The following is a 1,153,433-nucleotide window of genomic DNA, read 5'->3' as shown; positions in this document are numbered from 1 at the left end:
ACTAGGCTTCCAACATGGGAAAATGTATGTAGCACAACCTTTAAACAGGGGCACACCACGACATTTAATAAAGGGTTTGATTAACAATATCCATGAGGTCTTACACTGACAGGTTAAAATTCTCAGTGCTATCACAAGTCAGTTTATGAACACTCATAAAAAAATAGCACAGGAAATGTACAAATTTTTAAGATACACAGTCTCATTTTCTGTCTTCTTCTATAAGATTCATTATTTTGGAAGATGGGGTTCTTACAGCTTGAAACATAATGTTGAATGACAGCTTGAAACACGAATTCATAATGTGCTGTATCTCAGATGACTCTTATAGATCTTAAGTGATGTGCTCTGGAAAAGGGTACGAGCTACGTCAGGAAGTTTCTCAGGTGGATTGGAGCATGTTAATTCATGGACACTGGATAGAGAGTTATGAAATTCAGCGGTGGTATAAGGCAATGATTCTGAATTATTTTTCAGTTAATGTGTGTGGGTGTGTGCCAGAACATATATATATTTCACTAAATATATATATATATATATACATATATATGTATATTTCACCAAAAATAGTAAAGCATAATTTACCAAGAAGAAAACATTTCTTGGCATATATGTGTGAGAAAGTGGAGGCTAATCTTAACCGCTGACATATATTCAGGAGGAAAGGCTGTGTCTTGCCTGCCTGAAAATTCTCCAGTGAATTCTCATCACTGACAGGACGAAGTTCATATCTCTTATGAAAACATGCAAGACTTCTAGAATCCGGCTTTTATATAACTCCTGAATTTTTGCATTTTACTTTTGCTTAAAGTTCAGTGATTCGGAACTATCTGAGGCTCTCTTGCAGGAGGGCCAGTCGGCTTCTTTCTCCTTTTCTTCACCCTGTCTTATCTTCTAACTCGCACTTCAAAGTTGTGGTTCCTGTCATGTCTCTTTGAAAAATTCCCTGAACAGAACGGCTCACCACCTCCTCCTTTTCTTGCAAAGCATCCTTTTCATATCTTTTGCATGGTATTGTGTTATAACTTTCTCTGAAAGTCTAATATGGGCAGGAATGGTGGACATATTTCTTTAGCGTCAAACAGGAAGAAACTAAAACCTAAACTGCGCCACTTAACAGTTGCATGCCCTTAGGGAATTTGCTTACGGTTTTGGATTGTTTATTTGGGTAATAATATGTTCTTCTGAGTTGTGGGAATATTAAAAAGAGGTCTCAGTCAATAATGGGTGAATATTATTTTTGCCATTTTAGTTGGTATCTATAGGATCTTTGGTGTAATCTGATTTTTGAAATGATTATTTGCTACCCATGAATAACCTTGGATCTTTTCAACTAAATTCAGAGCGTATTTTTTACAGAAACATGAATTAGATGGCACTGTAACTCATAATGTAGTAACTAGCAATACCACACAGGTCACTGGCTTTTTGTGTGTGTATCAAGACTTATATACAGCTTTTTACAGAATCAGGATAGAAGGGTCTAAATACTGCATTGAAAGGGACTATTGGTAACTGGACAATTTCAAAACATATAATTTTGGAGAATAAAATATTAGCCAATATTTCCATGAATAAATGAGTCAAATGAAAGCTGAGCAAGAGGCAAGACAGTAATCTCCTCAATATGGACTATCAATATGAGCAACGACTACATCCCAACTGCCAAGGAGACCACGGGGAATAGGAGTGCCCTTGGAGACCGAGAACTCTGAGGTCACCCACTCCCATCTGAAGCTTCCACAGGGGATGGAAGAAGTCCAAACTCTGCCGTGCAGGAACCAGCCTCATTGGAATGACAACCAGGCGCCCTGAGCAGTCTGCACAAACAGAGCAACAATAAACTTCCTTCCGGACTAGGGAGGGGAGCTTTCTCTGCTCCTTGCCTGGTTCCGGCTCTGGGTCCCTGCCCTCTCTCGCAATGACCATCAGGATCGCTCCAGAAACCCCTCAAAACAAACAAACATACAAATAAACAAAAAAACCTAGAATAGATAGACAACAACAAGGAAACCACAGAATCAGACAGGAAATGGTCAGCGTGGATTCACTCATACCTCACTAGGTGGGACACAAAGATTAGTTACTCCTCACTGGGGTATTGAGAACTTCTCTGCACACCCCTCCTAAAGATGTTCTGCACCTAAACTGTTGACACATGTCTTGTTAGAGGTATAACGCAGTTCAGACCATCCGAAAAACAACCAGGTTCAGCAAAATCATGCTTCAATGCTATAAACAGCTAAATACTAAAATGAAAACAGACACGAGACAGCTGGATAGTAATCTATAGCCATTTTAAGGTGTATAGAACCCAGTAGTATATAAACCAAAATGGAAATGTCTATGAAGAAGTCACAGGATGTGGTTAAGAACTTTCATTTTCTTTTTAACATATTGGTTAATCAATACCATGTCAATTAATACCATAACATTGTAAATTGTTGCTGATGTTATGTTGGGGCTTTGAATTGATTGGGATAGCACTCTGCTGGCTCTACCTTCAGACCAGAGATGGTCTCTCCAAGAAACCGTTGAACTCACCAGGACAATAAGATGCTGGACTTTATGCTTGGTAAATACTTCTAATGAAAAAATCTCAACTGAATTTGAACTGTGGCAATGCAACAGGGTGGACGAATCCACCATGGGGGGAGGGTTTGGAGAGGAGTGGGGGGAATCCCAGTGCCTATAACACTGTGTCACATAATGCAATGTAATTAATAAAAGAAAAGGAATTTTAAAAAAAGAAATATGGGCAATCATGCAAATATTTCTCTATTTTTCTTTTTTTTTAAATTTAATATGTTTCAACAATATTCAGGTTGCTGATCATGACAAACAGGCTAAACATGTTCTGAGACTCTAAATTCTTCCTCTTAAGTAGCCAAATTGTTGAACAGCGTGGTTAATTCTGGTAAACATTTTCCCATTAAGGATTGCTAATATTCCCTGTGGACAAAGTGGGGAAACCCCTGAAGGGCAGCAAGATAGTCTCCTGTGAAAAAATTGGCAGTGCCTTTTACAGCCAGTCTCTGGGGAGTTTAAGCAGCACTGAATGCACAGAGCCTCTGAGTCCTTGCAGAGCACATGGAATTGGATATCAATATAGATAAGACTGGGGAGTCCTGAAGTAGACACACAAACATCATAACCATCTCTACAGCCAACATTCTCTCCCCTTTTTCAGCTTAAATCCCACACAGCATTTTTGTTCTCATGTCACTTTGTTTTTAATAAACACAGTACCGTTCCTAATTGAACTATCATGCTGTTGACTCCCAATGCCATGTTCTCATAACAGAACATCTGTTTGGCACAGTAGACAGGTATAGCAGCACTAAAGCCTGGGTGCTTAAGAAAACATATGAAAATAGAAGTAGCAAAGAATATTACAGGATAACATGGAACATCCGCATATAATCTTCCCTATGAAATGTATCTAATATCCCGCCACACAATTTCCGACACTCAAAGGAAGACACAGAAGATTTTTTTTTTGTGAGTGTTGCAATCTTTTTCAATTTGTCTCAAATTCTGCCCAGAGTAAAACAATGAAAGCTTATTATGTTTTCCTTAGGCCAATCACTTTAGATTTGAATCTGTGAGTTCTTCATCAGTATTTGTTATGAGTTCTCAGTAATACCAACTGCCCATATTACCCCTGGGGGGAGGCATCATTGTAATTACTTTCATAACAGCACCATAACATGGAAAGATTTCCAAATATTTCTGAAATTCATTTCACTTTATTTTCATTTTTAAAAAGTTATAATTTAAATTTTTAAATCAAGCAAATTTCCCAAATAAGTAACTTCGAGATAAAGTCACTAGCAAATTATATTCACAAAAATGCTGTGTAATGCCTCACCCACTCTCATCAGAGCAACCTTTTACCTGAACTAGGAATCCGATAATCAGAACTGACTAGTGACTTTAAGGGATGGCATATGAAATCTGATTAACCATCTCTTACGGTCTCAGTCTTGCGTGTGAATAGCCAAAAGGCTTCATCTTAGGGCTGTGCAACCCTTCCTCTGGCTCATGTGGTCGCACAGTCCTGTCAGCCCTCCCGCAGCAATGTCCTGGAGAAGCTAATGTGCCTAAAATGCAGTTTCATGTCAAATTAGCATATGGTGCGTCATATGGACTGACAGCTAGCAGACTGTTTTCTCAGACCTGCACAGTTACCAGAAAAAGATTTTCAGAAGGGACACATCTTTCATAGAAGAGGCAGCTGCCCAACATACAATTGTCTCCCAGTAGACCAAGCCTGGCAACAGGACTGTCTTAACAGAAAAGAACACTGCCAAGAAACCGACCTTAGAGGGAATGGGAGAGAACAGGGCATGCTATTTACATTTCTTTGAAGTCTCTTTCAAGTTTCGAAAACCATACCTAAAAATATACCTGACTATGACAAGAAATATTCTTTCTGTTTCCTTTGAATGGATTCAAGGTAAGAATGATGAAAAAGGGTTTTCATTCACTCTTGTTTATTCCTACATTTTCTGATATGTCCCACAACCTGATTCCAAGAATGCTATCTGATTAGTAAAACTAAATATATGCCTTTCCTTATCTCTTTTCTCTGTTTCATAGTTAATGATCCTTCAGAAAACTATGCTAAATCTTGTGTGTGCAGCATATTGCACAGAATCTGAAAGCAGCACACAAGGACTATCTGACCCTTGGTGAAATTTGCAAGCAACTCCAACTGTTTCAGCACCACACTGAGCAGTGTCGGTCAAGAATAATTGAAAGATGTCATGCAATTCTTGTTTTTAAAGGTTTATCTATTTTTATTGTAAAGGCAAATCTGGAGAGAGGACAGACAAAGAAAGATGTTCCATTCACTGGTTCACTCTTCAATTGGTGGAGAGCTAAGCCAATCCAAAGCCAGGAGCTTTTTCCAATTATATGGCATGGGTGCAGCATTCTAAGAATTTGGGTTATCCTCTACTGCTTTTCCAGGCCACAAACAGGGAATTGGATTGGAAGTGGATCACTTAGGACCCAAACTGGTACAAATAAGGTATCCTGGCACATGTGAGGTGAGAATTTAGCCACTGAGCCATCATGCCAGCCACATAGGCAGGGAGCTAGACTAGAAGTGGAGTAGCCAGAAAACAAGCAAGTGACAAGATAAGTCAAGTTATGTGAAGTCATATGAATTTATATTAAATGATATTTAACTTATTCCATATGAAACACATTGAGGAGAACCACATAAACGGGATGAGTGATATCAACAGTCATTCTACTAGTAGGCTTCCACCTCAAAGTAAGCATTAGGAACAGATGTAATTCTGTTTATCTCTTCATCAAAGACTTTTTTTTTTTATGCAGTATATACTAAAATACAACTTTCCTGGCTGGCATTGTGGCATAGCAGGAAAAGCCATGGGATATAATGTCTGGTCTCCCATATAGGTGCTGATTCAAGTCCCAGATTCTCCACTTCCAATCCAGCTTCCTGCTAAAGTGTCTGCCAAGGCCATGGACTTGGGCATCCACACACATGTGGGAAACCTGGAAGAATTTGTTTCTGTCTGGCATCAGACAGGCCCAGCTCAGGTCATCGTGAACATGTGGGGAGTGAATCAGCCAATGAACCACCTCTCTCGCCTCTCTTTCAATAAATAAATGAACCATTTGCAAATCTGTTTCCAATTTTAAAAACTTGTAATATCTGTCAGTATTGATGGAATTTCTGACTGCATTAGGTTTAATGAGACGTAGCAATCCCTGTTCTTCCTCAGAAGTTTTCAAAGAGCATACTGATGCCCATAGGACATCCTCCCGACCAACACAGAGCATGATGCTTGTGAATAATACAATCTTGTTTTATTTTACAATGGTGTCTGTTAATTACATTTTTGCATTACCTTTTACAAACTGGTGGTTTTTAATTGCATTATGTGGTCAGTATTCATTGTCTTTAACAAAATAAAATCACATTTATTAAGTTTATTCAGGGTTTTCCATGTTCCTTATAGTGATGTTTTTAAAAACCTTTTATTTGATAGGCAGAAATGCAGTGAGAGAAGGTGAGATAAAGAAAGAGAGGAGTAGAGAGAGGCGGGGGGAGATACATAGAGAGATTTTCTGCCTGCTGGATCACTTCACAGGTGGCCAGTAGGCCTTTGCTAAGCCAGACAGAAGACAGATGTCAAGAGACTTTTCCCATCTCCTGTGTGGATGGCAAGGGCTCAAGCACTTAGATCATCTTCCACTGCTTTGCCAAGGATGGCAGGGAGCTGAGTCAAAAGTGGAGTAACCTGGGCAGGCTTCAGAGACCATGTGGGATGTCAGCTTTTCAGGCAATGGCTTTATCAATTTTACCCCGTTCCATTCCAGCCCCATGCATTGATTTATTTATTTTTTTCAAATTGTCCACATTTCTCAAATATCCTGTTTATTTTTCTCTCTTCATTTGTAGCAGGTAATTTCCATGATCACTTCTTAAGACAAGCTTACAGAATGTAAATAATCTATTAGCACATTTTTCTTGAAGAAATTGCAAACTGGTCTTTAACTGTTGCCATCCCATCATACACCTAAGGGAGAGCGTCTGGCCAAGAAATTGCCTAGGCAAATATTGCCAGCATATAAACCATACCTCTTGGTGACATTTACTAAAATGTTTTTAGAAATATAGATATCTTTTGTCTAGATTAGTTATTCTACTCTGCTATGCAAGCATTTGCCTGTCAGCTCTACAATTACCTGAGGATGAACAAGGCTATGCATGCACAGATGCATCACATATTAAATCTGGGGTAGAATGTATTTTGGTTCAGGAAATACAAACCTAGAAAGCAGTATTGTGGGATTTCTGATTTCCTCCTTTTTTTTCCCTCAGTGATTAGTGCTTATCTGGATTCCTAAATCAGAGGTCAGCAATAATAGTCCATAAATGAAAGCCATTCAGAAATATAATGAGGACAAATCTGTGACGCAAGCCAAGTGTGGCCTATTCAAAGTCTAAAATATTTACTATCTAGCTATTTATAGAAAAGTTTTGCCTGTCTCTATGTAATTAGTCAAGTTTGGTTCATGGGCAAGATCTGTAAATTAGGTGAGTCTGATTTAGCAATTGACCTTTTGTACTACGGCACCTGCTATCCTCATTAAACTTCATTAAAGCAGCAGCAAGAGTCGGCGCCGTGAGTACTATGTGCCCATAAACAAAACAATTATTTCATTCACCCTGAAATCTATGCATTCTTACATAGTCATTTGACTTTTAACAAAGAAGTTAAAGCTTCCAATAGAAAGGGGAATTCATTTCCACACCGAAGATGAAATACTTGGGCTAATGGCTAATTGTACAATCTTAACAAAGCTATGGGTTACCCAGACACTTGGTCAAACACTGTTCTGGGTTGTACTTGAGTTTGTTTGCTTATTTGTTTGTTTTCTGGATGATGATAATATTTGAATCAGTAAACTAGTAAAAAAAAATGCCCTTGATAATGTTGATATGCCTTAGCCAATCAGATGAAGACCTAAATACATCAAAGAGATGAAGCACGAAGTACAGCTGTCTGATTTTTGGAGTTAGACCATCGCTTTCCTCCTGCCCTGAGACTAGAGCTCCACCATTGGCTCCTGGGTTTCTGTCCTTCTGGCTCAAACTGGAACAGCACTTGGAGACCTCCCTGACCTACCTGCTGACTGGGTAGCTTGGGACTTCGCCACTGTTATGATCATGTGACCGAATCCTTCTTTCTCTATCGCTCTCAAGTAGGACAATAAAATGTATATCATTTGAAGACATAGTGTACTTCAACCTCCAAACAGTACATTAAAAATTCTATCAACATGGTTCAAAACCTAAGCATAAAAGTGTAAGGAGAAAACAAAACTAAGTAAGTTAATGTCTTAGCGAAGGCAGAAGTTTCTTGGAGAACTTGCAGAAAGCCATAAGTATAACTAATAGATAAATTAGATTTCATAAAAAACATCAAATTTTCTCATCAAAGATACCGTAAAGGAGAAAAAAGCAAATTATAAGCAGAAAGAGAAAATTACATGAGAAATACCAAAAAAGTTACTGATGTCTAGGATATGTAAAGGATTATTTCAGCTTGTGATATAATTTTCAACTAAAATTTTTGGGAGCCCTTTTTATTGAATGCCTCATTAAAGAAGCTATACCAATAGCCAATATCCATATAAGAATATATTCAATATAATCATCATCAGGGAAGTAAATCTTCAAGAAATACTGCTATGTTTTTATGAGGGCGTCTGAAACTCTAAACACTGATAACAAAATTGGACTAAGAATAAAAAAAAAAAAACTAATAGCATCATATAGTGTCAAGGAAAATACAAAATCTTACAAATAGCCGAGACTAGAGTCACATCCCGACACGTCTTGCCCTGGTGTGCTAGAGTTCTCAGAGAGAATCTGCTGGTCTTGATTCACTGGCGGAGGCCTGCAGAGAGCCCCTTAGTGCCCAGATCAGAGACATGCCTGAGACGGTGGGTTAGGGGTCTCCTCTCTCCGCCCTTCAGGACTTGGTGGCTGCCTGCTGGGGCGTTCTCCAAAATTTCTTCTTTGTTCTTCCAGGTCTACTGCAAAGTTCTGGGGAAAAGGAAAGCTCCCAAAGCTCCCAGTCATTGTCAAAGCCAAATTCTTCAATAGAAAAGCTGAGGATAAGATTAAGGGCATTGGGGGAGCTTGTGTCCTGGTGGCTTGAGGCCACCATTCATTAAAGTTCTTCTCTGCTGGAAAAAAAAAATATTACAAAAACTTTGAAAAACATGTGGCATTGTCCATAACTAAATAGATAGTAACTTATGATCTAGCAATTCTCATGCTACCTAATTACCTAGAAGAAGAAAATGCATCTTACCTCAAAACACTTTGCAAAACTGTTTATAACACTGCTATTAAAAATAGCCAACAATTATTGAAGGCCATTCTCTAAACAGGATACTTTGCAAATAATCTGCAATATGTTAACCCAATGGCATGCTATTTCATGTTAAAAAAATCAAACTACTGATAATCCCAACAACATGGATAAGTCTCAGAAACACTCAGTGAAATAATCAGTATATAAAGAAGTTTGTTTGCTTTGGGTCATTTATATGTAAAATTATGATTAATGATAGAGAAGTATCAATGAGCAATGGCTTTGAGTGGCCAGAGAACAGAGCAGGTATTGATTAATGTGCAATAGCATGACTGTCATTTCTCGGATGATAGCAATGTTCATCTTGAATGGGTGTTTGCACTTACTGCTATTCTTTGAATTGGACATATATTTGTTTTACATGATTTTTTACATGAATTTTACATAAAAAGTAACAAATTTTGAAGATTAATTTGTGTTATTCATTATAAACATAAGTGAAACATTTATGATTATTGATAAGTCACCTGTAAATGAATCTACAATAAGATGATCAGATAAACATAAGAATGATAAGCAAATATAGTAAAATATGAGTGTAAAAGCTAAGTGGTAAATAAAATACTACAGAGTTTATCACAAAGTCAGATATACAGAGAGGAGGAGAGACAGAGAGGAAGATCTTCGTCTGATGATTCACTCCTCAAGTGACCGCAATAGCTGGTGTTATGCTGATATGGAGCCAGGATCCAGGAACTTCCTCCAGGTCTCCCACATGGGTGCAGGGTCCCAAGGCTTTGGGACATCCTCTACTGCTATCCCGGGTCACAAGCAGGGAGCTGGATGGGAAGTGAGGATGCCAAGATTAGAACCAGCACCCATATGGGATCCTGGCGCGTTCAAGGTGAGGACTTCAGCCACTAGGCCACTGTGCCAGGCCAAATGTCAAGCTTTTGTACAGGCACTCATTCTGTTTCGTGTTTGTTGTGGCAATTCCAGAAGATTAATGCAACTGGTGTTCATTGTAGAATTATTGCAGTTCTTTCTAATATGTGTAATTTTTCATGTGAATAAGGCAAAAAAAAAAACACATTAACAATCAAGTGAGACTACTGATCACGGTATTACCTTTTGAGTCATAAAGGGTTGTACTCTAAAGTTATGTATCTTTTCCAGTAAATGAAAAAGCAAATGCATAACTTGACAGTATTGGTCTCCTCTTCTTACTTGAAGCCTAGGGGTGAAAGTAAAATAGATGTGTCATGACTAGCTCTTGGCATGAAATGTAGTACTAGATGGCCTAAGATTTTACACATTATTTATAATATATTATCACTTGCCCAATTAACATCTGCTCCTAGTACTTGTTCAACTACTGCCTTATAGATTTTTAATCTTAACCTTGCAGAAATTCAATATTACCTTGAAGTAAATGAGAACAGGTATGCAAAGCTTTCATCTCAGCTTCCTGTCATGGATTAAACCCAAGTTGTTTCAATATTAGGTACATTCAATTACTTAAAACATCCCCACAAAAATATCAGTTTGAAAAACTGATTATTGGGGCCCGGCGCGGTGGCGCAAGTGGTTAAAGGTCCTCGCCTTGCACGCCCGGGATCCCATATGGGCGCCGGTTCTAATCCCGGCAGCCCCGCTTCCCTTCCAGCTCCCTGCCTGTGGCCTGGGAAAGCAGTCGAGGATGGCCCAAAGCTTTGGGACCCTGCACCCACGTGGGAGACCCGGAAGAGGCTCCTGGCTTCGGACCGGCATAGTATCGGCCCGTTGCGCTCACTTGGGGAGTGAATCATCGGACGGAAGATCTTCCTCTCTGTCTCTCCTCTCTGTATATCCGCCTTTCCAATGAAAAAATAATAAAAATAAATCTTAAAAAAAAAAAAAACTGATTATTGAAACCAAAGGAACCATATATTTTATCTATTTTTTTAAATTACTAAGATATTTGTATTTCAGAAAATTAAATACATTTTTCTACAGCACAGTGATTTGGTTAATTCTGCTGAGAATTGTCACTCAGCTCTTTTTTAATTGGTAAAATACAGCCATGTAAATAATAGATTTTTTTTTTGTAAAATTCCGTATCTTAAGCCCTTTTGTTTTCTTACAAATAAGTACCTGATGTTGTTCCCGTCGTGCAGAAAAGAAACTCATTCTACCCATCATATGTTTTCATGTCTAAGGGAAAATTACAGGCATAAGCTAAATTCTGATAAGGTCCCGATGTTAGATGACATAACAGCAATGTTATCACTTGGAGAAGACTAGGTTAAGGAAAGTGTCAGAGACCAAACAACAGCACATCATTGGTGGAACTAACCTAGTTTCACAAAACCAGTAATTCATTCCTTTTGAGAGCAGAGCCTTTGCGACTTCATTACTTTCTTTGGATGTCACCTCTTAAAGGTGCACCAGCTCAACACCACCACATTGGATCTCACATCTCAAACATGTCAACCTTCAGCATGCAAAAATAAACCACAGCTCTCTGTATATGAAGTCTGTACTTAAAGAAAAATAGCAACATCGCTGAAAGCAAGCATTATCATTACTTTGAGGCTTTAAATTTTCCCCAGTAAACTGAGCGGTCTCTTCCAAGAGGTAAACACTACAGTGAATGATCCTCGCTAGAAATGTGATGAGCCGAAGCTGGTGTTGTTCAAGTCCTAGACTTTCACTTTTTAAATGCGTAACTTTGGAGCAGCAAATTAATCTTTTCGTCTACTGTGTCCCATTTTTAAATGTGAATAATTGTGACAATATTTTTTGGCTATTGACACAATGTACTTTCTAGGATTACATCATTTGCCTATTTTGTTTATATGAATCTATATAAAATTTATTCAAAATTTGGGTTGGTTTTAACATATAGTAATAGAATTTTATTTTTTATTAACTTGTAACTTACTTTTATCTTTCAATATAAATACTTGAGCGTCTTCCAATATAATATGTCATTGACAGGTTTATTTTTTTGCTAACATCTATTGTTGCACTGATTAAATCCATGAACAATTGATTATTATATTATCCTATAGATAGTTGCTTGGAGTAATTCTATTGTGTGTCTATGTCTATGTCTGTGTAATCCTCTGCTAATTTCAAGCTAATGGCTTGATTGTAAGTGCACATGTTGGGTGGTGGGCATCAAGTATCAAAGTGTTAATTAATGTGCAACAGTAGTAAATTGATGAGTCAGTTCTTTCATTTTTGAATCCTTCTGTATTGGCCATTCATTTTGAAATATATCTCCATATAAACTAATATTTAAAGGAAAAAGTTACATCATTTTGAGAGTTAATTGTTTTTTAAATTTATTTTTAAAATCAAATCCTATTTTATTTCCAGGAATATAAGGAAACACTAACAATTAGGTGCTATTATTGAGCTAACCAATTACAAAATTTGCATGGAACATATTGATCAACTTTAATCTTCACAAAGAATAATACTTTCGCCAATGCTAGAGTCGTCCCCCCCACACACATTTCTCTCCTTACATGACTAAAACTTAGTGAGAGACCACTGTGCTTAATTACTAAATCCATTAAAACTTTGCCAATAACATAGGAACTTTTAAAATTTATTTTACTGACACTTTAAGAAGAAAAAGCTTTCAATATCTTTGACTAAATCCATGGAATAGTATTTGATACATGAACAGGAAATGTTGTGATCAGTAAAGTTGACAATTTGGAGTTTAGAGTCATAGATTTATGCTTGGTATTTTGTCTCTACCCATATCATTAGCATGCAATGATTACTCTGATTGGTTAATCATTTCATTAGGAAACTTGTTCATTATTAAACTTGTTAAAGAGATCGTTTTCAAACTCCAAGGAAAAATTACCAGCCCTGATTCAGGCTACAATATCCTTGAGGTTCAATGTTAGCTTGATATGAACATTACTTAAAAAAATTAATTCCATTAAAAACAATCAAGGAAATGCAAATATTTTCACATAATTTTTTATTAGTGAAATAAAATATCTGACCTGAAAACAGTCAAGTAAACTTATCATTTATGGTGCATATTGAGTATCTCAGCCCTTTATTAAACTATGTCAATATAGTAAAAGTCTGTTTTCCAGAATTATCTTAAGAAGATAAATGAGTGCAGATAACAGGTGTAAAGAAGTTGTTTTGAGGCACAATGGAAAAGGCCTTAAGCTGCATTGGCTCACAGAACAAATAAACTATCCTATATATCCCTACAAATCTTCCTCTACTGCAAATAGCACCAACACGGAGGAGGGCTTAATATTCTGGTTAAACAATGATGCATGCTTGAAAATGCAATGCTATAAAGGTATGAGTATGACATGGGGAAGTTGTTTCCATTCACGCTTTGATTCCAGCCCAGGGGCCCTTCCATTTCCAGTGAGCTCAATTAGCCCCTTTGCTCCATGACATCACTAAGTAACTGGTTTAAACTGTGTTTCAAGGGCCTTTTATACACAAAAATTAAATGAGGCTGTCTCATTTAATTTCAGCTAATGTAAGTGAGCTTCTGAAACTGAATTGCTCAGTTCTAACACCAAGCTGGAAGCCAGGCTGCCTGATTAATTCCTAGCTGTTTGAAGTGCTTTCTTCTCTTATCTTGAGCTGTGCAGGCTTCACCACAGCCCGAGGAGAGCTGAACCTAAGACTGGGGGAGATTTTTGTCTCCTCTCCATAGAGAAGAATGGAGACCCGATAAGCACTGTGGCACAAAACTGAAAACAAACCCGAAACTTGTTGCCAGACTTGGGAAATGTGTGGGGTTGTAAGGCTGATTAGAAAACCGAAGCGTCCATAACACAGCATCCTTGTCACTGACATTCAATTCACTGGTACACTGTGCAATTTTAATTGAAAATTACTATTGCCTAGAAACTTACATTAGCTTGAAGATGTCCTAGTTAGTTCCAGTTGAGGTTTTTACATAAAATGAGCATTAACAGCACTGAGAAAAGAAGGGAGCGGCTGAACACAGTGAGTCATTAGGGCAACAATTAGGACACTTTCCCAGATTTTATTGTATAACCTTTTGAAACCCTCATACTCTGCTTCGCAGCTCCCAGGAGGCTTCTTAAATGAGCTCCAAAGCAAAAATATGCCTTGGCATGAACTTTTCCTATGAACACATAAGTATATAGCTTCCAGTTAGGGATGAAAAATGATTGATTTGAGGGGTTCAACTGCCCCTGCTTCAGTTTTCCCAGAGACAGAAACACTCAAACACACAGGTCATGCACACCCCTTGACAACCATCCCCCCCTCCACGACACACACACACATTAAAAATCCATAGTGCATTATAGTTGCGAATGCCTAGTGAGATAAAGACAGGTTGAGCAGGCAAGTTCAGCCACGTAATCAACTTTTCCTACCGACTTCATGTTGTTACAAGGCCACAGAAAACCAATTCAGCCACACAACTCCTGTTATTGGGCCACCTTGGTGCACCAGATCCAAGCAGGAAAGTAAAACCTTGCCAATGTATTTTGACTTTCAGAGCCATTCCACTCGCTTTAGCCCCAGAGAGCACAAAACTATTAAAATTAAGCTGGGTCAAAGTGTGTTCCTCCCCATATCCTATCATGTGAAACATGGTAAGAACTAAGAAAACAAAACACCCAAGGCTATCATACTAACAGAAGGGCTGTTATTGCAAGGGCTGTCCCTCTGCAGAGAACTGGAAAGTGCAATGAAACCAGAGAATCACAGAACAAAACGCTGAAGCTATGTTTACCATAGCTTTCTGGATGCCCAGTCATCAGTGCACAAGCCAGTTCTGGAAAAATTTCCTAATTCTGATGAGAGGCTATGTGATCTTATCTCATATTTCCCATGAAAGTACTTCTAGAGTGTTGCTCACCATAGCAACTGAGCACTCCAATTATGTTGTTATCTGACTACGGGCTATATGGGGAAGAGAACATTTCCCGCATGTCTATTTCAGGATTGCATAACATTAAGATAGTAATGCGTCAAAAATCATGTATTTGGAAATTCAATATGAATATAAGGAAAATTATTGATTTGGGTAGTACATTCATGGCTTGAGAAGCCATGGTTTGTAAAGAAGTCATGCTCAAGAAATGTGGATAGAAATGTGTATAGATTCTGATAGATCTGGCTGAAGTGGTAAACATCTAAATAATACGAAATCAAATAATTCTTGAATTGTTACCAATAGTGTCATAACATGAAACTACATCCGTAATTAAAAGTTCAAAATCATGAAGCTTTTTGTCTCTATGTCATTAACACAAAGATCATAGCCGTGAGTTGTAATTATAAATTAATGAGGCATTTCTCTTAGGGCTCATTAGCTAGTAATAAAGTTAACATTTAAAAATGTAGACATTATATTGAACATTGGAAAAAAATATATATATATACCACATTCACCATGTATTGGGCACCTAGTGTGTACAGCCATTCTGCTCAAAGGATTTAGTTATTTATTTATCTATCTATTTTTTTGATGCTGATGAAATACATAATGCATCCAAAGTCCCATACGGAACTAGTGCTAAAGCCACATCTCTTTTGTATACCGCCTTTTATATTTAGCCTTTTTTTTCCGCTCTTGCAGTCTAATTCCCTCCCTATTTTCTCCATTCTTTTGCTCTACTAATTATTTCGGTGTTATTATTACGGTATAATTATTATTACGGTATTATTGGCAGTGAACTAAGAAATTAAATTTGTTTTTGTTTTGTTATTTTGTTGTTTTTTTTCCACATCAACGTTTTGCAGATAATGCCATCTCCAACATAATATATCACATTTTCTGGGGTATTTAGAGTTAGTTTACTTCTAAATTACAAGGGAAAAACCCATAGCAACCTCGTGCCTTAAGCATCATCTCCATGCACACGCTCCTTGGCTAACACTCATCAAATGCAGTTTTCCAACATGGCTTTGTTCTGGTTATTGCAGGTTTTCCAACATGGCTTTGTTCTGGTTATTGCAGGTAATGTTGTGATTTTAAAATGATTCACAAGGTTTTAAAAAGGTAAAAGTAATACACTTATAATTTTCAGTTTTCATTTATTTTGAAATCAGGAATAAAATGCCTCTGGTAAAACATCAAGGTGGTTTTACAAGCCTATACAGAAAATGCAGCATAATATTTACATGTGACCGAAATTTAATTATCACTGGACATTGAATACAGTTATGGTAATGTCCATACATTTATTTTACTGCAAAATCTTCACAGTCAAGGTTTTTCTTTAACTTTAGAAAGATGCCTTCTGGACCCAATGTGCTAGTGTAGTGGTTAAAGTCCTCGTTTTGCACACACTGGGATCCCATATGGGCACCGGTTCTAATCCCGGTGGCCCTGCTTCCCATCCAGCTCACTGCTTGTGGCCTGGGAAAGCAGTCCAGGATGGCCTAAGGTCTTGGGACCCTGCACCTGCGTGGGAGACCTGGAAGAGGTTCCTGGCTCCTGGCTTCAGATTGACTCAGCTCCAGCTATTACAGCAGTTTGGGGAGTGAACCGTTGGATGGAAGATGTTCCTCTCTGTCTCTCCTCCTCCTCTCTGTATATCTGCCTTTGCAATAAAAATAAATAAGTCTTAAAGAAAAAAAAAGAAAGAAGCTTTCCGTGAGTAAATAAAATTTGACATCATTGAAGAATCCAGGTCAATATTCTTCCTTTTCACTTTGCATTAGTCCCTTCATGGAATAAAGTTACCTCAAGGCAAAAGGAACCAAAAAAAATTATTTTTGTAGAAATTTCTGGAGCACATCACAAAGAATCACTTGAATACACTACAGGTTTCAGTAGTTTTTTTCTCACTCAGAAACAGTACTTAATGTATAAAGAATTATGAGAGTTGATAAAACTACTGATGAATATACCCATATTTATCCAAATACATCTTTTGATTTGATTTTTCTTTTCCTAACTCATTAACTTTTTCCTGAAAATATAGGTTTCAAAAATAATAGGGTTGGAATAGCATGGTATATTTGTGAATTTGTTTCATCATTCAGTCCACAAATACTTTTAGTTTTCCAATCTTCCTGACATTTTTATTTTACCTTTATCTTTTTTCTGATTTGTTAAATGCTAGAAATAGTACACAGTTTTGTGCAATTTGAGCCTTAAAGTCTGGATTTAAAATTGGGTCATTCCTATACTTTGATTTAAAATGCACTTGCATAATCCCATTAAAGATTTCTCAGAAAGCTGGAAAGAATATGGGATGGCCAGAATTCAAACTTCGAATTAACATAGAAAGGTTCACAAACTTCAAAAGCCAAATATAAAACATTAAATTATTTTTAGAGTGTAATTATGTAATTATTCATGATTATTTATCAAAGTCATTTCGAAGGCATAATTTATGAACTACTGAAATCTTCACTGTCTCAAAATGATTTATGATAGTATTTAGTTTACATATACTATATGCATTTGATAAATTCAAATATATACATTTAACTAATACATAATTATACCTAAAAATGGAATCGATTTTTGCAAAAGAGCATCTCAAAAACATTATCGTATGCATCATAATACAGAAAATGAGGGCAAATGATGTACTGAACTTCTCTATATCTATTTAAAAAACGCCAAGCCTTGGCCAATCTTGTGTCATCTATACCACATTTCATGTAGTTCCTTCCGTCCTCATGCAGGTTCAAAAAATACATGTTTGTCTATTTTCACATATGAAAAAAGGTACAAAATAGAAAGAGAAAGAGACAGAAAGAGACAGAGAGGGAGTGAGAGAAAGAGATCTTACATCTGCTCATATATTCCCCAAATGTCTACAACAGCCAGGGTTTGGCCCGGCTAAAGCCAAGAGTCAGGAACTCACACCAGATTTCCCACATGCTGTGGTGTTCTGCATTTCCAAGGTCATTAGCTCTGGCTAGGACTTCAACCAACCTTCCAAAGTGAGATGCTGGTGTAACAAGCAGGGGTTTAACACTCTGTGCAACAGTAACAAATGGGAAATAAAAGCACCTTTTCATTCTATTTTCCTGTAGACACTGATGAAGTTTATATGTTTATTCTTGATTTTTCTGAGGTGTTTAGCTTCTGTATTTCTAACACGGCTAATCGCATCCTAAACTTTTCACGGCAAATTGCAGCAGATAAGTCAATGCCAGTGAAACATTTTTCATAAGATATATTATCTTGATCTAATTGCACATCAATGACATGTTTAAGAAAAAGGAATTCTCTGTTCAGGTTAGCGTCCATTAGTGATCATTATTTAAAACGAAACTTTGTCACCTTAATAAAAAACACCAACTATAATTTTCCTTATGGAACATTATTGTGCTTCTGAAAATTTCAAAAGGTGTAATGATTTCTCATGCTTGGCAATTAATGTGGTCTTTCCTATCATTATTACATGCCAGCTATTAGTTCTGTTTCACTTATGTTCAGGTTGGGGCAAGGCAACGTAACATATGTCACTGTGTTCAGAATTTCAAACCGAAGAGTCATGGGTTGAAAAGCTGATCATCAAGACGATGCCGCCAAGGGAGAGCACTTAACATAAGTGGATTTCTCACTCATGGTGAGCATCTTCCCACGAATGACACACAGGCCCCAACAAGCAGAAGGAACAGCTGAAGCTGCAGTAAAACCAGACTTTGGCTCTGCAGGATTTGGGCACTGTAAACCACAGTGGCTTACAAGAGCATCTAGTGGGAATTTTTAGACAAAAGGCCCAAACAGCTTGTAATGTCCTCATTATCTCCAAAACAAAGCATGCTGTTAAGTATACTAAAGGACTTACTGCTTTCCAAAGATTTTGTGGCACAGAATTTCCATCTTTCAATCATACAATCAGCATGAATCCCCAATCTTAATAAGGAAAGGAGCATGAAAGGGTGTTACTCAAACCTTGTGATTATGTAGCCATTTCTTAAGAACAGCTAATTCTCTAGATGATTGCATTAGCCTGATTGAAAGACATGAATGAATTCTTGGATGATAGTATTATAAGCAGACCTCTCTAAGAAATATCTTAGAATATTTGTCCAGCTTGATCCTTTGTGTTGCAAGCACCAACACGCAGGTTTTCTTTTTCCTTTTTTTTTTTTTTTTGTCTTGTTTCTTTTTCGGCTGCCATTATTTTGCTGTGACTGCACTGAAAGGATATTAAGAACAGTTTCAATTTTATAATGACTTTCCTTATGATGTAAATGTGCAATGCATTAGTATATTCATCTTTAGGAAAGCAGGAAGCTTTAATAGTAGGACTTTATGGTACATGCAATATAGACAGATATTTCATTATTTTCTGGAGAATTTTATATTTGTCCAATGCACTGTCTATGAGATATGTAGTTCAGAGATCCATCATTTTTTTAACGTTTATTTAGAACTTGATCTAGTACCAAGAATTGTTTGCCAATATTGCTTTCTACTTAAGGTAACTAAAATATTTTTTTTTTCTGTGTGAATTAATCACACTGAGTTTGCACTATATTGATTTCTGACTTACAAAATTTAACCTTAGTCTTATCAACTTTAAAGGGCATGTTGTAGAATGACAGTAAAAGAATATAAGAATGAAAACCATTGTCTAAAGTATATTCAGTATATAGACCAGTGTCTAATATCTTTAAAATTATTGATGTAATTGTATTCATTTCTTACCTCAGACATGGAATATCATCAGCTGCTTGATCTATAGAGAGTAAGTGTTAAGAATTTGTAGAAGTTATATTCAGAGTCTTGTTTCATCCATTTACACATTCTAAGTAAAATAAGATGAATCACTTACCTAATGTCTCCTAAATATACTATATTAGTATGGAAGTGTAAACACGCTTCTCCATAGGCATTTGTTAAAAAGAATATTAGCTTTTATTTCAGAAATACTCTAAATTTTTGAATTATTCTAAAATATCTATTATATTATTAATTGTTACTAAAATGGTAATCATTTCTAATGGGAACAATAGTTCAGCACTTATTCAATTCAATTGATTCTCATTTTTGCCTGAACATTTGCATCATACAGTCAGCACTTCCCACATACACAAGTTCCACAACTGCAGGGTAGACCAGCAGCATAGGAGACATTATCAGAAGAAAAAAAAAATCCTGAACTGTGTATTTTTCACCTTGTCATTATGCCCTAATAGAATATTCAACTCCTTTCACAATATTTCTATTCTATGGTGGAAGAAGACTCTGGACATGACTTATAGTATTTTGGAGGATGTTCATTCATTATATGGAAATATTGCATCTTTTTAAGTGAAAAAAAATGTGAGCATTCTAGGATGTTGGCATAGAGCAGGAGCTCTGGACAAGAACAGATTCCTCTACACTCATATTTATTTTATATGCACTAAATGGCTACATACTTTTATGAATTATAGATTCAGGCAGGCTAAATAAAGAGAAATGCAACAGGTTTTGTTTGATAAGAGACTTTTCAATATACTAGGTCAATGTCTCAGCGACTGAGCTGGGCCCTGGGTTTACTGTGCTGAGTAAAGTAGATTACCAGATTGAGAGAAGACAGTAAAGAGAATAGAATGTTCTTTGTGAAGGGAAAATGAAGCCAAAGATGCAATAAAAGAAAATGAAATTGGGAAATACAGAGAAGAAAAGAAACTAAAGAAGAAGAGGTGAGCTATATATTTTTTTTCAGTGTTAGGTGACTCAAAGAAAGAACAACTGTAGACAGAGCAAAATCCTGTCAATATAAAAAAAATTTCAAGCCACAAAAGATCTTTGTAAATTTAAGGAACTGTGAGAAAGCCAGGATAGAAAAGAATAAAAAGAAATAAGCAGAAAATCAGGTTGGAGAATCAAGTGCATGGTAAGTCTTCGAGAATATTCATTGTTGCTTTTTGTGTAGCTCTTTAAAGGTGTATTTAATTATTTTATTTATATATTTATATATACATGTAAAGTAAATGAGAGAGACAGACAGAGAGAGAGAGAGAGAGAGAGAGAGAATGAGAGAATGAGAGAATGAGAGATGTTCCATCTTTTGGTTCACTCTCCAAATGTTCACAATAGTCAGGGATGGGCCATGCCAAGCCAGTTACTGCAGCTTCCCAGCATTCTCCAGTGTGAATGTGAATGGCAGAGGACCCGTTGCACAGACCATTTCCCATTATTTTCCAAGCACACATTAGCAGGGAACTGGATGGGAAGCTAAGGGCACCATAATCTCACTCATACTTTGCTTTCTGGCATCGCCTTAACTCAGACACAGTTGTTATCTTATTAAACAGAGGTATCTATCGCCATTACGTTTTTTAAATATATTTTTATTTTGAATTTTGAATTATGTGGCACAATATCATATAGGCTTGGATTCCCCTCAAACTCCCAGCACCCAACACATTTTCCTCATTTTACTACAATGGTGTAATCCTCCATAGGGAATCATAATTCCATCAGTCTCTTATTTAAGTGTACCCCGACATTGCTGGTACAATATCAGACAGTCCAGCATCCCTTCGTCTACACATGTCCAACAGTTTCATTGGGAATTCAATTTTCCTCTGGAAGCAGGGATGCATGTTCCATTATATCCCCACATCTGTGTATGATAGACCCCAGTACTCCATCACTATACATTTCCATAATTGAGAAGCCACGAAACAATTATGCTCAGTGAAATGAGTCAATCAAAAAGAACAAATACCATATGTTCTCTCTTATTGAAGGAAGCCGGCATGGAAAGTGTAACTTCAATCATCTGATCCATACTGTTTTTTGTTTGTTTGCTTGTTTGTTTTGGCTGTATCCCAGGTGTTTTGATGTTTTTCATTTCGGTTTTATTTGTTCCAAATAATTTATTTTCTCTTGTCGAATTCACCATTGGCTCATAGATGACATTGTGGCAAGAGACATTTACATTTCCTTTTTGTCACCCATGCATTGGTTACTCAGTGATATATTTTTTCATGGTACCATAATTTGTTGTTGTTGTTGTTGTTGTGGCTGTTCTAACTCATACTAGTTGTTGACCTTGCTTCATGGCTCCTCAATTGTGGAAATGTATCTCCATTAAAATTTTACAATTTTTATAAGCAAATTATGACATTTTTAATTGTTCTAGGTTTCTAATTGTTTCTAATTTATAATTTCATGGTTCAGAATGATTTTTGTGCAACTAGTTCTTTTTGAATAAAGATGTGGGTTTCTTGGATGACTGGGCTTAGGAAGATATCATCAAGAATCTGGGCGATTGCCTAAAACCTGTGTAAAGCAATGTCATCATCATGTGCTAAAAACATGTTTCTCTGAAAGCTTTCAATATTACTTCTTAGATGGTTATTGCTCATCGCTTTATCCTTTAGCTTGTAGCACTTTGATTTTTTCATTACTTTTCCCACACTAAAAATCACTGTGTTTTTTAAATTTGTTTATATATTTGTGTTTGATTGAGACAAACTGCTAAGGATTTATGGTGTACTGTTTTCCTTCTGGAAATCAGACAGAATGACTGTGCATAGTCAATTGCTGCTTTTTATTTAATTGTTTCTTTCTATAAATTGATTTTGGGAGCTGACCCTTCTGATGTCAGGGGATATAGACTCATCATAAGAGGTGCTGAAGGGACATTGTGATTATCTGCTTAATATTTCAGCATCTGTACTCTGTTAGGATGATAGTCCAACTGATTTCTGTTAACTTTTTAGAGATGAATTTGAGAAATGGACCAATGACAACAGCTTCTTTCTGCTGATTTACTCACCAAATACCACTATTAGCTAGTAATGAGCCAGGACCAAAGCTATCGCCAAAAATACAGTCCAGGTCTCCTGTAGGGACAGCAAGAACCCGACCACCCGAGTCATTACCTACATCTTTCATTGCTCTTCTAGAAGGAACCTTGAGTTAGGAGCCAGAGCCAGGAATAAGTGGGTGCCTCAAAGGTTGCTGGGATAAACAGTAAATTTTCTTTATTAACTCTTACATTTCTTAACAGAAAATGCAGTACTTCATGTTATGATCTGAAAGCAAACTTTTCACAGCCTCAAATGCCACCAGTTCTTGCACATGTATACATATATACGTATATAAGTATACGCATACAAATACAAATATACACATGCATATGTTTATATGCACACATATACAGGTTCAACAGTTCTTACATATGTGTACAGACACACACATATATGCATATTTCATTGAATAGGCCAGTTGCTTGATATTTTAAAGGATAAACTTTCAAGATCCCTTTAACTCAGAAATCCAGGAGAAGAAGCTGAGAGGTATATTGGGTAGTGTCTAAGACTCATTTCTTGTGGAAAAATTTTCTGAGAAGCTGTTTTCTGAAAGGGTTGGAGTCAGTAGGTCGATATTAGTTACTTCAGAATAACTTGTTAACAAATCATAAACACAATCTTCTTGACAGCACTAATTCTCCAGACCACACAGGTAAGGTGATTTCACAAAACCTGCTAACCAAGATTTTTATCTTCCCACATTTTTTTTTTCTGTGCTCTCCTCAGTGTATAAAATAGACTTGGTGGCTCAAGAGAGCTACTTGTGTGTTGAGCATCAGAGCCACATTCCAGTTACCAGAAGATTCAATAAAGAAAAAAAGGTTATCATCCTCCTTTTAAGAAAGTAAACAATGAACAATATTTTAGCTGCTATATTGTTCATCAAAATGTAATCACATGACAGTATTTTGAACAAGAAACTGAAATATATCATTCTCCCTTTTAGGCTAGTCTTAAACTAAGTTATAATATAATTAGAGAAGAGAGGTAATCAACATTGGGTTTCATAGTTTAGCACAATCTAGGACAGAATACATTCATTGAGTTGATACTCTGTTGAGTTTGTATGTTAGACAAACTTTGTGTTATTTCATTAAATATTCTCATGTTTACAGCTACCCTATGCATCTTTTGTTCTTCCAACTTGTATTTTAGAGAAAACGTAAGTGCAGAAAGCATTAGAGGCTTACCTTCAACCAAGCATTACAGCAGTTGAGGTCTACCCAGACTTGAACATTTGACTCATTCTATGTGTCCCGAGGGTAATGATGCACTATGTTGATTCCTAGGAAATCTGACATGGAAACTGTCTCTGTGGAAGACTGAAAAGACAGCAGTGCTTAAATTTTAGTTGTTATGGTGCTGTGTTCTCTGTATGTGACTCTCTGATTCAAAGCTTTATTCAATAAAATAGACTAGAATTTATCTGTGATCTTTATGTCATAGAGAAATATTAGACTTGAAACCCTTACCTTGCAAAAGCCAGGGAACCTAAGATCATCCTCTGTGATCTGAGGTTATATTGAAGAGAATTGAAGCAGGAAACTTGAATCTCTGACATTCCATTCTGTCACTTAGTTCAATGAGCCATCTGGCTGCTTTAATTTCCACCCACTACTTGAAATGTGTTTACAGAAATAAATATGAAACTGTAACTAAAGTAATAGGAAAACTGCAAATGTAAAAACCTGGTACTAACAAATATAGACTTCTGTGGTCTGGGAGTCACTACTTTCTTTGCATTAATTTAAATTGGTATAATTCATAATCTCCGTGAAAACAATTACATGTTTATGGGTCTATCATTTTTATAAAGTTCATTAATTTTAAATGTCTTATGTAAGAATGCATATATTGTGATACATTGAGTTTTGAGATAATTAAAATATGCATTTTGTGATTATTTTATTAAATTACAGCAGTTTAGAAAACTCCATTTTACATAAGATTTCTTTTTCTTTCATAGAAAAGATTCTTGGTGTCCCTTCTCCTTTTCTATTTAGAATTTACAGCTGAAATTCTAAATAATTCTGGAACAAAACAAATCTGCTTTTGCCTATGAATTGGAGAAATTAGACCTAAAACCGCATGACATTGGATTACTTCCATTTCTACCAGCACACTTTGGTAGCAGAGAGTTATACACCAAGTGCACTGGTTTCAATGACAGTATCCTCCATACCTTTATGGGAAGCCATAGTAGCATTGCTAGTTGTAGTAATGATGATTCTAATAGCCACCTTTGTTTGACCAGTATGTTGAGGCCCACACCAAGATAGAAAAAACACACATATACATCAAACATCATACACATGCAAGCTCACATGCATAGAGACACAAATGCTGTCATTTGGAATGATTAACTAAGGTGCCATTTTGGATGCTGCTGCTCTTCTCACACAGAGTTGCGTGCCTTAGTGATTGCATCTACCTGCCAGTCTCTCAGTGCACTGAAGAAAGAAATGAAAGCTCCTGGACAACTTTCCTTGTGAAAATTAAGCAGAATGGCTTGTAGATAACAACGTGTAGAAACAGTTGTGACTATTACTCTACCACACGTTTCCTTAGATTTATTGTGATTTAGATAAAGGGGAACAAATGATGACTCCATCTCTGAAAAAATGCCATGATCTATTGAGAAAAAAGAAAAAAGGATACATAAAAGACAAAACAGTAAGTGACATGGTTATTGCTTTTGTATATCATGGAAGAATCACTAGGGACATGGATTAAGTATTCTGTAATTCCATAGCATGACAAAGAGCAAAGCTTTCTACAGGAAACGATACAAGAAGAATGATACAAAGTATATTTTTAAAAAGATTTAACCAATTTTAATGTGAGTCATAAAATTCATCCCACCTGTTAAAATTTTCTGAGAGCAGTATGCCGTGATCATTAATAATGAAAAATGTTGGGTGTTTATACAAGCTTTTGCCTTTAGAAATATATGCCCCAATTTCATATCCAAAGTTACGGATATTTTAAATCCATAATAAACCAAATAATACAAATTTAAAACACATTATCTTTTGTTACAGCTAACAGTAGAAAGTGAAAAATGGACAGATACAGCATTTTTTAAAAAAAAATCATAGCTAATAGAATCCAAGTTACACCATGTGTTTTACTTTGCCTTAAAAACCTTCTTTAAAACAAAAAGATATTTATTGATTTTTATTTTAATAACAGATTTGCAGAAAGAGAGAAAAAACTGCCTATAAATGGCTGCAATGGCCAGAACTAAGGCAATCCTCTGTTCTTTTTCCAGACTATAAGTCGGCAAGCTGGATGTGATATAAAACAGCCAGGACATGCCCATATGTGATGTCAAGAATTTATATCTCTTACTTTTATTAATTTAAGGAGAACAGATATCATGTATTCATATGTAGAGTTCTTTGGTCGTTTCCTAGATTGGACTGTTTTTGTTTTACTTTTACTTTTGAAGAAACTTCGTACAGTCTTGTAGTAATCATTCATTGGAAACGCTTTTCCTTGCTCTATGGCTTGTCTGCTCATCTGATACACATTTCCAGACATGTTTTGGTTGTTTGTTTGGATGGGGCCTAATTTATCCATCTAATCAGTTGTGCTTTTCATATTAAGTCCAAGAATGTCCTGTGTTTGCAGATATTCAGAATATATTTCCTTTTTCCACAATCATATTTAGTTTTATACTTTATGGATTTAATTTTAATAGGGCAGGTAAAGTTGCCTTTCCCTGGGGGAAATGCATTGCTTTTTTCCTGTTTATGGATATTTTTCTTGATCTTTACTCTTTGAGACTTGATGATGTTGCATTTCAGCACAGATTTTTTGTTTGTTTCCTGAAATACACATATCACATTGACTTATTGACTTGGCTTATTTCCATCTTTCATCAAATTTGAGAAAAGATCAGCACTCTGTCTTCTAATAAGCTAACTCCACTTCATTTTACTTTCTTTTAGTTTGCTGCTGGAATATTGTTTCATATTTTGTTATTGTTTTGTAGATCTATGGCCATGTTCTTCTTTGACTTTTTTCCATGTTCTATTTTTTTTTTAAATATCTGTTACTGTACAGATAATTCAAGTATGGCCAAAAAAAAAAAAAAGCCAATATGTTCTTTGTTTAAGTAAAATAGTGGAAGTTCTTAATCAGGAAAGAGGAAAAAAATGTAGGGTGAGGGTGGTAAGAATGAATCATCTACAGTTTCTGTGAATATTTAAAAACTAAATTTTGAATATTTTTTCTGTCATATTTCCAACAGGAAAAACTAGCCACAATGCTTCAGTGGTTTGTTAACATAGGAAAGGTATTAAATATATGTATGCCATTGGAGATAAACTTGGTAATGTGGTAATATTAAATTCCTGGTTCTTTTGCTGGTGCCTCCACATCTCTCTGCCTCCATAGTAATTGGTGTCTTGGAAATCAACAGGTCTATGTGCATTTCTATCTGACTGCCAAATGTATTATGCCACATTTTGGCTCTAGCCATTTTCGTGTGTAAGCCCAAATAAGGTACCATGGGAGAGGAGCATGGGAAAGAATATCTGTCAGTGGAAGGACATGGACCCATATGTGACTGCTTGTCAACACGTGAATGTGTGGCTATACTCGTACATTCGACACATGGATATGTGGGTGTATACGGCTATGCATAGGTGTGTGTGTGTGTGTGTGTGTGTGTGTGTGTGTGTGTGTGTGTGTGTGTGAGACCACTGCTGCACACACGAAGGAAGATTTCTCCTGGATCCCTACCACTATTACGGCCAAGTGGCTGTTCCTTTCATGTCTCTCCTCACCAATGTAAGTAAAGGTTATATAACTCCACAAATGACTCTAAGTTGTTCTCTGACTTGTTGGAATTTAAATCTACCTGTGCTTGGCTCTCAGCTTCAGGTACACAACTGACTATTGGAAAAAAAGAAGAAGAAGAAAACAGGATGTTTAGAATTTGATACTAGCTATGTCTCCAGGCATGCACTGGTGGTGTGAGAATCTGTTCTCTGTGAACAAGGGGGGGCATTCTGATTATTATTTTAGCTAGACAAAATACATTTCTTGTTACCAGTTTCTTTCTAACTCCTGGCCATTCAGCATCGATATGGCCTTGGCTTACTCACTGATCAGCGCATTTTCTATATGTCCTTTAGAGAGCAATACTACTTTCAGATAATCTTGATTTCTAACAGATCACCTTACATATAGTGCATGTATCATATCTACAGCTCAGAATCTGATAGGAAAATACTAATTAGCATTACAGAAATGTAAGGAACATGTATTCATGTGGTTTATTCCTTTTTGACTCCACTTGAACCCCTATGCTCATTGGCGTAAAACATTATCCCTTCTAATTTATTACCAGATGAAACAAATCGCTAAAATGTTTTGCATGTTTAATGACTCACAATAAAAATGTAAACCTGCAGTGTCTAGCTTGTGTGCATTTCATATGTAGCTTAATTTATCCTTAATGATTAAATGACTTCTAGAATTTATAACATAAAATATAATAAACAAAAATTACCAGCAAATTCAGGTTTCCTATAAAGAGAATGTTAAATGATTTTAATAAACCTTTTATCCTCACAGTAGAAAGTAGGTCTTTTTCATAAAATCAAAGCTTCCCTCTGCTAAACTACACTGCTTTTTACTCCCTGAATCAAGATTTTCACTCTGAATTATATAAGTAAGAAGGCTATGTGAACATCTGTTATCACTCTTGAAACTACCCAATCATTCAATAGGTTGCATTACAAACTTAAAATATTATCCCTTATTTGTGTATTTTTTATCTATCCAAATTGAGCCTACCAATGTGTGTGATATGTTTCACAATACACACAGTTAATAATATCTATCATGGGATGCTTTAGCAAACCCATTAGACTCTAATTATATTTAATTGTACTCAGTAGAAGGTAAAGTGTGCTTCTCATCGTTGCATAGCAAGAACTACATTAAAATCTTGCTGAAAAGGCACTCTCTTTGCATTTAACTTGTGTTTTAATAAAAATGTTGACTAGACATAACAAATAAATTGCTTAATGGTAGAAATATTTTCAACTAGCAGGATCTGAAAGAGACTGAATTGAATAAGTGCTACATATGTAACATAATGAAGCCTTATACATGATCTTTCCTATCGGTTTATGTTGGTTCTAGCACTCACTAATCAGTTTTCGCCATTTAGTGAAAACAGTTCTGTTCTGATTGCTGGTGTTAAACTTTGAGCCCATCTATTGTTTCGCCAGATGTTGTAGATGGGCAAGTGTCTCTATAAAGACCTTGCCCTTACAAATGGATACCTACTCTGAAAATGGCTCCAGATAACAGAAGATTCTTTTATTATTTGCAGTTCTATTTTATTTTTAATCTTGTTTGCATGGTTGAGAGGGATGCATACCCATGTGGGTCTCCAATGAAGGTGGGGTGCGTTGCGGTATGGAGGAAGGTGGGTAGGACAAATATTTGTTTTTTATTTTCCACCTATGCATTCAGTGAGAAAGGGGAGGAGGCCATTTCTTGTCATCTAAGTACATCAGCACCCAGGAATTGGAGGCACTCTTTTGTTGATGCCTAAGATACCCCAATAGGGGCAGAGTGTTCCAAAGGTATTACTTGAATAGTTTTGAGAGTTCTGACACATTATTGCCTTCATGGATTCAGGGTTGTGAATTCTTCCCAAGGTCTATTGACTGATGAAGTCCACCTTAGTGTATCCACAAGCCACGGACATGCTGCTACCTGGCCTGGGGAGTGATCCAACCTATTATGCTTCCCATCCTCTGATAAGCCACTTGACATACTCTGCTACCCTAGATGAGCTGCCTGTCATGTCCCCTACATGCATCTGGGCATGCTGTCCACTGTACAGGTATCAGCTACTGGTCCCAAGGCAGGTATTCTGAGATCAGACCACAAATATTGTGATATTCCCTATGGTTGGGGTTCGGGTCCAATCATCTAGTTGGGTAGTTCCTCAAGAAACTTTACATGGTGATCTCAGACTTGACTCTTTTGTTCATCAGCCAGTACAGTGTCCCATCTGGTCATCTGAACCATCCGAAGCACATATATTTGGATGTACTTGCCTAGTAAGTTCAGCCCACAAACCGATTTCTCACATGAACTGATGGGTGCTGTGGCCTAGCACAGCCCAGCCCAGCCCAATATAGTTCTGGTATTCAATACATATACACACACCAGTAAGTGTCATAGCTTAGTCAGGACATCCCCCAATATCTTCTACAAGACCTGCTTCCTACCTGGGTTTCGGGTTATGTCAGCATGTGCCTCAGCCTGGTCCAGTTTCCCTGTATCCCATCTGGCTCATGTGCACATCCATGAGTACAGCAGCCTAGCCCAAACTGGCCTGCCCCCCAGTTTTCATGTGAACTGGAAAGTGTTGTGGTCCAACTTGGCTTGGCCTGTACCCATCTTGGCTGTAAGCTATGCCAGTGTGCTATGGACTGACCTAGCCAGGATCACCTCCAGACCCGGCTGACTCATATGCCAATGGTGATGCAGCCCACCCTGCCCTGGCTTGTCCCCAGCCACAACAATCATGCTCACCAGCAGGAGCTATAACCTCAAAAGGGAAATTTCCCAAGTTTCTATACCAGGCCTACTCCCAGTTGCAGATCTTGCATGTGCCCATGAGTGCTGTTGTAACCTGACATGGTTAGACATTAGTCCTGGCACTTATCAGTGGGTGCCGTGTCCTAGTCTGACTGGCCTGCAACCATTGCAGCTCTCATCTGCAGATGCTACAGGCTAGCTCATCATGGTCCACCCCCAAACCAGTCTCTTATGTGAACCAGTGTGTGTTGTAGTCTATCCCATCCTGTCCAACACCCATTCTTGATTTACCAAACATCAAAAGGTTCTAGAGTCTAGTTCAGTCTGGCTTAGTCCACACACATGCCAACCCCAACCCAGTACTCTCCCAGCCCCAGCTCTTGCATTCTCTAGTGGCAGATACAATCCAGAGGGTTAGTCCCGAAAATTCCTCTACCAGGCCTCTTTCCAGCCCTGGATCCTGTACATGCTCGTAGGTGCTTCAACCCTATGTGGCATAATCATTCCACTACATCCTCAGCTCCCAGTGCACAGTTGGGTGATACTTACACCTTGTCCTGGCTCTCCAGCCTGCCAGCAGGTGTTACAGCCTGGCCCAGGCTGCTTGCCCCAATACTCACCCCTCACAAATGCTGAGGAATGCTGCAACCTTTTCTGGCCTGGCCCATCATTAGCTATTGTGCTCCCCAGCAGGATGTGCAACCTAATAGGCCAGGCCTCCAAGCTATCCTACCAGGCCCACTCCCAAATCTGGCTCCCATAAATGTCAGGTCAGTACCATGATCCAGTCTGGCTCTGACCATCACCATGCCCTAAATCTATAAGCAAATCATCTAATGCCGCTGTCCCACGGATGTTATCCTACAGGTCCTCTGAAAAATATCTGCCCAGTTCCAGTTCTCTAGCAGTCTAGTGGGTGTTGTAGCCCTCCTTGACATGCCCACTTACTGTCTCAGTTTCCCAAGCTTTTGGGTGTTCCAACAGGTGACAGGCAATGCTAGAGTTTTCCACATGGGTGGGTGACCTCAGCCCAATCCTTGGACAAATCCAGACATGCCCTTTGCTTTCCAATCTCTAAGCCATTCTGTCTGAGTCCTCTCTTCTTCCTGGGTACAGTGGCATGGTTCATGCACGACCCCAGAAATCAGTTTCCCCCTGTCAAACATTCTCTCAGGCACTCCCAATGCAGTACATCTACAGTTTGCCTTCCCTGGTAATCTGAAATCACCCCCAACTGGGGTGGTGTATCCTGGCCCAATGTCTCCTGGTTTCCACACCTAACAACAATAGAAAAAAGAACAGGTATGCTGGCAAACTGGCATACTTAACACAGATTTGGCATTAACTAGGCCCCCAATGGCTGCGTTTCTCTGAGGAATATAACACTTGCGTAGGTACAAGGCAACCTAAGCAATTGCCCACAGCTTGGGGGACAGTCCATATCTGGAAATCTACATTCCCACGCACAAAAGCTTTTAATACACAAATGTGACAAACAACATTTTATCTTTTAAGTTGTGATATGTATTTCTTTTGTCTTCATAACCACGGGCATACCTACCTGGACTAAAGAATACATAATCAAAAGATATTGCACATAATTTATTCCAGACTCTGTACTTTGAAATTACCAAACAATTGAAGTCCTTGGAGGTAATCTTTAGCAATATCTAAAGAGTTTCCATTTACTCTGAAGTTTCATACAGACATGCATAAAACACATTTAAAAATGCTCCAAAATGTGGGGTCTCAGGACGGGGCATCTCATGCCTGGATCCCACATGCCAGCCACCACGTGCATATGGTGAGCTGTCCCCGAACCTACCTGGGCTCCAGGGGCTGCTCCCTTCTGGGTGAGTACACCAAGGGGGGAAGTCAGATTGGGTTGAAGGCCAGTCAGGAAAAGCCACTGCTCCTGCTAGGATAGGAGGTTAACTGAGTAGGTCTGGCTCGTGGACCCACTGGTATGCGTGCAATCTGGCATTGGGAGGGGTTCTGATGGAGGAGCCTGGGCAACTCCTCTGACAGGACACAGTACCTGCAGGTAAGCACAAGAAGCATGGAAGGAAACAGCCCACTGGCACACATTTGGCATGGGTCAGGGGCAGACCAGGCTGAATCTGTTCACATAGTCCACTGGCAAATCCGAGCACCAAAACAGAGTATGGGTCGAGCCAGGTTCTGTCACAACAAAAACCAGTGCACAATATGGAATGCCAAGGTGAGGTTGCCTGTACCAAATCTCTATCCTTTTTGTAATGCTTTCTCAAATTTTGTTATTGAGAAAATATGTTTCGTTGCTTCACTGAAACATTACTGTAATGTTATGTTGTAGACTTAAATAAGAGATAAGGGTTGTTTAAGTGGAGTCTGACATTTGGAGAAAAGCAGTTCAGCTTCTTGAGTTAGTATAATGTAAATGCTACCCCACACTCACTACGCAGATGTGTAACATTTTCAACTACTGCTCCCTGTCCTCTCTGTTAACTATTCAGTTGCATCATGTACTTCCTTTCTTTTCCTCTTTATTCATCTAACCACAACAACCACTCTGCTATTTCCCTGCCTCAGAGCCTTTGTGCCAGATGAACATTGGGCTTGTGCTGCTCTTCCCTTAGATTCTAAACAGACTCCATCCCTTTCTAGTTTCTGCTCACATGGCTCAAATGGAACTATCCAGAGAATCCACTGTAAATGATACACAGACCTCAATCTCACAGCAGCACTCGTCACCGACCATGGCCTTATTTCCATTGGGTAATAGCTTCCAATATGCTTTGCAATTCACTCAGATGATCATTTATTGTAAACCATCCACAAAGCTCAACAAAGTCTAAAGAATCTGTCTGCTTTGTTTACTAGTATGTTTCTTATAGTGGGGAAGCACCAGAACATAACAGATGGTCAGTAAGTATAAAAATAATGAAATTTCAGATGAAAGTTGAGATTCAGATTTATAAATTTTTTTTATTTTAACGAAGTGACGTGTGATAGATAACCCCCCCAAAAAACAAGTACACCCATTAAATCATCCACACTGTCAGAATACCTCCAAAGGAGGAGGAATTTCAATAAGGTGAATAACAACTTCTGAAAAATATTGTTGAAATTTATTTTTATAATCAAGTATTCACACCAAAAGTTCATATTAATATGTTGCAATGTGCACCTCTGCTCCCCAATAAAAAGAAGCTTCCCAACAAAACTGTTACATATACTTTGAAAATATGATACTAGATTCTCTACCATTGCCAATACCTACAATACCACGGCACACTTCAATAGCAGAATGTTGGACACGTGACTGTTGCTGAAGGACTAGTAAAAATACGGAAGAAAATAGGGAGCAGTGGGAGAGCAGGGAGGGAGGAGAGAAAGGTGGAGAGGGAGAATAATATACCTATAAAACTCTATCCTGGAGAATAGTAATAAATATAAAAAATAAACATCTAACAGATTTTCACCACTCATGTTAACTTTCAAATGATAGTTATAACTTAGAGATGAATAATCAGAAGGGGATAGAGATTTCGGTTTTTTGGAATATGCTTTTTGGAGGAAAATTGTCCATCTGATGTTATGAAAATTTCAATATCCATGAAAACACCCCTCCTTTCTTTACTATTCCAGTATGATAATGACCTCCAGGTAGTAATTGGATTTCATATAAGATGTGGTTTGGCTACATTTCAAATCATCGGTTTATATGCCCTTTGTTGTTTCCTTTTAACAGGTTTCAGCTCTTTAATAAATTGAACTTAGAACTTCTTTTCTCATAATTCTAATCAGTTTTGCTACGTTGCACAATATTTTCAATTTTCTTAACTTTATGAGGGAATTTCAGAACTATTTTGGGGAATCTTGAATGAAAATGAATTCATTACAGTATAAAATTTTTGCAATCGACGCATAGCTTTTCACCATAGGTATTTACATGAACTTCTTGGAAAAATGTTAAGATGCATGAATTCCAAATGTTTTTGCAATAGGACCCTTATCTTTTAAAGCCATATTCTATGAACATTTTGATTTTTTTTATTTTTTAACTATTTATTTTATTTTTATTGCAAAGCCAGATACACACAGAGGAGAGACAGAGAGGAAGATCTTCCATCCAATGATTCACTCCCCAGGTGGCCGCGATGGCCAGAGCTGAGCCAATCTGAAGCTAGGAGGCAGGGGACTCTCCTGGGTCTCCCACATGGGTACAGGGTCCCAAGTGCTTGGGCCATCTTCTACTGCTATTCCAGGCCACAAGCAGGGAGCTGGATGTGAAGCAGGGATGCTGGGATTAGAGCTGGCACCCATATGGGATCCCAGTGTGTGCAAGGCAAGGACTTTAGCATGCTTAGTTTACCATGTGGGGTCCTCTATGAACATTTTAAAATAAACACTGTCACAAGATCTTGTTCATGGTTAAGCATCAGGAAGTAAACACCTTCCAGGAAATTCACATATGACGATTTGATAATAATGGCGCTGTGGGTTAGATTGTGTCCCTCCCCAACATAATAAATTTGATATCATTTCCTCTGCATTTGATAATGTGGCCTCTTTCAGAGATAAGATCCTGGTAATGGTTACTTCAAAATGAGAACACTGTAGAGGGGTACACAGGCAGAATGCCTGAACATATAGACAGTCATCAACCAGCGGAGTGGGGAGGCTTGAAAATGGATCTCACCCTCACAGCACTAGCAGGAATCAACCTTGCTAGGTTTTAAACTCAAAACTGCCAGACTGGTAAGACAAACAATTTTGGTTGCTTAAGAATCCTGATTTGTGCAACTTTTATGTAATCCTGTAGACGATTTTTAAAAGTATGCTTCTATGTAAAAATAAATATTTCATTTCAATACTACAAATTCAGCTCAAAGTCAAATGGGATCTGAAAGATAAAGGGGTTTAGGATTGCCTAAAAATAAATGGCCAAAAAGAGATAAGACAAAATTATTTTTCTCTGCTTAATAAATCAGGAAAAAAATTTGAAGTCAGTGTTAATATTAATATGCATGACCACCAAATGTGAAAGCTGCAGTCATTTTAGAAAATTAGCAATGCCAGAATATAACTTGTTTCAGGAAGGGTTGCAACATTAGTGAATTCTCCAAAGAAATATCTAAATATCTGCCTGCTCTTAGTTTCCAGATATCAGTGGTAGGATCTGCCTTCATTAGCATCTCAGAATATGAAAGGGGCTCCTCTGTACCAACATGGCCACACTTGGCACCATGACCATTAGGAAGCTGCTGCTGCTGCAATGAAGACACTTGAGAGAAGCTGGAAAAGCAGGGACATGCAGACATTATTCAATTCATCCCTTCCTTTGAATTCTCCTGTTCATGTGATGACTGTTCATGTCCTTCACCCTCACAGATTAGGCTGGCCATCAATGTTCTCTTCTTCCTCAGTGCCAAGGCAAAGTCTGACATGGAAAGATAAGCAGGAAGCAGAAACATGGACAAAAAGAAAAGTTGTGATTTCTCCCCAATTTATTTTCTGGAATTCAAGATTTCTGGGTAGATGGCGTACTCCTACTTTCTAAAGTGTGCAACAGATTTTGTAGAGGGAGGATTCTGATATCCAGATAGTGTTGGGCAGTTTCTTATACTCGGTGGATTTATTTCTGCATTTGTTTTATGTATTTACTTCTTTCACTTGTTTGTGGTGACAGCAAGGAACTCAGACAAAAGACCTATAATTAAACAAAAAGATGTATTATCTATCTGTGCCTTTTACTTAAAAAAATTTATTATTTATATTCAATGTACTAGAAATTAGAGTGACAATTCATTCTAACTGAATTAATGTTCTTTGGGCATATCTTAGTTGTTTGTGGTCTGGGATTATTTGAGACACACATATCATCCAATAGACACAGTCAGAGGAATTTGATGCACACAGGAAAAAAACTTCCAAGTCTCCATGCAGACAGATTGGAGTCATGTAACCAAGGGACAAGGAATACAACCAAGCACCAGAAGTTGGAAGGGCAAAGATTCTGGCTTGGAGATTGTCTGACACCCAGTCGCATGAACGGCATATTCAGCTCATTGAGTATGACATCAGCTTTCTGCATTCTATTAATGTGAGAGAATGTGTTTCTGTTGTGTTAAGATACCATGTTTAAGGTGATCTGCTCAAGTGGCCGGGGAGACTAATACAGATGACCAATACGTTCTATCAAGGGTAATTACTTTGAATAGTTGGTCTTGGACAATTTGTCTCCTGGGTTAGAAACCTTTTGGTTTCTCAAGACAAGAAAACATAAATTATGAGTGCCTTTTATTGCTCATGAACAATTTTGATAAATTAAAATTTAAAGTTGAGTGAGGAGAGTAGAAAAGTAGGCCTGTGACTTGTCATTCACCATGACCTAAATTAGTGAAATATTGGTAAAAAAAAAAAAAATCCATCAGTCACATTTCTTTCCCTGTTAAAGAGTAGCTTCCTAAGATTACTAAAGAAATTATGAACAAATTCACACAAGAACAAAAATACAAACAAACCTCCAAGGCTCCCTGGGAGACACAACCCCATAACTCTGCTTTCATTGTTTACATCTCACTGCTTCATCTCAATGTCTTCTACTAACTCATTCTCATATTCTCAACACACACACACACACACACACACACACACACACACAAATGTTTGCAGTTTGGATATTCAGCTTGATTTAGTTCTGTGTAATACTTATATAAATAATCTCAACTTGTTTTCTCTCAGGACCACTCATTCTGTTTCCCAATTGCTGCGATTCTCAAAATCACTAGACTGTTTCTCAAGGTTCATGAATTACCTGTATTGGAATACAGCCCATGCATCTTTTAACTGATTTTAAAAAGTTTCATATCTTAAAAGAAATCCCTGCCCTTTGACTTTCATTTTCTTCTTCCCTATTCTTGTTCGCAGCCCTTAAAGCACTAATCTGCTTTTTTCCATCTGTAGACGTTATTTTTCTTAACATTTCATGTGTGCAGTCTTTTGTAACCAACTTCTTCTGCCCGTTACATTAAACCCAAGTGGTATTTCCTTGCTGGATATGCTATGCCTTGCTTCTCTGTGTCACTTCCTGAATGCTTAGATTGTTCTCATTTTGGGGTTATTATGAATGGTGCAGCCATCAGTGTTGCTGAACACGGATCTGTGTCCGGGCACCTGTTTTCATTTCCTCTAGGTGTTTCCCTCAGTATGGGATTGCTTGATTACATATCACACTACTTTTAAAATCATGTGAAGAGCTGCCGAACTATTTCCCAAACTACCTGTATCAATTTATCCTGCCACCAGCATTGATGAGGGTTTTGTGATTTCTCTGATTCCCTACCAACCCTTGTTGTCATCTGACATTGTCTTTACTCTATCCTTATGGTGAATGTAAAGCAATCCTTCAAACGTATCAGACCTAAATCTGAACAATTTTTCCTTCCGTAAACGTTCTCTCTTTAAAGGATCTGATTCTCACTCAACGATGTACATTTTTAGGCTAGAAAACTAGAAAAAAAGAAACAGTTGCTCTTGTCCGTCACATTAATTTTTTTTTAACCAAAGAGTCCTGCACATTTCATGTCTTAAAAAGTTAGTTTATTCTTATAATGGAATAAAACACAAGAATGAAACATCTAGACCACCAGAGTGCAATTACAGACAAACCCTCCAAACCTAATGTCATACACTATTACACAACATTATTTACATTTTAAAATTGAAAACATATACTTCAAAAATTCATACATATTTGATAAAAGTATAAAACTAAGAATGGAAATGATATTCAGAAATTATAAAAAAAAAAGGGATTTTTTTCCCAGAATAAAGGGGACAGGGTGGAGTAGGATTTCCGGGTTTATAAGATTTTGTTACTTAGGGCCTGGCATGGTAGCTCAGCAGCTAAAGTCCTCACCTTGGTCATGCTGGCATCCAATATGGGCACCAGTTCTAATCCCAGTGTCCCCACTTCCCATGCAGCTCCTTGCTTATGGCCTTGGAAAGCAGTTGAGGATGGCGTCAAACCTTGAGACATTGCACCCATGTGGGGCACCTGAAAGAGTTTCCGGTCTCCTGGCTTCAGATTGGTGCAGCACCAGCCGTTGGACAGACAGAAGATCTTCATCTATGTCTTTCATTCTCTCTGTATATATGACTTTTCAATAAAAATAAGTAAATCTTTAAAAATAAATAAATCTTGGAAAAGGAGGATAAGAAGAGGTCTGTATTCTAGTCCCGGACACTCCCAGAGCCCTCCCAAGTGCTTTTGCCACAGAAGCAAATTGGATACTTCATCGAGAATTGTCAGTATGGACACCGAGGACCATATCCCGACTGCCTAGGAGATCACAGGGAATATGAATGCCCTCGGAGGCTGAGAACTCTGAGGTCAGTCATTTCCTGTTGGATTTCCCAGACGGTATGGTAACAGTCCCAAACCCTCTCATACAGTCTGGTGACTTAAGAATACAGCCAGGAGCCCTGGGTGGTACTCAGAGATAAAAGGGTTGTAAATGTCCTTCTGGACTCAGGAGAGGAGCACTGATCAGGGTTGCTTGTGAGCCCCCAAAATTAGTTCAGATAGACAGAGACTAATAAAGGTCTGCTAGTTGATAATCATGCAGCTTGTACCTTACTGATAAGGCTTCCCATTTGGCTTTTCAGATAGACAGAGAGAGTCATAGATATAGATATAGAAAGTCTGTAACAGCCAGAGAAAAGGCCAACTAGCCTATAATCACTCAGCCTGTACTTACTGATCAGGCTGCCTATTTGCTTCCCTTGGACTTTACTAGGTAGGATGTGCAGTTAAATTCTTCCTCACTGTCTGGGTTGTTGGCGATTTCCCTGCTCATCTGCCTAAAACTTTTCTATCCTTCAATTGTCAAAATGCAAAGTTCTGTAAAACCATGGTTAATCACTATATACTATAAAGTTTAAATTGTGGCTTAATTTTCTCCCCCCAAAAACTTTATCAATTTATGACTGTTAATGCTAAACAAAATGTAACTGCATAGAAACTTCGATGTTAAGTTTGTACTTAGCTGTTTTATATTTATGTGTATGTATCTATATCTATATATAGATATGTATATATATATGAGATGGATGTTAATGTTGATCCTTCCACTCTTCCTGTGCCACACTGATTTAGGTTAAACTGAAAAACATGTTAGCTTGGGAGAAACATAAGTAAATAAATAAATGAATAAATAAATAAAGGTTTTTGAAAAGATTTTGTTACTTTTAAAAGATCTTGAAATAAGTGTTACAAAAAATGTTCCATTTGTTGAATGTGGGAAACTGCTTCATTAGAATCATGTTACATTGCTTACTAGTGTTTGAAATTGATCATAATTCACTTTAAAGCTCATTAGTTACCTGGATCTTAGCCTTTCAAACTTTTATGTTCAATGGGACTGATGCGATAGCTCAGCTGGACAGTCCACCAACTTAAAGTGCTAACATTCCATATGGCACTGTTTCGGGCCCCAACTATTCCATCTCTGATTCAGCTCTCTGTCCATGGCCTGGGAAAGCAACAGAGGATGGCCTAAAACCCTGGAACCCTGCACCTTTGTGGGAGACCTGAAAGAAGCTTCTGGCTGCTAGCCTTTTTGGCTATCTGTTGAGCAAACCAGCAATGGAAAATCTCTGTCTCTCCCTTTATCTGTAAATCTGTCTTTCTAATAGTAATCAATAAATCTTATGAACATAATAATAATTTCCAAATTCCTCTTCCACAACTTTCTAAAGTACTCTTATATGTGTATGTACCCTGTCTGTTTTTCAGATTAAAGGTAGATTAATGTTCACCCATCTAATTTTGCTTGAAAAAACATAAGAAATGCAATTTTCATTTGTTGATTTGTTGCTTTGACAGTTAAATTATTTGTTTGGTTAAGATTATAAATATTTCACCTATCCTTATTATGTGTAATTTGAATGCTTCACTGATAATAAGTGATGAAACTACTGGGGCTGGTACTGTGCTATAGTGCGTGATCCCACTGCCAATGGCATTGATTCTTGTCACTATTATTATTATTTTAAATTTATCCATTTTTATTACAAAGGCAGATGCAAATGGAGAAGGAGAGACACAGTTAAAAATCTTGTATCTACTGTTCCACAGTCCAAAATGGTCCAATGGCTACATCTGATCCTCATGAGTGCCCGATGAAGGTGCAGCATCCCAACGATTTGGGCTTTTTTTTTTTTTAAGATTTATTTTTATTATTTTTTATTGGAAAGACGGATATACAGAGAGGAGATACAGAGAGGAAGATCTTCCGTCCGATAATTCACTCCCCAAGTGAGCCGCAACGGCCGATACTATGCCGGTCCGAAGCCAGGAGCCTCCTCCGGGTCTCCCACGCGGGTGCAGGGTCCCAAAGCCCTTGGGCCATCCTCGACTGCTTTCCGGGGCCACAGGCAGGGAGCTGGAAGGGAAGCGGGGCTGCCGGGATTAGAACCGGCGCCCATATGGGATCCCGGGGCGTGCAAGGCGAGGACTTAACCACTTGCGCCACCGCGCTGGGCCCATGATTTGGGCTTTTTAAATACCTGCTGAACTCACTTTTTTCCTCTCCCATACTGTGTGTTAGTAACCACCACGGGTCTCCTGAATTTAGAAAGAATCTTCTCTCTGGTCTCTTGGGTAATAATATTGTCCTCCTTTAATTCCTTTTCTGCTAAAACCGACTTTTTTTTGAGAAAATATGAGTTTTCTACTCAGCTGCTTAAAAGTTGAAATCTTCTTTGCATCTCCATTATTACCTAAACAATGAGCTCTTTAATTAAAGCTGCACATTTCAGCATGTTCTGAACAAATCAATATTGCTTTCTTCTATGTACTTCCCACAATGGTTCACTAACCTCCTAACCCTAGAACCGCCTTGAACCTGGCCATTTTAGGACTCCTAAAACTTTCAGGCATTCATCTCTATGGAGTGATTCTCCATCCTCCATTAAAAGACCAAGTCGCTATTCCTTGAAGAACAGAATCCCGTTATCTATCATATAATAATACTTCATTATTTTATTCAGCACTATGGAAACTAAAAATAAATTGCTAATTGTATAATAACTAATCATTTATTTTAACAATAAAGTGCAAATTTTGTGGAGAACTCATGGGAGAGATGCTTGTCTGATCCTCTGCTTGAGTTCTTAATTTAGAAGGTGTGTATGTGTGGTGGTGGGGGCTGTGCCCTTTTATTTAATGACTCAAAAAACAATAAATGAAATTTCCAGAGCAGAGATAGAATAAATAGATACAATTTTGGAAGTTTGTAAACTTTTCTTGATTTTTTTTTTAACATTTAAAAGCTTGATTTCAGAAATTTATAAAGTAACTTATTCAGATCATTAATTATATCTGTGACCAGAAAGGATTACAGATCCTACATCTGGCCTTAAAACAACTTGCCCCATCTATCCTCCTCCATCCTTTTCTCCCTCTTTTAATATTTGCAGTATATTTCTTTTATACATTTTATGTTCTCAGGCTTAACACTTCATTAGGTAAAGATTTCAACATGGAACAAGTAGCAGGAAAAAAAAAAAAACACTAAAAAAAACTATTCCTCTAGAGAATAGGATAGGCTGTACAAAGCAACCATATCTCAAAATGCCAGTCTCACTTGTATGGTTTAGACGTTGTACTCTGTATTAGTTTATTTCACTATACAAAAAGACAACACTTCACTATAGTTTATGACTAAGTCGCAATCTATAGTGTATATTTATCACAATTTTTAAAGATTTATTAATTTTCATTGGAAAGTCAGAACCACAGAGAGAAGGAAGGACAGAAAGACCTTCTATCTGCTGGTTCACTCTCCAGTTGGCCAAAATGGCCTTAATCGATCCAATCCAGGAGCCAGGAGCCAGGAGCCAGGAGCCAGGAGCTTCTTCTGGGCTTTCCATACAGGTACAGGGTCCCAAGGCTTTCAGCCATCCTCAACTGCTTTCCCAGGGCACCAGCAGGTAGCTAAATGGGAAGTGGAGCATCAGGGGCACCAACCAGCCCCCATATGGGATCCTGACATGTGCAAAGCAAGGACTTTAACCACTAGGCTACCACACTGGGCCACATGTATCACCTTTTAAACAAGGATAAGCATTATGGAGGACATTTGGAGAATCCTCAACAATTTGGAAATAGATCTACCATATGACCCAGCCATCCCATTACTGAGCATTTACTCACATGACATAAAACCAGCATATGAGATCTAGTTTTACAGCATATTTATTGAAGTTCAATTTACAATAGCTAAGTTATGGCATCAACCATGACGTCTACCACCAGATGACTGTACAGGGGAAAAAGTGCTATATATACACCATGAAATACTACTCAGCCATTAAAAATTGGATTAAAAAATGTGTTTATAATATTGTTGGTTTTCTGATTTTTTTTTCTTCCAGAACATGGAGTGTTTACCATTCTCTCTTAGCCTATAAAATGTCTACTTAAAAATCTACTGTTGATTTAACTGGGGTTGCTTGAAAGGTAGTCTGGTATGTTTTGAAAGTTATTAGCATTTTTTCCCTGTATTTCATTTATTGTTTAACTTGTATTAGTTCTCTCATACTAAAATATCATGTGACTACCTTTCAGTATACCAGTTTTCACATTCCACTTTTCTATATTCTAATTATTTTAAATATAAACATTTATATTGTTAGGCAGCTTTTTAAGTCACATTTATTTTATATTTTATTCATGTAATTTTATATTATAGCATTAATTCCATATAATGCTATGTATCCCATGCCTCCAAATATATGGCACTATTAACAGCAATATTCTGAATGACTCTCACTAAATGGACTCGATGCTAATTCACTTAGCTCAGTGAGGTCATCAGCCCAATTCTTGATTAATACTTCACACAAGAGTGAGTCAATGTGTATCTAAAGTCAAAATAAATTTCTTAAGTGCTGATTTACTGCCCCATTATTCTGTCAACAGAATGATACACCCTTTTATAGAATCTGGTCTTCATAAAACCCTGTGTTCTTCCTACTCCATCATACCAGTGAAGGTGTGTGAAAATGAGTTTTGACCTCTTTAATCCATGCTGAACCAGATCTATATTTTCAATGATTATACATTTTTACTTTTTAAGAAAACTGGATCTAGTGTACCTTAGAAAATTATTAAAAAAAAAAAAACCAAAACTTATATATGAGATTTTTCTGTCCATTCCTACTTCTGTCTTTAACTTTTTGATTTAGTGAATTCCACAAATCCTCCTTTTACTTTACATTTTCCCTTATTTGCTTACAAGTGCCAGTCTACCTCTCCTTGTCCAGTTAACCCATGGGGCGATATTAGGACTGGAAAGATTGCGAGGTGAACTCCCTGAGATCAAAGGTGAGTTAGGCTTAAAATACATTTCTCTCCCTGGCATAACAATACTCTTGCTCCCCATTAACAGATGAAGCTCAGATATTTATCTGACCTTTGTCTATAAAATTGAGGCTCCTAGAAGTTTAGGCTTATGATGGTAGATCTTGAATATCAGTGCATGGCTTCTTTCTGGTGGATCACTTACTGTCTGTACAGGATGACTATGGCTCTCAAGAAACTGTGGCTCCTTGGAAGCAACTGATCTAGGTGCTGATGTTTCTTTTAGGAAATCCATCTTGGGGGCCCAGCACAATTGTTCAATTGGCTAATCATCCAATTCCAAATTCCAGGATTCCATATGTGCGCTGATTCCTGTCCTGGCTGCTCCACTTCCCATCCAGCTCCTTGCTTGTGGCTTGGGAATGCAACAGAGAAATGACCCAAAGCTTTGGAACCCTGCACCCACATGGGAGACCAAGAAGGTCCTGGTTTTGGATTAGTTTAGCTCCTGGCATTTGGGGACAAAATCTGTCTATCTCTCTCAATCTCTCTCTTGTTCGCTCTCCTTTTTCTGCAACAGGTCCATTGTAATAAAAAATAAATAAACATTAACAAAGATCATCTTCTGCTTTATCCAACAATGTCCAGGAACAAGGATAGAGGAGAATGTTAGGATGCTGGGCTTTCTCTAGCCAGGTGCCATGTGGGCAGTTTGTTAAGATATCAGAATATCTGAATTAGCTGGATCATGGTGATAACTCAAGGCTTGAGGCCAGCCTCATGCATCTTTCAGTCTAGATAGGCCTGCAAATGTTCCTATGCTTTCCACTGATAATGCTGATCAGGGATTAATCAATTGGATTTCACCACCACTTAAACCTGGATACATTGTATTACCTCTCCTTTTTTTTTTTTTTTTAGTTTTTAAACTTTAAAGTGATGATAGGCTAACATAAAAGTAAGCACAATGAAAATTAGCTATTATTCTTTTTCACTTGCAACTATGTCTGTTGGCTTGGACAGAATGATTTTTTCATAAACCATGGCAATATGTAGAAGCTGTTTTGTACACTGTTTAAGGTAGTGTGATAAGCTAACCACATTAGATTAGTTACCTAACCTGGGATGGATTGAGCTTGGAAATCCTGGTTTTCTATAACTTCCTGTACTGCAGGGGCTGGAAATCCCAAAATGTAATTTCTTGGATACTTTCCGCCTGTGGTACTAGATTTTTTTTTTTTTTTTGATGCTCCCTGGGGCAGGGCGGTGGGTATCTGATGAGACTGATATGTTATGTTATGTTATGTTATGTTATGTTATGTTATGTTATGTTATGTTATGTTATGTTATATCACATTTTGGTAGTCAAAAATGCTAACAAGTTAAATCAAGTTGCATGTTTGTCCGAGAGGAATTGGATGTTTATTTGCACTTACAGTTAGGCATTGTCATGCTTTTCTCAGCATGAAAATATTTACTTTTCTCATGGTTAATGGCATTACAAAAATGAGCCTTCCAACACATTTCTATTTGTATACATTTATGTTTATTAACCCATATGCTAGTATATATTTTGATTTAACTTATGCTTTCTATTGTGTTTCCATGTTAGCCCTTGTTTACTATGTAGGTTCATATTTTCTGTGCCATCCTTTTTTGGCAAATATTCTTTCACTACATTCATCTGATTTTTAATATCACAAAATTATGAAGTGATAGTTGTTAGCAGTACATAATAGGAAATGATCTATCAATTTTGTTTGTAAAATGATCTTTTGTACACTGACATTCTGTGCAGCTAATACAGAGAAGAGCAGTCAATTATAAGTTACAAAAATACGTATTAGTTCTTCATGACAGTGTTGCTGTTAAATTGCAATCTGGCAGAAATTTCCATTGTGCAATGTTAATACCAATGTCTGTCCTCTGACACTGTTCAAGTAAAAAATGTAATGGATGAATGAATGAATAAATGAGTGAATTATTCCCTACATTCTTTTTAATGTAACTCTTACAATAAATGTATCCGAGCGTTTTCACTATTTCCTATGAGAGACTTCAACATGAGCTAATGCCGTCATTCTGAATACTTCTTAAGAGCAATGCAATAATTATCCCAGAAGGATTCATCCTTTGTAGTGTCTTTCAAAGTGATAAAGGTTAGAACAGCAGCTAATACAATCAATCTGAAGTCTGTTCAAGAGCAACTCCATGGTGATACCAGGAGGATTAGTTCTTTCTAGTGTGTTTCCAAAGGATGAAGATTAGAACAGAGAAAAAAAAGGCAGACATGTGCTTCTTTAATACCCACACAACTTGAGGTGATGAGTTAAAGTTGCTGCATGCCTGCCCCACCTCCCCTTTTTATAAGCCACGTGATAAACAGCCCGGTAACAGGTAAGTAGGGAAAAATGCTCTCCCTTCTGGGAAAAAAAAAATCCAAGGACTTTGCAACAAACATGACTTGAAAGCAAGATCACTTTATTAAAAATGGTAGTGACCTTTGTCTTCAGTTGTTCATGATACCATATTAAAACACTACAGTTTGCTTTGCTTACACAATAAATCTTCTTGTTCACAGCCCGGGCCCTGGGAAGCCTTGGCTCTGGGTGCTGGCTCTCGGTGAACAGCACTCTCTTTTGCGTTAAAGACAGTCATTTTCATGATACATGCACACATTGGAGGAAAAGAGCAAGCTCTGGCCTTTTTCCTTACCCCAATAAGGACATAAATCTATTTCCATGACCTCAGCTAAGTGCAATTAGCAGGAAAGGCCTTATTTCCCAAAGCCTTGCCTTGGTGACAGGTTTTGGTTTATGAATTTGGGTGTGGGAAGGAGATGCAAGCATTCAATCTTCATATTAGAGAAAATTTTGTCTTTCTCTACCAAATGTGACTAATAATTGAACAGCATTTCCACTATTTAAGCATCATTGATTGTACATTTTTCTCTACATAAGCCAATTCATAAATTATCAATCTGAAGTTTCCTATAAACTTCATCATGAAAAGCATAGGCATTTGGTGGAATGCAATGTTGAAATACTTACATTTTACTGTGAAAAGTACAAGAATCCCATTAGTGCTGCTCACAGGACACGCTATAAGGACATTCTCTGTTCTGTGCTATGAGAAACCAGTGCCTAGGTTTCCATAATTCACAGTGAAAAGATAAGCAGGAGGTTAACATATGATGTGGGTAGTCCAAATTTCTCAAGTAGAGATTTCAATATACAATTACTATTATCCTTTTATAATTAAAGGTTATGATAGATATATTATGTAATAAATAAAGAACACAAAATCATGCCCAGCAACAGCATCACCATTCTCCTTTTCGTCATCACCTCATCAACAGAATCATCGTGGATTATGTATCTTAAAATCTTTACTTTGTGAGTGATCTTATCTTTTTTAAAAAAAAAAGATGTATTTGTTTTTATTGGAAAAGCAGATATACAGAGAGAAGAAAAGACAGAGAGAAGATCTTCTTTCCGATGATTCATTCCTCAAGTGGGTGCAATAGCTGGAGCTGAGCTAATCCAAAGCCAAAAAACTATTTCACATCTCCCGCATTGGTGCAGGGTCCCAAGGCTTTGGGCCATCCTCAACTGCTTTCCCAGGCCACAAGCAGGGAGCTGGATGGGAACTGGTCACCTGGGATTAGAACCGGTGCCCATATGGGATTCCAGGCACATTCAAGGCGAGGACTTCAGCTGTTACGTTATTGTGCCCAGCCCAGGAGTGATCTTATCTTTATTTTCATATTTATATATTTAATCAACTTTCTGCCAAAGTGCAAGGAATTTTTTAAGAGATTATGTCCATTTTACACATAGAGAAACAGTAATATGGATATTAACTATTTGCTAATATGTAATACAGTTCGGGTTCGAATTTATATTTTTCAAAAAGAGATTCTTTACAAGTAGAGAAACAGTAACACAGACATTATTTGTTAATATGCAATAGAGTTTGGGTTAAGATCTAAATTTTTCATAGAGATGAGATTTTTTACCTATTATCTTCAATAGATGTCAAATAAGACACAAACAAAAAAAGAGATAATCTATTCCTGTCCTTTTCTTAGTTCTTAATGAAAACAACTGTAATTCATTTTCTAAAAGTCTGAAAAAAAGATAATTTTTTTAAAGATTTATTTTGTGTATTTGGAAGGCAGAATTAGAGAGAGGTTGTTCCTCTGATTGCTTCAAATACCTGGGCTAGGCCAGATCAAAGCAAGAGCCACTTGCTCCTTCTGGGTTGCTTACATGTTTGGCAGGAGCCCAAGAATTTGAATCATCTGTTGTTTTCCAAGGCACAGTAGCAGGGCGCTGGATCACAGTGAAGCAGTCAGGGTTCAAATCAGTGCATACATGAGACATCAGCTCTACAGGTAGTAGCTTAATTCTCTGTACTACAACAGCAACCATTCTGCCAAAAATTTTTAACTTTGATTTAGTTCGAACAACTGAGAAATGGACTGAACAGTTGAATGGCATATCTTGACATGAAATATCCATTGTACATATTTATGTAAATTGATAAATTCAGAAAACCCATTAGATGGCAAATTTTGGAATAAATAACAGTGTCATATGGTGAAATTCCAGAAAATAGTTTATTGGTGTCAAGTGCTAGGTGATATTGCCAGAGTTATATTATTTTGGGGTATAACTCAGTGATTCAAACACTAACACATAAATCTGGTCACTCATGTGTACTGTAAATTCACCTAAAGTATAATTTTATTGAAAAAAAAATTGAGCTGATGGTACCTTGACAGTAAATACAACAGCTTTATCTTAAAAGAGGACGTATTGATAACACCCACTGAAAATGTCTGTCCTAAAGATAGCCATCAATTTTAGAAAATTTCCAGAGATTGCAATGGAGACCCAAGAATGGTATTTTGTGGCATTCACATTTTTCATGATAATAACTTTTAACCTGAATAGCAACATTTTTATGACCATTATAAATCTCTGACTTGCTGTTTATCTGGTTAAGATTTTAATCTTGTCAGCTTCCCATGATTCAGACACAGAGAAAGATTTTGCTTTTGAGTATGTTTGAATTATAAATGTATTGGGCCAAATGTTGACACAGAGAAGAAGGCTGCCATGGCCTCTTCCTGAATTGAGCACAACTTATTCAGTCAACACACAGCAGTATTTATTGAGTAGTTAAACCTTCAATTCCTTTAACATCTCTGTGAATGATAAGAAAACATGTGGTTGCATTGCATTGCTTGCTTCTCTTTGTACTGATGGTTCATTTCCTCCATGTCAATTTCATCAACATGGGTTCATTGATGACTTAGAAATCAAGCAAATTGTAGTTTTCTACAACCCAATTTCTCTCTCCCTTTATTATAAAACAAATTGATGGCAGGTGACTTAATCTAGTGACTTTATTTGTGAAGAAATAAAATGTTACTGTTAAAATTATTTACTAAATTTGCAGAAATCAGAGAAAGCAAAAGAAAAGAACATTACTCAAATAAAAACTGGCAGTCAGCTTCAGATAATGTATTGATTAAAGTATTCTGTGTTCATGGAACATCTCCAGAATTACACATTAAAAATAAATTTGGAAGAATAGCTTTTTCTTTGAAAGGACATGTTCGGGTATAATTCAAAAGTATGAGGGAAATAATTTTGTGCTGGATGAAGTTTTTATTCTGGATTTTAACACTACAAGCAAGAATTAATTTGTCTTCTAATTATATTATCTGCTTCAACAAAATAATCAGTTCTTGATAATTCAAATGCAAACTCACATACATTCCAGAAATCTGTGGTAAGAATAAGACAATGCATATTTTATGAATTCAATTCAATTTTATGAATCAGAAAGATTCATTAAAATGTCATTTTTAACTACAGGTAATGAATATTTCACATATTAATTGGATTTTATAACTTTGATATTATTTTTATTTTAGAAAAAAGTACCATAATTCTATATTTGTGATAAAGGGAGTGAAATTTCAGATACATCCTGTACTACTTGACAACAAGCAAAGTTGATGTTGTTGCATAGAACTCTGAAAAGGAACACAGATTTTCCAACTTATGTCAAATGTTTGTGCTATGTTCAGTGAGTAAATGCTCTGAGGATAACAAAATAATGTTTATCTTTTTTATAGTCAAAAATAAACTAATATAAATGATAAATTTTTTCACAAAGAAGTAGACATTGTGTATCTAATTTATGTATCAGTTATTAATTAAGTTCTATTAAAATGCATTGTATTTGATTTGTCAATTTTAGCTGTGGGCCTCTAAATATAAGAATTGTATGTAGAATCCAAATAACATAACAACAGTTATTTGCCAACCAGCAACTTGCTCTCCAAAGAAGAGACAGATGGTTACTATGTTTCAAGTGCAAAATATGTAGTAATATGTAGTATCACTAATTTTTTGTCAAATAACATAAAATATTTGCATTTATATTAATAATATTTACTATTTGAGCTGTAGTCACCAGATCATACCTAATATATATAGACTTTGAGCATGGATAGTTCTTCTGAACAGTGAAAGCTCTCTCTCATGAACATGTTCCTCACCTCTTACATATTCTGTGGAAACGGATAGAGTCTTCTCACTATTACCCCGTCATAAAGCTTTTAAAGTAGCACACAGCAAATTTCTCCTTAGTGAATAGTTACTATATTGTATCTTCTTCATTTCTATTACAAAATATATGCTTTGCTTTAGCCTCTTTCTGCCAAAATGTTCTTCAAATCTTCTGGGTTTTGTTTGCTCTGTCATGGTAATTGGGAAGACACTACTGACACCAAGTTAGTCCATTTTTGCTACTACCACAGAATACTGGATAGTAAGTGATTTAAAAAAAAGGAAGTGGGGGGGTGTTAGGACAGGTCGTCTCATGCCTGGTTCACACACGCCAGTCACCACGTGCACGTGGTGAGCTGCTCCTGGGCGCACCAGAGCCCCAGGAGTTGACCTCTCTGGGGTAAATCTCCGGGCTTTGTTAGGCAGGCCCAGCCCCACCCACAGCTCACCTTGTGCCTGAGCTGGGGAGGGAATGAGAAGTGGTCCTTGAGTCTGGGGATTTAAACCCCCAGGACGGGTCCTGTGATGCCTGATTCACACAGCTAGCCACCACATGCACATGGTGAGCTGCTCTCAGGCGGCCAGTGTGCCATTTGGCGCTAGGCTCCACCTGCTGGTCGCCTGGCCAGGGAGCTCTGGGATTTTGGTTCTTTGATTCGCAGCTTAGGTAGCTCCATGCTGAACCCGCAGTGCTTTCGGGCCGTGAATCAATCCTAAAGATTCTCAATAACAGTAAATCTTCCTCTGAAAAACCTGTAATTACTTAATAATGCTGAGCATCAAACACTAGTTCATTCAAAAGCTAAGACTCCGGGCATGTCCAGCAGGATGTCTCATTACCTGACATGATGATGGATCAGCAGAGGGGTCACAGTAGGCAGGGCTATGACATTAACTAGCATTCGAGCACCATATCCAGGGGTAGACTGGGGGTTGGGGGTGTGGGCCACACCCTGTGGAAATTCTAACCCCACTGGATGGCTTAGGAGTGGGGATGGTGATGGACTAAGCTGGGTGAGACAAAGGAGCTTACCATCAACCACAAATAAAGTAACTTTCAACAGTTTGGATGTCTGGACAGGTCAAGGCAGCGACACCCGAATGTCCATCTTGAATAGGGTGCAGGGTGGGCCAGGCTGCCACGTTCACAAACTCATGCAAGGCCAAAATGAAGGCTAGTCTGCACTGGGCACTGGCCTAAAACCCAACGGCATGTGTGAGAATTCAGTCTGGGAGGAGATAAAGGGGAGAAACTCGGGAAATTCCCCTGGTGAGCCATAGCTCCCACTGATGAACAGGAGCTCCAGACCTGGGGGTTGGACAAGCTGGGCCATAGCTCCAATAGCTCATCAGCGTATTGAAAGGTGATGGATCGGGCACCCTGGGTAGTACTATGCAAACCTTAGCCCATAAGTTAAAATAGAAACCAGGATGGACCATAAGACATGCCCAGCTAGATTCTTATACCAATTGGTCTGTGTGAGCCAAGGAAGATGAGCCACAGTGTCTAAGGCAGGGGTTGCGACAGGCGATGGGCTGTGCCGAGCTGAGCCAGAGCAACCACTGGCACGCTTAACACAGGCTGGGAACAGGCCCGGTTGGGGAGCTTCGGTGAGACCCTTCCTGGGTGGAGGTTCCCACCAAGGGGCGCACAGGCTGGAATGGGGCTGTGTTCTGATTAGGTTACAGTTGTAGCCTCCCTTGGCACAAGTGTGGACTGGGACTGGACGCACCGGGCCGGGTCAGACTACAACACCTTCTGGTGTCCTGGAGGACCAGGGTAGATGTGGGACAGACTAGGCTGGGTTTCAACCCCCAACTGAGCCATGTATGTGTTATATGTGGGTATGGATGAGCCGTGGCTGGGCTGAAACATCCAACAGTAAGAACCAGAAAGGGTTGAAGGCCAGTTAAGGATGGCCACTGTTCCTGCTAGGATGGGAGGTGAACTGAGTAGCGCTGGCCTATGGACCCACTGGTAAGTGCAAAACCTGTCTTCGGGGGGGTTCTGATGGAGGAGCCTGAGCGAATCCTCTGACAGGACACGGATCCTACCAATAAGCGCAAGAAGCATGGAAGGAAACAGCCCAGAAGAGGTTATGGAAAGTTTCCCACTGGCATACATTTGGCATGGGTTAGAGGTGGACCAGGCTGAATCAGTTTATGTCATCCATTGGCAAATCTGAACACTGGAGCAGAGTGTGGGTCGAGCCAGGTTCGGTCGCGACAAAAGCAGTACACAATACAGAATGCCAAGGTGAGGCTGCCTGTGCCAGCTGTGACCGTAGCACCCAACCAGCACGCGTGAGAACCAGGAAGGGAGGGGGCAGAACCGGCAGGGGAATAAGGGGCAGTTCCCTTGCTGGATAGCTACTCCCACTGGAGAGCATAAACTGGGTTAGACCAGACTAGGCAGGGTTGCAACACCTGTGTGCCTCGTGTGGACCAGATCAGGGAAGAGCCAGGATGGGCAGACTATTCCTACTGGTTCTAACAAAACTAGAGTGGGTGAGAGCTGTTGGGGCTTAACCAGCAGAAGATGGCACTAGGGGCTAATACTGTCAAGTCCAAGCACAGGGCCACCTGGAGAAAGCATAATCCGGGAGTGAGAGAGACCTGGGAAGGAAATAGTGGGCTCCTCTCTCTTGGGTTACCACTCCCATGGGAGGACACAAAATAACTAAGACAGGGGCTGGGATTGCTAGACAAAGAGGCACTCAACAAAATCTGTGAGGGCTGGATAGTTGAGCTGGTTGGATGGAAGTAAGCTCCAATATCCTTCAACATTTACGAGAGCCAAATGGGATATGGGGCAGACTGAACTAGTCTATTGCACATACTGGCAAACCAGGGTAGGGGCGGGCCTGGTGGAGGTTGTTGGTGGTCGCTCTGACTAGGCTGCTGCTCCCACTGGTTTGTGTGATGGCCAGAACCAGGATGGACTGCAGCACGCATTGGTTCCAGTGGAAGTCAGGGCTGAAGACAAAACCAACCCAGCAATTGCAACCACCAGCTGATCGGGGGATGAACTGTGCCAGGTCCTGGACTGGCTAGTACATATAGGACTCTGGTCTGGGAAAACCTCAAAGTTACTATGGGGATCCCCTCAATCAAAATGGTGGATTCAGAATCTTAACCAAGAAAAGACGGAAGACAGAACAGGTCAATCAACCAATACAGCTATATGTTGGCAGCAAAACACTGAACAAAGGGAAACTCTATGATGAACTATGTCAATCAGTAGATTCTTGAACAGCCTCATCGTTCCTGGAGTGACGAGATTGGCAGCAATGCATAACTGGTGAACTACCGGGACCACTTGAGCAAGGATCTCAGAGCATGCCCTACATCTGGGACCTGGGGTGGGTAGGAGACTGGGTGGGGCTTCTCCTCAATATTTCCTTTAGCCCTTGTAACTTTTTACCCTAATCAACAATGTAAAGATTGCCAAAATATAATTAAAAAATAAAAAGGGAGCTTCTATTGGTTCATGATTCTAGATTTCAACTGGCATTTCCTGCACTTGCTGTGTGAGATCCTATACTGGGAGAATGCATGGAAGAACACAGAAGGGAACTGGGCAAGGATTAAATGATTTATTTATTTATTTGTTTGTTTATTTTTATTGGAAAGGCAGATTTACAGAGAGAAGGATAAACAGGTCAGTAAACTGTCTTTTCTTAAAGGGAAGAAGGGCACTGAGCCTGATGGAGTTCATATCGTTAGACTTTGAAGTGAAGACTATCTTCAGTACCGAATATGAATTTCTATCTTCTAAAGTACTCAGTAGGACTTTTTTTTCACTTCAAAAACTTCTGCTTATTACCAATTATCAATGGGGAGAAGTGATGTACAATGCAAAAAGTGATGTAGTTGCCCATACAGAATGTGCTATTTATAATAAAATACATATTTTTTAAATCTCAAAATCAAAAGACAGCCGTGACTGTCACTACTTTTCCTCAGCATTTCAGAATGTGATGACAGACAATGACTCCAGAACATATGAGAGTGGGAAAAAAGCTATAAGCCATACAAATTTTAAAGAACCCTTCACCCATTCCATCCCACACAAATAATGGAGTCACAGGGTGATCAACACAGTTCATTAATGAGGAACCACAGGAATTGTGCAGTTAGAGGGAAAACAGAAAGGGACAAGAGTTTCTTACACTGTAAATTGTTAGGACAGGCAGTATTGTTCCTCCACCAAAAGGTATATGTCCCTTCAGGGAATTTGCTGGACGAAGACAGCCTTATACTCAACAAGTGCAGTGAGCTTCTACACGAATTGTGGGTGACAGGTAAAGCCAACGCAATGAGAGGTGATTCATGGTCGTATCATTTGGAAAGTGGCCAATCTCGTCAGACCTCGGAAGAGAGAGGTGATGCAAATAAATCATTACTTGAAGATATTTCTCATTACCTCCCTTCAGTCAGCATAGGGGGGTAAGGTCCAAACAGTTACCAGTGTTTCAAGTATCAGAGTTTTTCATCAGAAGTAAGAGAGAGTAAAACAGGTAGACCTTTAACCTTTACCCTGCTGCCAAAACACTGGCAGTAGGACAGACCATCATTCTTTCCTTCAGCATCCTCTTAGATGTCTACAAAAATCTGATGATAAATATAATCTAACATCATTCTAGCTCCTGTTAAAATTTGACTTCTTCCATGGGCCCAGCACTGTGACCTAGCAGCTAAAGTCATCGCCTTGAACACACCTGGATCCCATAGGAACATAGATTCTAATCCCGGCAGCCCTGCTTCCCATCCAGCTCCCTGCTTGAGGCCTGGGAAAACAGTTGAGGACGGCCCAAAGCCTTGGGACTCCACAGCTGTGCCAAGACCTGTAGAAAGTTCCTGGCTCCTAGATTTGGATTGGCACAGCACAGGCAGCTGTGGTCACTTAGGGAGTGAATCATCGGACGGAAGATCTTCCTCTCTATCTCTCCTCCTCTCTGTATATCTGATTTTGCAACAGAAAGAAATAAATCTTTAAGAAAAAAAAAAAAAACGATTTGACTTCTCATAAAGTTATCACAATTCTGGAATTTAAGTCCAGTCTGAAAGTGGGCCCAAATATAACTAATAACTCTAGCAGAAGGCGGCAAAATGGACAACTTCAAGGTTCACCTCAATTGTTTTGTTAACCTTCTAGAGTAACCAACTCAAATTAGCCTGTACACTCTCCTTCTTTCTGGCACAAGTGTTACATAGTCACAGCAAGAGTTAGAGAGCATATCACAAAAAACTCCACTACTGCATGCGTCAATCAACTCTCCTACTTTGGTTAGAAGAGGAGGAGACAGCGTTGAAGTGTAGGTATGAACATACAGTTCCTCCTGAAGCCACAGAAGGAGAGCAAAGTAGCAAATACTGTGTGATTCTACAAAGGACAGGCTTAGGCATAACGCTACTTTCAAATATAAAAACTTGTTATCATCTCATTTTGAGTGAAAAAGAGGAAGCCATTCCAAATCTATTCCTCTAAGCCTTTCACAAAAACAGGAAAACAAGCAAAGAGCAAACAAAAACCTTACAGCAAATTGTGCAGGTTTCCTAAGTAGGACTGACACAAATGTTCAAACACGCCAGTGTTCCTCCATGAGACAGCTAATGAATTTTTAAGATACACAAAGTAGTAGACTAATGAGCAACTGAACCCAAACGCTTGGAAAAGTGAAACACCAGGAGGACCCACAAAGTTTCAGAAAAAAAAGGGGGGGGGCAGAAATGGTGAATGAAATTCCAAACCCTGAGCACAAGTGGATCGTCTTTATGGGACACAGGGACACTTTGAAGTAAAAACAGTTATGAGAGAGAGGAATGTATGCTTCTGTCATCCTGTTATCTTTCCTCTGAAGATTTTTGTCTTGCTACTTCTTTCTTCCCATTTCCTTCATCTTTTTCCTTCTCTCACACATGTTACCTACAGTGAAAAGATATTTTCATTATGCTTGGAAAAGACAAAAAGAGATACATTGTCATGCTTTTTTTCTGTCTCCTGGCCATATTAAAGGCATTGTAATTGTGGAGACTACACCTCCGAACATCGTGGAGGGTGCTGTTGTTACTTTGGTCACTGTGTGAGTGAGGACTGAGGGATGGAGACGTGGATTGTGCCGAGTTCCCACCTTCCACAGTAGAGTGGAGTGAATTTAGTCCTCAGTTAACCGACCACACTTTATGAAGTTCTAAAACAAGGGAGTTCAAAGCCTTCAAATACAAATAAATTATGAGAAAACAGAAAGGTTAACTATCCTGATTTGATCAGCATGTGCTGTACACATTTACTGAAATATCACACTGTACCTTTAAAATATATACAGCAATCGCATGCTAATGAGGAACATAAAACTCATTTCCAATGGAAAAAAATACAAAAGCATATTACTAGCAGCAAAATTGGGATTCAAGCTAGGAAATCACTCTCATGTGTTCATGCTGCTTGCTCATTGTCAGAAACCTAAACAGAGATGCAAGGCAGGGCAAGAACGTCATATGCACAAGTGAGGACAGAATATAAAGCATCTCTCTGTGACTAGTTCAGGATATCCATTCAGTGTATATGTAAAATTAAGATCTTCACTCCACACACTCTAAATTGACTTTATTAAAAAAGATCAATGCATCAATTTTCCTTTTAAGCCAGAATTTATGCTACACATTTAATCAGTAGTTTTCAAATCAAATATACATGCTTTTAAAGGCACTTGACTCAGACATACTCCACCTGAAACTGCTATTTTTCTTTTTATTTGTATCTGCGATATTTTACAAACTAATCTCTTTTGCTTCTCTATACAAGGAGAAAAATCATATCCTATCTAATAGATTTGTTGTGGGGATGTGATGAATTTATATAAAAGATTCAGCACAATGATAAAAGTATATTTTTTAATATTAAATAGTGGTGTTTCTTTTTTTTGTGAAATGGGCCAGGGGTGGTGGTAGGGAGGATTTTTTCTGGGTTGTAAGTTGTTTTTATGCCCCCCCTTTTTCCTCCCGTCCGTTATAGAACAAAGATCAGAAAAACTCATCCACCAACACCTTACAAAACACACACCCCAAACCCACCCCCCACACACACTCCACCCACACACCCAACACCCCAACCACACCACCAAACACAAACCCCCCACAAACCCCCACACCACACCAAAACACCACCCCCACCCCCAACCCCACCACCCCACCCCAAAACAACATCCCATACCCCAAACCTAACACAACCCTCATCAATTCAAAACCCACCAACCCCAACAAAACCCCAAACACAAAAACATCCACACTCTCCTTCACCAATCCACAAACACCTACATACCATCTTCCCATCACCTATACCAACCATAACCATACAAAACATACTATCAAAACAATTATCAAATTAAATAAAAAACATATTCACTCCAATCCTCATTCCTCAAACACATATAATTCTAATGATCCCTATTTAATATACTAATCATCATAAAATCAAAATAAATAAAATCTCTCAAAATATTATCACAACATTCAACATCACCACCCTCATTCAAACCAATAAATAAAATATGATAAAACCATCTGTGGGTAAAGTAGGAAGAGAACAGACAGGTGGCTTCTGTCTCAAGTGTTCTGAAGAACAGGCATGGTGGTCACCATGCAAGAATCAGCAAAAGCAAGGCAACCGGTGGGAAGACCAGCATTTATTTTCAACTCTTCCCAATTAAGATAGCTTGAAGAGCTATTAAACCTGAATACATACATATTCAATATCATGAGAGTGAGGTAAAAAAGGTTTCCAGCTTTTCACTCTGGGAAGAAGAGATCTCAAGAAGTTAGCAATGACCTGCTTTCACCCATGTGCAGTATGGTAAGTATTCGTCAAAACAGATGTATATGTTTGTAACTCTATAATTTTTGATATGTATAAAAGGATAGGCCTGTGCTCAAGATATCCTAAAAAATATAACCAGTTCCTGCTTCCATATTGCATGTTTGCTGTTTAGCAAACATACATGAATACAATAAATAGGATACAAAAACAATGTTATTTCTCTTGGACTTTGGTAAGTGTAACCACTAGATGTACATTATAGACTTCAGCATACAGAATATTAAATGTGCCATATTCCAGATCATGGTATAGACAACATGAAATGCAGATGGCAGATATTCAGAATACAGATCTCTGGTCTACCAGCTAAACTATCAAACGTAGAGAAAAAACAGGAAAGCTTGTGGGATTTAAAGTGCAGAGAAACTTTTCTGCATTGTGAAGCAACAGTGTGTGCATGACATTGTGTACCCAGCAAACACTCAGAAAACCTCAACTTAAATTTTAAACTTTAATTAATAGAATTTTTTAGTGTTAGTCCATCAATTGTGAGAAATAACATATACCAGTAAGATGATAAAATATGGAAACTGAGGTTGATGGAAGGAGAATGAAATTATACTTTATATTCAATTTTCACGCAAACCTAAAACTTGTCTGAGTAAAAAACTATGTTAAACGTAAAAATAATAGGCTAGGGAATCCTTTCCTAAGAAAATGCCCATGAATGATGAATATCCAAAACAAAAATTAAATAAATTCAATGATTAAATGTTCAAAGACACCAAAGACATAAAATAATTGATATTAACCTGATGAAAACTATTAATATGATTGATAATAAAAATAAACATTTTACTTATGTAAAAAATTAATAAAGATGATTATATAACTTATAATTTTATTAATGTGAGCATAAGACATTCAATCTAATTAATGCAGAATGTAACGAAGCCTTTTCAAGTGCTTAGGGACCTGTACATTTTGTTTCAAAGAATTTAGAAATCCTTTGGTAACATAAATCAAGAACATTTCATTCACTGTTCCTTACATCTATTCCCTCACTCATCCATCCAGCAACTGTTATTAAATATTCAATGAGTTTATTGACTAGAAATGTAGTGGTGAACATAGCAAACACTATTCCCCGACAGTGAGAACCTTAGATTAAGTTTCAGAAGACAGGCATTTTAAAAATGAAAAATCAACAGTTGTTTTGAAAGCAAACAGAGAGATTAACTTTTACTTTTCAACGAAACAAAGTTAAGCTAAAACTGAGCCTAAGAAGCAGTCGTTCATCTTGGCAGTTGAGACACTGGTTAGGGAGCTCATGTAGAGCGCTGAGGTGTCCTGGTCCATCTCCTGCCTCCGTCCTCCTGCCAATGCAGACCCTGGGAAATATTTGAGATAGCTCAAGAAATTCAGAGCCTGTCACCCAATGTGAAAGACCTGGATTGAGTCCTGGATCTTGGCTCCAGTCTGGTTCAACCCTTCTGACTTCTGATGAAGGAGATTTGCGGACTTGGAGTTCCCTGGTGGTCCATCTCAAGAAGCAGGTGCATAACTGAGATTATAGAGTGCAGAGGAGCACGATAAACACAGCACAGTGACATTAGAGGAAGGAAGATGATTTGGCCACAGGGAAGGGCTGTGTTTCATGGCAAGGGAAGAATGTGGAGATTTGAGGGCACGTAAGTATGAAAATCTGTGCTCTGTCAACGAAGAGGCTCCGATGATTTGTGAAGCTAAAAGGCACTGATGCAAGATCTGAGAACAGTAGCCTCAGCAGCACAGATTCCAGTAGACACCAGACTTCACCCATTAGACAGATGTAAAATTTCCTATGAAGTGTAGCCATAGTGTCAGTAGTTTATGTAAGTTGTTTGTCAAGAAGATAAATTTATTTCTACAGAACATTGGCCCTGGACAGTCCGAGTCATGCAACCTCGTGGTTATAAAGAAAGAACTTAAGCGTATCCAGTCTCCAGGATGTTGCTTTTTTGGCAAATAATGCTTTTTTGTTTTGGTTTGGTTTTTGCTTTTTTGTCATGCCAGGAAACTCACAATGTAATCACCACAGCATAAACCTGGGTCATAAAATGAAGCAATTTGTGTCAGTTATCCTTCATAACTTTTCTATGTGTAGGTTCAGTGTGTCTTTTGTGATACTCTGTGGGCCACTGTGTGCCATGGATGGAAGAGAAAGCAGCTGATACTGCAAACAAGGGTGAAGAGCATAGTTCCACGGAGAACTTGTGTCACAGAAAGTTTTAAATAACGATCTTTGGATTAAAAATGCCCTTGACTTAGAATTTCCTGTATGTAACTTTATAGTGAACACATGAGTCAAGGACTATCTGTAAGTATTAATAAAAGGGGCTTTTCCTGCTGTAGAGAATTAGAGGTTACTGGAAATGAGTGTAAGAGCCAGGAAGAAATGATGCTACGTCACAGGCAAATTCTGTTGGGGCATTTATTTTGCGTTTTCCTATACTGAGTCTGAATCTAATATCTTTAAGTGATATGGTAGATAAACTTTATTGCAAAACATATTTGCCATCTGTAATTGACAGTTGAAATTTAACGGGGAAAATGTCTTCAAAAAAATGGAAAATGGGAAGCAGAGCTAATATTTTTATGCTGACAAGAATTATATCTTAGGACTTGCATATTGTGCTTTCCCCTAATAAATTGTCTTTAAAGTAAGATACCTTGAACCAGTTTGTATGTCCATGTTCCCGATGTCCTTTATATGGTATGTGTTAACCGCAAGCAATGACTGACTGACAAATTGACTATTTATGATCTGTTATAACAGGATTTGCTGAATGTTTTCCAGCAAAGAAAGATAGATTATGGACATAGGTATAGAGAGGAAGTCACTGTAGCACAGCTGCTTCCGTTCTATGTATTTCATACAAGAATCCCTGAATTGCAGGGCTGACTCCACTTCCAATCCTCCTGCCTGCTAATGCATACCCTGGGATATGGCTTCATACCAATCACAAATATTTAGGAGTTTGCTCTCAAATCATCTTTAGAAAAGTGAGTCATACATTTTTTTTCAATGCAGCTCAATTTGTAGTATGAGCAAGTTCTAGAAATATTTCTCTGATCAGCATCAGATATGAACATTTTTCTATTCATTTCTGATGATTACCTAATACATTTGGTTTGAAGTAATGCTTCTTTTTTCCCCTGTCTGAGCATCACTATGTGCAAGAGAGTATTTTGTCAATACATGTGCATATATATAATTATACCTGTAAATAAATCTATAATTGAGAGAGTCTAATGACTAATAGAAATCTAGCATTTTTTGTTAGGCAAGTTCAGTGTCAAATGTCACAGAGCAGTTGACTCGTTCCGCACACATTTGCCTCCTTCCAGAGTTGCTATGGCCCATCGGCCTTCTCCACAGAGAAACGCCAGGATGGCCATGAGGCAATTACTCCTTTCAAGCAAAGTCAACCCTCAGACCTTTCTGAACGAAATTCACAAAGAACATTTTAGATTCCCAGACCCATTCCCCATTGTTTTGCTTAAGTGACACAGCTGAGTTCCCCTAATCCATTGTGTCCAGGATTTCAGTTTGCATTCAAACCGAGAAAACCGGAGATATGATGGAATGGCAATTTATTCATTTGAGCCATGGTCCTGAAAGTCACATTTTCAATGAAGTATTCAGATGAGGCCTTAAGAAATTGTTGAAAGGGCAAAACACTAGGGGTTTTAAGGTTTAACGGTGCCATCTCAATAGAAGTTGGTTGTGAATATGAAAGCTGTGACTTGAAAGCAATGGATGGCTCAGAAATATGATCTGCATGCAGCCCAAGTGACAACTTAAACAAAGAAAGCTGTGATGCTTAATTTGAATGGATTCCATGAATATGTTGTGGTATTATGAACTTGTTTACAGTAATAACACTAATGCATCTGCTCTATCTTTATGCAGTTACCTAGGCTACATTACTTGACATCACCATTCCACATTAACCTCCATCTGCCAGGCGGGTCTGTCATTTTTTTTTTTAATGTAACATAATGTGACAGAAGCTTCATTTGCCTAAACTTATCTTGGCAACTTGTACTTCATTAAAGTGAATCCTGCAAGCATCAGTTAAAGCTTTCTTATCTGGCCATGCATAACCAAGCTTCATAAATCATCCTTTCACTTTCCATTTTGCAGGTAACATTATTGAATTCAGATCGCTGAAAAAGAGCAGTACTAAAATGTTTATTGACCAGCTTTTAGACATTGTGCCCTGAATTGAATATAGACAGTAAAATCAACCAATGCTTTTCAATTAAAAGCAAGTCACTGCTATAACTTAAACAGGGCTGTAGCAGTGACGTTTGCATTTTGGTATCAATGTAGTCAAGTTAGAAATACTTTTGGCAGTTAGTTTTCCATCTCTTGCTAACAAACCCTTTTACTGTGGGCTAATTTAAGGAGGTATTTTTCCATCACATAGCTGTCACCACTCACTCTGAGCACTAGTGTGGATGTGATAAAATTGTGTTCATTCTTACTCACTTTACACTCCAGTCTCTCAAAATTTGTGCATCCAGTATGTTCAACTAAGAACCAACATCTAAAGCTTCCTTAACAGCACATTATGAGAAAATTGGTCTTTTGCTAAAAGATACCAAGATGAATCTCTTATCACACAGATTTTCACATGTATTCCTGAAAGCGTTATCATTTTATACATGTAAAGTTATGAATTTTGAGAGCATTGATGATTTGGCATTATAAAAAAGGGAAAGTCCTTGAAAACCACTAATTGGATGAGGCTTGTTCTTGTGGGGAAAATGAATATTTTAATGTATGTAATGGATTATTCTGAGCAAACAGCAAGTTCTTCATTGTATCCTTCACCTTCTGCCATAAATATCTTGGTAGCAAGTTTTTTTGATAAGCACGTGGCAAGTAATTACAGGTTATTTATTTTGGGTCATTTGGGTAAATGTCTACTTTCCATTGCATGTGCCAATTCATTTAAAATAGTTCTGCATTTTCATTGACAAAATGAATGGAAATATGAATTTTTACTGTGTTCATTTTTGTGAAGTACAGCTACTACAGGATGGCAAGTGAAATCTCTTAACTGGTATATTATAATTAGAAGTGAACTTATGGAAGTACTGATTCCATGAGATCATTTTAACTACCAAAAATCAATATTTTCATTTTAAATTATTTGTCCAATTGTCACAGAGTGAATGATAAGGATGTCCCTCTTAAGATTCCAATAACAATCACATACCAATTATTTGCAAGCCCTAAAAGACCAATATAGAATGGTTGCCTTCCTGTACAATGAAACTGATAGCAATTTCATACATGTGTATTTGAAAAATACTGTTCATAGTCCATTGATGAATTAGCATAACCAAAGGAAGTCATAATTGCATGTAGAATATGACTTTCTACCCCATGTCAATAGACTTCTTTTTACCATGTTGCAGATAACATGAATTCTTATGTTGCTTAGAACTATAATCAAAAAATTGGGAAAAATAAATATAGCCAAAGGTCATGTTAAATTGATTTCTTTGTATGCTTTTTGACGGTAAAAGCACACTCATTTTGTCTACATATGCATGTGAAAATCTGTGAGATAAGAGATTTATCTTGGTATCTTTTAGCAAAAGACCAATTTACTCGTAATGTGCTGTTAAGGAAGCTTTAGATGTTGGTTCTTAGTTGAACATACTGGATGCACAAATTTTGAGAGACTGGAGTGTAAAGTGAGTAAGAATGAACACAATTTTATCACATCCACACTAGTGCTCAGTGAGTGGTGACAGCTATGTGATGGAAAAATACCTCCTTAAATTAGCCCACAGTAAAAGGATTTGTTAGCAAAATTACAAGCTACCTAGCCCAAGTCCTCAATTTACAGAAGTGAAAGCAAAAGTCCACGTAAAGTACTCACGTGATGATATACTCTTCCCATTATCACACAATAAGCTGGCAATCTGTACAAGTGCCACAGACTTATGTTTCACTCCCTAACCACAGTCAGTGTGAGCAGCAATTGCAAAGTTCTCAGTTACATTCTTCGAGGCACTTAACAATACAATTGGGGGGAAAAAATCGAATAGTGAGCAATAATGCCACTGTTTTCTAAAAAATTCAAACCAGAAGAAAAACAGAATGAGAGCAACAGAGTCTTGCATAAATTCAGAGAATGAAGAAACAGAAGAATGGAGATTCAGAAGGCAGACACTGGGAAGTTTCTGCAAGAGTCTTCAGTCAACGCCATTGAAGGCAGAACCCTGAGAGAGTCACACCACCAGCAATGGTCCCCAAGAAACTCCAGACTGCCAGCTCACTGTCCTCAAAGATCATAAATACAAAAGACTACCATGTGCTTAGCTTCAAATTCTTTTGTTGCTTTCAATGTATTAAGTTGATGGGCATATTTTTCACATGGCAGATTAGGAAATAAAAATAGAATAAGGCAGCTCAAAAATTAAATGTCTGTTCTGATAAATTTAATTAAGCTTCAATCCTTCATTCCTCTTATTACTTCATTCCTAGAATAATTCGTGCCTAGGGCCTCAAAACATAACATCTACAACCAATACATTATTATGACATTTTAATGTACAATTAGAAATTTTCAATTTACTTATTTGAAAATCAGAGATACCTGGAGAAAAAGAGTGGCTACCATTCTCTTAGTCACTTCCAAAATGGCACGATTGGTTCAGGCTAAAGTCAGGAGCCCAGAACTCATTCTAGGCCTCCCTTGTTGCAGACAGGTTCCCAAGGCCACGAGTCATTACTTCCATCTTTGAGGATGTGCCGCAGGAAGAACCCAAACTCAGGATCAAACTGGGATTCAGATCAGGCACTGTGAAAAGGGCAAGGACATCTTATATGGTCTCCTAACCAGAACACACAAATGCTTAATCCCCAAACATGCTATTTTTATTTTTTTTTTTTTAGATTTATTTTTGTTATTTTTTTTTTTATTGGAAAGGCGGATATACAGAGAGGAGAGACAGAGAGGAAGATCTTCCGTCCGATGATTCACTCCCCAAGTGAGCGCAACGGGCCGATACTATGCCGATCCGAAGCCAGGAGCCTCTTCCGGGTCTCCCACACGGGTGCAGGGTCCCAAAGCCTTGGGCCGTCCTCGACTGCTTTCCCGGGCCACAGGCAGGGAGCTGGAAGGGAAGCGGGGCTGCCGGGATTAGAACCGGCGCCCATATGGGATCCCGGGCGTGCAAGGCGAGGACTTAACCACTTGCGCCACCGCGCCGGGCCCAAACATGCTATTTTTAATAAACCAATACTCCAGATTCAAGAACACCTGTCTATTCCAAAAGTCCAGATTCATGGAAGGAACTCTTTTTCCATGTCTTGCCAAATAATGACTACACAATGGATAAGCATCAACAAATACTCTGAATATCTCAGATAAAACCTCTAAGTAATGGTTATGTAAATTCTAAGTAATATATTTATCCCATTTCATTTTACAATCAAAACACAATTACTAGTGTTTCTAATTATAGGTGTCAGGATCCATGGAACTAAAATTATGGAAGGAACTTATTCCATATCCATTGTAGTCAAATGCAGATATGGGTAAGATGATTTTTCCAAAGGGAGCTATGCACAATATCAAATGTTAATTTGGACCCTCAGTGCACAGCAGTTCACAAGAAGGCCCTTGAATTTCATTATAAGCTTTCCTGAAAAAATTTTTAAACATTTATTTATTTTTATTGTAAAGTCAGATAAATATAGAGAGAGAGAAAGAGAGAGAGGAGAGACAGAGAGAAATATCTTCCGTCCAATGATTCACTTTCCAAGTGACCACAACGGCCGGTGCTGTGCCAATCCAAAGCCAGGAGCTCTTCTGGGTCTCCCATGTGGGTACAGGGTCCCAAGGCTTTGGGCCATCCTCAACTGCTCTCCCAGGCCACAAGCATGGAGCTGGATGGGGAGCAGGGCTGCCAGGATTAGAACCGGTACCCATATGGGATCCTGGCATGTTCAAGGTGAGGACTTTAGCTGCTAGGCCATGGCCCCAGGCCCGCTTTCCTGAATTTTTACTAGCAACCTCAAGATACATTTGAATGTACTCAGTGAAAACCAAAATCTTGTCCATTGTGTAACAAAGTCTGGTATAAACAAAAGATAGCAAATACTGGAGAATATCCGTTTCTACTCACACCCCCCTCAGAAAGATGGTTCTCACACTGCCTTTGAGACTAGGCCAAGTTTGCCAAATGGTATTATTCAAGTAGCATTTATTCTATGAGGTGATCCCATTTTCTGTTGCCCGTTACATAGAAATTAAAAAAAAAAATTGTTCCTGCTTTGCTGAGATTATAAGTCATGAAAAGTCTTTAAAAAGACGGCCTTCCTACTCATCTGGATCCAGGCCCTCTGCAAAAAGCAAGTGAATATTAATTTATCCTTTTAATTTATATTCTATCCCTGAGTCTAAAGACCCTTTGGAGTAGACAATGAGTTTTACTTAACATAAAAATGGAATTACTTAATAGATAAAGGAAAGGTACTTCCTTACTTACTTAGATTCCTGGAAGAATCACACACACACACACACACACACACACACACACGCGCGCGCGCGCGCGCGAATGGAGAGTGAAAGGAGAGTCTTTCTCTGGGAAATCAAAATCGACATGCTGATAATTCCCCTTTGCTAATTCATTTGCAACTCTTAAGCAGAGTTTTGAGAATCTTTGCTGATTTTCCTTGAGTGAATAAACAATGACTCCTGCATCTCTATTAAAGGGATTTTCTCTGCAGGTGCTTGGAATAGTGGTTAGGACACCCACATCCCATATGGAAGTACCTGGTGTGAATCCTGGCTCAGGTCCTGATTTCAACTTCTTGTTTATGTGAGCTCCGGAGGGCAAAAGTCGATGTTACAAATTATTAGACCTTTGTCATCTGTGTATGACGTCACATGGGTTCCAGGCTCCTGAGTTTAACTTTGATCAACCCTGGTTTAGGGGTATTTTGAGACATGAACCAGTGAATGAAAAAACCTGTCTCCTCTTTCCCCCCAGTGTGTTGTGTGTGTTGTGTGTGTGTGTGTGTGTGTGTGTATCTGATTTTTCAGTAAAATGAAAATAAGCAAAAATGAAAAGGACTATCTCAGAAATTACAGGTAAATGATACTTAGATGTTTTATTTAGAGTCTTGGAGTCTATCCAGACTGCCAAAGGGTTACCAAAAAATCTGTGCATGTTTTCTTCCTGTGCACATGATTCGAGAAATGTCCCAGCATCTTCACTTAGGTATAGCTTCAGGACTGCAATTTGGCCAACAATAAGTGAATGGCAAAGTGTCACCAGAAGAGATATTACTACTTCCAGACCTGGTTCATAAGAGTTTAGTGTGACAACCCTTACATTTTCTTTCAATCCAACACTAGAGGGAAAAATAGACTAGGATGGAGCCACAAAAAAATGCAAGAAATTACAAGTTAGGGGAGATTATTAAATCTGTTGTAATCTGTATTTTAGGTTCCTTATATGTTCATACTATAATATTCACAAATCCTGAGTTTGGGAAGAGAATTAATTTAAAGCGAGAATTGGCAGGTATCTTTAACTCTTAGACACAACCTTTCACGCTATCCATTGAACATTGTGAAGTCACTCATTTTTCTTTCCCAGGATAAGGCTTTTTGTTTATGTTAATTTCTGCCTTGTTCTTCACTTATTTGACTTTTTAGTCTTTGGGCTGGCACAAGATTCTGTTTATATCACAGAGAAGAAAATGCAGCGCTCTGGCCACTCAGCAAGCCCATGTCTACGGAGAAATGCCATCCATATAAAAAATAACACACAAATTATGGTTTGCTATAGGTTTGCAAAACCTGTAATGCCTCTAGGAATCAAGATATATTGAAAAATCCATTCTGCCAGCTGCTTAAAAACACTTAAAAGCATCATGATTCTTTGAGCCAAGTGAAGAAATTGCAAGGAAAGGTGAAAGACTATTACTGTGAACTAAGATATTTGCCTCTAACAGGTTCTCCTGTATTTTAATAAGCGACTATAGATCCAGCACAGTGATTTTGCTTTGTATAAGAGCCTAATATATCACAAAATTAGATATATCAAATCATTATTAGATTTTGAGAAAAAAATCTAATGTTGCTGCACTTTTACCTTTTCATCAAATGGTCACAAATAAATCAGAATAGATCATTACATTAAAGTGTAACTCATGGTTGCTCCTAGATTTACATGTGATCAGTAATAAGCTCGAAAGCATTCACAATATATTTCTCAGTAGTATAAGGACCCTTTGCTTTCTTCCATGCAGACTATGAGGAAATAGTGGCACTGTGATATTGCATATACAAAACACTCCTATTTCCTTGTCAAAACTGCAAGTGGAATCACGGATCCCTACATCTGTGTAGTTTGTTTTTAGACAGGAATTCATAAACATACCATGGATTATTTAGTAAGCTAGAAGAATGCTCATTTTAAGAGAGTTCTTTAACAAAGTTAATCATGTAACTAAACTAGATTGGAATTTATTGACAACAAGGAGAACTCTGAGTCTAAGATGAAGGGGTGTATGCAAAATCTGCTGCTGAGTTCTTACTTGCAACTAGAGTGGCATCAAATCATCGAGCAATGCGTCTGCTTGAGCGTAAAACAAAACAAACAAAACCTTAATTTTGAGAACCTAAGTGAATAGTAACCACATTAAGCTGCCTTAAGCTTGGTCAGTCAGATTGTGGAGTGGCAACAGGCAATGACAATGATAAGCTAATGAGCAACAGGTTTTCTCAGTAACAAGAGTGGAGACTAATACTGTTAACCATTGGTTATACTGTTTAAGTGTTCATCATCCCAAGAGGCCAGAACTATTCCTTTTAATGAGAAGAACAAATAATTAAGCAGAAATATAGAGAAGATACAAGTACATTTGTAGCTTGAATCAGTGCAGTCTGCAAATATATATCATATATATGTATATATATATATATATAAGCAACGCACACACATATATACATGGAACTGTTTTTTCTATGATATAGCACTTTTGCTTAGCTACACAATAACTCAGACCTTGAAGTAATAAATATTTCAAATCTACACAATAATTAGAAACATTAACAATACAATTAACATCAGATGGCAGAACCCAATCTGAAGGATGAGAGAAGATGCCCAATATTAGCAGAATATTCTCTGCTTGCACTGTAGTCTGAGAGACAGGTGGATATTTTGAGCTCTGTTAAGCAGTAAAGTTTTTATGTGTCTCCCTGGAAATGAATTTGGATTGATGACTGGTCTGTCATCAGCTATTTGGAAATACTGAGCCATTTGGTAAATAATGTGGACAGATTCCCATCAACCTTCTCCTCTACACTGCAGCCTTTGTTGCTTATCTAACACAAAGATTTGTTTCTAACTAAGCCAGAATTTTGAAAGCAGACAAGTTGAGGGATAGAAATAAATTAATTTGATCATGGAGTGCAAATACTAGATCAATTGAAAAGCTTCCAATGTTAGGAGCCAAAGTGCATGAACAATCACAGGAAGGATTACCCCGTGGTGTGCTGTTGGGTATTCAGGAGGCAGAAGAGAAAGCTGTATTCTTTGGCCATTGCAGAACAAAGTGGAAGATAGCCTAGTGCTTAGAAGAGGTTTCGGTGTCTTTTGTGCAGTCCAATTTAGCAAATCCAGATGGGATCATTTGAGGTTGAAGTGGCCAAATAGTTACAATTAAGTTAAGAATTGCTTTTAGCAAAATTTCAACATTTTGCAAGCTAAGGAGTTGGACGGACTCACTAGAGTAATGTGCTGTCTTTAAAGCACTGACCTTGAAATAAAGGGCTTGCCTTGGTGAAGGGAGCTCTCCAAGGAAACAAAAATATATTGATACTGGTTACAGGCTGATTTATTTTAGTGGACAAAGGCAGAGAGTAGAAACAGACTATTAAAAAATTCAACTAGAGGCAATGCAGCTTCTCCATTCTAACCAAATACCTGAGGACTCCATCTAAATAGATATTTCAAAAACTGTATGTGCCCATACTTATACAAGTATAAATAATAATAAGAGATGGGCCATTTTAAATTATGAATTCAATAATTTTAAAATAATAATTCTAAAGCAATTTTAAAACAATTACTTGTCTTATATTTCATTATCTGAAAAGTAATAAGCTAGAGATAAAGGCAGACAGATGGAGAAAGGAAGCTTCATCCACGGATACAATCCTCCATGATTATAACCATAAGCGCTGGGCCTGCTGAAGCCAGGAGTTCAGAACTCAGAGCAGGTCTCCCAGCCAGGTGACAGGGACCAGGGCTTGTGCCATTACTTAAGATACATGGTAGCAGGAGTCACAATTGGGAACAGAGCTCGGTACGCTTGGGGGCACTGTGCTTGCATACCAGACAGCACTGTGGTTTGTGTGCTGCCTTCTTCATCTCTAACAAGAGTGGTTTATTTTTCACTCTGCCTTCCTCACTCTCATTAATTCAGTCTCCCTCTTATCTCTCCAAGACTCAGACTCTTAAGTAGATGAAAAAAAAAAAAGTGTATGATATGGGCTATAGATATCCCAACCGATGTTCTCATCACCGTGAAGACACCCATCTATGTTGTAGCTGTTCTCTTAGAATCCATTCACTGTTACAATTCATAATGATGCAATATTCCGTAAAAATCAGTATGCATTTAAAAGATGTGGATTTTATTAGTATCCATGCATCCATATTCATTATTCATACTGCATATTTTATTAGAACTAAATTAAGACCAAATTGAAAGTGTTTTGTGCACACATGAAAGGCTGGTTACCTTTCTTTTCTCCAAGGCTATCCAACAGCGATTATGAACCCACTCCTTTTGTAGTAAGATTTCTTTTCTCTCAGATTTATTTTAACCACTCATCCTGTTTTCTGCAGATCATGTCTCTTCTCAGGATGAGTGTCCTGTTAAACCTAAATGTTGGAACTCTTCGTTTCACAGCCCTCCAGTGCATGCCATTCAGCATAGAGGCCATTTGCCTTACCATATGACATCGGATTACCTGAGGATCTGGTTGCAACCCTTTGGCATCATCTCTCAGTTCTGTCTCCTTTCTCAGTACTAGATTGCTGCTCTCAATGTTGTTGACTTTACTACTGAGTCCAGAAAACTCCATTTAAGTGATAATGGACTTGGTTTCTTCTTTCCTTGTAATAATTTTCCCCCCAAATCTGATGTAATATAAAGTTAATCTTTCTGTAGTTTATTGTCTGATTTCCCCCATTTTAACTAAGGCTTACAAGGCAGGGAGTCATGTCCATGTGTTTGCATACATTGAGTTTTCCCTGGGTCAGTCTGGTACAGGGTACTATGCAATAACTTTTGTGAAAATGCAAATCAGTCTGCAAATGTGGATGAGCTCTTTGAAAGAACCTGAAAATATTCAAGAATGTAAAGATATGTCTCTAAAACTTTTCCTATGGTGCAACCTTAACCACAAGATTTATTTTGATATGTTTTCTCCAAATGGGAGAGAAAAGATGTTTCATCTTTAATAATAATGATATTTAATATTTTTGTGGAATTTATTTTGTGTCAAATGTTGTAGTGATTATTTTGATAGATCAGTCCACTCTAATCCTTATACAATCCTATGAATTGTGAGTTCTTCATTTCATCTGAATTTTCAGAGGATGAAACTCAGACAGATGCAACATGATGTTCTCTGAGTAACAAGTCTAATAGGACTGAAATGGGCTCTCCATACGGTAACTATGTCACATGATTGTGAGGTCTCCCACTGGGGCAGAGGGACCCAAGAGCCTGAGTCATTGCCTGCTGCTCTCCAGGCTGCGCATTAACAGGGGGAAACTGATGTAGATTAACTGGGATCCAAACTAGGTGTTGAGAAATGGGATGTGGGTATCTATGGGCCTTCACCACCATGTCAAACACCTAGTTTCAATTCCAAATCATTCGCAGGTTGAATTTCAAGATTAAGATAGAGGAAGAACAAAGAATTAAAAACCTACTAAAAGCAAATATTGTTACTTAATTACATCTAAATAAGTTTAACATTAAGCCAAATCTGCCATTTTTAAAGCCAACCAAAAATACACCTAGAAAAAATAAGAATTCAACGTGAAATAATATGAAGATGAAAAGAAAAACCATTATTACATTTCAGGAAAGGGGATGGAATACTGAAATGCCTAATACACTAAGAGGTCATATAAATTAGGAAGCAATTGTCACATTCATCTACCTTAGAAAATCTTGACAAGACAATTAGCAATGGCCCTTTTTTATGCTGAGCTGTATAGGAAGTTACAGTAGGGTTTAAAAAAGAAAGGAATTCACTTAACTAACAGCAAAAAGCAGATGAGGCTTCTAAATATTTACAACTCACAAAATGATTATAACACAAGAATGACAGCTGAATTTTCAAAATCTTATTCTACTGCGCCCTCCACTATTGTTATATTTTCTAAATTGTGACACTGTCATCCTTTACTTATCAATGTACTAACGTGCATATTTCTACCACACACACAAAGCTTTTAGTGTGGCTTTTCCTATTGATTCTGCCACAGACTTTTTTCTTTTATTGGAAAGTTTAAAGAATGTCGGCACAGCTATTTGGAGCAGGGTTAAGACACCATTTCAAAAATAGCAGATGCCAAATCAGAGTGCCAGGATCTGCATCCCAGATCCCCATCCAATTCAACTTCCTTCTAATAAGTACTTTGAGTAATGACAAATTGTGGCTGAATCCAAGCAGAAACCATTGTGCTTAGTGAAATAAACCACTCTCAAAAAGACACATATATGTTTTCCCTGATCTATGGTAACTAGTACAGAGAGAACAGATCAATCTATGTGAGTAAATTAATATCAGATCTGATTACTTATAATTTTTGTCTGTACTGTTGAGGAAAAAGAGCTTTCTTTTTCTACTTGATATCTTTTGAATCCTTTACCTGATGAAATGCTAAGCCTGAGACCATGATTTGAACTGAAAGTGTGCCATAGTAAAAATCTAGGAAAAAAGAAAAAGAAAAAATAAAATAAGGACGGATGAGAATGGATGAAGAATGAAGGCTAGGGTAGAAAGTATCCAAATAAAATAATGTAAAAGAAAAAATTCCCACAAATTTAACCAACGGAATATACTGCTGTTTTTCCAGAACTCACAACATGGTTGGAAGGCTTTGTGGATGTTTGTGTTTACAGTGTTTACAGTGCAGAAGCATGCACACGTAGTCATGTTTCTGAAAGGTAGATACAGGGAGTGTGAAGATTCGTACGGGAGGTGATGGCAGTCAAGTGTTTCTAGACAGTGCAATACTGAAATTCTTCTGTGAATATAAATTACATCTGCTTAAGTATGGAGAGAAGAATTCAGGAGAGAGACAAGAAATACTTTAAAAATCTAAAAAAGAGATAAACAGGAAAATAACATGTAGGGAACCTGAAAAATTATGATTTTCTGAAAAAGAGGAAAGTTGTAACACTGGGATATGGAAAATGGTTTTGAGGTAAACAAGTTAAACATTGCAATCTGCAGATATCAACGCCTCCTCAGTCAATAGATAGGTAAAAACCACACTTGGCTTGTAAAAAGGGCTCCTTTGGCAGCAGGATGAATTGTGGAGGATTTCTCGGTAAGACAGTGACAGCAGGAATGTGAAGTAACAGCAGGAATTGAAAGCAACAGACATTTGCTGAACAGTTAGTTGTGTCTTAGCATGAACTTACAGAAAGCAATACAGTTTTACTGCGGTGAACTAAGATACACCGAAAGCTATACAAAGGGAGAGATTATAGGATAATAAACATTTGGAAACAAACATGTTAATTCCTATTGAGACATTTTGATTCTTTAAGATATCCATGCCAATGAATATGTGATCCAGTTTTTGGTAATTTGCAATTAAAAAATTTAAAAATAATTTTAGAGCCTATGGAACTGTAACATCAAATAATAAAATAAATAAGCAAAACTACACCAACATAAAAAGACTAAGTCAGGTTAGGTTATATTTGTTAAAGACAATGTTACTCATGAAGAAAGAATGTTACACACTAATGGTTTCTTCATTTTCTCAAGAATTGTTATTGTTGGGTTATTCTAGGTAGGTAGCTATACGAGGTTAGTCTCTTCCACCTTGGCAAACTCATGGTCTTCATTGACCTATGTGTTTATACTGAATACACCAAGTCTTTGGCTTTTCTTCTTTGTTCTTAATCATCACGATTAACAAAATATTTCAAACAACTCAGCTGAATGTCAACATGAAAAGATCTTTATTTTTAGAAGTACTGGTTACTAATGTTTTTAACCATATTATAAAATGTGAAGTGATTGCTGACTTTACAAGGAAAACGAATGTGTCCATGTGAATGAACACATAACAGAAAGCCTGGAAGGAAAGTGTATATTTGGCAACTAGATATTAAAGAAGATTCGGCTTCTAATAAATGTTTGTAGGCAATAGCAATTCTTGAATTAACCAAAGGCAAATCAGGAAGACAAAAAGCAGCAAAGTGATGAAAAGAGGCTAGAATAATAAAATGCTGCTATCATTACAAGTTTCTTAAATGCAGTGATTTTTTAAAACTGCAGTGAGGACAAAAAAAAAAAAAAGGCCACTGTGAATGTCTATGAGTGTTATGACTCTCAGAATTGTCTATGGATAAAATACGAACCTTGCATGTTTGTATTGAACTTTTTTGTGAAATCTGCTATTCTTGTATAAGTTTGGGTTCAGCATTCTTTTGTATTTTAATATCCCTTTTCCCTGTGGATGTGTGATTCTGATTTTGATATGTTGGAGGCAGAACCATGCAGATGCCTGGAATTCTTATCTCTTCTCCCAGTAGGTTTGTTTTTAATTCACTCGCCCACACTTGTACCTCTAACCTCCTTAATAAAAATGAAATCCCTTTTTACTCATTAGCATTTTAATAGAAAAAGAAGACTACAACAGTACTATATGCTATGTCCATATGCTATATTAATAGGACAGAGCATTCTGGAATTCCCAGAAGAAAAGTGTGACGATACCTAAGGAGAACATTTGATCATGTCACTATCTGAATACTGTACTATTTTATTTCCACATAAGCATTTATATTTCAGAGTGCCTAAGTGCCTGAAAATAACTTTTAATAATTTTGTACTTATTTGCGTATATTAGAGTTTCAAAATTCTGAAATACTATGAGACACAATAGAAATAAAATATTTTAGATCTAATAAAATCCTTAACTGCAACAAAATATTCCAGCTCTCTCTCAGACCACCTCTGAGTGAACTATCCACACAAGAGTCCAAGGTTAGCATCTTGGAGGTGTTCATTTGTAACATGTTTCACAATCAGTCTTGGTTTCCAAAATGTACTTATTGGAAGCATCCAGTGAAAACACATTACAATTTATAATGGTTATCATAAGTGAAAGAAATCTGCGCGATTCTCTAAGTACGAACCTGTAACACCTACATTTGGTCGGCTGTGGGTGGGATGGATGGATTATTAAGGGAAGAAGAGATCAAGAACTAGTGAATAATCTGCCATAACACGTAGTCTTTAATATAAAAGAGACAAGTTACAAGAGCAGCACTTCGTCTATTAGGCTAGTTTTATAAAAAATGATACAAGGGTTCATCTGGAAACACACACACACACACACACACACCATGAATAGCTAGAACCATCCTGAAGAATAGGAAATTTTTAATTTACTCTTTAAAGTCATGCTTGGATTACAACAATTTTCATTTGATAGTCTATTGGATTACTACATAATAATTAATATTTGAAACAGCTAGGCACATATTCCCATTTAGAAAGATAGCAACTTCTCTAGCTTTATCGCCATGTTCATTTATCTTCATAGCTAAGTTTCAAAACATTGTCAGGCTCCTAAATGCATGACAAAAAAACACATCCTTTTACCTCAGACCTTTTTTTTTCAAGATATTTTTATCCGGCTACTTTATGGCCACCCACTACAATAATAATAATAATAATAATAATAATAATAATAATAATAATAATAATAATAAATCAATAATACTCTTTACAATCAAATATTTAACGTTAATAATGCTCCATATAATTCTCTCATTGAATTTCTGTAATGGACATGGCACAGGATTCAGCATTAACACACTAAACTCTGTCTACATTGACTCAGAATTTCAAGGCAAAGGTCCAACATGTATCCAGATTGTCATTTTCTGAGTTCATACTGCTTTGTGTTTGTAAAGCATCCACAGTTATGGATACTTAAAATTAATAAATTCAAGGATTAATTTTTGAAGTAATTGCTAGCACATACAATTTCTACCTCTGTTCTTTTCGCTCTCTCTAGGACTATGATTATAGTCTGCCATGCGGTTCTTCCAGGTATCTGAGTTAAGGCTGTGGAAGGATTTGCCACAATAAGATGTAATGACATGATTGTCTTAAGAGCCCTGAAAGCCTGAACCATTCTATATTCTCCATTTTATTTTTTAAGCAAGAAAAATGGGGAATTGCCTGGAACAACCACTCCATGTTGAGAAAGTTATCAATCAATGGTTGGAGCCCTCATTTAGATCCTGGTTATGTAAGAGACCAATTCAAATGATGAAATGTAGTCTTGCTCGGTACGAGGACTCTCACAGGGTACAGGGTACAGTGTAAATAACCTGTCCTTGTGCTTCCTACTCTTGGACTTGAGAATCTATTATTTCTCTTCCATCAACAAGAAGGTCATGGACATTGAGACCAGCCTTAGTATTTGTTAACATCATGACAAATGACTTAAACATAGGAGAAATTAACTTGAATGCATGGATCAAGTCTCTGAAAAGAGTAAAGCCTAGAGGAGCTGTTATAGCAAAACTGCTGTACAAGCCCAGAAATGTGACCAAAAGCTGTTAGGTTTCTCAAAGAAACCAGCAAACAGTGTGCCAGACAAGGTTTGAAAGCAGCAGATAACAGCATGAGACCTCAGACAACTGCGAACAGAGGGCAATGGGACTGTGGAGTTATGCAGACTTGCACCTATATTTCCACGGATGCTTCTAACTGGGTACACAGACAAAATGTAGTCATGGGGCTAAGTTTCCGAAAACAATTTTAACTTGCATGATTCCTCTGGAAATTCTGTGTTGGAGCTGCTACACTGAGTGTCCACCAGGAAAATGCCTAAATGGAGATGCAGAGATATGACTCTAATCTGTAATAAGTGCAGAAAATGTTGCCAAAACTGCTGGTGTCTCTGCTCAACACAGTGAACCTAGGATTCATCATATTAAGCTGTACAGTGTAATGCTTATTTTGCTGGATTTCAACCTTGCCCTGATCCAATAAATATTTTCTGTTTCCATTTATCCCCTCTTGAGGAAGGAAATGTATATCCTACTTATTAGGAATATGTAACTTTTTTTATTGTACAGAGTTTCAAAGTTAAGGAAATATGCCTTGAGTTTCAGGATTTGAAATGAGGACGTTTTTAGTTAATGTTAGGTGGTGTTGAGTCCTAATAATGTTGGCAATATGATTGTATGTTCTGAAAATGACATGAGTCTTGAGTCATGAGCCATAGATAAAATGTTCTGGTTTGAACAGTATTTTGTCCCTAACCTTATGCAGATATTGAAATATAAAAACGTTACATTAACAGCTGAGGAATTTGTGATTGCATATTAAATGCTGTGGCTTGATTCAGTCATACTGTCTGTAGGTGGAGCCTTTAGTAATAACTGGATGAATAATTATTGCTGGAGTAGAGTCCCACGCTATAGCCGTGATGGCTTTGGAAGGAGAGGCACATGGACATGGAGTAAGTGCCTACAGACTGTGCCCTTTCGCTTCCTGGGTTGCCTTGATGTCTGTCATTGTCAAACCTCCCCAGAAATCTAACACAATAAGGCCACTCTCCTTATTCACTGCAAACCTCTACAGCATAAACCAGAATAAACTTTCCCATCTAGGTAGTTATCAGCTATCGTAACTAAAGTAGTGGAAGTCAGACTAACATAATCGCTATAGATTATCTTCTCTAAAATTTTATAAAAATGAAATGAACGTGTTCTCTTTGCCATCTGGATATACTCAAACAGCATAATTCACCCATAGTATTGTGTGTATCCATAATTCATTCTTCCTTTTCATAAGTTCTCAATATGCTTATCCTTTCTTCTGTTAAACAGTGTTTGGGTGGTTTCCAGTTTTGTTTTTGTTTGTTTTGCCTTGGTATACTGTAGATAAATCTGTTAGGAACATTTGTGACCAAATCTTTTTATGGATAAATGCTTTTATTTATCATGTGCAAATATCAAGAACTGAAACACGTTTAACTTTTCAAAGAAGTTGTCAAATACTTTTTAAAGTTTTTGGGTATTAAAGGCTTCCACCACAAGTGGATCAACATTTTTTAGTAACGTTTTCATGTCAAAACATAACATGGCTTGATGTTTTCATTTTTCATTTATTTTTATTTGAAAGGCAGATTTAAAAAGAGAAGGAGAAACAAAGATCCTCCATCACTGGTTCACTCCCCAAGTGGCCACAACAGCCAGAACTGAACCAACCTGAAGCTAGAAGCTTCTTCCGGGTCTCCCACATGGGTGCAGCGTTCCAAAGAGTTGGGTTATCTTCTATTGCTTTCCCAGACCACAAGCAGAGAGCTGGATGAGAAGTGGGGCAGCTAGGACATCAACTGGTACCCACATAGGACCTTGGCACTTCTAAGGTGGGGACTTAGTCACTGAACCATAGGACTAAGCCCTAATGTTTTCATTTTAGATGTTCTAATACATGTATAGGGCCATCTTAAAATGGATAGTTTGGGGCCAGCATGATGACTACACCAGCTAATCCTCTCCCTCTAATGCTATCATCCCATAAAAATGTCAGTTCTATTCCCAATGTTCCAATTTTAATGCAGCTCCCTGGTTAAGGACTGGAAAACCAGAGGAAAATGGCTGAAATCCATATTCCCCCATGCCCAAGTGAGAGACCCAAGGAATCTCCTGGCTACTGGCTACTGGCTACAGATTGGCTCAGCCTTAGCCATTGTTGCCATTTGGGCTGTGAATTAGACGATGGAAGATTTTCTCTTTCTTTGGCTCTCCTCTCTGTAAATATACCTTTTAAATAAAAGTGAATCAATCTTTTAAAAAAGGTTTTACTTTGCATTTCCTTAATGACTTATGATATAGTACATAATTACATCATCTCTGGTGAAAGTTGTGCTAAAATATAGTCTATTTTACATTATATCACTTAAAAATCTTTACATGCATAAAAAAGGTCCTTAGTGGTTAGCAAATATTCTATCCCAACATGATTTTTTCTTTCCTTTCCTTAACAATGTTTTTCAAAGAGAGAATTTTGATTTTTTTAATGTTTAACATTGTTTACATAGTTGAAAGGGATGCATGCCCATGTGGGTCTCTGATAAGAGTGTCTGCAGTAGGGGAGAGGCAGGGACTATATCTTGCTGTCAAACTACAATAGCACACGGGGACACAGTATGGTCATGTGATGACACCTTAGAGACCTTGATGTGGGGAAGATATAATTTGAATGATTTTGATAGCCCTGAGAAGTTGTTGGTTTCATTGTTCCAGGGTTGAGAACATCTCCCCAAGGTCTATTAGTTGACAAAGTCTACCTTAGTGCATTCAAAGACCCAGGTACTTGCAAAACTTAACTAGAATTGTCCAAACTGTTCTGCTCTCCATCCTAGGATAAAGCAATCAGTGTCCCCTCTTAGCCTGCATGATCTTGCTCGCATGCCCCTCCATATGCCTCTGGACATGCTGTTCACTGCACAGGCATTAGCCACTGAGGAGTCCCAGTCTAGATACTTGCACTGCAAGGTCTGATCACACAACCTGTGAAATTTCCTGTGACTGGGATTTGAGTGAGTCTAGTTGGGGAGTTCCCCGAGAAACCTCACCTGGGGTGACCTAAGATTTTACTCTTGTATGCACCTGCCAGTGAAGTTTAGGTTCAGTCTGTCACATGCAGCACCCAGTACACATACAGTTAGATGCACCTACATGGTCAGTTCCAACCCATCCCCATATTTCACATGAACTCACAGATACTGTGATCAAGCCTACCATCCCACCACAGACCCAGTCCTCATTCATACAGTGGTATCATGGCTCATTCACAGCAATCCCCAATAACTCCCACCAGGCCGGTACTCCACCCCTGATTCTTCAGGGCGCTACCCTATACTGGCCTAGTTCAGTCCAGTCTCCATCCCATGCAATTTTTGTGTACACCCAGGGGTACTGCAGCTTGGTACAGCCAGTCCCACCATTAGACCTGGCCCTCATATATGTCAACAGTTAACACTGCCTTGCCCAGCCTTGCCAACCCCTTACTCCTGGTTCGCTTGCTTACCAGCAGCAGGTACAACTCAGCAGGGGAGCGCCTATAGTTCCCTTGTCAGGCAGCTCCCAACCCTGCATATTGAGCTTGCCAATGTGGTCCATACTGACATGATTTGCACCCAATCCTGACACCTGCCAACTGATAAGCAGCCTAGCTCACCCCCAGTCCTAACTTTCACACTCACTGTGGAAACAATAGCCCAAATAGCCCAGCAATGGAGTCCGAGAAATTCCAATTCTAGTGCCTATGAGGTGCTATGGCCCAGTATGAGATGGCCCTTCATGGTCTCAGCATTCACCATCAGGCACTATAACCTAGATCAAACCAGCCCGTGACCACTCCCAGCTGTCACTGGCAGGTGCAGCAGCCTAGCCCAGTCTGGCCAATTCTCATCCCTCACGTGAACTGGCAGAGGTGTTGCAATCCAACCAAGGCCCAGACTCTGTGTAGTGCCAATGTGTGTACAGGATGAACCTGATTGTACATATGCTGATGGATATTGTAGCCCACCCAGGTCGGGCCCTACTCACAGCCTTGGTTCTTACATTCACCAGCTGGAGCTGTGACCCAGCAGAGGTGTTCAAAGAGAACACTTTAATTTTTTTTGATAAAATAAAATGTATCATTTCTTTGTTCAATGTATTACATTTTATTGTTTTATGTAAGAAATCTTTTCTTGGACCAAAGTCACAAAAATTCTTTCATATTTTCAATTAAAAGGCATGCAACTTTAACTTTTATCTTTATAACCAAAATCAATTTTGAGCTTTCCTGTCTTTCTTTATGCTGTTGGAGGCAGGTTAACACTTGATTTTTTGGTTACTGTTTCTGCTGTTTTTTCTTTCAAGTGGCCTTCCAATTATTTTAGCAATGATTGTTGAATAAATGCTCTTTCATTTGCTTAGATCTTTTTTCCCTCTCATCAATATTCATAGTCCTCAATGTACAGCTCTCAATTAAATTTTGTCCATAAAATTCTTAAGCGTTTCACACATTTTGATGGTATTTTAAATATTATTCTTTTTATAAATTATATTCTCTAATTGTCCTTCCTAGCATATAAAACCCAACTGACTTTGTAAATTGGTTTTGTATTTCATGATCTTGTTGAATTCACACACTGATTCTAGTACCTATTTTGTTGATTCCCTAGAATGCTTCATATAGGTGATTATGCCTTTCTCTTAACCTAAAATAAAAACATTACATCTCTTAACATTACATCAAACTTTTTATTCTCCTTTTGAGAAAAGTATTTAAATAAAGAAATTAGCATGTGAACAATCTGACACAAGAAGGCAGGTTGGCATGAAAAAGTGTTGGATTCTGTTTTTGGAGGATTATTCCTTTGGAAGCAGTACATAGATTAGCCTTGACAAGGGCGTATTCTGCCCTCTTTGCCCCATCTCATAGTTGCCTTTCGGATAGATGATCATGGGGGAAACACCACACAAACATTTTCATCATGTGCCTATTCAGAGAGATGTACCCACAAGCTTCTGTGCCATACTTTATTTTCACCAGTCCTGTAATAATGTTATTTCTTATCCATAAACATCTTAATAAACTATTTGATCAACTATGGTTATAGATCCTTCTTATCAACCATGCTTAACACTCATTCACAGTGGAAATGAATTTTGACTGCTCAAACTTTTCTTCAGTAGGAAGGCTTTCCATGAATCATCTGGAATGGAAATAGTGCTGTAACATTATGAAATTCTAGGGGAATACTATGTCATTTATGTCTGCCTTAGGCTTTACTGTATTCTTATGTCATTTGACCAAAGATTTTGATGGGGACAGAGAACGCAATGCAACATGAGTTGCCAAAGCAGTCAGCTGCTTTGCTTGCTCATCAGAGACAACAAAACAGTGGTGTTGGGCCCGGCACGGTGGCGCAAGTGGTTAAGGTCCTCGGCTTGCACGCCTGGGATCCCATTTGGGCGCCGGTTCTATCCCGGCAGCCCCGCTTCCCTTCCAGCTCCCTGCCTGTGGCCCGGGAAAGCAGTCGAGGACGGCCCAAAGCCTTGGGACCCTGCACCCGCGTGGGAGACCCGGAAGAGGCTCCTGGCTTCGGATCGGCCGTTGTGCTCACTTGGGGAGTGAACCATCGGACGGAAGATCTTCCTCTCTGTCTCTCCTCTCTGTATATCCGCCTTTCCAATAAAAAAATAAAAATAAATCTTTAAAAAAAAAATAACAGTGGTGTCAAACAGCATGGCTGTAGGAAATCACCCCTGGCTTGCTACCTGGTGGGCGTGGGCCTGACCTAGAGCCTATCTGCCCTAAGGCATAACTTCCAACCCCTTATGTGCAACATGACCTCTGACATGATTGGAAGTTCACCAGGTGAAGGGATTACCTGAAAACACCCTCTTACCCTCTTTTTCCATAAACCTTTATAAACCTTGAACTTGTGCCAAATAAATGGACATCCCTCACCAGCTTGTGTCCTGATGTTCTTATGGTCAAAGAACATCTTTGCCTCCCCCTTGGTGACCTCAGCGCTTGCTGGAGGACTTACATCCCAAGACATGGTGGGCCAGTGAAATGGTTTGTAGCTATCTATATGATGAAGATCTCTAAAGACAATATAATGGCAGATAGCAAGATTAAAAATGCTTCCCTGAGACAAAACTATAAATGTACAGTTTTAGTGTTTACAAGTGAAAACAAATTATTTTTAGTGATGCTTAATAGTTGCAATGGGGTTGGTATTGTGACTCTGGAGTTTGGGTCACTGCATGCCATATCAGTCCCCCATGTAGGTATCAGTTCGACACCCGGCAAAATGCAGAAAATGATGTAATGGCTTGGATTTTGGTCACCCATGTTGTGGACCCACATACAGGCTCCTGACATTAGCCTGGCTCAACTCCAAGCATTAAAACAATTTAGACATTGAACCATTGGTTGGAAGGTCCCTTCTTCTCTGTGTTTTTCAGATTCTTGGTTTGTAACACTGTATTTTAAATAAATAAGCAAATCTTTAAAACCTATTGCTATGGAGAAAAACACATAAGTCTGGTGAATAACAGCAAATGGAACATCCAGGGGCTACTTCTATTTGTTCCAGTAAAAGCATTTCATGTATGCAAACTTTAAAATTAGATTAAGCACTTAATTAAGCTTTGAAATGAGAATTAAATATCTATCTGATTTTGCACAGGTCAACCTGGTGAAGTAAATTAGAGTATGACAAGTATTACCCTCTTTGCCTCTTTTTCTTTCTTTCTTCATGTGACATTGATGTTTCAGTTCTGCAAGGGAGCAGTACGGCTTCTAATTTACTGACCTTTACCATATGGAAAGCAATATCAAAAGCATACATTTAGCTCTTCACCGCATAATGGCCCTTATCACATGTGTCAAACAGCAGAATGGGTATTGGTGTTGTGTTTCTCTACCATATTTATGTGCACAGGGGATGGGAAACTTAACAAATAGATCATCTGAGCATTTATTGGACCAGTGTGATATGATATCAGACAGTAAGCCGGTTGACCAACATAAGCCTCTATTTTGAATAGAAGGTCACACATTTAGGGTAGTGCATAGCATGAGCCTATAGCAATAGATCAGTGTCCTCTCCTAAGCAGACTATCACTCCTCTGTATGTAATGAGCTCTTAGTCTGAGAATGGACTTAAATGTAGATACTGAGTGAAAGTCTACAGCTGTCCACTTTGGTAATTCAGACTATGTTTCTGGTTTTTATATTCTTAAATGATTTTTATGTTTATATTTGGAAGACGAACGGAGGAAAGGAAATAGAGAAGGAGAGAAGGAGAGAGAAGGAAAGAGAAGGGGAGAGAGAGGAGACAATGAGAGAAGGAGAGAGAGGAGAGAATGCGAGGAGAGAAGGAGAGAAGAAAAGAGAGAGAGAAAGCTTGAGTTCAACTAATACTGTCTTGCTATTAATCATATGATTAAAAATCATGTTTTATTTTCACCAAGACCAGTCTTCTGTCTCCCATAAATGGCAGATGCATTTATTCATTCATTTCCTACCATGGATGGATTCTGATCATCACAGCAACCTTCTAGGTGATATAACAAGATTCCAGTAAGATTCATTTATTATTGATATTATCTTCCACTCATTGGGAACACTTCACTAAATATATTTGATATTTAATGAATGTTGGTGAATTCCATAAAATTTTGTACATATTCAATTGTCTTTATTTCTTTTTCATTATTATGAAAGATATTTTCTCTGGTTATGGATGAATATATTGTCAGATTGTTTAGTTTTATTTTATTTTTGCATTTAAAATGCCTCATGTTTGTTGGATTTTATCCTTTCTAAACTGCAATCCTTACCTTCGTGCTTACGTATGCAATATAAACTTTTTCTCTAAATCATTTTTGGTTATTCTTTTTAACATCAACTTCAAAGCATTTCAATTATAATGTCCCTTGATGTCATTTTATTCATGATTTATATACTAAGGGATTTGTTGAGATTACTCTTTCCGTAGGTAAACAATTTTAATAAAATTTGAGAAGTGTCCATGTGCTCCCTGAAATCATTCATTCTTCCTTAAAGAAATCCAATCTATTCACATCACTCACTCGAAGTTTCCTTCAGGTTTCATGTCTCTCTGTGATTTGGGATAGTTTCTACATTTGAGTCTGAAAATTGGCTAAAACTTGTTTTCAGGAATGTTTTGCCTGTTATTAATTCCATGTTGTGCATTTTCATATGAGACATCTTGGCTTTCTCACCTAAAGCTTTAATCCGCATTCTGCATCTTCCCGTTTCTCTAGTTATCTTGTTCTACACTCCCTGTACTTCAACTCCTATGCAGAAACTTAGCAATATTTTCTTGTCCTATCCATTACTGCATCATCTACCATCACTTTCCTTTAGTCATTTGGGAAATACTTAAGCTGAAATCAAAACTAAACTAAATATCCTATATTTTATCTGACATTCTTAACACCAAATCTTGTCTGATTCATGCATCTAACTCTGATGATCAACTGGTTCCTTTCTAAAATTTCATTTTCATTTTTAAAATAATCTATTAATGCAAGTCTCAGGGTCACTGCTAAAGCATGATAATTGGTATAACATGATTCTTATCAATTTGAATGTTAATGTGGGTTTTAATACAAGGAGAAGTAATTCAGTATAAATTATTCCTGTAATCCTAAGAACATAATGAAAGTCTGTGTTTCTCTTCACTTTTTGAGGTAATACTTTTAAGTTACCTTAAATTCAATGACTTAATGCTTCATTAAATATTTCATCAAATAAAACTAAAAAGATCTTAGTTTCATAGTAGGAAAGAGCTGTAAACACTAATCAATGATAATATGATCATTTTTCCCAAATGTGTTTAAAGGGTAGCCTCTGTATCGTGGAGATTCTCATTGCATTGACCCACTGCTATATTATAATATGTATACCATGTATCTTCTGATTGAGCTATTGGATGAACAAATAAACATTTTACTAACTGATTGATTAAATGAACATGGAGAAAGATTCTTTATGTCCATAAAATGGAATATGAGAGAAATCCAGAGAAAGAGACTATTGTTTAATTATTGTGCTTTGTTTTCATCATCTACTTTCCTGATTACATTTCTGATATTGTGATTTAGAAGCAGGCAGTGTCACATTTTGTGGTTTACTGACCTCGGAGTTTTAACCTGAATGTATTACCAAAAACAGTCACCCAGTGAAACAAAGCATTTGCTCCACATCCAGTTCATTTTGGTTCACTGAGGCTCATTTTAGCAGACTGCATTTGTAAGCAAGTTTCCCTGCTCCTATCAGAAGGATTCTAAATCCCTTGACTTCATTGCCCTCTGCTTCACATTGAGGGCAGCTGGAAGGACAGTTTTGCACACCAATGGCGAGGGTGATGTTCAATTTCTTTTTGTTGTTCCTGTGAAAGTCAGCTCTGTAAATCTTTCTACCCTACTTAGCAAAATGAGACTTCTAAAATTAGATTGCTCTTAAGGATTCCACAAAAACAATATTATATTACAGTTTCATTCTCTTGTGTTTCAATGGCAACATTGATATTACCAGACAGCATAAAGATATCAATCATCAGGATTCTTATTGACTGCTCAAAATAGTTCTGTCAATATCTACTATGTGTCTATTCTAATACACATTCAGGCAGTACAATGCCAACTCACTGAACATTTCAGGATATGCTTTTTTTCCTCCTTGACACAAGGAAAAGCTTTCTCTTCATCTTTGGATACCCCCTCAGACAGACATAGTTATTACTGGCTAGATTATGAAATGTTAAATTTTAATAATATATTTTCCATCTGGTTTCTCCACTATCCAGAGCTTAGAGTTGAAAAGAATATTTTGTATCTGCCACAAGTTTTATATTCTTAAACAGTACATCTTCTTCCACATCTTATAAAATGTTGTCCTGGAAAACTTATCTTACGGTCACACTTATTAGGAAATGTGCTCATTTGCAACCACGTAGGTAACAACTCCAAGAGCAGTAATTCAACATGAAATGGCTCCTCAAAGCAAATTTGAGAGTAGCTTATGTTATAAACCATGGCGTTGCTGGTCTCCATCATTGTGTAAATATAAATGGGAAACCCCAGAAATGAAGAGTTCATAAGCTTTAAATCATGCATTGTTCTAAACAGTGTGAGGGAATATTACACTGTCTTTACTCTGTATAACCCATGAAATTAACCAACATCTGATCTAGTGCTTTGGATCTGTATTTGCTACCCACTCACTATTCACTTAGTAGCTCATTCAGTTTTCAAACAGACTGTAGTGTTACACATCTTTTATCTTCAAACAACACTTACGTTTTTCAGTAATGAGTCAAAAGTCACAGGATTTGAGGTTCTGAAAATTCAAATGCACCAAAGAGAAACCATAAAGAGTGTGTGTGTGTATTATAATATTATAAGATTGAGTATTATCTACAGATTCTGGCAGTGGTTAGTGATCTACAAAGAAATAATAAAGAGACTGTGAAATCCTCTGGGTTCATATTTGACTTCAAACTCTTCTCTCCTATGATATGTCCCATGCATACAGTCACATTCTTTTACCTCATTGTTGAAGAAGGAACCTTGGATGAAAATACATTGAATGGGACCTCAAATCTGGTAGAAATATGTGTTCTTTGCATACACGAACCATGCTACCTAAAGGTTACTCAGCATTCATTGTCTCTAATTCACTAAGTGCATATTGATCGCTGATGTACGTTAGTCACTGTGCGTACAAACACACATACATCTCCAACTCTCTTCATAGAATTTGGGATCTAGTAAGAGAGAGTTGTAGACATAATTAGAGTTCATCTCTTTGCTTTATTCAGTGTTCTCTAATTTTCATATGTATAGTTTAAAAGTTATTCCTTATATAAAATTAAAGGATCATGCCTTAAGTATAGAAAAAAAAGATAACATCAAAACCTCATAGTGAACCTGGATTTATCACATTCATTACATATTCCATTTCCAATAACTAAATAAGTACATGTATAAATGCATAGTTTATATATATATATATGCATACATCTATATACACTAGTATACACTACAAATATTGTCAAATATAAAATAAAATATAAATATGCGTGAATATATGTCAAATACTACATATACTGTACATGTATTAGTATATACGTCATAAAATTATAAAATGCTAGATTTATTAGAACATGTACTGTAAAATTTTCATATTTTATATATGCTTACTGATTTAAGAAATCCTACTTAGAACATATGAAAGCAACAAAATATTAAAATCAAATTTCATTTTAATAAGTGCCTTCAGGTTAAAATATCCCATTCTCCTTTTGCAAATTACTTGTCTAAGTAGAATATCGGCATTACAGATGCACTTGAGAATTGATGGTCAAAACCCTGTCCTAGCAGCGTTTGTCAAAAGCATCTTATAGTTGATTGCTGATTAAACAAAGGAACAGAAATAAACGAACAAAACAAAGGAATATACACAGCTGGTAAAAAGCATTTCTTTCTTCTATGGCTAAGTAGAAATTTCTCTTGCATAAAATGCTCCTCATTCCTTGGGCTTATTTATTGATTGTGAAAACATTTGCTCCTCAGTTGGCATCATTTATTTTCATAATTTTTATTAGAAAGCATATTTATAACATAGACATCTGGGATATCAGCAGAGTATATAATACAGCAGATATGATGTTTCAGTGATGATTTAAATAACATATTTTCTGCCAAAACAGAGAAAATATAGACTTGAGATTCTCAGGGTATGTTGAAAGGCCTTTATATTTAATAAAAGCCTGGCTATTCTAAAGTAAAATGAAATGAGAAAACACTGAAGACCAACAGAACAGAGTGAACACGGTCGCTCAGAAGAACAGAACACAGAATTTAACTCAAATACTATGTGTATGTAAAAACGAAGCACACACACACATCAATAAGTACTCAAAGAGAAGAGAATATCAGTTAATTGTTTCTGAAAGTGTTCAGTTCAAAATGGCTTTGAAAAATAGCAATTTTTAAGACACAAGTGAGAGTACAATCCCATCACAGGACATTGAACATATTGCTTCTCTGTATTGTTTTTAAAATGCAAAATGTAAATCTTTGTCTGTTAATGTCAGTCATAAGCACGTGTGTGCCATTTAGAGAATTGTTTGACCAAGACATAAAGAATCAACCCCAAAATTGTATTTATTCTCTATGTGTCTTTGTGTGAGTCAGCTGTTCTTTCAAATCTTTTTTTTCCCTCTATTCTTAATATGAAGAAATGAAATGAGTGGCTTCTAAAATCACTTAATTGCTCCCTCGTTGCATATTTCTAAGATTTGCTCTTCAGTTAGCCATTCTACAGTCTGACACACATTGAGGGATAATTCTCTATGGCATTTCCACACATTCTGTATCCAAGTTTATGTTTTAAGGATGTTTGTATAGCAAATAGCCTTAGAGGACAGAAATAAAGTCACCCTTTCTCACAGAAATAGATTTACTTCCTGAATAGAATCACAAAAATAATGTCTCCCTCTGGGACACAATTGAGCAATTTTCTAGGAGCTCCCGTTAGAAGTGTGGGGATACACCAGGCTTGGCACAAACTCTACACTTGGGCAGGATTAATTTGAGTCTACACCATTTACAGGGTCTTGTGGACAAGGGAGATTGAATGTGGTACGACCTGCTATGAAGTGAGCAGAGAGAATTTTTCTTGTGATTCTGGACTTCTGTGTCATTTATCAACATCTGTGACATTGTGGAAAGCTAAGTTGATAGTAGCATGGACATCTCAGACCTTTTCTGACCCACAACAAATGCTCTATACAGCGCAAGAACTTATAAAGAAGAAACATCATCTTTGTTTAGAGTTGTCCAAGTCTGGGTAGTGTTGCTCCCATGGCAGAATCCCTCAAGGCATCTAACAATCTGTTTTATCACCTGAGCTCAGCTGTATTTTTTATGTTATCTCTCAAATCACATGCATCCTAAAATCTCAGTGGTTAATAAGCAGATCTTTAATTCTTGCATTTTAAAATTTCCAAATGAAGCGGCTTAATCTGTGTGAGATGGAGTAATCACTCCTGGAGCCCCACAGGCATCACAGTCTTTTGCATTCTGTGATAATATAAAATTATCAAGAAACACACAAGTTAAGATTTTGTTATTAGCTAGGTCGACAAATTCTAAATTCCATTTCCTCTTACCTTCCATTGACCAAAAGCCAGACTTGTGATCATAGTCAATGTAGATCAGCAAATGTGGTTCAGATATGTAGCAACAAAAACACAGAAAATGTCACTGAGACTGGAAAATCAGTTTCTTACAGAGCTAATTAAAGCCAACCACCCTTTTTCTGAAGTTGAGATCAGCTAGGATGCAATAGTTTTCTAGTTCTTGATTCATAAACCAAATGGCTTAATTCACCTGCCTCCAATGGAAGAAAGGATTCTTACAACTTTCAGTACATCACGCTGGATTTACAGTAGCCCAACAAGTGAATTGTCTTGTCTCATTTTCAGATGTTATTGAAGTTTGTTCTAACCCAAGTTAAAAAAAAAAAAAGAAGAAGAAGAAGTAAAAATTTGTCTAGACCCACCAACATAAGCTACATGTGAGCACAGCCTTGTGTCAACACTTCTGCCCATAGAGGCTGGAAGGCTGACTGCTCAGGAATCAACAAAATGGAGCACGAGTTGTATTCATGTCCAGAAACTACCAGCGCCTCCTGGGTTTCACGTGGCCGCCCACCTGTCAGGGACCCTCTGTGGCTGCTAATCCACTGAGAAAGGGGATACGCTGGAGAGGGGGAGTGTTGTCTTGTTAGACAAGAAAGGTGGCTTTGTGTTCTGAGAAGTTCCTTGTCCTGAAATATTTTAATGATTCAAATGAAGAACAATTTCTCCAAAGATTTTCAAGAATGATCCTAGGAACCCTTCAGGCCTGAGTTCATATTTACCCAGTTACTGACAAGTAAATCACATTTATGTTTGCATAGGAACTATAGGATTAATCTGAACTCTTTTCCCTACCTTTTTTTTTGTGCATGAGTATAATTTCATGCCTCATAATTTTAGCAAACTGATTAAGTAATGTTGTTTAGAAATGGAAATATTATCTCATTGCATTTTTCACTTAAAGTGATTAATTCTGTCTAGGATAGAGGTTGCACTGCTTAGGTAAATAAAAGGCCTTTAGAATAGAACCCCTTCTTAGATTTTACCTCATCACTTGCCACTCTATAGCTAGTGCACTCTACTCTCAGCACGTTTCACCACCTGTAGCTTTCAAAACATCTTGTTAACTCAAATGCTGTGCTTTGTGCTCGGTTTCCCCACCTTCCTGGCAGTCATGTCTCCATCAGCAACTAGTTATTCCTAGTCATCTTCTATATTTTAGTTTAAAAATAATCCTCATAGGAAAAATGTTATCATACAAACCCATTAATAAATTATGTTTGAGATGCTGTAAGTCAATGTGAAAAAATACAGTACCACTTACCAGTGATGTTACTGATGATTTCCATTTTGTTCATTCTGTGAGCTGCCAATCTCCTTGAAAACGCATCATGTCTGACTTTATGTAAAGTGGAGATACATGTAGTTTCTAAATTAGCAATGATTTCTCGTTCAAGATTGTATTAATCACTCATTGTTTCACAGTCACAACTTATTCCCCATAGCATCAATTTTACATACTTCAAAGATGTTCTTTATAAAAGATACTTCCTTAGCTAGATTAAATACTTTAAGGAAGATTTTTTTTCCCCAAGCAAAGCACATCTTTAAATAAAAACACCAGGTTTTGGTAGTTGAACAGTGCTCTCTTTGAATGTGACATTGAACAGAAGTTGAGTCATAATGAGAACACATGATTTTTTTTTATAGTCATATCTGAGAGACTTGCAAATTACAGCTGTACCATAGGTAGAAATTAGAACTTTACCACAGATTAAACTTCTCCGTTTAGCCCCGAATTATGGGATATCTTCATCACAACTTCTTAACTATGGGGTTTATGGTATTATATCACATTTGTTCCTAAAACTGAATTATTGTGCTCATAGGATTTAGCGAAAGACTCAAGAAATATCCTAGCACAGATGTTAAATTCAGAGCAGCAGTCTTGGGGGAAAGTGAGCACTCTGAGACTCAGGAAACACATTTTGATGCCATTAAATATACTATGTAGTGTTGCACATTGAAAAGTTATTTTTACTAAGGTTATTGCCTATAGTCTTTTTTAGATGGAAAATGAGATACATCTCATTTTGTTTGTTCACAGACTGCCTAGATTAGATAGCTGACTTGAAATACCTAAGGATTTTGCTGATGCTATGGAAGATGCAATCAAACAGGCTTTGGAATTGCGGTAGTGAAAGTGATTGTGGGGAGTTACAATAGGGACCAATGACACCAACTAATGAAACAAACATTGAAATGTTGTTAGAAGAGACCACTGCGGAGGTCTCAGGAAAGCTGATTTGGCAAAAGATAAAAGCTAACATTCAGAATGTTTTACCACTAGGGTGTTTCATGGATGTCGAACTCTGAATTCTGTCAGATTTACACTCTCCAACTGATGTGTGCGTGTGTGTGAGCGTGTGTGAGTGTGTGTGTGCGTGTGTGTGTGTGTGTGTGTGTGTGTGTGTGTGTGTGTTGGGGTGGAATGCAGAATGAGGTCTCTTTTCACCATGGCACTTAAGCCCATTTTATGACTATGCATTACAGCGGAGAAAGGAAGTACTATGAAATTACATGGGAGTAAGGATGACTACTCTTTGATGATATAGAACATGACATAAAATATTGGAATTTCCATAGTAAGTGCATAAAGACTAATACATTGTAATATAGAAAGCTGACACCAAACTGCACGTTCAAAATAGCAGAAAGAATACAAATCCTGGGCCCGGCACGGTGGCACAGTGGTTAAGGTCCTCGCCTTGCACACCCGGGGTCTCATATGGGCGCCGGTTCTATCCCGGCAGCCCCGCTTCCCTTGCAGCTCCCTGCCTGTGGCCCGGGAAAGCAGTGGAGGATGGCCCAAAGCTTTGGGACCCTGCACCCGTGTGGGAGACCCGGAAGAGGCTCCTGGCTTTGGATCGGCATAGTGTCGGCTGTTGCACTCACTTGGGGAGTGTATTGGCTGTTGCGCTCACTTGGGGAGTGAATCATCGGACGGAAGATCTTCCTATCTGTCTCTCCTCCCTGTATATCTGCCTTTCCAATAAAAAAATAATAATAAAAATAAATCTTTAAAAAAATAGAAATCCTACATAGATGACCATAATTATGCTAATAGATTTCTCAACACCAAATTGGGAGTTGTCAAGGAATAAAACACTTACAGTTTTTTACAGAAAATAAACCAGTGAAGCACATAAGGAACAGCTGGTGTGTGGATTTAGCAGCCTCCCAGGATTTCCTTCACCACATTGTCTCCCGTTCCTCCCCTGGGCCAGGGATTTTCCATGCAGGTCCATGAAGCCTTTCTACAGAATTGACCTGACTCCACGCAGTCAGTCTAACCAGCCATTTATTCTGTTTCCTGCTCCTTTATTATGTACTTGAAGCAAGCACCATAACCACATAGTACAAGTAATCGAAATTCCCAAACTTCTAGGGAAGGGGATAAGTAATACAATCTAATGTGTGTGTGTGTGTGTGTGTGTGTGTGTGTGTGTGTGTGTGTGTGTGTGTCCATGTGTGTGAGTTGGGGTTGCAAAATTAAGTAACTTGCTGTGCATGAAGTTTTGATGGTGGAGACACAGGATCCCTCTTTTTTTCTCCTGGTGGTATCAACAAAATGCAATTTCTAACTAGTATTTGACAGATGAACCACGGTGAAAGGCTAAGCAGAGGAAGTTGCCAAGTTAAACTTTGAAGAGGTAATAATGAAGCAATAGTCAGCACAGTAATCCATCCTTTACATGATTTAACTTCAGCCATGTAAGGGAATTTTTATTTTCCTTTGCTTATCACTGTCCTAAAGCTGTACTTATCAAATAAAGATGAACTCCAGTCTTCAACTTCAGCTAAGCCATGGTTTCCTGGAGTCCAAGATATGTTAGTTGCCAACAAATAATTTAAATATTGTTATCATTAATCAATTTAATTAATTCATTTTTGAAGAACTGAAGCTAAAATATATTCAAGAAGTTTCCTCTGTAAAAATATTTAATTGGAGTATTTTATTTCATTTAAATAAGCCATCAGAATCTGTTTTTTATTCATTTTGAATAATATACCTTTCCTTTGTGAAAGGATTATATACTAATTGTTGAAAATGTTAAACTTCCCTTGAGCAGATATGAGAAAACGAGTGTGTAAATGCTGGTTTATTTTTTTTATTTGTGTAGGAAGCATACTTTGCATACCTGAGATGTATCACACACTGTGTGATATTTGAATATTTTCCTGTGCTGGAATATGGACATTTCATATTAAAGTATGCATAAATCTGGTGTTGATTGCCAGGTAATATACTTAAATATTTCCTAATCTTATTATCAAGTTTCACAAGTACAATGCTTGCTACATTTTTACCCATAAATTCATTTGAGTCATTGCTTAGACTCTACCATTGCAATGAGTCTTCATAAATTGAATCACATTCCAAATATTTGTCCCAACTGCTGTCTCAGTATCAATATAAGAAAATACCTCTTTATCATGGCATTCTCTGTATTTGATGTTTTCCTTTATAAATGAGTAACTTATTTTTAATGTAGCTGTTCAAAAGTTTCCAGAGGGAGTATGTAGAATTGGCCAGTACAAACAGAATCTGTTGATCTCTTTAAACTTTAATATTTTACTCTTTGTAATCATTTAATATCACCGATACATTGAGTGTTTCCTAATGATAAAACTGTGGTCTATATGCCTACAATATTTACTTTACTGTATTAAAAATGATTGTCTATCTTATTTTGGCATGGATTTTTAGTATGCCATTATGAAGTTCCCTAGAGGGACTGTGTACTCCAGAAGTATGCCACACTAGGAATAATTGTCCCTGTGACAACCAGGGTAGATACTTTTCTCCTATGTTTTTAGAATTGACGTTTAATTCTATAAGTGCTTAAGCCCATATGGTTTGGCATATGACCTAAGTTTATTTAAAGTAAATCATTCTAATTGTTTTCATTAGAAATCTATGGATTGGGCCCGGCATGGTGGCCTAGTGGCTAAATTCGTTTCCTTGAACGGGCCAGGATCCCATATGGGTGCTGGTTCTAATCCCGGCAGCTCCACTTCTCATCCAGCTCCCTGCTTGTGGCCTGGGAAAGCAGTCGAAGATAGCCCAATGCCTGGGACCCTGCACCCATATGGGAGACCTGGAAGAAATTCCTGGCTCCTGGCTTCGGATTGGCACAGAACTGGCCGTTGTGGTCACTTTTGGAATGAATCATTGGACAGAAGATCTTCCTCTTTGTATGTCCTCCTCTATATATATATCTGACTTTGCAATTTAAAAAAAAAATCTACAGATTGATGATTTCCTTTTAATAAGTTTAAACTTAAATTTAATTTCAGTTTGTTATCTCATTTTATATTTATTCTGTTCCTTCTTAGAGCTAACCTTAGCTAAACCTTTTAATCTAAATCATATTATTTTACCAATTTTTAAACTATTTCTCCTAAAATTAATAAATAATCATTAATCAATATGACTCTAAAATTTTTCTCAATAAAAAACACATTAATTTTAGAAAAACAAATCTCTCTGTAGTATAATGACTTTCTATTCAGGAATAGACTCTGAAGTATTTTTGTTTGAGAAAAATTAAACTTAGGTTTTACAAGGTATATGTTTTACCTTTAGATTATGTGCATTTTTGTAATTAGTAGCTTGTGATTCAAATATAATTGTAAAGCTAACAGAATGAATTTTTGACTTCAGATAATGTTACCCAGAATAATATAAAAAATGCAATGATCACAAAATATAAAGACATGGTAATGCACCAATAAAAGATTAATTTGAAAATTTATACTCAAAATCCTAGTAGAATTGCATGAGAAATCATCATGGTCATTTCTGAATGACAAAAATGCCAGTATCTGTTTTTGTATTTAACTTGCTTTGCTTTTATTCCATTTGGGTTTTGTTGTTGTTGTTGTTTTTGCTGTCATTGTTTTATTCAAAAACAAGCATCATTTTGAGGAAACTAGTGCACCCTGGAAGGATTATAGCTTTATAAGCTATATGTTTGATGCCCTTCATGAGTCTGTCACTGTGAATTCATAATGGTCTGCTTTCATCAGATCTGACATCTGAAAGGAATAAATAGTTCAATTTAAATGGAACAACATCCTTTGAAATTTAAATCTTCCACCACAGGTAAATTAGCCATGACTGAGTTTTACAGGAGACAAACAGGATACAGTGTGCTCCTGATGCTGCCAGCATTCCTGCAAGATTTAACATTTAGCAGCTGAAGTGGGGATGATGAATTACATCATCATTCCTGACCAATCAAGCAAAGGAAAGGAGCAAGGCAGTAAAGGATGCTTTATTTATTTATTTATTTATTTATTTATTTATTTATTTATTTATTTATTTATTCAGACACATCACACTTATTTTTGCAAAACATCACAGAGCTCCTTTTAGGTTCAAAATGTTGTCCTTTAGGGACAACCTTTTTCTGGGTGTTTTATCAAATTTATTGATAAGTTACCTAGGAAAATAAAATACGTGATAAGTAAAAAAAATTATTTCCTATATTGTCAATAATGTGAAAATATTCTAAAGTTCCAAAAAAGCACAGGGATTTTGATTTTTATCTTGCCTAGCTTTCCAAGAGCCAATATAGAAAAGAAAAAATCACCATCTTAACATTACCAACATTAGAACAACCGTATAGAAAAAGATGTTATGTAAAGGAATTTTTATATTCAATAATGGTCATTTTGTCCAAGGGAAAAATGCTTTTTGATAAAAAAAAAATGTTTAACCAAGTTTCAAATCTTAATCCATAAATATTGACAGTATTAATGATCTTACAAACGCAATATGGCTTGATAAACACAAAGTGATTTCTCTCTCATGCAAGTGAAAAGCATCTGGGGAAATCAAGTTCCTTGGGGAAATAATGAGAGCTCCGTGGATGGTAAGCTGAGCCTGAGCACAAAGGGCCTCCTTGAGAGCTCAAGGAACAAATCCTAGCAATACGAAAAAAGTTAGCTTTGGTGGGAGTAGAGAATACCTTTAGCATGTTCTCATATTACAATAAGTCTGATATTGACAGCATGGATTATTAAGCAAGACTGCAAGGAACGGAACGAGTAAGGAGCCTACCAAAAGAATGGGAATCAGCTTCACTTCATTTGCAAAACCCAGAGAAACGTGTGACACATGTAAGTACTGAATAACTGTTTGGTATCTGGGTGGCCACATGCATCCTTTCCATTAGAAACAGTTGAGTAGCAAGTATATAAAATAAATAAATACATAAACGTGTACAAGTGCTCTGCTTTCTGCTAGTAGAGAACCCATGCTGAACTCATCCCAGAGCAGATGTGGATGGACATCTACATACAGCTTTTGAATTATATATATATATTTGAATTATATATTATATATTTGCCAGCAATCATAATATTCAACAAATAAAAATATATATATATAATTCAAATATATATATATATATAATTCAAATATATAACATTTTAGGCATGCAGTAAAAGTGTTCTTTACCTGGGCCCCTGGCTGCTCCGTTTCTTTTCCATATCCCTCCTAATGGCCTGGCAAAGCTGCAGAACAGGGCCCAATTCTATGGATCCTTGTCATAGAATCCCTAGTTTTGCCTGACCCATTCCTACTTGTTGTAACCTTACGCAGAGTGCCGCAATGGATGGAAAATCTCCATTTCTGCATGTGTTTTGAGTGTGTGTGTATTCTCTCTCCTATAAATCTGCCCTTTGCATAAATAAATAAATCTTTAAAATGTTCACTTAACAAAGATAAATATTTACACTCTATACATTTTTAAGTTCAAAAATCTTTAGCAGTTACATTGAATAATGTAACAAATGAACTAAATGTCAATAGATTGTTTTCACCATTGCTGGGTGTCTTTGCTTCTTTTGAATATACGACTTAAGCACAGGAATATGTATCACCTTACTGTAAGAGTAAAGACTTGGGCTGTGCCTGAAATAATCTCAAACATTTTAAATATTTTAACATGTATATCTGAATGTTTGTGTGTATGTATCATAGATCAAAATTACAATTGAAAAGTAATTTATAATGTAAAACAATCTGTTTCACAGTGTATGACATACTAATTTAGATCATTTAAATGAAACTTTAGAGGAGAGTGGGGGGAGGGAATAGGAATTACTATAATTGTTACAAGATGGAAGTAAAAATAAAATTAGAAAACACTAGCACATTTTATAAAATGTATTCTATTCTATGCATTCTATGAGTTTCCAAGTTCCATTTAAATTCTCTACATACAATGTATTCTTTCCTTTAATATGTTGATGACACACTGCCTTATCATTGTAATCTACCTTCATTTTTATTCTAGATACAACTTTCCTTCCTACAACTTGGGAGATCTTGGCATTGCCATCCTCCATTCCATATCCCCATGACGTGAAATGAGCTCAACAACTACCTGTGGATATCTACGTAACATGTTCTTGATGTGATATTATAGGAAATAACACAGGATGGAAGCAGACTTAGGTGTCTTCATTTCTTTTGCAAGCAATTGATTATGCAGTAATTATGTTTTAACTCACCCTAAAACTAAAATTATATAAAGGACTCTGTACAAAGTTGAGTTAGCTTTTATGTGTGTAAAAATCACATGGATGGACTATTATTTTTTACTGGCACTTTTTTAAAGATTTATTGATTTTTATTGGAAAGGTAAATATACAGAGAGGACGAGAGACAGAAGATCTTCTATTCATTGATTGACTCCCCAAGTGGCCACAATGAGCAAAGCTGAGCTGATTTGAAGCCAGGAGCCAGGATCCAGGAGCCTCTTCAAAGTTTTCCATGCAGGTGCAGGGTCCCAAGGCCTTGGGCCCTCCTCAACTGCTTTCCCAGGTCATAAGCAGGGAGCTGGATGGGAAGCAGGACTGCCAGGATTAGAAACCATGCCCATGTGGGATCCCGGTGCATTCAAGGCGAGGACTTCAGCTGCTAGGCCACCACACTCGGCCCTTTACTAGCAGTTTTATTGATACATCTTCACAACTGTCTTAGATGACTGTGTCTAGTTAGCATTAGTTTAAAAAAAATACGGAAAAATCTATAACATGTACCCAGAAGTGGTTAACCAGTACTTACCAAACAAAAGAAATATTGAAGATTTTCATATATAAAGCTTGGATATAGAAGTCTAAATTTCTGAACTGCATCAGACGCAAATAATAATCCTCAGATGCTGAAAACATGAATAGGTGTTACCTTAAAATATTAATAGTTTCTAAGCTGAATTCTAAATCTGTAATTGCTTGCTTCGAACTGACATCAATATTCATCTTATTTTTAGCTAATGATCATGTTAGGTTTATAAATATGTATTATTTCCACATAAGCATACAATTTTGCTTTTCTGTTGAGTCTTATTAGCATATTATAGCTAAATCTATTCTTGATGATGCTTTTAAATGGTAATATCAGAACTTTATGGTACTCATTTTTTCTTTTATTATATTTAATAATATAAAGAGAAGATTTTTTTGGTACTCCATAGGTACAGGTACAATACCAAGAAGGTAATTTCACTTACCTCACTTCCCTGCTCCCTGCCCCCATATCCCTGCTTCTTTTTCCTCTCTGACAGCATTTGCACAGACATAATTGTGATCTGTTCTATATTTGCAGGCTTAATTTGCCAGCAATCATAATATTCAACAAATAAAAATATCCCAGGACCACATTTCCAGTGGAGTATAAACATGTGACTAAAAATAACAATCATATCCCAAAATGACCATTTCATTCTTTCATTTTTGTGAATTCTATATTAGCTCCCATATTATCAGAGAAAATGTGTTATATGTATCTCTTTGGCACTGGTTGATTTGGCTTAATAAAATGGTTTCCAGTTGCATCCATTTGATGGAGAAAAAAGGAGTATATAAATACATTATTATAATATTGTCCCATTTTTAATATCCAACTTTTATGTATAAAAGTGTATGTTAACTATCATTGCCTTCCATTGATGTTATTCAAAATGAGAATACCTTTAAGTAATAAATTATTAAAATATGTATTTTGAGAGGATTTGACTACTTACTCAATCTATTTTTAAGATTTATTTATTTTTATTGGGTAGATTTCCAGAGGGAAAGAGATGCAGAAATATCATCTGTCTGCTGGTTTACTTCCCAAGTGGCTGCAAAGGCTGGAGCTGATCAAACTGAAGCCAGGAACCAGAACCGAAGAAGGTTCCAGGTCTTCAGTGAGTTACACGTCAAACACCCAGTGAGACATGACCACATATCTATCACCCTAACATGATAGTACAATCAACAACAGATGATTGTATACTGAAACCGTGGTAAGTGAGCGCAGTGCAAGACCACCCACTCTTAACAAAGTTGGGATTTCAGCATTTCAGAAGCGTGGGATTATGCACACTCTGATCCTGAGATGATATTGGGTGACCATTCCCCTTCTCTGGCTCCTGGGACACTTGGGGTGCTGGGTACGTTTCCCCTTTATCTTCCCCTTCCCTCCAGAAACAGGAAGAAGAGTAGAAAAAGAAAATTTGGAACCAATCAAAGCTACTTTTCCTTAACCCTCTATCCTTCCCACCCTGATCAACTTTGTTAGCATCAATTAAAAAACAAAAATAACTTTTAAAGGTTAGGACTATTTCCAATAGTCCTATAAGCATTGTAAAGATCATTTTACATTTCCTAAAACTTTCCATGTAGTCAAGACATGATATAAGCAGAGTTTCTCTTCAAATTCATTATGTTACCAATTTAAGCACATGAGATAAGCCCTAAATAACATAATTTGAACAGCAGTGAGATTAATTCATGATGAAAGATTGTATTTTGTCCTTTTTAGGTATAATTTCCTTTCAGAATTCCTTATGAAATTATAGAAAATTCTTTTCAAGCTAGAAATGCAAATCCTGATTTTAAACACTTCAGAATTAGTGTGGCTCTCGACTTTAAGGAATTTCCTACGTTGAAATTAGAGCTTAGATGCTGAAACTATTTCTATTCAGAAGCAATGTGTTCAACCTTACAAATTTCTTCTATTTTGTAGCTCTAATGAGCAATGATCTTGATCAAGATAAACAACAATGACCAGTTTGTAAATAATATAAACATGGAAAATTATAATATTTTCAGTAATTCGATAAACTTCTGTTAACTGATTTATTTTGTAAATCTATGTCAGCTATAGCTTTGTTCAAAACTGCAACTAGTGTAAAAGATTAAAATCAATACAGAATATTTCCAGTTCATAGGCAACATAAATATTCTAGCACAGTATTTACTGTTTTTTTAGGTTTCTAAGCATCAAGTTCTAGTTTGCAATCTTTGGTACTCACTAACTGCATTCCCAGTGACACCCGATCAGATCAGTGTAAAATGGCCTAGTGTCCTGAGTCAGGATTGCTGGTAAATGCAGCACTGGAGAAGACTTGGGTCCAGTTATTTTATATAAAAACTGATTGTAGGAAACAGGAATAAGAGACAGAATCAGAGGCCAGAAAAGAAGACAAGATCAGGGCACATTAAGACGTTTGGCTGAATTCCGCTAGGATTACCAGTATACTGGAAACCCTTTGCTGGTGCCTCCCTCTCTGTTTGAGCTATCTCCCTGAGGTTACAAATCCTGTGGCACAACTAAGTCAGCTGATGTTCAGGATTATTGGGCATACTCCCCTCTGCAGGAGGTCCTGGGTACAAAATACAGATACAGTGAGCATGAATTTGAAATGACACATTTTAAGCTTTTGGTTGCATAACCTCTCCCAGAACAAAGTGCACAAAACTAAATGAGCCAGATTATATGTGGGTCAGCAGCCCAGTTATTCCAGATATATCAACTCAAAAAGACAGGGGGTAAACATCCTGCATTTCCTTATTGAACAGCTAACTACCTTATGTGGAACTATTTTCTCTTTCAGCTCTCCCGCATGTATGTGTTGTCACAAAGACAGAGCTTAGTTTACTATGCTGGTTGAATAGAAAATATCCCATGAATCTGTGAGCGTGTGGAAGAGGTATTTAACTTGCCAGCGTGTCTACTATACATTTCCTTAGTGTAAGGTTCACTCCATATTGAACTTCTAAGGACATACACACATTTTTCCTTCTTATTCAAAAGTGATGCTGCTAATGGGAATTGTTTTTTCAGTGCCTGAAAAGATGGATGTGCGGCTAATGGTCCTTTCCACCCTACATAAATGCATACATTGTCCTTCAGCCTGGGCTTATTCGTTCAGAGGCCATTTAGAACTGAGTCTCTTACATTCAGGGTCTTTCTAACACCTCCACTGAAACAGAAACAGGCCATTTTGAATTGCATTGTGTGGTGCTAAATGGATTTTGTATTAAAAAGCAAAAAAAAAAAATGCATATGTATCTCGAAAGACAACTCTTCGACTTATATTCTACTGCCTAGAAACGTTAGCCTGCACATACAAGCCAGAGATAAAGGGAAGGGGGCTCAGTCCCTTCTCACATAAAATCTGCAGAAAGAGACTCATATTTCAACTGGACAGCTGCTTTATACATTGCTGTTTATTTGGCTCTATGTCTTTTTTTTTTCATTACACATTGTGTTCATAGTTTGAAAGAAAAAAAAAAGTTTATTTGGCATAGAATGATTTTGTGGGGAAGTGGAAAAAAACAGACAGTTTATGCCATGTTTCTCTCTTACTTGAACCCTTTTCACAAATATTGATCATTGTTTTATATGTAACTATTGCCAAACATCTCAGGGTTTTAATCACAAATCTCTGATTTTCACCTTCACTTTTTTTTTCCCATGGCCACCATCAAACCATGTTGTCTGAAAGTGTTTGTTCATTTCATTCTAATGGGCTCAGCGTTGTGGTGGGTACCTATGTTACTGCATATTTCTAGGAATGAATGCCTCTTACCCCCTCACCTAAATATTTAAAGTCTGAATTAACAGGAGATTATCCATGAGATCTAAAACTAATACAGATAAACCACTGGATAGAGACGTATCTCAGTTGATCCAGGAGCAGTAAAATAGATTAAAGGAGGGACCAGAAATTCATCAGGGGCTTGAGCCAGTACCACTTTCTCTCATGAGTGTCTCCAAGCTTTGCTCCTCTCTGTGCATGTAATTTGAAATTACTTCATCAGTTTTCTTGTTTTTAACTGTTGCTATTCAAAACCATTTGCTCCTCTGTCAGCTAGCACACAGAACTTAAAAGTCCTTATGATAATAATTAGCAAATTAATCTTAACTCTCAAATCTACCTATTGAGAATTAGGAGTCCTTTATCTCAACCATTCTGAGACTTACTGTGGAAACTAGCTAAGAATGTTCATTTGAGTTGGTGTCCAGTGGAAAACTGCAACACATAAAGTTGCAGTATGTTCCTCCACCCTGGGGTGCTAGTGAAGAATACAGTAATAATTTTGTGAATATAAAATTGTGGTATTTGTTGTCTCATTTAAGGAATTGATTGCCATCTTGAGATTTCACATTCAATGAAACAAGCAGGCAAGTGCATTTGTCTACAGTAAAAACATTCTTGGACAGGGAAAGTCGGTCAACCAACCATCTCAGCTATGATGGACTATGTCAATCAGTGGATTTTTCAAGGACCTCATAGTGCTTGGAGTGGCAAGATAGGCACCGATTCATAACTGTTGAAATATCAAAACCACTTGAGCAAGAACCTCAGAGCATACCCTACATCCAGGACCTGGGGAGGGTGGGAAATTAGGTGGGCCTTCTCCCTTAATACCCCGCTTTAAACATGAAGGAAACAATATGGAAAAAAATACTAGTCTTACCCACTTTCCTGTAGCCCTTGAACCTTTTTACCCTAATTAACTATGTAAAGATTGTCAAAATATTAAAAAATAAATCAATTAATTAAAAAAAAGAAAGTCTCACAATATTTTTTAGATCGCCTAATATCAATGTCAGTACACATTTGGCGTAACATATTAAGTGCCAATGAATAAAAGTTGAATCAATTTGCATCATCCCACCCTAAGATGTTGGAGATGCCAGGATCAATGATTTCAAATCTCATTGTTATTAGAGAAAAACCTTGTCAGATAATCATATGGTACCCAGATCCTGGACGTTTGCATTGTTAAAGAAGTCTGTTCTGTACACGTGCGCAGTGAGCTCTCCAGCTAAAAGAGCGCTACTGGTGGACTCTATATGCATTCCACACAAGAATGGAGAAATGCATTAGTGAAACTTGTGCAGCATCATATGTGGGTGGCCCCATTGTAATGATCTTTCTTTAAAAGTATATGTATTTAGTTAGTTAGTTAATTAGTTACTATTGTTATTATTTTTTACTGGAAAGGTAGATTTACAGAGAAAAGGAGACACAGAGAGGAAGATCTTCCCTCCACTGATTCACTCCTTAAGTGACCACAGTGTCCAGGGCTGAGCTGATGTGAAACCAGGAACCAGGAGCTTCTTCTAGATGTGTCATGAGGGTGCAGGGTCCCAAGGCTTTGGGCCATCCTCTGCTGCTTTCCCAGGCCACAAGCTGGATGGGAAACGGAACAGCTGAAACATGAACCCACACCCATATGGGATAAGATTTAGTCAACAAGCCATCATTGCACCAGACCCCATTGTAATGATCTTTTTTTAAAATAGATTTTATTATATTTAATAATGCTTATGTGGATGATCAGATGGGAATGATCAAAGTTTTAGCAAAATTGGGTGAATTCATTGCTTCCAAATTTGTTATTTCTTGTTTTTCCTGGGGGAAGGGTAGAAAAAAAGAAAATTCTCGTGATTTTCCACACATCCCAGTACCCGGGTGAGGAACCGTGACCTCAGATCAACCCCGAGTCTCAATGTGTGCGTATCCCAAGGGTTCTGTGCAAGTGGTTTGGAGGGTTCTGAAATGTAGTGATCCTTTTTTTTTTTAAAGATTTCTTTATTTTTATTGGACAGTCAGATATACAGAGAGGAGGAGAAACAGAGAGGAAGATCTTTTGTGCAATGATTCACTCCCTAAGGGGCACAACAGTCGGAGCTGAGCCGATCCAAAGCCAGGAGCCAGGAGCTTCCTCAAGGACCCCCGCATGGGTACAGGGTCCCAAGGCCTTGGGACAACCTCTTTTACCCTCCCAGGCCACAAGCAGGGAGCTGGATGAGGAGCAGGATCATTGAGACTAGAACCGGCATCCATATGGGATCCCAGCTCATTCAAAGTGAAGACTTTAGCTGCCAGGCTATTGTGTTGGGCCCAAATGTAACGATCTTTGTAAAATCATAAGGTGTGAGGACTTTCTAAGCTTTCTCTTTCTCTTTCTTTCTTTCTCTCTCTTTCCCATTCCCCAAAAATGTTCACACAAAAACACAAACACAAACGCGCGCGCACACACACACACACATACACACACACAACTTCTGAACCTTTCATGTATTTAAAAGTTTGCATATTTACAATAACTACTTAAGAAAGGATTGTTGAGTCTATCATTATTATGGGAAACAGCAGGGATTTGGAATAAACTGGCCCTATTTTTGCGACAAGCCTCTCGGAGTCACTGTAGCGGATAGAGACCTGGAGAGTTGCAGCCACCTGGCACCTGGGCCCAGTGGACCGTATTTCCTCAGAGTGCAGCATTCTTTTCAAAACTGACAGCCTGTAGGCGTTGCTTGCAATTCTAAAGATTCTGCATCTGTGCAAGAATGACTGCCCTCAGGCTCTGATCTTCCTGAGACTCACTGTATGAACTTTGTTCTTTGAAGTAACAAGTGCACCCCGACTGCCCTGGGCCAGACACACATTGAAGACAATCATAAAGTCCATCCGTGCCTTGCTCTCAGCAGTGTGTTCTGAAACAGCCACTGCATTTTCGGACTTAAAAGCTGGACTTGAATGAAGGGAAACGCAATGACTGAAGTTTTTTAAATAGTAAGCATAAAGAATGATTAATGTATGGTATGCTCAATGAAAGATAAAGTGATATCTATCCACATTATAGAATAGACAGGAAAATTAAAATGTCGTGAAGTCAAAAACACACACACAGCCTACCAAAATACTGCAGGTGAACTATACAGCCAAGCAGCATGGCAGTGTGAGTTGACCCCACGTAGGTCTGCTGGGAGCTCTGGCTTCCCAGCAAAGAAAGAGAAGATGAGATCACACATGTCTACCCTGAGGAAAAAAAAATCAAATCTCTAAATTTGAATTAAGGTCTTTATAATGAATCTTTTGAATTATTCTAGAGTTGAAAAACTAAATGTCAAAATGTTTATGATTTGAGTTCTGTGTATATGCTTGTGTTTTCTTCCTCTTCACTGTAGTCATCAACTTACATGAAAGTTGCTTGCCACTGAAATAATTTGCTCCAGCCAAAAGCTATGGCTCTTGGGCCATGGTTAAATATTTCTTGTAATGATTTGCAAATTAACTTAGCATATTTCTGATTTTCATTACATAAAGCAAGCCTTCTCTAAATGCCTTTCTAATGTCTTCTGTACGAACTTCGGAACCTCCCTCCCAAGCAGCGTGATCCCTCATGTAAATAACATAAGCAAGAATTATCCACTCTTCTCCGAGTAATGAGGTCACTTTTACACGCTACCCTACATGGCAGGAGTTCATTAACGAACAGAATTTCTGTCTTTTCCAAAGGTTAGCACTTCCTGAGAGCTGCGAAGCTCCCCAGCGAGTGCTTCTCAGAGTCTTGCCTTCTTTTTCAGGCTCCAAATTCACTCATGTCAACTCCAAGGCACCTATCAAAATCAAACTCAGAATTTGCTAGTCCTCTTCATTTAACCCACACTTGCTCACCACAAACCCTGTTGCACTTCAATGCAACTGCATGGAAAAAACTGCTCTGAACTGAAACTGAAGGAATGAGGTCCGGTGTAGCAAGGCACCACCCAATGAAGCAGCAAACCCAATACCAGCCTTTTCCTATGGTTGCTAGAACCTCCAACCACTCCCTAGTCCAGGTTGATAATTGTAACAGAAATACTTCCACCTTCAAATCAGTATTTGGTCATTAACCATTTCATTAACTATCCAGATTTTTAATGGATAAATATATAGGCAGTATAAACATATGCAAACCTAAATAATTTCAGGAATGAGGTGAAGGAATAGCCATTGCAAGTCTTCTGTTGCCTCTCTCGTCCGCTTACACGAGGTCCTGTAAGCCATGGCTAGACACACCCCTTATCATGACTTTCAAACTCAATGGGGAAGGGAGACAAAGTGGGAAAAACAGCTTCCAGGGGACTCACCTGTCTTGGTCAATATTAGGAGTTTGGGTGCTAAAGTAGTTCTCGCTAATTACCCATTGCTCTAAACAATTTCTCCCCCATGAGAATATGAATCTATTTTCAATTCTTTTATTTTCATGAAACCCCCTAAAGGAACCAAGCTGGCTTAGCAACTTGTGTCAATCACTGCCTCGAAAACTATGGATACGTGTTTCTTCTTACAATGAAATGTCCTCTCTTCCATTTCTCCTAATTGAAAATCTCATCTCTCTCTTTTCTAATCATGATTACACTCTTCCTTAAAGCTTTGTATCTTAATCTTGTCCCTCCCTTTTTAAAGACTTATTTTTTATTAGAATTACAGATTTTACAAAGAAGAAAGGGGAGATAAGAAAGATCTTCTTCACACTGGTCCATTCCCCAAATTGCCACAGTGGCCAGAGCTGAGCTCACCAGAACCTGGGAGCCACGAGTGTCTTCTAAGCCTTCCTCATTTGTGCAGGTTTACAAGGACATAAATTGATTCTAGAAATCAATGGGAAACATACACTGGAGACTCAGAAGAAAAGTACAAGATTCTTCCAAGAGCACCAGGGGGAGAGAAGGAGCGTTTTCCAGGAATACCAAATGCTAAATGATAGTATTTTATTGATAATTTTGGAAAATGAGCTAAAATATTTTTCTTAATTTGATTGTACTGCAAGTACTTAATTTACACTCTGCTGTGCTCTGATTCTGTGATTAATCCATAATGTTGACTGATATGTGGCATGTAACAGGGAGAAAATTCTCCAGCTTAACTAAGGTAATTTCCTTTTTGACAAAATTTTCCCCATAAATCAAAACACATATATTATATTGTATCTGCAGCTATACATGGATCTTTTATGAGCATGGTCAACCAGATTAAAATCCCAGAAACTGAATCCACTCTAAGATACAGATGAGTTATGCTATTGAGTCTGAAATGCTGAGACCCAAATTTGAAAGATGTTAAAATCCGAATTTTGTGGGTTCAGAATAAAAGGAACTTCTTTTCCTACTATGAGATGCCAATCTGCTTTGCAACTACAGTGATTTATTGTACAAAATCATCGAAATGCATCTGGTTATTCCTATGGAAACAAGAAAGAAAGTGTGGTCTCAATGTTGAATCCTAGGGCAGGAAGTTTTGCAACAGGATCACATATTTATAGCTTTTCCAATCTCTCTAATCTGGTTTAAAAAAGCTGGAAATACATTTTTAAAAACTGCAATAACATTGTGTCTGACACTGATGTGAGCAAAATCATTAATCCTGTTGCTAGTAAGCAACAAAGGAAGCTGGTTTGATTGATCACAAAAAGCCAAACCATTGACTGTACCCCACTATCTGACATATCAATCTGTAAAGTAGCATCAGAATCAAAAGTAAAGGAGTGCTGACTGGGAGGAAAACGGGAGAGACAGGAACACCGTTTAGCATGTCCTCAGGTTACAAGCAGTGAGAAATGCAAAGTGTGAAAAATATTGTGTAACTTCTGGAACAGTTGCAGAGTCTGTTCTTGAATATGCAAGTTTTAGTAGATAGTCTGATAGTAAGCTAAATCAAGACAAAATCAAACCGTTTCAAGGAAAATGGAGGAATTTGTTTTTTAAAAGTTGAACACTAGGAACAGTAGTGTTTCATTAAAAAACAACAGCAACAACAAAAAGCCTAAAGCTAAGCCTTCTTCCATTAGTAACTACGGCATCTTAACATGTAAACTCATTTGGCTCAAGAGTAGATAGTTATTTTAAAACTACATTTACTTGTCCATGGGCATTGAAGCCTAGTTCAACCCAACCAACCTACTATCTAGCCCACACACATACTGGCAGATGCCTTTCTGTCTAAACACCCTGCCCCTGTCCTGGTTTTCGTGCTCTCCAGTGGGAGTGGTTACCCATGAAGGAGTGCCCACTATCTCCGTACTAGGCCACTCCAACTTCCAGATTATGCACTCTCCATGTGGTTCTGGCATTTGACTTAACAGAATTGGCCTCCCAGTGCTAGCCTCTGCCATCTGATATTGTGGCAAAACCCAACCAACCCTCACCTACTCTAATTTTTGCTTGCACCGTTGGAACAGTAAGCCTAACCTGGCCCTGCCCCAATCTAGCTCACATGAGGCCCACAGGTGTTGGGCCTGCCTGGTCTTGTCAGCCCCCATCCCAACTCCTGCTCTCCAACGGGAGTGGTTGTCCAGCAGGGGAGCCCACATTCCCCTGCCGGCATTGCCTCTTCTCCCTGCCCCATCCCCACCAGTTCTCACGTGTGCTGTGTGGGTTTAGCATTCCTTAATGTGCACTGATATATGTTGCAACCAAAACTGGCCTGACCCACACTATATGCTGGCACTCAGATTCACCAGCAGTTGATGTGAATGGGTTCAGCCTGGTCTGCCTCCCACCTATGCCATATGTATGATGGTGGGTATGGTCTGGGTTGCTCCATATTGTGGTTCTTGTGCTCACCTATAGGGACTGAGTTCCAACAGAGGAGTTTCCCAAGCTCCTCCATCAGAACTTCTCTCTATGCCAGGTCTTGCACGTATTGGTGGCTCCATGGGTCAGCCCTCATTACTCGCCTTCAATTCATTCCAGTCCTTGGTGTTAGCTGTTTCACTCCAGCCAAGACTTGTCCATACCCAGACACTGCTCACACATGGCTCAGGAAGGGCATAGATCCAGCCTAGTCCGTCCTACATCTACCCAGGTTCTCCAGAGTACCACATGGTGCTGGCATCTAGCCCAGTTTGGTGCGCCCAGCCCCAGTCCACAATTGTGCCTAGAGAGATTGCAGCCATATCCAGACCACACAGACTGAACAAGTCTGCGGTATATACTGGCATGCATGGAACCAGGGTAAGGAGCAGGCCTCATGGGGTTATGGGAAGTTGCCCCAATTAAGCCTCAGTTCCCACTGGTTTGCATGAGCACCAAGTATGAAGTGGTAGAATCGAGCTGGACTACAACACCCATTGGTTCAAGTGGATGACAGGGCTGGAAACAGAACTGACCCAGCAATTGCAACAACCATCATGTGCATAGGCTAATTGGAGCGACGGACTGTGCCGGACTCTGTACTGGCAAATTCACACAAGAATCAGGTTTGGGATCATCTCAGATGAGGTTTCTTTGGAGATCCCTCCGACTGAACTGCTGGTCTCAGAGCCCCAACCATGAAGAGACTATGTCAGCCAAGGGATTCTGAATAGGTTTCTTCATGATTGGAATGGCAGGATTGACAGCAATTCAGACCTGTTGAAATATGAAAACTGCTTGAGCAGGACCCTCAGAGCATGTCTCACATCGAGGACCTGGGATGGGTGGGAGGCTGGGTGGGCCTTTCCCTTTGTTTCTCCCCTGATCCCAGACACAGGGAAAAAATGATATTAGTGTGGAAACAATGGTATTTCCCACTTTCCTGTAGCCATCGACCCTTTGTATCCTAATCAATTAAGTAAGGTAATTTTAAAAATGAATTAATTAATATAAATGAATAAATTAAAATAAAACTACATTTAAATATTTACCCTTATCACTTTGGCATTTTCTACCAGACAGAAAGTGGTAGGCAATTAAAAAATAATAAACTCTGGCCTTTGTTATCATTTTTAAAAATTTTCTAAAATTTGTCATAATCATCGTTTTCCTTACACAGTGTTGTAGGTATAAGAATGCTCCCATCCCCACTCTTCTTTCTCCTTCACCATTTTTCCCTCTCACCATTTTCCACATATCATCACAGTTGTATAATCTTTTAGTAACAGTTACATATTTAACATTCTGCTAATTAAATGTTTCATGGCATTGCAGTTATAGGCAAAGGTAAAAAATCTAATATTATCAAGGTGTATCTTACATTTTCATTGGGAATCCTCCTTTTATTTGGAACTAGAGAAGCTTGCTGCAACACATTTTCATTTCTGGTATGCTAGTTTACAATAAATAGCTCAACTAAGAGAAGACATATATATACTTGTTTACCTAAATATCTATTGGCTTTTTTATTTTGCATAAAAATTGCCTTCGAGCAGAGAGAACAGATGCTATTTCTCCTTTTGCTATTGGCTTATTTTACTGAGCATAATTGTCTCTACATGAGATTACTTTATTGCAAATGATAAAAATGCATTCTTTTTAATGGCTGTGTAGTATTCTGTAGAGTAGATATACCATAGCTTTCTTATCCACTCCTCTTTTGATGGACACCTGAGCTGTTTCCATGTCTTCACAATTGTGGATTGTGCTGCTGTCAGTATAGCCTTGCAGGTGGTGTTCTCATATGTAGATTTCACTTCATTTGGATAGTTATAAGAGCAGGATAGCTGGGTCATCAGGTAGCTCAATTTTCAGTAGCTGAGCACTGATCGTACTGACATCCACAGTGGCTTGTCAGTTTTAATTATCAATACCTTTCTTTTATTTCAAGTTAATGAAAATTTCCAGAGTTCCTCTATATAAATTTAGTGGACACAAGCAAAACAAAACAAAACAAACAAACAGAAAAACACAAAGCAAATAACACAAGAAATATAACTCTAATGTTGACTTGCTTTTTCATATAATTGACCACAGAGTATATATCATTAGACAAAAGTATAGATACATACACACCTGTAAATGTATATGTATATTTATATTCTTTAATTTACATAAAGGTGGAAAATACGAAACTAAAAATTCCATGGTCTCTTTAGCTAGATATTTCCATTACCAGAATGGAAAGTGTCCGAATTACCATTCTTAAGAATCACAATTTTTTCAGAGTCACCAAAGGCAAGTTTTGCACTCATGCCCAGAACAGCCCAATCCAAAGGCTGGCCAGCACAGGGATAAGGAAGCTGGGCTCTTTGCATAGATTTGTGATATTTCTGTAATGAGGGCCTGGACGCAAAGCCATCTGCTGGTTTGGTTCCTCCCACCTTTGTTATGAATGCACCACAATCTACTCACTCCACTCACAACAATCTTCCCTGGAAGATGTGGATCCTGAAATGATGATCAAGTATTTTGTCTTGGTGATGTTTATTTCTAATTTGGTTTCCCATGTAACCTGACCTGGAGCAGCTCTTACCAACAGACAGACTACTTAGGTAGCTATCACATATTGTCAATATGAAGCATGTCAAAGATTCGAAATCTGATAACAAAGCTGGGATGTAGTTTTGTATTGATTGGATTTATTTTTCATTTATTGTAATGAACTTTTCTTTATTATTAATGAATAAACAAGGACAAATTGCATTCATTGCTATTTTTTAAGATTTAGTTATTTATTGGAATGCTTGAGAGAGAGTGTGATTTTCAACTTCTGGCTCACTCCCCAAATTGCTGAAAATCAGGAGTTAAATTTCCCACATTGGTGACAGGGTCCCAAATACATTACCTGTGTTCCGTTTGCTTTCCTAGGTTCAGTAGTAGGCAGCTGAATCATAAGCAGAACAAGCAAGAGTTAAATTTCTATTCCAGCACTGATAGCTTAAAACACTGTGCCAAAGTGTCAGCCTAACTTTTATATTCAAGAGCAATTTTGATCTTCAGGATTGCACAAAGCTTGTTGTCACTGATGGATCATCCTTGCATCTCTATTTGATAAAATTATAGAGCACATATGCTGTAAAGAATGGCACATTAAGACAATCATTTCTCAGAATCGATTTTCTGGAACATTTCAAAGGTCTATATGACCCCCTTTTGACACAGATGAAAGATGCCAAATGCAAGCCAATTATGAATATTCATATAGCTCTCACATTATTTATTCCAGATACCTACATAGAACGGTTGCTATTAGAGAGACAGAACTATGCAGCTGCCAAAACAGCGGTATGCTTTCTCTTCCCCATGACTGCTTCTTCTGTAAAATATTTATAAATTTCATCCAATCAGTGTCAATTCTTATACGTATACTATGAAGCTTTGCACCTACATTAGGATGTCACAGTTGGAAAAAAATCATAGAGATTCAAGAAACTTTCTATCCACAGCAATGGAAATAAGATAAAGTCAGTAAATATAATTTGTAATCTTCCAAATTATTTTCTTGTTATAAAGAACGAATGAGTCATAATCATTACCAGGTCAATTTAAAAGTTTTTACTGAGTGCATATTATATACAAACTATTAGATTGTGTGCTCTCTGCCTTGGAAAGGAGCAAACATTCTCATTCGGGAGCATGTAACTGTAGTCTTATCCAGATTGAAAAAATATCTAGGGGTTTTCCAAGGGGTCTCTTTCAGTGTCATGTTGCAGAAAGATGTATGATGATAATGTGGTCTAAAAAAAGATGAGAGAAATGGAATCAGCCAAAAAGGAGGAGAGAAAGTATTCATTTTAAACCGGATAAGAGCATTAATAAAAGGTCATGGAGTGGAATGGAGGAAATATGCAAGGAAAACAAAAATAGCCAGTATTACATTTCTAGTTTCTTTCTGAAACCTTTGATTAGGCCTTATATTACTTTTAATTCAGCCTATATGGATAATCAGATGAGCTAACATAATTAATTCTACCAATGACAGTATCTTCAAATGAAAAATATAAAATTTGCTTATTAGACATTTCAAGTAAAAGCAAAGTGAGATCTGAAGTGCTAAATCAGATCTACTTTATTGGAATTGTAAGATACTGAACACAAAGGAATTTCTATCTATATCGAAAGGATTTAATCCAGATAACACTAGTGAAAATTACTAAGATTTTCCTCCAGAGTTTTTGCTGAGTACTTGATAATTATATCCCATATGGTTTTTAATTAACATAGGAACTTTCTTATTCTAGCACAAAGTTAGTAACAGCTTATTTAAGCCCTTGTGTAGAATGCTCCTATCCAAAAGAGTGTTGCTCTCATAGTACTTTTCATTAGTTTTAACTCTTAAATATGCCATACAATCACCCTCTTATTTATATCCTTGTGCAAGTTATTAATAATTAGAATAATACCATCATTTCTTTCTGAAATATTAAAATAACTGTGCTTATTGAAGTGACACAGTTTGTAGCATATTTTAGGATTTAGGTTTGTGGTCTTTAGATAGAATTAAATTATAACTTTGGAGTATAGCAAAAATTTTAAGGTTTCTGCTGTATACATCTGGTATCATGTTACTACTAATAGAATGACAGCAACTTTGAGGAAAGCTGAACATGTTCAAACTGTAGCTCTTCTCATGGGGTTCAGGATGTTTGGCTTCCCATGAGCAGCCGTCCGCATGCTAGCAGTCCTTGTCTTTCTTTAATTAATCAGTTGATACATATTTATGAAACAAAAGCATTCAACCTGCTCTACTGCTCCCCACATGCCAATAGCAATTTTGAGGAGGTGAAACCAGGCACTCCAGGAGCCCGGAATTCAAAGCAGGTGTCCCACATATGTGGCAAAGAACCTCCTGCTGACAGTTGCCTAGCCAGGAAATAAAAATTGGAAATTGTCTCAAGAAGAGAACTCAAGGTCTCTGATAGGTGATGCAAGCGTTCCAGGTGCAATTAGGCCTCTGTGTCAAATGTACCGGCTTTTAAGTCCCCGATTAACAAGGTCAGAATTCTGTTTCATGCAGGCTCCAAAGGATGTTAAACATAGGAACAATCATCTGCAAACTACAAAGACCTATGGCTCCCAATTCGCTACACAGAATCTCAGTTAGTGTTCTACTAGGTGTGTTACAAAATGCAAAGGAATTGAATTATGATTTCTGTTTGGATTTCTAGAAAACAAAATCAGATTTCTCCCAAGTGATTGTACTGTTTCACCTGTAGAACCAGAAGTAGGTAATTGGCACTTAGGAGATGCCAGTGTGACTGTAGCCCTGCATGGTCACTTAAACCTGAATCCACAGTGAACTCAGAATCCAGTTGATAGATATACAGGCTAGGAGAAAACATAGAATTAAGACACATAAATGGTAGATAAATTTATTAAATTAATTATTGGTGTGTATGTGTAGGTGTGTGTGTGTGTTTGTATTTAGTGAGGAAAGAGAGAAGAATATTGCAGTGAGGTTTGTGAAAGACATGAAAAGTTAAATGATTTAGGACCAGCTACATGAAAACAAACTGAAAAACTTTTCAATTAGTGCAAACATCTGTAGATGACTTTCAATGAGAAAGCTTAACAGTTTCCAAGCTGTACAAGAATGATGTTCCCTGGGAAGTACAGAATCCGAGAGTGAGCTGTGGGAGCCAGCCCAGACAGTTGTAGCAACAGCATGCCAGAAAAACACAAGTGCCACTGTTACTGATACAGGAAGCCATGTACAAAGATCCCAGTATGTGTGATGTTCCAAAATTCATGTTGCGATTTAATCTCCAAAGTGATAGTATGAATGACGGAGTCTTTGGAAGGTGAATAGTTCAATAATAAATCCAGTGTCCAACATGGATCATATAGCTTTGTTAGCAAATGCTTTTCAATGAAGAAACAGACTCTCACCAATTACTAGTTCTATCAGAACTTTAATCTTGGACTATTAGGCTATGAACTGTGACAAATAAAACACCATTTTTTTACAAATCACAAGTCCATGGCGTTTTGTTTTACCATCTTGAGCAAACGATGACACTACCTTAAGGTTCTCACAAAAAAAAAAAATAGATATATAAAGTGACTATTTTTAAATGGTTATTTTCCTCTTAAAAGAATAGTAACCCTTTTTTTTTCTTAGAAATGATTTAAATAAATGTTCCTCAATGATTAAATAGCAATGATTTAAACAGATGTTTCTCAAAAAAGTATAAACCAATGGCCAACAAGTACATAAATTACAAATCAAAACAAAATTAGATAAATTTTAATACCTATTAGAATGGCTGTCACAAAAAAAATAAAATAGAAAATGTGTTAGCTAGAACATAACACGTTGGATTAATTGTGTTGGTTGGTGATAATGTCAAATGACAGTCACAGTGGAGCACAATGTAGTGGTTACTCAAAAAGCTAACCTTAGAATTAGCATATGATTCAACATCTTTACTTCTCTTTAGATACAGAAGAAAAAGAAAATAATGAACCTAAACAGGTATTTGCCTCTCAGTGATGACAGTACATAAGGTTCTAATAGCCAAAACATGAAAGCAACTCCAATGGGTCAGCAACACATGAAAGTTTGAAGATAATATGGTATTTATGTAAAATGGAATATTGTTCTCTTAAAAAAGAAAGAAAACTTCCTTTGGATATGTTCCCAAGAGTGGAATTGCTCAGTCATCCAGCAGATAAATTTCCATTTTTTCAGCACTCATCCCTACTTATTTCCAAGGGCTGCACTAGCTTACACTCCCACCAACAGCAAAAGAGGATGTCTTTTTTCCCACATCCATGCCAGCAAGTAGTGTTAGTGTATTTCTGAATGTAGACTGCTCTCACTGGAGTTATTTCCCTGACAGCTGGGGAACCTGAGCTTTTTAGTTGCTATTGTTTTGTTGTTGCTGTTGTTGTTTGTTTTGTTTTGTTTTTATGTCCATTAGCCATTTGCATTTGTAGTTTTAGAAAATATCTCCTCACTTCTTAAGCCATTTCTATACAGGGTTGTTGGTTGTGCTGTCACTAAGTTTCTGAAGCTCCTTGTAAATCCTGGATAACAGTCCCCCATCAGGTTGTGTACTGTTTAAAGATTTTTCTCCTATTTGTTTGGTTTCTTCTTCATTTTGTTGATTGTCTCATTTGCTATACAAAAGTCTCTCAGCTTGATGTAGTATCGTTTTTTTTTTTTTTTTGGCTTTGACTCGGTGCTTTTGGTAACTTTTCTAAGAAATCTTTTCAATTCGTATATCTTGTAGTGTGGTTCCTGAGTTTTCCTCCAATAATCTGATGGTCTCTTAGTGCAGATTTAGGTCCTTGATCCATTTAGAGCTGATTTTTGTATAATGTTTCAATGGGAGGGAGGAAGATCTTGCTTCTTGCCTGTGCAGGCTGTCATTTAATTGTTCCAAAGCATTTGTTGAGACTAGACTTTTTCCCTGGATTATTTTCAGGTATATTATTATTATTATTATTATTATTATTAATTACATTGCATTATGTGACACAGTTTCATAGGCTCTGGGATTTCCCCAACCTCTCCACGTGCCCTCCCCTCATGGTGGATTCCTCCACCTTGTTGCATTATTACAGTTCAAATTCAGTCAAAATTCTTTCTTTGCAAATATATACCAAGCATAGAGTCCAGCATCTTATTGTCCAAATAAGTTCAACAGTTTCTTAGGGAGACCATCTCTGGTCTGAAGGCAGAGCTTGCAAAATATCATCCTGATCAATTAACAGCCCTAACATAGCATCAACAACAATTTAAAACATTATGAAATTAATTGACATACTATTGAGTAACCAATGTAATGAAAATAAGTTGGCTGCACATGTGTGGGTTCACTTCTAGAGTTTCTATTCTGTTCCATTGATCTTCTTCTCTGTCTGTACCAGTACCGGACTGTTCTGATGTTCTGTAATATGTCTTGAGATCTGGAATTGTGATTCCTCCAGTTTAATTTTTATTTTACAGAATCACTTTGGCTATTTGTGGTCTCTTTTGTTCCTAAGTGAACAATTGTATCATCTTTTCTGTTTCTGAGAAAAAACAAAATGTTTTTTGGGATTTTGATTGGGATCACATTGACTTTGCACATTACTTTTGGTAATGTGAACATTTTGATGATGTTGATCCTGCCAATCCAGCAGCATGGTAAGTTTCTCCACCGTTTAATGTCTTCTCCTATTTCTTTCCTTAATGTTTTGTAATTTTCATTTTAGATGTCTTCCACATCTTCGGTTAGGTTAATTACAAAGTGTTTACGACTTCTCGCCATTATTGTATAGGAAGCTGTACCTAAAATTTCTTTCACAATCATGGAGTTATTCGTGTATACTAACACTTTCAATTTATGTTCATTTATTTAGTATCCTGCTATACTGCCAGATTCTCTTATGAGTTCCAATGCTCTCTGGAGGGTGTGTCACAAGTGGTTTTAAATGAAGACCTAGTTACCTAATGCAATCAGTAAGGTCAATCTGTGGACCATGGTGTAACACAGCTTATAAACTGGCCCTAAAGAAAGAAATCTGCTAACCAGAACAGCAATGCCGAAGAGCAAAAGAAGAGACAGAGAACTAAGGAATATCACTGATGTCTCCCCCAACAAAGGAACAAAAGTCCTTTTCAACCTCAGAATTAACTGAGGAAAACAAAGTGAAAATGAAGGATAAAGAACATTTAAAACCTGTTATAAGATTTTATCAACAATGATACTCACATACAGCATGCTCTTGATTCATTCTCCACCCATAAATGTGGGCCAGTGTTACCTTGTCAACCCAGAAGCCTCCTTTAAAATTTAAGTGTAACACTTAGGCATTCTGTAACGCCCAAAGATTTTCTTCACAAATCCTAAACAAACAAAAAAGCAAGCATTTACAAAATGCATTATACACAAGAGAGCCCAAGTTGCAATTGCAAGCCCAACCCTAAACAGAAAAACAAAACCAAAGGCAACATATCACCAGATTTGAGTACTTGCTCTAATGTGGTTGTTGCCAAAACAGGCAGGCACTGACACAAAAATGTAGCTGCTTAGATCAGCGTGACAGAATAGAAACCACAGAAATGAATCTGGCCATTTACAATGAGCTCATCATTTATGAACTATCTAAAAAAGCATTTCCTGAAGAAAAGATTTGACCTTCACCAGGTGATGTTGGAATAATTGGATCCCTGCATGCAGACATATTAAACAAGTTCATCACACTTTGCTCTACAAAAAAAAAAAAAAAAAAAAAAAAAAACTCTAAGGCGATCAAGGATATAATCCAAATACCCACTATGAAATTATTAGAAATTTACATAGGGGAAATGCTACAAGACATTTTCCTAGACAAAGAATTCTTGGACAATAGGAGGGAATAAAAGCACAAATCCAACGTTAAGGAGCTTCTTAACCGTGAAGGAAGTCCTGGACAACCAGCAAAATGAGCAAACAGCCTTGCAACATAAGCATCTGATGAAGGATTTATATCCAGAACACAACAAAGCTCAAGAAACTCAACAAGAAAACAAACAATTCAGTTAAGAAATGCTTGAAGGATGGCTAATATTGCTAGGGTTTGATTACTTCTCCCATGAATTCAAGAATTTAATGTTCAAATTTTAAGGAAAATGGCAATGTTTTTAAGCACGTAAAATACTGGTAGAAAAAGCTCTCATAAGCTTACCAAACTGGATCCATTGGTTTGAAGTGCAGCGAGTCAGTTACAGGACTGGGATACGAGAATACTGAGGCAGCTGTTATTTAATTCTTGGCCTCCCCAACAGGTGAAAGGTAAAGTGTCTTTTTTTTTTTAATAGAACGGATTTGGCGTTAAAATTCTGCTTTCAAATCCTATCCAAATTAATTAGTAATGCTTATGACCTAGCTTCATTTGGTTTGCAATAGCATATCGTTTGAGAATTTTGATTAGGACAAGCTGGAAGCTATCTAATCAGTCTTGGGGCATCGTGAGGTTTGCAGATAACTTTTTGCTCAGGTGTTTCAGGCAAAGAATTTTATCAAAGTATCACAATGTTCACTTCAGGGGAGACAAATGATTTGAAGAGTCTTATGTCCCTTTAGGCTGGCTGCAGTGCTCCCTCAACTCAATGAATTAGTTTTAGTAAAAGCTTGATCCACAATAATAAAATCAGTGAAGGGAATTTATATCAACAACGGAGACTAGGAGATTATTGAGCAACATTTGCAGCCAACGCATTGTACATGGGCTCAATTTCAGTATTAAAATGACAGATACTTTATCTAATTATGGTACAGAAAAGTGTGGTCTTTGGAAACTGGTCAGATTGAATCAGTTTGTCAGGGTTCCGTTCCTACAGCTGAAGTTTGGTGGTTTTGTAACAATCACACAGAGACATGCACACTCTATATTACCAATGTGACACTGTGCTGCATTAGAACTCAGCCAGCGAAATAGACACTCCTAGCCAAGTTCCTTAGAATATCAAGCAACTTCAGTAAAAGTTGCACCTTTCCTTTTTAAGTCGTTAAGCTCACACGTTTCGTTACGATGATGAAATGCTAATGATCATACTAATGATTATAGAAAATCTAGGCAAAACCTGAAAACTATAAATAGTACCTATCCTTGGGTATAATATCCACACTAATTTGTATGTTTTGCATTTACTAACCTCTACCTGCAAGTGGTTTGGGGAGAAAGAAGCGGAGAGGCTGCGGCTATTTGTATCTCCCAACTTTGTCCAGTTTTACAGATGCTAGAGACAACAGCAGTTGAGAAACTCTTCTTAGGTCATTCATGCTTGAAAGACAACAATGGGGTCAGTCAGATAATCATTCTGTTTTTGATATTTGTTTTTGTAAGCTTCCTGTCAAAATATGGGGATTACTTTAAATGAAGTAAGGCATGAGATAACCAGAAAATATTTAAACAAGGACACACAAACTACGAATAGCTAGCTGTGATATCATGAGCTATGTACAAGGATTTGGTCTTTGTTCCCAGTCTCTGGTATGCAGTTATTAATATCCCTGGACTCTCTCAAGTGATAAAGATGTCTTTGAATGTTAACGAGATGACAGTGGCTGACAGCCCAATCAGGGCTTCAGTGTGAAGGCAGGTCATTCAAAAGACCAAAGCTTAATTAGAACATAGGGACTTTCAGCCCTGCCCCCAACCTCCAGGGAAGATAGGATGTCAAAGGTTTACATGGTTTTTAATGATGGAATATTTCATTAATCATGTCTATATCAAAATTCTTCTATAAAAATCCAGAAGGGCTGTGGTTGGGGAGCTTTTGGCCATGTGAACATGTGGAGAGGTACTAAGAGTTGTCTCTCACCAAGAGGAAATGGGAGTGCTATGCCCCTCTCCACATTCCTTGTGCTTTGCATCCCTTCCTTGCAGCCATTGGCATTTATCCTTCATTATATCCCTTTTAATAAACTGTAGAACTAAGTAATATGCTCCCAGAGCACTGAGAGCTATTTTAAGCAATTAATAGACTCAAAAAGAGCATAGAGGGAAGCTCTGGTTTTTAGCCAGTTGGTTGGTAATAAAGGTGATATTTGAGCCACACATCACAAGGGAAAGCTGTCTGATAGGACGGAGTTTTATCTTATGGAATCTGAAGCTATATCCAGGTACAAATGGTAAGATTTACAGTGATTCACAGGACACCAAGCAACTATCCAATACAGAATTTCTTGGTGCTGATATTGGAATGTTTCTACACATTTTGGTTACCGGAGGTGAAGAATTCTGTCTTATGACAACTGTTACAGATAAAATGAGAGAGTAAATCAGTTTTCCCACAAACACAGTCACACCACACGGCGTGAGATTTGCTTACTTAAAGGATCTCACATTGGATTTCAAGATTTGAAGATTGGATTTGAAGATTTGAAGATTGGATTTGAAGATTGGACAGAGGGAAGAGAGAACAGAAGATCCCAATCGCACCTCAGAGAAGCTATCACTGAGGGCGTTTTCCAATAGGATCAAAGCTACAGAATTATTTAAATGAAGCATCATGGTCATTTGGAAAAGAATAAGGACAATATAAAGGAGAATTGGTCAGTTTTAGAACTACCTGGATTATAAAAACATTAGATCAGATGATGGCTCTGCAGTAATGGAAGAGAACAAATCACCAATGGAAAAAAAAAATCGCCACCTAATATCTGGAACTGTTTTGGAGGAGAGATAGGTGAGTGCAGACACTTATTTTTAAATTTAAGCTCTTATAAAAATATGTTCTATGGAATAAGACTTGAATGGAGATGCTTAAATTTTTTAGGGAGAGTTCTGTGATAAACTGAGAAAATACATCATTACTTATCAATAGAAATGATTTTTTTTAACTAAAGGAAACCGATTAGTTTATTTTTAAAATTTTAATTAGTTTTTAGCAAGTTCAATGTAGTATATAGATGCTCTTGTAAGAATATCATGATATTTCTTCTCTTCCTCACTTCCTCCCTCATTCCCATCTTCCTTTCTTCTCCCATTCTGCATTTTTTATTTTTTGAAACAACACATTTTAAATTTATATGAAGTAAAAAAAAACATAACATTTAAACACATAATAAGTTAACTTAGCAAAAAAGCAAATGAATTTAGTTTACATGACTATAAAAAATGGCTGTAAATAATATTGAACATAAAATGTTTCATTCATATACAATCAATTTTAAAATAATTTCAGATCATTAAAGCTAAAATGAAATGAGTCTAAAGACATTGTTAAATAGTATATAGAGAGCAATCCTTTAATTTAAAAATTCTACAAATTGTTTAAATAGTTGTGCATTTCCCTATGAAAAAGAAAAAGAAGGACATCAAAGCAGTTCATGTGTTGTCCCCCCCCAAAATTGTAAAAATTCAGCTGGGAAATGTCACACAGCACCTTTCAAGCTCTCAATGCTGAATGACCTTGTTTGTAATTAACATTACCGTGGCGTGTTCTCACTTCAGGCATTCCAACCTTTTCCTCACTCCTTCTTGATTAGCTGTCCACATTATCTCTGGGATAAAGAAAAAGCAAATAGACAAAATTCTAAGAATACGTGTGCCTTTCTTTACAGATAACAGATCTAACAAAGTACACTTCAATTTGCCTAAATATAAAATATACTTTTTAACTGCAGGAAATATAGGAAATAATTCCATGTTAATCCCTCAAGAACTAATCGGTTCCTCATTTTATTTATTAAAGGGATCAACTTGGAAATCCTTGGGGCAAGCAAAAATATTTCACAAGAGATATACATAGTTATTTACTGCCCCTATTTATTGTTAAGTTCTCTATCATAACAGCTCCAACTTTTGTAAAGTCCAATTCATGTATCATGTTCGTTGTTATCTGAAATACATTATTGGAATTGATTGTGACGTAAGCAGTTAAACCTGTGCACATCTTCTTACAGGTTACAGAGGTGACAAATAAACCTCAGCATCACAATTATAACAAATACAGTTTATTCTCAATTGCTTATATTTCAGTTTGTTGTGGGACAAGTACTTAAACTCATGCCTCCTGACAGGTTGGCTAGTTCTTGTTCAGGGTGTTCTGGTTCGGTTTGGCTAGTCTGGTCAGTTGTGTATGGTGTCAAGGTGTCATTCAGTTCAACTCATTACCATATGGCCTTGCCCAGGAGATTAATATGAAGGAAAAGGGCTCCCTGGGCCAGCCCATTTCTCTTTCTTCCTCCCTCCCTTTCTTTCTCTCTCTTTCTTTCTTTCTCTCTCTCTCTCTCTCTCTTTCTTTCTTTCCTTCTTTCTTTCTTTCTCTTTCTTTCTTTTTCTTTTCTTTTTTCTTTTCTTTTCTTCTCTTTTCTTTTCTTTCTCCTCCTTTCCTAAGATCCATTTGCTTTTCTAGGAAAGATCTGTCTTTTGATTCCTGCCCGTCCCAAGTGGCCACTGCTGGCAGGAGCTGAGCCAATCCAAAGCCAGGAACCAGGTCTCCCATGAGACTGCAGGGTACCACAGTTTTGGGCCATTCTCCATCGCTCTCCCAGACCGTAAGCAAGGAGCTGGATGGGAAGTGGAGCAGCCAGGACATGAACTCATGGTCATATGGGATCCTGGCATATGCAAGGTAAGGATTTTAGCCATTAGGCTATCATGTCACACCGGGACAGCCATTTTCCTGGCATATAATTGTTTACTAGCACAAAGCACTAGATCAGAACACTGGGGAAGAGTGAATATGGATGTCTCACTATCACGCAGAAGAAAAAATCGTATGGTCAAGGCCAAATTCAATGAAGCAAGGATTTTCACTCAACGATTATAGAGGGGAGAACTGAGTATATTTCACACACAGAAAATATCATCTTGTCAGAGTTATAAAAATGTCACCTGTATTTTGTGAAAGTGGTAACTCTTGTAATTGTGTTGATCCGTCAATTACAAAATGAGTCTTAATGGAGTGTATCTACCGTGTCCCTATTTTGAAACCTAAGGCAGCCTCTTCTGAGTCTATAGATAATAAATTCATTCTCATATTAAAAGTGATACCATTTGATAATATTTTCTATTCCATCAGGACTGGATACCCAGAAAACCATCGGCTGTTAGACTTTTGTACATATTGTCCTATAATATACATGAAATCAATGATATATTAATAAAGAGAAAATAAGGAAAGCCTTTTATTACATGGCATGCAGTTAGCCTGTTGAGTTCTTTGTCACAGGAGGTCACTAAATCAAATATTGTGGCTAGAGTTTTTAAAGCTCTTGGATAATTTTATCAAGACTAATAGCATTCATAATTATTCGTGTTAGGCTTCAGGTAATGAACTTTCCAACTTGAGGTTCTGACTGATCATCCCAGGTGTTCAATGCACTGTCCCCTTTGAGAAGCTAAGCAATACATTATTCCTTTGGGAGCATCCATACATTTGGAAAGCATAAAAACTAATATTAAACATCCCCAAATTATTGTATGATGCAACATTTCTTCGTGGTATGAGCAATCTTATAAATCACTACTAAAATCGCCTTTACTTTTAATATATTTTGCTCAATTGGTTTTGAGCACTCTGAAGTGAGAAAAACTGAAATTTAAGATTTTTATTATTCATTTGTAATAAAATCTTTGCTTTCAAGAGTCTCTGATACTCAGAGACAAAAATAACTTTGCTTTTCCTTAAAGATTCATATTTATATCAATCTAATTAGTATTAATTTGCATCCCAGAAGGAACAAAATGAAAAGATTTAGAGACAACTATCTCATTTTCCCCTCTTAGCGCACTTGTAAATATTCCATGTCCCAAGTAAAATATGGAAAATGTAAATGATCATGTTGGTCTCCAGGTGAAAAATACAACATCCTCACTTCATCTGCATGCCAGTGGAAAGATGTTAACCAATCAAGCAGGAAATGTGAATGATAGTGGAAGTTTAAGTGACAGGTGTCCTTTGCTGCAAAATGGCTGCTGACAGAGCTGAGTGAATGAAAGGTCCATTCTCCAGATCCCTGCCCTTGGGCTGCAGGTCGTTGCTCCCCTGTCAGGATCTCACAGAAAGTCACCTGAGAAAGGAACCCAGGACAAACATCTTCCAGAGTTCCGGTTCACTACGACACAAAACCCCAGTGGGTTTGTACATGGCGGAGAAATCACCACAGTCGAATCCTTGTTCTTTGGTGGAGTGAAAATTGTCTCTTACTAGTAAGTTCTATAGATGGAGAAGTTGAACATATGCAAAAATATGATAGAACTCAAAAGTATGTGCAGGTATTTATTTTAACAGGGCTATAGTGCATGCAACTTAAATTTTGATTACTTTAAAGTGCATTTGCAGATCCACATCACTGGCTGTATCACATCAAGCATGCTAGGAAATCATGGCTATGAAATTAAAACATTGAAGACATGAAATCAACTCTTTGTCCCAAACTAAAAACACAATATCGAGTGTCACTTTCATTTTTGTAAAATCATCATTATATTATATCATTCAAGATATTATGTAATTTAGTAGAATATAAAGCAATTTGTAAGTAATCAGAAAAACAGACATTCTAACATATACTAGCAATATTGATTCGTTTTTTTCTCCCATTACATTTAATAATTGATCATTGCTACAACAGAGAAAATTCACTAAGTTCAGAAAACTTGTATCTAACCACTTCACTGAACTATTTTGATAACTCCCTTTCTTGTATTTCCAAGTGGAGAAACCATACTATGTCCATGTGAACAGAATTCTGCTTTGTTTAACAAGCTTATACCACTGTATCCGATTCACATTTTATTTGATTTGTCAGAATGTCAACAACAGTTCTATTTTTCCTTATTAATCAGAGAATGATCTTTAAACTTACTTTCTCATCACATTTATTTTTATTATCCTAGCATCAATATGGTCAGATTCTGATTGCTGCAGTATGTACAAATAGGATGGTACTATTTGCAAGGAAATTGTATTTCTCTCATAAAACTTAATTTTTGAAATTTGCAACATGAAACACACTCATTGCATAATCTTTAAACTTCTGCTGTCGGTAATTAAAATGTATCAAGTATTTTAATAGAAGCTATGAGGAAAAAATATACTCACTAGCATCAATGCGTTACTTCTTTTCAGTAGTTTCTATTATATTTGGTTAAGTGTTGAGAGTTGTCAGAAGGGCTGTAAGTATATTATTACTAAATTGACGACTAATGTTGTGGTAGGCCTTATAATTAAATAGGTTATATTTTGGAGATCCAAAGGTAGAATTACTTGCTTGGATTATTGAGAGAATCCCTAGAAGAGCTTGGCACAGAGAGAATATAGCCAGTCAGCTGCAGAATCTTCTCAGATATTATGATTTTTCCTATGAGAATACAGGAGTGGCAAAACCCAAAAATTATTATTGGTCATGATCATTATATGAGCTTTCAAGGCAGATGTGAATTTTGAAAATGGAGAGTGGTCATTCAATTGTTTCTGAAATGGGTCAGTTATACTATGAGGTCATGTTTGGGAGACTAAAAAAAAAATCTACATACGCAACTGAGTTTATTAAGGTGAATCATGGAATTAGACAAAGGTTTGAAAAAATCAATAATAGCTTTGTCTTGTTTTATTACTTTTTAAAATAAGAGAGAACACCAGCAGGACTATGACACAGTAATCTGTATACATCAGTCTAGATACAGTTCAGTGAAAGGTTTAAAATGGACATTGAGGGTCTGGCATGGTAGCCTAGTGGCTGAAGTCCTCATCTTGCAACTGTCAGGATCCAAAATGACTGCTGGTTCATATTCCAGCTGCTCCACTTCCCATCCAGCTCCCTGCTTGTGGCCTCATAAAACAGTAGAGGATGGCCTAAAGCCTTCGGAACCTGCACCCGCATTGAAGACCTGGAAGAAGCTCCTGTCTCCAAGCTTCAGGTCGACTCAGCTCTTGGCCATTGTGGCCACTTGGGGAGGGAATAAGCAGATAGAATTTTTATTTTTTCTCTGACTCTCCTTCTCTCTGCAAATCTGCCTTTCCAATCAAAATAAATAAACATTTAAAAATGGAGGGGGCAGGAGAATTAAGCTATTTCCATCATAAAAGCATGGAAAAGAGACTCCAAGAAGTTATAACCAACAAAAATTTAGGTTAAAAAATAAGATGAAATAAACAGCAACAGGGGATTTTCACATCCTAAATACTGTTACTTTTGCGTATCACAGTCTCAGCAGGAGAAGTCAGAGAGAACAAAGTCTTGGGTTAAAACTTCTAAAGCCACTTCCATCTTCAGAATTCTGTCAAACTGAGCTGGAAATATTTTTATCCAAATCCTCCTATGATTTCAGGTTGCCTCCAGCTATGCCAAGCCACTTTTCACACCAGTTCAAATCTGTGTTTCTTCCTGAAATTTGGTTTGCATTACCTTAAAAATGCACATACATACATGCTTACAGACAAAATACCCATGAGAAAGAAAATATACAAAATATACAAAAAATCTGTAAGAATATCAGGAAGCATTAGTTCCATGTCCTGGTGTGAGACCCACATTCACATTTTATCACACTAATGTATTGTTCCATAAAAATGACCTCTGAACAGGATCATTGTATAAAGCTTTATGCAAGAGCCCATCTTCATTGACCAAATTTAGGATGCTGTGCATTGAAATTTTGTTGGATTTTTTTCATGTACACCTTCAAATCATTGAAAGTGTAATGTTTTCTCTGCTGTTAAGCTTCATAGTCAGAAATTCTATCCATTCTTATCTAACTAGTCAGATGTGTGATGACTGCTTATAAGTCTACTTATAACTGCAATTTAACAAAAGACTTCCTACTTCTAACAACATTTTTAGCTGCCTCAATCCACAGACGTATGGGAGAAAGAACATTTGCATGATAAAATCTGAGAAGCATATTTCAGTGATTTTACAAATGTTCACCAAGAGTAATTTAAATGTGTGTGCTAAATGCAAAATATTTTTAGTTGATAGTGTCAAAAATATAGTGAGTGACTAATGCTAGAAAAAAAGTGTAACTTTATACAAAATCAAATTTTCCACATATCTCAATCTGCTTCAAATTTCGTTTCAGTTATATTGTTTGAGGCATCATTGAAAACTAGATATAAATTTATCATGTTCAATAGAACTTCAATACGGAAATGCTTTGTGGTTCTTCTGTTCGATACAATAGATAAGAGTTATTTCCGTATGACTAATGAGTCTGTGGAGCTGCATTTCAAATTCTCTTTGTACAGGGACTAAGGTTGTGATGCAGAGGTGTCAGGCACTGCTAAAGATGTCCACACTCCCTATCGGTTTGCTTGATTTGAGTTCTTGTTGCACCTTGTTCCCTGTTGAGCTTCCCGTTGATGTTCCTAAGAGACAGCAGAAAACTGACCAAATTATGAGTTCTGGCCACGCATCAACACACCTTCACTGAGTTCCAGCTCTCTGGTTTTAGTCTGTCCTAGCCATGGCTGCTGTGCAAATATTTGTGATCAAGGTATTAGATCAAACTTTCTCTCTCTCCCTCTCTCTCTCCCTCGCTCCTCTTTCAGATGAATAAACCAAGCATTTATTAAATACTAAATGAATAAGTCCTGCTTATTTAGAAATTATAACTAAATTACAATGAATGTACTGGCTACTGTGCCAAACAGAACAATCTAGAGTTAGCAAGCAGTTGAATTGTTTCAGTGTAGCTCAATCATTTTCACAAGTGTAGTTACTTGTATATTTTTGCATGATCCATGGATCAAGAAATGTAAAAATAGGGCCCGGCATGGTGGCCTAGTGGCACAAGTCCTCACCTTGAACGCATCAGGATCCCATGTGGATGCCGGTTCTAATCCCAGCAGCTCCACTTCTCATCCAGCTCCCTGCTTGTGGCCTAGGAAAGTAGTTGAAGATGGCCCAAAGCCTTGGGAACCTGCACCCACATGGGAGACCTGGGGGAAGTTTCTGGCTCCTGGCTTCACTCTGGAGCAGCCCCGGCTATTGAGGTCACTTGGGGAGTGAATCATCGGACAGATCATCGGACAGATCTTGCTCTCTGTCTCTCCTCCTCTTTGTATATCTGACTTTGCAATAAAAATAAATAGATCTAAAAAAATGTAAAACTAAAAGGAAAGATTGTATTGTAAATATACTATTTTGATATTTAAAGCAAAGAACGTAAAGAAGCGTCAAAAATGTATGGGAAACTGCAACTATCCCTTAATTCCATTTTCATTAGCTGTTGGAAGCCTTTCACTGGATAAAAATCCAGTGCAATGCTGTAATGAGAAAACTTGAAGTGACCACTTTCTAACAGAATAATTTCCCAAATATTTGGAAATCTACGAATGGGGGAGGGTTGGATAGTAATCCCTACTTATGTATTAGCATGCATTTTATATATTTCCTATTAGCGAGGATGATTACATTTATTAAAAGTGAACCATTCTCTGCTTTTCTGGCCAAAGTGGTTGAAAAAATTCTCAACATGTTGATTTTAGATGAGTATATCATTCAAATACCCTAGCTTTTTGCATTGCTGAGGTGTTTTAAGAATATCCCCAAACCTATTTCATTTAGTAACCCTACATAATATACACTTACAGCTCTTATTGGTTTATGTACTGCACACAAAACAGAATGAAAAATAGTAGCTGTCACACTAATTATTTACTCTTTTCCCAAGAAGACTGGCTTTTGTGGTGCTATTACTGAAAAATGCTTTATTGTTTATATTTTTCCAAACTTCCATTGATTTCACATGTTTTTAGTCTTCCTTCTCTAATGTATCCTCTATTTTATTGGAATATGTAGGTAGTGCAGTTTTAAGTGTATCAGTAATGAAGTAGTTTAGACCACAATCCTCATCACCGTCTATATTCTATTAGTATTAGACTCCCAAGGGCCAGCTGTGCACTGAACCATGGTATTGAGGTTGATAGTTCATACAGGGGCTGATGTGACAAACTGCCAACCTGCTGCAGGGACAGCCTCCATAACCCTCCAGAAGGCCAATGTTATTCTAATCTACATCCTGTTTCACTCTCATTCTAAGTGTGCTGATGCTCACACCATGTTGAAATAATTTAAATAGATACAATTGTCCTTCTTCCCTGGAAAAAGAGAACATCCACTGACATGTAGAGTTCTAAAACTATTTGAAACTCGACATGCTCTATGGGTGAATTTAATCAGCACTTGTCATATATCTTAAAGTACAATCGCGCTTCCATTTTTATGACTTATTTTGGAAGTAATGGTAAAAATGTGCATCCTTATTCATTAATGAGGTCATATGAAGGCATCTTCTGATGCATTTCTTCTCTACCTGAGCTTTTAAGGGAAACTAAACTCTATTTTTTTAAACTTATCTTCTTTAATTTCTTTTTAACCACTTAATCTCCTTTTATTATTTTTTTCTTTTGCATAGATGTTATTGCTGACACTTGGACACTGAGAATGAGTGATCTCTTGCCTTTAGAGAGAATATGCAGCCAAAGAAGTTAAGGCTTTTATAGCATATTCACAAATTGTTAAGGAAGTTGACACTTTAGAGTCAACCTGTACTGGTAAGAAGCAGCTGGACATCATGTATTCAACTTCTTATACTGAGAGTTAAGAGGTTTGAGAGGAGGACATACTAATATAAAGTAATCCCTGAGCTGCTTCTAAATTTCCTTTTGCTTTAATTCTCTCCCAAGTTTAAGAAAACCTTATCAGTTGAATTTTAAAACTTGAAAACTTACTTCTATAATATTTATGTTCACATTGCTGCGAATGTATACAACATAGCATTTTGCTTTACAAATCTCTCTGGGTTGAGTTTTGCAATCGTTACATCTCTTCCAGAACTGGGGCAGAACTTATGCTGTTTAATCTTATATTTAAGTCCAATAATCTACAATTATTCTCTTTTTTGATAAGTATGTGTTTTATCATTTTGCATAAACTCTGTAAGGCTAAGGCAAATGGGGTACCTTGTGTCTGACCTTGCCTGTGTATTTTCAGCAATTTTTAAACTGTATTCTTGTTAACTACTTTGGGATTTTCATCATCTTGTATTTTACATCACAAGGGATTTTTTTCTCACCAGTACTGAATTTAATTGCTAAACTTGTTTTAGTTGGTGAGCAAAGTGTTACTGAAAAGCTGCAGAATAGACACTTGTAAGTAAGATGTGGGATTTTCACCTGAAGTCATCCTCTTTGTCCCCTGAATATTTATAATGCGGATTTGTGTGATCTGTTTAGTGGGAGAACACAGTTGAACTTGAGATCCCCATGTTCTTTCATTGCCTTGTATTTCATTGCCTTAATTCAGTGCGTATTTCTACCTAACATTACTATAGAACAGACAATATTCCAGGAACAGTAACGGAACTGACACAATTCCTGTTCCTCATGGAGTTTATGCTCTAGGAGGCTGAAAGGGTCAGTATAATTTTTAGAATTGGAGAATTGTCTTGTTTTAGTGCATTGATGCTGTTTTTCTTTTTAATTTCTTTAAACATTCATTTATTTTTTTATTTGAAAGATTCACAGAGAGAAAAAAGAGAGAAAAAGAGGGAGAGAGAGGATAAGATAGATATCTTCTATCCACTTGTTCACTCGTCAAATGACTGAAATTACTAGAGCTGGGCTGGTAGGTAGCTTGGATCCAGGTGCTTCTTCTAGGTTATCTTCATGGATACAGGGCCCAGGACCTTGAGCTAGCCTGTGATGCCCTCCCAGGCCTCTGGCAAGGAGCTGAATCTGAATCTAAACACCCAAGACTAGAGCCAGTGTTCATAAGGATGCCAGTACCCCAGCCAGATGATTAGAGTGCTATACCAACATGCCAGCTCCTCCGCTGCCGATTTTTAAGATTGTTAACTTCCACAATGCCCAGAAATGTTAACCTTATCATGGATGAGTTTAGAAAAGCAGGCTTGATATCATGTTGGCAGGAATTTTGGATCTCACTGATTGAAACCATTTGCCTGAGAAAGAACCATTGGGTTACAAGAAGATGAATTCCAGTGGGACAGAAGGATGTCAAATTATGCCTGTTTCTAGATGAAATAACACAATACCTTGAGAAACTAAAAGAATCCAGCAAGAAATCTTAGAACTCCTGAGAGAATTTGATAAGTTCCAAAGTATGCAGTCAACACACAAAAGACAATATTTCTGTATAAATCAGTGCCATGTCTAAGAAATAACTTGTTCATGTCATTTTCCTTTAAAATGGCCAAGAAAATTGAGATATCTTAGGACAAACTTATTAGAGATATGATCCATCTCAACAAGGAAAATTATAAATTGTTAAACAGGAAATTAGAAAACAAAAAAAAAATTGGAAAATTCTTCCATGCGCATGGATTAGGAGCATTGGTATCAAGATATCCATGCTATATAAAATACTTCACAGCTACCATAATATCCTAAACAAAATGTCAAAGCAAGAATGCTCATTTCTTAAAGCAACAACAAAAAATGATGCTATAATTGATAGAGAATTAGGACAGACACAGTATTGCTAAAGTAATATTAAATACCAAAAATTAAGTGAAGTATCACAATACCAGATTTCAGTTCATATTACAGTGTAGTTATAATAAGCATGAGCCTGGTACTGATATTGAATAGATATACAGATCAATAAAAAAATCAATTAAACTCTATAATCTATGCAAGCAGAACCAACTAATCTTTGGCAATTGTTTTAAACCCACTCCCTGGAGAACAGAAGTTTCTTCAGAAAATTGGATTTTTACATGTAGAAGTATGAAACAAGAATCCCCCCTTATGCACTATATAAAAGTTAACTCACAGCAAATCAAGGAGATCAACTTAAGATCTGAAATATCAGATGAATAGTGGTAAACATAGAATAAACTCTGTAAGGCATTGGCCTAAACAAAGACATCAGATAAAACCTCAGCTGCACATGTCCTAAAGCAAAAACAGATAAGTAGAATCACATAAAGCTAAGAAACTTCTTCACATCCAAGGAAACAATTGAGTGAACAGCAGAATGGGATAAAATACTTGCAAAATATCTTTAACATCTGATAGAGGTTAACAATGAGAATATGTAAGGCAGTCATAACCATGAAAAACAATCAAAATAATCCCACCAAGGAATACCCTATGTGAACAGCGATTTTTTGAAGTGTAAAGTACAAATGGCCAACATACACATGAGAACATGCATAGCATTGTTAACTAGCCATCAGGAAAACACAAATGAGAAATATACCTCTCATCTTAATTCAAGTCTGTAGAAATCATAGAAATCATGGAGAACAACTGTAACGTGCACTGCATTTGAAGCCATATCATGGTTACTATGGTAGATTTGTTCCTGGTGTAAATAAAACAATAAATCCATTCAACTTCACCCCAAATAGAGAAGAACACAAATAATTTCTATTCACACATATAGACAAAAACATTATTTTCTTACACAACACAGAGATCTGGAAAAACCTAACATGGCACAGATTTCATTCCAGTAGTAACATCATCTGGACATGTCAAAGAAGACACAGTTGGCATACTGGAAACTTTTCTGACACATATGGCGATTTCAAGGTTATCCTACAGAGTTTCTGTGACTGGTCAACCTAATGCTATTTTGAAGTAATAGATATATTGAAATTTTCCCTCCATGGTAATATAGTATTGAATCTTGATTCTTGCAGCACTAAGAGGGGTAGCATGTTGTTTGGTTGACCACTGTGAGTTCATGAGTCAATGCTTTTCATACTGTATACTAGATGGCATAGAACGTTACCAACCTTGAGTCAAGTATGTAGCAGAAAGGTAAACTACACTGGTCTAACATAGAACAATGCTTTCACAAGCCTGCAAAATTTCCATCCTAACATTCCTGCCTTTGGAGAACAGAATGGCATAGAGAAAAGTTCTCCTATACTTCATTCTACATGCTTTTTAGTAATATTGTGATTATTCTTCTGAATTTCCTTTCAAATATTTTGCCAATCTGCTAATTTCCAAGTTAATATCGAAATTTTGTTTTGTTCCTATTGGGGATTGCATTGTCTTCCTTGCTTTTTTTTTTCTTTTTTTTGGATTTCTATGTCTGTTTTCACATCTGAGTTAACATTGACTTGTAACTCCTCTGGAGGCTTTGTTCTTTGTTATGTGCCTCAGTGGCTCAGCAGACAGCCTGCTCCTTTTGCAGCTAGTCAAAGGTGTTTTCTGAGTTTACCAGGGAATAAATTTCCTGCCAGAGTTTGAAGGTAGAGAGAAATTCAGAGTGGGACAATGTCAGACCTTAGATCTCCTCTCTTGCTTGTGTGTGAGGAGGGAGGGAATTGATCATTCTGCATGGCGTGTTGATAACCACCACACCTCTCAAGCAAGCTATGCAAGCTCCTAGGACGGCTAGTGTACTTACATACCCAATTCACTCAGGTTCATGAACCACAAAAGATCTGCATCTTTCTAGCATGAGTAAAGAACCATCAGAAATGACCTTTCCCACAACTCAGGTAGCTCTCTGCTTCTGGAATCAGAACAAATAATTGCCCAGAGACACAGCCACATTCATAGCCTTCACTATCCCCTGGTCTACCCTCCATTCACAGGATTGTCACAAACGGTCTGCGGGGAGAGAGGGGGAGTCCATTTCCTGCCCCGTGTGCCTACATGTCTGCCCAGCAGAGGTTCTTTGGTGAGAGGAGCGGAACAACATGCCCTCTTCTGAAAAAAGCTAGATATGCACCCTGCCTACACCGTAGCTGCAGCCCCACTAATTTCTCAAGCAAGAGTCAAGGTCAGTGCAGACTATAAATTTCTCCATCAGACATAATCCACCAAGGGCACAAGACCTCATTAGCCTTATTCTGGAAAAGAAAATGACTCTCCCTCCCTTGGGTCCCTCAGCATTTTGGTGATGTGCCCTCCTTTCTCAGAGTTGATGGACACCGTGATCCTCTCCACATCTTCAGGCTGGATTTGAAGTATGTGAGGAACACAGGGTTTTCCTTGGATCTATACCTACAATGTCTCGGTGAGTTTGAGTAGCAGAATATTCTGTTTTTGGAGGGTTATACTGCTGTCATAACATGGGGTGGGGGCAGAGGGAAGGAAGGGAAGGAGGGAATAAGGTGTAAGTTCAAGTCTTAGATACTCTCTGGGATACTCTGTTTATGATGTTACTACCTGCTAATGCATTTGGAAAGTGACAGACAATGCAACATCATAAAAGATACAGCAGTTGTAAGTTGGATTATGATATTTCATAAATCTTTATCATATTTTGACATAATTGCTTTTATAGCAATTTAAATGTTCAAATCTAAGATCCAGTAGGACTGCCTTAACTATATCCAATTGAAATGTCTAGGATAGTCTTTCTAAAAATAAGGGATATCTCTATACTATGAAGCTTTCACTTTTTCCAATGTAAATTTATACTATCTGCTATTTTTCAGGTAATATCCTCACTACTTTGACAAAGAATTGTAAATGGTTACTTTTCTGTTTTTAAGTGATCAATCACTCATCTTTGTCCATGTGATTTTTGTTTAGGAAACATTGCTATCTTTCTAGTCTTAAAATATTTCAGTATAGTCTCTTTTGGCAGAGTTAAATGAAATTATATAACTTGAAGGTAAAATCAGATTTTTTTAAAGTTTATTTATTTGGAAGGAATGTTAGAGAGACAAAGAGGCATTAAGAGACAGAAAAGCATCTTCCATCCACTGGCTCGCTCCCCAGGGGAGTACTTTGGGCAGAGCTGGGCTACACTGAAGCCAGTAGTCGGGAGCTTCATCTGTGTCTACTGCATGGGTGAAGTTATCCTCCACTGATCTCCTAACTGCTTTAGCCAAGAGCTAGTTAAGCACTGGAGCAGTCAGGGTTAAAACCAGGTTCCATGTGGCCTGCTGACATCACAAGTGGCAACTCCATTTGCTATACCACAATGTCCGCCACCAAAATCATATTTTTGTTTATGCAATACTTATACCATTTATTCAATTTACCTTACTGTTAGTAATTCAACCCTATACTGTAGTGTATAAAAATATCAATCATATGCTATTACTTTTATACTTTTAATATTAATAGAATGTGTTTGAAGCTTCCAAAATGTAGTATATTTCTTTATTTTTTTGTTCACATAAGTCTTCAACATTGTCCTTACCTGATGTAGTTCTCTTATTTGAAATGATTGGTGAGGATTGGGACTTGTGGCAGCGTAGATTTAACCACTTCTTGTGATAGCAACATTCCTTAGCAGAAAGCCGATTCAACTCCTTTCTACTCCAATGCTGACCCACTGTGTGCTAATGCAACCTGAGAGTCAGTGGAATACAGTTGAAATTCTTGGGTTCCTGAACCCATAAAAGAGATTAACAGAGTTCCTGGCTACAGGTTTCAGTTTTGCCCAGTCCTGGCTTTGTAGGTAGTTGGAGAGTGAAGCTGCAGAATGAAGAACCTTTTCTCTCTCACTTCCTGCTTCTCTCTCCATTTTCCATCTCACTCTCTCTTTCATTAGATAAAACAAATACATATTTTATGTATTTTTATTTATTTACTGAACTTTATCAATGTCTTCCATATAATGTTTTTCTGCCTTACCATATTGAGAGCATGAGTTATTCTTTCAACACAGCAAAGAGCCACCTCTAGTTTTGTACTTGATTGTTCTGTGTTGGAATCATTGTCACACGTCTGAATTTGCTTTGCTATTAAGTTGTAAATAATACTTGCTCTTCAATGAGGTATTTGCACAATATTTATGCAACTTGGTATCTAGCCAAGTTGTATTTTACATTTTTATATAACCTGGACTAGTTAAACAACAGGAGTACAACTAATATTTAAGCCTAATTTAGTAGTAACATCCTCTGAATCTTTATTTTATAATACATTGCATAGATAATATTGTCTAAAAATCACCTTTTGAATCATATGTTTTGTCAGATATATCATTTTTTCTTCAAATATATCCCACAGACATTTTTTCAGTCTTATGACTTCCATAATTTTACTACTAAATGCATATTGATCATTTTAAGTGTTTCATGAACAAAAGCAAATCCTTTAACTACAATGTATGTCATGGATATTTATTAAAATAAAACTATTACAGGTACTGTTCTTCTCAGTTTAATCTGTCACATGTCACATTCCTAAATACCCACCGTATTGTCAACCATCATAATTTTTGTTTGTTTTTCAGTCCTCTCTGTTCCTACGTGTCTAAGGATTGGTCTGGTACATTGTATTGTTTGGTGCATAGTTTTATGTCTATAGACTATCCTCAGCTTTCACATTCCATCATTATATAATAGAAATCTTTGTCCCATGTAACAATTTTATTCTTTAATTCTGTTGTCTCACCAATACTGCTATTTTTGCTTTTGTTGATATTTTTCAGGGATGTCATTATCCACACCTTTATAATCAAAATTTCTTCTTCTCCTTTTTTACACTGGGAGTTGGCAGTCTTAGTACTGAGCCTCATCTTCTCTTCCCAGTTTCTTAATTCCTCTTGAATAAGTTATTCATTTATACTTCTTTTCAAAAGATGTGAAACCTGAACAAAACCCAGGCTTAAATGCATTACGAGAGATATGTTGAACTACAGAACATAGAAAAGCTCTGCCTTGTGTTTCTAAGCAATGACACAAAATAAACATTGGTGTTTCTCAAACTTGGGGGAATTTGTGAGAAATGGGATATCAGTTAGACAAAAAGTCATCTATTTTAATCTGAGTTATAGAAATTTAAACAAAATTCATGGACCCAATTCTCTGGTTACCACAGAATTAAGGAATTACATTTTTCTAGAGAAGCTGTATTATTAACTCCTCAGGCATATAATTTCTTGCCTGAGAACCATGTACCTTCTTGTTAGACCCACTGGTTCCATAGCCAATGCATTTACGTATTCCTGAGAGTCATCTTTCTGTTTAGTACAAAAACAGAGGCATAATGTTCAGATTCTTCTGGATATTATCTGGTTTCATATATATTGGATTCTTTATTTTTACTTTCTACTCTGGTGGAGAAAAACCATCAGAAAATGATTCAACCCAGAAATTACAACATCAATCTACTACTTCTCCTGAGGAAAGTTTGTGAGAGGACATAAACTTGTGAAACCAATTGGTTCTTGTCTATTTCCTGTAGAATGCAGCAGGAACAAGAACACACACATTATAGAAAAAAAAAAGTCAGGAAACACACATTTTGTTGTCTGTCTTTGTATTTTGTATCCCAAAGGCATCTCAAAGTGTAAGATCCAGAAAAAGTGAATATGTAGATTAGTTCATTTGTAGAAAATGAAGGACTACGATACACAAGATTAAAAGTTGATGTGTTGAGGTGGATTATGTAGAACATATGGCACTAAAAAATATACTGGAAAATTGGTGGCTTAGAGCAGTCTATATTGTTCACTGTGGGCGAATTTTGAAGTTGACACTTAGCTCTATGCTCAAGATTTTCAGTGCCAGATCATCTGCTATATTTTTATGGAAAAAATGTCTGGCTTGAGCTGTTGCCAATTACTGCATCTCAGAAATGTCACTTTATGTCTTAGGTATTTTGGAGTTGTTTTCAATGATGAAATTGTGAATTAGTCTATTGGCTAGTAGTTTGTTGGAATAAATTAGCTAGCCTTATATGAAAATATGTAGATTTGGCAAATTTGGTAGTTTTCAGAGAGCTGAAAAAAATAATAAAAAAAAATAACCACAACTGGCTCCATTAGGATTGCGTGCGCAGATAGATCCAAATCAACAAAAGGCTGATGCTACAGGCGCTACAGGCAAAGAAGAAACTCCTGCAGTTTTCCTTTGATCTATGTTGACCTGATATTTGCTAAGCAAGTATAGGATAACATTTAATTAAATAACAGTGTCTTATTTTGTGTACCTCTTACAAATTAGTAGGCAAGGGCCAAGTTTTGTTGTAGGAATTTAAATGGCACTTGGGATACTCAAATCCTCAACTGAAAAGCTAAGATTGAGCCCCAGCTCTACTTATGTTGCCAGCTTCCCTCTTATGTGCTACCAGGAGAAGCAGCAGATAACAGTGCAAGTCCTCGGGTCCACTCACCCACATATGAGGACTGGATTAAATTCTGGGCCATGATCTTTAGTCCTACCCAGCCCTGATTGCTCTAGACATTAAGAGAATAATCAGAGGATGACAGATATTTGTTGGTCTGTCTCTTTCTGCCTCTAAAAATAAAATAAAATAAAATAAAATAAAATAAGATACCTGATAAATAATCTTTAAGAAACTAATTAAGAGTCCAAACACAAATCCGTTTTTCTTGAATTTTTTCTCCAAGAATTCAGGTGACATCCAACTAGCAAGTAACAGGCATGCCTTTTGAAATGAACTAATCCGAACATATGTAGGCTTCCCTATTCAACCTTTTTTTTTGTATTATTTAAACTGTTTTCTCTTCTAAGGGAGAAAACTGAAGACAGGCAAATGTTTAGGACTTACTTTCATAATGGTATAGATTCTGTTTGCCTACATGTGCTTCACTTGGCTAACTATCTCACATTATATACACACACACATATATTCTATGGGGTTTAAGTGATTCACTCATAAGGGAGAAAATTATGGAGCTAATATGTAACTACAGGACACATGATCTCCTCAGAAAGAGACCACTAACAAGTTAAATTATTCAGACACAAAGACCAAAAAAGGCCATTCAAAAAGTCTGCATAGAGCACTATCCACTAATCAAGTTTGCACATAATATTTAAAAAGTGGAGGCTACGTTACACAGCGAGAAACCACAGAACAACTTTACTTTCAAGTCAAGCACAGTAGAAAGAAGGAAACAAGGGCCCGGGTGACAGCACAGTGGCTAAATCCTCACCTTGTTCATGCCGGAACCACATTTGGATGCTGATTCATGTCCCAGCTGTTCCACTTTCCATCCATCCCCCTGCTTGTGGCCTATGAAACCAGTAGAGGATGTCCCAAAGCTTTTTGGGCCTGGTTCCTGGCTTCAGATATGCTCAGTTCCAGCCATTGTGGATACAAACCAGCAAATTTAAGATCTTTATCTCTCTTTCTGTAAATCTGCCTTTCCAATATCAATAAGTAAATCTTTTGGAAAAAACAAAGAAGAAAACAAAACAAAGAAAAAAATTAAAGCCATGGTTAAGACAGACTTCCTTAGGAAAAAAAAAAAAACTTGCTTATTAAAGGAAAATTATCTTTACATACTGTAATCCCTATATATCTATACTTACATATATATAGACATCTATCTAGACACACATAGATTTACTGTCCTAAAGGAAATTAGAAATATATATAAATATATAAATATATAGCTATAACTTGTGGTAAAATTTGAAAAATAACTCTTACTGCATTAATAGCAAAATTAAGTGATTTATGTAATCCATATAGCTAGTTCAGTTGGTATTAACGCATTAAGAATTACTTCTCAAATTGTTTTTTCCCCTGTTGGATAAGAAAAACACAATAGAACAGAACCAAAATCTGTTATAGTTTTCAATTCTATCAAGAGAAAGGTGCTCATGAGAAATGTGCTTCTTGTAGATGCAATAATAAATTAATTTGTAGTAGCAAATTTAGAGAATGATGTAAGCTGAAATTACTCTCCAACATGGTTTCAGAAAGCCAGGCACGAAGGGATAGTTCAACATTTGCAAATCAGTAAATGTGATATAGCATATCAACAATTTGAAAAATAAAGATTGTATATCATCTCGATAAATACAGAGAAGGCATTTGACAAAATCCAACATTACTTCATGATAAAAACCTTAAGCAAGACAGACATAGAAGCAACATCTAAAACACAATCAAAGCAATTTACAAAAAAAAAAAAAAAAACAATGCCAGCATCATACTAAATGGGGAAAGATTGGAAGCCTTTCCACTGAAATATGGAAATACACAGGAAAGTCCACGCTAACCACTACTCCTCAATAGAGTATTGGAAGACCTTGTAAGAGCTGTTAGGCAAGAGAAAGGGATTAAGAAAAAAGAAAGGGATTAAAAGAATACAAATTAGAAATGAGGAACTGAGATTATCTCTGTTTGCAGATGACAGAATTTTCTACAGAGGAGAACCAAAAGACTCTGTCAAGATACTATTGGAACTCATAGGATCTTTTGGCAGGGTAGTAGAACACAAAATTAATAAACACATATCAAAGACACTAATGTACACAAATAATTCCATAGCTGAGAAAGAAATTATAAGTACAATTGCCTTTAAAATAGCAGAGAGGAATTGTATAAATCTCTAGGAATTAAACTAACCAAATATGTGGAAGACCTCTATGATGAAAACTACAAAACTTTGAAAAAAGAAATATAAGAAAAAATTGGAAATGTTGGAGAAATTTGCCATATGCCTGAATTGGAAGGATCAACGTCATCAAAATGACCATATTAGCAAAAGTAATTTTCAGATTCAACACAATTCCAGTCAAAATCCCAGCAACATTTTTCTCAGAAATAGAAAAGATACAAAAGATCATCTGGAAACAAAAGAGACCATTAATAGCCAAAGCTATCCTAAAGAATAAAATTCAAGATGGAGGAATCACAATTTCAGACCTCTAGACATACTAGCCGAGCAGTGAACATCAAAACAGTGTGGTGCTGATACAGATACTGGTAAAGAAGATCAATGAAACATAATAGAAACCCCAGTAGAGAGTCCACACATGTATAGCCAACTAATCTTTGACAAGAAAACTGAAAACAATCCAGGAAAATCCTGGTCTCTTCAAGAAATATTGTTGGCGTAATTGGATATCAGCTTGTAAAATTAAGAAGCAAGACCTGTACTTTCTCCTTATGCAAAAGTCAGCTCTAAATGGGTCAAAGATCTAAATCTGCACCAAGCAACTATGGAGCTATCAAAGGAAAATAGAAACCACTCTCCAAGACACAGGAATAGGGAAAGTCTCCTTGGAAAAAAAAGTCACAAAAGAACAGGCGGTCAAAAACAATATTAACGAATGGGACTACAGAAAATTTAAAAGTTTCTGTACAGCAAAGGGAAATGATTAACAAAGTAAAGAAACAGCCAACAGAATGGGAGAAAATCTTTGCACCCTACAGAACCAATAGGAAACTAAAATCCAAGGTTTAGAAAGTGCTTCAGAAACCCAGGGACAACGGTAAAAAATAAATAAATAAATAAATAAATAAATAAAACCTCTGAAGAAATGGGCAAAGGAAATGAAAGTAAGTGAGCAGACATTTTTCAAAAGAAATGGAAAAGATGCTCAGGTTCCCTAGCCATCAGGGAGATACAAATGAAAACCACATTGACATTCTACCCCCCTCCAGTGAGACTAGCCTAGATTCAGAATTCAACACCTGCTGGTGTGGATGTTGTTAGAAAGGTACCCTCCTTCACTGCTGGTGGGAGTGTAGGCTAGTATATCCTCTATGGAAACCAGTATGGAGAGTGCTTGGAGAATTGCAGATAAACCTGTGATATGACCCAGCTATCCTGCCCCTAGGAATATATTCAAAGGAAATGAAAACTGCATATGAGGAGGGGATTTGTAATCCTATGTTACAGCAGAACAAAGACATGGAAACAACCAAGATGCCTGTCCAAAGAGGAGTGATCAAAGAAACTGTGGAACATTTGCTCCATGGTATATTACTGAACCATTAAAAATAATTAAATTATAACATTTGCAACTAGATGGTCCCAACTAGAGATCATTATGCTCAGTGAAATAAGTCAATGCCAAAAGGGCCATATGTTTTCTCTAATATTAAGGAGCCTTTATGTAAATTGTAAGATCAGTAACCCTTTCCTCACTGTTTTTACTGTGTTGGTTATTCAGTGTCAAACTTTTCAACTCCATCATGCTGTAATTTGTTTTTTGTTTTATTTTCATAACTATTGTTGACCTTGTTTTGTGGCTTCTCATTTAAGGGAATGTATAATAATGACATAATAGATACTATCATATTCAGATGTGAAGATACAATGCAATATGCATCCCTACTTCCAAATCAAAGATGGATTCCCAATGAAACTGTTGGACATATCTAGACAAAGGGATGCTGAACTCTCTGACATTGCTGGTACAGAAGGGCTGTAGCATTATAATAATATGGAAAAAATTAGTCAGAGGTGGGGATTTTGTACAGAGTGAATCAAAGACCCTATGGAATTTTACCATAAAATTCAAAATTAAAAAAAAAAGAGAAAGTGTGAGAAGACTTTAATTGGTAATATTGAGATCAGAGCGGAAAAAATGTGAAGAACAAAAAACAGCCAAGCACTATGATTTGCATTTCAGAATGATGTAACCATGATAAAATGAAGGTACATGTTTAAATAGGGCCTTCCAAAATATCTGGAACGAAGACTTTAAGGCACGGTATGAGAAATTGAAACATGGGACAGAACAGGCAAGATAACAACAGCTGATTTGCAAGCCTGAGTTGAGAATTTCTGTTGGCAGAATATTTCCTGGTCAAGTTATTGAATTCAACAGGAAGGCATATGGGATATGATTGAATCAGAGTTGCTCTTTTACACCATAAACTTTTTAGTATCCGCTTTCTAACAAAGAAGAATACAAAGCAAAATTTAAAGAAGCATATTAGAACATTAGATATCTAGGCCATAAATCCCAGGGGTGGAGGAGGGATAGAAGCAAAGAAAGCTATGTTCAGATTTGAATGCTGCAAAGTGAGCTCTCACAGCCTCAGCTGCTGCCAACTTTATCATAACAGGAGACAGAAACCCTGTGGGATGAAGAGGATGCACGAGATGAGGTGCTCACAGGCACTTGATGGAAAGCTTTTGCATCACATGCCATTCTTTTCTTTGAGGATGTGGCGAGGAGGTTGTCAGCTGGCATGCACCTTCAACTTGGACTTTACAGCCTCATGCACTGTAAGAAATAACTTTATGTTCTGTTAACTGGTAATTTACACATCCAGCTTCAAGTATTACATTATAACAGCACACTGGTGTGAAGACATCTGGCAAAACTGCTGCTGGCTCTGTATGTAAGAAGGAAGAATTAAGAAGCAGGTTATCAGAAACAAACTGCTCCTGAAAGTAGTGAAGTCTGTAGCTGGCATTGTGGTATATTACATAAAGTCCCTGACCATCATTCCTGTGTCTCATAAGGACACTGGTTTCTGTCCCAGCTGCTCCACTTTTATCCATGCTAATGACCTAGGCAGGGAGTAAAAACCAATAGATTGTGCAAGTACTATGATCTCAGCTGGCCATCGTGGAAACCTGGAAGAAGTTTCTGATACCTTCTTGGTTCAGTAGCCATTTGGGGGATGAACCAATATGCCTAAAGTCAGTCTCTCTCTCTCTCTCTCTCTCTCTCTCTCTCCATTTTTTTTTTTATCTCTCCCCCTCCCCATATGTGTGTATATATGTGTAAATCTTTGAAATGTTTTTTAAAAGTAATTCAGAAACAAAACAGAAGTAAATGGAACAATTTCTTACAGCTTCAGGAAAAGAAAGAGGAAAAATGCTAATGTTCAAAACCCATGGAAGGCTGCTGTGTTGAGGAGTAAACTGCCGTCTGTCTACACACGGTTGTGAATTTAGAGCAGGTCATTCTACAGATGAAACAAATGAGTGGGGGAAGGCTAATTCTGTTCAAAGAATTTCCAGATTTTATACAGTGTAGTCAGCTGGGGACATTTTTAACCCTACTGAAATCACAGATGTACCTCTGGAGACATCTGATTTCCTTGATTTGAAGTGAACTAGTCATCGGTGTGTTTCAGAACTCCCCAGGTGATTGTTCGTGAGAACCAGGGTTTTATAAGCATGACAATAATTCTCAATCCTGGAATATTTTAGAATCCACCAGAAAGCTTGTAAAATGCATCCAAAGCTCCCACCCCAAGTGAGGTCAGCTCAGCACTATTTTTGCACACTTTCCACAATGATTTGATTTGGGCCGACATGAGTAACAAAAGCTTGAGAACTTGTCAAGAGCTTTGACACAAGACTGCTCACAGGCAGAGGGAAAAAAAGAGAGAGAGAGAGAGAAAAGTGCCTGCTCGCAAAACATCATGGAGATTTACCCCACGCATGAAGGGCAAAATGCCAAGAACAAAGGCTTAAGACATTCCAATTAAGAATCATATGACTGGGTATGCCAAGATTCAGAATTCCGATCCTTTAAAGAATCTGCAATATCCAAATTAGATTCTTAGAGAGAACACAGTTCAGAGACTTTTCTCCATGACCATGGTAAAGGTTTGGTAACGCTGAAGACGTTATAAAATGATATCTTTAATTTCCAAAGCATTTGCTATTTTATAGATGTATATGCTTAGCTTAATCTAAGCACTAAATTTTTTTAATAAGCATCCCAAATACATGCATTAATTTTAATGACTTATTCTATGTTCAAATGAGATGCTCCTAGCTAGAACTTTGTCACTTGGGACAACTGACTCCCGGATCAGAGCTCCTGGATGTGCCTTACATTCTACTCCATGCTAACACACTCCATGAGAGGCAGCAGGTAATTGTGTGGGTAACTGAATTCTTGCTGCCCATGTGGGAGTCAGTGGTTGAGTTCTCAGCTCCAGGCTTTATCCGGACTCACCACTGATTGTTATGGGTATTTGGGGATCAAACCAGTGAGAAACAGACTTGCCTGTCTCCATCTCTCTTGCTTGCAAATGAGTATTTCTTAACATTAACAGACACTTTACACTTCATTCCTTTTCTATCTTTTTTTAAAGGTCTATTTATTTATTTTTGTTGGAAATTCAGAGAGGAGAAGAGACGGAGAGAAAGATCTTCCATCTGCTGATTCACTCCAAGTAACCACAACAGCCAGAGCTGAGCTAATCCGAAGCCAGGAGCCAGAAGCCTCTTCCAAGTCTCCCATGCGGGTGCAGGGTCCCAAGGCTTTGGGCCATCCTGACTGCTTTCCCCAGTCACAGGCAGGAAGCTGAATGGGAAGTGGAGCAGCCGGAAACAGAACCAGAGCCTATTTGGGATCCTGACTCACAAAGAAAGGACTTTAACCACTTAGGCAACTGCACCAGGCCCCCTTTTCTATCTTTACCTTGCTTCATTGTACTTGTTCAGACCCCAATCAAAGATATTTATCTTAATTTTTAAAATTCATTTTCCTTTTATTTTGAAACAGTGAACAGGCAGATGGACAAACTCTGTTACTCTCTACATACATTCAATGCTCAGGGCAGAGCTACATCAAAGGCAGGAGCTCCATGTAAGTCTCCCAGTGGTGGTAGGGCCCCAACTATTTAGCCATCCATCACCTGTTGCCACTTGGGGTATATTTCAATGGAAAGTTAGGTTCTAAGCAGATGTGCCAAAAATCTCATCATACATTCTTATATCAGATGCAAGACATCCCAAACTACATCTTAGCAGTTATATCAAGCACCTGCACCCCTTCCTGAGTTTCCCAGTCCCAGCAAAATTGATTAATTAGTGGTGGAGTTTACACTTCTGTAGGTCAAAGACCAAAACACACTTATAGGGTTTCCTGCTAATGACTTTACTGACAAGATTCAGAAGGTAGACCAGATCTTGTGTCACCAGCACATGGGGAGCCGCGCTTTAAGGCTCATTCGGCCGACTAGCAGATTTCTGTATAATATAAAGATTGTCAAATTTCTTTTGTCTTGCTCTGTTTCTTTCATACGTCTTAGCAAAGATGTCTTTGAGTTTCCTGGTCTTTCTTTCTGCTGCTCTTTGGGTTTTTTGTTTTTGTTTTTGTTGGTTTGATTGTTTTTCAGTGTCATAGTCTTCCTTTCTGTTTGGTGGAGAAAACCCTGACCCTACTCTTTGAAGTTTTTTTTTTAATTCAAATAATAGAGGGCTACATATGGGTTAGGGTCATTTAGTGCCATCCGTAAAGTTCTGTCTTTCACACTTTGAAAGCTTCTTTATCATTCAATTTTGCCTTAGTTTTAATCATGAATCCTTTCATATATATCTTTCTAAATCTATTCAGATAAATATATGTGTTTTTCAACTTAAGAAGTGAATTACACTTTTTTTTAAATTCTAAGTACATATTTATAGAAAGAATATAATTTGATCCTATATTTTCTTTGGATAAAGTTTATTGAATATGTATGACTTTACATTTTTCATCTGTTGTAGAAGTTTCTTGTTTTTGTAGAAATTTGCTCATTGTTTATAAAAATATGTTAAAATTTAATGTAAGTTTGTTTTTAATATCCCATACTTGCTTTAATATCTGTAAGAACTGTAATTATATCCTTTTCTTATATAAAGCAGTTTTCCATATTCTCTTCACTATTCTATACCCCCTTACATCACCAAGTATGTATTAATTGCATTAGGATTATTTTGTTTTGTATTTCCTTTGCATTTGAATAAGTATTATTTTACTTATTTCTTCTTTTTACAGTGGGTCTTCAAAAGGTTTATGAAAATAAAGGGATAGAGCAAAAAATGAAGAATGAGTTTTCAAAAAATGTATCCGCTGAAACAAACATCTTTGGATTGATTTTCCATGAACGTCAAGATAAGAGTATTTTTGGTTCAACAGTCCCTTTCAATTCTGTCTCATAGTGTGACTATGCCACCGTAATGTGCTCATCCATTTACCCAGTAACCAGCCTGTGATTGCTTCCCATTACCAATTGTGAGAAACTATCTAAAAATATTTATGTATTGGTTTTGTGAAGACACGAAGTCTTTAAGCTAGTTGAGTAAATATGTAGGAACACATTGACAAAGTGGTTAGCATTAAATTACAAAACCATCTCCTAAGATTATTAATACCATTTTTGCTCTTATCATCCATAAGTGAAAGCCATCTTTATTCCTGTGCTTCTCAAGCATCCAATTTCCTTTAAGCTCAACAACAACAAAAATTCACTGTGAGACAAATGATACACTGGTATCTTAATGTTAATGTTGTTGACAATAGATCTGAAAATTTTGTGATGTATTCTTTGTTTTCTGTAATCATATCTCCATATTAATATGCATGTTCAAATATTTCCAACATTATAAAAATAAAGCTGTTTTTGTAATATGGAATTTGGGGAATTGCATGTTTTAGATTTGAGTGCTTTATTAATATAAGCTTTAGAAATATTATTCAGTCTTGCTTGTCTTTGCATTCCCTTTTAAAACACCTTTTACAGAAAAAAAGTTAATAGTAAGTATCAATTTTTTCATGGATTTCTTTTACAGTAAACTTGATGTCAATTTTCATTTTCAAAGTTAACTAGAATTGTTTTTTCTCTAGGTTTCCTAGATTTTTAAATTCTACTGTTTTCTACTTAGACTTAAGCTCCAATTTGACTTAATTTTTGCATAATATTTAAAGGTTGTAAGTAGGATTACATTCTGCATACAGGATATCCAACTACCCCTGCATAATTTGCTAAACAGTCATCCTTTCTACATTGCACTTTTTCTTCTCTATCAATGACCAGTTGCCTGTTTTTGTGAGGATATATGGTTGGCCTCCACATTCTATCTACGTCTATCTGCCAAAAATCATTCTGCTGGGTCAATGTGGGTTATATAGGAAACTCAATGTAGGTTAGTTCTTAACCCATTTCTTCTTCAGAGTTGTACAATATGGCAGGTTATTTTTATTTCCAAATAAATTTTAGTTCATTCTGTCACTATCTACATAGCAGATTCTGAAATTTTTCTAGAGATTATTTGAAACCTTTGGTAAGAGTATATATATTTTTTTTCCTTTTTTTTAAAAATTCTATTAGTGATGCTGTTTATATAGATGATCAGGGAGGGAAGGGTCAAGGATCAAGGGATAGTAGGTGAGGCCATTGTTTACACATTTTCTCTTTCTCCTTCCCTTATATGGAGGAGAGAGGATACAAAAGGGGAGCCATATTTTGTCTCCAAACTGCCGTATTACTCAGGGGTTGGGGAACGGCCACCTGATGTCATCCCAGGTTGCCCATTATGGAGCATTTCTGAGGGCTCTGCACGCATGTTTTCAATAGTTCTGAGCTGCTTCTGTTAGTGCTGCTCCAAGAATGAGGAAATCCTTCTGATGTTGATTGGCTGTCATATTCTACCTCTGAGTCTCCATTGACCCAGAAATTAACTGTCAAGTTTCTCTGGGGTAGTTGATCTATTATTCCACCCTCCATCTTCAACAAACCAATAGGCAGTGTGGTTCGGTCCAGCCCTGCCCTGCCCTGCCCAACACAAGCTCAGCCTTCCCGCGCGGGGAACTGCAGCTCAGTCAGAGTAACTCCCAATAACCTATGCTGGAGACCCCACAGCTCTGGTCCTGTGCCTGCCAGCATGTATCGTGGACTGGAGCTTTCTGCCCCAAATCCCATTGGGATTGTGTATACATCATTCATTAGGCACTGAAGTCTAACTCAACACAACTGACTCCACCCTCCAGCATACACTCATGCCAATGTGTGCCTGCCCCAGTCCTGGTTCTCATGCTTACCATTGGGAGTTGCAGCCTATCAGAGAGAAGCCCACAACCTCCCCATTGTACCTACTCCTTGCCCTGGATCTCACACTTTCCAGATGGTTCTGCAGTGTAGCTTGCCTGGACTTAGCCCAGCTACAGCGCTGGCCAACTATTGCTACAGCAAAGCCCAACCCACTTGCCTTATACCTGCACCTGCATTCACAATCAGCTCCCCCAGCTTGGGTCTCACCCTAACCCAGTTCACATGCAGGACAACAGGTGTTTTGACCCTGCCCAGCCTGGTCTGCTCCCAGATCTTGTGCTCACCAACGGGAACCACAACCTAGCTGGTTCATCACCTTAGCTCTCCAAATAGGCCTGTTTCCATGGCAGCTCTTGTGCATGCCAGTGGTTCCCCTGACACAGCTCTGCATAGCCCATCCTCTGTCTCTACCTTTGTCATCAAATGCTGTGGCCTGGCCTGTCCTGGCCAGCCAGGACTCTGGCTGGTGAGTGCTAGAGATGCCCTGCCTAGTCCACTCAGATTCCTGACTCAGGCAAACCAACAAGAGAGATAGCCTAACCTGAAATGTCCCACAGTCCAGCCTGGTCCTTGCACTTGCCAGAGAGCTAAGGTTGGCCTGGTAGGCCAAAACCACATCCTGCCAATGACATGTGAAGCTACCCTGCCAGTATGACCAAAACCTATGCCTGAATCACATGTTCATGAGCTGGGGCAATGGCCTGTCAAGAGATGCTCCCTAGTTTCCCCACCAGAATCACTCCCAGATCCAGATCTCACATCTATCAGGGATGCTAGACCCTTACCAGTCATTGGCTATCCCCTCTGTTCTGCATATAAATGAGCAGTGGATGCTGTACCCAGTCCACCCCACACCGTATTCTAGGGTGTGTCTACAGGTGCTACAGCATGCACCAACCTGACCTCTACCCAGCCCCAGTACTAATGAGTGCACAGGTTTCCATGGTCATGCCTAACTCAGTCTGTCTGCACCCCTAGCTCCAAGCAAATCAGATGCAATTGAAGATTACAAGTGTTGGCCCACACATCCCCCACAGAATCTGCCACCAGATTGTTACCCTGCATGTTAGTTGGTGTCATGGCCCAGACTAGTGTTATCCACTCATTGTTAAAACTCAAGTTGGCAAGAACTATGATCTAGCCCTGCTTGGTAGGCCCCTTGCCCCAACTTTAGTGCGAATCAATTAATTGTGTTTGACATTGGTCAATTAAAATTACCCCAGCTCTACTGTCCCACAAGGGCTGGTGCTTCGGCCTGAATCTTAAAGGACCTCGCATTCTTCCCTTAACTTTCCCTCACTAGGTGCCCCTAGGCACCAAAGACACTACGCAAAGCCCATGGGACAGTCATCCCAAGTTCTGCCACCTGGGTGCTGAGAACTGGGGCTAGCTCACACGCCAAGCTCCCTCCCCAAGGCTGAATCAGCTCAGGCCTTCAGACCCAAGCCCCACCCCGGGATAGACCAACCCACCGGGCTCTGAGCACATGGTAAGCCAATAGATCAGAATCTCCAGACCGGAGCCCTGGCAAGAGACGAACTGACCCACCTGTTTCCAGGCCACCCAGCCCAAACCCTGCCACCTGGGGGCATACTCCCAGGGCTAGCAGGACCCCTCTGACCAGAATAAGTTATATTTTAACAATATTATAATCTATGAAAATGAAAAATCTCTACATATTTAGATCATCTTTGTTATTTTACAGGCTATGCAAGTTTCTATATATAGATGCTGTACATTCTTTATTTGTTTAAACCAAGGGGTTTGAGAGGGAAATATTAATTTTATTCCTTGTTAATAGACACAGTAATTATTTCCTATTCCTTCCTTATTTTCTGAAATGGCTTACTATGTTGAGTAGGAAAAATCAAGAGGAGATATTTGTCTTGTCCTTACCATAGAAGAATGTTTCTAATATCTCAATGCTATCAATTTTATCAATTTTAGGCAAGTTCTCTTTGCTAGTTTTCTCATTGTTTATCATGGATGGTATATGATTCTGTCCAGCATTTGTTTCTGCATCAATTCAAATGATTGTATTTTTCTTCTTTATCTTGTTGATATGATGGATTACATCATTTTCATTTTCAAATGTCGAACCAGCCTTGCATACCTGGAATAAACATTTCTTGTTCATGGTGTACAATTCCAGTTATGCATTGTGGATTCAATCTGCTGACACTAAAACTTTCTATGATCATGAAATGTTGGTCTGAAGTTTTGTTGTCACACAATATCTTTGGATGTTGATATTGAAATGTAACAATAAATTAAAAAGTCTTCTATTGTATTTTTAAAATTATTTATTCATATTTCTTCCTTATATTTCAAGGTAATTCACTATGATACCTAGGGTTGGTGCTTCCTATTTTGAAAGTTTACTAATTATTGGTACCATTTCTGAAACATCTGTTCAGACCATTGGAGTGCTTCACAGTTTGAATTCTTTAAATTGATGCATTACATTTAAGTTTTAAAATTTGATCGTGTTGGGCCCGGCGTGGTGGCGCAAGTGGTTAAAGGTCCTCGCCTTGCACTCCCGGGATCCCATATGGGCGCCGGTTCTAATCCCGGCAACCCCGCTTCCCTTCCAGCTCCCTGCCTGTGGCCTGGGAAAGCAGTCGAGGATGGCCCAAAGCTTTGGGAACCTGCACCCGCGTGGGAGACCCGGAAGAGGCTCCTGGCTTCAGATCGGCATAGTATCGGCCCGTTGCGCTCACTTGGGGAGTGAATCATCGGACGGAAGATCTTCCTCTCTGTCTCTCCTCTCTGTATATCCGCCTTTCCAATGAAAAAATAATAAAAATAAATCTTTAAAATTTGATCGTGTAGTATTTCTATAGTTATTAATAATATCCATTATATTTTATTTATATTATATTATAAATTAATATCAATTGTATTGTATTAATTATATATTAATATTAATTAATTATAATATTTTATATTCTATTATATAATTATATTATATATAAATTATAAATATATTTTATGGTACAGTTAGAGTAGGCACATGTTTTCAATGTTTTCACCTGTGAAGAATATGAGGAAAGTTATAACAGTTTAGAAAAAGTAGAATAAGACATTAAAAACAGGGAGAAATCTACCATGTTCCTGGATCTACAGAATAAATATCATCAAATGTACAAAAATAACTTACAGATTCAATATGACCCCAATGAAAATCTCAACAAACACTCTTAACAAACCTAGAAGTTACATAAAAATTCATCTGAAATATAATAGTCGACATTTTCCTGAAGAATAAAAATGCTGCTGGCTCTTCAAATTTAGGGCAATTTCGTTGACGTAACTTCTAGGTGGATCTTCATGGTTCTTTCTGCTCATTCTGGTAATCTCTGCTAATTATCATATATAATCATTTTATGATCATTAATTATTGATATTGCAGGATTAACATATGCTACTTGTAGATGTTTTCTAGTTGATACTCATTTTTTTAAAAGTTCTTCATTCTAAAGAAATGATTACCATTTTTAAATTTTTTTGATTTTGTTAAATACAATTAGAACTAATCTACATCACTTTGAAACACACTTCATGTATGATGTAGGTAATTTACAACCAAATGTTATAAATTAAATTTTGCTGCCCAAAAGGTTTTTTTGCTGAAATTCTAACCCTTCTTCTTTTTTTATTTTTTCTTTGGTGCATGTCCCATTGGGAAATGTCTATTGGCATGCTTTCAGACTCGTTAATTCTTTTCCTTGTCTGTACTCCATCTACTGATGTACTCATCGAGTGTATTGTACATTCCTCTTTGATTCTTAGAGTCCTATGTGTTTATATTGTTCATCTGTTTTTGCATGTTAGTTGAGATTTCCATTAATGTTGTTAACATAATTGGTTAGCTTGAATTTCCCTTTGGTAATAGCGAAATCTATATTTCTGAGTCTTTTTCTGATGCTTGCCTTGCTCCTTCTGACCTTTGTGTTGTCTTATTTTGTCAGCAGTGGTGTTTTTTTAAAAAAAATACTTTAAATTAAAAGCAGGTTGTACTGTATCAGGCAAATGGAATTTGGGTGAAAGGCTTTTGGTGTTGATTTAATATTAATACACCTTTTAGTTAGATTGTTTTTAATATTTCCTGAAGCTATAGAAATCCTGGAAATCTCATACTGATTTTTTTTGTTCCCCCTCTGGCCTTCTTTTCTACTATTTCTTAAACAGGTCCTGAACCTTGCACTTTTTCCAACTATAACTAGCTGCTGTATATTGGTGTCTACCGATCTAGTGGTAAATAAGTGTGGAAGATTATTTTCTAATTTTAGGGTTAAACCTTTCTTTTAGTATACCTGTGTCCTTGAGGTGTGACACATGAAACTCAGCCTTTCCCTGACCACAAACCCATTCACATGATGCAGAAAGGATGGAGAGCCTGAAATTGATAAATGTCTTCAATGCAGGGAAGCTGGGACCTGGTGAAGTCTGTTTCCCTGGCTCATTGCCCTTTGTCATGGAGGGTACTTGGGGTATATTTCAAGATGGTTACATTTTCCTTTTTTGTACTAAGTCAGTAGGGCTATTTTCTTGACCTCTTACCATGACATCTTACAAAATTCCTATGACTAAAGCTCTGAAATGGCTGGGTACCTAAGTCCCAGAAACCCCAGACGTAATTTCCCACTGTCATGCTTGTCTACGCTTCAGCACCAGCCATCTATCAAAATTACCATTTAAATATTTCTCAGTTTATGGTTTCCATCAGCAGCTCCTCCAGATCTCACAAAGCAGGTTTTGACATGAAGAACATAAAGTTGTGTCTTTGATACAGACATCATGATCTGTTGTGTTCTCTCTCTCCAAATTTGAACACAGTGGTTTTCTTACTACCTTAGTTCTGACATTCCTTAAAATAAAGACAATAGTTTTATTTTATTCAGCTTTTTGTTCTTGTTGTTAGGATAACCGACAACCTACCATCCTTTTGCATATCAGCCTTGAAACTGGAAATCTGTAATCATATATTTCAAATAGCTAAATTATTTTTGCTTCAGAACCAGGAACATATCCCCTGATATAACCAGAAGGGAACTGTATACAAAGTCAAAGATATCATGGTCCTCATTTAGTTGAAAAGGTTGGCATTCCCAACTATAATGCTAGGGTTATTTCCGAAACACTTTTATGCACTTCTCTTCCCCTTTTTATTCTTCTGTGTTTTTGCTTGGTAAACTCTTACTGCCTGGTTGCAGACCATCTTTTGTTGACAATTTCTCAGTTCACGTCAGACAAGTTCTCACCCTTGGGCCTTGTATTACTTTTGTATAAGCCAAGCCTTACAGAAAATCCTGATAAATCAGTACTTTACTGACTCAAGTCCCTCATCTCCTACATTTCTTGGAGGCCTGACTTTGGCAGGAATCTTGTTAAGTTACTTTAACAAGAATACCACCACGTTTGAATCCTTTTGGTATGTCCCTCATCCTGATCCTCTCAATCCTCTAATAAAAATCTCAAAAAAAATTATTTAACACTGACAACTTTCTACCATAGTCACATAGATCATTTTAGAAAAATAAAGTTTTCTTTTACATATTAATGAATGTGGGGGGAGAGGTTTAAGAAGGAGATGTATGCTTTGAAGGCATGTGAGCCACAGTAAACAACAGACTTAGTTTGCTAGATAAACTATCCCCTTATAAAACAATTCTGAAAGAATATCATACATGGCTTACAGAGAAGTGGAAGATTAAAACCTTTATGCAATCTTATGTCTGTGTGAAAGTTAGCAAATCGAAAACAGTTCATCCACACATTGTCACAGATTTTATGAAATGTGCATCAATGATTTAGGACATTCTGTCTACAACGAATCATGATATAGCATTTCCCTTGTCAATGGTTAGTATCACTGCAATGTTTCCATTTATTTTTCCTCTATAGATTTTTCTTAACAATTCATATTCAAATCATGTGTGCAGAGCACAGATTGAAGCACAGATTGAAACACCTTAAAATATGAAATGTTGATTCTTGCAATATTTTGGAGTAAATCCTTTCTACCTATAAGAAAATAGAACATAACAGGACTAGATAATACTAGAAAGACCACCCTTCTCTGTGAAGCAGCCAGCTGAAATATTAAGAATTTTCTCTTGTAGTTCATGCACTTACCATATCTTCTTTCGTAAGAACACCATTGACCTTATTTTCACAAATTAATGAGATAGTAATGCTTTCTCCACTTTTAAATTTGTTTATGTTCATGTCTTTCCTCAGTGAATATTATTTTATAATAAATGCCATTATTTTATAATTATTGTTGATCTATTTACCCATAAAATAAGAAGTAATAAATGTATTTCATTTAATTGCATATTTTATGCTAAAAATGCCCAGAAAGCTCTATTTCTGTATTCAGTGACACTCTTCCTCCCACTTACACTTTCAAGTTTAATCATGCGGCCTTCCTTCTTAGACATGTCATTATTGATATGTCTTGTTCTATTGACAGCTATCATCGTATTGTAGAGAATCCTAAGAGAATAGCATGCATTCTAGTCTGACTACATTTCTTATTCTGCTTGTGCATTGAGGTTGACATATTTTCTAACAATCATGTTTTAAAAATATTGTCGAGGGAGCTAATATCCAAGAATTATTTTATTTATATTTCCAATGTTTATTATAGCAGGTACTTAGTCATGCTGCAACCACATGGAAAATGTTAATGAGACCATAAACTCTCCTCTTCTGCACTTATTTTCTTTCAGTGTAAGTCATTTCCTCCGATTGCCTATCTTCGTGCAGGTAGTGAGTTTCACTTAATTGTTCACAATTACAAATGAAGATGCATTGTGAAGTCCTCCCTCAGTTTGTATCTAATACCCCCAAAATAAAGCAGTAGAGCAGCATCTAAGGATATTCACAACTGTGAAAGGAAATGGTAAACTACCCAGCTGGGATAGGTAATCAAAACAGTAATGATTTCTCAGTTCTAGTCTATAGAAGACTAGGGATTGCAATTAAGGAAAATATCCAACTGCTGACATTGTAATTTGTTTATAGAAGGAATAGTGATATGTTTAATCAATGCAGTTATAGAACATATCTAAATGTTCATTCTGGATCACGGCAAGATGAAAAGTGAACGGACAACAGAGAAAATAGAACAGCTAATAGCATACCTTGTTGAGTTCACTACATAGTCTCCAACAAAAGCTTTTTAGATAATGTTTCTGTGACCCTCTGGGCAAAAAGTCACAAATATAAGCATTTTCTTGTTCGATGGAGAACATCTCACAATGGCCACTGTGCTTGTGGGTTTAGAATATTCTTCATATGAAACAGAAAATTATCTCATTGTCAATTCTATGATTTTCCCTCCTTTATGTATATAAAAACTTTTTAAATACTTATTTTGATGCAAGAATTTTATTTAGTTTGTTTCATGGTACATATAGTATAGATTTGGATAACTGATTTTTGAAGAGTGGAAATTGATGAATATTTCCCACAAATTTGGAGGTCGGGGAATCCAAGAGCGAGAGATCTGTCTACAGCTTTCTTGCCCTGGCAACCTAGGTGTGGGAGGAAGACAGAAGGGCAGGATACCCTAGAGCAAGAACAGACAAAATTCAATTTTACAACCATCTGGCTTCCACAATAATGGCTTTAATACATTCCTGGGGACAAAATCTTCCTGATGACCTCACTACAGCTTGGAGGTCCCTATCTCTCTATACTGTTGAGTTGGGAATGAAGTTTTCCATAAGTGAGATTTGGGAATCATATTCAAATCATACAAGCACATTCTTGCACTTATGATTTTTTTTATAACTTCTGGTAGCATTCCATTCTGCTTGGGCATAAGGCTGAAAGTGAATATCTATAACTACTAGTGACTATTCTATACTCCTTGTCAAGTCCACATTTTTTGTCATTTTTACAACTGACCATGTGAGCTGCTGTATTATCACTGCCCCCTCCCACAAATGTACATCAGGTACACACTGGAAGAACACAATCAAATGCTAAGGATACTGAAGTCGTAGCATCAAGGGTCACCGCATAGAGTGAGTTTTCATTTCTGCAAAATAAATCATGTTCTAAAAAAAATTACAGTATGGACTGTAGGAAATGGCTCAGGGAAAAAGAGAAATATGGGACTCTGAAGGCTTGTCCACATTTACCATGACAGAAAAACCCTAGAAACTGCAGTAGCACATCTAGATTGAGAAAAATCTTGGAATCTATTCTCAATATGACAAAGCACTGAATATGTAATTTCCAAGTCAATGGTTAAACAACATTCAGAGGGAAAAATAGAAATAAATGTCAGGAAGTTCGTTTGTTCTAATGAGCAAATCATTTGGCTAAGAGATTTTTTTTTACTTTAAAAATATTATTAAAGTAGCCTTTTTCCCCTCTTAAAGATTATATTTCATGCACCTTTATTTTGTCTCTCCTCAGACATTTTTTGTTGTTAGTATAACATTGAAAATTGAATAGATTTAATGTATTTGGTATAATTGTAAGAATATGATTTATACAATTTTAAATATATTACATTCTTTATTCCTACCATGCCATCTTTCCATCTTCTTTTCATCTTTTTAAGTTTTTGAAATAATACGTTTTTAACTGACACTTAAAGATTTAATACTGTTCTAGTGTTCAAGCAGAAGAATGTCATTCAACAGGAATATAGGCCTTTTATATAAACAACAACCGATTGAGAGGACACCAATTTAACTCATTTATGGCATGGTTGGATCATTAGGATATGAAACAAGGTCTGGTTTCCCTGCATCTGCTTGCTCCGAGCTCTCTGGCATTAATCACTGAACCTGTATTTTCTAAGCAGTGTCAGACACAATGCACACTTACTTATCCATGTCTTACCCTCTTCATCTTTTCCCTAAACTGGCTGTTCCCTTTTCTGTCCATAGCTTTTGTGGACTTGTGCGTAATGCCTGATGTAATCTTGCATTCATAAGGCCACTTTGTCAGGCAACCTTGTCTTACTCACTGAGATCTCTGTTAGCATATTTGTGTTATTTTATAGTTCTCATTCATAAGAATTGTGCTTTAGCATAGTTGAATAATTTTGAGATTGTGTTCCATCATGAAGAATTCAGGATTATCATTATTAATCACCATTGGAAACCCAGGCTTGCTCACTAATACATTTATAAACAAGAAAGGCATCCTTCTGTCTTACAGGGAAGAACTCTCCATGTGTGAGAACAAGCCCTTACATAGGCTGTATCTATGAATTATGTTGTCTGCCTCATTTAAAAGACACTCTAGCAAGCTCATTGGAGCAGACAGTAATAGAATCGCACCTCTTTTATGACTTTAGCAAACTATTTATCCATTCATTTGAGGAACTGCAAAGAGACAGGAAGAGATAATCTTTCATCTTTTACTTCCCAGCAGTCACATAAACCAGGATTGGGTTAGGCCAAATACAACAGGAAGAAACTTCATCTGGGTCTTCCCCATGGGTGCAGGATCTGAAGCACTTTGGCCGTCCTCAGCCTTCCCAGATACAACATCACGGTGGCAGATGTAAATGGAGCAGTGGAACTTGAACTAGTAATAAATATATGATAACATGTTCAACATGTTATTTTAACCCACTGTACCACAATGCCAACCTGATTTGGACCTCTTGCAGAGTGATACCATGATAAGAAAAATCTTTAAAATTATCCTAGCTGCTAAAGCCCTTGTCTTGCATGGGCCAGGATCTCTTACAGGCACCAGTTCTAACCCTAGCAGCCCTGTTTCCCATCCAGCTCCCAGCTTGTGGTCTGGGAAGGCAGTTGAGGACAGCTGAAAGCCTTGGGACCCTGATCTGCATGAGACCCAGAAGAAATTCTTGGTTTCTGACTTCAGATCGGCTCAGTTCCAGCCATTGTAGCCACTTGGGGAGTGAATCAGTGGAGTGAAGATCTTCCTCTCTGCCTCTCCTGCTTTCTTTGTATATCTGACTTTACAAAAAAGATAAAATAAGTCTCAAAAAATTATCTCTAGAAAACAATGAGGTTCTTTGGTTTATGTATTTAATTGTGAAGTCTTGCAATTTCAGAATCTCCTACCTTGTATTACAGGATTGTGATCATGTTGAGCATATTTATATATTTCTTTTTAACTTATTGAATGTTCATTAACCATCATGGTGGCCTTCATGTTAAAACGAAGCTACATCATAATGAATTTGTTGAATTAAAGTTTATTAAGTTCTTATATTTTAAATCTGGAATTCATGTTCAATTTAAAAATAGATTTTCCACTAAACTTTCTATGAATAGCAAGACACTTTCCTATTTGAAGAACAAGAACAGATTCTGATGAGGCTGAAAATGGTAAAAACTCTGATAATGTGAAATGATAAGTGGAGGTAGGAATTCCATGATGCTACTCATAGATGTCTGCATAATCCTTCTATCCACAGTTAATCTTATTGGTTGATAGTGTTGATAATCTTATTGATTGATATTTAACAGAAGTTTTCTTGGTATAGTCTAGAGAACAAAGTGCAGCCACATTCTTTTCCCTTTAATAATTTCCAAATTCTCTTACCAGATACCATGGGCTACATCCTTTAATGCTAATGTTAAGCTTTTCTTTGTTCTCTACTTCACCAACATATAAAATATACACATGTTTGACCACACAAAAAAAGAAATCTAATCATTTATAATGAAAAAACACGGGACATAGGAATTGTGCTTCACTTTGTTCTTCTGGTCTTTGTTGGCTCATCCAAAGTCTATCCTAGGGAAGAAGTGATCTGGCCAATGTCTTCAGTTCCAGGTGGCAGCACACTTATAAGTCACCAGCCTCCTAGGCAGAGCAACTTCTCTGTCACAGAGCTGGTATAAAATTGTGTTTTGGCAAGACTTCTACTACTCTGCCCCTCTCTCAGCTGGAAACTCTGCCAGTGTGACATAATTTAGTGGGAAAGGGAGAGAAATAAATTATACATCATTGTAATTAAATGTGAGAGTGTCACTCATAAGATGGTCATACCATTCATAAAGACCTTCCCAGATTATTACATTGAACTTCTTAATTTGGTTCTTGTGAAATACCTAATTTTATATGTAATTGAATGAATATCCATGGCAAATAATTTTAAGGAGCAAGTGAACATGAAGACTTGTTCAGCTGGTCAGTAAGTATTAAACTCCATTCTTTTCTTAATTCATATTGATATCTTCATGTCCTCTGAATTTGTAACTCGAATATGGAAAAGGTCATGCATTCAAAAAGTGTCCTGCAGTTTGCCTGCAATCAGTCTTCCCACTGTCCATTTTTTTAAGCTGTCATATCAGGTGCTCACATAAGAAAATTAACCCAAGGTAACCTTAGGTTGATGAAACTGAGAGCTAGTTAAGTGGGCTGTGGACTAGGCAGTAGAGTAAAGCACCTCTGTGTAAAGAAAATATAAGCTCTTGGAATGCTAAAATAATGCCTAAAGCAAACTATGTTATATTTCCTCTATGGGGAATGACTGTGATTAGATTTATAATACAACAGAAAGAATGTTCTTTGATACTTTCTGAGGCTATTGAAAACAATGACTCTCAGTTGGCACAGGAAATCTATCATTTCAAAGTTTCAGCAAGCATTTTAATCACTACATATTAGTGTTAAATCTTTACAGTTAAAATTCAGTGTCCTTCAAATAATTACAAGTCTCCTAATATAATGGCTCATTTGACTATTACCTTTAATTTGCATAGCACCTCTCCTAGGAACAAATGTGATTTGTAGAATTTTCTCATTAATTCTTCTAAAAGCATAGCCAGGAGAAAAAGCCAAGAGAAATTAGAAAAGGCGTTCTTTCTAAATTAAAGGATGTCTTCTATAGCTTTAAGAAAAATCATCTACATATAGAATAACTGTTATGTGATGATCGCTTATGTTTTATTTTAAGATTTATTTTTTTAATTTTTATGTGAGGTCAGATATACAGAGAGGAGGAAGGATAAAGAGGAAGATGTTCTGTCTGCTGATTTACTCCCAAAAGCCAAACCTCTGGAGCTGAGCCAATCCAAAGCCAGGAGCCCAGAGCCTCTTCTGGATCTGCCACATGGGTACAGGATCCCAAGGCTTTGAACAGTCTTTGCTTGCTTTCCCAGACAACAAGCAGGGAGCTGGATGGGAAGCAAGGATGCTGGGATTAGAACCAGTGCTCATATGGGATTCAGGAACATGCAAAATAAGGACTTTAGCTACTAAGCTACCGCACTTAGCCCGAATAGCTTATGTTGATAAAAGCCAGAAATTCCCCAAAGATATTTATAAAGATGATCTTTATAACAATTTAAATTAAAAAGGTAGACTTTTTTTGTGACAGCATTGAGAAAAAAAAAATCCTTGCTTATACTCAGTAATTTATATAATGCTTGATGCAATCTTGAAGATAATATAAGAAGCCTTTGCCAACTAAAGTCTATAATGCTAATGCAGCAGGGGAATGGCCCAGGCTTAGCACTGGATCCACAGCAAGGAGGTGAGAACATTGCTGCTGTATAAGTTGAGTCATGCAATCTTTTTAAATCTTTGCCTTAATCTTTTCAAAAAATGTTTTCTTTGAATAATCAGCCATTTTCATTGCGTGGCTTTCCCACAACTTGAAATATGTGAAAGTTTTGGATCTCACTGGGAGTGGAATGAGGTACAGAGGCAGCCAAGGCTTGCTTTTCCATTGAATTGGAAGCAATTCAATACGATGCAGACATTGGCTTTGTTGGTGAACTGCCAGAAGCTATGCTGCAGCTTGAGAATCCTGGGTGTTGGTTAGACCAGGCAAGGTAGCTCCACCCACCGGCAAATGGGCAGGAATGGGCCATATCTTAACACACTGGCATGTGCAGAAGTCAGGCTGAAGTGTGGGTAATGCCAGAGTAGTCTATCATATCTACCAATTTGCATGAGCCAGGGATGGAGTAGACTGGCCAGGACTAGGCTGTAGTACCTGCCAGTAAGAGTTCGGACTCAGGTCAGGACAGGACAGGCTAAAACATTCAGTTGAAAAGGCTGAAACAGGAGATGAGCAATGCAGAACTGTGTCAGAGCAACCACTGGCACACACAAGATTGGTGGCTGGGAATAGGTTTGGATTGGGTAGCTAAGGGGTGGCACAGTTGGGTTTTGGTTCCTACTGGTGAGAACAAGAGGCAGAAAGGGGTAATGATCTGGGTTGTATATGGCTGCAGTGTCCCTCAGCATGATTATGGGCTGGATCTGAGGTGTGCCAGACTGGGTTAGACTCCAGCACCCACTGGTGTTTGTGCAAACCAGGATGGATGTAAGATGGGCTATGCTAGCTCTTGGCACCCACTGAACCACTCAAGAGCTGGGCCTGGGTATGAACGATGTGGCTGGACTATAGCATCTAAAATAAGAGCCAGAATGGGTGTGAGCTGGTCAGGCAAAGCTGCTATATCTACCAGGACAGGAAGTGGACTAAGTCAGTCTGCACCAAAGACCCACATGTGTGCACAAGATCTGGCATTGAGAGGAAACCTGATACAGGAGCATAGAGAACTACTTCGTTAAAATGCAGTCCCTGTAAGTTAGCACAAGAACCTAAACTGGGAGCAGCCCAGGCCTGCCAGGTTAGATACCTGCTGGCATATATGTGGGTCAGATCTAGGGGCAGACCTGGCTTGGCCAGTTCATAACAGACACTGGCAAATCTGAGAACCAGGTTGGGGAGAAGGACAGACCAGGTCCTACTGAAGCATCAGCCAGTTTACATTAAGCAGGGACTGGGGGCTGGTTGGACCAGGCTAGGCTACAACACCCACAGCATGAACTGGAACTGAGCTCAGACAGGCCGGGCCATAGTACAGCACCTGGCAGAAAATGCTAAGAGGTGGGCTATATCAGATTGGTCTGTTACACCTACCAGACACCTGAGACCCAGGGGAAGGGATGCCAAGCCTGGTGTGGGGCACTGCATGCTACCCTGCTGGGCCACTGATGAATATTAGAACTGAGTCAGGAGGTAGACCATGCCGGGCAGGGCTCCAAAATCTGTTGGCCTGTTAGTGGGAGAACCAGGTTGGGCTAATAGTCTCTATCCACTAGTGCTTGCATGAACCAGAATAAGTGCAGGCTGGTTGGGCTTTGCTGCAACATTGGCTGGCAACTGCGGGGACTGGGGTAAACCCTATCAAGTCAGATTGAGGAAACACCTGAAGATTGCAAAATCCAGGACTGCAAGTGAGCCCAGTAGGTAAACTGTGGGCACCTCTCCGATGGGCTGCAAATGCCATTGGTTAGCATGAGAACCAGGGCTGGGGAAGGACCTGAATAAACAGACAGTGATATCTGCAGGCATGAGTGTGGGCTGGATAGTGCAGTCAGTTGGGTTGAGCTAGGATCCAACATCCATTGATGTGTATGACCGATGCTGCACATATAGGCATGCACAGGACCCAGGAATGGAGTGGTTGTGGTCGGGATTACTGGGGAGTGAATTGACTAGGCTGCAGTTCCCACTGGTGTGCATGAGAGCTGAGTGTGTAATGGGCTGGACTAGGCTGGGCCACAGCATACATTGGTTTGTGTAAGGCTTGGAACTGGAGACAAAACTAAAGAGCAATTGCAACCACCAGTGTGTGCATAGGCTAATGTGGATAATAGACTAAGCCAGACAACCTATTGGCAAGCACACACAAGAGTTAGGTCTGGGGTCACCTCAGATAAGGTTTGTTTGTGAATACCCCCAACTGAATGGCTGGACTCAGAACTCCAACCATAGGGAGAATTACAGAATTAGTAGACTGATGATGGAATGCATGTGTCAGAACTGGGCCTCTTTAGTGGCTTAAATGGACTAGTCCATGGCAGACCCAGACGCACAGGAAGAACATGGCTGTATATCTGGGACCACAGCACAAGAAAAAAGACAAAACAGATTGGTCATCTACCTCAGCCAAGAATTGACAGCAAATATCTGAGTGAATGGAGACTCTAAGATGGACTATTTCAGTCAATGAACCTTGGAAGGATTTCCTAATCCTTAAATTGGCAAGATCCACAATATTTCAGAACTACGGAAACCACATAAACAGAACTCTTTGAGCATGTTCTACATCAGGGACCTTGGGAGGCTTTCGGGTGACTGTTCCCCATCCCCGGGAACTAGGGAAATTGGGAGGCTGAATATAGCTTCTCCCTGTTTATCTCTGTTTCCCCTAACCCTCGACCTTTCCCACCTTGATCAACTATGAACACCATCAAATATTGAAAATTAAATACCATATATTCTCTCTTATATAAGGAAACTAACATGGAAAATGTAACTTCAATAGTTCAATCCATACTGGGGTTTTTTGTTTGTTTGTTTGTTTGCTTGCTTGCTTTTTTGGCTATATCCTATGTGTTTTGATGTTTTTTATTTCAGTTTGGTTCATTCCAAATAATCTCTTATCTCCAGTCGAGTTCATCACTGCCTCATGAATTATACGATGACCTCATTCTTCCCAAGAGACTTCTGTGTTTCCTTTTTGTCACTCGTGTGTTGGTTACTCAGTGACATGCTTTTTTTTTACTCATGGTACTGTAATTTTTTTGTTGATCTTGTTATTGTTGTGGCTGTTCTAACTCATACCAGTTGTTGACCTTGTTTCATGGCTTCTCACATATGGTAATGTTTAGTGATAGAGTACTGGGGTCTATCATATACAGATGTTGGGGTATAATGAAACATGCATCACTGCATCCAAATGAAAGAAGGATTCCCAATGAAACTGTTGGACATGTGTAGACGATGGGATGCTGGACTGTCTGACATTGTCTGTACCAACAATGTCGGGGTACACTTAAATAAGAGACTTGTGGAATTATGATTCTTTATGAAGGACTACACTATGGTAACATAATGGAAAAAATCTGATGGGGTGGGAGTGGTGCGGGGGGGGTGGAATTCCAACCTATACAAAATTGTACTACACAATTCAAAATTCAAAATTAAAATAAAAAAAAAAAAACAGAAAAAACTGGAGAGGCAGTTGCTGGTGGCTGCTTGAATTACATTAGGCCCTGCTAACCATGCAAAATACTAGGATGTATTTCCTGTTTCTTGGTCCAGTCCAATTGTTACAATCTTTAAAGAAATGAATCAGCAGATTGAAGATCTTTTATTAATTGTCTTTCAAAAGAGTAAATATGAATATTTTTATGTATATACCTTAAGAACTATGGGGGGAATAAAACTCTCCTAGCCTTTTCTCTTGGCTTTGCTTTTAGGCTTGTTTTAAACCAGCATATATTTAAATTAGTAAATTTATAAACTAGTATATAAATCCATAGAATTTAAAACTCTAATATGAGGAGTTGGGCAATAGAATCTCTTTAAAGAAGTAGTCAATTCACTTGGAATGGTGGTGATTTACATGAGTGAGAGAAAAAATTGTAGACTGGCCATGGAGGCCCCAAACTCAAAGGTCTTTGCCACAGTCACTATACAGTTCTTGAAAATACAAGATAGAGAATCTGATCAGGGGACTTCTACAACATAGCAGACAATCTGATGTCATCAAAGGCCTTGCTTTTCCATGTCTCAAGGAAGTGTAGGCTGATGGAGTACATATCCACATTGCCATCGATCAACTTTGAAGTTGCCTAAATGAATATGCAGCCAACAACTTAAGCAAAATCCCATGGGCAAATTGAACAGGGTGACAATTTTTCCTAGGGAGCCAGCATCAAGCACAGGGTACCATGAGGTTGGTTCAGAGAAAAGGTATAATTGATAGCCAGCTGGAGGAGCAAAGGAGCTCCTAGGAGTATGCTCCCTGGTTGACCAGCAGCTGCAGAGAGGTACCTTGCTTAGCACCATTGAAGTTCTAGGCCAGTGGTGCTGATTGGATAAACACTGATTCCCAGGTATAAGGTCCAGGTTTGTACAAGCAGGTTAATTGGTGGCATCTGGTGCATGCATGAGGCCACTCATCCCACACTCACTTGAGTGAGGCTGCTTTTTTGCTGGGACATGTGGTTCTGCACTTCTGAGATTGTCTAATTTAAAGCCATTATCTTTGCTGTACATTAATGGGACAGATGGGTCCAAAGACCTTTAGGTATTATAATAAGAACAAATTTCTTGTAAGTAGATTGTGTCGGAAATATTACAGGTGAGTTTTTAGTGTTAAAGACACAAGAGGGTTTTCAATCAATTTATGAAAAGGCCTATAAAGCAATAAAGAGGGCTAAAAATATCAGATAGATATTGTGGTATATACTGAAAGGATAATAATGCTGTTTAAAAGAATCCTTCCCAGCCCCATTAAAAAGAATAAAATGCAAGCAACTGTGTTCCTTATGGAACAGCCATAGCAGTCCAAAAAAAACCCAGGGAATGATTCTGGACCACAGGAGCACCACTGAGTTCAGTGGATCAAGAAATAGGCATTGACAGAACAACATAGTAAGAGTAAAGTCAGTAAGAATTCCAGACTCGGTATGGTTGACTAAATGATGAATCAGGACTTTATAACGGTTTGAAATATTCACTAAAATAGCCAGAAGCAATCTAGGAGAAGCAGCAAGGTCCTTATGTAGGGAGTCCCTGTGATTATTTCCTAAAACTAGGCCTGGAAAGTGAAGACAAATGCTTCAGTTAACCTGAGGAGCAGCATTTAATGGTGGCAGTGGCAGTAACAGTTCAGGAAGACAACCCAGGGGTAGTTATTCCAGGGGACCCACTGGAAAGAACAGTCTCCCTTCCCTTTCCTTCATATTAGCACTGACAGCATTGTAGCAGAGAACAAATGGGAATAGACTATTCTGAAGAGGCATTTCAGTAGCATCTTCAGTAGGAAGACCATGGGACCAATTGATCCCCACAGGAGGCACAGTTCTTCTGACACTTGAACAAATGCTCCACTGCCTCAGCAAAGCCAGAGAGATCCTATGCAGAAAACGAAATGTCTTCTGTCAGGATTATTCATGGACCAGTGCCCTCAGGGAACCACAAATTAAAACAATAACTCAAATGTCATGGATATGGAGAGAACACAGAATCACAAAATAGAATCCATTTCTGAAAAAGAACTTCAAGCTTCTCATATGTGTGACTCCATATCTGATGAAATGAGTCAAGAGAGATTTGCCACAAGCTTAGATGGAAAGAGTAGTATAATTAAATGCTACTCTCATTCGATTCCTTATTAAAAATGTAACCTTCTGATATAAATGAGGCGTGTGACAGTGCTTCCTTTGCTCATATAGGCTTTCTTTCTTATTAAAAGTTCAAATGATACTATGTATTTTAATATTTTAATATTGGATCATGCTTACTTGTTTTTCTTGGATTCAAAATCATCCCTAAAAACATTTTGTTCATTTCCATCCCTATATTGCTACTAGTATTTAATAGTTACATTTTATATTCATGTTTACCTTGGACCTGTAATATGATTATAATGTAAATAATCATAGCTTTATACCTATCATCTCAAACACCCTCATTAATTCAGCCTGTGAAATTCATTATAGGTCAGGTTGTGATTGGGCTTAGATGAGTAAGGGAAGTCTTGCCTCCTTGGAATTCACTATCCATTTGGGGAGAGAAAGAGACTAAAACAGAATACAAAAGCAACAAAGTAATATACCATGCTGCAATATATTTTTGGAAACGGTAGAGTAACAGATGTGATTCAGGGACTCCCCATCTTTTGCCATGGGATACTGGACACCACCTGAGAAACCTTCTAGTAAAGGCGCCACAGACAGAGGCAAGCCAATAGGGCCCACCTCTCCATTCTTTGAGGTTCTGCAGAACCATAAACCAAAATAAGTCTTTCAATAACTTAGTTAACCTGCCTCATTAAAGTACTAGACAGCTGAATGTTATAAATATTTATGGATTTTGTGGTACTTGTACTTTCTAGCCTATGAGTATTTTCAGAATCAATAGTTTATATTCACATTGACAGTTATTATGAAAAGTGACACTCAGAGATGTCAAATGAATAACTAACAGGATAAATACATAATAAAGACAAGACCAAGCTCAGATGCTTTACATCTTCAACTTGCTTCACCGTTGTGACAGTAGAACCTACTGATGAAAGGTGGTTGTGCCAAACTGAAGGTAACAGTAAGGGCAGTTTCGAACAATGTGAGTTCAAATCTTCTCTAGTGTGAGGAAAGAGAGACATGGGCATGGGTTCTTCCCCTCTGCATTAGAGATGCTATTTCCTAATATGACGTTAATGATGAAATGCAATGATATGATGTGGTGGAGCAGAGCAGAGCCACAAAAACAGGCAGAGCTCCTGGTCTTGCTTATTTGCCTGAGATGGAAGGCTTCAGTAAATCTGGAAGATTTAAGTCTTAAAAACTGATTGATTTCGATATTCTGAGGCTAACTTAACATTCTATCTGTATTAATTTCCAGTTCCTGAAAATAGCTCCAATTATCATGTAATTATCCATGCTGCAGCCAATGGGTCTTGCCTATACTTTATTTCAAAAATCACATTCCAACCTCCGAGTTCCTGAGCCTCCTGCCTCTCACGCACACAACCCCGGACCTCTCCACCGAAACAGCATCCGGCCGAGCCACCTGAATGGCTGTGCCAAAAGGCTGGCTATGCCCCGAAGGGACCCAGCCTTCCCTTTCAACCCTGGTAGCCCGTTGGGGCACCTCCAATAGTCCCTGTACCTCCTATGCTTGCCCCCCAGGTGCCAGTGTTTCTCTGGAGCCACTAGTCTGCAGAGAGGAGGCCGGAATGTGCTTTTGCACCTCTCTCAGTAGCAGAACTGAAGACTAAAGGTTTCTGTATCCCAGCAATCATCAGAGCCATGACATGCCTCTTTTCCTCTCCTTGTCCTGCAACAGATTTCTCATACACTGACCCATCCCCCACCCCACATCTACCTGCTGGAAGCTGAGCTGGTACAAAACCTCCTCTGACAAATTCCCACTGAGGAAGGTGCCTTTGCAGTAAACACCTTTGTCCACTTGGATGGAAAGATGGCCCATTTTTTCTGTTCTGCGTCAATGGATCTAAAATCCAAATTCAGTATATGAGCCTGCTTGCCACCATCCTTCAGCCTTGTGACGTTACGTAGAAAAATAAATATAGGGCCCGGCGCGGTGGCGCAAGTGGTTAAAGGTCCTCGCCTTGCACGCCCGGGATCCCATATGGGCGCCGGTTCTAATCCTGGCAGCCCCGCTTCCCTTCCAGCTCCCTGCCTGTGGCCTGGGAAGGCAGTCGAGGACAGCCCAAGGCTTTGGGAACCTGCACCCGTGTGGGAGACCCAGAAGAGGCTCCTGGCTTCGGATCGGCATAGTATCGGCCCGTTGCGCTCACTTGGGGAGTGAATCATCGGACGGAAGACCTTCCTCTCTGTCTCTCCTCTCTGTATATCCGCCTTTCCAATGAAAAAATAATAAAAATAAATCTTTAAAAAAAAATAAAAAAAAAAAAGAAAAATAAATATAAAGCATGACAGAACAGAAACTTAAAAATTGTAAGTTAGATTAAGCTAGCTGATAGATAACACGAAAAAACATTGGTGCTAGTACTTTCCCACTGCAAACATGTTGAAAGTGAAGAACGCATAATACGTGAACAGATAGCAATTATACCTTCCCTAGAGTAGCCTGGTTTATTGAAAATTCTGGAGTATTTAGCATGACCTCATTGATATCGCACCCTGACTTCAGAAATGCTGCTAGGGGGCGGGGTGTGAGTAGACTCATCTCCAACATCATATTAACATGGAATTCTTCCCCTCCCTCTAATATTTATTAAGATGTACTTAATTGATAGACAGAGGTATCACTACTCTATCCACTTGTTCACTCCCTGAATGACCCAGCAGCTGCAACAGTGCCTTGCCAGATTCAGGAATCTAGAATTCCATCTAGTCCTTTCCTACAGAGGTAGTGCATCCCTGAATAGTCAGGTCTACCATTGCTTTCCCAGGAAAAATTGGGAGCTGGTGTGTAAGCTAAATAGTCAAAACTCATACTAGCTCTCCAATAATAGTGACATAAAAATGGCAGCTGCAATACTGCCCACCCCAGCCATAGTATTTTAATCATGTTATTTGTTATTTTGGTAATGTGGCATGAGTCAAGTATATCCCCAGGTGGGTATCTCGTTGTAAATCAAATGACATTATTTCTAATTAGGGAAAAAAACAAATGTGATTAGAAAAGCTTAGGATAAAATTGCAAAATTTCAAGGTGGAGAAATAGCAATCAGTATATCATAATACGATGTATTTTCAAATTTGTGTCCTTTTGGAAAGCAGTATGGATAGAGGCCTCACATTTGGGAGTACGTGGGATCAAGGCCCACCAGTGCTACTAATACAGGTACTGGCTAATGTGAACCTGCAGAGGCATGCTATGATGACTCAAGTGCTTGAACCCCTGCCAGCCCTGTGGAAGACTTAGCTGGAGTTATGGCTTCACATGCCTGGGCAGTAGTTATTGTGGGCATTTGGGTATGGAACCAGAAAATGGAACAAATCTCACTCTCTACAATCTCGCCTTTCAAATAAATAAAAATGAATTTTAGAATTCCATAATATATTAATCTCTGCATGAATATTCTTATAAAGCTAAAGTTTTCCTTTTAGTAAAGTATACTGTCTTCATGATTTTACTAAACAAGCTTATTATCTGCTTAAATTTGAAATTGTCAAATATATGTTGCCGTATATAAATCATGTTGTATTTTATAAACCTAGTTACAAAAACTTTGATTTTGATGAGCCACTTTTTTAATTAAAGAAATGAAATTTAGGAGTAAATATATACCTCAATATATATATGCATGCAGTTTGAAGCGTACTAAAGAATTATACTAAAAAATACTCTATTATTTTACAATTCATCATAAGTGTATGAGAGTTTTACTTCTTCACAATATTTCTATTTTATCCCTTTATATCTTTTCCAATAACCCATGAAAAATGATACTGAATTTGATTATTTTAGGATAAAATATGATTTGCCTATCTGCTGACCCTTGTAATTGAAAAATATGTACTTTTTAAAATTATTGGATTATTCACACTTTTTCTTCATAAAACCATATCCATACAAATTAGGCATTTTGTGTATCATAAGCGTTATGGTTTTGGCATGTATTCTTTCCATTTTGATTTGCTTTAATATACCCATTCTATCACGATTTTCCTGTAAGTTTTCTGCCTATGAGAACAGAGGTAATGAATCGTTAAAGAGGGAGAAGAGCAAGCAGTGCGATGAGCAGAAGGTGTGGCTACTGCGTGTAAACAGGAAATTCAAAGGATTGGATGTTATTTGCTTTCACTTATCATTTTCAAAACTCTTTGCTGAAAACCATATTAAGATGATGCTCATAGGTTCGAGCTTGTTCAAACCATTTCCTAACTCAGCGGATGGGCTTATAAGTTCTTCTAATGAATCATTGAATTATGTTTATTGTCTTTGGATACTGAAAGTAAATGTTATTTTGATTACTTCACATTGCAAATTGGTATCACTTTAAAGGGAATAATTTAAGAGATAATTTAAAGTTTAGATGCTTTTATTTATAGAAAGACGTTGTATAATCAGGTGAAAAGATATTTTCATTTTAGTGGATAAGAAATGTTTTCACACTTAAACTTGAGATGTGCCAGTACATATTATTAAGAAACAGTGATAATCCTGTATTGTTCATTCCTTCATTGCCAAGGAATGTTTTAGAATGCAGATTTTGATAAAACATATCCCAGATGGACCCTTAGACTCTGTCTACCAAGCTTCCATGAAGAGCTGTTGTTGCATAGAGATCATCTGTAATATAAGCTTATGGCTGAATTAGATCTATTTCTTGCATAATTTCTATTTTCTGCAGAGCATAAGCAGACTTTGTTTTACTTTCTTGATTGCTCTAATTACCACAGGTTTTTGGCAGATTAAAGTGAACTGTTGACTGTAGCCAAAGGTCTGGCAGTGGTAGACATTATATAACCTGCATAATTTGTGTTATCAAAAAATAGAAACAAAAAATAAAATGCCTAAATATAACTAGGCATAAGAGTCAACAGCTTAGGTAAAAGGGTATAATGTCCTTTTTCTCTTATTTACAAAAGATTTTCAAAACCATGGGATACTTCCACAAGCTAAGTGATGTTAGGATGTTGACATTTGATTTTACGCTCCATATTTGGCAATGACACTGACTTGGGGATAAGAATAAGTCTTACCAGGTGTAAAGCTCTTCTTTAGAAGCCCTCCCCTCCTCCTTGGCTAGAGTATCAACAATAGCAAACTATGTAGTAAGGAGACTTCTAACTAAAATATACAATACACAGCAAGAGATACAATGTGGAGAAACAAAGTAACAAAAGTCTTTCTGATGAGCCCCACTGTCCTTAAAAAACTGCCAACTATTTCAGGAAAAAAATATATATTCGCTTGTGCTGACAAAGCTTCAAACAAGCAACTAATTATTTAGATGGATATCTGAGCTATACTTCTGAACTTTTGGAAGTTTACCTGTCATCCCTGACTGATTAATCTGATAATCTCTTTATCTGTACTCCCCAGCAACATCTCCATCATTAACTTATGCCACCTTCTCATACTCCAGTGGTTTTCCGTGCTGTAAGTGGGTCAGTCATAAACCAATGATCAGGGACATGTAACAGCATATCTTATATTCTTAAAATCAAATAGGCTACTATCCTTCTCTTTCCCTCTTCCTCCTAAAAATAAAGCAGTTCTGCAATTCTTGTGAAAGGAAAGATGAGCTTGGCGGACAGCTTCTTGTCCCAGCTGTTAATGTGTTATTTTCTTCACCCTACAAGGTTGTTAGGCACTCTATTATGAGAGCACAGAAATAATTCAGATTTTCTCTTATGCCAATGACCCTCAAATTTCCTTTGCTACATGTGAGAAAATAAGCATTTGTAAAGGAGGTTTGCTTACTTATTTTTTTTTTCATTTCTTATATTTTTATTCATTTCCATTAATGACAGATAATGCCACCTTGAACAATTCTACTTTGGGGTATTTGCTGATGGTTTCATAAGCTCGACGTTGTTGGCTTAGTTCTAGATTTAGATCTAGAACTTCATGGACAGATTCTCTGAGAAAATTCCTCTAGGCTTTTCCCCACCTACTGGTGATACATTTCACAGTCACACAGAGCTGGGCAACCTGATTTTTATCTATGGACTTGGAAATCTGTAAAACTCCTACTTTATTTCTTTGCTAATTGTTCTGTGATGACACAGTGAGAGAAAGGAAATGGGTTGAAAAATAGGTTTCAAATATGGATTACCAAATTCATAACTGTCTACTTGAAGACATAAGCATGCAACTTGTAAACATGTTACAGAAAAGAGCAATTGATAATGATACACGCAAGCTGTACTACTTTAATTGCCTTGCAACATGCTTTGCAAACTTTTCCTGAAGACTTCAAAACAAAGTCTTATTTATCAGTGCATCTCAGGACTTGTTCTAGCATGTGTATATGTGAATATATAGTCATCATAAAATTACATTTCCAATAAAATAATTACATAGGAATATCGTAAAACCCAGAAAAATGAATTTGCAGTAAGATAGAAAAGTAGGAGGCAGTTAGCAAAGTTGATCCTTGAGATACATAAAGGGTATGAAACATGAACTTCCTAAGGGGGCAAAATCAGGAAGAGGGAGATGTAAATACATTTTCCTTCAGTAACTTCAGAAGGAGACCCGTGATTGTTACCTTTGATTGGTATCGATTGATGACCTTCAGTCACATGTTCCTGGCCAGGAAGAAAAGTATACTCCGATTCCATCAAGGTTATTAGCAATGATTAGGAGAATGGAGTCTTCTAAAATTCACATGAATAAGAAGGAGTAATACAATCACCAATCTCTTTCAGTGATATTACTGGATATGGGATGATCATTTACTTGGATACCTACAAGATACACTGAAATGTCCTATGTTTAGCCTCATATTATGCCCAACAACTAAGTCTGAGAGAAGACTTGAGAAAGCTGTCAGCAAAAAGAGAACCTCAAGTGCCTACCAGCTTCTGGCTTTGTCTGAATGGTGACTAAATGGCGAATGCTTGATCTGTGACATATGTATCTCGTCTAAGTGGGACTGTTCAATTTTATTTTTAAAAGGATATAAATATTTAAGAACCAAAGTTCTATAGATTTGTACGTTTTTGCTTTGACTTCTTGGGCAGCATTCTCTCAGGTACATAAAATATAAACTACTAAGTGTTATTCTCAATTCTGTACAGGGCATAATACAAATCAATCTTAAAAAGAACTTCATAACAGTGTATATTTATTAGAATATGTTAGCTGAAAATAATTTTTAAAATGTATCACCTAAAATGCCTATCACTGAGTTTACTGAGTGCCTTGGAAAAAAATCACATATTGATGAGATAAAGCATAGCATGGCTTCCTCAGTCACAAGATGAGACATACATACAATGGTAGATGGAGCTAAAGGCTGGCAAAGCCATACACAAAAATAAATGAAACCCGTGATACTTCACAGCCCACCTCAGCTTAGAGATCAAATCAGAAGTGAAATATTTCTTTTAGCTATTTGCAAAAGTGGAGTATCTCATACCTCCTATGGACTGTGATAAATTATGAAATCCACATGTATATTTCTAGGCTGTCTCCCTAAAGTGCTTCTGTCATTAATGTTGTCAAAATCAAATTTTAGTTTCCTTTGAACTGTTGTTCTCAAATCTGTGCCTGTCGAACATACACTACTTCCTAGATACAATAGCAGCTTCCCTGTTGATGATAGATTTATAAACATTTCAGTACATTTTGAATTCTACCCTAAGCCTGAAAACAGTTATTGGAAAACACTTAAAATCATAACAAGTAATTCTCAACGCATTATGTTTCTTCGATTGGCTCTTTTTCACAAGCTGTTGAACACACTTGTAATGAATAGCTCTTCGCACTGCTGTACCTTAGATGGAGCATAAATGATACAGTGTAAAAGGGAACGTCCTTCTTGAAAGCATTCCATAGAACAGTGTCAACAAGATGAAAGAAGCCTCTATTTTCGAAGCAACTGCCTTCAAAGCAGTTACCCATGAATGTTATTAGCGTAAAACTCTGGAGCCTTATCTAGAACAAGAATTTTGTAGACATTTTTGTGTGGCTACACTGACATAACTGATGTGCTCATGATAGGAAGGAAGGGAGAGAGGAAGCCAACACTCTAGATGTTGAAGAATGAAGTTTGTGCCTACCACACTCTAGAATGCCATGATTTTCACCTGCATCTCCACATCATGTCTAACGTGGCTCCTTTTCAGACTGCCATCCTATGTTAATGCACGAGGACTTCAAAAAGTTAGTAGAAATGAACATTTAAAAAAACTAAATATGAATTTCCAAATTTTTCCACCAAATAATCTTTCTATAACTCCCATTTCCTTTCCCACCACAAATATTTTAAATACTCTCATAGTTCTAGGTTTGAATCAGATCTCTAACTTTTCAATTCTGTTGAGATGTTCCCATTGAACTTGCACTCCTCCATATAAGACACATAGCTGAAAAAGTCTTGGCTTACCTTTATTACTTTGAAACCACAAGCTAAATGTTCTTCATCTGCATGGTCCCAGTTTTGGTCTTAGGTAGTGAATGGTAAATACGTTCCCAATGAGTAACATCTAGACATAAAAGAGAGTCATACGCAGAATGTATTTGGAAACGGCTAAGATGGGTGGCCAGCACAGTGGTTCAACAGGGTAATCCTCCACCTACAAGCACTGCTATCCCATGGGCATAGGTTTGTGTCCCAGCTACTCCACTTCTGATTCAGCTCCCTGTCTATGGTTTGTGAACGCCTTCGAGGACGGCTCATGTCCTTGGGACCTTGTACCCACCTGGGAGACATGGAAGAAACTCCTAGATCCCAGCTTCGGATTAGCTCAGCTCTAGTCATTGTGACCATTTGAGGAATGAACCAACAGATGAAAGATCTCTATCTCTCTGTCTTTCTTATCTGTGATTCTGCCTCCCCAATAAAAATAAATACATCCTTTTAAAAATTGACAAATATAAAGAAAGCAAATTCAGAGGTCACAATGATTATTATATACATATGCAATCTGTACATGTGTGAAAAATAAAATTAAGAAATAGAATAGCAGATAGAACTTACAGAGATGAAAATAAAAATAAAATGATAGCATCACTGCATGAGAAAATTTACAATTTATGTCATATTGACTGGGGAAAGGGGACATATCACAACATAAATTAGAATGAAAAAATTACCCAAATTATCACACAGATAAAGAATAAATGAAAATATCATTAGCAAGCTGAATTGATCTAATGTAGATAAAATGGAATGCCAAGGTGGGAATTGTGAAGAACATTTTGAAATAATAATGGCTAAGTAATTTCATCATTTAAGGAAAAAAAACAGATCCAAGTAATTCAAAGACCCCTGTGTATAATATTAACACATAGAAAACTACTTCAAGCTACATCTTGACCATGCTGATGTTAATGACAGAGAAAGCTTTAAATGTGTCGAGATAAAAAATACTATTAGATATAGAAAGCACAAAGAATTACTACATAATGTAAAACAATGGAATGACATCTTTACATTGAAAAACAACTAGAATTGCATACCTGGAGAAAAATATTTTCTGAAATCTTAGCAAAGCAGACATTTCCAGACAAGCATGAACAAAGAGAAATAATCTCTAGTAGACTTGTACAACACACACCCCACACATTCTCAATGCTAAAGGAGATTTTTTCAGACTAAAGTAGAATGACACTTGTTAAAATTGTTAATCTGCAAAGGGATAAAGTATGATCAGAATGAGACAGGTACAGTGTACATGTTCTTCAAAACGGATGGTAAAGGACGAAGACCTAGAATGTGAGATATTCTAGAATTAAAGAACTAGTGTTTGAGATAGGCTATTGTGTTCAACCAAATGAATCAATTGCAACTGGTATTATACTGAGACACTTTTTAACTCTGTTCTCCAATTGTAAAATGAAAATCTTACAAAACACACATCATATCTGTTGTATGACATATGGTATGTGTTCAGTAAAGGTAAATTTATAAAAATTAAAATAATTTGTCAGCACAATAAAATATTAAAATGTTTTGGTGTAAAACAAATAAGATTGACTTCAGGATTCCTTAATGCTGCATTGTGTGCTGTAGAACATTGAAGCTATATCTTTAAAATTCCTAACAAAAATGATTCATGTTTTATTTCCAGCCCTTCAAATATTAGACAATGCTAATTGTAAGTATACAATAACTCAGTTCCCATGACTCTTCTGGAAGAAACTATTAGGGAATAACTATCCAAATAAGAAATGAGAGATAAAGTATTAAAGAACTGAAAAATTTTGGTGCTAGAACTGAAGCAAATGGGCAATATTATGGCTAAAAATATTTATCATTTAGCATTCACATAACTAGCAAAAACTTGAGAATCTATAGTTGACTTCATTTATTTAGTTTTTTATAATTAAGGAGGTACACCTCTCTTCTTACAAATATAAAAGATCAATTTAAGAGGAAGATCTTCCATCTGGTGGTTCACTCTCCCAATGACAGAACAGCCAAAAGTGGACCAGGCTGGACACAGAAGCCAGAATTACATAAGATCTTCCAGAGGATTGATTTGAGCCCAGCTGCCTGAGCCACCATCTCTCTACTGTCCGCCAGATGCAAGATCAGAAGCCTCTGAAATGGGATATGGGTTTCCCAAGAAGCAGCTTCACACATTGCACCAAAATATCTACCCCATCAAAAGGTATTTAAAGCAAACTAAAGCCAGAATAACACATACACACACGCACATGAACACACACATCCACACATGCACACATATATAAAGTATCTAAATAAGTATAATAAAGTTCAGTGAAGGGAAGACAGGGATAACAGATAAAAATAAGGCCACAAGGAAACTGTAAATTACCTTTATAGACAGATTTGAATGTTTTTTAATTAAACATACTGTCTCTGCCATAATTGTTAGTACAGTTAGTCCCCCATGTGCCCTGCTGTGGGAGTATTAGTTAAAAGTCATGAAATATGCATAAGCAACACATATTAAAGTAATGATGATCAAACTTTGTGCAGGACAGGGATTCAGTTCAGATGGAAAGTAGCAGTTTTGAATTTCTAGCAAGGTGTCAGTCAGTAGCCATCTGCAGTTGTATTGATCTGTTCCCAGAGTAGTTCAGCCACATGGTTGGCAGGCTGGTGCTGGCAAGTGGATTTCTCTCCACAACGAACTCTCCATGAACTCGTCTCAGCACCCTTGCAGTATGCATCCTGATCTTCCCATGGCAGTATTTCAAGGGAGACATGTCTTTATGACCGTTTGGGTTCAGAGATAAGACAATGTTACTATAGTGCATATCTCCTGAATATGCAAACCAACTCCATTTCAGTGTGCAAGGGACTAATTAAGAACTCCCCAAATATTGTGAGACAAAAGTTACTGGGACTTTGAGAGAGCTGCAGGAAAAGCCCGCCAATCCTATTGAAGTCTATTTGAACTTGTGTACAGTCAATTCCTGTGAGTTTATTTGCCTAAACCAAATTCCCAAGCCAGACTAGATAGCATTTCCGTGGGAGTAGCACAAAAATCTTGTTGTAAGGAACACGTTTGATCATTTTTGCTGAAAATGTACCTCAGTTTCCTACAAATCCCTAATTCAAGAAAATGTAGCATAAATAATTCTAAAAATCAGTTATAAATTTAAAATGAAAAGTTATGTTTTTTTCTTTGTGTAGTTTCCTTCTTCAACCTACAAGTTTCATAGTAAAATCTTGCTCTAATTGCTTCCTAAAAGTGCTGAAGTAGTTTATAATTTAATTTTTAAGTGAAATGTTAGTTCTCAGACAGTTTTGAAAGTCTTTCACTAAATTGGAAATAAATAAAATTCATCACTTTTCAGTGACCACGTAATAGACACACCTTTCATTTCAATGCTCTGAAAGTCACAAAAAATTGAACTACTTGTTAAATATCAATCCAACAAAATGGCACCCATCTTCTAAAACATATGATGAATTTCAAGCTTTCATTGTTGAGACTTCTAACAATCTACATCCACAACCCCACACCCTCTAACCCTTTATCTTTATGTATTGATATTGTTTCCTATGAGTTTCTGCATTTTAACCATATGCTTTGCTTCTATATCTTTCACTTGATAGCTGATATATTTGCAAATACAGCCTATGTTTTAAACTCCCCAATAACAACCAAATGGGTATTTGAAACGGTTTTTAAATAAATATAAATTAATTTAGGATTAGGCTACATCTCTTTGATTAAATTTCCAAGGTTGAAATATTGACAAAAATAGACAAATAATAAAATATGACTACTGGATTTATCATTCTGTCTTGTGTAATAGGCTATAACTTCAAAGAATTCTATTAGCATGGACCAGGTTGCTTTTATAATTTGAATTAAAAGTAAAGATTCTAGGGATGGACATTTACCTAGGTAAACTTCTCACATCTGGTAGACAGATTGTATGCTTCATCTTATGTGAAAATCTTGATACATAGTCATATGTACAGAGGACTCTACTGATCAAAATTTTTCATAAAGGAATAGATAGTAAATACATGGGCTTCCGGGCAAGAAAATCGCTATCCAATCTTCTAAATTCTGAAGATGCTGAGTTATTGTTCACCATCAAAAACGTGTAACAAAACACGCCCATGTTCCAGGAAAACATGTGTCTAGGAGTCCAATTCTCAAATGAGGAAGTCACGGAACAGCGAAACAATTGTCTACTATTACATCATAGTTACAAAATGATTAAAACAGTTCTGGGAGTCTGCCAGATGTCTACACAATACAGATAGCAAAACCAAATTTCAAATTCTGTGGCTTAAGAAAGAAAGTATGAAGGGTATACATAACAGTGGTGGAATGTGTGTGTATGTGTGTGCACCCTGAATTAGAAACAATGTTGGTAGATGGTGTTGAATAAAAGCAGATATTAACACAAGCCACCCGAAAGGCACTGTCCTTGCATGACAACGTGTTTGGAGGGATATTATAACTTGTCTCTTGAGATTATTATAGATGCTAACTTTTTATGTTGGCTTAATTGGTATTATTTTGGGAAGTACTAATTTGTTCTGCACACTAAGCTGAGAGAATGACTCCTTAAGGGCTTCCACAACTGCCAGTAGACTAATCCTAGGCAATTGGAAAAGTAAATTAGGTTTTCTCAGAATAAATGTACAGATTAAAATCCTTTTAGCTCTATATAGCATACGGGGTAAAAACAAGAAAATCTGCTCAGCAGACTAAATATATCAGAGTCGGTGGTAAGGAGATTTTGGATTAAATGTCTACTGATGGTGAGTGACAGCAGAGAGTGGTAATGACAAATGATCAAGGATTGATGAGTAATGAAATTATCTCATCATCATGTGACTTGATCAAAAATTCATACTAACCAATTCATGCTTCAACTATTCAGTGACTGTTCATGAAAAAAAAAGGACATTTATTGGTAAGTTCCCACTTTTTCCATAATTTGTTACTTGAATATATGCCATATAAATAAAACTAACTTTCCATTGAAAGTTATTATTAGCTAGTGACTTACTAACTATGTTTCAGTATGAAATATATCATATATATGAAAGCAGTGCCATAACACCAAAGTAATTAGTGTTATAGATTTTAAATAATTTAGTTAGCAAACTTATATAGCAAATATATTAAAATGGGCATGGGTTCATTGTTGTCCTGATGTTCAGTTGTGAAATAAATCAATGCATGGCTTCATTGCACTGATAATTCCATATTGTTAAACTTCTTAAAATAACCTCTAACATTTATTTACCAAATTTATTTGCTATTATCGAACTCAGAAAATGTCTATGAACATTTTTTCTTAGTATAATTTATTTAAAAAAAAATTGGCATTTTCTTTGTTCTTAACCTGAATCTAGGAAAACAGTGTTCCCAATATTTTCAGCCATGGAGTGAGGACTTTCATCATTTTTTTATAAAGATTTATTTTTATTATTTTTTTATTGGAAAGGCAGATATACAGAGAGGAGAGTCAGAGAGGAAGATCTTCCGTCCGATGATTCACTCCCCAAGTGAGCGCAACGGGCCGATACTATGCCGATCCGAAGCCAGGAGCCTCTTCTGGGTCTCCCACGCGGGTGCAGGTTCCCAAAGCTTTGGGCCTTCCTCGACTGCTTTCCCGGGCGCCACAGGCAGGGAGCTGGAAGGGAAGCAGGGCTGCCGGGATTAGAACCAGTGCCCATATGGGATCCAGGGCGTACAAGGGCGTACAAGGCGAGGACCTTAACCACTGCACCACTGCGCCGGGCCCAGACTTTCATCATTTTTGTTATGAATAATATACATATACATATTCTATTTGTTTATTCACAAATTACTCACCTCTGCATCTATTTATTTGAAAGCATGTGTTCATACATATCTCCATGTCTCTACTTTTTCATCCTCAGTGTCAGCTAGCATCTGGGATGCTCTGTCTCTCTGACACTTACCAACCACTCTTCTCCCACTGGCTCCCTGGTGACCTGTGCAGAGGCAGACAGCAGCTGCCCTTCAGCCCTCAGTTCTCCAATTCCTTATAGCAATTTCAGTATTAAGAGTAAAGTAGCAGTTTTAGTAATAAAGAGCCTTTTCACTTTTTTTTTAACCTAGGACTCCCTTCCAGGAGCCATCAAAATTCCCAATCTTTGGACTGCTTTCTAATATTATGCACTCATTGTCCTATGAATTTGACTATTTTATATTACCAATCTTCCTTCTAGCAAAAAGAAAATTTTCTTCCATGAACCTCAAGATATCTAATCATTTGTTAAAACCCAAAATGCACAAAAATGTTTACAATTGACCCTGCCACCATAGCAAAAAAGAAAGAAAGAAAGAAAAACGGAAAATTGCAGCTCTCAACTAGGTTATATTGAAACTATTATATTAAGAATATGTGTGTGGGCCCAGTAAAGTAGCCTAGCAGCTTAAATGCTTGCCTGGCATACGTGGGGATTCCATATGGGTACCAGTTAATGTCCTGGTGGCCCCGCTTCCCATCCAGCTCACTGCTTGTGACCTGGGAAAATAGTCTTGGTACCCTGCACCCACATGGGAAACCTGGAAGAGGCTCCAGGCTCTTAAGTTTGGATTGGCTCAGCTCCAGCCATTGCAACCACTTGGGGAATGAATCAACAGAAAGAAGATCTTCCTCTCTGTCTCTCCTGCTTTTTGTACATCTACTTTACAATAAAGGAATAAATAAGGGAAATCCCAGTGTCTATGACCCTGCATCATAAAATAAATTAATTAATTTAAAAATAAAAAAGAAGTGTATTACTCATAAGTCGAAGTAAAAACATCAACTTGTATATTATCTGTACTCAATTAAGATTTAAAAGGTTATCTTTAGCTGGATGAATGCCCATCAACGCTTTCTAACTCTACTTGGAGTCCCCCGAAAAAGCACAGTCTAATATTTTGAAAAGTCGGTGAAATACATGTGATATAGATAAACTTCATTGCTTTGCTCTTCCATGTTTGCATTTTAGTTTGGCATAAGGTTTCAGAGATCTGATAATTTCCTAAGTGTTCCTTTTATTTTTACCGGTTTGCTTGAAGTTTTGTCTGGATATACAATGTTTTTAAACACCCATGTGTTAGTGGATACCTGGATTATTTTTAAGTAGCATGAATATAGTTACTATACTCAAGATATTTCCTTTCACGGTGCAAACATATAGAAATGATAAAAATTCAGTCAAAAGTTTGCTCAGGGCTTATGCTAAATATGACTCTTATTTTCTGAGCAACAACACAGAAGCATTTTGAAAACTCTAACACTCACATTTAAAGATTTAAAAAAGCTCAAGAGAACATTTGTTAAGCAGTAGTTCCTTGGTCACAAACCTACTCTTGACTCAGTCCATTCTTTCCAATACTGTTTTGAATACCATAACATAATCCAGCACTAGCAACCACTCCACTCTGACAGTAACGATTAAAGATAGCTGGAAAATTATTCTAGAGCCAACAAAGATGAGAAATGGATGATAGTTATTCCCTTTTAATGCACAGGCACCACCCCCAATCCCTTTTTCTTTCCGATCAAAATAATGTCTCAGGAAACATCAATATAAAAATTTTGCCACTTTTCAGCTGCAATGAATTTTGTCCCTTCTAAAAATTGTTTATCTTCTTGAAAACATTGTCTCTCCCAATACTTAGAACTACAATCAAAATTTACAGTCATGTACTACATAAACGTATATGTATATAACACATGAACAAATCTATTGCATAATGCAGTTTCATTTAACTTTTCTTCTGACTGCTTTATGACAGTGACCTACATGGTCTGAAAATATAATGTGACAAAGAATATATCTGCTTTCCATCCCAAGGACATTCTTGAAAATGAGTTGCAATATTTCAAGAGTTTTATCCTTGTGAGTAAAATGTTAATAAATAGATAAATCTTTAACACTTGCCAAGTCATCAGCTAGTATTCAGTAGATCTACAGGAAGAACATGATGTCTGAAGCAGCAAAATAGAATAGAAAATGTTTTAATATTACCACTATGGAATTTAACTCAATCTGGAAAGTTGTTGACAGAATGCCAAAGAACATGAAAATTGGAATAAACAATTGATCTGGTTCCATTTGAATGAGTAAGACTGGTAAGTATTCATACCATTGATGTAATATGAAATACATATTGAGATTCTCTCTATGATTACTTGGAGTGTGAAATAACTCTCTGAGAGGTGGATAGGAAATGGAATAGCCATAACATGGATGAGCCATGACATGGATGAGCCATGACATGCCCATATGGATGCCTCTTCTTGAAGATGAATGAGTGGCCTGTTGAACCACTTCTTCGTTGCTTGTTTTGACTTTGACTCTTGTAGTCTTTAAATTTTGGCAGAGGTGGAGGGACTTTTTTTTTTCTCTTAAGTTAGTAATGCTATACAATGCTACAGGAAGTAACCCGGTGCCCATATGGGATACCAGAGTTTGCAAGGTGAGGATTTAGCCATCGAGCCATTGTGCCAGGTCCTCTGTGACACATCCTTCCCTGTACACACATATATATTCTAAGAACATATAATAGCATCTAGACTGAAAGGTAATATTATAGCTGTGGTAGAAATGGTCTTCAGTAGTGTTACTGGTATAAAAATAACTGGACAAACTAATAAATGTGATTTGTTTTTAGATTAGCGTTTCTAAAAATGTTCATGTTTCACGTGATTTTAAAATGTTTTGGTAGCATTTGATTGCACAAGTACAGTGTGTGCTTTACGATGTTTGCTTTAGATATTGATAGGTGTAAAAGGCAACTTGCTTAGGTTTGGTCTGCCACACAGTCTTCTGAATCAGCTACCGCTATCATAACTACAATAAGAGCTTTGCTTATGTGAAATCACCCCAAACCATGATACATTCTTTGTAAAAAGATTATAAAACCGAGCTTACAACAAATGTTCTATGTTTATTTACAGTAAATAGTGGTTTAAAACACCAGTTTATTATTTTAGAACTCTTGCTATAAACCATGAAGTTCTCCCCCAACTTGACCTGTACTATTTAGTGAAATCTTCAGGAAATATTTTCTTCAAAAGAAAACTGTGGTAGTGTGTTTTCACTGCTTTATTCAGACAAAGTACTGCTTATTACCTGCTCTATATTTTTTGTTGGATAATATCATCTTTGCTCTCAGTTGGAACCACCAATATAATTCAGTTATTTCTTGAATGATAGTCTCATAAACCAAGTTATTTCTAGTTAAATCCTTGTTTTCCATACTCACAAATTATATGCTAATGTTGCAGTATTGGAAATCCATTTTGAAGTATGAAGCATAATTTAAACACCCTTCTAAAATCAGCACCATGTATTAATATCTACCTTTAAAAACATTTTAAATCATTTACTATAATTGCTATAACAATATATTTATGTGTAGATTGGAATCATTCTGGCTGCTTTAAAAAGGATCCCTTTGGCATTCATTTTGAAGGCCTGAATGCTAGTGTTCATTATTTCAGGAACAGGCACATTTGGTTTAAACCAACATCTCAAACCTCATATTTATTTTGTTACACATTATGTGTTAGTGTATTGATGTCAGAATACTTTTGTAGCAGATAACAAAACACAAATTGCCTCTATTAAGATGTACTCATTGACAGTCATTATTTGATGATGGGCTTATATTAATTCTTTATTATTAGCAACAACTTGGCCCATTTCTCTGTTCTTCCATGCTATAACCCATTCAGTGAACTTCCCCTACATGAGAGTACTGGAATATTCTTTTTTATAAAAAATTATTCATTTATTTTTATTGGAAAGAATAAGAGAGACGAAGATCTTTCATCTGTTGATTCACTCCCTCAGTGGTCACAAAATCCAGAGCTAAGCCCATCTGAATCCAGGATCCAGAAACCTCTCCTGGGTCTCCCTCATCGGTGCAGGGTCCCAAGGCTTTGGGCCATTCTGTACTGCTTTCCCAGGCCACCCTCAGGCCTGGATGGGATGCAGGGTCACCAGGATTAGAACCAGCACTGATGTGGGATCCTGGTATGTGTAAGGGGAAAACTTTAGCCGCTAGGCTATAATGCCAGGCCTGACACGGGAATATTCTTAAAGTCTTTACTTCACGATGTTTTTTTTTTTTTTAAACCTAGGGCAAATTTAGCATATCATCATTTAAGAAGCACACTAAATTTTCAAACAAATAGTGCAACCGGAAACTGTGCATGGTGGTATGTGGAATACAGAAATAAGAAATCTGTTAGTCTGCTACAACATTACTCTCTGAAAAAAATAACTATTTGAAAATTTGCTTTGAAAACAATGTGTTTTTTCTTTGAGCCATCTAACCAAATCAAGTTATTTAGTTCTGTTTTATAAAATCAGTAATCACACAAAGCATCTTCATGTGACAGTTGTAGGTAATAAAGGCAAAATATGTATCTTCATCAGCAAGAATTATCAGAATAAAAATTAATTGCTACAATAATTAGTCAAGTTGATAATGAATGGCCATAGCCTACCTACTACAGCATTAAAGAAAGTAATTATATTACTCATTGCTACATCTAATCTCTATCATGTAGCAAATTACAATTGTAAATGATAATATGTATTGAGGATTATATTGCTGCATAATTAATTGATGTGCTGTCAAGCCATGATTTACTAATGTTATGCAAAGGTATAATGTAAATAAAGAACGTAATTTAAACTTATTGCCATACATTTACTGCAGTAAAATTGAATCATCCTATATTATGTTAAAGAATTTATGTAAATATATTTGTTAAATTTAATAGATGTAGCTCTTATTCCATCTGGAATTCAGAATTTTAAAGACTTGCAAGGGAATGATTCCATTGAACTTTTTCATTAACCAAATATAGAAGTAACATTTAACAGATAAGAATACTGAGAAAATCAATACTTATGAAATATTTATATAGTAAAACTTGCATGAATTTCTTACCAAATATGCCAAAATCAGGCACACAAAGTAAAATACTGTATAATACAACTTAAATCTCTTAAACCTTGAAACATATCTACTAGGTAGAGGGAGATAATATTAATAGCCTTTAAAATGAAAGAAAAAGTAAAAATATAAATTTTACTAGAATGGCAGTTAACGAGGAAAAGAGATACAAACAGAAATGAAGCAGTAAAGATCACAATGTCTCTTTCTAAAATCAAATGAATTGTGTGCTAATAGGCTTTTGAAATTATGCAATAAGAGCCTTTGTAAACATCATCTCTTACTAACAATATGAAATTTATGGAAAACCAATTAAAATCAAGAGTGTCAGAACTCAGGATGCTAACCAAAGCCACAAACAAATTTAACATTATCTATCCAAGAGAAGATATTGAAGCTCTCTAAGGCATCATGATCTATTTTGTTTGTGCTTGGTTTATATGAGGACTGAATGTGTGCTGGGCAGAACCAGGCTGAACTACAATACCCATTGGTTCCAGTGGAAGTCGGGGCTGAAATCAGAACCAACCCAGTAATTGCAACCACCAGCTGATCAAGGCGATGGACTGTGCCAGGCCCTGTGCTGGCTAGTACATACAAGAATCTGGACTGGGAGCACCTCAGACAAAGTTTCTTTTGTGATCTCCCCAATCGAAATCCTGGACTCCCCAATCAAAATGAAGGACTCTGTCAATCAGTGGATTCTTCAATGTCCTCATTGTGTTTGGAGTGGCGAGACTGGCAGCAATTCACAACTGGTGAACTATCAAAATCACTTGAGCAAGTACCTACTCCAGCATCCTAGCCTATATGAAGAGACCAAAAAGGCAGAGTAACTACATCAAAAGAAGAAAAAGGATGCAATGGTAAAAACTAGAATAAAATACATAAAGCATCAAAGATCCATAGAGAAAATTAGTTATGACAAATTTAGATTTACAAAATATAAAAATCAGAAACATTTACTAGGTTATATTAGAAACAAGTTAAACATATTACACGCAGACTGCGCATTCTTAGTTGCATAACCATGGGGGCTTTGCTCTTTTCTCTTGTGTCCGCAGCATATCCACAGTCTTCACCCAGCTGACCCTGGTCCCCACAATGGCCTGAACCTGTCCTCTCAAAACTGTTGTGTTCTGCAGAGACTTTACGAGATTTTTGAAGCTCCACAGCCAGCCACGGTGCTTGTGCAGCTCTTGGTAAATCTCCATGTTATGAAAGAGCTGGGCTTACAACAGCTTGGAATAAGTGGAAATGTCCATGGCCATGGAAGATGAATCTGGACTTGAGATTCATGATGTAGACATTGAAAACTTAATATGTCCACAAGAAAGTGTAGATCACATTGCAGATAATTAGGATGTTTGTGAGTTAAATTTGTAGGCAGCTTTTCTCATCAAGGGAGAATCTGGAAGATTCTGACAGATATCTGCAATTCAGAAGGCATACTGGCATCTTGCTGGCTTTAACAAAGTGATTCTGTCTGACTTGTACTTAAAATTAAGCGTTTTGCCCTGTGAAAATAAATTATAAAGCCACCAAAATAAATAAATGCATAAGTAAAAGTTTTAAAATATTACAAGCAGAAATGAAAGAGGAGACATTATAACCAGCCATAGACAAACAAAATTTATTTTTTAAATATTTTATTTGTTTTAAAGGCAGTTACACATAAACAGAGAGAGAGAGAGAGAAAGAGAATTCTTTCACCTGCTGATTCACTCCCCAAGTGACCACAACAGCCAGGACTGGACCAGTGCAAAGTAAAGACTCTGGTACTTCATACAGGTATCTGATTTGCCCATGAGAACCTCAAGTACTTGGGCCACTTTGCATTGTTTCCATAGCAGGAAAACAGGAGCTGAATTGGCAATGCAGCAGCTGGAGCGCAAACACATATTATAAAAGTGCACATGAAATGAACAAGTGCCTAGAAGACATAGCAAAAATTAACACAGAGACCCTGTTTACAAAATAAGGGGTTGAATTAGTAAAATTAAAAATTTGACACTTGAAGCTACAGCCTACCAACTCCACTGATTAATCCCATAAACTCTCGTGCAAATCCTTCACAAAATCTTACAAAATACATAATAGGAAGAAAACTTTCTAATTTAGTCGTGTGACAATATTATCCTGATTAATAAAAAAAAAGTCTGTAGAGAACCACGGATTATTGTCTAATAAAATATAAGCATCTTCAAAAGAAATAAAAAGCGTAATATACCATAACTGATTAAGGTTTATTAGCCAGACATGTGAAAATCAATATGCTATATGATGTTTTCATAACAAATGGCAAGAAATATACTTGTATCAATATAGAAATTTCTTCAGTTTTATACAGTGAGTAAAAGGAACATTACATGGAACATTATAATGTTTAAATATTTGAATATTTGAATATTTGCTCAATAACAACAAAAAACATGCATACTCTGTTTCCTTTTGTTTAGTATTAGAGTTTCTGATCACTACAGTTAGTAAAGAAAAAACACTAGATTGAAGAAATAATTAGAGATGATATAACATTGCACTTGGATAATCCTGGTTCCAATAAAATCTATATAATACACATAAACAATAATGGAAATAACATGAGCTCATGCCAAATCCAGTGTATTTCAGTCACAGCAAAAACTACAGAATGTGATTTATAATGCATGAAAAAGAATAAATGTAACAAAACAATATATCTGAAAAAGTACAAACATCTGTATCAGTAACTTAAAAATCCAATTTTAAAAATAAAAGAATGATCCAGTGCTGGGGCATAATAAATAAGTGGAGAATAGTCTGAAGATCAACTACCCCATTTTCAATTCAACTTCCTTCTAATGTCCCTGGGAAAGCAGCAGGAATGGATCAATTACTCAAGCCCCTATCCTGATTTCTGCTTTAAATCAGCCAAGCTCCGGACATTGCAGCCATTCAAGGGATGAATCAGTTGATGGAAGATTCTCTCACGATCTGTCTACTAATAAATAACCATTAACAAATTTAAAAATACACATGAAAAGGCACTACATATTCATGAACATGAAGGGTTAATACTATTAACATTCTTCTTACTCAATGTAATCCATATTCAACACTGATTTGCTTTTTTGGATGCTTTTGGAAATAGGCAAGCTAGACATAAAATCACACTGTAGGGTGGGAGTATTAGGATGGCGGATTAAGGTAAGGACACGTTTAAACGGACAGAGAAATATTTAATCAGGAGGAAGCAGAGAGGACACATTCCATGACATAGCAGAGGACAGAACAACATCAGAGGGGTATCTGGAGACTGACAGACACAGGAAAGCAGTGAATACAATGGTATGGTGTTGCAGGGACCCCAGCATCGTTCAGCTAAAGGCGATCTGAACTCCATCTGCAGCTGGAACTCCACCAGCAACCAGGTGAGAAGGGACTTTCACTGGGAGCTTGGGAGGTGAACCCAGACAAAGAATCATCCGTCCTGCTGGCCCATTTGATTTGACCAGGAGCAGAGACAGAGTAGAGGATCAATCACATACCAGCAGTGTGAAAACAGAGTGGATTTCACAGCCCAGTCAGCACCCTAGAGCTGAACTGGGCGCCATTTTGTGTAAGGAGGCAAAGGCAAGGGAAAGGACTGAGCATACACTGAGCTGGGAGTGAACTCATTTCTGACTCAGTGAACTGCAGCAACGTGGCATTCTACAGGTTCCACCCAAGACAGGTCTGGATAGCCCTCAGTCCTAATGGCCAGCAGGTCAAGAACTCCAGTAGTGGTGCGTCAGGTACCATTTTGTACACAGTGGCAATAGCATTAGGACTGCAGGGGACAACAGTGAACTGCGAATATGCTGAGCTCAGGAGAACTCACTGAGTTCCGTGTACTGGTCCTGCAAGAAAATAATACCGACTGTGGCATTGTACGGGTCAAAACAGGTCTGTGTTGCACTCAGTGCTAATGTCCAATAGGTTTCAACAACATCAGCGCCACCAACAACCTAACTATATAGGACACCTGGTGACTCTAATCCTGGGACCTGCTCCAACCAAAAGTGGGAGAAAGGTTGCAGAGACAACGGTGCAGCCTCAGCACAGTATCACAGGAGGTGGAAAGTGGTGAGCCAGGAACTGGGGCTGTGGAAATCCAACGTAAGAACCTAACCTGGAACTTGCTGAATGTTGTGGCACAAGTGGCTGCAAGCAAAATTTGTGTACCAACTGCAATAAGTAAAATTGAATTGTAGACCTGTGGGTGACACAGCTTAGAAACCCACCCAAAGGAGAAGACTCTGCTAACCAGAAGTACAATGACCAAGAGCAAAAGAAGAGCAAAAAGCACAATGAATATTACCGAAGACTCCCCTGCAAAGGAGCAAAACCCTATGCCAATCTCGGAGTTAACTGAGGAAGACATCGAGAAAATGGGGGACACAGAATCCGGAAGACTCATTTTAAAGCTTCTGATCAAAAATGAGAAGCACATACAAAGTTTAAAGAATTTAAGGAAGCAATAAAGCAAACTAAGGCTGGTATAGCAGAATTAAGAACACAGTAGAGCAAATTAAAAGTACAGTGGAGAGTCTCCAAAATAGAATGAAGCAAGCAGAAGAAAGAATCTCAGAATTGGAAGATATCTCCTGTCATCAGGGGGAAGCAAACAAAAAGCTGGAAGCAGAGCTGAATCAGGCAAAAAAAAAAAAAAAGTATTCAAGAATTGAAAGACACTATTAAGAGGCCAAATATAAGAGTTATGGGAGTCCCAGAAGGTGTAGAAAGAGAAGATGAGTTTGCAAATGTATTTAGTAAAATAATCAAGGAAAAGTTCCCTGATCTGGAGAAAGAATTGGGAAACAAGATCCAGGAGGGGCACAGAATTCCCAACAGGCTTGCTCAAAAGCAGTTCTCACCAAGACACATGATCATCAAGTTCTCTTCAATTGAACATAAGAAAAAGATCCTTAAATATGCACATGAAAAAAATCAGTTGATATATAAAGGAATGCCAATTAAACTCACAGGAGATCTCTCACAGGAAACTCTACAGGCAAGAAGAGAATGGGGTGACATATTCCAGATTCTAAAATAAAACAAAAAATTGTAGGCCTAGCATAATATATCCAGCAAAGCTTTCTTCTGTCTTTCAAAATGAAATAAAATTCTTCCACGGCAAAGAAAAGCTAAACGAATTTGCCTCTTTCAAATCTGCCCTGCAAATGATACTTCAAGATGTTCTCTTGACAGAGAAGAGGAATAGCACCTACCAAAACCATAGGCAAATGGAAAGAACACCCCAGCAAATTGACAACAGAAGACTAAATCAATGAACAACCCATTCCTAAAATGACAAGACCAGTACCATCCACACATATTAAACTCTGAATGTAAATGGCTTAAGCTCAATCAAATGTCATAGATTAGTAGTCTGGATTAAAAGACAAAACCCATCTGTTTATTGTCTAGAAGAGACAACAACTTCATCAACAAAAATCAGCAGAAGCTATATCGCATGGGTTTTGTTGTTTTCTGTTAGTTTCATCTCTTCAAAATACTTTCTTCTGGTTAAATTCTTCAGTGACTCATTTATCATACAGTAGAATCATTTTCTTCAAGAAGGCTCTTGATTTTCATTTCTTCAGCTACACATTAGTCATTCAGTAGCATGTTATTTAACTTCATGATGTTGTTAATTTCTTTTTTCTCCCTGATGTTGATTTTGTTTTGTGGCTTTTCATTAAAGGGATATATAGTAGCTGTGTAATGGAGACTGTCACATCTAGTAACATGTCATTTAACTTCATGGCATTGTAAATTTCTATTTTTCTTTCTGTTGTTGATTTTGCACTGTGACTTTTTATTTAAGGGGATGTAAAATGGAGACTAACATCCAGATGTGAGGATACAATGTAGTACACATTTCTACTTCCAGACAAAGATGAACTTACAATGAAACTGTTCACCATATCTTGACAATAGGATGCTGGACTCTCTGCCATTGTCCATGCTTGCAATGATGGAAATATGACTGTGTATGAGAACTATATTTTAGTAATGATATAGAGGAACTAGGTGGGAAGGAGGGAATTGGGGAGGGGATAAGGAAAATGTCAGGAGCCTATGGAATTGTATCATAAAATGATAATAATAATAATAATATGTTAAAAAAAAAACACCAAATGGTGGCACAATGATCCTAAGGATAGCCAAAATAATCTTTGGGAAAAACATCAGCAGAAATAGGAAATGTAAACATTCTGCTTTTAAACAAGCATCAATAGGGTGTGGTTTTTTTTAAGATAGATTAAAAAAAATCTAGGGATGGACTCTCACTCTTTTTTTTTGAAAGGCAGAGAGAAGAAGGGAGAGACATATTCTATTCAGTTGTCCACTCCCCACATATCCACATTCACTGAGGCATTTTTACTCAGTTTCCTCTTCGTGAGTTGGGATTTGGAAGAATGAATGGAAATGAGAGCTTTCTTATTAACATGAAAAAATATTATGATATCAAATATGAAATATATGATTCTGTGACTATACTAATAGTGAATTATATCCCTTAAATTAGCCAATTGTCTGGTCCACATATAAGGTCTCAGTAATACTATTTTTCAAAGAAGGATAAGCATTAGTTAGCTTGTAAAAGGTTAGCTGAAAGGTAGGAGGTTTAGCTACCATGCTTGAATCTCTGGGATCAGTTTCTGTTTCTTGCTCCAGATTCAGCTTCATGCTAACACAGACCTTGGGAAGCAGCCACACTTAGAGTCCCCAGCTCTCAGCTTTTGACATTGCCCATTATTCGTCATGCCAAGCGTTTGGGGTAGCAAAACAACAATGGGTCTGTGGATTAGTTTCTCTATTCTCTCATCTCCCCCACTTTTTCCCCCTCCTCTGTCCCGCACAGTGTCTGTGTGTGTGTGTGTGTGTGTGTGTGTGTGTGTGTGTGTGCTGTTAGACTGTACTTCTCAAATCTCAAAAACCACAAACCCCACAGATATTATATAAAACTTCAAGACAGCAATTTCCAAATATTAAAGATTGCTTAAGAACTGGAATAATAAGTGATGAACATGCTTCAGCATAAAAAATTCTGCAATGTCCATGAGTCTGATATAAGTTCTGCTATAATTTACAGTTTATATTTTACAGTTTATAATTTTACAGTTTACAGGAGCAGAGAAAGTTTGCCACACAGAGAGCCAATGATGGTAAATAGTTTGGCCAAAGAACTTTTTTTTATATTTATTTTAGAGAAAAATTTCACACAAGCAAACTTAATTGCTGCAGTGTATTGCCCTTAGCTTAAATGCTGGATAATGGAGTCTTCATAGCAATAGCTCCTTCTCTTTGGAAATAAATAGACCATTTTCCCAATTTCATCATCCTTGTGGTGGGAGGTAGCTCTGTGACAATTTGATTGAGTTCAGGACCGTAAAGGACAAAGGAAAGATCACTTGAAAAGTGAAAGCCTTTTTAGCTTCTAAGAATCATTTTCTAAGGTCAGCATTGAGTTTCTTCGAAATTGCCTAAGCCATCAGTGATCCATTCAGAATTGGCAGACATTGGCCTAGGTATGCACAGATGATTTCCAGTTCAATTTAGTTTCCAGGGCACATTAGAATGCTGCATATCTACCCTTTTGATAAATCCCTTAATCTTTTGTTCCACAAGTTTTCAAAGGAGGAAGAAAAGCAAGGTCAAGTTGAAAGTAGTACCACCCCATGATGAGAAGTATAAGTAGGACCAATGGGAAGACCTGTAGATATAATTTGAATATGCGATCAGCTGATATGTATCCACTGATTGTATCATTTTTCATTTCACCTCACTGTTACATCAACTTTCAAGTACATTGCAAATTCCTCTTCAATAGAGGATTAAATCATAAATCTATTCAGTTTCCAATAACATAAATGACCCTAAATTGTTTGTCTATCCTTATCCTGGCAATACACACCTGTGATTCATCTACAATGTCATTTGATACACTGTGGAAATAATTGAATTACAGACTTTGTGAAGAAATCAATGCTGTATTAGGGGAATATCTGTGGAGCTGTAGTGCCCAATGAGGTGCATTTTCAATCTATTACACAGTGCACAGAGAGGAGACTCTTACTTATCACCAGAAGGTCCACAATTTATAACAGTATTTTTTTTTTCAGAGAGATTGCTTGCTACTGCTTTTCATGCTTTATCCTAAATTCTTCATACAAACGAGGCAATCCTTGAAATCACCTTATGTACATGCCTTATAAATTTGAAAGTGGATGCATACATAGTTTTCATAAATTCATCAGATTAATCAGAAAGTTATAAAGGCAGGATTCCAAATAGAGCAGTTGGGTATGAAAGATTCAGTTTTTAAAAACTATGTCTACTCCTTTATATTCAGAACAGATGGTGCCAATTTCAATAGAATAATGTTAATCTATTTTTAAAAACATATGTATTGCAAACAGCTAAAGGTCAACCTATTCCTTTTGCATTTCTGTACCCACAGAGTAGCTTAGGTACATAAACATAAGGAGTGATGTTGGCATATATTCAAATGCAATTGAAAAGAAATCAGATATCAGTAACTTAGTTATTTAATATGAGTAATCCATAGTGATCAAAACACTTGAAGAAATATAAATAGATAAATTTTACATGTGCTTCATTTAATTCACTAGAGAGATATGGAAGATTCAATTTCAAAATGCTATTAATACAAAAGCTATTAAATCAGTTTAACAGTCTATTAAATTTCCTATATTGATATTCTTTGTTTTTCTAAGAGGCTGTATATTTCCTTGCATAGCATATTCAAGCTGCATATAATGTATTTAAAGAAATTACTTTTTTATTGTGTTCAGTGTTATATGTGCTTATTTCCTATTTTATGTTCATATGTATTAGCATTTTCTGCAAATTTAGAATTAAATAATTATAGGTATTCATGTTTTTAAATTTTAAGTCTTCTCATTTTCCTATAATATTTTATTAGCTATTAATATCACAAAATACTATAATACTGTCTTAGTTGTACATTCAATTATTAAATGCTTTATAATTTACATAGTCAAGATTTTTGATATAAAATATGGATTACTTACAGGCCTATCTATTCCTCAAAGATCTAGCCAATGTATTAAGTTTTTATCTCCTTCTTCATGAGTTAGCAAAACTATATTATAAATTATGTTTCCAAAAGAATTTAGATCATTTTATGAAACCTTCATCTTTTCCCATGAAATTATGTATTTATATATGCAATAGTATCACACTGATAATATCTGAGTGAAAGGAAAATAAATTAAGATAACAATAAGCTTTTCAAAATCTACCAAATAGACTAAGGTTTATGCATTTAATAAGACCAGTGTTAGAATTTCAAAACAAGTTACATCAAAAACTTTGATTGAAGTAAAAATTGTATGACAGAAAGCATGTATAAATATTTTAAATGTTAATATTCTTTAATATCATAATGATTCAAGACTCCTGGAGTGTCCACAAGACCCTTTCAACAGATTTCTGAGCTCAAAATGCTTGTTATCTAAATCCTAAGGCATCATTTGCTTTTCCACTATGTTAGCATTTACATTGATGGTTCAAAGGCAATGATGGTAAAATGACTGTCACCTCAGTGGGAATAAGGGCGGTGACAACCAAACAATTACACTAATCTTCATTTTCCTCCTTGCATTTGTCACTATGTATACACACATATACACATGCAGTTTCTCTCCTCAGTCGTTGGCAAAGCACCAAAAATAACTTAAAATTTGCCTCTGCCTTATATTTGTCCCGCTATTTCATGTGATAGTAAGATAGTAAGAACCACATTAATTACTTCTGTTGCTCAACGGAATGAATTGGTTTCTTTGAAGGAAAAAACACTTGCTCCTTATTTTATTGGATGTAATTTTTGTTAGAATGAATAAATAAATAAAGAATGATGCTTATGCCAATATAAATGCTGGGGAGATATGCTTTTATATAATTTTTATTAATGTAGAGAACTTTTAGTCTATTTCATGGGTAAAATTCTAAAAATGCAATGGCACTTGCCTCTCGCCCTCTGTTGCTCCCACCCTCGCACCTACTCCCTTCTTTCTGTTTATTCTTTTTAAAGTTTTGTATTAATACATTTATAAACAAAATCTTTTTGATCCAATGAAGAGTTTCAAATAAAAGAAACTCCACTGTTCCCCAGGAATACACACAATTGCTACAAACAATAATTAAATCCCAAGATTTTACTTTTAGTCAAATAAATTCAGTATGTTTTGTGCTGTATAACTTACCCACAATAAATCAAATCAAACATATTTTGAGAGGAGGGGGAATTTTATTTCATTAGGCGTAATAGTCTCCAGCAGCACCTATTTTGTTGTCCCCCCCCCAAAAAAAATTATTCTTTGGGGGCTTACTGGAGCATGTGTGCTTGTACAAGCTTGTGTGTGTGTGTGTGTAACATTATGCAGTCATCACTTGCTGGACATCTAGATGTATTCCATATCATAGCTATTGTGAATTGTGATATAAAAATGGGGCACAGATAAATCTTTCCCATGCTGATTTCATTTCATTTTGGTATATTCACATAGTGAGAGGCTGAGTTTTTGAATGTTTGAGGAACTTCCAAGCAGTGTTCCGTAATGGTCAGTCCAGCTGACATTACATCATAAGCATACTAAGTTACCTTGTTTGGTTTTCAATACCTTGCTGGAATTTGTTATTTTTTGAATTTTGAATGAAAACCTTTCTAACTGGGATTAGATGAACTCCCAGTGCAGTTGGCATTAATACTCTGATGGCTACAAATCAAAAGTATTTTGTGAGTGTTTGCCATTGGTATTTTATCCTTTGAAAAGTAAAATGCCTGTTACAGTCCTATTCCTGCCTGTTTCTTAACTGGATTTGTTGTTATTTATTTGCTGAGTTTCTTGAGTCTCTAATATATCTTAGATAGCAGTCCTTTATTACATGCATGATTTGTAAATATGTTCTTCCATTTGCCATCTCATCGTTTTGTTGAAGATTTCTTTTGCAGTGCAGAGGTATTAGCTTGATGCAATCTCCTTTTTCTATTTTTTTAATTATTATTATTATTTTATTATTTGCTTCTAAGTACTTACGCTGAAGCCTCTGGCTTCTCCAATGTCCTGCAGTACGTCCTCTGTTTTCTTCTAGTAATCTGACAGATATTTGGCCAGGGAGAATGAGAGACAGTGAAAGAAAAATCTTTTATCTAACAGTTTGCTTTCCAAAAAACCAGAGAATCAAAGTCTGTGTGAGACTAAGCCAGAACATTGGAATTCCATTCTGATCTGGTATGTTAGTGACAAACAGTCCAAGTATTATGCCAACATGCCCTGTTTTCTCAGGTGCCTTGAAAGGGACAAGACAAATCAAACTAATGCTCTAATTTAGTTGACAACTTTCCATCAGTGGCTTAATACTCTGTGCTTCAATGCTAGTCCCAAAAAAATTTTTTTTTTTCTAAAATGAACATTGAACACATAACTTTACAAAAACAACCAACAGTTTATTATCAGTGATAAAATGAAATGTTAGCTTTCAATAAACAATTAGAATTTTGTTGGGGCCAATAAAGTGCATTAGGCTAGGCTAATCCTCAGCCTTGCAGTGCCAGCATCCCATATAGGCACTCATTCTAGTTCTGGCTATTCCGTTCTTAATTCAGCTCCCTGTTTATGGTCTGAGAAAGCAGCAGAGGATGTCTCAAGTCCTTGGGATCATGCACCCACGTGGGAGACCAGGAGGAAGTTTCCGGCTCCTGGCTTCAGGTTGGCACAGCACCGGCCATTGTGGTCACTTGGGGAGTGAATCGTCGGAAGGAAGATGTTCCTCTCTGTCTCTCCTCCTCTCTGTATATCTGACTTTGCCATAAAAATAAATAAATATTTAAAAATACTATGCATAAAAATTAGAAATTTGGAAAATTATATTCTCTTCCCTACATTTAAATATTTTTAGTCTACACTTTTGTTTTTAAAAAATTAAGTCTTGTGATGACATAAGTTAAAATTTTGTGCTGATGGCATATCTCTTCAATCCCAGTCCCTCCAAAAGCACCGTTACTGCAGACAAATGTACAGCAGCTGCTCACGTTTAGGTTTCCAAGTAGCTGCTTCTGGACAATCCTGCATTCTAACTTAGCCTAAAATAGTGAAGCATTCACTTGTCACTCAGTTTGGTCATGCTACCTTTCCAATTACCTGATCTTAAAGATCATCTATCAAATATGAAAAGTTGTACTTCTTTAACTGATATACAATAACCACAGTAAGATGACTTTCAGTAAAGCAGCAATTGAGATACAGAAATTTCTTATTAAACAGACATAGATAAAACCAGAAATAGAAAGCAGATGTTTTTAACCTACCCTCAGCTCTTGCTTTTAGCAGGTAAAGAGTATACAAACCAGGATGCAAGAGTCGAGCCTTAATTGGTTCTGAGAGTTTTTCAAACCATTTAAATATAAATCCAACCTCCCAATAGGTTTTGAGATGGCATTTACCATGTTCACAAAATGTTGAAATAATAATTTTTGTTAGTCTTTTAAATGTGAATATTTTCCATATTGTATAATTAAGTAAATAAACTTCTTGTTAACTTTACCAACCCTGAGACCCATTGTCTTCCAGCTAATCCTGGAGAGGTTAAACGACCATTCAAAATGGTGAAGGCAAATTATAATGCAAATTAGTATAAAAAGACAATTTTACTACAGAATCTACGCTGCAACTCAAAAAATCCTGTTTGCCAAAGGAAACAGGAAAGTGGCTACAGACCTTCAATGAGGTCCAGTTAATGTAATGTATGCGATTTGGGTGAGGATAGTACAAGATAAGGCAGAGACCACTTGTTAAAAATTGTAGGACTTAGGAAAAGCTTGGATTCCTGATGCTATGGACCCACTGTACTTGTGATCATCTGGGATAAAAGGTTTGAACAAAGTAAAACTATCAGTTTCATTCTGTAATGAACAATTCATTGAGTGGGCAGCACTCAGAACCAAAGGGGGCTCAGAGAGTTGAGCACAACATAAACAGATAGCAATGAAGCAAGGTTCAGAAAGAAATGAGTATTTATAGGGTATATGAGTATTAAGTGTTGGCCTTACTTGAATGTTGAGGCGCTGTATTGCTATCATAATGGATTATTTTCCATCTTACATGAAATCCACAAATAATGACATCACTTGAGTAATTCTTGATTTTCAGTCTGCTCAAAGACACACCATTCAATATTCAATAGGGAACTGTGTAAAATCATTCACAATCATTTAAGACTTTTATATGATATGATGTACCAGGGAAACTTAAAAAAAAAAAAAAACTACCAAAAGAATAATTATCGTTAAATACTGAAATGTGCCTCCTGACAAGAGCATTAGTCATAGAAGCATCAAGTTCAAAGTTCAGTTCATAATATCAGAAATTATTTCATCATTCTAGACATTCTAATGTGATTTTGAGGGTGATAGTTGATCCTAAAATGGTCTGAAAGATATCCAACACAGGCATTGTAACCTAGAGACCCTCTAAAACAAAAATTTGAAAGTATTGGCAAGTTAGGTTTCCTATCAACCAGTTAATGTTCTGTAAATCCACACTTATCTGCTCCAGTTAGCACATGATACCTGCGTTTCCCTTGAGACGTTATATTAAGCAGCAATGTCTAAACAAACTGTAAGAACAGCCCCGCTTTTACCTACTTTTGCTGTAGTAACTTTCAGTTCTGCTCAATACTTTGTGACACTATCCCCTATGTAAGTAAAAAAGATGTAAAGCTGGGCCATATTACTTTTTTGTTGTTGTTAAATATTTTCCATTACCCACAACCTTTTGAAAGAGGACTGCTGACCCTCAGAACTACTGGGAGGGGAATATTTCTATGACTTCAACTTATTTTTAAGTTATACAGGTTAGTAGCAAACCACAACTAAGAATATGAAATTGCACTTTGTAAAACAAGAGGAAATTGCATTTATTTTCTATTTAATGCAAACATAGTTCTTTGATCTTTCCTTAATACTAACATTAAAAAAAAATCTTGCTTTACTGCTGACTCTAGGTATCTACAGAACTGTTTGAGATCTATTTTGTCTAATCTTACTAAATGATGTCTAAGAGATTGCTCCACAAAAAAGTCATCTTATGCACATAAACCTTTTTGTATATGGCAGTTATATTTTAATTCTCTGTATCTCTGCCCACTGCATTGATCTTTTGTCTATTTCTGAGCATGTTAACTGAATTTGACTTTTTGTATCATGAATCTCTATAGGAATTTAATTAAACTGATATATTAACTGTGCTGTAATTGCCACTGAAGTACAATAAATGTCAGAGCATTGCACTCTCATTCCAGATCACGACTGGAAGTAAGATGCTGTAGCTTGTAGTATTTTCTTTATCAAGAAAAATGCATCAATATGTATACAAAAATAAAATAAATGACACAGAGATACTCATTTTGACCCAAGAGCTGGAATAACCTTTCTTAGAAGATAAATGGCAAGTGTTTTTACAGAAAAAGAGTTGACTAAAAACTTACAATTATGTATTCAATTTTTTACAAATGTCCAAGCTCTCCTATGTGCTGGCATGGGCATTGATCACTCACCTATCAATATCAATGTGTCTCATTTTTTGACTCTAATTTTTTAATGTTACATTTATTTTCTGTGAGATTATTCTCAAACTATGCCCGTAATTCTAATAGTATGAAAACTTACAGAAAACAACCAATTCAACAATATTTGCATCAAAACACAGAATAGATCTGTCGGTTCACCTGGAGCTATGTATCAGTGCTGTAGCACAGATGTGATGATGAAACTCTATTTGAGTGAATGCAATTAGCATTTTTAAACTTACATTTATTTAGGAAAAATACAGTTATTGACCACCACTGTTTGGACTGAAGCAATGATACATTTTTTTGATCAGCATCAGTTTAAATAGTTTAAATGTTTAATGTTTTGTTTATTTTAAATTATTACTGCAGGTTGAGCATCACTAATCCAGAAATCCATACGTCAGAATGCCACACAATCTAAAATTCTCTAAGGGAAAGTGTCTGCCATATGTGGAAAATTGTGCATCTGGTTGACCACGTGTGATTTTTTTTTTTATCATAATCGAAAGGCATGTCCACCAAGAATATTATGGTATTATAAGTACTATTTTTGATTATAACTAAATATTAAAAACAAATATATTAGGGTTTAAATTCTATGAGAAAAATATTTCAAATGAAAATCTGTTTCGTAAAATTTTGAAATTATTTTGGTAACTTTGAACAGGGTTTGTAGTATAGAATAATTTTAGATACATAGAAGAACTGGAAAACAGTGCGTTCTTATATAATATTCAGCTTCTCTGTTAACTTTTTAAATAGTAAGGAGAAAATTAATCAAGCCATTTCAACTAATTGAAATATTAGTAGTTACAATTTACTCAGTTTTGTCTGAGTAAATAATTTCCCTAGTTTTGCCTAATATTCTTTTTTCTGTTCCTTGATTGCCTGCAGGACACAATCACCCTAGTCCCCCTCTCTCCGTAAGCTCCTCACGGCAGTTTCCTAGACCTTCCTTGAGTGGCAGGACTCTAATCAAAGTGGCAGGACTCTTAGCAAAGTAGCCATCACAGATTTTGTATCATGTTCCTCTTTAGAATATTTTGTGCTGTGTTTCTCTTGATTAAACGATGGCTGTAAGGAAGAAGAATGCAGAGGTTTAAAAGTTATTTCAGCTTCAACAAAAGAGGAATAGTTATTTACCAATACGGCTTATTGTTGATAGCGATCCTAATGACTTGATTGAACTTGGCGGTTCTATATTAAGTTCCTATATTTCTCAATTTCATTATTTTTTGCCTTTGAAAGAAAACCATCAATGAATTTCCCACCTGCACGAAGGCAGAATATCGATAAAACACTACAGAATTTTCCACAGGGAAGATTTTACTTTCATTAGTTTAATAAACTTTTGATAAGAGGGTTTAGCTTTATATGTTACATCTAGACTGAAAATCATTAATAATAGATTTATCAATCAAAGCTTCTTGCCTGAAAGGGCAATATGGTTTTCTCATTCTAGCATAAAATTTGCTAAGCAGCTTGTAGTGTGGCTACACACTGATGTTGGCCTTAAAAGTACATGGGCTCCGTTTTTTCTTTCATTTTCAAAGGAAATTCATCTCTCGCACTCAAGAAAGATAAGAATATTATGTCCACAGTTCCTCTTTGAAATTGTTAGAGAGAAAGAGACAAATGGAAAAATGGAAAAATCCAGTTTTACCTGCAAGTATTTTTTCATTTTGTTTTCCTGACCATTGTATTTGTTTTTATCATCCTTTCAATAAATTAATGGCATTCTTAAAATTTACTCTTGGAGAACCCTCCATGAGTTCAATACCAAAGATATTAAGCAAGTATACAAATGTTTGCTTCTCACATAATACTGAAATTCACTTTGATTCACTTGTACTTAGACTGAGGAAATCAGAAAAGAATGTGTGGTAAAGGATGTTTTTCTGTGTGTTAGATCCCTTTAATTTTTTTTCTTGCCTAATGACTCTGAGTAAAATCTGCAGTATTATATTAAATAATAAAATAACAAAAAACAAAAACAAATACACAGCATCTTTTTTAACCATGTGGCCATAGGCAACTCTTCATGTTCCTTACTCACTTTTATGTTGTTACAGATAATCTGGTTCAACTGTTACAATCCTGCAAGAGACCATGGGATTTTTCATTCATGTATCTAAAAGATAAAAATTCATAAGTAGCTGGTGCCATGACAAAAGGTAAGAGCATTTTATGGTGAAATTCAGTATTACATATGGCTCATTGCATTCAAGTAGCACTTACTAAGACTTACAAAGCATTGCTTATTGCTCATGAGAAATACTAAATTTTGCACAATGTAAAATTGTGCATTTCTGAAGCTTGTATACTTTTGCTACTCTCATAAAAATGAAAAACTCAGCAACTTGTTATCCTAAACAGGAATTGAGCTCAAAGATGTAAAACAATGACTTGTCTAATTTTAAGATTTGTTTATATGAATGTAGAATTACAGAAATGAGAAAGTGAGAGCAAGAGAGAGTCTTCATTTGTTGATTCACTCTGAAACAGCTATAAAGCCAAAGCTGAACCAGGTGCAAGCTTGGATCTTTTCACATGCTTTCCATGTGGGCACAGGGGCCATTTTCCATTTCTTTCTCAGTAATATTAAGAGTGAACTGAATTAAAACTAAAACCAGTGCCCACAGGGGGTGCAGGCATTGTAGGCAACAACTTTCCCATCTATACCAAAATGCCACCTGCACCAATTTGTTTTTGCCTGATCACAGCATAAGAAACTGAGCTTGCATTAAAAATTTTAACTGTACAATCACTTAACTGGATTTACAGCACCTTAGTGTGACATGTGGTTGTTAATATGGGTTTATCATTATCAAGCTTTGGTATATAAGAATTTTTATAAAGATGAACAAATGCAATGAATCTTACCTGTGCTTAAGTATTATTCAAAACTTATAAACTCTATGATGAAGCAATTTAAACCAAATTCAAAGAACAGAAAAAACTGAAATATAATAAGCTCTGGCAGAATAGTCTAGCACACTAATCCTCTGTCTGCAGTGCCAGCTGTCAATACGGTGCCAATTCATATCCTGGAGACTCCACTTCTGATCCATCTTTCTGCTTATGGCCTTGAAAAGCAGTAGAGGGTGACTCAAGTTCCTCGACTCCTGTACACATGTGAGCGATATGGAGAGATATGGAGGATCTTTATTTAGATCTGATCATCTTCGGCCACTCTGGCCCTCTGGAGGCTACACCAGAAGCTGGTGCATTCCTTCCTTCCTTCCTCTCTCTCTCTCTCTCTGTTCCTCTCTCCTCTACTCTCATTCCTTCTGTAAAATCTGCCTTTCAAATACAAATGGAAAAAAAGTGAATCTTTAGAAAATAAACAAATATAATGAAATTCCCCAAAGATACCCTTTGAAGAAATGTGTGCGAATGAAATTGTGCTCCACTTTGTGCAAGTCCAATTATTTTGCTGTTTAAAATGTTATCTTGGGTGAATATCTTGATCAGAGTGTTTACCCCAGTTCTGCGTGTTCTTTAAAGTTGAATTGTATTATCATGCATAATCTTTATAATTTGAGCATAAATACTTCTTTATGCTTTGTGCAGTTGTCTTGTATATAACTTATTTCTGAAAAACAACTTTGGAGCATCAGTATAGAAAACGGCAAGACAATTAATAGTAGTAAAAATACATGGTATTTGAAGGATTGAGCTAAATCGCATGGACTACCAAATGAAGATGAAAACCTTTACCTAAATACCCATAAGAACATTAACATATTGTGAGTGGGTACAAAACATAATTTCCATGTTTCTTACAAAGTTCTGGTAACTAAATGATGATGTACTCCCCACTTACAGTAGTATGACTTTAGAGATATAATAAATCAAGTGATGATAACAACTATTTACATATTCTCCAGCAAGCATGCTTAAGATTTCAAAATACACATAATGTTCTGGAAGAATGCATGTAAGTTAATTTGTAAAAGAAGAGGCAGACTTGAATTTGCATATGATGAACTGAAAAATATATCTGTCTAAATGCTCATAGTTGTTTATCAGTTTTTATAAAATGTATCCTTAATCACAGCTGTAAAGAGAGAACAATTCACTCAGCAAACAAAGACTGTAATTCTGTAAGACAGAATATAGCAAGCAAGTTGACATCTGTGAATTATGCAAATAGAGATGTAGAAAACAACTAGGTCTTAATAAGCAGCCCCTATTCAGATGAACAGGGGGAGTGGGAGAAAGCCACATCCCACATAATTATTAAAGTTGGGAGGGCACTTACTCCCAGGGGGCTCTGGGAAAGGACTGGTTTGTTTTGGCTTGCCTCCTCAACTGGAAATTTAAGTGTGAATTAAAAAATGGCATGCTCAGTTTGAGGAGCAGCTTCTTCTCTGTTTGCCAAAGAGCAAAATTGAGTAGAGGGCAACATGTCATTGATTTTAAAGCTCCAATGCACTTTCATATGCTTATAGCCAATGATAAGTAGTTTTAATGGCTGTTTATGATGGAAAATTGTTGAAAACATTAATGAACACAGCCACAGTTCCTTTCACTAGAAAGAATTTTTGATACCTGCTCATTAATATTTTTTCATCTTCATGAAAATGAAAAGTTTATTAAGAAATAGAATTAGGAGATTTCGTCTTGAGTGTAACACTCACACATGTAAAGCGTGCTGAGCATATGCCTAAGCTAGTTAACATATAATTCATAGTATTCAGAGATATTAAATATTTCATAACATAATCATTATGACAAGTGCTATGTTCCATGTTAACATTTTACAAAATCAGATTCAATAAAATCATTAGAAAATCGAACTCAACAAAGTACATAATTCTCCCTAGTAAGAACTAAGCACAATCCCAGCAATTCACACTTGCATGACATGACACTAAACTCAATTTAAACACCAAGTGACATTTACATTTTCCATTAATGACATGCATAATGTAATAACAGCAATGCTTAATGTTTGGAATCACTGAAGGGGGGAGGATCATGACTAAGCTTTGGGAGTGACTGACTCAAGATCTAAATGACATTTGTGAATGGTAGGAGGCAAATGGGATTTGTTTTTTGTAAGGATAGATCAGAAAAATCAAACCTCTAACACAGCATATGAGATGACAGGAAAGAAGAAGGGGAGGAGAAGGGGAAAATGTGACTACTATTTGAGGTACTTGGTGCGCATCAAGCAGGAAGAACTTTTAAAATGTTTTTTCTAGTGCTCACAACTGCATGAGCAGACTGCATGTAATAGTTACTGCTTTGCTTTTTCAAAGTGGCAATGAATCCAAGACAGGATAACAGCCCAACTTGCTTGATCATGGATGCAAGTGTATCTGAGAGTTTAGGTGATTGGCTTAAATCCGATTCCTGATCCTTTTCCTCAGTGAGCATAATTCAATGAAGGTCAAAATATCAAATCTCCTGTTTTTCTACTATCTTTTGTTTCAATTATAGAACTCTCTTCTGTAATCAGAATAATTCAGAAAGATTTAGGAAGATACACAAATGTTTAAGAATATCAAAAAAATGAGAATAACAATGATTTCTTTCTTTCTCTTTCTTTTTTTTTTTTTTTTTTTTAGAAATTAAAACCACACAGTGTCAGTTCCCCAAGAAGATTCTGAATTCACAAAGTAACTGCTATAGTACATTTGACATTTACAGCCTTGAAGTTAGGAGAGATTTACATGGCTTTACAAGGGCTTTACATACTATGTAAAGGAAAAACACAAGCACGACGAGCTGCTTCCTGGGTAACCGTGTGGACCATGCGCAGACCAGCCGAGTGTGAGTGTGAGCACTTCCTGGGTAACCGTGTGGACCATGCGCAGACCAGCCGAGTGTGAGTGTGAGCACTTCCTGGGTAACCGTGTGGACCATGCGCAGACCAGCCGAGTGTGAGTGTGAGCACTTCCTGGGTAACCGTGTGGACCATGCGCAGACCAGCCGAGTGTGAGTGTGAGCACTTCCTGGGTAACCGTGTGGACCATGCGCAGACCAGCCGAGTGTGAGTGTGAGCACTTCCTGGGTAACCGTGTGGACCATGCGCAGACCAGCCGAGTGTGAGTGTGAGCACTTCCTGGGTAACCGTGTGGACCATGCGCAGACCAGCCGAGTGTGAGTGTGAGCACTTCCTGGGTAACCGTGTGGACCATGCGCAAACCAGCCGAGTGTGAGTGTGAGCACTTCCTGGGTAACCGTGTGGACCATGCGCAGACCAGCCGAGTGTGAGCACTGTTGGTGTTGTATTCCTCATCTAATAGAAGCAAAATACGTACTTTCAAAAGTGACGGCATCACTCTAGTAACATTCCATAAAATGGTCCAGTGACAGCAAATAGCTCATACTCATTAGCAACATTATAAAAAAATAATTGCTTCCTTTTTTCCATCATCTGTCAATTTTTAGAAAAGAAACTGACAAACTATAGCTGGACACAAAAACTACAAGAGTGGTGCTCTTCCTTTGTAATAATTCTTTTATAATAATTCTAACGCCTTACTGCTGAAATAACAGTGCAGACTAGAAAGCTGACTTTTAAATAGAACATTGTGGATAATTGAAGTCCTGCTCATTGTTCCAAAGGTCATAAGGTTTGAGCAGGCTCTTTTTCTTTTGGTAAATTATTCAGCTTGAGTATTTATTGGCCTGTCAAAAGGGAAGCATTGTACGAACTGTCTTTCTTGCTCTTCAGTTTTTCCTAATTTGATTGTGTTCTTTTCTGCACATAACCTCAGTGCATAATTTCCATCTCCTTTTCTCAGTTCCAGGGTAAGGACTTCTCATCTTTAGTCTTTGCTGTCTACATCAGCTTCATGAATCAAACAGACATGAATTTAGTCAATGGCGAGGAATTAGAATGCGCATTGAGCGGAGAGTTTTGATTTTTCTTTCAAGACTGATCAGATTAGTGTTTGTATTAATATCATTTGAGAGCATTCCTCAAAATGAATCCACAATAGGAATAGCCAGGCTCATTATGAAGTAATTGCTGGGATTGTATTATATATGGTCATCTATATTATAATAAAATCACAAACTAGGTTTGTCCTGTGACTAAAACTGCCAAACTAGTACCCACACAGTAACTACAGCTTTTATTATTGGCAAAAAATCCTAACACGGTACTTGTTGCACCTTGTACACTATTCTCTATCTTCAATATACAATGAAGGAAATAGCTGGATTTAGGAGTGGATTGGCTGTGAGAAATGAACATTGAATGAATTTCATGAAAGATAAAAGGTCATTTCAAAAGTCCATGAAAAAATGAAAATAAATGTTTTTTGTGTGCCAAAAATAATTGGATCCATGTAGTTTGCTATTGTATGAGGTTTTCCATTAACTTCCTTAATAGTCTTCATATCCTTCATATTGTTCTCATTTTCTTTGACTATTAAAATATTTATATGTAACTACTTACATAAAACCTAAGAGTTTTTCCTTTAGAAAAATTACTATCTAAACATTTTCAATTTTTTCTCAATAAATTCCTTCATCTACTATAAACCAAATATCTAAATATATTAATCAGATTGGTTATATTTTGGTTAAATTAGATGTTGCCTATTTTGATTTTTAGAAATGTAAACTTTTAACAGATGTGAGAGTAGAAATACAGTGACATCATTTGGCTTTATTCTCTGATTCTCTCCTTGCCTGGTGGGTATGGATATGGCTCAGTACCCTACTTCATCCCAGGTTTGTTTCACAGGTTCTATTAATTTCCTTGCCCTTGGTTGTATCATTTCCTCCTCGCTACTCAGCTAGTAACAAACAAATGTGAATGCCCAACAGATTGCTCATGCATTGCCATTTCCAGTGTCAGCTTTGACACATTAAGGTCTAATGCCAGTCATTGAGAACAACAAAATCTGACTCTAAGGATAAAGCTGGAGTCATTGAAATTGCAAATGCAACCGGTAATGGTGCTCTAGACCTCTTGTAGATAGCATTTTATTATGAAAGCTTCCAAACTCGATGTTGTAAGCATCGCAAGTTATCTGAAACCAGCCACAGATAAAACACACGTGTTAAAAGTTATCATTTTTCCTTAGCTTCCTTTTTCTTCCTGTGCATTTTTCCCCCTTACTAATTTTAAATTCTGAACATGCAGAGTCCTTTGGGCTTTTTGAATCGGAATTAGCTTACTGATCTTCAGCCAGGCTCTTGGGATCTCTGGCTATGAATAAGGAATATTTTGATTTCTACTGAGTTGACTTGTTTTGCTGGTTCTTTATTGATATAATGAATGTATCTCAAGTTACAGGGATAAAGCAGTGTGTGTGTGTGTGTTTGATTTTCAACATTGTAAATGTGGGTAGTTTGACAAGGTTTTCTAGTGTTTGGCATGTCATGTCTGAGGCACTTCTTGGCTTTCAGCTGGCACGTAGGCTTTCCAGAGAGTTCATGATGGCATTTTTAATGTATCAATCTTCTTGTCTGGGTTGGAAGGAAGTCAGATAATGTAGGGCTAGTGGCCAGAGTACCTGTTCAGGCCCTTTCTTCTGAGAGATTCTGTTTGTAATTAAGCTTCTAAAATGCAGAATCACAGCTTCCCGAGAGAATCCTCCCCAATGATATCAACAAGAAGCTGCTATCTTACAAAATTACCCAGCAACCTTTTTTTTTTCTATTTGTCATGAAGCCATAAATCTACCTAGATTCGACCCTGGTAAAGTGGCCTAGCAGCTAAAGTCATCACCTTGGGAGCACCAGGATCCCATATGGGCACTGGTTCTAATCCTGACAGCACCGCTTCCCATCCAGCTCCCTGCTTGTGGCCTGCAGTTAAGGACGGCCCAAAGCCTTGGACACCGCACCCATGTGGGAGACCCAGAAGAGGCTTCTGGCTCCTGGCTTTGAATCGGTGTAGCTTCAGCTTTTGCAGCCACTTGGTCACTTGGGAGTGAATCTTCAGACAAAGGATCTTCCTCTCTATCTCCCCTCTCTGTATATCTGACTTTACAACAAAAAGAAATAAATCTTAAAAAAAAAAAAATAAAAACTACCCAAATCCAAGGAAAAAGAATAGATGCATTTATATATAGATGTCACTTCCCTCTGAATTTTAGTTTTTTTTGGGGGGGATCTGCTCGAAAAGCCTGAAATCTGCTCTCAAGATAGTCAATACAATATATTCATCCTAGCTCATCCATTAATTGATGATGTGCTATTTATCATATGAATTTGAGAGAAGAAATTATTTTAAAAATGCAGAAATGCAGATTTCAAAGTCTTTTTTTTTTTGGATCCTTTATCCACTACATTTTAAAATGCTGTTCATTATTATTATTACTACTACTATTTAGGAAAGGCAGATGTGCAGAGAGGAGAGACACAGAGAGATAAAGATCTTCCATCTTGGTTCACTCCCCATGTGGTCGCAAAAGCCAGAGCTGAGCAGATCCGAAGCCAGGAATCAGGAATTTCTTCCACGTTTCCTAATACTTCCCAGTCAACAAGCAGGGAGAAGTATGGGAAGAGGAACAGCCAGGACACAAACTGGTGCCCGTAAGGTATCCTCGTGCCCAGAGGTGAAGGATTTGGCAATAGAGCAGCTGGCCCAGGCACTGTTCCCATTACTTTTAAATTGAGACATTTTGAGTGTTTTGAGTCAAAATTTTCTCTTTGTAAGCAAACATTTTATCCTCTGTACTGTGTTTTTATTGTAAATACCAAGTATTATTACATAAAACATAAGCAAAGTATTTCATTCTCCAAAATAGTTTACTAAGGTGGAACGTTATGTATAACTTGGAGCTGTTACTGTCACTGAATGAGCATTGCCTAACCATTTATTATCTTTGTACATTCTCATCTTCAATTTTTCTCTATGAGAAATTAAATTGACTTTTATATGTATATAATATATATGTATATATCATACAACATATTACGCTGAAAGTTTATACCTCATTATTAGTACAGGGGAAAAAATGAAGTCCGGAAAGACCCTGCCCTAGTGTCTAAGACCCATTAATGGAGTAACATGGGGACACATTATTAAAATAAACTTCTGTCTTCACACTGCACAGCATTGAAAAGACCTCAGGCTTCCAAAAACTTGCTTAGCAGGCAGACATCAGGGTTACCTATAGGAATATGAAGGAAGGCTTTTCCTCAGGAAACGTACGACTTACTGAGTTAATCATTTCTTCCCATATTCTAAAATAAGATGGCAATAATGACGAAAGAAACTGCAGGGCAAATAATACCTCTGTACAGTTTTGTTTGCAAATCTAAAACTTTTATGAGATATGATGAATTTTATGCCATTCAATTAAAAATAAAATTCAATTAAAACAATAGAACAAAACCAGAACAAAGTTAAGAATATTTAAAATATCGTAACAATTCAAATTGTCTCAATAGAAAGCGATTGTATCATGAAATAGTGTCGCATCGCCTCGGCTGGTACCTTTAGCATCTCTGTTGTCATGTTTAAATGACAGGATTAAACTGTCTCCCCAGCAACACTGGCTGTCGTTTTTCATATGAGCCAACAAAAGTGGAAATTTCCTCTTGCTTTATTTGAAAGGCAGAATTAACAGGGAGACGCGGATCTTCCACCTGCTGGTTCACTCCCCAAATGCCTGCAAAGGCTGCATCTGAGCCAATCTGAAGCCAGGAGCTTCTCCCCCAAGTCCCTGTTATAGATGAGGGGTTCAAGGACTGCCTCTTTACCAGGCCATAAGCAGGGAGCTGGAATGAAACTGGGGTAGCCAGGACTCAAACTGGCACTCATGTGGGATACTGGTGCTGCAGTTAGAAGTTTAGCCTATTATGCTATGGTACCAGCCAGCATAAGAAAAATTTCCAAATCTCTATCAGCTTATGAGTAGGTAAATAAAGTGGAATATTATCTAGCTATTAGAACAAAATCCAAATTTGTGTTGAAGCAGAAATGCAATCTAGAAATTTCATCCTAATGGACAGCAATGGGTCAGGGTCACATAGCATCATGAATTTTATGATTTGTGTGAAATGCCCAGAACAGGTAGTTCCACAGATAGAAGTGGTTTTCATGGAAAAGTAGAGTAATTGCTGATAACACTGAGTTTTCTCTATGCAGTAATGGAAACTGTTGTTGTGATACTGTGTTACTCTAAGAATACACAAAACACTATATTTTTCAATAGTAAATTACATGATATGTGAAGATATGTGAATTACGTTTCAATTATCAGAGGTTAGCTATCTCAGATAGTTAAATTTCTTAGTACTATTTCTAGACACTAGATAAGGCTTAGTTATTACAGTAAATGTGATTATATATTTCTACATATATTTCTTAGCCTTTCTCATTCCAATTGAAATATAATGAACATAGTCCTCTGTCATTATAGAGTGCCATAAAGATCATGACTTCAGAACTCTTCTTTCAGATGTTGGAAATTGTTGGAGCAATCAAATTTGTATGACTATCTTGGCTTCTAGCATATGGAGAAAAAATACCTGACTTATAACTGAATGAATCGCTGCTATCAGTCAAGCAAAAAAAAAAGTGCCCTAACTGAAAACAGGTTTGGCATCTGTGTGCATAACTATAATATTGTGCACAAATCGTTGTAGTTCCTGAATGTACACATAGAGGTCTGAATTTTTTTTTTGAAAACTAGGGCCCGGCGGCATAGCCTAGTGGCTAAAGTCCTCGCCTTGAATGCCCGGGATCCCATATGGGCGCCAGATCTAAACCCAGCAGCTCCACTTCCCATCCAGCTCCCTGCTTGTGGTCTGGGAAAGCAGTTGAGGATGACCCAAAGCGTTGGGACCCTGCACCCACGTGGGAGACCTAGAGGAAGTTCCTGGATCCTGGCTCCTGGATCGGCACAGCACCAGCCTTTGTGGTCACTTGGGGAGTGAATCATTGGATGGAAGATCTTCCTCTCTGTATCTCCTCCTTTCTTTATATCTGACTTTGTAACAAAAATAAATCTTATAAGACTATTACTTGAATTTGATTATGTATATTATGAAACTATTTCCAATAACATAATTTTCATTTCTTAAATATATGTGTATCTTGATTCAATGATGGGTTCACTTCTATTAATAGTTTATTTTTGCTGGCATCAAAGGAACCTGTTCTATAAAAATACTTGTACAGATTTTATATATTATACATGAAAAACAACTTAGAACAGCTTATATTCCACCTAGAGATAAATGGAAATATTGGTCCAGCGCAGTAGCCTATTGGTTAAAGTCCTCACCTTGTCTGCTCCAGGATACCATGTGTGCACCAGTTGTAAAATCCCAGCAACCCCACTTCCTGTCCAGCTCTGTGCTTATGGCCTGAGATGGCAGTCAAGGACAGCCTAGGACCTTGGGATGCTACACCGACTTGGGAGACCCGCAGAAGTTTCCAGGCTCAAGGCTTCAGATAGGCAGGGCTCCGGCCATTTCTGCCCCTTGGGGAGTGAATCATCAGACAGAAGATCTTCCTCTCTGTCTTTCCTCCTCTCTGTATATCTGACTTTCCAATGATAATAAAATAAATCCCAAAATAAAAAAAATATCAAAATGTAACAAAATGTTTTGGTCACCAAAATGTTTTGGTATTCATTATCTTGATTGTCTTACAAAAAATGTTGTCATTGGCAGATATTCAATTGAGGTACTTCTATATTTGAGCTACAATATTTTTGAAGGGCAGAGAAACAGACCAGTGAAGTGGGAAAACCCCTTTCCACTAATTAATTTCTCTAAGGTCCACAGTATTTGGGTTGGGCTGAATCCAGATGCTGCAAATCCAGTCATTTTCCTAACTTCAGGAGCCAATCACATGGGCCATCACTGCTGCGTGCAGTCCTGATTGGCAAACAGCATGAGTCAAGAAGACAACGCAGGTCCACAGATCGGGGTTGTGGGCCCCTTCCCTCTGCTAAACGAACACTCACAGCTGGAGAATCCTAACCCAAACATCTTATCTGATATTATTTGAATATTTTGAGTTCTGCTTTGTGAATTTAGAATGCTGAGGTTATCTTATTCTGTTTGGAAGATACAAAATGAAGCTTGCCTATGGGAGTACATTGTTCATACATTCCAAGGCTACTGAGCTCGTGGAATTCTGCCAAAATTCTCAAATTGTTTGTAGAAGTAAAAATTAAAGTGTTAGGTTTACTCTTTATGCTCTCTAAACTCTTCTAAAAATCGAGGGCAAATTGTTATTATTCATTCCTATGAAGTTTATCTCAGTAAAGAAAGATGCTGAGCATCAAGCTCAGTGGGTGTCCCTGTTTCACTAAGGCATGTGTTGCTGCTTGGTGAGGCATTACACTACTCAGAAGCCCCGGTTTGGGAAGTTATGTGAATGGACATTTGATCATACAATATTACTGTATTGCTAGAAACTATAAATAGAGGCAAGACAAACTTTGCTTTCATTTTCCCTGCTGTCATTGAAAACCATCTCAGGTTTTCAAATTTACCAAGAAGCTCTATGAAATCTAGGCATGCACTAGAATCGATGGTTTATAAAAGTAACATGAACTTGAATGCAACCTCCCATCTCTAGATTTTTAATTTTATTGGCATTTACCGGAAATTATTACCGTAAAAATATCACAACAAATAAGACGAAACACTGTTTTTCCTGTCCTCTCTTCCCCAGCTCTGTCATTATTACACACCAGAGGAAAAACAGCAGTAACATGTTTTCATATCAGTTTTGTAATGCACACCTATATGTGCCTGCACAGTTTTACTGAACTTGGTTGCAAACAACAGTAGGACAAGGAACTTAAATTCCTCCTTACCGCAGGAGAGGGAGTCCACACCCAAGCCTATGGCGGTGGAAGCAAGAACCAAACTGCTAGTTTTCTCGCAGTGGGAATATTTATTTAAACAAGAAAAAATTCAACCAAATCTTGGTATTATTGCAACTACATTAAGGATGTCAGATAATTTTCCTATTTTAGCTTTTTGTGTATATAAACTTATGATAACCTTTAAGACATTCACATCAAACTATGACATGGTATTTTAAAATTAAAAAATGTACAGTACAATATTAAACTATATATTTTAGTATATTCAATAATCTTAGTATTTTGAAATACAAGTCCTTCATTTTCCAAGTTTTATCCCTCCTGAACAAAGCTATGAACATACATTCTTAATAGTGACCATGGATGCCCAGACATAGGATTATATAGTCTCTCTTTAACTAACAGACTTAAACTTGATCCACTGATTTGCACCACGAACTTCAAAGGGAGGATGGCTGTGGTAAATGTGATGGCCTAATTCTTCTACAGGCGGTTCAGGCTCGCTTGTAGCAAACTGGGCTGCATCATCAATGTCTTTCCTCACTTCGGCATCGATCTCCTTGAGCTCTTCAATGCTGGCGAGCTTGCTGTTCACCATCCTCTCTTGGAGAAGCATAATGGGATCACTCTTCTTTCTTACTTTCTGGATTTCTTCTCGTGTACGGTAACTAATACCAGGGTCGCTCATGCTGTGCCCGTGATAACGGTAAGTCTGCAGCTCCATCAGGATGGGCCCCTTTCCGGACCGGCAATACTCAGCTGCAAACCTCGTGGCCTCCCGAACGCACAGGATGTCCATCCCATCCACCCTCAGCCCGGGAATAAAATGGCCTCTCCTGTAATAATCAACGCTGGCTGCTGCTCTCTCAACGGATGTTCCCATTCCATAGAGGTTATTCTCACAGATAAAAATACAAGGTAATTTCCACAAAGCCGCCATATTGTAAGCCTCGGCTATCTGACCCTGGTTAGCCGCACCATCCCCATATAAAGCCAGGCAAATTTCTTTGTTTCCCCTGTATTTGCAAGCCAGCGCGATGCCGGCTCCTAGCGGTACCTGGGCACCCACAATGCCGTTGCCCCCGTAGAAATTCTTGGCATACATATGCATCGATCCTCCTTTTCCTTTAGCGCAGCCTCCTCTTCGGCCCGTCAGCTCGGCGAGAATTGAGCGCACGGACAGGCCACGGGTGTAGCAGACGCCGTGAGCTCGGTAAGACGTGATGACATGATCCGAGGCATTTATACCTGCCTCGAGCCCCACACAACAGGCTTCCTGGCCGTCACACAAGTGGCAGAAGCCACGGATAAACTTCTGTTTGTACAGCTGATCGGCCTTCAGTTCCATGCGGCGAACCACCTGCATCATCCTGTAGTACCTGAGCCCCTCTTCCCGGGTGAGGACGGCGGTGAGCGGAGGTCCCTCATCCAACAGATACAGGTCGCACTTCTTAATTTCAAACATAGCATCGCTGGAGTAGTTACAGGAGGCCACCAGCACTCTGCCAGCTGCCTTCCGAGTAACCCCTGACAGCACACGGGAGACCATGGCAGCCAGCATCTTCCTCATGTGGTACGCTGATGAAAATGGCGGCTGCTCCCAACCACCACCCAACCGCCAGGCAGGGACGATCTCCTTCCGGGCTCTCAGGTCTCCTTCCGGTGTGCCTAGCTGACGTGCGTCACAGTGAGAGACGCGTCACTAACGAGCCAAATGTAAAATGGCGGCTAAATGTCACTCCTTTTCCGGAAGGACTGAGCTGCTGCACGGCCCTCTCGTTTCCCTGAGCCGGGATTGCCGTGTTTCTCAGGTCCCCTTCATTCTCCCCAGCCCAGCACATGGAATGAAAGCAAAAAGTACCATGGACTGCTAAACGCTCAAGAATCCACAGGAAAGGTGCTCCTTTCCACCAATACTGCTTTAAACTCCGGGTTTTCTTCCTTAAAATACATCTAAGTGCTTTATTCCACAATATGCTGTGGGGGAGGGAGGGTGAGAAGGAAATCCCAGACTCTATGGAACTGTATCATAAAATTCAAAATTCAAAATAAAAATAAAAAAGGGAAAAAAACGTAAGTGATAGTTAAAATAGATAATTTTACAAATGCTTAAGAAGAACTGGACTGGGCCCGGCAGCATAGCCTAGCAGCTAAAGTCCTTGCCTTGAACGTGCCAGGGATCCCATATGGGTGCCGGTTCTAATCCCAGCAGCTCCACTTCCCATCCAGCTCCCTGCTTGTGGTCTGGGAAAGAAGTTGAGGATGGCCCAAAGCCTTGGGACCCTGCACCTGCGTGGGAAACTAGGAAGAGGATCTGGGACCTGGCTTCGGTTCGGCACAGCACCAGCCGTTGCAGTCACTTAGGGAGTGACTCATTGGCCAGAAGATCTACTCTCTGTCTCTCCTCTTCTCTGTATATCTGCCTATCTAATCAATATAAATACATCCTAAAAAATAAGATTTAAAAAAAAGAACTGGACTTCAGAATATGCCACATTCCTGGCTCCTGGCTTCAGATGAGAGCAGCTTGGACCGACCGATCATTGTGGCCACTTGGGGAGTGAATCAACAGACGAAAAATCTTCCTCTGTCTCTCCTCTTTGTATATCTGACTTTCTGATAAAAATTATTGTTTTAATTTAAAAGTGGAGCAGGGAGGCAACTTGGTAGCCTAGTGGCAAAAGTCCTTGCCTTACAACCTCCAGGATTCCATATGGGTGTTGGGGTTCTGATCCTGACAGCCTGTTTCCTATCCAGCTCCCTGCTTGTGGCCTGGGAAATCTGTCAAGGACAGCCCAAAACCTTGGAACCCTGCACCCATGTGGGAGACCCAGAAGAGGCTCCTGGCTCCTGGCTTCAGATCGGCTCAGCTCCGGCTATTGCAGCCACTTGGGGAGTGAAATCAACAGAGGGAAGATCTTCCTCTCTGTTTCTCCTTCTCTCCATTTCTGAATTTCTGATAAAAATGAAATAACTCTTTTTAAAAAATATGCTGCATTTATGCTATGGCATCTGGGTCGCTTGAAGTGGGCAGAAGCCAGATGCACAAACCAGAACCTGAGCAAAAACAGAACCACAATGACAACTTTTGCATAGTGTGAAAAGGATGGAGACAGGGTTGGACTCAGAGGGAATAAAGCTGTGACTACAGGCCTTAGCTTTTAATAATTCTGACAACTTTATATTTTTAGTCCTTTTTTTTAAAAAAAAATTCACTTCAATAATAGTATTTGAAAGAGTTTCCATCTTCTGGTTCACACGCCAAATAAAATGGTGAGAGCTCTGCCAGTCTGAAAGCAAGAGTATTAAATTCCAGCTGCGTCTCCCACTATTGTCTTAGGCAGCTAGTTCAGGGTCACCAACTTGAAAGCTACCCCTCCCCCACCTAGGTGGTGCTTTCTGCCCACCTGTGGTGCCCCCTGCCATCACCTGGAACCTGAGATGGGTGCATTCCCTTAACAAAGGCCCATGATAGGGAGGAACTCACTCTATAGGTCGTGTGTTTCTTCACTCTTGCATTCAGACTCTGGCACCCCAGTATCTGCTCACTTTCTGGCTTCCTGCAGGCAGACTGCCAGGACAGGTAGCCCCTGAACATGGACCCTGTATGGCTGTATTCCTCACCCACTCTACATGGCTCAGTCGGAATAGTAAAGATGGTAATTGTGAGATACTATGTATTTCTTATTTGTGTACTTTCAAGAGTTCCAGCAGAGGGTAGGCCTAGCAGTGGTATAATATGAACAGAGCCCAGGAAAAGGTGAATGTTTGCAGCTTTTTAAGTGTGTCCAGTTTGTTCACGGCATGTCTCCTGGGATAACTTTTATATTGCTGGGAAAGCTGGGATTTAGGTCTTCAGGTTAATGGACCAACTGTTTTATTTCAGACTGAGTAGCCATTGGACTTGTCATCTGCTAATTTCTAGTGGGCCCTGTTATCACCACGCGTGCTTAATAAAGGCTTCTTATTGTAGCCTAGATTTGTCTGGTTTGATCTCTCACCTGGCAATATCACATGAGAGGCAAGGGCCCAGTGCTTGGGCCATCTTACACTGCTTTTCCATGTGAAAACAGGGAGCCAGGTCAGAAGTGGAACAACCTGAACTCGAATTTGTGTTCATACGTGATCAAAGATGGCAGTTGAGCCAGTGACCAAATATGCCAGTATCCAAATTCACCTTATAATGTTTAAAGATGTCTTCAATGGATCTCAATATTTTTTTTATTGTAGCTATTGAAATTGAATTAGTATTAGGGTAGTTCAGAAACATGTTCTTAAAATACTTCTATTATCTGTAGCATCACAACTTACCAAGTGTGCCATCATACAATGAACTCTTACAGAGTGGATTTCATGGCAGCAGTCCTGAGCTTTAAGCCCTCAGCAACAGTTCAAATCAGAATAATCAAATACCATCATCCTCTTTCTGTGCTTTTGGTATCCAGTAAGACAAACCTGACCAGGAATCCTGTTATTTTTGGAATATTAAACATTCCAGTTCTGCTTAATAACAACTCCATTTGACATCCCTTGATTACTTGTAAATGATAGATTTTCATCCAGATTTTCCTATCACTTGCTCAAATTATTTGCCTTTTACATGTCTAGCTTCACGTCTTATTTTGGATACTGCTTCTGATATGTAGCAGGAAGAATAAAAGAGCTTGTTAAAAAGTTAGGATACCTCTTAAAATTAGATCTTCTCCCTATCTCCCCAACCTTCAGTCATCATAATGGGCCTCATCTTTTCATTCAATTTAAAATTCCACTGTTGGAATTCATGGGCTTGCTGTGCTCTCTGCTCCCTCTCTGATAGTTAGCCTGTATCTGCTGTTCTCTTTCATTCCTGCAGGTATAGGAGATCTCCAGGGGGCATTATCTCCATAAGAATGAGAAAAAAAATGACACTGCAGGATGGACTGTAGTGTTAATGGGTCACTGAGTGACAGCTGAGCTTCTCTCAGAGGTATCAGTCAGTCTCACACTGCCAGGAACAAGAGAGCTACACAGGAAAGCATGCCAATTTAATCTTGTCACATGTAGTCTGGACTGCAAAGATAGAGCTCTCTGCTGAAAAGCCCAGAGTGACATGGCTAAACCTGACTCACGTCATAGGAAAATATGCAAAGATGGTAACTGAAAAAGATCTGTACTGCAGCGAGTCTCAGAAGTTAGCCACCCTACACACACACACACACACACACACACACACACACACACACACAAACATACCTTTTTATTTTTTCCTCCCAGCAGGTCTGATTAAAAATGAAATAGGAAATGTCTTGGTCATCAGTTGTCCTCTGCAACATAAATTTAACCTAATGGTAGAAAGCTGGAATCCTATTTGCCAAATGTGGTGATTTTTTGAATGAACTGGATAATTCCAATACTGATGTTTTGGATTTTTAATGCTATCTTCCTAAACTCCTCCGTATTTTCAAAGTCAAAATGAAATTTCCAGACATCAGTGTAGAAGGTTGAAACTCCCAGAGATCCTGAGCTGTTGACCCCCTCCTTGCACATGGCACAGCTATTGGATGAGACGTGTGGACAACAAATCAAATAGTGATGCTGTTTTCTTCAAATTATTTTTGTGCTATCATCACTGAAATGTTTGCAATTAAAATCTTCATCAATTCAAAGTTTTTATTTAATACTGAATCTCACTTTTAATCTGCTTATAATTACAGGAAGACACATGAATTCTTTCATAGGGTCAATGACAGATTTTTATACCTAATTTGTTAGAAAAAAAAATGCTTCATACAAGGACACAGTAATTACAGTAGTCGTTCATGCCAGTGTGACAGCTTCACATTGTGTGACGGTTGATCCTAGAGGGACACTCTGAAGTTATCTTAAAAAGTGTCACTAGCATTTCATCAATAGTACGTATAACATCTTTCATTAAGAGGCAAAGAAATATGAAAAAGAGCAGTTAGCGTGTTTGAACGACATTTACATTTCTCCAGCAACAATTGCACTTTTAACCAAATGGTAAAGAAAGAAAGCTGTTAAAAAGTGAATATGTTCTAGATAAATAATATCAGATCACATTTTCTGACTAGCAGCAATGTTGTTTCATAGCTCTAAGATTTGGCAATTAGGAGTGATGAGTAAGAACTTGGTACAAAAATTTACGAGTTACATATGATTTATTTGATTACTGAGTTATCTCCTTTTGAAGAAAAAAAAAAACGAAAAAGTCAGTACCTTGTATTTTGCAAAGTAATGAATATCAGACAAGATCGCAATAAGGCTATTGTAGAACAGGTCAGATCCCTGGGCATTCTTTTTCCCTTTCTCCCACCAAATTAATGAAATATGCTTAAATAAAAACTTAGGCTATTACACTGCACAGAGGAGTCTTGATTTGAAAAAGAGGTCATGTGGATGTGTTCCTTGCCTTACCTAGTCAGGTGACTGCGTTTATAAAGGACTGATAATTTTGGGTTGTAACTGATGGAGATGGTTTTCCTCCTGTCGTATAACCAGGGTCCTCTGAGTCACTGTTGTCATGGTACCCGGTCCTGTATTCCTAGAGTATGGAACCAGAATCCAGGACATGCAACTAAAAAGATAATACAAAACTATAAGAGAAAGCTTTGCAAATATTTTAATAAGTTCCCAGTGATAAAAGCTGTGATTGCATGTTCTAAAATGTGATGAGATACAAATTTTCATGTATACAATCTTACTGTCAAGATTTACCAGGGTCTAGTATTTTGACCAGTAGAGGGCTAGTTAGGAGGAAAATGTGTTGAAATGATTTATGTATTTTACATTCTTTGTAAAATCCTGACTCTGCAAAATGATCAATTCAATACATTTTCATGACAAAAGCAAAATCAAGAAATCCAAATAAAAATTAAACCTGTTTGCTCCAGAAACTTTTACACTTCTTTCAAGAATATGTCCTGCAACATATTTGAATCTCACATATTTAAATCCACTTTGAGGTTTTATATTGTAAATAGTCATGCATTTATCCCCAGTATGTTTGATGTTGATAGCAATAAAAAATTAAATATGTTGTAAAGAGGAACCCTAGTTTCTATAATGAAATGAGTCCTCTTTCTGGGCAACCAGTGTTTTATAGTATGTTTTGTTTTTAATAACCCCCAACAACCCTTCTTCTAACATTTTCGGTAAAATATTACCTCTATTATATCAGAAAGCTCAGAATAACATCCACATTGCTGCTTGAAAGCAAAAAAAAAAAAATTTGCTTCTGGAAGTTAAATAATCTTATGGAGGAAGGAACGTTGGCAAAACTTCAAGGCAGTGCTCAGTGCTGCCCCTTAGAAGGAAAGTTGAGGAGCATCTTTGACCAGCACCAGACGATTTTAAGGTGGAAAAGCTGAGGGAGACTGAAAGTCTTGCACTCATTTTTACAGCTTATACTTGCCGTATCTTTCACTCTTAAACTGTGTCTAAGCTTGAAATTACCTATCACAAATTAAACATAGGCCCTGACAGGATTGCAGCAGACCCTTGTGAATATGTTCAGACATAAGCATCAATGCATCTTGACCAAAGGATGTAGGCATAAGAGCAGGCATTATGGTACAGCAGCTTAACCTACACTTTGGAACACACACAACCCATACTGGAGTCCTGGCTCATTTCTTGGCTGCTTTGCTACTAATGCAGTACCCTGTTAATAATCCTGAGTGACAAGAACATAACTCAAGTGCTGCTCTCCTTGCTGGATATTCCTGACTTCAGAACAGCTCTAACTGGTTAGGGCACTTGCCCCAAGAGGGAGTACGTAGTCTCTCTCTCTTTCTCTCTCTCTCTCTCTCTCAAATATGAAAATGAGTAAATGTCTGTTTAAATAGTAAAGATGGAATTTTAGGTTATTTTGTACACTAATTTGACACTTAAGCCGCCGCTTTCAGTATTGCTCCAGTGTATGACAGGTTTGTATGTATTTGCTGAAGATATTAAATTAACAAATTTTGATCAGAAAATACAGAAAATCCAAGAACTGAAGTTCTAGATCAGGAATCTGAGTCCACAGTGTTTATGTGATGAGAAAAGTTACAAAGCCAGTAAAAATGAGAACCACTTTTATCACATACACATGAAATGTTTTTCTTCTCTAAATGTCCTTACTATATTAAGAGAAGTACAGTGATGGCAAACACTTAAATTGCCTTCCACCAAATCTCTCTCATATGAAACAGGTGATCTGTGAGCAGCTCTCCCCAAACCCCTATTTTCTGACACTTCCTAACAAAGAGGACACATTATCATCATTGAATGATGGGGAAGCAACACATGAGCAGCTGCCACAGAAGCAATAAAGCTAATGTATTGCATTCCCAGCAATGGTGACAATGACAATTTGTCTTTATTAGGATCAATGATGAACAAATTAAAAATAGGATTCTGTCAAACTACAACCTACAAAACAGAACGCTCTAATTTTGCAGAATTGTGTTGTCTCCTTTAATTTGGTAATACAGCAGAGCTGAAATGGCACACTGGGAAATATGAAAATCTGGATGTCATAATTATGCAATATATTATGAATATGAATGCAGTCTCACCAAGCAACCTGAGAAATGCTGTAGACATTTTATGGAGCTTGCCTTGCGTGAGAATCTTTCTGTTCCCACGGACTCACTATGCTTCTAGATTCTGAGATATTTCCATAGTACCCAACACTGTAAATCTAAAAGACCACCATGGGGAGCTTCAGAAATGATTTTCAATGAAAGACCCAAGAATTATCTTCCCCAGCAGTAGATGGAGGTAATGTGCAGGCAGGGTTTTAAAGCTCCTTTGTGTTAAATATTCATTAAAAGCCTCACCTTTCAGACACATTGTCACTGGAATGAACAGGATACAGTTAGGGCTACCAGCTGGCTATGTTGCTTACATTCTCCTGGGCCCTAAAAATTGCATGGAAATATTTGGTGTTTTCCTCCAAAAGCTCCTGATCTTCCTCCACACTCCCCTCACTCTTCTACCACTGGATTTCATGACAAGAATTATCACCTACAAGAATACAATGGAGCTTTTCCAAGGAGTTTTCCCATATTACGAGGAATTTTTCCATAGTGGACAAGATGTATATTATGGCCATTGATCTGAAGAGAAACAGGGGCAGTAAGATCAGTTACTCTCTTTACAAGGGACACGTCATTAGGTCATACATATAATTCTTGAAGTTTCAGAATCGTCTCATCTGATATTTCTTGCCTACATGATAGTATAGCTTTCTCCACCCCCCAGATGTTTGTCTCAAGATGGATTTTTACATCATTCAGGACATCATTCTCACTAATCTCAACAGAAGAGGAATCCTCCTCTTACATGGAAATCTAACCCCTCAACCTCTGCTACAGAACATGCTATGACCTCACAACGAGATACGATTTTCACTCATATGCTGCCTAAGGCTGCACCCAGCATCAAGGAGTCATCCATTCTACCTTCTGCTTTGGCTTCGTTTCATGCTCAGATTTCCTCAGCAATGAAAGAAGATACCAGAGCCCGTGTTTCCTCTTTTAGTTCTCATACTATATTATTCCTTTTATCTAGTCAAGCTCTGCAAACATCCAGCCTGTACCCACGGTCTCCATTTACTCTGCTCTAATTGCTTCCATATGCTTCTGCAATCTGTGTCATCGACAATGATCTGAAATTTCTCACATCAAGGACTTGGCTAAATTTAATAACAACTTCAGTTTTATCATTCCCTGGAAATCTCCACTGCAGATGAGAAGTGCTTCTCCACGGAGATTCCGTTACCCACACTTTCAAAGGAAATGTGTGTTCTTCTGCCTATAAAATGTCTTCATTTCTGATATATCAATCACTGCCCCAACGCAACTGTGATCTAAGTTTAGATAAATGTGCTGCAGTCTTGCCTGTTTAAAGCATTACCCAGAGGCACTCACATGATTCATTGGTAAATTCTAACAAATAGGGAGATGCCAAATCTACTTTCCACTTGATCTTTCCTCAAATCTATCTTTCTGTAAGCAGAAAACATGCATTTTAAAATCCTTTGGCTCTTTAAATTTGAAAAAAATAAAAGATCCCCCACTTGTTCACTATTTCAATAATAGTGAATGGCTTAGACATTACATATATAATTTGACTATAATTTATTTTAAAACACCAAACTATAGATGAATATAAACAAAAAATTCAAGAAGAGAGACAACCGATGGCTGCTACTCAAGTTATTTCATTTTGTTTTATTTCTGATGTCATTGGTAACATTTTGGGTATTTTTATAATTTGATTTTTCGTGTTTTCTCTCTCTTTCATCATCTTACAATTATTGCTCACATCACCAAAATACTTTTAAAAGATAACTGCAAAGGATGCAAAATGTTCCCATTATGTGGATAGACTAAAAGACTGAACACTGGTGTTATTACTAAGTTTCTGTGTGCTAGACATGAGGCATTAATGTACTGATTTTATAATTTTCTTGCAATGTTTTAATAGAAAAATGTCACATGTTGAACATGTCTGTCTTATTTATACTTCTGTTTTTATTTGTACATAATTTTCATTTACACCACACTCTAAATAGTTATTTACAGTTTCGTCATTCCAGTCTGAGATATTGGATACTGCTGTCACATGGAAATGACACTACAACAATTTCATCTTGTTGCTCAGTTCTTTCTATTGTTATGTATTGAGTGGTACACACCTGCTTTGTTCTCAATGATCTGCTTTGAATCTTGATCAGTCACTTAATCAGGTAATTTTGTGTTTCTAGAATTTATTTTTAAACCATAACTGAATTCTGATGTGACTGCTCTTTAGTTTTGTTATATCATTTTACGTAATTCACAAAATCACAGTGCAAGCGCTTTGTCATCAGGTTCCCGTGTGTAAGACTCTAAGATTTTACTACCTTATATTACCATATAAAGACTAGAATAATATGAAGTTTACAAATCATTTGAATTTTGTGTTCAAATATTATTAATCATATAAAATTGAGTTAACTTATACTAATTGGTTTCACCATCTACAAATACACATGCTTTAAATAATGTATTTTATTTTTATTGGAAAGTCAGATATATATAGAAAGGAGGAGAGACAGAGAGGAAGATCTTCCATCAGATGATTCACTCACTAAGCAGCCACATGGGCCAGAGCTGAGCTAATCTGAAGCCAGGATCCAGAAGCCTCTTCTGGGTTTCCCACTGTCCCAAGGCTTTGGGCCATCCCCAATTGCTTTCCCAGGCCACAAGCAGGGAGCTGGACTGGAAGCAGGGTTGCCAGGATTAGAACCAGCACCCATATGCGATCTCGGAGGGTGCAAGGCAAAGATTTTAGCCACTAGGCTACCACACTGGGCCCCAAATATATAACTCATAAACATTTTTATACATTGATATTGCATGATTTCAATTATGGAACTCTCACACTTTATTTTTTTCTCAGCTTGGGAGATGATAATTTTAGTAGACAATTATTTTTAGACTCTTTCTGTGTTCCAGGCACACTAGCTAAGCTAAGCACATTTCAAGAACTATTTTATTTAGCTGTCACAAAAAACCTAGGGTATAAATAAAGCTACTTTAAGTAATGCCTATATGTGTTAGAAAATGAGCTTCAGATTGAACTCCAAAGCTTCTAATGTTTATTATTATTATTATTATTTTAAAGTTAGATATACAGAGAGGAATAGAGACAGAGAGGAAGATCTTCTGTTGATTGATTCACTACTCAGGTGGCCCCAATGATTGAGAGGTGAGTCCATCTGGAGCCAGGAACCTGGTGCTTATTCCAGGTTTCACAGGGGTGCAGGGTCCAAGGGTTTGGTCCATGATCTATTGCTTTTCCAGACTGCAAGCAGGGAAGTGGAAGGGAGGTGGAGCAGCCAGGAATAGAACCAGTGCCCATATGGGATCCAGGCAAGTACAAGGTGAGGACTTTTGCAACTAGGCTATTGCACCAGGCCCTCTAGTGTTTCTTTAGTAATGATAATAAAGTTAGCTCCAAGAATGAGACAGATAGTTTGCTAGTGACATATGCCATTTTTTTTCTTTTTTTAATTTAGAAGTTATTTTATAATTTATCAAATATTTAGCTATCAAGAGAGTCATTTTACCTCTTTTTATTTGGCTTACTGCTCTGTAGTACTCAAGAATATTCCTAATGTATATGGGATCTCATACATGTTTGTGAAAGCTCTAAATTGCTTTAGAAGTAGCCCTGAGTGAAAAACTGTAAGTCTGTGGCATATAGTGATTTCCAAATGATGGTTTAAGATAATGGATAGATACAATATTTTACATTCGTTTAATGTCCAGCCAGGGCTTATGAGGATTCTTGTTCATGTTATATAGAAAAAAAAAAAAAAACTGCTCTTGCTCACCCACAAAATCCAATTATTCCTATTCTTTACTGCCAATTATAAACTTGGTAGTCTCATATCTGTTTCTGTTTCTAGATGACAGAGATAGTACCTGTTATGCTTGTATTGTAAAACTATAGACCTCCTTGACTCTGCAGCTCTCTAATATCATTTAATCTGGCTGCATAAGTTCCCAGTACGTGGCGTGCACATCCCACCACCCACGGACACCAGGCTCTGAAAGGCCGTTATTGTGCTGTGTCAGTGATAACCACAAATGCAAGTCTTACCCAAAGAAGAAAGAAAAAGTAAATAACAGTTCAGCTCCTGGTCATGCTATTTTGCCTTTTGGAATTTTTATAGTATACTCATAGAAAAACACATCCTCCTATGAAATTCTCTAGGATAGTTTGGGCTGAATTACAACACACCTGAATGTGACTTGTCCTCATATGAATCGCTCTCCTGTTTTGCATTGATGCTGTGGTATGGAAATGGTTTATCCCAATCAACATTCATGCTTAAATTTGATTGCCAAAGCTAGCATTAGGAGGTAGGTGTTTCAAAACAGATCAGTGTCTTTCTTGCAATACAGGGATTAGCTCTGATGCAAATTGATTTCTCTGTCCAAGAGTGGTTGGTAAAAAGTAGGTCAGTTCTTTTGTGCATTGATGAGCATATGCTCTAGAACCATTGTCAAAATCTAGTCTTTTTATTTGAAATGCTAAGGGATGGCAAATACTCCAAAGGGGGGAAAAAGTACACATCTACACTCACACATGAAAACATCTTTTTTAAATTTCTCTATTCCACATAAAGCAGTGAAAGTGTTAGTTTATTTACATACTTTATGAAGAAATTATGTCACCTAGCTTTCACAAAAAATTCTTCTCTGGCTCTTACAGAATTCTGCTTAGCAAATTTGTTTTTACTAGCAAAAACTCTAGGTTCCAAAACTGAAAACTAGTTCACTGACATTTTCTATACTTTAAATTCATTTAAGGTTACATTTTTTTAACCTCTTATGAGTCATGTTACAAATTGCTAAATTTAAAAAAAGCAAATTGCTACATTGAATGGTGCCTAATATATAATACTATACATAACTTGGTTGTCACAGGCATGCTTTTATATATATGCTATTAAACACACTTTCTCATGGTTAAAGTGAGGCTTGTAAGAATATGCCTTTTATCCTACATGATAGGACCTATAAACACTGCAGACAGATGGTCAACTACCTTAACCAAAGCCTGAAATCTAATTCTAGAATTCATTCTAGAGAGTTAATATTAAGAAGGACAAAATTTCTAATTTGGTATCTGAAACTCTGGTGCCGATCTTTGAAAGTCCCAATCCAATTCCATTTTTAGCTTGTCTGGGTTCTAAGCAATTTGATATAAATGATACAAATAGAGAATAACATGTCATTCTGGTTGCTGTGAAGGTACCATTGAAAACAGCCTAGTGTGTTGGGCCCGGCGCGGTGGCGCAAGTGGTTAAAGGTCCTCGCCTTGCACGCCCGGGATCCCATATGGGCGCCGGTTCTAATCCCAGCAGCCCCGCTTCCCTTCCAGCTCCCTGCCTGTGGCCTGGGAAAGCAGTCGAGGACGGCCCAAAGCTTTGGGAACCTGCACCCGCGTGGGAGACCCAGAAGAGGCTCCTGGCTTTGGATCGGCATAGTATCGGCCCGTTGCGCTCACTTGGGGAGTGAATCATCGGACGGAAGATCTTCCTCTCTGTCTCTCCTCTCTGTATATCCGCCTTTCCAATGAAAAAAATAATAAAAATAAATCTTTAAAAAAAAAAAAAAGAAAGAAAACAGCCTAGTGTGGAAACAAACGTGTTATGGGGTAAGGGTACTACACTGTTACTGGGAAGCTATGCTATTACAAGGATCATGAGCCAGTATGGGAGATTCCCCAGAAATATGATGAAAGACCCATCGTGTGATCCATCCATACCACTCTTCAGAATTCTCCTAAACAAAATGAAATCGTATATGAAAGAGTAGCAGTTGAATAAGGCACTTGATATTTTGAAAAATTTGCTAGAAGTCAATCATTTCATTGCGAGATTGTCAATTGTAATACGCACATTTCAATTAATGTTCACTATTTGCATTAAACTTGAACACCTTTCTGATTCACATTTTTCTCTATGACTGGGATTTTTTTATTCTGGGGTTCTGTGCCCCTCAAATAAAATGACAATCTTTCACACACAATGAAAACAAAGAACCATTTAATTATTCATGTTTTCATTCCTCATTGGCACCTACAATATTTAAAGTAATTAAGATGAAAATGTAGGCAATTGTTGCAGACCACATATTCCGCATGCTCACATTGCTTCATATGTAAAATGTCAGGAAAGAAAACTGGATAAATCTGCTGATAGAGGTCTTTTAGTTAATCAACAAGCAGTAAAATATGAAAAGACTTCATATGAAAATATGTTCACTTTCATACTCTGTTCCTCATAGGATTTTTTCATAAAAAAATATAGTTGCTGACTAATAAACCTGAAAAGTGAATGTATTTATTCCAAAAGAAACATAAAGAAATATCGTGGAGATTATGCTTTTTTTTCATTAAACATGTAATGGTACTAGAAAATCCATTTCATGGTGAAGAGAGCGATTAAACGGGTAACAATGCATTTCTTTATACTGCTGGTACAGAAAAACATCCTAGTGAATGCTACTTTTAGGTTGTAGTCATGCTCTAAATAGGTAACTGTAATTTCCATAAATCTATCGAATAGCAAGCTCAAGATTAATTTTCTTTTCTCAACATAATGAAATTTAATCATTTATATGATCCCGCTCAGTATTTCAGAACCCATCATTTTATTAAGTGATTACTTATGACAGAAAAATTCCCCAAGCATGTAAAGTTATTTTGAAATAATACCTAACTTAGGAATTTGGTATTTACTCTATCAGTTCTAGGAAGTCCAATACATACTTACATAGTAAATTTTAGGTCTAAGTAAAAAAATATAATAATTCACATCTCATTGCTTTTCCACAGTGATTATAAAGTGTACAGAAACTTTATAAGCCATGTGTTTTGGAATCTTATTTGTGAGGTGGTTTCTGCCTCGCAAAGGCAATGCCTAAGACAGTTCATGCTGAAGAGATGCCTGGAACCATCACCAAATGAGGTCCTTGGAGGACATGAGCCACTACTTCACCAGATAAGCTCTCCAATGCAACTGCCCCCATGCTTTTCTGAGAATGCTGAAAATATAACCATTCAACCATTTATTTACTCAATAACATTTGTTATATAACACTGTTTAACAGTATTTATTCAAGGTTTTCATGTGGAAGGAGATAGAGTCAACGGGGAACTAAGTTGCTTTGACATTGTGAACTTCAAAGACTTTAGATTTTATTTTGAATAAACTAGAATTAGTAGGAAGTTTTGGGGGGATAAAGTGACCAATTAGAATGTGAAGACATGTATTTAAACTATGGTATCCAATGAAGATTAGCAAGATTTGAAAAGAACTGAAAGAACTATGGTCATTAGAGTTATGCTGAATGCATGTTCGGGAGCTATGCCTTATTTCTTTTTGAATTTCAAGCAAAACAAATTATTCATGATAAAATTTCTTCAATAATTAATAATCAGCGACAAAGACTTGATATTTGACATTTAATTTTAAAACTGTGAGTTTTCTTTATCTTTCTCATACTAGTGTAGAATTAAAGCCACCAATTTGAACTCTGTGAATTAGAAAAATGATTCTGTGAGGAGCTTGACAATGTAGAGATTGATAGAGTAAAAGAAGAACTTCTTCAATGTGCATCATAATGACTAAAGGAGATAGGCAGCTGGTTATGGGAATGCTTTGAACATCGATCAAGATAACTTGCGTGATTTGAACACTAAAATTTTATTTAAGACTTTGAGTTGATTTTGTGCAAAACAACAGCATGTTGGTACTTCAAACGTACATGGAAAATGAAATATTAAAGTGATGTTGGAGCATTCAAAAAAATCATGTATAGAGAGGTTCAAGGAATAAGTTCAAGAAGTTTGCTTATTATTAAAAAAGAAACATTTTAATGAACATTTTGAAGGCTTTGTGCATATGACTTTACATTTTGTATGATCTTTATATCTGGAAAAAACAGCATTTATATATTAAACACACATATATAACATATCTTAGTGTTTTTACACACATTTTTAAAGGCAAGTAAGAAAAGCTGCATTTATTTCAGTAATAAGAAAAAAACTATCCTGTTTATCATAATTCTTCTTGGTGTATTAAACCAAGTTGGGCATATTTACTCTTTAAATTCAGAAATAGTTGCATTTTCTATTTTGTGGCACAAATATTATAATTTTAGAAACAGGATACAGTCTTTTTATCAAATGAAAACCAACTCCACACTATTTGTGGTTTGGTCAGTTTTTCATGCATATAAGTAGAAGTTATGATTCAATCAATTCACTTATAATAATTTAAAATGTCAACTAGAATGGCAGCAAAATATACAGCAAAACTATTTTATCACTATTGCTAGATCACGTCCTTACATTATTGCCTTAATTCAACACTTAAATTTGTATGACTTGTTTCTACAAATGAATAATTACCATCAAGAGCGAAAGTGACAAAATTGTTTATTTCTGTGGTTCTCAGTACTTTTGATTTAGTTGAAGGAAAAACAAAAGACATGTTAAAATGAAGTTATAATCAGCGTTCAAAATCTCCAACACTCAAAGGGACCAGTTATGAGAATAAAGCAGAGTGGGTTTTACAACAGGTTAAGGTTTCAAGGGAAAATCTACAATGCGAGTGCAGGCAACATTTGTTTCCCCAGTTATGTTTTCAAAATGGCATATATGAAACACAGCCACTAATGGCTACCACGGAGAGTTGGAGTATTTCCGTATGGTATAATTCATGTTTATACATAATGTCAAGTATTGGGTATGTGTGTTTATTCTTTAATATCATCTTCAGTCTTCTATATTCATAGAATGCTTGGTTTTTCCACATGGAGTTTAATATTTTAGTTAAATAGTGCCTTCATTCTATTCTAACATGAGAACTTAGACTATTTAATTGTAGGGTACCAATTTATTTTCATTGTTTATATTACCAATTTATTTTAATTGTATATCTTGTAGAAAGAATCACAGGAGTAAGTTTTAGTTGGTTACAATTATATAGACATTAAGTTAAAGAGTGCAGGACGTATTTTCCATATTTAAAAGCACAGAGTTCTCATGGGACAGACATGCTGGACTGAGAAGGAGGTTGCGTTATTTAATTTGTATTTCTGCTGAACACTCTTAAAAAAGGATTGAGTAAGCTATATTGCTGAGGGAGAATTTTTGAAAACATAAATTCTAAAAAAAAAAAAGAAACAAAGAAAGAAATCTTAATATGCACAGCCAGAGTTTGGAAGCCAGTTAGCATCCAGGACACCCCTGGCTGGGTGTGGCCCTCAGCTCCTTGATGAAGGGGGTGTTCTTTCTTTTTGTTGTTGTTGTTTTCCTTCTCTTTCTCTCCCACTCTCTCTCTCTTGCGTTTCAGTCCATCATTTTCTGAATTTAACTGGAGAGAGAAAGGAGGGAAGGATCTGCCCTTTAGCGCCGATGGCAGAACTGTGGAATTGTTCACCAGGAATTTTAAATGAGCTAAGAAGAGTTCTTGCCCTCCCATTGTGCCCATTCACATGACTTTAGCTGAAAACTGAACAGCTGAGTTTCGTTAGAAAAGATTACAGTTAAAGATGTCTCTCCTAGTTCACTGCAAAGGTAAATATTTGGATTTGACTGTGGAGAAGTATGGGCTAAGGTTTGTTTCTCCCTGCTTTTCCTAGATATACTGAACTCCGGTATTAAACCATCTTATTCATGCGCTTCCTTTCAGACTTAAGTGCCTCTGCCTCTCAGCTTTGATATATAATCATATTCTAACTTGGTACTTCACAGAGTGAATGGTTTGGGGAATTACTCCTATAAAGCCAAGTTACTCCAAACACAGTTTTTTAAAAACATACCCTGCTTTTGTCCTCCCAGCCATGAGACTTTGACAGTGAGGTTTTCTTGCAGAGAAGTGATTTGGGTTTTCCTGTGGGAAGGCCTCCCTGTGCTATAGGGCAGAACTTTTCCAACCTAACTCCAAGTCTCACTGTTTTGTGTAGCAACTGCCTGTTGTACCCATTTTCAGTGACTCTGGGTCACTGCTCCAAATTGACAGAATGCTTGGAAGAAAAAAATGAAAGTAGTTGCTACCTGACACTTAACACTAAGATACAGTTATTAGGAGATTTGTGTCACAAAAACCTGTCTTCTAGACTGGATGCAACGGTTTATAGCCTCAGCCTGCTAAGTTCAAATCTACCCTGCACTAGCAGACCTTGTCTAAATTGCCAGTACTCTCTGACCTAGACCCTCCTTCACTGACCCAGGGACTTTTCTGGTTACTTTTCTGCATACCCTCTGTTAAAAGCACGCTAGACCATTCAGTGGATAAGATACTGGTAGTCATCTGTGTATAAGAAGAGATGAGCAAATATTGGTAAAACCTGCTACATTATGAGCTTATAGTACACAAAAATGTGTCACCAAAAGGCTGCATCTAGTGCAACAGTTCCAATTCGTAATTGAGGATGTCATCAAGATAGTCTAAGTTGGTACCTTAATATCTTCCTTGCAAATCTAACATAGATTTCCTTCCTTTCAGCCCTGGAAAAATCTTTACAATTTTCCTTTCAGTTAATTCCAAACTAATTTTACTCCTTGACATACTAACAAAATGTGTGCTGATACTACTCTTGTTCTATCATAGACCACTACTGCAAATACACCTTTTATGCTGATTTTCAAGTCATCACTTGCTTTGAGTTGTCCTTTTTAGAGCAGAGGTCGCCTTTTAGTGACAGGCATAGGTCTTCGCAAACTAATTGTCCAACTCACCTGATAGGGACCCAACCTAACTGAATTCTGCTTTTATGTGCTCATATTTCCAATGGCAGCCTTATTTGCGAACTTACCAATGAGCAGAACTGAAAAGAATACTGCTTTCCATGATGGAGAAAGTATAAATCAAACTAATGTTAAAAAACGCTTACAAATATTTATGCCTATATATTTATAATTTGATGAATACATATATTTCTAAATATCTACATCTATTTATTTGATATAATTATATCTGTATCAGGAACTCCTAGAAAATATATATTTATTGTGTATGATAAAAGCTAATGATTTTGACAGTAAATTATTACAACCAAACTCATTATCTAAAGGATGGTGCAAAGAAATTAGTTACTGATCCTGATGGGCTAGATGAGTTTAGAATCTGGACTAAGTTCAACTTGAATGAGCATCTAGAATCAATTTCTCCCTTGGTCTTTATTCCCTTTACTTCAGTTGCTCCTTTGCTCTGACCTCTGTGTCACAATTCCATTCTGCTGCAATCCCTTGAAATCAAGGCAGGGATGGTAAGTTTACAGTTACAATGTAATATAAGAACAGTGGATTCTTGCATTGTTTAGATCAGGGTCAATAAAAGGAAATGAATATATCAAAATCAACAAACAATAAAGCACCACTAAAAAAATTAAAAAGCTCCATTGCTGCTCATATTGATTACCTTTCTTCAATGGCATTACATTAACTTGATAACAACTTCTTCTAAATGATCCCCTTGGCATAGTGATGGAGAAGGAGGTAGATTGACTGAATAGAAGGAACTATTCTGTGTGACTCAATCTCTCTCTCTTTCTCTCTCTCTCTCTTGCTCTCTCTCTCTCTCATACACACACATTCACCTTTTTTCTTTCTCATAGATATATCTTCCTCTGTGTGTTTACAGATAAATAATAGAGTAAAAAAATACAAGAGTATCTTACTTGTGAGTTTCATTATCCTTATAGATTATATTGAATGGTGATATTCATCTTCTTCCTAGCAAGCGACTACCCTAACAGTTCAAATGATGTTTTGACTCTCTTACAGATGAGACTAAAGTCAATATCAGTCATTGAACAGAGTCTGTTTAGAAATTATAGTTTCTACTTCATTCTATTCACTTAAAAATTGAACTTAACTTACATGTAATCTTCATTTTTTCAGGGACTTTCCTGGCCATGAAATTTTGGGAAAATAAGGGAAAAGTTGCCATTTTCCCTGAGCATGCAAGAATCCACTGCCATGGAAGAGGGCTTGATCAGTGGGATATTGGCAGAATTTCAGCCCGTTTGCCTACTAAGATAATTCCCAGAACATGATAGCAGAAACTGAGAACATATCTTGCATACTGCCATATCACATCTCTCTTCTTCTCCCTTTTCACAGTCAGAAAGTAGAGACATACTCCCTTTGCCATACTCTATTCCTGATCATCACTTCCTTCAGCAGGTAGCAGTTGTTTAACACAACAAGGCCAAGAGTGTAGGATAAGAAAATAAATTAGGGCAAATGACATATCATTTTATTGAGCAACATCAAGGATATTTTATTGAGCAACCTCATGGATATTGAGCCTCTGGGATAATTATAAATTGACTCTTCATTTGTGGGCAAACTTCAAATGATAGTAATAGCTACTTCATTTATTTTTTCTTGAATTTTCCTCATGCTGGATGGATGCATGTCTAAGTGTCCACCTGAATTCCAGGATGCCCCATCTGTATATTCCATTATCCTGTTATCTCCTTATTCCTCTACAAGGCCCTCTATTGAACACACGTTATGTCCCCCTCACACTTATTTCTCTCTAATGCCTCTGTTAGTAACCAGAAGTAGAAATGCATCTCTTTACCAGACAACCTGTGGGGCTTCAGATCAACCGGCCACAATGTGGTAGCACTCTTTCCACTCAGCCACCAAGAAATTAGTGTTTTCATTATTTTTTCATTGTCTTAAGCAAAATCAGATCCAAGTCAACCATTGATAGGCATGATTCTGACACCAGTCCTGGATGCTTTTCAACTTCAGGGAATATATTCTTAAAATTTTCAAAAACATGCTTTATGGCTCTTTTACTAGAAGATGGCTCTACCTTCACCCACTCCCTCACCCCCAAATTTACCTGAAGATGTATTACATTACAGTCTGGCATCTACTGCAATAAAATAAATCCCTTCATTGATAACTTAATGAAATCTCCCTTCTACCAAAAAGAGCTTTTATATTTTCCCTGTGGCCATGAATATAAAATCATGAAGTTGCCTCTGGCTATTTCTTTTGAAATGTTTCACAAATCACTTTGTCTCTTTCAGTTTGTTTCTCCCACTGACTTTACAGCTCTAAAAGAGCCAGACCAAAGTTCTCTTCTTAAATATGTTAGAAACACTTGACATTTGCATCCATCAAATACAGAACAAATAACCCCACAGTCTCAGCAGTTTAAGGAAGCTGAGGTTTGTATCTTACCCCTGCTTCATGATCATTATCTGGGCACTCAACTCTCATTTTCATTATTCTTGTTCCATGACCCAGACAGACAGTTCAAGCACCATGTGGAACAGTGAGAGAGCTTCAGTGACAGGGGGTAAAAGGATGGCCACAGCACCTGCTGGATTTCTATTTTTCTGGACAAAGTGACAATGAACTCTCAAATTCAACCAAGGAAGTGGTATCATGCTCCTGCAAAGAGACTATCAGGTATCGATGAATAATTACATTCTTTGACAGAGATTGTTAGCTAGCCCAATTTTGGAGGAAAATTGCAATGAGACTTCAGTCAAGTAGTCATAGATTATAAGGCAAAATAATAGATCATCAGATATCAACCGAGGAAGAATCCTTCACTCACTGACAGGACCCTCGGGCTTCTACAGCTGATAGAATAACTGAGTTATTATGTTGGTAAAAATATTCCTTGCTTTCATATATTGCTTTTTATTTGAATGGGTTTTTTTTCTTTTGTTTATATCACTTAAGATACAGAGACTCCTTACAAAGACAGGCCTGTGCACATTACAATGGATTTTTAGTACTAAAGATGACACATTTACATTGCAAAAATATCCCTCTGGGCTGGGATGATACTTCATCTCTCTCTCTCTCACACACACACACACACACACACACACACACACACACACACACACACACGAGGTACAGAAGAGCCCAGTAAAGAAGGTTTCAGCTCTTTTTCCTCTAACAGCTCCATGAAAGATACTGTCTGTGATCTTGAAACATCTGGAAATGATGTGCTGTGGTTGCAGCATATCTCAGATGTCTTTACATAAAATATCACTGAGTCGTGAGCTAATCAAGTGTCAGGTGCTTGGACCACTTCCCAAAAGAGAATGCAGTATCGGGTCACAGATTATGCATTACAGTTGCTTGAAATATTTTGCAGATGAAGACTTAATGACTTTTGTCTTTAAATTGAAAAAAATACATATACTATTAAGATATTAGTGGATTAGAATATACTTACTGTACAGAGCACAATTGTAAGCAGCTATACCTTATGGAATGACTAGATTCTCCTAATTAATGGACACATTACCTCAAATACTGGTTTGTTTAGCTCAGATAACTTGAAATCTACTCTTTGGCAACATTCAAATGTGCAATACATTGTGATTAATATAGTCACCATCTTGTACAACAGCTCTCTTGAACTTACAGTTCTCTGTAGCTGAAATTTTGCATATTCATTCTTGTTTACAACCATCCTCAGACATAGCCCTTGGTAACAACCATTCAACGACCTGTTCCAATGACTTCAACTACTTTTTTTAGATATTACATATAGATGAGATACTATGATTTTTTGTGCCTGTCTAATTTTATTTAATATAATGATGTCCGGTTTTACATAATGTCATGACAGCTTTATTAATGTGGAATAGAATATTACTGTGTATATAAGAGTTTCATATTTTGTTCATTTTTTTTTAGCAGACACAATGATTCAACATCTTTCTTGTATTTGAGAAATGCTATAACGAACTTGAAAGTACAGATGTCTCCTTGGCATACTGTTTCAATTCCTTTGCACACACTACCAAAGTGGGATTGTTTTATCATGTGTTATGTTAGTCCTATTTTTAATATTTTAGGGGAACATCCATGCTGTTTTCTGTAATGGATATACTAATTTATATCCTCAATAACAGCATGCAAGTGTCCCTTTCTCCACAACCTTGCTGTCTTTCATCTTCTTTACAATAACCATAACAGGTGTGAAATGCTATTTTAGTGTGCTTTAATTGCATTTTCCTAATGATTAGTGTAACCTGACAATTTTTTTTTCATCATTTTGGCCACTTATATATTATCCCTTGAAAAATATCTATTCAGGACCATTGCCCATTTTCAGATCTGATTTTTTTCCCTTGAAACTGAGCTTGAGTTTTTTTTACATAAATAATGTATTAGCCACATAGCAGATGTGTGCTTTCATATACTGTAAATACAATTATATTAACAGTTATAAAACTAGGTTACTTGGTGTATAAAGGAATAACAAAAACCAGGGATAAGCAACTACATTATGGTAGGCGTGGCATCGGCCCCTTCACATGGCAAACATCCTGTGACCTAGTGACATTTCTGTTTGTATCTGAAGCTCATAGGATTTACATGAGACCGTTGAAGATTAGCTAGGTTAAGACAAAGCCAAATTTCAAACGCAGTTCTTAATCCAAAGTCATTATTAATTCTCTCAGATTACCATTACTTTTTGACATGCTTTCCTTTTTAATGTTTAATATTGCTTCTGGAAGAGTCGTCAAGCGCCGCTCCCTAATCACAGGATTTGGGAAGCAAGCTTAAATACAGCAGGAGAGTTTTTGTTTTTGGTGAGAAAGCTTATCTTATTTTGAATCCCCATCTATTTTATGAACAAGTTGATGATCCTGTTGATATTCAAAAAGCTATTCACTGCATGTCAGAACATGCAGAGCAATTGTAATCTCTCTAAAAAAGAAACAGCGAACAGGAAAGAAATTGGTAGGAGGCCGAGGAAAAGGAGATTCTTGCTGACTGTAATTCTTCTTCTTCATATGCTCCTTTTGAGAGCTCCATCTGTCCAGCGAACAAAATCATAGAATTTTACATTTAACAGGGAACTTGTGATCACAAAATAATATTTCCATATCTGAAAATCAAAAATACTAAGCAGTAAAAATTCCAAAGCTTGGGGGCTTTGGACATCATCCTTCAAGATGATGCACATGAGCCTCAGCTCCTGATATTGTCTTACGTCATCCCATCTTACCTCTTACCTTCATCAGGACCAATCTGTGCAATCCGTAGACAGCAGTATCTATGAGTGTGTGTGTGACACACAGCAAGGGTTGTGAAAACAATTGATGCATTCTTCATGTTTTCTAAGATGATGAACCTCAAGTGACTCCAACCACCACGTTATTAGGACGTTCAGTTCCATGGAGAAGCAAACATGGGAAGAGAATTTGCTTTCCTGCTTCTAACTAACTGCTCCTGTCATCTGTTCCATTTCGGATCCGTAAGTTTCAATCAAGCCTTTAGATGAATACAGATCCTATTCATATCTGACTATAATGAATTAAAAATTCTGAGCCAGTTACTCAACTCTGCTGTTTTCAAATTGTTGCTTACAAATCTTAAATTTATGAAACAGAAACTGGCTTATATTTTTATGGCACTTTATGTTATTAAGTATTATGCCCTTTGTTATGCAGTGATAGATCACTAAAGTTTATTCTTAAGACCGAGGTCATTAGAAAACAGAAAAATAGACCTCTGGTGATATGATCTTTAAAATATAGACTACGGTGAATTCGCTGTTGGCAATGCCATCACGCTCACCACTTACAAATCGATTCACTTCAAATAATATTTTTAGTCCTCCTCAAATATTTATTTTAGCATAAAGCTATCCCATCACTTTTTCACTTAAAAAAATACATTTATTTATTTGATAAGCAGTTAGGGAAAGAAACGGTAAGACAAAAACAGAATTCTCATCAGCTCCCCAAATGGCTGCAATTGGCAGGACTTTGGCAAGCCAAACCTGTGAACTCAGGCTATGAATCGCATATGAGGGATTGGGTCCCACGTACTTAAACCATCCTCAACCTCTCTTCCACATACATCAGCATGATTCCGAATCAGAGTGGAGCTAGTGAAGTGGATGGACTCTTCCTGCTGTCCCTATTGGATGTCAGCCCAGCAGGAGCTGGCCTCAATCACTGGGCTAAGCTCCAGCCCCACATTTCCAAAAAGAAAGACTTTGGGGCCCAGCGTGGTAGTATAGTGGTTAAAGTCCTCACATTGCCGGGATCCCACATGGTCTCTGGTTCTAATCCCAGCGGTCCCACTTCCCATCCAGTTCCCTGCTTGTGGCCTGGGAAAGCAGTTGAGGATGACCCAAAGCCTTGGAACCCTGCACCCACGTGAGAGACCCAGAAGGGGATCTGGGCTCCTGGCTTTGTATTGGCACAGCACCAGCCACTGCAGTCACTTGGGGAGTGAACCATCGGATGGAAGATCTTCCTCTCTGTCTCTCCTCCTCTCGGTATATCTACCTTTCCAATAATAATAATAAATAAATCGTTTTAAAAAACAAGACATACTTTTTCTATGTACCCAGTGTTTTCCAATTGACAACTCATTTCCATCATCCTCTTTACAAAAATCTTCATCAGAGTATTGGGAATCACGCTCTCTTTGCATCCTCAATCTCAATTATCTCCTAATTTCGCTCTACTCACTGTGTTTTCTATATGTGTATGGATATTATAGTAAAATTACCTGTGAACTCCGTGTTACCAATACCAAAAGAGAATTCTCAAGACATATTTTATTCCACTTGTTCAAGCATGAGAAGTATTTGATCACTAACACCTCCTTGAAATACTTTATTGTGTACAGATCGAACACATTGCTAAGCCTGTACCTAATTCATGATCTCTATTTATGCTATATATTATTCTACCCCTTGCTACTCAGAATTCAGTCTGGATTCATGTGCTTTTATTAAACATCCACTTTCTTAGTGATTTCAATCAGGCCTATAAATCAAACTCGTATTTCTCCACTTTATGTACCCCAGAGCTCAACAGAGCCAAAAGATTCTGCACTCAAGACCTACTAGGTCTCATAAATTCAAAGAGTACAAACCCAGGCTCTTGGTTTCTCACCCGAAGCCTGCTCCTCTTCAAAAGTTTGCACTTCAAGTAAGGAAATCTACTCTACGCAGTCTCTTCCACTTACCTGAACGAGAACCCTGGAGAACAGTGGTACTCTGTTGGTCTCCCAGGATCCTTCTCCTAAACCGTCAGCTGGTTATATAAAAATCTACATTTGAAATATATACTAAGATCTCCCGAAACTGTTACCATCACTGCCACAGCTATGGCATCCTCATATCTTCCTCAAATTGCTTAGCATATGGGCTCCTGTTGGTCCCATTGCATTCTCACCATGTACCTTCAACAGTCTATTTCTCACACAACATTTAAAAGAATCCTGAAAACTCTACAGTGGCTTTCCACTCTCATTAAAATAAAATTAAAACCATAGCCTCAAAGGTCACAAATGAGCTTTTTTTCAATCTAATTTCGTTTCTTTCTTCACACTCCTCCAGGCTAACTAGCGTATTTGATGTGAAACTCAGGAAAGCAAAAATTTTTCTCAAGACTTCACATTCTGTATTCATTTTCTGTGCTACACATGACTTTCCCAATACAGGCTTTATTCTCCTTCTTTCTTCAAATGGTTTCAAAAAGCACCTTTTTTAAAACAGGAATTCCCTAACTATGCTATTAAAAAAAACAGCATTCCCGCACGTAGAGGATTTGTGGCCTAGAATGAGGACATGCTACACTGGATAGGGAAAGATTAGCAAAGGAGACGCAGAGAGGACGCAATCCTGGAATACAGGAGTGGGCAGGCCAACAACACGGAGACACCTGGAGACCTGAGGACACGAAGAAGCATCAGAGACAATGCAGTTACACTGCAATAAGCAGATATCCCCACGGCAGTCAGAAGTCCACTAGTGCTCAGGCAAAGAGGGAAATCCCTGAGAATACAGGAGCTGAATTAAGCCACAGAATTGAAATTTCTGATGATTTTTTAAAAATCCTATCATGAGCAGAAGCAATTATAAGCATCCTTATAGAAGTGTGGGCATGGGGTGGATTTCAGGATGCAGAGGCCCACCAGTGCCACACAGTGAGGCCAGTCTGAGCCCTGCAGCAACGTCCCTCTGACAACAGCAGCGGGCGTGTATGTGCTAAGCCAGGAGAGAACTCGCTTCTGGCTCAACACATCGCACTGGTCCCACCAGGGAAATAGTATCAGCTTGGTGTTCAATGGGTTCCATTCAAAGTAGGTTCAGATTTCCTCCAGGCCTAACTGCCAGCAGGTTCTGGCAAGAAGAAAAAAGAAAGAAAAAAAAAAAAAAGAAATTCTTGTGTTGGGCATTACTGGAAGCACTGTAATGTAGGTTAAAGTCACAGCAGGTGTCTTCCTGATCCCAGATAGTGCTGGAAGCATGAGCAAGAGAAAGGCTGGGCAGACGCAGACAACGGTTCAGCCACAGCATGGGACCACAGGGCCAGAGATTACCAACTCCAGAGCCCTGGCTGCGGAGGCCAGAACTGACATATAGCATGAAGTCCAGGATTGAAACTTGCTGGACTAAAGCAGATGAAAGAAACAGTATTGTTGACCTGTAGACCTGTGAACAACACAGGTTAAATTAGTCCCCTGGAGAGGAATCCACAATCTGTGTTGCAATGGCCAGCAGCAAAAGAAGAAGTACAGGTTCAACAAAGGAGGTTACCAAGGCATCTTCCAAAAAGTAGTAAAAGGTTATTTCAATCTCACAATTAGCTGATGAATGTCTCAAGGAACTAATGGATGAAGATTTAAAAAAAAAAAAAAAAAACATTGTAATGCTCCTTAAACACACCCAAAAGTAGATGAAGGAATTCATGAAATGCATTACAAAGGAAATAGCAGGATAGAATCAGAATCAAGCTGAAATGAAGAGTTTAATAGAGAAAATTAAAAACCCAGTGGAAAGCTTTACTAATAGAAGCCAAAGAATGAATTTCAAAGTTGGAAGATGCTACATGCAAAAATGTTCGATCAAAATGTGAAAGAATAGCTGAGTAAAGCTTAGAAAACTCATACAACAAAATTATGTGGCATTATTTAACACAATCAAAAGGCCAAAAGTAAGGGTTGTAGGAATTTCTGAAGGTGAGGAAAAAGATATGGTATTGAAAGATGTATTCACAGAAATGATAAATGTGAATATCTGCAACAGGTAGAAGGGAAGGAGTATCCAAATACAGGAAGGGCAGTGAACTACAAAATGATTGCCTGGAAGTGATGATCCTCAGCAAGGAAATCATAACTAAATTCTTTTCAGTTGAATATAAGAAAAAGATACTGAAACAGGCACATGAAAGACATAAGATAATTTATACAGGAATACCACCCAGACACTGACATCTCAGAGGAAACCCTACAGGCCAGAAGAGGAGAGAGTGACATATTCCAGATACAAAAGTAAAATAATAATAATAATAATCCAAAGGCGTAAGTGGAGAAAATGTCAATAAAACCTCGAATGAAACCTAAATCAAATGATGAGAAACCCAGTGCTAAATCACTACCTGTTGCTATTAACCCTGAACATATAGTTTAAACTTATCAATCAGAAGACAGATTAGAATAGATCGATAAAATAGGACCCAGCTATGTGTTGCCTATGGAAAATGCATCTCACCAACAAATATACACAGAAACTGTAAGTGAAACAGGATGAAAAAGGATATTCCAGGCTAATGGAAAGGAAACCTAAGCTGTTGTAATCATTCTAATATCAAATAATAAACACTTTGACATGAAAAGCATTAAAAGATATGAGCAAGGACACCAAACAATGACCAAAGATCCACTCAGCGAGAAGCAATGCATAGATTCATGAGAAGGAAACAACATAGATTGTCTAGGCATTGGGACAAATAAACTTAATTCATATCCACAGAACCTTTCATAATACAAGCACAGAGTACATTTTCCTTTATTTTTACCTGTGCATGGAACCTTTCCCAGCATCGATCCTATTATAAGTCACAAAGAAAGCCTCAGCAAATTTAAGAAAAATTAAAATACTACATTGCATTTTCTCAGAGCATCATGGGGTGAAACTGGAGACCAACAAATCAAAATATCCCAGAAGATATGTAAATATTTGGAAACTGAACAACATGCTGGCTGCTGAATGGAAAATAAGTTATAGAATAAATCAAAGAAGAAACCAAGAGTTGAGTGATGGGTCAGAACCAGAATAATTGGCAGTTGCTTAAAAGGGTGGTCATGTGGAATGCCTGTGACACGCGCAGCAGCTTCAGCCACTGAGGACGATGCCAACTCCATGTCTGTACTTTGAGCCCTGAGTCCCGTTGCATATAATACATGGAAAAGATGATGACAAACACAGACATGCAAATGAAGCACTGGCAAGCGTGTGGTCCTTTACTGCAGCCTTCGAGAGCTGTTTCTAAATCATGGAATGAGGACCTTTGTATGATGAAAAACAAATCCATAGACGTTGAATGTTTGAACCAAAATAGACCTACATTTTCATTTACCCATGAATTTTCAAATCAGCTTTGTAGCACAACAAAAATGAAGAGTTATCTACCAACCCTGAATACAACCGAGCAAAGATAAGAAAGAGACTTGGATTTTTGTCATTAGGAAACCCTGAAAGATTGCCTTTAGAAAACATTAAATGTTCAGTGCAGAATCTAATGCACGTAAAAGTAAATGTATTAATATAGGTAATTGTATTAAAATCAGAAAACAAAAATCACAGGAGGTTAGCAGAAAATGAAGAGTAAAATGAGAGTAACTTGAGTGGGCTGAAGAGTCATTAAACTTTATCACAGAATCAGGAATAGTAACTCCTAAGCATGTTTTCCTGTACAGCTGATACCAATGCATTTGAAATGCAGGTTTGTTTTTGTTTTTGATGTGTGTTGTGGTAGGTACATGCCATCCCTGGGTCAGATAGGGTATCCTGTATATAGAGAGTGTCGTTAACTATTTCCAACTATTTTCATATTAAAAACCGCCTTTAAAACAATCCTTCCTGGGAGGGGAGTGTAGATTAAAATCATCCCCCAAAAAGGTCACAGTCTCTGCTAGACACTTTAATAAAGAATTCATTCTATGCAATCATGAAAATAACGTGGCCAGGCAAATTCTGTGCTGCATTCCACATAACACATGGAGACTTTAATTAACCTGTCTTGTGAGTCACTGAGTCTGTATGAATTTCATTTATGTTACATTGCGGGAATATGACATTTACTTTTTCACACCATTTTGGCTTTTTTCAATTACTGCTGTAAAAATTATTGAGGAAATGTCACTGCGAGGGAAGCAGAGGCATAGTAACGGTCATTCCTTTAGGTGGCTTGTATTGACTGTTAAAAACAACAATACAAAGAAAATATCTGAAGTTTCTAAATGTGATTTTTAACACCCAGAAATAGAACGGATAACATCATGAACTTTTAATTAGGCCACTCGGGAAATGTATATATGAAGCAAATTCAAAGGCTGTGTATATAGATTCACACACACACACACACACACACACACACATCTATCTGCTTGTTCGATCGTTTGTAAAATTCTGAGAACTATTCTTTATTTTCTAATTCTTCAAAGTTAGTCTTACAGCTGTTTGCATCTATGATTGACCAAATTCCATTAGTACTTGATTTTGATATTCATAGAACAATGGATGTGGCCCTTAGGTTTGGTCTTTCTTGGATGCAGTAGTACATGTTCGTGACAGTGAAGCTGCCACATCAGAGTCACTTGCACAATTCAGTTCCCTCAGCACTTAGCACAGAGAATGACATTCTTTGTATATCCTGAGCCTGATCATTTTTTTCTGAAATTACAGTGACTTTTCACTGGTTTGTGGTTGCTGAGTATAGGAAGCTATTTTGCATTTTTAATAAACTGTACCATGACCTTCCATCAAGATAATATTTTCTTCATTTTAGAAAGGTAGAGCAAGTGCAGAATTCAACTCTGTGTATAAATATCAGGTGAAATACAGAAGTCCAGAAGAATTGGGTGTGCCACTTGATTGCTCTGCTGAAAAAGATCAAAGAACCAGGGGGGGTGCGCTGTTTCTCCCTGCACGCAGAAGCAGGGCTGAGGAACAGTACGCTGACATCTGCACGGTGCCCACGGCGTGCTGAACTGACCGTTCTCATGTAGTAACTCTGCACCTACTGAGCGCCATTCCGTGGGTCTTATCGGTCTCCACTTGGTCAGACAATTTAAATAAGAAGGAAATGCAGTCAATGGATGAGAAGGAAGATCAGAGGTTAAGAAGTGACTATGAAAACATGAAATGCTTTACCACAGACTTCATGTGAAAATATTAAGTGGATTACTCCACCATGAGTTAAATAATGAAATAAACCGTTGCCCATCCTCATGTGATAGCCACTTCATCAGAGATTTGGGCCCAGTATACACACAGATAGTGTTCCTCTTGACCTCGTATATTTTATTCTCTTTAATTCCAGAAAAAGTATCTACATGGCATTAACATTGTTTTAAGTACTAGAAGTAGTGTATAGATTGTTCTAAGTATAGAGGAGGATATATACATATATTTGTGTTTATATAAACACACATATAGATATATACACACATATACAATATATACATGTATGTGTATATACATATACAATCTATAAAAAAATACTGTGCCATTTTTTGTAAGGCACTTGAATGGAAGGGAATAAATCTTGTGAGAGACACTTATACGTCACTATTGAGCCAAGTGTTTTGAGGCACCAGAGGGCGGTCTTCTTGAGTAACCGCTCTTTTCTAACTTTCTTGAATACAGGTCCAAATTCCAAATTACAGAATTTGCCATTGATTAGATTCTACACATGATACATTAATCAGCATTTTAAAGACATTTGAAAAAAATAAAACAAAACCAAAAAGGTTTCTCTGACCTTTTCCTGCAATTCACACTTGAAGATGGTCAGAAAATGTGTTCTCTAATCTTCCTATAAAATGGCAGCAGCTCTCACTCTAGAAGGGAAATGACAACCCATGGACCAGAGAAGATGCTGAAACGAGACAAAGCAGTCCTTGCCAAGAAGGCCCACCACCACCCCAGTACTGTTATATCGCATAGCTCACTCCCTTTGTTCATGTATTTACATGACTCTCCAGTCTATGTTAAACTGAAGCATCAACGCTTGTGATTTTCACAGTTTCCTTGTGTTTTCATTCCTGAAGTCTCCCAACTTATGTGCAACTGATATAAGCTGTTGTATACTCCTCCCTCCTTTATTAATCTGTCTTTTGTTTTATGTCTCATGGCTATTGAGAACAAATTCCTAACATGTAAACACAGGGCCCAGTGACCTGTCTGTCTCCTTTAGCCTAAGATGGCCTTGCCTGTCTTTCATCATAAGGAATTTACTAAGCTGAGGGGTGATGCAGCTGGCCCTATAAGGTTCTAATCATCAGACTTAACAAGTTATTTGGTTTTCCAGCAGGCAAAGCCATGCAATCCAGTCCAGGGGATTTGGTAATAGGGACTTCAGGTCCAAGCAAGGAAATTACAGTCTTGGGGAGCAAACAGCTATCTCTTAGATGTAACACTCTCTATCAGCACCACCACTGTCACCAGGCAAGACCACCTGGCCATCATCAAAATTTACTACAGGGCGCAGCATCACCAACTAATCAAAGGGCAATCACACATACCACTCACAAATCAGGAACTTGGACACAGTTTGAAAATATACTTCTCAGTCCCAATTTCTATCTGTATCAACCTTCACCACCCTAACTCCTTGCAGCACTAACAAACTGAGCAATAGATGTTCAGCTCCTTGCTCTGCATACTGCAATAAATGCCTATATTCTTTCACCATACTGATTTCAGTGATTGACTTTCTGTGTCAGCAGAGCCAAGTTTAGGGTACTATAGCAATGCATCAAACTAGTTTGGGGATTGTTTAACAACACTACAAACTTTGCTATGAGTGAGGAAGATAACACATCTTTTTTCCTACATAATTCTTAAGGACATTCCTGGTCATCAAAAGGAAAACAAAACAATACGAAACCTTACTGATTGTCTTTATTTATTGATAAATTCTTCAGAAGCACTTCCCAACACTTGCCTTCACATACTGTGGATAAAATTTCTTGTTCTATCCAATACTCAGAGATTGTTGCTGGTGGTGTTTTTAACCCTGAACATGCACAATAGGCAGCTCTTACTATTTCCTACTGGTCATATGCAAAGAAATGTCCAGAAATGGGATCATTCTGACGAGAGAAAATGACCATGGATACGTCACAACTCTAACCTGCTGAAAATTGCATTTTAAGAAGTGTCTTTGATATTTAGTGAAATAATACTGTGAGCCTTATTAGGAAACATGAAACATTATGCTTCACAATCTACAGTAATGAAAGTCTGACTTAAATAAAGAAGACAGATTCTTCAGCTAGAATTCCACCTGCACATCAGGCTAAAGAAAAAAGTAAAGGAAAGTGACCACTTACATTCAGTCATTCAAGTAAGCTAGCAATGTTATTCAGAAGTGGATTGTGGGACTAACTTCAGTCCTGGGGATTTGAATTCGTTAAATGCTAAAATAAATGCCTATTCATGGCAACCCCGATGGGAGGGAAACAGTGGGGAAATCCCTCAAGGCTCAGCACTCGCACAGGATGTTCAGCGTGGGAGAGAGCAATTCACACCCCCGGAAACGCATCTGCTCACAGCCCAAAAACAGAACAGCACCTACCACTTCTGTCCATCTGGCATTCCCAAGACTTAATTTATTTCCAAATGAAACATACAGTCACTTTATAGAAACAATAACTGCAGAAAAACAAACCTCTTGAAGATTACACATTTCTGAGAGATATTTGGAGGCTAAGACATAGATGTCAAACTAAAAGATAATATAATCAGTGAAAATCAACAATTAAACTTAGACGATATCTTATTTTAAAATATTGCATTTAACATCTTAGCCAAAAATGTTGTTGGATGATTTAAATTTCAAAATCATTTCATGCTGAGTAACTTTTACCGGTGTTATGAGTAACTTAAGGAAATTTAATAGTTTCATAGATTTTTTTTTTGGCTTTTAGTGTTTTTCTTTAAAAAAAAAAAAAAAAGATTGGGCCTGGCGCGGTGGCGCAGTGGTTAACATCCTCGCCTTGCACGCCTGGGATCCCATATGGGTGCCCGTTCTATCCCGGCAGCCCCGCTTCCCTTCCAGCTCCCTGCCTGTGGCCCGGGAAAGCAGTCGAGGACAGCCCAAGGCTTTGGGAACCTGCACCCGCGTGGGAGACCTGGAAGAGGCTCCTGGCTTCAGATGGGCATAGCATCGACCATTGCACTCACTTAGGGAGTGAATCATCGGACGGAAGATCTTCCTCTCTGTCTTTCCAATAAAAAAATAATAATAAAAATAAATCTTTTTAAAAAAAAGATTCAATACAAGTAAGGTAGTTACCATCACACTGAAAGCTGCAGATAAAGCAAAGTGTTCTTATAATCTGATGGTAGCTGTAATTGATATTCACAAATGCTGAACTACTATTTATCAGTTATTTGCATTCACCAAATTGTCCCTAAATTTAGATGTCTGAAACAACAAAAAAATAGCTATTATCTCCTTTGTAGCCATTTTGGTCAGGAGTTTACAAAGTTATCAATTTGTATTACCTGAAAGACTCCAAGTCTAGGCAATAGAATCATTTAAGTTTATTTACTCAATTTTCCATGCTGGTGGCTCTCAGCACACATCTGTCTGTTGGGACACCTAAATGGAACCTGCAATTCCTCTTAACAGAACCTCCCTGAATATTTTCAGAATAATTCTTTGCAATATTTCCTGAGACTGAAAAGAGCCAGATGGGAATTGCACTAAATTTTAGGATCTACCCTAGAAGTCATGCAGATTCTTCATGCTGCCTTCCATTAACTGAAGAAATTGCCAAAGTCCATCCCAGGTTTGAGTAGTGAAACATTTGGTTTGCAAATGGATTCACCTGACTACAGTGAAGGAGGAGAAAAAAAGCAAGACATGTATCGATGTACTCATTTTGAAAAGTGAAATTTGCTGCCCCATAACATGAATTCTATTGACTCTGTAACAGAAGAAAGTCTGTCCTATAGCCAGACTATGACCAGCATGTAAACTATAATAATATATGATACTATAAGACTGTTTAAAGTAAATTGGGGAAACATTGTGGTGTAATCACTGGAAATGATATATTCCAACCATCAGAAGGCAAAAGGAAATAAGAACAAAAGGAGTAGCGGTAGCTTATGTATTTGTTTTAAGAAAACTATTTGTTAGTATGTTGTAAGGTAGAATTATGAAAGAGAGTGAGCATGCTATTCCATCTGTTGTCACTCCAGGAATGGCTGCAGTCACTGATGCTATGACTTGCTAGAGACAGGAGCCTTGGATACCGTCTTGGTCTCTCACATGGGAGGCAAAGACCCCATGTGTGGGCCGTTCTCAGCTGCTGGTACACGCACATTAGCTGGCTACTGGACCAGAACTGAAGCATCCCTGATGCTACTTGTCCTCAGGTGGGATGCCAGTGCTACACCACAGCTTAACTTGCTGTACCACGATACCAGCTCCTGAATATAGTCATTTAAATTAATTTCTGCATTCTATTATATTTCTACCCATGCTGCCAGAGTATTTCCAATTACATCATCATTGCTTTAGAATTATTATCAGCCCTATTGAAAGTTGCCATGTTTCAAATACGATTCAATTCACACGGAATCAGCATAACCAATCTTAGTAGAAGCCACTGATATATAGATTTCATTGTCTGCTTTCCCAGTAATGGAAAAAATCCTTAATCTAAGATTTCCCAATTGACTCGTATTTCTTCAGTATAATTGGTAGTCTAATATGAGAAGTTCATCCCTTCTTCCTGTAAAGGACTTACTTCTCATTCCACAGAACAATTTCAAGAAGTTCCACAATTTACACGGTAACTCTGTGTGTGATTTGTTTGTGAATTTACGATGCTGGGTCAGATCCCTGTGGGTCTGGAAAGTAATCTAGATTACAGCTCACGATATTTTATACTTTGCATCAAATATAGATGAATTAGTTTCCCAATTTTTCAAAATGAGTATCCCCCAAATAAAATAATTTTTTTTAGCAATTTATTTATTTTTCTTGGAAAGTCAGATATACAGAGAGGAGGAGAGACAGAGGAAGATCTTCTGTCCAATGATTCACTCCCCATGTGGCCGGAATGGGTAAGAGCTGATTTTATTTGAAGCCAGGAACCAGGATCCTCCTCCGGGTCTCCTATGCAGGTGCAGGGTCCCAAGGCTTTGGTCTGTCCTTTCAACTACATTCCCAGGCCACAAGCAGGGAGCTGGATGAGAAGCAGGCAGGACACTAACTGGTGCCAATATGGGATCCTGTTGCATGCATAGTGAGGACTTTAGCCACTAGGCTAATGTACTGGGCCTCAAAATATAAAAATTTAAATGCAAGATAGTTTCATTTCGAAGAAGAGAAAATTCCGAATGCTAAAGAGTGAGTTTCCATCATGTTTAGAATATTGTTAAAAAGAAAAAACCAGAATTGGAGGTAGGCAGAGATCTTTCATTTACTGGTTCACTCTCCAAGTCGAGCTTCTTCCGGGTCTCTCACTTGGGTGCAAGATTCCAAGGGACTTGGACCATTTCCCATTGCTCTTCAGGGGCAATAGTACTGAGCTGCCTGGAAACAAAGCAGCCTGGATTCATACGAGCACCCATATGGGACAGGAACCCCAGTAATAAACTTCATAATCAATTGAAAGCAAATAGTTAAGGAAATTAACGATCAGCATATCCATTGAAATTATTATACCTAAATTAAATACTAATAAACTATACCTGTCATAGACATGGAAAATAGGTTATATGGAAAAATTTTCCAGGTATTTCTTAGCTATTCCTATATTTGCATTCTGATTATTCCTAATTAATTTTGTTTTGCTAATCAGATTATGTCTGGCCTCCTCACACTTTTCACCCTTAATCCCTGAACAAGAAGAAACTTGTATATTTCATACTCATTCTTGAACATTATTTATCAAAACTGAAATTCCTAAATCATTTGAACAACCTTTGCTTTTAATAAGTATGGAAATCTCCAACCTAGGTTCCTTTTGTCCATTTGTTTCCTCTCATGACATGAAATCATCAATATAAATACAAATCATTTCTGTGATTCCCCTCATGGTCACACCAAAAGTTTTTATTTCATGGTGTTTGTTTTCTTACTTTCTAATTAATTAACCTGTGGAATATCGTCCTTCATGGGGTAAGTGTTAAACTTCTCTAATAAGGCAATAATCACATACTCCAAAATCTGGATCACTCCTCTGGCAGTTTCATTTTACTAATGACCTAGAATTCTTTTGACTTACTGGTGTTACATTATGCACACGAATTTGAGCTTGAGGTCAAACTGGGCTGTGGTAAGGAAAAAACAGAGGACAGCGCTATCTCTTTGTGGCCTCAATGCAGAGGTTGTGTCACTCTACTCAACAGAGCCTAGTCACATTCCTTGCAGTAAAGAACAAAGTGAGGATTGTTTCTCATATGAAACTTCGTAGTTAGAGATAAGGGAATACAGATATTGGGGAGCAATAGATTGTCTATGATGCAACTTTAGTTACAAAATGGATTTGATCATTAATTCCGTCCCTGCAATATCCTACAAGTTTTATTATCCTCATTTTATTTGTCTTAGTTCAAAGATATATTGAAAATATTGTACACATTTATGAGTACAACATATTTAACCTTGTGTTTGGAATATAATACATGCTCAATAAATGAAATCTAGATAAGACAGAAAAAGAAAAGTTAGAATTGAATGTATTGTGGATTCTTGGTGAAGTAAGGTTTATACTCTTTGTTTACCTTTAAGGAGGAAGTGTGGTTGGAAGATTAGATTACAAATCTAAAGACATATAGGAAAACGTCTGATTACTTAGAGTGTAAATGAATATACCAGGAGTATATAAAAAGAGAAAAACAGATAAATCAAATATTGGGAATGAATTCAGTGTTGAAATATTTCCTTAATTTCTTTATTGATTTTTGTTTTCTTCTAGTCATTTGTAACCAGTCAACAGAGGTCAACAACTTTTCCACTTATGTATATTACATGCAACTGTGTGCATTAATCATGCCTTTCTAGAAATACTGATTGAATGGAGCATTGGATGGAGCAGTTGCCAGGCAAGCTCAGCAAGTTCAGAGAGGAGCTCCAATTTACACTAGTCGGTTATTCTCTTTCTGTCATTCCTATCAGCATCTGTGGAAACTGACTACCATTAAGTCCAAATGAAGGTCATTTTCTGTTGGAGTTTTATTGCTCTTAAACTGAAACAGTGGCACAAAATAAGATTTCAATGACAGAAATTCCATGTACCGCCTTGTGCTAGTATAAGCATGGGATAATTGTTATACCCTTGGTACATTTTATTTTATGCTTATTTGTGTGAAACGGTTACGTAAACACCTGGATACATGAACATCGAGTCAATAATGTTACTTGAAGTGTGGGAAAAATTATACTTCAAGGTACTGTTCAGAATGAGGTAAGCTGGCCTTGGCCTCTAAACATAGGACTATGTATTCTTTCTGTCTTCCCATGGTGTTTTCATAAGAACACCATTGTGACATCAGTATAGAGAGCAAGAATTTCTTTGATATTGAGAAGTCCAATATTTTAAGGAAAAATAAAGTTATCTAGTGTTTCTAAGCTAAAATTTCTAGTGTTACAATTAAATCATTAGTGTAAAAATAAATTCCACTAATATTTCACTCAGACTCTGTTTATTTGGTGAACAAATCTAACTCAATTCTCCATTGCAACATTTGAATGTTGTATCTCTCCACCATTGCAATGGGACTTACTGTGCAGTTTTTGTCATTCTAATGTGTGGATTCAAGGACCTGACTACTAAATACTCATAATCTTGATCAGACTGCTTACATTCAAAACTTGTTTCTCCTTACCTGTGAAGTGGTAATTATCACACCTGTGCAATGGTATTTTAGCAAAGATTATGCAAAATGTCAGTAAACAAATATTGCACAGCAAAATATCGATTACACTTATGTTCTATAATAACAAGAACCAAAAAAAAGCCACATGGCAATGTTATAGTAACAAAAAAATGAGTCCCCAAAATCATTTTGATTACGTTTATCAGAAATCTGTGCCACAATAACCTGGTTTACAATTTGTGCCCGTAAGTCAATTAGATGAAATATAAATGATCTTAATGCAAATGCTGTTACCAAGAGAAATCTTTAATATTTGTGATGAGTATCATAAAAGCATGTTGTGCTTTACTTTAATTGGCATGGAGGAGTCATGCTGAATTTGTCACTTCATTTCTCTTTAAAATATTTACTTTCAGAAGTCATCATTGCAACTACTAAACATTACAGGACACAAAAAATGATTGCAACTACTAAGCATAATTTCAGATGGTGGAGTAAAAGTAAAGTGTCTTGAATTAATGTGCATTTTGTATATTCAGAGTCACACAGCCACTGCACATAAAAATAAATGCAATACATAACAATTTGATACTCAAGATGATTTTTATCTGTTAAGCCCTCTTGATCCCTAGCAAATTTAAGGAACTGATTGCTAATTTTTTAGTTTCTCTCCTCTGATTTATTATTAATTAACTTATCAGTTTATAATCCCTTAATCACATACTAACATGGCTTCTCAGAAGTTCTGGAAAAGTCATTCTGGTTTTGCAGAGAATTGTTTGTATCTCATAACAGTATATTCTTCTCCCAAGATTTAGAATAATTTCTTCCATGACAAAAACATGTCTTTTAGCTTATATCTTCATGAGTCAAATTACCTTGGAGAATGCAGGGACATCTGCTTTTGAAGGGAAGGCATTCTAGGATGAGGATTTTACTCCTTCCTCATGATGAGAGTCACATACAGGCTGTACTCATATCTATACACGTCTTTGATACCAGTCTGAATCTCAGCCCGTGTCTCTAAGTTTAGCTGAGATACACTTTGCATGCCCTTTTATAAATATGCGAGTAGATTTGGATGGAAGAATCAGTAAGTTTGTACAGCAAAGATCTGTGTGTTTAAAATAAATATTCTTATAAAGGCTCTCTCGCTCTCTCTGTAAAGATTCTGTCTTTTGGAGTGACTGGATCAAAATAAAATACATAGACTTATATATCAGCATATTTGGTAGCAATTCCTTACTTAAGGCTGAATCAATGGTCAGAGATAACACAAACATAAGATGTCCTGCCTTTATAGGCAAAATAAAATGATTGTGTCCGCATGGAAAAGAAATTATCATTTGAAGATGTCACTTATTAAGAGGTAGAGTTGAGTTTGTTACTGGAAGACGGTTCTTTGTTGACTTTTAGAGCCTCTTTTTTATTTGTACCATGTTAAATTTACTTCTCACTATAGGCCAAAGGTGCATCAGGTTTTCATAAAACATAAGTGTAAATAATTATTTGCAATAGCAGGTGGAAAATCTCTCTCTGTATATGTTTGTATTAATGTGTGTATTTGTGTGTCTGAGTATTTGTATGTGTTTGTGTGTGCCTGAGTGTATATGTGTGCACTCTTTTATCTCTGCATGTCAGTTTAAAACATTGTGAAAATAAACCAAAAAAGTAAATTGATATTATGAAACAAACCAACAACAAAGGGAGACACATATTAAAATCATATACTTATAAATATACTGATTGGAAGCCACAATTCTAATAATGGATAATTAGCAGTCTCAGCAGGTAGTCTGTGGTCTCATTTTTCAACATGTGAACCAGTATACAAATATTAAATAATAAATTCTTAACATGCCTTTTAAGAAGAAGCAAGCTGTATTTTTTTCAAGAAGAAACTACATATATTTCTTAAAACACATAGTTTGATTATATGTGTATACAATGCTTTAGTAAATATATAAGATCATGTTCACAGCTTAAAGTTCCTTAGAAAATTACTGATAGAATGAAGAATTGATGGGGTGTCAACAACGACTTCTGAAGTTTTATTTTCCTCACAAGGTTCAAAGCCAAAAAAAATGACAGACTAAGATGGTGCTTAATTGAATCATCCCTTTTTGCTCTGCATTTTGATCAGTAAATGACATCAACACGTATTTATCAAGTACCTACCACTGAATTTGTTAGACTATATAAAGAATAGAACAAATAATGTCATTCATTGGAAATTTATGTCATGCCAGTGCTCATTGTTCTGTTTCTAAGATGAACAGTTTATAGAAAACAGAAACATACGTGTCCACGACGGGATCAACGGAAGCAGGCTCACATTTTATGTTCTCATTGTGCTGCCTGGCTTTAGACCTCCAAGATAACCCTCCAGGCCTCATCAGTCAGAGAATTCTATTTTGTTTCAACAAACTGCAAACATATATAACCTATGTTACATCATAAATATAACAGTTTCCAATGTTTAGACCTTTAAGTGTAGCTGTTGCACCCCTGACTTCTAAACCTTGCCTACTTTTTTTTTTTCATCCCACTCCAACACAGCAGTCTCCTTCTTTTGCAACTATCCTGATTTGTGAAATGCAACATAGCGTCAATTTCAGACCCTCCTGTTCCCAGGCTTTCTTTGTCCTAATCCCCAAGATTCTAGACATATGGGACACAATTTCTTAACCCAGGATTCTTACTATTTTAGTTCCTGAAGAAAACTTTCACTGCCTTGTAAGAATTAATTTTTCCTTTCGACTCAGTTCCGGAGATACACGTTGGGATAACTACCCAGATGAGGAATAGCCCTTGCTGAAGGAACATAACGAAAAATTGAAAGCTGAGAAAATGATCCCAGGATTCTGGGCCCAATAGTGAAAGTGTCATATAAACAAATGGATTGTGATAATATTTTACAGCATTTGCAATGATATTATTCAGATGTTACAACGTTATCTCTTCCAAAATTGGATTGTTTCCATGTTACCCCTTGAGAACTCTTGGTTACTGATTATCTTTCAGTCAAGTTTGTTTATTTTGCGTGTTCTCGTTATACTACAAGGCTTCTTTTCCCCCTCTGAAATGGCCAACATTTATTAGGAGTATCTGCCTTCAAAAAAACCCTCATTAGTTAGGATAAAAAATTAGTTCAGAAAACAATTAAAAACTATTGAAAGAATCAGTTGAAAAGCAATACGGACTTGAGGAAGAAAATGTTGGCTAGTTGTTTTTTTCTGCACACTGATTGCAATACATATTATATTTATCATATATATTTATATTTATATAAATAATAAAAATTCATCACAATGTATTTATTGTAATATATCATTAGGTTAATTTACTGTTGATAAAAATAATTATGTTATTTAAATGATATGTATTTGAGTCTATGATTATTATAATACCGTTATCAATAATATCAAGAGTGATTATTGAAAAAATTAGTTGCTAGAAATAAAGACTGGGGAAAATGTTTCTATTTAGCTAGATTTTTTTTCTGTACACTGATTTCTGTATATATTCTGGATATATGTAAGTATAATATACACATTTATATATGATAATAAATATATATTTATTTTTAAAAGTCACAAAGATGCTCATTTTGCACAGTAGTGATGCTGCTGGATCAGAGTGTGTGGTTGCAGTCCAGGCAGCTGGTGATGGCTCAAGTACTTGGGTCTCTGCCACCCACATGGAGACCCTGGCCAGCGACCTGGCTCCTGACTTGTTACTGGTCCAGTCTAGTATCCTGTGAGTGCTGGAGGAGAAAACCAGTGACCAGCAACCATTCCCCCTTAATCATATTCTCTCTCTCCCTCTTTGTATCACTTTCCAAAAAGCAAAATAATAAGCCAAATGTTTATTTTTTTCAGTATTTACTATTTTGAAGGAATGGATCTTCCCGAATGGATCACTCCTCAAACAGCCACAAACACTTGGAGCAAGCAGAAGCTGCCTCCCACAGGGGCAGCTAAAACGAAAATATTTGAACTGTCTTCTGTTCCATCTCTTAGGTCATTAGCTGGGAGCTGGGTTGGAAGTGGAGCCAACAGACATGATCCAGCACCCCTGTGTGATGTCATAATTGCATGCTGAACCTCAACAGCAGCCCCTACATGAAACATTTTTATGTTAAATAAAAACGTTAGGCTACTAGGTTTAAAATTATAAGAGCCTTTTTAATGATATTCAACAAGATTGAAAAATACTTGAAATGATTTTCACTTATGTAAGCACTTTTAATTCATAGATTCTTAAAAAGAAATGCTAATTCTCAAATGTAAAAGTGGGAAAGATTGATAAAAAAAATCTCAAAATTGCTAATTACAATTAGATGCTTCATAACTCATTAATAATAGCTAGCAGCAAAGAAAATGCAATTGTCACTTACCAAAGCTGTAAGAATAATATCATATTAGTATGCATTTAGACCAGCAGCCCCAGCATTAAGAACTTTGTGGCAACATTGGTACACAAAACATTTTTTTTAACAACATGTAGCGAGAGCTTAAGAAATCCATCCCAATAAAATAAATATTGGTGTACGTGCACATATGAATATTGTCACAAAAAGAAAAAGCCATAAAAAAGCAGAACCTTTTCTCCAAATTTTAAAATACTTTTCTTCCTTCTCAGAGTCTGGCAGATTCACCTTGCTTTATTATGACCTTAATCACTATTACAGTTCCGTTCCTCATTATGTGTCAACCATTTGTCCTGTGTTCAAAATTATTTGAACCTTAATTTATGTTTTGACTGATTATGAAATCAGTGATACATTAAATTCCTTCAAAACATTGCTAAACTCTTTTGAGGGTATCTTCTAGTCTCCTGTTATTTTAAACCTATTTAGATAGGGTTAGTGATTGCCTAAAAATGCATTTCAAAAAGCTTCTGAAGACATTAAAATTAAAAAATATTATGTCTTTAAAATATTTGATACTTATACATATGACAGATCTTTGAAAATTCATATTATATCTATGTATTGATCTACATATATATGGTTCATATCAAAATAAACTTATCTTTCAATTCCAATATTCTCAGAACTTTTAGAGAATTCTTCTTGTGGATCTTCTGAAACCTGAATGCATTCTTCCATCGCACTTTAAGGGAGTCGCTGATATTTTGGTAATCGAAGAAAGCAGCTATTTATTTTAATCTCAGAGCAAGCAGCCAGCAAGCTAACAATGCTTAATTACTGATCACACCAAGATATGAGGGGTAAACATTTTTATAGACTGAAAATGGGGTGATGAGGTACAAGTTCACCTGATGTAAAAGTCCCCACCTGATATGCAATGGTCTTAACATTCTTTTGAGTTGTTTTCTAGTTTTATGTAGGAAGATACATTTTCAAGCAATGTGTCAGATAATGTTTTTGAAATGGTATGCTTTTATTCCAAGCATGGGCTTAACCCATTGTGCTACAGTGCTGGCTCAGGGCATCTTTTGGTTGACCTATAATAACATATTCTTTTGACAGTCTGGCTGATGGCAAATGACCTCTGGTCCATCAGACTGTGGCTTTGTCTGACATGGGGCTTGAGAATTCAAGGGGGAAAAAAACCTTCAGTGCAAGACCCAACATCAAGATGCTATGCTATCTGTGGAGCACAAAAATGACTTTACGGGTCTTATGATGAGGGACCCTGGAAGTTGCCTCTATAATTCCCTCAACCCAGGGATCCAATTTTAGCAGGAGATTAATTTGCCACCATAAAAATAGAGCAAAGCAAATTTAAGGTAAGAAAGATGGGATGGGAGACCACGGGAGACAAAGACCTGAGAATATCTAACATTAGAGAATATCTAACCCAAGGCACAGAATGTGTGCTCAGATTTACCTTCCTACCGAGCAACACTGAAATGCTATTGTTTGGGAAAGAAGTTTAATATCACAGTAATATTGCCTTTCATTTATTGTAATTTTTCAAAAACTGAAATTATCCATGTATAATAGAAAATGTGTATCACTAAATAGTCAGGTAACTATTCAAAGCTCTTTCCCTTAAAGTTTATGAGAAAGTGGAAGAGTGAATAAATTAACTAAAATTTTTAAGACGGGCCCGGCGCGGTGGCACAAGTGGTTAAAGGTCCTTGCCTTGCACGCCCGGGATCCCATATGGGCGCCGGTTCTAATCCCGGCAGCCCCGCTTCCCTTCCAGCTCCCTGCCTGTGGCCTGGGAAAGCAGTCGAGGACGGCCCAAGGCTTTGGGAACCTGCACCCACGTGGGAGACCCGGAAGAGGCTCCTGGCTTCGGACCGGCATAGTATCGGCCCGTTGCGCTCACTTGGGGAGTGAAACATCGGACGGAAGATCTTCCTCTCTGTCTCCCCTCTCTGTATATCCGCCTTTCCAATGAAAAAATAATAAAAATAAATCTTTAAAAAAAAATAAAATTTTTAAGACTTAAAAATCCTTAGTTCTTTCTCCTCTTGGACAACAGCCCTTTTTTCTCTTACAGTAGAAATTAAAATGTTATTGAAATATAATGTGCATAATACTACGAAATATAGAAACAATATTTATTCATTATGTATGAAGAGAGAAGCAGGAGACGTGTTCAAAGAATAAAGCAGTAGCAGGAAATATAAGGTCACTTGCATTAAGGGATATTTCAGTGTAGTGACTTTATTAAGTATTTGAAATTCATTCAGCCATAGCCAATGGACTTGTTTCCTGAAGTAAAATAACATTCTTACTCACTTTGCAATTCAAAAATCATGAGATGACTAAGAGTTCTAGCGGTGCCATGAAACAACTGACCCTTTCTTTCTCTCCCTTCAGTGTAGTGCTTCAGGTACTTGCTCAGAGTCTGAATGTCTTATGCTGGAAACAGTTTCAGCATATCCAGCGTTTGCAGCTTGGCTTCCCAGGTCTCTCCCCCTGTTTCTAAAAGACCTTAGTTATTCTACAATTCTTTGGTAATAAGCCAGGCGTTTCACAACCACTGTTATCTTACTTGATCAATCTGCTTTACAGGTATGCCGATCCGAGGTTCACAAAATTCATAGACTGTATTCAAATGCAGTCATGTAGCAAATGGTATGCTACAAGTGTCTCTCACTCTAAGCTCTATTCCTCCAGTGTGACCAGAAGGAGATCATTTTCATGATTTCCAGTTGCACATAGTGTTGGAGTTCATTGAATAGCTGTTGGAACGAATGTTACAAATAAACCTCTCTATAGATTTTCTGGAAGTTAAAAACATTGTATTAATGGAAATATTTCAGCACCAAATACTGATCCAGCAACAAAGAAAATCTGTTGTCAGGTGCACATAGGGAGAGATTTATGAAATCTTGTTAGCCATAAATTAATCATTATACAGAATGATGGTGACATGTGATCCATATAATGCTCATTAAAACAAAGGAAACCTCTAATACAGGAGCTGTTAGAGGGTCCTGATTAAATCTAGTAATACTTCACCACTTGCATGGATTTTGTAAGTTTTCTATATCAAAATGCCATTGCGAGTAAAGCATCAGAGGTTTAAAATGCGGCTCAATTTTTATCTTATAAAAATGCCTTAATTTAAAAAAACTATTTATATAACCTATACCTCAGGCATACTATCCTCCTTTTTGATCCATAAGTTTATTATAAATATTTATTTTATTTTTATTGGAAAGTCAGATAGGCAGAAAGGGGGTGAGACAGAGAGGAAGAGCATCTGTCCACTAATTCATTCCCCAATCGGCTGCAATGGAATCTGAAGCCAGGAACCTGAAGCCTCTTCCTGGTTTCCTGTGTGGATACAGGGTCCCAAGGATTTTGGCCGTCCTGGACTGCCCTCACAGGCCATAAGCAGGGAGCTAGATGGGAAGCAGGGCCCCTGGGATTAGAAAATGCACCTATTTGGTATCCAGGCTCGTGCAAGGCAAAGACTTTAGCTGCTAGACTACCACGTTGGGCTCTTACTCAATACGTTTTAAATGTAAACCTTTCTGAAAATGAATGGTCAAATGTTAATAAAGTCCATTGTAATTGGTAGCAAAATACTCTCCTGATTTATAAAGAAACACTAGGTCCACAGACTATCGTGTGTATAAGAACTACTACTGAACTTTGCTGAAGCTAGAAAATTTGTATCCTCCATGGGATCTGTAATTTAGCAAATGTTCCTAGGGAATTCTGATGAGAATGGTCCTGGAACATATTGTCTAGAACCCTCCATTATAAAACACTAACGGCTTCATGAAATATTAACCCAAGTGGCTTTGTCTCTGTTACATTCTTGGCATCTCTGGCAGTCCTTCAATGTCGTCCTAGCCTTTGCAGTGTCATTTTGATGTGATGGCCAAATTTTCAATTAAACACAGTTCTACTCAAATTTAAATCACACACACCATTTATCACAGCTGCTAAACCTGCTGATTAAATAACTTCTGTGATTCACTCCAGAGGTGCCTCATTTTAGTGATGTATTAAGAGATCCACGTGAAGTGTCCTGCCTATCTGTTACTAGCTGTCATGCGTGCATTTAAAGACCATGATCCTTGGGTACTGACGCTTAAGAAAATAAGTCCAAATAATCTCAAACCAGTTAGCCACTTAGGCAGGCCATGCAGTGGTGCATTCCATCAGAATATGGCTGCTTGGTAATCTAACGATCCAATTTTTAGGCTAAGAAGTGAACTCATAAAAAAAATTGAAAAAAGCAGAGCAATTATACTTAAAACAGGTGACAGTATGTGTCACGGACGAATGAGTGATGCAAAGTGGTGCACCCACCACAACATAAGTGTTACAGCACTCATTTTAGTGTCAGCATTGCAATAAGAGACATACATATGACAAACCGGAAAACTGGGTTAACCAAATTTCTGAGAAACCACTGGCAATCCCAGAAAGTGAATTGATGTGTGTACCATGAGAAATGTAACCTGTAAGTAAAACTAATCATGGCAAGAAGAGTCAAAGAAGCTTAAGGGTTAATGAAATCAAACTATGAGAGCCTGAGACATCCATGAAGGGTCCTACAAGAATGCAGACAGATTCTGCTTCTGTGGTCCACATTCCTTATTACACTGTGATTAACTGTAGCATCTTCTAAGACTGTTAATGCCATTGGCCCATCCGGTTTTCTTTTATATCCATATCATTGCAGTTATGTACTCATGATCATTTTCTCCAGATATTATTATTACGGAAATTTTTCTCAAACCCATTCGAGGATAAACTGAAAGAGCATTTCACTGAATAAATGACTTCATCAGACAATTAACTCTTCATTATTCGTTGACCTTTCATGCATGCACATTTGTTTACCACATAAAGAATCAGACAAAAAAAATGATAAGAGTAAACTATGGTGAAAAAAATTGGTAATTCTAATCAAAGCATTTGATATTTATTGAGTATTTATATAAGGCAAGATGATGAAGTGCTGTTTCTCCTATTCAATGCTAGCAATGCATATCTTTAATACTGGAGGATGCTAGAAAACTGCAGCAGGAAACCATCCTGTGTCCACCTGTTTCCATCTGGATTGATGGAGCACAGAAAAGCACGAGGCATCTATTTGTATCTTGTAGGGAGAAGCAGCAAATCATTGCTATGTTTACTGTGTTTTGGTGTTGAATGTCTGCCCAAAACGTTAAAGCCTTACTCCCCAGGGTGGGGTTGTTGAACACTGATGAACCCTTTAGATGTGACCCAGTGGGAGTCTCTTCGGGACCTACCTTAAGAATGTTGTTTTTTAAAATATTTTAATTTATTTACATGACTTGAACAAATTTCATATTTCACAACACAGAATTAGAAGAAGAGTAATAGATCACATCCCACTCTCCCTAATGCCCAGGTTCCCTTCCCACCCTCCTCCTTCCTTTCTGTGTGTATGTGTGTTTAAATTTTTTCAATACATAATTTTTGTTCACTTTGTTCTCTTAATGCTCTGTTAAGGAAAGAATTACATATCAAGTAGAAAAGAAAAATCCTAAAGAACGTAAGCAAAGGCTACAAATGGTAATCAGACCTTAAAATGCCCATCTCATTCGTTAGAATACATTTTTGTGTTCTGTATATCAGTAAACACAGATTACAGAAAGCGTGGTATTTGTTATTTGGGGACTGGCTTACTTCACTGACCTTAATGGTTTCCAGTCACATCCACTTTGCTGGAAAAGATAAAATTTCATTTTTTAAGAGTAAGTGATATACTCATGCTTTGACATCACAGCTTATTCCATAACTTCATTATTGTGATTTCAGCCACAATAAACATAAATAAAATAACTCTATTTTGTTGATTTCACTTCATAAATTTCCAGGAGTGGAATGGCTGGGTCATATGGTAGCTCTGTTTTCAGATCTCTGAGGAATATCTAAGCTGACTCCCATTATGGTTGTGCAAGTTTACCTTCCTACCAGGAGTGGATTATGATACTCTGTTCCCCACATCACTGCCGGCATTTACTACTTTTTGATTTTCAGATGACGATCATTCTAACTGACATGGAGAAATCTCATTGTGGTTTTTGTTTGTATTTCCCTGATGGCTAATAATCCTGAGCCTTTTTTTTTTTTTGGTCACGTGTATGTTGGCCAATTGCATTTCATCCTTTGAAAAATCTCTGTTCATGTCCCTTGCCCATGTCATAACTGGATTGATTGATTTTGTAGACGTTGAGTTTCTAGAGCTTGTCATGGATCCTGGAAATTAGTTCCCTTTCAGTTTTACAATTTACAATTATTTTGTCCCCATTCCATTGGTTGTGTTGTCACTTTGACCTATACACCAAGCATAGCTAGCTTCTGAAGAAGCTTATTCTTGTTTTTTTTTAAGATGCTTTTATTTTATTTTATTTTATTTTATTTTATTTTATTTTATTTTATTTTATTTTATTTTATTTTATTTTTTGGAAAGCTGGATATTCAGACAGGAGGGACAGAGAGGAAGATCTTCCGTACTCCTCAAGCAGCTGCAACAGCTGGAGCTGAACCAATCCGAAGCCAGGAGCCTCCTCAGGTTCTCCCATGCAAGTGCAGGGTCCCAAACCCTGGGGCTGTCCTCGACTGCTTTCTCAGGCCACCGGCTGATCTTTTTTGGTGAAATATGTCTCCTGTAGGCAACAAATAGATGGTTTTGTTTTTTTAATCCCATTTACCAATCCATGATATTTGAATGATGAGTTTAACCTGTTTACATTCAGATTAATACAAATAGATGGTAATTTGGTCCTGTCATTTTAGCAATGGGTTCTTCATTGATTTAGTCTTCTGTTGTCATTTTTACTGGGATGTTCTTCCCATTTGCATTTGGTTTTGGTGAGCATCATTCCTTTTCTCTGTAAAGAGAATATCTTAGTATCATTTGTAGTGCAGGTTTGGAAGAGGCATATTCTTTTAACTTTTCTTTAATGTGGAAGAATTTTATTTCATTTTCAAAGACAAAGGAAAATTTTGCTGGGTACGTTATCCTGGGCCAAAATTTTTTGTTTTTAGAATCTGGAATATGTCACTCCATTCTCTTCTTGCCTGTAGAGTTTCCTGTGAGAGGTCACCTGTGAGTTTAATTAGCATTCCTTTATATGTCAGTTGATTTTTTTCACATGCACTTTTTTTTATTACTTGTATTGTATTACGTGACTCAGTTGTTATAGACACTGGGGTTCCCCCCACCCCTTCCAGAACCCTCTCCCCATGGTGGATTTCTCCACCTTGTTGCATTACTACAGTTCAAATTCAGTTGAGGTTCTTTCATTGGAAGTATTTACCAAGCACAAGGTCCAGCATCTTATTATCCTAGTGAGTTCAACGATTTCTTGGTGATAACCGGTGAGCATATGGGATCCCCGGGGCATTCACGGTGAGGACCCTAACCGCTAGGCTATCACCCTGGCCCAAGAAGCTTATTTTTTTTTTTACTTCTTTTTATTATTATCATTTTATGATACAGCTTAAAGGACAGTGACAAAGGTCTGAGTTTGAGTTTCCTGTTTCTTTTTCCCAACTCATTGTATGATCCTTTCTCTAAATATTCTCTGTGATCCAACATGAGCCGTTCACTAGAACAGGACTGAACCACTTAACTTTTAGCTTTCAGATTATGAATTTTGTCCACATTCTACCAGAAAACTAGGTCCCATCCTCGATCAGACCTAGAGTGACACATGCTGTAATATCAACAAGGTTCCCAAGTTTTAGAAATCCCACTGGCCCTTTATTCTTAATGTGGATGTGGAAAAGTAATAAGAGGGGGCCCGGTGTGCTAGAAGTCCTCACCTTGCATGTCCAGGATCTCATATAAGCACCAATTCGTGTCCTAGCTGCTCCATTTCCCATCCAGCTCCCTGCTTGTGGCCTGAGAGAGCAGTCACGGACTGCCCAAGCCAAGGCCTTTGGACCCTGCGCCTGCATGCGAGACTAGAAAGAGGCTCCTGGCTCATGGCTTTAGATCAGCATAGCTCTGGTTTGGGGAGTAAAACAGTGGACAGAAGATCTTTTTCTCTATCTCTCCTTCTTTCTCTGTTTGTCTGCTTTACAATAAAAATAAATCTTGAAAAACAAGAAAAAACTCTAACAGTGTTTCAAATAAAAAAGGTAAAATACACACTTCTCAATAAAGAATGGGTTCATTTTGTGAAGAAAGGATGTGAAGTAACTCCAAATATACATTCAACATGGTGAATGAGGGGTGCTGATTTGGAGACAATATATGATATTTTTAAAGATTTTTTATGGGCCCAACGTGATAGCGTAGTAGTAAATGTCCTCACCTTGCATGTGCCAGGATCCCATATGGGTGCTGGTTCTAATCCCGGCATCTCCACTTCCCATCCAGCTCCCTGCTTGTGATCTGGGACAGCAGTCAAGGACGGCCCAAATCCTTGGGACCCTGCACCCACGTGGGAGACCCAGAAGAGCTCCTGGCTCCTGGACTGGCTCAGCTCCAGTCATTGCGCTCACTTGGGGAGTGAGTTATGGGACAGAAGATCTTCCTCTCTCCCCTCTTTTCTGTGTAGTTTCCTTTTCAATAAAAAAGATTTATTTATTATTTTATTTAAAAGTCAGATTTACAGAGAAGAAAAGACAGAGAGGAAGATTCATCTGCTGATTAATTCCGCAAGTGGCCGCAGTAGCCAGAGCTGAGCCCATTGGGAGCAAGGATCTGGGATGTTCTTCCAAGTCTCCCACACGGGTGCAGGGTCCCAAGGCTTTGGGCCGTCCTGGACTGCTTGCCCAAGCAGGGAGCTGAGTGGGAAGTGGGGCAGGCAGAACCTGAACCAACACCCATATGGAATGTTAGTTCATGCAAGGTGAGGACTTTAACCATTAGGCTACTATGCCGGCCCAATGTGTCAATGTTTTCAAATGATCCACAATTTGACAATTTGGGGATAATAAGGTACTTGGGAATTTCCCGATAATGGGATTTTTTGCCCAGTTGTTGGGTACATGATATAAAAAAGTAATTATTCATTATCTCAAAATTAAAATCAAGAACACAGAATTTTTATAGATTACTATAAACGTAAGTTCATGTTCTACATACTGGTTGTTTCATGTCACCTGAGTAACCTTTGTTGATCTGTTTTCTTGTCTCTAAAACAATTTCTAAATTTAATATAAGGACATGTGAAAATTGAATGCAAAATGATGCTCACAGTTTCTGGAAGATAACTCAAGCTGTTACCAAAGGCATAGTGATGTCTCTCCATCAGTAACCTGTTTCCGAGAGCTCCAGAGGCGTGTCTTACAGCTCATTTTTCACTCTATCTAGAAATGATACCAGAGACCACAGTTTGAGGACTTAGCCCTGACTCACACTACAGATGTCAATCTTCAACTCCAAACTCTGACCTGGGCTTTCTAGCAAAGGGCTGCAAATCAGGGTTCCCCTATTCACTTTCCAAGACTCTCTTACTCCCTGCAATAGGACGTTGGCTGTCCTTTTTACCCACTTCCTTTTGTCTATTATCAGTGATTTTACACAGAATGCAGGTGAAGAGCCAGATGTAAAGGAAACATAAGGCAAAGGCTTATGGGAAAGCGTGTAGAGCATCTATATCTTCTACCGACCTCAGCACTGCTCATGTACCCAGCAGCCAGGAAACTGCAAACCCTGTCACCCAAGAATTTTTACAGAGGCTTCAACAGGTGGGTGTCATCAATTATTAAATCACTCTGCAAGACATTTCTTCTTTCTGGATGATTGGCCTAGAGGTGAAAGATCCAAGACTGTAATCAGGGTTTGACCTTTCTGGTGAATAGATGCTGTCTAGCAGCCCACCAAAAGTTGCTTCACTAAGACAAAAGATGCATTCTCACTGTGCCAATCAAAGGGAATAGGAGAACCCTGCCCACAAATCACAGATCAAATGCTAGGCATAAAAGAAAATGTACACAGAACCAGCCTATGTCCATACTTTAGCAAATGGTAGGGATTTTAGATTCTCTGGGTCAGATACCAAGCAAAGAGAACAAATTTATATGTCAGTTTCATAGTATCACAACTAAATTATAAATTCCTACCTCAGCATTAGACTGATACAAATCTTTGCGAATGTATGCTAACTGGATCTGAGTTCCTCACTCAGGGCCCTACAGGGAACAGATTTCCATCCTGGCAATTTAACGGAAAAGACTGCAGTAACACAGTATTTAAAGAGATGGGATTAAAGGAAACAAGAAAAATTGAAAATTCCCTCAAATTAATTTCCATGTATAATTAGTTTTATTTCTCTGGAGATCCCTGACTGATATAATTCCTGAACTTTCTTATACTTTATTTCTCTACCTCTAGTGTTCACATATAATCTTTCTAAGGCATCTTGGTTACATACTAATTTCTAATCCCCTAGTCTAATAGGAATACATATTGCTTAAGAGATTTTCCTTTGTAAGGCTTTAATTGCAAATTTTTTTATGTATTGTCTCTCAATAAAATTGTTCTGCTTCATAAAACTGGCTAAATATGACATACTCATTTGTGTAAAAAATAAACTGCTTTGTTACATGACTTTTGGGGTGGGTAGAAAATTCTTGAAAATAAAATAAGAAAATGAAGTGCTTTCAGTCATTTACTTATTAGAGTGTGAAACTGTTTTTAGAATGATATGAATTTCCTGGAAAAAAAAATCTGAGCTAAGAGATTGCATTTAGATGTCTAGAAAAAGAGTTTTAGGAAAAACAATGTTATTCTTTGTAAATATACATCCCCAGTAGTTTTTCTAGAGCAGGCATTGGGCCTAGAAATGAGGACTGTGCTTAAGACACCCGCATCCCAAACTGAAGCATTATGTTTCAGTTTCTGGCTCTGCTTCCTGATCCCAGCTCCCTCCTAATGCAGAACCTGGGACATTCAAAGACTCAGAATTCCACCACCCAAATGGGAAATCTGGATTTATATCCAGGATCCCAGTTTCATCCCATTTTCACCTCCAAATCATCATGGGTATTTGGGGGTTATATCAGTGGATAGCAGTGCTTTTCATTCACCTCTCGATCACCAGAGTATTTTTTTAGTTTTAAATGACCAACTGCATAAGTTGCCACTTCTTTATTGTGCAGCAAAATGCTATATTTGTCATCTTATGACACTTGGTATAATTTCATAATTGACTTTCTCTCCATTATTATTATTTATATAGTTAAATATCAGTTTTACCAACTATAGCTAGCAGTTGACCTATGAAAATAGGTCAGTAAATAATTTTGTAGTGGAGTGCAAAAGGAAGGAAAGGAAGGAGGTGAGTAAGATATGTCATTGAGCAATATTTGCAAGGATGCCTATCAGTCCACGCTCTGCGTGGGATCAAATCACTATAGTCTCTGTTATTGCCTTCCCTCACAGGAGTCTGGTTTCAGGAAAAACATTTTCACAAACACCTGCACATACTGAAGTAAATATTCCTCTTCTTCATGGAGTAGAGTCATTTTCGTCCTATCTCTGTTGAAAATAGTCACGAATTCATCCCTGGAAATTTTCATTGAAGAAGGATGTCAGTCTTTTCGGATTATAGGATTGTGCAATAGTTAAGGAAATGCTCATGGGGAATATTTGTGTTCAGACGTTGAGGAACTTGGTGAAGCAGAGAGGAACTGCTTCAGTGTATCAGTTCTCAAAGACCTGCTTGACCTTGTCCAACAGTTCCCTAATGAGACTACTGATAAAATTGCAGTCGGGTTTTTTCAAGTGTGCCAAAAACTCTTAATCGCCTCCTCGGCTCCAAAATGCTTGATTCTCTAGTTTGTCTTCTTGATTCCCTTCGCTCTCATTTCTGTCCCTTCAAACAACCCTGCCTAACTAACCTTGAGAAACGTAATTATGCCCTCACTATCGATTAGGAAGGATCCATATTTAATTATGTGGAACATGTTCCACTCTCAAACTTTTAGCTTGATTCACCAAGGCCTAAGAAGTCCAATTGCTGTGTGCTGTATTAGCTGTTTGTTAAATGATCTTCCCGACCAAGTGTTGAATTTCCCTCAGTTCTTGTATTTCAGGAAAAATTGTCTCATTTCCCAAGGTCACATTTAGGCCTTGTTATAAATTCTTGCTGTGAATAATGTTTCTTTAATGCAATGAGAATCATTATTAAGCACGTTGGGTGTGTTTTGCATCAGCCCTTAGTGATTCATTTGTGCTATTAAAACTCTAATATCACACAACTTGAAGTTCAAATACTAGCTATAGTCAGAGTCAATTGCAAAGGAACTGACTCTATTAAATTATGAATGCTGTCAGTTTACTGAGATGAAAACTCAATACTTTTTGTATGAAAGTAGTAATTTCTATCACATTCAACAATTGTGATTTCAGTTTTATTTACATGTAGAATTTTATATATAAGTGTTATTTTTTCAGATGAATCAGTCCCATTTAAGCTTCTTATTAACTACTCAAACTGATCTAGCTGGAATGAATATCCAAATATGTTCAAGTTATACAAGATATTATGTTTTACAGAGACTAAGAATTTCCATTGGGGCTCTAAGTTTTTACCAGTAGCGTAGATGTTGAAGATATCTAACATATTTAATTCAATATATAATATATTCTAAGAATCAGTATATAATATATTTTAGTGTTTTTATGCCAATGAGCTTATCTATGATATTTAAAATCCTCTAAGCAAATTTCATGTAAATACAAACTATTGAAATGAGTTGTGGGGACCTAACTTAAACACAAAAGATGAATAAAGCTAATATACAAAAGATGATTAAAACACAAAATGAATAAAACTAATATACAAAAATTTAATGAAAGTTGTGTGCTTTAGTGGTATTATAAAGTTAGCATATTATTATTCAAGAAATTCAATTTTAATCTATTCAGTCCTTTGACTATGTAATTTGAAACTAATTTTATGCAGAGATCCTTTGAAAATTACCTTAAATTATGGTTACCAGGCCTACTCACACCATGAATCATGTTTGAGTTCCTTTCTTTTTCTGAAAAATTTCTACAAATAGATGCACAGCAGGTAACATGAGAAAATTCATTCAGTTTGAAGAGACAAACCCATCATGTCTCCGTATGATCAAATCCAAACCTTGATTTGAGTACAACCAAAAGCACAACTGTGACAAAGATCCAAATAGTTTGATTGACTTACAAAATTAATGTTGTATTGTGTATAACCATTGTATTGAACAGCCTATGCTCAGTGCTCAGCTAATCAGTGAGAAATTTGTCAAATTTCAGTTCTTGCCATGGATAATAAAACTTGGTTCTAAAATTTAGGAAATTCAGTTATAGAAAGCACCAGGATATTGTTTAATATCGTTCTCTATCTGCATATTTCCAAAGACTTTTAAGATTCTGTGGACAGCATAATTTGTTTTTATTTTGTTTTGTTTTTCTGATTTTGTCATAAATTATATATATTTACCTGTGACTTTGCTGGCTTCTGAGAATTAAAACATCCAGCTTAGCAAAATTCAGAGAAAGGTAGACAGCTCTTTTTTTTTTTTTTTTTTTTTTTTTAAAGATTTATTTTTATTATTTTTTATTGGAAAGGCGGATATACAGAGAGGAGAGACAGAGAGGAAGATCTTCCATCCGATGATTCACTCCCCAAGTGAGCCGCAACGGGCCGATACTATGCCGATCCGAAGCCAGGAGCCTCTTCTGGGTCTCCCACGCGGGTGCAGGGTCCCAAAGCTTTGGGCCGTCCTCAACTGCTTTCCCAGGCCACAGGCAGGGAGCTGGAAGGGAAGCGGGGCTGCCGGGATTAGAACCGGCGCCCATATGGGATCCCGGGCGTGCAAGGCGAGGACTTAACCACTTGCGCCACCGCGCCGGGCCCTAGACAGCTCTTTTAAAGCGTAAATACTGAGAATGCCGTGGCCAAGAAACTGCATGTTACACTAATGTGCAGACACCGGCACCTTGGCCCTGGACACCGGACTGCTTCATCAATGCTGTGAACACTCTTGTTCTTCAGTAACCAAAAGCCATCAGGGACCACCCACTGACTGGATAACGCACTAGTCTGCCTGGCAGGAAGAAGGGAGTTGCAAGTATTACGCAAATCCTATGGAGGGTGATAAGATCCTGCTCACACTATTTGGAACTCTTTGAACCTGTTCAGTTCTGCACTGGCAAAAAACAACACCCATCTATCCACCATCGATTACCTCTCCTTGCTTAAAATTCTGAAATGCCATTTAATCCTTATGGAGTAACCCCCAACAAATGTATACGAACAATCTGATATAGATTCTTTCCACTATGTTTAATAAATATTTAATAAGACATTTTACTTTTGTACTTCACAGTGTTAAGACAAAGGACAGAGAGATTCCAACCACTGGTTCACTCCCAAAATGGCAGTAATGAAAAAGGCTGGACTGAACCAAGCAGGTCCCATCTACAGTTTGTAGGAGCTCAAGCACTTGAGCCATCTTCCGCCACATTCCTCATTCTGTGAGCACAGAGCTGAATTGGATATGGCACAGAAAGGACACAAACTGATGTCCATAAAGGATGCCGTTATCACAGGCAGCATCTTACCTGTGTTGCCACAGTGCCCACCACATGTTTTTCTGCTATTTTCTGAACCTTGTGATTTTCCTTAGTCTTCTATCTCATGACTTAGTCTGGTTAATTTTTTCCTAAACACTCATAATCTTCCATGTCAACCCCAATGGCCAAAATGTCTTGGAACTCAAATTTGCTCATTATCTTTCCTCCTCCAGCTCCTGTTCCTTAATAATGACCCAAGTTATGATCATCTTTTAAACTCAGATCTTACGCTGACATCCCATCTTTCCTTAACATATGAAACACTTTATCCTTTGTATCGCCATTTTGTTGACATTTTATATAGTCATTACATTGCTTTGTAAAGACATGTTCATATGTTTTCTTTAAAATTTATTAAATTATTTTCATTTGTACATTTTTGTAGGTATAGGGATTCTCTTCTTGCCCTTCATTTTCTTACTCTGCATTTTCAACTGCAATAAGCTATGATGTAAATAAAACATGATGAATTAACATAGAGTACCAAGAAAAGAGAACTGATGAAGACTGTCATAAAATACACTTAAAGAAATCTTTATTTGAGAAAATATCAGATTAAATGAGGAGAAATATCTGTCTGGGAAAAGAACACCTGGTTACCACAAAGCCTATCTTATTTAAAAAAATCGTGGTGGTAAATAGCAGGAAGATTCCTGCAGTCGATGCAGTGTGAGTAAAGTCCAGCTGCAGAGGACAGTATTTAAAATGATTTGGCCCTTGTCAGCCTCCGTAAAGACTTTGAGATGTACTTTCTGCTTGATAAGAGAATCAATGATATTGACGAGTAATATTTTCCAAGATATGTTCTCAAAGCTTACTCAGAATTACTGAAAAAAATCACAGTATGAAGGAAGATCAAAGGCAGGATGATAGTTGGCAGACCATTGCCCTCGGTTAGCTAAGAGATGACTGTGGCACCCTGAGCCTCACTGGCATTTATGAGAAGGTATCAGATTATACAATATTTAAGAAGGTTTCATTGGCCTCACTGATGGAGCAACCGTGAAATGTAAAAAACTACCAAAAAAGATTTAAATGAAATGAGAAATACCACTTAGTACTTGACCTGATGAATTCAGGGTATAAGTTAGCCAAGGTAGGTAACACTAGATGAGGAACTGGTATACTTTGTAAGCATCTTCTATTAAATGTATAATATTTTAAGATTCCTAGTCTACATCCAAGTGGAAATTTTAAGTAAACAGTAGAACATGTATGGCTAATAGCAAGAGAAATTGCTTGAGGTAGATACTTAGAGATCAGACTGTTATTTAAAGCAGAAAACATAGAAGGAGGAAAAAAAATAGCTGTTATTGTAATTCTTTAATTCAGCTAATCATTATAGAACACTCAGAGTGAAAAAGTTCAAATTAACTTGTGATATTTTCTTTTTATTTTAAAGATTTTATTTTTATTGCAAAGTCAGATATACAGAAAGGAGAAGAGACAGAGAGAAAGACCTTTCATCCAATGACCACAACGGCCAGTGTTGCACCAATCTGAAGCGAGGAGCCAGGAACCTCCTCCAGATCTCCCTCGGGGATGCAAGGTTCCAAGGTTTTGGGCCATCCTCAACAGCTTTTGCAGTCCACAAGCAGGGAGCCGGATGGGGAGTGGAATTGTTGGGTAGAACCATCGCCTAGATAGGATCCCGACACATTCAAGGTGAGGACCTTAGCCGCTAGGCCACGGTGCATGGCTCCAACTTTGTGATATTTTCTTCTTGAGCGTCTCAGTCAAATGCCTTTAGCCCTGGGCTACCAGTTTTTAAGCTGCAGCTCTCTGAGGAGAGAAGGTGTTAATGCAAGGGAGTCTCAAGTTTCTGGATAAGTGTTCGCTGAACAGCTAAGATATTGCAAAAAAGAACATGTATCAGTCTCCAAAAAAATTGTTAATAGGCTGCATTTCAGAAGAACTGCATAAATTAGCAGAAGGAGAAGCAGAAGGAAATGATTGGTTTCTGTAGAGTTCAGACAGTCCAACTCCTTTGAAAGGAAGTCAGTATTTTTAAAAGCTTTTCAAAATGAAGATAATGATGAGTGTCCAGAATTCAGACCCTCTTTATATTTCTGAAGAACCATTACTCTACAAACTTGGAGTCATTTCTTCTTTGAAAGCTACTATCGCCATGCTGTCAGCCACAGAGCCCGATAAATACTAGATAAATAGGTGGAATATACACTGCTAGCTTTCCTGTGATTTTTCGATTAACCAAGTCCCAGGTGATTTATAGACTATTGCTTGTGCCATATGATCACCCACTTCAGTAAACTGGATTCCATTTGCATAAATCATGTTAGAAAGTTCCTTGAAATGAGTGGGGATAAATGAGGCAGACAAATGAGGTTATTTCTAAATAATCCCAAATCTTTCTCACTCTTTCTGAAGAAAATGTCAAAGGAGTTCGTCCAGGATTGCCTTAAGGATCATACATCTGATCATATTGGTATGAAGAGTAAATCAAAGGACACTACCTGAGATATTAGTCTGTTTTAAATTGGATTCTCTTCCAGTCTCTTTTACTATTCCAGAAATAATCTTGTCGCTTACCTGTACCTGCATCCAGAAGTTGTTTCTTTGGAGATATTTAAATGATTCACCTTGCTTAGGCTCCATTTTACCTTCACTGCAGCAAGTACTTTTTATTCCTGCTCAGCCTTTTTTTTGTTGATATTCCTTTAGATCCAAATTTCAAAGACGAGGGTACCAGTCATTCATTTAATGGAGCTGAAGTTTTGCTCGCCACTAGCTTTTCCACTCCAATGCTCCCTTGGTTTTTATTCTATCTGCATCTATTATGCCTTCAGTCATACATGTGGAGAAAATTATAGTGTAGTCCTTGATCAAAAGATGATATTCCATCATATGTTCCAAATGGTAGAAAATGCTTTTCGACAGAAACCTTAGGCACTTAAAAGGCTAGATAAGCCCACTGTATTCCAAATCACTGAACATCCAGTGGCTAGGCTTCAGAGAAGAAAGGAATCTATTTTACAAGTGTGATCTTGGAACTCAGCATCAATGGTGATGCATATTTTCTGAGGTTCTAATTTCTTCTTTAGATTAATATTCATTAAACACATACATAATAAGTCAAGTTAAGGAGTTAGAGGAAGTACAGAGGAGCCAATAGTTTCATCACTAAGAAGATAATTTTGATCCTGTGGTTGCCATTACAACCTGTGATAAGACTTAAAACAACGTATTTTCTTCGCAAAATAGCAACAACAGTACATTTTGTTGGTATATTTGTACTGCAATTATATAACATAATTTATAGAACTTAAACTTATAGTAATTATTCACAGTAACTGTTAATGTTTAAATTATTACATTTTTCTTAAACTTGTTTGTGGCACTATTGGGCTACTGCAGATAAAAGAACAGCCATGTATACAGACATAGCCTATATCTATATATTGGACAGCCGTTAGCTCCCCGTACACACAACACAAATGTTTGAGAAAAAGCTACATAAGCTTCACCACGTCTTCTCAGGGGCAAAAGAAAAATGTGCTGACAATGTAGTAAAACACAATAAGGCATATTCATATTTTCGAACTATCCTGTATTCGACTATAATTTTTCAAATGTTAAGACAAAGTTTCTACTATCTAGATGAGAGTTACAAAAGCCAGCATCTCCCATTTAAATATACTGTGAACTACCAATTTTAAATTCAAACAGGAACCTCAAGTGTCAGGCTCAAAGCAAAGATGAACATTTTCCCTTATGAAACAGCTTAATGGCACACAGCTAGCATGAGTCATACATATCCAGACCTTGAACTCATTGGAGCATTCAGAAGAGGCCAGAGATTAATGTTTAATAAAGAGCAGGGCAGCTCTGGCCATTTTAATTGCAGGGTGAGGGTTTGCGATCGGTTGGTGCCTTAGGCCTTTGGGGTACTCTGGACTATTCCACAAAGGAAATCAATCTTGCTCATCTAAACTGCTCCGATAATCAGAGTTAAGGGACTAGGTTTTTAAGCAAATGAGAAACTGTTGTCAATATTACAATTGCACATACATTTGTAACAGTTTTTTGTTAAAACACACTAGGCCATAAAAAGTTATAATACATTTTTGTCTCTCGTCAACATAGTTCAAAGCAATGCTGGAATCACCTGGCTCATACAACAACTTTTATTGAGCATAAACTCTGTGCTCACAATTGCGCTAATAACTTGAATTTTTTAATATTTAATTAGTTTTTGTTGTTGGTGTTGTTGTTGTTGTTGCAAAGGTATATTTAAAGACAGAAGGCGACAGAGAGGGAAAGATCTTTCACTTGAACGTTCACTCCCCCAATGGCCACAACAGCTAGAACTGAGCCAATCTGAATCCAGAAGCTTCTCATGAGGGTGCAGGAACCCAAAGCTTATGGCCATCCTCCACTGTTTCCCCAGGACATAAGCAGGAAGCTGGATGGAAAAGTGCAGGAGCTAGACACAAACTGGTGCCCTTTGGGGACGATGGCACTTGAGGTGGAGGATTAGCCTACTGAGTCATGGTGCCAGCCCTGAGTATTTCTTAATTTGTTTTCTATTACTGAGTTTGGCTTCATACAAGTATTGTCCACAGTCAATATTCACTATATGTGTTTGTATGCATCACATATTAAATCTAAAAATATATGGTGCAGCTTTACCAGCCACCCTTCTCAGCCTTCTTCCAAGTCGCCCCTCACCCACCCCGGCTGGGCCTTACAATATATGTGTGTGTATATTTATTTATTTAATAACCTGATCAGTGCTATGAGCTTTGAATTTCTAGAACCTGAAATGTTTTACAAAAGTGGGCATGCAAGCCATAACATACATAACTTTGAAAAACTCAGTGGCAGAGTAAATTCAATTATATATAAATATGGTTTCTGACACTAAACATCACTTCATTCCACTTAAATATTAATTTTAATTTTACCAAATACCTAATGTAAATATAGTTCTGTACCCAAGAACTGAAAAAAGGACAAAAATGAAGGAGGCAATCCAATTTGTTTACTATGTATTATTTTTATATATGTATTTTTATATATGTATTTGTATTTTGTCCCACAATGTGGTCTTTGTTTCAATTTCTTCACTGCACATCTAAAGATAATGTAAGCACTTTCCAATGAACACTCACAGAGGGAAAATGCTGAAACAGGAAGCATGAATGGGGGTTATAATGGTACTGTCAAAAATAACAAGCAATGCAATTGCATCTGATATGAGAGGCAATCTAAACTGTTTCTAACAGAATAGACACCTTTGCAGGAATAAACAAGCTTCGTTTGTTAAGATGCTGGGCCCGGTGTGATGGCTCAATGGCTAAATCCTCACCTGGCAAGTGCCAGGAGCCCACATGGACAGATGCCAGTTCATGTCACGATCGTTCCACTTCCCATCTGACTCCCTGCTTGTAGCCTGTAAAAGTAATTGAGAATGGCCCAAAGCCTTGGGGACCTGAAGCCACATGGGAATCCTGGAAGAAGCTACTAGCTCCTGGCTTCAGAAAGTCAATATGCCAGAGCACAGCTTTTATTTATTTAAAAATCTCTTAATGTGTATCTGGGTTACATGCCTGAAATAGTGAAAAATAAAGATCTGAATGAAACTTAACTCCTACCTCCCTCCCAGCAATCTATGACCCCTGCAGTGTGCATGGATTTCTGAATGTCAAGATCTGAAAGATTTCTAGAGCAAGACAAATTGCAGCAAGAATAATTCATGTAATAGATGTTTGTGCTAAAGTGAAGGCTTAACCCAGGTCAAAATATGACTAAGTAGCTAAGGAGATGCTTTAAAATGAAGCATCATAAACAACATTTAGGTATAACAAGCAAAATAATGATTAAACATGCTTTTGCTACAATAGTCTCCCTTGATAGTTAAAGTTTACGTTCATGTGATAATAGAAATAAGGACTTCATAGAATAAGCAACATAATAAGGAAAAAATACATTTGAGATTGAGTATCCAAACATCTGGAACATTTTTCAAGGGACAGTCTTGAAGTCCTTGTTGCTTGATTTAAATATGAATGAGGAAAGGATTGACTGCTATATACAGCTTCCCTCCAGGAAGAAAATGTGTTTGCTGACTAAATCTGTGTCTATAATGTTATTTCTGTTAGAATTCTGCAGCACCATAAGAAAACAGAACAAACAGTGGCAAATCCAAAGTCAGGTGAGAAAATTTGTACATTGGTATATAAAATGCATGTGTGATATGAACACACATAGGCATATTTTTGTTTTTCTATTTCTTTAGAAGTTACTAGTCCAAGGAAGATACTTTGGCTTAGTGTTTGCAGAGGATCATGTCACGGGTGAACATTTCTTTTCTGTTGACTTTAAAGAACAAGGAAACCAAATTCCTTTCCTGGTCTGTTTTCCTCAACTGATGTCAATAAAATTACCCAGCACGGATAATCTGAGTCACTTCCTTGAAAGTTTTGTTTTCTTTCATTTATTTCCTTGTTAAACAACTATAAAACAAAGAAAATGCTACTTTTTGCCAACTCTCTGGAAAACATCTTAAACAAAATAGTATTAATAGTTTATTTGGTGAAGAAAAACTTGCCTGCAGCAAGCAGCTGGCTGAAACCCACTTCAGGTTCCACCTTGTAAACAGCCCACAGGAAGTCCTGGTGCCCTTCTCCTGCTCAGTCCAAGGTTAGCCAGCAGTTAGGCTGCCGAGGGCGGCCTTTTGCCCTGCTGCACTGACGTCATAGTGTCATTGTGTTTCCTTTGGTGGGTGCAGAGCACAAGAGAAAACCACACACACAACCATAATGTCCCTGGCTCCCAAACAGTGCTGGGCATGAGAGCAAACTGGGTTCTCACTTGATATGGTCCCTAGCAGTGAGTACTAAGTATGAAACATTGTGAAGGATGAGACAAAATACAGTTGTTATTCAGTCTCATATTGTTGATAAATTTGAATAGAGAGGAATTACAGTATCCAAGGACAATTGTCTACCAGTTGCAAAGAATAAAATATAAAATAGGGGGATGTGATAGAATCTGTAGCATTGCATCTGATGTAATAATTTGCTATCAAACTGAATCAACTGTTTACAGACACACACACACACACACACACACACACACACACACACACAATCTCAGTGGCCAAAACACCAAATCCTAGCCTTAACATGTATGTGAGGACAGAGTTAGAAATCTAATATAGTATTCATGAACCAGAATTTAACGTGATATCTTGGTGTTCATATTTATTTGAAGCAACACTATTTTTTCTAAATGTGAAATTTATATTTCCCAAGAAATATACGCCTATCAAAATTTTGCTTCTTATGGTTTTGGCCAATATGAATTTTTTGGAAAATTTAAAGCCAACTTAAATGTGCTACGTTGATAATGTAAGGTATGCATTCGGTAACTGAATTCTACACCAACTTGGCTTTGTAATCATACAGAAAAAGACTTCGAGTAGCAATTGGGTTGTATCTTTTAGTTCCTTATATCATTGTGAGGTACTGGAAATATAGCTTGCCTGTTTGAATAATTCTGCACTAATATTTTTTAAATCATCAAGAAATAATATATTTAAAAATCATCTAGGTCCTGATGTGTTGACATATTCAGCAATTTTTACTTGTAGATTAGTATTGATTTAACTGTATGTTATAAGTTATTATACTCTGAAGGATAAATAGAGCCCATTTGTTGAGTTTCTCAGTGTTGCATGGTAGAGTCTTTTCATTTTCAATGCTTAGAAAGCTCACGTATACAGATTGTCACCTCCCATGTTCTCAAGTGACAATCTAGTTGATGAGGCTACTTTCTGGACACTGAAGGACTTCATGGTTTGGATGTTGGATTGCAAGCATCATTTCCAGGATAAAAAACAGGCATTGGCTTACAGAATTCTAACTCTATCATATAAAAATGTTTAGACAGTCACTGAGTTAGGACAGGAACCTGCTGTTGACACTTTGGTCCTAAGTTCCAAGAAGTAGGGGATCCAAAAACTTCTAGGTTTGATACAGTCCCAATTCTTCAGGTTTGGTTTTATTGCCTACTGTGTGTGTGTGTGTGTGTGTGTGTGTGTGTGTGTGTGTGTGTGTGTGTGTTGGCAGGTCGGAGGACTCCATTTTCTTCTGGCAACTTCATAGTTGCAGGTCTTAAATTTAGGACTTTGACTCTTTTAGGTTGATTTTGGTCTATGGTAGAAGAATGGGTCTAATTTCATTCTTCAATACATAATCATTCTTGCCAAAACTGTTTGTTGAACAGATTTGTTTTTACTCCTGACAAAGGTGGTCTGAGAACCTTTATTAGCCATATGGATACATGTATATGGATTAGATTCTAGGCTCTCTAGTCTGTTCTACTTGTATGTTTTATATATATACCAGTACCATGTATATACTATAGCTTTGTAAGAGGTACAGTGATGACTCCAACTGGCTTTTCTTGTTCTGGATCCACTTGGCTATTCTGGATATTTTCTGATTTCATATGAATTATAGAATAGTTCTCTTTTTATTAATTCTGTAAATAATACCATATTTTGAAAGGGATAGACATTTTAATTATATTTATTTTTCTGACACATAAGCGAGAGATATCTGTATTTAGGATGTGAAGTTCTCCAGGATTTTCTTTATTCATTTTTTATATAATCTTTTTACTGTAGCCATATTTCACTTTTTAGTTAAATTGATTCCTAAATATTTGATTTTTTGTGGCAATTGTGAATGAAGCTTCTTTCTTGATTTCTCTTCTAGTGACTTCTTTACTGGCTTAAATAAAAGCAACTGTTTCTGCCTATTTATTTTGTAACCTACAATTTCACTGAACTGGTACCAATTCCAATGTTTTTGCTGGTGTTTTCAGGCTTGTCCATGTGCAAAATCATGTCATCTGCCAATGAGTAATTTGAATTCCTTTTTTTCCAATTTTCATGCCCTTTTCTTCCATCTCATCCCTACTTTCTCCCAGTAAAATTCTAGTACTATAATGAACACGTGTGCTGAAATTGAAACTCCTAGACATTTTCCAGATCCAAGGGGACATGCTCTCACCTTTTCCCCATTCAGATTGATAGCGGCCGTCTGTGCTATATAGCCTTTATAATTTTGGGGAGTGTTCTTTCTATACTGTTGTGTCTCTCCTAAATAAGTGGAGGGAGAGCAGTGAGTAACGTGTCTGGCGAATTAATACAATACACATTGTGAGAAGAATAAGAAACCTAAGTAAGGATCATAAATGAAAAACTTTACAAAAACTGGACCTGGGAAGTTTCATTCAATTGGAAGCCCCTGCTAAGATGCAAATTTGGTCTAACATGAGAGTAGGAACTAACAAAATAAGAACATAGAGGCCCAATTTGGTGTCCAGAAAGTTTCACAAACATGAAGCTAGAGAATGCCTTCATCGTAAGGCCTCAGGCAAAAGTTTGGAGGCCTCAATGACAGCTAAGCCCCGAGTCCTCCAAAGCTAAGCAGAGGACTCAACCTTTCACACTAGGAGATTTTACAATTAAATTTTCAAGCATGTTTCTCTAAACTAAGAACTTAATGACTATTGGAATGGAAAGTCCCTACCAAATATGTGTGTGCATATATATATAGAGATAGATACACACACACACACACACACACACACACACACAAACCCATTGTACATATAAAATAGTAAAGGCAGCAGGAATTTACATGATTCCACTGTAACCATATCAGATTTGTGATAACCACAAAGCAAATTATGTCTGTTTGTATTCAAATCAATTTGATGACATGTTGCCACTCTATTCTATAGAGAAATTGCTTCTCTGTTTTTAAATTGTTTTCATTTCCTTTCAAAGGAATGGAGATATATCTTCTGTATGCTTGTTCACTCCCCCAAAAGCCTGTCAGAGTCAGGGTTGGATCAGGCCAGAGGACTCAAAACCTATCTTCCACATGAGTGGGAGGTACTGAAATTTAACAACCTCCAGCAGTTACTTCATAAGTTGTGCATTAGTGGAAAGCAACTTTGGAAGTAGAGTAGCTATGATTTAAAAAAAAGTTCTCTGATATGGAATGTACACCTACCAAGCAGGGCTGTATTCTCTGTACCAAACTCCAGCCATAAAGGGGGTCCTGATACCAAATTATTTTCCAACCCTAAAATCTTGCACCTTATTTATAGGAGACACTTGGCAGTCCAAGATAAGTCTATCAAGGACATTTACGGAGCTAATGATCATCAGCTGTATTTCAGACTGGCTTTCGGTGCTATGTGGGGATAGATGGGACTGTTGCCAGATAGCAAAATAATCATCAGATTCAGTTAAGCAAGGATGTAGGAAGTAGGGAAAAGTAGATAGCAAGGAATGCTGTGAAGTTTGAGACTTCTGATTTGATTACTATTTTTTCTGTAAAGATTAATAACATTAATCATGTTTGTAATGATTGTTATTTCACCACTAAGCCTGTGTACCATTTTATTATTCTATAGTCACTTGTATAAGCCTTTGAATACATGCACACTAGAATACAGATAATTCAAAAAAAAGATAAGTCTGAAAATATACTCCTAAATGCCTGCAAAATGAAACCAAAGATAAGTGTATTTATAGGACTGTTTCAACATGTTAGGTTTATCCACCTCCATACATTATCATTTAGACCATCTGTAAAATTCTATTTCTAGTGTACTTGGTTGCGTTTTTTCACTCTTAAAACCTAAGGGTAAATTATTCAATTATGAAATTGGAATTGTCATAATCTCCTTAGTATGTGTTTAACTTCTTTGTTGCATTTACTTCACACCGATGCGTACCCATATATCTCAGCTAGGCTTTGCTGTGGATGGCTAAAGCACGTGGTTGACTATCTTCTGTATGTGAATTATGTCAAATATCTGCATAAAAACTGAGACTATCTGTCATCCCTTTACAATTGTTTTATTTGTTGTAACAAATAGTGATATATCATGATATCCATGTGTGGCACGGGAGGCTCTTAGACATCCGTGTCCATTTCCTTCTTTCCCTGGACACCTAAACTGTATATTCAGCAGCCTGGTCAGCAAGTGAGGGGGGAATGATTATACATCAGGAAATGGAAAATAACTTGAATATAGTTGTTCTTCAAGCCCTTGAATAAATAATCTCCCATATAGTTCTCCAGATCTATTTCATTTCAGTTAAATAAGGTAGTCATCACAAACCATGCTGGGGCAAATTCGGGGACAATTTACTAAAGATGATAGAGTAACCCGTATTTTTCAATGTATGGAACATAAAACATCTTTCTTTACCTTCATGATCTCCCTCAAATTTTTTGTCACTTTACTGCCTCATGAGCAACAGATTATTTTGGCGAATTGAGCCTTTAGTTCCTAGGGTTGATTGGATTTTCACACTGTAGTCAACCTCACTTAAGTTCTTAGTGCCTGGGTTTTTCCTGTTTTTCCCTTTGTGTTGGAATTATTTTCTTTCAAGAATTTTTATTCTGTATCAATTATCCACTCACTTGAAGAGCATCTCAAGGGGCTAAGAGAGCATGCCTCGCAAACCTTATCTTTCAGCAACTGGGACTATCAAGGAGCCTCAGCCAGGGCTGATAATCCATCATCTCACAGCGGCTGAGAGCGGGCCACCTACAGCTGCTCTCAGGTGCCGGAAGCAGCACAGGTGTGCTGTGGCTCATCTGTTCCCTGGAGGCTCAAAATCCCGTGAGAGTTCACTTTACCTTGAAGTAACTTTGGAAACCTGACTTTAGAAAACCTGTTCCAGTTCAGGAAAGTCTGCATCTTCCCTCCGCTTGCTATCATACTGGGTAATGAGCTGTGACTCTCCACAACCTATTCATCTGCACAAGCACAGGTGACTTTCCTGAACAAACAAAACACACTTTGCATGTCTTCTGCTCTTGGCATTTCTTAGAAGAACATTGATATTCTATCCACAATAATACTTCAGATAACTCAGAGAGAGAAAATTTGAAGAATAAGATATAGTTGTCTTGATATAAAATTTTTGAAACCCATGATTCTATTTAAATTTTAAGTTTGATTTATTGGTTTATTTAGATTTATTTCAAAGGCAGAGTTACAGAGATCTCCTACCACTTCCTAAATGTCCGTAAGAACTGTTGCTGAGTTCGTTCTGAATGCAGGAACCAGAAACCGCATCCGGGTCTCAAGGGAGGCAGCAAGGACCCCGGTGTTGCACCATCTCACAATGCCTCCCACGGAGTGTATACATAGAGAAAGAACTTGAACCAAGGCAATCTGATACGAGCTTCAGGCATCCCAAGTGGCAGCTTAACTTTCACCTACTTTTTTTCAACAGATTTTCTGTGAGCTTATTGAAGGCCTCGTGTACATGTAAATGATAGACACCATTCATTACTTTAGATGTCTTCCTTATTATTTCACTAAGGTTGTTGAAACAAAGTACCTTACATTGTTTTTTTATACAGTCAGAACTGATTTTAGCTTTTTTTAAAAAAATGTATTTATTTTTATTGATAAGGCAGATACACAGAGAGGACAAGAGACAGAGAGGAAGATCTTCTGTCCGATAGTTCACTCCTCAAGCAGCTACAACGGCTGGAGCTGCACCAGTGTGAAGCCAGGAGCCAGAAGCTCTTCCAGATCTCCCATGTGGGTGCAGGTTCCTAAGGTTCCAACCTCAACTGCTTTCCCAGGCCACAAGCAGGGAGCTGGATGGGAAGCTGAGCCGCCGGGATTAGAACCAGCGCCCATATGGTATCCCGGCGCATTCAAGGCGAGGACTTTAACCACTACGCTATCGTGCCAGGCCCTATTGTAGTTCTAAATTACAAAATTCAGGTTAGTACAGCCTTTATGGAAATCAGTATGGAGAACACTTAAACCACTCAAAATCTGCATACGATATGACCCAGCAATTGCACTCCTAGGAATATATCCAAAACACCTGTTTCACGACAAGCCAACATGCATCCCTATGTTCATAGCAGCACAATCAGTAATTGCAAAAACATGGAAGCAACCGAAATGCCCATCAGCAGAAGATTGGATAAGAAAGCTTTGCTTCATCTACTCCATGGAATACTACTCAGCTATTAAAAAAAACAAAATGCAGTTCTTTGTGGCTAAATGGGCCCAACTGGAAACTATAATGCTAAGGGAAATGAGCGAATCCCAAAAGGTATCTAACCACATGTTTGCCTTAATTTGCCTTAATTTAACCTGTATTTTTTTAAATTTTTTCGATCCTGTCATTGATACTGTCTCAACACATGTGTTTCAAAAAATTGAACTTGCATTATTTTTAACATACCGTTTACTCAATACTGTGTTAATCAATTCCATAACACTATATATTGTTGCTGACATTTTGTTGGGGCTTTTAACTGTTCGGGATCTTACTCTATTACCTTTGCCTTCAGACCAGGGAAGGCCTCCCCAAGAAGCTGTTGAATGTTATCAGGACAAATAGATGCTGGACTCAATGCTGGGTGTGTGCTTGCAATGAAGGAATCTCAACTGAACTTGAACTGTGGTTATGCACCATGGGGGGAGGGTTGTGGGAGGAGTGGGGGAAATCCAAGCACCTATAAAACTGTATCACATAATACAATGTTATTAACAATAAAAAAATAAATTTAAAAAAAAAGATGTCTAACTGTGTGTCAGAGGCTCCAGTACGATGAATAAATTTAATTCAGAAAAAAGAAAAAGAAGCTGAAATAATGGGCACGTTTGCTTCCTTCTGCATGTTATGAGAATCTGTTCCAAATCCCTCTCCCAGTTTCTGATCATTAACCAATAATTTTGATGTTCTTTGGCTTGTAGGCACATTATCCCATGCTTCGCTTTCATCTTTATAGGGTATTAGCCCTGTATGTATATCTGTTCCCAAGTTCTGATTTTTATAACAACATCAGTCATGGGATTAGAGCATACGCTAACAAATTCACCTTGACTTGCTTACCTACATAAAGGCACCAATTCTAAGTAAGGTCTTTTTTTGAGGTAGCATTATTGGACTCCAAGCACAATCCAATTAATAATCTGAACATCTCAAGATGAATTTTCTGTGTGCTTAAAAATAGTGCTCATGAAGCATTTTTAGCAGTCTTAGCATGATAAAATCAACAGATTATGCAGACAATGTATTAAAAACTTAAGCAAGAGTCAATATAAAACATTGCCTTTTTAAAAAAGTATTTTAAATCCTATGTACACAGCCATAATAGCTTATCAACAGAGTAAGATTCTTGCCATGATACAATTCCCATTAGACAACAGTTTAAATATCAACCCAAATGACAAAGCTTAAATGGACCACATACCTAAAGAAGCACAAGAGTGGTAATGTAGCCGGAAAGAAGCACTATAGTGTTGACTGCACATGTGATGCCTAGACATCTGGTAAATCATTCCTGGAGGTTTCTTTGAACATATTCACTAGACCACATCAAAATTTAAGTAAAGTTGATGCCTCCCCCCACACCCACAGAACAGGTGGATATTAACCATCTCCATATAGACTTTGTAGAATTAAAGCCTGAAGAGTTGGGTTATTCTCTCTTGATCAGTCTTCTGTCATTGGGATTGCTGTTTTTCAGACCTTCAGACTCTGAATGAAGTCAAGCCTTTGACTGCTGGACACTCAGACCTCAGAACTACACCTCCTGCTGTCCTTATGAATAGCAAATCACAAGCCTTCTCATCCTTCACAATCATGAAGGCCAAAGTGTTATTATAAATCTAAATTGATAAATAGCTATAGACATATGTGCACTATGGGACTTCAGAAAGTTTATGGAAATGGAATTAAAGTCTAAATATATTTTGCTGCAATTATTTTGAAATTCAGGGCCTTGGTGGTGGCTTAATGGGGAAAGACACTTTCTGAAATGCCAACATCATATACAAGGATCAGTTTGTTGCTGCTTCACTGTGATCCAGCTCCCTGTTGATGGTTTTGAAAAAGTAGAAAATGGCTTCAGTTCTGGGGTCCCTTCCATTCATAGCAGAGACCCAAATGTGGCATCTGGCAGAATATAAGCCCACTGTTTCCACCATGTGGACCAATTAATGGAGCAACTCTCCTTCTTCCCTCACACCCACTATATCTACGGAGAGTTACTCTCCTGTAACTCTTCCAAAACAAATAAATCCCTTAAAATTTTGAGATTCGTGCCTGGAAATCACTCTTATGCATGAATTTCAGCTTTAACACCAGAGTAAATATATTTTATTCTCCATTAACACTTTGAAGTAAATGTGTGTATGATATTTTAGAACATTTTTAAAAATCATATGACTGTAAGTTAATTCTAACGTAGCGTGATACAACAGGGAAAGAGAAAGATGAACTCAGGGATTAGAATTCCCGGGAAAAGCAATGTTCAAGTGAGTTTCCTTATGAGCATTTAAGCAGGTCCCTGTCTCTATGCCCTCAAGACAAATTGCTAAAATTCAAGGAGATTCTCATCCTTGGTTGGATTAATTAGAGTAAACGCTGAGCCCCTACCCTTGGGATATCTACTACTAAATTAAAGACACTGACTGGGAAATAATAGGATCTGGTGACATGTGAAAGGACCCTGATGAACCTGGAGATACTGAGCTCCTGTAATTTGATGAGTCTTATTTGCTGCTGGGAGAAGTTACCCTGTTCCCAGAGGAGCCAGGTCCCCCCCACCCTCCCAGTAGGAACATCCTTTCTATTTCATCAGAGGATTAATCATGAATGTTAGAGGACATGATGACCTTTCAGAAGGTAGTTGTCATGAAACACAGTGCTTATTCACCTGAAGGACCATATCAACCAATACTTGGCTTTCAAACTTATGAGCATATCTATACTGGCAGAGTCCAAAAATGTGCTACATAAACCAGACAATGACAGGAGGAACAATATTGAAAAGACTTTTATAGAGTATACATGGGAGTGCATGCTAATGGTGTGACATAATGGTGGAAAACAACCTAATTGGATAAAGCCAAATTTATTGGTACGAAATCAGTAAGCAGAGTTTTGGCATTTAACATTGCTGTTGGTGGCAGAAAGGAATCGAAGCGGGTGATTTGGCTGACTAGCTGAAACATGGACTCCAAGATGGCTCACGCCGGGCAAACTGGAATTGCCTAAACTAACTTGATTTAACAGAATACATTGATTTATCAGAATTGATTCAAAGGCCTATGGATATCGTGTTACAATAGGTTTATCATATAAGACCTATCCGCCTGCACCAGGAGACAGCAGGCACACTTTTTCAAGATCGATGTGAAATGAAATCATGCATGGAGCCCAAGAATCAGCCAAGGGCTCTTTTTTTTTTTTTCTGTAGGCCAGATCTTTTTTTATGGGAAAGGCAGCCACTCAGCTGGGAAGCAAATTCAACTTAATCCAAATGCATACACTCAAAGGCTAAATGTGGGAAAGGTTATTGCAAAAGGCAAGAGAGTCAAAGCACCGATCAGAATGTCCTGACTCCACAGACATTTGTCGCTGGACATTGATCATGGCATACCTCAAAACTGACTAGATAGGAAGTGCACCAAATAATTATTTTATTTGCATAATTGCAAACGCCCAAGCTCAAGTGAATAAATGACTACTCTAATCACAAAAATGAACCTGTGTCTTTCCAATGAACTCCTAGACTGGAGCCCGGTTGCAAATTCAGAATTCCTTGAATGAATTCTGAAGTGTCCTTACAGAAGGATCTGTTGTTTCAACAAAACAATTATAGTGTCAGTCTCTATCCCAGCCTCTTCAAAGTGACCTACATTTTTCTAAATATTTGATTATTTTTGTTGGAAAAGCATGCTTACAAAGAGAGAAGAAGAAATAAAGTCTTGCATGACCTGCTTCACTCCCCACCTGGTTGCAACGATTGGAGCTGAACTGGTCTGAAGCTAGGAGCCTGACGCTTCTCTTGGGTTTCCCACCTAAGTAAAGGGTCTGAAGGACTTGGGCTAACATTTGCTGCTTTCACTAGCATATAAACAGGATGCTCCACTCGAAGTGGTGTACCTGGACTCAAACCAGTATCCATATGCCCGCACTGCAGGCAGAGGCTTTACCTATTGTGCCACATAACTGACCTTCCCCTATATTTTACAAGATTACTCTACTGGGGTGGGGGGTTGGGATAGGGGTTATAGAATGCACTATGAACTGATGCTAATGCTAGGAAATCTGATATAATCCTTTGGCCTACCAATTAGATTAGCAGTAAGGGGAGGTCAAATTAGACTTTTTACGACAGGTCCAATGCTCTTGAATCTATTAAGTCCTTAAAACTATACAATGGTTATTTATCTAGGTCTAGAATAGATAATAAGAGGAAATGTATCCACTACTTTGGCAGAATATTGACATTGGTTCATAGAGTGAGGTGAGAGGAGCTAAATTGCAGCAACAATGATCAGCATAATGCATTACCACATTCTATCCTGTATACACATTCCACACATTATACTCCGGATTATAGCGAGCAACTCCAGAATGACACTTTTGACGGTTTACAAAATTAATTCCAAAAGCAAAAATCACAAGATGCAGCAGTGGTGATTTCCACCCATCACGACTGAACCCTCCTAATGGGACTGAGCAGAAGCCCGGTGGGTCAGAGGGAATGACAGGACTCATTGTAAGCTTACCCAGGGGTGACTCCACTTGTAGTAGCAGGCATGCTTGCATCAGCGAAGCAAGTTAACTAATACCTGGAACCTAATGTGATGCTTTGAATATGCAACAAGCTCTTTCATCAGTAATTACTAATAAAAATCACTGAAAGCAATTTGATTTCAATTGGCAAGTTCAACAATAAGCCTTCCATGTCCTCTGCAAGGGTGTATTAAACATTCAGCTTTATGTCATAATGCAGTTTACAAGGATCTTTAAGTTTATCTTCTATAAGATAAAGCTCTCATATGTTATATTGATTATTTTATTCAGATTGTGGCAAATGAAAAAAGAAGTAGCAACCACTCTAGATGTATTGGCAAGAAATTTGGTCTATTGGGAAATACATAGATTTGAGACCCATTACTGTTAAATTACAATGCATCCAGTTGTATGGAAAATGTTAAGATAACCCTTGTAAGGATAAGCACATGTTGCTGCATTTTTTTCACCTACAAACCAAGAGGCACACTCTTTGCTTAGGTGTAATACTAAAGCTCATTTGTTGAATGAACCACCCACTCCCCCAAAATGTTGTAGTTTTCATTTGAACCAAGAGTCAAGAATGTTCTGCCACAGTCCAAGCTTAAAGGGTCAGTGGCAGAGAAGGATCCCATTTATAGCTGTAAGTAGGCTCCTGTAGGGTTTTAAAGCAAAAAATCTGACATAATCTTTAGATAACTGCTTTCCTCTTGGGAAACAGATTTCATCCTGTTATTCAAGCTTAGGAGAGAGTTTTATCAGGTTTGCATGTTACCCAGTTTGCACAGCATAAACAGAGTATAATATTCCATTATCAAACGGAACATGTCAGTCCCCAGTATTGCATAAAAATAACTTTAATGTCAACAGTCTCCATTCTTGCTGCAATGCCTTTTGTCTCTCAAACAGTACCCATGGCCTCAAGGTGTGTACTCCTCCATCAGCTGACAGGAACTAGGGACCAGTTACAGAAAGTCCTGTGTGATATATAGGTATTACATAGATAAAGAGCTGCAGCACTATAGCCCCTGACTGAGACATCCCTGAAGACTGGCGGTGAAGGGAAATCCTTCCTGTGAGCGGAACTTCTAGCAGTGCACTAATGAATGCTCTGCTTGGAAGAAGAAATATCCTTAGAAACAATCATATAAGGACCAGTGATCTATTACCAGTGGCTTGGACACATGCTCAGGTGCTTAAAGGAAATATAATTGAGGAAAAGGTATGTCGATGTACCTTCATGAATGGATAAAAGAAACAAATATGTGTGACGTATGTATCTGCTCACCCAAGGATAAAGCAGGAGATCTTTCACACTTAAATTAAAACTGTGTGGATATAAAATGTCTTCTCAACCACTGATGGCATTATCCAATGGGCTCAGGTATAAGTGAATGTGGGGGTGGTAAGGAAGATTTTATCTGGAGCCAGAAATACTTCTCACCAAAGCATATCTGAACGTGGCTGCTATGGAGAGCCTCATCTGCTGGCAGCACAGACCAATTCTAAATCCCCAGTGTGGCACAATTTTCAGACTGACTAGCAAATTGCCTAGTGGCAGACTGATGACATTATATCATAGAAGAGAGAATGTGTTGATCCTGATAGAACAGATACTTACTATGTATGTATATCTTCCTTCCCTGTAAGATAAGTCTGTAAAACTTCATTAATAGGTCTACAGAAGGCCTTGAAACACCTTGAACACATTTCACAGAAAATAATCATGAGCACGGGTCCATGCTCATGGTGTTTACTTGTTGTTCTGTCCTAAATATTGGACTCATCCCTCCAGACCACGTTTGAAACCTAAACACTAACGTATGGGGTATGCAGATTAAGAAATTGAGCCCTTATAGAAGAAGACCCAAGAACGTATCTACCCTTCCACTATGTTAGGGCACAGCAAGCAGACATCATTGATGAACCAAAAAGGCAGATCCTCTCCAGACCCAGATGCTGCTAGCATGTTGATCTTAGGTGTTTCAGCATCTACATGTGGGGAATGCAGTCCTATTGATAGTCCTATGGTATAGTCGAGGACATTTTTGTTATGGTAGTCCAAACACACCAAGACATTGCTGCTACTGTTAAGTTATTGATGACTTTGAAACAACTGGCATGAAAGCATAATAGAATGGGCTTCTGAAGACCCAGTTAAACAATCAGTGCAGTAACAATACAATGTAGGTCTACGACAAAAATTTCAAGAAGGCTTTGCTTATTCTGAATCAGCCTATAATACACGATATTGCTTCCCCATAGCCAAAGCTTAGTAACATAGAGTTAGTAGTGACAAGAGTTGCAATTATCTTTTTTTTTTTTTAAAGATTTATTTTTATTATTTTTTTTTTGGAAAGGCGGATATACAGAGAGGAGAGACAGAGAGGAAGATCTTCCGTCCGATGATTCACTCCCCAAGTGAGCGCAACGGGCCGATACTATGCCGATCCGAAGCCAGGAGCCTCTTCCGGGTCTCCCGCACGGGTGCAGGTTCCCAAAGCTTTGGGCCGTCCTCCACTGCTTTCCCAGGCCACAAGCAGGGAGCTGGAAGGGAAGCGGGGCTGCCGGGATTAGAACCGGCGCCCATATGGGATCCCGGGGTTGCAAGGCGAGGACTTAACCACTTGCGCCACCGCGCCGGGCCCAGCAATTATCTTTTAACCCAATATAAATATTCTGCTTCCTGTTCAGCAAATTCATATTCTTCTTTACCAGAATTCTAAATTCCAGGAGTGCTCCAACTCAATCTAGAGACACAGCCATGGCTACAAGGAGCTGAAATTTAAAATATATATATGTATGTATATATGTGTGTATATATATGTATGTGTGTATATATATATATACAGTGTATATATATATATATATATATACACAGTGTATATATATATATATATACACTGTTACTTATTTTAGTTAGAAAACACCAACAGAAGTTTGTAGGGATTTATAGTTTTAAAGTGATGAAAAGCACTGGTCTAAGTTTATTTGATACAATATGATAACTTTCTTGATATAGTTGGTAATTTACAACATTTTTCTAGAATAAGAAAGATGTATTCTTTGCTATTTAAAATAAACACACATAATTTAACTGAAATATTCCTCCTTAGAGTTAGTTGATGGTTTCGCACATATAGGCAACAAAGACCCTCTCTTTCCCCTTAAGACTTAAACATCCCAAACACGTAGAACAATGAATGGCTAAGTGTGCATTTTGAATTTTGTTCTTCCAAAAACATTTGTAGCATAAATTATACTGTTTCAAGTAAATTAAGACATCTAGTCATGAATTTAAAAGAAAAGACCTTGGAATATTTGAAAGCCTCGTACCCTGGCCTATACACTAACAGTAAAACGTTAAGGAATGTTGTTACCTTGGCAAACTTCTGGTGGCAGTGGAAAAAAGAAAGAATATTAGTGATCGCACCTGGTAAATGTAGTGCTGTGAGTTTGCACAGGATTCCTGGGGACAACAGAAAGTGGATGATCAGAGTATCGGGTTGTGATACTTTAAATTCAAGTTGGATTAGTATTTTTTCTGCCAGATCTCCAAACACCCACTATCAAAACAAATGAAAGCAGACACAAACTCTCACATGAATATTTAGTACTAAAACTGGTGGTTAATATTCCATTTACAACTGTGGAGGACTTTGATAATCTTCAAAGTAAAGTTGGCTCACTTGAGTTCTGCAGCTATAAAAATAAACTCCACATAATTTTTGTATTTTTTTAGTAATATTATGGCCCTTGTCTTTCTCTAAATGTGTGCATATATTTTCTTTATAGGGATGGTTTTATGTTAAGAATTTTTAATGTTTTGTTCAGTAATATTGAATTTTTGTTATTTCTTCCTAAAGGTCAATCCTTTTTTTGTCCCAGCAGTAGAATTAATTAAAAAGAATCATGCTGGTTAAACACTTATTATTCTCCAGCTATTTTATAGGTACTAAATTAGAAGCATTGATGTTAAAATTTGTAAAACTTGATCTTTAGGGAAGTTCCAAATCCATCACTGAGTGATATATTACAAAGGTATGAATTTATATAAGGAAATGGTAATTTTGAAGAGTCCCATTACTCTGCGGGTGGGGTTGTGGGTGATACTGTGTTGGAAATATTGTTATATAAAATATCATTACATAAAAAGTAATGAAAAAAGACATATGCAGCTTTACGGTAATTACTAGCAAGGAAGAAAAAAGTTTCCAGTGGAAACAAGGGAGAAGTAACGTGGGAGTGAAGAAATGGGGAAAGTCAGGGATACAGCTTACACATCAGGCTGTAACTTTTCTCTAAGAAATATCCAAAGATACACAAATTATTATATATTTCTGAAGAAGATCTTAGTATGTCTAATAAATTACTTTCTGCCCATAACACAAAAGTCATCATACGAAAACCTAGCAGTTACCTAGGGGAGTAAAATCTTTTTTGTCTTAAGGAATAGAGAGAGCTATAACAAAGGAGAGGTCACTGAGTGAACTCCCATCATTATTTCAATGATTTGGAGTGAATGCTGGTACATCTTCTAAATCCACTAAGGACTTAGCACAGGTAGAAGAGCCATCTTTCCCCAGACAGTCATTCTACAGTAGGCCAGGTGCTGTTTTAGTAATTTGGAGCTGAAATGATGATTGCTTAGCTTTTATGAATGGTACCTCTGGTGAAAGTGGGTGTCTCAAAGTATTGGGTAAACCCAGGATAGTTTTTAATGCTCATATTTGTATTTCTAAGAGAAAAGCAGCCTCAATATCTATAAAAATCCTCCCACCATTAATACCTAAGCTAGTAAAAGGTAATAAACAGCAAAATAAATAATTATGTAATGAAGTAAAGACATGTAATTGTAGGTTTCCATATGACTCATAGGACCATAGAACGATGGAAGTGTCCTTCCCTGTAAGTCGTGAGAAGAATGTGTTTAAATACATGTAATTTTGATGGCATTCCTTTTAATAACTTATGTTGCAATAGTAAAATTTAACCACACACAGTTATAAAAGCAATTAACAAAGCTAATGCAACACAGGCCTCCATTGTGATAAGTGGGCATTTAAAAAAATTGGAAAAACAGAATTAAAAATAAGTTCAGTTAGAAACATTTCTTAAATCTATGCCATCTTTTCATAATATCATTTCCATGAACTTTCTCAAAACCTTTTCGACATTGCCCAGTGCCAGTACCACTACCATCCAAATGTAGGTTCAAGCATTTCTTCAACATCATTATTTACAATGCCTGTGGCCCAATTTTTCTATAAATATTGCAACTTGCATTTGGGCCAGTAAAGTTTTTCTTTTATCGGAGAGGCTATCTAGTGCATCATCAAGTCTTGAGCAGCTTTTCTGGATCCCTACCTGCTAATTCTCTGAAAAGACCAAGAAAAAACGTACAACAAAGAGTAGAATAAAAAATGCATTTTACAAACATTAGGCTAAAGGTGGAGAAAATATTACAAGAAATCATTTCAATCTCACTAGGATGTCTCAAAATGTAAAAAGAAGAATAAATAACAAATGCTGGTGTGAATATGGGGAAATTTGATCCTTTATAACATCTGCTATAACTTTGAATGGATGGATTTAATCATACAATAGAATACCATTCAGCCTTAACAAGAAAGAAAACTCTGTACAATGAAGCAACATAGATGAACTTAAATGGCACAATGCTAAGTGAAATAGGTCAGACACAGAAAAATACTGCTCAGTAGTCTCACATGTAGAAACAAAACTGTCAAATAGTAGAAGGGTGTTGAACATTTGGGTGAAAGGAGGTGAAGTTGTTAAAGTATGCTAATGTGTAGCATGGTAAAAATGGTTAATGTATTATATACTTGAAATTTGCTAAGAGCTATAAGTGTTCTTTCTCCCACACACACAAATAACTTTATAAATTGAAGGATGGGTTATCTTGATTTCAGCAATTATTTCACCATAATAATAAACCTTAAATATACAAATACGAGTGCACAAAAAATTTAGAACATTTTCACAGGGAAAACATGGCTAAACATTGAAAACTACTAAGATATCTCTGTCAAATTCAGTTTCAATTACTCTCAAATTAATACATGAAAGTAGAAAATTTTCTCTTAAATATTTGAGTCTGTAAGTTCATTGTATTCCAAAACTTCATTTTCCTTCTAGAATAAACTTCTCTTCAGCTTTAAAATGTATTAGCAAATATCACATTTAGTGTTAAATAAAAATATAATTATTAAGAAGGAAGGCTATCTCATCTTAGTCTATTCTTTATTCACAAATATATACTATACAAAGCAACGATTATATTGTGTGAACTGTTGTATAAACTATGCTCTTCATCAAACAGTAAGAGTCCTGAACATCATTGTAACTCTTCAACAAATTACATTTAATTGCCACATGGTATTTTTACTAGAGAACACTTCTTTCCATTTAGAGTAGTTTATACAATAAGAGTAGCAATTTTCCAAAACACTCATGCCATTTTGAAATACCCTTGTTCTTTCCCCAGAGAGGGAACCAATTACAGGTCTGAATCCCTGATTTACTCTAAGCTTCATTTCTTCATTCAGCACATATATTTTCAGGACCTCTATTACATGAAGAATTTTATAATGCTGAACAGACAGTAATGAAGAAAGGAAAAATAACTTATACTGTGTTACTGCCAGTTGGAGTGGGTTAGGGATAGTAAACTAAATGGGGCAGCTATTTGAGTAAAATATCATTGGGCAGATAGTTTCATGTGCAAAGGAGAAGAGCACAGCAGGATGGAAGAGCAGAGAAACACAAAATTAATGTTCCAGGGAACAACTGGATCAATAGCTGGTTTTAGAGTATTAAACACGGGGCAGGGCACATAAGAAGGTTCACCCCAAGGAAATGTTTGTCTCACAGTTGTTAAAGCCAAAGTCGGAAATCCAAATTTCCTTAGGGTTCTGCCCCTCAGGAACCAGTCAGAGAATGTTTCTTGCCCCATCCTGCCTTCACATGATTGATCAATGACCTTTTATGGTTTGCGGTGCGTAACTCCACTTGTGCCTTATTTGTCATTTGGCATCTCTGTATTCTGATGGTCATCTTCTTGTAAAGACAAGAATCAAGGTGGACATCTTCATTTTATTAACTGAGAATACTACTCAGCCATACTAAAGCATAAGCTCTTGCTTTTCACAACATAATGGATGCATTTGGAGATGATGCTTAGTCAAATAAATCAATCCCCAAAGTCAAGCGTTTTTTCTCTAATTTGTGGTAACTAATGTATCAAATGTGATGTATGTGAGTAAAATTGATGTTTTGAGATTTGATTATTGTTCATAGTACTTGAGTATGTCCCTGATGGACAGTGGTCATCCTCTTTCAATATACGTTTAATTCTTTATTCAGTGGAGGATTAAATTTGTGATGTGGCAAAATTTAAATTCTGTCATTGCAAAAATTGAAAGGCATTAAGGAAGGTGGAGAAAAGGAAGAGAAGATGAAATAGTGTTATATTCTTGTAGCTGAATTTTCAAAATATATGAAATCTAGTCCCCTTACATAAACAAATAAATAATAATAACCATTGTATAACTTTACTCAAATATATCCTACACATTTCCTGTTCAATTTAATTCTTAGAATTTCTACTTTATGATGCTATTATGAATGAAACTGTTCTGTTTTCTAAGTGGCTAATGATCTGTTTCAGCATTCTTTTGTTATTCTTACTCCAAGTACTTTACTGAATTCTTTTTTCTACTTTAACTTACTTTTGTAAATTAAAAAACTTTTACAGCAGCATGTTAAACAGTCCATAAATGATGACATTTTTTCTAGTTTCCAAATATACAATTTTGATTTCTATTTCAAGTTCAATTGCAACCTTCGATGTCTATCCCCCAAACAGGTAATAGTATATGCCTCCAAATGTGTTGGGAATGCCTTTAAAAGATGATGAAACATGATATTAGCCACTTATTTGAAGGAAATACTTTTTGTAATGCAAGCATAGAATCCTATTTCCAAGTTAAATTTTTGACAAAATGATTTTATGAAAATTTGTCTGGTTATTACCATGTACCTTTTCAGTATCTCAGTAGATTTCTGATTCACTGAAGTCTTACTCCATTTGAATGGCTCTGCCAAAATATCCTAGACACATGACGTGTAAATGAGAGCATTTCAGTCCCCACAGTTCTGGAGTTTGATAATTCTAAGATCAATCATGGGCATGTTTGATAAATGGTAAGACTCACTAGTGATTCACAGACTGACTTCTTGCTGTATTTTCATGCTGCAAAAAGAAAAGAGAGAAAACAAAAAAAGAAAAAGAGGAAGCTAGTTTTCTGGAGTCTGTTTTATGGAGGCACTAATCCCAACCATTGGGATTCCAGAACACAGCATGATTACTTCCTAAAGGCCTGCACTTCCTTGTATCTTCATCTTGGTGGTTAGGATTTGAACTTGAAATTAGAGGAGCAGAGGGGAGTAGGACACATATATTCAGTTCAGAGCATATAATATTGATCCAGGTCTTGGCCTTGCATCATCCCTGCATTCCTAATATTCCACGAATGAAGTATGGTAATATGTAAAGAAAACAAAAGATAAAATTCATGGAATCAAATTTGTATTTAAAGCTACTTCCAAATGAAGGCAACTCATCATTTTAAGAAACAATTATAGCAGATACTTTAAATTCTGTACTAATTATTAGCAAATTGCATATTTTGGAAAATTTAAGGTGATATTTTTAATATGCTATATAATTAAATTGGGAAGACTTGTAATAAAAAAAGGTTAATGCTCCTGTAAACTTTCTTTGCACTATTTTTGTAAGTATTTGAGTATTTTCAAAAATTAAAGGAATAAAATCAGTATCTTAATAAATATTAGAAATAAAATTGAATAATTGAAATCATCATATTCAAACCCTATGTAAATGTTTACATTACAAAATGCACATAAATTTGTTAAGAATGTCTATTGCATTTTACCATTTATCTTAACAAAATCTTAAATTACAGTTCTATTGTTTAATATCTGGCTATGTTAATAAGGCTATATTTAATCATTTGTGATGTAATTGATCAGAAAAAATTGATTTGCCTGAATCTTAGTTCATGTGAAACTTGAGAAATTAATTATCATGTTGATTTATGCTATATATATTATATAATTAGATTTTATAAATATATGTGTGCATGTATCTTCAAAAGTATAATAACTGGTTTTAAGGAAATATATATTCTTCATTTAAAGTAGGTATTCATCTACATACCATAAATATTCTTGCCTATGACATTTTTAAAAGTAATAAACAATATCAAATGCTCTCAGCATTTTATTTTAAAGACATTAAGTCAGCAGGAAAATTTAAAACTTAGTACACTGAACACATACTTTTCATCCTGTAAGCATGTTACCACAATTGCTTTCTTGATGCTCTTTTGTTTTTGTAGAGAAATAACTGACAGTAAGTTACAGAATTTGTGGCACTTCAGCATATGTATTCTTAGATTAAACAAATACTATTTAATACTAATGATGTCCATATCAGTGTTAATTTTCAAACTTAAAATCGTCTTCACTTAAGACATATTAACTTAATGACTCTGCAAAAACAATATGTATTCACTAGACACCAGATTTCAAATCTGAATTTTGATCTTTTCACTGGGATAGCAAAATGTCTCATGATACTCCCATTGCCAGAAAGGAGCTAAGAGAAACATCTTCCAGGCAGCCACTAGATTGCATAGGGAAACAATCACTAGTCTTTCTTTTACATGGGCATTTCAGAAAGTAAATGAAAGGATGGGAGTTATCCCAGTGGTTAAGACACCCTTTCATCACATCAGAGTACATGAGTTCAATTCCTCATGCTGACTTATGACCCCAGCTTCTAGTCAAAGGGAACTACACAAGAAAATAGTGATGATCCATGTTATTGGGTTCCTGTTGCTAACTGGGAAGATCTGAGTTGAGTTCTCAACTCCTAGGTTTGGCTCCAGCTCAACAACAAGTGTTATGGGCTTTGGGGAGTAATCCACCACATGGAAGTTGGCTCATTCTCTGACTCTGTGCCTTTCACAGAAAGAAAAACAAAGTCTTGTAAAATGAAATTAAAGGACCAGTTTACTCTGGTACGAAACATTTTGAAATCTACATATATAAGAAGTCCTTAAAAAGGTAATATGAAATGGAAATTACACAAAAATATGCATGAATTAAAAAAATAAAATGCTTGTCCCCAAATAGATACACATTACAATTCAAAAAATGTTTTGTACTTCCTGTGCTGTTCCATGTATTTATGGATTTTGTTTTGTGCTTTTTCATGTTACCTACAAAATGCATGAAATAGTATACCCTCTTATAAATGTACGTGTGTTAAATGATTTTACCCAATTGTAAGCTAAAGTAAATATTCTCAACATATGTATGGTATACCAAAGATGATCTATTACAATTGCCAGGTTAGGTATAATAAGTATTTTTTATATTTATTTTTATTTTTATTACAAAACAAGATATACAGAGAGTACAGAGAGGAGGAGAGACAGAGAGGAAGATCTTCCATCCGATCATTCACTCCCCAAGTGACCACAACAGCCAGTGCTACCCCGATTCGAAGCCAGGAGCCTCTTCCAGGTCTCCCACGTGGGCACAGGGTCCCAAAGCCTTGGGCAGTCCTCAACTGCCTTTCCAGGCCATAAGCAGGGAACTGGATGGGAAGTGGGGCCCATATGGGATCCTGGCGCATTCAAGGTAAGGACATAAGCCACTAGGCCACGCCGCCGGGCCCAGGTATAATAAATCTTTTTTACCATGAATTTTCTACCTACAATATGTTCATCATAAGGTAACAATGTAAATGAAAGAATACCTATATACTATTAATTTCAATTTTACATAAAACTAGTGTCCGAAAATCAATCTTTGTTTAAGCTGTACTGTCACTATTATTAGGCTTTTTTTAGTTAACTAAAATGGTGCATTATTTTATATTATGTATTATTTGTTATGTACTACATTTTATCTAAGGTAATTATAGAATTTGGATTTGCCTGATATATATATATATATATATATATATATATACATATATGAAGAAATCTAATTCAATTATGTAGCACAAATTTTGAAATGTTAATACTGTACCATATGAAGAAACATTACCAGTTGGGATGCTTTATTTGATTATTTTTAAGACTCAATATTTTTTGAGATTGACCTATTTTTACTGGAAAGGCAAATTTACAGACAAAAGGAAAGACATAAGGAGAGAAAGATTTTTCATTCACTGATTCACTCCCCAAATGGCCATAACAACCAGAACCAAGTCAGTCCAAACCAGGAGTCAGGATCTTCTTTGGGGTCTTCCACATGGGTGCAGGGTCCCAGAAATTTGGGCTGTACTCTACCACTTTCCCAGGCAATAAATAGGGAGCCGGATGGGAAGCGGAGAAGCCAGGGCATGAACCAGCACTCATATGGGATCCTGGCACTTGCTAGCACTTGCAAGATAAGGATTTAATCCATGAGCCACCATGCCAGGCCCAACATAGAGAGAGAGAGAGAGAGAGAGAGAGATATTCATTTAGTTACATGTTGATTGCTACCATTGTGTTTTATGAATCCTTTTTTCTGTAGAAATATTTCATTCTTTGGTTTTAACATCTATTGATGATACTTGCCTAAGGCAGTTATTGTGGGCATTATTGATTTCGAAGAGTAAAACTTCTGTTTTACATCTAAGAACCTTATATGCCTGTTTTTGTGATGTTTACGAACCCTCTTTGTTGTCACAGTTAATAACATTGCAAGTCTATAATTTCATCAGTGTTGGAAACAAACAGCTGCATTTTGATTTTCTGTTTTTTTTTTTATTATTTTAAAATATTGTAAATGTCCTTGGGAATTCATTGAACAAACCTCGCTGTGTATAATTGCCTGTGAGTTGCTGCTGATCATTTTTCTCATACTGTGGTAGAGGGAAAAAAATACTTTTGTCTTGTAAAATGTGTCTCTTGCACTGTATTCCAGTGACTTCATCCAAGATATCACTGTTTACAGGACTATTTAATTAAAATGATTCTAACAAAGTTATTCAATCGTACTTTTTTATTTGAATACTTTGCTTTGCTTAATAGTGCTCAGAATTTACATTCACTTGACAATTAACGATCTCAAACAGTTACTGAAGCCTTTTCTAGCTGTTTTTCATTATTCATATTAAACGATTCGTGGGCTTGATTTTCACTTCAGTGAACCGTCTTGTAAAATCTGGTTTAGACATCATGGTGATATAGAATGTGAAAGGAAATGAATTGATACTCTGGCAGGAACACTGCCAAGCCAACTATCGTAGCACATTTTATGATCCTGTGAGTATACTTGTCACTCAAGTGAGAGACCTATCAAAAAGAGTGGAGAAGCTGAACAGTTTAAGGTTGAAGGGATGAAACAACGCATGGATTCTGCTTGCGCTCGCTGAAACAGGTGTGCAGTCAGCAATTCTCTCTCCAGAGGCGCTATTTGGTGGGCAGTTTCCCAGTACTACGTAAGTCTCCATTAATACCCTTGCCATTAAAGTTTTTATAGCAGTTAGCTACCAGAAGCCATAATTTCAGGTTCATACATAGGTTATGTGCATGAGAGAAAGAGATTTATCTTAGAGAAAATGCTAAATGCAAATTCAGCTCTATTGTCAAAGTGAATTTAATGTATTCATGGGGTAAAATATTTCAGAAATATGACTTTTTTTGTATCTGAGAGTATAAACAGCAACAATTTTAAAATACTAAAATCTAATAAAAACAATTTTCTTGGTCACATTTTATTTATGAGAAATTGGATTCTGTATCACAAATCTACTTTTTTAAGAACTTAGATAAGAAGGAAAAGCTAGGATAACTGGATGACCCAACTCTAAGTAAATTATTTCTTATAAACAAAGACAATTACACGTGGTTTCTGCGTGTGTAACTTGCATAATAAAGCATCTTATCCTACTGCTATGCTTGCTCGTGAACCCTAGAATATGTAGAATATGTAATATTAATACATACATCCCTATTTTCAAAAAAGTGAAATTTAAATGTGAAATGAATATGGCAAAGTGTTAAAGACTGTTTTGCCAAAGATAGCTTCTATACTTCCACTGATTATTGATTGTATCTGACACTCTGCAATGGTAAGATGCAAAGCATGATGGACATGAAAACAGTCCAAGAAATAGCGCTGGAATACTGTAGCTAATTCATTCATTCATAAATTTGTCTTAGGTGCCTTGGTCATCCTAATCTCTACTCATTAAAGTGCACAGCAACTCCATAACTTTCCCAATATGGGACAGATTGGGGTTCAAAAGATATGTCTTCAACTTCGACCACTCATATACATTCCCCTCTTAATCAGCTGGATACTGTAATGTTTAAATTTGGTATAAATATCAGTTACAATTTTGCCACGAAATTTGTATGTTAATTACATCATCTGAGCTTCAGAACTTCTGTTTTCTCATCTGAAAAACTGGGATAAGAAGAAATGTCTCCTTAAACATATGTATGAAAATCTATTTGTAAACCTAAGACATCATACATTTACTAAGAGCTCTCTCAATATCTTCAGTGGCTATACCAGGGCTATACCAGGGCTATACCAGGGCTGTGCCAGGGCTGTGCCAATTCAACTATTTATTAATATGAGGAAGCGTTTGGTTTCACTTGCCACTTGACTGGAATAATTAGGAGACCTTAATAATCTTTTGATTCATGTTTTGTTTCATCATCTCTCTAATCCAGCCTGCTCTCTACTGCTTTTTTTAAAGTACCATTCAACATATGTTACTCCCTATGAAAATCCCTCCCAAGCCATTCCTTTTATCTATTTCGATGTCCAAATGCCTTTGCTTTTCTTGTTTTCCTTCTATCATTCTTTTTAACTTTCTGCCTATGCATTTTGCTCCTATCAGTTCTACTTCACATTTGAGTCCTCAAGCTTTCCCTCTATGAAGTCTCTTTGCAAATTATCACCTTGATGTAGTTTCTTCTAAAGGTGTTCAAATTCTGCCTTTCAAGCTAGTGTTTCTTCTCCCCACGAAACAAACACAAAGATGCAACTAGATACAGAAAGGCCTCGGTCCCCATCCTCAGGAAGTAACTGTGAAGATGAAAGATTAGGGAGCAGCAGGCTAGGACAAACAAGTCCAAAGCATGTGAAGGAAAATCAACGGCAATGGTAGAGTACTGGATGATACCTCAAGAAAACTTTTGTCAAAGTTTCAGCAAGGTCAACGTGAAAACCTCAAGTCGAAGTTTTCCATGAAGGGTGTTGGTACATTTCAAGGAATAGACCAAGATCTGAACAACCTCCCCTGAATGATTTTGTCCCCCTGTATGTTCTTTAGTAAAAATCCAAACCCCCATGATGGCAGTTGCCAGTGTACACACTTGGGGAAGTTATAACATAGTTCACTGCTCAAGAATACGATTGATGTCCTTCTAATGAGACTGGAAATAAAGATTTTTCATCTACCTTGCTTAGGAAACATGATCTGTGAGCCAGAAACTATTTTCACCAGTCACCAAATTTGTTGACGTCTCAGTCTTAAGCATTCCATTTTTCAGGATTGTGAGAAACAAGTTAATTCAAAATGTAATTGAAAGCTAAGCTTAATTTTTACCTAATAATTTGAAGTCGGTATACAATTTTTACCTATTTATTTTTCATCAATTTTTGAACATCCTTCATATGTATGTATACGCATATTGCATCTGGACAACTCCACGATACTCAGTTATGGATGCTTTCATGGTCTAAGGCATGTGCTTAGTCATTGGCTAACTTATGTCAAGAAGGAAGCTAATATTAGTTCCAAACAGGGGCGGATCCAGAGAGTCAATTTCTAGAACTTTTGGTCAGTTAATCCTCTTAGCAGGAAATAAGAGTGATGAATTTTAGTTAACACTATGCATGGAAATTTCTGGAACATCTCTTTTCCTTTTTTTCAACCACCACAGTGGTTCTTAAAAGATCTTAAAAATGTGTATCACTTAAAATTTCACTTCTATTTATATATAAAAATCTTCTACTCAATTATAAGCATTTTTAGGAGGGAGGCCATTCACAATTTTTCTTATGCATGAATGGCATTAATCAGTATGACTGTTTGCTAAGTTACTCCTAGTAAATGATGTGAAAAAACTAAGATTTAGCCAAGGCAGGACTGTATTTGTGTTATCCATTAGTACACAACAAATATGTCTAAAACTCAGCAGCTTAAGACATCAGAAACTGGGCCCAGATCATTAGCCCAGTGGCTAAAGTTCTCGCCTTTATGCACCAGGATCCCATATGGGCACTTGTTCATATCCCAGCTGCTCTACTTCCCATCCTGCTCCCTGCTTGTGGCCTGGGAAAAAATGGAGGATGACCCCAAACCTTGGCAGCCTGTATGCATCAGGAGACCCAGAAGAAACTCCTGGCTCCTGACTTTGGATCAGCTCATCTCCAGCCATGACAGCCACTTAGGGAGTGAACCAGCAAGTAGATCTTTCTCTCTGTCTTTCTTTCTCTCTGAAAGTCTGACTTTCCACTAATAAATAAATAAATAAATAAATAAATAAACCTTTTCACAAAAGACATCAAAAACATGATGCGTCAGGAATCAAGATGGTGATAAATAGATAATGGAACTCCTGTTCTTTGTGTGAATCAAGATGGTGATAAGTAGATGATGGAACTCCTGTTCTTTGTGACTCAAAGGTCCCTTTGTTACCTGGGTGGAACCAAAACTCCTGTGACCTCTTGCACATGGTTGACAACTGACACTGTCAGACATGGAAAGTGGCTCTCCTTCATGGTAACCACTCCATGTGACATCTGGCCTAATGGATTTCATGGTATCTATTATCTGGGAAAGATATTCCAAGAAAAGTCATCAATGCCTGATGTTTATGTTAAATTTGTTTAAAGAGAGTAAAAGGTTATTTCTAGGGTTGATATAGAAGAAGAATCACAAGGGAATAACTAGAAGGATAATATCCGATTCTCGGTACAGATTTTAGATAGTTGATGCAAACGTAGTTCATCATAATCAGATTACTTAACTACTTGCAAGTACATAAAAAGCATAGAAAAGTGTGGGAATAGCGATTTTGAGAATATGTCAAACTATTATTTGGAAGACTAGTGCATTTTAAGTCATGTGCAACTTCTTATTTATGCTGCCAGCTTTATAATAGAGTAAAATAAACCTCAGGAAAGTTTAAATAAACAATATTAATATGAATGATGTCCAGAGTAGACACAGAGCTTTGGCAAGTGCCCGAAGTGCTTTCTCCTGTTACATACACATCCCGACATAAGTGTATGCTTTTAGTTTCCTGAGACTCACATACTACATGAATAGCATGCATAAAATCCTCATGTAGGCTCAATATCATAAAAAAACAGTGGGCAGAAAAACTCATACTTAAAAAATCAGAGTACAAGAGTGAATATTTGATCCTATGGATAGGGTGCCCCTGTGCCATACTGGAATACCTTGGCTCACTACCTGTCTCAGGCTTCCATTTCTGGCTTCTTGACAATGCAGATCACGAAAGATAAAGATTTGAGTAATTGAGTCCCTGCCATTCACATAGGACACTTGAGTTGAGTTCCCAGTCTTTGGCTCTGGATTTGATCAAGCTAAGGCCATCATGGACCCTTGGGGAGTTTATTAGATGAGACAGAACATCTTTTCTCTCTCTCTCTCTCTCTTTCTGTGTGTGCGTGGGTATATCTCTCTCCCTACTGACTCCTTCCACTCATTTCTTCCCTCTACCTCTCAAATTTGTAAAATTAGATAATTTTTTAAATTGGGGAGAGAATGTATAAGAAATATAATTACCTGAAAAATTTTATGATTCTAGTAACTGCCTTATTTTACCCTAAAGAGTATTCGGAAAGCTAGAGCAGCTATACTCATTAACTACACAGAGTAAAACATAGATCTAGTTGAACTTTTGGAAAATTATCACAGTGTTTAAACTGAACATAATTTCAAGCTATAGAACAATTATTAGAAAGAGATTTACTTTACTCTTAGGAGTATGGAGTGAGTAAAGAAGGCCCTTTGGGATATTTTTTGAAATTTAGAAATACAATATTCAAAAACTAAAAATATAAAGTAATCCTAAAAGCCATGATATTTTTATTCTGCCTGCAGTTACATCAGGCCCATGTATTAATTTTTATTTTATTTAATGATTAGAAGTTTGTTGGGAATTTTCTTATGTCTTTTATTACTATAAAACTTAGAGTTTTAGCTCCAATAAGAGAATTTTGTCCCTGGGACATAAAATAATTACTTGACTTATAGTAGGGAATCAATGATATTTGTTGAATACATAATAAAGTTCAAATTAATCTTACTTTAGAAATTATGTGTCATAGCATGGGACTCATAAGGGAAAAATTCAAGTAAAATCTCTTCTGTTTAGAAGATAGACATCCTTTGGATGCCGAAATAATCCCCCAGAATATCACTTGAGTTTGACTACATGTTAGTAAACAACAAGATTAAATGAAATTTCTCAGCAGTTCTAAAAATCTACATTCCCTTTTATACTTGTAAACCAATGATTTTAAATCCATAGTGATTGATTCCAAATGTTCATTTGGGTATCATTAGACAATGACCGCTATATTTCATACTCAACATGAGACTTTATGTATTAATGCAGCACAAGTATGAACAGAAGGCTTCCCACACCTCAGCCTTTGCACTAACCATGATGTACATGTGACAAACTCTCACTCATCATCTGCAGGGAAGGAGACGTACGACTATTTCCAATGTGCATGTTGAGGTGATCATTGCAAAATATTATTTGGGATTTTTTCTTAGTTTTTGTTTATTTAACACTCCAATGAATTTTTAACAGATTCACTAGAGTTTATAGATGCAATTCTAGCAATATAATTAAATGCCTTTTCTCTTCTATTATTTATTGCTCATTTTAGTTGTTGAGATGGTGTTTTAAATTTAAATTAGAGCAACAAGACAAAGAATTGATCACCATTTTTGTTATTACTAATTTCTCATTTTTAATATATATTAATATTATACAGGTTGTCTTCACTCTTCTTATTGTTTCTTTGCTATACAAAAACTTCTTTTTATATAATCTAATTTCTCTAAATCTTGCTTTATCACTATGCTTTTGAGGGCTGTCAAAAAGTTTCTGTGTGTAACAATGTCTTGAAGTATCTTTTGTTTGTTTGCTGCTGGAAGTTTCAGTTTCAAAAATTACATTTAGGTCCCTGATCCACTTTGAGTTCATCGCTTGCATAAGGTGAGTGCGAGTACTTAAGCTCCAATGTTTGTAGGTATTCAGTTTTCCCAGAGCCATATATTGAAGCGGCTGTCCTTTTCCTGCTGGGATGCTTTTTTGCCTTTGTCGAGAATGAGTTGGCTATAAATGCATGGTCTAAATTCCGTTCCATTGGCCAATGTGTTTCTGTTTATGTTTTGCAGGTCTGTTCTTCAAAAAATTTGTGAAAACCATCATTAAATTTTAAGTTTAGGTGTTAGTGCTGTGATGCAGCTGGATAAGAGCACATCCTAAAAACCAGCACATCATGTAATTATTTGGTACTTGTTTTGACTCTTCTTTATTAAAAGAGAGAGAAAGGAGAGAGAGAGCTATATGCCAAAAGGCAAAGTTAAAGAAAGACAGGGAGAAACAAGGAGAAGCAGAGCATATGCAGGGGAGAGAGTATGAGAAAAAAGCAAGATAATCTTCCGTCAATTGCTTCATTCCCTAAATGTCTGCAAAGACCATAGCTGAGTCAGTTTGAAGCCAAGAACCAGGGTTTCTTCTAGAACTCCCGCGTTCTTCTGGGACTCCCTCATGGGTTCAGGACAGAAGCACTTGGACCATCCTCTACTTCATTCCCAAGCATGTTAGCAGAGAACTGAATCAGAAGTCGAGCAATTGGGAATTGAACCTGTACTCACATGAATGCCAGTCCCAGAGTTGGCAATGTTGCCTGTTGTGCCCCAGTGCAGGCCATTGTTCAGCTTTTGCTTAAGTTCCCTGATGATGCTGCGAAGAAAGCAGTGGAAGATGGTCCAACCCTTTGACCCCTGCCACCCAAGGGGTAGACTAGGGTGGAGTTCCTGGCTTAGCACTGACTGTTGCTCACACTTAGAGAGTGTACTAGCAGATCAAAGATTCTCTCTCTCTCTCTCTTTCATCCATTCTTTTTTTTTCATTTTTTCTGACTTTCTTAGAGTGTCTTTTAAAACAGTAAGTCATTAATAAGCCAAAAACCTTAGTTTTTGAAACAAAAATGTACTCTTTTTATAATGGTTTCCCTATAATTTTTTGAAACCTCTAATTATGTATCTTAATGTCAGGCATTGGATACCTCCTGTTTTGTTTTTTGTATTGTTTTTTTACATGTTTTTTATAAACTTTAAATATTTGTGTTTGTGTATGAATTATAGACTCTTCTAGTTCATGAAAAATGTCATGATATTTGATGGAAACTGTCAAATCTGCAAATCACTTAAGGTAGTAGAAATATTTTAATATTCTTATAAGTGAACATAGTGAACATGTGATAATCTGTGAATATAATATTTCTTATTTCATACATGTGTGTTAAATAATACATTTTACTTTATGTTTTGTAGTTTTAATGTAGTGTTCATATATATTTGGTTTAAATGTATTAACAGATGCTCTTATATTTCTTGTAAATTGAACTAATTTTACAGAATATTTCTTAATGACATTATTGGTAATAAAAATACTGCTGATTTCTATACATTCCAGATACTTCACTGAGTTTGTTAATCAGTGCTAAATAATTCTTTGGTGCATGCGTCAGCTTTTTTCCATTTATTGAGCTTATCATCTATAAACAAAGATAATTTGACTTCTTCCCTTTCTATATTTGTAAACATTTTCATTTCTTTCTCCAGCCTATTTGCCCTGGCTAAGGCTAGAAATACTATATTCAGTAAAAGCAGTTAGCGTGAACATCTTTGGTTAGTTCCAGATATCACAAGAAATATGTTGGGTTGGGGGTTTGCCATATGCATTTTATTATGTTGAGGTTTTAGTTTTCTATACTTAGTTTGTGCTAGTTTTTTCATTAATCATGAAAGGAAAATGACCGTTACAAAATGTTTTTCCAACCTCTGTTGAAATGACTCCTTGATCACTTGTTGAGCTATTGTGTTCAGTAACCTTACATCTATGTGATAAATCCTGTTTGTTTGCAATGTGTTACTAGGTTTGATTTACTACTCTTTCCTTGTTCATAAGAATATTGATCTATAGACTACTTTTGGTGCTGATGCTGTTGGGTCATTGTCTGGTAATGTTAGCCATTAGAGTGAGTTTGAAAAGACTCCATTCCTTTCAGTTTTTTTGGAAAAGTTTGATACTTATTTTACTTCCTTAACTATTTCGTAGAATTAATCAGTACTGCTTTATATGGTCATGAAATTTTCTGTTTACTGACTTTATATTATTAATTATCTCTCATTATTTATCATTTATCTTCTCAAGCTTCCTGTATTATTGTATTTAATATATTCTATTCATTCATCTAAATTTTCCAGTTTGTTTGCATACAGTTGTTCACAGTAACCACTAGTTATCATTGGCGCTCTGTGATGTCCGTTTTAATATCTCATTCTTCATTTCCAATATCATCTATTTGAGACTTCTCTATTGTTTTCTTGGATTTTCTATATAAAGTTTTGTTCATGCTGGTTAGCTTTTCAAAAAGTGAACATTTTATTGGTCTGAACTGCTTTTTTAACTTCCCATTTCACTTACGTTCATGTCATCTTTATTGTTGTTTTTTTTTTTAAGATTTATTTTTATTATTTTTTCATTGGAAAGGCGGATATACAGAGAGGAGAGACAGAGAGGAAGATCTTCCGTCCGATGATTCACTCCCCAAGTGAGCGCAACGGGCCGATACTATGCCGGTCCGAAGCCAGGAGCCTCTTCCGGGTCTCCCACGCGGGTGCAGGTTCCCAAAGCTTTGGGCCGTCCTCGACTGCTTTCCCAGGCCACAAGCAGGGAGCTGGAAGGGAAGCGGGGCTGCCGGGATTAGAACCGGCGCCCATATGGGATCCCGGGGGTGCAAGGCGAGGACCTTTAACCACTTGCGCCACCGCGCCGGGCCCCATGTCATCTTTATTGTATCTTTCCTTCTATTGTTTTGAATTTGGTTGGATTTTATTTTTCTTGATATTTTCGCATATATCATTAGAATTTTTATTGGAAATCTTTTTTCTTTTCTTTTTTCCTCTCTTTTCTATAAAGCTCTCTTCCAGTACCACAGTGCTGCTATGGCTGTTTTCCTTAACTTTTAGTTGGTTGCATTTCTGATTCCATTTGCTTCAAGAACATTTTCATGTCCCTTTCATCCCTTAGTCTTTATGAAGTTATAACACAGAACTTCCTGAAATGTTTTGTTTCTTCTTTGGCTGAGTTATGGTCAAAACATATCCATGTTACAATTTGATATTCTTACATTTTTGATACTTTTTGGTAACATTTATACTGTTTCTTAGTATTTATATATCATGTTTTAGATCTATAAATATTGCACAGAGTCGTCATCAGATATCTGTTAGGTCTATTCGATCTATTATACACTTCAATTCTGACATTCTTTTGTGATTTTTGTCTGGAATGATCTTCCATGATAATTAATTGGCAACGATTTCAGAGGTGAGGAGCAAATTTCTTCATCCAAGTGAGGTTGCCTGGACTCTTGCAGCAGTCTGGTTGTGGGGCTGAGAACAAAACTAAAGAATCAGCTGTTCTTTGTTGCAGCAGCGAGGAACAACAGTAACAGATGTGGGGACATATAAGCAGTTGCTCTTGATGCTTGTAAGGGTCATGTGGCCCATGTGATGGTGAGAGCTGCCTCAAGATGGTGAGATTTATGGGCCCTAAGATTTTGATTTGAGCACCATGATTTTCCCTAGGGGTAGCATTTGTTGTCTCTCACATTCTTCAGCATACTTCCTGATTGTAAAATGCCAGTTTTTAAGGTATTCATAATATTTTGTGATGAAATCTCAAGATATCGCTGCAGGGCCCAGCAGCGTGACCTAGTGGCTAAAGTCCTCGCCTTGAACATGCCGGGATCCCATATAGGTGCCGGTTCTAATTCTGGCAGCTCCCTGCTGGTGGCCTGGGAAGGCAGTAGAGGATGGCCCAAAGCTTTGGGAGCCTGCACCCACGTGGGAGACCCGGAAGAGATTCCTGGTTCCCAGCTTCAGATTGGCTCAGCTCTAGCCATTACGGTCACTTGGAGCAAAGATCTTCCTCTCTGTCTCTCCTCCTCTCTGTATATCTGACTTTGTAATGAAGATAAATAAATCTTAAAAAAAAGATATCACTACAGATAGGTTGTATCTTAGCATCATTCCAATATTTCTGAGTAGCTTGATGAGTTGTATGTAACATTACTCTGGGAAGTGGGGAATATACTTTGCTGCCATTGACTGTATATACCCCTATTAGTACAGCTTGCATAAAATCTAGACCCTTAGATCAGTGAAAATCATGACATATGTGATATGTTAGCTGCCTTAATACAGTAGTATAAAACATACATTTAATTATTGCATCAGATGGTAATAATAAAATCAGTAACTACTAAATAACATTGAAAAGTTATTTTTCTGAATTCAATGTATCTGAATCTGAGATGATTTAAAACATTTATATTTTTGTGTATATTTCCTCAAGTAAAATTATATATGCAATCAAAATTTAAGCCACATATTTTCACTGATATCCGCTATAAGGCTTAAATATTTATTTTCACTGATATCTGCTATAAGGCTTAAATATTTAAGTGCATTTGAATATTTAGTGTATATTTAAAGAAGAGCCTGAAAAAGCTCTTAATATGTCAGCAACTTAATACTGGATGACTATAAATTTACAACTACAGTTATGTACATTGCCTCGAGATGAATGCTCATGTTTAAACTACTTTTCGAAGGACAGCATGATAAAATATTTGTTAAATCTGATGTGAGAATGTATTACTAATTTTATAAATTTATGTTCAGGTTTCCAAGTGTGTGACTGAAAAATCATTAACATGTGAGTTTCATTGACATATCCTTATAGGTATTTCACAACTTTGCAAAACTCTGAAAATGCTGATGAAGTTGGGTGTAAATTTTGCTGCTAAAAAAAACTCATTCAATATGTATTCTAATTATGGAAAAACATGGTTGGTTATAATTAGATCTTATAGTTGCCCAAGACCTGACTAATCTTCATGTCATTTCTTTCAAATTGTTAAACTATTTGAAAGGTTAAATGTTGTAAAGGGTTATTTTCAAGTTTTGAATCTTCTTTGTAGTATTAGGACTTTACATATTAATAGCACTGAAAGTTCACTAAATGAAAATTTCTCCATATCCTGGAACAACAATCATCAAATTGACAGTTTTATTGAGAAGGATAATTAATTTTATGACAATAAAGTTTCTTTAACTAGATTAAATACAAAATGTACTTAAATAAACATGTATACTGAATGGAAATACAAGCTTTGGGACCATTAATCCCATTTTGAATTGTTTAAATTGTTTAAAATGGAGTTGTTAGAGCCATTAATAATACAAAGGAGGTTAAACTTAGTTTGAACAATGAATTCTAGCTCAACACTGGAACTGAAATTAAATATATTTCTCTTGTCTTGGTCCTTGCACTAAGTAAAAACCCTGGTTATAAATCAAGGGTTCAATAAAAATTTTTGGAAAATGGAAAAGTATGTTCATTTAAGCCCCCAAAACTGGAAGTATACATCATTTTTATCTATGTGCTTTTTTCCATAAACTTTTGGGAAACTCTTGGTATGGATGAGTTTCAAAAACTTTGTACACCTAAATATATCTTTCAATTCCATTTTAAATAAATTTTATGAATTTCCTCATACAGCAAAAACGTGAGTCTGGAAGATGAAAAGAAGAAGGCAGATCTGGAGATTTGAGAAATGACAGACCATTATGTTCCTGTGTTACATCTGTCCTCTCTCACATCTCTGTGTAGGAGCAGTAGACACAACACCTCAGAGATGTCAATAGTCATAGACTGAAAGATCCAAGAAAAGACTTCTCTCTAGCAGCAGAACCAGTAAAAGGATGCCCTGGAGGAACAGAAACCTTCCCAACCCACATACTGAGAAAAGTATTCATCATCACCATCACAATGACCACTCCAGTGTTCTCTCCAATTTGAGACCAAGTGGAGGACACGGAGCTGTCAGTAGCAATCAGTTGACAGGGTTCACTGCTCTGCCTCTCTGTCAGGATACATGAGTGAAATCCTGAGTTGGAACTCCACTAAGCCTGAACAGATGGAATTACACCAACCCAAAGATTTTAGCATCAGTACAGACCAAGTGGAGGATCTGAACTAATGCACCAGCAGGAAGAAACCTTTCCCATCCCAACAAGAGTGTTGAGGCAGAATTTTTTAAAAGAGAGGGCAGCATTTAGGACTTTCTGGGGAGTCTTACACAGATTTCTAATCAGGCTGCTGGGTGACTTAACCATGTTTAACACAGCCAACAGTTTCAGAACTGTGCTTCTAAGAAGAAAGACATCAAGGTAAGCAAAGTAGCAAAGAAAAGTAGATTAGCACTGCAAAGATGGAAAACTAAGTTACCACAACAAGCAAAAAGGTAGGCAGAAGTATATGCTAATGCTAGACATGGTGACTGTTTATAAAATATATGTTTTAACTAGGATCCAGAATGAAATAATGTAATAGCTAATAGTTTCCAGGACATATCTTAAAAATAGTTGTAATATTAACAACTAGAGTAAGAATACAGGATATCAATCCCGAAGTACGTCAGCCACCAGAATCATCGCAGTATTTTCAATGCTACCACATGAAAGTATTTCTGCGAGCAATTACACTCTACTAATAAGAGGAAATGTTTTTAATTCACAGAAAAAGTAGAAGACTTTAATTTGGAAACAGAAATATGCAAAAGAGAAAATAAATGTCTTCTTGAGTGTGCTTCAATGGCAGAGTAGAGCCATGAGAGATAGTCAATAAATCACAAGACTCAGTCATAATAAAGCAACATAAAGAATATACACTGAGAATAAAAATGAGCAAAGCTTCAAGGAGAGGTAGATGATACCAAAGATTTAAAACCATGTTGTTTGATAAGGTCAAGCACCTATAATCATGCAAAATGTTTCAATTTTAAAAGTTGGTTCAAAATGCAAGATAAACAAATATATAGGTAAACCTGTTTATACATATATTTGCAAAAATGAACTGTATAATGAGAACAGCACATCTGGAAGTGAAGATATATTGCAGTATGCATCTTTACTCATGGGTAAGCAGAGGACACCTATTGCAAACTGTTAAATAAACCTTGACAATTAGATACTGAACTGTCTATCATTGTCTATACCTGAAATGCCATGATACACATAAATAGCAGAACGATGGAATTGTGACTATTACAAAGGACTACACTACTGTATTACTATGGTGGGAAACCTTGTGGTAGTAGGAGAAATGAAGGGGTGAATGGAGGAATCCCTTTGTCTACGTGACCATATCATGACAAATAATTTTTTAAAATTAATACATGCAAATGAATGAATGAAAGCATACGGTTTTCACCTGATAAGAGAAAAACCTTTTGGTAGCGTAGCTATAAATGGACTTCTTTAAACAATGATTTTAAGAGGATAAACAGTAACTATGTCTTTAACCAAATATAAGGGGAAAATAATCAGAGATCAGGCAGTCCTCCGAACCGGGAAAGATTCAGTGGGCTTTCTGCCTCCCACACATAGCAATATTTCTGGACAGAATATGAAAGCTGAACACAAAGAAAATTTACCTGGAATGGTTCAGTCTAACTTTAGTCAAGTGGATACCTGCTACTGTCTAAGACACTACTGTATTTGAAATTTAGCAGTTAGTTGAAGGAATAGACTAGTAAGTTAGCTTAATTTTGTTTGAATTATTCTGTACTAATATACGCTTCTGGGCCTAAAAAAAGTAGCTAAATGCAATACAATGATTTCTTATCAATTCTCAGAAATGCTGATGAAAGTTCTACCATTTAGAAAGAAAAATTGGCAAAGATATGTTATGTCATGTTGCAGAATGCTTAAAAAAATCAGAATTCTCAGAAATGTCCAATAATAAACAATGATTATATCATTGATACTACTTGCTTTTATTAAGTATTCTATATTCATTCAAATCCTATTTTCAGAAAACGTCAAAGGAGAAATAGTTAGAGTTTAATGCTTGAATGAAATGATGCATAAATGAATCATAAATTTAAAGAACCTATATTGTTTATTTATATACATATGTGTTCCCTTTTTGCCTAGTGTCATTCCATGCTGAAACAGAAATTGTTTAGTTTCTACCAAGGATGAATAAAATAAATGCTACCTTCCAAAATCGTAAACCATCTTATAGAACTTGGAATAGGAGTTTACAGAAACCTCTTGTTTTCCAAATTCTCATGCAGAACAGGACTGGATGATGAGAAGTGAAAGGTCAGTGGCATGCTGGTGTGCAAATCACTTAGCAATGCAGACTGAATGAGCTCTTCCCTTTACCTCAAATCTACGGAGCGAATGAAAAAGAAAGGACTCACATTGTGCCAGATACACTTGTTGGACAGAAGGCAGAACAAACTTGAGAACTCCAAGGTGAGTAATTCCCTGACACTTTAGTCTGCTGCTGAGTGAAGATGGGTACTTTCTCATTGAGAACAGACTCTCTCAGTAGTGTCTGCATGAACGATGTTGGTTAGCCTAGGAAAAAGTTAGTTTTAAATATCTCCTGCTCAAAAGTACATTCCAGGTCTGAATGGCATTAGTCAGTTAAACTCCTTTTCCTTCCTCCTCTGCCTCTTTTTAAGGATCAGGCACTGAAAATAAGAAAAGGGAACAAAGATACCAGTTGGGGAAGCAAATATGCCAGTCTCCTACTGCCTCTGGCTAGCCTACAGCAGGCACAAGCTACAAAAGGGAGAGTCCCTAGTACTTTGAAATAGGTTAGAATGCTGAATATGATGGCAGACTAAAAATATTAATTACTGTTTGAGGATCACTTTTCATGAAAGTGACTAGATCAGCCTGGGGACTTGCCCTAAATTACATCCAGGGAAAGAACTAGGACTAGAGGCAGAATTAGTCAACAGAATAAATGAAAGGAGACAGGAGGAGATGAGACTAAATATGCCTTGTGATATATCCCAGTAGACATGCCTGATCCGCATGGCAGGTACACTGGGAAGAAAGGACAGTTGAGGAGGAAATGTACTTCCTATCATAGTAGGATTTGAGGAGGTCATAATGGAGTTAGTAGTGACTCTTGTTTTCTTGTTTTGATTTTTGTAAAATCAATAGGATATTTTTTATCCTAAAAGCAAATGAAACTTTTAATGTGAGATTGATTTTGTGGATTCCAAGATCATGATGAAATGCCCCTATTTAATTAAATATCTAACTGTCTAACTGTCTCTTGCAAAAGTGAAATTGCTTCAAGTTAGAATTTCTTGCATTCTTTCTAGGATATTATTAAGATGTACTCAAATAATGGTTTATTTTTTTCATATTCAAATATAACTGTCACATTGAAGCATCTATAATTTTTAATTGCTCATGGTATGATTTGTGTGAATGCTATATTTAAGACATACATTTTAGGATTGCAACCCAGAGAGGAAAAGATAGAAATCCAAGCATAGACAGAACCCTTCCAAGGACTTATTCTTTGTTTTCTAATGGCATCTAATTTTTTTAAAGATCAATTTATTTTTATTAGAAATGCAGGTTTATAGAGAGAAGAAACAACAGAGAAAAAGATCTTCTATCTGTTGCTTCCTTGTGGGAGATCAACCCTGCTTCTCTGCCTGCCTGGCCTACGTGAGATGGCATAGGGAAACAGCACACTGTGTCCCCAAGGTAACCCCCTGTCAATAGTCTTAGCTCACCTAGAGCTTAATCTAACCTCATCACTGGCCATCCCTGCAAGAACAGTGGGCTGTACCCTACTCTTTCTTCTCTGTCTGTGGTGAGCTGTGCTGGGACTTAAGTGATAAGCAACTCTGAGAAGTTGGTGCAGTCCCATGTTGCCTGCCACTCACACGAAGTATCTGTGACCTTCAGCTGGCTCACAGCCACACATAGTGAACCTGAACTACAGCATACCTGCCAGCCATGTGTCTTATATGTGAACTTTTATATGATTTGAGAGTCCAGAGAGGTAGACATGCCTTCCAGCCAATTACAGTGTCATTGTTGGGTAGGAGGACTGTCAGGAGATGCCCTTCTGCCTTCCCCCTTCTTAGTCTATATATGTCTGTGCTTGCTTTACAATACATGGACATGCCCAATCAAACTGTCATCAGTGGTTTGTGCTGAGGAAAACCTCTCAGCCACCTCATCCCTTTGGTTTTCATTGGGTAGTCTGCTGATCTGTAAACTGCCCAGGAGTTCCTCTTCCAGATCTCTCACACAGGGCAGGATACCAAGGCTTTGTGGCATCCTGCACTGCTTTCCCAGGATATGAAAAAGTAACTGGATTGGAGTGGAGCAGCCAGGTCATAAACTGGCACCCATATGGGTGGCCCAATGTTTTTAGATAAAGATTCAGCCTTTTGAGGTATCATGCCAACCCCCATAGTTAAAAAATATTATAAACACTTGCACATACACATAACATATACATATGTGTGTTTGTGCTTATAATATTCTGACTCTTAAATGTATTACATTGTCTAGAAATTTATTATAAAAATAGACATGAGTTCATAAGATAATTTGTTCTAAAATATTTTCCATACATTTTCTGACAGAATTTTTAAAATGTTGCCACATATATGCAGAAGACATACATTATGGACAATCAGAATGATTTTATTCAGGAACTGGAGTATAATTTTTTTATGAAAATGTGCAATGTCCTTTAAAGGATTATTGGGATTTAATTAATCACTTCACTTACTGAGAATATTAATTTTTAGGCTAATACAAAAATGTTTCTTAAAATTTCTCCTGTCACTTGAAGTATAGAGATATGTATTAATTTTTCAATATGTATTATTTTCCATTATAAAGAGAAATATTTTTAAATTAAGCAAATATTGAGAGGGATGAACTCAAATTATAGCATATATATATATACATATATATGTATATACACACACACGCATATATATATTGGAAAGGCAGATTTACAGGGAAAAGAAGATAAAGGAAAAAAAATCTTTTATCTGCTGGTTCACTCTTGAAATTGCCACAGTGCTCGAGAATCAAGATGGCAAAATAGAATAAGGACACATTTAAACAGATGGAGAAGTATTAGACAGTGTGAAGGAAGGAAGACACATTCCAGGAAATAGAAGAGGACAGAACAACAGCAGAGGGGTACCTGGAGACTAACAGACACAAAGCAGCAGACACAGCGGTGTGGTGTTGCATGACTGATACTCCAGCAGCATTCAGGGAACAGTGATCGGAACTCCACCTGCAGTCAGAACTCCACCAGCAACAAGGTGGAAAAAGACGTATACCAGGAGTTCCCGAGGTGAACCCAAACAAAAAATTGCTCATCCTACTGCTTTGTTTGATTTGACCAGAAGCAGAGACAGAGCAGCAGGTCCCAGATGGGTGGTATGGGAACAGGATGGATTTAATAGCCCAGTCGGTTAACTAGAACCAAATCGAGTGCCATTTCATTTAAGGAGGCAAGGGCTATGGGGCAGAACTGTGCAAGATCAGAGCTGGGAGTGAACTCATTTCTGACTCACTGAACTACAACAACATGCCATCCTACAGGTTCCACCCAAGATAGGTCTGGGTAGTGCTCAGACCTGACAGCCAGCAGATCAAGAACTCTAGTAGTGGCACATCAGGTGCCATTTCTTACAATGCGGCAAAGAATTTCAGACTTCGGGGACAACAGTGAGCTGTGCATGCACTGAGCTCAGCGAGAACTCACTGAACTTAGTGGATTACACTGGTCACACAGGAAAATGATACTGACTACAGCATTGTATGGGTCAAAATAGGACGTTGTGGCTCACAGATCTAATGGCTAACAAGTTCTGGCAAGATCAACACCAGCACAACCTACTTATATAGGACTCCTGATGTCTCCATAATCACGGAACCTGCTCCAAACAGAAGGGGGAGAAAGTTTGTACAGACAACATTTAGCCTCAGCATGGTATCACATGAGGTAGAGGGAGCTGAGCCAGGAACTGGGGCTATGCAGACCATGTTGGAAATCTAACAAGAATCCAAACATGGAATTTGCTGTAGGGAGTGGCACAAGTGACTGCAAACAGGGCCCAGCGGCATGGCGTAGTGGCTGAAGTACTCACCTTGAATGCGCCGGGAACCCATATGGGTGCCGGTTCTAATCACGGTGGCTCCATTTCCCATCCACCTCCCTGCTTGTGGCCTGGGAAGGCAGTTGAGGACACCCCAAAGCCTTGGGACCCTGCACCCACGTGGGAGACCCGGAGGAGGTTCCTGGCTCCTGGCTTCAGATCAGCACAGCACCGGCCATTGCACTCACTCAGGGGGTGAATGGTCGGATGGAAGGTCTTCCTCTCTTTCTCCCCTCCTCTCTGTGTATCTGACTTTGTAATAAAAATAAATAAATCTTTAAAAAAAATAAAGCAAGTGACTACAAACAAAAAGCTGTGTACCAACTGCAATAAGTAAAATCGAACTGTAGACCTGTGGGTGACACAGCTTAGAAATCTGCCCCAAAGAGAAAAATCTGATAACCAGAAGTACAATGACCAAGAGCAAAAGAAGAGACAGAGGTACAATGGATATTACCGAAGACTCCCTGCAAAGGATCAAAAGCCTTTGCCAACTTCAGAGTTCACTGAGGATGACATTGAGAAAATGGGGGATACAGAATTCAAAACACTTGTTATAAACCTTATCAACAACGAGCAGCACATAAAGCTGGCATTCAAAAATTCAAAGCATAAGTCACACTGGAAGTGAATCAAATGAAAGCTGATATATCAGAAAAGAAGAATACAGTGGAGCATATTAAAGGTACAGTGGGAAGTCACCCAAATAGAATAAAGGAGGCAGAAGAAAGAATCTCAAAATTAGAAGATATTTCCTGTCACCAGGGGGAACAAACAAAAAGCTGGATGCAGAGCTGGATCAAGATAAAAAAAAATAGTATTCAAGAATTGAAAGACACTATTTAAGACCAAATATAAGAATTATGGGAGTTCCAGAAGGTGCAGAAATAGAATCTGGATTTAAAAATGCATTCAATGAAATAAGGCAAAATTTCCCTAATGTAGAGAAAGAATTGAGAAACAACATCCAGGAGGGGCACAGAACTTCCAGCAGGGTTAACCAAAAGCGATCTCCACAACACATCATAATGAAGCTCTCTTCAATTGAACTTAAGGAAATGATCCTTAAATGTATACGGGAAGAAAATCAACTAACATATAATGGAATACCAATTAAACTCACAGGAGAACTCTCACAGGAAACTCTACAGGCAAGAAGAGAATGGAATGACATATTCCAGATCCTTAAAACAAAAATAGCCTAGGATAACATGTCCAGCAAAACTTTCTTTTGTCTTTGAAAATGAAATAAAATTCTTCAACAGTAAAGAAAAGTTAAAAAGAGTATGCCCCTTCCAAACCAGCCCTACAAATGATACTTCAAGATGTTCTCTTGACAGAGAAAAGGAATAGCACCAAACAAAACTAAAGGCAAATGGGAAGAACATCCCAGTAAAATGACAACAGAAGACCAAACAAATGAACAACCCATTCCTAAAATGACAGAACCAAAGTACCACCCATACATATTATCCCTGAATGTAAATGGCTTAAGCTCAATCAAACGTCATAGATTACTAGACTGGCTTAAAAAATAAAATCCATCTGTTTGTTGCCTACAGGAGACATAGCTCACCAACAAAGATCAGCAGAAACTGTATCTCATGGATTTTGATTTTTATGTGAGTTCTGTCTCTTTAAAACACTTTCTTCTCATTAAATTCTTCAGTGACTCATAGATCATAGAATAGCATCATTTTCTTCAAGAAGGTTCTGGATTTCCTTTTTCATTTCTTCAGCGACACATTAGTCATTCAAGCATGTTATTTAACTTCATGATGTTGTTAATTTTTTTTCCTTCTTGTTGTTGATTTTGTATTGTGACTTTTCATTTAAAGGGATGTATAGTAACTGTGTAATGGAGACTATCATATCTAGATGTGAGGATACAATGCAGTATGCATCTCTACTTTCAGACAAAGATGAACTTCCAGTGAAACTGATTACTATATCTTGACAATAGGATGCTGGACTCTAAGCCATTGTCCATACCCACAATGATGGACATATGATCATGTATGAAGAACTATACTATAGTAGTGATACATGATAATTCAGTGATGGGAGAGGGAATTGGGGAGTGGATAAGGGAAATCCCACGATCTATGAAAATGTATCATAAAAGGATAATAATAAAAAGAAGTAAACTTTTTTTTTTTTAATTTCCACAGTGCTAAGCCAGTTCAAAACCAGAAAACAGGAGGGTCTTCCAGGTCTGCTAGATGCGGCTTGGGTCTCAAGGCTAAGGTCCATCCTCTACTGCTTTCCCAGGCATCAACAAGAAGTTGGATGGGCTGCTAGAACTTGCAGGGAAAGGATTAGCCAATTGAGCTATTAGACCAGTCCCATAGTGGTTTTTTGATTAGGCAATGCTGCAACCTAAAATGGCAGGCTAGAGGCTAACCACACTTGCTAACAGGCATGCACTGAAATGTTGTGACAAGATTAAGATGCAAAGATCAGATAAGAGCCTGTAAAAACTTAAAATGACCACAGAGCAGTGTTTTCTGTTGGCTATCAGGAAATATGCTGCCACCTTGTTTTTTCCAAGGCAGCTGGAACTTTCCTCTATCTTCAAAGCCAGCAGTTGCAGATCAAGTCTTCCTCCGCTGTACTACTCACTTCTTCCAAATCTCTCCTCTATACTTAAACAGACTTGGCAATTACTCTGGACCCAGTAATTTACAGAAAGACATCTCCTGAAATTAAGCCCAAGCAGGTTAACAACTGTAATTGCGTCTGTCACTTTAACTCCCTTTTGCCATGGAACATAACATATTCGCAAATTACAGAGAATAAGTTGTGTGCATCATTGGGGAGCCATCATTCTGGCTATCAAATTCTTCACTTCCGCCCTGACCCAGCCAAAAAAAAGCATGTTATAATATAAGAAAGCACAAGCATTTCAGCTTCTAAATCACACTGCTAAGATGACCACATAGATGATTTTCTAAGTTGCCAACACACAAAACACTAAATTTTGTCAATTTCTTACATTAAAGAGCTTTTTCAAAATAATTTAATGAGTGCTATAAACAAAAACATTAATATATCTATAAACAAATTATCCCAATTTCAACTAATATTTACTTAGTGTCATTTTCTTCCACTTAATTGTCATCTTCAGTAATAAAACCAAAAGCCTCTCCTCATTATTCCAGACAATCAGGCATATGGATGGGTCCATGAGTCATAAACTGATTTCTTAATGAAAAACTATCAATGTTACAACCAGATTATTAATTGACTATCTGAACAAAAGAAAAATGTAATATGTGTATATTTTGAGGTGAAATACTTATAGGAAAATAGTAAGAATAAAATTGTATGACCTGACATTATTCAAAATACCCATCTCCAATTTAGAAGCATAAAAGTCAATCCTGATAAAATTACACTTCATGATCATTATTCTGCAAGCTTGTTTTCAGTGTCTGGCAGAGAATTCTTGTTGGCTCATATTACTACAAACATATTAATACTTCTTTTTTTTTAAAATGAATTACATTGCATTATGTGACACAGCTTCACAGGCTCTGGGAATGTAGGCTCTCACAGGTTTCCCTCCACCCTGACTCCTCCCTCTCCCCTTCCCTTCCCTTTCTCTTCCTCTCTACTTTCTTCCCTCCCTCTCATCTCTGCTGGCCCTCTCTGTTATATCCTTTACTAATTAATAGTTAGATATTTTTAAACCATGCCCTGTAAACATATTTGCACCCCCTTGTGTATGATAGCAACATTCAGATTAACAAAAGTGTAGAAACAACTGAGGAGCCCACTCACAGATGGTTGATAAAAACTGCATGTAAAATGAACTTCTCTTTACAGCTCTCCAGGAGTAGCTTGTCTTAAGTATTTTCTTGTAGTGAAAATGAAAAATAGACTAACATGTGCATATATCTCATATGAAATTCACTGTTAAGATTTGATTGAAAATACCAATTTCAAGAGTTCCTAAAAATGTTACCCATAATCCAAAGTAGTACTATAGTCCTCTGTAAGTCCATTCTTTTTTTGTGATTTATTTTATTTTTATTGGAACATCAGATATACAGAAAGGAACAGAGACAGAGAGGAAGATCTTCCATCCAATGATTCACTGATCAAGCAGCTGCAAAGGCTGGAATTGTGCCAATCCAAAGCCAGGAGCCCAGAGCCTCTTCTAGGTATCCCACAGGGGTGCAGGGTCCCAAGCCTTTGGGCCATCCTCAACTGCTTTCCCAGGCCATGAGCAGGGAGGTGGATGGGAAGCAGGCCCACTGGAATACAAACTGGTGCCCATTTAGTTCCCAGCTCATGTAAAGTGATGACTTTAGCTGCTAGGCTACTGCATTGGGCCTATAAGCCAATTAATGAACTTCTGGAACTAAAACTAAAATAAAAGTTTTCTGTTTTTCATCTTAATTCGGTATGTGCCCATGAGTGAAAGTGATTGACAAAACAAAATTTTCAATCTCCTTTGAGTTAATATACATTACAGAATACCACCTTTTATAATACACATTAAGTGAAAACTGTGCCTATTTGAGAGATTTTTCAACTACATGGATCTTGATGAAACTCTTTGATTTTTAGCCACAGTATGGTATGTTCTGATAATAAATATTTGAAAAAAAGTGGTAGCGCATGATGACACTCGGTAAGTGAAGGGGGATTAACCAAAAATCACAGCATCCCAAAATAATGTTAGCATTGACTCACCAGTGCCACACAGATGTTCATTGGGTTGAATATACTACTCCTTCCAAAATGTATACTATTACATCTTAACTCTGAGTGATTATGGTGAAGATATGACTGATAAGAGGACCATAAAGGACAAAACGAAGTCCTAAGAGGGATGGGTAACACAGCAGAATTAGTGCTCTGTTAAGAAGAGATACCAGAGTGTTCATTCATGTATTCACTGGGCACGCCCAGAGGAATGGCCACAGGAAGACAACAATGAGCCCCTGCAAGTGAGGAGCGGGACCGTTAGTGAAAACCCAACAACTCTGGGACTTCATCTGGGCCTTCTTGCCTTCAAACCTGTGACAAATCAGGTCCTGTCATTTCCTTCACACAGCAGTGTTTTGTTACGTTAGCCCTGCAAACGAACACGGTGTTGCAATTTACACATTTTATTTCAGTTCTTAGAAAAACAACCTATATTATTTTATCCCTTGAGTATCTCAGGTATGTTCTCTCGCACACATATACAAATACACCAACACATAGGGACACATGTATGTTTCAAATCACTCTTTGTGAGTTAGATCATAATTTGACTTCAATTTTGACAAAATTTGCATATTGCCAAACTATGGACTTTTTCCTCTTTCTTCAGACTTTCCATTTTATGTACTTAGGACTTTATAACCAATTCTTTCCTGCCTCACTTCCTCTATGTGACCCCTAAGGCTTTTACCTGTGAACCAAAATATTTCAGTGAAAACAGCCAGAAAGACCTTATGACTCAAGCTCAGTGTTCGTCACGTGTTTAGACAGTGTGTCCAATTCACAAACAATTTACTCTCATTTTCCCTTGTAGTAAGCTTAGTAATTCATTGCAGGCTATTTCCTAAATCAATGAACGAGCAAAGGGGCATGCATTTTTAACATTATCTTGCTAACTAGACACTTGGGATGAAGGACTGAGTTTAACATATCTTTGATGTGTTCATGATGCTTATTCTTTTGCGCCCTCCAAAGTTGACCTCAAGTCTTCGCATAGTCTAGGCAAAACCAGAGTGGTGTGTTTGTTGAGTACAGGACAAACTGTGTGTCAAGGCACCAAAGTTTCATGATAAGCTTTAGTAATTGTTAGCATAAATTTTTCATATTAGAAATGCATTCATCAACTTGTCAGAATACTTATTGCTGATGTGTCATTAATCAAGATTGCAAGATTTATCTGCAGTTATGGAGGGAATTAAGTGTTCATGGGATACTCTCCCCAGAATATACTCAGTCTCCGGGTGGTTTCATGGCTGACATAAGTACCAATACAGAACCAGTTCCAGGCAGATTAAGTTACTATTCAGTTTCTCGGTCTCTGTGTGTATGTGTGTACCTCTTTCCTTTAAAATATTATCCTTTGACAGTTAAGTGAAGAAGCTAACTATTAAGGCGTAAAACTTGATAAAACATGTGAAAGAACTTCCAGCCTTCAAGTATCAGTGTAAAGGATAAATTCCCTACTTCCCTGTTTATAAACGAAATGGTTTCATTTGGTTCAAGTCTGTTTTAGCAGTAATATTTGTTACAGGTAAAAGAAAAAAATTAAAGCAGCTGTCACAAAAATTGTGACATTTAACTACAGCTTCTGGTCTAGGTGCTTGAATCTGTAGGTTTATGAATATGGAATACTATTTGTGTTTACCTTCCCGCTTGCTGAGACTCAGGAAATGAGAAGCAAACAATCTTTGACTGATACAACTAGGCATTCATTTGAATATATCCAAAGCATAGCATACCTCACACGTGAATGAGCCAATGATCTTGTCAGATTGGGAATGAATACATATTCTGTGGTATAAAAGAAAAAGAAGTGAAAAAGATGGGGAAAAGGCCCACATTCTGAAAATACAGTATCATATATCAAAATAAAGCCTTTTCCTAGGATGCAAAAGAAATAAAAATTTTAAAGAACAGGTGTGAGCAGTACAAAGATGATCAAATTAGTAGCTCCCCAGTCAGTTCTCAGTATGTGAGCCTCACAGTGAGTTTATGTAAGTAATGCAACCTAATTACAGTAATCCTATTCTGACAAAGTGAGTATGAAAAGAGAAAAGTACATCATTGTAAAAATGTTTGAAAAAAAATAGGTGGAAGATTCTAAATCTGAAGTTTGAAATGCATAAAGTTATTCTCCTTATATGAGTAAATTTGTAAGGTTTCAATAACATCCCTTGGCTCATAAGCTCATAGCTATCAATTTATAAAACACAGGAGCACAGGAGATTAGACATCTAACAGCATCTGAGAAATATTTGTTGTTTCAAAATCAGTAATTCTTTCATTTGGTTCTTAGTAACCAATCACAGGCTTAACTGTCATTTAGCAAGCACAGGCTTAACCATCCATCAAAAAAAGAATTCAACAAATATAAGTATATTATATAAATATATGTAATATATATATATATATATAACCTGTTCCTCAAGTATACACAAATCTCAAAATACAGTTTCACTAATATAGATTATACTTATTGCACTCTTTTATTAGTTACCACAGATCAGAGAAAATATATGATATTTCTTTTGGGGACCAACTTATTTCATGAAATATGATGATTTCAAGTTGCATCCATTTTGTTGCAGAAGAAAAGATATTTTTGACACCTGAGTAGTATTTCATAATGTGTGTGAGTAGATGCAGAGAAAGAGAATGTGTGGACATATGCAATTTATACACACACACATCACCACATTTTTAATCCATTCATTAGTTGGCAGATTTGTGAGTTTATTCTATTTCTTAGCCTTGTGCATTGAGCTTTAGTAAATGCAGGGAGACAGATAACTCATTCATATGTTGATTTCATTTCATTTGGATAGAAATTCCCCCAAGTGAGGTGGCTGGGTTTTTAGTAGTCTCTTTTCAGAATTATGATAAATCATTATGATTAATAAAAAAAATACTGATGACAAATATCTTCTGTAATGGTTGCACTAGTGTGCATTCCGACCATCAACATTTTAGGATATCCAGTTTCCCTCTATCTTTTCTACCGTTTGCTGTTTTCTAATTCTGTGTGCTAGCCATCATCACTGAGGTGAGGTAAAACATCACTGTGGTTTTTACTTGCATTTAACCACTGCACAGCAATCCTGAGTATTTTTTACGTCTGTCTGTTGACCATTTGAATTTCATCCTCTGAAAAACTGCCCGTTCTTTTTTCATTATTAAGTGTCTAGAGTTCTTTGTAGAGTCTAGAAATTTTTCCTTTATTAATAGCAAAGCATGCAAATATTTTCTTCCACTTGATTCGTTGACTGTTCACATTCATGAGGCCTTCCTTTGAAGTTCAGAAACAGTATTTTATCCCATTTGTCTATTTTTCCTTTCATTTCCTGTGCTTCTGTGGGTTTTGTCTGTGTGTGTGTGTTTTGCTCTGATTTGTTTTTCTTTTTGGCCAAGAAGCCTGTGTCTATTCCAATGTTTTACAGATCTCCACAATGTTCTCCTTTACCAAGTTCATGAGATCAAGGTCACAGATTTTGATACTTGATCCATGATCCATTTGAATTCATTTTTCTGTGAAGTACAAGACAAGGATCTTCTTGGAGATCCAAAATTGGAGATCCAGTTTTCCCAGCACCACTTAAACAGTTGCCATCCTTCAAGAGAATGATGTTAGTTGGTCTGTCAAAAATTAGTTGATTGTAAATGTATGGATTGATTTCTGGAATTTCTGTAAAGTCCCATAGTTACATGTCTTATCTTTGTGCCAGGAGCAGACTGTTTTGATTATTACTGCCCCGTAGTATGTCCTGAAATCCGGTTTTGTAATGCTTCCTGTACTGTGACTATTTTTAAAAGACTGTTTTAGCTGTTTGAAGTCTCTTATGTTTCCATATGAATTATTGTTTTGTAGGCTTTCAAAAAGGGTTGTTGATATTTTGATTAGGATCTCATTGAATTTGTAAATTGCTTTGGCTAATATGTACATTTTGATGAAATTGATTCTCCTAATCCACAAACAAGGCAGATCCTCCATTTTTTGTTTGTCATCTTTCATTTTCTTAATGCTTTATAATTTTCTATGTAAAGGTCTGTCACATCCTTGATTATATGTAGTTAAAGGTATTCAAATTACAAAATGCGCTTTTATAAAAGATAATGATACATTCTATGGAAAATAATTTCAAGATGGAAAAGAAACAAAGATGATATGAAACATTGGCTTCTATGTAACAGGTGATAATTATAACTTAGTCAGCTGCTCTTCTTGTCTAAAATGTGGTTATAAACAAGGAGAAATAACTATACTACCTTGTAGATGATGATTTTGGATACACCTCAAATGTCTACAAAACCATGATGTGATCCATTTAGAGCTGTGTATTTGGAATGTCTGATCGTAAGTTTGTTTGCACATGTATCTCTAAATGTCAAGTCTAAAAACAGGGGCAGCTCAGTCATAACAAAGTAATACAACTGAGTAAACTGATGTGATAAAATCTTGAAAACTAAAATGATAGAATGACATAGAATATGATTCCTGTTCTCTTTGCATTGTTAAAATCCTAGGAACACAAACGAAAAGACAAATTAGTTGTCTAAAATACAGGTTGGCTTTTTGGGGATTTTCTAACATATTACTTTTAGTTGAAATACAGAGCTAGAAGACAAGACAGAGACATCAGTTTTGCACTTACTGTTTAACTCTCATGTAGCCACAGTGGTTAGCACTGAGCTAGGCCAAAGCCAGGAGCTCTTCCCAGATCTCCTACATGGCTATCAGAGGCTCAAGTTCTTGAGTTATCTTCCACCACTCTCCCCAGACCCTGAGCAAGGTCTAGACCTGGAAGTGGAGTAGTCCACATAGGATACGAGCCCATTTTATCTATTCAGCATAGTGTTTTGGGAGAGTAATGCATGCAACTGAAAAGTTTAGATTACAGGATGACATAAGAGAGAAATAACAAGAGGAAAATATGACGCTGGAAATTTAAGCTAAAATTTCCTCTGAGATTTTCTTCAGTCAAAAGTCAAAATAAGAATAGGAAACCATTCCAACACCTATTTTGTTGTTGTTGTTAGTTTGAATCACAATGATGGCAAACAGCTGCTTTGTGTCTACCAGTGGATTGAAGGTTGCTCAGTGTCCACCCACCCTGATGTTCAGATAAACTTCCTGCTTCAGAAGGAGGCATAAACAAAAGGGCTACAGGATAGTGGGTATGACTATTATTTCCACATTATTGCTTGTCTGAGTGTGTGTCTGTGTGTGTCTGTATGTGTGTCTGTACGTGTATCTGGGGTAAAGGAGGAGATAAAGGGAGGAGCCCAACCAGCCCCAGGTCTCCGATGTGGGGCATGCTCTGATGGCCCTGCCTAAGCAATTTTCATAATTCAATAGTTCTGAATTGCTGCCAATCTCACCATTCCAAGCATTATGAAATTGCTGCAGAATCCAGAATCTAGCTCACTGAGATGTATGGATAGCTTATTTATTTGGTGCTTTTCTAATTTTTTAATGTAAGTAATGATTGAGACAAACTTTTATCTTAACACAGAAGCCTTGGTTGTTTTTCATAAGTTTTAATATGTTGTGTTGATGCCTTCATTTGTTTCAAGAATATTTTTTGTTTCCCTTTGATTTTTCTCTAACCCATTTTTCATTTAGTAGCATATTATTCAGTCTCCAATTATTTACATGTTTTCTAGGATATTTTGATCTGCTGGTCTCCAGTTTCACTCCCTGACATTCTGAGAAGACACATGGTATATTTCATTATTTTATAATTACCTAAGGCTTGTTTTGTGGCCTACAACATGGTCAATCCTGGAGAATGTTCTAATGTGCTAATGAAAAAATGTTCATTCTCAGTCTGTAGGATGAAAGGTTCTGTAGATATCAATGAAGTTCATTTGCTCTAGTGTCTGGGTGAGCTCTGTTGTTTCCTTACTGAGTTTCTGTCCCATTGATCTGTTCACTGATGTAAATGGATTATTGAGGTCCCCCACTATTATTATATTGGAGTCTAATTTGCCTCTTATATCCATTAATATTAGTTTCACATAGCTGGTTGCCCTGGCATTTTGTGCACATACATTCACTATGGTGATCTCTTCTTGCTGAATGGAACCTTTGATCATTATGTAGTGTCTTCATGTCTTTTAATATTTTCCACATTAAAGTCTATATTATCTAAGGATGGCCTATGCTTGCTCATTTTTCCTTTCCATTAGCCTAGAATATTTTTTCCTTATACTTTCACTCTTAGTTTCTGTGTATCTTTGTTGGTGAAATGTGTCCCCTGTAGGCAACGGATGGATGGGTTTTATTTTTTGTTCCAAACCACTAATCTATAACATTTGATTGATGAATTTAAGCCACTTACATTCAGGGTTAATATGTGTAGCTAGTAATTTGGTCCTGTCATTTTAGCAACAGGTTATGTTCATTGTTTAATTTAGTCTCCTGTAGTCATACTGGAATGTTCTCCATGTTTGCCTTTGGTTTTTGTAGGTGTTATTAATGTTCTCTGTCAAGGAGACATTTTTCAGTATTATTCATAAGGTAAGTCTGGAAGTGGTAAATTCTTTTTCTTAAAGTTTTTTTTTCTTTAAGTAGAAAATCAAACTTACAGAGAGAAGCAGAGGCAAAGAGAAAGAGCGTCTATTCATTGGTTCACTCCCCAAATGGCCACATGGCCAGAGAAGGGCGGATCCAAACCAGGAGCTGGGCACCTCCTCCAGGTTTCCCACATGGGTGCAGGGTCCCAAGGCCCGAGCTCCACTGCTTCCCAGGCCACAAGCAGGGAGATGAATGAAAAATGCAGCAGCTGGGACATGAACCAGCACCAATATAGAATTCAGGCACATACAATGTACAGACTTTAGCCATGGGGCTACCTCACTGGGCCCAGGAGGAGGTGAATTATTTGTGCTTTACTTCACTGTGGAAGATTTTATTTCTCCCTCAAAGTCAAAGCAAAGCTTTGCTAGGGAAGTAATTCTGCACTTATAATTTTTTGCCTTTAATATCTGGAATATGTCACTCCATTATCTTCAGGCTTGTAGAGTTTCCTCTGAGAGGACAACTGTGAGTCTGATTGAGGCGCCTGTAAATGTTACTTGATTTTTTTCTTGTACAATAGTTAAGTATATTTTCTTTATGTTTGACTGAAGAGAACTTGATTAACATGTGTCATGGTGAAGATCACTTTGGGTCAATCCTATTGAGAGTTGTGTGCAAGTATTAATTCCTGTATAGAGTTCTCTGTTCTTGATGCAAATTTCAGTGGGCCAACTTATCTGGACAATAAGATGCTGAACTTTATGCTAGGCATGTGTTTGCAAGGAATGAATCTCAACTGAACTTGAACTATGGTTATGCAACAAGGTGGAGGAATCCACCATGGGGGGAGGGGTATGGGAGGGGAGGGGGGAATCCCCAGCGCCTATAAAACTGTACTACATAATACAATGTAAGCAACAATAAAAAAAAAAATTTCAGTGGGCCAGTACAGAATAGCAACTGATAGTAGAAATGGGTAGGTTGGCTCCAGGTCACACTGAATGAAGAAGACATTGTGAAGTGTCACAGGTATATAGCACTCTCGGTCCTATAAATGCTACAAATAAAAGAACCGTTGTTGGCTTCTAGGACTCAAACTACTGTGAAACTAAACCATTAAGAACGAAATGTGGGAAGAATGATGCACTGGAGCTATAGAAAAAGGAATTCCAAGTAGGATGATTACAGATGGAAAAGCTCTGATGTTATTAACAAAGCAGTAAACAAGACATAGAGGCATGAAACCATAGTCTAAACTACCTCCTCGATCAAGAAAACAGAAAATCAAATGCTTATGCTACTCAGTTATTGAACCTGGTTCAAATATCCCATTTTCATACTTTGTTCTGAGATACTCAACCTGGGAGTGTGCAAACTCCCTATCAAGTTGTTGCTGCTAGATTTCCTAATAGTAAGAGGTCCTTGAAGGAGGACCTGAAGCGAGACAAAGATCTATGCTGGTATTTTCATTGTTCCTGAAAACACCACCCAAGTTGTTTTACAACTGTAACAGCAGTAGGTCCTGGTCTCCAGCTGCCTTCAACATTTCCAGAATTTATTCAGTGATTACCACACACCATTATCCTTGGCAGTTGGGCAGACACCCCAGTAAGAAATTCTTGCTTATAGCTACATGTGGCTTTCACCTAAGAGTCTAAGTTTTGATAAACCTGACTTCTTCCCTGTGTTTTTCCAGGACTAAATGTGATGGCAACTTCCAAAGGTGTAATAGCCGTATTAACATGTGTATTCCTTATTTGCACATTTGTACTCTCAAGAACCTCATAACCAGTTAATACATTAAATGCACAGTGTTGAAATAACTAGTTTGTCTACTCTCTTTGTGCGCAGACACTGAGAAATTCCATAGGGATAGCTGGCAATGTTTTTTGTTTGCAGGCTAGATTCCATGAAATGTGAAATTTGACCCTGGAAATTTATGAAATCTAATCAGGCAGTATGGGATGTTAACATTTTTAGCTGTTTTCTCTGTGACAAAGTGTACTTTCAAGTATGTACTTTGATAGATCAAGGGTTCTTTTTCTATGTTTGTAAAGTGGTGATAGTGGTGACTTTAAGATGCATGGGGAAGGATGATTGTTTGTTATTACAATGCAGATGTGAAAATGCTTGCATTGTGATTTTCCCATACCCATTTTAATCACAGTGAAAGGAACAGAAAAGTCCTCTCTAGCACAAGGAAGTACAGCCACAAAGCCAGATGAGGAAGGTAAGATTCAATATTCAAATTTGGACATTGTCACATTTCACAAAGTCAATTTATGTATTTACCAACTGACTTCTGCTCTATTTTCCAAATGATTGAAAAAGACTGGATCCTGGAGATTTGAAATAGCAGCACATAGATGGATCCAAATTATCCCATGTATACAAAATTTCATGCATACAAAATCCATGCATTGTCGAATGGATTTAGGAGTTGGCTTCTCAGATTGTAGTCTGTAAATATCAATTCTTATTCAAGGCAATGAAGGTCTCCTTGAAAACTACGCAGTCCACTACTTGGGAAGAAATGTTTCATATGAATTGAAGATATTATCAACCAGAGAGTGAAAGAATCTGCCTAAGAGACTGAAAGTTTAATCAAAAGGGCTCTGTAGCCATATCTTGTATACACTAATATACACTAAATTAAAATACAACTAATATACACTAAATTAAAATACAACAAACAGGATGGAAAAAAATAAAATAAACATAGAAGGTTAAATAATGAGAAAAAAGGAAGTATTATTATTATTATTTTATAATCCAGTTACATAGGTTCTCAGATTCCCCCCCCCGCCTGAATAAATCTCTTCCCCTCACTGATTCCCCCTATATTATTACAGTAGCACAGTTCTGTATAAGTAATCTCATGGGCATCATTCTGCTATTTAAGTGCAACCTTTATTGTAGGTATGGATAATGGCAGAGAGATCAGCATCCTCTTGTCAAAACATACTTAAAATTTCTTTGAGAGTTCATCTTTGGTGTGGAAATAGAGCATAACCCAAGTAGCTAAGGAAAACATCAGGGCAGTGCTGACTGCAAAGACTAGGGCAGAAGCCTCCCTACCCAAACATTTAGACACCACAGGCACAACCTAGGAAAAAATGGCCTTGAAAGAAAACCCACAGATCTGAAAGGCCATGGGAAATGGAAACAGAAAATAAAGCAGGCAATATAAATGAAGAAATCGGTATTTCCATCAAACATGAGCAAAAAACCATCTCAATCTTAGAGCTATAGGATTAAGACATTGAGTATCTTCCAAACAAGGAATACATAAAAACCCAATTATTATAATTATAAAACTCTTCAGAGACAGTGTGAAACAAAGGCACAAATTCAAGAAATTTAAGGAATATATCACCACAGAGATACAAAGTATAAAACAGATCCAAATTTAAATACTTGCATAATACAATAGAGCCAAATGAAAAGGCAACAGAAAGCCTCACCAACAGAATGAATGAGGCAGAAGGAAGAATATCAGAACTGGAAGACAGTCTATTCTAGTACACACAATTAAACAGACATATAAAAGACAATCTGAATAAAGCTAACAAAACCACTGAAGGACTGAATGACATCATTAGAAAATCAAATATCAGAATTACAGGAATTCCTAAAGGTATGGAAAGAGAGCTAGGAATGCAGGAAGTATTCAAAGAAACTATGAAAGAAAACTTCCCAAACATTGGGAACATAAGAGGAAGCCAAATAAAGGAAAGGCAGAGAAATCCAGTCTTGATCCAAAAAGATCCTCACCCAGACACATCCTGGTCAAGCTTCTTTCAACTGAGCATAAAAAAATAATACTGAAACAAGCACATGCAAAATGTCAGATACCATTATTCATCCTTAAGATACAAACTTCACTATTTATTAGGAAAAGAGTGTTATAGAAAAGAATTAAGCATGCACACTTGTTTTTTTAGCAGTGCTGTATCTCCAATCAAATATGTCTCAGCTAACAAATGTAAGATATGTAATTATGGTAGCATCATTTTGTAGACCTTAATTCACATATGTAGATAATCAATAGGTTTGAGCGTTGAGGAGGCGTTCCTGCTTCTTGCTGGAAACACACAAACCACTTCTAGAGGACTGGTTTGGTTCCATTTTGAACAGATCCTTACTGAAATATGATCAAGCCCATAGATTTAACATGTAAGTTTCAGGAAATGCAAGGATCAGAAACCACCTTATACAATTTCACAACAAGATAAGACAGTCAAGGACTTTTAGAAAAATGATTTATTTTTTCCCAAAAATATATGTTAAAATAATCTTTTAAAATGGGGTATTCGGCATGATGATTAAAATGTTACTTGGGATGCCCGCATAGGAGTACATGAGTACAAGTCCTGATGCCACCCCCAATTCTAGCTCCCTGGCAATGCACACGGTGGGAGGCAGCAGGTGATGCCTCAAGCACATGCGTCACTAACACCCACATGGAAGACCTGCATTGAGTTCTTTGCATTTGGTTTGGTCTGGCTCATCCGGGCTATTATAGACCCAGTGTTGGCCTGTAACTGGACTGATGTGGCATTGATTTTTATTTTCTTAATGTTTATATACACTTTGAGTTCTTAATAATGAAATATATATATTTAAAATGATGAAGCATATTTTAGGTTTTTATAATATGTTTATAAAAACCTATATAATATATATTATATGTAATATTGATGATTACATCAACATATATTACATAATCTTATTTTAATATATATTTTGTATCTTGCAATGCACATGATTTAAGTATTGTCTACTAGATCTGTTTTGTTTCTGGCACTTATGATACCAACAGTGTTACAGTGTAACACATGGCTTTATGCCCAGCCTCTCAGACACGAGGCCAGAACTAACAATAAAATTATGACTAAGCACTGTCTATGATTTACCTTTAGTTAAATGCTCAAAGGCTTTGAATTTCACAATTAACCAAATTACACTTGGCTTCCAATAGTCACTTAATTTTATAGCCTGTTGACTTTGACAGTCATAAAGAATATGGGTTGTAGAGGGGAGACTTGACATACTAAGAGGTAAAGTGATTGCTTTGGTGTCTTATTATCTCTGTATCTCTAGCTCCTTCCAAGGTGCTTGGCACACAGCAAGGCATTATTGAATTTTGATTTTTCAATAAAGGTAGAAGTACCAAGTGATTAAGGGAAACAGAGTATAAGAAAGAAGTGGAGAGGAATGGAAAGAAAGCATGTGATTTCTTTATTGTTGCAATCAAACTGTGTAAAATGTTTACCACAAAATCTCTATGGCATGGAAAAATAAGCCTCAGGGCCCAAGTGTCTGAGATGCGTTCGTGTGAATCTACTGAACTTCCCTGTGGTTGCTTAGTTGGTAATAAGCTTATCCAGGCAAATTTCAGATGAGAAAGCTGGAGTAAATTTGCTGTACTGAATGTTTCTACTCTTGGCCAGACACGTCCTCATGCTAAATGTAGCCGATCCCAAAAGCAGGCAAACTGATTGTGCATACTACATCCCACTAACCCAAGAAAGCCACATGGCCAACTCCACAACAGTTCTAAGCAGATGTGATGAACATGAATACACAGCACAGGGAATAATTCAAACCATGCTACTTTGTCATTGACATCCACGAGGAAAGAAACAAAAGTAATTGGTCAGATGTGGGACAGGATATGTTGCTGTACTGAGTGCTGGTGTGTGATTCTATGCCTGATCAATTCCTTACCTCAACACAAATTAATTGAAATTTTTGATTTTTTGTTAAATTGGAAATTCTGGATCATTGTTTCATAATACAACAAACTTTTACTGAATTCAACCTCTATGTGAATCTCTGAATAAAGCAGCGCCATTACACAGAATAAGCACATGGTAGATATTGATCATAGCAGTTTGGGTTGCAGTCACATTGTCTCCTAGTACCACTTCTTATCTGGTCCTTTTATGTTATATCCAAGATACGTGAAGTGAAGCAAATGAATGTCCTCTCCTGGTATTTCGTGCATGTGGTAGCACTCTTACACTGTGCATCATGCTTGGCCTTTCTATCCCCATTACTGGGAACTTGAACTAGGCACCTCATGAATGTATTGTGAGTGTGGCAAATGATGATGTAAACCATTGTTACAACCATGACTGAGACAAGAAAGCTTAGAATTCCAATAAGAGCTAAGGAAGAACATTATTTTTATGCTTCCCTGATCCCCTAGACATTGATAATATGGCATACACTTAAAAATTTTTGTTCCCTTTTATTGGTTTTGGAAGCAGAGAGAGAAAAACAAACCTCTGCCCTCTGAGGTTTCACTCCATAAATACTTATAATGGGCATGGCTGAATAAAGGGCACAGGAACTCAGGATACAATTGGAAAAGCAGAATTATAGAGAGAAAGAGAGAAAAGCAAAGTTAGAAAGATCTTCCACCCACTCATTCACACTTGAATGGCCATAACTGTCAGAGCTGACTCAATCCAAAGCCAGGAGCCAGGGGCTTCTTCCAGGTCTCCCATGTGGGTACAGGGTTCCAAAGCTTGGAGCCATCCTTCACTCTTCACTGCTTTCTCAGGCCATATGTAGGAAGCTGGATGGGAAGCGCAGAAGCAGGGATGCAAACCAGCACCCACATAGGATGCCTGTGAGGAGGATTAGCCAGTTAAGCCATCATGCCAGCCCCAAACATGGGGTTCTCATGGAAGGCAGGGACCCAATTAATTTAGCCATCATCTATTACCTCCTGGAGTGTGCATTATTAAAGAGTCAGAGTCAGAGTCAGATGCGGAACTGTGACATAAACCCAGAATTTCTGATACAGGAGATTTTGTATGCCAAGAAATAATTTAACCCAAACCAAATGCCCACATTTGTCAGGTATGTTTTACTGGTGTCCAGCAAAATATTGTACTTCTTTTAACAGTATTGGTGGCCGTGTGTACTTTATACTATCCAAAGGAAATATATTGCTCAGATGGCATAATCTGTCTTCTTCAAACTTTTTTTTTTAGAATAAGATGTCCACCATGCCAAATACTTGGCTAAAGGAAAAATATAATCAATTATTTGTATGAGTTATTGATGAGTGTCCAGAATTTTGGAAGAAAAATAAAAATGACTATTTCTTGCATTTTTTTCAATGTCAAATTTTATCTGCAGAGTTTAATTCAAAGTCACTTTCAGCCTGAAAACTTCAGTCAATTTTATTTCCAATAACATGCATCCCAATGATCCACACACTTTGTGTATAATGCATTTTATGTAAGCATTTCTTATATATCTATATGATACAATATGGCTAGATGATCTTGAAAATAAAGATCCTGGAAATAAAATTTTAATGTGACATAGTCCTGCTCTATATGTTAAAATAAAAATACAATACCTTCTTCATTAAATGTTTACATTTAAGCATCAGAAATTATATCTAGGTATGTAAATAATAGTTTTATCCACGGGTGATGAATTATTATATTTGGGCTTAGATTTTGTCTACTTGGATTTACACAGAATAGTAAGCAATAACAAAGTGAATTAAACTTTTTTTTTGTGGGTTAAGCAGTATCATTTCATGACCTCGTATAACTTTCAGTAGTAAACAAGGACATAGAAAGATAAGATCTATCAGTTTTATGCTTCAAAACCACCTGCACAGAAACACAGTTATTTCTTCTTGTTCAAGAAGGTGTTTGGTTAGGGTTCACAACTTATTTGAAATTTAAATAAAATTTTGCTCATGAAAGGATTTTATTAGTCATGCATGCATTGTGTTTCTTCTAACATGACCTCTGTTTTCAAATGAATGACTCATTCCTCTTCAAAAGCTGATACATTCTGTGAGGGGAGAAAAGCTACTAGAACTTTGAAAGACAACTATTTGCCTTGAGTGTTTCAGTGTTTTCTGATGCAAAGCTAAGATGCATCAAATTTTACAGTTTTTTTGTATCAGGTTTGCCATTTTGTAAATGCACTAGGTATAAGAATGCAGTGGAAGGATTGTGGCCTTTCATGCAATCCTAAGCATGGCTCTTAATTTAAATGTGCTCACAGATCTGAAGATGTCAGATGAAAGTAATGTAAAAAGAAAAGTAATGCAATATTTCTCTATGGTTGTGCTACATGACTGAGTAGCAGAACAAATATATACAGCATGCAAGCATATTGTACTCCTTTCATATTATCACTTCCACTGCAGGAAATTGAGTGATGTCTTTGATTAACCTCATCTCAGCATAAAATGGAGCACAGCTTATTTTGCACAATCTAAAAATGACTTTAAAGGCCAATACTGATCCAATATGTAAATAGTTGTTACCTAGGAACCAGAGATGACTTTTATTGTAATCAGAATTAAAATCTTCATACAGCACAAGAAGATTTATTCATCCATTTTATAAAATAACACTTTTTCAGTCTGCCTAGGAAACCTTGGATTTAATGTTAACATTTATTGTTCATAGAAATTTATGTTTATAGAGCCAAGATACAACGTTTTAACCAACAGCATTTTAGATTGTATTCTTCTTCAATTCACAGTTGCTTCTGCACTGAGAAATATCTGTAGTCCAGGTAATTCAAAACCTAAGCATAAATTCAGGAAGTTTAGCCAGGCTTTATAAAGTCTTTCATAAAGTGAAATAAAAATTATGTAACTGCTTAGGTATAATATATTAGATGGTAAAAAAAATCACTTCTGACAAATATTTTATTTTTTCATTTGGCCATTGATCACACATTGTCAACTCACTACTGGTCAACCACAAAGAGGAGAGCAACACAAACATTCAGGCATGTCTTACAAATACTTCACCTTCACTTATGAACAGCCACAGTAAAATCAATATCATAGTAGTCACATGAATTTGTTTCCAGTGAATACAAAAGTTTTATACACACACACACTTAGAGTAATATAGCAAGTATAGAGTAGTATTACTTTTTTTGTAAGAGGGGATGTTATATTTTATGGCTCAGTTGTATGCCCTCATGCATACATACCACATTTTCTCTATGGGCATTGTGTTGATCTTATATATTAGCTATTGTAAATTGTAAATTAAACTGCTATAAGCATGTAGGTAGAGATAATTGATTTACATGCTGATTTCACTTATTTTTGGTAAATTCACTGGAATGGCATGGCTGAGTCATATGGTAGATCTATTTTCAGATTTCTGAGGAATCCTGAGAGTGTCTTTCTTAAAGATTTTACTAGTTTACACTCTCACAGACTGTTTATTAGGGTTCCCTTTTCTTCTTATCCTTAATAGAATCTATCTTTACTATTATTTTTATTATTATCACTAGTATTGTTATGTTTGCATAATAGCCTTTCTAACTAGAATGAGGTTTTATTTACATTTCCCCACTGGCTAGTGTTAGCCATTCGTATTCCACCGTTTGAAAAATGCCTGTTGATGTTCTTTACGGATTTCTGAAATGCATTATTTACTTTGCTGTTGTGGAATTTCTTGAGCTTCCGCTATATTCTGGGATACTGACTTTTTTTCATGCATAGTGTGCGAATATTTTCTCCTCTGCTTTGCTGACTGTTTGCTTTATGCAAGCTTCTGTCTTTGCTTTCTTTCTTTCTTCTTTTCTTTCTGTTTAAGCTTCTTAGCTTGATGTAGTCTCATTTGTCCACTTTGGCTCTGTTTTTGTTTAATTTTTATTTGCTTAGTTTTTGTCTTGTTTTAATTTTCATTTTTCATGATGTAATTTCCTAGGCTCAGGGATTTCCCTTTTCAACCTCCCTATTTACCATCTCCCACTATTTTCCCCATTATTATAGCAGTATAGTCCTTCAACATCGGTCATAATCCTATCATTCGACCATTTAAGTGTATCATTACATTGTTGGTATGAACAGCTGTAGAAAGTCCAGCATCTTATTTTCAAGATGTATTTAATAATTACATTGGCTGTTGAATGTCCTGTGTTTCTAGGTTCATACTCAAAATGTCTTTACCAACACAGATGTTACAGTTTTTACAATGTCTTCCTCTAGCAATTATCAGCATGTAAATTTAGATCTTGATCCATTCTGTGTTGATTTTTGTGTAAGGTCTAAGATGAGGTCATTCTTCATACTCACAGTTTCACCAACACCATTGGTAGAGGAGTTTTCTCCAGTACAGGATTCTAGTCCATTGCCAACAGTCAAAATCTTCTCAGATCCTGTCTGTGGTTCTGTATGCTTTCTATTTTTGGACATTCAAATCTTTCTACAAATTATGGCATTTTTCTGCTATGAATTCACCTAGAAGCCATTTTGTTTTTGCATTCCTTTAGGAATTCCTGAGACACAAGTATTTGGCAATTTGATGATATCCCATGAATCTTGAACACTGTTTTTCAAGTTTGTTTTTTCTCTTCTTTGTCTGCCTTGTAAGATTTGCCTTATAGATTAGACATTCTTTCTTGTGCTTCACTGAGTCTGTGGTTAACTTTCAACTGTATTTTTATTTTATATTGGCTTCATTCCAAATATTTGTTTTATTTTTCTTTTTGTACCTGTAGCTCCCTGGAGATTTTTTAAAGTCATGTTGTGCACAGATTTCCTTAATTCATATGGTTGATCCTCTGTGTTTGAGCAATCTTAAAAATTATGTTTTGAACTGCTTCGCAGGCTTTTTCTGAATTGCATCTACACAGTTTAACACTGAAGTAGTACTGTACTCCTTATAGGCAACTCTAATGTCTTCCTTGTTCATATTACTTGCATTTGTATGCTCATTGTTATGCATCTGGAGAAAAATTGCTGCTGTCTTCTCTGAAGGCTTTGTTCTTAGGAATGTTCCTCTATGGCTTAATGAACTGCACATACCTAAAGCATATATCCAGTGGTGTGTGCTAAGTGGGGTAAGAGAGGCTTGGCTAGTATTTGTGGGTTGGGCAGAAGTCCAGAGAGACACCCATTTGGGGTGTGGTGGATTTTTCTTTCATCAGTCCAGGGATGAGATTATCACCCTGGCTGGCGTATTGACAGTCTCAGTCCTTCTCTGCACCAAGCTGAACCAGTTGTAAAGGGTGAGATCACCATGCTGCATACCCCACCCACCGAGGCAAATGAATCCAACACATGCTCTATGTACTCTGTAGTGTGAGAGCTGAGCCTTCCATGAAGTGACCAGCACCAAGGAGTTCCAAGTTTCTTGAATCAGATTGTGTGATAATTGCCCAAGGACCCACTCACACTCCACACTTCGCTGTTTCCTGATCTATGAGGAAGTCAGCTATTCATAAGAATCACACTGTCATAGGATACACATCTCCTATAATGACAGAGGTTGGAAGAGCCACTCTTGGATCTGCAAGCCTCCACAGCCACAGGATGAATTATCCCACCTCCAGAGACAAATTCCTGCCAGCCAGTTCTCAATTGGTGCTGCACCTCAGCAAGTGGAATGTGGCACTTTGGGGGAAGAAAGTGAATGGAGACTGTGAGATTCTTCCTGAAACAAGATCACCACTGGCAGGTGCACTGCTTGTGTTTTCTGTTACCTCACACTGATGACATCTCCCCTCTCACAGGAGAAACCAGTAGTGTCCTGCTAGTTTCTCAATTTTTGTACCATGACGTTGTTTCTCCATGGATTCTGCCTTTATCATTTTTTTTTAACTTTCCAGAATATTTTCCTCCCATTGCCCTCTGGAAAGGCAGTCCCTCCTGTGTCCTTCTGGCATTGTTCTGTGATCCACATTCATGGTTTTCCCCTATGAAATCAGTAAACATGTTTTAACCTTTTTTATGCCACCTCTTCACCTTTCTAGGTCTTCGTAGGGTTGAAGATGGTTAGGGCCTCTGTCTGGACTAGGCTTTATGTTAAGAGAATGCTATGACTCATTATATCTTCAATGCAGGCTGCTAATGCTTTCTCCATTTCACTAATATGCTGGTTCTCTTTCTTACCATTTGGGAGCTCACCAGAGTGTCACTTTTACTTCTTTAAAGAACTTTTTCCTTTGCATTCACAACCTGTCAAAAAACTTCAAAAGTTTTCAGTCAGTCCCAATTTTCAAATCTCCATCCAAACTGAGTTTATTCACATCTAGTTTATGATTAAAGTAAAAAAAAAAAATGCCTCTCTTCCTTCCATTTGAACATTTGGAGGTCATTGTAGGTTTATTAACTGGATACATATTAGTATTATTTCTCAGTGAATATGGATATCCGGGGACAGAGAAAAAAATGAGTAGATGAGTTTTCTGTGTAGCAGTCAGAACGTAAGTATTGAAGCTCTCCATCATAGATGGCTACTGTTCCTGGCACCCCAAAATAATCAGAATAGTCACAACAAAGATTATTGATTACATATCACTGTAACAGGTATACTAATCATAAAAATAGTTTGAGTTTCCCAAAATGACATCAGACATGAGATTAGCAGGTGCTACTGAAAATATGACAATGACAAACCTCCTGGAGGCAAAATTACTCTAGATCTCCAATCTGTGAAAAAAAATTGCTTCTCGGCCTTTTGGCTAAGATCAAATGCAGTCTTGGAAAAAGTGGGGCGGGAATATGCAAAGTACATTAAAATGAGGTACATCTGGTATTATTGTAAGTACACTTAACCTGTGTAAGTATTTTAAGATACAGATATGGGTAACATTATGATATAAACTTTAAACATGAGCATATTCATCGTTAGTCGTTAAATACTTTCTCCAGGCCATAGAACTAGAAAGTGGCAGAGCATGAAACTGCGCTCATAATTATTGGCATTCTAATCTGGACTTTTCTGTGTCATTTAATGGCATGTTTATACATCTTCTCTGCTGGAATCCACTCCCTTGAATTCTGATATTCTGCTTACACATTTTTCTCCTCTTCCAGGATGACATTAAGTGGAACTCATTGAAGCTTTTACTTCAGCATTTGGTTTGTTGGTGGGAAATGAATCATAGTTCAAAGAGATGAAATTGGGGAAAATAAATAGAAGTTTATATGTTCCAAGGGTGGTACAGCCCTACAAAACAGCACATGACCCCACTGTGGAGATAGATCAAGAAACTATTACCTTATGTTCAATGGCAGGAAAGGGGCAGGGGAAATAAAATACTGTGACCTTACCTGGTTGAGGCTTTCATTAATGAAGTATGAAAACCACCAACTAGAGATACAGCTGTGATGCACATAACTGACACATGTGATTGACATCTGAGACGTGCTGTCTTTGGGCTCTCTGTGCTATGGCTACAATCAAATTGTATAATAATTGCTTTTATGGTGTGGTTAAACCCTCATTTTACTCAGGTATGTTAATTGTGAGTTAAACTGACGGGACAGGACTTAATTGGGCCCCAGCAGACATCAGAGACCCTGATGCCCCTCCTAGGTGAAGATGGGAAGGCACCTGTGCATCCACTCAGGGCTAATCACTTGCCTACCACACATGCTTAAAAGTATAGCTCCCGTCCATTCCATTGAGGTGTTCTATCATTTTAAACCCTGCTATTTTTATTATCCTACTGATGACCTCTTAAAGCATGTGTGTTTTACTGATTTATCATCGTCTTTTTTTTTCCTTAATTGGAATCGGATCTTTACAAAATCAAATATAAGAACATTGGCTACTTTGTTAGTAGCTGATGAAAAGTAGTGCTCAAAGCATGGAAGACATTTAACAAATACTCCTGAGTCAACTGATGAACACACAACTGTACACAAGAGCATTGCAGAAAAACAGCTTGGAAGGGAATGTAAAAAATCTAGATACCTTCATATTATCACAAAGGTGATGATAATGAATAAGAGGCAGTAATTAATGAGCGTAGGAAATATTTTTCTAAATAAGGAGATAGATCTTACTTATCAAACAAAAATACAAAGTCTCTTTTTCTATGTTCAAAACTCTGTGAATTCAAATGGATTCCTAGTATTTTAGAGTTGGAAAAATCTTAGTCTCCATGGTGATCTTGTTTTGATGCTCTTAATGTGAGAAAACTGAAATTCAAGTTGGTTAAAGTAAGATGCCCATGGTTGTGCTAGTCTTAAAATTCTTCACATATGGCTTGTTTCTGGTAGACAGCAGCAACTGCATTTATACTGTATTATCACACTATTTAAAGATAATACCTAATGGGAAATTTTTGTTAATTTTGGTGTGTACCAAAATTGGTTATGAAATAATGGCTACACTTGGTAAGGTCTTAGATAATACTCAAAATTTAATAAATTCTCATTAATCAAAGTATGAATTGGTTCATGTAGAATCATAGAATAACAGTCTAACTTTAAGCAGCATTCTTATTGGATAATTGAAAATGAAATCATAACTAATAAGATGCAGAGAAATTCCTTATCAGAATTTTGATGACATTATGCCTTTTATTCTTGCAATACATCTATTAAATGTTAAAGATTGATCTTCAGAGCTTGCTGAGCATAAAGGTTTCCAGTATTTAAGAACATTTCAAGAGAAAAAACTCATCTCAGCATGATTGTAAATGAAATAAAAAGGTCATTTAAAAGTACAAATTGGAACCATAACTTAGTAGAAACACAAGCTTAAAAGACATTACTGTTATAAATTCAGCTGGGTAATAGTAACCCTAAGCTATTCCAATTCTCAGAATTATTACATTTTATGCAAAAGGCCTCAGTGATGTCAAACCCCACAAAATGAGTAGATAAAATTAAGTACACTTTAGGCTTCTAATTCCATATCTGGAAGGAAAAAAAAAAATCACCCAACAATCAACATTGAGATGCTGATGCTAAATAAAGTGAAATCTGACATGTTTTTTTGGGGGATAATTTTGTATTGCCTGGAAAAATTGTTAACACATCCTTAGGGAGATGCAAAATATAATCTAGACAGATAAAATATAAAGCCAATTGAAGAAAAATGTAATGGGATTGTTCATATATCCTTTTTTACTAAGACTTCTCCTGGAATACAAAATTAGTTGCTACATTAAAGTAGTACAGGAAAAGTGAGACTTAAAATTTAACCAATTACCCATAACTTAAATATTCACCCCCATACACACACTCCCGTGTAACTTCTGACTGATTTTAATGTCATGGGAGAGGTATCGCTCAGGAAGAGCTCACTATGAGGACTGGAAATAGATTTATGTTCTAAACCCTGCTGTTGAATGAAAAGTAGAGATTGCCATATAAGTGTTGAACTTTTCTAGAACATCCTGTGACTACAGAACCTGAAGCTTCATAGTAGTCGAACTCATATTACTCTGTTTATATGGCTTCCAGGGTTATACACAATAAACAGCTCTAGGTGGCCTCACCATGGATCTGGTCCCTAGCTGTCATTATGTTGACTAGAGTATATTAATTCTGCCTTCGCTCTTCAAGCCTGCAACATTTCTCTGCCATTTTCTGTCGTGACTCATAATCTTGGTTCCTATTACTCTAATAATAGAAGCAAGTAGGGACTGGTATAAGCTAATGTAAGTTAATCCTGAACTTGCATTCATCAACATGTCCTATGGGTGCCTGTTCCAACTGCTCTAGTCTCTGCTCTCTGCTTATGGCCTGAGAGAGTAGAGGAGAATCACCAAGGCTACGGTCCCTAGTACTCACGTGGAAAGCTCGGAACAGGCTCCCAGCTTCAGATCAACTCAGCTCTGGCCACTGCAGACATGTAGGGAGTGAAGCAGCATATGGAAGTCCTTTCTTTCTGTCTCTACTTCTGTCTCTGTAAAAAGTAATGATCATAAATAGGTAAAAATTAAAACTTGCCTTCCAAACAAAAATAAATATATCTTTAGAAGCAGTATAAGGTTTATACTCTTACCTCAATTTGAGTTTTAGCTCTCTTTTTATCATGATTGAATCCTCACTGTACCTCACAAGCACCAGTCCATCCACTCTTGTGATTCAAAACATCCATTCAGGCCTCATACCCTTTACATTCTGCCTTTCATTTTTCATTAATTAATGATTTAGCTAGTTAGTTGAAAATATCATGACACACAGAAATAGAAACATCCCACATCTTCTGGGTCCCACAGATGGCTACTAAAGGCTATGCCAGGCTGAAGCCACTAAACCGTACCACAATACCAGTCACCTCTGCCTATCACTGCATTTCCTTCCATATTCATTTCTACCTACATATGAATGAATGCAGTAAAATATCACCCTTTAAAATGTTCCTTTTGAGTGTTCATTGAAGTTATTAGACAAGAAGGAAAAACTGAAAGACTTTCAGGTTGGAAAAATGAAAATTAAAGTATCTGTTTCCAGACAACAGGTTTCTATACATAGCAGAACCAAAAAAATCAATAAAGAGCCTATCAGAACTTATGAAATAGTTTGACAAGATGGTAGGGTGAAAAATAAATGAACATAAATTGATGACATTAGGAATCACAAGCAACTCCAGAGCTGAAAAAATAGAACAGTTCCTTTTAAAATCATGAAGAACCTTAAATGATTTGGAATAAGCCTATCCAAGGATGGGTAAGTCCTATATGATAAAGACTGCAAAATCATTTAAAGAAAGAAATAGAAGAAGATGGAGAAATTTACCATGTTCCTGGATAGGTAGAATTAACATCATTAATATGTCCTTGACACTGAAAGTAATATAGAGTTTCAGTATGATTCCAATTAGAATTCTAACAACATTCTTCACAGAGCTGGTAAAAATGATATAAAATGTTGTCTGGAAACACAAGAAATTATGAATATCTAAACTATCCTGAAGAATAAAAATAGCACTGGAGGAATCACAATTCCAAACTTCAGGATATACCACATGCCAATGGTCATCGAAAAGTCTGATACTGATACAAAAAGAAGAGTAATGGAACAGCTAGATCACCAGAAGTGATTCCACACACGTGCAGTTGATTCATCATTGACAAGATAACTGAAAATAATCCAGGGGAAAAACTTATTATCATCAACAAATGCAGCTGGGACTTTTGGACATCAGCTTGCAAATGTAAGAAACAACATTTCTTTTTTTATACTAAAATCAGTTCTAAATGGATAAAGGACCCAAATACTCACCCAGAAACTATCAAATTATTAGAGGAAAAACAAGAAGCACTGTACAAGATATGATATTGGTAAAGACTACTTAGAAAAGCCACCAAAACTGCAGATAGTCAAAGCCAAAATAAGCAAATGGAACTACATCAAACTAAAAAGTTTCTGTACAGCAAAGGAAATGATCAACAGAGCGAAGAAGCAAACAAAAATGGGAGAAAATCTTTGCACACTACACAACTGACAGGAGACTAATAGCCAGGATGTACAAAGAGCTTCAGAAATTTAACAACAGCAAAACAAACAGCCCTGTGAATAAATGGGCAAAGAAAACGAACAGATGATTTTTTTAGGACACATTCAAACAGCCAGTAAGCATGTAATAAAAATCCTCAAATCTCTACCTAGTAGAGAAATAATGGAGACGTCTTCTCTGAGGTACTATCTAACTCAAGTGAAATCAGCCTGAATTCTGAATCTAATAACTCCTGCTACCATGGATGTGACGCGAAATGTAAATTTCTTCTATGCTTGTTGGATTACAGATTTGTGCAGCCACTATGGAAGTCAGTATGGAGAGTTCTCAAACAACTGAAAATGGATCTACAGGGTGATCCAGTGATCCCACCTCTGGAAATATAAACAAAGAAAGCGAAATCTTCATATGAGACAGCAACCTACAATTCCTATATTCATGGCAGCACAAACAACGATAGCAAAGACATGGAAAAAGCCTACATGCCCATCAAAAAAGATTTGGATAAAGAAACTGTGGTACATCTACTCTATGTATTCAGCTCTCGTATATACTCAGTCCTCAGGGGGAAAAAAATGAAATTTCACCATTTGCAACAAATTTATTTCAACTGGAGACCATTATGCTCAGTAAAATAAGCCAGTGCCAAAAAGGCAAAACTTTCATCCAAAATACAAAACTAAAAGATACATTGGTAAACAAATATACACTTGTAATCTCATAGACAGAGGGTGCAATTGAGACCAGAGTACAGGGAAACACAAAGAACTGCAGTCTGCATCTCTACTTCTGAATAAAAGAAGTCCCCCAATAAAACCATTAGATGTATGTTGACTACAAAATACTAGACTCTACCATCGCTTATACTTACAATGTTATAATACATGTGAAAAGCAGAATGTTGGAGCTGAGACTGCAGCTGAAGTACTATATTATTGTAAAATACAGGGGACTTTGATAATACCAGGCATCTTCTCTTCTGATTCTGGCCATATTCTAGGTACCTTAATGAAAGTCAGAGATAAATCACAGGCTCATTACTACCATGCAATATTCAGTCTCAGAATTAGTACAGAATTAGATCAGAAAGCATCGCAAGAGCATTTATTCCTTAAAGCAACCAGCAAAGGTGAGTGTTGTGCCCCTTGGTTAAGATGACTACATCCCAGACCAGAGTTGTTAGTTTGATTCCTGGTTCCATTTCTGACTCCAGCTTTCTACCAGTGTAGTCACTGGGAGGCAGCAGTGATGCTTTGCAGTTGGCAGATCTGGACTGAGTTCCAAGTTTTGGGCTAGAGCCTGGTGTTCAGCATCAACCACTGAGGGAACGTGGAAAAGAACCAACAAATGCAAGTATATTCTCTCAATCTCTCCCCCTCTCCTTCCCTTCCTCCTAACCTTCCTTTCTCCCCATCTCTCCCTTTCCATTTCACTCTGTCAAATAAGCAATTTAGCATTCCTTAAAAAAAAATATATAGACTGAGTTTTTACTATTAAAACAAAAAGAAAGCTAATCAGAGAGGTTTAGAAAGTTACCAGGTTCAACTACTTGGCGCCTAAAATCATAGCCTGTGTTCTTATTTCAGACCATAAGTGAAGGAGAGTTTGGAGACAGTCATGAAGAAGGAAGTACGAAGAACTTGAATGGCTTTATGTTAAGCTTATGCCTACTTCTCCAGAATGCTTTATCTGACTTGTCTTACTGGTGATTTGTTTGAGAGTCTGGATAATGCTGAACACATTGCTATAGTTTATAGGGTTGATGTTGAAAATACCGACAATTGCTGATAAGGTTGGCAGTCAGGTGATTATTTCAGCAACCCTCACTCTACTCCACAAGCAGTACAGACTTTTGCCCTGTGCACCCCGGGGTCACCTGCTCCCGGTTGTGCCATGACTTTTCTTTATGTCCTTATTGTTTCAGAAGTACACTCTGACTTATACCATGAGCTGCAACATAATCATTAGACAAATTTGTGATTGCTTAAAAGAAAATTGCAGCAGTGCTTAGAATAAGCTAAAACCCAAAACTTCAGTGCTTAAAGTTATTGGACTGCATCAGAAACATGCTGCTGTATCTTTTCAGTTTTGACTCATATTTTGCTAATCTTGGAGTGGGTTGAAGTATTAAAAAAAAGAGGGGGTGTTGGTAGTGATCTTATTTTTGAGATGAAGTGGATATTTCCCTAAATTACAGTCTTAGTAGGACAAGGATTCATGTCTTATGGAAGGACAAAAGGGTGTGATGACACAATAATCATAGTATTTGAATAGTTCAGATTTTTTTTCCCCTGTGAAGTAAAGCACTTTCCAAGGCTCCAGTGAAATATTCCTGTTATCACCTGTGATGGCTGTCACTTGCATACCATCTTCCAGATCTACAAAGAGAATGATTAATATGCTGATGCAGAAGCCCCAGAGTGTTGTCATAGACTGTCATTCCAACCAGGGCATTTGAATGCAGCCGTGCAACGGGACTGGAGTGGAGACCTTAGGTTAATGTCTACTGTCTTTTGCTTTCAGTTGAAACAGTAGATTAAGGATGATTTGCTCTTTTTGAACATGACAGAGACCTTTTGAGATGAAATGTCTTTAAGCCAATTTTGTTGCCAGAGTTGTTGGACTCAAATCCTTAGGGGTAAACATGATGGTGACTGCAGAGAAATACCGCTCCAGTTCTCAGAAATGACTGCTTTGGGACTGACAGGCATGAGCGTCAAGCAAAATCGCTTCCTTTCTGTCTTTTACCAAGTTCTCTTTCAAATAGGAGTACTTTCTTTAGCAAAGATACATTTCCTTACCACTTTTCTCTGTTCATCATATCTTCTCTTTTTTCTCATATTAACTCAGACATAGATATTCCTTTTCCCTCCTGAAAACATACTACCTGGACCCAGTGTGATGGCTCAATGGAAAAACCTTGCCTTGCTTCCTCAGCAGTCCCATTTGGGGCCAGTTTATGTCCCGACTGGCCCACTTCCCTTCCAGCTCCCTGCTTGTGTCCTGAGAAAGCAGTAAAGGACAGCCTGAAGCCTTGGGACCCTGGACCTTCCAGGTAGACCTGGAAGAAGCTCCTGGCTCCTGACTTCAGCTCAACTCTGGCCATGGCAGCAACTTGGGAAATGAAACAGCAGACAGAACATCTTCCTCTTTGTCTCTCCTTCTCTCTGTAAATCTCTCTTCCCAATAAAAGCAAATATATTTTTTAAAGTACTACCTTAGTCACCATAGTTTTTAATGTATAAGTCATGCATTTTTAAAATTTTTCTTCAATGTACTTCAATACCACCATGGATTGTCAAGCCTTTAGTGTACAAGCCTAAGCAATTAACTCCCTTTCGTCTTGGGTTCTTTCTAATTGTTTCAGTGTAGGAAACCAACATTTACTTTAAAGCAAGTTAAAAAACAAAGGACAAAATTTGTTATTCTAGGCATTCATTGGCATATTGTTTGTTTTCCCTTCTCTTGCTGAACCTAACACATACTAAGTGACCAAAGCATGGTAGCTTTCATTCTTATTGCATTTGTAACTAAGGAATATTATAGAAAAATATGTTTTCCCATTTCTCTCTGTATGGATTTGACTTAATCTACACGCATGCATTTGCCAGAAATTTCTGAGGAATTTCTCTATTACAATATAATCCACTTATTATCTGAATTGTATACTTTCAAAACCTAAATACTTAAGGATCCTCAAGTTTAAAGACACTAACTATAGAATAGTCTCAAACTGCAGAAAAACAGAAAAGGTATCAGAGAAAACAAAAAAATATTAAATTTAGTATACTCAATTTGGATAATCTCTCTAATCTTTTTCAACTTTCAATAGAACTAGATTACAAAAGATGTAATTTTAAATTTCTTTTTAAATTTTATCAGGGATATGCATTCTATCTTAATTTCCCTCTTACAGTAAGTTTAATGTATTGTATTAATTGAATCATAAACATACCCATGAGAATGAACTAAGTTTTATAATTGCTTTTATGCATTTTTATTTTAATTTCCAGGGATAATTATTTTAAAGAACCAAATATAGATTAAGAGCTTCTATTATAGGAAACCTAGGATAAAGAAAATAAATAGTGGTTTCAGCAGCTTTCTACTTATTTTAAAGCAACAGATATTATTTCCCTTAATCACGCAATCAGGCACTTCCTCCACTGTTCCTGTCTTATTTCAGAGACATGAACAATTTGCTGCACAAGCCCTGATAACTTCTAGTGCAGTTTCCAGTTGAAAAATTCAGAGAGCCGTGTCTTGGCCACCCCTGCCAGCGTACTACTTCTGTTGGCTTTTGAGTGAAATACAGTGCAGTGTAATGCACTGTGACTTTTAGCAACTCAGTTCCCATGTAAAAAGAAAAGTAACTAGGTCAGAGCCATGCCTCTGAAGCTCAAAGTCTACACTTAACTTTACCCTCAAAAGATTTTCACTTGAACATAACTTCACAATACATTACAGTAGTACATACCATGTTGTATATTACAATATGAAGCATAAAAAAAGTCTGAATCACTCGTTCTATAAAACTCTTCTACATTCATTCTCTTCTCCAGGGCCCCCACTCCCGCCCCTTCCTACTCCCCTGCCTTCGTGACTGAGTCCCTGAAGTATGCAGCTGAGCCTAAGAAAGTTGTAGACATAGATGACCTGTGTGTGTTAAACTGTTTACACTGGTGTGGGGGAGGAAGCAAGAGATTTGGTTGCCCAATAAAGAGCAAGGAGAATAGGGGAATGGGAATTGAGAATAATAAATGTTAAGAGCCTCAACATCTGACATTTCAAAAGTTTACAAACCACAAAATTTTCATTAACATAGGCAGTGTCATTGTAACACAGCAAGACATAACCTGAGACAAGTTGGCAGATACTCCTCATTGGGTCTTTCCTGCATCTGAGCAAAGGGTACCAGATGACCTCTATGTAACTGGTAGACCCAAATGGCTCTGTATGGGAACTCTGGATCTCAGAGTGTGCATAAAGCAAAGGGTCGCTGTCTTCTTTTTAAATTGCAGCTAAGTTCTTTGAAAATAATGCATGTTCCAAGATTCCATGGTGGTGTTATCAGCCCCATTAAAGCATGCGTTTATGTTAAAATAGTAAGTTCTAATAACATGTTGTAGATTTTTTGTAGTAGTCAGAATATATCAGCTCAAAGCATGTGCGTGATAACATTTGCTAATCTGGGAAATTCAGTCATTTCCCAGGGCTCTTCCAGTCCTGGATGTCAAAGAGGCTGACCCTTGTCCCAGATGACACTAAAGGAACAGAACCTGAGACAGAGAAATAAAGTGGGTTTTCTAAAGCATTCCTGCAAACCACTTTGTATGAAAACTGTGTGATGCGTGATTTTTGGTGAGAAATATATATATATATATATATATATATATATATATATATATATATATACATATAGTACATATGCATGTATGTAGTAAAAGCTGAGATTCTAACACCTGGCATTTGTGGAGCATTGAAAATCTAGGGCTCCCACGTAAAAGCAAAACAAAACAGAAGTTTCACTAGTAATATCCTTAGGAGTTATTTGGACACCTGAAGGGCAAGGAAATCACTCTGCATCTGCAGAAGTAATGATATCACCTTCAGTAGTGTCCTGCTATAGTTCTGCCTTGTGCTTAAGTTGTTTACAAACAAAGAACAAGTACATTCTAGATATTCCACCATTCCATTAATTGGAGAAGCGGTTCCTAAAACAGGAAGAGAAAGCTTTTGAAGTAGTCTCAGCTATTAAAAAATGAAATTTTGTGAACTGGGAACTCCCCATGAATCAAAGCCAAATATTCAGTAATAACAAGGTCTACCTTAATTATGATCCACAGAACAGACTATCAATGAGAAAATGGCAAGTGAACAAATGAATTTGATCTATCCCATAAGTTACTCACACTGGCTGTTCTGACCATAACCCTTCTGTGACTCAGCTTTAGGACAGATTTCCTTCAGGACCAAGCTGACCCTAATGGTTGGAGCTTAGTTACTTGATTGCAGAAATGACCCCAGGAAGCACAAGTTTTGTGTGTACTGGGGAACGAAAAGAATGGAGGTGTAAACCGAATGTGTCTGTGGTACGATGCTTAGCCAGGGCTCAGACTAGGAACTTTGGGGGTGAATGGTGGTCCTCTCACACAAGGGACAGGAAAGCTGGATATTTGACCATCAATGGTTGTCCACTGTTAGCACTGTTGCTGGAATTGTCAACAAACGTTTTCAGATTGCCACAGAAAGAAACAAAAGCCACTGTCTCCAGGTCTTGTAGTCAGAACCCATTAGTGAGATAATGTACTCTGCAAGGTAAAAAACAAACAGTTCAGGGTTTCAAGGAAAACGCTATTTTTCCTGAAACTGTACCTATGCAACATATCAAATCTGCTCTGTTGACATGATTTTAAACCAAAAGCTACAGGCATTCAAATTTTAACAGTAAAAAAAAAAAAAATTAGGGCCCGGCGCGGTGGCGCAAGTGGTTAAGGTCCTCGCCTTGCACGCCCGGGATCCCACATGGGCGCCGGTTCTAATCCCGGCGGCCCCTCTTCCCATCCAGCTCCCTGCCTGTGGCCCAGGAAAGCAGTCGAGGACAGTCCAAGGCTTTGGGAACCTGCACCCGCGTGGGAGACCCGGAAGAGGCTCCTGGCTTCGGACCGGCATAGTATCGGCCCGTTGCGCTCACTTGGGGAGTGAATCATCGGACGGAAGATCTTCCTCTCTGTCTCTCCTCTCTGTATATCTGCCTTTCCAATAAAAAAAAAATAATAAAAAAAAATAAATCTTTAAAAAAAAATTAAAATTTGCTTTATTTTGAGACAAAACACCTATACAGGTACAAATATGCTTGCAGGTAGGTGGAGCACCCTCTATGCCTTAATTAATGAAACCATAAGTCACAGCTTTTCATTTTGTTTCTCAATCAAAAATCATGTGGAAATATATCATCATTTTTAAAATGAATAAATAAATAAGGCTCTACATTTTGTGATTATATCCTGTTCAACTCTGTGCTGTTTGGGAAAATAGAGTGTTTCATCACAGCACCTTCAGAAGATCCTGGTTGCGGACTTACCTAACACTGGTTTTACAAATCCTTTGTAAAATTCCATGTGCCCTCAACCAAAGTTTAAGAGCCACCATCCTGTATGGATTTTGTTAACGTTCAAAAGCGAGAAATTAACTCCACCTTGGCACCTCGCTTGCTCTGGAACTTTCTGTCCTCATTAAAGTTGTTTATTTAAGAAGCATCTGTAATATGTTTTCCAGAATTATCCCACGTATCTTCACATTTCACCTTCCTATTGAGAACATGTAGAACTCTCAGTATGAAATGACTTACGTGCTTTGATTTGGAGGAGGAACATAGCAAGTAGTTTTGGGATTAAAAAAAAGAAACAATCTGAGGTTTCTTTGTGTGCTACTGTACTTGAAGTCCACAGGCCCATATGGCCCTGGCAATCTGTGTTTCTGCCCACATAGGAACTCCTGATGTGTTTTTGAACAAGCACATTTAAAAGGTTTGTTAAAACCCAGTAGGTAAGGGTGCCTTACAGATGGATTTAACTGTATTTGCCTATTACAAAAAGTGCTGGAGAATCCCAAATCCCTGTAAACTATGTAGCAATAACTTAGAACCTACTCCCTTTGATAATTTTCATCAAGTTCATTGTCATGAGTATTACTTCTTAAGATTTTTCTATACTCCATCCTTTAATGAAGGTAATTATTAAAAATTCTCTTTCATGTATTTACTTCTTTATTCTGAATTGGAAATTCACTTTACAGATGAGAAGAAAATGCAGACTTAGAAAGGCTAATCAAAAATTGTTTTTGAGGACATGCACCTAGATACAACAGGAGGCTGTAATGCAAATAGTTCCAAAGTTTTACTCATTGTCATTCTTCTTGAGTTTGCAATGACAGAATGGTTATGTTCAGCAAAGACAAAATGGGAAGTTTGCGGCAATAAAATAAGCACCTTAAGGAGAAACTTTCTGACAACTGGGAAGAGAGGAGACATACAAAGTGAAATAAGATTTGATGAAGTGAGTTGCAATAATATCTTGCATTTTTAAACTAATATGCCTTACTTTAACCTTACTAGTGCATTTTGTATATTCAGATTATATAACAGTTACTTTAAAATGTTTGCCACTACCCACTGCATTCCAGGTACAGCAGGCCGACTTCATCATTTTTCCATTGTGACAGGGCAGAGAAAGTTAGGCAAAGCAGCAAACAGGTCACTACAATCATGCCAACTAGTAAAGGATGGATCATGCCAAGGATTAAATTGATGTGTTTAATTCATTATTGTAGTTCTAATTTAGCCATTTAGCTTATGAGGCAAATACAATTTTAGATAAGCCAACCACACTGAAGAAACAACGTTTGGACAATATTTGATTACTGTTGCTAATCCAAACCTTGCTGCTGGGTGGCAGGAAAGACACAATGCATTCTCTTTTTCCTAGAAAAATTCAGGTCATAGCTCAGGGAAGTAACATGTGTATTGTGTCACTATCAAGAATAGAATGATATAGAGAACTTCAAAGATTCAATTCACTGATAGTAACAATAGTATTTGAATCAATTATCTCACTTTCTCTGAACAGCTGGGAAGGGTTTAAACCGTTACCTTTTTCTTCAAGTTGATAAACTCAGGAAATGCATGATTTAGAAATGTAACTTTTAAAGTTTAAAAGGTCTTCCTTAAAAAGTTAAAGAGGAATAGATCTGATTCAAGCCCTCAAAACACTTTTTTTCTAGGTCCTTACTATATAGTCCAGTACCTTCTGATGGATAAACATGCTTCTATTAAATATTGTTTCTACGCCTCAATAGTAATTTGAAGTAGTGGATACATTTCAGCAAGTGTGACCCAACTCTGCACACAAACTTCTTTTAAAGAAGCTGTGCTACATTTCAAAGGAATGTGTGAGCCAACTTCTTTCTCATTTGTCATGTTCATCATTTATTAAGATGTATTGATTGTTCTAGTCTTATATTTTTAGAAAGCATGGATTCTTTTAAGAATCTGAGGAATACTGTAGACAGTCTACCTAAATAAATTCACAAAAAATTCACTGGGTCCATAAGCAATCAGATACATATTCTTGAACCCACAGTATCCAGGACCTTGCAGGTAAACGTTTTTGATAAAGGTTAATGTAATTGTGAACCCACACCTCTCATCAGAGCAAAGAAATTGGCCATCTCTTCTTAGCTAGATGTTGTGAGGTTATAAATGACTACAATATCCATTAAGGAATTAAAGGAAGGGAGGAAAGAGACCATGTAATCAAAAGAGGGATGACATAGCTTCTGAGCCACATAGGCTTTGGTGAGTTCTGTGAGCTTCATGTTTCTGACATGATGTTTAATGTCTTCAAACTTATTTTTCTCACTAATGAAATGGGGGGATAATCACTAATCATTTTAAATTATATGATGTGCACAAGGTGTCAAGGGCAGTGTCTGTGCCTTTGTAAATACTACACCATTAATCATTATTTAGCTTATTGTTTTTCTTGTCATAGTAATAGGATTATGAGTAGGTATTGCATCAACATATTATTGCAATTAGATAGAATTTTGACAAAAGCTCATATTTGAGATGAGAAGTCATTACTCTACAGAAAGTTCCAGATTTGGCCAGAAGGAAAAGAAAAGACATTAGAAGAAGTTCTACACATTGTACAAGTTATTTTGTTGGAACAGAATGGTGTTTCATTGGAATAGCTATAATGAAACTCAAAAAATAGCAACTGATACGGAAGGACCTTTTAGTATTTTAAAAATCTGTGAACAACATACATTTATATGGATGCGATTTTAATTGGGCACTTTTTTATCAGTAGGATTATGTCTCAACATTTTGAAACATTATAAGATGATAAAAAGGATTATGAGGAAGAAAAGGACAACCCCTAAGCACTTTCCCCCTGCATCTGGAGATATGCTAAACAACATCTGGACAAAGAGAACTGGCTTCCATGACTCCAACTGAAATGCTTGCATCTATACACAAGAAAGATGAGGCAGTCAGTGTTTATATGTTTGGTTATATTTGTTTCAAATATTTACACTGTGTAAATTGCTTAAGCATTTTGAGGATGTTTTGCAAATTCCTCATGAAGTTTTAGTTCTAATTAAATTTGTTGAAAATGTCAGTCTAAGTGAAACCACTTGTTATGTTATAAGGAAGATAACATAAGTGAAAGATGTGTGAGGGTTTAGATATTTATTCTAACTGACCTAATTTCTCTCCCACGTAAAATAGGGCAGTCACGCTTGTGTAGTCAGAACTGAGTTCTTAGTGCTTCTAACAGGAAGGTTATTTGATCTGGGACCTTGATTTCCATAATGATTCCATGTGTTAAAGACTGAATTGTCCTAAGACAAATTTAAATCTAGTTCATTTCTATAACAGAAATCCACTGGTAGCGAAGAAATCATGCTTGTACTCCTATTCCTTTTGACATTACATAATGGCCATTTAACATTTGATTTAAAAGACACGAAGTTAAGTGTTTGGCTGGGATTCTGGAAAATCTCCTTAGAGAGAAGCACATGACTTTTGACTCCAATTCTGTTTCTCTCCTGCTTAGACAGAGGTCTACTGGGAGGTTTGCATGATTGTTCTGGATAGTCAGATGGTGGAATGTTAAGGAAAGCAGAAACAGAATGAGTAGCACTTAAGGATTGGGTGGCTATGCAGCTGCTGCACAAGTAAGAAAGAATCCACATCAAGATTTGAACATAATGAATTTCTATATATGTTACTTCTCTGTAATTTACAACTGCAGCAACTCGCAAGTCTTATTTTGTACTAGCAAGACTTTAACCAGATTTGCTTGTCTTAAACTTGACAGGTTGACTCTCATGTCATCGGCTGCTATTGTTTCATTGATTTATTCAATAGTTTTAAGAATACCCCTACTGTGTACTGGGGCAGTGTTTGCTGATTGACCAAAAACACACTAGACACTGTTATGGAACTTCAGAGTCTAGCAGAAAGAGACATTATGTGAAAGTTAAGACAAGGTATTGATCTGAACTGAAGGTCAGAACAGGATTCTCTAGAAATGGTAGTAATTAAAACTAAAGGATATACAGTTACTAGAAATGAGTTGGAGGGTAAGAGCCTTTCAAAATAATGTCAATCAGATACGAGTTAAATGTATTTCAAGAACTGGAAACAGTCAATATGCATAGGGTTTAAATGATAAATTAAGAAAAGACAAGAGAGACGCTGTAATCCAATCTGCATTGAGGTGGGTTAAAGCTTATTTAGACACTCAACAACAACTGATAATTTATTACTTCTGATATCTGTTTATTGTTACACATTTTTTTTCTGGTTCCCCCACTTAATGCACTTATATTCTGCATCCTTCTTATCCCTAAACTGTTAAATTCAAATCCCTCTCATGTAACTTCCCCATACTGTTAAGATTAATTAATTAATTTTGAAATGTTATTCTCTCATATTGACATAGGCAGAAAAAATGTTTAGGATTCCCTCAGGCCTTCCTCCCTGGAGGCAAATAGCCTCCATTCATTCATTCCTAAGCATGTAGGACCAATTTCTAAGGCACATAACCACCATTCATTCATTCATTCACAAGCTAGGAAGAACTTCTACGAAACTGTAAACCTTCAGGATCCCAGTCCCAGCAATGTGTCCATAACCCCTCTACTCCCCATGTCCCAAGAAGACTTATCTGTGGCTTTCATCACAGTTTGACTTTTATCTACTTCTTGGCAGTGAATACCATATGATCATTCCTCTGCCTGTGTTCAGTCACTGCTGTCTGCCTCCTCACTAGAAGCCAAACCGATGAGGCAACTCAGTCATGAACTTGACATTCCAAAATCTAGCACATCATATCAGAACTCTTAAATACATTGTTAAGAATATAATCTTCTTTCCATTGTATATAGGTGCCCAACCATGTGAAAATCAAAAGTGCTGTCTTTAAGCAACTTGGCTCAAAAAACCAGATACCTTGACTAGTGTCTGATAACTCAACTTAGATAATTCAAAATCTAAAATCTGTCTCATTGTTTTCTACATGCTGTGCAAGTATTTCCTAAATCAATGGTTGCCTTTTCGATAATGGCGAGTCCTTCGGAGTAAGGGGATAGAGAATGAGAAATGATCAGGAACATAGCATCAAAAATTTAATTTAAAAAAATAGGTCATCCAATCTTTGTTACAGTTCTGAATTTGTCCTGATTTTTAGATGATTACAAGTTTCATAGCTTTTGTATCAAACAGAGTGGATTTATGCTCCACTTCCAGCAATCGCCAGCTGAGTTGACTTCAAACATTTTAATTGGCTTTCATAAGCATCAATGTCTTTGTCTGTAACATTCCTTTCATCAAAATTCAAAGGATCATTTCAAAGATCATCTTATATAATCTGTGTTAAAGTATCTATAATGCATTTAATGTAACTATGAAGAATGCAAAAAAGTTAGTTTTCACTATTGCTGGCATTACATATATAATATTTTCATAGCAAATGAAACCATGTGGACAGTATAGTCCAACCTTTTTAATCTGTAGTAGAATAAAGCAATCTTTGAAAAATATAAAACAAATACATACTCAGTTGACTGAATTTAGTACTCCATACTCTTGTCCTATATATTTTATGATACTAACACTTAGTGGAATGAACATAAGTCTGGATTTTAAGTAATCACATCATATTTATTAATAATACATTATACCTAAGGATTTACAAATAATAACTTTTATATTGAGTATGGAACATTCAATAGTTTGGTGAGCGTATTCAATCTCCATACACACCTGAAGAAGACACATTCAACCACACTCAGTTACATTTCTGGCCTCAGAGTTAATCTGCCATTCTCACTTTAAACAAAATATTCCTTGGGGCCAACGTGATAGAATAACAGGCTAATCATCTCCCTGCTCTGTCCTCATCCCATATGGGGCCAGTTCAGGTCTGGCTACTCCATTTCTCATCCGTCTCCCACAAATAGTTTAGGAAGACAGAGAGGATATCCCCCATCCGTAGCTCTGGCTTCAGCCCAACCCTGTTCAGGTCATCAGCCTTTTGGGAATGAACCAATGCAATGAAGTTATCTCTGTCTCCCTCCCCTTCTCCCTTCTCTTCCAGCTTCCCCTCAGCCTCCTTCTTCTCCTCCTCTTTTTCTCCTTCTGTAGCTCTATTTTTGTAGGCTGACTGCAAATAAGCAAATCTTTTTCAAAATATTTTCTCAACTATTGGTCTTTATCTGATGAAAAAGTTGTTACTGAGATGAATATTGTAGGTACTGTAAGACAAATATGACTTTCATTAAAATTTGTATATACGGTGTGGATGAAAAACTTGATACGAAGTGATTCCATTAGATGACAGTGTTACGGTATGAATGGTAGGTACGTGTTAAACTTAACATATCTGACTGAAAATAAGTAGGATGATTGAAAAAAGGCAACATTTCTCCCTCTTCGGTTGCCTGTAGGTTGTATCGGATGAAAAAAGGTTACATTGCATTCGTATGCTAAAGGGATCGATTCCTTTAAATGGAAAATACGATAATGTAAAAAGGAAATGCTATCTTGATAGGAAAAATAAAACCTTGCATGGGAGAAAGGAGAAATAATAACAGCAGTGCCCTCAATAAAAACAGATCTGGATATATTGTGGCAGGAGTAGAGATAGACTATATAGATTCACATGTGAATATTTAGTAAATCTAGTGGCAGGAGTAGAAATCAGTTTTCTTCTTGTTGCTTGAAATAAAAAGCCAGATGATCAGCAGACAGATTCTAATTTGAGACTGTGTGAAAAAACCGACTGGAAAATATAGTGGGCATTGACAGGAAACACTGAAAGCACAATTGAAGTTTGACTTAACTCACAAAAACATTCCTATAATAAACAGATGTATTCATTGACCCAAAACAGAAAAGGTATATAAAATGCATGCAGAGTGGAGACATTAAAATACAAGATGTTGGGAAACATGATCTTTATATTTTTATGTAATAGGAAAGGAATGGATGCAGAAGAGCAAAAGCATTTGCCTTAGAGAGACCTTCTGTTGCAAGTTGATGATGTGCTTGGGAACAATGAGAACAGCAAACTACTACACTAAAAGGCTGAGGCAACTGACAAGTATAGGAAGTGGCAGAAATGCCAAACCAAGAAATGTAGAAAATGCTTGCAGACACATACGAGAGACCCAAAAGCAAAACTGAAATGGTCAGCTGCAGTGAAGATCCTGACGTACATGACATCTAATATGTACTCACTTGAAAGCTAAGAATGTCAAAGTTGTTCAACATTGCTTTGGTGGGGAGGGGAGTGAAAAACGGTGACTCTAACTACCAAAGAGGAATCATGCAAATATTAAACTATAGCCAGACTGGAGTGAACACTTATGAACCTGTAGATACAGTGTGTAAGAAAAAATAGTTGAATAAACTTGAAGCTCAATGTAGTGGAATTATTTTTATGGTGTTATATTCACGTTCAAGAATGAGAAAACAGTAAAGGCTCTCAACTATGTTTTGAAGTTTATTCACAGTATTTTCTAAAGAACATCCATCTCAATCATAGCAAGCAAAGTAAATAACAAATATAGACTCTCGCTGTTCTACGTTAGTTGGTGAACCAAACAAATAAAATACAAAAACAGGGCCCAGCGGTGTGCCCTAGCGGCTAAAGTCCTCACCTTGAACGCACCGGGATCCCATATAGGCGCCAGTTCTAATCCCCGCAGCTCCACTTCCCATCCAGCTCCCTGCTTGTGGCCTGGAAAAGCAGTGGAGGATGGCCTAAAGCTTTGGGACCCTGTACCCGTGTGGGATACCCTGAAGAGGTTCCTGGATCCTGGCTTCGGACCGGCATAGCATCAGCCGTTGTGCTCACTTGGTGAGTGAAACATCAGACAGAAGATCTTCCTCTCTGTCTCTCCTCCTCTCTGTATATCTGATTTTCCAATAAATAAATAAATCTTTAAAAAAAATACAAAAATCTCCACATCAAATTTTAGAAGACTGTAAGTTGTATGAACCATGATTAACATACATGGTCATCATTGTAAAAAACAGAAATTTATGGAGATCTACCCCAACATTCAGTTTCCAGAGAAAAAAATGGAAAACATACAATTAAATCACCCTACTCTACCACAGGAAAGCTGCAGGCAAGACGCTATGATTAGAAATGTAATTTAGGGAAAAATGAAGCCACCGTGTAATCCATGAGCCAGTGATGAATTCGACAAGACAAAAGAAATTTTTTGGAATAAACAAAACTGAAATAAAAAAAACATTAAAGCACATGGAATACAACCAAAACAAATAAATGAACAAACAAACAAAAAACAGATCAGATTATTGAAGTTACACTTTCCATGCTGGTTTCTTTGTATAAGAGAGAATATATGGTATTTGTTCTTTTGTGATTGACTCATTTCTTGAGCATAATGGTCTCTAGTTGGGACCACCTAGTTGTAAGTAGTATAATTTCATTCTTCTTAATAGCTGAATAATATTCCATGGAGTAGATGTACCACAGTTTCCTTAACCACTCCTCTTTGGACGCACATCTGGATTATTTCCATGTCTTTGCTATTGTAAGATTGTGCTGCTGCAAATATAGGAGTACAGATCCCCTTCTCATATGCAGATTTCACTTCTATTGGGTATATTCTTAAGAGCAGGATACATGATGGCATCATTTTCCCAAGAGACTTCTGAGTTTCATTTTTGCCATTCATTTGTGGGTTAATCGGTGGTGCATTTTTTCATGGTGCTGTAATTTGTTGTTGATGTTGTTGTTTTTGTGGCTGTCCTAACTCATACCAGTTATTGTCCTTGTTTCATGGCTTCTCAATTATGGAAATGTATAGTAATGGAGTACTGGGGTCTATGAAATACAGATGTGGGGGTATAATGGAACATGCATTCCTGCTTCCAGATGAAAGGTGGATTCCCAATAAAACTGTTGGGCATGTGCAGACAATGGGATGCTGAACTGTCTGACATTGTCTGTACCAACAATGTCAGGCTACACTTGAATAAGAGAGTGATTGAATTATGATTCCTTATGAAGGACTACACCATTGTAGTAAAGTGGGGAAAATCTGTCGGGGGGGTGGGAGTTTGGCTGGGAATCCCAGCCTATGCGAAATTGTACCACATAATTTAAAATTCAAAATAAAAATATATTTAAAAAAAGAAGAAATGTAATCTAGCCTGGTACAATGACCTAGTGGCTAAATCCTTGCCTTGCACACTTGGATTCCCATATGCGTGCTGGTTCATGTCCCAGCTCCTCCACTTATCAAGTTCCCTGCTTTGGCCTTGGAAGGCAGTGGGGGATGGCCAAAAACTTGCACCCATGTGGGAGACTGAGGGGAGGTTCCTGTCTCTTGGCTTTGGATTGGCTTGGCTCAAGCCATCACAGCCATTTGCAGGGTGAACCAACAGAGAAAATCTTTCTGTCTTTCCTACTCTATGTAAATCTCCTTCTCCAATAAAACATAATTTCAGAAAAATCATTATAAACGTAATCCTTTGAGGTCAAGGCAACATCATTCTAACTAACCTCCAGGAGTTCTCTGGGAAAAACAAATAAATGCCTGCGCAAGAAGGAACTAGTAGATAATTGTTTTTGACAGTAGAAAGTTTAAGATGTTATTCTCCTTTATAATACAATCATGTTATATTAGCAATGCAAAACCTGATATGATTTTGTAAATTCTATCTAAAATAATCAAAACCCAGATTTCTAATTCATTTCATCTAAAACCCATCCCAGATCTTCACAAAATTAACAATCCGATGTGGAAACATGAATACATGCATGAAACTGCCAATAGACACTATCTTGAGCCATCTCCCAAATTAATAGGAATAATTGTCATGTGTAATGCAACTGGGTCTGGAAGAGAGTGGTGGCTCCATTGTTTCAGAACACATGAAGACAAGTGGAGGAGATCCTAATCTAACAAGAGCTGGACTTGAGAGAAGGCCATAGTGCATATTGGATTCTCAACTCTTAGTTCCTTTTCCCCATTGAACTTCCACAGGAGTTGACTAGGCAGATAAGTTCTATGCATCCTCACCAAGGGGAAGGGTAGCAGAGCAGTATGCAGAGAGACAGCAGGGCTTCCACCTGACATGAGAGTGAGGGCAACTTCAGTATGAAAGCCAGCTCTCACAATGCTATGCATTTGTCAAAAAGGAAAAAAAAACAAAAGGCCAATTCAGACAGAGAACTAAAGATTAGAGCTCTTTGACCTCTCAGACAAAAATCCACTAAACAGAAAATCTCCTGGAGTTACATGCTCATACTATACTCTCTTTTCAGTGTACTTTGACTGCAAGGTCTCCGAGAGAGTAACACAAGCTTACCATAACCGACCTTTCAGACAAAGAGAATAGTAGAAACCATGGCAGTTACAACCTGTAGCCCATATTCTAGGGAGACAACAGAAAAGAAAAAGTGGGTTTGGGAGACACATTGGTTCACTTTGATTGAGATATGCTGAGTTTATAGGGACGTTATACATCAGAAGTAGTACCCAACCTCTAAGATGGCTCTCAATGTCCCATCTGCTGGCACTCAATGTCCCTGGAAAATGCCCTCATCTTAAGGAGGCTAGACCATGATTCCCTTCTAATGAATGGAATTCTGCAAAAGCAGCAGATGGATACTTCCAATGCCAAGTTATGATACGACTGTGATTGTTCTTGCTTGTCATTCTCATTCTCTGAGAGAGTCCAGCTTCTGTATTGTGAGCTGCACAAGAGAGAAGTTTACTGAGCAATAAAGGAGATGTTTCAACCCAGTTCCTGGAAAGAAGCTAAGCCCTACCAACAACCATCAGAATGTGCAAGGAAGCAAGTCTTATTCACCAATTATGCCCTTGAGAAAATCAGAATCAACATTTATACAGAGGGCCCAGCGTAGTAGCCTAGCAGCAAAAGTCCTTGCCTGGTTCTAATCCCAGCTGCCCCACTCCCATTACAGCTTCCTGCTTTATGGCCTGGTAAAGCAGTCGAGGAGAGCCCAAAGCTTTGGGACCCTGCACCCACATAGAACTGGAAGAATCTCCTGGCTCCTGGCTTCCAATCAGAGCTTAGCTCTGACCATTGCAGGTGCTTGGGGAGTGAATCATTGATGGAATATCTTCCTCTTTGTCCCTCCTCCTCTCTGTTTATCTGACCCAGAGGTATTATAATGTATTAAATGTTATTTGTTTTGATGTATTAAAGTGGGGAAGTCTTAATTGTAATTTTAGATGTATCGGTGTGTAGGTGATATTAGAAGTAAATCACGGTTAAGAATCAGAAAACTCAGGGGATCAACGCCATGGCTCGATGGCTAAAACCCTCAGCTTTCAAATACCAGGATCCCTTATGGGCACCAGTTCCTGTATCAGCTGCTCCAATTCCCATCCAGCTTCCTGCGAGTGGCCTAGGCTAGCAGAAATGATGAACCAAGTCCTTGGGACGCTGCCCCAGCATGGGAGACTCAGAGGAAACTCCTGGGTGATGTATTAGGATTGGCTCAGCAACAGCCTTCGTCGCCATGTGGGGTGTGAATCAGAAGATGGAAGATTCTCTCTCTTTCACTGTCTTGCTCTCTCTCATTCTCTCACCCTCCCTCCTTTTCTCTCCCTCTCTCCCTCCCTTCTTCTGCCATAAATTAGGTGAAAAGAACTTAGAGAACTCAGGAAAAGAACATGTGAGAAGCAAACAAATGACAGAAGTCTGCATGTTAACTATGTCACCTTGCCTGTTAATACACTTGACAATGAATCTCTTTTGTCTTCCTGTGGGATTTCCTTGTTTCAATACAAACTCATCCCATACATGAATACACAGCTTTATGCAGTATTGGAAAAACATGCCAACTTCACATAATTAATGCCTCTCTACACTTTTTTCATATTTGGTTAAAGAATGCAAATATCATCCTGTTTCTTCTCAGAACCAACTATGAAACAGAAAATTGCTAACTTATAGAGATATTTTTATTCTAGGTCAGAGTGTTCTACCAAAATGCCTTTGAGCTGTTTTTAACTGTGGCTGCTTTTTGAGAAAAGACAAAATGTCAGCAACAGCCAGTTAAAGGAGATTTTTGTGTTTTAGAATCATGTGTTATGCTGTTTTAAAGATACAGTAATTAGGATACATATTTTACTTGGACTGATTTTTTTTTCTTACATGATGGTGGGGACATTGAACTTTCTAAGAATTTAATAATCAACATTTCCATACCAGCATTAGCAGCCCAAGGCTGCTATACACTGCCATACCTGCTGACATTCAAAATCTACAAGTATTGTATAAATCCTTTTTATGTGAAAAATAAAATGTTTTATAACTTATTTCCATTATTACATCAACATGACAGATGAGATTGCAAAAATAATTTGAGAAAAACCCTAGGGGATGCTGAATGTCTAAATGCTTGTTGCCAAACTCAAACTTCATCCTTGAACATTCAAAATTGTGAAATAGACAGATGCGATTAGAAAGTTAAATGTTTGGGAAACTTGGAATAAAGGCATTAATGAGGGGCAACAAATTAAAAAGAAGTTATCTATATGAACAAGAAGAGGCTGTGATATACCTATATGTAAAATAGAGGCATCAATTATATATTTTAATTGTATAAAACGCAGAGCTTCTTGGTATCTCTAAATTCAACCTAAACCCCAAGTATGATTACTCCTTTTATTCTCTTAGTGTAGGACTGCTTCTCAATGAACGTGAAATAAAGAAGAACAATGCATATGAGACAGTCAAGTGCAAATAATCACAGACCAATTATCCTAGAATTCTTGAAATGATTCTCTCTTGCAAATCTGTATTTATATTGATTGGTTGATTTCTCCAGTTTTTTCTTTCACGTCAGCATCTCATGAGTGCTGATTCTGCTTGGTACCCAGGAAGATGACCTTTGCTTCTAGAACCAGGTTCTCATTTCCTGGCTTCTGTTACTATTGGGCTAGTAGCATGTGCTAGCAGCAGATGGGAGAACTAACACAGAAGCAATGCTACCTATGCCTGTGGCTGCTCCCCTATCAGACCACATAGGATGGTAATGATTCCTGTACCAAATGCTAACTTCCAGAGAGTTAGTACTTTTTTTCAAGGGCCACTACATTCTCTCCCAAATTTTCTCTTTTCCTACTAATATGTGAATGTTGTATAACAACATTTGTATATCTCATCCATATAGTAACTTTCTTCTCACTATCCCATTCACTCTATTATTTAGTTCCTGCTGGAATTCTAGGGAAAAAAAGCAAGGCAATATATACAAACTCTTTATAAATATATGTGTTTCTATGAAATCACCAAAAGAAACATAGTGTTTAATACTTATATGAATGATTATTATTCATTAATTATGATTATTTATATATATTCAATTAATATATGTGCATATGCATGCATATGTTTCAGTTCATTTTTATCATACACTGTCTGTCTCACCATATAAGTTAAAAAATAATTTAGGGAGGCAGATGCTTGCTTTATTTCCAAAATCTTCAGTTTCCAACTCATTTAGTAGCAGCAAGAGTTGAAATAATACTCCCTTCCCCTTAAGATGATGTATTAGGCAATATCCCAGTATCATCACCCAGTTGATATGTACCACCTTTAATATTCATATCTGCAGTAGATACCCTTGTTCCCAATTTGTTTGGAGATATATAAATATATTTCAAAAAGTTAATGAGAAACTAAAGCCATTTATTTTAGTGCAAATTTGAAATTCATACATAGTTTTTCCATAATACATATTTCCATGAACTATTTGTCAATCTGTTTGCACAGATTTCAGTATTTTTACAGCAAAATATGTTTTATTTATTTGAAAGGCAGAAAGAGAGAAGGAGAGCAAGAAAGAACTTTAACATTTAATTCATTAAATTGCCCTTCAAATATGCCAAACCTTCAGGGCCAGAGCCAGGAGCATTTTAAGACTTCAGTGTGGGTGGCAGGAATGACTCTGTGGCCTCCTACTTATTGTTGTTGCACCAAAATAAACTGGTCTTTTAATTCTGTTAAATTTCAAGTACTTTTTCAAGTATCCTCATAGATAATGGTGTTTCCCACTTACATCCATTTGATTATTTTCCCAATTCTTTATGTTCTACGTGATCATGGAATAGAATATAAATGAATAAACACACTGAATTATCTCCATCTCTCTTATTCTAAAATTCCATTCTTTCTCCTGTGAGTCAATAAATAAATTAGCCTGATGTCCATGTTCTTTGATCAAATAACATCATCACTATTCACATAATCACAGGAAGTTGTGCACATTTCTCAATGTCAAATTTGAAACTTAGTCTTTTTTTTTCCATAAAAGGTCTCTTCTCTACACCTCTAGTTGGCATTTAAAAACCTCCATCTCTGCTATGAACTTCAGTGTAAAAGCTCTTTCCTACAAAATGTAAAATGCCAAAGTGATATTTACAGAACTGTAAATATCTTCTTCATCAAATTTAGAGCTATCACAGGGAAGGGCAAGAAGTCACTCCCCAACAGTGCTAAGGAAAATCAGAACAAAATCAAATAAGCAGGTTTTTGGTTAGGGTTCACCTAACTAATATAGGTGCAGACTTCTGTGTGATGAAGCATCAAAGAAGAAATGAGTGTTGTGGCAAGACCTAGGAATTATTCCTGCTTTACTACATCAAAACTTGACCTTGAGATTGAAATTTACCAATGACATCCCAAACATGAATAGGCATGAGATTTGACTGAGTCCATTATTATTGTTTGAAAAAAATAATGCTAACATCTAAGTCTCTGGAAGAGATGATGCCTTCTCTATAGGAGTCCTTGTGAAACAATACTTTTCTTCTCTGCTACAGTTTAATAAGACACGCCTACACAAAGCAAACTCAGTAGACTGTGGTGCCTTACGTAAAATGTATGAATTCCAACGCGAGCATTATCAGATAAGGTTTCTGGGTAATGCTAGATCAAAGGCAGGAAGAAATAGATACAAAACTGTCAGTGGACATGAGTTTGCTCATGCAGTAGACTTCCATAAAAAGGAAATTAGAGCAGGTATGCCTCAAAAGATGGATTTGTACAACCTTATACACAGTCTTCAGTTTGGGGGAAAAAAAACAGTAGCTTTAATAAGTCGCTTGTTTGTTTTGGTTTCAAGTGAGAGTCTAGAGATGGGTCTAGTGCAGATCGGATAAGCAGAAAGGCAGCTATTTCAGGGGTTGTTCTATCAGAAGTTGCTGGAGCTGGCTCAGGGGGTGTCAGGACGAGCTGGGATGGGCACAGAAGGCCTAGAAAGCGGAGAGATTGGAGACAAATGTCAGTACTAAAGACTGAATGTCCATATCAAAAAAGGAACATGCAAAGATATGTCTTAGAAATCACGCTTAAATAACTTGTAGAAAAGCAACAAACTAGCCTGAAAGATCATCTGAGCATCTTTATGAGGAAAGTTGGTGAAATTACATTTTTATACTGTGAGTTTGCAAAATGAAGACTGGTGGTCATTTTAGCTGTTTATAGAGAAGAATCTGAAATACAAAAATACATCCCCTAGCCCTGCCATGATAGGAGATATAAATTAAGAACTCATAAAGGCAAATTCTGAAGACATGAGTATTGATAAACACAAACACAAGGAAAAAAGAGACCAAAGGCATGGATTCTGGATAATGCCTGTGTTTAATTAGCACAGGAAACACTATTTCCGCAGACAGAATGAACGTGTTTGCAGGAGCAGGAATAAAATCAGAACATCCTGCAATAGTCAGATATGATATGGTACTGAAGACATTTCACATTCTAGGGTTCCAGTCACTGATTTTCTCCTTCACCTGGACAGTAGGAATAATATTAGTTCATGTCCTGAAAATTTGTAAGATTAAATTCAATGATGCAAGGATAATATTTGGTTCTATGCTTAGGACAGAGTTGCTGTGCAGTAAATTTTGGTAATAAAAAATCATGAAAGAGTAGCTCTTCCAGAAATTTTTAAAAATGTAGAACTTACTAGTAAATGTCATATAGGCTTGATTTTACAGATATGAACATGAAACCAGAGTTAGGTGGATATCTGGCCTAGTAGTTACTATAGGAGTTAAAACATGTCCCAAGCCTAATCCCCAGGTTGGTACCCGTCTCTGGTGCCTGATTCCAGCTTCCTCTAGTGTGCACCCAGAAGGACAGCAGTGAGGACTCAAGGAGTTAGGTTCCTGTCTCCCTCAGGGCAGATCTAGACTGTGTTTCTGGCTCCCAGCTTCCAGTTGTCCCAAAGTACAGGCATTTGAGGAATGAACCAGCAAGTGGGAAGACTATGTGTCTGAATCTACTTCTTCAATCAATAAATAAATGATTCTTAAGAAAGAAGCCAACGATGTTTTACTTTACTCAAAGAGCCATACAAAATACATTTAAATATTAGAAAGTTTGACTTGCGGTTTGTATTAAGGGACTCTACTATTGTGATAACATAGGGATAAATAAGGGGAGGAGAAAATATGAAGCTAGGAAAGGGAGGGAGGACCCCTATACCTACAAAACTGTACTATAGAGAATAATAAATAAAATCTTTAAATTAAGAAAGACACACAAAAAGAGCCACCAGTCTCTGGCCATATAATATTAATTACATGACAGTAATTAATATTTGCACTCAAATCCAGAAAAAAATGTACTCTTTTTTTATTGGTAATAACACTGTATTATGTGACACAGTTTTATAGGTACTGGGATTCCCCCCACCTCTCCCACAACCCTCCCCCCATGGAGGATTCCTCCACCTTGCTGCATAACCACAGTTCAAGTTCAGTTGAGATTCCTTTATTGCAAGCATATACCTAGCACAGAGTCCAGCATCTTATTGTCCAGATAAGTTCAGTGGCCTCTTGGGGAGACCTTCTCTGGTCTGAAGGTAGAGCTAACAGAGTAAAATCCCAGTCAGTTAAAAGTTGTACTGATGAGTATGTATTTCAGCTTGCTTGTGGAAATTTTCGTTTTTCCTCACACAAACTGGATTTTCCCAGAACTTTGCAGTTGGCAGTTTAAAATGGCATTTATCAAGCACATAGGCACATTATTAACTAATATTAATGCACTCAGGTCTGTAGTAGCCACCCATATTGCCTCCAAAAAAGCTTCCATAGTCTACCTCAAAAGAGAAGAGCTTGAAATTGTATTGCTTTCACTTTATAAAATATTGCTACTCAGGACATCTATTTTGAAATTAAATTGTGAGAATACTTAAATAAACTGTGACTATTAACTTCCTCTTCGACACATCGGCCTTACTGAGATATCCAAATACCCTCAATAAAGACAAGTTTATCAGTGATTCAAAAGAGTGAAACCTTTTTGTCAAGGTTTTGAAGCTAATTCTTGAAGCTGACATACAACAAGAGAGAAAACTCAAGATACATAAGAGGATTCTTCAGAAAGTTCATGAAGATAGAAGCAAGTTATAAATAAGCTGATTTTGGTTGAAAATATTTGCAATCCATGCACAGCTTCTGCATAACACATAATTTCCATTGAATGTTGAAGACATTTCATCTGTGCATGCTCACATTTTTTCTTCAAAACGAACTTTCAGATAAACTGACTACTATATTAAAATAAATATTTCACATTATCAGGAGTGCAAATGTTCTACAAACAGATGTCCTTAGTAACTTCGCTACATAAGTACATCAATCATGACAGTGAACATTTGTCACATAACTCTACCCATGACTTAATAAAAGAACAGATTATAAAAAAGGAAGTAGAATAAGTTGTAGCTACTTGTATCAATAGGCAAATATAAGATGGATTTGTAATAATTAGATCAGTCATGATTAAAGAGTGTGAGCATGCAAATTTGCACTATTTTGGGAGGAGTAACAGTGAGTAAAAACTATCAGGCATGGATTTTCTTGGGGACAGTGACAATGATCTAAAATTAAGTTGTGTTGATGGCTTCAGAGTCTCTGAACATATTAAAATGTGAAATTGTGCACTTTAAATGGATTGATTTTATGGCATGTGTTTTTCTCAATGCGGTTTTTCTAAAATGTCACTGCAGTATGATATCATATGTGTACATTTAAAATAGGATTTTTATAGCAATAACCATATGCATGAGATAATGATAAGGACAAGTCCAAAAGATGCTGACCCTAATTCGTGCCTGCATGCCAAGACAGAGGTGTGCACGCCAGACGCACAAAGAGCACTCAAGCAGTATTCTGTTTTTCTCTCGTGTGCTTTTATGATCTTATGATCACATTTAAAAACCTTAAGCTTTGCTATATTCTTTCATGTGGATACACTAAAACACTAGTTTCATATTAATTGTAACCATTGGTCTTCTTACCATGAGTCTGAATACTGTGGATGTTGACACTTTCCACCACAGGGTCACCTGTATTATCTCACTTCATGTTCACAATGAAGTTGCAGGTGAGAAAGTTAAAAACAAACGTCATCTCTGTCTCTTTCTCTCTGTATATCTGACTTTCCAATAAAAATAAATAAACGCTTTTAAAAAAAGTCTGCTTGAGTTGATTTGTAGAGTAGCTAAAAATGTTAATAAATTCCTATTGGAGGCAGCAATCCAGAACTGATGAACTATCAAAACTGTATGAGCAGGACCCTTGGAGCGCGCCTCATGTTGGGGATGGGGGATGGGTGGGAGGTAGGGTGGGGCTTTCCCCTTTGTTACTCCCCTAACCCTACATACAGGGCAAAATGATCATATTAGTGTGGAAACAATGATATTACCCACTTTCACCCTGTAGCCCGTGACCCTTTGTACCCTAATAAACTAAGATTATTAAGAAAAATAAATAAATAAATAAATAAAATAAATTCCTATTGGAGATAAAACCATTAGCCATGTTTTCCTGTTCTAGTGCAGTTCATCCGCCAGTACAACCAGCTCGTGCATTGTTCTTTATTTCTCTATTCCCTACCAGGAAAAAAAAATGTGGATATAATGAAGACAATTAACAGAAATAACATGTCATTGATTAAATACATGCTGAGTCCAGCTCTCTACTCTCATTGTCTCATGGTCCTGTGCTATAGATAGATACTAATGGCTTTATTTTACAAGTGACTATAACAGAGAGATTTTTTTTTTTTGTTACTTCTGCAAGGTTATAAAGTTACTGATGGAGATGTATTCCCTAACCACTGGCTAATGTGGTACGAAACACAACATTTCTTAAGAATATAATGTCTTATCCTTCTGGAATTTAAAACAAGGACTCACTACAATTTAGGAGAGTTTTTAAAATAACATTTTTATTTTTTTGAATTATTATTATTGGAAAGACACATTTACAGAAAAAAGCACAAAGAGAAAAACATCCACTAGTTCACTCCCCAAGTGTCCACAACAGCCAGAGCTGAGCTTATCAGAAGTCAGAGCCAGGAGCTTCTTCCTCCAGGTCTCCCACATAGTAGCTGAGTACCAGGGATTAGACCATCCTCTTCTGCTTCCCCAGGCCACAAGGAGGGAGCTGGATGAGAACTGGAGCAGCTGAGATAGAAAAATCAGAACCCATAGAGGATGTTGAATGCGGAAGTAAAGGGTTAGGCAGTGGAGCCATTACACCATCCCTAACATATAATTTTAATGAAGATAAATGAATATGCAACATGAAGTATATCAGTGTAATATAAAAACTGGTACTTTAGATTCACTTCTACTTAACACCTCTCTCTCTCTCACACACACACAAAGAAGCATTCATTACACACACACACACACACACAAAGATGTATTCATTAATCTGTTCTTTCTGTGAATTGTGAGTCACACCAACTCACTCTGTTATAGCCAGAGCTAGGGAGATAGAGTTGGCTTTCACCTGCTGGTTCACTCCTCAGATGGTTGCCATAGTACAGGCTGGGTCGGGCTTAAACCAGGAGCCAAGAAATCCTTCTAGCTCTCGCACTTGGATGGCAGGGCCCCATGTACTTGGACAGTCTTCCACTGCTTTTCCAGTGGCATCAACAAGAAGCTAGGTCAGAAATGAGCCTGAGCTGGTGCTCATATGAAATGTCAAAATTGCATTGGGCAGCAGCTTCACCCACTTCCTCTTCTTTTTTTTAAAGATTTATATTTTTTCTAAAGATTTATTTTATTTTTATTGGAAAGGCGGATATACAAGATCCTCGGTCAGATGATTCACTCCCCAAGTGAGCGCAATGGCCAATCCGATGCTATGCCAATCTGAAGCCAGGAGCCTCTTCCGGGTCTCCCACGTGGGTGCAGGGTCCCAAAGCTTTGGGCCAGCCTCGACTGATTTCCCAGGCCACAGGCAGGTAGCTGGAAGGGAAGTGGGGCTGCTGGGATTAGAACCGGCGCCCTTATGGAATCCTGGGTGTACAAGGCGAGGGCCTTAACCACTTGCGCCACCGTGCAGGGCCCCACCCACTTCCTCTTAACACCGTCCCCAACTTGTCTTTGATTAAATAGTTTATACACTAAAAAGAACATTATCAAATCCATTTTCTGACAGAGATAAATATGGTTGCTATGTTTCTAAATTTTCATTTTTTCGTGATAAATACATTTTCTAAATTTCATTTCTAACAGTATAGTCCCCAGTGTCTAGAATGAATACATTAATTTGGTTGTAAATTAATCACAGGTAGCTGAATTACTATTTTAAAGCTGACACTGAGGAAAAGAGAAACAATGTGCTCCAAAAATGAGATTAAGTCATTGGATTCTGAGCAGTAACATAAAACATGTCATTACTCTGGTGACATAATTTATAAAACAGTGATTTTAACAGTTAGATCACGACTCATGAAAATAATCTATTGACACTTAAGTGACTTCGAGAGTACATGTGGCTTCTTCTTAGGTTTGCTAGTATAATAGAAGAGTGTACTAACTGTGCCAAACGAGAATAAAATCACTGAATACTCAAATTCAAACACAGGCAAATCGATTTTGGATGTTTAAGATTTAAATATTATTATAATGCTTGTGTGTAAATAAATAGTTAATTTTCTTAGAAGGAAAACGTGCTGTATATGAAATTGTTCGCTCCCCAGATGCCCTCAGCAGCTGACATTGGCTCAGGCTGAAACTCGGAGTCAGGAACTAGATCCAGCTCTCCCACAGGCATGGCAGGAGCTCCTCTCCCTGCTGCTTTCCAAGTGCACGTTAGCAGGAAGCTGAAGGCAACAGCCCAAGCTGGGTTTTGGGTATGGCCTGCTGGTTTCTTAACTGCTGTATTAGTTGCTAAGCTAAATGTTGGTCTCTTTTTTTTTCTGTTTTAATGTGTGAGTCACATCAACAGAACTTTAACAACATTCATAATGTTGAACTGTACAGCTAATGAAAATTATGCTTTCAAATGATGTGTGTTGCACATCCCTTTATATTTTCTTATGCTTTGGGGAGGATTTTTGTGGTTGCTAGCCACCTTGAGAACCAAATGACTATGGTCTCTTTTAATCTGGATGGTGTTTAGTCCATGGCATATTAAAAATTACATTTTGCAGTTATTCTCTGAAGATTGAATGATGGTGTCAGCACCATTAGTTTCATTTACTCTCATGGTCATAATTAGATAATAAAGGATATGACTATACATAATCACAAATATTATTTACTTAAATATTTCTAAAAGGGTTATTAGTAGATTCTGTTCCAGTTGTCTATTACAGTTCAATATGTCAGAATTTCCCTTGGGTTATACTTCATTAAGATCTACATTATACAAAATAGTAATTACTTTGGGTCTGGTCTAAAAGGTACATGTTCAGTTTCATTGTATTATTTCATAATATGTTGAAACTATTATGATCCTGAGCCCAGTGTGCTGGCCCAGTAGCTAAAATCTTCGCCTTGAACGCACTGAGATCCCATATGGTTGCTGTTTCGTATCCCGGCAGCCCTGCTTCCCATTCAGCTCCCTGCTTGTGGCCTGGGAAAGCAGTCAAGGACAGCCCCAAACCTGGGACCCTGCACCCGCGTGGGAGACCTGGAAGAAGCTTTGGACTCTTTGCTTAGGATCAGCTCAGCTCCAGCCATTGAGGTCTCTTGGGGAGTGAATCATTGGACAGAAGATCTTCCTCTCTCTTCTTTAGGTAACTAAATATTCAGTTGTCAATTTGACTGATTTAAAAAGAGATAGGGATGATTTCTCTGAGTATATGAGAGTCCTCTAAAAACAAACAAGGATTGGTCGCATTCATGTCTCATCTTGTAATGGGAGAGAGTAGCAGCTGAGCTCTTACTCTAAGGATGAAGTGTATTCTGGCAGGCCATATAAAAGCTGGTGCAAGAATTTCATTCACATACATGTAGCAGGATGTGGGGTGAACGTCAGTAGTCAGAGGGGTGGGCTGTACTGAACACTTATCCACAGTCATTGTGTAGAGTAAGAGTCAGATGCGCGCACAAGCAGCCAGGAGACTGTGCCCTACATTTGGATCCCTCATTGCTACAGAGCAGCAGGAAGCCGTAGATCCCTTCTTGCACCATCTGTCTTAGGCAGCAACAATCCTCCTCAGAGAGCACAACGTTGCATGTAGAAATCTCAAAGACAGAAATCTCTAAAATCTAAAACATTGAAAGTCATAATCCCCATGTTAAAATGCTCAAACTTGAAATCCTGAAACCCTAAATCCACCAAATTGTGATTTCCTTGAGGAGGACGGATAGACGCTGTCGTAAGCGAGGCAGATGCCAGAGTCTGTGGAATGGATGAGTGCATTTTCAATCAGAGGCTGCTTCGGGTTATGTAGGCAGCAGCACATGTAATGGGAACCTACTTTGATTTCTCATGAATCTCATTAAAAGATTTAGGTTATTGGTCATCACATTTATTGCAGGTGATCTTATAAGTCTGGATTTTCACAATTAGCAACAATAGTGATGTGTCTATGCATTATAATTTTAAACTGTCTCTTTGTGACTATGCTTTAACTAGCCATCTCTGCTTCTCTCATTACTTTACCTATTTTTAACCTAGTTTTTCTAACCAATTTGCATAATATTATTATTTGCTAAGTGTACAGTGACCTAAAAGTTTTCCTGTCATTTTTTCCTGGTTATTATATGAATTCTATTTATTTTTATTTGGATGGAAGGTAGAGAGAAGACAGAGATAGTGAGAATACAGTCCTCCTCTGAAGCATCAGAGCTCTACAGCACATTAACTTCAAGGTGCAGAAAAGGAGCGAAATAATTCTATGAGGATGCTAATAGTATGATTGTGGGAAGGGCCAGTTTTATGCCTAGCCCTGTTTTACAGACCAATTATTCAGTAAATAGTTTAATTAGTTCAAACAGAAACTATGCCCTATAGGATGAAATTTTGTCGTTTCAGAGTACTGTCTCTGAATTGATATAAGCGAGTATTATTTGACAGTCTTATCTTTAAAATAAGCCTGTGCTAAAATATGTTAGATTTTAAACTGTATATTTGTAATTATACTTTGTTTTCTATTTTCTTAGAAACTTTTTAAAAAGATTTTTTTTTTATTGGAAAGTCAGGTATACAGAGAGGAGGAGATATTGAAAGAAATATCTTCCATCCACTTGCTTACTCCCTGAGTGGTTGCAACAGCCAGAGCTGAACTGATCCGAAGCGTCTTCCAGGTCTCCCATGAAGGTACAAGGTCCCAAGGCTTCTGGCCATCCTCTACTGCTTTCCTAGGCCACAAGTAGGGGGCTGAAAGGGAAGTGGAGCAGCTGAGACACATATTGGCGCATGCAGGGCGAGGACTTTAGGCACTGGCCTACTCCTCAGCGCTCTATATTTTATTTTCAAACAAAGATCATTGTAATTGGTTACAAAACAGATCATGATGGAAAAAGATGATGCATAAATGGAGTTTAAACACAAATGCTTAAGAATCATAGAAAATCTGAGCCCAGCACAGTATCCTAGAAGCTAAAGTCCCCACCTTACACATGCTGGGATCCCATATGGGTCCCAGTTCTAATTCCAGCCACACAGTTTCCCAGTACCCTGCACCCATGTGGGAGACCTAGAAGAGGTTCTGGGCTCCTGGTTTCAGATAGGTGCAGCTCCAGTCATTGTGGCCACTTGTGGAGTAAATCAACAGACAAATCTTCTACTCTGTCTCTCTTCCTTTCTATATATCTGACCTTCAAAAAAAATCATAGAAAATCTTCAAAGATCTCTTCTACTTAGATTTTTAAAACTAAAGCATATAAATTAGTTAATTGTGTAAAAGATGGAATAAAACACCCAAAACTGAGATATTGAAATATTTAATATTTTATTTATCAAAATATTATAAATGTATACTATAAAATCATCACATTATATTATTGGATAACATAATTAAAATCCAGGCAAGGAAAGCAAAAGACTTATTCATAGCAAATCCACAGTTCAAAACTAGGAAATAACCTAGTAGAAAATTGAAGAAAATAATATTCATGAAGTTGGTAAATTGGACAAGAAAAAGCAAATAGCTTAGATCATTTATTATGTTTATTGGAGGGTAATTCTAGAAATTGGTAATCATCATTTTGAAAATATGAAAATATTTCTAACAGACATAATTTGAATTTAATGACTCAAATTTATCATTCCAACTTTCCTTTCTACTATCCTGACAGAATATTTATACTTAATTTTATGCCAAAATTGTTTCAAACGGAGAACAAAATTGTGGAAATAAGCACTGGAGAATTGTCTAGGGACAGGGACTGAGCCTAAGCTGTTAAGAAACCAAACTGACCTGCTTGCATCCCAGATCAAATTGCTAAGCCTCCATTCCCATGCCTGCTGTCGATGTGAGCTCCGCGCTAATGCACACCCTGAGAAACAGCAGGTTCGTGTGCATAAGTCCCTGCACATACATGGGAACCTAGATTGGGTTCCTAGCTTCAAATCTCTATGACCAAACCCTTTGTGTTTGGGCCATTTGGGGAGTGAACCAGTACTGATCATGTGGGCTCTTGTGCCTTCTCTCTCTCTCTCTCTCTCTCTCTCTCTCTCTGTCTCTCCCCCCTCTTTTCTGTTTTCTGTTAAGTTTTAAAAAGAATAATAATAACATCTACCACATTAGCCATTTTCAAGCAAAAAGCACAGTGATATTTAGCACATTCACATCACTGTACAATAATTCTTTACTCATTAAATAACCTCATCTGCCCCTCCCCCTAGAGAAACGGACTTCTACTTGATAAATTCCAAAGAAAAATATTTTGTTTCTACTGTTACTGCTTTTTTGTCCTAGTCAATTTTTACTGTCTGCTTCTTACTCATACATGATGTAATTGTTTAAGTTTAAGAATAAAACAGAAAACATAACTTAGAGAAACACACACGTAAATTACTAAGACCAGGAGTAAGAAAGGAGGGATAAGCAATAAACATTCAATGCAGCAAGCAAATGCAACTAGAAAAGTTTTGTCTCGTGAAGTCCTGAGGAATAAAAATGCAACCAGGGGCTTGGCTCTTCACTTAAGTACTTTGAATTTTATCTGTAGTGCCAGATATGAGTCATATTTACACATCACGCTTTGCAAAGCAGCATGTATTTAATCTATAAAAACTGCCTCTTTGGTATGAAATCAGTTCTTACTTTGAGTCTTTGGAGTTGACTTGAAGGGGTGTAAAGCAGACCAGTCAGTATTCACCAACACTGCCTCTGTCCAGTCGGTGAACTCTGCTCTCCTGGGAGCATGTTGCTGGTGTGTGGCTGAGACGTGGGCCTGCATGCTCACCCATGTTTGCGGTATTGATTAGACCCCAGTACTGAGCGACTGCACTCAGTCCTTATGGTTGTCTCATCTGGGTAGAATAGTCAGTCAACTCATGCAGTCTCAATATTCAGATGTGCAAAAGAAACATGAGGCCTTGGAATGCATCAGCCACAGCTAACTCATGATACTTGGTTATTATAATTTCTCTCTTAAATATAATTCCTTCTATGCGAGAGCAGGTTTTTAATTTTTCCATTTACACCAATGTTGAATTTTGTTAGGTGTAGGAAACAGAGACTTCAATATATCAGTTCAGGGCCTGGCACGATAGCATAGTGGTTAAAGTCCTCACCTTGCATGTGCCAGGATCCCACATGGACACCGGTTCTAATCCCAGCAGCCCTGCTTCCTATCCAGCTCCCTGCTTGTGGCCCGGGAAAGCAGTCGAAGACAGCCCAAAGCTTTGGGACCCTGCACCCACATGGGAGACCTGGAAGAACTCCTGGCTCCTTTTTTCGGATTGGCTCAACTCCAGCTGTTGAGGTCACTTGGGGAGTGAGCCATCGAATGGAAGATCCTCCTCTCTGTCTCTCCAAATCTCTGTATATCTGCCTTTCCAATAAATAAATAAATAAATCTTTTTTTTTTAAACATGTCAGTTCAAGAAAAAAATGTTTCCTCTATTATTTGGAGTGCAGGCAATTCTTTTTCCTTTTGAAGAGTGATTTCAATTTCCACTTCATGGAAGATGGCTGTTAACATAAAAAGCAGGCAGGGACCCAATGAGGTGGAATGTCAACTAAGATAGAAGAGCAAACATGTTGAAATCCCTCCCTGCCCTCAGTGAGTTACCAGAAGGGCTGAGCATTCTCTTCCCTTAGCATACTGTCTTTTACTCAGAAAAGAGAAATGAAATATTAATTTCCCCTTGTTAGAGAAGACCAAGTATAACATTCTTTAAAAAATTTATTAGATTCTTTAAAGTTTCAAAGAGAGAAGGCATTCAAAAAAAAAAAAGAGCAGTTCTTCAGTTCTTGTCTGGCTCGCACCTCAGGTCAACTTTCTGTGGTAAGGATGCCATTCAGATCTATGGGAAAGTGTGACTAACAGAAGGAAGGAATATAAAGGAATATAAGGAATATAAAGATGGGGTGGTGTTTAACCTAGTTATAGGGGGCTTGCCTCCCACCTCTGATGACCTGGATTCAACTCCTCCCTCCAGCTGCGGTTCCAGCTCTCTGCCAGTAGAGATCTAGGAGGTGGCAGTGATGGCTTAGTGACGCAGCTTCTGAGATCTGTACAAGACACCCAGGCTGAGATCCCAGATGCTGATTTCTGCCCCCAGGATGCAGGATATAGGAGAGTGTCAAAAGATAAGAACTCTATCATTCTCTGTTTTCGCAAAATAGGGAGGAAAAGAGGAAGGAAGTGAGGGAGGGAGAGAAGAAAGGAGGGAAGAAGAAAAGAAAGAAGGACTGAAGGATGGAGGCAAGGAGGAAAGATGAAGAGAAGGGAGACAGGGGAGGGAAGAAGATACAAGAGAAGAGGAATGAGAAAAAGGAGGGAAAGAGAAAAGTTATTTGTAAGTTATTTGCTGGATTTCCTTATAATAGGATTATGATTTTGTGGTGGCAATGTTCAGTGTAACTAATACAGAGGTAATTTAATTTTTGTAACAGAAGATGACATTTAAAGGTTTATGTGGAAGTTGCTTCATGCGAAATTTCTGGATGAGAATTTCTATATGCTGATGCTGTACACATTTTTTCCAGAGTTTCTTAATATGACTTCCATTTCATCCTGTAAGTGTCTCTAAGCAACTCAGACTAGATGCAGATGTATCTGGGAAACCTCAGTAGCTCAGCTGCCTTTGTCACTCACCTGGCAAGCTTAATTTCATATGAAACGATGGTTTGCTCAGAACATTCTTTGATTAGTAACATTTGAATCTAAGACATAGGTAGGATACCTTTCATTGTCCTGATTTAATTACCAAATTATCACAAATATTAAACTTTATTATGAAAACAAAAATGAGTACAACAAAAACCTGAAATGAAGGTGATCTGGAAAAAATAGAAAGAGAAGGTATCTCATGGTGGTAGTAAAATTACAAGGTCTTCTAAATAGGGAAGTAAACATCTCTAAAGTGACCTATTGAGACAAGTTAGAGTCTATGTTCCACAGGTGTTTTCTCTCTCTCTCTCTCTCTCTCTCTCTCTCTCTCTCTCCCTCTCAGTGTGTGTGTTTGTGTGTGTGTGTCTGTGTCTGTGTTTTCATCAACCTGAGGGGTAGAGTGACAGCAGAAATTTCCATCTACCTGTTCACTCCCCTGATATCTACAACAGCTAGGGGTGCTCCAGACTGAAGTCAACATTCTGGAATGGCACTTTTAGGCTCTTTGGAGTCATTAAACTGAAACAGGGACAGACAGAAAAAAGCAGGAAAGTGTATGCAACATACTTGTCTCAACTTGACGCATTATTTCTGAGACAATCTACTTGGAAATTGCATTAGTTCTCACAAAGGCAAAGAATACTGACTAGGCACAAAACCTACTCCTTTATGTTAAAATGAATGATGCTGGAACTTACACCCGTATACTGGAGATATCAAACTCCACAGGGCTTCTTGTACTGGTATATGTATGATGATTTATTTGAAGAATTATAAGAAAATAGGGACTGGTATGCAGGTCACATGTAAATTTATAATGCAAGGTCAGAATTTTAAGAAATGTTTCCCTATTTTCTTTCATTTTTCTTTTTATTCCTTTTTTTTTATTTTACCCCTAGCCAAACTGTTTGATATAGTGGTACAAATGACACTAAACCTGTAATCTAGAAGACAGACACATCAAAAATGGATTTTGCTCATATTATGATTTCCCTTTCCTCTTCTACCTTTTGCAAATTAAAGCAGGTGTGTTTGCTGGGTGTTTAAACCAGATGTAGAGTTGGTGAAAAACCAGAAAAAAATAGTAGGGTTTCCACATCTCTCTCAGAGATAAGATTCAAATGAAAAACTTAAAACGTAGAATTCAGGCTTTAAAGTAAAACATTCTCTAACAAGGGAGTTATAAATTGAGCTTTAAAAATAATAATACAGTAATTATAATTCAATAATAAATAGAAGTTGTTCTATAGTCATGCCAATAATTTGGAATATGTTGGGTCTATAAAAGAGACATGTACGCATATATATATTTACGCGTGTATGTATGTGTGTATGTTTATTTTCTGATCATACATACTTTCCAGTGTTCAAGTTTTATATTTGAAAAAGTAAAATAGCTATTCAACAAATGTGATTGCTTCACTGCTTTAGTGCCAGGTGCTATTCTGCAGGAGGGAGATTCAGCAATGTACAATACAAAATCCATTGCATTGTCAAACGTTCTCGGCACATTTCATTATCTGCTTTATATAAGAATCCACATTCATCCCTCCAAGCTATGAATATTAAATGGAAATGAAAGAAAAAAATATTACTAAAGAGCACTGTTAAAAATCATGTAGTTGAATATAATCCATCCATTTTAGCGTGGGTAATATATGGGCATAAATAGATATGTAAGTATCACCTAATACTGAAGCTTCATCAATGCAGTTTATGAAAAAATTCAGCAATTCCAAGCAGCAGTAAGTTGAAGATCACTCATGGTATCCAAATTTCTGGAATTAAGGGTTTGGAAGAGAATGGTTCCCAGCAAAACAGATTAGAACGTGGTACCTTGAAGAGCTGATTTTTTTGGTTGACATTCAAGGTGGCTTTTATACCTTCAGCTCTCTACTATCTCCACCACACTCTCCCTTGAAGATTAGCCTACTGCGAGAAGAAAGCAAATGCTACAGCTGAGATACAAATTGAATGACTGTCTAGGGAGCTAAATAAATCCAACCAAAATCAATCCTAGGTTGTTAGCTAGAGATATGGTGCCCAAGAGTCCCACTTGCCACTAAATCTCCATAGGTCAACACTGCAACTGCATGCCTGCTTGCCACAGTTATCTGTAAAAACAAAAGTCAGACTTGGATAACCAATTGAGGTTACCTGATATAAAACGAGTAGATGGCAAAATGTGGATTTGTGACAACCCTTTGATACCCAGCTCATCACAAGTGGATCTGAGAATGCCATTGGAAGTCCAGCTCGTGAGCTTTGTAAGCTTCAGAGTCTTGATACTGCTTGTTTGCTTCCTTCTAGGAGACGGTCTTTTCCCAATAGGATGCAAGCAAGAGAAGCTGGCATTTCCTAAAAATCAAAGCCTCTGAGAATAACTCATTTACATTACATGACTTTAGGAAGACTTTAGGCTCTCCAAACTCGAGGTCTGTGTGGAAGATGTTGTATGGTGTGGATGTCAGTTAGTGACAACAAGGAAATCCGTAAGAAAGATAAGGTAATTTGACAGTTCCATTTCACTGAAATTTATTAGAATATTATAGCCATATGTGTGTGTATTTCATTCTCTGTACATAAAGCAGGTGCTATTCATAATATGCTCATATCTTAATTGATGTCTCTCTACAGCTCAATTTTCTTTTTTCCCTTTCTTTACAAAGGATACAACTGATCACTAGACACAAATAAACACCAAAAAAAAAAAAACTGTGCTTCAAAATTATGGACTCCTGGGCCTGGCGCCGTGGCCTACATGCTAAATTCTCGCCTTGAGCTCACTGGGATCCCATATGGGCGCCAGTTCTAATCCCAACAGCCCCACTTCCCATCCAGCTCCCTGCTTGTGGCCTGGGAAGGGAGTTGAGGACATCCCAATGCTTTGACACCCTGCACCCACTTGGGAAACTCGGAGGAGGTTCCTGGTTCCCAGCTTCGGATTGGCGCAGCACCAGCCGTTGCACTCACTTGGGGAGTGAATCATTGGAGGGAAGATCTTCCTCTCTGTCTCTCCTCCTCTCTGTATATCTGACTTTGTAATAAAAATAAAAAATACATCTTAAAAAACATTATGGACTCCTGAGCCTTTTTCTCCCCATGTCAAGATTCAATGTTTTTTGGGTTTGTTTTTGTCATACTCATTGAAGCATCTTTATTATTCATATTTCTTGAAAAGTTAATTCACTGAAATTTATATTCAGAAATACAAGACTCTAATATTCGATGTTATTTGGAAAGAAATGTGTTTAATAAAATTCATATCTAGCTCATTGTTATTAAAACAATTTCCTCCATGTATCCTAGTATTTCTGTAATGTTTATTTATTTATTTATTTGAGAGCAGAGAGATAGAAAACACTCACACGTGCTTGCCCACACAACTGTCAACAGTGGCTGACGATGGACAAAGCAAAGCTATGGGAAGAAAATCTAATTCATTTCCCATATATCATTACTATAGTATAGCTCTTCATACACAGTCATATGTCCACAATTGTGGGCATGGACAATGGCTGAGAGTCCAGCATTCTATTGTCAAGAGATAGTAAATAGTTTTATTGGGAGTCCATCTATCTCTCGAAGTAGAGATGCATACTGCATTGTATCCTCACATCTAGATGTGATAGTCTCCATTACACAATTACTATACATCATCTTAAATGAAAAGCCACAATACAAAATTAACAACAGGAAGAAAAAAAAAGAAATTAACAACACCATGAAGTTAAGTAACATGCTTGAATGACTAATGTGTCGCTGAAGAAATGAAAAAGAAAGTCCAGAACCTTCCCAAAGAAAATGATGCTAATGTATGATCTGTGAGTCATTGAAGAATTCAATGAGAAGAAAGTGTTTTGAAGAGATGAAACTCACAAAAAAGTTCTTATTTGCCTTTGGTTTTGTTGGGTGCTATTCTCTTCTCTGTCAAGAGAACATATTGAAGTACCTGCCCTGTAGGGCAGGTTTGGAAGAAGCATATTCTTTTAACTTTTCTTTACTGTGGAAGAATTTTATTTCATTTTCAAAGACAAAAGAAAGTTTTACTTGATACATTATCCTGGGTCGACATTTTTTTTTTTTTTTGGAAACTGGAATATGTCATTCCATTCTCATCTGGCCTGTAGAGTTTCCTGTGAGAGGTCTCCTGTGGGTTTAATTGGTATTCCTTTATATGTCATTTTATTTTCTTCCTGCACACATTTAAGGATCTTCTTGTATTCGATTGAAGAGACCTTGATAATCATGTGTCATGGTAAAGATCACTTTTGGTCAACCCTGTTGGGAGCTCCCTGCCCCCACCCTGGATGTTGTTTCCCAATTCTTTCTTTACATTAGGGAATTTTTCCCTTATTATTTCATTGAATACATTTTTAAACCCAGATTCTATTTCTGCAATTTCTGAGACTCCCATAACTCTTATATTTGGCCTTTTAACAGTGTCTTTAAAATCTTGAATACTTTTTTTTATCTTGACCCAGCTCTGCATCCAGCGTTTTGTTTGTTTCCCCCTGGTGACAGGAAATATCTTCTAACTTTGAGATTCTTTCTTCTGCCTCCTTCATTCTATTTTGGCTACTTTCCACTGTACTTTTAATTTGCTGCTCTGTATTCTTCATTTCTGAGGTATCATCTTTCATTTGATTCATTTCCAGTGTAACATATTCCTTAAATTCTTAGAATTAAATTTCTTTTAATTTCTTAATTAAATTTCTTTACATGCTGCTCGTTGTTGACAAGAAGGTTTATAACAAGTGTTTTGAATTCTGTATCCCTCATTTTTTCATTGTCATCCTCAGTGAACTGTGAAATTGACAAAGGGTTATGATCCTTTGCAGGGAGTCTTCGGTAATATCCATTGTACCTCTGTCTCTTCTTTTGTTCTTGGTCATTGTATTTCTGGTTCTCAGAGTCTTCTCCTTGAAGCAGGATTCTAAGCTGTTGTCACCCACAGGTCTACAGTTCAATTTCACTTACTGTGATTGGCATATGGCTCTTTGTTTTGTTGTTGTTGTTGTTTTGTGTTTTTTTTTAAGATTTATTTTTATTTATTTATTTTTTATTGGAAAGGCGGATATAGAGAGAGGAGAGACAGAGAGGAAGATCTTCCCTCCGATGATTTACTCCTTAAGTGAGCGCAATGGCCGGTGCTATGACAATCCGAAGCCAGGAGACTCTTCCAGGTCTCCCACGCAGGTGCAGGGTCCCACAGCTTTGGGCCGTCCTCAACTGCTTTCCCGGGCCTCAGGCAGGGAGCTGGAAGGGAAGCAGGGCTGCCGGGATTAGAACCGGCTCCCATATGGGATCCCGGGCGTACAAGGCAAGGACCTTAACCACTTGCGCCACCGCACAGGGCCCTGTAAATGGCTCTTTGTATGCAGTCACTTGTACCACTCCCTCCAGCAAGCTCCAGGTCTGGGTTCTTACGTTAGATTTCCAACATGATCTCTGTCGCCCCAGCTCCTGGCTCACCAGTGTCTACCAGTGTCTACCTCCTGTGATATCATGCTGAGGCTGCACCATTGACTCCCACTTCCAGTTGAAAAAGGTCCCGGGATTAGGGAAACACCGAGAGTCTATGTAGCTAGGTTGTTGGTGGTGCTGATCTTGCCAGAACTTGTTGGCCATTAGGTCTGAGGACCACACAGACCTATTTTGACCCACACGATGCTGTAGTTGGTATTATTTTCCTGTGGGACCAGTATAATGCACTGAGCTCAGTGAGTTCTCATTTAGCTCAGTGAGTTCTTATTGTCCCCTGCAGTCTTAAATTGCTTGCTACTCTGTACAAGATGGCACTTGTGCCTTCAGGTCTGAATGCTACCCGAACCTATCTTGGGTAGAACCTGAAGGATGCCACGTTGTTGTACTTCACTGAGCCAGAGTTGATTTCACTCCCAGCTGAGTACATACACAGTATTGTCTATAGCCCTTCCCTCCTTAATTAAAATGGCAACCGATATGGCTCCAGGGGCAGACTGGTTTGTGAAATCCACCCTGTTCCCTCACTGCCTCTCTGGGGTCTGCTGCTCTATCTCTGCTCCAGGTCAAATCAAAAAACCAGCAAGACAAGCATTCTTTTTCTGGGTTTATTGCCTGAGCTCCTGGTAGACGGCCCTCTCACCTGGTTGCTGGAATCCCAGCTGCCTGTGTGATTGGACCACCACTTGCTGAATACCACTTGGGTAGCAGTCATTGCAACACCACATGGTTGTGTCTACTCCTTTCCTATGTCTGTCAGTTGCCAGGTACCCTTCTGCTGTTGTTCTGTTGCCTCCTATTTCCTGGAATTTGCCTTCTCTGCTTCACACTGGCTAATATCTCTCTGTCTGTTTAAATGTGTCCTTACCCTACTCTGCCATCTTGATTCTCTCATTATTTCTCAACTATACCTTAAACTATGTGTATACTTCTGTTGTCTACTATATGATTCAGTTACTAAAATGGCTTAATCAGTTTTTAAAATTTCTCTTTACACAGCAGATAGTATTACATGGGATATTGCACATAATCCTTACAATGACCTTGACTTAAATATTGTTAACTCCCTACTGATTAGCAAACTGAAGCCTGAACACTTTACATAATATGTGCAAATCAAATTTCCATGCCTTCATCTATTTCCTCTCATACAGAGAGTTGGCATCAAGTACTTGGAAAGTTCTTTTAGAGTAAAAGAATATCTAGTGTGAAAGTTATCATGACATTACATGATTTTCTCTTGGAAAAGTCCAGAAAATGAAATCATACATGTTTCTGTCCTTGTGAGGGTGTGCGTTTTAATACGCTTATAACCCTTACTGTTGTCTGAGCTTATGCACATTATCTCCCCAGACTCATTTTATTCATTCATAAAACACTATACTGTCCATCTCAGAATGTGTTTGGAGATTAAGTAAAACAATACCTAAATTACACAGCATGTCATTTGACTCGTTCAGAGTACTCACACAATGTTAGGAAAGGCATTCTATGGGAGGCTTAGGGTGAATTGCCAGTTCAGATATTATAACCAAACACAGCAAAGAAATATCTGGGAATGGGCAACATAAAGGTTATAGGTGTGTGAATATTTCTCAAAGTTCAGGCTCTACTTCAAATTTCTATTTTTGCCAGGAGCCAGGAGCCTCTTCTGGGTCTCCGACGTGGGTGCATGGTCCAAGGCTTCGGGCTGTCCTCAATTGCTTTCCCAAGCCACAAGCAGGAAGCTGAATGGGAAGCGGGGCCACCAGGATTAAAACTGGCTCCCATATGGGATCCTGGTGTGTGTAAGGCAAGGACTTTAGACACTAGGCTACCGTACCAGATCGTATTTAAAAATTATTAAACAGTTTAATGTAATTTAACATTTGTTTTCATGTCCCTAAGTGTACACTAATATCAGGAAAACTAATGACTCATTATATGCTTGAATTCTGTGGAGTTGTCATAGCAATTAGCTGCATGGTTTATCTTCCATAGTTGTATATTTGACCTATCGGTATACAGATAGTTCGTCATCCAAAGGCAACCAGCTTTCAGGCCAGCAGATTTCTTCCCACTCCCTGAGAGGACAGATTGCCAAACTCCAGTTTCAGTATAAAAAGTCACTGAAAAGAGAAAACCCAAGCCACTGATGAGAAGTCACAAGACAACAGGTAAATTCTGAACTCTTAAGCAAATCCAATTGACTTGTTTTAGGTTTCCTCAGAGGACTTTTGTACCCACACACATAAACATATTCTGTTTCTTAATACTTTCATGCATAATACACAGTGGACAAGGGATGACACGATTAGGTATATCTCTAAGAATTCACCACCCCAGTGCTTCCCTAGGTGATCAAAAGGTGGACTTTTACTTTATGCCATGAAAAACACTTTAATTGACAATCATAGTAAACTATTATAGAAAAATATTTCTTAAAATTTATTTGAAAGACAGAAACAGAGATAGAGGGAGGGAACGAGAGAGAGAAGAGAAGGAGTCAGAGAGATAGAGACAAAGAGAGAGGAATCTTCTGTGTGCTGGGTCACTCCCCAAATGGCCAATATCTACGCCAGGCTGGACGTAGGATCCCAAAGCTCCACTTGGTTCTCCTGCGTAGGCGACAGTATCCTCATACTTGGGGAATCTCTTGCTGCTGAATAATAGCTGGGACTTGGGTTGGGTTCACATTGGATGCAGGTGTTTCAGGTGTTTAAGGTGTTCAGGCTCACTGGTGATATTGGAATACCATACTCATATTCTGTTAGATAATTCTGAACCTTTTACTTCAGTCAGTGAAGAAGTTATTAGTTAAATGTCTCATCATACAGAACTTGGACTTCCCAGGCTGTGTCAGCACTTCCATACATCTTCCACTTTTGCAAGAATCCTAAGCACCTTCAAACTGAAACAAATCACCCGACACAAGAGTAATACACCTCTCAGAAAGGCATATTCATTGTAAGTTGTTAGTCATCTAACATGCTTCATTACATCTGGCTCTTAAGAAATTATTAGTACTGAACAAATATGGATTTATTACTTAGAAGAATTCCTTTCTTTCATTTTTGAAGCCACCGTAGCAACACCGTTATTTTTAAAGATTGTGCTCCAATGTGCAATTTGATGAATTTATCTCCTCTCATCTACACAGCAATATCTCTTTTAGTGAGGATAAATTTTACAAAAAAATATAGCATTCCTTTGTTCTAATATTTAGGTGAGGGCATTTTTATAGCCTTTTCCTTAAACATTTCAATGCAGCTGTCAGATTTAATTGAGATATATGCAATTAAAATTGTAAACAACCTAGACAAGTTTAATATAGACTGAGGACCTTATCTAAGAAATGTTGTGTTTTAGCTTAAAACCCAATGTTCAGCTATCTACTTATTGCCTGAGTTTTTGTTTTAAAAATTCTGTGTAGATATTATGATCAGTAAGATACATTTTCACTGAATGTACTCATATTTAAATGTGTACATTTGTGACAAATACGCTATGTTTACTGCCAGAACAATGCTGACAAATAGGAATTACAGTATATTAAATAATTTTAAGTAATTGAATTTGTGCCTTTAGGGTGTGGGTAGGAGACACTAATATTTTTATCAAATAAAAATATGTGGCTAAACGGTGAGGTTGAGTTATTTACAATGACCATATATTCTGCCTACTTAATAGGATGCATTCTTCAATATTTGAAAGAGGAAATACTGGGGAAGAGTTTATGCAACACAAACACTTAGACAAAACTTTAGCTTTAATAAGCTTAAATCGTTAAAATATAACCAAGAATATGCTTTATAAAACAGCACAGCGCATGCTTCTTTATAGGATAGTATTATTACTTTTCATTATTTTCCAACCTTGTCCATAGCTGTAGTAGAAAAGTGTTAGTAATCTAGGTAATTATCTGTTGTGAATGGAAACACTTTGATAATTCTAAGATCTAAACAATAGTTTTTTTCTTTACCTCAGCACTTTAATGATGCTTTAGAGATGAATTTAATGATCAGTGTAAAAAAAATGGACCTTTATCTAGCACAGGATTCTTCTCACAGAATAACACTTTCTAGATATCCATCTACTTTAATCCTTTGGGAAAAAAAAAACACCACTAGTCAGATTTTATAACTCCCACCAACAAACCTTTCTGTACTCTCGCTTCATTACCATTAACTCTCAACCACACAGCAGTTCCAGAACCTATTCTACAAAAAGCAGAATGAACTACCTCCAATCAATATCTTCCCCAAAACCACCTTGTGTACGTCCTTTATGGCATTTTATTGCTGCTACTGTCATTAAATCAATCCAGGCATTTCATTTAATTGATTCTTTTGTATTATCAGTGATTCTTCAAAAAATGCTTGTATTACTGGACATATTTTTAAAGGCTTCTTTCTTTTTCATGAACTTATTGGAATAACCAGGAACAAAAATCATAAATTTGATGTATTGCTTCACTGGAAATTTAATTTTCTGTGGGTCCCAGCTTTTACATTTGGCTAAGGTTTAAGAGCTCAAAGTATTATTCTTGACAACACGTTAAATGTTTGAGGTATGGATGTATAATGGAATAATGCAATAAATGTCTTGTGTCCATATTGATTTTTTAGATGAATCTGCTTTGAACCTTCTGGCACCCAGCAGCCCAATATCATTTGATTATGGTAACCTTTGAGTTTTGTTTTTTTTTTTTAAAGTGTGTGGCACTTCTGTCCGCAAGTGTCATCCCCAGCAAACTCTTACTGACATAAGAATTGATCCCCATCCTCTCTCACTCCGAGGTAATTTAAAGGAATTAGACTTTCCAATGCCGCTCTTCCAGGAGAGCCAGGCAAGGCCAAGGAGTAGGGACACAGTCTAAGGTTTTCTACAGTGTGTCTCTTCAAGAACATGTTCCTTGAGAGTCATTGAATTACTGGGACATAGGGCTTTGAGACATGTGACAAACGGCAAGCAGTACGTCACACCTTAACATATGTGAGCTTCGTGATGATGTTACCATATCTCTTAGAAATGCAGATGGGATTATCTGTCCAGATGAGGGTAATTGGGAACCCAGCAAAGAGGGATCATTGAGAAGCCATTCTGCATGATCAGTAGATGCCTCAGAATCAATGGAAGAAAAAAGCAGCAGTGAGAAGCTGTGATGGGGAGGAGAAAGCAAAGCAAGACAGAGAATGGATATCTGTCAACATCTTCATTTCTGAGTCTTTGTGTTTCCTAGACCCTACCCTGAATATTTGTTAAAGTGAGGAGTTTCCTGAACAGTCCCTTAGACATGTTACATCTCAAGGAAGATACTCGAATCTTCTGGCAGAGTTCCCATTAGCCTGTATTTGAACAGGTAGGGGAGAAATGGCTGAGGATAGAAGGAAAGGGAGGAAAGAGTGAATGAATGAATTAAGGAACAAGGAAACCAGTATTTATTGAGAAACTGATAAATGCATTTACCAACTGTATCGTAATACCTTTTACTCTTATAAATTCAGAATTTTTTTCTCTGTCTTTTTTCTGGTACTTTTCCTAACATGGAGCAATATTTCAAAACAAAACAAATATATTCAAAAATGTTATATTCTTTTTGGTATAAGTATTTTTTCTTTGATTCCTGTGATTGAAGATATATTGTGAATTTTCGGTTTTAGAGCACAGTTTCTTTCTTTCCTCAAAAAGTGTTGAAGTCCAAACCATGTGGGAGAAGCAGAATAAATTCTACTCACGTTGTGTTGGCCAATGCCTTCATGCCAATCTGGCAATATTTTTCTTTTCATCATCCTAAACTCAATTTCACTAATATTATTCCATAAGGATTCCAAGTTTTGAAGAATATATTCATTCATTGTTCAAAGAGACTTATTTGCATTTGCAGTAAACCTATCTTGGGGGTCCCAGGCACTGTTCTGTGTCCACAGTTGAATTGCTGTTAGGGCCCCAGCAACCAGCCAACCATCCTTGTTCTCAGGGACTTAAGAAACCAAACCAAAACTAAGCTAAACAAACAAAAAATATCCACCTGATCTTTAACAGCATCAGTAGCCTACTAAATGACAAGCCACTGAGGCACACAGTAAAAACCTTTAGTAACTATTCAGAGAAAGAAAAGCCCAGACCATTTTTGCGAAATAAAGGAAAATTACTTTTATAAACTTTTAAACTTCTAGTCATGCAAATTTTGGCTTTTAAATTTTCAATTTGGAGAAATGTGTGTAATGTTAATTGGACTATTTATCAATTGTCATTATATCAGTTTAGTCAAATTTAAATTCTGCTCTCAGCATTCATTTTTCATATCATTTAATATTGCAGAGTGCAGCCTTTTAACTGTGTGCTTTCCATGCAAAACCATCAGGCATAAATAATACCTGAGTAATGTGTAATCCTTCAACAAATAGGGTTGAGTCCTTTGAGAATGCACAGACTGCAGAAAATGTTTTTGATCATCCTAAACTAGATAATGAAATTGTTAGGGTACAAACGTTGTCCATATTGTCACGATAGAAATCAACAGCAAGGTTTAAAATTCGTATGTTACCTATTCATAATTTTACTGCTTTAAATGCCATTAAGAAAAATATGTTCTGCATTCGTTTTGCTCTACTTCACAACAGCTACTAGATTTTAAACTATAAAGTAACTGAAAGAAAAATCATCACAGCTCTAAAGGACTCAAATACAATCTGGCAAAATGTTATTTGAAGTCTCTGAGGCTACTAAAGGCCAAGAACATGGAAGTTTGTTTTCCATTTTTACTGACTGGGGTTTTATACGGACCAATGGCCCTTTCATTTCATAGTATTTTCTCAATCCATTGCGTGAAGTTCCTGACTCACAGAAGGCAGAGCTACGATGGACAGCACAAAGTTACATCTAACAGTGACTTGGCAAGCTGTTATAGTGCATTAGGCTGCCTTTGACCTCTTCCTCATCTCACTGAGATGCAGAGCAAAGCTCTCCCTGAACTGTTATTTTTCTCCTAAGATCCATAGCTTGTCAAACCTTCAAAGAGAGCGTCCTGATCATAAGAGAATATGCTGGCAGTCTATTGCCCCCAGATGCTTCCAGAAGAGTCCGGCTGGTTATTTCGACATTTTTTTTTTTTTTACTACAAAACACTTGATGGCAGTAACTTTCTACCTGAAGTCATAGTGAAGAGAGTGGATTTTATCTGATGGAGCATACATTCATGACTGCCCTGTGTTTGTCTTGCTGAATAAGGAAGTATATTGAACATAATCGGTGAGGAAAGCTTTTGTTTTCTTCTTTTATGGTTGCCTTTTGCTACACTTTGTTGTACTTTGTAGATATATTACCTCATATTGTTTCATTTATATGGACTCTCTAGGTAGGCTATAAAATTCCAGACTGGTGGTGAGGATTTCTAATTTGTAAAAATCCAACTTGTTTACCTAACACCAAATAAAATGTGAAGAATAAAATCTTCCTGAAATAGTGTAGGGCCCGTTCTTCCAAGGGTTAACTCCACACCTTAGCTTGTTTTTCAAGGGATAAAAGGATGTTGGGCCCTGCGCGGTGGCCAAGTGGTTAAGGTCCTCGCCTTGCATGCCCGGGATCCCATTTGGGCGCCAGTTCTATCCCAGCAGCCCCGCTTCCCTTCAGCTCCCTGCCTGTGGCCTGGGAAAGCAGTTGAGGACGGCCCAAAGCTTTGGGAACCTGCACCTGCGTGGGAGACCTGGAAGAGTCTCCTGGCTTCGGATAGGCATAGCATCGGCCGTTGCGCTCACTTGGGGAGTGAATCATCGGAGGGAAGATCTTCCTCTCTGTCTCTCCTCTCTGTATATCCGCCTTTCCAATAAAAAAAAGGGGGGGGGGATAACAGGATGCACAATCTTGGCCTGATACTTTTTGCTCCTGGCTTAACCACAAGTTCCTGCTTCCCCTTTATCAAGATGGCCCTGGGGGTCTTAGGAGCTGCTTGAGTATTGGAAAAGTACGGGGGGGGGGGGGGGGGGTGGGCGGAGAGTATAAAAGGCAGGCTAGACTTCAATGAAGCGGCCTTCTCTTTACAGGAATGACCCAATGTGTGTTGTCTTTGTAACCCTAGTCCCTCCACTCAACTCGGGGCACACGGTGACGCGGGCGTTGCCGACAAAACAGCTAACCATTAACTAGTGAAAGACCAAATTACCTGGAAAGAAGTCAATTCTATAATAATTATCTACAAAATTATAAATTTTATTTGCAAATTAACACATGTTATTAAAACAACCATTATGATTTATCATTACTTTTAATTGATACAAAATGAGTATATTTCACACTTTTCACAATACAGATTTTAAAACAGGGGGATCCTGCTTCTCTTCTCCCTCCCATAATCCACTCCTTAATATTTTTCTGAAGTTATAACAATTGCATCTTCATTTCCCGGCTGCTCCACCTCCCTTTCAGCTCTCTGCTTGCAGCCTGGGGAAGCAGCAAAGTATGGCCCAAAGCCTTGGGAGCCTGCAATCACATGAGAGATCCAGAGTAAGCTCCTTGATTCAGATCAGCTGAGCTGCAGCCATTGTGGTCTCTTTGGGAGTGAAGCAGCATCTCCTCTCTGTAACCCTCCCTTCCTGATGAAAATAAATATTCTCTTTTCTTTAAAAAGAAAAATGGGCCCAGCGCGGTAGCCTAATGGCTAAAATTCTAGCCGGATCCCATATTGGGCACCGGGACTAATCCTGGAAGCCCTGCTTACAATCCAGCTCCCTGCCTGTGGCCTGGGAAAGCAATCAAGGTTGGCCCAAGCCTGGGGATCCTGCACCCACATGGGAGACCCAGCAGAGGCTCCAGGCTCCTGGCTTCAATCGATGCAGCTCTAGTCATTGCAGCTGCTTAGGCAGTGAATCACAGAGTTTAGCATATGTTATGTTTGTAATTTTTGTTTTCTTTTTAAGTGATTGATTTGAACATGTGACAGGAGAGTATAAGCAGTCATGATCCATCAAAGTGCAGAATTCCATGTGGGTCTCCTCCTGCAGGAGGCAGGGACCCAAATACCTAGACCGTCTTACATTGCTTTGCCAGGCACAGCAGCAGGGGGCTGGGTTGGAAGCTGAGTGGCAGGCCCTGCAGTCTGGAACGCCAGCTTTGTGCAGGCAGCATAAACCCCTGCAGCAGCACAGCTGCTTCTGCATGTGCTTCAGAAAGGCTGCAGGAATTTTTCCATGACTCACGCACTTAGGGCTCCTTAACTACCTAATCCTAGCACCAGAGAACAGGGCATTAAAAGAAATCTTCACTGTAGACCAAAAAAAAAAAACTATATCTTTTCACTCCTAATATTAATCTTGCTTCTGAATTCTGGCACGGCAGAGGGAAAAATCCACAACCTTTATTTCTTAGAAATATCTACATATTTTGAGATGACTGCGTATTCTACTCTTCCAAGACTAAGACATTTCACTTTCCCTATAGGACAAACTTTCAACTTCTTAATATACTGAATTCAACTGTAGGAGAACCAATCTGTGTCCTTGCTCTACTTCCAATCCGCCTCCCTGTTGGTGTGCCTGGGAAAGCTGTGGATGAAGGCTCAAATGCTTGGGAGGGCTCTGGCCTCCTCTGGTGAAACCCAGATGGAGTCTCAGCATGTTGGGCTTTGGCCTGCCCCAACCCCAGACATGGTCACTGGGGACTGAACAAGCAGATGCATGATTTCGGTCTTGCTGCTTTTGTGCCTATCGAATGGATAGATTGTTAATGAACAACAACAATAACAACAGCAACAGCAAAAGCTTCTGAAAGGTTTCTCACAGATGCCTTTTTCTGGATGCATTCCAGTTTGTTGCCCATCATCTTAAATTGTGCATGCACATTTGGAAAGCACCAGTGATGCATACATACACCCATACATCTATACATACACGCATACACATTTTTTTAAGTTTATGAGACAAGGGCTATGAAGCAGTGGTTTTATTGCTTCCTCTGATCTGAGCATCATCTTTAAATAATTTTAAGTATTAAAACCAACTGAAGGTGACTCAAGTGAGCAAGATGAAAGTCTGTGATTCACAATACGTGATTTTTACTTGGGGGATTATGGGAACGCCTCGAGAGATTCACAGTAAGACTAGGATCATCAGAAGAATAAATGACCTTTGTCAAAATGTATTTCCATTGCTCAAAAGCACGTAATTATTATTACTTTCTACAATCCAGACAGGATTGTAAAACATAATTTCCGTGTAAATACTTTTCAGTAAGTTAACCTGGTTCCTTTATAGCAAGAGAGATAACATTGTAATCAGAACTGAAGTTCTCTGTTTATAATATGGCTCATCTAGGAAATGCAAAGAACAATTAGAAATGAAGAACCTTGTCAATTTTAATTAGGAGAACAATACAAACCTAACGTGGGAGGTTATGTTCTCTCATCCAATAAGCTTTTCACTGAAGATCTAAAATGCATTTAAAAACACATAAAACCAAATCAGATCCAATTTTTAAGGGCAACTGCTAATTTTTATCTGCTTGTAGTTTTTCAACCCACATATAAATAATTGTTTTAGCTTTGTATCTGATACATAAAGTTTAAATACTACAGGATAACTGAATAGGTTCAATTATGAAAAAAGAACCAAATCAGAATCCATTATAAATTAGAATCTCTACTATTAAATAAAAATTACTTCCATAAATATTGACAAAAACATGAAAATGATGAGGAATTGCTAATTTTTAGATGTATCACTTCACGTTCTTCTGATCACATAGTAGACATAATCAGACTTGCACAAAATTTTTAAAGAAGCTAGAATAGAGAAAAAGAAAATAAACCAAACATCATACTATATCATCGAAAAGTAGCATTTATTTTATAATCAACATTTTTACATAGTACTTTCTAATGTAATATATTATCTTACATCAAAATTTAATTTAGAATTAACTTTAATTGTTCACATAATTTAATAATGTCTAATACAAATCATTTAGAGTACTACTACAAATACATAACATATAAATCAATTTATATTTTCATGTATGCATATATTTTGAATTAGATAATTGCATGTATTCATTTTTCTGCTAGTTCAGCAGTTATTAGTTTTTCCATAGATAAATATTGGATATAATTAAATTCAAATTTATGTTCATAATAGCTTCTTTCCATACACCAAACCCATGTGTAAGAACAACAACTATTAGTTTGTGCAGTAAATAAATCTAAGCTCTCAAAATTTAAGCAAAAATGCTGTTTAGACCATCGTCTAAAACATGTACAGATGGTTACTTAAGGTTCCATCTACTTTCATTAGTCTTCATTCCTGGCATGTAATTTTTATTAGTTGAATAAATTATTTTTATTTTAAATAAGATACCCTCTATTCATATATAAGAACTAGGCCAACAGTCTTCAAACCTTTATTTAAATACTACCTAAGAGAATTTTGAAAATGTATAAACCCTTCACACAATTTTTAGTTGATGATTTTTTTGTAAAAATTCAAGTCATTGCAAATTATATAATTTCTAACATGCTGTAGTTAGTGACATTTTAAAATTAAAAAAAAAAAATCTTACATCATTTTAAGACATAGCCAGTAGAACTCAAATATGGTAGCAACTTTATACTTGCCATTTTCCTGTACAAAAGATACAAGAAAACCTCTCCAGCTGAAATTTAGCATCATGACTTTCCCCCTGAACTTGTATAACCATTTTACTTAGACAATTTCATGAAGATGTATAGGTTCTCAGTTTGCATTGACCCCTATCATAGTTATCGGTAATAGGATGTGTAGATTAATGTTAAACTTTTTCAAACATTTTCCTCTGATTATGCAATTCCTAAGAACCTCTCTTAGTGGACATAATTATAATTGTTATTGTAAAATATGAGTACAACATCATGAATATAGAGTGTGTTTCATAATAAGCATTACACAAAAAGAAAAAATTTAGAAATGCATCTCTTAATGAGATGAATGCATTTTTTCCCTGATTAATCTTTGTAACTAATGATGAATATTATTTATTGCCAGAATAAGATCAGTTTCGCCATCAATTCTATTCAATTTGACCATTATTAGATAACAAATCAATTAGATGCCTCTTCAATTTTGTTGAAAGCAAAGAATTAGCAACTGACTTGCAAATGGATTTGGTATTCTCATTAGTTTCATGTACTACCTCATATAAATGTGTACATTTGTAAGTGTCATTTTATTTAATCTGAAGTAGGGCTGGTGCACTAATTTAATGATGGGCATGACGAAGGATGGAAGGAGGAAATGTGTCCTTGTTTTGCCAAAAAAAAAACCTGAAAAGGAGTATTTGGAGAAGGACACTAAGTATGTGCTCTCAGGCCAGTCGATGTTATCTTTTAGTATTTACAGAAGTTAGAAGACCTTTGAAAAGTCAGTGTTCCGTTAGCAAAAGGCCCATTCTGAGGCAGCCTTGAGAGACAAAGCTGTTACTAGCTCCTGGTGTCCACATCAGCTCAATCCAAGTTTCTCTTTCAGCTTGTTTCAAAGTTTCTAAGTTTCATTTCCTGGCCAGAGAAGTAGGGATGCAGAGGAAGGGATTCTGGATCCCTAACTGGTAACCAAACTTTTCGCCCAACTGTTTGAAATGTCCAACTCCCCTGAGTTGTTCTTGACAGCGGTAGGACTGAGTCTACTATCAACATGAACCACACTAACTTGAACCCTGCGTGAGACGATTCTAACAAATGCCATCATTCTGAAGTAGTCTCTGGTTTTAACGAAGCATGTCACACCTCTTCCATCCAAATTGATGGCTACTGCGCAGTCAGAGGGATCCATTTGTGAGGTCACTAAAGATTCAACTTCATTGGTTAGAGTTCACTTTGCTTTACCAATAATGCTGATCATAATTGTTTGGTTTAATCAAGTAGGCCACATTTTAACAACTGACCCCTATTTACCTCAGAAAAAAACTGATCTTGCATTCCGTTTGAGCTAATCTAGGCAACAATCCCCACCACACCCACAAAAATAGTGTTATTTTTGGATAAAGATTTTCCCTTTTATATTTTAGCTTCCTTATAGAAGGTGAACAATTTCACATATTTTACAATACAGATTCAGAAATACAGTAGTACTTCTCACCTTAACCTCTCTCCTGCCTGCGTTCTCACCCACTCTCCAACTTTCTTGTTTGTTTTAATTCTTGTAACGACATACTATAAGTCCATTTGCGATCACAGGATTAACATACACTGTTAGGTAAAGAATTCCAAGTTTAACATGCTTGTTACTAACTGATACTCATCTGTATCAAAAGTCACAAAGATCTGTTGTTAGTTTTTTTCCATGAATCGCCACAAAATTTCAAAAACAAAATATGGAAGATTTAGCCACTTCTACATTTGCTAATTTGTCACCTCTACCATTTGTTTTGGCTCATTAAAAATCATAAAAATGCACCTATATGCACTTAGCCATAATTCTGTGCCCAAGGATTTGATCTGTTTTTCATAGGCACTGCTAAGGCATCTAGATGTTTCTAGACATTCTATTATCTGACTGATCTTTAATGCTTTTAAAAGTATAGAATGGTTCCTAATATATTTTGGCCACTTCTTTTGACTGAAAAATGAACAAGTAAAACATAAATTCTATAAAATAAATAAAAATATTCTGTATTTCCATATGAAAGACTGCACCAAAATTTTTAGATTTCACCAGTTTGCACAATATGTTTGTTTATATGTTTGACTATGGTGTTTTAAATTGTAGTTAGCATCTACTTAAGCAGCCACTCAGTCTGGATGATTGAAGTACAGTCAGTCCATCCTTATGAGTATTTAAGTCACTGTTAATTGTTTTGCTAAATTTGTCCCATTGGAATTAATGTCCAAGTACTTTTTTTTACGCTTGGAGTAATTGTAGACTCAAATATAATATGCTTATAATATGCTTATCATACTATTAGTAATTTTTTTTTTTAGGTATTCACACTGGTGTCTGTCAAGAATTGAGCTACATCCTAAAATATTACCTAATGAGATTTTTTTCTAAATGTATTGGCAAAGTAAATGCTGTTTTAACTCCAGTGACTTATGTACCAAATGTAAATGTAAAATTATTATCCGCATTCTCCTTATTGGTAAAACCAAGTGTTGAATAAATCAGGATAGGCTGAAAGCGAATCACAAATGTTCTGAAATCCTCATACATTGACGATGCCTTCATTTAGTCACTGCAGTGGTTACTAGGCACCTCCAACAGATCACCCAAAATAAATGGCACAGAGGAATCAGTGAAAAAAGACATTAGAACAATCCCTGGCTTCAGAAAACTTACACTTACTTGGAAGAGAGAAGTCTGGTAGTGTCAAGAATGATAACATTAATAACAAAAACCTAAAGTGTGGAAATTAGGGTGGGAGTTCTTGTTAGACCGCTGGTCACAGAATACCTTTTTGGAACCCTGAGAAGAGACTGTAGCAGTGAGTGACCATACCAAGCTTGAAACATCAATGACCTGCAGAACCAACACCTGTCTAAGGGACTCAGTCTGAATTTACACATCGTCTTCCGCAGTTAAAGACAAGGGGAACTGTCGTCTCAATTTTCTTCTTTGCTATTTGTACACATGGTCAGTGAGATCCTTATACCAATCCTTGAGTTACATGGAGGAATATATGTAGCAATATTAAAACCCAAGATTTATCTTAGATTCTAAAAGAAGGAAAACGTCAAAGTTAAGATGGATCATTTGGCCACCAGTGGCAAGACTGTGGAAAGTTCCCAGGAGATCAGAAGGGGTCCTTCACAAGAACGGTTAGTTTTTATGCAGAATGTGCATGACAGATCAAAAACCAAAGCCAGCTCTAGGTTCAGTTGATACAAAACAACGTAACTACACTAACAGGCACTAACAGGGTGACCTGGCGACACAACCCGTGTGTTAATGTGGATGTGTTTCACGGAGATGTCCAAATGGATATACCTCTAAATTTCTCTGTTTGTTTGTTTAATCAAGTAGTATTACATGAAAATTCTCTGACAGGAACTGTTCTAGCTGCTGAGGACACAAATTTTGTAACTTTGGAACTTTTTCCGTGTAACCACAGTAAGGAAGTGGGCACAGATACACATGCAAATATTATACCCTTTCTTTCTGAGGTGGGTCAGTTAAAATTTTGTATATAATAAATAGGTCATTTCAATGGGCAAATAGTAATGGAATAATTAATGATAATAAGTTCTCTTGTGCACCTATCAGGTCAAAAGATGTCTTAATAATCAAATCAGGAAATTATATAGAAGAGGCATGCAGAAATCATCTAAAGAGCATAACATGTGGGCCCAGTGGCACTGAACTGGCGCAATCATGTAGTATCTAAATCCTCATTTTGCATATGCCAGAATCCCATATGCTCACCCGTTCGTCCCCCAGTTATTCCAATTTAAATCCAGTTCCCTGCTTATGGCCAGGGAAAGTACCAAAGGATGGTCTAAAGACTTGGGAGCCTATGCCACCATGGGAGACCCAGAAAAGGCACTTGGCACATAGCTTTGGATCAGCTTTGCTCAGGCTGCTGTGGTCATTTGGGGAGTGAATCTTTGAACAGAAGATTTTTCTTTCTGCCTCTCCTCTGTAAATCTGTCTTTCCAGCAAATATAAATAAATCTCTAAAAAGGCAACATGAGATCATGGAATGCTTCAGGCTCCACAGGATGGTTCTCCACCATGGGAAGCTTAGTGATACAACCACAGATTGGTAGAGGGTTAGAAAGTAAAAAATTGGAGTGCAGTCTTCTGCATTTTACCTAGAAGAGGAAGAAATGCCCGAGGTGTTCCCAAGCTTGCTAGGAGAAAACAGGCTTTTCACAAATTCAGGGGAAATTCAAAAAAGGGAGAAAGGCGTGGATGGAATTCACGCAGCATGTCTCAATCAGGGAAGAATCCAATCATTTGAACAAATGACTGTTTATGTGTTGCTTGTGATATGTTTTCTTCTTCCTTACTATGTAGGAAAGCAACTTTGGGAAATACCATATAGTTTGAATTATTTTAAAGAAATTAAGTTGCTTAAATGAAAATATTCAATCTGAGAGAGTTGGAAGATGGAATTCTTTCAAAAGGAAGTGGACTGTCACGGCATGTGGGATTATGAAACTTCAGAAACTTCTAAACTTGTTTAGATATATCCACTGCCAGCTAAAGAATATGGGCTTACAGAAAACCAACTAAGCCGCAGTTTCTGGCTACATGCGGTGAGAGAGACAAGCAGGAGGAAGCTGCCTCAGAGATTCTAAGAAAGCTTAAGCTTTCACAAGCCAGCACACACCCTGTAAAAGCATCATTAGATCCGGGACACCGATCCCAGCACAGAGCATTTGCTCTCCACCCTGCGGAGAAAAAGAAGCAAGGATTGCTATATTCATTCCATTGCTTATTCCTTTATGAATTTCTCAAATGTTCATTAACTGTCCCCCTATATTCTGTTCTTTGTGCCAATGGCCCAAGAAAGGAAGACGTACGATGCTGACGTTCTAAGCGATTGTCATACCCTTCTGGGAGTTCAGAGACAGCAACCATTCACAGAAATGCAGGTTTCTGCAGCCCTGAGCTATTTCAGCATTCAGATAGCCAGAGCTCTGCCCAGGTGCATCAGTTTTGGAACCTCTACTGGCCAAACTTCCTAAAACCTGACTATCAGCTATCAAATGAAGATGGAATAAAGTGATATGAGAAAGAATGATGTAATTGTTGAGTCAACTGAAGGGGAGACTGAAGGGGACGCATGTGACTTAAAAGGAGAAAACTTTGAACTTGATGTGAAAATCTCATTTTATATTTCATGTATCATGTTAGGATATTTTACAATCACCTAGGAATGTTTCACTATAACTTCAGTCATCCACATTTTGACACTTCTCTATTTCAAGGTAGGTTAGCCATATGTATTCAGTGAGGTCAGTAAACCAACATCACATAACTAGTACAGATCAGCTGTGTTACACATATTCTATTTCAAAATCTTTGTAGTATTTCCAGAGGTCAGAGAAAACTTATTGATATTTATTCTATTATTAAATTATCTTGACTATACAAGCCATTTTGGCTTTCTGGACCTCAGTATTCCTGTCCATAAAATGTTCCCTACAGTCTAGTTATCATCATAATTAGAAATCACTGATAGCTCTTCACAAAAGACAGGAATCCAGCAACAGAAGAATGAGAAAAAAGGAAAAACTGAAGTGGCATGAAGGGCTAACACAGGGAAACAGAATAAGATTAAAGGTTGGAAGATGAAGCCAGGGTTTGTTGCTTTGACCAAGGTACCACTTGGGATGCTCACATCTCTTCTCGGTGTTCTTGAGTCCAAGTCCCGGCAGTGCATTCAATTCTCGTTTCCTGCTAATGCAAACCCTTGAATGGAATAGGTAATGGCTGAAGTGGTGGGGTCACATGGGTCACCCATGGGAGAGACCCAGATTGAATTTCTGGTTCTTGGCTTTAGCCTGAATAAGACCTGGCCATTTAAGAACTAACCCAGTAAAAGTGAGGTCTCCAACTGCCTGTGTCCATCTGTGTCTGTCTGTCTCTTCCTTTCAAATTTGAGTGGGAGAAGAGCACGTTTTTTTAAAAAAAAAAAGCTGGAATGGTAATTTGCAAAGAGATCAAATTTTGAGTCTCTGGGTTTCCGTAGGGGGCCGGATTTAGGACCCTTGAGAATACCAAAATCTATCTGTAGAATATAATGTTAAGGTAAAGGCTATGTAAATAGCTATTATATTATTGCATTATTTTAGGAATACTGAAAAGGGAAAATATTATAACTGTGTAATACAATCACAGGTTTTTTTTCAGATGTTCTTTATCTGACATGTTAAATCCGTGAATGCAGAAACAAAGGATAGGGAGGAGCAGTAGTGAATGATCTAGACATGAGTGTGTGTGTGTGTGTGTGTGTGTGTGAGAGAGAGAGAGAGAGAGAGAGAGAGAGAGAGAGGAGAGAGGCATCAGAAAAACAGACATATATTACAAAATTACCTGGAAATACTGCATAATTAGTGACAGAATTATTTGTGCAAATCCCCAAAGAAAAAGCTCATTAACACATTCACATATTGTCTCCATTCCTCCCTCCCCTTTTATACAAACACATACCACCAAATGACACTTATTTATGTTGAAATTCAGAGTAAATTGCCTCATTCATAAAACACAACAATGCAGATATCATTACTGCCAGGTACCATTTGAGACCATGGCAGACGCAGCCTCAGTTCTGAGCTTTTGCTCCCTGCAGGACAGTCCTGGGTCCTAGCCCAATTCTTCCTTGCTTCAGCCCTTTCCTCTCCAGAAAATAGGTGTGCTGACAATTGGGCTTGGGGAATTCTGACATTCATAGCCTTATCAAAAATAGAAGTTGAAACGGTCTTTTCCACAGAGTATGGGAAATTTTGACCAAGTTTTCCAAATGTTTGTCATTATGGGAATTCTAAACCCAGTGCTTCCTGGAGAACATGTGCAATTCCTTAAGAACATAGCAAAAATTGTCCTGGAGCGAGACCCAGGTAAGTACCTGGCATTCCTCCTTGGCCTCTATTATGTTCTAGGATTAAATCAATAACTGATGGATTTGAATGCTAAGACCTATGCAAATTATTTTTTTCTTCTCCTTTAAAAACATGTAGATCTTAGATTTTAGCACACATAAGAATGACTGGGAATGTTCTTATACACAGACACACCATGCTTCATGTTATATTTAAATAATTTTTCAAAATCAATTTTAGCTATAGTTATTTTAAGTATCCAAAGTCTAAGCTTAATTTCAGGGTTCCCACCAATAATTCTTTGAATGTGATACTCACACTATACTGCACATGCTTATAAATCGCACACACACACACACACACACACACACACACACACACACAAGCATGCATATACATATCTCTTTGGATGACCATGTAGGGAACTGCAAGTCTGCACCTCCATACAAATGCTTTTAAAAGAGCCGAGTTTTAGGTATTGTTAGGATATTCAGGCCTTGGAAAATATGATATCAAATGCAAAGGAATATATCACACAATTTTCTATCAGGGTAAGAATTTTTCATTCTCCAGTTCAAATTAGTGCCTACATGACATTTATGTATGCTTAAGCTCTGAACCAGTGCTACCCAGAGGGGGCCAGCAAGGCTATCAGAATCACTCAGGAGGCCTTTTCTACCCACCGAGCCCTCTCCTGCCTGCAGCCATTCCTGCCCCTGAGATTCTGCCTAAAATGTGCCTCTGAACTTGAGGAACACCATCTGTTCACTTACAAATAAGCATTTTTATCTCCAAAAGGGCAGATTTGTGCATATGAGCCTCTTACTAGTCTCAAGGAAAGGGAGGGGGGCCCTGAAACCTGCATCAATGACAATCTTTCAATTGAATGCTGACATGTTAAAAATGGTTATAATACTTTGTGAGTGATGTGTTCAGTTGGTCAGCCCCTTGTGCTAATGAGAAGAAAACCGACGCTTAGAACACTCATACAGGTAAGTAAGCTTCTTCCTGGGAGATTTTCATAAATGTGAGCATTTGTAGAATTGAGTAAGAGTGCACCAGCTTAGCTCTAATCAACTATGTACTTCAGTTCCAAACATGTAACCGCAACTTTATATCAGAAAGAACATTATCACTTTTATTGTATACACAGTCCCTATAATTATATACCCATGACCACTCTATCATAATCCTGTAATATCTTGAACATATGTATTTTTTTCCTTAAAAAAAAACCAAAACAACAACAACAAATGCCATGAGGATTTCTAGGTTTATTCTCCATGGAACTAACCTTCCAGGCTTCCTTTGCTAAATGTGTTATCTTCAGTTTGTGAGCATAAGGTACAAATATAATCATGCACATTGCTCACATTTTATGTTGTATGCACTTAACTAAATATTTTAAAAGATTTCTGATGTTTATTTACTTGCAAGTTACAGTGACAGAGGCAGAGGAAGGGTGGTTAGAAGAGAGAGGGTCCCACTCCAATAATTCACTTCCCAAACAGCCTCAACAGTCTAGACCAGGCCAGGCCACAGACAAAGCAAAATAACAGCATCAGTCCAAAGGAACATGTGATGTCATTTGCTCATTTCTTTGCTCATTATCCAACTAATTCTAGGGTTTGAATGTTAGGTTTATGGTAGTGATGCAGATGAGTCTAACACCTATACTCTAAGATACAGTAAAGTGCAGTTTTGAAAACTCAAACACTTGAACAAATCACGTATTTAAAAAAAAAAAAGCAAATAATTTCAAAGGCATCTCTTTGGTGTCACAGGTAAAGCTTCTCATTGAGATGCTGGTATTCCAATAAAATGTCCACTACTCTAGTTTCAATCCAGCTACAGCTAACACATAAGGTAGGCAGCAAATGATGGTTCAGGTATCCGAGATGCTGCAATCCATGCTGGAGCCTGGATGGAGCCCGTGTCTCTGGCCTTGTCCTGGCCCAGCCACAGCTGCTGATATCTGGACAGTGATCCAGTGAATGGAGACTGCTTCTCGACTGCTCCCTATGCCTCTGCCTCTCCCCAGCACGTTCTCACTCTGCCTCTCTGCTAAATAAATCTTTGTAAGAAAGACCATATGTTAAAACAGCCGATGTGTAACATTTTGATGAACATTAATGTTTAGATGCCCATCAATCCTACTCTGCCTCAGACTGTTTTTGGCCATCGGGGCCACCTGGTGGATCACAAGAATAACTATCTGAACCATTGCTTTCTTGTCGTTGAACTTGATTCTATTCTTTTTTACGTTTGTATCAGAGAGCTCAGTTAAAATCCCTCTGGCATATTCTCACTATTTAGCTGCACTCCTTTCTTTTTTGTGTTTTCTATTGTTTCCCTCCTTATTATAAGAAAAAAAAATAATTTTTACTTTCTTCATCCGGTTTAATTCTACTTATTTTAATATGTTAAACTATCAATCCCTCCTCCAAAAAAAAAAATCAATGTGAGGAGAATAAACACAAATGCAACCCCTAGGTTAAAATGGAATCTTTTTGGACTTGGTGCAGTAGTCTGGCGGCTAACTTCCTTGCCTTGCATGCACTGGGACCCCATATGGGCACCAGTTTGTACCCCGGATGTACTAGTTCCCTTCCAGCTCCCTGCTTATGGCCTAGGAAAGTAGCAGAGGATAGCTCAAAGTCTTGGAACCCTACACTGACATGAGAAGACCAGAGGAAGGTTCTGGCTCCAGGCCCCTGGCTTTAGGTTGACTCAGCCCCTGCCATTGTGGATACTTTGGGAGTGAACCAGCAGATAAAAGACTTTTCTCTGTCTCTCCTTTCTGTAATTCTGACTTCCCAAAATAAATAAATAAATAAATAAATAAATAAATAACATTTTTAAAAAATGGAATCTTTCCGTTTGTAATCAAAATCAGTCATGAAATGGAAGAACAGACATTATTGTAGAGACTGGTTGGAAATGCTATGAAACAAACTGAGCGATTTGCATGAATTTTAATACCTTCTTCCTGCTCTCCTTTACTTATAGCAAAAACACCAAGATCAAATAATTCACCTTTTCAATGCTGTTTTCTTTTTTCTTTTTGTTTTTAAAGTTGCACCAAAGTAGTCATTATTTTAATTTCATTTTCTAATAACTTTTTTTACTGAAATAAATATATATATATATTTTTCCATATTGTTTCCATCATGTTTAAAGGGGGGTATTAAGGGAGAAGGCCCACCCAATTCCCCACCCTCCCCAGGTCCCGGATGTAGGGTATGCTCTGAGGTTCTTGCTCAGGTTGTTTTGATATTTCAATAGTTATGAATCGCTGCCAATCTTGACACTCCAAGCACTATGAGGTCTTTGAAGAATCCACTGGTTGACATAGTCCATCATAGAGAGTCAATGCTGTTTTCAATTATATACACTGCCCTAACATTATTTCCTATATAATAACACATAATTAACAAGATTATTCAGGCTGACTTCTGTACCGTAATTTATGGTGTATTTCTCAAAGATAAAGCATCATTCATTTCTAATAAATATAATATAGTTAGAAAAAATGAAATAAAGGATTTCAAATATGTAGCTGACTCAGGTTATACTTTATAACAGTTTCTTATTTCTAATAAAAAAAAATTTCTTGGGTTGAGTTTTGACCTTGCAGTTAAGATGTTGCGGCCTTGAGCCCTGTGTACCACATCACAGAGCATCAAGGTTTGAGTAGTGCCTCTGCTCCCCATTCAAGCTTCCTGTTGGTGTACACCCCAGGAGGCAGCAGGAGCTGTCTTCAGTACTGCAGTGCTTGGCAGATGCAAGAGAGATCAAAACTGAATTTCTGGATCCCAGCTTTGGCCCTTGAGTAGTTCTAGACAACGTGTGTGTATCTGCACAGTTAGGCAGTAGACTTGATGTCTGTCTCAATCTTTCCCTTACCCTCAGATATTGTTTTCAATCTTTACTGATTAATTTCTCAATGCCAGACACAATGCTAACAAGTATAAAAACAAACAATATGATTACACAACCAAAACATGGTTAAAGCATTACAGTAGTGATTGAGCAAAAATTTCAAGTCCCAGTGAAAACTAGCAGTCCTAACAAAGTATGTTTAAGAAACAAAAGAAATGACTGTCTCTCATCAATCATACCTTATTTTTTTAATTTTTTAATTAAGCTGGGGATGGTTCATTGTTGCAAGTATTAGTTCAGACTTACATAGCTTTTTTGAAATTACATTATTAATATTTAATGATTCAATTTTTTAACCTGTGTTCTGAAAGCAGTATCCACAATTCCAGTTCAGCAATTCAATATCCTGTTCATTCTATTCTTGCTTACCACTGCTCATATCCAGATTCCTTATTTCTCAGACTCCTAAGTGGAGATGCTATGATTTTTCCTCCCCTTTTAAGCCATTCTGCACCTTGATGTCATATGCTTATACTATCGCCTCATTGCTCAGAGTTGGATTACTTTAATGCACGCTATAAGACAGACCACATAACAAAACAAAAATGCTTTTCCACAAATACCTGTTTCTTTCTTTCCCAGTTCACTTTGTGGTATTTGCCTACATCCAAATTAGTTCAAGTTCAGACATTAATTTAGGATACTTAATTTACTTAATTGCTCAAAATCTCAAGTTCTTTTTAGAAGAAAAACACAATTTCCTCCAAATTGTACAGAACAAATTTAGGTATATGTTATATAATTGTGTGTATATTGAATGAATACACACATCGTATATATAAGACAAGGTGTTCAGCTAACAAACGCTCAAATATGTTACGTGCTACAGTGTTTTAAAATAGCAGCTAGTAGTGGCATTGAACATACTGCATTCTGGGTTCTAAACTGAGCCACTCAGTATTTACCAACCAAGCTCTGCTCTTTCCTGCCTCTGATCTAGGAATGTCTTCAATCTGCAATGCCCTCCTCTCCAATTCAGCAAACACAAATGCTATTTACCCTCTAGCCACAGATCAATCATGTCCTCATTTTAAAACTCCACTGATCCTTTGATTTGAAATAAGTGTCCAATGTATCTATCCCTCTCTCACAACACTTCTCTCAGTCACTCTATTTAGTTCTGTGATCCAGCTGATTTTCTGCTACAAGTTCATTAATGGATGGCATAGTGCTGTCATCTGATTTATCTTGAACTATCTCATGACATGGTTTCCCACACTAAGCTTCTCAGACCCTTCTTGCTGTAATACTGCTGCACAAAAAAAAAATCTCTTGCAAACTTGGTAGCTGAACACATCCAGCACTTTTTCGTGCTTATGGGTGACTGTGTCTAGTGCAGCTGTATTAACTTTGGCTACACGCAGACTCCGACTCCAAACAGCGGACAACGGACTCCAAACTGAGCAATTTTTTACAAGCTTACTTCTTTGTTTTGTCTTTCTTTTTCTGCTTTCCAAATCTTTCATCATTCCTCTTTTTTCCTTATTTTATTTTTTTTATGTATAAATAACACCTCAACAATCCAACTTCCATGAAATTATTGCAGTACCACACACATAGCAAGAGTTCAACAAGTACACGTTAGTGGATCACTGGTGAGTGGTGTTCTTTCCATCCTTTCAATTAACAACATGATTAAGAAAGACTTTCAATTTATTCAATCAACAATAGAACTGCTGTCCATCTACCTACGAGTGTTTGAAAGTACCAAATAGTCCGTTTCAAGGTATTTCTTTCTGTGTTCCTTTACTCCAAGAGAGTTGTGTCAGACATAGAATGTCGAACCAACATTCTTTAAATACCTGTGATTGCTATTAAATTAAGGAGATAATTTGACAATCAAGTGAATTGTAACCACTAAGACTGGGGATTATGGGAAAGTTCCTTTGAAGACATCTAAGTAATGTGCATCCTCTTATCTTGATCTTTCTTTTTCCTGGTTATAAAGTGTACAAGATGCCAAGTGATATAGAAGCCAACGCAATTATGAAAATAAAGATCAAAATCTATAGGAAAACAGAAAGCAAGAACTGAGCCCCAACAGTGTGCCTGAGCTACCTATCTCAGATTTTGTATTGCTGAAGACAAACACACCCCTGGTTCACAGTAGAAATTACTTATACAAGTACTTAAATCTTGCCTCTTGCTTCTCTTCCCAGACTCCCACAGTTAAGATTTTATCATATTGCCTTGCCACAATATTTTTGGCATTTACTTAAAACTCTTTTATTAATGCATCTATATTGTCTGTTAGATTTTAAATCCTTGATTCACAAGGACTATTACTCAAGTGCATTCTTCAGGAATCCTAGAGTGGATCCTCAATATAATAGGAGCCAAGTTACAATTTTCTGAATTGAATTGAATTGGTCTCAATTATGTTCGTCATTAATGGGAATGTCATCTACAAGGGGTTGGTGTTTTTTAGTCCTTCTTAAGCAAAGCCTCTCATTTTCTTCAATGATATGTTATGGAACAAAAGTAAACAAGTGGAGTTAATTTGCCCCCAAACAGCACAGAAAAGAGCTCTGTTATTCTGCATTAATCTTCTACTTCCAGATATTGCCTTTTATTCTGAGGAACACCTTCTGCCCACTCTCAATCCAATTTTCCACTCTCAGAAATTTGGCATAAGACCTAGATCTTGTCATTGAGTGTATCCCAACCATCTGGCTATAGTGAGTCCCTCTGTTATTGATACAAGAAACAAGGTAGGCTGGAGACTTAATTGTAAATTGTCTTGGACTGCCAAGGATGAGAATGGTAGGATGTATGCCTCCATGGGTGGCATTAAAGACAGTTTGCACCAGGAGCTTCCAGGTATCCCAGCATGGAAATCACAAGTCCATGGATTAAAACAAATTGAATTCAGAGGCCAGAACAAGAGTATTGGAGTCAGCATTGAGATGCAAGGGAAGGACCAAGTCCTTTGAATGTTTAAGTTCTTGTAGATAGAATAAGACATATGAATCAGGCACCAATAAATACTAGCTGAATGTGACATTGTGGTGAGTTACGTAGTCAGTCATTTTCCCCATGAAAAATGATAATAATTTCTATGGTTTGAATGTATCCTCCCAAAATGTATGTGTTGAAAATATCCCCAATGTTATAGTGTGAGAGGCAGGGCTAATTGGGTCACCTGAACCATTGTCATGGAATGGATGCCAGCTATCATCAGAAGACCTCTTTTATTATCATCCTTATAAAAAAACTAGAGCTGAGCCCCTCTTGTCCTCTCGCACCTTCTCTTTTCCCCTACACCATGAAAGGACAAATCAAGAATGTTATCATCACATACTAGTCCCTAGATCTTAGACTTCGGCAAATTCAAGACCTATGAGAAAATACATTACTCTTTCATAGAATAACACAAACTGGTTATTTATATCATAACAGCAAAGAGCAAACATGACAATAATATCATATAATTTCATCTTCCATGTCGGAATTAAATGAGATAAAACATGTAAAAATTTGGTAACAGTTTTGACACATAACTAGTGATCAATAAATATTAGCCAATATTAGTGTCAATTTTTTAATTCATCAATATCAAGTTACATTCAGAAATAACTTTGCTTTTTGCTTAAGTTGCTATAGGTTGGAATTCTTTCAATTGCAAATAAGTAGTCTCATTTAATACAATGTATGAAAAACATAAAGCTCCAGGTGTGTTGCTTATGACAGGCCAACTCTCTTTCTTGGGATGAGAAAGCCAAGGTGGATTGATCAACTGAATCAGAACCATCTGGCTCTCCTTAGTTGGTCTCTGTCAAGAAAATTTTCTGAGGCCTCTGGACACCCAACCCTTACTTAGAAAGGAGCTTTCGTTAACATCATCCCATTTGTTCATGAAAAGCTCATTTCTACTTGATAATCCTGCTGGTATGAAGTTACTTAAAAGAAATCATTCAAAAGGACAAAAAGTGAGAAATCAAACATAAGGACAGAAATAAAAATGGAAAAAAATATATATAATTCAAATATATGCTCAGTTGTTTTTATTTAAGCCTTAAGCTGGAAACTGTTCCCATGTTAGCTTAGAGTAAATAACATTATTACTAAGCAGCCTACATGCTAAATAGCATACTTCTCTTGGTGTAGATTTCTGGAGGGATATGCAGGGGATTTGCATGCTTAATTCCCATTAGCACCTGTCACTGGGATTTATTATCCCAGAGTTAATTCTGTACTCACTGTAGCCAAGAAAAAGGAAGCCCTTGTATATGGATTTAAATGAAGCTTTTTATTTTTCAAAATAACATGAATTTATCATCTGTTCTTTAAACACCTGCAGCATCCCAACTTTAAAATATCATATTCAGACAAAATTTCAGTGCAAAACAAATTTGTCCAAATTTGATTCTATCCAGTAACTTAGAAAGAAAGTCAACTCATAATTTGAAACTGTGAATGAGTAAGGTGTTAATCATAGACTTCATTTAAACAGCCTTGGCCCTCATCACCCATTGAATCCTCAACAAGCATTTATTGACCTTCCATTTTAAGCCAGATTGTGTGTTCTAAGTCTAGGTATAGAGTAATGAATGTACTATGTAAGAAAAAAAAAAGTCCTCCTCTTCAGAAGTATATATTCCACCAGAAAGAATATAAACATACTCTCACACTTGAAAGTATTTTCAGATTTTGCATATATGTGTATTTGTATATATAAAACAATGTAATATGGAAAATCAGTATAGGTAGAAGCAGTTTGGAATGATAGATTGGTATTTAAGGTGTGAGACATTGCTAGGCAGCGCTATTTGAGCTTGTAACTGAGTGGTGTTAATCCTAGGCTCAGAATCCTATGAGACTACATTTTCATTTTCATGCAGAAAAAAATATGGAAGACAATAAGATCTCTGCAGAATGTGTTGATACTCAAGGCAAGTTCATCCATGTTTGCTGTGACCTCTGCTTCAATGTTTCCCCTGCCCCTGGGCTCTGCTTCTCCTTTCCCGTCCCTATCACTGCTCTGCACACAGACCATTTCTCAAACCATTCTTCTGCCCTCTTTAGGCTGAATTTCAGAACTGAACTTTTTTTTCCCCTTTCTGCCCCTCAGTCTTTCTCTCAAGGTATTCATTTCATACAGTAACCGTTACTGAATAGCTCCAGGCCCAAGCAGTGACAGGTCACTATTTCAACACTTTTTTTTAAAGAATTCAATATATGGAGAATTCTTCTCCACTGAGCATTTCTGGCAATGAATTACTACTGATTGAGCAACAAGTGTGTTTCGGGTGCTTTTAGGAACTACAGGTGAAACTACAGAGGACAAGGTATCCACAATGAAATTGACAAGACCGAAGGTAATAACTTTTGAATGATGCTCATAAGAAAGGGACTATTTAGAGGGATTTACTTCTTTAAATTTAAATCGATGTCCTTCTTGCAGAAGGAATAAGATACATATAACACATGGTCCTTTCTGAAAATTCTTAAAAGAAAAAGCGATCTCGCCATTCCACCCAGCATGGTAGCTGCTAATCACGTGTGGCTACTTTCATAAAAATTAAAGCTTCCAGTTCACTAGATCCATATTGCAGATGCACAGTCACCACAAGAGTCTAATGATGCCTTATTCTAGAAAGTCGTGTTGAACAGCCCTGATCTAGACAACACCTGCTGTTGGAAATCTTCCAACAATGGGAAGAAGAGTGCTTAATAATAATTTTGTGTGAAGTGGTTTATACACACTTAATTCACTCAATCCTTAGAAAACCCTATAAGATAGTTATTGCTCCTAGACCCACTATACGGACTCGGCAGACAGAGGCACCTAGCCTTATTGCTCCTGTCAGTCAGGTAGTCACTGGGACAAAGAACTGAACCAGGAGACCATTGTCAGCATCTCTCCTCTTTCCAAATGTTTTGGTGCTGGACCTTTGAAGAGGGGAACAGAAGAGATTTTAGTGCAGCAGGTAGAAAGGCCATAGAAATAGGAAACAACCATCATCAGTGTCTTTGACAGCTATGATCTTTTCAGACCGATCCAATTCATCCAAAACAGGTTTCATTGTCCAGAGGCCTAGCTGAAGCTGGGCAGACACATCACAGAATGTTAGCACTAAAAGGTAGAAAATGGTTTACAGAGGAAACATACAAAGGTTACCTGACTGGCCCATGTAACAAAGTACTGAGGACGTAGCCAGTATAGACAGACCTCCAGTGCTCAGCTTGTGAGTTCCTGCCATCAGGCGCTTGAGCGTTTCTCTGATGCATTATTTATTCTTGGGAAGAAATGTATTATTCCCAAGAAGGAATTTTGTTCTTCCCCAAATACTGATTGTGTCCCCAAAATGCTAGCTGTGCCATGTTATCTGAACCCCCCCCCCGTTTCCTGCCCTTTTTGTCTAGCCTCTCATTTTCCATTCCTCTATTCCTCCTTCATTCTTCCAACAGTTCACCACCTATCAAAACAGTTTGCCATATAAAGGTCAAATATTCAAAGTGATTTGAGCCCTTACACCTCGCTGGTGGGAATCTGGACGCGAAACCACAGCTTCCACCATCACTTCCAAGGAGTATCTATAAATGTTCATTTCTCCTTCTAGAAGACATTCTCCCTGTACTGCCTCACCACCCTTTACACATTCAATGTGGCCAATCCCCGAGATACACCAAATTAAAGCACTACTGCAAGAAGGACTGACTGTCCACGAAGCTTTTAGACTTTTTTCCACAGCAGAGAGATCACTGACGTTCCAAGCACAAAACAGCCTGAGTGGTGCTGGCAACCTCAAGAGTACAGCACACTGGGACGCTGCCAAAGCTTCCATGCTTCTCCCCTCCCAAAGGCTTTGGTTTCAGCCGCACCTGGCATCGCCACAAGACCAAAAGTGCTAGAACAAGTCCAGTCCAGTTCCCGGGAGTCTGGCTTAGGCTTTGCTGTTGCGTTGTAGCTGGCGGACGGCAGGCAGGCTGAGCTCTGCCACTCGCAGCCAAGTGGCCTGGGGCGCGCCCGCTGCGCTCCCGGAGTCCAGATCTGGCGCACCGCAGGGGGCAGTCTCCTCTTCCCCGAGGCTCTGTCTTGCCCGGGCTTCTGCAGGCGCATCACCCGCTGGTCCCCCACCTTCTGTAACGGTTGTGGGTCTCCATCCGAGTCTCGCTTACATAAGGCGGCTGGGTGTCCTCCTGCTGCCGCCGACCCGACCCCAGCAGTGGAGTTGAGCTGTGCCCCACATGCCTCCTTCCTGAGCTCCTCTGTGGAGTTGAACGCACCCCCAACTAGGAGGTGACCCTCTCTGGCTGCCAGCAGTAGCAACAGCAGCAGCCTGGGCGCCCATGCCCTTGTGGGAAGGCTGAGATTGGAGCTGGGAGAGGCTCGCAGTGCCCAAGCGCCTTTCCTCTGCTCCCTCCTCCTTCCCCCCACCCCGTGGCTGTACGTGTTCCTCGCCAGCAAGGGGACCCGGCGAGCAGTCCTGCTCGGCGCGCCGAAGAGCTGCGGCTGCTCCTGCTGCTGTGCGAAGAGGCGGAGGTGGCCCTCTTGCGCCTCCCCGGACTTCCCAAGTGGGGGCAGAGCAGGCACTGAGTGGAGACATCAGTTAGAAGGCACTGGCAGAGAGAGACCGGCAAACTCCTCCTCAGCTTCTGCCCTCCACCCCTTTTCGGTGCCTGCTTTTTGGAGAAAGTGGAGTGTGGTGTTGGATTGTGGCGACTTCTTCGGACTGCTTCTCGGCGCACAGTCAGCGGCTGCCCAGCGGGGCGGCTGAAAGCTGTTTGCACCTTTTTCGGGTAGCTCTCCACCGCACCCTTCTATTAACCATGAGGAAAGGTCTGCGGGCGACAGCGGCCCGCTGCGGACTGGGACTGGGATACGTGCTGCAAATGCTCGCGTTACCTGCCCTGGCCCTGCTCAGCGCCAGCGGCACGGGCTCCGCCGCTCAAGGTAAGGGGGTCCGCCTGGCTCCCGCAGCCTCTTTGCTCTTGTTCCTTGCCATCTTTCTCTCCTCCTTTCAAGTTCTGCCGTCTTCAGTCAGCCTCTTTGCCCTCAACTGGAAACCACTTCAACTCCCACTTTCCTAACTACTCGGGTCGGGAAGCGTGGATGATGATACGATCTTGACTCCATCTTCCAAAACGGGCATGGCTGGAGCGGAGTCGCCCGGGGTGTGGACACGCGTCCGTGTGGGTGCATGGGGGCGCCCGAGGGGTGTCTTGCACGTCCAGCCCGCTCGCACACTTTGTCGCCTGTGAATGCACACAGGTTCCCAGCGGCTCTCTGTATGGACCGCTGTGTGGTATTCCAGAAATGCGCCCTTGTGCTGTGCCTTGGGTAGGCGTGTGAGGTCCTCGGGGCTTCTCTGAGCACATTGGAGCTGGATGGGGACTGAGCTACATAAACGCGTCCATTGACGCTGAAGACAAACAGCCCGAGTGGGTGTCCCTGGGCAGAGGCTCCTGAAGCTATAGAGATCAGCAGCCTCTCAGGGCCGCTGTAGCAGCACAGCAGTTCCCAGGGTGCACAAGCCTTGCTGTGCCTTCTCTGGCTTCCCAACAGATGCCCCCAGAAACTTAAAACCTGAGAGCTCTCAGGAATCTCAGGCTGGTTACCCTGACCAAATCCAAAACTCCCCAGGGTTGCTGGCCAGTTACTGAGTCTGACAGCTTAATTTAACTCTTGTAAGCTTTGTAGTAAGTGCGTTCAGGACCTGGAACAAACCCAGGGTGGGGAGGGCAGCGGCCAAGTGAGAGTTAGTGGTGGGCCCGGAGGACAAGAGAGCCAGTCCGATTGCCCAGCTCCGGTCTTTACTGCCCAGGGAGTTTTAAGTGCGAGGGTGTTGGGGATGTGGGGGCGGGGGCTGGAAGAAGTCAACGCTGTCCCCTTCGAGGAGGTCACCTTTCTCTGATCACCTGGGTCCTACACCACCTCCTGGCAAATCCCAGAGACCTACTGAATGGTTCAGTTTGGGGGCGGTAGCTCACCCAGGGAAAGCGGCTCAGCTTCTGTTGGAAGCCTGGAGAGGTTGAAGACAGCCTTTGCAGCATTTGCAGGCAACTCGGAAAACCCCCAGTCCCACCTATAAATGATTGTTGTTCCCAAATTTGGAGTACCGGGGAGGCATGTCGGTAGCCCCCAGCTGCCTGGGGATGCACACACAGTGTGGCGCTGCATCCTGCGATCTCTCCACCCAGCTCTGCTCAGAGAGGTGCGCTCAGGGCGTGCGCAAAGCTGGTGGAGGGCAGCTAGGAGCCCAGGCTGTTGCAAGAGTGGAGGATGGGGAAGTGGAGTAGTAAGTCATTAGCAAGGCTTTGTGAATTAGGTGAATTAGCGAGAGCTACTTTGGGAGTAAATTTTCCTGCTGCCCTGCTAAGTGGCCAGGCTCATAAATCCTTGCTTCTCTCCTAGCCAGACGACTTCCATCCTGGCTCCTGGCAGGTCAGCTCTGCTTTTCTTAGGCTCTCCTCCAGAGCTCTTCTGACTGTCTATTTCACAAAAGCTCCACTGAGAGTCGGAGCTTGTGGTAGATTTCTGGTGATTGGTGAGAACTTCTCAGGATGGTTGCCGAGAGATTGCATAGAAAGGAGGGGGTGTTGGGCAAGTGAAGTGAGCAACCTGATGAATAGTGGTGGAATCAGCCGTGTGACTCCCTGTGCATTCTGCCTGCTGTTATTGGGTGCACAAAGGACTGAGCCATGGGTTGTTGGGAAACAGAACGTGGTTAAAGAACCATTTGGGGAAGAGGACAAGTTAAAGTCCCTAATGACCCCAGCCAGGAGACAGGATCCCTGCCGGGAGCTTACAACAGCTAAATTAAAAAGACAGGGTAGGAAAAGGATCAATAAAGATAATCAAACAGGGGAGGATGTAAGTGGATTAATACTGAAAGGAGAAGGGAGAAGAGATAAAAAGAAAGAGGCTCAGGATGAACAGTTTTTCCTCCTGCACTTTTTCTTTTCAAGAAACTCCCAAGTCAAACACTGAGGGCCGATTCTGATCTTCCGAGGGAAATGGAATGTATTCTGTGGAGCGTGTGCATTTCGGTGGAGGTCTTCTCCATTTCCTTTAGTTCCTTTGGTGAATAGCATTTTTGTTTCAATCTTGTGATCTGTGAGATGCAGCCTCTGCCACTTTTATCTTGGTTTTCCTCAGTGCCCCAGCACACTGGCTCTCCCTGTGTTGTCTGTTAGGTAGCAGAGGAAGGGTAAAGATGTAAAACCAGCTCTCAGGCTATCACTGTCAGCGTTATCCATTACCCCAGCCTGTTTGCTATTGAACTGCAATTAACACTTGCCTCTCAGAAACACATATTTTATAATGGTTTGCGTGTTTGACCTACACTTCCTTTTTGTTTTGCTTCCTTCTCCTCTCTGCAGACTACCACCATAACTCACAACCCCGCAGCCTGGTTTGCTTCTGCTGGCGTCTTAAGGATCAAAATGAACTATTTTTAATCAATGGAAGTATATAAGCAATTGAGATGATGGAGTTAATTTAAGCACTGTACACTGTGGCTGAGATTTTTGTTGTGTTTGAGTAATACTGGGAACATAGGAAGTTTATGCTTCTATCCCTTTAGCGGTAGCCAAGAAACAGCACAGGTTTAAGGAAAAAAAAAGAAGCAAAAGGAGAAAAGCAGCATGTTATTGGTGAATGTATTCAGTTTGGTATCTGCGGTTCAAAGAGACAGCAGTCATTTTAAGCAGGTCCTTGGGACATTCTCCAGGCTGTATGCAACAACTTTCTCCTTTCTGGCTGTGCCCTAATTGTTTCATTCAGGATTTCTGGGAACTCTTAGCTCCAGGGAATTTGTCGGACTTATGACTTCCAAGAAGGGTAGATTGTATTAGTAAGAGGCTGTCTGTGAGGTTGTGTATATGTGTTTGATCAGTGTACTCTGAATAAATGTGCTCCTGTTGTACACATGCATTGTGTTTGGACTACATAGCATTGATGTGCTGCTTATCTAGCACCAACTAGTGTTACGAATGTTAACACCACCAAACTAAGAACATAAAATTACTGAAAACTCAAAACATATTGGGATAGTTTCCTATTATTGTACAAAAATCTAACAGTGCTTAAAAAAACGAATAGCACAGTTCTTTCTACAAGCGAGTAAAAATTACTTCAATGTATTTATGCATAGTGCCGTGGTACAAATAGATATTTGGCTCTGAAAACAACAACTGAATTGCTTTATGATTCTGTCATGCAGTTTTCCATTTTAGGAGCAGAGAAAAGCTTGAATCCACATTGCAAATTTGCATGAGGTAACAGTAGACTAGTTAACCATGGCTTTGCAAAGTAATTCCACATATTCTAGCACAGAGAATGTTTAAAAGCTTGCCTGAATAAATTGCCCAGGTCCTTGCAAAGAATAAGAAGCATTTAGGGTTACAACTGAGAGTTACAGACTCTGTGCCCCCTCTTGAATTGTGAACACTAGGGATTCAGCATTAAGATAAGGCAGAGGTTCCTTAAGCATCTCCCATCTTAGTTTGAGAACTCACTGTTTTAATCAGAATAGATATGGATCTATTTTAAGTAAACACCTTAAGGACACCTACAAGGCATGAGCTCTCAGCAGCAAATCCCACAAGCTTTTGTAGAATTGTTGGTGAGACTTAAATATAACTGTTCTCTAATGTATGCTGGGTACTGCAATTAGAGCAAACAGCCAGAGTGTGCTCCGTTCAGCCTTATCTGCATTTAGCACTGTTGTGATTTAGGTCAAGGCTTTGCTGGGGCACCAGAGGGAGTCACTCTGAGAAGAAACATTAAAGTTACAGGCTGCAATCATTTCAGAAAGATAATGGAGGAGGTGAGGGCTGAGACAAAGCTTGTGCCTGGCCAGTTTCAGCTTCTGTCTTCTTATTCTGGCTTGTAGATTTGTGGAAGTAAAAAAAACTTGTTGACATTTCCCCTCCAGATTACAAATGAATTAGCTCATCTGGATGGAGTGTGTGAGGTCCAGTTCTTGAGAGTTATCCTGCAGTTATGTTGCCCCAGACTATGTTGAGGAACACAGTTTCACTGGAAGAAGGTGCGCATGCAACCACATAGTTATAATGTACTTCTTAAAATGTTGCAGAGGGACTAGGTGTGTGGTGTTTTCTACATCCAAACACAATGCATATGAATCATCTCAGGGCTTTTAGCAAGAAGGGGAAAAGTTCCAAGATTTTAGCACATTGAAATTTAACCCATTATGCTCAGTAAAATAGGGCAATCCCAAAAGAACAAATATCATATGTTCTCTCTGATATAAGGAAAGCTTTATACAAAATACAAAACAAATAGGTACATAGGTAAGCATGTATATCTATATATATAGATATATAGATATATCTATAGATATATATAGATAGATAGATATTCCCAGAGATGAACTCTAGAATGGGGACTAGCACACTGGGAAATAAAAGATACACTGCATCACTATGAAGATGGTAATGCATCCCTACTCCCCAAGAAAAGGCGATTCCCAATGAAACTGTTAAATATATCTTTATAGGAGGATACTAGACTTTCTACCATTGTCTGTACCTACAATGCCATGCTGCACTTCAATAGCAGAATGTTGAATTTGTAACTGTTGCTGAAGGACTATACGACTGTAATAGTATGGGGAAAATTAGTGTGGGGGGAATTGGGAGGATGGAAGGGGGAATCCCTGTGCCTAAGGAACCACATCATGAAAAGTAAATAAATAAATAAACATGTAAATAAATAAAGGCAATGATACAGCTTGATATAAGATACTTTTGAAGCTAAGTATGTGTTTTAATAACATATTGCTAGAATTAAAATCTTCTGTCTGATTTTGGGGAGGTGAAAGCTTTTAGTGGTAGACGTCTGTTCTGTCAGTTAGAATAGCGGTTAACAAGGGTCCAAAATCCCTGGTCCAGCATGTCTGATCTATGTGATCAGGGGAAAGTGAGTTGACATCTCTGTGCCTCAGTTTCCTCCCATGCAGGATAAAAATAATGTATACCATAGATCATATTAGGATTAAATTAATTGATACTCATATAGCATTTTTGAAACAACATCTGTCTCCTAGAAATTAAGCATTGTTACATGGCGTCCTACTTTGTAACTAGATGCTCATAAAAGGTCAATTAGTTAGAGCTCAGAGCTGGAATAGCAGCAGACTGCTTCCGGCACTATCTGAGGAAATCCCCGGATAGACCCTGAATCCTCCAAGGCCTGGCATGTTGCCTGAGCAGTCTGTGGGACTATTACTCCCTGCCAGAGCCTTTTTCTTCATTTTGAACTTTCTGGGAAAAATAAGCCTAATCTAAGTTCCAGAAAGTAAATTGCTGTTAGATGAGTCCTGACAACAGGCTTTATGCTTGACTTTTTGCCATAAATAAACAAACAAAAAGTGTATCTATGAATTGGAGGATCAGAGGCATAGACAGAGAGCTTCCATCCACTGGTTCACTCTCCAGTTGGCTGCAGGCTGAGAAGAGGAAATTCTTTCAGCTCTTCCACATGAATGGCAGGTGCCCAAGAATTCTGGGACCCAAGTACTCAGCCCCATTGCCTCTGCTTTTCCTAGGCCAAGATGGGGGAGCTAAATCAGAAGTGCAACAGCCAGGACATGAAGAGGCACCCACACAGGATGTTCGCACCTCAGGCAACTTTTTTTCAGCTGCACAACACCTGCTCTTTCTATCTTTACAAGAAATATTGAAAGAAAGGGTTTTTTTTTAAATAAATTATAAACATTCCTATGGAATAAAATCAGTCACTTTTCAGGGTTTTTGATAAGGTTTTGGGGAAAGAATCAGCTTTTTATGTGAATATTAACAGTTATTCTGTAGAAAAAAGTGCAAATGAGAATGCAGCCTAAATAGCATAGTTGAGTGCCTATTGGAACACAATAGGAAACATGGAAAAACAGGCTGATATGAAAGCAAAGTAAGATCACTAGGACTCCCTTTATGCTTATTAAGATTTGTTTATTTATTTGAAATGTGATTTGGGAGTATGTGTGTCAGGGGCAGGAGAAAGAATAAAAAGAAAAAAGGAAAAAAGAAAAGTAAGAAAAGAACAAAAAGAGAAGAAGGGGGAGGGGAAATAAGGGGAGCGAAGAGGAGAGGACACAACAGGAAGAGAGGAGAGGGAAATGTAAATGACATCTATCTTTCATCCACTGCTATTTTTCCCCAAATGCTCTGAGTCCATGCCAAGGCCATCAGCCTCTACCATCCAGGTCACCATCATGAATGGTAAAGATCCAGGAATTTGGACTGTCACTGCTTTTCCCCACATTGGTGGAGAGCTAGATCACAGTAGGAGCAGCTGGAATTTGAACTGGCCCATTGTCACAGGCAGCAGCTTGACCAGTTGTACCAGCACTGGTCCCCAGACTATAGCTTGTGGAAATAATGCATATAGCATCTATTTGAAATATTTACATGAAATTACTTTGAACTGACAAATGCATTATTGCTCTTCCTTTGCATGCCTTGTACAAATCTTGTTCTCTACTGGTTTTAAAATAAAACCAGTGATTTGATGAGCCTTTTACAGGAGTTAAGACAGATCTTTTGCCCACAAGCGTTATTATTTTGCTTCTAATTATTGATTTCTTATTTCTGTACTGAGCCCCATATTTCTAACTATTCCCTTAACCTAACTTCTTTAATCTATGTATGATGTTTTTTTCTTTGATTCAACTCCTTATTTTGGTTCACTATTGCTTATCCATTTTGTGGAACAGAGTTATCTGGATCTGAAACTTGGGAAACTAGCCAAGTATTGCTTAGTTCAGTATGTTTTGCTGATGTTGTATGTGGTACATCTTTGAAATATAATGCATGTGCCTTGAGTGATACTCAAATGCAAGTGTTTTCGGTTTGTGCTTATCAAAAATAAATTGAAGAATTGGATAATTTCTAGTTTCTCTTATTGGGAACATACTCATATTTGCAGAGATTTTATTCAAGTATTTTATACCAATCTCTGAGTTAACAAGGTCAGAAACAGTAAGCTTTTCATCTTCTCTACTTGTTTGGAACTGCCAGAATAACTTTTAACCTTTTCATGACACACACACACACACACACATATACACACACTATTTAAAATGTTTATAAATGAAATGGTGGAAAACATTGAGCTGCAACTTTAGAATGCAAACATGAGGCTTTGAGTTGGATTTGTAATATGTTTTCTCATTTTTAGCATTTCTATCCAGCCTCCAAAAGTTGTTCTAAGTATATATAATGACATTTTAAAGGACACACTCACTCACATACACACACACACGCAACTGCAGATTTCATAGCTACTTAAACATATCTCACCTTCTGTTTGTGGTTTGTAGTGATAAGTTCCTGCGACATTGGTTAAGCTGAAGTTATAATTTTAAATGTGACTCTGGCTTTGAAAGTGACAAATATACCCTCGTGTCACTCTGCCTTTTATTAGAAATGAGCCATGATTCAAAAGTACTTTTTGTGGCAAAAATGAAATACACCCTCTGAAAATGCTATGGTTTTGGGGAATACCCTCACTTAGTTATATAACGGAACCACATCTGGTCAGCTTAGCAGTGAAAATGGGAAGCGAGTGGAGCCAGGTGACTGCTCATCATGCTGACATGTCTGTTTGAGTTCTTTCAAATACTAGAACCCAAAACAACCAAACTCACGGTGATACTGATTAATCAAATTTAACTCAAGAATTGCAAGTCTTACTCTTTTTTCAATGTTGTGAGGATGCAGGATTCAACATTCATTAATCATTTTGTCATGTGGCTCCTGTGGTTAGTTTCATTTCTCAGCAATTACAGAATTATCAAAATGCCTCCAGTAGATGAGCATAACTAAGGATGTTAAATAGCAGAAATAGCATGTTTAACAAGTTTATTGATGAATGCTAACAATTCTTATTTTCAGTCAATATCTTCATTGATTATTTAATCATGGACTTCCTGAACTTAACTATAACTTATTACATTCTCTCTCTGGCTTTTTTCTGTTTAGAAGAAATCCTCATAGATTAACATTCCTTTCCAATGAAGAAAGATTAGCACTTTAATATAGGATATATCCGTAATCCAAGCATAAGAGCAATGATACCCAAAAATAGAAATGCAGGTTTTTTCAATAGTCAAGATACTGCGTGAGTATAATATACATGTGAATGAATAGTGTAAGAGTACAAGTATGCTATCTGAATAAAAAAGTAATCACTTAAACTTAATTCATAGCAAACCTTTTTTAAACAATAGAAATTCAAAGCAATGTTACAGGGTATGGAGAATAATACATTTTTCAGAATTTCAAGACCCCAAAATTCTTTTAAGAACTAGATCAAAAAGTAGTTTTTAACAAATGATAATTTTACAGAAATTAAAAATGCTAATCAATGGCAACAGGCTGTTTTTTATGCGTGATTTTTTAAAAAGTTTTGTTATCTCTAATCAAAATTTGATTACACAGGAAATTTGATTACACAATTAATCAAAATTTCCACACAGGAAAATCAAATTACTACCACAAGAAAAACTTTATGATTGGAAGGACAATGTAAATAATAGTGTGGGATATAGTCATGTTTCCCCCTTTGGTTAAAGGAAAATGATGCACTGCATCTTCATTGAAAACTAAATTTGCTAAATATGCATATTGTAGCCACCCAGTGGAAGTGTTCAGGCTTAGCATGAAGCAACCTCCAAATAATTCTAAATAAAACAATAAGTATGCTGTCTGTCATTTTTTTTTTCAGCAACTTCCAGTCTTCTTTCTACATCTCCACAAAATGATGAAAGGGTGTAAGTTTAGAAATATGCTAGAGATCAAATGCAAGGATAACATTGAGACTAAGACCTTTCCTTCCCAGTATACCACAGCCATCACCCACAGAGCGTGCAGTATTGGTGGAAAACAGAAGCCCATTTAAGCGACTGCTCTCAGAAGATGAAGAAAAACAGACATGTTCAGATGATTTATTATTTGTGCTATTGAGAATAGACAGACTTGTATTTCATCATAATATTATTCATCAGGCCCTCTGACATGAAACTTCAACCTAAGTAAAGTCTTCATATGTCATTATTTTAATTAATATAGGACAAAAATTGGAAGTCATTGAAAGGTGTATGCTTTGAGACATTAAGCACAGATGTGCCTGGACCTATTTGAGTACAATGTGCTTCTTTGAGTAATCCAAAATTATACAGGGACTGTATTGGTATACTTGCCTGGACTTTGTGAAATGCTTTGCTGCTTCCTGAGTTACTCTGTTAAACCTTCTCATTTAAAGCAACATCCATCTTGCATCTCAAATGTCACCTTCACATTGCAACCTGAACAGCATACGTTCAGAATAATGTTGGAGTTCATACGGACAGTTGTCCCCCCCAAAAAATAAATAAATAAGAACTTGCACCGGTTAGATTAATCTTTAATAAAAATGAAGCACACTTTAAAAATATTACCAAACTTTCTATTTTGAAATATATGTTGAAAATATCTGTATAGTATCATGTTTGTGCATATGTGTCTATATGTATTGAATTTGAAGTAAATAAAATATTTTGCTTACTATATCAGGATGACAAAAAGAGCAATGTTTAGGAAAAGATACAACAGGACATATAGTTTCCAAAGAACCAAAGAAAGATAGTCATCTTATTGGATTTTTTAGGAATGGTGACCACGTGCAAGATACCTGTGTCAGTTTTCATTGAATTAAATAGCTAGGAAATGATTTCCTAGGAGAGTATTTTCACACAATCTCTTAATGAAGTGAAGAATTACATGGAATAGACACATACAGTTCAGTACTTCCCTGTGTGCATTCACAAGTATATACTTGAGCTCATTTTTTGTGTGTTCCTGTGTGTGCCTGTGGGGGTAGCTTTTGGTGTTCTAGTGGTAAGAGTTCATTTTCCATGAGAGCAAGCAATATCTAGAAAAAGCAAAGAGAACATACAAGATAAATAAAAGCAAAACAACTTTTGAACTTATAGATTAATTCATAAAGGTAGTCATGGGATCGGAAATCGGATTTAATCGCACATTTTGAAATGAAATTATCTCGCGACTGCAAGTTGCCTTGTTCTTGCAAACTGCTCAGTCATTTCCCCCAGGGTTCAGAGACGCCTCCTTAGTACAGGGACTTTTCTGATGGGAATAAGTTCTGTGCTAACATCCAAGTGATCTCTAGTTTAAGTGGCTTGCTTCAAACATGTGTTGGGGAGTTTCTGTTATTTTGCTCTACAGTGGTTCATGGTTTGTTGAGCAAAGAAGAATGTTGCCTTTCATGTGTACAGGGGCAAGATCTTTTATCCATATTCGTGATTCCATGTCTGAACTGTCTGCAAGAGAAACCACATGTTCCTGATAAACAGCCTATTTGAATGTCCTCTGTAGCAGGCTGATGGAAGGAGAGGAAAATTATGTTGTTCTTCCCTAATTAGAATTCAGTGATGGTTTCAGTCAACATCTTCACCAAATGCAGTTATATTCGATTTTTTTGAAATCCCTCAGATGCCATACTGGTAGCTCAATTTCCAGGTGTGGTTACTGTATACATTTAAAAATGTATTACAGTGGAAAAATATAAATTAAGTTCTATAGGAGGAAAAGATAATAATTGATGAAAGAAGCTACAAAATGTTTGGAGTACAGTGGTAATGTGCTTCCTTATATATAACAATATTTTAATAAATGCAAGTTAATATATAAATATAATGATGTCTCATGACATAGTTGTCAAGACTATTGCTATTTATTTCCGCATCACTTGGTATTTTTGAAGTTAGGACTGTTAAAGGATACAGGTTAAGTTTGGGGACTCAGGAAAATGCTTCGCGTATTCCCTGCTACACATGTATCATTCGTTGATGACATGGGATTTTTATGGAAAAAATATATAGTACAACATTGGGAATAGCAAAATGTCTGATAATGCCTCACAAAGTTTGAGATTACAGGTCTAAATGGTAAGGAGGAAGTCTCTTGCTTAATGCTGAATCACAAGGTTAAAAAGGGGGTCTTAAAGATAATGGTGGACTTCCAAGTCCTTGAGTTTGTTTTGCATTCAGTGACAGTCACTAAATTAGGGAAGGAATGTTCAAACAACACACTTGAGGAAAAGTGATTTTTATAGAAAGGAGCCATTTCTGCTAATAGCCAGTAACTGCACATAACCCCTCTGACATTAAAAGTCCATTAGCTAAGCCCAGTTTAAATAGCAGCTGATGCAGTGTCAGCTAAATGTACATTGGAATTTTTTTTTCATATAACGTAATAGCGGTTCTGTAATTTTTTCTTCTAAAACTATGAGCATTAAGTAAAACAAATGCTATGTGATACTGGTCACAAGACCACTAATAAACAGGCAGAGATTTGTGATTAGACAGAAGTAACAACGGTCTTTGCAACAAGAAGATAATAAATATGGGATGGTTTCAAAGGGGGAGCTTTTGAGAAAAATCGTACAGAGCAGCTTAAGCTAACATGCGGAAAAGAGTTGTTTCCATAGAAGCGAGTATTAACCTGAGCTACTCCAAGATACTCATTTAAAGTGGGATGACTGTTTTTGCTCATCTAGCTGCAAGGTTTAGATTTTCACTGTGTTATTAAACAGGAACCCTCCTCCTTAGACTATTGTGTGTGTCTGCGGGGGAGAGAGTAAAGGATTTAAAACTGGGACCGTGAAAATACACATATAACTTAATAAGCAGTAATATTTAAAGGTGGTTACTATGATAATATTTTCAAAAGCAATGTGATGCATTAGCAGTGTCTGAAATGAAATTGAAGGTTAAACGGTCCGTGTTGCCTTCACAAAGCTGTTCCTTAAATATGTATATTTTCTATCTTGTAAGTAGTTCTTCCATCCTCCATTTTCATCTTCTGAGTTTCGAATCTTACTGCAATTGTCTTAAAATCCAAAGACCTTTAATAAGTCATTTCGAGGATTCTCCAAGCCAGTGTTCTGTAACTAAGAGACCATTGTAGAAACAAAATAGGATTGCTCAGTAATCTAATGTGTGAGTGGCGAACAGGGCAGTAATTAATCAGTGACTGTCGTGCTCACACCACTATAATGTATTACGAGAAAGTCCGTGCCCATTCCCTCCCCCTGTTTTTAGACCATTAGTGAAATCCTGTATGAGTAACACTGCTTAAGCAAATGACCCCAATACATGGTACATTAGCTTTGTGAGCATTTTCTCAATGGTCACTCGAAATCTCAACACGTTTTAGTGTTTGGAATTATTCAGCTCTTTAACTAGACACATCACAACTTCTATTCATCATGTAGGAGAGTGTTTGGAAATTGTCACGGAAAGTGGAATTTAAAGGTAAATTTATTTGAAGATAAAATGTCAGTGAAACCCAAGCATAGATTCTCTTTCGTAAGACATTTTTTTTTCTTGAAATGCTTGATGACTCCTGATAAACAGGAATTTCAAAAAAATTTTGAATCAAAATAAACTTCACTTTTTAATCTATTTTCTCTGAACTTTTCTAACTACCCATGTATTTTGAATTTAAGTTTATATTTCCATATCTGATCAAAAGTTCCACAATGACATGAATTTCTTGAAAACAAAAAAGAACATGAAGAAAAGAAAAAGAAAATGCTTATTCTATAACCATAATAGAGCAACAGAAATCTCCTTTTCATTTTATTCGACTTTCATACATGCACTTCTTAATAAAATCACGAGATACTCCTTGGTGTTATTGCTGTTAATTGATTTCAGACTGTTATAAATGCTTGTTTTGAATCAATTGGGAGCTTACATGGACAGAGTTTATGCACTTACATTACTACCCAAATTCCCACTTACTAACATATTGCACGGAGAACTTGATGAATAATTTCGTCTTTGGAACATAATTCAAACATTAATAACAGATGGAAATATGCCTTAGTTCAACCAATAGGCTTTGATTTTTAATTCTTAACACCCTTTATTTTTTTATAAACAGAAACATCTGCTACGAGTGACTATTTTCCGTATGTTTCTTCTTTAGTATCGCCTAAAAGTCAATTCTGTTCCAAGATGGAAAAAAAATGGTTTATTTTGTTTGGCCACACAGTAAATTTCTTCACATCCGTGACCCAGTAATAAGAAGTTGAATTATGATGAAAATAATATGATGCTAGATTGATTGACATGAGACCATTGTTACATTAAAATTTAAAATAGATTTTGCAAAAACTCAAAAATATTTATTAGTGTAAATACAGTGTTACTTCCTGAATAGAACTAGAAGTGTGTTTTTTTAATTTATTTAATTGCCTTTTATTTTTATTTTTATTTATTTATTTATTTTTTAAAGATTTATTTTTATTATTTTTTTATTGGAAAGGCGGATATACAGAGAGGAGAGACAGAGAGGAAGATCTTCCGTCCGATGATTCACTCCCCAAGTGAGCGCAACGGGCTGATACTATGCCGATCCGAAGCCAGGAGCCTCTTCCGGGTCTCCCATGCGGGTGCAGGGTCCCAAAGCCTTGGTCCGTCCTCGACTGCCTTCCCAGGCCACAGGCAGGGAGCTGGAAGGGAAGCGGGGCTGCCGGGACTAGAACCGGCGCCCATATGGGATCCCGGGCGTGCAAGTTGAGGACCTTTAACCACTTGCGCCACCGCGCTGGGCCCAATTTAATTGCCTTTTAAAAAAGTTAAAAGAGTCATGTAAATGTTGAAAGGCATAGCAACAGGAGGAAGAGAGAGGAGAGAGATAGATCCTCCAACTGCTGGTTCCCTCCCTAGGGGTTACACGGTCTGAACTGTTTCTGAACAAAGTCAGGAGCCCATAAATCCCACTCAGGCCTCCCACATGGGTGTTGGGGGCCTTCATACTTGAAACTTGTTGGTTGGAAGTCAGACATGAAACAGAGTAGCCAGGAGGTGGTGTAAACTTGTGCCTTAATATTTCCTGACATAAATTGTATTTTTGTAACATTTGATCACAATGTTTGACATGATTTGAGCTTCACATGAACTTGTTTATATAGTTACAAATGGATAACTTTTCTTAAAATAGCTTTTAATAATGTCCATTTGCTTTGGGCATCCTGCCTGTTTTGATGAGTTTAACATTTATTTCTTTGATAAAATAATTAAAAAGTAGCAAGTGTGTATGTGCATGTGTGTTTGAATTTGATAATGGGAAATTTCCAACGTGGGAAATTTGGGATTTATGAAATTTAACAAAACTACTTGATGAGCATTGTGTATGCAATGTGTATAAAAAACATACGTGTGTAACTGGGAAGATAATACCAACCATTATATTAGTCTGAGTCAAAGTAAGTAAACTGTTTACAAGTTCCACACAATCTGAAATCTAGTCTCACTACAGTTTTGCAACTGGAAGATCAGAAGACTTAGGTCATTTCAGTAGCGTAAATATTAGCAGGGCTATTCAAAATGAAGACCTGAGAACAGTACATGACATTCAGTCAAAACTTATTGGGCACAATTGTTCTTGCTCTTTTGTGTTCCTCATATTAGTATTCATACTGATTTTTCATTCAGCAATGCCATGGAATAGACAGACATATCAGAGCAATGAAGGATTGCTTTCCTTTGAGGCAAGGGCAGAGAGGTAAGGACCAAAGCTTGGAAGAAGATAACACAGACCCCAACAAATTGTATGGAGTTGAAATTCCTAAAACATGTTGGTAGAATTTGAAATCCCATGTTTATGTCCAGTAACGATATTTTAATGTGGCAGTCATTTCTCTCATGAAAATTAACACATTCACTTTAGTTGAAGAACAGATAAGTTTGGGCCATTTCTTTCTCTTTTGTTTCCTGAGCTAGTTTCTAATCTGAAATACATTCTAGTGAATGTAGTGCATGATAAACGTCCAAGAATGAAACATTGGCTTCTGCTGCCCTCTGCTATACATTTGCTATATTTGTAACGACATCTAGAAGTTAAATAGCAAGATAAAACAATTAGAAATTTCTCTGATTTGTAGTAACATATAATCTCTGTCTAGAGAAAAAGAAACAATTAATGTTCTTCACTTACAAGTAATTTTAACACAACAAGGCATTTGCTGATCCTAGGATAAAGGCAAGATTTAATTAAGCTGAAACTCACTAGCAAGGTCAAAATTCTGCATATGTAAGGAAGTATACTACAATTTAAGCAAAACAGAAACTAAATGTTCATTGACAATAAAAAGATATATATTGTAAATATATATGCTAGGACGGATATATGTGTCATTCAGTAAGATAGTTTTGAATGGATTAGTTAAGGAACAGCCTGCAGTCTATCTCTAGTTTCTCATAAGCAAGGATGTGTTATTTCTGATGTATAAGAAGGCAAATGGAACATATAAACATAGCTCCAGTTGGAGAAAGTTTTCCAGAGTGTTTTTATAAACAAAGTGTACAGTTGTTTAAGCAATAATTTTATTTTGAAAAATATGGGCAAAAAAAACCCTTTTCATCTACAAAGAATGTTCAGTATTGTATTTTTTGATTCACTGTGACATGAATAATGCCTTTTGTTCTTTTGTCTTTTATTCTTTAAAATGCTTCATTGTAAAATTAAAATAAAACAAAGCTTAAGAATCCTTTTCCTCAAAACACGTCAGCTTGACAGAGAGAACAAAACCCAAAATATTTATAGCCCAAATTAATGTAATTGTAGACATTTAGCAAATATAATGTAATAAATGCTTTGACTATGTAAATAAACAACTTTTCACTACATCAAATTGATGTGCACACAGAAGACACTTTAAATAGTGCCATTGAATTCTAATTCCTTTTTTATTTTCTTTGTCCAAAAAGCAAAGTTTAACACTTATTTTTTTTAGCCCTAGCACTCTCCTCCTTCACTTCAACAAGTGTTGTTCTGTAGGGAACATTCTTTCTTTTGGAGGAAAATTAACAAACACTCTAACGTTAGCAGTGTGGTTTAGTCCCTCTATAATTATAAGAACCTATTATCTTTACAGGATCTTCTTATATTTAAAGAACTCAACCTAGGTTAAAGAAATAACCTAGAGTACCTTAATGATTGATTAAACTGCTTAATTTGAGATTTTATATTACATGTGCTATCTCATTTTGTAGTAATTTTCTTTGAGGACTTCCAGAAGGGGGTTGCGGGTGAATGCTGTCAGTACTGCTAAATATAAAATTTGATGTATGAGTCCATCTTCTTGGTTATGACTATGTAATTTTTCTAAGATAAATCCGAGGGCAGGCTAGGATTTTTAAGCTTTCAGTTAAGTGTGTAACTCCAAGCTCAGCTTCCTATTAACACAAACTATGGCAGGCAGGAATGTCGGCTCAAGTATTTGTGTTCTTACATGGGATACCTGAATCGCGTTGCACCTCCACACTTCCACGTCAAGTCCATTACTGGCATTTGTGGAGTGAACCAGCAAACAGGGATTCTGCTGGTCTTGCTTCCTTTGTCACTCAAGTAAGTTTTATAAAAATGAATTAAATCAGAGGTGTTAATTTTCTGAACATTAAGCTGTCTTAAGTGGTTGTGTGAGTATCAAAGTTTGTACTTTTTAGCTCACAAGAACAATATTTCATGAGAGGATATATACTCATTTACTGTTACTTTAGTCAAATAGTAAAAGAGCTTAAATAGCTACATTACAAACACAGATAAAAAAATTGCTTCCTGGAGTTTCCTAAGTATGTTACAAAAATTTAAATATTCATTCAGTAGTATTTTATTAGAAAAGATGTTGCATGTTAAAATATATATACATATATGTATGCTTGTATATATACATGCATATATATGTATATTTCTTCCATATAATTCAGTGAAAAGAGTTCTTCTTGTCCCTGTTCTCCTATAATCTGCTCTCCCACCTCCACCACCCACTGAAGCCTGGCAAATCTTAATAATATCATATCCATCGTCTCCCCAACCTGGAGGTTAGCCTGATGAACTCAGGATGCCTGATTGTTCTGGTAGCTTCTTCATGTATCACTATTTTTTTTTTTAAGATTCATTTATTTTTTTATTGGATAAAGAGAGAGATCTTCTGTCTGATGATTCATTCTGCAAGTGTCCGCAATGGCAAGTGCTGAAACCAGGAGCCAGGAGCATCTTCTAGGTCTCCCACATGGGTACAGAGTCTCAAGGCTTTCAGCTGCCCTCAACTGCTTTCCCAGGCCACAAGCAGTGGGAAGTGAGCAGCTAGGGTTAGAACTGGTATCCGTATGGGATCCAGGTGCATGCAAGGCAAGGACTTTAGCCACTAGGCTACTAAGCCAATCCAATGTGCCATCATTCTTAAGACCTGCAAAATATGTCATAGAGATCATGGAGATGAGGTTCAATGAACGCATTTTTTTTCCAGGCAAAAAATAATATCTTGTAGACTGTCTGTGTGTACATGAGATGACCTGTGGTAACAGAAAGAGTAGACTCCTTCCAGCTTCTTTTCAGTATCTCCTGTAAGAGTGCGGTGAATAGGAACTTGCAGGTAGCAATAGAGACTGTCTCAGGGATGTTTGCAACATCTTAGATACTAATGATGTGGCTATTTGTCTTACTTGCAAAATCTAGTCTTGATTTTAAATATTCTACCCCATAATTTCAGACTACTAATGAAGAACTTGGATTCCATTGTGTTGAAGCAAATAAACAGGAGACAACCCCTGGGTAAACACCAATTTGTTCAATTTGCCAAAACACTGCATTGTGAGTCACAGAGAACTGTAAACCAAAATCTGCTCCAGTAAATCCAGAGAAGTTTTAAGTTATTCATTTATAGAATCTTATCCTGTGGTATATTGATGAAATGAATTGACTTTCGAACCGGATGACAAAATTGGGGTTATATTGGAATTTCCACTACCCCAAAAATTGCTCTATGGAGTATAGCTGATTTCGTTCCACTAGAAAGTACATAAATCTCTTACAGGGCAAATGGCATGTGAAGTGGTAGGGGGAAGGGAGGTTATTGATGTGGAGGTAGCAAGTCCAAAGTCAGTAATAAATTTGTTTGAGTATATATGCATCCATGTTTTCCCCTGTAATTAAATATTGTCTGGATGGTTTGTGTTTTTGTTTGTTTGGTTGGTTGTTTTGTTTTTTGCTTTTTTTGTTTTGTTTTGTTTTGTTTTTAATGTGACACAACCTATTGTCTTTGGGCAAGATATTTTTGGTTTTTAAACTAGGAAATAGTATAGTGAACTGTATTATTATAAGACATTATTGAATCAAATATTCTCATAGGTACACTTCAAGGGACCAAAAGATGTTATAGATCATGGTACATGCTAACAAAGAGGAAATTATAGCAAGTAACTGCCTCTTTTTTTTTTCTTTAGCCTTCAGTAAATACAGACTCCACCTGCCCTGAATAATTACTGCAAGGAGTGATGCAGTGGGCTGTAACTGGTAGTTGTTTGTAATCAAGCAGCCTGAATCTTGCCTTGACATAAAGCAGAGGAAGTGGTTAGGAGACAGACCTGTAATTATCAGCAGCAGGTGCCCATGATGGAATGCCAGAAAGATGTTTAAAGAGGCAAACATTACCTTAGAAAAGACTTCAGGACTGTCAACTTAGACCAAAGGCATTTACGTTAAAAAAAAAGAGAGAGAGAGAAAGAAACTTGGTTTCAGAGCAATTATATTATGAGAAACAAAAGAAAAGACACATAAATTTCTTTTAGTGCAGTTTTACCCCTTTCACCATGTATTTAAATCTAACAAGATAAAAAACTTAAAACAAGGTTGGATGCCAGTTTCATCAAATGGATGATATAAGATTAAACTTTTTTTCTGCTTGATTATTAAACTGTCTATTGATGATACAAACAAAAAGATTTGTTTTTTAATAAGTGCCACATGGAAAAGTTGAGAGGTTGACATTTTAGTTTCGTTTTCAAAATTAATTATTGTATCTTAGGAGGACAACAACAAATTTTGGTCTAAGCATGTGAATATATGATAAGATTTTTTTTGTCCATTGCTATGCAACACTTCACATTTCAATGTGGTCACTTTATTTTTGTTTTTATTCACAAAACAGAAATATGTTATTATCCTATGTGGTACTCGTTATATGGAGCTCATTACGAATAATGAGGCCTATGATACAGACTACACAATCCAAACACACAGCTAAATCAGAAATGTTAACTGCCGGTTGCTAGTACTAGTTTTAGCTAATACACTTTAACAAAAGTCCTAACTAGGTTGTTTTCCTCATACACTGCATTGCAACACTTTGCTTTTTATCTTCATCAATATAGTACTGTGGTTTATATTAACTTACAGGAAACTCTTCTATGAGCCATAAACAAATGTAAACCAGTGAAAAATAATTGCCTTGAGAGCTTGATAGTTTTCTGCATTGCAAGGGGAAAATTTTCTTCTTCTTTCTTTTTCTTTCTCGAGCAAAAGTATACTTTGGTTGTTTTCAAGTTGTAGGAGTGGATGAAATTGGTGGCATGGAACACTCTTTAAAGGAGAAGGGACTCTTGACAGATTTGTATGACCCCATTCATTCTCAGATGTACAAAGCACATATTTTGGAGATTATCTGTTTTTCTGTCTAATGCTAACCACCTATTTATTATCATGAGAACAGCTATAGAAATCAGTCATTCACTTATTTGCCAGAAATTCTTTCAGTTTCTGCAGTAGTTGTATGTCAAGATCTTGCCCTACTTAAAAGAAAGACATAAAATTTATTCTGGAAGTTTACCAAGATAGACCAGCCTTCAGAAATGAGAAGGAAAAGATCTCCATAGCTAAATTAAAATAAACTTAAGTCACATGTGACACACTGTGCTTAAGATAACTCCATCTAAAAATGTGTATGTGACTTGCAGAGGATCACAGTTCTTGTTCAAAGTGGACACTAAATATAAGATATGTTTAAGATTTATGATGCATTTGTGTATTTTGGCTTCTTTGGAGTTCTTTTTCTTTAGCTTCTCAAAGTAAATTAAACTAAGCCTGACAGTGGGCCTGGAGTTTATATAGGTGTAATAAGGCATCCAAGTAATTTCCTGAATTCCCACTAGGGAAGTTTTAAATTTAAATGAGGATAAGGATGTGACTAGATCTAAGGATGCAGAATTTTGGATATCGCAATGTAGTATATAATATATTCTTTCAATCCATGCTTTAGCGTCACTTTTTTTTTATAAAGAAATAAAGTATCCCACTCTTAATTAAGTTCTGGAAATACTACTTTATCCGATAGAGATAAATGAAATTAAGGTTAGCCTTTCCAGAAAGCTAAAATTTTCTTAGGAAAATTGTCAAATATATATGAAACTACAATATGGTAGCATTCATGACAAAATAAACAAAAATCTTGTGGAAGAGATAAAAGGCATTAAAAAAAAAAACGTAGCTTGGTACTATGACTTTTGTAGTGGGATAAACTGAACTGATTGTGAAAAAAACAGATGAAGCTGCACATTTCATCACATTTATTGAGAACTGTTCTCACTTAACCCAGGCTGCCGGCATTCTGTTATAGCCAGGCACAACTATGTTTCTCTTTTCACTTTTTCCTCCATTTTCTTTCCCTTTCAATGTTGAGAGCAGTTCTGCCCTCAGGCTTCCCCTGTTAACAGTTCTCTTCTTTACCTTGAAGTGAAGTTGCACAGAGATCTGGTCTCTGATTTCTGGAATGCTCTGTGTCTTTGCCTTTTCAGGGTAGCATGAGCCTTCACACCCAAATTAGTGTTATATTAACACACACTGTAGCTAAGCCAGTTCTAGGCCAGACATTACCGCATCTCGTAACAGCTGAGTTTGAGTTTGTCAAGTTGTGTAGGTTTGTAGTCTCCTTTGAAATGTTGTTTTCCATCGTTTCATACTTGTTTGTATTTTGAGTAATGGTCTCCTAGGTCCTTTGATGTTTGGGAGATGATGTCAGGGTTTCAGAGTACAGAATGGCTGTGTGAAATAATTCTCCCTCTCTTTCAAGGGTATGTGACGAGCAAGGGACCCAGGGCCTGAATCTCTGTGAATTGGAAAATAAATGGAGTTACGTATGAGCAACCTATAGAACTACTTTTATCTCAACTGTAGAAACTTCTGCAATCACCTGATGTTCCTCAAACAACTTTACATTGAACGGTTCAGAGCAATGATGATTCTAAATCTCATATTTCAAGTTCAAAACGTGAGAAGGGTGTTATCTGACAGTATGCACTGAAAACAGTTTAAAAGGCAGATACTTAACATGTATTACTTTTAAATTTTACCGTGGGTGAGTTTGTAGACCTATGATTCCCTTATGCGTTAGTCCTTCTGTTGGTAGAGGTTTTGAACTTCTTCTGGTGACTTGTTATTTGGAGAAGCTAAGGATCTTGCTAGAGTAAACAGTGCAGAGGATGCCAGCGAATCCTTCCGAAGGTCTGGTAGTTTCCGCTTTTAGAAATGTCAGTGCTGAAAACAAAAATGTATGCAGAAGGTGGGAAGTGAGTGTGAAGTGGTTTGTAGTGCAGCATTTCAGTCCTACTCACAGTATAAATCTCTCACTTGATCAGACTCAAATGTATGCAAAGAAAATTTTATTTTTAATTAATAAACAGGCCACATTTTCTCAAATGAAGTCAGCATGTTTCCTACCCTCATTTAGAGCACTGATTATAAGCCTATTTTAAAAATCAGTCTTTTCTGATATATATATATATACATATATATATGTAAGAAACAATTACTGAGTTACAAATTTATTTTTTGTTAAATGATTATATATATTTCTATAGGACATCAGTTAGAAGACTATGGGGAAAAATATGAAGGCAAAGGGCTACACTCAATGTGTCTGAAATCTTAGCTTACCAGTAACACGTGGGACATTTATTTTATTAACTAAGTTTCATAATAGTGATCAGATAGCTTGATTTAGTTGTATGATTTTGTGTAATAATGAGAACCCTATAATTTTAATTATAATTATTTGTGATCTCAAGTCATATCAATGTTCCAAATAGTAATATTAAAAATAAATAATGATTTAGCTATAATTTTAAAATCTACAAAATGCTGATATATTTCGATTACCAGTGTATATTTTTGTTATTAGTTACTGAAGTGTTAGGAACTGTACCTGACCACAGCCGATTTTTATCACTTCATTTTAAAAAGAGTTGTAGAGTCCTCTTTCTCATGAACCTTGTAAATAGGACTAGAACATGTATAAAATGGTTTGTTTATGGAGTATTTGTGTGGATTTTTTAAAATTATCACTTGAAACTATCCAGAAAAGCTGTGACATCATGCCCTTCAAGATGTTTTGGTTTATACGATTTGCTTTACTGCTGTATTTTGTTTTAACAACCCCAAAATTGAACTCCTAGATAATTTTATTAAAGTATTAGTCCAAATAATAACTTTAAATGTTTTATTGTTTATAATAATGATGATGTAATTAAGTATTCTAAATCATTTAGCTGTCTATTGAGTAGTTTCAAAGCCATACAGAGAAAAAAAATCTATATTCTATAAGTAGTATTTTAACTTTTAAAAGCAATAGCCCACTTAAGAACCATCTCCAACTTTTTTTTTTTTTTTTTACATGAAACAAAGAGTAGGCAGTAAGGTTTATTGCAAGCTCCCACACAGGCCTGGCCTGTGTGTTTCCACAGCTGGGCCCTTGCCCTTTTGTCCTACTCTAGATAGCAGTCATTACATCACTGATAACTTTTCCCAAAGACAATCACCTTGAAGTGGAGCAGCTACTCAGATCAGCAACAGATATGAAACAAAGAAAATCTTAGCAGGAACATTTTGTAAGTTGATTTAGTTGCCTTACTTGTTTTTTTTATTACACTGCCTAGTGGAGATCAGCTGAATGAGTCAAATGGTTTTACATTTTTCACAGATGTAACTATTGCACATTTTGGGGAGTGCTATGTAATGTTTTGCTTGATGTATGCATTGTATAAAAGAGATGGTGAATAAAATTATTTTTTCAAGTAGTTAACATTGTTATGATAAAAACATTAAAATCTGTCTCCTACATTTTAGTAGATAAATATTTATTATGTTAATATTGCTTATGGTTACTCTAATAACATTATAATCCCAGAACTTCTTACTCTTATCTAACAGGTACATTTTAGCCACCCTTTTCCCAATGTTTCTCACTCTTCCCTCCCTGGCTTCTGATAACCAGCATTGTACTTCTGATTTCTATGAGATCATTGCATTTTTAAATGTTGCATACATCCCAGTAAGACCATTCAATACTTTCTTCATGCTTTTGGCTTATTGTCGCTAGCAAAGGAACTGAAAATAAGGAGTGCATTCTAACAGGAAATTGAATATGAAAAAGATCTCTTAGATCTATGTGGCTGTTTTCACAAATGTTCTTAGCACATTGTCAGGAGAATCACTTGGGTACTATACAAGTACTATCTTGGATAAAAATTCTGGTGATATATTTTGAGTAGCAGGTCTCGTTCATCTTTTCATATTGGGCAATTTGCAGAAGTCGCTTAATAATTTATTAGAATAAAAACACTTTGAATAAGCCATGATTGCTACTAAGTTTCAAAATGTGGATCTACAAGTTAGTAAGAGAATAAGGCTAGAATCTTGCTCCAAAATACTTATAAAGCAGAGTTCATTTTCTTTAACACTTGGGATATTTGTAGGTACAGAAGGAACAAGAAACTTTGGGGAAACAGTTAGCTCTATGTAGTCAGAACTAATCTGTGAGGCCAGCAACATAGGAGAAGGCATGCTTAAAATGGCTATGCCTATGTATTTTAAAGTTTCTTCTGGCATCTGAGCTTCTAAATGTATTCCATCAAGTCTGTGTGCAGTGTTTCTGTTTTTGACAGGGGCATGTGGAGGGAGTGTTTTTTTCTTTTTTTTTTTTTAATTCAGCCAAGCTTCTGTGACCCAGGCATTTGGCATCATTTGTAGAAAAAGAAGACACGAGAAACTGAAACCCAGATGGGAAACTGACTTGCCTTGTATTCAGAAACTTGACCTGCCCAGAACATACATTTCACAGATGAGAGAGCAGACCCTCCTGAGGTCCAGAGTTCACACAGGTGTTTATGTAGAGCTGGGACCGCCACTTCTGTCCGCTGGCTCCCTGGTCCAGCTGCTTTCCACCACACAGCACTGCATCTCCAACTGCCCAGGCAGCTTTATATGTCATGCCTTGGCACCATAGTTTTTGTTGGCAAAGCCAACCGGCACATGCTCCAATGCCTGTTGGGAACAGCAAGGTGTTGTGAGTAAGTGGGCTGAATGCAGGATGACAGATACTAATGGAGATTGTGGCAGACTGGAGAGCACATGTCCTGTCTGACACAGAACCCCTCCAGATCTTCCCTGCAGGAGTAGGTCCGAATATGGTGGGAGCTTACGCTATTTTAAGAAAAACCAGGTCTCGGTTTTTGACATCTCTTATTCAGGGCAGGTCAAAGAAAACAGGGAAAATACAGGTGGACATTTGTCAGCTGCTTGCCAAGCTGCGACCTCCACTATAAGCATGTTTCTCAGCTCCCCAGCAGCAACAATAATCATAGTTCCTGTTGCTTATAGCACCCAAGGAACTGTTGATACGCTGTAGCTTTCAGTGCTCACAACTCAGGGAAGTGTTGAACATGAGTCTAGTGAGGATCTAACGGTTTGCAGTAACTTGCAGAGCCAAAGATCGCAGTGCAGAGTTAAGACCTATCTGAGCCCACAGTTTTAATCTAACTCCAATAGCACTCAAGCTCCTTTCTGCTTCACTGCTGGTAAGATGGAAGCTACAGGTGACTGTGGAGTTCACTAAAGGCTGGGTGAGTTTTTCCAACATGTATTGCATTAGCACTATGTAAACATACTGATATCATACAAATGAACATTAGTATCATAGAAAGTGTGATATTTAGCCTGGTGAGCAAACCAGACATGTAAACTACTAATTACTTTAAGCACTGACTGTAATCATTTCCAGAATTTAAATCAGATATCTGGTGTAATAGAATTCTAACTGCTTATTTCATTGGCTCCTAGCTGAGTTGCCATTTATTTCTTCTCATTTTTTCTGCTGGAAAAAAAAATCAATAGATTATTTGTACCCCTGTAATTGAAACAAAATTAAGACTTCTTAAAAAGCCTTGTTAAGGGATTGCTACATTGGACATGTATTCCTGAAAGTCACATTGTTTCAGTTTGATTTGTTATGTATCTGGTGTTTTGAACTTTAATTGGATTTATGTTTCCATGTGATTTTTTTTTTGAAGTGCATCGTTTCAACTGCAATGATAAACTTTCATTATTTGGTTATTTATTATCTTGTGATTCCAACTTTGAAGACAGCAGCATCATTGTCACTTCAGTGAAATGAATAGCAAAAAAAAAAAAATTTGAACTTTAGCTTCAAATGAATTTAACAATATCCCTGTTTCTCTGTCACTCTACAGTATAGTAGCCGTGCATTCTTTCACAAGCTGTGCCCCTAATTAATTGCCCTGCCATATTTCATCCCAGCTCAAGCCATCACTGATCATCTGTCCTAACGTCTGCTCCTGCTCCTTGCAGCGATGATCAGTTATGTCCAAAGAAAGGTGACGGGAACTCCCCAGGGAATGGGCAGCAGCGTGATGGCTGCTGTTCTCCTGTGTCCATCTCCTTTCCTGGCCCAGTGCACGCATCCCCCAGCTGCTGCAGGGGTAGCTGCTAAAGGTTCCCAGCTGCCCCTCCTCCCCTCTCCACAGGACTGACTGGTTTTGGCTAACCAGTGGCTGCCTTGCCTGGTTGGCACCCACAAGGAGGGAAGAATTGTGTGGGGTAAGTTCATGCTCCAAGAGCTCCCCAAGCAGGAGGCTGAGGCTGGTGTCAACAGCCGGTTGTTAAGCATCTGCTCCAAGCCTTGTCATTCCCTCACCCCATTTCTCCTAAGAATGTCTCTCAGGCAAGATTATAACACACATCATCTCCGTGCTGTGCTCTTGTTTCAGGAAACTTAAGCAAGGAGAGACATCAGGGAAACCATTGGTGTTGCTAAACATACTGAATCTTGCTAGAAAATGGACCTCCACAAATGGCGCTCTTTCATTTCTTGTTCTTCACACTTGTTTGCTTATGTCCAACACCAGAAACCATAGAAGACTTTGAAGTTTTCAAACTTAGTAACAGTGGCAGCCTGTGGCTATTCTCCCTGATTACCTAATGTAAAAGCACTGTTGGGTCAGGCACTGGAGCTAGCAAGTTACGGTTAGGGTGTCCACACCCCATGTCACACTGGCTGATTTTGAATTCTGGCCTGCACTTCCGTTCCCGGGGTTCCCACTAACTGTATGCCTTAGGAGGCTGTTGTGGCGACTTGTTGTGGCTTGGTTTCTGGCCACCCAAATGGGAAACCTGTATTGAGTTCCCAGCTTCCAGTTTTTGCCAAACCCAGTCTTGGCAACTGCAGGCTCTTGGGGGGTGAATAATTAGATGGGTACTCAGTGATTTCTGCTTGCTTCTTAAGAGATTAGGATTTAATACACATAAAAAGTGACTACTAGGGCCCAGTGCAGTAGACTTGTGGCTAGTCTCTTCACCTTGAAGGAGTCAAGGACAGCCCAAAGCCTTGGGACTCTGCACCCATGTGGGAGACCTGGAGGAGGCTCCTGGCTCCTGGCTTCAGATCGGAGTGAGTCATCAGAGGGAAGATCTTCCTCTCTGTCTCTATATATCTGAATTTTCGATAAAAAATAATAACAAAAAATCTTTCAAAGAGTGACTTGTAGAAGACAAAAGAAAGGCAGTAAGAGTAGAATTCAGTAGGGATCTCAGGAATGCCTCAGGGGGTGAGAAGATAACCCTTTGTCTTGAAGGCAAATGGTGATAACTCTGCTGTGACTTTAGAAGCCGCTCTAAACATTTAAAGACTAACTGAGACCCTGAGGGGAGAAGATAAGGGTGGGGAGGAAACTTGAGGGAGGGGGAAGAGACTCCAGTGCCATCTAAACTGTATCAAAAACAATTAAAAATAATAAATAAGGAAACATAAAAAAGACTGATTGAAGTTGCAGCGCATCATCTTTCCTCCACAGATGATAAGACAACTCAGAGTTTCCTGCTAGTGGCTTGTTTGGAGTGTTGACTTCTTTCCAGAGAATCACTTTTATTTTATTGAAGTAAGGTTGCTCCCTGCTCTTCTCCACATCTCCAACTGTGCCCATGCGTTCATCCCCTCCCCCGTCTTCTTTCTAAGTGGCTTTCATCCCACCCAGAGGATGCTCATGGAGAGATATCTTATCATGGCACACCCACAATTACTGCTTACAGCTCCTGATCATTTGCATGGTTCCAATGTTTGAACTATCCAGGATATTTTGCTTTTAATAATTGTATAGAAAAGTTATTTTCTAAGCATGTTCAGACATATGTCACCCAATATCTGGAAATCAAATTTGCAAATTATACATTTATAGAAATTTTAGAGATCGTCTTTTATTCACATGGGCTATTCAGCCAGTGACTTGTTTGTAGATGATCTTGGGAAGTTTAATCTGATTTAATATATACAATTCAATTAATCCAGAAATAAATTATGAAAGAAATTGGTTCATTTTTTTCCTCAGGAAGAAAATGCACATTTCTGACATTTATTTTCAGTTTGATATTCATTAAGTTGAATTACACAATTTGTAACTGCCAAGACCAAATTGAATGATAAAATTAAATAGAAAATTATGTTTACTTTCTCATAATTTCACTCATTTTATTTTCTCTTGCATTCCATGACATATACATACATATATATGTATATATATATGGAAGTCATATTGATGTATGATTATTTCGTTCCAGAGTTCTCACTTAGTAGTAATAAGTATTTTGGAAGGTTTATGATGACTCATGCATTTTTCTCATGGATGTTCACTGGACTAAATGCTTCCCTCTAAAATTCTTCATGCTACAGCTCTATTCTTCAACATAATGATATGGTGGGTCTTTGACAGAGAATTAGGATTGGATATGATCAGAGGGTGAAACCCTCATGCAGGGATTATATTCTTACAAAGAATGTGTGCTTGCAATATTTTCTGAAAAACAAAACATTAAATTCATGGAATCTCAGATAAATGTTTTCATTTTAAGTCTCTTAATTTACAGATAATAAATACCTCTTTAGATGTAAGTATATCAGAATTGAGACACACACTTTTATTATATATTAACTTTAACACGTTTGGAGCTTATTACTGTAGCTGTTATAACCAGATAAAATATAATGAGTTAATCAAGCACTATGACCAAGAAATATAAGCCTTGATTTTTTCTCTTATGTTTAAATATTGCTAGAGATAATCTCCATTTTAGCTCATTGGATTATCTTGGAATGATGATACAATACAAACGGTGATGTATCTACAGATGTATTTCATAATTCTCTTTGACAGGGCAATGAGATCTACAAATAGATTTAGTGATCTCTCTTGATGTGGTATATAGGGATTGATATGCACTGTGATCTTGACAAAGTCATGTGAGGACTTACATGTTCCTTATGCACCTCAGGCTTCCGGAGCATTGGTAGAGATTGCTGTATCCTTTAGCTTACCTGAAAGGCAAAGAACTCATTGTGATATGTCTGGTAGAACAGTTATGTATAATTCCCAGTGGCTCAGGCACTGGGAATGTCTGAGTTAATAACTCTTCTGGGAGAAGAGTTTCTGTGTTATGAAGTCAGCATGCTGCAAAATCTCTGTATAAATCATCTTTGTTAAAGATGCAGGCCTTTGCAGTTATGCAAGACAAAAATATCTTCAGCTATGCTTGCAATTTAGGTTTGAAGGTAAGTAGGGCAGACAGTGGGAGAAATGGGAAATCCATAAAAAGTCTCCCCTTCTGTTCCCTCAAGCACTCTGGACAATTAAAGCACATTTAATGAATACCTCCTCAATTAGTTCCACCACTTGCCTTGACATAGAAAAGTATTTGCAATGAGGCAGTTAGGCAGGTACAATGGTTTTACTTTAAACCAATGAATTCCAGGAAAGAGGTTGTTGAATCAGCATATGGAGGAAAGGCTTACAAAAGAAATCAAGCAGTAGAGGGAAGTTGCAGTTACTGGGCGTAATAACGGTAGTAGTAATGATGAAATAATTTGGATCGACTTTACAATCAGTAAAAGGGAAATAATCAAATGAGTCTCTAGTGATCACAGTGATATGATAGCCTACCGAGAGGTCTCTGCCTTCCCACTCCCCGTGGATTCGATTTTTTAAAGTTGATTTTTAAAATTTTTATTGGAATGTCAGATATAAAGAGAAAAGGGGAATCAGAGAGGAAGATCTCCACTGCTTCATTCCCCACATGACTGCAATGTCTGGAGCTGGGCCAATCCCAAGCCAGGAGCTTCTTCTGGGTCTCTCATGCAGGTATAAAGTCCCAAGGCCTTGGGCTGTCTTCAACTGCTTTCCCAGGCCACAAGCAGGGAGCTGGATGGGAAGTAGAGCTGTTAGGATTAGAACCAGTGTCCATATGGAATCTCACTGTGTGCAAGGAGAGCACTTTAGCCACTGGGCTACAGCACAGTGTCCAATCCTCATGGATTCTTGTTTGCGGTTTAAGGGCAAGCTGGCCTAAAAGACAAGCTCCCTGTCCCACTTTGGAAGGACTTCCAGATCAGTTATTACTCTTCTGGAACAGTTTTTCCCCCTTAAACAGGCGCTTGGAGCTTGGTGGTCTCTCTCACCACTATCATAATGTTCTCTTTAGGGGAGGGCAGTTAGCTTAGAATATACCTGCCTGGTTATCTGAGCTCGGTTTCTTGCATCAGCTCAGCCCTCCAGCTCCCAGCTAATGCAAACACTGCACCTGAGGTAATAGCTCAGTTACTTGGGTCCCTGGATTGACTTCCTTATTCCTGGATTCTTAGTTGCAGGCTTTTGGAAAATGAAGCTGTTAGGGTTTTTTTGTTTGTTTGCTTCCTTGTTTTTTGCCACAGCCCAAATCCAGATGCAGTATGACACTCAAGGAGGTCTGTATTTCAGTGGGAGAAGTAGCCATGGGGCAGGGAGAAAGTGGGGCAGAGAGAGACAAAGAGAAGAGCAGAGTAGAAAGAGACAGACAGCAGAAAAATAGCCTGGGAAAAGATAGAAACACGAACAAAGGGAAGAGCAGCACCTTTACAGCCTGGAGGTGAGTATGGATAAATGCCTCAGGGGATGGGAGGAGCGCACAGTTTAAACCTGTAGGTCACTAAGCTTTCTTAGCCCAGTGGGCCTTAAGGGAGCTGAGACCTAGGAAATTTAAGGTAGTGTTGGCTAAACAGGCATTCAAGGTGACCCTTAGTCCAGGATGATGGGTTGGCCTTTGGGTCACTGATCCAGTCATTCCTTGCATTAGGTGGGAATTCCCTTTTCTTTTTCTGTGTTTCAGCCTCTGTTCCTTTGTGAAAAATAAAGGAAGGGAAAGGAAAGGGAAGGGAAAGGAAAGGAAGGGAAGGGAAAGGAAGGAGAGAGAAAAAGAAAGAATGAGAAAGAAAGAGAAAGAAAAGAAAAAGGAATAAAGAATAAAAAAAAGTTAAAAAAAAAAAAAGCAACGAATACTCATTAACTCTCTCTTGCCTGCGTCCTGAAGCAACATTTTCCAAACAGTGATCTATGGGACACTAGCGTCAAATGTTAAACCACGCGAATCTCCAGCAAACAGATGGTTTCTCTGCTCAGATTTTCTCCCTGTGATCTTCCAAAGTAGCTACACATTAGGTGTTTTCGGAAATACTATATTAAGCCATTTCCTTTAGTTCTGCAGCACCAAGACACTGTGGTCAATATATTTTTTTAATAGGCTTGATTCTGGGTCTCCTTTAAAAAATACCGTCTAAGCTTACGAACCAGAACATAAATCATAGGAAATCAACCTCTTCATCAAAAGGCTATTAATATTTTATTTAATTATACTTTGAACTTAAGCACCACACAAAATAGGTCTTGTTTGATTGCTTTTCTATAAATGAAATAAAAATGCAATTCTTCAAGATTAAATGGCTGAAAGGTGCTTTTTAAAGAATGATTATGCTACTTCATATTAAAATGGAAAATACATCTTCCAAGGTGAGTTAGTGTAGTTGTAATTAATTTTCTAGGCTTCCTTCCATATCTATGTATTCAAAATTGAGTTTTCATAGTTTTCTTCATAAATATGCATATTTAAATTCCATTTAAAATATTTTGACTGTCATTTCCAGCATACTTAATCGGTTTTGTTGTGTATGATTTGGTTGTACAGTTTAAATTTTTTTTAAAGACTTATTTACTTTTATTTGAAAGGCAGATATACAGAGAGGAGAAGAGACAGAGAGGAAGATTCTTCCGTGTGATGGTTCACTCCCTAAGCTGCCACAATGGCTGGAGCTGAGCCAATCCGAAGCCAGGAGGCAGGAGCTTCCTCTGGGTCTCCCACGTGGGTGCAGGGTCCTAAGGCTTTGGGCCGTCCTCGACTGCTTTCTCTGGGACACAATCAGGGAGTTGGATGGGAAGCAGCGCCACCGGGATTAGAATCGGTGCCCACGTGGTATCCCAGCACATTCAAGGCAAGGACTTTAACCACTACACTATTACGCAGGACCCCAGCTTAAATTCTGCATGTCAAAGTCCTCCCTCCAGTGATCTTTTGAAGTTGCACAACAGATAAATGGAGTGTTGCCAGAAGAAAGAGAACTAGGGCCACCCTCTTGCTCAATGTAAACATACAGTGCTGGGTAGCCTGTGATTTATTTGGAGTGAGAAACCAAGCCTTGTTTTCTCGGTCACTGTCACCAGTGACATAAAAGCCAAACATCACAGAGCTGGTTTAGCCCCCAGCTCCTCAGAACTGGTGGGACAAGACCTTCTCTTGTGTGTTTTATCAGTTCCTGGACAAGCACTGCAGGACCATGTTGAGTAACACATTCCCTATCGCAGTTTTTCCTCCTCATTAAGAAAAAAAAAAAAAAAACCCTTCTGCCACAATGTGATCCATGATTAGAGTTAATGCAGTTTCTAACGTCTCCCAGATGTTTTAAAGTCACTCACATCCCTTGCAGAGTTTATAAATGTGATTTGTCTACTAGTTTATTCTTTTTTGGAGCAAACATTATCATTCTGTTTGAAGGGGAAAAAAAGGTAAATCAGAGACTCAATGAGTTACTTAACATAATTTACAGTATGTTTAGAAACATTGCTAAAATGCAGTGAATGTAATCAATGACACATTCTCATAAAGAATGGAGTTGTACTGTGGAACAGAAATGCGATCTTGCCAAAATGACCAGATGTCTCTTCTTAATGTATCTCCTCCCCCCACCTTATTTTAATGCTGTGCCATAACTTCAACTTTTCATGATCACAGATTATTTTCCTGTGCCAATACAGGGACAGAAATCACATAATTCCACCTCACAGAAGCATATCAGTTTAATTGTTAAAATTATTTGTGTTATAACAATGCTTTTAGAAATGACCCAATAAGAGTATACTTTTGGTTCTGTTTCATCGTTCTGTGTTGCTTCAGTTTTTAGATGTGTGTGTGTGTGTGTGTGTGTGTGTGTGTGTGAAGTAGGTGGAACAAGCTCCTTTCCATTTTCATTGGGTATGCTAAGCACTGCTATTTCTGTGTGGTAAGCAGGACTCCTGGATACGGTCCCTGGGAATTAAAGCAGTACCCCTCCCCATGCACAGATTGAAACATTAATGAACAACTTAATGAAGATGCAGATGTTGAAAATGCATCAATTGTGTTTGGAAGAAATAGCAGTTTTCCTAGTAGGATAAAGGAATAAGGTAACTTTATCTTGAATTGAAAGAACATTATCACATTTTTATCATTAAGTGTTTCTATCAGGCTTTAGAGTTGATGAAACAAAGGGCATATGGTGTGAAGGTTCGCCTTTGTTATAAGCCCTAAAGTAAGAACAGGGTACTGATATTGTTCTTGTTCTCCACCCCCACCATTTACTGAAGAGAACACAGATGTGGGGCAGGGGGGGGCACAGAGCTAAAAACACCTGCTCCTTCTGCCTCTCCCATACACTCAGTGCTCCTTCACAACATTCTGCTGCTTCTAATGTTTGTGCTGGGCCTTCTATTCTTTTTTCCTATTGCACTCCATTTAAATGCACCACAGGGAACTTGGCACTAACTGTAGGTTCTTTAGGGCACACAATATATGCTCCTTCAATGAGAGGTTATAGAATGCACAATCCAAGTAAAGGCTACTTGGTGCTCCAAGATGATCAACACGAGAGACAGGCATTGATAGAACAACAATGGTATGGGCAGATGAGTGTGAGGCTTTGGTTCCACAAGCAATGCACTTGCACACAGTGCATGTGCAAGTTTTGAGAGCAGCAGGGGATTGGCTAATTCTGTGTCTACCTCCACTTTCCAAGCCTCTGTGCCTACCTTGAAGAGGGCACTTAACCATTATTTGGTATTCACATGCCCTCATTGCAAATTTTTCACTGTGCCCTAGGTAAGGGGCCAGGAAAACAAGATACTTGGTCTTCATAATCTAAAATAGCATCAAATGGCAGTAGTTTCATTGAAGCTGGGGTTCGCATGTTTTTCATTATTCACTAGTTCAGTATGCAGTATCCCTCGATTGAATCAATGAAGGATACAGCAACACATAGACTATTCTGATGTAGTCCACTATTCTCATTTCTTCTAACATTTAGGTAGAACATTTGTTCTACAGCTCAGTGAGATGATTACAATGAATACTAAGCTGGTATATATTCTATGATTAAAAGAGAAGAGCCCAAAGGCTCCAAACATAAAGTAATGATGAGATGGAAACATTTTTCACCCTGACTTAATCAGGATATACTGTATTGAAATATTGGATATCTAGAAAATATATGCAATTTTAATTACATTTTTATAATTATCTAATTTTTTTAATAAGCCACAGAGATATAGAGGTAGAGACACAGAGAGAAAGGTGTATGAACTGGTTCATTTTCTAAATGCGTACAACAGCTACAGGTGAGAGAGGCCAGGACTGGGAGCTCACTCTTGGTCTCCCACAGAAGAGCAAAGACCCAAGTGCGTGACTTGTTATCAGCTTTCTCCCAGGGTACACATCAGCAGAAAGCTAGAGTCAAAAGAGGGGCTGGGATTTGAGCAGAGACACTGCAAATGTTTGTTATCCAAATAAAGTGATTGGCTGTAGCCAAAATTTATTTTAGTCATTCACCGTGAAAATAAAGGAAACTATCGTACCCACATGATTGAGATAGAAAAATAAAGATTTTTCTGTATTGTAATCTTGTTCAAAGCATTTATAAACATTACTGATTATTTGACTTGAACTGTATGTAAAGCTTACATTTTATTTTAAAGATTTAGTTATTTTTACTGGAAAGTCAGATAAAAAGAGAGGAGGAAAGACAGAGAGGAAGATTTTCCGTCTACTGGTTCACTCCCAAAGTGACCATACTGGCCGGAGCTGAGCCAATCCGGACCCAGGATCCAGAAGCCAGTAGCCAGGAGCCATCTTTGGGCTTCCCACATGAGTGCATCCAAGGCTTTGGGCCATCCTCGACTGCTTTCCCAGGCCACAAGCAGGGAGCTGGATGGGAAATGAATTAAAAGTTTATTTTCCTGAAAAAAAAAATGAGATCCTTACAATAAGGAGAGTTCTTAGAAAGTTCAAGGAAATGTCAGATTGTAAAATAACTGTACATGACTTTTAGTTTTGGGGTTTTCTGTTTTTGCATTAAAATAAGCTTGTGGGGAAGGTGTGTGTTACCATAGTTGGATATCTTCTTGGAACATCAGCATTCCGTATGGTTTGAGTCCCAGCTACCATGTTGCTGACTCAGCTTCCTGCACATGTGCGTGTTGGGAGCCAGCAGATGGTTGCTTAAGTGCGTGAGTCTCTGACACCTGCGTGGGAGCCTTAGGTTGAGTTCTGGGCGTCTTGGCTTTGGCCTGATCTAGCTCTGGCTAACTCAGGATTTTCGAGAATGAACAATAGTGGAAGATATTCTTGTTTGTTCTCTCTCTCTCTCTCTCTCTCTCTCTCTCTCTCTTTCTCTCCAGTTGGACGTTCTTCTAAAAATAATGTAATGTTTTCATTCTGCTTTCCGTGAACATTTCGGATGTATCTTCATTTAGGTCTACATTTACAATACTAAATCTCTTCACTACTATTTACATAACGTTGCAACGTCTATACTTACACTACCAACTACCAAGTTTCACTACGGGTGAAGGCACCAGAATAGGAAAATATGATTCATAAAATGAAGAATGCCTTGTAAAGTACATTGTTGCTAATAAAATCCTATTAGATATGTTACATGTTTTCCCTTAGGTCTTTGTTGAACATCTGTTGACTATTGGCTATGCATAGTAGATGAGTACAGCTATTTAATGACATTATTCATATTTAACATCCCCTACTTTTTTTTACTAGAAAGGAAAACTTTAGATGCTTACCATTACCTATTTCATTCAGCTGATAAAAATTTAGATTCTCTGGGAAAAACCTAATATGTCAAAACATAAATCTCTTATTGTAAGGGACAAGCTATTCAAAAGTACTCTTTAAGAATTCTGCTCTCAAGCTCTTATGCAGAGGTTAGTGCTGTACAGATTCAGTTTTTTCATATTGTCTGTCAGGCATTTACATATGGGTAGGATCATTACACTCCAGGCTGCAGTTTGTCTATCTGCAAATTGACAACAGGGATGCCTTACCAGAGACTCCTGTAATGACATTTATGAGAAGACATACATTAAAGCAGCCTGCTCTGTGAATGTACTGTAATTACGAATCAGATTTTAGTCATTTCTTTACATGTGTGCTAGCTAAAGTATTTATATGGAGAACGGTCTTCTTCTAAAAGTTTTAGTTATTTTCACTGTATTTGAAAGGCAGCATGACAGACAAATTGACTTTTCTTTATTTCTTCTTCTTTTTTTTTTTTTTTTAGAGAAAACCAATGATTTATTTTATTTGGGTCTGACATGGTGTTACAATTGGCTAATCCTTCACTCTGTGATACCAGCATCCCATAAGGGCTTTGGTTCATGATCCAGCTGCTCCATTTACCATACAACTCCCTGCTTGTGACCTAAGAAAGCAGCAGAGGATGGGCCAAAGCCTTGGGACCCTCCACCCTCATGTGAAGCCCAGAAGAAGCTCCTGGTTCTCAGTTTAATATCAGCTCACTCTGGCTATTTTGCTGATTTGGGGAGTGAACCAGCAGATACAAGACACCTCTTTCTCTCTCTCTAATTCTCCATCTTGATATCTCTCCACTGATTCACTACCCAGTTAGATGCAAAGGCCAGAGCTGAATTCATTCAAACTCAGGAGCCAGTAGCCTCTGAGTCTCCTAAATAGATACAAGGGTTACAAGGAATTAAAACATACCATAGTGCTTTCCAAGACCATAATTAGGAAGCTGGTTGGGAAAAGGAGCAGCTAAGACACAAACTGAAGCCCATATGGAATACCAGCATGGCAGGTAGAAGAGTAACCTACTATACCCTGGCACTGCCCCCAAGAAATCAGTCTTTATTAGTTGGCTCAATCCCCAACTGCACAAAATAGTCAGGGCTGAGTCAGGCCAAAGCCAGGTTAGGAATAGCATTGCTAAATAGTACTTTAACAGTCACATGGCAATTGCCCTCCCACAGAAGTGAGATACTCTTGATGCTATTTCAGAATCATTGTAACTTTGCCATGTCACAAATGTACCTCCATACACACATGAAGATTATCCATGACATACATGTACACATAGTGTGTATGTTATATATGATTATACAATGCATATTGTACACATGTGTATACATATCATGAATAATGTTATGTACATCACAAATAATCTATGTGAATTAGGCACATTTAAGATTTTATGTTAAAAAAATGGGGAAATATAAAGGGATAAATCACTATTCTAGGCATTAATTCATTCAAGAAAGACCTACTGTTTTTGTGGTACCTTCCTTGTATCTAAACATTCATTATAAATAAAAGTTATGTGCAGTTGCTGTCCTGATGGAGCACACAAGTTGGTGTTAAAGGTAAATAGCAATGAATGGAAGAGGAAATTATTTAATTGCATTTTGTCAAGTGCCTTTAAGAAAAGACACAGTCAAATGTAGAATGATGCAGCAGCTTGTGGAGTTGCCAGGGGAGGCATCACAGTGATGGGTATTTCTGCTTTTAAGTTCCCTCAGATGTCGCATGCTGCTGGGGGTCAACACGTGATAAAATTTCTCAGATCCCTCCCAGCATATTAATGTCACCCATGCATTTAAATGTTTGGATTTATATTATGTTTCTACTTAGCATGGATCATATTTTTTTTTCTGATCTTAATTTGTACACATTGAAAGTGGACATTTAGATACAACTGCAAATTTTATATTCTGGGTTTCTTCGTAACTAATCTAGCTTATGACAGATTTGATCTTGGGTTGCATTATACTATTGCCAACTTTTGAACAAGCATCTTTTATTAGCATGTTCTAGTGAAAAAGGGCAAAGAAAATAGGAAGCGTGTTGTTTGGATTGAGAAAATTGACTATTCTCAGAATGTCGGCTTATTTATCAAATTTGTTGCTGATTCTGAAGTATATCATTTACCCGGAGCATAGGGTAGCATGTGTTGTGCAGAGCTCAAAATTATCTATGAACTTTAAAATTTATAAAAGTTAGGTAAGTTATTAAGTTCTAAAATTAAAGTATGTTTACACATAAAACAAAGAAACTGACCAAGCAGCTTATTCACACACCTAAAAGTCTCTTGATAATTGAGAACAAGGCCACATCCAAGCAAAATAGATGTAAGTTTGATTTTTCAAACTTGTGGAATATCCAAAAGAGACTGATGTAAAGGTATTAACATCCTGTACCCTGCACCCATTTTCGTCTTATGCTGGCATCATCTATATACATCTATACATTCAGCAATAGAAATAAAACTATTGAAGAGTGGCACATGTTATGTACATTTTATGAACTTATGCCTTGAAAGTACATTAAGCTTGAAGTTCTTGAGGAACTTAGTAAGGATTACCATGGAAATTTCATGTTAATAAGAATAACTGAATATCTCATTTTCTAAATTTCATTTCAAGAAGAAATTTCGCCTTTACACTTAATAATACCAGCCACTTTACATTTTAAGTAGATTTCAGTCTATGTTACAAGGCGATGAAACAGGGAGGGAAGTTTATGGGAGAAAATTGCTCCCTGACTTGAAGAAATTACAAGGTTTTTCTTTCCCTAAGTACAAGCTTCTTATCAGGTTATGAATGAAGGCGCCATTTAGCACACTTGGGTGGGGTGTGTCTGGCATTCTGGACCGTAATCTGACTAATGTCCCCATTGCAAGACATAAATAGATTATGAAGAAAAATTCAATATTTTCTCCCTTCTCTACCAGAGCAGCCCACATTAGTTGCTTCCTGACATGTAATTGCGTTACACATCAGGATGTGCTCCACGGTTAATGGCAGTCACAATCAACTGTCACTTTGCTCTTAGCCTGGGTCGCTCAGTGTGATTTACATATTTAGCACCAAGACAGTAATTAGATTCCCTAACCACTTGTGGAAGTGGTGATATTATCCTCTATGAAAATAATAGTTATTGTTTCTTTTCATTTTTCTTCTTTCTCTTTTGCTCAAGAGGAACACATTTCCCAGGGAGTAATAGGTACTTATGTTTGTACATATGGCCTCTGTAAAGTAAATCAATTCATTTATCAAGGATTTCTATATTGTTAAAACTGTCGACTACTACTTGTCAATTAACTCAGTGGTTTTAAACTCAAAATTATTTTTACTGAATAATAGCAGTTATCTATGGTTTGAACCTGGCGTGAAAACTTTATCAGTCATTAACAGGACAAGCTGAACCTCATAGACAATTTATCTTATCCCTACTAAAATGTGAGAGATAGTAAAAGTTTTGTAAATCATTTACCTATTTAATTGAAGGCAGTTACCAGAAGAGGTATGGTGGAACTGGGGGTGAGAGATCTTCCACCTGCTGATTCACTCCCCAAGTGTCTGCAGTAGCTAGGGTAGGATTAGGCAGAAATTAAATGTCAGCAGGTTTATTTAGGTCTCCCAAGTTGCTGCAAGCCTTCAGTCAATTGGGTTATGTTTCACTGTTCTTTCATTGAATTAAAATGGAGTAGCCAAGACTCAAACCGTGTTCATGTGGGAATGCCTGTGTTGCGTGTGGAGGCTTAATATGTTACGCTGCAATGCTTCATCCTTCCCCTCCCCCTGCCCAACCAGTAGTAAAACCTAAAAAGTTTTTGTTATGCATGAAGATGTTTCAATTTAAATGCATTTGAAGCATTCTATTACTCACTGGAGAAAATTCTTCACTGGAGTGATTTGGAGACCCTAGACTTTGAAGAATGAGAGGTGGAATCACAGTTTTATTTTAGATGCACACTGTTTCATAATCATAACTGATTTCCCATCCTAAATCATTCTAACAGAAAAGAATGAAGTAATTTCTAGCAGTGCATGAAACATTCTGTTGTTTAGTTTGATTACTGTATCCATTTTCACGGTCAATCTCCTAGTCTATATGCATTAAGATGGTCTGATTTAAGCATTTTCTTTCCACACTTTTTCCATGTTTGTCTCTTGCTCCCTCATCAAGTTCAAGCTTACCACTTTTAAAAATGATTTATCACCAACTAAAAGAAAGGCACATGGGGTATGCAAAGCTTTCAGGTTCTGCCTCCAGCTCCCCACTCCAAATCCAGACCTGAGTTTATTTTTGTATCCACTTACTTGCCTATGTTCTTTAACCACTTGGTGTTCAATGCTTTTGTGCTACACCACGCCCCACTTTAGCCAACTAACAGATATTCTTCACTTACTCAAGAAACTGCCAAAACAAGATGATCTTGCAAAGCAACCTTTGTATGTCTTCTTCCAGATGATGCCCAGGAAGTAGCTACCGCCCCTAGACTTCTCAGAGAAAGTGTCCACAGTTGTTATACACATGTCTGTTGTTGATTTTTCCCATTGTGTATTCAGAATCCCTATGATTTTCCATATATGTGTGGAAACTCTTTAAAAGAAAGGAACTGATCATTGATTTTATCTCCAGTGATTCTAATATGCTTGAAAATGAGCTACGTGAAATTAAATGTGCTTACTTCAGTTCCCTGGGAACAAAAATGGGAGCTCTACAAATATCTTCTGAATGAGTGAATTAGAGCAAATATTAAGGGACAAAATCATTATCTAAAAGTATAAATTGTAGCTCATGGTTAAGCATTTCTCTGTTAATTAAGCATCTTGGCGGATTTTTTTTCCCATTCGTCTCTGTAACTTAATTATGTTAGACATTTAACACAACACTGGTGCTGTGTACCTTAATTTGGGCATGGCGAGGATAAGCCATTTCTATTTCCATTAAAACTCCAGCAGAGCACCTCCTCTAGCTCCAGCATGCCATAAAAGTGTTGGGGTAGAAAACATTTGAAGGAGAGATTAACAAGGATTAGAAGCAATCCCTTATAAGAGAAAACTCCCGCATACAAATACAATTAAAAGTATGTGTGCATTGCTCAACTCCTCTTTGTGGCGGATGGTTTGGCTTCTGCCATGGTATTATTAGTTCCTCTAATTTGACAAGGTCAGCAGTGCCATTCTCTGCCTTGCAATTATCAAAGGTTGTAAGGCATTTCCCTGGGATGAATCACAAAATCATTAACTTCTATGTCACTGAAAGAGATTCTCAGCCATTCTTCCTGACTTTCTGAATCAATATCCCAAGGGTGTCAGTGTTCTTTATATTGAACAGAAATTATGAAATTGCCCCCTACTCTGTTTCTCAGAGCCCTGGTTAATAGGAACCTGACGAAGATTTCAATTGTCTGTGACAATAACGTAACCCCTTCTTTCTTTGTATATATTGATGCAAAGGACAAAATTAGTTCAAAAAATGCTGAGGCAAATTCTGGATGGTGGTGTAGAACAATCCAAAGGTTTTCATTAAAATCCTGTTTTACAGGGTTTTATCAACAGAGCTTATGACAAAAGCAAAGCTGTGGTTTTCAGTATTAGAGATCTCCAAGTTACTCTACTCTACTTTGTCTGTTTCAGCTATAACACACCATATTTATAACACAATTTTAAGGATGAATTGTGGAGAGAAGAAAAACATTCAAGAATGAATGGGTAAAGACACATTTCAAGTATGTGTATTGGGCAGACAGGGGGATTGAGTCAGGGTAGGAAGGAGAAAGAGAAAGAAGGAATACAAATGAACCCAGGCTAAAAATAGACGGATCTGAATTACTTTAATTCCTTATTCACAGTGCCTCGCATTCAGAAGGTATCAGGCACACACTGCTGACTGAAAGAATGAAGAAAAGGAAAGAGGAAACACTAGATACAGCCAGTGGCTTTAAGGATCTCAGGTATTTATAACTGAGATCAGAGCATCGTTTGCCCCCTAGTGGTCTATTTTCATGGATTTAATCCTGGCTTATAAAAAAAGTCTCTAATTTGATCCTGATAAAAATATAAGGAATTATTTATAGGTGATAATAAGGAAATTTTAACTTTTAATACATATATATCTAAGCTTCATTTTGTCCATTGGAAAGTCTTGTAGCTAAACTCATAAAGGAGAATTAAGGGAATCAAAAATAAAAGTACTTAGGAAATCAAAATAAAAAGTACTTTCCATTTGTAAAATGAAAGTATCTGGCAGTAACATGGATATTTTGAGTCTAGTATTGCTATGCTTATATTATATTTAATTTGTGCTCTTTAGGTGAAATATAGGTGGAAGTTTAAATTATTTTCCCCATTTTTTAGAGTCAAATATTTCACAATTATAAAACAAAAAAATCTGACATCATTTTATTTGTTGATATCAAATACAAATGCATTTTTATTTTGGGACATTCTGATCAAATCTACTTATAAGCTAACAACAATTTTTTTTCATTTTATTTTTATTGTTGACATTGGTGATTGCTATAGAAAATTGTTTGGATTCAAATACCTTGACACATGTCTACATCTGGGATACTAAGCTAAGGAGTATAACATTAAGTGATCATCCACTAAAAACCAAAACTTGGAGAAATTTATTTTTCTTTGAAAAACATGCTAGTCATGTAATAATTCTTTTCATTTATTGTAGATACAATTATTTTTAATTGAATTAATATCACACATTTTAAAAGAGATTTTTACCAAAAGTCTAAATCAGCTATTTAAGACTATGTCAAACTTTATAATCCTCATTAAATCTATTCCTCTGAATTTTCTTTAGATATTTCAATGTCTCCTGTTTTTCAGTTTTCATATCAAAGAAATATAAGATCGTAATTTTTTCAAGCAGCAAGGAAAGGCACAGAAATCAAATGTTGAGAGCTGAATTGTGTGTAAAAGAGCACAGATTAATAGAACAACAGTCTATGTAATCGCTGCATGAGCAGGGCATTTAAAAATGTAACTCCATCAGCTTTGGATTACACTGCTTTCACTTCAAAATGTCAGAAATACTAATAGTTACACTTCAGTTGCAAAGTGGTGCAAGTATTTTCAGTCACTCACACAGATGCACACACACACACACACACACAAGTTGTTAAAACTGCATTAGTCTAGGTGCAGGGCATCAGCATGCCACCGACACTGAGCAGCTTGGATTCTGCTCCTCGCCGGAGCTCCCACCCGTGCAGGGACTGGGAGGCAGCTGGGTCCAAACCACCCACGTGAGAGACCCCGTGGCTTACCCCAACCTATACAGACATTTGGGAAATAAAGTAGTGAATGAAAACACATATTCATACTTTCTCTTATCTTACTCTTTCTCTATTTCTCCCTTTCTCCTTGTAAAAAAAAAAAAAATTTATTATCCCTGTGCTTTCGAAGGCTTCGCTGAATACTGACACTCAGAGACACAGTGAGGTTAACCCAGGGTAAATTTAATGAAATGTTAAGAGGCATGCCTAATTCTGATTAATATACTGAAAGTTTTAAATGATATAAAACTAAACTCACACTTTCATTTTTCTAGGATGCACTTGAACACATTTTTAAAATCTTAGAAACAGTTGGAAATTGTGAATATGACATGATTTCAAATGAAAAGATCTTTGATTTCTCTTCCTGAATGAGAGACAGTCATATCCAGATTTTTAATAGTTTCTAGAAGAAAAACCTGGCCTTGTTTAGAATAAATTTGAGACTTTGAGTTAAAAAATTGTTTATAAGGAACATTTCAGAATTCTTTAAATAATCATAAGCAGTGTCTATCTACAGAATAGGATGCAACAAGTAGCTCTTTTTTAAATTTAAAGAACATTTCTTAGAAAATCTGTGCTATACAAAATGTTGATCTGGTATATCCTTGTTTGCAAACAAGTAAGACTTGAATTCACTCATTGCGAAATGAGAACACTAAAAGGAAGTGAGGAACATGAGGAGTCATAGCAACATTGAAATTGTTACTCCAAGGTGTAACTTTTAGTACGTCTTACTTGGAGAAGATAATTTATATTGGCAAATACTGTTCATACAGATTACAGAATAAAGACTATATTATATACCATATGCAAGATGTACATTCTTTGATGAAGATGAAAATAGTATTAGCAAGAGTAACAGTTTATCTAACACTTGGGAAATGTTCTGAGGGTTTTATATGTATTAATCCCTTGGTTTGTCTCAGCAAACTTATGTTGTTGGTCAAAAATAATGGAGCAAAATGTAAAAAAAAAAAACAACACTTTTTCAAGATGAGTTAACTGGAAAATGCTAGAGCTGGCACAGATGTGTTCCTAAGAAACATAAATCTAGAACCTTTATTCTTAAATTCTGTTCCATGGCATAAATCTTGTATTTAAAGGAAGAATCCAAGAGAAAGTACACTGGGGAAAAAAAAGAAAAAAAAATTGCTTGGCCAGGAGGCTTTTTAAGAAATTCACTTGATGGAAGTAGGAAAAGGGAGCCAAGAGTAAAGCTTAGCTACTCCAACCAGGGACCATTAGTGCCAAATGTGTGACTTCATTGATGACTGCACGTCGATCCACACAAGTGGAGTGCCCTGAATCAAATCAGTTATAGACGATGATGACCTTTTTTAAAAATAAGATGCAGTAGGGATTATATCACGGACAAACCCAAGTGCTTCATGCAAAAGTCACATTGCTAGAAGATGATGGGTCTGAGCTTCCAGGTTATTTAATTGGAGATATCTTCATACTAGAAGTATGTGACTTTATATTGGGAGGAAGAAATGACTCCACATAGAGACGTGGAGTCATTAACAATCGTATGCTGCTGAGATCAGCGAAGGTTTTTAATGTGAAGAATGAGACAGGAAGACTTGGGGTTCATGACTGCAAACCTGTGGAGGAAGAAAACTCAGGGGACAGTAAGACTTCTTAGAAAAGGGAAATTGTGATGGGTCTGAGCCTACATGAAAAATGTTTGAAGCAATGGCACCAAACATTGCTGAAGGACAGAAATGAAAAGAGAGTCAGGAGGGAGTAGTAATTAATGCATTTACTTATTCAACTGCCATTACAAAGAACTCAGTACGTCATCTCAGTTATCAGCTGTCTTTTATTTATCTTAATTATCTAATAGTAAATTCTTCGGTCGTTTTCTTTGGTGAGCTTACATGGTTTATCCCTTTCAGTTAGCTTACTCAGTATGATATGTTGGAAAAGAAATGAAAATAATTGTCTTCTTTTTAAAAAGTACGCCTTATAATCTAAAATACATAAAACGAGAAAGTTGAAAACTGGAAAAAATGCAACACATTTATCATATTCCCACATTACTGATTGAGTTCCTACTCTGTATCTCGAAACAAATCTTTGGGATACTATATGATTTTTGATCATCTGCTTTATGTATGTGTAGCATACATGTATAATGTCATTTATTATAACTATATGTATATATAACTTATATTTGCTTGTCATTATTAACCTACTTACTGTTATGTCAAAAAATGAAAATGTTGGAAGATATTAATTGTGGAAGCAAATCAGATGCACCTTGAATATCATCGTAGTCATATGTATAAGAAAAAGAAAGCATTATCTTAATTTTCTATTTTTATTATTCTTTAATTTTTAATTGAAACAGAGAGAGAAAAAGGAGGGTGGGTCTTCAGTTAATTGATTCCAAATCGATCCATCACTGTCCAAATGTTTGCAAGAGCTAGGCCTGAACCAGTCCAAGGTCACAAGCCTGGATCTCAGTAGCTCTGTAATATCGGGAAGCCAAGTACGGGAGCCAGCACTTGCTGCCTCCCAGGGATAACATTAGCAAAAAGCTGGAATCAGATGTGCAGCATGAACTTGAACCCAGTCACTCTTTATGAAATGTGGATACGCCAAGCAGCATCTTTAACTGGTCACTCAAATGATGATTCCCCATTTTATTCTCCTTACTACAGTGTATATATTTAACAACTACAGATAATTGAGATGATAACTGATTCTTTCTGCCAACTTTGTAATTTATCCAGGAGAACTATGCAGTCCTTCGCTACCTCTTCTTTCCCTCCATAGTAATTAGCCTTACCCTTTGGATTTTTGTTAAAGGCCTACATAATATATTATTAACATCAAATGCCTTAGAAATAACACCTTTAAAATAAGTAAGTGACAGATTAAATTAAGGCTGAGTATTAATGTTTAATATGACTGTCACCTAGGGCCAAACACCATCAAGCAGTGTTGGTAATTTGTGACATATTTTGGCTGGAATGTGCTTTACGATTGGACATCAGTCACATATTGGACATCAGTCAAATGGTAATTTATGATCACTATTCACCTGGGACATAAAAATAACACCCTAAATAAAAAATGTACATTAGCTCAAATTTGGATATCCTAAATGATAATGTGATTTGTTTCCAAGTTGTTGACTTGTAAGTCAGAGTGGTGGGGGAGTGGGGAGAAAGAGACTGATTTTCTAACTGTTGCTTCAATCCCAAATGCTGCATCAGCTAGGGTTTTCCCAGGCAGAAGCCGGAAGCCTGGAAGTCCATCCACATCCTCCATGTGAGTAGTAGAGATACACGTTGCTTCACCTTCCACCATTTCCCCAGACATATTAGCAGGAATCTGGAACTAAACTGGAACAGCAAGGTCTGGGACCAGTGCTCCAGTATAAGATGCCAATGTGGCTTAACCAGTTGTACAACACCAGCTCCTACAAGTTAATTTTGGTTATTTTCATGTAAAATAGAGAATCTTTTTTTACTTTGTCCACTCAAGGGTAAAAGATTTTAGAATTACTCCATGCTCCTCAAGTCAGTTTAGTCTTGTGTCCTTTCAATCTGTTCTTGGACTTCCTTGAAACTAAGAGAAAATTGAACCTGTAGCTCTGCTGCTGGTCTATTGAGAAGATACAGCACTCACTTCCAGCAGGAACTATACTATTGACTTTCTCAGTATCTCGTATGTCTCACACTGAGAGACGGCAGTCTCGCTGTTAGATACGATGTTATGTAAACATATTTTTCTTCAGTAGTGAATCCATTTGGAGATCATTAAAGTTTCTAGAACAAAAGTGCAATGTGCTCCTGTAATGTAAATTTGACAAGTGGTGAGGAAGAACTTTTCAAAGAAATGATCATGCCAATTTGTTTTACTTGCTTAAAATATGATGTCACCCAATGACAGAACAAAAAAAAAAGTGTTTATAAGGTATATGGCGTAATTAGGAAGTAAATTCCTAAGATATATGGCTAATGGGTTTGAATAGTGCCATTCTGAAAGCTGAATCATGGTCTTCCATGGGAGTAGGCTATAACAATGCAGGCTTTGAGAGCCCTGCAAAATCTCAATTAAGTTGCTGAAATGTTTCCACAGTTTATTTTTCTAGGATCTTTTCCATGGCTGCTTGCTCATAAAGACCCGGCTGTGGAAGGAAATTAGGAAGGAACTTTTGAATTGGCCTCTTGTTTGCCTAGTTCTCTTGACTTCTCCTGGTTGGTTTGTTACACTTCTGAGGCCATAAGTTGTTCATTTGCTACTGGTCATGATCAGTAAAGTATCTTCAGTTAGTGAATAATTGAAATAAAATCCTGATAATGAGACAATTGAAGCAGGAACCGTCATTTTGACATTTGTTGACTCTTCTCTTGGACTCCACACTCTCTAACTTTGTGATTTTTACTTTTTAAAGGGAGGGTCATGGGCATTCAGAGAAATAAACTAAGCCTCTGATTATTAGACTTGTTGAAATGTGAGGAATGTTTAAGAAATAGAAATCATTTATTGAAAGTAATTGTACAAAAATGAAAATAACATGATAGTGTAAGAAAAGAGCCTAACATTTATAAAACAAGTTCCAAATTTAAAATTGGAAGTCTTCAAAAATGAAGATATTCATCACCGATTAATGTCAGGGTATACCCATACGTATGCATTCATAGTATCTTTACAAAATCTTTCTCTAGGAACCCATTAATTTATTTGGGGGATTTATTTTTTTCTATTCCCAATCATAATATATCCACATTTTTTTTTAGAAACCAGAGCTCTGTTTTGTTACGTGTATAAACTAGAAGTGATGTGTATTTTTCTCCAGTTTAAAAAACTCTGCTTGTCTTTAAATCAAATCAGAAATGAAATAGTGACTAAATTATTCAAAACAACGATCATAATTATAATTTCTGGTAGTTTAATCAAGAATGCTGTTAAGAAGTCAGGTTTGTAAACATGTAACATGATAAATATATATATTATTTACATCTATTTTCCATTACTTAAAGTTAAAAGAAAATGAAAGATGACTGAAAAGAACAACTTGGGATTGGAAATTGGAAGGCTAAAAAAATTTAGTATTGATATATACTCAGCAATATTTACAAGTGGCTACTGAATAAACTTCTTCAGTGAGAAATGCTATTTACAGAAAGAAAGAAGGAAAATCTGCAGTGTTTCAAAGCAGAGAAAAATATCGTTCCAAAGAATCTGAGGAGCAGGAAGTAGTATCTTAGGTTGCTACCCAAGGAATGTTCATTGCTTTATAAAAACGTCCGTAGGACTTCAAAAACAGAAGTCCATTTTACTGTATAGGACAAAAGGAGTTAAGATAAAAATTGTGCATTGGAAACCTTTAGGAAATAAGTTTTCAGAAGTTTTAATGATATTGGAGAGTGGTGATTGATTAATTACATACATTTGATGTTCCTCTTAAATTCATGTGAAGTGACAAATTAGGGATTGTGATGAAAGAGGGCAAAATGATACATGTTTCTGGGTTTCTGAATCTCTTTTGTTGCATTCAGGGTCTTAGTACAAAATATCTCCTGAGTATTAGCAAAATTAGTTGAAAATCCTGAAAGCTTTGTATCATGGCTGATAATTACAGAGAGTTTGATGGGGGGGAGGGAGGATGGACTATGGCATTTTTGCTTTCCAAAAAGAGGTGATTGCATATTTTTGAAAATTCTTCTAGTGAAAGGGCCAAAATATAATTTATAAATGCATTAATTAGGTGATTTTTTGTATTATGTCTCCTAATAAAATTGATGACGTTTTTGTTTCATTTAACTTTCATTCTACTATAATTTTTAGAAACCTTATGTCATGGTGGCAGTCAAGCAATGTCACAACAATGTGAATATCTTTTATTTAAAGGTTTATGTCAAATGACTCAAATGCACAATAAATTACAACATGAGTCAAAATGAATGTCAACCTTATTAATATTGCAAAAAGAAAAAGATATATTGCTTAAAAATTAGGAATTTGAACAAAAGTCAATGAATAAGTCAAACTTAGTAGCAATTTAAGATATGAAGTACATTTGGTGAATATAAGCGAAAATTGAAAGCAATTTTTAAGGCAAGAGGAAGTGTAAGGATATTCAAAATTCAGGATAGCATCTCAGCTTTGAATTACGAGGGAGTTTTTATTGCATGGAAATCTTAAAGATTCTAGTGACAATTTTATTGTAATCGTCAAAATAACTTGTATTAAAATCTGCCTTAAAAGGAAGCTAAGGTGATGATTTTCTTAAATGCTTCATCTTTCATTGTCAATGATAATTTAAGAAAATGGTAGCTAACTTGGGCCAGCAAATTAGATCTTCTGTCCAATGATTCACTTCCCAAGTGACCAGAACGGCCAGTGCTGTGCCGATCTGAAGGCAGGAGCCAGTAGCTTCTCCAGGTTTCCCACATGGGTGCAGGGTTCCAAGGCTTTGGGCTGTCCTCAGCTGTTCTCCCAGGCCACAAGCAGGGAGTTGGATGGGAAGCAGAGCTGCCGGGATTAGAACTGGTGCCATATGGAAACCTGGCGAGTTCAAGGTGAGGACTTTAGCTAATAGGCCACCATACCGGGCCCATGAAAGAAGTTATTCGTTCCTGGCTTCGGATTGGCTCAGCTCTGGCCATTGAGGTCACTTTGACAGAGAATTATTGCATGGAAGATATTCCTCTCTGTCTCTCCTTCTCTCTATATATATCTGACTATGAAATAAAAATAAGTAAATCTAAAAAAAGAGAGAAAGGTAACTAAGTGCTTTCCATGAATCTGTGCCAAATCTGTGCTGATATGTGTCTTGTCATTTAACTTTTAAATAATGTAGTCTAGCACAAAATGTTTATCATTACATAGAAATTATTTTTGTTACATTTCAATTCTTTTTTTTTTTTTTTTGTGGAAATAGGGTAAAGTAGAAGCCACTGTAGTAAAACAACCAAACCAGAAGTAAAGTATCCTGCATCAAGACATCAAGTGCCAATGTCCATTCACTTCTTGTGTCAATAATAGTGAGGAAATATCCACAAACTGCCACAAGACAGAAGGGTTTTGTTTTGTTTTGTTGTGTGCTGTGTTGTGTTGTGTTGTTTTGTTTTGTTTTGTTTTATGATTTATTTTTTTGTTTGAAAGGCAGAGTTACAGTGTGAAAAGCTACAAAGGTCTTCATCTGCTCCATCACATGCTGAGTGTCTGCAAGCTGGGAGTTTCAATAAGTCTTGCACATGAGTCCAGGTACCCAAAACATTTGAGTCATTTTCTGCTGCTTTCCCAAGATGCCATAACAGGGAATGGGACTGGATAAAAGTCAGCCCCAGGACTCAAATCAGTGTCCACATGGCTGACAGCATGCAGGCATCAGCTTAACTCCTATAAACTCCCTATGGCATAGTGACAATGCCACCCCCATTTTAGGATTTTCAAAGCATAAGTATTCCTCGCTTTTTTAAAGAAATGAAATGGTAGCCTCTTCTCTGGGAACTGACTTCTTAACCTAGTAACCAAATAACTAAGAAAAAACAAATCTCTCCTTTCACTAAAATCAAGTCTCCTTTAACAGAGACTATACCAACACAGCCTTCCCATCAACACACAAACATCATCGACATGAAAACAGACTAGCTTTGGTAAACATGTTTGTGTGCTTTAAAAACTGCTTCTCACGAAAGAGGTCATTCATAACTCTCGAGACTATTTCCAAAGGTGTGTCAAGTGTGAAATACAAAGCTACCTCTAAACTCCATCTTGGAAAGGAAACTACAGTACACAAAAGAACCTTTAGTCTAGACATCTTCCTAGGATCTCTATTATGCCTCCATGGTATGCACCTTGCCAGTTATACTTGGCTTTTTAAAGCAATTCCACTTTAAATTTCAGCATGTTATCCATCTCATTTATTAGTGAGAGACAGTAATTTATTAACAATAGTAACCCAGATCTCTGTACTCAGCTCTGAGTGATAATACTGATACTTGTTAGGTAGAAAATATGTTCTCCTAAAAAAGTGGTTTCATTCATAATAAGAAAATTCCATTGTAAATAGTGATGGTTAGCCTTCTTAGTAGACATAAATGTAAGTGCACTATTTCTTGAATGATGGAGACTTGTTGATATCAGAAACCCTAATTCAGTGTTGCTCCAGAGTTTCATCAATGAAAATGCCTGTATGTAGTCCTGCTTTTAAAGAGTGCAAGCCTGAATGGACCAAAACCCTAGCTACAGATACCTAGGAAAAAAGTAAAATCTAGTTGCATGGTCGTCTGTTTTGTTGTTGAAGTAGCAAAATATTGAGGACTTAAAATAAAATGAATCTGTACCTCTATTTTAAGGCAAAATCAGAAGTTTTCTCTAAGTGCTCATAAATGTGACTAAAATTCCACAACTATTCATTGACACTGCAGAAATACTTATATTCTGCGAGTTTTCCACCGATGGTTATATAGCCGTGTTTGAAATGGCCATTAATGCTAGAAAATTGGCATGTTTCTTTTCCTGTGCTAGAAATATACCATGGCTGTGTCTAAACCAGGCCAAGATGATGCAAATGGGGCCAAATGTTTCCTTCTTAAATAACCAGTAAATCAAAATTACTCTAGTATTCCAAAGTCGAAAGTACCAAAAACTATTAGCTGAAAGAATTTTCTGCCTGATTGTATCAATTTCTATTACTTTCCTTAACGGAAAAGTTTTGATGAGGCTTAAAATTCTAGCATGATTCTATCAGAATAATAACTTAATGAAGAATATATAACGGATCTCTTAATCAAAATCAGGGAAGTTTCTGAGGCTGAAGAATCTTGGATCACAAAGCCTCTTTTATGATCTCTGTGTGAAATCAGTAGGGACCCATGGAAACATGGAAACCTGACCAATGAAAATTGTAGAAAATATTTAGCATAGACTGTCTTAAGTGATTCTGGTAGTTTCTTGTGAATTCATCTCTTCCCTGACCAGTTTATTGACAACTTAGCATTGTGATTTGAACAGTAGACAAGCAAAACACTTACGACTCTTTTAGTCATAGAATTTACTCTCTGGGAGTAGAAGAGGTTAACTAATTAAGACTTGTAAAACTCAAAACTCATGTGAAACTGGAGACCTAACACTAATATGTTCCTTGTGGCATAACAAGTTTCTAAGAATGATGCCAAAATTGGAAGTTACATTTGCTATTAAAAGAAAATATTATAGCATTTGTGCAAACTAGATATTAAAGGATTGCCTGTTCCCAAAACAAATAAACCTCCAAAGTTTTTAATAACTTATGCTGTTTGCATGTTGACTGGATTTACAGACTAATCTTATTTAGTTCAACCATCACAAATTCAAACACCGAGAGTGTGGGAAGTGTTCAAAGGATGAGGTTCTCAAATTTGGGTGCTTTTTCATATATGAAATTCAGGTTCGTACGTAATAGACTTTGATGTGGACAGTTCACCTTCCTGAAATATGGCTCTGATCCTGCCTTAGTTTATTTCAGTTTTTTTCAGTCCAGTTTTTCCCTCCCTGATTATTCTATAGCCCATATGTATGTATTCTAGCCACCAACTTCAAGCTGCACGTCAGTGGAAACTTACCTAATGGCTTTGGCAAACATCTGGGACTGCTGAGAAGGAGCTGAATGAAGTGTGTTTAGTCGCCTTGGCAAAAATAATGGACTTTAGGATTCCTGTGACTAACGGTCATGCTCCTCCCCATGAGCTTACTTCCCTTGGAAGATCATTGCTGGTAGTTTAGTGCATCTCTTTTTTGAAAGCTTTCTGTTGGCCTCTCCATCATGAATGAATGCCTGAAAAGTGCACAGGAGTGATGTTTCTGAAAAGAAAACAAGTGTGGGTCTGCCCTTGCCAGCACTCTCAGTAACTCGCTGGGATTTCACCTAGAGGCACGGGATATTTGTGTAAAAATAGGCCTTATTCTCAAGTAACCATCGGAAAGCATCACTCACATCTAGTTTCTTCCATAGCCTCTAGAGGGAATTACTTATAAAGGGAAGATGCTGGTTGGGGGTTTCATTCATCTTTAAAATGTTCTTACAATAGGCAGTGACCACTCTTTATGTGCCTACCGTATTTCACCAATATTTTAACCTTCATGCATTGTATCTAGAATATTCGTCTTTAAGAATTAAAGCATGAAAAATTAAATGTAACAACCTGAAAGTATTTTAGGATGAATAAATGGCATAACAAATGAAGTATACCTCTCTTTAAAGTTTGCAAACATGTAGACACAGACTGAGCATTTGAGATGCAATAAATCAGTATATCATGCAAGTTTATGTTAAGATTAATACAATGTTAATATTAGCATAGATATTTTCAATTTTTGGACTCCTTTGGCAAACAGCATTTCATTTGATGCCTTAGAAACAATGAGATGCTTTTCGTCTTTTCTAAAGGAAAATTTCAACTTTAAGCGTAGCCACTCTTAACCCTCATTTGCATGTGGTTACCTGAATGATTTTCCTTTTTACCAAAATGAGTACTGCAATATGATTTCTGATTGAGGTTAGGGAATTGGGAATGTGTCCAGTGGCTAGCCTAGTGGTTAAAGAACTACTTGTAACACGTACATTCCACATCACAGTGTCTGGGTCGCCTCCAGGCTGTGCTTCGAATTCCAGGTTCCTGATAATGCAGACCCTGAGGGTCGTATGTGATGTCTGGAGTAGTTGTGTTCTTGACGCTCACATGGGAGAGCTGGGTTACGTTCCTTGTTCCTGGCTTCTGTCATGCAGCAGCAGCAGTTGTGGACCTTAGATAATGAACCAGAAGAAGCAACCATTGTCTACCCACACTTGTCTTTCTCCCTCTGTGGCTCTACAATTAAAAAAAATATTGGCAGATGATAAAATAAACTCAGGGATTATTATGATTGGTAGGCAGTGTTTTAGGAGGAGCTAGATCAGAAAAAAATGAAAAAAAGATTATTTGTCCAAATTATCATAACCTAATTTGACAGCTTTCGAAGAATCTTACCTTAGCTGCTCTTCTTTAATATTCTTTTGAGCTTCAGAGTCAGCTGTGAAATGTGAAAGGTATTTATTATTATTATTTTACCATTTTATTTATTATTATTATTTTACCATTTTACTCATGAGATAACTAAGTAGTGAAGTAGTAGAATAATTATCGGAGTCTAAACCCAGTCGCTGAAACGTAGACGCTGGTGGTCTTTGCAACAAGCCGAGAATTGTGTGTATACTAAATATAATATTATGTATCTTTTTGAGGATTGTCAAGGATTTATGCCAGATTATATGAGAATGTATCTGAGAAAATAAATGAAAATGTGTATCACAAGGAAAGACGTTTTTAACAACTAGAAAAGTCATGTAAGATGAAAAGGATTGTAGTGTCTTTGCTATACTTTAATAACTTTTTAAAACTCATTTTGGCAATATTGCTCATAAATATCTAGTTTACTGCCCCAATGGCTACAACAGCCAAAGCTGAGCTGATCCAAACCTGAGAACCGAGAGCTTCTTCTCAGTCTCTCTCAGGGATACCAGGGCCCAAGGTCTTTGGCCATCCTCTGCTGCTTTCTTAGGCCATAACCCAAGAGTTGATTCAGAAGTGGAGCAGCTGAAACATGAAATGCAGTTCATCTGGGTGCTGACACCATAGGTACAAGATTAGTGTGCTATACTATGGCACCATTCCTGGCCCATGTCACCTCTATGTGCATACTAAGAATGGTCATGCAGGGACCAGAAAGATGGCTCAATGGCTAAATCCTTGCATTGTGCACGAGAGCATCCACTATGAGCACCAATTCATGTCCCCAACACTCCACTTTCCATCCAGCTCCCTACTTATGGCTTAGGAAAGCAGTAGAGGATGGTACAAAGCCTTGGGACCCTGCACCCAGGTGGGAGACTAGAGCAGCCTCCTGGCTCTTAATAGGCTCAGTTCCAGCCATTATGACCATTTGAGGAGTGAATGAGCAGATGGAAGATATTTCTCTCTGCCTCTCCTTCTCTCTGCTTGATCTCAGTTTTCAATATAAATAAATAAACATTTTTGAAAAAAAAAGAACGGCCATTCAGTAATCAAGGATCCTTGATAAAGTGATAACAGTAGAATAAATTAATCTCTTAAATGGTTTATGGACTTGTGTTTTTAAATGAACACAATATGTGTGTCTTATTATAGTTGTCTTCAATGATGTTTCATTTAGTGCTCAACATTGCTTTCATTTGATCAAGCTCAGACTCTTCCAGATAGCCATAGCGTGTCCATTTTAAAACTAGGACGGACTAAAATGATTCTTTTGTCAGTAGTATATTCTAGAATTTTTCACAAATTTTTACAAATAGTTTACAAATTCAATGGATTTGGGAAGTTCATTATTTCCTAATAAAAATACAAAACTCATAATCATTTCCCATCTGTATTTTTGAGATGTATAGTATATCAAAAATTTAGATATGATACAGTTTCAAAGCATAGTCAATACTTTTAATTTCTCATCAGATGTTAATGTACTTTTTTTTTTTTTAGCAATTCACTGTCTTGTAAGAAAAATATTTCTTAGATACCTTTTGTTAAGGTCTACTTTCAGAGACTCAGAACATGTATCCTTGGAAAATCAGAAAAGAACAAAAACATGGAAGTGGTAAATTAACTCTCACCTGAGGTGCTGATGGGTGGTTGCTAAATGGATGAATAAATATTTATGCAAAATTACCTGTGTACCAATTGGCTCATATTAATTTTCTTCACAATAATATAATCTTCCAATCCTCAGATTTTCAGTTTGTCATTGTAAAAACTTTGCCATGAAAGAAAAAAAGACATTTAGTTAGCATTTATCGAGTTGCTCATGTTTGCAATAGAAATGGTATAATATATAAGAAATGCCTTAAAAATTGAAAAGTCATATACAAATAGAAAGTATTTTCAGCAGCACTCTTTGTGTCACTGATAAATTTCTAATTTCTCTATTTGAATAGGAAGTTGTGTGGAATCTGTTTTATTTGTAGTTCATTTGAACTTGATTGAATGCTTGGGTTATTTCCCCTCCTTTTTGGCTCTCTGTCTCATGGTCATTACTGTGGTTGACAAGGAAGTATTTCCACTAAATTTATAATTTAAAAATGAGAAAGAGCTCTGGGAACCAGATTTGCTTTTTCTCATCTAAATTTTACATCTCCAATCTTGAAAAAATGTTTAATGTGAGAAGACCTACGAAACACATTTTTTGAAAACCTATGAGTTTGAAATGCTATGTCTTTGAAAAGCATTCCAGGTTCTTTGTCTCCATGTTAGCAATGCCTTCTGTGTTCTTAGAGGAATAAGACCAGCAACAAGATATGAAGAAGTTCACCAATGCCCTAAGCAAATTATGGGGCATCTTTAGTCTGAATAGTAGAACAGCTGAAAAATCATATCTTATTTTCATGGGTTTGAGGTCTTTGAATGAATCACAGGTTTCCAATGCCAACATGCCAGCTGAATATCTTGAATGTACAGATCCCCCCTGGACACTGCCACTGAATTACAAATAGTTCGTGCTTTTATAAAATGTGAATAGATGTAGATATCATTTGATTCATACTTTACTCCCACCAGTAGCTTCACTTGTCAACCTATGCAATGAGTTAAGCTGTTTTAGAAGTCATCTTTCCTTTACACTCACTGTCAATGTGTGATTTTCCTTTCTTATTCTTTTGCATCTGGGGTATATTAAAACCAAAACAAAAACCCTTGACTGAATTAACTGACCCCTTCAGTTTAATACCTTATTGAATTTAGGTATCATGGCTTTGTTTATTCATGGAACATACCATATATTTTGCATCTTTGGCAGACTCAATTCTTTAAAACTAAAAAGATGACATTGTAACTGTAGTGGAATAGAAGCTATAAATAGTGCTGGAGATTTCCTATCTATCATTGCCCTTACATTGTTTATTAATGATAATCTTGGCCAGGTTAATTCTAGGTTAGAATATTGTTGGTCAGACAATCTTTAGCATCCAGTTAACAATGACTTGCAAAACTTTCAGAACAAGCAGAAATAGGCAACAAGCTATTTTCAACATTTTTTCCCACTTCCTGGCCTAGTTTAAATAGTTTAAAATCCTAGACATTTGTCTCATAGAACATAGTTTGAAATTAATACCTAAGTAGAATTTGAAAACGAAGAAGAAATATTGAAAAACATGTAATATGTTTATTTTTCACTTTTTTTGGTGTTATTGATTTTTCTCCAAGATTAAAAAAAGCTTTCTTAAAGTTTATTAGAATGTGTCATTTATTATTGGCACCCACTAAAAAGTGAATTGCTACATAACAATACTTAGAAAACTCTTTTAAAAACAGTGTACAGTAAAAAACCTTTTTAAAAAACCAAGTACTGGGCCCGGCGCGGTGGCGCAAGTGGTTAAAGTCCTCGCCTTGCACGCCCCGGGATCCCATATGGGCGCCGGTTCTAATCCCGGCAGCCCCGCTTCCCTTCCAGCTCCCTGCCTGTGGCCTGGGAAAGCAGTCGAGGACAGCCCAAGGCTTTGGGAACCTGCACCCTGTGGGAGACCCGGAAGAGGCTCCTGGCTTCGGATCGGCATAGTATCGGCCCGTTGCGCTCACTTGGGGAGTGAATCATCGGACGGAAGATCTTCCTCTCTGTCTCTCCTCTCTGTATATCTGCCTTTCCAATGAAAAAATAATAAAAATAAATCTTTAAAAAAAAACCAAGTACTTAACAGTATTTTCTACAATATCTCTACTGCCATCTTTTGAACCATGTGTTCTAGAATATGTCTCAAAGTTATGACCTTACTTTTTCACCTCGAATTTCTGAAACATTCTCATTCTAATATGATCCTAGATTCTAGTGATTATCACATATATTAATGTTAATTGGGATTAAAGCCTACATTAGTTTCAATAATGTTGGCTACCTTAAATCTGCTGCCAAATGTATCAGAGTTTTCCTTAAGTTATCTGTAACAAATAGCCTCATATAGAGTGAAGATTTTTGTAAGTATTTTAGTTAATTTATAATTGCTACAAATAGTTTAAATTTATCAAAGTAAGAATTATGTGTTAATTTAAAGGAAGTATAATCATTTGCTGCAAAATACACACCTTCCAAATAAGAGGTTATTTCATAAAGTTTATGGAAAAGAAATGAAAAATTCCATTCAGGTGCAAAATTAAAATCCAGGTATTATTTATTTTTCTTAATATGTATTGTCCACAAACTTTCCATGAAGACTATCAGATTAACTTGTAGGAGTCCTTGGGCAATTGTTTTAATTAATACGTAGATGAGAGCAAGGTAAAATAAACCTAAAAAAGTAAACTAAATTAGTCCAGAAGTTTGTTCTGGTCCGTTAGGCACTGCATTTGTAAGAATTTACTCATCAGATAATGAATCTGTCACAGTGCAATAGTTACCTTGACAACTTGTCTCTCCCCACCAGTAATTTCATTTTCTTTGCCGGTGAGTTTGACTTTCTTTTTAGTGATTACACAGATGAGTGATTAAATTGTACATTTTTTTTCTGCCTTGAGTAAAACATACGTTTGTGTCTTACACATGACTAAAAGTTATCAGCTCACAAAGCAATCAAAACCTAAATCTTTAAACTATTTGGCATACATTTTGGTTGTGGGGATCATTCCATCCGAAAGTAGTTCACTGAGGCTTCGCTTGCTAGAGGACCAGCTACAGTTTCTACTGAGCTGCTTCACTGTTGACATTGATCTTCAGAAGAAACAGCCTTTATCAAACCTGTAGCAAAGTCCTAAAGATTTCTCATCTTTCAAATCCAAAAAGTAAGTGCTAGAAGACACATGACGGGAGCAAATACACACAGAATGATATGAACTATGGTCATCTGATCACTTCAGATAGTACAAGGAAAGTATATTTTATTAAGGTAGAAGATGAAGCATCCCATAGAAGCATAATTTCTTTCCCCAAAAAGCATACATTCCTGTTTAAATAGCATAGATATAGACCAATTTAATATTCAGTATCTATCTTCCAAATTCCTTTTTTCTCAACTATATGTTCTATCAGTAAATGGTATCACAAGTAACATTTTCTATATAATTTTTCCTAATGTAAAGCAGCTAGTTGGCTAATATACTATATTTCAAGAACTTTGGCATATTTCTTTATTATACAGGTACATTTTGAAAGAAGCCAAAACTTGCACATTAACCTGAATGTTAGGTAAACAGTGGGAGTGCCATGGACGTTATAACATTTAGACATACACTGAGATTCAAAAGATAGTTTCTGATGGGGAAAAAAATGTGACTCTTGGAAATATCTTTAGAAAAATGACCACAAAACATGTACATAAAATCCCTTTATTTGGTACACAATACATTTCAATGATCCTTCATGATGTTTAGTTTTTTTTTTTTTTTAAGGAATTATCTAACCTGAAGCTATGTGATGTTTTAATTATCTTTTCTAAGTCCATACAGGCTCACTATGGATGGATTCGGATTTGGGTCCATACTCTTTGTGAGGGCTCAAGGTCTTCTCTTTGTATCACAGCCTCACCGAAACAACGCATTTGACCATAAAACAAAGTGACTACTTTGCTGACTTTTCTATTTGCGGATAAGCAGTTTTCCCACATATAAATCTTTAAAATATTCATTAAAGGAACTTATTCTTTCCTTTTCTGACTAACAAAAATTTCTTATCTCAAATTCAGTGTTTTGTTCTATCATCACGTGGATACAATTACTTCTACCAAACATCGTTCCTTTGTTCCAAATCGCAAGACGGTACTATGCCAAGGAGATTGGCCGCTTATCCTGATGCTTATTTTGTCAGTTCCAAGATACAAAATTTACATTTGTGAACATTTGATTCCTTGTTTACATGTGAATTTTGAACAAATATTGCCTTTCTGGTTAGTTTTTGAAAGCACACGTTAGAATTTCCAAAGGGCAGTTACGCACACGGCTTCCGTCTTTGTGCTACTCCATGTCTATTCGTTTGTTCATTCTGCACAGGTATTAACTCATTCCCTGCGCTAGGCATTGGGGAGTTTGGTAAACCCACTCTCTGCCCTAAGACCATATTCTTGATTTAGAACAGTAAAATGAGATCTGCCTGGGTATATAATAATCTAAAAGTTGTTAAATTTTAATTATTTTACATGTGCTGTATATTTTCCATTTAAAACATTCCGCTCTTTATCCTTCAATACAAATGACAAACTTCACAGACTTCTCAGTCTATCTTTAGATGTACTCATAATCAATATGACTAAATAAATAAATGTATTCAGAAACAAACATTTCCCCTAAGCAGAAAGAATCTTGAGTGATATTTTCCTTTTGCATTTATGTTTGGGATTATGCTAATGTTCTCTGTTGCATCAAAGCAATATAAGGTTACTCACTAAAATGTAGAAGAATCTAATAAGAATCTAATTATGACTTATTTTTTCCTATAAACTTACGGAATGTGAATCATATTCAAGCTATTAATTTTTTTAGAATGGCTACAATATATTAGCACAGGGATTCCTTTGTACATTAGCTCAAATTCACAATGGGAGCAGTTCTCCAAATAAGGTAACTTGGGTTTGTGGGTAAAAATATCTTGGAAATTAAATAAAAATTAGAGTTATATTGATGCTTTTTTCTCTCTTAAGTTTGTTCTATAAGGACTTGTAATTACTTGCTGTGTCCATATTTGACAATGTAGCCCCTTTCATTTACGCGGAATGTTTCTTGTGAATGCTGCACAGTTATAGCGGATATCACTGCCTGAGAAGCCTTTCCAACTCAGCCTACTTTCCCATGCTTACTCTTCTTCATGTCTCTTACTTACAGTCCAATGCTCAGGGTTTTATCTATGACCCCTCACATCTGTGGACGCATATCTATTCAAGTTTTTCTAATGAACTTGTAAGGCTGTGTCATTAGTTCCACAGATTGGAGTTTTGTCCATATGGTGATGACCCTGAATGCAAAATTCCAGCTTTGCCCTTCTTTCAGACATCTAGCATCTATGGTTTCTCTGCTGCATATTCGGCATTCTCACTTACAAGCTATTCAAAGTAGAATCATCGATTTCCTTCTTTCTCTCATGTCCAAACTCTCCTGGATTCCACTCCCATTTAGCATGACTTCACTCATCAGCATGCCATCAATGTGTGTCTGGATTCACCTATCAGCACTTACCCACGTGCTGCTCCACATCTCTGCACCCTCCAGCACAAGACTCCAGGGATGACAGTAATCTGTTTCTGGTCGTAACCTTTTCCTCCTGAAAACAATGGTGTAAATTAGCCAGAGTGGGTTCTAAAAATTCAAACCCACAGTGACATTACTTAATATGATTAGATAATACTTTTCTTCACTCTTAACCGAGTAAATACTCCTTTATGAGCCTACAATGTCCTTTATCCTCTGGTTTCTTTAGATTTCTCAAGATGCATCTTCATTCACATTCACTGTCTCTCATTTTATCCTGCTGGCCTCCATCCTGTTCCTTAGAAATCCCCTCGCGTCCTTTTCAGCATAGGGTCTTTGGTTTGTCTATCCATAGCACCCTGTTTTCAGAAGTTGAATCACCTCTGCATTTTTTTTTTAATTTACTTATTTTTATTGGAAAGTCAGATATGTAGAGAGGAGGAGAGACAGAGGGGAAGATCTTCCAAAGTCCACTGACCGACACCCTAAGTGGCCACAATGGCCAGAGTTGAGCTGATCTGAAGCCAGGAGCTCAGGGCTTCTTCTGGCTCCCCCACATGGGTTCACCTTCTACTGTTTTCCCAGGCCACAAGCAGGGAGCCGGATGGGAAGGTAGGCCACCAAGACATTAATCAGTGCCCAAGTGGGATCCCAACGCATGCAAGGCAAGGACTTTAGCCACTGGGCTACCATGCTGGACCCCTGACTTGTACCTTCTTATGGGTCTTTGCAGCCTATCACCATGTCACAAGTGCTTACATCTTGAAAAGTATATTTCTTACATTCTGCTTCTCTCTCATTCATTCACCTTCTCTTCCTTCTGTTTTTCTGAATTATCTTATTTTTATTATATCATTATTTCCTCCCTCCCTTAGTGCATAACACAAGTTAATACGTGCCCCATTGCAAGACAGACTCAATTTTTCATTTGTTGAGCTGATCTTGGGGCTACCTCTGGACGCTGGGTAGCACATATGTGCATGAATGGGAGCTACTATTTTATCCAACTTGATCGTTATCTGAAGTTATCTAAATATTTGAAATATTCTGTGCTAACAACCCTTGCCTCCTCCTGAGACTGTGAATAGAATTATTTCCAGATGGTCATGAAGGTTCAGCATATTGCTACAGTTAACGAAAGCTTTGTAAATGTTACATTAACCACTACAGGGCATGTGCTACCATTAATTTGTGTTATGAGTTCCTGTTATTAATGGCAGGATTTGCCTGAGTGAGCATTTTTCTCCTTAAATCATATGTAGTAATTAGAGTATGGGCTGCTAAGAACCACAGATACTGAAGGAGTGACATTAAAGTACTGAAAACTATATCAAGTGTGCCTCTTAACAAAGGACTCACTTTCAGAAGCTGTGGCATCTTTCCAGTTTCTGATCTTAAGAGCAATTTCTTTAAGCTACTGACACAGAGCTAGAGAGACTTGGATTACTGGTATCTGCGAGTGTCTCCTCAAACTCACATGTTGTTCTCTGCTTTATATCAAGTATTTTGAGACAAGTGCTTTTTGGAATTTGCTATTATCAAAATAATATTGATTGCACATACACAACATTTTGTTTCCTAAAGTTTCTGTATTTTTGTTCACAGAGATCACACTTAATTCACAAATCTAACATTACTATTCCCACTTTGGGTTCAATGCTTTTATGCAAAGCATTTTCAGCATGGAGAACAGACTAAAAAGTCATTTGAACTACTGGTAGTTAGGCTAAAAGAAACTAAAAATCATTTTGTTGGTTGACTCCGTGTAGTAATTCAAGAAAAAAAACAAGTTGCCACCATTGTTAGTTCTGATATAAAATGTTCAGAAAAGTTTTGAAAAGAAAATTGCATGGGATTTCATAAAATCTTCTCAACCTACATATGAATAGTTGGCTTAAATGGAAAAGATAAAGTTAAAATGCTGTAGCCCATGAGGAAGGAATTAACCAATAAAGAATTCAAGGTCATAAAATATACTTCCTATTTCCTTACAAAAACCTAAGGGTACAGTTTCTCTTTCTATTTGCCAACTTACATATGGTTTCCAGGGTAAATTCCTGTTCTGAATTATGCTGTGTGGAACTTAAAATATCTTCTCTAACTTTAGACCCCAAATTTAGATTCCATTTTTAATAACCAGGATGTGGTAGGAGGGCATTCTCTAATAAGTTTACATTTATCGTTTCTTGGTTAAAACAGAAGAATTCTTGGCAGCATGTAAATATTTATGGTCATGTAAATCAATACATGGCACGTCCAACCAGCTCATAAATTTGACCAGTCTGGTTTCTTTGTGTAAAAAAAAAAAAATAAATTGAGCAAAAAGCAGTGCTTTGCTTTAAGTGATGAGTTTGTGTATGAATATTTTTAAAGTATACCATGGAGTTTAGTGTTTATGTAATACTTCCCTTTGGTATCTCTTGTGGCAAAATATGTGCTGGGGATTTATGGACACAGATTCAAATGGAAATAAATATTTAGAGAGTCTTAGTGAACATGCCACCTCAGTCCTTTAGTCAAATCTTGACTTTAGATATTAGAGCTAGCTATCATTCACTCCCTAGTTTATTTAACTAGCACATACTATTTGCTACTTGGTGCAAAGCAATATGTATGAACAACAAGGATTCCCAATCTAAATTTCTGCTTTTACATAAAAAACACAGTTGAATAAAGGACATGCTGCCAATCATCCTAGAGAACTGTGATCAATTCTCTGACGGAACAACACTCTACCTGCCGTGATCCCATAGGTTGGAGAGACCTCGGCTATCTCTCTGGAAGAAGAAATGTCTTATAGATGTTATAAGACAAAGGGTAACTCAAGTGACTAACTCCATAGCCATTTTAAGGCTGGTGAAAATGAGTTGACACTGGAAAAAACATCTTGTATTTGGGAAACCTTTGTGTCATTTAAGTGTAGGGCAATAGGAATGTCAAGCAGTAATGACAGAGTATTGATGAGACAATGGTTTGACATCAGAAAATGTTCCAGAGGTAAAGCATTATTAATAATGGATATCTATATTTTATGGGTTAAGAAATAAAAACCAAAAAAATTATGTTAAAGTGGATCTGGATTCTGATACAGGGGATAAAGCTACTGCTTATATAGCTAGTATCCAATATTAGAGTATTGGTTTAAGTCTTTTTATTCTGCTTCTCATCCAGCATCTGCTGATACACCTGAGAAGCAACAAGCAACGACCAAGTTCCGTAGTCCCCAATGTGCATGTGGGAAACCAGGATGCAGTTCATGGCTCCTGTCTTTGACAGGACAGACCTGGCTATAGCAGTCTTTGGGGAGTGGAGCAGTGAATAGAAGATATTCTCTCGCTCTCTTTCTCCCTCTCTTCTCTTAAATAAACAAATAATCCTTAAAAACAATAAATAAAAGACAAAAGGGATATTATGGCCCTGTCAGTGATAAGTGTGGAATTGTTTTAGACATTTTATACCCTAAGGTTAATCTAATAAAGCTTCCATAATGGTTATAAATTCTTAAAATATACATTTTGTTTTATGCATATTTGACATTTTGAACTTGATCAAATCAGGGGCTAAAATGATAAATCTGATGATATCCTTAAAAAAAAATCAAAGATGATTGAATTACATGAAAATATTTTAGCCAAAGGTTGTTCCTTGGGTAACCTTATGATTTTTGCATAACAATTTTGTGTAATTATTTTTCAACATAAATATGAAATAATTTCATGTGATGTAACATTTGCTTAGCTATCCCATTGATCTGTATCATCATGGAATAGATATTGGAAAAGTATATAATTGAATATATGATTGGGCCTGTGGATTCTATGTTGCATATTAATACTCACCAATAAAAATGACCAAATAGGTAAAGAGACTTAATGACAAAACAAATTGCAAAAGATAATGACAAATCCTGATCAAAATGAGATCTTCTCATTTGCCTTGAAATCTGATAGCTAAAAACCCAGAGATACTGTACATTCGGCCATGTGTAGCTGTTACAATAACTGCTTATATTATTAAAGCACAGGGAGAATATGAGAATACACATATTAGTGAAGCTAGTATTTAACATTATGTAATATCAAAACATTATTAATTTCCTTTGGTGCCACATGAAGATGTTTAAAATCATAAAATTGTTTATATAAGACAGAATACATTGACCTTAGGGAGATCAAAATCTTCCTTATTTCACCACAACTCAAATGCCTGTCACATGTTCTGAGGCATCACTTCTAATTTTTCATAGGTTAATCTAAAAATAGTTCATGATATTTAATATTAGTCATATCTTTACCTGTAGGAAGCACTTTGCCTCTCACAGTATCACTAAAAGAGAAGAGGCTTTCATAGCCTATTTTTGTACAAGGCCCTTAGTCACTCCCAATAGAGTTTAAAATGCATTGAGGTTTTAAAGATTCTGTCACCTTAATATAAATTGTCAGGACACATAGTTAATGATGCCAGTTTCCACTAAATAGAAATTTATATGATTTTTTTTCCCAACAAAGTGTTATACTAAGGAGAGGAAGTCACAATGCAAATGTCACTTATTCATGACTGCATCAGTCATAGCATTATATATTTGAGTGTATTCTATTTACAACTTAATATATTTAAGGACAGAAGTGTAGAAATTGTGTTCAGATTTACAAATAATTCCCAATCAAGAAAAGAGAAATCAGATGAATAGTTTGGCTTTGGATCCAAAATCCTCCCAGAATCTCAGTTCTACTGTTACAACCCGTTTGTAACCACTGTCATCTCACTGACTCTAACACTTTCTAAATAGCTGCTTTTGTCATCTCAGGTTAAACTTCAGCAGAGGTACTCCTCAGTGGTTTAACTCTCACCACAAAATGTGTATTTTGCTCACAGATGTCTACTTTAAGTAGGTAAGGAGAAGGAAGGGGCTCAGATGATCAACTTATGGTGATTCATGCTGATGCAGGCTGACAGACGATGCACCATTCCTAAGGCTGTCATTTGAAGCATTTGGAGAAGGCAGGGACTGAAAAAACCTGAACAGGTATACAGAAGTGACATATGTCATATTTCATTGCTCAACATCTGTCCTTTGGCCACATCCAACTTCAAAGGGGCTGGGAAATGTTCTATCCCACATGACCCGAAAAGGCGAACTGGATGCTACGGAGCACTAGTGAGTTCTTTCACACTGGTTTCGAGCACTCCATCCATACCTTGCTGCAATCAAATCTCAACAGGACAGCCACCAATGAGCATGTGAACATGTCAGCACCTGCCACTCTGCTCACAATCACTGAATGACGACAGAATACAAATGAATGGGAAATCCTAAGAACTCATACCAGGAATCTCATTTCCTATGTATAATTAACTTGTTCTTCATGGACTGTCTGCCAATTACTGAGTTATTTTTCTTCTTCCCTTTTTTACTTCTTTTGTGGGGGCACTGATAAATTCAGTCACACATGAATGTACCACATGCTTAAGAGAATTTTCGTGAAACCAGTAAAAATGAAAGCTCACAGCCAAACCTGGTATGTAGAAATGGTGGATCAGGGAGACAGACTCCCACAGGTTAGCAGAAAACGACTTTAGAGTGATTATTTAGAGAGCCTTCTAGACCAGATTAAATTTATAAGAGTACAATATAGAATCAGAAAAAAATGGGACTTAAAAATTAGATGATTTTTTAAAAACATGATTAGATTTGTTTTTTGAATGACATTGTATCTGTCTAAGTGGGAGAAATGTGTGCTGCCATTTTACATCCTGAAATCATATTCCATTTTAGTGGACAATTGCTTCATAAATATAAGTGGAAATAAATGCGTGCCCAATTGTTATTCATTGCACATTGCTATTGGTAGCGCTAGTGAGTATTTACAACATAAACACAGTTATAAAGATAATATGAAAAGTGCTGATTTGAATTTAATTCTTGCAAAATGAAGAACATTAATACCCTTTTTTGTTCACTTGACAGGAGATGAACTGTCAAAAGAAGACAGAAGGGAGGCTGGGTGAATTATTTGTGAGCATGGGACTGATGATTTATTATGCCCGAATGGAATTTGAGTTCCTTGCCAGTGGACAGTCTAATATACCAGAACCAAAACTCAGGCATTTGCTATTAGCAGGAGGTGTTGAAAACAGGATAGTAGTGGGCTGGTGCGCATAAAGGGCTGCCTTGTGGGAATTCTTGGAACCCCCCCCCCCGTTTTTCCAGTGAATTCCATTGGTCACCTTAATATGCTACTCTCCCTTTTTCATCTGCAGCATAATAAATTGGATGTGTTCAATAGGAGAAAAAAATGTCAGGAGGCAGTGTTTGAGAAAATCTTCAAACGGATTCCATCACTTATACATGCAAATGGCAGCATTTATTGCTTATATTGAAGGTAATAGAAACTGTTTTTAAGCAACTGTTACCTAAAATAAATATTTAAGATGTAATTAAATTCCTTTTCTTTAAATCAGGATTCGCCAGGAAAGCAAAATCAGTTGGATATGTACGCATTAAGTAATTTACCTGAGGGAGGAAATTAATGATGTCCCAGGTCAAAGAAAGGAGAGAACAGAGAGTAGGTCTCTGTTACTCAACGTTTTTGTTACATTTAGACCTTCAGTAAATTAGATGACAACTAACTTGAAGAAAGCTGTATGAATTACTCCGCTACAAATGTGAATGCTAATTTACAACACATACACAAACATCCTTACAGTCAGAATAACATTTAACCAATTATCTGTGCCTCTCTTGACCTAATTATCCTATCAAATTAACTGGCATACCCATGGAAAGTAAGATTTGGAGGAAAGAGTGGGGTTTTTTTGGTGGTGGGGGGGGTAAACTACATATTTACTCCTGGTTTTCTCATAAACTAAGATATTCCTTATGGCTAGGAGGACTTTGGCCTCTGCTAAAGGCAGTTCATTGGCCACTTTGGGTTTTTCCATGGGTTTTGTTGTTGGGCTCAGAACCTCAGTGTTATTTCAGATGTTCATTTTATAACTGAGAAAAGTAATCGTGGGCACTATAATCATAACAGAGTTTCTCCTTTCTCCTGTGGCTTACGCCACAAGACCTCAGTTCTGATTGCTCCTAAATATCATCTTACTACTTAAGGGAAAAGATCTTTTATTTCTAGCATGATCTTTAATCCAAACGCAGCAATCTGTCAAAAGCTAAAATTTCATATCATCTAAGCCTATGTAGAAAAAAGTGATCAAAATTTTCTTACCATAATTGTAGATACACAACACAAAATAGGCAAGAAACGAACAAACAAACAAAAAAAACCACAGACACATGACAACAAATAGCATATATATATATATATTTATCCAGGACAATATTTGAAATTAAAATAACTTGGAGAATGAACATCTCTATATCTTTGTATAAACCACCTTAAAAAAGAGCCATGCATAGCATAAGTTCCTAAAAGTAGGTTTTCAAAACAAATGTAATTGTAGATTTTTTTTGACACAACAGTCTGATTTGTCTATGATTGATAAGATTAAATAAGCAGCTTGTTTGGTGAATGGGTAGCAGGGCAAAAGGATGCAAAGAATTTTGTTTATGGAAGCTTTGTATTATGAGAGCCTTCTCCCTCCTTTTCATGTGACAATGATCCTTTCTGCCAAGACCATGACACTTTTGGTCCTGGGCAATGCTTTGAATGGCCACACAAGCTTTGGTTTCTCATAGTTTTTCCTTTCATCAGTTGATACTTGTTCCTTCTTACACTGGTAATATTGTCCACTTAAGCCTTTGGGAACCAAGAGGGTACCTAGCATGACTATTTTGACTGATGGTTAAGACATCTGTATCTAACATTGGAGTATCTGCATCCCGTATCTGGACTTGGCTTGGCTGCTGACTCATGTGTCTAGCCAGTGCAGACTTGGGGGACACAGCAAGGGACTCAAACTGAATCTCTAGCTCCTAGCTGCTGGTTTAAGTTTTGGTTCATGAGTGACTGTATCAGGCAGTTGAGGAGTGAACTGGTGCATCAGAGTTTGCTCTCTATATGTGTATCTCTGTCTCTCCTCTTCTTAAGTAAATAAATTTCTATAACAAAAATATGTCACAATCAATAGACAAAATTGTTCCCTAGTGCTTTAAAAAGACAGTCCTACTTCTTTACACATATATCTTTTCCTTCAAATGCATCAGCAGTCTAACTTAATCATCATAATAATTTTGGGCGTTTTTCTGCTAAAATCAACATTCTGTTTCTCTTGCCATCTCTCATTCTTGTCCCACTGGTGCACACACATACATGCAATCACACACTGTTATAACTTACATCCTGGTTATGTTCAAGAGGATGGATTTGGGTGAATTGCTTTTCCTCACACCAGCCTATGGGAAAGTTGCAGTCAGACCTAAGCCAAATGTTATGGCTGACCTTGAGGAGTTATTTAAGCTCCACTAGCCCTGACATTTTCTTATCTATAAAGAAGGAATAAAAAGAGTTATATATACCTCAAGGGATTAAGAAGATCATGAAATGGAAAAAGATTCTTACTGTAACAGCATGCATTATTTAATATTGAGCAACCAGAAGTTTTATTACTAGAAGCAGTTATGTACCTTTCTTCAAGGTACATAAAGTTTTGGGACCCTGTGTTAAAAAGATACGAACATTGAACTTGATCATGTTGGCTCTGAACTGAATAAAATGTCATCTCAAACTATTATATAGTTCACATATCTCTTTTTTATGTTAAAAAACACAGACACCAGAAGAGTTCTTGATTTAATAAAAACTGAGAGCTTCCCTTCACTGGATGGTTACTCTGTGTCATGATACGCAAGTTAATATATGTTACACACAAGAAAATTAAGCCATCATTTAACTTCCACAATAAATTGCAGTTCAAGTCTTCCTGTTCTTGGGTCTAGCAATGAGAGGCGATATATCACAGAATATGAAAAACATGTCCAATTTCCCATAGCTACCAAAGGCCAAGATTTGACCCCAGGCTTTACTGCAAAGCACATGCCCAAGCTCATTATATTGGCTGTTCTCTACTTATGCAATATTTATTTCACCTGAGAATTTTTTCCATCTCCATTTGACACTGGTTAGTGTGATACGTATAGAAAAAAATGTGACATTGTTTGTATTTTAAATTTAGACCAGGTAATAAAGATATAAATAAAATACTCTCAGAAAAAAAAAAAGCAAAGAGCACCTGCTTTTAAAAAGTTTGGTTTCTCCTGGATATTGGAGATAACACAGAGCTTGCGTGGTTTTTTTTTCCCTGTAAATCTAGCATTACCATCTGGAGCAAAGAAAACAGCTCATGTTCTGTCCTCCCCAAAGCATGACATTCTTCTGGGACAGCCACATACCCTGTGGAGAGATGGATAGATAACTCTTTTAAGTCTCCATAGAGACTGGAAGCCAGCTGCTTTCAAACAGAAATATTTACTGAGAAACTAATGCTTGAATCAAAGAGCTGAAGAAGAAGAAACTGGCTACCAGCTGAAAATAGGACTCATTACTGGAGCAAACTGCCATGATCCCACAGGGAAGTTCTCTCACTCTCGAAAGGAGGTGTTTGGAAAGGATGGTTGGGACACAGAATTAGATGAAATGGAATATTTGAAGTAAACCACTGGATCAACTAACTTAAGTGAGCAATAATAAAAACATATGCATTAAGCCCCATAAAAGTTATTATAAGGCTTCATAGAATTTTCATTTATTGGTGCAGCTACGATTACAGGCTAGTACTTTATAGTACATGGCAGTGAAGGTAAGCACAACACAGGCTGGGTAGAAGATAGCACACTCATGAAATCTGTAAGGTTCTACTGTATAGTTTTGTCTTTCTATGTTCATTTAAAATATATACTAGAGAGCAATTCAATAGGGGAGCAGAAACTTGAGAAGGGGGAAGGGAAATCCCTGGGCCTGTGGAACTGTATCTAATAATAATAATAACAAATGAAAATCATAAAATAAAAACAACTGAAAAGTTACTTGTATATAATTAAGCTTCTATATTACGTGGGTTCTGTCTGGTTTTTTTTTTTTTTTTCAGCTTCTTCTTTAAGAAGGACAACAAAGTGGGAATGTGCATTTACCCTGGTAGTTAGAACCTCTGCCACCTGTACCTGCCTCCCTGGCTTTGGTTCCTGTTCCAACTCCTAACAGGAGCCTCCTGTTAATATGTATAAGATGGCTCAAGTGTTGGGTGCTTGCCCTACCCTGAGTCCTGGATAAACTTCCTGGCTCCCAGGTTCAACTCCAGCTGCTCTTCAGCTGTTGTAGGCATTGGGGTAGTGAAAAAAGATGACGTCTCTCCCTCTGTATTTGTTATGTGGCTTTGCCTCTCAAGTAAAAACATATCTTGATATATAAATGAGTGTGTTTATCTGTACCAAGTTTTGTGTGTGAATATGTATATGTATATCTATTTGCATATACATGCTCATAACTGGTTTGATCCATCTCAATCTTTCAACTCAGTGGCTATAGAATAGTGAAAGGAGGCAAATCAGCCCTGAAAAATGAAGCCACATTTCCATGTGATTTAAGCTAAGTGGGAAAGTAGTAATATTAATAATGCTTTCTGAATCCAAGTAAAATAGCAGGTGCAGAACCACTGAAGTGAGAATTTATCATCGAATGTTTTGGTGATATACGCAGAGGATTTGATTAAATGAAATATTACTGTCCTCAACACAGAGAAAATGGAAGGCTGAAGAAAAATGTGGTTTGTGATTTTAACCTAGCTATGTTAAATAAATCCCGTAATGTAGCTCAAGGATTCAGATTGGAGGAACTATTATCCGAACCAACACTTCCCTTTTCCAATTCTATCATTTTGAGAACCTATTTTGATCTCATTGTCTCATAGTGAAGTTGTTTATAGCATTGTCACTTCCCAGGTTTTCTTCACTGCCAGCCAAGTTTGCCTTGGAGTCCAGCACCAAAGGCTGGTGATTTTAGTACTTTGTGAATAGCATAGATCAGTTTGCCATTGAAAATCAACCTGTGTATCACATCTCTCATAAGACTTCATCTAAGGTTGGCTTTCTACATAAGAACAGGTCATCTCAATTTAACACAAATTACACCTGTACTGGGAGAACATAAAAGACAATTAAATCATTGTGAAGGATGAAATCAAAGTAGAATTTGATCTTATTAAAAAATCTGAATATTGATAGAGGGTAAATTCCCAGGAAAAAGCAAAAAGGATATAAAACCTTACTCATAAAACATAAAGCAGCATTAAGTTCTCAAGAGCAAAAAAGAGGGAATATATTGCTAAACTTTGCAAGAATTGCTTTAGCATTGCTTTCAGAGATGTGAAAATAAAGCAGGATCTAGGGATGCCATAGATGGAGATGTGGCAGAAATCTTAATCAAGTGTATGTCTTTATGAAAACCAGGCTTCATATGCTCTGAAACAGCAGTCCCTGTCACATGTTCCAAGGAGAACTTTTCAGGTAACTTGCGAGTAGTTCAAAAACAGAAAAAGGGGTGTTGTCATTGCTTACTGGATGAGTCTCTTGTTCCATGACATTTTGTGGAATGAATTGAGAGTTAAAATTCCAAATTCTGTGTAGCCTTGGCAGTGAAATATAAGATATTTGAATAGCAGTTTTGTTATTAACCAATTTATGATTCTTTTATTTCAGTCGAACATAAGGGACATGATGAAAATTTGCTGCAAATAAATGACAGCTTTGTTGAGCAGGAACTTTTTTTTTAGATCTTACAACAATAGAATGGGCCAAATATCCTTGTAAATTACATTAATGAGATAGATTGCTACTTTTAATGGACGCTCTGTGCTCTACGTTGTGCCTTATGCAGATTTGCCAGTTAATAAGCCTGAACAGTGTTTCTGTTCTTGGAAAATGAATCTGAAACGATTGTCACATTATCTATTTGGCATGCCTGGCTGGTATCTGGAATGACACTTTGCTAATGTGCTATTACTCAGTGTCATTAACCCACACAAGTGATTGAAAGGTGAATTTGTATATGTACCATGGGGCTCGGCAGAAGGAACAGGCTGCAGGGAAATGATGCTACAACGGGTAAAATGAACCGTTCACTTTAGATTTCCATTCTTTGGTCTTCATGTTTCACTTAAAAGATGTATGGCATTTAAGCATATTGGAAACAATGACACAGAACTGTTAACTAAAAGCACACAATTTTGCATTTGCATAAAAGTTGTGTGGTCATAAAGCAAAAAGTCACCACTCATGACCCTCATATTTTAATAAATTTGGGAAACAAAAGACATAAACTTAGGATTTTAAGTCCTATTACATCTAAGAATATTTTTGGAAACTTTAATTAGGAAAGGAAAACTCATGATGGAAATATGATATGAAAGAATTATCTTTTGTGAAAAGAATTTAATTTATGGTAGTGCAGATTATTTGAAACACAACAAAACAGAAAAAAAGTAGTAAAGGTGTGACAGATAATAACAGCATGTCCATAAAATGGAAGCCACAAACTATTTTTCATTTGTTTCTTTTAGAAGTACTTTATTTCCATAAAGAAAATGGCTTTCATGTATTTCATATGTACAGTTTTAATATGAAAGGCAGAGCTAGAGAGAGTGAGAGAGAGAAATTTCCTTCAACTGCTTCACACCCCAAATGGTTGCAATGCTTAGAACTGGAGCCAGGCTGCAGCCAGGAACCAGAAGCATTCCACAGGGATGCAGGGACCCAAGCACCTGGCTGCCCGCTGCCTTCCCAGGTGCAATAGCAAGGAAATAGAGGTGGAGTGCCTCAGCTCTAACCAGCTTCTGCCAAGTGCTACAGATGGACTAGAGTCTGCTACACTGCGATGCTGTCTTCCTTATATACAATTTTAAGCACATAATAGGTTGTCCTTTTAAATTTTTTGTTTTGTATTCCTTCAGATGATGTTGGAATACACATCACTGCTTTCTGGCTCCGAAGACTATAGAAATTTTCAATGAGTTTGTAAATTAAAGGCCTTATTCTCACTTCATTAGAGGCACAGAAAATATGCACTACATGTAATTCTGAAGATATATAAAGATATGTCTATTTTTAGGTTTAACTGAGCTAAAATGCTTCTAACTTACCTGTCCTAAGCCTAGATGTTAAGTCTATTTGAAAATTTAAAAAGAAAAAAAATCAGATTTCTTACATTGAATTATATACTATGTGAAGCATTTTGAGACTAATTAGTATGCCTTCTCACTTAGTTGTGCTATTTGAGAGTTATAAGGAGATGGCAAGGACAACTCCCCTAAAGGTATTAAATTATATATGTATAACTCTGGATATTTGGAATAAAACTGAGAAAAACAAACTGTTAAATAAAGACCTATTTTTTTCCCAGCCAGACAACCTCTAATCAAATGAATCCAGTGTCATGCTGCCAGGCAATGTATCTCGGCTTGCAATGTGGGATAGTTTTGTGCATAAGCATATAGGTGACCAGAAAAGCATTATTATCTGTCTCTGGAATAATGTGTTTAGTGGCTAATTTCCTCTGGCATTAGTTCAGACATTGCAAAACCATATATTTGCTATAATTTGTTCAGGATTGTTATCTTTATTTTCATGGTAGATGGCAAAGTGATATACTTTGCCCATCGGTATGCTTACTGAAAGTGTATCACCCATGAAACCTTATCTATAGCATTATAATTTTTACCTTTTACCATATCTGTTCTCTATCCTTTGTTCAGTTTCAATCTAGAATCATATTTCCAAAGAACATTCTTTCCTGCTTTTATTTTGAGCCTTTACTCGGGTTAGACCCTCCACAGCACATGACAAAAACAAGGAGTACAAGTTCTCATCAGTCTTTCTATATTTAAAATAAAGATAGAACATGAAGGATATTTTTACATTTCCTAATTTTAGGAGTTACTTGGTTAACAATTTCCATCCTTGGCTCTTGTCTTTGATATAGATTAAAAATTTAAAGCGTGCTTCCTGGCATTCATGATAGCTAGAATTTTTCAGCACGATTAATCTATCTTGTTGAAAGATCAAATATTTCATTCTTTTTTCTTAATCAAGACAAGTGCTTGAAATCTAAAAGAATAATTAGTGATTTCTGCTCAGCTAAGCAAAGAGACCATAAGGGTAATTTTGATTTGCCAGAAATGAATTTTCTTTATCATCTTATTAAACTATTTATCAAACCAGAATGTTTATTTTCCTGTGCTTGCTATAAATGTTTGTTAAGCATAAAAATTGATAAATATATGACCTGTCTGAAACCTGTTATGTAATAGCTTTACTTTCTTTTGAGTACTCATTCTTATAATTGGCTGTCACTATATCTTGCAATTTTTTTTCCCACACCTTTCCTTACCGCTTGCAAGGCAGCATTTCAGCCAAAGGCAGGGCCCACCTCCCCATCCCAGATGTTGCGACATATTCATGATGTTGACCTTGTTCTGTCAACCCGGTGCCTGTGTGAACCAATATATGGATCCACCTTCCTCTGTTCTTTTATCTTTCTCTTCAGGATGCTGACCCACCCTCAGAGGCCCTCCTGGATAATGCCTTTTATGTAGCAAGAAAGTAAACACTTGCCCCTCGTTTAACTTTCACACAAATTTGTGACTCTTTAGTCATTATCTTCTGAGTCCATACAGCCTTTGTGTGTGTGTGTGTGTGTGTGTGTGTGTGTGTGTGTGTGTGTGTGTGTGAACTGTTACTAAGGAATGATGATTTCAGCAAATAGCTGCCAAGAAAAAAAAGTGTGTATGTACCTCAAGGGTCCTGCTTGCTTTTCTCCTCTCGCTTTCTATTGGTTTTTATGTGTTTTCCCTCTCCAAACAAACTGATCAGAAATCCTGTTATCAACTTAAAACAGAAATATTGGTTGCCTTCACATTGGTCCCGAAGATCAGGAATTGTAAGCAGTTTAGTTGGTAGGTTCTGACTCAGGTTCTCTCACAAGACATCTATCACATGGGCCAGAGTCATCTGAAAATTTGACCTAGTCTAGATTTGCTTCCCAGTTGCATCATTCACATACTTTCGGCAGGAAGCCTCAGCTTCTCATTACATCCAACCTGAGAGCTGGCTTCTGCAGAGCAGATGATCTACTTGAGAACAAGAGGACAAGCAAAGTGCGGCGGTCACTCTTATGACTCATTCTGAAGTTGCACGCCATCAGTGCCACTCATTAGAAGTGAGGTTCTGGGTCCACACAGAATATATTTGAGCTCTGCCTCTTGAAGGAAGTAGAATCAGAGACCTGTGGACTCGGCTTCATTGCTTAGATTACACCATGCTGACCTTATGAGTGGCTTTTAAAATTAAAGCGTTGCAATTTTCCTTTGAGGGCTTAGAATTTTTCTCTTTTATATTGTTCTCTGGCATCTCATATTGGCATGCTAGTTTGAGTCACATCTGCTGCACTTCTGATCCAGGTTTCTGCCAGTGTGCCTGGGTAGAACCAGTAGATGGAAATAGATCTCTCTCTTTCTCTCTTTCTCTCACTCTCCCTCTCTCTCTCTCTCTTCTTTGCTCCCACTCTTTCTCTGTATCTGTCTTTCTTGGAAACTACCTTCAAATAAATAAGTTTTTTTTAAAGAAAAAATTAAAATCCCAAAATGCTACAATTAGTTCCTTGAACACTTAAATTTCACTGCCTGCATTCATTTGGTTCCTCTTGCTGTGATTCAAGTAACATTTTACTAAAGGAAAACCAAAGTGCATTCTTTTCTTTCATTTTGATTTAGATGTAGAATTCTAATGTTCCGATTTATCTGCTCATTACTGCCCAACATATGTGCAGTTTATTATTTTCAATTATCTCTTGCGCAGTTCATTTATTGTGGTTTACATTCACTGAATTTTAAGCGTTGCAAAGGCTAGGATTTTGCCTGTGTTCTGCATGTCACTATCCTCAGCCTGAGCCAGTGACACATCATATACATGCACCAAATTTTGTAAAATGAATTAAGTTAACTTATCACTAAGCTAACAGTGCTTTAAAAGTGTCATTTGCAGGGATTTGCGTTGGATGGTTCTACATAGGCGTTCTTATTTGGAGTTCTTCAAAATCTCTGTGTTTTTTGGGTGAATTTGCAGTAGGTAATAGTTTGTGTGCAAAGGTGCATTGTTGAAACACAGTTATTGTAGTTGTGAGGATACAACCAGAAGGATGACTCAGTTTACTGATAAGCCAATGGGATCCTCAGGAAGTACACGCCAAAAATGGGGCAAGACAATTTGACCGTAAATGTATGGCTAGTCCATGAAGCTGGTGAGATGGATCGCATGTTCTAGGATCTGGGCAAGGATGCAAACAAGAAGATTCTGTTGGAAATCACTGTAACTCTGGTACTGAAATAAGAAATAATAACCATTTGAAGACCCAAAGTGGTTTTATTTTATTTTATTTTGTTGTTTTGTTTGTTTGTAATTTGCCTCTTTTCCATTACACATGCTTGTCATCATTGGGTTTCCTTATTTCTAGTGTATGAATTGCTATAACAATACAGAGAAGCTCTGAGTACTCTACATGCATGCTTACCTATCCCACATATTACTCAAAGTGATGAAGCCAGTCTATCTTAGAGAATTGCGCAGTCTATTGGAAAGCAATAGGCTCATCAGAGACTATTGAGCTTTCTTCCCCTGAAGAAAAGACAGTACCATAGAGAGTAGCTGGAACATTTCTGAGAATCCAACAATGTCGCAGGGCATACACATGGATTCAAGCAATGGCCATATTCAGAGTGACTTTATACACTATGTATATAATATGTATTCTCTGATAATGTTAGGAATTCTGGATGATTTTCCACCTCAAGTATGTCTATGTGGCAGTTTTTGTTTTTTTTTTTAACAACAAAACCTCATCCTCACTGCTTTGGAGGTGGAAATGACTGACTGCAGGATAGCTTGAAAAGGCATCCCTTGACAGGCATAGATAATGAAGGGAATCTCTTCAAAATAACTCATCCTAATCCCTTCCTGGGCATTCCTAACTCCTTGTGGCTTTTTATCTTAAATTTTTTATTGTTTACTTAACATAGCCTGCAAGTGACCCGTGCAGTTTTCTTCAGAACTACAAGCTTTAGCAAGGCTTTTTATGACATCCTCAAGATGTCAGGGAGCAGCCACATGGTTCACACCAGCGCTGGGACCATGTGGGCACCATGGATCACACCCCGTGAAGAGCACTGCAAGACCTTGTGTTTCATTATTTAACACCCAGTTATGGCATTGTATTTGAACATTTGACCTGTTCAGGTTCAATTGTTTGGCCCAGAGTTGAAACATAACTCTTAATCATGTTGCTGAAATGGATCAGTGATGTGATGTTGGAAAACAGGAATTAAGTCTGAGTGATTTGTTTTTGTTCTTGTTAAGCCTGAAAATGTACATGTGGATGGGTAGGAAAATACCTTCAATAAATTAAGGTTGGTAAGGAAATGCCTATTGGTTTTTTGAATATATTCATGGTAAGTAAATAAAAGTGATTTGTAGTAAATCATCATACAAATCTCAAAAATTATTTCATCTACAAGTGACTTGGATGTAGTGACAATTAAGAAATGCATCTGCGGCACTTGAAACTATCATTAGTAAAATGTTACCCTCTATTTGCTTACGTATTCTTGTTGACAATGCATAAGTACGTGATTATGTCCTTAAATGAAGGAATTTTCAAATAGTGATATTTTTGATGCTCTTGACTTTCTGGGTTTAGAAAGTCTTTCCTATACTGCATGGAGCACTGTCACATACCAATTACTAAGCCCTGGACATTTCTCTATTAAGACACTACTGACACTGTGCTCAAATGTGCCATCAACAAGGATCTTTGACTAATTCTCGTATCTTTAGGAAAGATGGAATGGCTTTCAAATGCTAAGATTAAAATGCCACATGCAGCACATGAATCAATTGCAAGTGACAAAAGTGAACAATAACAATTTCACTCCAGTAGGGACCCACCTGTTACCATGTAGCCTGCCAGCGATGCCCTTTTTTCTCAGCTGCCCAACTTAGCCTTCAACAAAGAGTTTCTCTTTAAAGTTAAATCAATGCTAAGCTTTTTGGATGAAGTTTCAGGGGTGGTTCAGTACCACTAGGTCCCAAATCGATGGTATTGGTCAATAAGTGAGATGTTTCTCTCTACCCACACATCCAGCGTTGTCCTGTGACACAAGAAAACCAGTACTCTGGGCATAATGGAATGCATTGTTCATTATGTAAGCTGATATGTTCAGTTTATATAAAAGTATTTGTATTAGCATACTTCATCTTGCTGTTTTGGAGACAGTTGGTTTACAGTAGGATTAGTAATTATTGTATTAAAATGTCCCATTTTTTGTACAGAATACTAATGATTTCATAATAGCTGTAGAATTAAAAGTTATGAAGGATCAAAACATCTAGTATGATAATATATCTTTTGCACGCCTTTGGTTATTCCCAGAGGTTAAAAGCCTCTTGCTGATTCATTTTATATACAAATTACTGAACAGGGTGATTTGAAAGTATAAAATCAACGCAGGTCTGTGTACTTAATGAATGAAGAATTAAATGGATATAAATTAATATAAATGATACCATAAGGCAGACACTGAGTTTTGTATTGCCCAGATTTTCATTTACAATAATCAGAGAGTTAAAATATCCCAGCATAGTCATAACCTCCATTTTCTTCCCTCCTTTAAATTATCTTGTAAGTCGTGATCTACAAGTTACTCATCAATTTGACCAGAAAGACAGCTGAGAGTTGCCAGCAGCTAAGTTTTTACTTGTTTGGTCTCATATCTGTTCCGAGCTCTACTCTCTGTTAGAGTGCATTTGGAGTCCCTCTGCATCTGGTCCTTGAAATCAGGAGAGACAGATGTCTTCTTGGCTTGTGATCTCTCCCTAAGCAAGCCTGCCTTTTTCCTCTTGATTTGAAGCTTCCTCACACACTAAACGGCTTGAGCATTCTTATGGCCACTTGTTGCCAACCCTAAATCACCATTGGATACCACAGTACGTTGCCACCTTAAGCAGAGACCTCATTCCTCAGTTCCTTCCTTTCCTGTCCAATGGGGTCAGAAGCCTGTTTTTTTTTTCTCCAAAGTCCTGGGTTTATCCAATAGGCAGAGCTCAACATGTTTGAAGGTGACAGCTGAAGGGCCACCATCTCCACCAGAAGCAGATCAAATGCTCATGTGAGGGATTTCCAAGCTTCCTCCTCTGAGAGGCAGATCAAAGACACTGTCATCCTCATAGAATTGAGGAGTAGCAGAACAGCTAGAAGGCGTTCACTCCTTCCTGACCCCTAACTGTGTGTGTGTGTGTGTGTGTGTGTGTGTGTGTGTGTGTGTGTGTGTGTGTGTGGTTACTTTGCACTGTGTGATTTGCTTGTCTCCTTTAATCAACGAAGCTAGGAAATCAAATGGTACACTTAAGTAGATGTTCTTGAATATCAACAATAATAGGGTCATTCGTTAATCATGTGAATACCTTGGAACGAAATCAGCTGCACAAATTGAGTTAAGTTTGCCACCTTCAATTTGTTAATGATAGCTGTTGGGTTCTTCTGTTTGGTTGCATTTTTTAAACAAAAGGTCTACAGCATAACAGAGGTGAACTCTTCCTCATTATACTCAGAAAGGTTTTTCTGGCATTCTCTTAAGACTGAATTACCTCCCGTGTGTGGCCAAATTACAAGAACTTACCATTGAACTAGGAATTACTCCAGAGGATTTCATCTTTATGGCCAATGTTAGCTTGACTGTATTCTAGTCTAAGTTTTCAGCCTATTGAGATCCCTTATGGGAAGGGAATGGGTCTTGTTATGATTTAATTCCTGAAGATCAGTGTAGCACCACAAATGTTTTTATCACTCAGTCAATATCTCTTGAATGTCTAAACTAAGTCATAAAATACTTGTGCTACTGTTGTGTGACAAGTCTGAATGTTCTATTTTTTGTCCATATTTAATATGCATCCACTTAGGTAGAATCTGTATATGCTTACATATGTCAAACAGAATGTGGTAATATAGAGTGAGGGACAGAACGTGGGTGAGTATTGAGGAAATATTTTGCCCATGCACGAACAGTTAAAAAAAAAACAAGCATAGCTGTTTTTGCATGTGGTTGCGTTTTATGGTAATACAGTATATAATTTTTTCTCTGCTTACTCACTTCAAGGAACCCTTAGGTTCTATCACATAGATTAAGGAAAGGATTGTCGGAATCAGTGAACAGATTAAAATAGTTTCAAATGCCAATCATGTAACCACAACATAAAAATAAGCAAATAAAAAGAAGCAGAGGAAGGGTTTGTCTTTTGAGTGGAATTCTGCTGTAAGAGTGCATCAGATTTGCTATGGGAGTGGGAGGGTTCCAGCAGCGGCCGTGTTAAACCCATTGTAGCATCATAGGCTTCAGTGTCAGATCCCTTCTTCTGTTGTGCTAGGCTCTGGGAGAGGACAGGGAACACAGGGCTTGAGCTGTGAAACAGCATGATGAAGTTACTGACTCAGGGTCTGTGTCACTGTTGTTCTTCATAAAAGAAGACCAAGAAAAATGTCATAAAAGCAATGTAATAAAGCACACAAAAAGAGAGAAAGAATGTATCATTTTTAGCACAATGGCTAATCCTTCTAATTAGCTTGGAATAGTATTTTTAGATTAAAATAAAAATGGCACAGTTTATTTTGAATTCTCTCATTGGGAGCATAATTATGTTGTAGGTGAATCAAAAATGGAATTTATAGCTTATATAGAGGAATATGTTTCTATTTATATTCGATTATGACATGGTCATAATACAGTGTTTTTGTCACAGATTCACGGTGTGTTTTAATGATTTCTCTACTTTAACTATTTGACTCATTCCCACCTCCTGTTTTATATTGAAGAGGGTCTGTATTGTATTTTATTTTGATGACAAGATTCAATCTAATATAAAGTAAACTATTATGCATGTCAGACCTCAGACTATCCTTGAAGGCTAAATATCATTTTGTTTGAGAAAGTCTTTACTTCTATCTGGGGAAAAAAAATCTGTGTATGTCACCATTGCATGTAATTCAGGTTTGTCACTGTCGATGCCGTGATTTAAAATTTGGAGGGGTTTTTTGTTGTTGTTGTTTTAAGATGTATTTATCTTTATTGGAAAATTGGGTATACAGAGAGAAGGAGAGATAAAGAGAAAGATCTTACATCTGCTGGCTGATTCCCCGAGTGGCTGCAACAGCTGGAGCTAAGTCTAGCTGAAGCTTCTTCTGGGTCTCCCATGTGGCTGCAGGATCCCAAGGCTTTGTGCTGTCCTAGACTGTTTTCCCAGGCCACAGGCAGGGAGCTGGTTGGAAAGTGGGACAGGCAGAATACAAACCGGAGCCCACATGGGACTCTGGTGGATGCAAGGCAAGGACTTTAGCCACTAGACTACCATGTCAGGTCCTAAAATGCAGGTTTATGTGAGTTGATGTTGTAGTGCAGCTTGTGAAGCCCTGCTTCCGATGTGCTCACCAGTTAGAGTCCTGGCGGCTCAGCTTCTAACCCTGTGCCTGCGTAGGCAGCATCTGCTATCTCAAGTACATGGGCATCCTCCACCTAGATGGGACCTGGATCGAAAGTGTGTCTCCTGTATATGGACCACATGACCCTAGCCAATGTATTCATAGAATGTGAGTCAATGCATGGAAAATTTCTGTCTTTCTCTCTCTGTAACTCTGCCTTTTAAGTAAACACTGTAATTATTTTAAAATAATTATGTTTAATGAATACTTCTCATTCACACATAGATAATAGACATGTTAAATATTGGAAAATTATAAAAGTATTGATTTAAATTTTGCAATAACCACACTTACTGGCTATTATTCCATCATAAGAGTCTTTTAGGTCATTACATGATGAGCTACCCTTGCAATATGAAATGACTTTAAGCCATAATCAAGTCTCAGTTTTAAAGTTAGATGCACACAAGCTACTCTTCCACTAACTACATTATCCTTGATAAAACTGGGCTAAGTCATGCTCAAGTCTGATAGAAAATGTATAACTTACAGAGAAGTTTATCAAATCCATTATATTGAACCAGCTTGTAATTACAGTCTGCTTGTATATGTTTATTTATTTGGTCCATTTACAATGTGACTTATGGGTCTGATACTTTCTCAGTCAATTACATATCCATAATGATTATTGAACCAAAATAGACAATGCCAGAACTGCAGCCAGGATGGTCTGATGCTTGAATGGGACTTTAGAGATTTTGATTATACTGATTACTGGAACAATACAATGTTAATTTACTAGATGGCTTTGCACATTGTGATTGTTTTTGTCTTCAGTTAAAAAACAGAAGTTGCAATGCCACATGAAAGAACTGGCATTCTAAGTGTATTCAGCTCTGAACTATTATCATTTTTGAGCTCTGCTCAGGACAGAGACAAAACGGAGCCTCTAAGTTCCCTTACACTTCGTTTTGTCTTAAGATGTAGTGGGTTAGGAAGATAATTCCTTAGCAAGAGGAGTGAGTTGTAAACAGAGCTGCTCTCAGTGTTCCCAGACTACGTCTTGACTTGCAAGATAACTGAAGCCAGAAGTTGTTTTGAGATCAATTCCAAGCAAATGATAATTTTAGAATGCTTTTTTTAATGTTAAGTGCCTAAGATTAAAGATAGATGGATTACTGTAAATTTGTCATTTTGCTTAAATGTGGCAACATGATGAACTTCAGAAATGTATTAAATTATAACACTTATTGAAGTGAGTCATGGTGGGGATTGAAAATCAGAATAGTAACTACTCCAAAAGCATTACCAAGCTTCTTCTTCTTCTATTTTTTTCAATCAAAATCTTCCTGAATACCTATTATCTGTCTGCCAGAGAAAATATTTATTAAACATCTACCTACTCTAAGCAAAATGAGCTCTAATCCTGAAGAGCCTTTGACAAGATCTCGGTAACACCCTTCCCTAGCCTCAGCTCTGGGGAGAGACTGTTACTGACATTATAGTTCAAAGGAAAGGAGGGAGAGACAGAGTTCATAAACACAAAGAACTGAAAAGCTAAAATTCCACCTTACTCAGTGTTTAAAAGAGAAACGTGTCTCAGAGGAAATGCTAAGGAATTTTATTACTTTTATTTTTTAATTATTTCTCAAAGAGCAGAAAAATGCATTCTGCACAAATTTTTTTAGTAGCGAGGTGTGATGCAGATTTCATCCGGACCTTCTGTTTACCTCCGTGATCCCTGCTTTCTGGCCAGATTGGAAGTGAAGAGGTAACAGGGAGGAACAGAATAGTATTTTCCAAGCCTGGGTTCCATTGGCATCATCTGAAATCGCCAAAGTTCCAGTCCTGTTGTCAACAGCAGGCAACATGTAAGCTCACTTCCTTATATTTATAAATGGTGTTGAAGCAGTTAAAAATTGTAAGTGAAATGTGTTCACACACGTATGAAGGCATGTACTCACGACCACACTCGTTCTGATAAATAGAATTATGCATCGAGAATGTTAATGAAGAACACAAAGCTACCTGCATAGATAAGGGATTAGATATCAGATGTTGTGTTATATTTTGTATGCTATTTATTATTTACTTCTTAACCTTCACGAAGCAAGCAAACTGACCATGGATATTCACTCACATTTCTCAGAGCCTTACAGGACCAGCCCCGGGGTGTCCGGCCCCTCAGCAGGTGCCAGCCAAGGCCCCAGTTGTCTCCCAAGCTCTCTTGTGATGACTGTTGGTAGAACTCACTTCCTTGTCTTAGTTACACTGCTCTCTCTCTCTCTCTCTCTCTCTTTTACCTCAACAGACTCCATCTCTCCATCTACCCACCTTTATCTTTCCTCTACCATTTCTAGGTCTGCTCTGTATCTCCATCTCTCTGTTCTCCACTCCTGGGCATGTGAGTGAGAACTGAGAATAAAGTCATTTAAAAATGTTAGTTTGAAGCAAGCACTACAGCTGCTGAAATATTAGCAACATTGGATGCAGGCAAATGGGAAACCTGAGCCTTGGTTCTAAATACTGTCATCTTTTTGGATCCTTAGGGTAGAATCTCTAGTGCCTTTTTCAGACAAATGGAAAATGACAAGAGTGGTAAGAGTGTTTGATTCTGTCCCAATTCTCCAAAAGCAAAATTTTTTTAAAGATTTATTTTTATTATGTTTTTATTGGAAAGGCAGATATACAGAGAGGATAGACAGAGAGGAAGATCTTCTGTCTGATGATTCACTCCCCAAGTGACCTCAATGGCTACTGCTGCACTGATCTGAAGCCAAGAGCCAGGAACTTCTTCCAGGTCTCCCAAGCAGGTGCAGGGTCCCAAGGCTTTGGGCCATCCTCCACTGTTTTTCCATGCCAAAAGCAGAAAGTTGCATGGGAAACAGGGAGCTGTATGGGAAGCAGGGCTGCAGGGATTATAACTAGCAGCCATATGGGTTCCTTGCACATTCAAAGGGGAGGACTTTAGCTGCTAGGCCACCAAGCTGGGCCCAGTTATGCATGAATTTTTTAAAAATTTGCACCAAAATAAGTTCATTTTCTCATTCTAATTTTCTAAAGGCTGTTAAAGTATCCTTGCATATTTTTGGCTCAGAATTATGTTTTTTAAATTGAGCATTATCTAATATCTGAAAAGCAAATCCAAAAATACACAATTGTTTGATTTTCAGGATTTATAATCATCACAAACAATAAATAAATCTCTTGTTTAAACATTAATAAAGTTCCATTAATACAACTTTTGAAGATGCAGATTTTTAGCAGATGAATCTACCAAAGCGAGTCTATTTCTGGAACCTCTTTGATTAAGTTCAGTGAGCTGTCCATTCCTGACTCCTGCACCATGCTCACCTTGAGTAGCTTTCTCATACCAAGAACAATTACTTGTAAAATTAGGAATGGACATTGTGGTATAGCTAATTAGGCCAGTGCTTGGGATACACAGATCCAATTTCAGTGCATAGGATTGAGTCCTGCTTCTACTTCCAATCTAGTTTCTATTATTACACCTGGAAGGCATCAGACAGCCCAGGAACCGGAATCCCTACCACTAATGTGGGAGACTTGGAGGACATCTTGATTTCCAGATACAGCCTGGGTCAGCCATGGCTGTGGAAGGAATTTAGGGACTGAACCAGAGGATGGAAGATCTTTCTCTCTCTAAGGATCTCTCTCACTCACTTGCTCTGCCTTTCAAATAAATTTAAAAGAACAAACTTTTTTTTTAAATGTGAAGATAGCTTATTATGTTATTTCATTTGAGCACATTTTCTCTTAGTATTTCTATTGTGATCTTACTTGGTGGATGCTTCTAATAAAGCTTTCAGCGCTGTGTTATAATTATCACCATTATATACATAACAATAAAATGAAGGGAGCAAAGTACCTTTAATGCAGCAACACAGCAATACAGAGGAGTGTGGATTCTGCACACAGACCAAGTCCCAGGCTGTCACTGCCAGACATCAGTGGGTAAAAGTTATTTCTTTAGTAAGCTAACCACTAGCTTGCTGATTCTCAAACTTGTGGTTTCGCAGATTGACTCTATCCTATCCCATCCTATCCTATCTATCATATCCATGCGAATATATCAAACCAAAATTCCAGTTTAAAAAGATAAGTAGAGCAATTACATGGTATGGAATATTGTCAAGGACATGGTAGAACTAGTCTATAGAAGAAGTTAAATCATGTGGAATTTTGAGTATTAATTAAAGTAAAAACTAATGTCTCAAGCATAAAAATACCAAGGATTTCTTGTACGAACCTTTTTCTCTATTTGCTGAACATTTGTGAAAATTCGGGCTTGATTGGAATGAGAGTAGAGAATTTAGATTAAATCATAGGATTAATGGCTTTACTCATTTTAGACTGACACCAAAAGCAGTGGAGATTTGCTGAAGGAAACAGCAGTGCTTAGCTCAGAATGACTTTGCCAATAGAGAATTCTGGAAGTCTGTTGCCTGAAGTTCATATTCTCCTGAATATTGTTTGAAAAGTACGTTAAATAGTCATCGCTCTGACCACCCGTTTCGTGTGATGATTAATGGTCCTTTGTCTTCGCCAGGAAATGACACTATTTTCAACAGATACATGCATTTTTCATGTCCTTCTCTCATGTCCTATTTCTGCATTATACTCATAATGGAACATTAAGAGAATAAAGTAGTTTCTTGTTATTTTTAAGTTTGAGCAGAACATTCATTCTGGGCCACGAAGATTGACAAGTGTGAATCTCTCAATGCCTTTCCCAAGTGCCTGATTGTAACACTGGGATTATCCAGCAGATGTTGTAATACAGATAGGGTCAAATTCCTAGAAAATTTTAGATCTAGATAATCTGAAAATACACGTATCTGCCATTGACTACAGTTAGTTCTGATGCCTCGTTCTACAACATGAAGCGAGTCAACTATTCCCTTCACCTCATTACGGAGGATTTGTAACTCACATCTTTGCTCCATATCATTTCCCCTCCCCCACGAAGCCCACTGGCTTGTTTTCTTGCCAAGCTGCCAAGAAACTGTGAACAAATTTAATGTCTGAATAACTGATTGCTTTCTCAGTGACCTTGAAAAATTACTCACCTCATTAAACATTCATAGGAAATAAAGTTTTTGAGAATACTGGCATCTGCAATCATACTGCCTCCTGTTAGGCTTCTGTACAATTAGAATCTTGTGAACTTTAAAGAGTATCTCAAAAACGTTAACCTTGATCTAGTTATCCAGTTACATCAAAAGTTTCTCCCTGATGGTTCTCTCAAATGGGATCACATAATTTTATGCAGATAGAAATAGAAAAAAAAATAGGAAAATAAACATGGATTATTTTCCTTAAAGTTCTGTGACTGTTTCAACTTGCCTAAGCATGTCAAAGTATTTCAGATGCAGAGTTTGCTGTTTTGAAATAAAGATAGAGACCACATGGATACAAGAAGAGAGAGCTCTTCTGATTTTTTTTTTTTTTGCAAATACCTGGAAAGGCTATGGATGGCCTCTTGGCCTTTGCTGGGCTAAAATTAGGAGCCAAGAACTCAGTGTGGGCCTCCTGAATCTGAACAGAACTCAGTTACTGGATTTCTGCTTCCCAATCCATGCCCCCAAGGGTTTGCACTAGCTCCAAGTAGGAGTCAGGAACCTGAGTGGAGAAAACAATTTAAAGTATTCTGATGTGAAACATAAGCCTCTGTTTTAACTATCAGATTAATGCTTATACCTGAATTGGTGCTTTTGTTGTTAATTGATATGAAATTCATGTAGCATAACTAACCAATTTTGAAGTACAATCCAATGTTCTTTAGTGCATTTGCAGTGTTCTGCCACCTTCACCCCATCGTAAATTCAAAATTTCATCATCACCCCAAAATATATCCATGTCATTTAAGAAAGGGACTCCCATTTCTTTTTCCACTTGTTTTTGGCTAATCACCACTATGCTTGCTGTTTCTGTGAAGTGCCCATTCTGGACTTCAAATGTTTTCATTGTAAGTGTGTATAAACTATGAGTCATATTTATGTATTGATTTTCTACCTGATTTTTTCTTAAAGGCAGAGATATCAAATTAAACATGTGAAATCCAAAAAAGTCATCTTTGGGAAATCTGGGGAAAAAAACCCTGTTATCCAAAAGAGCCTTCTGATACCTCTCCCAAGGCAAGGCTCATGGTCTGTTGTAATGGCCACTCGCCTACCTGTGTTCACTTCAAGACTATGATCATTTTTAAAGTTTTGTTATTTTTGGCTCTAGAGCTTAGCATCATCTTTTCATATAGCTGAATACTTTAGTTTTGCTTAAGCAAGTGAGAGAAAGAAAAATGATAGCATTCATTGGTAATGTTTGACCCTAAATTAATAGAGAAATAACTCGATTGAATTACCTCTGTCCCTCCCATCTTTTCCTCCCTACCTCCCTCTCTTCCTGCCCTCTTTTCCTCCTTCCTTTCTTCCTTTTGCTCTGGCTTTCCTGAAATTATTTTAATACACGTGAAATCGATCTGTGAATAGGCAGATAGATGACATACAGACTAAGAATTTCAGAAATGCTGTCTCCAGCCCTCTGAATTTGAGGGCTGCTCAATGTGTTAAAGAAGCCATGTTAGCTTGTGTGTGTGTGTGTGTGTGTGTGTGTGTGTGTATGTGTGTGTGTGTATGTGTGTGTGTGTGTGTTAAGATTGATTTCTTTGAAGGTTACAGAGAGTAACTTTCAAACAAAGTGTCAGAGTTACAGAGAAAAGGGGAAATAGATCTTCCAACAACTGGTTCACCCTGAAATGACCACAACAGCCAGGACCGGGCCAAACCAAAGACATGGATGTCTTGCAGGTTTCTCATGTGTGTAGCTGGGACTCAGTCACTTGTATCATCCTCTGCTGATTTTCCCAAGCAAGTAGCAGAGAGCTGGACTGCCAAGTGAAACAACCAGGATGTGAAGAAGTGCCCACACTGAATTCCAGCACCACAGGCAATGACTTCACGTGCTATACCACAATACCAGACTCCAAAATCTATTTATACAATTGAGGTTTAATTTACTGAGCTAACGTTTAGCTTTATTACCACATAGATAAGTGTTATATAGTTCATTTTTTACATTAATTATCTGGGTGGTCCAACTGGACTTTGTTCTACCTCATTCCTTTCCGTAGTAATTCTTTCTTCTTGTAGAATCCTTCCAACCCATCACCACTCCTTGCCCCAGTGCCTCAGTCACTGTCTGGCAGGTTTAGTCAGTGACATCTGCCCAGCATTAGAAGGAGACAGTGGTTGAGTAACCCTAGGGAAAGAAGAAAAACTATTCTCTAGTACTTCTCTCCCTTCTGTTTGTTTTTCCTAAAATCTGATTATTTTGCACAAGATAGTGGGAAACATAATTATTTGAAAAGCCAGTTTCAGTGCCATTCAATCTTCTGCAAGACAGCTTGCTTCCAGCACACAATGCCTACCGTGGAGTAGTGGTTGCTATGATTTTAACAATGGATAAGATAAACACTTTTCTTTATTACGCTTTCATTTTTTCCACCACATAGTTTAAGATAATTCTAGTAATGCTGGCAGATCTGTACACAATGTCTAACAAAAGCCAAAGGGAAATAATAGCCTTATCCATAATTGTTCAGACTCCAGCATCTGTGAGACCTCATTCTGGGTTGGTTTGGGCAATGTCTTCCTAGGTGGGCATAGGAGTATATTTTAATCTTTTCTTCCAAAGGTTTTGTGATAATAGTGCAGCATATTTGATTTTTAAGGAAGAATAGATCATCGTTGATTTTCCTGAATTTCTACGGAAATTGTTTTTGGTTCATTTTATCTTTCTTCTGAGAAATACATGGCATTATCTCGTATGGTAGTGTCTGCTGCTTGCTCCTCTGTGCCATTAACATACATCTGGGCCACCCTTTTGTGTGGAGCTGTCCCCGGTGAAAGCCTTGGTGGTCTGGGATGGAGAAAGACTGCAATTTACAGAGTCCATTATCACCTCTGGACGTGTAGAATGATAATGGAAGTGACAGAGGTGCAGCTGAAAATTGGCTCTTAATATTTTATGTGTTCAAGCAAAAGATTGGAAATCTCATGCTGCTCTTTAGGGAAAATGAAGTATGTGGGATTTTTTTTTTCTTCTGTCAGAAAGTTATATGCAAAGGGCTGAATGTAGAGTTTCAACACAAGCATTACGGCATATTCATCTTGTGTTAACCAATACTTCTCACTAGAGATTTGAAGGGAACAATGCTCCAGTGTGAAAAATTAATACATGGAAACAAAATCTATCCAGCACTGAAGCAAAGTTTTAAAGCGAACAGTTTTAAAACAGTGTATTGTATCCATTGCTGCTTTGCCTTAACCAATGTTCTGAAATTGAAGGAATCACGGATATTCACTTTAAAAGATTGTCTTCAAGTTATGTTTTATTTTCCCACCAAACAATCATGTTGATTTTCAAAGAAGAAAATCTTTTCTTGGGTAAGAGAGAAAGTAAAAATGACTTTTGAAATAGTTATATTAATAATTTAACATTCAGCACAGTACATGATTCCATTTAAAGAGCTGAGTAGCAGAAGAATTCTTTCTTGGAAAATATAGTTTTTGTGATGCCTAAGATGTGAAATAATACACTGCCATTTTAATAAATATATTTTTTTTTTACTTTACATTCATCTCAAACAAACCCAAGAAAGCATGATTGTGTTCTTATGAAAACAAAAATATACGATCGGAAACTTAGCAAATCTCAACATCGGCCTGTATGTTCCTAAAGTATATTAATAAGAAGAATTTCTACTTTCTTTCCTTTACCAAATGGTGAACACTATTTCCTGTTATTTCCCAGCACTATTTCCTAACGTGGCTATGTTTTGCATTTTGAGGAATCTGGAGATGAAGGAATGAACCTGCTTGTGTTTATACAGTCACTTAATGTTTCTGTGTTAGAAATGAACATCACTACTTGGCTCTGAGTAGGAGGTGTTTCAAGTTGCTATGATAGGTTTCAACCTTCCTTAAAGCATCAATGCCTACCATGTGGAATAAATGCTCTGTAAATCAGTTCATTTAATTCAGTTTCCACAAACAAGTAAAAAGTACCAAGACTTTCAGGTTGAGACATAAAAAAAAAATAATCCTAAATGCTACAAACACAACACCAGCAGTGTCTGAATATTACTTAAATAATAAATTATAAAATTACGATATTTTTATAGCGCAAATAAAACATTTACATTGAATGGAGTAAATATTAGCATCATTAACTTTTCTTTTTTTTTTTAAAGATTTATTTTTATTATTTTTTTATTGGAAAGGCGGATATACAGAGAGGAGAGACAGAGAGGAAGATCTTCCGTCCGATGATTCACTCCCCAAGTGAGCGCAACGGGCCGATGCTATGCCGATCCGAAGCTAGGAGCCTCTTCCGGGTCTCCCACACGGGTGCAGGGTCCCAAAGCTTTGGGCCGTCCTCGACTGCTTTCCTGGGCCACAGGCAGGGAGCTGGAAGGGAAGCGGGGCTGCCGGGATTAGAACCAGCGCCCATATGGGATCCCGGGCGTGCAAGGCGAGGACCTTTAACCACTTGCGCCACCGCGCCGGGCCCAGCATCATTAACTTTTATCACTAACATTTATTGAGTACTACATGTCTAGCAAAGCTTTAGCATTTTTGCACATATTCTGTACATGACATGAGTGTTTGGGGGCTTCCAAACTTCTGGGCAAAAAGATGATTGATTTGGTCATTGCCAGTCCTGGATCTAACACCCAGAAACTGAGAAGGACTCAAGCAGTTGTTAAATCAGCGAGGTGTTACTGTTACTCCATGCTACTAGGATAACCAGGTTAACAGCACACTTACTTTTGTGTTTTTCACATTTTTCTTATCTGTTCTGCATGTAGAGAGATAGAGAGGCTTCCCTTCCTTACACTGGTTCACCACCCTGCCTTCCTACAAATGACCACAGTGGTTGGAGCTGGGCAGTGCTTGAAGCCCAGAACAGGAATCACAATCCAGGTCCCCCAGGCAGGTGGGAGAAACCTTAACTACTCGTGCCACCATCTGCTGCCTCTCAGAGTACGCATGAGCAGGAAACTGGCATTCCGAACAGGGGCACCGAGACAACATTTGGCCATCTTAACTCTTAGACTAACTTACTGCTTCCGGGTAAGCCTTTTAATTTACCTCTTTGAATAAGCAACTTAGAAAGCATGTGATTGACTTGTTTAGTTTGCCATGGAGGTATGTGACACAGTTTGTGAAAGGTATTATAAAATAAACCTGCTTCTGCTAAAGCAATGATTAGAGGTAATTAAGAAATCAATTTTCTCATTGAGGGGAGGAAGACTGAGGAAGAGGAAGGAACAGTATCATTCAAATAGCAAATTAAACATCTCTTTAGTAAGTGAAGTAACATTTTTTCAGGTTCAGTAATGACTATAATGGCTAGAGGTAAGATGCCATGTCCTTACTGTTGTGAATTAAAATCGAATTGAGATAAAATATCTTCTATTTGTCTTTTTGATATGAGCAAGAATTTACTTGGGTATAAATTTTATATTGAATTTGTGAAACACAGGTCTCCAAAGTTTGGCAAATGTTCCAGTATTTAAACACTATTAGAATCCAGATCATTCTGCATAAAAGCAACGGAGTATAACAATAAAATTAACTGACCATGCTACTGCAATGAATATATGATTGACATTATTAGTAGAGTTGATTTAGTTTTTAGTTGACAGCTTCACTAGGAGTTTCTGTACACAATTTGTATCTATTTATTCAATTACAAATCTAAAAATCTGACATAATATTTTCTACTCTTTATACAACCTTTGTTTCCTAATTGCCATCACGTTATTAGCCCCAGGAGTTAGGCTTCTTTGAGAAAACATTTCAAATGAGAGGGGAGAAAAAAATCTCTAATGTATGATCATGAGAGAATCAGCTGTGTTGAAATGTGGGCACTGCATGCTACCATTCACCATGCATGGGATGTAAATGTTCACCATGCCAAATTCAGAAACACTTCATTGATCACTGTCATGTAATTAAGTGTTCTTTCCAGCAATGTCAGTGATTATTTTTGACAGGGGCTGTTTTCAAAAAGGGTGTAGATTTCTGGTGCTAATGATAGCACAGTAGCTTTTTTTTTTTTTTGGTTTGGTTACATAGAAGGTAAATAAGTACAAATTCAGAAAGAAACCCTTTTTCACATTGAGGGCTCAGTAGGATCTTGACTGGGGTGACCTAGGTAACAATAATGATTCTTTTCATTACCTCATATGTATTCTTCCTCTGGATCTTGAACAAAGCATCAGACTTTGGCTTTGGTTAATAGGAGTTTGTCACATCAGCGGTCCAATAGGACAATGATATTTCTGAATCTAAAGGTCTGTTCACATTCAAAGATGTGCATAACTGGGGTTCCAAAGGCAAAGGGGACCTAGAACTGAAGGAAAGTTTAACTCTACTGTCAAGTTAGATAAGCTAGAAGTCACTTGAAGATGATTTTCACACTCAACTTCAATAAATCATAAAATGTTATAAAATATTCATCTCAAAATAGCATGTACCTGATACTGACAGCTTTTCTGTGTAAGAATGTGTTTGCCAGGTGCTGCTATGTCAGCATATACATTCATGTTAATAATTTGTAGGCATTATTGGTAGCTGTAATTCAGTTTACCAAAGGAAAACGCAGGAATTTCAGTGCTTCAGTCCTTCTCACACTGCAGATCATTGTACGCACTTGTGGCATGTCCACATCCACTGTCACAGTGTTCTCTCTGCTCCGTTGCAAGTGGGAACTGATTCTTGTATTATACATCACAGTAGAACCAAGCCAGGAAAGCAAGCTCTGGGAACATTTGGAGTGCCTTTCTATGAGTTATAAAATTCTGTTCCCTTACTGGAATTTGCAGTACGTTCTATATTTGAGTGATTTGTTTTGACCCTTGCAAAAATTCCAGGAGGTAGAAAACGTAGGGGGTGCTATAAAGGAATTTAATTTCTCAGAGAGTGAACTGAGGCGCCACTAGGTTCTATGGTCGGCCCTGATGACAAGGCTTTCAAATGGTGCATGTGAAGCTGTAGCCCTGGTTCAGTGTTCTTCCCATGGAAATCATAACATAACATCCACAAATCACACGTCAACTTCTCTTTCTCTGGGGTTCACAGTAACAGCACTCAACTGGACATCATTCAGAGAAGTCTTAGTAAGGAAGTAGTTATGTAAAGGGCATGATAAAGAAATACAAACAGGCCCAGTTCGGTAGCCTAGCAGCTAAAGTCCTCGCCTTGAACATGCCAGGATCCCATATTGGTGCCAGTTCTAATCCCAGCAGCTCAGCTTCCCATCCAGCTCCCTGCTATTGGCCTGGGAAAGCAGTCAAGGATGGTCCAAAGTCTTGGGACCCTGCACCTGTGTGGGAGACCCAGAAGAGCTCTTGGCTCCTGGATTCGGATGAGCACAGCACCGGCCATTGCAGTCACTTGGGGAGTGAATGAGCGAACAGAAGATCTTCCTCTTTGTCTCTCCTCCTCTTTTTATATATCTGACTTTGCAATAAATAAATCTTTAAAAGAAAAAAAAAAGGAATGCAAAGAAGATCACCACATGTATTGATAACCAAGTTAGGACAGTGGAATACTCATCTAGCTTAAAAAGCAATCATGATTGGGCCCGGCGTGGTGGCGCAAGTGGTTAAGTCCTCGCCTTGCACGCCCGGGATCCCATATGGGCGCTGGTTCTAGTCCCGGCAGCCCCGCTTCCCTTCCAGCTCCCTGTCTGTGGCCTGGGAAAGCAGTCGAGGACGGCCCAAAGCTTTGGGACCCTGCACCCGCGTGGGAGACCCGGAAGAGGCTCCTGGCTTCGGATCGGCATAGTATCGGCCCGTTGCGCTCACTTGGGGAGTGAATCATCGGACGGAAGATCTTCCTCTCTGTCTCTCCTCTCTGTATATCCGCCTTTCCAATAAAAAAATAATAAAAATAAATCTTTAAAAAAAAAAGCAATCATGATTAATTCTCCACCATTTAAGCACTAGATTATCTTAGAAAATGGGCCAATTTTTAAATTAAATAAATATTTACGTAAGGTAATATCCACCCCGTTTGGAACATAGTTCTGTGGATTTAAAGCATGTTAGATTGTGTAAGCATTACAGTTGTCTAACCAACAAAATTCAGATTCAGAACATTTGTTGCTGTTGATCAGGGTATTGGGAACGAAGCAGATTGAAATTTAGTGCTTTGACTGCCACTTTCTCTAGCTGCATGTCCTTGAGCACTGTCTCAACCTCCAGGATGCACTCACACCCACATTTTGTCAGTCTCTACCCTTGCTCCCATTTTTGGTACCACTTATCTGTTTCCTCTATCTACAATTGTTTTCTTCCCTGGAAGATCATATAAATGTGATCATACAGTGTGCAGCCTTTCTTTCAGGTTTCTTTCATCCGTGCTTATTATGAGCATAGTTTTGGTATTACTGTATGTAATAATTTATGTTGTTATACTACATAATCATTCAGAGTGAATAACCCACCCCGCAAGTACTTGTTTTTATTCAATGGATTAGACAAGTCTTTTGGCATTTTTCTTTCTCAAGTATACACATAGATTTTTTTCCTTCCCATTCTGCCTTTACAGCTTATTTTCAGTTTAACTTCTGGCTATTTCTTGATCTTACTGTATGTTTTAAATGCTACTTATTGTTATCATAGTAAATATAACTCAGGAAGTTGTTCAATTGATTCGACACTCTAGATTCTCGGTAAAGCTCCACCCATTTTCAATACTGTCTTGAGAGAAAATGTGTCTTTTTTCACCATAAGTCCTTTATAAAATGTTTAAAAAGTTTTTAAAAATCAGCTGCTTCTTTGCAGGCTCTTGTTAGAACACTGCTGATATTTGGATGGGCAACTTTCGCCAGCACTTTTTTGTGTAATTCCATGAAGTTGCATGCCAGGGTTACCACTCTACTTTTGCAGCAGTGAGCTCCTGTCCTTCACTGAGTCGCTTACGCTTAACTTTGACCTTTGCAGAAACACATCTTGAAGATTCCAGTTGACTTAAGTTTCTGTATCTAACGTTACTCATTTTTGCTTTGTAAACATAGTATTTTAGCAACAAAGTTAAGGACTTGTTTCTTCCTCCCAAAGAGCTTCCTTCCCTACTTAGATGCCACAATACTGGATATTTACAGGTTGATTGATTAGGTGTTGTGAAGTGCCATCCCTGACAGCATGATGGCCATACAGAACTTGAGGATTTGGTGTTGGTGATGCATTCACAAGGAACTATTAAAGCGCACACACAACACACACATTTTGGCTGCTCCTGTCACAGGCTGATGGCGAAAAAGCTCAGTTGCAGCCAGATGGAGGGGAATGGAAAACCACACTGCATTCAGCCGCACCTCCTCCTCTTTCTCACAGTAATTCACACACACAAAAAAAGGATTCATTTCTCTCACTAATGTGTCTAAGAAAAAATGGAGTATGATGAAATTAAGGAGAATAAAATAAGAACAGAAATGATACACATTTGCACTTGCATGCGAGGTGGGAAGATATAAATCTTAGTATTATTATAATTAACAAGGCATTCCCCAAAATTTGATGGATTTTTTTGTTGTGAATTATTTTTGTCCTCTATTGCAAAAATAGAAAAAGCAAAAACCAAATAATAATAAAAAGAAGCTGGATGAGATGACAGCTTTGTCATTTTTTTAATTGGGTTTGTGTTTCCATTTCTTCTGAGGGAGGCAGCCAAGGCTCTGCCCCCACAGCCGTCACTTAGTTGCCTCCAATGACATTAAGCCATATAGTGAACACTTCATTAGAATAACTCTTCCAAGAGTGGCTATTGATGTTTCTCTATACTCTTCCAAATATAATTTAAAACTGTTTTAATGTAATATTTCAGCTAAGTATTTTTAGTGGAAGTGCGGTCTTGGGTTTGTGAAGTGGTGACAAATACCCCTTATACTCATGAATATCAGAACTGTTAACCTGAGACTGTATGACTAGTCATTAACCAGGAGTTAATGTAAAGAAGAAATATGGACATACTGCTCTGGTTCTGAGAACTAGTCTACTTATTCAAATGGTAGATTCAGTGTTGTCATGAGTAATCATACAGGTCTCTTCAGAGACCCATTCCAGCTTGCTGTGTGTCAGACCAGCACATATCTCCACTCTGTAAAGATGTGCCAGAGCCCACTGGGGACCCCGTAGTAAATAAAGGAAGAAGAGATGATTGAGTAGGAGACTTCATTTATTAGTGATGTTTTCACTGTGAAGTCCCACACTAGCAAGGTTAATTCTAATTCCACCATTGGTCTCTCCATCCCCAGAACAATTGGAAGAGAAAGCCATTGTTCACTCAAAGGATACAATAACAGTAGAGCAGTAGGATACAAGAGTGTGTACCACTTTAGTAGTCACAACCTTGTAAAAGACTAATGAATTCACTTTATTAGTATTCAAGAAGGATGAAGCATTCTTAATGGATTAATATGTGATGATGTATATAAAATAAAATATTCATGATTTAATTTGAAAGTTTTCTAAACTTAGCTTGGTTTTTATCTATAGTGAAAATGAAAGTGTTCATAACATACAAGGAAGAACAGGTCAAATCCTACCTGGAGTTTTACTTATGTCAGTGATCTGATGAAACATGCCTCTGCTGGCAGATAGAGCGCTCACATCCCTCCCTGAAGAGCTTGGGCTTATTTCCCTGCTCTGGCTCGAACTCCAGCTACCTCCCAATCTGGACCTTAGAAAGGAATAGTAATAAGCTCAGTTCATTGGGTTCCTGACACCTAGATGAGAGAGAAATATTATGTTCTTAGCTCCAGGTTCCAGTCCTGGCATCTTGGGGCATTCAGGGAGTAAACCATCAGATTGCAACTCAGTGTCTGTGGGTCCCCTGGCCTATCAAATAATACATTTTGAAAAAAAATACATAAAATTGTGATACCCAGTAATCTCACAGAGCTCCAATTAAGAGCATTATACAAAAACATAACAAATACATAGTTCACATAAACCTGACTCTTTAAAATTGATAAAAATATCTAGAAACATGTGTTTTTATATTCCATCTCTAAAACTATAAAGACTTAAAATAAGAAAGTAAAACAGAGATAGAGAACTGTTGGACAGTTAAGATTTGAGTTTTCAGGTAGCAACTGTCTTCTTCATTACTATGCACCTCAAATCTGAAAAACATCCACCTGAGTCACTGGCATGAAAGACGATATAGGGAACACTTGAACACACTGCGTGTGAATGTGTTTGTGTGTATGTGGTTGTTAATGTGTGTTTCTGTACACTTGCACAAGGACTTCTAAAAGGAAAATAAAACGCACACCTGCACATGCTACTATTTAGCATGGTACTATTATATTAGCATCTAATAATAATCAAGTCTGTGCAAGATGGCTATTCCTTTACTGCATCTACATTTTTCCCAGCCGTGAACGATAGAAGCAGAAGAGAATGCACGTTGTTAATTCTACCATTCTAGTTCTTGCCATTCATTTTACTGTTAAGGTAAGTAAGGGGGAGGAGATCCGAAGAGTTAGTGCAGATGACCACGTGCCTGCGACCATGCGGATGGTTCTCTCTGGCCTCCTTAACAGAGGCAGAGAGTCCTCTCACATCCCAGGTTGTCCTTTCTTTCCCATGGGCTACATTACCCATCCATCTATCTGCCTTCCTCTGATAGTATTCGTGGTTTACTGTGCCAGTGAACTTCATGTAAACAACTCACTCTAAAAGAGTACTTAAAAGTTTAGGCACGAGTTCAAACACACCGAGTTTGAATTCTGTCAATAACATTCACTTAATCTATCATCTTACGTAAGTAACAGTTCAATGCCTTATTTGCTCATCTGTAAACCAAGGATGGCGGATGGCAGTATCTTTCTTTTACTGTGAAGATTAAATAAAATCTGTAGTTCACTGTTTTGCACATAGTTGTGTATTCATATTCATATGTTGAGACTATATTGTATATCTATATTAGAACATGATAGCAATTTTTTATTAAATCTCTAAAACATTGATATATAAGTCACTTAGGACAGACAAAACTCAAGTATTGCTTTACATTGAGCAAAGAATACCTAGACAAAGCAATAGAGCAATTTTGTTGTTAGTCAAACATTAATTTTTTTTAAAAAAAAAAAGCATTCTGGGGCCCGGCGCGGTGGCGCAAGTGGCTAAGTCCTCGCCTAGCACGCCCGGGATCCCATATGGGCGCCGGTTCTAATCCCGGCAGCCCCGCTTCCCTTCCAGCTCCCTGCCTGTGGCCTGGGAAAGCAGTCGAGGACGGCCCAAAGCTTTGGGACCCTGCACCCGCGTGGGAGACCCGGAAGAGGCTCCTGGCTTCGGATCGGCATAGTATCGGCCCGTTGCGCTCACTTGGGGAGTGAATCATCGGACGGAAGATCTTCCTCTCTGTCTCTCCTCTCTGTATATCCGCCTTTCCAATGAAAAAATAATAAAAATAAATCTTTAAAAAAATAAAAATAAAAAAAAAGCATTCTGTACATAGTTCTTGCATTAATTATGGAATTTTCCCTCAGTATTAATTAAACATAAAATAATTTCAATATTATCTTTTGAAGCATATAATTTTAAAAGTCAAATTTACTGTAGGACAGCAATGAATTCATCTGAAGTCCATTCAGAATGATTTTATGTTTCATGTCACATTGTCAGTGACATTGCATCCTTTCACTAAAGTGCATAATGGAGCGATAACGGTGCTTGACCATTGAGGAAGCAGAGAAAATCTGAAGGCAAAAGCCACATGCTGGTGTCTTTCCGGTGAAATTAGTGCTTCTGTACCAACCTGGGGACAGATGTTCTAAATACTCTTCACTTAAATGGCCTCTGTCAAAGAATGATTTCACATGATCAAAAGCAATTTCAAAAATCAGAATTTCCAAATTTTACTACAGTGTTGAATGAAGTTCTAACTACGCTATTGCTTTTTTCCTCTTTTTCAAATCAGTTGAATTCTCACAACTTTTGTGAATTTCTAGTTGATTCTTCAAATGATTGATTGTTATGAGACTATGTATTACTCTTAACCCTCAAGTCTGTTCTAAAAATTACTGTTTTGTAGAGGGCAGAGTAAAACTGTGATGTAAGTGCTAAGTTTTGTTTTATTTGTTAAGAAGAAATCGTATGAAAGCTATGCTTGTTGATGAGAACTTTTAAAAATCTATGTGCAGTGAACTCCTTTGAGAAGGTCCCTGAGGTTTGGCAAGTGTTACTTAAGGACTCCAGGAAGCTCCTCTCCTTCCGGGGAGGTTTTGTTTTCTCTAGGGCCTATCTTAGGAATTTTAATTTTTTCTTCTAAATCATCACCATTATTGTCCTCTAAATACCTATAATGTCTCAAGATGTAGGCAGGTGAAATTAACAATATATACACTATCTTTCTTTTTTACTGTAGTATTCTTGTCTTCAGACTTTGTTAAAAATCCAACCAGTGTTTTAAATCTCAAGAGCATTGATATCAAAGTGAATTTAATATTCTCTTAACAGTAAATAATATTTAATACTGTCATGGATCAAGGTTATAAAAATAATCTAGTTTATTAGAATTTCTGACACTTAGGGAGTAAATATTCCTCAATATGTGCCTTGGTCCTTTGGGCTCTTTTTTGGTTTTGTTTTGTTTTTCATTTTCATACCCTTCTTAACACTAATACTTAGGGAACAAAGTATAAGTCACGTCCCACTGAAACTAATTTGATGCTTCCCTTTATCCATGGCAGTCACTTCTGCCACTCCTATCTATGTAGACATTGTGAGCCTCTCTGATTTTATAATTCTCCTGAAGAAACCAACGACAGAGGCTGCTAAGAGTGGCCACAGTGGCGCTCAACCAAAGTGGCAGAACCACCCATTTATGAAAGCAGAAGTTAGAGTGGGCCAAACTTTTTGCCTGAAAAAAAAAAATCTGACAGTAAATAAGGGAAAAGAAGTGACAGCATTATCAATGTGTATCACTTAGTGGCACACCTCTTCCTGCACCCACTCTTCCCTCTCTTCCTTTCTACTATTTCAACCTCTGCATGAAGCTAGGGGAGGAAGCGATCCCAGGGAATACAAGAGAAAAACTGACATTCCATTTCTTTGTACTTGTGGGGTCATGAAACACCTTGACGTAGGCGTTTATATTGCCTGGCCAATTAGCCAGTGTAAGTGGAGTGCTCATGGTTTTTAGCAAATCCAGCTTGACATCAGCATCTCTTAAATGTATTTGACTTCAGAACACCTTTTCCCAGTGGTTAGGGGTCTTTAGCAATCTCTTTGAATGTTGATACTTTAAATAAGGGGAAAAAAAGTTTTAATTGCATATTCAACATACAACATTAGCAAAGGTGTATATGATGTTTTGGGAAAAAGCAGTTCAAGTGAACATGGCTTTGTTTTCTAAATAAATTCCTTTCATGTGTCAGAGATGTATCTAACACCATAACCATCTGCAATAGCCCAGGAGATGGTTGCCTGTTGTGCTAAGTAAACTTTCTCTCCATATAAAAAAGAGAACCAGTTGGGGGACAAAACAAAAGCTCCCATAAACCCTTCTTTTTTGCTAAATGAACCTGATTCTTCCTTTGGAGTGTATGGTTTCTGAACTCATTTTCACATTATCCCTGCCACCCATTCTTATGAATCTTTTACATCCTAGAAGCTTGGGATGTTTTATTATTTATCTATGTTTGTTGGCTCTAGCTTGATGAAGAGGGCTGTTTATAACAGACTGCTCATTGCGAGGCCTGAGAAAGAAAAATAAGTTGAACTTGGCCTGTGAACTTGGATACGTACCAAGAATGTGATTTTTCTTGCTCCATGGCAGGACAAGAAAAGACTGAATATCACTGCAAGCGTTCATGAAGATTTAGGATTGAAAACAAACCTATCTTGTCTCAACTTCTGTTGAGGGTAGAGAAAGGCATTTCACGCTCAGTGAGGACCCGCTCTTCCCCAGTGCCTTGCACGGCCCTGCTCAGCATCTTTGTTTATAGACAACAGGAAAAGGATAGACCACTTCTGAAACATACTACTCTTTTCAGAAGTTTTTATTTGTAATGTTTGCAGATTGTTCATAAACCAGCCTTTTAGAAAGGCACCCAGGGTAAGGATTTTATCTTATTTGGTATATCCAAGATAATGTCTGCTGAAATTGCGGGGAACAAGACACAGATAATGAAACAGTATGTATCCTTTAAGAAGATTTGTGTGGGAACTCTATTATCACACTTATTATCCGTGAAGAATAGAATATGATTTTTATAATTCATTTCTATATTTTGACTAATATATTGCCTAATATTATACTTTGAATATAGCTTTATCATTATTATATTCACAGGATATTTTTTGATGTTTTCAAAGAGATTGTCACATGTTTGAATTAAGTCAGAAGGTGTATTTTTCAAAGTCTTTTTGGCTTTGAAGTCTGCTCTTTACCTGTCCATTTTTACTGCTTAATAATAAACATATATAGTTATTTTGGGAGCTTAGGTTTAATAGAGGTAAGAATGATTACTTAAATAAGTTTAATTTTTTAAGTATTTTTATTTAAATTGAAAAAGAAAAACATAGACCATCTGCCCACTGTTTCACTGCCCACTTCTTTTCCAACCAGAAGCTTGGAATGCTAGCAGGATCTCCCACCTGGAACATAGGATTCACGTCCTTGAGTGATCCTCAGCTGCTGATAGGGTGACATTATCAGGAAACTGAATTGGAACCAAAGTGTTCTAGACTGAAATACATTGAAGTAATCTCCAGGTTCAGGTGTTGTTGCTTAAGTATCTTTCTCTGAAACATCTTATAAAAATTAGAATCATGTTTGGCAAAACAATAATAGTACAGAATTTATGCCAATGCATAAATTGCTTTTTTATAAAAGATTTATTTATTTTTATTGGAAAGGTGGATATACAGAGAGGAAGATCCTCTGTCCAATGGTTCACTCCCCAAGTGGCCACAACCGCCGGAGCTGAGGCAATCCGAAGCCAGGAGCCAGGAGCCCCTCCAGGTTTCCCACCCGGGTGCAGGGCCCCAAGGCTTTGAGTTGTCCTCAACTGCTTTCCCAGGCCACAAGCAGGGAGCTGGATGGGAAGTGGAGCTGCCGGGATTAGAACCAGCACCCATAAGGAATCCCAGCACGTGCAAGGCGAGGACTTTAACAACTATGCTATTGTGCCAGGCCCAGCAATTGCTTTTACTTTGAGTTTTCTTCCAGTGATGGGAAAGCAAAAACATAGACTTTTAATGAACTCGGAAGCAGGTGTGTGCACACCTTACCTGTGTTCCAATGTGTCTCTGCAGCCCACATGAAGCACAGTGGAGGTGTTCTACCGTTTGTCTTACCCAAGTTCTAAGTTCCAGTCAGGCCCCTGTCAGTCTATAGTATTCTCTTTGACACTGTAAACCAGTGAACCAGTTTCCATAGTGGGTGTCAGAATTTTGAAGTTGATGCTATGTCTGCATGATTGTCATTCCAAGCATGGGGCCAGTTAATTCAGCTTGGTAAAGTCACATTGTTACATGTTGACGGCTGATGATTCTACTCCTGGACTGACTTTGCCATCAGCTCTATCTAATGCAAAACATGAATTAACGTTGCCAGTCAATAGTTCATAATAATGTTGGGGTTGGTATTTGGCACCATGATTAAGGTGCTGTGTGTGATGTCCGTATTCCACTCCAGAGAAACCCCAGGATTCAATTCAAGCTCATTCCTGATTCAGCTTGTTGAAAGCACATGGTGTAGGAAGCAGCAGGTGATGGTTCAAGTTCTTGAGGCCCTGCCACCCACATGAGAGACCCACGCTGAGTTCCACGTTCCTGGATTTGGCCTAATCAGGCACCTAATGTTGCAGGCATTTCAGTAGTAATTCAGAAGATGGATGTTCTCTCTCCACGGCTCCCTCCTACATCTCTTCCTCCCCAGTTTCTGAGCCCTTGAACTAAAAAATAAATCAATGAAAAAAAAAACATTTTATTTTCACTTATGCTGAATTTCTTTTAAAAAAAGATTTGTTTTTATTGGGAAGGCAAATGAGATTTACAGAGAGTAGGAGATTCAGAGAGAGAAAGATCTTCCATCCATCAGTTTATTCCCTAAAGGATAGTAAAGGCCGGAGCTGAGCCAATCCGAAGCTAGGAGCCAGGAGCTTCTTCCAGGTCTTCCGTTCAGGTGCAGGGTTCTAGGCTTTGCGTCATCTTCTACTGCTTTCCCAGGCTACAAGCAGGGAGCTGGATGGGAAATGGAGGAACCGGAATATAATTGACCCCCATATGGGATGTTGACAATGGCAAGGGAAATATTAGTCAATTAAGGCATTGTGCTGGGCCTATAATTTCTTATTTAATCATATCTATGTCTTATTCCCTCTGTTTACTAAAGACCATTTAGCATCTCTTTAAACGTTTTGGAGTTATTTTCTCCTAGTGCCACACTTTTTCAATGTGCTATGGAAAGAAAGCTTGTCTGTTCTCATCTGTATGATCCTGTGCATCTTCGTCTTTATTCAGTGGAAGTATTAATCTTAGTAATTTCAAATGTTCATTTTTGAAATCATTAAGAATTTTGGTTTGTAGAGAAGAAATATATAATATAATATAGTAATAATAATTTAAAAATTCAGAGCCATTTACATGTACATACTTATTAATTTTTAGTGAAATATGACTGCATTAGAATTGAAATGATACACCTAGGCAAATCTTACAATAGGAGTTGCATAACGTATTTTCATTAATATTAGACATACAGTTGATGCTGTGCTATGCTTTTGTTCATTTTATAATGGTTTTTGCTCTGCATAATTGCTTTAGATTTGCAAAGTCAGGTTCTTTTTTTTCCCCTTTGGTTCCACAGTTAGAAAGTTGCAGACCTATTGTTTTATGTTAAGTATCACTTTTTTTTATAAGAAAGAAAAGGCAAGCTGTTTATTCAGTTTGTGAATACTTCAAACAAAAATGTTTTCTGTTTTCATTGAAGCTTATGAAAGTTCTAGGACACATGTGTTACAGATAGCACACAGTGGAAAACGCATGGACAATGAAGTTCTATTGAAGATTCTTAACTCTAGCTTCATAATATACACTGTATTCTAGAAAAACAGTGTGTACTGTCATGCAGCCACCTCCACCATAGTCTTCCTCAATTACTCTGTTAGCACCTTCCATGTTTCTTGTGGTAAAATGTAGTATTCTAGTGTATAGGCTGAGAAAATATTCTGATGTCTTAGTGGCTGAAAAGTGCTAAGTTTAACTTGAGTGATTCCCAGTTCTAATAACAGAAACATCACATTGCCTTTCATCGTGAGTGCTTGGCTCTCACATTTTTAGCAAGATGACTGCCTCAAAAACTCATCAAGTGTAAATTAAACTACTCATCCATAGCAGTTTCTGTCATTAAGTTATGGTGAATCGTTGTGCCAGGAGCAGTGTAGCAATATCTGGAAAATCATTGTGGTTGCAATTTGCCTTTAATTTAGTAATTGTGAATTTTATTTGATTTTACCTATGAAAGAAGCTTTTCTAGCTTCACAGCAGTTTAATTTCACTTTCAGGAACTTAAGTCTTGAAGATTTTGTAGATACTCTTCTGAAGAAGAGACACATTTTCTTCTTTAAAAGTAGGAAAGACCTATGGGCTGGTGTTATAGCATACTGATCATCGCCGCCTCTGCCTTCAATGCCAGCAGCCCACATGCACTTCAGTCTGTGTACGGGCTGCACCATTTCCCGGCAAGCTCCCTGCTGGCAGACTGGGAGAAACAGGGGAAGAAGGTCCAAGTGCTTGGACCTTTGCCACGCTGACTTCAACCTGCTTCAGCCCTGGCCAGCCATTGCAGGCTTCAGGGAGGTGAATCAGATGAGGAAAGGTCCCATCTACTTCTTCATCCCCATGACTGAAAATGCCCATGAGGAATGCTGCCTGGCTGGCGTCAGATCCTAAAAGCATACGCACAAGCCACTTCTCCTGCGCACATGGCAAGGGCCCAAGCAAATGAACCCTCACTGCTGCTTTTCAGAGTTCATGTTAGCAGGAAACTGGAATCAGGAATGGGACTATTGAATCCAGGCCCTGATCTGGGGGACATGGTATTCTAACCTCTAGGCTCTAAATATTTATTCTCAATTTACATCTACTCTATAGGACAAGGGTGACTTAAGGAACTGGAGCTCTGTGATCCATGTGAGAGATTGGATAGATTTCCCAGCTCCTAGCTGTTGCATGGTCCAACTCTGACTTGTGTAGGCGTTTAGGAGATGAATCTGCAAATGAAGAAGCCCTCTTCTACTCTCTCCATGACCTTTCAATTAAGAAAACAAATAGACACAGAAACCTAATAAAATAGCAGAATAACTGTGTGCAAGTATTAATAATATATCACTGTTGAAATAAATACGGAAATGATTTACCTTGAAAGAGACCACAGTTGGCTTATGGAAGGGCATGTTATGACTTGAACATTAGTGGGGAGGTCGTGGAAGGCAAACTGTCTCAAGTGTGACAGGATACTAGAAAAGTAGCCATAGAGTAGTGTGCCTCCAAAGACATGTGGCAAACTCAGAGAGCTGGTGATTACACTGCGTCTGCATTTCACGTGTTGCTGTTCCATTTTGTACAGCTCAGTTCAATTGGGTGCAATTTTCTGAAGTCATCTATTTTTTTTTCACAAATGAAATAATATGGTAACTTGCATCATGCTGAAACACTGTGGAAAATTCTCGTTTTTTTTTTTTAAATAAGAATTTTAGAATACTGACTCTACATTTGAAAAATAGGCCTGGTAGCTTTCTAATTGAAGTTGATGAATGTCACTCTGAGGCAAATAATGAAACAAATAAGTAGTGACTAGGACTGGGCATTTGACTTAGTGGTTACAGTACTACTTAAGATGCTGCCATTGCGTATCGCAGGGCCTGGGTTCTGTTTTTAATTTCAAGCCCAGCTCCACCTTTCTGCTCATGAAAACCCGGGGAGGCAGAAGATAGTGGCTCACCCAAGGAGGACTTGGTTTGGGCTTCAGGGCTCTTGATTTAGCTGCCCGTCTCCACTTGTTGCAGACATTTGGAGAATGAAACAGCAATTAGGATCTGTCTCTGTCTTCATTTCTATCTCTGTCTTTCTGCTTCTCATACAAAATATGTATTTTCGAAAAGGTTATAATATACTAGTGTCAATAAAATCAGTATAATTAAAGGACAGCATTTTCATTTCTTCATTTGGTGTTTGGAAAACTGAGCTTCAACATCCATATTCAACCTAATTCAGCATTTCCAACTGGATTTTTTTATTAATAACTAACATCTTACCTGGAAGAAATATTCAAATTGAGAAGACCACTGAGTAACCAAATAACATTTAAACTTTTTCATTTGTCTGCTTTCTGAAGTGTTCAATCTCTCTCTCTCTCTCTCTCTCTCTCTCTCTGCTTTAGAAGCAATTTGTACAACCAGCCAGACAACTTCATTTGTTTGATAAATGAGTGAATTTAATGGAGCAAATGAAAGTGTGGTACATGCAAAATTTCTTCAACCTGCCCTATTTCCTGTTGCACATTTTTCTGTTGGAACAGAAGTCTCCTGTGATGTGTTACTGTACTCTGAGAAGCTCACAAACATTGTTGGGGAATGAGCTTTCACAGCCATCAGGCTTCTGTGGTCCTTCTGCCGCTGTGCTTTCATATGCTGGAGCTAGACTCCAGTGCACAGAGTAGAAAAATAATAGGTTCTTTGAGCTAAAACTTCATAGTCACTGTGGGATGTTCAAGGAGACCAATGGGGAGAAAGATAAGATAATCATAGCTTTGAACTTTTCCTGGACTTTACTTGCTAGGAACCAGGCAAGAGCCATTCTGACACCTTATTATTGAGTGTTCTTTCTCCGTGTGGGGAAAAGTACTCCACAGTCCATGTTGATAAAAGTGAAAGGGAGTTCACACATGAGAGGGAAGGAGGTTTTAAGATCCACTCCAATCCTTACTTGAAGCCCACTTTTAATGCCAAGTCTTCCCTACCCCTCCGATCCAAGCTAGGTGCTGATTCTTGCATCCCCACAGCACTTTTCAGACTACATCATAAACTTGTTCCCTATTGTAGAATGAGGATGGAAACATTGTTGTTTCAAAACCTGTTAAATCTCTTGTTCAGGTAATGCCTGGTGCACAGTAGGTGTTTCACAATCGTGAACCAATGAATGAACAGATATTAAGACTCCAAAGCTGACTGCCCAAAGGGAGAGATAAAACAGAAGTATGAATATTGATTGAATGACAACATGATGAGTTATGTAGATAGACAAAGTAATGTTTAAGAGAGAAGAGATCTAAGTGGGCTATTAGGAGGGATGCCGCCTATGTTTCAATGTGTTGAATAACCAATGTGTTAGAAATAGTTCATTCTCAGACCGGCATATTGTACATTTGGTTATTGAATAAAGAAATCATGATCACACATATAATTAAATTTTTCATGAGCAGGGTTAGAGACTAAAACTGGGTAGACTTACTTTATATGGAAAGGCAATGTTGATACTTTTAAGATGATATTTAAAAGTAATAGCTAAATATAAGGAAGCAGAGATAGAATTGACCTGTGTACTGGCGCTCAGGTTATAGAGGAACAAAAAAACAAGGTTGCTCAGCTGGAGATGAGAAAACCAGGCATGGTAGGCTGTACTTATGGATAGATAAGCAGCTAGAATCAGACTATTCAAGGTAGAATATTTGGATCTTAACCAGGATAAAGCTACATGTGTTTGTTAAAACTCTGTGAAAACAAATTTAATGATTGTGAATTCTGTATGATATAAATAATAAAACTTTTGAACACAAAACATAATTATAAATAACATGTATGTTTAAATACTTAGGAAGAAAGGTCATAGTGTCAATAATTTATTTTGAAATATATCCCAAAAAATAAGATTATCAAGAAGAGAAATGTATGTTTGTTTAAAATTGTAACTAAAACAAATATGGCAAAGTCATCCAAAGATATAGGCAGTAATAAAAGATGTTAGTTGCAAAATTCCCTCAATCTTTCTATTGTTTTAAAATATCCAGAATAACACATTGTTGGGCCAACATGATGTCACAACGGATTGTGATGCTGACTCCCCATATGTGTATCAGTTCATACAAAGGTTGTTCCACTTGTGATACAACTTCTTGCTAACGCACTAAAAATGCAGGGAAACCAAATGCTTTGCATTCTGCACCCATGTAGGAGACTCTCATGCAATTCCTGGCTCCATCTTGCCTTTGTTGTTACAGGCATTTGGGAAGTGAGCAGTACTTGGTGAAAACTCGGTGTCTTTCTCTCTCTCTCTATTTAAATTTCTCTCTCTCTCTTTCTCTCTCTCTCTCTCTCACTCACTTTGCCTTTAATATAATTATGACAAAAAACTATGTTGAGGGAAATGAATGCTTAAAAATGAAACAAGTATAGTCATCATGTAATCCTCACAACCAAAGGGGTTATTCTAACAAGTTCTCATTGGATTTTTTTTTTCCTATGACTTTGTAGTTTTAAAAATAATTGATAGCTATTTTTGGAATAATGAGCATATCCTATAGCTTTAAAAACCATTTAATGTTATTTGCATCATTTAGAACACTCATACTCGCAAATTTCTGCCGTGATATATCTTTGGGGAAGAGTAAAGACAGGTCTAGTAAGTTAGAACTCGTCTATCTGTAAATGGCTCCCCAGCACCTATCTGTGGCAGAAAGGGAGTGAACAGCCTAGAGCCTGTGAGGTTAGTTAAGCCTCAGCAGAGAGACTACTTGCAAATGTATTTCAGGTTCGTGGTTACTATAAATGACGTGAAAGGATCCACTGCATAATTGGAAATCATTTAGATGTGCGCAAGGGTCTGTGTGTTCAGCAGTTTGGCTTCCATCCTGTATGTGCCCGCACGCAGGTAGTGTGGTGTGAACACTGAGCGAAAGATCACTGTTTGACTTGTTGAATTTTTTTCCTCCCCAAGCATTTGGCTGATAAATGAGTTGTAGCACAGAGTCCGTGGAAACCTCATGCTTGATCTCCCTGTGTTTTCAATAAAAACATTTCCCTTTTATTGATGTTTGCACTCATTGACCCTGTAAGGTCAGAAGACAAAGTTTCTTTATTAAATCGGTAAATCAGGGATATGTAATTGGCTCTAGGATCTTTAGAATGGTCTTGGCCATTTCCAGTGCTGAGCAGGATTCTGACCAACCACTGTGAATTCGGCTTTTCCAAGGAGGTGGGGGGTGAGACACTCCAACAGGCTCTGTGTAAGAAGTGGTTTGCCCATTGCTCTCAAAGAACAGATTTTCTTGGTGTAGGCAAAATGCCAAAATCAATGTTTTTAACTCAAACAAAGGAAATAGTTTAGCATGTAGAAAACTACATGGCTATTCTCTTTTTCAGAAAAAAAAAGGCCTTATAAAAAATATCATATGTCTTGGGTTTCTTTATAGAGGGACTTATTTTCGTTCTCCACATTACACAGAAAATAATTAGGTGATTGTTGGCATTAGCAACTGTGCTAAGATCAATGATACAGCAGGCACGATGAAAGCCGACTTTCATAATGAGCATACATGGCCCGGAGTCTGGGAGCTGTTGCTGCGAATCCTGTTAGGGTGGCACCACTGCTAATTAAAGCTCGAGAATCAACATCGGAATCGTTCAGGAAACATGAATGCTAATTGCAGTACCAACCTTGAGGGTCATTCCGATTTCTCAACTGTCTTTGCTTGAATTTGATTTAAAAAAAGCTCTTCAGAATAGCATAACCCCTCACTGACATGCCTATCTTTTTCCATCTTTTTTTGTTATGTGGTTTCCTAGGGTATTTTGTTCTCATGCTTGACATCATTATTACTTGGTACAGGGCGTTGAGAAATGAGGGGAGCAAGTTGTTCAGAAATCATGCCTGTGGCAAATATTTCCAGACTGGAGAATGCAGCCTCGTTTATCATCATCATTATCACTAAAAAGCTATAGGTCAGGAATGTCTTAAGTCCCCTGTGTTTCAGCTTTGTCTACTAAATTGGGGTTAATTAAAATGTCCCTTTTAAAAGTACTTCTCTTCAATATAAGCACGCACTCACACACAGACACACACATATTTTACACTCTTTTCTGAGAGAAGTCATTAGTCAGTTTCTTACAGGGAGGAATGGAATTGACACTTGTCGGGCATGGCTTCATTCTTAATTCAAGAAGAAAGATAATCTAAAGAATTGCAACTCTAAGCCATACAAATTGTTTCCTGGCTATGTAAAGTGATTTTCTAGTGTTTTAAAACCGTCATATTTTGAGGCCTTTACCCTTTTGCTCTTGATATTTTAATGAAGCAAAAGTGGTTTCAATCTGTGTCTCTACCATCCAGAGGAAATATCTCCTTTTCGTATCCTCTCCCCCAGTGATGCTAAAAGCAAGACATGCTTATTACCTGGGAAGTTTATGTGAAGTGCAGTTTTTTCATCCTCACACACAGATGTTTTAATTCAATGTGGTCCTTGTGACACTGAGAAACCTATCTTAACAGATTTTGATTTAGCTTTTTATGTCCATGGTTCTTGGATGTATTTTGAAAAGCTCCACTTTATACCATTATTGTAGAGTGCTTTGTGGGGGTGCATTGGGACTTACAGAACTGCTTGGGGAAATGGGAAATTAAATGGCAGGGTGTTGGTGCTGAGATACCAGCTAAGAATCGAAGATCTATGGAAGTTTTGTAGTTTACCAGTTGGGAGTTCATGGCCATAAGGGGGTAGAAGCATTTTAGGTGGAAAGGAACTCAAGTGTAAAGACTCGAAGGGGTGGACAGAATGAAGTATTTCCCAGAGTTCAAAAATATATCTGAAAATATAGATAGATACATACATACATACATACATACATACATAAATACATAGATACTGATGTGTGAGTGGTTGTATATTCTTTCATTTACTACCTGTAATTAGTACTGCTCTTTTCATTGAGAATAAGTCATAACTTGGAGGAAAACAAAACAAAAAACCAATGCTGTGGTACAACTATGCCACCAATGAAAACAGATGAAAGTTGGTCTGCAGTTCTGCCATTCATGTCTTAGGGCCCATGTTTCACAGTACATTCTTCTCACTATGAAAGTAAAGGCACTGGTCATCATCACCAGTGGATACACTTCACCACAGTTTTTAAATAAATACAATAATACTCTACAAGTCCACAAATTGCTAGGCTGTGCACTGAACTTAACTGAGGTTTACAGGAATGTCCCACATACTTAGCCTTCCTGACGCAACACCTGTACAGCCTTTCCTAACATTTCCAACTAGAAGGATGCATTTGTTACAGTTCATGAACTTACACTGACACATCCTTATCACCCAGAATCCATCATTTATGGTAGAGTTCACCTGTGATGTGTAAATCCTCTGGGTTTTGACAAATGTTCAATGACATGTAGCCATCATATAGCATCAGTGTTTTCACTGCCTGAGAAATCCTCCATGCCCTGCCTGTTCCATCCCCACTATCCACTGACAACCAATGATCTTTGTATTGTCTCCATGGTTTCCAGAACATTCTATGGCTAAGCCATACAGTTGATGGTATTTTTGGAGCAGCTTCTTGCAGATGATTATGTGCATTAAAATTTCATACATGTTCTTTTAAGCTTTAATAGGCGATTTGCCATTCTTTTTTTTTTTTTTTAATCAAAGAGTAGGCCATACTTGTTATCTGCTCCTGGTTAGTGGTATTTGTGCCTGTTTATCAAGAATTTCCAATTAAGAAATGGCAATCAAATGGATACTGGACTGATTGGAATTTAGCAAAACACCTGACATGGGTTTTTACTTCAGTGTGTTGACTCCAGTGCTATGAATACGGCCCTCTTTACAGCCACCCTGATTCACATCAGTGTGTAAACAGACTGCCAGGGAAAAACACATTTTTCCTCCATTATTTTTTTTTTCTCCACTTAACCTTGTATAGATGGGGAATTTGGTTTGATTTTTATCTGTCAAATAATGTCAAGGAAGAACAAATGCAATTTATTTCTTTGCATTTGGTTTCTTGAACTTGATTAAAACATGAATAAGAAAGCAGCCTTCACTCTAAAAAGATCTCAGGTCAGGAAAACACCTCTCTACCAGTAATAGTTGACATCCTAACAGACACACTCTGTGACTTCTGGCCTTTGACAGTAAAGTCCAGTTCTGTTTTGCTTTGCTTTGTTCCTACGAACCAGAAACTATTATTTAAAGGCAAGATGTAAATTGATCCAGCAAGCAGAAATCAAATCTTTCCGAGCCTTTAAAGACAGTTTCAGACATGTCCTCTAAAGGAGACTTTGAAAGCGCTGCCTAATGAACTAGAAGAGGCCTTGATGAGCAAATTTGCTTGCATTTGGTCTACTGAGTAGGAAAAGGCTTGTTGAGGGTGGCTTCTGCTTTCTCAAATTGCCCTTCTTAAACAAACAGAACAAGGGAGAAAGCTTTTAGATGTATAACATGAAGCCATTACAAGAAGCTGAAAGTCAGCCCATGAAAGAAAGGAGCTGTTTAGTGAGTTTCTAGTTAAGGATCTGGGTGGTGCTGGAAACAGACCGGTGAATAATAGACTTCCAGTGACGGGGCTGTCAGGAGACAGAAAACTGTAGCAGCTTTGTGGGAAAATAGAATTGCTGGGTTTGCCCACTTGACCTTTCCTCTGAATAGATGGCTTAAGAAGATCACAAAGGGCTTTGCAAAAAAAGTGGTCTGCTCAGTTCTCTCAGTGCCTGGACACCCCCACCTCCCAACTCCTTTTTATTCTGCAAATTTTTAAATTTGTTTCTTGGTTGTTGTAAAGCGGTTCTTTGAGATCCCTATTATTATGCCATAGATCTGTGTTATTAAGTAAAGGTGTTCCTTCCCAAATAGCCATTCCTTGTGCTGGGCATCCATGATGCTCAGTGTTTATGAGAAAGGATTCTCGAAGAGGGACTCCAGCATCTGTACACTCAGCATCCTCATTCCCTTCAAAGAAATATATTGTGCTCCCGTTCACGTTCTTGGGAAATTGCATAATCCCATTTAAATGAGAAAAGCAATCGCCATTTGAAGGCAAAATGTGTATCGAATACATATACACATCTATGTAGATGAAAGGCCTGCAGATTAATTGCCAACATGTTCAGAAAATAAGACTTGACAGTAGTGGTTCATGTGGAAAAGATCTTGGAGATTTTACTGAAGCACAACTTGTATATGGGCCAAGGTTGTGAAGTGGCAGCCAACAATCCGATCTAATATTAGTTGCATTTATAGAATTGTAATTTCCTGCCTTAGGATGCATGAACCCTGAATGCAGATTTTTAGAAATTATGTCCAGTTGTAGACATTACATTTCTGGATAAAACAGAAAATCAAAATGTAACAAGGAGACTACTTTTCAAATCCCCCAAAAATATTTTCAATGGGATTGATCTTATTAAACACAGAGAATATCAGTGATATGGTTGGAAAAAAATGGTAGTCGAGATAATAGTTAAAATAGCCAATAATAGCTATATAGGAAAATATCATCAGTGGGGTTTTAGAAAATGTATGGTTCCTCAAATCCTACATCAGAAAAAAAAATAATAGATGGATTAACACAATAAAATGTAATTAATTGATTGATTAATTGATCTTTATATATGAAGAACGTGAAGAAATTCTAAAAATCACATTCAGATGTGGACATTTGTTATAGTGGTTGAGACGCTTGTGGTGCTGCCATGCTACTTTGCACTGCCTGGTTTCAAGTCACTTCTCTCCTTCCATCTCTCTTCCTGCTGTCTAACGCACTCTGGTCAAGGCAACAGATGACCACTCACCTAACAGTCCCTGCTAAGCGTGCGACTCACCTGGGCAGAATTTCCGGCTTGGGGCTCCTTGCTACTGTGGACATTTCAGGAGCTAACCAATAGATAGATTTCTTTCTCCTGCTTTTCAATTCAATGAACAATTTTTAAGACTCATGTCCAACAGAATATAAAATTGCATAGATAAATGTCCACGAGATGATATTGACTAGAACATCTCTAGATCAATTTTTTTTTTATTTTAAAAACTGAAATATATGTATTAACTGACTACTCACAAAATCTATTAATGGATCGTTTTGGATGATTAGATTGACTGATTTTTCCATACGCTGCTTTTACAGTTTTCAAAATTATAATAATGTATTTTCTTTCTATTTGTAGAAGTTATGTAAAGTAATAAATACACAAACCAAGTGATTTAATTGTTTATCCAAGTGATTTGGTACATGGTTGTAGCTAAGAAGAGGAAGCTGTTTCTAGCAATTGTACTTTTGTTTTTGTTTTTGTGTTTTCCACTTTACTTTGAAATTAAAGTGTTAACAATGAATCATGCCTATGGGCTGTTCCTGTCAGTGGAATGATCCATTTACAAACTGCACTGTAAATCAGAGATATTACAGAATAAATTTCTCCTCTTGAGGGAGAGAATATGGCTTTGGTGACTTCAGATGCCATTTCAGCAATGGACTTTGGAGAGGTGGGTCAAAGAGCTGGGCGTATTTGCGGTGAAAAAATAATCAGATGGAAGTTCAAATGTGACATACAGATCTACAACTCCAACTTATTTTGTCTATACTGAATATGATCCATTTTTGTGGAGATTGCTTCTTTAAGGAGTTTGACAAGCAGGCTCTTTTGTATGATCTCAAAATTGTCAATTTGAGAAGCGAAATGAAAAAAAAACTGAAGATTTAGGAAATAATGGTAATGTATAATAATGCAGCCAGTGCAGATTGACTGAGGTATATACCAGTTTTTGCCCCTGTTGCAGAGATGATAGTTTGTGGGTTAAAAGCACCTAAATTTGATACCCAGTTCCATCACTTCTGGCTTTCTCCATGACTCAGTTTGTCTACCTTGAAAGGAAAATGCCAGATGTCCTTTCATAGAGAAGACAATTATTTGTAAAGGAATTGCTGCAGACACAGGGTGACTGAGAGAAGCAAGCATGCCACACATAGAAAGAGGTTAGCACATTCCTGGAAAATGTGAATGACAACTATAGCTCACAGTTTGTATGTCTTACATATATGAAAATTTCAGAATTTTTAAATGTGATAATTTTGGTATTTTAATTTTGGCTATCATAGTTTACTATATACGCGAGTACTTTAAAAATTCTGACCCATAGTGTTTCCTGTGAGAGGTCTTCTATGAATCTGATTACCATTCCTCTGTATGTAAATTGATATTTTTCATTTGTATATTTAAGCATCTTTTTCTTATCTTCTACTGAATAGAGCTCGATTATCCTGTGTCTTGGTGAGGATTGCTTTTGGTCAACCCTGCTGGGAGTTCTGTGCCCCTCCTGTATTCTGTTTCCCAATTCCTTCTCCAGATTAGGGAAGCTCTCCCTTATTATTTCATTAAATATATTTTTAAACCCACTTTGTCTTTCTATGCCTTCTGGAACTCCTATTAATTCTTATATTTGGCCTTTTAACAGTGTTCCTTTGATTCTTGAATACTTTTCTCAGCTTGACTCAGTTCCTTTTCCAGCGTTTTGGTTGTTTCACCATTGTGGCAAAAATAATGAATAATCTTCCAATTTAAAGATTTTTTTTATTAGAAAGGCAGATAAACAAATAGGAGGGGAGAAAGAGAAAAAAGTCTTCTGTACCCTGATTCGCTCCCCAAGTGGCCAATGCCTGGATCTGTGCCATTATAAAACCAGGAGCCAGGAGCCTCTTCTGGTCTCCCACACTTGGGTGCAGGATCCCACGATTTAGGGCTGTCCCCTTCTGCTTTCTCAGGCCACAAATAGGGAGCTGGATGGGAAACAAGACTGCCAGTACTAGAACCAGCACCGTTATGGGTTACAGCACTTGCAAGGTGAGGACATTAGCAACCAGGCCACTGCGCCTGATGCTCTTCATGTTTTACAAAGCAAGAATTTGTAAGGGTATCAATGGCCACATCACAGACATTCACGTCCCACCATCTAATGACACAATTGTACAATTGTGCAAAATATAGAAAAAGGGTTACAAAATTTCTATTTATGCCTTATCTCATACTTTATGTGGATAAAGAAATTCAGTATATATCTGAAAACTATTAGTGTAATATCTAAAAGAGGGTAAAGAAGAATATTAAAAAAGCAGTTTCTTTGCATATGAGATTAATGAACTAAATTCTTTAAGTCAATCAGGATTTTCTTACCAACTTCTCAATGGTACCATTCAGTACTCACTGGTGGAGTGGGGATAGCAAAATTTATATCAAAAACATATATAAGTATGTTTGATATACATAAGTTCTTGTATCTTGTTTAATTGAAAAGTTAAAAGAGTGAAGACTGATGCACTGTTTTATTAAGCTTGAAGTTAGGGGACTTTCTCACTTTGTGCGTAGTACTTGCATTTTTCAGACATCTTTGAGTGGAACCTGCTCCAGGTTATTTAAGAAACCAGGCAGGGCCCGGCGCGGTGGCGCAAGTGGTTAAAGATCCTCGCCTTGCACGTCCGGGATCCCATATGGGCGCCGGTTCTAATCCCGGCAGCCCCGCTTCCCTTCCAGCTCCCTACCTGTGGCCCGGGAAAGCAGTCGAGGACGGCCCAAAGCTTTGGGACCCTGCACCCGTGTGGGAGACCCGGAAGAGGCTCCTGGCTTCGGATCGGCATAGCATCGACCATTGCACTCACTTAGGGAGTGAATCATCGGACGGAAGATCTTCCTCTCTGTCTCTCCTCTCTGTATATCCGCCTTTCCAATAAAAAAAATAATAAAAATAAATCTTTAAAAAAAGAAACCAGGCAGCATGCCCAACACATTTACTCTTCCTCCTTCTCCCATTGCATTCTCCCAAACCATTCTCCCTGGTTTTTGGCATCCTGGCTTCTTAGACCTCCAATGCATGGAACCCACGGTTTCTCCCACACAGCACAAAACACCATGAGATCTTTATTAGATATAGGCACCCATCAGCAAGTAGGCCTTCAGTTCCTTTACCCGCAAAATAGACACTGTGATAGTAACTTCCTCGTAAAGTATTTATGAATATCAAGTGAGCTAAGTATTAACTACATTAGTCCCATTGTAATGAGAAGCACAAGTGGTGTTTGGCAGATAGCATTGTTATCATCATCATCACCCTCATTTTAAGGGTCTTTTCAAAGTAGAAGGGTTTCATCTTTTTGTCTTTCATCTCATAGAAACAGAAACACAAGTATGTCTCATGTCCTCGAGTCTCACGTCCAAGATGTTTGAGAGGATGTGCCAGAGAGCGTGAGGGTCCTTCATAACATTACACAGAGAGTTCATAAGCATCAGATTTGAATCCATTTGTTGTGGCATCCAGGGGGGCATCACATGTGCTTTCCACAACACAGTCTTTCTTTCCTTATAAATTTCCGGGTTACCAAAGACACTGTCAGTGTAGTATCCTGTGGGTTTATGCTGAGCAGTAACTCCCTCCATATCTCTGTTTCTTAGAGATAGCAGTTAGGCTCTGGGGACCATATGGTGAAGTCAGGATAAATAGCACCTCCCGGAACCTCTGCTACCTGCCTTTTCTGGCTCAGTAAGATCCCAAATTATGTCAGCCTCATGGTCTTGTAAGTCAAAGAGTCTGGAATTTAGAAGGTTCCCAAGTTTGATTTATACTCTGAGACTGCAATGTTGGAATTCTTTATATTTATTTATATACTTTTAAAAAGATTTATTTTATTTTTATTGGACAGTCAGATATACAGAGGGGAGAAGATACATTGCGGAAAATCTTCTATCTAATGATTTACTCCCAAGCAGCCACAATGGCTGGAGATAAGCCAATTTGAAGCCAGGAAACTGGAGCCTCTTCCAGGTTTCCGACGTGGTTGCAGGGTCCAAGGGCTTTGTGCTGTCCTGGACTGCTTTCCCAGACCACAAGCAGGGAGCTGGATGGGAAGTTGGGCCGCCAGGTTTAGATCCTGTGCAAATATGGGATGCTGGCACATGCAGGGTGAGGACTTTAGCTACTAGGCTACAATGCCGAGATCGATTCTTATATTTTTATCATGACAGCATTTTCAGATATTGTATCTGTTCATGGGTCAGGTCCAATCCATACAATGTTATGATTCGGTGTTAGTGGCAGTTAGAATTATTCAAATCCTGTCAATGCAGCTCTATTGGCAAAAGTCAGCCTAGGACAGATGACTTGCTGCCTCCAGCTGTGCAGCAACCTCCACTGTGTGAGACACCCCTTTACAGGTGGAATACCGACCCACAGAATTCTGGATAGCATCGCCAAATCATTGTTGTTTGTAATATCTCAGAGATCTGAAGAGCAGGTTTGTTTCCTGCAAACCCCAGGGAGAAATTCCTGCCAGCATCCCTTAGCAAGATTTTCACCTCAAGAAAGAATGCCTAGCACAAGATGCTATCTTTTCCTAAAGAAAGTATCATCATTGCACGGCAGCTTGTCAGGGGATTTTTCTGCATTGATAAAGGCGTCCCCCAGGGTAGCGGGGGAACTCTTACTGTTCAGCAGATGTTGGCTGGGTATGTGTGTATGTTCCCAGACTTTCAAGAATCAACAGATTTAATAATGAGAACTTGGGAAGTTGCTATTTTTATAACACATGCACTCTGCTTATCTTTCTCTTTGGGATTCTAATCTCCGAAGTTCTATTCTCCTTCATAGTACTCAACAATTTTTTTCTGTTTTGTGTTTGTTTTAGTTTCTTTAGGATATTGCTTGCTTTTTCTATAACTGGGAAAGGAAATACACCAAACTACTCATGCAGAAATAGCAGAATTATCCACTGACAGATGTATGTGCAGAGCTAATTAAAGACAAGAGTGTATTAACATGCACACCACAAAGCAGTCCCCACTCTCTCCAGAGTGTTCTCTCACTTAGATACAAGAACTTTATCTTTGGCACAGTGGGTCTGACTAATTGATATGTCATAAAAAAGAATGCAGTTCAGAAGGTTAGAGCAACAGAATGTTGTTGCAAAATCATGAGTCTGGGACAAGTAATTCCTTAGTGAAAATACAGTCCTCGGTTTCAGCTCTAAGTGTGGGAAATGGGGGAGGGAGGAGAAAGAAGACCAGGGGTCTTCAAGAGGAAAAAAAAAGATCAGGAACCTAATTGAAATGGGAAGCATTCTCATTTTAGAAAATGTTTCCTTAACAGATTGTCCTAGCCCTCTGCCTCAAGGTTTTGATCAAATTAATGATGCTGCTGATAAGCTCCATTAGTGTTGCTGTTTCCAGAGGGAAATTTCTGCTGCCTTCTCTCACCCTTCTTTCCCCAAATCTCAGGTATGACAATAGAATTGCTAATTGGGGCCAGAACAAGCCAAGATGATGAACTTATTATTACTATGCAAATGCAGACAATCCAGGAAATTAATATTGCATAGGCACCTACCTAAAGGAGTAATGTTTCCATTACAGGCTTGGTGTCACTCAGCTGGGAAGCTGTTGCTGCAGCTTGTTGTCCTCAGTGAGGTCCTGAACTTCTCTTTTTTTTTTGTCTCGTGTTGCCTGCTGCCTGGGGACCAGTCAGCACATCTGACATGTCATGCTGCTTGGCCCTTGCTGTTACCACCGATCTTTTACTAGTGTGAATAGATGAACTTGTTATAATCCGTAGGATATTATCAACTTGCTTTCCCATCCTAGTAGTAAAGTAGAGGAGCCAAACCCTAGGTAATAAAGAGGAAGGAATGTATTTCAGTAAAATGAACCATAAAATCCATAATAGCATATAGGATAAGAACTCGTCCATGCAGCGTAATTAGCTTACCTAGAGCTTTGGAAAACACAGTAAAATCAGAGCTTCCTTGGGGGCCTAAAGTAGTTTTCTTACATTATTCATAAACATTGTTTTCCAAACATGCTTATATTTCAGAGTCTGATGAGGAGTAATGTGTTAACAATTGAATTTGTAAGGGATGTGGGGAGGGTGCAATACAGGAGGTGTGAAGTAGTTTTGGATTTAGCTTTCCTGTTTTGGATCAAACATCAAATACTAGAAATGCCACCTAAGAGCAGAAATCAAGGAAACAGTTTCTTTTAAGCCTACCATATTCACTGAAATAACATCAGGTATTCAAATATACTAATAAATGTTTAATAAAACGTTGAATTTAAGGTATTCTAATTTTTTCTAAAGTTGTTGAAAAATATGTTGCATAAGTGTGGCATGGAGAGAATGGGTGAAGGATGGGTTTGTTATGTCTATGCTGTTCTCTCACACTGTCAGTGTGGCCACTGAATGCTATACTTCACAATTTATTAAGATTTTCTTCACCTTTATGGAAACCAAACTCTAGCTATAATATTATATTCAGTAGAAGAGTTATTTTCAGGATAATGAATCAGAAATGTTGGTTCTAAAAAGACCATGTAGAAGTGATTCTTCCATCAAGTGTAGAGGTTGTAGGAAAGCTTAGACAGAAATCAGTGCAAAGATGATTTAAATGGGAAATACATGTCTGCTACTTGAGCAAAGCACAAGCATTTTTTCGTATTTGTTGAAATGCATGGGGAACAAAAGGCTGTCCTGGATCACTGTAGGACTTAATTCTCAGAGAACTGGCTGCGAATCTTAACGTTGAATGGCTACAGACCTAGAATTGAAATTCTTTACAGTCTCATTTTAGGCTTTCCTCTCTCAATCATTTAATCAAATACTGATGTTTATTCTTTGCTGGAGTATACACTTCATTTTAAAATGGAGTTCTGAAAATGTGACCTTAATAATCACACACATCCCTTTCCTCAAATTTTCTGAGTTTTGGGTTTCTTTTTCATGTTATCTAAAATTCAATGTGTTCAACTAGAGGCTTCCAATGAGATAAAGAACATGCTCTATTTTTGTGTTAAATCCATAGTTATGTTGAAAATTTTATTATTATAGCTCATTATAGTAAACTCTAGAAGAGGATTCCATTTAAAAGAAAGGAAAACAAAATGGGAAATAAATGGGTTCAGACCAATTTAAAACTCTAATATTGTTTTTACTTTAGCATATCCATCAATAAAGCAGAGTTGCATCAAGTTTTAATGGGAGGTATTTATCAATATCCTTTTATCAAATAACAGTATGCAAAGGTGAATAGCTAGAACAAATTAGATTTTTAGAATCTTTGGACTTATGAAAATATTGATTTTTTTCTTATGTGTCCCCATTGACACAAAAGCATGTGACATTAACAATGAAATTGCTTATGAAAAAGGCAAGCCTGCTGGAATTTGATATCAGACATGCTAATGAAGTTAACTGCAGAGAATAACAGGACTTGGAACCTAAAATTACTCTCTGAGATCAATGAGTTTTCATCATAATTGGAGTGTATACGTTCATAATACTTTCCAGTAAGACTTTGTAGCAGACTCATTTTTAGCAAACACAGCACAGCATTAGTTAACAGATACTGAATTATGACTAATGCTTGTTTCCAGCTAATGATTGGTATTTATACTAAAGATCTCTCAATAAGCTTGGAAATATTAAGCATGTCTTCTTTTCATAAAAGACCTACCATCAAAATTACGGAAATGTCAATATCAAGACTTTCTTTTATTTAAGCTCTTGTAAAAAAAAAATCCATGTAATCCATTAGAGCTATTCTGTTATTCCATGTCCAGAATTTAAATTGTAGTGAGTGAGGATGCTTTGTTTGGGTATAAAATCATATTATTCAGCATATCATCAAGAGTAGTTGGTATTTTTACATGTTTGCCATGAAACAGAAAAGTGCAAGTCTGAGAGAGAATTCCTTGGATGTCTTGCCATTAGAAAAGTTTGAGGTCTATCATATAGCATGACAGTGAATGCCTTGCTACATTACTGCAACATTTCTATCTTATGTACAATGGCATTCAATAAGTATTCATTTCCTTTGAGTGAAAATAGAGAACGTTTACTAGAAACCCTTCAGTGACAACCCATTGCATTAAGCTATGAATCCCATGTCACATTGTCCATGGAGTTGGTGGGGGCAGGGAGGGAAAAGGCTGCTTTTGCTCAATGATCAAGCTACAAGATAATTCATTATCTCTTTCTCATCACTAATAGCATTGTTTAATAGTAAACCCGTTTCTTCTTATTATAAAAACTTTACAAACAAAAAAGTCTACTGGAGCTAGCAATGCCATGGTATAGTATGTTAGGCTTCTGCTTGTGGTGCTGACATTCCATATTGACACTAGTTCTAGTCCTGGTTTCTCTACTTCCAGTCCACCTCCCTATTTATAATGTAGGAAAAGAATGATGGATGGCTGCAGTTGTTGGGGTTCTACACCCATGAGGGAGACCCAGAGAGGCTCCTGGATCCAGGCTTTAGTTGGATCTGCTCAGCTGCAGTCATTGCACCCATTTGAGGAGTGCCAGAATATAGCAGACTCTCTCTCTTTCTCTCTCCTTCTCTAACCCTGGATTCCAAATAATAATAAATATCTTTAAAACAATAAGGCCAGTGAAGTAAAATACTAAGTATCCTGCCAATTATTAGAGTTCTTAATAATTTTCATCCACTCAAGAAATTAAGAATTACTTTTTTTCTGTATGTGCTGACATAGCAGCAGATCCGCTTTGTCATCTTAATTTCCCTGATACATGATGGAGTGAGCTTGAGGGAATATTTAGAAAGCAACCAAAGAACCACCTGGATGTAATCTTTCTCCAGTTCCATCAATCATTTATCACAAAACTTGATATCTTAATGTTACAGCTGTTGGAATATTGACTTTAGCTAATCTAAGAAAGTCTTTATTTTGTTTGTCTTATCCCAACTCCAAATCGTTCTCTATAGGGAAACATTAAAGGGTGTCTGAAATACTGAAGATGATTTCGTCTCACCTAATGAGATGGATGCCCCAGAAATAAACTAAACAGAGTGATATAGAAAGTGAGCAGGAGAAAAGTGTTTTGAAGTCAGGAGGGCAGAAGTGTGTAGAGGGGAGAGTGGGGGAGGCAGAGCGGGTTGGTCTCAGACACTTGACTGCGCATTTGCTGTGAAAAATCTGTGCTGGCCTGTGACTGACAAAGAACAGAGTGCTCTGTAACAGCTTATCATCTTTCAAGAGAAAGTCCAATGTTCTCTTCATTACCCTGAAAGCTTTGCTTTTTTTTTTCTCCAAAATTACTCAAAGTATTTGATAACACCTTTTGTTTTTCTAATGTCCGGAGACAGTCATGCCCAGCTGCTGCTTGTTTAGGAAAGGAAACTCATGTTATTGTAGTAAAAGGCAGACCTCAAGTTTCTATAAACACGTCCCCTCCACAAGCATGCTACCCCTACTCAAATGGGTATCTTGGATCACAGCACGATCTCATGAAATTCATTTCATTTCATCATTTCTATTTTGGTCTTGTGATTTTCCAAAACACCTACTCATGTTTATTCTGTACTTGCTTCCAAGATCACACAAAGCTCCTCCTGGTTTCCAAAACCTATCAAGAAATCTAAGTAAAAACTGCTTGCTCTGCCATTTGTGATCGGACTTGAATAGGTTTGAAAATGAATATTGAAAGAGAGAAATCAGCACATGCTGACTTTTCAAGGGAGGATGCTGTTGTCTCAGACAGGAAATTGCCTCTATGATGTGACCAAAGCCATAAAGCTATCTATGTCTATAAGCACAGGTGTGCTGCATCACAGAGTCTCCCTGACTCTGTTCCTTCCTACTATACCCCCACCCCCAACACACACACCGCTGGCTAAAAAGAAGGAATAATAATAAAATTCCCAATTATTTCTTGTGAATATGGATTTCTTTAACTAACAAACCATTATCATTGGAATAAAAGATAGACTACCTGATGTTTGAAAGGAATAGGATAAAGAAGCATAGAAAAAAAATTCAAGCTTCTTCTGAGATGTGACTCCTTAGCAAGCTTGTAAATCCATTGTCACCAATTTTAGAAGTTGGAAATGTTGTGCAGGTGTACATTAGTCAAATAAAATGAAATACCAGGTTAATCAGAAGATTTTAACTTTCTTAGGGAGATAAGCTAACTACAGAAAGAGATTTATAGAATCAGATTTACAGGAAACAGTTAGATGTAGAACCCTGAATTTTTATATTATTTTTTATGCTGAGAGAGAAGATGATACTTCCTGCCATCAGGTGTCAATTGGATACAGAATTGTTTGCATGCAGAATTATTTAGATGAAGTTCTGTCCTGTCTTATCTCCCCTCTACCTTCTCTTTCCCGTCTGTTCACTCTCCTGTCTTCTCTCTCCTTCTCTCATCTCTCCTTTCTCTTCCTTTCCTCTCTCCTCTTTGTATCCCCTCTTTCATTTCTCTCTGCTTCTTCCCTCTCTCCCTCTTTCATTTTTCTCTGTGCATATAGTTGTTTGGCTTGCCTTTGATAAATGATTAGCACAGAGGGAAGAGTTGCTGTGATCTGACAAAACAGCACATGGCAAGCACATATTTAGTTGAACGTGGCATCATAGTGGAAACACACTCAGTTTTATGGGTACAACTTCACCTAGTAATTCCCTACTCTGGTGCCTGCTGCCATTTCTTTCCTGCCTTGGCTCGGCTTTATAAATAATCATTACACAGACCATGAAATTCAACTACAGTTATTATGTCAATTCCAGAAACTTTATATATTAGTTTTCTTAGAACCTGAAGATGTTTGTCTCCTTTTTCCTTAAATCAAATTTAATCTGTTTGAAAAAAATTCCAAGGAAGCATTTTGAAGAATTACAAAATGGTCATCAAAAAGATGACTTTTCCTTTCCACTAAATATGAAAATCACTATGCAACAAGTGCATGATGTCAAACACTGGGAGTTTATTAATAATGAAAATACCAGAATGTGGGTCAAAGAGCTTTGTGAGTGGGGAGACACATTTAAAGCAAATGATTAAACTTAATGCAAATTCAATGCTTAACAGTGCTAATTTATGTGAAAAGATTTATTAAGTCTTTACTTGGCAAAAGCATTTCCATGTGCAATTCATTTTTCTTTGTGCCATTGGACTGTTAGCTATGCCTGCTGCAGATGTACTGGTGGTACTCATTCTAAGGAAGAAAAATATCCCAGAGCAGCAGGTGTAAATTAGAGGTCACGCAACCTGGATTTAACTGTGCATAAATGAGTGGGATCGGGGACTAAGTCTTGTATTTGACACTTACTTGAACAACTCACTTGGCCTCAGTTTCTCAACAGTAACAGAAATGTAGCATCTACCACATGAAGCTATTCTGATGAATGCACACGATAGTAAAAATAGCACCTGACTCCTGAGAGACGTGAGCCCTCACAAGCAATTCATTATCTTTAATATATGTCTTTGGTAGGTCTCCACAGAGTGCTGTCCTGTAACAGGTTAGGCTCTTTGCTACATGATAGGTCTTCCCAAAGCAGCTGTGCATTGCCCATACTGTTATTACTTAGGTTCTTAAGATGAAGGAACAATTAATTACCTTAAGCCTTGGGTTCTTATTGTCCAGGATCTTGAGCAGGCCAGAATATGTGAATCTTTTGATAAAGATACTGTAGAAGTTTGGAAAGTAAATGCTTAGATTTGAATTGATGATACAAGCAGATGAATGGAGTAGGCATTTGGGTAATCAGTGGAAGCCCGTAGTGCTGTGCATGCAAAACTGGTGGCAGGTGCTTCTCACTGAGGAGCAGTCCAGTCCAGTCCAAAGAAAAGGCTGAAAGGTTGTTCTTAACATGACCTCACTATTCAGATATGCTATTCCCCAGCTCTGAATCTGCCCACAGAGCAGTCGCTCATTTATTTGCCCAGTTTAAGTGTTCACATGCCAACTCCTAACCTTGTTTTTATACCATCTGATTATGTTTGAAATTGGGCATGAGAAGAAAATGAATCTTATTATCTTTTGGTAGTTGCCAGAGTAAAAAAATCAATTTTAAAAAAGGGTAATTTTTAAAGCAATTGAAAAGTAAACTCACAATAAAAGTTTTAGAAAAAAAAAAATGATTCTGTCGCACTTTGGGTTGCCTTATCATTTCCTGAACTCGAGAAATAATGCAACTGTGTTTATCTCCAACTTCCTAGTTACTCATGACACACACCTGTGCAGCAGGTGGCTCCACACCAAGTTTGTTTTGAAAATGAAAGGTGATGAGAATAAGCATTATTTCAGAATTGAGTATTGCCTTAATGAAAAAGAGATTCTCAATGCATTAAGGTCAGACAGTTGATGTAGCAAATGGTATATAAATAGTACATACGGACTAGAAAAGTGACTAGTACATAAACAGCTCTCAGTAAATATCATTTCAACTAATGGATCATTGACCTACCATATTTATTCTATTACATACTTATGTAAGGGTAAAATCTTACATTTATCACAATGCAAATTTAGGAGCTTAGTGATACTCTCTTACCATCCCCACAGTCCTGCTATATTCTATTTCTTACCTACTTGCTTTTCTTGGTTGGTGGATTGGTTCCTTGGTCCACTGGTTGATACCCTTAGAAACTCATATTGAAGGATAACTCAGGTTTTCTATGAAGCATTTGGGGATTTTTTTTCAGCCCCTGTTTTTCCTCTGAGATTTGGTTTAGGCAAGTTAGATTCAAGCTGAGCTAAGAAGCTATAGGTTTGAAAATTTTGATGAATACATTTACAAAATTATTTGAGAATCATCCTAAAATATTTGGGGATCCTGAAGTAAAACGTTCTGAGTACCATTAAAAAAATGATAGTTAAATATGCAGATTACAGCTCAGCTAGGAGGACTTAACTCAAGGCTCTCAAGGTGAGTGTGGGAACCACTCAGCCGGGTCTGGTAGGAAGATGGAGAAATTGGGCTCAACTCTAAATAAAACACAGAGAAGTGAGGATTTATTGCCAAAGAGCAAGGTGGGAGTTTGTCCTAGCTGTTAAAATGCTGGTTAAAATAGTTTCATGGCCTGAGTGAGGGACCTCTCTCTATGTCTATCCATCTCTCTGTCTCTCCAATTAAACAACAAAAATTACAACCGCAGAGCAGGATAGGGGTCAGTGGATGGAAAATTACTAAGAAGAGGAAACATCCAGGGCAAAGGTGACTCTGACTTAACCAACCAGAAGATTCTTGTTAATGATAGGCCGGGGACTCAGGCATCATCTGGGGGCATCGTGGATGATGAGGAATATGCTCAGATATCCAGAACGAGGGATCCTTGTTACACTGACACAGCAAGGCTCTCTGCTAAAATTGGATGTTACAGGAAACTGCACACAGGGGCCTAGCATAATAAGCACAAGCCCGACTGAAGTTTGGCCAACAGAAAAATTTTCATCAGTGGAAGAAGGAATTGGGACACAGGTAAATGCGAATCTAGGCTAAGGCAAATAATGGCTCCTAAAAGGATTGCACACCTAGCATTTTACATTCTTTCACATTCCTGCTTCTGGCGCTGGAGGTAGAAGTTAAATAAGTCTGTGACAGCTCAGGGTAAAATATCAACAAGATAAGGAAAGAAAGAAATTGATGACCTGGGCTCAGATGGATTTATAATCAAGGATTAGGCTTAAAGTTATATGAATTTAATATGATGAGTAAATATTATTGTACTGAAGACTTTGACTTTACCTTATTTCCCACTTGTAAAAGAAAGGTCACAATAATCTCCAAAATTCTTTTCTTTATCTTTTCAGCATAATTACCCAGATCATTTTCTGTCCTTCACTGCACTGTATTACGTCCTTAAAGAAAGCCCGTTTCAGTTCAAAGGCATTTTACTGAACCTAAATAAATAGCCTCAAAATACTAGGTTATGGGTTATGGGTTTCTGCCTGTGCATTTACACATGTGGATAAGGTTAAAGTTATTAATATTTTCATATAGAGAGGAATTTAAATTACCTTTTACATGTACATGTATATTTTATTAGATTGGAATGTGGACTCAGGGTTAAGGAAAACTGATATCACAAAAGTGTTCCTAACCACACGCTCACACATTGATAAGCTCTCCATCCTTGTTAAATGCCTGAACTGGCAGATTCTGAGCACCTCAGTGCCTCGCATTTTCTTTCTACTCTGCTTTGGTCATCGTCAACAGCATAAGACAAAATCTAAATCATTGCTGAGTGTCAGCTGAGCCAACCAAGGGGAGCCCTTCCCCAGCTTGAGTCTTTGGAGATGGGTCAGCAGCCAGAATGCTACAGAGAGCACGGCTTAGCCGGGGGAGGCAGGTGAACTTCCGGATGTATGCCTAGTTTCTTCATCTTCTGAGTTTCCATCCTCTTTCATCTTCTTTGTCCCTTGGAAGGGGGGTAACTTTCTCTTCCTGGTCCACATTCTGGAGGAAGGAAAAATTTAAAAGGTGGGAACTGAGACTGATTCTATAAAATTCATCAATAAAAGAATGTATGCATCCTTTCAGAATTCTTTAGCAACCATATGGACTCTAGTAAATTAACTTGGTGTGCTATTTGCGTTAATGTATAAAGGGAAGAAAAGAAAACAGCAGCTGTCAAATGTGTCTCCCCTAGTTAATAGGTTCAGCGAAACCTGACTCTGCGTTTGGGTCTGTGTGCAAATTAGGCAATGGCTTTTCTTTGAATATGATGATTCGTTCCTTCCACCTGCAGACTGTGTCTCTTACATTAAAAGGCCAACCAGGGACCCATTCAGCAGCTAATTTAACACCTGCACATTTGCAGGGCTTGCTATGGAGTCTGTACAGCCTAATGACTCAAGTAGTTGCTACAGGAAATTCACAAACTTCTGCCTCCTTGGCTGTTGATGCACAGTCCCAGGAATAGACACTTGGGAACATCCAGCACACTTTGGAGGAAGCTTCCCCCTACTGAAAAACCTTTTTTATAAAAGAAGGGATGGGCCCGGCAGCATGGCCTAGCGGCTTAAGTCCTAGCCTTGAAGGCGCCCAGGATCCCATATGGGTCGCCGATTCTAATCCCGGCAGCTCCACTTCCCATCCAGCTCCCTGCTTGTGGCCTGGCAAAGCAGTCGAGGATGCCCCAAAGCTTTGGGACCCTGCACCTGTGTGGGAGACCCAGAAGAGGTTCCTGGTTTCCGGCTTCGGATCAGCACAGCGCTGGCCATTGCACTTACTTGGGGAGTGATTCATCAGAAGGAAGATCTTCTTCTCTGTCTCTTCCCCTCTCTGTATATCTGACTTTGTAATAAAAAAAGAAATAATAATTAAATAAAAGAAGGGATGAGCATTTGGCACAGCAGTTACGCCTTGCTTGGGTAACCACACGCTGTCAGAGTGGCTGGATTTTGTTGTCAACTCATGATTCCAGCTGGCTGCCCAGGCACTCTGGGGAGGCAGTAGACGATTTCTCAAGCCTTGGGTTTCTGCAATACAAATGTGAGATCTACATTGAATTCCAATTCTCTCTCTTTGTCCTTCATTTAAATGAACTTTTTTCTTTTTTCTTTTAAAGAAAATAAAATTAACAGCAATGAGCTGTGTAAGAATCCCAGAGAATTCTTCCAAACTTGCTTGCCATTGTGAGCAGAAGCAGTTCGTTGTATTATTTGGAATCATCTTCTATAAAGTACATAGGCAGTCAGACCATTCCCAAGCTTGCATTAGAAAATAATTAGATATGAGAGAAGACCTGATTGAGGAAGTTGATGAAAGACAAGTCTAGAAAGAGGGCTTTGGTGGGTAAAAGTTGGAAGCCAGGTTCCTCCATGGGGGTGGGAGTTCTTGAGAATCAGGGCTAGGCAGTAGCAGGAAATATAGGCCAGCACTCCTATGCGCTTCCAGTGGGTAAAGAAAAACAAATGCCCAGTAGGTTGCAGTCACTGCGTTATGAGAGATGCTGGAAGCAGAGAAGAGGGAGGGCCCTGCAGAACACGGAGCAGCACAAGCCTCGGTATTATATAAAGGCAAGTCATGATTCCAAAACCCAAGGACACTCACTGTCAGACCAGGAGGGAGGCTTGCCACAAGGACATCAGCGCCTGAGTTTGGGGAATGAAGCATAGTGAAGAGGGAAGATGGTTTAATCACAGAGAGAAACTCAAGATCTTTCCTTCCTATTCCCTGGGATTCATTGTGTCTGTCAAAGAAAGAAAAAGTGCTTGATTTGCTTTTGTTCAATTCTCAAAAGTGAATGAAGGAGAGAATCCTCACCACGTAGATGAAAGAAAAAGGCTGCTGCCAGGGATAACCAAGAAGCTGATCAACCTGTGCTCATTCTTCTTTACTGTTCACTGTGCACTCTGCCTCATCTTTTGCTACCCGCAAGGTCGTGGATACCTCGCAGTCCTATGTTCTCCCAATGCCTGGTGACAGTGAAAACCTAAAAACTAATTCAAGGTCAGGAGTGAGTGGCTCATTGTGTTAACTCTTTGAAGAATGCTAATATTTTAAGGCCAAGCATGGTAGCCTAGTGGCCAAAATCTTCACCTTGAATGTACAGGGCTTTCATATAGGTGCAGGTTCTAATCCCAGTGGCTCCACTTCCCATCCAGCTCCCTGCTTGTGGCCTGGAAAAACAGTCAAGGATGGCCCAAAGCTTTGGCACGCTGCATGAATGTGGCAGGACCGGAAAAAACTCCTGGCTCCTGGCTTTGGATTTGCTCAGTTCCTGCCGTTGTGGTCACTTGGGTAGTGAATCTTCAGACAGAAAATCTTCCTCTCTGTCTCTCCCTCTCTCTCTGTATATCTGACTTTGCAATTAAAAAAAAATAATAAATCTTTTTTTTTAAAGAGTGCTAACATTTAAATGGTCTCTATGGAATATAATAATAAATCATTTACAGAATAAATCATGAAAGGTAAATTTTCAAGCTGCAATAAATTTTTGGTTAGGGGGATGATGTTTGGTTGCCTACTTTCATATATCAGACCAAATACAGAGACATCTAATTAGAGGTCCCTTTTAATGAACTCTTTTATCCAACAGGCATTTGTCAAATGTTCACTAAAGATTTGCCAGATATAATGCTCAATTCTTGAAAAGACTTTGACAAGATAGAGGTCAACGTTTCAAAGAGTTTACAATATAAGAAGGAAGGGGAACTTAACAGAACCTTACAAGAAAATGTAAAATGATCAAATCAGGTCCAGAGGCGAGTTGTGATGGCACAGTTGTCCCACATGGAGCCTTTGGGAAAACCCTCATGGCACAGCCAATCCTTGGTTTCAATTGTGCATTAAGAGAAGAAGACTGAGAAGAGAAACACGGAGGAGAGATGAAGGATGTAGACCATAAAGAAGACTTACACAGTACCCTCCATTTGAAATAATTACAAGTGAGTTAGACTAACTTAAATATGGGGTCAGGAAAGAGGAGCAGGGATGAAAGAGAAGAGAGGAGCTTGCACAGGGCCATTGGCCAACCCAGTGCTGGCATTTACTTTGTAAAGAAAGGGATAGGGCTTCATTCATGTGAGGGCAAAGACATGGTTAGAACTGTGCCTTAGAAGATAACATTCTACAGCCTTGTGGAAAATGCATGGGAGGGAGGGAAGACAAAGGGCCTGGGAGATCAGTTAGAACACTGTTGAGATTGTTAAGTAAGGAATGGTAACTTCCTTAATGAAGACAGGATCAGTGGAGGCAGGCAGGAGGGGACCTGTTGGAGGGAAAATAATGACTAGTCTAGGATCCACAACTGCCCCTGCTGAAAGCCGTCAGAAGCATTCCAAGTTAATAACCAGCTGTACTCTTCTAGACACCACTTAAGCAGCTATGAAAATTTTAGGCTTAGAAATAAGGAGAAAAGATAGAGACCCAATTTTATGGTAAACATTTAAGGGGCTTAATTTCTAACGGTACAAAACAAACTCAAAACTGAAAATATCTGTGCTGTTCCTGCAGTGTACAGATCCATGGTTGGATGCAGGCACATCTGATGCTAACCATAAGTGCACATGCATTTTTGAAAATCAGGAAACTCAAAAGTGACTACTCCCTGCAGAAACTTCTACCTAGAAACAAACAAAAAGTAACATTACCTGCCAGAAAGCTTAGAAGAATGGATCAAAAGAAGAAATGGTAAGGCAGGGAGGTTGGGCAACTCAAAGGAAGGTAACTTTCTCTTTAATATTCAGCTCTCTGTGCCCCTAATCAGATAGGCTGTGAGTGACAGATAAAGCACCCTTTATGGACATCCAAGTTTGTTTTGCCCCCTAGACCAAAAACATAAATCTTGATTCTCCAATAAAAGCATTTAAGGCAGAAAGTTATGACCGTGTCCTCAATATGTTGAAGTTAGATGTGCCAAGACATTGCAACACATCCATCTTCTGTGACCAGCAAGTCTCTGCTTAGTCCCCTGGGACGGTGGCATGTGTTTTCCTTGAAATTTTCAATAAAAGATAAGAAAATAATTTCCTTTGGCTCATCAGCTGCACTCCTACTAGGTTGACTTGCAGAGACAATTAAAGCCGGAGTTGCCCAGTTTGGGTGCACGTTGTTATTGCAGCATTTGTCGCTTTCCTGACAAATCGCATTATTCCTCCGCCCTCCGAACCATTAGACACTCCAGAGGGAGCCAGGTGGCAATAAGGAGGGGCTGGTCTCCCATTTGTCAACCCCGAGGCAGGGGCAGGCTGAGTGTGGAACTCCCTTTGATTCTGGACGTTGGACACACAGGCTGGGGGCGGTGGGGGCACGCTGCATGGAGGTGAGGTGCACATTGAAATGCTGTCATGTGCCTCTGAGCAGCAAAGGGCCATCATCTCTGGTGTGTAAAGTGAATGTGATGCCCCCAGATCCATTCAATAATTGCCCTGATTTCTGCCTGGGGCTTAACTTTCTTGTAGCTAAACGTATGTCCCCGAACACCCTCTCCCATCACTAACAAAGTGGCTCTTTGATTTCGCTCAGGGCAGCACCGTTCAGCCAGGGCTTTGGCTCTGAAGCTGTCACAGCAACACAGACTGGCCTTTGTGAGCAACTCGGCCCCTTCCTCTCCCCTCCTTCCAGGAGGTGAAAAATAATGGGGGACTTTAGTTAATCCTGAAATGTTGGATTCTAAAAGAGGCAATCTTTAATCAAGGTACAAAAATGCAAGGAGACAGATAAGCCTTTGGGTGGCATCAGCTGACCTATTCTGTATTCGTGGGACTGTTACCTGGTGGGAGGTGTCATGAAGGTGGAGAAGTCCAGGGACAATATAACTGAAGCCAATATAAACTGAAGACAGTTTATAAGATCAGGTAGGCATAGTTGGAGGTGCATCAGCCCAGGATACAGTGCTCCTCTGAGATTCAATTCTGCCATCTGCAAAGCAGACAATGGTACCCTTCTGACCGATTAGGGCACAAACAGTCACTAGTGCAGCATACAAAGCAGCCAAAAACCATTTTTAAAAATCACAATTTTCATTGCTATAAATGTTTTTCTATGTATACCATCATCATCTCTGAGAGAGCTACTGGGAGATCAGATGTAATAACGTAAGATTAAGACACCAGGCAATATGAAGTATCTTGAGCCAGGGCATCCTAGGTACTCAGAACCAGGACCCAGGCCTTCTCTGCCTCTGCCCTCCTGAGCTATGCCCTCTAGTGGTGGGAGAGGACTGGAGCTGGACAGGACCCAAAGCAAGTTAAAAAAAAAATTTAAGTGGAATTTTGAGAGTTTGATGATGGCTAAGCCAAGGAAAGGGGACTGAGGTTAAGAATAGAAGATGGAGTGCATGCTTCATTGAATTTTACTGCTCAAGAAAGGCTTCTGAATGCATGGACTCAGCTCAAAAAACTTGATACAAAGAGGTGTCTTCCAACAAAACAGTGTGTCACCCATCTTTCTCCTTTCTTTTCTTTTCCTTTATTTCTTTTTTTTTTTTCTTATTTTGTTGTTGTCATTTGGTAGTTTTAGTATTCATTGATTTTGGGATACACAAGGAGAAAAGCTGCTGTGAATTTGAGAGTTTTTGTATAAATGTATATATTATTCATCACAACAACATTGATGCACATAGAGAGAATAGTATGTTGGAGGGTGGGCATGTGTGATTTGCACTGAAACATGGGAAAATTAATGCTTGAAAATTATTCTAAATCCTGGGAATAGTTTATGGCCAGCATGTTGGGAATCACTGATATAGTGGGAACACTAGATGGGGAAGAAATGAGTTCAAAGTCCTAGTTTTCTCTATTTCCAAAGTGTAAACAGAGAGCAAAGAAATGACTTAACTTTTAACTCTGTTTCTTCATTACAATAAGGACTGGAAAAGGTGGGAGTTTGGCCTTCAGTTAAGGCACATCATGAGATGCCTGTGTTGCAGTCCTGATTCAAAGTCTGGACTATCACTCTTCTAATTCCAGCTTCCCGCTGTGCCCTTGTACTTGAGTGCCTACCAACCACACGGGGACCCACAATGACTAGTGTCTGGCTCCTGGCTTTAGTGTGACTCATCCCTGGCTGCTTGTTCACTCATTGTCTCTGCTCTGCCCCTTCCACCATGCTCATCTTTCTGCCTCTCAAATATGAAATACACAAACAGGGATAGTAATGTCTGCTGTTTAGCCTCCCAAAGGTTGCAAGAGTTGGTAAAATAGAAAAATAGAAAAGTTCTTGCAAAGCACTTCAAATTATATAAAAGCAACGTGTTAACAGTGGCTCAAAACAGGGATCCTGTTAGTCTAGACTACAAGTTGATCATTGGCCTTAGCAAAGGGGTTTATCATGCTGTCCACTTCGCTTGCCTCTTCCTGGATGAGTGGCATGAGAAACACCTTAGCTCCGTCCACCTCTTCAAATGAAGTGAACATGAGGAAGTTACAGGCTCACAAGTGACAAGGGGGCATTTTACTCAACTCCAAGAGGTTATACAGGCAAGAATAGTTAATGCTGCAAAAATTAAAAACAAAGAAAGAAAAAGAAAAAGAATCACAGTTTTCTTATATTTGATCTAACCAGGAATGTTTTGTTTGTTTGTTTTATCTTCCTTGTATAAACTCCCCTCCCCCTGCATAAAATAATCTCAGAAAGAAATCTCTATAATTTTTACATTAAAACAGCTCAGTACCCAAAACACTATTAAATAGCCAGACTCCATGATCTGCCTTCTGCTAAATAGTTCAGTTAGAATATCTGAAATAATACTAACTCTGCTGCCTTTATATCTGTTAACAGAGACTTTACTAATGAAAAAGATAAGATTTCCTTCAGAAACCTCAAATATGCAAGATCAGCAGTTTAAAACAATCCTATAGTATGCCATGTACTTTAATATTTCAGTAGAGACTGAGTCACTGCAAAAGTATTAATTAAAACAGACTGAATGCAAATATCTGATCAAGAACAGAGAAGCACGATTTTAGTCAAAAAAAAACCTTGGTGTCCTCTGACAGGGAAATGGGGGCAGATGCCAGAAGCAATTGCAAGCCACAGAAATCTCAGAAATAAACCATTTCAAACAACTAAGACCAGAAGGACATGATTATTTTGTGACAATCAAATATTCTTGCTATTCAATGGTATAAAAAGATCTAAAACCTTAGCTTTTAATAATACTTATTATTTCTACATTCAACTTCTTTAACATCTACTATTAATCTCATCTACTATTATCTATTGCTCTGTTCTCTTTGATTTTGTGTGCTTGTAGCTTTTCCCATGAGAATTAGGGGTGTCAAGGGCAAGGTAAAATCACTAGTACGTAATTAGTTAAGTACACTTCCTTCATGAGCCCTGATAAATATGTCCGTTTCATATTATGGTTCTAAAATTTGCCTTATATGCCTGAAGAGTTTTTGACTATAAATGCATATATAATTTGCATTAGGTATATTTTTAAATGTTAAAATTGTTGAAAGTATAGTGGTAATTGAATCCGTTTTTAAAATACATAAATTGTTTTTCTGTAACATTTTGAAGCCTAGATTTAAATTATGCTTACTCTTTCTCAGTGTTTGAGGAATTGTATAGATTTAAGCATCTAAATGTGAGATAAGTAATGAATAAACATTGTTAACAACACCGGGTAGCTTCAGGGACTGGATACAAGAGAAATCAGGGGTTATGACCTATTTTCTTTGTTATATAACCTATATTTTCCACATTCTGATAAATTTGGACTGTGAATCAAGTCTGCCCTAGTTGCATTGCATATAAGCCACGCTATAGTTGTCAGTTTTCATTTTGGAGAAATGAGATCGGGGCCTAATGGAATCAAACAATAACCTCTGGTATGGTGTCAAGGTCTTTGAACATGCTGCCATAGTACTGAGGATTGTGGTACTCTTTCCAAGAAGCCTGCATTATATAACAGCACATGAGCTAGACATGAAGGACCTTGTAACACGTGCCAGCATTAGTCCAATTGAAGTGTTATTTGTATAAAAAAACAGAGCATTGGGAAGCAGGGAGTTGAGGAATGTTTTATCAAATGAAGGTGAGTTGGAAGTCAAGATTTTGGAGAGTCAAGAAACATTGGCCATTTGTTGTAGCTTTTGGAAATTCACGTGGGGCACATAGACCCCTACTTCACTCCTGATTTCAACTTCCTGCTGCTGTGTCCCCTGGGAGAGGGTGGTGGATGGCTCAAGTGTTGGGTTCCTCCCACCCACAGGGAAAACTCAGACTGTGATTCTGGCTTTGAAAGTGTAGTCATGGGGAACAAAGACAGGAGACACAGGGTTTGAATTGATCTATGGAAAATCTATGACTTGAGCAGGTCGTTCAACTACGTGGTGTTTCTATTCCTTCATCTAAAATGATGAGTTGGACCACATTCCTTGAAAAACACCTCATATTTTTTAAGCTTTGTAATTTCAAGATGTGTTTATATTGTGTTTTTTTCTTTTTCTTTTAAAAGGCATTTATTTTTATTTGAAAGGCAGAGTTACAGAATCTGAGGCAAATACCTTCAACCTACTGTTTCACTTCCCAAATGGCTGAAATTGCCAGAGCTGGGCCAGTCAGGCGCATGGTGCACTTAGACCATCTTTTACTACTGTCCCAAGACATAAGAGTAAACTGGACTAGAAGTAGATCAGCTGTGATATAAATCCATGCGATACTGGTGATGTAAATCAAGACTTAACTTACTGTGCCATGATGCTAGACCTAAGTATCTGGGGGGCAAGAGGATGCGGAGGAGTTGTTTTGTTTGTTTGCTTGCTTGCTTGCTTCCTTGCTTGCTTTAAAAAAACCATGTGCTGAAGACTTTTCCAGTATGGCAATATGAAGCTGTGATATAGAATCTTCAAGTTATCATAAGTTCCCTGAAAGAACTAATGTAGTAAGAACCACTACGTTATTGGTTCCTGAGAGAGTGCAAGTTGTGGAAAGAGAGCAAGAATGGCCCTAGTGGTCTCTGGCTAGCATCTTGTCTTGTGATATGGCATCTACACACATGTTCCCACTGCTGGGAGACCTCTGCCGTGAGACCCTCCCTGGAGTCAGGCAGAAGCTGGTGCCAAATTCTTTTTCTCCAAATCTGTGAACTCAAAACTTCCCTTCCTTTTTATTCATACCTCACTGAAGGCAATTTGTTATGGTTAATTTAAGAATTATTTTTTTCTAATTTCTTGGTGCTCTATATATGCATAGATCGTTTTGCTTTTGATTCAACTGAGGGAGAAAGCATTATAAAGAAGCAGGTGATAACCATCCAAGACGTCCCTCTGAACATCACAGCAGGGATGGAACAACAAACGATTCCCTTGAGTGTTAGAGTTTGTGGTGCCTTTAGAATCTTTCAAACTACCCCCACCAACATTCATTCAATAAATGAGAAAAACCAAAATGTTCCAACACCTATGTGACCCATAATCATACAGTACAATAATAGAGGCAAAGAGCTACTTTCATATTTGGACATTAAATAAAAATCTTGAGTTGACTTTGGTCCTCTTTATATTCTATCATTATTATATGGCTATAGGATTTTAATGACTTTAAGAATAACTGAGTCTTACACCTAGACAGTGAAAGTATTTTTTTAATAAGATTTCTTTATTTTGTTTGGGAAAGTCAGATTTACAGAGAGAAAGATCTTCCATCTGGTAGTTCACTCCCCAAGTGGTTGCAACAGCCTGAGCTGAGCCAATCTGTAGCCAGGAGCTTCTTCCAGGCCTCCCACATGAGCGCAAGGTCCCAAGGCTTTGGGCAGTCCTCAACTGCTTTCGCATACAAGCAGGGAGCTTGAAAGGAAGTGGAGTAGCTGAGATACGAACCAGCTTCCATATGGGATCCAGGCACATGCAAAGCAAGGATTTTAGTCACTAGGCTACCACGCCAGACCCAATTGTGAAAGTTTTTACTATCAAAAAATTCAAAAATGAAACAAGGCTTGATTGACTCTAAGCTAGTTTCATCAATATGGGTAGCTAGTAATATAAACCAAGGTCACTGTTTTTGTTTTGTGTTTGTTTTTGTCTGGCATAGTTGGAATAATTTTGTCTAAAAACATTATAGTTACCTTGTGTGGTTAGAGCTAACACCCACCCTGCAGAAAACATCATGGACTATAAAAATTCCTTCAGAATTGGACACAAGTAGATGATTTGTTTTTCTGTCTTGTACTCTAAAGAGATGATTCTTTAAAAGTAGAAGAGGACAATGCTTAGATGCTTTCAGTCTTTCTCCCAGTCCTTTAGAGTCGATTGACTCTTCATCAATTTAATTACTGCATATAAATGTCTAGTGCACTTGCCACACAGGAGGCTAAGTAGTCTCCTTCCCCCAAGGTAGTTTTGTATTGCTGGAAAGCCATCCATCGTGAGCCACACTGGCCTCTTTGGAAAAATGCTGCTATTGATTACTCTCCTAGATGACTCAACACTATTGCTTCCTTCTTTCATTATACCCTAAAGCAAATCCCTGCAACAAGGATTGGGAAACTCATGGAGCAGTACAGACCAGTGCAGTGGGAGGCAAGAGGTGGATGGACTATTGCGGGATATGCATAGACCAGAAACTGCCTTTGAATAGAGAAAAAAAATGGATGGTTCCATAGTAAAGGTATTATATTTAAAATATTTACCATGATTCCTCCTGGGAAGCAAGGTTTTGAATGGTAGTGCAAATAAGATTAAATCTATTGGCAAATATTTATGAAGGGATATTGACTTCCCCATCCATGATCTGTCATTGGCTTCCTGCTGTCTGCTAAATTAAATGCCTTCTCTTCACCCCTGCAGTGAGCTGGTCCCCAATTGTGAATTCTCAGTCTGGCAGTTGAGTTCCAGCTAACCTGATGAGTTCATGAAGAAGCTCAAGGTTGTTCCACGAATATGTTTTTGTATTGGCTGTTTCCTCAAATAGTTTCTTCCCAAAAGACCCATACTCTCTGCTTTTGGAAATTTCATTAGTAGTGGCAGGCTGATTTCAAAGCCCTACTTTGAAAAGCTGACTACCTAAGTCTCGGAAGCAGATGCAATCTTTTTATATTTAGTGTGTACCATACTTTCTCCCAAGAGTCCTGCATAGTCATTATTGGTACACTTGTCTAATTCAGTTTTTTTTTTTCTTACTAAGACTATAGATTTCTTGACTTCCTCCAGAACATGTAAATCATTTACAGTCATCAAATTGAAATGATACCTTAAATCCCCTGCGATGTGTTTGAAGAATTGATATCTGACCCATGGAGAAGTAAATGGTTGAAAATCTGGCCATCTTGAGCTGGCATGGTGGTTCAACTGACTAATTCCAGCATCCCATATTGGTGTTAGTTAATGTCCAAGACACTTTATTTTCCATCCAGCTCCCTGCTTGTGTTCTGTGAAAGCACCGGAGAACAGTCCAAAGCTTGGCACCCTGCACCTGTGTGGGAGATCCTGAAGAGTTTCCTGGTTGCTGTCTTCATTTTGGCTCAGCTCCAGTTGTTGTGGCTATCTGCGGAGTGGATCATCAGATAGAAAATCTTTGTCTCTTCTCTCTGTAAAACCTGCCCTTCTAATAAAAATTTCCAAAAAAATAAAATATCTGGATATCTGGACCTCTGTTAGAATCATAGAACTGTCTCATGTTCTATGACTTCAAATGGTCTTCTTAGTTTAGGTAAGGAAAGTGAGCTCTCTGGATAAGAAGTTCTGAGGAGAGCTACCAAAGATACAGGACTAGGTGAGAGGCAGACAATGATCCAGAGAACAGACGTGAACTACTGTAGAAAACAGAGAAGTATGGGTCACAGTGAAATCTCAGAGGAGAAATCTTTGTGATATGACATTCATATAGTAATAGAGGGTTGATATAGCTTGCAAATTGGTTTGGTATATATTATATTTGCCCTTAAACAGCAGGCTATGACATTTGGATGCCCTAATCTTTCAAGATCTTCTAAGAGGATCTGTTTATTCTTCTCTCCTATTTCTGCAATCAGAAGCAGGGGTAAGTCTTATCATGCACTTGCATTGCACTGCAAGCTTAGTAGTTCCTTAAGGAGTAAACAAATAGAGAATGATCATGCCTGCTATACCAAATGAGACACTTGAGAGAAATGTGCTTGATCATAGAGCTCTGACTTAAACACAGGTCTCTTTGCCATGTCTAGAGTTCTGGCTTCCAGAGCAAAGCTGCTCTGTGCATGCTAGGATAGCAATATCCACACAGAAAACAGACTGGCCATACATGTCTGGTGGATATTATACACAGGGGAGCAGCCAATGAAAAATTGAAATGATCATAGTGAAAGATACATGGCATGTTCAAGTCGCATAATAACACATATTCAACGATATCCTGAAATTTACAGGAGACAGAAGAGAAATCAATGAAGACCTTGAGCTAGTTGCATTGCATGTCACAAGTTGAGTAAAACTACAAATGATACATCAGTAGAAACAGCTTTTAAGAAAAGCTAGAAGACTGGTCTGTGAAATTACATCAGACAGCAAAAGCACCATCTCCATTTATTCCTCCTGGAACACAGCCTGCCTTTTCAAGAGCCTACGTAAGACACCATGTTCATGAAAGTGTCCTTGATAATACCCTATTGGAGTCTGGCATCTCTCGAGCTTGCCACTACAGAGAAGTAGTTCTTGAATGTTAAATCTAAATTTAGGGGAATACAGAGAACAAATTGTGTTTCCTGACTTGCTCTGACCTGGAGAGGCTGTCTGTGTGCTCTGCTCCACCTCTCCCACGTAGGACCTTGGGCATTTGTTTTGTCTTCAAACCAGCAGAGAATCTGCCTCAGCCTCTCAGACATGAGGGCTGAAATCAAACTATCACAAACAGGCTCCAAACATGTTTACTGAGTTCTTTTAATTATTATGCAGTCTTTATATATTATTAGAGTATAAGTTGTCATTAGCTTTACTACCCTTCGTCCCTCCCCCAAGCGTGCATCCTAACATATATATACTCACCCTATAGTGCCTGGGTAGGCACCCTATAATGAACAGATTAAAATCACAAATCACAAAAATATGTTGAAAAGAAAGCGCATACCTCAATGGAAAAAAAAATATTGTCCTTCCAGTTAGAAATATCTCACAGCAAAGCAAAATGTTAGCAAACTCAGTTATTAAAGTAACAAAAAATAAACTACAATATGAAAGAAGTAAGGCATTTTATGGGAATTGGGCTCTGGATAAGAGCCAATTGGGCAGTCAGATTTCTATGACCATGTAATGTTACAGTGGCTGTGGGTAAGATACTGAGGCCAGGCTGCCCAAGTCCTCTGCTTAGGTTCTTGCCACACTATAATACATGCATTGGCCTAGGGCAGGGCCACAATGTCATCGGAACCTCAGCATGGGCAATGTGGGCACCAATGACTTCTAGACCACCTTGGAGTATTGATAGGATTGGTCTCCTTGTGGCTGTCAGAAAGAAGGCTAGCTTTTGCAAAATGTGTTATCAATTCCTATAGGCTGTTCATATATTGCTTGTTTTATTTTTTCTCCTTGGGTAGACTACTTCTTCCAAGCCAACAAGAGGGTGTCTGCTCAAAAGAATCTCATTTTAGACACTCTAATCACAAGAGCGACATTCTCTTAATTTTTCCATGTTTTGTTAGATGCAAGTCATGTCCCAAGCCCTTACACTGAGTAAGAGGGGATTCTGCAAGTTGCAGAATCACCTATAATGTCTCCACTACAATAGTTTGTCCACTATGCTATGGTGTATCATGAGATAAATTTATAGATATCTGCAAATGCTGATCTATGAATCTAGATAAAGATATGTCATAGATCAAGATAGATAGCTATAAAAGGTAGGCTTCCATCATCTATAACAATGATAGACAACTAACTCTTAATTTAAGAACGGATTTTAAGAAAGTACATATATGTGAATACATACAGGCATGAGTCTCCCTTAGGGATAACTAGTGCAAACATCCCTATAGTTGTGGAACATATCATTTTTATGGGAAAGACAAACAATAAAGACAAACAACAAAATCTTTTACCCCCTTAGTTTCTTCTAAGTAACTGAGAAAGGAAGCAGTGATATTTTTGGAAAAACATTCTAAAGAAAAAAATGTGCTTGGGTGCAATAAAGTAATAATAAAGAAGAATATTTTGGAATTCACGATCAGAATCTTCCCTAAAAAAGTCATTTGACCACCTCAAGAGTGCCCAGAGGTTATTCAAGAGGGCCATAAGAAAGCTTGTATAGCGTGAAGGCCCTAGGGCAGGAAAGACAGTCCACTTGAGCAACAGAGAAGACCAACGCAGCTGAGCAGATGCACTGTGGCAGAACTGACACCAAGGTAGAGGGAACCTTTAGAAGGGTTTCCAGCAAGGGAATGGCGTGACCCAACTTGGCAAACACTAAAGGAACACCAGTATTTGGATATTTTGAAATGTCCCTCTGTTAATCTTCATTAACATTAAGGGCCTTTGCCCTCCTGTGGTACTTTTTTCCCCTTAGTTGGTCACCAGGTAACCGCTAAGGAAAACCCTGCACACATTTTAGCAGTTGACGTTCAATCATGTTTCAGTTAGCATCCTGAGAGCACTGCTTTTGACCCGATCATTCCCGTGTTTTCATTTATTTTTCATGCTTTATAGTGATTGCATTTTCACTTTAAGGATATAAATATCCCATATTTGCTAACCTAATTTTGTCTAAGATAATGCAAAGGCCTCCGCTATATAAATAGCATGTTTAAAGTAAACTGTCCTAATTCTGGATGACTTCAGTGGTGACATACACAGCCTAAATTCTATATTTTTCCAGTAGTGCTTAGGAACATCATGAACTAAAATAATATTTTCAAGTTTCCTCTTAAGTAAAAAATAATATTTTCTGTGATTTTTATCTAATTAGTTCTAAAGCAGTATTTATATCAGAAAACTATCTACTGCAACTTCATTCCCACACAGAATTCAATGTTGGCAGAAAAAGGACACACCATTGAAGCTTTTTGCTACCAATTAAATTGCAAAAATCCATCCCACTGAGAAAGCACAGACTAAATTTTATCTCATTAAGACAGAGTCCAGATGCCTTGTTTACATGTGGTTCAAAAATCAATGCCCTTTTGTCCAGGAATATATAATTTGCAGCAGAAACAAGAAACAGGAGATACGTCCTCAATGTTCCCTCCAAGCTAGTAATTAAAATGCAAGTTTTTTTAATTTCCAAAATGGACAGGGTTAGCAAGTCAACAGTGGTTCAAAATGAGAAAAGTAATGCAAAATAGGGACTTCTCTGCAGTGGTATAATTTTACTTTTTGTTGTTCTGAAGACGTGCAGTTGCTGAATGGATGAGTAATGAGTGATTGGAGGAAGTTGGACTTGTGAATTGCAGTTATTATCTCACAAGTTGGCTACACAATTTTCGGTATCTGGCCACCGATGTTCGGCAGGAACAAGGTCACAATCAAGAACGATGTTTTCTCGATTGCACCTGAAGTAGAAAAAAAAATAGATTCAATTATTCAGCAGTAACAATATTCTGGGGAGATAGTCTCTTCTGATTACCCACACAGTTTGATGATCCAGGTAAATAGTTCTGGTTACATCCATGGACTCCTTTTCTTTTGATTTGCATATGTTTAGTGAGAAGAATTTCCTTGCAGTTCTTTGGGAACAATGCTGTATAGCATTTTACATAAGAAGCAAAAAAATTATGTTTAGTTGATTATTGTTGGGAAATTGTATCCCAGGGGTGTAGTAAAGATGCTGTTTTATGGAACAGATATAGACCAGGATAGATTGAGTTATGAAGATGGAGTGGAATGCAGACAATTAATAATGCTACTGCTCTAAAATATAGATGAGGGGTTCAGAGAAGTACTTCCAATACTCGTCTCAGTGTGCAATAACTGGAGCTCTACTTTCATTGCACAGTTCAATTTTAAAATGTGCTTGATTTCATAAAGTCTGCAAAAAGCTTAGAATGGCAGTAACAAGACAGGTATTATTGTTTCTGTGCATGGCTATTTCACAAAGGAAGAATTTTCAAGGGTATCAATGGCCACATCACAGACATTCACGTCCCACCATCTAATGACACAATTGTACAATTGTACAAGATACAGAAAAAGAGTTACAGAATTTCTATTTATAGCCTGTCTTTTACTTTATCTATGTGCATGAAGAAATTCAGTATATATCTGAAAACTATTAGTGCAACATCTAAAAGAGGGTTAAGAAGAATATTTTTTAAAAAGTAGTTGCTTTGCATACGGGCTTAATTAACTAAATCCTTTAAGTCAATCGGGATTTTCTTACCAACTTCTCTAATGGTAGCATTCAATACTCACTGGTGGAGTGGGGATGACAAAGTATCAAACTTAAGTTCTTGTATCTTCTTTAATTGAAAAGGTAACAAAAGGGTGAAGACTGATGCACTGTTTTATTAAGCTTGAAGTTTGGGGACTTTCTCACTCTGTGCGTAGCACTTGCATTTCTCAGACGTCTTTGAGTGGAACCTGCTCCAGGTTATTTAAGAAACCAGGCAGCATGCCCAACACATTTACTCTTCCTCCTTCTCCCATTGCATTCTCCCAAACCATTCTCCCTGGTTTTTGGCATCCTGGCTTCTCAGACCTCCAATGCATGGAACCCACAGTTTCTCCCACACAGCACAAAACACCATGAGATCTTTATTAGATATAGGCACCCATCAGCAAGTAGGCCTTCAGTTCCTTTTCCCGCAAAATAGACACTGTGATAGTAGCTTCCTCGTAAAGTATTTATGAATATCAAGTGAGCTAAGTATTAACTACATTAGTCCCATTGTAATGAGAAGCACAAGTGGTGTTTGGCAGATAGCATTGTTATCATCATCATCACCCTCATTTTAAGGGTCTTTTCAAAGTAGAAGGGTTTCATCTTTTTTTCTTTCATCTCATAGAAACAGAAACACAAGTATGTCTCATGTCCTCGAGTCTCACGTCCAAGATGTTTGAGAGGATGTGCCAGAGAGCGTGAGGGTCCTTCATAACATTACGCAGAGAGTTCATAAGCATCAGATTTGAATCCATTTGTTGTGGCATCCATGGGGGCATCACATGTGCTTTCCACAACACAGTCTTTCTTTCCTTATAAATTTCCGGGTTACCAAAGACACTGTCAGTGTAGTATCCTGTGGGTTTATGCTGAGCAGTAACTCCCTCCATATCTCTGTTTCTTAGAGATAGCAAGTAGGCTCTGGGGACCTTATGGTGAAGTCAGGATAAACAGCACCTCCCTGAACCACTGCTGCCTGCCTCTTCTGGTTCAGTAAGATCCCAAATTATGTCAGCCTCATGGTCTTGTAAGTCAAAGAGTCTGGAATTTAGAAGGTTCCCAAGTTTGATTTAATACTCTGAGACTGCAATGTTGGAATTCTTCATAACTTAATTTATTTCTATTATTTTTAAAATATTTATTTTGTCTTTATTGGAATGTCAGTATACAGAGGGGAGGAGAGACAGAGAGGAAGATCTTTCATCCAAAGATTCACTCCCCCGAGTGGCCACAGGGCTGTAGCTGAGCCAATCTGAAGCCAGGAAACTGGAGCCTCTTCCAGGTTTCCGACGTGGTTGCAGGGTCCAAAGGCTTTATGCTGTCCTGGACTGCTTTCCCAGACCATATGCAGGGAGCTGGATGGGAAGCAGCAGCGCCAGACTTAGAATATGCACCCATATGGGATCCTGGTCCATGTGATTCAAGAACCTTAGCCACTAGGCTCCCACACCGGGCTCTCTTCATATTTTTTGAACTCTCTTCATATTTTTTGAACAAGGAATCACACATGTTCATTTTTCTCCAGGCCCATTTTTAGCCATCCTGTGTAAAAGTGGCAAATCTTTGTAGGAAGTATCTCAGTGTTCAGAACACTTTAGATCAGCTTTTTCATGGGTGAACTACTAACTTATAAAGGAAAAACTCAGGACTTTTACCCCTTGGTAACAGAGATGAAACTTGTTTTCATAAGAGCAACATGTCACATTTTATCTAAAAAGGGAGCACTAGAGAGCGCTTAGCTTTGTTAACTGATGACCTGCTCTCAGATAGATGCACCCTAGACAACCCTTAGAAGATGACACAAGGGCTTGGGACTCTGTCTAATTCTAGCCCCGTTTAGAGGGAATTCGTTCTAATGATTGCAAATCAAAGACACAATTAAGCATGTAAGAAGAAAGTGAGGAGTGGGCATTACAACACAGCTGACTCCACTGAAGATGCCCCATCCCATTTCAGAGAACCTGCCATAAATCCTTGCCACATGTCTTCCAGCCAGCCTCATGTGCTTGCCACATGTCTTCCAGCCAGTGAGTAGGCACACTAAGAGATGATGAATGACAACCTCAGTTACCTGGGGTCTTGCCACCTGTGTAGGAGACCCACATTGAGTTCAGGATCCTGATTTTGGCCTAGCCCAGCCCTGGCTGTACCAGACATTTAGGAATGAACTATCAGTTAGAAGAGCTTGCAGTCACACTCCATCTCTGCCTTTTTCTTCTATCTCTGCCTTTTGAATAAAATGAAAAATTGTTAGGATTAATAAACTGACTCATGTTTTGAGAACTTCTGTAAAAAGCAAGTCACTTTACTGTGATGATAAGCAGTATCTTAACCATCCAATTATTTTAATGACTAAATTGGAAAAGATAGTAACATGAAAGGACTGGCAGGTGCTCGCAATTAACATATTATGTAACCCACATCCTATATTCATGTGCCTGAATTTGATTTCTGTCTCTGTCTCCTTATTCCTGTATTTTTGCCAATTCAGACCCTGGGAAACAAAAATGATGATTCAAGTAATTGAGTTCTTTCCATACACATGGGAGACCTGCATCATATTCCCAAGTCTTAGCTTAGCCTCAGTTTATTTCTAAACATGGTGGGTATTTAGGGATAACAGCTTACTGTTGTTCTGTCTCTCTCTCTCATATAATGTATCTGAATGAATTTCTTTCTCTCTTTCAGAAATATTTTTTAAAGCAAATAGATGAATAATTTTGGATCCAAATAGCATTCTGTTAGTGTGTTCACTCTATGCAGCTGGCAGAGTTCAAACTGACAGTGTGTAAGATACGGTCTCACTTTGACACCGAGGTGAAGGAGGGCTTGTCCCCATGACCTGCCCAGCATAGAGGGTTCCTCCCAACAGTTCACCTCCTGGGAAGAGGAGGACTGAAGAAGCAGATGGGTGAGAAACGGGATGCTCACTCAGAATTCTTGCCCTTTGAATTAATTCTAGTTGACCTATTTGAGCAATGATTGAGGAATTTTTTGATTCAGTTTGCCCCAATCTATCCCCTGGTGAGCATGGCTTGTTATTTTTTAATGAAACCATTTTCACAGCCTCTTGTTTTTGGTATCAAGAATAAAAGAGAACGAGGTTATTATTTTCTTTTTTTGATTCGAATTCTATTTTTTTCATCACTCCTTCAGGTGCTTATTTTGCTTTTACATAGCATATTTCAGAAAAGTGTATTTTGTAGCAAACAGCAGCATAAACCAATAAAGAATAGAAATATTCCCAGAGAATTATAAATTATATATATGTGTGTGTGTATTATATTTATATATAGTATATAAATTGTGATTGAGTTATTTTGCCATCCCTTTTTATTTATGTAATGATTTCTGTTGAGAGATGATTGGCCCAATATTGAACTTCTCTAGAACAACTTAAAAACTATTTCTGGAAATCAATGTAACGGTATTTATTTTGTTGTTGTTGTTGAGGTGAATTCTGTTTATTCGTTTCAGTTTCCATCTTTTAAGGTACTAAGGGCAGGGAAAAGTCAACCTTGTTCTCCCCCAAGGCATTTTCCAATTAGAAAACACTTTATCCATACTATAGCCAGGATCTCACCTAGCAGTTTGCTCCCCACAGCACTTGAGAGCTTATCACCTCCTTTCTAAAATTGCTTTCACGGAATTGCAGGTGCCTTCACAATTTATCCCTGAAGCTGCCTAAATAGACAGAATTCTCGGTTAGATAATTGGAAAATAGCTGGAGACAAAAGTCAAATTTCACTGAGCTCTCAAATGAATGGCATAGTAATATCACAGCAAAGAGTTTATTTCTTCATGTTATCAATAAGAATATCAATATGACAAGTGAAGCTAATGCATTAGCAATATTCAATTCAGATTTGCAGATAAAATGTTCTCAACTATCCAGCCAAAGATATTAATTTATTTTTTTTATTTCTCAATAAAACTAGCCGAGGATAAGTTTTCAAAACCCAGTGCTATTATCATACCTTTAATCTTCTTTAAATTCAACATTGTCCTCTAGGGTTGATACTTAAACAGAGATTTACAGTAATCTATCTTGTAAAGAGGTGGGAAAACAGATTGTATGGGAATTAATACTTCAATTCTATTTTATTTTTACAAAAGCAACTTGGTAATGTTGCTCCTGCTGGTCATAATAAAGCCTGAGAAAAATGTCCATTTTAGATTTTTAATTTCAAATGGGTGAATGATCACAGGAAGAAAACATCAGAATTCTAAATATTCCCTCCATAAAGCTGATAAAATTGCACTCATGTCTATAATTCAAGGATTGCAGAACAGATAATTAGCCTGTAAAAACAATGGCCTCACTCAATATTTAGAGACAGCAAAGATTAAATATTTGGCATTGTTAACGTTACTCAGAAGAGCCTCCCAATCAAATCCAGAGTGCCACTCAAATTACTACGTAAAAACATTGCAGGTGAACCTTAGGAGGTGCTCAGGGTCCCATGGGGTTAGCACTCCAGCCTCTACAATGTATGTCCTAAGTGTCTTAAAGGAAAAAAGCCTATACTCCTTTCCTTCATGTTTCTTTGTAGATTCCTCAAGCATTGCTCCACTATCAACTCCTGTAAATAGATCCTGACAGCTCCATCTTGAAAAATTCAAATCACTTACAATCACTACCTTTTTACATTTGATCCTTTGACATCTTTAAGATTACGACCCCTAATATATCAGACGGTGATGGTGAGGGAGGGTCAGCACTGTCGGTGACAGGCTAGACTTTCAGATTCCTGGGAAGTGCCAGTGTACTCCTCCCTCTGTCCTCCACCCACCTTGCATTCTATCAAGAAGTGACACACAATAGAAGAGAGGCATATTGAATCTAAGCCAATGACTTGCTGTGTTTCCCCATGGGTAGAGATCCCTTCTGTGTCTTTTTCTGCTTAGTTTTCAGGTTGAAGGATGCCTTTCTGGACATTTCATACCATGCTGGCTGGTCAGAAGGAATTTACCATTGTGGGAGGAAGATGTGACATAGAGCTATCTTATTTATGGTCTCGTGGGAAATTTTATCTTTACATTGTCCCAGTTAAACCAATGTGGCCTCAATCTTTCTACACCTATGATGTATACTTATGTGAATTGATGTGTAAAACTCCTGATAAAGTTAAAATTATCTTCTTTTTGTAAGACTCTTTGAAATATTTGCAGTGGTAAGGTTTCAGCAATAGAATAGTTGTCTGTTGAAAAAGTATCTAGATCATTAAAAAATTACTTTGCAACAATTTAGCTTATGACAAAAATTCATGCCATTTTTAAGCTCATGTCTCATTTCAATCGAACTGCTTGGTCTTAGCCTAAAAATGTTATCAGTTGTATATCATCATGGTTTCCAATTGACTCACAGAAGATGCTAAAAATAACTATACAGTTATTCAATAACGAACCACATTCCTGAGGGAGGAAATGGATATGCCTTAATTGAAACAGGGTAATATTCAAAGTTCTGTCAGCATTTCTAGACCTCAAAGATATTTTTGTACAAAGATAGTCATTGTTTTAAAATTATATCAAAAACAGTATAAGTGCATGTTGCATTATTATTTGAAAGGTAGGCTACAGAGAAAGGGAAGATGGGAGGGGAAGAGAGAGAGAGAGGAAGAAAGGGAGATTGTCCATTCACTGTTTCATTTTCCAAGTGACCACAATTGCCACCACTGTGCCATGACAAAGCTAGGATTATGAAGCTTCTTGCAGTCCTCCCACAGGCATGCAGGGTCTGAGCACTTGGGTCATCAGCTGCTTTCCCAGGCACAATGGAAAGCAGCTGGATCAGAAGTGGAGCAGCCAGGATCCCGATCAGCATCAACGCACGTTGGCATAGCATGTGGCAGCCTAACCCACTAGACCACAATGCCATCTCCATGAGTGCATTTTAAAATCATTTTTTTCGGGAAAAAAAAGCAGCATGGCTCACTCACTGTCTTATGTTTGAAAAATTAAATGGTCTGTCATAGATTTTGAATTCTATCAAATTTACACGCAAGATATGTGTCATTGATAGTGAAATAAAGAGTGTAAAACAAAAAAAAAATCTAAGTCTGCTTATCTGGCCCTTGTAGATTATTTAACACATAAACATTTGTCAGCTTAATTTTTCTGATTGACAGAAAGCGATAGGATAATACACTGGAAAAACCATGTAGATTGGTTACAGTCACAGGATCTCAGGTTTCTAAAACCATGTTCTTTTGGAGGCTGTATAGTCTCGCTGGATCTCTGATTGCTTGTCTCTAAAAAGAAGTTACAAAGCTTGATGCCAGTTTCTGTGAATTAAATATATATAAGTACTGAGAAAATGCAGAGTGCTCTGTGTTAGTATCTCAGAATTTCAGAGCACTATCAGCAACCTTTAGAAACAGTGAGCTTCCCTGTCACAGTTTTTAAACTAAAGGCACGGTCCTTGGAGGTGGTGACAAGAGGAGAATGTACACACTTCACAGGTTCACCTGAGTATTGATACATTGCTTGTGTTTGATCCTGCTTGCCTTTGCTGCTGTGCCAGCTGAAAGAATGCTCTTGAGTTTCTGAAGAAGCATAGGGTAGAAGTCATGAGTGAAAATGTTATTGATATTTCTTTAGTTGCACATCCCACTCTTGGAGGTACTATGCCTATCTTTGGACATGTTAAAAATACACCTATGGAGTTGTCTAGCCACTCTGAATCCAAGCATTTAACTCTTCTGTTAAACTGTCCTGTTCTTATTGAGCCAATGTTGTCTCCATTTTCTCTCATCCTCTTTATGAGGCTCCTAAACAGGGAACAAGAATCACATTTGGTTTTTGGGTTTTTTTTTCTACTTTTTGGGGTAGAATGCAAATGTTATAAATTCCGTACACTATCCAGACTAGCAAAGACTTTGAAATTTTTGCCCTCTAAATAATACAGTCAAGTAGAATTCTACTGAATACATCATATGTCATAGTCTGGCGGTAAATTTTAAAAAGTAAAAAGCAGCCAAATTTAAATTAATAACATATTTTAATTCAGTATCCCTAAAATAACATCTCATCATGAAATTCATGTTTTGAAACTATTAATTAGATATTTTATATTGCTGTCTTTAATAATGCTTTTAAATGTGATGTAGTTTACATTTGCAGCACAGCTCAATTCAGGTGTTAAATTTTCTTCAGAAATACATGATCAACATTTGATTTCATAAAATTTGCATGCAAAAAGTATATTTACATAGTGAAGTTGCTCCAACCATACTTAGCATTATCCCAATAGATAACTGAATTTGGTATCAATCACGAATTGAAATTTTAAAACAGCTAGTATAAATGAAAGTGAGAAATTCATTTGTGTTAGTTGTATCTCAAATGTTCAGAAATCACACGTAACTAAGGACTGCCATAAAGAGTAGCACAATCAACAGGATCATTTCAGAAGATGCACAGTACTCTTATAGCATGTTGCTATGTATGGGGGAGAAAGAGAAAAATCTACCTATCTCTCATATCTAATTGACTAATGCATTATTTTATAATGCAAACATTTCCTACATACCTCTTCTGGTCAATGCTAACATGTTCCTTTTCCTATTGAATAGTAAGCCATCCATTATAAGGACTGATGGGAAGATGAAAGTTGAAAAATTGCCCTGTTATTGTTAATACTACAATTGACCAGGTTTCCTTTTCAAAGGCTTTGAATACTCTGCGGGTTTGTATAACCATGTGCCCTGCTTTATGAACACTATCAGAGAAACCTGCTTTGTTTCACTTGATTGCTCTAGCATGGTTAAGAACGAGCTTTTTTGAATAGTAACGGGCCTATCAAATTGCCAACTGGGAGGATCAGAGAATTTGCTTAGGGCAGCTTTTTACACCGTTTCCTGTACCTGGCAAGGATTTTTTTTAAAAAGCAAATGTTTAATAGCACAGTGGATATTTAACTGGCAAACTCTAAAAAGCACGTCTATATAGAGCATACCTATTTATTACTTAGCATTACTTTTTAAAAGTAGAAGTTTGTGGGGTCAAACTGAAAGTAGAACAAAGAAATTGAAAGCAAAAATTTATAGCAGGACTGTCCATATTTATAAGGTGATGCCACAGTTTATAAACTAGGTGAATTTGATCAAGGTCTATTCTTTCCAAGATCGAGCTTATTCACTTAAGTTGAAGACAGTACCTATTTAATCAGATTAGGGGACGATTAAAGAAGACTGCACCCTTAGCCCTATGTTTGGCACAGAGCAAGTGCTCATGATGTGAGCTGTGACCCAACAGATCCGCCAGAACGAGAAGTATCACCACTCTATCCCATCTCCAGAGGGTAAGAAGGGCAGCAGCCAATGCTGTGCATGAATGACCACATGGCAGTGGGTAAACCCTGAAGCATGGGTCATCCAGGGCCTCTGTGCCAGTCTGCCTGATTCTGTCAAGGAACAAAAGGAATCACTCATCAATTTCACTTGAAACTTCTGCCATTCCTGCCTGTCCCACGATGACTAGTTTGCATCTGTTTTGAAATAAGAAATTACAAATAAATTCTAAAACCATAGTATGAATAATAGATCAGACATTTAATCAAGGTATAGTTTTATGTTCTGAAAATTATAGTAAAAGATAAACATCATGAAGTACATTTACTTGGTTTATGTACTGCCAGATTGGTAAATTACCACACTTTTTCGCTGTCCCATTATTGTTGTTGTTTGTTGTTTTTATTTATTAATTTATATCATCCTTCATGTTGCTGGACTCCTATTTCTCAGAAGCCTTTTCTGTATTTTTAATATTAATGTGGCATGTTTAATGTTTATAGTGTTTGCATAAAAATAGATCTTCTCTGGTAGGTAGCTTTCAGCGTTAAAGCAAATATATTTACTCACTGAATATGAAAAAAAAACTCCCTGAGAACAAATGTAGAGCTATTCATCTCTTGAACAAGATTTTTTTTGTATGTCTTTCTTATCTTTAGAACTACCTTAAAAACATAACTTGAAATCATCCTCACTATCTTTTAGGAGAGTAGTCAATTGTTTAGATAATTTACACTGAAGAGCAAACTCTTTGAATGAGTCAAGTCATTAAACATAAAAAATATGCTAAGACAGGGATCACTGACAGCAAATGTGAAAACTTATACTAAAATGATGTTCAGATGTATTATCAAAGGGAAAGTAAGAGTCCCTCTCCTTTGTCGGCACAGCTGGGTCCCAAAGTTCATAGTCAAGGCAGCAGTGGCAGGGATAGGAAGTCACAGAATGTGTTAGACAATATTTGAAAACCTTAAAGATTAATCTGTTAGCTCTGCACACGGGTGTAGTTAAAGAATCCTTATTTGTCCATGTTAAACGTGGAACTAAGGGAAAAAGTTACACACAATTAGAAATGTCACCTATTTAATTGTGAGGTATGTCTGCTTATTCATATATCCTGGATTCAGATAAATAAGGCACCATGTCATATAAACCGTAAAAGTGTTTTTAAATATTCTTAATGTGAATGACAATGAAGTTTTTTTCTAGACCTTGAGTGAATATTCTTTAAATCTCTAATTTTACTTTTTCTGAAAAATGTAATGTGGGAAGGAGAGTATTGCTATAAGTCCTGAGTTTAGTTTATACATTGCGGTAAATGGCCAGATCTTGGCATGCACAGTACAATTTGTTGGCTGCTTATAATAGATTTCAAATCTTCTATTATAACTCTGATGAATATCCATTAAAATTTACAGGAAGATCCCCATGGAGAAAAAAAATAGAAGCTTTACCACATTAAATTAATCATGAGGCTCACAAGTGGGATCCTGTATCCCTTTCCAGCAGTTAAAAACAGCCATGGTGCCTCTATTTGGTAGCATCCTAGCCCCAAAAGACTCGCAAGTCACCGTCACTGCCAAGATTTGTCTGCATTGGTTGAGGGAGAACATCACAGAGAATGAGACATCATCTGCATCTCAGAAGGTTAAACAAGCATCAGCCGGAGAGCAGTGATGCAGGTAGACAGGGTATGACCAAAGCCACTTGTATTCAGGCGTCGCAGCTTTGCTAAGACTGCTCAGAAGAAAGAAACGTTTGAGTAGATCAAAAGGCCAGTGCCACAGCGAGAAATGAGTGAAAATTGACAAAATGTGAAGACATGAATACTTGGCTAATGTGCCTGATGTTGTAATATGATCACAAAACTTGGGTCAAGGAAATAATTTAGAAAGAAGAGCCAGGAGAGAATGAAGAAAGATGAGAGAAACAACAGAAAAGTTGCAGATAGCTGCACCACAGATTATAGTGGGTGACCAGGAATGAAGCAATTTAAGTTTCAGATTGGATACTAATTATAGAAGTAGCACCATGAATAGACACTTTGGATATTGTACTGGTTAGGAGATGTGGTTTGGAGAAAGCAAGGGCTTTCTAATGCTTTTAGTTACAACACCTGAGTCACTTTTAGGTATTGGTTTGTGCAGAAATTGTCATGTTATAGTGGAGCCCGACATTCCTCGGGCCATTACTAAGTTATAGCCAAAAAGAATAATCCTGGAAGATGAAAAAACTCGAAAATTAAAGCAGAAGTAAACGTGGAGAGGTGACTTTCTTAAAAGTAAATGGCTTGAACTTACCAACTGTCAAGCAGTCTAGCCCCTCAACGTGTCACTATGAGAGTAAAACTTAGGGCAGTCCTATAGATAACACATGGAGAGCTATCAACAGATATCATATTTTTAATGTAAGTAGAAAGAGCTGCAAGAGTCCTACCACGTTGCTTAGCATATTCCTTTGTCCTTCTCTTGTGAGAACCAACTGCATGATAGCAGTGGAGACTTCTGACACTTCTAACTGTGGAGCCTTGGAACGATGCACTGTGCTGCCAGAGCTGCTCTTTCGTGTTCTGCAATTCAATAAAATATTATTGAAACAACCTGACTGTACTCAAACTTCTTGTTTAGTGATGATAAGAACTACTTGAAAGAAAACAAACTTTCTATAAGTTTTTACAAGAACTAAATAAAATTTAGCAGTGGATATTACTTCTATCTTTCAACATATAGTAATCTATCATTTTTATAGGTTATGAACAACATAGCATATCTATCCAGCGGGGAAAAATTACAACATAGTTATGTTCTCAGAGCATCATTGAAATAAAATGAATTTTTCTCATCAAAAAATAGTTTTGTTTTGCTTTGCCTGATTAACTGTAACTCTAGCAAATACTACGAAATCGATGACGTGGTCCATGAACCCACAGTTGTTCCTGTAGTGTGGGACATTTCAAGCTCACTTTGGAAGGTTTCCCATTACTCTCTTTACATAAGTTACAAGCCTCTCTGTGGGCACAGAAGAAATGTGAGGGGACTCCAGAACTTTCTCCCTGCTTAAACTCTGTCTTCTTCTGTGCCATCTCCTTTGGTGATAACACCTATCTGCTGCCAAGGTAGGAGCTATGCTCTGATCTCATCCGTCTCTTCCAAAAATCAAATCCAATCTCAGGTCTCATCTCGATGCAGCACGTACGGACCTTGGAAATTGCATTCCCATCTTCTCTAAGGCCGCTGGTTTGGTCAGTATCTCCATTGTCTCTCACTTCCTTTACAATATCTTTCCACCTACTTGTTCCCTCTTTTGTCTTCTTCCACTTATGATCCCTCCTCCTCCCACCCACCAGAATTAGCAACTTTAAAATAGAAATCAGGACATGTTGCTTTACCCACCACAGTTGAAATTGGAAGTTCATCCACGTTTCTCAATTGGATTTGCAAGATGTTCATATTGAGATTATCTGTGTATGTTTCATATACTGTGCTGTAAATTACACACATATTTGGGATAGATTATTAGTGACATGTGATGAAATATTTAATTTAGAATATATTATGCTATTCAGTGCTTTCCTTTATAGCAAATCTTTTTTTTTAACGCATAATGTTAGTTAATGCAATTTATAGCAAGCTTGGTGTGCAAATATAGAATTGTATTTTTAGAGAATATAGTTCTCTTTTTTAAGTGGATAGGTTTGTGGATTCTGGTAGAAAGAGCAAAGCAGCAGATCTCCTTCAGAACTAAGATGGAAAGGTTACATATGTAGTTATTTGCCAGAGTGATGAGAAAATCCATGTATCTTCTTATTGAAAATTGGGAAGTTTATATGAAAGCCAGTTGCTGTGCCTCAATTAAGTTAGCAAATATGAATGTCAATATTATCACAAATGCAATATTGGAACTGATGCTTAGTTCTGTCTTGAATGTAATGATTAAATTAAGTCTCGTTTTCTACTCCATCATATTGAATAAGGAGTAAACAATCTGCTAGTTTCCTTGTCACAGAAATCTCATTGGCATGTGTGTGTGTGTGTGTGTGTGTGTGTGTGTGTGTGTGTGTGTGTGTGAGAAGAGGTAAACAGAGTCATCATTGCACTACTGCATTACTAAGATGGTAACATAGTCATAGCATACGAAAATTGGAAATCTATAGGATGGCTATGCTGGGAATACTTTTCTTAAGGCAGAAAACATTAGATCATTATATCTTTCTGAGTATTTTTGTGCATTTTAAATAACAACAAATAACACAGTTATGGTTTAGAGTGTTAATTCCTCTGTAACTATTTATCACTTTGAAAAGATATCTGAGTAAAATCACACACATGCACAAACACATCCACACACACACACAATATATATATATATAGTTCAGTAGGAGGATGATCAAATCCCATAAACAAAAGTCAAATGAAAAGAGGACCATTTATGCACTGTAAAATAATCACAGCCTGAAAACCACAGCATATCCTTCTTCTCTTGTTGGTAACCTGCATGCCAGCTTTGATGTTACATCGAGATTTGGCAGTATTACACATACTTTATTCAAGGGTTGCTTGCAGTGAAGACCCTCTGTTACCACATCCCACTAACAATATGGAAAATTGGGGAAGGTGGCAGTAAAACCTGTCTGTGTATCAGAAGTAAGTTAATCAGATTTTGATACCCCTAAACTGATACAGTGCACAATATTGATAGCCATTTGCTGCAGTAAATGCTTTCTTGGCAGGAAATCTGCAGTAGCAGAGTAATTTGGACAATGAAGCATTTGACAACCAACCCATCAAAGCATGCACCCTAAGGAAGTTGCTCACTTGTGGCTCTCCATTCAGTCAAGCATTGGAGAAGCAGCGGCTACATAGGAAAATCAATTTAAAATCAAATAACGGCAAAGCTATTTATTCTCTTGCCAAAAGGGGACACAGCCACATAGTAGATTATACTACCTGAGGTTACCCATGCCCCCTGAGATTCTTTGGAGTGCCAGTTTGTGATTCATTAATAAACATGATTTAAAGCTGTGCTATTAATGTTCCCCAAAGATGGATTTGTGCTAAGTGATACAAGATAATTCATAGTTGTCTCTCATGCAGGGTGCTAGAAGTAATCAAAATATGCAAGATGATGTTCACAACATCAAAGAAAAAAGATTTCTAGGGAATATGTGCTTGATGTTATCAATATGGAAGTTTGCCTTAACACTGGACTAGAACATGATGAAGGATTTAAAAAAGATAGAGACATGTCCAGCTCCAAAATTAAGGAAGCGTTTCTTTGAAAATTAGGTTTTATGGTATTTTGTCATATTAGGTTAAGTAAATATGTAGAATTATTACACTTGTCCCACAGTTGTCATTGCGTTAGTGGAAAGATCATGAAGAAGAGCACTTTAGTTCCATTTGCACAGTTACCTAGTGATTTTTTTCCCTTTATTTTTATATTCAACAGAGATTTTAAGAGAAAAGGAGACATAAAGAGGTCTTCCACCTGCTGGTTTATTTTCCAAATGGTTGCTTGGGCACAGCTGACCTGATTTGAGGCTAGGAGCTAAGAGCTTCTTCTGGGTCTCCCATATGAGTGCAAGAACCCAAAGACTTGACTCATTCCCTGCTACTTTTCCAAGTGATATGCAGGAAGCTGTATTGGAAGTGGAATAAATGGGACATGAACCGGCTCCCATTTAGGATGCTGGCACTGAGGACAAAGGACTAGCTTGCTGCACCACTGCCACAGCCCCACTCTTGTAATTCTTTGCTCATTTTTTCCTACATGAAAATTGATTTTACATTCACGATCCCCCCTACTTCGCTCTACAGGGCATATAAAGCACAGAGATGCTCTATTGGTGAGTTATGAGATACATATAGAATGTGACAGGAAGAACTTGGTGTTGCCAAGAAACTAAACTCATCATCCTGTATGTGGGCAGTATTACCAAGCTAGGTGATTTGCTACAGTCAATGTAGTCACCGGCATCATTGTGCCATCAAGAGCAGAAACAAACCCTTGTAAGCTAAAGGAAAACAACATTGGAAAACGTTTCAAAGGTCACCATCAAAAAGAACCGCAAGCTTGAAATTCCAAGATTCTATTCTCATGAAAGAAGTAAGGCAAACAGTATTAGCATAGACAGAATGTGTAATCTTTGTCACCTAGGAAAACCAACAGAGTGAGCAATGAGACAAATTCAAAAAAGAAAAGCCATATTACAGGTATATGACAAGCAATTAAAGAAAAAGTTCCATTTCTGCACTTCGTGATTTACTTTTACTCTTAGTTTGTAACTGTTTTTAATAAAATAGTCCATTGCTTTCCAAATATTGTGGATATGATAGTTTATTTATATATGATTTTGGATTATTCTTTCAATGGAGCCTTTCCCATTTTTTTAAACTTCCTGATGGGCAGATATAATCACCATGATGGGAAGGGATATTATTGCCCAAATGCTGGTGCTGGACTTGACAAGCCATTCCTGACCTGGGCAAATACAGTGAAACCAATTGAAGATTGACTCGGAGCTCAAAGACCAGGTCCCCTCTTGGTCTAGTCTAGAACAGCAGAGCTTGAGGGAGCAGTTTCCTAGCCAGGTGATGTGAATTCCATTCCTGTTACTAACAAGCTGTGTCACCCCAACACCCACACCCACATGTACATCCATATTTTAAATAGATATTATACCAACAGAATTTATAAATTTATTTTGGTGCGGAAAATTTCTAAAGTACATGCATGATTTCATAATATGAAATTCTTATGAGATTTTAAAAGTTCTTTCTTTTTCCCTCCCTCTTTCATTTAGCTATTTGGTAATTATATGTACTTTATGCAGTATTTCTGAATTTCCACTATTGACTGAAAAACACCATTTGCAAGTGAATTATGAAGCAATAAGGCTGTGCAATTAAATATGGCACTTTAGTGCCTGAACTTTCACATACTCTTTAAGATGTGATAACTTCTTTGTTAAAAATGAACTCAAGCTTACTGTCCCTCGGTGATAGATGATGCAGGAGGCTATTGGGTGGTTTTTCTCTTCTTCAAAGTGAGCATAGGGATCATCACTCTTTGCACTTCCATTTCTTTCCATCAACATGGCACCCACACTTTTTCACAGCAAATCTACTGCAAGCTTCAAGCCATTCAGTGCCTTCATGAATAATTTCACAGAAATATACAATCAACACATCCTGCTCTATGATGTATTCCTTTAAAATAGCTCTCTTCCATGCATCATGGATGTTCAACAATGCTGATGTACATGTTCACAAGCAAATCATACACCTTATTCTGAAAAATAATTCAAGTTTTACTTGTTTGATGTTAGTACTGCGAAAATTTCATAATCATGCAACTCTAAGATAAAAGGCTCATTAAGAAGAGTGGATGTTACTTATTTGAATTAAATATTTAAGCCCTGAGTATGCTGTTTCTCATGCGTGGAGAAAAATCCACTTTTAAAGTATTACATAGTTAACAAACATTTATGAAGGTGTTAAATTGATATAGTGAAACTGAACAAAACATAAACTTTATTTGATGAGGTTAAGTTAATTCATGTAGCCTTAATGCTGTTAACTACATTCAAAATATGAAGCTAAATACTTAACTCTAGAAACTTGACATGTCATTTAACGAATTTTGAGTAAACAGTAGGGATTTACTTTTGGACATTCACTAAAGGCATTTGTTTGACACACGTACCAAAGAATGGTGAGCAAGATAGCCTCACTGAATTATGGGATTCAGTTTTTGGATAAATGATTATTTTTAAGAAGTTATGAAAAGGTTAACTTGTAAAAAGGTTCACTTCAGAAACATAAGGTTCCTTAAACATGTAAGGAAAAATAACTAATCATTATAATGAACACATCAGTGACCCTTAGAATGGGTCCAATTGGGAAAAAGCTTTCTATCAAATTGGGGAAAGAGCTGGATTTAAAGTGATGTAAAGCAGGGGGATTTTGCAATTCTAAACTTTCAAGAAGATTTTTCTGAAAGCTTCAACTGGAGAAGATACAAAGCGATAAAGGAAATAAAAGTCGCATTAATAGGTATCATCTGACATCATCCAGCCGCATGGCTTTCTACCATTTTTCATGGTTCTTATCAAATCTACAGGCCAATCTAGCAACCCGTTCTAAGAGCAGTTGACAGAATTAACAAAGGCAGTAGACATCTTGTCACCGCTGTATCTTCCTGATGTGTTGGAAGACTCCTTATCTTCCTCGGAAGTGCCGAGTGCCTATACTCTGATGATTGCCAAGCACGGACTTACCAGTGTAAGAAACCAAATCATGTGAAACTAAATCCAAAATTCCACAAGGAATGGGGTCAACCTATCAGTGAAAATAATAGCCCATTTGAGCGCTTCTTCTTTCTCTGACCGGAAGGCACACTCTGCAGAATCCTCTGGGGACATTTCCTAAAGCACTTTGAAAGCTCACACATGTGTGCTGTGATTTTTTTTAAGACAGCAAGATACCCCACTTGGGGAATACGATGGACTCCAGGAGAGTGAAAAATGGTACAAGTGGGAAAGATTCTTGGGCATGTGCAGAGAGATTTTTGCATAATTTAATGCTGTTTCTGTTTTCTAAAGCTGAAATAAAGATGTTAGCAAGTTTATAGAAATAGTGCCTGCTACACAGTAGTCCCTGTATGGCCAAAACCTACTCTAGTAGATTTTCCAATAGTGCACAGCATGCATCTGTGACTGAGACAAAAATCAATGCTTATGGATTTAGCAGTGTAATCCTATCACTTGTTTTGTGAGATATTATTTGAAATGTAAAGTACGTTAAGACTTAAGTGAACTTGGAAGCCTAGAGACTCTGGAGAGTTTCCTAGCATTCTATTTATTATTGATCAGAGTATTTTTGTATTGTCTCTCTACTCCCAGCTCCAGTTATCCAGCCCTCACCCTCAACTAATCATTTTTAAATGTTGTGCATCAGAATCAGTAAACAAGTATGGTTTTTTAGTTACTATATTCAAAGGAAGTAGCAATCTTGAAGTCCTCAAGCCAAGAAAAAAAAATCATATGGTAAGCTGGATTGTCTTAAAGCAAATACTTGTCAAGCAGTTGTTGAATTGTAATGTGACAAAGGAAATGCTTCCTCTAAACTTACATAATAGAAAGTCAGTGAGTTAGATATGTCCAAGTAATCTTTAATGATTCCAAATTATTGTGTTTAGTTTTATCAAAAGTCAGCACTGCAAAAATTTTAGAAATTGTAGACTTTAATTTTACTAGCATTTTAAAAATTACAGGCTTGCTCTGCCTTCAGATTCATCCTGCAATGCATCTGAAACGGTTGTAGTTACCTGGGTTTACTCACTCATTTGTTAAGTAAGTATCTACCGGAAACATAGAATGTGCTGAGTACTGGCAAAGTCTAAGAGATGGATTATTTTCTAGACATCTCTGGCAGCAGTTACAAACTGGAATGTACATATGCCACATTTATTAATGTAAAAAGGTTGACTTCCTTTTAGTTTCTGAGATGATCATCAACCATAAGGGCCTTAGAATATCTTAAAATAGCTCCTTGTACTTCACTTTAAGCAATACCTTTGCCATTCCTATTTTGAGATAAAAATCTTAACTAAGTAAGGACACTTCCCATTAGTGATCATATCTTTCTCTGGAGCTCTGACTTTTCATCTCCATTCGATATGTGGTTTAGACCTTGCATTTACCATATACCTGTGACAGGAAGAATTCGGGTGCAAACCTATCTGAATTGTTAAAATTTTAATTCTCTTCCTCTCCAGTGTACTTTTTGGAGAAAGAACATGAATGACAGTGCAAGTTAGGCCATTCTCTACACAAACTCCTGAAATTTCTATCATCTAGATGGCTTTTAGACATGGACAAAAGTCCTGGATAAAATGACTGGGCTTGGGTCCAAAGTAGGGCATAAATGAAATGATTCAGAAACACTTTCATCCATGCTCTGTGTATGAAAATAATTACTGGAAGGAGGAGTAGGAGGAAACATGCCCTGTTGGCTGTAGCTCTTCTTGCTTGGATGTTTCTGGCCACGCCACACAGATCACTTACTGGGAAGGAATCCTTGTGAACACTGTAGGCACCCCAGATCTTATCTGCTTCTACATGCAGTCTGAGTCTTCAGAAAGTTATTTCGTCTTTAAAAGAGCACATCCACAGAATGACCTTCAGCTACTATTAATCCATCTAAATGTAGGGCGTGAAGGCAACACACAGCTGCCATCTGTCAGCGGAGAATCCCCTGTCACCTCCCCACCCCACTCTCCACAAAGTCCTCTTGAGACTAAGATAACGATAACGTAGGGAGAAGTCTTTCTTTGCTGGCAAGGAAGGAGTGCATTTAGACCAATCATTAAAACCCATTACCTAACAAAGTGCTCGTTCTTGAGGAACACAGTGATACTTGCTGATGAATTAATCAGCAAAATTGACTCTCCGAAAGTGAGATTAGCAGTCTCAGAAAAGATCAGAATCCAGGAGATGCCAAAGTTGTGGCTGATGCCATAAATCATCCCTCAATTAGAGGGATTTCCTCTTGATGTTTCAAACGGTGTCTGGGTTTGGTCTCTTTGTTGTTCTGTACTGTGCTATAGCTGGGGCAGGAACAACCACCAAGGTTTTCCTGGAGCTTCAGAGAGAGAACCGTTTACGTGAATAATTGATCATTCAATTAGTAAAGCAAATGTTGAACAGTTGGACAGCTCTTTTTATCAGTGTTGAGGGGAAGTAATTGGCTGTAGTTCATTATAAAACAGAAAATTGAAAAGTGTGATTTAAGAATAGCGTTAAATACTATCGCTCCCACCAAATGAAACCCTCCTACCTGCTCTTTCTGTCCTTGTTATTTGATTTTCTTTTCCTTTCGTGCACTCATGTTCCAAAATATAATCAAGCAGCTGATTACATTCCCTGAATATTACTGAAGAATGTTTTGCTTCTCCCCCACTTGTGTCTGATGTTAAATAATTCTGCACATATGAGGCTGGTGAGGGGAGAAGAGTGTTAGCATAATAATATCCTAAAACAAAGAAAAGACAGGTAATTATGATTATCCTGATAAGGGGCACAGTAGAAACTTGGACTGTGCTGGGTTGCTTCTGTTTGTGATGTGATTTCAACAAAAAATACATGAGTGTCAGGCATGTGGCCTCCTGGATGAAATGCCCAAATCCCAGTACAGATGCTGGCAGCCAGCAGGTGAAAGGCCAAATGATTGGGCTACCACGCAAGACATGGGAGACCAGGACTGAGTCCCCAGCATCCCTCAGCAGACATTTGGGACTGGATCGACAGATGAACGCTTTCTCAGTTTTTTCTTTTTCCTTCTCTGCCTCTCAGATCGATAAGGGCAAAACTAGGAAATGAAAGAAAAATGCTTGCACATTAAGATAATCTCCATGTTGAGTTTTTAACAGTAAAATATATAATGGATGCATGGTATGTTATAGCCAATAATAAAGCTTTATCTTAAAAGAGGCATTTTGGCACTGGTTTGTTCTTTCTTTTACCTAAATTTTCATATCAGTTATGTAGTTACACTCTTAAGCCCATTCAGATTTATTTTACGGTGTCTCAGAAACCACGATTGTCATTTTTAAATTTAGCTTTACATTTGTTCACCTATTTCTTAACTAAATTGTTATGGAGAGTACTATGCGACAAACAAGGGGATTGAAGAAGAAAATAAAAGCAAGAATATGCCCAGTTCCCAGTCCCCTACATATTTTCAGTCCGTAATGCTTCATCTGTGTTGTTTTTCACATCAATTCTTCTGTTTAATTCTTGCATTGTTTTTTTTTAAATAACTCCTATAACAATGCACTTATGTACACATGATACTATGGCAACATTAGTTAGCTTCCTGAGACTCAGTGATGCCCTTTTTCCATGACATGGTGTATTTACTTATAGGACTTAATTTCTATATTAGATTTCCATGCTTTGCAGCCACTTTTATTTCCTCTTGTGGGGATCTTGTTGCACCAGGCTGTTCTACCCATAACCCTCTCTTAGAGGAACTGCTGTCCTAGACTTTAGTCTCAAAAGGATCTGTGTTCTGGCCCTCTTCCAGCTAAGCCCTTCTCACCTACCTCCTCTTCTAGATGGTGTCATGAGGCCTCAAATCACCCTCTTCGGAGCCTCCATGTATTATTCCCCTCTCTTCTCAAGTTGAATCTTGCTATCAGTGTGTGAATCGCTAGGTCTGAGGATCTGACTACAGAGATGTGGACAGCATTTGGCAGTGTACTGGGATGGTCACAGAGTGTGAACAGGTCTGCTCATGGCAACTAAAGACATGGAAAAAAGCAAGCCAATCCTTCCCATGTCTCCACAAAAAACACAGCACCTAAAGGATGATAATTTAGAGCACCACCATACCAGAAATCCCTGGAAATCTGTTTGTCAAGACGGCAGGATAACAAATGGTTCAGTTAATAGTTGATCCCCTTCACTTAAAACCTTGATTTACACAGACATGTGGTGCAGGCACCTCCATGTGCACACTACCCTAAGCCCTGCAATTATTATAGATAAATCTTGGTTGAAATATTACTTTCCACTGCTTTCTTGCATTATTTTCCTGATTCATTTGAGAAGTCAGTTTTGACATCTTCTTCCTGTTTTCTTAACATCATAGCACATGTTTCCCAAGTTTGATATGAAGATGTAGACCTATTAATAGTGTCATTAAAAGGCTAGTTCAAACCCATTCTTCAAGTTCATGGAGAGATGACAGTTGCAGCCCAATGGGAAATGAATCCTCATTTCTGGTTATTTGATTACAGGTTACCATCAAAACAGCTCCATTACATTTAGACTTAACACTAAAATGGAATATATTTAGGCATGCCTTCTTACTCTGAAGTCTAACAAAGTTAACAGGCAAAGGTGTAGTAGGGGAAGCATGCCATCCACTTTCCATATCAGTAAAACAAATTTGTGTCTGTCTCATTTTTTTAACGGCTAAGTTTTTTATGCTGTATAGTCTAGAGGTCCATTCACTTACTCAGTAGCTGTTTATGCAATGCCAATCCTTTGCATGTGGCTGGGCTAGTGCTAAGGATATAACAGTAGAACAAACATTTAGTATGTTAAATTTATTTTATTTTAAAAGAGATATATATGTATATAACTTACTTGAAATTCAGAGTTGCACAGTGGAAGAAGATAGAGAGATCTTTCATCTGTTGGTTTACTACTCAAATGTTCTCAACGGCCATAACTAGGCCAGTCCAAAGCTGGGGGCCAGGAGCTTCTTCCATGTTCCACCTGAGTGCAGAGGCTCAAAGCCTTGATCATTCTCCACTGCTTTCCCATGCTGTAAGCATAGAACTAGATCAGAAACAGAGCAGCTGGGACTCAAACTGGTACCACATGGGATCCCATGCCACAGGCTGAGTATTAACCTATTATGCCACCATGTTGGCCCCATATAATTCCTTTTTAACAAATCAGCATATGGTCAAAGCATGTGCTAACATTAAGTCTTCAAAGAAAAGAAACAGTGACTAAGGATATGGATCCCAGGGAAGGTTCTCAGAGGGGCAGAGAGGACAAGGTGTGCAGGTACCTGGAGGAGAGGGTCCTAGTCCAGCAGAGATTTTTCACAAGAAGTGAAGGAAAACCAAGAAAGAAGAAATAGCTGGGGAAGAGTTGAAATGGAATAAATGGTGGGAAGTAGGATGGGAACATGGAGTCAGCTCATATGAATAATGGCTATTCTAGACCATGGCCAGAGAAAGCCAACTGAGGGTTTTACATTGGTGTTGTGGCATGCGTTTATGATTTAAATAGCTCACTGTGACTGTCAGAGTTTCAAGTAAAAGGGAAGACTGTAAGGGAATTGTGCCAGTACTCTACGGGAAACAAAGAGTCTTGCAGGATGTAGTTGATTTGGGAATAAATTTGGTCCTGTGGAAATAAGATCTTAATTGCTCCTAGATAGAAAGAATACTCGCAGACTGTCCTATCCACCTTCCCTGCCTGCTGTTCTCACTTTTCAAGCTTTATGTGAAGGTATTGATGCTTGAAGATTCCTGAGTCTGGTGTTGCTGTCTACAGTCTGCTTCTCAGCACTGGAGTTGTACTCTCGTCATCATTGCATGCTCTGAGCTCTACAGAATCACTTCTGAGTACATGGCTTAGATGCAGAGCAAAAAGATCTCTCATGTGTTAGAAACCACCAACTGCAAATCATTCAAGCTTTGTTTTAAAAACTGTGTTTTACATCTGTTTCTAATGTAAGATGCCTCCTATCTAGTTTTGATTGTGAAATGAATGTTGATTTTAAATAAGAATATGATGTGAAACAAACAAGACTAAAATATTGAAGTTTAGGCTGTTAACTTCCAAGAAAATGTTTTTGGGTACTTCTCAATTCAATAGAAGGAAAGAGGAAGGCATGAAAAATTGCTTTACAATCAATGATATGCCTAATGTAATGCCATGTTGATAGTGGCTTTCCCGTGTGTGACAATGGAGGGAGTGCTGCCTTACCAACTGAAATATCCCAGAGATGGCTGCGTCTGCATGTAGGTCAGTGGGTTCACCTGCTTCCATCCTCCACTGTGTGGATGCCAAGCATTTAGAAAGCAGCTGTTCTTCTAAATATATTAAGCAATTTACTTTAGGTAATGTAGCCTATAAAATTTTAATTTTGGATTAAATAAACCATATCCTTCAGCATGCCTATTGTACCTTGATATTCCAAAAATGAAATATAGGCCTATTTAGTGACTTTCTTCTTAGGAAGGTACACTGGAGAAGGGTCAATAGTTTCCTAATGAAAGCAGTCAATAGCAATTCCTCTTAGGAAACTCAGGGAAATTAGCATTAAACAAAAAGCATGGGTGTTCTGGGTATTACACAATTATGCGACAGGATTCTTATGTGTTTTAGAAACTGGTTGCAGGCGGCATTGCATCCAAAAGGTAACTGATAGGAAGCAGTGGAATTACCTGCTGCTCCTGGCTGCACTATAAGCAGAAGCCAGAAAGGCACATAGTTTGAAAAGCTTTGCCGAGAAACACAGAACATGGTCTTTATACATAAATTGTCAAAGGTTACTAAGGGTTATTGCATTTTAATGCTGTGATTTAAAAGAGAGCAGATGTTGTACAGAATGAGAATTTGAATTAAAGACCAATATGATTTATGGCTTCTCAAGTGCTCTTAGTGCTTTGTGCAGTGAGGTTTTGAGCTTGCTTCCTTCTATGAAAAGCTATTTGTTTAACAAACATGATATAGCTCATGTGTTTCCTGTGTTTCATCCATATATTTATTTAACACTTCAGGTACAACTCTTGTGCTTCCTGTGCTATGTTCAAATTGACTCCTTTAATTTCCACAACAATAACCTAAAGCTGGTAATAATAATAACATTCTTATGGCTTAGATGAATAAAAGAGAACAGAGAAGTTAGTTCACTCTCAGGCATTCACTCAGGTGCGAAACGGAGGATTCCAGGAATGAGTGTTTTATACAAGTTCTTGGCTCTTAACCAACCATCACGTACCATCTTAATTATTTTCAGAGCAATCAAAGGCCATGACCTTAAGTATCATCTCCAGCTTACTTGAATACACCAGAGGAGAAAAAAATCTTAAATATTTCCATTTCTTCCTGATGGTACCTGTAGGTTCAGTTCATCTTAAAGTACAAAGTCAAGTATGCATTATGCAAAGTAATAATAGCAGTCTGCATTGTCTCACATTTTATATACCTTAATTATTCTATGACACTATTTCTGCCAAAATATAAACCATGGGAAAGAAAGCTCCTGAAGCAAGCATAACAGTGGTGATCATTTAAATGAAGTCCTGCTGAAGACAGACGGGCTTTCGATCTGTGTTTAAAGGCACTTCCCAGTTAAAAAAAGAAAATTGGTCATAAATATTGAGCCAAGAGAGTTTATCTCTTTCCTCTGCAGCATTTAAATAAATAAAAAGCAAAAAGAAAATCGATGCTTGCTATTTTCTATTGCCAACTCTAGTTTATTGCATTGTCTAATTAACATTTGACATACTGTGTAGTGTCTTAGAACACAGAGCAATCACCAGGGACCTGAAGCAAATTCCACTGCTATGATTTTGCTAGATCTCTTAAGCAAAGCTCTAATACACAAGCAAATTGCAAAAACTTCAAGGACTCTTTTAATGTTTTAGAAATTCTGCTCTCCTAGGTGCCTTTTGTCCATTGAGGTCTATCCAAAAATCAATGACAGCTATTGTAAAAATCATAGATGATAATGAATGCCATGGGCTTAAAGCTTGTAAACACGGGATATTATACCTTGTCTTCCTTTGTCCTTGATGTTATTTCAAGTTCAATAATGGAATATACTCCCACCCCATTGAATACAGCCATAACTATTTTCCCTCATTTTCATCCCCTTTTGCAACTCTGTGTAGATGATTTACTGAACATGTACTAAGCTCCTACTACATGCAAGCTTAATTAGACTGACTGTCGAGAGCAACCCAAGTTAGTGTTATCGAAGCAAGAAATGATATTAATTAGTATGCTGAAGAAATCTATACAAACTTCAAAAGGAAGGCAGTATACGATCTCTGGGTCTAAGGACAGGTTGGATTTTGCAAATTATGGGATGGTAATTAGGCATCCAATGCCAGGTGGCTTGAAAACAACATAAAAGAAATAGAATGACTAGGGCCCAGCGCGGTGGCGCAGTGGTTCAGGTCCTTGCCTTGCCGGGAAAGCAGTCAAGGATGGCCCAAAGCTTTGGAACCCTGCACCTGCGTGGGAGACCCGGAAGAGTCTCCTGGCTTCAGATCCGCATAGCATCGGCCGCTGTGTTCACTTAGGGAGTGAATCATCGGACAGAAGATCTTCCTCTCTGTCTCTCCTTTCTGTATATCCGCCTTTCCAATAAAAATAAAATAAATCTTAAAAAAAAAAAGAAAAGAAATAGAATGACTCAAGGATTTTATCCGTTCACTCAATAGCTATTTACTGAACACTGTGTTTTAGAAGCCATTCTGGTCAACTGCAAGGATGAGTATATCAATGAACAAAAAAGACAGGAAACGCTGTTCTTGGCAAAGTCGAAATTTTTGTTAAGTTGAAATTGGTAGTAAATATTAGAGAAATAGATAAATTTTTGATAAGTTAGGAGCCTGTAGAGGTGACATGTGTGACAGAGTGAGAAGTGTAACTATTAGAGTGGTTAGGGTGGAAGGGCTGTGTAAATTCAAAGAAGATTAAATATAAGAATAAAAAGTCAAGAATTGAGAACTAGTACCAACAATTATATTAAAGCTGAGGGCTAAAGCCTCAAATTATCGAAGTTCTACATGTCAGAGAAGGCTAGAAGTAGACTTAAATATCATGTTACTTCTAAAAGCTTGTGGAAAACAGAATTATAAAAAGTGTTTGAAATCCAAAGTTTTATTTTTTCTTTTCCTTTTAAAGATTCATTTTATTTGAAGGGCAAAGTTATAGACACACACAAAGAGAGAGAATATATTTCATCCACTGGTTCACTTCCCAAATTGCTGCTAGTGTGGGCCGAGTGGAAGCAGAGAGCTGTCTCCCACTGCCTTCCCAAGCAAACCTGCGGGGAATTGGATTGGAAGTGGAGCAGCCAGGACTTGAATGCAATGATTAACTTAACACCCTGGCCTGCAGCTCTGCTCCCCCACCAGAGACTTTTAATAAAGCACATTTTTTAAGATCTCTCGTACATTTATGTATGAAAAATGTTGTACCCAAAATAAACTTCTTTGAATTATACCTTCCGTGAGCTATTTCAAGCACCTTCATATACAATCTGTGTTATCTTACCAAGTGTATGACAAATAACTAATCTATTAGTGTCTCTCTCTCTTACACTTCTGAGCATTTAACATTCTTTCATTGTGAAACATTGTTATTCTTTTGTTCTCTTCTTTTGCTCCAGCTCCTCAGTGGGTTTAAAGCAACAGTTGAGGCAGGAAACCATGAAAGTTCACTCTGTCTTGGTTTGACTTCATGATCTTGACCAAAACTTGCTTTTTCCACTCTTTCATGCCTTCTCACATTGGCTGAAAAGCATAATAAAAATTTTATTAATTGCAAAAAAATCTGCATATACATACATACAGGCTTCTTTGTAATATATTTTTTAAGATAACATTACATATTTATTATGCCAAATCTACTGACTTCTGCAGCAGATTTGGATTTGAGTGGAATTAAACTCAATCATAAGGGATTTTGGAAAGTTATACTTTCATATTTGAGTATTTATGTATTGATTATTTTGGACTATTGATCACAATAATTACCTGGAAAATTTTAGAATCCTAAGTTATCTAAATTGGCCAACTATTTAATATTTTGGCCTTTTTACAGTAAGGATAATAATAAATAAATAAAAGATTTTAAAATAGTTAGAATAGCATAGAATAACAAGTAGAATGCTTAAATAATGAAGATATTTTGTTAAATTTATAAGGCAGTTGTTGGTTTGATAGAAATTTTATATGTAAAATTTAATGGATTTGTAATATTTTAATACAGTCTTGAGGTTTATATATATATGTATATATAGGTAGTATAAAAATAATGTACTCTTAATACTAAAATATAATATTATACATATTGCATAATATATTAGATATTTTATATTAATCAGGAATTGCTAGGAGTTATTCTGTGCGTTAGAGAGTTATATGCTTAAGCAATTCAAGGTTTAAACGAAAGATAATTTACTCCAAAATCTTTTAATTTGTTATCAAATATCTGTTAAGATGGCAGGTAGTCAGCCGTGTGTCTTTTCTTACATAATTAATTTAAAGATTATTCTGCTATATAGTGAGGACAGCCTGTTTGAAAATTGTTAAGTGTTACTGTTGTCTGTGAAATGCACATTCTGTGCTTTTATTAAACATTATAAAATGTGCATCTATTTTCCTCCTTGTATGTCTTGAAATGTGTGGTCATTTCTTTGGAGGCTCATTTCTGATCTCTCCATATTTTCTGTAAGCAAAGAGTAATGCCAAAGACAGAGATTATGGGCTTCTAGTTGTTTATTGACAAGCAGGCACTGTAAACATTGTTCAATTCAGTTTTAGATGACCAGAATTAATATCCAGCTAATAAGCATGCTACTTCAAATAGTAAAACCATTGTGCTCTCATCAAGTTTGGAAAACCAACCTCAACACTCACTAATCAATTCTCCATGCAGGCACACCAGCTGGTAGCAGTTATCCAACTCTCCTTTGGAAACATTATTTCAAATAGACAACCTGTCAGCTCTGTAGGAGTAGTTGAAACTGGTAACAACGTTTAGTTAGACTCTTGGAATAAGGACATTGAAAGTATAGGTGTATTTGCATTTGCCATCTGTAATTCTTCATTTGGTAAAAAGGAATACTGAGAAATAGACCTTTATCACCAGAAAAAAATTGATATTTTTTTTTATTAACAGGAAACAATTGTCTGGGAGCTTCTGCAGACAACATTTCTGGCTGGTAATAGGGAGTAACACACTCCTAAGTATGTTATTGGACAGTTCCCTTTGTAGTAGCAGTATAGCTTAGAATGAAGCTCTATAGTCAGGTCAGAGAGGGTTCAGCTTCCTGCACAATCAGGACAAAACCATATGACTTCGGGGAAACCTGCCTTCACCTAGCCTTGAATTTCCTCATCTGTATATAAGGGACATGTTTGAGTTGAACAGTACAAAGTTTTAAGAAGGCCACAGGTATCATGTGCTGCATACTCTGCCCATACTCACTAGGCCCCCAACAGTTGATGGAGACTTTCTGAGAAAGGAATCGGAACTGAGTCATCAGAAGATGGTATATACAAGCCAAGACAGGAAAGAAAGACTATCAGATAATTATTTTATGATATTCATTCTACAGTAATCAAGCTAATAAGTTACTCAAGATATGTTAGAACATTGTTTATTTTATACTGCTCATGTCTTCTAACACCATTAAAGTTTGTTAGAAAAAAGCAAAATCATATGTCTGCATACTCCATATCTAGGAATATATAGCTCTTTGTAATTGCAATTTCAGATAATCCTGAGAGGAAAAAACAGTGGGTATGCTGTGATCAACATCTTAGTCTGAGTCTTTTGGAAATTTACCTGAATTGACAATTTAAGAAAAAAAAATTGCTTTGAACTACAAAGTAAATGGTTATGTACATGTAAAACACACAGGGATATCCACATGGGGTGCTAATGTCAGTGCTTACATCAATTGCCATTCAACTTCTTGTCTTCCAGCAAGATTAACCTTTACAAAGGTGAAGAATATTAGTTATTCTAGGTTGCAGTCATTCGGTCAAACTTGTCAACCTTTTAAAGAAAGGAGTGGAGTGGATGAACCTGCATTAGGCCATCCTTCTGTGAAACTTTGTCTTGTCATTTCCTTTTCAGACAAAGTGCTTGTAGGTGGTGTGATTAAGTGGCCTATTTTTAATGAGGTTTGCCTAGTTCATATTCTACAGGCTTCTTTCCAGAGATCCATAGAGGCGAATTACCACAGTGTGACGGGGCAGGAGGAAAACGTGCTCCTCAGCAGCTGGGCCACCTAGCAATGCTGATGACAAAATTCCTTCCACAAGGCAAGCAGAGAGTCAGTGGTGTGAACACAAACTTTCTTTGCACCTGGAAGGGGAACAGAAACCACCTGAAGCCTGGTGGCAACACACATGTTACTGACACCTTGGCTGAGTGAACAGGCACCTTCCATGCCACTCTGCATTGAAGCATTGCTAATGCCAACTGCCAAGACAAAGTACCAAGGACAAATATGATGGACTCAATCAGGGAAAGAAGCTTCCACTAAAACCAGAAGTGATCATAGCACTTTCTCTGTTTTCCAAACTAAAGGTTCCAGATGCTGCTTAAGGATACACATAAACAGATGGTGCCATCCAGATTCGAGCAGTCATTTGGCCCACATGGGCACACACGAAAAATGCTATAGTTTTGTTGTTGGCCCAGTAAGACCATAGTGGAGCAGGTTGCCCAGCAGCACAACACTCTTCCACACTGTCTGATCATTTCAAGAAAATGCTATTTATTTGGAAACCAGATTGACACAGTAAATACAGAGGCATTAATAAAACCATGGCTTTTGTTCAGATACTTGCCCATTATAAAAATCACTGACAACGTTGCATCGTGCATTACGTTGAATTACATACTGTTTTGTATAACCCAGTGATTATTTTGTTTATATAATCAGTCATGTGGGGCTTTTCTCATGATACCTTTGTCTTACTGTGATAAAACGTTAATTTATAGGTTGTAATTGCAGAGTCACCCGCAATGGGTGGTGCAGCTTGCTACTTTTGCAACTTCTAAAGAATGAAAAATACAAATCAAGCTGCTAAACCTAAGGGAGCAAAAGAAGGCTAAAAGAACGAAACAGCAATTAGCTGAAAATGAGTACAAACAAACTTTCCTTTTTATGTGGTTCCTGCAATAGAACTTACCTTTGCTAGGAGAAGATGGCAAGAGGAAAACAGAGGGCTTCCCAGTGTCAGGGCAGATACAGCCTGTTGGTAACCCCTAGGTGAGGAAGAATTTAGTGAGTATCAGGAGTCTCTGGTGCTTCAAGTGTCAATTCTGTGATGTTGGCCGATTCACACTTTCTCTCAAGACAATGATAATAAACATATATTATGGTCCTGCATGAAATTTTTAATTTTCTGGTAGCTTCAGTAAAAAGAGAAACTAGTGAAATTAATTTTAAGTAATATAATTATATAACCCAATGTATCTAAAATATTGTCATTTTAATGTGTATCCAATATTAAAACATTATTAATGAGATATTTTACATTTTTATGTATTAGGTCTTTGAAATTTAATGCGTGTTTTATACTTACACTACTTCTCCATTTGGGCTAGCTGTATGTCAATTGCCCAATAGGCAGAAGGGTATGACTGGAAGTTGGTGCACTGTAGAATTCAGCTTTAGACAAAATCTTCTTATTCATAAATAAAACTTTGAAACGGATGCTCATTAGCTCTTTTATTGCCTTAAGCTATGTCCCATAATATCTTTGGGATAGGGAAAAAGTAGATAACAATATTATTCTGAAAGCAGCAAAACATAGAATCACCCTGGAAACAGTTTTGAAAGACTTAGGTTAGCAAAGAAACATTACAATTTTTATTTTTCCTATAGAATTTTGTTATTTCCTGGTGTTTTGTTTCCTGTTCTGGTTGACACATTTTGTATTTTTTAAGTTTTTTTGTCTCTGTAGTATTCAGAGTTGTAATCCTAGACACAGGCAATTGGATCATTGAGGACTTAATTGCTAATGTTGTAAGGTATTGTTAATCTCACCCAAATCTTATTAACTTACATATAGAATGATTTCAGATTCAGTTGTTAAGAAATGTATAAGAGCCGATGGCATGGTGAAGTGAATAAGCCACAGCTTGAAAAAGTTGTATCCCAAATCTGAATGCTTGACTTCAATCCAGGCTACTCCATTGCCAGTTCAGCTTCTTGCTCACAATCCTGGGATGGCAGCAGACAATGATGATTCAAGTGATCTTTGCAACCTGCATAGGAGATCCAGATGATTTCTAGGCTCCTGACTTTGACCCAGTGCTGTCTATTATGGGGTCTGAGGAGTGAACCAGTGGATACCCAAGGGCTAAGGCATCTCCCGCTGATAAGCAGGGAGCTGATTCGGAAGCAGGGCAGCTAGGACTCTAACCACTGCTCTGGTGAAATGCCCATGCTTCAGGCAGAGGATTAGACTATTACACCACCACCAAGCTAGCCCTTCAACAATAAATTTTAATGCATGTTGTAATAGCAATATTTTGACTATGCTAAGTTAAACTAAACACTTAAAACTGATTTTACTTCTTTTCTTTGTTCTTGTTGTTGTTGACCTCATGATTGAAAATTTTAAGATACATGTATGGCTTGCATTTGGTTTGTATTGTAAACACAATACGTCCCTATAGTCAAACAAGCTATGAGAGCATCTCGAACAATTGGTTTGAAGAGTAATAATCTCAACGACAATACATTACTAAAACCTGTGCACCAAAACTGGCTTACAGGTGGGTTCTTAAAGCCCAGAGTTTATGCAACCTGCAACACAGTCATCAGCTAACATTAGAATCATCCTTTAACATTTTGATCTGTGCAATGTTTCTTTCCTTTTCTGTTTCTGAGTTTCTTCTTTATTAATTTAAGTGAATTAATATTTCCGCCCAATGCTGTAACAGAGCCTGCAATGCAGTAGTAAGTCCTATAAATTATAAAGTTTTTTTGTAATTGATACTAAAAAATACCCACAAACTGTTGTACTTAAATTCTATGGGTAGAAAGAAAAAAACATAAACTTATTAGCTTATTGAATTTGCTCTACTAAATACCTCAATGTTCAATTGAGCTACTCATTTTTGATATATTATAATTTCATGCATCACAGATAACTAGACCTAATGTTATTTTAGATGTCAAAATGTTTTTACATCATGAATGTGGTATTCCAATGCTGTACTAACGGGCTGTCAGCATACCAGAGGCTAATTTAGACCGTGTCTGGGTTGCTTTCATGGCCTCAAATGCTTTAGTGAAAGCATCTATTCACTGTCCCGTATCTGTCTTTTATCAGAATAAATTTGTCAGCTCTTTCTAGGGAAGGTAATGTAAAATATTTTCTAACTATGCTGTGTGTATTCCGTGGTAAATCTGAAAACTTCTTCCTAGATAGAAGCAGATAAATTTTAAAAGAACTTCTTAAGTACCTACTGTGAGCTAAATATGGCAAGCTAAATAAATGAAATGTACAGAATACAGCTCAGACAGGATCTATGTGATGAAATGATTAATTACCAGGATAGAGAAAGATAATGTTAATATTAGTATGAAAAATAATAGTGTTCCTGAAGTCTGGGTATGAAAACGTAATTAATTTTAGTGTGCTTCAATTTTCTAGGGTTTCCCAATATACTTGAGAGGAAAACCAATCTTATAATTTAAGGGGTTAACATAGATTATTTAATATATAGAAAAGTTGGGTCATCTAACATCTATGGTGAAAAAAGTAGCAACAAAATATAGTGTTTATAGGGACTGCAGGAATGCATGACAACTCTGGTTCCATATCTAATCTACCATATGGTCTTCGGATATGTTGTTATGCTTTCTAAGCTTGATATCATTCTATGTCGTGCCTAAAGTAGAGTCTCCTCATTCATGGGAAGTGGGATAGCTATCCAAAGCCTTTTGTGTTTTGTTTTTCCATGGGGAGGAAGTTCCAATGACTGGCCAATGCATTGCAAATCTCACTTCCTAAATTCTTTTGAAGATTGAAGACTTATAAAGTCCCTTCCACTTTAACAAGACAATATATACTTGCTAACACAAAGATAAATTATTGTTATTTTTACAACAGTCTTAATGTTTAACTCTGCTATTATAATGTGACAAACTTTTAAGATCACACCTAGAAAAGATATGAAGTCTCAGGCTAGATCTGACTGGTTTTATTCATAATGTCTTTGATGGTTGTAATGAGGAACTGCTAACTTTGAAAACTATTCTGCATCCAAATATTCATCTTGCATTTTATGCTGAAGTAAGTCTTATCGATAATACCCCATTATTACATCTCACAGTGAACCTTATGACTATTATAGTATTTAACTTTTCTAATTCAAGTAGAATATTTTTGAATATGAAGCAATTTTTTTTTTCAAATCTAGAGGAAGCCATGGAAGTGATTGGGATTTTAATTCTGTTATTGTTGGACACCTAGAGACAATTAATTACAGTTCCCCCAATAAGTTTAAGAAGAAAAATTTAAGCTTTGGATGAAATGTGATATCCAAATTGATTAGTAATTTCAATATCCCTATGACTTATTAGTGTGAAATAAAGTTCACCTTGATTTCGTTTCCTCAAAGGAGCATAAAGTTATACTTTCAGCATTTGGAAAGTGGGCTGTTCCAGTGATTTTTGTGACAGAACTAGCAAGTGGGTGGGCAGCAAATTCTGGCTCCAGGATATTTCATGGAACCAAATTCAATTTTTCTTCAATAGAAGAAGAAAATATATTGTATTAAGTCTCATAATTTGGATGAAAAATACCTGCTTCTTAGAAAATTTTGTGGAGTGAAGAAATCCTAGGGGGAAAAAAACTGTTCAGTTCATGGCAGCAAAAGCCTGGATGACAAGGAAAATATTGCCCTGGAGATGAATGTCTGAGCTCGGATCTCAGGAAACCATCCCTCATCTCGGACAACCCACATCTTGTTACTATACTTAGGGTTTATGTTTATTCTCCATAATTTTTCATATGCATTGATATGTAGGACATGCCTGAGTTAGGTCCATGTGTATTAGAAAATGGTCTGGTTTTGAAAAGAGGACTGAAGATCGGTTGACTTTTCCAGCCCTCATCCTTAAGAACACTTTGAAATGAGTCTGAGTCTTTAAAAACAGCATTAAGATAAAATTTTCAAGTAACATGATGAAATTAAACTTCCAAGGAGATTATGTTTGTGAAGAACCCAATGACATAGTATCTTAGAGAATTCTTAGAAATATCTGTTTTATGCAAATCATGCAGGACTCCACAAAGTGTTTAGAAAAAAAAAGTCACAAAGAATATGTAAGTCATAAAGAAAAACCTAAATTATTAAGGGACCGGTAGAGAAGGAAAGTCGTGCAGGCGCTGACAACCAGTTGGTGACGATGAGGTGTTAGTTACTCCGTGTTTAATACCAGGCACCCTCGTAAAGACGTTTTATGTAGAAAATCAAGCCATCTCACAGTTACCTTTGATAGCAGAACATCTTACAGATACAGAGAAGAAGGTCCTCTGCCACCTTGTCTTTGACCTTGGGATTTAGGTGGCTGAATGTCCCTCCAGTCTCAATGAAACATGCAGAATTCCATACACTTTTCACAAGGAGCTGCAAAGTGGGTTTTTAAGATGTTTAGCAACTAAACCAAAGCCCCAAACAGTCATAATGTGCATAGTACAAAACTACTCGGCAGAATGACAAGTGGAATACTTTCTAGGCATTTAAAGTTGTCTTACAGTACAATGGAACATGGTTCCCATCCTTACTATCGACTTCTTACTTGAACACAGGCAGTGTAATAGAAAGGCAGTCCCCTTACACCAAGATGGCTACTGAGCTAGCAGGGATGAAGTCACTCAGAGAACGTTGATACACTGGACATACAGGTGCTTCACATCCTGGAAGTGCACCAAGAGAAAGCGTGAGATTTCATCATACTAGTTAGATTGGAGTTCAATGTTAACTTGTGCATGATTTCTTTCTGGAATTTTCTAAATACTCTTTTCAGTCAATGGTAGGACCTTTGGGTGACTGAAATCATGAAAAGTAAAACCATGTGTAGGGAGCAATTAATCACATTTTGAATTACACTCTGAATCCAATTAAAGCCCATATCAGAAACTAGTTACAGCTCTTGACAGGATCCACACTGAACATAAGCATCTTAGCACAGTTTTCTCAGATGTCTCCTCAGAGCAGAAACGTGTCCAAGCAGCTTAAATGGCACGTGGCACCCCCATCCCCCTATTAAAGTGCCTGGGTTTGATTCCTGCTAATGCACAATCCTGGGAAAAGAAGGCCGAAGTCAATGGCTCCTGTTCCTCGAGAGCTAGACTGACCTTGCTGGCTTCAGCATGTCCCAGTCCTGCTCTCCTCTTTGCATTTGAAGAATGAACCAGTACATGGATGCTCTCTCCTTTTATCTCTTTTGTTCAGATACAATCAGTAAACAACTTTTTAATGTGGTCTTTTCATCAGTATCTCCAGATGTACAGTGTAGCTCGTGGAAATCTTGGTGGAGTCATGTATCTGAGCCAGGAGTTCACAACTGAAACTTACATCCTCCAAACCTTTGATATTTGGGGCAGGCAGGCCAGAGAGTACTCTAAAAACTTTCCCTCCTGGGCTAGAGTGGCAACTTCAGGTTCCACTAGGAAAGATTGAGATGGATAATTTTGAACATGCAGTCAAGTGGTACATCTTAATATGCTGGTAAATACAGGCATGAAATTGCCTCAATTTGTCATTTTAGAGAACTTGTCAAGGCTGGTTCAAATGTTGACATAAAGTTACTTCCCCTAGCAGAGTAAAGATTCAGCATCTAAGTTTGGAGAACCAATCAACTGAGGCTTGGAGGCAGAAGCCAGGAGGGTAACCTGCTCTCAGGTTGAATCCTGAATGAGGCCACACATCTGAAAGGCTGCTGGGGCTATTTTTCCACCAGAGAAGTTAAAAAGTGTTTCCTTGAAGGACTGAAAGCCTTTTTTATACCTAAACAATGAATTACCTTGGCCTTGTTTCAGAGCGGCATTATATCAAAGAATGTTTTTTCTCCTCTCATTCTCTTTTTGTGTGTGTTTGTGACAAATAACAAGAGAGACACAAAGCCTCTTTTTATATAGTGCATATTAATCACTATCAAAATGTCCAGCTGTTGGTTTAATTCAGATTCTAATTTACTTACAGTTATTTTTTCCACTTTAAATGAAGTATTATTGCCGAGGCAACAATGTGAAAGTATGTTGTTGTAAGGGACCTTGGAGTCATAAAAGCGCCACTTGTTTTGCCAAATCATTAATCTGATGTTCCATGAATCTCCCCACTGCCCAAAGACCTCTGTAATCCTGAGATGAGACATTTTGTGTTTGCGGATCCTTGATTTAATGCTGCCTCTGCCAGTCGATCACAGGCAGATGATAGCACAGCCAACCAAGGCCAGCAAGATTTGTGTCTGGTTTGTGTAATGGTAAACCCGTGGTGCCAGCTGTCTGCCAGAAACTCCTTCTCAAAACTTAAGCGTTGCAAGCAGTAATCAGTTTATCTACAAATGAAACAGCCAACAGGAACCATCTTGGTGATTGAAACCATTTGCTGGCACAAGTGTGTCCCCTACCATCTCCACCGGTTGGCAGGAATGTCAGCTGGGGTTCTATGTGTGTGACACTTCCCTAAAGCCCTGGTGTGCATGGCACCACCTGGGGTCATGAAATACCGTGCAACTACATTTTCATATTGTGTGATTCACAGTATGTACCCCTTTCACAGGATTCTCTTATTATTTAGCACTTTCCTGTTTTTCCTTGCCTCAACCTCTTTCACATTTGTTTAAATTTCTGGACTTTCTATTCCCAAGCCCTGGGATTTCTATCGCATAGTGAAAATTTTAAACGAAGAATCTGTTCATTCACTTGTATTGTTCATACTGGATTTTCAACAGCCGTTGTTCATATTGGTTCGTCTGTTCCTTTGTCACATTATATAAAATAGTTGGGAATATTCTGGTGACAAGTGAAAGAAGCCTAAATCACACAGGTTTAAAAGGGGGGAAAACGGGGGGAAGGGAAGGATGAAAAGGGAAATACCTAATCCTAAAGAATTGCATCATGGAAAAAAATTAAACAGAGTGAAAACTACACGTATTTGTTCATGTAACTGAAATTTAGACACATCTGGCTTCAGACAGATTGGATCTGTTGACAGAAATGATGAACCAAACATGTTCTCACTCCATTTCTTTAAATAAATAAAAAAGGATTTATTTATCCATTAGGAAATAAGCTCCACAGGGAGACAGAGAGAGACCTTCCATCCACTGGTTCACTCTCCGTTGTCTCAACAGCTAGGATTAGACAAGCCTAGCCTGAGCACCGGGAGCTTCTGGTCATCCATGTGGGTTTGGGGGCCAAAACTCTTGGACAATCTTCCACTGCTTTTCAATGCCACCAACATGGAGCCATACTGGAAGTGGAGCAACCAGGAATCTGTTTAAAATCCTGAAGGGATGCTGGTATCCCAGGCACTGGCTTTACCCACTGTGCCACAGTGGGCCGTCTATCGCCATCTGTGCACTCTGCCTCCTTCCCTGTTATTTACTGTGAGTCTTTTCTTTCCATCTCATATTAAAATGCCCCCAAACACTGTGGCGCTACAGTCCTTTGAGGAGACAGTTGCTTCCCATTACAGCAAAATCCCAGGTTTCCTTTTAATTATATGGTCCTGGTAATGATATGATCATCCTAACCCAATAATGGCCATTTGGGGGACTGCAGGAGAAGCAAATAGAATATCAAACCTCATGCCCTGATGCAGTAGGAGATCTTTTTATTACAAAATAGACAAAGCATGAAGGTGGGATTAGAAAAACAGCCTCTTTCCACTACAGTGTCCCCCATTGAATAGACGGTAACATTAAGGATAGAGATGTGCGTGTGGAGAGCATGAAGTCTTCCGGCACCAGGCCAATATATGTGTGACATGATGTTCAGTCTCTCTTTGCTAGCATCAGGTTTGAAGGTAATTAACGATACCCTTTTGAATTTCTCAACTTGGCGACGCTGTCCTCTGGGAATCCTGCAGAACCAGAAGCGGTGAAAGACAACCCGATAATGAGAGGCATGCAGCTATTTTTGTTGAGTCTTCGGTTCAGTAGGCTTTGCTTGATTTTCCAATTTATGAAAAAAAAGCCGCTTGATTTTCCTGACAGATTGTGCAAGTAGACGCTTTCCCTGAAGTACTGGCAGTGATTTCAAGAGGAGCAATCGCGATTCCTTGGCTGCCTTGTTTCTCTAGACTCCTGATTATGGCGAGGGCTTTGTTTGCTTTGATCTGGATGTGGTTCGGCTCTGGGTGAGAAGGCAGTAGCTTGTTGGCCCGAGGGGCTCAAAGTGTTGGGGGCGTCCTGGATGGTTAATCTGCTGGCAACCCCACACTGCACAGGAGACATTATCTTAACTGCGGTTTGATTCTCCATTCACATCTGCGCAGAGCAGCGTTGCCTGGATAACCCCATTGTACTTAATTCTGTTTACTTTTTAATTCACTTTTGATGACAGTTTCTCTTGAAGGTTGAAATGGCTAATGATTTCACAGGAACTTGGGTTGAACCCAGGCAGGGAACGAGGGAGTTAGGCAGCCTGCCCTGAAACCAACCTGCTTATTTGAGTAGATTTGAAGCAAAGCAGAGCATGAAAACAACAAATCTCCCCGACTTATCTCAGAGGAGTGGATAAAATAGGCCCTAGGGGAGGAAGCGGGTAACCCAATCCAGGAGTTTATCACATCTTCAAGAAACCTTGAAAGAGCTCTATGAATTTATATTGTTTCCCAAAGACATGTGAGCCGTGCTGTCTTATCCTGCCCTACTGCCACCCTGAAATCAATCCATTCCTCTCTCAGACTTCAGGAAAATTATATGCCCCTCATGTCAACGGACTAGCTTCATTCCCAGAATGTGTTTTCACTGCCTGAGTTCAGCGAATTGGAAGACAGCACGGGCATGCCTGCCTGCACACACCAACATGGCCTCCTGGACCTCTCTCTTCTAGACTTCCAGACAGGAGTGCACTCCGGATCAAAAGCTTCCTTGGCGTGAGAAAGCCTTGCTGTTCTTCCTTCCCACAATCTCCTTCACCTGATTTGTATTTGCAAACACTGTCGACTCCGATGGCTTTCTTTCCTGTCTGCTGTTGCTCTATCTTTTCTATCTGTGTGTGTTGTGGCGGAGGCTTGAAAAACACAGATCTCTCAAAGAAAAGAACATGGATATTGTTCAAAGATTTTTCTCCTGGAAACACAGGGGCCCTCACAGGACACCGAGTGCCTCTGCGGTTCCATAAGTCACAATCCTCCACCCAATTCACACCAGCTCCGAATCGTTGTTTTAGATGCCAGGTATTTGGAAGAAACACAGTAAAGTTTGAGACATGCAGGTGAGAACTTGTGGCTCACAAGCAACAGAGAGAGTCCTGCAGTTCAATTTCACTAATTTGCTTGCAGTCCTTTCTTGTATTCATTTGACAAAGTGTCTGTATTTGTTATTATGCACTAGACTGTAATTTTAGTGTGCTAATACTGTACTCTGCGGAGCAATTTGCAAGGTTTAAACACACGCATTTGGCGTACCTTGTGTTTTATTGGCCCTCCCCACAAAATAGACGATGATCTGCTAAATGTTTTAAGTATACCTTAGCAAACAGCTTTTATAGAGCATTTAAACCAATTTTGATTGACATGTTGGCTAAAAAAAAAAAATAAGAAATTTATGTAAATAAGAGATCCCCCAAAACTATCACTGGAAATAATATTGCCTGGGTGCTCTGCAAGAATGACATGGGGAAATGTATCTGCAATCATTAGTATGGTACTCAGCATTTGGTAATTGTTGTAGAAGTGATTCTTGCTTTAATAGCTGTTTTGATATCATTGCTAACCCTAATACTTAAAGAGAAATGTATCCATGCATGATTCTTCACATGGAGGAGGCAGTGTCACACCTAAGCCAGAAATACCTCGATTTCTTTTCATGGTTCCTCCTTTACACACTTAGGTCCTCTTGGGAGACACACTCTAACTTTCAAAACCCAAGTTCTGGTCTACATAAAGTGTGGATAGCTTTAATTATTAACATCCCAGAAGGTAACTGGAAAATGCAAAGTCCATAGTAATAAAAAAATATAGGGGCAAATGGCTTCAGAGAGAAAATATTACTCCCTGTTTCAGAAAAAAAAAAAACCAGTTTGTGCAATAACTGCTAAATTGAGAAAACACTGCCTTACTAAAGTTGTAGGGGATTCAATTTGCAAATCACATATGCATTTTTTGCAGTTTTGAAAACTCTCAATCTAGAAATGAAGTTCTATATTTTAAACAAATGAAAGTAGCATTTTCTAGTATCTAAGAAGTGTAAAAGAAGGTCTACAGTAATTGGCACTTTGACAAGTTTTCATTTTGTTTCAGCTGAGAAAATACGTATTTTTCACCATTCATGTTTTGTTCTCCCCTAAAGCAGCCACAGAAGCTTAGGAATTAGATCTCTCAATATGTCGTTGCTTATGGATTTTCTCTGTTGAGGTGAAATTTCAGACTTGGTTCCTTGTTACATACACCATTCACCTTTGCCTTCTTCCATATAGATGATAATATTTCAAAATACTGCTTAAATCAGAGGTCTAACATAATCCTAAAGACAAATTTCCTTGGATAAGCTGCAAGGTACTGCCTGGTTATTTTCTTTCATTTCTTTATGTAGCATTTCGTTATAGTCCCCAAATAAACCTACCTTCCACTAGAATATTCAATCTTAAAAGTTTAACCTTCTTTAAATAAGACCAGAGTCTTTCAAACTTTTTGTTTTCCTATGAACTGTTAGGAAATAGAAATTTCATGTCTGTGGAAGTATTTGTCACCTTTTAAAATCGCATTTTTATCTGAAGCATCAAGGTAGATTTAAGTGTTGAGTTTTTTTTTTTATCATATAAAAAATAGCTCACCTCTTGCAACTTAGTGTAAGGATGGCAGGCTGGGCTAAAATGACAAGGAATGCCTTAAGGGGAACTTTGAGTGAATAACTTTGAAGGAAACTATTTTCACCAAAGACTTGTCCAGATTTAATTAGTTATGGGGGTTAAAGAAAGAGAGGAAAGGCCAGGAGCCCGAAGGGATTTCCAGAGTGAAGTGTCAAGGAGAAATGAGGTCTCACACGGAGACGGAAATGTTACTGCTTGAAGGTTTAATAATGTTGTGACCTGGTGTCAAGCATTATGATTTTCAGCGGCAGGGGAGGTGAAAATGTAAAGCATTAACCAAGCCTGTTCTTTGCTGGAAGTGAATCATATCCTTACCCTTTCCTTCCTTTTATTGGGTATGTTATCCTTTAAATAATAAATTCTGGAAGAGTGTCATTTGTTCCATCAAAAAGGATAAAATGTGGGTATTTGCTCATGACCAACTTCTTTGCTCAATAAGCAAATCCATCCCGTCCCTGTAATCATAAGAGATGGCTTTATAACACTTGTCAGGTGAAAACTGATTTCAAAAGGATAGGCACGAAGACCATGAATGCAGTCACGGGAGTTAGAGACAGAAAGACTTTCACAAGGGCAGTGATATTTGCTTTTGCAGCCACACAGAGAATATCTGCAGAGGTTCTAATGCCATGCAAGTATTACCAAAGCCCTAAATGTGTAGTATTTATTTTAAAGCAGTGGAAGATAGTAGTTTATGTTAAACAGAGGAGGACAGTAGTTGGCACACAGTAGGTGTCTGTAAGTTGCAGATCAAACAAGACAAAGAATATACTGCAAAATTCATAACCATGCCACAAAACGTGTGCTGGCATGATCCCATTTCAGCACTTTTATCATGTTGTATGAATATTCAGACATATTGGTACATGCACATTTACATGTTTTATTATACAATGTAAATAAGTGAAGTACTAACCATACTGTTAATGTGAATTTTAAATGATGAGAAAATCTAAACAACATCTCATGGGGTAACTCAAAACTAGGCAGACAGCTAATAAACTGTTAGGTGTACTACACATAAGAAAACGGAGTATGACAGGCTACTTCAGGTTGTAGAAAGCTGTATAGACCAAATTGACAGGCTTTGATTTATCTTGCATAACTTACAGGACTTACAGAAAAGAACTGACAAATCATGTCTAAGGACGAAGGACATAAAATGAAGACTTTCAAAACATTCTGCTTTTGAAATCAGAAACATAAATAGATGCAGGATGTACGGCAATCATACATTGAATAGGACTTGCTGAAGTATTTTTTTTTCTTGATCTGCTTAAAAGGCAAAGCAACTTGGAGACAGAAACAGAGATATTGTCCATGTGCTAGTTCATTCCCCAATAGACAGGCAAAGGCACGGGCTGGTCTAGGCTGAAGCCAGGAACCTGAACCTTCATCCGATTTGCTCTCGTGAGTAGCAGACTCAAGCGCTTAGACGATGCTCTGCTGCCTCCTCAGGTGCATGAGCAGGCAGCTGGATTGGAAACGGAATAGTGAGAACTTGAACCAGCCGGTCGGAGGGAGGAGGCGTGCCTCGCAAGACAGCCCAGACCCCTTGCAACACAACTTCTGCTTCTTGGTGATTATTTTTGTGTTGGAAATGTGGGAGAAGATTCAAGGACAATCGTTAGATTTCTAGCCTAGCTGGGCAGTCATTTAAGAAACAGATTATATGATGTTGAAGGTTTCTGTACTCAACAACTTCATTATGGATGCATGGACAGCTGTGTTTTCCACATGTATTCATTTAGATCGTTTCGCTAAATCGAAGGGATGACTCCTTCACTCCAGAATCATTAAAGAGAGTTTCTAATTTGGATAGCAAGTCTCAGATAAAAGGTTTTTAATGAGTGTATCTTTTAAATGTAGTTAAACCATGTTGTCCTAATATGGTTCATAATTCTTCCAGTGTCTTAATTTGAAGATGTACCTCATTGTACCACATCAATATGGTCTAATTTTCAACCTATTTCTATTTTATTTTCTTTGTTCTTAATATTATAAATCTCACTAACTTGATGGTATTTGTCTCTATTATTTCTTTCTGATATCCTGATATCTACTATCTATTTGCCTGATTATATTCTGAATATTTTTTAAAAAACACTTTTTTATGACTTAAAATTGGCACGTTGTTGAATTTTTGTTTAAAACTCATTGGGCCTGGCACTATTGCTTAGTGACTAAAGTCCTCCCCTTGCATGAGCAGGGATCCAATATGAGTACAGGTTTGTGTCCCGGCAGCCCTGATTCCCATCCAGCTCCTGTCTGTGGCCTAGGGGCAGTAGAGGATGGCCCAAAGCCTCAGGACCCTGCACCCTGTGGGAGACCCAGAAGAGGGTCTGGTCTCTCAGCTTTAGATTGGCTCAGCTTCTGTCTTTGAGGCCACTTGGGGAGTGGATGATCAGTCGGAAAATCTTCCTCTCTGACTCTCCTCCTCTCTGTATACCTGATTTTCCAATAAAAATAAATAAATCTTAAAAAAAGAGAACACATGCCATATGAGAAAGCTATAATGTTGAGTTTCTATTTGAATCCACACGCTAAATCATTTGTATTGCTTAACTAGTAAGGCTAAGTATTATGCTATGTTCTTATGCATCTTTCAAGAATTATTTAATTTCTGTAATAGTCCTCTTTGTGTTATTTTGTTTTTATTTCTTGAATTCTTGGGGTTTAGGAAAAGAATGCAGAACTTGTAACTCTATGGCATTTATAGAGGTCAGGAAAATGATAGAACTTGCCCTTATTTTACCATGCAAGGATTTCTACATCCTGAAATGAAGCATTTTAAAATGAAAATCAAGTTAATGAAGTATAAATTGGCCATAAACATGGCATTTATGTTTTCAGACTAATGTATCTATGATTACTATAAATTACACTTATTACAGATTAATGTATTCTATTTCATGATTTGTTTTCTAAGCAAAAACAAAGTATAGTTTTAGCCACAATGGCCATCAAACTTCTAGCACATGAAGATGATCTACAAATATTGATTGTTGAGCAAAATGTGGGAAAGGTGGCCATCTGTCAAAGGCCAAGGAGGTAACTATTTCTGGCCAGTACAATGTAACTGTTCATGAAGGACTATATTATTGCAATAATATAGGGGAAATCAGTGGCAGGGGGGCGAGGGGGCGGAACACAAGGATTTCTGGAAGGGTGCTAAAACAGAGCCCATAGAACTGTATCATAAAATAATAACTTTTAAAATGCAAGGAAGCCAGGAAGACTGAATAAATGGTAAATCCTAGCAAGTAAGATGGTCTTAAAACCACAGGTTCTACTGATGATATCGAGGGATTTTTCATGAATCAGTGTCATTGGCTTAGGAAGCTGAAAGTTAATAAAGAAATATGCTACTGGTTATTCTAGGGAGAAGCAGTAGGTGGTACAAGGAATTATTTAGCTTATCTCTTAATTTGAATAAAAACCCAAAAATACACAGAGAAACATAGAAATCATATATAATCTAGGATTTGAAGAAACCTGTTTTAAATGAAAGTAAAAGTTTCTTCTAAATCCCTCCAGCTGTTTCCTGCAGAAATAATGATGGCTAACATTTTGTGCATCTGTTTCTTAAGAATCTCATGATATATTGGCAGTCATGTACACAAACACACAAATGTTGTTTCTTAATTAACATTATAACTTGCATAATTGTGCACAAATTGTCCCCAAGCTTTCTGTATTTGCTTGGTGAATAGTGAAAGTCCATGGTGCAATACAGATCTACCTCCTTGTTTCTGTTGGCTGAAGAGTGTGCTTTAAGTTGGATATTTCAGAAATCATTTAACTGTAATATCCATTTACATTCCAATGAGTATATATCAATGTACATTTACTCAACTCATCAGTCATTTAATGTCTTTGGTTTGTCTGATATGCAACAAAGAGCAAAATATAGGTTAGGTGGCTGAATTAGAGATGGTTAAGCAGGCAAATAGTTCAAAGGGTTTTATGTTAATAAAAGTCAGAGATCACAAAGCCTCAAACTGGGTCAAAGGGAGGTGCCTCCACTTCAGGGTGAGCACATGTCAGTTAGCATGCTACCTTAGCTTTATTTCCCTACTAATACTGGGTGGGCATGATTTGGCAAAGTATTCCTTTAAGAGCAAAAAAAAAAAATTCTTTTCTCTTTTGAAGTTCAAAATCATTCTGTCCTTTAAATCATGCAATAGATTCAACACATTATATATTCAACTACTTGAATTTAAATGATAAATCCACTAATATGTTGCCTGAAATATAGACCACAGTCTTTGTCTTCCAAAGCATATTTTAATCAAAATACTAAAAATAAGCTGGAGTTCCATTCAAATAGTTAATTCTAGCTGCCTTTTGTTGTAATGTATCATGAATTATCTCTCTGATGGATGGGTAGCCAAATGCAGATAAAATTAGCTTTGCACTCATCCATTTTAAATTGCTCTTGAATCATTTGGAAGTAAATTCCATTTCAGAAGAATATGCTTCAGGTCTCAGACAAAAGGATAATGGTCCTATATTTTATGATATACGCAATAATAGTTTAAGTCTTATGATTCAGAAATACAGAAACTTATGTATTAAGTTGATGAAAATTAAGGCTTGATATATAGCAATAAAACCAGCAACTCAAAGCTCCCTAGATTGATGTTCGTAGCATAATATTTTCCTGTCAAGAGTTAGGTGGAATGAAAGTCTATAAAAATAATACATACTGCCAAGCTTTCTCTTCTTGTATATAAATGAAAGAGCAAACATTTCTATGAGATAACAGAAAAGGAAATATGGAGATTTAATGATATGAAGATAGAAATGGCATGACTGTTGGAATGCCACTATTGAATAACAGTAGAAAGAAGAAATTAAGTGTTTAGGAGCATAAAATAAATAATAACATTTTATCTAACCCACCAAAAGACAATGATAGCTTGAAGTTGGCACCAAATTTGATGAACAGAACAAAAGCAAAATGAAAATTTTACTTTGTTAATTTGAATGAACTGCATCTTGAAAACTTGCTTAGCAATTTAACTAATCAAGTCATTTTCCCCAAATGGCATAGTGCTGTCAATAACATTATCTGGATTGTGTATTTTTGTTACAGAATGTAATTGTTTGGGATGACTCTAACATGTTACCATAAATGAGTTCACAATCTGAAGTTGCTATTCACAAATCAAATTCCTATTGTTAGTCTGGTGCCACTCCTTCAGATATTTGCATTAACAAATGAAGTGGCAAAAAGATGCATTCATTGATCTCCCAGAGGAGAAAGCAAAATTGCTCTTTACAACATAAAGTCCTGTAACATGGCATTTTTATTATCACAGAGCCGGTTAGTTTGTATAGTGAGATGAACTGTGTGCTAGAACTGATCTTGGCAAACAATCTGCAAGCTCAAAACTCACACTTATTTATCCTCATGTGTTCTAGAGCCTCCTTGTGCTCAAAAAGAGTGAAGCTCAGGTAGGGCTTGCAGTTATTTTGGGTTAGGCCCAAGAATGGAGGGAGGGCACTGGGTGCCTCTGAGAGAAAGGATGTGAAGGGGAAAAGTGACACTCCTTCACTTGCATGCTACTGCAAGGATGGATGCTTACAGAACTGAATCGGATTTCGAAAACTTGAAAACATATGTCTTCCAAGGAAAAAAAATCACTATAAACAACTAGGAAATACCAAATGGGTAAAATGAGTAGTCACTTCCAAAGATGTAATTTCATGTTTCAGGATTTCCCTAAAGTGAAATATTTGATGAATTGACATTTGAAGACAGAGATGGCCAGCGGGTCTCTGAGCAGTGATGTCACTCAGGACTGGTGCTTCATTTATTATACTGCTGTCATCATTGCAGAACTCCTAATAAATGTTTAATCAGTATCCCCAAATTCGAATTCTGCAGCAGCCAAACTAATTTTGTTTCTTGTCTTGTTTCTAAATATTCTTATAATGAAATCTTACTTTTGTAACTAAATCTGAGGTACTAAAATTTCTGAAATAACTTGGAGTATTTTCAAACAGCAAGTTTTAGCAGTAGGTGCTATAAAAGCATGATATTCAAGCTTTCGTAAGACATAGAGAATGTGGAAATGAAAACAACATAATCCCTGCTTTCAAAAACATTTCGGCTTAGTACAAAGCACCTACTATATAATCTTACTTTTTTTTGAATATTAGTAAACAGCAGCATGAAACCAGTTGCCAATATGGACAAGTAGATTCCTTTGTGTGTGTAAGACAGAAATACATTCCGAGAAGAAAATAAATGTTCATGCGAAGTAAATGGTGATTGCAGCCTATCTTTCTTCACTAAATACACGTTAAATGGATTGCCAACTTCTGATGATTTGACTTAACAAGCTTCCAAGTTTCCAAAGACCTGAAAATGATAGTCAGTCAGTGGAAATGAAACATAAAATTGTGATTTTTGACCTTTTCCTGGGCTAGCAACAGGAGGTTCACTACTTTCTGGTGATACTGGATAATGGCCAGGTCAGCCCTGCAACCGCAAGAGGAAGTGACCAGAATTCCATGATGTGCCATGTGGCTGAGCTAGCATGTGGATTAAGTTAGGTACATTAAATGTGTTTTCTACTTACAAAAAGTCAAAGAGTGTCTGTTGATGTGGCCAGGTTTAATACTTAAATAATCAGAAGTTTTTAGTTTCTTATTTTGCTTGAAGATGTTTGGCTAACTTAATTTTCTGGACTTAACTCTAACAGAGACTTTTAGATCAAATTTATTTAAATTGTCTAAAATTCTCCAGGATCTGAATTTAAAATACGTACTGAAAATTGCCATTTTTTTATCTACAGCTATGGTCAGAATTATTCTCTTAGTTTAGCTTGATAGGAAAGCTGCTTTGTGGAAGAATTTTCATGATTAGAAATGGTACCCAGGCCATCTGGTGCAAGCAAGCAAAGCAACAATCTTACAACCTACTATGAATCCCTTAATATAAGCCCATTTGCATTGCATCATATAATTCCCACTACATGTATATATCACTCAATTTTTAAATTTTTCTTTATTAATGTCATTCATGACATCCACACTGAGTATTTTAAGTGATACGCCATATTTTTTTCCTGGTGTGAATAAATCCATGGTATAGACTTGAATTTTTTGGTCAAAATATTATAAAACCTGTTAATCAATTAACTTACTGTGGTTGGTTAAGGCATTGCTCTAGGTTAGATTTATGATATTGGGTCTGCAGAAACTATAAAAGAAACCCCAAATTTAGCACATTACAAAAACATTTCTCATGATACAAATTGTGCTTAATTTGAATTTATTTTTATTCTTGACGGATTTATTGATAAGATTAGGTTCTCATGATCACAGCAAATGAATGATGATTATTGTAACAAAATGATCATCAATTCTCATGTCAATGTGATATTACTACAAAGAGAACAGATTCACTATAGTCATTAGACTCAATTCTAAAAAAGAAGTTGTATCTTAACTGTTAAAAAACACCTTGAAAAATCAACACTTTGTATCATCTCAGATAGTTGCATAAGTTTATTTCTGCTTATTTATAATAAACCTCCCTATTTTTTTTAAAGATTTATTTTTATTATTTTTTTATTGGAAAGGCAGATATACAGAGAGGAGAGACAGAGAGGAAGATCTTCCGTCCAATGATTCACTCCCCAAGTGAGAGCAACGGCCAATACTATGCCAATCCGAAGCCAGGAGCCTCTTCCGGGTCTCCCACGCGGGTGCAGGGTCCCAAAGCCTTGGTCCGTCCTCAACTGCTTTCCCGGGCCACAGGCAGGGAGCTGGGGCTGCTGGGATAGAACCAGCGCCCATATGGGATCCCAGGCGTGCAAGGCAAGGACCTTAACCATTTGTGCCATCGTGCCGGGCCCAACCTTCCTATTTTTAAGAGATGTATTTATTTTTATTTGAAAGATTTAGAGGAAAGACAGAGAGAGATCGTCTATCTGTTGGCTTACTCCCCAAATGTCCACAACAGGTGAGATTGAGTTGACCAGAAACCAGGAGCCAGGAGACTCTTCTGGGCCCCCAGTGCATCCTCTGCTGATTTACCAGGCCATAAGCTGGAAATCAAAGCACAAGTGGAGCAGCCGGGAATAGGGATACTGGGTTACTGGAATAGGAATATATGGGATACTGGCACCACACATCCAAGACTTAGCTGGCTGAATTACTGAGCTGGCCCTATCACTTTTTCTTTCTTTCTCCTTTTTTTTTTTTTTAAAGTTTTTAATTGAAACACAAAGTTACAAAGAAGGAGAAAGAGAGAGAAAACTAGACATATCTTCCATCAACTGATTCTCTCCTTATGTGGCCATCGCAGTCTGAGCTGGATCCGGCCAATGCAGTAGCCAGAATCTTCATCTGGGTCTCCCATATGGATCTCCCATTGGGGCTCAAGTACTTGGGCCATTGTCTACTGCTTTACTGGGCACATAAATTGGAAACTGGATCAGAAAGAGAAGAGCCAGGACTTGAATCAGCACCTGTATGACATGCTGCTGTTCAGTGGCTGCTTGATCTGTTATGCCAAGACACTTGCACTGATTATCTTAAACAAACACAAAGGGTGTTTGCCCAGAAATTTAAAAATACGTATAAACACCAATACTTCTCCTACACACACACCACTCAGCAGTTACCTCAGCTTTTTTGACTTAAGAATATGGATGTGCTCTTTCTCATATTATTTTTATCAATTTATAGTAAAATAATCAGTAAAAAAAAAAAAAGGATCCATGCTGTGGCAAAGCAGGATAATGAATTTCCATATTCTAGCCTCTCTGTAGAGTCTTTCTGCAGGATATGAGCTATAGAAATACTTATTTTACTTTATGGAAAAGGAGGAGGTGATATACTATTATTTAATATCTTGCAACCTTTGTTTTAAAAGAAAATAAGCTTTACGTTTTCCGAACAATCCCTGGAAGGCCTTTTAAATTTGTCAACTCAAATAAATGCAGATAGCATATGTATTCACTTATTTTATATAGCTAAACGTATTACCAGTAGGAAAAAAATGCAATTGACCCCCTTGCCTTTACAGATAATAAAAATGAAAAACAACAGCTCACCTTCTATAGAAGCGAGTGCTGTGTTTAGTGGAGCCTCATTGATTATTACTTCTGCGCTTCATCACATATGGCAGTAAGTGCTTTAGAAGGAATCACAGATGGATAAGGCCTTCACAATATCAGTCTCACGCTGAAGGATCCGTCAATATTCCAGTTCCTCCTCCCTCGGCCTTTCTGAGCCATGTTTATTTAACCAGGCTTGAACATTCTTGCATATTGACAAAAGGAGCTGAAATGAAGAGAGGCAAGAATATACTTTAAGAAGCTGACAGTATGGGTTCTTGTTGTTGAACCCAGAGGAAAAGAAAAACTTGAAATGATGCTCTGACATACACACACACAAAAAAGAAAAATTAGGAAGATGTAAGGAGGTAGAGTGAGAAAGAAAGCTAGCTTCAAGAAATATCAGTGATGCTCCCGTGTCTGCAAGTTACTATAGTGGAGCAGCTCTGAGAGCTGATTTTGTCTGTGATGCAAGGGAGGCCAATTATTATTGCAAAACAGACTGAGAGACCGAGCATCCCTGCTTTGTGATGGTGCTGCAAGGAGCTGGATGGAGAAAGCCCCAAGCCGGGTTTCTCAGTGTACAAATGTGCGTTTTCACAGCCGCTGTCTTCTGAGACAGGAGCACACTGAATGAGAGATGAAATGAACGTCAGGCTGGCGTCTAAATGACCATTCTGTAAGTGCAGACATGCAATCTGTATTTGCTACTGTATAAATGTACTTTGGAAGAAAACTTGTAAAAGTTTTAATTTTGCCCTCCAAATTTAAATTTTCCATATTAGGCTATGCTACGTAATATAAGAAATTAATAATAGGGTGGTTCTCCTCTGTTGCTCATAGGAAGAATCAGACTTCAATAACTTATATTAAAAACACTCTTCTGAGCTCAACACTTGTAAAACATGCCAGTAAGCTTTCTGAAAAGGCATTTGCATCATTTTTGTTTCTGTGATCATACAGAATTAAAATGAGAGAAAAAATATATTTCAGTGAACATAACTAACTCAAGAAGCTCCAGGATTTGTTCAGTCAAAGGTGTTAGATACCAGGGAGTAAGCCCTATAAAGGCTTGTCCTGCATTAAAAGTGAGACCATTGGGCCTGGTGCAATCCTCACCTTGCATGCACCAGGACCCCATATAGGTGCCATTTCATATTCCAGCTCCTCTACATCCCATCCAGCTCCTAGCTTGTGGCCTGGGAAAGCAGTAGAGAATGGCCCAAAGCCTTGAGACTCTACACCTGCAAGGGAGACTCAGAAGAAGCTTCTGGCTTCTTAGTTCAGCAATGGTGTACGGCTGCTTGGGGAGTGAGCAAGTACATAGCAGACCTTTCTGTATCTCCTCCTTTCTGTAGGCTTGCCTTTCCAATTAAAAAATATATAAGTCTTTTTAATAAGATCATCCTTTTCATAATTATACCTAGTACTAGTCAGGAAAATAGACGTACTTGCAGTCAGAGTGGTGCGCCATGGGAAGCACGGAGCACACATTCAACTTCCACCCTGGCTTCCTGACGGACTGACCTGGTACGTCATTGTGTGGATTCTAATCCCATTGCTGTGTGTAATTCTCAGTATGATTTAGATTTGGGGGCTGATAAAATGAATGAGTGTTTTACCTATTAACATCTTTGAAAAGAGCAGTGCATATTGGATATTTAACATCAATATCCTCAAGTCATGTTTCCAGTACCCCTCGTCAGCGCAACCTAAAGGATTTTAGCTAAATCTTTGAATCTTATGCTTTCCAGCTAGTTTGGTGGTTTGGATTTTGAGTGAAGAAAGCCTGAGTTCCTGTATTTTCTACCGTGTAACCAGAACAACTTATCTATCCTGCTGCCGGGCCCGTGGCAGACAGCTGAAAACACTTAATTAGCTCCTTTATGAATCGGGGTTGTCAAATGTGTAACAGGTGAAGTGCAAGTTGTTGCAATGTTCTGACTTTTTTTTTTCACTTTCTCCTTGTTTATTAGATGATGACTTTTTTCATGAACTCCCAGAAACCTTTCCATCTGATCCACCTGAGCCTCTACCACACTTCCTTATTGAACCTGAGGAGGCTTATATTGTGAAGAACAAGCCGGTGAACCTGTACTGTAAAGCCAGCCCTGCCACCCAGATCTACTTCAAGTGCAACAGTGAATGGGTGCATCAGAAGGACCATATAGTAGACGAGAGAGTAGATGAAACATCTGGTGAGTTTGTCATTGCATTTGGATTGTATTTCGCTTTCTCACTATCCTGGCCTGCTGTCATATGTTCATTTCAATTAGTGTGATCAAAAATAGAGTTATTATCCTTTGGTAAATTGTTCTCAACCAGTTTTAGATTAAATTTAATGATATGGTTGCAAGTACTGCAAGCTACAATGTGAAGAATAAATCTTGGCCTGATTTTTGTCATTGAACAGAGTTCATAGCTAAGAAGATAGACTAGACTAGAAGACTCGATTAATGTGAAATTCCTTAGTAAAATATGTCCCAGATTCAGTAATGTGTTCATCAGTTCTAAGTAGCCAGCAATTTGGGGAGCATTTCAATTATGGATAAATTGTAGTTATTAACATCATCAGCAAGTGTTAATCCTATACATATGTTCCACTTATATAGGTTTAAATTATCCTATATCCCTAATTTGTATCCAAAAATGAATCTCGGCTTTCTAACATTGTCTGGGGTCAGGGACGTGAGTGTCCATTGTAGCCACTTTCTGGCTGAGTTCTGATCATAGCATCTTTGCCTCTGGTGTGGTTAAAACTGCTGACTTTATTGCTCTGTAAATATCACCTTAAAGATAAAATACGAATGGCATGGAAAGGCAAAAGGAGATTCTAATAACCTGTGGGATTTAGGCAGGCTATAAAGTAAACTTTCTCAATAGCAATATTTTACTCCACGATGGATAACTTAGGAGAGTTTTGGAGTTCCTTTAAATTGGAAAGTTATTTATCTTTCTACGGTGGTTTAAGTGTTTTTTGCTTGCCAGCAGGGAGAATAATTCCTTGAACTTTCAGAACCCTTCCAAATCTATGATTTTACAGTATTGCAAAATATATTTTCAGCAATAAGACTTTATTGATCAACATTTCCAAGTAACATGATAACAAATAGGACAAAAATTGAAGTGTTTAAAAAGCTTTGTTGGTCTGGGTGTTTATCCTGGCAGTGAAAAGATCCAGTGGGGATTTGCATCTTGATTTAACACCTGACTCTGAGCTTCCTCCTCCTGTGGATCCCAGCAGCAGAAATGAGTCAAATAATTGGGTCCCTTACATCCACATGGGAGATCTTGGTTGCATTTCTGGGGCTCCCAGCATTAGCTTCAGTTGGAGCCTATGTTGGCATTTAAGGAATATACCAGCAGGTGGGAATTTTTGGAGTGCTTTGCTCTCTCTCAATAAATAAATAAATAAAAGTATAAATATATTAAATTTTAAAGCCTTTTAAAATCCTTTCTGTATATCTCTAGGTACCAAAGAAGATGCATGTTTTCAAAAATCAAAATTGTTGACTAAATCATTTAAGTGCCCAAAGTGTTGGGAAACCATCGGTGGTAAATAGAGGCCAGAATTTGAGGAATATCTATTTTCAATGTAATTACCAGCATAATTAATCCAACAAGGAAATAAACCATATAGAATTAATTAGACTAGAGAGAGAAGAGTGTATAGGGGACATCCGTGGTAAGAATAGTCTTGACAGTCAGGAGGCAATACAACCTAATGACTTGTCGATCTGTGAGCTGATGTGTTCACTGAATACAAACTGATGGTTTGCAGAAATAACTGGATACCCAATGGTAGAATAATAGCTTACTTCACGGAATGGTCCCACCTCTTGTTCTAATTACCCAGAAAATTATCTACCAGATGTCTTCGAAATCTCAAGTGAATTCAGTTTTATTGGTTTCAGCTCATTTATTTGTAAAAATTTCAATCACATAAGCATTTTATAAGAGGAAACAGAAAGAAATCACAAAAGCTCAAATGACAGTGATAACGTATTTACTAAATCTTTGCTTACTAAATTAATGAAAATGCCTAGATGGGACAATTATAAATAAAAAAATAAAACTTGACTGATATGGAACACTTCTTCTAATCCTATGCTTCTATTATGTGTTTACACAAATCCACCTATTTCCTTCCTGTCAAGCATTTACATGTTGGATTTCTATACAAAATTGATTAAACATGAAATGCAATCTGTGGCACACTTTCTTTCAGATTCAGACTGGACAGAAGGAAACTAGCGGCAGACTCAGGAGCCCGTGTCCTGGCACAGTTCTCTTAAGATTCACAGATGGAGGGAATTGCAGTGTAGCTTTTGTCAGCTTTCGTTTTCAAGAAAGTCAGCATTCTGCCAAATGGTGGCCTGATCCAACAATCTAAGTACCACCTTTACTGTTGGAAAAGGCAAAGATAACCACAGAAACTATTATTAATGAGTGCAGCACTGTTAGACCACCCAGGAGCTATACAAACTGTTATGCAAGGGAAAGAAAAACCGTAACACCATACAGAAAAGTAGCTGAAAAGCATTGTATCACCTGTGAACATTTATACAAATTTACAATCCATTCAATTTTAACATAACAGAGTATATTAAGAATGACAGTGTACAACGGATAGGCATGAAATTACAGAATTTTGTGGAGTGTTTTAGAAAGAAAAACTTTTTAAAATCTACCCAAGAAACAAGTATATTTATAAACACAAATGCCCTCACATATAATGCCTTGTTTTGAATGCAAATGTTTATAAAATGTTTGCTATTCATAAATCTGAATAGTTACCAATATTATAGGCCAAATAATTTGTGAATAGCTGGCAGAATAATGAAATTGTAGTGGAAAAGGCTCACCTATTCATAAAGATATTATAAATCTAAGGATATAAAAAAAGATCAATCTTGGCAAAGACCAAAGCACATTAATCAGCTAATTGAAAGAGACACTAGAAAATACTCAAACATCTAAAACTTTCAGCATGCAGTAAAGACAATGTTGTCAACCAATGAGGAAGATTTGATTCAACACATGGATTCATAAATGAGATTGTTGGAATAAAAAAAACATTAAAAATGAGGCTTGCATTTAGTCTCACTGTACAGAATAAAATAAATTCTAGCTGTTAAGGCTTAAAGTCATCATCCTTGCTATCAACATTAGCATAATCACTCAGAGGAAAAAAATTGGAAAGCTGTTAGTTGACTGATTGGCTTCAGTGGTTGACAAACCTAATTAAAGCACAAAATATAGACAGTAGGAAAACATTGTTAAATTTTAGTATCTAAAATAAGAAAATCACAAATAAAGCCAAGAGATGGTTTTATTAATGTGATTTTAGTATCTGTAGGTACATATCAATGAATTGAGTAATTTGAATAATATACAAATACCTTGTAAATTATATTTAAGAAAAACATCATCAACCCAATAGAAAATTCAGGATATTTTGAGCATGAAGATATGGGAAAATAAATGCAAGTTGTAAGTAAACATCTAAAGAAATGTGATCAAATAAAAATATTTCTTAGTGTTTGATTAAAAGCAAACTTTGCTAATAGGGATATAATTTGGGAATCTGACTTGCAAGATTTATTTGAAAATGCCACTGATATCGAGATACCATTGAAGTGTTTCAAATCTAGTGTCTATCAAGAAATAAAATACTAAATCTGGTTGTGCAGGGACCGATCCTCTCTAGTGGGCATGCTCTTAAGTCAGTAAGATTGCACAGGTAAAACTGTATGTGAAAACTGAAGTACAGCACATTGTGTGGGATACGCATGCTGTTAAACAAGATGATACACACATACGTGTATCTGTACATGCCCTGGGGCTTCCTGGAGAAAGAGACTTACTTAGATCTCTTGGATGATAAAGAGACAGTTCATGTTTAGGGATTTTTTAAAATCCTGTGATTGTGGACTTTTATCTTCACATTTGTTTGCTCTTTTTTTTTTTTTTTTGAAGCTGGATTCACCGGCAGCTTTGGTCCTCAACTCTCCTTTGCAGACTAAATGTAGAATTGTTGGGTCTCAGTGGTTCTCAATAACGAAGAATGTTAGACTACATTTTGTCAAAATACATTGTAAAGGAGGAGTGAAAATTTTCTGGCATTTGTAAAATCAGACCGATTATCAGAACTTGAAATAGAAAAATCATTTCCATCAATGTCACCTTCACAAACGCTTCTGCCCTCCAAACTTGAAAGTATATGTAGTGGCAACCAGATGGATCAAAGGAATGAACAGACCTTGCATTTATTGATGCAACTAATTCTCTAAAATCTCTACCAAAAGCAACTGTCAATCAAAAGGCACAAAGCAGTAATATTGGACAAGTTCTTCCCCTACTCAAACTGTTCTTGCTTTTCAGGTCTGAGGCCTCTACGTGGGCTCTCTGACTTATCAAGTGAAGAGTAGATTATTGATGATTTATACTCACTGATAAAGCAATACTGTTGATAATTACAATATCTACTTTATTTAACTTTATGGTATATTTCCATAGGGTTTGGGAAACCCCTCCCTAAATTCATAAGGAGTCATGATTCCAGCAGTCTGTTATTTAAGAGTGCCCAGACATTGCTGGTACATACAATGTTAAACAGTCCAGCATCCCATTGTCTAGATATGTCCAACAGTTTCATTGAGAGTCCATCTTTTATTTGGAAGTAGAGATGCATATTGCATTGCATCTTCACATTTGGATATGGTAGCTCTACTACATCAATACTACACATTCCCTTAAATGAGCAGCCATGGAACAAAGTCAACAACTAGTATGAAGTTAATAAAACAACAACAAAATTACAGCACCATGAAGTCCAAAAAAGTGCACCACAGAAAAAGCAATGCATGGGTAATGAAAAGAAAACACAAAAGCAATTTGCATGATGGCTTCCTTGTATTAGAGAGAACATATGGTATTTGTCCTTTTGGAATTGACTTATTTCACTAAGCATAATGGCCTCTAGTTGGAAGCATCTAGTTGCAAATAGTATGATTTCATTCTTTTTAAATGGTTGAATGACATTCCCTGGAATCAATGTACCACAGTTTCTTTAGCCATTCCTCTTTGGACTGGCATCTGGATTATTTCCATGTCTTTGATATTGTGGATTTTGGTGCTCTAAATGCAAGATTACAGATTTCCTTCTTTTAAGCAGCTTTCATTTCATTTGAGTGCATTTCTAGGAGCAGGATAGCTGGGTCATATGGCAAATTTATTTGCAAATCTCCAGGCACACTCTTCATACTGATTTCCATGGTAGTTGTACTAGCCTGCATTCCCACCAGCAGTGAAGCAGGATTCCTTTTTCCCCACATCCACACCAGCAGGTATTTTTAGTAGAATGTAGACCAACCTCACCGGAATTAGGTGGTACCTCAATGTGGTTTTCATTTGTATCTCCCTGATGACTAGAGGGCCTAAGCATCTTTTCATATGTCTGTTAGCCACTTGAATCTGTTCTTTGGAAGAATTGTCTGTTCATTTCCTTTGCCCATTTCCTCACAAGTTGTTTTTTGTTTGGTTGGTTTTGTTTTGTTTTGTTTTTGTTTTTACTGTTCCTGAGTTTCTGAACCTCTTTGTAAATCCTGGATATTCGTCTAACTTCTGTATTGTTAAATATTGTTAAAAAAATATATTTTTTTCCATTCTGTTGGTTGCTTCTACACTTTGTTAGATGTTTCATTAACATTACAATAGAGTTTCCATCATTTAAACCACATTGACTTTTGCATTTATGTATTTTAAGAAACAGAAAAGAAGAAAAGCAACAAATATTAGGTATTGAGAATATTTCAATGTTCAAAATGCCCAATGTTGATTGGGCAATTTAGGTAGCTTTCAGAATCCCATAGAAAACCTGATCTACTCCTAAATATATGATTCATTTCCAAGAAAAATGTCAGTCTCTGATTGCTGGCTATCTATTTTCTTGAAGTCAAGTCTTTTCAACTCTTGTTTCCATGGTACTTAAGATCCACCATCCCAAAGCAAATATTCCCTCTGAAGAAGATGCAAGGGAGTTCAGAGACCTATGTTTGTTTTGAGATTGTAGTAATCCATATTTTCTTTTTTCATTATAAATTATTAGATTAGGAAAAACAAAACAATAACCGCAACACAATGAGGTGATATATCTGTGTAAGTGTATATTATATATATATGTGTACATCTATATGTATATGTATATAGAAACTGGAGCTCAGCAGCATATAGCAACTACTGTGCTCCAAATTACATAATGAGAAATTGCCACAACCATAATATGAACCCTGTGCTCTGTTTGCAGAATCTCTCAGTCCTCTGCTAGGGAAAAGCCTTCTTACCATTGGAAAACTGAACTCTTTTTCACAGATACTATATTAATTTTTCATGAAACTTTCCTGTCTCATAAGGACATGATAAGAAGCTAGTGCCCATATATTTCAAAAGGAAATTGGCGGGCATTTGTGATTTTATATTTCATTAAGTATTACATATATGTTTCTTGACTCTTTCTTGCCTTAGCATCATAGAAACTAAATTTTGGTGAACTACAATAGTCATTGAAATGCAAGTAATTGCTGGCATTATCTGTATAAGATTTAGTGTAACTAATTCCTGTTATCTTGACTGCAAACATGAGAAATTAACTCCTGTTACATCCTGTTCTTTCATTAATCTTAGATACTTGATATAGACCTTTACTGCTACCTCCTTTCACAAGCCTGCTGTTCCCTTTGGTATAAGTGTTAAAGACTACAGAGTAAACTCTGGGAGATGAGGGTATGTTTCGGCCTTATTCACTGGTCCTGTCCCATGTGTCACTGTGTCCCTGGTAGGGGCTTAGACACATGCTTAGACACATGCTGCTACATGAATTACTTATACCATACTTTGTACTGTCATAGTGCTGGCTAACTCTTGTTCTTAGAGAAATTTCTTCCTAAAATACCTCAAGTGAAAAGTTATGGATAAAACACCCGTTATAAGTAAATATCTCCTCTTTCTTTTATCTGTACTCTTATTCCATTGTACTCATATGTATTCATTTGGTAGGTATTCTGGGATCACCCTTACAAAATTGTCAATGATTTACCATGTTTGGGGTACAAAACCCATAATTTCTTATAATTCAGTAAAATATCTAGTTTGTGAGTTATTTTCATATAGTTGCATTATTCATAGGCACATGAGTATAAAATATAAATAGCATATACATACACACATAATAGCTGTCTCTTCAACTGGATTGGAAAGATGTGATGTGACTTATGTTTTATAAAACTTTCTGTCTTTCATGAAGTTTACTTTGTAATGTACTATAGAAAGGAAATGATCAGTGAAATTACGTTTGCTGAGACTATGTTTATTCATCCTATGAAATTCGAGTAAGTTCAGTATACTGCATTTAGTGAAATATACTGCTCTTGTGTTTATTTGCAATGTTTCATGAATAAGTAATTGGAACACTACATAAATGTAGCTTAATCTTCCATAAGAAGAGTATTTTTCACATTAAGTATGCACATCATACCAAATGTTGTTATCATTCAAAATAATTTCAACCTCAGTTCTCAGAATGAACAGAATGACTTGTCTAAGGGAAAGCTAGGTAGATTGTGCTCCAATTTTGGTAAGTGGTGCAAAAAACTTAGAAACTCCATTTGAACTTCATTCCATAATTTTTTGTCTAAGTCAATGAGCATATTGCATTTGCCAGAATGGAGCCTTCTATCTATAATGCAGTTGTCTGCCAATGAAGATAAATGATTCTGAAACACCAGTCAATTATTTATTTGATTTCCTTCTCTGAGGTCATTGTTTCAATACCAGAAAGCCACAATTTTTTTTTTCTTTTTAGCATGAGGCTGGCCTCAGGGCCAAGTTTTAAAAAGAATAGAAAATGCATCCAGATCCATGATCCATGTAGCACACGAAGGCTTGGCTTCCCAATTAATGTGACACCTTCACAAGAGAGCTGTTGCCAGCTAGTTCCAACAGAATGTGGATTGTCCTGGAGTATGTACTCTGCTTATGCTGCACCTGTTAGCAGCCACAATTGCTGCATCCTTATTTCACCTTGACATTAAGTCTCTAAACAATAGAGTGCCATAATCAATGTACTCTCAACTGAAATTACAAACACATAGTTGTATCACAGTTCTAGAACTTGTAGTTGGGGCTTTCACTTCTGTACAGTTAGGTATATGAGTACTGACTGAGTGCTTTAGACTCGCCTACTATAATAAACCTCATTTGTGTTTCCACTGTTTTCTTAACTTGCAAATAGAAGTGAGTACTTGAAATTTTGAGATTTCACATTGAATTTGTTTTATTCCCACCCTATTTCCATGAAGCTTTTGGTGCTGCTATTATTTGTTCCATTTCAATAATAATAAGATTTGTAGTTTTCAAAATCATGTCACATATAATAATCCTAAACACTTTGACTATACTGTGTAGAAACTCTTACTGTATTATAATCCATGTGGAATATCTTTGATGTTTGAATTATATTCCATATATGAAACTGCAGTACCATGCATGTATCGAACTGATACTATCCAGAAAGTGAGTATAGTTAAGGTGAAAAAATTATATTCAATAAAATTTTAGAAAGCTGTATTTTATCAGGGAAGAACAAAAATTTTCAGAAATTATATGCAGTGAGAGACTTTTATTAACATAATGAACACAAAGAAATTCTCCCCTACCCATTCACACTGAGGGCGAGGCTACTTATAAAGTGTGATTTCTCTCTTCCTACAGCAAAGGTTGAGGCATTGATTAATGCAGTTAATCAAGTATATACATGTAAGTACATACAAACTTATGTGTGTCTGTTTACTTATATGTATAAAAGAGAAAAATCAAATGCCATCCCTTCCTCAGGCCAACACGGAGGCTGCCAGGAGAAGCAGGAGTCCAAAGACAATCTTCATGTAGATTGCTCAGTACTCACCCAGAGCATCGCAGGAACAACAGGATGTGTTGCTAAGGCAATTTTGCCATGTGTCCAGCAACCATACACATGCAATGGCTTAGAGTTGTTAAATGCCCACTTCAAAGTGAGAACAGCATGATGGTTGAAAACCATAGAGTGCTTTTTAATCTAACTTGTGGCTAAAATGTAAGACAATTTTAAAGAGAATCTCTCAATCTTTGTTTCCATAGGAGAGAACCTAAAGCGTTGAGTTTTAGATTATCATGTGAAACAGATCAAGCATCATGTTTAAGGAAGTCTAAGAAAGAGTTTAAGGTTAAAGGAGAAGGAATGTGGTTGATATCTAGTCTAGAAGTCACAATTCTGATGGGCATGCCTGTGTCCTAGTTCAGAACACCTGGGTTCAGTGCCCTGTTCTACCTGCTGACTTCAGCTTCCTGCTAATGCAGGCTCTAGGAACAGTGACAATGGCTCACACAGGACACTTCCTGCTACTCTCAACTCCCAGTACTGTAGGCATTTCAGGATTGAACCAGTACATGGGAATTAAGTTTCTGTGCTTCTGAAAGTTAAATCTTTCTTTCTCCCTTCCCCCTACCCCACTTCTCTCTCTCTCTTTCTCTCTTTCTCTCTCTCTCTCTCTCTCTCTCTCTTTCTCTCTCTCTCTGTATATGTGTGTACTAACAAGATTTTTTTTTTTTTGCTTTCTGAACCAACTAAATATAAATAAACTTGGTTGATGATTATAAGATAATGAGGCAGGCTATAATCTTTTTTCTCCAGCGATGCCTCAAACTGTTACTCATTCTTTTAAAATTTTTGTATAATTAAGTTTTGGATTCCATTGTTCTTCTGATTCACTTGCTCCAACCTTTATCTCTCCCTACCCCATTGTTTTCTGGGACACCTTTCAAGGCACAAGAGAGAACATTTTTGTTTTGAAATTCTGCAAGCAATGAGGAATAGAATGCTAATGGGGAGATGATGAATACTGATGGGGAGATGATGAACCACCTCTGGACCGTTCATCTCCCCTAAAGCCATCCATGCTTAGTCATCCATTCCACTGTGATTCTCAGCCACCTCTCAGCACCTGTTGAAGTGCAGACCCTTTGCAAAGCACATTGAAAAATAAGAAAACAACAGCATATATAAGATGAGAGGTACAGTTAGGCAGCATCAGGGACTAGCGAATGGCTGGGGGGAAAAGTAAGCACTACATACAGGAAATCTAACATGTAGCAATGAAAAACAATTCGGATTAGGAACATCTTGGACTCATTCCTAATTTCATCGAAGGTTTAACCTTGTTATAAAAATCTGTTCTGGAAGAAATTTCCCAGAACATGAATGTAAGGGCAACAAAGAACTATTAGGGCAGGAACTGTCAACCCTGACTACATTTGACAATCACCAGGGAGGATGCTTACAAACACCTATGTCCTGGCCCTAGCCCCAGAATAATGATTTAATTGGGAACAGAGCATAGCTTTTCCTTTGTTTATTCATTTGTTTTAAGGCTCACTAGTAGTGCTAATGTAATGCTAGAAAACCGGAGCATGAGAAAGACACTGATATCAATGCATGGCATACAAGGACTGTGTAGATCTTTTGTTCAAAAACCATGACGCATTCTTTTCTGGGTGCCAAGCCCTGACAAATGCACTTAAGGGCATTCTGGTTGAGGGCAATCAAAACGCAGAAGTGAGAGAAAGAATGTGCCTTTACCAGTTGCTTTGGTTTTCATCTCATTCTAGGGGGTAAACGTATGAATTGCCTATCGGTAGTTCCTTGGTATAGAGTTACATGGTAAGAACCCCTGCCTGCTTCAATATCCTTTCCCTGTCTCTACCTATTAAACCACTAGAATTGAGGGAAAGCAGCCTCCTGCGGAGAGAAGAGGAACTTTGGGGTTTGAGTGAATTAAAATTTTCTTGGAAAAACCCATGGGGATGTTCTGTAGAAAAGTAAGTTCATAAATGGCAGGGAATGATGATATGCCTCTTTTTATAGCTACAGCCTGGATGATCCCACACAATGAAACCCTCTGTATGCAGTGACACTGGGACCTCATGGCTCCCTTCCATGCCCATCCTTGGAGGCATTTGTGAAACCAGAAAAAAAACACTCCAGGATGGCTAGCTTTCCCTCACCTTGTTGATTTCTTGAGTCTTTTCTGAATATGGAGACTCACAATGAATGCCCTTAGTCACTGTATTTGTTTCCTGGTTGGCCTCAATACATTACAATGAATTGGGTTGCTTAAAACAACAAAATTTTATTTTCTCACAATTCTGGAGACTAGAGGTCTGGAATCCCAGTAAACCACACTCTCTCCTGGGAATTTAGAGGGAAATGAGTCCCTTGTCTGCTCCAGCTTCTAGTAGTTGTTTCGCATTCCCAGTTGGCCCCTTGTGTCACTGTCATCATTTTTGCTGGGCTTGTCTTCTTCTCTTTGTGTCTCAGGGTCTCCTATGAGACTCACTGGATTGCAGACTCCACTGGGAAACCCAAACAGCCTCCTTATCTCAAAATCCTGAATGAGTCTTGGAAATACCTTTGTGGCAAGTAAGGTAATATCCACAGGCCCCATGGATTCAGACATGGATGCATTTTTGGGGGGTGGTTGTCATTCAGACAACTACAGTCACCAACCATTTGCTAAGAAAAACATATCCCATAACTGCTCATTGAGTGAGGATGTGAAGCTGGAGACAGGGCATAGGGAATGAAAGGAAAGGCATTTACTTCATTGTCTTTTCTCATTTAGCCAGTATTACTAAACATAAGTGAACAGGCAATGAAAACTGCTTATTAACAGCTTCCAAAGCCTCCCCTAGTCCACTGTGCTTTTCTCTGGGCCAGAGACAAGAAAAGAAGGTCCCAGTTAGGTTCTGTGGATCACTTGTCTGCCTCATGCCCTCAAAGTCCGTTCTTGCCAATCCCTGCACTGTAACAGTCATCTCAACCCATGAACACCTGAAAATTCGCAATGCTTTGTTTCTCGAGCAGGTTACTTCCTTCCATTGTTGCCAAGACAAACAAACCAGCCAATACAATAGAAGAATCTCCCTTTGTAATTTCCTCTACCCGTGCATACAAGGGTGAGCACACACAGGCATTTTTGCTTGGCCTAGCGACACAATGGGAATGTAAACACATTGTTAATGCAGCCTCTCTCAGTTGGCTTCCCAGATGGCTTACGTTCAATAGATTTTTTCCCCCTGATTTCCTCAGCTTCTCCTAGCAAGTGCTAAACAGCCATTATGCCTTTTCCTGCACATTGAGATTCATCTGCAGCTTCTAAACTGCCTCCAAAGTGCTTCAATTTTGCATGAGTGCTAAGCTGGGGACTGGGAAACATTACCCAGTGTTGAAGTCCCAGATCATTAGAAAGAGCATGTAAATCCCCTGAACCAGAAATAAAAAGTGCACAGACGTCCTTTGTGAAGTCCCAACTGCAGCTTTATGTAAAACATGAACCTTTGTCAAGATCTTATATAGCCCTTTTTACTTTCTAAATTTTATTTGTGTGATTTCTTTTCACTTTGGCAAGTATGTTCTAATGTCATGGAAGCAGTGAGCTTTCTACCAGGAACATATGCACAATAGTCATCCTCTGGCTTTGTTTCTCTTCTTAGAACACCAGGTTGCTTTTGTTGTTGGTAGAGATGATGCTCCAAAGTTTTGCAGAAGGATCACCCATATGATGGGCTTTAAAAACTGACCAGTAAGACTGCTGAGTAGAAGAGGTACTGTGGTCTTTGAGGAAGCATGCCTTGATATTCATATCATGGATATCAGAGTTATAAGTCTATACTACTCTCATATAGATGCAGGAAGTGTTCAGATATTGGATATTGGGTGATGGGAAGAAATTGAAGTAAAATCAATGGGGCCTATGAAAATCATTAACGAGAAAGAAGCACTCAGGTTTTTTGTTTTGATTGGCTGGCTGGTTGGTTGTTGTTGCTCAAGTTGAAACACAACATATTTGCACTTGATCTCTATTTTCAACTCTGAAGTGCCAAGTTTGCTGGTTAGATCATCTTGCTGCAGATTGAAACATGTCCCTGGTCAGCTCCAGCTGGACCAAAGAAGGTGGTGAGCACAGGATGGAACCCCAGGTCTCCTGAGGTTTGCATGCTGTTGGGATGTCCCATGCCCCAGGGAGAAGATGACAACACACACAGGATGGAAAGGTTGACTGCCTTACAGAGGAACCTTTTGAACAGTTCTGATGACTTCTGGGTTTGTTTTGTTAGTCTATCATATATCCATTGAGGAATAAGAAATCAGGATTGTTATCATGATTGTTCTATAATTATTCCTTCTTCCACGTATGTCTATAGTATATTCTACTACTTTTTAAAGAATACTGACAGTAAAAATAATATGTTTAATTCATACTTATGGTCATTGATAGTAGTTGATGATTTACCTGTACACATATGTCCAAGGGCATTTATTAACTACTGATTTATTCAATAGGGCATATGCCAGTGGGCTCTGAAAGACATGTAACCAAGAAAAGATGAGTTATAGAATAGAGAAGTTCAACTGACTTGTAGGTACAGAAAATGCTAAATGAATATTACTCATATAAATTTACACAGAAATGTTACATGCATAGGTATACTGTCTATGGAACAATTAGCACATTGATGAAATTCTGTTTTGTCAGTATGTTCTTGATAACCTTTAATCTGAATGTGCTCATCCGTTAATTTGCCTTTACAAAAAGTATAACTAATTGTGACAGTCTCCTCATATTCATTTGTATTGTTATTCTTGCAAAACATTAATTTTATAATTCCACACTTCCCAACTCTAAACAGCACTTATTAAATAGCTAGCTTTCATGTTCTTTCCATGGAAATTGTTTATCTACTGCAGTATATACCCTTGGAAGGGAGTACATTTGTAAAAGGAAGGAAGGGGAACAAAACATTGCCTGGAGATATGAACAGACTTTTGATTGAAGCTGTTTGTTCAGATGGTGATATTATACATGTACAGCTACATATTTCAGGGAATTGGAGTCCTAGTGAGAAGCAGCTATTTTTCTTCCTTTTCCTTTGAAATGCTAGTGTCAAATGGGCAGGAAGACATTACAAAACAAACAATATCCATAAGCATCCATAACAGGTTTAACTTTTTCTGTATCTTGGGAAAACACCAAAACATGATTGACAGTGAAGAAAATGATAACGTTGATTAAACAATATGATCTACCATTTCACTTCCACTTGCTTGACATTTATTTGGGAAGTTATATTTTAAAACATTGCAAATATTACATTTTGAAAATATTCCGGACACTGATATTATAGCACAGCAGGATAAATAGGTTGCTGTGACACTACCATCCCATATCATAACGCTGGTCCAATTCCCAGATTCTTCACTTCCCACCCAGCTCCTGGCTAATGCACAAGAAGAGGGTCCAAGTACTTGGTTGCCTGATACTGACATGGGAAACCCAGTTGAAGTTTCTGAATTGTGGCTTTGGTCTGGACCACTCTGTGTTTGAGACCAGTGGAAGAATGAATCAGCAGATAGAGAATTCATATTCCTAATCTCTCTTTTTTCTCTCTCTCTCTCTTTCTCTCTCTCTCTATTTCTACCTCTCAAATATTTTCAAGGATTCAGTTATTTGTATTGGGAAGGGAAATTTACAAATGAGAGACAGAAGAAACCATCCACTGATTCATTCCCCAAATGGCGGCATTGGCTGAATATGAGCTGATCCGAATCCAGGAGACCGATGTGTCTTCCAGGTCTCCCATGTGGCTGCAGGGTCCCAAGGCTTTGAGCTATCTTCCACTGCTCTCCTAGGCCACAAACAGGATCTGGATAGGAAATGGAGCAGCTGGGACAAGAACCAATGCCTATACTTGAAGGAGGAGACCCAAAAGAAGTTATTCTATTATATAAGTAAATTCCTCTGTTTTATCATTTTGAAAATGATATTAGAATCAAACAGATATTTGAAATATGCAAGAATTGATGGAAATTCTGTATGTACCTAAAAAGGTGTCAGGTTATTTTTTAAAAAAAGGATTTGAAGCTAAACATGGAATTGTATTTTTTTAAATTATTTGGGAATTCATAATGTTTTATTTCTTTATTTATTTATCCAATATGATTCTTACTGGAAGGCTACTGTGTGCCAAGTATGTTATACTGTGTATATTTAAAGTCTTTTTCTGCTGAGCTGTAGTAACATTCAGACATGCACATAGATAGCATGGCTCTGACATCACAGAAGGGTATGCCTGCATCTAGAACAGTCCCAGGAAGGGTCCTGCTTCCTTTATTCAGTGATAGACCCAGGCTCCTTCCATCTTATGGTTCTTTCATACTCCAAATCTTCACTCCACTCGGCTTCCACAAACAAAAAGGGAAATACAGCCAGGAGATTCACAGGCTGCTTCGAAAGCCTGGCCAAGAAACGTTCCCAGGGCCTCTCACTCATGATTAGGTTGAATGACATCACATGGGGACACATCAAATATGAAGGAAGCTCAAAACTGACATGACCAAGATAATTTGTGGAAATATGTGAGCAGTTGGCTGTCTCAGCACACAGCCTACAAAAAAAGGTTAGTCTCTTTGTGGTGTTTCTTGAGATCCCACTGAAATGCTGGGAAGCACATGATCAAAGCACTTTCCTCTTTTCATCAATTTAACATGACAGAAAAATGAAAAAAATTCAGACCTTCTCTAGGTTCCTCATTGTAGCAGCCAAGTCAGGACCAAAAATCTGGCTTTCCTCCTTTTAGACTCATTTCCTATCTTTTTAAAAAAATCTTTAGTTCTGTCAGCAAAGACTTCCATACCACAGAAAATTATAATCCAAATTTCATTTGAATAAATAGCTAATGGTTATTTGAATGTCACCATGAAGGCTTAAAAATGAGGTTCCTTCTTTTTGTTATTTAAGTAGTTCTGTTAATTATAACGTTGTCAGACTTACGGTATCCACGTCTAATTCTCTTCTCCTTCTGGGGGCGCGTGCAAATACTACTTTCCCAGCCTCCTTGAAACTGAGCTGCGCCACAGTGATCATTTCTGTCCAATGGGCTGCAAGTGTAAGCTCTGCTGTGACTAACTCAGGCTTTCAGCGCTGAAGCGAATGCAGCATCCGAAAAGAACTTCACACGCACTGCCTCAGGCAACAACTGTTGAGTCAGAAGTTTTAACTCCATTCTCCATTTCAGTAAATTGAAATTGAGTTATATAAAAGAACTCTCCCAAGGTCACATGTATTGAGTTACAAAGAGGAAGGCATCGTTTGAACCAGAGCCTTGTTCAGCAATCATCCTTGGCAATCAATTGCCAAGGAGCAATTCAAAGGGAAGCTTTACTGCTATAGCTGGAGTAGTACTGTTCCCAGAATTCTACCTAAAGCTTTATGTTTACCTAATACTAACTATATTAACAATAGCATTATAAAAAATAAAAAAAATTGAAAATGAATTATAGTTGGTTATATGTTTATATTAAACATCTCTCTGGAAGGATGATCTGAGGCAAAGTTTTCAGAATGTGTAGGTATATTTTGGAAATAGCAGAACAGTTATTTCTCAATTCACACATATATTTAACTTTGAAAATTGGTATTTCAACAGTCCAAAACATATGATATGCTAGCATTTGGCATCTCTGCTGGGGATTTCATAAGGTAGATTTTTCCTTCTTACAGTAAACGAACGAATCATACTGGTATGTTAAAATTCCTGTTAAAAAATAAAAAAAGAACCTTTTCATAGGTCATTAACCTGTATTTCCTTAGCTATTATTGTGCATTCAGAGCTTCTGAAAACCATTTCCCCCATTTTTAATATGAGTGTCCAGAATGTCAAGGTTGAAATCACAGCTGTTTGAATGACGTCTTTCTGGCGATGGTGCAAGCTATAAATACTATTATGACGAAAACTTTTTTCACTCCAAAATGTAATTACCCATAATTACATATATTTCAAAGAATGTTGTGATGGTTTCCTAAAGAACTAGTTTTTCATTAATTCAGCAAGTATGCGCTGGATGCATTCAGTAGGTTCGAAGTATCATTCGAGGCCATGGCAACTGCCTGTTAAACAAAGACTTCCATCCTAATGGAGCCCAGGTTCCAATTTGGAAGTGAAGGAAGACTCTAGAAAATATGGCTATACTTAGTGATTTTTTTATCTTCATGTGAATATGAACATTTGTTTGTTCTACCCAAAATTAGTGAGAACTGGCCTGTTTAGTAATTTTTATTCACTTGTTTAATGTCCTTGCCTTGCCTGGATGACTGTCAAGGCAAATGAGGAATGTCTAGAATAAAAAAGAAAAACTAAAACAAACAGACAAAACTTTTCAAGTTTTTTGGTGGCAAAAATAAGTAGGACTCACTTCTTCTTACCACATCAGGGTAGTTCCGCCATGCCCACTCTTTGGTGTATTGAAAGATTTGTAAAATACCAAGTGACTTGGCTGAAGGGCACAAACCGAAAGATAAACACTTTGAACTTGTTTCTGCTCTGCACCTTTCATTTGCAGCTGATCTAGCCTCACCTGCTTTGCCCTAAACAATCAGACCTGACTCACCCAGCTCTGCTGACATTTCTACTAGCAGCTGTAACTGGACCTGCCACTTACAATTTCTATCTAAGGATGCCCCTGTGCCCTCTGGCCGACATGGCACCTCAAATGAAAACTTTTTTATATAGAATGTGGCTTTACTTCAAAATATTTACTCCTTTACAGTATATTTTAAAAGCATTTAGAAGATCTCAATTACATCTAAAACTGTTATTCCATGTCTTTATTAACAAACCAGAAAATCAAACAAATATTGTGCTTTAATTTACAAGTTGGGAAGCCATGGCTTGATGAAGTCGTGACTTGCAAAAGTCAGCACTGAACGCAAATACAAAGCAAAACTTCGGGTTCATAGCTAGATAAGTCAGTAGGTTACTGTGTTAGACTAATATCTTCTCAGTGCTCCAGTTGTAATAATCATTGTCCTGGGTGAGCTGATTCTTTTTTTAATGTGAGCTTTCAGAGATCTGTTTGAAACGTTTGATTAAAAATATGAAACATACTACTTTTAAAATAAACAATAGCTGTCCTCAAGAATATACTGTGTGTGCCCTATTATAAGTGGCAATCATTCAGAAGTGATTGCTCTTAATGCTTGTTTTCAAATCATTTGTGGTAAGTGCAAAATGAATGTTCAACAGTATGTGTATTTACTGCTCTGGACACATGTACCGGGTTTCCATCAGCAAACTGTTTTACAAATGTCACTAGGGATATTGTTCTTGCACTTAGCATTAATGACTTGATATATGAACATAATTCAGAAAATAATTTGTGTAAAATTACTAAAAACTGAATTTAGTGAGATATTTTAGAAGTATGTCAATTTAGCCTTGCTTTTGGTAGAAACATGTTAATCTTTGTAAAGCATGTGTCTGAAATATTGTCACTCACTTCCCCAATTTACAGGTTTGTGTCTTCCTAGCTCAAAGAACAATTTTCTCCACCTATCATCTGAGACTCTCCAAGAGTCAGTCTTCTTAGGCAATGTCTTCATTGTTAGTTCAGTTATTACAAATTCTTCTCATCTATAATATTTCCTACTGTCATCGTTGCTGCTTCTTGCTGTCATTCCCATTTTCTGATGGTTCTTGGAATCTTCTCGTAACCTTTATACCCAGGGTTTATCCCACATCTTCTCCTTTCCCACATTTCCATTCTTGCCTCTTTCTGAACCTATTTGAACATAACTTTCTTTAAAGGTTTTTCAGAATTTTCCAAAATGCGTTTTGTTATTATTCAATAGTTAACAATATACTAAACGTGACACAAAGCCACAGTAGAAGCCTTGTAGACGCGGGACTGTGTTTCCATGGTACTGTAGGGCTCTATTGTTTAATATGTTGAGGGAAAATACTGATAATCTGTTAGACTGGAATTCAGTACTTTATTTTAGAGTTACTATATATGTAGAAACGTTACTATATATGTAGAAGTAACTTATTCATTTCACTCTAGCTGGATAAATCATTGTACCAGCTACTGCGCAGTAGATACATTATGTGTATGACAGGGTCCCTTGCTCAATGCAGTGGCATTTTGATCTCTGCACCTATTAAACTTCCGAAAGAAGGATCCCTTCATGGCTCATTCCTCTGACTACTAAAAAGGCTACCACTGTGAATGACACATATGCTCAGAAACGGTCTTCATAGAACAGGTATTTTACTTGCCTTCTTTACCATTCTATCTCCAGAGAGAAGTACTTGGTCAAAATAAGTTTCAGTAAATATCTTGGAAATATACTATGTTACACTCCCTTTAACAGGAAGCTTTTTATTAAGCTTAATTAATTATTAAGTTGGTAATTAACTTTATAAAATCACTAACAAGACACACAATATAAAGGAGCAAAGAAATACATGTGATCAAATTTAGATCATCATTAATAGCCCTATTTTAGAGGAAAGGTGTTGGAGCCAGTGTTGTGGTACAGAGTTGGCCACCACTTGCAATACCAGCATCTCAAAGAGGCACTACTGAGTACCAGTTAGTTGTTCCACTTCCTGACAAGCTACCCGTTCATGCATCTGAGTGCTCCTGGAAAGATGGCCCATGTAACCTAAGGGAGACACCAGATAGAATCCCAGGCTCTTGTCTTCTACCTGACCCACACCTGCCAACTTCGGCCATTTGGGGAGTAAACCAGCAGAGGCAGTATCTCTCTGTGTGTCTCTCTGTAACTCTGCCATTCAAATAAATGGTCTTAATGTATGTATTCAGATACATATGCCATACTTTAAAAAGGAAACTTTTTAATATTTTATTTTCATTTTTGTTTGAAAGAGATATACTTAGATCGTGCATTTACTGGTTCACTGTCCCAAATGCACAGGCCAGGCCAAAACCAGGAAGCCAAAAATCAATCCAAGTCTCTTATATTCATGGCAAACACCCAAGTACTTAAGCTATCATCTACTGCCTCCCTGGGTACAAATAATGAGCAAGTTGATCGTCAAACTGTGTAGCTGAAACAGAAATGAAGCACTCTGATATGACACACGGCTGTTACAATAAGCAACTTAAGTCATGTGTCTGCTCCCTGAAATAGGAAAAACATTTGGAAGGATGTTGCATTTGCCAATTCAATGGAATGTGCTTAGTGCTCACCAGAATTAGACAAATTGCTCTCCTGTTTTTTTTTAAAAATTACTTCTTTATAGTTTGAAGAACATTGACACATATGACAGAGGTTAAATAGATAAAGCATTTAAGCCCCAAATTGGTCTCAGAAAGATTCCTTGGCACAGATTCAACAGATTTTTCATCACCAGAGTAGGAATTAAATGATGGCCAATGCTGCTAAGACTGATTTCTGTCAACTCACGGCATCTCTAACTGTGAGACAGAAATTTGATCAGATCCCACTGCTTTATCCTGCAGAGTCGGAGTTTCAAGTGTGAGGGTCACTGAAAGGTCAAATTAAAAAGTTAGAGGGCTGGTTCTCCTGTGAAATGTAAAATCTAACTCTCCCCAAAAGATGAGAAGGAAAAAAAGATATTGTGATTACCAGAGTATCATGTGGCACTCTATTTTGTAACCTTCTAATTAATAAAATTTTCAGATTTCAGGAAGAAAAAATGACCTTGAACTGGAATTGCATGGTTTTCTAGAAGGACTAAAAATTCCCCGAATGAATATTCTCAGTTCTAGACAAATATTATATTGAAACATATATCCTTATCTTACATGTGAGATACTGGCCAATGGAAACAAGCTACTAAAAGCTGTGATCATAGATAGGAAGCAAGTCAAGCATGACATGATGGTTGCTAATTCATTGCCTGCAAGCATCAGCATTCCATATGGGTGTCGATCTATGTTCCATCTGCTCCACTTTCCATCCAGCTTTCTACTTATGACCAGAGGATGAACCAAAGCTAGGAATCTGAATCTACATCAGAAGCCCAGAAGAGGTTCCTGGCTCTTGGCTTTAGATCGGTTCATCTGTGATGCTTGTAGCCATTTGGGGAGTGAGCCAGTGTTGGAAGTTCTCTCTCATACGCACTCTCTCCCTCAGTTTCTGTAAATCTGTGTTTCTAACAAAAATAAAAATAAATAATTTTTTAACAAGAAAGAAATCAAGGAAACAACACTGATAGGAAATATTTCCAGGTCAATTTCTTAAATCATTCAGACTCAGCCATGTAATATTTTAGCTCTGTGAGTAAGTTCATTTTATAATGTTAAAAATTCTGTCCATAAAAATTAAGTATTTTTGTAGCATGCAAGGCAATGTCTTAAAAAAGTGCACATTGTTGAATGACAAAATCAAGCTAATTAACATATGCATTACCTCACAAACGTACCTTTGCATACGTATGTGTGTGTGAAATGAGCACTTCAAATAGTCTTCAAATAATTTTTAAGTATATAATACATTGATGTTTATTGTAGTCACTACTTCATACAATAGATCTCTTGACATTGCTCTTCATATCTAAGTAAAAATTTATATTCTTTGACCAACATCTCTCCAATTATCCTTAAGCCCTTAGCTTTTGAAAACCACTATTCTGTGCTCTGCATCTATGAAAACAGGGTTTATCGAAGTCACTTGCAAGTACAAACATGCAATCTTTGCCTTGCTGTTCCTGGCTTATTCTACTCAGGTTATGGTTCATCCATGACTCACTTTTTGAAAATGTCATGATGGTTCTGCTTGCTAATTCATTGCCTGCAAGCATTAGCATTTATATGTATTTTGCATGGATAATTTTGCTTTTATGATTGGCTTATTTCTCTGAGCATAATGGTCTCTAGTTGGGATTTTTTTGTTGTTGCAAATGGTAGAATTTCATTCTTCTTAATGACTGAGTAGTATTCCATGAATAGATGTATTATAGTTTCTTTATCCATTCCTCTTTCAATGGACATCTGAGTTGTTTCCATGCCTTTGCTAATGTATATTGTGCTGCTGCAAATATAACATTATAGGGAACTTTCTCATATGTAGATTTCATTTCCTTTAGATATATATTTCCAGAACTGGGATAGCTAGGTCACACAGCAGATCAGCCTTCAGTTGTCTTTGCATTCTCAATACTGACTTCGATAGCTTTTTTGTCCCACAATTTAACTGGAGCCATTTGTTCCGCCAGCATTTCCTGTGCTCTTATGATTTTTGTGTGTGAGATTATGTTATCCACAATCGTGAAGACTACTTAACTTCTTCCTTTGCTTTTTCTGCATCTGTTGAGATAAGCATATGATTTTTTTCCCTCATTCAGTTAATATGACTTGTCACTTGGATTGATTTGCATATGTTGAACCTTCCAGCATCCCAGATACAAATCCTATTTAATCAGAATTAGTGATCAGTTTTAAAGTGCTGTTCAATTTATTTTATTAGTATTTCTTGGAGTTAGTTTGCACCTGTATTTTTCAGGCCTGACCTTTTCTTTTCCTGTCACAGCCTCATCCAGCTTTGATAAGAGGATAATACTGACTCCATAACATGAATGTGAAAGTATTACATCTTCAATTTTGTGGAGGAATTTGAGTAGAATTATTATTAGCACTTTCAATGTTTGGTATAATTCATCAGCGAATGTAACAGGCTTTTCTTTGATGAAAGACTTTTTTTTTTACTGATTCAGACTGATTACCCATTAGTCTGATTTTCCATTTTTTTCATGAGTTACTATCAGTAACTTGTGAGTTGCTTTAAGTTCATCTCAATCTCAGAGATAGGAGAGGCAACTTTAGAAAATTATACTCATAATATAGCCAACATACTAGCAAGCTGCAGTTTCCTATAGCACAAAATAATTTTAGTTAAATTTGGTAGCCTGTTTATACACTATGCATTACACTAAAAAATATTTCAGCGAATTCCCAAGTATTTACAGTGTCTTATTTTTCTACTGTAGGGCAAAGATTATGAATTAACTTCATCTGTGAAAACAGAGCATCTCAATTATGAAGTTCTCAGCTAATGTGCATAACTGAGTGGTAAAAGTTGCTCAAAGTTACCAGGCTTTTTTGATATGACATCTTTTAAAATAATGTCAGAGTGCATTTGTGTTATTGAATTTATGTTAAGACATCTAGAATGCATGCTTGTTTCATATTTTAGATCATATTAGCAAAAACCAATAGGATTAGGGTTGGGAGGAAAGCATGAGAAAGAGCCACACTAATTCAATTCAATGCTGTGATATATTCCAGAACATCCCTACCTGCAGCTTTGTGCATTTTCCACCAGCCTGCATCCTAGCAGCAAATGTGCTGTAATAAGATTTGGCAAAGAAAGCACTGCAGTGCTTCTCTCCTTAGAGAGATTGCTGGGGGAAGTTGAATTGCCACGTCTGTTCAACACAATGCCTCAAAACTTCTTGTTGCTGTGTGAAAGATAAAGTCATTGAGAGGGTTGTGAAATATAACTGAGATATTTATCATATTGCAGTTTAATGTTGGTCTAGGAAGTTTGATGTGAAACACACCCAGGAAATCTGAAGGTGCTGAATGATGAATACATTTTATAAATGTTTTAAAATGACTGCGTGTGTGTGTGTGTGTATGTGTAATGCAACATAATAAGCAAGATACTTCTAGACACTAAGTGAACAGCTTGAAGCTAAATAGTATTTGATCTGTCTTTAATTCCTGCAACTTAATGTGATAGCTGACATTAATGGACTCGTAATAAGTATTCATTTGATAGTAATGTGTTATATTTCTGGGGAAGTTGTAGATATTTCCATACTTCGTTAAACAGTAGGATTTGACATGTATTTGTGATAGCTTCATAATAACATCCTAGAAAAACACTGGTATGCCTGGCCAGATTTATGGAATCAAACCTAAGATAAAAAATAAAGAATAAATATCATTTACCAGATTTTGTTGGCTGTTCATGCATGTCCTCGCAAAAATCCAACTGGAGTGATGCATTTTTATCTAGATTTCTATATTCATTTGAAAGTTCCCATTAACAAGTGCATGCTCACACTCATTAGAAGACTTCTGGGTATAACATGCTAATTACTTTCCTGCACGCTGGCTCCCAAACCACAATGAATGCTCTTGTAAAAGCAAATCACAGCAAACTTCAAACAGTGTGCAACCTCGAGATGCTGTTATTAAAGGAAACACACTGATGGGAAATCTTTGATGCTATCAGATGTGATGGAAACTACATATTTGTATTTTAGTAAATCCTGTCAACTGAAGCATTTCCCCCACCGTTAAATAACCTGAAACCAATTTCAAGTTCCCAAATGTTCTTCAAAGCAGAAAGCCTTGGACGTAATGCTGATGGCATTTCAAATTTCAAGGAAACTTGCTTTTTCCATCTGAAGACTTCAAGAAGATTTGAAATTGTACTTTCAAAGAGAATAGATATTACCTACTTTTACACAAACCACTAGGCTCTGGTTTGATGAGCCAAATGTCACAGGTATTGAACTTACCCTTGGTAATGAAATGATGATGTGTAACCATGTGGCTCAGAGTCTGAATAAGGCAGCTTAATGCAGGAAGCTCTGAGCTGGAAGTGTTAGATATTTCACGCTTTGGTTCTTTCTTGTTCTTGCATTGCTGACCTCACTTGGAAGGTAAACTTTGGATCATGTGATATGTGGTCTGTGCATAACCTACCTCTTGCTGAATGGGGCATCTGTGAAGCTGAAGACAAATCAGTGTGTGCTTGACTCCAGCATGCTAGGGAGTCTGGGACGCACACATCAGAACATTCATCCTATGAATAGGCTCTGTAGCAGGAGGGTTAGTCTGTGGCTTTTTAAAAGGCTTCAGATTTGTGGTCAAGAGAAACATCTATGAGCCTATTTGGGCGAACGGATATAGTAGAGTCACTGAAGTTCCACCAGCATTTAACTCGGTTTCCTGCAATCACTTTAAGTAAAAAGAGTGAAACCTGAGGCTATCATCTTGGGACACGAAATATTTGTATGTGGTTTTAATATCCTGAGCTCATTTGTTACTGCTCTGCATTTTAGAAAGAGCCATTATAGTCTGAAACACACATTGCAGGTATATCAGCCCTTGAGTGACTGTAAATTTATCACAGCAAACCTTAAGGCAAGAGATTTGTTTCCAGTAACTGAGCTCTGCACGAGGAACACATGGAAAATCAAGGCTAAGGCAATCAGTGGCAGAGAACAGGGGCAGGGAGAGAAGGGGCAAGTGAGGGAGTGGGGGGAAGACACGGTAGCCCATCTGCCTGCAGATTTCTCAACACTGCAACAATGAGAAAATTATTGTAATAAGGGAGGGAAATGAGAGGGCTGAGCAGGGATGAGGAAAAGGGGCAGTAAGTAGTGTTATCTGTTTATGGCTTGGGATGTGAAATTCGCTGTATTAGTTGGATGTTGGCTGAAACAATATGTCTATCTTCTTTACGTACATGGAGTGATGCTTAGGATATACTGGTTACTTGAAAAAAAAAGGATTACTATATAGACCATAACAGTGTTGCTAATTTTTATAACTTTATATTAATTTAAATCTACTTAATAATATGTTGACAATGCCTTGGGGTTACAAAATTCACTTTTCTGGACTTCAATCCAGTTTGGGGAAACTTTAGTGGACCTTTGGGTCCAGTAGTTCCTATGAGGCAAGTCCATCGACTCATGACAGGAAATCTGTTTACTCCAATAGTGGTATAGCATCCATTTCCACTGGATGATTATTAATTTCTCTGTGTTCTCTTAGCCATTAGAATATATCCTAGGTTTCACAGAAGGTTCTGGAAATTTCTTCTTATAGGATTCCTAGAAGACCCACCATATCTAATCACATGTGATTAAACATCTTTAAACTTTCTAACTTTTCAAAAATGTGCTAAATACTAGAAGATATTATGTGCAAGGGTACATCTGAAAGCACACATAAAGGAAATTTCAAAAATTTGTGGAAAATGGAATTAAAATGTAAGTTTATTTCAGTGTAAAAATTTGAAGTCCATACATAGTTTCCTAACACCTAGGGAATGACATTCATGCCAAATCACTTCATATGTATATGCATACACACATTATCTCTATGTCTTCCATGTCTTATACTTACCACATATGTATGTGAATCTCATCTGATTTTTTCTTGTAATTGCTTAAAACTTCTTAATGAAATCCTGGCTATCAGGAAGAAATGTATGGCTTATATTTTATATTCAACAGTGATTCTCAAAGTTGTCCTGTATTAGGATTATTTGGAGGTGGGGATTATTGAAACATGGATTACTGGTCCCCACTTTCGAAGTTGTTTCCTCAGTGGATTAGAGGCTGTGAGTTGGATTTTCCACAGTTCCCAAGTGAGGCTGCTGGTGGTGTTCCTTCTGGGAATCCTCCTTTGAGAACCACCATGCTACAAAAGTGACAAACTGGTCCCTTTCTTGTGTGTAGCTTCATTTCATGACACTATTTCCTGTCTCTGATGCTGTATTGTCTTCTCCCATGTCCTCAACCTCCAGTTCTCTTCTTTCCATTCTCATCATCAAATTTAACAAAGTTAACTCATATTGAATTTTTTACATTAGATTTGGTTATTCACTCTCAAATCTATACTTCTCCTTTGCAACATTAAATATACTTATAGCTAAAGAATAAACCCAGGAAATCAACAAAAAATGACCTAAGCCCTGCCGCCCACAAGGGAGACAGCGATGAAGTTCTTGCCCCTTGGTTTCAGCTAGTCTGGACCTTACATTACTGAAGTGCAACAACAAATGGAAGATTCTCTCTCTCTCTCTCTCTCTCTCTCTCTCTCATCCCCACTCTCACTCCCATCTCTCTGTGTCTCTGTGCATTGCTCCACCTTTCATATAAATATTTAGAAAATAGTATACCTCCTTGTTGAGATGATCCTCCGTTCGCAGTATAAGTTCATTGGGGATATGACTACCTTATTTGTCCGAGTCTCACAGGTGTGCTGCTCAGTTTCTGTTACATAATAGACACTTAACAAATATTTTCAGTGAATGAATAGAAATAGATATTGCAAAGCAACACATTTCATCTCTCCTCTAGTGCCCACTCTTGTCTCAGAACAAATTCTCCACTCTGGGAGAGTTGTGTTAGTTCTCCCTGCGTGAACGAGTGTGGAAATGGGTGTTTTCAGTCTGCAGATCTGTCGTTCCCTATGTGTCTTATTCAGATAATTCCTCTTGTTCAATGCACAGAGACACAGTGCAAAGTGAATCTCTGAAACAGCCTTAAACGTCAAGCACCGCTCACAAGATGATCCACGTGCATACCTCAGTTTCCACTATCTAGGATTATGTAATTCTGTGAAATAAAGCCCGATTATTTGTGCATTTTAGCCAGAGGCACTTCAACAAGATTTCAGTAACAGTGCAATTACATAGTGACATTTGAACTTTCAGTTTACTATGCCAGAAAATTTCATTTTTATTATTTTTGTTTTTGGGGGAGGGGGAGAATAAGGAACCAGAGGGTGTGGACTGATGCTAGCTAGGATTCGTTCAAGTAAAATGATAGGTCATCATAACTGAAATGCCACTGTCACAGTAATTTAGTTGCACTCCAATTGTAGCTTTAGGTTATTCTCTGTTTCATGTGAAAAGCTGGCAAGATTTAGTGATTGCAAAGTTGTGTATCATATATGGATCTGATAAGCATAACCTATGCTATTAAAGTAGCAGCCTTACAATATGAGAAATCCAAGTTTAAGTTTGACTATGAGAAGTAGATAACTTCATGGAAAGTAAATCTTAGTGATCTCTATGAGGCAAAGCCTTATTCTGTGCAATCACACATCTACTCCTCTTTTATCATTGGATGATTTCAGAAGATTGAAATATCAAATAAGAGAATGGAAAAGTTGCAGAGCAAACAAGTGGAGCAAAGATAGGGAGACAGTATCTTGGGTGTTGATCTATGGCATGAAAGAGAATCACTGGTGGAGAAATACAGTGTGAAGTGTTATGTTGCTTTTACATGTCTTCTCTTGACACAAATCTTCCTTCTACCACCAGGTCTCATTGTCCGGGAGGTGAGCATTGAGATTTCACGGCAGCAAGTGGAAGAACTCTTTGGGCCTGAGGATTACTGGTGCCAGTGTGTGGCCTGGAGCTCAGCAGGCACCACAAAGAGTCGGAAGGCCTATGTGCGCATCGCATGTGAGTCTCTGCATGGTTTTCAGAAGCAAATGCAGTTATAATAATTCCTAGATTCTGATCCTGACATACAGAACCCTGGCCAAAGATTCTGACCCAGAACTGTTCTAAGATTGCTATACTTGAAATTTTCTGCATATCCCATTGACAACACCAAGATCTTTTGATTTTTATTACATGACATTTCTTTAGGGATTGCAAAGTATGCCTTTCAAAAGTATCTTAGATGTCTCTAATCTGCCGGTAATTAGGCTGTGGAAAAACCAAGGACATTCTTTGGTAGCCTTTTGAGGATTGGTAACAGGATATTAGGTTTGGAAAATCTAAGGATGTTCAACCCTTCTTATAAAATGGTGCAGTATTTGCATATAACTTCTGCACATCCTCCCCATTCCTGAAGTCATCCCTGCATTACTTATTATATTACTATAAAGATAAAGGATTTGTAAGTGATGTTATATTTATTAAGGTAATAATGACAACAAAGAGCCTGTGTATATCCATTATTGATTTGTTTTTCCCCAAAATATTTTCAGTTGAGGGTTAATTGAACATGTGGATGAACTCAGATACAGAGGAAAGTCCACTGTGTCTTCCTTTAATGAGTTTGTTCTGCCGATTGATTGAAACAGTGTTGAATAGTTTTCCTATAGGGGAGAGAGAAAACCCAAATGAAGTGTCTAGTCATTGTTTGTTATTATTTTCAAATTCTATTGATTTCTATGATATTCTTATTTGGACATTGAAATATGTCTTCAAGAGTTCTGTGAGTGTGTGAACATGGGAAATACACAGACAAAATGGTACAAATTTTCAGACTGATTAAGGTGCTACAAAGTTTCAACAGTTTCTGCAACTGAATGATGTCCTTTAGGAGAGAAACCACCAAAATGCAACATGTTCTATTTACTGAATCTCATTACAGCCCTGCATTTTGTTCAATTCCATTTCACACTAGATGTCACATCAGTTAGGTCTACTGTGTCTCTCAGTCCCCCATGAGCCTGGCTTGATACTTCCCCCAAATTTATGCTAGCTCTTTCCTTCCTCTCCTCTTGATCTAAATTGAACCATGACTAAGAGGCCATCTAAAATTTCCTGAAAACATAGGACCATATGATAAAGTTGAGTTCAAGAAATTTTGAAAGCCGTGCATAGTGTTTTCAAAATACACATTTCCCATGGGCTCTGTGAAGGTCCTTCAAGCTTCTCAGATAGTCTCTGTGGCTCACATCACTGTCCAGCTCATCCTCCTTCCACAATTGAACACTTCCTAAAATTTAGGCCTTGTCGCTTTGACTTATGAGATCAGCGCATTTACTATGCTGACATTGACTACTGTGTTAGTTTGGTACAACTGTCCATAACAAATTAGCAAAAAATGGGCAGTTACACAACACAAATCCACTTTGTCGCAGCAGGATCTTGCTCGAGATCAGTGTGAGAAGCTTTTCTGCAGCTCTCAGCTTGTTAGTCACCACGTTCTCACAGCATCCGTACACATTGTCTCCGTGTGTGCATCTGCATTTCTCTGTGTGTGCATTGATATTTCCTCATCTGAAAAACACACTACTTGGATTTGACTAGGGCCCGGTGTAACAGCCTCCTGCTAACGTAACTGACCCTTGAAGGCCTTATTTTTCAATCCACTCTCATTCTGGAGTAAACAGAGAGGGTTAGCACTTCCATGCAAGAATTTTAAAAAGGAAACGTAGTTCAACCCATGGCAACCACGTTTCATGGTTCATGTATTCAACCTGTGTTTCTACGTCTGTCCTGTAAGGATTTTTTTGTATATTAGTCTCATTGGATTTGAAATACTATGGTCTATACGTGTTTCAGCTATTGTTCATGTAGAGCGTTTCCTTAGGACAAATGTGCGGTGACAGCTTCCTCTGTTCTAGCACCGTACTGCATACTGGTGACGGGGCTGAAAACAGTGCCCATGACCCTCCTTGTCCTTTTGAACCTTGCGATTTATAGAGAACAGACAAGGAGAGAATGGGAGCAGAAGGGGTGAGGACTCTGTAGGTGTTGCCATTTTGGGTTCCATAGCATGAGATGGGAGCATGTAGGACTCTTTTCAGCAGAGGAGCCTGTAATCTGACTTGCATCTGCAGAATCATCTGACTGCAGTGTGGAGACTTGACCATGAGGATCAAGGGAAAAGGTTGGAAGACCACTTATCCAACTACAGCCATGACAGAGCATATGGTCAGCATAGAATGGAAGTATTGCACATGATGAGACCAGGATTCTGGTTATATTTAACAATAGAAGTGAAAGTGCTTGTTGAGAGATTGAGAGAAAGGTAGAAAAGATATCTGAAAGGCTTGATGGCCTTTTTCAAGAGAACCGAGACAAGCAATCCCAGTCTTATGGAGGAAGACAAGGGTGTTTTAGTTACTTTTATAATACTTTGTCAAAATTCTTATTATAGGATTTACCTCATTGAATATTCACTTGCTTGAAATGTGTGTCATGCCACTGAGTTCCTTGAAATCAAGTATTTTCTTGCCAACCACACATTTTTAGTGCATAGCAAAACATCTAGAATATCGTATATGTTAATAATTTTAAAACTAAAATACTATAACAAATACTCCATTGTGGTTAAATACCCCATGGTGATTCTTTAAATGTTTAACACTTATATTCTCTGTCTGATTATATCTAAGGAGAGTTACTGTTTGTCTTGATGGGGTTGTCCATGAAACAGACTTAGGAAATGGAGGTGTATAGGCAGGAAAGGTGTTAAACAGTATTCTTTAGAAACAACATCTGTGGAAGAAGAAAGCTGTGGCATAGGGCAGAGAGATAAATTGGATAATGAGGCAAACACGATAAATGGTAACCTTTTAGGAATAGCTGGAGCAAGGCTGGCCCCATACAGTTGTCCAAACTTGATGCAAAGGAGATAAATAGGCCCTTTCTTGTTCCTCCCATAAATCAGTTAGTGGGTGCATTTCATCCTTTACTCCCAACCCCACCAGTGTGTATGGCTTGGGCTGTCAGCTCTCCCACCTGAGGAAATTCCACTGAAGAGAAGGTCCTGGAGGCTCATGCAGCAGCACCAGCCATGGTGAACCTCCAGCCTCCAAAGGGATCTTGGTGAAATACCTCCACCCTCACTAGAATCTTCCACCATGAATGTCAAGGAACTGTTTTTATTACTATAAAGAAAGATAACCTCTAAGACGTAAGCAAACTCACAATCAGCTTTGAATTGTAATAGAGGTACTAACAATAAGTAATGCCTTTATCTTTCATTTCTACAGATTCTTTAATATCAAACAGTATAGATATTTTAAATTGCCAATCTACACTTCAAATAAATTGGCTTGCCTAAGTTTAAAGGCTGCATAGGCCCTGATTATGCATATACAGTTTGTTATATTAGAAGATATTACAACAAATTCATATGTATGGTATATAAGTTGTAAGCACACTTAAGAATGTTCATGAGAAAATGCATATTACAAAAGCATGTGGGTTTTGAAATTGTATCACAATAAACTTACCTTTTAACTACATTTCCTGTGAATTTCATGAGGTTCCCTTGTAACAGATGTGTATGCATATACGTATGATATGTTTCTTATAAAACTAAATACATGTAAAGATAAAATTCCAATTTGTCTTTGCCACATATTCTGTGCACTTTGCTATTTACTTCATGACTTACAAATGTAATGTGGCATTGTCAAATTGTGCTTAAGAAAACATATTATTCCTCTAACAAAAGATCAATTTATCCACAGCACCTTTTTGCCCTCAAGTCATAAGACTAAATGCTAATTTTACCTTCAATTCCATAATTAACTAAACTCATATGCATGCTGTCAAGGAACACCATCTATCATGTGGAGATGTATTTATGTAGATATTTTTGGTGATGAAAAACAAAGAAGGTCAAATGTCCAGATCTTTTGCCAATGAATGACACTGAGTAAGTGAGTTTTTCCCAGGGCTGCAGAAGGCTTGCAATTTCTGCAGGCCTCCCTGGGTCAAGTGAGCTGTGGTGCTTTGTGCAGTAATACTTGACAGATGGTCAGCAAATAAAGTGTAATTAAACTCTAAATTTGTCACAGGTGAGGATAATCACAACACTAAGGTTAAATAAGTGCAATTACCTTTCACTGAATTAGATTTATGCTTATTGAGTGTACTGTGGAGTTGTCCATGGTTCCTCCATGAAAAAGTTCTCTATATGATTATCAAGGAGAAATTAATATAGAGTACTGCTTTAATTAATTATTTCACTTACTTTAGATAAAGTATGAAAATCAGTTCATAGTCAAACAGAGTAGAGCGAGAAAAAAATAGAAATATGAAAGTTAACAGACAAAAGCTAAGAACATAATACAAATGTTGAACTAAGTGTCAGTTTTTCAGGTGGCTCATGTAGCTTATGTTGCAGAGAAATTTACTCACAGCAAACTCGGGTTGATGCTACCATGAGCTGTCCTAAAGAGAACCCTCATGGAATACAGCTACCAGCGTTTGGGGTTGTTTTTCCAAGAGTCTCTTATTATAGTGTATAGAGAAATATTGAATAAAATGTCTAGGAAGCCATTATATTAGAAAAGAATTATTTAGTTTGCGGCCACTCCCTGCCACACGCCTCCTAAAACCCTTGGTATCGCTAAAGTAATGGTTTTTGTAATCTGTGAGCTGCTTTCATGTCAATAACTGGAAAAGTCAACACAAGAATGGAGGGTGAGGAGAGGAGTGAAGGTTAAGTTGCTTGCCAGTAGACAATCACTGAACCATCATGTCTGTGTTGTTGAGCCTCCAGGCCTCCATAAACGCCTGAAAGGAGAGGGTTCAACAACCCCGGGCTGGCTAAATACAGGTTGCTGGATGGTGGCAAGTCCTTGTGCTACACTTGCCCAACACATCCCTTTACAGGTGTATTTTGTAGAAGAAACTAGAAAATGATGGGGTTTCCTCCCCAGGTTCTGTGGACCGCTCTTGAAACCAACCAACCAGAGAGGGGTCATGGACACCCTGATTTTATAGCACAGGGAAAACCTGGGGCTTTGGGCTGACATCTAAAGGTAGAGCCAAGGACATGGCTGAACCCACAAACTATGGGATCAAATGCACATTCCAGGTAGTGTAAGCAAAGAATTGGGTTATTAAAAACCCAGGTACTTTCTGCCTCTACACCATTCTTTGCTTACAAAAGAGAGGAATCCTCGCACCTGTTGAGACAGTGAAAGTCTGAGTTGATTGTTACGGTCTGAGAGAAGAGGAAAACAGCCCCTTGATCTTCCACAGAGGCCATGGATTTGGCCTCAGTTCCTGGCCTAGACCCAGCAAACCAAAAACCATCGCAGCAGTTAAGCTTCAGTTAATTGCAGGAGGCTTTCTAACCAATAAGCCAAGTAAGCTGCCATCAATTGGGTAGTCTTAATACCTCATTCCTATTTTCTGTAAAGGCTATTAGGTCATGTTCCTGGTGAAAGATTTTAGAACCTGTTCTGGTTCTGAGGGCTGCCTGCCTCACAAATTATTCTTGGTTTTGCTTGAGTAAACTCAAATTTAAACCTGTCCATGATTTTTCTTCATAACTGTAGGAAAACTTAATTCAGATCAAATACTAAGAAACATTGTCTTTCAGCCAGGAAGGCTCAGCATCAATATTGCTGTAGCCAGTGTTTAGGGTCTCTAACAGTGCTTTGGATGTTTGGGAGAAGACCATCAGGGTTGAACAGCCTGAGGGAGGGATTGAGGCAAGGCTTGAGGTCAGCTTGACTTAAATTTAAATCACTCCCTCAGGTGACCATCAAGTGACTTAACTTCCCAGAGCCTTATTTACTTTCACCAACTGTGAAATGGAAATGATAGGTTTACTTTGAGATGGAACAAGATAAATGTATGAACCATAAGGCACCAAGCTGAGGATAAGCTTACTGAATGATGGTAGATTTTCATAGCAGATACAAAATTCCAGCAACTTCCTCTGTTTACTTGGAAACATCACTATTAAAGACAAAACAGAGCCTAACATTTCTCTGCTTCTTTTACCATTTCATCTCTCAGACCCTGGAATGTCCATCCTAAGGTTTCCAATGCTCTTCTGATTCACATGAAATTAGATGGCAGTTTTTCCCATGCCCAAGGAAAGAACAGAACACCGTTCTGACACACCCTGTTATTAGAATTCAAGAACGCTGGAGAGATTGATGTGCATACTCCGAATCCATCTTCCTCGGACTGGCAAGAGATTCCTCAGGATCTCCTCTTCATCGTGTGTGCAAGCCAGTAAATCATAGCAAGCAACACAATAGCCCCTGGCTACAGAGAGGAAGAGAGTTCCTGGAAAGAATGAAGGATGGTCAGGACAGCCCCTTCTGCCCTCCCCTCACAACTCCCTTGTGTTTTGTCCTGGGATGAGAGCTGCCTCATTCCAACCTGTGGACGAGGGCCAAGCCTTGTTCCCATGTTAGTGAGTCTCCAGCTTCTAGCAAACTAACTGCCGGGCCTGGTGGTACAATTTCTCTGTGGCTCAATCTTTGCCTTGCACTTGCTGTCATCCCAAATAGATGCCAGTTTATATCCTGGCTGCTCCACTTCCCATTCAGCTCCCTGCTTGTGGCCTGGGAATACATAGGAGGATGGATCAAAGCTTTGGGACCCTTCACCCATGCGGGAGACCCAGACGAGGCTCCTGACTTATGGCTTCAGATCGGATCATCTCCAGCAATTGTGGCCATTTGGGGAGTAAACCAGGAGATGGATGATCTTCTCTCAGTCTCTCTTTCTCCATGTAGATCTGCCTCTCCAATTTAAAAAATGAATAAATATTAGAAGGAAGGAAAGAAGGAAGGGCAGGAGGGAGGAAGGAAGGAAGGAAGGAAGGAAGAAAGAAAGAAAGAAAGAAAGAAAGAAAGAAAGAAAGAAAGAAAGAAAGAAAGAAAGAAAGAAAGAAAGAAAGAAAGTTAAGTGCTTAGAAGCCACTTGGTGGTTAGTGTTGGGCCCTACAATTTACAATGTCAATGGTATTAATCAAATCGTTGCTCTACTTCCCTTGTATTAGCTCATTCAGTTCTTGCAGCCACACTGAGTGACTTATGCTATTATTAACCCCATTATCATAGATGAGGAAACTGAGAGCGAAGGGAAATCAAAAATCCCGCGAGAGGTTCCAGCGCTGCTATCTGCAGAACTGAGACCAAAAGCCAACTCCATGCTTTTAATCAATGTACTGGGTACCAGTGAGGAGGAAACAACAGGAATTTTTATAGCTGCGGTTCACAAAACCATCTTGCTTTCCACATTCATGATGCTTAAATGTTCACTGCTATTTATAATATAAAAGTGTAAAAGCACTTTGGCTTCCTGCCTCTCCTCTCCTCTTGGCTGGCTCTATTCTTGCCCATGTCCCTAGTTCCAGCATGCAACGTATTCCAGATGTGCTGTGTGCCCCCAGTCCCTTCCCTCCTGCAACCCTGTTTGCCCTCTTCTCGGCCTGTCTCACCTCCTTTTGCTGAGGTGCCCTTTTTGGAAAAGTCTACCTGGACCCCCAACCCTGTCACTCTCCTTGTTTCCAAGACTGCTTTACTTTTTCTTCATAGCATTGGTCATCATTACCCATTTCCTTTTTCTCTTTTGTAAGATTTATTTACTTTACTTGAAACTTGGAGTTATACACAGGAGAAAGAAAGACAGAAACTGTCCATCTGCTGGGTCATTTCCAAAATGGCTGGAATGACCAAAGCTGGGCTACTCCAAAAGTTGTGACCCTGGTGCTCTTTCTGGTTTTACCACGTGAAAGGACCCAGTAACTTTGGCCGTCCTGTATTGCTTTCCTAGGCCATAAACAGGGAACTCATCTGGAAGTGGGGAAACAGAATCAAATCCACACCCAAAAAGGAAGCCAGCACCCCAAGCAAAGGATTAGCCCATTATGCCTCAATACCAGATCCTAAACCATTTTCTTTTATGTTGAGTTTAAAGTCACAGAGCACAGATTTAGGAAGGGCAGGAATCTTGTTTGGTCACTGTGTATCCCCAGTGCCTAAAAGGATTGCTTGTGTGTGGCTAGTGCTACATAAACAGATGCATAAATGGACTGAAACTGGCAACATATGAGGCAAGATGAGGAAGCTATTCCATGCTGATTGTTCCCTTTTCCAAGGAATACAAGAACACTGAGTATCTTGAAGTGACTTCCTTTGTGCCCTCTCTGCATACCACCCTTGCTCTTATGATATATGAGTGTGTGTGTGTGTGTGTGTGTGTATTTCCATAACAGTTATCAGCTTCTAACCTGCTGTCCATTTACTTACTTATGTTTTTCTGGTTTGTATTTTAGCCCTCCCCATTCCCTTAGAAAGTAAGTTCCACATTGGCAAAGATTTCCTTTTGACTTGTTCACAGGTGAGTTCAGGATGTGTAGGATAATACCTGGCACAGTGTAGGTATTCAATAAGTACCAGAAAACAATCAATATTAAAAAAGTATGGTTAGCTTCCTCCAATCAACTATGTATGCAATCTTGTGGGTTACTATATTGATTCTGACATAAGTATATACGCCCAAGTTTTTATTTGCTGAGGTATTTTTCTTTTCATTTTCCATCTACTCTACCCACCAGAAAGCCAGAGTAAATATGCAGCTTAACCAACTTACCTTAGCCAAGCCTGCTGATTCATGTAGGTCATGCCACGCTCAGTATCTGGGAGTCTAATGCCATATGCCTTGGTAGAACTCAGCTGGTTTCACACACACCAAAATAAATTACCTATCTACCATACCACATTTCTGAATTGGGGCCTAGTTCCTGTGCAACTGTTAAAGAACCCAGTAACCCAATTATATGTAGCAAGGGCTATACTTTAAATTATATGAGATTTATTTTAAAATTTAAAGTCTTTGAGATACCTGAGAAAATGTTTACAGATTTTTCCTTGTCTTATACAGATCTCAATTTTTGTTATTAAATAATTCATCATACTGCTGTTCATTCAAAGTGAAAAACTACAATACCAGAGCAAGTTGCGTCAGTCTATATTTTCCCAAGCATATTTGCTTTTGTATGTAGCAGACAGTTCCAAACTTTCATGGAGGGCACAACAAATCCAGGAGTACTTATAATCTATTTCGTTCTGAGAGTACAAAACCGTTTGATGGAACACTTGTTAAGTCGTAATTTAAGGGAGATCATCTACCCATATGTTATAAGCAGGGCTGGAAACCCACTAGACTGAAATATATCATTAAAGTATGTTTCATGCCATGTGAAAAGTGGCATGTGTGGTTAAAATGCTTATTTGCAAGAAAGCTTGTCTGCAATTATGTTAGTCTTGTGCATTCTGGGAAAAAAAAAGAGCCTTAAGTCTTTGGTATGTCAGGTTCTTATCCATAAAGTTGGCATCTTCCTTATTATTTATCCCTAAGACATACCTGAAAAAGTGTGGTGATGACATGTAATCATTTTTTCCTGAATCTGAACAAGCCGTGTGAATATAAAAGAGTGGCTTGTGGAGTTATTTTCCCCTTCCACTTTTCTGTAATAGATGTCATTTGGAGTTCCAGGTCTAAAATATTTATTTAAAAAAAAATCCTCTAGCCAGATTATCAGAATACAAATGCATTTGTCCTATAAATGCCCCCAAAGTGAGGACATAAAGAATAGCTGAAACTGTGTTTCCTTTCTGCAGCAGCTTTGCTCACTTGCAATTTCTTTGTTTCCAAGATCTTAGGGATACCCAAGCATTGGCCCAGTTGAAGACACTACCCATATACTCCTATTGCTGACAAGCTTAAAGATCATTCTAGCCTTTGTCCTTTACTGTGAAATACAATATGATGAAAGCTTTTAGGTTAAATTCATAAGAGTGGACAAAAGCTTGAGCTCTTAAAAAGGTAAAATGAGGATAGGAAGAAACAAGGGGAAAGTCAGAATTTATTATCAACTTTCATCCTTCTTAAAAGACCCTGTCAAGGAAACTAACATTGTAACATTCTTATTCTGTGCATAAACCTTCTGTAACTCCCCATGTGTGGGAACTCCAATCAATCTCACAAGAATGCTGTGAGCGGTAGCATCTGTTATTATTTTTATTTTTGTAAATAGCAAAGCAGGAACATAGAAAAATAACTTTCCCAAGCCACTTGTTTAAGAAATTTGAAATTGTTTTATTTATTTGAAAAGCAGAGATCTTCCATGTGCCACTCAGTCCCCCAAATGCTCACACTGGTCAGGTCTTGGCCAGATCAAAGCAAAGACTCAGCAACTCCATCTAGCTCTCCAAGTGGGTGGTGGGGTCACAAAAGCAGGAGCCAGAACTTTCTACTTCCAAGGGTCTTGCAAGGGTGCACATTAGCAGAGAGCTGAAACTTACAGTGAGCTGGGACAGTGACCCAGGTGCGAGGTAGGAGATGTGGGCAACTCATGCAGCAACTGGGCCACCACGTCCAACAGAGCCTCCAGCATCTCTGTTTTAAACCAGTTTTCCATTTGCATTTGAGTTCACTTCCAGGCTTTCAATCTAACCTCAAAGAAACTGCATGAACTTGGTTTAGGATGGTCAATTTGTTTTTTTGTTTGGGTTTATTGTTTTACATATTTGAGAAGAGGTAGGCATAAGATCACATACTCTCTTCCTGGAATAGGAAAGCAAAGCAACCATTTTAAGGGTTCTGTGGCATGACCTCACGCAACCTTCACCTTTAATTTAGTGCCTAAAACACAGACGACCAAGCTCGTTCTCGCAAAGGAAGCTGTGCCAGTCAGCTTGCAACAGTTATTTCCTGCTACCTGCCAGATTTGGTGGTGAAAGCATTAATTCCACTCCACTATGACAACATAATTAGCCCGTTCCATCATTATTGGAAGAAAGGTATATTTTTCCTTTTAACAACACAAGTATTATTGCTTTGTGTGATGATGAGGAGCACTTTGAAAATGCATTAAAACATTTTTAATTAAAAATGTACTCAGCACCTTTGTTCACTAAGCATGTGAGAAAACTCATTGAAAAGCAATTCAGAAGTATGAAAATGTGAATAATAGTACATCAACAATGTTTGTTCATGCAAGGTCAGATCTGTGTCAGAAAGTCGGTTAAGTTGCTAGCAGCAGCCATGACATGAATCTCTTCTAAGTACAAAGTTCCTTCAGATACAGAGTCATTTCTTTTCCAGACTAGCTCAGTTTTCAAGGCAAGAAACTTAATTCTGATGCATGGATTTTGCTCTCTTGCTTAAAAAAAAAGTACATTTATAAACACTGTTTTAACCATGAACTCTGAGAGTACTTGAAAGATTTCAGGAATGGGAAAGAATGGGTGAGCCTAAATCTGGACCACTGCTTTTTTTATTATTATTATTATTTTTAATGATACAGTTCCATGTTACCTGCATGGTCACCAGACAAACATGAAATTCAAGTGCTGTATTAAACAATGTCAGCTGTCACATGGCACATAAGTGACTGCTGATAACACTGTGGAATCACTAGATGGTTAGTCATGGTGCAGAAACAGGTCTGCTTGGCTCAGTGGAGTTACCTGCAGTGCCTACGCACTGCCATAAAACCCCATGGTAATCCACAAAAATCAACCAATCAAGGGGTCTAAGATTTTAGTGCAGTGTGTAAACCACACCTATGACCATTGATGGGAACACACTCCTAGACTCCCACAGTTCCACCTTAGTATGAAATCTGCATTTATATCGAATATAGCATGACAATTGCTAGATTTCTTTTTGTAAACCATTACTTTCAATCATTAGCTTCCATACATTCATAATTGCTATGGTTATGAGTTCTGACTAATAATAAAACCAACTGTTGTCCTAGCATAATAAAAATCATTGTACTATGGGGGAAAAGCAGGCGAGGGGAATTACTATCTTTGGGCTGCTTATTACATGCTCAGTGTGATGCTACGAATTTTACAGGCACACTTTCCTAGAATGTTGTGAGCTGGCTACTATTCTCATATCCATTTCTGCAGTTGAAAAAGCTAAGACAAAGAGAGGGTAAGCAACAGGCCTAACATTTGCAGAAAAAAATGGTAGAATCAAGACCTCAACCCATGTCTGCCTCACCAAGTCCTGCTGTTAGCCACACAGTTATCTTACCTCTCAGTGTGTCTTACTTAACAGTGATCTGTGATTAAAACAAAGTTTATATCACGATGCGCTACAGATATCCCTCTCTTTCCACACATGACTATGAATATAGGTCCACACACACATATTCAGTACTCTAATGCATCTTGACATTTTCCATTATTCACTTTTGTGTTTTTCAATGCTGGTTTTCAATCCACTGAACAGATTTGATAACCCTCTAAAGAATCATGACTTGGAGTTTGAAAATCAAAAGTAATCACGAAATTCTGCAAGAACAAAAGGAATAGTAGACAATGTACTTGATGGACCAGATGGCGAAAATCTGTAAGGAATGACATGTTGAAAATTTACACACATGAGTAGTCATCTTTCATTCCAGAACTCCGTGTAATGATAGAGAGGGCCGCAAACTCTACATAGGAGTTTTGCTTTACTATCTTCCAAACATTTTTCTTAGGTTTAATATTTATTTTAGTATTAAAAAAACTCTTTGAGACCTCAAATTTTAAAAAGCAAACATTAATAATGTAACAGTCATTCATAGCCCATCATCCAGTGGAATCCAAGTATTTGAATGTTTACTGGAATTCTCTACTGAAGCACACCCATTGAGGAATCCTTGACCTCATAGTGTCTGTTTAGCATTTCAGCAAGGCTTTGTTTTTTAAAAGAATAAAATTTATTCTAATAAATGTTTTACATAATGAGTAGGACTGCTAAAAGAATAGACATTTCTAATAAATGTAAATTATTTTTTAAATATGCAGTAAGAACAGATTTCTCTTCTTCAAAGATGATAGTGTCAGCAATCTGCCTGTCTAAATAGCAAAAAAGTCTTTGTCCTCATTTTGATTCCTCTCCTTCCAGAATCAGCAGGGTGCATAGGTCCATTGTACTCAAAGCCGTGGACTGTCCAGCCTTGATTTTCTCTTTATGAGAGATACACACCCTTTTTTGAGGCTGTCAGGAGTTTGCTTATGGACCATCACAAGAGAAGGTAGTATGTCTTTCTGCCTCCTTTGTAAGTATGAACGTTGACATGATGGGCTTTTTCGCATGCCCTGTTGCATGGCATTTCCTTCTTCCAACCTCTGTGTCCTGCAAAGACAGCTGGTCAACCTAATTCCTAGTACATCTGCAAACCTTAGAGCCTTATAACTCTCACTTGCTACTGTAGAGTATATTTTATTATCCTCTCCTTGATTAACATTTAAGAGCTTGTTGATATTTTTAAGAATGGATAATCCAGAATCTATCCTTCTCTCCATCCCTCTTTTTCCAATATTTTTTTTAGATTCAAGTTTCCAAAAGTTCCATGAAAGTTGTCCCACTGTGAACATTACATAACTGTTCTCTTCAAAGCTGCATCAACTCCTCTGCTTTAGGGAAAATAATTTCTTCTTTATTTCCCTTGGACACTGATAATTGCAACCAAGAAATAACACAGTCCACAAAGGAATGACTTCATCCCTTTAAAATCTAAGTTTGTTCAGTTTGAGGCCCTTAACATGACACAGTCCTTCAAACAAATTTGGTCATTCATTTCCATTCTCTAACTAAGGAAAGTGAAGGCCAGTAAGTTTTCTCTCAACTCTCCTTTCTGTTAACTACACTGTGGAAAAAAAGAAAAAAAAAAAAAAGGAGAGTTAATATTTGCCAAATCCATTAATGAGTATATTCCACCTCATGGGTAATTTAAAACAAGAATGCTATTATTGTGACCAAAAGTTATAGAAAGCGTCTCAATTCTACCATTTAAAAATGAGACTTCGTGTGTTCAAAGACTCCTTGAGTTATGTATAAATGGTAAATAGAAATCCATATTGTTTCAGGTCTGATTCTACATCTGCTAATTGGATTTCCATGTATGGATTTAGTAAGGCAATATTCATGTTCTTAAGTAAACATCTCTCTGAATGTGTGCATATGTCAAGGCTGATTTTGCTTTTAATGGGCAGAATCAATAACTACAGCAAAGAGCGGCCAAGTTGACATTGTAAAAGTCATCTAGGTTATAAAGGAAGAACTTTATATTCGTAGCTATTTTAGCAACAGCCTGGGAACTAATGGAAAGAAAACAGAACTGTCGAATTCTAAAGGTCTTCCAAGGGCAGGGATTCATCATTGTTGCTTCTAACAGGAATCCCCACATTATTCCATACTATTCTGTTTTATATCTAATTCCTGGCTGACAAGTGTCCGTTTTTCATGCTTATTCATTTGTCACCCTTGTATTCTCCCTGCCTGCAAGGCATCCGGCCTGCCTTCCATCACATATCCAAATGATAAAGGATAGGTTTTGCTGTGGCCACCCTCAGCTTGCAGGGTAATATGGAAACCCCCAGCATAATATATGCTACGCTCACTATGCGACGCAAAAGCTAGGTAACAGGCCTTATGGCAGGAATTAAAATTGGTTTTCAGAAAGCAGTATAGCCTAGTTGGAGGTAGGGGGTTAAATGTGAGATTATTTTAGAAACTACATATTTATAGAGAGTGTAGAAGTCAAATATTAGAATAAAACATTCGTATCATCTTCGATCATGGCTGTCCTAAACCTGTCTCTTGAAATCAGTGCTTCTATCCATCCCCATTCTCAATTAGGAAACCAGGTTTTTCAAGATGCACCTTCTTATTGCAGGGATTTGGAAACTGTGCCAAAAAGTACACCCTGTCCAAGGAAGTACTGTGCAGCACCCTGCCCTCTGACCATCGCCCCTTAAAGCTGCTGCTGCTTTCTATCACCACAACATGCTGAAAATGATTATAGATACTCCTAAGGGTCCTTGCCCCAATTCTCTCAAGCCACCTTCATACACTTTGACTTCTATTCCCTTCTCATGCCTCAGTTTTCAACCCAACAACTTCCTCTCCCCTTTGAGTAATTTGCTGCATTTGTCTCACTGACCTTCCCATTAAAACTGACACTTAGGGCCTGGCATTGTAGCCCAGCAGCTAAAGTTCTCACCTCACAAGCTCCTGGATCCCACATGGATGAAGGTTCAATTCCAGGTGGCCCTGCTTCCCATCCAGCTCCCTGCCTGTGGCCTAGGAAAGCAGTTGAGGACAACACTAAGTTTTGGGACCTCGACCCATGTGGGAGACCCAGAAGAGGCTCCAGGCTCCTGGCTTCGAATTGGCTCTGCTCCAGCCATTGCAGTTGCTTGGGGAGTGAATCATTTAGGAGGCCCAACACAGTGATAGCCTAGCAGCTAAAGTCCTTGCCGTGCATGCTCTGGGATTCCATATAGCTGCTGGTTCTAATTCTGGCAACCCTGCTTGCTATCCAGCTCCCTGCTTCTGGCGAGGAAAGCATTTGAGGATATCCAAGGCCTTGGAACCCTGCACCCATGTGGGAGACCCAGAAGAGGTTATGGGCTCTGAACCCTTGGTTTTGAATGGGTTCAGCTCCGGCTGTTCTGTGGCTTGGGGAGTGAGTCAAAGGATAGAAGATCTTGCTCTCTGTGTCTCCTCCTCTCTGTGCATCTAACTTTCCAATAAAAATAAAATTAATCTTTTCAAAAAAGACTGACACTTACGCTTGTAGACTTTTTCTCCACCCTGTGTCATCTTTTCTGGCAGTGTTTCCTCTTAACTGTCCATGTCCTCTTTTATTTATAGGGCAGTCCCTGCCCTGGTGATGTCGTCTTTTTCCTGGGCTTCAGTGCAAAGTGCAGGAAGTCCTACCAGGACTTCTTTTTCAAGCCTTGAACCATTGGCTCTCCACTGGTGATTATGGTCGGAGAGTGCCATTCTGGAGACACTAGTAGTTACACTTGAATCCAGTGAGCAGTCTTGGGATACAAAATATTCAACTATTCAAAAAAGCAGCCCACAGTAAAGAACTATCCAGCATCCAAAGCTAATAGTATTGAAGTGTAGAGGTCATGATTACAGGGCTGACATTCAGTGTAGTGGACAGTGTCATCACCTGCAATGCTAGCACATAACACAGGGGTCAGTTCATGTTGTGGTTACTCCACTTACAATTCTGCTTACTGTTGATAGATCTTGGAAAATGGTAGAAGGTGGCCCATGTGCTTCTGCTTCTTGTCCCCCATGTGTGGGACCCAAATGAAGGTCTTGATTTTGGCCTGGCTCAGTCCTGGCTGTTATGGCCATCCAAAAATAAATCAGTAGATGCAAGAATCTCTCTCTCTCTCTTTCTTTCTCTCTCTCTCTCTCCTCACCCCATAACTCTGATTTTGAAATAAATGACTCCTTTTTAAAATGTGATATAGACTTCCTAGATGTTTCCACTAGAAGATGGTACAGATAACAATAATCTGAACTGTAACAAAATCAATGTGTTATCTGTCTCACTACTTCTTTGCCCAACTTATTACTATTATATTTGGCATTGGTACCAACTCAATAGCACAGTACTTAATAATATTGTTTTATTCTTGTCTCCTGGGACTCTCCAAAGACCTAGGTCTTCCTGCTGGTAGGTTATCTTTGAAAAACTTTCTTACTCCTCCTCTTCACGCTCACTAGCTGAGTTCAGGTTCTCACCATCCCTCCAGATCTGTTCAAAGAGGTCCCTGACTACGTTTCCTCACCTCAGCTCAATCCATTGGCCACTCTTAGACGAATATGATGTCTGTGTTCCATGCTTTGCTTAGAATGCCTTGATGGTTTGGCATTCCTTAACATGGCAGAATGGCTTTCATAAACAGACCTCACCCTACCTGATCCTGATCCTTTTAAGTTCTGTGCCTTTCATGTCTTTATGCTAAGTAACTAATAGAATGTCTGCCATATGAAGATATGGCATATGTTAAGTGGAATTTCTTTGACTATGTGGATACATATTTGTCTGGCCTGTCTGTGCTCAGTCCTTCTTTTGTGATATTCTAATTTAAATGAGTAAGTCACCATATATTTAATCTAAGAGCTAATTCCAGCCATTGTCTTCTCCCACCCCTATATCAGATGGGAGTTCCCAAGGATCATTTTTCAAAAGCTAGATAAACTTGTCAAGAACATTTTATCCCATAAAATTATTCATTGCTGGTCATTTTATTGGTATCTGTTGTTTTGCCAGAATTTTTATCTTAATATAGATAAAAAAACAACAATGAGAAATTGCCCTATCATTAGAGAAAGGTTTTAGTGTTTATGTTGGAAGGACATAGATTAAACAAAAAAAGATATTAGAGGAATGTGTGGGTTTGTAAAATACTTAAAAACCAGTGTTCAACAGTTTGAATGTAGCATCAATTATTTTGTCATAAAATCTTGGGCATCTGTTTAATGTGGTTCTCATATGCAAGTCAAGACATGGTTTGCATAGCTTTCAAATCATTAACTGTGTACTCTAGATGTTCACTTCTACCACTTACTCATTTTCTTAATAATCAGAAATTCTGCCACTATGTAGGGAATCTCTTGTCTTAACACAGATCATGTAGATCTGTAATGTTTGTTATAATCCCTATAATCTTATAAGATTTTCTTCTGTGTTTTTCCAGTTGGATCTTCCAGTAAGGATAAGTTAGGATTAAATTTGGGGAATGTTTGGGTTTAACTCATTGGTTCAATAGGCTGCAATGGTGTTCTCTGAGTCTTCGGTCATTATCAAGGCTATGGGATGAAAAGACACGGTATTCATTTTTAGTTAAAACTACCGGATAAAATTTCAGGCACTTTTATTAGAAGACTTTTAATTATATGTGAATTTTTAATAATGTAAGCTTTATGAACAATATTTCACCTTAGAAATTTAGTAAAAATGTTTGGAGAATTTCAGATCAAACAATTAAAACAGAGCAGTAATTAGTTTACAAAGATGGTTCAGTTAAGTCTGTCAAAGTGTGTGCCCACAATGTGTTCAGGATGGTTTCCAACACGTTTGCATCCATCAATAGCAGTTTCTAAAACTCTACTACATATGTCTATAATAACTCTCACAATTCCAACCAAAAACACAACCAGATCTTTAAAAAGAAATTATTGATCTAATTGAAAAACGGTCACTTACCTAGAAATGCCAATGCCTCTGGCCTCTTTCCAATGAAAACGCCCTTCTGCCTTGTGCTCCAGTCATCTGTGTAGGTCACATTCTCTCCCTGAAGACACCAGCACTTTATTTCCCACTCTGAAACAGAAACTGGCTTTGGAATTATTCGTGCAAAAGATTCTGAAACTACTGCATCTTGAATAATATCCATTCTGAAAAAGGAGAACAATATTTTTGTCTGTATGAGACATGAAAATGAGTGTCTTTTGATTAAAAATGACCTTCATTGTTGATTACTAGAGAATATTAAAAAATGCAATCAATGAGTTTCACTAATGGCTCAAGTGGATACTCAGACTACAGTTGCAGTTTGAAGTTGATATAACTCATGACTGGTGAAATTCATAATTTTTACCACATAAAATATAACCACTAGGATTATGGTATGATGCTAGGAACACATGGTTTTAAATACTATAGAGACATAAGCTACTAAACTGCAATTCTATGTTTTGTACTTCCTATGAATGGATAAATGTGACTTAGTTGACACTTGTTTCATACTTCTGCTTTCCAGATCTGCGGAAGACATTTGAGCAGGAACCCCTGGGAAAGGAAGTATCCTTGGAACAAGAAGTCTTACTCCAGTGCCGGCCACCTGAAGGGATCCCAGTGGCTGAGGTAACAATTTTTTTTTTCAATTTAGCAATTGGCAATTAGTTATTCTAACAGAGGCCTAACCCATGGCTAATGGTGCAGTGAATTAGGGTATGGTGTGATGAATGGCCAGTAATGGAGTCCTAACTGCCTACTGCTAGCAAAATTGATTGATTGGGACGTGATTAATGACATGGAGTCAATTAGAATACCCTACTGGGCAAAACCACAGGCAGCTTAGTTTAACATTTTCATTTTTTCAAAAAATCATAAAGATTTTGATACTAATCTAATAGTCTGGTACCAATCATAGAAAGACATGGTATGATTTTATGCACCAAAAAATTGTTCATTAGTCCTGATGACTTGGAAAAAGTATAAGAATATGAAGGCTGTATATGTGTGTGTGTGTGTGTGCATATGTGTCTATAAACCTGTGTACCACACACATGAATTTCCTGTTCTATGATGTAATGATAGACCCCAGACATGCATTTTCTGACCAATGATGCAATCATGATGCTTCCTAAAAGCCATGTGCACACACAGTGAGTAAAAGACACTTGAGGGATAGCAGTTGTCCATTAATTTGGTCTCATAAACTTTGGATCGAACCTTTCTTTTTTTCTTTTTTTTCTGCTGAAACAAAGCCTATTTAGTGCTACTTAAGTCCTGTACACTCGATTCACACTACAGCTCCACAGTACAACCAGAGAGTACTGTGTCCTTTGAAACTGCCTTTCTCTGGTGGTGGGTTTATAGGACTCTCAAGTGACTGCGCGTTTTGGCACAACATCGTAGAGCACCCTGTTGCAGCAAATTAATTTTGTGTCTTCCATTTGTTAACAAATAACCTCAAACTCTAAGGAGAAGCTGCCTTTATACGTTTAATACATCAGATTCTTTATATGCATGCAAAGTATTACCCTAACTGATCTAGTGTCCTATAAACCCAGGTACACTTTATAATTTGACAAGTGAAGTAGCTGCCAATTTGTAGGTGGTCATTGTTAGCCTCCAAATTACCTTGAATCATTTGGAAATTTTTTTTCTTTACTGCATATGTTGAAAGAGGTATATTTCTGTTGCAATTTGGACCTATATGTGGGTCTCAGAGATGGGTGAGTTGACTTTTTTGTAAAATTAATGCCTGAAATTCCTCCTTTCTGTGGAATTTCATAATGATATTGAGACATTGTCCAAAATGTGATTAATAATGCACCTCTGATTTGATTTCTCAAAGTTATTCGACCTCCTAGAGATTAAAGCAAAGATGATAGCTCAATTATCTGCATCCATGGCAACAAAATCAAAGATCACATCATTCTTTCCAAATTAATAGTAAAATAATAAATTAATTGAAAACATTGACAAAACCTCTATAAATGGCTCCATTTTTCTATCAAAGACATTCGTAGTGCCACGAGTCAGTGCCAACACTCATAGCTAATCTTAATGAAAATTCCTTTTTAAACTTGTGAAAGAAAGACATTCAGTTTTTGCCTTATAATTGCTTTCTTTTAGCACTCTCCAGAATTGTACCAGAGCCTTTGCTTGATTACAGCCATTTCATGAAATGCCAAGTCCTCATCTTTCAGTGGGGAGACACAGTATGATTTAGTGTGCCTAGGAAGGAAAGTCTTCACTATTCAATATTTCATTTCAGTGACTACAGCAGTTCATCTGTCTCCTTAATTGTAGTTCTGAAATCTTAATGCAAACCTCGTGCAATAAACTATCTTAAATACCAAAATACATCATGAGTTACATGGTTATCCAGAGTCTCACTTAGTCAAGGTTTCTTAAAGGTAGCTAAAATGTGCCAAGTGATAAAATTCTGGTAACTTCTTCATTTTCTTCATCTCCTCAACAAAGTAGTGCACAATGTCAGGGAGTAAGATTCATGACTGCACACTAATTGGCTATGAATTTTATTTGTATCATCACTGGGGACGAGACCAATTAACACTTGGCAAGCTCAAAAATCATATGCCCATTTGACATTCAAAGTACTATATTTAATGCATATTACTTTTCTATTTTTTGAAGTTAGAAGAGAGATCAAACACACATTCTCAAGAGCAGGCTAATAAACTCCTGTGTAGATTCTTTTCAACACTGAAAATCACCAAGATCAGAAAGTTAATGAATACCTTAACATGACATATTACATCTGCCATTTCCTCAAGAGGAACAAATACATTTTAAAAAGAAAGGGATATAGGGTAAATTGGTGAGTTAAAAGATTACATGAACATGTTAATTTAAATATAAATGCATGCATGATTTAGTGTTCTGTTTCCATTTTAAGAATTCTAAGTCATAAAATAGCATGAAATGAGATGTTGATCTTAAAAGGAAACCAGCAGGTAAAACTCCACTATTTTACAGTAATTAGGCTCAATCTTTAAAACATCATGACCAGACTGAATATGTGCTTCTTTTGTTTCTAAGTAAATGATCTGAAATTGAGTCAGATAGCAAGTATTCAGGGAACACATGGCTAATGAGTCCATTGATCTTTGTTTTATAAGCATATATCTAACTCCACTCAAAACCAATTGGGTACATGCTTTGTGCAAAATTAAGAAGCAGTAGTTTTCTTCCTCTGTCTAAATCAGTAGGTTCAGATTCTCTAATCGTAGTTATAATAGTTTCATTTCTGGAACAGATAATGGAGTAGGCATTTCTGAAGTAATGGTTTGTTTCTCTCATTTAAGAAGTCTATATCTCCACTGCAGAATATTAACTTGTTACAAAACTCAGGTTCAAATGTAAGCATCACCATTTGTGACTCTGAACTTGAGCTTACTCAGATTATGAAAAGCAGAAAATAACTGCATATGCAGAACATAGAAATGAGGTTTAAATGAAATGATGTATACCTGTTATTTGAAGCAAAGTAGTGAAAGAACATTCATATTCATTAGTACTATTATCATTTCCTCACTTACTAAATCATAAAAGACTAAATTCAGCCTTTCAGTTTCCAATTAGTGCTGACTCTCCTCTTGCCTCTCTTTTTGGCACAGTAGAACATGTGCAACGCAGCTTTCACTTGATGAAGAGTCATCAAGCAGGTCAACCTCCTATTTTCTTTAGCCAGTTGTGTTAGTCAGAGTCCATAAATGCTGCAAAACCGAGTACTGTGAGCCTTAAAGCAAGGAAATGCCTATTCCACATTGCGCTCAGGAATTGTTTCTGTAAATGCCTAAACCATGCATGCTATCAGGCTTACTTCTAGCTCCTGTTGTTGCTTTTGTCTTCCTAGTCCCACCAGCCCCATACCTCACATTTTTCTCCCAAGGAGGAAATTTGGGTAGAAGTCACTGTTGATTGACCTCCTTTTCAGAATGCAAGAAGAGAGGTAACAAAGAAACTCTCAGGGGAAGCAAAGGTCAACCCAGGATTCCCCACACTCCACCTTTCCCACTAGTGACAGTTTCAAATGCTCTTCACTACACTCATTCAGGAAAGTGACATTGTGGGGACCTCATCTTAGGGCCCTGGGTCTGCCTGCTTCTTCCCCTGCTCTTCTCTAAACCTCTTTTAGTAATATAGTGATAATGGTCAAAACGCTGAATAACTTTCTTAGCTCATAAGCAGAGTTTTGGAAGTCTAGAAATTCTTCTGCTGAATCAGATTAAATTCGTCTGGCTCCTCGGTCATGGGGGACACAAAAATTCCATTGGAACAAGCCAGGGATGAGGGCTGGAGGGCCTAGTTGCTCTGTGACACATTCAGAACTATCTCAGTTTTTGACACCCGGTATTGAGGACCCCAGCATGACTAAATGGCAGCTCCTACAGGCCACAACTTGTGTAGCTGTGACACTGCTTCTGTTGACACAAGTTTACTCTTCTGCCTGCCTATCTAGATGGTATGGAGCCAAAGGATTATTGCTGGATTTTATCTGTCACATCAGCAGCTTGTAGGTCATGTAGTAGAGGCTCTAAATATATTTAACAATATGAAAGCAGTGCTTTTGTTGGACATGCTACAGAGGCTGGGTCTCAGGAAATAGAACTTTCTAGAAAACCATGTTTCCCTCACCCCTGAGGGACAATATCAGTCTTACACCCTGAAGCTAGGGTTCTAACCCACTGGCACCAGGAACAGAAGGTCACTGAGAGATGCTTTAGTTTAAGGATTATCAGTGAGATTAATAGTAGTAATGCTGATTTTTTTAAGTAGACTAAATGAAAAAAAAAGATCAATCCAAGTAATACTCTAGTCTTTTTTATAGCACTGTATTAAATATGAAGCTAGAAATATAATACTATTCTTCCACTTGTAGTGAGGAAATTTCATGAAACCTCCTCCACATGTCCCTGAAGAAACACGAAAATTAATATACCCGTGGAGTGGTGCTAAGCTGTACCAACAGCGTAATAGTGGTACTCTGTGAAATTAAGCCCTCTTTGCTCATTTTAGTTTCTGCCTAGAAAACATTACTGTCACATGATGAGCCAGAAATAAACTCACTGATGTTTTATTTCATAAGATTTTCTCCTTTGAAGAGTATTAGGATCTAAACATCAATGGATACAAGATTTGTCAGCATGTGAGAAGGAGCACAACCAAATTTTTCACTAAAACTTGTGATTTGTTTCACCTTTAACAAGGGGATAATTGCTTCTCTAATTATAATTGAGCTATTTCTCATTGGAGTTTAATTGGAGGAGCAGGGCACAGTGTTCAACTTATTGACCCAGTTGTGCTTTAAAAAAGTCATCTTATTTATCAACATTTGCATCTCTAATTAGCAAGTGGGAAAAATGGGTGATGTGCGAAAGAATCGCTTCTTTTGCTGAATATAGACATGATAAATAGGAAGATCTCTTTTTTTTAAACTTCTTCTGCCAAGGCACAAAGCTGCAGGCAGTGTGAGGTGCCACAAAGTGCAGCATCAGGTGGCTCACAACCTAAATGGTTTGTTAATACAGCTGCTGAACACCTTCTTGCATGAGAACCATTTGTTCCCCTACCATGCTCTCATAACTGGAGCTTCACATCTATGAATTTTTGTACAGGTACACTGTACTTTACATTCTTTGCCGCCAGAAGAGATGGACAAGAAACAAGCATTTGAATACTAATTTGGAGGAAGATAGTGCTTTTATTACTCACTAATATATGTTGCAATTTTCTTGAACCATGTTTGCCACTACAAGAAGGAGGTTTGATCGTGTATAGATTAGCAGCACTGAACATGTGTTTTCCCAAATGTGAAGTTCCCTGACTGCTTTCAAGCTTTGCACTGGTTCTGTTAAGAATCCCCAAAAACATCTCTTTGCTGTGGTCCTCCTATACATTTGTCTCCCAATATCCACCTTTAATAGTTATATACATTTTTTAGAAGCCCAGATAGACATGTAAGCAAAATTAAACATAATAAAATGAAACAATACAGACTCTTTTGAAACGGAAGTTAACAATTTGCACAGCTTATTGGACATAAACTCATGGCTTAATTTCTATACAATTGTGGAGATCCCATCAAATCAATGGTTAAAATGCAGGTTTTATTTCTTAATCATCAATTCATTTACTCAATACAGATCCTTGTGCTCCTAGTAGCATGGAATGTAAGTCCACTACAGCCTCTCAGAGAGAAAAGCACAATAAGCAAGAATTTTTAAAACTGAGAAAGAGATTTTTGGATAATTAGATGTTAAAGGAAATAAGATAAGATCCATGAAGCAGGGACTTAGTTCCCAAGAACTGGAAGTCACTTTGGAGTTCGAGAACAGGCCATCTGAAGAAAGAATATTTGAACTGAGATCTGAGTGATAAAAAAGAGCCAATCTTGGAAAAAAAAAAAAAAAGGAAAGAAAGAAAAGAAAAATATCTGGGTCAGAAGCTCCAGGCAGTGGGACGTGAGAGCAGAAAATACATAAATACCCCAGAAGGAACTGAGGTGGTTACAGGATTAAAAAGCAGGCCAGTGTTTGTGCAACTCAGTGAGCATTGAGTACAAGCCGACCCTCTCTAAGATATGTGTGTCTGTGAGTGAGGGAAGTGAGGGGAGGGTCAGACACTGGCCATCCCCGCCAGGGACTCACAGATGTTTCCAAACCCAGAAGAAATCATTGGAGATTTTTAGTAAGGGATTATCAGGCCATTTTGGCTGCTGCCTGGAAAATAAACTTTAAAAGTGCAATAGCTGAAGTCCAGGGAACCTTCCTGTGAGCCAAATAGAAAGATGGTGCTCATGCTAGAATGGAAATGGAAGAGATGGGGAAAAGGATGCATTTGGCTTCACTGGGTGTAGAAGTCTGTGAATTTAGTTTATGAGAAGAAAATGTAGAAAACATTTGGTTTTTAAGGAAACAATACATCCTCCCTGCAAAGGATCAGCAGACCCACTAGAATGAGTTGTTCTTAGTTGACTGCTAATCAGGGGTCAGCAGACCTCAGCTCTTTCCAGCCCAGTCTCCACGCCAGGGATGCTTCAGTAAACAGGCAAAGAGCAAAGCCCCAGCCTGTGCTTACAACCACAGGGCAGATGAGCTTTGATTTTGAAATCTACTTTTCAAAAAAGTTTTTTTGTTGTTGTTGAAGAAAAAGTGTATCTAGTTTCTTTGGTAAATTCTCTAGCCTTGGAATTCCTTTCAGTGATTATATGCCTACAGGACACTGTCATAACCTCATTGTGGCTAAAATAAATGGCTGTCATCAAGAGCAAAAAGCCTGTGCTTTCTAAGACGATGAGACATAGCTAGAATCCTGAATTCTTCTCATTGATCAATCAGAGCAAAGGTCTGAGATTTCCATATTTTGAAAGATAAGTTTACAAAGACAAAAGGAGTGGAACTATCCATGGACACTCCAATATATTGTCCTTTTGGCCTGGAAAATTTTGTCTCTCACGGACACTTTGTTGACATTTTGTTCCCTTATAAAGCACACTTAATATAGTCACACTTATTTTGGATTTGATTGATTGATGATTGATTGGAAGGGGTGGTTTGTACTCTTAGTTCATTTGGCAACACACTATAATTGCCTTACAGCTGAACTTTACAGATTTCAAGAAACATTCATTCTCACACCACGGTCTGTGTGCATTTAGCTCTCGAAAGCAATGAGCCAGACATATGTGCAATTAAGGCAGTGTTTCCCCAGCCTGAAAACAAATTTCCTTTCTTGGCAAATTCCTTCTCTTTGCAGAAGTTGCAACAACTGAGCAAAATGCCAATACAGGTCACACTTGCTTTTTATCCTTTGGCTATGTTTTTACAATTGTCTAAAGGTATAATTTCAGTTTACTTGAAGATCAACACTGGCAAAGCAAAAAGCATTTTAAAATTCCGATGGTTTAAGAAACCTATGGAAGCATAAAATATATTGCTTAATGGTTATCATGAAAATAAAAGAATGCTGATTTTATTCCCAATATGCAAAGCTGCATACCAAAGTAGATTTCATTCCTGACCAGAGAACATCCAGCACAATTCTGCCCACTGGGAGACTTTCTTGCTTATTTGAAACACCTACAGGTAAAGGCAGGGCATCTATTACTGGTGCGAACCACTAGGAGACAGTACTGAGATTTCAAGCCAAACCCACTGTGAAAGTCTCCAGAAGGGTTAATATCTGTGGTTCTGGTTCACAGATGTGAAAGAGCTGGTGTTCAGACAGTGGCGCATGGATTATCTACATTGACATAATCTGGGAACTTCATAAAATATCAGAGTCTCAGGCCCCACCCTGGACCACTTCAACCGAGTTTATGTTTTGAGAAGATCAGTGGAACCCATGGACAGTACTGGTTGTTACACGTGGAGACAGGTTGGAATAACCTGGGAATCATCAGACCTACTGATGCTTAGGTCCCACCTTAAAGATAGATAAATAGGCATGATGTGCAACCAAACTACCACGGTGTTTTTAAAGTTCCCCACCCAGGTGATTGTAAAATTCAGCCAAGTTTTAGCATCAGTGGTCTAAAGAGCAAGGTTAAAACAGAAAAATACACAAAATCTTCAAACCTGTCACTTCTAAAGCAGTCAGTCGTACTTGGCTGATGCCCAGCTGCTGGCTAATGCTCCTTGGAGAAGTTTGGCTTGGCTGAGTATGCATTTGGTAATCGCCCCATAATTGCTTTTCCCATTTGCTTGATTAATGTAGCTGAATACAATGATTTGAGACTTTTTCTGCATGGCCATAGGTGGGCACAAACTTCTCTGCTCGGCTGTGTCATTTTCAATCCCAGCATGCCAACTTGATGGACCCCAGTTGGAGTTTTATCTTTCTGATTGATGTGGATTTTTGTAGCTAACGGATACTGGACTCACTTTTCATGTTGCTTGGCATGTGGCAGTTTCCCTCAGTTAATTAGGACAAATGTGCCAATTATGTTAATGTTTCTCCTGATAGCAATCAGGGAAGAATTAGATACAACACATCTGTCTTTCACAGGGGAGTATAATAGAAAAGAAAATTGCAAGGTGTTTGTTCTTTATTATTGACAATACCTTATCCAATCACAAGGTTAACAAGCTGATAGATTTGACAGGAAAAGGGCGCCAAAGACAGGGTTGTTAACACCGAGTTGTTACTGTGGTCCTGACCAAAGTCCAACCACATCTGAAGGAACACAATGGCCTTTGCTTCCTTATTAACATGACACCAAAACTGTATTGTCCTATTGGCAAAATACAAGCCATTTACTTGCACCAGGCTGTACACAGAATCAAATTCTTGGGTGGAAGTACTTAAAACTATCAAAGAATTCAGTTTTGTTGATATAAAAATCATGCTAAAAGAAATGAAAAATTTTCAGCCTGCTGAATTATATTGAAGATGTTGTAAATACGTAAGTCATAATTGAATTATAATTGTTGTCTATATGTTTCTGTATAAAACAAATTGGCAGCCATTCTGATCTACAGGCAAATTGGTTTGTTTTCTGTTGTCCTTTTAGGGGAAGTTTAAATTCATACTTTGACAGGACTTAACAGAGGTGCAATTAGAGAGGCTAAATTATATCATAATAAGAGCATTATTGCCATTCTTGTGTTGATTTTAAAAGTCCCAACAGTAACATGAAATTGGCACAGATAGGCAAATTGTGCCCAAAATCAAGCTATTTGTTTAATTTAAAATGTAAAAAAAATATTTTCTGGCAAATATGGTTCTAACATTCTAAGGTTTTTAATATTCAACTATGTATTTTTATCATTGGCAATTACATTATTTGCTATTACAGTATCTGTGTAATTGTGGTTTCACAGTGTTTTGCTGGAAACCATTGGCCCGATAAAAATAGTGAATGTTAGATTATAATGTTTTTAACCTATGATGCAGATTTGCTATAGGTAGAAGAAAAAGCACAGCCCAGAGAAGACTTTTAACATACTTGCCAATATTTATGGTTAGTAATGCTAGTCCAGGCATTCCTGGAAAGATTTGAGTATATGACTTATCTGGGGATACATTTATTTATCCCAGGGGATTGGGAGCAATGAGATATCAAAGAAGAAATTGTGGTTGTTGATCATTTTCATTGTTCTCCCAAAATCTACCCTTTATTTCTAATAGTAAAACATGAGTATATATATAGTTTCAGTAACTGTTAAGAGCAAATAATGAAAAAATGTTCTGGAAAAAAAAAACTTGATATATAGCTATCTTTTCAAATAAGGCCCTCAGCTTATAAACTATTAATATGAGTGCATAGTTAGTTGAAATTTTGGACTCTGTCTTAGACAACCCCACTGCTGTGATGTTCAATTAGAGAGATAGAAGGGGAATAAACAAAAGTGAGTATATGAATATGGGAAATCAAAATTAAACTGAGGATTAGAGCGTATCCCGTATTTAATTATAAGCTATACTCCACTGGGAACAGTAATCCCCAATTTCTCTCTGTCTGTTGATGATATAAATCAAAACTAAGTTTAAAGAATAAAGCATGCAGGGACAAAGTGATAGAGAACTTTCGAATTATGAGAGTTGTTGAATGCTAGAAGAGCTGCTAAAAAGAAGTTACGGATGCCTGGACCTTTAAGAAATGATCTCCATGTTTTCTGCACAACTTCTCTTTCCTTTACACTGCTTGTGCCACCAGTAGTTCTGACTTTTATAAAACACCAGTAACACTGAAACTATAAAACCATGCTTCTTGGAGCCATAAAACAAAGTTGCTTCTTAAATCACATCATACGCAAGTAGGGATGGCAGTTTTATACACATTTTCTGAGAACACACAATATGGGATCAATATGCTCCAGTCCTAAAACTCATAATCAAATTGGGACTCACTCATCTCCATTAATAAAATCATGTTAGTGTTTTGAGAACGCTGTGCTGGACAAAAGGCATCAATAGAACTAAATGCCCTGCCGGCTGGAGGGGTTTCTCAGCATTTCACCCTCCTCCTGTCGGAGGTGAAAAGCAGTGCTCCTGCGGGAGGGCTGGAAATGGGACATATCTTCTGAGAGTGCATGCCGGAGACAGGATTGAGGTTATAAATAAGGCAAACTTTCCTCACCAGGAGTTTTGTGAACGAAGACTCATAAACCACCACCTACAGTCCTATGGAGAAGGAAATTGAAAGTCAGATTTCTCTCAGATGTTTTGGGCTTTTTAATTTCCTGATAGACATTATGACTTTAAAGATATATAATATTTAATAGAGACAGTGACAAACACCCAGGGAATCATCAATATTTAAAACATATTTATGCAAATATAGCTCCCTTTGTAGTAAATTTTGTACCACAGAAGTGGCATTTAAATAGGCACATTGGCTAGCTCCCAGTCCAGGTGCATTTTCTTCCGTAGCTCAGTTAATCCTCTGACAATGCCAGGAGCAGCTCCCTTCTTCCCATTATATGGAAAGATTATGATCTGTGAGCTTGGAGTCCACACAAGGCTGCAAACTGGATTAGAGGAAGAGCTGAGCCCCAGAAGCCTGATGCACTTGGGAGCCCTTTTGGTTCCTTATAAGAATAGTTTTATTGACTGTCTACTTTTGAAATTTGATTCATGAACCTGGCACACCTCATATGTGAGACTTTATCTGGTCAATTTTCTAAGTTTATCAGATAATTTCCAGACAAATAGTGTCTTTCGGGGAGAGTCATGCATTGATCAACCAAATAGGGGAAGCAGAATGTTGTTCAGTAATTGTAAAAAAAAAAAAAAAATGCTAGTATAGTATATTAATAGTAGAAATGGGTTGATGGGTACCTGCAATCTCTTTGTGTGACACTCTCAGAATTTCTATTTTTAGAATGCAAAAGAGAAACAACTTCAGGATCCATTAATGATTCCACTATTTAAGAAAAAAAATACTATTTGTTTTGAAACCACTGAAGGTTGGGCTCCTTATCAATCAAATGAACTCACTATGCTGCAGGTGAAGTCACAAGACCTGTAGGGATATTAAAAGCTCCTCAGATCACCCCCTGATACACAGTCAAGGTCAAGAATCATTGATATGAACATTAAAGGGAACAAAATTGTAGGGAGAGCCCTGAGAAGGAAATAAGATACCAAGAGATAAAAGTCAAATGGCTAAAGTGTGCACCAGAAAGTGTGCAGAGGGACAGTGGAATTACTTGTTATAGAGAGGCTTTTGGATTTGGCAGTCAGGAAGACTCCCTGTCACCTGTGAAAGTCAAGTTGAGGTAGTGAACATGAATCCAGGCAAAGGTTAGTTGAGTAAACAGGAAAGTGGATTGATGGAGACTGTGATTAATCAACTCTTCAGGCAGTTTACCCACAGAGGGAAATAGAAGGTGGGCGCACAGTTGAGGAGGGTGGGCACCATGATTCTGCTGTTGGTTGATATTTAGCAAGGAGTTGATGTGTGACTACTGTGGGTTACTTGAGAGTCAAAAGACGGGAAGTATTTCTGGAGCAGTTTTACCCTTCTGCCTATTTGCCCTTTTTAAAAAGACACAGGTATACATCATTGACTCGTTTTCAGAAAGATCATGGAAATACTGACTCCTCTGGGATCATGGAGGAGGTGGGAGAGTAGGCGGTCACACAGACTTTAGTTTCTGGCTGCGAGCCACTGGAATTTTAAAGTTAGGAATGGTCTTAGAAGTGGCTTCTAAACCTACAAGCTGATGTCCTCCAGGTGGACAAATTTTCTTTCCTCTGTGCTAACACTGTTCAACCAGAGTAGGATGCCTTATTTTGGTTGGATGTTGTACAAGGCCTCACACTGTAAACGTTGCTCCTTGCCACTGAAAATATTGTCTAAGAAAATAACCATAGGATGCCCAGTTAACATTTTGCATGGTAAATGATGCTGTATGAATATGTATAACTAGTATCTTCAGGAAGAATTTATTGGGATTATTTAGGAAATAAATGTGCACGTTGAAAATATGCTAAAACATATTTTCATTTTGTACTAGATATTATTTCACATGTTCTAAACTTTCGCCTTCACTGGTAACCTATTCAGTATGTAAGATATCAACTTAAGATTGAGAATGAATTATTTCCTCTATAGTGAAATAATTGTTATTATTTTTAAAGATTCTCTTTTTATTGGAAAGTCAGATTTACAGGGAGAAAAGAAGACAGAAGCTAATCATTCATCCCCTGGTTACTACCCAAGTGGCCACAACAGCCTGAGCTGAGCTGAGCTCAAGCCAGGAGCAAGCAGGTTCTTCTGGGGTCACCCTTGCAGGTGCAGGGTCCCAAGGCTTGGGCCATCCTCAACTGCTTTCTCAGGCCACAAACAGCTGGTTGGGAAGTAGAACAGTTGGGATATGAACCAGCGCCAAAATGGGATCCCAGCACATGCAAGGCGAGGACTTTAGCCAGTAAGCTATTGTGCCAGGCCCAAAATAATTACTTTTAAAGACATATTATTTGCAAAGGCAGAGAGAAGGAAAGAGACAGAGATAAAAAGATGATAAGTGGATAGATAGATAAATACGTAGATACATAGATAAATAGCTTAATCTATGTTCCCTTTACTGATCACTCCTAAATGGCCAAAACGGCAAGGACCCAGAGATCCACGTGGATCACCCTTGTGGGTGGCAGGTGCCCAAAGTACTTGGCCCATCTTCTGCAGCTTTCCCAGATGCTTTAGCAGAGAACTGATTCAGAAGTGGAGCAGCTGGGACTCGAACTGATGCTCTGGTAGGAGATGCCAGGATCGCAGGTGAATGTTTAACATGACACAACTCATGTCCCTAGTAGAGGAATTACCTTATGCTTTACATGAGGTTATCATCAGCAGTGTTTTCACGTTATGTGTTTCAAAATTCACAAAAATCTTACAAGGGGGTGAGCTAAGTAGCTAAATTATTTTTAGCTTAGACATATGGAAAAGAAAACTTTAATGACATCTTACGACTTGCTCAAGTTGGTAGAGTCAGTGCATGGCACATTCAGGTCTTAATACTAGGGCTCATAATTAGCATTCAAATGTCTAACAGGATCTGCTTGGCCTTCTGTAAAGATGTGATGACATTAGCTCCAGAAAAATTTTGCAGAAATATGAGGCGTTCTAATTCCTTGATGTCCAACGTCCAGTCCTGTTACTGTCTGTTCTTTGTTCTTGCCAGTTCTCAGCTGCCTCGTTCCTGTCAGGTGGAGCCCCCTGCTTGGTGAAAGAGCTACAGTTCTCTCATGCCTTACTACAATGTTCTTGAAATTTATTGCTAGCATATCCCTAATGGACATTAAAAATACATATCCCACTGCACATTTGTAAGTTAGTATCTAAAAATTGTATTGCAAAAAGTAAGCAAAAATGCTGTGTTCAGATACATTGTAAATGTTTACCATTAAAAATGTTAGAAGACCCAGGTAGCTGAGATAAACCAAAATGATTTCTCACCCACAATTACACTAATCCGTTTCTATTGTGACTTGTATTTCTATTCCACTTGCCCATAGATTTTTATGTTGATACAATAAACTTTAACTATCATGATAGGCATATCATACTTCTCTAAATTGAAGATACGAACATAAATTTTATTTTCTATGACCATCAGAATTTAAATGATGAATTTTTTCTATATTTATGATTATTGCATAATTTGTCTAAAGAACTCAAATGAACTACAAGTTAAGTTTTGAAAAGTAACAATTTAGCATAAAGGCTTAATTTTTATTGGGAAGACATTTTCTGCAGGAGAAATAGTGACCATTTTCCCCTAATAATTTACTTTGCCCATGTGTGAATATTATTACTGTTGAAATAAGACAGGATAAAATTATTTCAATTTCTGTCACATATAAATGCAAATAGTATGAATCTTTTTTGGTATATCTAAGCAAATAGTTATACATATAGTTGTATCATAACTATGTCCTTCAACTGTTTGCACAAATTCCAAGGTATAGGTCACAAATTACCTAGTGACCCATTATTAGAATGTATTTGCATGATCTATCAACTGGCCTATTAGGTCTTCCTCCAGTTTTCTTGAAAGCAAATGTGTAAACTATCTGATGTACAAACAGACTCACTACCCAATTCAATATTTTTATAACTTGCTTTGGTATTCCCAGTATTTCCCCGTCTGGTGCTTTGGAGCACTTGTTCAATGTACAGTGGTAAAAATTTCACTGCAAGTGATGATTTTTTTTTTTTATCTAGAAGGCCTGTGCCTGGGAGGTGGTATTGAGGAAGAAGCACAATTTTAAGATGAGAGCACTGATTGACTTAAAAATAGTTTTGTTTGCATTTCCCTGAGAAATCTGTTCATACTGCCAGATCTTTGATCCTAGCTTTGAAATCTATGTGAATTCAGTTTGAAATCTTTGGATGTTCAAACACCTGTATACCTAAAACCAAGACAGCCTTCCATGTTCATTTATATAACTTCTTTTCAATAATCTATGGCTTACTTTATATTATTTCTATAGGTCATTTTCTTGTGAAGAAAACTTTTCAGGAATAGAATTATAATCTATTCCTTCCTAAAGACATTTCAAGCCAAAACTAAAAGTTTGTAATGCTATGTTGAAACCAGTGAGGCTTTTCTGATACTGCAAAAATAGAAGTCCTTGTTCTGACTCTGAAGTAAACATGTACTGGTGGCATTGTTGGTAAAGGAAGGCACATTGAGTGCCTCTTTCCTAAGCATCCCATAGCTTCCCTGGTTGCCCCAGCCAGAAGCTGACTCATATCAATTATAGGTAGCAGAATGTGTATTAGTATCACACGCTCCTCCAACCATTGTCTTACGATGTGGAGCCTGCAGTGACCATTCTCAAGGTTGGAGCGCTAGGGTTGCCTCCTCCTAACTCTGTGTTTAACGGAGAAGAGCCCAGGATTCTTGCATTTGGGAGTTTTGTGCTCCAATCTGAACAAATCTGCATGTGAATGTCTCATTTTCAGACCTGTTGCAGGAATAAAGATGAGATATTCAGAACACACAGCCAGGTGTTTAGTGTGCCCAATCAGGCTCTTATTTCCTCCATTTACCCTGGTGGGCAACCTCGCCATTCATTTTTACCACCAACTGTGTCCTGCCAATTTCGTTCTAGGGAACTCTGCTCCCTCAATCTAGGTCCTGACTCTGATGATTTGCACTGAGAACTACAGGGTGTCTCTGCCTCCTCCAGCCCCTCTCTTGAACTCTGTTGCCCTAAATAACAGTTATTATTTTATAACCACATGGTATGTCTCATAATTCATGCCTCTTTTTTCCTTCCTTTATACCAACTCGACTACCCCCGCAATCCTCTCAGTGGGAAGAAATAGAAACTGAGAAGTGACCTCACAGACAGCCCCCAGGAACTGGGGAATGATGGAGAAAGCAGTTGTGACTATAAGCAAACTCTGTCTCTTGAGGGTTTAGATAAAAATGTTAAAGCTCATGATATGTGTGCCATGGAGTGGAAGTGCAGCAGACAGAGGCTTCTATCAAAGACAGGACAAGTGATGAGAGCTAGATTGAAATACTAGGAGAAAATCATTGAAAATTCTTAAAGATAAAATTAGAAATTGTCAAATTTGAGATGATTTGATTAAAATCCATTTTATGCTTTTTACTCTATGTGAAAATAATAGTAATATATTGCCTATAATTTCTATCATATTAGCAAAGACAATAGTAAATCTTTCTCAGTTGAATTTTGCTAAATTACCATTGATTTTAAAATCTATTTTTTAAAAATTTGACGTAGTGTGATGATTTCTTTAGCTCAAAAGAACTAAAAAATAATATTTATTTAGAGTAAATTACTCTAATACTTCTAATGCAGTCTTAGAATTATAATCCAAAATGGTGAGTTGACTCTGATAGAAATATCAGGGAAAACGAAAGGAATTCAGCTGTTAAAATACTCTTGTAGTTTTTTGGGTTAACACTATTTATCTTCTAATGTCCAAGTTATTGGAGCTTTGTCTCCTCTTCAATATGTCCTATGTGTTCCCTCTATACCAGGCAGGAAAGTATTTCATATAGTAACTCACTTAATCCTTAAAAATCCTATAAAATGGCTCTAGAATGATCGTCATTTTATAAATGAGGACCCTGAGGTATGCAGAAGATGAGAAACTTAACCAAGACAAGTGCAAACTTCAACCTGCTGAATGGCAAAGTTTAGGAACTACAAGCAGAACTCCAAAGTGAGAACACGCAGTGGGATCACTCCACATCCACAAATGAACAGAATATACAAATACAGCATCCTAATCTGACCTTATGGCTGTTTTCATAACCTGTTAATAAAACCCCACACATTTATAAAGGCTTGGGGACATTTCATCAAATACGCTCTAAATTCTTGAAAAGACTACAGTTCCTGAGCCACAAGGACAGGGCAATTTCAGCAGCACTTTGCACGACTGCAGCCATGACAACAAGTCATGGTTAATGGTTGAAGCCTTTTATTGTTTTCCGAACTTCCACCTATTTTTCTCTCTTCTTGAATGTTTTATACATATCTAAAAATAACTTCTAACCCAGAAAGGTTTTTCTCTTGTATAAATCTTGCTAAATGGACATTGTGGGTAAAATACCAGCCAGAGGATGAAATCAAGAGAAAGTGCTAAAAATACAAAACAACTGTAAAATCAGTCCAGAGTATCGACTCCTGATTAACCAAGATCAGTTCACAAATAAATATCATTGCAGTAATACGATTAATTATTTGTGGCTCAATGCAATAAAATTTAGCACAATAAAACGTCCTACATTTCTCAGATTCTATATAGAGTAAATTTAAGGCGAATCACTGGGCAATTAATTCAAATGGGAGAGAATTGTATTTTCTAGTAGCATGTGTTCTGAAAACACTGTATGGAAAGGACATAAATTTTTACATCTTCATGTTTATCTTGGCAGGAAGAGAGGGAGAGGGTCAGAAAAAAAGAGTACCATCCACCAATTCACTCTTCAGATATCTATAATGACCAGTAATAAACCCAGTTGAATCCAAGAGCTGGGAGTTCGGACCATGTTTCCCACACTGGAGACAATCACACAAGCACTGGAGCTGCCTGCTGCCTCCCGCCATGTGCATCAGCAGGGAAGTGAAATCAGAATTCAAAAACAGAATCAAGCCCTAGCACGCTGATGTGGGACCCAAGTATCTTAACCACCAACTAAACATCCACCCTAAAGGATATTTTTTCTTAAGTTTTATTTTTATTGGAAAGTCAGATAATTAGAGAGGAGGAGAGACAGAGAGGAAGATCTTCTGTCTGTTGATTCACTCCCCAAGCAACCACAATGGCCAGAGTTACATCGATCCAAAGCCAGGAGCCCAGAGCCTTTTCTTGGTCTCCCAGCAGGTGCAGGGTCCCAAGGCTTTGGTCCCTCCTCGACTGCATTCCTATGCCACAAACAGGGAGCCAGATGGGAAATGGGGCCACAGTGATTAGAACCAGCACCCATGTAGGATCCCACAGAATGCAATGCAAGGACTTTAGCCACTAGGCTACTATGCTGGGCCCCACAAAGGGTATTTTAAAGTACATGTTATGTCTCTTATATTGTTTTTTCTTGCTGATTCAGATAATTTTTGCATGGCATACACACACTTATTTTCTCACATTATTTTTCCCATCTTACATATTCTATGTTTTCATTCTTGCCTTTTCATTCCTTATCTCAGCCAAATTGATTTAACAACAAAAAATAATAATGTTTGAGCCACACTAGTCTGCATATATTCTTTTTGTCAATATTCATGTTCAGTTATTAATGCTAAAATAAAGCTGACCTAACAAAAGCAAAAGTCGTCAAGATTTCTGTTTGTGTCTTGTTTTTTGTTTTAACATAAAGGGCAGAGAATTAAAAGAGAGAAAGATTTTTCTATTCTTTGATTCACTCACCAAATGTCTATAATAGCTAGTGCTGGATCATTTCAAAGCAAAGGGTCCATCCCAGTCACCAATACAAGTGGCAAGGGCCCAACTAGTTGAGCCATCACCTGTTACCTCCTAGGGTGCATATTAGCAAGAAGTTGGAAACAGGAGATAAGCCAACTCCTAAACCCAAGCACTACAAAATGGAATGCAGACATGTCAAGCAGTGCCTTAACCCTTTGGACAAGCACCTATTCCAATGTATCACCTTTATGGATGCCTAAAAATACACATAGCAAATTTGACCACAGTTTGGTCGTACATTCCGCCAATATTAATGAAGCACCTACTAGCTGCCAATTCTAAGCCCTGAGGAGACAGCAATCATTATAAAGGTGAGACTGGAAAATACTACAGCTTACTTTTTGTTGAGCAATACAGCCAATAAATAATAAAATAAAATGAACTATCAAATATATGAGATTGTGGAAAATTTCATGAAAAAAATAACAACATGGAAGTTGATACATTGGGATTGAGAGATTTCAGTTTTAATAGCTGATCACAAAATGTCTCATGCAGGTGACATTTCAGGAAGATCTAAAGGAGGAAAAAGAGGAAAGGATATAGATTCATAGGGAAAAAATTTTCCTTGCATTTACAGCAGGAAATTCAACTCTTCAAGGCAAGAGCATCCCCTGTGAGACAAAAAGACCAGAAAGAGGCAAATATGGTATGAAATGAAGAAAGGACAAAGAAAGTAAAGGAAGAAAGTGAACTCAGATCCAGGGGCTTTGCAATGCAAGTTGGTGCTTGTTAGGACTTCAGTTTCAAACGTGAGATACAGAGATATTAGATGGTCTGAGATGTGATGTGGCATGTTCTGATTGAAGACTCATGAATCATACTGACTGCTGCATTAGAAATAGACTTGCTAGCCAGGCGGGATGAGCATAAAGCAAGAAGTTGTTGCTGCAAACCAGAAGAAAAATGATAGGACTAGATGAAGGACATCGTGATGAGGCTGTGAAAAGTGGGCAAACCCTAATATGGTGCTGCAACACCAAATGAGCAGAAAGGGGGGGGGGCGTTGAGGGAATGTGCATTCTGTATTTTTGTCTAACTGGAAGGTTGGAGTTGGCAATTCTGAGCCGGCTGAGGCAGCAGGAAGATCACGATTAGAAAGGCAGTGTGGGAGGTCATTATGAGACAACTGAGTGGTGTCGCACGAAATCAGTTGGATATATGAGTCTAGAGTTCAAGGGTGGGGTCTGGGCAAGATATAAATTTAGGAGTCATCTTGTGAAACCGGATGAGCTCACCATGTGGATAGAAAATTTAAAAGAGGTCTAAGGAGCTAGCCCTGAGAGCAGAAATGCTAGCTCATGGAAGCTCTGGAACTACAGTGAGCTTGAACCAAACCCAAAGGTGTACCATGAACAGCAGAAAGGACACAGCTGGGTCAGACAATGCTGATGAGTCCAGTCTAATGAACACTAAACCTGCAGCGAGAGATTTAACAAAATGACTGATGACTAGACCCGGCACAGTGGCTTAGCGGCTAAAGTCTCTCCTTGAACATACCAGGATCCCATATGGGTGTCAGTTCTAATCCCTGCTTCCCACCCAGCTCCCTGCTTGAGGCCTGGGAAAGCAGTCCAGGATGACCCAAATCCTTGGGACCCCACACACACGGGAGACATGGAGGAAGCTCCTGGCTTCGGGCTCAGCTCTGGCCATTGCAGCCACTTGGGGAGTGACTCATCGGACAAAAGATCTTCCTCTCCGTCTCTCTTCTCTGTATATCTGACTTTGCAATAAAAAATAAACAAATCTTTTTAAAAATGACTGATGACTAACAAGAACAGTGGTGGTGAAGTGACAGAAGTGAAGAGATATGAGGATGCATTCTGCCGAGATGAAGAAGAAAGGAATTGAAGACAATGAGTATAAGCATGCATGTCAAGAAGATTTGGAGATGGAGCAGAGAAATGTGTGGGCGAATAGAAAGGAGTGGAGGTTTTTGTTGTGAAAAATGAGTCTGCTTGCTGACAGAAGTGTTCCAGATACGAGAGAGAGGGGAAATGAGCAAAGTGTGTCCTTGAGCTGGAGCGTGGGATGGGGTCAGAGTGCAAATCAGAGCAGTGTGATAAGAAAGGGTCCGGCAGGGGGCAGATAGATGGATAGTGGGAGCTTTGGGAGATCTCTCTGGAGTCAGTTATCCTTGCAATGAAACTGTGGTCATCAACCAAAAGTAAAGATGGAGGAGGTGGCAGTGTTTAAGGAGAAAGTGTGAAATAGTTGTCTAGGAGAGTAGGAGAGTGAGCAGACGATGGAAATACAGTACAGCTTCTTGACAGAATGAGGCACCCACTTGTGTTCTGTTATCTTGAATTTAGGATGAGTCCAACAAGTTGCGTTCTCTTATGAATTTAAGCATACACATTCCACATCAAGAAAATAGAGATACTGTAGGAGAGTAATGGGAAAGTGTGTGTCGGGTTGCGAGAAGGATGAGGGACGTGAGGAAATGATGTAAAGACAGACACTACAATTAGGCATTGGAATTTGTGCTTGAGAAAGCTGGATGGGATAATGTGAGAGGATAAGATATAAAAATTTAGGACACCAAAATAAGTATTGCTGTTTAAAAAAAAATTACTTTTTGGTTAGAAAGGCATATTTTTACAGAGAGGAGGAGAGACAGAAAGGCCTTCCTTCTGTTGATAGGTTCACTCCCCAAATGACCGCTTCTGAATCTCCCACATGCTGCAGGATCCCAAGGATTTGGTCCATCCTCTGCTGCCTTACCAAGCCACAAACAGGGAACTAAATTGAAAGTTGAGCAGCCAGGATACAAGCTGCCACCCATATGGGATGCTGGAGTTTGAATGTAGAGAGTTAGCCAATTGAGCCACAGAGCTAGTTCCTAAATATCACCTTTTAATTCTGTTATCCATATTTTGTTAGAATCCATGTATAAGTTTATCAAGATATACACAAGAATTCCCACGACTAAATGTGCAGTCTGTATTTTAAAACAAAATGCATACTTTAAAATTCCCTTTTACGGGCTAGTACTGTGACATAGCTGGTGAAGCCACCACCTGAAGTACCAGTATCCATATGGCTGCCAGTTGTGGTCCTGGATGCTGCATTGCCCATAGAGCTCTCTGCTAATGGCTTGGAAAAGCAGCAGTCATAAGAGACCTGGAAGCAGCTCCTGGCACCTGGCTTCAGGACAGCCCAGCTCCACCATTGTAGCCATTTGGGAAGTGAACCAACAAGCTGAAGATGCCTTTGTGTGTCTCTTCCTCTCTCTTTCTGTAATTCTGCCTTTCAGATAAGTAAATCATGAGTAAATTCTTTCTGATGTAAGATATTTCCTGCTTTATATGGATTCCATCCCTTTTCTCACATCAATTGGTGTAAATACAAACAAGCTTTGATTAGCTCAAAATTTACATCAGTTCCAATACAGGCTGAGATCTACATACTCCTATATTTCTGCATTCTAGGGCTGTTGCGGGTTTTTTTTCCTTTTTTAATGTTGACTCTGTTCCAAGGATTAGAGGTACATTATTGGAGATCCCCTGCATTCAGTGTAATTGGGAGCTGTGTGGTGGCCAGCCTACTGGTAGATTTAGAGATTAATTTCTAGACATCTTGTGCTCCTGAGAAGCACTTCAAATGAGTCCTAACAACTAAAAATTACCAGTGTCCACATCTACCCTAATGTACAAGGAAATTTTATGACACATATTGATGTTATTTTACTTTGTGGAAAAATATCTATGCATTATAAACACATACAAACATACATACATACATACATACATACAAAAATCCATAACTAAATCTTGTCAGAGTGAGAAATATTTTATCCTTCACAAAGACAGTGTCTGCAGATGTGTTTCTCTCCTTTTACACAGCAAGGCTGATGACATTTATTGTTAAACCAATGCTGTTTGCACAGAAAAACAATAATCCAAAGGGTCTGAACACTCAGGTCTTGGTCAATTTCTCCAAAACCAGACTACGAGCCCAAGATTGAAGTGCTAAAGAAACACGAAAGGAGTAAACTCAGTGTAACTTAACAACACTTCAGATTTCCTTGAGAGTCAATGGGGACAGTTTTGTTTTGTTTTGTTTTGTTTTCCGAATGTTTTTTTTTTTCCTAAATGTATTCTGCTCTAGTTTACAATCAGTGCATTTTCAGGGAAATTTAATCCATATGTTGCAATGAATCTACCCATAAATCATCCAAATGTTGGTTTATTAGAGTGACATGCTGTTTAAATGCCCATTGAGCATTTTTAATAGTCCTTATATTCCATTTCTGAAAAGCAGCAGGTAAGTTGCCAAAAGTAAATGAGTCAAATAGCAAAAGGTTTAAGTTTGGTTTGAAATGCTTAGCCTGTTATTTTTCATTGGGTTCTGAATTTGGCAGTGCATATACACCGTGCCTGCCTGCAGGGCATAGTGAAAACAATTTGAACACTGTATTCCCAGTTGGTTCATTGACATTTGAAAGTAACATAGTACGAAACAGAATCAGCAGGTTTGGCAGGTGAGTGATACTTAACATGACCTCAGAAAGTTACTTGATCCCATCTGCAGGAGTTCATAGCATTGAACAATGTTACTGATGTCACAAAACATGATTAGGGGCAAACAGCCTTCCAGGACTCGACATCTAGGATTTACCTGCTTTTCTTACGCACCTGTAGGTTGAGTGGTTGAAGAATGAAGACATAATTGATCCCGTTGAAGATCGGAACTTTTACATCACCATTGATCACAATCTCATCATAAAGCAGGCCCGCCTCTCTGACACTGCAAATTATACCTGTGTTGCCAAAAACATCGTGGCCAAGAGAAAAAGCACAACCGCCACTGTCATAGTCTATGGTGAGTGAGTTTCTCGGTTCTCCATTCAGTTCTCGTCCAACTACAGTACCACCTATGTGCAGGTGTTTTCAAAGTCCTATGCTATTCTTCCCAGGCCCTCACACCAACAGGGAGGATTCACTGCTTCCCTGGTACCCTGATTCGCAAACATTGACTTGAAAATTCCTACATGTTGATCATCAGCTTCCATGAGAGTCCCCAGGAACTCCTAAGGTCTCCCTTCTCTGTAAACTTCAACACTAGATCCCAATTCAAGTTCTGTGGATAAAGATACCCAGTCGGCCTGCTGATGTTTCTGTGGGCAAGGCACAGCCTAGTGGTTGTAAGACATCTGAAAAGTTGGAGCTGACCTATTCTTCAACCGTGTCAGAGCGACTTGAACTTCCAAAAACCTGCTGAGTCCCTTCATGAGAGGGATGCAAAGGGAGACTGTGGATGCCATGGCCACGTGGCCCTCACCTAAGAGAGCAGCCAAGTCCAGGATATTGACTATTTGTAGGTAGCTTCTTCCCTTTCCAAGACATTTCCTCTCTAGGCCATCATTTCTCCTCGAGTGTTAATAAACAAGTTCACACTCAGTTTTGATGTGACATATGTATTTTTATCTCCCTGAGCAATTTATCACTCCGCCAGTCGCTGGTCCTTTCACAAGTGGTTTCATCTTCCCAGTTAAGCTTTAAGCTCCTCTGTGGACCCAGAGATGTGTGTGTGTGGTTATTTCTCACAATATTAGACCCAAAGTCTAGGTCCTTGGTGGATAGATGATTTGATGTCCCAGGGGAAACGAAGCAACCCTGGGAAGGATTTTGAGGTTCTGTCACCTCTCACATGGTCTGCACAGATCTTTTCACACCACTCTCCCTGCTTCAGTGTGGAATGTCACTCAAGGGCCTTGGTGTCTGCTTGATGAAGAAGATGATCTAATCGTGAAATTTACTTACTGCCAGCAATACTGAAGGATTTGAGAATCTGACACTCCAAAATATGCCTCCTGGCACATTGACTCTTTGTAAGCTAAAAGCCTTTGCCAAACAGCAGGTATGAGAAATCCCTTAGACTTCCCTTCTGCTCCTTCCAGACAGGAGCTGAAATCCCCATGTGAATCATGACTGCCCTGGACTAGATGGAAAGTGGCATCTCAGGACTGGAAATTGAAGCTCCTCCCTCCCCCCCAAAAAAACCTCTAAATTTTACTGAAATAACACCTTTTTGTAGCCTCACCACAGATTTTGGTAACTTATATGCACTTACTGCTCTGGGTCCAAATCAGTATGTGTGTAGTGCACGCTAACAGACTGATTTCACTTTATGAAAGTGCCCATGCGGTGTACAACTTGTGCTCAATGCATTTGTATCTTTCTCTGCAACTGCTCTGTCTAAAGCCAACCAAATTGTCAAGTCTAGGATAAAAAAAAAAAACTCTTTAAATATAGAGGCTGAGATTTTGTTTTCCTACATTATCATTCAGGTGGATGTATGCTTTTGATGGAAGAACTTACGAGGGGAGAAATCACCATGTTATTCCAAAGACTGACTGTAGTGAGGCTTTAAAGCTGTCACTTTAATTAAGGACAGATGCATACAATTTTTTTATCCTATCATTATTCTGGGGCTTAATTTTCTAGACCAGATAATGGCTATGGTGAATTATAAGCAACCGCCTTTCTTAAGTCATAATAAAATGTTTCCTGCTTTTTATCTTTTTCTAAACTGCCTGAACGTCTTAACTAGCAGCATTTGAAATGCAAAGGAGAAATGGGGCACAATCACTGTGATGTAGTAATCATGAATGACTAATGAAGGTTATATATAGATAGAGTGGATACTTAATATACACATGAAACTCTTCCTGTGTACAGTCTCCTTTCAATATCCATAATGCAACACATAAGTCGCCTTTTAGGAAAGATCAAACCCAAGAAATGTCAACATTTTGAAATAGGATAACAGCCTCGGACGGAATATTGGGACTCTTACATTCTGGGACCACATCTGTCACTAACTGTGTTTTTGAACTTGGATTCTCAGAGCCATTGTCTTCCCCAGTGAATAAACGATAAGCCCAGGATCTTCGAGCAGAACTTACGGTCTCTGAAAGTTTGTGATTACTCATCCCTCATTAAAAAAAAAAAAAAAAGCTATAGCAGGGCATCACTTATAACCCAAAACCCAAATATCAGCTTGCCAGTATGTTGGTAAGCAATTTATGCTGACAATGCCATGACATTTGGAATTTGTAAAGCTGAACAGGTTACATTCGTTTCTACCTCTCAACCATCTGTTTGTCCTTTCCATGGCCTCATAAAACAAATTTAAAGCTCACAGGTTGGAATCCTCAGATGTCTACAGAAAAGCACTTATGTTTAATGAGTATTTTTACTTTTTGAACTTATACAAAGAGGTCCATCAGAAAAATCACAAAAAGTAATAAGCCTTTAAAAACACAATGTTTCCCTATCATCACTGTAATTAGGTTGCCAATTCAAATAGCCTATTTACAACTCCAACACTGTAAGATTTTATTTTTTAACCAGCTTCACTACACTCATTAGTTCATGAAACAATGCTTAAACACAAGCTTTATATTTGCAAAAGAAATATAACTAAGCATATGCTTTTTTGTTTTTGTTTTTGTTTTTTTTAAGAGGGCTAAATTGTTCTATTCCTTTCCCCTGCAAGAGATAGAACCATTTGCAGCTTTGGCATGAAGATATATACATTTCTTGAGCTAAACTAGCAAAAGTGATTTGGGGAACTTTGTAAGATGAGGGAGTATATTACTTTAAAAGGATTATATTATTTTAAAGAAATGTTGGCCAAAGAAATCAGAATACAGCTCATTTTATTGTTTTGAGCAAATCTCAGTAAACAAATTTTAATTTATATCTCCCTTTAGTTCTTCCAACAATGTGAGTACACTGAAAGTCTCCATGAAATGAAATACATGGGCTCATGTGGCCTTGAAGTGTTAGATGCTTTGTATGTCACTTTGGGAAATGACTTATGCTGATGTGCTGTGTGTGGTTTGTGCATCTTCATATATATGGCAACCACCTGTTACTGCTTTTCTGCTTTCAGTGAATGGTGGCTGGTCTACCTGGACAGAGTGGTCCGTGTGCAACAGCCGCTGTGGACGAGGGTACCAGAAGCGTACAAGGACCTGCACCAACCCAGCACCACTCAATGGTGGTGCCTTCTGTGAAGGACAGAGTGTGCAGAAAATAGCCTGTACTACATTATGCCCTGGTAAATTGGCCTGTCTACCATTTCCATATGTCTCCTACCATGCTGGAGTCATGTTTTAGAGATACAAGTGCTTTATTCTTGACCTGAGTGTGTGATAAACATTATGTAAATCCATTCTACATCCATGGTTTACATTGCTGAGAAATCAAGAGTTTGCTTCCAAAAGAGTACTTAACTTTGTTATCCAAATATGCAAAATAGTATCAAAGAGGAGATTAAGCACTCAGGAACATAATCCCTCTATATTATTCAGTAGAACTGCTGGAGCCAAGATTAGAGGGTCTTAATTCAAGGGATTTTGAACAGCATCGAAAGCCACACATTTGTAGGAATAACAACCCTTGATCTTTAGAAAACCATGGAGCTTAATTGGAATTGAAATTTAGAAAATGTTTTTGACTGAAATGTTTGATATGTGGTGTCGGTTTCTGGGCAACAGCAAATAAAACATTTGGAATGAATTAAAAGGAAGACAAAGCTTTGTGACACACACGATAATGGATTTTGAAAATATAGTGTAGTAAGCTCTTTATTATCTGTCCATGTTGGTCATCTATTTTATGAGTTATTTTCAGTTATACCTATAGTGTAACTGAAGTAATATAACTGATGTAAGATTCCATCCCTCTGGTTTTTAGCATGCTTTTGTACTGTCTCTTATTATTACCAGATCTTATCCCTAGGTAAACTGAAGCCAATATTTACCAGTGCCAAAACCCATTAAAGTGTCTGGCAGTACAACTTATCCCCAACTTAGTTGAAATTATTTAGAAATGCTATATACATCTGATGCACCGGTTGAATTAGCTGTTTTGTTGTCAGTTTCATTTTTAATACATCCTTACTTCTAATTACTTTATCTAGCTTGTTCCAGTTCATTTTTTTAATAGAACTTTTCTCAGAAATGGGCTAGGGAAATGACTGGAAAGAAAAACATAATTGACACGTTACTTTCCCAAGTTTTGATTTCCCCGTATCAAAACCAACAGTCTCCCACACTCAGCTCTTTGAGAGCTTTTATTTATGGAATGAATTTGGGCACTCAACTAGACTTAGAATTTCAGATTTTGTCTTATACTCTTTTGTATCTGTCTAGAAACTGACTCTCAAAATAAGAGTGCGTGTGTGTGTGTGTTTCTGTTCATTGGGTCGGTCTAAGTCTCTAGGCACATTCCTCACTACATATAGCTGTGAGTTGCTTTAATAGCCACCTCTGTGTGATATAAATATTAGTACTTCCATCAGTTTTTCATGTGAGCATGTTTTTATTTCTGTGCATACTGTATATAATATATTTACACAATGATTTGGCTGTTAAATCATCCAAAATATTTTCCCAAATTGTGCAGACTGTTTTGCCACTATGCAGATACGATATTTGATGTTTTATATCAATCCTGGATAATTATAATTATTTATGCACTTCAAGTAAAATTAAATGTCTAAAAAAATTATTCCAACATTTATTCTATTTCTGTGATACAACTAAAAGAATGCATTTTTACGAATAATAGCAAATTTATTTACATAATTTCTGTAAGCTGAGATTTCAGTTGTATTATTTATAGAGATATCCCAATTCATTATCATTGAAAATGCTGCCAAAATTAGATAGTAAAACAATTCCATAAATCTAACTTACTACAGAAATTAGATATTTACCTAAATATTATTATTAAAAAATAGAAATAAATAGCTCGTCAAATATTTTAATAAAATCATTGGATACTAAGTGGAAGTTTTCAGTAAAAAAAAATAACCTCAATGAAAAAATGTGAAGTAAAAAATGAATTAATGGGAAACATATTGGATGACTGCATTAATAACTGCATAGGTGGATGCAAGGATAATGTATTGCTAAATGGAAAGAGGTAATTGCATGGATGGATGGACTGAAGACAGGAAAGAAGGAAAGGAAGGAAGGAAGGACAGAAGGAAGGAAGGAAGGAAGGAAGGAAGGAAAGAAGGAAGGAGCAAAGATGCATGGAGGGAAGGATGAATAAAGAAATTTCTCCCCAGTGTACCAATCTGTTCTCCTAAGTGCCATTCAAGTTTCATTGTCAAGATGATGCTATTAATCATGGCTCTTAGAACCAAAGAAGAATGCCTAATTTTCACCACAAAATACAGAAACTTATTTATTTTTTTTTTTAAAGATGGGATGGGGTGGGGTGTTGTGGCCTAATGGACTAGGCTAAACCTCTTCCTTCAGCACCAGCATTCCATATGGTCACTGATTCTTGTTCTGACTGCTCATTTCCATCCAGCCCCTGCTTATGACCTTGGAAAGCAAGGGAAGATGGCCAAGTCCTCAGGCCCCTAAATCTATGTGAGAGACATAGAAGAAGCTCCTGGTTCCTGGATCCTGATCAACTCATCTCAAACAATTATGACTATTGCAGGAATGAATCTACAAGTGAATTCTCCCTCTCTGTCTCTCTCTCTGTAACTCTACATTTCAAATAAATCAAGTTTTTTTTAAAAGAGGGAAATGCGGAGAAAAAGAACACCATAACCAATTTTGATGTGACACCATGGGACCACTCGGTTTTGCTCTGTCCTATTCACAACCTCCTGGCTTGCCCCCTGAGGAGAGCATCACACAGAACCCAGACAACACAGAACACACTTTAGTATTCAGTGACAGAAATGGAGAGAGTGCTTCTGAGTGTGTCTTGCATGGTGGTTTTGTCATGTTGTGCTTCACCCTCAAACGGTGGTTCTCTCCGTGATCTGACATGCGATCTTTTCATGGCAGTGGATGGCAGGTGGACCTCATGGAGCAAGTGGTCTACATGCGGGACTGAGTGTACCCACTGGCGTAGAAGGGAATGTACCGCACCAGCCCCCAAGAACGGAGGCAAGGACTGCGACGGCCTGGTCTTGCAATCCAAGAACTGCACTGACGGGCTCTGCATGCAAAGTAAGTAGATTAGACCAAATTGGAGTGGATTTGAGCAGGTGATTGGAGGACGTGAGATTGAAGGATGTAAAAAGATTTGGAGAAAATATTAAAAAGTATGAACAACAACAGTAAAACTCAGTATTGCTGACCCATGACCAAGGAATGATTTAGTCATTTCCATAGTGAGGTTGTCATTCCTTCTAGACCAAGGACCCATTATCCAGGAGTGCGCAAAAGGATATCCTAAACTCATGGAGTCAAAACATGACTTCCCAAAACTGAGCTATTTATTCATAATCCATGACTAATGTTACAGCAGTATCCACATAATGGGAAATATATGGAAGGATGGCAAATATTTGTGCAAGTAGATTTGTCAGCTTACAATAAATGCTTAGAATGTGCAACTTCACAATCCCTTGAAAATGGCCAGTTTGTGGGAGAGTTTATAATGCGGGCATGATTTCGTTAAAGCAAATAAGGTTACATAAATAACACAGTAGCGCATGAATTTTTAAAATGAGTGCAGAAAATTGGCAAGGGAATGAAATGGGCACTATAAGCTAAATACTTTCCCTTTGTTCCTGTCTTTGTTCCTTAGATTATCTTAAAGGGCTGCAGTTTGATTCCCATGCTTATTAAGTGTTTCTCCTCTACTGAGGAGCCCTTGGGTATACACTCACTGTGTCTTTCCTTTGTGACAGAACTAGGAATTGTTCTGAACTCACACACATTGAGAATAATGGATCAAATAATGTGCTCGCTACTTTTGAATCTAAACAAATGGTGGCCAAATGTTGACATTCATACAACGCATTGCAAATTGCTTGCAGAATACAAGCAGCTAAATGTGTTTGTGTAAAGGTATTTGTGTTTGTCGTTTAAGAATGAAATATTGTGTTTTCAGTGCATATGAAATTGTTTACCTTTTAGAATCGATACACACAAGGACCCTTAAAAAAGAAATCTTGCTTAAAACACAAATAAATAATTATGCTGCTAACACAGGATGAAAATCCGAGAGGCTTCTTATTTGTATGGTCAGGCTGCATTGCACTCTTCAAGAAGGAGCTGCTGCTGAGCTTACACAAAGCTTCTGGTTTTGATTTGGGGCTGCTACTGTGCATCCCACCGAGCTGCTACCAGAAATGCAAGAATGAAAAGAATACATCTGCTGTTCTCGCCCTTTTTCCAGAGATATGGGGTTTGTGCCTCTGGGCAGGAATTGCACTTTAGGAATAAAGTGACAGCATCACACATACAAGTTTTACATTTTAACACTGCTTTCTTTTTTTCAAGTTTCTCTTACTACAAAACAAACTGATTCCTGTCATTAGAAGTAGCATTTTAGGGGAGTTTGCTCCCCTCTTTTCCTTCCTCTTCTCTCAATGTCATACTTTAGCCTTGGGTGATTTTAAAAGGACTGTTTTCTGTTGTGCATACTTATAAGTTCTCAAGGCAACTGCTACTCACTAGGCATGTTTTTACTTATATGAGACAACATAGTCTGTTTACAAATGTAAAGCATCCAAACTAAGACTCCCCAATCCCTTGGCATCCAGATCACTTCTTCAGGATTAATAAGCTTTTTTTTTTCTGTATGATTGGATATGTGCCAATAATGATGACCTGAATTTTGTGTGTAAACAAGGACAAGGGAGAGGCTGTAAGTGTGTTTTGTTTGTTTACGTGTACATGTGCATGAGTGTGTGCATCTATTAAAAGTCTTGTTAGGCTGAAATGGTTTAGTATGTGGGTTAAATTCATTCAGCTAAAGAGCTGTTAATCACCACAGCCCTGATATGCAGTAGTAAAAGCCCCTACTGGGTCAATAGACTATTTTATCTGCCCTTCTATATCTGCCACGGTCTAACATAGGATTGCGCTCTGTACTGCTATTGATTTCCTCAGTGATAAAAACCTCAGCGATCTGACTGCACCATATAATTATAGTATTTTACAGTGCAAGCTGTAATTTCTGTTTACCAGGGAGCTTGGTGTTTCTGACATGATATTGCCAAAGTATTGCAAAGAAATGATGGTGTTGCTTTAGCTGATATTTTGTGGAAAATATATGTAGGACTCTAGAATTTGAAGACCAAGAGCTATAATGAAAGAATCAAGGTAGGAAAGAGAGTCAGATGATTACAATTGATAATTACAAGTTACCATCTAATACTCCATGTTGGGAGAATTTTGTCACATGTAACAGTATTACCTCACCATGAAGTGAGCCTATTTAACATTGAACTAGATATGAGATACAAACTTTGAATCTATTTAAAACTATATACAAATAATTCTGATATAAGTCTAGATATAATGGAGAAATCCAGACATCTTGCGGATATAAATGGGATTAAAATGTCTCAAATGTTTAAATATAGTGTTTTAGAAGTAAAGAGCTCGGTTGGTACTGCAGATCAATACAGTATAAAAGAAGTAGAAAAGAACAGTGTCCGGGTTGACAACAACCAAATTCAGGGCCAGCCATTTGGAAAAGTAGTTGCCAGTTAGGCACTCACATTCCACATCAGACTGCACAGATTAAATTCCAGGATTCAGGATCCTGCCAGGTAACGTCCTGGAGAGGTGGTGATGATGGCGGTGATGCCTTCAGTGGTTGGCTTGTTGGTGCCATCTCAGGAGAGCAGGGATGAGTTCTTGGGCCACGTCTTGGGCTGGCTCAGTCCCAGCCACTGCAGACCACTGGGGAAGGAACCCAGAGATGGGAGCTTGTGTGTGTTCTTGTTCTCTCTTTTTCCCCTCAACATATTTCTTCTGTAGTCACCCACTTTAATAGATCTCTAGGGCCCAGCACAGTAGCCTAGCAGTTAACTTTCTTGCCTTGAATGTTACAGGATCCCATGTGGGCACCAGTTCTAATCCCGGCAGCCCCGTTTCCCACCCAGCTCCCTGAATGCAGCCTGGGAAACCAAATGAAGATGGCCCAAAGCCTTGGAACCCTGTATCTATGTAGGAGACCCAGAAGAGGCCCCGGGCTCCTGGTTTCAGATTGGCTCAGTTCCAGCTGTTGGAGCTGTTAGGGGAGTGAATCAGCAGACAGAAGAGCTTCCTATCTGTCTCTCCTCCTCTCTGTATATCTTTTTTAAAATACTAGCATTTTAAATACAAATATTATGGAAGTATTGGATAAACTATTACAAGCTAAAAAGACACACACAAGAATCGGGAGTGAAGAGAGAAAGATTCAGAAGAAACTAGATGCAAAAATCTTTAAGTGATAGAAATGAAGTTACAACTCAAACCTACAGAGCCCCTTATGTGAGAGATGCCAATAGCATGTGGGCATAGTGGATGTAGGACCCAGGACCTGGGAGTTTGGGGTTTAATTTAGGCCATGAGGCAGAAGATTTGACTTTGTGGGAGCCTGAGGCTGAGACGTGGAAGCCAGAACTCTAAATAAAGCTGGGGCCTAGAAACAGTTTTGTTCCAGCCTCCCCCAACCCCTGCAAAAAAAAAGCTCAGAGGTTCCCCACCCCCACCCCGCCCCTGCACACACTAAACCCTGGAAACCACAGGAAAACTCCCAGCAAGGAAAGGAAAATGAAATACTCACTTAAATAAAACTTCTAGAAAAACCACAGTCCTACACCCAGCTCTGGTATGGAGATAAAGAAACAGTGCAAGGAAGAAAAACAAAAGGGTTATAATTAACTGGTAAACCTTCTGGGGTACCAGCAGTAGGCCATCTTATAGTAACCCTTCCACAACTGAAATGTGATAGTCTATGATAAAAATAGCGCATGCTTCAAAGTGTTCACATTCAATATAAACTCTGAACTCCCCCAAGTGATCACTTCCAGGCAGAGTCAGCAGCGCAGTTAACGAGCTAGCATCCTATTAACACAGGTAATGGAATAGTCGGGGTAATCCCATAAAATAATGGAGATGCAAACTGATTTTTAAGAGGAATCTAGGCACAATTAAACAGATTTTTTTGTTTAAAGGTACACAGATTTGGGAAAAACTCAAATATGTTTTCTAGAAATGTTTTCTGAAACTGAAAATTCAATGAGAGATTAAAAATCAAATCAGACATAACTTTATAAGAAACTGACAAGAAAATTAATGAACTGGAATATATCCTGTGAAACTTCTAGAATTCAGGAGAACAATAAATAAGTGATGAAGTGAAAGGGAGGTTAAAGCACCTATGAGAATAAGATTAGAAAATTCAATATTACTCAATAAAGCATTAAAATGAACTATTTTTGCACAATCGAGATTAAAATTTCACAAACTCTGATTAAACAGCTGAAACTCTAAAGTAGTTTTGATTCATCAAAAAAAATCACAGAAAAAAAATTCAGGGACAGTTAAAAATAAGATGCAAATAAATCATAGACAGGATTAACATGGAATTTGGGCAGGTGTAAACTAATTTAAATTTTTCCAAGTTCTATGTGTGGCTTAGGGAAAAAATAGTAATATAACATAAAACATAAAATATAACGTAAAATAATTAAATATAACATAAAAGAATTAAAGTAATTTGTTTAAAGAAATTGAGAATTAAAGGAAGAATTCAATGTAACAATGTTTGTGAGAGACATGTTTAAAAACCTAATTAGAGAGAAAGATTATAAGTAAAGGTGGCGAGGCTGGCACCTTGGCATAGCATGTTTATCCCCTGCCTGTGATACCAGCAGCCCCAAGGGGCGACAGTTTGTGTCCTGGCTCCTCCACTTCCAATCCAGCCACTGCAGAGGGATAAACCTGGAAAAGCAGCGGAGGTTGGATCATGTCCTTGGGACCCTACACCACATGACAGACCTAGAAGAAGCTCCAGCCTCCTGGTTTCTGATCAACCCATCTCCAACCACTGTGATCATTTGAAGAGTGAAGTAGCAGATGGAAGTTCTTTTTTTTCTCACTCTGTAATATTTGCCTTTCAAATAAAAATATTTTTTTCTTAAAGCTAAGAAGGCTTAGCAAGTTACATTGCCACTTGATACACCACATCCTACATCTGTCAGTTCCAGTCTTCCTCCTATTACATGGGTGTGCAATAAGACAGTGGATAATGGCCCAAATACTTGAGTCCTTCCCACTCAAATGGTCACCTAGGAGACCCAAAGGAGGCTCCCCCTACCTGACTTTGACTTGGCATAGACCTGTCTTTTGCAGACGTTTGGGGAGTGAACAGCACGTCATTGATTGCTCACTCCTGCTCTCACTCTCACTCTATTGGTCAATTTACCTTTTGACGAAATAAGTAAGTTGTGTGTTGTTTTTGCAAAAAGTTAAGAAGTTGGCTTTATGGAACAGCAAATTAAGCTGCTACTTAGAACGGCAGTATCCCAAACTGGAATGCCAGTTCCAGAGCCTGCCATCTATTTCCTGATCCAGCTCCCCACTACTGTGTTTGGGAAAGCAGCAGAGGCTGGCCCGAGTCCTTGGGTTTGTGCTGCCATTATAGGAAACCCAGGTAGACCGCTTGATGCCCATCCTCAGCCTTTCCACGTCCTGGATTTTGCAACCATTTGAAGACTGAAATAATGGATAGACAATATTTTTCTCTTTCTCTCCTGTCTCAATCCCTTCCCCCTCCCTCTCTCTCTTTTTTCCTCCCTCTCTGTTGTTCTACTGTGGAAGGAAGGAAGGAAGGAAGGAAGGAGGGAAGGAAGGAAGGAAGGAAGGAAGGGCAGGAGGGAGGGAGAGAAAAGGAAAAAGTGAAGGAGAGACTTGTAAAAAATGAGATGGAACTTACAATATTGTTCAATATTTAATTTAAAATGTCTGATTGAGGATTTTGATTATCAGATTGAATCGTTTCTTATTCAAGTTTCATGTGGTAATCAATTCTGTTTCACGTCATGGATACATAATATGCATATATTAGACATTGCTTTACCAATAATTTTAAGTTAGCATTTTCTTTTATTCAGACTTTGAAGGTTTTAAGATGTTTAATTTTCAAATGAATAATCACTACTTTTCTAGATTATTTGCCAGGCTGTTGTATTTGTGTAAGATAGACTTAATAAGTTTTATTTTTCTCAAATATCAGTGAAAATTGAAATTTTTCATCAACTACTTTTGAAAACAACTAGTTGAATAAGAACTTATATTACAAGAGAAGCTTTAAATTTTTCCTAGTATTTGGAGAAGCAACATAACAAGTTAAGGTCACTGTGGCCAAAGGAGACCTCCTTAACCATAAGCAAAATGTGCCTATGTGCTTTTATATTTTACTGTTGTCTATACATATAACTTAGTGAGGAGCATTTAACCTCACAATGATGCTGCTGGTCAGTACCTGTGTCCTATATTGTCATTTCTGGATTCAGTTTCTCCCTCTGGTTCCTGACTTGAGCATCCCGCTCATCGTGAATATGGGAGTCAGCAATGAGGGCTCAAGAAGCCAACTGCCAGCTACTAATATGGCAGCCTGGGCTTCCATCCACAAATGAAGGACCCGTAAATGGGACCAACCTCCTTCCCCCACTCTCTCCACCTGCCAAGCAATATTTTAAATGAAAAAAAAAAACCAAACAGTTTAGTAATACATAGTGCGTCCATAAAAATGCAGCATGATACCTTAGTTAAAATATTTGTGCAGCGTTAACTTGGAAAAGCAGAATACAGATTGATGTGAAGCTCCTCAAAAATTTCGTGAAAACATATAAAAATGTGTACATTTCAAACAAAATTTGTACCAAAAGAATTTTTTTTTCCTTTTTGTGATTTATTTATTTTTGTTTGAAAGGCAGATCTACAGAGAGACAGAAAAAGAAAAAATCTTGCATCCACTAGTTCACTCCCCAAATGGCCACAACAGCTGGAGCTGAGCTGATGTGAAGCCAGAAGCCAGGCGCTTCCCCTTGTTCTTCCACATGTGCAAAGCATTGCAGAGACGTTGGGCATCCTCAGATGCTTTCCCAGACAATAAACAGATAGTTGGCTTGTTAGTGGAACAGCTGCAACAGGAACCGACACGTGGTTTTAGGTGGAGGATTAGCCTGTTGAGCCATGGCACCAGCCCCAAGAAACATTTTTTAGATTCTAAAGTTTCTTAACTTCTAGTTTTTTCAGTACTTTCATAAATGCATCTGATCTGAACTCTGTCAAAGTCAGTTTAGAACAAAGAAGAACAAAATCTGTACATTTTCCATATGTTTTCATGTTTTCTATTTTGCACGTTCTTTATGCTTAGCACCCATTATGGCAATAGTTATAGATTGTCCAGAAGTTCAGCATTCTTCAAAGCAGGTGCCTTTGGGTTTGGGAGACAGTAGTAGTAGTGATTTGTCCTGGGAATTTTGTGACATTGATTTAAATTATATTATAAATATAGATATTGCAAAAAAAAAAAACAGTATGAAGGCCTAATTGGTAAGAGCTATTTATATTCCATAAACCAAGTATTTTGATTCCATGATAATTTGGAATCAAATTACAGTTTCTGCAATGTTTCCTTCTTGTATGTTATATGTCTATCACTCTGTCCTCACAACCATATTTATTCTTAGACAGTTGGAGAAAAGCCAGTTCTTTAAATGATGTGTAATTTCGCTTGTGAAAACAAGATTCCTGTCTTTAAGCAATTTTTTCGGCAAAGCTTTTCGACCATTCCTGTGTAACTGATGTCACTTCAAGTATAATATATAGTTATTGAATATGGTCTCATTGACCTGAAAAAGTAGTTCCTGCTTTGCAGATGATGTCTTGGTGCCTTCAAAGTAAGAACATCCAGAATTGATGTCATTTCACTAAAATACATTATTAAAGAGGAGTTAGAGATCATCAGAGGCACTTAATGTCCCAGAGAAAAGTAGACATTTTGGCTTTATGACCACATTGTTAATTTTTTAAAGAAAGTAAGCATTTTATAAACTAAAGTTCTTCAGTACACTAAACAGCATTGATTACTTTGAACAAGAGAGGAATCACTCCAAGTGCTAGAACTGCTAAATGTACAGGTTTACTCTTTCTGAAGAGAGAAAGGAATTCAACATTATTAACAGATTTACTGTTTTTACTTGACAATAAACAGAATATATTTTCATTTAGAAGGTATTATAGGCAGTCCATTGTATTATTTGAAAACATTTTGATTTCTGTTTATCACTCCTAAAATGGCAAAAAAAAAAAGTAGCCCCATCCTTATATTTTGCAATAGGTTTTCGATTTAGGATTCACATGAAAGGTGTCATGAGAGACAAAAAGAGATGAAGGACATGGAGAGACAGAGGAGAAATGCAGGTAGAGAGTCAGCAGAAGACAATGAGAAAGAAAGAACAAGGCACTCAGAAACTGTCCAAACAGGCTCAGCAAACAGACGTATTTGCCTTTTACATTGCAATACATTGGTATTACTAAGAATGAATAACTTTTATAACCTTCATAATGAATCCACACTAAGACCTGTTTTGCTAGGGTTGGCATTTAATAGCTTAACCCATGCCTACCTCTTAATTTTTAAAGCACCAATCTAAAGACTATATTGTGGTTTAGTTCAGAACTGATGATTTACATATATTCATGAATACACCAGATGAGATTATTCCACTCCCGTTACTATTTCTGTGGATTTCAAATGGGATTTTAATCCCATTTTTAAGTTTGGAGTTCCACAAAGGCGTACACAATCATTCAAATCTGAATTTAGACTGGCTCTTTGCTGCTAAAGAGGCTGTATGCCACAGTAGACAAATTTAAAAATGCAATTTACAAACAAGGGCTGCCTAGAATTGTGTTTGCATCAATGAACTTCCTGACTTTGGGAAATTAAAATGCTATGCATTCTGCAAATTTAGCACTTTCTACTCATTAAAACATTTGCATGTCACACAGCTCTTCCATTAATTCTCACCAGAGGAAGGAGCAGGACCTGCCAGGTTTAAATTGTAGTGTGGCCACACTACATACCAAAGGCTCCCAGAATCCCAGGTACATTGAAGTTGGGGATATGATTTACAACGCATCGTGTCTTGGCTTTAGAATTGGGTGTGTAGAAATGTCCGTGGTAGGCATTGGAGAAGGTGCCAGCCAGTTTCCAATAAAATTCTTGCCAACACAACAGTTTGATAAGAAAGAATAATTATGAGTGCAAAACAGTAAATACTTTTATCTATTTTTCAGAAGTTGATGTCATGGCTTTGTTTGTATAGTTCTTGATATGCACAGTGTCCCAGCCAGCAAGTCAATATCCTGCCTGTGGACTGCCTGTTCATCTCAGTGTGCGTTCGTTCATCTCTCTAAGTGTGGTTTACTTCTTTCCTTTCTGGCCAAACATTTTCCTGCTTTTGAATGTGGGGATGTGGTTAGGAACTTGAGCCCACAGAAACCTGACAAACACCCATGGAGCCCCAGGCAGCTTGGTGTAAGGAGACATGGGCAACATCTCCAGGTTCTAGATGCAAAGGAAACACTGAGTGCATCAAGACAGGTGCCCTATGCAGACTACCACAGCTATGTGGGGATCCTTGGGGATCACATTTTGTTTGGGCTGTTGGCTGATGCATCACAATTTAGCAGCTAGAGAATGCCTTTTAGAAAACAGTCTCATCAAGATTCTACATCCTTTTCCTCTTTCTATCAAGAGAAAGGATACTAATATGACTGCCTCTTGATTAGGACCATTTATTATTCTCCTTAGAGGAGCTTGGAAGGGGATGGACTCAACTACATGCAATTACTTGGTAGCTGATCTTTGAGTTTGATTTTACCAAACTGTTAAGTTAAATGTCAGGCAGTTAAGTCTCACTTGCGCTGAGTCTGAAGATAAGACATGTTTACATCCTGGGATGCTTGTTATCTGCTCTTCATTTGCAGGGAGTGTGGCTGCACGTTGTTAGGGACAGGGCTGTGGATCAGCTTAGCGAGGCATAGCCAAATGTCCTCTGAAGTGGTGTGGCAAATTACCATGACAATTTAGACAGCTGACATGAGTGATAAGCAAATGTTCTTTTCAATTTTGGTTGTCATTTCTTAGAATTTATGTATTCATTTATTTGGAGTTGCTTAAGCCCCATCAATAACTGAGGCCTCCAAAGAGTGGTAAATTATAATAAATGACTCTGGGTGTCTTTGACAGGCCTGACCTTTGACATCATTAGTGAAGCACTGATGGGATTGCTAGATAAGAACTGACCTAAAAGCAGAAGAGGAAATCTGGGATGTTGATTTTTGAACAGCCCTTGAGGTTTTTAATACGAACATTTACATCAGAAACAACATAAATGAGATGAAGGAAAAAAAAGAAAACCCATATTTTTGCTTAATACAACGTCATTGACAAAAAGACCGTGCAACCAGGTCAAGGAGAGGGAACAACCCCTTGGGAACATAGATGCTTCTAAAAATAACATCACCGTGGGAGGAGAGGTCTTCTAATGTTGTCTATTGTACACTTCCGACACGTAAATAGGACTAACACTAACGCAATCCTTGGTAAGTTAAAAATCTGTACTTTCATACAGAAGAGTTCATGCATTTAGAAACCACAATTGAGGATTTCACAAAGACTACACAGAATCCCTGTGTACGGTTTTTCTTGGATCTTCATTACATTAAAATATTTAAGCCACAAAAAGAAGTTTCCTCCCTCGAATGAAACAACTTCCAAATGGGATCTTGATTTGAGGGTGGGACAAACAAAGCATTACTCCAAGCCTTGCATTTAGATTCCATTGTAACTAGAGAGCCTTGTGCTCATGAGATGGCTGAAAGTGTATGTTCCCCACATTGTTTTTGGCATAAAGCTTTGTGATAAGTAAATATTTAAAGAAGGAACATCATATGCCTCAGAAATGGTGACCATCAAGAGACGAAACGAATAAACATGCGCATTTGCCAATGCTCTACAGGCAGAAGAATGCCACATTCTATAGCAATGAATGCTAACAACCATTAGATAGGTTGTCTCAGTTCTATGCCTCAGCTTCTTTTGCACAAGAAAAACATAATTACAAGATTCTCACACACTCTGTAAGGCTATAACCATTCTACCTTTCCGGTATTAAGTAGACTCAAGCAGATTAGCCATGTAGATTGGAGTCAGAAGCAACAAGTACCAAGAATCGTTCATTATATGGGAAGTAACTAGGATGACAATTCAATCTGAAATTCCTGCAAGATACAAAATATATAGTATCATCACTGTTTTGTCTTCTGAAACTTGATAACCCAGTAACCAAAGATGAAGGAACAAAATATGTAATATGGTTGTTGTTTTGCCCCCTTTGATTTGAGAACCCAGTGACCAAAGCTGATGGAACAACCAGAGGGAAAAATCTATATATAGGCATGTCAAAGTTAAAACTCTCCACTAGTTACCAAATACCCAACCAAAAAGGAGGGGGGTAGATATTCTTAATGCCCTCCTGCTTGCCTTCAAGCTTTCCTCATTATGTCCCAATGTGGCATTGTTTCACAACATATGTGAACAGACAATATTCCATGGGGATCAAAAGCAATAGAGGGCTGCTTGATTCATTAGAATTTTTCAAAGAAGACATATTTTATAGCCTAAATCATTAATGTTATCTCGTTCAGTCACTTGATCACAGTAAAGGCAAGAAGGCATCAAGCCTGTTTCTTGATTTCCTTATCTCTGCTCATTAAAAACTCAGTTAGTGCTCATACAGTCCCTGCTGGGCTATGCAGCCAAGGCCTGGCAGCTGCAATCCAATCTTAGCTCTAGTCTGACCATTCTGCCATATCAAGCAAGTGTCTTTACCACCGCATGCTCTGAGAAGTTAAGATAGCAAATACCCATCAACATCGTGCTTTAACTCTAACATCCTGAGTGACACCAAGGTGTGACAGCATCGCCTTGGCTTTGAGGAATTAAAATCTAGCCAGTGATGATCAGAAGGTAGGATATTTCGCACATCTGTGTGATTGATATTTTTTTCACAAAAGATATTATTTGTAGCATAAAAACCACTTGTTTCTTTTTTTTTTGCAAAGTTTAATAAAGCCATGATTATTTTCAGCTGTCTTCTCCTGTCCACATCACATGCACAGTTAGATAATGTCATGAGCTTACTGACAGAATTGAGCCAGCTTAAAGTCAATAGAAAACCATGGCTTTGGGTAACTGACAGTAACACTTCCCACCTTTAGGGCTAGGCCTCCTCATTGGAAGAAAAGTCAGCCAAGATCATCTCTTGAAGTTTTGAGCAATTATGAGACGACTTTCAAGGGAAAAGACGCATCAAAGCAGCCTACTATAGTTTTTAAACTGCCTTTGCTTCCTTAAAATTTCTCTCTCTAACCAAACTTCCTCCATTCCCTATTCCCCCAGATCTTGGAAAATAAAAATAAATATTATTTTCCTTTGAAAAGTGAGATAGACTGGAATATAGGATACCAGTGTTCCCTGTGAAACCGGGGCCCTGCTGTGGGCGTGGCAGCAGCCAACAGGAGTAAGCGCCCTACCCTGGGCACCTTTTCTCAGCCTGAGATTGGGGATGTTCAGTCTTATCAATGGGAGCATTTTGCAGAAAGCACTTCCCCGAACCTCCAGTAGCCGCACATTTGGTATCCTCACTAAACACCACATTAAGTGCCAAAAGCAATCACTTAATCACGTAATCGTATGACAAAAACCGAAACTCCACAATCAGCCCACTTCCACCAGGGCCTCGTTTACAGACATGTCTTTTGGAGGCATCACCTCTTTTGGGGAAACCAAAAGCTCAATTTGCAACTTTGCCTTAGAAAAGTGCTTCAGAAACCTGTTAACATATCTTTGCCAACCACAAAGGTTATGCACAAACCTTTTTCAACAGAGAGGGTGAGAAAATTCACTGTACTCACAGGAGTGTGTTAATCGCAGTTTCTCAACTGGGGCTCTTTGTCTCTGCATTGTCTGGGGTAACTGAAATCCAAATATGTTTCCTCAGCTCACTCATTCAATAATCGACTGGATTAACTCTGCAAATACCAGCCCTTCCAAACCTACTTTTTAACCTGTACCTGTGCAATAGAATAATATTGATTCTGAAAAAATAAATTTGGTATGGTTATGCTCATTGGGTATATGCAAGATTCTAGCACTTTATAAATTTTATCCATTCTATAGCTAAGGAAACAATTATTTGCATCCCATTATACTGATTTCAAAACTGATACATAGCTAACTTGACCAATGTCATAAATGGAGAAGCGGAAGGGACATGGATGAAATTTTTAGTTCATGAGACTGAAGAAGTCAAAGTCATGGATGCTCCATGGCCTTGGTTTACGGGCCTGGTGCTTTTTCTTTTCACTTGCTTTCAAGTAACAGAAAAGTTAACGGAAGCCTCTAACTTACGAAGCAGGCTGTCAGGAGTGACAGTGAAAACAATTATTGTACACTGTGTTCTGCCAGAAATGCTATTTTTCATTATTGCTGGGACCACTCTCAGCAGGAAACCTCATTAGCTGCAGAAAATGTCCCCTGTTGTTCCAGGGAAGACGGATCAGATGGAGCAGCCTAAAAACAAATTCTAGAAAATGGTTCTTTCTTCCCCTTGTTTATGGGATGGAAGAGTAATTCTCCTCTCTGATCCTCAGCCTCCGAAGTGATGGTTTACTGCGGAAGGTGCACAAGTGTTTTGAAAAAGGATGGAAAAGTTTCACAGGTTGCTTTCTAAAACTCTTCATCAGTGTTCCACTGTAGCAGAGGAAACTGAGCTGTTGGACCATTGATGAACACAGAGACTGCATGGGAAACAACTGACTAGATTGGTCCAAAATGGCTTTGAGCAATAACTGTAATGTTTTATTTTGCACATGGAATTTTATTTTGATATCACTTTTGATCTACCATGAATATAGACTCTCCATCAGACATATTGATACAAATATTGGTAGGTTATCATTAGGCCACACCATTTAGTTTTTCTTACAATCCATTTGTAAAATAAAATTGAAAGGTTATCAGGCCCATAATATCTGGCCTAGCCTCCTGACCCCATCTCCTCACTTCCTCATCCTGCTCACTTCCCTTTTAACACTGTTTTCATTAGAAATTCTCAAAAGGTTCATGGAGAATGCATACTGTAAAACAAAATGCCCATCATTTCAAAACCTTTTTGCATCAAAATATGCATTTTAATTTGAAATGTCCTCATGCGTGAGGAGTCTGGCACTGTTTGTGCTCAATCATAGGACAGAAGTATCTCTTGATTTCACTTGGCTGATGCCTTCTCATGATTGAAACTGCAACTCAGATTTCTATCTCAACTAAAAAGTGGTTGTCTAATTGTCTTCAATGGACATGCCTCTATTCCCAGTCACACTGCATTCCTCCTTTGTAAAAGGACTTTTCAGTATTTAAAATTAGCTTTTGTTTACTTGGTTATTTTCTGTTAAACTAGGATGTAAATTGCATGAAACCAGCAAAGAATATATATGGCTTAGTGTAGGAGAGTTCAACAATATTAGGTAAATATATAAATGAATGAATTCTAAATCCTGTTCCTTCAAATACACATAAATCTCAATGATATACCAACAGGCATAGAAAGATTTATTGAGTGTCCAAATCTACATAAATATGGAAAAGTTGAAGTTAAAACCAAAACTATGCCATTCCTTTCTTGACTCTCAGTTTTGCTTGATAAGAATTGAAAATCTGTTAAGAAGTAAAGACATAAACTAGGAAAGAATCTGAACTTCTTACAGGAATAGACTTCAGGCCATGGTAGATCTCCCCAGAGAGTCACGTCTCCTTGCATCGAAAGACCATGCTGATTCTGACCAAAATGGTAGTCTGAATATTAGAACATTTCCAGTAGCCTGCTTTTACTCATCTGCTTGCCCTGAGCCATGCAAATAATAACAGTAGCTTGTTGACATTTCTCTGTTAGTATTATCACTTCCAGAAGGATTGCTGTGCTATCTGGCCTCAACAACTACCAGTGAACTTGCTTTGTCACAAGCCTTCAGATATTTATAAAGCCTGTGTATGTCCCAGATGTCCTTTCATTGAGTTCACAGAATACAAATGGAAAAAGGTTATTACTGCAGAGGGATGTTTAAAAATGAAAATCAAACCTAATACATGGACTCAGACAACTAGAATAAGGAATATAATATTTATAAAACGAAGTAGGAGGTTGCAATCATTGCTCTAAAAGAAAGCATTAAAATTTAATTCAGAGCAAACCTGTCTGTGCTACAGCAAACTTCTCTTTCATTAAAGTAGCCTTACATGTTTCTCCAGAATTAGTTCCTTCAAATAGGTAAATAGCTTGTAAGGACCGAGCGTTCTGCAAACTACAGAGGAGCTACCTGAGGCACGATTCAAAGTCTGAAAGCTTTACAGACTTTTCATTTGGAACCAATTAATTGCAATTCCTGCAGTTTCCCTATTTTTTTTTTCTCCTGAGTATTACTAGGAAGGTTCAATTCACATGCTTCCTATGCACTGTCATTTGATTAATCCAAATGTCACTATAGTATTTGATTAATTCATAGGCTTTGAAATATTAAATCTTAGGGAACTCTTGGTGCCAGTTAGAAGTTCAGATGTAAAATTTTTCCATAGATGCACATCGTTACACATTTTTGCTTATTATCTTTCTTCATTTTGCATTATTACAGTTAGTCTTATGTTGTTGGTAGTAGTAAAAAGAATTGCTTCCTACTTCAGAATGCACTATATGAAAAGAAAAGTTTACAGTGTTACTTCTTCATTTTCAGTTTGGAAGAATTTATTCTTTCACCCACTGTATGCCAATCCTCTGAAGCTTTAAATAAATAACCCTACAACCTCTAGGTTCTATTGATTGATTTCAAATTTTAAAAAATCCAGTTTCTATGACATGCAGAAACCGTTCAGTCCCTCAGCAGTATCGGATGGATCCATTAAACCAAAGGGATCATAGATAAAAATAAATAAATAAACAAACAAATAAATAACAAGAACATCTGAAAAGCAGGTTTGCAACAGAGGGGAGAGATGATGGCAAACCAACTCAGTAAATGGGAATTTCGCCTTTGACCAATGAAGACAGGTCTTCTTTAGTCCTGCTAGACCCAGAGCAAGCTGTTATGATTAAATAAAAATGGGGGGAAAAGTGTTTAGAGCCTTCCTGAATATGTCCTGGATATTAAAGCATATGGCAGGGATAAGGAAAAAAGACTTTCCTTATGCTAATGACCCTTGATGTCTGAAATAAATTAGATCCATTAGAGTTTATGCTCAATAAAAGAAAGACTTTAAGCACGCCGAAGTTAGTGACTCGAGACCAGTTTTTGCTCTGAAATTCAATCTGCCTGCTTATTAATTCTCAGTGAGGCTCCAGAGCAGACAGGAGATGCAAAATCATAATTCTGTGCTGAACCAGAATTTGAAAGGACTACAGGTTTCTTTTCCTTTTCTTTTAATTAAACCATTTCTCATGCTTCCCATTTTGTTTCCCTCATTAATTTGATTTTGTTCCCATTTTTGTTCCATTTTCTTTTTCTTTTCAAGGTTTCATTTATCCTATTTCAACTGAACAGAGAACCCAGAATGAATATGGATTTTCTTGTAAGTTTGATGTTTGAATTTTATGTTGCTGAATAATCATTTAATGTTATTGCCCCTGGTTCAAGTTTACTCTTCTTTGGATCACAGATGTGCACACAGGAAGCAGAAGCCTAATATATTCGAACATGAAAAGCAAATTAGATTTTCCTGTTGAAAAGAAGAAAGGGTCATTTCACATCTCTGCCAGCTTTAAAATCTATCAGTCTGATATTCAAAGTTTGAGTCCTGGTAGTTGACAAAACTTTCTCATGAAAGATGATGATATAAATAAAGGGCAGAGTTCAAATATTAAAAAGGAAAGGGTTGAGGAAATGCAGATCCACTGCAGGAGAAAGCACGAATGTTGAATAAGTAATTATGACCTAGTAAAGTAAAACATTAAAGACTGAAATATTATATTCTGACTAGAGTTCTCAATCCTGCTGAAAAGGCCTAAAATAAAACAAAGCAATGAAAGTGAATTCAGCACTTTGAACACAGCACTTGTGCAACCAAAAGTATTTGGGATGTCACTGTTTTTTTTGCGTGTACGTGAACAGCAATAAAATTTCCATAGTTGACTTGACTGATGAAAAAGAGGATATTCTAGAATCATTTGGGAGAACAATATTTTAAGGAAAAGAAAATGAAACTCACAGTCTGTTAAAATATAAACAACTTTCTAGTAGGGAACTCATTTATCCTACCAGTGGATGAAAATAGCAAACTGAAGAGCATGGGTTATCAAACGAGCCACTGGCAAATGAAGAACATTATCGCTTTTTATAAACCATGTGACTTTGTACCTTAGGAGATAGCAGTCGTTCTTCAAATTTTAGGGGGCCATGAAACCTACAGATTTGAAAATCCTCTTCTTCTACAAATATTCAGGTATATAAACTTAACTAACATTTGAGATTGTTCTTGATTATGTGAAGTGACAACTCCAGCACCTCTTGGATGGGGAATAGAGAAGGTTTGGTTAACCTCGCTGAACATTTTCTATAGGTCACAGGAAGCTCAAAGACATAAAGATGAAAAGGGGTCCAGCTAAGGGTTAGCTTTGTTGTACTTATCAGCTTCTATCACATTTTCTACCTGGATCACGTTCTATGCCACCAAGGTAACCTGTAGCTTTTCCAGGATTGCTGTTCCTGTTTTATACCAACACCAGCTCCAAGGAAACGACATGTTGTTTTGGTCAAGCATTTACTTGCCCTCTAGGGTAATCTGACCTTTCTGATCACTAAGCCAGAACTTTACCTCACGTAGCAAAGCTATGCTTTATTCCAATAATAAGTAGCCCAAATGTGAATCTCACAAGGGATCCCGAAAAGCTTTGGTTCTCAGAGATAACATTGCATCTCCATCAATATTGTGAACTGGGGGAAAGTTATCAGCATTAACCTCTGCTCCCCATATCTGGGCTTCTGAAAACACACCTTCCAGACCCCACCATTTCTGGTCCTTATGTTTGCTTTCACTTAATTACATGGTTCCTACCTACCGCCTCCATTGACTGAGGAAAAATCAGGAGTGCTATGGAAAGTCAGTTCATGATCTGGAATGATTAGTTGCTAAAATATTCTGGTTCAGTAAATACAGAGGTTCAAAACACACCCAATGTTTCTACCAGGGTACTTATGTTTTAAAAGAACTACATCAGTGCATTGCAAAACTCTTATAAACTTTTCCATCCAAAATATGCAATAAACTTTTTTCCCATGTGGTTTGGGTTGGCTTTAACCTCAGTTTCTTTAGCTGCATAATAATAAATGGTCTGTTATGCTGCACAATGATAAGATAGATTAGTGGGTGGATAGATGCACCGTTAGAAAGGAAAAGAAATCAGAGATAATTTTCCACTGAAAGGCCACAGTCATTTTATATAGCTTTTGAAATAGATTTGAAATTAACCTATAAAAAAGGCAATAAATGTCAGCAAAAATTATAGTAATACATATGTACACTGTGGGCACTTTCTATAAGCAGTTGTTCTAATGGTGCTTGCCTTTCCTGCAGCCGCCCCTGACTCAGATGATGTTGCTCTCTATGTTGGGATTGTGATCGCCGTGATTGTTTGCCTTGCCATCTCCGTAGTTGTGGCCCTATTTGTATATCGAAAGAATCACCGTGACTTTGAATCTGATATTATTGACTCATCAGCACTCAATGGAGGATTTCAGCCTGTGAACATTAAGGCAGCAAGACAAGGTCAGTTGGTGTTGCACGTCACGCTGTCACTCATGAAACTAAGCAGTGTCCCTCTATGGTTACAAGATCAGTAACAGTTGGGTCAGCTGAGTTAGCTGGCTGTGATTTTCATCAATTTAGTTCATCATGGAATTAATGTCCCTCATATAACCAATTAAGAGTTGACAAAGTGCACAAATCATCCTTGCTATCTTTTCTGACAGGTTGCTCTATCATATCTTTTAGCTTCTGTCTGAAGAAAGGACTGATTGAGTTTCTGTCTCCTTTTTCCCCACTATAATAAGACCTCTTGTGTTAGTGCCAACACAGTGGCTCATAGACACAGTATCAACAAAGGAAACACATACTGAACAGTAGCCTCATGGAAATCATTGTTCAACTCCATTTATTAAAAGGTTAAGCACCTTGAGTATAATGAATAGACTTCAAAGGAAAATGCAGAAAGAGCTTGGCGACTTATTTCTACTCAATAAAAAATTGATGTGAGTTTTCTGATTGCCCAGACTCCATCAGTGAGTTAGAATTGTACCTCTTCAGTATTAACTGAACTGTGTGCTTTGGGCTCAGGGAATGTGAGGATGCAAATGGGACTCTCTTTTCTTCCCATTACAGATCTTCTGGCGGTGCCTCCAGACCTCACTTCAGCTGCAGCCATGTACAGGGGCCCCGTCTATGCCCTACACGATGTCTCAGACAAAATCCCAATGACCAATTCTCCCATTCTGGATCCACTGCCCAACCTGAAAATCAAAGTGTTTAACACGTCAGGTACTGTCACTCCCCAGGATGACCTGTCTGAGTTTACATCCAAGCTGTCCCCCCAGATGACCCAATCCTTGCTGGAGAATGAGGCTCTCACCCTGAAGAACCAGAGTCTGGCAAGGCAGACGGATCCGTCTTGTACTGCGTTCGGCACCTTCAACTCCCTCGGCGGCCACCTCATTGTTCCCAACTCAGGTAATGCATGACAGTTTAAACTTCCAACATGTCATTTCAACATATACTTTTTGGGTACCCAGATCCTTTTTTTTTTCTTTTTTTTTTTCATTTGTCTTGATTAGACCTGAGAGGTTAAAATTGGCATTGTGAACCTTCCTTACGCATGAACTCTGTAGTGGTGAACTCAAGTTATCCTACCTAAATCAAATCTCTTTTCGATTTAAGTGAAACGTTACATCAGACCAACTCAGCAAAGCCATTTGTCTTCCCCCAGCCTGCTGTGAAAATACTTCCTCTAGAAATATTTCACTTACAACTTTTTTGCTGAGCTGTGATTTCAAACTGTCATGGACCATCTTCTTAATAGAATTTTAGAAGGCAGTATCAAGACAGAGGTCTTCCCTGCTGTCGTTATACTTTAAAAGGGACAGTTAATTAGAAAATAAGTCAGTTCAGTTCTGATTTGTTACAGGAAGCAACTTCAGAATTTTTAGGTGATCAGAGAATAATATATCAGACATGAATCTTTATTTTATTAACTCTTTCATATACACTGTGGGATCACAGGATGTTTATATGGCGCTACCATCAAGCTCTGATTTCTCCCTCTGGACTCTAACATTTATCAGGGAACTGTAGCATTATTTTTTTTTCAGCTTGTTTCATGGAATGCCAGCACCAATAAAACAAGCTTTATGAAAGTTCTGCAAAGGTGAACCTGAGTTAATATCGAAAGATTGGTATTCATTAATGAATACAGCAATGGTTTTGGAACCATGAACACAAGAGGCTTAATAATCTCCTTTCTGCATCTTCTTTAATTCTTTTAGACAAGATTGTAGGTTTGGGGGTATGATAGTAAAAAGCATCTTCATTGGCCCAAAGTGTTAATAATTGTTATCTTAAAAAAGAAAGTTAAGTGATACAATGAGTAGTGTATCACCAAGCTTGATCACAAAATTGTCCTTGATTAGTCCGCTGATTTAGTCTCCCATTTCAGTGCCCTGGTAACTTTCCCCCCACATACCTTTAAAAGGATATTTTGATAAAATTGAAGTGTTGAATAGAACATCACTTAATTTTTTCAACATATGCATAGTTTTATGATTTGCGTTATACTTTCTTGCATTTCCAATGGATTGCATACTCAGGGAAACCATAAGTCCATCAAATGAATGCATCCAAACACACCCTATTCTCCCATTGTTTAAACTTTGTGGATTATTAAGTTCTTTTCTTCTAGGATATTCATTAGATTATACTTTTCCTTGCCATTTCTATACCTTCCACCTTTAATATGTAAGTCATTATAAAGTCTTGCTAAATAAAAGTGAGTGAATGAGTATATTTGAAATACTTCATGTGAACCAAAAAATGATGCTCAGCATACATTGTATTATTAATGATAGTGTTCATTTAACAAAGTAACAATAGTTATTTAACAGAATAACAAGAGTTAAGCAATAGATGTTAGGCCATGTTCTGTTTATTATAGCTATGTGGGTTTTCTTCTTCTTCTTCTCCAAAACATGACACTGTAGTCTATGGTTTCAATGGATTGAACAGATGAAAATACAGAGTCTTAGTAGCCTTGTGTGTAGTCTTCTCGCTGCCACTCTGCCCCTCACAAAGCATCCCACTCATCATCATGGCATTGCACTTCCCACCACACATGGCTCTCAAGTTACCTTCCTTCTGGGGGTGGGGGAAGAGGGAAGGCTATCACATTGCACCACCTTCATTTGCCATATCCGGTTTCCTTGCTGCTTGAAGGCTGGGTTACTCAAAGACAACAACACTATCTTTTACTTCCTGGCATTCACAACCATGCCAAACCCTATAATCACAAAAAAATGCTCCATAAATTTTTTTATTGAACTCAACTAAACTACATTTCATGAGAGTGACATGCTGGAACTTAACATTTTCAGAGTTTTGTTCATCCTGCACTGCTCTCCGGGAAGATGACTAGTATAGGCTAGTAGTTCCTACGGATCAAGCTCAGACAACCATCATGGGCATCGCCTCGCCAGTTGCTTGCACTGCACTGTGTCTAGTCCCGCACTAGAGTCAGAAAGTCCTGGAGTAGCGTCCTGTCATTCGTGTTTTAACAAACATTCCAGTGGTCCCAATGCAACCTCAGATCTTCAAACCCCTCCATGGAGCACAATCACCCTAGAAAACAACTCAAGAAAGTAGCGTCAATGACCTACCCTGCAGGACACAGTGACCTGCTGTGATTGAACTGCCAGTTGCTCTTTACCTCCTGGAGTTAAACAGAATTTTAAGAAGTTCTTTAGCAGATCATATTCTTCTGTGGAATAATATTGAAGCTAACCAGATTACCCAGAAAGAAATGGATGGTTTAAAAAAAAAAAAACTATAGTTTTAGCAATTCTCTGATTTTGAATCCTTTCAGAACTTTTTTTTTTAACTTAGAAATGATGCATCATTACAGCTGCTTGAAATTTTAATGTCAGTTGTTGGTTTTCCCCTTACTTTACAAGTAGAACAACAGTGAAACCATCTGTCTATTCTTTAAATGAAACAAGAGCTAAAAAAAATTACATCATCCCTTTAAGTAATTCCATAGCAGTTCAGAGGGAGCTGTGATAAGAAATGAGGCCACTAACGAAGGAAAGCAGAACACTACAAATCTGTCCAGATCTTCAGAGAAAAGGGGGTGAGGCCTGTGGTTGCAAGGTCACAAAACCTCCCCACTTTCTTTGACTGGCTGTGGGGCATGCTAAGAAAGTTCCCTTTGATTCAGGGATCTTACTGCCTGCTTTTTCTCTTTTGCTATTCAGGAGTCAGCTTGCTGATTCCCGCTGGGGCCATCCCCCAAGGGAGAGTCTACGAAATGTACGTGACTGTACACAGGAAAGAAAATATGAGGTAAATATGCTTTTTTTCTGGCACAGTTGATTTTACAATATCTAACTGGGGAAAAACTGTACAATCGGAACCACACACATAGCATGCTTTTGTCCTGAGTGCCCTACTTCTTGTATCTACTGTTGTGTTATTGTTCCCTAGACCTACACAAGGCCAAGTTCGGCTGCTCTTCATGCGTGATGGATGCTCCAGGCACTTTGGGGGACATTGAGTATGGGTGGAAGGCCAGCGATCTTTTGCCTAAGTAGATAGGTGAACATAGGAGCAATGACATGGTTGGATCTGTGAGCCAGAGATGGCCCGTAGAGGCAAGAACAGACACAGAGATGTCAACTTGAGTGGCCTGACCCAGAATCCAACCTGTTTTCATTATGGGGTTAAACGCTACAAATGTTTGGATAGCCCTTCACCCACAGAGCTGCTCTTCCCACCTCAACCAAGCCTTTCTTTCTTATCATGCTTTCTTCTGGCTTCAGCGTTTCAAACTATCTCTGTTTCACTCTTAAAAGCAGACTGAGGTCTTCTAAAATGGGCCTAGGCCTGACTAAAACTACCTCAAGACCCAGAAGCTGCATGCACTGTGTCATATCATAATCAGGTTATTTCAAGTAAAAATAACAAGCAGAGTTTAGAAATCCTAAATTCAAGTTTCAATTGGCCTCTAACAAGTTGTAAAGGGCCTTCTTGGCCCGTTGAAGTGTGTGTGTATGTCTGTGTGTGTGTGTGTGTGTGTGTGTGTGTGTATATTGTGCTCCAGACCCCTGAATTATACTCTGTGAACAAAAAGATTTTAAAATAAGAGATGCTATCTCAGTGGAGATCGTCATTGTGGAATTTCGAATGTCTTTCCCGAAGGGAGGCAGATGAGCATGCCAGCCCGGGCCTCTGTATTCAGCACACGTGACAGAGGCAGAGGCGGACTGTCGTTCTCATGTATTCTGTCTTTTCTCCCCTCCTCTCTTCATTAGAAGAACATCAATTTTCAGTCTTGATCTTCAGTAGCCAAAAAGCTTTCATTGTGCTCCCAGGAGGCAATGTTGGTATTTTTACTCAGTATGACCCAGAAACTTTTTTTTCTCAGGTGGTATACTTTAGCCTACACAGCCACGAGCCTGTCTAGGAAAATAAAATTTCTGGAACATTATTCATGCTTTCAGAGTGAGCTACAGAGAATCACTACAGGTCTTGTATTTACCCACATCAAATATTCATTTTTTTCCTATTCCCAATGCAAAGCAACCTTCAAAGGCCCACAAAGCTTCTGTCCTATGCAGGAGAAAAACAGCAAACTCCAAGATCATTTTATAATTTTATTTTTCTTGCTCTTGTCCAGAGCAAGAAGGTTGGCATTACATGCATCCATCCATCAAGACGTTTGCAAACATGGACATTTAAGGTAAACAGACCCAAGTGTTGGCTGTTATAGGTAGAGGGGCTGTAATGTGGCCCCGACTCTTATTGGAGTTTTGAATGAGTTCATGGAGAATGTGCTTTGTGAAAAGAACGTATGCCCAGATTTCAATTTTTACTTGGCACCATAAATGAACTGATCTGTATTTTATTTTGCACAAACATTTTGAAGACCTCTCTTTTCCAACTTATAACCATTATCTTAAACAAACTTCAAGCCTCAAGTGGTGGCTAGTGAAAGTCTAGCTTGGAAGAGTGTGCACTCCCTGTCTTTCTCCATTTTTCTCTCACCTGGTCATACTGGTACCCCACTCAGGATTTTTGAGTAATTCAGATGAAAGAGAGCTAAGACAGAAAACTGACAACTGATCAAGCCGGACCCTCTGCTGCAAAGTATCTCTGCCTCTGAGTGTGAAGATTGTAAACCACAGACCATCCCATGCTGTGTTTATCTGCACAAGTTAAAGGCAGAGAGGATGACTGCTGAAATGGATATGCATCAAAGAAATTCTGTTTATGAAAATGAAGTCAGAAAACCTCAAGATCCCAAAAGAAAATTTGTACCAGAGACCATGAAACAAGAAAGCAACTCAATAAAATAACCAATTTTTCACCAAGATGGCACTGAAGGTGAAGAAGGAAGCTCTTGCCCCTCCCAAAGCCAACGCCAAAGGGAAGGCCCTGAAGGCCAAGAAGGTGATACAGTTCGCTGTCCACAACCACAGGAAGAAGATCCACATGTCACCCAACTCCTGGTGGCCCAAGACACAGGACCTGTGGCAGTAACCCAAATACGCTCGGAAGGGCACTCCCCAGGAGAAACAAGCTTGATCACTATGCAGTCATCAAGTTGCACCTGACCACAGAGGCCAATATGAAGATCATAGAAGATAACGACACACTCAGGTTCATTGTGGATGTCCAGGCCAACAAGCACCAGATCAAACAAGCTGTGCAGAAGCTCTATGACATTGATGTAGCCAAAGTCAGTACGCTGAGCAGACCTGACGAAGAAGAGAAGGCCTCCATGCATCTGGTCCTAATTAGGATGCTCTGGATGTCATCAAAAAATTGGGATCATCTAAACGGCATCCAGCTTTCTAAGTCTATGTTTTTCATCTTAAAAAAATAACGAAATCAAATGCAAGAGAAATTTTCCCATTGCTTCTCTGTTGTGAACTACCTGTGTGTTTGTAAAACACCAGGGCAAGAAAGTGCCTTGGAAGGTAGCAATAGTGTAAAAGCATTGAAGCTGTTCACTCTGCATGTCATTGATTGCTCACCATGGCACCACAAGTTAAGACTGAATTCCACATTGAAGAAGAAAATCAGGCTCACGATAATGAAGTCAAACAGTCAAGACTCCACAGTTCATAACCAAGGGAGGCAGAATTCAAACAAGGATTGATCTGACCCATAAACCTTCTGCTTTCTAATGTACCTGCTCTCCTCTGCGGCTCCGATACTCAACCGCACACAGCCCCAGCTTTCTCACTGCACTTCATTTCCTGTCGCTCACTTATAGACCCTTTCTGTCTTCACACGATCTGAGATGGGTCTTCTTTGGGAGATGGCAGCGGGTAGATGTGGATGTCATTTCAAAGCAGGCATAGGACACTTCTGAGCATCCCCCACCCCCATTTTCCTTCTCTCCTATCCCTTTTATCACATGCAAACCCGCCTTGTGTTTCCAGCTGGATGCCAGCCAGCTGGTCATCTGCTGATGGGAGTTGTCAGAAGGGAGGCGTGAACTTAATTACATGTGGCACAGTGGATGTGACAAGAGGAGTCTTCTTGCTGAATAGGCTCCAAACAGAAGGCGTAAAGTGGCAAGTGAGTAGCCTGATCAGGCTGCAAAGGCAAAAGCAGATAACTCCAGCCAAGGAGGGTACAGAAGCTGCATGAGGCTCTCTCTCCCCTTGTGCAGTTCACAGGAGACATTGCAGCCCCCCTCTGTGCACACATAAGCCACAGCTCCTGCTGCTCGTGTGGGCTTTTTGCCTTATTTCTAGTAGCAGCTTTTTTTTCTTACAGAGAAGTCATCTAAAGAGGTGAAAGTTAGCTTTTGCATTTCTTGATATTTTGCATTTGTCTGGCAGTTGTATCAGAAAGAGTAATGTATGAGAAAAGAGTAAGGGACAAGGACCACTTTTGGTAAGCTCTAGGGAGCTGGAGAAGGTTTCTGAACAGCACAGTGGCCCACGTGGAGCAGTGCCTTGGAAAGGTGCGTCTGGTGGATGTATAGGATGCATTGGCCAATGTATCAGAATTTTCTCCCTAAAGCCTAGTGTTGGATTGGGTAATGGTAGCAATCCAAAGAATGAGAAAGGGAAGAGGAGTAATGAATCAGGTCCTAGTCAGAGGATACAACACAAAAGACACTTTAGAAGGAATCACATTTTACAGCTGGCCAGAAGTATTGCAAAGCAGTGGTAAGACTCATCTGATTGTTTCAGACAGCAAGCCTTTGATGAGTGGCAACTGTCAGAGCATCTGGAGAGCTCAGAGGCAGCAGCCATTGCCCTGAAGGACAGCATAGATCCCCAAAATGAAATGGAACCTGAAAGGGGCAGGTAGATAAGTCAACAGGCTGCACTGGCATGGTGCTCAACACACCTAGTGGAGCTCCCCAGTCGATGTGTCTTTGAGTGATGGGATGAGTGTTCGTAAGGGTGAAGAAACCAGGGGCCTCAAAACCAAAGACAAAGAGAAATTGCAGGTAGAGGATGTGATGAACAGAACTGAAGTTAAAGCTGAATCTTGACAATGGCACTGTGATTTTGATGCCACGTGGTATCGCCACATCCCATTTCCAAGTGCCTGGGTTTGAGCTCCAGTTCTATTTATATGCCAATATGTGCCCTGTGAGGTGGTGGATGACATGTTTGCTCCTGCCACCACGTGGGGAGACTCAAAGAAGATTCCTGGATTGTGACTTTGGTCTGGCCTGGCTTTTGCTATTGTAGACATTTAAAAAAGATTCTGTCTTGCTCTCTCTTTCACTCTTGCACTTTGTCTTCTTCAAATGTATTCAAAAACTGAGATGTAAGTAACTAGAAAGAATGATTTTTTAAAGCGCTGAATTTATCAACTGGAAAGCATTGGAGACATTTAGGATGTTTATCATTGGTGAAATCACGGTAGACATGGACTAAAGGAGGAGTGGTGAGGAAACAAAGGTTGCTGCACACATGAATATCTGTGAGCTATCGTCCAGGAATGTGATACGATAAGCCAAAGAACAACATTCACTTAGGCACCCAGGAGAAAGTTTGCTTTTATTTATTTTTTAGGTGTATTTATTTTACTAGAAAGAGTTACAGAGAGACAGAGAGAAGGACAGAGAGATCTTCCATCTGCTGGTTTATCCCCCAAATGACCATAACAGCCAGAGCTGGACTAGTCTGTGGCCAGGAGCCAAGGGCTTCCTCCAGTTCCCCAGTGTGAGGACAGAGGTACAAGCCCTCGAACCCTCTTCCACTACTTTATCAGGCCACAAGCAAGGAGCTGCATCGGAAGTGGAATAGCCGAGATTCAAACCAGTACCTATGTGAGATGCCTGTGCCAAAGGCGGAGGATTACTTTACTAAGCTACCACACTGCCCCATAGTCTACTTTTTCAAGCATGTTATTATCTAGAACTTCTTATATAGCAATGGACATCATTACTTCTTGGTGCATTTCAATAATGTTTATTTCTCCATTTAAGCAAATTCCTTTTTCACTCACGAGTCCCAGTTTTCTCAGTCTGAAGGAATAGCTCTAAAGGGGGAGAAGTGGAGGGCTGACAGCGGTTCCAGGCATGTTTAAGCCTCATTTTTTAACAATTTTAGATGGTGTTGTTAGAAACCTCACTTACAGAGAATTACTTTAATGCTATTTCTATTTCTGAAAACAGTCTAATGGAAGGAAAAGGAATTAGTAAGTGGATTAAAAAATAAGCAAATGGGGAAATAAGGTTACAAAAGATAAGATCAAGTCAAGTGAGCATTAGAATATAAAGTATTTGGTGTAATTCCCAGCACAGTTGCTGGTCCTTGCTCATGCATTTACTATTTTCAAGCCTTCAAGAGCAGACTGATAACTTACAAATCCACATGTCCATAAGGAAAACATGTGCCCAGAAGAAACTCAATTGTTTCTTTTTTGTCTCCTCAAGAAGGTGTTGTGGTAAAATTGTGAATATCCTTGAAATAAAATGGCAGTGGGTGTCAAGGGCTGCTTCTGTTAGCGTGGCAGGAGTGTGTCTAAGGCCAAGTAGAGCAGTCCCTCGGTTGCCATGTGCAATTGGTTCCAGCATGCCTGTGGAAACCAAACTCTGCAGATGCTGAAGTCCCTTACATAAAATGGCAGTGCTTATATATGCACAAGCTTAACTGATAACAATTCCTAATACAATAGAAATATTATATTATTGTATTTGAATTGTTTAGAGAATAATAGTAAGGAAAATAATCCTGTGTGTCCAGCACAGACACAATAAGCCTCTCAATATTTTCAATCTGCAGTAGGTGGAATCTGAAAATGAGGAACCCATGCATGTGGAAGGCTGACTGCATAAATTCAGGGAGTTCATTGCACAAAGATCCAGCCATTCATGCCAGAGTGTAGCACTTGGTTGTTCTGATTGAATCCGGGGATACATGTGGGCCGAAGAAAATGGTGGCTTGCCTTTGAGCACTTCTTCCACATTTTTTTTTCCTCAGTTGAGCTTTTGATAGCAGGTGAGTTGGATAGGTGCTGAGAGGGATGGAGAGTGCATACATTTTAGCAAATTTTGGTGAAGAACATGTGCTCTAAAAAAGCAGCTGTGGCTAGGGTCAGGGATTATCATCCTAAGGAAACTGCCAAAAGATGTTTGTCTAGACGAAAGGGGCATTGCAGCTTCACAAAAGGAGGGTGGGGAGATTCTTTTTTAGCAGTTCTGTGCCTGCTCTAGCAAGCAGAAAATAAAACTCTATTGAAGCCCTAGATCCATTATAAATAGCCCAAAATACACCCCCATGTGACAGAAATTAAATGACTTGTGTGTGACAATGTAGCCTTGCTGAAAACTAGTTTTGTGTCCTCAGGCGGATGTGTTAATATGTGTGGCCTGGAGTTTCCTGTCTGGAAAGGAGGCAATCTAAGCACTTATTCTAACCACGTTGCAGGTGTGCCCTGAGCTGCAAAGGCAATTTCCACACGGAAAGTTTTGTGAAACAGGCACTTTGGTGTGCAAGTTCTCCTCCTGGATAACATCAAGCAAAAGATGAGAACATCTCAGGCAGGGAATGGAAACTCTTCTCTGGGTGCTTTGTCCTGCAAGTCAGAACCCAGTCAGCATTTACACGATAATATCTTTGTTGGCTTGAAAAGCCTTTAACATTCTCACCGTTGTTCCATTTCATTGCTGCCTTTTCAGCTAGTAATTTCTGCTTTGTGTTCATTTCCATATCACCTGCAATTAATATCTACAGTTTGCGTGAACAGTTAGGCACACACAGGAATCACTGAGGAGCAAGCACTTCTCTACAGAACCACAGAACAGATGGGTTTTTCTGCAACTGTGTTATATACTTCCATACCCTCCCTTCATACCAATGAAGGACTCCTTTATTGATTTAGATTCTGTGAGCTTTGATTTCATAGCGTTAAACCTTCCACCTTCCCTAAGTCACTCTTTCTATATATACTTGGATATGTTTCCAATTTCCATGCCACTTCTTTCATCTTGAGAACATAGAAAAGGTTCTTGCCATTGTTTCTTCTTTGTTTTTGATCCCCTGTTATGAATTCCACATCACCGCTTCCCTATTAATCACATCCTTGCACCTCACTGGGTTAATAAATTCTTTTGACACCTCCTGCGCCTCCTTCGCTTGCTACCCCTCCTACAAAGAGTGGTGCCCATCAATATTGTGTGCCAGGGGTGTGCTGGGACAGGACAGGGCTGACAACTCCCCGTCCCAGCAGGGGGTCCTCTTCTCCCTTCTGTTCCAAGGCAGTGATGAGATGAGCCCCCTTTCTGTCCCCTCAAGCACCTGCTGCTGATACCAGACTGGGAGACAGATGTTTCCAATCCCCAACTATATTGCAAGGGCCACTTGAAATGAATTCCACCTTAGTCTCCTTCCTTAAAAGTTTCACACTGGCTTCTCAGTGCTTCTCAAGGCACACTTGTAACTGAAAAGTAGCAAAAGTAGTGCTCAGGCCAATTCAACCCTTGATGTTTTCTCTCTGGTAGGAAAAGTGGAGTGAGCAATAAGGTTACTCCCTGCAGCAGATTGAGTGATATTAGCTACATTACAATGAAAGCAAAACCTTGCTGATATTCTAGGAGAATACACTGGATAAAGGAGGAAATGAAAACCACAGTGATAAAGGAGATAATAATACAATCTTAAGCTGATGCCAATAACTTTAGGATCCCAAATAAAAGCACATCTCCAAGTACCCAGATAACTTTAAATTTAATAGAGGAAACTGTTTTCATAGAGAATAGAGATAATATTAAAGGACTGAAAGTAGATAAAACTTGTTTGGATTTTTCTAAATGGGATGAAGGAAATGCCAGAGGTTGGTGAGAGCCTAGGGCAACTTTAGAATGAGAGGGGAAGCTGTGAAAGCCAAGTGTTTTTAACTCAAAAATGTGCCAGATGATAATTCTGTTCTCGCCACTGATCGTAACTGTTAACTATGAGAACTCTGAAATGTGACCTTGTTTGTGTTACCAACTTAGCTGTCACTGCTTTGTGGATGCTGAGAGAAGGCACAGGTTGCTCAGCCCAGAGACCAAGGATGCTGCATTAGGAGCACTGTGCAGGCTATCATGACTTTTCAGCCAGTCTCCTGAGCTGCAGTTCTGAAAGGGTGATGCAAAGAGGGTCAGATGACATCTATCTACTTGGTGGTTGAATTCCAGGAAAGAAGCTCTGCACTTAGGGAGGCTTTCTCACAATGAAGGATGTGTGCCAGAGACAGGCACTCTCTTTCCCAAGGCATTTGCTATGCAAGAATTCCTTGAAAAGACAGGAACACACAGTAACATGAGAAATCCAAAGGCAGTGATTTTCCAACCATATTAAATAGCTGCAGTAGCTATCATTCATTATTACATGAAGATAGGCAATGGATATAAACTAACTTCTAGCTTATGTACTTAAATAATATATAAAGTATAGATAAGAGCTAGAGAAAAAAATCAATTTCAAGTGGTCATTGTCATTATAAAGGAATTTGATATTCCCTGGTCATATGCATGTGAATGAAATGGAAAGATGTGGACTGGACAATGTACATTTAATGGATTTAGAATGGGTTCAACTAGATAACTCAAAGTTTCTACATTAGACAAGGGAGAGGTTTTAAGTGATGCCCTTGAATAGGTCCCTGACTGGCCCTATTCTTGTGTTACAATGTCATGTCATCAATGATTAGAATGAGAACATAAATGCAGGCATATCAGATTCAAGGAGGATAAAAGACTGGAAGGACAGCCAATGTTTGGAGGAAGCACATAGTGTTAAGAAATACATGGCCTGAAATTTGCCCAGAAATTATGATAGCATTAAAAAACTAAATATAAATTTCTGCTCATGGAATCAGAAGCTATCTTTATAACCACATAACGGTATAGATTAGTCCAAGCACCTCCCATGATCTACACACTCTGGGAGGTCACCTTAAACAAATTATTTAACTTTCTTAGGGCTTCATGCCTTGTTTTATGAAGGAGATGATTAACCATATTATTATCTAACTGAAGCCTGCTAAATAGTATGTATAAGTAATTACTTGATTAAAAATATTATAAAACAGCAATTTTGGAGGCATGACTGTCACAAAATAAAAAAAAAAAAAGCCATCATCTTTTCCATCTACCTTAGTGTTGAGTTAATTTTCTGATATCTCAATCTTTAATTAGGACCTTGAGATCCGGGCAAAAATCCATGTAAATAGGAAAGCAGAGATTTAAGGAAACATCTGGATATCATGCCTTTCCAGCTGGGCTTCAAAAAACTGAAGATGTTTGTTCTGTAATAAAGGAGATTGAAACATAATAACAAGCTCCAAATGCGTGAAACCAAGTGATAGAGAAAGCAGGTCAAGGATATGTGGGGGGAAATGTCAGGAGGGCACAGTGTGCTGATTCTAAGTCTCAGTGATGGGTGAGTTGACCCTATAGGGTCAGTGCAGTATGATTCTGGACGACTCTGAAGAACTAGCCACATGTCAGCCATGTTATAGAGAGAGCCTTGCTTTATGTGGAAGGCGATGTTTAATGACCTCTGAGAGATGTTCTAGAATTCTCTGATTCTATGATTTAAAAATCCATGTTCTTTTAGCAGATGGCTTGAATATTGTAGTTGAGAAGGTATTGGTTGTAGTTATTAATAACCTGCCCTTCTTAGTAAGAATTTGGCCAATCCCCTCAACTTTCTCATATCAGTTAAGTGGTTGAGTTTATTTATCCATTTTCCTCTTGGTTATAGTCTTGTTTGGGGAAAAATTTAAGAATACTTTTAACAATAATAAAGAATTTGTACACATAAAAATGTTTCTGCCCTGACTGTTGAGTATGAAGTATACAAGGAAAGAGATGTCATTATAAATTGATATATACATATAAATTGATACAATTCTGTATTCTTTTTCCTCATATGTAAAAGAGTGAATCTGGTGCACACTTGCTGGAGTTATCCCTGAAAGTCATTCGGACTAAGTTTAGCTCTAGGGTGTCCTCATTTTGAAATTATTTTTTGAAATATTTTTCAAGGGATGTCCTAAACACAAGTATCATAAAAAAAGTTAGTTATGTAATGTCATAAAGACTCTGTTCTTTTTCATTCCACCCTGAAAGTATTGGCACGTGAATTGAGAAGAAGAAACTAAAGGCAGCCCTGTGTCTGAAGGAAGGGGATCAAAGGGACAGTGGCAAATTTACTATTATCCTAAAGACCTCCATTCTTGGAACATCAAAGTCCCAAATATAAGGAGCATGTCTTCCCATTAAATGGTGCTGCATTTTCTTGCTTCCCCCACCCAAGAAACAGAAGTTTCAAGAGAAAAATACTTGACCAGTTTGTGCAGTTTAAGCAGTCAGAAGGTAATGAAGAGCTAGAGCCCAAATCCTATGGAAATGTCTGATGCGATTCTCTGTCCTCCCACCCAGGCCACCCACAGAAGACTCACAGACCCTTCTGACCCCAGTGGTGAGCTGCGGGCCTCCGGGGGCCCTCCTGACCCGCCCTGTCATCCTCACCATGCACCACTGTGCAGATCCCGACACTGAGGACTGGAAGATTCAGCTCAAGAACCAGGTGGCACAGGGACAGTGGGAGGTGAGCCTCTGCTGGGATAAGGGGGTGGGGGAAGCATGGAGCATGGGAGCCATCCAGTCAGATGAGCAGGGGCTGTCAAGGGAAGCCTGTGCTTAACACAATATGTGGGTGGGATTTTAGCTGACCCTCCAGAAACAGAAATGCTTCTGAGTGCTTTGTTATCTGAGTAATAGGCACAACAAAAATGATGGATGAACCTGGGCTACCTCCCAGGGAAAGTACACTTGCAAATTTTTCATCACTTTTGGAATACACTCACTGCATGCTGGGAAGGGATACGTGTGAAAGGTTAGGAAAGCATATGAAAAGTTTGTGGCAATAGAATTAGAGAGGTTTTTTATTTTTTAACTAGTTATTTGAAGTTGTCAGAGAGAATACTCCCATCTACTGATTGACTCCCCAAATGCCCACTTTGTGGAAGGGCAAAGTCAGGAACCAGGCACTGAATTCAATGATACCTGTGATGGTTGCAGGAACACAAGTAATTGAGCCAACATTGCTACTTCCCAGGGTCCCCAGGAGCCAGGTGTCAAACATTTGGATGTAGCATGTGGATGCCCTGACAGCTTACCAACCAGGCCTATGGATGCTTTCTTGTAAAAAAAAAAAAAATCCAAAATCTATGCATACCAAGGGACTTTGGATGCTTGTCAAAAATGGAACAAACTATACCACATATTTTCCACTGTATGTATTTAACAGAGAAAATAATCAGATGCAAATGTTGTTTGCTTGTTATGATCATTTAGCTCCTCTGCACAACACAGTTTCTTCTCATAGATTCACACACTGAAGAGCCTCACAGGTGTTTTTAATGTACAAGTAGAAAAGCAATGCCCCTGGGCCAGCAAATGTTAGGAACTTTGTGTACCTGGTGTACAGCTCTGCTAAGCAACCTGGGAAAACAGCAAGGGTGTTTTCCTCAAAGAGACAGATGAATAAAGAAAGCCTATACCATCCTGACTCCCTGTGGCTGTTTCCATGGTAGCTTTTTAAAAGACCATGTCTAAAGCAATCACTTTCCTTATGTCAGAATTCTTGGGGCAAAGATTTGACCTGGGAATTAAAGTGTCACTTCCAATGCCTGCATCTCATATGACAACACCTGGCTTTCAGTCCTGGCTCTGTTCCCTATTCCAGCTTGCTGATACTGTGCACCCTTGGAGGCAGCAGATGAAGGTTCAAGTGTTTGAGTTCCTGCCAGCTGAGTGGGAGATTGGAAATGAATTCCCAAGTTGCCTGGCCCCACCCTAGCTAATACAGGCCTTTGGACAGAAACCAGTGTTGAGAGGTTTCTGTTCTCTAGTCTGTCCAGAATCCTATCTCTCTCTCTCTCTCTGCTTTCCAAATAAATAAAATACGTAAGTCAATGAGTAAAGGCCCTTTGCTGAGCACCTATATTTTATCATTAATGAAAACATTATCAAATAGTTAACAAAACTATGACATAAATGTACATTTAAGTATAATTCAGCAATTTTATAAATTGTGAAATTTTCCAAAGTTTATGTTGCATATTTTATGGTTACTTATGGATATATTTATTTAAGGAAAGATATTTTTAGAAAAAACACACATAAAAAACCCAGCTTGTAATATTTGAAGAACACTTACTATTCCGTTTAGGAGAACGTCAGGACAGCTCTGGGATGAACTGGGGCTTCTCATCTACACATGTCCTCTGCTCTCACCCATGTGAGGAATCGTTTCTTGCCAGCAGACTTGCAGCCAGGGTTGGTGCTGCAGGGATACGTTTTATGTTAAGACTATGTTTGCCCAGTAGCTTTACTCACTATGTCACATAGCAGAAGACGGTTCTTTAGAAAAGCATGAGAAGTGCTCCACTCCTGTCCTCACCTTTCCTTATTGTCTTGTGCCTCGTTTGCTATATGCAAGCTTTCACATCTGGTTTCCTCAAGCGAAATCTGGATGACCCTTGATCCATGGGTGCTATGCTTGAACACTCAGATTACTAATTGTGACCAGAGCCATTTGGATAACCCAAAACCGGGCTTAATTAATCACCATGTTTGAAAAAGTCATCTCTCCCAACTCCTTTTTTTTTTTAAATTTTTGACCAAACATTTAGAGTCTAAAAGATTGAATTGCTTAATGCTTTCCATTTTAAGTAACAGGAAAAAGAGTATCTTACAGGTTTAGCATTTTCTGTATCTTACCTTCCATAGAATTCCTCAACCAGGATTATTTGGAAAGAGCATTGTATTGCTTTGAAAAGTGCTTTTGGCAGGTGAATTTTAAAAGAACACAGCAGAATAGTATTGCATAAATCCTTAAGATCTCTAATTCTTTTCAAACTATACACTTTTAGAGAAAAAATGTATATTATAATGAGAGTATAATAATACTTTGGGATTAGATAAGAAATTTAGAGTTTGAAGCATAAAATTTTCAGAAACATATACTTGCGTGTACTAACTATAACAGGATATTGATGAATGTATTGTAGATTTTTATGTAGAACCCAGATAGAATCTTGGAAGATCAAAAAATACTAAATGCTAAATAAAGTACATCTAGATAGTGTCAATATAAGTGCAACATTAGGAAGAAAGATCACAAAGAAGAATGGAAAAAACAAGTGTACCTATTCCTGAAAAGGAACAAACAGCATGTAAGCTAATGCTCAAGCCTGAGGACCAGTTTTACACAACCTGCCACGTGTCAAGGTCCTGGGTGGCAGCCCTGCCCTCACATGCTCAGTCATGGACCTTCCCTTTCACTGTCTTCCCCACTCCAGGATGTGGTGGTAGTCGGAGAGGAAAACTTTACTACCCCTTGCTACATTCAACTGGATGCAGAAGCCTGCCACATCCTCACAGAGAACCTCAGCACCTACGCCCTGGTCGGACAGTCCACCAACAAGGCAGCAGCGAAGCGTCTGAAGCTGGCCATCTTTGGGCCCCTCTGTTGCTCCTCCCTGGAGTACAGCATCCGGGTCTACTGTCTGGATGACACACAGGATGCCCTAAAGGTACCTGGCTTCACCTTCCCCCACTCTCTTCTTTCCTTCTCCTGAAAGCTTAACTTTGGCGTTGCCCACACCTAGATATGTGTGTGTGTACTTGTGTGTCATATTGTGTATGCATACATACATGCACCCAAGTCTGTGTGTATATGTACTCGACCACAAAAGCATGCAGTATACACAAGAAGCGACATTTCTGTGAAGCCACGCTGATATAGGAGCTGCTTTCTCTATGCTGATTCTTCCCAAGGGCTACTTTTGTTTCCTTCCCTTGATTTCTTTTAATGAAAAATTTAGAAGATTTTGGCAATGAGACCCATGGATGGTAAATAATCTGCTTCCACATTTATCTCAGCTGTGTTTTTCCTATAAAAGGAATTGGCGTAATTGCTCACATTGTATGTTCCTCTGGTGTGCTACTCCATTTATATGCATTTCCATTCTCTTTATGAGGGTTGTGAGGGAGAGAGTATTTGACAGCAGACTGCTGCTTTGCAGAATAAATGGGCTTAATTCCTGGTGCGATTATCGCCATTCGTGTCATCCCAGTTGAAACTTTCAGGAATATTGTAAGTACCTGCCTATGAGGAAGTTATGATCTGGAAGGGGGAATAAAAGAAATAAGCTAAGGATGAAGAGATAAGTCTGACTGTGAACAACACCACAGCTGTACACAAAGTTCTGTGGAAGTTCGGGAGTGGGAGGCATCTTACTATTTTGAGGACAGCTGAAAAGGAATTAACATTGGAAGCTTACCCAAATTAAAGTTGCATTTGGGGTTGCCTTAATAAAGAAGCATTCACCAGATTTCGAGATGGTGGAAACAGCATCAAGAAATACAGAAATGAATAATAAATAACTGATGGAGGCTCATCATTGCAGTAAGCCAGACTACTATGGAAGGGTATTATCAGATCGGACCTTGACTGTCACAGATAAGGGCTAAAGTTGAGGTTATTGAGTCAATGGAGTCTAGGGAAGTCTACACTGGAAAAATACATGATGGAAATGTGTTAGAAATATTAGTCTGACTCCAGCAGCAAAGCAGAATCAAGGCAAGAAAAATTATCTGAAGGAACTTGGGTGGTAACAAAGAAGTAAGTAAAGGAAACAGGCATACAATACCCCTATTCATGTAGTCCTTAAAGGGTCAGGCAATTAGCCATAGATGGGTAGGCCAGAAGATCAAGTCTACATAGCAGTGGTAAACGCACAGGACAGAAATCTTTGTGCTAGAATGTGGCATGTTGCAGGTTGTTATGACAAAGAACCATTAACCTGGTGACTTAGACAACACACATTGATTTTTTTCACAGCTGTGGAGGCTGGAAGACTGCTCTCAGAATGCCAGCTTTGTTGGGCTCCGGTAAGGAGTTGCAGGCTGCCAACTTCTCAGTAGTTCATATGGTAAAGTGAGGAGAACCTTCTGGGGTCACTTTTACCAGTGTCCTGTCCATTTCATGAGGGCTCCATCTCCATGAATTCATCTCCTCTCAGACGCCCACTTCCTAATGCAATCATATAATATCAAGAGGGTTCCTTCTGATGTTCCCATGCAGAGGGAATCTGTGAGTGAAGAAGCAGAGTTGTAGCCTGCATCCCCCTTGGAAATGGGGGAATTGGGAAGGAACCTACTGCAATCATCTGTGGCTCACAGCGGATGTGATCAACATGATCCCCAGAGAGGAAATAATACCTGGTTCAGAGCCAGATATATTTTGGAAAGCCTGTAGGATTTGCTGGTATTGAATGAATTCTGTGAGCACACATCTCTAGTGTAAAGCTCAAGGTTATTTCAGAATTTTTCCCAATGTGATACTTCTAAGGCACTGGCTTTCAGGATAGAAATCACTCAAAGCTTAGATTCTTCTTAAAGAAAATTGCATTCGTAAGGGAATTATGGGATTTGACTAAGTCAAATCTTTTTAACAACTTCAAGAATGCTTCTTTTCAAAGAACATAAAGCTGCAGACTCCCATCATATGCAACATGTTTAATACGCATACATGTGTTTTATATTTGCACACAAGGTCATACTCAGGAACTCTCATTCTGTGTTTCAAAATGACACACAGAAATCTATGCAAAAATGTCTTCTTTGGTAGAATACTTTTCATTAGGTAAATTAGTGATTAAGATGTGCAAATGGTCAACTCTGAGGAAAACTGATGCACAGCTTTACTCAGTGCATCAACCCAAGAGCTGTTCATATCGGAGTCAACATCTTCCAAGCCAAGATTTATAAATTCTCAGCATCTGGGGATCCAACACTTAGCCTGAAACAAATACAAATAATGGATGAAGCTTTCTTGCACATTGTGGTCTTTTAATAATGCAGATACACCAAAATCCTAGCCATAGGTAAATGGTCTATAAGAGACAATTAGTTCAGTCAGATCAATACTGCCTAACATCGAAGCTTGAATTGGAAATGTGGGACAGATTAGCTTAAAACTGTGGTTTAGTGCTGAAATTTGCCACTTTGTACTCCTCTGCTTGTGGGCATTCCCTTCCAACTTCTCTCCTGCTCCTTGCTTCTATCATCATAAAGACCCAGACGTACCATCGCACACCCCACCCCTACAAAATTTCTTCAGCTTCTCGAGACCTACCCACTGTTAACTCCTGTCCTTTGTCCCTCACCCAAGAGCAGCTTTCTGTCTTAGTGAACTGTGTGTGCAATCAGCTGAGGTTCTTTATAAAAACAAGAAAAGGAAAAGAAAAAAAAAAACTCTCTCCAATGTCCTGCCCCCAAGGAATCTGATTGAACTGGGCTGGGATTCATGATTTTTCTGAATCCTCCCTGAGTTATGCTATTCATTCAGCCAAGGTTAAGAACTTTGATCCTAAACAGTTTCATATTTTTTGGAACTTAGAGTTTACTATAGACAAAATTTCCTACATCTCCAAAGGGTTTTTTTGTTGTGTTTTTGCTGTTCTTTTTTTTTTTCCACTTGATTCACTGCCTCTAGGGCTTTCAGGTAGCACCTCAACTCTAGCAACAACCTTAGGGAATGTTTTGCCCTTTACCTAACCACAAGAAAAGGGGGAAAGCTCCTAAAACCTGCTCCTATGCCATGATTTCTTCTGGGTCACCTCTCCATCTCCTAGGCTGGATCTGCCCTGTAGTGGTCATTATCCACTTTAGTTCCTTTGCAAAAGTTTCTGTGCATCCCCATAACAGCAGTCCCTGCCTTGTGGTATTCTTTCCACCCACTGGGTTTCCATCAATGTCTCAAATTCAATGTCATAGCTTCAATCATTGTTCATTTGTCCTGACTTATTATAGAAACCTTGCATCATTCCACATTACATGTACACCAGAATATACTCCAGTTCTAGATTTCCTCTTCATTTGCCACTGTTGCATTGACCAGCTCCGTCTGTTGAATCTCCCTGTTGGAGTACATCGCAGTGACTATCCATTCTCTTATACAATGGCACAGGGAAACTGCCCTTTGGTTCCTAAGGCCTTAGTCACAACGGCCTCATATGTTCTCTATGCGGAGAACTCACTCTCACCTTGAAGTCTTTGTTATCTTGAGCTGCTGCATGCTTTACTCATTTCCACAGCCAAGGTTGGCACCCACTGAACAAGCTGTTTATCACTACTTCCAAATTGTAGAGATGCTATTTAAAAACCCATACATTTCTGATTGGATCTATTATGATCTCAAGATAACTGAGTAAACAAATGCCTTCTATTCTCTTAGTCTTCTTACCTATAACGTGGTAATCGTCAGGTTCCATACAACTGATCTCCTATGTCTTCCACTCTCCTGATTGGGTTGTAGGCTGTATCATGTTTACCTATCCTTGTAGCTGCAAAGCATTTACTTCAAGACCCTCACTTAGCGTATATACCTTGATAAAGGAACTCTGCTGCCTTGTTCGTTTCGTGATCCAACTCCTTACCTCCTCCATTTCCAGCACAGCAAAGGATGCCTGAAGAATAGTCTCCAAGGACTTGTTATTTTCTTGTACTTATAGCCATGTGTGGAGATTTTTCCTGAATGGCAGACCGACTCACAGAATGATTAGATGAGGGCAGAGAGGGAGGTCAGTGGAAAATTCTTTCTTATAACTACATAGTTCTTGAGAGTTGGTATGAAAAACTCAGTGGCTCAGTGCCTCAGGTTGAATGTGCCAAGAATATGAACTGTCACTTTTTATCTTGTGTGCTTATATTATCCATGTGGATGGGGAAAAAAATTGAGACCTCCACATCAGTCAAACTTAAGAAATTCCAGTGGACTCTTTCATGTGCCCACCTCCCTTTTGGAGTTTGGCAGCTTTTGTAAAGCTTTTTTTTTTTTCTTTATTATTTTTTTTTTGGCTAAGCCTCAGGGCAAAAAAAATGGTCACCTGAATCTTGAAAGCTACATTACCATTTGGAAGCATCGGTATAGAATTAGAAAGTCAGTAGTGACTGTGTTGGGAGGTGAAGGTCAAGACTGGTGGGACACTGTGGAATTTTCGTCCACACTGCTCAGGAGTGCTTTTCCCTTGTGTTTCTGCTTGAAAAACCTGGGAAGAAATGCTCATGTTGAGTTCACAGAAGTAGATAAAGATGCTAAGACTTGAGAGAATAGTTCAGAATCAGCTTCAATAGAGAGGTTAAGCCTACTGAAAGAATTTGCTGCATCAGAGCTGGTTTTTTTCCCCCACTTCTTCGGGGGTGATTAAAGTAATAAAAATGGTGTTTTCCTTTCATTATTTGCAAAGACTTAAATCCTAGTATAAATAGACAAGAAATGAACAGAAAGCAAGCTTGAATTTGGGATGTTTAAAAACACCCAGGGAGAAATATGTATCTATATGGAGATCAGTAATTCTTGCCCCACTATCCAAAGGGCACAATTTATGAGATTTTCGTTTCGTCATGAGGAGGTTTATACTAAACTCTGAGATTCATAATGAAGGAGGAGTTCTTTGCATACAGAAACAGCACTTTGTGATTTTCGTTGATCCTCTAACAAATGCGTATACAAAATGTACCAAATAATGAAAATTTGGTTTTCTTTTCGGAGTCATTTGGCAAGGAAAACTCTTGCTTGAATTCATTACGTTTTCACTTATACTTGTCCAGTCTCTAATGTGCAACAACAATTGTGTGAATAATAATTGTATGTGAAAACATGAGCAAAGAATGAAATGCTCAAAATTGGGAACAAGGAATATGGTTGGTTAAAGGGCAGTGATACGTGGTGTAATACTTGGGCCTCGGTGGTCAGTAGTCATAGGCAGCCTGTCAAAGGGACAGGGCGGTTTGATGTTCATCCCACCAACTATGACCTTCCCCACAGCAACCTTCAAAGGTCTCCTCCAGGATAAACTGGGGCCAAACCCAGAAATGCCAAGCCTGTTCTTCTAGATCTTTTAAAGCTGGCTTGGCATGGACTTGTCCCCATTGGCCACTCCTGCCATTAGTCCCCTCTACAGCCTCAAAGAAGCTTGACCTGTAGTTTATGCTTTCAGGATCCTGGTCGCTGGAAAGGAATGAAGGTGTGTGTGTGTGTGAGAGAGAGAGAGAGAGACAGAGAGAGAGTGAGAGAGAGAGAGGAGAATACTTAGATAAGAAAAAAATCTGCATTCAAGTCAGACTCTCCTCGGGTTACCAATGTGGGTGCAAGGGCCCAAGTACCTGGGCCACCTTCTGCTGCCTTCCCAGCCACATTAACTGGGAGCTGGATCATAAACAGAGCAGCCAGGGCTCAAGACAGCATTGCAGTGCAGGACAGTGAGTTCATAAGCAGTGGCCTGGTGTGCCAGAACACCAAGCACTCATGTTTATTTTGTTTTGTTTTTAGTTGTTTTTATAATTTTTCCATGATACAGTTTTATAGGTCTAGGAATTCCTCTCTTCCCCTCCCCCCTCCACCTTCCTTTTCCACCACTTCCACAGAAGTACAGTCCTCCAACACAATTACAAGTTCAACATTCTGCTGTTCATGTGCATCATGACAATGTATGTATAGATGAAGGCGGAAAATCTAGCATTGTATTATGCATACTGCAAGGTATCTTCACCTCTCAGTATGCTAGCCTCCATTATATGGTTGATCAGGGTTGATGTTGCCTTACATCAGAGAGATTATATGATCCTTGTGTTTATATTTGAAAGAACAAATAGAAAATGTGGCATGCACCATAATGACCACCCCCCCACAACGCCAAAATATCTATAGTTCATATTCAGCACCTGTGACCTTGGCACCTGACCCAGCTAAAGGCACTTTGAAGACGGGATAGCAGAAGAGGAGGAGATGCCCAATGTTATCTGGGCATGTCCAGTTACGGTTGCTTTGGTGCTTATAAATGGAGAAACTTCCCAAGCCTTGATTGAGAGGGAGGGAGCTCATAACCTTGGAATTCTCCTGGTGCTGGACTAGAAGGGTGGAGGAGGGGAAACCTAAGCCAAGAAACCCAAGCACCCTCTGGAAGGCAGAGAAGAAAAAGCAGACGTTCTGCCCTTGAGCTTCCGGAAGGAAGGCAGTCCCACAGACCCCTTCACCGCAGCTTCATGCGACTCCTCTCGGGCTTCTGGCTTTCAGGAGATGTAAGACAATACATTTGTGTTGTTCAAACTCATTAACTTTGTGGTCCATATCTTATGGCAAAAATAGCTAATGGAGCAGTTCAAAAAGACCATGTGGCAAGGTGAGAAGAAAGACAAGATGACATCAAATGACCTGGAATAACCCAGCACCTTAAGTCCCAGTTTGTACTTTTCGCATATCCAAATCCATACTGTGGTATAGTGACACCCCCGAGACAGGTCACAGAGCAACCCTTGGGAAAACCTGAGAGAAACAGGAAACCAACCCTGAGAACAGGAAGTGTTAGAGGTGAGTGCGATGACTCCTGAGAGAGAACTACTCAATCCTCAGCCGTCCTTGAGGCAGACTCAGACAGAGGCAGGTGATCCGGTCACTTCCAGCAGATCTCTCCCTTTTCATTGTGCTTTCAATGTGTCACAAACCACCCTGACTTGGCAGGTTGTGAGTGGCTGCTCTGGCCAAGCCTGCATGGCAATGGCAGCTGTAGGAACAGCAGGCAGAGCCCCAGAAGTGAAGTGACTTGACGGGGGCGGGCGGCATGTGCACATGGCCACCGCATCCAGCCTTTTGATGATGAGGGATGAAGCACCACAGGCGAACTCCAGGGGACAACCAACACCCATTGGCAACACAGGAGGGGAAAGCTGCCCAGGCAGGTGGGAGAAGCCGGACTGGCTGTCAGATGTCCCCCATGCCCAGCCCAGGAGCATGAGTCTGGAGACCAGACGGGGAGCCAGCACACACAGGGTTGAGGGCAGGCTTGCTGAAAAGCTGGCAGGGCACAGTAGAGAAGGACGGTTGCACTCCGTGGCCTCTGCTTTGGTGGTGCGCAAGTGCGCAGCTGTGACAGAGTCAGTGGCGACAACCTCTGCAGCACAGAGAAGGTTTGGAGCCCGAGATGACAAGGGCAGGTTTCAACACAGGATTAAAGAGTGCACTGAAGCAAGGCCAGTTCCAGAAAAGCCTGACAGCACATTGGGGTTTTTCTTTCAACACCAGTCAGTGCACGCACTCTGTGAGACTTGCTCTGTGCAGGCTTCAGACAGGTGGCACGCTGGACGCTGGCTGAGGTGCCTTTGTGCTCGGGGTTTCTGGGTCACAACAGCACAGTGAAGGTGGGCATCACAGTCTGTACACCTGGGCCTCAGTGCTTGGGACAACGTGTGTAGCAGGAAGGCCAGGCCCAATAGGAACAGCCGGAGTTCAAGGCTGGCTGCTGCTTCCCTCACTGCCTTTACTGTGCGGTCATGTTCTTTCATGCTCTGCACACAATACCTGCTTCTCCTTTTCTTGCCCTAAGTGTTCATCCCAAGTTTCCTGGCAGCACACAGTTCCAGCCAGTTCAGGGCCTGGTATTTTTAGGAAGAAGAAAGTACACACCAACACTAAGACCTGGATTCACCACTGAGAACCAAGCTAGGCAAAGGAAAGCCATGTTCTAATTTAGTCTCTGTCCAAGGTTGGATGGGCACAGGATGGGCACAGCATGGGAGTGGAAAGAAGAAGGGGTGGACACAGGATGGCATGGGTAGAAGCAGCAGAGCCAGGGCCTGGAGTTTGGAGTACAGCAAACATCCATACCAAATAATTTGGAGGGCACACACTCACTGTCTTTTTAGTATTCTATAGCCAGTCTCCGCTGGGCCCCTGTCACCAGAGATGTCTGTCGTTAAAACTCACCACAGCCTGTCTGTGTGCGGTGCTCTGGGGGTGTGAGGGCCTCCAGGAAGCAGAACATGCAAGACTGACACTTACAGGATAGTGGCCAGGAGGAAATGTGTGTCCAGAGCACCTCACCCCGCAATCCCCACTCCTACAGGGGTGCCTAGTAGAGAGCTCTCAGAGAAGCAAACCATCGCATAGCGATCAAAAGGCAGGCATCCAGACATAAGCCTTGCTCTTGCCACTCTCTATCAGGCCTTAACAAGCCCAGAGCCTGACATCCATGAAGCCTGGAAGAGCTCTGGGCACAGGCCAGAAGGGCTCCCCTGGTGCACCACAGCCTTTAAAGCAGCTTGAATTTATTGTGGCTCTTAAGCAGCCCAGGCTAACGGCTTGGCATGGATAATGTCTCGGTTTAATTGGTTATCGTGCAAGCCACTTGTTTCTCTACTGTGGAAGCCCTTGTCCCTGCCTGCAGAGCCATCCCTCACCGACTCCTGGAATCGATACGGCCCTCTCTCAGGCCTGCCTCGCATGCAGCTGCCGCTACAACAGGGAAAGGAGCCTGTCTCCCAAAGTGGGTGCCTGCTTGGTGATGCTGTCATTGGGGTTCGCAAGCATGCCAACATGCATGTTCCCATGCAGGACGGGCCGCAGACACCACTGTGGGTAACCAACCACTGAGAATGTCTTTTTTTTTTTTAAAAGATTTATTTTTATTATTTTTTTATTGGAAAGGCGGATATACAGAGAGGAGAGACAGACAGGAAGATCTTCCGTCCAATGATTCACTCCCCAAGTGAGCGCAACGGCCGATGCTATGCCGATCTGAAGCCAGGAGCCTCTTCCGGGTCTCCCACGCGGGTGCAGGGTCCCAAAGCTTTGGGCTGTCCTCGACTGCTTTCCTGGGCCACAGGCAGGGAGCTGGAAGGGAAGCGGGGCTGCCGGGATAGAACCGGCGCCCATATGGGAACCCCGGGCGTGCAAGGCGAGGACCTTAACCACTGCACCACCGCGCCGGGCCCGAGAATGTCTTTTTAAGATCAATTTGGAGGGTTGGCATCAGGACTGCATGAGAAAGTCAGAAATGTATATGCTGTCATGTGAACAGGAGCGACGCCTTCAATGCCACAGGTGCATTCAATCAGATCCTAAACAAGCTGCCAGAGGGAAGACCACTTCCCCAAAGTAGGTGGGTGGTATTTGGATTTCGCAGAACAAAAAGCCTAAGATGATCTTTATTTTTATTATGGCATTTCTTTCCAAGGTCACGACATTTCTCTTAAGTCTTCCTAAATCTCTTGACCTTAAATATATTTTGTTGTTATTTTCTAGCAAGGTGTGGGAAATACCTTAACCTTTGTGGGCCAAAAGCCACTGTCTGGATGCTGGTTTAGGCTGAGTACACTGCTGTGGTACGGCACTGACATGTTGAACGCTCAGCCCTGCAGGCCAGGAGCAGCTGGACACAGAGACGTGTCCATGTGTCTCTGAGCCTGTCTTGGTTCTGGCAGCCCTCGGGGCCACACTGATGGTAAATGAAAGTTCCCAGGAAGATTAAGGAGAGGAAAATGTTCAACTGTGAAGCCATGTCTCATTGATTTGTATGTCTGTTATTTTTATGTCCTATTACGTATTGGTGTCATCTATATATTCACCCAAATGATTTCATGCAAAAGGAATTCGGAAAATCAAACTTTACAAAGTACAATTTACACCATGTTTTATTGTGGAATTTGCTATAGCAGATTTAAAACTGTAATGCTTGCAATGTAATGTTAAACGCTTTCTTAGCCTGTCAACTGGACTGGTTGCCTCGGTCTCCAGCCACACCATTCACACGGGGGATTCACTGCCTGGGACAAGGCAAGCCAGACTCTGTGTGTAGATTTAGATTATTATAGTTTCAAAAGAGTTCTTTTCTTTACCAGTTGATATTTGTGAAATTCATACTGGACTATTATTAATAATCATGTAGTCTTTTGCTTTTTCTTTTAATGTGTGATGTCAACTTGAAGTTGAACATGCTGAGTGCAATGTTATCAGTTGCTACTTTTCCAAGGAAAAACGTCAAATATAAGATGCTTTCCTCCTCCTCCCCGCCCCTCCCCCCAGGGTGCTGGGGGAGGAGATTGTGGATCTGGAAGGTTGTAGAGTGGCATTCACAATGAGCCTTGGGGACAAGAAAAGACAACATTAGGACTCCTGCATATTTATCTTAGCTCATAAGTTGAATTTTATGTAAGTTTTATAACACACTATGTTAGCCCACCGATGTATTAATATAGACCTCTAACGTACAAGGAAACATAAAATGCATTGACTGCTACAACTGAATCAGAGCCCTCTGCTCCCGGAGTACTGGCATGCTGATACGAAGTCTATCTTTCACCAGAGTTCATGTCCAATAGAAGGGAAGAAAGGAGAACACTCCCAGCTCTGTGTCACTCCTAGTAATAGAAAGGCGGAGCCCTTACACATATGACAGGAGTATGTTCTCTAAGCCCACTGTCTTAAAAAATAACATATTGCTTGTTCCTTTCTCTAAGGAAAAACAAACAAATAAAAACAAAAACCTCTCCAAACCAGACACTGTATCATGATTTTTGAGGTCAAGGGCTGAGTCATATGTTTGGGCTACCTCCAATTCAGACTCAAGACATGGTATTGGATTCCCCAACTTCAAGGTCATGGCCAATAGGCAGTTTAAGTTTAATTCAGTGGCCTTCGCTGCCAAGAAAGATAATAATGTTCTCTGAATCCTCTGGCAGTCTACGTTGATTGTAGGGATGGGTGTGGTTTATACATTGTTGGGTACAATTACCTCCCAGAATACAATGCATCTTCTTTGAGACATCCCAGGGAGATAATTTGGACATAATGAAGATCTATAGTAATCAGATAATTACTATCGATCGCTCTTTAGACGTCTTGATGAGGTAATTAGGGCATACTGGAAAGGAGCTAGGACTGATTGATTGGCATGACTGTAATCTCAAAGATTTCTAATTATGTTTCTTTTCTTCTAATGGCTTATAAACAAACATCATTTTAGCTTCAGAATTTGTCAGGTGCCAGGTTCACTGGGAACACCAGCTTTCCCTATTATGCTAACTAGACACTGAACATCATCAGCATAAGCTCATTATGCCTTCCTGCTGAAGCAGAAGAAACTGCAATTAACCCTCACGTTTCTCAGGCTGCTGCATTTCCACATGGCCCAACTCTAGGCCAGGATGGAGTGCACAGTGCTGGGCTGGACACTGTGTAAGGTGCATGTGTGTCGGGTCTCTGTGGCCTGCTGGGCACCCATGGAGTCAGCTGAGGTGCTAAAATAGCAGTCAGATCATCAAGATTCAGCACATGTGACAGGGGGCTGGTTGACAGTGGTTAGGGACTAGCTGACTGCTCAGGCCCCTGTCACAAGTAGTAGCTACTCATTAGGAAGTGATGGTAAACAGCGGGTCAGTCCTGCTGTGCAGCTGGATAAGATACTTCCTATATCAGTGAGCTCTTGCTTTACAGCTTCCATTAGACACTAATGAGGGGACTCCCTGTCAGAGACCACATTCCACATTACCCTAATATTTCCTACACCTTTTAAGACCTCTCAGCAGTGTGTAGTATTCAGAAGAATGGCCTGTTCATTGATGATGGATGCTAAGGACCACTAAGTGTGAAGTGTGCAACGAGCTGTTTACTTGTAGCCAGTGGTGATGGGAAGCTGCACTGGGCAACAAGGCCGATGGTTAGAATTCATGCAGTAGATACAATGTGGGTGCGCTTTGGAGTATGAGGTGATCTGGTTCCCAGACATGACAGTCTCCACTCTAACCCATCCACACTTGAGAGCCTGGTAGGTACTCAGTATACTTGTGAAGCATCCACATGAACACTTGTGTTCTTGAATTCCTCACTTTCTGTTGAGTAATTACCAAGGAAGAAAATCATATTTTGCTTTTCCATTTTAGAGGTCATATCCATCCAATTCCTGGACCCATAGCTTTAAAAAATCACAAGCTTCCTAAAGATTTGTGTCACTACATCTTTCAAGAAGGAGAGGAGTAAATACACACTGGTGAGATGGACCCCAAAGGAAGTCCAGGATATTTGATTTCTCCATAACTTATCGTGTGCTGTTGTCAGGATAATTACAACTGTGATTTGAAATGCTTTATTAATTCCGTTAACTAGCTTGAGAACAAAAGCATATATGAAATTTATCTTTGTATTATATCTTTATAGCATAGGCACACAGCAATTTTTTTTATCAGAATTTGAAACAAGGTGTTGCTTTTCAAACTTAATGTGAGCTAATGTTGGGTATTGCAAAACTTTCCTAAATTGTATCAGTATATTTTCCTGTTATAGGACATACACTGAATACATTCTAATGTTTCTAAAATAATTAGAAATTCTTCAGTGGCATTTTAAGCAGCATTCCTATGATCTTAATTCTACACATGTGGAAATTATAGGAGATATTGAATTAATATCTAAAACATGTTCAACTTTTTCGTTTGTTGGTTGACTTTATCAATCAAGATGCAGGTTTTTTTTGTTTGTTTGCTTGCTTTTGTGTGTGTGTGTTATCTGGCCACTTTCCTGAAAGTTAATTGAACACCAATTTTAATTTTTTTAAAGATTTTATTTTTATTGCAAAGTCAGATATACAGAGAGGAGGAAAGACAGAGAGGAAGATCTTCCATCCGATGATTCACTCCTCAAGTGACCACAACGGCCGGTGCTGCACCAAGCCGAAGCCAGGAGCAGGGAACTTCCTCCAGGTCTCCTACACAGGTGCAGGGTCCAAAGGCTTTAGGCCATCTTTGACTGCTTTCCCAGGCCACAAGCAGGGAGCTAGATGGGAAGTGGAGCCACCAGGATTAGAACTGGTGCTCTTATAGCATCCTGGCATATTCAAGGCGAGGACTTGGCTGTTAGTCCACCATGCGGGGCCCGAACACCTATTTTCTTATTTGCTTATCTACATTTTTTATTTTTTTGTTTTAACTGAGGGTTCTTTTAATTTTGAGTTCTGAATGTGTGCTATTCGCTCATACCTGATTGCGTGTGATACTTCTTGGTGGCTAAGATAAACAACTACTAGGTTTTCTCCATTTGGCACGATGTAGATTGCAGGCATACAGTTGGTCAGAAGAGGCTTAGCCTACAACAATTGACCAGTGCTTCCATCTGAGGGTCGCAAGGCTGCCAAGGTGGAACCTTGCATGGTGGAGAGGTTTGCTCAGCTCACCCGAGAGCTGCTGAAACTGAAGCAGTACAGTAACATGCTCTTCCTTACCTGTCACTTCAGGAAGTTCTGCAACTTGAGAGACAGATGGGAGGACAGCTTCTAGAAGATCCCAAGGCTCTTCATTTTAAAGGCAGCACCCACAACCTACGCCTTTCGATTCATGACATCGCCCATTCCCTCTGGAAGAGCAAATTGCTGGCAAAGTATCAGGTAGGCTTCCAGATGTACTACACCCTTAACAGCTGCAACAAAGAAGAATCCCAGACGCTTGGGCCACCTTCTGCTGCTTTTCCCAGTTTAGTAGCAGGAAGGTGCATGGAGAGTGGAGCAAGCAGAACACAAACCAATGCCCGCGCATGTTGTTGGCATTGTAGGCAACAATATTACCCACTATCCCACAATGGCTATTTAGGACATTAGAAAAATATCTGGACAATATTAGGACATTTGAAAATAAGCATATCGAAAGGGATGCTTTGAAAAATTTTGTGTAATGTTCATATACACATTGCCTGTTGATCAGAATGGCAGTCCAGACACTGATAACCTACATCTGAGTACCCGAGTTTGATACCAGTGATTCCCTTGACAGCTTCTTGCTAAGAAGACAGAAGCTGTGAGGCAGCTATGATGGCTCACAGAACTGGCTTGCTGCCACACACATGGGATACATGGGTTGGCTTCCTCTGTCCCAGATTTATTTTCAGCCCACACCCTGTTGGGGGTGTTTAGAGAACAGACCAGTTTTTTGGGAACACTCTCTCTGCCTCTCTAATAAACAAGTAAATAAACAAATTTAAGTTTCACATAACTGTGCTACAACTTTTCATTTTTAATACCTAAAAGGCTTTCAGTACTGTCATTTCAATCCATTTTCACAGTAGATATTCATAATCAGTTGATTTTTCTTAATGGACTGAATTATAATAACATGGTAAAGAGAAGGAGGATGTTGTTCTCTGCAAGTGCCACACATGAAGTTTTAGCCCTTACAAAGAAAATGAGGAAGGAACTCCTGTTTGGGACTGAAATACACAAATAAAAGTCAGGGTTTTATTCAACAGCCAGCCTAAAAGTGTTAGTGCCCAGTCTCACTGTACGGGCCTATCGGAATCTGACTGGACTGGTCCCTGGCTTGCCCCTCCTGCACTTCCCCTTCATCCTCCTCCCCCTCCAGCAGTCAGCCTGAGCTCTCGGACAGACTGTTTTGATGGAATTTCAGACCTCTCTCCCACTCCCAGAAGGGGCAGACATATTCAGGGAGGCTGTAAACCTGTGTCTACATGCATGTTGATATAACCCAAGTTCAGCAGCCTCCTTTTTTGCTCTCTGCTAAGGTGAGTCCGTGAATAGAAAGACTGACTTTCCAGGTCCATCCCTGTTTCCCTGTGTCAAGTACTTATGTTTGAAGTAAGGCATGCAGCCCCAACCTCACCATCCCACCCCTCCACCCAATCCATCAACAGTGGGCAACTCTGGCTGGCCTGCGTGTAGGATTCTGCTCTGTTGATCAGCACAGGATGGAGACAGCCAATTTAGACTGTCTCATCATATCTCTTCCTGTGCTTTCTTCCTACTTGTGTACCACAACTGTCACAACATCTCTCAAATTTCCCCATTTCGATTTCCTTGCGTGCTGCCTATAATGGCAAACACCTTTGTAATAAATGTTAATTTGGTATGCATTCATTCGAACACTGGCTCCATGGTTACCACCTGTAGAACCTTGTGTGACTTTATGTCTTTGAACCCTCAGCTTGTGAACTAGGGGTTCTTCTATTTATCCTGTTGTAAACAGGAGACAGAGGCTTGCAGAGGTTCCTCAGCTTGCCCCAGGGATTCACATCAGCCAGTGGAAGGCGCTCTCAGGCGGAATACGTGGGTCCTGGAGCCTCCGCCTTTCCCCACCAAGTTCACTGCTTTCCATGTAGCAGCCGTTTCTTTCCTTTATTGAAAACAGACATTGGACATGTGCTGTAAGAGAGGCTATACTTTTAGGCAACTGAAGTCTCTTAGAGGTTTGGCAGGTTTTCAGCCAAGGGTTTTCTTGAGGTAACTAATCGAGTTTCCAGGTTCCAGCGGTGGGGGAATCTGGGCTCCCCATGTCCCACACAGGGGAGGGCAGAGACATGAAAGGAAATGGCCTCTGGTCTGGTCCTTTAGGCTTTCTTTGCTTTTCTCCAGAACGGCCCTGCAGGGATTCCTTTTAATGAGCCATTGAGCAGTGACTGGTGTATGTAGGTTTTCTTTTGCACTTTTCTGAACCCTCCTCCTTCATCCCACCCCCTGCAAAAAAAAAATCTTTACAAAGGCTCTTTTTGCAAATGAGATGCAGATGGCAGTGGAACTAGGGGGCTGGATTCAAGACACTGACTCCCAAGGCACGCATCTCAGCTCTGGTTTTTAGCTGTATGACATAGGGGGAGTTATTGAACCTCTTTGGACCTCAGTGCTTGCTTATGAAAATAGGGTCATGGTATACTTGCCCTTAGGGGCTGCTGTGAGGACTAAATGAAGTCATCTGTGTGATGGTAAGAAGGGAGGCCAGTGGCAGAGTGTCTGATGGCACCCACAGTGTGAGGCCCTCATTGATGGCTGACTCTTTTATATCCTATAGGAAATTCCTTTTTATCAAATCTGGAGTGGATCTCAGAGACACCTGCACTGTACCTTCACTCTGGAAAGATTCAGCCTGAACACAGTGGAGCTGGTGTGCAAACTCTGTGTGCGGCAGGTGGAAGGAGAAGGCCAGATCTTCCAGCTCAACTGCACGGTGTCAGAGGTGAGCCGCATGTGTGGGCCTGGGATACCCGCCAGGCAGGGATGCAGGGGAAGCGCAGTCCTAAGATACTGCTTAGGATGCACATATCTCATGTGAAAGTACCTGGTTCAAGTCCAAGTTCCTCTGCTTCCCATCCAGCTTCCAGTTAATGACAATCCTGCATGGCAGCAGGCGGTGGCTCAAATATAGGGAACTTTAATTTCTTGCTTCTTTTGCCTCTACTTTGAAAGAAGGACTCATGATTTCTGTTCTCCCTGCTGCTTCATCCTCCAAACAGCAGATGTGTCCTTTCTCCCCAAGAACGGGAGGAGTTACAGAAATCCAAGTAAAACTGACCCGAGTCTCCTTTTCTTGGCTCTTGGTGCACCTCTGGCTGGCCATTGTTACACATACAAGTTCAGAAATCACACCAGTCTTGGGGTGGGCAGTATGAAAAGGCTGGCTAAGCTACCTCTTGGGATGCCTGCATCGCGCTGGGCAGAGCTGTTTCTTATCCCGGCAGTTCTTCTGAACCGGCTCCCTGCTAATCATCTTTGGAGGCTGCGGAGGATGGCCCAAGTTCTTGAGCCCCTGCCAAACACAGGGAAAGGCTCAGTTAGAGTTCACAGCCCCTGGCTTTGTCATGGCAGAGCCCTGTTAGAGCCAGATGGGTAGTGAACTTGTGGGTGGGAAAAACTCTCTCCTGCCTCTCTGTCACTCTTTTAGATAGATGATAGGTAGATAGATGCAAAAACTTTGGAAAGAAAGTAAAAAACACTCTTTCATCTATCTATCTATATATATATAAATATAGATAGAAAGATACACACATACACACACATATATGTGATTGCTTGTTTAAAACTTTTCTGTAAGGACAAAGTGGTGCCCACAGCCATGTATGTTCTCTTGGAACATGTATGTTCCCAGCTAAAGGCCATGGTTGGGTAGCCAAGGAACCCCCATGCCAGTGAAGGAACAAAGCACGGGGAAGCTAAGTTGTGTGCTGTTAGCTAAGTCCCAGGTGCCAGGATTGTGGCATTGGAAGCTGGTGGGCGCCCGCAGAGCCTGAAAATCCGCCCTCTTTGCTCCCGCACACCCCACCCCCATCCCTGCCCCAGCTGGGTCCGTCGGTGTGTGCACAGAGCTGCTGGGCAGGGAAGCAGGCACCTCCACCGCACACTGCCCTTGGTTCCCACAGCCTGCGAGGTGCGCTAGCCTCGCCTCCTATAGTTCCGGGAGACTTTTGACTCATCAACAACTTTAGTCACAGCCGCTGGTGACATTCATAAGGAATGATCTCGGTGTCAGGGTGCCATGGCAACCGCCAGGGCCCGGGCTATCTCCCAGGCGCACTGCACCACCCCTGCTGGTTGCGGAGGGTGTGTTCACTTTCCAGGCCCAGCAGGTCCGCGAAACTCAATAAGCACCCAGCTCCGGGTACAACAATGGCTGCGGGATTTGGGAAAGGGGCTGTTGGGGGCGGTGAGGTTTGGCCCTTTGAAGCTGGCTCTGTGTTCCGCGTGAACATTGGCTGTGTACTAAACAGTGGCTCAGATGCAGCTACAAATGAAAGACGGCTCCTCTGGGGCTGTGTCCCGCCAGCCTCCTCGCGGAGAAAGCACCGTTTTTGCGTGGTGTGATCGCAGCTGAAGAACTTTCCTTTCTTGTGCCAACACGGAGGAAAGATGAGATCCTGCGCACTTGGCAGCAGTGGGCTCAGACAGCAGCGCTCCTGTCGCGGGGTTGGCATTTGCCCGTGTGTGACAAGTACATTTAACTGGCGGGTGCGGGGGAGGGTGGCCAGCTTGCAGATGACTTTGGGGATTAAGGGGCACTCTATGGCTTTTACTTCTGGGTCACTGAGTACCACTGCTGTGGTTAGCATTTGAATGCCGGTGTGGATCTGGTGCGGATGCCCTGTAGAGCGGCTCTGGGCTGAGCAACAATGGTTTCTGCCCAGTCTTGACACTCTCCCCACTCCTCATCCAAACCTGCCACAGCAGACACCATGTGACAACACACCCTCCACAAAGAGGAAACCAGCTCTATTGGTGGCTGCTTTCTTAGGAACCCTGCTCCTTGCTGGGGTCACAGGGCAAGACAGCAGGTGGGCTGGGATTCCAATTGCAACATGCTACCTCCCAAGCATGGGCTGACTGACCAGGAACTGGCTGCCCCCTACCCATGGCTTCCAGGGTGCTCACCCGCAGTCACAAAATCATGAGGCCCTTGGTGGCTTTTGTTGGCTGGCAGTGAAGGACCTATTGTACACTGCAGAGACCAGGCTCCGCACACACACGGTGATCCCTGCAAGAGCCAGACACTTTTCTCCTTTCTTGGTTCGTTCAGCCAGAAATTCGACAGCCTCTGGTTTTATAGAGAGAAATGTAAGACTGAAAGTAGCTAGAAGGTTAGAAGTAATGGCAGGAATTCATATCAAAATGTAAATGCTGGCAATTTTTTTTTTTTTGTCATTTTAAAAAAGATGTTGGATGAGTCATAACCAGAAAGCGACCCATCACCACCAACAGAGCAGTGACAATAGGGAAGCGGGTGGTCTCTTTGGGCCTTCTGTTAAGTTTTAGCTGTGGCTGAAGACTCCTCAGAAAAAAGTCCCAAAGTGTGGAGTCCTGGGAGGGTGTGGGCATACTCACCCTCCGGCCTTGCCTCAGTTGCCTCGTGTAAAGTGATATAAACATCCACTAATTTATGGGTCTGTTGTGAAAATGGAGTGACTGTTAGTCATGTAAACAGAGCCTGGCTCACAACACATCACCACTGTGTGAGTGATGCCACTGAGGTAACAGGTGGGTGTGTGACCTCTGCCACTCTGATCAGTAGCAGAGCAGGAAACCCAGTCCCACAAGCAGAGAAGTCAGCTTTCCCAAAATATTGCTGTTGTGCATGCGTCTGAACCATGGAAAAAGTAAAGCTTAAGTTCGGGGTGGATTTTCAACCATATAATAAGAGATTTCCAGACAATAATAATTATTGTAATTTCTTCCATTTGCTAGAACTTATAACCTCTAATTAGTGACATGTAGCAATTTTCTGTACCAGAGAACGGTATTCATATGGAAAATAATGCCACTTTTCAACAGCCATTCCTTCCTTATGTATGCTGTTGCCCAGAACCTGTTCAAAATGACCATTGGGAAACTCTCATTTTGTTCTTTTCTTTTGCTTTTTTTTTCAAGTGACTATACTAAGAGTCAAAATGTGAGAATAGGAAGTTATCGTTCCTATGGAGTCCTCAAAATGTCTGCCATGACCACAGCAGCTGCTTGGTTAATGTTGAGAAATCATACGTTTCATTATGGGCATCATAACATCCAAGGCAGATGGCACCAATATCATAAACCACCGTTGTAATAAGCATTGTGTGATAACAAGCGCTAGTTTTACCTGCAAGCCAAGGAAGAAATCATAGCAACTGAAATGAGTGGATGAAATGATAGTGTCAACGTAGACACATATTTTCCCCTCGCTTCCAAAGCTATTGTCAACCAGCTGGAGAGAGAGACAAGAAATGATGTCCTACTGAGCTTTTTTCATCTACACAGAAATAAAGTGGCCCCGGTGTGAGCGCTCAGGTCTTTCATGCACACATGAAATGGTGGTGGTTCTTTTTTTCACTGGAAAAAGGGGGACAGCATGATGGTGGAAGCAGACCTTCCTGAGATCCAGGCCTATCTTTAACCGGCCTTTCGTTCGAGGATGTAAGAGTGAGAAATCATCAAACCCTTTGTGCCAGTGGGTTGGAAGCAAGCTCTGTGTGCTGTAGGGGTGGGCTTCTGTCAGGATCTGGCCTCTTCTATCCTCTCTCTGTCCTAGAAAAATGACCAGTTCTGAGAATGGCAAGAAATATACTCATTTTCAAGGAACTTGAGAACTCTCAGTAAGTCATGCAAAAATATAAGCACTGTGCCCTGGGCACAACAGAAGCAGCAGGAGGGCTGGGAAGCTGCTCCAGGAGACCTCTAATTGCCCTGGATGTTGTGCTAGGGAGGGTTGGGGACAGCCTTGGGGTACCTGCCTTTAGGGCTAGGCAATGAGGAGATTGTCAATGAAGAGCAAAGAAAAGGCAAGAATTTTTAGGGGTGGGTGCATCTTCAGCCATGGCACAGGACATACTGGGTGGTCCACTCCAAGAGCAACATGAATCTCCAAGGATGGGGCAAGCTGACAGGGGCTGGGAAGTCGTGAAAGCACCAGTGCTCCATGCAGGCATCGCCCCTGTGTCCTCGTACCAGCCACCAAGGCAGATAAGAGTGTACAAACATCCTTCCTTCCCTGATTCGTTACTAGTTAGAACTACATGTGGGAGTATGGGGACATAAGGTTTCTGAATGAGGAAACAAGGACAAGAAACGTGGGTGAATGTGAATGTCATTATATACCTTTAGGAACAGTCTGGCAGACAGGCAGGTTGGATCATGGATGAGCAGGGGGGGAACTACTGTGGCCAGTGGTCAGAATGTCAGAGCTGTTAGGTTCAGGTGTCTCTGGATAAACACTGACATGCGTTTCAGGTCACTCCTCTGGTTTCTTTGTTCTTATATCCCTAGATCTTCCCATATTCTCATTCTCTTTTATATTCATTCTCATTCTCTCTCTCCCTCTCTTTCTCTCTATTTTTGCTTCTTGGGAGAGTTCTGTTCAATCTTTAGGGTCTCAGTGTGCCCAGCATTGGGTTTGGAGACCAAATCATCATCACTCTGTATATTATGGCAAATAAGAAATTAGCTTTGCTCTAAAATCCACCTCCTGAGACCCTAAATGAGCTCTGTGCTGTGTGGTTGTTCAATCTTACAGGTAAGCACTGGCTTCTGACCCTGGAATGTGGAACACATGGCTAGCCTACTCTGGAACAGACAGCTACCACACACACACACACACACACACACACACACACACACACATACACACGCACACATACCCATGCCCACAGCTGTAGAGGCCCCTGGAGTAGTCCAGGGTAGGGTTTAGGAAGGTTCTGGGTGCTGGTGACACTAGCTAAGCTGAACACTCAGAGAGACATCAGAGCCTTCATGGTGGCGGGAATTGTGGGTGATTACTTTATCCTCCAGCAACTAATTATGCACACCAAAGACTTACCTGCCTTCAGAATAGAAAGCAATGACATTTAAAGTAGATTAAGTAGATTTTCTTTTATTGCTGTAATGGTTCCCGGGCAACATTTGCTTTTGCTTTTCCATCTAGAAGAAGTGATCAGAAAATGATTAGACTTTTCTCCTACAGATGAAAATTCGGATTTTACATTTGTGCTGTTTTATGAGCTGAAACTATTTTAAGAGCCAATTTATAGCTTTCTCTACTAAAAATTAGATTAAAAAATAAGGTGTATAGCCGTTGTAGAATGCCATTGCTCATTTACCTTAAGGCAACATGTGGTGTTTACCGTATCGTTATAAAAAGAATTAATTCTAATTGAATATCACCTAGCTGCATTATTTCATTCAACAAAAGCAGAAGGCAGCCATCGTCTGTAGGACTCTGAGGCCACTGGGGCATTGCTCAGGGCATCCCCATGGCTCAGACAGCTGCTAGCCACTCCCTTCACATTCTCATATCAAGGAACTGCCCTGGTGAACAGCTTTTCCCTCCTGACATCGAAACTTTGAGAGCACTGAGGCTACTTATCTCCCACTCTCATCCTGGAGAAACCCATGAGAAATGCTGTTGTGTAATCACACCAGAACTTTCCATGTAGTCCAATCCCCAACAAAGAGCATTGGGTAGGCATTAGCTCCCAACACCCCTTATCTTCACACCCAGGTTACACAGAAGAACTGAGCAACTGTGGACCACCAGGCAGAAGCCTATTATCACTTAGAAGAATAAACATTCATTCTCTTCTCATCCCTCAAAGCAAAGCATTATATTGTTTAGTTCCATAGGGCCTGCTTTTGTCTTCAGAAATAATGTTGTGTTGTTCCTGGTCCTGATACAGGAACCTACGGGCATGGATTTGCCACTGCTGGATCCTGCAAGTACCATCACCACTGTCACGGGACCGAGCGCCTTCAGCATCCCTCTCCCGATCCGGCAGAAGCTCTGCAGCAGCCTGGATGCACCACAAACTCGAGGCCATGACTGGAGGATGCTAGCCCATAAGCTCAACCTGGACAGGTGAGTATACAGCCAGCCTCTAGCATGAGTTTCTCTGTTAGACATGAGTCTCTAGGATTGACAACTGGTAGACCTTGGGCAGCAGTCCTCTCTTCTCATCCATTCTTCTATTTACTTTCTCAGTCCTAACTACTGTATCTTAATCTCCTTGTTTGTTTCCTTAAGCTTGCAAACAAGGTGTTAAGTGAGATTCTGGATCTGACATTTCTAAGTATGCAGGTTCATGCTCCACTTTGCCAAGTTGATCAGCTAAATCCACTCCAAATAACAAGAGACATGGCATCACGTCCACCATGGTCTTGTCCACGACCACCAGAGCCTGCGCCTGAAAGAAAATGTTAAGTATCTGGGCTACTTATGCAGTATAAGGACTCATCAACAGCTTATGTCTTACATTATTTTAGTTTTGAGGCTATCTTATGGTCTTTTGTTGCCTTAATTCTGAGGTTAACGAAGCTAAACATTGCATCTCCTGTCTGGGACTGATCAAGGCAAGTGTGGGCCAGTTATTTAGGACAGCCCATGGTAAACCACAGTGGACTAGGCTAGTTTGAGCCAGATGGCTTAGTCCTGTAAAAACACAAAAGAAAACAGATCCCTAAATCATGCCATTCAGCATATTTTCCCTTTGCCCAATACAGGTACTTGAATTACTTTGCCACCAAATCAAGCCCAACTGGTGTAATCCTGGATCTCTGGGAAGCACAGAACTTCCCGGATGGAAACCTGAGCATGCTGGCAGCTGTCCTGGAAGAAATGGGAAGACACGAAACAGTAGTGTCGTTAGCAGCAGAAGCGCAGTATTGACCACGCAGGAGGCAAAAGTAGACACACACAGGGAGTCTGTGGTCGCCCAGGGGTGTCACAGCACAAAAGGACATCGGACCAATGAGCTTCACAGGCCAGATCCCAGTAGGAAGAGAGAGATGAAAACCAGATACACCTTCTGATATACATGCCCACTTTCCTCGGACAGCATTGCCGGAGTTAAGCAAAATTGTGTAAATTTGTACCTTGAATTTAGAAACCAACCTAATTTTCCTCTTAGTTGGGCTGTATGCTGTGTGGTACAGGATCTTACAGTTTCCTAGGAAACGCTTTTTATTGCTATCCAGATGTATGGATAAACTTTCTTAACAAACCCAATTTCTACAAACGTTGTTTACATCGAATTGGACAGGGATGCAGACACTGTCCATGGCTCGTTCTATTTTTGTTCAAATCATTTGAAGTTGAAGCTGTGGACGGGTTGTTGTGTCTATTTCAGATTAGTAATTTACAGAGAAGTCACAGACTTTTGCTACAAATCATGTGCATCGAGTGTCTCGGATAATCCTCCATCCATGTTCTGTTTCTAGGACTTGTAGAACCAGTATTACTGTTTGTATCAGGGAAGTGGAGAATTTAAGTGTCAGGGAGAAAGGATTAAGACTCCTTGTTCCTCCGGGGAGGCTTGCCTGGTGCCCTTCGAGAATCAAACTGTAGCGTTGCAGGGAAGAATGTGATTCACATCCAACCATATAGACAAGCATTCCTCCGCATCACGTATGTCATAGGCAGTTGGCAGTGGTGTTTGCTTTTTTAAAAGATATCATTATTATTATTACCCTTACTGTTGCTATTGATGTATATTTACAAGTATTCTAGCAAAAAGATTTTCTTTCAACTTCTTTTTTTTTATTAGCAGTTCTGTTAGTAGTTGGGAATTGACTGGACCTGCCCTACCTTCTCACAGAACAGGGTGGGACTGATCACCATTTGAACAGACCTTGCTTCCTTGACCTTTGACCCTTCTACCTGTCTGCAGTGGAAAGACAGGAAATGATGACTGGTTTGATCCATGTTTTCTTTTCAACTTGCTTAGTCAGGCTCTTTCTCCTCTAGGTCTTACCATGAGAAGTATAGCATGTGGTCATCAGTGTTGACTCCCTACCATGGGCCTCTATCTTTAGGGCTAAGGGAAGAGGACCAGTTCCTAAGTTGGAATCAGGGTTTAATACCGCTGAGCTGCGCCACTTTGGGAGCATTTAGCCTTCCTGGATTTGAAGTTCTGCAGTAAATGAAGGTGGAAGTGTGTCATCTCAAAGTCCTAGGATGCTGTCTTTTATTGTCATGCTTCCATTCTCATGCCTTGTTTAAAAACCACAGGACTCTGGCCTGGTTTCTTCAAATAATTAACTAGTCTTTTGTCCAGGCTACATTATGCCTTTCAAAGAGTTCTGGTGTGGAAACGAATTATACTTAATAGCAATATACTTTGACTGTGTTTCAAATCTTGATTTTATTTCACCTCATTCCAAAGTTCACTAAGAGATGGCATCCCTTGCTTCCTTTCTTTCTCTCTCTCTCTCTCCTTCTTTCTTATTCTCTCTTGGGACTCACTCACTTTCCTGACTGTTGTCCTGGCTTCTTCATATTAAAACAAGTTTATCTGCAAGTATCAACTAGGTGCATTTGTCCTCTCTCACTAATTTTTGCTTTCATGCTATTGGGTACTGTACACACAGGTTATTCATTAGCCCTTTTATACTACAAAATGTTGGTCAACAGACTTTTTATAAACTATGACACTCCCTCGGGACCATCACAGGCTGCTTGTTTTAACAGAGGGACTCCATTCTTCACTGGCGAATGAAGAGTCAACAGTCTAATGACCAAACTAAGACTGAATACGAAGCATGCATGTGGATGAATCAAAAATCTCCCAAGCATGACTGTGGCTTACTTTTGGGCTGGAAGTATCCAGGTTGCTGACAGTGTTTTAATAGAAATCACTTATACATTTTCTCTAGACTTTCCAAATGTAGTTCTTACTTTGGTGATTTCTTGGTAAGCTCAGACTCCTTCAGTCTCTCCATTGAAGAGGGAACTGTGCTATCTTTCTAGGGAATCTCCTCTTCTATGCTATTCATTTCTTATCTTCTGGTTTAGCCATGTATTTTTTAATTGTCTCTCAGGATGTCCCAGCCACCACTGCGTTACTATTTCCATTTGCGAAAGTATTCATCACATTCACTGTATTTGTAAGTTCAATGGATAAGGTTTGTACCAATGAAAAAAATTGTACTCTAAATCTTAAAACAAATTTAAATATACGTATATTTTTAAATGAAGGGTAAGGAGTATTGTCCATTGCTACATCTTAAAATAAATTTAACCTGGCATGATTACTCATCAGTGCTGAGATTACAGAATCAACTATGGAAATCACCAACTAAAATCTAAACTGAATTCTCAAAAGGAACTTCTACTGCCATCGATATATTGGGGAAGCAAATATGAAGTTATCCTGATGCATCAGTTTCAAACATTTGCTAAAAGCTTTGATAAAAGAAGCCACCAACAGAGAAATACTGAGTGTAACAGCAAATGTAATCTGGAAGCTACTGAGGGCCCTTGGGGTTCAATTTAGAGGTTTGTTTTGCATTGAAGACACCCTTCCCCAACCGGAAGTGGGGGAAAATGGAGAGATTCCTTGTGAGGGTCTCATCTCTCCCAGGACCCTGTGAAGCTTGTCATCAAGTGAATGGCAATTCCCTAGGTGTAACACAGCATTTATGCCAAATCATTTTTACCGTGGATTTTGAATTTCTTCTCCATTGGAGTGAATTAATAGCTGTTAGATCACTCTCAAACCTCAGAAGGTTCAAACGTGGTAACTCATTTCGCAGGGAGCCACTTCATTCTTTGAAGAATGCTCTGCTTCAATGCAGCTTCAGAGGACAGGCAGGCTTGCTCTTGCCTGATGACAGAAAAACTATAATTTGTGCATGGAGCCATCTAGTGGCCGAGTTTCATACAAAATTCACAAAAAGCTTGACAAATGTGGGAAATGTTCCCTTCAAGTATTAATTTTCTTATTCTCACACTCGTTTCACTTAAATCATGTTTCAAAACTACATATGTAATTACACCATTAATTCATTCATATGCATATTAAGTTGTTTGCTTGTACTAGAAAGACATGAAATCTGTATTCGTCTTTGAAGAACTGTCATTTTTAATGTAGTTTTCAGTGGGCTTCGAATATTTTAAATCTCCTTACTTTTAGTTCCCCACTATGAATCTTTGGAAATGATAAAAGCTTCCACCTGGAAAGAAGTCTGACCTGCATGAGCAAATGGAATAACATGTCCAAGGAAGGGCAGGTGACTGCTAGGAGCTAAAGAGAAGAAAGCAACATCTCTTGCGAGTTTAGACTCTGAAAAAAGAGGTTTCACCCTATTACCATTCTCTTCTTGTCACATACATTCAACTTCCGTTAAAGTGGTCTGGAAGAAGGTGCATTCAGGATTGGTCATGGGGCACACAGCAGTGACAGTAATACCACCTCTCCACCTTCTCACAAACCCTACCGTCCAACAAGGACACTCACCTGAATTACCAGAAAATGTCCATCTTCACAGGGCCAGGTGTGCAATACGAATCTGCAAAGCTTTAGCCATTTTCCTATGTGCTATTACTTTATAGGTTTGAAGCTCTGAACTACCAAATATCCGAGCCATTGACTAGGGACCAGGTCACAGAGACCGAGTTCAGCATGCTCTGAGGACCATGCTTGTGGTCATCTTGAAAAGGTGTTTCTCCTGTAAGTAATGTTTCTTTGACATAAACATCCAAGGGCAAAACCAGCACTCTTCTCTGAAGCATCCTTCTGTGTATCCAGGAACACAGCAGCTGTGGTCTTGGTCCACTTGCTCCTCTCTCATCAATGAAGAGGGCCACTAAAGTCAGTGTTAATACCCTGGATTTCCAGGCATTTGCCTCTACAAGGCCTGTCCCTAAAGGCCCCAGCAAACTGAAGACTGTAAAAAGACCTGCAAGTGTGACAAGAAAAAGGTTTCTTTTCAGTCTCCAAATTGAATGAGAATTTGAGATTTGCAGGCAATTGTTCTGGACAAATCATCACTTTTACAAGGAGCGCTCAGTGCTTGCCCAAGGCCAGGGACAGGAGGAGCATGGGAACACAGCGCAGTACAGAGCAGGCTTCTTCTGTCTTCTTTGACCACATAGGAGCTTTTGTCAATCAGAGCATCATTGCTCGAAACCAACTATTTGTAAAGATGCTGGTCAATGAGCATTAGATTTTATAGATCCAATAAGGAAGAATATTTTTATTATTATCTCAAGGTAATAAAACATTTTTTACCCTTCGAGTGCCTCATAGGACCAACGACTATATTTTGACTTTGCTTTGTATTATTTTTATATTTTTTAACCTTACTGAGCTAATGTTGACTGAAATCCTTAGAACTTTGACGCTGTACAATGAATTCCTGTTTCACTACCCTAAGAGATCTGTTTGTATCATTTCTGGCTACAATGATCACTTTGAAAGATGTCCTTTGCATCTCTGATATTTAGTGGCATAGGGAGAATGAGAACCTTGTAACCAATGCTAATTTAATCCTGTGTCCACACAGGCCAATTAAGCCAAAAGAAGTCATAAATCTTCCTACAATTCTGGTTTGAAGATATATTTTTAAGTAGTAGGAATATGACCATTTTATGTCACTGGGCGGGTTATCTCTAGAGGCTAATATTGAACTCCCCGATCCTGTATTCTTGTTCTTTTCTGGTTGCTCCCATTCTCAGAAACCCTCCATGCACAGTCTGTCATCAGAAGAGCTGGCACTCCCAGGTTTTCCAGTGGGCTTGTCACCTCCCTGGACTGACTTATAGTGGGATGTTACTGGGTTCATTGAACCAAATATAATGGATGTCTCAGATCTATGTAATTGCTGTCACAGGCTCCTAGTGAACACACCAACAGGAACTCTACACAAATCTAAGCAGCGAGACACCTAAGAGCCCAGCCCATGTATACTCAGATTCGTGCATACTAAATGGATCTGCCTAGAGATCTACTAGTATTCCAATTTGTCGAATCTCTGCAGAACACCATGAATTCAGACTTACTAATTGTCAGGTAAAAAACAAGAAAGTTATTCTGAGATAGTCATATTATTTGCTAATGTATACAATCAGCCTTCTGAAACACCATTTTAAATGTTTGCTTCACCAAAACTATAAACTGTGAAGTCAAAACACTTCAGGGCCCCAAAATTCTGTTTTATGGTTAAATTACAAAGGTCTAATGGATGAGCACTATTACATCTGCTGTTGAACCTGACAGCACTGACCCAGTGAGGACTAACACAGTACTGGCTTGAGAATGGGAATTGTAAGCAGATTCTGCATCAGAGCAGCCTAGAGGTGGATGAGCTCTTGGGCTCTGATCCCCAGCACCACAGGGATGCAACATCAGAGAACCACAGCCAGCATCACACTCCCGAGGTTACACCAAGACTGTTTTTAACAGCATAAAAGAACAAGAAATCTGCAGCCAGGGGAAAATGCCATTGCCCTTTTATGTTCTCCCAGTCATTAATGGCATCTGTAAATGTAGGGATATAAATTCAGTTGTATCCTCCTCCAGACCCTGGGAAACAAAAAAAGGACAGAGATCACAACAGGTTAAACACATGGTACTCTCTCTTTTGCCCTTTCCTGGCCCCAGTATCTGCAGTGCAGCCCTCACCCTCAGACAGATGCACTGAGCCCAAGAGCAGGGAACATCGTCATTGTGTGTGGGTTCCCGATGCCCACAGTGTTGTTATTTGTTGAGTTTAATGTTGAGCTGGAACAAGTTGGTAACCTTCCTCTTTGCTTTTTTCTGAAGATAACCAATGCCAGCACGTGGGGTTGGAGATGCAGTGTCACCTACCTGCTGTCCTCCCCCTCACTTCCACACACACTGTCCTCCTCATGAAAGCTTCAACTGTAGAAATGTCAGGCTGAAGTTTTGTGCTTTGCCATCTGTTTTTCAAATAAAACTCCACCGACCTTGGATTTTCAGATATGGAACACTTCTCTCATTGTGGTAGAGTTCCTTTTTGCTGTATTTTCTATGCAATTCCTTTTCTAAAAAGTTAAAAAAAAAAATCCCTGGTGGCAGCAGAGGGCTCTCTTGGCATCCTCGGCTGCCTTGCTGTGTGATGGAGGTGAGGGATACAGCTCCGGGCGTGCCTCTCTTCTTTCCCTGGCTGCCTCCCCCATGTTTTCCCACAGACCCCTTGGTTTGTAAATTGCTTGCAATTACTCTGTCAGCCAACATGTACAAAATGTAAGAAAGAATTTTTCAACAGGTAATAAATTATATTTATAAGCAAGAGAGAGTGCTGTCTGCTTTGCTTCTTCATAATAAAAACCCCCAGACTCCCCCACTCAGCTACCCCTCAACCCCATGTTGAATCACCACCACATACTTCTATAGACCAAAAAAGCCTTTGGATCTTGTGTGGATTAAAATCACAGCCTTCCCCACTTTTTCTACAAACTAGAGCCCCCTGGTCCCACCTGCAGATACTTGGCTACAATTGGTCTGGAAGAGCATGAGCTTTAAAAGTCCCTGGGTGATGCTAATGGTAAGAATGATTCAGAAGATCCACAAATAAATTCACTTGGGAGTTTGTAAATAAAGAGCTCAAGGCCCTGCACTCAAGAAATGCCTTTTTGTTTCTCCTCAAGGATTATTTATTTGAATGTCAGAGTGACGCAGAAATATTTCCCATCTTCTGGTTCACTCCCCAGATAGGTGCAATGCTCAGGGCTGTGCTGAGCCAAATCCAGAAATTCCATCCAGGTCCCCTGAGTGTCTGACAGGGGCCCAAACACTTGGATGATCTTGCTCTGCCATCTATGTTCACAAATGGGAAACGGGATTAGAAGTGAGCAGATGGCACTGCAAGTGATGCCCATCAGAGATGCTGGTAACACAGGCAGGTGGCTTAAGCCACTGCAACACAGCACTAGCCATCTTCAGAGATTCCATTTTAAATGAAGTTTCTTAGGAACTATAGTAATAGAACCCGAAAGAATAACTACAGAGGTATGGGAAACACTGACAGGCACAGTTCACTTGGAACAGGGCTTCCTGTCACTCCCTCCAAAGTGAGCAAGCCACAGGGTCCTAGTCCCAGGTGGAGAGTCATCCACGGGAGTGGAAGCCAAGACGGCAGCCGTTCCTTGAGTGACACAGCTATCTGGAGAAGTGTCCCTGAATGGACCGTCCTTCTGACATTATGCTGATATCACAGTAGGGCTAAGGAGGGGCTAAAAGTATGTAAATTATACCCAATGTAAAATCAAAGGGAGAAAAACGGGTGAAGGAAATTTCAATTTAGAGACAAACCCAAACTGTACATCACAAAACAAACACAGAAAGCACACAGTGGGTCAGACTGGGACTGTCACCCACCTGCTGGCCCACCATCTGGAGTTCCTTCACATCTGTGATTGCTGCCGGAAAAGTTGCACCTGGGAAAGCATGTTCTAAGTCCGGTCAATGAGACACCTGAAATAAGAGGTGGCTTGTTTCCAAATGGAGGTTTCTGGACATTTCTGAGAATTGGGCTCCCTTGGCATCCTTCAGTGCCAGCCTAATGGATGAGACCTGACAGCTGGATTAGCATCAAAGCCAGAGTAGAAACTACCTGGCCGAAACAAAAGTGCATCTTTCTTGGGGGCTGTGACCACAGGCAACAACCATTCCTGCAACATCTCAAATGACTGTAGCAAGGTTTGGCCCCATCTTCCAACTGGGCTTGACTCTCTGCCTGCCTTTGAGCAATGGGAAAGGACTGAATTGAGCCATCAGCACACAGAAGCGGGTGCAAACAGGGTGAAAGAAGTGCCCCAATAACAAATCTCATCCTGCCTTAAATGCTACAAATGCCAGCCACTGTACAATTGGCAGCTGTGGAACAATGCAGCACATGTGAGCACCTGTTGCCCACCTGGCGAGGCCATCCCAGGTTTGACAGACTCCTCTCCATTCTTCCTTCTAACAGCCCTACCAGGTGGGGTTCTTAGCCCAATTTTTATTCCAGATGAGAAGAGTGAGGGTCCATGATGGAGAGAGTGAAAATGGGATATGAGCTGAGTCAGATTATGAACACTGGGAAGCAGTAGCACTTACTTGGAGCCCAGCACAAATAGCACAAACATCACCCTCCCATGTAAACCTTCTGTCCCCTACAGGACCAGTGACTCAATGCAGGCCCATCCCATGCCCCACATCCCCAAGCAAATGTGGCCTTCCTTGCTCCAGATCCCATTTCCAACAGATCTTTCTGTAATCAAGCTTGCCACACTTCCCTCCTGGGCTTCACATCATGCTCCCCTTCTGCCAGAGAGGCCACAGCAGAGATGGCCATATCCGTTCCCTCTCGTGAATGTCTGATGTCAGGCTCCTTCTTGAACACGACCTGTGCATCTACAGCTCTGCGCAGGCCACTGCCCTCACTGGCCTGTCCCTGGGGCCACAAAGGGGAACAGCCCTTCAGCAACCCAGGAGAACCATCTGACAAGTTCCACTCCTCTAGACTGCTCCCATCACTAGGACTTCAAAACTACAAAGAAATCAGTGCCAAAGGCTGCAGTGTCTACCATCATGAAGCTTGTCTGCTGAACCAAGATCTCCCACTCCTGCCATCATCCACTCGTTGGGTCCAGGTTCTCCCACTCTCACCATCTGGATTCTGGCCACAGCTGTGTCACGGCTCTGTACAATTTCACATCTAGCAGGGCCTACTCTCCTTAGACCTCCCTTTCTTCTGCCTTAGGAGCCATGACACCTAATCACTCAACAGTTCCCAGTGGCTACATTGGAACTCTGAACCCCAAACCAATTGCATCTGTTTTCATGTGTACATGTGGGGTGCTAATACAAAAACAGAATCACACACTACTTGCAAAAGTAGAGTATGAATTTTGGATAATACCTGACAGTAACAATTGAGGACTTTTCTCGGCTTTGGTGTGTAGATGTTCCCTTTTCGTCTTCAGCACAACTCCTTGTGGTGGATATTACTATCCTGTCTTCAAGAGGTCAATACACGCCTAGTGTCCCACCACTGAGGCATCAGGGGTTGTATTCACACTCAAGCTAGCAGTTGGTGCAGTGTCCAAGCTCAGGGCCTCCTCACTTCAGTGTCATTGACCCTAAGCATCTCACCGTCCAACCACCCTCACTGTTCAATAACCACTTCTTCCCTGTGCACCTGCTCACTCTGAGCAGAAGGGCATTTCTCCCAATGTCAGAGAAAATGGCAGCCCTGCAATCATTGTTCTTCCCTCCCACCACAGGAGGTACAGGCTCACCTGCAGCCACCGCCTTCCCTGCCAGCCTCCCACCTAATCCAGTGCCATATTTTCAAACATACACACAAAGAAAAACAACAGCAAACAGGCACAACTGTACGATTACAACAGTCAGGCTTTTTCCAAGGGGAGAATGAAACTATTTTATTTAAGGGAATGTTAAAACAAAGCCATATACAATCTGTAACAAATACAATACAATCGTTTGTTCCCTAGTCCTGAATAATTACAGTATATACAAATTCCGTAAGGCACTGGTTCCCCAAGGAATACAAATGAGTCTTCTCTTGAAACAGACAAACAACAAAACCCCCTATATATTGCCAACTTTTCTCCAAAAAAATATAGCATATTTTTATGTTTAAATCATAACTACTGAATTAAATCACTTCTGATGCTACTTCTTTCATTTCCACTGCTAGGGGACTGCCTTTTCTAAGGAGATACAACTACCCACGTGTTCAAGTTAAAAAAAAAAAATCGCCCTTTTTTCAGTGCCTTTCCACCCACAGACAAAGAAGAGGCAGAACAGACCAGCAACATAAAACTTCTAATGAATATGCATTACTCTCGCAACATGAAATTCAGTCATTATTAAGTACTTGCTATACTTGACTTCACATCAATTGAAATGTGCCAAAGAATTCCCTGTAAATAAAATCTCAGCATGTTTCCTAAGAAACTCTCTGCTTGAGGAATAAAAAAGAATGGTCACTGGGGACACCACGTAGGGCTTTCCAGGAAGTCAAAGGCCTGTCTCCTCATGCTCAATGCTCGTAGCACTTCACTTGTGATTAAACAACCTACACACATTCATAAATAAATATTATGTTTCATTTAGTACTTTATCATCCATAATAGTTTACTCTCTAATCCACATAATGGAGTTGTGCCAGACTCCACACTGAACATAATATTTATATATACATATATTTATATACTATATACACACATAAACTATAAACCTGAACATCTTCGCATACAAAACTTCTCTAATGACTGATAATTTAGGATTACTTTGAAAGGGAACAGTTAGAAAACAGAAACACTAGTCTTCGAAATAATCTTAAAAACTATGCAACCAACTACACTATTAATTTCCAGGATCTCGTGTGTTTGAATCAAAGACAAAACAGCAAAATAAAATTTGACTATGAGCTGCTAGAAATTTAAAAGCCATAAGGGACTACTGGAACGTGCGCTAGGTAGCCTTCAGGAAGAACTTAGTCTTACCTAAGTGGATTTTGGTAAGATAAACAACAACAAAAAAATCTTTTCATAAATAAAGTTTTTTTTTCTCATTAAAAATAACTAAGTGGGTCTTTTAAAGTATCTCAGAAATAAGTTTCCAAGTGTTCATGGTGAGTAAATCAGGCTGGGGAGTAGAAAATAAGCTACAGATTATTTCCAAAGCAACCAAATATCTAGATAATACGGAAGAATTTCGGACACTATTTTAACTTCTCCCATTCTTCCCTGGAATTCTCTCCCTAAACATCATCATGTTTCCCATGAAATATTCTGCATTGTAAGCTATCCATTTTCAAGAACTTACCAAAGAGAAAGCCTGTTTTTCTCTAAGGGGCAATTCCAATCCCAAATGCAGGAGATTCCCAAAAAACCAAAATACATCTCCGTGAGTGGCATACATGTTTACATTCTCTTGATTAAAAATAATCTGCTTAAATACATGTAGACTCTCTCCAAAGCTCAGATGATTTTCATACTTATCTTAACCATGTATTCCTTCTAAATTATCACAAACTGTATAATCTGACCCAAGAGAAAGGAATCTTGACATTGCAATTGAGGTTATCTGAATCTCAGTAAAAGCAGTGTTGTGATTACTGTTATATTTTGGAAGCAATAATTTTCTTCGCCCCTTAGGAAAATAAAAGGTAAGACTTTCTCTTCCATCTGAAGGATGAGGTTCTTAGCTACCCAGGACAGGCAGTGAAAAGCAGTGGGAAGGGAATCTGGAATACAGGATGTGTGCTTTACTTATGGCCCTCCCAGCCAGTAAGCAGAGCTCACAAACACTTGGCACCCGAGGATGTTTTCTGGATGATCCAGTCAGCAGCTGCAAGCTTCTTCACAAGTGAGGAAAAGGTTTTCTCGTTTCTCATGCAGCTGTCAAATGTTTTAAGTCTCCATCTTTCAGCCACTCGGCGATGAACATGTGTTATAAAACACTGCCCCCTGGAGTATCCTCCAGGGAATGTCTCTTTCCTATAGGCTAACAAATCCTTTACTAACCACTGAAGAATTTCTAAGAAGCAAAAGGAAACCTCCAGAAGGAAACCTAGATAAACGAAGCTGAGAGAGATGAGCACAATGGTTCACGATGGTATATTCCTGTTGCCAAGGAATACTGCCCTGTCAATGATTGTGTGTGTGTGTGTGTGTGTTGCCCCAAATCCCTATAGAATTCAATAGCAAAAGAGTTGTTCTGACAAGTGCCACAAAGAAAGAAATAATAAATAGTTATTTTAACATTACGAAAGTGAGTCAGCCGTATGGTATGAAATGATCACTTAAGATGTACACAGTCAAGCCCTATCCATTTTAGAACAAGCAATCACGGCAGTGGTGACATTCTGTGGCTTCCACTCTCCTATGCTGTCCCTTCTGGAAGTTATCTTTATCTAGTTTTAAGTTAAAATTCTATTAAATTAACCTGACAAGTGCTTCCTCATATATATATATATACATATATATATATATATATATTTTTTTTTTTTTTTTAACGCAGACCCTCACCCAACACACAAAAAACACAAGACAATAAGCAAAGAAACCACTTACACAAGATAGGGTGTCCATCCTTGTTCCCTCATGGTTTTGAGACTGCTCCCCACCCAGCATCAGTGGGGAGCCCCTTCCTCTGCCCTTGCTACCTCGCTGACTCACCCTTCTTCGCCCTACAGCAGACAACCACTAGTGTAGAGCGCTTTGTTTTTTTTTTTTTACAAAACCCATGCCATTTTGCTTACTATGGATCTTTTGATTTGAAAGATTAAAAGCATTCACAGGTCGATTCTCTGCATATTAGAAAATAAGCAAAAAAAAGAAAAGAGTTTGTGTGTCTGATGTAAAGGAAAGGATTTTACCACGAAGGCCTGACACCCTCAGAAACACACGGTGGTTCTGAAGAACATCATCAGCACTTCACGCTCTCACAGCCACACGAAACCTTCACTTGCTCTGAGTGGCCCGAAGCTGCAAAGGAACACTTTTAGCAAGTCCCACAAGCAGTTCCTGTCTGGTGGCACTTGTCTGCAGGTGCAATGCCATGGTCGGGGCAGCCCCCACTGCAGGCAGGGCCACAGTGGTCTGGCAGCTTGGACTGGCCAAGTTCTGGGTTTAGGGTGAGCTCCATTCTAAGTCCTCCAGCTTCACAGATGATCTTCCGGCTTGCAGAGTGCAACGGCTTTTGGCCAATGGGAGAACATCTATTTTAATTCACCTTTCAGCAGAATTTCCGGGAAAACAACGAACAAAACCTTTTGTGGATATTTCTAAAGTGTAACAGTATAAACCTTAAAACATCTATGTTATTTTGGCAAAAGTATCTTAAAAAAAAAAAAAGAGGTCATCCCGAAACGCAAGGCTTTCTTAGAAAGCAACAAGCATCCCATATGCAACACACGACCCTGCGGCCTCTGCCCACTGACAGGCAGTGGGCATGAAACCATGTTCTGGACACTTCTCTAGCTCTGTCCAGGGTGCTCCCTGGACAGGAGGGCTGCAGCCACTGGGAAGCAGGACCATAGTCAAGGCTTGTGCTAGGGATGCTCTCTCACATCTTCTGCTGTGCCTACAAACAGAACACTTGTCGGCTTTCCACAGACGTCCTCTCCCTCATGTCAGAGTTTAATGTCCTGTGACTCTGACATCTTGGCAAGTGTCTTCTTGACGCGCAGGGCCGTCAGCCTCGAGGCAGGATTGTGAGCCCAGCATTCTGTCATGAGCTTGCCCATCTGCCTTAGACACTGTGGAAAGGAAAAGCATTGGGAGCAAAGTTAGAGAACTGGAGTCTCCACAAGGTACGTCAGCCATGGATAGCAGCTCTTTCATTGGAACTCAGGAAGCTATAAAAGGTTTATATGTTTTAATATTTCTTAACAATTTACTGGCTTATTTTAAAGACAATTATTAACAGAGAACATGAGAGAGAGAGGAGAGAGAGAGAGAAATGTATCTTCCATTTGCTTGTTCACACCCCAAAGAGCCATCATGATCAGGCAAAAGGCAGGAGCCCAGGACTCCATCAGGTTTCCCACACAGGTGGCGTGGGCCATCTTAGGTCATCTTCCACTGTCCTCCCAGGCACATGAGCAGGGAGCTGCACTGGAAGTGGAACAGCCAGGACTCAAGCTGGGTGCTCAAACGGCAAGCCAGTATTGCAAACGGTGACTTAATCTGCCTATACCACAATGCCAGCCCTGAAATATACATTTTCTTAAATGGTACCTATAAAACCATGTAGAAATAAAACCCCAGTGAAACTCCCTTTCATGAACAATGATCTATGAATAAAACAGGCTGACTCCTGTGCTCTCTTGTGACAAGGGCACACAGGTGCTTTGCTGATTCTAAAACAGCACCTTGAAGTCAGGACTAAACAGACATAAGAACACCCTGGGAATGTATATTACATACCACATACCCAGACTGTTCAAAATGCTTGATAAGTCTACCTTTTTTATTCAATTCCATGTGATTCCAACCAATATGGTTATTCTTAAACCACAGCTGGCTTTCAACCATGTTACTTAATCACAGTAACCTGTGCACAGAGAAGCTAAACTTTTTCTTGTGTACTCCAGGGATAAACATCAATTATTGGCAATTATTGGTATTCTGGTTGAAAACACACCTTCCCTTCACTAGACATCCGTGGTGAATGGATTTGAAGTGGCATCGGTGGCCACACATACCTCCAAAATACCCTAAGGCCAGTATTTCACTACACTTTCTGCACAGCTTATTGGAAAAGCAAACATGGATCTTACAGACCATTTCAGTAATGAGTCAGAAAACCAATGGACCAGACATTGTTTTTAAATGAATTTCAGACTGAAGACATAGTTCCTAAATGGTGCTAGGTTCACTTTGTTTCTGACAAACTTGGTACATGTCTAGGGTAAACAGTACATTTTGTTCCTGGGAGTACTTCAAACTCACCTTGAAATTTCCTGCAGCATCAGTATCCCATGTGGGTACCTAGGTTGCAACCCCGCTGTTTCACTTCCCACCTAGCTGCCTGCTAAGGTTTTGGGAAAGCAGTGGAGGATGTTCCAAGTGCTTGGTTACCCACAATGCTTTGGCCTCCTGGCTTTGGCCTGCCCAACCCCAGTCCTAACTGTTGGAAACCCTTCGGAAGTCAACCATGGGATGGAAAGTCCTTCTCTCTCTACTTCTCCCTCCTTCTCTCCTTCTCTCTCCCTCTCCCTTTTCCTCTCTGTAACTCCATCTTTCAAATAAATAAATTAATTAAAAAAAAAAGTTCCAGTTACCAGAGAACTTCAGGAATGGGATGAGTCTGAAGGTGCAGTGGGCAGAAGGAGAGGAACGGAGTAGGAGATGCAGCAGGAAAAGGAAATCCAGCCAGACTCTTCTTCTTTCCAAGCATCTCCTTTATAGATCTTTACTGTTCTTGCCACCAAAGCCTGACAGCAAATCTAAGCATGGGTACGCCTCAGACGCCCACTTCTTGCCCTCATTCCATGCAAGTCAGTGGTCTGGCAGCAAAATCATGATGCTTTTAAAAATGCACACGACTCTAATGCTCAGAAAAGGCAAGGAGTGGACACTGGCCAACTCAAAACCTCCTGCAGGCAGTATACTGAACCTGGAGAAACATACACATTACTGAGCTCCATACATCCTATTGTACCAACACCACTGCCATCAAAACAGGAGTTCCCATGCTGGCTATCTGGGATGAGGGGGGAAAAAGAGGTCTGTCTCCAAGTTCATCCTGGTGGCAATGTGACCGCAAGCCTTACCTCATCACTACTCCACCGGTTGGGGAAGGAGGGGCGTAACTTCTTGATGCACACAATCTCTCTCATGTCCTCGTAAGAGGGGTCACTGGGCACTAGGTCGTGATAGGGAAGCTGGTATTCTTCAACTATACCTGAAAATGCATGGTTACAACTCATTATTTTCTGTGAAGTGGAAACAAAAGCCTAATACATAAACTGTCTCAAAATAAATGCTATCAATATAAATGACAGATTCAGGCTGAAACACAGCAAAATAAATCCCCCAATACTACACTCAAATATTCCTAATTAGAATTCCTAATTCTAAATTAGAAAATAAAATGAATAGAAAGCTTCCAATCTCGTCTTTAATATCCAAAAGATAAGAAAAAGGAGCATCTCATATGTATTTTCAATTTCATAAAAACACTGCTTTTTTTTAAAAAAAAATCTGTATTCAGCCTCAATGTAAATTTGGATGGTATCTCCTGAACTCACTTTGTATAATATGTGACAGCTTTTCTTATATAGTATGACATTACGAAGATCACAATAAATTTCAAACTGCATCCCATTAGAACAAAATATCAGAGTTCCCTTTTTTTCTGTTTAATCAGAAGGATGTGAGTTTGCACATTAAACTTTGGAACAGTGCACGCATGCATGCACACACACACACACACACACACACACACACACACACAATCAATGATGATTTCCCAGTACAAGGATTGCCTTATTTTTATTTTCTCCTTTAAAAACAAGGAAATCAAAGCATAAGCAATTAGTTTAGATTTTAATTACCTCAAGTGTTCCTACATAATTATGATGGAAGATGTATCCAAAATCTGGACAGGGCAATGTTACTGCCTTAGCTATCCTATTGGACAAAATACTCCAGAGGAAACCTAGTACATATCCAGCCACTCATGAAGATCTCCAAAATCTTGAGGAGACCAGAGGGCACTGCTTCATGGAAGGTATTTTCACAGAAGTGTGAATAGTTGCCTGCTAACTTTCTCCCTCACTTAACACACAAACCTATACACACATTACTGTTTCACTAACCAAAACAGAAAGTATTATTATCATATTGAGTATTCTGAACACTACTTATTGACTAGCAACTGTAATTCTCTTTACATTCATTAAAACCTCACGACCAAGGAACATAAGTCTATTCCTCCACGTCATGGTTACAAGGAAGATGCTGGAACAAAGTGTGTCACAAACAAAGAAACAGCAGGTACAAGAACAGCATTCTGCCCTGGGCATGTGCCTGCTTCATGGTCAGGATCTCAGGCAAGTTCATGTGTCTCAAAGAAAGGATCAAACTGGCAACTGTGCAGTGGTGCAGTGTTTTACAGAATTGTCTTGGTATCTGATAACAGAGGAGCTGACAACTCAGCTCTCTACTATCTGCCAGGGGAGAGAGTATGCAACAGCAGGCGAAACACTGCAAACAGCAGTATGTCTAAATATTTTCAGATGCCTTCATTGCTAGGATTACTCTTACTAGAGAAACCTTAAGTTTACAGCAACCCAATCATAAAACAATAACGATATCCCGATAGTTTCCCTTTCCTTTTCATAAACTGTCTTCATAGTAGTGATGGAGGACCTTCCATAAAAAGTAACCAGAATGACTGTCCACCCACAGTTGTCTCTACCGTTACCCATACAGGGGAAGCCACAAAGGGGTGATGGAATTGGAATGGTGCCCAGTGGGTAGGTGAGGAGTTCCTGAAGGTGGGAAAGGGGGCTGACTTGGTGCAGTAGCCTCTGGAGCAAGAGAAGGGAGACAAGACACAGAGGAGATGAGCAGAATCTGTACAAGGGCAAGGGACGAGCACAGTGAAATAAAAAGAGAATCATCAGTCACTGAAGTTGGAGGGAAGGAGCCAGTTAAAGACTATTCCAATATGCTAAATATAATTTCTGGGGAAGATTGAACTGTACCAACAAAAACATACAGAAGAATAAAAGAAAACATGATCCTGTATATGATGCAATACTTTGAATTTTGCTGAGACACAGCTTTTCAGATATCTGTGTTTCTTACCTCCTGATACACATCGCCTAGCAATCTCCCAAAGGATGAGTCCAAAACTGTACATGTCGGCCATAATGTAAGACTGGAAGTGATTTCTATTCAAGCTTTCATCCAGCACTTCCGGGGGCATATAGCGCTTGGTGCCAACTCGTGTGTTGGGTGGTATGTCAACTTCATTTGTATCACTAGGAAAAAACCAAAGCAGGGCATTTATCAGCACTAAACAGGACCAGCAAATGACACTTCAAGATGATTCTCAAACAAAGGACTTCAGGAAAGATGGGAAAGGAAAACATTCTGGGGAATGAAAACATCTTCCAAACTATGTCTTGGTAAGAAGTTACATCACATATTCACAGGTAAAAACCCAAGGGAGAATGTGATTTGTAACATAAGAACGTATGTTCTGTATGTATCACCACTAGATTCAATTTAAATCCTTGTTCAGTAGCTATTTAATATTTAGAAAATACTTCCTTTCCTTTCACATGTTAATTTCTTGCTCTTAAAATAGCATGCACACCAACCAAGAGGGTTTGTTAGCAATAGTACTTTTAAAACTAAGTGTTGCAAGAATTTTTTGGGTCTATAAACATGTAAGAGAAAGCTGGGAGAAGAGCAATGAGGCAAAAGTTTGCAAGCGAAATATAAAAACTCTTCTAACACTACTGTTTCACGGCCCAACACATTATAGATTATGACATATAAAAAAGTTATCCAAGATAACTTTTCAACACGGCTGCTTTATCAGTTTTTTCCATCAGCTGGGGGAGAAGGAATGAGGGAGGTGGAGAATCACCACCTCCAAGCAGTGGGAAAGACCACAGTTCTCAGCCCATGTTTAGAAGCTGTACAACTACCAGGTTCATGATCTACTGGAACCCATGAATCCCTGGTGGGCCAGGATGAGGTACAGACAAGATACAGAATAAGTGCTACACAGCATCAGAAATCAGTGGGTATAAAAAGAAGAGTGACATAACCAATGAAGAAACTAGATAACCGAGCAGACTCAGAATCCACAAGAGGAAGACAGGCATGGCCATGGGTAAGGATTCCTGCATGTCAGGCAAAGGTGGTTTAAAGGGACTGAATTACATTCCAGTCCAGGTACATGGGAAACCAAAAGTTGTCTTAAGATGGGTCCCATGGGACGCACTCTGACCATGGCTGATCAATGTTTGGGGCAACTCCATCCTCTCCTTAGTCTTAGTTTCATAATGCTATTTGAATTTGGCAAGTCAGAAGATGGTAACAAAATGTAATACGTAGAAAAGTTCTGAAAGAATGAAAGATGACTGCTACCTAGTGGGAGAATTAAGATTTGTAATGACGGGTCTACATGGGATAGTTCTTCAAAAAGCACAAGGTAAAATCAAATTGCAAAAGTTTATCTTCACACAAATTTGAAAACACATGGACAGGCTCTCAAAATACACTTTGTTAAGAACTTTTGGAGAACTCTTCATGTATTGGTCATCTGTGAACTCTCCATCTGATGCAGCAAAAGCACAATCAAGGATTCTGAACATGCAGCAAACATGCACTATCTGTGGCTTGCACGGGCCAGACTTGCTCGGGGAGGCCAGCCTTCCTCTCCTCACAACCCCAAGAATTTCCCCTTAGAAGTATTTTGAATAAATACACTCCCTACTGGTATCTGGGTCAATACCATCTTCCAACTCGAGACACACACACACACAAATACCTTTGAGACCAAAGATTATGTCCCAATCAGTTGGCATATTTCCTGAAGTGGACAGTCCATCTCCAATTTCAGTGTAGAACTGACAGAGTGTACAAATCCAACGCTGGACATGGAAGCGGGGCAAAGGGCCACTTAGAGTGAGCTTGGCCATGCACAGTTCAAGGAAACATCTAAAATTTGTTATGCATAGGCCATAACACAAGAGATCGCTAATACCCAGACCTGGCAGAAGTGGTGTACAGAGAATTTTGTTGAGCAGTGTACAGTCTAGTTCAAAGCAACTAAGAAGCAGTATCAGATACAGTTTTGACCCCTTCTTCTCTTGCACGTTTCAATATTGAAAGTTACTAAACATTTCTTCCTTATGCTTTCTGCAACACCATTCTACCTGTTCCTAAATAATGCAGCAGGGAGAAACTAGGCTTATCTTAACCTAGGAGAGTAGAAGCAGAAATTACAGTGGGTTTTTTTTTAAAAAAAGATTTATTTTTAATTTTATCAGAAATGTAGATTTACAGAGACAGAAAGATCTTCCATCCATTGGTTCATTCCCCAAATGGCTGCAATACCTGGGGCTGAGCCAATCCAAAGCCAGAAGTCAGGAGCCTGGAGCTTTGTCTGGGTCTCCAACATGGGTGCAGGTCCCAAGGACAGTAGACATGGGACATCCTCTGCTACCCTGCCAGGTCATAAGCAGGGAGCTGGATCAGAAGAGGAGCAGCTTGGACACAAACTAGTGCCCATATTGGATGTCAGTGATGGAAGGCAGAGGATTAGCCAAATGAGCCAATATGCCAGCCTAAGAAATTACAATGGCTTTTAACAGTCACCAGGAACAAAGACCAAGAGCAAGCAGTACAGTGACAGCACTGTATGAACATAGTATGGCAGAAGGGAAAGGCTGCCAAGGAGAAAACACCAAGCAGGGTGGCAGCAGCTCACTCTAGTTTCCTTTCCCTGGGGGCAAAGAGGAATGAGAAACAAGGTTGGCAAGAAAATATGAGTATTGCATTGAGGATGTAGTCAGAGGAAGTAATTCCCAACCTACAAACAATCCTGTGCCCATCTGTAGTCAAATCATGCAATCATAAATAGGAATACAGATAGAAGAGCTTCTTGGTGGTTAGCATAGGTGAGCAAACAAGAGGCAGTGACAGGTGGGCAAGGGTGACTTAATGTATACTAAGTGATACAGGAATAAGAAGTAGCAGGACAGGTTAAGTATAGATAATGAAAATGTATTTTTTTATAGAAAACTACGTTTTAAGAAAGGGCTTTAAATGTTTTTTTTTTTTACTAGACAGAAATCAGAAATGTTTGAAGAGGCCTGTTTGGAGGAATACTCTGATTTGATGTCACACAATGTACACATGTACACATCATCACTGTATTAATATGTGGATTTTATGTGTCAGGTAAAATTTCTAGAAAACTTACAATAAATGTTTGAATGTTGTGTTCACTGCAGGGGAAATACACAGCTGTTGTCCTTGTTAACGTGAGTGCCAATGAGATACAGACATAAGGAAACCAGCAAAGAAATGAAAATCAAATTTGATGAGGAAAAAAAAAACAAGCTAAGGGATGGATGGTAAACTCACTGTGAGAAAGCTTTCTTTGTTATAATCATACTGGTCATAGTTATTTGTCCTTATAAAACTTTAGGGATAGCAGGGCTGGCAGAGAAGAAAATAATGAAAATGATTGATTGTACTTTTCTAGAGGAGAGGCGAACCCACAGGGGTGAGTGGTGACTTGTTTGGGGAGAATGAGTACAGTTCTTCTGGCCTAGGCCGTGACAGCATGGCAAGCCCCTGTGGTGAAAAGCAAACGAGGAGAAAGGTTCCATTGGCATTCATTGAGAACTATAATGCCCACAGCATGCTGCACCACACCCTCCAGGGGAAGTATCCTAGATCATGAGCTGCTGGTGGTTTGAGATGAGCAGGATCAGAACATTTTGCAGAAAAGGCGTTATTTATGAGCCAGGGCTGGCATGGGCCAGGAGTTAAGTTTTCACATACCTGGGGTCCCCACCGGGTTGCCCAGGAAGATGGACAGAGCGGTCTAATCTCGTTCCATCTTTAAAGGCAAGGCTGCCCTCACTTAAGAATGTGCAGCAAGGCATGGCAATCAACTTCCCATTGCTCACTGAAGTCATTGGGAATAAGGGGTGACAGAGAAAATGCCCAGTGCATTGGAAAAAGAGCTCCATTGTGAAGATCAGAGGGCTCCCTTGGGAAAACTCTAAGGGTTCCTCCCTCCAAGGAAGGCCACAGAAGAAGTGAGAAGTCTCCAGGCCTTAGCTTGGGATAAAAGAGGGGAGTGAAGGGACGGAAAGTTGGAAGAGGGAAGAAGGGGGACATAGGCAGAGAGAGAGAGAGAGAGAGAGAGAGAGAGAGAGAGAGAGAGAGAAGGAAACAAGGAGTGAAAGAAGTACAGGAAACAAAATCAGATATATAACTAAAATTTTGGCCTCCTGCCACAACAGGGAGGCACAGAGTACCAAGGGGGAGTGATGGCAGCAAAGCAGCTTGCCAGCTGGCTACTCTCTCACCAACACCGCTGAGACTCCGACACACAGAGGTGATGAAAAGCAGAATGCTGGCGGGTTGTACCATCAACATGTGGTCCCTTCCTCACTGTCCATTCCCAGTCAGTTGCACTGTCTCCAGCACACTCCTGGCACAGTACCGGTGCCTGGTGTGTGTGTGTGTGTGTGTGTGTGTGTGTGTGTGTGTGTGTGTGTGTGTGTGAAAGAGCAAGAGAGAGAGAGAGAGATGAAGTCAGCAGCTGCCTGAAGGTAACAGAGAGGCTGAAAGCAGAGCCTCCCACCAGGAGCCTAAGCAGGCTACAGAATGAAACATGAGCCTCTCCCAGGGCCTCACAAGCAGCACATGCCTCAGACACTTGCCATCAAGCATGCAATGAAGGTGGGCATAAGACTTTTACTTCTGTGCCAGGGAATATAGAAGGGGTTTGTTTGGGGATATATATATGTAAAATAACCATAGGGTCACAATTCACCTCATTTTCTATGAAATGCTTTTCATATGAACAGAACTTCCTCACTACAAATCCACAGCAGCAATTCTGGCAAAATGTATGCTGTTAAGAAGGACCCCCCTGCCAGATCAGCCCAGGGCACACTCCCTATGCTACCATAAATTGCAGGAAGACCAGGAAAGGCAGAGCAGAGCACGTGGTGGCAAGGGCAGGCAAACCCAGGAGCAGAGCCCTCAGTTCCACCCTGGTACAGCTACGGGTGGTCCACAGAAATCTAAAACTGTAGATGCCTAAAACTGAAGTGAGAGAGACAGAGGCAGAATGGAAATAAGAAAGGCAATAGGAACAGGAGGTACAGCCATTATACACCTTTAGTAATGTACTATTTAAAAAAATAGTAAAGGACGTTTAAAACACCTTAAAGAACATGTTAAAGGCAGAGTAAGACTCAGCAGGGTACCACTGGTTTGTTGTGGCTCTTAACTGATGCAGTCAGTTACACCCTGAGTACACTGGAGATCACTAAATTGCCTCTTAGACTAAAGATACCACCCTACCCCACTCCACCCCAGAATGAGATTCTCCAGAATGCAAAGAAGGGGCAGTGCACTACAGCTGTAGAAGTGGCTTATCACACTGAACCTGTCCCAGTCAGGCGTTCACCTGGTGAATTGTTTTTGGTTATACTTTTTGTCAGGCTTCACTGCTGCTAGAATTAAACCAAGAAAACAAAACAAAACAACAACAACAAAAATCTCCGTGGGATTCTTTATCAGCACAATCAGAAAGCTGGAAGTTCTTGAACAAAAGGTAGACATGGTGTATGGTGGCAGAGCGTGTGATGAGGTGTGCTGACTCTGTTACTAACAGTAAGCATGGCTTACTGACTTTGATGAGTCACTGAGTCATATCATTAAAAAAATACAGTAAATACATAAAGCAAAAGTTACATCCCAAATAATAACATCGGAAAGGGGCTGGCTACCCTACCTCTTCTGCACTCAAACAGTGTGACAACCCTCAACTGAAAGAAGTGTGTGACAGGCTAGCTCTCACTGTGGGTCTTCTTTTTAAAATGTAATAGCAGAAGCTCCCTAAGCCAGGATTTATTTCCCCTCCTAAGAAAACATTTTATTCTGACACTGAAGTATTAGAGAGGTTGCCTGACTCTCAAGAGTGAAAAGTGAAAAGCTGAGGGAGTTCCTCCGAGGCATTTCATATGTCATGGTTTCCTCCTCCTCCCGAGAGAGATTCAAGGTAATGCTGAAGCCTGCCAGGGCTCACCTGGATCCAATCTCTCTTAAACAGGAAATGCATCAGCACTTACATCATTTCCAAGGGAGTGCAGGATAAAAAAAAATACATGAGCAGGAAATCTCTAAGGCACCAGTTGTTCTCTCCGTGGTTCTCAACTTCCCTGGGAACCTCCCAGAGCTGATTTAGATGCCTACACTTACAGCTGTGTAGAGAGCAGGGTAAAGATTAAGGTTGCACAGGAAGCTCACACACACAAAGTCAGAGAATTCAGCACTGGGTCGCTTATGACTCCGACTGTAATAAAACACTGTGATTTTCTGTTTGCACGTGTGCACAGTGTGTGCGAGCACATGCTGACACATACAGCAAGATAGGAAACAAGCAGAAGAGACTGGAACCCAATGGTGCTTGTAAAGCAACATTTACACATTATGCTACGGAAAGAGCAAATTTTCACATACAGGAAGTAACCAAAAGGACCCCCTGAAATGCTGAATGTAGCCTCCAGATAAGGAACAAGAAATTGGAATGCAGCAAGATAACTGGCCACGGAGCTTATGTCAGTCACATCAGCCTGTGCGGTCTGCATCCTCCTCTCCTCCCTCTTGATGAACAAGCAAACACATGCCAAGCCTCTCCAGCTGCTCTCCTCACTCCCTAGAATCAGAGTTTGCATTAAATTCGAGGGGCCATTCACTTCACTTCCCTTGCATGAAGCAGAAATAAGTCCCAGAAATGTAACAGAGTCTCAAATTCCTTGCTTAAAGTCCATAAAAGAGATGGATTCTCACTTTCACTTTTTTTTTTTTACTATCGCTTACTTTCATCCATTCAAAACAATGTTAAAATACCTACAACGGATAATTTACTATGTCCTACCATATGGGAAGCACACCGATGAACTGGCATGGATGCGGCTTTTAAAATGCCCAGTAACTAGCAGGACAGACAAGGCAGGTACCAAACTAATGCCAGGAGATGAGGGCTAGTAAATAACTGCAGTGTGATGTTGTTCTTCATAGCTCAGGGATAAGTAAGGTTCCCGGGCAACTCCTGAGACTAGATGAAGCTATCAAAGAAACAGGGATTTTTCCAAGCTAAAGATGGCCAAAAAATCAAGAGCAAAGAAGTAGCAAACATCAGCTCTATGTGGAGAAAACAGGTGGGTTTCAGAAAGGAGAACACGGATTGGGGAGTTTGTGCAATATAAAACTGGAGAGGCAGATTCAGTCCAGAACTCTACATCTGAAACCAGGCAAACAGGCTGTTTGGCTTTGTCCCATTGTCCACAGGTAACTGCTCATTTATCTTAACCTGAGGGAGGAAGGAAAGGTGCCCACCTTCCAAAATGGATCAGCTTCAGTGGGAAGAACAAGAGAGCAGTAAAGAAAAAACAAAACAAAAAACCGAAAACGATTCAAAAGGTAAAAAGAGAGCAGAATCGGTGGAGACCGATGGGGACGTTGTGCACACAGGCACACGAGGCAAATAAGAGGAGGTAAGGTTGGGCCTGAGGACAGCCACAGGCTGACGGGACAAGGGCGAGCAGAGAGGACCGACGGCATCTCTCGGTGCTGCAGGAAAGCAAGGAGCAGAACACAAACTACAAGGTACAAACTGCTGGGCTGTATTACTGGTTGTCTCTTTGGAATGACTTGCAAAATTTTAACAAGAGGGTGGGAGATAGGTAAGAGAAGCTGGGAAGCTAAGAAGCATCATGGAGTAAGCTATTTTCTTTTGGTATCAGAGACTTGAAAAGAGCTGCAGATCACTTAACAATATGAACAGAAAGTTTGTAGTTCCAACTTACACCTATGGAGCAAATCATTTCCCTTGGCTCTGTTTTGAAAGACCAAGAGCTTAACTTTGCCACCCACTAACAGGTGAAGACAGTCACAAATTTGGGGCACAATTTTAAATCACATTTCAGCCTTCACTTTCAGGTAAAATAACAATCCATTAGTCCCGTGACTCTGGAAGTTTCACTTTCCAAACTTAATCTCATGGCTTTTCCTCTATCCCTTCATTGCCATTTCTAGTGTATCTGGAAAAAAAAAAATCTAGCAGGCAGTCCAAAAATTTGTTCAACATTAGGCTTGAACTGGGCTTTTTGACAGGTGTTTTCATGATGATCCTACCACAACAGTGGTCTGCAAAACTCATTTAGTTTGTCTGGTTGTTAAATCACCTTCAAACTGAAAGCAGTTACTCTACATTAAATCAGGGTGGGCGAAACACTCCAACCACTGCATTTGCCCCATGCCCAAAGTGTAGAAGCCTGTGGTAAGAGCCTAACTCCAAAGACAGGAAACCCACTGTTTTGGATCATGTTCTCAGGTGTGTGTTCAGGAATTACTTGCCGCATTTAATCTTAAAACTCAGTAGTGCTGAATACTGAGTCCATTTTTTGAACAGTGCCCAATGTTTTTTCATAATGCACGTATGTAAGTTCTCTTCACTGTACACCATATGAAACTATTATTTTTATCATCATACAAGTTTTAGAGTTTTTTCTTCTGGCATCCCTAATGTCCGAAGAGTTCTGACTGTGTATTCCCAGGCATCAGAACTCTTGAATTTTCCATTAAGCTCATGACAACTGCAAACCCAAGATGAAGAATCTCTTAGGTGGCAGACAAGCACATAAAGAACAGGGCTGCCCCAAATACACCATGCTACAAATTAAAAGTTCCATGACTGCTTTCCAAATAAAAGAAAGTTAAAGGTAATAAAACTCTTCTTTGACTCAATATGCTGCAAATTCTTCATTTACCAAACACTTTAGGAGCACCAAGATAGAAAATGTATATGTATAAACAAATGAAAGCAAAGAATCCTAACAAGGATAGTTGTTCATTTTGATACCAACCTAATAAATTTGACAGCCAGGCCCAAGTCGGCTATACAGCAAGTTCCATTTTTCTTCACCAGGATGTTCTTACTTTTCAGATCCCGGTGGGAAATTGCTGGCTTGCCTTGTGTACTGAAGATCTCCGTGTGTAAGTGGCACAAGCCGCTGACAGAAGAGTAGGCTAGCTTCAGCATCGACTTCGTGTCCAGGGTGGTGGACTTCAAATAATCATAAAGGGAACCATTTTCATGGTAGTCCGTGATTAGGTACAACTGGGTCCAGGACCCTGTGCCTTTGATATCTGCAGCAATAAACCCTAAAAGGGGGGCAGGGGAGGGAGGAAGACAAACAAGTTTGGAGAGGAAGCATTTTCACTATTTTTTTAAAAATTAATGCATTTATTTGAAAGGGAGATTTATAGAGATAGAAGGATGGAAAGCGAGGTCTTCTGTCCACGGGTCATGCCCAGCCAGGGCTAGGTCAGCCTGAAGCCAACAGTTTCATGTGGGTTTCCCACATAGCTGCAGAGGCCTAGGCACTCTGTGCTGTCCTCCACTGCTTTCCCAGAAGTATTAGCAGGTAGCTGAACTGGAAGTGGAGCCTCTGGAACTTGTGCTAGCACTCATCCAGGATACTGGGGTCATGAGTGGTAGTTTAACTACTGCTCCATAAGCTAGCTCCAGATAGTGTTTGCTGAACATCAACAAGGAGTCATATTCTCAAATACGATCCTTTTCCCATTGGTGCCTTCTGTTTGCCATTTCAGTCCACTTTCTAATTATGCCAATGACTACTGAATTATTAACTCTAGACAGAGCAAGCAAAATTGGAGTGGTAAAGAAATATTAAGATGTCATATGTGAAAACATATTTTTAAACCAATTTATTTATTTGCAGGCAGGAGAGAAAGAAAGAGCTGCCATCTGCTTGTTCTAACGCCCATAATGGCTGGAGATGGGTTATGCTAAAGCCAAGAATGAGGAATGCAATCCAGGTCAACCACAAAGGCAGCCAAAACCTGATCTTCTGAGCCATCACTGCTGTCTGCCAAGGTCTATGTCAGCAGGAGGGTGGGGTCAAGAGCTGAGGTGGGATTGAACCCAGTCATTCTGCTACAGGATGCAGGCTTCCTAACTTCTAACCTAAGTGTCTCCCACTCCCTCAGGATGCCTTACTGTTTGGTAGATGTTTCAATTTTTTTACATTGGGCCCGCTGGATATAATACACTGTTTACCAAAGAAGGATATTAAGGCATACACCTTGATTTAGACTGATTATGTCTAGCCTGAGAAAACTATAAAAAAGCACCAATGCTTAGCATACATTTTTGGGATAAATAAAACTGTAGATAACATTTATTATACATTTTTTACATTTAAGCCAAGATATACTCATTCAGTCTCTAGAAAATCCTATAAAATTCTGGTATGACATTTGCATTTGCTGTTCCCAAAGGGAAAAAGAGCAGGGAAAACTTTGCTTGCAGTTCCCCACTGACTGCCAGCCTTGCCCTTGTCACTCCTGGGAGGTTCCTGCTCCAGGCTTAGGAGGCTGGTGGGCTTATGCCAAGTAGAAAACGTGAGTATATTTCATAACAGCTCTAAGTAGATAGGTGCCTAGGTGGTGGCTGGCAGAAAAGCAGGGGAAGCTAGGAAGCCCTGGCCACTGCTCCCCACACCTGTACTCACCCAAAATGTTCTCGTGCCTCATCAACACTGTCTGGTAGATCTCGGTCTCTCTGAACCAGCTGGCCTCCTCTGTGGTGAAGAAGACTTTGACGGCCACCTTCTCGCCGCGCCACTTGCCCATCCAGACTTCCCCGTAGCGCCCTTTGCCGATCTGCTTCACCATCTGAATCTGCTTAGCTATTGTCCTTTGCACCTGTGAAATCCCAAAACACACTTTTTTTTTATTCACAGTACCACAGATTTGTTTTTCCTCCAGGCAAGAAACAATGCCGATGTAAGATGCCTAGCCAGTATTTTTTATAGACAAATTCATTGTATTCATTTATTAATTCATGTAATATCAAATCCATTCAAGGCAGACTATAAATGTTTCAAATAATGCTGCTAAACTGGTAACTATTTCATGCTGTTATGATTTTCACTGAGAAAAAAATCAGAATGGCTTCAGTATAATACAAAGAAGACATGATTTCAATTCCTCCTATTAGAGTGGGATATTTCATACTCTTAAAGGACTCTTGCTAACACATTCCTAATCATGGATAAAAGATAGGAAAACAAAATTGTAATGACTATATACAAGCAATACAGGAAATCTTGGGTTTGGGAGCAGGAAGAGGAAGAGCAAGCTCAGAAGGGAAAGGAGTTGAAACCCCATCCAGGAACAAAAGGCAGATACAAAAGCTAGGTGACCATCGGGGCAATGCGGGACAGCAGTACCAGCTTCCAGAGGCTGGATCCTGACCCTGTAAAACTACAGCACCTAAGCCCAGGCATTAGGCAGGGACTGCCCAACGGTGCAACACATGTCCTATAGCTGGGCAGCACACCACAGCTCCCAGCAAAGACAAATGCCAAGCCTCTCATGAGGGAAGCACTGCGACAGGATTTCTCAATCCACAACAATGAATGAATAAGAAATTCCTGCCACCGTACCACCTGATGATGGATAAAACACAAGAAATAATCTCTTGAAATGCAGAGTTGGGCTCACAGGGAAACAAAGGAAACGTCCCAGGAGTCAGGAAGGGTGAGGAGGAAAGAAAGTAAGCAGAGGGAAAAAAGAAAGAGTATGAGGGAAGAACAGAACAGGGTCCTTAAAAGGAACAACCACAATCAATAAGTGTCAACAAAACACAGCCCACTGCACTCAAGCATTCAGAAAGCACCGTGGAATTTCCAGCTGTACAATACTAAGTGACTGGACTTGAAATCTATAAAGTAGTACATGGAATGAAAACTAAGCATGCAGGAGCAAAGTATTGAATATGATACTTCTGAGGTGGAATAGCTGATTGTCACAATCAAAAACACAAAAAAGAACGAGAGAACAGAAGAGATCCAAAAATCAAAGAAAGCTAACTTGCAGAGAAAGTATTTAACATGCTGGAGAGAATTCTGAGGACCTCTAAAGTGTAGCAGAGATAAGAGTAAGAAAATATGAAAAGTGGCACTCATGTTAAACATCTCCATAGATACAGTCATTGGCCATCTTTACCCAAACTGTTTGGAAACCTGTGATGTCAATGTTCCCAGAAGTGGAGCAGAAGTTCTAGACATCTGTGATAACTTTATATAACTTACAGGGCATGCATAAGGAACCAAAACACTGGGATACAATCATTGTCAAGATGGCTTTACAACAAGGAAATATGTCAAGCCTTTTCTGTTTTAACTTTAATTCTTGCAGAGATGATCTGAACAATCATTTCACAGTCATGCAGTAGACATGCCTTTCCCATCTCCAAGCCACACAACAGGATTAGGACAAGAACACTGAGGTGCGGGTGGGGGATGTTATCTAGAAATCACAGTTTGGTTCTTTCAACTAGACCTGCATTTATTTTATTTTCCAGAATGGTTGATTTTATCAAACCAAAAATTTTGAAAAAAAAATTCACTGCTAGAATTACTAAGGGCACAAATACCAGACTGAAAACAGATGGAGGAAAGAGAATTTCCTAAGGATTTTTATTCCCTAGAAAGTTGTTAAAAAATGAATCACTGATATGGCAAAAAATCACAACATCAACAGGAATAAGCAGGCAAGCTCATCTGAGGAGAGGCTCCTGCCGTGGGAGCCCAACGCGCCGAGGGCCTCTGGGGGTGTTCCCTTTCCAAGCCAGAGGACACCGCACAGGCTCTAAGCAGCTTAGAAGCCCAGGACGCAAGCAGAGAAACTGCAGAGACTTCCCACACCCTGTTCAAGAACTAGACTTAATTTACAGATGTTCCAAAGCATGACTCCTGTGTCTGTAAAATCTTTTGTTCAAATGAATAGTTTTGCACCTGCTTCTGTTCTAATGATAATATTGTTTTCTTATGACTGAAGGCAAGTCTTGACAGAACTGGCAATGCTCAACAGATTAGGAATGACAACTTCCCTCAAAGATGAAGTGTTACTAAATTAAATCCAGAAACTCAAAATACATTAGCTTCCTTTTTTTTCTTTTTTTAAATATCTGAAGAATGAAAAATAGAATTCAAAAAATTTTAAATCTGATTGTTTGATTCTGCAAATGTTTCTATTCTTTCTTAGCCTAAACTTTCATCCTATATTAGGTTATTAGATATTAATTTTAAAAATGCAGTTATTTAAATAAAATTTCTGGAAGATAGAGCCATTATAACAGTGATCCCCAAAGAGAAGCAAATATGTAAATATTTAGCGGCCAGTGGGATAGCACAACTGGCTGATCCTCCATGTGCAAGTGTTGGCATCCCATATGGGTGCTTGTTCATGTCCTGACTGTTCCACCTCCCATTCAGCTCACTGAATATGGCCAGGAAAAGCAGCAGAGGATGGCTCAAAGCCTGTACTCATGTGAAAGACCCAGAAGCTCCTGGTTCCTGGCTTTGGATTGGCTTAACTCTGGCCATTTGGGGAGTGAATCAGCAGATGGAAGATCTTTCCCTGTCTCTCCTTCTCTTTGCCAATGTGACTTTCAATAAAAATAAATAAATCTATAAGTATTTAAGAGGAGTTATCACTATTCCATGTTGTCATCTAGTGATTAGATATAATCTCTAATATTTAAATCCATGTACATATGACAGTGCTTCAAAAAGTTCATGAAATAATGGGTTTAAAAGGTAAGTTTTCCCTAATACACTAGTATAACCTAATATGCTAGTACAACCATTAGGGACGATATTATGGAGATTTCTCACATATCTGGATATAAATCTACCAGATGAGAGAAATGCAGTTCTGGGAATTTAATCAAATGAAATGAAATCAGTACATGAAAAACATTATCTCCCCCTGTTTATAGCAGCTTACTCAGCCATATAAAAGAATAAAACCCTTTATTTTGCAACAAAATGCATATAACTAGAGAGCACTACTCTTAGTGAAATAAGCCAGTTCCCCCAAAAAGGTGAATACCATGCTTTTCCTGATTTGTGGTGATGAAGTACAGGATATACACAGGCAATATATATAGCAAACTAACTTGATTGTAATCTACAGCCCCTGTTCTATGAGGAGCAGGTGCTTTTCTACTTTACTTACTGACTTCTTTAGTGGTAGGTTAGGCTTGTTATTATTAATTACATTTAAAGTTCATGATTGCAAATTTCAAAAAAAGAAAACAAGAGAAGAAAGGATGGAAGGGGAGGAGATAGAGAGGGCAGAGTTGGAAGTATCATTACGTTCTTAAAATTGTACATACAGGCCTGGGGCAATGGCTCAGTGCCTAAAATCCTGGCCTTGCAAGTGTCGGGATTGTATATGGGTACTGGATCGTGTCCCGGTTGCTCCACTTTCCATCCAGCTCCTGCTTTTGGCCTGGGAAAGCAGTGAAGGAAGACCCAAAGCCCTGGAACCCAGCACCTATGTGGGAGACCTGTGCTTGCTGGTGCATACAAGTATCTGTCCTGGGAATACCTCAGACGAAGTTTCTTTGGAGATCTACCCAATTGAAATGCCAGACTCAGAACCCTAACCATGAAGGGACAGAAGATGGAACAAGTTAATCAACCACCTCAGCTATAGGTTGGCAACAAAATACCGGGCAAATAGAGACGCTATGATGGACAATGTCAATTAATGGATTTTTCAACAACCTCATCGTGTTTGGAGAGGCAAGATTGGCAGCAATTTCAAAACTGGTGACCTATTGAAACCACTTCAATGAGTATCTTGGAGCATGCCCCACATGTGGGACTTGGGGTGGGTGGGAAATCAGGTGGGGCTTCTCCCTCAATATCCCCTTCTACCTCAGATATATGAAGGAAACAATATGGAAATAATAGTCTTACCCACTTTCCTGTAGCCCTTGACCCTTTATGCACAAATTAACCATGTAAAGATTGTTAAAATAAAAAATATTAAATAAAAAAAAGAAAAAAAAAGAATTATATTTGCTACATTTTAAATTCTGAAAACAAATAAATCAAGCACTTTGGTCCTAGAACTTATCCAATGACCTTTCAACTTCAGGAAATTATGTTGATCATACTGATAGAAATAACAATGACAGATCTTAAACATATCATTTGTTGCAGTACATAAAAGGTCACCAGTGGAATATAGGAAATAGAGACAACAAGTCCAAACTGGACCATAAAAATGTTCAGAGTTTACTAAGGAAAATAGTTTTACTGAAATCCCAAAAATCTTTCTGCATAAACGAAGCAAATACTTGTGCTATGAAACCAAGTGCCATGGACCTGTTTGACTGTCTCTTCAAGGCTCTGACAACCGCTACCCATCAGGAAGCTAAGCCTCTCCAGAATGGAAGGCCAAGACCTCACCCTGAAACATAAGCCCTGCAGCAGACACAGCCATTTTTCCTTTGTAGAAGAACTCAGTGCCCAGATGGCTGTCACATTCCAGCCTTCAATAGCCAGGATATCTATCCTTACCATGCTATCCTTACCGCAAGCAGAGGGAAGATGGGCTGATGTTTAATGTTTCCTAATCAGCTCTTTATCAGAATGTCTGAGGGTCTGGATTGTAACCCTACTCTTGCATTAAAACAATCACCTCGTCTCGATATGTCAAAATGTTATCAGGACAGCTGCACCTGCGATCTGATGTCCAGCTGACTGCGGGGAGCTTTCTGCTTGTCCAAGGCCTTATCTCTTTCAGTAAAAAGAAACCCAGCATTGACGGACTTTTCTTGCAAAAGACATTGCCTTTAAATTCAAGACATGTTTCTCTCCTTACCAGCAGAGGGAGGCCTGAGCCACTTCCCGAGCTCTGAGACTGCTGGATTAAGTCTCTCAGCGACTCTCCTGGAGGAATGTAAGTTTCGTCTTGTTCTAATCCAATGCTGTACCGGGGCCTGGCTTCTTGCCTTCTATACCTGAAGAAGGAAAGATGTAGAGAATCTTAGAGAGCAGGATGCAATCACAGGGGTGAAGGCTTCCAGATAAAAAGAAATCACATTATTCATTTTAGCATTATCAATATAAAATTAAATGCTTAGTGTCCATTATTCTTAGCATTTCTAAAATGCAAACGGTAATTATTTTGCTAGCCTGACTTAAGAATAAACTACACGTTTTGACTCTGTGACATCCACTTACAAGTTTTCTTCTCTATTCCTTTTATTAGCTTTCATCCAAGCACACTGCATTCTGCCAATTTTTCCAAATGGCTTTAATGTGCATTCCCTAAAATCTTCTAAGGCCCTTAATTTAAGATGTAAACTTTTGGTCTGTAGCAAACATCACAACTAACTCTTGCATAAAGTAATCCAGAAAAGCAGTATCAGAAGCAGTAAAATTAAATACTAAAAATATTCTGTCAATTTAGTTTGGAAATCAGTTTAATCTTCTCATTTTCAGAAAATCACCAATTCACATTAAATTGCTTAAAAGGCACAGTATATGAATATAATGATGCTTGATATTTCACAACCTAGAAAATAAGTTCTGAGGTAACTAATATGATTTATAATGCTCAGAGTTAACTTCTAATATTCTGACATTTTATTTTAGTAGCTAACCCACTCCATAATACCTTTAATATTAATGTTAGAAGGAAATTTTTAGCTCAAGAACAAATTACTGGCATCATCCTACTTCAACATGGTCACTTTTCTGCTTAGATCTGAAACTAAGTAGCAACAAGGTCCCAAATTCCTCAACAAAACTAGTTAGCCCCAGGAGGAAATATTTATGTGGACAGTTTTGATGTCTGAAGAAGAAATGAACTGGGTTTCTGTCTGTTGTTTCAATTGAACAAATACATATCAACTGTAACAGACAGCGTCAGTTCTGTGTACATATACACAGGTTAGCTGTGGCGGAAAACACTAACAGACAGAAGCAGCAGAACATGAGTGTGAGACACAGGGAGCAGTAAGTGCTCCATCTCCATCCTGGAAACTTACCTGAAGTAGCAGAAGAGAATGATAAGGACCAAGAGCAAACTACAGACAGTCACAGATATGAGTAGGGCTTTATGGTGGATGGGTCCATCGACAAAATCTGAAATGAACAAGATGAACAGCCATCAGGCACAGAAGGCTCCCAGTTACAAAGTCAGGGGAATAGCTCTTTCCAGAGGACTTGTTAAGCATCACAGGCAAAAATGAAATATCTTTTCCATATACTCATTTTTAAGAGATATGAAAGGAAGTGTAATAGGGATGGAGGAAAGGAAGGAGGAAAGGAGGGAGAGAGGAAGGGAAGAGAGAGGAATAAAGAGGAAAAGGGTCTGACTTCCAATCTTTACTGGTTCACTCTCCAAATGGCTACTGAGATAGCCCCCAAAGCCCCAAAGCCAACAGTCAAGAACTCCTGCCAGGCAGGCCTCATACAAGGGTGCAGGGGCCCAAGTGCATGGGCTGTCTTCTGCTCTTTTCCCACACACATTAGCTGGAGAAGAAGCAGACTAGCTATGACTCAACTGGCACCTGTGTGGGATGCTGGTGTCACAAATAGCAGCTTAACCTGCTTTACTGTAGCACTAGTCCCAGCATGTTAAATGACAGCAAACACACACATCAAAATTACATATTTGATTAGCATGACTGATGACTCATTCAGGCACACATTTCTACTCTGGAGGGAATGAGCTGGACACCACATGAAACCACAGAAAAGAATACGAACACAGGTGAATGCATCATGGTACTGCAAATAAGAGCAGGAAGGTGATGAGCTTACAGGCTCAATTCACGGGGTGTCAGGACCACCCTGGGCACACGTTTGGATACAAGTGAATTTATGTTCATTGTAGAGGCAACAGAAAGTCATCTTATGTTGGGCAGAATGGAAAAGGATGCCTCAAAAGTGGCCTGAGAGACTATGTGTGTGAGCATCACTTTAAGTACAAATGCCCTTCAAAAATACATAGCTTTACTCTTCTTACATGGAATCGCATTTTAAAGGAATGCCTTTCTTCCAGCCAAGGATGTGACAGCTTAACAAAACCAACTATGACATACTATTTGTTAGAATTCCACTTTTTGACTAATCTGGCTCACTCCAATCATGCATTTTCACACTTTACACAAGTATAAAAGACTTAGGGGTATTTAATACACAAGTTTAATTACTGATTTTAATCCAAGAGATTTTTTACTCAAAGTATTTTATTATTGTGGATGGTTTTCATACAGGAGACCTCTGGAGAAACATGACAGAAAACATGTACAATTATATGGTAATTGAATTAGCCATGTTCTTACTAATACAATCACATGCCATTGACAACAGGATTGCTGCTATTTGTTTTTAAATGCTTATATATTTATTGATTGATTTGTAATGGCAGAGGGACAGAAAACTCCACATGCTTGAAACAACTCAGGGTAGACTGAATTCAAAATTTAGAAACTCAATCTAGGTCTCCCCAAAGGGGGCCAGGAGATAAAAACTTGCCATTTCCTGATCATTTGGGAAAAACTGCCGCTAACCCTTTAGTTTTTGCTATTATAGTATCATTTCAAGAACAAAATATGTTAATGTGTAAAGTAATTACACATTAGTATGATTTTTAATGATTATGTAGTAATGTACATACTGACATTCTGATCAGAGAGCCACTCTTTAGTTATCATGCAGTCAGGAAATTTCAAAGATTTTGCTATGACACTTCTTTATAATGATAAATAAATTTATAATAATAAATTTATTTATAATAATAAATAAAGTTCTGTAATGAACACTCCTAAGCATGTACCTTGCCCATGTCACTGATTACTTCAACTGAGATTTCTAGAATTTGAAATAATAGCTCAAGGACGTGTATTTTAACGCTTCTCAAACACATTATCAAATATTCTTCAAAAAGATTATATTAATGCCCTTAACCAATATTTCTTAAGATTTTACCATACGAGATTTAGCTTTCTTGCTCCCTCACTGCCTGTCTATTTTCTCTCTGTGCATTTTATATACACAGACATGAAAGCACGAATATAAAAAGTTGTACTCCTGTGTATTTTCATTTACTTATTTATTTGTATTATTTTTGGATCATTTGAAGTTAAGAAAACAATATATCCATGTATTTATAAATGTGTCCTAAAAAAAGTCCACTGTCTTACAAACACTAGTTTAACTAGACAACTAATTTAATTAGCGTGAACCAATAAGTTGAAAATAAATACTATCTTGAAATATTTCAGAAAAAGCTTATGTTATTATTAACTACAATTCATGAATCTTAATACTGTTTTGTTGCCTAAATATCACCAGTTCATATTATGATTTACTCATGCGTCTAATATCAATGTTCAACAACTGCTTTTATTTCATGCTACTTGCAAAGCACTAATCTGGTGTCCTTCTATCACGAATGAATGAAAGATCAATACAAAGAAGTGGTCTTACTACTAATAAACTTAAAAACGTTGCTAATTATCCAGCAAAAATGAAGGCCAGGAACTTGAATCATTGTGATAAATGTCCCCCAAAGCCATTAATTAATCTTAAATGCAAAATGGGTCACAGATGAACAATGTATGTATTATTTGAAACCCACAGTTTAGTGAATACTGAGTAATTTTTAAGCTCTCAAATTAGCCTAGATTTTATACAATGTTAAACTTTTTCCATCATTTTCTACATATACATGCCCAGGCTGCCAATGGTACTAAATCTTAATGTGTATCTTCAGTTAATAAAACATAACAGAAGCCCGATTTTGCAGAAATCAAAGCAACTTTTAGACACCAGATCAGAACTAGAACAAATCACACCATCAGTCAATTTACAAGCACAGAATAATTTCCCATTTCAGTGGTGCACTCTCACTGAAACTCTGCCTCATTGCCTTTTACAGATCACATTCATGCAGAATACAGACTCTCCCCTTGAACTGCAAGATCATCGTACATCCCACTCCTCTTACTCTGCTTCTGACTCACCAGAGCAGTGAGAACACGGAGGAAGTGAGGGATTCCTTCCTTAGCCCCCCAGCCCTCATTCAAGGCTCACCTTACCTTCCTATTTTACTTCCCTTTGCCCCAATAACCCTGTTCCCCCCAGTCTCCTCTACTGCCTCCTTGTCTTCCCTCGGGAGTAGGCGATCCTTATCAATAAGCCTTTTGTTGCTGTTGGTCATGCTGGTCATGTTTTAATCTGCCATTACCTGTGCGCGGGAGCATTAACAATGTAAACATTCAAGTCACTGCCAGGGTCTGGGAAAGGCAACACTTTCAGATGCCTATCAGGAAAAGAGCCCAGGCAGCAGTTCTCTGGGGGCAGTGGACTTCAACCTGCGCTGTCACTCCAGCTGCTCAGAAAAGTGGAGCCAAACGCTCCCCCGGGGAAGAGGCAAGCAGCAATCAGCAGTGGTTGTGCTCTGTCACTGCCATCAGCCTGGCCATATGCAGAGCTGTGGCTTGTGACTGCTTACAATGAATGCCAGCTCTGTCTGTAGCAGAATGGAAGATGGGTCGGAACTGCAATAAGAACCTGGAGCGAAGAATCAGGGAGCGAGCCAGAATCTGGGAAATAAGTACCTGTCCCAGGACACCTGTAACACAGCCTCGGTATTGCAGTCACGGATAAAGAGGGAGCCATATTTCTACAAACAGAGTGCAAAAAGCAAGTGAAGAATGGATTCTTGTCAGGGGATTTTAATCCACAAGTAATTCCATACAGCTTCAGATCTATTATCAATAGAGATTCCCTCTTAAGCTGCAGAAATAAATTCTGTTGAAGAACCAAAATGTTAACACAGCTTTCCCTGGAACAACCAACGTTTAGAATTCTTTTTAAAATATGTTTTTATTTTGAATTTTGGATTATGTGATACAATTTCGTACAGGCTGGGATTCCACCCCAAACTCCCAACACCCATCAGATTTTTCCCATTTTGTTTCAAGACTGTATACTTCTTGATAAGAAATGAGATCAAGACAGAATTTTTATATTCAGGTCATTGTATTCAACAAGAAAGAAAAAACAACTTCTACATTCCTTTCCTGTATCCCATGCACAAATTTAAACTGAAATTCCAAAATAATTAAGAGCAAGACATTACAAGAAATGTTAGTGCTTATACTCCAGAAGGAGGTTCAGCTATGACGTGTGTCCCAGATCTTTGGGCAAAAAACAGTCATTTGTAGAGGAACTCCTGACACTCAGCTCCACAGCCTGCACACTATCACACAGTTCACCTGTCTGTGCTGAGAACATGGGAGAAATTTCCCTGCTAAAGTACATGCTACCTGTAGAGCATAATTTCCAGGTGGCAGTACCTAAGGGTAGGTATTTAATTCCTTACATACTTATTTTATTTGAGAAGAAGTCAGCAGGTAGGGGGGGAGTAGAAAGAAGGGGGAGAAGAAGGGGAAGGCAGAGGGAGGGAGGAGGTGAGGAGAGAAAGAGAGAGAGAGATGAATGAATATGTATCTCCAGTTGCTGCTTCATTCCATAGATGCCCACGATGACCAGGGCTGAACGGACGCTGCATCTGGAAGCTGGGAACTCCTCCAGGTCTCGCTTGTGTCAGGACTCCAACTACTGGAGCCCTCATCTCCGGCATTAGAAGATGTATTAGCAGGAACCAGGAGGAGCTGGACTAGAACCCTGGCATTCAAAACTGGGGTGTGGGTGTCCCAAGTGCTCTTAAATGCTAGGTCTAAAACAATCAAAGGATTAAAAACAATTTTTTTTGAAAGAAGCAGCTTGAATCCTATTTTCAAGAGTTCAAAATAAGATATGAAATAAGATAATTTTTTAGCTTTAGAAATTTTTTAATTTGCCTATAAGGGCTTAACTACACAGGCATTACATGTACACAGGCATTATTTCTGATAAATTCCTATAAAACCTCTAGGTAGTGTATATGAGTAATTCTCATATTTAAACATTTAAACTTCTGCTGATTTCAAAAAAATAGAAAAATGTTATCGTGCAAAAGTCAGAACAAAGGATAACACTTCATAAAGCAACACTCATTTCAACATCAACCCATGGCACCCTGAAGTGCTCGTTACAGAAAACAAATCTAAGAAGCAGTAACTCAGCAATTTGGGTGGGAGGTTGTTCAACACACTGGCCACCCTCCTGGACAAGGCAGGGACATGCAGAATCTGCACCAAGCCACCTGACACTCACCCTGAGGCTCGCCACTAGCCCCAGCGCCCCCAGAGTCCACTGTCACCAATCAAGCACTCAGGCAGCTAGCCATCACTGCATCAGCACTGAAGGCCTTAATATCTGTACAGACTTCCCTTCCTACTCTAGCTGTTGGACCACAGAGCTCCCGGGTTGCATTTGCTCATGTCTAGTGAAGGTGCTGTATTTGGTTCCATTATGTACATGTTTTGTCCTTTAAAATGACAGTTATTCCAAAGATTATTTTGCTGGAGGTGCAGTGAAATACAAAACAACCTATACTACCCACAGGCTCTGCAAACCTAGCAGAGTTCATGCATTTTAAACAGAGGAAAGGGAAAGGGCATTGCAGGGCATGCCCCCAGCTAATGCTGGGCTACCTGGCATGGAGAGCCACCCCCGCTTCCGATCCTATTTCCTGGTTATTAGCACTCTGGAAAGCAGCAGATAATAGCTCAAATGCTTGAGTCTCTGCCACCCATTGGGGAAGACACTGGTAGAGTCCCAAGCTCCTATTTCAACTTGGCTCAGTCACCAGATACTGCAGGCATTTGGGGAGTGAACCTGTATATGGCAGATCTTTTCAAATAACTGATAAATTAATAAGCTGAAAACAAATTTGAAAGTGGAAGAAACAGTCCTAAGTACCACATTGGGTCATTGAAAGGCTCCAAGGAGTTCATTAAAGTAATACCCAGCACAATGCTTGCATTAATTACATATTTTGTTTTTTAAGATTTATGTATCTATTTATTTATTCATTCCAAAGGTAAAGAGAGAGATTGTCCAGCCACTGGTTCACTCCCCAAATGGTTGTAATGGCCAGGGATAGGCCAGGCCCAAGTCAGGAGATTCACCTTGGTCTACCATCGCCAGGAATAGACCCTATGGGATGCAAGCATTGCAGCTAGTGGCTTACCTCACTACACCGTTACACCAGACTCGAATTTCAAAATCTAAATTTACTTAGTCATTTCTGCCTCATTAACACAGTAAATTCATCTTCAAAGTTTTACTTATTCAAGCTTTACTTCTCTGAATCTATGTTGACATCCTCCAATCCCCAACAGAACCAGCCAACCAGCCACTTTTCTCAAGTATCCTGAATAATACGTCGTAATCTAACTTACTACTGACACATTCATTATGAAACATAATTTTGACATGCTTCTTTCTCAGATCCCATGAGAAAAATAACTGTTCATACATTTTTATATTGCTAACTCCTAGAATGTTGATTAGCCAAAGAAAAACTGAGGTTTGATGTGAGTTACTATGAATTCATTCTGTACAGCTTCCTAGGCTGTATTACGTTAACAGGACAAATATCACATTACAAAAGTCATGAACTCCCACTATATTTTATCAGAAACATCTACTCTCAAGAAAACAGGTGAATTTTGAAGGATCATTTCAAGGAACTCCTTCAAGAGATAGGACATGAATCTCTCTCAAAATTACAAACCCCCTATACTCTGATGATGGCCAGGAGAAACAGCAAAATGTGGAATGTGATTCTAACAGAAAGTCTTTGGGGATGCACAATTTATCTTTCTTAATGAATAACCCTTAAGTGTGTTTTTGAATTTAAAAAGCACATTTAGACATCTTTCCATTTTATTGATATATATACTAATATTAGACTAAAAAGCACTCAAGTGTGGAGAAAATTAAATACCATATAGCAAGTAATCTTGTAGTTCTTTATAAGGTCTGTACACTTTAATTTACGAGTTAAAAAAAGTGAAAGAGAGACTAAGATCTTGCATCCACTTTTGGCTCTCACCATCAGGGCGAGGCTAAAGCAAGAAGCTGAGAACTCCAGTCAGGTTTCCCACACAAGTGGCAGGGATGCACGGGCAATCATCTGACGGCTACCCAAGCAGTATGACTTTAGTGAAAGGCAACTTCAAAGTAATGTCTAGTGTCGAACATGAAGCACGGTCATCTTCTCCTATTCTCCCATAAGAGATCGCAAGCTTCAGGAATCTTCATTTTCTGAAGGGAAGTCTATAGAGATGAAAATCCAAAGACCCTTAAGAGTAACATCACCAACAACTGTTTTTCCAAGCATTGCTTGCATTGCCTTTGAATGTCAGCTTTGTGTTTTACACCTATGCTAGCCATATAAATACTATAGTACAGTTGGATCAATGTGGAACACAGAATGAATCCAGTTTTTATGGTCATCATGCCTAAAGCTTTTCCTACCAGGAGCTTTGCTTGCCTCACCTCTGTTTTTCAATGGCGGCAGTGTGGGGTGTAGATCCTTGTTGCATTCATTCCTTTCTGTGCAGCATTCAATGGATCTTCTTTGATGAGGAATGGGGGTATCCTAAAATGGAACCCACACAGTTATAATCAGCTTTCTCTAAAGTAAAAAAAAAAAAATCAAGTAATCTAAAATGTAAGATCACTACTTAACAAACTCATAATCATTTTGTTTAGATATCTGGAAGACACAGGGAGAGACAGAACTTCCATCTTCTGGTTTACTCCCTGAATGACCACAACAGCAGGAGTTAGGCCAGAGTGAAGCTAGGACTGTTGAGCTTCTTCCTAGTCTCCCACATGAATGCAGGGGGCCAATCACTTGGGTCATGCTACGTTGCTTTCCCAGGCACATTATCAAGGAGCTGGAGTGGACATGGAGCAGCCAGAACACAAACCACTATTCACATGAGACACCTGTGCTGCAGGCTGTGACTTTGTCAACTATGCAACCACCCCAGCCCCAGAAACCTTTGTAATTTGACAAATTACGACTATGTTTGTGATAAACTGAGCAAGGAGCTTTGGCTTAATGCAGCGGTCCAATCTGGATTCTGAGGAAAATAAACCAATGGAACATAAAGCAGCAAGTTAACAGTAAAGATGAAGGGCATTTGGTTACAAATGCAGTGAGAACTGACCATCTGAGAATTTTCCATAATTTTTCTAAACAACTGAAAGTAAGGGAAACATTGCTTTGTGTTGTTTGAGTTGTTGGGAACGTAGCCAGTGGAAGTTTACAAAGTAGTATCAGATTACCCGACACTGAAAGTCTGAGCCTTCTAATCCAAGACATCCAGAAGTGACCACGGGCATTCCAGAATCATCTTCTTCAATCATTGTGAAACAATATCCGTCTGTGCTGAAGACAAGAGAGAGATTTAGAGAGAAAAGAAAAAACATGAATACACGCTTGCCTGTGTGTTCAGGGAAGAAGGGAATGAATGCTGTATGTCATCTGTTTCATTACAATCAAGATCAATGATTAGTTACAGGCTATAATCTGTTACCATCTAGTTTCATAAAAAGCGATTTAGTTGCCATTAAAAACAACGGGTAGCATCTCCTTTCTCTGGAAACTTGTGAGAAGCAAGGATCCAAAATAGCCACGTGACAGGCAGTATGCCTTGCTGGCAGGGACCACCTCCATGAATGACGGAATTTCCCCTGACTCCCACAGAGACATTAGTCTTCTAGACAAATTCAGACAAGTCTGTGAGAAAGACAGCATTATATGGGATGAGGGTTTAAGGCGGCATGCATAATCTCCCAAAGGCATATGGTGATTTAGAGGAAGAAAAGAGTTTGCTGTAGAATGTCCATGCGGGTCACACTTGACCTGAGATAGTGGAATACACTTAGTCATTTCAGGGCACAAACACTAAGAACAGATGGAAGACAGGGCAGCACAAGTGAGGTGGCACAGCTTTGTACTGAATACCGATGCCTCTGGGTAAAGCTTGTCACACCAACCCAATTCCCTTGGCTGTAAGCAGTGTAGGCCTGGGCTGGGTTGGGATTAAGCAATGATAACAGAAAGAAGGCACATTCACAAACCGGCAAAAGCAAATAAACCATTTTTACACTTTCTCTGCAAGAGTTTTTTAATCTATTAAAAGTAACATTTACTTATTTTTTTGACATCCATTTCAATAGTGATGAAAAGAAAGGAAGCTTTCTGTTTTACAGATGGGGGCGCTGAAGTGCTGAAAAGCAAAGAAATGTGTACAAGGTCAAAACCCACAGAGTTAAAGGATCAGGCCTTGAATCAAAGTTCTTTTCCTTCATTCCCACATATTCCCTGCTACAGCCTCCTGGGACTCACACAGGAAGCTAGAATTGTTAAATGCAGAAGCGTCTATAAGCAGATTCCACTGCCTTCACAAGCTGGTGTGATGACTGTCTTCAGATCCCCAGTATAAACTGTCTTCAGATCCCCAGTATAAGCAACACAGCACTGCTACTGCATGTCTTAACAAATAAAGTACAAAACGGTGGCTTCTTTTTTTTTTTTTTTAATCTCCTACACCTGGTGTCTAAGACAGACATGGCAATGTGGCCTGGAAGGCCCTGGAAGACAGCACTGAGACTGTACTAGACGTGATCGCTGGGTTAATCTACTCTGTATTAGTGATAGCACATTCTGCCATATATTAGCCTTTCAGTTATCAACAACACCTTAAAGAACTGTTTTATCTGATTTATAAACTTCAAGTGATCCAAAATACCTCAGTTTATAAAAACTAAAACATAAGAATAAATAGCCAGGAAGAACCATTGATAATTCTCTTTGTTAGACCAAGGCCAAATTCATGTACGTGGAAAAAAGTGCCTCCCAAAGGCCCTTGTTACGTGTTCTCTGGGTTTTTTTTAAATCATTTACTTATATTACTATGAAAACGTACAGCATGTAAACACTGAATGAAGTAATCTGTAAAATAATTGTTCAATGGAAATTTATTTCAATATGAATAAGTGATGTTCACGTGACGGTATTACTCATTTTGTACATTCTTTTGCATTTATCATCAAAACTAAAACTTAGAAATTAGCAGGAATAAGAGTTATCCTAATTTTCTGGTGTGAGAAATTCATGAGCACAAGATTTACTCATCCCAAAAGCCAATTTCTTCTTAATCACATGCTTCTGTTACTCATGATTAAATATAGGGAAATGTACTTCTAGTAATTGGTAAGAATCTATACAGGGGAAAAAATAGGAATATCCTAATAAGTAAAGCTGTTGGACAGTTGTTGCTTCAATGTCCTGGAAGACACAGGAAATAATTTGTGAGCTTCTCTCTGAAAAGGTTATCTTGCAAGAAACTTTAACTGGAAAGTAGCACTGTCTTCATAGTTTAAGGATGACTTGAGAACTTGCAATTCTCAATCAAGCAAATAGGAATAAAAAGCGGTATTCCTGAGGTGGAACAACAACCCAACCCACCCTGTCGAGATGGCTTCTGGCTTGCACAAAGAAATTTTATCAGTAGTTCATCTGAACAAGCTACTGATGCGTGGTTTCCATGTGTACCCACTGTTTTATATGCACAGATGGCTAGCAACTATTCCCAGGGTGTTGGAGTTGATGAGAAGAAAGAAAGAATCTTGAAGGAAGTCATAGCTTGAATAACTGCAGGCAAAACTGAGGCTAAAAAGATGTCCACACGAATATAGTGCTATTCTACTGAGGGTTTTTTTTTTTAACTATGATAACGATTATAAATGCAAAGGCCAGTTGAAAATTTAAAGGGTATGCGAAGTTCAGTAGTTGTAATCAAACTTTGGTTAAAATGCTCAAGTGGATTGCCCAGTATCCCAAAAGCAAAGGAGTGCCTAGAACATTTGAAAGATCATCGGAGGCTTCACTACTTAAATGGAATTTTCAGTGTGCCCAAGTGAACACACATCCTGGCCAGAGCTAGTGTCCTTGTTTGCAAGCTTTGAGAAACCAAGTAATACTTTTTATAGGCAGAGATGTGTCCAAAAGTGGCCGGGCTTGCCTCCTCTCATTTCAGATCAAATGGATTGATCACAGCTTTCTGGAGCCCAACCTGTCATTAGTTTTGCAGAGTGTTTAAAAACTGACCTCATAGGTATCCAGAACTGCACTACAGCATCTGTTTACAATGAAAGTACATTGTGTATAAGGTTGGCCAAAGCTTTGGTTCCTTGAGCCCTATTCTTCTAAGATGCTGGTTCTACACTGAAAACCTCAGAGCTGTTCACAAAAACAGCTTGCATGGTTGTGGGGAGACTACTGTAGCACTTTCCCTCCCAGTAGAACAGATGTTTATGAAGATTAACTTAACTATAAAGTAATTTTAAGATACTAGCTTAAAAACCATTATGTGCTCTGCTCAATGGCTGATAGGGAGCTTTAAAGCATGATTTGAAATGTGCTCTTAGCAAAAATTAATTACCTAAATGAGTATACCTGCTCCAATGCATTTGCCTGCCAGGAATAAGTTCTCTTAATTAATTGGTACACTATCCAATTCACTACGTGAGCAAACATTCTTTTAAAATTCTTTTAAGGATCAATTAGTTTTAAATGGACAATCTTAACCCATATAGTTAAACACCCTTGAGAATACTGTATTTTATAAAAAAAAAAATCAACTTCAGGGTAGGCCTCCGGCAAAGTGATGAAGCTGCCAGTTGGGAAAACTGCATCTCACAACAGCCTGGGTTCGAGTCCTGGCTTTGCTCTTAATTGCAGCTTCTTGCTAAAGCACCTCCTGGGAGGCCATAGGTGGTGGCTCAAATAGTTGATCACTGTTCACATGGGAAACTCAGACTGAATTCCCAATTCCTGGCTTCAACCTGGCCCAGCCATGGCAGCTGTTGGATTTGGTGAGTGAACCAGCATATGGAAGATTTACGTAGGTTTGTCCACACATATATCTGTCTCTCTCCCTTCATTTCTAATAAATAAAAAAATCAAGTAAGTCATCTATTTCACATTCAGGAGAACTAAGTTTCCCAGCTTTTGTCACAGGAAATGTCAAAGAGGCACACAAGTTTTAGTGTTGCTATGTTCAATTCACATAGCTTTTCATTCACTGGAAGAACTGAAAGCAGCCTGTTTTGTTAGTCTACACTATGATCTGCACTGTGCGGGACTCGGGCACAACTGGGCTGCAAACACCAGGGTGAGAATGATGAAGTGTGGCTTTGAGGGGGTCTGTGCTGCCAAGCCTAGAGGAGGGGGTAGCACTTGGCTTCAAGCAGCAGCGATGTAATGATAAGTTCGTAAATGTTTTCTACCAATTTGGAAGTAAGCCAACAAACATGATCAATGTAACAGAATTACAGAAGTCCTAAGACACTTCTGTTTTCTTCTCAACGTGTCTGATGAATGGATGGCCACAGTGCTAGAGGGAAAGGTGGTAAAAATAGACGTGGCTCTACTGTCACCTGCCCTAGCTGGTCCTCTAACAAGTCACTGTATCAGAGAAAGATGAGGTTATATTTAGGAAGGTACCTCAATGTGAGAAATGTCTTTATGGTTTATCTTCAAGAACAAGTCACTAGTACCCATCCTATTCTGGCACCCATATCAAACGGTGTATCATCTTGTTTATTTTTAAAATTTATTTTTCATGGAAAGGCATTTTTACATACATAAGGAGAGACAGAAAGATTTTCTCTCTGCTGGTTCACTCCACAAGTGGATGCAATGGTCAGAGCTGAGCCAATCTGAAGTCAAGAGCCAGGAACTTCTTCTGGATCTCCTAAGTGGGTGAATGGTCCCAAGGCTTTTGGCCATCCTCTACTACTTTCCCAGGCCACAAGCAAGGGGCTGGATAGGAAGTGGTTGCAACAGCAATCCAAAGCCAAGAGCCCGGAGATTCATTTTAGTCTCCCACATGGGTGCAGGGTCCCAAGAACTTCAGACATCCTCTGCTGCTTTCCCAGGCCACAAGCAGCTAACTGGATTGAAAACAGAGCAGATGAAATGTAAACTGGTTCCCCATAGGGTATGCTGGCATTTTGGTGGAAGCTTAGCCCACGATGCCATGTGCCAGTCCCTTGTTTCAGGTTTTACACCCGATAAGGATTGGCATTTTTCATCCCCAGTTCACTATATAGATTCAATGCTAAGGAAGTGTTGTAGCATGACTTTGCCTTCTTAACTCCAATCCACTTCATATGGAACTGTGTGAAAAATCAAACACTGGCTTCCTGTGATCAGCTAGCTTCCTTTTTCCCTCTGTGCCCTGTACAGATCCCTACATTATTAGCTCTCTTCTACATATAACAAAAAAATTTGGCCCATTCAGCACTCTCATTTGTGATTACTAAGAGGCACAAATGAAGTTTTTGCTTTAAAAATAAATTGTAGGGCCCAGAGTGGTGTCCCTGTGGCTAAAGTCATTGCTTTAAATGTGCCGGGATCCCATTTGGGTGTCATTTCTAATCCCAGTGGCCCCGCTCCCATCCAGCTCCCTGCTTGTGGCCTGGGAAAGCAGTCAAGAACAGCCCAAAGCTTTGGGACTCTGTACCCATATGGGAGACCTGGAAGAAGCTCCTGACTCGTGGTTACAGATCGGCCCAGCTCCAGCCACTGCAGTCACTTGGAGAGTGAATCAACAGATGCAATATCTTCCTTTCTGTCTCTCCTCCTCTCTGTATATCTGACTTTGCAATAAAAATAAATAAATCTTTTTTAAAAAATACACTGTAAGTGGGGCCTAGTGCAATGGCTGAATTGACTACTTCTCCTCCTCCTTCAAGCACCAATATTTCCATATGGGCACTGATTCACTTCCCAGATGTTCTACTGTTCATCCTGCTCCCTGTTTATGGCCTGGGAAAACTACAGAGGATGATTCAAAGCCTGGGGACCCTACACCCTTGTGAGAAATCTAGAAGAAGCTCCTGGCTTCCAATCAGCTCAACTCTGATCATTGTGGCCACTTGGGGAATGAACCAGCAGATGAGAGATCTTTCTCTCTGTCCTTCCTTCTCTCTGTAAATCTACCTTTCCAATAAATTTTTTTTAATCTTAAAAAAACTCATCATAAGTGACATTAAAGCCATAGTCCCATACAAATAAAGTTCTAGTAGAGGATCCAACCCTCTCATAAGTACAATGGTTTGAAATAAACATCTCCTACAAAAACAAAAAGAATCATGAAGGGTTAGATCAAACGGTAACAGCAGAAAACCCTTAATGGCTTACAATGATATTCAGCATGAAAGGTAAGACACACAAACCCAGACAACACCATGCACTTTAAATATTCTGAGACATCGGGTTAGCAGCAACCATCTGAAAACTCAGCCCATGACACTGAGCAAGAGGATTTAAAAAGGGTTAACATAAACTTTGTGAAAAGGCTCAAAGCCTCGAAGCTTTCTTATTGGCCCTGTAAATCTTCTAGGTACATAGTTGGAAACTTATCTAAATCCTCACATACACAGCCTAGTGTTGGTGCAAACACAATTTGATTTATTGCACATTAAATTCTGAAAATTCCCCAGGCAGGAGAATTCTTGGTCAAAATGAGTTAAGTATTAAATTTTATCCCTCAAAAAATGAGGCAAAATAATTCTCAGATATGGGTAGATTAGCAAGAGAACTCAGAAGAACTTGAGAAAGGGAATGAGACTGGGATAAAGATGGCACTGCAGATCATGTCAAGCAAAATAAGGGGAGATCTGCAAAGCCATACTGAATGACAAAGTTTAGATAGCACTTGCTGAACCAGGAATATGAAATGAAACATCAGCATAATGATATTCAAGGATTAAGAACCACTCAAGACTTTGTAGGATTCCAAGCCTGCAATAATGTCTGTGGTTCTAGACACAGAATCTGACAATGCAACTGGAAGGATTATAATGAAGAATGACAACCAATAGTACAAACAGAAGATGTACATTATCTTAAGGAAGACAGGACAATGCTTTACCCCTCACTTTGAAATGCTGAGGAGAGAGATATAGAGGAAGATATTCAGTATGATATAGTCATATTACATCCTCGAACGTGCATGCCATATGCAGTGGGGGCTATGGATCTTTGGAAGCAGACATATCTATATTTGACAGCAATCAAGGCAAGATTTACACTGGCATTGGTGTTGACTGGCACTACAACCAATGATGAGCTGTAGGGTTTATAAACCCCTAAATGCAGACAATGTCACCTGAGTTACCATGTGTCACTTACCTAGAACAATTTGGTTGACATCTGCCTGGTAAGCAGTCACAGGCCAGACAGACCACATTAGCCCTCATCTCAAGCATAAGAAAACATGCCTGTCTTCTCAATGTTGCTTTATCAGGAGTGCATGTCTAGCACTGAATTACTCAAGGGGCATCTTACTGCAGGCCAGCAAACTGGATACTGGTCTGCTAAGAGCTTAATACAAAAATGGAAACTTGTAGAACAATTTTAGAGAGTAACATTTATGTCTGTTGAAGCTAAAAAGTAACAGAAAAATAAGCATGTGTTTAACTACTTTTATTTTTAAAAACCTGTAAATTTTATTTGATTTCAGAGATACAGAGAAATCTTTTCTCGTCTCTGGACACTCCCCAAATGCCTGCAACAGTCAGTCTTGGGCCAAGCTGAAGCAGCGTTCTGGGAAATCAATCCCTATGTCTTCTTTGTGAGTGGAAGGGACTCATCCACATCATCTGTCACCTGCTGGAATTGGAAGCTAAGTAATACAGAAATGTAACCATTTCTATAGGAGATGTAGGCATTATAATCATTGCACCAAATGCTCACCCTGCAACTTCCCAACGCCGCATTTTCAATTTACTTCATCAATATAACAGTATAACTGCTGATTGAGAAGGAAAATCGTTCTAGCTGTAGTCAGCTGGAGAAAGACATGGAAGGCCAAGAGAAGAATGTAGACTCACAGGAATGGAGGTGGAAAACTTTGGCTTTATCTTCAGTGAAAAAAACCAGAAGGCCCCGGATGGCACATGACTGACTGCAGCTCACAGGAAGGTCAAATGCAGCCAGTGTCACCTCAACAAAGCGCATACGCATTTGACTGAAGAGTGAATGGTTCTCCCTTTGAGAATCAGCACTGAGTTTGGCTACTAACCACAAATAAGACTTTGAAATCTTGATTACAATTTTGGCATCATGTATCATTCCTATTGAACAATGACTTAACCCTTTAGATTCTCAGCCTCCTCATCTGAGGAATATGTTAGGTTCTTTACAGCAAGTAAAGATCATATAAATTGCAGGGTAAACATAGGCAAACCTTAGCATCCTGGCTTAGAACCCATGTTCTTTTCATGGCTTCCATTATGCCTGTTACTGTTTTCTCATCTGCTGTGTTTTCATTTTCTTTCTCTCTGCATGATAAACTGAAGATCTACAACAGAATAATTCACAGCCAATTCCAAACTGTTCTCCATCATCACTGTACTAAATATCTCTAAAATGCAGTTAATTATATCAATGTATCTGTAGGCCACATTTCAATTCTGGTCTTATTTGACGAACATCCAATACGGCTGCCCTTACTACCACCTTTGTGTACCTAGATTCAGCTTTACCACTAAATTTCAGTCTCTGGGGATTCCTGCTCTGGTAGATGGGATTGTACAATTGCTGGTCCTAACCCTTCACACTTCCCATTGGCCTTGGCTTCCCCTTGACACTGAGCTGGACTATCATCTGGCAGACTGACAGGTCATGATACAAATGTCTGAGATTGTTCCCTAATGTTCATGCAAGAAAGGGAATACTTGGATAACTGTTGATCCAAGAACAAAAGTGCTCAATAGGCCTTAAACCAAGCATCCACCTGACGTCAAGACCACCCACCTGCCTCTGAGCTCAGCACAGGAGTAGCCCTTACAAATCCCTAAATGAAAACATAAATGCCTTTAGAACTAAACTGCCATGTTTCTGTGTGTTCCTTTACCAGGAAACATCTATTAGTTCTCTACTTAGCCTGCCTCTTCTCCCATCTACTTCTTTGAAGATAAGTCCATATTTTACTACCTCTTTTTAAACATCTCTTGGAAAATGTGCAGAAAGCTCAAGGTTACATGTCCAAGCAGAAACTCAATTTTGTGCCTCCATCTTCTTTCACAGAAAAGCTCTGCTATGCAGCTAAAGCTACACCCAGAAACATCAAGGCTCCTCCTGTTCCCTTCCAACATCCAGTCCATCAACACAGAACTCGATTCCCTAAATATTTCTTAAGTACATGCAATTCTCTTCCTACTTTGGAATCATTTGCCTCCTTCCTTAAGATTTAGGCAGAATTAGAGACAGATCTTGTATCCATGGGTTCAATGCCCAAATGACCACAGTGGCTGGAATGGGCTAGGTTGAAGCCAGAAGCCTGTAACCCCAACTGGGCGTCCCACCGAGTTGTCAAAGATCCAAGGACTTGTGTCATCTTCTGCCGCCTTCTAGACACATCATCCCAGAGCTGACCTGAATTCAGGAGCAGTCAAGCCTGGAACCAGCATTTATAAGGCATGCTGATAATGCCGCTGGTGGCTGAAATCACTGAGCCACAATAATGGCCCAAATTTTCTTTCACATACTTGCTGAATTTACTTTTTCATTTTAAGTGTCCTTGATTTAACTTTACTCTGTTCCTAATACATATAATATTCTGCAGCAAACAATGTTTTCAACAAAAATAAGTCATATTATGCCAACAACCATGAATACTCCTGCTTAAACACCCATGTCCAATAGCTTTAAATCTCTTAGAAGCCAGATCAGCATTCTCAAGACAGTCTACCAGGCCACAGAACTCCTTTCCTGGCTGGAGGCTCCGCATCTACCATATCCTTCCTATTCTCTGTAGTCTAACGAAACCACTAGGCCTTTAACAGACCTCACTTTTCCCCACAACAAGAACTTTCCTCTGCAATGGCTCATGTGTTTTTTTTCCCCTGCACTTCCTCATAAACTAGCTTAGGAAACTTCAACGATTTATAAAGAAAACAGGACAAAAACGTTGATGTTAGGAGAGTTTTAAAAAATACCATAGGTGTGATCACCTCAATAGATCAAATAAGCTTGAAAGGAATCTTTCATGGTGACCAAAATGTCAGTGCTCACTAAGTTCCAGATTCTGGAGCTCTCTTGGCTTTAAATTTCATGACTGGAATTTTTGGATGTGCAACCTTCTTCATACCCTGCTTAGTGCAGGCATAAGATAAAGCACAAAGAAAGCAACGGGGGAAACCCAGCATTCAGCTCTTATTGATGCAGCTGGTTGACGAAGCCCCTGCAGGCTGCCTGGCCTGACTTTCTGGACTTCACAGCTGGCAGCACATCCCCTTGTGTGAGTCCCTGAGCTCTCTAGAGACTTCTGTCCTACTGTGACTTGTTCATTCTGAGGCCAACTGTCATCTGGCTAATGTATGCATGAATCCTTGATACTCTGACTTGATGAGGCCTTGGCTTTTACCCACCACTCTCCACACCTAGGGGGCAAATGCAGCTACAGTGATCAGCAAGGTAGATATGGCTAGAGAAACGTGTGTGAGCAGAACACACCAGCAAGCTGTTGGCAAATGTTATAAACCATTTAAAAGCATATGACAACCAACCAGAGAGTTGATGGTCTTGGATTTTTTTTTAACAATGTCTTTTCTAACATTAAGTGGCTGCACATAAGCTCTGTCACTATCCATTCTCTCCAAGTCACCATACGAATATTTCCAACAACTTCGTTTTTTCCAAAATACTAACTTCAGCAAAATGAGGATGTGGTTATATAAGAAACACGGCACAAGATCTGACAGTCTCTGCTACTGTACTGATTGTGGGGACCAGGTCTTTTGAAAGGAAACCAGTGTGCCTGGCCCTTGGCCCTGTGCCCTGTGTTTACATACATAGGTGCTGTCTGCAGGGAGGAAGGCCCTGAGAATAGCAGGTCAGGGTATGACACAGTTCTGTGTTTGTCCAGGCACAGGCATAGCTCTGACTGTTACTAAGATCAGCCGCTATTCTCCACAATGCCTGCTTGGCAACACTAGGTTCTGGGGTTGACAAAATGCAAGAATTTCTTATTAGCTCTAGGTTGCAGTGAGATATATTACCAACCTGCAAATATTGTTGACAGAGTCTTCTGGACAATGATGATGGCATTTACAACGCAGGATCTTCGGACGAGGGGTGGGCACTGTACTTTCACCATCCTCTTTCTTGGTGCCCACGTTTAATTTTCCTGAACTTCGCAAAAGCATGTTATCAAGGAAGTTTGCTGAAAGAAAAAGAGGATGCAAATTCACAAACTAGTATACAATCAGTCTACAAAACTCGGGTAAGACAAAAACTCAGCACAACACTACATTTCAACAGACCTGCCTTTCTTATCATATTTCACCTGCAGAAGTGATCACCTATGAGCTTATTGCTGCTTCCACCATCTGTGGTACAAGTCACTACAGCTGCAGTGGTAGACGTAGCTAGATGATGATCCTTGGTTAGCTTCATAAACTTCCTAGCTGCCCCTCATTCTTCTATCACTAACACGGAGACAATGACTCACCTGACCTTGGGTCTAAGGGTATCTGTTAGACTGATACCTGTTACACTTCAGGCACTGCTACAAGAACTCTCACACAAAATGTGTCAACACACAAACTGCCATCTTGATCAGTGCTTAAGTTAACATAGGTCTCACAACCGCATCTTGTCTACACTTAACCAATTTTTGACAAAAATATCTTCGCAAGATCACTGAATTTAAAAATTAAAATTATATCCCAGAATCACAAAATACATAATACATGTGTGTGATTTACATGGTTTTCTCCCAAATCACAAATGAATGCCTCCACACTGTTTACCTTTGACTAGGAGAAGTTTAGATGAATCCTGAGGTAATGTGTCCTGACTTTCTGCATATTAAGCTCCTAATAAAATTATGAAAGAGTAACATTTGAAGGAAAACACAAAAAAATATTAAATGCTTTAGTCAGCATTTTGGCTCTATACAATAAGCCTAATGTTTTTTGACATTTTCATCTACACATTCAGATGATTCCCTGACTTCATCAGCTCCCTATAAACGGTCTAGAAGTACCTGTGGACCAGCCTGTTACCTGCAGTACACCACCCGCTCAGAATCATTCTGATTCTCCAGAGCTCAGGTGAGCCCCAGAAAGTGCAAATTCAACATGACCTCATGTAATTTTGAGGGCAAGGACCCTAACCCTAACCCCACTCAACAGAAGCTAACAAATGATGTGTATAATATCACTTCTTCAACCAAACAATAGAATATGCAATATTGCTAAAAAATAGGATACTCTTTGAAGATTTATTTATTTTTATTACAAAGTCAGATATACAGAGAGGAGGAGAGACAGAGAAGAAGACCTTCCATCCAATGATTCACTCCCCAAGTGACTGCAACGGTCAGTGTTGCGCCAATCTGAAGCCAGGAGCCTCTTCTGGGTCTCCCACGTGGGTGCAGGGTCCCAAAGCTTTGGGCCGTCCTCAACTGCTTTCCCAGGCCACAAGCAGGGAGCTGGATGGGAAGTGGAGCTGCCAGGATTAGAACCAGCACACATATGCGATCCCAGTGTGTTCAAGGCGAGGACTTTAGCCGCTAGGCCACGCCACCAGGCCTGATACTCTTTAAAACAAATAAAGTGAAGCTAGACTTGCTCCTGCACCTTATTTTAAAGCTATCCATTATATATATATATATATATATATATATATTTTTTTTTTTTTTTTGCCACAAATGAGTTGTCAGCCTTTCGTTCTGCACAGGTGCCTATGTATCATCACGTCACAGCAGGTTCATCTTTAATTCTGGTTCTCAGAACTACTTCCCTCAAGGGATAAACTGATGGAAACAGAATATGTGAAACATATTAACACCTTGGTTTCACCCATACTAGAATCCCCTTTTCTGAAATTTTAAATAAAAATCATAGTTATTCATTCATTATGGAGATTATCTATCAAATAATCCCCAGGTACAACCTGTGTATCAGGCACAGACTGTGTAATTAGGAGGAGCTAAATAAACACATGAAGAATTCACCTCCTCATGGGAAAAGAAGCTGACTGAAATGCTGACATTGAATGGTCTGCAGAAAACAAAGCATCTTCACACAATTGGAAGTGAGAAATATTTTAATGTCCATGATTATCTTAAATTCAGAATTGATTTAAAGAATGTTATAAAATTCAGTTAAGTACATGTTTCTAAACTACATTAAAAAAATGACAATTCTAAATATGTATACATTTAGCATGGTGAGCCCTTTGTAGCTTGTGTGTGTATGGCACAAGGAAGAGTGTTAGATTCAAGTATAGAACAAAACGTATCATTATCAGATACTGCTGAAGTACAAATTCAGCAAAGCTTCAGAATCTCAAGTCCACAATCAAAAATCAAAGCAGTATTATACACCAATAGCAAACTGAAAACAAAAGAGCAATCCAATATTAAGTGGGCACAAGGAAAAAAAAAAAGAGACCAGAAATAAGTCTAACCAAGGAGGTGAAAGGTTGCTATGATGAAACCATAAAAACACTAATGAAAGAAACTGAAGAACAGCCTGTGTTCCTGGGTGGAAACAACCAATATTGCTAAAATGTTCAGATTATCCAATGCAATTTACAGATGCAATCAGATCTCCAGCAAAATATGAATGAAAATTTTCTCGGAAAAAAAAACAACTAAAATTTGTATGGAAAACACAAAAGATCCTGAACAGATAAAAAATAATGAAAGTAGGAGGTATTATACCACCTCATTTTAAAATACATTAAGAAAGCTCCAGTGAAACAACATGGTATTAATACTGACAGAGAGCATTGGAGCAGAACAGAGACCTAGAAGAAAATCCAGATATCAACAGCCAACCAATTTTTGATAGAGGTGATCAAAACAGGTTTACAATAAATGATGCTGTGAAACTGGCTGTAAGAATTAAGGGGCTGGTGCTTTGGCAGAGTAGGCAGAGCCTCTGCCGGCAGTGATAGTATCCAATGCGCTCATATGTGTCTGGTTTGAGTCATGGTTGTACCACTTCTAATTCAACCCTGTTAATGGCCTGGAAAGTCAGTGGAAGAAGGCCCAAGTCCTTGGGCCCCCAGAAGAAGCTCCTGGTTCCTGGTTTCAGATTGGCCCAGTTCTGCTAATGTGACAAATTGGGGAGTGAACCAGCAGATGGTAGACCAACCTCTCTGTAACTCTACCTTTCAAATAAAAACACATCAATCAAGATAAAAAGAAATGTTAGACTCTGCATGATCTATGCCCACAATGAAGAAATGGTAACTGGTTATGAACTGTACTGCTGTAACAATATGGAGAAATTCAATATAGGGGAAGGGCTTGCGGAGGGGTTGAAGGAATCCCAGAGCCTATGAATCTGAGTCATAAAATGAAATAAATAAAAAAAAGAATTGATATCTCTTATGTACAAATATTAGGTAAACATACTCAAACAATTCAATATTTCAAACAAATAATTCAATTAAACATAGAAAGATCTAAACACATTTTTTGAAAATAAAGCAATGGCAAAATGTACATTAAGCAATACTTAACAACATAATCATCAGACAAACACAAATCAAGACCACAATGGATTATCACCTCACTCAAGTTGGAGGGCCACTATCAGAAAGATTTAAAGATAATAACTGTTGGGCCCGGCGTGTTGGCCTGGTGGATAAAGTACTTATCTTGCATGCTGGGATCCCATATGGGTGCCATTTCTAATCCCAGTAACTCTGCTCCCATCCAGCTCCCTGCTTGTAGCCTGGGAAAGCAGTCACAGACAGCCCAAAGCCTTGGGATCCTGCACCCATGTGGGAGACTCGGAAGAATCTCTGGGCTCCTGGCTTTGGATCAGCTCAGCTCTGGCAGTTTCAGTCACTTGGAGAGTGAATCATTCGACAGAAGATCATGCTGTCTCTCCTCTTTGTATATCAGGCTTTACAATAAAAATAAAGAAATTTTAAAAAAACAAAAAAAGATACAACTGCCGACAAGGATGTGGAGAAATGGGAATCCAACCCTTGCACACTGCTGGCTGGAATGTAAATTAGCTCATCTTTGGTGGAAAACAGCATGGCAATTCCTCAAACACAACATAAAACTAACTGCATGATGCAGCTATCCCACCAAGGGATCTACATTCAAAGGAAATGAAATTACTCTTTCAAAAGGTATGCATGTACTCCCATGTTTATGGTAGCAGAATTCACAATAAGAAAGAAATGGTAATAACTTAGGTAGCTGTATTCACAATGGATAAAGAAAATGAGACACGCATTTCCACTGAAATATCACTCAGCCTCTTAAAGGGAATAGATTATGTCATTTGCCAACAACTGGAGGCAAATAGAAGACTTTACGTTAGGCAAAACAGGCCAAGTGCAGAAAGAGAAGTACTGTATGGTCTGATTCGTACAAGAGTTGAATGATGACTACCAGAAGCAGGGAGAATGATACAGAAAGACTGTTTAGGACAGGTGAACAGCAGCAACTAAATTATATAAACGAAGATGTTCTGCTATTTCACGACTATGATGAAGAATTGCACATTTTGGCTTAAAAAAAACTAGAAGAAATAATGTTTCAGTATTTTCCCCAAAAGGAACTGTTTGAAGAAATAGTATGGTTACCCTGACTGGAAACGACTTGGTTAAGGCATGTACGGAAATATCACATGGGACCTTATAAATATACAATGTTTAAATACCAGTTTAAAATGCAAAAGAGTTGGATTTAGTTGACTCATATAACTAATGCCAAAAGTTTATTAGCTAAGTTTTCATTTTACTTATTTAGTTTTGCAGGTATAAATAAAGGAAAATAATTATTTTAAAATTAATATCCAAACTTTCATTTAAGTGAAAACACACTGAAGCACAGAACATTCAAAAACACTCCCAGACGACCTTCTTTACTGTACCTGTTTTCAGAATAAATACACAAACGATCCTGCTGACTTTCTCTGTGTTGCATTAATTTCTCTAGTTGTCCACTGTGTTGTAAATATATATAACCATAGTGGAAATTATGTATAATTTAGTGTCTGTTTTTATATTCATCAATACAGTCAAAACTTAATTTTTCCACCAAAAAAGTCGCATAAAATAATCCCTGTATAGCTATTGAGCAGATTCCCACAAAACTATTAATTCACAACAGAGTTCCAGATAACTGTTTTTAAGATGTGTTTAGCAATAGAATCGTGAGTAAACTACAGAAAAACAGAAGGAAAAAAAAACTGCCTGAATTTTTTTTTAAGATCCATTTATTTTTATTGCAAAGTCTGATAAACAGAGAGGAAGAGAGACAGAGAAGATCTTCTATCCGCTGATTTACTCCCCAAGCGGCCACAACTGCCGGAGCTGCACTGATTCAAAGCCAGGAGCCAGGAGCCTGTTCCAGGCCTCCCACATGGGTGCAGGATCCCAAGGTTTTGGGCTGTCCTTGACTGCTTTCCCAGGCTACAAGCAGGGAGCTGGATGGGAGCAGAGTTACTGGGATTAGAAATGGCACCCATATGGGATCCAGTGTGTTCAAGGCAAGGACTTTAGCCACTAGGTCACCACCGGGCCCTGAAATTTTCTTAAGAACAAAAAATTAGTCACAGTTGCAACAGCACATTTCATTTTTCTCTTCTCCTCTCTCTTCCAGAGTCTCCACCACTTTTGCTGATTCCCTCCTTGCTTTATTGACTAAGTTAGCTTGTGAATTGATAGATACTTCAGATGCATTAGCTTAGCTGGCTAAATTATACATTAGATTCAACATAAATAGGTAGGTAACTGTCCAAATTACCATCATTATAATAAGTAAGACTTCGAAAAGTAAGTCTAAATTGATTCTCAAATTTTAGTGGACCACTAAATTGCCAGGCTGCAAATAAGCCACAAGATCAGTTTCACTGAGTCACATCTATATATGTTAATGAGTAATAACTAAAGTATGTGCTAGCCATTTGAAAATTGAAAATATTCGCATTTGAAAATTATGGAGGAGGCATATTTGATAAGTATTCCTTAAGATTCTCACATTTAAACAAGGATTAATTATCAGACAAATTAATCAAATATCATTAAATACCATCATATCAATATGCAATAACAGTTCCAGTCTCATGCAAGTGCAAAGGTAAACAGAATGCTATTTTAAATAGATTTTATGCATTGTAGGTTGCTGTTACATTCGTATTTTCAAATACACACAACTTCGCATGGCATCTATTTGTACAGAAAATACGGCAGACTTGCAACAGTTTTATGTAAATATTTGGAAGCAGTGGACAATGATAGCTGGTAACCTCATTTAGATAGTGCTTTGATGTACATAGTTAATAAATCGGGTCTTTGGTTTTAAAGTATTTCCACATCATTTTCTATTACTGTGTCTTCTTTGTACATCTTACAAAAAGCAAAGAACAAAATCAAAGCCCAGAAAAAGTATTCACAATATGGTAAACTATGGATACGATTTGCATTAACCATATTTTAAGATTAATGTTCCTATATTACTTCTTAAAATATCTTATCCATGCTTAAATTATTTCTTTTGGCAGCAGCACACTTAACACTTCATGACCACCAGAAGGATTTCCGATATAAAATACTATTTTAGGTGTCACAGCAGAGAATATCAGAATCCACCATCACATTAAAACACGGAATGTCTATCAATAACAGAAATAAAGCAAGGAAAATTATACTTTAATATATAATTCACTTTTAAATGGCTATTTTCAAAATTCATAGAAAAACATGACTATTTTGTGTTCCAGTCTCTCCACTATCCTCCCTTTTCTCTTGTTTTTCTAAATTTTTTATGTAAAACAAAATTTTGTAGGTCTTCACTGTTATATCCCACCTGCCTACAGTAGAGGGCAGACAGGAGCAAGAAGAGAGATTGAAATTCAAATCACACAGTTTGTACTTTAAGTATCTTGTATTAAAAAGTAGATTGTTTAAAAATTTTCAAAGTACTAAGTTGGCTAGCAACAAGCTGGAGAAGGACCTACATTCTCCCGTACCCCCACCATGAGAACCAAGGCTTATTTTCTTTCTCAACTAAAACCAGTTTAAATTCTCACACATGCTTGTTTAAAAGAAGTCTATTTTACAACAGGACCAACTCTTGCTTCAGAGAGTAAGAATAATATTAAGTTTTAAAATAACCTTTAATGACACTGACTAGTACCTTTAAATAAATTCCTAATTTTCATTTTCACAGATTGGAGTCATTTAACTAAGTTTTAAATCATATACTAAGTTTTTCAATTCAAAATGACTGAATTTCATTTTCCCTGTCAATCCTCTTCCATTATACAATGAAATTTTCTAGTACATCATCTTCCATACTGCTTTCAGAAAATCCTAGTTAGGAAAGTATATAGGGATGGGAGGAGAAAGAGACAACAGTGAGAAAAAGCCTTTAACAAAAAGTTCAGGGATCCAGGGGTGATTGGTGTGGTACAGTGGAATAACCACTGTGTGAGAAGCCTGCATCCCATATGAGAGCACCAACTAAGAGTCTTGGTCACTCCATTTCTAATCCAGCTTCCAGTTAATGCATTCTGGGATGCAACAGATGCAGGCACAAATATTTGGGTCTCTGGGACCTGCACAGGACCTCCTCATTGAGTCCCACGCTCCAGGTTTCTATCTGGCCAAGCTCTCTTGTTTTGGGAAGCTGGAGATTGAATCACTGAATACAGCATTCTTCCTCTCTCTCTCTCTGTCACTCTGTGTGTGTGTGTGTGTGTGTGTGTATCTGCCTTTCCAACACAATGCAAATAATGTTTTTTTAAAATAAAAAAGAATATATGAACTCTTCTAGAAAATAACAAATTACAATCAAGCATACCACAGCTAAATAACATATAAAGAAATAAGTGGATGTTTCTTCGCGGTGATTATGATGTAACCTGCCCGGGGCTTTTTCTCCTTCAACAGTCAGGTTGGAGGAGAGACGGACAAGGCAGTACTTTGGTGGTAATTTCTTGGAAATGCTATGTAGGTAGTGGAATATCAGATGACAAAGCAATGATAAGGAAAGTTTCCTTTGTCCAGCATGCCAAACAAAAGAGGTAAATCAGTTCAAATCTTAGCTCAGCTACTTCCTTGCCAAGTTGTCACACCAAGCATGCTAGCTATCCTTACAGAGGACAAGGAGAAGTGCTATTGTTGGAGTGAGAAGTGGAGAAGAAAATTCAAGTCAGCACCTACCAGAATTCTCTCCACACAGCAGGTTTCAATACCAGCAAATCACGGCTCTTTTCTCTGCCGACGAAGCTCACATATCACTCTTTGGTTTCCACACTCTGTTTTTACTTCTTTTGCCAACTTAATTTTTTTAGCTTTTTTTCTGCTGCTCCATCGTAATTTCCTTCCTTCCCTGTGCCCACTTCCCCCCTTCCTGATTCTTATTTTTTTCAATTACTCTTTCTTTTTCTTCACTCTCTTCTACTTTGCCTTCCTTGGGACACTCACAACCGTAAGAAGAAGTCTATGAACATACAGAGCTTTTTGCTTTAAAAAACATTGAAAATTTGTTGAAGGATGACTAATATATTATTATGAGCTTTTCTTCCTGTAGTACATTAACTTAACCAGCAAGTAACCATGAAGCCCGTCTACGTAACATTATGTCCCAGAATACTTGACAGTGCCCTCAGTAAAATCAACACTTTGCTGTAAAGACAAAGCAACTTACACACGGAATGTGGTAAGACAAATCAACTACACATGGAAAACCAAAGGAAAAAAACAGTAAAATAGTATTTTACTGAAAACAGTAAAATAGATGTTAATGCCACATATAATTGTCAAATTCAAGTTCTAGATAGAAAAGCAAAACAGAGAAGATTGCTTACAGGAGCAGCAATCAACCACTACCTTTCATCAAAAACATAGGCACCAAAAACAAGATGTTGCTAGCTTTTCATTTTACCCACTTAATGTTGATATTAATGAGTAGTTTAACATAAATAAACTTTTTTAAATTTTTTTTAAATTTTGAATGTTTTTCCATACAATTCTGTATAGTTGGAGACTCCTCACCCCCCAATTCCAACCCCTCGACTGATTTTTCCCATATTGTCACAACAGCACATTCTTTCAGAAGGAGTTGCAATTCCATCAGTCTTCTATTTAAGTGTGTCCCAACGTTGCTGGTACAGACAATGTCAAACAGTCCATTATCCAATTGTCTAGATATGTCCAACACTTTCACTGGGAGTCCATATTTTTTTTGGAAGTAGAGATGCATGTTGCATTGTGTTTTCATATCTGGATATATTACTCCACCTCTATACATTCCAATTTAAATGTAAAAGATGCACTAGTTCTCTACAGCAAGTAGGGTAAGACATACATAACACATATATCAATGTTTCTACTCACTAATAATTGCTTCTTTTCACCACACTTTCATTACCACATCTTTCAGGCTGCATTGCAGCACAAGTTTTCAACATTTTAAAACCCCATAAGGAGATTATAGAAAATTCAGGGGAAAAAAAGCTTCAATCACATAAATGCTTTCCTGATTTATGCAAAACAGGAAAAACATATTTCATAAATGGCAACAGACAGAATTTATATCTAAATTGTTTGTTTCAAGATAACTGATATGCAATTATGCATCCAAGTAAGCATAACAATTGATTATGACGGAAATTAAAGTTCTCTGGAAAATACCATGAAATTCTCCAAGTTTAACTACAAAGCAACATTTAACACTTATCATTTTCTCTTATATTTCATTACATTTAACAACAGTTAGCCTTTGTCTTAGGTTTCACTACATTTTTGTATTTTGAGAAACATTAATGTACACATAAACTAAAAAGAAGAAGTGTAGATATATATTCTCATAGATGAACTGTATCATGGAGACTGGCATACTGGGAAGTGAGATTACATGGCATCTCCATGCCTGACTAAAAGGAGGACTCCCAATGATATAGTTAAAAATACCCTGACAATTTGATATTACATTTTCTACCACTGCCTTATCTACAGTACCATGATACACTAAGATAGCAGAATGTTAAACTTGCAACTGTCACTAAAGGGCTGTACTACTGTAATGTTATCAGGAAATGCAGTAGGTGGGAGAGGGGAGGGGAAGCGGGGAGGGAGGAAGGGGAAGCAGAGGGGGAGTCCCTATACAAAAACGGATTGTGGAAAACAGTAACAATTAAACTTTTGAAAATACTCTAAAACACAATGTGGTTATAACATGCTTTAATAAAAGCACTGATCCAGACACAGACACAAATGAACTGAAAAGCAAGTAACCACGAATTTCAAAGATATTTAACATGAAACTGCATCTTATGACCACAAAATAGCATAATCACTGATGATAGGATAATTAAAATTAGAAATGTCTCTGTATTTTAAAATGTTTCATGTGTCAGTTCAGGTCTGCATTGTTGGAAAAGAAGCTAAACTACGATCTCTGATAATAACGTCAAAGAATCAACAACAACTTGGAGGATTTCCAAGCCAGAAGCTATGATTTTCTTCAGCAGTTTCTCCCTGGGCTCTGCTTCACAGAGTTCTGAAGCTAACTGAAGCAGAGATTCAACTTGCCACCGCACCAAAACGAACTCTGACGCTCTAGAAAGCACTGCCAAGAGAGGCTGATGTGAGGAGCTGCTTCGAACAGATTCAGATGTAGCAACAAGTGACCATGAAGCCAGACAGATCAGAAACCAAACCGCTGTGTTCACGCTGTCCTAGATCCCCAAAGAACAAAACCTGGAAGGCGTTTAGGATCTGTTTCTAATCCTCACCGTATCCTCGAATTGAAGAACGGTGAAAGGATAGTTAGTCAAGGTCCACACTGATCCCAAAGTAAACAAGAATGTTAGCTCCAATGTAATGTCATTTTTATTAAAATATATATATAGATATATACTTAGGATACACTATTTTAAACTATCAGGGCTGACAGATTAAAAGATCTGACTCTGGTGAAACTATATACAATGATAATAAGCAGCAATAAAAAGCACTACAACTAAATCTGATTAAATTAAATTGGATAGCCACTTGGATAGAAACTTTTAGGAGAAGGCAGAAACTGAAGTAAACTGCTAATGTATGTGGAGCTATCCATGTAAATTCGTTTTGAAGTTATTATGTTTCATCAAAAAGCTTTCTAAGGAAGATGCCAAAACTGCTGAGAATTACTCTATTGACTTTTTGCCCCAAATCTATACTTCAAATTAATAATTTATTACATTCGTACTACAAAAGGAATGACTCATAAACTCTATTTACAGAACATTCATGTGATCTAACATCAGTCATTTAGCTTACATTTGTACATTTCTTTTTAAATCATTGGTCAGAAAGTTACCTTGAGTTTTCTAATCTATAACTTCAAATTGAAACGCCACGGATAGGAAAACAATTCATAATGTCAAATGCTATAAACAACTGAATCATACCACAAAGCCTTCACACAGCCATAACACTTGATTTTAACCATGACACAGGGTTGGAAAATGTGTAGGGGCAGACAGACACCCCAGCACATGGAACCAAACTTAGAATAATATAAGTGCTTCCCAAGTTTCAAAGCAGCCTTAAGTCATGCAATGCCAGAACAGTTCAGCAACGCTGCGCTTTCTGACATGTGACTTTTGCATATTAAATTACTGAGCTCCCTGAACTGTTTTTATTCTCCCCTCTATGGCAGCAAACACAAAGTTTTAACATATTTTCCCTGTGCCAGAGGGTTCTGCTGATCTTGCCTACATGTTTTGGAGGAGGAAACCAGTCTCCGTGAGATAGAAAGCGGCTCCCACCACTCCCTTTTGATTTGTGCATGCCTGATAGATCATTGCCGGGTTCCCTGGGCTGAGATATGAGGAGGAGGCACAGCATTGCTAGGGGCTTCCACTAAAAAGCCCAGCACCACAGGCAGCACTAATCCTGCACCTGTGATGTGTTATTCAGCAGTTGAGAAATGCAGTCCAGGCTGTGGTTGCCTAATACAGCTCAGCTGTTTCTCTCAGCACTCCCTTTGATTATAAACTGGCAACGGAGATTATTCCGGTCAGGCACTGACTGAGCTGTGTTCGGCATCCATAGCATATGACAGTAGAAAGGTGGAAGAGAAAAGAAATCTTGGAAGCAAAAGCAAAAACAGGAAAAAAAAAAAAAACTGAACTCCCTAACCACAATGTATTGTGTAACATTTCCAGATGGCTGAAATTTGCCTCTGCTTCTATGTAAGTCCAAAAATATACCTAAAATTCATCATGTTAGAACTCAGAAATCTAGTTTTTGATAACATCCTTTTGACATTCAGAATGGTATTTTCACATGCAATGTCCTAAGTTTGTCTTAACATAAGTACAGTTTCACAAATTGATCAGCCACACAAACATTTAGAGATCTTTCTTTGAACTCTTTAGAGTTATGCCTTTACTGAATGTCCAATTCATTTTGGAATTTGGAATCAATCAAGATGCTGGGAAAGTAGAAGAACCAATGCTTGCCAATTTTACCTTTTATTTAATCCTCTATATCACAGATAGACTCATTAAACTTTTGATACAAAGTTTACATTTGAGATGCAACTATTCTGCTCCCTAGGTATGCTTTAATCAAAATGAAATATTTTAAAAGCTGCATAAAACTGCTAGCAATTCCCAACACATTGAAGGAATATTATCATGCATACCCTGTTTGTAAGGCAATGCCTAATGCGTCCACAGGTCCTCAAATGTCATTGCAGAGGCCAGTGGAAAGGCTCCCAGTTTCATAGCTGTTCTTTTGTTTTCACAGGGCTTTGACTGTTCACTCACACCGAAAACTCTACTTCCTTTCATACTCCACAAAACCATAAAACCATCCATCCTCCAGGCTAGTAACCATGCCACTTTCAACAAATAATCTCAAATTTATCAAAAAAAAATACGTTTCCAGATGTATTTTGCTAATACCAAATGTATTAAAAACCCAGTATTTTTCTTGAATGGCAGCAGCTGATTTTCTTCATAGTTAAGATGCCAGCATCCCACATTGGAGTATCTGGATTCAATTCCCAGTTCCGGTTCCTGAGTGCACTTTTCTACTAACGTGGACCCTGGGAGTCACTGGTGATACCTCAAGTGATTGGGTCCAGCTCCTTGATAACAGAGGGTTCCTGACTCCTGGTTTCAGCCTGGTCCAGTCCCACCCACACTGTTACGGGTATTCTGGTGAGTAAAATAGCAGATTTTAACTTCTCTCTCTCTCCTCTATAAAATAATTTTAGACAGAGATAGCTGACATGGAAATACATCAATTTCAAAATGTGTATTTTAGATACTTACATTAAATAACATATCCTTGCTGTTTTCTGTTTAAACAAAAATATAACAGCTGCTAAGACAAAGAGTCAATAAAATTTTATTTGGAAAAATCTTTACATTTACATAAAACATGCATTACTAGCAGCAGAGTGAAGTTCCTGTGTATACAGGCATTTTCTCTCTTATCAGAATTTCCCAATCTGAATAGTTGTTTTTCTTTTTTTCCTGTTACAGTCAAAGTGGAGCGGGTAGAGTTCAAGCTGGCTCTAAACATCCACTCTGAGGCACACAGAGGGAGTCCAATGTTTAGAACATGGACCACAAAGCAGTACGTTACCATTCTCCTACCTCTTGCCAGTTAATTCACTTGGTGCATACGAGGTAAATCAAGATGGTTGAACTGAGTCTGGGTATGCATGTGGACAGAATACACAGAGTACTGATAATTTCAGGCAAAAGAAAAGATTTTTCTGAAATTAACTGGCCATTAAATAGTAAAAATCTGGCCCTACATCTACTTGCTTCAATTCGTAGAGAGAAAAAGGCCAAAGGACAACTGTGTTAGCCTCTGGGAAGAAACGTTTAAGGAAATTGCGAATTGAAGCTCGGCTGTGGCAATAACTGTGTTATCTTCAATCTAAGGAGGCCGCACAGAGGAACACTGCAATCTGAACTGCTCAAACTGTCCCTCTCAGTAAAACCACAGCTTCGGTTTTCAGCGATATTCTGCAAAAGCAGAATTACTTTCTCATTACTTTCTCATTTTTTAACTGTAAAATTATTCAGTAGCCTCAGTGGTCTAGTCTTTAAAATCTTACTGAGCTGATCTTACATTTGGTTTCTTCACTTTCTTTAATCCAAGTTGCATCTTATGATTTATGCCAACTGTATTCTCAACCATGCATCTTATTCCAAGTTCAAAATGTTTCTTTCTTTGTCTCTGAAATATTTCAACTATCAGTAGTGGTACTCAGCAAAGGCAAACAACCGCTCCCCAAAAAGGAACAACGAAGAAGTGATCTAAGATGGTCCATGAAAAATGTGAATCTCTTCCCAAGCCTTTCTTGAGACGTCTCTATTTGTTGAGCCATCTCCAGAGAAGGCACACGTATGCATGTGTTTTATTTATTTATTCTGAGTTTTTTTTAAGAGTCTGGCATTTTCTCTTAAATTTCACCCTCAGGATAAGAACATTTATATACACACCAACATATATATATATATATATATATATGATACATATGAGCATACAGACTTGTGTGCTTTTTCAATACCAAGTACTCCCAAATGGTACTAACACGAGGACCAAAGTCAGCGATTATCTTCTGGAGCCACTTTAGTCAGATTTGCCACATTCATAAAGAACACAAGAGATCAAATCAGATGTTTTACCTAAATCACATCATATCATTTACCTACTGAAAGTCCTGTTGCCTAAGTTAAAACTCAGAAAATAATCAGAGCTTGGAAAAGCTTGTTAGCAGTAACAGCGAGGCTCAGCAAGCCTGCGGATCCACACTTCAAGTTTCCTACTTCTTTCTCCCTCTAAAGAAAGAGCATCACACCCTTTCAGAATGAACAGGCTCTCTATATAAGTGATTGATGTCCTTTATTTCTATCTCCCTTTGGAGACAAGCAACATTGACTTTCCGCATCAAAACCTTCGCAGTCATGTTGCATTTCCTTGCAGTTTCAACTCTCCTCAAGTCAAATAGCTTGCATAGTATTCAAATTGTCTCATGAATAAGTAACCAGGAATAAAGAATTCCCTCTTCATGTTGCCCATTGACTCACCACCTCTGCTATTAGAAGACAACACATTGTGACGTGATAGCTTTTGTGCATGATAAAATCATGAATTTCTCCTCCTGTTTCACACTCATAAAGGTGGAGAGCCTCGACCACCAGGCTCCACTGCAAACACTCCACCCACCCCAAGTGTGCCCGGCTCTTGTCTCCGCAGAGTTCAGCGTCTCCCCAGCAGCAGAAAAGTATAAGCAGAGAGATCATTAGTTATGACACGGAGACTGTTGCTGATAATGTTGACTCACTTCAGGAGCTATTCAACTATAAACAGTGTGCTGAAAGCCATTTATCTGCATTTTAGGATAAACAGCAGAAACTACTCAATTAAATAGATTGCAAGAAATAAGCTATGGATGCCAAACCAAGTGGAGCCTCATTTTGAGAAGAAAAATCTGTGATCTTCATAAAATCCAAGTGGGACACTAGAAATTCTGGCATGGAGAGACACTGCACATTTTGTTTGGTTAAATAAAATAGGTATTGTGACACATATTTTGAAAGACAAACTGACTATTATCAAAAAAGTCATTTTAGACAAACCTAATGTTCAAAGCAAATTTATTGAAATTGGTCATTTTTCTCTTCAGTGTCAACACGTATTTAGGACTACAGCTGAGCAATTCAACATTATCACGGAAAGCTTTATCATTATGGAAAAGGTAAAGCTAACTGGGTCAATTTACTTTGCTACCACCATTCCTACAGTGATAACAACTGAGAGACATATTATTTCTAGATACCTCCCTCCAACAAGAAGCAGGAGTTCTCTTTCATTCCTGTTAGGAGAATTTCTAAACAATTTGCTCCAACACAGAACACAAGTAACGTTTTATATCCAGTTGTAAATGCATACACATATATTCACCCCTGCCATGTTAAAATGCTTCAAGGAAAACACTAAACATAATCTAGCATGAAATCCTAGGAGGTTTTATTCCAAAGATGATTATCAAAAAAATTAGGAGACAAATCAACACCTTCACTGCATGTGCCACATATGGGTTAAAAAATAAACAGAAATTATTTTTCCTACTTGCTAGAAAACAAATCAAAATCTGCTCTTTTTCACACTTCCAGATGTCAGAAGCTTTTCAAAACAATTGTGAAGTGTGGGAGGAGAACACACAGGTGTGTGTTATGTCAACTCCTGTAAGAAATGGAAAGTGAGCCCGGAATCGGATCCCTGGGTGCACACATTCTTGCGGGCATTACCAAGCTCCCTGAAGGAGCATTACACTAAGGCTAACTGCTTTTCTAAAGCACCCCAAATCTCATTAGCTCTAGTTCGTGGTGGCATTGTTCACAAGGATCAGTGCTGGTAATGGCAAACCACTGCCACAGCCTCGTCAACCTTTCATGTTTTCTCCAATATCATCACTTCTGCTCAGTTTCACAGACAATGCAACAGGTCGAATAACAAAATGTTTGATACCAACATATGCAAGCTTTGGCATATCATGAAAATTGTGTTAGTATACACAAAATTAAATGTGAGGCTATCAGTAGCAAATGCTTAAGAATAACAGGCTTACATTAATGGCCACTGGTCTTGAAGAAATGGAAATAACTTTTTACCACTGTTAAAACCAGCCTATCCCAGTAGTACTTTCAAGCCAGGAGCTATAGTGCTCATGCTATTAAAAAAAAAAAAAAAGAACTCTATATCTGTCCTTACAATGTCTATTAAATAGTAACAGGAACATATGTGTGACATGTTATACATTAAAAAAATAGGGAATGATTTCATGCCATTACATAAATGAGTAAGTTCCAGAACAAGATTAGAGAAATTTTGACAACTGGAAGAATAACCTAAAAGTTCTGGATTTCTGATTATGTTTACTGGTGATTCAGAATCCACACATTAATCTATACTTTAAAAATTCATTATCAAGCATAGATTCAAAAGGTTATGTTTTTACGTAACCTTTGGCACACACATGCATGCAGCACACCGTCTTTGGTGAGGATCTATAGGTAACAAATTATTCTAGAAAACTTGTTTCTTGCTGGCACCATTCCTAGAATTTCACAAACCATGAAAATATTTTACTATTATGATAAAATAAATCTAAAACTTAAAAAAAAATTTTTCCCCACTGGCTTTTACTAATTCCTCCGGTGCATGTGGAAGGCCCATTGCCTAGAACTCACACTCCAGCCACGCCATGATGTACCACAGCCCTCGAAGCTTCTCTTTCTGGGGCTAATGCTATGGTGCAGCTTGTATCATAGCAGCTTTTAATGCCAGCATCACACTTCAGAACATCGGTTCAAATCCTGGCTGTTGTGCTTCCAACCCAGCTTCCTTCTGAGCTGCCTGGGAAGCAGCAGATGATGGCTCAAGTACATATGTCTTTGCCACTCAAACTGGAGACCTAGGTGGAGCGTCAGGCTCCCGGCTTTGGCCGGGAGCAGCCGCCTTAGCAGCTGTGTTCATTCGTGGAGTGAAGCAGCTGATGAAAGATCTGCCTTTTCTGTCACTCTACCTTGCAAGTAAATAAATCTTTACAAAAATAAACTGTTGCTGCAGTAGCAGTCAATTTGCTTACATATTTCTTCATGTCTACAGAGATCAAGCTTCTCAGTTTTATTTCTCTCTCAGAAGCAGTAAATCCTGCACACTGTACAGAGAAAACAAGAATATGTGCAGAATCCATCCCCCTTTCCTTTAGAAAAAAAAATGCAGCACTCTGACTCTCAGCTGAAGCGGAAGCCAGAATTGAGAACTGAATCCAACAACACTAAAGTGGGATGCAGATGCCTTACAAAACCAGCCAAAATGCAAGTCCCCAGAATCTGCCTTTTGACCCAAGATCTGTTTCTGGCTCCTTCAAACTCCAGTATATTCTCAAAAAACAAAAACAAAAACAAAATCAATATTCTCCAAGGCTCAGTTGTCACTTTTCTCCCCTTCTCATCCCCATTAAATGTGGCATACCCCTCTCTAACACATTCAAGATGCAACTGCAAATAGTGTGTGACCCTTCATCTTTCTTGTTTGTTATCCCAGAGTAGCCAGCCCTCTCATCTGTAGAAACTCCATTTCTTCTCCCACTCCCAGATGTACAGGAAAGGCCACAGCCCCCTGCCAGAAGATGGGGCCTGCCTTCCCATGTACTCCCTCCAAGATGATCATGCAAGTTATCCCAGCCTGGATCACAGCACCTGGGGAAGGGCTTCAGGACAAACAGAAAGCTAAAGAGCATTGGGAAGCAAGGTTAAGGAATCCAGAAAGGATATGCCACTGATGCCGGCGCTTGGGCCCATATAACGGTTTGTAACAAAGCACTTAGCCAAGCACCAACTCTCACAATAGATCAAGCCATACATGTAACAGGATGGCAACTCAAACAGGTGTAGGAGTCACAGCTTTTGGCCAGACCTATGCTACTGATTTGGTAATCTCCAGGAGTTCTTCTTTGCAAAAGCAGCACAGAGATAATTTCCTGGGATGGTCTGGGCAGCAAACACAGATTCTCAGGATGTATCTGTTAAAAGAATACCATGGGAATGCACTGGTCCACTACAAAGACTCAGCTGAGCATACCTGTCTGCATGAGACACTTAGTGTGAGGGAAATGATCCCTAGTCAACACTAATGCAGTAGTGCCCGACAGTGACTGGCTTCCCCGTGACCACATTCCCTGGATGGGCAACAAAGAGAGTGATAATGGATGTTTCTAAAGAAAGGAGTCAGGTGCTGAACGAGGTTATGGGTGCTTTGGTAACTTCAAAATATTCCAAAACACAGTAACATATTATACTTCTAACTACTTCCGTCTCTACCCTTACCTAATGAAGAATCAGAGCAAAGGAAATTCAACTCCCCTTTGCCTAAGTATATAACTTGTCACAGACACAAGGAATATAGTTAAACCTAAGCCTGCTGGCCACCCATAGGCTCTTATGCAGAGAAATTCACACAGTTTTTACTTTTTCCTAACCCATATTTTCCAAGAAATTTGTGAACAACTCTTACTAGCATTTCACATTTTTGTACCAAAATAAAATTCAGTTTCTAATTCCATTCCTTCAAAAACTGCTAAAGCACTTGGCATATTTATTAAAATACTCATGGTTTTACATGTGTCTGCACACACATATATAAGCACACACACATGCACATACATGGAAGTATATGATTTCACCTAACAGCAGGGTGCTTTTAAGGCTGACATCCACATCAACAAATTCAGAGACTATGCACGAAATTATTTATGCTTATCAATTTGTGTTTACTGCGAAGGGGTATTTAAATGTACTGAGAGGAGACTACTGTATTAGAGAAGTAGAAAAGTAATAGGACATATAGCTGAAAGGTAAGAGAGGATGCTAATTTCCAACATTAACATGTTAGAATAGTCTGGAAGTAGAAATTCATTACCTTTGGATTCATTATTTACAGAAAATATGTTCAAATAAAGGTTGTATTTTACTCTGATACAGCATATTAACTCAGTCATGTTTCAAATTTCATTTACTGGCAAGATAGGAAGAAATTATTAAGAAACATGAAAAAAATAAACATTACAGAAAACCAAGAACTTCATTTCCTCCTTTACAAGGTGTGTTTGTGCTGTCGGGGGAGAGATGAGGCCTCAGTGTAAACAGTATGCTGTTTTCCCCTGATCTGTAGAAGCCATCACCCAATATACTATGATCCTGAAATCTTACTAGGTTGCTCCAAAGAGAGGAGGCTCTCTGACCTGATAAACATACTTTAGGCTTCCAAACAGTCCCACTTTGTTTTGTTTTTTTTTCCATAGCTGCATTAATTGCAATAACATACAAATAAAGATAATAAGTCCAGTATGCTTCAACCTATTTTGCCGAAAATTAGTGGCATTATTCTACATGTTTGCAAATCAATTTTATGTCTAACTTACTAGAACAAACTGGATATGTGCTGCTATACTAAACTTACTGCAACATATTTATGGGTTGACATATGATGAATATGAGCTTTCATACAAGTGCACAATCTGAAAAGGAGAATATTTTTTGTAGCCTTCTCAAATATCTGTAACAGTAGCTTTTCTCTGATAGTACCAAAACTTAAGAAGTCACAGTTTCTTAACTCTTTATTATAAAGTGGGATCTATAACATTATCAGTGAAATGTCCCTAATTAAAACCTATTATCAAGCACTGTGAGTAGATTTTTCACTCATGAATCAAAAAGGAACAAGAGATTTTCATCATCTGAGAAAAATTCTGGTTCATTGAGTTAGGCAGATCAGTTACATGATTCAGGTTTGCCCCAAACCCTAATTTTTGACAGGAAACTTAGGATTTATTGTCAGCAATAAAAAGTGTCAGTTGTTACCTGAAGTGATAGACTCACTTTCTCCATTTTTGAGAATATATCTGCAAATGCCCTTATATCATAGTACATCTGCCAGGCACTCTTGCAAAAAAAAAAAATATGTGCTTTGTAAAGTACCAAGATAATCACTGATCTTCAAAATACTAAAGATTTCAGTAAAAATACATATATTGTATTACACAAACTATCAACAGAGAGATTAAATTCAATTAAAGTAATCTTTTTTATTGCTTCATTGAGAATATTGTTCAATGAAGCTTGCCCTTATTCACTGGTTAGTTGGTTTGTCAGTCTGGTTGTTTTTATTGTTGAGGTTTTTGTTGTTGTTGTTGTTTAAGATATATTATTTGAAGGACAGAGCTACTAAGAGAAAGGGAGACAGAGATTTTCCACCAAATGGTTTACTTCCCACATGGCTACAACAATCAGGGTTGGGACAGCCAGGAGCTTCAACTCTCAGGTGTGCTCAGGAGTCTAAGCACTTAGAATATCTTCCACAATTTTCTCAGACACATCAGGAGGGGGCTGGATTAGAAGTGGATTATCCAGCACTCCAGCTGAAGGCCGTATGCAATGCTACCTCAATGCTGAATCCTGGACTGCTTATTTTCACTATGAGTACAAAGTGAACCAATAGGAATCCGCCTTGGTGGCTGCCCCCATCTTGTGATGAGCATCTAATATTATATCTTGTATACCATTAATGCAAATATTAATGACATATCATAATATTGTTCTTGCAAATCATTCCTTGAGGACCAGACCGTTTCATAACAGACTATGGGTCATTAGAAATAAAAACGTTAAACTGATACATATATTAAGGTAAGTTAAGAAATTCTAGTGATGGTGGAAAAGAGGGCACGATGATATTTTTCAAAGAAAAACATGAATATGGAAATAAATTTTTAATCCTTTGATATCTAAAGAGAGCTTTCCAGTTAGAACTGATGGACTGTCAGAAAATCACTAAAGATATGGAAATGAAATGAAATTAATAAGGTTAATTTACGATTCTGATCATTTAATGAGTCTTGCAATGACACAATTAAGTTACAAACGTTATCTAGCACAACTTAGATTCAGTCAGGAAATGTTGACAAGCATTCAAAAAGGAAGCAATCCATTAATATCAGAGTAAAGCAAACATACAGAGATTTACATTCCTAGAAGAGTAATTAAAAAGGGACCAGAGTGCCACAAATGCAGTACAAATCGGCCTTCAGAAGTCATGCTTCTTGTTTACTTGGTTTGTTTTCAGTTTGAGGCCAAGACAGGCTGCATTTTTTTTTTTTTTGTCCTCTAAGTGTCTACTTTCACATTAAAGGATTAGTTACATTGAGACAGACTCTAACTCTGTTTATACCTTGATTCGAACTGAGCTCAACTCTTGGCTTCCAAACACGTCAGTCTGGCTGACATATGGCAAAACACGGCCAATTCTAAATTAATTTTTAAAAAAGATGAGGTTTTGGATAACATGCTTAACAAAGGTATATACTAAGCAGACCTTTTTATTTTTACTTAAAAATATTACACTGAGAAGTTGCAAAGTATGGGAAAGCATTTTTCTCATAGGATGTCTTAAACGTGCTATTATTTCATAGTCTGCCATGAAATGCTGATGATATCCAAATTAGCATATAAGTGGCCTGAGAGCAAGAGTTAAATTTCTTTGGTCAGGCTCCTAGTACACGCAATACACATTTCTGGTGACAGACTGAGTTTGTATACTGCCATTCTTGCTATGAGGACATCACAATCACTTAACAAGGCAGAAGGACCGAAAGTAGCTCCCTCCCATGTAATTACAGCTCTATCTCAGTAGGAGTAGCTGTGTATTTTCTACTGTGATTATTACTTATGTAAAACCTCTCCTTTTCAAAATCAGAAATTAAAGTAGAAAAATGTAGCTAAATTTTTCTGACCCTCTCTCTTCCATGTGCCATGTTTCAAGCCCAGGAATTAGAGACTTAGAGTCAATTCCAGTAAATTCTATCATAGGCTACTGCAGAGCAAAATTCAAAGTATGAATATATTGAGGAGCATTCTGAACATTATCACCAGTGCCAATGTAATGTGGATGAGCCCCACAAATCAAAAGGCATAGGTTGTATTCTGTGCGCCACTTGACTGAATAGCCTTTGGCGAATTCATTAGTTTTATACAGAATTCAATTTCTTCATCTTGAAGCTATGGGTAATGCCTGCTTCTCATGTGGCTGTTGCCAAGATTAAATGAAGTATGATACAAAGCGTGTAGCACAGGCCCACTCCCCGAGATGAGTAAATCTCCAATGAACATCATTTCGCTTCACTTAGCAGACATCTATACCTTAAAATCTCATCAGCAAAGATGTGTGGCATACAACACTGACAAGATACAACTCAGTGAAAGTCTGTGAGCTAGAAAGTGACTGCTAGGCCAGAAGCAATTTCAAATACATGTATGTGTTACAATATTCACACAAGGCTATTTCTTAGAAGATGTTACGTTACTACCTGCTACTTATTATTTATAATACTCACTGGTAATAAACATGTATTTCCGTTTTTCAGTCGATTGCAATTGTTTTCTAACTTGTTTTATAATTTAACTGGAAACCCACAGCTGTAGTTTCTGCTAGCATTAATAAATATGAACATGGCACTATTCAAAGAAATAACACTATAGATCATTACACATCACAATGAGTATACCACAATTTCTTACTCATATATTTACAACTGATCAGCATGTCATATTAACTTTGTCTGGATAACACTTCCCATGCACATATCACAAATATGGCCCAGTTGGGAGCAAGTGTTTACCCCAGTGGTTAGGATTCTCATATCCTACATCAGAGTACCAGCTTCAATTCCTGGCTCTGGCCCTTAAATCCAGGTTTGTACTCACACAGATTCTTTGACGGAACATGCATGGTTTACATTACTGCGTCCCTACCCAATCGAAGAAGACCAGGTTTGGGTTGCTGACTCCCAGGTTCATCCTGGTATAGGCTATGCCAGTGCGGGCATTTAAGGAATGAATCAGCAGCTGGGAGATGTCTGTCTCTCAAATATATGCATATCATTACAGATTTTAAATAGCATACCTTACACAACATACTTAATTCTCCTTAAAGCTGTTACTGGTAGATGATACAAGCTATTTTTATAGTTGTATAGCCTCTTTTGCTTCACAAGTTATCAATATGAATACAGATGTGCACATTCTATAGATTCAGAAATTATACACATATACATTATAAAATACTCGGAAGTGCTAAATAAGCTTTTTTCCTCTTTATTTATTTATTTTTATTAGAAAGACAGATCACATTTACAGAGACAAGCCCACTGGTTCACTTGCCAAGTGGTTGCAACAGCTGAAGCTGAGCCAATCTGAAACCAGAAGCCTCTTCCAGGTCTCCCACAGGGGTGCATGATCCCAATGTTTTTGGCTAGCCTGCATTACATTCCCAAAACATAAGCAGGGGGCTGGATGGACAGTGGAGTAGCCAGGACAGCAAACAGCATAAACATGGGATCCCAGTACTTGCAAGGTTAAGAACTTAGAACTGAGTTATCACACTGGGCCCAGGAAACAGGTTTTTAGTGAATTAATATTTAGTCATTTATTTCTACTCTTTAATTGAAATATAATCAAAGAAACTCAGATAAACAATTTCTCTGGACTCTACTTGCCTATTTTAATAGGAAAATGATGTACAGACGTTCTAAGTAACATGGACATTCACTTAAAACTATATGAAGGGGCTGGCATTGTATCATAATAATTAAAGCTACAGCTCACAATAAATGGCATCTCATATGGACACCACCTCATGCCCTGGCTCATGCCATTTCCAATCTGACTCACTAAGGCACTTGATAAAGCAGTTGAAAATGGCTTCAGTGCTTAAGCCCCTCCTCAGAATGGGAGACATTGAAGAAACTCTGGGCTGCTAGCTCTGTCCAAACCCTGTGGATATCTGGGGAGTGAATCAATGGGTACAAGATACATACCTCCATTCTCTCTCTCTCCGCAGCCCCCCCCCCCAACTCATCTTTTCAAGTAAATAGAAATAAATCTTTTTAAAAAGCATAATGGCAATATAAAAATTGGATGTAGACAGTGGCTTATCAATAAAGACCACAATGTGTAGCATGTTTCAGTACTATCTAACCTCTGACTTAGCCCGTAAATGAAAGGAAAATACCATTTACTATGAGTGCCCACAGACAGTGAAATGCTGCTTCATAAATTCTTAGACTACCCTGGCAGAATACGCATGCATAGTTATGACTCAGGCTCAGATACAACCTATTAAGGTTTAGCTAATACTCAAGTCTTTCATATGACTATTTCAACAAATCAGTTAATAAAACAATAATTTTACCATCAGCAGGTATGAGTAGACATGAATTCTCTGTTCCCTAGTAGAAAGGATATATATTCCTAGGTCTTCCACATTCCCTTATGATAAAAATACAAGCTACTGACTGGAGCCCTCTTTTCAACCCCCTTAATGTCTGACTCTAATCAATGACAGTCTAGTACTCTTTTATTTCCATCCTATTTCTGCAATTCATTATTTTATTTATTTATTTATTTATTTATTTGCTCATCTTATGATACAGTTCCACAGGCTCAGGAATTTCCCTGTCTTTTTTCCCATTTCCCTCTCGTCCCTCCGACTTCCCTTATATTATTACTACAGTCCATCAAAAAACAGTCACCAGGCCATCATTCCACTATTTAAGTGTACCCTGATATTGTAGGTATAGACAATGGCAGAAAATATAGCACCCTGTCGTAACAATATATTTAAGTTTCATTTGAAGTCCATCTTTGATTTGGAAGTAGAGATGCATATTATAATGTATCCTCACTTCTCAATATGATATGATAGTCTCTACTGCACAGTTCATCTACATGAGTATATATATTATATATGTACATATATATATACATACTTATTTTATATAGCTATTCATCTTATATTTTGCATGAAGTTAGAATTGTATTAGAGAGAACATATGATGTTTGTCCTTTTGGGACTGGCTTATTTCACTGTATGTAATGGTCTCTAAGTTGGGACCATTTTGTTGCAAATTATAAAATGTCATTCTTTTTAATGGCTGAGTAGTATTCCATTGAGTAGATGTAGGATGATTCATTCCCCAGATGGCTGCAATAGCTGGAACTGAGCCAGGAGCCCGTAGCCTCTTTTAAGTCTCCCACACAGGTCCAGGGTCCCAAAGCTTTGGGCCATCCTTGACTGTTCTCTCAGGTTGCAAGCAGGGAGATGGATAGAAAGCAAGGTTGCCAGGATTAGAACCAGCAACCATATGGGATCCCGGAGCATGCAAGGTGAGGACTTTAGCCGCTAGGCTACCATTGTGCTGGGCCCCCTAAATGATTCAATCCCCAAGCAACTGCAATGGCTGGAGCTGAGCCAATTTGAAGTCAGAATGTGAAATAATTATGAAATAAACTTGTCTCTCCAGGTAAAGCATCAAATTACCCTAAAGTTTACCACAGATACAGAGAAATAAAGGTTGTAAATGAAGGCAGGACACTGGGAACAGATAAGCACATTCATTGATTTTTCCATTTCTACACCTCTTTAAATGCTCCCTGAACATTTTACTACACACACACACACACACCTTGTTTTCTAGTAACAAGATATGCATCGTTCAACCTTTGGGTTTTGTTCTTCTCTTACCCTCTTTGCATCATAGAAGCTAACAACTCAGATTCTTTGATATTTGGCATCTTCAACCAGAAAAACAATCATCTGGTGCAAGAGAAAAGCTGTGGACCAGAGCGTGCCAGAAGATGACATGCACCAAAAGTAGATTGGTAAGTGCAATGAGTCTGAGTACCTACATGGAAAACGTGGAGATCACTGGTTGTTGCTCCTTAAGGTCTTTCTATTCCAAAACAATCATTGGATGAACAAGAATTACACAGACATATTTAACAAGCATCAGAGTCGGCAGTATATATCCAAGTCCCAGTGGTCCTTAAATGATGAAAGGATTATATTATTTCCTTTTGGGGGTGGGAAGCAGACATACAGAGAGAAAGATCCATCTGCCAGTTCATTCCCCAAGTGGCCGCAACAACTAGAGCGGAGCCAATCCAAAGCCAGAGGCAGGAGCTTATTCTGGGTCTCCTAGAAAGGTGTAGAGTCCCAAAGCTTTGGCTGTCCTCTACTGCTTTCCCGGGCCATAAGCAGGGAGCTGGATGGGAAGTGGAGCAGCCGGGACACAAACCATATGGAATCCCTGAAGATGCACAGCAAGGATTTATCCTGCCAGGCCCAAAGGTTTATATTCTAATCTTTCACCAGGGTCACATTAGTAACACTACACACACAAAAACAGCATGTATAAAGTGTCTCCCTATGCTGTACCTAAAATATTACAGACTAAATCACAGCACATCCATGTAGTATGTCCTATGAAAAGGTTGCAACTGTGACAACCATTATCTAATGCAAATATAATTATTCCAAGCAAAATTTACTTAGTCCTGTGTAGTAGAACGCTTTGCATACAGACACAGAGAAGAGAAAGAACCATAGGAATGCAGGGGAAACTATGACCAATTAGTATTAAATTTATGAAGCTTGTCTTGAGATAAGATTTCAGTTAAATAATTGTCACTCAGCACTTTACAAGGATAAATGTAATCTTATGACCCACAGTGTGTAAAGTGGAGGGTAAATTAATTAAGAGGGGTATTCTTTAGAAGAACACATTTATCCACAGAACTACACATTTTTGCTTTACAAGTCAGTGCCTACTCCTGCAAATGTTAAGCCTCATGGAAACAGAAATATCTAGATGGATGCTATATTTCTTCTTTTCTCATACTAGCACATATTTGTATTTCAAAGGTAAAATACTGAGCAGGCATGTGCCCATTCTATGACATTATCTGATTTCATATTCAGTAATTTCTCTAATATGAAGTAATAGTGCTTTACATGGAGTAGCAGAAAAATACGGCTTCACTGCTCTAGTTTCAAGTTCTCTGACTTACTTGAGATTTTTCTCACTCACATGGCTGCTGTTGTGGCAAATTAAGCCATCACCTGGGACGCTAGGATCCCATACAATTGATTAACAGTTACAATTACAGTTGCTTCATTTGTGATCCAGGTGCCTGCTGACACACCTGGGAAAGTAGCAGAAGGTGGTCCAAGTGTTTGAGCACATGTCACCATGTGGGAGAACCACATGATAGAACTCTTGGCTCTTGGCGCTGGCCTGGCCCCAGCCCTAGCTGTTGCAGCCATGTGGGGAGTGAACCAGTGCCTGGAAGATCTCTCTTGATCAATCTTTGTGTCTCTCTATAGCTCTGCCTTTGAAATGAATAAATCTATCTTTAAAACAATCCTCTGAAAATTTCATTTGCAAGTGATTAAGCATACATCAGACACTCCAGCATTCAAATATGTGTCACATCTGAAGCACCATCCAAACCACAATCCAAGGTTGCCAGAAGTGGCAGGAAAGAGACCTGTGTGGTTAAGGGAAGAGGAAGAGAGACAAAGCAAAGTGAAGGAAACTAAAAGGCTACCCCTTCCAAAGTGGAGACTCCGTAATACTCCTTTATGCTACCTCAGCAAAAGAAAAGGTAAGACCTTTCAAATAGCTGGGGCCAAAGAGTGTGAACTCTTAGCAATGGATTCCCAAGGCAGAGTCCACTGCAAGTTTTTTTTTTTTTTCATATATTCACTTAGTTGCTTCTTCCAACAAGCTGTGAGTCACATGGTACTATTTTTTTCATGTCATAATACAGAAATTGAGTCACAGAGAACTTGATCAAGATTATAAAGTTAGAGACAAATGAAATTGCGAATGAAATAGAAAACGTCTGATTTCAAAGTTTTCTCTCCCAGCTATTGTGATTTGCCATATAGGAGTAGGATAGCAAAATATTTTCAGGGAGAAAAAAAATATTTACTAAGTCCAAAATAAATGCAAAATCTAAGTCCCTATTTACTAATCAAATATGTATATCATATTCAAACTATTACCCACAACCATTTTCAAAAGAACCTTTAGTTCATTTGCAGAGTGCTCCTGACCTGGTAATTTACAGCAAAGACAGATACAAGTTTCCAACTGCCACCACATTTGGCTTTACTTTTAAAAGTCTTTTTATCTCTTTTCTTCTGAAGTGAATTTTAATGATCCCTTAATTGTCAAAGAACTTCATAAATATTCATTAGTCATTAAGAGAAGCTGTGTTTTCCTTTCTTAAAAGCTAAGAGAGAACAGTAGGACTCCAAACTGGAGTAGGCATGAAGACTAAGTGGAATTTTAAACATTTAATTTTCTATTAGAACTCATCTCATGGGCTTCTATCAACAGAACGCTTTAAAAAATTCTCAGTATCTTACTTTTGCCTTTATAAGAAGCTCTCCAGAAAACATCTCTGGGACTGTGATTTTTTTTTCTTCTTCCCATCCATTTATGATTATCCAAAACATTTCACCAACCCTATAATGCCTTCTGCACCAGCGAACAGTGAAATGGTTATGATGTTGGGAGGAAATGATGTTGATCTAAACCAACAAGGCAGACCCTGCTATTATGAAAGTGCCACAAACCTTTTCCATAAAGAAGCTGGGCGTCTGGATTCAAGGCTTCAATGAAAGCATCCTCCGGAGTGCTACATTTAATGTCAACACTACAGGACACAGAGAAGGCATCATACACACAAACCCCTCTGATGATGTCACACTTGCATAGTTCCCAGTTGCCAATAGTGAAAAGTGGCCATCAGCTAGCACAGCAGTGCCCAAGCCCACAAGGCCAGCTGACCTCCGAAATGTGAACAGCCTGGTGAGTCAAACATTAACTTACTAAGTCAAATCTCTCCCAAATCCCCACTTCTGACTCACTGCTGCAAAAAGTCTCCAGAAGAAAGGGTTAAAAATCTTGCTATTTCCAGACATGCAGGCGTGGTGTCCTCGCTGTTATCTCTTTGAACTTTTATTGCCCCAACTAAGAAATACAAACAGATTTCTATAAAGGCATCTTCCAAAAACACTGAACTGGGAACATCACTAACTTGTCATTATGTTGTTAAGAGAAACAAGAGATGCATCTGTAAACTGCAGAAGATTAAAGATACATAATAAGGTTATGAGTGTGAAAGGGATACTAGCTTAATCATTTTCAACAAGATAAATTCAGAACATGTAAGTCATTTAGTTTCGCAAATTTTTAATTAAAAATGTACATTTTTTTTCCTCCAAATTGTCACAAGGCCACCACTCTATGAGTGGGACAAGGCCAATGCCACAGGCAGGAGTCAACTATTATGCTAATGGCTTTGGTGTGTTTGGCTTCTTGGCTCTTCCAGATGAACATGCATAGTGATATAATCAAACACAAATGTTAGGGGCAGGTGTCTGGCCCAGCAAATTGCATGCTACTTGACATGCCCCCATGCCACATCAAGAGAATGTGGATTGCAGTTCCCAGTCCTATTCTTGATTCAGTGTCCTGCTAGCACAGTCCCTGGGAGGTAGCAGGTGACTGCCCAGTTCTTGGGTCCCTGCTACCCATGCAAGAGACCTGGATGGGATTTTTGGCTCCTGGATTCAGCCCGGTCCAGCTGTTAAGGGCATTTGGAGAGTGAAAAATAGTTGGAAAATCAGTTTCTATCTTTCTCTTGCACACGCATGAGTTTTCAAATGAATAAAAATAAATATTTTAAAGACTGAAAAATGAGACAAAAGTATATAGCTTTTTTTAATGGCTACTTAATCATTTAAATTTAACTGTAAGAAACTGAGTTTCAGTATCCTATAGTTAGTTTTAATAAACATGAAAACATCTCGGTAAAACCTATGTTTAAAACCTCTACTAAAACTTGTAATTTTCCTCCCATTTCATAACTCCATATTTTAGTCTCACTGACGAATTAGCTGACTAACTTTTTTGGATATCCCAAATGCCCAAACAGCTGCACCTATACTACTCAGTGATTTTGAATGGATTTAAACAAAGTTTTTTACAATGGTTAGCTCTGCACACCAACATGGCTGGGACATAGTGCATGTGTTGGGGGAAACAGGGCAGGTATTTACCCAGACATACTTCTGAGTGTGTCTATTTGTCAGGGTTCTTGAATGAGATTAATATTCACATTGCTAACCTAGGGTAAAACAGAACCCCTTTCTAATGTGGAGGGCCTCATAAAATCAGGTAAAGGACTGCTCAGAACAAAAGGGTTAACTGTCCTGCGAGGAGGAGGAGGTATCCCTACCTATCTTTGGTCAAATGGCACCTGGGTTTCTTTCCCTGGCTTCAGGGTCAAACTGAAATGTAAGAACTGCTAAGCCTACCCACTGGAACCATCAGATTTGCCTGGTCTCCAGTCTGTGACAAACAGTTCTTGGGACTTTTTCATTATTGTAATCACATGACACAACTCCTTTTTGAAAATGTGTTACACACACACAGAGACACACACACTCACATATATCATATCCCATATAACTCTGCTTCTGGCAAGATCCAACACTGCTATTCCATGTACTCAAAATGTCATCGAATACGCAGGCTTCATACACCTAATTATTTTAGTTAGATCTGAATTGTCTTGGGTCATCGAATAATGGTTGTCAAAAAATGTCCTTCCAAGGAAGAGGAGTTGTAATTTACGGCCTGCAAGATAGCGTACCGTGTATATATTCAGAGTAAAGCTCTACTGATAGCAATTCACATTCAGTTGATATACCCCAATAATCTATGCTACCATCTAAGGCATTCATATTTTCTTTCTTTTTTTTCCCACTGGAAAGATTCAGAGAAAGGAAGACAGAGAGAAAGATCTTCTACCCACTAGCTCATTCCCCAAGCGACGACATCAACTGGGGCTGTGTTGATCAAGTCAGGAGCTTCTTCTGGGTTCCCACACAGACACACACTGATCATTTCTCCACACTTTTCCAGGCCACAAACAGGGAGCTGGATGAGAAGTGGACCACCTGGGACATGAACCAGTGCCCATCTGGGGACCCAACACTTGCAAGGCAGAGGATCAGCCAATAGAGCCATCATGCCCACCGGAGTTTTTGGCCTGGTTTTGTTTTATTTTTCCTTTTTTTTTTCAGTTGGAAAGGCAGATTTATAGAGAGAAGGAGAGATAGAGAAAAAGAAGGCATTCACCTTTCATAATCTACCCACATTACACAGTAAGGATTGAACCAGAGGTAGAAGTCAAAGATTTTACCAACAGCTAACAAACGCATATCATAAGGACTGAACACAGGCCAGGTAACTTGTTTATGTCTAGGTTTCCATGAAATTCCATGACCAGCTTCTCTCTTAAGTCCTCTCATTATTGGTCCAGAGATCTGTGTTTAAAATTCTCTTCCAACAGTTCTGCCCTTTGGGAAATCAAAAAAAAAACTTTTTTAATAAATAGCTAGGTTGAACACTGGTTCAAATGTGCTTGCTTCTCCTCTACTAAATAAGGTAACAAAAATCGCCAGAGATTTGAAAGCTATTGGCAAAAAATCTAAACTTCAAAATACGTGAAAAATATGCTGGTGAGGAACACAGCCACTTAATTTCTTACATTCCTACGAGATACACATTTACCAAAACTTTTAACTTGAAATATACAGAAGTCTTTCAACACCTGCATTGTGAGTGTTTCACTTCTGGGGACGAAATTAGAAGGGAAAAAGTACATCAACAGGTTTGTCAAAAAGAAGATGGCTATGAAAGCAAAAAATGGAGTTTGAGGCTAGCCAGGACAAGCTGAAGGTAAGCTCTTCGCACTCTAAAGGCACTTAAAACCTCATTTTAAGATAAATGCGTTTTACTCTCTCAAAATGTACCAACAAAAAATAAATCAATGTTATTTTTCTTTTCTCTCTTTTCCAAGGGTCTTTTTTTCCAATTAAAATATATATATATATATATACATATATAAATAAGTAATCTAAGTTTAAAAAAAATAGTTACAACAGACGAGACAGCCCATGGCCAATCAGGAACACAGGGAATAAAGCTACGCTTTTGCTTGTTTGTTTTTTGAAAGGCACGAGCCCTCCTCAAGCACCACTACCACCTTTCCTGACACCAGTTCACCACACAGTGCTCTCTCCTCTCAATGTGCACGCGTATCTCTCTATGTGACCTCTTCCATTTGATACTAAGAAGACTTGCTGATATGTCAATCAATATATTTAAATCTGAACTTATCCTTTCTCCCTCTGAACCCTCCAACTTAATCCCTTCCTTCTCTAAATCGAGTCCCACTCAGCAAAGCCAGAAACCTCTGGCTCTTTCCAGACATCTCATTCGCTCACACACATCATAACTAACCCAGCAACTGAATAGCACTTTGCTCCCTGGCATTAGGTTTCTGTAAATCTGCTTCACCTCTCTATGGATGCTGGTCAAGGATGCAAATCAGGTCCTCTTCATTTCTTACCTGACAGCAAAAGCTTCCTTATCTCTCCATGAGCCATCCCTCCCTTTTACCATCTTCACACTGCAGCCATAATGGTATCTCCTAAAATACATTTTCATTCATTCACTAAACATTTATTCATTTAGTACCTTCCAAGCAGGTGCCAGGCTCTCCTCTAGGCTGAGGACAAAGCAGAGGAAAGAATTATAGAGCTAATATCATGTCTTCACAGGGCTTACAGTGATAGAAGGAAAAGAGCACAAAGGATAACATGAAAACATATGGCACAAAGATTAACATACCACTTTGGATGCTTGCATCTCATACTAAATTTCCTGGCTTCTCTATTTCCGATTCCAACCTCCTGGGTCCCAGTCACCCACATGGGAGTCCTGAAGTAAGATCCAGGCTCCTGCCCTTCTCTTGAACTGAACTAGCCCTACCTGTTGTGGACAGGCGAGAAGTGGACCATAGGATGGAGGATGTCTATCAGTGTCTGTGTGTCTTGCTCTCCTCTCTTTCATTATCTCACTCCTCTCTCTCTCAAAAATCTATACATAAAAACATTTACGTAAAATAGGTAAATTAGGCTAAATGCTATGGAAACACATAAAACAGAGAGGGGATACAGGACTTACTGGGAGTGATTGTGACAATTATTTAAGGAGAAAGGGAAGAATTTCCTCACTGTAAAAGTCATTTTACAGAAGGGAGAGATGATGAGAGCAAGCTGTGAAGAAAAGCAGAATGTTCTGCATTGAATATCAAGTGAGACCTTTGAGGAGAAAGCCCACTTGGTGCCCTCAAGGAGTAAGAGGTGCACATGGTCCAGCAAGATGGACAGCGGTTAGAGGTGAAGGCAGAGCAGCTGTGAACTGATCCTAACAGGCCCAGTCAGACACTTTTATTCTGGCTGTTGTGCTGTGAATAGAACAACATTAAAAACAATAACTCAGTGAAACACTGGATGTACTTTGCATATAAGCATTAGGGGTGGGTGTGATGTGAAGTCATCAGATGATGATGACTTCACATCACAGAGATGATGATGATGTTTCACAGAAAGCCTGAGACAAACAGCTGCCTCAGCTAGTTTACACACCAAATACCCCCAACAGCCAGAACTGGGCCAGACTAAAGCTCAGTCAGGAATGCAATCCAGGTTTCCCATCTGGTGGCAGAACCCGGTTACTTCCACAATCACTGCTGCCTTCTAGGGCGTGCACTGACAGGCATCTAGAACTCACAAAGTACGTACTTCTTAGCCCTGAACCCACACAAGCCCTCATCATCTGTGTCCTGCTCACAAAGTCACTGCCCCTCACCTTCACCTCTGCCAGTGTCCTTGTCCAGTAGAGCTCTCTCTTTCAGGGTGCTCTTGGATTCTGCTCATGTAGCTCCCTCTGCCTGCAATGTGCTGATTTTCTTTATTTGCTTATAGACCAACCATGTAGGCCTTGAGTTTTCAGCTGAGACCTCAGATCGCACCTCTCCAATTCCAAAATACACACTTCTGTTCTTAAGCATCTTACATTCATTGACCTCCTCTCCAGAATATGAGCTCCATCTGGAAATATTTTCTTTGGACTAACATGCCATATTACAATTAGAAGACAGTGAAGAATGAAATGTCAGTAAGTGAAGGGGGAAATGACTACTCCAGGTCATCCTAAGTTGACTTGGAAGGAGCAATAACAATGTGCAAACTGACTTTCATAAAAATAGTCCTGCCTTTAGCTCACCCGGTCCAACAAGATCCTAAAGGTAATCTCCAAAGTCTTAATCTCAGGGGAACAAAGAACATTCAAGTCTGATTCCCATCAGAAAAGACTTCTGAGATTTCCCAACAAATTTATAAACTTATGGACAAAATGCAAGTGAAATATGCACTAGGGTACTTCACAGGATCCACTGGGTAAGAGTAAAAATGCTTACTGCATTTTGACACCAATTACTTATTTCAATGTAAAACTAACACCATTTGGAGTGGAATAAACTCAAGCCACACATGACTAAATAAAACTCAAGCAGAGAGGTAATAAAGTCCCATTTGGTGCAGCCATCCCCATTCTAGATCGACGGCTGGATAACCACATTTATCTTTGCTGCCTGCTATTCACAGAACCACATATGTTTAGCTATGCTGTCCAGGCAGAACAGAGACCAGCAAACTCCTCCATTTCTCACACTGCCTGTCTGGCTTCATTCCATCTTCATCCTGATGGAAAATGTGAGCACATCAGTTTTAGATTCAATATAGGTTTCTGTCGGGCAAACTCCTTGGCTGACTGGCTTTCCTTAACCGAACCCCTTTCACATGGAACAAATGTGTTATTGCAGAAGATGCCAACACATCATGTGTTACTGATATATAACAAGATTAAGTTGGAAAAATGAAAATATTTAAAATGCAAAACATACTTGGGCAAAAATTACAAAGTAACATGACTGGAGGAATGCCCTCAGCCATTTTTCTAACAATTAATCTCGATAACATCTTCAGGGTTTAAAAGTACACCTAGGTCCTATTAAACATGTAAAATAGCTAAGCCTGGAGAATAATTCAGTGTACAAGGGAACACAACTATAATTCCTTAGAAATAAAAATCAACATGCGAACTGACAGAGTTCTATTAAACTGTTAATTAACTCTCATTTCATTAAAAGAAACCATAAATCAATGTATCATTCAGAAGCATACAGATTAAACAGATTACCAGCTTTTACGGCGTTTTTTTATAGTTACTTACACCAAAAGAAGGCAGAAGATTGCACTAGCTCAGTAAAACAGTATTTCAACCATTCTATAACTATGTTCCCAGAGGTCCCATGAATTCTCACTGCCAGTGGGATAAAGTTCAAAATATTCACTTGCTCACTTACCACTGAAACACCAGCATAATTTAGTCCAATAGTTCTCAAACTTCAGGGCACATCAAAATCACTTATACGGCTTGTTAAAACACAGATTGGTAGAAACGCGTGGGGACCAACGAATGTGCTTTCCTAACAGGTTCACTGGCAATGCTGACTACAGGCAACACAACTGAAAAAGCCCAGTGTAGTCACAGTCTAACTACTGGTACAAATCCCCATGGTCCCACACTCATTTCTGGTTCCACACTGTTTCGCACTTCTTTGATCTTCTCTGAATTATCCCAGGGTTGCTGTGCATATAAACTACAGATTTTGAAGAAATAGGCTGAACTTAACCTGTACACTACAGAGAGCTTGTATTTTCTTTTTTTATTGCATTTCATTTTATGACATCATTTCATAGGCTCTGAGGTTCCCCCAACCCCTCCCCAAATCTTCCCCCTATGGTAGATTACTCCACATTATTGTTGTATTACAGTTCAAATCCAGTCATGCTTCTTTCATTGCAAGCATGTACCACGCATGGAGTCCAGCATCTTATTGTCCAGATAATTCAACAGTTTCTTGGGGAGACCATCTCTGGTCTAAAAGAAGAGCTGGCAGAATATTGTTCCAACCAATTAATTAAAAGCCCTAACATATAACATCAACAAGAGTTTACAACATTATAGAGTTAATCAACATGGTATTGACTGATATGTTAGAAAATGCAAGTTCTTAACCACATCCTGTGACTACTTCATCGACATTTCAATTTTAGTTTATATACAACCGGCTTCTATCTACCTTAAAATGGCTATAGGATACTATTCAGCTGTCTCATGTCTGTTTTCATTTTTGTATTTAGTAGTTTGTAGTACTGAAACATAATTTTTACTGAACTTGGCAGATTTTAGGATAGTCCAAACTGGCTTATAACTTTAACAAGGCATATGTCAACAGTTGAGACAGAGAACAGTTTTAGGAGGGGTGTGCAGAGAAATCTTCAATACTCCAGTGAGGAGTAACTTATTTTCGTGTCCTACCTAGCAAGGTATAAGTGAGTCCCCGCTGACCATTTCCTGTCTGGTTCTAAGCTTTCCTTGTTGTTCTCTATCTGATCTAATTTTTGTTTTGTTTTGTTTTGTTTTGTTTGGAGGGGGGGAATCCAAAGTTGGAACTAAATAAAGACCAGAGAAAGCTCCTCTCCCTAGTCTCAAAGGGAGTTTACTGTTCTGTTTCTGCAGACCGCTCAGGGCTCCTGGCTGTTGTTTTGATGAGGAACTTGTATTTCCAATGGAATTGGAATGCTTTCACAACCATAATCCAACCTGCTCTAAACCCGTGTCAGCAGCACTTGGTCTTCATACTCTGATGTACAAATCTCAAGGTTCCAAGGTCATTTTCCCTTCTCTGGGATGGCCATGACCCTGGGAGGCAAAAGTGTGGTACAATGTTCTCAGAAAATATGTTTTTGTTATGACTATGAACTCTGCCTATCTGAGAAAAGCTTGTCAGCACAGGCAATTTCCCAAACTCTTGCCTCTCCCCCAGGACAGGAAAGGCATTTCTGGGAGGTTAACAGGCATAAAATAGGCACCTGGGGCTGGGAAACAGGCTTCCTGGCCTCCAGGTGCTCCTCTCTCCCCAAGAATGCCTTTGCATCTGTGTAGGGAGATTGCAGGAGAAAGTGCATAGGCTAATTAACAGTTTCCCACAAATAAATTCAGGTTTAGGAGAGGCAGCTGTCCTCAGACTTCATTCCCACTCAGTGGAGCAAGCAGGGTGCAGGTGAATTACTCTGTTGAGTTTTTGGCAAAGCAAAAACTTTCTGATTTGAGTCAGAATAATGTATGACCCAAATAATAAAATGACAAAACTGCCTGACTAAAACGAGGATTCTAGATGTCAAAAATGAGTGCAATTGTTATCATAAAAAGCAAACGACAATGTAGGAACCTGATTCAATATTTACTTGTTGAAGATTATTTCTGGAACCCGGTCTTCAATATTAATGAAAAAGAAAAACTACAATGTTTTCTAGCCCTGAAAGAGCTGAACAAGGTGGATATACACTTTGTTTCCAATAATCTCTTCTAGCATATAGAATTCTACAGATGTACACAGAATGGATTTTAAAAGATCAGCTCTCAATTTATTTTATGAAATCTTAACATATTATTTTATTATAGAATAAAGCTAAATGAGTAACAGGCCTCCTCTTGCTGTCCACTATGCTAAGTGTGCAATGTAACATGCCTATGGATATATTTAAGAACTTGATTGAGACACAAATCACATATTATAAAATTAATGTACTTGAGAAGTGCGGTTCCATTCTCTTTAACATGTGCTCAGAGCTGTGCAACTATCCCATAATTGAGGAAATGTTTAACCACACCAAAACAAACATCCTATCCATTAATAGTCACTTCTTCCTCCAGGCTTCAATCCTCAGGCAACCTGGAGCTACAAATCCACCACACATCCCTGTGGATTCACTTAGAATTTTCTGTAGAAACAGAATAACATCATTTGTGATCTTTGCATTTAGCTTCATTTGCTTAGAATGATGCTTTCATGGCCAATCCATGTGCAGCATACATCAGTATGTCATTCCTTTTTACTGGCAAATAATATTCTGTTGCATAAATAAAGCACACGGTAGGTGTATTCATCAGTTGGTGGAGAATGGCTTGTTTTTAATTTTTGGCCATTATGAATCATGCTGCTCTGAACATCTGTGTGCAAGTTTCTTCATGGACATATGATCTCATTTCTCCTGAGAATATGTGCATAGGAATCAAATGGCTGGGTCATATGGTATCCATAGATTTAATATTTTGGGCAACTGCCAGACTGTTTACGACAGATATTTTACCACTTTACACTGCCAGAAGCAGAGGATGAGGATTCCATTTTTTCCACATCCATACCAACATTTATCATTATCTGTGCTTTTGACTAAAGCCACACATAATTGTGAAGTGCTTCATTAAAGCTTTGTTTTTCTCTGATATCTAACAACTTTAAAACATCTTTTCAGGTGATCCTTGTCCATTCATATATATGCATTGGAGAAATATCCAGCTTCTTGCTCACTAGTATGTTGGATATATTTTCCTTTCACTATTGATGTTCAAGTTTTCTTTTTATAGCTTAAATTTAAGCCTGTTATCAGATATATGATTACAAATATAGATATGACTCAAACCTATTCTCATTCTACAGCTGTTTTCACTGTTTTGATGATGTACTCTGACACACACAAAAAAGTATATTTCTTACTAACTCATGAAGTCCATTATATCCTTCATTCAGTAAGTTACTGCTTATGCTTTGGTATCATTTAAGAAACCTTGTATCTACTTATTTACAATTACTCTGTGTCAGCAAATGGTGCATCGCTCTTCAAAATGGCTAAAACAACTTAAATTAAACTAGAATGGTTAAGTTTTCCATCTCTCCAGGCCCTGGCAAAGCTGTGGTTATCTCAGTCTATTAATTTGTTTTACCAATCCACTGATTGTAACTTTGTATATTGTACTAAAGTACAATTCTCTTAATTATTTAGTTTCTTTTCCCATGTCTCCATCTTCTTCCTGTGATAATGGTCTAGTCATGTCTTCTGTATTTTATTGGATTATAAAATTTTATTCTCATTTTGGCGCCATCTTTCACATGAAATCCATAAGTTCTAGTCCGGTATCTGACCATCCATGAAGGTAGGTGGGCTGATGTTTCCCTTGTTGTTGTCTGTGTTTCTGATCTACTACTAAGTTAGTGTTACCAGATTCTAAAGTGCTTTATGATTTGTGTACCTTTTAAAAAAAATTCTGTTGTAAAAGGATTATCTTCAAAGAGATGCTGTCTAATACACTTGTTGCTGCTAACATCAGTCAGCTCAAACTGGCTTATCTCACATCCTTATCTGAATGGAGACTCCCACATGTATTACTTTGCGACCTTGAGCAAGTTCCTTAACTCCTCTAAATCTATTCTTTATTCACATTTTGGGGGATAATTAAAAAAACACCTTTGTTAGGCCATATTTGAACTATTTTAGTCTCACAAGTGGAAAATCATAATGCCACAATAATTCTTTGCATGGGAAAAGGAGATCCTTTCCTGGCTCTAAGCTTTGCATCTCTGAATGCACGCATTCCCATATGAAAAAGAAAATGCTGACCCCTGTGTGCTTGGATTCGTGAATTATAATACTACAAATGAAATGTCAGTCACTGTCGCTTAGGCAATTAATATTTTTTAAATACCCTGACAAGTCTATTCAACGAATAGATAAAACAATCTACATTAAGAAAGAAAACTGGGAGCTAATTCTTTCCGAGTGTCTTAGAAAATACAAATACATGATTTGACATTGTCACCCTATCTTTAATATTCCTTAAGTAGCAAATATAAGCATAAATAAAATATCAAGCAATCAGGCATTCCTTTCTAGCTTGCAAAACCAAATTCTGGATTCACAGTTCTCCAAAGGTGGGGGTGGGGATCAATGGAGAGGTATAACAATTAGGGTAAACACCATCATTATTTTACTTGCCAGAACAGTTCATCAATTATGATAAAAAAAACATTCTACAGCAACTGCTCAAAGCTACACAATCCAAGGCGTAAACTGAGAGGACTCCAATACAACTGCTACCTTACAATAGAAAGGAACAATGGCCCAGCAATATGAGCATTAGGACATAATCTGCAGAGGTGTTAACACTCACTCTCAAGGTGTCATATATCCTATTTTTAGTCAAAGCTGGTCACAGTATTTTGCCAAAGGGTTTCTTTAGATGAACATTTTGGGAAGACAAAAAAAGGAATGGACACTCTGTCTTTCACGTGGGATGTCAAATTTCATTCCAGAACTCAAGCGTATGCTTCTGCTCTGTCCACTGCTCACTTTTGATACAGAACAGATGGGCTCAAAACAAACATCGAGGCAGTGGCCTCCCATGTTGACTAATGATGACAGCATACACAGGCTTGACATGAAAGCCAGATTTGTAAACTAGAATGTGTCAGAATAAAAGAGGATAATCAAAGCCGAAACTTATCACCTCTGAGCTTTACTGATGTGTGAAAAAGCAATTCTTGTGTTAACTCGAATGAAGATGATGAGAGAGAGAGAGAGGGAGAGTATATAGACTGTGCTTCTACATATTCAGCCTAAAGAACCTTAATCAGAATCAAACACAATCCCCAAAGAGTCATAACCAGAGCGCTGGGATGCCAGGTTTTATTCTGGCCTCAGTATGAAGGGTGACACTTGAGATCAAGTCATTAAGTGACTTGCATTTCATTTTCCTCCCTTGTACACACGAGAAAGACAAAGTGAATTCTGAAAAGTAACCAGGATTTTCCACATGAGAGTGTGGGTATCTTCCGTCTATATTTCTACGTTTGTTTTAAGCTATGTGGATGTTTGTTTACATAATGGAACTTCATTCTCTGTTAAAGTATCCTTCACCTCCATCATCCCACACACAAACTACTTCCCTTCTTACTTGAAAGGAAATTCCTTTGCAAGGTTCACAGTACATTAGACACAGCTGCACGGCTGAGTGTCCTCCAGCAACTTTAAAAAGCTGCAGATGTAGGCCGGGCAGGACATGCATCATGGAAGCAGACAATCACAGCGTTAACTTTGCCCCTTCTCTCGCCGTCTTTAAATTTTACATATTCTAGAGTGTTGGGTGTTGCCTGGGCACATCAAAAAAAGATGTGTGTGTTTGTGTGTGTGTGTGTATTTATAGGAGTCTGCTAACAAGACAGTCTTCATTGCTAATTTTCAAAAACAAATAAAGCAGCAGATTTCCAGTGAAGGGCATTTTAAAAACAAACACTGTTAACTTCCGAGGAGACAGGCCTCACATCAACCACACCTTACCTGCAGAGGTTTCCATATTGCCCTGAAACTCAAAAAGTGTTTGTCTGGAAACCTCAATTCTGGGTGAACTCAGAACCTGCAGAACAATACGATCCAAAGGTAGTTAGAAATCTGGCAGAGCACTTTTCCAGAAGAAGCAAATAAGAGAGTTATGACTTGATTTCTTTCCAGAATAGTCCCCCAAAATGCTAGGCAACCACAAAGCCATAAACTTTTTCCACTGGGAATAATAAGTGTACTACAATTGGGGTTGCCTAGAAGGCTCATTGGTCCCCAAACACCCTGGGTCTTGAGCAGGAACAGAGAAGATGAGGCAGCCTCTGGGTCTTCCTTGGGTCAGGCTCCATGCAGTGGGTGTCACATGTGTACACACACACATCTACAGCACACAGGTCACACAGTGGGTGTCATGTCATGTGTGTGCACACACATCTATAGCACACACTGGCCATCCAGTAGGTGTCACATATGTGCACACACAGGACACATGGTGAGTGTCATATCACGTGTTTCTGTGCACACATCTACAGCACACACAGGCCATCCATCAGGTGTCCCATATATGCACACAGGACATGTGGTGGCTGTCATGTAACGTGTGTGTACATACATGTCTACAGCACACACAGGCCATCCAGCAGGTATCACATGTGTGCACACAGCTGCTATACACTCAGATGTGTGCACATATTTTTGCTGAGGAAGGCCCTGGTGTTTGACTGGGTCAGTGGCCACTACAGGATTGTTCAAAGTTCAAACACAGTGCTGGTGGGTGGGAGGGCTAATCCTATGCCCTAGGCAACAAAGCTTCTACCAGTGACACCAACATCCTGTGTGGGCACCGACAGGGATCCTGGCTGCTCCGCTTCCCATCAAACTCCCTGCTAATGTGCATGGAAAATCAGTGAAGATTGCCAAAGACCGGAGGAAGCTCCTGGCCTCTGGCTTCAGCTTGGCCTATTCCCAGCACTGCAGCCATTGGGGAGTGACCTAGCAGATGGAGCAGAGGCAAACTCCGCACAGATTTCCTGTGGCTTCTCAGGTGTTGATTTACTATTTGGAAACAGAAACTAATGAATGCAAAATATCTGAGGAAGCAATGGGATATCTGGGATTCCCATTTCACATCAAATTTCCCAGAAATTGTCCAATACATTGTCCCAAGCAAATTATGAAGAGCTCTTCCTCATCAGTAGGGACATTTTAATATAGTAGTAGCACAACTGTTTTATTAAACAATATGTCATGATAAAACATTTTATGAAAGAATATCTACACTGCATATATACAGGATAAAAACTCTTGACTGTTTCTTTTAATATACATTAATAAGTAGTTTCTTCCTCACCAAAATGCAGAGGTTCTTGCCCAGGAAAAGAGTAAACTTAAATCTATTAACTCACATCCAGCATTCATGAAATCTCATGGGACAACTGACTACACTGAGTCTTCTGAGGTCAGCTCCCAAATAATTGGTTTAGTAGATTTGGGATGGGGGTACGGGGATCCTTCTTTTCAATACGATCTACAATGAATCTGATGTAGGAAATACTAGCTTGTAGGACAAAGCTATAAGCACACCAGATACAAACTGATCAATGCTGATCACATGTTGTACAGAGCTGAATCTACTCACTGGCCCTTGCAGCAGGCCCCTAGTCAAGCTCACCCAATGTCTGTATAAAACTCTCAATTCCATGGGTCAGGCTAGAGAGAGGGGAAAATTACCTGATCCTGAACTCGGGGCTCTTCGGCCATTCTGCAAAAAGCTGCCACAAGGCAAACACATTGGCCAACTGTTCTATTATTGTTGGCAAGCACTGAAATTTGCTTAAAACCTTTACAAATAAAACCCAGCTGCTTAAGCTCAATACCAGATGTCTTCTACAATGTGTGGCTTTGATAGATTCAATTGAGCATAAGAAAGAGATGATATATATGAAAAATATAATTTGCAAGATGTTTGTCATTAAATGTATTTAACAAAAAAGAAAATTATATTTTCCACTCTAAGAGGTTAAGTAGGATAGATTAATATTCATAATAACTACTAATATGCTTATGTTATAAATAAACTTCTCAGAACATACTGATAAAACTCAATCCCAAAACCATCTCCAGAAATGCCCCTAATGAAAGAATGTCATGTGTCAGTGAAATCACATGATTTAGCACCAGGTTCCTTTTCCTCTAGACCCATCCCCCAACCTGAACATGTTTTCACTCAAGGCATAGGAAATTAAGTAGGAAATATTTAGTGATATTGTCTGATTTCAATAAACTGTAAAAATCCTATGAAAACACATATATGAAAAACATATGTGTGTGGATTTGTATAATGTGTATAAAAAGTGTGTGAAGTAAAAAGGCAATTTGTTTAGCAAGCACAATGAAGAGGTGTGTACCTTACTGTTACCAGGTCATGATGGAGCTCCTTGAGGTGTTTTCGAACATACACAAAGTTCTCAAACGGCTAACTTCAAATGCCAGCCTGACTTCAGAGAGCTACTTAGGTGTATCTCCAAAGAACTGCCACACTTTCCCTTCACCCAAACGAGCTAACATTTCATACATAAAGACAACATATTAGCTTTAAAATAGAAACCATTTTTTAAAAATAGGCACATTAAATGGCTATAGTAAAAGGCAAATTCCCAGTGACTTGACTCAAACTCTGAAAAAACTCAAGGTAGCCTAGTGGTTAACGTCCTCACCTTGCACACACTGGGATCCCATACGATCTCTGGTTCTAATCCCAGTGCCCCACTTCTCATCAGGCTCCTTGCTTGTAGCCTGGGAAAGCAGTTAAAGACAGCCGAAGCCTTGGGACCCTGCACCTGCTTGGAGACCTGGAAGAAGTCCCTGACTCCTGGCTTTGAATTGGCTCAGCTCTGGTCACTGAGGCTGCTTGGCGAATGAACCAGCGGATGGGAGATCTTTCTCTCTGTATCTCCTTCTCTCTGTATATCTGCCTTTCCAATAAAAATAAATAAATCTTGGGGGAAAAAAAACCTCAATTCCTAGTGGTGAGGAGCGGTGGCTACCAGAGATTGGGAAGAAGAAGGGAAGGAAGTGACGCAGAAAGACTGATCAATTAGTACTGAGTTATAGTTGGAGAAGAGTAGGAAACTGCAATTCTAGTGATAATCCTCCTGTATGTCTCTTCTTAAAAAGTTAGAAGAATTATTTTCAACATAAATGGTAAACATCTGATGAGACATTTTTACCCTGATTTGAACATGATACAATGTATAAATATAATCCTAATGTGGTATTCCACAAATATGTACAACCTTAAATTTTTCCATTTACTTGAGAGCTCTCATCCACTCAAATTTCCAGGGACTTGCCAATCTCAAGGCAAGAGCTACAACTCAACTCAGGTAGCAGGAGTCCAAGCACCTGAACCATTCAACACCTGCCTCCTAGGACGTGTGTTAGCAGGAGCAAGTACCGGCAAGTGAGATGGACTTAAACCCAGATACTCTAATAAGGAACACTGTATCTTTTTTTTTTAAGATTTATTTATTTTTATTACAAAGTCAGATGTACAGAGAGGAGGAGAGAGAGATCTTCCATCTGATGATTCACTCCCCAAATGACCACAACTGCTGGTCGGTGCTGCCGATCCAAAGCCAGGAACGAGGAAGCTCTTCCAGGTCTCCCACGCGGGTGCAGGGTCCCAAAGCTTTGGGCCATCCTCGACAGCTTTCCCAGTCCACAAGCAGGGAGCTGGATGGAAAGTGGAGCTGCCGGGATTAGAACCGGCGCCCATATGGGATCCTGGCAGGTTCAAGGCAAGGACTTTGGCCGCTAGGCCATGCCGCCGGGCCCAGGAACACTGTATCTTAATCAGCATACCAAAATGCTCTGAGATCTCCTAATGTTTACAATTTTAATGTTCCATTTAAAAATGTGCAAAGATTGATGCTTGGTAATGACATCTGAAAATAATGCTCATTTGAACATATTATCTCTAAGAAGCTATTCTCTTTTCCCTTTACCTCTATAAAAATGCTTAGTCATTTTAGTTACACAGTAACTATAACTGCCAAGTTCTTGTTCTTTTTTCAGATTTGAAAAAAAATAATTTTCAGTTAGAAACCATAATTAAAAACAAAAACCTTGTGGCAAAGGAACAGTTTGATAGTGACTACTTTCCATACATAGTAACTGATAGATAAGATCCTGAGGAGTTTGCAAAACAAACTCAGGCTTGCACACTCTGAAGCTGATGCTATGGTCTTTGACATAGTTTGTGTTTGATGGTAAACAGAACTGAACTGAGAAACGTTAAGGTGTCTTGTTATATTGTCTCTGGGGTAGGCATTTGGCCCAGCACTTAAGATACACATACACTCACAGGCAACCTGGGTTTGACTCGTGCCTCGAACCCCTGAATCCAACTTTCTATTCATGTAAATCCCAAGAGGTGACAGTGGTAGCTTCAGTATTTAGGTCCTGCCAACACCCAGGAGACCTGCAATGTGTTCTCAGCTCCTGAGCTTTGGCCTGGGCATGGTTCAGGTCATCACAGGCATTTGGAGAATGAAGTAGCAGATAAAAATTCTGATCTCAAATAGAGAAAAATTCTTAACACAGTCTCATATTTGGCCGATATCCCAAGAATGTAGTTGCCATATCACAGAAGTTCCACAACTAATGAAGAAGTGGTATGAAGTCACTATTTCCTTATACATAAAATTCCCACTCTAATGATGAAGACACTGAGATGAAAAGAGGTACATTATATACCACAGGCTATAGTGAGGCTGTAAAAAAAAACTACGAGTTTAAGACAGTTTTCAACCTAAACTCATGAGGATTTTTAAAAGATGAATCGAAAATGTGCATTAAGTTTCCTCTAGACTCCAGAAAAGATTAAAAATATCATTTCAGACACTAAATTCCCAGAATCTGATCAAACATGATGTTTATTATAGACCTCAAACTCAAGGCCTGCTCAGCAGTTACAGATGCCAAACTTATGAAATGCTCTTTGTGACACATAAACTTGAAATTACTATTTTAATAAAAGAGTGGGAACTACATATAAAAGCCTTGCAGAACCAAGGCCTGCTGTATCACTGCACTCCTTGCCATGTAATGAGGTCTGCCATGACATAACCCTGATACGCTCTCTGCTATCTTTTTCATAAAGTCAAATATAACCACACACCCTGATCAGCAACTGCTAAAATTATCCTACAGAAACTACAGAAATTTCATCATTTTTATGGCAACATTTCTGAATGCTGAAGCTCAAGTGAGAAACATTAATGTGCTTTAAAAAAAAAACACCTCTTTTTAAACACATAGTCTATAATTATATCTTTTGGTGGCCAAATTCTATTCATAGTCAATAAATAAATAAGACCTAGAAGTATTCACATTGCTAAAAGTAGCAAAATATACTATAGTAAATACTTTTTTATGGCCAATCTAATTCAAAATCTTCCAGAAAGAAACAAAAAGTACCAACCCAGAGAGTCTTTTATTGCTTATTGTCCATCTTGGTACCGGGTGATTTCTTAGTCCAGTTAATTTACATGGGATTATTTAAAGGGCCAGCAGTCAATCAAATTCCCTCAGAGAAAGGGAAAGGCAAAGGGAAAAAGAGGGGAAAAGAAAAAGTTACGACGGTGAAACATTTATTAGCTCCCACTGGAGAGCTAAGCACCAGGTGTCTTAAGAACATCGGGACCGGGCCCGGCGCGGTGGCGCAAGTGGTTAAGGTCCTCACCTTGCACGCCCGGGATCCCATATGGGCGCCAGTTCTAATCCCGGCAGTCCCGCTTCCCTTCCAGCTCCCTGCCTGTGGCCTGGGAAAGCAGTCGAGGACAGCCCAAAGCTTTGGGACCCTGCACCCACGTGGGAGACCCGGAAGAGGCTCCTGGCTTCGGATCGGCATAGCATCGGCCGTTGCGCTCACTTGGGGAGTGAATCATCGGATGGAAGATCTTCCTCTCTGTCTCTCCTCTCTGTATATCCGCCTTTCCAATGAAAAAAATAATAAAAATAAATCTTTCAAAAAAAAAAAAAGAACATCGAGACCACAGCCGTTATGTGGGGTCAGGTGAGGCGAGCTGCACAACCCAAGCCTGTGCTGGACACCCAGAGAGAGGGACTTATTCTGAGAGCAGCACATAGCATGTTCCATTACACAGACCATTAATTTAAAACAACATTTACAACGAGGGATTCTATCACAGGGATCTCATGTAATTTAGACTATCAAGGAGATCTTACTGGCATTTAAGCAAAGGCATAGAAAGTAGAGCAGAAAGGCAAAGAGCTTTCAAGGCTGTAGAAGTGAAACATGTGAATGACCTGAGAGAGGAAAGGATCACAGGTGGGCCCAGGGTTGACATCAAACCTTTAAAGCAGTATTTTGTAAAAAGGAAAGAAAAAAACAAGGGAAGGGGCATTAACTGAAGAACCGCTAGAAAGGAGACAAACAGGTTGATGACAGCAAGATGCTTCCGAGGTGAGAGACTCTAATGGCCGCTTAGGTTCTGCTTTGTCTTCTCTATCCAACTATTTTCTCTACTTAACTCTTTGGGATTTGTAACCAAAATAACAACATCAATACTATTGATTTATATGAATAGCCAACTAATCAAAATGACAGCAAGAACACAAATTCACACTTCCAAAAGCCAGGGTTCAAGAGAAAGATGAAGGGCCAAGGATTTAGTCTAGCAGCTTAAGTCACCATGTGGGATGTTGACGCCACCTCCTGCAGTGCCTGGTTTGAGTCCCAGCTATTGTGCTTCTGATCCAGCTTCCTGCTAATGAGCATTCTGGGATAGAGTGGGTTGAGTTTCAATCTTCTCATTTCAACCTGGTGCAGTGCTGGCTGTTGCAGGCATGTCAGGTGTAAACACTGTACAGCCTCCCCCTCCACTGCTTTCCTTCCCCCACCAACCCTTTCCTTTCAGATATGATAGAAATAAGTGAAACAAAGAAAAATGAAGAGGCCTAAAATACCAGTTAATTTGAGTTCATGCTCAAAGAATCATCATTATGCATTTTGATGTTCATGTTCCAAACCCAACAAATACACATTAAGATAGAACAAGCAAATATTTCACAAAAGTTTTAAAGAATAATCATTAATAACAAAATAAATTTCATCTAGACTTAGACTTTAACATCAGAAAATCTGAACAAAAATTTAACTGATTAGGATAATTTTCCTATAAATCTATAAATAGTTTTCAATATATTCTTATTTGATATAAATTTCCCAAATTAATTCTAAAATCAGGGATATACTTTAAGAATTAGAACAACATTTTATGCGTTTGTTTCTGATAATTCTAAATTAATAAAAGGTTTATAAAATCTTATTTCAGGGCCCGGTGTAATAGCCTACTGGTTAAAGTCCTTGCATGCACCAGCATGCCATATGGGTGCCAGTCCATGTCCCGGATGCTCTGCTTCCCATCCAGCTCCCTGTTTGTGGCCTGGGAAAGCAGTGGAGAATGGCCCAAAGCCTTGGGAACTACATTTATGTGGGAGATCTGGAAGAAGCTCCTGGATCCTGGCTTCAGATAGGCTCAGCTCCACTCTGGCCTTTGCACCCACCTGGGAAGTGAACCAGCGGATAGAAGATATTTCTCTCTGTCTCTCCTTCTCTGTGTAGATCTGAATTTCTAATAAATATTAAATAAACCTTTTTTAAAAAGGCAAAAATGAATTTATTGTTAATCTTATGTTTCTAATACTTCTGTTTTTCCAGAAGCCTCCTCCCACACATTCACAAAGTTTGCAGAGGGAGGGGCATGTGGAGTGATAAAACTACCTGGCTCCAAAGACCAGCTACGGCTCCTGATTATAGCTTCCTGCTAATGCAGACTGGGAGGCAGCAGGAAAGGCAGATAGCGGCCACCAAAGTTGGAAATGTGGATTTATCTCCTGGCTCCTGGCTCCTGCCTCTAGCCCACCAGAGCACCTGCCTATATGAGGGGACTGAACCAGAAGATGAACACACTGTTTTCTGCTGTTCTCAACCAAGTGAGATTTCTGTAAAGTTCGAGAGAAAATGGCTTAAAAATCAGTTTAGTTTAAAACAAAAACATTTTAATGCCTTTCCTATAAAAGAGGTCATGAAATTAATCAAAAATGCAAATTATTTTTAAAAAACTCTGCATGGGTTTCAAAAATATTTACATCAAAATAACTTTCTGAAGTACACTCATACTTACAAGAAAAAACCATACATACATTTATATGGGGTAAGACATATGTATGGATGCCACAACTTACATAAAAAGCATGAATTCTCATAAAGTCAAATCATTTGAGCCAATTATGTGAAAGTCGGCCATGCACTCAACTTAGTAGATTCTGAGCTGAGAACTACAGCTCAGTCACGTTCCTCTCAGGTAAATTACCAGAGATCAAATTTCTTACATCTGTGATACCACAACTTGCAGTTACTGCCAATTAATCGCTCGGGATTAATTGCTGGATATGCCACATAATGGCTGTAGTAGAAAACATTCTAAACACAGAACCGCATTTATGCCTTTAACAGCTGTGTTGGTCTAACAGTTCAGATTTTCACCATACTTCACCATATGGTAACAAGGATCATTTTTCACTCAAAAAATATTAACAAAAAAAAAAATTGATGCCCTGGAGCATTACTGCCATTCTCAAAATTACACATTCACAGTTTGTGGCTGTTGTCCTTCTGTTTTGAATTCTCTACTTGCCATGATTTTACTTAAAATACAACAGCTTTTTTGAATTTTAAATTCATGTCACCCAGGTCAAACCTCAAAGTTACATGAGGAAGTTCATGGAATCCGACCTGGCAGTGGAGAGGCAGAAGGTGAGCTCTGGGTTACGAAATTGTAGGGGCCATGTCGACTGGGTCCTGGTCTTGTTCACTAGATATGAGTTTTCTGTACTCAAAAATTTGATTTGTATGCCTTATCTCATCTCCTTTTACCTCTTCTTCTGTCTTCCTTGAGGTAGAATTACTCTGAAGTATGAAGATAAAAATCTAGCCACCAACCTTCAGTTTAAATTCATTGCTATGAAAAACTATATGATGTCAAGAGAAAAAAAAAAAAGATAAGCCATAGGAACACTCACATGAGTAGGTAACAGAGAGGTAATAAATGTCACATCCTTTTAAATGGAAGAACATGAGGCCGGCCCATCCAGGTTAGCAAGAACAGGTTGCTATCACAACAAACACAAAATTCACTAGGGTTTTAGGTTTGTCAGTCTATCATCTTTATAATATCACTCCTCCTTTGATTAACATACAAGAATGGTAGTGACCACGATGACACTTGTATACCTTTTACACACTGCCCTGTCATTAATTAGGATTGCATGGGATTCTCTACTATGTTTTGGAAAGAAGCAGGCAGAGTAGTGTAAGCAACTCCATCTAAAACCAATCCAGTTTAACTAGAAATGAAAAGTAAAACTTGCCATCTTTTCAGATCACATTTTCAGTTTTCAAAAGGCTGTTCCATGTTCCAGGACTCATAGTTTAGTTTTTTTTAAGTGATGGCTCAGTGGCTAAATCCTTGCCTTGCAAGTACCAGAATCTCATATACGGGCCAGTTCATGTCCTGGATGCTCCACGTACCATCCAACTGCCTGCTTGCATCTGGGTAAGTAATGTTGAGGATGGCCCAAAGCCTTGGGACCATGCACTCACTCCTGTACCCTAGCTTCAGATCAGTTCAGTTCTGGCCGTTGGGGCCTCCTGGAGAGTGAATCAGCAGACAAAAGATTTGTTCTGTCTCATTCTCTTTGAAAATCTGTCTTTCCAATAAAAATGAATAAGTAAATACATATATTTAAAACGCACTGCTGAAGAAAACATGATGTGTTAATTTTAAAGACATGAAGTTAAAACCCTCTAACAAGACATTCTACTGTTTTGTTTTGTTTTTTTAAACTTGTGCCTCCTCAAATGAAACCTCTAAGACGGAGGCAGTGATGGACAGGCTGCTGTACCACGCCTTGCTCATGCTACCCTCACTGCTTCGCCAAATTCAGTGTTCTCCCTTGCACTTCCTGTGACTGCAAAGCTTTGTGCCATTTACAGTTGAACTTCAAGGCCCTACTCTCTCAATCCATCTAGCATGGGAAACCTCACCACACTCAAGAACTGCATCTGTTGTGTATATGAATATCACTTTAACATGAGTATTAAGGAATTCTAGTGTAGTAATTATCACAGAAGCTTTTGTGAGAATCTAATGCACCAATACATTCTTTTAAATAAAAAAGTTAAGAACAACTAAATAAAAAGCTGAAGCTTCCATGCACATGAGCACTCCCAAAACTTTATCAGAAAAATGGAACTACAAACTATAAAGCGATTTTACGAGTACAAGAAATTTCACAAAAACATAGGCAATAAAACAATTACAACATTTAGAAAACGCATAGTAAATGTAAAATAATTTGATTTTGGTGTCAGAACATGTTAAAATCCATGCATATATTTTCACAAGTTTTTCTGAATACCCCTAATAAGTATAGATTTCTTTTCAACAAAATAAACATGGTAAAATTCTATTACCATGAACTTTTTCATATAACATCAATCTAACTGGCAAAATACCTATCTTGACCCAAAGCTCACATTCTCTCATTGTCCCAAGTTGTCATTTTGAAGCATATTTACTTTAAACAAGGACTTAGACTTCCAGAACATGATTCCAGGCTTTATCACACACTCAAGAGTCGTGCCCTCTCTATTGATCCATGCTTCCTATTTACCGTGTTGTGTCTGAGACTCAGTGTCAGTGAAGCAGGTGCAAAATTAATGACTCCAGAGTGTTTCACACATTATCGATGAATATTTCACTCTGGTACTTCAAGTTGTTTAATCATAATGACAGTCATAAGTGCCTTACTACAGCACATTCTGTATTCATCAGGGAAAAAACAAAATCAGAAACCACATTAAGTCTATTTTACAAACACTTATACATTGAGAAATCCCCACTACCAAAATTAAAACTGACAACAAAGCTGGGAATACCGACTGGGATGTAGCATGCTTATCCCTCTCATATGAGCTGGCAGACATAATCTTGCCTCAACGTACAATTCCAGTTCTCTTGTTTCCAAGTCTTGTGAATACTGGTTAACAAAAATCACATTAATAATACCAAACTCTCTGGTATAGTATGAGCAGGTATGTGCTCAACGTTTGTTCATTTTGTAACCAAGGAATATTTTGAAAAATATGATTATTACTCCAACTCTACAATTGAAAAATGTATGCCTCAAATAAGCTAAAGGTGATACATCATTAATTCACAGAGCTAAGATTCATCCCCAGGCATTCTGAGTACAGAATTCACACTCCTAACCACTGTGAGATTAGATACACAGAAACACATACGCATTTATGAAAAACTCCCAGGGAGCTTAAAAACCACAGGCTATATGTACGGCAAGCAAGGACTGTTGGTAGCTTTGACCTCCTTCTTGGAAAAAAAAATTACTTTATTTGCCATTATTTCAAATTACCTCCTATTTCATGATTCACTCCCCAGCATATGGAGTATTTGCTTTTTATTTGCATAACACTATAATAAAATCTGATATTGCATATTTCAATGAAAATGATAAAAGAGAAAATTATGTTGAGGCAATGAAATAACAGTAGCAGCTGGGACAGAGGAATAGGAATTTTATCTCACAAATAGCAAACTTTGAATTTCCTGAAACACTGCTGAAAAGCAGTTTCATTGAGTTCGTTTTACCCTCTTCGAGAAGGTACCATCAACACCTGCTAGGGAAGACAGCAAAGTAGCTGTCATTCCTTCATACCATCTCACCAAAGTCCTTTACATCTCACTATCGACATCAAAAGTTAAAAGCCTTCTTCTATAAAGCCAAGCCGTAAAATGAAATAGTTTAGTAACATCATGGAATACTTTTGAGATCATGAAAACTTTAATCCTATAAGTGCCTTACAAATATAAAGCATTTGATACCACGTACCCGAATTAGCTCTGCAAAGTAGTATAGCCAAGTTACTGCTGCAAAAAATCACAAATACATGAAATTGAACTATAACTGCCTTTCAATCTTGGGCCTGTTCCTTACAACACCTAGCTTTGTTTTATAATGCCATTATTTCCGTATTTGCAATCCTGTAACTCCATTATTGCAAGCACAACCACAGCTAATTATTTCCTTTAACTTTGAAAATGGTATACTTACTCTTAATAATTCTACTTTATTCCAAAGTTTCAAATAGTATTTTCAGCAACTGTTAGTCAACTTGATGCAATAATTTACACAAAATATTCACAGACTCTCTTTTTAAAATGCAGACAAGCATTTGACACATTCACAAGCTACAGCTATTGTCACCAGAAAGTCACAGATTACCTCACTGCAACCATATAAAAAATAAGAATGAACTTCAAAATAGCTAACATGCAAAGAAAGACCTCCCAATATTCAAATTAATCAAAGTACCTTCTGCTAGAATTACTTTCAGCACTTCACACATAAAGCATCATGTCGTTCTGACAATTTCACTCTGAATGCTCCAAAGTGGGTCGAGTTTTGTCACTTGTTAGAGAAAACAGAAACTTAAAACCCCTTTTCAAGTGCTTCAGATGGACAATCTAGCGAGCCTTGCCCTAACAGAGAAAGGGGTATAAATGAGGGAGCAGCTGCAGGATGGGGATCTGAAGTTTAGCCATGGAACTTTCTCTAAGCCAGACGCTCATCAGCTCCTGGCAGCATGGCTGTGTGGGGCATTGGTCCTCTTACCCCTCGCCTGCACAGACTGAAGAATGAGCAAGGAAGCATGCAGCTGTCAGTGGAGTTCTTCCAGCCAAGCCACTGCAGCAGGGAGCAACCACTGTGACCTGCCTGGGAAGCCTCCTGTCTCTCCTCCCTGAGTCTCCCCAAGCTGCCACTCCTGACAAATCCTCTGGCCAGCCTGCCAACAAGCCCTCGAGACAGGAGCAGGAAAGACAAGCATGTGACAAACTGGTTCTGTCATCACCAATCACCTCTTGGGTTGGACAACAAAGGGCAGTGAGGCCCTGGGGCTGGATTGTTTTCTTAAGAAGGGAGCCTGACCCAGCTGCCCACACGGGGAATAGCCCTTGCAAGGCTCTTTGCCCTGCCCTGGGCCCCTGCAGCCCCCAAATTGCTCCTGTAGCCAGGAAGGAACCCCATAACACACCCACACGTGGGTGTCAGAAAGCAGCTTCTTTCTGTCGCCAAAGGTTTCTCCCCAGTGATTCTAACAGAAATGTAAAAAGAACAGGAGGAACATTTTGCTCCTGAGAAGAAATGTCAGAGTGGTGGCCCACATCAGAATGTCAGACCATGGCAATCTCCTCACTCCATCAACATTTAAATAATGAAGTAGGGACCTTGGAGTCCAGTGCACAGGCGTGGGAAAGGGCCCCACGGGCTCACAAAAGTCATCTCCATGGAATACGGCAAGTTAGAAGAGTTCAGATAAGCCATTCACTGCACAATGAACGTTAAACGAATGTAGTTTTAACTGATTGGTCTAGGAAAAAAAGGGGGGGGGGACGGTTTATGAGTCTAGTCAACCCTTATTGTAGAAGTAAAACCTTTCGAAGTGATTGAGCATTAGAACTCTGCTTCTATCTCTGTGAAAATTATGAGCATTTTTGGTTAAGTTTTGTTTAAAAGATTCTCCTTTCATTCTGAAAGTAAAGTGGCAATACACACAGAAATTAAAATGCCACCACAGACACCAACAGAAGCAGTGATTAAACCTTGCCAGTTTCCTTCATGAAATACTTATGACAGCAGATACATGACAGCGGTTATGAATGTCTCTGCCACATTCTCACTTTGAAGACAAGCCCTACCCCACATTTCCCACACCTCTTCACTCTATTTGGTGCCATTCCATTCTTTTCTCCAGCTCAAAGGAATGCAACAACTGCGTTTCCTTGCATTACAATCAACTACACACCCCTCAATCCACATGGGATAAAGTGTCACAGAAACTCAGTATGCTGAACCACACGGGGAATCCTGGGAATACTCCCAGCTTGGTAACCTGCACATTTCACAGAAGCCATGCCACTTACTGATCAGGAAAAGGGCAGGTGGGAGTGGTAAAAAAAATCCTCTTTCAGTGCTAGTCACACGTGACCCCATCAGTTAGGAAAGATGACAATGGTATAGCAAAATAAAGATGACTGCAAACAATGAGGTCACACCTGGGCACAGTACAAAAATCAAGCATAAAATCTGTCGTTCAAACCTTCTCCATTCAGCACTGAGCCTTGTTCACAACATGGTCCCTCTTCCAGTTTGGAGTTGGGAGGTCAGCCTTGAGCTTTGGGACAAGAAGTTAACAGCTCAAATGTGAGACAGCTCCCGTTTCCCCAATGTGGCCATCCACTGGGCATATGGAAGATCCTTGCTCTCTCCAGAATCCTCAAGCAGTTCTAGTCAATTGATATCAACATCCAAGTCTGCTAGCTGAAGATAATGCACTCACAGAACTTGCACCACCACAGGGGCAATAAATAAAACATGCAATGCAGGATTAAGAAAAGGTCATTACACAACTTATGAAGGTGAAGTACCTCTAAATAAATACACAAGGTAATTCAAAGGAGGACTGGATGATACGACGAATCTCAGAGATTGAAAGGGGAGCTGGATACTGAAAGAAGAACTGAATACACACAGCTGTGAAAGAAGCTGGAGCTGGGAGAATGCACATGAGCCAGGTTTAGTGGTAGGAATAAATATTTCATTTATGCAATAGCATGGAAAGAAAAATCGTACTGCAAGAGACAGATCCTATTAGTACGTGATTGGAGAGAATGCTAGACAGAGTGGAACCAGATCATTCATAGCCATGAATGCAGGTTACGGAGCTAGATGATATATTATACAAATTGCTACATGCTTCTGAGCAACTAACTGGCTTGATGAATTTCAAAAAAGAAAAAGTTTAGGACTTTAGGATGTTGACTGAATCTCTGAGTCAATTTTCAATAATGTAGGGAAAAGTGAAAATTGAAAGGAAAAATTTAAGGACAAGAATCCATTTAATCACATTTTGGGCTATTACAGATTTTTTTTTGTTTGATTTAGTAGCATTAACAGACATAAGAGGCATCTCTATTAGTTCTCTCCATGCACTTTAGCTTTATTATGTGTGATATGTTGGGTGCTAGCAATGAAGAAAATGCCCCCACAAAATGCATCATTAGGTGCTATAGTATTAATCTCCAAGGAAAGGAAAAGGAAAAGGAAAGGGAAAGGGAAAGGAAAAGGAAAAGGAAAAGGAAAAGGAAAAGGAAAAGGAAAAGGAAAAGGAAGAAGGAAGGGAAGGGAAGGGAAGGGAAGGGAGGGGAGGGGAGGGGAGGGGAGGGGAGGAGAGGGGAGAAGCAAGGAAGGAAGGAAGGAAGGAAGGATGGAAGGAAGGAAGGAAGGAAGGAAGGAAGGAAGGAAGGAAGGAAGGAAGGAAGGAAGGAAGGAAAGAAGGAAACGAATACATGAGAAAGCCACCCAGATTGTCTGATGATTAACCCACCTAAGTTAATGTACAGAATTTGATCCACCATTTACCTTTTGGTTTTCAAAGTCCAAAGCTCTTTCTGCAAACATATCAATTAACTGGCTTCACCATGGGGATGGTACTTCAGGGATGGGTACTATAGCACAGTGAGTTAGATCACTTCTGGGGATGCTTGCACACTATATCAAAGTGTATGACTGAGACCCACCATTGCCTCTTCTCCAGCTTCCTGCTAGTGTGCACCCAGAGGCAGAAAGCCATGGCTCAAGTATGTGCGTCCCATGTGATGAACTTCCTGGCTCAGGCCTTTAGTCTGAGTCATCACTGAGTGTTGCTGGCATTTGGAAAGTGAACTGGCAGGGGCAGAAGCTAACTCTGTCTCTGTGTCTGAATAGTCTATCAAATTAAAACAAGAACTCACACCAAAAAAAAACCACCTTCAGTCCTGACTTCCCACCTGTATAGCTGGCTGCACGTTGAATGAATGCTGTCCGCTGGTTTGCACACTTGCTTCTGAGCTATCACAACCAACTCACAGCCCTGATCCTCTAGAGTCTATTTTAAAGCTACTGCACCTTTAAGAACAAACACCAGAAAGTCAAAAGGCACTGGTTTATACCTGAGGCCAGTGTTTTCAGCTGCTTCTTTACTCAGCCACCTTAGTCTGCAAGTCTGCACATCTGATAAGGCTTCCACAAGCAAAGCAAAACAAACAAACAAAAAAACACCATAGAAAGGAAAGCAAAGAAGAGGGCACATTACAAGTGGGCAAAATTCTTGGAACTCCCCAGACGGCAGCATGCCCAACTATAAGGATGGCTATACAGACTAAACGAGTGACAGCACATAAACTGCCGAAGCTAATGCCCAGCAGACAGGAAGGCATCAGAAAGTGCCAAAAATTCCCCAACAGCTCTTACTAATCACTCTTGGGCTTTCCCGCGTGACAATCTTGGCTTGTCCTTCAATGTAACAGACTATAGGGTTAGCACTGCAGTACAGGATTTTGTATCAGACACTAGAGTTCCATATCAGAATGCAAGTCCCAGCTACCTTGCTTCCTAACCAGCTCCCTGCTAACATGCTCAGGAACACAGCAGAAGATGCCAGGAGTATTAGAACTCCTGTCACTCTGTGGGAGACCTGGATGAAGTTCCAGGTTCCTGCTTCCCTCTCTCTCCTTACTCTGCCTTTCAAGCAAGTTTTATTTTAAATAACAGGCTATAGTGTAACATTTGTCAAATGTGAAAACAATAATATACAGTATATCTTATATAAAATCAAGGCTTAAAAAACCTCAATTTATATTTGTAAAAACATTGGATTTCTTTTTAGTGAATTCATGTATTTAAAGGAGAATTATACAGAATGGCTTTAAATTGAATGACTATCGGGCCCGGCGGCGTGGCCTAGTGGCTAAAGTCCTCACCTTGAATGCAACAGGATCCCATCTGGGCGCCGGTTCTAATCCTGGCAGCACCACTTCCCATTCAGCTCCCTGCTTGTGACCTGGGAAAGCAGTTGAGGAATGCCCAAAGCTTTGGGACCCTGCACCCACGTGGGAGACCTGGAAGAGCTTCCTGGCTCCTGGCTTCGGATCGGCAAAGCACTGGCTGTTGTGCTCACTTGGGGAGTGAATCATCGGACGGAAGATCTTCCTCTCTGTCTCTCCTCCTCTGAGTATATCTGACTTTCCAATAAATAAATAAATCTTTATAATAAAAAAATTGAATGACTATCTTGTTACCAATTTCTAAGTTATTTTTGTATAACTTATATTCCCTTGGTTTTATGCATTTATACATCCCAAACATCTGCATTTGGCTGTATTTACAGGGATATGGGAACATTAAAAAGAGACAGTTGGGGTGGATGTTGTGGTGTGACAGGTTGACTTTTGCTCCCAATGCTGGTGTAGCCCCCAGCTGCCTCACTTCCAACCCAGTTGCTTGCTAATATGCCTGAGAAGACAGTAGATGATGGATCAAGTGCTTGGGCTCCTGCACCGACAGAGGAGACCCAGATGCTCTATGCTCCTGGATTTGGCCTGGTTCAACCCTGGCTGTTGCGGCCAGTTGGGTAAATAAAAAGTAAACCACAAGGTGAAAATACAATCTCTCCTTCTATTTCTTTCTGCTCACCACTCCCTTCCCACTCCGCCTTTCCAATAAATCAAACTAAAATAATAATAAAAGGAGTCTGTGTCTGTCTTCATGTTCAAGCTCTCAAATGAGTGAGGTCAAACATACAACATTAACTAATGAGAATGCAATTCAGACACTGCATGGATAAACAGAGATGACTTCTGCCTGAGGGTGGGGGCTCTGCTCCTGCAGGGGAAGCTTTTGATTGTTCAGATCCAAACAGGAACTCACTGGCTCAAGAGGAGGCTGAGGAAGGCCAAGCAGAGGGAACTGAAGGCGTAGAAACACTGCTGAGTCAGGAAAAGAGCTGGGCTTGCAGGGAACCTGAAAAATCGGATATGCCTAGAGAGTGGGGACATTCATGCTGGAAGGACAGCCCTGGCAAAGCTGGGAAGGGCCTGGCACCCCACTGTGAAGAGAGCTGACTTGATCTTCCATGCCTGGGAAGCAACAGCTTCATTTCTGGAGACCCCTGTGCTGCTTATTTGTCACTATGCCACTGACTGTAGCCATGGCTTCCTGCAGCTGATTCTGTTTCAAAGGAAAGCTGGTAAAGTTTTTGGGGACAGGATGAAAAAGATTCTCCTTTGTTGATACGAAAATGTAGCAATATCCTTACGATTCATAATACAAAGAAGCTGCTATTTTCTTTATTATTAGAGTGTCCTTGCTAATATTATTTGGAACAAAATTTAGTTTTTAATTAAATGTCTGGGCAAACACATAGGCACATTCAGAAGAAAGTTATTTCCTTCTTCATAATGGAATCTATAGTATCCCAGATCTTCTACCAGCACACAAAAGTTTCTACTAAATTTTTTTTTTCAAATTCTTATATGAGCTGCACCAAAACCAGAAAAGCACAGTTAGAATTTTAAGGGCAATTCCTTTTATTATTCTGATTTATCATAAAACACACAGTCACATAAAAATTCATCGTCTCTGCTATGAGAAAAGAAGATGAACAATAAAACTCAAACACAAAAACTTTCCTGACTTGAGAGTTCCCTAACAACACAACTTGAGACCCCTCTCAGTCTGCCTCCTGTCTCCCCGACCCGGTTCTAATTTGCAGCATTCCACCATTGCATGAACAACCCGCGCTCCCCTCAGCTGCAGGGTGCAATACCATCACATTGCTGCAGCCAACAAGCCCTTCCTGGCTTGCAAGGCTGACGCATTATTCTGAGCACGTCCTCTGGACTTTCACCATTCTGCAAAGGTCCCCATGAATGGGAAGGGGTAAAAAGAAACAACTTCTGTACCGCATGCAGATGATGGTTTGTGTCCTCACACAGGGGATGGGACCGTCACTGATGGTCTGCTTAAGGTCTACACAACATGCGATCAGGGTGCACCTTCTTTAAATATTCACACTTTATGCACTCAAAGAGAGCAGGCAGACACAAAAGTCCTTCAGATGTTCTGGACATCAATCAAGTGCACAGCATGCAGCCTGCCACACTTTTCTTCCCTTTACCCAGGGAGAGGAAGGGGGAGTCCAAGGCAGACTTAATCAAGTTTAAAGTGATGCCCCAGTATATTCAGGGATACCATTGTTATGGAAAGGGTGCTGTTTGCAAAAGTTACCCTGAGCAACAGCACAAGAACTTCACACACAAATATACAAAGGCCAGATGAGATTTCTTTCTAGTTTTCAAATTTCAAAACTTTTTACTATTAGTCAGTTCTCAAAGGCTTTAGCAGATTGCCACTTTTCCCCTGAGGCCATTTTATTATGGATATTCAAAAGCTAGAACCTAGCTTGTGAATCACAACTATACTTCAGAGGCATTGTTTTAACGAAATCCACAAAAGTATTGGAAGAAAGATGTTATTAAGCACACTGAGTATACCTGAATACAAATGTATCAGTAACTGGTCAACGGCAGAAAAGATTTTTCACCTAATATAAAATTACTTATTAAGAGAGCAAGTGTCAATATTTGGGAGACCACTGATAGAAGCTTTGAGGTCAGTCTTTCATTATTGTCTCTCCCCAGAAGTCATTACAGAGAACTGAGGAAGTTTTTGGAAAAAAAAGTATCATATGAACTCCAAATTTTGCCCTCCTAAGTAGGGCAACAGTGTGGCATGTACACAACTTGATCTTTGGCACAAACAGACCAATCTGAGCAAGATGCTTTGTGGGATTTTGCAATAAAAGGATATCTACCATCTGTAACATTGTTATTTACGTAAGATTTTTTTAAAAGCTGAAGTCATGCTATAAATGTAACAATTATATGCACAGCCTTTGCATACAAAAACTAAACACAAAAAGAGCAGCTCACAGTTCATGAGGCAATATTTCAATGAACATCAAAAAGAACAAAGAGAATTCAGGCAATATATACCTGGAATTTTAAAAAATCACTGAATTTACTAAACTATACTATATAGCTGAAACAGCTTTAGCATGGTGGATGTGGTATAGTGAAATAAACCCCATCTGCAAAGTCAGTATATGCTATGAAACCAATTTGTGTCCCAGTTGCTCCACTTTTGTTGTGGTTGTTGTTGTTGTTGTTGTTGTTCTCATCCAGTTCCCTGCTAACATTACCCAGGAAAGCAGTAAAAGGCAGGTCATGTCCTTCGGTCTTGGCATCCACAAGGGAGACTCAGTTTCTGGTTCCTGGCTTTGGCCTGGCTTGCACCATTATTGAGCCGTTTGGAGGGTAAACCAGCAGACTGATTCTCATCTCATTTCTCTCTCTCTCTCTTTCTCTCTCTCTCTCTCTCCCTCCCTCCTTCTCTCTCTCTGTAATTCTGCCTTTCAAATAATAAATCTTAAAATAATAATAATAAAACAATAAGAACTGAAATCTCCAGGTTGCCTCATATACACATGAATCTTAAATGAATGCTCACACTTTTAAAACCATTTACTGATTCATTACATACATAAACACATATATGTATATATATGTGTGTGTACACGTATATGTATATGTATAGATATGTGTGTGTGGAGAGAGAGAGAGAGATGCAAATGCAGAGAAAGAGATCTTTCCATTAGCTCGCCAGCATTGCCTTCCCCCAGACGGCCACCATGGAGTCTGGAGCCTTACCTGGACCTCCCGCATTTGGCTAGCAGAGGCCCCACACCTGAGCCGTCCTCTGCTGCTCCTCCCAAGCTGTTGGCAGAGCTGAATCAGAAGTGGAGCAGCCAGGACTGCTTCCACAATGCTGGCAGCAATGAAACATGGTTTGTTTTGTTTTGTTTTGTTTTGAACTGTGCTCAGTTTTATTTTGCAAAAATATCATAAAACCAAACTTCCATCATAGTAATAAGTTAAGAGGAGCTAGATAAAATATGAGGTTATTGTTTCTATGAACCACTACAGCGTCAAAATTCACCTGGGATATAGTTCAGGTCATAAACTGACACTGAATGGGAAGAAAATGTCTCAGCTGAAGCTGAGAAACAAGGACACCATGGAATACAGATGTAGTTCTTTCCAGATACATGGTGACTATAATAATATGAACATGAAGACACACAGCTCTCGGCCCCGGGCCACACACCAGTGCATTACCTCGGGGAAGTCACAGTGCCTCCCTGTGTGGCACGATCACTCCCACATAGAAACTACACAAAAAGGAACAAAAGCCTAAGAACTGAAGAAGGCCTGGAGGCATCAGACCGCAATGTCTGCCTAGTTAGGGCCAGATATAACACACTCAACAGATTCTATGGGATTTCATTCAGGGATCATGACTCCAGAAAGTCTGAGGGTTGTCACAAAAGAGAGGTCAGGGACTCCGAATTCAAGAGATGGCCTGGAAGCTACAGCATCCTGAGGTCAGTGGTTACCTCTGTCTTGAAGGTCGGACTCCTCCAACACACGTATTTGCTATAAAAACAACTGTAATCATCAAAGTACACTCACGGGCATTAACTTGGAGCAGGGCTCTATTTACCTTCTTTTTAACTTCCCCAACAGCCCTTCAGTGCAGGTTTTACCAACTACATTTTACAAGAGGAGTCACTAAGATCAAGGGGAATGCCTGCAACCTGAGCTAAGATCTCTTCCCCTGGCAGGAGCTCCTGCGTTAGGGGGTCTGCAAAGGCTCCAGGGCAGCAACGCATGAGGGAAGTTACCGGACCATACCCTGGGCTCAGAATCAGGGCCAAAACCAGGCTCTTTCCCTCATGCCAAGAGGAGGACTTGTTAGAACATCTACTTCACTCGACATAAAGAAAAATACACCAGAATGGACATTGTGCTTCTTGGTGTGGTTAACAGCAGAAACACACTCCTGGGTTCCCAGTTAACACTTGGGCTCTTGCACTCCACAGACCTGAAGTCACACTTTCCTTGCTTGAAAGTGCAATTGAAAAGTGATTTTAAGGGCATTATCTTCTTCAACAAAATAGTACTGATGAATCCCTGAGCAGAAACCCTCCTACTTCCTTGCTTCCCATTAGCTTATAAAAAGCTGAACAAAATTTCATACCAAAGGCAATTTCTTAATCCCCATGGCTGCTGGTTCATCCTGAAGTCAATTGTACCTAAATTCATGTAAATCCAACTTGAACTTGTATTTAAAAAAAAAAAAACTGATAATATAACTTTCAAATAAAAGTAAATAAATCTTTAAAATAAAATCCTGAGAATCAATTCTTAAGTCAGAATATGAGCAAAAATTATATCTCTGTGTCTCCTGTAACTCCCCTTAAACAGCACTGAAAAACAGGAAGATGTATTTTTGTATATGTTTGATGAGAGCAGAGAAGGAAGTTAAACCTTTAAAAAAATTTTTTTAAAGATTTATTTACTTTTATTGGAAAGTCAGATGTACAAAGAGACAGAGGGGAAGATCCTCCACCCATTGATTCACTCCCTAAGTGGCTGCAACAGTCAGAGCTGAGCTAATTTGAGCCAGGAGCCCGAAGCTTCTTCCAGGTCTCCCATGTGGATGCAGGGTCCCGAGGCTTTGGGCTGTCCTTAACTACTTTCCCAGGTCACAAGCAGGGAGTTGGATGGGAAGCAGGGTTGCCGGGATAGAACTGGTACCCATATGGAATCCCGGTATGTGCATGGTGAGGACTGAAGCCACTAGGCTACCACACCAGATCCAGGAAGTTAAACTCTCAACGACTGTGTGCTTACATTGCTTCTCCACTTGCCATATAAAGGCAGCACCAGAAAAATCTGTTTTTTGCTACTGGGAAATGCCTAAATACAAGGATTACACAATCAGCAGAGCTTAGTAACAAGAAACTTCTTTTCCATTAGCACATACTAGTCTTTCCGTAGAAAGTCTCAGCTACAGTAAGATTAAAGGCTAGCATAGGATTTACACATTTATTAGTACACTCTGTTCTTCATACTCTTCAAAGTTGATAGAAGAAATAGAAACATTTCAGGAAGCTATTTTTAAAAGTGTCATTTAAAATCTATATGCATGTAAAACCATTTTCAAATGAAAACCATATAGCCTTCATCTGACTCAGAGTTGACATTCTGAACTTTCTATCTGTTCTCCCAAAGCCAATTTTGCAGTTCTGAAACATTTTCCTAATGATATAAAACCGAAGCCTGAAAGCACAGAATGTGCTGTGTCTTTATTAGGGTTCGTGTGGGTAATCTCCCATCATCTGTCACCTGCGCCAGTCACAGAACTCTGCTGCTTCGTGTCTTCAGTTACTTTTCTTATGAGAAGTAACATTACTTGATAATGTCGCTAAAATTTACCACATTTTATGCATGTAGAACTTTCAGGAGCGTGAAGGTTGATCTGGATGCTTAAACAGCTAGTGTGTGTGTGTGTTTGTGGGGGTGAGAGAGAGAGAGATAAAACTCGCTTCCAGCCCTCATGGAAGGAATGTCACCGTACAGGGAGAGCACACTTTAATCTTGTTGAAACCCAAACTGCAGGGTAGCAAAAGCAGAAGATACTGTAGTGTTCCCGAAATCAAAGAAAATGTTTAAAGTAAGAAACAGACAGGACAAACTTTAGTGATTACAACACCATAATACAAATGAAAGTCTTACTACTACTCTGGTGAATAGAGAGCCTTAGTTGTCTGGGCATTTCATTATTTGTTCACTTTTCCCTATATTTCTTTTTCTGTATGGGTATGTCTGCTCCACCAACACTCAGCAGCAAAGTAAAACATCTAGTCAATCAGTTATCATAAAAACTGTACCAAAGGAACCATTCAAATTCAACCCTAACCAAAATGATCACAACTTATATTTATCCAGGAGATTTAAGGCCCATTACGAAAGCCCAATATGGTTTAATTTCCCACTGTAATTTCCACTTTGAGGTCTCCAAAAAGTTTACAGCGGAAGTATTTCATAGTCCTCAACACATCCCATTCACACCTCCACCAAGGAAAGCTTAAGGGGAAAAAAATGAAAGGGGCAAGACATTAAAAACAATATGTCCTGGTAGAAACATCTGTTTCTTGAAAGGATTCTTAATTTTTCATTAAAAAGACATGTATATAATCAGAAATTAACGATTGCACAGAATGATTCGAGTCCATAAATTCAGGCAACAGACTCAAACATCAGACATCCTAGTTTACCACTGGTCTGTTCCAGGGAGAGATTTTGGACCCGCTTTGCATTGGTTATAGCACATTATCTCTTTCTGCTGGTTTCTACATTATCACTTTCAGGAAATGGCCAGAGACAGAAGTAGATATGGAAGTTAAGTCTGTAGTCTTTCTCAATTATGCAAACAGCTTCAGGTTTAATCACCCTCAGGCTGAGCTACAGAAAATCACAGAGCATGTGTTCTCCCAATGAGAAGAACTTACAATGGTCCTATAAGAGCCAGCTTCCAATGACCCCTTGGGTCCCTTCTATTTTTCCCTCCTCATCATACCATTTCTCAAATATACCATGAATATCCTAGCTTACAGCTTTCTATCCAGCTTTCTATACTCTTCTTAGCTAGCTAGCTAGCAGGTTGCTCCATAATTGTCTTCAAATATTGGCTCAACTCCAACCTTCTCTTTGAAATGTATTTTTGTTATCTTTACCACCATGGCCATCTTCATCCCCAAACTAACAACATTCCATTAAACTGTTTATTTTTTTAAACAGCACCTAACACCATGCCATCATTACAACTTTTTTTTTTCTTATTAATGCAAACTGTGTCCTCCCTGACCTCACTGGGAATGCAAAGATGCCAGGGCCTCATGGGCACTGATCTCCATTGATTTTGTTCACTTTCATACCTCAGGTGCCTAAAACAGTGACTGGTGTAGGTAGGTGTTCAGCAAGAAGGATCTCCTAGGTCATATCTGACTTCTCTCTTCTAAAAAGTACACGATTCTTGATGTCACCAATTCTCATCAGAATGATTCTTCCTTGCAAATATCAACTTCTCTTCTTTTCATGCTACCCATTATTCTAATGAAATGCTTCTCTCATTTTTACTTGTCTTGTTCATTTAAAAAATATGTTGAACAATTCAATGCACTTGATGCTCAAGCTCTTCCTTTGATTATCTTGAGGATCCACCCATCCAAGTTCTGTCATCTTCTACTCACATAAAGTTAATCAAGCTTATTTTCAACAATCTTTTCTTTCAAACATGTTTTATGATAACAGGTGTCCATTAATATTATTTACTTATAAACTAATGATCATCCCATGGGCAAAACAGACTGTGTCACAGGCCACTGATATTCTCTAAGCCTACTGAATTAATTGAAAAATCATTTCCTCTTCTCTAGACAGTTTCCACTTCCTCTTCCCTGTAGAAAAAGGAGTTTGTATATATCTGAATCACTTTGAGCCAGTGAGTAATCAGATGCTTGGAGTTTTCCCTGTGCTCTGATTCTCCCCCTGGCACATGTTAGTAAGTCTATATGCTTTTTCTACAATTTGGTTTTCATCAACTTATTCCAGAAAACCTTCAGAGGCAGAGACAAGAAATTTTTTCACTAGAGATATACAAACATGAAGGTCCTTAACACTACTGAGCTCTCACAAAAATGACTGATAAACTTCCTGTTTTACTTTACAACAATGAAAATAGAAAGGATGTTAGAAAACAACGAAGTCCTTTGTTTGACCCAGCCTTCCCAGGGTACCATATAAGAGCCTGATCAACAGGTACCGAGTCTCAACTTGAGCACTGCTGGAGGAATGAACACCTGCATATACCCAGCAGTGACACCATCACATGCCTCATATGAAATCCACTCTAATAACAACAGAAACATCTGTACCACTCAGTTCTCAAAACCTATCTTCTTAGCACCCCAGTCTCTGCTCACAACCAATTTTCCAAATATAGTACATTCTATAATATGTCACCTCCTTCTCTCTCAGCTCTCTGCAATCCAATTTGACAGTTTACTTTTTACACACTGCGCACTGAGGACCAGAAAAAGATAGGGTATATCGATTGAAAAAATGTTTCTGTTTTCAAGAAATTAAAAGTTTAGTGGGGAGACACAAAAAGCTAAAGCCAGTTACCGTAACATGCATTTTGGCTTTCACACCACAGATATGTTGATACACATGTAAATATACATTTCTTAAATTGTATCTTTAAATGTTAAACTGGTGTACTATGTTTGAATAGCTTAACTTTGCTTATATTTTTTATTAATACTTGCTCAATTCATCAAACTCCTGCAGTTGAAAGTACATTTCTAGCATCTTCTAACACAGGAAACAAAACTTGCAAGCACATATTCAATAAAAAAACAAGTGTATTTTTAAAAAAATTTTTCAAACCTTAGAATCATGATGAACTTTCCTTAAGAGTATAGATGCATTAATTTTATAGAAGGGAAAATGTAGACACATTTCTTAATCGTCTCTTTACCATTTTACACTGAAATAATTTTGCCTCTTTTCTGGTTTTTACAATTAAAGTTTCTCCTGTCATATAGAGTAAACACAATTCCAGCCACAGGAGACAAGAACGACCAGTTCAAGTTCAAGGGTTCACTGCACATGAATATCTATAAATACCCCTTGACAGTCTTACTATTATAATGAACCTTGCAATTACTCAGCAGGCCATCACCACAATAAGTGAACATAATGCTTCCATCGTCAAATAACAAAACATCGTATAAACAATGCCAGCCAACTGTTTCTGTTCACATCGGGCTTTTGGAAACTAATTGAATTCCAACAGCTCCTCTTAAACCTTAGTAAGTTTTCAGCAATTTTTACCTCATTGTGCTTTGCTTTCGGGAAATAATTAATAACAAAAGGTGTTGGCATTATATACAGTGAGGAGAAGCCAATTAGCAAAAACCTCCTTCAAAATGACACCAGTTCATTCCCACATGAGCGCTCCCAGTGAAATAGCTTCCATGTTCAGGGAAGGCTAGTGCCTCACTGTCTTAAGGAATGTCTCCAATCATCCTATTTATAACCCCCTGGGGTGAAGGCTTTGGGCTTTGTCTTTCTTCTGCCTCTACATTGAAGAGATGATCTGCATCAAGTTAAGTCACAAGAGTAAGTGTGCTTTCCTTATTCTGAGAACTCCTCCACTGTGCAATATTCATGTCTATAAGACAATGTCTAATAAAGTTGCAATTACCAAGTAAAAACCAACCCAAAGATAAAACATGAGTATTAGCGCTGCTAAGAAAAACGAGATCACATGGGATAATATCTGCTTCTATATGCAGACAGGCATCTGACTTAAGCATCTGAGCAGTCTGAAGATTTAATTTCAAAAGTCAAAGTGAAAACATTTCTGTTCCACTAAGATGCTTTATTTGAACTCAAGTTTTCCTATCAGTAACTTGAGGACTGCCTCTTGACAAAGTTATGCTGGGGCACACGTATCAAACCATACAGTTATGAAGTTGGTAAACAGGGATCCAAATTCATAACTGTGCACTTTCTTCACAAAGGATTGTTGTGACTCTCCACCTCCAGAACAGGCTTGACCTAAGGGCTCATCATTTATCAAGCAGTTCAAAAGAGAAGATGCATAATAAAGCCAGCTGAGTCCCTCTCTTAGACTCACAGACTGCGGAACACACAGGCAGGACATCTTGGTGAGAAATGGGAAGCTCCAGCTTTCTCAGCCAGCTTTTAGTCAGACAAGTGCTTCAGGATCTCAAATCCGAACAAATTACTCCAGCAAAGAACCATACTTTCACTTCCAAATTTTCACTTTTTCAAAAAAAAAAAAAAGTAAAATATGTCACAGAAAAGTAATTAAGAAACAGACTCATCTACCTTTGGAAACAAGTATATTTTTCATCACAGTTTACAGAGTCAGCTCAATTTCTTGTCCCTAAAGGAAGGCTTTTCCTTTTGTAGTGGGACTTAGGGAAAGGACGATGATCCAGACTATCGCTAACTTTTAAGTTTTATGGCTAACTTTTAACTTTTAATTTGATTGAGGAAAATCTTTTTTTTTTTTAATACAGAGTTAAGAAAATCAACTAGAGCACACTTGAACAAAGTAAAATTTTCAAGAGTAATTAAAACATATGGTAAAAGTTTAATCTGTACATGAAGATAACCCACTCGCCCAAAAAAGGCAGTAGCAAAAACAGAGAAAGCCGAAGTATACTTGGAGAAACAAATCATGAGAAACGAAGGTGGATGTGGACAGCTGGCGAGCACAGTTTTCTGGTAGGAGGTACAGCTTTACAATCATGCTCTGAAGGCTTCACCTTGTGCAAGCTAAAGTAGGGATCACCACTGGAAAACCTTAGGATGAAATTCTGACCAAGATTTCAAAATCTTTAGGTATTTAGGTATGACTAAAATCTGATAAACTGAAGAAGTCCAGTGTAAGCCTGCATACCACTCAAGTGCCACAGAAGCAGCCCCGTATGACGACAAAGGGTCCTGCTAGGCTCTCAAGTACACTTGTGACGTATAAAAACACAATTGCAAATCTATGCTAGCAAAAAAAATTAAACAATTTAAGCATTGTTGTGTTTAAGCAATGTTTAATTACCGATTACATATGCTGTCTTAAAATAACATTATTAACATGGTACCAAGTTTCTCAAATTCATAGCACAGATCTCAGCAGGCTTGATCTTGATAAACCATCCTTTGGTAAACATATTAAAAAACCAGTTCAGGGAACTGAGACTTTGATCAAACTTCTATAACTGATAGTAAAGACAGAACTCCTGTTTCTAGTAAAGATTATGTCTCTAAAACCCACACTCAAATATAAAGAAGGACCTTAAAACGTGTCTCAATTTCCTTCTAAAGATGCATATTTGACCAAAAAAAGCAGCAGCAAATTCTTGAGAACTTAACTGAATGATAATGATTAGAAGATAGTAAAAATACAAAATGCCAGGCCTATCAGCAGCCTTTAAAATCCCAGCAACAACAAAAGAGAGAAATAAAAAAGAAACTATCAGTTTTACCCTTTACAAGACACATTTTTATTCCATAATCCACGAGTTCTTCCTTTATTCCACACTTTCCTGTGGGTCTCACATTCAAAACATTGTACCAAGGTCTGGTAATATTTGATTTAAAATACATACCCAACCTCTTCATGCCACTTCCAGTTCAAAAACACTGGCATCAAAATCATTCACCTGTCTTGCAGAAACCAATCTAACAGCCTTCTCTTCCCTCTCCCAATCTCATTTTTGCGTCATCACAAAGCACTTGGTAGCTAACAGCCGCCAATAAATGTTCCAAAAAGTGTGAACCTCATCTGACTGCCCTGAATAATACATCCCACGTTTGGGGCTGGCATTGTGGTATAAAAGTAAAGCCGCTGCCTATTCTGTTGGCATCCCATAGGGGTGCTGGGGCAAGTCCCAGTTGCTCCATATCCAATACAGCTTTCTTTGTGAATATTCTGGGAAAGGAATAAAAAATGGCCCAAGTCCTTGGGTGCTGCTCACATGTGGTTGCTTCGGATGACACCCGGGCCTCAGTCTGGTCCAGACCTGGCAGTAGTGGCCATTACAAAACAGCAAAATAAGTCTTGACCATGAAAACAAGCAAAAAATGTCCCAAGCACAAACAACTTCCTACTTTCTATTCATGTCTGTTTCTCTGACATAACTTTTCCTTTTCCTTTAGCCCAAACATTCTATGAGGGAATGATGGGTTTCTTCCCACCCCTTAAACACAAGACTGATTTCCTGCCATGGAACTGACTCTCACTCCTCTATCTTCATGATCACCTTTTCAGTTACACGATCATCTTAGGTAACAGTAGCCTCATTACATATATATTTAAAGCATTCATGTCAATCTGGCACCAAAGTCTTGCTTTTGTATTCATGATGTCTCTTCCTGAACATCAGCACTTTCAGGAAAGCTATTTGTCAGGTTGACTGTAAGTTCCATGCTCTTTAGGTTCAAATTTTGTGCTCCGTCATTCATTGTAACCTTGTATCCCTGCTCCCCACCAATCTGCTATAACCTCATAACTGTGTTCTCCACCAATCCATTGTGACCTGGTAACTCTGTTCTCCACCAACCCACTGTAACCTCATAACCCTGTTCTCCACCAATCCGCTGTAATCTCATAACCCTGTTCTCCACTAATCCGCTATAACCTCATGGCGCCACACCTGATGGCACTATCCACCAATCCCTCAGGGGCCCTTGCCATAAAGGCACACTCCTGCATGCTTTCTCTCCCTTCCCACAGCCATCTTCCTCTGCCCCAAATAAAGACCCCCTGTGTTATTCACTGCATCTGAGCATTTTTGGTTTGTGGTAAAAATTCCTAACATTTACCACATATCTACAACCATTCCTAGCACAACTGGCTGTGAGGGAACAAATAACGGAAGTTGGATTATTTTGTTCATGGAGTCTTCAGACAGCAGTAGCCATGTGGATGATATCCCAGAGCAGCCTAGACCTGACTGCGTAAACCAATCAGGCAACACTCGGTATTAGAATTCATAAGCATCCACAGTCCAAAAGGCTCATAAACCTTTCTCCAGCACTGACTTGGCAAACAGCAGACAGGAAAATCCTACCAAGTGAAGGAAACCCTCAAGATCTGAGACATCAACCTGGCAAGCAAAATTCTAGCCTGAAATTCATGAACTCTTTCAGTTATCAAAATCAATCATCTTTCATCATCTGAGTTGAAAAGAAAGCTTTGTTCAAGCAAATGAGATCTGTTAAAGTTCTATCTTAATCCAGGATGATACCATACGAAACAAACACAGATGCCAATACATTAGGGACTATAATCATTACTATTCACATAGCTACAAGAATTCTTATGGCTTTAGGTCCCAAATTCAGCAGTTCTGAATACGACATTCCGTTGATGTACAGTGTCTTACTACTGGGTATGAAACTATTTTTGGCGTGGTCTGAGTAAGTCACTTAATCTCCCTTAGGAAGCCATGGTTCTTACTATAAAATGGATTTTCTCTTATAACTCACACTGTAATCACAGAATGATGTAGCACATGTAAAAACTTACAACCTGTAAGATAGCACATAAAATTAAGACCCTTTAGAAATTTTTGTAACATATTATTTTTCATCCATCTGTATAAACTTGCATAGATTTATTGAAATAAATTTGGTGTGGGAAGCCTGTTTCATTTTGTGGATGTATGTTTCAAAGCCATGCACTTAAAACGGTATTACACACACACGTCATCAATTTTTTAAAAGAAGAGAGTCTTGATGGTTTGCCACAATTGCTCTCTAGATCTGAAGTAAATTCAAATTCTTAGCTCTGACATAGAGTTGGAAAGAACACATACATTTAAGATATTTCATCATACCAAAAATCTTGTTGGCAGGCAAGTACTGAATAGGAGAAGGCAGAGGTCTCTGACGGAAGGCAGGTAAGAATTACGTGGAGAAGGACTTTTGGTTCCATGGTTAAACCAGAAACATGTTAGCTCTCATTAAGAATGAGCTCTAATGGCTTTTCATCACAAATGGAAAAAACTCTGACCTTCAGGAGAATAAAATAAGTAGGAGTTTCACTATTAGAGAATTGCATTTATGGATGTAAAGAAATAATCTGCTTTTTTTCTTCATTTCTAATTTTGGAGTGTAGACCTGCCAACAGGGTAGTTCTCATTTGCTTTACCTAACTGAGCTCAAGGTATCATTGTTCTCAATCAGCCCTTCCCATAGTAGGATAAGTGGTTCTCAGTACCTTGGCCAGAGAAAAGTAGACCAGTTATCTTATTTGCTTAAACTAGCAGTAACAGTTTCCATCTTAACACCATTTGAACAAAATCACACTTAAAAATGTGGTTCCTGTAGTCTTTCAAACTCGAATTGCACAAATTACAAGGATGCTGCAGCCCCTGGCACATGTACCCATGACCTTCACAGAAATAAAAATATTTTTCTAACATTGAACAAGATATCAAAACTCTGAACTGGGCATATCAGGGTGAGTAGCAAAGGTCATTCAGGATTTCGGTATAATCTCCTTCAACTTCATATTGTATGTCAGTTATTGAACATCTGCCAAAATTCACAGAAAAAAAATCACCATGCCAAAGGATTATAAATGACTTTGACTATTTTTCACAAACAAGCACACCCTAACAGAATTTGAAAAATGCTGTTGTTTAAGGTAGTTCGTTAATGAATGTGTTGAGAAAACACATTTGCTTTGGAACATGTACCTAGTCACGGTGCACAAAAAGGCACTACTAACATGTGCTTCCAAATGGGGAGTTTTCAGATTTTCTTTCCAATAAAACAAAATGGTCCTTTAAAACCATATGGTCCTGTGCTCTAAAAGAAGGTTCATTCAGCATCTATTTTTAGACACACATTTCCTTATAGAATATCCTGCAGTCACCAAGTTGAAGGAACCTTCATGTTTCTGGTGACAAAGGCTTGCCTCTACCAATGCTAAAGCAAGGGGTCTAACCAATTTTTCCTTTAGCAACTTAAAAATATTTCTAATGGGATTGTTTTTCAAGCAAGATATCCTTCATTTATTTAGCAAGCTATTTTGCACTGCTCAAACAGTTTCTGTGACTTGCCCCCTCCAAAAATATATGCCAAAATAGAGCAGCTCAAGAGAACAAGCAGCCATCTCTACCTATTCACGCCAATATTCAAATAGTACCAATGGTGCTCCTTTAAAATCTCTCCGATGCAGTGCTGGTTTCAGAAATACTGGTATGCTCCTTCACATATATCTGTTTTTCATAAGTAAAAAATAACACCTCCTCGTAATCATACAAGGAAGTCACAAACCAATGTTTCATTTGGATTCAAGCTGTTATTTTCCATTTGGTTTATATTTTATCTACTGATCATAGGTTAACAAAAAATCACTTGTGAAGAAAAGATAGGGACAGATTTTTTTTTTTTCAAACATAAATCATAGCCTGATTCTAGCTACCAGGTTCAAAATCCTTTTGTGGTCTCTAACACACAGCCATTCCATTGCAAGCGAAGAGTACAAGGCTCTACAAACACAAAAGCAAATGAAAGGTCACATCACTTCATTCCTACTGCCTTCTTCATCCGCCAAGGAAGTACTGTTCTTTCATTCTGAATATAAATACAGCAGGGTCATGAGACAAAAAGATGACAAAGAATTTGTAACTGCTATGGCCATCACATTTCAAATTCTTTCCCATGAATTACTTCTTATTCCTATACTTTCAATTCATAATTTTCAAGACACAAAAATTGAGTATATGGTATCGTCAGTTAATCTCACACAACCCAATCCATACACACCCATACATGCCTCCAGGGGTCTCAAAAGGCAGTCATGATATTTAACATAGTAATCCATCAGAAAAGATCCATCCATTTCCACCCTTAGAATCCCAGCAGCCACTTTCCCCAAAGTAAAAGGTGTCTCCAGACATTGCCAAACACTCCCTGGTGAACAAAACATTCTACCTTGAAACCAAGCATTTAAGAAAACAGATTTTCAGCTTGATTTTAAATATAAATTAAAATAACTCATGCGTCTCTGGCTCAGTACAAATATAATCAAACTTTCATTACTGTGCAATAAACTATAAAGTACATAAAGCATAGGTTCATACAGACACTTTCAATTACACTCACATCCTTTGACACGGTACCAACAGTAGAAATAACTTTCCAATTTTCAAAAAAATATCAAACTAAATGTTTTCTTTCACCATTTGAAAGGGACTTATTTTGGTTTTGGTCTGGCCCAAAGGTCAGACATAAGAACAGGAAGTTTTATCTGAAAAATGAGCATAGACCAAGTCATATAAATTGGTCCTAGTGCTATTTCCTATCATAGCTCCTATTTGTTTACATTGGAGTTCTTATAAATTGGGTGTTATTTCCTTTCCTCTAAGTTTCAAGGTATTAACAGCCAAGAAGGTATTTTTCTGACTTCTGCCTCCTTTTCTCCCCTTTATCCCAAATAAATAATGCATTTGTGGTTCACAATTTTTAGACCAGTTTTAAACTTCAAAACCACTGGTGAGATGAGTTTATTTTATTGAAACCCACCTTTCTCCTTGAAAACACAACAGTCTCTTTAAAATGGAAATGAGCAAAATATGCCTTTTCTAGTAGGAGTTGACTTCCAATAGAATCATTTATCTGGTCACTTCACAGCTAGACCTTGCAAATTCTTAAGTAAATTGGTTCCATTTATTTTGACTTCCTGCCTAGGCTCTGTCTTCCAGAGAAAACATTACTCTAATATTTTCATCCATTAAGTACTCTTAAAATTAAATGTACTTATTTAAACAATTATTTTTACTCTCATGGGAGAAAAAAACACACATGCACAATGACGGAAGCAATTTTTTTTTCCAATTCTTTGGGTTGAGTTGTACTTATCTAGTTTTAAAAACGTGCAGTGTCACTCCTATTAGTGATTTCCATTTGTGCAATTACTAACTATAGTGGTAGAACAAGTGGCACAAATAGCGATATGTGACAGTTGCAAAAGTGTCCCTTGACCAGTGAACTTCCAGGGGAAAAACTGTTGAAAGTTCATGCACCCCAATTGCACATTCAGTATAATTAAACAAGAAGATTACACAGACATTGCTGACAAGGATTATCAAAATAGAATGGCGCCACCTGCCCCTTGCTATCCCATTAATTAGTATGGAGTCTGAGGTGCCAATTAACAAGAAAGATCAGAAAAGGATCAGTAAATACAGAGCAGGCTGAACTTGCAGGTTAACTCTTCCAGTTCTGGTTTCACGTCTTGATCACACCATGGTGATTTTTTTCCCTTTGCAAAATAAAATTGAATCTTATGTTGGTTTCCTTGTTCAAAAATCAGCAGCTAAATATCCTTAGTTAAGCATTTCAGTTATATGAAATAATAACTCCAAAAACAGCCTGCACAAACAGTTCATACAATACCATGAACAAGTGTCCTTTCAAGGTTGCAAAATACTGAATAATACAGGTAAGCCAATGATTCAAACATTTTCACATTATAAATTATAAATCAGTTGTAGTTAATATTAAATCTCTGAGAAACAACTAGAGCTCTGTGTGGTTAGTGGTAACCAGCATCCCCCAGCTACTAAGCAGCGTTTTATAGGCTAACAACACATTTAAGTAAGTAAATGCCTTCATTATTTGGAACTATTATTAGTCACTTTTAAATCTGTACATGCACTCTTTTAATAATACTTTCCAAAAACAATATAGGTATACAGAGCCATATGATCCCAAACATGATTCACAGGGAAGTTATTAGGCTGAAATGTAAAAGACTTTTTTTTAAAAAGACACTTATGTAAATTATCAGCACAATTAAAATGAGAATTTATAAAACTGTTACATTATGTATGTGGCTTGCACATATTCTTCAACAGCTTTTATATATTTATCATTAACTTTTTGGGTTTTATGTATACAATAAATTTTTGTATTTAATGTGAATTGACTTTATTCAAAAGAGCATATTTTTATGAAAATTTGAGATGTAATTCTCCAAACCATCTATATTTAATTATTCACTTCCAAAAGGACTCTATTACTGATGTCTATTTAAACGCATGCAACCTTCCTTAAGTTGCTTCAACTTTTGAGTAGATGTTCCATAAAAATACTATTTGCAAAGCCTGATGAATAAAATGCAGAACCAGGACAGCAGAGAAAAGTACATTTCAAGATCCAAATCTCCCAGTGGCATTACGCCCTTTACTCAAAAAAAAAAAAAAAAAAGGAGGAGGGAATAGCAGGAATTGAATTAGATTACAACTTTCAAGAGGTTTTAAAGTTACAGTGAAACACTGAAGCAAGACAGCTTCATCTGCCCAGGGACCATCTCAAACTTTGCCTGTAACTGGCAACACTAGTAACACTTTCCTTTTGGTCCACACTACTCTATTCACTCAATGTGAGTAGCCCAGACTTGGAATTTTTAAATCATTTTTACTTATTTTTAATTTATTTCAAAGCCAGAGGGACAGAAATACTTTCCATCTACTGGTTCAATTCAAAATGTGTTTGCAAGAGCCAAGGCTGGGCCAAGCCAAAGTGTAAGAACCACATCCAAGCCACCTACATAGATGGCAGGGACCCAAGAATGTGGGCCATCCTTTGCTGCCTCCAGGTATGCACATTAGCAAGCAGCTGGAAGGGAAGCAGAGGAACTAGAACTCTAATCACGCATGGGATGGGGCATTCCAAACAGCAAGTTGAGTGTCACACCAGAGGCTCATTCCATAAGAACTTGAATTACTACTAATAAACATATGATCCACATCAATACCACCATAAGAAACCAGAAAAGGGTCCTCACCTGGAGGTTCTGCCTGCAACACCTCTCCCCTTGCTGCCTCCTATGCCAGCTACAAGGAATTCGGGAAGAAGGGCGGGGGAGCCTCTGACCTTGTGGCTCTTCCTCACAGATTACAATCTGTGCACTCGGGTTCTGCAATTCTTCCCTCAAAGAAGCAGAGGACATGACCCTAACCCTTAGGATGGTTAAGCACAGCTAGTTATCAGCCCTTTGAGAAGCAAGCTGTGGAAGAGGGCTGTAGTGTCTACATGCATGCAAAAGCACACCTTTGGGGAATGGAGGAAAGAAGAGGTTGCCCAACTCAGCCTATCATGCACCCCATCCTGGTTTTTATATCTACCAGTGGGTGTTTTTTAACTATCCTAGCCTGGCCTTCACCCAGACTTAACCCACATGTATACTGGGGGGTAACTGTAACCTGGAACAGTCTAGGCTGCTCCCAATCTTGGTTCTCGCACTTGCCTACAGGGAATGCATCCTGACAAAGAAGTTCCCCAAGTTTCTCCATCAGACCTGCTGAGGTTCAGCAGGTACTAAAATCTTGCCCAGCCTCTCCTACACTGACCCTGGCTATCAGGAGCACCAATGTGTGCTGGAGTCTAGCCCAGTCTGGTGTACCCCAGACCCCATCCACATTCATGCTGAGGGATAATGCAGTCATTTCCAGCCCAGAACACCACCCTATTCTGGCTCTCACTAGTGGGAACCACATCACAGCCAGGGTGCCCCCTTAGCTGCCCAACTGGGCCTGTTCCCTGCCACAGATCCTGTGCATCCCAGTAGCTGCTCTAATCCAGCTTGGCATAGCCCATTCCCTGTCTTGGTCTTTAGCACTGTATAGTACAGCTTGACCTGTCCCAGCATGTCCCAGTCTTGCTAATGGGTATTATAGTCTAGCCCTGAGAAGACTGTTTCCACCCCTGGCTCATGCAAACAGGTAGGTATGACAGCCCACCTAGCCTAGCATAACCTACACTCCAGCCTGGCTCCTGCACGCTTCAGTGGGCTAAGGTTTGGCATAACCTTGCCTAGCCTGTGCCTCTCCAAAACTAAACCACACACTTGCCCATGGGTGGGGCTACCTTGCCCAGCCTGATCAACACCAAGACCTGAATGACATGCTCACCAGCAGGAGCTCTGGCCCCCAAGGGGACTTTCCCAAGTTCCCCAATCAGTCCCACTCCCAAACACAGATCTCACGTGTACTGGTAGGTACTAGGCTCCTACCCATCAGAGTCTACCCCCTCCATCCCAGCCTTTTTATGAGCTGGTGGATGTTGCAGCCCAGCCCATCACATACAGTATCTTTGATGCACCTATCAGAGCTGCAGCCTGGACCTGACCAGCCTGTTTCCAAACCCAGCATCCATGAGCGTCAGAAGGTTTCATGGTCATGCCTAACTCGGCCTATCACCACTTCCAGCTCTTAAGCAAACCAGCCAAAATTGCAGTTCTACAATGGTGGACCCACATACCCCACACAGAATGTGTCTCCAGAACCGGTTTTCTCACGTGTCGGTTAGTGTCATGGACCAGCCTAACATTACCCAACCCATGTTTCAAGTATCACTGGGTGTGTGCTGGGATCTCACCCTGCCAAGCAGCCACCCCAGCTCTAGCCTTAGGATGTGCTTGTGCATGGTCATTGACAGTGATCCATGCCAACTAGCCCAGCTGAGATCTCCCACGAGGATTGGTCCATTGTCTGATCCATAGAAGTCCTGCAGCCTCCACCCTACCACCACTCAGTCTCAGCCCCATTGCTTACCTGCAAGTACAGTGGCCTTGTTGACTGGAGTCCCTCAGAAGTCATTCCTCGCCTGCAACATATTGCCTCAGTGGTCTTCCTTCACACAACTCCTTTCCTCCTTCTCTGGATCAATCCATGGACTGCACATGTGTAATCCCCAGACTCACTCCGCCTGCCTGGATGCAAAGCCTCAGGTCTCCCTTTTACGTCCATCAGCAGCATCACCCAGAACCCTGCAAACCTGCACCCTCAGGCTCCCACAAGCTCAGGAGCCAAGTGCAGGCTTGTGCTTCTGCCGGGGAGCACAGGCCTGGGCTGGGTCTGGCCACTTGATCTCTGATACATATCACTCAGGTATAACTGCATATATTCTAAATGTTTCAAAGATAACTATTTCATTCTTTTACTATATCAGATGAAAAGGGGTTGTAAATAATATATCATGGCTCATATGCCTGACAATCACAGTCAAGAATAACAAATGGCAGTAATGTAAAAACAAATGTAAAATTCTCTCTTCAGAAATATAAAGTTATAAGAAAATATTAATTTATAAACCAATTATTCAACACAATCATGAGAAGTAGTGAAACAAAATAATTAAAACACACAAAACTGGTTTAAAGGAACTTAAAAACAGAGGGGACATGTTTTAGGAGGACAGCAGGTACATAATTATCAGTTCAGTGCATCAGTAGACAAAAACAGTGGACAGATAATACTGCACTGTGACACGTCTTTTCTCATATTTCATTTATTTGAAAGGTAAAGTCAAAGGTAGGTAAGCAGGTATGTGCTTGGAGAGAGGAGGGGAGGGAGAGGGGGAGGAATTAAGGGAGGGAGACCAGCAGGGAGGGAGAGAGAGAAAGAGAAACTTCTCCACACGGGCTCACTCCCTCGATTATCTGCAAAAGTTGGATCATGACAAAGTCAGGACCTAGAATCCAATGTAGTTCTTGACACAGGTGGTGACAAGCACCTGCAGCCTCCCACTGAACACAGTAATAGGAAGCTGACACAGAAACGGAGCACGAACTTGAACCAAGGTACTTGATTACAGGATATGAGTGTTCCACAAAGGGGCTTTAACTCCTGTGCCACAACACCAACCTCAAAATCCTTGAGTTAAAGACCACTTCAGACCCAGGCAGAGAAGATGTCCTTGCTCTCATCTACAGCCAGGAACCTGGCATCAAATGCTCTGCAGTTTTAACAAGTATTAAGGACCCAGGAACATTCTGGCTACGTCTGTTTTGTCCAAATTTGGTTTATGCCATTTTTATGCCTTAAATTATTTACCTTACTATAAATTCAACCAAAATTCATGTACAAACTACCACTTTTAAATAACAATAAATATGTTGCATGTTCCCATACATTTTTATGGAAAAAGAGCTAACATTTGTAAATAAATATCTACTCCAGGGTCTGGCATGACGGGTTAAGCCAAAGATGCTGGATCACTCATGGGCCATGGTTCGAGTCCTAGTTGCTCTACTTCTGATTCAGTTTCTTAATGTGCCTGAGAAAGCACCAGAAAATAGTTCAAGTATTCGTGTCTCTGCCACCCACATGAGCGACCTGGATGTTGTTTCTGGATCTTGCCCGCGGTCTAGCCAACTTGCAGGCACTACGGGCATTTGGAAAGTGAAGCACCAGATGGAAACACTATCTCTCTCTCGCTCTCCCATAGTCTCCTTCTCTATATAAAAAAAAATAGTTTCAAACAAATAAAACCTTTTTTTAAAAGAAGGATCTATTCTAATAGAAGATAGTTCTCAATGTGGCTTTTTCATTTAATATGTTGTGTTAAGTTGCTTTATTTGAACTATGACAGGAATTTGAAAAAAACGTTGTAAGAGTAGAATAGGTCTTTTTATTTTTGTACTACACAATTTCCAAATCTATACAGTATTTCCATAGCATGTATTTTCTGTGAACTTGTTGAAGATCAGTCATAGATTGAAGACTATCTTGGGGTACCAGCTCCAGCCCTGGCTGCTTCAATTCTGATTCAACTCCCATACCACCTGCCTGGAAAAGCAGAAGATGGCACAGCGCTTGTGTACTTGTGTCCATATGAGAGACCTAGAAGTAGTTCCTGGCTCTTGACGTCAGACCTGTCTAGATCTGGCCATTACTACCACGTAAAGAGTGAACCAACAGATGGGAGATCTCTCTTTCTCTCTCTGTGATTTTGACTTTCAAACAACAAGTAAATCTTTAAAAATTAATAAATATAAGAGAATTATCTCGACTCCCACAGATAAAGAAAAACAAGCAATGCATTAATTGTTTCCAGATAGTATGGATATTTTTCCTTACAACTGCCATAACATCCAACATGTGGCAGTTTCTTGAAATTCAGTTAAAATACACAATCATACCAATAAAATATTTTTACTCTGGCACACTACAATCCATTGGAGTATCTTGAAATTTAAATGAGTCTTTTGTCTCTGCATAGTTTTGTACCATCATGCATTCACCACTTGCAAAATACTGGTTCCCAGGTGAGTCAGGCAGACCTTTCAAATGGTCACATATTTGCAGATCCAGCAGAAAACCACATGTGGCAATATTAGAATTGATAACCCCAAAATATTTTAAATATCTGGATGCTTCTTAAAAACCCTTCAGCACAGAGACAGTTAAAAGTTCTCCTAAACTGGAGTTTTTACCTGAAGCTTCAGTCTTATCACAAGCACAAAACACTGTCAAGAGTTTTCCTAGAAGTGAAAGTTCTACTTCACTCTTTTCAAAAGAGCCAAGTCTGAACTGTCATGGTCTGTCAGTCATGATTTCAATTAAAAATGATGTTCCATTAAAAAGGAACTGGTTATACAACAATTCCTTGAGGAAAACCATTGTCCTTCCGCAGGCAGCAGCAAGACAAAACACATTTCCACTGAAACACACACAATATTCAAAAGTCATGTGATGTAACATAACTGAGCCTTTTCCTCCTGTACCAAGGATATTGTTAAGTTCCTTTTTCTGTTTTTCTTCAAGTGCATATAACAAAGACCTGGGAGAAGAGGGAGCAGCCTGTTCCCACAGCTCTAGTGCCAAAGAACCAAATGGTTTTACCTTCTACTGCTTTCTAACCACCAGAATTCAAATGTCAAATCTCTCTCTCTCTTTCTCAGAGGCAAATGTCATCTGATTGCTCTTTTCCAATTTCCTCTAATTTTTCATTAAAATTTTAATGGACACATAAAGGTTATACATATTTATAGAGTGCTATGTGATGTTTCAGTATATGTACATAATGTACAATGTTGAATCAAGGTCAAAATATGCATACATCACCTCCAACTCAACATTTCCTTATGATAAAAAAATCCCAAATCCTATCTAGTTTTTTTTAAATTTTTTTTAAAAAATGTACAAAACATAGTGTCTATCAACACCCATTGCACAGTGAAATCCCAAGACTGTGGTGACAGAGTTAGCACCTATAGGGACACTATCTTCCCCAGCCTCTGGCAGCCACTTCCAATGTAAGAATCATGACAATGTCAATTCGTTCATGCCCTAGGAGCTTCTCCGCAAGCCCGGGGCTCTGGGGCCCACTCCTGGAAGGCCTATTCACTGGCCACCGCTTCTGCAAAGTGTGGGCCACTCTGTTCCCAGTAGAGTGTCTCCTTCAGCATTTATCAGAAACAACATTGGGAAATAATGACCATTCAGAGAGATATTCGCACTGAAAACCAGGACCGTGGTGTTAAAATTAATCCTGGTAGTAAAAATCTACAAATGTAATCACTTAAATTCTAAGGATTCCTTTTTTACCTATAAAAGATTGAGATTAAAGATGGATTATATCCTTTTAAGAATTTTGATGCTATAATAAAATTAAACAAAGGGTCCCAGTATGATCTTTCCCTACATAAAACAGAGAATTCAATCAGCCACAAACCTTATTTCACAGTCAGGTTAATAGATTTGTGCCCCATATAAAAGGCAATATAAGCTCAAGAGGAATTCCACCCAATTAATCAATTTAATATTAGTAAGTGTTTAGCATAATGTAATAAAAGTGAAATAGATTCATCAAGTTAAATATGAGGTTTTTTTCTGTATCATTGTTTCTTAACTGAACCCTAGAAAAGACTCTTTGTTAATGTAGTGCTCACAGTCTTAATTGGAGTCTATCAATTATTAGACAAAGTACTCCAGTTAGTACATCTGGATACGGATGCACACTTATTTGCTAAAGCAACAAATATTTATATTAAGTGCAGAATTCATAGTTAGAAAAGAATTTAAAGTCTACTTAGCAACAAGATGGCACCTATGGCTAGCAATTAGTGCCTTTTAAGCTATTGTAGGCATTTTTTTCCTCGTAAGAACTAATTATGTAGCACTTAGAACTTGTCATCCAGTACTCTGAGCTCCAGAGAAGCAGCAATAAGCAAAACAAAGTCCTTGGCTTAATTTACCATACACAAAAAAATGTTTTTTCTCAGATGACACTGATTTAGTCTCAGATTCTCTGTACAAAAACATTTTAGCCTCAAAATACTGTACCAAAAAAAAAATCATTATTAGTCATGTTTGCACTGGACCTAGTTAAACATCTTCATTTCAGGCTTACAGCCTGTCTGACATGATGCTAGATGGTACAAGGAAATCCTGAAGAAACAATAACTCCCACAAAAGACTGCAATCTAATTAGGAAAATAATACACATACATAGAGCAAACAGATTAAAATACAATAAAATGCTAATAAAGTGCAATGGAAATTTAGACTGCCATGTAACTTGGCAACTGCAAACTATTATTTTCTAATGCTTCACCCCGTCCTGTGAATCAGCAGTGCTATCCACTAAAGCTGACCGCTCCAAAAAATCTTTTTTGATCATCTTGAAGAACAGTGGGTGCTCTCAGGCCGGAAGAAAAGAGCGTGTGGAGCCTGAGCCACAGGGCAGCCTTGGCACCTGTTTTCCCATGCACAATGGCCTTGCCCAGAGCATCCACAGCTGGACCAGGGAGGCATCTCTGCAGGGGGTGCGCTGTTGCATCTGTAAAGCCTATTCATGTGGGTCCTTCAGTACACCAGCCAAAGAAGCAAATGTCCATGTTTTCTCAAAGGAAACATCAGATATAAGTAATTTTATCCAAAACAAAATCAGTTGGCAGAAATACATATGGAGTTTACTTTTCAGGGCTCAACAAGTTAACTATGAAAATAAAACTCTACAACTTTTATGTAATCAAGCTGCACACGTAATCTAGTAACCAGTAGGAAAATTAACTTTTGAACGGAAAGTCATATTTACTCAATCGCATGTACATCTTCCTAACTCACTTTAATAACCACACAATTTTTTTTTAATTTTGAAAAGCTGGTCATTTAATTAAAAAGTAGCATAGTTTATAGAATTTGCTTTCAACAGATTCATAATGATAAAGTTTAAACTCCCTAAGGTTACCTAATAATGTTTTCTTTCTTATTTCTTTTCAGCACCTCTTTGTTTCTGTGGAAGACAAGGTTAAGGATTTAAATGGTGTTGATTATTCAGAAATTCTTAAATGCTTTGTCTCTTCCTACAGGTACTGCTGCACTATAACTTTGGGCAACTACTTGTAGTCCTTCCTGTGTTACAAGTCTATACTTAAGGCACAGCAAATAAAAGACAGATGTCTAAAACACTGAGTCCATAATGAAGTTTTAAATATGGCCAGCACAGTGAATTCTGTGATTAAATTCAGCCCTTTTATGCAACTGCGTATTTTAACAACTGGAAAAGCACCACAAATTACTATCCTATGCCAATATTAATTCAAAATCAATATTAATTAAAAGCAGCACAGGTACAATTATAACAGAGACTTCTTTGTAAAAGAAGAGAAACAGGACCTGGCACAGTAGCCTAGTGCCTAAAGTCTGCCTTACATGTGCTGGGATCACATATAGGTGCTGGTTCTAACCCCAGCAGTTCTGCTTCCCATAGAGCACGCAGCTTCTGGCCTGGGAAAGTAGTCAAGAATAGCCCAAAGCCTTGGGACCCTGCATCCACATGGGAGACCCAGAAGAAGATCCAGGCTCCTGGCTTCAGATTAGCACAGCTCCGGCCATTGCAGTCACTTGGGGAGTGAATCAACAGATGTAATATCTACCTCGCCTCTACTCTGTATATCTGACTTTCCAATAAAAAATTTTAAAAAAGAGAAACCAACATCTATTTTATAATTACTACATTTCAGTACTTGCATCCAAACATAATTCCTAAAAACAATGCCTTTATCCAGAAAATAAAATATTAATCATTTGTACCATGCCTGATGAAAGTGATTATATTTTCCAATGGAAAAAAAAATTTCAATTCATTTCTATCTAGATGAACAAAAAAGTGTACCCTGAAACACATCTTCCTCAGTATTACAACACACTCAGGCATTTTTTTGTATCAGCAGATATATGATAAACACGTACTGGATAAAAGGACAGTGGGACTCCTAGTTACCCAAGAGTATTGTAATCTGTTATTCAAAGAGCTGCTAAGGGAGAACCTACACAAATCTTCTTAAGGGTCGGATAATTTCCAAGGAAGAGAGGCTCCTAAATCTTTATCCTTTGAAGTACACCAGGGTTGGGAATTTTAAAAACAAACAAACAAAAAAACTGGAAAGTTACAAGCACAAAGAACACCAAAGCACGGGGGGAGGGGGGAAACGCACCACAGTCAGGTGCTGATGGAGCTATCGGAGCAGGCTCCCTCGGAGCAGACAGCTGCGCATGGAGGTTCTCTACAGCAGATGGGATCACCTGGGAAGACTAACGCTCTACTGCAACAGGGAAAAGAACCACCACCCACTGGAATGTATAGAAACGGGTTTGACATGACACAGTGAGCCGGTAGAGAACGATAGCTGTGAGACTTTAATTGTGACAACTCAAAAGTGGAGATGTAAAGTACACAGCTTCACATGGAAACATCCCCCCTCCTTATATTTTCCATTTTACTAAAGCATGTCAGCATTCAGCCAACGGGATATTTCCATCACCATAGACACCTTCGTCAGCATCCCTTCTAAGTGGCCTCCATATCTGCTTGGGTTATGCACTTTTTATCTCTTAAAACTATTCCCTGTCTGTAAGTCCTCTGCTCCTGACATAAGTTCATGTCCTTATTCTGTTGCATTATGGCTGCCCTATGGGTGGAGTTCTGAAGTCTAGTTCAAAATTTTCCACACCAGAAGGGAGACTTGCCATCTAGCAAAGGTCGTGCTTCAGAGAAGAAAAGCTGAGGTCCACAGAGGACAGCTCTGACTTGGGGACCAGCCTAGAGCTCAGATTCTCTCCTTTCAAGCTCTCATCAGACTCTGATGCCTGCTTCAGACAGATCATCACCAAAAAAAAAAAGAGTATCTCAAAAACTGATGTGCCAATTCCTGCCATCTGCTCCTCAGATGGATCTGAGTGCCAGCCCTCAACTTATTAAAAGCTTGGAAGAAGAAACTCCACTTCATTAAACACATGTGCGTGTACACACACACACACACACACACACACACACACAATGCCATGTGAAAAAATATTTACTTTAGAACAAAGGATATAGCAGAATGATGGACTTGACTGTGGCTGAAGGACTATACTGGTGTAATGCTACAGGGGAAATCAGTGGAACCTAGGGTGAAGGGAGAAATCCCTGAGTCTACAGAACTCTATCATAAAAAGTAAAAATAAAGTTATATTAATTATTTAAAAATAAAAAGATCAAGGAAAGTAAAGTTGCTCACAATATCTGTATACCATTGTGGGTCCAACGATGAGCTCTTATAACAACCCTAACACTGAAGGAAGTACACAACTAGTTGCACTGGAAATTTCTTACATTTACCCATGTTGGTAAAATAGCAATCTAGAGAGCTTTCAATCAAATACAGTTGTGTGCCATATAACATCATATCAAAGACTAGTCATACGTGGGGTAGTAAAAAGCTAGCTCTGCTCCGAGTGACGCGCTGAGATCTCAGCATGTCTACATGCACCACACATTGCTTGCATGTCACCTCACAATGCACCCCTCAGGACCCTTCTCCCTTGCTAAGCGCACATGGCTATCGCATATTCACTGACAAACAGAAACAGATTTCTTCAATCCATTCTTTCTCAATAAGACTTGGCAAACTAAGTCTAGTTCTGTAGCAACATCAGGATTTATCACAAACTCGGGCTTTATTAGCTAAATAGCAACTGCTTCAACAAAGTAATTGGTATCCTCAAATATGTTTGAATTAGTATACATGTTAAAATACTCTTTGTAGAATAGCAACGGACAAGATATAAATGGCTATCTAGCAAAATTTCTTTTATCTTAAACAAGCTAATCATATATTGGAGCTGGTCTTTTAGAATTGGGAAAACATCCTATTTAAAGAATTATTTGTGGAGTACAAAGCACTATACTGGAACATATGGAAATGGAAAAGGAAAATTTCAGTCCATTTTTTTCTTTCTCCTTTTGGCTGCTCCTTAATATACATATTTTTTGCAAAATAATTAGGTTTATTTTTTCTTTTCATTTAAGTGTCTTATCATTATATATATATGTTTTTGCGGGGGAGCGTGTGGGAGAGAAGGGTTTTGACCGATTTTTTTGTGTGTGTGTGTGTGCCATCCTGAAGTTTAAAGTTCTTTTGCTGATTTTATGTTATAAATATCTTCAATAATGTGGAAAAGACAAAGAAAATACAACAAATATCCAGGAAGACAACAAATATCCAGGAAGACAGTAAGACAGTAAAATCAAGAAAGCAAATGAGCAACTTTTTAAAGATTTATTTTTTTTTTATTGGAAAGGCAGATAAACAGAGAGGAGAAAGATCTTCCATCTGATGATTCACTCCCCAGGCGGGTGCAATGGCTAGAGCTGAGCCAATCTGAAGCAGGGAGCCAGGAGCTCTTCCAGGTCTCCCACGCAGGTACTAGGTCCCAAGGCTTTGGGCTGTTCTTGACTGCTTTCCCAGGCCACAAGCAGGGAGTTGGATGGGAAGTAGAGTTGCCAGGATTAGAACCAGTTCCCATATGGGATCCCAGTGCATGCAAGGCAAGGACTTTAACCACTATGTTATTGCGCTGGGCCCATATGAACAAGTTTAGACTTTCACAATTTCATATGTCCTTTCCATCCTTTTAGAGATATTCAATGTCCTGATTTGCTATTTATTATTAACAGAAATATTTGTTTCTGTTTGTTTGTGTGTGTGTGTGTGTGTGTGTGTGTAAATGCATGTGTTTTGATATGTGGACTATTTAAGCATGTCAATAACTCTCATGGGGGGACAGAAAGTCAAATATTTGGGCCATCATCTGCTGCCTTTGAGGTGCGTTAGCAGGAAGCTTGATAGGAAGCAGAGGTGGCATGTGATCCCAGGCTCTCCTACAAGCGATGCCGGCACACCTAGCAGCAGCCTAATAAGCTGCACCAAAACACAAGGCTACATTTAAGGACTTATCCATGTTTGCAGGTACAGCATATCCATTCAAATGCTATACAAGTATGTACGCATAGAGTTATAGTCTACTATGGCTGGATGTTCAGCTAATCTTATAACTGCTTCTTTTACCAGGCCAATGAAGATTCAGGAACATGCTGTTTGTCCTAGAATTCTGATCAGCCTCACTTTTTCCTAAATCATTCCACAAGACAATCCCCAGTTCAGCAAACGCAGCTTACTCACTCTTCAGGACTACACACCACCTACACAGTTCAACAGAAGAGGCTGCGGAAATGCCTGACTCCACTTTATGGAAGCATTAACAATCCTTCATGACAAAGTAATAAAATGCTCCTGGGACCTCTGGGGCTCCATGTGTAGCACACAGTGTATCCCAGTTTGATAGATTATATCCCAACTACAGAAGGACCCCAAATTCAACAGAGGAGATACAATTATGAAAATATCCATAAAAGCAAACGGAAAAATGGATTCACTATTTCAAGCAAACAGTATTATCCTCACATAGAGGAATTCACATTTATGCATTCAGAATAAGAAACTCCTACGTGTATCTGAAATTGTGTTTTAAAGAATGTATTCAAATTAAGCTGTATTATAAAACAGTGTATAAAACATCATGGTTAATAGCACAGACGTCAGAATCAAGGATCCTGTGGCAGACTTCACCCTTATCACCCTTCCAAATGTTCTCACCTTTTATTTCACCTGGGCCTCATTTTATTACCCATAGAAACTGGGGATGATAAAACCTTCGTGGACTTTATTTTAATGGGATTGAAGTGACAGAATAGCTGCTGCTGCTACTCTGCTATTATTAACTCTGCTTTTCAGTGAGATACAGGCTGGGGCCACGGGTCACATGTGGACAGCTCTGAGTGCACTACCTTTATTTATTTACTTACTCATTTTTTTTTTTCCCGGCACAATGTTTAGAACTACTAATTCCCTCCAAATATCTAACAGAGAATTCTAACAAAACCCAACACAAGGGTCTTTGACAGTGTAGGCCATGTCTGAGTGTGTGAGAAATTACAAGTGGTGTGAAATGAGTATATAAAAAAAGAAAGAAAAGGGGAGGAAAAAGACAGGAAATACAGGTTCACTGACTATTTGACATTTTGTGAAGTTGCCAGAGAACTACCGAATCTCCAAAAGCAAATTGTCACAGGCTAGCTAGAAGCCCTATCTATTCACAGAGAAGGAGCCAGACATGGCAAGGGTCGGCAACAGTGCCCAAGATTCAGAAGCAGAAATCTGCTTCTGTTATCACTTGGTAAACGTAAATGCAGCCCTCACCGACCTTCCGAGCTCAATGAAACGGGAAAGCTAACAGAGACAAAGCCAGAAAACATGACTCCAGAAAACATGTCACACTGAAATATATAAAGCAATCACACCGCAGGTCACCATTCAAGAGCATGTAACCACAGGACGGCCATTCCTTCCCCCGCACTGCACAAAGGTGCCCACTGTCGAGGCCCAGCACAGGGCAGACAGGCTGGTGAGGCTGAGCCACATCTCAACATTCTGGGTTCTGTCAGTGTGGTGATAAAGTGTTCTTCACAGTCACCATCAGCAAGAACGCAGCAGAGGAATCCTGAAGAGGCCGCACAGAGGATGACACGGGCTAGCCACATCCCCAGCCAACTTTGAATCCGTCTTTTGGGGTTTCTTTTCTCCTACACTGTTGCTAGGAGACTTCAGGAGGTCTGCACACACGTTTACACTTGGCCAGGCTGCCTCTGGGAGCTCAGACTCCGGCCTTCACTAGGGCTGCCTTTCCTACACGGCTCCAGACTCTCTTATCCAATACTGTTGTCATTGTCACTGCTCTCCGAGCTCCTGGCTGTACCAGGCCTTCCAGCTCCTTAAGCCTACTCCTTTGCTCCCACAAGAGGCACACTCTTGCATAAGCTTTTTTTTTTTTAATCTGAAAAACAGAGAGAGATAGACAGATGGATCTCCCATCTGCTGATTCCCTCCTTAAATGCCCCATGCTCGGCCCATCCTGTGGCCCCAGCTAGGTCTCCCACAGGACAGGGACCCATGTACTTGCACAAAGCTTTCACAACCAAATTTAAGCATGTATTTCACAACCCAATCTTTTCAATGAATATCATGCTTTGGATTTCACACAGGTTCATCAATGCAACTGAAGCCCATTCAATTTCATTATTGACTTGATGTCAACATTGAAACATACTTTTCAACTCTCTATTTTTCCCCAGAATTGATATTTTTAATGTGTTTTACTGTTATATGTAGACTATCCTAAGAAATGAAAAAAAAAATCTATAGCTATTGCCTGAGGCACGCAAGAAGAATGTTCTACTATAACTGACTAGGTAGAAGAGAGAAGTTCAGGGAAAGGTTGAAGACATAAAATATTCACGACAACATGATATTGCAGATAACTGCAGAGGTGTGATTACAAAAACAACAACTTGAAAATATTTTATCAAAACAATGTGCTGCAAAACAGTGACAGTGTGGTTAGGACAGTGCTCAGGACACCCACATCCTGTACAGGCAGCAGCACAAGCCTCAGGTGCTCGGACTTCTGCACATTTAGGAGAGACCAAGTTCCAAGCTCCTGGCTTTTCCCTGGGCTAACCCCAGTGCTGCAGGTGCTTTGGGAGTGCATTGCACATGAGCGTTCTCTTCCCCCCACACCCTTTCTCCCTTTCTCTACCTTTTACAGAAGCAAATTTATATGAAAAGAAAACAGGAAAGAAAAAAGGGAAAACAGAGGGAGCAGAAGAAAGAAAAAGCAATCAGGAAGGGTGACGGAGGGAGCAAGGGAAAGACTGGACGAGTTGGGGAGTTGGCCTGCCTGGATCCTGGCGGGGAGAGCAATTGTGACCACCAGCTCACCCACGTGAGCCTATCCGGTGAACTGTTCAACATGCAAACAAATGAGCAGCCTGTGTGTTCTACATGCCTTATGGGAGTCATAGCCAGTGTTTGATCTCAGGTGTGCTTTATGTCTGTAACAGCATCAATTAATACCACCAGTAATACACATTAGTAAATAGAAACGTATGTCCGTCACGGAAAATATTTTACTAAAATCTAACCAAAATTTAAAAATTGGTTCTCTACCTCTACAAATCATATACTTTGGACTATTAAGAAATTGAAATCATGTCAGCAAGAGTATCACATTTCCTTTCTACTAGCAGGAGCCTGCTGCATGAAACCAGGTTCAAATTGACCACAAAGCCAGCGATCCAAGTTTAGAACACATGGTTTCAGCAGACATTTAAACCTGTGTACACTCTGAAAGCTATACTCCTCCACTTCATGCTACATCATCATTAGAAAAACAGATCATCCCAAATATTGGTCTATTCCTATCAATACTCACTTAAAGGAATTACACATGGACTACTAACAAATAACTGAAAAAACTATACCCATTGTGTGTTGGCTCATTTAAAACAACTAAACCAAAGACCTGTGAATTCCTTTGGTGGAATGGTGTGTGCTAGGTCACCACGCTTTCTTTCTCTGGCATTGTCAAGTTCGATTTGCTAACAAGCCTCTGACAACAAATAGAGTAATAAATTTTAGGGTTAGCAAGTTAAATCACTACTGGGAATAATATTTTTATTCGCTGGGAAAGTTAAAATTCGTTCAAAAAGAAATAGAAAAGACAGAGACTCTTCAGGAAAGGTAATTTTACATACAGAAAAAGCAAATCCTTACCTGGAGTAAGTATGTATGACACATAGAGTCATATATTGGATTACATTGCAATTATACATTATGCAGTATTAACCTTCACATTAAGGTAAGGACATTAAAATGACTGAAAATAAGAGGCATAATATGAACAGCAAATTATACATTTTAAGACTACTAACTGGTACAAATACTGAAGAATCATTTTCTAAGTAACAGTGTAGCTCATTAATCAACAGGCATATCTTATCTTTTTAGATATTCCAATAAAGATCTATAAAATAAAACCCCAATGAGGTTTAATATGACTATTACTAAAGACACACCTATGGGCCAACAAGGGCAAAGTGACACAAGAAAGGACAAATCCCATGTTATCTTTGAACGACATTGTTTGCCGTAAGTTAAAAAAGTAAAGGGAAATCATATTTCATAGAAAAGAAATGCATATCAAAAAAATTAAGGTTACAAATGAAGTCATTTCATTAGCACTAATGTTTGGACTCCCACGAACACCACACATGTCAACGAAACTGATAGAACATATTCATTCACTGCAGACTAAGCTGGCTTCTTCGATATAACTCGGCAACCAATTAGTGTATAAGTACTGAGTTCTAAGGATACCAGATTATCTAGTACTGCCATTTCTGTTCCAAATACCAGAGCTAGACACCACAGTACCAAGCCTGAGTCCTCTTACTGAGAAGCTTAAAATAGAGATGATAACAACAGCTACTGTTAGTCAGACTCATTCTTCCCTGAATGAAACTCATACTACAGAAACAGCAACCCAAACAAAATAGTCACTCTTTGCCAATTCTCCTGGTAATGTTACGTTCAATTATGTGAAGAATGAATGCTGCTATGTTAAGCATATGAGGAAGAACTGAAGTCATAACTGGCACTAAGGAGGAAAAAAAAATGGGACGGTAATGCTCTAGTAGCTAAGCCACCAACTACCTGTGTCCCACCTCGTGGAGGCTGAGGTTCACACCCAGATCCAACCTCCACTAACTTCCTTCAAACACAGACCCTAAGGTGAAGTGGTGATAGCTCAAGTCGCTGGGTCCCTACTCCCACACAGGAGACCTGGACTCCAGCCTCAGATTTTTGTATCAGCCTGAACAATCCCAGCTGTTAGAAGCACTGTAGATTTCTCTTTCTTCCAAATAAATGAGTGGATTTTTTCAAAGTCAAGGAAGACATGCTAAAATCAAAGGGTCGTACTAAAATGTGAAGGTGTTGAAAGAAATTTTAGCTGCTTCCTAATTAAATACAATTACTTTATTACATTTTGAGATTCTGATGTCTTTGGTTCTAATTTTAATTTTTAAAAGGCTTACCTTGACATTGATGTCTTTTGCTCGCCTCTAACTCCAAAGTCATTGCTCCTGTTGTTTCCAAACTCACTTTTTCATGGATGGAACCATGATGAGGAAACACTTTTAGCTTTTAAAAATCATTGTTTTAACTTTTGATAAAATTTTAATATACATAATTTTAATATAAATATAAATTTAATATACATGATTTTAATAAACATAATGGTCAAGGCTTAATATTTTGTCAAATAAAGAGATCAAAAATAGAAAGTAAAATTCCTTGCACATCATGCACATCATTCAGAAGGAATATAGGTAATAGCTATAAATGATAATGAAATGAAATAATGTTGATTTCACTTACATATGATAAAATTTACAACAGTCCAAGCTCATTAAAAACATAGTCATATATCATCCTTAGTAAATTGCTTGACACAAAATTAAAGCAATTAGATAAAACATTATGTTTAAAAAAAACTGATACACAGAGGCATTTTTTGTCTGTTTTTGCTTGATTCTTTATTTTAGCTCTCACATATAAGGAAGAACATGTGGTATTTGTCTTTCGGTGTCCAGCTTATTTCCCTCAATGTGATGTTTCCAGTTGCACTTTGCAGACAGAACTTCATTCGTTTTATAGCTGATTAATACCCGTGTGTGTGTGTGTGTGTGTGTGTGTGTGTGTAAGTGAGTAAATTCTTCTTTATCCATTCACCTGCTATTAGACACCTTGGTTAATTCCAAATCTGACTCTTGTGAATAATGCTTTGGTGAACTCGGTGGTTCAAGCACTCTGCTATAATGCACTCATGTCTTTTGGGTATATACCTAGTACTGGGATTGCTAGATTATATGGCATTTATGGATTATATTTCTAGTTTTTTAAAAGTATTCTCCATACTGTTTTCCAAACTGGTTGTAATAATTTATACTATTTGTTTTTATTTTATATGAAAAGCAGAGAGAAAGAGATAGAGAAATGGGGTTAAAGGAAGATGTGGGAGAAAACTTCCATCTATGGTTTGCTCCCTAAATACCCACAAATGGCCACGGCTGAGCTAGGTTAAAGCCAGGTCTTCCACATGGGTCACAGAAATCCAAATACTATAGCCAGTACCTGCTGCCTCCCAGTAGGCCTATTATCCAGAAGCTAGAACTTCCCAGGCTCTCAGCCACTGGTTGTAAATGTGTAAATGCTAGGCCAAAGTCTACCCATGGACCTGAGTTTAAATCATGACCTTACCACTTACTAGCTATGAATGCTTCATTCTTTAGGGTCATATGTTCTGTATTCTACAAACTTAAATAAGCCACCCAAAGTCCTATTATAAGAATTCTAAAAAATGTAATCATAAATACACACTTAGCTCCTTGATATATAGCGGCTATTACCAACGAACACAGCCTTCTGTCTACAGTGTATTAAAGATGCATTCCAAGTTAAATCCAACAACAACACCGTAGCATGTTCCAGTGCTTAAGTCTCATTAATAAGAAACTATGAACCCTTATTCCAAAAATATCAGATTTTGACAAGTATCACAAAGATTTAAATGTACCACAGGAATACAGTATAAAGGCGACCTTACCAAAAAAGTTGGAAAGAGGAAGAATGGTTCAATAAAAGTTCTGCATGATTTGTTTAGTAAATCCTTTGTGAATCATAGTATTAACAGTTAAATAAATGATAAAAATAAAAAATATTTTCCTACTTCTTTGTAGAAGATATTTCTATGCTTCAAAAAATATTGATTAGCATTAATATGAACATGCTGCAAAAGTACAATTACTTCAAATAATTAGAAAAAAAAATCTCTTGTGAAAATAGTCTCAAGCAATCAGTCTTCAAAGAATCAAGATCCTTCAAAGATAAAACTACTTTAAGCCAAAGCAGCCTCTGGGAGAAAAATTCAGCAAATAATCACATCAATGATAAAAAAAAAATCAAATAACTAGCCTTTCTCTGAGATCAAAATCCACTAGTAATTAAAAACATAGATACAAGCAAAAGATCACTTCCATTCTCTTATTAACAATGACTTAACACATTGTAAACCTCTTGGCAGGTAAGAACTCAAAAAAGAAGGCGAAGACACATCCCAAATGAAAAGTCTCAATCCAGAAGGAAACATCCACCGAGAGGTAATGGAGCAAAGCAAGTGTGGACAGGGGTCATTTATTTCCCACATGGGGTAAGACAAAAACACAATCCTCAGATGCTCACTCAAAAAATCCCTTCCACATTCACTGTAAACGCATCTGCCACCCAAGACCTCAAGATTAACAAGAAGGCAGGAGCTGGGCAGTGGTGGGGACAGCATTAGAGGAAGAGACCAAGATGACCGGATGCGTAAGAGCAGTTTGCTTTGCCCCTCTTCTCCCTCAGTCATTCAGCTTTTTTTTAAAAAAAAAAAAAAATCATAGTGAAAAGTCAACCTAACATGGAAAAGCACATTTGGTTCTCTGATTTTTCTCTAAGTCAAACTTGTTCTTTGCTATAAAATCATCTTAAAGTTCCAAAAAAAAAAAAATAAGTAACATTTATTCCCCATTAGAATCTCTGGAATCTAATCTAAGCTACTATCTGCCTCAGGAATATCTACCATATTCTTCTGAAATGAGAATGTTTTGTGGGCCACAGAAGTGACTGGAACACCACATAGAAGATGGAATACTAGGACAGCCAGCAAGAATACCTCTTATTAGAAATCACACATAGATATACATCCAAACACACAAACATACGTTTCATGGTGATGGGTAGAAGAGTACTACATCTTACTTCATAGTAATTATGATCAGCCTTAATTTGCAGAGACCAAGCAGCAAGGCAAAGCTTACTACAGTAAAAACACAGAGAAAATAGACCTTTAAATGTAGTACACAGAAAAATAAAGCAAGTACAGAAAAGAACTACCTTACAATGATTTATACATTATGTTGATGGGAATCTTAACTACCTTGAGAGCTGACTTTGGGCAACATCTGTTAACTGTCTGCACCCCATTTGTCCATCTAGGAAATGAAAGTGGAGAAGAAAAGCTTTAAGATTCTAGTTTCCTAATTCATTTATTCTCCCTCTTGGGTTCCACGGATTCTATGCCATACATAAGTCACACAGAAATTCTAAATGGCAGGCCAAGCTGCTAACAAAGGAAGACTTTCCTCTAGTGATAGGATCTTTCATACTTCACTTCAACCATGGTTCTTTGATCTTTTCTCTGTGAAAATAGTATTGCTATCATCTTTTAATACAGAGGGCAAGCTCGGCTTTTTTCTTCATGAACTGGATCAAATATATTTCTGACTAGAGAACCACACCTCACAGTCTTACCCTGCTTAGATTACTTAGTATGCCAAAGGCAGCTATAAAATCCGCTCTTGTAACTCTTTGGTAACATACTTTCTCCATATCTACAGGACCACAGGAGAGTTAGATGGGTAAATAGATCTGAAAAATTTGAAAGCCTCAAATTGAATTTAAGACCCATTCCAAGCAATTAAAAGGTTACCAACTTTTCCTATGAAAATAACAGTTGTGTTTTCATTCCTAAGACAGATACAATTCAAAGTAAAACAAACAAAAGACTCATATTCACTGTCTGGAAGCGGTTTATAAGACTGAAGGAGCAATGGAAACTGCTGATACGGTACACCAAGAAGCAAAAGTAATCAAAACAAGAAAAAATGAAATTATTCTACATTATGCATGAAACTTTAGATTTATGTCTGGTATACAAAAATATTTTATATACAATGTAAGTATATTCATGTATAATGGGCAAGCAAAACATAATTAAAGGCAAAGTAAACTGTATTTGTTTTGGGGACCAGACCTGAAAGAAGCAGCTGCTTTTTCTCAACTAATTATTTAAACACTGACTTCCTTTTCTTTCAGCACTTCTATTTTGAGAGGCAATTCTTCTGCTGACTGAAATGGATTCACTCAAACCTTTAGCGTTTGAGAATTCTCAGGCCATTGTTTTCTAGGATCTCACTAAACCCCTACACATCTCTGCAAACCTCGCTGGTCTCACCCCAGGAGCCGCGGCGACCCACCTTTTCCATCCTGAGTCCTCTGTGGCCTTCGGGAAGGGGCGTTGCTACAGTTGGCCAGGACGTCTCTGACTTCTTGTGCCAGTCCATGCAGCAGCAGGGCCAAGTAGCACATTGTGCTGACATATATATGTATATATATTTTTACTAAATGAGTTAAGTAGACAGCTTGTACTAGCTAGTGCCTTGAATTCATATTTGCAAATTTGCTATTTTGTTTCTCCAAACAAGCTTATTAGTTCAACAAACATCTACTTGCATGCATTGCATACACACACACACACACATACACACACACACGATTGCTTCTAGGAAGAGAAACTCAAATTTTAAAAAGCACTGGTTTACCCCCAACACATTTACTTTATGCTGAAAGGATTTTCCTTTACTGTATTTACCCACTATTCCAAAATCTATTAAAACAAAAAGCTATATAAAAAGTATGCCTCCTTAAAACAAACAGGATAAAGATTTTGTTTACTTCACATTCAGGAACATTTGCTACAGCCTAGGTTTGAGGAAGCATAAAATAATACATTTAAAAATCTGGCAACAAATGGCAAATGCAGTACAAAATATCAAACTAAGAAAAGTTTTACCAAGTGCTGAGACAGAGGTCTTAACAAATGGCAACACCCAAAATGCTCAGAAGACCAGGAGGGGCCCTCTACCTAGGTTGAACGGGAAAGACTGCACAGGGGGCCCTTACAAAGTGGAACCGAGCAGACTGTTCCTGAGAGTGCCCAACCAATACACACTGGCCAGAGAAGGGCAAGATACTGAGCACTGGCAGGTCATAAAACAGAGGAAAATGCAACCACTTTCACTGGGTTGTAAGCGAGATGGACGTAGCAACCCAGAACAAACAGTTCAAGATGAAGATGGAATAAAGTTTGCAACAAGATCAAAAACAGACTCAGGCTTGGCACAATGTCTCAACAAGTTAATCCTCTGCCTGTAAGTGCTAGCATTCCATATAGGCACCAGTTCGTATTCTGACTGGTCCACTTCCCATCCAGTTCCAGCTTATGGCCTGGAAAACAGAAGAAGTTGGCCCAAAACTTTAGGACCCTACACACAACATGGCAGACCCAGAAGAAGAAGCTTCTGGCTCTTGGCTTTGGATCAGCTCAGCTCCAGCCATTGCAGCCATTTTGGGAGTGAACCAACCCATGGAAGATCTTTGTTTCTCCTCCTGTCTAAATCTGCCTTTCCAACATTTTTTTTTAATCTTCAAAAAAAAAAAGTGTCAAGAAGCCTGACTTTGATCCTACAGGGAGCAGAACTCAGTGCAGAGTATGTCTTTCCTTCCAGACACTGATCGCTACAGCAGATGGACTTGGACATGGCCAACGAGACTAAGGGCCGTATGATTCGTCAGGTGCCAATAGTAATATTTTAATGTCAACTCACTCATCTGACTTCAACAGACACTTAGCACATGTCTCTTTAACAGCATTCCAGCATACTAAATGCTGTTTACAATCATGTCAAGTGACCAGCATCTGGATTGACAATACAGAGAAAATAACAGAAAAGGTATTTCAAGTTCTAACATAGTTCACTAGCCTTCGAAAAAATTCCCATTTTGGCCTTTATAAACAACCAATAGCATAATTTTGCATTCTTTTAGCCAAAAGGAACACTTTCAGTTTCTTTTAATTGCAATCATTTATTTGACCTGTTTTCTGTCCACATCCAACTTATAATTCAGAAACAAGGATCCTGAAGGAATAAAAATAAATCTAATACAAAGAATTAAGTCATGTCATGCAAGTATACACATACTAATCCAAAAAATCAATATTAAATTAAAACCCAAAATCACAATCATGAGGCTGAGATATTAACCAAAGACAGCAACAAAAGCAAAAATTGTATATAAAGAAACTTAGTGTTTAGGCTTCCCAGTCAGAAATATTTCTTCTAATTCAACCATAGATATATTTTCAAAGTTAAATCTAAAATGATTATCAAAAGTCTAAAAACACGACTAACAAACTAGCAGGCAAATTTTGAGAAAAGGCAGCAACAACTAAATTCAGAGGCTAAAATGACCAATCAATGAAGGTAAAATGTAGCATGGATATATATACATATACATATATATATATATGTATATATATATCCCCCCTAAAACACTTCTGAATTAATAATACTGATTTTGAAACAACTTGTGCCCTTCTAGAAATCAGGTATACATCCCACAGAAGTGATGCTGCAGAGCCACAGGCTGGCTAGCCTGGAGACCTTCAGGCCTATTCCACCTGTTGATGTGGCTCTGCTTCTCCTCTGAACAAGAGTGAGCTGGGTCCCTGCATGCTGACCCTATCACAGAATCTGCACCAACATCCCCACTCTCCCTTACACCTGCACTGGCTCTCCAGTCTAAGCCCTAATACAACACAAACATTACTTTAGTTTCACAACTAAATAGGCAGTATTAAAAAAAAAAAAAAAACAACTCACTGGAACTTCAATCACTATCTATATCTGAAGCTAAAAATTTTAAGCATCAAGGCTAATGCATCCAGCTCCACAATCGAAAAGCGCGTGCACACACACACACACGACAAAGGAAACACTTCCTATGTCAATAAATTCATTTCATCAAGTTAGAAGCACAGTTGTAGTGCAGCGAATAAATCACCTTTCTAATCCACACAAACAGAAAAGTTCGTACATTTCATGAGTCTTCTGAATCAGAAAACACATCATTTCTTTCTGTGCTCTTTAGAATTACTGTCTTTGTTGATGTTGATGATGGCCTGAGATGTGCAGAACATTCTATGAAACATTCTACAGCACTCTGAACATACAGAGAAACATGTGCCAAAGGCAACTTCTGATGATGGGGGGAAAAAAAAACAGCTATGGATCAGTCACAGGACATGTTACCTCCCACTGGACATTTAGAAAACAGGCACAATTTCTAAGGAACTAATCCCAGGGCAGCTGGACAAGCAGAGAACTTCTTGTATGTGCTAAGGTCTTCTGCACCCTGGATGAAGCAGGTTTTGCACTTCTCATCATTTCTAGTTTTCTCTGTTTCCGACAGTGCAGTTCCCCTTTTGGGTACTGTCAGATAGACACTGAACAAAAACAACAGACCCTGTGTTGCCCCTATTCCAACCACTGCATTCTGACACTGAATACTATTACATCTTCACATGTTCCCTTACATGCCACCTCAGGACCACTCAAACTGACGTTTAATACTGCTATAAAATAAACAACATTTTGTCAAGTGGGAGACTTCAGATTTCATTGAATGAGTTAGAAACCTGATAGAATGCACACAGAAATTCGTGTTGGAGACCTGCTCCTATCACCCACGTTGACACACTTGCATAGGCACATGGCATTCTCATCAGCTGTGCCCAAAGTCACTCTGCCACCAAGAACAGTTTGCGACAGCAGGTAGCCTCCCCCTTCAAGAGCCACACAGAACCTTCACTTACTGATGCAGAGCAGCCAACAGGGAAAGAGAGTGTATAAGCAAAGGCACATCCAAGGCGTCTCTTTACTTACCTTCTCACTAGGGCAGGCTTGCTGGCTTAACTTTTTGTTTCTTCTCTTGTCATAGCTCAGCACCAAACCGTGATGATTCAGCAGAAGTTTGAACCTGACAGTTAAAAAGAAGTGGGTTTTTTGTTTTTTGTTTTGTTTTCCCCAGAAAAGCAGTGCCAACCCCAGTTCCCTCCACGGCAGTCCTTCTCTGCTAGTCCTCTGGGTGCGTGTTCCTATCTCGTTCTCTCTCTCTCTGCAAGACAGCTACGTAGTGGTCTATAAATATTGACCCTGACACTTGCTCGGGGCTTTACTTGCTCATGGCACAGGTCTGTGTCACTGAACACCGTGGTAATGCGCCGGCAAAGTTCTCAGCTGCTCTCACAGAGCTGTGGATTGGCTCACTACCCAGCAACCCTGTGCCTGCCTGGAAACAGCCTTTTGCTGCCAGCTTTACAGATGCTATGGGTCTTTTCTGAGCCCCAACTCAGGCACAGAAGGGCAATTATGAGGTCTGTCTGAAGAAACACGGCTTTTCTCAGCAGGTGGAAAAAAAAGGGGGGTGGAGTGGAAGACAAGCAAGGAAATACCACCTTCTTTTTGCCAAGCACCACAAAATTTCAAACCCTTTATACAAGTCTTTTCCAAACACCATTTAATCATGCCTGATATGATTAGAATTCACCAAAAGACACAAGGAAACATTTCTCCAATGGTTTCTGATATTGTTTTTCAACAATTGAAGCTGCTTTGATTAATTGGTCACAAAAATACATTTTAACAAATTAAGTGGTTCATTTCTAGAATGATAGCTAAGCACTGGAAAGCACAATATTAATCATAAAATTATGTATTCAGTTACAGATACTGAAACACAATCTAAAAACCATTTGAACCAACAAGTTATACTTACCATATTGATACTTTTATTATTTTAATTTTATTGTAGATTAAGGCTACACGCTAAGGAATGGCACTTCATAGTTTCCAAATGGCAATAAACATACATATCATTTCCATGTCAGTGATTGGAAAAGTAAATCAAAGCTACATATTGGTAGTCACTGATCTTACTAAGGATGATCATTACCTTGCTTCTTTGAAACTTTTCCATTTTTAGCTTGTAATTTTATTTATTTAAAAGAATGGCAAAGAAACATAGGATGGGGTATGAAGAAGGGGAGAGGGAGAACTGGATCTTCTACCTGCTGGATCACTTCCCAAATGCCTACAGCATTGGGTCAGGGCAAGCCTGGAACCGCATCCTGATCTGTCATCCGGGATACAGGACCCAAGCACTTGGGGCATCTTCTGATCCCCTCCTAGGGACATTAGCAGGTGGCTGCACTAGATGCAGTATAGTAGAAACTGAAACCAACATTCCAATATTAGATATCACTGTGCAAGCAGCAACTTAACCTGCACAAGCACACTGTCTTCATTTTTCTTGATTTAATCAAATGTGAAAGGCTCTGTTCATCTACGTGTGTTACAGACATAAGAGTGTGTTCCTGGGCCTGGCACCATAGCGTAGTGGTTAAAGTCCTATACTTGCACACACTGGGATCCCATATGGTCGCCAGTTCCAATCCCAGCCACCCTACTTTCCATCCAGCTCCCTGCTTGTGGCCTAGGAAAGCAGTCGAGGATGCCCCAAATCCTTGGGACTCTGCACCCATGTGGGAGACCCGGAAGAGCTCCTGGCTCCTGCCTTCGGATTGGCTTCACTCCAGCCATTGCGCTCGCTCACTTGGGGAGTGAACCATTGGACGGGAGATCTTCCTCTCTGTCTTTCCTCCTCTCTGTATATCTGCCTTTCCAATAAAAATAAATAATTTTTTTAAAAAAAAGTGTGTTCCCTAGGGGTTACCTCTTCCATAATCACAAGACAACTTTACAGCACATCCAAATTCACACTGTTTTCCTCTTCCTGCTCACAATGCTGTGCTCAGCATAACAGAGTAGTAGTTCTCATATTCAATTCCAGGTTCATCTTCATGTAAAAGCTAATCACAAATCTTGCCAGGAAAGGCAAATATCATCCAGGCCAACAATAACCAACAGTAAACAAAAGTAGCCCTTTATACACTAGTAAAAAAAAAAGCTATGCAAAACAAATAACTCGTAAACAACTGATGTTTATAGTTTCTTACTTAAATCATTAATAGTTGTCCAACAAATTAATTTATAATCAGGTGAGGCATATTGCTGGGTAATGAGGAGATAAAGTTAAAACACGGTCCCTACTCTGAATGTTTTCCCAGTATGATTCAGACAAAAAGGAGCCAATCACAAAACTGTATTGAGTTCAGAGAGAAGACTACAGGAAGCTCATGGAGGGGCTATAGCATCTTCAGAAAGAACAGAAGGTAATGAGGCAAAAGCTAGGGAACAAAGTTTGCACAATGGCAGGAGGGTGTACGACACATGCATGGAACATCAAATCATTTCTTTGCCCTGGAGCAGAGGGTGTTAACAACGAAATGGCTAAATTAAAAAGAAAGAAAACCTTAAAGGAGGAGGGTATGTAGTCATTTTATAAACCAGGTTAATACAATTGGGTTTTATACAATGGCTTACTGATATCTGTCTCCAACTATGTTTGTTCACAAATTCAAGAGTATCTTGAGAAATTCTGTAATCACTCAGATATTAACATGTCAACATGTGTTTTCTTAGCCTATGGTAAAACATGTACAAAGATACATCAAAAAGCTTTATAGTAGAAATTAAGTATAAGCTTATTATCATATAAAACAATTTGCATTCACATATAAGAAAGGTCTTCAAACTGTTCATGGCAAATGTACATGCATTTTAAAAAGGTACATGGATTTCAAAAATGTTGATACCAAAATCATGTTTTAATTCCATCTTTCCATGAACTTTTTGAACTTCCCTTACACCTATGAGGAATTTAACTTCTACCTTATTGGAAATAATGATATTTTAAAACAAAACTTATGCTATTTATTTTATGTATACTTAGTAGAATCTAAACCCACAGTAACTTTATATAACCATTCTCCATTTGAGTAATAAATAGTCACTTATTTTAACAGCTGCAACTTTTACATGGCTACTTTTGCTTCATTTTCTATTTTCTTCATTTCCATCTCACTTTTCATAAAATTTTTAGTTAAGATATCTTACAATTTGGCATCTTCATTTGTTCACACTGCCACACCTTGCCACATATTGTAATGCACTAGATGCCACTGTTAGAAGTTCTAGGATTCTAACGCAAAGTACCACGTAAGATCTGGGAGCGATGAAGAGATTTTGTCCTATTACAGCTTGCCACAAAGACGTAATGCACTAGACATCACTGTTAAATATTCCAAGATTCTAAGGCAGCACACTACAGTAAGATCTGGGGTGGACGCGGGTATGTACTTTTGGGGAAGCAAACAACACTTTGAATGAAATCTTGACCTTAGCCATACTCATTTTATCAAGAGTACACACAAAAGATGAGACTCCTCTCACTGACTCCATTAACACTACCCGCTTCAGCTGCTATGTGAAAGAAACCCATCTGTAAGATTCTATAGGATGTGAGTCCAACTGTATGACATTATGGAAAAGGCAACGCAGCTGGCATAGTAAGGATAACAGGGCTGCCAGGAGCCCAGGGTGGGGAAGAAGGCTGGGGAGGCAGAAGGGAGTTTTAGGGGACTAAACTCCTCTGTATGATGCCAATGCATGACACTGTGTATCTGACAATACCCACAGAGCTGCACAGCACTCCACCCCAACTTGATGAAAACAAGAGCTTTGGTGAATCCACCTCCTGACCTGCCAGCTTTTCTGAAACATGTGGCCTGGAGGGAGTAACCAGCATTAACTGAGTGACTGGTGCCTCATAAGGGCTTTAGAAATATTATCTCTACCACTAAAAACAGCCCTTACAAATGATGGGGCTTTTGCCCCTCCCTCCACTTTTTTTTAGATAAAGAAATGAGGCTTAGAGTTATAACGTGGCTTGTCTAAAGTCCTATAACTCTTAAGCTGTAGACCTAAGATTCAACCCAACACATGTTTGGACTATAAGACCGCAGGGGACCTCTATATCAGCCACTTGTGAGAGGTAGAGGCTGCCCAGCCCGAAAAGGAAGCCAAGTAAGCAATTCCTTCACCAAATCAGGAGGGAGGCAAGGAACGAATGAACCCCAGACTGCACCACTCTCCAGGAACAGCTAGAATGTTCCAACAAGTCCTGAAAACTAACAGAAAGATGAGACTAACAATTGGTGCATGAAATTAAAATAACTGATCAACTCTATTGAGAACTCATTCTCTTTATAGTCAATGTGATCAAACAATAGGAGTCAAAAGCGGCATGGGTACCTGGAAGGCAGAGGTTAGAGAAGAAAACGAGCTTTGGAAGAGGGAACTGGCAAGAGAAAAGGGATTCTGTCTTGGACATAATGAACCTGAGAGGTCTGTGTTGTATCCCAGTCTTGATGTCAGCAATACTGCCAAGAGAAAGACAGAATCAAGTCCGAGTCTCCTGCTGTTTTTCTGCTTCGGATTCTGTCATCACACGGTCTACTCGAAGGCCAGTAGAATCACTTAAAAGCCATGGTCAGATCTGATCATCTTCTCATCACAACCCTGCACTGTTCTTCAATTTTTTTTGAGGCAAAGTTGCAGAGAAAGAAGGATCTTTCTTCCACTGGCTCACTCCCCAAATGGCCAACATGAACAAGCAGAGCTGGGCAAGTCCAAAGCCAGGAGACAAAAGTTTCTTCTAGGTTTCTCATGTGGATGCAGAAGCCCAAGCACTTGGTTCAGTTTAAGCTGCTTTCCAAGGCTGATAACTGGGAGCTGGATCAGAAGTGAACACAAACCAGCTCCCATATGGTTTGCTGGCATCACAGATAAATGCTTTATGTGCTACACCACAGCATGGGCTCCACCATCACCCCATTTTACTCATTAAAAGCCAATGTCCCTCAAATGATCCCAAAAGTACTACCTGATCTGCCCACTAATTATGTCTCTGACGGCATGGTCTGCAGTACCCTCACTGCCTTAAATTCCACTGTGCTGCCCTCCTCCTTGCCCATAAATGTGCCTGCAAGCTGGCAGTCAGTCGCCACCTACTGTGTTCTCCCAGCAGAATCATGCAAGGCTTCTTCTTTGCCTCATTCCAGCCTGTTCAAGCGGCAGCTCCCAGAACAGCTGCCACTGCTCCACCATTAGCAAGTGCAAACCTTCTTCTTTACTATTAGACTGATACTGTTGGATTCTTGCAATAGAATGCAGGTTCAGCAACAGATAGATTTACACTCCCTAAACAGAGAGTGACATATAATTAATTCATAGTAAGTATTTATAAAATAAATGACTATAACAGACATCTGTGAGCCATATACTAAAATGGCTGATTGCTGAAATCATGAGGTTTCTCAGTGGTGGTAAGAGAGCTGTACCCCAAATTAACTCTTAGAAATAAAGTTCAAGGAAAAGAAGTCAGCAACAACTGACACACAGCCTTGGGTACACTGGAGGAAAATGAGTGAAGGGGCTGATGGGGAAGGAGTTTGAGGGAATGATGGAAACACTAAATACCATGGGAAGGCAAAAAGCAAAGGGGACTAAAAAGGTCTCTTAATGTGCAACATCCAGAAAGCTTTGTGATGCCTGAAACCATAGTCATGGTCAATTTTTAAAAGGGTGAATTTTGGGCCCGGCGCGGTGGCACAAGTGGTTAAGGTCCTTGCCTTGCACACCCGGGATCCCATATGGGTGCCAGTTCTATCCCGGCAGCCCCACTTCCCTTCCAGCTCCCTGCCTGTGGCTTAGGAAAGCAGTCGAGGACGGACCAAAGCTTTGGGACCCTGCACCCGCGTGGGAGACCCGGAACAGTCTCCTGGCTTCGGACCAGCACAGCACCAGCCGTTGCGCTCACTTGGGGAGTGAATCATCGGACGGAAGATCTTCCTCTCTTTCTCTCCTCCCTGTATATCTGCCTTTCCAATAAAAAAAATAATAAAAATAAATCTTTAAAAATAAAAAAGGGTAAATTTTACAGCAGATGAGTAACACTTCAACAAAGCAATGATAGAGAAAGAAATCAAGCCAAATGAGACAGGAGCGCAATGTCTTTTTGAAAAAGTTTGGGCATGAAGAGAAAGAAAGAGCATTGCAATGATTTACACAGCGGAAACACACTGTGAAAGTAGAGAGCTGTGAAGTCAGCTCACCTTAGCTTCCTTCTATCTTAAGGTATGTTTCAAAGACTTTGTTTCCTCATCAATACAATGGATTTAATGCTGGAAACTGCATAATTGGAAATCAATACACTTCATTCATGACAGTATTTCATGGTATGGATAAATCAGGTAATATTTACCATAACATTAGATGATGGGTTTTCAGGTCTCTTTCCACTTCTTGGCTACTATGAATAATGTTATGAACAATGCATGTGTAAACTCTTGCTCAAATCTGTTTTCGGTGCCACCACGGTCGATGCCAAGGAGTGAAGCTGTCCAGGCATGTAATTTTCTACTTGATTTTCTAAAGAACTCTCAGACAACTTTACAGTCCCACCAGTGACTACATGAAGCTTCCTGTTTCTCCACATCTTCATAAACACAAGTATCTTTTTTTTTTTTAATAGTGATACCAGTAAGCCTGAAGTGTAATCTCTCTTAGGGCTGGTATTGTGACACAGCCAGTTATGCCACACTCTGTATCACTGGCATCCTAGATGGGCATAATTTAGTTCTTGGCTGTTGCTCTACTGATCCAGCTCCCTGCTAATGGCCAAGAAAAAGCAACAGAAGATACCCCAAGTGTTTGTCTGCCTGCCACCCACAGGGGCGATCTGGATAAAGATGCTGGCTCCAGGCTTCAGCCAGGGCCTGATGGTAGCCAGCTGGGAAGTAAAATGGCAGATGAAAGATATGTCTCTATATGTCTTGTTCTCTCTCTATATCCATCTCAAAAAAAATTAAATGAAAAAAAAACATAATAAAAGAATCTCCCTGAGGTGTTCATGTTTTTGTCTGGTGACTACTAATTATGAGCCCTTTCCATGTGTTCATTTGCCACTGGCTATTTATTCTGAACTTTTAGAAAATGTTAGGACCAGAGATAATGTTTAAAATATATTTTCATAGGCTCAACACAGTTGCTACAGACACAGAAACAAGGCAACTCACTTATAAAGTACTGAATAAATGAATAATGCACAAAGGCAATAATAATAAGTTGAAAATATTTCTTTACTTAGTATACTGTTTTATTTTCAGGCTAAGTTTGAATTCTATGAAGCTTTAACAGAATTTTTAGCAAGAAAAGCAAACATCTAGAAAATAAATGCAATGATAGAGAAAACAAGCCAATATATGTTCAATGTTAAGCACCTACACTGATATTTTTAGTTTAATAATACTTCTCTATCAGATCAAGGACGGGAACTGGAATTGTAACCTAGTTATTTTTAATGCTTTAATCTAAAGTTTCCTCCAACCTAGAAGTTAAAAAAACAAAAAGCTAAGTACTGAATGATTTGAAAATACACTGCTGACATGCTTAATCAGATATGAAGTCTATAAATTCATCTAATACTATCAACAAGAAGACATTCCTGTGAAACCAAACGTAGTGGCAAAATGTTAGCAACCCACGTGTATCCTCATTTTCCACTTGAGAAAATATGTGACTGGTAGCATAAATGACTAAGAACAAAGAAAATTCATTCTACAATGTTCTGAGTTAGAAATAAACAATGGGCTATTTTTCCCTTTTCCCCCCACCTTTTTCAGGGCCTACTATTAGCCATATCATATACAGAATCATTTAGCTTTAACTCTAAGGTTCTTTGTTCTCAAGTAATAAATACTTTGGGCTTATGAGACCCCCACAGGAAAATTATATATGTGTACTAATCTCTACTTCTTTCTTTATTTCAAGAATGTATCCATTATTCATTTGAGAAGTATTGACTGCATAATTAACAAATAAGCCATTTCTTCTTTTCAGCTGAAACAATGTGGTACATAAATTGAGAGGAATATACTAAATAAGCAAACCACCGCACAGAATCTGTGTCCTTTGTAACTTCTACTTGACATCATCTAAAACTAATGCCAAAACAAACCAAAACACCTGATAATTTGTGAATAGGAATTTTTCTCAAATTCACAAAGTCTACAATACACATAATCAGAACCAAAAATAAAGTTCAACTACGTTTAATGAAATAAGACAGTAATAAAGAGTGAAAAATCTCAGATTTAAAGTATCATTTATTTTAATTTTATAATTATTGTTAACTAGACGTATAAAAACTTCTCTAAGGGCAGGTGCTAGGGCACAGTGAATTAAGCTGCTGCCTGTGACACCAGCATTACCTACAAGCACCTGTTCAAGTCCCAGCTGCTCTGGTTTCGATCTGCCGACTAATGCACCTCGGAAAGCAGCACAGGATGGTCCTCTACCTGGGCCCCCACCACGCATATCAGGGATGCAGATGAAGATCCTGGTTCCTGGCTTTAGCCTGGCCCAGTGCTGACAGCTGCATGGGGTGGATGGAAGATGGCTCCTTTTCACTCTTTCTCTCTGTCACTCTTTCATTCCAATTTTAGTATATGTGCTCCAGAAGCAAGCACTCTGTCACTCTTTCAAACGTCTTTAAATTTTTACAAAACAGACCAAAAAATCATCTCTGTCTCGGTTCCCCATCCTAATAGTAAGAGTTTCTAGCTATGTATATGTTTTAACATTACAAATATGTATTTTGAGAATTTCCTAGTTTTTAAAAAGTTTACAATTGCCAGAATCATCATATATCTCTAGGTAGAGGGTTTTTTTTCTTTTTTTCTTTCTTTTTTTTTTCCAGTTAAAACAAGCCTTACTAACTGCAGGCCTGTCTACTACCAACCCAAAGGGAAATTAGGACTATGTGAAAATAAGCATTTGTATAAGAATTTTTAATTCCCCTATTCTCTGGATAGTTCCAATATCCTTATGAAACATTATTCTTGGAATTTTAAACAACCTTTTACTCCTCATAACATAGCCTGAATCTCAATATTTGCTTTTTTCTAGAACAACTAATATGAAGACCTTTTAATTCACAATAATATTCATAATTAGCCATCTGTTATTAGTTTAAAGCTACCTTTATTTTGAGAGAAAACCTGCAGTGTGTTCACCAGCCAGGGTAACTAGAAGCTCAGGAAGTTGAGGAATTATAAAGGTGGTTCTGAAATCATGCATACCCATGATGTCAGCTGGTGGGAGGCAAACAAAGACTGGGGGATTCCTTAAACAAGCTAAGGCCTTGGTTCCCCTATGGCTGAAAAGGAGGAAGTCAGTAAGGATTCACCAAAAACCAAAACTCAATGTATCAACAGGATTGGCAAATGCTTCTCTCAAATTTAAGCTGACTTTTTTTAAGCTACTTATTAATCATATAGAGTTTATAAAAAACCACTGAATTATTCAATTTAACTAGGCAATGAAATAGGAATGTACACTGTTTCATGATTTATAAAATACAAACAACACTGGTTCATTTTACTGCTCTGCAATAAATACACTTGCACATGGAGGATTTAAACTGTAAAGCTGGAAAATAGCACTATTCAATACCATATTTTTCTAATCAAAATATATTTCAAAAAAAGAGAAGAAGAACCAGGAAAAAAATGTGAATTGACTTTGTTAAGAAATGAATGAGGCCTCCATTAAGTTGGTTCACTTACAAACGGTGGTTGGTCCCACAGACAGGCCTGACTGACAAGGCCAGAAATTTTCTTGAAAAGTGGTGTCAAAACTAACTAATGAATAAGTAGGAAAAAGACTAAAAATGGAAAATCTTTTTCACCTCTGTACTAATGCATTTAAGATGGTCATGTACAGTACAAAATGCAGATTATCACATACATTTCCAAGAGCCAAATAAATTACGTTGTTAGATGGGTTGAAGCAAAGGTCTAATTCAATTGCACTTACTTTGGAACATGTAAAAACTACATAGCAATTAAAGGGTTTTTTTCACCTCTTCTAATCTGCTTGTTTCTGGAGTTGGTCTACCATGAGGAAAAAAAAAAAAGCTAGAAATGGGATGAGGATCAATGAGACAGAAAATAGACAAAAAAAGCAAAAACAAAGAACACCACAACACTAGTTCATTTTCATGATCCAATGGAGATGAGAAAATACTAATAAATCCCCTTTAAATGTAGTGCTCAATCTGCTAATGCTTCGCTTTTTGATTTCAAAGAAACTTGCATCAAATCAAACATTTTGTAGAAATATTTGTTGCTTGGAAAACATATATAAATTGCTATAGATGCTTGATGTTTAGTGCTAATACATAACATGAAGGAATATTTTAGAAGTATAGGAACCTTGTGGTAATAATTACTTATTGTCTTTATTATTAAAAATAAAAACGATAAAAGAAGGCACAGTGAAGTCTTCCAATTTGGGGCAGGTAGAATGGTCACACACCCACAAATATCTGTTCTGTTTAGGTTTAGTTAACAATGTTCATGATTCACTTCTTTTCACCTGATTCTAACTAAATACAAAACCTGTTTATGTTGCTGTCACTTCTGCATCCCCACAGCCTAGTTCACCCTATCCCTTCCTTCTGATTCTATCAAAATTCATATTTTGCCTTTACACAGCTTTAATGAAATTATCACAATCTACTCTCTCAGTCACCACTTTCCTTTCTCCTCTACCAATCTTCTGCATTATCACTAGGTTTTTAAGACTTTTTTTTTTTCAACAGCTCTTCTCGCTGACAAGAGAGTCCAATGTTTTAGCCAAGGAAACAGTCCTCTGTGTCCTCCTGACATGCCCCACGCTTTCAGTTTCAGTTCCCCTTTATCCATAACAAAAATCCCACATAACACTCAGCTGACACACCAAACCATATGCCCACTGGCAACGCACATTGCAGCATTTCCACACCATTGTGTCTTTTCACAGAATGACCTTCTGTTACCCTTTATTTCTATGGAGTAACATTTAAGCCAACACAGAAGTAGATTCAAGCTTGTAGGAATGCAAATGCAAATTAGAATCCTAAAAAGTTCTTTAGAGGTTATGACCATAAGATCAAGACTCCTGGCTTTGCATCTCTTGCTTAGAAATGTGACACTTGGCTCCGTTTACTGGGGTAGTATTTAGCCCTAAAAACAGAAGGGAAACAGCATGTACGGTTCCTAGGCTCCAAGCAATAATAATATTTCAGTCCAATCTTCCAGGACCTGAAAAGTATATCACCCTGAACACCTAACTCCTCTTTCTACTTGTTATATATCAACATTTGATGAACAATGAGACGATGAAAATACATCTGTTTCACCTGTATGATACCGCTTGTGAAACATCTACTCACGAAGCCATCAGGTAAATCTACATGCAGTACTGCTTTAGACACTCTGAAACAGGATACAACCTGATAAAGGACTCTTGACCATACTGATGTGCTGTAACTATGACAATAGCACCCACAAAACTCATGGGGTCTCAACACTGAGGATTTTAAATATTTATGGGCCCAATGATTGCTACATGTTCTTCTGGATAGAATAGCAAGGTTCGAAATACACTGATGAAAAGTTATCACTGAGTTTACAGCAATCAATACCAATTAAATGTTACATTTTCAAATGCATATCAGGTGTTACTGGAAAATGCATCTATCTGAATAGATATTGAAAAAAACTTTATCCAAAGAGCAAATAATGTACCAAAAGTCCCAAGTGAGTGATGAAAACCTTATTCCATAACAAGCCACATATCATTTGGAAGCTAATACTCAGACTTACTGGCACCAACAAGGTTTTCTTAATTTCCTAAGTGTGCAAAACATCACACACCAGCAGTTGTCTGAGGATATCTTTATTTATTGCTTTATTCTGTTAAAAACTACTTCAGCTTATTAATATTTCTGAGAAATCCAATTTATAACCTTATCAGTTCTAATGCTTATGGAAGAATTTGTATTTATTGTGGTCTTCCATTGAATAAATACCTCCTGAGGACCTGCTGTGGGCCTGCCACTATACGCACCATCTCTTTCTCAGTGTGGTTTCAATACTGTTTCAGTACTGAGGCTACTGCAATTCCAGGTCTACTTCGTCACTGTTGACATTGCCACTCTCTTTAGCTCAAATCTTCTATTTACTTATCTGAAAGGTAGAAAGACAGAGGCCTGCTTTCCATGTGCAGGTTCACTCATTAAGCCCACAATAGCAGGGTCTCGGCCATGTCCAAGCCGTGATCTAGGAAGCCAATCACAGTCTCTTGCATAACTCGTGGTCACACAAGTTTCTGAGTTATCACTGTCATCTGGAAGGATGTTAATTATCTGCAAACAGAAGATCCAGGACTCAAACCAGGAACTCAGAAATGGGATGTACATGCCCTAAGTATCAACTGAACCATTATGGCCAATATCCACCATGCTACATTTTTATCTGCATATGATTTAATGTATTTAAACATATTATTGGGCAACTTCCATGTGGCTCACTTCAGTTTTTTTAAATTTATTTTTATTGAAAAGTCAGATATACAGAGAGGAGGAGAGACGGAGAGGAAGATCTTCCATCCGATGGTTCACTCCCCAAGTGGCCGCAATGGCTGGAGCTGAGCCAACCTAAAGCCAAGAGCCAAGAGCTCTTCTGGGTCTCCCACACGTTTGCAGGATCCCAAAGCTTTGGTGCACCCTCAACTGCTTTCCTAGGCCACAAGCAGAGAGCTGGAAGGGGAAGTAGAGCTGCTGGGATTAGAACCGGCCCCCATATGGGATCCCGGGTGTGCAAGGCGAGGACATTAACCACTATGCTATCGCGTCGGGCCCAACTCACTTCATTTTAAGCTTTCAAAATAGGATCAGGAACCAGTTAAGTCTAGTCTTTCCCATCAGAATTTTCATTCTAGTAGGAAAAGGAAAGCTAATAATCTGGTATAATAACAGGGGAGAAAATGCAACTGGAAAGAGAGAATAGTGTGATAATGCCAGAGAGGAGGAAATGGTTTAGACAGGGAATTTAAACAAAGTTTGACTCAAGCAAAGAGAGCTCCAGAAGCTGAGGTTGAGATGGTGAGAAGAAATCAGCCATGCTGGAATCCATGGGAGAGCATTTCACACAGGAAGAGCAAATGGGAAATTGCTTAGATGAAGACAAATGTTGGTATTCAAGCAACTAGGATGTGGGGTGTTGCAGATGTCAAAGTCAAGTATATAGATGGTGGCAGAAAGGGACAGCTGTCTTAGGTTAGAAGTCCTTAAACCATGCTGCACATTCAAGTCATCTGGTATATTTTCCAAAATTCAGATGCCCAGGCCATATCCTAAACCATGGAATGAGCCACAGGAAATAGTCTAACAACATGAACAGTCACTGCCAGGAACAAAGTTTATCTGAAATCTCTGATAGGCCTCCAATTGTTGAAATTCTACCTGGATGCATAGTTAAAAAAAAAAAAAAAGGAGAAGCAAAGACTTCAGCAATAGGTTCCTTCCTAAAGCAACTTTCTGGAGGAGCAAGAAAAATGAAAGAAATGATTGAAGCTCTTTTCAATTAAAAAAAAGTCATTTCTCAAATGAGTTCTTTCCGAAATGCTCAATGCAGTTATTAACATTTCTGATCCACTGCTTTTATGTATTCTCATTGTGCTTTCTATACTCCATTTGATCTAATTTGTGAATAATTTTGTATCTGTTAGGAAGAAAAGATGCACAAAACATCTGAGAGAGGATGTGGATGTTACCCACATTCTTCGGTGAAGTATTCCCAACACTGTCTGCTGGGATCCTGCTAGTGTAGAGCACATGTGTGCTGGATCCTGCCTGCTAAAACGCCACAGACACCATTTCACAGCACATAATTCTGACCAGAGTTCAGTCACTAGAGCTGCAAGATCCAATGGAGAAATAAGCTTTGAAGGTAAGTGCTGCTGCTTTTCAAAAGCCTGTCAGAACCTGAAACTTATGATGGGTTTACAAAGCAGCTTTAACGTTCAGATATATTTAGCACAGCTGGCATCTACAATGTTGAAATAAACACACTGGAATACCTTTACTTGGGATTTCATTTAGCAGCGGCTGTTGTACTAATTGCAATACAAGGTCACATATTCAAATTCTTGGTGTCAACGCAGGTTGTTTAGTAACAGTTGAGAATCAATCACAAACAAAGAGGCATAAACTAAATTTTAAGAAAATTTTAAAGAAAATTTTAAGAAAATGGCTAGATCTCTGCCATTCACAAGGGAGAATCAGGAAAACCCAAGATCCTGGCTTCAGTTTGGATTATCCGTGAACCTCGGGGACATTTGAGGAATGTAAGAGGAGGTAGGGGATCGTCTCTCTCACTCCCACTCTCTCTAACTGTGCCTTTCAAATAAATAAATAACTGCATCATTTAAAAAAAACCTTCCAGAAAATCAAAAGCATCAAGTACTGATCCCATTGTAGGAAAACAAATACATCGGTTAAAACCTGACTCAATTCTGCTGCAGTGTCTTAGACCCAAGGGATCTGTGCCTCTTCGAGCTCCTGTTAGCACCGGGCAATGGTCCCCCACACAGAAGGACTGCATTCCACACGCAACCACTTGACAGAAAATAAATTGGATATTCTTTAACTCCATCTAAGTAATATTCTGCCCAAACTGTATATAAAAATTGCACACTCCCACCAACTATTTTTTTTACAGGAATTTAAGGCAATAGATTTCTATTCCACACAGTCCACCGGTCACGGAATTCAAAATACGCACTAAAATGAATCACAAGTTCCACTCAAACCTTTCTTCTTGAAGATCTTTCTGATAAGCTTGCCAGGGTAATCTCCCTATGTCAAAATAGCCTTAGCATTCTTTCTGTATTTCCCTACTGCCCACAGTATTCTCGAGCTTTAGGTACCTGTCTTCCCTTTTCTAGCAGAAAATATTTCATCTGAAATCAGGAGCTGTGGGAGTTCTACTTCCTGTGTTCTCGGAGATCCTTTCTTTGTGGTTTTTAACAGCTAAATAGTGAAAGAACCTTAGAGTCAGGTCACCCCAGCCCATGGAATGGAAGAGCCCTGCAAGCAGCACAGTTGGTTATCAACTGTGCACAGACACAAGCCCGCCCTCCCCTCTCTCCCTCACAGGGGAAGCAAACACAAGTGATAAGTACCTCAATGTGTGGCACTGCATGTCCTAGCAAGAAGGGTGGATTCCTAAGAAAGAGGAGGGGCTGACTAGAGACTGAAAACCTGAGTGTAAATAAAATATGGCTATAATTCCCCCTCAATCACTCACTCTTTCAGTAAATAATGTTAAGTATCTAATTTATGCCACGGCATAACCACTGCCTCCAACTAGCACAAAACACAATCTAATACATGGTGATAAAAGTGAAGCAAGAGCAAAACATCAATGCCAATAAAATGTCAAGTGTCTAATTCACTTGAGAACTCAGCAGGGGAAGCCGAAGGGATCTGGAAGGGCAAGAGGATCCAGGACAGAGAGAGGCCCAGTTGTGGCAGGCTTTATCAGCTGTAGATGTCAGAGGCAAGCCTCTGCAGCTGGCACGGGGGCGCAGGGCAGGGAGTGGGAGCAGACAAGGGAGAGAGAAGGTTGCCTGTAGGGAGCCCACACTGCCCTGCCATGGTAGCTTGAAGTCACAGAAACACATTGATTAGTCTGTTGTAAGAAGCAGATATCTGCACTAAGGACAACGACAGGGCAGGTTGGGGTGGCGGGGAGGACCACGTGTGAGGCAAGCAAACAAAATGAAGGCCTAAAAGGCCTATTTTTCAAATAACAATATATTCTGGCTTATATGATCCAGACACGGATGTGAAGACACATAGGTGAAAACCATTACTACCATGCTCATCAATGAGTTACTTACAGGCTTTTGATATACATTCTTGAATCTGAGAAAAAAAACTAATAAATATGACATTTAGATCCACTTAAAGTAAATGAAGGGAAAATTTTATGTTTATGAATAAATAAGAATAAAATAAATATTAAAGATATACTGGTACATATACTTTACAGTACCCTCAGAAGTGAAACAGTCACTTGAAATGATCTTAAGTTTCTTTAAATACTTTTTATTTGAAAAGCAACAGTGGAAGAGTGAAAGAAAGGTGGCTTCCATCTGCCATCTGACTCCCCAAATGGCCACAATAGCCAGAAATGGACTATGCTGAAGTCAGGAACCAGGAACTACAGCCAGTACTCGCACACAGGCAGCAGGGACCCAAGAACCTGGCTCTCCCAGATGCAGTGGGAGGAAACTGCATCTGAAATTCAGCAGCCCTTTGATATGGGATCCTGGCCTCACAAACAGTGACTTAACCCTTTGAAGTGGAACAACCACTCTGATACGGGATGCTGGCATCACAAACAGTAGCCTAACCCTTTGAGCACAAAGCTGCTCCAGTCCTGAAATATTTTTTAGAAAAATGTGACATTCCAATTATTTACCCACCTTGTATTAACTTTTTATGCTACTATATAAGCAATCTTCAATTATTATCTAATTTGGGAGGTAGAGACACTGAGGCAGAGGAACCAAAAGAGACATAGCTGGTGCATTCTCCAAATGTCTTTTGGTGTCTGAGGCACAGCAGAGGCCGGAGCCGGGAGCCTGGAATGTCATATGGGTCTCCACTAATGGGTGGCAGGAATCAAACCGCATGCACTATCCACACCATAGCCTCCCAGGTTCATCTGCAGGACACTTCAGCTAGGACCTGCAGCAGGAACCAAGGCAGTCCAAGACCGGACATGGGCTTTAACACCTGTCCTATTAGCATTTTTGTTGTCTTTGTTTTATGCTTTCTTTTACAGGTTTACTAACTATCTAACGTTTTAATTTTTCTTGTACAAAAGATCATTCATCAGTCTTAAAAAATCAGGTGGTAATAAAAAGTACAAACTTATTATCAATTTCATAATTGTCTTGCTGGAAGTAAGGGTTTTGCCTGCAGGTGAGTCACTGAGGTAAATTATGATAATCAAATACAACTAAGCATCCTATGTTCAAACTTCTACTATGACTTACTCTAGTAGAACCATGTTTTTGCTGTACATTAGAACTTCACTGTTAGTTAATGATTCCCTTAGAAAAGCTGCAGTGAATTTTGTGATTACTCAATTTTCATTGTCAGACGTTAAGTGGATGGCCAAAAGAATGGGATGCATTCTTAGGTACAATAGTTCTTGTGAACTCAGATGACTTCTTCAGGCTCTCTCCCTTCAGTTTCCACCCACTTCTGATCCATGTAGGTGGGCTTCCTGGAACTGGTCCCTGGATAACCCTGGGGAGGCACACTCATGTTTCACAGGTAACAGCTTTCAGGTCCTTGGTTTTCCCAAGTTGCTGCATACCCTGGCTCTCTCTCAAAATCAAGCTGGACAGTGTTGTTCTGAAAGCAAAGGGGAAACAAAAATAATAAGAGGCAGTGAACAGTGCCCAGCCTACGCAGACTAAACATCCGAAGCAGTCAAATATTTTCCAAAGCACACGTGGCCCACATATGTAGTGACAGAAGATAAACTACACTGATGTGGCCAAGAAGAAAGGAGATGTTGGCAGCTGCACTTTTGTCGCTGTAAAAGAAATTTTCACTAGTTATATTCATGAAGTTCAACCATATGGTTCTCGATATCTTAAAAGATTAATTTTATGAATTGCTGGCGCAATCTGTCAATACTTATGCAAAGCTAGATTTTAGAAAGAAATGTAATTTTTCTTCATTTGTGAGAGACAGTTTTCCCCTTTTCTTACAAACACACAAGGTTTCAATAGCTGGCCAGTTAAAACTATTACCATTCATAAATTTTGCATGTCTGAGAATTCAAAACAACTTAAAAACATGTACCACCCACAATCATCATTTGGCTTTGCCAGAAGAAAAATATTAAATGTAGATTACCATTAAATGTTACAACTCGAAATTCACTTAATGTTGAAATAGCAAGATCTGAGAATGGAAAGAAAGATGTTAAATTTTTAACACAAAGGACACTGTATCTCTTTTAATACCTGTATCCATTGTCTACTAACTCTGGAGTTAACCTGGATACAAAGTGCAACAAATGTGTTTTGCAAATGTGGCTACATCTCTCCCATCCCAAATGTTCTCAGGATATGTCTTCTTGGTGGGGAAGAGATGGGAAAAGGTCACTTGTTGATATTCATCTACTTGAAAGGCAGAGTAAACAAGAGAAGGAGAGGATCTTTCACTCCCTGATACCTCCAACAGACAAGCGCAGCAGGTCGAGGCCAGGAGACCCGACAGCACTGGGTGAGAGAAGCCCAAGCAGCTGAGGCATCATCACCTGCTGTCTCCCAGCATGCCTTAGTAGAAAGCTACATCAGAAGCACAGGAGCTGCAATTCAGCACGGGACGTTGGCACTGAGGTACTGGTTTAACATGATGCAGCACAGCACCGGAAAATACAGTGTGTCTTTGAAACCATGCCTATTAACAGGTGACAATTCTTTCTCCTTGACTCTGGGTGAGCTTATGACTATGGCAACCACGACAGGTAAATTCCAAGACTATGTCATAAAACTTAATGCAAGTCCCACCCTACTTATCAGATTATGTGTTCTTGAAATGTTAGCGCTTGACCAGTCTGACTATTCACTGAAACACTGCACTGAGGAAAAGCCAAACTACCCAAAAAGAAAAAAAGAGAGAATACTTGAGACTCCATGAGTAAAAACATGTCTGGCAGGCAATAGCTGCTTTCACTTCTCACTGTTCCCCCTCCACTGCTGACTGACTGTCAACAGTGACACTCTCTGACCCTGAGACAGAAACATGATGCTGAGCCCTGACTCACAGCAACCTTGAGATCACAAAATCACTTTTGTTGTTTGAAGCGAGATTTAACTACTTGCTAAAAAAGCAAAGGCAACTGGAATATACTCCGAAAAAACTAAGACACTGTGATTAGAAAATACAGTTCCCTAATTTGATTGTTGCACACATTGAATACATGTATTGAGGCGTCACATGGCACCCAATGTTCAACTATTATGTGTCAATTAAAAGTGAAAATAATTTAAAAAAAAATACAAAACTTTGTTTGGAAATAAAACTATTTTGTATTTCCTGCCCTTGCAGAGAACAAAACCGTCTCAAAATAAGAACAAGCTTTGGGGTACAAGGTTGGAGAGACAGGAAATGGTGCTGTGGTACAGTGAGATACCCTAATTCCTAGAAAAGCTGACAACAAGTTCAAAGCCAGCTAGTTCACTGTTGTACATTGAAAAGCAACGTAAGATGGCCCAAGCACTTAGACACCTGCTACTCATACGTGAGTCTGAGATGTTGCTGGCTCCTAGCTTTACTGTGGCTGTTACAGCCATCCAGGGCATGAACCATCAGAGGGAGAGGAAAAGGGGCAGAGAGGACAGAATCACTGATACACAGGAGAAACTACACCAGATGGCAGAGGGAGGAGAGGCACAAAGAACTTTCCCAGGGAATGAACTGAACCTTCCTTACAGAAAGGTAACAGGATAGTATGGGTTGTAGAACTGCTATGGAGCATAACAGCCTTTCATGTCGCAACAGCAAGAGCTATACAAATTTCTCACACTTGTCCCACCACTGAACATTGGGTGTGTGAAAGACAGAAAACATATTCCTTTAGTTGAGTAGTGTTCAGAAGGATCTTTTGGTCCAAGCTTTTCAATATCAAAGCAACTTGTCTGCACCTGCATGTGATTTACATGAGAACATCCTAGCCTTCCAGCAATTGCTGTCAGGTAATGAGGCTTGGGGGACAGTCCAGGTGCAATGAGTGTGCCTTGCACGTGTGGGGGACCTGTGAGTGGTTGGGGTCAGAGGAGAAAGTATGGCAGTTACATTTTCCAAACAAGCCTGCAATAATAGCTTCTTAAACTGTAACTCGGACACTCCTAGGACAAAGAGTTATTGTTTCCATCCCTTCATCTTGAGTGTTTGATCAAAATATAAGAAAGCCATCTTATTTCAGAGACAAATTCATAAAAAGCAACACAGCTCTCACCAGGATCACTATTTATTAAATTTATTTATTTTTATTAGAAGGGCAGAGAGAAGGAAAGACAGGGAGAAAGAGAGGAAGAGCTTCCATCTGATGGTTCACTTCCCAAGTGGTCACAATGGCCAGAGCTGAGCCGATCCAAAACCAGAAGCCAGGAGCTTCTTCTGGGTCTCCCACATGGGTGCAGGGTCCCAAGACCCTCTACTGCTTTCCCAGGCCAAAAGTAGGAAGCTGACAAGAAAGAGGAGCAACCGGGACACAAACTGGTGCCCATATGGGATCAAGGAAGCCCAAAGGTTTAATGACATTCTCTAGAAATCTTTAGGTAAAACCATCAAATGAAACCAAAAAGACGTGGAGTGTCACTATTCCATGGTATTAATGGAAATCAAATCAAACAGTTCATTTTTGCTCACTGAACCATCCAAATTTCCAAATGAGATTCTAAAACCCAAAGAACAGACAAGGACATGTGTGAGGCAGAAGGAATGCTACTTTATCCCACAAAAGGCACACACTAGTTCCCGCTGGCAACATGGGAGTGTCTGTGTTTGGTTCCCAACTCTAACTACTGATTCTATCTTTTTGCTCAAGCAAACCCTGGGGAGCTCAAGACAATAAGCTCTGCCCACTCACACTAGAGACCTGGAGTGAGCTTCCTATCCTTGCGTTTATTTTCCAGGCTGATGCAGGCATTTGTTGCAGTGAATTGGCAGACAGCTTTCTCTTGACTCAGTTTCCCTCTCTGCCTCTTGAAGAAAAAAGAAGAAAAAAGAAGAAGAAAAACGATCAGCAATTACCACCATACAATCTTCCAACCCTTTAAACTTTAGTCAAATGTGAAACATTTTTATATTGCTACACTCCTATTTTGTGTAGTACTGAGAGATGTAGCCTGCTGCAGTTATCATGTGACATTAAGGCACATCTCAGATTCACTAGTTACTAAAATGTGCTAAGATTGTGCATCTGAGGCTCAATTAAGTATGGTATAGTTTCTTTTAACAGATGTCATGGATTCACTGAAATACCTAATTAAAGCATCATAAAAAGAAAATAAAGTAGTCATTTGGCGTAGTAGTTAGGTCACCACTGGGCAGGCCCAATTTGATGTTGCAGTTCCAGTTCCGTTCTCCATGCCAGCTTCCTGCACAAGTGCACCTGAGGAGGCAGCAGGTGACAGCTCATTCCCCTTGGGTCCTTGCCAGGCACACTGGAGACCCCAGTGGTGTCCTGCCTCTTGGTTTCCACCTGACCCAGCTGGTCCTGGCTGCCGCAAGCATTTGGAAAGTGAATAGTGGACAGATCTCTTCCTTATCCCCCTCCTTCCTATAAATAATATAAAATAAAAAGCAATGCTAGTTTCTAAAAAGTCATCCTCTAATGATAAAGAAAGTGCAGTGGCTACTGAAATATTTATAATTGAACTTTTAAAAACTCATTATGGCCCGGTGTGGTTGACTAGCAGTTAAAGTCCTTACCTTGCACACACCAGGATACCATATGGGTGTCAACTGTAATTCCTGTAGCCTTGCTTCCCATTAAGCTTTCTGCTTATGGCCTGGGAAAGCAGTTGAGGATGGTCCAAAGCCTTGGGACCCTGCACCCTTGTGAGAGACCCAGAAGAGCTCCTGACTCCTGGCTTTAGGTCAGCGCAGCTCCGACTGTTGTGGTCACTTGAGGAATGAATCAGCCGATGGAAGATGTTCCTCTCTTTAACTCCTCCTCTTTATATTTGTGACTTTGCAATAAAATAAATAAATTTTTTAAAAAATCGCTACTTGAAGAAATTCAACTACCCCGGTCTACAAATATATATTAAGCATCCATGAGGATACTTTAAATAGTTCATGAAAAACAAAATGAAAAGTATGTTTGTAGTACAAATCATTTTGTAATCTAGGCATATGTGAGGTCTTCAAAAAGTTCATGGAAATGTACCTTATAAGGAAACTGCATGGATTTCAGAGTTTGCTACATGAAAATATATTGATCTTTGAATCCGGGTCCTCTCACAGTACTTACACAAACTTTTATAAAGACTAAAGCTACAAAGAGGAACAAAGCAGGAACCTCAGCCAAACAGAGCCTATATATCTGTAAGGAAGACAAATAATCAGTAAGATTCAAACACAAAGGAAATACAGAGCCTGTCAATGAGAAGTACAAAGCAGAAAAAGTAGAAAGAACTCTGCTATATTGATGTCTCTGTCAACAACAGTACAAACTTTTAATCCCACAGCACAGGATATTTTTTATGTAATTAAGAAGTTTGACATAAAGACAAAAAGGGAGGTAGAGGAAGCTTTCTAATGGACTATGAGTTTTCTGCAAATACTATCAAGTATTTGAAGTGAAACCTCAGATGTTGAACAGCCTGAACACCCAATCTACCAGATTAGCAACTGCAAGGTTCTGAACAAGTAAGTGTCACCATATCAGGATGTAACTATAGCGACCAAGAAGTAGAGACAAATCATGTCTGGTCAGAGAAAAGTGCTGGACAAGTCACAAAAAAAGGAGCAGAGAAATGCAGATAGAACATCAAGGAAATCTGGCAGTACAGAGTAGAGTTAGACTCCAAAGAATAGGGGAAAGACTTAAAACCGTGGGAACACAGAGCCAGGACACAAGAATGTATTGGCACCAGTGGTACAACTCATTACTCATGACCTTGAATGATCACTTAGTCCAAACTGGATTCTAACACAGTCTCCATCATTGGAGTCTCTGAGGCCGTGTGCCTGCCAGCTGCCTCAATCTATGAGTTGCCCTTGTTTCAGCACAAGAGGCAAAGCCAAAAGTTTTGAAAAAAAAATGGAGTTGCATTGGGTTTGCTGTTTTTTCAATATACACCCTACATTTCCAATACACACATTTTAGTGACTACAAGAATGACGTCTGATCTTCACTGAAATTCTCATGCACTACCTATTTTCCACAGAACTCAATATATCATTTTCATTTATAACAGTTAAAAGAATGCATGCACACACACACACACACACACGTACACACAGAATTTTCTTAAACATTCCCCTCATTTAAAAGCAATTACTCACCAAGTCTCAGAACTGAGTGTTACAACTTGCTACAGGTAGACATTCAGGGCAACTTCCTCACAAGGCAGCTTGGGGCAACTTCAACTGGAAGTTCTCATCAATTAAATCTTGGGGGAAGGCGGTACTTTCTGAGCAAATAAACTGTAATAAGCCCCTGCAATATTATTAACTAATGATGCCTGGATGGATTTCAAGAAAATCCAAAGATGACCTCTACACCAAAAAAAAAAAAAAAAAGGAAGGAAGGAAAAAAAGAAAGAAAGAACTCCCTGAATGTGAAATTACAAATATACTTTATGCTTGCTGAACTAATGGGAAAAGTAATCCAACTATCAAAATGTTATTACCACTACCGTTATGAATATACTCTCCATGGGAGGTTAAAAAAAAGAAAAATAATTATTCTTCCAGAATGTATGATGTTTCATATTCTCTAATAAATTTCTGGGTGTTGTTTACTTTAAGCTCTTACAGAACTACAAACAGAAAAGAGGGTAATTAAATTGGAAAAAAAAATCTGTCATATGGTAAGCATACTTACAAGTGAAAGTCACCTTCTCTATTATACAAGTTAGTAAGACAATGAAACACAATAACAGGAAGGTATTTTCCAATGAACAGGCCTGATGGCTACAATCATGTAACAACAGAGTAGCGTAGTAACAGCTCTGCCTCTCTTCCATCTGCATGGCTTCACTTCTTTACAAAGATCTCCACTGAAGTAAATCATTATTAAAGAAAATTGTTAAAAGTAGTTTTACTTTTATTTCACAGAGATAAAGAGTTCACTGATGGTCTGAAAATGTCTTTTTCTTGAGTAAAAATGTAAGGAAATTTGCCCTTAATTCTACAGCTGTGTTTTTTCTTAAAGAGCCTGAAGAGAATACAGCTTTTAAGGTATTCTGTCATGGACTCCTATCTCCTTCCTACATATATGCACTTTACTGTGTAAAAATAGCTCCATCACTTGGCTTTCCTGCATCACCCTGTCATCTCCCAAGATAAAACAATCATTTCAGTGACAGGCTAAGGTTTCTTCAAGGCCCTCAGTCCCTCCATGGGAACTTCCAGAATCTTGTCTTTACTTACTCCATATCACATCTTAGAGAACAGCTGCTCGTGCTCATGGAAGTTTTCCCTTATAAACCTACCATATCAAATACCTGTCAACAATTTCATATAATCAAAAGTTTGTCATCAAACTTGAGGTTTTCAGCACTTACATTACTTTAAATTAAAGCTAACAAAATGCAAATTTTTTCAAGCACAAAAGTAATAAACTCTACTGACAGCATTTGTAGAACCCCTCTCTCTCTCTCTATATATATATACTCATGTATATTTACATTTATATCAAAAGTTCTGGAATTACACAATTACTAGATTTTCTAAATAATGCAGTATAAAGAGTTTATTATTTAAAGAATACGCATTGTATAACGGACTGGTCAATGAAAAGTTTGTAACTGTACATTTCTATTATTTGTCTATAATACATTACAGGTTGAATAAGTAACCATATTTCTGTAATCCTTACAGCAAAAAGTGTATGCAATGCCTTGTTTCTTAGGCACTTAAGTGTTCTTCTAAAATTGAGCTATCATTCACTGAAATTATTCCTGATGGTATTTTTATTTCTGGAGTATATTTTTTATTCTCATAATTTATCTGAGAAACATAATTATGTTTATATATTTAATCAGCATTTTGAAATCTAAATATTTGTAAGTCAGTTATTTGAGAAGAATTCTCACTTTTCTTTAGGTAGATTTGAAGCTAAAATTAGCTTTAACATGTGTTCTCAAGCAACATATTCCCAGAACAAGAAAAATTACCAAGACTGTAAATCAGAAACAACACCGCACTAGCTATCCAACAAGCTAGTGTTATTGCCACTTAACATGTGGTGAGAAAGATACTGCAGCATGGCATATATCAACTTTCATCCCATTTCAAAAGTCAATATTTAAACTAAGAGAGTCCAAAGCCAAGACTTTGGGTTGAGGGATTCACCTTCTCTTCTACAACTGTGTGGTCGTATGTTCATTTTCTCTAAGTGCTTTGCTGGCTAATGATTTCCCTCTGTGCCAATGAACTCTCTGCCCAGGGTTTCTTTGTCTTTTTCCAATTTCACAAATGTTCTATTGTTGAAACACAGTTGTTGCAAAGGCTGATCCATACCCTGTAGTGTCTTAAGATGTGTTTTCCATATCAATGCTCTCACCCATATATGCAAACATGAAAATACATAGACACACACACACACACTTACTCTTTCATCCTAAAATCAAAATGCATGTCCTTTGAAATTCATTCATCAGGAAGAGTGACTCTTTAGTCATAAGCAGATAAATCTAAAAGAATAACAAAAAAAGGAGTACCATAAAATTTGAACAGCCTTAGCCAAAGTCACTATTCATGTTCTTTCAAATTTCTTTTCATGTTTTTCATGGAAAAAGTAGTGCTTAGTGAAAGAAAGAGATCCTAACTGTGTGACTTCAACCTGAAATATCTTACATTAACCAGGCCATGAAGCAAATGGATTTGCACAAACTCTCTTACACATAGATTATTTTTTCTTCTCCTGCCCAAAAGTAATTTGCCCCAGATTTTTTTCAGCAGTTCTGATACAACAAAAACATATAACCTGAGTGAAGCATCTATGATGTGTGACCCTTTTGATAAACATTATCTCAATTAATTGTCACAAGTAAGGATGCTCTTCATTTATAGTGCATGTAGTTAAACTACAGTCCATGACATTGGCACCTAACTTTAGAACAACAGGTTATGTACTGGTTGTTCCAGTTCTGACACAGCTCCTTGCAAATGCACAGGAAGGTACGGGAGACCTAGACAGAGTTCCAGGCTCCTGGCTTCACCTTGGCCCAGCCCCAGGCTTTGTACTCATTTGGGGAATGAACCAGCAGGATCTCTTGCTTTCCCTCCTGTTACTTGGCCTTTCAAATAAATAACGCATGTCTTTTTTTTTTTAACGAAATAAATAAGTCAGAGCAGCTTTAATTCGATTAGACAAGCAGAACTGATTCAAATCCAGATGATTCCAAAAGCAGTTCACTCTTGCTCTTACCTTTCATCTAACTTGAAATGGACCAAGAAGCATTAGTACAAACTCATTTAAACTGAATTATACAAAACTTGAGAATGAATTTTCAACTGACTAATCAATAAGAAAACAGTACACAGGAGGTACATGGACTGTAAGATGAGATCTCTGCAGTTAAGCATTAACACTGAGGTAATCAAGAAAAGCCACTCAACTGTGCAAAGGCAGTCCCTGCCAGCCACAGACACGATGTAAACAAATGAGTGTGACTGCATTCCAACAGAGCTGTGCATGTGTGTGCGTGTGTTTCCAAAGCACATGCTATAAGGCTAGATCAGCTTGCAGGGCATATTTTGCTGTCAGGCTCATCTAGCTGGGAAGAGAAGATTGATTAGTCATTAACATCCTCAAGTACAAGCAAGTGAGAACCTAAGCAACAAGTCAAAGCAAAGTTTTCACTCACTCTAAGCCAATTCGCCGATAACAGGTGCGACAGTGCATCTACCCAATGCTGAAAGGCCCAGGCTCCTCTACACTTTACTTCACCATCCATGACTGGTGCTGTGACTGGCAGCACTTGGTGCAAAGCACCTACCTGAACTCCAGCCATCGGAATAGCATCCCAGAAAGCAGGAAAGAAGGGCCCAAAAGGGCATCGCCCTTTGCCTTAAGGATGGTTCTGCAACTCATGCTCATGAACTTTTTCCCTTGGCTAGCTGCCTACCGCAGTACTGAAGCTAAAAGCATCACACTTGGCGTCTCAATGCCAGTCTCAATGTCTTGAGCAGTAATCATTCTCACCAAACCAAAAAAGTGTTTTTGTACACCTCTTGATTGTTGCCCTGTGTAAAATTTCTTACTGGCGAAAAGATACTGCATAAACTGTTTTCCTTCTGTCTGTGGCAATAAAACTATACAACATTATAAACATTTTCCATGTTTAACTCCAAGATATTTGGTTTTCTGGCTAGGAACAGTAGAGCTTTTGTTTTTCAAATTAAAGCAGGGCCTTAGACCTAATTTGCCACAGAATATCAATTTTTTTTCCTGCTGTTATACATTACTACAATCTACTCCAAAACCATGTGGCTATATAGGAAACTGACCTCACCATCACTGAATTGTCACCAAAAATGGTTCTTCATTTTTAAGAGTAGGAACAACCAGAATGATCAAAGATAGAGATCTCAAAGAGTCTGGGATCATGGCAGACTTCCACTGAAATTACATGTAAGTAATTTGTTACGTGTAAGTGTAACAACACTCACTACCACAGCCGTAAGAGACAACAGGCCTCTTACAACTGGCAATACAGATGGAACACTCCCTTTTTGTTGAGATAAAATCTTAAAGCGGGACTTGTACCTAAAACTAACATTTTTAAACATGAACATGGACCAGGTTATTCGGTTTCATAGTTAAGAAGAAGCTACTGCCCCAGCACCGGCTGGCACAGCCCACATTGACAAATCTGAGTTTAGTACCTGCCTCTGATTCCCAACTCCAGTTTCCTGCCATTACAGACCCCAGGAGACAGTGGTGCCGGCTGAAGTAACTGGGTTCCTGCCACCTGTGCGGGATACCTAGAATGAGTTCCCACTCCCCAACGTCATCCCCAGCCCAGCCCAGCTCAGCTCTGACCTTCCTAAAAACTTGGAAAAATCACTAGAAGACAGACCTTCAGTGTACACGTGTATGCATACCTATGTCGCTCCTTTTCTCTCTCAAAAAAGTTATAATAATTATGGAAAATCACAAAGAATCCAGTTTTTAAAAAGAAATGGAAATTAACACTCCAGATCATTCTAGTAAATTTAGGTTAAATGAGTTGTTCCTTAGAATCACCCACTAATTCAATTTATAGTGACATCAACTCCCAGCTTAAACAACAAATCAAAGATTATTAAGCTTTTACTTTAACATCAAAAAACATGTAGACAATTAACATTTAAATCTTTGAAAATTAATTTTATATGACCTTTCACATTGACCTTTCAATTTTTCACTTTTAAGGGGATTTCAAAAAAATGAACAGTGCACCCGTAATTTCTCTCTACCGTAGATTTTGTTTCAGATATATCTCAACCCACATAACATTTTTATTACCTGACATTTTAATCAAAGATCAAAAAACTTCACTGGCCAATGCATTTCCAAAACTCTGTGAAGTAAATTAACTTTATGAAACAGAACCCAACTACATATTTTGTAATGAAATTTTATATTACATTTCAAGAAAGAATGCTGTCCTTATAAAGATAGCCAATGTGGCCCAGACAATAATAATGGTAAAAATATTTAGAAAAAAAATGTGGTGGAAGTAAGAAATATTTTTACAATCAAAGAAAACCGTTCAAACTCCACAAGTGTCTGTCACAAGGATTAATCCCATGTCCAACCCAACTGCGCTTGGCAGGTTCTGACTCCTAGCAGTGTCCTCATAGAAAGGCCAACAAGTTGAAGAAACTGTGTCAACAGGGTGTTGCAGAGCCCAGCCACCTAGCCACTGTCACAGGTGACCAAAGAGGCTGTTCAGATGCTTTGAAAGATATTTAATCACATGATGAGCGGCTGCATAATTTTTATATTAAAATTATATTTTTGTACAGTGTTTGTAGAGTAAAAAGAAAATGCTTATGGCACTCCTAAAATTCTTCTGCCATCACTCAATGGTAATCTTTTCCAGCATTGGGAACATGAGAGTTAAAGCTCACCAAACAGCTCCAAAGCCTGGACTACCCACAGACACTTAATCTCTCAAAACCTTTTGAGGATAAAGTGCTTTCCATTCAAATCAAATTTATCGCATTTTTCCACCCATAGGGTGCTTATTGCAAATTCAAGATTTTAAACATAGTTGCTGTCTCATGATCTGCAATCCTTTTGCTTAAACTCACCTTCAGTTAAAATCATCCTTGCCACCCAGTTAAAACCGTAATGTTTCTCACGAAATCTTCACCGCTCCAACCTATGCAAAACCCTCTTATTTAAGAACCCAGAGACCCATCTCATGGACACTACCTGTTTTCAATCAATTAACATCTAAGAGCACCCTTACAATAAGCAATGAGCTCATTTAAATACTGATGGGCTGAACTCTGCTCTCTTCAACCCCAATTCACAATGAGAAGTAAGTACACAGAATATGACAGTATTTACTGATTGTATCTTTGAAAAGGGAAATAATAGGAAGCAGTTAAGGTGAATTAATGGAACAGGACAGCTATCTTCAGAGGACAAGGAGATTTGGGCACACAGTAACACCAAATGGATGACCTATGGGAAGAGGTAACCCATGGGAGGAAGAGGCATCAACAGGGAAGCCCTTTGCAAACCCAGCAGAGAGGCGGCCCTGGAGGAAATCAGAACTGCTGACTCCTTGATCCTAGAGTCTCAGTCTCCATAACTGAGAAAATCACTGCTTCTACTGTCCAGTCCGTGGCCTTCTGTTACAGCAGCCTCAGCAAGGTGATACCCCAGCATGTGCCCACATACTGCAGAGAGCATCTGAAATGTATATTTCATTGAATCTTCCACAAAGCCCATGGGAGGTTTGCTTATTATCTGAGAAAACTGGAGAAAATGACATGATTTATTCAAGTTCTCCCAGATGCACACCTGAACCTCCATCTACCATCCTCTAAATACCACACTGTACCAATCAGAACATTAGGATGATTAGTATAGCTTTTTAGTAGAATGCTGATGGCTGAATATTAGAAACTGCCTATTTTCTTCTACTTTGGTACGTACATCTTTCAAGAATATGTACACTAGCCAGGTTCCAAAATTAATAACAGTTTATTTTATTTTTAATATATTTTCATTTTGAATTTTGAATCATGTGGTACAATTTCGTATAGGCTAGGATTCCCGCCCCCCTCCGCAAACTCCCAATCCTTCACAGGGAATTATAATTCTATTAGTCTTATTTAAGCGTACCCCAACATTGTTGGTACAGACAACGTCAGACAGTCCAGCATCCCATTGTCTACACATGTCCAACAGTTTCATAAAGCTCTGGCTTCAGAAATGCTCAAAAGAAAGTCAGAATCCAGCATTCATACATCTGTCTCGTATACTTAACTTCATAGCAAACATGATTGCCAACTCATAGTAATGTTACTACCATCATTCACCAGAACACAAATGTGACTTTTAAATCATCACTGAGAAAGGTCTGTCTTGAGTCAATAAGGTTTAGTATCACCATCAGTAAGTCAGAATGCTTGTTACACCACAGGATTGATGGCACTTTGCTTCCCTCATGGAAGTTACATGTTGCTTCCACCTTCAGTAAAAAGCTATCACAAGATCACCTGTGATGCATTTCTGCCAAGCACCAAAGAAACCAAACACAGAGGAGGGACAGTCACTGAAAATTATTGGAGGAAGGGTTTACAAGAGAGCCAGTGAACTAGCAAACTTTTTAGACTCATTTTAAAACAGCCCAAAGGCTGCTAAGAAGAGTCCAAAAAAAACAAAAAAAAGTGTCCCAAAGAGTCCCTCCTCACACACTGCAAGGGTGGGGGAACCCCACACAGGAGGCAGACACTATGTATATGGGTATGTCCACACAGGGGAGACCAGTCTCACACTTCATTCTCACACCTCATATATGGCCAGGGAATGCAGGCCTCCTGGGTGAGGCATCAGTTTTCACAGCCATGCTTAAACATGGGATTGTTAACACTAATCCACAGCAAAAGCCATGAATGAGAAGCAGACAGATAGATAAATACTCACACGACACATGGCCCCAATTAGTGGATTAGTGCTTGCCCTATGATTGGTATTTCAGCCAATAGATAAACCGATAACCACAGGAGAATGCAGTACTACCTACTCAGTAACTTGGAAGATTATTCATCAACTTCTAACATAATGCAGCCTGCATCATATTTAGTTATCTCTTAAAAAAAACTGTATTTAAAACAACGTAATCTTCCCTGATGTCACAAGGATACAGCCTATACGTCATTATGAAGAGGTATAGTTTTTACACACAAATCAAAAAGAAACTGAAACAGCCTCTTCAAAGAATGAAAAAAAAAATTACACAACTTTTTTTCTTTAAAGATGAGAAAAAAAATCAAACTCCATTTTCACCAAAGACCTGCCAAAACAAACACACACAAAGAAAACCTACTGATATTATTTGCCAACCAACAATTTGCATTATAAAGTTTGATAAGAGCATGCTAAGTCAAAGATACTAGAAAGCAAAATTCTGGTCCTCACAATCACCCAATTAGACAGAAATTAATACCAGAACTGTACCACTGGAAGTAATTGCAAATTCAGTACTCCTTCCCCCACCCCTCACAGAGATGAGCTTTACCAGTTGTTTTTACTCATACAAAAAAAAAAACAAAGAAAACATTAAAAATTGATGTCCTGACATAAAACACCAAAGCCAGGTTAAAATAGTTTACTACACATTTTGAAACATGAAAATCTTTTATCTTTTTGTATAATTGCTAATAATTGTATTATGTCTTTATGAGGAAGGGGTTATTGCAAAAACAACTTTAATTCACAAAGAATCCTAAAACAGCTGAAAAAATTAAGTCATTAGAGCTGCAACAGGAAAATTACAAAGCCAGACTTATGTATGATGAATGGCACAGGGATTTGCCATAGAGCTACAACGCCTGTTTCCCATGTCAGAGAACCTGGGTTTGAATCTTGGCTTTTCTCTCCATTCCAGGTTCTGTGTAATGCACACAGCAGAGGCAACAAGTAAAGCCTCAAGAAGTCAGGTCCTTACCACCCACACAGGAGAGCTGGATTTAATTTTTGGCTCCTGGATTTGGACTCACTGAGCCCTGGTTAGATCAAGCATTTGAGAAGTGAACCAGCAGACTAGAGAGCGCTCTCTGATTCCCTCATTGCCTTTCAGATAAATAAGAAAAACTAGAATTTCAAATTACTAGATTACAAGGCTTTCATCATGAAGTAAAACTTTCAATCATGACCATACATACATGTTGGCAGTATTAGATTCCTCATTTATAAAATTGGACAACACTCATGGCCTCTTAGATCGTCTGATTTAAATGTGTTAAGTCCTATAAAGACCAGGAACATCCAGCATTGCACACACCGTGTCCTGTGTACTCAGGGCTTTCATTACTACTGTCCATGAGAACAACACAAGCACTTACCCAGCCCACCTCGAGCCGATCAAATGCAACTCGATTCACAGAGCCCCCAACACAAAATTGCTTCTAACTGTGCTCTTCTGAACTTCTGCCTCTGTCAATCCAAACATGCATCCAAAAAACAAGGGTTTCAACTGTTGAGCATATTAATTATGGATAATGAGGTGAAATATTAAATTCTTCAAAGAAGATGTGCTTCAGGACATAGTTGCTGGTGCATTTTCCAGTTCTCACAGCTGAAACTTTCAGAAAAGCAACTTACTGAGAACATGAGACAGGATGTGGGTCATCTTCAGGAAACACAAGTTACCAGCAAGGCAGGAGCAGGGAGTTGTATAATCTCAGAACACCATAAACATGTAGCTGGTGAGGGGAAGACGTGAGTTATAATCCCTGTAATTTGGGCTAACATGTCCACACTGTATACAACTGCCTGTCCTGTGGAATCATTCAGTCCTACAGAGGCCTGGAATCAAGTGCATCCACTATCACAATCCCTGTGAATGGAGTCCCCATGAAGCATGGTCAAGAGGTGAAACCCAATCACTCTCATTCTTTTCACTCAGCCATGACGCACTTGTATTTGAGCAGAAATTAAAGGCTGACAGAGTAGAAGGCCACAGTCAAATATGGGATTTGCTCCAGCCCCCAAGAAGTCAGCCAGCTTCCAGCCTGATCAAACCACAGACTTCCATATCAGTCTCCAGCATGATCAGGGAGAGAGTAATGAGAAGGCTTGAGAGCACTGAGCTCCTCACCCATCTGACCTGCCTGCTCCCAAGCAGAGTAAAAGCCACTGGATGTTCCTGAATCCTGCAGCAGCTTCAACATTTGCAAAAGGCTGAAGTTAGCAATAATGGAAGGCTGAAACACAAGCAGAAGGGGAGCCCCCTCTCAAGGGAAGAGAATTAAAGATCACCAAAGGGACGACCAGCAGAATGCTCAGGATCAGAGTGTTGGCAGGAAAGGATGAGGTCAGAAGCACATGGCCAAGTGTTACAGCAGGTTGCCATAGGACCAATTCATGAACAGATGTAAATGTATTATTCAGACAGAAAAAATCTTCACATGAAAAATACGTTAAATATGGAATAATGGCAAAGCAAGGCAAATTGAGTAAAGTATTGATGACAACACGGCACTGAATCTATTTCAGATCACATGGCTTCTTGTGTTGCATTTGAGAAATTAAAAAATGGTCAGAATAATCTTCAGAATAAAGCAGGGAAAATAATCAGGAAGTAAAATGTAATACATATATATTTCAACTAAATTTTCTAAAATTAGAAGGAATCAAATAAGAATAAATAATAATAAGCATGGGCTTTTGAACTTCAGGAGAGACAATGTAACATGTTCAATCACAATGCTACACACAAGTTTGAAACCGTACTTTGTTAAAAGTCACATTTACTGACTCAAAATGAGGTTCATTTCAGCCCCAGTCACTCTGTCAGCCAGGAATTAATGCTTTTGTTTTATGGATGAGAAAACTGAACCTTAGTTATGAAATTTAAGAAAAGGAACACGATGAAGGTACAGCCATGTTAAGGCTCCGGGAGGTATGATTGCATTTGTAAAACTGCTTTTTGTTCCTCCAACCCAGACTTGTTTTAAGCACCACGTATCAATCAATCCAGTCATAATAAGGCAAGTCTCAGTGACCACACTGATGATCTCTGGTGCTTCTAAAACAAAATGAACCAAAAGCCCCCAACAGAGGCAGTGATGCTATCACCTGCTATTAAAATCCAATTGAGCTCCAGATGCTTCCGCCTTTCTGAGAAATATATCACACACAAAAAAAAAACAATCCCAACCAATATTTCAACATCAATGAAGAAGGCAATGTAACTGTGAACTAAAGCGAATCTCTACATGAGACACGTCTGTTCCCCATAGTAAGACTTTTGGAAACAAGGCAACTACCCACACCCAGCAAGAATTCAAGACTGTGGAGAGGAAAAAAAAAAAACTCAAAAGTGTCAGTAAGCAGTCTGGAACACATTTGCTTCTGCATTTGATAATGAAACAGGACTTTTTTCTTTAAAAGCATGATTATTTCAAAAATACTGAAATTCTCTTTAAATGCTAATTTTTGATTTAATTATCATGCTCCATTTGTATCCATTAAACAATCCTAAGGTAGCTATCCTTCACCCTAGTCAAAATAACCTTTTTGATCTTTCTACTTACAGACAAGAATATTATTAAATCAAATTATGTTCTCTACGGAAGCAATGCATTTGGTTCTTAGAGGACACACAATTAGGGAAATAAGTGAATGAATTGATTTTCATATACAGAATCACTGTAAGTGTAAATACATCATTAAGTAAAAAGGGGAGGGTGGGAGAATTTGGCTCAGCAATTAAAGACACCAATGATGCTGCTCATGCTGGAGTGCTCGGCTCATTTCCCAGCTTCTCCACTTCTCATGTTCACCCTTGGAAGCAACAAGTGATGTCTCAAGCACTTATATCCCTGCCACCTACGTGGAAAACATGAGTTGAGTTTCAGGCTTCTGACTTAACCCTGGCTCAGTCCTGGCTACTGCAGGCACTTGGTTAGTGAACTAGTAGATGAAAATTGATCTCTCTCTCTTCCAAATAAAATAACAATAAATGCCTTCAAAAACACTATCCTTGACTTGACCCTTTATTCTTTTCCAGAAAACAATGTGCTAACACATAGATTTAACCTCACATTTTAGAAAATTGACCAGGTTGAAGCACACTCTTCTGTCTACCTTCAGTCGTTGCTGGCTATTGTCAGAAAATACTAACAAGCTGCTTAGAAACTTTCACTTCCTTCCTGTGCCCTAGAGCAACATGTACACTCCCTAGAAAAAGGCACGCTACTACATAACCTCCCATCTCAGGCTCATCCTTCCACCATGATGTAAACTAAGCCAAGAGTGTGACTTAGCAAATCTAGGCTGAGGCCCAGGCATCCATATGGTTTACAAGCGAAAGAAAAAAGAAACAAGGAGATGTCCTTGAACATTCAGATTATGGAATGACAATCCCTAATTTATGAACATTTAGATATATGCTCAGAGTGATTGAAGTAATTATAGGCTGCAGCACAGCAGCTAAATATGCCACAGGTTATAACAGGGACCTCTGAGCTCTTTCAGAAAATGACCTAGGCTTCCTAAGCCTGAGAACAGGCCATGCCCTTTTCTTGCTCCCCCTTTTAGCTTCTATCTAAGTGAGGAGGATCAAGCACTGCAAAAGCTCAAGAATTTCTGATGAGAGATTCAGACAAATGTGCCACTTGCCTTGCCCTCTCTCCAGCATTGGTCTGGCCTTTGTTCCATCTCAGCACTCCACACATATTTCAGGTGTCACACATGCTTCTCAACATGCCTATTTTGGAGATTATATTACAGCATTAGCCATCTTTTAGATAGTGAACAAGTGGTGAAAGGATCTTTGTACTTCCATCTCTGCCTCTTTCAAATAAAATGACAACAGATTTTAACAGTTGTAAAAAAAAGTCTTCTAAAACAATGTCTTTTTCCATAAGCAACCCTTTTAAGTGTGAGGGTACAGGGAAGGGCATATGGCACAACAGTAAATGGATAGCTTGGGATGCCCATACTCCACACTGGAGTCGGTGGGCTTGAATCCTGGCTCCCCTCTAAACACAGCTTCCTGCTAACGCTCAGCTGATGAGGCCCTAAGTTACTGCTCTGAGACCTGAGCACCTGGGGGCCTACATAAAAGATCCAGATTGGGTTGCTTTGTATTGGCCCATCCTAGGATAGGAATGAAATCTGGGAAGTAAACCAGGAGTTGGAAGATCTCTAGCCCTCTTTCCCTTCTTATCTGTCAAATATCTAAAACAAATATCATGGTATAAACTATCAGTTCTAATTCCAAAATCTATTCTTTGAGAGATAACAGTCTATTTATCTAATGCTGACATTTTTGCCTGAATGAATAATCTTAAGATTGCTAACAGTTGGGCCTGGCGCAGTAGTGTAGTAGTTAAAGTCCTCGCCTTGCACGCGCCAGGATGCTATATGGACGCCGGTTCTAATCCCAGCGATCCCACTTCCCTTCCAGCTCCCTGCTTGTGGCCTGGGTAGGAATCAAGGATGGCTCAAGGCCTTGGGACCCTGCACCCATGTGGGAGACCCGGAAGAACTCCTGGCTCCCGGCTTCAGATTGGCGCAGTACCAGCCATTGCGCTCACTTGGAGAGTGAAGCATCAGATGGAAGATCTTTCTGTCTATCCTCCTCTCTGTATATCTGCCTTTCCAATAAAAATAAATAAATCTTAAAAAAAAAAGATTGCTAAGTTACGAGATTTGTAATGTTAGCCTATTCTTAGTGTGTGTACATATTCAATCACATGTGTCCTATTTCAAATCTGATTGAATGCCACCTATATGAAGTTATATCACAAAATCTTTACAGAGTAGTGGTTAGCTCTGTGTTTTAGAGATCTCATTTATGAAATGTTCACTTAAGACTTAGTGATACACAAAAACAATACTAAATTTCTTCAAAGTATACAACTACTATTGCCTAACCAAGTTCAAGGTTTACTAAAACTACAACATTCCTTTAATCTCAACAAAAATCTGAAAAGGAAAAATATACATTTTGTACTCTGAAAGCAATCAAAGAAGAAGCAACCAATCTCTATTCAAAATGAAAGTGACAGTACTCCCCTAAAAAATTAGCTAGTCTGGGGCACAGCATATTGGCCCAGTGCCTAAGTCCTTGCCTTGCATGCAGCAAGATCCCACACAGGTGCTGGTTCCTGTCCCAGATGCTCCACTCCACACCCAGCTCCCTGTGCTCACGGCCTGGGAAAACAGTAGAAGATGGCCCAAACCCTTGGGACCCTGCACCCATGTGGAAGATCTGGAAGAAGGTCCTGGCTCCTGCCTTCAGACAGGCTAACTTCAGCCACTGTGGCCATTTGGGGAGTGAACCAGCAAATGGAAGATTTCTCTCTCTCTTTCTGTAAATCATCCTTTCCAATCAAAATAAATAAATATATCTAAAAAAAAGCAAAACAAAGCAAACAACACAACAAAAAAAAAAAACTTTGCACCTCAGGAATTTAGTCTACAATGCTCTCTGCAAAACTTTACATGTCCCAGAAAACCTCACATTTCAGTCATTACAGCGCTCTTAGAAAAAAACAAAAAAGACAAAGGCAGGCATATAGTAGGTATTGCAAATCACAGGACTGATCAACCTGCAAGGAACAAAAAAAGTTCTGACCAGGAGACTGTAGTGTGTGCACGTCTTCGCAGGCAGCCTACACTGATATGTCTCTGGTGCAATGCTTTAATTTTGCTTTATTGATATGCAGATGAAACACAGAGGTATCTCTTCTCCTATTCTCAGTAACCCAGCAATATGGACAAAGAGGATTTTTAACATTATCAGATTAGATTATTAGCTTTATCATTACCATGTGCATTTCTATTACTCATCTCCACATGTCACTAATTCTTACTTTTTCAATTAAAAGATGAAAACGCAATAAACATATGCTGGAAAATCAGATGAAAGTTTCAAAACTCAACTTCAGACATGCTGTATCTCCTGACACAAACCATGATTCCAGATCGTTACACTGAACAAGAGAATCTGTTATTGTTTATGGCACATATCCAAGCTCCTGGAGATCAGTAGTCTTTGTGCATTTTACTAGTTCAACATTATGGTGAGTGGTGCATTAAGCCCAGGATTACAATGCAAACTCAAAGTATGATATTGCAATAGTTAAAAGAAAAAAAATAGACAAAGGGAGACAGAGAAGAAAAGGAGCATGGATATCTTCTTAGCATTGCATCTCTGAAACACATGCAGTCACTTCTCATTATATTAATAAATAAAAATCGAAAAGCAAAAACAGAAACCTGTTAGCCAATGTGTTGAGTGTCGCACATCCCCCTGTTGTGTTACAAAACCCTTCCTACGAGGGGCCCATGTCATTACTAGATCTGTTAACAGTTTCACAGCTCACAGTTTGGCTTCATTTGTTAAGCATCAAGCTGCCCTATCACTTGTTTGGAGCTGAAAAGGTTGTTATGGTTCATAATGTGAAACTCACAACAGGGCACAGCTGCTGTTCATACTGGCAAAGAAGCCTGTTAGAATAATGATGTCACGGAAAAAGGCTGGAATCTATTACATTCCCAGACAGCCAAGCCATTCAATCTCCCAGTCAATGAAGGTATACAGGTTGCACTATAAACATTATGGCAGCATTACAATAAGGCAATAAGTTCCTTTAAAAAAAAAAAAAAGAATCACTGTGAGCTGGTATTTGGTTCCTCTCTATAGTTCTGCCTTTAGTAAGCCTTTCCACCGGAACCACTTAAAAAGCACAAATATCATCAACTCATTACCTGTTAGCTTATTCTAAAACTAAAAATCTCAGATAAATCATTAGGTGTTGGAGGAAAAATGTGGAATGTCATCTAAAAATAAAAAGCCATGTTTCATCAGTTATCACAGTAAGTGTGATGCAATCATGGATCCAGAAAAATATAAGACAATGATACATGAAAAATCCTAACAGTTCACACCTATGTATTTTTTTTAAAGATTTATTTTTATTATTTTTTTATTGGAAAGGCGGATATACAGAGAGGAGAGAAAGAGATGAAGATCTTCCGTCCGATGATTCACTCCCCAAGTGAGCGCCACGGCCAATGCTATGCTGATCCGATGTCAGAAGCCTCTTCCAGGTCTCCCACACGGGTGCAGGGTCCCAAAGCTTTGGGCTGTCCTCAACTGCTTTCCCGAGCCACAGGCAGGGAGCTGGAAGGGAAGCGGGGCTGCTGGGTTAGAACCCGCACCCATATGGGATCCTGGGCGTGCAAGGCAAGGACCTGAACCACTTGCGCCATCACGCCGGGCCCCACACCTATGTATTCAATAAATGCCTACTAGATACAGAAAATGCAGTATATATGTACAATCAAATAATATTCAGCCATAAAAAGAATGAAATCCTGTCTTCTGCAACAAAACAGATGTTAAAAGGAAAGTAGCTGTTGGTGAAATATGTCAGTCCCCAAAAAGATAAGTAGCATATGTCTTTCCTGATCTGTGGTAATTAAACTACAGAGTGCAAAAATAAAATGTAACGGGGCCCAGCGGCATGGCCCAGTGGCTAACTTCCTCGCCTTGAACGCCCGGGGATCCCATATGAGCACCAGTTCTAATCCTGGCAGCTCCACTTCCCATTCTGCTCCCTGCTTGTGGACTGGGAAAGCAGTCGAGGACAGCCCAAAGCTTTGGGATGCTGCACCTGTGTAGGAGACCCGGAAGAAGTTCCTGGGTCCTGGCTTTGGATCGGCATAGCATCAGCTGTTGCACTCACTTGGGGAGTGAATCATCGGATGGAGGATCTTCCTCTCTTTCTCTCCTCCTCTCTGTGTATCTGACTTTCCAATAAATAAATAAATCTTTTTAAAAAATAAAATAAAATGTAATGTATGTGAGCCAAACCAACATTTTGAGGTAACTGTTTACAACCTTCTGCTATATTCTGGAGAAACATTTTTTTTTTCTACTTGTTTTCTGTTGAACTCCTTATCTAAGGGAGTGTTAAGCCTGGCACTATGAGGCCAACTAAAATCAAAACAAGGTAAAAATGTTTAAAAAGAGAAGACAGGAGGAAGAAGGAGGGTGGATGCTGGATGCAGGGATGCAAGGTGGGAGAGGTGTGGGGGGTGGGGCAAGGGGAAGGCGGGCTGCTGCTATGCTCCCAAATCTCTACTGTGAAATGCACGAAATCTGTTCATTCTACATAAATGAAATTGTCTTAAAAAGAAGTGCCCGTTCCTGTCATGTCACAGTATTAAGTAGTCCTTCAGGGGCCAGAAACACATGTGGCACAGGAGTCTGATTTTCCACATTAGTATTGTAACAAAACCCACAAATTGCTCTTCAAGTAATTTTTCAAATAATTCGAAAGTAAGATACATGAATATTAAACATTTCTACTCTGAACTTTTGCAGAATTGCAATTATTTTAAAGTCTAAATTAGAAAGAAAATTTGGCAATCTAATATGGAAATTACACGTATTAACATCTTTGAAAGACTACTGAAAGACAAAAACAGAACAGATCCAGTACCCTAAGAAGCGCTTCTAAATTCTAGTCCTAAGTCTGCCACTAAGTAGTTGTTGCATCTTGAGCAGAATATTTATAGCCTTCCATTTCCATTTCTACAGCTTCCAAATGAAGTGCAAGCCCAAGAAGTACTGTATGAAACAAAACTTTCCTGTAATGTATCCTTCATCAGGAATGCAAAGGCCAAATATTAGAAAGATGATAGCTAAGACTTAGTTGTTCAGGGCAAGGCAATATTTTAAGCACAGCAGAATATTCATTGATTTCATCTTCCACACTTGATCTTAGCCAAAGGGCTGAGAAGCAATGATGATTTTGTCTTTCAACAAATTCACATAGTAGGTACTATCATTGCTCTAGTTCAAAGTTTACAGCCCCAGAGAAAAAGACTTTTTAGTAGCTTACCCAAAGTCAACCAGGAAGTGTGAATGAAGACCAAGACCTCACATCCAGAACTACTGGTGCAGAGCCCAGCTTACTACATCACAATCCTAGATTGTATGGTCAACCTGGGTGTCCAAAATAATGACACCAGAACTGACTTCATAATTTTTCGGATTTTGGAATATTTACATAGATGCTACCAGTGGAGAATTCCTAATCCAAAATCCAAGTTTGAAATATTCCTAAACGTGAAACCTTTTCAATTCAAAAACTGAATTTTCTGACTATGAAATTCAATATTCAATAGGACATTCTTGGAACAACTGGTATTGTTTCAGTCTTCTAGTAAAAAGGACAGGTCAAAATTCAAATGTGTATGGTGTGGCTAGGACTGCAGTACCTTAGGATCACAATTATAATTATTAGTTCTAAAATGTAGCCTCATTTACATGCAAAGTATCAGTTTCATAACTTCCACATCAGTTATAAAATACAAACATATTTTCATAGTTGCTAACAGATCAAGCTTACCAGCCTGGACACACTTCTTCTTATGCTTACAACTCAGAGGCAACTAGTGTTAACACCTGTTTTGGTTTTTTTGTGTGTGTGCGAGTTGAACTATGTGCTTAGAATTCAGTCTAATACTGACATGTCTGAAGTGACAGTGACAGAGAAATCTGATACCAGCTATAAGATGATATTTAAATGTGGTATGTGTTACATATAGCTACAGTATGAAAATGAGATGTTTCAATCATAATTATTTATAGCAGAAGGGAAATCATTGTTATCAGCATGGGAGCTGCTTTGTTTAATTTACTGCTTATTGAAACTTGTTTTTTTGGTTGAGTAACAACAAGCAAACAAAGAATAGTTTAATCTCTAGCAGCATGAAATATGCAAGCATCAAGAAGTTTGAAGGTTTCATTTATTATCTTGACCAAAGTATGAAATGTTCATAAAATTTCCTATATGTTCCCTGGCAGTGATTTACAAGCAAAATACTTAACAGATATTTTACAGATGGCAAGGACACAACACACTGCTTACTGCATCAAAGAAGCAGGAGAGACCTTTTCCTCTGGTTTAACAGGCCACATAGCCCTTAAATTTCTCAGAATTTAAACTTTCACTCTATCTTCACACAGCTGTAAAAATAAAATTATTCTGACTCCATTTAAATTCCTGCTTGCCACAACATAAATACACATGCCAAAATATACAAGATTAATAGAAAAAAATCCATCTATCAGCACCAGTACTGTAAACAAAACAATCCTACCCCTCCCACCTCTTCCTTCTTCCAAAGTCACAGCAACATGCAGGTGAAGCTCAAATTAGACTCACTTTTCTGTCTTTTGGACTACTGCTTGTGCCATGTAATCAGAGAACTCCTTTTAGAGTAAACAGCCACAACACAAGGTAAGTGTGGAAAGAGTTCCTAAATCACTGGCCGTTTGGACACAGCTGGCAGAACATCTGTTAGAAATGGACGAGTGATGTTTGAAACACAAAACAATAGGAGGGAATGTTCATGCGGCTTTCACTGAATGCTTTTCAGCATCAACTGTTTTAAATTTATAGAAACGGACGAAAAATGCAGAGAAAAGAAAAAATAGAACTACATTAGCATTTACTTTTTTTCTTCTTGGAAACACAGGGCAATCCACCACAAATAAGGACAGGAACGCTAATCAATATCAATTCTCCCATGGAATTGATGACCACAAAGTGCTATAAAATTGCTATTTTTCTTATATTCATGCTGCCCTCATGATGTGCGGCATATCTTTCAATGTGCAAATTCACTATTTTAAATGACTATTTGTTCACATTCAGTAATTAATGCATTTTTCTTGCATTACAATGGGAGCTCCAGGATGTAGGTTTTATAACTCATAGGTGGAATGTGGGCAAAGGAAGAAGCTGAATATCACAGGATTTCTTTTACCACACAGGAAAAATAAGTTACGGCTTCAACAATGAAATTCCCAGGGCCTAAATGAAGTTTATAACTCAGTACTATTAAATCATCCTCAACCAATCCAGAAGCATTACCTCCATCCTAACGACTTACCTATCACTGCGCCTCCAAGTTCAGAGAAGCTTTAGAAAAATTAATAGGAAAGAATTGCAGAAAAATAAACCAGAATTCTGAGTATACAATAACAAAGTCTAAGACCACTAGGAAATGGATCTTACATTGTATCTGCAGGACTATGGAAGTAGGGCTTACATTGTATCTGCAGGACTATGGAAATGGGGTGTACACTGTATCTGCCAGGACTATGGAAGTAGGGCTTACATTGTATCTGCAAGAATATGGAAGTGGGGTTTACACTGTATCTGCAGGACTATGGAAGTGGGGCTTACATTGTATCTGCTGGCTTCAGCTCCTGCAGCCTAAGGAATGCCCCCTGCAGCTGGTGGGGCTCCTGCACACTCCCACAAGCTCCTCTTTCTCAGCTCACCAGGAAGATAGCTCTGCTTACCTCAACCTTTCTCATTATTCTCCCCAAACCTTGATTTTTGTTTGCATGTTTTCACACTTCAGGTTTTCTTTTTTCTCCACAAACATCAACAATGGTAGAGCTGCAGCATCTTTGATCTTAACAAACATTGTTAACATACTTGTTAGACTATATCCAAGGAGAAGCCTAACATGTCACATAAGATTCTTCTTGCCAATTATTACACTGTCTATTTTGTATTTAGGGCTTTACTATTTACTCCAGGTTTTGTAATATATGCATTAGTTTCACGCCAACACACCCAGAATCAGCTCAACATTCATTTATCATTCCACTTTTTCTGCTAGGTTTTTAGACCCTCACAAATTTTCAGACACCTATTCGCTTTTACATTAACACTGTATAAACTAAGACTCATCAAATATAAGACAGGCAAAACATGCTCATGAGGACTTACAATTGTTCTCAGACTCAGAGCAGAATGTTACTGCCAATCTAAAGCTTTATCTATTCCACAAAAGCTACAAAGTAACTTAAATTTGATACTTGCCCCTCTCCTACCCCAAATATGTATAAAGCTGTGTATGTGTGCATATGTGTATATACAGTAAAAAACACTATCATTTCATTAATTATTTCATATATTTATGAAATCATAACCTAATTGAGGACAGAATCTAAATCTAAATCATGTTTTCCTCCACGGCAATAAGCATGGTACTTAAGCATGAAGAAAAGGTATCCGTTTACTTATCTAACACTTGATAACCAAATCCCTAGCTATCACACTGAGTGTTAGAGATGAAGAATTAGCAGGACTCTGTCAGTTCCCAAAGGGTTTGGGTGAGACACTGAGAATTCAAATGCAGATGCAATGGAGAGATTATGAGAGGACAGACAGGAAGTGCCTAGCTCTGGCACTGAAGACATCACAGAGAAGGACGCATTGCCATCAGGTAGAATAATAAAAGTTAAATAAAATTTGCCAAATAAACAAGTGGAAATGCTGTAGTGGCATCCCAGACAGAGGAACGCATGGGAGACCTTGGCTTACAGTTAGGACACCCATGTTCAAAAGCTACCTCTGCCTCCTGACCCCACTTTCCTGCTCCTGCCAATCAAGGGAAGGAGCAGCAATGCTGGGTCTCTGCCACCCCCAGGGTAGAACTGGACAGATTTCAGCTGCCAGCTCCAGCCCAGCCTAGCCCAACCCCAGCTGTCCATCAATATGTGAGTAACAAACTAGAGAAAGGGAGATTTTTCTCTCTGTGTCTCTCCCTATGTCTGCCTAATAAATGAATCAATACATTTTGCTAAAAAGATTGAACAGAAAGATCTTTAAAAAGAAGGAACAGTGAAAACAGAGACAACCACAATGACATGGGCAGATATATCCAGGAACTGGTAAAAACTGCACAGGCTGGCTAGCATATGTAGGTACAGAAGAGGTGGTGACAAGCAGCCAGGCTATCATGGCAGGCGAGGACTTGGTGAAGTGGTGGGGTCCTTGATGCCACAGGACACGTTCCACCCACCCCAGAAGCACAAGGGACATGGTAGGAATGATGGGAACTTAGTGCTCAACCATTAAACAACTTGGAAATGGAAAAAGACAGCTGTTCAGACAGTACTTTAGATGATCTGAGAAGGGAGGATCTATGCTATGGAGGTGAGGGAAGGAAATAGAATCAAGATTAGTCACAACACAGGGATCAATGAAAACAGCCAGAAGAGAGAACTGAGAAAAGCTCTCTAAGAAGCATTTAACATAAACCCCATTGAAAGTCAGATTTCTCCTTGATGTGGGAATGAATGAAACAGTTTTCCACCTTTAAAACTGAAGTGCTCAATGTATAAACAAGAAGAAACAAGTCAAGATGCATATTTTAAAACATAAACTGGAACCTTATCTATCTTCTGATCTTGGAATGTCTTTCAAACACTAAGAGTTCAGAGATAACAGAATTCCAGCTCCCCTGCCTCCTTCCCCCATCAGAAAAATCTGTCAAAGTGAAGAGGCTGCAAGCACATCTGCTCTGGGACTTTCTTGTACAAATGGGTGCCCAAAGTCAGTCGACAGCAGTAGTAAGGTGGACACTCATTCGAGGGTTGGCCTCTAAGCCATTTGACCCCTTGCTGTCACCAGCACCCCTCTCTGCCACAAGCCGAACTGCTTTGTCACCTCTCTGTTTCCTTTTCTGGGATCTGGTTAGACACGTGGCAAACTGCCACTGTTCAACTTGGCGTATAAAATCATTTTACGGTTTTTATTCTTTTCCCTTAACATCAATGATTGCTTTTCTATGAGGCATGTTATCATGACAAATCTGATATGATTCACAATACTACCCAGATAAGCATGCTGCTGATATCTGTTGGGAAAACAACACAAACAAAAGACAGCAATAAATGTACTCTTTGCTTACTTGATGAATTATACAAAGTACATCTCTCACAGGTGTATCCATTCACCATCATCACATTAAAACTGAGTTTCACACAAAATCCTCACAGGAAAGATTCGAGTTGATAATTGTAGAAATTCACAAGATACAGAGATAAATCACATCAATGGACACACTAGTATAAAGCAGACTTATTCAGTTCAGCTTATACGCAGTGCCATGAAATCAGTGGCAATGACATATTAGCTGCTCTTGAAGCACTGTTAAAAATTCTCTAAAATCGAGAAGTAAAAAGAGAAATAAAAAACGAAATAAAACCAACTTTGACAAAAGAGGCATGAATGCCACAATCAGGAATTCATCATGAAAACATTTTTCAAAATGTCACTCATGTTATGAGTTACTAAGGTTGTTATACACACACACTAGATCAGAATAGATGATACAGAAATTGTAATATTCTTTATAACTGAGTTCTGGAAGCCAATACTCTAGTCATACTTAGATCAAGTAACACACTGTTAATAGTGCTATAAAATATAAATGAAGAAGACTGAAAGAGAGTGGCACACAAAATCTTAGAGGATCATGTTAAAAAACATATGATGGAATAAAGTCCCAGTGTCAATGCTTATTTTCTAAAAGAAGCCAGTATTAATTGCATGTTAATGGATAAAGCACACAAAAGTTGCATTTTCTCTACACTGGATCCCAGACTCACAGTTTCGTAAGTACAGCCCATTGTGTGTAATTCCCAGGTCAGAGGTGCAGTAGACAAATTAATTAGTCTATTAAGTCTCAGTCGTATCCTGGCACTGATGTTTAGGTTAGCACCTTCAGCTACAAGCTCTGAATGCTTAACTATGCTGCCATTTGTTCCTAAGAGCAATTGGGAATGGAGGAAAAAAAGAAAACCTGACTGGGAAAAGTTCCCACTGACCTAAAGGCAGAAACATGCATGTGAGTCAGGGGGAGATTGGAGTATTCCTAAAATAGGAGAAAAACTCGAGTTGATTAGTTCATGCTATTCTAAGCGATTAAGAGAAACATAAATGGCTTCATATCTAAGAGAAATTTAACTAACCTTTAACACCAGACAAAGACAACCTAAGAGGTATGGTAATTTGCTACGGTTTAACACTGAAGAGAAACCAATGATTTCATACGACGTATCTCAGGAGTATTTCATAGGAGGATTAGCCATAGGACTACACATGTAAATGATAACTAATGAGCGAAATAAGCCAAGTGATATATTCATGATTTTTTTAACAAACATGTATATGCTCACAAAAGTACAGATATACATATATATTAAAAAAAGGTGAAGACAGAGAATGCTAGAAAAAGAGAAATAACAGAAAGAAAACAGGTTTCAACTTACTGCCATGAGAAGTTGAAGGAACCAAACACCACACCAAGTATCACATTTAACAAAAGCAAAGCTTGCTGATCACCATGCACCATGGGCACAATGTAGATACTGACTTTTAAATTTTTCCTGTTCCTTTGTTCAAGCGAGGTCATGGCAGAAGAAAATGTTTTCACAGTATCACTGACCCAAAGTTGGGCAAGGGATTGGCCTCCTCAATAGAAAAGACAGAGCAGCAGATGGCTGGTACAGATTCACTTAGAGGACATTGCAGCCCTTGGGGGCATGCAGAAGACATCTATTACCGTAGCAGTGGAAGGAGAAAAGAACAAACTGGACATCTACCCAACCTAACGATGACAGCAAATATCTGGGTGAAAGGAGACTCTAAACTGGACTGTCAGCCAATGGACATTCAAAGTGTCACCTCACCCTTGGATTGGTGAGATTAACAACATTTCAGAACTATCGAAACCACTTGGGCAGAACCCTTGAAGTGTACACCACATCAGGACCCTGGTTCAGTACTGGATGGCCTTTCCCAATCCCTGGGTGTTGTGGGCAGGTGGGAAGCTGGGTATGGCTTCTCACCTTTCCTTACCATACACCTCCTCCATACAGGGAAAAAAAAATAGATAACCTGGAAACAAGGGTCACATCCACTTTTCCCTACCCTTCGATCCTTCCTACCCTGATCAACTGTGTAAGAGTCATTTAAAAGAAAAAAAAATTCAAGTTGTCTCAGGAATTAGGTGCTGAGATTGTCTCAGATATCTCTGAGAACGGTAAAGAGAAATGAATAGCAGGATAAGGAATAACTCAGGAATGATAGTGTTATTGAAAACTAATAAACATCTGTTATTCACTAGATAATCACACTACATCAGAACCTGAAGCCCTTACACTAACTTCTAGGTCATTTCAAATTCATCCAGATTTCTGAGAAGGCAGTGGCAGTTAACTGTGGTTTATATTTTCTCCTAAATCCTCCACTGCCTAGGTTCAAAAAATGCTAAAGTTCACCTCACTGTCGCCAAAATCAATGCCACTTAACTGAGAACTAGTAAAATGCAATGACATTTCCCAGAATTCTTCAGAAAAATCAAATACTGAAGTTGAAAAGAATGTGACTATTGCAAATAATAGTTCATATCCCTCATAAAAGTAAAAAAAAAAATGAAAATATCTAACAAAAAAGGACACAGGTTAATCTACAAAAAAAGTAAGATGTGAAGATGTCATTAAGTGCCAGTCTTTCAAGGACACTTAATGGGATATGAAACTTTCAGATAATGGCAATCATTTTTTTTTTATTTTTTCATTGGAAAGGCGGATATACAGAGACGAGAGACAGAGAGGAAGATCTTCTGTCCGATGATTCACTCCCCAGGTGGCTGCAATGGCTGGAGCTGAGCCATCCAGAAGCCAGGAGCCTCTTCCGGGTCTCCCACACGGGTGCAGGTTCCCAAAGCTTTGGGCCGTCCTCGACTGCTTTCCCGGGCCACAGGCAGGGAGCTGGAAGGGAAGCGGGGCTGCCGGGATTAGAACCGGCGCCCATATGTGATCCCGGGCATGCAAGGCGAGGACCTTTAACCACTTGCGCCATCACGCCGGGCCCAGATAATGGCAATCACACAGTGAAGAACAGTTCAGTGAGTAAAGTAAAAAGACATCTTAAAAATTACATGCATGGTTTGACTCCTATATATATATGTATATATATATGTAAAGTATGTAAATATTTATTTTAAATATACATCTTAAATACACACATACAAACACACATAGTTGGCAGGCTCATATAGAAAAAGGAAACTAAAAAAACACACCAGCCTGGTCAGGAAACCTTAAAGATAGTAGAACACAATTCTTGCTATAAACACAGACGACTTTCACAATAAGACATGGTGCCAAGTAGCTGCTCCAACACCAGGGTGTTTCAACAGACTGAAGCAATGAGCAAGTGCTGGGTACAGCAGTTAAGATGCGGTTTAGAACTCCTGCATCGCATCTCATACTAGGGTGTCTGGGTTTGTATCTTGTCTCTACTCTGGATTCCAGCTTCTGCTAATGCAGTCTGAGCGACTGTGGGTAACAGATCAAGAGCTTGGATCCCTGTCACCCATGTGAGTGACCTGGATTGAGTGCTGGGCTTCTGGGTTGCTTGGCCCATTCCTCACTGGTACGGGTACTTGGGAAGTAAACTCAGCATATGTGAGACCTCTTTCAAATAGATTTTTTTCCAAAGCTCAAGAAAGATGCACTTTTATCTCTTACTTCCATTTTCCATGAGCTTTTTAAAAATCCATCATAGTTTGTGTCAGTTGAAGCTATCACTGTTGAAGCTGATGTCACTTGTATGGTCATGGAGCAAATAAGGAGACCCACCTTTCTGAGGGATGCTTGGAGCAACTTCTGGCTAAGACCCCACCCCTGTCTCTGGTCAGTAAATCTTGATACCCTCCAACACTCCCTTTTTTCCAGGTCTCATGAATCCCTGCTTTTGCACTATCATTTCCTACAAATTTGTATACTAACATAGTATCTATTTCTGTGTGAGAAATGTTGTAAATCTGCCAATATTTATCTAATGGTGCAAAATTTATCCTGAGGCCAAAAAAGGGAGAATGAGTATGTGTACAAACGCATTTTTGACAAACTCATTTATTTATGACAAACGCCCAAAACCTGTTTCACATATGGCAGTGGATATTTTTACGAGCTCTGCTGAAGAGAATCCCATCCTTCAAATTGACAGTTACAGCTTCTCCAAAAAAAATGACATCTTGAAAGTTTTTTAAAATAGCATTCTGAAGCTACACTGCCAAATTTCTCAAGTGTTTCAGAAGGCACAGTTACTCCTTTGGCTAAGGTGCATACCCTGGGTCCCTAAGAACCAGAGAGATGAACAATGTCCACCCCAGTCTATCTCTTGACAGTGCTGTCCACCATCACCGTCCATGTCTCCTGTGAGTACCCCAAGTGTAACCTTCCCGCTGTCTTCATTCAGGTAAAGCAAATAACGTTCCTACATGCTCTGTGTGTTTATCATGATGGTGGCAGATTTTGCATCTGGGTTAAGCCTGTGGGGGACAGGAACATTGGAACAGACTCAAAGAATGACTTAAAAAGTTAAGGCAATGGTGAACACCTTAAAACATTTCCTTTCCTCCTGAAAAAAAAAAAAAAATCTTTCACCAAAATCTGTAAAACTCTAGCCTGACTCTCCAGTTTCCTGGCACAAAAGCTGTTAGAACTGTGATGGGAACACCATGACATTGGCACAGAACTTCTGTTTCTGACCATCCCTCAAATTCCAGCCTTCCCTGGTTCACAGACTCCATTCTCACGTGCTATGCCACGTGCTAACGCAGACCAAGGAGTGAAAAACAGAGGAGACAGTGGCAGTTGAAACAGGCAGCTCTGCCTCCCTTCCTTGGAGGAAGTCCCTAGAGGTTTCACCTGGTCAAGGCAATCTTACACCTATTCTGATTTTGTGACATCTCCACCGTTAACAAGGTAATTTCCCTGAATACTGCATCTAGTAAACCAATAGTAGGAAAAAAAAAGGGGGGGGGGGAGGTGTTTGAGACTTTATAAACTAATACAACCAAAACTCTCAAAAAGGCACTAGGTTCTCCTGACCTGTTTGATGAAGGTAGGGAAAACTACACACACACACTCTCTCTCTCTCTCTTAAAAATTAGCTATCAATGGATTAGTTATAAAACAAAAGCTAGTTACAAAATATTTACAGTAAGAGGCCAGAATCACCTGAAACCCAGTTATATAATAGACATTATTACTGGAGTTTCAGAAAGAAAAAGAACCAATGGCCTCATGCTTTTTCAGCCAGCCAAACAGATGTCCAGAAATTTAATTCATCCGTCTCACTTTCTGAGTCCTCATAAAACTGACAACACAAAAGATGGAGAAAAGATTTAAAGAGTCAATAAAAAATGTTTTTTTGATCCTTTGAATATCTTAAGTGTTACAAAAAGGTCTCATTTCAAAGAAACGTGGATGGACACCATGAATACTTCTGTATGCTTCTATAATACATCTTCAAAAGATAGTTTCTTGAGATAGTAACAATTCATCACTCCCTACTTTAAAACATGAGTTTTGATACTTACTAATTATCTGTTGGTGGATTTTCAAAATTATTTGTGCATATAAAACTTCTCTCTAGACAATGAGTATAAAATGATAGTTTAGAAAACTTTGATTACTCATTAATTCATGCAACATTCCTACTGTATATCTACTGGCTACATCCTAATACTTAGAAGTAATAAGATTATAGGTGAAGAATTCACAGTCCCAACCCACCAGTGTGAAAAATGTAAAAATGAATGAGAAAACAAACGATTCTGGTACATTGCCTTAGGATTCAACACAGTGTGCTTGAAGGGCACAAGGAAGGGATGGAGAGTTTACAGGAGTAACACATGGAAAGGAGCAGATCTCAGCTCCACAGGAAGCTGCATAAGGTGCTGGAAACCCTTCGGGTCACCACATGATGAAACACATCCCCAGAACATGCAAGCATCTTTGAAACATTCCGGAGTCTCAACTCTTATGTAAACAATTCTGCACTTCATTGTGAGGAACCATTCAAGAATTTATATTCTGGAAAATTCCCTTTGACTACAAAATGGAGAGCAGAAAGAGGAAACTTCAGTGCAGGGAGACCAATGAGGAGACAGTTGTGACTGTGTTGAGAAATGATTACACGCTACGCAGCCTTAATTGAGAGCATGGCAGACATGTTTGAGAAGTAAGGAGGAGAAAGCAATGGTCAGACCTCAAAACTGAGCTGAAGAGAAAAGACAAGTCACAGTCAATTTCTGGATGCTAATTTTGGCAAGAAGGAGGATGAGGTATACTGATAAGGGAATGCACAGAGTGAAGCACACCTGGTGAGGAAGGGAAGATGAGGTTTATGGCACATGGGAGGAGACAGGCCTAAAGTGCCTGTTCCCAAAGCAAAGTACAAAAGTCACAGGACACATGTGTGGCATGAGAGGGGACCTGTTCTTGGGGGCCGGAGAGGGTAGCCATCAGAATCTGCTGCTGGCCAGTGAACTTGTGGGGAAAGATAGAACAAGCCATGAGAGAAGAAAGGCTTGGACTGAACTCTGTTGCGGACCAAAAATAGAGGCAGAGGGAGAGGAGAAACCTGCAAAGGCCACGAGGCTGCACAGGTGTCAAAGGACACCAGGGGAGCACAGCATACAGAAAGCAGCTCCCGCCTACAAATGACCGTGATGTGCACATCACACAGAAGCCACCGCATTCTACATCTAAAGAAGGAGTTTTGGACCTTCATAAAAGGTCTCAACAGAGAGACAGCAAGAAAAGCGACACAAAATTTATTGAACAAATAGGACGTGGAAAACCAGAAAGTGGTTCTAGCATAGCTCCTGGAATATAATCAACCCACAAATTGAGTTCTTTCTCCACTATGTCATCCTGACCATGCTTTTGAAAGATTCCATAAATCCCCATTACAAACATTCATTGACAGCAAGTGTATTATGGCTAGCAGGAAGCCTTGCAGGCATCACCTTAGACACGCCCCATGTCCCACAGTCTAGGCAAACTGGCATTGGTAAGAGGCAGCACCACTAACTGTAAGTACATCTGCTATGCTAATTAATCAGTAACCTCACAAATTATTCTGCAGTGCGAGAAAAATAAACAAATCTAATCAGAACAATAAAATCACCTTAATCTCACATAAAACATCTGAAAGAAGTCTTAGGCATAGAACTTACAAAATAATATAAGGGGCTGATGTAATGGCACTATTTGGCTATCATCCACCTGCAAGCATCAACATACCATATGAGTACCATTTCATGTCCTGGCTCCCCACCTCACATTCAGCCCCCTGCTTATGGCCCAGGAAAGTAGTGGAGGATGTCCCAAATCCTCGGGACCCTGTACCTGCATGGGAGAACTGGAAGGAGCTCCTGGCTTCAGACTGGCTCAGGTCTGGCCATTGTAGCAATTTAGAAAGTGAACCAGGAGATGGAAGATCTTTCACTCTCTCTCCCCTTCTCTAGAGATCTGCTGGCATTTAAAAAAAAGTACCAACATGTAAGATGAGAAGACATTTTAAGCTATCACTTTTGTGTGGTATAACTGACTTAGTAAGAGAACCCCAATCCACTGTTCAGCTGCTAGCAGTAAGTATTAACTGATAAAGGGTTGTACTTCCTATGGTTATCTGTCTTGTTCACGAAACATTTCAATGAGGTACAGCAGGAGTTTGTAAAGGACAAAGAACTGCATGTTATCAGTTGTGCAGAACAATGGAACATAAAAGTGACTAAAAAGATGAAAATGAAAAAAAAGGTGAAAATGGTAGAAATATCTGACAAGAACCAAAGGTCAAAAAGTAACAACCCCAATTTACACATCTTCCTAAACCTGTTTTAACATCTCAAAGGAAAGGTAGTCGCCCAGTCATCTGTTGCTGAGTGCTTGTACTTTACCATCTAGTTAACCAATACCATCTTCTTCTAGTCCTACTGTAGGACAATTAGGTAAAAGTTTTTCACTTTATTGATACGGCAAGAACAGGAGTCACACAGTGTAGTTTCAAAAGAATCAATTAGAAATTTTAAAAATCTGCTTGAACTATGTTTAGTTTATCAAAATTAGAGTGCCTACAGGCTCCTGCTTATAACTCTACCTCTAAGAAATTTAGAGAAGAATTTAACATCCTTATTATGAAGACATGCTCATTTAAATATTAACTATACATACACTGGTAGTTATGAGACGTCAGCCTGCTAGAGCTATGGGAGAGGCAGTGGAATGGGAGGAAGCACATGTAAAGCCCATTTTACAAAACTCCTGTTATTCTCTCTCCAAAACAATCTCTTCTTCTTCTTGCTCAATTTTTGTTAACAAAATAACCAACATTCCAGAGACAGCCTTAAAACTCTGGCATTACTCTTACCACCAGTCTCCCTTATACTCCTCTTACTACAGGCTGCCAAACACAATGGATTCCACACATGCAGGATGCCAGGCATTTGACTATTTTGCTCCATTCCCTCTGCACTGTGAAGTCAGGCTCTTACTATCTCCATTTGGGCGATTCCTGGGTGCCTTCAGTTCTTCTCAAGCACAGTCCCAACTAGTCCCCACAGAGTCCAGTTACAAGTACTGCTCTTCAGCCTTGAGCGGTTCTTGGCAAAATAAGGGAACACTCCTGGCTTGGCATTTAAGATCCAACACACCTGGTAGTTTTCTTCATGCACAACTATTCCAGACTTGCTATTCTGGAACTTCATTTCTCCAGCCTGCCCCCGCTTCTGACCTCTAGAAACTGACTCATGCCATTTCTGCTAGTGGAATGTTCTTTTGCCCCATTTCCTCTCACTCAAAAACTACTTACTGCATCAATAATCATTCAAACATCAGTTCCTTCACAATCTCAGACGCTGACTTTTCCCCAAGGATGGTACTTTCCTCAAGTCATCTCTGACCCTGCTCATGCTGACCATTCCCTGGAGTCCTGTAGAGTTCCTATGTCCTGTCTTGAATATTGGCTATTTCTACCTTCACCTCATGCCACTAAGAATCTACCTGTTCCATAAAGACAGAAAATGTGCCCTAGCAATGTGATCATGGCAGCACTGTATGTGCTGGGCTACACGGCAGATGTCAGTGCACTGGAGCAGGTTTAGAACAGAATCAATTCATAAGTGAGCCACAAGGAAGAAACAGACCAACTTGTCATGAAAGCTCTCCTTGCTCCCTCCCTCTGCACAAAGCCTACAACTTCCACTGTGTGCCGAGATCATGAGTTCATGGGTTACTGTGAGTAAAACTTAAGCATTCTGGATGAACGGGTTACATACGAATAAGGTTCAAACAAAGAAAAGTAAATATTAGGTCAATTTTCAGAGCGAAGTATCTTTTAAAAGTAACTCTTCATACTCTACCAGTGGAAAAAAATACATTTTTTTAAAGTTCACCTAAAATGAGATCATTTAAATTACACAGTTTTTTTTTTAAATGTTCAACACATATATTACTTTGAGGTCATTTGTTTTCCAAATGTTATCTACTAGATTTTCACCTGTGAAAACCATTTATAATACTATTTTTAAATATTTAAACTACAAAAAGCAAAGGTCGTCATCTACACACTCACATGCACAACTTATTTCTCTCAATGTGTATATACACGTATACATACTTAACACTGCAACAATCAATGAAAATAGTGGCAGCATTAAGAAAATGCAACCTAACGTATAGCCAAGTAACTCATGAAGCTCAGCATGCATTGTTGACTTTGGACATGAGCACCAGATTTAACAAGGTGTTTTTGAAAGAAACAAAATAAGGCAGGTCTCTGGAGCATCCATTCAAACTGGCAGATGCATCTGAATTCAAAGGCAAACTGCCCGAGCCAATGAAATGAAAACTGTAAAAGTTAAAAATCTTTAATTTAAATAATACTTCAGAATGTAGAAAGACCTTTTGCAAAAAACCTGGCTATCAAATGTAACAAAGTTACAGGAATCTAAGGCCTAAGATTGAGGGTGTAATATTTCATTATACATAAGATCAAGGAAAGCATTGGTACCAAATATACCAAATTAACAGACCAGTTTAAAAAAAAAGCCAAGGGTGGGTCTCAGGACGGGGCGTCTCATGCCTGGATCCCGGACAGCCGCCATGTGCTGAGCTGTCCTCGGGCGGCCAGTGCGCCATTTGGTGCCAGGCTCTGCCTGCTGGCCGCCCGGCCGGGGAGCTCTGGGGATTTGGTTCTTTGAGTTTCTGCTTAATTCCCTCCAGTTTGAACCCATTGTGCTTCTTGGACCTGAAACAGGCAGTAACTCTTCCTTAGCAAAACTTGTAATCACTAATAATTCTGAGTACCAAATACCAGTCATGCAGAAGCTAGGGCTTGGGGCCTGTCCTGCAAAAGTAGCTCCAACAGTTGGCCAATGTGTCAACTGGTAATGGAACAGAGTAGTTTAGGCACGACTGAACAAACCTTAGCCCACAAGTAAAACTAGAAACCAGGAGGGAGCAGAGGTCTTGCCGAGCTAGGTTCTTGTACCTGCTGGTCTGTGGGAGCCAGGGACGCTAAGCCACAGTGTCTAAGGCAGAGGTCGGGACAGGTGAGGAGCTGTGCCAAGCTGAGTCAGAGCATCCATTGGCAGGCAAGTGATCTATGGCTGGGAACAGACCCGGTTGGGGAGCAAAGGGGACAACCCTAGCTGGGCTGAGGTTCCCACCAAGAGGCACATGGCCTGGAAGGGGAGCTGCGTTCTGATCTGGAAACAGTTGTAGTCTCCCTTGGCACAAGTGTGGACTGGGATTGGATGCACCGAACCGGGCCGGACCCCGACTCCCCCTGGTGTTCTGGAGGACCAGGGCAGATGTGGGATGGACCAGGCAGGGTCTCAAACCCCTACTGAGCCATGTGTGAGCCATATGTGGGTATAGACAAACCATGGCTGGGCTGGAACATCCAACAGCAAGAACCAGATTGGGTGGAAGGCCAGACAGGAAAAGCCACAGTTCCTGTTATTACAGGAGGTGGACTGAATAGGGTTGGCTCATGGACCCACTGGTAAGCGTGAAACCTGGCATTGGGAGAGGTTCTGATGGAGGAGCCTGGGCAATTCCTCTGGCAGGACACAGACCCGGCAGGTAAACGCAAGAAACATGATAGGAAACAGCCCAGAAAAGGCCATGGAAAGCTACCCACTGGCATACAATTGGCTGATGTGGGGGCAAGACCAGGCTGAATCTGTCCACATTATCCACTGGCAAATCCAGGCACCAGTGTGGGCCGACCTAGGGTTGGTCGCAACAAAGACTAGTGCACATTATGGAATGCCGAGGTGAGGTTGCCTGTACCGGAAGCGACCGCAGCGCCCTACCAGCCTGAGAACAAGAAAGGAAGTGGGCAGAGCCGGCAGGGGAATAAGGGAGGGTTCCTTTGCAGGACAGCTACTTCCGCAGGAGAGCATGGGCTGGGATGGGGGCAGACCAGACTGGGCAGAGCTACCACACCTGTGCGCCTCATGCGGACCAGATCAGGGAAAAGCCGGACTCGGCGGATTATTCCTACTGGTGCAAGCAAAATTAAAGTGGGCAAGGGTTGTTTGGGCTTAGACGCAGCATCAACTGGAATCTGGGAGTGGGAGAGGCCTGGGAGGGAAATAGTGGGCTCATCCCTCTTGGGTTACCACTTTCACAGGACATAAAACTAAGATAACTAAGATAGCGGCTGGGGTGGAATGGGGTGTGGGACAGACTGGATTACTGCTACACTTACTGGCAAACCAGGGTAGGGAGTGGGTCTGGTGGGGGTTATTGTGGGTCGCTCCAACCTAGGCTGCAGCTCCCACTGGTTTATGTGAGGGCCAAGTATGTGCTGGGCAGAACCAGGCTGGACTGCAACACCCATTGGTTCCAGTGGAAGTCGGGAGTGAAAACAGAACCAACCCAGCAACTGCAACCACCAGCTGATTGGAGCGATGGACGGTGCCAGGCCCTGTACTTGTTAGCACATACAAGAAGTTTCTTTGGAGATCTTCCTAATCTAAATGCTGGACTCAGAACCCTAACGAAGAAAAGAGAGAAGACAGAACAGGTCAAGCAACCATCTCAGCTATGATGGACTATGTCAATCAGTGGATTTTTCAAAGATCTCATAGTGCTTGGAGTGGCAAGATTGACAGCGATTCATGACTGTGGCAATATCAAAACCACTTGAGCAAGAACCTCAGAGCATGCCCTACATCCGGGACCTGGGGAGGGTGGGAAATTGGGTGGGCCTTCTCCCTTAAATAACCCCCTTTAAACATGAAGGTAACAATATGGAAAACATACTAGTATTATCCACTTTCATGTAGCCCTTGAACCTTCTTACCCTAATTAACTATGTAAAAAATGTCAAAATAAAATCTTATAAATAAAAAAAAAAAAAGCCAAAAGGGAACACAACTATTCTTCATTTTAAAAAACACACACATTTAATACATTTCCCTGTCATTCATGATCAAGTCACATATATCAAAGCTGTCAATTTTAAGACAGAGAGAGAAAGAAATGTGCAGATAATCTGGAAATAAACTGATGTTGAATTGACGTAACCTTGTGACTAGAAGAAACTTTTAAAATATCCAAAGTTTCAAAGGACTTGTGTGTTTTTCCTTACATATGGATTCTGAATTCTGAAGGCATCCATTTTAAGTTGTTTTTCTAACAATGAGTGAAAGATTTGGACTGATCTGTGAAATTGGTCCCATTGAAATATTTTAACACTTAAGATATGACTGAAAAAAGGAAGGCACTAAGTGATTAGGAAAAGCAATAGTAAAATCCAATGAAGCTCATCAAACAAGCCGCTCACCTTCAGCATCACTAATTTCTATGTTCCCTTTGATCTACACGATCTCAAAATTACAAATTATGATCATTCTTCCTCACTCATATCAATCTCTTTCTCAAAATTTGCATTATTGAAAAATTGTATTTCTAGAGTCAAAAAGGAACAAAAGTGATTAAAGACTCTGAGACCAATCAGAATTGTATGTCACCCATGCTAGTATGTATGGGAGGAATCCAGATCCCTAATATCAGGACAGAGGGAATGGCAGCAGAGTAGGTCTATTTTTTTTTCTTGTCAAAGATAGGAGGAAAGGAAGAGGAAAGAAGGGAAAAGTGGAGGGAGAGAGGAGGAGAGGGTGAGCGAGAGAGAGAAATAGAGGGGAGAGAGAAAGTGAGCAACAGAGACCAAATGAACGAATACAAACATAAACTCTGCTGATTGATTCCTCAAATGCCTGCAACATCAGCTGCTGGAGCAAAGAATGCCCTCTGAGGCTCCCACGTGGGTAGCAGGATCCTAGTACTTGGGCAGTTACGTGCTGCCTCCCATGGTGGACTTGAGCTGGAAGCTGGAATCAGCAACAGGATCAGGTCTCAAACCCAGCCACCCTGATAAGGAATGATGCCATATCAAGCAGCAACTGAACCCATCAGGTTACAACACACTCCCCAGACACATCAACATATCTCTAGATCTAAGAGATAAGAATTCCAGTTCTTGGAAGCAGAGAGAACAGGATTCCAACATATAGTTTGCACAGGCAAATCCAAAATTCTTTACATATAAGGTGAGGAAAGGAAGATTTAAGCAGACAGGAAATTTTACCTGTAGAAAATCCAACAAAATCGTGAAGGCCCAGGCAAAAATACAAAAGGCTTTGATGTAGCAAGGAAATTTATTCATTGGAAATGAATTATTAAAACTGACTTAAACATAAAAAAGGATTATTGGCTCACACAACCAAAAAGTTGAGAAATGGAATGAGCCTCAGGTAAATCCTGATTCAATGAATCACTCAAGAACCAAATCCCTTTTCATTTTTCTACCACACCATTTCAGTTCATTACTCCAAATCAGAGACCAGCAATTCCAGAAGCTAAATACTTTCCTTGTTCACACTAGGCAAGAATGAAAAACCACCATTGTTTCCAAATGCCCAAAGTTCTGAGAGTCACTCTATGAACTGGCTTAGGTCACAGACCTACCCTGCTTACAGCAGTACAACCAGAAGCATGAAATAACACTGGTTGTCTTGATCTAAAGAACAGAGAGCAGATGAATCCAGCTTCCCTCGAAAATTCATGAACACACAGAGGGAAATCAGACATAGCTTGGTAGGAGAGCAGTCACAGATGAATGCTGGGAGGCAGCCACCACATTGCTCACTCCACCAACCAACATATTCTGATCCTACGTCTGAAGTTTTTTCTTCACCTTTTTTTGTAGTCTGCCTGTTTTGAGAAATCGTGTTGCTGGGGAAGGGGTATGCTGTCACTTTTAAAAGAAGCAATGTGTTCTATTTCTAATTAATCTGGTGCTAGAAGAAGTCTTGCAATAGGTTCCTGTATCTTCCCCACCTGAGATCAGTGTTGAGAAAGCAAAATATAATGCAAAACATTGCTAATATGGTTTTATTCCAATTTAAGAACACTGTAAATTTTGTTCAACTACACAAAAGAAGTCAATTCAAGGAAAGAACTCAGCTGATAGATTGGTTTCCAAAATTCTCAAGTTCCAACTTTACCTTGTGTGTCCTAGAAAAAAGTGAAGAAAAGTAATAACTACAGTTGCCAAGCAGAAGTAATACAGATATGTCTAGTAAATATTTTAAATACCTAAGGGCAAGGAGGAAAACAGAAATCACTCTCAGGAGGGCCAGAGATTTTTTTTTTCTATAAAATACCACAGTTCTCAAAACAACAGATGCGAATTTAAGGCGGAGCATTCTAAAATAGGATTCCATAAAAGCTGAAAGTGAGCCGGTATCACAGGTAACCCTTCAAAAGTAGTCCTGGTCATCATAACATTTAGTTCCACACCCTGAATTTTCCAAGGGCCAAGGCAAAGGGGAAGCCAGACAATGCAGAAGATCATAAAAAAAGATCTAGGACCCAAATTACCGTGAGTGGAAAGATCATCTAAACTGGTAACTTACATACAGTTCTGGGTTAGGCTCAGACATGGCAGAGAAGTTCATAAGTCCCCTTCCAACCTACTCTACTTCCAAGAAGAAATAAGCCTGATTTTTATCTATTCTTTCTTCAGGAAATGACTTCTGAACAAAGAGCTTTGTGACTAGAATAGCTAAAGCAAAATTTACTATTATTTTGTTTGAGAAACCAGAGACCAAGGAGGGTCAATGATTTAACTTGTAAAATTTCCAAAACGTGGGCCCAGAAATGTAGAATTCAGTCAACAATTATTGTGCACTTACTGTTAACATTCACATAGAGTGCTCTGGTACAAGCAAACTACAAATCACCAACAAACGAGTCAGAACATCTAAGCCCTTCAGTTCCAATACCCCTTTCAGACACAGACTGTCACAGCATCAAAGGCCACTGCACTCATTTTCCAACCCTCTTGAACTGCTCTCGGACTCAGACTGGCACTAGACTGTCTTGAACTCAGTTTTCTTATCTGCAAAGTAGAATCGCATTACACTACCTCAATGGATTAACAGATAAAAATAAGTGAAAAATGTCTAGAAGGGAGACAATGCTAAATGTATGCTCATAATAATGATTAGAAGTAGTACAACAGTTTGGCACAGCTAGTTATGCTTTTATTTTAAAAGCTTATCACCACCCACATAAAATCATTCAAAGAAGGATGTTCAAAAGGACAATCATAAAGACAAACATCTGATGAGGTAAAACAAGCCCTATAAAAATGAACTTATTGTATAGCAGAGCAGGCTGCATGACTGTATCCTCTGACGTGGGCTCCAGCGGGTTCTACAAGCCAAATGGCAGTTGCTAGGCAATGGTGAGCATTCTACCCAATTTGGCCTTACAATTTGAAAGCTGGGGGAAATTTTAGTACAGCCTAGAGAGGAAACAATTAAGATTGCACAGTTTGGTTTCCACATAACCAAAGATTATTCTAAGCTCAGAAAAGTTGTAAGAGAAGCTTATAAGTCATCCTTAGCTTATAGTATCACAGAGCTGACTTTACATATTCTACTGTTCCACTGACTCTGCATATAATGAATATTTTTCACAAAATAAGTAATAGCATGCTGACAGGTTATTTTATAAATAACTGTGATGTAACTGAAATTAAAATGTTTTAAAATCCCAGTAACAAAAAACTTCATCAACTCTTCCTCTCTGCTTTCGCTTATGCAAACCCATATTTTGAAATAAAATAAAAATTCTCTCAATAAAACATTTTTGGGGCTACTCTAGCTATATTCAGTAGTTGGCAAAGCCAAATTAGTTTGCACTTACTACCTATTTTATTCACACCTTGCTTTTTGAATGACATATTGCTGTTGACTTAATGTACAACAGAGCAACACAGACCACATACTCTCACAGAAATGTCTACCTGTTACACATGCATGTAAGAAATATGCTAATAAAATGAGACCTAGAAACATTTTTCACAAAGAACTGCTAACCTAAAATCATTTGCTTAAAATATCAGAATCTTTTTTTTTTCTAGTCATCGTATTTAAGCTACTGAAAAAAAGGACTTTCCTTTTTTCTTCGGTTCACTTCCTAACACATATGTCAAAACTCACCCATGCCCATTTAGGTTTCTTCTTTCCTTTTTCCATGTCATCTAGTTTGAAAGCTATCATTTTGCCTATAGACAGGGCATTTTTATCTCACTGTGGAATACAATATTACTAGTCCAGGTCTGCAAATCTGGCTCTAGTATTTCTGTTCACATTTCAACACAAACCAAGCCAACAGCATCATCTGAGGCAAAACTGTTACTCCAAAACACCCAGCTTCAGTCTCCAGGAAAAAAACAGGATCAAAGTAAAAAGCAGATTCCCCAAGGCAGAGAAAAATCCATGCCTGATGCAGCAGTGTCATTCCTACTACTTCACCTCTGCTAGGAAGCTCTGAAAAGTCACTTACTTGTACTGTAGACACATGCAGTTCAGTGGTTAACCTAGAAACCCTTCCACAGCCTTCGCAGAGTACCGAAGACAAGGGAGGACACCACTTGCATGGTGTCACTCCAGGACTCGGTGTTCACAGATAATTGCAGGGGTTCCCCTCCTGGAAAGCGCCCATACAAATATTTAGTTAGTTGCATTTTTTTAAGCCACTTGAAAAACAATGAGTTTCTAAAGCCAAGATGCTTAAAACAGACACTCCAATTAATTAGGGAGCTGTTTGTGTTTTTGAATTGCTCCCACAATTGTTAACGGAGGATTCTCTGATGCAGTCACTATTTAGAATCAGTCAGCATCTGGCATGTTCCATGGCTCGGCCCAGGCTCCTTGACAACACCGCGCAGTTCACCCAAAAGATTCCAAGGGTGTGCTGGATGAGCCCTCACTCCCACAGCCCTGTCACTCAGGGCTTCCCCATCAGAGATGCGGATCCCACACTGAGCCCATAAAACAATTAGTGGGAGGCCTTGGCACTGCATTCAAAGACCTTTATGAAAAGCCCATGGAGCCAAGTGTGTGAAATTTGACATCTGGGGAGCTCCCATAAAACGATTTAGTGGAAACTGGGGGGCTTCCTCTGAAAAAGGCTGAGAAACTGGGCACTGGCCCTATCATTCACTCGGTTAGGTGACAACAGACAACAAGCGTTTCCATAGAAAGCAGCAAGATGCAATCAATCATTTTTTTTAAAAAAGGGCAAAATTATAAATTCAAAATAATTGCTCTTAATAACTCGCCATTTCCTTGGGTAAGGGCAAGGCAGATCTATTGCTTTCACTTAGAAGAATCTGTAAGGATGCCCACAGCTACCATACAACACATCTTTTCTCCTTTCTTCACAATATCTGTTTTTAAGACTTCATATAAAATCCCATTTCAAAAAGTTCCTGGACATTATGAACCAAACATTACAAACCTATGAAAACATCTGTTTTCTCTAGCGGCACCACCACCTAATAGGATAGTCCAAAGTTTAAAGGCTAAATGATCAATACTCACAAACTGCACTATTACTTTTAAATAATAAAGAATACGACACAGAAAAGTCAGCACTAGCCCCAATTTTACTTATCAGCTTTATTCCAGAGCAGACCAAAATGACTCAGAAATCCCGCCAATGTAACAACATGGTACTTATTGTCCTGGGAGGGGACATCTGCAGGCCAAAGAAGGTCTTGCTGGTCACCCATTTCCCCATCATGAACTGGAATCTAGAGTTTACCCATAACAGAAAGAGCTCAGTCTATGATGAAAAAAAAAAGAAGTAAGCCATGATGTGCAAAAAGGAAGAGGCATTCTGACCCAGAAGGAGCATGAAGACAGGTGGAAAGCAAGGAGATCAAAATCACAAATTTTGATGGCTGCCCCCTTCCCTTTTGTTCAGGAGAGAAAGGCAGGTAAAGATGTGTCGCTGTCCAAAAATTGTGTTCTGATAAGAACAGAAAAAAAAAAAAATCGGTTGCATCTCAGGTAGCAAGGATAAGTTGGCTTGTGAAGCATTTGTTTCTGTTAGGTGTGAATAAAGAACACCTGCAATGGATTACAGTTTATACTGTATTTCATTTTATGCCGCATGTTCAAAATTATATGAAAGCAAGCATCCTATGAGAAGGATGAGTACAAGCTCCAGTCCACATACTGTATGACAAGTGGATATTAATTCAACTTGGAAAAGAATGGTGATAGACACAATAGACTTGGGCATCCTTGCAAGGAATTCAGAATACCTCACAGTTCCTACCAAGAAGTACAACCAGGCTGAGAAGACCATTGGTGTGAGAGGGTCCAGCAGTACCAGGAAGGGTTACTTTACATGTGGTCTTTAAAAATAGAGGCAAAAATTTGGGATCATGGACTTCAAGATTACAAACCTACAAAATGAATCAAAGGACTGGAAACAGTCAGCTCTCCGCACTCTTGGCTTAAATTCTAAACTCAACTCACAATAACAAGGAATCTGCCACGATGGAGAGCACACTGGCTGAACTCTCACCAACCGAAGTTTCCTGGGACAGGTACAGGGACACTAGTGCAGAGTAACATGGAAAGAGTTCAGAGAAAATAAAACAGAAGTCCCTAATCAAAAGCGACTTAATCCAGAAGAGGCTAGAACACTGTAAACTGGAAAGGATTTATATTCACTGAGTATCTCAAGAGGAAGTTTATATCCATTAAAGATACAAGTGGCATTTCCTTGTGAATAAAAATGAATACAATCACCTTCCTGCCACATTTTCCATTTAAAAGGAGAAGAACTTAACTTCTTATTCAAAAGTTATGGAAGATAAAACAAGTTTATTATAGCATAAAAAGTTGGGATTCCAAGGACCTTTCCATAAACACATTTTTAATGAGCATTCTAAGAACTCCCAATTGGCATAGATTTCAAAATTTTGTTTCATATTTACTCACTTTTTGAAACTTGCTTCAAACCTTAGTCTGAGCGAAAAGTGAACAAAAATCTCTATCTCAGAGTGTCATGTTTTAAAAAAAAATTTTCTTAATTGTGTAAGTATTGGTAACAACATATCTGATTGTACTTATTTATAAACAAATAGAAACTATGAACTACTAGAAAGAATTAAGTGAATCATAACTTACTATTGCTATTTTCAATTACACATCCCTTTATGCCAACATTTTTTATACAACTAAACATTTTTATTTTAAAGATGGTTTTGAAAGACAAACAAGGGAAGAAAGTAACAATTGCCACACTAAACTACTGCATTCAAATAGCTTTAAACTAATTATGGAATTATATTTCACACGTAGGCCCAAACTAGATAGTTCACTGTGTTTTTATGTCAGGATGGGAAGGAGGGTAAGGTTTATTAAGAGACAATGGTTCAAAATGTTTTTCACAACTGTTTCCCTACAAGTATTCAAATTTCAATTCCTTTTTCAGAAGAAGATTCAAATTGCACATGTTCTTTCTAGATTCCCTTATTGTCAGTCATAAAAGGGAAAAACAACACAACTGCAGCTAGAAACACTTGTTGGCAATGAAGATTTGGGATAAAATTACCAACTTTAAGGACTTTGATGCAGGGACATAAGAGTTAACGTAATAAAGCTGTCAGACACAAATGAAACCTTCAAGGCTTCTCAGTACCTGCCAAGATGGAGGAAGTCATATACCCTTTTAAAAAATAATGGGGTCAGAGTAGCAGCCTAGCAGGTAAAGTCCTCGCCTTGCTCGCCCAGGATCCCATACGAGCACCAGTTCTAATCCCGGCAGCCCTACTTCCCATCCTGCTTCCTGCTTGTGGCCTAGGAAAGCAGCCGAGGATGATGCAAAGCCTTGGGACCCTGCACCTTTGTGGGAGACCTAGAAGAGGCTACAGGCTCCTGCTTTTGGATTGGCTCGGCTCTGGCCACTGCGGTGGCCACTTGGGGAATGAATCAGTGGACAGAGATCTTCTTCTCTGTATATCTGATTTTCCAATAAAAATAAATAAATCTTAAAAAATAATAATGGGTCAGTTACCTTGTAATAAAATGACTTTCTATAGCAACCTTTCTATTTTCAATATCCAAAGCTTTCTAAGAACTACTGCATGATAATTAACTTTGATTTGTAACGTAACAAATGATTGTAATACTATTTACAGATATAATATGAAATACATTCTAACACCTTACAAATCTAATGGGAGGTAGGTTTTTCATGGCCTTGTTAGACAAAAATGCAATTAAAATATGTGTTCTGCTTTATTCCCTATGACCTCACAGTACCTAAATCCCTATACTAGCATTTTCTGTTTATTCTGGTAACTCATACAGATAAGCAGATACCCAAATTATAATTACTCCTAAGAACTTCAATTTTTTAAAGACAAAACACACATATTACTTGCTGGAACAGCTTAAGGAAAACAACATTTTCTCTTTTGTGAGCTGAAGCAAATTACTACAGAGATAGTCATCCTTAGACTTTTCTAGAACCTCAAATTTCATGACTCTTCAGTTCACTGTATCCATAGTATTCTTTCTCTGTGCTATGGTTTGGATGCATTTGGTCCCCGAATGTTCCTGTGTTAAAAGCTTAGTCACTGACATGCTAGTAATCAGAGCTGGTATAACCCCCCAAGAGGCAAAGCCTAGTGAAGGACAGTTAGGCCACCTAGAGTATTACCACCAAAAGGGATTAATGGCGTCCTCATGGCCCCCCAGTTAGTAATCATGACAGCAGTTCTTATTCTAACAGAGCACACCTGATGCCTCCATCTCTCTGGCTTTCCATTTCACCATTAGATAAGTCTCTCCTTCCCACAGTACTCTCATCAGCATGCTGCGTACTGATCTAGGAGGCAGGGTGCCCTCATCAGAGGCTGAACAAACCGAAGCATCCAATTGTTCACTTCAGTTTTCCAAACCTGAGAACCAAAGAACCATTTCTGTCAAAACTACCCTTGTCAGATATTTTCTTAGAGCAACAAAAAACAGACTAAGACACTTGGAATTTTTGGCCACTTCTAAACACCGCAGTCCTCAGTGTCAGTGATGGGAACTCAGGTGAAGTCAACTAGCACTCTCTAACTTTTTTTTATTTTCTTATTCATTCATTTATTTACTTCAAAAGCAGGGAGACAAACAGAGGGAGTCTAACCCCTAAATGACTACAACCAAAGCCAAGAACCAGGAACCCTGTCCAAGTCTCTCATTTGGGTGGCAGGGGTCAAGAGATTAGGTCTACCCACCACTGAATTTCCAAGGACACTACACCAAGAAGCTGAGAAGCAGCAGAGCAGCCAGAGCAGGTGCAAGATGAGCATTGCACCACAACCCCCGCCCCAACCCTCGTTCTGTGAGCACATCCTTGTCACATCCTCCATCATCAAGTGCTCAACCCTCTCTGCTGTGTTGCATGTCTGCAAGGCTGCATTTCATCCCAGTGTTCTAACTGCAAATGCATTCCCATTGCCTGCAACCCTTCTTCAATGTCTGTCTCTCTCTCTCTCTCTCTCTCTCTCTCTCTCTCTCTCTCTTTCTCTCTTCCTCTCTGTAAATGAGCCTCATCCCCTTAGATTGACAAGCAGGGAGTCCAGAAGCCATTTTATGTGATCACCTACATCTATCCCATTTTCAAAACAAATGCTAGGTCTTGTTCATTTTATACTTTTTTTGCCTTTTAAATATGCTCATGTCTCTCTCTAGCTCCCTCATGCAAAGTACAGCCTTTAAAACCTTCCTGTGTGAGTCAATCAACCATAGCAAGTGCACAAAACATTATACAATTCTGCTTCATATCACTTGTCAAACTTCGAGTCTCATATTTAAATACTATGTTTCCACTAAATGCACTCTGCCCAATAATATAGCCAGTAATTATATAGATATTCAGACTGAACTTGATTACAATTAAATACAATCAGGTGCTGCACTATCTACATTTCAAAAACTACGAGCAGCTAATAGCTACCATAGTGAACAACACGGAAATATATTTCCATCAATGCAGAAAGTTCTAGTGATCCATGCCCCAGTAAAACAAAAATTCTCTGACAGTATACCATTTTTTACAATTTATCCACCACCTGGGACTTACCAGAAAGCATGAAACGCTGTAGGATAAACACACACACACCCACACACACACACAAATAATTAGTGGGAATGAACATGAAGACAAAACAATGACCAACAATCATCTTCCAAAAGCCCATGTATTGTCTTCCATACATGGATCAAAGTTCACTGAAAATTGTGGTTCAAATGTTGCACCGATTATCTTATATACTGCAACACCTTCAAACCATAAAACAATTAATGAGAAACAAAAAGTTTTCAAAATAGCAAATATTAACAGTGCTGGCAAATTTGAATCTCATTCCAAAGTTTCTAAATCACTTAGAGAAGTACATTTATAAGATAATACTGTGAATCTCACAGCTTTTGTTGCTGACATGGAAAAACAATACACACACACACTCACACACACTCCTACTTGAAATTACTTCCTGACCCCGGATTAACAAACATTAACTCAAAATTTAACATATAATTCTTCAACAGAAAAAAACGTTATCTGTCTCAAAGACTAACAATGTTCAAAATAAATTTAAAAGTGACCTTCCCAGGAGTTTCAAGAAAAAACAGATTTGAAAATTGGCTGGAAAGGGGAAAAAGCATATCATAACTGGCAGAAAATTGAAACCAAATCAAAATAATACATATGAAATACTGAATCGAAATTTAACACCTGGACCCAGCACAATAGCCCAACAGCTAAACCCTCACTTAGCATGCGCCAGGGTCCCATATGGTTGTTTCACTTCCCATCCAGCTCCCTGATTGCGGCCTGGGAAAGTAGTACATGATGGTCGAAAGCCTGGGAACCCTCCACCCACGCAGGAGATCTAGAAGAAGCTCCTGGCTTCCAATCAGCTCAGCTCCAGCCAGCCATGCTGGCCACTTGGGGAGTGAACCAGTAGATGGAAGATCTTCCTGTTTTTCCCTTCTCCCTATAAATCTGCCTTTCCAATAAAAATTAATAAATCTTAATAAAAAGTGGAACACTTAATCATACTTAAGATTAATCCACCCTACATTTTTAGATTTATATCCATGTAGGAAAATATTTTTCTCAGCTTAACAACCCTTAAATGAGCTGACAAAAGGAAAAAGTCCTCTTTGAGGAAACTGTCCAAAACTATCTATGAGGTTTTCTGAAGTCACTGCTGTCCCCTTGTCCCTTCACTCCCTGTGGATGTTCCAACGCACCGTGGGTATCTGCCAAAGAATTGGAATTGCCACTGAAAGAGCTTCAAAACACAGGTGTTCTGCAGAGCCATACTGGCCATCCTCTTCTGCTTCTCGATGGGCCTGTGATTGCTTCTCATCAAGGGTACAAGAGCAGAGGTTTTGTCTGTCACTTCAGGCCTGGGTGGATGAAGAGCTGCTGTCCTCTGTCCTCTTTACCTATATGCCACTTAGCTGTATCCACCCTAAGAAACACAGGAAGCCCTGTGCTAATGACAGTGGGGCATCTAACAGCCAGGATTCCTGAGCCACCACATGGAGCTATGCCCACTCCTTAACATCTCATCCTCCACTTACTCTACACCCTGATATCTGTCAAACATTTCTATTGTGTATTTTACGTAAGTAGGAAATCTTAAGTGTTCTTATCTATTCACATATGAACACAGAAGGATACTACAAAGTCAAAGTAGCGTTAAAAGCTTATTTTGTGGCAGAACAATTTTGAAATTCATGCACAAATCAGAAATCTTCAAAAGGTTTGTTCAAAATATTATGAAAACTCTATGCATGGATTTGAAAACTGTTTACATCAGAATATACTCATCTGTTAATTTGCTTTCTGTGAACTTTTGAGGTAACTTCATTTATTTGTTATAAGAACTTAATGCAAGTTCCTTTACGGGTGGCAGGAACCCAACTACTTGAGCCATAACTTGCTGCCCTCCAGGGTGTGCACTCACAGGAAGCTGGAATGAGGAAAAGAGCCATGAGAACAGAAGCTGTAATGTGGGATGTAGGTATCCCAAGCAATGCCTTCACTGCTGAGTCAACCAGCCCCTCCAAATTGCTAATGATGGGTTAATACTTGTGAGGACTTAACCTACATCAAATTGTGTGAATGATCATTAATAATATATTATCTCTTTATGAGATCTGGTCATTTGGGTCAGTAAAATTTTGACAAACTATACAGAAGTTTGTCAGCCGTGAGGGGAGACCTGGAAACAGAACTGGCCACGAATTGTGGACACTACCAGAGCCGCATGGCTTCTAGTTCTGAACTACACCTTACGGACTTGCAAAGCTCTTGCTGCCTTCTTCCGCCCTATTCCTATCAGCCAACAGCTCGCTTTGTATTCTCAAACATGGCTATAGTGTTTGCTCCTCTTGGCAAATATCTCCCCACCTTCACTCCCAGGTAAAGTTAATCATTGCCAGCTCTTGCCCTTTTCACACCACACTTTGATTTGATGGTTTACACATCAGTTCCCTCTTTCTGATTCACCGAACACAGGGATGAGTAGCACTCAGGTCTATATCCTAGTCTGGCAGTAAGCCGACAGAAGTTACATTCTAAATAAACCTTTAAGAATGAACAAGTAACTTGCTCAGTTCATCCCACTACACGAGAACAAGAAACTAGTCTATTGTGAATACATGTGTGCACTTCAAATACTCAAAAAATAAGGCATGAGAGAAAAAGCAGGAACCAGTATATGTGGCTGACAATGGTGCTGCATTAATCAATGTGAGAAGTCCTCCTTTTATTAATGATAACTAAAACTGAATTGCTCAATTTTCATACTGTAATTTAATGTCATAGTACAAAAAAAGAAAGTATATCTAAAAGTCACACATTTACAAATCACACTGAACAACAAAACTTACCATTTTAAACTTGCTTTTAACTCTTGGTCTCCATAACAGACAAGAATTCACAGGATGTCAGTTTACCTCAATACCTCTGGAGGCCTTACCTAGCATAGTGTGCTGCTCTTATCACCTGAAACTTGGTGTGATTTTTCTGTAAGTGTGAAAAAAAGAGTGAGATGGAGGGAGGGAGGGAGGAAGGAAGGGAGAGAGAAGGGGAGAGAGACTACAGGTGATCATGAGGTCAGAAAAAGAAGAACAGGTTCCCTTGATCCCAGGCCTTTGGAGCTCAGCCAATCTGCAGGGCACACAGTCAGCGCTGTGAAAAACTCATTAAACGTTCGGGTGCTGTACCTGGAAGATTTTTAAAACAGCACTGCCATACCGATTTTGTAATCTTTGAAAGCTCTTAAAAAGTTGCAAGAACATTTCAATTATAGTTTCCTGTAAGACCGTCAGTGAAAAAGAAGACTCTTTGGAACTTAGCTTGGAAATTCTTTTCTCCAGCCATGTAAGGTAACTGAAAGGGCAATTTGAAAATTAATTAACATTCCGGGGATCCCAAGTAACCGCAGGCACCTGGAGGCACAATAGATCCTGCAATCTTCAGCCATTGGGCCGTGCAGAGGTCTCAGAGTGGGTCAGATCAAAACTGACCTTGAAGGGGTGCAAAGAATGCCTTCTCCACCCCAGTTTATACACTTCACACAACTACTTGCAGATGACCACAGTGAGAGGAAGAAACAAAGCAAAAACGTCCAATTTTTTTGGAGGAAGGATAGAAGGAATGGATTGGAATCAAGTTGTCAGGAAAACATCACCTCCATTTCTTTTTAAAATATTCATTGATTTTAATTTTTTTAATCAAAAGGTAGACAGAGAAATGGGGCTTCTACTTGCTAACTTAACCTCTCAAATGCCTGCAGCAAGGAGGGACTAAGGCAGCAGCCCAGAACTCAATCTGCATCTCCAACATGGGTGACACTGATCCAAGTCCTTGAGGTTCCCTGGAACATCTGTTGCCTCACAGTTCAGGAAGCTGGAAGAGAAAGCAGTGCCAGGAAAAACTGTCACTCTGATATGAAATGCAGGCATCCCAAGTGGTGCCTTAACCACTGCCCAGGAGTGCCTACCCCATCATAGGGTGAATAAACATGACTGGTTGTGACAGCAATTAGCACTAGCGTTGCTGTTTTGTTCTAGGTATTATTTTACATGATTTATAACTGTGAAATCTTCTATCTGCACACCAGTTCCATGAAGTAGGCATTGAAATTATCTCCGTTTTACACTGGGGAGAGCTGAAACCCAGCACATAATAAGACAGCAGATGTCTGCCATGAATGCATTCATGAGGGCCTGAGGAGATGCCCTGCCTTCAGCTGACATACTAATCAGCCCACCTTCTCCCCAGGACTGAGGTTTGAAATGAACTACAAACTATAAAGATGCAAGTAAAAGTTGCAAGATCACTGATATGTAGATGGTAGAATCTGGTAAAATGGCATTACAGAGAGTACAGGAGAGAAAGAGAAAGAGAGAGAGAGAGAGAGACCAGCACTATGTCACAGCATTTAAGCACCATCTGAAACACCCAGCATCCCACAACCCACAGAAGACAACAATACTGTAGAATTCAAGAGTGCCACTGAGCTGGGCTCCAATTAGGCATACAAATTCTGGATACCAGGTCACAGAGACAGATGGAATTGCCTGATTTACAAAGAAACAAAGAGTTTCAGACTAAGAAACCAAGTTAACACTTAGGCAATTATCTCTGTGTACAACTCAACTACTGAATCGAGTACTGAACCATGAAGGCTCTGGGCATAGAGTCAGCAATCAAACACTTTCTGAGTGAATTACCCATTCTCCCCACTTATAAAGTGCGATTCCCCCTTACCTGCTAAGGCAGTGCAGCTCTAGGTGAGAAACCACTAGAGACGATGTCTTATTTAGAATCAGACACAGTTCCAGAGTTTATACTAGTGTACTATGGCAATGTCTCTTCCTCAAAAGGATGTGTTAGAACAGACTACGGATCTTTCCCAAAATGTATTTGTACAGCCTCCAAAACTCCACAGCACTTTCCAAATTCTGCAGCAGCATTTACAGGCTAAATTTCAGGCACTTGCACCCTGAAAGCTTTCCCTGCATTATGGATTCCACCACACCAAAGGGTTGCTGAGCTACAAGTAGGGGCTACAAAGCAAACGTTGTGCTGACAAGTCTTCAAAGGTGACAGCAGTAAAACTTTCCCAAATATCAACCTGCACATAGGTGTAAAAATCCTGACAATGTCTATCATTCTAGAGCCACTCTGTAAAACCCATAAACTGACTAAATCACAGGAGACCCCGCACAATGGCCATGTCTGTATTAAGAAGTCAAAAATGTAAGCCATCTTGGACAAGGGGAAAGCAAATGACAGATGACTGTCCTCAAATCTTTACTTTAGTGTTAACAGACTAATCATTCCAGAGTTGCATAAAAGGATGGAGCTTTTTGTTTTGCACACTCAGAACTGAGATATAGTGTGTTATACAATGTTTCTGCTTTGGGACTGTTGTCCCTCCAGTATATTTTGAATTATTTTGGCCCTCATAAGACATAAATTACATTTGATGTGAAAATAACAATATTTGAATTGTGTTTTTTTTTCTTAAACATAACAAAAATCAAGCAAAACAAAGGTACTCATTTTAACATCACTATCAGAAGCACTTTCAAGCTATTTGCTCATTTGGGAAATCAAATTAACTAAACTTGTCTCAATACTAATTTATCAAAATGTCTTTGGGGTGAAAAAAATCAAACCAAGGAATCATGTAGCTGATGCAGCCAGGGAAAAGTAGAGTCCCTGGAGATGATGTGAATTACATCCAAACACTATTCAGAGGAGAAAACTTTTGGCTGAGCAGAAACCAATGAAGTTACCATAACAGGAATAAAATTTAGCTGTGAAATACTTCTTCAAAATCACCAATATTACTTTATTAATTTCTTTGTCTATTAAGAATTTGCCTACAATGTGATACTTTCCCAAAGGGAATATATTCCTGTTAATAGTGAAAAGACAGAATAGACAGTGTTTTTTAAACAATGAATGCTTGAATTCAACAATTTAAATTATAAAATACAGAATTTTTTTTCTTAGCAAATGAAACGTCTGGAATTTTCCATCAATGTGAAACAGTAAATGCAAACAAAATCACTGAGCTAGACAGAGGCTATCCTCTATAACCCCGCAGCGATAAGGCCACTGTAAGCAAGAACAGCATAATCAAAGCCCCAGTTTGGGTGACACAAGCATTTGAATGAATTACAGGGAGAACCACTGTAGGCAAGATACATAAATATAAGTTCTGATCAGTCAGAGGAAGCTTCAATGTCACAAAACCCAAGTAGCAGAAAATACGGATTGGTGAAATTTGACTGATAATGTTACCAAAACAATATTGGTGATTACTCAGATTTCTTTTTCAACTATAAATCAATGATAAAAGCTTACTCTGCATTTTGAATCAGTATTGCACCTAAAGAATTACAGAGCAGTAATAAAGCTACCATGATCTAAATAAAATTTACATTGGAAATTATTATGCATGTCATTAAAGTAGTCCAGTGAAAAATAAAACCATTTTCTATGTAATGAGTAAAGAATGAGAAGTCATTAAAATTAATTCATAAAATGAGATAAAATGAAATAGTCAACACTCTACAACATTCATGAACACCTAAAAGTAAAGAAAAAACTTTCCAGTCTGGACAATGTTCACAATGGAAGTCACACACAAAACATGACTAAAATGAAGAAATCTGCTTTAAATAATTCATCCAAAATAACTCTCACAGTGCCTGCCATAACAGGAATTATTTAAAGATTCTAGAACTTTAAAGCTAAGGATTATTAAAAACAGAATTTAAATTCTGGAGAGAGTGTTTATTGTAAAATACCATATTTGTATTTTGTAGCATTAGCATACAGAATATTGAAGAATATTGAAGAAAAACAAATCATAGTACAATAATCCAAGCATGCTTTTCTAATGCTGAAAAATGAAGAAAGCCAATGCTAAAAAGCAAATTGGCTCAAAACAAATCTTTCCATATTTCAGGTTTTTTTTCAAAATCTAATATAATGTAAAGCCATGAAAAATTTACCTCCACACTTACTATCAGAGAAAATTATGTTTTCCATTATTACCACATCTTTCATTTTGGAGTAGGCAATGGAATGCTTCACAGTTGATCACAATTTTATAGTCAATGATTTCTTTCAGCAATAATTCATAAAACACTCAGGATAGCTGAACTGAAACTTGCATAGCTAGTTACTACAGAGACAATGCAGTAAATTATATTTGCCAACAATTTAAGGAAGGAATAAGGAGTGTAAGCTTACGCAATATTCATGCTAAACATTTATACAAGACCAAGTGAGTAAACAAGAGAATTTACTACTTCTCATAACAGCAGACAAAAATTAATGTTAAATCTACTGAAGTTAGATTTATATGTATTCATGACCACATATAAACTAGCACATTTCCATACACTAGAAAGTGGTTTTTTAAGGAAATCACTGATAAGATGTCATTTAACTATAACTTAACATTCAACAAGCAACATAGGTGTAAAGCACTATTGTATAGAATGCATATATGACTTACTAAAGACTCCATTTTTTTTCACAAGAAAAAAAAGGCAGATTTACTACCTGTTAAAATTTTTAGAAACTAAATTTCAAAAATGCATATACACTTATTCACTTTACTCAGTACATCAGCTTGCCAGGGGTACTAAACAACTGCCCAAGATGTGATTTCAAAGGCACTAACCTGTCTCCTTACAGCCTGGAGCCAGATGTCCCCCATCCCCGTGTGAGAACAGACACATGTTCCTTGGTTTGCACACAGCCATCATTTCCCAGGGTCCTCCCAGGCCTTCCTCCATGCTGTGTCCTGGTCTCCTTCCACTAAGAAGGATATCCCTTCACCCTGGATGAGGCCTGCCCCAATAACTCACCTTAACTTTGTGAACACGTGAAAAATTCGATTTCAGCAAGTCGCTTTTTGAGGTATCAGGAGTCCGGATGTCAATGTAAGAACTGTAGGGGTCACCTCACCATGTATGAATCTGCTTTAGACAATTCCTATCTGAATTTCAATAACAGTCAGTAGCACCATATTGTTTGGCTTCAAAAAAAATGTTAGTGAGAAACCTATAACTACACAGGAATATATAATGTGTGGGGATGATTTCTGTTCCCAATTTTTTCTAGGATACATTTGAAGCATCTACAATGGCTAAGGCTTCATGAAACAAAGCATTGAAATAGAACAACAAGAACAATCAGAAGCCATCAGATACTAGAGATGTGGGTATACACAAATTCACTCCCCTGTGTCCAATTTAATTGCACCAACTGGTCACTGAGGCATAAAAAGGAGAACAAAGCAGGAATAAAAAGGAAAATAATACAACGATAAAGAGAAACGGACCTGGGCCCAGCACTGTTATGCGGTGGTACAGCAAATGGAGCCACAGCCTAGGATGCCAGGGTCCCAAATGAGGCCCAGTTTGAGATCAGCTGCTCAACTTTCCATTTGGTTCCTCATTCATGTGCCTGGAAAAGCAGCTGAGGATGGCCCACGCGTCTGGTCCTCTGCCACCCGTATGGGAGACCAAGGAGAGGTTCTGGCTTTAGCCGGGTCCAGCCCAAACCCCCGTAGCCATCTAGGGTTATACCAGTGGCTAGAAGTGTTCGCTCTTGTTCTCCCTCTCTCTGAATCTTTTTCAAATAGATTAAGCAAATCTTAGGAAAGGAGGGAGAGGGAAAAGGAGAAAGAAATAATACTAAGTCTCAGGAAGCAGACAAAGAACAGGTTAATACAGAAACATCTTATAACCACTATTCCTTAAACACATATTTGGTTTGTTTCCATGGCTTTGCTATTGTAGATTGTGCTGCTGTGAATATAGGATTATACTTTTTTTTTCTCTTTTAACATATTGGTTACTCAATACCATGTCAACTAATTCCATTACATTATAAATTGTTACTGATGTAATATTGGGGCTTTTAATTGATAGGGATGATACTCTGCTGGCTCTACTAACTCCACCCGAGATGGTCTCCCCAAGAAACCGTTGAACTTATCTGGACAATAAGACACTGGAATTTATGCTTGGTAGATGCTTGCAAGGAAAGAATCTCAACTGAATTTGAACTGTTGTAATGCAACAAGGTGGAAGAATCCACCATGGGTGGGGGGTTGGAGAGGAGAGGGAGAATCCCAGTGCCTATAAAACTGTGTCACATAATGCAATGCAATCAATAAAACAACAACAAAAAAGAAACATCTTATAATGTCTTCTATTTTAAGCTGACTTCATGCATAATACTCCCATTAGGTATATGCACAAGCAAACAGAATATGAATAAAAATTTACAGCTGGAGTAGCATTCCCATTGCATTCATCCTATCCATCAAACAGGTATTACTGAACCCGACTATGCACCAGGCTTTTATTACTCTGTACAGGTGCACCAAAAGGTAACATCCTAGCCTGCACAGAACTCCAGAAGAGCCAAAGCTTGGCCAGTCACTGCTTCACTGAAATGAACTTGAAACAATACAGATCAGCAAATATCATTTGGAATTTAAACAGTTTATACTTGCTGCATGGATTACAAACTGAATCCTTACAAAAGAGCAATATTCAATATATTCAAAATGTTGTGGGAATTCAAATAAATTTATTCACCTATAACGAAGATTGAAAATTCTATTGTTTTAAAAGAAAGGACAGATTACTATTTTCGGTTACTATTAAATATAACTATTAAGTTATACTACATATAAGTACAGTTGTATCAAACAAAAGTTCAGAAGTCTTTACTATATATATTTTTTTGATTCTTTTTTATTGCATTTCATTTTATAACATCGTTTCATAGGCTCTGATGTTCCTCCATCCCCTCCCGGTGCCCTCACCCCATGGTGGATTGCTCCACCTTATTGCAGTATTACAGTTCAAATCTAGTCTTGTTTCTTTCATTGCAACCATGTGCCATGCACAGAGTCCAGCATCTTATTATCCAGCTCAATTCAACAGTTTCTTGCGGAGACCAACTGTGGTCTAAAGGCAGAGCTGGCAGAATATCATTATGACCAATGAAAAGCTATAACATAACATAAACAACAGTTTGCAACATTATGGACATTGTATTGAGTGACTGATATGTTAGAAAATGCAGGTTCTTAATCACATCCTGTGACTACTTCATTAACATCTCGATTTTAGTTTGTATACAACTGGCTTTACATCTTGCTTTTTCACTTGAAAATTTTTTTCATCAAGCAGAATGTTACATAGTTAATAATTTAAAATACCATCACAAAGGTGGTATTTAACCTTTCCAAAATGTTGTTTCCATTAGGATTGCTATACATGCGAATACCTAGACATATTACATACTGTCATGCTTTATAGGTCAAAGTTTATATAAATAATTTTACGTTACATAACTGCAGATTTTTTTACATCTTTACTGTTATGTGAGTTCTAATTAAATTCCCATTGGTTCAGGGAGAGAGAAATTTTTCACTCCAGTTGCTGTACACACAGCATAAATAAATCAGTGATTCAGCAGAAAAACTACGTGACTCCCTTTAAGACATATACATTCAATCTGCAGAACTGTCATAACTATGCCATCACTGAAATGAGGCAGAGCAGAGCTGAGATCAGACATCCATGTACGTGAATTAAACCACACATATCTCAATACACGTCAGCTCTCAGCTCCCTCAACTTCAAAGATGAGCAAACACATGGTACAATGAACGGGGGGGAGTGGGTACCGGTATCCCCATGGAGATGTTGTGCCTCCAGAGAAGACACGTGGCACTAGACGTGTTGCAATAGAAGACACATATTTCAAATTTATGAGGAATTGCTTAATTGCTTTCCAAAGAGAAGAAAAATAAAAACCCTTTTGTCACATTAAGACTAATATTAAAAAAAAAATCAGTTACTATTTTGCAATTTGTGTCAAGTATAAAGTGGTATTTAACCTTCAATTGTTTCTATTTCCTAGATGATCTACAACCTTTTGATATGACTGGGTTCACCAGGAAGGGAACAGTTAGAAAATATGAAATCTAGTCATGCTGAATGCATTGAAAAGCATCAGGCCATTCTCTTCCTGTTCCGCCAACACACTGGTCTGCCTAAGTAATGACATCAAGTGTCTCAGACCAGCCTATGACCTGAACATAGACCTAGAATAGATTAGATACCTCTTCACCAGTGAGTACAGTCAGAAGACTACATAACATTTCAAAATAGAAACAAAATATTTACAAAAACAATGCTTATCCTTATGCAATAAGGGATATTGATATTTTTATTTCATGTAATTTACAAAATTACTAGTTGAGATTCATCAAATTGATATCATGATTTCATTAATGGGCTGTACCACTGGATCTCTTCTATTCTTAAAATACCAAAGAAAAACAGAAGATTCTTCCGAATTTCAACTCATGCGCTGAAGGTCCCGTCTAACACTATACAAAGTATTTGCAGAAAAATATGTACAACAAGCCCCCCTATTCATAGACTCCCCGTCATTTAGTCCATCAGTATTACAAGATCTCATGCTGGTTTTCACTGGAAAGTGCTGCAAACAGATTGATGGGAGGTCTGACCCACTTGGGGTATAATTACAAAAACTGTTTTAATGAGGGAGATTTCATTAGTCCTTTTTTGGTGGGGAGAGGAGGTGAGTAGCATTTGATTGGTAAACCGTCTTCCAGATGTAGTCCTAGAAGCATACTCGTGATTAGATTTGAGTTTCCAAATTTTACCTAACAAAATAATGAAATTGTTCTATCTCAGAATTGACCAAATCACCTATTGATCGTCTTACTAGACAAAATAACACAGACAACTTCTTTGCTGCTTCAACTACTGCCGATAATAAGGGTATCTGTACTACTATTAACAAGCACTAGATGTAGGACACTTAAAAACAAGTGTTTTTAAGCTACTCTCATTAGCTTTTTCTGAGAACTCTCTCCTTGATTTTCAACACACTTCATCATATTTGATAATGCCATGGATGTCTTAACTTTTGCCTTTAGAATCAGCATCTATAAATATAAGATCACATGTTCTGATTACCATGTAAAATGTTCTTACCACTTATGAGGAGTACTTCTCACTGGTTATTTCAGTCTTTCTTTGCATTTTACCAGATGCAACCAGCTGACGCCTTCAGTGCAGACTGCACACAAAGCTAGTACTGATGGAGATTTGGGGACCTCTAGCATTGCACTGTGGTGTCTTTCTGAAAGTGTGTATGTGATTCAGCATGGAATGTTATGATTGGATAAGTTACAATTTTCCAAATTAAAAAAAAAATACTGTTTTCATTCCAATCTTGTTTATGCAAAGGTTCTGAAGATTAGAACTGGCAGACTGTTGCCAACCCTTGCCTCTGCTTCCACCTTCCCTGAGCTCCCCTCTCACATTGGGAATCTAGAAGTGACAACCTGCTATTTTCTGGAACTTAACAGTAGCAACTTGAATAGCAGGCTCTGCGCCTGGTTGTGACTGTCAGAAAAACACACCTGAAACTATAACTGTACCATGTGTGGGTGAACAGGGAAACTTGGTTGACATCCAGAGTATTTATAGGGAGAAAACATGCCCAACTTAATTCCAGTTCAGTCATTCTTGTTTCAAAAGGAAAAGTTTTAATATCCTGCTTAAGTTTAACAGTGACTATAAATTTTCTCATTTTTTTCCTTGTGCTGGAATTACAAAATTTCACATTTCTAGTGAATGTTTTCAAACATAAACCAAATATACTCATTTAAAAAGAAGTAACAATATTTGTAAAAGCTAACACTGGTAATGATGTTCACTTTTTTTTTTTCATTTTCATTCATTACTTTCATCTTATTGAAAAGGGAGGAAGACACAGATGGACATGGATCTTTCATCCACTGGATCACAGTCCAAAGGGCCACGACAATCAGAACTAAGCCAGGCAAATGCCAGTAGCCTAGAACTCAATCCAGCGCTCCGGCAGGTTTGATGGTTACCTGCTGGAGCCTCCAGCAGTATGTGTCAATCAGCAGGCATAAAGGCGCACAAGCCCAGGCACACACATATGGGTTCCATTCATCCCAAGTAGTGTACTAACTAATCACACTTCATATTCAAACAAAATCATTTCCCAGGAATATCAGCTGTTTCACCATAAACTATATATAGATCTTTTAAAAAAAAAACTTTACGCTAATCTTAAACAAGAATCCAAAGCATTATTCAAACTAATATATTCTTCTGAGTTACAAATGAATACCAGCCCATGAAGGTACAGGTCTTCATTCTTAGAACCTATACATGTCACCTTATTTGGGAAAAAAAATTCTTGGCACGGGTAGCTAGGAAATTTGTGATGGGAAGCCTGTTATTCCTTTTCCTGGTAGGAACTCAACATATCAGAGCTGTTCTTATGAAGGAAGGCAGAGACGGCACAACAGAAGCAAAGAAGGTCATCTGACCCTGCAAGGCAGAAATAGAGTAATGGCGTCATAAGCTAAGCAATGCTGGCAGCAACCTGAGGCTGAATGAGGCAAGGAATGGATTCTCTCCTAGAACACCCAAAAGCAGAAAATCCCTGTCCAGCCCCTGATTTCATCTCAGGGACGAACTTCAGAGTTCTACTAGTCAGAATTCTGGGAAAATCACTTTCTGGTTTTTCAAGCTCCAGGACCAACTACAAAGGCTACTATCCAAGAATAACTTCTTGAACTTTCCAACCAAATTAGTAAATGGGAGGCAAATGAAATGATCCTATGGAATTGTCCCGGGGAGTCTGAGTAGTATTTCTATTTCTCTAAGAAGTAGGCTGAGCAAAATAGAATGTGCAAAGTGTGAAAGCCAAGAGACAGCCTAGCCAATTTCAACTATAGTTGAAATACTGCAAATCATTTTGTAAATAATTATCACCAACAAAATGGCACTTTTCCTGCACAACATTAAAAATACACACCAAAATCAGAACGAATGCAAGAAGTTAAGGTTTCATTATGGCATGCATCTAGGATATCAAAAGCTACAAGTAATCTAAATACCCAAGTACAAAACAAGTAAGTAAACCACAAGAGACCTCCATAGATAAACATCCTACAGATATATCAAAAGTAACATTCACAGGGCTCAGCGCAGTAGCCTAGCGGCTGAAGTCCTCTCCTTGAACACACAGGGATCCCCTATGTGCACCAGTTCTTGCGCCAGCAGCCCCACTTCCCATCCAGCTCCCTGCTTGTAGCCTGCTAAAACAGCCAAGGACTACCCAAAGCCTTGGGACCCTGCACCCATGTAGGAGACCTAGAAGAAGCTCTTGGCTCCTGGATTCAGATTGGCTCAGCTGCAGCCATTGCGGTCATTTGGGAAGTGAAGCAGTGGATGGAAGATCTTTCTCTCTGTCTCTCTTCCTCTCTGTATATCTGATGTTCCAATAAAAATAAATAAATCCTTTAAAATAAAAAATATTCATCAAAAATGTGGACCAAGGAAGCCTTTTTACATGAAAAAAAACAACATACTAGAGAGTATGTACAGCATTACCTTATTTAAATGCATAGGGAAAAGGACCAAGAAGAAATACACAGGACTGAATATGTTTTCCTTTCTTTCTTTCAATTCTTTCAACAGATTAATTGTTGGAATACATCAGATACTTTGCGAAAGATGTATCAAAAGGGTGGTTGGTAGCTATGAATGCCACAGGTCTGTGGGTGACTTGACAACCCAAGAATTATATAATAGTAGCCAAAACTCCCAAATACCTTCAAAGCTCTAGTGTTATCTACAGTAACTTCAACATCTGCAACTTTTGCAAAAACAGATATTGCTATCACTTATTTACATTGGTAGCACCAAATGCGCAAGAAGTTTCAAAGTTCGCTCAAGGTCAACCTACAAGTTGGAAGAGCAGAGACAGAAGCCAAATCATGCCATTCTAAATCGGGGATGTAATTCTGCTGCCCAAGGTGACAAGGGGGCAGCAGAGGTAGGCTCAGCCACTATTAGAGGGAAAATCTCATTATATGAAGGCCTCAGAAACATTCTTGGGTAATATGATTTAAAACAACACATAACAAAAACAAACAAACAAAAACCAGAAACGTGCTGTTGTGTTTCAGCAGCTTTGAGTATCATGAATATTAAACACAAAGGCAGCCGCGCATCAGGAGAAACAGAAAACCTGAGTGTAGTCTTTCTGATTTTTGTCCTTGGAAGTCTGATCTTCCATACCTGTAAAAATTTAAAATTAAAACACACAGCGCTGCCAGCGGGTCATGGGAGAGAGAGGAGGGGCACATGGAGGGAGATCAGCTATTTGCACCTCTGTAAGACACAGTAAAACGGGCAACAAACTAGTATACATTTGTCCAACGCAAAGAATAGATCTTAACATAAACTATGGGCTTTTGCCATAACAATATACCAATACTGGTTCATCAAATCCAACAAATATAGCATATAGTACAGGAAGTAAAAGGGCAAACTGAGAAGAGAAGGGAACATAAGAAAACAACCCTCTCTACTCAACATTCACTTTTTCTATAAACCTACGACTGCTCTAAGAAGTCAACGAAATGTTAAAAACTTAAATACAATAAAAAAGGCAGCTTCAGAGAAAAACCATCAATGTTTCAAACCCACACTGACTGGCTGGTATTGAAGCTGGCACCATCCATCAGATAAGTGGCCACCACTTCCCTGCAGTTCTTCCAAATTCATGAAACAAGCAATGTGGAAGAAAACAACATTTTGATAAATATTGCCCATGATATGTAATCATGACAGTCAACTATTCAATCTCTCAAATCCTTGCACAGTATTAATTGAACTTATTTTTAATCCAGATAGTAACTTTTATTTAAATCTCTCCTTATAACACTAAGTAATTTTACAAAGTTTGTACTAAATCACTTTCAGTATTTTCTGAGCCAACAATTTTCTGCACATAACTTCAGCCATTTTTGAACTTGAGAAGTTCCTAGCATTGGAAATGATTTTTAAAGGCCAGCATTTTGCAACATAGATCTGATACACCCATCCCAAGTGAGCACAGATTCCAACTCTCACTGCTCCACTTCCAGCCTTTCCCCACTTTTCCCCCAGCTAATGCTTGGGAAAGCACCAGAAGATCACCCAGGTATTTGAGGCCCTATCATTGAGCCCCTACCATTTAGGTGGGAGACCCAGACAGAGTTCCAGATCCCCCAGTGTTAGCCCAGTCCAGCCACAATCACTGCAACTATGCTGGGAGAGAACCAATGGGTAAAAGGTATCTCACTCAGTCTTTCTGCAATACTACCTTATAGTAAATATACCTTTTAAAAAAATTTTAAATGATAAAAATATATCATGAAAAATGGGATCAAATTACAGCCTATTTCACATTTTCAGTAGAGAATAACCAAATGAGGACATCAAAATATCAATCACATAAACATTACCTTTCAACAGTTAAAGAATATTATTTCCCAAACTTTTGTCTTTGCGTATTAGAACAAATGTTTTTATCATCAAGCATAGACTGAACTGTCAAAAATAGTATACTCATGGACCGTACATATCACTAATTTAAGAAGCAATTTAACAAAACAGTAAAGAGAATAGAGATATTTTTAAGTCCCTAAAGAAAGACATTTTTCACTTACATGCTTTGACTTAGCATTAGCAAAAACTTTTTAAATAAATCCTGAAAGAGATTTTAACCAGAAATACATCAGTAAATGAAAAACAAACATCCAGAAGTAATAAGTCTGAGCTGGTATCCTTGCTAAACCATTGTTAGCTAAGTCTAAAAAAACTGTCGTGGTAAAAATGAACACCAAAAGTACACGGAAAAATATATTCACTAAAAAAGACACGTCACCAAAAGAATTTTATTTAAATGTCAACCAGAAGCTGTCCAGAGACACTCTAAAAATCAGTTAATTTCCTTTCCTTTTATGATTTGGACATTTGTCTCGCATTTTAACATCACATAAAACTTACAAAACTACTGCAGAAAGTACATGATACTTGGAGAAAAAAAATAGCTCTCCAAACAACTCTGTCTGCACCAAAATAAACTTACCTTGACATGTGTCTCTCCCTGAACTTTGTGAAGTTCCCTCATTTCCTGCAATCACTGTTGCCTATCTGAGAAGACACACACGACAATTTCTAATAACCAGCCATAAAAGATGTGTTGGAGTTAGGGAAAAATTCTGAATTTTGTTTAACAATCATGTGCCACAGAGGGCAAATTCCTGATGTCCTTTAAAGCACAAACTTCACACACCTCATGCACACATGTCTTCATGATTACTTGAAGTGCTACATGTTCAAATTTAACTAGTAGATTGCCTCTACCATACCAAAACTAGAATCTTTCTCCTCAGTATGAACACCTGCACAAGCACCTTCTGAAGGAACCTGATGAAATAACTGAACAAAAAAGATGAAGAAGAGCAGGCTGCTTCCTCATGCGATGGCATGGAAAATCAATGGGCACATGTATCTAAAATCTCCATATTTAAAAAAAATATATATAGACACAGTTTTCTCATAGATTATAAATCAAAGAAGCATTGAAGGCAGCTACATAAACAGTTCACCAACTGCATCTTCTGTATACAACACAATTATCTCTAATGTAGAGCATTTAGCCTATTCACCTCTTGGCTGCCACCTTTGAATAAACATGTCTTAAAGCACCATTAATCTAAGCAACGCAGAACATTTTTCTTTCAAGAACAAACAAATTTTCAACTTTAGACTTGCTACAACTGTAAAACCAAGAAAGAAAAAAAAATTCTGTGCTATTTGTTTGCATTAAAAGTTGGACATGATACTATCAGCTCTCTGCAATGGAACTGTATATTAAAGAACAAAAGATCCCAATAGTAGTTACTTTCTTTTCTACTGTTATTCCGCTGTATGCTGGCAGCAGCAGAGCCTCCGCAGGAATCTCAGGGTTTCATTACACATTGAAAATAAACAACCAACAATGACCAAAGGAATTTTATATAGGCACGTGAAGAAGTACACCAAGATGTGTAGGAAGCAGAGGAAGCATCAGAACAGCCTCACTCAGTGAGCATTCGGTGCCCACTGGGAAAAACATATGAAAGGATTACTTGCCTCAATGATTTCCAAAATAACCAGATAGCACAGCAAAACCCCATATTGGAAAAATTACCAAAAATACCTGTCAAGAAAAATACATGTCCAGGTTTACAAATAACTTACACTATTCTTTGGGGGCAATATGAAAAACAACAAAAACTCGAAAGGAAATTCTTGGAAAGTTAATCCTTTAAAATAAAATAACACACAAATAAATGGGGACTGTGGTCCAGTATCACAACACTGTGGTGTAACTATCTGAAAACTTGTGCAGAAATGATAATCGGGGATTTTTCCTTCTCTCCTTCCTTTCCTTCCTTTCTCTCTGTGAAAGCCATAATTTTTTTTTTGTGGCAAAATAGATGGGGAAAGAAAGTATGAATGCATACTGTTTTAGAAAACCTAGTCTGCACCAACACATTGGAGAAACTGTTCAAAAAGTGTTGATCTCTGTGAAAATGTCATCCCCCGAAAAGTTGCCAAGGTCATGGGCACCCCAGGTGATCTCTGCCATACAATGAGTGCCATTTGGGTATCTGCAAAGAGAATTTGGGTGGGAGGTTATTTTTTACATTAGGCATCTCATTGCTAGCAAGTTGGGAAAAGAAAAAAATGCAGATTGGCTTTGCTTGTACAGTATTTCATTTCACTATCCTTTTTATGGGGTTACTAAAATACTAACAGTGCTCTGCTCATGAGATCTGTGTGATCCCTTTCAAGGTGGGAGTTAGCAGCCCTGTTTTGCAGTGAAATATGAGTGCAACATTACAATTTCCAAATTCAATTTCACTAACGTCGACCTGACAAGGTTCTGAAGAACTGCCAAAGACAACACAAGGGAACTGCCTACCTGGAGCAGCACATGTTACCCAGAGTGTGTGCCTCCGCCCATGTTCTGCTGTTATCCAACCCAGATGCTGCCACTCAGCCATGGGCTCTCTCCACCATTCTTGCTTGTCTTCACATCAATACCACCCACCCACATGGCTACCTTCAAGGGATGGCTGTTTGAACGCCATTTTATACGAATACAAAGAAACCAAGCAATTGTGCCAGAACTCAAGTAGAACTGCAGGTCTAGAATCACAAGTGAGCCGAGTTCCCGAGAGCTAAACAAAGAACATGCCTTTCCCACAATCAGACAAGCCAATTTGAACTTCTGTTCACATGAGAAAGATCCCGCTGCTTCTGAGAATTACAATATGGAAACATGTTCCCCAAACTTGGAAGTAAAAGATGGAAATCATATTTTTAAGAATATATGCCCATTTCTTCCCCCCTTAGGAAGCCCACACACAACATGATGAAGAGTCCACTTCACATAAATTTCCTATTCAAATATTTAGAAGGCATCGGGGTGAAGCCTCATTAAGAAGGACTGAAATGCGCCATTACTACAGACAGAGAGGGTCTGTGCTGGGGTTGGCCATAAACACTAAGTGCAAAGTCTAGTGCCAAAGGACAAAGTTACAGCTGTGAGTTTTCCTCTTTGAAAAGGTAAAAAATATTTGTTATGCAGTTTATGGACACTATGACTCATTAATTTTCATTTCTAAATCGTTTCATGTTATTGATGCATTTACATTTTACAGGAAGACTTTGATTTTAACCATGTCACACTCCTGTAATCTCCTTTTACTAATACAAATTAGTAACATTATACTAGAAAAAAATTAAAATTATCCTGAGAATTACAGTAATGTTTAACACATACAATGCTCCACAGTACAAGAGCTTCTACTCCTGTATGGCTTAAAACTTTGCATAACTGATGTTCCTACTTTACATATGTGCAAACTGGGGATTAGAAATGTAAAATGTCTCACACTCAACTCCAAAGTTTATGATCGCACATATCCTTAACAAAGAGTACGCTCATATCATACAAACAAAATGAGCCAAGATTCCCACATGTCCTTAAGGAAAACCCAGAACTTGAGTCAGGATCTTTGTTAATAGTTCTGAAACATTGTCAACCTTCTATCTCCAGTAATTCACCTACTCAAAATTCAACAGATAAAGGCAACGTGGAAAAAACAATCTGAGATATTTCTTCTTCTCCCTTTAACAAATACCTATGGATCCTCCGAAACCCACTTTGAACATCATGTCTTCTCTGATGAAGTGTCCTTACTCCCCAGACTGATTTAATTACTTCTCCTCAGAATTATAGTAGTCAGTGAACTATTAATTAGTATTCATGCTTGTTCTCGGTCCTAGAAAAGTAGCAGAGATGTGTACAATCAATGCTTATTAAGAAGTGCACAGGAAATAACACAGTCCCACTGTGAGATCACACAAAAATCTAATTTTATATAATTACAAATAGCAGGTGAATCTTGTATTAAAGTTTCTCAATCAATAACACATACACAAATCATGTGAAGATTTTACTAAAACAGAGGCTCAGGCAGTCAATATTGTGGCACACTGAATTCAGCTGCAACCAGTATCCTACATAAGAGAGTTTAAGTCCTTGCTATGTCGCTTCCCACCCAGCTCCCTGCTAATGTACCTTTTTATTGCAGTGGAAGATGGCTGTGATACTTAGCCCTGAATTGCCCTTGGGAGATTTGGATGGAGTTCCTGGCACAGCCCCTATGATGACAGCCATTTGGGAAGGGAACCAGCAGATGAATTATCTCTCTCTTTCTACCTCTTTTTTTGTCATACTGCCTTTCAAATAAATAATTAAAAAAAAAAAATACAGGCTCAGTGCTGGCAAGTCTGGCTAAGCCCCGAGATTCTGCACCTCTAAGAATCTCTCTAGCACTGAGAACGCCCAGATCACCCTTCAAGGAGGAAACATCTGACCAATGGGGAAAATACGCTCCACACTTGGTAAACTGTTTAAAAAATCATACGTTCCTTGGAGATTAATCTCCATTTAAACTTGGCACCAAACCACATGTTATTAAACTTAATAACTAAAAGCAATTACGTGTTCATGTGAATTTTCCTAATCAATCGCTTTTTTTAAAAAAGGACCACTCCTACTGATATTTCTATGTCCAGTCCCACGAGGTAGGATGGTGCTTTATAAGAAGAAATCAATTTAATGCTACTCAAATAAATAATTACATTCTTGAGGGTAAAATAAACCACAGATTCATCGAACTCTTACAACAATGCTTGGTCCAGGACAGTTGTGGTAAATCAGTGCTGAACGACTGAAAAAGAAAACCATCATTTATCTGAAACTAACCATATTTTAATCACTATGATCAATGTCAATGTTTGTCACGTCATGGAGCTACTGAAAAGCAAAAGGTATTAACAGATCTGCAATGTTGTGGAGGTCATATAAACAATACCTTTGCTCTTCTGTTTCTGAATTTTATCCTCTCCTATCCCACCCTACAAATACAACAATCACTTCAACTGCAATATTTCCTTTTTTGCTCCACCAACACTGAAATCTGTGGCCACTACTGTTTGGAAGTTCAAAACTTCTAATATTTCAGAACCCACTGGAAGGAGCAGGTAATTTAGCCAAGTGGTGAAGACTCCATTCATTGCAGTACCTGGGTTCATCTCCCAGTTCTAGCACCTCAGTCCAGCTTTCTACTAACGAAGGTCCTGGGAGAAAGAGCTGATTGTCTAACCTTCTGTCCCACACAAGGAAGACCTGGATTACAGGCTCCATGCCTCAGCCCCTGGTCCAGACCCAGCGATTATAGGCATCTGGAGACTGAACAGCAGATGCAAACTCTGTGCAAGCCTTTCAAGTAAATAAAGAAATAACTATATGATGGAAGCCATTACATCGATTTGCTTTCCACTTACTCTTGCAGTATCACAGTGGTAGGTTCTTGTGCACTGAATAGGGGAGATAGGAGTGAACTTACTAATTATTTTCTGAATACAGTTAGAATCAGGTTTTTGTTATCAGAATCCAAGAATCCTGTTTTTCATATCAAAATTCACAAAATTTCACTGAACTAAGTTTTGCTGTTTTATTTCCATACATTTTGACAGCAGGAATCAAGTGGTATGTATAGTGAGATGACACTAAACATGACAAGTCACTTAACATGTAACAAATCAATGTACTAAACAAGTATTGAGTACTTACTAGACAGAATGTGCTTAAGTGCACATGTCTCTTTCAAATAAGTAAATCTCTGGGGAAAAATAGCTTCAGTTGCACCCACTGCACTTAACAAGATAACAGTATTTATCTTTCGTTATGCACTTCTGCTGCAAACTTAACTGCTGACTGATTCCAATGCTGATGTTACGGAGGTGATGTATTTGGAAACAAAGTCTTCAGATGAGATCATGAGCACGGAATGCTAGATGGGAATAGCATCTCTTTGGGAAGGAAATCAGGAAACATTCTAGGACGCTTGAATCATGTGGGAATACAGTATGAAGGTGACAGTCCCCAAGCGAGACACAGTGCCCTCACCAGAATCCAATCATGAGAAAATTTAAACCTCATATTTTGCAGCCTCCAGAACTGTGACAAAGTGGATTTCTATTCTGTAAAGTCACCTGGACTGTGTATTATGTTATGGCAGGCAACATGAACAACACAACCCCTTCAATCACTTTTTAAATCTTTACATGAAAAGCATTTTAGATCCTATGTATGTCCAAGTAATTTAAGCTGCCATAAATGTATTTTCTGATTACATAGGAAACGGTTTAGAAAGGGATTAGTAAATAAACATTCATTCTTCAATTGCCAGTTGTTCATGAAAATGCAAGAGAGAAAAAAAAATGTTTATTTTCACAAGAAACTGAAACATTCACTGGGGGGGTGTATGGTGTGTGCGTGTGTGTGTGTGTGTGTGTGTGTGTGTGTGTCTGTATTTCAAGGGGCAGCTCATTAGCAGTAAGTGCAGACATGCAGACATTCCCCTACACAAAACCTCTTTCAGCAGCATCAGAAAGAGAATGCTTTCTGCATGTGTCACTGCGCAGGTCCAAGTCTCCAGCATGCTTCTTGTTATATGCAATTAGCTCCATGCCAAGATTTAGTACATTTCATAATAAATCCCTTGACCGCATTAACTACAGGCTTGGCAAAGTTGGAAAGGCTCTATTCACGAAGGCAGAAAACAAGCCACAGGACTCACCCTGCAGCAAAAGGCACTTGCTCAATGCCAACACACTACAACTTTCAACAGCCTGCCATGCCCTCCTTCTTCCCCCCTCCTGTATTTGGGGTGTAGAAGGGAGCAGAGAACCATAACTTGCCATGTGATTGTGATTATAGAGTACACAAGGGTGAAAAAAGCTATGGCCAATCTGAACTATTTACTTCTTCCCCCTCCTGAAACTTGTTACCAGCTTGTTCCTTGACCTAACGCTCCACATTCACCAACTGCACTCCAACCTAAAGTCACGTCAGGCAGGAGATGTGGGGCATGCTCCGCTTTCAACAGTAACCATCTGTTGCTAGCAAGAAGGCCATGGCTCCTTCTCAACTTTCCTGTTTAGAAGCCAAGGGCAGCAGGACATGACTGACACCCTGTGCGCAAAAGCTCCCTGCAGGGGCAAGAGCAGTACACAAGCCAGAGGGGAGCCACAGAAGCTAGGCGACTTTCCTCAGCCCCTATCACAACACAGAATAAACCCTCTCGCTGCTGGCAATGACCACTTGGGTGGGTGAAAAAATCGGAACTATGAACTGACCAAGTGGAAAACGCATGAATTTGGCAGTTCCACAAACCTGAACATCAGTCTGGTTTTCATTTTGTCATAATAGCCTTTATTTCTCTATCTGGAAAGTGAATGAAAGTTGCTGTAGGGCTGAGAAATGTTTGGCCTTTGCTATCCAAGATAATCAATTCTCAATCATAGTATGTCATTGAGGGAGTAACAGGCAAAGTATGACACCATGAGGAGAAGGCAAGGAGTAAAGCACCTTCGCGAAATCGATCAGGTTGCCTTAGGGATGACACATCTGAAATATCCCCATAGTCCTCGGATGCTTCTGTTCTATCACATTGAAAGGACTTCTTTATGAATGTATTTCTGGTTCTTTCAACCTCCAGTATACATTTAAAGTAAGAAAAGCAGGAGTTGGTACTATGACACCAAAGGGAAAGCCTCTACAAGCAATGCTGGCATTCCACGTGAGCTCTGGTTTTAGTCCCAACTGCTTTCCCAGGCACCCTGGCAGCGCTGGATGAAAATGTCTTATAATAGGTCCTGGTCGCCCACATAGGGAACCTAGAATTCCAAGCTCCTGGCTTCAGCAAGGCCCAGCCCTAGCTACTGAGGCCATTTAGGGAGTAAATTAATGAATGAAATATATTTCTCTCTCTTTGTTTCCTCTTTAAATCTGTGTTTAAAATTAGTAACTTTTTAAGGATGCATTTTTATTGGAAAGAGTTGCAGAGAAAGAAGGAGAGAAAGAGGAGAGACAGATCTCCTATTGACTAGTTCACTATCCAAGTGACCAGGAGCTTTTTCTGGGATTCCTATGGGAATACAGGAGCCCAAGGACTTTGGCCCTTCTTCACTGCCTCCCCAGGCTATTAGCAGGGACCTAAATTGACAGTGGAACTGACAGTCAAACTGTCACCCATATGGGATACTGGTACAGCAGGCAGAGTGATTTGAGATCCACTAATTCAATCAATGAAAGAAAACTGTGCTAGAATTTCCCATTGAAAAGTGCTTTTTCCAATTTCTCTTCATAGGTTCCTTCATTTCAGTCTTTCCACTAAAAATAAAAGTTAGATGTTGTCTCTGTGGTGCAGTGCTTAAGTAACCACTTTCAAGGCCAGCATCCCAAACTGGAGTGAAAGTTCAAGTTCTGACTACTCCAGAGTCCGTTCCTTGCTGCTGTGTCTAGGAGAGCAGCAGCAAATGGTCCAAGTACTTAGGACTCTGCCACCCACGTGGGAGATCTTAATGGAGTTCTGGGCTTCTGACTTCAGCCTGGTGCAGCCCTGATTCTTGCAATGATTAGGGAATAAATTAATAAAAAGGAGGTCTCTTTCTCTACGCCCCCCCCATTTTCAAATACAGAAATATTTTTTAACTGGCACAGGTTTGTAGCTAACACACAATTAGGAATCACTACATTTGCTCTAGAATATTTTAATCTTTTTGCCAAAATGTAGTGAGCGCTTTTCCTGTAGTTATGTTTTTTCACTTTATTTTCTATTGTACCAATAAAGTTACCTTCAATGTTTTGGTTTAAAATGTATTTTCTCACATTTTATTTTCAACAATATTTTAATTTATATTTTAGGCATGGTACTTAAAGACCATATATAGCTGACTTCTCTTTTTCTGTTGCAATGTAATGATCTGTGTTTGAACCACAAAGGATAATACATTTACAGTTATTGTATATATGTAGTTATATTTATTTCATATCAGATTGTGTGACCTTTGTTTCCTTTGACTTTGTGCTTAGAGCTGTAGCAGAAAAGTTTTGTTTTAAGAGCATTCTTTCTTTTGAACTTCCAGGGCCCATGTTGTAGGGCTTTGTCAGATCCAGAATTGTTTTATCATTTTGGATTTATGTATATTTGGGTTCTCTCCTTAGTTCCTGGAGCCAGCAGTGTGGTGCAATCAGTTAAGTTGTACCCTGCAACGCTGGTCTCCCATGTAGGAGTTCAGGCTAGAGTCTCAGCTGTTCCATTTCAGATCCAGCTCTCTGCTAATGTGCCTGGGAGAGCCACAGAAGATTCCCCAAGTGTTATGGCCCCTGCTTTGGCCTGGCCCAGGGCAGAACATTGCAGTAAGCGGAGAGAACAAGCAAATGGAGTATCTCTTTCTCTATGTATGTCACTCTGCCTTCCAAGTAAAATAAATCATTAGAAAAAAATGAGCCCACAATAAAAAGATTTTTAAAAAGATCTCCTTAGTATTTTTGTCACCTTGATAATATATTTTTAAAATGCACCTAACATTTTGTTGATTTTTTAAGCATTAAATATGCTTTAAATTCTGTATTTTTTTCAATTTAAAAATTCTGTCTTAATACAATAAATAGAAGTTGTGAACTTTTTACTATATATGTATGCAACAGATCAAAATCACAAGATACTCAGACAGGCATTTTGGCAAAGTATCTTCCATACAAGTTTATTCCCTGTTTATAAAGTTGTTAGTTCCAATGACTCCAGTTTAAAACAAAAGATACTCTGTATTCCCATTTCTTGTAATTTTTAAAACACCTTAGCATAGGAAAATGTTGAAACCACATAATTCTACATGACTCTTAATAACAGGCAGATGAATGTGTCAAAATTCTCCTGGACATAAATAATTATTATTTTGTAAATAAAAAAGAAACATTTCCAACTTCTCCTCTTCATCTTCTGCTCATTGACTGGATGGAAACAACACTGATATTTGCATAACTGTTAGTTATTGCTATAAAAATAAGCAACCCTAAAACTCAGTGGCTCCAAATCATATTGTTTGTGTGTCTATTCGTCAGCTGGGAGGTGCCTCAGGTCTCTGTTGAGCTCACTCATGCTTGTATAGTCAGGTGCTGGTTGAGTAAGTGGCTCTGCTGATCTTGGCTGAGCTCTCGTGCAGGGTTTTTGGATCAGCTGGCTGGAGACTGATCTAGTAAGGCTGACCTCAAATAGAAGGAGCTGGCTCTGTTCCACCTGGCTACTCACCTTCCACCAAGCTAGTCTGCCCTTGTTTTCATGTCAATGGCAGAGTTCCAAAAGAGAAAAGCAATAAGTATGGGATCTTAAAACTCAGACTGGAAACTGATATACCTTTACTCTTAATACATTCTATTGGCTAAACCAAATCCTAAAGACAGCTCCAGATCCAAGAATTGGGGAAACAATCCCCCTTTCTTAATATGAAGAGCCACAAAATTATCTTTACCATCAAATTTATCTCTGAATATTCTACATAATATTAAGATTAAATGAACATTGTGAAACTTTGCTGGGGTTATCATAACTCTTAACCAATTTGAGAAAATCTCCCACTAGTCTGATTTGAAATCGGTTCTTTAAACCAAATTAGCAAGCATCTACTTAAAACTTTACCCAAGAGTACTAGAAATGTATTAACAGCTTTTGAGGAAGTTATATTATTAATTTTGAATTCATGGAGGACTACTACAGCTTCAAGGTGGGAATTACTTTCACATGGATCAGAACAGAGTCAGAACTACTCTTTCAGTAGGTTTAAGCTAAAGTATGTAAGGCACATGCAGGAGAACCAGTTGCCCGCACTGTTGTGTAGATAAAGCTACTACCTACGATGCTGGCATCTTGTCCAGGCACAAATTTAAGTCCCCGCTGTTCCACTTGTGACCCAACTCCCTGCTAATGAGCCTGAGGATGCCAGTGCAGGATGGCTCAAGCGGTTGGGCCTTGTACCATGGGAGAAACCCAAAGAAGCTCCTGGCTTCTGGATTCTGACAGTACAGGTCTAGCAATAACATTCAGTTAGACTCTATGAGTCTGTCTGTTTATCTCTATCTCTGTATGTGTCTCATTCTGTCCTTTAAATAAACAAAACAAATCCTTTTTTAAAAAAAGACAATAGAATTCTAGATCAATGCAATGACAGTAACAATGCTTAAGAACAAATGAACATGAGTGATATTTTGGAGGCAAAACTGACTATACTATTAAATGTATCAATAACCTACTACATGACAAACACTCTGACAAAAGAGTCCGTAGCCCATCTACGCTAAGAACATTTAGCTTAGTGAGGAACTACAAACTGAAAAATAAGATTCCTCAAAATATTACTGAAAGATCATCCTTTATGCTACAACAGTTTAATTGCAAATGTATCCAAAACATGAACACCTTTAATTCTACAAAGGGATCAGACCAGGGTCAAATACACCTGCTGTTGTCTATATTTGTCTACATATCAGGGCTTTTCCAATGATGTTACTGTAAATGCTTTAGGCAGTGCAATTATTTTCTATATTGTCATAGTTCCTACTGATTCTTATCATTCTATGACCACTTACTTTTCACAAATTTCAATACAAATCTAACTTAAAATTTCAATTTCTGAATTACATAGATAATCACAATAGATCTTGGCACAGATGCAAAAATAATTTCAAACAAAATATCAACTTAAATAAATACATCATAGCCTTCATTTTTAATATAATAATAGTTTTGCTCAACCCAAACATATATACAAATCTTTTAAAAATTTACGAAAATTTTCATTACAGGAAACTATGCAGATTTCTAATTTTGCACCAAAATAATCTTTAAATTCCATTTTCGTGAACTTTATGGGGAACTGTCACATTAGATTACAAAATGTACTCACTGTGCATAAATATCACTAATACTATCTGATGTTGCACAGGAACAATCTCAAATACTTAAAAATAAAGGAAATGTGTAAGCAACGAATAAACCGGTGTGTGTTGCTGATAAGGAACAAGACACCCTCGCGAATGAACTACCACCAGGGTACCTGATAAACAGAAATAGAATGATTAATAGACTGATCTAAATTCAAATCTCCATTCTTCCAGTTCTTGCTTGATAACCCTGGATCCAATGAAGTAAGTCTGATTCTGATTTTCCTATCAATGAAAATAAATAAGATTTCTTCTCTTCTTCATACGTTATTGACAAGTCAAAATGAAACCATGTGTACTGAATACTAACCACAGGATGAGACAAGTGGCCATCAATCTTGGCAAACAATAGAGGCAAAAGGAATGGCAGCAAATCTCCAGTGAGAGGAGGTTTGTGTTTTCCCTACTCTGATTGCTATTCCCTAAGCTAAGCTCCAATGAGTACAAAATTTCTAACATATAGGTGATATATTTGCTGAATGCATAGTTCTTGTACACATTTCCCTCTCTTTGACATTAAGAAAATCTTCCCTGATGAAAAAGGAAAAAAACAATTAAACAAGCCAAAGATATCACCCTGCCCAATTCTTCAGAGGAGGAAAAAACAGTGAGGCGTAAGTAACACAGCAGTTTCTTTAGCACGGCAGTGTTCCCAACCCTGGCTTCCCATCCACCAGATTCACCGCAGAGATTGCCACCAATGCGGGACCTTGAGGCTGGCTTTCAGTCATCACCTCCTGGAGGAGCCACACAGCACCTTGCAAAGCCTCTGAAACAGTCTGCAATTCAGAGTTGAGAGTCTCCTCAGGCTCTCATTCTCTTTTACAAACACTATTTTATACAGCTAGAAAGGATCTGGTGCATCAGCTTGAGGCAAAATCAACAGCCTTATTCTGTTGCTGGAGAAAACAGACCTAGGGAGGTGAATGACCTCCAGCAGTCTGACACTGCTTAGCTTCTTGGCCACATTCTCAGGCACAATCTTTTCCACCCTGAAGCTTCTGAAAAAAAAAAAGATGTTTCTGTATATAATAAACTGGCATTTTAAACCACTGTTTTGAGGACAACTTAGCTGTTTTGCCTTTAGTTTATGCAAACATCAATTAGAAGCACTCTGCAATGACCAATCTTTGGGTCAGAACCAGTCAAAGGCATACAGTGTTCTTCATAGCTTAATGAAGAGCCTTTCCTGCTAGCCAAACAATAGATGAGAAACATATGTCCAATTCAACAGCATACTGCATGTTTTTTAAAAGTCAAAAAATAATATATTTTCATTCTTTTGCCATGTTTAGATAATAGGATATGCCATAAAAATTACTGTGCTACTGTATTCAATCCTCTAAACCACTAAATGCAAATCACGAGTAAAAAGATCTATAATTGATTGAAATTTAATCCAAGAAATCTTTACAAAAGTCTCTAAAATCCGAACAGTCCATATAACTACAACATTTTGAGGCACAAAATATTCTAAAAGTATTAAACATTGCGTAGTCTTTTCCACGAAAATGAAGTATATACTGATACATGATTATACAAAATATTTTCCCTAGGATTGTGGTCTAAATATATAATAAAAGGACAACTTTTTAGATTAACTTCGAGACTAATCAATGGGGGAAGGAAACAGTGAGCACTGGAGAAAAAATTTAACTCAATGTCTCCTATCATGTATTCCACTAATGCCTTACTCACTGACAGCGCTGTCACATGTGTTCCATCTGGAAGTAGGAGGTATTGCTGAAAATCAGGGTCCAGGGCTACAGGAGTTCATTCCAACACCAACTCTGCTCTTCACTTACTGAGTCATCTCATGTTGCTTATTTTCGGTATGTCTTCATTTCCTCAGACACAAAACAAGCTAACACCAGCAACAACCTGAAATCCTTATGAGCCTGAATACTAAGAGAGGCCCAATAACACAGAACATGCTCCATCCATTAACAATCATTGCCATCTAATTAATCCTTTTTGATTTCTAAATCTGGACACTTGGAAGAATTTATGGTGGACAGTCATTAGGTATATACCATATAGGCAATGTGAAGACTATATCAATGAAAACATTCAAATACAAGTTAAGCAATAAACCACAAAAATATGTGAAATAAAATGGCAAAGGACCGTCTCCATTACGGATTTCATACAAATCAACAACATACAATATACTCAATAAGATGAAATACTACTGTCTAATTGTTTTAAAAAGCCCAATTTTAAAAAGGAAAACTTGTAAATGTTATGGGAAGCCACTGTTTAGGAGGGAGCTCCTGTATCACATTCTACAGATGAAACAAAATCAGGATGGGGTCACCAGAATGAGAGGCAAGATATTCGGCCTGAACTTTAGAAACAGGAAATTCAAGACCAGCAAGCAGAAGCAGCCCTGCTTACATGAGCTCACATGGGAGACTCCCGCGAGCTTTAACTTTGCAAGAATCTGGCTCAGAACGTGAGCTTCCAGCTGAAGCTGCAACTGATGTGACAATGAACAGTCTGCTTCTGGGAAATCATGCAAACAACATAAGTTTTTAATATGACACAGCAGTAAGATCAAGAGGTCTAAATATAATTCCAGCTGGGCCTCTTGCTATCTATGTAATTTCAGGAAGATTTTTAATGTTCCCACACTTCAGTTTTCACATCTGTTACATGACAATATTGCAGAAGAGCCCTCATAGCCTTGTTGTAAAGAGTAAATTAAATGAAAAATATTAGCACCTTGAACATAGCAGCATGTTGTGAAAGGGAGCTACATATGGAGGGGGAAAGGTTGCAAAACTGTCCGCAGGTGAGCAGCTACCAATGTGCATGCTAACCTATTCAGGGGAAGGCAGAGGAGGCACTGTGGTTCACACCACCCATTCTACACTGGCCTTCAAAAATCAGTACAGAAACTATCAGCATGGTGAGAATGGAATGGGTTTGCTTGAAAAGAGAGAATTTATTTCATCTAGCTTGTATTAACCTGCACACCTTATCATGACGATACCAGCTTATTTAGAAAAAGGTTACTATCTGTGTAAATGTTTGAGGGCCAGCCTAAGTGTATAAGCCAACATTTCAAATGAAAGGCGCGAGTTGCTTTCTCATTATATAACAAGTTCACATGCATTTTGTCCTGCTGATTTAAACCAGCTTCCTTATCTTCTGTGTTTTTACTGATAATTAAAGGAACAATTGTGCATTCCATTAGTTGTATCAAACATATCTTTCTTTGGACTGCAGCATTCCACAAAGTCAGAACATCACAAAGTCAGAATGATGCCTACCAAACATCACAAACTCTTAAATAGTTGTTATGATCTTACCTTTATCAGTGGGGCATAGAATGAACTTCCCTTCCTTTCAAAAAAGAGCTGGCTGAACACCACCCTGCCAACAAAATTTAAGAAAAAGAAAAATGAGCTACTATTTATTTTCATCAACTGGCTTAAGCAAGGCCCTAGTTTTCATTCCCCAGCTTAAAAAAAAAAAGTACAAATATAACAAATATATAAATAACAAAAAACCATAGCTATTAACTCCAATATTTTTACTGGAGGGAGTTTCATTCTGCAAAATGGTTACCAACATTAGCGTGCAGCAGATTGAGCCACCAGGAATGCTGGCATCCCATAGAGCACAGGTTTGAATCCTACACACTCCTCAAACCTGGCTTCCTACTAATGTGCTTGAGAAAGCAGCAGTCAATGGCCCAAGTGGTTCAGCACCTCCAGCAATTGCAGAAATAGATGGGAGTCCGAAACGCCTGCTATGGCCCGGCCCAGCACAATCACTGCAGCTGTTCAGAAAGTGAACAAGGGATGGAAGATCACTCTCACTACCTCTGTGGTATGCTGCTTTTCAAATCAATAAATTTATTTTAAAACATGGTGGAGAAAACACTTCTGCAGCTTGCCAACAAGGATTCTGTGAGAGTAAGCCAAGGTGGCCATGTGTCCTTTGATGAATTGTCCCTGTTGTCAGCAGGAGCTAGGGAGCTGGACCACTTTGTGGCTCCTGTATTACAATAGCCACGCTGAGGACTCTGTTAGGAGCTGTCAGTGTCCTTGTAAGTGCTTTTCATCCCTCATACTCTCTTAACAAAGGGTTTCATCCTCTCGGGATTGGATGTCTGCTAAGGATTCTAGGATCTACAGCTATGGCCATCTATGCTCCCAAGGAAGAGACTGAGATTTCAAATGTCTCAGAAAACAGGGCAGCCAGGTTTTGTGGGCTCTGTAACACAGTCACTGTAAGTCATCATACAGTCATCTCAACAGGAGGATGCCACCATGGAAAAACACTCCTGAGTACAGAGCAATCTGCTCTGTCACTGTAGCATTTTAAGTGTCCCTGTACAGGGCATGGGCATTGCAGTCAGAGCCATTTTCAGGAGTCCGTGTGGTGGCAGCATCCCCTAACCTGTATACTGCTGCCAAGCCTGGCCATCTGTGTGAGCACCCAGATGCATGACTGGTCCCTGCACATGCTTAATGCTTCCATGATGACTACCATGTAATATATATTCTTTATAACCTCCTACTTGATGTGCTCACTTAGTCTTTTTAAGGACTGGCAAGGTAGGTCTGGTAAGGATGTTACTAGCACTCTGAAGGGTTCTTTCAAAATCATTTCCTGCTGCAAACCTAGAGAGGCAATGGCATTAATCTACCAGGTCTGTCCTTGTCTTTACAGAACGATGAAAATACAGAAATTTCCAAGCTCTCTAACATGAATGAAATTCTTAATACTAATGTAGAAAGCTTAGCTTTTGGAACTGGACAACACACTGATGAAAATATCTACTGAAGAAATGAGCATCTGACAGGAGCTGGTGCCATTGCATGCTGGGCTAAATCTCCACCAGCAGCACCAGCATTACTCATGGGCACCAGTTTGTGTCCTAGTTGCTCCACTTCACATCCAGTTCCTGCTTATGGCATGTGACAGCAGTGGAAGATGGCCCAAATTCTTGGGCTACTGTACTCACGTGGGAGACCAGGAGGATACCTGGCTTCAGATCCCAGGTCCAGTCCTGTGGCCATTTGGGAAGTGAACCAGTGAATGAGGGATTTCTCTCTCTCGCTCGCTCTCTTTCTCTCTCTCTCTCCTACTCTCCCCTCACTTCACCTCTCCCCTTTCTCTCTGTAGATCTTTCAAATACAAATAAAATAATTCTTCAGAAAATTACTTTAACAGAAAATGACAGCTTTTTCAGAAAGACATAATTAAAAGACTAATGCATAATTCTGCAATAAAGTGAACTGAACATGTGTCTGAAAATGCACTGTGCTCAAATAATGCTCTTTAAAGACAATTTTTAAAGTTTTCACTAATATATAGGAGGACCAAGAAACCATTTGTTTAAAAATGTTTATTTGGAAGGCAAAGTTACAGGGGAGAGGAGTGTCTTCCATCTGCTGATTCATTCCCTAAATGGCCACAACAGCTGAGGAGGGACCAAACCAAATCTAGCAGCAGGAATTCCATGAGACTGCAAGGATCCAAGCATTTAGGCCATCTTCTACCACTTCCCCATGCACACAAGCAGGGAGCTAGACCAGAAGTGGAACAGCCAGAATTCAAGCTGGCATCCTTATGAGATGCCAGCTTTGAAGGTCTTGGTTCTATTACTATGCTACAATGCCAACCACAGAATCACATTTCTTAGTTCATGGTAGCTCACGTCAATGATCTCAAAACATGACTGGTTTCTGTTAATACCATATTTTACCTTTTGATTATTTCTCCAGAGTCTAAATGTCCTAGTGGCAGCTTTAGGCGAACAAAAGCTTTATTTTTCCCACTAGCAATGGAAATTTTAAAAGCCAATGTGTTATCCAAACCCATCACTGTTTTTGTTTTGAAAACGGAGCAAAATTATCCTAATATTATCCCATGACTTATGTCAACCATAAAAACCACTTCTGTTAGATGGAGTATTTTAATTATGAAGTGTTTGTTGGTTTCCAGAATCCTAATTTTCTACATTGAGAAGGCACATTTATAAAACAACATGAAGGTAGGAAATGGGGCCAAGGAAACAATTCTTTTAATTTTTTTAAAAGATTTTTTATTTTATTTTTATTGGAAAGGTGGATATACAGAGAGGAGAGACAGAGAGGAAGATCTTCTATCCGATGATTCACTCCCCAGGTGGCTGCAATGGCTGGAGCTGAGCCATCCAGAAGCCAGGAGCCTCTTCCAGGTCTCCCACGCGGGTGCAGGGTCCCAAAGCTTTGGGCCTTCCTCAACTGCTTTCCCGGGCCACAGGCAGGGAGCTGGAAGGGAAGCGGGGCTGCCGGGATTAGATCCCAGGAGTGCAAGGCGAGGACCTTAACCACTGCGCCATCGCGCCAGGCCCCAAGGAAACAATTCTTAAACATGACATTTCACCACACAGCTGGATTCCTATATGCACATTTGCTGGTCTTCAGTATCTGGTAAAACCAGGGCATCCTCCATTTATGGGGCTGGGTCATCTCCCCTTTGCAACCTGATTAGATTATTCTTCAGTTTATCTAACCCCAAGATGCCTGTAACCTTGACTAGCAATTCATGTCAGCTCCTAAATGTTTCAATGTATTCTCAAATTCAGTTATACTGTCACTGAGATCTTTCAACAACTCTGGGAAATAGAATACTAGGGGTTATTTCTAAAACTTAGCTTGTTATGATAAAAAGGCAAGTTAAAACAGTTTGCCCAGATATAAATGCTTAAAACAAACTCTAAATGTTTGAAATATATGGTCTCTTTGTACCAAATATTTTACTTTCTCAGGAGCTCATTGGCCCCACCGTATATTTTTAGAAAATATATATGAAAAATCTAAAACACGCACAAAAAGTAGGATACCCTCATGAATCCCATGCCGCTGCAAAATCTAACCAGTCATAACCCTCAATCGTCTTTTGTAAAAGGTACTGACTGGTTCCCCCTGGGTGGTAGCAAGAGCACAGACTTGGGCCTGTTCCCTTATACTTGCTCCCCTCTGAGGCTACAGTCAGATCTATGTTCAGCCACACTGCAACTGCAGAGCCTCATGTGGTCATAGGGTAGACATGCCACTCAGGTGTTCACCCTCCAAAATAGGGCAAGGATCATGTTCTCCATGTTTGGCAGTGATGCCTTGAATATATTACCAAAAGTGCAGACAAAAAGAATGCAAAACTAGACACAGGACTACATCAAATCTTTATAAATTCCATAGGACATAAATCAACATAGTCAAACCATGAAGTATGAGAAAATATTTACAAATTATATGTCTGATGAGGCATTAACATCCAGAAAATGCCAGGTACCCCTACAAATCAACAACGATAAAAACCTGACTAAAGGGACCAGAACTGCAGCCTATCAGCTCAAGTCCTTGCCTTGCACTCCTGAGATCCCATATGGGCGCCGGTTCTAATCCTGGTGGCTCTGCTTCCCAACCAGCTCCCTGCTTGTGGCCTGGGAAAGCAGTCAAGGATGGCCCAAATCCTTGGGACTCTGCACCTGCGTGGGAGACCTGGAAGAGCTCCTGGCTCCTGCCTTTGGATTGACTTCACTCTAGCCATTGCAGCCACTTGGGGAGTGAATCAACTGATGGAAGATCTTCCTCTCTGTCTCTCCTCCTCTCTGTATATCTGACTTTCCAATAAAAATAATAAATCTTTCAAAAAAACTGACTAAAAAATAAGCAGGGCCCAGCGCGGTGGCGCAAGTGATTAAGGTCCTCGCCTTGCACGCCCGGGATCCCATATGGGTGCCGGTTCTATCCCAGCAGCCCCACTTCCCTTCCAGCTCCCTGCCTGTGGCCTGGGAAAGCAGTCGAGGATGGCCCAAAGCTTTGGGACCCTGCACCTGCGTGGGAGACCCGGAAGAGGCTCCTGGCTTCGGAATGGCATAGCATCGGCCGTTGTGCTCACTTGGGGAGTGAATCATCGGATGAAAGATCTTCCTCTCTGTCTCTCCTCTCTGTATATCTGCCTTTCCAATTAAAAAAATAATAAAAATAAATCTTTAAAAAAAAATAAGCAAAGAACATGGCCATTCTCCAGATGATATATTAAGATGAAGTGATGAGAACTGATGCTCAACAGTAGTAATCAATAGAGAAATCCAAATTAAAACCATGTGAGATATCACGCCATACCCATTATGATAGCAACAATTTAAAAAAGATAATGTTTTGAAAGAACACAGGAAGATTAGAATCCATTTCTTATATTTCAAAGAAAAACATCCAAGTGTCAAAATCAGGAACTCAAAGAGATTTTGTACGCCCATGTTCACGGCAGCATTCTTTAAAATGGTAAAGGGGAGCAAGACCCCAAATGTTCACCAAAGTATGAATGGACAGACACAATGGGATAAATGCCAACAGTATATATTAGTCAGTGTTTACATGAGGAAAGTCCTGTTTCACAGTACGACACACATACACTTGGAGGACACAATGCTAGTGAAATAAAGCAGTCACAAAGAGAGCACATTGTCAAATTCGACCTATACAAGGTCTCTAGAGTGGTCAAACTCTTACAAAGTTGGATGGTGGTTTCCAGTGGCTCTGGGGAGAGGGACAGGAGGATGCTTTCAATGTGTACAAATTTCAGGTCTAGCAGATTGAAACGTTTTAGAGCACTGGTACACAACAATGTGAATATTCTTAATACTACTGAATAGGAAACCAAGATAGTCAATGTGATGCTGTCTTTTACTTCATTATAGGGGGAAACAAAAGGTCAGAGGGTACAGGTAATGAATAAGCCAAAGTGAGAATTTCTAGTCTTTCTTTTTTAAAGATTTATTTATTTTTGTTGGAAAGTTAGTTACACAGAGAGGAGGAGGAGAGATAAAAAGAACATCCATCCACTGATTCACTCCACAAGTGACAGCAACAGCCAGAGCTATGCTGATCCAAAGCCAGGAGTCAGGAGCTTCTTCTGGGTCTTCCAGATGGGTGCAGGGTCCCATGGCTTTGGGCCTTCCTCGACTGCTTTCTCAGTCCATAAGCAGGAGGTGGATGGGAAGCAGAGCCACTGAGATTAGAACCATCTCTCACATGGAATCCCAGCATGCGCATTAGTTGCTATGCTACTGCTCTGGGCTCAAGAATTTCTATTCTTGTAATATGAATAGGACAGAGAAACAGAAAGAAGTTTGGAAAATCAGAAAGAAGAGCCAATTCACAAAATGTCACCTGGAGACAAAATCAATGATAACCACAGATATTGGGCAAGTACTAGAACAGCACTCCAGGTGAAATGACAGTGGCAGATGGCAGGTCCTTTAGTTTAGGCGGTCAGCACTTAACACAAAGACCTTAACAAGCAGACAGGTCAGAGCTGGGGGTAAGCAGTCAGACTTCTCTGTCCAAGACATTCAAGGCTGACCTAGGAAATCTGACACAAAGGAAAAGAAAAAAATCGTACAGAATATATCCAGGTACTGTCCAGGGACACGTCTACTTGGCCTGGGGACCTCCATTCCAGTGCCGTCCACTGACTTTGTCCCGTTTTAACACACCGCCTAGAAACCTTTCCAACCCAGTGTGAGCTTTCACAAGCACTGTGCTGTACTCAGGTTTCCTCTCCATAAACTTCTCCAACGAGATTACATCTTATGCTTCCCACCTCAGGGTCTGTTGTGTGCTCACAAAAAGAACAGTATTAGCAACTGGGGAGCCAGCGACCATTTTTTATTGCTAAATGCTTACAGGGGATATGCCAAGCACTTACAAAATTGAATAAAAGATAAATCTTAAATATCGCTGGAAAAATTACAGTGGATTCATGCATTTAATTCACACTGTTCATGAAAGATCAAGAAAAAATTTTAAATTTGCCATGAAAAGGCTAGAAAATTCACATATCAACATTCCTCCAAATGTGATACAGATAGGGATACTATATGCATTATTTTGAAAAGTTCCACACATTCAGAGTATTTAAAACTGCTGCTTTGACTTTAGTCCACAAATATTTACTTTCTCCTAAAGTATCATTTTTCTGACTTCCTGGAGTATATTCTAGAACTCTGCCTCAAGGTTGACTACTAACTGCTACAAAGATTTCAAAAGCACCTTGTGGGGTCACAGAGGCGGCCATGGTTGGAAAGAGAGAGCAGACCTCGCAGCCTGCATGTCAGTTCCCCAGTCCCTGGGCTCAGCTTCCAGGGCGCCACAGCTTAAAATCATTATGAAGACAGCCCTTAGACAATTAAACAAATTACTCTGAATCAAGAGGACTTAAAATCTATCCCTAACCTGAACAAAAGGTACCAGCAGACAACTTCAAAAATTGAGGTAAATTACAGAAAAGTGTTACAACATGAGTAAGCATTTGCTTGATTTTCGGGCATCCAGAATCACAGCCTGGGTTATTTGAGCAATGCATACAAACGCAGGAAGGTCTTCAAGTATTTCAGTAATGTACCAACCCTCAAAATAGCTTGTGTATGTATAGAGATAGAAACCTGAGTCATTTAAAACTTCTGATTATTCATGATCCTTACAGAAGGCTTACCGTGTTGTGTTTTTAAATAATAGACTACTAAAAATCTTTCCATTTTAAAGAAATTCTCAGTGTGTGGTATAATTATTAATTCTAGACTTCAAAAAAAATTCAAACAGAGACTCTGAGGTAAAATTTGTTTCTATTTTTTTTCAAAATATAAAACACCCGTGGGCAAGGTCAGGGCGAGAGGATGGAGACTTTATCTTCGTAAAGATAGAGACCACGCAGCATAGGACGACTTCATCAGTCAAGGAACATGACATTAACACAATAAAAATGATCTTGAAGGTGTAAAATATTTACATGCAAAATGTTGAAGGATATGTAAAGCCTCAACCTAACAGAAAGGATTAACAACAGTTCCAAGTTCCAAACACGTCCATATTTTCACCACAAGGAAACCAACAAGCTTACTTTTCAAACAACTCCACAGGAGCCCATTTAATCCTTCTAAGCAGCACACAGTTCTTCCCATGTACCCCAACGCAGCAGCCAAGAGCAAGGTATGTGAGTCACACAGTCCCTGGGCATGAATTCTAGCCTGGGGTTTACTGGCTGTGTGACCTTCGCTAAGCAACTGCATCTCATGAAGCCTTGGATTTGGATTCTTCATCTGTAAAATGGGGTGACGCCTGCCGCAGCTCCACCACGAGAACTTATGGTCATGAGCATGGAGGATAGGGCAGTACAATGGCTCATGTACAAGCACTGAAATTCCACATAAGCACCAGTTCATGCCCCTGCTATTCCATTTCACGCCCAGCTCCCACCTTGTGACCTCAGAAAGCAACGGAAGCATGGCCCAAAGCCTTGGGACCCTGCAACCATTTTGGAGACCCTGCAGAGATTCCTAGCTCCTATGTTCAGATTGGCTGAGCCCTGGCCATTGTGGCCATTTGGGGAGTGAACCAGAAGATGGAGGCTACTTCTGTCTGTCCCTCATTCTCTTCATAAATCTAATCTACCATTCCAGTAAAAATAAATAAATCTCAAAAAAAGGAGGATGCGATGCAATACCTCTTTCACATACACAGAACAGAAAAATAGAATTTCAAAAGGTGGTTGAAGACATTGATATCTTTTTCCTAAAGCCTCAGTTTTTGGCAAGCTTTTCTCTAATGGAATTGTTGTGAGCTAGACTCCATAGATGCTTCAGTTCTGATATCCCAGAGAAGGACTACTAATTCCTGATTCAATCTGAAAGGTATTTGTGATGCAGTTTACAAATAATGACCAGACCTCAAAGGTGAGAGTGATGTCTCTTTTCCTTATAACAACTCAGCTTTGCCTTGGCAAAAACTAAAAGCCATGAATACATAAAACTTATACCATTTCATGAGAATTAATTTTTAAAGACAATGTTAACATGAACTCAAGGAAAATAACAAATGTGTTATGAAAAGTGTACACATGAAAATACAGTCACATTCCACTTTATGATACATGGGAATATTCCAAACTCTGACCAGTCTTCCGAATCTCTGTAACATAAATGGAATAAAATTCTAATCTAGTCAAAGACAAAAGAAGAAAATGCTACCTGGCCAAGGTATGGGTCATATACAATGCTGAATATTGAAGATACAGCTATTTGAATTGCATAAATTTAGACAAAGAAGTTCAGATTACTAACTGTATATACTTAAAAGTCCACATTTGGTCGTGTTAGAAGAAAAAAGGGGGCTGTGATCTGGAAGAAATTTGAGCATCACAGGAAAAAAAATCTGACTTCCCTCTGGTGCTCAGCGATATAAAGGGGAAAAGTCTGAAGAAAAAAAAAGGTTAAAATTGTTTTCATACAATGTTAAAGAATGTTTCTAGATTTAAAAGAACAGCTCATGGAGATTTTATCTTTTACCTTATAAAAAGAATTTTGAAATGAAACTTACAAGTTACTTAGCATGCAGAAAAAAACGAAGTGTTATTCATCCTTTAAACTGTGTGTGCATACGTGTGTGCATGCATACAAGAAATTGAAGAATTAATTTAGGAAAATCACACTTATCATTTTAAAAGAGAAGGGTAGGCTTTGGAATGGTGGCTAAGACACTAGTTGAAAGGCCCAGAGTAGTAGCCTAGCAGCTAAAGTCCTCACACTGCAAGTGCCAAGATTCCATATGGGCGCCAGTTCTAATCCTGGCAGTCCAGCTTCCTATCCAAAAAAAAAAAAAAAATTCCCCACTTGTGGCCTGGAAAAGCAGTCTAGGACAGCCGAAAGTCTTGGGTTCCTACATCCATGTGGGAGACCAAGAAGAGGCTCCTGGCCACTTGGGGAGTGAATCATCAGATGGAAGATCTTTCTCTCTGTCTCTCCTCCTCTCTATATCTGACTTTCCAATAGAAATAAATAAGTCTTTTTTTTAAAAAGACACTAATTGGAATGTTCACATTCCATAGCAGATGGCTATACCATTTTGTCGAATGTAATAACCTAATATAACAAAGCCAGATACAACCCAAAACCAAACCTGATTTAAAATCCAGGCTTTGTCCCATTTTCTAGCTTCCTGACACAGCAGATCCTAGAAGGCAGCAGGGATGGTTCAAGTACCTGTGGGAGACATGCAATGTGTCCTCTATTGCCACCTTCAAAGTATGTAGCACCTGACATTATGGACATTTGGCGAATAAACTAACAGATGACAGATCTATCTTTGTCTCTTTGTCTCTCAACTAAATAAAACCAAACTTAAAAATTAAATAGAATTTAAAGAAATTCAAGTGTAACTCCAAATACGGGGTTGTCTAATTAATTTTCAGAAGACAACTCTGTGGAGACACATTCAGGACAAAAAAAGCAATAATACATGAGAAAAATAGAAGTTATAGAAGAAAGTATAGCTTCACTTTTTCATGAGATAATCTACCAAACGAAAATGCTCCAGAAAAAATATATGATAAGATTTACAGAGCTCAGAACAGTAGGCTAGTGGCTGAAGTCCTCACATGGCATGAGCCAGGATCCCATACAGACCCTACTTGAGGTCCCAGCTACTCCATTTCCCATCTAGTTTCCTGCTTGTGGCCTGTGAAAGCGGTTGAGGATGGCCCAAAGCTTTAGGACCCTGAACCCACATGGGAGTCCTGGAAGCAGCTCCTGGCTCCTGGCTCCTGATTTCAGATCGACTCAGTTCTAGTCATTGCGGTCACTTGAGGAGTGAACCAGCAGATGGAAAGTTTTTCTCTCTGTCTTGTCCTCCTCTCCGTAAATCTGACTTTCCAAAAATAAACAAATCTTTAAAAAGATTTACAGAAAGTGAAACTCAATGTAAATATCAGTATGTAAAATACATTCTTATAAACTATCTCTTGCTTCTTTTTCTGACACCAAGCACAGACGTATGCCTTGCTCTGTCTGGGATGGCCTTTCCTTCCGATGCAATGGTCCAATACCTGCTGATTCTCCAACAGTAGCAACAAAGTGCTCTTTTCGCCCATTCCAAGAAATGGGACATCACTTATCTCCCAAACGCAAACCCAAACACAGTAGGGATCCTCCTTTTAACTGAACAAAGTATATTATAATTTGAACACACAGCTGAAATGAAACTCCGACAACACGATCAAACTTTAACATTTCATTAGCAATGAATAATCATATTTTGAAGGTTCTGGAAAAATTATGTTCTGCCAAAGATTCAAACACTGGTATTTTCAATTTACTGCAAGAACAAACATTCCTGCAATCCAGAGAAACTTATCAATCTCTCCTTTGAAAAGGAAAAGAACAAATGCAAAAGCTAGATGGGCCAACAACCAGCTCCAACTAGGGCAGTGGCAGCTGAAAACAGAGAGGCCGATGAACAAAGCTCCCGAGACATGCAGCAAACAAGAAAGGAAGACCTCAGAATGAAGACACTGCACAAGAACGGCAACAACTAGAAAATAATTCTAAATGTCTAGAAAATACTGAGTTTGAGGTGTCCATGGAATACACACACTTAAACCTTAAAACAAGGGTCAAGTCTTACAATGAGTGAACTGCTATGGATGTGTGCTTGGCAAGCAGGCTGATGAATGGGGTGGCTATCCCAAGCAGAATCAATCATGGCAAATGGGTTGCAAGAAGCTTAGAGAAGACAAATATTTAAGAGGCAGGTAAAAGAGCCTGTGAAAAAAACCTACAGAAAAAAAGCACATAGATAAGAATTGGAAAAGATCATTTAAGTGGAAAAAAGTGTCATTCATTTAACTAATATTTACTTTGTGTTCAATATAGGGTCCCTGGGGTCTAGGGAACTGAATTCGTTGTCTGAGGGAGCTCGCAAACCATTGGTCATTAGCGACTTGGTGGAAACACTTGGAGCTACTGCCTACAGTGAAATAAACAACGACTGGGTGGTAAGGAACACGGGCAGTGTTTCCCCAAAGGGATGTTTTGGGCAGCAGAAAGAGGTAGACAGTGAGCCAACGAAAATGAAATTGCTAAAATGAAAGTGATTTTAAAGGAGTTAGGAGAAAAAAAAGAGGGGATTGGGAGAGAAAAGAAAGAAAATTCGATGGGAAAAAGTACTGTTTCCAGGGGTGGAGTATCTTTACACCTTGGAAAGGCAGCAGGATGCACACCTGGCAACCCAGGCAGGTGTTGATAGGACGCACAAAGCTATGGAGTCTCTCTGCTGACCCATGTTTTCCCAGAGCAGGGAAATGACCGTCTTTTGGAAAGGGACATGGGCATGTTAATGTCGGGAGCTTGAGAAGATGAGCGGATACATAGATACATAACCCCTCTGGGAAGAGAAGGGCGGGCAGCCGGGGAACAACCTGTCATTTAACACATGCTGCCATTCCTCTTAGAAAATGAGTGCACAACAAAGCTGCAGGCCTGACAATGTAGATTTGGGGATTCATTTTCAAGGCAGTAAAAGCTGCATTCTGCAGCTTTTTTTTTTCCAAAATGTATTTATGTAGTTAGTTATCTGAAAGCAAGGTTCAGAGAGAGATAAGAGCAAGATAGGAAGAGATCATCCATCCTCTGGTCACTGCCCGAATAGCTATGGTGAGGGCTAGACGAGGCTCAAGCCAGGAGTTTTTTCCAGGGCTTCCAAGTGTTTGGCAGGGGCTTCTGTTGCTTTCCCAGGTGCATGAGCAAGGAGCTGAACCAGAAGTGGAACAGCTGGGACACAAACTGGCAACCATATGGGATGATGGCAATGCAAACAGCAGCTTGACTGATTATGCCACAACACTGAACCCTCACTGAAGGAATTTAAGTCAAAAATAACACGAACATATATGCACTTCAAACTATGTACAGCATTGCTGTACTCAAATACATAACTAAATATGCACCGTATTTCTGAATCACTGTAGAATGTATCCATAAAAGTTGAAATTGAGATCCTATTGTCACAATCAACATGTCATTTATAAATTAAAGAATTCTCTGCTTTATCCTAAGTGATTAAAACCATCTTTACATGTGCAATGAAAAAAAGTTATACAGAAAAACAGGAAACTGAATATACCATGTCCACTGTCTTTATTTACTATTTTTTTGAAACAGATTGTTCACTTATTTGAGAAGAAAGCAGAGGATTCCCATCTTATGGATTACTCCCAAGATGCCCACAACTACCAAAGCTGAGCTGGGCCAAAAGTGGGATCCGATAACTCAATCTAGGTCCCCCACAAGGTTAAGGGGACTGAACCACGCAAGCCCCACGACCTTCTGCCTCCCCAGGATCTTCACTGGCAGGAACCTGGAGTCAGCCCTGTAGGGCAAGTCAGGAAACCAGGCACACTCATACAGGATGCAGCCAACAGACTTGCTGAAGCTAAACAATGTTCCCAAATGTGTCTATGAACTGTCAGTCCCCAGCCCTAACACTGCCAAGCCACAGATAAAGCACACTGATCTTTTGCCTTCAGTCAAATGTAACAAAACCAAATTCCTAAAGTCAAGAAATTGTAAGAAGTGATCAGCTTGAACAAAATGTAAGTCTTAATCTCTGGTCCATACCAAAAATTCCATTTGTTTAAGAAATGCAAAAGTTCACAGCTCAGAAATAACAGTTGGTATGTCCATTCTATAGGATTCAGGTCACTTAGTAACAAAATATTTCTTTCCTATTCTCCCTTCACCCCATCAACACCACTCCCAAAACTTTCTGAACACTCTCTTGATGCTTGCTTTATAACAACTGGAATTTGGCTTTTTATTCTTTTCTGTATTCTGAAGCCTCCATCCCTACAACCTGCCAGTATTAATCCCTCTTTACCATGAAGCAGATGCAAAACATGACACATGAAGATACTTTCTGAGGGCGTGGCTCAGAGAGACCCCGTCAGTGACACCAACACAAGCCACAGACCACTGTTTACTAAATTATTTTTCTCTTGTCTTTTGCTGCTCAACATGCTGATAATGAACATATCTGGCCATATTTTTGGTTCCTTTTCTTTATTTTATAAATACCAAGAGAACATCCACTAAAATCTATCAAACCTTAACTATTCAATCCATCATATATATTTGAATCTACTTTCACTACTTTAATTTCCAGTTATTGGCTACCTGCATACTTATTAGTAGTTTTCCTGTTAACTACATGTTATTGTATAGTTGTTTAATTAAGTAAAGCTTCCAATAAGAAAGCATAAAGTATCTGCCAACATCAGCAGATGATGTGTGAGTATTTAGACACAGTTCCAGGAATGCACCATCAGAACCACTCTGAAACATGTAGATGAATCAAGAAGATATCTGCCTCTTGCATTTGTATAATTAACACTATTTCTGAAATAGTCTGGTTCCCATCACGAGCGATTCAAGTAAATAAAACACAGCCACATTGTCGCCTAGAACTTAAGAAAAAGCATATCATAAAATTTTATCCACAAGAAAAAGTTAATTTTAAAACATACTACGTCAAAGTGAAACAGTAAAGGAAAACACACAGGCTAAACGAGAAACCAAACAACAAGTGCAGACTGAGCTTTACAGAGCAGCACTACTCTTCACCCTCGTTCTCCACAGCCTGGAGATCTCATCTTGACTTGGAACAGACGAGAAAACCCACAACAGTCATCCACCATCCCATGCCATTGTCTTACTCCTTGATAGCTTCAGGAGACAAAGACGGCCTGACAAACCATCAAAAAGTACTAGTTCCACTAGAAAGCAAATTTGCTGAACTATTTCACTGATAAAGATGTTTCCAACTTTATATTTCAGTTTGAAATCTTTCCAGGTCATGATGACTTTGTTTAACACTTTTCTGCAAGATGAGATAATGGTAGGCAGATAGCACGTGGTCTCCAGTAAACAACATGTACTGCTGCCTACTACTACCATCACTGCTTTATATTCATTTCTAATAACTAAAGTCTGACAGTAAACATAACTTCATCACATGGATGAAATTCAGCTTTAGGATGATCCCATTTTATTCAAACAACTTTCAGGACATGTATAAGGTTCAGCAACTTCTGATTCCTTCTAATCTTTAACCAAAGGTACAAATTTGTCCTCTGGAAAATAGATTCAAGAAGCGTGTTTGGACAGTTCTATGGCAAACAACGTTTAGAGACACCATGAAGTACTCGTCATGTGACTACATTCAAAAAAGTCTGTAATCTAGTTTAGTACACATGCTTTGTTATACCTTGGGGACCATGATTTTACAGTGATGGTCAAAAAAGACGACTAGGCAGTGTGGCTTGGACATCCCACACAGTTAGAACTGAGTTAGTGGGAGCATAGCCCAGGGTGTTCTAGCAACATTCAGAGCAGGGAGGATGGGATATCCCCAGGGCAGAGTTCACGTATGACCAAAGAAAAACACAACTATACTGGATCAGAGAAGACTCTAGGAAGAAATATAATATCAAGTCTTAATCATCCTTCAAAGAAAGGCAATAGGAGTTAGCATTACACACTCCTGCCAGCACTTCACATGCATTGCGATATCCACTGCTCACAACGCTCTGAGAGGCAGTATTATGATGCAATCGCTTACATGAGGAGACTGAGGAAGAAGAATTAAATCATTTTCCCTAGATTAATCAGCTAAGTTACTCAAGGCCTGCAATTTCAATCCACTTTAGCCACAATGTCCCTTTTCTGAAAAACCAGACTATGATATCTACAATTTTCAAAACACAAAAATAAGATACATGTAAATGAACAGTTAAAGAATGCAATGGAATAAAATGTAAACAACTGAGAGCTTGTGGAAGAGAATGCCATAAAAGCCGATTTTTAGCTGGCCTTAATCCAAGAACTTACAGAATGGAATGGCAGCAGAAAGGCCGAAGATGGAGAACATTCGTGGACAAGCCTTGGTGCAGTGGTTCAACACCCCCTAGGATGCCCACACTGCGTATCATGATGCCTGAATTCAAATCCCAGTCCTACCTGCAAATTCCAACTTGCTGAGGATGGCTCCAGCAGCTGGGTCCTTGCCACCCACGTGCAAGAACTGAACTGAGTTCCTGGATCCTGTTTTTTATTTTGTCCCTGCCCCAGCCTTGGCTTTTCTGGACACTTGGGGAGAGCCAGTGGTTGGGGAATCACATCTCTCCACATCTTACTCTGTCTTGAAAAAAAATTTCCAAGTTCAAAACCAATTTTAACATTAGATAAAAGCTTTCCCTATATTCTATTATCTCAGTGCTCATCTGTAAGGGGAAAAATAAACTGCTAAAAATTTTATTGAATATTTATTAGCATGTTTTCTTATTTTCCAAACGGGGCATATGCCTGGCTGCAGACACAAACAAACAAGTTTAATAAAAGGATATAAATTTAATTATTCTGCCTCAGTTTTGTTGTTTTGTTTTTCATGATGATATATCTGGACAAATCTATTGAGTGAAAACTACTTTTTTGAGACGTAGGAATTAAAACTAATATCTCGTCATTAAGACTTGTCTTCACACGATGAAGTATTTCAGATTCTGTGGCATCTGATGACTACTTTGGAAGCAGCACTTGCCTGACATCATATTGATGTTCCTCAACTGCTGAATTCTCCTAAATATACAATCTCTACTCCTCATGTTTGCAACTTACATCATCCAATTCTCAAACCTCATTTACTTTCCTCTCCACCCACAGGAGTAAAGATTTTCCCATAAGGGTAAATAATTTGGATATGAATTAAACCAACAGCCTTGTGAATGTTAAATTCACTTATCCTCCCTTTTCTGCATTTACCTGCAATACTCCCAACCCAGTGTAATCAAGTGAAAAACATTATCTGTGAGGAGAGAATGAGGACAGAACACTTTTTGCCTCTTCTCCACAAGGGAGTTTTACCAAGGAGGCAGAATCAAATCAAATCACCAAGTTTTAAGTAGTTACAGATGAACATCCCTAAAAGGCTGCTGTTCACAATGCAAACCATTAACCCAGCTCCTGGGACCCAGAAAGGAGAGATTTATCATTGGATGAAACAAAATACTATTACCACTACTACTAACAATAATAATTGTGAAATCTCAACTATGCCCTTCATCAGTCATTTCTACACAATTAAGTAATTTGCTCACAGTACGGGCAAAATCACTCGAAAATATTTTATTTACTCTCAGATTTTTCAAACATTAAACACCTACTTAGTACTACCAATGAACTGTTTTTCTGAGGGCCTTGACACTGGACTCTCTTGTTTAAAGGTTCATCATCTTTATGCCACCTGGTTTGAGATCTGGCTGCAGAGCTGCCACAAGATACTGATCAAAGTGTTCAACAGAGCCAGAAAGCCAGAGCTGAGCACATGAGGATCCCAGGCCTTGGCATCTTTGTTCTAAAAATAAGTATGCACAACAGGATCTTTTGAAATAATATCTAACCTAATAAACTGAGGTGAGGAGAAAGCTTTTCCAAGAACAACACCATACACATGATAGGACATACGATAAAACAATCTTGTTGGCTTCAGTGGTGGAGAATCCCTTACGGAAATGGCATCAATGTTGTGGCGCATCATCTTCAGCTCATATCAGAAAAAATAAGCTTGGAAAACAGAACAGATGGAAAGCCAAGGGTTTCTTTATCCAAAGAAGCATCAAGCAGCATCTCTTATTGTGAGTATTACACATTTAAACGTAAAGGGTAATCCACGTGGAGCTTAACCCTCCCACCTTCCAATTGGACTTGCTCTGTTCAGGCTGATGGGACCATAGTTCAAATTTTTCACAAAAGGCAAGGATCCAAATCACTTCCAGATCTGCCTCTTGGTCTGAAATTCTTGCATTAATGAAATGATATAATTACAGCAATAGTGAAGTATGTTGACATGCTTATCAATTAACATAGCTTCAAAAAGAAAAACAGTTATCCCTAAAGGAAAAGAGAAAATATAACAACATAACAAAATGCTGTCGGCCTTCACCTCATCTGTAAATAATTAGACAAATTTAAGCTGATTTAGAAGGGGAGGAGAAAAACTGAAGAGATAGGATTACAGTGTTTTTCACTTTGATGTACTAAAAAATGAAGATGTCAAGAAGTTTAGTGAAACAACAAATATTCATGCACACAAGAAACCATCAGCAGCACTAAGCTCCCTGCCTCATTCTTCATATGGCTGTGGTTAATACAAATGATGAGAAATATTGTCTGCAATTCTATGATTAGAGCAAAACAAATGAAGAAACAACTATATTTCACTCTCCTGGGACTCAGGACAACCTTTTCCGCTTTTAGTCCACTTGATCTCATCATTTACACTTCTGAAAACATTAACTCCATGAGGGAAATTCACAAAGCTCATGAAAAGAAGAATTAAAAGTTTGCATATAGGGGATCTTGAAAAAGTTTGTGAAAAATGTATAAGAAAAACTTATTCATAGATTTCCAAGTTCTTGCCAAAATAAACTTATAATTCCTGCATCCACAAAGTCTTTGAATCATGCTCATATGTGAAACATTAAAGATTTGGTCAAGATACTTCTTAACATATTGTAAAATAAAATTGTGCCTAACTGAAAATTCTTTAATAGTTAACAATTAGGGCATGAATTCCACTGGAAGAACGGTTCCATTTTATACCCTCTAAAGCTTATTAAGTTTTATAGCACTTCAAATTACTTTCTATAAACATTTTCTATTTTTTTAATAATAAAAATACTGCATTATGCAGACTCACTGAAGAGTACATATGCATGGCATTAAAGTATACAGCAATTTCACTATTCAGAGATCATTTTTAATTACTGGTTAATTATTCTATTTCATACACATATAGATATTTGCTTTATTTTCTAAACTAGTATCTAATGTACATTCTGTGATATATTACTTTAATATTATCTGTCCCACTGAGAAGAGTTATCCTGTAGTATAAATAAAATTAAAGAAGTAAGCAGGCAACTTTTTCATAGATTTGGGGTCTATAGAATGCTAGCTATTATGCCTTAGGAAAGCAAATGGCAATGAACTGCGTTGCAAGTAGATTCCCAAAGCTGCTTGCCATTTAACATTTCCCTGGCTCATTTATTAGCATTCAGTGTGGGAAACACAGAATATACAATATATAAGGACAAAAAATCCATATTATTTCCAAAACCATGATCTTAAGGTTGTAACTTATATTTAAAGCTTCTGATAGTATACAACAGATGTTTTCTAAGTTCTGGTTATTGTAACATAGAAATCTCATAACAAATAGATGACTATTCATTCAGAACAAAGTGCTAAACTTTTAAGGAAAGTGTTAGTATAACTCCCTAAGACACATATTTCTTTCTTTCTTTTTTTTTTTTATGGTTCCTTCTTTTGCCTCAAAAGGTGACATTTATTCAAAGGAAAAAAAATGACAAGATGTCCATCCCTTGAGTTCCTCCTCTGGCCCCTCCTGCTGCTTCTCAGTCCCTGGAGGACTGAACCCCAGTGGGGGCTCCACATCAAGCCAGCACCTCAGATGAGGTCAGCAACATTGAAGGATCTTTTCCTTATGTTCAATTAAAGAGAGCTCGATTATCACGTGTCCTGGTGAAGGTCCCTTTGGTCAAAACTGTTGGGAATTCTGATTCCCTCCTGGATATTGTTTCTCAATTCTTTCTGTAGACTAGGAAAATTTTTCCTTATTTTTTCATTAAATATACCTGTAATCTCAGCTTCTCTTTCTGTACCATCTGGTACTCCTATAACTCTTATATTTGAACTTTTCATTGTGTCTTTCAATTCCTGAATACTGTTTTTGTTTTTTTTGGGGGGGGGGTGGTTTGGCTTGACCAATCTCTGCTTCCAGTGTTTTGTTTCTTTCTTTTTGGCGACAGGAATTATATTCCGATTCTGAGATTCTTTCTTCTGCTTCATTCATTCTATTTTGGTGACTCTCCATGTGACTTTTAATTTCCTCCATTGTATTCCTGTATTCCTAACTTCTTATATATCAGCTTTTGTTTGATTCATTTCCCGTGTGACAAGATCATTAAGTTTCTTGAACTCCTGTATTACATGCTTCTTGTTGTTGATAAGAAGCTTTATAACAAGTGTTTTGAATTCTGTATCCCACATTTTCTCAATGTCTTCCTCAGTTAACTCTCAGGTTGGCAAAGGCTTTTACTCCTTTGCAGGGGAGTCTTCAGTATTATTCATTGTACCTTTGTCTCTTTTGCTCTTGGTCATTTTCTTCTAGTTATCAGATTCTTTTCCTTGGGGCAGGTTTCTAAGCTGTATCACCTACAGTTCTACAATTCGATTTTACTTATTCTGATTTGCACACAGCTGTTTGTTTACAGTCACTTGTGCCACGCCCTCCAATGAGTTCGAGGTCTAGGTTCCTATGTTAGACTTTCATTCATTCATTTTATCCCTGAATGTAAATGGTTTAAACTCATCAAACGTCATAGATTAGCAGACTGGATTTAAAAAAAACAAAACCCATCTATTTGTTGCCTACAGAAGACATATTTCACCAACAAAGAGCAATGGAAACTATAATTTTTAAATTTATTTAATTTCATCTCTTCAAAACACTTTCTTCCTCATTAAATTCTTCACTAACAGATCATACAGTAGCATCATTTTTTTCAAGATGCTTTTTCATTTTTTTTCATTTCTTCAGTGACACATTAGTCATTCAGTAGCATGTTATTTAACTTTTTGGCATTTTTAACTTTTTTTCTTTTTGTTGATTTTGTTTTGTGGCTTTTCATTTGAGGAAACGTGCAGTAACTGCAAAATGGAGACTATCATATCCAGTAGCATGTTATTTAACTTCATGGCATTGCAAATTTCTATTTTTCTTCCTGTTGATTTTGTGTTGTGTTTTTTCATTTAAGGGGGTGTATATATAGTAACTGTGTAATGGAGAAAATCATATCCAGCTGCGAGGATACAATGCAGTATGCATCTCTACTTCCAGATCAAATATGGACTCCCAATGAAACTCTATCTAGACATTAGGGTGCTGGACTCTTTGCATTGTCCATGCCTGCAATAAATGGACAAATGACCATTTATGAAGAATAGTAATAATATAGAGGAACTCACTGTGGGGGGCAGGGAACTTGAAGAGCGGGTAAGTGAAATCCAAAGGCCTATGGAACTGTATCATAAAATGATAATACTAATTTTAAAATGCCATAGATTTGGTCCTTGAAACAATGGCTTAATATTTCATCAGCTTCATCTAGATATCTTAATGTATTTGGGAGACAGGTATTTCTAGTTAAGTATGTCAAATACATGGCCAGGATCCTCACAATGATATGGGGAGCTTCCATTTGCAGTTTCTGCACCTCAGCATGCACGCTGTTACCCCTGATGTAAGCGTGACAGGATGCACCCAAGTAATCTCTAATGTCATGACCACCTTTTGTATCTGCTGGGTCAATTCACTCGTGCGTGCTAAAACCAGGGCCTGGGCAGCCTTAAGGTCCAGCTCAGTCTGCTGCAGAATTGATATGGACACTGTGGCCATTTTCCCCATCCCAGATTGGGCTTGAACAATCACATCATAACCCTTGATATAAAGAAGACTTTTACGCTGCTGAATGGCAGAGGGCTTCTGGAAACCATATGCTTAGATGCTTCGCAGGAGGGACTCAGAGGGGTTCACATCATCAAAGCTGTCCAGAATCTCATTTTAGTTACTGTTGATGACACCATTGGGCTCCATCCCATCGGGGCCAGTGTCTCTGGAATACTGACTCGCAGACATGATCTTTACGAACTTAAGACACACATTTCAAACAGCACTTTTCTACTGAACTGTGTCAAGGGCGGGTTGTCATTTCCTTAGTATGTATTAATTTGACACAAATGTAAATCATTTTAAATTTCATCTTCATGTCTTTGTATATGAATAACACTGGATCTGTTTTCCTCTTTTATGAGTTATTTTTTTAGAAATAAATTTATTTTATTTTTGATAATGTTTACATAGCTGAGAAGGATGCATGGCCATACTGAGCACCAATCAGGGTGGGAAGGGTCAAAGAACACAGGTAAGTATATGAGAAAATTGCTTCCATTTTTTTTCCATGAAGTATCTTGAGCAATTAGGCTATATGGGGAGAAGCTATTCTCAGAAGCCCAACTCCATCAGGACCCAGAGATGGGGGATGGCCATTCACTGTCATCCTGCAGTTCCCAATGTGGAGCATGCTTTGAAGGTATTGCTTAAGTGATTTTGATAATTCTGAGACGCTGTTGATTTCATTGCTCCAAGGTTGAGAAAATCCTTCCAAACTCCATTGGCTGACACAGTCCACCTTAAAGTCTCCACTCACCTAGATACTTGCTGTGAAACCTTGGTGAGAAGACTAATCCAATTTTTTCTGTCCTCCATCTTCCACCACGGTACTGGAAGTCCTCTGCAGGCCTCAGTGAGCTGACACATGGGATGTGCATCTGAATGTGCTGTCCACTGCACAGCTGCAGCAACCCAAGTGCCCCATTCTGACACATGCACTCCATGAACAAATCCTTTGATTCTCCTTCTGGGTGGAGGTCTGAATCCTGTGGTCCAGCTAGGGGGCAGAAGGATGGCAGGAGTTCCCAAGATCACTCCTAGGTGATCCCAGACCTAATTCCTATGTGTCAATATCAGGTACAGCTCAGTCCATCACCCACATCACCCCCCCCACACACACACACACACATACACTGGTGGTTGCTCTCACCCAGTCAGCACTGCCACCAGCCCAATCTCATACACAAAGCAATGGACGCTAAAGCCAAGCCTAACTATGCTCACTGCACACCCTGCCCTCAAATGGAACAGGGTACCAAGACGACGTCAAGGGAGATTACTCCAGCTTCCCTAGTAAAATGGCACCTCCGTGCAGCCAGAGGTCAGCCCCACTGTCTAGCTCGTTCAAGTGCATAGGCCTCAACAAGCAGTGGACCTGACCCAAGGAACAGACTGCACTCCCTGTTTTGAAACAGCTCAGGTATCTATTTCATGAGTTTCTTTTTCCAAACCCAGTCTTTAAGACAAAAGAAGTACCTGAAAATTTCAAGTAACTGAATGTCCACCTTTCCACCCCACTTATTACTATGAAGCCGAGGGGCATTCTTTGGTTGATTATCCATACCTATACCCAATCTTCATTGGTCTTTTAGAAGAAAACTACAAGTTGTGTCAGCAACTATAATCAAATGCTGATTTTTTTAAAGTTTGGTTTTCAGTTGGCAAATAATAATTGCACATACTATGAGGTACAATGCAACATTTCAATGCACACAAGACCATTGCAAAAATTTACGGGTAAAAGAATCAAACAAGTCAAACTGGGTAAAAAAAAAATTGAAATCCATGTGAACAAAGACTAAAAGTTATACTTTAACATTTTATTCATCAAAAAAACTAATTCTCATTTTCCACAAACTTTCTGATGTCCCCAAAGAGACATACATCCTAGGGATCCTATCGGGTCTCCCTATATTTTAAATATAAATAAAGTCTGTTTATTTCACAGTCAAGGACAAGACTCATTTGACCCACTTGTGCAATCTCATTTATGTTAAAGAAATGTATAAATGCTGAAAAAGACCACCACACAGGAGACGAGAAGGCACTGCTTGTCTGCAAGTGACAAACATGACAGTGGCAGTATCATAAGTGCCTTCCTTCAGTGGTTGCTGGCGCCAGAAAAGGGAGATGTGAGCGGGCCTTCCTGTAAGCAGAAGTTGAAGGTGATTAACAAAAAATAAGCACGACTCTCTACCTCCTGGGTTTTCTTATTCATGTGTCTTTTGTGAAGTGCATGGCAATGTTTTCACGTTTCTACCAGCCTAAGACCACACAGGCAGACTAAACTCACTGGCTTATCACTGATGACCATCATGATGTTGGCAAATCTGAAGTGCTTGGATCCCACTGTCTCCTAAATAACACCAAACAGAATTTCTGCGCAAAATTCACTTTTATGTCCACATACCTCTGGCAGAATTAAATGAGGGAAAACTGGTCAAGTAATCAAGCAGAATTAGAGAGAAATGTGTCATGAGACAAAGACAGGGAAGGAGTATTTTTGCAAAAGCCTCTGCTGGACTCACATGACAGGTAGGGATCCACCTGTTCAAAAACACATAAGAAAAGTTTGGCAAGAACAAGCCATTGCTGCAAGCTGGGAGAAACCCAAGCCGCCTCCTGGCTCTGCAGCTTCCCAGAGCTGTGTGCCTGGAGCAAGTGAATCTCTCTCTGATTCCCATTTCTAAATGGCTCAATGAAGACAATAACATCTGCTTCACCAGATGGTTATCAGATTTAACAATAAGAGGTAACACAAGAACCAATAAAAGCTATGAAATAAGAGCTCGTTTCATGTTTGGTGTGACCATCTTCCTCAGAGCATTCAAAACAGTAAGAATTGAATCCTACTTCAAGATGACAAAAGGAGGTCTGTGGTAGTCACTGATGACAGTTTGGTAGCAAACACTAATTTGCTTACCAATCCACTCTTATATCTGGATAATGTAGTTCACACCATCCAATATGTTGGACATATTGTGAGATTAAAGAATGTGAAAGCTTTGTCCTCATCAACCATAACCAAAGTTCTGAAAGAAAAAACTGGATAGCCTACTGAGGTGGAGATGAGCAACCAATACTTTTGAAAGCAGCTGCTAAGTTTAAAAGCTGAACCTAGAGCAAATATGTCAATGGCTTGGTCTTTGGTTGGCCTTTCTGAAGATACAGTATCACATTTGTTACTTTCAGAGTGACTATAGGGCTTTACCTGCTTTCCATGGACCAAGAAAAGGTTGTCTGTTTACTGCAATATCCAGAAGAGTCTCAAAGACAATATCCTTGGGTACCTGGTAATTTTTAATGAATGGCTAGGGACACTTGAGAATACAAAGTATGTTTTCAATGATCTCCATTTCACATACAAACACATAGCATTAATCAATGACTAACATACATGGAGTTTCCCAATTAATCAATACCTATGCAAATCAAGGCCATATCATACTATCAGAAGGCTTCCATGTACAATCCCAGTGCTGTATGTTGCTGCTGAGAGTCACTGACAAACGAAATTTCTGGAGACTGCTTTTGTAGCTGGGGTGTACACAGCAATGCCACACATAATTACAGCAGTATATTTCCTGAATTTTTCCCACTATAGCCATGCCAACATATTTTCATGTTGAAATTCATATTAAAATTCTGACAAGGTATTTTCTAAACATTTTGATAAAAAGAAAATTATGCTCATAATATTTTCTCTGTTAGATGAACAAGATTACACTCGGATACCATGTCAACGTTTTCTCAGTTCAGGATTTGAAGAACTGTTAGAAAACAGATTACATAGCATGGAATTTAAAGAAATAGGTAGCAAAAAGAAAAAGCATCACTTGCTCAAATATTCAGATTTTAGGGATTCTTTGTGCAGGGGTGGGAGAGGAAATTATAAGATACTTTTCTTTTCACTTCATAGTCTGCAGGCTTTTAAAGTCCTTTCGTGCATGAAGGTAGCCCAAAGGAAATGCAAATAATGCTAACACAAGGCTTCAAGTACAGACCAACAGGAAAGAATCTAGCTAAGTATGTGAAAAGAAATGAAGAAAATGACTGAGTGTCACTGAGGGTCACTAGAATGAGAAGCTTTCTGACTGACATGTCTAAGATACCTTAGGACATAAGCAAAATTTTCTTAAAGACGGTTGGAACAACTGCATAGTTATTTATTAAGCATTTGCTCTAAAATTTCAAGTTGTTAAATTCATACAGAATTCACTCTTCAGTAACAACAGCATTTCTGCAATGATTTGGAGGAATTGACAGTGGAGTATGTAGTATGTTCAGGAAGTGCTTAAGATCAAATATCAGTAACATGGGGCTTCCGGGTTACCCAGGCTCTTTTTCTCCCAACTTTACCCCAACACATCCAAAAAGAAAAATCAATCACTAGGCTGAAAACTGGAAAGCTTCTTCTGGGCATCTCTTCAACACGTACCATAAAATGTACTCCACTCAAAAGTATGAATTCTGAATCACATATTCATGGCAATAAGAATAACATATATAGGGCCCAGCGCAGTGGTGCAGTGGCACAGTGGTTAAGGTCCTCACCTTGCACGCCCAGGATCCCATATGGACGCCGGTTCTAATCCCAGCAGCCCCACTTCCCTTCCAGCTCCCCTGCCTGTGGCCCAGGAAAGCAGTCCAGGACGGCCCAAAGCTTTGGGACCCTGCACCCTCGTGGGAGACCCGGAAGAGGCTCCTGGCTTTGGATCGGCATAGCATCGGCCTTTGCGCTCACTTGGGGAGTGAATCATCAGACAGAAGATCTTCCTCTCTGTCTTTCCTCTCTGTATATTTGCCTTTCCAATAAAAATAAAATAAATCTTTAAAAACAAAGAATAACAAATATAATAAAACAATTTTTCTACGCTTTTCTTGAGCAAAAAAAATAGCATAATCACTTTCATCTTTATCAAAAACTTTAATGTGAGTTTAAAAATATAGTAGAAATTTGGTTATTTGCTATAAAGCAAAACCCAATTAAGATCAACAGATATATAGGTAAATCTATGTATACACATATTTACCTAGAGGAACTTTATAATAGAGACTAGCATATCAAGAAGTGAAGATACACTGCAGTATGCATCTCTACTCCTGAATTAAAAATGGACTCCCAGTGAAACTTAAATACAGTGTGACAGCAGGATGCTGGGTTTTCTACCATTGCCCCTACCTACAACGTCATGTTACACTTAAACAGAATGATGGATTTGTGACTGCTGCTGAACGACTACACTTTTGTGATAACATAGGAGAAAACTGTGGCGAAGGGTGGAATGGGAGGGGGTAAGGGGAAATACCGGAGCCTACAGAACTTTACATGTAAAACAGAAATTTCTTAAAAATTACAAAATATTTGTGCTCTCAGCTTTACATGTGAATACAGTAATTAAGTTACTGACTGTGGAGGTAAAAATCTTACATGTCTGACAGTTCTACAGGTCAAGTTTCAAGCTGGAATGAGTCTTTCCTAAGAAAAGTTTTATTACCAAACAATTGGCCATTTCTATGCAATAAACAAAATTTTCTCATTTTTTAATATATCAATGACATATCACTTCAAACCAATGCTTCAGATAAAAATATTTAATGGTATGTATCTTTAGTTTGCAGGCCTCTAAAAGTCTGGAAACTCCACACTGGAGACCATGAAGCTACAATATATTACATTCTAAAAACAAAATATGACTAGTAAGAAAAAATCAGTTATTCACAGACTTTCAATTTTAAACCACCTAATATTTCTTTGTCGAAATCCCAGAATTTTTCCTGTAGCTGGAATTCCACACATGGTCTCCATATTCCCCAAAGAAATGCCCTTTCCAGATGAGTTCCTCAGAACAGAACTACGTTTCTTCGAAGTCAGCAAGCTATTTATAAAGACTACAGTAGCTCCCAAGGGAAGATCAATTGGCAAGTATGAAATTACTTTAATATATAGTCTAAAAGTTGTTCTGCCTTTTTTGGGAGAGGAGGAGGAGAAATAGGACAATGGTAATCAAAAACAAAAGAACATGAAATTCACTCGTTTTAATACAAGAGTCTGTAAGAAACATTTCAAGAAGGCTTAAATTATAAGAACACACTACTGATGGATTAATCTTCATGAGTCTGTAAAACATTTGAACCTCCTACTCAACAGACATGTAAAAGGAGAAAACCAGTAATACACTGTTAAACCCACAACTACCATTTGGAATTAGAAAAAGTAAAGTCTTAAAATGTAAGAACATCTCATTTTTTATATATAAAATATAGCTTACCAATTTATATTGGTGTTTTGAGCTACAGTCTACACTAGTGTACTATAAAATTTAGAACTGCTATTTTTCAAGAGGTTTATTTCCTTAAAGAGTTACAAAGATTGATCTTCCATGCACAGCTTTACTCCCCAGGTGCTTACAAAGGCAGTGGGCCCAGCCAAGGTCAGGAGCTTCCTCCAGGTCTCCTGCAAGGGTTCAGGGGCCCAAGCACTGGGGTAATGAGCCAGCAAATTAAAATTCCCTTCCTATTCCCTTTCCTTCCCTTTCCCTCTGCCGATTCCCTTTTTTCTAAGTAATTACATAATCTTTTTAAAATAAGCAGCTACTAAGAGCAAAAGGGTATGTCTCTTGAAGTAGGTTTCAGAGAAAAACTGAGCTGGAGAAGTTGTTTCAAGGCAAGCATACAGAGAGAAGGATCTGCCTCAGATAGACAAGTACACTCAGAGGAACCTCTCAAGTGGCAGTGATTAACGTGAGGACTACAAGTGTCCAATATGCCCATATGTACAATGAAAGGTCAGATTTGGGTGGAGAAAAAACTTTGTCACCATTTTCACGCACTTCTAGCACTTCCTTTAATGAGGAACTATAGGTAACAACCTGTGATCTTTCCAACACCTGTGACCTTAACATCAGTGGAAACTATCAACATTTTCATATCACATCTAGCTGCGGAGTGTGGTCTTTTCATTTGTTGAACTCTTAGTGGTGCATTAAGCCTTTGGCTATGATGTAATTTAAAAATAAAAAACAAATCACAGCTATTGCAGACAACCTACAGTAAAGTTTACATACATAATTCCTTTTCAATTAAGATAGCAATGTGCCCTTAGAATGTACCGTTTAACAATTAATAAACATATAGACATCCTAATATCATAAGTGATTTTCATTATTTCAGAAATTGTATTTCATTGATTTCTTTTGTAGTAAATATTTTTTCATTAAAAAAAAAATCATCCTGAGAAGTTGATCCCTAGGCTTTCCTGGTCTGCAAAAGGGATCCAGGGCACAAAGAATATTAGAACCCCCTGCTCTGAAGCAAAAGAGAAGGGCTTTACAAAATAAAGACAGGAAGGATTATGTTGTAATCTCCTGCCATTGTCTGGCCTCCACTCAAAGCCTGTGCTCACTGGGGCTCTGCTTTCCCAGTGTTGCGGGCGGGTGACTGAAGGAACTGCTTCAGCAAGAACTCAGAAAAGGGTGAAGACAAAACTCTTCATGGGTTCTGACTAAAGGGTTGGAACAAGCACAGGTAGAACACAACATACCCCATGATAATAACTGGCAATAACTGTTCTAAACATTCCCTTGCCACCAGCTGTCAACCTGCTTTCTAAGAGTGCCTCCCTGCTCCAGCTCCTGCTGTCTTCTCATTCTCCTATTCCGCAGTCCTCTGTCTAGAACAGTTTCACAGAAACCACAAGTGTCCCCACATGCACACATTCATTCTATGTTATCATGCTCAGACCAACTGCTTTCATATGCACAGGCTCACTTTGTTGTCCTAACAAGGTCAACGGGTCGTGCACCTGCTGAAAATGAGAGCCCCTTCTTTGTTCTACCTCCTCCTCTGGCCAGCACTGAGGCACACACCTTCTGCTGTTTCCCTTTGCTCTGAGATCTCCCTACTGGATTAGTCTCACCAGCCATTTACTTTAATTTAGTAATGTATTTTTTATGTGCAACAGACATTAAAAACTGCACACATCTATTGGATATCAAGCGCAGTTTCAACATAAACATACATCATATAACATCCAATCAGAGTAAATGGACCTATTTCCTTAAATACTGAACATGTCTTGTTGGTGAAAACATGAAAAATCCTATCTTCTACTGTTTTTTAAAAAACAAATGAAACACATTTTTCTTAATTTCCTATTCCAGCTATCACCCATTTCTCAGTATCATTTTTGCTACAGTTTCTATTGGCTGCGTGCAATTTCTGCCCCCGACTGACTCTCCTGCCCTTTCTTAAAATCAACCTGATCACTTTCCCTCAGTGCTCCAGTAGCTTCAGCCAAGGCCATCAGTTTACCCTGCTTGTTGCCAGCAGCATTTAACTGCAGTTATCAGCTCCTTCTCCTTGAGACACTTCATCACAAGGTTGCCAGGACACAAATTCCTCCTTTCTCCTGTAGCCAACTCCTTCTCAGTTTCCTTGTTGGTCCCTCTTATTCCCAAGTAGTAAACCTTGTAGTACCCTGACCTCATTCTTCATACTGCTTTTCAGTCTATACTCACCCCTACATGGTCTGTTCAACCGAATAGCTTTTAGGTAAAATCTACATGCTAACAAACCTCAGATATTTTTTCTTCCAGCCAGCCTCCATCCCCAAATGTCAACCTCACATATTCATTTTTTTTAAGATTTATCTTGTTTTTATTGCAAAGTCATATTTTGCAGAGACACACAGAGAGAAATATCTTCTTTCTACTGGTTTATTTGCCAAGTGATCACAGCAGTGGTAGCTGAGCCAATCCGAAGCCAGGAGCCAGGAGCTTCTTCTGGATCTCCCATGCAGGTGCAGGGTCCCAAGGCTTTGGGCCATCCTCAACTGCTTTCCCAGGCCACAAGCAGAGAGCTGGATGGGAAGTGGAACAGCTGGGACAGTAACCAATACCCATATGAGATCCTGGCACATGCAAAGTAAAGATTTAGCCATTAGGCTATAATGCTGGCTGCACATACTTTTTCTATCATCTTGGAGTGTCCAAAATTTCATTTCCTGTTTCACCCCTATCTTCACCTATCAAATTCATTTGGTCCCTTACTTTAGAATTCCATCCCTTCATCTGGAAAAACTCTGGGAACTGCTTTTGCTGCCTGTGCCTCATTTAGCCCCCATGTCAATTCAAACCCTTTCCATTCATCCTTTCAAGTGCATTGAAATTTTAAATCTCTCCTCACTGGCTGCACACCTCCCCAGCCCACCTGCAAATGCTTAGGTAGCTCCCAACAGGACTCTCCAGTCCCACCCTTCATCCTAGCACTCCACTGCAAGCAGTGGCCAGGGTGGTCTTTATGAGGCCAAAGTAACTCATGATGTTCATTTGATAAACCACGATAGCGTGGTTCCCTAGCATAGAAAGTAAACGCTAATGTCCTTTGGACTGAAAGGCCAAGCCCGAGATGGCTACCTCCCTGAACTCGCCCTTGCCACTTTTCTCACAGTTCATTCCACTCCAGGCAGCTGATCTTGTCGGCCTGGCCTTCTGTCAACTGGCCTTGACTCACCCGCACATGTTGCTCACTCTGCAAAATGATCTATATCCAATGTAAAGCAAATCATACTTTATTCCTCATACAGACAACTGTAGTGATTAATTCTCTGAAACAACCTGTTTACCTTTCTGTACTTCTCTGAATGAAATGTATTCCAATGAAGTATAAAAAACAGAATTATTCCATGTCGTAGTTCAATGAATTTTAATTACACTCGAAAAGTAGATTTCTTAGATTAAATCAAAAAGCTTAGCTAAAATTTAACCTCATGTCTCTTCTAACTCCTAATAGAATCCTAATTATGACAGGCTAGAACAATTATATCAAATCATCATTCTCCATGTTTATTTCCACTACAAAAACAGCTCTGAAATAATAATTTTTAAAGATTCATACAGAATCGAAGGAGAAAAGTAATTCTTCTAAATTCCTTCCCCACATGCCTGTATCCTTTATTAAGCCAAAATAATAACATTACAAGACTACATAAATAGATTAGACACTAATAATTTTATTTGTACTTTGAACAGAATTTTAATTAAAAATTGGATTTTCAAAGTTTAAACAAAAAAAAAAAAGAAAATTTCAGCTACAATTGAAACTAGTAAGAGTCTCAATAAGTTCTGAAAATAATCTTTCCAAAAATAAGAAATTCCCTGGGGTATTGTCAGGCTTTGCTTTTCTAAGCTAATAATTCGTTTTGAACTGTCATATTTCAGCAATCACTAATACTGAACCAACATTATCTCTTAAAGTACATATTAAGCCTAGGAAAAACATTCCTGCCTATAACTTTCCTATAACTCTTTGCTTTTCAGTTTATATAGTTAAATCCCCTAAGAAGCACATCAGCCATAAGATATTATTTCACAGAAGTCAAATTCATGACATCTGTAATGATTTAGCTTCATTCATCTGATTATTGGTAACAAGCAGCTAAGCTAGAAGAGCCAAAAACAATTACTCATTTCGCTGTTCCCTCTCTGTCCAGTCTGCACCTTCCCTGAAGAAGGAAAGTCTGTGGGGTTCTGGTTCGCTGCTACTCTCTCAGGCACATTCATTAACCTTATAAAGTTGTACTCCTGATTAGTCAGGAAAAAACATGACACGTGTTTTATCAGTGATTTTACCCAGAGAATTATCTGGTGATCAATGTGAAATTGATTTGGAATAAGACTTTCTTGCCCAGAGGAAAATTGTGCATCAAATTAGGCTTTGTGTGTCCGTGACTGTATATGTGAAACCCAGGCAGAGAGAGGAAGCAGCCAGCGTCCTGCCTCCAGTGCTGGGCGTCAAGCTCCCCTGTACAACACACAGGCCTCTGGCATGGAGACGGGCCCAGGTGGGCACTGACCTGCATCCCCCCACACCTGCTCCCAGATGACGCAGCCCTGGATACAGATGGGGCCAAGGTAAGTCACCCAGGTAAACAGGCAACTGGCCACAGTGCTAATGCCTCATTGCTCAGCCATTCTTTTGAACTACACACAAACCTCTCAACTCATCCACTTTCCTTCTATTTAGTTTCTACTTCTTGCATCTAGAAGTAGTATCAGTGACCAGGCAGGAAAGAAAAGAGACAGCTCTGAGAGAAGGTGTCTAGGCAAACACAGATGAATCAGAATTGGGGGAATTCTTTTTATCTTCTTTTTTGCAATGCAAATATTTAATACCTCTCTGAACAAATTTCAAGCACACAATCATTACCAACTCTAGTCATTACACTGTGCAACATCTTCACCTTATAACTCCAAGTCTGTGACTGCTGACCAACATACCTCCCTCCTTCCCACACTCCCTAGCCTCACATCCTTCCCCTGTAACCACATGTCTATTCTTTGTTTTCCACGATTTCAACTTACAAAAAGGTCAGACGCACATTTAGCAAAGTTTCTGGCTCCCTATTATAGTCCAAGTTCACATTCCTCCACTAGGTCTATAAACTTGGAAGCACTATGTGGCAATGACAGGAGATGGAGGTTAGATCCCAAACTAAAGTAGATAGGTGGGCTGAACCTGAAATGAAAAGTGACAGTGTGGACAGGAGAGGAGCAATCCTTCAGGCCCTGCACCTGTTACTACTTACCAAAGGAAAACAAAAATCACTCCCCATGCCTCTTTTGAATGGAGCAGGTTACCATTTCCAAAAAAATATATTTTTTTAAAGATTTCTAATTTATCAACTGAAGAAGCTAAACATATAAAATAACAACCAAAAGATAAAACTTAAAACTGAGCATTCTATTTAAACTAAGTTCCTCCAACATAGCAGTGCATTGTGAGTCATGTAACCAGGATTAAAGAGCCCTCATTCTATTATGTTATCACTGAAGAATGGAACCATTACCATTCATTTGAAGTTAGACACCTGAAAGGAACCTGGACAGAAGAAACACATCAAAGACGCAGCGAACCATGACTTCAAAAGGTACAGCACAGATGTGAGCTCCTGGGAACAGCATGTTCAGAGGCCAGGCAAGAGCCAAAAAGAGCACTGGCCAGCCACTCCAAACCAGGTGAGTCCTTCAACAGCCCCTCCCTCGACTCCAGAAGGGGATTGCATCATAAAGTGCCAGAGACTAAGCTGGCAAAGGTTTGCTCTTACTAAAAAAAAAAAACTACCAAGAGTAAGTACAGTGCGTCATCAAGATTAGAGCTCCAGAATTCGGCTCCCTGGGATCCTGCAGATCAATTGCTTGAGAACTATATGATTTTTGCCAAATGATTAAATCACATGGAATCCTGATCTTTTTCCCGTCAGGGTTAATGTATTAAATGTGATTATTCTTTACATTAAGTAATGTCACGGTGATAGTAAATACTGGTTCTTTAAAATTAGAATTTCCCTTTACATTCCATGCCTCACAGGAGAGCTGCATATTAGAGTAAATGGATAAAGCTACATCCTAAACACACACACACACACACACACACACACACACACACACACACACACACACACACACACGGTGGCGGGGGAGGGGGGCAGACAGACAGGAAGAGGGGAATGAAAATATCATTACACATAAAACGTACTGAACAGTACTGGGAGGCATTTTAATTAACGAAGATAAATAGTTTTTCTCTTGGCTATCTTTCATCCTGTAATGATTCCAAAGCAAATCTGGGGTTAGGAGTTTAATTCTAATTTTTAAATCATCCTACAGGACAATCAGAGCTACTAAACACATTCACAGACTAAATTTAATCACTTCAGGAATAAAGCACATTAAAAAACAAAGTATCTTCAGATGTTTTTACTATGGTTAGTAATCTCCAAGAAGTGATTAATCCAAAAGGTTATGTATAGTTTAAATAAATGTAAAATACAGATAACTTACCATTAGAATGGTCAATATCTCATAAAAACAAAGATTTTTCAAACATACCTAGAGATAATATTTAAGTAGTTTTCAGTATTCTCTTTGCTCTATGTATCAAATATATGCTTGAAACCAAGAATCTATAAAGGACCTATCTACATTTATCTCCTGGCATCAAGGGGAAGGGATTCGGAACTACAGGTTAAACAAGACCCTAATGATTCACTTTCACAAAAGGAGACCCTAACTTACACAAAAAGTGTATTATAGGCTGTAATGCAAATTTATAATTACTATTTAAGAAAAAATAAGGGCTCAGAGAGGTAGCTTAGCAGCTAAAGTCCTCACCTTGCATGTGCCAGGTCCCATATGGGTGCCAGTTCATTTCCTGGCATCCCCGCTTCCCTTCCAGCTCCCTACTTGTGGCTTGGAAAGCAGCTGAGAATAGCCCAAAGCCTTGGGACCCTGCACCGGCACGGGAGATCCAGAAGAAGCTCTGGGCTCCTGGCTTCAAAATGGTTCAGCTCTGGCCGTTGCAGTCACTTGGGGAGTGGATCATCAGATGGAAGATCTTTCTCTCTGTCTCTCCTCTCTGACTTTCCAATAAAAATAAAATAAATCTGTAAAAAAAAAAAAAAAAAAAAAAAAGATAAAGGGTTCTTGGCCAAGTAGGTGAAACCCTGGTTAGAATGTCATGGTTCCTTATCAGCATGTCTGGCTTCTGATTCCAGCTTCCTGCTAATGTGACCCCTGTGAAGCCATGGGAATGGTTCAGATACCTCCAGGTACCTCAGGTACACTCACTGGGAGACCAGTTCACACTCTGAGCTACTGGCTTTAATCACCCAGAGTAGTTGCTGGTAATGTGGTCACTGAGAGGAAAAACAATGAATTGGAGCTCTCTTCCTCCATTCCTCTTCTCCCTCTCCAACCTAGTAGTTTTTAAACATATAATAGGAATGCATCAAAAAATTGTGCTTCAGGCTCCTTTTCTGAGTTCCTTCTGGGGCACACTAACTCCCCCCTCCCACTGGCACTGAGTTGGGGAGGGGCGGGAGGGAGCAGTGCTTCCCACGTCATCAGCATTTGTTTTATCCCACTTCCTAACCACCCTTACTTCCCCTGGGTAATGCTAGGAAACGCAACTCCATTCCAGGCCATGGGGACAGAGTGTGCAACTCAGCGGTGCTCTCTCTGATCAGGGTCGGGCTCAGAAGTCACTGTGAGGCAGGGGGCACATCCTGCCTGGGAGGAACACCAACGCCACATAGGGCCTAGTCCAGTCTCTCAGGAAACAGACCTGGATCCCTAGGGCATCCTGAAGCTCTGGCCCAATCCTTGACTAGCCTGGTATCCCTGAATTCATCAATCTTGCAAGCCAGTTCACACCTGCCGCTGCTTAAGAAAATCTGCAGTGCCTTTTCTATGACACACTGACAGGTGTTTTGGACAAGGCAGAGGTGCAAAGATGTACATCTTCCATTGATCTTTTCTATCACTCCAGACAGTTCCTCCTCTTCTCCCTACACAGGAGTCTTACACCTCTCCCAATTCTCTTCTAGGGTGGTCAGCTAGATTTCCCTTCCAATGGCATCCACAGTCTTCACTGAGAACATGCTTAACATTCCCCAGCAAGCAGCAAAGTCAGCCCTGGGACCTCCTGCAGAAATCTGAACAAACCTGTCTATGTGTCTTCGATGATAATTCTGGCCATCTCTAATTGATGTTCCTCAGGACAGGACAGGGGCCAGTGCTGTGGTACCATGAGTGAGGTTGCTTCTTGCAGTGCCAGCATACCATATGGATGCCAGTCCAATTCTCAGCTCTTCCATTTCCAACACAACTCCCTGCAAATACAGCTGAAAAAGCAGCAAATGGACCAAGTGCTTGGGCCCCTGAAACCACCACTAATAGGATCATTGATTCAAACATTCATTTGACACAGAGAATAAACAGAACATGGATGGAACATTGAGAACCACCTAGTAAATACTCTTATCTATACCACATGCTCCCAGCTTGACTTTGAAATACTGAATTCATTCATTCTTCTCAATCTTCCTCTAGAGCGGAAAGCCTGCATAAGTTTCTCATTTCATAAATATATCTTTGAAAATTCCATATCAAATGAATTCCCCCAATTCCTATGCAATGTTTCTGCTTAGGTGAAATAAAGTCTTTAAAGTGATAACTACTTTCCATTTTTGCTTTTTGTAATGTGGTAACTAAAATATTAGCTGACATGCGTGGCCTGCAGGGTGCACGGATTCTGTACTGCCCAGCTGTGTCTTGGACACAGGCAAGCCCACTCCTCACTCTAGATTCTGTTCCAGGTCCTTTGCAGCTCCTTAGAGAGGTGACTGGTCTCCCTAGGGCCTCTGCTCTTAGATGCTGCCCCCTCCTTTCTGGTCACCATGACGTTGGGTACATCCTACCCACAGGGCCTCTACCCATCTGCCACCCTTTCTCCTTTGCAGCACAGTTTTTTTTTCTTCCTCTGTGAGTCAATGAATAATTTACTGATTTCTATCTCAGCACTCCTAAAATCTTACGCAAGCTAAGTATTCAAATCCTACCTCTTTTAGGCATACCAAACTTCCTGAAATCGCAAGCACCTAAGAAAGAACATTATCTGTTCCATAACAAAATTTTTATGCAGACGAGAGAAAACAATCGACTATTCACAGAAGTCTTGCTCAAGTTAAGGCCTTGTGCAGGAACAAGTAATAGAGATCTAAGATATTTGGACAGGTGCTGGCCGAATGCCCGCTTTTCCAGAGCTGGCAGTCCCATGAAAACAAGCCTCCACATCACTCCTGTGTGACCCCCCACCTTCGAGTTCTCTGATGCCAAGAACATGCTAAGTTGTCCAACATTTACACCTCACCTAAAACCCAATCATAATAAACCTGCCTATTTTTTACAAAGATAACTCAAAAAGCACACTACTATTTATAAATACCACTTTTCACACATCATTTTCTTCCAGATAGTATATTCTTTGCCTCAAATATAAAAAAGCTGAGCATTAAAACGCTTTTCAAGCTGCACAGATAACTGTCATTTAAACCAGTTTCTATATTTCCATTCAAAAAATTAGAAAATGGACCAGACAATATTCTTTAAGCTTTATTTATTTTTATTGTAAAGTCAGATATACAGAAAGGAAGAGACAGAAAGATCTTCTGTCCGATGATTCAATCCCCAAGTAGTCACAATGGCCAGAGCTGAGCCAATCCTATGCTGATCCGAAGCCAGGAGCTTCTTCCAGGTCTCCCACATGGTGCAGCATCCCAAAGCTTTAGGTGGTCCTCGACTGCTTTTCCAGGCCACAAGCAGGGAGCTGAGAGGGAGGTAGAGCTGCCAGGACTAGAACCGGCTCCCATATGGGATTCCAGTGCATTCATGGCGAGGACTTTAGCTGCTAGGCCACCACACCCAGCCCCCACAATATTTTTTAATTATCAGAAATATTGCACTTTTTCATTTTTTAAAAAAAAATAAGTTGAGGAATTAAGTATATTTAAAATAGTTGAGGGCAGGTCACAATGCCAACCTACCTGAGACTAATTCAGCTATAACACTTTGGATAAGTTATTTACCTTCTCATGGTTTAATTTTTTAGGATAAACGGATATATAACCCAAGTTTCAAAGCAAAAAAAACCCATCATAAGCCACATCAGGATACAAACTGAATGAAACATTTCCAAATGATCAAAAATAGCTATTATCCATGATATGTATGTACCCACATCTAAGAAAAATAAGAAAAAGCCAAGGGGGCCAGTGTCTTGGTAGAGCAGGTATAGCTAATACTGCCTGTCACACAGGCATCCCATAAGGCCACAGTTTCAAATGCTAGTTGCTCTACTTTCAATCAGGTTCCCTGTCAATGTATTGGAGAAATCAGCAGAGGTTGGCCCAAATACCTGGGTCCTTGTACTCATGTGGGAGACCTGAAAGAAATTCCTGAGTTCAGTCTAGCCCATCCTGGGCTGTGGAAGCAATAACCAGCAAATGCAAGATAACTCTCCAGGTCTCTTTCCCTGGAACAATGTCTATCCTTTTATAGTGAATTAATACACAATTAATATAAGCATTTTACCATAAGCACTCTAACAAATAGTTTTACCTCTCTCATTAACACAAAAGCAAATATTAAAAAGATATCATATGAGGCATGGTATGGCAGTCTAATGGCTAAAGTCTTCACGTTGCACGTCCAGGATCCCATATGGGTTCCAGTTCATTTCCTGGCATCCCCACTTCCCTTCCAGCTCCCTGTTTGTGGCTTGGGAAAGCAGCTGAGGACAGCCCAAAGCCTTGGGACCCTGCACCCACATGGGAGACCTGGAATAAGCTCCTAGCTCCTAGCTTCAGAATAGCTCAGTTCAGGCCGTTGCAGCTACTTGGGGAGTGAACCAGTGGATGAAAGATCTTTCTGTGTCTCCTTCTCTATATATATCTGACTTTCCAATATAAATAAATAAATCTTTTTTTAAGTGTTTTCCTTTACCAGCTTTTGCAGAAGTTTAAGCTCGATAACATTCACTGCTAAGCAGAGAGGGTACAGGGAAGCAAGCACTTTGACCCACTGTGCCAGGGAATGAAATCTGGTACTAGCTCTGAAGGGTACAATGCGTTACTCTCCCTGCTCTGGAAGTGTCCTGAGAGATCTAAGCAAACATGTGCTCAAACAGTCAATGAAAAGAAAAATCCAACACATCCATGTCCTGTAACACTATGAGCCTTTAAAAAGATGATGTACTCGGATACTAAAACAAAAAAAGCAACAAGAAACGGGACTGTAAAGTACAAATAAGATGCAGAATTGCATCTAACTACTGTAATTAATACTCCGGTTATAATTTAAAAGGAGTAACTGTGCATAGAGACCACTTCTGGGTGCAGAAGGAGCAGTTGGGCCACAGCAGTTGTCTCTGGGAAAGACATCTGAGGGGAGGCAGACAGCTTGATAAGCAGGAAATTATTTTTATACCTACTGAATTTGGTGCCATGAGCCTAGTAAAACTTATTTACCCAGTAAATTAAAGTCATTTGTGTCTTAAAAATGTGAGATTTTTTAAGGGCAGTCATTCGATGTAGCAGTTGTTACTTAGGACTTATATAGCCTCTGTCAGAGTTATCTCCTTTAATCACAGCTTGGTTCCAATTCCACATTCCTGCTACTACACACCCTAAAAGGCAGCAGGTGATAGCACAGGTTTACTTCAGTTCCCACTACCCACACAGGAAACCTGGATTGAGTTCTCAGCTCAGAGCTTTGGACTAGCCCAACCCTGGTTGCTGTGTGACTGCCTGGGGACTGAACCAGCAGATTCATTCTCTCTATACGTCTCTACCTCTATCTCTCTCAAGGAAAATAATATAGAATTTTTGAAAAAAGAAAAAAATGAATTTTATAGGCAGTGCACCCTGCTGCACAGCCCTTAACAATGAATATTTCCATGAAGAAAGACCCCATGTGAGATATTACAAAAGTAACAATGTCCAGCTCATGCAGCTATCATCCCTTCTAGGGAAGATCCCATAAAGATCAGAATGTATCTCTCCAGAACTATCACTGGCAAACACTTCAGTTACAAATATGTTCATCATTGCCAGACTAATTACCTTCCACAGGAAAAGGATGGCTAGATAAATGGCCAGTAAACTCAACTTCTGGATAAAAATTAACATGCTCTTAAGACTGAATCTTAAAACAGAAGAATTTTACAAAGCCTACACCTACCAGTTTCAACATAAATATTTTCGATATACATTATTACTGTATCTGTCCAGCTACATTTACTTATCACAAAAAACATCAATAGTATGGCAGTGCACAATACTTCATGTATGGGAAGGGAATAAATCCATAGTTGAAGCTTTGTGTGCACATTGCTGTCAGAAAATAATGAATCATGGCTTAACATTTTAAAAACTGCCATAAGAAAACCCATGCCATTCCATAGAAAAGCAAAACACCCTCTAAAACAGATCCTTACAATTTTCTATACAATCAAGAGACTGAATTTGTGAAATCTGTACATCCTTCCCCAAAAGGACCCTGGAACTACAAAATTTAATAACTGAAGGAGACTAATCCCAAACTTGGCAAGTTATTTAACACAAAAGATTAGCACTAACAACACAGTACCTGGATTCCCCTGAAATTTTAATGATAGTCTTATTTTGAGGAACTTTTAAAATCAAGGAGAAAGAAAATCAGTCTTCCTCGTTATTAAAATACTTACATCAGATAGTACCATATTCCTTCCAGAGTAATGTGTGAAAAAGGGCTGCACCTGTCGTATGTAGCGGATGCCGAACTTTGTGTCCTGGAGAAGCAGTGATCCAAGAAGTGTAAAACTCTCTCACTCCAGTGAAGCATTTTATTGGTTCTGGTTCATGACATTCTAAACTATAGAATTTCATTTTCTATGCTAACTTTAATCTTCCAGTCAACGGGAGTTGCCTGTTTTCAAGTGGTTATAATTCTGACATTGCCTATGTCAATGATGTTGACGGCTTCACACAAAAGTCTTAGAATTTATTGAGAAATAACAAAAAAAAAGTTTTCAAGTATGTGAAATTGAAGGAACAGGGGAAACCAAATGGAGAAACATATGCAGAGTATCAAATAAGGGACTATATACTATTGTAGTAATATGCCAGTGAACAGTGGGACAGGGGGAGGGAATGGGAATGATGGAAAGGAAATGTCTGAGCCTACAGAATCATATCATAAAAAATGAATTTTTTTTTAAAAAATTAAATTTTAAAAAATATAAAACAGGGGCCTGGCAGCGTGGCCTAGTGGCTAAAGTCCTCGCCTTGAACACACCGGGATCCCATATGGGCGCTGGTCCTAATCCCGGCAGCTCCACCTCCTGTCCAGTTCCCTGCTTGTGGCCTGGGAAAGCAGTTGAGGCCGGCCCAAAGCTTTGGGACCCTGCACCCGTGTGGGATGCCCGGAAGAAGTTCCTGGATCCTGGCTTCGGAAAGGCACAGCACCGGCCATTGCGCTCACTTGGGGAGTGAATCATTGGATGGAAGATCTTCCTCGCTGTCTCTCCTCCTCTCTGTATATCTGACTTTCCAATGAAAATAAATAAATCTTAAAAATAAATGAATAAGTAAATAAAACAAATTTTAAGAAGTGGAACAAGTAAAAACAGTAGAAGAAAATAAGGAAGAGACATGTATCTTTGAAGTTGCACCTCCAGGAGCCGGTCTGTCCTCTAGATAAATCTGTGCTTGTCAAGCCCCTGCAGGGATGTTGGTGTCCAATCTGTCCTGACCCTCAATGGCTTCCAGCAAACAACAACCCCAGAGGGATCACCTGCAAATATCAGATGTCCACGTAGGCACGAGGACCAGAGCAGCCAGAAGATGCTGCTCCAGCGTCACTACGCAAACCCCCTAGAATAACGGGAAGTAACTGGCCATACTCGTACAATAATAAGCATATTTCAAACACAATAATACTTCCGATCTGCTTAACACAAGTTACAGAATTTATTTTATCAACACAACCAAACACTGCAATCTGCATGGTTAGTTCTCAAGTAGAGCTGTACACAATGAAGCAATTACCTTCTCAAATTTCAAGAATAACAAACAGTATCTGAAGTGTCAGGATTATCCGGTACCTGCGCTCAGCACAGCTCTCACAAGCATAGTAATACTCAACTAGGCCCAGCAGAATGTGTCCATTCATAATTCACTGCTGCCCTCACCCACTTGCCAAGCATTCATCCTCCGTCCCTGTGCTAACATCTGTAAGATGCTCTGGAGCGGAAAGACAGCAAATCACCCAACTGTGTCATTACACTGTTGACTGTAAGGAACGTCGGGAATACAACCAAGACAGAACCTAGGTTGGGCTGTGGGATACAAGCTGAAAAGTTAGGCTGAAGATCTGACTTGCGAGCTTAACCTCTAATAAAACTGTGAGTAAAGTAGACAGTTGACCAAGGGAGGACAGGAGACCATCATGAGGAAGCACAGAATCTTACACAAACACAAAGGAGCTTGAGGGCCTCAGTGAAAGGAGGCAAGTATGGAGAATATGGAAAAGCCACAAAAAATTAAGGCTACTTAATAAGGACCTTATTAAAGATTCTATAATCTACCCCAAGAATCATGAAAGGCTATTCATGGTCCAATGAAACATAATAAGCACAACATATCTTGGTCACCCACTGTATACCAGGAATGAGCACAGGCAGTTAGTAACAGTTCATCTTTCTGGTTCTCACAATCACCCTCTGAAGTAGATGTTATTTTTATATACCTGGATGCATCAATACATACACACACCTGTACTGTAAAGATGAAGACACTGAAGTACAAGGAAAAGTTCACTGGCTTGCTTAACTGGTGGGTTGAGACATGACCCATGTAGTGACATTTTGACATCTATGTCCGCAACCATCAGACGTGCTTTCACATAGAACCAATCTGACCTGACAGCCAATCAGCTACTCTGATACAAGTCAGTCAGTCAGCATTTCCTCTGAGAAATCTTGAACAATGCCCGTATCCCACCCCCCCAAGGCCACTCAGCCTCCTACACTTTCTTAGCAAAACACTTTACTCTTCAGGAAAAAATGCGACTTCCCTGCCTGTCCCCTGGCTTTGTGCTCCTGGTTAATCAGTGTATGTCCAGCACTGTGCACTGTGTCTCTCATGCCTCCTGTGCCCCTCTGAGGCACCAATAAATGACCCAGAGGGAGAATGTCCTAAGAGCAGCATTGTTAAAAAATTATGATCTGTCGGGCCCGGCGTAGTTGCGCAGTGGTTAAGGTCCTCGCCTTGCACGCCCAGGATGCCATATGGGCACCAGTTCTATCCCAGCAGCCCCGCTTCCCTTCCAGCTCCCTGCCTGTGGCCTGGGAAAGCAGTCGAGGACGGCCCAAAGCTTTGGGACCCTGCACCCACGTGGGAGACTTGGAAGAGGCTCCTGGCTTTGGATCGGCATAGCATCGGCCGTAGCGCTCACTTGGGGAGTGAATCATCGGACGGAAGATCTTCCTCTCTGTCTCTCCTCTCTGTATATTCGCCTTTCCAATAAAAATAATAATAATAATAATAATAAATCTTTTTAAAAAATTATGATCTGTCAAAATAAATCAGGTGACTTGGGAAGCACCACGCAAGGTGTCATACAGCATGTTTCACTCATGTATGATGAAAACCCTGAAAACTTCCTGGTAATACATCAATTGTAAGCCAGCACATCTTTAACTCAGAGAAGCCTAACTGTGAAGCACACTCAGGGTGCGGTGGGTACGGTCAGACACATCATCTGAGGCTCATCCAACTCTGCTTCTACTAAACACTGAATCACGAACTTTCAACACCTCTTCCATTCTACTCCACCTATCCCACTTGGCAAGAATGCGTTCTTTTTTCTTTTCCTTGGGATGATTTCATACACACACACAGACACACACATGCACAAAAATTTGAGACCTAAGTATCCACTGCTTGAGTAGACTTACTTTCTTTGAAAAACTATACATGCACAAGTATTGGAATTTCACTGGATCTTGATTTTCCAAACTGTGTTCCAGGAAATCCTAGCGTAGAGATCTTACATGTGCAGGAATCACTTGGAGCACTTGTTCAAGACAGATGACCAGGACCCTCCCAGGAGACTTCAGGTGGGGTCCAGGTGAGGGTGCTGCTAGCAGGCCCAGTACCACACTTCAACAGATAGTGCCCCAGAGTGCTATGAATAGACTTACTGTAAGATAAATCCCTTTGCAAATACTATCGGAAAATTTTGCCTATCCTGCATGCCCTCTTAAAACATCACAACGTCACTGCATATATTAGCATACTAAAAGCCATGGAAATCTCTGCAGTAAATTATTTTACACTGTGTTAAAAAACATGTATTGGGGCCCAGCGCAGTGGCGCAGTGGTTAAGGTCCTCGCCTTGCACGCCCGGGATCCCAGATGGGTGCCGGTTCTATCCCAGCAGCCCCACTTCACTTCCAGCTCCCTGCCTGTGGCCCGGGAAAGCAGTTGAGGACGGCCCAAAGCTTTGGGACCCTGCACCCACGTGGGAGACCCGGAAGAGGCTCCTGGCTTTGGATCGGCATAGCATCGGCCGTTGCGCTCACTTGGGGAGTGAATCATCAGACGGAAGATTTTCCTCTCTGTCTCTCCTCTCTGTATATCCGCCTTTCCAATAAAATAATAATAATAATAATAAAAATAAATCTTTAAAAAAAACGTGTATTGACTTTGGTATCTCTTAATCAAAGAGCAATAATCAACATCTTACCATGCTCCATAGAACATGTTTTGGAAAAATTCATACTACACTCTGGAAAACTGCTTCCTTCAGAATGTACTTCAGCAGAAAATAATTCAGTCCTTGGAAACAATCCAACTTCTTACCACGTATGATTCCTGTACGGATACAATAATAACATCTCAACTTCACATAGGTACTTCGTGCCCAATCACATGTATGGTATCTTATCAAATTAACATCTGTAGTTCTGTGTTTGATGGAATTATCATGATCACATAACACTTTAATCATTAGTACAATTAATTAAAAATGACACATAATTTATCAGCATGCTGAATCTGAATTGCCTGAAGCCACAAAATTCACTCCGATTTTTTTATATCTACTGGTTAAATGCTGATGGCAATGAGATGAAATAGTTTATGTGTTCAGGTCAACAGTGTCCCACACATGATTTTAGCTGATGTTCTCAGACAATTTGTAGAGAGCTGACACATCAGGCACATCACTCTCTCCTACCATGAGTTGGTTAACTGAGAAAAGGAACAGCCAAATGAGTCACAGTTCATGGAGGCAGGTGATGACACGTCGTTGACTCACATGGCACTTGCCCACTACACTGTACTCCCTCAGTGTCAACTTTTATTCTCATCCTATTCATCCTAACTAGCATCGTTTCTCTTTCTCCTCTATTTCCACCCCAAAATTCCCACGTGAAAATACAGCCTATAGGAATCTTCCACATCATGACACAGAAAGGTTCCTTCTGAGCCATGCTGCGCGACCTCAGGATGGCAAGAATGAATTACAAGAGGAAGAATAGGAAAGAACTTACTCTGAACAAAGCCATCAGTGACTATTCAACACCATTTACAGCAGCCAGCTTGCCGCCGAGACAGACTGTGGGCTGTCCAAGGGCCCAGCCTTCGTCTGGCACACTACAGGTATTCCACACGCACTGGTTGAGGCAAGACCAAGACGCAGTCACTACAAACAGCACAGAAGCATAAATAAAATGCTTCAGAATCAGAGCTTAGTCCTTCATGTACACTTTTTTCAAAGCTTATTTAGATTTCTGAAGGACAATAGTGAGCATAATTCTACTCACTAATGATGGCAAAGCTGGTGGGACTGCTGGAAAGCCCAAGCCTGCCGAGGGAAGGTGATGAGAAATGAGGGCAGGAACACCTGTGACACGGTACGCCATCTGAGGAACAATATGCCTTCAAGGAGTTAATTCAGATTGCATTTCATATTAGCAAAACAACTTCCTTACAAAACTATTGGTTGCTTTTGAAATGTACTGTTCCGGGCTTATTTTTATGATCATATCATATTAAAAGTAGTCATATGTGTATTTTTATCCATATACATTATTTTAATTAAGGATTTACATCTGTTGGGCAAAATTCCTATACTTTAACTTCTACATTTTACTGGTAAAACTGTTACTCTTGGAAATGTAAAATGTTTCACTGAAATCTGTATGACTAACACAAAGCTACTGCTTTTAGCTTCAACAATACAATATGGTCAGTAGATATTTACCTTTCTTTGTGGGAAGGTAGAGTGAGTTTTTTCCTAAATTACTAATAACAGAGATTTCTGACAGGAGGTGGGGTAGCAATTATGCATCTGTTTCCATTGGTTCTTATTGTATGGCATTTTCCAGATGTTTTCCTTCATTGGTATTCCCCAAAGAACACATTTACGAAGTTCTCTTTATAATCACCTCAGGAATGGTAACATAATTGAAGAGAAAAAAACCTCTTCACAAGAATCTCAGTGATCCCATACTTTTTATATTATAAGAAAATCTAAAGCCGGCAAGCACAAATTTCCACCTGAAAATGACTTTCACAACTGGGAGCGGATGCACAGCTGAGGAGCACAGTGGGCAGGAGCACAGAGTGATCAGAAAGAAGTCTGGAAGCAGTCTAGCCCCAGGTGCACTCTCCTGCAGGTTGAAAGAAACCCCAGTACTGCAGGTGCGCACCGGGCAGAGGAACCGCATCCACGCCATCCCCACAGCCCTTGCTGCACCCCAGCACACTTGGCATGCCAGTAGCTCTGCTACCCAGAGACTGTGGTCAAAAGCCTCGCACAGAACCTCAGCAAGTCAGATTTAAAGAACTAGCAATTTGTTTATCATTCACAGGATATATTTGTAAACCTAACATCTGGGATGATGTCCAGTTCTGTGGTGTATGGGTAAGGCCATTGCAGCATTCAATACAGGTACTGGTCTGAGTCCCAGCTGCTCTACTTTCGATACAACTCCCTGCTAATACGCTGGGGAAATCAGCAGAAGATAGCTCAAGTTCTTGGGTTACTGCACCCATGTGGAAGACCCAGAAGAAGCCCCAGGCTCCTACCTCAGGAATGGTCCAGCTCCAGACATTGCAGTCATTTGGGGGAGTAATTCAGAGGATGGAGAATCTCTCTGTCTGTCTGTCTAATGTTGCCTTTCAAATAAATAAAGGTTAAAAAACAGAGAAAAGAAAATCTAACTCTGATATAAAAGTTGAAAGACACAGAGGAGGAAATATAACATCTATATTCAGTACCATTGTGCCAATTCATCTTCTCATTTGACTGCCCACTATCAAATAAAAACTCTATGAAAGCAAGAATTCATATTTCACAAAATTCTACCTGTAATGTGTGGCAAAAAAATTAAAATGTTCACTTTCTTGAAATAGTGGCATAGAGAAAAAAGTCATATTCTTAATGAAAAACATTCCCTACAAGGTGGTAAACATCAACTCTTTCAGCCATGACCTGCTGCTTCCCAAGGTCCACAACAGCAGGCAGCTAGGACCAGAAGCAGGAGCCAGGAATCACACCCCGGCACTTCACTGTGGGAAGCACACATGCTGACAAGTAGGCGAAATGTCACCCTTGTTGCATCGTTCCATTCTCTACAAATGCAATGCATAGCTATGTGATTTGTTATTATTTTCTTATAAAACTAATTTTATTCATTTACAATGAAATCCAATTTTTCCCCCATGTTCTACAAAGTATTTTGTTATCTGTACAGAGGCAGTACCAATCTACCTACTACAGTACTGATTTGCTTCCAAATCATCGATCTTCACACATACAAGTCTACACAAGAAACTCGCATCTATTTCTCTTGATGACAACTTTTAGGAAGCAAAGGCTCAATTCCTGCCAAGAAGACAGGGCAAAACTGCCATGAGATTTCCGAGAACTTTCTCACTTCTTAAGAAATGAGGCATAGGAACGCATGCCCTGTTCCTCCTCTGGAATAGTTCTGATACCGTTGACATGTCTGGAACTAACAGAGCCCAGAGCCAACAGAGAACCTCAGCTCCCCAGTACTACCGCCATCCCCAAGGCTGCACTTGAGCCTCCAGCATACCAACTCTCCTGGGCCCCAACCATCTCTACACCCACATAGGAGAGTCCAGGAACTTCCTCCTTGGTCCAATCAGTTTGACTGGAAATCTTTACCTTGGATCCAATATTTATTTTCCACCAAACACATTCATGAAACAAAGTGTCCATTGAATTTGAATAAAAAAAAACAGAAACAGGACAGTAATTTGAACACACTAATTTCACCATATTTGTAGTCCAAAATAAAAATGAGCCCAACATAAATTTTTTACTCAGCAACACAAAAGTTTCCCCTATGACTTCCTTATTAAACAGAAAACTTTTCCTAAATTCAATATTTTAAGTAAAATTTGTTTTTACATATTTTTTCATGCTGTCAGATGAAATTAAGTCTCCAGATGCAATGTAGTTAGAAAAAAATTCTGATCTTATAAATTGTATGTTACAATGTGTTGTTTTTTTTTTTTAATGAGTTCAAAAACATCAGTTCAGGGGCCTGCGTTGTGGTGCAACAGGTCAAGCCTCCTCCCGCAGTTACCAGCATCCCATAGGAGCACCAATTTGAGTTTTGGCTACTCTGTTCTGATGCAGCTCCCAGCCTCTGCTCCTGTTCCACTGGCATGTGAGACCAGATGTTGCTCTAGGATCCTGGCTTCAGTCCAGCCCTGTGGTGAGTGAACCAACAAACTGAAGATTTCTTTTTATCCATATCTACTTTTCGTTCTGTCCCTCTGTCAAATAATCTTCTTGAAAAAAGGAAAAAATAAACAGATCAGTTCAAGTATCATAAGCATTCATTACCATGTTATCTATCTTCTGGACTAAACTAAGCAGGTGTAGGTAAAGGGTCTGGATGTCACATAGCCAAATCAGATGCTTGCTCTTTTCATACATTCATGGTTTAGACAAGAAGCCAGAAACCAAAAAGACAATCGCCATTTAAATAAGCACTGTCAGAGCTGTGTTCTGGTGCAAACAAAGCAGCCCCTCATACCTGAGCAAACTGAGCTTTGCAGGGGAGGGCTTTCCTTAGCTTGTTCCTGAGCAGGTGCATGGGAAAGCTGTGGCAAACATCAAGCTCAATAGAATCAGGTGGTAAATTAATGCTCCTAAAGTAAAAATGGCTTAAACACTGTATTAGTAGCTCAATTAAGCATCTAATTTTACCGCACTACTCTTTTCAAAAGAAAATTAATATCAAGCAAGGTTTTAAACCCTAAAGAATAAAGGAATGATAAGACAAAAATCTTTTTCCATCTTCGGTTGCTCAGATAGGCACAAAGAACCATCTAAGTGTGCCAGTCAGAAAACAGTCCTGGGGAGGAAATGCAGAGTCAGTCCTCCATGCAACTGAGTGGCGGGGCTGCATTGGCAGTCAAGTACAGTCAATCCCAGCCCTATTTCCTCTTCAGATTGTCTCTCAGACTCCCTCTCTGCCATTTCCCAGGAGGGGCACAGGTCTCCCCAAAGCACAGAGCCTCAAGCTAGCTTTGCCCCCAACTTTTCCCCACACTTACACAGGTGCTCCCATGTACCTGGCAACCCACCAAGGGAGAAAGGCCTAGTTAAGGAAACAAAATTTAGTTTTCCATTTTAAATCAGCTCACCCCCGAACAGCCAAAGAACCCTTCCCTTTGCCCACTACTGTAATTTTGACCAAAAGGTTGAAAAGCAGCTTGTCTCAGAATTCCTGGAGGCCCTCTGGTGTTGTTCTGTGGTGAGGCTAATTTATGAGATGAGTTGAGAGAGGACATCATAATCTTTATAATAAATGACTTCAAAATATTTCAGCTAAGTACTTCAAGTGGCCTCTGGTTCATAGGAAAGCTTACCATGCGCCATAAACACTGGCTGCCTGTGGAAATGATTGCCAAACACTGACACCAAAAGTCAACTTGAAAACAATTCTTTCTAACATCATTTTTTTTCTAGCCAGGCGTGAGAAATATACTTCCAATCTAAAGCACACATTCTAGAACTGTCACTTCCCATTCAAATGTAACCATCACTCATGACAGCTGAGGGGAGAATCACCACAGCACTGCAGAAAATGCCAACCATGCCACTCAGAAGCCTCAGCATCCCTCACTCTGGCTAAGAAGAAACAGGGTAAGGATGTTTTTCCGGAGACTACAGAGAGGCAAACAGCACCCTGCCACTCGCCCATTCCTGGACTGAACCTGAACAACTCATCTAGATACCAATTCTAAGGTAATCACCTCCGAGGAAACTCTAGAGATTCACCTCAAGCCAAATCATTTTTACCTCTTATTCCACTGGCTTATTCCACTTCCAGATGAGTGGAAAATGTAGCCTTCCTGGAGCACAAGGACTTGGGGTCATCAGTGGTCTCAAAAAGAGGGGGAAATGGTGGTCAGCTATCTCCTCGTCTGTCTTATATTTCCTCTCCCATTTCCTCTTCTCTCTTGCCCACATTCCTCCTCCTTGTTACTTCTCTGTCCTCCTTTCCTTTTCTTTCAATTTGCTAATTTGCCCACTGATCTAACCAGAATTACATATCACCTATGTTCAGACTGTAAATATGAAAGTCGTTTCTGCACTCCAGGAGTTCAATTTCCAATTACAAATTCAGATGCAGTAAGTACTGTGCTTCCAATGTTTCTACCCTCCTACACTCAATGCTGACATTTAATTGCTACTGCAGCAGTATTAAGAAGGGAAACTTTGGGTGTGGAATGTGCCATGAAGGATCTGTCTTGATGGGTGAGCTTATTACCCTTACAATGGGGCAAGTTCAAGTTTAGTCTCTTTTATAGGTCCTGTTCTTCCTCCTTCCACCATGTGATGACACACCAGACACTAGGGCCTTGGTCTTGCCCTTCTTGGTGTTCAGAACCATGAGAAACAAATTTCTGCTCATTATAAAATACCCAGTCTTAAACCCTCTGTCATTGCAGTGCAAATTGGCCTGAGATAATAAGCCAACATTACACAACAAAACAAATGCTACCACAGTGCTATGTACCAGCACCGAGAAAACAGTGGCTTACTCACTGAGACAGAGGGAGAAGGAGCAACCAGAAGATTTACATTATTTTGAGTTAAACAGATTCACAGACATCAATTTACCAAAAACCACCCAAGTATTAAAGAAAAAAAAAATCTAGCTACTGACACAAGATACCATCCAGGCTTCAGTAAGAAACCATTTATGAATCTTTTTTTATTACTCAGATAATTAAATCAATGTAATTTAGCACTTAAATCTCATTCATTCCCATACCCACACTGCCTAGAACATTGTCTAAGGAACAGTTTATACACAACATAAATTATGTACAATTGAATTAAGTTCCTTAGTTTGTGTGCACTGCTGCTTCACTAAACTGCTATTAATTCTGATTGCTTTGAGATGCTACAAGCAGAAATGGCTCTCAACAATTTCTGCTTTTATCTAAACTCTCTTTGGGATTAGAGACCAGGTTTACACTTATAAAAGGTAATACTCTAGCAAACTTCTAATTTTCTATAAAACAAAATCTCACAAATAATAGTTTTTCAGTATGAGACTTCAAAAAAGCGAAATGAAATTCACTTAAGGGCTTATAATGTGTATTAGTTACCAAATACATGTTTTCAATTATTAGGCTGCAACACCTTTGGCTTTATTTTCACCACAATCTTCTGTGGCAATAAATTTAGTTTCATGAGAAAGTAAGCATGGATTACAGAACTGAGTATAGCTGAGTAACACATAAATAAGTCTCAGCTAGCTTTAAGGCATATTAAAAAGAGTTGTGAAATATATGTGTAAACATGAAATTCTGAAGTGTTAATCCAGTGTCACTTAAGTACTGGTTCCAGTTTATAAACAGATGCTTTTAAAGCTTCCAGTCAAAACATGAGGAACAGTAATGGTGTGCTCTGTCACAGCTGGTAAGAGTTACAGCACATGGAGTGCCCTAATGATCTTGCTCAGAATCCATTATTCTAATTCTTATGGATACTATATTTTTTTTTTGGAAGATTCTAATTTTAGCCACCCATGCTACTTGGCTGATGTTAGTGCTAAAATAGAATGAACCAAGCTCTTTTTTTCAATGCTAACCAGTTTGGGTTTACATGAGTTTGAATTTTTGAAGTTTCTCAGCATAAATTAGATTGGCTATCCACGTGATCTTGTCAACACCTATAAGAACTGGAGAAAAAAAAAACTCTACCATTCTGACTTCATTATTTTTACTTCACAATCTGAGTCAGAAATCCTGTGTGCAAATACTTTGGGAGAACTTGGCAGTAACCTTAAACACTGTGGTCCCTTTTGAGTCAACAGGGGATGGGGAGAGCTTCTGTTATTGTAGCAAACCATTACTGTACCTTTATGAAAAATACACATTTTAATCTCATGTTGGGTGGCTTAAATTCCACTACCCTGGGATACTCTGTGCCTTCCTGGGAATGCACAATGACCACAGCACCATCTTTCCCTGCCCTCAAGGAGTGCACAGCCCCACCAAGAAGGGAGGCACAGTCATGTGACACCCACTGGGCACCTGCACAGGAGTCCCCAACTACAGGTGGCTCTCCCAGCAGGACAAGGTTTTCCACAGATGCCTCTTCCCCCAGGACTTTTTAAATCCATTTACTAGCAATTGATTTTCTGCTGAAAATAAACCAGGACCTTTGGGATCAGACCAGCTGAATTAAAACCCCTGCTCTGCTTAGTCAATGATTTGCTCTCTGCTCCCTCCCACAGATCTCGCAGGATGATCAGGTGCTGATGGGCCACAAGGGCTTAGGTAGAGGCAGAGTCCACTTCACAACAGCAGGCAGCAAGGGACACAAAAGGTTTGGAATGAAAACTGTGGACCCCGGCACGATAGCATAGTGGTTAAAGTTCCCACCTTGAACGTGCCGGGATCCCATATGGGTGCCGGTTCTAACTGTACCCCTTTATTAGGCCAGTATCAACCACATCCAAATACACACCAATGGGTAGGCACCTTGCTTACAGGTTTGTTTCTCCTGTGAAGCAGGTACTTTCTCACCAGATCCTTATCAGCACACACTTGAAAACCTCAAGAGCATCCTGAGAAGAGGATGTGGTCAGCGTCAAGGCGAGATTTGTGAAGGACTGAAGGTAGATTTCAAATCTGGGACCTCCTGCAGGTTAAGGAGAGCTTGACCCCACGCGCCCATGCACACACACAGCAAGCAAGCTGTCTTAGTGGCATGACAAGAGCAGGTGATGAAAGCCTAAAAATATTTCCCCTCGCTGTGGCCCAGGGTCTGAAATTCCCACCCAGTTCCCTGTCTGGAGCTCCAGTGGAAATTTCTGCCCAAATGCGGCTGGTGCCTGAATGAGTAGCTCCTTTAGCTTTTATCCACCAATGAGATTTTAGTTCAGACTAACTTCATTTGCCAATCATGATTCTCAGACAATGGGAGGTCACAATGAGAAGTTATAAGGGTGAGGAGGGTTAGCCAAGGTGTGGATAGTAGAGATCTCTAGTGCTCCTTCACTCTGAGGTTGGAGAAAGCTCCAACCACTTATCTGTCCTAAAATAAACAAGCCTGAGAGAGTCTGGACAAGTAGTAAAAGACTGTTCCATTGACTCTCATCTGCCAGCCCCAACCCAAATCAGGCTAAACTAGCAATATATTTCTTCAAGGATACTATGCATTATTATTATTGCTGTTATGGTTGCTGTTGCTATTGTTATTATTATTTCAGAGGTGGAGAGACACATACACAGAAGCAGTTTCCATCTGCTTGTTCTCTTCCCAAATGTCCACAAGAGTTGTGGCTGGGCCTAAGTTGGAGCCAGGAGCCTGAAATAACACAAATCCAGATGTTCCATATGTGTGGCAGAGACCACTTACTGACCCATCACTGCTGCCTTGACAGGAAACTGGAGTCAGGGGCTAACCCTTACTCTTTTTTATGTTTGAAACCAAACCCAGGTACCCTAACATGGAACGTGGGCATCTTAGTCACCAAGCTGAACCTTGTACCCATGCCTCAGGAACATTTTAAATAAGCTTCAGATGATCCCACCAGATCGCATGTCAACAAGAGATTTCTGTCTGTCCTGCTTGGGGATTTAAGCTCAGCTCCTGGAACAGTGCTCTCTCAGCAAGGTCATGGCAGCTAACAAAGGAGACCACACCAACCCAGTCAGCTATCTGCTATTCTGCTGTGGAGCCTGTGCAAACTATTTGCCTTTGTCATTCCTCAGTTGCCTCAACTGTACAATGGGGTGACAACACCTGCCCTACATAGTGCTCACTGAAACTTAAATAAGGAGGTAATGCTAAGCTGCAACAGGTTAAGCCATCACCCAGGACACTAGCTTCCCATACTGGGCCAGTGGCTTAGTTCCAGCTGCTCTACTTCGAATCCAGCTCTCTGCTAACACACCTGGGAAAGCAGCAGCAGAAGGCTCAAGTGCTTGGGTCCTGACACCCAGGTAGAAGACCCAGGTGGTGCTCCAGATCATACACCTTCAAACAAATCAGAGAATGGAACACTTTTGTAATTATAAAGTTCAGTGCATGAAAACAAATTCCCAGAGATTTCACAGCACATTTCTTCCCAGAACTAAACTGTCATCTTCTCTGCTAGCCAAATATACTCCTAGGATTTTACACTCACTGTGTGTCATCATGTTTGTTCAACAGAAACTTATTTCTCATGGTCAGGAGGCTGCAAAGTTCAAGACGAATGAGCCAGTAGCATTTAGGCTTTCAGCCAGCCTTGCTGCTGTAACCTCCGGTGAAGAGAAGGGCTGTGCCCTCACCCAGTGAGAAACCAGAAGAGCATGAACCCACCTGCTCAGGATCTGGCCTTAGCTTTCTAACCCACACCAGAAGTCAGCCCCCAAACTGAATCACTCGCTACAAGCTCTACCTGTTGATGCTATCACACGGCCCATTAAGTTTCAATACAGGAATCTTAGGGGAAATGTTCAGACCACCGCTCTTTACATACACACACATGGGAAAAGAAAATTATTTGCATCTTTTTATGTTTGTTTCCAAAAAGAAACTTTAAAGACTGGATGTATCTGTGCTAGCTTTTCCTTTCCATGATAACAGTACCTTCTAAACTTTATCACTGTAACTTCTATAAAATTCAATTTTCAGAAAATAAAAGGAATAGCACACCATGCCAACAGCTATGTTTTATTTTTCCCTAGGGTAGCATTCTATATCTCTGTTTAGTGCCAATTTCTACAGAAAAATAATCTTAGCTATTGAAAGACAATGATAAAACAATGGTCAACAGTTGAGAAATGCTCATTTAGAAACACACAATGCACACTTCGTACCAAATTGCAAACAGAATGAAGAGTTAAATTGACACAGTTCAAATCATAAATACTAGCGTAAAACTAAACTAACAGATACATGCAAAGTGTTGTACTGAGTCATATACTTAAAACAAAACACAGGTTGAATATCCCTTATCTAAATGTTTGGGATCAAAGGTGTTGCTGATTTCAGAAATATTCATATTTTACAGTATTTTCACAAACTTTCAAACCTTGCTAAGTGTCACTGTGGGGCTCAAAGTTGCAGATCTGGGAATATCTTGGATTTCAGACATTCAGATTAGACATACTAAGCCTACAAAAGTAACAGAAACAAAGAAAAAAACAGCAAACCATAGAACCTTCTCAAAATCAAAAGAACAGATATACCATATATGGATTCTATCCCATGAAAATTGCACTCATTGTTGAAGATAAAATATTTCAAGAACTCTGAAATGACAATTCAGGCAAAAGAAAAACATAGGCAACCCTTAAAAATTACTCAACATGACTAATCACCCGAACAGCCAGAAGTAAGCAAAATGCGTATAACAGCAACACTACAAAATGTCAGAAACCATGCTATAGTATATATTATCTTCTTTTCTCCTTACAATCACAACTTCTGGCAGTCTACTGCACCATTCAGACTCCACCAACCAGGAAAGTAATGCTGAGAGTCAGTGAGCTATCTTCCCCGTCTCACAGTCTAGCCAGACATGATTGGGATCTGAACTGAGGCAGCCTAATCCCACCACACATTCGTTCTGACAGGATTTCCCTCAAACTAGCAAAAGAAATAAATAATATTAGCACCCATTATCAAACCCAATTTAACAGTACTAACAATATCCTTCAAATTGACAAATAAAAAAACACTAACTCTAACCTGTCGCTGACAGGGTGTCTTCTCCAGTTTGGCAAGGAATTTTGGGAAATGCTTCCACAGCTAGAAATACCTATTCCTTTTCCTAGTAACTCCATCTTAGAAATTTAATCTCAGAAAGTAGAAGAAATTAAAGGAGAATTATTTGCTGGGAAACACCATAATCCACTGTACATAGCAATACTACTGACAACTGTTACAATCCAAATATGCATCAACAGAGATGCAGTCAGGTAATTTCGCCCATGGTGCCAGCATCCCATATGGGTACCAGTTCATGTCGCTGATATCTCTGCTTTACTACCAAGGAAAGTGAGACATGGGGAGAGTCAGTAGTTGGCCCAAGAACAGCCAGCTGAGTACCACAGAGCTAGGGAGTTCTTGAACCCAGAGCCTCCACGCTTCACCACACAGCAGCTCTGCTCTGAGGTGCATCCTGGGCCACTGGAGAGCATCTCCTACTGAGAAGCAGACAGGCAGGCAGTGACTGTAGCTTCAGGGCCATGACCATTCCAAGTTCAAACAAAAGATAAAGCTCTCACTTTTCCTTTACCAAGCTCTGAATTGATCAAGTCAAGTCAATTAAATATCTTTAGACAAAGCAAGAGGAGTTCACTGGAAAATGTACTTTTCGGAAAAGTGTTTTCCTTGTCATTGTAGCACACCCTTAGTCACCCGAAGCTACTACAGTCTTTACAGTGTGACACTGAGTTACTTGGAACTCTCTTCATAATGTCATTAGACAATGTCCACCCTGAGTTTCCTGGAAGAGCTCCCCCACTGCTCTCCTCCCTGCCTTCAGGTCTCTCCTCCTGGATGCTGTCTCTGCATGACGTTCCCAATCGCCCTCTATAAACATCAGACCCTCGGCTGGCACCTGCACCTAGCCCTGCTTTGCTTTCTCCTCTTGCCACAGTATAGAACTGCTTATTTATGTGATAGATTGTCCATCTCTCCCACAAGAATGTAAACTTGCACGACCTAGTTCATCTGAGCATTCTGAACTGTTCTATAAATACTCACTTAATTAATAAAGTCAATCAGTAAACGTAGAATACTGGCTAAAATCTCCAGATGAAGCCAGAATTCTTCACATAAGAAATGATAGACTGCCATAACGTTCTAGTTTACTGTTAACTTTGGTATGTTTATCCAGATGTGATATACAATATTGCTTATAAACTTAAAAAATTGCATAGAAAATGTGTTAAAGCTTGGATCAAATTTGCTCCTCAATTATATATACTATTTTTCAATGTTTCGGGACATATGTAAAAACCACTTTCAAAACCAACTAATCACAAAATTTATCAACAACACCTATGAACGATCTTTCCTAACCTTTCTCACACACAGTGCCCACCTCACTCTCATTCTTCTTCTCAACATTAACAACTTATTTGCTCAGAATTTGTTGTTCATTTAACTAAAACACAGATCTTGAAGCAGGTATTTACCGAGAGGAGTTGCTCCTGTGGCCCAGCTTGCACTACCTTGGTTAGATTCCTGCCCCCAACTCCTACTTTCTAGTGTCGCAAGGCAGCAGTGATGGCCAAACTACTTGATCTCTTGCCAACCACATGGAGACCCTGGACTGTGTTCAACCAGGCCCAATATTCCGGGTATTTAGCAATTGAACCAGCAAATGCCAGATTAGCCTCCCCCTTCACCATTTCTCTCTCCACAACCCAACCCTCCAGTGTGTGTGTGTGTGTGTGTGTGTGTGTGTGTGTCCCTCTGAAATAAATGAATTTTTAAAAATAAATACATAGGGCCTGACATTGTATTTAGTGGGTTAAACCATTAACTGCTTGGGATGCTCACATCCCATATCAAAAAGCTTAGTGCCATTCTCACTTCCAATCCAGCTTTCTGCTGATGTACACCCTCAGAGGCAGCAGTGATGGTTCAAGCACCTATGTAGGAGAACTAGATCTGGGCTTTGGTCTGGCCCAGCAGCTGGACAGATGTGTGACATCGCACTCACTCTCACTTTCTCTCACCCTCTTTCTCTCTCCTCCCCACCCCTCCTTTCAAGCACACACACAGAATAGTAAGTCACAAAAGTGCCAGTAAAGCACAGATTTGATCATCTCATTGCCAACAGAAAACACAGAAAGGCCTTGGCACTGTCTCCAAAGCCAGCTCCACTGCCAAGGCAGCTGCAGGGGCCATCACGTCCGCTGTGTCATTCTCTGCCTTGGATACTCAGAACCTTTCCATTCCAGCATGCATTTACAGTTTTTTCAGGGCCAAAAGGACATGTTTTTCATCTATGTAAACTTCAGGTACCAGACTCCATCCTTCTTTCCATCTTCTGCAATCATACAGTCCATGCACTGGAATCCACAGGCTGGAAGCTTCTCTCCCTTCCCTGACTGAAAAATTCATAAGAACCAGAGCCCAGGTGTGACCTCACCACATGGCACACACACATGATCATTGACTATTATTTAATGAATGAGAATACAAAATGGTATCCTCCAGAGCAAGCCAACCACATCACTCTGAAGAAGAGAGGTCTGAAATGCCCTCTAGATATTGTTTCTTTCACTTCTACAACATAAATTTATGAACTGTAAAAGTTAAATATTTTCACATTTTCAAAATGTACAAGGACTTTATGGGGATCCTTTACATCTCAAAAACCCATAAATTCTATGAAAAAATAAATTTCCACATCTCTGAATATGGTAAAATTATGTTTATATGGAAACACTGGCACCATATTTCAGGAGAAAACTTTTTTTGGCACTCATTCACAGGGAGCAATAAATCATTTCCTTCTGCAAATGAATGTTATTGTGGGTGGGCCTTTTACACAGAGAAAATATTTAGATTCAAAAGTTCCCTCCCTGGCATCTGAGAAAGTTGTCATGACCAAGGTATCAAAGCTTAGCAGTTCTTAAACATAGGGATTTTGTACTCAGGCATTTAGTAGAAGCCTTTTTTAAGGGCCATGAATTCTAGTAATTATCTCCGTGGATCAGAGGACAGTAACCATATTTGAATTATTCTATTCACAAATGCCAGGACAGTCGTGTAAGAAGATTGAGTACAGCCAATCATCTACAGTCCTGCGCACAGCAAGACAGGATTCCTAAGAGTAGGTGTGGCGTACAGAGCTGTCTCTATATCTGAACGTAACTTCAAGCATCAGCTAGGACGCATGCTTCTGATCCAGCCTCCTGCTGTCACACCCTGGAAGACCTTGAAGTGGATGATGACCACAGTACTTGCGTTCCTATAACTCACCAGGAGTCTCAGATGGAATTCCAGGCTCTTGGCCTCTGTCCTAGTCCAGCCCAGTTGCTGCAGGCATGTGGGGGAGTGAATCCGTAGGTTGGAAAGTTTCTGCTTCTTTCTCTTTTCTGTCACTCTACCTTTCAAATAATTGTATGTTCTCAAAACAACCCTTCATCTTTAGTTTCTAATAGTTAGGTAAGGACCCATGTGTGTATATTAGCCAAAAAAAAAAAAAAGAAAGAAAGAAAGAAAACAGTAAACACAAGGCCCACAAGAACCCCCAATTGGTAATTTCCCTGCTCTTTCTCGCCCCTATGCAGACTTCATGTGCACAAGCACTATGGATGCCAAGCAAGGAAAGTGGCATGGTCACTAACATCAAACCACCCTGGGTCCTTGTTTCCTTATCACAGAACCATCTACCAGCTGAAAACTTACCATACAACTTAAGTGAATGAAAAACAAAATCCCATTTCTGCTAATGCATAACTACTGCATGCCCTGAGAGATCTTTGTATCCAACAAATAGCATAATCATGACTATAAATATTTTTACAGTCTCAGAAGGAATAACTGGAGAATTCTGATTAACTCATTAACATTTATTATTTTTAAATTTTATCTTGCTGTCTTTTTCTCAGTTCTACTTCATAGGGAATCACGCAATCACAAGAATCTTCCTTCTAATAAATCTACCTAATCTTCCTAACATTATGCTATAAACAGTCACTCTCCTGTGTACAGATATATCAGCACATGTAGATATAGATTTAGCTGATGATGATAAAAAAAGATTCCTATTATTCAAAAATCAAAAATAATAAATGCTGGTAAAGATGTATAGAAAAAAGCACCAAACACGTTGTAGGAATAGAAATGGACACAACGATTGCAGAAGATGGTATGAAGATTCTTCAGAAATTGGAAATTAGATCTAACGTATGACCCAGCCATCCCATTCCTGGGAACATACCCAAAGGAAACAATAGCAGCATATGAAAGAGTTCCAATACTCCACCCCACCCCCCAAGCTATTATAACAGCATAATTCACAACAGCGAACATACGGAATCACCCAGATGTGCATCAACTGATGACTGTCTATCAACTGATAAAGAAAACATGGTATATGTACAAGATGGAAAACTACTCAGCCATATAAAAGAATGAAATCTATCATCTGCAACCAAATATACAATTGGAGGCCATGATGTTTAGCAAAAATGCCAGACCCAAAATGACAAATATACATTTTCTCTCATTTGTGATTGTTAACATACAGCACACACACAAAAAAAGAACTTTAATATATATTAGTGAAACTGACACCTTGTGATTTGGTTATTGGTTGTAGTCCTTGTCTACACTCCATGCGGAGAAAATATTTGCTTAGAACCATTTTAAAATCTTAAAAATGATGACATAAGAGTGAACACTGATTACTGGAGACTGAGAAGTGTAGGCACTAGGAAAGTAAAGAAATGTTAGACAGGGATAGCAAATAAAGTTAGACATGAACCACTAGTTCTCACATTCTAAAGCACAGAGTAACGGTGGTCAATAATACATTTCTGAATAAGTAGAAGAATCTAAAGAATCCCATCACATAAAAATGATAAATGCCTGAGGCTATCAAAATGCTAACCAGGCATATTTGATCACTGCTAACTGTACACAGGTTTCTAATTATTTCATTGTACTCCATAAATGTGTACTAATATTACGCTAATAAAACAGCATATTTCTATTTCTTACTATTTGAAATATATGAAGCAATTATGGCAAACATCAAAGACAGAATATAGCCAAAACAAACTGCAAAGTATCTCTAGCATAAAACAGTAAAACACTTAGAAAGGCTTGAACAAAAATTATACCAACACACAGAATGATAAATGAACATAAAACACAAAGTTGTATTTATTGATGGCAAGCGTCCCAACCTGCAGGACATGTCGCTCAAACCCTGAGGGTAGACTGGGAATGCTGCTGCTAGCCCTCGGGCCACTGGCCCAAGGAACACACAGACATGCCTACTTGGTGGAAAAGAGTGCCTCGTGCTCTTTATTTTACTCCTCATATATATACCTTCTTCTCTAGGGGAGGTGGGGAGGGGTTTCCGGGAAGTAATTATCTTCATTGAAGCAGGGAAGGAACTAATCATCTATATTGAAACAGGGGAGGAACTAATTATTTGAACAGGAACAAGGATGGAGGTTCTATTCTGCTTGCTCTACACAGGATGTTCTGGCCTAATATCCTGCTTGCTGTGGTCCTGCCTGCCCAAGGCAGGCTTTGCAATGCAGCAGGTTGTCAGGCATGCCAAGTCTAAGGCCCATAAATCTGTGGCTCCTAACAGGCAAGCGCACCATATGCTTCTTTCCCTTACTCCTTAGAATTTCATCTTAAAGCATAAAGGATAGGAAAAGGACTATGTCTTTTTGGCTTTTAGTCTATTGCCAACAACTTTGGGGCATTAAAAGCTATAAATTCACCAACTACATGGGAATTTAAATAACTATCAGGCAACCGAAAGGTAACACTGCCTTTCATACTTTCTTCTAAGGGTTCAGATTCTTTAAAAAAAAAAGCTTAAAATAAGTCTCCACAAATTAAAAAAAAAATGAAGTCACATAAATAGACATTTCTTTTTTTTATTATTAATTGTATTGCATTATGTGACACAGTGTTATAGGCACTGGGATTCCCCCCACCCCTCCCTGAACCCTCTCCCCATGGTGGATTTCTCCACCTTGTTGCATTCCCACAGTTCAAATTCAGTTGTGGTTCTTTCATTGGAAATATTTACCAAGCATAAAGTCTAGTGTGTTATTATCCTAGTGGGTTCAACGATTTCTTGGTGAGACCATCTCTGGTCTGAAGGTAAGTCCAGCTAAGCTTCATCCCAAACGATTAAAGGCCCCTACATGCCCTCAACAGCCATTTACAACCTCATGGCATCAACTGACATGACATTGTAAATAGACATTTCTTATTACAATGCTTCAAAACACCAAACAGTAACTATGGAAACTACATGGAAAAATACATGTAAAGCAACATTCTTTTCAAATTAAGAACAAATGATGCTAAAATTCACTCTGAAATACAAAAGATGCCAGACAGCTAAAAAAAAAAAAAAGTCTTCAATAACAAAGACAAAGCTGGAGGTACCACAATACTAGCTTTCAAGATGTACTACAATTATAATTTAAAAAAAAAAAAAAACTAATGCTGGCAGAAAACAGCTCAACAGAACAGAAGTCCCAGAATTAACCTCACCCATCTATGACCATCTATGGCCAACTAACTTTTGACAAACAAACTGAAATGAACCTAGGGAGAAAGAACAGTCTCTTCAACAAATGGTGCTACAAAAATTGGACCTTTGTGTGTAGAAGTATGAAACAAGGCCCCTCCTTACACTTATTACAAAAATCAACTCTAGGTGGATCAAAGATCTAAATCCATGCCCTGATATCACTAAATTACTAGAGGAAAACAAAGCAACAATCTGTCAGTCTTTGGCATAGGCAGACTTCTTCGAAAAGACCCCAGAAGCATAGGCAATTAAGGCAAAAATAAATGGGATTACATCAAGCAAAGAAGTTTCAGAACTGCAAAGGAAATCATCAATAGAGTAAAGAAGCAGCCAACAGAATGGGAGAAAATGTTCACAAACTACACGATATACAAGACTAATAATTAAAGCACACCAAAACTCCAGAAACTCCACAACAAAACAAAAGATCCAGTTAAAAATGGGCAAAGGACAAGTAACAGGCATTTTGCAAAAGATGAAATCGAAATAAATCCTCAGGTTCTCTAGAAACAAGTACCATAAAAACCACAAACAATGAGGCTTCATCTCACCCCAATCAGAATGGCTACAACACACAAATTAAAAAACAATAAATGCTGATGAGGATGTACAGATAAATATATACCACTACTGGTACAAATATAAACCAATATAACCATTATGAAAAACAGTATGGAGATTTCTTTGATATCTGAAAATAGATATCAGCCATTCCACTCGCTGGGGTAACATATACACACAGAAAATGAAATCTGCATTAGTATCACCTATAACCCCATTTTTAGGGCAGCACAATACACAACAGCTGAGACATGGAGTCAACCCAGATGCCCATCAACTGATGACTAGATAAACAAAATGTGATACATAGACATTACTGAATACTACTCACAAATAAAAGAAATATTTACCTTTGCAACAAAATGGACCCAGCTAGAAACCTTTATGTTTAATGAAATTAGCCAGTCCCAAAAGGACAAATCATAAGTTCTTTCTGATCTGTGACAACTAATAAACACAAAGACATTATCTGTATAAATGACATTAGCATAGGTGGAATTAACTGCTGTTTACAAAGCCTGTGTCTATAAGTAATAGTAGGATCTCCATTTTTGTTTTGTTATTTTTCCACGACTGGATATAGCATGGCATCTTTATGCATCAGAAAGTTAAGTTTCTCACTGTGAAATAAAGGAACATGCTATTGTAATACTTTTGGGAAATTGGGGGGGAAACAAGGAGCGAGAAAGGGGAAAAACAACCCCTATGCTTCTAAATATATCACTAAAAATGTGAAATTCATTTATGTTTTAGAAACTAAAAAGGAAAAGAATGCATGGAAGTTATGCAACACACTCCTGAACAACCAATGAATCAACGAAGAGATTAAGAAGGAAACAGAAAGACATTTGAAACAAGTGAAACTACAAAACAAACCAACACAGACAAGACACAACTAAAACAATGAAAAGAGGGAAGTTGATGCAATCAATGTCTACATTCAAACGGCAGCCAAGATCTCCAATAAACAACCTGCCCTTCTAACTCAAGGAACTAAACAAACAACAAATCAAGCCCCAAAACAGTCGAAGAAAACAAAAATATCAGAACAGAAACAAATGAACAGACTAAAACACTGAAATAAATATCAATGAAACAAAGAGTTGGCTTGCTGAAATGATAAAGAAAATTAGCAACTCTTAAGTTAGACCAAGAACAAGAGATTCAAGTAAAAACAAAAGCAGACAAGAATTACAGCTAACACAGAAATGCAAAGGATCACTAGAGACCACGATGAACAACTGCATGCCACCAAATTTAATAACACAGAGGAAATAAAAAACTCAGACACACAGGCCTTAACCAATGCTGCAGCATAACATGATATAAAGTTTGAAGAGAACAATAACAAGACTTCCACAAAGAAAAGCCCAAGACCAGAGGGATTCACTGCTGACCTCTACAAACCCAGAAAGAAATAATACCAAGTCTTCTCAAACTACTTAAAAAAAAAAAAAACTGAAAGGGGAAAGAAATTCTTCTCAACTCATTTTCTGCAACCATAAATTTCTTTGACACCAAAAACAGCAAGGATCCAACACACAAAGAAAGCCACAGACCAACATCCCCATTGAACACAGATTGGGAAATCCTCAACAAAATGTTGGCAAGCACAATCCAGCATCACATTAAAAAGACCATTCTCCATAACCAAATGAGATTCATCCCAGGTGTGTAAGGATAGCATAACTTACAAAAATCAATCAATTTGACACACCACGTCAACAGAATGAAGAGAAAAACAATCAGGATCTCAGCAGACACAGAGAGTTCAGAAAAATTCAACATCCCTTCATGATAAAAACTCCAAAAAAATCAAACTTATTATGCAGACATATTCTACATATCCCACATACTCCTCCTTCCAATTTTAGATGCTCTTTTCCCTCACTTGATATCTCTGGATAGGACTTTAATAAATTACATAAAACCGAAGTACTTCTCTACAGAAAAAGCAAACCGACTGTGGAGAGAGAACCTACAAGACTAAATATTTACTAACTATACATAGGCCAATAGGTTCATATCTAAACTATACAGAAAAATTAATAGCCAAAACAAATAGTTTTTTTTTAATTTAAAAATAAGCAACAGACCTAAACAGACATTTTCTCAAGGGAAGGCTTAGAAGATCAATATGAAACAATGTTCACACTAATGAGAGAAATAGAAATCAAACTCACAATAATTTATCTGTTCCCTTCAGCTAGAGTTACTACTTATCAAAAACCCCCAAAATCATGAGTCTGGCAAGGATATGGAGAAAGGAAACTCTTGTATATTGTTGATGGGAATGTAAAGAATGTAAAATAGCACCGATTCTGTGGAAAGCAGTGTGAGTACTCCTCGAGGAGCTAGAAATGGAATCAGAGTGAGTGCGAAGCAGCAATCCAGCTGCGCATATTCAAAAATAAATAACCAAACCCAGCATGTCAAACAGACTACTGCACTCCTGCATTTACTGCAGTGCTACACACAGTAGTCAAGAGATGAAATAATTGATGGTCAAATTAAAAAAGAAGGTGGTATATTCACACAATGGAACACTACTCAGTCATTCAAAATAACAAATCTTTCATACAAGAACATACAAACAACTAGAGGCTATTTAGTTAAAGAAGTAGGTCAGGCACAGTAAGACAAATACTGTATAATCTCACTCAAATACAAAATAGTAGTTACCAGATGCTGAGAAAAAGAAGGGGTGAAGAGTTATAATTGTGCAAAAGCAAGAAATTCAGGGGGGACAGCAGTGTGGGCAAGCTCTTGTGGGCCACTGGTTCATGTCCTGGCTGCTCCACTCCCAATTCAGCTCGCTGCTAACAGCCTGCAGAAACAGAGGATGGCCCAAGTGTTTCCATCCCGGCACCCATGTGGGAAACTAAGATGAAGCTCCTGGCATTTGCCAGGCCCAGGGCTGGCCTTTGCAGCCATCTGAGGAGGGAGCTAGTGGTACACTTATCCATCTCTCCTTATATAACTTTCAAAACAAATACAGCTAACAAAGAAAAATTCTGGTTCTGTGTTGTACAATAGATAACTACAGATAACACTTATAGTACTGTATTTATCTCCAAAAAGTTAAAAAAGAAATGCGCATGTTGTCATTACACAGAAACCATATGTTTCAAGAAACAGTTTTAAACATGACATAACATAGACCTGTATCAAAACACCACTGAGTACCCTGCAAACATGTACAGAATTAAACAGACAATAGAGATGCCATAGGGACATCACAGCTACTCCCTGTGTCTCTCCAGATCCTCAGGGGGAAAAGTTCAGGTCCCCCCTTTGTTTCCATGCTTGCATCCAAGCAGAGAGCACACAGCATTTCGCTTTACACAAAAACTCTCCACATGGTAGAAAGTGGACTGGCATCCTGGAGTCCTGCCGATTCCTGGCCACAGACACCTCCAACAAATGCTTCCCAAAGAGAAAAACAGAAATGCATTCGTGCAATACTACTGTTCCATACAGTGAACCAAAGGCAGAGGCCATATCTAAGTGGGAGAATGTGTAGAGCTAGAGAATAGCAGGGCCACGTATCTATTGTTCGTCCTCCAAGTTACAGCCCGCAGGCTCCTCAGGAACTGGGAGGTGATATTATCTGAAGCTGTTACATTATGAAAGAACAGATGGGCGGATATCTCACAGAGCAAGGGTAACCTCATTTCTAAGTGAGCTTGTGTTTACTTTCTGCTGGCTACGTAATCTGCTTTAAACAAGAAATAAGAGAGGTCTAAGCACAGCAGTTTGATCAACTAAAACATTATAAAATCACGACGATATGAAGAAGGTGAAAACAGAAAATGTTCAACAACAACAATTCATATAGTACTCTCCTGTCAAACTTGTATTCAAGCAACAGTGAACTCCTTCAGTGCATACAGCGTAATGCTACTCTCAAGGGTGACCAAAACATTATCAAAAGAAAGCCAATAGGGCCTGGTGCAATGGCCTAGTAGCTAAATCCTCACTTTGCATGTACTAGGAATCAATACAGGCATCCATTTGTGTCCCACCTGCTCCACTTCCCATCCAGCTCCCTGCTTGCAGCCCGAAAGGCAGTAGAGGATGGCACAAGGCCTTGGGACCCTGAATGCACGTGGGAGATCTGGCAGATGCTCCTGCTCCTGCCTTTGGATCAGTTCAGTTTCACCCACTACGGTCATTTGCGGAGTGAACCAGTGGATCGAAGATCCCATTCTCTGTCTCTCTGTAAAATCTGTCTTTCCAATAAAGATAAAATCTTTAAGAAGTCAACACTACATCAAACGACACCTTCTCACAGGTTTAACCATGGTAAGACTCAGAGAGGAAGGGGGGAATCCCTATATCTACAAAGCTGTATCATGGAAAATAATTGTAATTTAAAAAACTTTAAAGAAATTAAAACCAAATAGCTAGCAATAATCTAATAGTTATTAGTCCGTATGAGCTTATGTAACAGTAATGTCGTTTAATGTAAGAAAAACTATCAGGGGCCCGGCACAGTACCCTAGCAGCTAAAGTCCTCACTCTGGATGCCCCAAGATCCCATAAGGGCACCGGTTGGTGTCCTGGCAGCCCTGCTTCCCATCAAGCTCCCTGGTTTGTGACCTGGGAAAGCAGTCAAGCACAGCCCAAGATCTTGAGATGCTGCAACCACACTGGAGACCTGAAAGAGGCTCCTGGCTCCTGACTTTGAATCGGCTCAGCACTGGCCGTTGTGGCTGCTAGGGGAGTGAATCATCGGATGGAAGATCTTCCTCTCTATCTCTCCTCCTCTCCGTTAATCTGACTTTCCAATAAAAATAAACAATTCCTTAAAACAATTACTATCAGGGGAGCAAGACGGAAGGGGGGAGCTCTTCTTCTTGGAGCTCTGTCTATGAAATCCAAGGAATCTGTTCTCTTTATATATAAAAAAAAATGAAAACAAAAGAAGAGTGACAATTGCTAATAATGCAAAATTCAGTACATAGTAGCAGAGCTAGATTCACTTAAGACAATAAAATCTGAATTCAGATAGAAAGCCAAGTAATTTTTTGGCATGAGTATATCCCATCCAATACTTGGAACACAGAACCCAAAATACCACTTGCTACTAACGTGAGATTCAAATTTAACTAGGTGTCTGGTACTTTATCTGGAAGCTGTGCACATAATGACACACTATTAAATCGCTGAATAAGACTAACTGCCTTATTTACATTTTCAGTTCTAACAGAGGAGGGCCAGTGAGGAAGGGACTGCTGGTTACTGGTACAGCAACCTGCTCAGGAACTTTGAGAAGCAACTGACAGTATCAAAGAAACATCTGCTCTGCTTCAACCCCATGAGAACACGGCTCTGCTCTCTCTCCCCACACAGACTTGGAGAGCCAACAGCCAGCTCAACAATGGGCGCTGCAGTCAAAGTGAATCACAGTGCCAGCTAAGTCCCTGGGTTCAGGCTCACACGCAGCACAGAGAAGCATTTTAATTCTGTGCCTGACATCACACTGTCAGCACTGCCTGAACTCACTGAACACTGCTGAGCGCCTTGACTTGGCCTGGGTCTAAGTTCTACAAACACCCCCTCAGCACCCACGTGACTCGGCCAGGACAAAAGCCCATTTAGATAATACGAGGCCAGTCTTCCTGAATAAAACTGAATTGAATTATGCTTACCAAGCATCTCACAACACATATTTACTGGAAAAATATTTGTTGACTCACACTAGATTCCAACATATATGGCTTACCACTAATATCCAGAGAATGAAAGTATCAGTCAACTTAGAACTGGCAGCTTTTAAATGGCACAGAAAATTTCTTCTGTCACTATGCTACAACTAGCTACAATTTTCTAGATCTACATTTATTCATCCATTCATTATTCCTCATTCTATATATAACTTGTCAGCTGCTACTAAGTGTTAGGACATGGAAATTTCAACACATACAAAAAAATAAAAACTCTGGGACAAAATATAACTTGTATTCATTCCCAGGGCATCTCAGATGAAAAGCCAGGGTTTTGCCAAAAATCCCCATTTATATTCACACAGCTTTCCCACTATCCACAGTGTTCCCTTTCCCCCCTGTTGTTCAGAACAAGCACATTTCTTTTCTGTCTAATCACTCTTATTTTTCATTTTTAGGAACACGGTGTAAGTACAAGGGCACTTCAGAACGGTTGCACAAAGTGAAAGATAAAGGTAAAAGCTAGGTTTATTTGGAGGGGATGCATATAAAAGAGGTCTTCAAAAACTTCATGAAAATGTGTGTAAGGTACCAGTATATAATATGCACTGGCAAAATTTCATTTGTAACTGCATTATAAATTCATTTCCTTGTGGCCCATAGACAAAAACCATCAGAGTGGGAGAATAAAATCTCCAGCAACAAAGTTCCCCCTCTCATTTACCTTCCCTTACTAAAATCAAAAGTTGACCCCACTTGTTCGCATTTACAAATCTCACAAATACACTTCTGCTTATGAATAAAATATATCTCAGAGACAAAGGCCAATTTAAGCACTTTAATTAACATTTGAGAGCTTAAAAAAGAATCAGATATCTTGAGTTCCAGTGTAGTATTTCTTATAAAACTGCTAACTAAAGCTTATAGTTTAGTTCACTAGGAAAGGTAGAATTTTATTTTGGTGCTCACTGTGGGATCCTAACATTGTTGTTTTACTTTTCTGGCCTCATTCCTCTGCTTTGATATTCAGAAAAACGGAGGCACAGGCTAAATTTCTCTTGGTTCCAGTGCTGTGTACTTGGACGCATTATTCTCAGTCATACTGCATCTCTTTAGCATATATAACATCTACTTCTTCATTTTGTAGATCACAGAAGACGCCTTCACCAGCTACGATTACTGAGTATGTTACTGCTGACCAGTGAGCATCCTAGCTATTTCTGTGTGTAATGCATTCCAGAATTATGTAAACATAAATATTGTGACTGTTACACTCTTTCTGCAGAACGTTGACACAGAAAGCGTCCCCCGTGAATTCATTTACCGGCAGCCAAGCAAAACATTTCAGAGTTTCACATTTGTTCAGCAGAGAAAAGTCTAATTTAATCTAACAAAAGCCTCACCGCTCAAGCATACGTGTAACAAAATAGTTTCCACATCACATCAACTACTTTAGCAAAAACTAGTTCCCAGAGAAAATCATGTCTACCTGGCGTTTGGTTCAAAGAAAATACAAGGGTGACAGGTTTGTATTAAATACTTATGGAGAAATACTTTCATTACAGTCCCTGTAGGAGTAAAAAAAAAAAGTATCACAAAGGGAGTGTAGAGAAATTTTTAGTTTTAAAGCTGCTACCAGCATGGTCCTAGCCTTCCTCTATATTACCCATGGCCATGAGTAACACTGTTTTTCCCACAAGGAATCGATAGATTGCTATTTTTAAAACAACAACCTGTAATAGATTCTTATTTTCAAAGTCTTCACAAGGAGCAACAAAATTTTAAAAGCACCTGCTGGACATTCCAGGATCTTTGGTAAGCTACTATTTGCAGGATTCTCTAAGAGGCATATATCTTTTACAGGTTGAAAAATGTATTGCAAAGATATTGGGTCAGCTTCCTGAGTCACTCCTTTGCCACTTGGTAATGTGGCAGGAAATGCTACTAGGTTTTTCACTTTTTCACTTTTTCAGACCATGCATGACCTTTTCCCAGATCTGGCTCCAGCTTCCATCAGTGGGGGCAGATTAAGATTTATCACAGAAGAAATGCAAATACAAAGATAAAGATAAAAGAAATATTCAACTTCTGACATTCAGGGAAATAGATTTTGCATTAGAGTAAGAGGTTTGCAAATGAAGTTATCTCAAGAAACGACCGCACAAAATCGCTTGATCCCATCTTTCCTACCATCAATCCTGCAAGGAAATCCTGACAGGAAGCAGGGAATTCACCTATTTTTGAGAGTAGATGAGCTGGGAGAGAAGAGGTCAGTGTCAAAAGAAGTCCCGGAGCAGACACCTGTTGATCCCTCTCACCAGCTCCTGTCCCATTTGGGCGTCAGGCAACTTCAACACTGGGAGTGGAAGAGCATCAAAGACGAACCAAAGTGTGGCCCAGCAGATTAGATGCTGTGGTGCCGCTCAGGGCACAGGGCAGGGCACAGGGCAGACCAAAGCCAGACATGGTGAACAAGTGGTCCAGGAACTATCTCCCAAGGTGATTTCTGCCCTCACACGATGCGGTGGTACCTCTGGGACCTCAACAGGATGCAGCGCTGAGGCTGGAAACACGTGGAAGCGGCAACCAAAAGTCCAAGGGCTCCTAGTCTGGAAAGTACCAAGCAGAAGCTCCCAGCCAGCTGGGGAATACTCAATGAGAGAAGTGAAAAGCGCTGGATCACCAGTTCATCAGTTGCTCGATAAGAGTACTGGAGGTCACCAGAGCATTCAACAACTACGGAAACCAGAGAGGGGACTAGGGACTCGGGATACAAGGTCAGTATCTATGCCTACTCCACCCCCATACGCCACCTGCCTTCCTAAATCCTACATGCTGCAGGACTGCTAGGAAGGTGGGTGAGATTACAGTCTAAGTCATATTCCCAAGAGAAATATTACTCAAAAGTACTGCTTAGATTACAGACAATGGCATGGGGCCAGCACAGTGGTGTTGCAAGATGATCTTCCACCTGCAGTACTAGAATCCCATATCTGGCACCAGTTTGTGTCCTGGCTGTTGGACTGCCAATCCAACTTCCTGCAATGCTTTGAAAAGCAGCGGAGGATGGCCCAAGGCCCTAGGCCCCTGCCCCTATGTGCGAGATCCAGAAGAAGCTCCTGGCTCCCAGCTTCAGATCAGCTCAGTTGCAGTTGTTGCAGCTTTGTGGAGAGTGAACCAGCAGACAGAAGTTTTCTCTCTCTCTTTCCTTCTCTCTGTGAGTCTGTCTTCCAAATAAAAAAATTAAAGGGAGTGGTGCAGTAGCCTAGTGGCTAAAGTCCTCACCTTGCATGCACCGGGATCCCAAATGGGCACTGGTTCGTGTCCTAGCTGCTCCACCACCCATCCAGCTCCCTGCTTGTGGCCTGGGAAAGCAGTGGAGGAGGGCTCAAAGCTTTGGTACTTTGCACCCACAAGGGGGACCTAGCAGAAGCTTCTGCCTCCTTGCCTTCAGATCAGCTCAGTTCTGGCCGTTGCAGTCAGTTGGTAACTGATTCAGCAGGATGGAAGATTCTCTCTCTGTAAATTTGACTTTCTAATAAAAATCAAGAAATCTTTAAAAAAAAATTATTGACAAAGTCTACCTTAAATCTAGATTGGCTTAAGCATTACTATTTCACCTGTTGAGCAATGAATAAATGAGCCTTATTAGAAAATCCAGTTCAATTATGTAAAATACAGTCACATAACCCCACATGCTGCCAAGGAGCCTGGCTCCACAGTCAGAACCCTAGGCCAAGCAGCTCTCAACACCTGGGGCTCAGCCAGAAGCAGTGATCTGCACCAAGCAGAAAAGTCAACACTCACTGACCCATGGTGTCTGTAGCACCTTTCCCCAGAGGAGACAACTCCTACACTGCAACCAAGTAAGGAAATAGGCACTGCCCCTGGGAAAGTATCTCTCCCACCCAGAAAAATTCAAACTTTTAAATACCTAATCAACTTCGTTGTATATATATATTTATATGTATATATATATATATTCAATTCATTTGTAAAACAAGAAATAAAAAAATAGAATCCTATCTTCAGAACTCTCTGACTCATCCATTAAGGCAGGTCTTTAAACGTTCACAAAAAATGTGGGACCAGCACAGTAGCTTAATGGCTAAAGTGCTTGCCTTGCATGCACCAGGATCCCATATGGGCACCGGTTCTAATCCCAACTGCTCCACTTCCCATCCAGCTCCCTGCTTGTGGCCTGGGAAAGCAGTCAAGGATGGCCCAAAGCCTTGGGACCGTATGGAAGAACTGGAAGAAGCTCCGGTCTCCTGGCTTTCAGATCAGCATAGCTCTGGCCTTTACAGCTGCTTTGGAAATAAATCAGTGGATGGAAGATCTTCCTCTCTGTCTCTCCTCCTGTGTATATATCTGACTTTCTAATAAAAATAAATCTATTTTTAAAAAGTTCGCAGAAAATATGCATTATAAAAAAGATCCACATGGCTTTTTTTTTAAGAGGCACCAAAATAGTGGTAGGCACAGTAGCCTATTGGCTAAAGTTATTGCCTTGCACGCACCGTGATACCTTACAGGCACTGGTTCATGTCTCAGCTGCTCCACTTCCCATGCAGCTCCCTGCTTGTGGTCTGGGAAAGTAGTAGAGCATGTCCCAAAGCCTTACGACCCTATACCTGTGTAGGAAACCTGGAGGAAGTTCCTGGCTTCAGATCGCCTCTGGCTGTCGTGTCCACTTGGGGAGTGAACAAGAGGAAGGAAGATCTTTCCTCTCTGTCTCTCCTTCTCCCTGTAAATCTGACTTTCCAACAAATAAATCTTTATTTTAAAAAAAAGGGGGGGTACATCAAAATAACATCATTTACTTCCAGTTTTCTACATTCTTTTAAATTTTTACTTATTAGAGAGACAATTACAAGGAACGCCCCGCCGTACACACCCTTTTGTTGATTCACTCTCCCAAACGTCCACACAAGCCAAGATTGGGCCAGGCCAAAACTGGGAACAGAGAACTCAGTCAGGGTCTCCTTTGCACATGGGCTGGAGCCTGCGGGCATGAGCCATCACCTGCCACCTCCCAGGATGTGCACCAGCAACAAAGTGGAAATAGTGCTGAGCAGGCACTTGAACCCACAGGCTCAGATCCATGGTTCGAGCATCCCCTCCCATGTCGGAATCATCATGGCCTGCACGTACTCCCCAAATTCACTGAAGTTCCCTCTCACAAAATGTCATAATGAAAAGAAAAAACCCATTCCTAAAAACATGAGCCAGTTATAATTAACTTGTAACTTTTTAAGATATTCTATGTATTGAATCATAAAGTTCATTTTATCCACGATTGAGCCAAATCCAGAGAGAAGCAAATAATGGGGAGTGTTCCCAGACCCTATTTTGCCTTCTTTTTCCTCATATGTGTAATGTGAAGATTTTGTAAAATCAACAGTTTAAAAAGTGATTTTTCAACTCCTTCATTGAGAAGAATAAGCATACAAGCTCACTTCAAGTTCCAATATCTATTGTTAGTGTTAAAACCTGGGTTAGATTCTAAAGTGTCAAGACTTTATATTATTATTATTTGTAACAAGGAATAATAACAGTAATGTCTAAATCCTGAAGCTGTTATGATAACAAAAAAAAACTGATATATTTAAACCACTTGCACTGTATCAAAGGAGGTCATGTTCCATGTGAGAACAGAGTCCTGCAGAAGGTATGTAGGGAGACAGCAGCGGGCAGGCGTCATCGGGCAGCATAGGCATGGCCAGGGGTCTGAGTCCTGAGGTAAATGACCTGGGCCTGGGAACAGGATGAAGAGGAAAATGATTCCAGGAAGATAAATGCCATTGTGCAAAGGGCAATAAGGTAGAAAAGAGAAAGCCATGGATACAATGGGGTTCAGGAAGGCAGACAATTTTCCAGTTTTTAAATTTGATCTATTTACTTGGAAGTTGAGAAGGAGGAAGAGGGAGAGTGGGGGAAAGTGGGGAGGAAGGCGAGAGGATGAGAATGACCTTGCATCCCTGGCTTCAGGCTCTAACCCAGGCACAATCTCAGCCACTGCAAGCATTTGATGAGCAAACCAGCAGATAGGAGCTCTGTATCTTAAAGAAATACATTAAACTCTATGACCAAACCCAGTTTTAAAAAGAAGGTATATAGGAAGGAACTTCAGAAAAGTTCATGAGCACATGAAATGAAAAGACAAGTTCATTTTGCTGCCAAAAAAAAAAGTCAATTTCCTACATGCTGTTTTTATCCAGAACATACATTTTTCATGAACTTTTTGAAAACCACTGGTATCCAAGCAGTTCCAACATCAAAATAACATGTAAATAAACCTAACTTTTCAAAAATGTTTTCAACTGACACACCAACATTATCTATGCTTGTGGGATACTATGTGATATTCTGAAACAGAAGACTTCCCTATTGCTTCCACACTCTATGAACTTTGGTCGTACCTTTGCATTTGTATTTATATAAACTCCGTTCTCTGTAAACTGGAAGCCCCTCAAGACAGTGACCACATCAGAAACCAATAACAAGAGTAACACATTCCAATAACCATTTTATAGCTTAAAAAGACAAGCAATTTGATGCAGGAGTTAACGCTCACATTCACAAGCCCTGGCTCCACTTCGGATTCCCTCTCACTGCTAATGCAAACTCTGAGAAGCAATGGTGATGACTCAAGTAGCTGACTTTGTGTCACCCACATGGGAGACTTGGACCTGAGCTATTGGCTCCTGATTCTGGCCTGACTTCACCCTGACAACTGTCCACATGTGGGGAGTAAAGCAATCAGTGAAGAGCAGCTCAGTCTCCATCTCTCCCTGCTCTCCACATTTTTAAAAAATAGTTACTTATTGGAAAGCAAGATTTACAGAGAGAAGGAGAAACAGAGAGAAAGCTCTTCCATCTGCTGGTTTACTCCACAAGCAGCCGCAATGGCTGGAGCTAACCCAATCCAAAGCCAGGAGCCTGGAGCTTCTTCTGGGTCTCCCACACACGTTTAGGGTTCCAAGGCTTTGACCCATCCTTGACTGCTTTCTCAGGCCACAAGCAGGGAGTTGCATGGGAAGTGGAGCAGCTGGGACAGAAATCGGCACCCATATGGATCCTGGCATGTACAAACCAAGGACTCTAGCCCTAAGCTACCATGCCAGGCCCAGCCTTAACCTTTTAAAGCAACTAAATAAGTAAAATATTTTTAACAGACACAGCTTGTCATGACCCTTAAACTTAACCCAAGGAGAAAAGCCAAGGGTTGGCCAAATGAAGGCTTCCATCTCAGAGCTGAAAACAGCCACAGTGCAAAGGTGGGAAAGAGTGAGCTGACATCACAGGGCAAATGTGCAGCAGAAGCAGGTGGATGAAGCAGAGGGACTTTCTCATTCAGAAGTGCTCCAATGTTCTGCAAGCCTGTGCCACTTTCCAGCCCCCATCTCAAGGCTGGCATTGTAGTGGGGCAGCTAATGCCACCACCCACAACAGGAGCAGCATACGCCCCACTAATGGCCTGGGGAGAAGAGGCAGAACATGGCTCAAGAGGTTAGTTCCCTGCCATGCAGTTGGGAGTCCCAGATAAAGTGCCTGGCTGCTGACTTCAGCCATCTGGGGAGTGAACAGTTGGGAGTTTTGCCTCCTTCTTGCTGTGAAATTCTGACAAAAATAAATAAAATCTAAGAAAAAAGTCTTCATCTCATTAAATAGTGATTAACAACAAAAAAATTTAAATAACTGAAAGACCTTAAAATGGTTTTGCTTTCCACCACAAATAAATATCTAAATATTCGTTAAAGTCAACTTCTGTAATAGGGTTAGTTACCAGTCCCTGTTTTACTAATCCCAGACACACTATAAAATGAATCATCTCCTACACAGCTTTCAAATAGAAACTCCAGAAAACCAGTACAAAGTCACAGATCTGAATTTAAAAGTTCTTTCTGCATAAATGATCTCTGATTACGAATTGGTATGTCTTGAAAAACAATTCCTGACTTTGGATAGCCAAAGAAACCCTGCAAACAGCCTGGAATGTCTTTCCGTAGACACAGCAATGAAAGAATGCCTTCTGAGACACATGGCAAGGAGGCAAGCGATGAAAGAAACCTGGGAGCATTGTGTACTTTTACCCAAATTGTGAACACCCGTTACGGTCACAAATATTACAGCATTCTCAGTGAGGTCTACTTAGAAAAAGTGATCCCTCTTGAATCTAAGTTAATCAACCACAGAGGAAAAAAAAACAAATTCCAAATATAGTCTCTTTAAATTGCATGACAATGGACTTCTCTTATTCCAAATTTCCTTTTCATGTCTCCTTTGGGTGCAAAGTCTCCAGCAACGTCTCATAGATTCCTGGGGGACCAAAGGATAAGCCAGCATTGTTGGTGCAGTCTCTGAGAAGTGCATCTAGCACAGCATCTCCTAGCTACGATCTCAGAAATCTCGAGAGAACAAGAGTGACCAAGTTTTCAGCCAGGATGAGCTACGAAGGCAGCTGTCAGTGAGAACTTACATTCCACAGGCGTGCAAAGGTGATGAGTGGTTATAGCCACGGGGGTTTTCTTTTGCTCCAAACTAGACAGCCGGGAAAAGCCTCACAGGGTGGTCTGAACCCCACCCCATGAAATGCCTCAGGGTTGCTCTGAGGGGAGTTCACAGACACCTTTCAGAGTAGCCTCATGTCTGGCTGAAGATGGAGATGAGCCCATGTGCTGGTGGGGGTGCAAAAAAGAGAACCCTTGTGTTTGCCATATAGAGGCTCCAGGAAACACGCCACACGGCCGCCCTCAATGTCTGCACATGACAGCAGTCACTCTCAGCCCCCTGGGGAAATGTTCCCAGCAGTAGCACAGCCTGACAGCAGGCGGCACAGTCCATGCTACCAGCACTTACAACTGCAGCTGCCAGCCCTGCCAAAGGTCTAAGTAAGACCACCTGTGAAGAATGCTGCCCCCAAGTTCCGAAACAGCCTACCGTGTAAGAAAATGAACATGGGAGGGTGGAGACGTGGTGGCTTTAAATACAGTTCTCAATGGATCATGAAAACTGACAAGTGAAAGTAGGTGACAATCTGGGACCAATGCAATCTACCTCATGTCTCTCTTTCCACCAACAAGCACCAAAGTGGGACACCCATTGCTGGAACTTGTGGGTTTTTGACACAAAGGCCACCACAGTCAACACTCCTTTTTACCTAAACTGTTTTCTAGCAGGAAGCGATGGAAGTCACAACATCCGGGATGCCACATCGAAGCTCTTGGGACTGTTAAGTTTGCACAGAGGGCTGGGAAACGAAACACACAACACATCAACGTCGTGAAGAGCAGGCTCACAGTGCGAGCAAGCTTTCCACTTTCACAGCTCCTCGCCATCACTCCCCACCTCTATGTGTGGAAGCATGATGTCTGGCACGCCCTAGGCACTCATTAGTTAGAAACCATCCCTTTTAAGAGGCAGTGTGGCTTCTTCCCATGCATGTCAGGGCTCTGCACTCACCCCTCACTGCCACAGCAGAAAATCCCCACCCAACTCCACTGAGTTGCTTGGCTTGGCACCCAAGTCAAGAAATTTGGCATCTGAAGCTACTCCCAGTCTAACCCTTCAACCCATAAGCATGATTGCTAAACATGCCTCATGAATACAAACTACCAAGAACTTGCACTTATTAAAAACATATATACATGGGTAAGCGTTTGGCGTGGCAGTTAGGACACTGCTTAGGATGTCCACATCCCATACCAAAGTGACTGGTTCAAACCCCAGCTCCTCTGCTTCTGCCCCAGCTTCCTGCTAATACACTTCCTGGCAGGCAGCAGGCGATGGCTCCAGCACGCAGGTTTCTGACACCCGAACAGGAAACCCAAGTTATATTCTTAGCTCTTGGCTTTTACCTGGCCCAACCCTGGCTGCTGAAGAAAATGAAGGAGTGAGCTAGCAAATGAAAGTTCTCTTCCCCTATCTGCATCTCCCTTAATTTCAAATAGAATGAAAATATCCGTTTTTGAAAATACAAAATTACAGGGGCTGATGCAGTGGCTCAACAGGCTAACCCTTTGCCTTGTGGCACCAGCATTCCATATGGGCACCAGTTTTTATCCCAGCCATTCCACTTCCAAACCAGCTTCCTGCTTATGTCCAGGGAAAGCAACAAAGAATGGCTTAAGTCTTGGGCATCTATAACCACGTCGAAGACCCAGAAAAAGCTCCTGCTTTCAGATCGCCTGAGCTCTGGATATTGCAGCCACTGGGGGAGTGAACCAGTGGATGGAAGATCCTCTCTCTCTGTCTATCCTCTCTATAAATCTACCTTTCAAATAAATAAAATTAAATCTTTCAAAAAATATACACACACAAATTCATGACTCTACTCCAACACAGCTCAATGAGAATCATTTCAGAAAAAAAGAAAAAGAAAAAGAAATGCACTCACTCACTGGCTTATACACACACACCTTTCCCTCTTGAGTGCAACCCTGATTTTCCTTTTTTTTAATTTCTATTTTTGATGATGTTTACATAGATGAACAGAATGGGAAGGGTCAAGGATCAGGAGTAAGTGGGTGAGACCATTGCTTACACATTTTCCTTTCTTCTTCCCATATCTGGAGGAAGGAGATAAGCAAGGGGAGAAACCACATCAGCTTCCCAACTGCCTCAGTACCTGTGGATGGGGAACAGCTGTCTGATGTCATCCCAGGGACCCCAATGTGCAGCATATTCTGAGGGTTCTGCTCAAATGGTTTTGATAGTACTGAGATGCTGTTGATCTCACAAATCCAAAGATAAGGAAATCCTTCCAAGATCAATTAGCTGATATAGCGCACCCCAAAGTTTCCATCCATCCAGAAATTTGCTGTCAACCTTCACTGGGGTGGTTGACCAACTTGTTCTGTCCTCCTTACTCTGCTTCTTGTATGCAAACCAATGGCTGCTGCAGCCAAATCCCGCACACCACAAACTGCACCCTCACTTACACCTGGGGGAGCTGCAGCTCAGTCAGAGCAACCCCCATTTATCCCCACCAAACAGCCCGCAGCCCCAGTTCCTGTGCCTATCAGCTTGTGCAATGGACTGGTCCAGTCTGTCCCACACCCTTGTTTGGCTCTTGTACACATCGTTGGGCATTGAAGCCTAACTCAACCCAACTGCTTTCACCCTCCAGCCCACACTCATGCCAGTGGGTGCCACCTCCAGTCTAACCAAGTCCACTGCCACCCCCACTTCTTGTTCTCATGCTCAGCAGTGGGAGTTGCAGTCCATCGGAGAAACCCACAGTTTCCCAACTGGACTCACTCCCTGCCCCCAGAAAGTCCACTATCCAGGTGAGTCTGCAGTCCAGGTTGCCCGGACTTGCTCCCAGTTCCAGCACTTGTCAGCTGATGTTGCGGCAAAGCCCAACTCACCTGCCTTACACTGGTTCATACCCACACCAGTGGACACAATTGGCATTTTTTTTTAATTTTTATTTTTTGTTTATAATTGGCATTTTTAAAAAGAGGTTTTACATAATCCCTCCCTAAGGACATACACAAAAATTATACATGACATCACAGCGACAACATGCATGATCACAAATAACATGACAAAGATGACAAGAGATATCAAAAGTTTCCTGCCTCTCCTTTAAAAGTTTCCCAGTGAGGCAGGCATTTGGTGCATTGGTGCAGAGCTTAAGACACTCTTTGGGACATACCCACTGCAGTGCTGAGTTTGAGCCCTAACTTTGGATTTTAGCTTCCTGCAAATGCATAAGTACAGAAGCAGCAAGTGATGGCTTGAATGCTTGGGTCTCTGCCTCCTACAAAACAACCAGGACTTAATGATCAGCTCCAGACTCTGTGCTGGCCCAGTTTGGTTATTGCCAGCATTTGTGGAGTTAATCAATAGATGAGATGCATGTATCAAATTCATTCTCTCTCTCTCAAACAAATCAACAAGCCACCAAGAGCAAACTGAGAAAGGTTCCTATAAGTTACTAACACAAAAGAAATTCATGCTTTCTCAACAACTTGGAGGGGGATACAGTAAGAACCACAGACTGCACAAGCTGAATGAGGAAAGCTCAACCATGGACCATGGAAAAGAACAGGATATCACCTACCATGTCAGCATGAACTCTTCTGCGATCCAGCCAGGGCTGAGAGCACAGATGAAGCAGAATGGAGTAGCTAGATAGACATGTTGCCCCAGTGCCCACCCAGCAGAAAGCGCCTGTGCTGGGACTGAGGTCCCTCTCGAAACCCAATAGCTCTTTCTGTTAGTCTCCCACTGCCAAACAGCAGCCACTCACACTTAGTCACGTTACACAGATCAACTATTTTAGCATACTTTCCCTTCAATTAAAAACTAAGTGTGGAGGAATCCCTATACCTACAAAACTGCATCATGGAAAATAAAAATGATAATAAAATGTAAAAAACTAAGTATTTACCCTAAACACACTCTATTAATAAATCCAATAACCTATGACACTAATATTATGTATTGCATCCATAAATCTATAAAGGATGAGACTAGTAGCCTACTACTAGTATTGATAAAGGTCCTATGATGCTCTTATGACATCAGAATGAACAAGTATATCAACTGATTAAACTCTAGCACAAAGTTTAAATTACTGTATTTCTTAAAGAGGCAGAGAAAGAGGCAGACAAAACTCCCAGAACTGGTTCACTCCCCAAATGCCTACAATGGTCCCCAGCTTGGGCTGAATCTAGCAGCTGGCACTCGCTCCAGGTCTCCCAGGTAGCTGGCAGGGACCCAAGTAGCTGAACCATCACCTTCCGCCTCCCAGAGCGTGCATTAGCAAGAAGGAAACCCAGGCACTGTGACATGAACATAAGCATCTTAACTGCTAAGCCAAATGCCTAGTCCTCCAGGACAAGATTAGACTTGAAGGTGAGTCCTTCATCTTGGCAATAAAATCTTGCCCTTTCCAGTTCTCTTCTCATCTCAGATTACCAAATCATTTCAGTTCCTCATCTCAGGATGGCATTTCCAACCTTAAGAATGTCCCAAAGATGCCTGCCCATTACCTGGAATAGCAAGCACATCTCATCCAGCCTAGGGCTACCAGCTGGCTTCCTATTCATTCCTCACAACGCAGAAAGTCTGCCTGTGTGGAACCACTGCATCCCGCTGCCTCCTGCAGAGATGGTAAAGGATGAGCAACATTTCCTCTGCTTACCATCTTTCATTTTACCTCTAATGAGTCAATGTTTCTATCGCCACATGTTACCCCTACTAGAGGCTTGCAGCTTGTGCCCTGTCACTAGGGGAAACTTCTAGGAAGCCACAGCCACACTGGTCACATGGTGCCTGGGCCTGGAGCTACTGAAACTCTTGTCCCAGTGCCAAGCATGCAGAATGGGAAAAACGAGAGATAAGGAGCTGATGCCCAAGGCAGGGAACGACAGTTATAACAAGAAATACCCCAGTGCCATGCTGAAGAGAAAGCCAAGCATGTTGCTCAGGCACAAGCAAGTGCAACCTACATGATGTGGAAGGCACAAAATTGGAGCTGGTTAAAACCTCCTCTCTGGCTCTAAAGGCTAACTTGCAGCCTCTTCAGAAAGGCACATCTCCAGGATAGGGGCACCTTCTTTTCTGCATACAGAAAGGAGGCACAAACCAAGCTGGTCATGGTGGCAAGTTGGACTTAACTAAAGAGACCAATTTGCACTTTCCTAAGCTGGTCCGCTAGGTTTACATATAGCATCTCTGCCCAGGAGCCCTGATTTGATGGATTCTTCAACTTGATCAGTGCCATGCGGAAGCAGGAGTGTTCCCATAGGGGGGTGACCCAGACCTTTATTCACCAGGAGCCTGAGTTTTTAGTTGCTCAGGCAAAGGTTTGCTTAAATTGTCCAGTCAGTGACCAAGTGACCACTGTGCAGAAAAAAGCCCTAATCTCCTGGCTAGAGATAGTCTTCCTATACCCCACTGTGCTGAGGTAACAGCTACCTCTCTGGGGTTCAAGTTCATTGGTCAAGCTTCCTGGGGCACTGGACATAAACCCCAAATGAACAAATGGTACTGGAAGCTTCCAACCAAGAGAATTCTTACCGTGTCCTCTGGCCAGGAGCTTCTTCTGGGTCTCACATGGGGACAGGTGCCCAAGGACTTGAGCCATCATTGGCTGCTGTCCCAGGACATACGATTCTTTTGCTAACTTAGCACTACAAATACTACAGTGAATCCCACAGTATTCCATGGCTGCTGCCCCTGCTGAATTTTTCTTCCAGTCCATCATCATAGGCTTAAGTGCAAAACATAACTGAGTGTAAGAAAATTTGCAGGGTAGAAAAATATCCTTTTCTTTCATCCACCTAAGTTTTTAGCCAGAGTTCCTATAACAAGACAGATTAATGAAAAAAGAACACAAATTTATTTCACATAAACTTTGAATCATGGGAGTCATTTCATTATGAAAAACCAAGGAAGTGGTTAAACCTGTTTGTTATGTTTTACTTGAAAGACAGAGATCTCCAATCTGCTAAAGGCCCGCAATGACCCGAGCTGGTCATGACTAAAGCCATGAGCGAGAAACTTAATCCAGGGTTCCCACAGGGGTGGCAGGAACCCAACTACTTGAGCCATCCCTGCTGCCTTCCAGGGTGTGCATCAGCAGGAAGCTGGAGCCAGGAACTAAAACCAGGCACTCTGATGTGAGATACGGATGTTTTAATTGGCATGATAGCAGCAAGGTTAAACATCCACCTCAAATTAAAGCAGTTTAGTGTTAGGATTGATGGGCAGCAGATTCAGGAACTGAATCCAGGAATGGAAATCCAGGTACTCTGATGTAAGACCAGTTGCTTTATTTGGCATATTAACATGGAGGCTAAACGCCTAACCCAAATTTAAGTGTTTCAATGTTAGAAGGTTCTAAGAAAATGTGATATGACAAAGGGCATGAACCAAGTATAAGAAACTGGGGTGAACAAATGTATTTTACATCTCTTTCAATGAACAGTATCAAGAATGGAAAGCAGAAGGGCTGCTTTCCCTTGGCTAACATGATACTGGGAAGCACAAAGCCTTAACACCAGCAAGTGCAGCCTTCCCATCATGTCAACTCTAAATCTCACAGACCTACTTTGTGCCTCAAAATCCTGACTTTGACAAGCTGTCAAAACCACACAATTTATCTTCTTTTGGGTTCTAGCAACCCTCAGGAGTGTTATCATCCTCCTCAGTATACAATGGGGTTAGTGTCCCTGACAAGCCATCATAAATTGAGAATGTCCATAAATCAAAAGCACACATGATCCACCTGATCTACAAGTACCCTAACTTGGAATAGAATACAACAGAGCATCAGCTACTTTCCACTGTGACCCGGCTGACTGGGAACAGCAGCAGCATCACAGAACAATGCACTGTTGATTGCTAGCTTAGGAAACAGCCAAAACTTGAACCACAGTTTATACTGAATAGCCATGACAGTCACACCATTGTACAGTAGAAAAATCCTAGGTCCAACCATCACAATACAGGGACTACCTGCAGCTATAGTCATTTTTGCCCAAATTCCTTAAGAAATAAGACACTGAGGCAAAGCGTAGAGACTAACAATGTTTCAGTGAGGACAGGTGAGGAAGTTTGAGGGCAGAGGGGAAAATGAGAAGACTGCGAGGGGAAGACATTGTTCATGAGGAATGTTAGCAAACTGCCTGCTTGGTTTGGTTCCAGTCAGCAGGAATGTCTCCCTACAGGCTGCATGGCAGCAACTAACCCCCAGCTCTCACCTACCTCCTACCTGCCATTCACTGGCCAAGGCACTACAGCATGATATGCTCCTCGTATTCTGAGGCTGCTGCCATCTGATCCCTCCAAGCAAGCTACAAGGCTTCAGGCTCTGTAGATCCAACAGGGTATGATTTTGCCCTGGATTTGTTGGGCTCCTCCCTGCACCAAAGCAGGGAAAAGAAAGCTAAATGTCTGGTGGCACCAAGAAGGTGTTACAATAAAACTGAACTAGGCCAGGCGCCCCTGAGAAATGTCATAAATTGCAACTCTAAAATGAAAAGAGGCAACAAAAGGTCTGAAGATGATGCCAAATGACACTGGGGCCCAGTGTAAGTGTTAATGCCTTACAAATTAAAATTGAAAAATATGAAAATCCTTTAAAAAGCCAACTACAAAGAACTAATTCCAAGAGAGCGAATAGGCTTTAAAAACTCTTAACAAGAAATATAATCAAAGTTTAAAATTAATATTGCAGGTTCACATAATCCTAAAAAGTTCCATCACACTTCCAATGAATATTCTAATGTTACAAAAATGTATCCAAAAATACAGAAGAGTAAGAAGGACAGTACAACCTCATTCCATGAGGTCAGTATAGTTTGATTCCCACGTCTCTCAAGGAATATAAGAAATTAGAAAATTAAAAGCTAACCTCACCATAATGGTACTTCCAAATGGCAGCAGAAGGAGTGATACAAATTCACTCTACAGCCAACACGATCAGGACAGTTAAAAATTTAAAATCTTAAAACTCTGAAAATATTCTCAAGAGCATAAAGAAATCAAGGGACACTCATCCAAGCAACGATTCTAAGCTTCGGTAAGAACAATGACAAACAAACCACTTTTTCCCCAACTTCAGTCCAATATGAGATCAACAATACTCTGGTAAATTTTTTTTAGAGATTTATTTAGTTTTATTACAAAGTCAGATATACAGACAAGAGGAGAGACAGCGAGGAAGATCCTCCATCCGATGATTCACTCCACAAGTGAGCACAATGGCCAGTGCTGTGCGGATCCGAAGCCAGGACCCAGAACTTCCTCCAGGTCTCCACGCAGGTACAGGGTCCCAAAGCTTTGGGCTGTTCTCGACTGCTTTCCCAGGCCACAAGCAGGGAGCTGGATGGGAAGTGGAGCTGTTGGGATTAGAACCGGCGCCCAGATGGGATCCCGGTGTGTTCAAGGCGAGGACTTTAGCCGCTAGGCCACGCTGCCAGGCCCTACTCTGGTAAATTTTAGAGCTTATCCCTCATCTACCAGTCAAGGTATAAAAGTATAAAACTCCATTACCAGGAAGGACATGCCAGGGTTTCTAATCATCCTAGCTCTCACTTTCAGTGGCTACATTCCTAGTGAGTATGGTCAAGAGATCTGACTTTTCTTTCTCTACCAGTCCTTATCCTGAGGACAAGGGCTCTGCACCCAGCACCACCGACTGAGCTCTAACCCAGCTCACTCTTCAAGCCAAGCTTCCACACCAGCACACTAGGATGGGAATACCAGCGGCAGATACCTTATCCTAGAACCACAGTCACAAAACAGATGCAGGCTCCTGCACCCCCTAGCTCAGTGGTTCTGATTTTGCCCAGCCAATGGGGCAATCTATAAGAATAGAGTATCAAACCCTTACCAACGGAACTGACTTTAGCTGAAGTAGCTGAGGGTGGAGCAGTTCAATCATAAGGGTCCTTCCCCTACAGAAGGAGGAGATTTTAGTGGTGAATGATCAAGAAAATGCAAATACTCCATGAGATCAGGCCACAAACCTTAGGATTCACCAAATCCAAAGATCTCAGAAGTAACCATTTTTATACAGAACAAACCTCAAGAAACTACCTTTGCAAGTGTCCTGCAAAAATGAGTTCAGATATGAAGCCACGAATGCCCTGGAGCACTGTCACAACAATAGTAGCCAGCAACCAGTAGAATCTAAAAGTTGGTATAGTAACAGAGTTTGTCAAAGCTGCCATCAAAGCTACAAATGTCTTTACCCTGAGAAGGAACATGCAGGAGTACAAAGGAAAAGATCTAATAAAAATAGCCTCAGCCAAAAAGAATGATATGGTAACAATGTCTCATCACTGGGAATGGCAATAAAAGAGACAAAAGTGAGTTTTAAAAGGAAACTCTCGAGATAAAAAGTATCATGATGGTATAAAAAACTGAACAGAGGATTTTAACTGCATTTCTGACCTTGCAGAGACAGGATAAATAGGAGATAAACCACTAGAGATTAAACAACTTGAAGAACAATTTCTTGCTTTCATTTTTCTAAAGATGTATCTATTTGAAACAGAGTTACAAAGAAAGGAAGAGAAACAGAGACCAAGACAGATAGTGAGAGACAGAGCGAGCGAATGATATGGTCCATCCTGCTGGCTCATTCCCCAAAGGACCACAAAAGCTGGGGAGGAAGATGCACTGCTGGGCCAGGCCCAATAGGAGTCTGCAGTGGCCCAAGCATTTGTGTCATCAGCTACCTTTCTAGAATGCATTAGAAAAGCTGGACTGGAAGTGAAGTAGCCAGAACTACAACCGACATTCCCAAGGGTTGCCAACATCCCAGGCAGCTTCATCTACTGTACCACAATGCCAGTTCCAGGATAGGTTTTTGAAAACAAAGAAAAAGAGGAAGAATACCAAAGAAGTTGTGAGATACCATTAAGCCCAGAGACTTGTATGTGTAATGATATTATTGAAAAGAGAGGAGACAGAGAAGAGAGCAAAAACAGTTTTTAAAGATAACAGTGGGTTTACAGCATTCCTAGTCTGATGAAAGCTTACAAATCAATAATGGAGGAAGCTCAATAAACTCCAAACAGAATAGAGAGAATTCTCCACCCAGAAAATTTTTTAGTATTTCCAGTAAAAATACTAAAAGACAAAATTTTGAAAGGAAATTAAAAAAAAAAAGATAGCCTGTACAAGGAAAATGTGTTAAGACAAATAGTTAACATCTCATCAGATACATCAAAAAACAGGGTGACAACTTTTAAAGGTTCACAACTTGTAAAACACTAAAAGGAAAACATATCAGAAATAGGTACTCTGATGGCTAAAAACTATCAAAAATGAAGATAAAAACATGTAAACATTTATTCCCTTAGGGATGGAATTTTGGTATAGTAGTTAAACTGGTTGCAAGACCCACTTCCCATATTAGAGTCCCTGGGCCTGACACACAGCTCTGCTCCCAGTACCAGCTTCTCACCTGTGACCATAGCAGCTGGCAACAGATTAACACCGTGAAACAATAGCTCCCTGGGACCCATGTGAGAGACAGGGACTAAATTCCTGGCTCCATCTTTCAAAAGAAACACACACTCACACACACACACAATTTTCTAAGTTGTAGAAACTTGTTATGTTAGATTAGAAAATGACTGATAAATAAGATACCAAGCACAACAAAGAAAGCCATGAAATCACAATCAAAAAAAGTAAACAGTAAATCACAAGAGTCAAAAATATTTCTGCTTCTGGTGATAACACCAAGCAAGTAGATAGGCAACCCAGAGAATGGGGGAAAATATTTCCAAGTCATACATTTGTTAATTTGTTATGAGAATTGTACTTAAAATACATAAAGAACAAAATTCTATAACTCAAAAATAATCTGAGTTTCAAAAAAATCATAGGATCTGAATATAAATTTCTCCAAATAAGGTACATAAATGGCCCATCAAAAGCTGACTGTCATCATTAGTCATTAGGGAGAGATAAATCAATTCTACAATGACACCATGCCACACTCACTAAAAAGGTCATTGTAAAGACTGCAGTCTGTCATCCCTCGCTATCCACAGGCAGCTGGCTCCAGAATGCCTGATGGACACAAAAATCTGCAGGTGCTCAAGTCCCTTACTCACAATGGCCTACGTCTTCCCAAAGACAGAGTTCAGGTACAGAATATCTACAGATACAGAAAGTCCCCTAATAATAAATGTTGATGAGGGTGTGGGGAAATTGCAAGCTTCATACAATGCTGATGATAACTGTCATCACACAAAGTGCTGTATAAGCTAAAGAAAAAATATAATTATTTATAAAGTTGTACAAATGGCAAGATATATGGTCAACATAGCAAAGTGAACTATCACCAGAAAATTAGAAAATGTACTCACAACTTGATACTACCTGCAGAAGTGCCTGAGTTCAAGTGGCAGTCATGATCTTGATTCCATCGGTATATTAATGTGCATCTGGGGAAGCCTAAGTTAATGGCTCAAGTATTTGGGAATGGTCACCCACAAGAGAGAACAAAATGAGTTCCTGGCTCCCAGCTTTGATCTGGGCCAGCTCCAGCTGTTGTGGGCATCTGGTGAGTAAACCAACAGAATCTCTTAAATAAGCGAGTATTATACCACATAAGAGGTTTCCCAGGCGTTGAGTTTCATAAGCTATTAGTGGATGTGCAAGAATTCACTCTATCCAAAATGCACACAAGTTAAACACCATCTGAGAGAAGTATTTAATGGTATATTTTTTCTTTATCTCTATTGTTTAAACTTTTTTTTATTTGATGGTAATTACATGGCTGACCAGGGTGGGAGGATCAGGTTGACATGGGTGAAATCATTGCCTCCTAATTCTTTTCTTCTTGCCTCTGAAGGAAGTGCAGAGGCAAAGGGGGAAGCCACACCCAGCATTCCAAATGTCCCAGCACCTGGGGATGGGGAAGCACCACCTGATATCAACCCCGGTCCCACTACAGTGCATGTTCCGAGGATGCTGATCAAGTGGTTTGGATAGATCTGCAATCCTGTTGATTTTGCTGACCCAAGGGTGATATAGCACCCACATCACAGGCTGGCCCCTGGCACGATGATTCAATGGCTGAATTCTCACCTTGCAAGCACAGGGATCCCACGTGGGTGATGATGCGTGTCCGGGGTGATGGTTCGTGTCTTCCACTTCCAACCAAACTGCCTGCTTGTGGCCTGGGAAAGCAGTCGAGGACGGCCCAAAGCCTTGGGATCTTAAATCCCCACAGGAGATCCAGAAGAAACTCCCGGCTCCTTACTTTCTTTCCTTCTCTCTATAAATCTGATCTGCTCTTCCAAAAATAAACAAATATTTCTTTAAAAGTACCTTTTTAAAATAAAAATGAGGCAAGAATTATTTTCTGGCCCAAGCTCTATTATAATAAAAGAGCTTACACAATATACATAATTATCTTAAATTTCATTTTGCATAAGAAAATTCAGATTTTTTTTTTAAGATTTATTTTATTTTTATTGGGAAAATGGATATACAGAGAGGAGGAGAGGCAGAGAGGAAGATCTTCCATCCACTGATTCACTCCCCAAGCGGCCGCAACGGCTGGAGCAGAGCCAATCTGAAGCCAGGAGCCAGGAACCTCCTCCAGCTCTCCCATGTGGGTGCAGAGTCCCAAGGCTTTGGGCCGTCCTCGACTGCTTTCACAAGCCACAAGCAGGGAGCTGGATGGAAAGCAGGGCTGCTGGGATTAAAACCAGTGCCCATAAGGGATCCCAGCGTGCTCAAGACAAGGACTTTAACCACTACACTATCACGCTGGGCCCCAGATTAGATTTTTTAAAGGTCCATTTAGCCACGGACTTCAAGGGTTTTGTGTGAATTAATAGGTTTTTCCCTTAAATCATTTCTATTATCATAAATTGAAGCATAATAATCCCAGAAGCATAATAATAATGAGGTTAAATTGCATTTCCTTTATTAATTTAATAAATTATACATCAAAAGTACAGTCAGTATTTGTAAGTAGTAATTCTTCCTGCTTGTTTTTTTTCTTTAAAAAAATAACATAAGGTAAGTTCTCACTCACCCAAAAGTGTTTCAGTTTGGGACCCTTTCATATTGTCTTACATATCTTTCAAACCTTACAGAGACTGCATGAATGTAACTAAAATACTTTTTAGTAACTCACAACATAAGAAATGAATATAACTGGGTTGCTCTCCTGTTAGAAGAATTATAAATTAGAATGATAAAAAATAGTTTGGGATTTCATATGTAAATATCCACATGTTCACTAAGGCATTTCTTATGATAAAAACAAAAAGCGTATATAAATGATGCACTAAATTCATTAGAATACTTTGAAGCACATAAAGACACAAGTAAAACAGTGACATTAAATGACAATGATTAAAATACAAAACTAAATTGGTAACTATCCACTTATTAGCATATCTAAAAATGACAGGAGAAAGTACAAAGAAAATTAATAAAACTTTTTTTTTCAGTGTCCCACAATGGTGTGATTTCAAGTGTAATTTCCTTCATTTTTAAGCTGTTGTTGTGTTTTAAAAGCTCCCATTGGACATATAACTCATTTGATAATCAGGTCATGTAGAACCAGGATGTAGTGACACAGCAAATGAGTGCATTCAGGCTCCCAAATATCACAGTTGTATCTTCTATCATTTGTTGAATATGGTTACATGGAAAACAAACATTCTGGTTGCTTTTTCTCCGGAGAGCATTAAATCCTACTGAGTGCACTGGTATCCAGAGTCTTCTCCGAACTGAAACGTGAGATACACATAAAGAAGAATTTCCTAATATTGAGGCCAGGAAATAAAAAGGGGAATTAAAGTACCTGATGATTATTACCTGACCGAGAGAAACCCCACTAAAAATGTACTTAGATAAAGCCTTCACAAAGAACAAAGGGAGGCAGCAAGAAGGAGGAAGATGCACTGGTCCCCAATCCCGAAGGCCATCCGAAATGCTTGAGGCAGCTCGGCAGCATCTGCTGCCACCCAGAACAGAAAGGATCTGGTTTCTTATTTGTCAATAAAATGCTTGTGAAGACTTCCAGGATTTTCTTCTGTGAAGCTATTATGCAAACTATTAAACTGATATATTTAGGAAACCCAGACATAAGTCCAGGTTACTTTAATCCACAAACAATTCAAAACGAAATATGTTACCAGAAATGCCCGGTGGGTTCTTTCCTCAGCTTAGTATAGAAATAAAAAGCCGGGAATCTGTTGCAAACAGAAAAGTTTATTTGCGAAGGGACCAGGGAGCAGGGGAGGGATGGAAGGGGAAGCACCTCCGGAAAAGAAGCCAGGAGGTGGGGTGCCTCTCGAAAGAGGAGGGAGAGACACCAAAGGTTTGAGGAAGGGTCTAGGGGTTTTAAGCCTTCCTTGACCCCTCCTTGTTGGGTGGGAGCCTACAGGTAAGATGTTTCCCATTGGTGGTCTCTTAATTAGTTAAGAAATGGGTGGGCAATGTTGGTGCCACCCACCTGAAGGTGTGGCCAAGACCTCAGAGGACCTGGATGGTCTCAGAAACTTTCAAAAAGGAAATTTCTATACTTGTAAAAAAAAGAAAGTACCTAATTTCTACCTGTCGTCATAATATCTGAAACAGATGTCTATCTACTGGATCTGTTTAATAAAACTTTGATTAAGTCTCCACAGCAGTGTAAGCTGATCATGTCCATCATGTCATGCAACTAAACACTTGCTCAATATCAGCCTCTCTGCAAGCCCCACCAACACTCTAGTTGATCAGACTTCTCATAATTTGCCAAAGGGAAAATGCCTTTGGGGAAAAAAAAAAGCCCTTCAGTTCAGGGTTTTCTTTCACTACCTGAAAATTGTTCAGAAGCAATGAATTGAACTGCGGGGATTTCAAACTGAAAGCCAAGGAAATAATTTTTCTGAGAGTTTGCTTTCTAAATCGGCACCTGAAGTTTTACATAAACATTTGTAACCTAAATTTTTTCATATTTGGAAACATTTTCTAGAACTATAGTCTTTCATTAAAATTGCTCAATTAACTTGTAACTCCTCCTTATTCCGTTTTTGGTTTTGTTTTTGTTTTTTTTACTTAGTAACTTAGCAAAGTAGGCTAGGTGACAATGCCACTTTAAAAATTACCAAAAGTAAAGGATGGCAGGAGAACATTTGGCAAAGTGGTGATGTTTCCATACCACAGTGTCTAACCTTGAGTTCCATTCTAGCTTCTTGCTAATGTCCACCCCAGGAGGCAGCACATAATGGTTCCACTGCTTGGATCCCTGCACTCACTTGGGAGAACCAGTCTGAATTTCAGGACCTTGGTTTTGGCCTGACCCCAGCCCTGGCAGTTGCAGCCATCTGGGGAATGATTCAGCAGATGGAAGATTTCTGTCAACTTTTGTTCACTTTCTTGGTCACTTTATCTTTCACGTATAAAAGAAAATAGAAAGGACAGGAGCAATCATTTACTGTACAACTATTACCTAACAGACATAGTTCTAGAATATCCATTGCCCATTCCTACTCCATAGGTACTCTTAGTGTGCCCTGTTTTAACAAACAAGGTCACGGAGTGGCAGAGCCATACCCAGGCAACTCCTTCCAGATTCAGACTCAGAGAAGAACTTAAAAATAAAAACCAGAATTGTTGCCCTATGTTCCATAGACCAAAATGTTCTTTTAAATAAAAGCAACAGAAGGTATACTTAGAAGAATCAAAAGGTTCCTTCCACATTTTCCGAATTAAAATAACAAGCGTTGCTGATATAAAGGTTGTAACCACTGAGAAGTCTGCTAATCAACATGGAACAACCATCCTTTGGACATCACAGACCATGTGTGAAATATGCACAGAAATACAAGAAGCCAGAAGCAAATGCACCCATTACAGCTAACGCTGAAGCTGGAGGTAGCCACTAGGAAACTTAGAGATGACAAATTGATCCCATGCAGAGTATGCCAAAATAGAAGGCAGAGAAGGTAGACAAAGAAAGGGTCAGGGTTAAATAAATTGGATTAACAGAAACTTTTCCAAAAGTCAACCTGAAATCCGGTTTCAAAAGGAAAAATACAAGAATAGTAACACTATGAAAAATTCATGAATAAAATTATGCATGTGGAGCATAAAAGGTTACCAGGCTATTTTTTTCATTTTCAATCTAACTTCCAAGAAAAAAATCCACATAAAGGGGACCCTACTGTGTCTCAAATTCTTTCCCACTTCTGACTCAAAGGGTTTTGCCTCATGAACCCTAATCCATTTGCTATGGACAAGAACATTGTTGAGAATTCTTGAGAATGTCCATTTCTTTCCTCATCTTGTAACAGCAAACAACTCAGGTAAACAAGCAACTCTGTACACTTTTTAGTGGAGGCTTTCCGTTTTCTGTTAGCAGCCAGTGCTTCAGAGGGACTTGATTTAGTCTCAATTATATTTCAGTCAGATTGGTAAGCACTGCTGTCCCGTTAGCACAACCTAACATACTGTAGGGAAAGGTTATAGATCAAACACGCTGGAATTAACAATTTGGTATAGATAATCCAGAAAATACCACTGAAATTCCCCCAACACGAGAAAATAAATTGTTATCTAAAAATATCATCTCATAAAAGGAAATTATTAGTCAACTAGAAAATCATAATATACCTGGTGTCCAAGATATTTAAAAAAAAAAACTTATATATTCAATCAATCCAGGAATACCACAAAAAAAGCAATAAGAGAAACAGGGCAGACATGAACTTCTCAGAGAGATTCAGTTTAACTGCACATTTTAATGTAGCTCAGTCTTTATACTCAGATGGGTTTTCTAAAGAGAATCCTGGAGGCAGGTGTTTGGCACAGTGGTTAAGATGCCACTAAGGATGCTGTATCCATATTAGAGTGCCTGGTTTTGAGTCCCAGCTCCAGCTCCTGACTTGAGCTTCCTACTCATTCAAACCCAAAGAAGATGCAAAGAATGTCTGGGTCTTTGTGGTGCACTTGGGAGATATAGATTCAGTACCGAGTTCCAGGCACACTTCCTGCTGTTGAGGCTATGCATCTAAGGGGTGATCCTGTGGAGAAAAACCTAGGGCTCATTCTCTTACTCTCTGTCTTTCTGTCCTTCAAACAAAAATAAAATCCACTTCTTTTTTTCAAAGAATAACTAGTGTGGAAAGCTAAAGTCAAAATGGCAACCTTTCAGGCACACAGCATCTGTTCCACCTGCTTACTGGCAAGCTCTGCTGTGTTATCCCTAGTCAAGTAAGTCACATTTTCTAAGAGTCAAATATGAACATGGATTTGACTTTAATGAAAGGTTTTTCAACTATTACCTTAAAATTGCTAGAAATCAGGCAGGCAGTGCTGACCTTGGTTGCATTATATTCCACTAAACTCATTACTTCCCACTAAACCCATCACCCTAAAGATCAAGGATTATCTTTATGAGCATGTAAATCATGTACAAGATGATTACTTGAGTAGTAAATGCCTGTAATATGAAATGTTAAAGAGTCCATAAGGGTTGGAAAGAAGTCACGAACACACTTGTCTCTGAAATTCCAAAGACCATCAGAAGGAAAAAAATGTAAAATGGCACAGTTACACTCTCTGGCTTTACACGAATGACTGGAGTACTCCAGATCTCCCGCACAATAAGCTACGCCCATCCAAGAACTGCAGTGTCCTGAGCCGAAGGGACCATGGAAAGCTTGGCCAGGCCCTCATTTTAATTGATCAACCTGAGGTTCTACAACTAACTGCAACCCTCCTTGCCTCCCAATCATGTGTTCTTTCCAACATACTCCTAGACTTCCTCCCCTGAAAGACAGAACAGCTGCAAAACGCCGAAACAAGACCAATCCATGTATTGAAACATATTGCTCTATCTCATCCATTACTGCAATGAGAAATGGCAAAAGAAGAATTATTTGACCTGAGAAATGAGAACACAAAGAAGATCTGAATTATATGAGATTATGAAAGTTAAAGTAAAAAATAATCAACTAGTCCCTTCCTTATTATATGGTTTCATAATAAAATTATGATGGGTCATTCGATGATTTACATGGCAGGTAAAATTAAAACAAATAAAAGGAAATACCCTTGACAAGCATAACCAGCCTCCAGCACACACAAGGTCGCGGTACAGAGGTCGCATCGTTAAATCCTCTAACGTGATTTTAAAATACGCTGGGTCATTAGTGAGGCAAATATCTGATTATTTATGTTTGACATAAATATAATTTTCCATAATGGAAAAATTGTATTTTGGAATATAAGGAGTCACTAAGAAAGCTTTCTATTTGTTAAAAATTAGACCATACCTTTAGCGTGTTTCTGCAATATCTATCTTCCTTTGAAGAAAAAAAAAAAAACAGTGATTACTAGATTAGAGAAGAAGAAAGTATTGATTTACCATAGGCATACTATAGAAAATAAGAAGTAATTTATTAAGTTTTTACAAGCAAATTTGTCACTTTATTTTTAATGCCCAAATCCATTTTTAAGCCTTGATTTTCTCACAGCACTTTGGCTCCAAGTAAAATACATGTTTAATCTGGTTATTTTGGAAAGATCTCTGTTTTAATTCAGTAACTGCCTCAGCTGAACTCCCTCCGCTGCTGCAGCCACAAGGCCCACTGCATTTTTCTTTGCATATAGCAATGATATTAAAAGCAAAGGGGAGGAAGGGTTTCTTTCTCTCAAAAGACAGATACAGACAGGAAGCAAACTGACCGACAGCCAACAACAGTTTCACAGGTCACCCACCAGTGTAGAAAATGGCGGCTGCCTTGTGCGTCCCACCCACTCGGGGGCATTCTGATAAATAACAAAACAGAAGAGAGAACACAGGTGACCCAGTTGATATCTCCACTATGGAGAGTGACAGAAGTCGCTGACTGTTGAGTTTTAAGCACATTCCTTTTGGTCCCACTCAATAATCAAGCACCAACCTTTTGTCAAGCCCCTAGAACTGGGTATGTCCCAGTACTTTCAAAAATGCCCAAGTGTCAAAGTGTCATTTCCAATAAAATAATCCACTGAAATAATTATTGTTTCTTCCTGTAGTTTTTTTTTTCTCTAGTCTTGGCAAAGTACCTAATCTGATTCCCCAAATTTAAAAAACAAAACAATCACTGTGGTTAACCCCTATACAATGTCTCTCAGAGGGATCTACTGAGATCTATAGTCAGTTTTAGCAGAGATGTAATGCCCAAGCTTTGGAAGCTCATCTCCAGAACTCTCCATAGCAATGCTGCATAATTGAAACACCAGAAATTAAAATTCGAATACCATTTAAAATTCAAATTGCATGTTTCTGAAGTGTTTTAAACATTTTCTCTTTCTCCGACTCTTGTCAGAACATGGTCAGTAAGCCATGGCTCTCACTCCTACCAACCTCTCTACATGTATCCACCAGCACCTTCCCCAGGCCATCACAGCTGTTAGGCACAAGTGACGGTCTTTCAGGACCACCAGGGGCCACATGTCAGTCATCACTGTATCACTAGAAACTTACACAGCTCTGGCTCTACCAGACCTCCAACATTTGCACATAAGTTTAAAAGTAGAGATTCCAACACCTGAGTTTGGGGCTACCACTTGCTAAACCTCATGCCTTACATCCTTACATCTGTAAATGCCAGGAGAATTAATACTACCTTCAATTTGATGGGCTTAGGATACTGTTTGGATCATAAGAAAAGACAAGTGCTACAGCCTAGCTCCTGCAGCTGTGGCTTATACATACATGATTGCAATTCAATGATCCGTGCTAATGCTCAATTTCATCTCTCTTACCCAAAGACTTAAATTTCCCTAATTCCATGTTACAATTGCTTTTTAGCAATTTAGCCAATTTGTGGGGTGTATATATGCTAAAACACAAGATCAATGAAGATTTTAGCAAATACAACCATGTTTTATTTATTTTTAACCAGGGGTAATCATGTCTTGACAAATTAAAAGTGTGCGGTGCCTCAAAGGAAAATCCAGTCAATATAATCCACCCAACTCTTTAAAACGCCCTTGACAAGGTACTACCACAAACATTATTAAAGAGAACTGAGTCATCATAGGATTAGATGAACCTATGCTGGATAAACAAAGACTGAAAAAAAGGCACAGCTTTGGCTAGAAAACTAGACATTGGGAAGGTCCTGGAAATGATCTTATTTAACATCTTAATAAATGAGGGAGGAAAGGAAATATAGATTAAAATTTGGGGTCTGTAAAGGATACTAAGTTTTTCCAGTGTGGGAATGCCAAGTCAGAGGGATAACTTATACGATTTCCAAAACTTTATGAGTTACTAGGGGGAAGACGTTAAACAAGAGTCAAGTTGGAAAACTATTGGGTTACTGCACTTCTCCGGATAATGAGCCTCAGTTATCATAAAAAGGAGCTTAAAAGTTACCTCTGGGATCCTGTATTAATGTGTTTCTGCAGCCAAGAAAGCTAACAAGGACATGAACAGCACCTGAAAACAGAAAACATGGCTCTCGTCTTGGGCCTTTCCATGAAAGGCTCCACAGTCTAATGCAGTGCAGTGCTCGCATCTGCTGATGAAAGGAAACAAATTACAATCCTTCTACCCATCCCCCTCCAAAAAAAGAAACAAGAAAAGAAATTGAGGAAAATCCAAGCAAATAAATTTACCCAGCAAATCACAGGACAGCCATGATTTTAAAACCCAAAACAGCAAAAGGCTCCAAAGAAATATCACACAGGCACTTCAAAAGCATCACAAAAAATGGAATTAAAACCTCAAGGGGCCCAGCGGCATGGCCTAGCGGCTAAAGTCCTCACCTTGAACACACCTGGATTCCATATGGGCACCAGTTCTAATCCCGGCAGCTCCACTTCCCATCCAGCTCCCTGCTTGTGGCCTGGGAAAGCAGTCAAGGAAGGCCCAAAGCCTTGGGACCCTGCACCCGTGTGGGAGACCTGGAGGAAGTTCCTGACTCCTGGCTTCAGATTATCTCAGCTCCAGCCGTTGCGCTCACTTGAGGAGTGAATCATTGGACGGAAGATCTTCATCTCTGTCTCTCCTCCTCTCTGTATATCTGACTTTGTAATAAAAATAAATCTTTTAAAAAAATGGAATTAAAACTTCTCTCCGTGCACCAAGGATATTAGTTGCCCACACACACCAGAGGTCTTCAAAAAGATTACAGAAGGGCAGCAGCACGGTAGCCTAGTGGCTGGAATCCCCTGTGGGTGCTGGTTTGTGTCCCAGAAGCTGCACTTTCCACCTAGTTCCTTGCTTGTGGCCTGGGAAGGTAGTCAAGGAAGGTCCAGGGCCTTGGGACCCTTCATCCACGTAGGAGCCCCAGAGAAGGCTGCTGGCTTCGGATCCGCTCTGGCCATTACAGCCACTTGGGTAGTGAATCAGCGAGAGAGGATCTTTCTGTCTCTCCTTCTTTCTGTATATCTGCCTTTCCAATAAAAATAAATATTAAAACAAAAAAAAAGATTACAGAAAACACACACTGTGAAAAAAAAAAACCATGCATGGACTCCCAACATTTTCTGCTCCCAAATAAACCTATCTTTCAGTACCATTTTTCCACTCGTGTTTTAAAGTTGTTTCATAGGCTTACAGACTGCAGATTCTGTACAATGATGGGTGATCTGAACAAGCCATATATAAGGCTAGGAAGCGCACTGCTTCTGCACTTTAAATATCCATTTTGAATAAAACTATAAAGCCAAGAAATGAAACAGGCTAAGAAATACTAATCAGGTCCATGCATAGAGAAGGTTCCTTAGTTGCAGACCACTGTGGCTTAGATAGAGAACAAGTAAGGCATTTTGGAAGATCCACTGCTGCATTCTCAAAGTGAAATACAGCACGCCCGCCTTAGGCTTCCCCCACATGGTCCCCGAGAGCAACACCTATGGACAGAACCGTAGACTGAATCAATACTTTGTAAATGCTCTCACCAACTTTGGCTGTCTCTCCCATATCCAGTCTATTTACATTCTGCATTATTTTTTGGTAGTACGTAATCTATGAATTTAAACATCTTTCTCTGTAAAGCAGGACTCAGTTATCTTTGACATGCTTTAATTTACAGTATAGCATCGAATTCATGGGCACCGCATAAATATTTAACAATTCCCATTTGTGAGAAAGACATGATTCACAAACTCAAGACGTAAAATATTATTGTTATACTGCATTATACCTTCAAGGTTTAGGAGAGATGAGCCAAAAAAGGAATTTACGGGCTCAGAATACGTCAGGGTACATGCAAGTGAATCTGAAGAAAAATGTTATAATAGAATGTGTAGCAATAGCTTTCAAACTAAAGCATACATACATGAAAATTCAGATAAAATATAATAAAGGTCTGATGAAACTCAAAAAGTAAAAATTCTTACATACAAAAAGATGGTGTAAAGGAATGAAAATTTTGCCAAGCACCATCAACAAAATATTTCAGACAACAGATGCCCATGCTATTATCAGTGCAAACATATTTCTTTAAATTTCTAAAATATGCATACTGCATGAAAACAGAGTGGAATTACAGAGGGAAATGATTTCATAACAAAACATACGTGCATTCTGCTGTTATGAGAAGTTCAGATTATTCAAAATCTAACCAGAAAACCCAATCACCCTTCCAATGCCACTGCCTTAGATCTCCAATCACTGTGAGCATGGGGCAGCTGGCAAGGTAAGTCTGAGTATTTCCATTCATTCTCCAGTCTAGAGAAAGAGAAGCCAGTGAAAACAGTGTTCTCAAATCCAGCACAAAAGGCACAAAGACTAGAAGGGGGAGCAGGCAAGGTGGAGTGTGCTGGACAGGGGAACAGGGGCATTGAGCAGCCCGGGACTTAGGGGGAAAGCAGCTGCCACTGGAAAGAAAGATACTTTGGAAAAGAGCAAGTTGGTTCTACCTGTAAACTCTCAAATGTGATGTGCACAACACACAACAGCAGTCGCCTGCAGTACTTGCGCCAACCACATAAAATATATGTTCGCACTGTAGACCCTAAAGGATACACATTACACTCAAAAAACTTGCGAACGGACAGTTTCAAAGCATTTTGCAATTTCGTAATGGCTTTGTAAAGAAGACAGCTATGAGCAGAGAAATGTCAAAGATGTAGCACACCGCAATCTTTGCTGAGCCTTAAGTACAAACTCTCTCAAGGTGACGCTCTGTGTAAAGTTCGGCATTATCTCTGCCATTTCTGAAAACAATAGCATCTGCTTTTATTAGTGATGAAAACAAGAATCTTTCGGAAGTTTATTTATACATTGCCAGTGAACACAGCTTTCACATGCTCCACAAAATGCTGAACAGATAAAACTCGATCCTTCCTGTAGAATGAAGAATTTCTCATCTCTATTTAAGGTAAAAGCATACATGAATCCATAAATATGCATAATTATGGCGAAGGAAATGCCTAATTCGCCTACAAAAATCTCAAGGGTTTGTCAACTCAAACAAGGAGTGAATCAGGTCCATTGAGAATTACTAAGAAAAACATAATCAAACATAAACGCTACAGAATACAAAGATCATTTTCTAAATTGGTTCCAGAAACAGCTCCTAGGTAAATTTCCATGAAAAGCTAATTTAATTCAATTAAACAGTGTAGCATGGTTTTGCTCTTCAGAGAGGGCTTACATATTTTCATTTGCTTCAGTTGTTAAAGTATTTAAAAGACTGAATCTTGAATGAGATGAAGATTCAATGTTTTCCAACAGGCATTTTTGAATGCAAACAGTTTACTGAGCAAAAAGAAAACAAAAATACCACTTCACTATCCGTGATCATGAAGCAGCCAAAGCAAAAAATCCCAATGCATGTTTAAAGTCCTTAAGTGACCTACTGTCATATAAACTCAGTATTATCCCCACTGAAAATTACAGAACAAGGCAATATATCCAGAGATGATGTTTACCCCAATATTAGCATATTATCAGAACTCTGCCTCCAGCATGCATTAAGGTGGAACAGATTTGCCACTCAAAAATTAAATGCTAGTTCCATTTACTTTGGAGCAATTCAAGTTCCCATGAGTGACATTTCCTCACGTCGTGGAAGCTTGCTTCCGGCTGCGCAGGCTGAGAAGCAGGTAATACCTTCCCAACCGCCTGGGCGGGGCGTCTGCCAGGTCCATCTGGCTGCTGGCTGCTGGCATGACTCACCACGACCAAGCAACCTGAGGTCACCTACTCCAGGTCTTTGAAACAAAACTGCCAACTGCCTACCAGGTGGTTCCAATTTCCCAGAATACTTCAAATGAGGGAGCAACTCCTTCTAAAGTCACCATTTTATTTTCATATTGTCTCAGGCCACAGAATTTGGTAAGAGCGGAAGGTCTTTTGAAATGTAGATTACCAATCATCTGAAGGAGACAATTCACTGCATGCCGTGGATTGGGAATATTGCACAAATAAAATCAAGTGTAGAAGCAAAGGACACAAAACCATATGACTGTATACTCCCAAACTTGTAAAGCGAAAAAGCACCCAAAATGTTAGCAACAGCCACTTCTGTGTGATGAGATGCTGGTTTAATTTGTTAAATTGCTTTCATAGTTTCAAAATTGACCATAAAGAATACATATTTTTACAATTAGGGAAAAAAACTAAGTTTTTAGAAAATATTAGACAAATCTTGCACTCAGTGAGCTACAGATGCAATACATACTCACAAGTAGGTATCGTCTTTCTCTGAGTGATAAAGAAAAGCACTTATTTTTATTTCTCTAAAGAAACAGTTTTTAAAAAGAAAAATAGGCACTGGGCTCCTACTCCATGATTAGCGTGACAGATACAGAATGAATGAGGGCCCCAAGTGTCTTTCCTGATGGAGATAAAGACCAGTGAGGACTCTTCGGCAACCACATGCATCTGTTTTTCTCCCAAGGGTTCAGTGACATAGACGGCCCCTGGTCAAAGACTCCTTTGGGGGAAATGTACGCTGAAGGCTAAGAAAGATTTGTAGTGTAAACCCGTCTGCAAGTCTCAGGTTTTGCTGACCAACTGTGTACTCACGGATAAAACCTTTTGGTGGTGTTTATTACATGCTCACAATCACTGGTTATTCTAATTCTCCCACACTGCTGGGAAGTTTACATCATTGTCATCCTATGATATCCCTATGACTATGAAGCAGACCAAAGGTTTAGCAATTTGCCCAAGGTCTCAGCTAGTCGGTGGCAGAGCCAAGTATCAGACCCGGACAGCCCAGCTCCAGGGGACATCCAACCAAGCCAGGAGGCAGTGGAAACTGCCTACCAGATCCGTGGAGGCAATACTTCTCACTTCACTAAACCACAACTTCAGGGAACCAGGCTGGAAGGATGGCAATCACCCAGTAAGACACATGGTTATATGCAAATTGCTTATCTAGATTAGCCAAATAGCTCATATTACCTCGAAGATAGAAATAGCTAGCAATGCTGTCAGTCCTGAAACATTCTAGAATTTAATGATTAATCAAAAAAGCTTAATTAAACTGATTTCCTTGTTATTATTTATTAGATTCAAAACAAATTTTGATTAAAAATAGAAATGCAGATAATAAATTCCTTTGCAAAAAAAAAGTGTATTTATTTACACAGAGATCTTTCACCCAGTGCTTCACTTCCCCGTTACATGCAACAGCCAGGGCTGAGTGTGACCAAACATAAGAGCCTGTCACTATCTGAGCTGTCACCTGCTGCCTTCCAGGGTGCGCAGGAGCAAGAAGCTAGGGTCAGAAGCAGAGCTGGTACACAAACCCAGGAGCTTGGACACAGAAAGCAAGGTCCCCAAGGGGTCTCTTTTCCCACAGCCCCAAACACTCATCCCAATGTAACTTCTGCACCATCATAGTCAAGAGTCTCCTAATTTCAAAAGATCACCTAGGCGGTGTCACGAATTGGCCAACGAATTGGCCATTTTTATGTTCTTCATGCCTATCAAACTTTCTAAAAATCCTAATAAATATAAACACTCTCTAGCAATCAGACGAAACATTAAATGTTTCAAAATGCATATACTGATGTAAAATGGTTGAAAGGAAAATGCAATTAAATGAAATAATACAGATGTCTGTTAAAAAAAACACAGGATCACAAGAAAATTCTGAAAGCATCTACGTGTATACACATATTTATCAGATTATTAATGTTAGCTAATGCTAAAAAGCAATTTATTTTCTCAAGGTTTATCTGTAAGTCCAAATTTTCCTGCCAGGATGATTTATTGTATGTGTCATCGGGAAAAGGTTTTCAAATTCACACACTAAAAGCCTGTGTAACAGATGCAGGTTAGCGGCAGCCTCAGACACACATGCCCCTCCCTGTCTTTCAGTGCTCTTGATGTTGAGCAAAAACTAAGCTCTATCACTCTCCACCATCGCACCCTGCTGATTTCCTCCCCAGCCCCAAAAACTGACCCGTCAATATCATGCTTATTGCTTTATTTCCTGCCCCCTTCTCTATCCTTGGGTCAAATAAAGCCCAAGATCCATCCTGCCTAACCACCTAACCCTGAAGGGTCACTCTGTACATACGCACCGAGATGATGTGTGAATAAATGGGTCGAAGAAATAAAGTATATGAGGAGAATGCATACAGACTACAGAGTTAAGAGTCAACCAATAAACTCAGTCTCTCCATAATCACAGCTTGGGTCAAAGTGCCAGGGTCAAAGTGCCAGTGTGTCTGTCTGTCTCTGTCTCTCCCTCTCTCTCTCTCTCTCTCACACACACACACACACACACACCAAGTGCCCAGCAGGGGTTAGCAGGCCAACGGTTCTTCTCAAGCCAGGAAGACTCTCAAGAGGAAGAGGCTTGCAAAAACGGACACCATTGAGAAAGGGACCTTTGCAGACACAGCTCCTAACACATGAAGAGGGGCTACTTAGAAATCAACAATTTAACATGGTGTGGGCAGGCGTGCCAAAGAACCCCAAGAGAAGTACAGCAAATCAAGGCTAGTAAAGGCAACACAGCTATTCCAGAGACGACCAGAATCCAGGAAGCAAGCAGTGTTTGGAGAAGGCTGCCTTGAAAGATGCTGTGACTCTGCCCCGGGATGCAGCAGTCAGAGAGCCACAAGGCTTAAGCCCTCCATCCTCCACCCCGGCCCTGCCCTCCTACTGGTCCCAGCCATGACCTCAGACAGAGTGGGGCACCCAGGCCATCTTCCTGGACTGAGTGTGGATGGCAAGAGAAACAAGCAGACAGCTCCCATGGAAGCCCAGGAAGATGCACATTTTGGCCAAAAGATTAAGACCAGAAGTGAGAACACTTGGCTACAATTAACAATGATCAAGAAAAACAGACCAAGAGAAATGGCAGACAAAAATAAGGTTCTCTATTGTGTCCTGCACCCCATTCTATTCAGAGGAAGGATTCAGGAGAATTCATCCTTCACACGGGCTCTCACAGCTATGTGGGCACTGGGCAACAGAACAGTTTATTTTCAGAAAAAGAGCTTCTGATAAGTTAGCACTTTTTATAGCTGATTGTAAAGTGTATTCATTAGATAAAATCCAGATTCTATCAAGAGATTAATCTAGACAAAGGCTCCATCATTACAGACTTCGATGGAGTCATTTTAGATTCATAAATCATCAAATTAACTAGTGACAGATGTTTCTGTACTTGTTTAAGTCCATATCTATCTAAGTGCTATAAAAATGACTAAAACGTTTACCTCAAGACAGCCAGGCAAGAAATGTTATAAAGACATATACTGGATTATATTTTTTTTTCGTTGAGCCACTATGTAAACACAATTTCCAGAAAATTCATTTCCAAACTTGCTACTTTGTAGTTTTTAAAGCAGCAGCCACATGCAGCCATGCACTTGCTGAAAGACAAGAAAAATCAAATCAGCCAAATTTGAGTTCCTGCACTCTCAGGGCACGTACTCAGTAGGATATAGCAACTATTTACTGAAATGCCCAGTGTGAACTAGCACCTCAAGGGGCTGGAATTCAAGGACCAACAAGATGCCGGTCCAACAACAGAGTTCACAGTGACATCTTTTCAGAAGCCCCAAAGTTATCAAAACGGAGGGTTCCAGGCATTCTGTCCTGCTTCCTCGCCCTTGAATCCAAACATGGATTTGTTCAAACTAAGCAAACAAGCGCTGGTTCAAGCTTTCTTCTACTTATGCTGCTTTTCAGCAACTGCAGGTGGTACAGGTATCACTCCAGTCACAGTTCCCAGGACAGGTCACAGGGGATGCAGGCAAGAAGCTTCCAGCTTCCTTCAGGTATCCAAACAGAAGCAAAGAGGTGACAGTTGCAAATGATGATGAGGTGTTCAAGTCTGACATTTTATAACACAAGCGATGGTTGAATCAGTGAATTGCTGGAATGCAGACCAAGGCCAAGGCCAAACAACAACAGAGAAAGGCAATTCCACTCCCTGATCTTCTTGCTAGGCAATGAGAATACTGCCTGCACAGCTCCACCCACAGCACAGCCCCCAAGCCCTCAGCTACATCACTCCCAGAAGCTCCCTGGGCGTCTTCCTCCAGACAAGTCTTGCACACATGATCTTGCTCACACGAGACAGACATGCCAAGTCATTCTTGCTCATGTCTGTTTAAAATTCTCTCGAGTATCCAAAAAATATCCTTTTAATAAAATGCATGCTTCATACTGTAGGTCAGTCTATCTCTGACCTCATTCCCACCATTTCCCCTAACTTCCTGAGTCCAAGCCAGAGGCTAGTTTCCTCTGCCAGAAAGTTCTCCCCCACATCCACGGATGCTCTTGTTTGCTCTTCCACAGCATCCTTAGTAAAGTCCCTTGCCCACCAGATAGGAAGCAGCCCACTCTCTCCCTGTCCAGTCACCCTGCCTTGTTGCCCTGCCTTGTTTTCCTAATGCAGTTTTCACTGCTGCAAATGATCTGACTCATGTCCCTGTTTGTAGTTCATTGCATTTTCACTCTCTAGAACCCAAGTTCAATGACAGCAAGGATTTGGGTCATTTAGGGCCATAGTCTCCCTACAGTGCATTAAAAAAAAAAAAAAAACTGCAGGCAGAGCAGACAAATGTTTCAGTAAAAACAAATATAATTAAGATCTCACCACATAAGCGAATGTGCTAAAATTCAATGCCTAATGTAAATGATGCATTATCCTTCCTGATCACCCAGCTGACAGTACAAAGTACTCCGAAGCAACATCATAATCTCGCTCTAGTCTATTCCCTTCTCTCTCCAGGCTCTAGCCACATAAGCTTTTGTTTTCCCTCAATTTCGGCTAGCATTTATTGAAAAGGTAAGTGCCAGAGCAAAACAGAGAGGTGAGAGAAAAAAAAAAAAAGAGAACTGGCACACTCCCCAAACGGCTGCCATGGAAGCCTAGCGTCAGGAGCCCCATCCAGACCTCCCATGTGGGTGGCAGGGGCCCAAGTGCTTGGGCCATCTTCTGCTGCTTGGCCAAGTGCATTAGCAGGGAGCTGCATTATAACTGGAGCAGCTGGGACTCCAATGTGAAATGACAGTGAAACAAGCAGCAGCTGAAGCTGTTGCACCACAGGGCCAGCTTCTTCTCCCCTCTCAAATTGATGCAGATCACCATTTACCCTATGGGTGAAACCCTGGCCTCACTCCTCCCTGAATTGCAGCCTGCCTCTGTATATCACAACACTTCCCATTGATTTCTGTGACGAAAACAACTCCAGCATCTTAAGTCCTCCAACCAAGTACCTCTCCATAAAAATCAGCTTCTCCCACTGCCCTTCATACTGTTAGCAACCATCGTCTAGATAGGGTTAGAAAAGTCAGAAACCATTTTCATTGTGGGATCAAAACGAATGGAGAGGTTAGAGATCATCAGCTGAAGTGGTCTCCAAGCCTTTTTCCCAAACAGCAGCTTCCAAGGAAGTCTGATATGTAAAACAGACCATTGTGCAGTCGTCCTGGGATTTAAACCAGTGATCTCTAAAGAAAAACTTCCAAAAGCGCCACTCATGTGGCCTCAACTTCCTTTCTCTTCTCCCCAGCTCCCTGGACAGAAAAAAGTCAGAGGGGAGAAGCAGCGGGCCTGGAAAACATCAGTCTTTGCAGGTAGAAATGATTCTGCTCAAGAGGAGAGTTAGCCTCCAGAACAACAACCAGTACCTGCCAGTAACAGGTAGGTCAGTGTTCTGATTGTATCACAAATGATGGTCACTTATTACAAATTATCCATTTCATGCTGGGATTTTCTGGGTGGGCATGAAACACGGATCCTGAGGGTTCAGATTACAATTGTTAGCTTCTAATCACACACAGATTGGCCCATTTCCAACGAAGGCAGGCGAGCAGGAATCCCAGGAAAAGAATGGGAACAACAGTGCCAGCTCTGTCTCCACTCCACAGCACCTCCCTCCGTTTCTGAGCACCACTCTCCAAGGTCTTTGGGCCTCTCCGGATTCACACGTAACATTGTGAATGAGGAGAAGCTCCTCACACCTGAGTCATGATTTGCTATTACTCCCCGCTAGCAGGTGTTCCTTGTGCTCCAACATCAACCAGGAGCCACTCTCAGGCGACAGAGACAAGCTGGAAGGGCTATCGGTCACCATCAAGGACTTGCTGAGCATCTACTACCTGCCAGGAGCTTTGCTGAGTCCCTGAAATACAGAGAAAAGAGAATCAAGGAACACTTGCCTCACCCCCAGGAAATGGCAGCCCGAGCAGGAAGAGCCAGACGAGCCACTACCCCAGCAGATGGTGAGCACCCACAGAAGGCCAGAGCAGCAGAGGGGAGGGTGCGAGAGCAGGGAGAGCTGTGCTGAGCTGCAAGGATGCCAGCTGCTTCAGAGCCCAGTGCTCGCTCAGGTGGATCAGGGAGAGGGCAGGTACTGTCTACACCCAGGGCCAACCTCATGCACTGCCTTCTCCTCCTCCATAAACACGATGGTGGGCATTTACTGCCAGCAAAATACTTGACCAGGCCATCTTACACACTTTTTGAAAGTTTGTAAGGAAAAGAAGCAACATCAACTTGCCTTGAATACTCTCAACAACTGGTACATTTGGAGAGACCTGTAGGAACACCCCACGAGTAGCAGCAGCATGTCACTCAGGGTCAATATTCTAACAGGGGACCTCCGACAGCCCTGCCTGGACGAAGCATTGGGCTGCACCTGGCCGACAAGGTGGCCGAGCCCCCTGCAAACGGTGATGATTCACTAACATGACATAAATCCAGATTTTTTATACTCCCCCAAAACTAACATTTCGATTTCAAAAGCACAAATCAGTGCCATAAAAATGCAGCAGCTCCCAGCACATGGGTAATGAGATCAAATCAACTCTGTCATGTGACCCAAAGGAAAAGGTGGTTTTGCAACTGGTAATTCAGATTGGACAAATAACACACTGTATCAGGTTTGGTAGCCTTAGGCCATATTTTGGAAGAAACAAAGGTACATTATGCGTGACTAAAGCAAACAGTGAAAATCACAGCAATTAATTTCCCAGCTATGTTTTCCATAAAAAGCCATCACTACTGTGATTCGTTTACAACATACAAACTTGACTGGCACCACACAACGATTGGAGTGTGTCCTAAATGGTATATTTCACTAAGATGTCACATCCTTCTAAACATCCTCATAAAGTTTTTCCAAGAAATTATTGATCCCTGGAAGGGCTCATGGTTTAATGTTCCTGACAAATCCTTTCCTATTTTCTTTGCAGTTAGAAATAATTCTTCTTGATCACGAAGAGTATAAAGAGGTGTAAAAGTACAAAGAGTTAATATTTTCTTAAATACAAGGGCCCCAGTGGACAGAAGCCACTTCTATAACTTCCCCCCCCCAAAAAATTGGGAGAGTTATCACTAAGATCCTAAAAATATATATGTGAGAAAACAGATTAGATGGTATCGAATTTTCCCTTAAATACCTTTGCGAATGTTTTTCAAACACTTTGCAGCTGAACCTTCTCATTCCTGAGGAACGCGTGTGTGTGTGTGTGTGCGCGCGTGCCCCTCTCTCTCCCACCCCCCAAAAATCGGGATTCTTTTCTCAGGTAACTGCTTTGCTCCGCGTCCCTACGGTGCGGTTCTCTCATGCTACAAGCAATAAAGCACCCCTCTTCTGCTTTCTTTCACGCTCACCTTTGCAGCCACCCAAAGCCCGCTGACCTCACCTTGCTGGAAATGTGACTAAGAAAAGCACATTTCCTAGTCTCCAACGCCACCAACCAAGGGCAGCACCCCCACGCAGCCGTGCCATCCCTGCCACCTTCTCGGAGGACCTACTCCAGGGAGTCTGAATCCTAGTCCCACAACCCAACGCACAGTCAGGAACACGGAGCAGGGGCAGAAGCCGGGAGCAACCTAGAGGCGCGCGCGCGCGGTCCCGGGGAGACCGAAGTCAAAGTGCAGAAAAGGGGCTGGGGAGACGGAGAAGGGCTGAGGAGAGGGCGGCCAAGCGGGGAGAGAAGGAACCGGGAAGGAAAAGGGGAAAGCGGAGTGAAGAGGAAAACGACAGGAGTGGGAAAGGAGAGCGAGAGACGGACGGACACAGGCAGGGTGAGCGAGAGACAGGCAGGGGACTGCCACGGAGCCGAAAGCTCCCGGCCGCGCTCCTGCGGCAGGTCCAGGGACAGGTGGCTGGGGTCGAGCCCGGTGCCTGCGGGTCGTGTCTCGGCCGGCCCCGCACCCCCAGCCCGCCGGGCTCCCCTCCTCAGGGTCCGGCCGCCGCGCGAGCCCGCCCTCGCCCCTTCCCTCCGCGTGCGGGTCCCACTCCCCGCCGCGCCGCGTCCCTGTTCCCTCAGCCCCGGGCTGCACGTGTCCCGCCCGCCACCGCCGCTGCCCCTCGCCAGCGCGGGCTCCAGGCCTCGGGGTTCCCGGCACAGTCGCCCGCACACAAAGCCCAGGCGTCCAAGCGCCTTGACCCAGTCCCGCCGCCGCCGCCACCTCCACCACCACCGCAGCCGCCGTCTCAGCCGCTGCCGCCCGCTCCGTCCCGCACCAAGCGACGGTCGCGGGGCCCCGTGCCGCCCCCATGCCCTGCGAACTCCTGAGGGCTCAGACTGGGCGCTCTTGGACACGGGGGCCACCCGCGCAGGGACCGAGCCCCGGCGCGCCCTCCCCGGCCGCACGAGCCTTACCGGCCGCTGCGCTCCTGCCCCCGCGTCCTCGGCGTCGCCGTCCCCGCACTGCCGGGGGCCCCGGCCGCACTGGCTCCGCCGGCTCCTGGCTCCGCCGACTCCGCGCCCCGCGCCCGGCCGCGCCGTCAACTTCTGCTGGCCGCCGCCGCCGCTGCTGCTGCTGCTGCTGCTGCGCCGCCGCCGCGGGACTTTTTTTTTTTTTTTTTTTCTCCGCTCCTCGGCTGCCTCTGGAATTTTTTTTTTTTTTCACTTGCCCTCTCCAGCTCCCACTAGTGATTGGAGACTGAGAGCCAAGCACTTAGCGTAGGGATTACACTGCCCGACGCACTTGGAGCGGCCCCAGCGCCGCTGCCTGGGTGAGCAGCGCGGGACAGCGACGCTCCTCCCGGTCCTGGGAGCCCGCGGTCCGGGGCCAAGCAGCTTCCCAAGCCCGGGGCCGTGTCCTCCCCCCCACGGGCATCCCTTCCCAGCGCCCCTGCTTTCTCAGTCGGGACAACGAAAGGGTTTCCAAAAGTTTCCCTGCGTTGGGTTTGAAGAACCCAGATGGGTGGCCGCGCTGCCCGCTTGAGCGTCCCACAGATGAGCCAGTGCGTGAACGCGAATGCCCCCGGAGGCTTTGGGGGCGGAAAAGGGAAGCCGAGGCAAGCTCAGGTGGGCGCGAAAGCTACCTGTTCGCCTGCGGCTCGGTTCCCAAGGGAGAGGCAGTCTGCAGGGGCTTAAAACTGCTTAACAAATAAAACAGGTTTTTCCGTGTATAATTGATAAATCTCATTGATTTCTCCTGTTGGAAAGGTTGTGTAGCATTTTCCTTTCAGGGTCTGCTTGCTATGAGTTTTAGGTGTGGAAATATGCTCCGAAGAAGTAAATTAAGCTAGTCAGCTCCAGTCCTGCAGACTCAAAACGGACATTTCTTTTTGAAAAATTAGCCAGTTGCCAACTCGATTTCCTAGGGAGATGGCTCCTGACCTGCTACTATTCTTTTCTCCCTTGTGCCTTTCAACTACGTATCCTTCAGAGTTACTTATTTCCAAATACATCTTCTCTGATCACCACCACGCCTGCGACTGGAGATGAATGCTTACCACGACTTCACTCTGAAGGCGTTTGCTTCTAGAAGTCTTCATCCAGTCCTCAGCCCACCATTTCACAGCCTCTGCTCTCTTCCCTTCAATGTTGTGAAGTTAGACATCTACTTTCTTTTTGTGCTTGTCCATAAGAAAACCAATTGTGTATCCATTTATTTTGTGCAGCTTCCTGCTGGGAGCAGGCAATGCGGCAGGCACTAAGGAATCCCTGTAAGTTGGACACGTTTTTCTCCGCACAGGTAATGGAAGGAGCAGGTGTGATGCTGCAGCAGGTTAAGTCACAGTTTGGGATAACTGCATCTTCCATCAGGTCCTGGCTGCTCCTCTTTCCATTCAGCTTCCTGCTAATGCTCACGGCAGGTAGCAACAGGTCACGTGCTCCCAGCCGTGTGGGAGAGCTACTGAGGGTTGCTGAGCCCGCAGCTTCTGCCTGACCCAGCCCTGGCTATTGCGGCCATGTGGAGAATGAGCAATCAGCTTGAAGACTTTCTGCTGCTGTGCCTTTCAAATAAATAACTGAAACAAAACGGTGTCAGGGTCCCCAGGATCCCCTGTATCATAACTGGCTCCAGACTGAAACAAGAAAGAGGGTTCCACAGAAATGTGTCACAATGGGTGACATTAGTCTTATCCTCTCATGCAGCCCAGGGGTCAGTACTCTCCTCATTATCTCAGAAATTCCATTCTGTCTTCATCCCGGCTCCTCCCTCATAGCCTCATTCCCAATCCTCTCTCCCTTTCCATCTCCGCCTTCTCTCCAAGCTAAAGGATTCTGATCAGCTAATTACCTTCTCTGGTCCTCAATCAAATTCTCCATCATCTCCATCCTCCAACATTAACTGGGTTTCAAGAGGAACCAAATCTGATTGAATCCATCTGTTGTGCTGTGTGAATGATAACTTCTACTTGCCAGATACCTATTCTTCCTCGGCGTTTGAGCCGTCGTGACTGTGAAGTAAATCAGAACAGGGAAAGTTTGGGAACAGAGCATCTGAGCCATCCGTATCTTTTCGGAAGCTGGCCGAACACCGTTCTGCACAAAACGTTCTGAGCATCTCTGGGGTGCGAGAGCCTGAGCTGGGAGATACAGGTGGTAACTCTGGGTAGAGAAGAGAATCCCCTTATAAAGACAATAGTATGAATTTTATTTTTAAAAAATTAGATTTTTTTTTACAACCCCAAATCAGAGAAAATACTTTCTAGGTGTTTTTAGAAAAAAGAATTAAGCCCATGTGTAAAACTAAATGTTTGAACTAAATCTCAGGGTAGCATGTCAATGTGCAGGAACAGGCAATCAAGAGAAAAACGAACATGACAAGCAATATGGTTTGACTGCCTGTGGCATACCAAACATTGTGTTTGAGAGTCAACCCCTGCCCATTCTTTCTCGAATCTCATAGGAACAGGGAATCGATTTTTCTTTTTAAAGAATTGTTTCTTTGAGAAGCAGAGTGAGAGATAAGTAGGGCGAAGGGAGACAGAGTGATTTTCCTTGTGCTAGTTCACACCTCCAATGCACACAACACTCAGGGCTAAGTGCTTAGTCCATCATCTGCTGCCCACAGGCCAGGCACTTTGGCAGAAACCTGGATCTCAAAGCACAAAGTGACCAGGACTCAAGCAATAATATGAAAGCATTCCAATTAGTGGCTTGACATGCTAGGCCACCATGTGTGTCCTGATACTTCTTTTTAATTGGAAATTCCATGAAAGATGCAGCAATTAATAATGCCTGAGAGGGCAACTGTCAGAGTGTAGGGGAGAAAAAGATTCCACTCCAGAATGACAGGGGAAGAAAACCAAACAAACAAAAAAACAAGTGATCACATTTTAGAAGGGTCCTGAGAGTTCTTTAGAGACCAAGTGAGTTAGAAAGAGAATACCTGTTCCACGCAGAGGAACCAGCATGGGGAAGCTGGCAGCTCAGTGCTGCCACCCAGGTGGCCAGGCGGTGTGGCAGGTGAGGCTGATAGCCGAAGCCGGCTGTGGAAATGAGCTGCTTGGTATCCCAATGCAGTAGATTTAAACTAAGAAGACAGAGGGGAGGTACTAGAAATTTTCAAGCCAGAAAGTCATCTGCTGGCCTAGGCTTTTAGAAAAGATCACTTACAAATATCTAGAAAAGCAGAAATTAAATAAAATTAATTAGGAATCTGTCCTGTAAGGAATGAAAATCCAATCAGGGCAATGATACAACAACCAAGCTCACCAGGAAACTAGACAGACATGTCAGACAAAAGTTGTTGTGCAAAGAGGTGTTGGTCAGTGGAGAAGACACCATGAGGGATGCCCGTATCTCGTGTCAGGAGGCCTGGGCTTAGTACTGGGACCCCTGCTCCCTGTGTGGGAGACCCAGCTTGAATTCCTTAGCTCCTGGTTCCAGTCTGGCCCAGCATTTGGGATATAAACCAGAGGACAGAAGCTCTTTCTCCTTCTTGCTATCTCACTCTCTCTGTCTCTCTCTCTTCAATAAATAAAATCTATTTATGTATCCAAGAAAGACATACTTGCAGAAATGAATCTCTGTGGGAGACAGCAGTGCTTTCAAGGACAGCAGGAGTGCTAGGACAGCAGCTGCTGAGAGCAGGGAAGGAGGTGCTCCATGAGATGGCACAGCAAGGTTTGGCAAGGTGCAGATTCTGTTTCCCCTCCAATTGTAAATGAGGGCACCAGGACAGCATGATCAAGAACTCAGACTACTTATGGGTGCATTTTCCACTGAAGAGGAAACACATGCCCATTGCCTGAATTGTTTGGGGGGATTTACTTACAAAGGACAGGACTGGGGGGAAAGGTGATGTCAGGAGCATGCTTCTGTGCTTTAGTCTCCCAGACTCCCACATCCTCTGCTTTGAAACCTTTCGCTTTCAAAACTACAAAGGATCTGACCACCATTGATATTTTATCATAAAGTGAGACGTACTCTGGCAAGGAGCAGTCTAGACAAGATCCTCTCAAACGGTTTTCCCATGATTGTGAATAACAGGCAGACTCCTTTTTGAGATAACCAAAGCACCAAAAGAAAGAAACAGATTAGGGGTCAGTGCGATGGCTCATCTAGTTAATCCTCCACCTCCAACTGCTTGCATCCGTTATGGACATCAGTCTGTGTCCCAGCTGCTCCACTTCCCATGCAGGTCCCTGCTTATCGTCTGGGAGGGCAGCAGAGGATGACTCCAAACCTTGAGACTCTGTACCCATGTGGGAGATCTAGAGGAAGCTCCTGGCTTCTGGTTTTGAATTAATTCAGTTCCACCTGTTGTGGCCATTGGAGGATTGGAACAGTAGATGGAAGATCTTCCTCCTCATCTCTCCTTTCTGTAAATATGTCTTTACAATAAAAATAAATAAATCTTTTAAAAAGAAACAGTTCAGCAGAAATAAGCACACACACACACACACACACACACACACACACACACACCAAAAGAGGGTTAACGTCACTTCAAGTGGAGTGTATTTCCTTTCCATCTTTGCTTATTGATACAAAAATGTATCAGTTGGGGAACATTTGCAGTTTCTATAATGAAAACCAGACTTAATCTATGATGACCATGTTCAGGCACATGGTCACTTTTATTATCACAGAGAGGAATCAGAATAATGCACTTACTATTTGATCCCAATTTTATAAATAAGGAAAACAAGCAAAGACACATTAAACAACTTCCAAATGCGAGATTCGAACCCCAGGTTCTCTGGCGGCCACTCGTGAGTCCTCTGTGCTTTGTTCATTTCCTGTGGCTCTTGAGAGCTAGCAGGCAAGTGCAGAAGCTGGCGTTGCCAGAGGCTTAGGAAGCTTTGAGATCTGTGGCTTTGAAAATTCTCCCCTTGGAGCTGGCACAGTGGCTCAATAAGCTAATCCTTCACCTGCAGCAAGGGCATCTCAGATGAGTGCTGGTTCGTGTCCTGGATGCTCCACTTTCCATCAGCTCTCACTTATGGACTGGGGAGCAGCGGAGGATGGCTCCAGTACTTCAGGCACTGCCACCCAGATGGGAGAACTCAACTGAGTTCCTGGTATGTGGCGTCAGCCTGGTCTTTCCCAGCTATTGCAAGCCTTCAGGAAGTAAACCAACAGAGACCTTACCCAGTCCATCACTCCCCCTGTGTTTCACTGGTTTTTAAACAAAAATGAAAATAAACAAAATTTGAATACACATCCAATTACTCCCATATTTATATCCCAGAGCTTCCACTTCCTACAGAAATTTCTATTTGATTTGATATAGACTTGTAGTTATATGAGGGATGAAATAACACAAAAATTCTAATCCTACACCAAATTTCCTTCTATCTAGGATGTAAGTCAGAGAGAAAAAGAATTCAACAATTAGAACAGAATAAAGCTATAAATTGAGAAAAAAAAAAGTCTGAAGTAAAACTTTATAAATGGATTTACTTTTGCTGTTAACATTGTCCTACTTTTTCATAGTAAAAGCAGATATAACAAATACCTATTGGGCCTGGCGACATGGCCTAGCGGCTAAAGTTCTCACCTTGAACGTGCCTGGATCCCATATGGGCACTGGTTCTAATCCCAGCAGGTCCACTTCCCATCCAGCTCCCTGCTTGTGGCCTGGGAAAGCAGTCGAGGACAGCCCAAAGCCTTGGGACTCTGCACCCTGTGGGAGACCTGGAGAAGGTTCCTGGCTCCTGGCTAAGGATCGGCATAGCACTGGCTGTTGTGTTACTTGGGGAATGAATCATTGGACAGAAGATCTTCCTCTCTGTCTCTCCTCCTCTCTGTATATCTGACTTTGTAATAAAAATAAATAAATCTTTATATATATATATATATATGTCTATTTACATGATATTTGAATGCAATGCCACTCAGTATTATCTACTTTTTGAAAATTTAATTTCTGCGCCTGGCCACTTAGGGAGTGACTCAACGGACATAAAATCTTCCTCTATGTCTGTCCTTCTCTCTTTATATCTGACTTTGCAATAAAAACAAATAAATCTTTTTTCAAAAATTAAATTTCTAAAACCCAAGCTTTTTTTTTTTTTTTTTTTTTTGGTACATCAGCTTGAGCCACACACCTACCTAATCCCTAAAACTTGAAAATTTGGAAAAAATTCTGTAACAAAACTTATAAAAAGTAATTCTTACATCTGTTTCTTTAGAGTCTCATGTTCCTGATGGCTTTTTCCTGCTAAAACTTTTGCCAACCTTGGAACTCTTTAGCATTTTCCCTGACTCACAATATATTTACAGCTTGGGCTTCAGGAAGAAATATATGGCAACCATTTCCTTCTGGACTACAAAATAGCCCAGAAAAGTCAGAAACACAAACAGAAGAACAATTCTCTTAATGAATTACATGAAAAAGATGTATTTTGAATCCTATTAACTAAAAAATCCATTTTGCCCATTATACTTTATTAAAGTAATACAATTGTTTTAAGCTGCTAGAGAAATTTAAGCTTTGATGCATAACTTCAGAGATAATATGTTATATAAATTTTAACAGCTAGAGTGAATAATTGGGGAAGCTGTTAAGTCACTGCTTTGCATCTCTCAATCTCATATCATAGTAATAGGGTTCAAATCCTGGTTCCACTTTCCAATTCAATGTCCTGTGAAATGGGTACCCTGGAAGGCAGCAGGTTATAGCTCAAGTAGTTGGGTACCTGCCACCCACAAAGGAAACTCGGAATGAATTTCCAAATCCCGGCTTTGAACTAACCTCGCCCTGGTTATTATGAACATTAGAAGAATGAGTGAACCAGCGGACAGGAACTACTCTGCGAGTCTCTGTTGACCTGCCATTCAAATAAATCAAATAATTATTTTTTCTAAAAAAAGTCATTTTTAAAAATCTCTAACATGGAGTTAATGTCAAAAAATCATGTTGAAAATAATCCACAGTAATTATAGAAAGGCACTTTAAGAATTTGACGTTGACATTCCTAATCATGAGCATAGCATATGCATTCCTAGGATGTACTTGGAAAGTATCCACACTAGATCCCTGAATACCATCCAGAGGTTCAACCCAGCAGACAACTTGGGCCAGTATGGGCAGGGTGCACTGCAGGGGAGAGCCACACCCCTTCTGGGCTGGGCTCCTCCTACCCTGCACCTATTCTGCTGCTGTGCATGGAAAGGGTACTTGCAGGATAGGAGGAGCCTCAAGCGAAGAAAGCAACCAAAAGATCAAACAGGTCCTCCAAGTAATGCCAACAACAGAAAATTCAAGAATGAAGGCAGGTAAGATCAAAGACACCATGTTCCAAAGTGCATTCCTTTCTTTTGGAAACAGAAAATAGGTAATGGCTGGCTGGTTAGATTTTTTTTTTAACTTGTTATTTATTTATTTTCATTTTATTTGAAAGGCAAAGAGACAGAAATAAAGAACAAGAAAAATTTTCTGTCAACTAGTCCACTCCTCAAATGCCAGCAATGGCCGGGGTTAGGCCAGGTGAAAGGCAGGAGGCCAGAACCCAACCCAAGTCTCTCATATAAGGAGCAGGGAAGCAAATATTTGGATCACCACCTGCTATCTTCCCAGGGTGCAAGTGTTCAGGAAGCTGGTGTTGAAAGCAGAACTGGGATTGGCATCCAATCACTCTGATATGGGATACAGATATCCTGCTCAGTGTCCCAACTGTTGTACCAAATCTCATCAGCTAAAGTTCTGCCTCAACACCTAGAATAGGTTTATTAATCTGCTAGACAATGCTATTCATTAAATTGAGCTAGATATTTACAAATGAGTCAAATTGACATAAAGAATGGGGGAACTGATTGTCATTTATCTGCCTAGAAAATCTAAGACTTTCTTTTGCCTACAAAATAAAATGCATTTTAGAAGGACAGTCAGAGCCCTTGGCCACCTGGCCTCCTCAGCTCACCTCCCAAGCACTACAGGCTCACACAGTGCTTGCAAAATATCTTCACATCTCTGACCACTTCTCTTGGCTGCTCTACTGTCCTAGCCATGATCTCTACACCTTCAGTGTTTGGCATTTACCTTCTTGGCCTAGTCATGTTTTTTCTATTATGAAATATTTCCTGATTTCCCCAAGCAAGGCGTCTCTCTCCCATTTCTGTGTGACTGCTATCACATATTTTTTAATGTGCCTGAAACATAATAGTTACTCAAAACATCTCTGCTGTTGAGTGAAGATAGAATTTCCCAGTTACATTAGAATCTTACATCTGGGTTTTAGAACCATCTATAGATTTCTAACTCTACTGGTCACACACACAAAAAGTATCTTTAAAACAACAGTTAGGGCCCGGCGCGGTGGCGCAAGTGGTTAAAGGTCCTCACCTTGCACGCCCGGGATCCCATGTGGGCGCCGGTTCTAATCCCGGCAGCCCCACTTCCCTTCCAGCTCCCTGCCTGTGGCCTGGGAAAGCAGTCTAGGACAGCCCAAAGCTTTGGGACCCTGCACCCGCGTGGGAGACCCGGAAGAGGCTCCTGGCTTCGGATCGGCATAGCATCAGCCGTTGCGGCTCACTTGGGGAGTGAATCATCGGACGGAAGATCTTCCTCTCTGTCTCTCCTCTCTGTATATCCGCCTTTCCAATAATAAAAATAAATTAAAAAAAAAAAAAAAACAACAGTTAGCTGGCCCGGCGGCATGGCCTAGCAGCTAAAGTCCTCGCCTTAAACACGCCAGGATCCCATATGGGCACCGGTTCTAATCCCGGCAGCTCCACTTCCCATCCAGCTCCCTGCTTGTGGCCTGGGAAAACAGTTGAGGACAGCCCAAAAGCCTTGGGACCCTGCACCCTGTGGGATACCAGAAGAAGTTCCTGGATCCTGGCTTCGGAAAGGCATAGCATCAGCCGTTGTGCTCACTTGGGGAGTGAATCATCAGATGGAAGATCTTCCTCTCTGTCTCTCCTCCTCTCTGTATATCTGACTTTCCAATAAATAAATAAAATCTTAAAAAAAAAAACAGTTAGCATCCTACAAATCAATTGTGTAGGCAACAAGATACATAAGGTTTGTTTCAAAATAAAAATGAAAAAAAATAGGAAAAAAACTAAGTAAGCTTATTCACTGCAAGATAGTTTGGAACAAAACACCGGTAGACTTGCCAAAGCTATAATTGAGTTGAGTGTGGGGTGGGGAGTGCACATATGCTGTTCAAATAGTTACGGAAGCTACTGTCTGAAAAGGGGAAATGATGATCTCTTTTTATTCCTGACTCAGGAATTCGAAGACTAGCATCTCCAGGTGGTAGAAACGGACATCAAGATGCAGCTAAGAACATTAGGCAGCTTTCAGAGCATTCTTACCTGAACACCAAGTATCCTGCTTTCTGTTTCAAATAGAAGCTTCTAAAGGATGTCAACACCAAATCAATAACCTGGCATCTTGCATGTGTTCAAAATTTATCAAAATATGAGGAATGGATAGATACTATAATGTGGCTTGGCGTATCAATCGCTACCAATTGGATTTTACCCGCCAAGCCTTCTTCTCCGGAAAGAACAACAGATCATTTTTTTCACATGCCTATTTTGGATCATATAAAACATAACTGGGAACAAACTGAAGCAATAATAAGAAGAAACCATACTGTAGCACAAATAATGGCTGTTCATTGCTAGCTGTGTACTATATTCCAGGTTCTGTAGCATTTGCTTTATCTCATTTAATCATGATTATATTATCAAAATGATCAGTTTACAGATGAGGAAATTGGGTTTTGAGAAATGAAGTAAGTTACTAAAGTCCCAGTGCTGGTATGTGAGGGATGGGATAGTAGATAAATCCATAGTATCGAGGGTGTGGAGCATTAATTCTTAACCAGAACACTCTTCTATATCCTCAGAATGTTACCGTATCTTTATTTATAGCAAAAATGCAAGGTAATACTTGTATAGACTAACGTACTATCTTCCCCTATAATTTTGCTATTTTCACTGTTTATCATTGATATTTCTGAAACCATGGACTTGCCTTAGAACATGTCTGCATTACCTAACAGTGTACCTGCGTTCAAAACCTTCCTCTGGTATGTGACGACTGCTCTCTGCTAGTGCAGATTTCAAAAGGCAGCAGAGGCCGGCTCAATTAAACAGATTCCTAAGGCTTACATGGGAGACGCACATTCAGTTCCTGGCTCTGGGCTTTTGCCTTGCCCAATCCTGAACACTGCAACCATTTTAGAAAGACGGGAATGCTCACTCATGCTCTCTCTTTCCTTTTCATTCACTCCTTCCCTCTCAATAAGCTAAAATTTCTTTAAACTTACAACTTTTATGCATGATGGACATTCCAACATTAAGAGAGAACAATAGAAGGTTTTAACATGGCACCTTCCTTTCGGTTGGCAATTTTATGCAGGTAAAATTACATTGTATTTGGTGTTTTTTTCACCTTTCTCCTTCAGTAGTTGCCAAAGTTCTTGGAGTAAAAATATATGTCCATTTATGCATAAGTTACATTTTGTGTCCCTAGGTTTTAGCATATTCCATTGCATATTATTGTATTGTAAGTCTAAGACTAAAATGGTGAATCATGCTATCTTTACCATTAACATGAAGGTCAGAAGTAAGGATTGAAGATTTAAGCTTAAATTTCACATTGATACTTTAACAAGAACCCAGAAACAGGAAGAGGGCATCCTTCACAACCTAAGGACCAGTCCTGAGGGAGAGCTGACAGGGAGCCTGTGACTTCCTGGACAAGAGCTTACCACGAACATGACACTGAAACCAGAGAGGGTGCTTTGTGTGGTACCAAAAGCCAGAGGACACTGAGTATTCTCTGAACAGAGAAAAGTCCAGCTGGAGAAAGGCCCATTGCCTTTGAAGACTGACAATGGAATGGCCACGTTACATCCCCCAAGTCATTGTACTTCTTGGCGGGGGAAAGCTATCTAAAAAAGCATCCACAACTGTGAGGTCATCTTTATTAATTTTCCAAATAAGCATCATACAACTTATGATGTACAAAGTAATGTTTTGATGCAAAAATGAACATTTCAGAACGTTCACGAAATAACATCAGTAACAAATGTTTGTATTGGTGCATAAGCCTTTGAATCCATGAATAAGCTTTTTCTCAAACACATTTTCATTTGTATTCATTATAGAATGTCCAGTTAACAAGCTAATTAACACTTGAATTATAACATAAACATCCATTTCTGAAGTCAGAACAATTATACAGTATCTTGTTATTAGCTACAGCCACCAGGAAATACAGCCGGTCTCTTGAACTTATACTTCCTGTCTAGCTGAAACTTTCTTCCAACCTGAACATCTTATCTTTCCATTCCTGTTTCTACAAATTTGACTTTAACAAATGCCATATGTAGGTGAAATCTTCTAGGCGTTTGGTTTCTGAGACTTATTTCATTTGGTATCTCTTCCTACATTTATCTCCTGCTGTTGTAATTACAGCCTTGTCTTCTTTTTAAGAGCCATTCGATTTTATCACTTCACTCTCCTTACTAGTAAATCACAAATTGGAGGCATTGTTTTCATCTATCTCTTAGGAAATAAGGCTTCTAATTTGAAGATCATGTTAGTGAAACACTAGTAGCTGTTTTCATCTAATCAAGACTTGATCTCATATAAACTTTATAGAGATTATATAGGTCTTCATAAAAAGCATCAGCTAGAAAGCCTGGATAGCAACACTCAAATTCTTTAAAACTAATCACCAGGGAATTATTTGGGTCCTGGGTCTCACTAATTTATATTATTTAGAGTGAACATATGTCCATGTGAACATATCAGGTCTGGAAATGAGAGGAGATTCAGACAGTTGATTTCCCTATAGCTAACCTCTATAGTCCTATGTAGATGGAAATCACCAACAAGAAGTCACAAGAATTTTTCTTGCTTTGCTTGTTTTCTTGTAAAGAAGGTCTCACCAGATGCTTTAGTCACAGGCTATTTTGCTGTAGTCACATGGGTGGTAGTGTGAAAATGAAAACCTAAAGACTGGCTCAGGAAAAATAATCGGGTATGTCATGAATCATGAGCCTGTTTATACTTCTACTTAAACCGTAATCACTTGTTTAAACAAAAAGCTCTACCTCTGAATTTCCACAATTGTGTGCATATTATAAACATCTCAGGTTTCACCCAGGCTCAGTCAACACTTGGCATTTGTTGACACTCACAATCAAGGAATAGAATCTTCTGCTAACAAATTATTATCCTTCAGAAGATAATTAAAAACAGAACTCTGGTTTGGAAACTTTCTGTTGAATTCTCTGGTCTCATTCATTTCTATAATTTTAAAAATTTTATAATAAGTAAAAATTTATGACAATGTTAAACATTCATTAAAAACTTCCCCCCTTTATCTCGTAAGACTTGTCTTTTCCGAATGTTTGGCTTAGGTGGCTGATACCATTGATTTTTACTTTTTATGAATGTTCATCTCCCTCACCTGTGGCATACCAACACAGCTACTAAGTATACATCACATATCTGTTCCTAGCTCATGCTTTAGTTCATGTAGTTTTCTCCTGCATTTTTCCCGGGGGATTTGTAAGATTTAGAATTCACTTTAATGTACAACATAGTCTTTCACATTGGTTTTCCTCCGGAAAGCAGAGTATTTTTAAAGAAAATGCATTACTGACACCCGTTGTCTGTGTGCTACGCCTGGAGGGCAGCCTCCTTCTGAACATGCTCCATCCTGACTTCACTCCCTGGACTTGATCAGAACTCGAAAACCAGCAGAAGTGGCAGAGGCAGCCTTCCCAACAGTTGATTCCAAGGGGATCATCAGCAAGAACCTACAACATAATCAGAAGGGGTCTCCATTCCTTAATAACTATAATCCCTTTGTACCTTTATGGTTAGTTATTTTTGAATTCTTTAAAGGAGTCACAGATCCAGAAAGTCCGCATTTCATGGTGGAAGCACTCCAAGGCAGCACTTCCTGAATGGGTGGGCAGAGTAGAAACGGTGATCCCTAGCTAAGCTGATAATATTTAATCCCAAAGTAATTCTCACGTAGGGTCTTCAGCTACATAATTGACCAGGTGATGAATGCATCTGGTTGATAATCTGAATTTCCACGTTTCCCCAGTTATTTCAGGTTTCAATAATTCAACCAATACTAGACAAATTGGCACTGTGCTGAGGACACACTGTGCCACAGAAAAAAATCCTGTCTCCCTTGAGTTTACAGTCTAGAGAGGAAGTTAGACAAATAAATAAACAAGAAGTTGCTAAAGAACGTGGTGATTGACTCAGGATTTATTAGCCAGAGTGCTGGGTATTAGCTGTGCAGCAGTGAACAAAAAGGACCTGAGCAAGCGTTGCCATGAGCCTTTTGGGGAACAAGGATGTTGTTTTGGAGACAGTGACAGTTTAATTGAGACCCAAAAGACAAATAATAGTTGGCTAATCAAAGGACTAAGAAAGGCACAGGGAGGGGACAGGCAGGACAATGGTGCCTCCACAGGTCTCTGGAGGTAGCACCTGTGTGGTACAAGCAGGGGCTGTGCACCACGAGGTTTGTGAGAATGGAAGAAAGCAGAATAAACAGGGAGCAGGCCAGCCAGGGCATAACCAAAGGAACTAGAATGAAAGCCAAGCCTGGCTGCCCGGACTCAGGTCCCTGCTTGGACACTATGCTTTGATGGTTTTATGTGTGCTGAATCTTGGCAGTATCTACTTGGTTGATCGAGAACCATCTTTTGCATTCTTTTTCTAAGAGTAGTTTTCTGTTAGCCTTGATGAAATAAAGAACCTGAGCAAGATTTAAGGTGTCCACAGTTAAGACATGCTTGGAGTGTCTGCATTCTATGTGAGAGTATCTAGGCTCCTCCAGTTCTGGATCGTCTCTGCATCCGCGGAAGCAGCAGGTGATGGCTCAAGTGTTCAAGTGCCTGAGTCCTTGTCACCCATGTGGGAGATCCAGCTTAATTTCCTGGCACCTGGTTTCAGCTCAGCATAGGGATAGCTGTTGAAGGCATTTGAAGACTGAATAAATACTCTACTCTCACTCTTGCTTTTGCTCTCAATCATTCTCTTTCCCTGCCTCAAATAAACAAAAATTTAACAAGTTGAAACAGTAGCCATCAGAATTGGACATAATGATAAGGGACAGACTGGGTGATAACAAGGAAGGTCTCAACTTGTACCCTTCTGCTTCCCTCTAGCCTCTGTTTGGAGCAGTCCTGGTATCTGCACCAGATGTTTGGCTGCAGACCTGCAGATGAAAGAGCTTTGCACAGGCTGATGCAACAGCACCTCACGTTTCTACTTGGGTGAGTGGTTGGACTTGGTGTTTACACTGATTGACTGTGATCGCTTGTGATGACTTTGATCTCCTAAGACCTCTCAGATCTTGCTTCCTTAGCAACTCATAGTGCTCTACACATACACATGATTAATCCTTGTCCTACAGCTCACAACAGATCCATTTCCTTGACCGAGTCACCAGAGTGCTTTGCCTCTTTATGCCTTTTTTATCTTGGAAGAAGATGGTTGTTCCAATTTTAGTATATGTGCTGGCGAAGAGAGCACAAGATGGTTGTGATAGTATCTGATTTGTGCAGTTGTCTTGAAGAAATAGTATTTACTCACTAAATAATAGCTATTTGGGGACACTTAGACTTTGAAGCCAATGGGAGTCAATAAAAGATCTTTGGAAAGGAAGTGACTTACTAGGTCTATGTTTCAGAGCAATCACTCTGAAAGAAATGAGAAGTTTGAGGGGGCAATACTGGAGACAGAGGCAATGTAAATCTGACAAAGTAATCAGAATCTGAGATTTTGGTGGGTCTTGACTGAGGTGCTAACACTGGGAATAGAAATCAGAGGACAGATTAAACAGCCTTCAAGAAACTATATTGACAGAAGTTTTGTGCAGTGGTTTAGATGATGCTCAGGATGCTTTTGTCCCAGGCCTGGACTTGAGTCTCGGTTTTTGCTTCCAAATCCAGTTCCACTCCCAGTTCCTGCTTAGGTGCCCCCAGAGTGGCAGCAGGAGATAGCCCAAGGAACTGAGTTTCTTCCACCCACATAGGAGTGCCAGGTTGAATTAATAGCTCCTGATTTCTGCCTAAACCAACCCCAGCTATTGTGGGCATTTGAACTAACACATGGGAAGGCACATATTCACATTCTCACTCTGTGTATGTGGGTGGGAAGTGGGGAGTGGCAGTGTTAAATAAAATAAAATGAATAAAACCTAAAACAGAGAGATTATAATTAGCTAGGTTGGCAAATTGATCAAAATAGTAAAGGAGGGAAGAGAAGCATAATGCATTCCTTCTAGACTTCTGGTATAAGGGAATGAGATGGGGGGGGGGGGGTTGGCCCAGTGGCATAGCAAGATAACCCTCTATCTGCAGTGCTCACATCTTACATGGGCGCCGGTTTGTGTCCTGACTGGTCCACTTCCATTCCAGCTTTCTGCTAGCATCTGGGAAAGCAGTAGAGGATGGTTCAAAGCCTTGGGCCCCTGCACACACGTAGAAGACTTGGAAGAAACTCCTGGATCCCAACTACCAACTGGCCCAGCTCTTGCATTTGCAACCATTTGGAGAATGAATCAGTGAATAGAAGATATCTCTTTATCTCACTCACTTTTTTTATATTTATTTTTTATTGGAAAGTCAGATACACAGAGAGGAGGAGAGGCAGAGAGGAAGATCTTCCATCTGATGAGTCACTCCCAAAGGGGCCACAACAGTCAGAACTGAGCCAATCTGAAGCTAGGAGTCAGGAACTTCTTCTAGGTCTCCCATGTGGGTACAGAGTCCCAAGGCTTTGGGCCGTTCTCCACTGCTTTCCCAGGCCACAAGAGGAGATCTGGATGGGGAGCGGGGCTGCTGGAATACGAACTGGTGCCCATATGGGATCCTGGGTGTTCAAGGTGAGGACTTTAGCTGCTAGGCTACTGCGCTGGGCCCTTGCTTTGTTTTTATTTTTAAGAATAAGATAATCGGGCCCGGCGTGGTGGCACAGTGGTTAAGGTCCTCACCTTGCACGCCCGGGATCCCATATGGGCGCCGGTTCTATCCCAGCAGCCCCGCTTCCCTTCCAGCTCCCTGCCTGTGGCCCAGGAAAGCAGTCCAGGACAGCCCAAAGCTTTGGGACCCTACACCCGTGTGGGAGACCCAGAAGAGTCTCCTGGCTTTGGATCGGCATAGTATCAGCCGTTGCACTCACTTGGGGAGTGAATCATCGGACAGAAGATCTTCCTCTCTGTCTCTCCTCTCTGTATATGCGCCTTCCCAATAAAAAAAATAATAAAAATAAATCTTTAAAAAAAAAGAATAAGATAATCACGAGGGCATGTTCTGAAGCAGTACAAGTAGCAGAAGCACTTGTCTGGTGAAATAGCAACAAAATTAGTTTCCTTATTTGAGAGGCACACCAGAACCGAGCTGCCGAGTACCCACAATGACCAGAACTGGGCCAGAACCCAAAAACCAGGGGCTGACAACTCAATCCTGTCCTCCCGCCTGTGTAGATGGCAGGGCTCCACTTGAGCTTCCCAGGATCTGTATCAGCAGGAAGGAGGAGTAAAGAGTTGGAACCAGGGATCCAACCCAGGCTTTCCTATTCAGGATGCGGGGGGTCCTGGCAGGTGTCTAAGCCACTAGGCTAAAGACTTGCCCTGGAATTTAGAACCCGAGGTATCCATGGGACGGTCAATCAGAGATGTCAATATTAGGCTAGTAAGCAAAAAAAAAAAATTGTAACCTTTATAAGAGAGATTAACAAATTGGAAATTAGCTGTTGAATCTAGCAAGTATTTATCTTCATGAGTAATAGTAGGATTTCCATTTTTATTTAAGTTGACTTTTATTATATATAATTTTGTTGTATTTCTCCTTCCTTTCCTTTCCATGTCATGATACCTTCAAATATTGTTGCTATGAGGTGAATGAATATGCTAATAATTTGGGGGAAAAATAAGGAGGGGGAGATAGGGAAAGAAGAGAGGAAGGAGATCAAAACCCCTATGCTTCTAAATTTGTATTATAAAAAAGTGAAATCTATTTACTTTGCATAAATTAAAAATAAGAATAAAAAAGAAATACCACAAATGAAACCGTGTACATTGGACAGATGTATATGGAGAGACACGATATTAATGCCTTCTGTTTTCTTATTTTCCTTACAAGTAAATAGACCTGCAACAAGACAAAGAAATGAGTGGCTGAGACATTGGACTGGCTGGGGGAGGTCCTACACCTGCATTTCTAAGAGTTTTGGCTTCAGGAAACTTCTATGCTCCTAAAAAAAAAAATCTTGAGGTACCCAAAAAGGTATTTGATGACATGGGATTTAATAGAAGAAAATTATCAAGCTGAGAAAATTTTAAACATGGAAACCATTGATGAATGCTCAACCATAAGATGCTAATATCATTAACATTTGGAAAAATACAATAAGCATGGCACTGCTTTGCCTTGTGTAGAGTTCTTTAAAGTGTGGCTTTGTAGCAGAGAGCCAGGTTCTCATACTTTTTTCCTGTATTCAGAGCATTGCAGTGCCACGTGTCATGTCGCCTCTGAAATCTCTACTGGACTCCTCTGATAGTGGAAAATGAAATTAGCATCCTAGATTGATTGAGAAAACAGTTTTGACTCTACAGAACCTCTGAAAAATTCTCAGAGAACCTAAGACCATAAGTCCCATTTTGGAAATTATTGTTCTATGTGAGCTTGAGGTCCACAGTGTCCATGCTCAAGGGGGCAGAGGAGAAGACCCACATGCTCCAGTCTCCAGGGTCCGTAGGCAGAGCTTGGGAGCCTGGAACCTTGACAATGACAGAGAAGGAACACGATGTCTCTGATTAGTTCATGCTCAGCTGGATGAGGAGACTGTAAAACAAAGGGGAGAGTTAAGGAGTTTTGCTGAAATTGTTTTGGAAAACGATAGCATTTGGATCCCAGCTCCACTTGCTTAGTGGGTGGTATTTGGAAAAGAAAGCAACGATTTTATGAAATGGGTGTTGGGGGAACAAAGCCTTCTACAAGAGCCAGGATGAACGTAGCGAGTAGCAGAATCTAAATACCCAGTTAGAGAGACGAGGGAATTCTGTACAAGGAGTGAGATTCAAAAGGAAACTTTGTGCCCACGTACATTAAAAATTGTTTTTCCTAAATATATATTTTAAAATTCTGCTTATTCCATTTTGCCATGAACATTTTAAAGTTCCCTCATCCACACAGTAAAAACTCTGTACGGTTTGCCTAGAGTTTTCTGCCTCAGAAACAAAACTCTCATTTTGGACCACCTCTACACTGAATCATGCTTTTTGTTTCAGCCTCCTTGACAGCTAGAAGTTGTTTTGTGGCCAATTTCTGGCCAATGAGATTCATGTAGAAGAGTTGGAGGGGCACCAGAGGAAGCCTTAAAGATAGCCACGTTTGGAGAAGCCCCCTTCCCGCCTTCGCCCTCACTGCTGCCTGGAATGCGTATGTGAACTTAGAAGAAGACTCTCATAGATGCTGAAATCGGCATGCAGCAGACATTTATTCTGTTACAAGGATGATGCTCATGACATCTGCCACTTAATGCAGATATCCGTGTGGGTCAATCAGTCTGAAGGTAGCTTCCCAAAGACCTGCAGTGGACTGTTGGTGAGAAGTGGAGGGACAGTTTTCAGACCTCTCCAGAAAAATGTGTCTACATCCTGGATGAACTGAGCTTCTGAGGGGAATCTCTGCCCTTTGAGTAGGAATGCAACGGGTTTGCACTGGATTCCCAGGATATGCAATGTACATTAGAGGAAGCAAAGGAGCTGAAGGCAGGAGACTTTGTAGATCTTTCTTAAAAAGTCAGCCAGTATCCAACAGATTTTAAAAACCTCTGAAAGGATCCTGGGGCAGGAACTCCAGTATGTGCTGCTCTGAGTCAGCTCTGCTCTGCCAGCCTGTTGAAATGCAGTCAGCAGTGATGCTCAGAACTGTTCTGCATGGCTAATAAGCTCCAAGAGGATGCTGATACTGCTGCCCGAGGATCATCATTCTGAGGAATGCAGAAAATAATGATCAATGCAGAATAAGCCTGTGTCCCTAAGGCAGATGAGGAAGCTGAAAGTCTTTCAGTCTCAGAATGATTTCTTGCATTCATCAATTTATCCATTCAATGCATGTTATTAATGCACCATAGTGTATGCCGGATATCTAAGAGACTCTGGAAAAGCCAGTGATGAGAAAAACAGAATCCCCAAGCCTCAAGGGGTTTAAATTTCACTAGAGGAGTCAACCACTAAGGAGCTGCACAAAAATACTTGCTTTTAAGCACAAGCCTAATCAGCACTTGGGACATAGTGGTTCCTCAATAAAGATGCTTGACTGAGCTCTGAAGCACACTTGCAGACTTCCAAGGATGCATGTAGTCTGGGAATGTACAATGCTTGAACATATAGCTACCTTTGGGATACATGGAAGTCCCAAATGAACAGGTGAGTGATAATAGGAGTATGGAAAGCAATGGGGTATTCTTAACAGAAAAAAAAAAAGGAAAAAGTGTTGGAAAGGTACAGTGGAAGGGAAATAGTCTAACTTAAGGAACAGATTAGATGTTTTAAAATGTATTAAGTAATTGTATTTCGGGGTCAGATGAACTTTCCAAAAAAGAGTGAATTTTAAACTATCACGAATTAAAAATTATAGCTTTCTAAATCCAGAAAAGGTTATAGTTTGTTTTGTTGTTCTCTTGATTTATTATGTTCTCTTTGGATAGAAACAACCCAAGCAATGCTACAGAAAAATTTCAATTGCATGGCTGGCAGTTCAGTTATTTCATGCAATAATGCCTTAAAATTTAGATATTTTCATGAAATGTGAAGCAACTTTTTTGCATACTCACAAAGGACCAAGTCTGCCTAATGAAGGTAAGTGAAGACAGTGAAATGATTAACAGTGGAGGAAGAAACACATTAGTACTCACAGATGCCGTGATTGAGTGAAGAAATGCAAATTACTATAAGTCATGGAGTGGGCAGTGTGGATAGTGGATACACACTAAAAACACACAAAAATTTCTATTTCTATATGCCAGCAATAAAAAATAGAAATGATTTCTAAAAGCAATCACTTATAATGCCATAAAACAATATAAGGTACTTTGAAATAAACCTTTAAAAGGTCTTTGTCATGACTATTTTACAGTTTTCTAGTAGTATATCAAAAAAGTTGGGGAGAAATGCCATAATCCTGGTTTAAAATGTTCAATATTATAAAGACAGTGATTTCCTCTGACTCACTTAAAAATAAGAATAAATCTAATTGAAGTGACAGAGTCAGAGCATATACAGAAACGGCCATAGGAAAGAGCAGGCTTTAGTGGTCTGCAGTATGCCTACCTGTTCATCTTGGAGTAACACCCACTAACCGATTTTGTTCTCATTCCCTCCATGAAAGGGCTTACGTTAATCATAAGTACTGTAACACACTGGGAAAATAAAGCTGAAAAAAAGTCTGCCTAGTTCTACTGCCAAAAACAACAACAAAAAAATGAGAGGGGTGAGACCAACAAACCACGTGTTCAGTATAACCCGTGACATCATTTATTTGCCCTATATAACTTAACAAAGTTACACTCATAGCCCTGCTATTATAGATTTTTTAGGATCCCACATAGAATATTAGACATTTTATTAGCATGAGACTGACTACTGGAAGTTATTAATCTACTAGAAAACCATGCTAAAGTGGTCTTGCACAATACTTTCAGGAATGATTCGCTGTCAATTATTCTATCTCAATATCATGTTGTATTTCCAAACTGAATGAGATTAATATAAGGTATATTGTTCCTGGTCAAGATACATGGTTAAGTTGCCTCTTAGGGCTTGAGACTTCAGAAGCAAAGTTTCACTTATTGAAATCACTTAGGAAATAAATGATAATAACATGAGAAGGAGTCTTCTTATTTCAAACTTCACATCACTGTGAACTTGTGTCTGTGTTAATGTGGCTGATGGAGAGGGTCACATGTGCCCATTTGAAACCATAAAACTATATGCCATTTCCTGTCTATTTGCTTTATGGATATAACCAATCTGTACTCTGAGGCTCAATTTCCTAGAAATCGTACTAAGTCAGGTTTAAATTTAAAATTAAAACTTACTCAAAGTACTCCCGGAATAACAGAAGCAGCAGAGAAGAAACAGTAAATCAATTAAAGAAACATTGAACCCAAGTTGTTACATGATCTTGCTTAAACCAGAAACTTAATCTTTCTGCAATGGATGACCTAATTGTACCACTAGATTCCCTTTCTAGTGATAGAAACCTCTTGTCTGAATCCCACTGCGAGTAAGTGCGTTATAAGGAGCCTCTTTTTCCATTTCTCTAGGAGATGAAACAATTTTTCAATCAGCTTTATTGAAGAATAATTTACATACAATATAATTTACCCATTGAAGCGCATAATGGAATACATTTTAGCAAATATGGAATTGTGTTACCACCCTCACAACCAGCTTAACATTTCTAGCAATGATCTCTGAAAAATATCTATTGTCATTTATTTTTTCATAGATATAGTAAATATCCTGAACTTGTGTTTTGCTACAGTACATGTAATACACTAAGACAATGCAGAAGTGACATGTAATCCGTGAGGTCAAGTGCTCAGGATAACGTTAATATATGTGCCAAAGCTCTTAGGAAAAGCCAGAAAGGTGGTGATGATGGAACACTTGGGAAGATCTGGACCCAGAAACCAATCTAGACCAGGCAGTTCCAGAAATCCATCCAAGAAACATCTAGAAGGAAATAACATTTAATGCGCACATACTTTTAGACATGACTCTGCACTCACAGATTCTTTTATGAATCATTTTAGTTAACAAATGCAAACTAGGACAGAATACAAGATAAAGGCTAAGGGATCTAAACCCCAACACAGGAGCTGGCATTGTGGTACAGGTTATGCCATTGCCTACAACAATGTGCACCCATTCAAGTTCAGGCTGCCCTGCTTCTGATCCAGTTCGCTGCTATTGCTTCAGGAAAACAGCACTACAGAATCCAAGTATGCCACATATACGAGAGATCTAAATAGAGTTCTGGCGCCTAGCTTTGGCTTGGCCCAGCCCTAGCTGTAGAGGACATTTGGGGAGTGAATCAGTAGATGGAAACTTCTCTCTCTTTGTGCGTGCATGCGTGTGTGTGTGTGTGTGTGTGTGTGTGTGAGAGAGAGAGAGAGAGAGAGAGAGAGAGAGAGACTGCCTTCCAAAGAAATGAATGTTTAGTAAAAACAAAACCCCCAAGATGCTACTTGCTTGGCTTTTAGATGGTGGCCAAGGTATTGGGGTACTTTTGTGTTCAGGTCCCATGTCTGTAGACAGCTGGTAAGAATCCCTCCCGGGTAGGGTGGGTGCTTGCGATGGGCTCTCATCTGTGAAGCTCGTGTGGGGACAAAAGCCTGAGCAACAGGAACCAGCACCGTTAATTGGCCTGGCCCCAGTGATGGTACCATGTGGAAGCATATGTGTTGAATGAATGAAATATTCCCAGAAAACCACAATATGGTAGATAATATACATACTTCAGGAGTAGCTTGATTATAACAGATGTTATAATAACAGATTATATATTATATAACAGATTATATAACAGATATATGTCTTATATAATATCAGTGATAAACTTGATGTATACAATGATGTGCTTTGAAATTATACTGGATGAAATTAAAATCTAGATAAATGTAAGACTTTTATGCAAATGATTTTATTTTTAATATTGTTTATGTAGTAGGGAGGGGTGCATGGCCATTTGAGCCATTTGATTAGAATGCGGAGGGTTGAGGCATGGACAAAAGTGGATGAGATAAATGTTTCAATTCTTTCTCTTTTTTTCTTCTCCTTTTGTCAGGGAGAAGGGTGGGGAGGGGAAGGGCCCACTTCTTGCTATCAAACTGTAATCAGCCCCTGGGGATGATGATGAGTATTTTATGTCACCTTAGAGACCCTGAGGCAGGGAAGAATGTTTCAAGGGTGATGCTTGAGTGGTCTTTCTTTAATCACATATTAAAAATTATTATTTCCCATGACACAGTTTTGTAGGTATGGGAATTCCCCTTTCTCTTCCCCTAACCCCCTCCAACCAATTTTTCCCATATTGTGATGGTAGTATAATCCTTTAGTAAGAGTTCTAGGTTTAGGGCCCGGCAGTGTGGCTTAGTGGCTAAAGTCCTCGCCTTGAATGTGCCGAGATCCCATATGGGCGCTGGTTCTAATCCTGGCAGGTCCACTTCCCATCCTGCTCCCTGCTTGTACCCTGGGAAAGCAGTTGAGGATGACCCAAAGCCTTGGGACCCTGCACCCATGATGCACGTGGGCACCAGACGGTCCAGATGACAGGGACATCATTTCAACACTTGCCTTTGGGACAGCTGCAGCATCCGGAGGGAGCACAGCAACTCCCAGTTGGGAAGCTTTAGCCAGGAACATTCTTCGTGGGGTATGCCACATCTGCTGCCAACATACTAGGCCCTGCCTCACTAATCAAGGGCTGCAGGAAGAGCATTCCCGCGAGGTACCTGAGAGCAGGAGAAATGGGTTATTTGTAAATAGTCCTAATGAACATAAGTTATTAAGATAGGTGAGAGATTGTCACGAGAACCAAGTGTGCTGTATGGAAGGAGTGGGAGGCCCAATGTCACAGATGTGTGTGTATGATGTTTGTTGGCAATGACATCAGGCTGGGAGATGAGGCACAGAAAACAGTTGGAAAGGTAGGGGATCGGCCCACATTGATTGGGATCTGATCTTTCTGTGGAGTTTAGACTTCTTTTTTTTTTTTTTTAAAGATTTATTATTGGAAAGTCAGATATACAGAGAGGAGGAGAGACAGAGTATTCACTCCCTAAGTGACCACAACGGCCGATGCTATGCCAATCCAAAGCCAGGATCCAGGAACTTCTTCCAGGTCTCCCAAATGGGTGCAGGTTCCCAAAGCTTTGGGCCGTCCTCGACTGCTTTCCCAGGCCACAGGTAGGGAGCTGGATGGAAAGTAAAGCTGCCGGGATTAGAACCGGCGCCCATATGGGATCCCGGGGCATTGAAGGCGAGGACTTTAGCCACTAGACCATGCCACCGGGCCCAAGTTTAGATTTCTATAAGAAAGCATTTGTCACTTTCAATCTAATCTGTGCCTTCCATAGTAAATTTGGGAGATATTAAAGAAAAAGCAGAAACTGGTTAAACTTTGCATGTTTTAAAAAAAGAAACAATTATTTTATTTACATGAAAGGTAGAGTTACAGTGAGAGAGGGCGACACATGGAGAAATAAATTGTCTGTCCACTGAGCCACTCCTCAAATGGCCACGACAGGACTTGGACAGACTCAGGTTGAATCCAGGAGCCTAGAATTCCTTCCATGTGAAGATCTGGGCCTCAGCTCTTGCTTTGCTTTCCTAAGCATACTAGCAGGGAGTTGAATTGGAAGTAGAGCAACTGGGACATGAACCAGTGCACCTATGGAACGCCAGGGCAGCAGGTGGCAGTTAAGCATGCTGTAATCCAATGCTAGCCTCCACCATGTCTTTGCTTAAAAATAAATATTACAAAAAAAGAGCCAAATGCCTTTGTACCCATTACAATCTGCAGACAGAGAATTCCTGGATACAAAGCTTTGGCCTGAGTAGATATGTGGCTGCTGATCGACCTCTGGCCAGAGGCTCTGACTTCCCTTCAGCAGCTCAAAGCCTGAGCAACAACTAGGTGCTTCATTCAGTTTTCCGCCCCAGACAAGAAAATCGTCTTTCTCCAGGTGGCTAAAGGATAACCAGGGTTTTGTTTTAAAATTATTGTAAATGTGAATGATCCCCTGGAGACTATTAGGTGGGTATGTTCTCCCTTAAAGCAATCCAAGAAGAATGCTGAAGATGATCAGAAGTCCTCTGCAGAGCACTTTGGACTACCTGCTTTTGTCCATCAAGAACTTTTGTGCGTATTACCCTGCAGTCTCAGAGTGTTTGCCAGTTAGTCATCAGGGCAAGAGACAGGATCAGTCAATGAAAACACAGAAACCAGGAATGTTCCTTTCCAGTAGACACTGATGAGAGATCATACGTTTAAACCTTACCAGGGAAATGACTACTTAATACTGGCTTCTCCCCCACCCCAAGCCATATCTAATTTAATCCACAAAGTAAGAGACAACTGTGGCTACCAAAATCCCTTCATCCATTCAATCATTCAATCATTCATTCAAATTTCATCAAGTTTCCCAGTTGTTCCCCAACCTGAAGTGGAATACGACACAGATGCCCTAGGTCGTCAACAGCTGGAGCAGCACCTGCTGGTGCGCACATGGAGGAGCACAGGAAGGCACCAGTACTCGGTCCTCCACAGCTTACATGCTGCTCCTCAGTGCATACAAGGGCAGTGTTCTGGAGTTGAAGCTGCTGTTTGAGAGGCACAGGACACACACAGTGGTACTTCAGGCCTTGGGAGTCTGAGTGGGCCACTGTGGAGAGGGAGGGAGCACTCATTTCTGCCCCAGGGCCCACATTATCAACACACCATGGGGGCATTGCTAGGTATGCAGAGGATAGTATGCACTGCAAGGGGAGAGCTGCCTTATGGCTCCAGGGAGCACCCTTCGTGCTAGCCTTTAGAGTGGTACACAGTCCTAAACAAAGATGTTCCTATGACAGGATAGGATCTCACCAAGGGCTTCTGAGCAATGGAAATCAGAAAGGGGTATGCAGCCAGCCCCACCCGGACTTGAACTTGAGCACAGGAAGATAGCTCTTCTCCCAATCCAGCACAGTTGGGACAGATAGCAGGAGCTACTTGTGCCCGTGGGTAGAAAATGGAGGGCAGCATCCAGGAGATGAGGGCAACCAGGGCCATCATTAACATAAAACATTTGTTGAGCACCTAATCCACTATTCTCTAAAAGCATCTTTGGAAGGTAAATAAAAGTCAAAAGGCATTTTACCCTGGAGATTTTGTGTGTGATTTTAAGAGTATTTTTCTATGCAACCTCCAGCTCTGCTTCCAGCTCTGCCTAGCAGTCACTGCTGGATACACACACACACAGAGTCACAAACACACATATATATACAGTCACAAATATGCATATGCATACTCACACACATTCACAGTCACATACTCGTACATGCAGTCACAAACACATACACACATGTGTATCCAATCATGCACACAGATGCACACTCATGCAGAAACATACCCAAACACATACTTACACACACACTTCCATACATACTCCCACATGGATGTGCACCTGCATGTACACAGAGACACACACACATATGCAGACACATATTTATATACCCTGAGACACATAGAGACACAAATCTCCATACTCCGGCACAAGCACACATACAGTCAAGCACATACAGTCCCATACACATAGAGATACAAATACAGATGTACAGATACACATATGCCTATATGCACAGAGGTAGAAACACACATACAGATACACACACACTCATACATATTCACATACACACAGAGAAATAAATGTCCAAATACAGGCACACCTTCTCACACACACACAGACATACACAGGTACACATCCTACGCATGGACACTGTCATATACAATGCATATCCACAGAGAAACACATGGACATGTATAACACATGTGCACATACTTAGACATGCATGTTTGTATATACATGCAGGCACACATACACAGATACACATGCTTACAGAGGCACATACTCCCAAACACAGAGATACAGACAGAAACATGCGGAGATAGAAACACACACATGCACAGATACAGATAGGATAGAAACATACACACACACGCACAGATATACAACACAGGCGCACCCTAAGGCTTTCCTTGCTCTGTCCATAGCTGAATTTAAACAGAATAAATATTGAAATCACCATGCTTGCTCTTCTTCCTGATTCAACCTCCATTGTAAGTGATAAAACAGAAAATACTTTCTCATTTTCCTGCCAAATTCCAAGCGGTATTAAAACATAAAAAATTCTAATAAACTTGGTGGTATGGCCAATTGGTGATTCAGGCAACAGCTATAAATAACATTCAGATACAGGTGGCATCTTCTCTTGATTCTGGTTTTGCCTTTGGACTTGGATCAAACACAGGGATCTACCAAAACCTCTGAAAATGCCTCATACGAATCAAGCCCTCTCCACTCATGTAAAAACCTGTCGTTCATTTGGAGTCCTGGGTTCAGGCCTGCACACCAATACAGCATAGAAACAAGCACAAAAGTATCAAGGTATCCTGCCAGCAAAGTCAATTTTGCCCCCACAGGCTCCAAAGAGCCCAGATTCACAGGCAACATAAAACTTTTACACCACTGCTTTGGGAGGGATATTTCCAGTGATCTTGCCCTGCTGATTTTTTTTTTCAGCCTTTAAATATGTTAATACCCTGGCTCATGCTTCACACTCTCATTCTTAACCCTGGACATGCAACTGTTAAGCTCTGAGTGACAGATTTTTATTTTAGGAAAAGAAGCTCACTGCTTAACAAAATAAATTCATTTCCTCACATAGGGGAAAGTTGGAAGCCTGCCCCTCCCACACCAAGACCCCTTCCTCAACCAAGTAAATGTTGAAGCAGCAGTTCACCTGGGCCCCTGACAAAAGTGACATCCGAGGGCCTTCGTCACACCTCTGCTTTGAGGTGATAAATGACAAAGCACTTAAACGGAAATTGATGGAAGCAAAACTCCTGGTCCACTTGGCTGCTTTTTCTCACACCATTTCCTCTGCCGATGTAAAGTCCAGGGCAACAGCTCAGAAGGTGCAGTGACATTTTATAGAAAAATGTGTTTCTTAAGCAATGACTAGAAAACAGAGAGCTTACTGAGATTTCCATGAAAATTGAAGTGTATACTGTACAGCAAGGACGCAGTCACAAACAGACGCTGTCTGTGACGGCAGTCACAACATGAGACTGTAATGCGGCCTTGGTGTGGCTGGTGTCCGCAGGTGCTGTGACATTCACACAGTGGGAAAACCACCTGATTTCACCTTGAACAGAACGTAGGCCTGTGCTGGGCGACACGAGACTGACTTTTGTGGGAGCTAAAGGTCAAATGAGACGATTTAGGGGTGAGCTCTAAGCCCTTAGCAGGCTTTCTGTTTTAGAGATATTAGGGGGGTGTTCACCCTCATGAAAATGACAACTTTCACATTTACTTACAGGCAATGACTTCCATTTTTAATAAGTGGGTTATGTTTTGGGGACGGGGGGGCCTCATTTTTGATCCTTTGATGTAAAGCAGATATTTTGATAACTGCAAGTGACTCTGCCGTTTTTGTTTTTAACTAAATGCTATTTAGATACCTTGGAGCAGGATCTCTCTGTTTTAAAACCTCTGATGCAAGAACAATTACATTCTCAGTAATGTTTCAGTTATCTTTCCCAGATTTGTGTGAATAAATCAAGCTGGTGGTCTGCTGAACACCTGTCCCCAAGCAGAGGCCTTCTGAATGGCTGAGCACAATCATTTCACATACAAATACCAAAGATGGGCCAGTGGCTGCACTGATGGCTTTAAGGATGGGAACCGCATCACCATTTTTATTGTTTTATTGAAGCTGAATAATCAATATAATTGTAGAGATCGGTTAAAATAGTCAGACTATTTCACAGTATCAGTCACATGCCCCAAACTTTGTAATCTTTTATGCATTGAAGACAATTTTTTAATTATTAAAAAAAATAAAATGATAGAGAACTGAAAACAATGATATCAGTGTGTGAAGTATGAGAACAAACAGGATTCCATGCCAATGCATGTTGAATATAGATAGCCTAGGTTAAGCAGGGTAAAAATCAGAATTTAAACACTTCATTTCAACAGAAAACATGTGAAAAGACTGTTGCATTTCTTGTGTAAGCAAGCATAAAGATGAGTGTGTATTTTCTGAAACATAAATGCCGAGGTCCAAATGGCAAGTTTTGGCAGGTGCAGGATTCACGGCCAGTTTCGTGGTTTATCACATCTTCCCTTACAGGAAATGAAAAGTGAAATTTTAAAAAAAGCTATGACTATGGTCAAGGGCAATTAATGCTTATAAGTGCAGACTTAACTTTCCTGGCTAGCATTTTATAATCTTCCCCTTATCATAACATACTGAAAAATCCCTTCTACAGACCATGTCATCAAAATACACTTACTCAAGCCTGTTTATTTAGGAGGAGGTGGTTTGAAATGAGGAGAGCCATTACTTTAAAAAAAAATCAGTTCAATTGAATAAAATGTTATTATTTCATTAAGGAAGAAACTTTATTATTTTCAAGCATGCACAATAATAGATTTAAACTGAAAATGAGACACAGCCATTTTAGAATGCTTTTGAATAGGAACAAAAGGCAAAACCTCCTTAATGTGAAACAAAGTTTTGGGTTAAACACAGTTTAGAAAACACATACACTGGGGCCAGTATTGTGGCACAGCATGTTAAGCACTCTTGTGATGGCTCTCATCACAACAAGGATGGATCAAATCCTGGCTGCTCTACTTCTGATTCAGTTCCTACTAATGAACCTGTGAAGACAGCAGATGATGGTCCCAAGAACTTGAACCTTTGTGACTCACGTGGAGATCTGGGTGGAATTCCTGTCTCCTGGCTTTGGCCTGGTCTGGACCCAGCTCTTGAAGGTATCTGGGATGAAAAAACTAGATAGGAAGATGGCCCTCTGTCTCTCTCCCTTTCTGCCTCTGCTTTACTCTCTGTTAGTCTTTCAAATAGCAAATAAAGAAAATTTATATTATTTCAAAATAAAACACACAGGCACAAACGCACCCCTTTCAACATGGTGACAGAATGGGGCTGTACAAGTTGTGATGACTGCCAGACCTCCCAGCCCAGGAGACCGTGGGGGAAGCTATGATAAAGGGTCAGCCCTCTTACCAAGCCTCCCTGGAGGGAGGGATGCTGAGACTGTTGCGAGGAAGGGGCCCTGTCTTATAATTCTCATGCAGGCACACTGTGGACCAGCAGAGGCAGGCCCTGCCTTGAAAAGAATGCTCAGGGTTTTCTAGAGCCATCCAGCCTAGACTGCTCTAGGGGTATAAACTAATAAAATTGTCGGAAGGGCAATTCAGAAGTAGGTGTCAGGAGTCTTTGCAAGGTTCTGATCCTTTGATCCTTCAAACCCCATCTTTAGAAATTCATTTAAATATTAGTTGTTGCAGTGGCTCTTAACAGGTGTCCACAGAAGTTTTTAATACCCTCCCCTTCAAAAGATGGGGCGTAACTCCTGGATGTGGGCCTGACTGAGCGATGACCCACGTGTAATGGATGCCAGGTGGGTGGGCACTGCTCTATGCTATCCAAAAAAATAAAAAGAGTGGTTAAAAAAAGAGCAGCTTCTGTCTGCCTTGCTCTCCCTCACTCTGAGATCACCTGCTCTGCCTCTGGGATAAGACAACTCTAGCAAGCCTGGGAGAGGGCCACGTGTGAAGAAAGGCAGGCCTCCTGCCTCATACCAACAGCACTAACTTGCAAGCTCTGAGAGGCTCTCATAAGACTGCAGGAGACTTCCAGACCCCACTGACATCTCAGTTGCACGCAGAGAGTCCCAAGCTGTAGCTACCTAGATATGCATTCCAGAAAGTAGGACTATAAATGTGTGTTGGTAGCAGACGGGAAAATGCCCCAGCATGATGGTTTAATTGGCTAATCCTCTCTCTGCAAGTGCTAGAATCTTGTATGGGTGCTGTTTCATGTCCTGCCTGCTCCACTTCCCATCCAGCTCACTGCTTGTGGCCTGGGAAGGCAGTAGAGGATGACCCAAAGCCTTGTGACCCTATACCCGCGTGGGAGACCTAGAAGAAACTCCTGGCTCCTGGCTTCCTGTTGGCTTAGCTCTGGCCATTGCAGCCACTTATGGAATGAACATGGAAGGTTTTTTCCTTTGTCTTTCTTTCTCTTTGTAAATCTGATTTTCTAACAAAAAATAAATAAATATTTTCTAAAACTGTATTGTCTTCAGCCTTTCAGTATGGGGTAATGTGTTAATGCAGCAATAGGACTTTTAATACCACTACAGAAAAAAAACTTTAATTGCATGAATATTGATTGTACTCAAGAGTAAGGAAAAAGTGAAAGAGTCACTATCAGAAAGTTATTGGGTTATTATCATAGACTCTCTATAACAGAGGCAGCTGTTACAAGAGATATTCTGAATAGTACTTATTAACATAGAAAACATGTATGAATACAATGAAGTGAAAAAGTAACTGATAGATCATTAGATATTTCCAAATTTGTACATTTGTAAAAAAAAGATTAAAAGACTCTAAAAATATTAGCAGTATTTTGTTTTGATAACATGGTGATAAAATTTGTTTTCTTGCTTATATGAATTTTCCAGATTTTCTATAATAAGTATATGTTATTTTTGTCAAGTTAAAAACATTTTGAGCAAGATAAAAACAAATAAGAGGGATTGGTTTTGTAGCATAGCCAATAAGTCATTTCCTATGACACTAGAATCCAGTATGGGTGACAATTTGAGTCCAGGAGGTTCCACTTCCGATCCAGATCCCTGCTGTTGCACTTCAGAGAGCATTAGAAGATGGTCCAAGTCCTTGGGCCCCTGAATAGCATGTGAGAGATGGAGTTCCTGCCTTCTGGCTCTGGTCTGCCCCAGCCCTAGTTGTGTCATTAGGTGAGTGTAGGTAGAAGACCTCTCTTTCTTCGTCTCTGCCCCTCTCTTTCTATATACATGCCCCCCTCTTTCTCCCTCTCTGTAACTGACTATTAAACAAACAGTTAGAAAAAGCTGGGATGCACAGGAAAGTTAAACCATTGGATAGCTAAATTCCAAGACTCCCAATACTTCAAAAGTTTAATTCAACTAGTGAGCTGGAAACTTCCTGTTTCCCAAAATGCCCCTCTATCTTTCAGCAGTTCTGGTTGTGAAAGAAATGCTTTATATGAACTAACATTATTCTGTCTATAATTTCTATCCAAAGTCTTTAGAAAGGGAACACACTGTGAGCATGAAATCATCTGGGAAGATTAGAGATATTTTTCATCTCTTTTTTCTACTACATATATAAAAACCCTAATCAATGAAGTGCAAGATTGTATTAACTTTTGGAGGATTGTCTTACCAAAAGACCTGAGATGACTGGCTTGTAGAAACTTTCTGACTGCATAGATCACTCCATTCCTTCCAATCTTTTCATGTTTGTGAACCTTAACTCCTAAAGCAGTAGGCTGAAGAGAATCCTCCACTGCCTACTGTTAGCAGCTATTTACAGACACAAACATGAAGCACGACATGACAGCACGCACAGAAAGGACTCATTCTCATTGGGTTAAACAGAGAAGGCCAGAGGGAAAGGACTTCCATTTTTTCAACATCAGCCACTGGGAAGCAGCAACAATAATGCCCATGGATAATCCATTTGTGGGATACTTGGAGCACGCACTGTTGGGGAATCACTGGCATAGGTTAGATATTTTAATGTAGAGATTCAAAAAGCATATAATTACAGGTAACATATTAATTTGCATAAAGTATGTCTAGATTACTGAGTTGTTCTTCAGGATGCACAAGAGAGAATACTACATGCTCTCAAATGATCCTCAGACGAATATAACTAACTGAACAAGTAGAAAGCCAGGCTTAGATAGCTCAGTTCTATAATCACGGATTGGTGCCTACTAAACCATTTATTAAGTGCTTGTTAGATTTCCAAGTGTCACAGATTTCTTTAATATTAACATTTGACAGCTTTTTGAGAAAAAGATGGAAAAAATGAGAACGAGCATGTTTATGTGATTTGGGGTGTTTTAAATAGAAAATCTGGACCAAGTGAAGGTGGTCTTTAGTCAGGCTACCTGTGCATCTGAGACTTGAGAAGATGAGGAACCACTGGTAGAAGAAGAGAATATTAAACTCCTGAAGGAGTAGGCTGAAGAGAATCCTCCACTGCCTGCTATTAGCAGCTATTTACAAACACAAAGATTGCTTCATGTTTCCTACGTTCTTACTCTATACCAGGAACTACTCAAAACCTTCTCCCTCTCTCCTTCAACCTAGTAATGCTGAAGAAAGTACTCGACAAATTGAGAAAATTAGTATGCCAGTACAAAAGTACTTCAGAAAGCCCATGGACAGCGGGAACTTCAAGATATATTTATTTTATTTCAAAAACATGAAGACCCAGGCCTACCTTTTTGTGATATATTTTCCATGGACTTTTTGAAGACACTCTGGTATCTTACCTCCAGTCATGAGTGGAAGAGATTGGCAGCAGCAAGAGGCTTCTAGAATATATGTTCCATCCATTCCACACAGGTGCCTACCAGACTTTTAAAAGAGAAAAACCAACAAACAGAAAAATTCACCAAGCCACCTAATAAAGAATGGGCCATAACCTCTACTCAGAAGACAGAGTTTGGCTCAGAACCCAATCCTCCACATTTTGGAAACCAGTATGATGAGTTTATTCCCTTAAAAATCTGAGAATTGCCACAGAAACTCCCAAATACAGAGGAGAGGAAGTTGAGGTGCTGTTCTCCTGATGAAGGAGGGAAGAGCTAAGGGGGAGAAATGAGTGAAAACAAAGACAGATGGAAGTGCCTTCCCCACTGGGAATGCATGCACGCCCTTATCAGCCGGGTGGGATCCTGCACAGGAGCTGTAAAACATCTTCCATGAGGCCTCAGTCCTTAAACATCCTGTCTGAGGCTCTCTCAGTCCTCATCATTCCCTTAAGGTACAGACTCAAACAGGATAAGAACCTACAAGCTCTCAAGCTGTGTGTGGGAGGTGAAAAGCAAAGGACCTTCAGAAGGGATGGGAAGAGTTGAGAAAATCACTCACATAGAGTGAACAACAAAGAAAAAACAGCAACTCTGCAATCTACAAATAAAAAGTGGCAAGAAACAACTACTGCACACCAAAAACATAAAGCAAAAAGAGAGCAGGAAACCATTCATCCATGGGACCAAAAAGCCCAAGAGAGAAACATAAAACTAAACGCTAGGCAGTTCTTCATGGAGCCTTGAATTGCTCACGCTGATGATAATGTTAGACAAGTAATAAAGATGTGGGTGAAGCAGGTATCATACCCAGGAGTGAGAGCAGAAGCAATGTAACAGTGAAAGCAGAGTTAACAGACTGAGGAAACAAATGAAAACACACAAATACAAAGCAATGAGGTCCCTGAAGCAAAATTCCGATGGAA

General features: G+C 38.8%; 3 protein-coding genes, 1 non-coding gene and 1 pseudogene across 6 annotated transcripts; 2 read left to right on the top strand and 3 right to left on the bottom strand.

Annotated features, from left to right (window-relative positions):
- Positions 1 to 8,356: 8,356 nt before the first annotated feature.
- On the top strand, positions 8,357 to 8,485 carry LOC121147633. The gene has a single exon (XR_005882448.1). It is a non-coding gene; the product is annotated as a small nucleolar RNA SNORA3/SNORA45 family (small nucleolar RNA).
- Positions 8,486 to 215,737: 207,252 nt separating this feature from the next.
- On the bottom strand, positions 215,738 to 217,250 carry PDHA2 (pyruvate dehydrogenase E1 subunit alpha 2). Its single transcript, XM_040967149.1, has 2 exons — positions 216,738 to 217,250; positions 215,738 to 216,644 (listed from the first exon to the last, which is right to left on the bottom strand). The coding sequence occupies exons 1-2, from the start codon at positions 217,248 to 217,250 to the stop codon at positions 216,075 to 216,077; spliced, it is 1,083 nt and encodes a 360-aa protein (XP_040823083.1). The 3' UTR covers positions 215,738 to 216,074.
- A 203,352-nt stretch (positions 217,251 to 420,602) lies between these two features.
- UNC5C (unc-5 netrin receptor C) lies at positions 420,603 to 755,212 on the top strand. 2 transcript variants are annotated; one of them, XM_040966791.1, is made up of 17 exons: positions 420,603 to 421,065; positions 618,786 to 619,007; positions 646,803 to 646,946; positions 665,576 to 665,679; positions 688,639 to 688,819; positions 691,898 to 692,065; positions 694,824 to 694,988; positions 711,409 to 711,465; positions 713,467 to 713,658; positions 714,271 to 714,615; positions 717,405 to 717,492; positions 728,057 to 728,225; positions 730,984 to 731,217; positions 744,751 to 744,900; positions 747,308 to 747,472; positions 753,429 to 753,607; positions 754,249 to 755,212. In XM_040966791.1, exons 1-17 carry the CDS (start codon positions 420,942 to 420,944, stop codon positions 754,412 to 754,414), a joined length of 2,853 nt encoding a protein of 950 aa, XP_040822725.1. In that variant the 5' UTR covers positions 420,603 to 420,941; the 3' UTR covers positions 754,415 to 755,212. The 2 variants fall into 2 exon arrangements, with proteins under 2 accessions (XP_040822725.1, XP_040822727.1); XM_040966793.1 differs by lacking the exon at positions 711,409 to 711,465 and having other exon boundaries at positions 754,249 to 755,098.
- A 12,106-nt stretch (positions 755,213 to 767,318) lies between these two features.
- BMPR1B (bone morphogenetic protein receptor type 1B) lies at positions 767,319 to 941,941 on the bottom strand. Of its 2 annotated transcripts, XM_040966511.1 has the most exons (12): positions 941,738 to 941,941; positions 909,430 to 909,523; positions 807,683 to 807,842; positions 796,885 to 796,987; positions 796,087 to 796,189; positions 788,670 to 788,766; positions 787,499 to 787,637; positions 782,326 to 782,518; positions 780,655 to 780,952; positions 771,824 to 771,999; positions 769,783 to 769,913; positions 767,432 to 767,763 (listed from the first exon to the last, which is right to left on the bottom strand). In XM_040966511.1, the coding sequence occupies exons 3-12, from the start codon at positions 807,823 to 807,825 to the stop codon at positions 767,638 to 767,640; spliced, it is 1,509 nt and encodes a 502-aa protein (XP_040822445.1). In that variant the 5' UTR covers positions 807,826 to 807,842; positions 909,430 to 909,523; positions 941,738 to 941,941; the 3' UTR covers positions 767,432 to 767,637. The 2 variants fall into 2 exon arrangements, with proteins under 2 accessions (XP_040822446.1, XP_040822445.1); XM_040966512.1 differs by lacking the exons at positions 909,430 to 909,523; positions 941,738 to 941,941 and having other exon boundaries at positions 767,319 to 767,763; positions 807,683 to 807,848.
- An 18,384-nt stretch (positions 941,942 to 960,325) lies between these two features.
- On the bottom strand, positions 960,326 to 1,030,472 carry LOC121147485 (annotated as a pseudogene).
- Positions 1,030,473 to 1,153,433: the final 122,961 nt, after the last annotated feature.

Source organism: Ochotona curzoniae, unplaced genomic scaffold (assembly GCF_017591425.1).
Source record: "Ochotona curzoniae isolate NIBS_2020 unplaced genomic scaffold, NIBS_Ocur_1.0 scaffold_4506, whole genome shotgun sequence".
NCBI lineage: Eukaryota > Metazoa > Chordata > Mammalia > Lagomorpha > Ochotonidae > Ochotona > Ochotona curzoniae.
This window is presented reverse-complemented; position numbering and strand designations above follow the sequence as displayed.

Bases quoted from the DNA above. Each gene is read 5' to 3' on its own strand.
- PDHA2 (XM_040967149.1), bottom strand. From the start codon at position 217,250: ATGAGGAAGATGCTGGCTGCCATGGTCTCCCGTGTGCTGTCAGGGGTT. The intron at 216,645-216,737 runs GTACCGCTAGGA...GCGGCTAACCAG, and splicing joins ACGGCATTGTGGGTGCCCAG to GGTCAGATAGCCGAGGCTTA.
- UNC5C (XM_040966791.1), top strand. From the start codon at position 420,942: ATGAGGAAAGGTCTGCGGGCGACAGCGGCCCGCTGCGGACTGGGACTG. The intron at 619,008-646,802 runs GTGAGTTTGTCA...TTCTACCACCAG, and splicing joins GAGAGTAGATGAAACATCTG to GTCTCATTGTCCGGGAGGTG. The intron at 713,659-714,270 runs GTCAGTTGGTGT...TTCCCATTACAG, and splicing joins CATTAAGGCAGCAAGACAAG to ATCTTCTGGCGGTGCCTCCA.
- BMPR1B (XM_040966511.1), bottom strand. From the start codon at position 807,825: ATGCTTTTGCGAAGTTCAGGAAAATTAAACGTGGGCACCAAGAAAGAG. The intron at 796,190-796,884 runs GTAATCTGATAC...GTTCCATTTTAG, and splicing joins GCTCAGACTTTCAGTGTCGG to GATACCCCCATTCCTCATCA. The intron at 780,953-782,325 runs GTGAGTACAGGT...CCCCCCTTTTAG, and splicing joins GAGGCACGAGAACATTTTGG to GGTTTATTGCTGCAGATATC.